Source organism: Erithacus rubecula, assembly GCF_903797595.1.
Source record: "Erithacus rubecula genome assembly, chromosome: 1".
NCBI classification, from domain to species: domain Eukaryota; kingdom Metazoa; phylum Chordata; class Aves; order Passeriformes; family Muscicapidae; genus Erithacus; species Erithacus rubecula.
Window position 1 is genome coordinate 5258932 of NC_136658.1, and position 1153433 is coordinate 6412364.

General features: G+C 37.2%; 2 protein-coding genes and 2 long non-coding RNA genes across 11 annotated transcripts; 1 reads left to right on the forward strand and 3 right to left on the reverse strand.

Annotated features, from left to right (window-relative positions):
- The first annotated feature begins 1023 nt into the window (after nucleotides 1–1023).
- Nucleotides 1024–24416, forward strand: VGLL3 (vestigial like family member 3). Of its 4 annotated transcripts, none has more exons than XM_079302986.1 (4): nucleotides 1024–1326; nucleotides 10273–10528; nucleotides 16338–16799; nucleotides 24197–24416. In XM_079302986.1, exons 1-4 carry the CDS (start codon nucleotides 1246–1248, stop codon nucleotides 24238–24240), a joined length of 843 nt encoding a protein of 280 aa, XP_079159112.1. In that variant the 5' UTR covers nucleotides 1024–1245; the 3' UTR covers nucleotides 24241–24416. The 4 variants fall into 4 exon arrangements, with proteins under 4 accessions (XP_079159112.1, XP_079159115.1, XP_079159113.1 ...); XM_079302989.1 differs by having other exon boundaries at nucleotides 16338–16579; XM_079302987.1 differs by having other exon boundaries at nucleotides 10276–10528.
- Nucleotides 24417–148860: 124444 nt separating this feature from the next.
- LOC306806703 lies at nucleotides 148861–151507 on the reverse strand. Its single transcript, XR_013775533.1, has 3 exons — nucleotides 151407–151507; nucleotides 149603–149689; nucleotides 148861–148969 (listed from the first exon to the last, which is right to left on the reverse strand). It is a non-coding gene; the product is annotated as an uncharacterized lncRNA (long non-coding RNA).
- Nucleotides 151508–322622: 171115 nt separating this feature from the next.
- On the reverse strand, nucleotides 322623–872077 carry CADM2 (cell adhesion molecule 2). 5 transcript variants are annotated; one of them, XM_079299719.1, is made up of 11 exons: nucleotides 871497–872038; nucleotides 520680–520706; nucleotides 486243–486392; nucleotides 435882–436034; nucleotides 433294–433431; nucleotides 427933–428103; nucleotides 409000–409090; nucleotides 387753–387931; nucleotides 370752–370871; nucleotides 331922–332047; nucleotides 322623–330347 (listed from the first exon to the last, which is right to left on the reverse strand). In XM_079299719.1, exons 1-11 carry the CDS (start codon nucleotides 871555–871557, stop codon nucleotides 330229–330231), a joined length of 1335 nt encoding a protein of 444 aa, XP_079155845.1. In that variant the 5' UTR covers nucleotides 871558–872038; the 3' UTR covers nucleotides 322623–330228. The 5 variants fall into 5 exon arrangements, with proteins under 5 accessions (XP_079155845.1, XP_079155846.1, XP_079155847.1 ...); XM_079299720.1 differs by lacking the exon at nucleotides 520680–520706 and having other exon boundaries at nucleotides 871497–872077; XM_079299721.1 differs by lacking the exon at nucleotides 370752–370871 and having other exon boundaries at nucleotides 871497–872046.
- On the reverse strand, nucleotides 770141–774704 carry LOC306799333. The gene is made up of 3 exons (XR_013773580.1): nucleotides 774630–774704; nucleotides 772393–772660; nucleotides 770141–770233 (listed from the first exon to the last, which is right to left on the reverse strand). It is a non-coding gene; the product is annotated as an uncharacterized lncRNA (long non-coding RNA).
- Nucleotides 872078–1153433: the final 281356 nt, after the last annotated feature.

Here is a 1153433-nt window from a genome sequence, read left to right on the forward strand (position 1 = left end):
TACCTTAAAATGCAACAAGCTATCAGAGTATTACTTAAAGAGATATAGTTACCTTAAAATCTTAAAATGCAACAAGCTATCAGAGTGCTACTTAAAAAGCATATAGCTACCTTAAAATCTGTATGCACCAAACTGGGGAAAAAAAAAAAAAAAAAAAGAAGCTAAACATGTCCGCAGGAAATTGGATCTTTGTTCAAAGTATTGCAGTTTGAATGTTTTGGAGATGTGCTTTCTACAAACAGGGAATCCTCCTAGGGTCAGGCAGAGCTATTTTAACATCGTGTGTTCATCTAACTGTTCTGGCCAAGGGGATGTGTCTGTATTTGTGTGTGTGTGTATATATATATACAAAGAGAGGGAGAGAGCATAAATTCAGAGTTTTTGGTTAAAAGCTTCAATTTCTGGCTGCTGTTAAATACAGGTGTGCTTCCAAACAAATTTTGTGGAAAAGAAACGTCAAATAATTCACTTTAGACCTGATGAGAAGAACACAAGAGCAAACAAGTGTAAATCCCTCCCAGGCTCATAAGCTGGGATAATGCTAACAAGGCATAGCCTTTTCCATGTGAGGAATGGCATCAAAAGCCTCCAAGGGCAGCACTGCAGCAGGGCAGAAATGTGCACACAGAGGTAGGCCAGGAAAATATTTGAACACAACTTAAGTCGCTACAACCAGATTCCTGAGTTTTCCATATATTTTTCAAGCTGAGAAATACACTTAATTTAAAAAGAAAAAAAAGTGAGGAGGGAAGAGAGACTCTGGGCTAGCTCAGCCTGCATCCAACATGCAGCATCCAGCAACATGGAACACCCTGCATCCAACATCCGTCCTCCGATGGAGCACGTCGGTTCCTCCATCCTCCCAGATGAATGTCCAGGGCGAGTCCCTGGGGAGCCGGAGCCGCTCCAGGTGCCAGCCCCGGGCCCCGCGGTGCCGTGGCGGGGCTCTGGGCGGGGCTGGCAGGTGCTGCGCGCCCGCGGGCGGAGCGCGGAGCCGTCCCCGCCCCGCGGCAATGCCGCCGCCGCCGCCGCGGCCGCCGGGGCGCCCCGCGCAGCCCCGCCGCGCTATAAGTGCGGGCGCGGGGCGCGGCAGCCGCCCAAGATGCGCTGGCAGCCGGGGCTGCGCGGCGCTTGGCCGCGGCCGCCCCGCTCCGGGGAGCCGGAGCAGCAGCAAGAGAAGAAGAAGAAGAAGGAGGAGGAAGAAGAGGAACGGGGAGACGGCGGTGGCGCGGGGCGGCCGCGGCCATGAGCTGCTCGGACGTGGCCATGCAGCAGCCCGCCCCGGCGGCGTGCGGAGCGCCCCGCTACCTGGCCGCGCCCGCGCAGGTGAGCGGCGGGGAGGGCAGCGCCAGGGGCCGCGGTGCGGGACTTTTTGGGGAGGTGCGGGGTTTTTTAGGGAGGCCCCCTCGCCCGCCGGCTGCCCTGGGCGGAGACCTCCGTCCCGGCCAGCCAGCGATGCGCTCCGCAGCCCCCGGCCTGATTTGGAGATGCGGGGAGCTGCTGAGAGTGCCCCGGAACAACGGAGCTGGGTAAGACCTTTCCTAGCACGAAAAGAAAGAATTTCCCCCCAAATTCTTGCATCTGGCTAGCTCAGCTGGCGTGGGGCAGGAGGAAAAAGTTATTTCCTTGCTCCTCTCGCCCTTGTGTCCGCCGTCGTGCCTCGCTCGATGGCTCTCCCCGCTCGCCCCGCTTGCGGAGCGGGCGCGCACACGGGCGGAACCTCCGCCCGCCGCGGGAGGGGACCCGCGCTGCTCCCCGCACCCGGCACTCCTGCAAGACCGTCTGCGACGGGTTTCCAGCTGAATTTGGTGATCAGATGTATTTTTATTTTTATTTTTTTTAAGTGAATCAGGAAATTCTTATCAGGCTGACAGCATTTTTAGAACTATGCAGTGCGTGGGTGAAGTGGGACTAATATTGACTTGGCCCTAATGTAGTCATCTGAGAATACATTTTTTGGTTGTTGCTGCATTCCATAAGGTTTTATCATTATTATCCATGAAGATTGTTTTCTCCGTACATGGGAAGTGACCCCTAGTATCAACTTGCCTGGGAGACACGAGTATAGGCTAAAACATTAAAATTCCTATCGTATGTTGCTGGTTTTTTTTTCTTTATTGTTGGGAGACAGATCCCGTTTGCAGAAATACCCCAGTCAACTTGTCCAGGTTGTTCATGCTGTTCACCCTAAATGTGAGCTCTGGAAAACTTGCAAGTTCTTGCAGAGTGCCTTTGCTATTATTTCTTCTCTAATCTTCATCAGAGCTTGCAGAAGCTTCCATCTGTGCAGTAACTTTACTTATGAATTTTGTATTTGGATATCTGGAGGTCCAGCTCATGACCTGTGTAATTTGGAGGGAAAATGAATAAATTATCACTAATAGCCTGATTCTCTGACTGAGAGACTAGAAGCAGAAAACTGCAATTGAAACTCTGCTGAGTTTTCTGACATTTAACTCTAGAAGTGGTTATCTGTATTTCTCTTCCAGATCTGTAGAACACATAGTAGGGGAAAATCTATTAAATGATCATGTCGCGTTCAAATGTAAGCGCTTTTTATTTTTAAGCATAAGTATGAAATTTATTCCTCCAAAAGCAGGGCTGTGTATAAAATGCTCTAGGATCATCCTAATGAACATTGAAGTTTCTGATAATTTTATTTTAAACCGAGTTCCTGTGGGTTATGCTGTTTAACAAGTAGAGGTAGATATAAGCAAGGCAAGAAATGTAGATAGTTCTGCTGAGCCAATGCAGCTCTTGAGTCTTAGCTGGCACCAAATATCACATTTTCACCTAAAAGCTTCCTAAAGAAGCTTCCTAAAAGCTATCCTACATGTTATTGACAGTTTAATTTAATTAATCCTCATTGCACTGGTTTTTCTGACACACTTGGACCTGAAGGATCTTCACAAGCTGCTTGGATGTCAGATTGAAAAGCTGAGCTGTTGTCGCTCGAGAAAGCGTTGCACTTCTAACAGCTGCTAACTTTAGAGTGGTTTATATATTTTCTCTGAATCCAATATTTTCTAAATTTAAAAAAAAAAAAAAAAAGGGTAAACATAGAAGGAACTCCTCATGCATCAAGACTTATTGTTTGGGTAGTGAATGACATTTTGCAAGTCTCTGTTCCTTCAGACTTGTCCTGTCAGAGATGCTTATTCAACTAGAGAAGGTAAAAAAAAAAAAAAAAAAGATGAAGGATCTGTTGCCAGGTTTTTGGTTTTTACACATGTGTTCAACATGTAAAGTGCTCTTGCACTCTTTGTGAGGATGATGGCCATTTTAAAGAATGTTCCTCTTTGCTGGAATTAAAGCTGTGGTTTAAAAATAGCTGTGAGGGCAGATGAATTAGTGGGATATCTTCAAAATAAGTCTCTGCATTGGAGGTGATAAAATGGAGCTCACCTTTAATATATCTGAGGACTCCACCAAGGCATTTTTCAGTGGCATTGTACCACGCTGGTGTCTCTCACCAGTTTGTTTTCTGAGACAGAAAGCTCTTCCATGCTGTGCTGCTTGCTGTTGACTTTCCTTTTTTTCTCAGGGCAAGGAGATGTAGGTGTGTTACTCCAACTAAAGCCTTGTGCACCTCCACAGCTATTTGTAGTAAAGCCATCTCAGATGTGTAATTGGCTGTGCCAGCTTTGGACATCAGTTCTCTGTGCTTTAAAGGGCCAAATAGATCTTTAGCTGTGGAACTGCCACTGCAGGCTCAAGTTCTGGGTCCCGGGGTCCCTCTGGAGAGCCAAAAATGTCATGTTTCTATGGGTCAGGGGCAGTTCAAATGGTTGTCTCCTTTTTATTTTTTTGGGTTTTTTTTTGTTTTTTTTTAATGGGAAGTCTCAGACTGCTTTTAAATGATGTACTAGTGTGCATCTGAGTTGTGCAGAAGTGTTGTAGCTTTAGGGGGTGGCCCATCGTGCCTTTTTAAAGTTTCCCCACGCGTTTCTGTGTCTGTATTTTTTCCTCCCTTAAAATCAGCACAGAATTGATTTTTGCCTTGCACAGAAAGGCAGAATTTCTGGAAATGTAGCTTTCACCGGTCCTTAGCCAGGAACGGATTTGCTGGCAAATTAATTCAGATGTGACTTTTTTTTTAAAGCTCTTAATGGACTGAAGCCTGAATTCCTCCTGAATGTTAATGGGAGTGGAGGCTTAGCACCTTAGATCTTTGAGATTGCTCAAGTCCAGGGTGCTTGCTGGAGGGAAGTAAGCAGAACATAGATATATACATGCTCATATGGTGCCAGAATGAACTGAGAAAAATGGGGTGTGGCCCTGATTTTACAGATAAATCGGGATTTCCGCACTCCTTTGGCAGAGGATGGAGGGAATGTGTGCCGGTGTCAGGACACAAACGTGTTTCTGTGCCTGGTGGGGAGCTGTGCAGGGGTGAGGGTGAAACCCTGCATGCTGGCAAAATGGAAATTCTCCTCTGCTGTCAGCCTTGCTGAGGGGCTGTGCAGCTGTGACAGCGAGCTGTGGCTTTGCTGTGGGTGAGGAATGGGTGTAACAGGATTCGGAGAGGCTTTGGGAACACGTCAGTGGAGCAGAATCCCGTTGTATTCCCAGCACACGGCGTGTCACGTCAGGCTGAGCACAGCAAGCTGCGGGGCTGAGCCTCAGGTAGGACTCACCCTGGCTCACTAACACACCAGCTAAAGACCTCTGGAATGGGAAGTTTCAGTAAATGGCAGGTTTGGAATTTCTCCATGGTATGTAGAGGCAAGTCAACATCTAAGCCAACACCGTCCTTGCTAGATCAAGTCTTGCATAAGGAGGTTGTGATGTGCTCAAGTCAGACTCTCTGCTGGCAGTGCTGTAGACAGACTTGTTCCAGATAAGGCCTTGTCTTCATTAGCAATTTAGGTCACTAACTCTGCTCTTCCTTCCAAACTGACAGAGCTGCAGATAAGGACAGGTCACATTTGATGCTGGGTCAGCTGGCTGTGGCTGAACCCCGAATTTGCATACTGTAACTTGTTTTTTCAGTGAAATTCTTTGCATCATGTGCCCCCAGATTTTGAGGATGGGCTTGTTATGCTGCTTATGCTGTGTGGCAGTCCACTGTGGCTAATGGCAGGTAACAGCAGAGCATGGCTCCACATTCAATTTTTGCAGTTCAGGTTCTTTCTCAAGGCTATTCCTTTGCTGTTTGCTCTACTTACTTCTATGGAAGTTATATCACCTATATAACTCATCTATTCTCAGATTTGCAGGATGTAAAACCTGAGTTAGGTCTTGCCCAATGTGCAATGTTTTGTTTGGGTCAATCCCACGAGACATCACTGATTAAAAAAGTTTGGCTCACTTTACTCTGTCATTCTGACTGGGACCAAATTCTATTTGATCTTCCTCTAGCTACATAAAATTAAACTTTTAAACTTTAAGGGTACATCTCTGTTTACATGAACAGCAAAAGATGTGTAAAATTATTTTTTTTCCCCCACCTTCTTCATCAGCAGAGCATAGGAACACCTCCAGGCTCTATCTCTACAAATCCAGTGCCTCAGCCGAAAACAAGTTCTCACCTTGCTCATTTGTGTGGATAGAACTAATTGTTTCATGTTTTTAGGGCAGTGCCATAAATGCATCTTTCAGGCCCAGCATTCAGTGCCCTGACTGCTCAGAATTGTCTTCTTCCTTGAATACTTTCTGTGTTATCAGCAGGAGCCTGCTTGGCAGACAGCTCCACAAATGGAGAACTGAGGCTTTGCCTCGAGTTTGTTGCTGGAATTCCTTCTCAGAAGCTTATGTCAAATGACAGCCTTTTTCTCAGGATAGGGTCATATAGTGTTTCCTCAGCGTAGTTATTCTTTATTTTTGGTTCCTGTTCTTTTTCTCATAATGGAAAATCTGTAACAGGTGGCCACAGGCACACCAGACTTTCATGCTTGGGAGCATAAAGGACCATATGCTGTGTGGTGGCATGTATGGAGATAAAAAATTGTAGGAAAAGGCAACCAGTTTACAGAAAAGTAGAGCTGGCCTGAATTTTTGATTCAAACTTGGCTAAAGTAAAACCTTCTCTGTTCTCAAAGTATGGTGTATTTTTTTGTTTTATTTTTGTTTTTTTTTTTGGGGGGGGGGGGTTGGGTTTTGTTTTGTTTTGTTTGTTTGTTTTGTTGTTGTTTTGCTGGCTACTAGGAAAGCTGGTTTCTGCTAGAAGTGAATTTTTAAAATTTGCAAAGAAGAATGTTCTGACACTTTTACCAGACACTCTGGGTGAGACTCAGGACCCTTGAAGTCAGTTGGATTTTTGCCACAGGCTTTAATGTGGCCAACATTTCACTGCATGGGAACTGCTCTGCTTCTTTCTGGGTAGGGTATGGCAGAAAATACCAGGAACCTTCAAAGCGAGGATTTTGTATGAGATTTTGGACCAACAGTTTTCTTGGTCTAAAAGTGCTTAGGAAGACAGGATAATGATTGTTTAGAATAAACTTTCTTTTTAATATTCCCATATCAGCAGTGCTATGTTGTTGACTTCCAGTTTCCTTTTGTTGTACTATTTGAAGTGAAGGGTTTAAATTTTCTTTGGAATTGCCTGTGTGGCAACATTTTGTTATAAAATTAATACAATTGGTTGAAGCTAAATTCAGCCTGGGCTGTATAGCTCTATTTATCCAGAGATGATGCCATTTCACCCATGAACTGTTACCTAAGGGATATAGAGACTGAATTTCCCTGGTTTTGTGCTTAAATTCTGTATTCTGAATTAAAATTCTGTATTCTGTGTCTTGGCCAAGAGAAGACTTTTGTTTTGTTTGCTTTGTTTTGTTTTTCAGAGGCTTAATATCAGTCTCTAGTGTAAGTAAGGGAGAGGTGTATTTCATTAATATATTAAAGTACTGAACAGTGACAAGAGATAACACCGTGTTTGGTCAGAAAATACTCTTTGTAAAGATCTTACAGATCTTAAATATATGGTAAAACTGTTAGGATGAAAAAGTACAAGTGAAACTGGACTAGCTGAGGTTAGTTACCATAAACCTACTCTGGTGTTTGTGGTTTTTTTTGTTTTTGTTTCCTCACACCCTGTGATTGTGGGACAAATTCATTTAGCAGCTGATGATTTTGCATAGTTTTCCATTCACAAAACTCCAGTCAAAAATACTGTAAGAAAATTTCTGTTAAGGTCAGAACAAAAATTAGGGAATTTATGTGCGACCAGGGTTTTTTAGATGAATTGAGGGACAGAATCCTCACATTACAAAGGATGTATACAGTGGAAAGGATGTATTATATGTTGTGTACAATGAAAACTTGTTATTTTTCTCACTGTGATGTATTATTTAAAGAGGTTTGCAATTAGAGGCTAATAATTTCTTCCTGAAATGGAAATTAATTAGATCTGTGTCTGATCATGGGCTTGCCTGTTTTGAAAAATCATTGAATTTAGAACTCTCATTCTTTGCAAATATCTCACTGGAAACCACAACCTTGCACTGTAAATAACCTCAATCCACATGAGGCCTTGCTCTTGTCCATCAGTCCTGTTTTTTTTGTTGTTGTTTTTAGATTAAAAAATGGGTCAGATTTGGTGGTTTTGGAAGGAGCAAGTGCTCAGAGCATCTTGTAATGACTGCCCATGGACTGGAGGGGAGGGAAGAGAGTTGAAATGGAAAACGAATTAGATTCTTGAGCTGTGGAAGGGGGAACATTCCTGCACAGAGAAGCGACTCTGGAGATAAGTTTTAATTTCCTGAGCTCCAGTCCCTGTATAGGAACATTGAAAGACTTCCTTCCTGATCAGCAAGTCAAGCCAGGGGCTGTGTTAGTGGTGTGTGTCTGTCTGCATTTGCATAACTGCAGCATCAGTACCTGCAGGGATGGGAGTCCACTTTTAATGTGTGCTGCCTGTATTGAGGGTCTGCCACCTGACAGACCTGCTTAGATTTCACCAAATAGGATTTCTTTCCATTTCTCTAGATAGTGTCTCTTTTATACTTTATCCCTACTTAAAAAACCAAGCCCCAACCAAAACCAAAAACGAGCAAAGCACCCTCCCCAGCCACTTGTCCTGCATTTTTAAGAGGATCAGAGTTGTGGTGCAGCTTCAGGAATGGCCAAGGCACTGAGGTTGATGCACTGCAGATTTCCAGTGTGTGTGTTTCCTGTCTGTGTAGTGTTGCTAGAACAGTTTCTGTCTTACTGAAACCATGGTGGTCTGTGATTGTTCAGGCAAAACCATGAAGCTCATTTTGAATGATATCCTAGTTAGCATTTGAGTAATAAATATTAGGAGATCTTTCCTGAGACGTTGTTTGTTCACAGAAGGCACAAAGCACTTCCAAAAAAGTGTAGGCTACCCCAAATTCTGCATTTGCAAAAATATGTTTACAGCCTCAAATTGTTTCATTTTAGTAATTCTATTAAAACGGCTTTATTTTGCTGTTTCAGAATTTTTGTTAGTTTTATTTATTTTATAAGTGGTTCTCCCATAAGTCTAGGCAATATTGTGCTAAACTGAGCCACAGTATAAATTGCTTTGTGAAGCACAGATTTACTGGAATTCCAGGCCATTGCCTGCATATCTCCAACAGAAATAAAAATTGTGTATGTCCCTCACTGCAGTTTATGCAACAGCATCTAAATTAATGGTGTCACTGAGCTGTTTTACATTTATCAGTTAACCACTGGAATGTCAGATATGTTGCTTAAGTTACTGTGAGCTTTAAGTATAATAGGTTTTAATTCCACTTGTCAATAGCTCTTTCTTACAGTTATTTTTGAAAATAACCATTCATAATTAAGACTTTGCCCCAGAGCATTTATTTTGTACTACAGTGAGAGATTTTTCTATCAGATTACTTGATTTTAGAAAGCACTGAATTTAAATGTATTGATGGTACACAAGGTCAGAAAACAACTTTTGATTATTCTTAAATCATACAAGCATATTTATTGTAAAAATGAAACTTTATAGACTGTGTAGTTGTTTAACTTTTTCTGTAGAACTACTTTGGAAAAAGGGTAAAAAAAGTCATAAACTTAAAGAGATTCTGATGGTGCTAGAGTGTTGCCAAGCAAACCATTAAAGATAAGTCAAACTGTAATTCTATAGGAATGCTATGAAATATTTCTGCATATGGACTGTAGTTCTTTTTGGGTTCCTGAAAGTGCTTGTGTGTAAAGTCAGCTGTGGAAATGGCTGGCTAGCTAAAAACTATGATTCCTGCAGCTTGACTGTTGTGGGGAGAGAGTTTTTTGGTTTTTGTTTTTTTCTGTGAAAACAGTTGTAAAGTGGAACATCTGAAAAATATGTTCCATGCAAAATGGATCTTCACACACATTTATTTTGACATTTAGGTTTGATTTGCGGGAGAGAGAGAGAGAGGATTCTGAAATGGCTATTCACAGATGGCTTGTGAGGGGTTTACTTTTTTATATGCTTCTCTGTGTTTTTTAGTTTGGGCTGGATTTTTCTGCATGTGTTTGTGGACCTGTCAATCCCCCTCTTCCCCCAGATCATGATTAATTTTTTATGGCTTGAATTTTTTTTTTCCTAAAAGATGGTGTTATTTAAAAAAAAAAAAAAAAAAAAAGGAAAAGAAACCCCTCCCACCCTAACCTCAAAACAACAACAAACCACCCCAAACCAACCAAAAAACCAAACTCTCAAACCCCTGACCCCCACACCACCACCCCAAGGTATAACTTCCTGTGATAAAATTCTGTCATCAGTGAGTGAAAATATATGCATTTTGTGGAGTTTAATAATACAGTAGAAAGTTTTTCAGGAATCAGAGAACTGTCCCATCTTTACATCAGTAAGTGAGGAGAATCCAGAGGGCCCTCTGCACTCAGCTGGAGGAGTGTGCCCAGAGAAATGTGGTGCTTGCCCAGCTGGATGTGTGACATGCAGATGCTGTGTGCCTGGCCACCTTTCCACAGGGCTGGGCTTGACCTCTCCAGCCTTTATTGATGGAATATCCTCTCCAGGTGGGAGTCAGGAGAGAATTGTTGGAGCCTGTCTGCTTTCTTTTGAAAGCTTTGAGTGAAAGCTGGTGCTGATAAATTGTGGTTGTGAGCCATGCCTGAGAAACAGATCCACCTGTGTGGGAGGAATAGAGACTTTTAAGTGGGTGCTGGTATTTTCTTCTTTGTGAAATGCCACTGTGAAATATCCTGGTAGTCCAAATTTAATTACAAAATGAATATTCAGTTTTTTGGTGTATTCAGTTATTTTTTGTTAAGGAAACCATAAATTGAGCTTCCACTGAATGCCATCACTGATAGATCTCCTGTTTGTTTTGTTTCTAATCCCAGAAGAAGTTAGCTGTGTACAACAAGATGCAGGAGTCTCTGGAAGTGACCCTTCCCAGCAAGCAAGAGGAGGATGAGAAAGACCAGCCTGCCGAGATGGAGTACCTGAACTCTCGCTGCGTCCTGTTCACTTACTTCCAGGGAGACATTGGTTCTGTGGTGGATGAGCATTTCTCCAGAGCTTTGAGCCAAGCCAGTAGCTTCAGTTCAGAGACTGCCCTTTCCAAGAGCAAGGCAGGGCTCAATCCCCTGTGGAGAGGTAAGAGGGGCAGGAACTCACTCTCCGTGGTGTGGCTTACTCGGGCTGCTCTGCAGTAACACGCTTTGCATTGCCGCTGGAATTCTTTCTCTGTGGAACTGGAAAAATCCCCCTCAAATATCCAAGGACTGAGGGGCTTCTTGGGTTGATCTGAAGTGTTAAAGGGTGAGAAAGCAGCCAAGGGCACAGAAGAAGCAGGCATCTCCTGCTCCTGCCATACCCTGTCTCTGCCAGGGCTGGGTGGGAGGGGGCAGAGCTCATGTGGCTTCACAAACCTCTGCTGCAAGCTTGGAGGCTTTTTTTTTTTTTATTTTTATTTTATTTTTTTTTTTTTAGCTCCAAGTGTGAAACTTGGCCTGTGAGGCCAGAGTAAAGCTGTTTGGGGTGCTGGCCTTGAATGTGAAGGAAACCTATTCAGCCTTCTCGAGTGACTTTGCCAGGTGATGAGGCAAAGTCCAGGATTTGTCCATGGCCACTTTCCAGGCAGGGAGGGGCCAGCAGAGGATGGAATAGGCTGGGGGGCAATCCTTGGCTCCAGTGGCTGCAGCCACGTGGTGTTCTCCATTGCAGCTTATTTGTGGCAGAGGTGCAGATGATGTTATAACTTGCTGGGTGTAAAATGGGCATGACATTACTCTGCATCTGAGCAGGGAGCAGAAATGTGGTGGGTTCTGCGAGGCATTTACTCACTGTCCTAACACTTACCCCTTGTTATATATGCACATAAATGCCTTTATACATTGTATGTATTGGCCTGGCAAAGAGCAGACCTTGCCAGAGACACTAGGTAGCTCTTACAGACAAAACTTCCAAATTGGAAAAGGTGTGCTAGTAAGATGCTGTTTCCATTTTGCTGGATGTGGCAGTCTGGGTATTTTTAAGATTCTCATAGCTGCATTTTTTTCTGATCACATCCTAATGTGGACTGGCAGAGGTGGGCAGTGGCCTTACACTGGGTTGATGAGAGAGGTGCTGGTGGGATCTGAGCAGGAGTGCTCATAATCTGTGATGTGGAGGTGAGGCTGGGTTGATGAAAGCCACAGATACTGAAGAGAAATGGGATATTTGGAAACAACTGTGAAGAGGAAAATAGCACAGGAGGATTTGCTTTCCAGAAGGATGATGACAAATCCAAGGAAGTTTAAGCAAAGGTCAGCACAAGTGGCTGGGGAGCTGGAGGAATTTATGGCTTGAGCTGGGACCATTAACATTAATGGGAAATTTTCCGTTGACTCGACGGAGAGCAGGATTGAACCTATGCTTACTAAAAAGGAGACTGGAGCATTTATAAATGGCCCAGACAGGCTATAAATGTTTTAGCAACAGGATCAAGGCAGTCCCCAGAGACCCCATGCCCACAGCTAGCCCTCTTCAGCCAGCTTGGGGACGTTCCATGGGTAGGGTTGTGCATCTTCCCTTTGGCCTCAGACATGCCCTGTTTTTTGTCCCCACTCTGAGGTTCCACAGCCATCCCTAGAGGGATTTGCAAGGGACATGTGTGGCTTGAGGTGAGGGTTCTCCAGCCATGCTGCCTCCTGACCCTGTGTGCCCTGTGCCCTCAGTGGGGAATGGAGGTTGGAGTGTCCTGAACATCTTCTGGGAATAAAGTAAGGAGATACGCCCTGTGCCATCCCTGCACCTGCTGAAGGGGCAGGAAAATCCCTGGAGAGGCTGCTGGGAGCTCAGAGAGCTGAGGGCATTTGCTGCTCTAGAGAAGAGAAGCTGACAGGAGAAGCTTTATCAGATCCAAATGGATTTTTAAAATATTCCTGATTGAAAACAATGGGGAAGGACAAAATTCACAGTTTGGTCTTCTGGTTTATGCACAGTATCAAAGATGGTCAGTTACAGCACATGAATGTGAGTTTGCATCCCATTACCTAAAGGAGTAATTGGCTTGAGGTCCTTCCATAAATAACCTTCATGAGTAGTCAGATTTGGTGTCAGTTTCTTACTAGGACATTAGAAAGAAAAATGCTTTTGCAACAGCTGTTTTGGGAGGCACGGGCTGCAGTGGAAAGTGTGTGAGCATGAGCTGGCTCCAGGCTCACTGCATTTTCTCTTTTATCTGAAAGGAGGAATTAGCAATGTTTTTGACTTTTAATATTTTTTTGCTTGTACTTTTTTTTAAGGTGTCCTGATTAAAATGCAAACTGATTTTATCATTAAGATGATATTGCAAGGGTTTTGTGGTTTTTGTTTTTTGTTTTGAGGAGGGATTTTGCTTACATATAAAAGTTAGAACCTGTTGTTCTGAAAAGAGCAAGTTTCATAATTAGTGTGTTGGCACTACTGATCAGATTAGGCTAAAATTATTTTGAAAACTGATTTTTTTATAAAATACAATTCCTTTGACAGGCTAATGTGAATATTCAATTTTAGGTGTAGCTGCCTGGAATCTTTTGCAGGTGCTAATGATACCTTGACACTAATGTTACTTTAATGGTATTTTTATCAACATGTTTTTCCTTGCTGAAAATGTTTGGCTGTTTTTCTAGCTTACTTTTCTTTCCTCTTGCCTTAAGTGAGAGCTGATGTTGTACTACAGAAAGCTCCATACATTGTCTCCTTTCCAATGTGTACACTTCTGGCTTGTTTTCAGCGTGTGTTGTGAACACTTGGCTTGGCCACCATGAGCATTTGGGTTGGCCACTGTGAACATTTGCATCAGCCACAGTTTTGTGGTCCTTGGGATGTTGTCTTGTCCCTGCCTCCCTGTACTTAGGGTAGGAAATTGTGGTAACTGCAGTATCTTTCTTGGCAGGCAGTTTTTGTTCAATGCCTCCTGAAAGGCCATGGAAACACAGAGATTTTTTTTTTTTTTTTTTTTTTTCTTTCTTTCTCAAGGGCAGTATGGAAAAGGCTGTTTGCCATGTTCCTTCAAGGCCAGGTATCCCTGAGCACTGGGGGTGTGAAATTTTCCTGCAGGTTTATATAACCTGGATGGAGCCTCACAAGTGGCTTTTCCCAGAGAGGGTGGCCACTCTGTGATGGCACAGGGGGCTGGCCTGTGACAGTGTCAGGCAGCAGTGCTGGATTTGTGAAACCTGCTCAGGTTTGAGAAATGGAGATGGCCAAACATGTTTTCTGTGGCTGAGACCTCCTGCATGGCTGGCAGAGCCAAGCTGTTATGCAATCTGGGATGAATGCATGTTGGCAGATTCAGGGGTTTAAAGTGCTCTCTCCTGTTACTAAAGCTGTCCTACAGATACTTTGTGGTTTTCTGTGCTTTTTTGAAGTGCAGTGCTTTGGATTTAGGGCTTTTCCATGCAGATAACAGCCAGATAGTTTTCAAAAACTCGACTACAGAGGTTAATTTTCCAGAATACTGGCAGAGCATTGTCCAGCTATGCTCCTGTGTTAAGTAGTGTGGAAAACAACAGACTGGACATGAAGTTTGCTCTTTTTTTCATGCCAACCCTGCTGCCAACAGCACAAGCCATACACACTCTCCATCTCAGTGTAATCCCTTTTCACAAGAAATGTTTTACAAAGAAGGAACAATACCAATTTTGGAGGAGTGCTGAGGTTTCTGTAATACGCTTGAAGCTCTCTCTAGTCTCCAAGCATGAAGTGCAATAGAAATACGTGGCTAAAAACAAACTTTTGAAGAAAACCATGTTGGGATGTAGTTTGTCAGATAAGCTTGCAGCCTCTGAATCATTTTGGCACACAGTTTTGGCTCTAGGTTTGTCCATGGTATGTGTGCAAAGTTTGCTTCCAATATCGGAAGTTAATCAGACTCAATAAACTGCCTAAATCGAAGCCAATTGATGTGTGGAAAAATTTCTATGATTTTAATGGATTTTAAAACAGAGACATGAGTGTCCTAGTGCTGCAGTCAGAAAACACTTTCAAGTTTTTTTGCTTCCAAAATATTTTTGTATAAGCCAAGTCCAGAGGTGGGAGTGTTTGAAGAATCTGTTCATTCTCAATGGTGTCTTCACCCAAATCTCATTCCAGCTGCTTATTAAAGCAAAACAAAGGTGATTAAAAAAAAAAAAAAAAAAAGACTTTTGTAAAAGTTATGAGGAACAGAGGATTCCATGCCTCATCAAATATTAAACTTCCCTGGCTTTATTTCTCCATAGGCTATTTTTATGACTGTTCTTTCACCAGAGATGAAGTTCTGTATTTTCATATTTCCATTTTGACCAAAAAAAAAAAAAAAGTCCTGTTGGAGCTGAGACATATTGCATGAAGCAGTACTTTCTAGCATGAGCTGGCAAGAGGATTGTGAGAATGGAGAAGCCAAGACTTTGCTACACATCAAAAACACTAACTGCTCCTTCAAAAGAGGAATTTTTAGAATGTGATTTCATAATGTAGAGGTATTGGAATCCATTTAAATATAAGCTGAGCCCTTGCTGTAAGAAGCAGCAAGTCTTTTAGTTCTGGCAAAAACATCTTTGAGCTACATGGATGGTTCTGCTTGTATGATCCTGTTGAGCAGAGGGCATCAGGATATATTCTATAAAGAACTAGCATAAACTATGTTAGATGTGACCTTTATCCCATCAAAGCATGCAACTAGTTTGAGAAAATCAGATATTCTTTTAGCCAAATGTTTCCTGCTCTGCAATGTGAGCTGGTTCTTTTTCCTCAGGAGCATTTGCAGCCACAACAGCTGCCTTTCTAAATGATGTGCTCTAGTCTGGGCAGGAGTTAGCATCTCCTCACAATTTCTGCACAGAGATCCTGAGAGGGCTCTGACTTTACAGCCTGAAGAAGAAAAATCTTCCTGGGGGAGGGGATCTTATGTATTTAAAAACCTGATGGAAGGAATGAAGATGGGGAAGTCAGGCTCCCTTCAACAATGCTTGCTGACAGAACAGGAGGCAATAGGCAGAGATTAGAAAACAGGAAATTCCATCTGAATACAAGAAAACTTTTTGTTTTGTTGGGTTTTTTAGGTTGGTGGTTGTTTTTGGGGACTTTTTTTGAGAGGCTGTGGAGTCTGAAGCTCACTCAAATCTGACTGGTCATGGTGCTCCACTTGAGCAGGGGAATTGGACTAGACAATCCTTCTACCTCAAATGTCCTGTGATTCTGTATTTACTGAGGAAGCTTGTTGCAAACTTCAGACAGTAGCAAATCATTGTGGGGTTTTTGTCATGAAACATGTTGTGCAGCTTCAGTCTGTTATAGGTAATAAAATGATCAAACTGAATTAAGAATAATCAAAAGAAAAAAATTTTTTGCAACCGAAATATACTCTTAGCCACAATCAAAATAGGGCAGAATTGTGCCTGGGCTTGGGGTGAACACACTGATCTGAACTCTATTGCTCTGGATCCCCTCTGTCCACAAATGTCATTTTGGCAGGGTTGGTTTTATACAGTTTTTTCCCTGTCTGGGGCAGAGGTTTTTCTTTCTTTTCATTGCTTTGCATATTCATGTAGTTTTCTTTCTCTGTGCTGGGCTGGACAAAACCATTTCTGGGAAGTGATGAATGTTGATGAAGGCTGATGTTGGTGGAATCCAGTATTGAGATATGTGTTCCTGACACTCTGGTTATCTTGATTGGTGAGACTTACCAAGTGTTCATAGCTTGGGTGTTCCTGGACTGTCTCAGAAAAAGGGCCCATCTCTGCTGGAGCCACTATTAACTTGATAATTTAGATCTCTATTCTTTGTGACCATTCACAATCCTGTGGAGCAACCCTTTTCCCCAGCTGCTGCGTGTGTTCTAAAGATTTTTATTTTTTCCCATACGAGCATGTTTTATTCCACATAAATTTCTCACAAACGCGAATTATTTTTATAACATATATTACAAGTCATATTTCCTTTCTTTCCTCCCTACCAGAAAGCTCGACAATTTCAAGCCAAAGGAGCAGCTTCCCCACCTCGTTTTGGACCAGCTCTTACCAGCATCCCCCTCCTCCACCCTGCTTAAGTGGCGTGCACCCCGATTTCCCCGTGACTGCACCAGGCACCTTCCCAGCACCAGATCCCAGCAGCTGGCCGGGCCACGGCCTTCACCAGAGCGCCCCTCCCTCTGCCCCCTCCGCCTCCGAGTCCTGGCCTTACCCGCTGGCAGCGTCTCAGGTGAGCCCCCCGTACATGCACGAGGTGTACGTGCACCGCCACGCCGCCGGCGCGCCCCGCGACCCGCGCTACGGCTCGCTGCTGCTGCCGCCAGTCCGCGCCGCCAGGATCCCCCCGTGTGACGGGGCCAAGGCAGAGCCCGTCACCAGCGCTACCTCAGCCTGGGCTGGAGCCTTCCACGGAACCGTGGACATCGTGCCGGGCTTCGGCTTCGACACAGGTAACCCGCTTGCCTTTGGGGTCAGGGTGGTGTTGTTGGTTATCTGTTGTTTGAGCAGAAGTGTGTGTCCTGGTCTGCCAATAAAGGCAGGAGCTTCTCTTTGAAATGGAGGATGTAAACCCCCTCCCTCCAAAATATTATGAATTTGAAATTAAGGGGCTCTCAGGGAAAGATATGGAAATTAGGGTTAACAGTTCTTTACTGGGAAAATTAAAATAGAAATGCAGTATTACAAAAAACCAATGCTAACCCTGACAGAGTCAGAATACAACCTGACACTCCGTCAGTCAGTCACGGTGTTGGTAGCAGTCAGTCCCATTAAATGGTGGTTCCAGTCCTCCTGCAGTGGCAGATGTGGTTCACTTGAAGCAGTGCTCCTGTAGAAGGGTGCAGCCTTCCTCCAAAAGTCCAGAGATGATGTAGAAAGGTCCGGCTTCTCCTCTGGAATCCAGTGGAAAGTAAGTAACTTGCTGTTCAGAATCCCGGTTTTTATTTAGGTAGGAAAGGCTTGGGTCCTCCCCCTGGGTGGAGCATCTCCCGATGGGATGATATAATTTTATCAGTCATGCACTGGGACTCAATGGCCCATCGGCAGATGATATCCTCCTGGAGGGAGGATGGGTTATGGAAAAGATAAAGAAGATTGCCCCATCTTGTCTTAAAGATGGCCCATTAGCAGATGGTATGTGCCACTGAGATAAGAAATCACTGCCCCACCCAGCTTCAACATGGTGATAGAATACACATTTCTGGCCACATCAACCCAACACAGTGTGTTATAAATTACTCACCACAATCGGGTAGGTCAATCAATAAGGCAATTTATCAGTTTGCTAATGAAGAACAGGCAAGCAGCGCTGGCCATGTGGGGAGTCTGTGCTCTGCCAACACGTCCCTCTCTCCTTTGGTCACTGCCCCTTTTATAGGCAGTTTTTGGTGGGCTCTGACATGCCCACTGTGCTGGGGTACAAATCCCAACAAGGCCAAACATGTTGGCTAGCACTCCATCAGCAGTGGCCACAAGCCCCTCAAGGTCTGGACAAAGCTTGAACATGCTCTCAGGTTACACTCTTAGCAGGGAGAAGCTCACATTTTCTTTATACATAAGAGTGGATACAATTCACAATTATAGTAAAAAATAAAAAAAATACATAAAAGCAAAAAAAAAATCAACAATTTGCAGCAAAGTGATTTAAACAAATATAATGAAATTAGATTTTCTTGTGTCTCATGTCTGTGCTTTACTTTGGATTCAGTGTTGTTTATATTGATTATAGTGACGTGAATCACTATGTAACATCTCACAAGGGTAAACTTCCTGCAACTCGAGATAGGGTTGATTCTCAGAGCCATGTCTAAATGTATTTCCAGGTGGGAATCCCTCCTGCAATTGCTGTCAGACCACACTCTCTTGCTGAGAGACCTTTATCTGCCTTGGTTGCATTCAAGTCAAATAGTTGTGACATGATCTGTGGTTTTTGTTTGTTTCTTTTTGTTTAAATATTCCATAAGCATAATTAATTGCTTATTCAGCTATTTCATATGTGCATCCACCAATATACATCTCCAATAAACCAATAACTTGCAGGACATGAGGACTGCACCTTGAGGTGGAACAACTCAGCATCTCCTTCTTGTGTAGTGTGTCACATGGAAAATAGAGGTTCTGATTGAGCTGTGCTTGCCATCAAATAAACATCTTTCTGTAGGGTCTAGGCAGAGGTGTGTGAATTAAATTTTACTGCAGGGTCTGTAGTCTGAACTGCAGACCATGAATTCCATCTGTGTCTGAGAGCTTTCAGTCTCTTGTGTCAGTATCAGAAGCTGTCTGGCAGCCCTCAGGGTTTGAAGTTCCTTGCAGTCAGGTGGCTGACAGTTCCCAGTGCATCCATCCTGCTCATAGATCCCACTGAGGGCTTCTTTTTCAGTTTGATGTTTATCTCACCAGCAGCAATCCTTGCAGATTGGTACTTCTTAAAGACAGTATGTTATCTGATTAAAGAAACACTAGGTTTGTATCTTTGTCCCCTTTCCTTTGAGGATCTATTTGTCTCCCTTTTTGATAGCTGTGTCTGACTGGCTCAATGTGAGAAGCATTTCTTTGCCTTAATTAGTGGGTAGGGGAACAAAGAATGGATGGGGGGAAAAAAGGCTGTTTCTTAAAGATGAAGTACTAAGAACCTAATACAAATCTGTCTCTTCCTTTTAAAGAAACTGGGAACCTTCTTCTAGTAAACTTTAGTAGTATCTTCTTTAAATACTATGCCACTTGATGTCTTGATATCAACTAAACTAAAGGAAAAGCTTATCAGATATTCTTACCTGGACAATTTATATATAAATAACATCTTCAGCTAAAACAGTGACACAAGAATTATTATATTTTATGCTTTTGGGTACAAAAGGATAAACTGAGCAGAATGGGACCTTGATATTTTCCTTTGTGACAAACTCCATAAGGGGAGTGAGCTGCCTTCTTTGAAGCATGAGCAGACTGCCACTGCCACTGGTGTGAGGGACAATCCCTCCTGGAGCCAGCCCCAGCTGTCCACCTGCAGAGCCCTGGTACTGGGCTGAACCTCTTGGGGATGGAACAGAGAGCTGTGTAAGGAATTGTTAGTCAGGAGAAACCACTGCATGGCTTAGGTACAAGTCCAGCCTAAACTGTGAGTTATTTTTCTCTTTAAGAGCAAATACCTCAAAAAGGACTGTGGGTCCTAGAGAGTAAACACAGCTTTGGCTTGGTGCTGCCTGCTCCTAGAGAAAGGGGTACAGCTAATTTCTTCAGGATCCTGATTTGGCAGTGCCTTGCATGTCTTTTGGTTGCTCAGCGTGGGAGGCAGTGGAAAAGATCTGAACAGTAAACTTCTGACCCATGCTTGATTGTGTGGGTTTTAGTGTATGAGTTCCTGTGGGGAACAAGAAAGAGGGGAAATGTGACTGGTTTGAAGAAACAGAGAATCTCAGCAGACCAATGTCTCACTAGTTTGAGACTATTCAAAAGGGTCACACACTGAAACACAGCAGCAAAACCTTGTTAGGCAGCCCCAGTTTTGGAAAAAAGGGTGCAAGCAATGAAGCCCAGCAGGTAGTGGAAACCTGTGGCATTACAATTACTTGCTCTGTTCCCCTGCACACTCATCTCTCCCGTGCTTTCCAAGCACAGGCTTGCTGGGAAGGGCAGGAAGGCTGAGCTCCCTTTTCAGCCTTGCTTTCAGCTTGTGCAGTTGAGACCAATGCTTTGATTTCAGGCACTGGAGGTGTGGAGAGGAGAGGGAGCTCAGTTGTGTCAGGATTTTGTGTTCACATCCAGCAGTGTCATCCCATGGGAGGTGTGGGGGGATGAGGATTCTCCTCAAATGCCACATGGAGTCACATCCAGCACCTGCTTCATGTGCACTTCAGGGAAAGCAGATTACACTGGATAAATCTCCACATCACACAGCATTTCCTTCCATTTAACTCTAATGTCAAACAGCTATCTCAACAGAAAGGCTACAAACTCAAGGGCCTGGAAGAGCTGAACTGGCTTTTAGTGACATAAAGTGCTTTCTCCAGAGCTGGGTAAGGCCAGAGGGGCAAGAATTTGTCAGTTCTGAAAGTGTTTGCTCATATATCCCTGAAGAAAATAACCTGTGGAGCTGTCAATATATCAGATTCCATGAGCTTGAGGTGATTTATGTTTAAGTCCATTTGGTCTATACCTGGACATTGCCTTTTGGGGTCCTTCACTTACAAACTGATTCTCCCTCTTCTTACCATGGGTCACATTCCTTGTGCTGCTGTCCCATGTGATTATAGGAATATTTGCTGAATTATGTGTGATGGTAGTGTTGGGATCAGGGCAGGCTGGCTGTAATCTTACCCTCCTCCAGCTACATCTCTGCTACACCAAGCCAAATAATCAATCTCATGAATGGATGATGCTGAATCCCTTCAGAGGGTAAGAGGAGGTTCCCACCACATCCATGGCATAGTTTGGGAATTCATGTTTCAGAACTCGCTGTGTGGGACAGGAGCACAGCTCCCTTCACAGAGCTGACATACTATTGATCTGGCTGGCACATCTGTTTGAACTTACATGGTCCTGTTTTAGGGGATGAAGGAGGATTTAGATACCTGATTGCCATTAAATGTGGCTTAATCCTCACATTGTAGGCTGCAAATTAACCCTTTTAGAAGCTTCTGTATTGGTATAAGTGGGGTTAAAGAAAATGCTGGTCTGCATTAACAGCTGTTAAAACCTGCTAGGTTTGTGTCTGGTGATGTGTACTGTCTTTCCACAGTGCACAAGCTACAGTGCTCAATATGAAGGTACATTTCATGACAAATATTGATATAAACAGGTTGGAATAAGCACAGATTTTTTGGAGTTTAGGCCTGCTGTGTCAAGCAAAGCAAGGTCTGGCTGTCACCAGCTCTGCCCTGGGGCTCAGGGCTGCAGCCATGATCCAGTGTCACCACAAAATATTCCTGCTTATGCTAAACCACATCCAGCACTGAGGATCAGGGGCTGGCAAGGGGAATTTGTGTCTTGCAGTGCTGCTGGTGATTACAGCCATCAGTGCTGTGGGTGGGAGGGTCCTGCACACCCTTCAGGTGAGCTGTGGGATTTGGCTGTGCTGCTGGCAGCCCAGGAGGAGGAGAGCAGAGCAACTTGCCTTGTAGAGCCTAGGAGGATATCCTGTCCTGCTGTTGGACAGATGTGCTGGGAGAGGCTTCCTGCAGCCCCAGCACACTAAAAGCAAAGCAGGAATTTGGCACGAGTGACAGCTGTAAGTCTATTAATATTGAGGTGAATGTTCTTTATCCTGTAAAGTTACACACATTGAGGTGAATAAATTTAGGTGAACTAATAACCATCTTCTAGCCCTGGTTTACTGTGAATCTCCTTTTGGAAATGCCCATATGTCAGTGTGATACATTGATTTTGGAGTTTGATCCCTTCTGTACATTTGTCTGCTCATGCACATCCTACAAGTTTGTCACAACTCATTAAATTTGCTTAAGTGTTCCCACAGAACCTGCATAATGTTTGTGTGGAAATCAGGTCTAATGTAGGAGTCCCAGGGAAGGGGAATTTTGCTGGAGTGGCAGTGCTGGTCATGCAAGTGAGGATTTCCTTGCTCAAAGGAAAGCACTGCAGCACTTGCACTGCAAATGGAAGCTCTGGGTGAGTGGCAGGCCTTGGAGCCTGTATTAGGACTGCAGATGCTCTTACCTTGAAGGATATAGGAATATAACAAGGAAAAAAGCATGGAAAATGTTCCTCATTCAGTTCTGTAAACAGGACAACTTTGGTTTTTTGAATAATTTTCTCTTGCTGTTTAGAGTCCATAGCTACACCTTAAACCTCCTTTTTGCAGTTGTCTTGCAAAGACATCTGCCTAGGAAGGTTCAGCTCTGTTCAGCTAGTTATTCCCTTTCTGCCTCTTGCTACTGTCAGGTGGAAGACCTCTTAAACATGTATGTGTATGTGTGTGTCATTTTTTTAAGCTGCTGGGAGCCACATAACCTGTTTCTCTCACATGCTTCCATGGCCTCTGGTGTCCTTTAGTGGTCCACCGGTGTACTTAAATAACTTCTTTGTGCTTTGAAAGGTTTCTGCTATCTGACTCTTTTTTTTGTTTAAAAATTGTAAGCAGTAGGGGAAAAATAGAAATAGCCCCAAATTGTCATCACTAACTTTGAGGGAGCTTTGAAGGGAACTAACAGCAGTTCATTATGACTGTCTGTGTATGATGCTGGCAGGAAAACAAGTAGCTCTTGAGCAACAAGGAGACATCTTCCTTGAATGAAGAGCCTCTGAAGATGTTTTTATAGGCATGCTCTAGCTGAGGGATATCCCAGTTTTTCCAATCTGAATGAACAGGTACAGGTGCATGTGAAATGGAGCAGAAAGCACTAAACAAGGTTTGGTTAACCACACCCATGGGCTCTGCTTTTCCTGTTTCTTCACTGCTGGACACACAAGTGTTTTTGTACTTTGGGAATCCTCACATGGATAGAGCAATATGCTCTCATCCTTTATGTGCTCATTGCTTTGCAGCTCAGCTCTGAAATGTTGATCATCATTAAATATTTAACTATTTATGATCTTAAAGCAACAAGGTAGTTGTCAGATCTGAATCCCCCATGCCTACTAGGTTTTTTTGAAAACTTACAGATCTTCTTTCATGTTCACTGTGTGATTGGGTTTGGAAATGAGATCCATGCCTAGCATGTGGATCTGTCACTTTTCACAGGTTAAGCATCAAATGAACATGGAGTCCCAGTGGTTACAACATTACTGAGGTCTGGAGTTGCATCTGTTTACAGTAGTGGTGAAATTAACCCTAAATTCTTAATAAATCAGGTGCCTTGGTACATTGCATAGCAAGAATGATGATTTATAGTGGGAAATTTCATGAAATGTGATTTGCTTGCCTCAAAACAAAGGGCAGGTTTTAATTGAGTGCCTCATTACCTCTGAAAATACATGCCTGCATCTCAGTCCTTTACTTTCCCCATAAAGGAGCAAGAATGTATCTTCTTTGGGAAATTTAATCTGTACCTCCCCTTTTATTGTCTGGATTTGAGGTTTATGTCCTGTTAGGTGTGAATCTAGGGATTGGATCCCTCTGGAGCAGAGAAATCCCAGATGATGATGCAGGTTCCAAGTCTATAATGCTAAAGCCTCAACATAGCACCACATTTATTAGATAGTCATCACTTTTTTTACAAAGGAAAATGTTAGAGGAGCTCATAACAAATGCAAGCTGAAAACCATTAATTTTCCCCATGTGGAAGCACTAGCCATTCTTGGCTGAAGATCTTGCACTCTGTAGGTGAAATTATTTGGGGTTTTTTTGCCTGCTGCAGGAACATTTCCCCTCTCTCCTCTGCGAGGTGAAATGCCACAGAAACTGTGAAATCCTCAAGTGTCCCAGGCATTTTCTAGAGGAGGTGGAGTCTGTGGTGGACCCTGACTGGAAATATTGCTCAGTTTTGTGCTGGATTATTGATGCAGACCTTTACTGGAACATTTTTTACTCCATTCCATGTTCCATAATAGCTCAAACCAAGGAAGCAAACACAAGAATTTTATCACCCTTTCTGAAACACTTGAGCTAGAATCAAATTTCCAATATGGTTTAATTTTACCTCTCATAAACTAAAAACTTTGGAGCAGTAACACTGTTGCTAACAAGTCCTTTAAATTGTTAAATTACTGTTAAATTGTGGTTTTGGCTTTTTTTTTTTTTCCCTCCATTTTTCCTTTATTTATTTATTTTTTAAAATCAAGACTCGTTTATCTTTGCTTCATTTGCTTGGGGAGGGGGAAGAAAAAAAACATAGAATTTAATAGTTAATATTTATTAATATTAATTGTTTTCTTTTTCTCTCCTGAAACGTAGGTCTGCAGCATCAGGACAAGAGCAAGGAAACTGCTTGGTTCTGAAGAGAAATTGAGACCAGCCAGAGCTGGAGTCTGTAGAGCTGGTGATGCAGCAGTGGTTGACTCCTTCTGAGTGGAGCTAAGGACACACATGAAGATGAAGGGCCAACTATTCTGGTTCTGCTATTGAGCCTTTTATTTCTAAGGCCATTTATGGGTCCCACAGTGTTGGAAGAAAACCCCAGAAACCTAACTTTTGTTTCTTTCCTCATCTGAGCCTGCTGCAGCTGGGCAACCTAACTCCTTTCTGCTCCTTTAACAGTGTTTTGTTTTGTTCAGCTTGATATTTTTATGAACAGTCTCAATAGTCAGGAAAAAGACTCTGCCTTGATTACAGTGCGCCTTCTTTCAGGAATACAGTATTTTGTAGCTCTTTGTGCATCTATTTTTGTAGAAATACAGAAAGTTTGGGTAAGGATTGATGGGCTATTTTAGGATGACATATTTTTTTAAAAAAATTGTAAAATTGTTAAGTTCTGTTTAAAGAACTTGCTCTCAGAGAAGCACTGGCAAAAATGTATAAAATGCTATTTTTAGATGTCTGTGATGTGTTTGTGCATTTTGGGTTTTTTTGTTTGTTACCTCAAATGTCTATCTTCTTTCTTTTTAAAGAGCTAAACTGCTTTGTTTCCACTTTACTAGATTCTGATGTTTTTGTCCTTTTGTTCTAGCTTAAGCAAGTATAATTCGCACCTGAAGTTTCAGCCAAATATTTTTTCCTGGTGTTAGATTGTAGTAAAAGTGTTTTTGTTTTTCTTGCTTCTAAAGGTGGCTTTGTGCCGTGCTGATTGTCAGAAGCTTGCAAACACCTTTAGCATGGAGCAAAGCTTGAGGTTACAGCAACTGCATTTCCAACCCATCCATCCTTTCAAAAATGGACCAAATACTCTTAAATCAGACAAATATGGGCCTCATCTGTGATCCACCTCAGATGTTGATCACAGTTCCCTGTGGGTTATGTTGCTGTACAATCTCACGGGCGGGACTTTTAACTAAGCCATTTCAAGGTGGTAACTTCTAACATCAATATTCAGGGAAATGGAAAAAAATATATATTAAAAATGCAGGTTTATAAAAAATGTGTGGCTTGTGGAGACAGAAGGTTTTCAAGTGGCCTGCTCTGTGTGCTGAGCAGCTCCCATCTCCCATTGACTTCAGGATGCGTTTGCGGCGCTCTGAGCCTGCACACAGCAGGGCTTGGCAGCCACCAGGAGCAGAGTCTGGCCTTGGAACAGCAGCATGGCCACAAGGAAGCACAGCCCTCTGCTTGGGAACCCCCCTGGGCTGGGCCTTGGCTCTGGCTTGTGGCTGGAGCCAAGGTGAGTGTGATCAATCCTGGGTAGGGGCTGCGAGGGCGCCGTGAGCTGGAGCTGGGTCAGGCTCCGTGCCCAGCCCTTGGCAACTCCTGTGAGTGTCACCATGTGCTTAGATGGGACTGCAGCCAGGGTCAGGACCTGGCTTGCTGGGTCCTGGCTGTGGCTTGGAGATGTTGAATTTCTGCTGCACCCAGGGTCCCTCTGCAGTGTTTCCTAAGGCTGTTACGAAGCATTATGTTTCTGTCACTCCCTGTTTGAAAGGCACACCGGCCGAGTGGAAAAGCCAAGAGACAAACACATGGCTGAGATAAGGAGGAGTTTAATTTTAAGGCACTGAGGGTTGTAAATGTAGTTTAGTCAGGTGGAGACCACATGGATGTGTGTGAAAGGGGAGGGGGTGCTGGGAAGTGCATGCCACTCTGAGCTTCCCTGCTCTGCTGCTTCCCTCCAGCCTTTTTGAACTTGATCCTCTGAGGTGTTGGGCATTCTTCCTTGTCAAGGCAGAGGGCTTGACATGCTGGCACTGGAGGCATTAGGATTATATCACAATTTGGCAAGACCCTTAAGTCTCTACCTTGCTGATTTGAAGTTTGAGACAGTGTATAAATGCTGAATGGACTATGCTTAAATATTGCTTTAAAGTAATAAGGTTGGGGTCTCTGTGTTGGGATGATGAATTAAATGTGGTGGGGTTTTTTTTCCTCATCTTTGTAGTCCATCAGTATTTCTTTCTCTCAATAAATTTCACTCTCATGACAGTTTCTCTATATTATTGCTGCTCTGGTGGAGCTAGCTCCTCAATTTGTCAATAATTTCATAATGCAGTGGGAAAACTGTATGGGAGGGAATGGAGTATCTGCTGCCACAGTTCACTTTCTTATCAGGACAGTTCAGGAAATATCTCAAGAAAAAGAGTTCTGATTACAAAATGTTCACAGCATTAAAAATACTGGGAGGATTTTTTTTTTTCCCCCCACTGGACTTGGCAAAGGATATTAAAAAGACAGTGTGTCCTCATTGAACTTTAGGGATGGAGAGTTTGGGTGGCAGGGGAAGCAAAAGAAAAGGCAGCATTAATTTTGAGGTGTGTTTGACCTCCTGAAATAGTTTAAAGCCTAACAAGAGCAGTCTGCTCACTGCCTTCCCCTTCAAAAGCTCATACTATGAGGGACCTCCTCTGGTTAATTATAGATGTTAAAGCAAAACAGGACAGGAATGAAACAGGCCCACACTTTGCACTGGAATTTCGGGATTGTATCACTGAGTTGTTGGCTAGTGGGGATGAAGAAGTGGGGAAGCTGTTGCCTCTTCCACCTCCAGGACTACTGTTCTGCACCCAGCTTCTGCTGCTGAACCTGGGACTGAGCTGGCAGAACTGCAAACTCTGGGTGACAAGTGCCAATAAAAACCTGCTGTTGTCTGTAGCCATTCATACACCAGCCTGTCGACTTTGAAAGTGAAATAAATTCTCCTTTTATCCTTCAGCCGCTAATTGTCACTTGTGCTAACAAGAAAGGAAAAACCTAAGTGTGTAGCAGTAGCCCTACTTCTGTGTTCTACAATATGAGGGACAGAAAAATAAAAAACCAAACCTCCCTTCTCTGTGACAAACTTTTAAGTTCAATTCAGCAGATTTCCTTCTCTCCCCCTTTCCCATACACGCACACTTGCACACACGCACAGAAGTGCTTATGAGAAGCAGATGCTGCCATGGTTTTGCTCTTGGAAGAGCAGGGGAGTGTTTGCTGCAGTGCTGGGGAATCCATGGCAGCAAGGAGCAGAAAGGTTCAGACTGCTTATCTTTCTTCAGATAGGAAAAAAAAAAAGGCTCTTGAAATCATGTCACAGACTAGATGTGTGTCTTAATGCATTACTAAAGGAGTTGTTTCATTCTTTTTGTGTGTGGTGTGTTCTGCTGTCCCAAGAAAGTGGATGATTCATTTTGAGAGGGCTTATAAAACATGTTGTACCCTGTCACTGTTTCTGGGAGAACATAGGGAAGTTATTGTTTTATTTCAAGAAACTCAAAGTACTGACCTCCTTAAAGTTGTCCAGGATTTTATTTTATTCCTGTTAATGTTGAGAAATCTGACATCAATTTTTATGTCTTCATTTGAAGACTGGAAGGGTTCAAGTAGTCCACCAGTTTTTTCCAATGGCCCATTTCCATCCCAACCAGGAGATGGAATAATGCAGGTGCTGACTGCCCAAGAGATTGGATCTCTGGAATTTCTGGAGAGCTGTATAAGCTGCACTTGGCAATGGTAGAATGGACTCTGTTCTGATCCCTTCCCTCAGCAGACACACAAGTTCAGGTGGTCCTCAGTGAATGGCAGTTTTGTCTCAATCATCCACACCTGCATCAAAACACTTTGAGAACAGATCTCTCATTCCAGCATTCAGAGAAGGAGGGGAATGTCACAATTCCCCCAACCTGCCCTCAGGATTTCCTTGCCTCACTCAGCCTTTCTGCTTCCAGGCTGTTATGTGTCTTACTGTGCCCCTCCCACAATTCTTTATTTGTATGGATATATTTCTCTACAAATATATTTATACACATTCACATGGAGCTAAACCTGGTTCCCTCTGTTCCACTCTCGTGCCTCAAATGCACGTCCTTTGGAAATGAAGTGAATGATTTCATCAAATCTCATCTGAGATGGAAAATGTAGGCATTTTATTGCATTCTCTGTTAACTCAGGAGTGAATTTTTCCCTACTTGTTAAAAAAACCCAAACACAACAAAAACACATTAAAAAAACCCTTCCAAATCACCTGATTTGTATCTGTAAAGATGATAATGAAATTAGCAGTTATGTAGAGGTGCAATATACTGCCTTTCAGCAGACAAACCTATCTCTGATTATGATTATTTTAATTAATTTCAGGTACAAGCTTTTGCTCCATTTCAATGGACCAGCAACATATATATTTCCTTATAAACAATTTAGAAATATATATATATTTCAGGTGGAATTCTTGGTTTTAGTATGTCAGCTTCTGAGCTTCTAAAGGGTGTTTGGATGATAAATACTGTTTGTGTGTGGGTTTTTAAAAAAAAAGTTGATGCACGTTGTTTGGAACAAAAATCTCATGTAAAGCAGGAAAGTATTTAAAAATAAATACTGCTTTTACATATTAGCCCTATGGGCACAATCTGAGAGTTGTGGTACAGGAAGATGCCCCTTTTTTATAAAGTATGGTTCTCTTGCCTGAGCTAGTTCAAAATCCAGGAGTGGTTTGGAAAGGTTGAGCTGGTGGAGCTGAGAGCAGAGATGTCCCTCTCCAGAGCTGTGTGCACATGGCTGGGCAGTCACTGCTCAATATACTAAATTCAGGCTGTGTTAGCAGGTTGATATCTATGGGGTGAACTGGTTGCCAAGGGGAATGTGGATATCCCTGGAAAACCAAGTTTTAGCTGCCCTTGGTCTGCTCAGTGCCTGTGACCCTCTCCCAGTTCTTGCTCTGCAAACTCCAGTTCACCACGGTGGGACCTCTGAAAGGTGGGCTGGAGTTCCCTGGGAGATGCACCATTTTTATTTTTTCAGCTCCCAATACAGGAATTTTAGGGATGGGGGTCATTAAAACACTCCAGTCATTCCATGCACCTGCTCAAAGGCTCAACCTCGAATATAACTCAGCTGTGCACTGTGGCTGTTTGCTTGCAGGAGCCTGGGGGCTCTTTCCTCCCCTCAATGTCCCGGGAATCCTTCAGAGGCATTGGGATGCTTGGGACCAGCCTTGGATGCCTGAATTGCAGTGCAGTGGTGGCCTGGAAGCTGCTGCCTTGATTCTGGTGAGCTGGGGCTCAGGTATTTGGTACCTTAGACAAGCAGTGTTTATAGGAGTTTGAGGTTTACAGTAACTGACTGAAGAATCTGCAGAACTGTGCTGCACTTTCCCTGCTCCCTCTTTGTAGCTGTTGTTAAAAACCATCAGTCAAATCAGGGTCCCTCTCTTCCCCCCACCTGTTTTCCCACCTTGCTTCCCGCAAAATTCCATTGAAATATTTTCCCCTCTCATCAAAGCTGATGGGGTGGGGTGGGCTGGAGGGGGGGCTTTGTATGAAGAAAAGTGTCACTGTTTATTACTGAATAAATAATTTAATGTGAATTTTATTGTTATATTTTTTATGTAGCATTTTCAGTTTGGCCTGTATTTCTCAACAATTAGCTAATTATTTCTTTTTGTTCTTATGCAACTGAAGAACTCATAAATCTCTGTAAATTTCTGCATCCTGAGTTTCTATTCTTTGCATGAGATTAATTTTTGGAGCCAAGGATTTGTCTTCTGTTGAAAATGTTGTAAAACAAGCATTCTGAGCTGGTTGTGTACTAAAATTAAACAGAGTGAAAGCCTTGCATTGAAGGGATTTCAAGCAGAGATCTCATGAAGGCACAGGCTTGCCTTCTCAGACAAGTGCTTATGCTACAATGTCTTCTTATATTCTTAACATCTTTTTAAAAATTAAATCAACACTATGTTACAGTCAGACCTAGTGGAATCACAACCTGAGACTTCTTAGTGTAAGATCCTTTTTTAATTTTATTGTTTCCTGGCAGCTTTGACAGTCACCAGGCAGAGATTTTTCCATGCAATTTATTTACCTCAAACTGATTTTTTTGGGCAAAGTTCAGTAATTCCCACTAAGGAGGTAACTGCCCTTGCTGAAATAGTTTTACAACTGTTTAATTAAGAAATGTTTGCATGTCTGTGTTCTGGCTCGAGGGCTGAAGGTTTGGTGTTTTGGTCACAGATACATCATTTACTGCTCCAGCAGTGGGGGGAAAAAGCCTCCAAGCTTTGGCCAAGCACTCAGCTTTGAAAAATTGCCACTTGCACGCAATCAGCAGGGAGCTGTTAAGAATTTGGTTGCAAAATCCTCTGAAGATCCTGACCATATGGGATGTTCTCTGTTTTCAGAGCATCAGGAGATGAGCAGGATTTTTCCCATATATCCCACTCCAGGCCCTGCTTCCCGGACCAGAGCAGGGCACTTTGTGCAGAGTCACTGTCTTTTTCTTTCTCAGGCTGGGAAAAAGAGGTGGAGAGAGCTGGCAGCCAAAAACTGCAGAAGAGAGAGGCCAGGAAAGGAGGAGAGAGGGTTCAAAATTCTTTCTATAGGAGAGAATGGGATTGAGAGCTCTTGGGACAGGAGCAGTCTCAATAATGGAGATGAAGGTGGGATGTGGACTGCTGGAAAATAAGGAAATAATGCCTCGTGATAAATGATCTAGAGTGGGATGTGGCAGCTATCAAAAAATACCAGAATAATGAAAGGACTTAGAAATTTGGAAGGAAAACATAAGATAAACATTGCAGAAAATGTCTATATTTGAATAAGGTGTGCACACTGTGGTTTAGTCAGTGAGAAGAGGCATAGAATCACTTTGCTTTAAGCCACCCAGAGGGAAATGTATTTTAGGAAGCAGGAGTGTGTTAAACTGGGGAATGAGATACCTGAAGTGATTTTTCTTCTCCCTGTAACTTCTGCTCTTGCCAGGGCTGGTCTCCAGCTGCATTGTCCCACACCTGGCTTTCCAGGTGCTCACAGGGGTTATTTCTATGCTCTCAGTGCATCCAGAAATGAAAGCAGGGAGAGTGATACATTACTTTGTGACTGATTTTGTCCATGGCAATCCACATCCTCCCTTAATGGGAATCACTGGCACTCTGTTAGTTTTAGTGAATTTAACACCCGTGGAGAATCTTATTGGTTACATCCAGATAAATCTTGTGGTTATTATCAGCTGGAAATTGAGTCTAAGATGAGGGCATGGTCCCTGGTGGCACAGGGGTGTCACCAGCCTGTCCTGGGCACTGCAGGCAGGGTGGCTGGCTGTCCCTGGTGGCACAGGGTGTCACCAGCCTGTCCTGGATAGTCCAGGCACAGTGGCTGGCTGTCCCTGGTGGCACAGGGTGTCACCAGCTTGTGCTGGACACTGCAGGCAGGGTGGCCCTGGTGGCACAGGGATGTCACCAGCCTGTCCTGGACACTGCAGGCAGGGTGTCCCTGGTGGCACAGAGGTGTCACCAGCCTGTCCTGGATAGTCCAGGCACAGAGGCTGGCTGTCCCTGGTGGCACAGGGTGTCACCAGCCTGTGCTGGACACTGCAGGCAGGGTGGCTGGACTGGCTGTCCCTGCAGGACCTCAGGCTCAGAGGGGTTGAGCTGCCTGGTGACGTGGGAGGCCGGGTGGGACCGAGACATCTGGTGAGAATTCCTCACAGCTGAGCTGTGTGTTGGGCTGGGATGCCGAGTAATTTAGCTGATTTCTTTTTTGGGGTTGCTGGGAGGAGAAGGAGGGGGGGTTGGATGCCACAGCCTTCCAGTAACTGTCTCTTCTCCAAAATATCACTTTTGCTTTCTTTGAAGACAAGAAAGAAATTATATTAAAAAAACACAAAAAACAAACCAACAAACCAACACCAGGAACTGCACCAATGTGTTTGCCTTGACAATAACTGTACATCTGCAACAGTTTATCACTATGGGAAAATGAGTGGGTAATAAAGTTTTGATGTTGGCTGTTGCATGTACAGAGGTATCACAGGCTTTGAAAATGATTTGTTATGTGAATGCCCATAGTAGCACCGAAGTTCAAAGGGAGGTGGTTTGTTTTTCGTGCCCATTTAGTTATGAATAACACCAGCTCTAATTTCCTCCTCCCACCAGCAAGCAGAGTCCTGCATTGGAAGCCAAATATAGCAACAAAGATTTCTATCTCTGGCCAAAACCAAAAAATCTGTTCCCTTTTAAGAATAGCACTCTATTCTTTTCTGATGGAGATGGATAAAGAGAAAATTCAACTTTAGGGAAGCCAGTTTCTCAGTGGGAAACTCCCTGGTCTCTCTCAAATGGCCAGTGTAAAAGGTATGCACTTATTTTTTGGCATCTGTGTGGAAGCCAATGAGGAGGCTTGTGTAGAACTCCATCAGTAAAACCCTTTTGGGGTGGCAGCCTGGATAAATCTTCCCACTTGCTGGTGTGTTTTCCCTGCACTGCCCTGTCTGTCTTGTGAGTGCAGAATGGGAATGTCACAAATTGCACAGCTACCCCTGCTCGCTCTGCCCTCTTTTCCCTCTGATTTTGTGTGGAAGTTAATCCCTTGGCTCTGGGGACAGACCCCTGGCCCTCCTGACAAGGCAAGGTGGAGCAGCAGCCAGCCCAAGATCTCTCCTACCCCCATGGTTTTCTAATGGGGGAGGATTTGGGAAGTAATCCCTATGCTCTTCCCAGCTGTGCTGTGCCCTCAGCCCTGCCTGACTGGATGGGCTGGGAGGGAAAGGATGTTGTGCATAGAAAAAGCAGAAATGTTCATGGTACAGCCCTTCCTCAGGTGCTGATCTGGCCTTTTCTGGGTGGGAGTTAGTGCTCCCTGAAGATGAGTGTGCATGTGGGTGTCACTGACTGGTTTTAAGCTAGGATATGCTTTTTGGAGGAGGCACACACCTCCTTTCTGATCTTGAACTTGTTTTTTTTTTTAATTCTCTACACCATTCGAGGAGGGCTATTCACCCTTTCCTTGGAAGGATTTATTCCCATTCCAGCCCACCCCCACCACCCACCCATAAGCAACTGGCATGTGTGACATGAGAGCAGAAAAAGCCTTTTCTCTAATATAGCAGCTGTCCTTGCTTTAGAAGTGTTGCTTCACTCGTTTGCAGACTTTGGCTGAAGGCCTTTGCTGTAAGGTGAATGCTGAAGGATTACAGAGTTAGCTCTTCCTCATTTGGAAAATGTGACTTTTTTTTTTTTTTGAGCCTTGGACCCCTAATGCATTTTAAAAACAATGCAGGCAAGTGTTATCCAGTAAATATATTTGCACTGGATCTGTTTTACCAGACATGTTTCTGATGGAGTTTTAAATAAACACAAGGATGTTTGGAAATATCTTGTGTATGTAAATATGTAAAATATGCATAACAAAGCTGACAGCTGTGGGGTGTACTCACTGCTCACGTGAGGAGGCTTTGTGTCATGTTTTTTTCCATCATCCTGTCTTTTTTTTTAAGCATCTGTGTCTGCTCTGTGATTCCCAGTGGACAGAGAGGGAGGAGGCTGGATGGGCTGGAGTGATTCTGCCTGAAATTCTGTGAAGAACCTCCTGGTGGATGGTGGAACTGCTTCCCACGGAACACCTGAGTGCAGCAGGCAGGATTCCCTTCTCTGGAGGTGGGGCAGTGCTGGGGCTGGTTGAACTTGGCCCTTCAGAGGGGCAGAGCAGAGCTGTCCTTGGGCAGAGCAGCCCAAGCAGCGTGACAGCAGCATTAGTCACCAGAGCACAGAGCTCAGTTTCCTCAGCTGGGTCTGTTGCTTAGGAGAGGATGACAGTTTTGCAACCTCAATTTAGCCTTTATTTAGCCAGGGAGAGTTGAAGCCTGCATCCCCATGTCAGGCTTAGGGAGCACTGCAGTGGGAAGGGAAAAAATAAAATCACCAAAACTCTTAACATTTTTTTTTTTTAATTGAGTGTTATGCTGCATTTAGACACCCTTCCAGAGGGTAACTCGTCCTCTATGTGTAGGAACTGTACCACTTCCAAGTTCTACAGGATATTTGGTGTGACTTAGCCACCTGTTGTTTTTGCTGATTTTTTTCCACCCCTTTCCTTGCTCTTGTTTTCCAGTCCCCCTGCTTTAAGGGCAGTGTTCCAAGCTCCTGGCTGTCTGGCAGGGTCCAGGCCCATGGGGCAGCAGCTCTGTGTCACACTTCTGTGTGCACACTGAATTTCCCCTGTCCATCAGCTGGGACACATGGATGTGCAAATGTCCAAAACTGCAGAGCAAGTGCAAGCTCCTTCTGTTTGCTTGGTGCTTGCATGAACAGCAGGGTGAGGAATAAAGTGGAAGGACAGGAGCCCAGGACACCTTCTGGCTCCCTCAGGAAAAGTCTCATTTACTCTGCCCAGGGAAATAGCTTTGTCTTCTTTGCCTTGCTGCCACTGACATTTCTCTAAGAACATCCTTGAGGAGATCTTCATGAGATCTAGTACTGAACTCATCATCCCCTGAGCTGTCCTGCATTGTCACCTTACCTGTGTCCCCATCACCCTGGGGATGGGCACTGGCAATCTGTAGCAATTTGCAGTTTTTTAATGCTACATTCTCCTAATTTACAGAGTTTACAGGTGAACTCTTGTTTTCTTGTCTGTTAACCCACATAAAATCTTCCAGTGACTGCATATATATAAATTTCCAGTTTCACCTGGAAATTACCAGAAATTGCTGCCAGTGTGGATGAGGCAGTAGAGTCTGAAATCACTGTTAAAGCCCCATGGCTCAAGGAAATATTACTGTTTTGTGGCTCATGTGTGGCCAGGCTCTCAGTTCTCATCTGTGATGGAGAAATAGTTGCTTCCTGCATGAAAGCAGACACCAAAAGACCAGAATACCCTCCCTGCTTGTGCCAGATTTGGATGAGCCAAGCAGAGGGGCAGAAACACTCAAGAATGGGATATTGAACTTCTTTCCTCTTCCATGCAATGCCTGCACATTGTGGTGAGCCCAGCACAAGCCATGGCATTTCATTCTTCACCCCCAGACCCCTGGGAAGGAAGGAATTTCTTTTTTTCTAGTTTTTTCTAGCTGCTTTTAGTGCCTGTGATGCTTTACAGTATGTGCTGGTCCTGTCAAACAGGCACTGGAACCAATTGGACAGTGCCTGACCAGCAAAACCTTGATGCTCTTCATGAACAAACTCATCATTCACAGCAGGAACCTGAAAAACAGTGTTTGTGGTGCAGGGAATTGATAACATGCTGGGAATCATATCAATTTTTTTATTTGGATTTGAAACATGGAGAAACTTAACACTGGAACTGAATGGGTTCCCCAAGCTTCAGATCTGTGCCTTCAGAAATTCCCTTCTAAGATTTTGGGCTGTTTTTCAGTGGCTCTTAACAAAGGTTCTCCCTGGTGAAGGAGAAGATGCAGCTGTCATCCATGATAGACATTGCTGATTATTTTTCATGTTGTTTTTTGCTGGTTTGCAGAGGTCTGAGAGGAAGTATATAGAGCCTAGACCAGCTGATAAAACCTCCAGTTCTCCTGTGCACTGTTTAATTCACCATTACAAAGCCTCTTGTGCAAATCTTAGACCTGAAATTTTGCGTTTTCTTCATATGAAATCAGTAATCATAATTTCATTTCAGCTGGAATATTATTTTTTTTTCCCTCTTTGCTGTTTGATGGGTCAGATTTAAACCATCTGCAGGCAGATGGAAAGGAAAAGTGGAATTATTGTTTTCACCAAAAAAATTTTGCAGCTGTCAGGGTGTGTTTGACACAAGCCTGATGGCTGAAAACAGAGACAGGACACGTTGTCCCGGCTGGATATCAGAGAGCACAAGAACTCTTCATGGCCAACTCCAACTTGGACAACTTGGGGCTACATGAGGTAAACAAGGTCATTATTTAGCCATACTCAAGGGCTTTTCAGAGAGTTATGCACTGAGTTATGCACTGCTTTTGCTGGGTTTTGGCAGGGGGATGGCTCTGCAGCTGACAGTCACAGTGGCAGTGTTGGTGACTGTCCCACCACGTGGCTGCAGCCATCCCTGCCAGAGCCTGCCAGGACACACTGCTGTCTCAGGAGATATTGATTATAACCTGGGTTGATTTATGGCCCCGTCATTAATAACCACAGCCAATGAAAAAGGGGCTGGAAGCTTTTTAGGAGGGACACCAGGAGCTGTGACTCAAACCTTCCCAGCAGGGATGAGACTGCAGCTTCATGTTCCATTCCTTGGGAATACCAACACTGCTACTGCTTTTTGCAGCAGCCCTTCCCTCCAGGATTGAGGCTGTCAGAGCTGGATCCACTGCTGGCAGCTCTGGATCTACCAACTGCATCTTGCTGCTGGTGCTCCTGCTGTTATTCTTTGTTAGAGTGGCTGTTCCTTCTGCTTGCACCAAGCTGGGAATCTTCAGGAACCGTAAATGAGTTTCCAAAGTGGTCTAAAACTCCAATCTTCTCACACACATGAGTATTTTCATGAAGGGTGCAATTCTTTGTTGTCAATGTGAAGTTTATGACTGCTAGGCCTTGCTGATATCTGTATTTTCTTTCCATTTAATGTGAGATTTCTGCTGGGGTGGTATGTTGGTTTGTTGTTTGGGGTCTTTCAATATTAACATCAGCAACATGGGCTAAGACAGTAAACAATAAAGATTTCATCCTTTCCATCATGAGTTTTGAGTGTGCTAATACTATGTAGTTGTTGGGAGTTGTGTATTTTTCTACTCTGAAGTGACAGCCCTGTATCATTTCCATCTCCTGTGCCTAACACTGCTGGTGTTTATCCACATTGTATTTTTCCCTAAAATAATTTGACTGTGTATATCTGTAGACAGAATGTTCTTGAACCAAGCCAAACCTAAGAGAATAAGACATTTGTGAGCTGTGAGCTTTTATCTATCATTAAGTCATCTGAACCCTTGCAGTGCACAAGAATTGAGTTGCACTCTTGTTATCCTGTTATTCTGTGGTTACTGGATGTATTGTACAGCAGCACAAATAGAAAACAATTTTAGAAATGGTTCATCAGACACTTGTCCTCCAAAATAGCTCAGAAAACCCAGCTTTACATCCATCTTTGGATCAAGGTAAAATGGGACTGTGCTGCTCCAGCTGTCATAATTTGGCTACTGTGGGAGAAAGGGGAAGGCCCTGGAGATGTTTCAGTTTTTTGGGCTTTTGTCCACCACCCATTTTGGGGGTCAGGATCCTAATTCCAACAGGAAACCCAGAAACTCAGAGATGTATTGGCAATATTATCACAGGGAGCCTAGAAAGGGCAGAACATAGAGAATAGTTAACAAATCCAACTCTTGTCATTCTTATTAATCTGGGAAGTGCACTCTTGCTGGAAAGAGTAAAAATATTGAGTTTTAAATGCATCAAAACTTGTTCTCACCAAGGGATGCTGCTGCAGGACATCTGCTTTCCACAGTTCTTTCTTTCAAGGTCTGGGAAAAAAAAACCCAAACAAAAAAACAACAAAACAAATATTCACTTTTGTCTTTATTCCTTTGCTGCTATCTTTGAAAACTATAAAAAAAAAAAAAGTTATGAAAAAAAAATTCTCTCAGTGAGGTGAGGCTGGCCTGGTCTCTCAGAGCCATACATTTTCATGTGTTTTTTTCTGCTGTCTGTAGGTTTAAGGGATTAATTCCCATATGGGAAGCTGCCAGTGCCTTACTGTGATCTCTGAGCAGGTGCATCTGTAGAATTCCCTGTGCCTCCCTGAGAGGAGCATCACAGGCTTGAGGAAGGAGAAAACCTGAAATAAATCTCAGGAAAAAAAAAAAAAAAAAAAAAAAGCTTGAAAGAGAGCAATTTACTGAGTTCTGAAATGGTATGTGGGACATTTTTAGGAGAGAAAAATGTGAGACCCTCCAAAAGGAAATGGGAGAGAAAGTGCTGTGGGATCCAAATGCAATTTGTGCCTGCTACAACCAGCTCTCAGCTTTACACAAGCCCTGCAAAGAGCCAAGAGCTGTTCAGGAGTGCTGCTCTGTCAGTGCTGCTCCTCAGCCATTCATGTTTGTCCCCATATTCCTGCCCTAGTCATGGCTCCTAAAAGCTCAAATGGGTACAAGAGAGCATTTTTTCAGATTATGTTTTTATTATGTTTTTTCCCTTCAGCCTATAAAATGACTCACTAAGGGGAAGGTGTCTGTGAAAACTTCCCAGAAGTTCAGCAAAATGATTTCTCCAGTTTGTTCTTACCATCTTATTAGGGAAGTTCTTTAATAATAAATAAAATAAATTAAAAAAAAAAAAAAAAAAAACAAAAAGGCAGAACCAGCCTTGGTTCTGTCTGCTTTGTGCACATCAGAGCCCTGTAACAGGTGTTGCTTTTCTCAGTATACAGCTGAAGATGGGCAGATTCTGATAAGAAGGGTGTGGAGGGAGGAAAACAGTGGTTGGGAAACAAAGAGTGGTGGATGCTGCTCTGGTTTAGTAAGTGCTGGCTCTCTGAATGAGCATTATTCAAGGAGAGTTCAGTTCCAGGATAGAAATGAACATTGTACTTTGTGATCAGTTCATTATAATATAAAAGATTAATTTTTTAAATAAAAGGTCAGGGTAATCACATAGAAATATACAGCTGGGCTGGCTGCTGACCAAGGTGGAGAAAGAGATAAGCAATTTTGTGATATTTCACCTGACTCTTCCTGAAAAAAGATTACAACTCAGGTAAGTTTCCATCTATTTTTCATCAGTAAAATGGCCTTTGTTTTTTGTAGGTTCTAATCAGGAGCACTGAAATCAGCTAAAGCTGATAATGAGGTCTTGTATTCTCTGTGACTCTGTGGCTGAAGTTGGTGATGTTGAACATGCAGTAACTCTCCTGCTCATTTAGTAAAACTTTCAAAAACTGCCTGACATTGTTAAGTAGGAGGGAACTTAGAGGCATAGCACGATGTGTTTCCTGTTTTGTTGTTGTTGTTCTTATGTATTTAATTTCTTTACTGAGGGAATAATGCAGTCTTCTGGATTAGAGGTTCTCCCCACTCTTTTTTTTAAATTTTTTTTTTTTCCCTCTGGGTAATTTTAGAGAAGATTGCATTTGAATCAAACTCTTTAAAGGGTGCAGTCTTCTATTTTGGTGGCTGCACAATAATAGGTGTACTTCTTGGAATGAGTTAGCACAAAATCTCCTGCTGCTAGAGTCCTTGAGTAAAATTAGCTCATCTGTAGGTAAACATCATTTTGGTATCAATTTTGATCTGCTTTCTCAAACTACTCCTGTCTAATTATGAGACATTCTGTCCACCTGTTCAGAAAACACTACAGAAATCTTAAGGCTTTATCTTGTTATGAAGATAAGTAATTTTTTTTTTTTCCTGTGGACAACATGTACCAGTTGCTTGATTATGTATTTAGGCTATTAACAGAGACTGAACAGGCAAAAGGAAGTTTAAATGTGCCAAATGGGCAATATTATTAATGAGTTCTCACAGTTTAGCCCTACATTTAGGGATGAGCAGAGTCTCTCTCTGTGTTAACTGCTGCTGTAAAAGCAGCTGTAAAAGGCTGGAAAAATTGCTGGTGAGTGCAGGGAGGACAGGGAGGTCCCCCTGCTGTCAGCAGGCAGGTGAGCACAGGCAGGGATGCTGTGGTGAAACAGCACATCCCAGTGCCCTGTGCAACTCCTGTTTGGCTGGCAGGCAAGGATGGATCATGTTAATTACCAAGGCAGGAGATGTGAAAAAATAAAAAAAATAATAAATAAAAAAAAGATTGAAATCCTGAGAAGGGATTATTTAGAGTTTACCTCTATCAGTTTTTGTGTGGATGGTTATGATTGTAACCATGAGGCACAGCCTGTGCAACAGCTTGGCTATTACCATTTACAGGTAATTATTAATAAACACTGTTAAATTACAAGCTAATTTCCTCTAAGGCAGCTTATGCTTGAAGCTTCTGTGATTTAAATGTGAAACTACCCCATTATTCCTTTACTTGATTGATGCTACCTAAGAGTAATTAACATACAAAAGTTAAATCCATTTTAATTAGAAAACCCTTGCTGCCACCTCCCTAATTATTATTGAAGGCAATAGCATTTCTGCTGGCACCAAATTTAACATGAAAAGTAGCTGTACAACCACAGTGAAAGGAAATGGCTTTGGACTGGATATACCTATAGAGGTTTTATCTTTATTTTTTTTTATGGTATAGTGATTTAAATGTAAATCTACCCTTAAAAACTATGCACAGGCTCCCATATTTACCAACTACTTGGAGGACACCTGAATATGTATTTAGCTTTAGTGGTGCACTATTTCAGCAGGCTGCTTTTCTGTCCTTAGCTGAGGAATTAAGATTAAACTAATTGTCCTGAGTGACACAAACAAAGTTTCATTCACAGAAGGGTAAATCTCTCCAGCTGTTTATGAACTGGATATGAACAGCTGATCTCATCTAAAGAATTCAAGCTGGGAAATGAGGCAGGGGAAAACTGTTGAGCAGGAGGTGAAATGGATCATGATGTAACTTACTATGGAACTGGTCATTCAGTAAATCTGTGTGCTTTACCTGTATCTGCTTTTACAGCTCTCTTTGGTTTGCTCTCAGATTTTGTCTCTTTAAACTTGATCCTTTTAATGCTGCAGAATAAATCTGTGCTGTTATAACCAACTCATTTTGGTGGCAGAGGTGCACAGTGTGGTTTTAGATGAGGTCTTAAAAATGAAATTTTTTTGCATGGGTCAAAAACTGTGTGTGTGTGTAGAAAGGGGAATCAAGGCCTTTTTAAGACCAAGGTATAGGAAAGGGTTTTACCCTTGTGCCCCACAAATCTTTTTTTGTGAACCACTGTCACAGTGCTGCATGGGAGCAGGAAGGAAGCTGCAGATTGTAGGAGGATGCAATGTTAGTTTTTGAGAGTAATTTCAGTCTGTTCAGTGAAACCATTAATGGAAAACCAACATTAACTAATTAACAGCTTCCACAAGCTGGACTTCCAGAACCTCATAGACTTTGGCCTCACAGCAGAAACTGGAAAGAATGTTACAGGGTAGGAATGCATCCTGATAAGCTTTGAGATAAGGTATACCATGAAAAGAAATGGAGCAGTTGAATATTTTTTCCATCCTAATAACTGATGGGCCAATGAGACAATCTAAGTCATGGAATTTTTATGGCATATTCTATATTGTAGCAGGTATTCAATATGACATTCTCATCTCTTGTATGCATTCTCTTTTAATACAAATATTGAGAGCACTGCAAACAACCCTGTACACCTTCAAGAGGCTATTGTAAAATTTTCTTTAGGAGGCATTAAGAATGTATGGGCTTTATCATATCTAGACAAAAGGGAAAAGGAAATTCAGTGGAAAACGGGAGCCTTAAAGAACTGAAGAATATTTTAGTAGAAAAATCTTATTGAAAGGTCAATTTGATTACTCCCTATGCATTTTTCATACATGTATTTGAGTATAAACTAAGTGTATTTTTCTTCTACAAATTCACAGCTTTTCAGCCCATCATCTAATCTTGGTGCAACTTTACACCTTATATAAGAGATTTGGGCACAAGTCCTTGGCTGAATCAGGATCTTTGCTCTTAAGTAGGATTAAGCCACAGAACAACCAATCAACCCCCCAACCAAAAAAAGAGGAACCTCTTCCATCAAGAGCTGTGTTTGTAAATATTAAATTAAAAAGAGTCTTATGGCAATGAAGCTAAAATTACTTGTATGCCATGTGTGTTTGTAGATAAGTGGTTCTTGCTAGAACCATCTCACTTTGAAATGACAGACAATACCAGCAAAACCCTTCCTGCAGCTGAGGCTCTCATTGTGCAGTGTCATTGAGCAGAGCTCCTGGGTACAAATAACCTCAATGCAGGGATTTAAAAATAAAAAATGCCTGTTCAGTCTTGGCTTTCTTTGAACTTCCTAGGCAAGTCTTGTCTGTGGAAAAACATTCTGTGCAATTTCAAAACAGAAAATTGAATTGCCAAGTATTGTGGAATAGACTCAGACAAGCACCAAAACAGAGATCTGAAAACATCTGAAAAGCTTTATTTACCTTCACTTTAATGAGTTTTGAATTTCCATACTATTATGCTTGTACATTGGAAATGTAATTTTATTTTAAAATGTCAACAACAGAGTGGTGGAAAAGACAAGATATGGAAGCTACAGAGCAATAAAAGAAACACAGTAGAGGCAAAAAGCCTTTTTCATTACAGAGAAAGTAATTTAAGCCAAATCCAACTGCACTGGAGTGAGGAAAAGATATCCATCAATCTCTGTGCAGCTGGATTAAACCTTGCACTGGGATAAGACTTCCTTACTGGACCATATTCTACATCTCATTCTGTGTGTTAAGCTTTTTCATGCTGCCTTAAATTGGCAGTGCTCAGCATTACTGTGTATGTTATATAGTGCATGTATTTGGGATTTTTCCCTTAAGCATGAGACTTGTCACTGAGTCTGAGAGAAAAAAAACCTTCACCAGTAATTGGAGGTTGGATAAGAGCATTGTAAACCTGTTTTCTGGATGCTGTGGGATGTGAATAGTTTTGTTCAACTTTACACAGAATCACTGACTAAAGCCCTTCAGACTGATCATGACCTTCTGGAAATCAGAATATTCTTCATTCACCACCAGGAACTCACCTTCAGGCTTTGCATGTTTATAAAAAACAGAGGATATAATTGAAAAAGCAGAAGAGAAGCGTTGACTGACAAAAAGATCTTTAATTTTGTGTATATATCCTGAACATGACCTAAATAAAGTTGCTGTACTAAAGGAGTCTAGATTTATTGTAGAGGAAAAAAGTACTCTTATAACAAAAATAGGCCTATATCCCATTGTTGAGCAGTCATTAGTTTTTATAAGTTCCTTTCTTTTTCCAGGTTCTAATTGATGGCCTGTTGGGAGCCCTGAGTGCAGAGCTGTCAAAGCAACCCCCTTTTTTACTTTTTTTTTGTCACATTCCACTATAATTAGAGAGATGATTATAGTAACAAACACAGTACCAGCTGTTTGAAGCTTAATACTTTTTTAAGTATTACCATGCCTTTATTTTAAAGGTACCAAAACATATGGAAATCATAAAGCATTTCTCTCTCTTTTCTCTGTTAAAGTTTTGTATTCAGATGCTAAGCCTGTGTTTGAAGAAAGGAGGGGGAAGAGAGAATATTTCTGAAATACCCTGTAATAATTCCAACTCATCTCTACAATTCATGCAAGTCCAATTCCCTTTTCTACTCCATCTCTGTCCTGACATTTTTTCTCTGGACACAGAAGGGTGACAATAATAGAAAATGAAGTTGGTGCAGCTCTGACAGCTTCATAATGAATTAATGACAATAAAAATAGCAATAAAACTAATAAAACTATTTTGAATGCTCCTTTCCTTGAAAAACTCCTTGAGGCAGCAGATGGGGCTTTCTAGATGGGGCTGCTTGGGCAGCTACTGGAACTAATTTCTCTCCCAGGATTCAAATTTTCTATAGTACAAGTTGTTTTCTGACAGATACTTATTTTTTTCTCACTTCTCCTGTATGTTTTAGAGGAAAGCTCATATAAAGAAAAGAAAGGGCTCTACACCAGTAAGTAATTTAAAGATATATTAAAGAGAAAAAAAAAAAAAAAGCACAGCCAAACTTGCCCTGTGCAATATTACTCAGAAATCTGCAGAGCTATTCCAGGGATTAAAGTAACCACAGAGCTTGCATTCTTAGTTACACAGAGCTAGCTTTCTGCCAAAGTGCTTTAAGACTTTGGCATCTTTTGCTTTCATGTAAGGGGGTATTGGGTCCTACAGCTTTATCCCCTCCACTCTGAGCTCTGCTCACAGAATCCCTGGGCTTTGCTCTCCGTGTTTGGGATGGGAGGGAGGAATGTGAGCTGGGAGGCTCAAGGGATGAGCAGATCCAGGGGGAGAGCTGGAGTGGTCCTGCAGGGTGGAATCAGAGTCTGTCCCTGGGGCACTGCGGAACAGAGGGATGCACTCAGGATTGAGTCCCATTATTCTCATCTCCCACAACAATTCATTTTCTGCTGTCTACAGAGACTGTGGGTGATTTACTCTCCTCTAACACCATTTATGCTCTCAAACATGCATTCCCCAGCCAGGAAAATGTCACTGCACTTGGAACCAAGTGCCTGGGGTTGTCAACAGGGCTTTTGTGGTGCAGGTTTGGCTGGTTCTTTAGGGAAGCTGCTTTTCCCAGGCTGGCAGCCTGTGCTGTCACCCAAGCCTGGGGATGTGCAGCAGCAGCTCCTTGACTCCTGTAGGGTCCCCAAAACAGATTTGGTGCTGCTTGAACTGGAGATTCACATCTCATTGATTGATCTGTTTCTATTTATCTTGAGTATTGGGAAGTTGAGTCTATTTTCCTTTTTAAATATGGACTGAAAATGAATGAAAGATGCTGCTGCTCCAGTCAAACAGAACTTGGTGCCTGCTGCTCCTCAGAGGTACCTGAATTCACATGGTACCATGAGGATTGCTCCTGTAAATTGTAATTAAGCCTGATTCTATCAACAACTGTTTTATAAGCATTAGCTAGGAAAATGAGAGGAAAGAGAAATTCAAGATAGCGGGAAAATATTTTGCTTTATTTTGGAGGAAAAGAAGTTTATCACATGTCGGTGTTTTCAACAGCATTATAAAGGGATGTTGGCTGTGAAAAATGGTTTTTTCTTTCCTTTTTTCTCTCTCCTCACCTTCTTATTACTTTAAGTTTTGAAAATCATTCCTTTCCAGGAAGCTGATGATTTTTTTTTTTAAATGTAGAGTCAGTAGACAACTGAGCTATTTCACACTTGGGGAGCCAAATTTTGTCTCCTATTGCAGATGTTCCAGCAGAAATTTGGGCCTCAGATGTTTCTACAAGAATACTGCAGGCACAGGGTAGAAAATTACACAGGAGCTTGTGTAGGGACTCGACGAAGATAATATTTTTCAGGATGAGAAATAATTTCACCTTCAGAAATTAGTTTTGGAGAAATAAATGTGTTTAAAAACATCCAACAGATTTAGAGAACAGAATATGTGGTTTAATTGCTTAATGGAAGGCTGAGGGGAGCTTTAAAGCCATCCTCTTCAAAGACAAACCAAGCCTCTGGCATAAATCAGAGGAACTTAAAAAGTGCTAGAGTTATTGCTGAGGGTCACCACTGCCCCAGTGACACTCCCTTGTCCCCAGGATGTGTCCTAAGCACCATTTCAGGATGAGAAATCCAACTCTTGCTCCATGGAGACAGAAAGGAAGGGAATTGGAGCTGACTGTGGCCAGAGCTGGGCCAGTACAGCTTCTCCCAACAGAGGAGATTATGAGAGATTGAATGTATTATCTATAAATACACGAATATATTTATTTATATATATATATATTATTGGATTTAACTGTGAGCTAAATGTCTTTCACTTCTGGTTTGGCCCAAAGCAGCCTCTTTCAGACAGACCCATCTGTCTCTTGGTGCTGAGCAGCTGCTCAAAGCACAAAGCAAGCAAAGACTGGAGATGCTGGGAAGGACTCTGAGGTGACCCCTGTCTTCTCTGCATAAACTGACTCCCACAATTCAGCAATAAATAGATGGAGCCCAGTGTAAAACTTTATCTGGATAATGGTGCCTTTGCCAGCTTGGAGTTTTTCTCATTTTTAAATTCATTTTTTGTCTTTTTGTTTCTTCTTTTTTCTCCAAAGCTTTTCTGCTAGGAATAAGATGGTCCCCTACTGGGATGATTAAAACCAGCTGGCTGCCTCTGAAGTGGGCACACCATAAGTGTAGCACTGACATGAGATGCTCTGAGAAAGCTTTTGCTCATCTATCAGCTCTGCTATTGCACCAATTAAAAAGCAAACAAACAAAAAAAATTCCAAAACTGCAGCTCCCCCTCCCCAGCCATGTTTACCTAGAGAAAACCATGCTGAATATTGATATTCTGAATTTTTTAGACATCAGTCTTAAAGCTGTGCTGTGGTCATTTTGGTTTGGTTTCTTTTAATTGTACTAAAAGATTTTTTTTTTTTTTTTTGCCAGTAAGTCCTAAAAATCTAAAGGAAAACTCTCAGCAGAGGATGGATTTTGGTCCAAGTGGACTAGAATGGTGACTGCACCAGAGAAGTATAATATATGATATTTATTTATTTACTTCAGAAAAATTCCTTGTTTTTAGGATATGCAAATGCAGTACTACACAAATCCCTGAAGGTCTGTACTTGGAGTAATATCTACCTATTAAAAATAAGCAGACTGTATGTTCTCTCCTTCTAGAACTGTATTCTGGCACCTTTAATATGAAATGGGGTGAAAATCACAGTCAGCTATTCAACACTAGGAATGCAAGGAGGTGAGGTGCCAAAACAGAAGTTGAGGCCACGTGATTTGTGCAAATACTTTAATTAGCTGGTGAGGAACCTTGCAAAATGTGACCTGCCTGGATGAGGGAGATCAGCCAAATGTGGCAAATCTGACTCTCTGGGGCAACAAATTATTTCCAGTTTGGTGCACAACACAAAAAAATATTGATGTTTGCTTAAGCACCCAGATGCATTTGGTGATGTGGATTGTCTTGTGGAAGATAACCTGGAAACTTAATAGTATTCTGGCCATTTTCATAGCAGAAATTGGTAATACCTGTATGAATTGCTCAGCCTTACTGAAAGACACAGGTTTGCATGTCTGGGTGATGAAGCAGAGAGACCAAGTTTGGATGATAAATATGAGCCTGAAGGATTAAAAAAACCCTCTCTGGGGGCTGATCACAATGTAGTCAGGTCAAAGCACCAGTGAGCTTTGGCCTGCATTGAACTCTGTGCTACTCAAATTCTGCTCCTGAGATAATCTGGTTGTGTTCTGAACCAACACAACCTGCAGCTGCACCTGTTTATTGGTTGGTTTGAGAGTAAAACTTTACCTTTTAATTTTGCTTGGGCTAGACTGGTCAGAATTCAGAGATGTTTTCTCCTCTCTCTGTCCCTGGATGCTGTTAAATGCATAATGTGCATAATATAATGCTATGAGCATGATGGTAAAATGTAGTGTGAGGCATTGTCAGACATCAGAAAAGAGACAGCAGAGCAATTCTCCCATTTCAAAGGTATTTGGAATTTTCTGTGGATTAGCTTTGGTCCCAAAACTCTGTTTAAAAGACCAGTATGGTTTCTTCTCTGTGCTTCATAGCATGACACTGGCTCATAACACAATGTATTTTAACCATGAGGGGAAAGAAAAAAACTGCTTTTGCTAAGCCACAAGCATTTTGTACAGAGATATGTTTTGATTCAGCTTCCTTCATCCACCCCAGACTGTAATTTGCTTTGCTGCAAGCTCTGCAGGGCTATGCACAACATGTGTATATTTTTGGACAGTTATTTCAAAACAATCTTTAAAGCTTATAGGAGGTAACTTTGAATTTTAATGGGGGAGAGAAAAGGAGACAATGATTTGGAAATAATCACAGTACATGCCCAGTTAATGTTTCTGTTCTAAATATTAGAGATGGCTCTAAAGACCCACATGGGTCTGGGCTGAGTCACTTTTTCACAGAATGTTTGATATTTGAAAGGACCCCTGAATGTCACCTTGTTCAACCTTCCTGCTCAAACAGCATCACCTGGCCTTGACTGCTCAGGACTGTGCAGACAAATTTTGAATATCCCCAAGGTGAAAACCTCCACTAACTCTGCATTTCTCAGATCAGAAGGCAACCAGCTAAGGTCTTTTTCCAATGTTTTTGTTTTTTTTTGTTTTTTTTTGGTTTTTTTTTTTTTTTAATTTTAAAATATGTCCTTCTGTTAGGCACTCAAGCACTTCCTTACTTTTAAGAAATGTGTCAGAGATGCTCATTATGAGGCACACAGGTCATATCCAGAAGTGGCATCAGCAGTTCAAGTCCATGTGAAATATTTTGGCTGCTTGCCTTTATTTTTTTTTTTTTAATATTTTTTTAAGTGTCCTTTTTTTTTCCTGGATTAGCAGAGGGACCTTGCAAAGGGAGCTGTAGAGCTCTGTGTGCATGCTCATGGGTGATAGGCACAAATTAGGAGGAGTGTGGGAAAGAAGGGCCCCATGAACAGCTGCTGTGCCATGTGCATGACTGGGCTGGGGAGGGGGAAGGCAGGTGGTTTTCTGATCAATAAATGTTGTTCTGGCCAGAGCCATCTTGTGGATACAGTTATGGATTATGTCCCTTCCACATAATGTGAATTTATGCCTCTATCCCCATGGGAGGCTTGGACTGCAGTGAATTATGCTCACATAGCTACAGTGTGGTTCAAATTATCTGAGCAGACATGACTTATTTCCAGCTTTTAATGAAACAATAGGGACAGATCCAAACCCTGCCAAAATTAACGACAGGAATCCTGTGGGCTCCTTCCCATTTATCCAAGAGCCACCTGAGAGGGCACTTCACCCTCTAGAAAGAATTTTAAATATAATTTTCTGTGACTTGTGGGCTTATTTTCCCTCCCAGCTTGGTTTGTGCTGCAGTTGCCTTGGAAACTCATCTGGGTACCAGGAGTGGATGTTCCTCAACCAGGTTTCACCTAAGCTGCAGAAATGTGATTGGTCAAAGGAACTCCAAGACCTCGACCAATGACATTGCACCCAAATTCTGACCCCCTGTAAGAGGCAACCTCCATACCCCTGTTAATCAGCCAATGCAAGTCTGGATTGCACTAAGGTTTGTAGTGCAGTGTTAGTTATTGTTGTTTACAGGTGCTAAAACCAAAATAATTCATATAATGTCTCTTTGTTTGCCAGTTCTTTGGCAGTTGCTATGAAGTTTTTATGCCAAGGTTGCAAATATGGACTGCAGTTTGTTGGATATGTACTAAAATTCATGGTAGAATGCTTATTAATTTTATTTTTGTGTACTTTGCTAGCATCAAACACACTCAATCAACCTGAAAAATTCAAGGGCATTGCTTATCCTAACACTTTAGGTTCAAAAAAACAAATGTATAAGAACTAATTTAGTAAAAGTGTTTCATTAGCAAACTTCAGACTTTTCTAATGGTCATTTCTGTTTAGAATGTCTATAAAATCAGTTTTATCTAGAACTTGCCCTTATCATATAGCACAATTAGGAGTTACAAAAATTTACCAAGTTTCATTAGAGGGAAATGTCAGAGCAGATGCATGCCACAATAAATAACACATTTCCTACAGCTTTTGGGTGTATCACACCATATTAGCATTCCTAAATTAGCAACAGGACAAGGCATTGTGGAAATAGAACATAACACTTTAAAATGTAAACTTGAAAAACAGAAAAGAGGAATGTGTGGTGAGACACCACAGAGCAGACAAAAAAGCTTCTATACTCTAAATCATATGAGATTATTAGAAAAGTCTCAAAACCCAGTCATTATAAAACATTTTTCATCACTATAATGATTGAAACAACCTCTTTACCTCTCTCATGGAAATCTAGGACTCCTGAAGTGAAAGTTCATATAAGAACTTTGCTTACAAACTGTTCAAATTATTCCTTATTTTTAAAGTTATTATAACTTTTAAACACTGAGCCTGTGATTAATAGTTCTCACCTAACAGACATGAAAGCTGCAGCTCCAGTGAGAAACTTCATCTCAAATTAGACCTGTGCTGTCTCCTGCCACCCTGCTTGCAGATAGGGACAGAGAGCAGATTGCAATTTTAATCAAAAAAGAAAGGCTGGTTGCCTTATTACTTTTAGGAGGTGGTTCAGATGCTGGCATTGGATGTGAATTATTTGAGAATGTCATTAGGAAACACATCAGCTTTTTTTAAATTTTGTTGTAAACATACATCACTGTAATATGACACTGTTGTGAAATACATACCTGATACTCTGGAAATATGGAATGTTCCATTTGTCTTAAGAAGAAAAGGCAGGCAACTTTTCTTCAGGATCCCAAAAATATGCTGAAAGCATTCTTTGCATTAAATTCTAGTCAATGGATGTTGGCCCATGGATGTGTGGCTGAGGGTGTAGCTGCTGGATGTGTTGCCTGTGGAGATGGCAGCAATTCTGGAAGGCTGATTAATGAAGATAGGCACCTTGAGAAGTAAAACCATCCTTTTCCCTCACAGTCTGGTAGATTTTTTAAATACATCTGTACAACTGGCCTGTGAGCAGTGTTTTTTTATCTGTATGAGAAATATCTGTCCTTGTTGTGTCACAGGGAACATGAATATCTGAAAATGTTACTGGTGCATTATTTGCTCTCCATAATCTGGTTTGCTGTTTCAAATCCTTCCAGTGCAAAAGAAATCCCTGTCCAAGTCAGAAATCAGTGGCTTTTTGCATAAAGTCTTAATTATCTTGCTCCCTGAGTCCTTTTGTGAGTTAGAAGTTTAAACTATTATTTACCTGACCCAAGACACAGACTACTTGAATCTGAGTGCTTATGGACGACTTATTTGACCTTGTGTTTCCTCTTTTGCTGTTTTTTACCTTTGATTTTCTGTTTTTTGCTTATGCCTATGCTGGGTACCAATGTAGCAATTATTTTTGGGCAGTGGGTCCCATGAATACAGTTCTGTCTTTTGCCAGCACAGCTGGTGGTGACCCTCTCCTAGAAAATACTCATTTGTCAAAATAAAAGCATTTAGCAGAGATAAATTTCAGACCTTGTTGAGGGTGCATGGGTTATATAGCTTTTTTTAAACTAAAATACTCTATTTGTTTGCCCAAAATACATATCCACAATTTCTTCTTTCCTTCTGCCCATTGTTAACCTGTCTCTAATTGAAAAAGTAGTCACAATTCAGCAAAAATGGGCCTTGTTTGAACCAAACAGATTTAGGGCCAGACTAATTATTTTCAGGATTTCCTTTTTTTTAATGGAAAGATTGGATTTCTTTCAGTCTGAACCCACACTAATGGCCTATGTTAAAATGGTTGAGCTGACATGCATGCCAGCTGCTGGGTGCTTTTCCCTGAAAGCCATTTGTCTGGTGCCATGGTGATTTCTGAGGCAGCAGCCTGGCTGGGATCCTGCAGAACCCAACCTGCACATGCAGCTTCTGCCATGAAAATTGATGGCTCCAAAAGGTTTGGGAAAGAACTCTCAAAAAAGGTGTTCCTGTCCACCCCGGAGCACAGGTGAACTCAGGGATGAGTGTGGACCTGGAAAGGTGTTGGTTCAGGTTGTCCTACAAAACCCCCACAAAACTAGTGCATAGTTTTTTCTTTCTAACTAATTTTGGATATGATTTTCATATTGATTTTGTCAATTGATAGTCAAGGGTCCTTTAAGTGTAGGCTTGGAGCCCTTGCTTCTTGTTTTTATTTTCTTAGCAATTGAATTCATTAAATCAGTCCATTGGGAATGGGATATTCATTTTTCAAAGTTACAAACAAAAACTCTTGGGATCCCAAGGAAGTTCTTTCCTGGATTATGTGGTTAATGTGCATTCTTCCCAAGGCCTGTGCTTTAGTGTGAGAGAAAAACCTATGTTAAGACTACATATTATTTTATTATTTCATGTCATACAGTATATATACATGCACCTTTACTTCATATAGCATGGACAGTTTTGTCAGGCAAATCTGACTTTCTTTAGTGGCTCCTTTGTGCTCTTAAATCTCAGAAAGTGAGTATGCAACAAGTAAAACACTGGAGTCTTAGGTTCCTGCTGCCACCTGCTATGGACTTGAAATTCCTCAGAACAACTAGTTAGTATTTAACAAAAAAATACAATTCAGCCTGACTGCAGCCAAGCACCTGTAGTTAAAAATCCTGTTCTGTGCAGTGTCTTGTCTTTACCATGGAAGCATCTGAGTGCTCTCCCCAGCTAGAAATGAACCAGATGACCTCTGTTATTCAATTTAAAGTCAACACAGTTGATAAAGTCCTGTTACTATCTCTTTCCTTTGGTAAGTTGCTATGGTATTTTCTTACCTGATTATTTTTAACATCTGACTTTGTGTCTGTACGGACCCATCAGAGTGTCAGTGCCTCAGGGTTGTTGTCAGCAGGGATTCAGCTGCCACTGAACTGCATGGAATTTTGTCCTGAACCTGGCAAAGATGAGGGACAGCTATTCAGGTGCTGTCAGTGCCAAATGGAGTTTTGATAGCACATGAGAACATAGTGAAAAGCTTGAGTGCCTTGGTGGACCCAGTCCTAACCCTGAAGGCTGTCACAGAAGGGAATGCTTAAACTTCAGGATTCTTGAGAAGGAGCTGGAGTCAATCTCTGTTTGTTTTGAGGTTACTTAATTCTTGTTCTGTTAAATTCCACATCTGTAATCTTGTATGGAAAGGCAAGAACTGGTGTAATTGGGGTTAGATCATTGCTGGTGAGGAGCTGATGGACTCTCTGACCTGCCATGGTCTTTACAGGCAGTGCTGTCTGTCAGGCAGGAATGCAGGTCCTGAACTTGTGGTCTGTCCTTCAGGACCTCTTGGTGCACACCCTCAACTACAGCACTGCAGAATCTGCTTCCCAGAAAGGACATTTTCTTTCTCTTGAAAACATAACTCTTTCTGCTTGGGTTTGATTCTAGCCAGTTGTTTCTGCTCAGTGGGATGATCTCAACCTGGCACCTGTGGGTAATGGGGATTCAACTCTGAGCCAAGTTACAGCAGAATTCCAGTAACATCCTTGAATCAGTGCTCTTCTCCAAATTCCCTGGAACAGAGCAATAAATTGAGGAAACCCAGAAAGGCTTGAGATTTCATTCCATGACTCTGGTGAACATGAACCAGGCTAAACTGGACTCTCAGGCATCTCCTTCTCCCCCTGGTGAGGGAGCAGCATTGTGCAATGCTCAGCCATCCTCTGTGCTGTGTAGGGACACCAGAGCAGCCCTTAATTACTCTGTTGGCTGCCCAACTTCTGGTATAAATTTGGATTTCAACCCTGCTACTGCAGGGATTAACCCAGCCCTAGGAGCCAGTTTTTGCCACTTTTGCTGGTATTGACTCATATTTTGTGATGTATGGGAACTACTCAGGGTAAGGAAATTCAATAGGAACAGCCTAGCTGTGTATTCACAGTAATTTGTGTAGGAGATTTGGCTTTAGGCATCCCCTGCATCCTGGAAATGTGTAGAAAATACAAATTTTCATTTAAGTGAAAAACATGTTTATCCAAGTGAGTCATTAACTTTCCCTGGGATCACAGAGGACCAGCTGCTTGTTTTAGACTGATTAGATGGGAATTCTGGAACCTCTAGCTGCAGAGCAGGAAGCAAAAGGCAGGAGGTGGTTCTGCCTTTACTAGTTAGCTCCTGGTTGCTGGTTTTATCTTGATATCCTTGAGTAACAATCTTGTTATTCAGGGATGTGTAAAATATTAATAAAATACTGTAAAATATTCTTATTTTAATGATAATCCTTCCCTTGTAACTGTTGAGATTTCTGGGCTGAAGCACCAGGTGTAACTCACAAGACTTTTTTAATAGAGCAACCTTTTTTCTTTTTTTTTTTTCTTTTTTTTTTTCACCAGCAGACAGTCCTTGGTAGGTTTGTCAAATAATTATTTCCCTTTTCTTCTCTGATTCAGTGTCACTACACAGGCAGAAAAATAGTTCAGGAGACTGATAGTGCCATCCTGAACAAATTAGCAATCTTTCCCTAGACTGTAAGTAGAGACCACACTGGTACTGGTGACAAAAAGCTGCTTTATCTAAATCTAAAGTTAGATGCTTTTTGGCAAACCAGACTGAAAGAACTGCAGAATTTTTCTATGTATCAGCTCCACTGCATAAGTGAAAAAGAAGTGAAAAAGACCTTTGCAATGATTTTTTTTGTGTGTGTTTTTTTTTTTTTTGTTTTTTTTTTTTTTTTTTTTTTTTTTTTTTTTTCAATGAGCTGGGATAACTAAGCTAAATACTTTTGAGGCAATATTTATTAATATTGGAAAGAGTGTCTGGAAATCCTCAGGACATAGTAACCACTTGCATTGTGGTAACTGGTTCTTCCTTAGCTGCATTGAAATAGAATTCACCAAAAAGGGTAGTTCTGAATTAGAGGCTAGTAAAGCTCATTACACCAATTCAAGAGAAGAATGGGTTTTTCTGGAAATCATTCATATTATTCCAGGCCACAAATCTAACAAATTAATATAGGATTTACAAGGTCATATGAAATTTACAGTTTTCAGGGAAGAAAGGTTTACTTTATGGCATTGTAAAGAATTTACTGTCACTTTAATATTCTGTAAAAGTAACCTCAAGATTTACAGCAGACTGAAAGCTAAATATTTCCTTTGTTTATAAAATATATATAAAAATATGTATATACAAAGGAAATGGAGAAATTGATGTTTGGAATTTTTTGATCAATGAATGTGTGTTTAAAGATTCGTGTGGGATGGGTGTACATTGTGTGCATGTGTATTTTGATACATATTTTAAAAAGATATTATCCTCAAAAGCTTTTTAAAATCATGTTGATATACTACCAACTGACTTTGTGACTTCAGGATTAGCTTTGATAGCTGAGAGTTATTGAAGCCAGAAATTGTGGGCAGCTAAAAATAATATGAGGAATTCATAGTTGTATAACTACAAATTACAAGTGCAGGAAGCTGAGAGTGAAACCAATAGTGTAATATGTTGTATTATTGTATACAAAGACCTTACAATAATCTGATTTCCCATAATTTGATATATTGTTTCTTGGCAAGTGGGAATCTTGTAGTTTTTATTCACCCAAACTTTGCACACACATTTCTTTGTCTGTCTTTCAACTTTCTGTCTCTACAATATTTTAAGACAAATTTAAACAGTCATATATTTGAGTTGCTCTCAGTTCAGGAGAATTATTGCTATATATTCAGTCAATTTAAGCACTTTAGGAGATTTGGGTTAGGTACCTCACAGGGTTTGAGAATTTTTACTTTTTTTATTCAAGCAGTGGGCCAACATCATGCAGTGATGGTCTTGGATGAGTTTTTCAGTGGACAAAAGGGCTCCTTTAGAGCATCCCTTACCTTCTTGCCAGACCTGGACACCAGCAGTGAAATTCCCCAGCAGTGCAGTGCAGTGAATGGGTTCTGTGAATTTGAATGCCTCTAGGAATAAAGATTATTGATTTGGTTTTGGGCTTGCCCACACAATGGAATACATATTTTGCAGACCCCTCAATTATTCCCTCATCTTTAACCTACAGGGATTTACTCTTCATTTATCCTTTATGCTTATTTCCTCTTCAGTCACCTACTTTAAAAAGTGCTGGAGGTTCAGTGACACATTTTTTGTTAGAAATTATTCAAACCAGAAGACAAATGGGAAAATAAGAATGTGGAGTGGCTTTTTTTGTGCTTATGAGGATTTGGGACTCACATGCATGGATGCTTGACCGACTCAGAATAGGTCATTTCATGTTACCAGATGTGTTAAAATAACAATCTCAAAGATGTTTATTTAACAATCAAAGTTAGCTCATTATTTTGGGTTTACTTTAGTAAGTCTTTAAGTAGTCTTTACTTCTAGTAGGTCTTTAAGCAAGCCAGGCTGCTTATTTTGAGTAGAGTATCCAACTTTCACCTCTCTTGTGAGAGAATGGAGGGTAATCATGCTGCAGCAATGCCAAGCAAGGTCACAATATGCTCTCAGAAGGACTTTGATATTTAGAGTATTTGGGAGTAGGGTCTGAGCCAATGTTTAGTTTTGCTTTTAAAGAGCCTGTCCTCAAACACCAGATACTTATACAAATGATTATAAATACAGGAAAAATATAAATAATGGCAAAGCCTTTCAGATTACACCAGACTCCCACATGTAAGTAACAGGCAAGAAGACAAATATCTTCCAGCAGTTTTGTGATTTACCTTGTTCCCCCACAGCTTTCCTCTTACCAAGAGTTTCAGCAGGTAGAGTTGTTTTGCAGGGTTCCTTGAAGGTTAATGGATTTTGGTGAGGAGCTGAGATGGGATGAGTGACCCTGGATGGAAACATCAACCCTGCCCTTGTCCTCTCTGCAGCAGGAACCCCAATGGAATTGCTAGTCCTGCCTGTTTGGGCTGTAGCAGCAACTCCAAGATAATTTCACAGGCTGCTGATTTTCAGACCACAACAAAACTGTCAAATCACATGTTCAGAGCATGACTTGGTCCCCTAGAATTCCTTCCTGTGTCAGCCTGCCTTCCTGCCTGTTCAGGAGATGAGAGCCCTCCAGATGTGACTTGGAGCATCTGCACTGGGAGGTTTAACCCTTGCTCTTGTCACAGGGAGGAGCCAGTGCTCAGGTAACACAGCCAGAAAATGCAACAGCTCCAGTGTGAGGCAACAACACCAGCATGAGCTGCCTGAGTCAATCCATGGGAAATGTGTCCTTCAGCACTGACTTTTCCTCATCAGATGGATGACCTATCTTATTTTTAACTGCATCCCTTCAGAAGAAGGGGGAGCACGAACAAAAATGCTCAATAACATTGACCAATGTATTCTTTTACTTAATTGAAAAGATATGCCATGTCCTTGAGATAAAGAGATCACACTGATGATAAGTAAATTCTGGCAATGGTTGCTTTCTTAATTCTGAGTATGCAGCAAAGGGATAACTTTTTATGTCTTTTCCTTAATGAAATACAAATTGTGTTTGGCTCCACTGAAATCAATGGCAGTGCCCACAATGGAGTGGACAAACTCCACTGACATCAGAACAGTTGGGTTTTGCCCAAACTGCAACTCAAGGCATTTCTCACAGTGAACCTGAATATGAAAATAAGCATCTCCCTAGTGTGTTTTACACTTCAAGCAAACCTCTTTGAGGTGGACAAGCTGTGATTGGGCTATGCAAACCATCTCAATTTTAGAAGCACTGAAATGAAAATAATATTACGATGATTTCCTCAGCAGTGGACTTGTCATGAATTCGTGCACATGTTGTCACTATTCAGTAGTAAGATATAGCAAAAATACATTTTGATTGTCAGCTAAATGAAGTTTAAAATATTTTCTTTCCGGGTTTCTTGTCCAGTCTGAACCAGGAAAGTCATGAAGGGTTTTTACAATTTTGGACAGCAGTGTGTGCATTGTACAAGTTTTCTCATACAATTACCACTAAGTAAGTGTCTTGCACTCTTAGTATTTTATGTCACTTGTGACAATAAAAATGTGTTTATAAAGGGCAGAGCTTTTAGGATATAGGTCATTGGATTGCTTGTCTGACAAAGTTGAGAAGCTTTGTTAAAATTGGCAGTTTTCTGATGAGTATCCCTGGAATACAAGAGTTGGACATGCAGAATATGGATTGAAATGCTGAATTCAGGTAGAAATCTTATGAAAAATAAATCTTTATATTTCCTTTTTTTTTTTTTTTTTTTTTTAACTGTCTAAAATATTCATGCAATCTTGGGACAAAATGTGCATTTAGTTTTGGCCAACACTTCTCCAAATGACAAACTAAGCATCTTAACTTGTGAAGTCTGCAGGAAGGCCAAGGCTCTGCAACTCTTTAGCATCACCAAAGCATCACCTATAGCAATGTGGCATGTTCATGCCTGCAAATTTTTCAGGGAGGTTGTCTATATTTACAGTTCTGTAATACTGACTTAAAGATAAGAATCTTCACTGATATTTTGGGGTTTGTTTTCTTTTTTTGTAGTTGTTCATTCTGTGCATGAATGTGTGTGACTGTTTCTTGAGTTGGAGTGAGATCAAAATGAGAAAATAAAAGGTGTTTTTAACTGCAGCAGGAAGATTTTTTGGAAGAGGGGGAAAAACTCCTCATTCTCCCAGGACAGGATAGAAAGATTTTCTTTGCCAGTCAGTGAGACTCTTTGTCTGTTGTGACCCAGTTCCTCCTTGGAGTTGTGCACCTTGTTCTGTTTCCATGAGACCCAAGTAAAAAAAGAAAAACTAATTTCACAGTTAAATTTCACTACACCTGACATGCTATTCCTATATCATGTGAAATGAAATTTCTTTGACTGGGACAAGGCATGAATTCAGCATTCAGTAGTAGGTACCTGCCAAATCTGAAGCCTTAGAAAGAGAGAGAAGAGAGAAGGGGAGATGATTTATTCCATCTCAATAAAGAATTTAACCATATGTAACAGCTGGGACTACCTATGATTTTTTACTTGTGGATATCTTCAGACATGGCCAGAAATAATAATGCACTTTGGGCATTCAGTGAGTATGAAAAATTTTTGCCCAAAACAGTAAAGAGGGAGGGGAAACCACAAGTCTTTTGAAGTGAGGTTTTTAATGAAAATACTGTCCCAGATAGTTGCTGCATGGCAGCAGTGATAAACTAATGCTTGGGGACAGGCATGATGAGCATCACAATAACCTTTGACAGGTGCCAAATGAAATCTCTAAATTTGCCTCTGCTTTCAGAGGCTTCATATTCCCAAAAGGAATATTCCCCCTCCTACTCTTATCTCCTGCTCCATCCTCTTCTATCTGCCAACAGCTGTGAAGGTTTGGGAGCTGCCTGGAAGGCTCTTTGCAGTCTAAATTAGAGAGGCATGTCAATTTGGGAAGACTTCTTCAAAACTCTGGGAAGGGCTGGACATTCCATAATTCTGTCTCATTAATGTTCTTCTTGTAAAGAGATCCTCTTTCAAAACTTATATATACTGGGGCACAGCTTATGGACCAATGTTGATATAACTTTTTTTTCCCACCTGTTTCCCAGGCCAATTCCCTTTTTTCTGACCAGATGCTGGCAATCTGGGATTGGGATTTGCACGAATTTATTTTCTTTATTTTTCTGGCACAGGGTTCTATAAAGAGTACTCAAACAAAGTAGGTTTTATAAAGGTGGGGATGACTGTTCCTATTTGGGAGAATATGCCTGGAGCTGGAGAAGATGCAGCTAGGATGGGAATGACAGTCCTTAGAGAGCAAGAAGTCCTCTGGTCACGATTTGACATGGTTCTAACCTGTTGCAGGGAAAGGTAAAATGCCTTCCAGCTGCCTGCAGGATTTGGAAGCAAGAAATTTCAGCAGCCTTCCCCTGTGAGGCCCTGCAGAAACTATGTGCAGTAGCAGAGAGAGCTGTTTGAAAGGAAAAAAAAAAAAAAATATGGAAATGTAAAGAAAAGTTTCAGAAATTAATTACTTTGGGTTCTGAGGTTCAGAAGAAAGCAAGGGATGGAAACTCTTTGGAAAAAAAAAAAAAAAAACCCAAGAAAACGTAAAGGGATCGTGCGAGCCTCAGTTAACTTTCCAAAATTACAGAGCCTGGCAGGGAGGTCTATGCAGGATTGCAGACCCAAGGGAGCAACAAACCCAGTTGGATTAAACTGGCTTTCCTGACAGCTCACTAAGACAAGTGGGAAGCCTGAGGTTTGTAATCTCCTTTTAAGTTTTCTCTGGGCTTAAGTTGCTTGGAGTTTGCTTGCTCCCTTCCCCCCACCTTCCTACCATTTAGCAGGAAAATGAAGGATAGAATGCTGAGCCTCTCCTCTCTTAAATCCAAGCACAGAGCAGAGAGAAATAGCCCCAGTGACCACTGGCCAAACTCACAAGTGGTGTGTGCATGTCTGAAATAGTTTTTGCGCTGGCGTAGGAAATCGCTGGATATTTTACACCTCTTGCAGCGGTTTAGTGACTGGCTGTGGAAGCTCATTCCCCACTTGAGAAAGTCATGAATTATACAGTTTTTACATCTGTTGAGCATGTTGTGCTTCTCAATCATCCAGCTATACTGAGCCCTAAGTTTTCAGCCTTCACAATGAGATCACTGTTTTCAAGCACGTTCTAGTGGCATTTTGTCAAGCCATGTGTGTTTGCAGGATGGGGGCAGGGAGGCAGGAACAAAAGTATGCTGCTGTTTCACAGGATTACAATCTACTCCTCAGCCTACATAAAACTGTGGCTGACCCATCAGCAAGAAATATTCTTTGTTTACTACTTCTTCTTCCCCTTGAAATGGTCTGTTTTTTGTTAGGAAGAGGAGCATGAAAGGGAGGAATCATGTTTTTTGCTTTTGATTTCAATACCTGAATATCTTAAGAAAACCCCTACCAAATAAGCAAATCACCAATCCAAAAAAGCTCAGAAGGCCAAAGCAACAAACACTCAGCCATCCTTAATATTCTTCTTAATGCATTTATTTTCCTCTGTGAAGATTCATTTTTGCTTCAGCTGTGTCTTGTTATGAGTTAAACTCTGTTACTGAACAAGAGCTGGCCATGCTATCACTGAGAATAAGGGAGATATAGCATTTTAATTTTGTTTGGGTATAAGGAAAACACATACAACAATTAGCAGGTGTTAAATCAAACTGCTCCAGGTTCACAATAGCAGGAGGTAGATTCCATACAAATAAGAATAAACAACTTGGGAAAGGCCAAGAAGGGAAGACCTTTGCAGAAATTATCCACAGATAATCTTTCCAGTAGAGGCAAACAGAGAAATTAATACATTTATCTTCAGTCACCCAGGACTCATCGAGATCCCTCCTGAGGCTGAACAATTCATGGGCAGATAAAAATTCCCTGCACTGAACCTGTTTGATCATTACTATATTAAGATTTTTTTTTAAGTTTTTTTTTTTCTTTTTTTCCTGGAGATGGTCACTCCTCACTCAAAAATTGGTCAACCTTGGTAACACTTCTCCTGGCTAAAATTCAGGTGTAAAAAACACAAAACCAGCAGATGTAATGAAGGTTGATTGCTTGGTGCATAGGGATAGTTTAAGATTTATGCATCTTTTGTACCAGCTTTTTGGATTTGGATTAAAATCCACTTGCTTGTATAGTTTTTGCATTGTTTGAAAAAGATGAACAGGCATTCCTATCCAAGTAGATAATAAGCCCTGGTAGAAAGGCACTGAAAATTATAGCTCCATGTAAAATAAGCTGGACTAGCAGTTGGATCAAAAATGTTTTTGCTGAGAAATAACAGGCGGAGAAAACCATTCTGAAGGCAAAACTCCTCTGAAGCACTTAGACCCTCAGTGCTTAATTCAGGTAGTCTAAGTGACTGCAATTCATCTGTTTTCCCAGTCCTGTGAGTGTGCAGGGCCAGCTGGGGCCAGCTGGGCTGTGGGAGCTGAGGAAGGAAAAGCTCTGCTGCTCCCTGCAGAGTCCTGGGACAGATGTCAGACCTGCCTGGGCTGGTGCTTCCCCCACTGCCAGAGGAATGGGCAGGGAAGAAATTGGGCTAAATAGGAGCCAAGGACACTGCTGTGCAACCCCCTTAATCCCAGGACTCACTGCTTCTCCCTGAACATGCCCCTTCCTGAAATGCCCAGATCAGCTGTGTGGCTGTGTTGACATGCCCACACAAAGGTGGATTTATGCATTTGTGGGGCTAATCTTGACAAGGACATCTAGCTTAAGTCTGTCTGATCAGAGTCCACACCCCACAGCTAAACCTGACCCATTCCATCAGTTTTCTCCATTAAGCTCAGAGTAATCCTCACTCTGCATGGACTGGAGAAACTGCACTGGCATCTCTTAGCTCTTATATTGAATACACATATGCTTAATTTTCTCTCGCTTTTCATCTCATTAGTATATTTTTGCTAATGTCAGCAGCATCTCAGTGATATTTTTAGATGTTGTCTGTACTTTGCCCTGGCATATGATTGTGTGACCTTGAGATTGGTTTAGCTGGTTTGATTATGGAGTTAATAACACCAGGACTGGGGGTTCAATCCCTGTATGGGCCATTCACTTATGAGTTGGACTTGATGATCCTTGAGAGTCCCTTCCAACTCTGATACACAGAGAGCCCTGGTAAACCAGGTAATTTTTACTTGGCCACATCTCTGCCTACAAAGAGAGATTCCACACCAGCAATTCCTACAGATGCCTTAAAGGATGGTGACTTGTTATCACCCAATAATGTCACTGTTGAAGAGCCAGGGCAAAGTGTAGGAAAAAAAAAAATCCCTCTTTGGGCACAATATAGTTGTGGTTGATGTTCCTAGAAATGCTTTCCTACCTGCAGCTAAGTGCAATCCTCATCTTTATATTCTAATTAAATAAGCAAATCTCTTTCTATAGAAAAAATAATAAGGCTGAGGTCTGCTACACCTAAGTATCCTCATGTTTGGCTTAGATTTTAGGTACATAAGCTCTCTAAGAGACTCTGATTAAACTTTAGCATCCATGGTGCCTCTGTCCCTTCTGCTTAGATCATAACATTAATTTTTTCCATTATATGTATAGACAATACCCTGACCCTTGTATGATTCCTTTACCCTATTGCAAAACATTCTATGCAGCCAGTTTTGCCATGATGCAGAAATTCTATTAAAAGTAGGGAAAAATAGCCTGTGACTGGAATTCTACTTGGCACATATCTACTGAATGTGAATGGGCGTGTAAAAATCAAAATTGTCAGGCAAAGAAAGAAATCTGAAAGGGGATGAAGCTCACTAAAGAGAATTGATTATTACAAACTACTAAACTATATTTTAATTTTGTGGTGTTTACGCTGAGCTCAGCCATGACAGAAGTTAAGGGGTGAAGACTGGAGGAGGCTGGTGTATGGGTTAATATCAGCTGCACTCTTTGCTCCAGGACCCTGCCACAGAGAGAAGCTGAAGTGTCTCTGGTATCAGCACTTGCATGTTAAATGGGATTCCCTCCTTGAGGATCTTTTTTGCCTTGTCAGAGGAAGGAAGCAGCAGCTGCACAGCCGGGCTCGTCTCACGCCGCCCAGAGCTCGCCCTCCCCCTGGAATCTGTGCCAGATGCTGCAAAGAACCAGCAAGCTTTTCAAAGATGACACTCAGCATATGGCAGGGAATATTTTAGCAGCTAGAAAACCTCGGGTAATTTAACAACTCCTGGTGCTTGAAGAGGTTCTTCAAGACAAAGCAGCCCAGTTCCCTCAATCATGTAAAAGGAAGGGATGAATGTCTTCTCACCATCCATATGGAAACCCAGTTTGAGAGCCGGCTGAAAAAGCCTCTTTTGGTACTCTGAAGCAGAGCTGGTGAGAGCTGGCTCTGGAGGGGCAGCAAGCTAAGGCAAGGAGGGATCTGTGAGAAAGCAAAGAGCTCAGTCCTGCCCCCAAGACAATTTGGAGTTTTTGAGCTGACTGTCTCCAGAAGGTACCTTGATTCTTCAGCCCAAAGGCACAGCTGTTAAAACTGGGATTGATTGGAAAAATAGTAAGAAAATGTGACAGAAAACTTAAGAAATGCTTTATTTGCAAATATCAACAGAGAGGTTCAGCTAGAACAGCTGAGCACAGAGAAGTCCAGCTTTATTTTCCAATTATTTCAAATGTCTGAAAAATCTAGTCTTAGGAAAACAGCTGAAATATTTTGGGCTCCTTTATCTATACACAAAAGAGAAAAACTGAAAAAAAAAAAAAACAACCAACCTGTATCTCCAAAATGATCCATTTCAGGAAAGGCCCTTCCCTACTTTTGCAGAAAAGTGTTTTGATTAAAAATCATTATTGCACTGGGTCTAGAAAGTTAACAAAGGACATCTTGGCTCTGCCATGAGCAGTCTTAGTGAAAGGACTCACTCCATTCCTCCAAACCCACTCAGTGAACACAGCCTTTGGTCCATTTTGCAGCCAGTAATGGATACAAGCTGAAGGAAAAAAAAAAAAATAAGCAGGTATGCAAGGAGGCAAAGAATTAGGGCAGACACTAGGACAAGGTTATAGATCTGCTGAGAGATGGTTCTTCAGCTGGGAAGTAAATTGCAAGATGAAAGGAGAGAGAGGAAACAAGGTCACAAGCTTAGAGGAAAACATATATTTTCTGGTTCCTTCCTGGGTTTCAGTAATAGACTTAGGTTCTCTGGGCCCCCACCACAGCCATCTTTTTAGTGCTCTAATTTCTTGACTCACTAACTGATAAACAATTTTAATGACATAATACTAGAGATGCTTTCTGAAGAGCTTTTCATATCTTCTATCTTCCAGTGTTGTAGCAAATTGCAGTTATTTAGACACAGCTGCTGCCTTCTCCAAGTGTGTTTATAGTGTCAAGGTAGGCTGGATGTTCAAATCTGAAGGCTGGGTCAGAGAACTCCTGCCATCAGTAATACACTTGTTTTTCCCTTGTACAATGCATGCCTTATTCTTCTTCATGAACAATGGGTTGAAGCTATATCCTATTCCAATTTACGTCAGCATTGGATGTAAGTGGAAATATATATTTATATCACTGTGGGTTGAGACATTAATTCTTATATTTGGTTATCTGTCATGGATATATTTCATATCTGAGCTGAACACAATATAGGAAATTATATTAGGAATATCTCTTTTGTTGGGTTTCTCAAGTGGACACCATCAATCTTTTCCTGTAAGCTATACCAAGGGGATCCTGGGCACTCAGAATTGATAGGGTGTGCTGCAGCCCTCTGGTTGCAAAATTGGTCTTTATAGGAAAATTTTCCTTTGCCTTTCATAGTCAACAAGGTAGTGGACTGCTTTTCTGAAAAATGCCCAGGCTAAAATGTGTATTAAAGACTCTTGCCCAAATAGTTCCTAGCAGAGCTCAAACACAGTCCTCAGCAAACACTAACCTCAGTGCTGTGGTCTGCTGGCTGAGAATTGCACTTCCAACCATTTAAACAGAAGCTTAAACTGAGGCATTCCCTCAGTCCAACACAAAGATACCCAATTATTATAATGGCAGAAAATGGTGTGCACTCTGGGGAAAATATCTGTGATCATATGTTTGAACACATTAGTGAGCATTAAACATTTACTGCTCTGCCAGATCCTTTTCTTCTCTTTGTTGCCATGGCCATTTTTAATTTGGGTCATACTTGGTATGAAACTTTTCTGCACCTTCTTGTTGTTCTGTGGGTTTTGTGGATCTTGTGGATCATCATTGATCTTCCTTTGGGAAAGCTGAATTCCATAATTACCATAATTGTGTGAAAAACAATAATACCAGTAACTGATCTGTAAACAGTGTATTTTCAAAAGGCAGAATAAGGGCATCACATGCAGGATTCTGCTTTTAGTTGACCCATAACTTTTATTTAAGTCCTGTTTCTTCCATGCCTTTTGAAAACCCCACTTTTTCGCCACTAGGCTGAATTAAGGGACACAAAGAAACTTTTCTTTTTTTTTTTTTTTTTTCCTTTTTTTTTTTTTTTTTTTAGGAACTTTCAACCTGCAAGATCTAGATTCTGGAAGCAGGCAAAGCTCCCTGTGGAAACAGTACATTAGCATAACAGTGTGTTTTGTCATTTCTAAATATTGTATTTCTCTGAGTCTTGCCTATTTGACTCTCGGATATAGAGGACAAGGTTGTTTAATTTTAAGTGATGTAAGATCTAGAAATAAAGACTGTGTTTGGACCAATAGCATCCAAATATAGAATGATTGTAGTAAAAAAAATAAGAGAAAGATATCCCAGAGAAAGAGCATTTCTCTTTATTTTTAATTCTTTGAGTTTTCTCTTTTTTCCCCTCTTAGTAGCTTTAAGTTCAAAAACTTAATACCTTTTGCAGAAAAAAATTTCCACAATATTACAATAGCAAAAACACCATGTCCTTTATAATGGAACACCTATTCAGGATATCAATAAGTTAGATGAGCTTTTCATAAAAGCATAAAAAAAAAAAATTAAGAGCTGTGCTTATCATCTATAGGAACACCTCCCAGACAAATTACAAATAAGGGCAGCTCTGACACTGCATTCCATTTCACTGGCTTCTACCAAATATTGAAAAGAGTGTTGAGCATGCTCATGGTCTGGATTAAATCAGGAAGGTCATCTAAAGACAGATTTAGATCTAAGGAGAACTAGGATTTAGAAAATTCCCTTTAATCTGGCCTGTGGCACTGTAAAGAAAGTAACCTGAGTGACTTCTGAATGCTGCTGATCAGAAATAAAAGTTCTTTGGGATGTTTTAATTCTGCTAAGAGGAGTGCCCCCTTCTCTTTATTAGATGGTTTGAAAGAAAAATTGTTTTGCAAACCACAGTCTAGGTGATAGAATACTTCCATGAAAGCTATTAATGGAAAAAACTGCATATTCCATATTCTTCCTTCATTCTCTTCTGTCTTTAAGAGAAAAGGAAAAATCTCACTAGCATCTGATTTAAATAATTCTCCTGGGAAAAAAAATATATATTCTGCATGAAATATGTCTTTGCATTACTTTTAATATAAAAATTGCACCAAATTGTGAGAGGGATGGAGTAGAGACAGTGAATTCAGCAGATGTCACATTTTCTTGGACTGAAGTGATATTTGCCATAAAATTAAAGGGCTGGAAGTTCTTGTGTGTGGTACTAGAACCTTGAGGACAATATATTCAAGAAAAAACAAATCAGAACCAAAACCCAGAGTCCAAAAAAAAGCTGGAAGGTTTCTTCCAGTCATCAGCAGGAAGAAAGATCATCATTGTAATCTGGTTTGGGTTTTTACCCAATTGATATGTAATTAATCCTCTCTGCACCTCCATTCAAGTCTCTCTTTTCAGGATACTTGAGGAACATGAGAAATCAGGCCAGGTGGAAAGCAGACCTCTTCTTCACACTCTGCATACAGAGTTACTCCTGTGTGTAACTTTTCTTCAGATGGTGAGCTGAACTCTCTTCATAGCTTTTCATGACACTGGAATGGTCCAGATGGAGTTTTGATACCCCAAGATCTGGGCATCACTTAGTTCCTCTTTACTTCAAAACACTTCTGAGCATTCCCACTTTTTTTTTTTTTTTTTTTTTTTTTTTTTTTTTTTTTTTTTTTTTTTTTTTTTTTTCTGTATTAATGCCCTGGAATTACTTCTGGGTTTTCTTCTTGTGATCTTCTGATAATCTTCTTGTGCTCAGATCTCCTCTGCTCTGGGATCTGCTCTTCAGCTCCTTGGCTTCATTGTGAAATCAGCATAAGCTGAAGAGCTGCAATGAATTCTTTTCCAGAATAGGGGCCTTCCCCTGATATTCCAACAGCCTTTCTAACTGGCCCCTGTGATTATCCTCTGAGCACAAATAGCTTGCCTTATAAAATTGCCAAAATCATGGATAGCATGAGGGGTTTTTTTCTCACATACTGCTAAATCAGTCATGCAAGGAAAAGTGAAGTCCTGCATCCAGATCTGCAGGATGTTCAAAACTCAAATGATGAAACCTACTTGGATTTAGGTTTTCTTTTCTTCCTGTTTTTTTGGACTCACAGGTGCTGTCACATATGCTATGTGAGTTTGGTAAAGCACAGCCAAAACTTTAAGTGGTAGTTAATTTGCCTTTTTTATTCCAAAATTAAAATTGTTTGGCTATACACATGCTTATACAAGATGTTACTGCTTTTAGTTTAGGCTCTCATTGTAGTAATAACTTATCTCTGATAGATAATTAATTTCTGAGGGTACTGAAATCAGGACTTCCACAGAGAAATAGTCTCAGTCAGAGGAAGTTTAAAGGTTGATTTAGGAATTAGGTGGTGCAAACCTGTATCCTCTGTTAGCCTGTGAAGAGTGTGAGATGTTCAGTGCTGTGTTTTCTCATGTAAGCAGCAGTGAATCTATGCAAGCAAACTCATTTCCACCTGCATTTTGTATGTCTCAGTTTTGGTAGTTTTCCCTGCCTAACTAAAAGCTGACTTTCTGCTGTTAGAAATGAAACAACTTTTCAGTCTGCTGGCAAACCCTGCTGCCACATTGTGATTGCACTGAGGAATGCCCTCAGAGAACAAGGGAGCCTCAATCTCTCACAGGGTATTCTCTCACCCTCTCTGTTTAAATTGTAAGTGATAATTACCAGGAGGAGCATCAAGTGCTCCATTAATAACATTGAATCAAAATCTACCTATTTCCCAAAACTCTCTGAGGATACCTGAGGGTTTTCACAAGCTTCACCAGGCTCCAGGTCTTGCCTGAGCAGGTTTTGGTCTCAAAAAAGAGTAATACCAGTCAAAACCACTGCATCACCCAGCTGCCTTCAGGTATCTATCCAGTATTTTTGGCAGGTGAGTGTTGGTGGGCAAGGAGGGGGAGAGAAGAACTGTCTACTTGGGCCAGGTGAAAGCTGTAATTAGATAAATTTCTGAATTATACTGAAAAGGTATGCTTTGTAACACTCCTGGTGATTGCACTGCAATTAGTGTGTTTTAATTAGGCACCAAATAAGTTGTTGTCTTCTATCAGCATATTAATCTCTCAACAATATCTCCCCAGCACCAACTGCATCAAACAAGTTTTATTTTCACAGCAAAGGTGTATTAAAAAGGAGGAAAAAATCCCATCCCAAAGAGAGTACTAACTCTGTTAAGTTGGCCTGGCTGAGGGGTGAAACTTGATGATCAATAAAAACAGAAAACACTGGGTGGGGGAAAAGCATGATGTGTATCCCAAGAGGAATAAGAAAGTATGCCCTGCTTATATGGTTAATCTTCTCTGTAGGCTTGCTCTGCAAATTTAAGGAAGATTAAATTTCAGATATGCTGTTTCTTGTTTTTTCTGGCAACAATAAACTTCAATGGGAGGGAGAGGCTGAGTGGAGAGAAAGAGCCACAGTAAAGTGTCTGCTGTCCATGTAGTTTTGCCAGACTGCTGTCTCAATTGAGAGCTGTGATCGAGATTTATTGGGCTTAAAATATGAAACAGACCTTTCATGTTGGAATTCTAAATATCTTCTTAGGCAGTAGTGAGTACCACCAAATGCTTAAAGGCAACACACTAGAGTTCAAATCCACACAATAATTTCTTCTCTCTTGTGAGCCAGCAGATTGCAGGAATCTTGCTCCATCTTCTTATGTTTGAACTGGGGAAAGAGTATGTTGAATGTTATTGTCTGAAAATCACTTTGTCTTCTTATATTAGATTTTGGCTCAGATGGTTTGAGAGTATTGACCATCTTGTATCTGAACATGTGCATTGAATGGGCAGGTTTATCACTTAAGTTAATAAAGAAGATGCTTGAATGCATGCAAGATGTTTGCATCTTGGTAGCACATTTTATTAAGCTCTTAGTTATGTAGTGGGAGCATGAACAGCTTGGGCTGGTTTTTTCGTGCCACTTTGCCAGCCTCCTGCTCTTCTGTTATGCCAACAGTGATGTTCTATGGGAAAAATAAATCTGCCTGCCAGAGAAATAAATTCAAAGCCAAAGCTTCCTCAAAGCTTAGACAGCAACATGCAAAAAATGCCTTCCCTCACTATCATTATGTTTTATAAGTATATCTTCTCATTTAGTTATTTAGTAGGGGCAGCAGTCAGAGCCTATGAAGATTGTTGGGCTGTACAACATTGTGCTGAGATCTGACTAGGCTGCAGGTCAGGTAGAAGTTGCATTGAACTTTTGGTATCCAATACTTGATTAATTCAGATTTAATGACTAAATGGGGTTCCAATCAGCAATTAAAGCCTGGATAACAGTTTATTAGTAACTTGCAAGAAATGAGTCTTCAGTAGCAGTTCTATCAATGACATACAGACCAAGTGACCTGTTGAGTGTCCACTGCACCAGTGCTCAAGGGCTTTGCTTTCACCATCTGCCCCAGTGGCACAGGGCAAGAGAGAAAAGACAGGAGAACAAGAAATACAAGCCATAGGAAAAAGAAAGAGTAAAAATTTCTGAATTTTTCTTTCTGTCTTGATAAATATCACTCAGAAAGAATTAAAGAGCTAAAAATTAGTAGAAAATTGCCTTTTCCTGCTGACTGGTAGATACACAGCACCTGATCCACAGGGTTCATCACCTGAATTGAGTTTCTCCTTTGAAGATGTTGTATTTCAGCTATGCTCAAAAGACTTCCTTTTCATCACCAGGTACACCCTTTCAGAAATGAGACTGTATCTCATTTGATTAGCCCATGTTAGTCTCCCATAGTACACTAACATCAGTGCAGGAACTCAGAGGCTTTGCTCTGAGCAATTCAGTTGTTAACTCCTGCAATAAACAATATTGGCATGACTCCTTGGGTTGAAAAGGTCACCAGAAAGATCTTGGAGGTGTTATCCAGACCATTTCCAGCTGGAGATTTGATGGTGCCTGTGGTGCAACGACAATTTAGAAGTGCTGTATTCCCTTATGCTTTGGAATTCTGCACCAAGAATGTATCACACAGGTGCTCTGTAGTTCCAGGGGGAAAACTGGAGGGCTGAATCTAGATTTGCTTAAAATAGCTTGAGATATTTTTAGCTGAAGCTACTGAAACCCTGTGACTTCACTCTCTAGTTCACTTGCCACCACTGCTCCAAGCCCAGGTTTGCTAACATCCCAGGCATGCTGCAGAGCTCATAATTTCCACAGCATTTCCACCTGAATGGGTTGAAGAGTATAGAATGGATTCAGTATAACTGTTGTTTATTTTAATCAGTTATCCATCTCTTCTAGTTTGGGTAGCCTTCATTGGGCAGGTCATTTATGGTTTTGTATTGTGAGCTTTGTTTCTTTTCTTTACATGTGTTTGTTGGGCCAGATTTACAGCAAAAACCATTGTGCTCATTAATTGGAGAAAACATCTTTGCAGGATGTACTTCAGTTTTGTCTGTCATTGTCAGTGATATTTCAAGTCATGATAGAATTAGTGGTTTCTCCAAAATGAGTGTATGGTTTTCTTTATAACATACCTAATATGCTGTTTCTGTCAGGATACCAAAAGTACTGCTTAACAGTTAGCAAATTTGATGGGAATATAAAAACCATGGAAATCCAAAGCCCCTATGAATGCTGTAGGAATGGAGAAATATGAGTTGCCATGCACAATAAGAACTATGGATGTGCTGCATTATTCATTCAGCATCACTGGAGGAAGGCTTAATGTTTGCTGCAGAGTAAATAGTTAATAAATTACAAGGAAAAGGAAAAAAAGATAGAGAGAGAACTCCATGTGTGTTGGATTTATTCTCTGATTTGATATACATAGCTGAGTGGCTGGTGGTCCAATTATTGGTCCAAAGTGTTATGTTTGGGATAATGAACATGCTTTGGACTCATATGAAATGACCCTGCTCCACTCTTCATTTCTTGTTTAATGTATGCTGCACTACACTGGCACTATAGCTCCACAGTGGTCTGACATTTGCATTGGCAGCAGTAGGATTCCTGGATATAGGAAGAATGACAATAGCCAGTGTGGGAAGGAATGGGTGACAGGACACCAAACAGATGTAAAATATCTTGTCATTCCTCTTAACAGCTGTCACTCACAGACCCTTCCTAAATCAGACACCCCTGAGGGTGAGAGACACTGTTGTCTTCTTATTTTCACAGAAGCTTCCCAGCAGGAGGCATGGTGGGACAGCTTACCTGGGAAACCCAGGATCCTGCAGCCTGTATCTTTTGAGACAAGTCTAAAAACAAGCAAGCATGGAAAGTGGCAGCTCCTTTCTCTCTGGGAAAGCCTCGTGGCCTCACTGGAGGGCTGGACACAATGGAATTAGCATCCAATTTGTATCAATTCCCATTAGGGTCAGATCAGCCCGTGTTACCCCCTTAGCTTGCAGCAGCTAGGGAAGCACACAGATGGGTCTGTGTTCTGAAGACCAGGACAAAGGCTTGTTATGCTTTTTTTTCCCCCCCTCTTCCCTCCAAGGGTATTACAATGGTCCCTGTTGTCCCCCTTTGTTTCAGCACTCCTTGATTGACAATACCCTGGGAGATGTCACTGTCCTTGCTCCCTGCATTGTGACAGCCTGGAGTGCCAAGGGTGCTTCAGGACCTTGGTCCCCTCCTTTTCTTCAGGTGTTGTTAACATCTGTCACTGCTGCACAATGACAACCTCTTGGTGAGCTTACATGTCTGATGCTCTATCACTCAGCCTGAGGAAGAGGCAAGAGAAAACTTTAGGTAGTGACATGAATAGAGGGCAAAGAAATAGGGCAACTTTATTATGGACTATCATCTCAAAGTAGCATGTGTGGAATGTCAATTTAATAATAGAATTGACAGCTTTTCTCTGTTTTCCCCGATGCCACAAGTGTTTCTTTGACAGTTTAAAAAATAGGCCCTTTGTGGCAGGCAATGAGTGGCACCACATACATTTGTGAATGCCCTGCATAACTGGGATTCCCTCAAATGCCACTGTCCTAAGACCAGCCCCAAGAATCCTCCTGCATTGACTCAGGGAAGCAGTGCATGGAAATCTGTGAACCTAAGCAATGCAAAATACAGTGTACAGTAGCTGGGAGGATTTGGGTCACCTAAAGAGATGCTGAGTTACCATTCTGTCAGGAAGGGGTTTCTAAATCAGAGCATGCACGTGCCATGGCAAAAGCTGCTAAATAGCAATAAATTTTCAGATGACTGGTAACAATTTTTTTTCCCATTTTTTATTCAATGAGCATTCAAAGAAAGCATCCACTTGTTCACCATAGAAAATACTAGTGACAAAACTAGAGGTTCATAGCTTTTTTCTGTTTTTCAGCCAAAAGGGGAAAGAAATAAAAAGGCAGAAATCTACACGATTTCTCTCTCTCTCTCTTTTTTTTTTTTTTTTTTTTTTTTTTTTTTTTTTTTTTAATCTGTGGAAGAAATTCCAACTAGTTCCTCTGGTTTTTTGTTCATGAATACAGCTGTTCTAGAAAGCAAGGTACATAGGCTGGGGAGCAATATTGTTTCTCTACAGGTTGTAAACACAATAATAAATCAGAGATCTCTCTTTTTTAAATATGTTCTTTTCAATGTTAAATCTGGCATAAATTGTTTTAGCAGAGAGCAAAGCACATTTCATAACCTAATGCGATTCTAAACCATGAATTAATTTTTTTTTTAATTTTTTTTTTAATTGCAACTCTAAAATGACAAGCAGACACCACACCTTTTTTTGGTGTCAGCCAAGGAATTTTTTTTCCTCTTTGGAGGAACAGAATCATTCTAGTAAAGAAAAGGTGACTGAGCAGAGTGGAAAATAGAATAAAATTAAAGCAGTAATGTCTGTATTTTGGGAATGACGCCTCATAGCATAATTTACCCCTCTCTGTGGGCTTGAACTTTATAATTAATTTTGTTTTCTAAGTTAGGACAGTTTCTTTCTCCATAAATCTAAGGGGAGAACCATCCAAGTAGCTTTTACTCATTTTCATGTAGCAGTTTTCCAACATGTACTGATATATATATGGGAAACTTATATGTAAAAGAAAACCCCCATTTCTTTACCATTTAGTACTTGCAAAATTGGTTCTCCATCAAAGATGGAATTTACAGTGACTGCTTGAAATTGAAAAGAATTTTCAATTCTTTCAATTTCAAGGGAAACACATCAAAACTGAGAGCCTTTATACCTCCACACAGCAAAGCAAACAATCTCTGTTTATTCCCTGTGATATGTTGGGAAAAAGCAATAATTGTGTTTGAATGGAAATTCATTTGTTCAAATGATCTGCAAAGTAGCCTTAAGTTTTCCTCCTTAAAAGTGGCAGTTTCATGAGGAAATCAATTACTTGTGTCTGTTATGAGACTTGTCCCATTGCTCAAATGCCAAACACACCTACTCTAAGTCAGATTATTTGGTAACTTTTAAAATTTTGAATTGAGTAGCATCTGGACTTAGACAGAAAGATAACCTAAAGATGTGTTCATTCTTCTGGAAGGAAGGGATCTTTTAAATCAAAATTTACTAATAGGTACATTTTCTATTTTTTTTTTTTTATGTGAAGTTTTTATACATTATGAAAGAGAAATCTTCCTTTACCTGGTTCTCAGAGGTTAACATGAATGCATCTTCTCTGATCCTTTCATTTATTATAGATTAGAATTAGATCATTAGTGGAGTTGTAAATACAATTACATTAGTGGAGTTGTAAATACAATTTACATAGTTTGTTTCCCTTTTGAACAGTCAACATCTTTGAAGTGAAAGCTTAAGTCAGACAAGCTTAGCTCAAAAAAAAAAAAAATGCATAACTTTACAGTGCTGTCACTACACTACAAGGAGCTGAACCATGGCCAGTTCAGGCAGGATTGTATCATTGGAATTAAACTGGTTTCCTGTCTTCTTGAGAGAAAGTCTTTAAAAAAGAGAGGGGAGAAGAAAACAATATTCTTCTTGTTTGCCTTTTCAGCTTTATGGCCCTGTGCTGTCCCCTTGTCACTTCCATTATCCAGAGAAGTATGTTTCTTTCTTTGGGCATCCAGGGCCTCTAATTGGATGTTGTCTATGTTGAGATCTTTAGCTGCAGAAGAGATTCTGTCACTGGTGGAACCAAACTCCCTCAGAACAGATTTTTTTTCTATTTTTTTGGTCAAAGGCTGCAGTCAGGTTAGAGGAGCACAGCATTGGACCCTTCAGGGCTATGCCTAAGACACCACCAGGAACAGGGAGGCCTTGACAGATTTGTCCTGGGCCATAAAAGTTGGTACAGAGTGTGCCCTAAGCCCAACTTGCTCATAGTTCAATGTATTCCTGCCAAGGAGTTAAGATCAAAATGCCCTGTACTGTCTGCATGAATACAAAAGTTATCCAAATGCTTTTTTTTTTTTTTTTTTTTTGGGTCTAGAAAGGCAGAGAAGGCATGAATTAACTTTTGGATCTGATCAGGTTTTTGGGGGGCTGACAGGACAAAGAAAACCAGACAGTCTAGCCCTTACTCATTCCTCTCTGATCACAAAAATAATCGCTTCAAGGAACAACTAAGAACACATTTCTGAGAGTTTTAGTCTGCTTCCTGTGTGTAAACAGAAGAAAAAGGAAATGCTGCTCACAAAACATTTTGTCTATATCTAATTTGGAGACAAGGTTCCAGTCAGCTTGACCTCACAGCTGAGTAAGGCTGGTGGTCCCCATCTGACACCTCATTATCATTTCCCCACCTTGCCATTGGAGTGTCTGCAGTTTGGCATGATCTGTGCTTTCTCCTCAGGAGACCCCACGTTGTGCAAGGCTCATTTGGGCTGGGAGAGGCAGCTCAGCTGAGCTCAAAGGGGAGTTCACAGAGACTCCATCCTCACTCAGCCACCACCAGCATCCCATTTTCACCATTACACTGGGAAATAACTAATGAAAGCCTGGAGCTTGCAGCAGTTGTGGAGGCTGAACTCCCAGAAAACTGAGAAATTCCAGGGTACAATTGCTCCCCCACCACCCATTTGCTTTGTCTGGAAGACTCCTCACAATTGTTAATTGGTAATGATAGCACAGCAAGAAGAACAGAGAGGCTGTACATTTGTAAAACTCTCCACAAGTGCCAGTAAAGCCATTCTGGAGTAAAGCTCTTGATATCCCAATTCACAGAATTAATTTTGTATCTGTGGGGAAAAAACAACATTTTTCAGACTAAAAAAAGTGTTCTTGTCCTCATTCTTTAGTTTTTGTGGGATTTTTCCTTTTGATTTTATTTTAACCTCATTGCTTTTGCTTTACCTGAGTAAAATCAGGTTTTAACCTCATTACTTTGCTGTACCTGAGCAAAATTGGAGCTTTGGCGAAAGCATTAAAATTCTTTAAAAATACTTAAAAGTTGCACGTGGGCAAAATGTTAGGACTTGCCACTTCACAACATAAATTTCATATATTGAATGGAAGGAAAAAATCCCTTTCAAATAGAGAAATTTCTGTGATCTACCACTTAGGAGTTGTGTAGTGCATGCTTCAGGCACAGGGTGAGGGGATGATGATTGAAAGTTATTGGAAAATTAGAGAAAAACTCACTGAACTAGCACAATGAAGAAAATAGTCCACCAAAGGAATGCAGTTCTAGTCCCTGACTGGTAGAAAAGGTGCTGCCCCTGATAAATTCAGTCCTTGCTTCCTGACAAGGCCCAGGAGTCACTCCTGTTGGCTGGGCTCAGTGATCACTTTTTCTCAGAGATGATAAAAATTTTAGTGTTTTTTACCCTGAAGAAAACTTTTCCTGTCTTATCCTGCATTCCCTCTGCTATGAGGAAAGCCATGCTCAATTATTGTTTTATCTACTAGACTAGCATGAATTCAGCTTTTTCTAAACTTGCAAAATGCACCCTTTCTGTGCAGATTATGTTATTTTAACCCTTAAAATTCTCCTCCTCTTACAGATGCAGAGGGACAGTCCCTGCCCTGCTCCTGCTGGTCACTCTATCCATGATCCTGGCCAGGATGCCATTGGCCTCCTTGGCCTCCTGGGCACACCTGACTCATGCCCAGGCACATCTGACCAGCACCCTCAGGTCCTTTTATGCCAGGGAAAGACCAGATCTGACAATTTCTGGCTGATGTGACCCAGAGACAGCTGATTAAAGCCCCAACATGCCTACCAGGTCACTAAACCCCCTTGGCCTGGCTGGTCATACAAGGTCAGTGAGCGAGGAACAGGCTGGGGACACACAGCACTGACTCAATTCCTCTGTGTGTTTTGAGTCCCTCAGGTTAGAGACTTTGAACATTTGCAGACACAAGGTCCTGTTGGCAGCTTGTAATCACCATCTGCAGGGTTTCCACTGTCACAAAGTCACTCCTTGACCTGGCACTGGCTCTGGGGCTCACACTGGAGCGTGTTGTGTTATTTCTGTCTGCTTTGCTGTAGTCTTTGCTGAGAGCTCAGCTGTTTTTCCTTTCTGCAACTGATACCCAATGTGCTGGAGCACACTGGGGCACTCCCAGCTGGATTGGAGTGCAGAACATCCCTGGATATGGGGAAGGCCAGGCTCTGGTGGAGTTTCTGCCATGGTGACTCAGTTTGAAAGACAGGTGTTTGCTATGGAAGGCAGAAACCTCCGTTGGACTGGAGAATGTAAACCCCTTCCCTCTGAATTATTGTGATTTTGAAATTAAGGGACTCAGGCAAATATATGAGGATAAGAATAACAATTTTTACTAATATTTACAACAAGGCAAACAAAACAACAAGAATGGAATCAATGACAAACAGAACAGGAACTCAGTTCCTCTCAGCTCTCCTTTCATCTGCTTCTAACCTCCCTGTGTCTCTGTCCCTCTGAGAGAAACTCTCAAAATCAAAGGAGTTCCCCCATCTCATGCACCCAGCCATCAGTGCTTCTTTAGCAAGTCAGTGGGAAAAATTCCACAGGTAACAAGGAAGAGAAAACCCAACCCCCAGCAGGCTGCAGAACCCTGTGCCTCCTCCTTGGGGCCCTCCTGCAGCAGGAGCAGCTGGTGAGCAGACCACAGATGGGAGAACCAGCACAACACGTGAGGTTAGAGAACAAGGGGGTGCCTGCCTTGCTGCAACACAAATGCTAAAAACCAGCATCAGTTTCTCTGGGGGAGGAGGGAATACATACTTTAGGTGGTGCTAGGTGAAGAGGTCTCCAGAGTGACATGTATGATTTGACAGAGACTTTCCTTGTACCAAGTTATTTACCAAGAGGTGCTAATCTCTGAAAATTAAACTGTGAGCAGTGCTACATGTGCCAACCTCTTGCTCCTTATAAATGCAAAATCTTCTGATTTCTTCTGAAGCTTTGTGGAAAAAAGATGTGGAGATAGAGCACCAGCAGTGTCACAATAAACTTGCCATGAAGATGAGTTCAAGACACTCATGTACAAATTCCCCTCTGTAGAACAAGACATAACAGTGCAGCAAACCAATGAAGGGCAAACTATGAAGGGCTCTTGTAGCAAGTGCATTGTAATCCATGGCATGTTTACCCTCAGAACATCCCCACAAAATAATCAATGCTCACAGGGGGTGATATGAAGCTTAGAGAATCAAAATAGGGTTCCAAATTTGGCCACCTGGTAGCTTGCTGCTTTGGGAAAATCATGTCCCCACTTCCCTTGGGCTGGTTCTGGGATTTATCTCACACCTGGGTGAGTTCAGGTGATTCTTCTAAACTGCTAGAAATGTGTTCCTCTCTATTGCTGATTGATTTTTTTGTCAGTGGGGTTCAGAAAATAGCCAGGGTGAGGGCAAGAGAGGTGATGGCAACTCAAAGCAAAAAAAAATATGCAAGAATGGAATCTATTTCTGTTACAAAAAGAGAATCTTCATTTAGCAACAGGTAATGATTTTCTGAAGTGGGGCCTTTCTTAGCAACACTCCCACTTGTTCAAAAGCAAAAAGGAAGAAACCATGTTGCAAAACTTCTCCTGAAGTGCCTTAACTCAGGTTACAGCAGGGCAGTGGCTGAGCAGACTGGGCTTGAGATTGAATTCAAGAATTGCAGGGTGAGGATGACACTGTACTTTTGGGATCATCCTTCCTCCCCCTCCTAAGCTTTTGTTCTGTTTTGTTGTTCTGAATTCCATAAAAGGAGACTACAGGAAGAGAGAATTTTTTTATTATAGTTCCATTAAATACACATGCTCCCAAACATACTCAGTTCCTTCTACAGTAGTGACTCATCAAGCATTACAGTAGAAAATAGTTATGTATTACATAGGGCTGCTGTGGAGAGCAGAAAAGAATGTGATTGTGCAATTAAAGTCTCTGTATTTGAGCACTTGAGATGGAGAGCTAAGCTAAAATTACACATAAAACATTAATTTATCCATTTCCTGACTATAATTCTTTGACAGTCCAAGCAGATGGCTGCATTAACATGGGGTGGGTGGGTTTTTCTCATGTAAAATAGCAAGTTTTAAGTTGTGCCTAATAATTTAATTATTACGGTATCCTTAACCAAAAATAATTTAATTCATTAACTTCAGTCTTGGCTTTCCCTAGGGCATGATTATTATGAAGTAGATCATATTTTAATCTGATCAAATGTTCTGCACATTAAAATAATATGGATATTTGCAAACAACATAAGTTATAGGTTTGAGACAAATACAAATTGACTTATCCAAATTTTCACATTTGGGTGAGATGTCCAAATTTTGGGAAGGAGGGATTCTGATTTGAGAGCAGCTGTTTGGAAATAAACACCCTCAGATATTGTCTTTAGTAACTACTAATCAGATATTTCTGCTCCAAGAGAAACTTCTCTCTTACTAAAAGAAACATGTTGTCTGAAGTGGAATTTTCCCTAACAATATTGCCATTTGTTAAAGAGCAGAACAAAAATATTTAAGTGATTTTAAATGAGTTTCACGTTTACCTAGAGAAAAACTTCAGCCCAGCCATCTGCAGGAAAAAGCCACTATAATTCACATTTCCATAAACATGCTGTGATGACAGGATTTTTAATACTGCACCTGAAGGAAAAAGATAGTGTACAAATGTAGTGCACCTGCTGGCTTGGGTGTTTATATGATCAGCTAAGCAGGAGCTCTTAATACTTCCCAGCAGATCTCTGCCAGTGGCCCTGCTATAAATCCCTCCACAGCCAGACAAGTTGGCCTTTATTTTTTTCATATTGCTCTGGGCATCTCACATGACATTCCCAAATAAGGAATTGTACTACAAGCCTGCTCTGATTGCTAGTAATGACTTAACTGCAGAGGAATTATAACAGTATGAATAACAGTGGTTTGCACTGTGAATGCCTGAGCTACTCCAAAAATGCCAGAGCAACCAATATAATGTGCTTCTCACTCATAACTTTGAAATGGGAGAGAAAGTCAGGGCACTTTACAACTGCTGCTAATCTGTAAACATGGGTTGTTCATTCAACAGCAGGAAGCAAAAACAAATGGAGAGCAAATAAAATTATTAGTTGTTATTGGGTGTTACGGAAGCACAATTATGCAAATTATTATATTAAAAGATATAGGAAGGAAAATAAAAATGCCTCTTGTTTAAAAGGAACAATCTGAATGGACAAAAAGTTTCTCTGGGCATGCTGGTCTTGTTAAACAGCATTAGATTTCTGACTCAAAATAAGCCAACACTGTGTAGGAATTACACTTTCAGGGGGCAGAATCCTCTTAATTGTTTTGCCTTACAGCTTGTTTAAACTGGCCTCTAAGTTTGGGCTGGACTTGTAAACTGTTTATAGGGAAATATCTAAGAAAATATACCAATAAAAAGACTGTAGGTTTGAAATATTTAAAAACATGTTTTAAAATAGGTAACACATAGGCATCTTTTGCAAGGCCAGTGAATTGCTTGTAGAGCAGGGAGGTGCTTACAAATGAGCACTGCCTCTCAGGGCTTGTTCATGGAAAAAGCTGGAAATTGCTGATGAGTGTGGAGGGGACATGAGAGGAGGGGAAAGTCAGACCAAAAAGCAATTTGCAAATTGAGCACTGGGAAGTAAGGAAAGCCTGGGTTTAAGCTCAGCAATTCACAAGCAATTTCAGCCACTCTCCAGGCATGATTTAAGCAAATTCTTTGGAAGGGTTTCACCTGCAATTGCTACTGGGCTGGTAATGAGTAAAGCAGTTTCCCTTGCTGTGGCTGGCAGCACTGAAGGAGTGAGAGCCAGAAAGGGCAGAGGAGAGAGGGGAGATGTTGGAAGGGATTTGTGGGACTCTAAGGTGGTTTACAACTCCTTGTAGCACTTGCTGTGGTGGGAGCTGTGATGGGCTCTTACCCAAAACCAGCCCCCTGAAGGATGGGCTTGGCCTTTCTGGCAGGGGATGCTGTTGGTGCTTCCTGCAGGGATGCATCACCCTGATGTGTGTGCTTGGGTGGGCAGCTCTGGGAGGAACAAATCTGTCCCTGCAGGGCTAACTCATCCCCAGGAAAGCTCCAGGGTTGATGCTGTGACACCCTGGATAGCCCTGCTGGTGCCTGTCCTGCCAGCTCTGAGCACCCTCCAGGGCTCACCCTTGCCACAGGCAGCTCTGCTATTTGCAGCTACAGTGAGAAACCAAAAGAATTCCTCCTTCCATGCAATAAAAACCTGCATTCCTTCCTTTGGGCAAAGCAGGCTGGATTGCTCCTCGTCTGAATTCTCTGACTTAGCTGTGCAATTTGCCAAGAAGTCTGCCTCCCTGGAAAAGAGCAGTTACCACTAATTGTTTTGCCTGAGAATCACTCTTAGGAGTTGTCAGCTAAAGCTGCCTTCTGGCAGCTGCCCAGGTTGCCATAGCTCTAGACAAAATGACAATTTTATTCAGTGAGGCATCTGTATCAAAGTGAGAACTGATGGAAATATCAGTCAGCAAAACTCGTGGTGTTCTGCCTAGGAGTAGCTGTGCCTCAGTCCTTTACACCATTGTGAGAATGAGGATGGAGCTGTGAGGGCTGGCCATGGGTTCATAACTCCATATAAGGAAAAATTCCATTTTTCAGATTTTGTTTTTATCAAGATGAAGCATGTCCTGGGTTAAAATCATTGTTTTTTTCACCTACTTGCCTACCTGAGCAGAAATACAAGGGAAGGAAGATCAGTGTTTCATAACTTGCACATTAGCCTTCAAAAACTTATTTCTTTGGAGATTTTATCAAAGCCCCTAAAGTAAAACCTTTACTGTTATGAGCAAAAATTAGAAAAAAGAAAGCTTGAAAATCTGGGAAGTGTCTTCTTTGGGGTGACAGTTTACTCTGGCACTTTAAAAATTGTCAACTAATTGTTAAGAATTTTTAGAGAGGTTCGCCATGGAATGGTAGGATATTTAGTAATTTGATAATTTTTCCTTTAAGAAGAGAAAATTACTTTAAAAAACACCTGAAATTATAGAAATATTATCAACATTAAAAAGTCATTTTGAAAGGAGAAGACAAAGTTGAACTTAGATTAAAAAAATCTTTTTTTAATCACAGAGGAAGATCAGCTGATACTCTTTCACTGTGGTGATTTTTTTTTCTAATGACTGACATGCAGAACACTTTGCCAAGGAAAAAATCTGGTGATTTAGTGTAGTTTGACTCTTGATACAGCTACACATTATCAGAGGAGAGAAGGATGGGCTGATCAGCTCCTATCCAGGATTCTCCTACAGCATACCCATGGTCACATTTCTGGGTTTTTTGCAAGGACTGAGGGGTTCAATCACCTTTTTAACATCCAGGACTAAGGGATTCTAGCCCCCTGTGACAGAGTCACAAACATGGGTTAATTTGTGGGGATGTTTAGAAAGAACACAAAGACAACTTGAGGTGTGAGGGGATGAGTGTTGTCTGTAGATTTGCTTTAAAAAAAAAAAAAATCAGGTTTGATACATGCTGTCTTTGGTACTTGCTATTCTTTTGATGGTTTCTCAATTTCTACAACTTTGTTATGTTTCCTCCCAGATGTGAAATAATAATCCATCCACCTCGTGCCTCATAAATGTATTTTGCCACAGCTTCAGCCCTGAACTGAACTTTGTGTTCTGCTGCAGGTTATTGTTTAAATAATGTGGTGTACCTCAGAATTTTTGACTGGAGGACAATTTGTACAGTGAATAAGACACTGAGTAATTGGATACTTGCATGAATAGATAAACCTTCTAATAGTTCCTAGGGCCTGTGACAGCCCCACTGTGACTTTGCAGGCTATGAACATAAAGTGATATAAATATTTGTAATCATATAATTTTGTATTTAAATAAAAACAAAATTGAAAAAAGAAAGTGCCTTCCAGTCGGATTCTTTTTGTGTAACACTCTAATCTGATAAGCATTTCTATCTCTCTCTGGAATTTTACTGGCTCTTTTTTTTTTTTTTTTCCACAATAGCAATTGTGTGGAGTGCAGTCACAGATAATTGCAGTTGGATTTTTCAATGTGCATTCTTCAGAGTCCCAGGGCTATACTGGGATGCAAAGTCTTGTTAGACTATTGGCTTTATAATCCAGCTCATGATTCATAGGAAAATGTTGTAATGACCTGTTACACAAGCAACTAATTATTTTAAAAGATGAAAGTTATTTCTTCTTCTGGCACAGGTATCAGAATCTGCCTTCAAAGAATGATATGGCATTAAAAGTACAAGCTGCCCAACACTTCTAAAGGAGTAAAAACAGCAAGAGCAATTTTTTTTCAAGTATATACACAAGCCAGCTGTATTTTTTTTATCCTGTGCTTCAGAGGCAGAACTGTTTCCTCCTGCTACTCAGACACAGCACATGTTAGCAATAAGTGAATCATATTTAAGATGGAGAAGAGAAGAAAAACAACCCTGAACAGAAGATTGACCCAACTCCCAAATCAAAATTAACCTATAAAATTTGGATTCATTCAGAGAAGCTTCCACAAATATGCTGGCTATTCTTAATACAATAGGGCACAGGTTCTTATTCCAGTCTGGTGTGTGCACCCTAAAACAGCACCTAGACAAATAAATCCATTTTTTTTTCTGCCCTAGGCATTCACGTAATTTATCTCTTTTTATGAACCATACTACTGTGATTTCTTGTCCCGAGTGCTTTTGATAAATACCTGCTTCAGAATATCCCTTTTGTTTTGACCTTTTCCAAGTTTGTTGTCATCATTAATTGATGGCCTCCTAAAGTTTATTGGGTGATGCTGTCCCTTAGTTTAAATGAGTTTCCTACTTCCCTGTGGTTCTACTTCATCAGGATAAGCAACAAGATTTCAATCATCACTTAGCAGGCCTTGAATCACTCTGTCCTACAGATTTTCTGATTATAGAACTAGTAGTCCAAGAGGTTTACAGCCATGTTTTCTTTTGGGTTAACTGACTCATGGTTCAGATTTTTTACATCTGTAAGAAAGAGCTGAACGGTGCTTTCTGTTTTCTTATTTCTGTGAGAAATGTAGCCTGATATGTCATATTTGTCCTTTCACAGTGATACATCACTGCTGGATTCATCATTCTCTAGGGCTTCCTCCTTCTTGGTTTATTTTGATTCATGAGTGTGAACTTGTAGGAAATATTCTTATCAAATGCTAAGTGAGTGATTTTTTTTTTAATATTCTGTCTCATTTAACTTACATCATTCATCAAGTGTTCCATTTTCACATATGACAATAAATTTTATACATTTTGTGCATGTTAGATCAGATCCAAAAGGCTGAGCATGTTTTGGCTTAAAACTGCTCCTCTTCTGGTCAAACTGATGTCTTAATAAAATAGAATCTTCTTATCAACAATAACTTTAGTGAACACGTGCTGCATTTTCTCCCTTTTCCCTGTTTATCTCTGTTTCTAATTATCTCCTCCAAGACTTCTTCATAGCTCTGGAATATTACTGTTTCCTCTTTATGGACAGGTATTATTGGCCTTTGTTTTTCTTTAGCTGCCTTAGTCTGACATCATTTAAATCACAAAATCCCACCTCTCAAGCCTTTCCTACAGAATCTGGGATTTCAAACATACAATCTGTCAACATTTGAAGAAGAAGGGACCCAAGTCTTCTGATGGGAATGTGTTGTGTGGCAATCTTTGGCAATGTGCTTCTCTATTTCATGGAATGACTGCTCATCTTGCTTGCTCCTCATTCAGCATTCAAAATTACTTAATTGAAAATGGAGGCAGAATATTGGTCTTGCCTTAGAATATGAGTGGGTTAATTTTTGTCTTGAACTTTCTCCTCTACTACATGATAAAAGAACTTCTTTTTAACACTTTTATCTCACTGTATGGCCAGTGAACCATTTTTTTTTCCTAGTAATTTTCTTACTAAGTTCTGAGTCCACTTCTAGAAATTCTTGTGTTGCTCCTCCACTTAAAGCTCTCCTCAGTGATTAGTTTTTTTGCTGATCTTGGTAGCTGTATCCTCATTTCTGCTATCCTAATCCTTTTTACATTTTGGTGGTAATTATGTTTTTATCCTGTATTGAATTTACATGATTTTGGAGGCAACATCACTGATCCCTTTCCTCAAGTGGTACTTGGTTAAGTTCTCATTTACCTGTCTGAGTTTTCAGTCCAGGTGAATTCCCTCACTTTTTAAATTTGCCTTTTTGAAACCATAACCTTGATTCTATGATCTATTATGTTATAAACTCATGTTGCCCTATTCAGGACCATTTTTATAATCAAGTTTTCTCTGATGTCCATGCTATGCTACCTTTCAAAAATGTTTCTAAACCTGCATTATCTTAACCTAAAACATTGTTTCCTTTCTGAATGCCCAAAGATAACTTTCCCTTATGCTCAAATGCTTTTGAGCATTTTATTACTTACATTTGCTCTCCATTCTGCATAGAGGAAACTAATGCCACTTAATGATAGAATTTTAACTATTGTCTCTGAAGTTATGAGGGAAGTTTGTAACAGACCCTTACCTTTATTGTCTTAGATGTCTATCACATTTCTGATCTAGCATAAGGGATCCACACTTTTCTGGTTCCTTGAATGCCTCAATGTGGCAAAATAACATTGCTAAAACCTCTCTATACCTGAAGACTTTATAAGCTTAATACACTTGTAAGAGAAGTGAGGAAAAGTTTTAATCTTTCTTCATAAATTATTTTTTTCTCTGCCTGTAATAATTGTCAAATCTCTTCTTTAATGTATGTCTGTTATTTTTTAAGCAAGATGTTGAAAGCTACATATTTCAGCACAGGCTTTTTCAATTCAGAATAAAATGGAAGAATTACTGTATGAGACTATTAGACTTTCTGTTTCTATATCTCAGTGTTTGTTCTGTTTGGGGAATTATGTTGTTCTGTTTTATTAGGTAGTCTGCTCTAATCCCAGCTCATCTTCACCAAAGTTGTTTCCTGACCAGTCTCCCATCCTGTTTTGTGCACTTGCTTCTCCTTGCCCAAACACAATGTCCTGTGCTTTTCACTTGGTGGAATTTTGAATTTTTTACTTTGTATTTTGAAGCTTTCCCCCTCTGTCACCCATCTGCTTCTTAGTGCCACCTGTATCTTCTTGCATTTGAAGTCCTTGCTGGGGTGGTCAGGTTCCAAACTAAGGACACTGTCTCACCTTATTCAGGGTTCTGTAGATAACTACAGCCTGCACCCCATCCAAACCAGCTCCCTGCACATTTCCCTTTCCCTTCCATCCAGCAAACAAATCACTGCTAACTCTTTTAAGTTATTTGGTTGGGTTTTTGTTTTTTAAAGACACCATTTTGGACCTGTTCTCCTTCCCAGTAAGAAGGTGACTCAGGACACCACTGTGTCTTCCCAAACCCAGACACAAATTTCCCTTCTCTGAGAGGGCTGATATGGTTTGTTCTGTACCCATCCAAGGAGCAGCTGCAGAAAGGTCTCTCATGGACACAGGAGCTGGGGGAACTTCAGATGTGGCCATCACTCTGCTGAACGCAGATTAATTTATAGCCTCTCTGTTCTGGTGGAGAACTGAAATTGCATGCTTTTACAGTTAATGACAAAGCAAAGCAGTTTACCCTTCAGTGCATTCAGTTGGGATGCAAGTGGAAAAAACACAGCAAAGACAACACATTTATTATGTTTTTGAAAAAAATATTCATGCCCTCCTTACCTTTGGAACTGAAATTTGTGTACCTGTGTCATTAGGATACCAGAGCAGTATTATACTCTTGTCTTCCTAAGGGTCATTAGTAAATTCATGAAAGGGAAAAATCCACGATTTTTAAAATTACAGAAGTGATTGCCTTTGGTTGGGATCAAAGGCCTGCACTGTGAGCATGCAGTAAATGGCAAACACATCTCTGTGCACTGTGGATCTGGCACTTCCAGTGCTTCAGAGCAGCACTCGTCAGACAGAGCAGTGGTAATGAGAGAATTAAATCCATGTGATTAGAAGCAAAGCACCAATGATGTAATAAAGTTCTGGGGAGCATCTGATGATCTGAAGATGGGGCTGGGTTAGGGAAAGAAAGTTACAGCTCCTGCTCTGCATGTCAGGCTTGCTGCCATCTCTGGCTTCCTTATTTCTGCTTTTTCCCCTCTCACAAGTTCTCAGCACTGAGTTTTCTCTCTGTGGGGCATTCCCAGAGCTGAGGGATGGGGAATACACCTGGATGCTCTGCTGTGGTTAAAGTGTGTCTCCCATCCAGTGCTTCTGCCCATAGGATGACCTTGACCCAGCAAAACTCCATTCCTGTGACCCAAGGTGGATTGTTAACACTGAAGGAGATAAAATCTGATTTTGGGGCTGTTGTTCCCACTGCTGCCAGGATGCTTCCAAGCTGCATCTTGCCTGCCAGCTTTCTGCTGTTTTAGGGGGGAAACTGCCCCTGCAGTGACTCACATTGGTGAGGTCTCTAACACTCTGTGCCACCTTCTGTCTGCCCTGTAATGACAGAGGAGACAGCACTCCATTCAGCAGGCTACTGGGGAGCTCAGCAAGGTCAGCCAACTACACTGGAGGGAGAACCCAGAGCAGCCAGAGAAGTCCTGAAAACTTCCCTACAAAAACCTCATGTTTCTGAAAAAAACACCTTTATTTTTTCTTAATTTATTTTCCCCCAACTGAGGGAATGTTTAAGAAAATTCTCCATCATTTCACTTGGGTGAAAGTTTCTAATTTCTAAGACATCACTATCTAACAAGTTTTCTCTTACAGGGCACAGAGGAATCTGTGGTAGAGCTCTGTCACAGGCTTCCTGTGGCATGGCTTGATCTGCTATCACAGGGATTTGATATTTCCTAAGGCTTTTGGCTTCCTAAACTGCTCACTGCTCACTGGGGGCAGCCTTTCTGTGCTGCATACAACAAAAGAGAATTTGTTTGCTTCATGCTTCTTCTGCTGCTGCAACTTGCATACCACAGTAGTTGTGCCTCTAGAAACAAAAAATCATCACTCAAACATCTGAATAAGTAATAATATTAAGCATTCTTATGCCAGGCTGTCCATTTGTGAGGGTTACCAACTAATGAAAGACATTTTTCTGCACATTTTTTTTCTCAAGGCTGGTATTTTACCTAAATTTGAATAGTTTCTCTAAATATACTTTTTGTTCTACTGGAGCAAAACAAGATGAATTCCATTTAAAAATTGCTACAAAGTTAGAAAAATTGATTCATTTTAATTAATGGCTAGTGTCTAACTAATACAGAATTCCCAAGAGGCTGATCCTTTTTCCTGTGCACAGTGGTTGTGAAAGAAAAGGAAAATGTACTGAGTGACAAATAGAGTTTGAAATAATTAAAAGAGCATGAACAAAGCACAGATTCTAGGAAGCATGGTTAGAGGCTGATTTTTGCATTACTCATTCTTTTTATTTTTAACTCAAATTAGGGGATGACTTTTTCTGTACCAAATCTAGTGTTGTGGCCTGGGCTCCCTTGTTGCTGCAATATGGCTAAATATAAAAGTACTAATGAGGTTTCTCAATAAAAATACTTGGTATTCCAGTGTTCCAGCTACAAAGTGTGAACATCAGTGATGGATGGTTTTCAGTTGGGTCACTGATTTTTCTTTTCTTTTCTTTTCTTTTCTTTTCTTTTCTTTTCTTTTCTTTTCTTTTCTTTTCTTTTCTTTTCTTTTCTTTTCTTTTCTTTTCTTTTCTTTTCTTTTCTTTTTCTTTTCTTTTCTTTTCTTTTCTTTTCTTTTCTTTTCTTTTCTTTTTCTCTTCTCTTCTCTTCTCTTCTCTTCTCTTCTCTTCTCTTCTCTTCTCTTCTCTTCTCTTCTCTTCTCTTCTCTTCTCTTCTCTTCTCTTCTCTTCTCTTCTCTTCTCTTCTCTTCTCTTCTCTTCTCTTCTCTTCTCTTCTCTTCTCTTCTCTCCTTTTCCTTTTCCTTTTCCTTTTGCCACAGGATTCCTTTAAATTGTTGATTTTTTTGGTTAATGGAGTATTGCAAAAGTTCTTTCTCTAGAATGGAGCAGAAATGAAATTGGAATCAAAATGAAATTGTACTCTAGGTATTAATTACAGTGCCGGAATGCTGCTGCAAATTGGATTTCCTTTAAAATGTAGTGTGTTTATAACTGGACAAATTACACAGGCATAGATATCAGATTCAAGGAAGGAATATTTAGTGAGAGGCTTTTCTGTTTTTCAAGTTTTTTAACCAGACTTTATCACATCTCCTTATGGTAACTCTTCACTAATAATGTTTCTGTGAATTAGAGCTGGGCAGGAAGGGAACATTGAAACTTTGGTTAACTTCTCCTGCCACCTCCTGGACAAGGCTCTAAACAGCTTTTCCCACAGCTATAAACCTGAGGCAGCACAGTCATTGACTTGTGAAATTATCTTAGCCTCCCTGCTAGCACCTTTCCAGCATAAAGTAATAAGAAGCATGTCCTAAATTACATTTCTTCCCCAGGTAACTTCTCTCAGCCCCCTGAGCTGAATATCAAAAAGTTAAACAAAGTGTTTTAATTCCTGAGAGAACAAAATCCCTCAGCACAAAGCTTTCAAGTCCCAGCTAGCAAATTTTCTAGTTGAGATTGTGCTGCCTTTCACTGATACCAGGGTAAGAGGAGAGTCACATAGGCCATGAATACCCTTTGCAATAAATATTTTAAGAGTGGGGATGTTCAGAGTTTGAAACACATCACCATCCTGAGTGGCTGCAAATCCTTCTGCTGGTGTTACTTGCAACTGGCACCATCAGAAATGCTCTGTATTCTGAAGTCACAGCAGTAAATAAACAACCACTGTGCCCTCTGCCTTCTGTGTTTTCTTCTGAATACACTGATCTTGTTGGTTTGAATCTACTTTACTGAATTTATCTACCTGAATTATTATTCCCATTTCCTTTTAAAATTTGAAATTCCTTAGCATGATGATTTACTTTGTTTAGACTCCTTGATGTGTGTCTCCAATGCTGTTATATTCCAGAAAAACAATTTGTTGGTTTCCCTATTTATCAACAGGTTGCTATGTCATCTAAATTTAAAGATTGTACTTTCTAATGATTAACTTCCACTAACTAGTGAAATATAAACAGTGGCTTCCTTATCTTCTAGATTATTCCCCTGGTTTGGATATTCTTAATTTGAATGGATAGGATGTTGCCTTTTGTGATGGGCTTGGTTGACAGAAGCTTTGGGAGTGAAACCTCAAATGATCCAATATAATTGTATTTTATCTCCTGTCTAACTCAGACCATGACACCTTGTAATTCCTTCATCAAACTTGTAATCTATATTTGAACTGTACTCTATCTCAGAGAAAAATAGCCAGACATGAATGTGCAGCTTTCCTTTGTCCTGTGTCCCAGTGATTGATGAGCTTTGCTTCAGGATTACTGATAGAGAAGTTAATTCACTTTTAGGCCAATGTATCTACTGCTGATGTGGAAATGGAATGGTGGAAACTGAATTACACAGAAATGGTGGATTTACCTCTTAAAATTGCTGTTCTCAGAGCAACTAAGTACTATGTCAACTCAGATTAAACTTGGTAAATAGTTCAATGGCAAAGAAAAGTTAGAAGTTATCTTTATGTGAGATTGCCAAAGTGAAAAGTTACAATTTTCTCTCTAAAAGTTTTTTAAAGAGCTGGAACAAAACTCTATCTGATTTTTAACTAATCTAAAATTTTAGTTTCTCTTTCAGTAAGCAGAGGAGGGAAGTAACTTGTTTCCTCTCCATTCCTCTTTAGGGGTGTGACTTCACATTTTTTCCTGTTTCTGTAGCATGTAACAGTTTTACAAGTGGAACAACAGTCAATTGTATAATCAATAAACTGCGAGGTATTTTGCAGCTTCATAAATACTAATTTAGGTAGCATTCCACTTCTTATTCCTCAGTGGGTCAGTTAACAAGTTTTGGTGTCAAGGAGTCTCTTTTAAGGGTTTGATCCATGTGGTTTCTGTGGGTGGCTGTAACAGGACTGGGAAAGCTGGGGAACCTGTGGCATAAATATGGAGAGATGGGAATGATGGAGTTGCTGAAAAACAAAGAACTTTTAATGTATAAAATAACAAATGTAGAAAAAACACATGGTACAAGAGCAACCTCCAAAATCCTCAAAACTCAGAAAGCACAGAGGTAATAGATGGGGTGGAGGGTGCAAGATCCAATTGATAATGAGGATAAGGAACAAAACCATAAATGTAGCTGGCAGCCTACCATGTATTGAAATCAAGAAAACACCTTATTTGTAACAAGCTTGTTAAAACATTAGTTTCCATGAGACAACTCTTCTTTTTATTCTCTCACCATGATGTAAAGATTTCCTTTCTCCTAGCTGGGTGTCTCCCAGGGTTTGAACCTGAAGCTTTCTGCATCTGCAGGTGAAGCCAGCTCCCTGTGCACCCCAATTTCTACAGGCCCATAATTTAATAGCTCACATCATGAGAATACACTTGGTGAAAACATGTGAGGAGATGTGCTGAGTAGAAACTCCCTCTTTATAAAGCTCCAGGAATGGCTTTGTCACAACCTAGGAGTGTAAGACAAGGCTCTATTTTTTATCTCATCAATTCTGTCCAGCAATTCCAAAATAGTGGCCCTATATACACACACACACACACACACACATATATATACATATATATATATATATATATATATATATATATATATATATATATATCCCCCTTATATATACACACACACACCTATGTAGGGTACATATAAACTAAGAAAGTCTGGGGCTTAATTTGCCATGGGTGACGGAACAGCAAACTCCATTTTTGTTTATTCTTTACAATTTTACTAAAATATCTCTTTTTCCTAATCTACTAGCTGCAAATTTGAAGTGCAATATACCTCCAGCTTCCCTTTCCCCTCCTCTTTTCATTAAGAGCAAGAGTAGTTTCTCTTATTGTTCCTAACAATAGGATCTATGATAGAAATTTTCAGGTTGTTGCTCTGATGGCCTCCAGCTTCTTTTACTCTTTCATCCCCACCTGAGCCTGGCATTACAAATATCCTGCCTTTTCAGTGCAGCTGAATGAAAAATAATCTCAGTGTATTATGAGTAGAGCAAAGAAATAATACTTGAAGGAGCAAGAGAGGGAGGGAAGGATAGATAAATGCAGAGAAGCAGGAAAAGGGAAGAACAGACAGACAACAAGAGCCACCTACATCCAGCTCCTGTATTTCTTCCTGATAACCAGCTAAAGCAGAGCAGAACTGGGGGAGCAGCAGCTCTGTGCCCCCTCAGCAGCTGCAGCTGAAATAGCCAAGTGTTTTTGCCCACATCCTGTGCTTCATTTTTTGGCTGTGCTGCTCCAGCTGCTGCTCTCTCTTCCATCACTGACTCCAGCTCAGGTTGTGGTGGCAGAGAAGCTTCCCCCTCTCTGTATGTTTTTAAATGATGGCTCTGCCACTTTTTTTTGAGTTTTCACCTCCACTGCAGTTATTATCCTTGCACTCTTTGGCAGCAGATGGACCTCATGCCTACACATCTGGAGTGTCCTTAAAGCACACACCTCTCCTCCTGGGATGTTGCTGGTATAGTGACCAGTAGAAGGGGAGAACAGACTGCATTTTATTATGATTGTCTGATAATTTTAAGATTGTCCTTTTTATTATGAACCTGGGTTTTAGTGGGTTTTTAGCACAGAAACTTTGGTTGCCCAACCAAAAGGGTCTTGGAAGTGCCCCTCCTGCTCAGTCAGTACATGCAGAATGCAGCTACTCTTTATTCATGTTTATGCCTCATGGAATCAAAGAGGGAGAGACAGATTTTCTATTCAAAAAGAGACTGTGCAATTATATGTTGCCAGAATGTTACATAAATGTGTTCTGGATGCAGTTTGTCCCTTATATCAGCAGAATTTGATGAATCCCAGTTTTCATTAGCTATTTGATTGAGGGTGGATTATTGCACATTTCCTGTAAGCAGCTTAATTTTTATTGTTAAACAACATTCCTTGCTTAGCATAAGAAATTAAAAACAGAATGGTATTAAAAAAAGCTGAGGGCTCTCATCTGTAGCTGTGGGGGAGTATTTTCAATCCTAACATGACAAAGATGCCGTATGTATGAAATCATGTGTAAATTTCTGGAATTTTTTTCCAGTAAACCAACTTTCTTCCAACCAACATCTTTAAGAGCCACTATACTTCATTAAGAGAGAAATAACCTAAATACACAGTGCTTGGAGAGACAGAAAATATGTGACTTCTTTATTAATATAATGAGTTATTTATAAAAAGCAAAGCATCAACAGCTTGCTGTTCTGCAGCAAAAGGATGCATAACACAGCTTTTATGGTACTGGTTTGCTGTTCTGGATTAACCTAGAAGGGAAAATAATTCCTGTTACAGTGCTATAAGAAATTGCCCTTGCCCTCTGAAGTTGGTCTAATATTACAGATGTCCCAGAAGTTTTCTAACTTGACCATGAAAGAAATAATTTACTTTCTGTCAAGTGTAATTACTAGCTAAGAAAAAAATCTGTAAATAATCTCATCTGCTAAAATAGTTTTAGATGTGACCAAATAAATCAGGGTGAGGAGTTTGGCTATTCTTTTTCTGATTCTGGCATGCAAATAGCCAGGTCACAACTTAATTTAATCTTGTTAGCAGCAACTGATGGAGATTGTAAATGAATTTAATTGCTCTGTTGTCTAAAGACAATGAAGGGGAAGTGTCACTCTGTGCATTATCTGTAGATATCCCCTGCTTGCTGCTGTCAGAAACTGCAGGCTGAGCAGATGGGTCTTTGATCTGGCCTGGTATAATTGTTCTTTTACTCTTTCATGGCTGTGAACACAGTGTATTTTACAGATCTTAGATAAATGTGCCAGCACTTCTGATTGAAATACTCATGCATAAGATTTTCCTGTTTTTTCTGCAGGATGTCTGCTGCAAGAGACACAAAAAGTTGAATTTTGTGAATTTTAGTGATAAAATTAAATAAACTCTTGCTTTAATTTTCTTTTCCTCAGTAAGAAAGAGAGAGGGAGAATTACAATTCAAGGAAACTTAAATTGTGGGATACCTTTTCCCTTTCTATTTCTGAGCATTCTGGCCAAAAGACACCAACCCAAACCTGTTTGGATGGATGTGACAGTTTAAGCTTGTCTCAGAATTATAATCCTCATGCCAAGTGACCCGGATCCATGGATTTTCCCACTCAAAGAAATTTCATTTTCAGATGAGATAAATTTTCTCACTCTTCTTTGCAGGGAGTGTCTGTGAAACTATTAAATAAGGTGTCCAATAGCAACTTGTCACCAGGGAGAAAAGATGAATAAGAAATATGTTTGTCTTTAAAATATTTCATTTCTTAGAAGAGCAGAACATAGAGATTCTACCTTTTAATGAGCAATCCCTTATACCCATGTTGATTTTACTGGTGTTAGTAAAGCTCTGTTTGGCATAAAAAAAAAAAAAATCTATTTGCACATATCTCTTTCCAAGGAGTCTGTTTTAGAACTGATTATTTCATTAGAAAAGGGAGAGGGAAGGAAAAAGAGTTATTGGTGGCTTATGGACCAGACCTGCTGTTGAGATAGAATCAAATGCACAAAATCTAATTTGAACAGATGTTGTCTGGCTAGGGGTGTGAAGAAATGCTGTCAATTACTCCTTTTTCCATGATGCTTTCAGTCCCATTACTGGGGCATGTGGACTAAGTCACTCTGTTGTCTATAACCTTACTGATTAAATATCTAGATATTTTAAAAATACCTTTTCTTTCTGGTTCTTTTGTGCAAATGGAATGAAGGCAGTGTGTTTCTACTGCACTTGCCCTGGCCTGTGACTTGTGTATATGAGAATATAATTTAGGCATTTGCTTTTCATACTTTGACTGAGTTCAATCCTAGTTTTGGTTCTGTCTCTGGAGCTGTGATGTTGGCCCAGATCCACCAGTGGGTTTGACAATAGTTCTGCTGAGCATTGCTGCAATTAAATTTTAGGGAGCTAAAATTCCAGGAGTGGAATTTGGAACTTTATGTTCAAAATTGATAAAATAGTGCAGCACTCCACAGAGCAAGAAGGTGCTCGTGGTATTCTACTCCTTGAGCATTGAAACTGCACCTCTGGATTTCACACTGGAATTGCCTGGCAGAAATGACATATTCAGTGCTTCTCTGGGTTGTAGTCCTCACTTTAATCAGGCTTTGGTTCACTTGTCTGTGAAGTGTACATACAGTGCTATTCTCTTGTTCTTGTCTCCAGGATCCCAGGGACAACCCAGGAAGGATATTGAGATTATACAGAAAAACAATGGTTTTTTGCATCCTCCCACTTAGAAAAATAACCAGGGTTAGAATTGTTACTTTTCTTAATTTTCAGTACAGGAGATGAGCCTCCTTCCAGCAAGAAAATATGAACTGCTGGTGTAACCAAGCAGTTTTCAACTGTGCAGTTTCTGCTGTGGCAGATTGCCAGTAAGTGATGACATGGGGTTGGCATGGTACTCCTGACTCTGGCCTTTTCCCAGACCTGAATGACTAAAGACTCCAGCATTGTGCTGATTACTATTGCTTCCTACCCCTCTGAAATCATGTATGCACCAGTCTGTCCATCACACATTAAAAAATCCCTAGATAGGGTAGAGCTGTAGGGCACTTCTAAAGCAGTGAATGCAAATAAATATAAATGATAAAAAATAATGAAATAATTTAATATTTTTTTCAAATTTTGTGTTATCATTTGCTTAATGTAGATCCTTTCTTAGTTTACAATTTGAGAAATTGCCCCTTTTAAGTGTATTAATTTGGCCTTCTTTAATTTCCCCTCAGCTGCCCTAAGTCAGAATCCAAGAGGTAATTGCATCACTCATATGAGAAAGTTGTTATTGCAGATTCTTTACCCCATGGACACACATGCTTGTCCTCCCCTTGTGTCCATTTTGTCTCTAATTGTAAAAAATACCTGTCACAAGGACTGTGTGTTTTAATGGGGTGGATTCTCAGAAGCTGGTATGTGAACTATTCTGTGGATTATTGATCATGAGCTTCTGCTAAACTCAGCTGGTCTGCACTCTGAGCAAATAAATCCTTTTGTTTGGCAGACTTTAGAAAACAGAGAAAGGAAGAGAGGGAAATAGAGGCCATCAGATTGTTCTGGAACAGAAACATCCAGAATGGTAACAAAAAATGTTGCTGCTGTGTTGCACAATTATTAGAATTGCTCCCCATCAAAGGTTAAAAGCATTAACCACGTTGGCAACATTTATAAATAGACCCTTTATGGAGTTTTACCTAAAGTGAGATGGATAAACACTTTGGCTCAGGAAGACCAATTAGAACTAGTAGGATCTTTTAATTTAATAGCTGCATTAGGCAAGATTGAGTGAATGTTGGTACAGACACAGAACACTAGACAATTTCACTACTTATGGAGTCTGAAATAAAATGCAATTTCAGCTCGATCAGAGGCCACAGAACGGGCAATTCTGGTGTGGCCCTGGAGGAGAAGGAAAGCAGAGAAAGCTTTTCCAGCCCCACCAGGGCCCTGTGACAGGCAGAACTCTTGCCAGCAAGGTCTGGAGGGATGATCTCTGTGTGATCATTGGGATAAAGTGACCCAAAAAGTAACTGGAAGCTTAGACCTGCTGAACAAATGGTAACCAGTGGGGTCCAGACTGCATTCTCCCAGGAATTTAGGATGCAGGCATTTCTAGCACACTATTAGCAGTGTTTACCATTGCATTCTGTGTCCTAGGTTACAATGTAAAGATGTGCCCAAAAGTATGTACTCTATCACCATCTGCTGAAACCAGGTGGGGCAGTGATCCTCATCTCTGTGGGAGATATCCCCTGCTAATGGGCCAGCTGTTAAAAACCAGGTGAGGCAGTGTTCTTCATCTTTCCCATGACCCATCCTTCCTCCAGGGGATAGCTCCTGTTAATGGGCCATTGAGTCCCACTGAATGATGATAAAATTCCATCATCCCATTGCAAGACACTTCACCCAGGGGGTGGAGCCAAACATTTCCTACCTAAATAAAAACTGAGATTTGGAACACCAAGGCAGCCCTTTCCCACTGGTTTCCAGAGGACAAGAGCTACCAGATCTTTCTACAGGATCGCTACTTCAACAAGACACTTCATCTGGACTGCTACCACTACCCCAGCAGGATGTCAGGCTGTATTCTGACTGTCAGTGGTTTTCTTTCGTACTATTGCATGTCTTTTATTTTTCTCTTTTTTTTTTTTTTTTTCCTATTAAATTGTATTTCTGACTTCGAATCTCTCAGTGGTTTTGCTTTCAAAACCATTCCATCTGGTTGAAGATGTTCATCAAGTACTCAGAAGCCAGGAAATGTTAAAATTAAGTGTGATTTGGAAATTTTAATTTGTTCCACTTTGTCCTTGCCTAGAACTCATGAATGATAGATGTTTGTTCAATCTAGGTTTGAACTGGCTACTGCCAGTGGGAAAAGGCTAACAGGTAAAAGATGATTACTAGGATTAATTACTTTGGAATCCATTTTGTGCAAGTCTCTTTGACTGTTCAGACTGATTTTTTGCACTGAGAGCAAGGAGTCAGCTCTTTCAGGAAATAGAATCCTGATATCTCCTCATTGAGAGCAGGCAGAAGGGAAGTGGCTCTGTTCTGTGCTAGGAAAAACATTCCTTGTCTTTCTGGGATGTCAGGTGGAAGACAAAAACTAGCTATGTCTCCATAGAAGCATCTTAACTATAGTTTCAGTTTTTTCATTATGGCAAGGAAAAGTAATAGCTTAATGGTTCTTCTCAGTCTTCTCCTTAAGGATTTTTGTGATGAAGATGCACAATCATTCCTAGTTCTGCTTTCTCCCCACTGCAATTGAATGCTAGGTGGTAGGAGGAAGCTACTAAGAGAGTCGTGTTTGGAAGAATTTTAGTCGGTTTTTTAGTGTGAAGAATAAAAATGTGCTCTAAATGCAAAGGTAAATTTGCAAAAATGTGAAAAATTTGAGGTCAATTTCATTTTTCCCTCTTAGTTCTTTTCATTCCTGTAACATGGGTGAGGTCAGTAAGAATGAAAAGAAATTAAGAGATGATTGCTGAATGCAGGCATTAACTTGATGCCAACAGTTGATTTGGCTTCATTTGGTTAACATGTCTCTTGTAGACAAGAAATTGCTTCAAAAGAGGTACAGTCTTCCCTATGCTAAGTGGTCTTTAAAGCTGATGATCAGTTTGTTAAAAAGAAACCTGAAAATTCAAAAGCTACTTTCACTCAGAATAACTTTACTGTATTTTTTCTTTGTATGATATTTGAATTCATCAATCACTTAGATGGGTGGGTTTTGCTATTCAGAGTGTTTTCTTGTTTTTTACTATCCTCCCCTTCTAGGCACTTTTCTCTGCTTTCACTTACTTGCTTTCAATTCCTTCCTAGCCAGAGGGACTAATAATGTTTTTCAGTATGATTAAAGCTACTACAGAATTACGGTGTGTTGCTTTTCTTACATAATATAGAATAATCAGTTCCCTTTCTCTTGCCCTTCCTCTCACCTCTGAAGGTTCCTGATCCACTGAAGTGTTGCCATCCTCTTGCCAAATCATCTTCATTTGTCCATCTGCTTTGATACAATTGCAGAATTAAAAGAGACAGGAAATAACAGATTGTCCCAATTTGTTTTTCAGCCCTGGGTTATAGACAGATTTTAAACATAGATAGCAGAGTACAGCCTAGAGCTAGTGTTTGTGAGACATTTTAAGGATAATCAGTTCTAAGAATTTCACTTTTAATTACTTTTTAGCCTAAGCTTTTGAAACAGCTAATCATTTTTGGCTGCCAGACTTGAGAAAACTGAGAGCACTGTACATTTCTAGAAAATGTGAAGCACCTTTGTGCTGAAAAGGGGGAATTTTTACTTGTTTCTTAGGACAGATGTTTTAGGAATTGAATTGGAATTTGGGTCACCTGTCTATTTTGGAAACACAGGCCCCACCACAGCATCCTGCAGTTGCCTGTGTTCAGATTTTAAAAGTGACTCACAGAGAGTTACTTGGTTACTTACATAGCTGAGACAGGAGACAAAACATTCAGTTCAAATTGATGAGCCCAAATTTGTCTCCTAAACAACTGGGAGAATGAATTAGGGAGTGATATAATCTTCTAAATTGCATCTATTATGATATGATAATGCAACGTGCCAGAAGGAGTATGGAACTCTCATAAAGGCTCTTAATTTAAATTTGCTTTGAGTTGGCAAAACACACACAAATCCAACATACTCGATTTAACTCATTTAAACATTGTCAGCATTTAATTAGACTATGAGGATAAAGTGATGGGATGTTACAGTTCAGATTTCCATGAAATTTTACTAATCTAGGGGGCAACAATTTATAGCACTTGGAACATAAAATAAGGTACTAAATTTAAAATCTAACCCCATGCATATTAGCATAATTAAAATGCCAAACTTTAAAGTGCAATTATCAAGTAATAGGAATGCCATGCATCTGTAATGCTAGAATTTCCTTAAAGCACATTAAGGACATGCAACACTCAGCAGATTCCTAACTACTACTTAATTACCCTTTCCACTTATTACTGCAAAGATGCAGAGTATGGAAAAGATACACATTTACCTAACCAAAAGGAGGATTAAGAGAATTTCTTTTGTAGTTCTAATGCAGATAGATTTTTAATATCTACTGTATACCTTGCTCAGTGAGCAGCTAATGAAATAATCTGTAAATCTAAATTTTAGATCTGTCCTTTGAATACTTTGGCTTACATCAAGCACTCCCTATTTCATGGATCTCTGTTGCCCTTGTAAAAAGCTCAGTGTGAGAGCTTCAGGGTGCTCCTTAAAATCTACTTTGATTTTGTACTCACCAGCCTGTTGCCTTTTAAAAGACAGATTTACCTTTAACAGAGTATTTCTTTTGACAGAAGCCCCTTTATAACCAATTTTGCAGTTCTTAAGAAGAAAATTCAGGTTTGCACATTGTTCTAATCCCTTTTTAATGTAATTTTTGTAGGTTTTGAGTTATTTTAGAGGCTGATGTCCTTCCTTTTAAAGCTTTTAGGAATAGTTATATGTGACCTTGTGATTTATTTTTGTCCTCTCTGACTTCTATAAAAACAATGGGAAATTTGATATTCTGCTATTACAGTATTTAAGATTAGAAATAGCTTCCCAAGATAAACACAGATTAAGAGTTTTCTCTGGTCTGAGATGTTTTCCACTGCCAAATACTTATCTCACACAGTGTGGCTGAGCCACATTACTCCAAAGGAGGTGGGAAAGAAGGATGTCCTGAGAAATTACATCTGCAATTATTTTGTGAAGTGTCTCCCCTCTCTGGTGTAGGACCTGTGAAAAACTTGTCTGTGTGTGCCTGGTGTTACCTGGCCAGGAGAGCTGGGATGTCTGAGTCTCACCCCTTGCATAGGGAACATCCTGCTGGAATTCAGGTCTGAGCTTTCAGGCTCCCCACGTGGTGGTAGCCAAGCCTTGTGGCAGTCACTGAAGAAGTGGTTTCAGATTTTCTGATTCTAGAGTTGAATGTCTTCACATCTGTGCTGATTATAAGATTGTGAAGTCCTTATGCTACAAAGATTAAATAGGAAATAAGGGTGGGGGGGGAAGAAATAAAAAGAAAGAAAACCTTTGTAAGGGAACAACACACCTGATAATACAACAATAGAGGAATTTTGCTGAGAGGGAAATTTTTATTTAAAAAAAAGAAAATGGCATCTGGGAAATGGGGTTTGCCACAAAAACCTCACTCTGTCTCTGTATTTGTTAACTTAATTTAGCTGTGTGTGTCCTCTGTACTGCCTCCACTTGGAATACAGACAGGTGAGAGGCTGAGTTATTTCCTCCAGCCCAGAGACTCTCTGGGTTGTGTTGGCCTCAGCCCCTGAGCACTCTGTTCTCAGGGCAGCTATGAGGCATTAATTTCAGGAGACAGGTGGCTTATGCCTTAGTGCTGGATTGCATTTCTCTTATCACAAATCCTGCAGAGAGGTGGTGAAAAACTTATTCAGGTCAAAAAATTAGTGCCCATATTAAAGACCCTGTTTCAGCTCAGGCACCTGGAACTGGCACAGTGAATGAGAATGGAAGAAAGAAGTTCTTCCATTAGACAGTGGTCAGGAGTTCAGTAAATTTTCATTTACATTCACTGGGCTGATGAATGCAATTAACAGCTGCTTCACTAGAAAGAGTTTTCACTCAGTTATTTCCTTCATCTCAGACTCGGGGTCATTTGAAAATTATTTTTACATGCTGACTTTCACATCATTGACTGGTCCTCCCAACTTTGCAGTGTAGTGACAAAGGAATTATAGCAAAGCCATTGATTTTTACTTTTTCCTTGCTACATACTTACTTTTTTTGTAAGTGCAGTAATTTCCCTGACCATGCTGAGATGTGTTCTACATTCTTCCCAGAACAATAGATGTATCTGGTCAAATCCATCAGCCAGGTAAGGCAGATGAAACATCTACTGCTGTTCAGAAAATAGATTCTGCATTGATTTAACTACCAGAAAAGCAAATCTCCATTATTTCAAAGAGCAGTAAAATTGCCCTCAATGCTCATTTCCTATCAGTGTGGGACAGATAAAGCACTGAAGTGGAAGTCAGAAATCTATCAAATGGCTCATTGAATTGGGCCAGTTTAGAATAGTTTTCCTTGTGCTGTGTGTCTACTTCTGTACTCTAATAACTCTGTGGAGGAGAAACCATTTCTGTACTTGTTTGTGCAAACTCTGTTTTGCTTGGAGTCTCCAGGTAACTTAAAATATGCCTCTTTTAAACAAAGCAATGAAAAATTGCAGCTCCCACCTGTTTCCTTCCAATTCCACAGGAGTAAATAGCTTTGGCTGATAGCAAGTGTAGTTTTGTGGCTTGGATTAAAATGATTTTCAGTCCAAGTTGTTGTATCCTATGGCCTCAGGCTGTACTTCCTCAGGAGTTACTGCTTTAAGTCTTCTAAAACAAAAAATGTTTCATTTCAGCCCATGGGCTCAAAGTGGACAAATGTGAACGTGACTCATTCCAGTCAAAATGAACTGACCAAATGTGTTGATATTAAGGTGGGTGAATAGCAGGTATGTGAATGAAATTAATGGAATAATGTTGGATTGCTGAGAATTCAGTTAAATAATAACCAGGGTGATGAAAGAGATGCTTAATCCATCATTCCATCTTCATATCCAGGGAGCAAGTGCTTCTGGAGAGTGCCAGAGGACAGATCTCACATCAGAAATGCAGCACAGCTGGGGACAACATCCTTCACTTGAACCATGAACTGCTCTGGGGAGCCAAAATGAACCCAAGTGCCACCAACATCTCCACTGGCTTCAGCAAAATTCCAGTCAGTGCCAAACCACAAGACCTGAAGTCCTAATCTTGCTTTCCATCTCCAGCCCCTGTGTTTCCTCCCCCCCCCCCCCCCCCCCGTTTCCCAGTATATTGTGTATTTCTTCCCTTTTCTCCCTCTCCTTTTATTTTTTTCCCCCAAGTGTTGGGCAGCTAAGATTGTTTTGTAGCCTGTCAGAGAGCCTGTGATCACAAAAGCTGCTCCAGCAGAGTTTTAAATAGTCTGATTTGGGGGATTTGTCAGATCTAATTACAAAAGGTAAGACCTGGTGCTGGGAATGTGCCACTCTCTGACAACAAGTGAGAGACAGCCTCAGAAACAGCAGCCACAATTTTAATCTCCATAATTCTTTCTATTTTCTGCCCTTTTTGAGCTTGCTTTGTCTTTGAGGAAAGATGATCAAGCTGCACCAGGAACAGCAGTGGCAAAAATGCATCCAGCTCACTTCAGCATCTGTTTTTCTCTGCCATCAAAAGGCCCATTAGTTATTTTCCTTGTTAGCAACTTCTGATAGATTTGGCAAACAGCATCCTTTGTGTGTTAAAACTCTGGTGACAAAATAGAAGGGGAATAAGAGAGGCTGAAAAAAAAAAAATTCTCCTCCTCCCATGTGTTTTCCTTTCATTACTTTTTGAGTTTAATGTGCTTGTCAGGAGTAATTTGCACAGAACAGTAAATAAATATTTTTAGTTTTTTTTGCTCTGAGTGTTAGGTTTGAATATGGAGCTGAGCAGAATTTGTTTCATGTCTTTGCAGCACATTTGAAAATGTCACTGTTGCTGGTGATTAAGGAAAGAGATGATAAAGTTTTATGGCTTCCTCAGAGAAAGAGGATTCCTTTGAGATTTGGGGGAAGAGGTGAACTGTCAATATATACCTGTCAGAAAAACCCACAAACACCAGAGGTTTATGTCCAAAAAGAAGACAAATGAGTTCTGCAACTTTATTTTAATAAAAGACTCAAATTACCTCAAGTAAGCCCTGGAAAAAAATTAAAAATACTCAAATGAACTCAAGTAACCCCTGGAGAAAACAAAACAAAACAAAAGTCTCAAATGACATTAAGCAAGCCCTGAAAATTAAAAAATAATCAAATGACCTCAAATGACCCCAATGACCTGAAAATTAAAAAATAATCAAATGACCTCAATGACCCCAATGACCCGAAGTAACCCTGATCATGAGCTTGAATTGCCTCAATTCACCTTTGGGCTTTCTGTGTTGACAGGCACTGACCCTCAAGAAAACACAGCTTTTAACCTGAGGCCTTGGAGAAGGCTTCCAAAATTGATGACAAAACTAAAATCACTAGTGTGTAGTTTGAATAAGAGTGTGGAATATCATATAGTAGAAAATTTAGAATTTAAGGTTTTAAAATATAGTAATGTGCATGGAGCAAAATAGAAGTTTTAAGGCAGAGATGTCTTTCTTCACCTTCTTCATGGGTCTAAATGAAATTTTGTTTAATTAAATAGAAAATTCCACATTGCAGGTCACAGGTGTTTGGTTATTGGGTCAAAAGTAAAAACAATTCAAGTAGCTTTTCTTAATTGAACAGTTAAACCTTAAAATACCTTATAAAAAGATAAATACATCATAATTTCATCATTTTTATGTTGTTAGCTAAAGGTGCTGTAGCACTCACTGTAACATAGATAAAAATTAATAAGCATCTGAGTCCAGACACAAAATTCCATCTCTTGACCTTTTAATCCCGACTCTAGCAAAAGAAAAAAAAAAAAGCACAACAACCCAAAAACCCCTCCAAAACCACAAAACCAACAATAAACCTCCCATAATATGCACATCCCACCTTTGGCATAAAATTCAAATCAGACAGAGTTCTGTGTCTACCAGGAAATCCTTCTCAATCCAGTCAGGGCTGCAGTGTGGTGAGGCCCTGGAACAACAGCAGATCCTGACAACCTTAACAATCCATTTCTAATTTTTTTTTTTTTTTTTTTTTTACAAGTGGGACATTGATTCCTTCCCAGTCACTGCTCTGGTGGCCACCTCCTTACCTTTACTCCTGGGACTCCCTGCACTTTTTCCTGTTGGAGGTTGTAAAAACTGTGCCATAATCCCTGCCTGCACCTTCACCTTTTCCTCATCCCTTCTTTCATATATTTTTATATACATGAGATACCTTTTTAACCAGTTCCCTGCTCTCACACCCAACCTCAGCTCTCCTCACTGCACAGAATCCCCCTGATGTCCTGAATAGCAAACAGACAAACCCTTTGTTGCCCACCCTGGTTTTACTCCCCAAAGTTGCACTCACTGGTGAGATTTGCTGAGATCCTTCCTGACTTTTCCCTCTGGGCATCCAGGTCCAGTGGATTCTTCAGGCATCCCCTTGGTCCTGCTCTCATCAGTCTCCAGGAGGCCTGAGGGAGTATGGGAAAAGACAGGGAAATTATTTCAGGGCTAGAGAAGTTTTTTCTGTAGTTTCAGAAGAAAATCCAGCTGCATTTTGATGTGATTACAGTTCTGGAAGAACAGAAGAACAAACACCTGAAATTGGGAGCTAGAGAATGTCCAGGTAGCAACTCACCATTGCAAGCAGAGTAAGTCCATCCATCCTGGCTGTTTTGGGGGTGTGGATACAAAACAACTCCTAAAGGCAAAACCCCCAGAGGACATGAACTTATAAACTAAAAGATATCACTGAAAAAAAAATAAAATCATTAGGTATCATACAGATCAAAATATTGAATAATGTGGTCATGGTCCAGAGGCACAATTATCCACTAACATCAAGTCCATCACCCTCCAAAGTATCTTTTATTTTTTTCCTTTGAAAGAACTATATTAAAGGAATATGTAACTTCCAGGTGGCAACCAGGGCTTCTAATGGAGTCATCTGAAAGTTTTAATTTTTGAAGTGATGATGAAAACCTTTCAGACAACATGCATTAACTTTAAACAGGGACTAAAAATTTTTGAAAGAACATTGTTTTGAGTCTGAAGAAAAAAAGTGTTGCCTTTTTTTTTTTTAATTTTTTGTTTTGGTGTGTACGTGTGTGTTTATGTCAGTGCTGGAAATTATGACTATTGAGTGACATCTAGTGGATGTGAAGAAGCAGAACTCCAGCTTTTCAAAGGTACAAAACCTTTTAAAATACATCAGAGCTGAAGTGCTTGCAAAGGGATTATGTAATTAAAATGCTGTGTGCTATAGTAAGATGTAGGTAACAGCCAGGGAGACAGATTCTAGCCCTTCAAGGAAAAAGAAACTTAACAATCCCAAAAGTGTCAGATTTCCCTTTTTTATACTCCTCCAATTCCAACGTAAAAAAAAAAAATAATAAACCCCCATACTACTGCCTGCTCATTGTCCTGCTTCCAGTTATGTTTTATGTATCTTTATACAGAGACCATTTACCAGCACACTCCCTGAAAACCACAATATGTCACACAATAGCCCTGGTATGGGCCTTCTGATATGTTTTGGATGGATATTTCTCCTTTTTCACTTCCATTTCACAATTTAATATGTACTTATCCTTGAGGCTTACTGGCCACAATAAGTCCAGAGTTTCTTTATAGTGAGTCAATGGCAGAAAAATTGTAGTTTTTCCATGAGGAATTATTGAAGAAGGATACCTGAATTGCTTGTCTGAAGACCACATTTCAGAAACTGAGATACAGAGACCTCAAATTTTGTAGCTGAAGAGAAAACAGAAAGCTTTTATATTCCAAGGGCGTGATTCATCAGGTGTCTTACAGTGCACTTCAATTTATTGATCTTTAAGCATGTAGGTGTGAACTCTGGATTTTTCACCTTGTCCACAGAACCTTCACAGGACTCTGTAGGAGTTATTAAGCTCCCACTTGATAACTTTCTTTCCCGAGTTCATAATTGTAAATTCTTTTATTATTTTTTTTATTTGTGTCAGACACAATTTAAACAAGGACGCAAAAAAAATCCCACTGATACCCTATGGATAAGCTAAATCCAAAAATCTGCCCAAAGCAGAGGCAGAAGGGCTCAGCCTTGCAGCAGGTGGTTTGCAAAGCTGCAGCCACATTTCACAAAGCTGCTCACAAATCCCAGCTCTGAGTGCCAGAGTGCAGCTCTGCTCCATCCAAACGACCTGCTGGGGTGGGAGAATCAATACCACACACCCAGAACAGCTGCAGGAGTGAACTCCAGGCCACAAGGAGGGATTTAGTAGTTCAGATTTTAATTTTCTTCCTCCTGCTCCTCATCTACCCTCTCCCCAGAAGAACAGGAGTGTCAGTTTGTTGTTAAATGGCTTTTATTTGATTTTTTTTTTTATCTTTCCCTATAACCTGCACTATATTTGCATGCAGATATACCTTTTCATAATATTTGCTTGTCTTTCTGTGACATCTTGTACTTTTGTGTAGATCAGGGCTATGCTTTTAATTTAGAAGAAATTACAATTTTTAAGATCCAAAACTGTTTTTTCTTTGATTGCATATTATGTTCATCTCACCAATTAACTAATTCAGGTAATAAAGAATAACTTAAGTTGGAAAAATCCTCTAAGATCTTCAAGTGTGATCTTTGACCAGTTATCAGCTGGACCACAACACTTCCCTCCTTCTGCACTGACCTGGGTTTCTGCAGAGCTGTTCCTGTCTCCTGTTCTCCTCTTGCTATTCTCTGGTCACAATCACATCTGTGCAACAAATTTTTTTCTTCTTAAATCTGTTATCACAGAGGAGTTCCCCCCATTCCTACTGGGCACAGCCTTGGCCAGCACACAGTCTTTGGAACCACCAGGGGTTGGCTCTGCCCACATGGAGGAAGATTTTGGCAGATTCTCACAGAAACCACTCCTGCAGTTCTCCTGCTACCAAAACCTGCCCATGCAAAGTCTTTTTGTTCCTCCTGCTGCTGCAGCTGAAGCTCTTCTGCAGTCATTTAGTGAAATAAACCTGGGAGAGCTAATTTAGCCTTTCAACTCAGCTACACCATGTGTCCCTCTCAGACTACTGAGCTTATTGGTAATTTCATTGTCGCTGTCCTTCCCCCTTTTTTCCATCCCAGACAGATATATGGAGACATTTCTGCACATCTGGAGATGTGCTGAGCCCTTGGGGCAGCTGTGGAGCAGCACTGAGCCTTGCAGAGCTGTGACCCACAGGGCTTTTGGCTCATGGGTTTCAAATCAGTGCTGCTGCTGATTGCAAATCACTGCTTAGCTGCCAGCTGAGTTATTGCACACAAACCCTGCATGAACACTGGGATCCTACTGAGGAATCATAAAAATGCTAATAAAAAATGCTGCTGCCATCAGCCAGGGCATCTAGATGCCAACAGCTCCCCTTGAGCTCTACAGCCTGAGAACATGGGCTTGGTATGAGGCACAAAATGCAGCTGAAAGGTAAAGCCACCACCTGAGGACTAGCACACCTTTGTGGTTTGTGGGCTGGAAATGATTCACAGCTCGAGAACACGGAGTGTGCAGCACTGCTGTCAGTCTGAAAACTTCTCCTTATTGCTCTCATCAAGTGGATGCCACCAAATTAACAGTGCTCAGTTTCCAGGAGCAGTCCTGACAAAGGGTGGATGCTCCAGCCTGAGTGAGATTCGCTGGATTTTCTTGGTTTTTTTTTTTTTTTTTTTTTTTTTTTTTTTTTTTTAGGATTTAGTTTTTGCTATTGTTGCTGTTTTAGTAGCCAGTCTGGACACTGACTGCAGATTTTTTAACATCTTTGTTTCTCAAATTGATCTGACCTGGACTAGAAAGTCCAGGAGCCACTCCTGAGGTTCTGCACTTTTTCTCCAGCCATGCATGCTCTTGTCCTCAGAAAGGAAAAGTGAGACAAATCCTTTTTCATGGCAATTGTATAGAAAGGACTTTTTTTGTTATCAGTTTCCTAAGCATTGTTAACTGTGCAGATAGTTCTGAAGTTTAAAATGGTTAGGCATTTGAATTTATTTATTTATTTTGGGGAATCAATATCTCATCTACTTCAAACACCACTAGACTCATACTTGTCAAAAAAGTTTCCACCCCAAATCTATTTTTTTCTCTGCATGTAAAGAATTTCTACTTTCAGCTATTGATGATTCAAACTGGTTTTTTAAAAATATTTCTACTTAGCCGGAAATACCTGTGGTTTGAAGTGTTGTCTCAAATAGTGTACATGAATCATTATTCCAATTCTCAATATCCCAGTGTAGATTTGTGAGGGGAAAAAGACTCTTAATGTTACAAATTCCAGTTTTTAGAATGGGAAAAATTGTCATCTTTCTTTTCATTAGGCACAGTTTGGGAAACAGAAATAGATGGACTATAAAATAATTTCCCCAATCTAAGTTGGTTTTTTGTTGTTGTCTGTTTGTTTTTTTGGGCTTTTTTGTTCAATTTTATTGTTTGTTTGTTTGTTTTTTGGTGATAAAACTCTGATCTTATAAATGAACTATTGCAGTAGAATTTCCATTGCTGTGCCACATCCTGCTATCATTAAAACCAGACAGTCATCAAGATGTTGGCCACCATTTTCTGATTTTAGCAAACTTACCTTTAGCTGCAAATTCTTTATTAAAAGTTACTTTGCTAAAGCTCAGGAATCCCCTGGCATTTTGTACAGGGTGGAGAGTTCTTGGAGAAGCTTGATACCTAAAGCCAAGCAAAAGCCACACTTAACCAGTATGAAAAAATATTTGAAAAATTATTAATATAATCCTCCCTGTGAAAATCAGAAATATTTTCCTTATTAGTCAGTAAAAGGTATCTTCTAGTGAATATATTTATGTTTTATAGTGCATTTTGTCTTTCAATGGTTACCAGAGTGAAATCTTCTCTGTTTTACAACAATATAGTGACCATTTTTATTTAGCAAAGGTACATGTAAAAGCAAGACAAGTCTATAAGACCTGAAAATGAGATAGCTAGAAGTTAGTAATGCTTATTTTATTTTGTACAAAAACTTTGGAGAATGCTTCATTCTTTCACTTCAATGTACTTCATAAAGTCATCATTCAAATACCCCAAAAAAAGAAAGCTGGATTTTTTATTTTTATTTTTTCACAGTAAAGACCCCTTGCTCTCTTTCAAAATTATACCAGAACTGCAGTTCAGGCAGGCTCAGACCCTCAGCTTTCTCAATTATTAATATAAATAGTTTGAAAATCTTTAAAAATGTGTGCCATGAAGAAAAGGAGAATTAGAAACTTTGGAGCTGAGCTGTTCACAATCACCCTGGTCCCAGGTGGTGCAGTCCTGTGCAGGGGAATTTACTTACATGATTTACTTGTGTGGGCAAATGTGTTCACAAAGAAAGAGCCTTTGCACTTTTGGAGCCAAAGTTCTTCCCTGCAGAGAGAAATAGAAAAAGGTTGGTAACTTTAGCTATGGCTGTACAAAGTGCCAAAAGCAAAAATGTGTTATTTGCACTCTGATCAATGATAATAAATCATAACAAGAAAATCAATTGTTTCTTTGAAGCAGGATTAAGAGTAGCTAGAATTCCTTGCAAAAGTGCCATGAGCAGGCAAGAAATCCTACCAGCATAAGGAGATGAACAAATTAACATCAGCTGCTGTAACATCCTTCCCCTTCTCTGATGGGCAGAAAATAAAAGTGTAGGAACAACACAGCAGCTAGTTTTTCTGTGTCAAGTCTCTCCAATGCTTAAATTAGGTTCATAAATTAAATTAGACATGTTATTCTATACTAGTTGCTGTTAAAATTGAATACTGTTTACTGCTGCTATCAATATATTATCCAATTCCATTTGCAGCTCCACCAGTGGTCATTAGTTTGCCTTTGGCATAGCCTGCAGGGATTTTACACAAAAGCTATTTAAAACATGTACCTTTCCCCATAAAGTCCAGCCATTAAACCAGTGATTTCAAAGCCTAACACGACGGAATTGCTTTTAAGAATAGTGTCCTGAAAATTTACAAGCTGTCAAGGTCAAATTACAAAGTTGCAATAAATGAATATGAGACTTCACTAGAGATTGTTTAGTGGAGGAATTACACTTGAGCATCCAGCTCCCATCGACGTGCAGTGCTCTGGTATCCACTGCAACTTTCTCCAGCTGGTTCCCACTGTGATCTCCAGGAGAATCTGCAGGAATTTATTGTAGCAGTACAAGGTGATCATGTGAAAAAACCCTGGGCAAATGTCTGGCTGCTTTCCCCCTCTTTACTTTGTCAATTTTCAGGATGGTTGAAAAAGTTTAATTATTTTAATCAGGATTAAAAAAAACAAAAAAACAAAAAAACCCGCAGTTTTCTTGCTTGGCTATATTTACTTGTTCTCACTTTCCCTTTTTCTCTTTTCCCTATTTCTCTCCTTTTTTCCTGTATTTTTCTTTTTCATTTACTTTTATCATAGCAAAGGATAAATCAAATTTTTGGGGAGAGGTTGTGGGATCTTTATCTCTTGTAGCAATGATCACCAGGGAGGGAAAGTTTTCTGCAAGGACTCACACTGTAATTGATGGAGCTTGTTGAGCTATTGGCAAAGACAATCTTTATCTTTGGTATTCATTATTCAGTGAAGTTAAACATCTTTTAACAATGTTAAGCAAAAGGTTAGAGATTAGAAAAAGTTTCTGAGGTTAGAAGAAGTGGGCAAGGCACATAAAAAGCAAGACAGTCCATCTAGGTAAACCTACATTTAACCATACACAGTTTCTTTCTCCAGACAAAAAAAAAGAGTATCTAAAGAAGCAGCATTTTATTTCATTTAATATTTTAGTTTAGCTTCCTGCTTTGTTGAGGTTCTTGCAGCAACTTTACCAGCATTGTTTCCAGAGTGCAAGTCACTGCAAATCTATTGGTGTCATTTTTTTTCTCATTATTTCCTCAGAGGAAAAGAACTCCTCAGTATTTATTCAAGAATATATATATATATATATATATATATATATATATATATATAATTGTTTTTAAAAGGCTGGGGTCCATTCTGTGCTGATCTTGAAATTATGTGGTTTTGTGTATTTATGTGGGAGAAGGCAAGGACAAAGGAAACTGTGGGTTGCAGAAGCAGCACTAGATGGTGCTGTGAAGAAAAGGATCCAAGCTGTGTCTCAGCAGCCTAACCAGGCTGCTGAAATTTGGGCAGCCCCCTTTGTTAGCTGTACAAACCAGAGATACATGGCTGGTTAGGACTGCACTCAGTTATTCCCCTTAGGGTTGGAAAGTGGTGGGAGCATCATCTGAGAAGCACATGGAAGAGGTCAGGTCCTCCAGGCAAACACCAGAAAATGGAGATTTCTTGTGTGACCTTTAGCTCAGTCCCAGGTGGATGCTGAGACCTTCTCAGATGAGAACTAAGGGTATGACAGGATTTAAAATCTATGGGGCATCACCCTAGGGAGGGGAGCAAAGCTCCTACAGGTCTGTAGCAGCCCAAAAGATGCAGAGCTAATTAAGGCATCAATGGTTTCCTGGCCTGTTACAGAAGAAAAGAAAGTGGTGCCTACAATTGTTGTCAGCAGAGAGCTTCCCATCAGGAGGGAAAGTACTCCCCTGGCCATGATTTATCCTCCTTCCTGACAGACATGCTCACCTCTAGGACCCAGCCTCAGGACTTTGTGTGCTTTGGAGATTTTCCCTCTGTTCCATCTATGAGCAGAGGGAAATGTCTGAAACTGCAGGGTCTGAAACTCCTGCCTGGCTCTGCAGGTGCTGGGTGCCTGCCTCCCCCACCTCAGCCAAGTGCTGCATCTTGCAGCTTCCAGCCAAAAACCTCAAAAGTGCTGAATGATGAGGTGTCTGTTCTCACCACTCCCAAATCTGCAACTACTTAATTCCTGAATTTACCCAATCAACTCATGTTCCCCCAGGACAGATGGTGCATGAGCTTGTCACCAGAGGGACAAGGCTCAACCCCTCTGTCACTGACATTTCCAGTGTCACTTCTCTCTTCCTTGTCACCATCCCTTCATTCAGAGCAATCCCCTTCCACTTCTTTCCCTAAGTGCCACAGCCTCCATCCATGAAAAATGGATTCATACCATTTTATTTTATGCCAGTGTTATTCCTAAGCTTCAAGAGGCATAATTCATTTTGCCATCTTTATGGTGTTCCCACTTATTCTTAAAACACTTCAAAACACAGAAGGGAACATGAATGTCTGGTGAGTGGGGTTTTTAAGTTAAAATTATAGTATTTTAATACTTCACTTGCAATGATCTCTTTGTAAAGTTTTCATAATGTCAGAGAAGTTCATGGAGTAAATTAGTTTGACTTCACTCAGAGTGCTAACATTTATAAATCTACAGTGCTGCCTTTCTGAATATATTTATTGCTGCAGAGAGGAAGGGGGATCAAAGGGCTCTAACACTTATTTCTGCCATCATTTCTCATCTCTGGCACAGTTTGAATTTTGTATACATAGCAGTTTCTTGCTCCAGAGATGTCAGAAATTACCTGAAGACTGTTTACAGGACATTAGAATGGAATATGGACAAACCTGCAAAAGAGTAGATACTGCATGCATTAAATATTAATAGCCCACATAAGTCAGGAATCCAGATTTGCTTGCAGATTTGTTGTGCTCTGTAATTTGCAATGTGAGCAGAGGAATAAAACTAGAGTCTGTCTTTTCTGAGCACATTTCTCTCCCATATATTGCTTTAGCCTTGACAATAATAAAAGCAGAGAAATAAACAGTGTAATATTAGTAATCAAAAGCATAAAAACAAATAAGAAAATAGTCTAGTTGTAAAAGATCACCAAAAGTAACAACAGTAACTTCTGGTTCTGCAAGGACTGAGGCCTTGAGATGCTAAATTTCCAGAACTTGGGAGGAATGTTGAGTTCTTACCTTATCACAAAGCCACTCAACACTATGCCCTTTTTCCACTCAGCAAGAAGAGAATTAATTTTTAACATTTTCAGCAGCATGGCTCACTCTAGGATAATGCTGTTTGAAAAGCTCCACCAGATTGAATTATACAACCTCAGGAGAACATTGTATTAAAAAAAAAAAGTTGATGTGACCCCCAGGAATTTAACACCCCCATCCCAAGCAAAAAAAAGAAAAAAACAAATTGTCCCATTTGAAGAATCAGATTCCTTACTCCTGGGTGAGAGGGGATGGAGTGAAGATGTGCTACACCCTTGGCCTCTGCTTTTGGGCAATATTAAGTATATCTGTAGTTGGAAAATGAATAAACAACTGCTGTGATATATCCTGTGAATCTGGAATTATTTGGGATCATTGCAGCCATGGGGCTTGACCTTATCTGTAGCACAGACCAAAAATCTCCTCATGAGTCTGCACTGGAGCCCAGAATATGTGAAATATAACAATTATTATAGATATATATATATATATATATAAATTTGCAACAAATTAGCAAATACACTCCTAAAACTGCAACATAATGGGGTCTATTCCTTCCACTTTTTAATTTGCCTTTTTATTAAATAAATATTAACAAGTAATTTATTAAAACATTGTAGTATTTTGCTCATTACTGAATGGTGATACTCTAAACAGTACTATTATTATTATTATTATTACTATTATTTTCCTTCATCTTCATTACCACACAATGCAGTTTCTGGAAAAGAAGTGAGAGCTGGCACTGCACCACAAGCAAAATAAATACGGAGAAATGTGACTAATATTTAAACATATTCACCTATTTTCCATGCAACACTTTAATATAATTTCCTTTACTAATTTATGGGGTAATTTTATTTCCATCCACTGATAATTTAGAATTACTTTCTACTTGAATTTTGAAACACATCCTGAATTATGCAACTTGAGTCTGAGATCACCTATATTCTCACTTCACAGTTTTACTGAGTCTTCTTAAAATATCAATGTATTTCCAAGGAAGGAGTATGAAATATTTACTTGTAACCTGACTTGGCACCCTTTGGAAAGGGAAGAAAGTGGAAAAAAAAGGATAATATAAAAAAATATTGCCGTGGCTAGACAGCCGTACAGAGAACAGACTGAAATCACTAAAATGTGAAATTTAATATCAGAATTGTAATTTAGTTTTGAAAAAGTGTTTTTCGGTCTCCTGGTATCAGGAAATAGTTACCAAGCAACACTGTAGATATTGGTAATGCAGGCAGATCTATTGAAATAAAAATTATTCAAAGCATTGTCATTATCAGCAGAGCTATGTTATTGCTAGATTCATAACCCTTGGTATTTGGACCCTTTCATATTCTATTTCTTGAGCAAAAATCTGCTTTTCCTAAAGCATCTGCTGGAGTTGCACCTGTATTTTGCTGGGCTGAATGTAACAAAAGCTGCCAAGCCCTGAAGGGCAAGGAGATGGTGAGTACATGCACAATGTGTGTGAGAAGCAGCAAAGGAATAAGAACACTCTTCCAGCTTTTGAAATGGGGTTTCTGCAAGAACCTTTGAATTAAAATAGTTCAGTTATTCCTCAGGAAAGCAGCAATAAATGATTTAGATCCAGAATTCACTGTTACCTAGAATCAGCCTACATTTTTTAAGAAGCCCAGCTGCTAAATTGTGTCTTGCAAGGTGGCTGCAAGTTATAGAGCCAGGGATTGCCATTCCCTTGCCATGTGGCTTTGGGGATGTTGCTGTAGATGGGGTTAAAATAGTGAGAAAAATAATTGTCCTTGGCTGCAAGAAGTTCTACAGCACTTTAAAGCAGGCAGCTGAGATAATGGTTATCTCCAAAGCCCAGGAAGAAGCTTCATCCCTGTTCAGTCCAGAGATCTGTGCAGCTGGAGCCCCACTGGCCAGAAGAGTGGACTTGCATTTCAATTCTGTAAAGAGCTGGAAAGCTTAGGTGACACACAGGCAGTCAGTGGTTATTGTACCAGCACTGTCAAAGTGTGTAAAATGAGTCTGCCTCAAGGAAAGGCCCTTCCAGAAAGGAGATTTGAGTGTATGCTTTTCAATTCCCCTAAAATGGTAGAAAAGGACACTTTGCTTTTCTTTGAAAATGTTCACAAATATCTCCAAGTTATCTGATGCCCTCATCAATTCCTTCTCCTGAATGAAACAGACTGTAAGACCCTGAATCTTTTGCTTGACCACTTGGACCAAGCATGGAAAAGGTGCTGAGACCTGTGATAAATGGAAGGAAATTCATCAAGAATTCAGGGGAGAGCTATGAAGAAATGGCAGATGCTTGGAAGGTCTGATTTACAGCAATAATACTCAATCACCTCAACCTGTGCTCCAAAGACACCTGGAGCACTCTCTGCACCTCAAAGGAGGGTCTCCTGTGCTGTGCTTTTTTCTGTATGAAATGGCACAAGGAGAACATTTACTTGTGGAGTTTGGGACATCCCATTTCCAGCTGGCATCTGGCTCTGCAAAACAGGCAATATCTGGCAAGAGTTAGAAAGATTTGAATTTGGGCTGAATCAGCGAGTTGGAACTGTCAGCTTCTGCAAATTGTTTTGGGTCTGACACTCGTGAAAGGCTGGGGGAGACAAAAGGGGTGTTTGCTCTCCTGCTATCAGAATCCTGACCCAACAAACCAGGACTTCTGGGCTTGCCTCAGCAGTGCAAAAAGAAGAAAACAGCAAAAGCCAGCAGGGCAGCAATATCTGCTTTCTAGCTCCTCTCTCTCATGAAGATAAAGAAAGCTGAGGAAGCCAGCAATCTCTTAGTTTCACTTTTAAATTCAGGCTGGGGTAGGTGAATCCTTTTCAGCATGTACATCTTCTCAAATGATGGTGACATCTTTCTATCTTGGTATAATTGCTTGTAAGGCCCACAGTTTAAATCCTCAAGGATTGCCTGCTGTGGGCAATTAAAGGGTTCTGATAAGCATAAAGACAGTCTTTTATCACAGGCATCCCTCTTCATAGACAGTGGTGAGACTATCCCTCTCACAGGATGATAAACATTCTAAGATGATGATTACAATTTTTAAAGGCAAACCTTGTGACAGAAAGCCACAGTGCTGATCTTATCCTGTAAAGATGCTACATGCTGTATGTTTCTGAACTTCTGTCTGTGCCTATCTTCTTATAATGTAGAGAGAAAATTATTTGTTACAGTGTTTGTTCCCAGTTTAATTTGAGAAATCAATGAGTAGGAGGAGAGGGTGGAAGGAGGGGGGCAGGACCTGCTCCATTTACAGCTCTTAAAAATAGCATGTGAAGCCAGAAACACATTTAAAACTGGAGTAGCCATACCCACACACAATGCATTTCCAAACAGAGGATATCTACTGTACTGCCCAATTATGTTCAGTTCACTGCAGCAGGTGACCCCAATTTCTCTGAAAAATCTTTATAACAGTCCTTTTGCAGAAAACCTGCATGGGGTGCTCAGAATAAAAGCCAAGGCCATAAGAGTTTCACCTACTTGGGATTCCTTCAGATTAAAGTGTGTGCATTGCACAACCAGGGAGAAACCTGGAGGGTGAAGATGTTTCTCCTGCTCATGGGCATTTCAAGCCAGCAGCAAGATGAGCTGAAGAATATCAGAATGAAGAGCTGAGCCCATGGAGGACCCGTGCCCTGCCTCTGTTTCCCTCTCTGACTGCTCCCAGGTGCCCTGTGCCTGCTCTGGGCTGGCCCCAGTGCTGGTGATGGAGCCCTGGTTGGATCCCAGATGGATCTGTAATGGCAAGGGGGGATCCTGTAGGGATGTCTGGGATGTCTGTACATGGCTAAGCTCTTTTCCTGTTCAACATCCTTGTCAAAGGAATGGATTCACTTTGGTTTTGTGCCTGTTAACAAAGCAGTGCAATAGACAGCACTGGTCTGGTTTTATTTATTTTAAAAAATATTTATTTTAATATTTATTTCAGGGACATTGGCATGAGAATGACCACAAAGGGCACAAATGAAACTGGCTGATGACACCATGAGGAGGCACCAGTGTAAAGAGAATCAGGCTGTCACAGGAGGGAGAACTGCACAACCTCAGGGGGAAAAGTAATAGAAGTGGAATTAAATTTTATAGTGCAGAGGGTAAATGGGCTTGGGCTTGGGGACTATTATCACTTTTCTGCTCTATAGTGGGAGCTCATTAGCTAGGGATGACTGATGCTGAGAAGGATCTGGGGGTATTGGCCATGGGACAACTGAGAGCCACCAGTGCTATCAAAGGCAATGGCAACCCAAAAATGCCTCTGATAGGTTACTATTAGTAAGGATGAGGGAAATTTCATGCTGTTTTAAAGGGTACTAATTAGACCTCTGTCTCCAGTTTTAATCAGCCATGGCTAGGAAAGATGAATTAAAGTACAAGCACTTTGCAATGAAAGGCCAGGATGTATCAGAAAATGGGAGGAAAAGGTCCTTGGCAATCATTGTGCTCAAGGAAAATGACAATCTATGATGTTGCTTAGTCTGTTACTTCAAGAGGGTGTTGGTTCTTTTTTTTTTTTTTTTAATTTTTTTTAAAATTTTTTTAGCAGTGGACATTTAAACATTAGGTAAGCAAAATGCAATTTGCTTTACAGTGGAGAGTAACTCCTCTATCCTTTTGCAATAACAGAAATGTGTTTCTTTGTGCTAAAATGGCCAATTTAAATTGGATTCCAAAGCTATAGTTTAGCCATCAACTTGCAGTTTGTAGTAACATGGGCCTGAATACCTAAAATAATTTCCAGTGGTACATAAATGGCTTTATGGCATTTGGAAATGTGCACAGGAATGGCTCCCATGCCATCAGAAGTTAATGAAAGTAAAATTAAAAAAAAAAAATATCAAGAGAAGAATTTGTATATTTTCATTGCAGCCTTAATTCATTGTTATACTAAAACATATACCATTCTTATGCAAACATGATTATATTTCATCATCTCTGTTTTGCCACAACACACTTTGTGGCTACTTTTGACTGTTTTCCATGCAGGTTCCAGGAAGCTGGAACAGTGACTTGGCCATAAACTGAAAAAAGCAGGAGCCAGAACACCACAGCTGCCTCCTCTCTCACCCTCTGCCTGGGTCTCTCTGGGGTCTGGGGCCAAGTGCTGGTGTTGGGAGGGGTCTCAGCAGTGCCCAGATCACTCCCAAATCACTCCCCAGCTGTCCTGTGCTTAGAGCAGGACCTGGGCTCTTCATGGCTGTGTCTTTCACCCTCAGCTCCTGCAGAGCCAGTCTGAGTTGTTATCAGTGGGTGATGCTCAGCTTTTTGGCTTGGCTAGATCCAGGGAGCTGGAGGAAGTTGAACTATTCCTGCTGCCTTTTCCTGTTTCCAAGAATTTCCATTGCATTTTCCATAACTGGTTGAGGAGGGGAAGTCTCTAAGGATGCTGTCACTATTTTCCTTTCCATGGGAAGTGTGAATTTTACTTTTGGCACACAGATTCTAATTCTGTAAACTGATGCACTCCCTTACTGTTGGGATTGGGCCATCTGTTTACAATAAGAAAGGTAATGGATGTTAAATCCCCAAATCTGCATCCTCCCTCTCTCCTCACCATCCTTGGAGGTGAGTGATGGTTCCTGTGGGACACATCACAGTTACCTGTTCCTTTCACTTACAGACAAAATACTGTTGTTTAAAGGAATTCCAGGTGATTTTGATGTAAAGCTTAAATAAATGAAAGGAAGGTCTGAAGGTTTTATTAAATAAACAATGCACAAGCAAACTTTTTCTTATGCATCTCAGGGCAGGGAGCAGGTTGCAGCCCATGAACAACCTTGTGTCCAGCTTTCCTCTACCCTTTTCCAAAGGGACATTCACAGCCTCTCCCTTCCCACAACTTGATTAGCACTAAACTAAAATTTGGGTATTCCACCTGTGGTAAGACCATGGTTGTTGCAGTTGGCAAGACAGACACAACTGGCACTATCACCAGTCCTTTATTAAAAGCTTTCCATGCCTTCTCAGGCAGCTCCACACAGCATTTACTCCTTTCCTCTGCAAGTTTCCTTCTGCATGACTGGCTAACCTTTACCCATCCCTCTAACCCTGTTTGTCCCTCACACAGCATCTTCTTACCTTCTCTGTGCCTTGCACAGCCACACATCCCTTCCTCTCACAGCACAGTCAGCAGTCTCCATCCCAAACTAAGCAGACTCTGGGTTTCCAGACAGTTTCAACTCCAAATAATTCTCAACCAGTTTAACCCACTCTTTTATGCCCCCATACTCATTGCATAAGCAAGGCTGTTTTCACTCCTCAGCAATCAGTGCTTCTGTAATTCATTAAGGAAAATTGCCTTCTACACTTTCCTTACAAACCATCCTCCCATACGTGGTTATTTCTAAGAAACATCAAAATGTTTGAAGGAATGTAGCAGAGAGTTCCTTCCCTTTGCCACCACCTGTCCAGATGCCTTGCACAAAATTACTGGGGTACCAGAATACCTGCATTTATAACAGCTAGAAACTGGTGTTCTGTCCTGTAAGAGAGGCTTGGAATGAACAGGCAAATTTTCCATATCATCTCACAAAGTGCAAAATATTGGGCTCCAGTGGCCAAACTTGACAGCACTGCTGTTTGTTTAAGACAGAAAAAGTTTCAAGGCTTTATCTAGGGAATACATGGAAGGAAATATTTGCATTGAGCACCACTGTGCATAGCCTAGAAAGTACCTGCTGCAACATTTTGTAAAATATATTTTGAGACTGAAAGGCCAAATGATATAGAGATGCTAATCAGCTAAACCCATCAATATCTGTTTTCTGAGGATGGACCAGAGAACAGTATCTTGGATACAGCACAAACTGACAGACAATATTATTGTCAAGCAGGGAAACTAGCAGGTCATACTTTAATTCTTCTCAGCTGTCCAGGGAGTTTATTTAATCTCCAGTGCAAAGGGAGGATTCACAGATATATCTATCCAAGGCAGAATAGATGTTGTAAAGGCATATTTAATAGCATGTTGTTAAGATTTTATCATGCCCACATGTGAGCTTGGAAATGTGGAAGGTTCAACCATTCTTTTGCCACAGCAAAGAAGATACCCTTTTAGCATAGATTGTAATCTGCAATACATAATCTTAACTGCAGATAGCAGCCTGAAGATTACTGGTTTTATCTATTTCTTGGTCAGTTTGAACTCTCTTTTTTATAGACTATGAAAATACCTGTGGTACATGTCATGCAAGACTGCTTATAAAGTGAAGGTGCATTTTTTTTTTTTTCTCATTTCTACAGGAATATCAAGGATGTTTCTGTACTACAAGATGAGTTCAAAATGGTTCTATTCTGAAGTATCCCCATATACCCAGACTCAAATAACCTCACAGATGGAGCCCTCAGGAAAACATGAGGATGCCAAAGTTCCCAGAGTGCAGGGAATGCCAGAACCTGGCAGTGGTATTGGAAGCAGGAGAGATGAAAGCTGTGTAAGATGTGACCAGGTGAATGATTTCTCCAGCCTGGTGGCAGAGCTAAGGGATGGGGGAGAAAGGTTAAGCCAAGGAGAGGGACCAGTGGAACTCTCTGACTCCCCCATAGAGGAGCAGAGACCAGGAAGAAGCAGCCCATGAGCTCAAGTTGTTTGAACTCTGCAAATTTAAACTCTCACACAAGAAGGGACAGAAATTTTAAGTGTGGTCTTTTGGATGTTTCTCTGACTTGGGCTTTTCATTCCACCCCCATGCAAACCACATCAGGTTTAGCAAAGCCCACAATTCTAAAGGTGCTGCGTTGAAGTTTTTTATTACAAAATTACAAAGGGCAGACACTGCTGGGTATTTGTTTGCTGAGCTTGTCTAGGTTTGCATGTTTGTTAAACCTTTAATAAAGCATCAAAGGGAGAATAGGCAGGCTGCTGCCACTGCTCCTCAAGTCACATTTCTTGCATCACTTCTTAAATCAGCAGCACAGTTACCACTGTTACTCATACTTACCTTTGGAAGTGACTGTCCAAAATTACAACTCCTAAACCTAGACATATCAAATAAATAAGTTAGCCCATCTCATACTCAGTTGTTTAAATATCACAGGTTCTTCTTGGCTAAAATTAAAGAAAGAAACCCCAACCCCCATTTGCAATAATTTTATTTATGTCAACTCATCATGTTAAGCATAAACTGTTTTACTTGCATCTCTAAAAATGCACAAATTTCAAGAATTGGCTGCTAACCTACAAGCAGCACCTTTGTGGGGAAGTCAAGCCCAACAAAAGCCAAGTGTATTTGAGAACTCCCAGACCATAAGCATGAGCAGCCTTAAAGCTGAGTGACACAGCATTGTCTCTGCTTCTGCATTTTTTTAGATATCTGATGTCCAGAGGAAAAATAAGGCCACAGATGACAGCGCTATTGTGCTGGCTTCTTTCTCAAATCCTTGTGCCTGGGGATGAAGAAAGCACAGAAAACATTATTGACAGTTCCATTGCATAATAGTGAAAATGCTCTTCCTAGCTTTTCTGTAATCATTTTTGCCTTTAAACATGTGATTTAGCTATAAATTATCACCTTGAACACTTCTTCCATAAACTCACTGAAAAGCAAATTAACCTTTTCTCTCTACAATGAACTCTCTTATTAATATGAAAATCAATTCAGTCCTTTTTGCTTTGGTTACCCCAGCCTGTTTGCACTTCCCAAGCTGAATAGTGACTGTCCAGTTAGTCACCTAAGCAGAATTCATTTTAAGAGCCAATTAAAAACCCAACCCAATAATACAGTAACTGATCTTCTGGAAAGCTTTTCATTACTGTGTGGTTTCTAATTGAAAAGCAGAATGTCTAATTATTGCCCTGATTCTTCCATCCTGACCTTGGAGCAGCTCCACAGCTGAACACCAGTGCAGTTTGGCACACCAGCACCATTCAGCAGCAGCCCATGGCACTGTGCTGGTTTGGCACTAAAGACAATTCCCTGGAATGGAATGCAGCCAAGCACCACACCACCATTTCTGGATGGGTCTTGCTAAGATCCCAGCCCAGCCCAGCATGGCCCAGAAGAGATCACATAACCATCTACAGGCCTTGGGCAAGAGGTTAACTCTTTCACTGCTCAGAATGAGACTTGCAGACACTTTGTTCTCTGTCCTGAGTGAATGAAAAGGACTGAGATGGAGACCTGAAAGAAACAGCATGAAAACACTGAGGTTAGACAGAAGAAAGAGTCAGGTCCCAGACAGAAAGGACTGATGGAGATGCCTTACTCTTGGAGTGAAATTTCTCTGGTTTTAAGCTTTGTGGAAGAGACTCTTGCTTCCCTATTACTCCTAGAAATGCACTATGTGATGGATGAATGTTCTAACTGTAGAGATGAGCAGAGGCATCTGTGCTAAAGTGAGCAGATGTTGAAGTGGCTTCTCATGTGATTCCATGAGAAGTTTGAATAGACAGGAGATGAAGATCCCTGCTGCCCCCCAGGGAAGAGAAGACCTCTGTTTTCAAAGATGAAGAACTTTTGTTTGAATTGTTATAATCCTTGAAGTGTGCCCCATAAGTTGATGGTCCTCAGTAATGATTGTGGGAAAACTGTTAGATGAAGGAGTGATTTTTACACAGTGATCAGATTTCCATTGTAACATTAAGATCACAAGAAAACTGTTCTTGTGGAGAAATCTCCATAGACTGAAGAGAAGTCTCCTTTCCCTACATAAATTGGTGAAAGACTATTTTTAGAGATGGTAAACTGATTTATTCCTCTACGTGGTCAGTGTGAAAGGAAAGTTGTGGGGAGAGAAGTGTTCCGAAAGTTTGATTCTTATTATTTTTTCTTATAGTTTCTAGCAATAAAGTTTTTCTTTGTACCCTTTAAAGTTTGAGCCTGTTTTGCCTTCCTCCTAATCCTATCTCACAGTAAATGAGTAAATAATTCTAGTGGGTGCACTAGTGATTTGGCCAACACTAAACCTGCAACATAAATTGCAGTATTGGCCAGTAAAATCTCAAATTGGTGAACCAAAACCATTACAGGCACCCACACATTTTTCAACTGGCTGCAGATCCAACACATTCCTGGGCATATCTCTAAGGTCATTTGTCCATTGTATGACTTAATCACCATCAAACTTTCCTTTTCATGTTGTAAATATTATTTAGCACCTGTTCTGAAGTGGTATGCATAAAATCTCACTCATAGAAACAGGTGGGCTTTTTATTACCCAAGGAAAAAAATCATTCAAAGAACAGAAGTCCACCAAGATCAAAGGAACTAAGTCTGTATGCAGTGAAGAGAGAGCTGCAACAGAATCCAAGTGCTGGATGAGTGTGGACACACAGGGCAATGGGAAAGGATACACAAATTTTCCTTTGTTCTCACTATCCTGCAGTCACAGCAGATGCTAAGGAGAATTTTCTTCTCTGTTTGTCAGGCTATCACCCTTCTCACCAAAACCCAAATGGGGTTAGTAGAAAGATACTCCTGCTTTCTGTGCTGTCTCCCTTTTTCCTAGGCTCAGTGTCACAGTTTTGCTTTTCCTATCCCCACCACCATCAATGTATTCCTGTTTTGCAGTGAAAAATGCAGAGCAAGATGCAGCCATATCCAGTCTCACTAAAGAATGGGCTCTGAAAAGTTAATGCATTCAGACTTCTGATAGCAGCAAAATAATTAAATCTGCAGTAAAACACTGACTCATGTGGTACTTTAGCAAAATGTCAGATTTCATGGTGGCACAGCATCATTTCTGTCCTCAGGCTTTCAGGAGTGTTGTTTTAAACTCTTTGATGACTCAAAGGAGATTAAAAGCATATGTTTTTAGGACACTTCCAGAAACATATAAAAGGCAAAATGAAGAAAAGCTGAGATTCTGTGGCAAAGGCTGAAGGTTCCTGCAGTGAGAAATGCTGACAAGAGCTCTGTCACACAACTCCTGCCTATGTGCAAGCTCAGGGACATGATCCAAACCCACATCCAAACCCCTGGAGCAAACCCACTGATTAGCATCCTAATTCTGGCCCTGCCCAAACACCACTGAGGCTTTCTCATGTCTCTGTAGGTATATAAAGAATGGCTGCATTTCTCAAAGGCTCAAAGCAAGGCTCTGTCAGCTGGGGCATAGAAACAAACCCTCCCTCCAAATGAGGACTGATCCGTGGGTTTTTGGAGGATATGTAGAGGATGTGGAGGCAACAGGTTGCTTTCTTTTAAAAGATGGCCAAAGGAGAAGGTGGGAAACCTTTTCACACAGCAGCCTGGTTGTGTGGGCAGTCACCCAACAGACAAGAGAAGGGGAGCTGCTCCCAGGACTGGAATAGTGTTTTCTATGCTTTGGAATAAACCAACATTAGATAAACATCCTTAGAAATAAGAGCCCTTCTCTTTCTTTTCTGGCTCTCTGCACATTGGGTTAATTCAAGAGAAAGGCAGCACATTTGCTTTCTGTCTGTGACCCAGCAAATATTTAACTATTTCTCACCAAGGGAAACACGAGATCCCTTCCATTTGCCTGGGAATAATTGCCACATTGCAAACCCAGCAAAACCTTGAAGACTGAAAACAAAAAACAACAACAACAACCCCCTCCCCCCCCCAAAAAAAAAAACCCAAAAAAACCCCAAACAAACAACAACAACAACAAAAAAAAAAACAAAAAAAAAAAAAAAACAAAAAAAAACCAAGACAAACAAAAACCAACAAACAAAAACCAAACAAACAAAAAAAAGAAATTATGAGATACCTCCTGGTTCCTGGAGGATAATTGAAGATCCCAGTGCACATGTGGGCTCACACTGGCTGCTGTCACAAATTCTTCCAGCCAAGGACATGAAACACTTGTGAGGAGAGTAAAGCATGCTGCTAGGTCTGGACCAATGCACTTGGTGGTTAGGAAAAGGAGAGGGAATATGGGTACAGAATAGAAAAGTTAAAGAGTCAAAGGAGGGGCAAAGTAAGGATGAATCTTCCTGCCATTGCACATCCACATGCTGCAGAATTTTGGGCACAAATGCTACTAAAAATGTCCTTCTTATTATAGCTGTCTCTTGAAAAAAAATCAGTCCCATCAGAGCACTGCTCTGAAATGAATCTTTACCTTTTTGCCAATGTGCATATTTGTGAAGGGAACACAGAATGCTTTCCAGAAGTATAATGTTAGTGTCTGTATATATATTGCTGACCTCTTTATCTTGTTCTACCACTTGTCATGTGCCCCAGGCCAGTGTTGCTCTAACAGCTGTATTGAGTAGTACAAGCTGAGCTGGAGCTTTGAGGTATTTTTTTGTCTGCTCACTTGTTAAACGTGTGCTCTGCTTTTTCTAATGGTATTAAACCGAAGTCCCTGGATTAAGCAGATAATACAGGTCAAAATTAGTCCTTCAGGGATAGGCCAGGCTTGGCCTGCTACTTCTCTCACCTGCAGAGATAGGCTGTGGTGTTTGTCTCCTCCTTTAATTTTGTGGTGTTGCTGGGTACTTCCCAGTAATTTCAAATATAGTTGGCTTTGCTAAAATCACCTGTTGATAAAGCTCCTTTTTAATAAGCTGCTGCTTAATTTGTAAATTTTTTTTAGCCTGATTCAGATCTACTTTGTTAAGGAATGCCTAAGAATTGCCTTTGCCCTTATAAATAGAAATACCTCCTTTCAAAGTACTTAGCTGCCCTGCACGGTGTGGTGAAGAGGGTGAAATACAATATATCATGAAATGTCATAGCCAATTTAAACCAGATGAGCAATTAGTGAACACATAATAATACTGCAGCATTCTTTCTCCAGAAACCTTTAATTTCTACATCAATAAGCATCATACATATCTCAGTGTGAAATAACAACTTGATAACTTTGGTCGGTCCTGATGGTAGCAGCGCTTAGAAAATAAAATAAAGGTGTCTGTGACACTCTTAATGGAGTGATTAAAGCTGCACATGAAAATGCACAGGAGAAGAAATGTTCTGTTAGCTAATTTGCTTTATAGTTTTATAGTGTCTCCTGTGTGAGAATGGGGCATTCTAGGCTGGGCTGCACAAATACAGAATGACTGCTGGCTGCACTCTGGCTGTGCTGCTCTCCCCAGGCTGCCTCTGCTGCCAGAGAAGGGGCAGAAGCCACTCAGAACTGCCCTGTCTCATTAGGCAGAGTGAATTAACCCTGCTTGTCCCAGAGTAAAGTTATCACAGCTCACCCTCACTCAATTCCTAACAGCTGAAACTGAAATGCCTTGTTTTGCACTAACACCACCTCTTGCCTTGAACTTGCTTGTTTTCTTTTGAAATAAAGAGAAAGGGGACTTGGTTCAAGTTTAAAGGCAGTTTAGCTTTATAGCCCTCAGTACAGGATCCATCATTAAAATTAAGCATGTACTTAATTGGTTTCCTGAATACAGATGGATTTAAGCACATGCTTAAATGCCTTGCTCACTTGAGGCCCTAATGGGCCATGCAAATTTAAAAGTTCACTTCTCATTGAGATAAATGGAGTGGATAATCATAAATTTATCAGAACAGAAGCTGCTGCTCACTGGATGTGTTGGCAGCATCTTGCAGTATTGTCCTCTCCCTCTGTCTGGGATATGTAGAACTTGAAGTAGAAAAGTAGCAGCAGAATAAGAACTGGCTTTCTTCACTCAGTACAGACTACCTATACAGTATTTGATGGCAAGATAGCTGTGCATCTGCCACAGAGAAAATAAATATTTTCCAATATGAAATCTCATAATTAAAAAAAAAAAAATAGTGGGAATTAGGTGGAAGCAAAAACTCCGAGGAAACAGAAGGGATACTTATGACTGAAAATCCACTGGCTCTTTCATGGATTTGCACAGTCTTTCCTATCAGAATTTTTTTTAGCTGATTTTTTTTTTTCAGCTGCATAAGGGTTGTTACAATGGCTATCACTGAATACTCTGCCCAGAAATCCTTTAACTGGCCAACAAGCTGCTCCCAGATAAGCAGCCCAGCAAAGACTAGAGAGATGCAGATTTGGATTTTTCTTGAATTTGATGAGATTCTCTTGTGTTTCATAAGGACTAAACTCATGTTTCTTCAGCAAGAAATCAGTAGTTTCTGAGATGAGTTGCTGTATTTTGAAATAGACAGAGTACAGGGAATAGTCCAAAAACTTTTTGGAAGGAAGAGAAAACAGATCACGACAATGTATATAAACAGATACTGTGATTTCAAATACCATTCTTTAGGAAATAAGAGTATGAATTTTCATTAAATCTCATTGTGGTGGGCATGGGCTGGATATCCAGTGATGGGCTCTGGGCATTTGCTGCTTTTTAAAGTAAATGTACAGAATAGTCTCAGTGGTTGTTGCCTTCACTTATACAAGGCTCAGCCCCTATCAGCTTTTTTTTCATTTCTTTATATATTACAACTTCTAGGCTTGTTCTGTACTGGATAATAGAATTAAAAATGCTGGAAGCTAAAATAGCAAGAAACACTGTCTAGAAAGGTGACATCCTGGAAATTTAGCACCTTGTCCCTTATGATACATTTCACCCAGCTATGCATGTTACATTATATAAGTATTTTGTTATCACTGTCATTTTACTGAAGATCACCAAAGTATTTATAAGATTTGTAGAATTATATGGGGAGTGAAATTCATGTTTTACAATGAAAACATAAAGAAGGTAGATCTGCTTCATATCTCTAAGAAAATGTAAAAGGCATTTTGTAAGAACATGCTGTCATTATATTGATCTGTAATACTATGATTGCTGTGGCCAAAAACTTTACACTGAATTTTGAAAGTGTCAGGACTTGCTCTATCTGAACTTTTCTTGCCCTGCTTGCAGCCTTTTTACAGTTGGTTTGGTTCTGGCAGCAGTTTCTCCAACTCTTTAGGACTTTTTGACTGATTTGCTTTACTTTTGCTCATTTTTCTGTGGTGCCACCACGGTTCCACCAGTACTGGCAAATATGGGACAGGCAGGATAAGAGAGACACAGAGTTCACTGTAGAGGATGGAGGTTTGGGATGATGAAATATGGACTTGACACCAAAGGTCCCACAGCTAAAGAGATGCAGACCTGGAGCTGGACTATTCTCTTTTTAGGATAAGCAAGCAAAGAAAGAAATAGCATCTAGCACATGAAAATCCACCTTTAAAAATGGCTGTAATTCAGAGGTGCAGATCAGTGAAATAAAGCCTGGCTGTAAAAACATGTTAGCAGACAGATAAAAGTGACCCCTAAAGAACCCAAGACAGAGAAAGAGGAAAACTTCAAAGTGAACACTGTATTCCCCCTGGCAAAGGACTTTGGGTGCTGACAACTTGCAGGGAACACAACCACCATGAGAAAGAAACCCCAACCCAAGGGGTAAGAGGAACACCAGAAAAATGAGCAGAACATCATGAAAAGAGGTAGAAACAAAGTGCACGTGTAGAAATTTAACTGTGTTATTATATTTCTGAACACTTTCTGAACAGACTTATTCTCTATCCATAACAATTATATGTGGAATAATAATGATTCTTGGATGAGGCTCTTAGGATTCCAATTGTACTAATGATACATTTTGACTTTATGTATAAGATATGCTTCCTCTTTGCCTGTAAACAAGATTTTAGGAAGGAATTTGGAAATAATACAGCTTTTTTACTCTACCAGGTATGGAGGATCCAGTGGTCAGAACTTCATGTAATGAAATAACAAATTATAATAATGATTTTTTTTTAATCTACTGCCAGCTATAATAAATACATAATAAAACAAAGAGCAAACTGCACAAAACAGGAAAATTGTCTTAACAGGGAACTACTGAAGGAATGTGCTCACTGCAGGAGTTTGTTTTGGCTTTGTCCTTTTGCCGATGGCAAGCTTTAGGCAAGAGGGGAAGAATGTCTTAGTGTAGCTCATGAAAACAGTCTGCCCTCCCTTCTGCAGCTGCTGGGGTGGTGCTGCTCTGTCAGGATCCCTGTCTGTGCTCCCACGAGCTCCTCAGAAGGAGCAGGGCTTGCTCAGGCTCCTGGAGATTTTCCATCAGGAGAGCGGAGCGGGATCTCGGCTCCACGCTTCTCAACACTCAAGCTTACAAAAAAAAATACTCCATGCAGTCCTCACTGAAAGACCTTGGCTTTTCAGGGGCTCAGAAAGATGTACACAGAATGAATTTTTACTGCCAAAATGGATATTATTATTTGGAGTGGTTTAGGCTGCATTTGTAGAGTGCAGCACGTAACTGTTCTTTGGAGAGCTGGGCGAGGTTTTATAAGAACATGGAAAGAAAGCAGAGAGGTCGTGTTAATTTATGCTTTCATGATGTTGGGACTGTAAGGAAATATATTTTAAATAAGAATTGACATAGCAGACCTCCATGATAGCAGCTTATATTGAAGGAAATTATTCTTATACAAAATATTTCTCGAGGCTCATAAAAAATAGCAATAACAAACACCATTATGCAGTGTCTGGGAAATTCTATTTACTTAAACTGCTTTCTGCTTTTATTATTCAGGCTTGTTCCTTCAGTGGAAGTTCTGATTGAAGCTTGAGCAATGTGTATGATCTCATTACAACAGGGCTGCATTAGAAAATCTGATAGTGATAGTTCCAACAATGGCACCCCTCACTTATTATCTGTCACTTGGCTACAACAAGAGCAGTGCAAATTTCCTGCCATCAAATTCTGGCAGGTGGCTGGAAACCAATATAATATTCTGCATGTACCCTGTTGCACTTGGGATGAAAAAAAGGTGTGTTCAATATCCTGAGTGTGGCTGGTCTGGAGGACAGGCAGTGCTGGGTCACAGGCAGGTTTCTGCTCTGCTGGGGAACATACAAAAGGCCACTGTGTAATATGGACACACATCTACAGGAATCTCTTTACTGTACACCTTCAAGTAAGTCACAGACAGCTTTTTGAGCTGTTATTCATTGATTTTTAGCAATGGATTCCTTGTCTCCTCATCATCAGCTTTCTACTGCATGCACATGTCCAAGCTAGATTTTTGTCTTTGAAAGATGTAAGAGGCTAGGCAGTGTCACTTAGCTACACAGCTTCATATAAACACATACCTGCTTGTAGATTTGAGAGAGAGGAAGAGAGGAAGAGTTTCCTCTCCTTGTCCCTGTGCTGCCTTCCTAAAGTAATTCCACATTATTCTTTATCTATCCTCTTGTGGGGTTTGTCATTACTGACAGCTACACTGGTGGTGTACCTGCTCACAAGACCTGAACCAACAAGGGCCTAGAAATAAAAAGCAAACATTTCCCATTAATCTGAATAGTCTTGTAACTGTTGAATTAGGATTAATTAGGGGGAAAAAATTCTGAACACATCACACACAGTAAAGTAAGATAATAGGCTAAGCAGGAAAAATTCAGAGCCTAAAATGTGATCAAAAAAATGTATGAAAAGCTGGAAAACAAATATCCCTCTTGAGAAGATGGGACCTTTTCTCCAGGCTTTCTTTCAAAATTTTTAGCAACGTTCAGTGTTTCTGTGTTTGAGATATAGTGTCCCCTCCCCTGGCTTCTGTTTGGAGTCTCAAGGCCAATTTCTGCCCTTTCTGAGGCTTGCTGTACATTTGCTCTTCTCTGCAGTAGCCTCTTGCTTCCTTCAGGAATTCTCCATACCCAGTCATTCAGACTCTTCCCTGCTTTCCTCTTCTCCCACCACCTGTCCTGGCCTTCCTCCCACAGGAATTGGGAGTCTGGCTTGTTTATATTCTCTACTGGAAGATACAGTTCCCTTTCCTCTCTTATTTCTAGGGTGTTCATCCTCAAACCACAGCACAGGCACCAGCACCAGCCTTTGTCTCTGCTCCCTCTCTTCACAGCAGTCCTGTAATGGAAATAAATTCCATGTTCCATCAGGTAAGTGCCTGCTGAGGAACTAAAGTCACATTAACCAGCCTGGCCCGCTCTAAAATCTGTTTGTGGCAAGGGCAGCACAAACCCCTGGCTGAAATGGGCACATTGTGTTCTCCCCTTCTCCTTTCTTACCTTTTCCTGGTTCCATGATGTGTGGCTTTTCTTACTCATTTCTTGACCAATCTTGGTGCCAGCCTCATGCTGGACATTTTGCAGACATTTTCTGACAATCTGGTAGACAGGCTTGCTGAAACAGAAAATTGAGAATGTTACTTTTTCCTTTTTTTTCCCCTGAAGGACTAGAAGTATCAGAGCAAAGTTACTAAAGAAAAGCTATTGCCTTTCCTTTGTTTATAAGTGCACATCTAGATTAGATTCTGTGACTAGTTAGCTGCCAAAAGCATTTAACATTATGAATTAATACACCCATGAATTTTGTATAAGATGTTTTCTGGACTGCCTTTCTTGCTGCTGATTGCCATCTTTCTTAGCAGAATAAAACCTCTTGCTTGGGGTTGTTGCTGACACCTCAAAGTAGCTCATTTATCCAGGCAGTAAAACAGATTTAATGAACTATGGGAAACACATGATTTTTCAGAAATGACCTTAATGACAATGGTTAGTGGATTTCAGGCATAGGCTATTTACCTGTGCCTGAGTTGCACCAAATTTATTTTCTTCTAACAATTTCCTAACCCTGGGTACAGAAACAATATGATAGAGCTGTAGGTGTGCAAGCAGTTTGTTAATTAAAATTAATGCTGAGTTATTTAGCTGTTGCATTAAGCAGAAAGGTCTTCTGAAGAAAGCATGACCAGCTGACCAAGCAAATCTGTGGGTCTGAGCAGTTTGAGAGATGAAGGATTTCTCTCATAAACTGCCTACAGCCTTCCTGGTGGTTGGGAGCACTTATAATCAGCATATCTTTAGGATTATTGATTCTCCCCCATAAAGTGCAAAGCTTGTTTCTGTTGATGTCCAGGTTATTGGACTGATGTGTTTACCAAAGGAAGTAAGAAACCCCTTTATATTCTTATGTGAGCTAATCAGATTTACATATAATCTGGTGGAGTATGATGGATTAGATGGGTGGGTGATTACTGGAGATGGAATCAACACTTTTATGCATGACAAATGTTTCCTATCCAGAGTTACTGAACTCCAGGAGTGAAGAGAAATTAGGAATTTGGCCTCACCTTTATCAAAATTTGATTTGTCACATTACACAGCAGCAGTTAAGGGGTTAAAATGCACACGTGTAGGGAATATCTATATATAAGTAATCAGGGAAAAACAGTAGGAAACAAAATCAATTCAGCAGAGGCAGTTAGATATCCTGGGCAGGTTTTATGTGAGATTTAGACATTGAATCCAAAACCACAATCCACAAAACCCTTTCTTAACCTCACTGGCATCCAAAAGGATAAAAAACTTGGATGTTCACCAGAAAGTTCCCTGGTGTTCCTGTCTTGCATCTGATCCTGCTCAGAAGTGACAAAAACCAACCTCTCTCCTGATATTCCCTTGCATATTAGGAATCTCCTTGCTTGGAAGATTGCAGTTCCATTTACCAGCCACAAATTCAAGACACAGATCTCACTGGGCTGAAGGACTATGCTCCATTTTATGTCCCTTCTTTTTGTCACCAAAATCAAATTCCTTTGTAATAAAATAAGAATATTTTTTTCCATCTATAGATGGCTGATTTAGGTATCTAAATCTTTGGGACAACTTGTGGGCTAAGATCCTTTGATTATCACAGACCTTGGAGGGCTCCAGTGTCACTGGCTTTCATTGGGCAGGTAGATTTTAACCTTGGGAGTCATTTAAGTGCTTTAATTATTAATTTCTTAGATCTAATTATGGACCTGAGTTTGGTTTTACTTCGTGCAGCATAAACACATGCATAATACAGCTTTCTCAGACAAACTCACATTTCAAAATAAACTCCAGCATCTACATGACAGAAGATGAATTTTAAGCATTTTTAGGAGACAATTTTGGCACTTGTGTAAAGAAAAAGAGAGGCAGGGGAAGGAGTTGCAATGATAATTTTCTAGGATCCCAGTAATCTTGATACTTTTTTCACATGCATCCCACACCTTCAAAAGGATGCATTCTGCCTCTTCTGTGAGCTGAGAGTTTTGAGATGTGCAACATTTCCTGTGTAACAACATATCAGTTTCAGGTTGTGATGAGAAAAAAATTGCTTTCAAATATCACGAGTTCAAAAGTGCAGCTGAAATTTGAAAGTATTAGTTTCACATTCTGCTTAGGAAAAACTGTGAAAAGAGAAGCAGAGAGGAGACTGAGGATAAAATTCCAATAAAAATAAGATATCTATATCTAGCCAGACAGTTGGTATTATATATCTATATAATACTGTGTGCATGACAAATATGGTAGCAGAGCATTAAGGCTGTATGGTTAGGCTGTCAAAAGTTTGGAAACAGCCTAGTTAAGGTTGCTTGCTGTGTTACTCTTCTCCCTCACATTGTGAACACATTATGACTTTTTAAATTTTTTTTTTTCCTTAACTGCAATACTTCTTTGCATAGTCTTTTCCAGATAGAATAAATATTTCTTTCATGTAACCTCGGGAAACTTGAAATGTTGTTTATTCCTCTAAGCATTTGTGGATTTTCATTATCATAGTGGTGCAGAGAGCAACACAGATGCTCAGGCTGTTTTTTAGCCTTTTGTACCATTTTGATGGCACAGAAGGGCCATAAACCAGACACCACCAGCCCACCTCCCCACCCTCCTCCCATATTTCCTTCTGTTGTGTCTGTTAGAGATGCTTTTCTTCTGCCTCCTGCCTTCTGCCACTTTTGCATTAAGTAAAATGAAACACAGCAGTACAGCTTTTAAAAAGAGGGGGAAAAAAGCTGGCAAGGCCCTTCCTCCATCATCAATCCCGTGCATTAAAAAAGGTGCAAGGCAGCATCTCCTGCAAACCTTCTTGTGATCTGTCCTTGTCTGTGTGTCAGGCTGGGTGGAGACCTGGGCTGGGGAAATCCAGGTCTAACTTCTGTTTTATAGCAGCCATGACCATGTTTTAACTCTCCCATCCTCCTCCCACAAACACAGGGTGTTTTCTGTTTGAGAGGACTACAGAGGCTGCAGAGAACAGATTTTTCCCACCTGACTTCTGAGGTGTCCTCAGCTCATTGCTGTCAGTCAACAGAAAATCTCTCCAGATTCTGTGCAGCTTGGAGTCAGCTCACCTACAAATTCTTCTCCCTGACAAACACACAAGCTTCAGCTGCTACCCTCTGGATATTTTTCTTGGCACAGAATAGGATCTCTGAATTTGTTTCCTTTTCATTTTCACACTGGTGGCCTGTATGTTCTCTAACCTCTCAATCTTGAACCAGAGCACAGAATTGCAAATCTTGTACCCACAGAAAAGGGGACGAGCTTATTGCCTCCTAAAGGAACCCCCTGATGTAAATACTCTCATAACTCAGTTGTGCTGATGCAAACCTGAACTATGAACTTTAATGACCTTCTTACTTTGAGGGTCCAAATATTTGCAAGAGAGCTGATGGAGAGAAGAAAATATTTGTATAAATGCAAAATAAATCCAAGGCATTTATGTTCTGTGTATCCCTTCTCTGTCCAGGTAGGAGTGAGCACACACCCAGTGCTGGATGTGGTTAATAACTTTACTACTTCCAGATGGTTTCCAACACCCACCTGGTAGAGATCACACCTGAAACTGAAGAACATGAATGTTATTTCATTCATTTTTGGATAAAATCTGCAAGGTTATTTTGCATCACCCTCATCACCAGTTTTTGCCAAGGTGGAAATATCTGAGAGGAGGAGTAGCCACTTTCTGCCAGGACTTCTCTCCATAGGTAATGGCCAGTGGAAGAGAAGGGAAAAATAGAGAGGGGGCACAGGCTTGCAAAACAAAGGTATTTCTATGCCTTTATCATATCTGTTGAAGGCTTCTTATTCCTGTATTTATTTACTGAGAGCTGAGGCTTCAGCATTACCTTGACTCTTTCATGCTCTCTGTAATGATTGTGCAGGGGATTCAAACCCATTTTCCTGCATGGATGACTAAGAGACTAAAGCAGAAGGGGCAAAATATAAACTGTCAGCACGAGGTGGAAGCAACACATAAAAAAATTTCATACTGTATCTTTTCAGCTTCTATTTCATTTTGGAACATAGCATAAAATTCATACTTGAAGTGATGTTTCTAAATCTGAAGGAACACAATGTGATTCTGTTTTGCCACTTCATGATCTTTTATAAACCTGTGCTTAGCTTAATAGAGTTCTATTCTAAAGTTATGACAGGACAAAAAAAAAAAAAAAAGACCATAATATGTTGAAAACCCAGAGCAAGATCAGCAAGCTGTACAAAAGAAAGAAAAAATGTTGAACTGGGAAAGTCAGCAACTCTTCAGCAATTTTATCATAAATAACTGAATTATATTGTATAATTCCCATGATTGCCAGAGACTTCATTGATTACTCACAATGGTACTGCATTAGGCTGCTGATAATTAGATGTTTAATTTAATAGCTATTTTCTATGTGGATGTACTATTTTGCAGAAGCACTAGGTTAAGGATACTTCAGTTAAGTGACTCCAGAATGAATTTAACATAATAAGGAGGACAGATGGGCTTTCAACTCCACAGCAACAGTAAAGAAAACAAGACATCACTGCAGCACAGATCCTTTCACGCTGTTCTTTTTGCAAATAAAATCTACTGCCTTTCAGCACATTGGCTATTTTTGCTTAGGCTGGTTATATCATATAAAGAATTTAGAATCTTAATTAATAAAGGCTCAACACTTCTGACACTCGTGTTAAGCAGCAGCTTAGCCTCAGAAGAACAATTTTCCATGTTTCTTTGATACATACTGTAATAAATGGAATTGCACTGGGAACAAGGTAATGGGTACCTTCAGCAATGGTTGCAGATCCTGGCCTATAATTAGTGATGAAAATAACGGGGTTTGATTTTTACTACAACTCCTAGGAGAAATTAGATTAATTTTACTTTCTCTTGTTTCTAATCCCCAGTTTGCAGGCAATTCTGGGTTCTCTTGCTGCTTCCCTAACACCTCTTTGGTGAGCACATTTCACTGTGTGAGCTATTGCCCTGTGCAGAGAGCTCTCCTGGGAAGCCAGCAGCAAGTCCATTTCTCTGCTCAGAGTCAATATCACTCTGGCATGGTCCAAAGGCATTCACAATATCTGCAAACAATCTGGGAACAGCTAAAGATGCAGCCTCAGCAACTGGAATTTAAAAATCCATTTCAAACACAGAGGTACTATAGTCTGTACAAAATTATCAGATTTCACACAACTACTGAGCTATTTTGACAATTTAGTCCTCAAAAATCTGTACCAACAACTACATTGCAAAACACAGAGGCATCAGCACAGTGTGATGCAAGTCTCTGGTCTCAAGTTAATCTTCAACAATAAAATTACCTAGAAGGAATTTATTTTATTTCTTATGTGGCTGAGGGGTTTGAGCTGTGCTCTGCAGACAGGAGAGGCCAGGAGAAGATTTCATTTGATACCTCTTTTTGTCATTTCTGTGAAACCTCCACTTACCCTCATTAATCTCACAGCAGACTCTGCCCAGCACCTTCCCGTGTAAGCACGACTTCCCTGTTGGGAAGCCTGAGCAGATGCTTGGGAAAACTTCCAAGCTTTGAGCCAGCACATCATATGTTATGGAAAGAAATGTCTCTGGGCAGGTTTCAGATGTGTAGCTGCAGCCACAGGCTCCCAAAGCCTTTTGGAGAGTGCCCAGTCTCCTGCAATCCCTGCTGGATCTGTGCTGGGGCTTGAGGAAACTCCAGACTTTCCTGCCCAGCACTCCAAGCTCCAGCATCAGAATGATGCTCCATGGAACCTCTTCTTCCTGTTTGGTGCACTGGTGTGTGGCTGTACCCAAAGAGAAGCTCTGAAGAGATTATCCCAAAAGTCTCATCCAATATTAATCGGTCTTATCCATCACAATTCCCTTTTAGGCAATACAACTCCATCCCTACTCTGGATAGATCTGTTTATAATCCAGTAAATAAGCAAAATTAAGCAAATTAATTAAAATATATACAAGGAAAATTTTGGGGAGGGCTGAAGAAAGGCCTTTTGAAGAAGGCTGTGGTTGCATAGAGAAAGGAATTAGAGGAGATGCTGCTTTTTGGAAATTGTTGTGTCTGACAAATAAAACAACTGACACATTTATGCTTCTCCTTTTCATGGAAAAGGGACTGTAAGGATTCTCTCCAGATTGTTATAATCTGTCTTGATTTCACATAAAAAATTTACACCTAACACATAATGGAATTATTTTAGTGGATTGTGGTCAATCTGAACCCACTAATCCATAATGCTTTGCAAATACAATCTGCAGTAGAGGGAAGTGTTATCATATTTTCTCCAAAAAAGATAAAGAAGCATCAAACCAAAATTTATGACAGTTCACCTTCTCCACAAAGACAAAGGAATTAAACTGTGCTAGGACCAATTCAGTTTCATGATATCTGTTTTAATAACCATGATCAAGGCTGCATTTTCAGTCAGTTTTTAACTTTGAATCTTGAACTTTAAGAGGTTTAATGGAGACTCCATTTTAACATGTATTGCAGAATATAAAACACATATATCTATAAATAAAATTCTTAATTTTAATAATTTTAAATAAAACTAATTGTCTGTCTCTAAAATTTCCCCTTCCTTTTGTAATAGATTAATGCATTCACTCTATTTTGCTATATAATTCCTTTTAATCTCATCTGGGTTTTACTTTCTAAGATTAAGAATCTTATGGGGAAACTGGAAATCTCTGTTTTAATCCATACACAGATTTGTCTTTTACCATACTCAAATCTCTCTCTCATTTGCCAGAACACATAGTAGTGACAATTTTCAGGAAGAAGCACTACATGACAAAGAAGGCTGGTTTTCAGTCAAGACATTACTTGCATAATTTATTAAAAAGTATTTTTAAAATAATTGAGACCAAATGCAATTGACAAAAGCAGAAGCATCTGAAGAAAATAAAATTCATCACTATTTTTCTTAATTTCACATTTAATTTGGTGCCTAACCCTTTTATCATATTTCTACACAAATTAAAACTGGTTAGATATCTCTCTCATATTGGCCTTCATTTTTTGCAGCTATGGATTCCTTAGCAGTGAAATGAGGACCACAGCACTTCTCTGCTTCACCAATCAGTCCAATTATTAATTACTAAGGGACAGAAAGACTTTCTAACTTTATGCCCAGTATAATGTGTAAACATTTCTTCACAGATGGTTCCTTGAATTTTTTCATCAACCCTTCTATTCTTTTCTCTTTTTTATGGTCTCCACAGCCAGCACTTTAACAAACACTTAAACACAAGAAATTCATCCTCCATGGCCAGAAATATGTTAAAAAAAAAAAAAAAATAAAAGGTTAATTAAATCTGTACTTGCTTCCCATCCTTCTTTCTGTACACCTCAGCAAGTGTGTGATGTAGATGAGTGTGTGCAAACAAAACTGCAAAAGGAAATGGCTCTTGAAAAGTAGGAGAAGCTGCTTGGTGTTCACAGAGCATCAGAAGGCTAAAAGCAAATTTGCCCTTGAAAAAAAGAATGGATAGGAGAAAGTTATTGGAAGAGATTCAGGCAGCTGAGTTCAAGTTTTCTTTTAAGTTTCAAGTTTGTGTGAAACAGAGTTTGACTCAGTGCTGCTGACACTGCACAAAGCAAACCCACCAGTGAGGTTTAGATGAAACCCGTGTAAACAGCAGCAGATTTCATGCTGTTCTAATACAGACCCCTGTGAAAGCACACAACTGTTCAGAAAAATATGTAATATACTTGGAGTATGTGGACCTACAAACCTCAAGAGGCAGCACTGCAATGGTTCTGGCCGAATGACTTCTAATTTGACACTGAAGAGGCAACCTACCAAGTAATAACTGTGAAAACTGCACAGGGACAATAATTCAGCTGCCATAGCTGTGTTTTTAGCACAAGGAGTTCTTGCTATATATTAGTGCTAACCTCAACACAAAGCTTAGCTTGCCATTAGATTACTCCTCTGTATTTTAATATGTGACTCAAACCAGAAAAACCCAAATCACAGAACTTGCTGCAGAGCACACAGATATGTTTACTTGCCATGTTGCATGTATTGGTAGAAAAAACAGAAATATTTTCAGTGGAAGAAATAACATGAAAATAGAATAATTCTTAATCTGAGACAAATGGAAAACTACCCAGGGTTTCAGTGGACAGGGCTGGTAGTCTCACCTTAGCCAAGAATTGTTACTGAAGTCCTTTTACAAACCTTTCTTCCCATATAGCACTTCTACTCTCAAAGAATTTCCTGGGCAGTCCTTGGTCAGCACAACAGCTCAATGATAACTTGCAAGTATTGTGTCCATTTCCCAGAGGCACAATGGAGTTCAGCAGTACCAATCCAGGCCTGAGCAGGAAATAAAAATCAGGAGTTCTGGCCTGGCAGTAGATGCTTCTAGCCCCCCTGAATCTAAAAGAAAAATGTTAAGGAGGAAAATAGTCATTTATTGATGCTGTTCTGCACGACTGTTCATAAGATGCATGCTTAATTCCCAACCCCGTGCTCTGCAGGGACCATGAGCACTTACAGAAGAATGTCTCATCACTTCAGTAATGACACCTCCAGGGACCCCCAGTGCAGGGCAGATGGGCTAAAAATCTGAGAAAGTGACTGGTGCAAACACTGATTCCCTAAAACAGGAGCACAAGAAGCTGTTGCAACGTGGTGTTGTTAAATCCTGAAATACGGGTTTAGGAAAGAATCTGTGAGTTTCATTAATCACTTAGAGCACTGTAGTTTGGAGAAATCCTTCTTTTTAAAAAACGTGAGACACGGGTGTGAAAAATGAAGATGCAGAAAATGAAATGGAGGGAGGAAGGGAGAAAGAAAGAGAGAGAGAGAAAGAGAGAGGAAGAGAGAAAGGAATGGAGGGAGGAAAGAAGGAAGGAAAAGAGAGAGAGAGAAAGAGAAAGAGAGAGAGAAAGAGAGAGAGAAAGAGAGAGAGAAGGAGAGAAAGAGAGAAAGAGAGAAAGAAAAAGAGAGAGAGAGAAGGAGAGAGAGAAAGAGAGAGCGAGAAAGAGAGCGAGAAAGAGAGAGAGAAAGAGAGAGAAAGAGAGAAAGAGAGAGAGAGAAAGAAAGAAAGAGAGAGAGAAAGAAAGAAAAAGAGAGAGAGAGAAAGAAAGAGAGAGAGAGAGAAAGAAAGAAAGAGAAAGAGAGAAAGAGAGAAAGAGAGAAAGAGAGAAAGAGAGAAAGAGAGAAAGAGAGAAAGAGAGAAAGAGAGAAAGAGAGAAAGAGAGAAAGAGAGAAAGAGAGAAAGAGAGAAGAGAGAAAGAGAGAAAGAGAGAAAGAGAGAAAGAGAGAAAGAGAGAAAGAGAGAAAGAGAGAAGAGAGAAAGAAGAAAGAAAGAAAGAAAGAAAGAAAGAAAGAAAGAAAGAAAGAAAGAAGAAAGAAAGAAAGAAAGAAAGAAAGAAAGAAAAGAAAGAAAGAAAGAAAGAAAGAAAGAAAGAAAGAAAGAAAGAAAGAAAGAAAGAAAGAAAGAAAGAAAGAAAGAAAGAAAACCCCGCAGACGCTTCCCAGGGCAGGCTGCTGTCCCGTTCCTGGCGCTGCCGGCGGCCGCCGCTCCGAGGAGCCACACGGCAGCAAACCCGCTCGGAACGGGGAAATTCAGCACAGCCTCGGCCACCCCGCCTCTAACACAGACTCCGGGAGCGGTAGGAAATTTTTACAAAAGCTTAGCGCCTTTTGGAAGTCAGGCAACAGCGTGTTTGTCTCAGTAGGGAAAAGCCTGAGCTGTCCTGAATGCGAGTAGGGAATCACGCTGAGGGTGTAAAAGCCTGTTTGGAATGTTAGGAAGTGTTTGAGAGCTGCAGGGTGAGCATCCTTCAGCGGCAGGACATCCCTGGTACTGCAGCCCCAGCACCACTGCGGGATGCAGACACCCCTGGAGATGCTCTGTGCTCCTGCCTCCCACAGCTGAGGTGACAAAGGACAGCTGGCCGAGCAAACACTTCAAACAGGATGCAGGGATCAGCTCTGCCAGATCATGCCAGCACGGCTGTCAGGACACCTGATGCTTGAGAACCCTGAATCAGATCAAAAATAAAAAGATATTCCTGTGTATACACCACCTGTGACCCTAGAGCAAGGGTTGGAGGCAACACTGCCGGCCCTCTCCTCAAGGAAAGGATAGGATGGGAGCAATCCCTTCAGTGGCTCTTGTATCCAAACCCATTTGGTGGCTGTGCCTCTCTCAGCCTTCTGTCTGAGGAAGTTTAATGCAGCTTCTGCCAAAGGCTGTGCAGGTTTCCCCAGAAATCTGAGGTTTTTGAGCTGTGTGCAGGCTCTGCCACAGCTCTGGTGCTCTCAGATGTGTCAGGTCCCTGCTCAGGGTTTCTGTGGCTGTGCCAATGTAGCTCTGCCCACCAAAGCTGAGGTGTCAGTTTGCTGGATCTGCTGAGAGTGAGCTCAGTGTGTGATCCATCCCTGAAACTTCATCTTTTCTGTTTGTGCACAGAACAAGGGCTTGGCACACAGCTACATGTTCTGCCTGGGAAATCCCTTGCAGATATAGATGTGTGGAAAACAGAGAGAGCAAGCAGGATAGCAGATGTAGCAGGGAAAACAAAGCTTTGAAGGCAATTTGCCCCAGAAGGATGACTCAAGTGTGATGACTTCCTCATGTTTTCACAAATACTGTGCATAAAGACACAAACTTGGGCATTGGAGTGCAAGCCCCTCTCCCACAGGCACCTGCATGTCTTCAACACCATGTACTTGCTATTATAAGTAACAGCAACACCTTGCTTTTGAGGCAGAATTGCAAGTAAAATTCCTTCTAAAATCAGCCAGCCCTTGCAGACAGCCTCAACCCCCTGCAATCAATAGTTCATGGATAATTTGATGCATGCACTCTGAAGAAAATGAAATTAAATGTACCATGTCAGTTTACATAATCCAAGAGCCAATAGCCTTCATTTTTCTGAGCCACCAAAACAAAGATCTAAAATAAGGAGATTTGGAGATTGGAGTTTAATTGTTGCATGTTTTGCATCCTTTCTTTTCTCCCAAAAATGTCTCAAAACATTTTAAGGGGAGAAGAAAAGTGCCAGAGTGTTCTAGACACAGAAAATTATGTAAGTTGGAAAAAATGCTGCATAAACACCCCTCTTTCTGTGTCATGCTGACTGCCTGACATATTAGATAAGTCAGAGAAAGGCAAAAGCTTTCAGGATCCATCATCTGAATTTGCCTCAGGACTTCAATTTTCAACTTGATTTAGGTTCCTGTAGCATCCAGAAAGAACAGGAGAGGAATTCTCCTGGGATTGTGAACAGCAAGAGCCAAGCCCATGCTGGAAAAGCACAGTCCCACCATATCCTGCTCTCCTTGCCTCTGTGGCAGTGTGGCTACTGCTTGTGCATGTGCAGCTGTAAAATGTTTTGATGAGGAGAGCTCTTCAGGAGCCCTTTGTTTAAACACCATAATTTCCACAAGCAGGTGATGTTTTCCATGAGTCCTGTCAGCTTCAGGCACTCATTACTCATCTGAACCTGCTCACAGGCACCCTTCTGTGTAGGGCTGGATGCACAAAAAAATGATGGCTGGGTTGGAAAATAATATATTAAAGATGGAAATACTTCTTGTTCATGTTTGTCCTCTGCTGTTTGAAATAAGTTTCTCCCAAGAGTCAGTTTCTTCCCATGGAATAATTTCAGACAGTTACTCTGATAATGATTTATCAGATGTATGTATGCAACAGAGATCATTGGCAGCTACATGAAAAATAATATAAAAAAAGGTATTTCCTATCCATTTTAACACATCATGGCAACTGCCATATGAAAAGTTGTTCAAAAAGTATGAGACACAACAATTTCATTATTCTCAAGGAAACAGAAACCACAACAAAACAAACTAGATGAGAACTTTCAGAAAAGAAGAAATATGTTGTATTTTACGTAGACAGTCATTCCTTTGTTGGAATATTTACATATATACACCTTTACATTTGCAGATTTTCACATTTACTTTTTGCATTGCTGCACAGCTCTGCCAATTGCCATGATTTTACAAGACAAAATGAAAATGGTGAAAGATAAGGATAAAGCAAACACTACAAAATCCCTTGGTTTGAACACTGATACAACAGATTATTATTTTAATCTAGTGCTTCTTGGGCAATATTTACTTACTATTTAATATTTTTTATTTAATATTTAATATTTGGTTTCATTTAACCAGGTAAGGTCTCAAGAGAATAGATGCTGACTACTCTCTTTCTAACCTTGGGCATCAACCAGGTTATCCTAAAGCCCCCAGATTTTCTGCAATGTGCTGTTGGAAACCACTCCCTGTTGAGTGCACACTAAAGAGATGGATGTCACTATTTGGGGACCCTGTGGCAAGTGCAGAGGACCTGCCAGGAAAGCAAAGTCAGGGTCTGCATGCAAGGCTCACCTTTCAACTCTGTGTTACCAAGGCCTGAGGAAGAAGGAATTGTTTCAGTGCAAGTGGGAATATCAAAGCTGACAAGGAAAAGTCAAAAAGGAGCTCTCCAAAGCAATCAATGCAGCACCAATTATTCAAGAGCAGAATCTGCTGCTGGGTGCTGCTTAGGGGATAACACATTCACAGCCTTTCCTGTTTTCATCTCCCCTGTCAGCTTGGCCCTCTAAATTATTTCTGTACTACTCTGTCTCGTTACTTCAGTCTTCATTCTTGAATTTTCATCACAGTGTCTCCCTAGAGCCCATTCCTCATCCTGGGCTACTAATCTGAGGGATGATAAACCCAGGAGACAAAGCTTTTTGTGCAGTAAGCTACATTTTGGGGTTTTTTGTTCTTGTTCTGTCTGTTCTGCCATTCTTACTGATCTGCTTTGAAACACATGGGGCAGAGAACAGCAAAGAAGCACAGAGAGAGAGAAGTGTAAGTGAAGTTATTGCCCAATGCAGAAGAAGGCTCAAGTTACAACATCTTCAGATGGAAAAAAATATCAGAAGTGAGGTTTTAGAAGACGAAATTACTTCCCTGCTGACAGCACCGTAAGAATAGCTGCAGGGAAGAATTTTAAAAACAGAAGTTGTCTTGACCTCTCTCCAGCCTTGCATGGTGCTCAGCATGATAGATCAGGGGGAAAAAATATTATAGTGGGTCAGACACAAAGACACATCACATTGCAGCAGAGATGCAACAGCACCCCTGATTTTATCAGGCTCTGGATGACAAGGATGAGGATACTGCATTTAATATGACTACAAGAAAGGTTTGGAAAGAGAGAGTTCAGAAAAGAGCAACAAAATAATTAAGGGACTAGAGGGATTTACCTATGAGGAAGATTAAAAGAACTAAATAAATATGTCTCGTTTGGCTAAGAGATAACTTAGGATGGGCATTCCAACCTTCTACAAATATTTGGCTGACACACACACACTAGAGAAGGAAAGGAATTACTTATCAGGAAACATGCAGGTGTATCAGGGACTAATGGGGTGAAATTAAGAAATAGAGAATTGAGGAATTTAAGGCAAATCCTCCTGACAATGAGTTCTAATAGTCTGCAGAAAACATACCCAGCATATATGCAGTAGGGAACAGTCTTGCATTGATAAGGAGAGGGATTTAAGTGACTTGCTGGGCCTTTCCAATCTCAAATATTTATGATTCCATAATTAAGCATAATTAAATTTAATGACATGTACCATTTTTTTTTCCCAGAAAGTTCTGACTGTTGCCTCAGGTCATAAGTGTGCAATTATTTCCTAACTAAAGGTCTTACATTTTGGTTCATGAATCCTTATGAAATTAACTAGGCTGGTCTCCTTTTTTTTAGTTTAAATTGAATTTTTGTGAATGCATCTTATTTCCAACTAGCAGCTATCTCCCCCCTGCTCACAACTCATCATTCCCTCTTTATGCAAGGCAAGCCTGCACACTTTAAGCCTGAACCTGCTCAGCCTCAGGTTGGAATTCCTGCTGTGTTCAAGGGAGCTGCTGTTCCCAAGCCCAGATGAGCACAAGGGCTCTTCTTCCTCTGAGGATGAACTGTGTGCAACAAAGGGGAAAAAAAAAAAGGTACATGATATTTTCAGCTGAGAGCTGTTTACAGAGCTTTGAAAGCAGATCACAGCCATGTGAAAAGCCTGGTGTCACTGCTCACCCCAGTGTCACAGCACACTCAGCAAATGAAAACAGGTGTTTATGGCATTGTCCAAGCTCCTGGCCAGGATCACAGCTGGTGGGCAGCAAGCTTCCTCTGTTTCTCTTGGCAAAATCCTTGGTTTTGATGCATATGCTTGCTTGTGCCAGCACACACTCCAAAACATGCCCTGAAATGGGTACAGACCCAGGTGTCATGTGAGCAGTCATTTTGGGGATCCAAGGGGTTTGTTCTGCTCTGTCTCAGGCTGTGTGTGCTGCAGCTTTTGCTGATATTTTACCATTAACTGTGTTACATTCACACTCCCTCAAGAGAGTTCATACAGTCTAATTCTTCAAGAATTATTATCTAAATACATCTTTTCTCCAGGTGGGAGTGCTGCTCACCACCCACTGTGAGAGGCAATCTGTGGTGCCTGTTGCTTTTGTGATATTTGGTTTTAGTTTCCCCCTGTAGTGCAGCTGCAGGCTGGACACAGTGCATCATCAATATCTGACACTCACACTCCCTTCATTCCTCTCTCCTTGCTTAAAGCTCCTTTCTCTGATATGTGCTGGACTCCAGCCTCAGTAAATGACAGCAGAATTCCCTCTGGCAGCAGGATGTGGTGACAGCAGTGCCTGCAAACACTCTGGAGCAGCACAGGCAGTGTGGGCTTCCTCCTGAAGAGGAGATGGATCTTCCCCAGCCCCAAAGACAGAGTCCCCTCTTTCCTGGCTGTCACAGGATCCTGAGCTCAGAGCTCCTGTCTGCCAAAATGTGTGAGAGACCTCAGGATGTGAGAACCTGCCTGTTTCACCCCACTGTGAGTAAATCCTCAGTGAAAGATGCTGGGTGCTGGCATCCCAATATTCTGAATGCTAATTACCAGAAATCTACTTCCCAGATCTTTTCACTTTTGAGATAACACTGCAGGAATCAGGCTGAAGTGGGATGATTAAACAAAGTACCCTCTCCTCTCCTTGGATGGTTTATCATTGAGCTGAGTCCAGCCAAAAGTAGGTGAAAAAGATGTAGGCAAAGAAAGGGAAGAAGGAATGAGGATATTTTCCCTTTTTCCTAAAGCAAGAACAAGCAAAATCTCCCTCTCTCTTTGAAACTCACGGATTGTGAATCCAGTTTTGGCAGCTGTGATAAATGTCCTGAAGCATCTAAACACTTGGGGTATAAGAACAGGATTACTGCCTGTCAGAACTTGTCTCTCTTTTAAATATTCTGTCCAAAGCAGCAGAAAATTGAGTAATAACCTGGTACTGACAGCTCTTCATTAAGGTACAGCAACTTCAGTCATTGCCTTAGTCCACAGTCTTCTCTCTGTCTCCACAGCTTACTAAAACAACTTTAAATGTTGAAGTTTTGGTCTTAAACCAAGGAGAAGAATTGTTCTTTCATATCTGACCACCAAGTAAAAGTGTCCTCCAGATTTGGACTTTTCAGGAACATACATTATATACAGCATATATATATATATATATATATATATGTCTATTTATCTTTCCCATTTGGGAAAATCTTTTAGAGTATATGATAGAGTGAATGCCAGTTTAACCCATGTATTGCTAGATAAATGGAAAAAAAAAATCTGTTTTTTCTTCCTTAAGTCAAGGATTGTGGTTTCTGAATAAATGTTCTTTGGGGCTCTTTATGGAATATTAGTTTGTGTGCATTTTTACATTCAGTAGCTAGGTTTTTTGCTTTTTTTTTTTTTTACTTTCCTAACAGTTTTCACTGTTACAAAATGCTTTCCACTAGACACTCTACATTTTCACCCTTATTTTAGGACATTTTTTCTTCTTACACATGTCCAGCCCTTGGGAAAAAAATACTGCCAAGTCACATATTTTTGCATCATTCTACTTATCACTCAAAGAAAATAAAGAGGACAAAAAAACCACTCACCATCTTCCTTGTGTTTTCTTCCAGGTTGTTTGCTAAACATTTTCATCAGTGACTTTTTTCTGAGCTACCCTGTGGTGGCTGTTGTTGCTTGTCTCTTCATTTTGTTGATTATTTCCATACCACTCATGATAGACACTGTTCAGAAAAAAACAAACAAGCAGACAAAACCCAACTCAAACCCCAAATATAAAACAAAGAGCACTTTATCTCAGATTCCTGAACTGTAAGTCAGACACTCTGCATAGTTACTTTACTGAGGTAGAGGTATTTTATATATTTGTTTTCACTCAGAGTCTCTGTTGAGCAGGAAACAACATGCATACTTCTGAGGATGCACAAAAGGAAATAGCAGCTCTACTTATGCATAGGAAATAAATTACCTTTGGCTAGAATAAGAATGTGCCAGTCCAGAATTGAAGTAGTTTTCATGTTTTCTTAAAGAATGATGTGAAATCTTTCCTCACTGCATTTTTTTTAATGAAGGTGAAATATAACTGCACCACTGAGGGACTTGAATTCAGGGCATTTGCAAATCCTGTGACTCCTACCAGACTCCTGGCTCACTTTGCTGAAGGTAATTTCACTGTGACAGCTGTGAGATAGAATCTATAGATTGTTCTGCAAAATGTAACTTTCCATTAGGAGCTGGGGGGACAATTCCCTAGCAGTCAGAACTCTTTGATAAACATTTATTTTTGTCTTTTTCACCTGGACAAGACTCTGCTACAGTTCTTGGAACATCTACCAGAGCAGATCTAGTTGCATTTCTTATAGCTGCTGGAAATCCAAATAGTGGCAGTGGCTAGCAGTGATAACAGTGGCCAAACATCACCATTCCTTAGTGTCCTGTTTCTATATATATTTTGGGGGTCTTGTCTCAGACCTGGCTGGGAAGGGGCTGGCCAAGGACAAGGGGACAACTTTGTTTGGTGTTTTGTGTGACTTTTTTATTTATCTCTAGGTTTATCCTGACAGCAATAATTTTTAATTTTTATGGTTTCAAACTCCATAATTTCTATTCTTCCCCTGCTGTTGCCTTTTTCAGAGCAGCTAATTTTCATTCCAAGGATGGTGTACAGAACAACCCACGAGTTAACACAAGAGGCAGCCATCTGACAAAGGACTGGGAAAGGACTTGGGCTTTCTGTTCTAATAATCACAAGTGCCAGTAACAGAATAGGACGAGAAGCTCAAACAAAAATAAATTAATTAGCAAGGACATTATTTATGCACTGGGAATTCCTAGTGTATGTGGTGTCTGCTCTAATAACCTGTGGACAAATCACCTCCCTCTGCTGTAACACCTCAGGGAGAAGGCCAGCAGAGGAAGACAAATGTAAGTTCCCATCTAAAGGGAAAAGGATAAGAAGCAGCTGGAAAATCTGCAGGGAAATGCCCTGCATATGCATAAAGAGCAGAGAGATCCATATGGGCACCTGCCCCTCACCACAGCTCTTCTTGCTCCTGGCTAGACATGTTCCACAGTGATCTGTATTTAATACCACCAGGATTGTGCCCCATGGGAATCTGAGCATTCCCAGCTTGCTGCTCCCAGTGAGGTGAGCACAGAGCTTTTAGGAGAAAAGGAGAGAAATTAAAAAAACCCCAACTTTTCATAACATTTTTTTTTTTTTTGAAAACAAACAGAACCATATAATTTGTCTTACATTGTAATTACTTCTCTGTTTGAGATGTTCACTATTTTCTGCCATTGTAATTTCACATACTGGATAATTAGTATCCTCTGCACAGGAACAACGGGAATGGCTGGGCAGCAGGAGAACTCTCTCTGGATGCTGCTACAATAAAATATTGTCTCAATTCTTCTCAGCTCATGACTCAAATCCAGGTGTGCAGAGGAGTAAAACTGAAAGGCCCAAATATTAAGTTAAAAACCAAAGAAAGGTAGTTTGTTGAACAGTCCAGCTGAGTAAGAAAAGCCATACTGTATAAAATTGATATCAACGTGAACGTCGGCTCAAGAACTGATATGAACGTGAGCATGAAATTGGTGTTTTGAGACAATCCCCTGCAGATGACCCTTAAAAAACAGCCATTGACTCCATGTGGAGGTAAAAGTCTGCCTCTTTCTGTGGCATCAGACACAGAACTTGAAATAGCAAATCTGTGTATATTCTTGCCTGAAGTATTGATTTTTAAACACTGTCTAATGACTCAGGGAAAGAATTGCTGTATCCAAATTCCATTTCAGTTCTATGGAAACAAAGTGTGGTATTCTAGGAAACAATCAGTTTCCCTTAAAAAAAAAATGGATTGAGAATTATGTCACAGGATTCTGAAATTCTGATGTGAATATGTTGGTATTAAGTTAGTGGTGACTTCTTTAAGGTATTTGTTAAATCATCCTTTGTGCCAGGCTTTAAATGATCTCAGAAAACTCTGGACTTAAGCGTTACATATTCTTGAAATCTTTGTAAGTTTTTGTTTTAGATAGGATAATGAATTTAGATTTACATGGTGTGCTATTGCTTCCTTGTGTTACAGAATTTGTGCAACTGTACTCAGTGTGAACAGGGGAAATATTTCCAGCAGAAGGCAAAAATGCTTCAACAGGACATGAACTTACCATGGATGAGAGAAAAATTGATGCCAAGATATGCTTAGGGGAAAGAAATTTGCATAACTTTTGAGTGATAAAATTTGCATTTACAGATCTGAATGGATGCCTCAATTATCTGACAAAGGTGCCTTTCACTGAGGTTGTTATCATGTCTTTTAAACTGGGACAAACACCTTTCCTCATGGAATATCCTGTGTGCTAAAAAATAGCAAGGAAAAGTGAAAGCAGGCTATTCCAAAACAACATTTTCATTAGGTAAAAAACTAGTTTTTCAGTAGTTTTCCAAAAGTAATATACAACTTCAGGCACAGGGAGGCATCAGCCTAGAACAGTAATTACAGCTGATCTCAGGCAAATTTGAGAAATAGTTTCTTGCACATAGCCAAGAGGAAATAAAAATTCCTCAAATCATACCAGCCAAGAAAGGGTATAATACAGTCTCCTATGTGGTAGAATCCAAATAGTAATATTTAAATGCAATGCTATTATCTATTTCTAGGAATAGAATAATTTCTAGAGTTCATTATAACATTATGAATTTCACTGTATTGAAAATCGTTTTGAATTTAAACTGCAAACTAATTCTCAATGCAAAGATAAAACATAAAGAGGAAAAATAAATCTTGCAGAGTCCTCCTAGAATTAATATTGGATTCTCCAAGTTCATATTGCAATAATACCATCATCAAGAGGGTCCTCAATTAACCTCATCTGACATTCCAAGCAGAATATTTTAAGGGTTGTGAAGCATGCAAATAGAAACTTCAATTAAAGGCTGACTTCATCCATTGGACAGCCTGTGAGAATAATGTGAAAAATTATGTAACCAACCTGGTGCTTCAGTAAACACCCACAGATGATGGAGAGGAGACAGAAAAAACTGAGGATCAGCATCCCAAATCCTTTCTCAGGCAGGGCCTAAAAAGAATAAGAACTTGTTTACACAGGGGAGCAGGGACAACCTTCACAATCTCCCCATTTTGGTTTCTGCACAAAATGCAGAAACCTGACCTGCTTCCACACAGCACAAATCTCAGCATGCATCAGCTGCTGAGAGAAAATATATTCTGTGCCTCTCCTGGAGCTGTGGTAGATTCAGAGTGCATTAAGTGAAATATTCCTTGGATGCAGCTCCTGCCTGTGTCCCCACCAGGAGCTGCTCCCTCTGGAATGCTTGGAAGTGGCCAGGGAGAGCCCTTGGCTGGGGAAACACAACCCAGGTGACCTTGGTGACATTCCCAGAATGTGGCTGAGCTTTGGCACTGCCTGCAGTGGGACAGCCACCCCAGAGGGGAAAAGGTGAAGATTCAGGATGCTGGATGAGGAGATGTGGCTGCCACACTCTCTCTTCAGGTGGCTGATTTGCTGAGGGGTCAATGAGGGGTTTTTCTGCTCTTCTGCACTCAAGTGAGAGCCCAGCATGAATCTTTTTACACCAATGGTATAAAACCTGTCAGCACTTTGCATAGGCAGCTTGTTTATACAGAGAAGCTGATCTGGGCTTGTGGCTATTTTTTTCTTTTACTTTTCTTACTTTCAACTTTGCTTATGCTTCTATTAGATGTAGCAAATATTAAATATTTTGACACACCTCCAGGACCTGTTTTTCCATGTATCTGCTGGAGACTTGTAGCTGTTTGAAGTTTTAACCTTTCCTTAGTGACTGTGGCAGAGAAAACACTACTTAGACTTGCTGCTTGTTGTGTGCATTTTAAATTTCCTGCTCCCACTCTGACTATCAAATAGGTGTTTGCTTGGATTTGCACAAGCCCTATTTGATTCCATGCATGATGATAACCCTTTCCCCTAAATGTTCAAAAGGGTAAATATTTTCCATGCTCAAATCCAGAAATACTGGTTAAAAATGTAGTAGTTCACTGTATCTCAGCTATCCATCCCTCACTGGTCTGTTCCCCTCTTCTGCCATCTGACATATATTTTCTCCTTCCACTCCTTTGGCTTCTCCCAGCAGGAAATCTCTTACCACAGCATTCTTAAAACGTGACTGCTGGCTCCTGTCTTTTCATGCAATTAAAAAAAAAAAAAAGATAAACACTGTCTCCTTACCCCCCAAAATCTATTAACAGAAGTGTACTTACTGTGCACAGCTCAACCTAAGAACAGTGTTAAATACTATATCCTAATTAACAGAGTACAGTAATGCTCTCATTTTAATCAATGGGTTTTGAAGCTCCAGCTTTCATGGAATGCAATGAAGTGCATTTCAGAATGCAGCACCACAGAGCTCTATGGAATATTTCACTGGCATTTCCTCCCCCAATTACAAAGGGCAGAATTGCTGTTGCAGAAACGTATTTTTGAGGCTTTTTCCCAGGATAAAACTTAGTGCAGCTGCAAGTCAGCTCTGCATGAGAATTGCAGAGACTTAGGGAGCAGTGAGGCTCTGGGCATCATTAACCCCTGGTGTTCTGACACTTATTTCAGAGCTGCCTCTGTATCCTCTGTGCCTGTCCTTGAGAGGTGTGGCACGAACTGTCTTGGACTGCAAATCCAAGGTGAGAAGGAGAAGAAGAAGACTGCAGGAGGTGTAAAGGCTGCACCTTTTTTCTCTTTTCTTTCTGCATTGATCACTTTGAAATGTTGTACCATTATGGCCCCCCTGACCCTTTCTTACCTTCAGTGGTTTCCTTTGGAAAGGAGTCTTATACAAGGAAATTTTCTTTTCACCTTCTGGTCTGTCTCTCCTCTTTCCTTTTCCACAATCTTTGAACTGACAGTAGCACTGCAGCCAAATTTGTAGTACACGAGGTTTCAAAATGCAGAAGCTTTTGGAAAATGCAGAGCTGGTGGAAGACTGAAAGCTGCTGAAGGACAGGGTGGCTCAGCCTTTGTGCACAGATCCTTGGGAAACCCCACACCCATTTCTACCCATGGATATGGAACAACACCAATTTTGCACAGTCTCTTGAAGAACTTATATCTTCTAAATAGCTATGTCTTCCTAATTGTGTTTTGCAAAAATACATATTTTGCTTAGTCATCTGAGATATGCTTTTATGAGGCTCATATTACTAGCCACATAGAAGAAAAAGTACATTTCTCATACCTTAGATTTTTTCATGGTCCAACAGGCTAATATTAAAACAAAATGGGATAACAGTGGGAACACAGCCACATCACACACAATGAAAGCAGTATTCCCCCAGTTTAAAATATCTTTTTCCAGTACCCCTGCAACATTCACAAAACAGCCTTTAAACTCCTTAAGAAATAACATACTAAAGTTTGATGAAATGCACAACAAATGTGCACTAAAAAGAAAATTTAAAAAAAGGAGCGGAAATCATATAGCTCTAAATTTTTATCATGCTCCAAATAGACCACAAGAGTTTTCTCTGATTAAATATTCAGCTCTTGCTTGTGATTTTTAGTATTTAGAAAAAAGCAGGAGTGAGTCAGCAGAGTGTCCCAGGATAAAGACTCAGTCTCTATTAATGTGACTGGTGGCAGGGAGCTGCTCCCTGCTTCACTAGAAGAAACAGGTCTGGCTTAGCAAGTGCATCTTGTGCTCCTGCTAATCATCCCACCCTGATTGTGAGGAAGTACAAGGCCAAGACAAAGTACAAGACCAAAGTTCTTACTCAAACTCTGGCTCTGAACTGCAGAAATGGCAAGATGACAAATACAACCTCTCCTCCCTGCCTGACATGCATTGGTAGAGGCCAGCAGTGCAATTCTGGACACTTCTTATTCAAAATAGCTTGCAAAAACACCAAATGGGCAGATCTAGGAATGGATATGTGTGAATTTTGTCCCAGAATTGCAGTTTCAGGGAGGAGGATTCATAGCACACCAAAAGAAGGAAAAAAAAGAAAAATCACAATGCTTATCTCCTACACACAAAAAATAGATCAGAGTGGGTGGGGAGGTGGAAGCAAGTGCACTGAGACAGATATAGTGCAGTGCTGGATATGCAACTGCTAAAGGGGGTCACACTTTTGTGCAAACCAAGCAGGTCCTGTAGGCAGGCCTGAGAGAAGCTATTTCTGCTGAAATTCAAAGCCAACTGTCCCTTTTTGAGCATTATTCTCTTGCTCTTCCTTATACCCATTTGCACAGTGACTCCTCTCCTATAATTTTTATCTGGGGTTGTTTATTGTTTGATATTGTCAGCTACTACTAGAAATAATAAAAATTGAATAGAATTTTTTTTTTAATCCAGACTCTAAAATTTGCCAGTTTAAATTAGGTTAATAAGAAATGTTCAAGATAAGCTAAAAGCAAATTAGATGAAAACCAAGATGAAATCTCTGCCCAAGAGATTGCCTCTACACAGCAGAGAAATGAGAGCCAAATCTCTTCCCCAAATGAGGAATCAGCTCTGATGCAGTGGCCAATATCACAGAATTTTTTCCCCTGTCTGGTTCTTGGGAAGATCCTCATTGCCTCCCACCAGGCACAGATGCAATCAGACAAGTTTTAATCTTTCCTTGTAAGCCAGTCCCCTCAGCAATCACCAGCCTTACGTTTCTTTGATTCCATTTCCAACTGCTCTGCAACATTAAGGTGAGGGTTTGTCTAGCCCCATACTCTGTGTTCAGCTCCCTTCTGCATCAGAGGGACCCAAGGGCATGTAGCAGAAACATTAAACACCTTGCAGAATCAACCAAGATTTTCCACTCCACCATTCTTGAACAGAACAGCATTATTATTTATTCCTCAGTAGGAGTATGATAGTTCTTCATTGGCAGACTGAAAAAAAAACCAACAAAAAACAAACGCAAAAATGGCTGTTTTGCTGTGCTGCTGTATTCCAGATTCACATCTAATTTCTGCCAATATTATTCACTCAGTCTTTTTCAACATTGCTGCTTTCCAAATTTTCCCTCCCACTGAATCTGTACGTTTGATTAATGTTTTCCCAGATGTCTGAACCTGGGGAAAAAGGCACTTTTGGTCTCATTTTGTTAAGTGCTAGGGAAGTCTTTGATGATCCATAACTAATTTTACTGTACTTGTCACAAAGCAGATGTGTGGCAGTAGTCCCCTAAGCAAGCTGCATTCAATCATTACAACTCCAGAGTTCCCCTTTCTATTCCCCCCCTTTTATGTGTTTATTATTTTCATTAATAATTAACCTTCACTGTGCATCATATTCTCTTTCACTAGCTTATTGAATACATTTGACACAGGAGTTACACATTTGATCCAAGCACATTTTATCCTCTTTTTTTAGTTCCATCCCTTTGAATGTCAGATTAGGATGCAGTTTGGGAAACACAATTCTTCACTTTGTCTATTTTGTCTCAAATATTTAGTGCTTTAACTCTCCCTATTTCTAATTCACCTGCAAGATTTTTGCATTAAAGGGATGGAGAGTCTTTAAACATGAAGAAGAAGAACTATTAATATAAAAGTTTGCAAATAATTCCCACTTAAAGAAGGTGTACTCTGCTACCTCTAACTCAGCATCCATAATTTGCAATAGCTTCACAGCTAATCTTTTTTTCAGCCCTCTCTTTTGGAAAGGTAGAAATCACCTGTGAATTGTGCCTCTTATTTCTGATAAGCTTCAGTTATCACAACAACAGAGAGATGACTGATGCTATTGAATCTGGCAATGAGAGGAATTTATGCAACTATCCAAAAGGAAACTATCCCTTTGTGACTGCACAGAAAACACAACTGTTTAGATTCACAGAGTAGCTGAAGCTGGGAGGCATCTCTGGAAAGTGTCAAATCCAACCCTCTACTCATACAGTGTCACCTGCAGGCACCTTGCTCTGGGCTGTGCCCAGTTGAGGTTTGAGCATCTCCAGTGACAGGGACTGACCAGCCTCTCTGGGCAGCCTGTGACAGTGTTCAAGCACTCTCACAGTGGAAAAAAAACAACCCAAAGTGACTTTGTCTTTGTTTAAAAAGAATGTTTTATATTTCAATTTGTGCCCATTTACTACTTTTGAAAGTCACATCTCATTACACTCACAAAACAGATTTCTTGTCAAGGTATATTCTGGAGGAAAAATAAATCAGCTACAAAAAGTGGACCTGTTTTTCTGCAGAAGGTGATGAAGTGTATTTGTAACACCAACCTAGATATTTGTACTACTGGACATACCAAAATACTTATGAAACAAAAATAATGTCTTATTCACTTCAATGCATATGACAAATACACTGACTATACACAGAAATAATGGAATTATTTGACAGTGAAGGTTGGAATACAAGCCACAAAATAATTTATATCATAGTGGATATTACAAAATAAATTATAGCATGGTTCTTATGCCTTCTTCTAAAACTTTAGGAGAATTTACTTGTTTGGTTCCTACTCTTAGATTCCTTTTCAGTGAAAGCTGCAGATGTATGTATGCATAGCTATATGCACATTCCATCTCTGGAGGAAACCTAGCTGAAAATTAGAAGAATTCTGCCTTTGAGTCTCAAAACTGAACATGGGAAAACCCAGGAGGAGACACTGATACAGAATTTGAGCAAGAGCATTGTGTCAACTACCAAGATACTATCACACTCAAATAATTGCAAAACTAATGGTGAACTTCCATATTTTCATACCCACTGCTTCTGGTCCTCTCCTCAGAAAGTCCTTGGGGCTTAGCAGATCATTTACCTGGTATTTGAGGGGTTCTTTAACTTGTATTCAAAGGAGCTCTCCTTCCTTTAATGAAGATGAAATACAAAATACTTACCCCATCTGTCCAATGAGGTGACTTGCACCTGAATTTTTATCAAGGGTCATTCTCTAATTTCAGCAGGTGGATTGCATGAAGCAGATCTTCTGCAATAAAGGCCTAGAAGAAAAAGTTGGTTTTTATGCTCAAGGTGGACATGGGTTAACAACTCACTGGCCTCCCTGGGACTGAATACTGATGATATTGGCTTCCATTGTCCACAATGAGACACTGCAGCCTTTCCTGCCTTTGGGAATGCCTGTTCCCAGCCCCTCATCTGGGTGATTAACAGCCCCATCCTCTACACACAGTGATGCTTTCTAGGAAACGAATCCAGCAGTAGTGGCTGAGTTTCCCACCTGGATGACCAGGCTGGGCTTTGGAACCTGCCAACATGTACACCTTCAGTTCAGCCCAAACACAGCACAGAGCTGGAAATGGGTAATTGGAGTAAAGGGCCATTTAATTTTGGCAACTAAAGTTGGTGCTCTGACAGGGACCAAGATACCACCTTCATTTTGGAGGTTAGTCAGGTGCAGGATGAAATTCCTGCTCCAAAATAACTGGAGAAGATATGTAGAAACAGGAACTCTCAACAGATTTTGCTGGTTTCCTTATATTTTTTTTTTTCCCTGTGGAGTTTGTTTTGTTTTGATTTTTTGGGTGTTTTTTTCGTTTTTTCAGTGGATTTGACAGTGGGTGGAAAAAGGATGACTCATATATTGTCACAATGTTGAAACTCATCTGTCTGGAAGGGTGTGACACCGTGTGCTGTGGGAGAAGGAGATGTCACTGGGGAGGGAAGAGGAGGGAGTGAGGTGCCATTTCTTGGATTAGAGCTTTTATAAGCTTCCAGAAGAGAGGAAATTCAGATGTTTAGCTGGCAGCAGTTGGTGATGAGGGAAGAGCCCTGGCTCAGTTCCTTGTTGGGCTCAAGGAGCAGTTTCCCTCCATCTGTTAGGAGCTGCTGATTAGATGAGGTAGGTTAAATCTCTTTTTCCCTCTGCTCTCTCTTCCCAATGGTTGTGAAATCACTTATTTGTGTTGCTGGGAGTGAAGAGAAGAGAAATGAAACAACAGAGCAAGCACAGGGCCTTTTTAAACTCTCTGGAGGTTGCAGAGGCCAGAGAGAGATGATTGGAGTGATTGAAAATTGATGGAAATTATAAGATTGGTGAAAGGGCACAGAAGGGAGCAAGGAATGACCTGTTTGCTTAATGGGATATCTTAAGTTTCTCTGCCAGGCTGCCTTGTTTAATATTTGCTCTTATCCTCTAAAAATGGTGGCTTATTGTACATTTTCTAAAACTGTTTACAGAAAGGGCAGATTTATATCTCCAAGTGTATGAATTGGCAGAGAAAGAGGAGTTACTACACACATTCCATGGGCCAGTGTGGTTTGTCTCAAGGCCATGCTGAAGTAAAATCAACTGCATCATGTTATAGTGATGTTTTCCACCTACAGGCACTTCTGAGCTGACTGCCATAGTGAATAAAGTGAGATTGTACAGGACTGGAAATAGAGGCCACTACAAGCTCCTTGGGCAGCAATGCTCTGACATCAAGCTCTGGCAGGTTTTAGAGCAATAAAGCAGACACACATTCACAAAAATTAAAAAAAAAAAGACCAACAAAACAAACAAAAAAATACACTGGTAAAATCCCTGAAGATAATCCCAATTATATAGAGGCACACAGACTAAATTGATAAGAAGAAATAAAGGAATAATACTATTTCTGGAGGAAAGGAGGAACTTTTCTTCATTCCTCTTCTAGCCTTTCTCTCTCTTCACCTTTTGTGACTATTCTTGGATTCCTTACCTCTCCTTGCTATTATATTGATCCATCTCCTGTTAGGGCATTAAATTCCATAATACACAATACAACAGGCTGCTTTATTTGTGTGGCATCCCCTTGTCAATTCTCCAACCTGTCTGGCCTGGCACAAAACAGTAAAAGACACCCAGAGCCCAGGGCAGCATCCCTTCACCAGGGGCTGTTTCTCTGCCTCCTCTGCTTTGCCAGACCAGCAGTTTGCATTGCTGGCTCTGCCTGCTGCATCCAGGTGTCATCTCAGGAGCAGAAGTCACAGCAGCCTCTTTTCTATGAGAGGGAAAATGAATTTTGTGATGTGGATTCTACATCACTATACCAGCAGCTTTCCCTTTTTTGGGGGGCTGACCAGAAATTAGGCTGAGATTATTCAAGATCCAGCTCAAGCTGGTTACTTTTTTCAATTCAGATTTGTTGTAAGGTTATTACAGTGGCAAGTTTTCTTAAATGGAAATAAAAATGTGTATTTTTTTCCTGTCTTAATCAGTGGAAAGAAGCAGCTATGAAAAACTAAGCATTTATTTCTATCATAGGATAAAAAAAAAATTTTGGTTTAGAGGGGCCCTTAGAAACCATTCAGTTCTAACCCCCCTGACATGGGCAGGGACAATTTCCACTATCCCAGGTTGCTCAGAGCCCCATCCAAGCTGGCCTTGAACAATTCCAGGGATGGAGCAGCCACAACTTCTTTGGTCAATCTGTTCCAGGGCTTCAACAACCTCATGATGAATTTTTCTTTATGATATATTATCCAAATCTCCCTATTTCAATTTAAACCTGCTATCTCTTTTCCTATCAGAAAAGCAGACTTCCTGATCAAACATCCTTCCCCAGCTTTCCTGTATGCCTCTGTTAAATACTGGAAGGACACCAAAAATCCTCACCAGGTTTTTAAAGTTAAATATTCCTTAACCCACAGGACTGGAAAACCAAGATGGCCAAGAAAGCTCCCATGAAGTATTTTTCTAACATGCTCATTTATAACCCAAACTACCTGATTCACATCTCAATTTACATATATCCCACAGTGCTTCATTCCATTGATTAGGCATCAGTGCATTTACATTTCCATCTCTTCCACAGAACAGCAGTGGTAGGTCACAGTGACCTTACAAATATCTTGTCAAAGCCTTTTGTGTCAAAACAGCACAACCTCAGAAATGCACTATCAAAACATCCCCATCACCCAGTGTCAAAACAGCTTCATCACAGAGCCTAAGCACATTCAAAGCCAACAAATTAACATATTAAGGCTTTATGGCTTTAATATCCAAGTAAAAACAAAAACCTAATGCCTTCCAAAGTTCTTATCTACAGGGGTGTCTCTGGAATGACTATTCTTTCTTTCTTTCTTTCTTTCTTTCTTTCTTTCTTTCTTTCTTTCTTTCTTTCTTTCTTTCTTTCTTTCTTTCTTTCTTTCTTTCTTTCTTTCTTTCTTTCTTTCTTTCTTTCTTTCTTTCTTTCTTTCTTTCTTTCTTTCTTTCTTTCTTTCTTTCTTTCTTTCTTTCTTTCTTTCTTTCTTTCTTTCTTTCTTTCTTTCTTTTTTTTTTCTTTTTCTGTGTGTGTCAGTGTCACTAAAGTGACAAACGTTTTCATTTAGTCAAACTTGCAAAAAATAGCTGGAAGAGGTTTCTGAGAATTTGGCTTCAGTAACTGTCAAGGCAGCAACATTCCTGCCTAGGTACAAGATTATTCAACAAGGTGAACATCACGACAGAGAGAAATTTGCAAACAGAGCCAACACACAGTTCTGGACCATCTCCTGTTGCATTTAAACCATCTCATTGTTCAATTTTCAGGCCAGACCTGGCTTAGTGCTTGGTTTCACTCCAAGTGACTAAATAAATCAGGAAGGGAGAAGCACATGCTACTTTTTATTTTCTTTTCTTTTTTGTAATTTAAAGGAAATAAGATAAACACCAAAAATCTAACTGTTTCAAAATCACAGTCTCAGTGCTTCCCTTGCTCTCCTGCCCATCTGCATATGAGGCAGAAAAAGTATGTATGAACACAATTTCACACCAGTGCAACTGAATCCATGTGAATCCCATAATTTGAATTTTAAAACCTCTCACTCTCTGCTTTGTTTATAAGGGAGGTTTTTAGGAACTCATCCCATCACTGGACAGCATGCTTAAGTGTAAACATAAGTGGCATCCAAATATATGGGCAGTCAGGAAAGCAATGTTTGGTGTGTTCTTGAATTAGGACATGCATAGACAATCCACTGGAAATGCAAAATTGCACTCAGCTAATCTGGTGTGTCAGCACTGCAAATATTCCTGTTTGGGCAGCACTCACAATTTCAGACAGCGACTTTCTTAATAGGTAAAACATTCAAATATGGAATAAATAAATATAAATCAGCTGGTTACATCCTTTCTGTTATTTTTTTCTTCAAGATATTAGCTAACAACCAAAGCAATTAAATTTACAGGCAAGAGGAAGGTCAGAGGCACTCAGCTCTAAACTGACTGACCTTGTAGAGGAGGCAGAGTGTCACAGCCATCAGCACAGTGCCAGGATCTGCTGCATCTCCCTGTTTCCCACGAATCATCTCTGTGGCAGAGACCATGAATTCAGATTGATTATATCAAGGTGGAACAAATCAGAAGCAGCAGTTGCAAATTTGCAGAAACAGATGCAGAAACTGGTGTATTACTGTAATCCCCAAGAAATGCAACTAGGGGCATGACCACATACCTTGATCTTGTATAAAATCCTTTTACTTAATTTTTCAGATTTGGTTAACTCCAAAAGTCATTCTTTTGAAATATGTGATTTATTTTTTTCATTATAGATGTACAGCTCTGTCCTTAAAAATAATGCCCCAGTATATAGGAGATATTCCCTTTATTTTAAATGAGAATACTTCTTCAGAATTCATTGACTTCATGAGTGTGACAGATGTGATGAGATAGGGAAAAAACCTCACTCTGCTATAATTGTGGCCTTTCATTTATACTAAATTATGCTTTGATGGATTGCTGCACTTATTCATACTTTACTTTTATATTCTAAACAGTAAACTAGTGAGTTGCAATCTTAGTCTGAGGACTAATCTCAGGATTTCTATGGCCAGTATCACAGCAGTAAAGTCCCTTAATGTCAACACTTCTTATTTTCATCTGCTTTTCCAAGTTCTTCACTGAAAACAAGATGTGCAAAACCAATTTAAAGTCAAGGGGGGCAGTTCTTCAGATCTCTCTGTCAGATACTTCTGCTGCCTGAGAGATGGGAAGGGAACAGGAGCTGTTTTCATATTGATATGACCTGAAAAAATTAGATGAAGTGACACACACGTGTGTAATAAAATCTGTGTTGAGGAAGAGCAGCACTGTGGGGGACCTACAATTACAGAAGGGGAAAAAAAAAAAAAAAAAAAAAAAAAAAAGAACTTTCAAGATCCAGTTTAGATATGTTGGCTCCTTGATTTGATAATTAAACTGGAAACATAATGAAAAATTTGGTGTCACCTCTCCAATCCTGCCATGAGAGTTATTCCAGTGGAATACAAAGTTGAGCAGAGTTCCAGATGGCTGCCCCTGTGGTAATAAAACACAGTCCTCTTGTTTAAAGGTGTTTTCTCTGGCCACCAGCTGGAAGCAGCAGTGACATGGTGACATTTCCACAGGCAGTCCCCCAGCATGGGGAGCTGTGCTTGTGTGTGCCACTCCTCACAGAGCCAGAATGTCCCAAAATACTGGCATTGGCAGCAGGGACAGAGATAAACTCTGAACTGTGGTAAGAAAATAGGAAAAAACCCACAAAAACTTAAATCCTGACCATGTTTCAATGACATTCTGCCATCGTAGCTGTTGCTGGCAATTTCTCCTCTAGTTTGATATTTTAGCTCAGCCTGCTTAAGTCTTCAGAGGCTGCAATGACAAGCAAAAAGCCTAATTACCATGTTTAGTTTGCTGCTTTTAGCATGCTCTGCAGGCTCTGTCATCATTTCACAGTGACAAGAAGTTGGGTGTTTTTTATCCTTGTGGCAAGTTCCTCAGTATTCTTGTTAAAGAAATCCTGCACCAGAGATTCCTTTGACTGTTTGGTTGTGTTTAACTTCCATTAATGCTGTTCCCCTTTGAAACTTCTTCCTCTGTGTTTACTTTCATACATCTGGTGGTGAAATGCATTTGCTTTTTTTTGTTTGTTTTTTTGAGAAAGATACATAAATCAAATGCTTGGTCCCTTGGGCTTTACTTGTCTCATCTTTATGCTGTATCAAAAGATTCAATAAAAAAAGTTAAGTAATAATCTTATAAAGACATGAAAGTGGAAGGTGGCACAGTGACAAATTGCTGGGAGCCATATATAAAATAGTCTTTTGGAAAAAAAGATGAATTCTCATTTTAGATAATTTCTTCCTTCTTTATTTCTTTTTCCAATTTGAAGTTTAAATAATTTTGATGTACAGAATCATGTATCTTCAAAGCAAAATTTCTTGAATCACAGTAAAGATGGATAAAACTTGTAAGGAATGTAAGAGACCCAGTTGTATCTAACATGTCCTCATTTTGAATCTGATTTCAGTTATTTCTTCTTATTGTTACAAAAGATGTATCTTAACAAACATGGATCCTTGCAGTGGAAGTAGATGAAGACCATCATAAGAAAGATATCTTAGTACCAAAAAAAGGAGTAAAAAGTCCCCTAATTGTGCATTATTGCAGAGCACACATCAGTGAGGCACAGAACTGCAGTATGCAAAATATTGTTAGTGGAGAAAGGTAGAATAAAGAAGGGAAGGAAGCAAAACAATCCTAAACTTGTAAAGATATGAAGTGAACGAGGTGGGAAATGAGAAATACTGAAATAACTGCATTTTCTGCTGTGAAATCAAAAAACCAACAGCCTAATCACATTGTCAGTCAGAAACCACTCTAGTGCAACAGGAGAAAAACAGAGATGAGAGTGAAATTTTAACAATGGCATAAACTCTTATAGTTTTTTTTTTGATCCTTTCAATTCTTACAACTTTCACCTGGCTCTGCTGCTTCTAGTGCCTCTCTCTCTTTTTTTTTTCTCAGAGTTTAAGAATTGATATAAAGACATTAAACTCTTTACTGGATATTATGGGAACAATGGCTTCTTATCACTTCAGCCATGCCTTTCATTAAAACACTCATATTTACCTCATTTTAGAGCTTATTATAAACATTACATCTGTTGCTTTACTGCCAGGCTATACACTTGAAAAAAAAAAATTCAGATAGACAACCAAAACAGGGAAGTTTTGTATGAAAATGTGTTGCACTAAATACAAAAAGAAGCCAAATGCAAGGAGAAGCTTCTAAGGAAAGTCACAGCATGGAGTAATCAGCACCCATGGCCAAAACGTCCTTAGAAAATTTCTCTCAGATACTTGTATTGAGTTTTCACTGCTTTATGTATCCTCATTTTTTTCTTCTCAATTGCAGTAGGGGATATCTTTTTGGGGTTTTGTTTGTTTGTTTTAAACTACTAGAAATGTCTGCAGAGGAGAGAACTCCCAAGTCCTCTCTGCACTTTTGACTCATTTATGGATTTGCTGTTTTGGATGTTTCTGCTTGAAGCACTTGGGTCACCATCCAATTGCCACCAACCACACAGAAGGAATAAAGTGTCAAATTCTCCATCAGACTCATATGTGTGTGTGTATTTTTAAATGTCTGAAATATTTTTAAGCTTTCAACTTCAAAGATCCACTTACCATTCAATGGTTGCATTCACATGAGCAGTTTTAAGCAGAAGAGTTCATTCCTTATTTTGATGTAGGATCAGTCCTGCTGTTTCACCTAAACCTTATCCCCTGTCATGTAGGAGAGTTGACATGATGACAGAAAGAAAGGCTTTAGTACTAACAAACTTTGTTTGTTCTCCCTCTTGACTTCCCAAGTGCCACTGCCATTTATTTAAAGGGAAAAGAAGTCAAGCAGATATATGATTTAAAAATAACAAGCCACGAAGAAAGAGAAAACAGACAAATAAACCAACCAAACAAAACTCCAGCAAAAGTACAATTTACAGCACTGCTAAAGAACAAGGATCCAGTTGGAGGGATCCTGTTTGCAAATGTCTTTACCCCAAGAGCTAAGGAGGCTTGACCTCAAAGGACAGCAAGAAATAATGTGCAGTGATGGTGATGTGTATGGAAAGAGTCAATCCCTATTTCACCTCATCACTGGAGCCTGGGGGTACCTTTGGAAGCATTTGTTTTATTCTTTAGGTTGGTTCAGGCTGTGCAAATGCAGACAGTTTTTACAGAAGGAAAACATAATATAATTTGTAATGTTATGTGCGATCTTAGGCACAACTTCCAAATTGGAAGGTTGATGGCAGGAGCTGATGGATGCAAGAAACTGCCCTAAAAGGGGAATGAAGCAGCTGGCCTTTTGTGTCTGGGTGGTACAGCTACTTCTCAGGTCCCATTTTTCTGTAATTCACAGCATTTGAAAAGAGAATACTCCAAAAGTAATAGAAGTTTTGCTATTGGCTTCAACAGGGCCAAGACTTCATAAACATGTTTGTTTGTTCTGTTGACTAAATAGTAATTATTTCTTTCAACAGGGCACCTTAAGGTTGATGCCTGCACCTCCTAAAATTAAACTGGGCTCTGCACTGTAGAGAATGTAACTTCTCCTTGGTAGCCACTCTGTCATCTCTCTCACATCACTGATCAGAGGAACAAGTCCTGCTGCAGCAAGTTATTTTGTCCAGAGTACCCTTCACTTGGCAGAACCTTATGGGAGAGGGGATGTTTTATTATTGGGGAAGGTGTTGTAGCATAAAAGTGATCAGATTTTGAAGTGCATAAGCTCTCCTGCTCTGATGAGAACAGGCATTTCTCATATCCTTAGACAAAGATCACAGGTATTTACAAAATCACAGCATATAGGCCTACACTCAGGAGGGAGATGGATTAAAACATCCTGTAATCAAATCACTGTAGATCTGTTGGAAGAATCAAGGGGGCAAAGTAGGGTTAAGATTGTGGAAGAGCCTTGTAGTCAGAGAAGTCTTAGACTTGAATCTGTGAGCTGAATTTGGAGATCATCTTAAAGAGAGGCAATAGATAAGGCAGATTAACCCTTAAATTACTGCTTGCTGTGAGGGGCAGTGTGCAGGTCAAAGACTTCAAGTCATTGGAGAAGTTTCTTTTATAAAAAGCCAGAGACTGAGACAGAGGTGAGCTGGTACTGGCCCTGCTTAGCTCATATTCCCCAAGAAAATTGCTCTTTCCTATAGACTGAGAGGTACTTGGCAGCAGCAATCAATATGATGCAGTGGTTCTTTGATTGCCAGACAAAAGTTCAACAACTAAACTTTAATGCAGAACCTCAGAGCAAATGTTTTAGAAATTCCAATTGTCTAGATTAACTAGAAACATTGCCTTAAATTTTAAAAGCATAGGTATATAGTAGTAGGCTGGAATGTATCTAAGTCAATGTTATTAAAGTTGCACTTATAGGCCACTCATTTATTTAAAAATACTTTTTTGGGGGGCAATGACTTAAGACACAGAATTTAATTACTAAGCCACAATAGAAGTGTCCAATTTGCTTTTCTCTCCTATTACTCATATGTATAGAACACAAATTGATTTGGCATTAGTATCAATTCCTGGAAAGGCTCAGATTCCCAGTGCAGTCAGGTTTGTTCAGCAGACAATTTTTTACTTTACATATAGTAAGCATTAATATTATATTTGTACTTCTGTGTCTTCCAAAGGAAGTCCTGCCTTTTGTTCCTTGTACTTACTGGGGTCTCAATTATTTTAATGTACAGTCTTAACTTTTAATAAATCAAAGAGAATTGTCTACAATTACTAAACCCAGAAAAAAAGTGATCAACTTGGCTGTTTCCCCACCCACACTGCACATTTCAACTCCTTTCACTTCACATTTGTTTCCCTAGAACTCTCCCATAAGGACACTGAAAAATTTCAAGGAAATAAAAATATATTAATTTATCAATAACGAAAATTAAAATTTCCATCTGTGGCATTGTGCATATCATGAAGTATTTTAATGCCCAATAGTGTAATCTAATAATCATGTAAAGTAATTGTACTTTAAACTTTTCATCTTTTTTACCATCCTAAATTCTGCAGATACCTATTTTCCTCATAGCATGGAATATATAACAACATGGAATATAGAAATTATGGCAGTTCTAAGTGATAATGATGCCAGCATCAAAATCAACCCTGGCTTCCTGCAAATCCAGGCTGAAATTCAGAGCTGGATCTCACAAAATAGTTGTTCAAGAGCAGATTATAGCCCTGGTATCAGTAGCTGTGCAGTTTTCACTGTCTAGATTCTAATTAAAAGTTCTGCCCTCAGTTTCAGCCAATCCTAAAGCTGCAAATCTCTTCTCATTTTTGGATGTTGTCATCATACTACCACTTAATATGTTTCTCAAGATGTTTGTGTCTCCTTTGGACTAATTTTTGATATGGATTGGCATCTTTGGGATAAGAGAGAAGGGATTTTCAGGCAAATTATTTTTAGCTGTTTAGAGGGGCAGGATAAAGATTCCCCACTTTTGGGTTGAAAAGTTCTAACTTTTATTTGCTCTGCAGAATCTTGGCAAAGTGACAGCATTAGCAGATGGTGCAGAGTGGGACCAGAGCGACAGTCACCTTCATGTAATGGACACTTCACTGTTATTCCATGAAAAGGATTCAGACCCAGGCAAGATTTAACTTCTGAAAAATCTCATTTTCATATGCTAAATGAGCAGTTTTTAAGGGAAGACAAGGAAAAGAAGGCAGTAATAGAGACAGAAAGCACAAAAGACCTTCAGGGGAGACAGCAGTTGTTGGGTAACAGTGGAGACAGAGGTGACAGCAGGATATCAACACAGAAAAGGGCCACACATAAACATCCTGAGGATCATTAATAGTTTCCCTTAAAATCCCCTTCACAGATAATGTGAATGATCAAACCAGGGAGGTGAATCATGAAAGCTTCTGCTGGGTGAGCTGTCTGAGGGAGGAAGGTGTGAATGAGATCAGGTTTTACAGCCACACCTGCTCTACCCATGACTGATAAACTAAATGGTGCAGAAGTTCTCAGCATGAGAAAAAACAACACATTATCAAAACCCAAATTTGTCTGAGTGGAAGGAAGACATCCTTGGAGTGTTTCAGTGCCTGATGCTCTCCTAAGCACATTTGATAAATCCCCATGCCCACTCCTCAAAGCATGGACCCATCTTTACTCCAGACAGAGGGACTGGGAGCTCCTGAAAAGGAGCTGGGGCAGCTCAAATAACTCACGTTTTTGGGCTGTGAACTCCTGTCCAGAGCTTTCATCAGGAGCCAATACATCCTAATATTCAACACTCTCAAGCAAAAGGTCTGACCCCTTAAAAAAACTTTGGAAAATCTCCAGAAAGGTCTTCACAGCTTCTACAAGAAATACAAGCATTTTGCCCTAAGTTAGCAGAAGTGACAATGTAGGGACTTTCTTCCTGTTGTCTCTTTAAATGCAGGTTTTCCATCTCTAATTTTTGCCATTTCTTTTCTCTGCTATTTTAATTTCCCCAAAAGCCAGTTTCTTGCAAGTGTAGTTCTTTGAGGTTATTAAAGAGGGACTCACCCTTTGCAAATATTACAGTTAGAAGCATTACAATAATATTTCCCAATATTATGGCTTTCACACAAACTCAGGTAAACTGAAATGGCTCTAAAATAGTCTAATTTGCTTCCAAAAGAAGCTTAAAGTACGTTTTAAAAGAATTGTCTGTGATTTTGCTTGCAGAATACAGCAATAAAACCATACAACTATGAAAAGAAGACACAATCACAAAGCAGTCTACATTAAACTAAAACAGTTTTTAAGATCAACACACTAAATTTCTTCCTGACTTTGAGTCCCAAGCATGTCTCAGTGCTATAACTTTGATAACTCCTATCCATGCCTTGACTGTCATTCTTTGATAAAATGTTAGTGTTGTGCTGTCATTACACCTCTGTGGCAAGGAATCACACATTGAAAGAGAGAGAAAAATGACATTATCAGCAGCCACTATCTCAGAATCTCTTTCAAACTTGTATACAAAGCCATTATGACACCCTGCTCAGGCTGGTGCAGTAATGTTTTACAGCACAATTCCATCTGCAGATGTTGCCAAAGGACAATATTCAGCTACATTGACTAATGCATTTCCTTGTAAATAACCCTCTGATTTTGTGGGACCTGATGCTGCCTCAGATGCCATTCAGCATGAATAAAGGTGTCAGAATATGGCCTGGAGTTATTATCTGTATAACCTGAACCTTAGTAAAGCAATGAGATACCCAGATTAATGGCTAATGCCTGGAATGATATTCCTATCTTAACCATTGCTGTCTGAGCAAAATGAATAATAACATGATCATGGAATGTCATCAGCCCCTGAAATACAGTTGCAACAATAGGAAATTTCAGAATAAATATCTGCCTTCATTCTTTTTTATTCCCCTTGTGGATTTAAGTCAGTTCCTTAAAATATTGTTTAATATGATTTTAGAGATTTAATAGCATCTATTGACCAGGAGAGGACAAGAGTCAGTTCTCTCCCTAGATTTTTCTCAGTAGGATAAATTTGTTTGAGAGTGCTTTTTCTTTTTAGTCTTATGTTGAAAAAATTCTTCTCAATTATCTTTGAAGCCATGAAACAGCTTTTCCTAGTTAATGAAGGAAGGTCTTTAATGATACCTAACATATTCTATATAATACTTTAGGATAATTTGAATACAAAAAAACATTGCAATAAGCTGGATTCTATTTTTATGCAGTCTTGTACTATTTTACACACCAGCTGGATTACTAATAAGATTAAAGTCTAGCTCACATTTACTCACACCATGAAAAAAACTAATATCTGATAAATATGTTATTGCATCATTTAAAATGGTATGTAGACATAAAGTAAGCCTGTATTTTAATGATTCCATCAATTACTCCAGAATATTTCTGAATATTCTAATAGCAAAGAGAATGAAATCAACTTTCATTCCTTTGGTACTTTGAGGTCTTTCACAATTGTCTCTATGGCTATTTTTTTCATGCTTGTATAATTATTTAATACAAGCACAATCCAGTCTGGCAGAAATGATGGCCATGTCCATAATTCAGCAATCTGGGTTTTCTGGATTTCTGACTGCACTTACAATGAATGTGTGCAAATAAAAGGCCAGAGCAATCTAGTGCCAAATTCCATGTTCATATATTCACCTTAGGGCCAAAATTCTCTCCTAAGTGAACAAAGACAATGAGACTTCCAACTAACAGCAAGATTCACAACACCCCAAACAGCACAAATGTTCCCAAAAGAAATGTGCATTTGAAATGTTGACTCAGGGCTGTAGTCTATGTAATCTATCTAGGAAATGCATTCCTGCACAAGAAAACAAAGTGAATTTTTGAGGAGGATGAACTGAGTTTTAGGACAATAGGATGACAATGCGACTTATTATTGCTACCCTACAATTATAAAGATAAAAGATAAAATTACCTGAGAGTAGAAATAAAAGTCTTCATCTTCCTTGGTCAGAAGTAGATTAAGTTTGTAGCTTTATTTCTGTGTGATGTTCTATGCAGGCAGGTGTTCACTAGTCTGAGGAAAAGAAACTACAAAAATATCCAAGATTCAGAGGGCCAAACAGGCAATAAAAGAGAAATGAAAACAACTGTGATTCTAATTATTAATGAGGATGATTATCTGCAGGAAAGTAATAAAAGGTGATATTTAAGAAAGGGAGTCTTTCATTTCCCACACACGAGATGTGTTTTTAAGTTAAAAAATTAAAGACTGATACATTTTCCTCTGGTTACAGTTTTGAAGAGCCCACCACTGCTGTAATTGAAAAGGCAATACACTGAATTTGCCCAGCAGAACCAACTTCTCAAGGTGTAGAAAATGTTCTTAAGGCATGAAATTGCTGCCATTAGCTCAGGAGTGAAGGCTGTGCTGCTGGGTATGCACAGGACTCAAACAGCTTGGAAGATAAAAATTTGGGTGCCATGGGGGTCTCCAGACTGAAATGGACATTTGGGGATTTAGGGCTCAGGATGTTATTCCCATGCAGGGTGTCCAGCAGGGTACATGACCAAAGCCAAAACTACCTAAAAAAATTTGTGAAGAGCTCAAGAGAGAGAAAAAATAAATTCACCTTTGAAGGAATGCACATGTTGACACCTTTTCTTCTGCCACAAGTTTATCACTTGTGCAGCTCATACAGAAGCACTGGGATTTTTCCTTTACTCTGGCTTGAAACCTGAGAGAGCTACATTCAAGGATTGGGGGTTTCTACTTTAAAAGTGATAAAATATGCTGCAATAGGGTAAGAAAAGTGATATATCTAGCAAAAAGATGTGTTGGAAGTGGAATTGCAAACCTTACAGATAAATAAATGTACTCCATAATTAAAAAACATAAGCAACTCCTCTAAAAAAAAAAAAAGTTTAAAATATGCTGAATGTTTTTGATGCTAGCAACAAACACTTGAAATTGCTCTTCATTTGAACACTACAGTAGAAAAAAATGCTCTTACACTGCAGATTTTAGCTACATCTGATAAAATCTGCAAAGCCTGAGGTGCATTGACAACTCAATACCCTTAATTTGGTGGGAAAGTAACTCAAGGCAGTCTCCATTGACTTTTGCTCTAACACATTAATCACAGAAAGGAAAATTTGGGGCATCTGGAATCAATTTTTATGACTCCTCCAACTAGTTGGGATCACTGATTTGTTAGGGAATATTTCAAGTTTTTGGCTCCTTCTTGTTTTGGATTTTGAGTTGTTTGGTTCTTTGTTTTTTCTTTAATTGACTGTTTGACAAGATAGACTATTTCTTGCAACTGAGATACAGAATGAGCTTTTGACATGCAGAGCATCATCATGAAACTCTGAGGTCTTGTTTTAAAGTAATTATTTAGCTTTCCTTGAAAGAAACTCTGTGAGGGATTATGGAAGAAAATCATTATAAGGTTGCACATCAGTCAGGATACTTTCTGCCCCTTCTCTTTGATTTAGACATACACTGCCAAACAAATCAAAGATTACACTTGGGAGCTGCATGCTGGAGTGATGGATCTCTGGAGAGGAAGAGAGAATAATGAAGTTTAAAAAAAAGGTGAAAGGAAACGTGAGGAATGAAAAAAAAAAATTTCAGCAAGTGTTGGCTCTGCTGTCAGTCAAATGAAAGAAAAGGGACAACTTGATCTATTGCAAGATCATAGCCAAGGATAAAAAAGTAGAAGTTCTCCCTGACAGAAACAAACATACACACACACACTCATTTTGATACACTCAATTTTTTGGGTTTCATTGTTCTTTGATAGACAAGAGCTTTCTCCCTGTCCTGGTGACATGCCAATGCACCAGTATAACCCATTGAAGATATAATGCACTCATTCCATGGCACCAAATTATATCCTGATATTGGTAGAGCTGAGAAATGTAAAGCAAAAAGGATGGCTTTCATTAATTTCAGAGCTATTAAAGAATATAATCTCTTTATGCCTCAAAAGACTTGACTATTGAACTTTAACTATAAGTACCACTAATTAGGGGTCTGCAATGCCTGATATGTCTTCAGAGAAAAAAAAAAAAAAAAAAGAAAATATCCACAAACCAGCTCATTATAACTGTGATGCTGGTTTACTGCAAAAAGCTGCCAGAATGGGTAATTTGGGAGTGCATGTGGAATGAGAGAAGAAAATCTGCTCTAAAGGCAATGAAAAGCAGGGGGTGCTTCAAAGCAAGCACATTGATTTACAAGTATGTGAGTTTGTGAAAATTCCATAACTGGGAATAACTAAAGCAGACAAGACACCTTGTACCAGGAGTCACCTCTGATAATCCCATGACATTTCCCCTTGGGTACAGTTTTCTATAGTGACAGAACAAGCATTACTCCAAATTGTGCTCTCTCAGTTTGAGACTTAATTGCATTAAAACTGTTTATACCTATGAATGTTCACAGCCCACCTTGCTGAAGGAAATATGTGGGACAAATACATGTACAAGTCATTACAGCACAGTGTAGACTGAAATCAATGACACTTTAAGGTATCTAAAGAACCTTTACAAGATCAAAAAGCTGTCATTAAATTGCATTCAAAAACCAATGCAAAAATTAAATGTCCCTAAGAAAAAAAAAATCTCAAAAAGTTTACTGTGCCCCAGTAGAGTTTGATGTTACAGCATGTTCAGATTTATGGTGGAAGCATCTCAATTTAATTTTTAACAGGCTGCCTTATGTAAATCTCTAAGTGAGAGAACTCATTAAAAATTGTAGGAGAGAAAACTGTGGAATTAATCTATGAACTTTTATTCATGACTATCTGGCCCTAGAAAATTATTTGACATTGCATATGGATGTCAAATACTTGCAGACTGAACTCTGCTGACTACAGCTCTTACTCCCAGCTTGCAGCAGTGACAGGCTTGCACTTGAACTTAACTAGTTCATTACATTTGTTCTTACATCTAATACCCCAGGAAAGTGATACATGCTCCAAAATATGCATCTATCATAAAATTTTACCTGCAAATGTTTTCTTTACCTTGGGGATTTCACTCTTTTAGGTGAGACCTGTAGGATCCCTACAAATGGATCTGTATATTTTTCCTTTTAAAATGAAAGTGAAAATTAATTTTAAAAGTTTCCCTGAAAAATATCAACTTGTTACTGTCTCCAATCCCTTCTCTTTTTTTTTTACCTTAAAAAGTGAAGATTTCAAGAAGAATTTATAAACTTAGAAAATTGTAGTCTGAAGAAAAAGTTAATCCTCCTTTTCTTTAGATATAGTCTGCATTCCTTGTCTCCTCAGAAACATTTCATTGCACAGATTGACTTTAATTTGAATTTACTGGGACTTACAAAACTCAAATCAGGCTGCCAGAACCCTTCCAGGAAATTGGTTGGGATTTTAGAAAGAATTTGTGTTATTAAGTTGCTGTTTTTTTTCATTTTTTGAAAGCAGATTGGAAATACAATTTTATTATTTCTCCTGCATTTAAAAACATAAAGTTTTTATATACATGTGGAATTAACATTCTATTTTTTCCAAGGAATGCCAGTAGAATGCAGTCTGAAAAAGTTATTTTACATATTTATATGCATGTAATCCCATCCCTTAAAATAAATGTTACTGTGAATTATGAGTTTTTTGATTTTTAATCTAGTTTGCATGGAATCAAAAAGAACATTAGCTAATGATAAACAGAGCTTCAATCACAAATATTTTCTCTAGAAAAGCAGATAATTGGTAGCATTTTATTTACCCAATAACCCTATATGGCTTCATCCCCAAAAGAAAAAAATTCTAAAGATATCTGCATTGATTTTAATTAGATCAGATCAGCATAAAACAGTTCATTTTCAATAGATACTGACATTCCAATATTCCATATTATATTGATTCAAAATTGTTCTTTGAGAGTTATAAAGAGAAAAGAAAGTGCAACAGAGGTTTGCAATACAGCCTGATCTATGGAACCAGGTACATCACATTTTGCAAAATCATTTTCCCCTCTAATAGAGTCAAAAAATGGTTATTATACTTTAGGGTTGCTGCACTTTAATTTATTCTTCAATTTTCTACTGCCTAAGCAGTTTTTTCAGATGTTGCACAGTCTATCATGTGTTGCACCTATTTTCTGTTTGAGAGAAATTGTCTTGATTTCCATAACAAAATAATAACACTTTGTGCTATTTTGATAACAATACTGCAACAATCTGAGATACCCACTAACATTTCCATCTCTGCCTTGGTGCCCAATAAACTGAGATTTCACCAGCACCATCCTAATCCAGTAAACTTTGGCTGAAGGACTGGTCAAACAGCATTTTACATATTGGCAGGGATATTCATATATATATAGGTAATATAACTTCTGTTAAGAAGGATATCTTTCTGGTTTGCACCAATAATATTTTAGATTAGAAATATGTGAGAACTGATCTTGTAGAATGCAGCTACTGCTCACCAGCCTAGAATAGCCTGAGCAAATTGTTCAGAAAGAACTCCATTTGTTTTTCTCACTGCTGCAAGGACCCTGTACCATTAACTGGCATCAAAGTCTTTTTCTGAGTTTGGTATTGCATCAAATCTTTGAGTTTTATTTGAGAACTGTAATTCCTAAAGTGGCCATCTCTATCTCCCTAGCCAGACCTCTCCTTTGTACTCTGCCAGCCAGACTTTTTGCCTTTTTCACTTCCATTTATTTCTGCTAAAATCTCCAGCCTCCAAAACTCCCAGTACCTTCTTAGGTGCATCAAGTCACTTGGCAGGCTAATTGCTTTTCTGCTCAAAGAAGTTATCAGGTAAGGACACTATTTTCTATAGTAATTACAGAATGACCCTGGGGCAGATGTGTACAACAACAAACCTCAGTAAGAAGGCAGATCTTTGCTATTGTAAGTGGATAAAACTCCTCTAGTGTCAATGGGGTTGTATCTATTTCTGTGGGCAGATAATTTGGCTGGCAATAGTTGGCTGTTGGTAGATACTCCCCTCACCTTTTTAGAAACTATTCCTATATGAACTCCACCTATAATTGCAGGAAACAATTACACCTCTTTTACCTCCAAGGTTATGATGACCAATACTCTCTTAGAACCCAGAGTAGCAAATTTAATTCAAATCATTCTCTCCTTTGCCAACACATGGATCAGGCTGCTCACTTTCAGTTTAGAATATTTCAAAGTGCTGGTCGATAAAATCCCCAGATGGCAGAGCATTTAGCTTTAGTCCCCAGTCAATAACAAATGTATGCTCCTTTCATGCTCTCTATTAAAATGCTCAGGTGCAGCTTCATCACAGAAAATTTGGTTCTCTTTTCCACATGTTCAATTAAAGATGAAACTTCTCTATGTCCATTGCTATAGGACAAGGACTTTAAGGGTAAGGACTACAAGGAATGGATCAGTTCAGACTTGGCTGCTTGTATCAGTGTAAAGCAGTAGTTGTTACTGGTCATGAATACAGAAGGAATAAAAAAAAAAAAAAAAAAATGAAGAGGCTAGGGGGAAATATTTTAAAAAATTAGTAATGATCTCACAGCAGGACATGTATCTGAAGACAAAGCAGAAATGTGTTTTTATCAGACAAGGTCTCAATTGTTTCACAGCTATTACCTGCTAAGTATCATACCTTGTTTAAAGATGCTTGTTTAATCATCTTACCTTCACTTCAGGTTTTTTTACCTGCAGTTATTTTGGTTACAGAAAAAATGCTGATGTGTTTTGTGAAGGCTGCCATTAACTCTGTCAGCCCCGAGAGACAACAGCAACTGCAAACAGTAACTTAAATTCAGAGCTGCCAAGCTGATTATGGCAAGGGGTTTAATTCAAAAATCCCTTCATCATTCATAATTCAGATTCATAATCTTCACAGCAAGGGATGAAGGCCACAGGGATAAAGGAGATTGCTGGTGGTCAGATGCCTAAGTGAGATACCTTGGAATAAACACTGTGGGAAGTCAAGCATGGAGTTAACCCTGGACTGCTTCTATTTTGAAATTCTTAGGAAAAAAGCACCTGGCAAGATAAATGATGGCAGAGTTGGATCTCAAAACCTCAAAGCCATAATAATCAAATTAACCTTGTCATAACAAATAATCAAATTAGCTTATGTATATCTGTCTAATTTAACTCCAGAAAACTAGGGAGTGTTTGAAAATTCCATGAATAAAAACAGAGGAAGATCTACTGTGTGAGCTCCTGGGTCTACAAACAATCAAATCAACTCCCTGAAGAAATAGTAGCCAAGGGAATCTGTGTTGTCTGAGAGATGTTGTGTGGCAATATTATCACATCTTTTTGGCAGACATTTTTACAAAGACATAACACTGCCAATACATGTCCCTGTATTCACCATCAGAACACTGACGCATTCACATTTTAATATTTTTTTTATCCTAAGTAATAAAGGTACAAAATAATTGCAAGGAAGACCCATGACCATATGTGAGGATTAAAGCAAGAAGTAAAAGAATCTTGGCTACTTGTATTAAAATGAGTGATAAAACCACTTGCACTTGTTCAAATCCATGTGCTTCCAAATTCCATAGTATAACTCTCACTGTTAAAATAAAAGTTAAAAATTTCCCATATGTCAAAGAAAAGGAAACATTACACTCCTGGATGCTGGTCATTTTATTTAAATATTGAAAAATGTTGGAATTGTTTCCAATTATTAAGAGTAATGACTCTAACTACTGCTTCTGAATGCATTTGTTGTAGTCATCTGTCCCCATTTCTGATTCTCTAAAAACAGGCCAAAAATAATCCTGTAAGATTCGTTTGTTTATGTTCAAACATGGTTTTTTTTCTGTTCCACAATTTGGGCTTTGTTAGTTTTATTTGCAGCATGTGTGATCCAATACTTCAGGTATACTATGTCTGTTTCTTTCTAGCTTTAAATTGGGATTTTTAAGTGACAATGTATTTTTATGTTGTGCAATTTTTTTTTTTTAGGTTCTCATGTCATTTTACCTGCTCAAAGAAGTCTGGCATTTATTTGGGAAGAACTGAGTCACTGTCAGCTAGCAGGAAGACAAGTACGAATCTGTCTGATCTCTGACCAGACTTATTTATTTGTTTACTTGTTTATGCTTCAAGTTCTGTCAGAATTTCTAGATAAATTTACAGTAGAAACACTGTGGTCACCAGGAGGGACAAGGTTTTAACAAGCATAAGGGAACACCAACAGCAAACCTGAGATTTGGGAAGAACAGGTGAGGAGAGAGACCTGGCAGGTGACTCAGAGAGTCAAATCCATGTAAGGAGGAAAATTCAGACTGGTAGCCTCATTGGCAATGTCTGGTTTCTTCCTTTGGAAAGATAAATACATTTACCTCAACATTCCAGCTGTTAAGTTAAAATTTGGGGAATAATTTGGTTGTCCACATCAAAGTTTACAGCAGAAAATAAAGCCAAAACTTGTGCTTACCAGAAATCCTGATGAGCCATCTTCACACGTGTGTTTCCACCACTTTTACATCTCCTTGGCAATATTTATAACATCTTGAACAAGTCCATCTAGTCAGCATGCACATGCATTCATAGTTCATTATCCTGAGATCACCTCCTAATCACCAGGTCCTTCACAGTCCTGACTATCCTGCAATGATAAAATGTTTTGAAGGAAAGACAGCAGAGTAGTTAACATTTAAATTTTTATTTGCTAGGTGAATTTATTTATGGAAAATAACAATTTTCTTTAATGGTTAGGTTTTATTAGCAAAGTAAAAAAAAATATGTTGAAACAATGAAAGATTTCCATCTTGCCAATCATCTTCCAAGTTTTTAAGCATCCTGTGTAGCAGTATCCTCAGATATTTTACACCACAGAGCATGTGTCTATAAGCAGTACCTGAATTCCTAAGCAAAGTTTTTTCCTTCCCCAGGGTACTGAAGCTTCACTTCAGTATAGCAATAATTCCTTTAATCTTAATAAACAAAATAATAATAAAAAAGAATAGTCTAAATGGTTTCCTGCTATTTACATTAACCTTTGAAAAGGTCTTCTGTGTTCTATATTACCCAATACAATTTTTATCCTTTATCTGAAAAATTCAGATTGATACTAAAAGCTGCATATTTCCAAAGTGGCACCACTCCTCATAAATGATCCTTTTCCAACCACACAGTTGTTTTAAGAGAACAGAAATTGAAGGAACCTTGCCATTTACACAACTCCCCAAAAAACATTAAAAAAATAAATTTGAGACACTGTGGTTGCCAATACCTATATATCATGCTGTTATAAATTACTCTTTGTCTCACCATCTACATTTAGATACAGAAGTTCCTAACAAAAATACACTTGGGCAACAGTTGCTTTTAGACTCCTGGGTTTAAAATGTGCCTGAGAGCAGATATTCCAGGAGATGGATGTAAAATTCAATTCAGTGTAATCTACTATTTTGGAACCTGGGAATAAAATGCTTTAAAAATTTTTATCCATATTTTGTTTCCACACTGGCCCTTATTCTGGGTCCATACTTTTTTGATAGGTCTTTTTTCATACATTTCTTTCTCATCATATACATTCTTCCCTTTTATTATATTCCTCCAGTTTTTGTGGTCAGATTCAGTTTTCAGTAGAGGCTTTAGAAAATGCTCCTTTGAATAACAGAGACAAAAGAATGTGGCCTTAGTCACTCCCTATATTTATATTTATATATATACACACATTTTTCTACATAAGTTTGTAAAAAGATGACCCAGTACAAGCACATGAATCAATTAACATTTTCTCATTATTGACTAGTCTTACTGTTTCTAAGATAGTGGACTCCTGACTTATCAAAACCCTGTTAAGAATTTAATCTGTATTCTAGTGCTTTTCCTACATGTCTAGAAGCAATTTCAACTTTTCCCTCTTATATCAAGAAGGAAACTCAAGCCAGAAAGTGAAGAGTGTTCAGAGTAAAAGGAATTACATTCAACACCACTTTATAAACATTACACATGCAGTGAAAATGAAGCTTGGAGAGAGAATGCATGATTTGAGCAATTATAGGTGAGAGGTTGTTTTTTTTTCAGATTGCACTTTATTTGTGATATCTCATTAAAATGACAATTTCTTAGAGAGGGGAGAGTAATTTGAATTAATATAGTATGCATTACATAGATATTGCCATATGGTTGCTGCAGTTCTTTAATGAAATAGAATTAAAAATGTAAGTTATTTGTAGGCATAGTCAAAAGTGTATTTCCAGGGAGATGAATATGCAGCAAATCCCTGTAGATTAATGGGGCATCAGTGCAGGTCTCTGCAAGAAAGAAAACTCTAGTTTTCTAGTTACTAATTTTACCAGTAATAGGAAACATTTTGGCCCACTAGTAATTAATGAAATATTTTCATAGATTTCCAATGTGAAAGTTTCAGTATCCAAGTGAAATTTCAGTAATTAAGTTGTTTGACTGTTTTAAGAATGAAAGTAGCTTCTGTGGCCAGCACTAAACTGAAGTATTTAGACATATCTTCCAAAATGTGATAACTAAATTAATTCCTTATTGATTTCATTGTCTGAATATACAAACTTAAAAAAAATTTCATACATCATGCTAATGTCTTGTTTATGCACTCATTTAATAATTTTTTAATTCATCATATGCCTTAGCTTCCTGTAATAAACATTTGTGCATGCAATAAATTCCTGAGAATAAAAAAGGAAGGTTCATTATTACTTTAACTACAGTATTACACGATTTTATGGGGAGTCTCTCAGGATTCAAATTACACAGTTTTTAACTAGGAAAAAAACCAGTAGTAGTGTATATTATAGGCTAGAGAAAGGAGAATATTTTAACAGGATGAATTCACTGACTGAATACTAGGATGGAATAAACTTTTTAAACTTATTAATATGTTCTAAAGCAACTTTGACCTTCTGAAATAAAAGTTTAGGGAAACGCCCAGAGGAACACAAAATTATGATGATGCTTCAAAAAAAACCTGTGTTTAATATGTCTTTCCCAAATTTTCAAGGCTTAAGCTGAGATGAATGAACATTTATAAAGAAGACCAGTCATGTTATCCTTTCATCTCTGCACACCCATAACATGGAAATATTTATATTTTCTCCAGAGAAGTGCACTACCATTTCAGGGGGAAAATTAATTGGGTTTTTTTCCTTTATCAAGAATGCTAGTTTTGCCAGTTCTTTTTGCAAGAGAGATTCTTCAGCAGAACATTGTGTGTCATTGCTGACTGAGCCCCTGCATGCCCAGAAACCCTATGGGAGGTTTTGGAAAAGATCTTTCCCTCCTTAAAAAACATTATTTTCCACACCTAACCATGAGCAAACTAAATATTTTCACTGTTTTCACTTTGTCTCCTCTGTTCTTTTCTATTCTCATTTTTCAGTGCTGTGACTCCACTTTCTGTACTTCCCTCTCTACTCACTTTCTTACTCCCTCTTCCCATTTATTCAAAACCAAGGCAGGTGCTATGTAACTCCCCCAGGAGCACATTTCTAATTTTCCCAGATTACTCTAATAGATGTTTCTATAATTCCTGATTTCTGCACCAGATTTTCCCTGTGTCCCACTCAGTTTAGTGCAGCCACACACTCAAGCAAAGTCATTGAGAAAGGTTTTGAAGCATTTGTTGGATGAGAGCAACCAGACAGAAAATTTTGGAGAAAATTCTCAGCATGTGTTCCAATCACTACTCAAATATTCAGAGAGCCCCCCAAAAACAGGGTTTGAAGTGATTCACAGACCTGCCCCAGGCCCTCTCTCCTTACTAAGGAAAATGTCAGGAATTGCTCAGCTCTGAACTGTGCTTGATCACACTGGAGTGAAAGTGATAATGACTCAAATATTCCTGGGAAAATTTTGTGAAGATTAATTCAGGATATCGAACACTCAATTATTGAAATTATATAGCATATAAAAAATTACAGAAGTATCTGGCATTTCTCTTTCTGTGCATTTCTGACACATAGCATTATAGCAGAAAAGTGAAAAAGAAAGGGATATGTTTTGCCCTTGAGAGCAATAATATGATTACAAGAAGACAGTTTCAGATCTATTGAATATTTCAAACCATACATTTTAATGTGTGTTTCATTAACTTCGGGGTGGCAATGAAAAGGAGGCTCCTTCATGGTTTTTTTTTCATACTGTTCCACTTCATTATTAAGCAATGATGCCAAGCTGTTCACTAGGATTGCTGCTAGCAGGCTTGAACAGCTTCTGCCAAGTGTGATTAATGCAGATCAAACAGAGTTTATTCAGTGGAAGAGATTGGCAGATAAAATTTATCATCTCTTAAGAAAGTTGGGATTTCCAGACTTACGTCAGGCTGGTGATAAACTTAGAGGCTGAAGGATGTTTGACCAGCTAGTTTGCATATCCTTTGGAAGAAAGTTGAATTCCACTTTGATTAAATTTGAAACCTGGAGAAAGAGAATCTCATTTACATGCAAAGCCTGCTCCTCTCATTAACTTTGTTGCTAAAAGGACAAGGCATATCAAGACTCTTATCAGTGACTACTTTTTTTCATAAGTATGAAGACTATGTGTCACTCACCAATACAGAGTGGCCAAACCAGCATCCTCAGGCTGCATGCAGGGTGGGAGAATAGCACAGCCTGGATTTAATTCCTGGGTGTGCTTTGTTACCTTGAGCAAGCAGTTCCTTCCATTTCTTTGCTCTTTTTGGCTGCTTAACAGCACAAACTTTTCAGAAGCCCAAGTTCAGAGGAAGTCTGAAATACAAAAAAGCAGCTTGCTGTCTTAGGTGAATATCTTTTTAAATAATGAGGAGATTTTAATGAGAAAACTGAAAGTTATTTAGTCTTTACCTTTCCCAAAAGCCATTATCCTTAGGTTGTTTTCCTGGCTGCTGAGCAGCACAAAAGCAGTGTTGAGAAACTCATCCAGTTTCTAAGATCTATTGCTTGGCCTTGAACCTCTCACACAGACCTCTACAAAAAGATCTTAGAATTACAGTTTTCCACTTCCTCCACCTTCCTCAACCAAACACAGCCCTAATAGCAGTCAGCATAATAAAAAGTCTCCAGCACAAGAAAGCAAGTTCCTAACTCTAGTCAGCTAATCTTTGAGACACCCTGTGTTGTCTCACCTGTTTGGAGGCAGCAGAAAGCTCATTAGCACCAAATGAATCACATCCCCTGGCTCTGCCAGCTCATCAAGGGGAGGTTATTGCCCATATAAAACTGTCTTGGGCACAGAGACCTTTGCTTCCTTCCCATTTTGCCTTGCACTGACATAACCTCTCCTGCCTTAGCAAGAGTTTCTCTGCAATGACAAAAGTTCATTTTTAATATCACTGTGACCTACCTGAAGCCTCTGTTGGTCACTTCCAATTTCCATACACTTCTTTGGAAATTGTTGCAGTTCCCAAGAATCCAAATTAGAAAGTTTACTTGGTTTATCTTTTCATAAATATAAGAATAAACAAGCAGTTTCTTCTCTATACAGGAAAATTAAACAGGGAGACTATTTTAAAAATCTCACTCTATATCTACTTCAACTATTGCAGTTAGCAGTTTTTTGCCTGGCTTCCTCAATGTGGCTGAAGCTATTTGCATTGCTTAACAAAAACCTTTCAAATGTGCCCTTTTATTTATTTGTTACATTTTTAAAGCATTCTGACCACCTTTGTACTTTTTAGAAAAATCTGCTATAGCTAACTCACTTTCATATTGATAACACAAGTTTGAAAATATATTCTCTCAGAGACCAGTGCTAGACATAATTATTTCATCTGGATCCTCACCCTCAACACTGTCTTTGGCAAAGATTCATGGTTTTATATGAGACCAAACAGCAATTTTAAAAGAAAATAGCAACAAAACCCAACAGCCCAACACACATAATCTGAGGCTGCAGCTTATGCCATGGCTCATCTGGCAGATGTTCTGAAGTGAGTGCCTCTTGCTCTCAGAACTCTGTTTTCTGTTCTGCTTGCAAATGATCCTTTCTGCTTTCAGTGGTGGTTCCATGCCAGATCCCTGAGGGCAGTGGCAATATGTTCCACTTAATTTCAGCTTTCACTAGACCAATATATTTTTAAAGTAGTAGCAATTCAGAGTTATGACCAGAGTAATAAGGCTGTGCCCAATCTATCCTTGGGGTTGTTTGCAGATGGCTTGGTCTTGTGCTCACTGCTGGAGAGCATCAGCTCTAAGGCCTCCTTAGCATCTTCCTCCATGCCAAACTGGAGCATTTTCAAGACTTGTCCTTTGCCTGCCCTGCACAGCAGCAGCTTCAGGTTGCTGGCTCAGGCAGCACCAAAGTTACTCAAGTTCTTTGCAAAGTTCATCATTCTGCTTTACATCCTCAGATGTGCTCCAGAGGTGGGAGGTGACACTGGGCTGCCTCAGGAGCTCAGAATACAGCAATGCCAGCCCCCCAGAAAAACATCCACTTCTACCTCTCTTCATAAACTCCTTTCACAGCTTCCAAATTAAATTTGCTTCTCTGCAATGCCACTCTGAGAATAGCTGCATCTCCTCTCTCCTCTGGCAAACACCCAAAGCTGCACAGCCCCCCTGTATCACTGTCAGCTGCAGGAAAGCAGCTCAAGAACCTTCTGTTTACATCTCAAGATACAACTGGAACCAGTTCAAGGCTTTCCAGCACTACAGGCAAAATCAATTCTATCAGGTGAGGAGTGAGCTTGGGCAGGGAGGTGGTGTTTTTTGCCTGTGTTATCTCCAGGGGTTGGGGCATGACTGCATCCCAGTCACTCTCCCCATCCTGCCCATCACACCCCTGCTGGGGCAGCATCCTCCTCAAAGAGGGAGCTGAGACCAAGTACAAGCATTTGCCCCTTCCCTTCTCACCCCCATCCTAAGAACAAGCACCTCAATTCCATCACTGAACCTGCCCTCAGCCAGGAATGGCTGCAGCCCCTCCTAATGATAAACCTGCACTGAAACCCAATTTGAACATTCATAATCTCCTGTATCAGGTTCTCATGCCATTAATGCCACCAGTGCTGTGACCTTTTAGTAAGATATCAGGTACTAGCAGCAGGCTCAGAATTGCAAACTTTAATTAAAAACAGTATTTTAAAATAAAACTCAGTTTAGATGCACTGATAAGTGATTTTCACAATGTGAAATTTCAGTGTGCTTTCCTGAGAAAAAAGATCATTGCAAGCTTCCTATTAATTTTTGGCTAGCTGGGTTTCAAGGACAATTTTATTAAAAATGAGCAGAGCCTTCTGTAATAAAACCTTTGCAGTTGTTATGACCACCTGTGCTACCTCCCACCTCCATCCACCACATGACATAGCACAGTAAATTTTTTCAATTCCTAGCAAGGAAATTGAGCTGTTACCATTTCAGACAATGGGGCTCACATACACTTATTTTAAACTTCATTATTTTTCTGTATGATCCATATGAAGCTGGCAGAGGTTGTTTAAACAGCTTTAAGATCTCTTTCTCTATGCAGCACATTATAAAAGTTCAGATAAAATCATTAGAGTTTCTGAATTGGTGCAAAACAAGAAACAAGAGGAAAGTAAAACTGGGTTCCTCATTGAAGTGCAGAGCACTGACTGTACAGGAAAGGTCTCAAAGGACATTATCTTTATGGATTGCTGTTAATAAATATTACAGTTTATTAAACAGTTTATAAAATAAACAACAGGGTGGCACTCATCTGAACTGAAACAAACAGGGAAATTATGGCTCTTAAGGCTTACTCACCACAGATATATTTCTTCCTGCTCTCTCCTCAGCCCTAGGTCTGAGTTTTATGAAAACACTAATTGTTCCCTACTGCCACTCTTAACCACTGATGACTCAGTGAAAAAGAAAAGCTAAAAAACACACACCAGCCTGATTGGGTTCCCATAGCCCAGCCTTTTTATGGCTGTGCCCATCTCCTTTTAATATCAAGGGGCAAAACCTCCTAATCTGAGCCACAAAGGAAGGGCAGGAGAATTCATTTTGGGGAGAGAGAGAGAGAGCTGGCAAGCTGAAAAATGGAAAGCAGGGGAGCAGATTATAATTAATGCATATGGGTAGTTTACATGCTGTCTCCTCTCCATGGTGAGAATGGAGCAAGCTGTCTAATTGGAGCCTGGTTTTTGGCTCCACTTAAATTCCTCAGAAAACATTGCACTCCACAGGCTGCATAGTTAGATTTTGTAGGTTTTGGCCACAGCAGAAGCCTAATAAAAAATATTGGGATGAAGAGGGCAAGCTATTTCAGGCATAACATTCTGGAGCAATGCAAAGAGGTCACAACTGGTGAGAATCTGCATGAAATTGCATTAGGCACAGATGAAGTGTCCGATCATCTTTCTGCCCAAATTCATAAATATATTAGCACACACGACCATCAGAGTCACATCTTGTTTTTATATCCAGCAACCATCCTCTTCAGTGGGCTCTGACAATTCTGATAAATTGCTACTGCCCTTCACAAGAACTTTTGATTTCCATTGCAAATCCTGCCCTGGGTGTTGCCACTATATATATGTTTAAAACAGTGCAGTGACACTCTGGAAAGAGAGTGGATGAAGATCTCTCTTGCATTTGCTCAAAGCTTTTGTGAGACTTATAGGTGAAAGCTTAACTATCTAAACTATTTCATTTTCAAGCTTTTTTTTTTTTTTTTAAGTCCTTAAAAATTTAATTTGCATTGTACAAAAAATATTTCTAACAGCACCAATGCCTGGTAGTTTAGCCAAATAAATTATGCAGCAAATTGCAAGTTGTGTGTGTCAGATCTTAAAGGTGCAAGTCTGGAAGGCCCAAAAGTTTCATAGCTGACATCCAGGAGAGTGAATTTATCAAGTGAGGACAACACAAACACTTGGAAGAGAAATGGAACCACCATTCTTGAGTGATGCCAGACTCATGACTCAATGCCTAGGTGCTCCTGTAGCCAGTGAATAGGAAGAATTTAGGTAAAATATAGACTAAATGAAAACTTCATATTTTAGTAAAATACAGTTAGATGTATATTTCAACTCCAAAAGGATGCTTTGGCTAAGAGATGTGAGTTACCACTTTTGAGTGAAGTTAGAAAGTGCAATTACTAATGAGGTTTAAGGAAAGACAATTTGAAATAAAATTGTGCACACAGAAGGGCAAAGCTACAGCTTCTAACACTTATCTGAAAGCCTGTATGCTCAGAAACTGTTTACTGAAGCCACCACACTTATTAACTACATCCAATTCCTCTTAAAAGACAAAATTCAACCATAAATTATTTGGAAAGGCCAGACTCCCTACATTAATTTACTGAGGCTTTCATCCCTCTGCACAGTAGTGTATTTTTAATACTGCTCAAAAGATATCAAGCACCTTCTTTCCAACCTATTCACCAGCTCTAAATGGGATTTGACATTACGAGGTCAGCTTTGCTTTGCCTCTTGGATGACTTACAAATTTGCAGAGACATAGGTTCACTGTTCTCACATGGATCAATGTTCAACAGACCACTGGTTTTGATGGCAAGCATTAAACCTTCAGCCATTAAGTAGAAGAGGAAATTCGGGTTGTAACAAATTACCTGGCATCTAAACAATGTTAAAGTTGTCCATTAGGAGTGCCTGTAGACAGTGCAACAGCACATTAGTTTTAAATTGCAAAGTTCAGTCAATGGAGTGATAGAGTTCAGATCTGAAACGTTTTACTGAGGTAGTGAAAGGCCTGAACAGTGAAATGTATTTAAAGTGAACAAGAGTAGAATGGAAATACTTTTCAATGGTCAGAAGAAGATTGCAATCCCCCTTCAAATAAGTAAAAAAGTACTGTAAAACAGAATGGTATTTATGGGTGATTTTTCTATAAAATTGCCATATGGAACTGATTTCATTGTGTTGTAAACTGTGTGGACATCCTGAACAAAATACATTTTTTAGCATCATATTACACTTTGTTTTCCCTACCTGCTACAGCTTTTTTCTCCTATATAGTCATGTCACCTAAATGTCTCTTCACATCAGCTTCCCAGTTAGGAGTGTTTTCCACCTTGAATAGGACTGGAAACCTAAATAAGGCAGAGGAATGAAAAGAAGGAATGTATAAAAAAAGAAAGACACATAGTGGTACTGTTTGGGACAGTGGTGCAGAAAGGAGATATTTTAACCCTTTGTAGTTTAAAAATGCTTCATTGGAAACTATTTTGGGCTGTGTGGCAAGCTCTATTTACCAGTTGCTTTTTACTGCATCATGGATGAGGAAGCACAAAAAGGATATTGCTCATGAGAGGTTGGTGTGAAAAATATTAAAGATGCTGGTGAGAACAAGCTCCCACTCCAGATGGGATGTATGTGTTAGTGAACCATCTGGAAATGCAGCCACAGGCATGATGCAGGAAACTCTCAGACCATTTACAAGCTTTTGGTTGATTCTTGGTGTTTGCCCCCTCAGCCTGACTCCCTACTTTTAATTTCTCTACTCTGTATTTTCTCAACCCTCAATAGAAATCTTGGGTTTATCTCCACTTTTAACCTGAATTGCAGTTCCTTGAGTCACCACATTCTTCTGCTGTACCCTAAAAAGGAAGCACACCTGGGTGAAAAAGAGTCTGAGGGGTTTTAAAAACATAAATGACAATGTGGAAATGGAACTCATATAGCTTGCAGAGAGAGTGATGGTAAATTATGCTCTTCTGTTTCTTGATGTATATGTTGAGAGCATGTGACTTGAAAAAAAATGATGGTTAAAACAAAGGAAGGATGTGTCCTTGGAGGAAACATGAGAGATGTAAAGGAGAAGACAGACTGGTGGAGAAAGCCACAAATAAATGTAAGGAAGAAAGGAATAAAAGAATGAACCACAAGAAACTGGAAGGACAGGAGCAGCAGGAAGGGGAAACAGATTAAAGAATTATTTATTTTATACTGCTTATTTGGTCAGCCCATCTAAGCTCTCTTTAAATTATTTGACTTTGCTCACCAAAATATTAAAATTAAGCACTGTATAGCACCTTTCAAAATGAGTAAAAATAAACCAAAAAATGTCAAAAAAGTGCAGTTATTAGTCACTGTGCTTGCTTGATGCATTATCTTGGATAATGAAACATTTCACAAAGGATGGCCATAAAAATACATAACTACAGGAAGAATTCTGGCTCCTCACTGTTTGTGTGGGAATTATTGTGACAGCCTGCTCTGCTCATTTCTTCTGACCTTCAGTGCTGTTGAATTAGTGATTTTTTATGAAAAAGAAAATATTGTTAAAAGTTTTTTTTAGGACTGTAGGCACAATTTCAAATTTAGTGTCTGTTAGTGCTGACCTCCAACTAACAGAGAAGAAAAGGAAAATATACATCCTGAAATCCCAAAGTTTCATTCCTATACATGAAGTCATTATTATTAGTATTTAATTTTTGACATTAAAAGATGATTAATACATTCTTATTATTCTATGCAATTGAAACAAAACCCATCTAACCTGAATAAGGCATTTCAAAAATTTTAGAATTCTTAGTACAATAATGTCTGGAGTAAAACAGAATCATGTCATGGACCAAATCAGTGACCTGCTTTTGTTTTCTGTATATCAAGCATTTTAAATATAGGCATCCATTTTTTTCCTCTCTTGAAGCATGAAGCCAGAGAGTCTTCATAGGAATTTATTCTACTGTAAGCAGAAAACAACAATATGCCATCTACACTACAGGAGAACTGCCTGTATCTTTTCATACTTGCTTCTACATCAATATCTCTGTTTATTCATCCTGTGACAATGAAAACCAAGGTCAGCCTAGCACTATGAAAAAAAAAACCAAAACAAAAACCAAAAGATATATACATTTTTATTAAATTACATCTTGCAAGTCTACTTTACTCTGTGTGACTTTTGCTTATTCCCCAATGAACTTAGTTTTTTTCTACAGGTGTTTTTAAACAGATGGCATGAGAATACACAGGTATGAGGTGAATAGCCAGCATTCACTAAGAGCATAAAACATTTTTCTTTTTTTTACCACATCTGTTTTTCTTCCCAGACTGCCTAAGATTTCCTATGCTCGAGCTGTACAGATAAACACTGAAGTCTTTTGCTTCAGTGACTGCAGAGGAACAAGAAAAATTAAAATATTCTTGACCATATTAGGATGCTCATCAGAGAACAGATGAACATGGCCAGAGCTGTAGGACAGCTGAGTCACACCTGTCAAGGACAGGTCTTCAGTACCCTAATTTTCAGTTCCTTATTGTTAACAACATTAAGTTACACATCTTCTTTAACATACTACATAATCACATCATTTTCTCAAGAAATACTACAGCAAAGAATAGGGCAGCACCCAGCCTCATCACTTTTAGGATTTTTTCTCCATTTCTCCCTGTTGTTTGAATGGAATTACCATCAGTTCTGTGCAGAAGGTGGGAGCAGTGAAGTTCTGGACTATGTTTTCAGAGGTGATATCAGTGATGAAGGTAAAAGGTGTGTCAGAGTGTTATTTTTTCCACCATACTTCACAAAAATTTCATAAATTAGAGTTGTTTGACAGCGTGTTGTATTGGGGTTGGGTCATTTACAGCCTGGGTACTGGATCAGCTTTCACCTCCAGCTGTAAAATTTTGAGTTCAGTCTACTGCAAAATGTTGCCCTAGAAGCTGAGAAATCACAGTTGAAATAGGATTAAATAAAACCCCAGCAACAACAACAACCCAAACACTTCTAGTATACATTAAAAAATGAGGGGGAAAAAAGGCATCAGTAGTCAAAATCAATCAACAGCCAACAGGTGCATTAAAGAAATAGCAGATTTTTCAATAATACCTCTATTGAAAATCTTTTTTTCTTTTTTGTGAAGACAAGTATGCCTCACCAGGACATCCATCCCACTGCAAAAATGTCACCATCCAGGCTCATAAGAAATAAGTGTTAAACTTTCCTCTAGTGACCTTGTTATTTGCATTTTAAAAGGAAAAGTTGTGTCATGTAAAAAACCCATTTTCTTCCTTCTCTTAAACTTTACTTCCCCAGTGGAAGCATTACATCATAACCCACTTTGACAAAATTTTCCACAGATACTTCAGCAAAATATCAAACACCAGGATATTTTGGTGAAAAGTGGCAAGGCATCAGTTTGCACAAGCCAAGGCACGAGCAACTTACTGAATAACATTAGCGAAACCCAAATCTCTCCATGACCCCAGGAAAAATGCCTGTGCTTGAATTTCTTTGTGAGATTTCTTATTTAAGCCAGTTGTTAATAGATTTCATGTGAGTTGGAGTGAATTCTGTGCAGTGCTAAGTTTTACACATAACATGAGGCCACATGTCAGCTGCTATTGCAGCCCAGTGTGAAACTCAACTTTTAGGAAACCTTCCTATAATACATGCATTTCCCACAGATTTAGAGTCAGCCAACTGAAATAAAGGAATTTAATTTACTGCAGAGGTCTTTAGAGGTCAAAACCAACAACATAATTAATTCCATTGCTAAAGAACCCAAGTGCATAAGTAGCATAAACACCACCAAACCCTCAGAAAAGATGAAGAAGGTGTACAGCCAATATCTATCCATCATGCATCATTTTGAGAGGACAGGTGATGCCTCTAGAAAAGCCTGCCAGAGTGTCACCTGTGTTTAGAACACTCTTGGTTTCCTCTTATGCACTTTAGCATTGTGCATTACAGTTTTGCTGTTCAGCCTTAGAGAAATTCATCCAGCACACAGTGGTGCTGTCTCATCTGAGTTGAAGCCATATGGTGCTTCCTTACAGATAGTATGTGGTACTGTCAGGAAGAAACTGCATGTAGAGTGGAGATGCACATCCATTCTGTAAAGTCTCTTAAAACTTACTTGGATATCAATTTAAACCCACCAGGTTAAAACATCTGTGAGAAATTACAATTGTAATCGATTGTCTTGGCTAACGTGCTGCTGTCACAAAATCCTATTGCTCCTTTCCAGTGGAGTAATGCTTCCCAAAGAGAAGCAGAAGGCTGTAATGAATGATGTGACAAAACTATCAATATTGAAAAACTGAAGCCAGTAAATAATGGTTTTCAGATTCCTCAAGTAGAAAACTCCAGTAAGTTAAAGCTGGGTATTGCCAGTATACTGGGAGAATATGTACAAAAGGAACATTTGACATGGATATCTAATATTTAAACAGCATGCATTTTTGTCCTGCTGAAAAATGTCTGTGTTCAGAGATACAGAATAGTTTTATTTGTACCCAATGTTAATCCAATCAAAAATGTCAGAAAAAAATATAGTTCGCCTCTCATTCTTTAAACCAGAACCTATACGTCAGTGTGAAGTCAGCTGCAGTTTTAAATTCAATTCAGAGAATAATGCATCTCCAAGCATGAAATTTTTTCAGCTTCTGAATAAGTGTTTGAATAAATAACTCCTTAAATTGATTAGGTAGCTTGTCTAAGAAACACAAATGCAGACATTTTTATGTCAACTACCATTCATGTTCATATACTGATATATTTGCTGGCCTTGAGATGCAAGAGTGTAAAAATGATTTCTAAAAAAAAATACGTTTAGATGAAATGTCCTGTTTTGGCCTCTAATAAAATAAATATTTTTCCATAATGTCTCAGACATTTGTGAGAAAACTAGGCTGGGTATTATATCTTTCCTTTTGCCTGAATGAGATGCCTAAAGAATATGAAATGATACCAGAAATTGGTCTCAGTAACCCCTTAGGTTCTCAAACCTTTAGCTGCACAAGAATAACAGCTCTTTATAAAGCACCTTTTTTATCAACACTCCTCCAGCCCAGAGGCTCAGATCACAGACTTTTTAAGGGAAAAGCAATAAAGATTCACAAATGTTGATAAGCTGCATTTTGGTCCAGAAGCAAGTCACAGAACTCATTAGCAAGCAGAATTATAAAGATAATGGATGAGGACGCCTATAGCTTGGTCATATGTAAGCCTGAAGTATTTGAGTTCATTTTGCTTTATTACAGCTTTTACAGTAGTTTGCAGTCATGGTCTGCAGTTTTTTCCTCTCAATGCTGTTTCTCTGCAAAGAAACTAAAGAGAGGCACAAAGTGTCAGAGGATTTATTTCAGTTGTCTAAGTTTAAAGCAGGAGTGACCATCCTGTGCCTCACACACCACAAGGGATGCTGTATGTGCTGAGCTGTGGCAGAGCTCATGCCTCAAAGAGAGAATTATAAACTAGAAAACAAACCTGTAAAGCAATGGAATTCAAGTAGAGAAATGAAACTAGAAATTACCATGTGTTGTGTGATCATCCCTTGTGCCAGAAAGAACAACCACACCATGAAACATTAATTTGAGGTTCATTCATTCTGTATACACAGACACATAGATTCTCTCTCTCTATATAGATCTACATGTATGTACAATGCATGGATTACATACACACAAAGGCATAGTGTATAAGAAAAGAAAATGCAATATATGATGAAGATGACATGAATTATGTACACTGCAGTGACCAAGAAAAAGCAGACAGCAATTGATGGGACTGCACTTTCACATAATATAATGGTGAAAAGGATGTCACAAGGTGCCAAATGACATCAACTCAAATTACTTTTCAAGCAACTGTATATAAATAATTCCCCCTTACAAGTTATGAGATTTATAAATCTATTATTACCATAGAGCTGAGTGGTTTTGCCTGCTGTATGCATGGAAACTTTACTACAACTGAAGAACTGGCTTCACTTGTTTTCTTCTACCAGCACTGCCCAGAGTTTTTTCAAAGAGTTAAAAAACTATCCTGGAAGTCTGAGAGCTATTGGAAATGCTAGGCTTGATTTGGCAGTGTGTGTCCAAATGGGGCACCTACCTTCACTGGTGAGGGGAACTGCCATGCTAGAACATGCAAGGAGGAATATTGGAGTTTTTCAGGTATTATTCACCTAAAAACCCTGAGTCAGGGACTTGACACCATTTGTCCATGATAAAAGTTCAGCTCTTCACTGCTTCAACCAGATTGGTGCTCCTTAAATCACCAAAGCTCTCATAACTGGTTCAATGAAGGAGTATAAGGCAATATTTTATTAAAGTGTTCACTGGCTGCAGCAAAGTAAAGCCTTTCAGAGGTCTGGAATATATCAGTCTCAAGTGTTTGTATGAGATGTGTGAAGACTTGTTCATTAACACTGCAATTAATTCAAAGACAAGGACTGGCTAAGCTTTTCTTACAAACTCATTTCAGCAGACTTACACAGTTATTGCAGCTTGGATGTCATCACAAATAGAAAAATCCTGTACTCTATAGATTTCTCTATACTATAAAATCTTAAGTGAAGAAGCCCTGAATAGTTCTTACTTTCTCTTATATCTAATTTTTCTTCCATAGCATTATCATGTCTTTGGAAGATTCATTGCTTTTCTTTCCTTCACTACACTGGAATTTTGGAGTAAATTATGTTCATACCTTAGTCTTTTTTTTTTTTTTTTTTAACAGAATATAGAAAAGAAAAACTTCAAGTCAGTACATCTTTCCTTCTCTAAAGGGAAACATGGCTGGGCATTGTGAAAAAAGAAAGAGAGAAGATGTGGGAGCATTTTGGAAGGAATTCCAGAATCATGTCATGGGTTACCTCTCATATACAAAAGTTAGGCTGTAGATTCTGACCTGAAACCAGACTGCTGAAAGGTGAAATTTTCCAAACGGGTATCCCAGGCTTGGGGGATTTGTAGTGATTTTCAATGAACTTTACAGAATGTCTCACAATAGCATTTTAGTTCAGGCCAGCAATTAAATTTTGGCAGTTGCTGTTCAGTGTGCCTTGGTCTGCATACCAAAGCAGACTCAGTGTGCACAGACTGGTTCCTTCTGGATCAAACCAAACTGAAGGATTGTGAGCTCTCCTTACATGCTTCAGCCATGGTGTTCATTCCATGGGATCAGTCTGGAGCCTGACCAGAGGCAAGCACAAGAATGCTCAAGGTAGTATCTGCTGGACCTTCAGCTACATCTGCTTTCCACACTGAGCCTCTCCATTGAGTTCCTTATCCTGATAACACACACACAATTTTGGGGAGGACTGCAATTTTCTGCTGTGCCTAAATGTATCTGCAGAGAAATAGGACCAGCTCCCAGCTGCACCTTGAATGCAATCCAGACTATGACTGCAAATCAGTGGGACAGCACTGCCTAGAAGGGTTCAGGTTCATGAAGGAAAAAGATGAAATTATAGACTTGATTCTGAAATATTGTTTGATTCTGAAATAATTGGGACATAATAAGGACATCACAATGAAATAAATGGAGTTAAAGTTGTCTATGCCATCTGTGAAGCTGGCTCACAGACTCGTATTGCTGGATGTTGCAAATAGAATTGCAGTGCACTAATTACCTGCTTCTTAGGATCCCCAGAAATACATGAATTTAGCTACAATATGTTTAAGCACTTAGTCCACAGATAATATCAAGATAAACTATTTTCAGTCAGCTCTGGCCCATTATGGGTGTAAAATAGTTGTTAACCCTGACAACCACACATTTAAAATTTATGCCAAATGCATGTGTTTTAACCATGTAGAAAAATTCTTAATGTAACCTATATAGATTATATGTATTTTCCATAATCTTTCCAGAAGATCTAATAAAATTATTATTTTCATTCAAGTCAGTGGTCCCGATTTTTTTTCCTGTGTACAATTAATTTGAAACTTGGCAATTCTAACATGCGTTTTAATAATCTGAATTATAAAGCATGGCAGATCAGTTTTTGTCAAAAAGTTCCTAGATTGAGAATGGTAGAGTTAAAAATAAATCTCATCACTTATTTTATTGCCAATAAACAGTGACAAAATCATATTATTGCTCCCATTGCAACATTTGCAATGTTTCTAAAAATAATTAGTGTTACTATAGAATTCAAGGAATTCCAGACTGTTGAAGTGATTGTTTGCACTGAAAAATGAAGAGCTTTGTGGCTAACCCTGTACAACAGAAAGATCTCACATTATCTTTTGGATCCAGCCAGCTCTTTCCTCCCTTCCTTATATATTTCAATTCAGAATGCTCACAGCCTTCTTCATATTTGGTCTCCAAACCTTTACAGTGCCTGTGATGTTTCAAATGCATGGTTTCCTTTCCATGGGGCCAAGGTTGCTCTGCCAGACTGAAGGGCCAGGGTAAACACATTTCCAATTTCAAGGCTGTTTGTTTTGGTAACTCGAGCTAGAGAGGTTCTGAAATTGGTATACACTAATTTTTGTGTTTACCAGGAGGCTGTTTCAGATCAGAATTGCTCCCACTGCCCTCAACTTGCCAGAGCCCACATGTGTAGCATCATGTCTAACAAAGAACCAAAATGAGGGACACCAAATATTTACTAAAAGAAATAATAAATAACTGAAAAAAAATAGCGCTGCAAATCCATGGACTTCATCCCACTTAAAAAATAGCTCTTGCTATACAATAATTTAATAGATATGAGGGGTAAAGTGCTGTCTCAAAGGTAATTTCAGCAAGAAAATTGAAAGGAAAAGGAGCTTTTGAGCTGTGTGGAATGGTAATGGCTTTGACTGTCTTTTACATGAGGAGAGCCCTCAAACTGAAGGACATTTGAGAGACATGGAGCTTTCATGTTCTTCTGTTAAAATAAACCACAGTCAATAAGGTACCCCAGGTTAGATATTTTGGTTGCAAATTTGCAGTGCCTTATCCTGAGCTCTCTGAGGTTATTTATTTCATTTTTAACTTATCTGTGTAAGAGTGGTTACTTAAAGACTCTGAGAGATTGAATCTGCTGTAGTCATTTTATGAGTGCTCTTGTGCTGGCTGTCACATAAATACCAATGAAACAGAATGAATGATCAAGAAGGAAGGAAAATGACAAAGAATTGGAGAAGTAGCTGCTGTGAGTCAAAGACCAGATATTTGGGCAGGCTGTGTTCTGCCTCCCCTGCACTGCCAGGACAAATTAATTGCCTATATTCATGGCAAGCAGTGGCAAGCTTTGGGCAACTGGTCAAGGCTTCCATCTCACCAAGTTCTAGGACACCAGCAAGGTCTGCAGCTTGAACTGGGCTCCCATCCAAAAAAACCTTGGATTGGAATATCTTCTAGGTCAACCATCTATTTCTGGGAGAACAGCCAGAATGAATAAACCCAGATCCCTCTCAGCCCAATGAACAACCATTTTTTTTCCCCAATAGATACATAACCCACAGAAATTGTTATCATAGCTCAATAACTTCACCATTATAAAGGAGTGAATTAACTCCCCTTCCAACATTTTTATATTATCATAAGCTCATGCAAGCAGCTGTATTTTAGAGCTAGCAATATGAAATCTTCAGTGGGAACACTTTCTTTACAAAAGTTATATACAATAGAAGGAAGTTTCATTCTCCAGGTAATTCATGTGTGACTTAGTTTTTATCATCTCTTGGTAATTTTTTTTCCCTCATCAGGATAAGTTTCACTGGGTATATCATGTATCATATTTTAAATAACAGATTTTAATGCATGATATCCAATACCATATTTAATATTCTTAGCAAGAGTAGGGAATCTAAAGTGATGCAAAGTCTTATTTACATCTGACTTGAATGCAACCCTTTTCAGATGTGAAAAGCCCCATCTGCTATGTGAGGGCACATATAGGATTACTCATATTTGCATGATGTACACAACTGCATGCAATAATTGTGTAAAAATATTCAGCTTTTCTGAGGGTACCCAGTTCAGCCAATACATACATTTGCCAGCAGCTGTGATCAACACATAATGTAAAATTTAAAGATGCTGCACTCCAGAATCCTAACACACTGTCTGAAATATTTTATCTAGCTTAGATAGCAATCTATGTAGTTTTGTCTGCAATACTTATCTCCGTTACTGGAAATAACTGAGCTCCTCATTGTGTTTTAGTGTGGACATCCATTAAGAAAAGTAATTTCTGCTTGCTGTTCATAGACTGTGAAGCTCAGAGCAGAGCTGCACAAGACATTTTGTGAAGCTGCTCTCAAAGTCCTCTTCCACCAAAAGATGAAAGGTGGAACACTACTTCCAAAAGCATCTGACAGTATCAAAATTCTGTATAAAGGAGGAATAAGTGAGCTCACTTTCTTTTGGATGAAAGGCACGAGATCAACTCAGCCACCTGTAAGACCTTAAATTCCAATATTAGGATGAATTTCCCAAACTTTAGATTTTTGCTGTGTGCTGCAGTCCCTTGCCCAAGATGAGGAGTACATGCAGAACATTGGAAGAAATTGATATATGGTAAATATATGGTTTTCACCAACCTCAGCTTTCTGAAGGAGTCACCTAAGCCTCCCAAAACACACATTTACCCTTTCCAAGACATGAAGGTGCATTACAATGAGCTTAATCCCACTCTGGGATTAAGACTCTGCCTCATTTTGTAATTACAGGTGTCCAGATCTGCTGTTTGTCACAAGGTGGTGGCTGTGGTAATGGTTGCCCTGTATTTAATGACTGCATTTCTCTGCCAAAGCCCACCACATTGGCTGTCAGAGTCTTAGACATATTTAACTCCTTGCATATGCAAAGTGAGGCTTTTGGCATGCCAAGAATAATTTTCCTTTAGAGTCAAACTCGAGGGTTTTTTTCAGAGAAATTATTTTTCCATCCAGCAGAACCTGAGGGTTTTGAACATCTGAGCAATAAGTCTGGATGCCCCAAAGTGCCAGACAAATGCCACTATAGATTCAGGATCAACTTAGAGCAAATGTGCTCTGAGTTCAGCATGCCTTAGACATGCTGGATTCCACACAGATTAAATCTGACACATTCTGGGATTGCTGGGCTCAGCAGATGCACAGCCTGGTGGGTCTGCAGACATTTTCAAGTTTATAAACAGAAACAGGGGGAATGCCATTTAGGATTGGTTGAACCTCTATTCTCTGTCTTCAAGGAAAGTGTTCTAGCAGTGAGTGACAGGTGTTCAGGAGTGACCAGAGGCACTCACTTTCAGTGCTAGAAATAGTTGTTTGTATTGAATAAATAATATAACTGGGTCTGAAAAGGGAGGGAGAGAGGGAGCCTGAGAGGATGTTACTTTTTAGCCTGATAGTAAAGGAAAATTAAAAAGGAATAGTATGTCTGCCATGATCTGCCATCTTTTGTGTAAGAAAGCCTCATACAGATTTACTTTGACACTCAGTGGGTTTGGCCACTAAGGCAGGACAGTGAAGAAATGTTTCTTTGTTGATTGCAGCACAGCTGATCAGAGCCAAATCCTCATCAGGATTAGGTTCTGAGTCACACTCAATAATCCAGACCTTCAGTGAGCTATTCAAGAGCTCTCCAGGCACCTTGCTCTTACAAAAACAAATATAAATACATAGATGCACATATCCTGGTGGCTCTATTCACTCACCTGAAAGAAAAAAAAATTCTACAGCTGGGACAGAGGGCTGAGCTCAAGTGACTTGAATGCCAAAATAGCCATTAAACAAGACAACTAAATCATGGATTATCTCTACATTTGGAGAAATAAACTCCAGAAACAAACAAGAGCAATTCAGATGATACAAAAAATATTTTAAAAAATAACATGATTTACATGAAGTGACAACTTTTTTTAAATGTCCATATTCCAATACTTTGAGCATTTAAAGACCAAAAAAATCAATTGGAATTAGGTGCTTATGATGATCTTGGCCTGTGATACATGAAAGTATTTATTTTATCATAGAATTAAGTATTTGTGTAAATATTGTATTGAATGAAGACATTTTCTTAGGATATTGTTTTCCCAGAAACACTTTGAAGCTGGCCAAAACTTCCAACTCTATTTGGTTGTATACCACTTTTTGATCTTTTAAATGATATTCTATATCAGGGAAAAAAATGCTTTTTAAGAAATATTAAGAGTAGCAAGGTGAAAAAAAGGAAAGTCAAAGAGAATAACCTTAGGCCAGTTATCCTTCCAGTTTTCCACAGTCATGTAATAGCTGGTACTAATGCACCTGCCCACTATACTCTGTATTTTTAGCAAAAGCAGACCCACCCCAAGCCCTAAATCCAAGGGAAGAAATATAACAAGGGTAAAGGGCATTTTTATTACTTTTCCATCTGTCACATTTCTTCTCCAGTGAACTCGTGATAAATTTCTTCCACAATAAAAGAAATTGAGTAGGTTCTATATCATATGTCAATGTGCTGATGAGATATGTCTGCAATTAGAATAGGTGAGTAGATTTTAACAAGGGGATTTAACACATCATGCCTTATTCTTTTGGCTTTGAGCTATTAGCTGAGATCTCTGAGTTTTATTCCATACCCCACTTAAGACATTTCTGTAAAACTTATTTCATGTATGAATATCTATAAGCTGGATTTTGAATCTGATTCTTCCCTCAGCCTCTTTTATAGATGGGAATGCTCAAGGAACCTCAGCTACAAATTCATTTTTGTCCTTGCAGAGATCCTTCAAGCAAATTAAATTCAGCAGGAGAAGAGAGGCCAGATTTGAAGGAGTCACCTGCTGACAGGTGAAGGGCAGTGCCCAGGAAGGGCAGATGGTGCTAGAAAATAATATTTGTGTGGTAACAGGAATGCAATAAAATTTGAGTGGGGCAGAAAGGACTCCAGGTGAGTGAGTGAGTGAGTGAGAGTTGTAGGGTTATGGATAAAGGAGAGGGTGGAAAGGGATAGTTGAGGGTCTGTGTGGAGAGTGAATGGTGTAGGAAAGGGACAGAGGGTTGTCAGTGAAAGAACCAGATAACTGATGGGAGAAGAAAGACCAGATTGGGAATTTCTGCTGTTCTCCCTTCTTTTCTGTTCTTACTCAAAACCCAAATAACCCTCTCACAACCCTTTGCTTTCTTCTCCTGTTGCCTCTGGGTCAGTGAGGAGGTGCAGAGCAGGAGCTTCAGGGTAATAAAGCACGAGCTGCCCTCAAACCTTATGGAAGTTGATGCCTGCAGGAGCACATCCTTCAACACTCAGAACAGCCTTTCCCTGCTCCAGGCTGCCTCCCACACTGGAGCCTGATTCCTGTGCCTTTGCTGCCTCTGCTCCCAGGTGTAAGCTCCAGCATCCACAAATAACCCTCTGCAATCAGTGAGACTACTCATGTGAGTAATGGCTCACAGCTGGATGCAAACAGAGTCATGAGCTCCCTTCATTTTTAGTTTTTGAATGTTAGGATTTTTCTTGTGCTTTTTTTTCAACCCCCTGACAAATTGGATAAGAAAATTGCTTTTCCTGAAATTTTCTACATTTAGGATCACAGTGATCAGCACAGCTAGACAAGTAAAATGGAACCTAAAGTTATTCCAGAGCTCCTGCAACTCATAGCATTTTGTTGTTGCTCTGTAAAACTCTTTTGCTGATATGTTTTTTTTAAAACAGCAACTCTCCTGTGATTTCAAAGCATCCCCAACTGTAATAAATCCAGTTGTGATGTTCAGAGTTTATCAGTTCAGATTATTTTTGTGAGATTACACTGAATTTACATTTTACCTGGTATCCATCCCCTTTCTGATGGTATGTGGTTTTGGGTATATAACAATAATCTCTAACGATAATGTTATCACCTGAAGTCACTGGGCAAAATGGATACTATTTCCTTAAGTTCTTCTATTCTAATAAATCTGAAGAAAAAAAAAAAAAAGAAGAGAGAACAAAAATCTCAGGAGAAAAGGAGATTTTTGGTGAGAAGCTTTTGGTGAGTGTGACTACTGTAGGACACACTTTCAAAACGTTCTCTGTCCAACCATTACCTCTGCAAAAAATGATGCTTGAATTTCAGAGAATTCAAACAGCATGCTACTGTGTTGATACCTTAAAACCTTTCAGATTATCTTGAGACCTTGACTATTAACAAGCAAATTATCTTCTAAAAGTCCTTTCTGGCTGTAGCTACAGCAAGGTCACAGCCCTTTTCCCAAGCTCTCCTCTCACCTCTCCAGTTCATACACCCTGACCTCACATCTCCATAAAGCTCTTCCTCTGTCCAGACTTCACCTCTTCTTTTCTTCCAGTCTCTTACTACACTTGAAGTTCAATGAAGGACAAAAAAAGCCACAAAGGATAAACAGGACAGTCCCACACTGATTTTTCAAGCCTATTTTTGCTGGCATCTTATATTTCAGTGACTCCCTAATTCTGTCCAAAATCTGTTTGTGTAATGAAAATTTTATTAGTAAAAACTTTATCCCGGAAGCCCACATGAACAATTTGATCTGAAATTTGGTTTATGCCAATAAATCTATAAAACCCAAAAAGCAACTCTTGACAGATTTCTGAGCAAATGGACTTTCTGATAAAATATTTATATAATGATGACTTTTAGATGGATAGGGCAGAAAGATGACCATTTGGAAGTCTTTGGTCTGTCTGAAGAGGGAGAGGACGCCCATCCAGCTGGAGGCAGAGGTAGCAGTGTATTATAAATTCACATTTATAGCAGCCTTGCACATAACAAATAGGAAAGGGCAGGCACGTTGGCAGGATAACAGCTGCCTTCTTTCACAATTTGCCTGCACATACCAGGACTGTATTTTCATGAAGTGATAAGGAAGCACAAGCAAAGTTCTGCCCACTGTCTCTGCAGAAATAACTTCATCTACCAATGCTTAAAAAACACCCCAAAATTATTGACACACATGCAAAGATCAGTTGTACTTATAAAGTTAAGTCATTTTCTCTAGATTTTTGGGTTTTTTTCTTCATTTTGTTCAGGCAGAGCAAATAGATGTGTTGTTGTGTCAGCTTTTTGTTGGTTCAGTAACAGAAAAATCTCTCAAATCCGATTATCCCTATTCATATATAGTCTGCAGTTATTTAAAAATAAGTAGTTTGGAGATTTAGTTTTGCTTCAGAAGGTAAAGTAATCTTATTGTTCCCTAATAGGTATGACATGAGTCACTCCATTGCAATAGTCCCTCCACATTCCAGTCTTAATTGTCTCCAAATTAAGGAAACTGTTAGATGCATCTTACTGTGAGGAAATGAATATTTCTGATCCCTGCTGCTAAATAACATGGCAGAAAATTCCTATGAATGTACACCAGACCAGTTTGCTAATATGAAAACTGTCCCTTGAATGCATTATTCAATAATTTTTAATTTCAGCAATTATTTATAATTTGTTAAACCTACAGGCTGATATAATAGACAAAAAAGTGAATGTTACTTCTTTATCAAGAGGGGTCCCACATGAGCTCCCAGCCTTTCTTAGTTCTTGACAGAACCTTGATTGGGATAATGAAGCATTATAGCCACAGCTCTGTTGAAAGCCCTGCTTTTGTTTTTGAAACAAGTTGTGACAATTGCCTCCCATTTGAATCAATTTTACACAATCCTCACACCAATTTTTTTACTCCACCATCATTTATTACCCATTATTACTGAGTGCTCAGTGACTCCCAGAGCTGTGGAGGACTGGCCCTGCTGAGAGCAACAGACTAATTGATGGGCAAACAGCCTCCCCACTCTCAGCTAAGGCTCTGGAATTGTGTGTGCTGGGCAGAAATGTGCTGCAGTCTCCTCCAGAGCAGCCAGGGGACATGAGGGATGGGTGAGGCAATGCAAGGGCTCTGACACTGAGCCAGAGGAGCACAGGGCAAGAAAGGAGCCCATTCACACCCTCCACTAGTAACTGGGGAAGGCTGGCAAGCCTAGCAAGGGTATCACTGCACTGAGAGCAGGGTCTGCACTCCACACCAAAAAAATACACAGACTTTCCCTTTTTTCAATAGTGCAGGAGAGAGACCTAGATCTTGATGCAAATCCTTCCTCTCATTTCAAAGCAGCCTATTTTTGACAGGTTTTAAAAAAGAGATGTTCATTTTACATTAATGCAATTTTCACCTCAGCAAAGCAATGTAATTTAGGAAATATCTTATTAAAAACAGGTGTCTAAATATCTAAGAAATCCTGCCTAACAAAGCTGTGCTGTATGCAGCTTCTTGTTTTCTTAGCTTATTGTGCATTATCTAACCTACCAAGTATTTCAGAAAGATTCTTTTTATGTAAAACCTGCCAACAAAAATCAATGCATAAGTAGTAGAAAAATAATTTTGACTAGTGCCTGCATTACCTCCAACACATGAAATTTAACCAGCAGAGCTTGAATTCAATGAAAAACATACATATTAAAAATTAAAAATAGCAAGTACAGAAAATTGAATTGAATCAGGATTCTCCTATCACTTGGGAAAGCATATGAAAAATGTTTTATTGCACAGGAGAGTCCAGACAATATTGACCAAGCCTCTCTTGACTTTCTCTGAAACATTTTTTGCATTAAAAGCAACCAGTAAGAGCAGTGATTTATTTCTAAATTCCCTGGGTGTGCAGAGAGACACAAAGGTCCTAAAAGTGCTGACTAAGATAAATTGCAAGTTGGAATGTATTTAACAAATGTTAATGCAAAATGCAGAAAAATATACAGAGGAACAGGAGATAGCAGTGGAATGGAGTACATGACCTGCCTAAGAAGTTACTACACACAGCCAAAGAGCAGATTTAAGTGCAGATAAATTCCCCCAGCTATCAATACCTACAGAATTAAACTACTATTAAGAGAACACAATGAATCCTTCATCTGCTTAGCAAAGATGACTGGGAAACTGGCATTACAGTAGGAGAAGCAAACCCTCTTTAAAATTAGGAGAAAAGAATGTGCTGAAATTAAATTATTGAGTTCCTCCAAGAGTAGAAGTAAAAAAAAAATAAACAGGTGAGTATTAATGGCCACAGGTCCTGCCAGCATGGCTCCCTGCTGCTCTGTGCCTTGTTCCACACTTTGGAGCATCTGGCCTTGGCTGGGATTTGGGTTGGACACGGGATGCAATGGGCCAGTGCTCTAATAGGGCAGGGAAATTCCTGCAGTCCTCTTTTGTACACAGGTGCAGCCAGCCCTGGCTTGGCTTGGTTTGTTTGCTTTTTTGAAGCTCTTCTCCCTGTTTCTCTGTGCACATGGTGGCTGAGGGATCTCATCAAGCTGTCCCTGCAAGGCTCTGGCAGGGCAGGTCCTACCCTGGGCCAGGGCTCAGCAGCAACTGCTGGATGTGAGAGCAGCTCATGGAGCAGAGCAGGTGAGAGAAAACAGAATCTGACACCACCCTGCACTCCCCTGCCTTCAGGATTTTCACTTACCCTGCTTCCAGGCACTCAAGACAGGAGTGAGATGAACCAAAAAAATCCTTCTGTCCACTTAAGAAAGTCCAGTCCAATATCAGAAAATTGACATAGGGAATTAAGAGGGGATATTAAAGGGACTAGCCTTTGGTAGATAAGAAATAATTTTTTCTATTATTAAATAAAATGTATTATATTAAATAAATAAAAAACTTCATGCTTATAAATTAATCATCTCCTACTGAGATTCCTTCACAGGCTTAATGTTGTATTGTTTGTATGACACTACCACAGTGTGGTGCACAAGCACTGGAGAAGGAAATAATTCCACAGGGAATTGAAGGAATTGCTCTGGAGTACAGACCTCAATTCACCACAACAGAGTCCATGGTAAAGTAAGGATATGACTCCTTAAAAATAAAAAAAAAGAAGATTAAAAAAGAAACATAAATATATTTCTGGCTTTACCATCTGGGCTGAAAAGAAAGGGAAGACACAACTAACTCCATGATGAGCAGATCTTCCTGGAGACAGGTTTCAATATCCCTCTGCTCCCAGCAAACTCCTAATTCTGCATATGATCTGAACCCCTATGCCCTGTCTCAACATGACCTTCTTATTTTCCTTCTGTGCAAAGTCAGCCCTAGCACTTCTCCTAAGCCCTGGATGTATTTTGAGAAGGGGCCATCAGGACAATCAACTATTGACCCCGTGCTGTGAATTCTCCTCCAGAGAAGCAACGACTCCAGGATTGCTCCTGAATGAGTTTCTACAAAACAGGACTTTCATCTTTGAGATCCTCTAATCCATCTAAGTCTTGGCTGAACTAGGTAATAATTTCAGAAATAAGTGGAAGCAGCACTGAGACAGAACAGGATCATATACTCCTTCTTGCCTGGAAAATCACTACATTATGAGATTCTAAGCAGAAGATACATTCTGAAATGGAACTATTTAGCCAAATATAACTGTATTGATGCCTTCAATAATTTTTCTATTTTTTTCTAACTTTAACAATATATATGAAATCTGTTTTCCCACTCTGGAAAGGTCTGCTTTTTCCAAGAAAATCAGATGAGGAAAGGCTTTCTGATATTTCATCAAGGAAAAAATAACCAAACCAAAACTAATCCTCTATATCTAGCTAGATATTGCCACTGACTCATAGGAAAGTGTTCCATTAATCCTCCTCTTTTCTCTTTTATCAGCTCATATAGCTTTTTATTGTGCTAAAAGAACTAATATTTTTAGGTAATTAAAGTCCCCATTTAGATGTGTCTATCATCAGATGGGAACATTCACTCCCACCTCACAATTTATATTTGCCAGGCTCTTCACCCACCCACCCAGCAGACTGCCACAAATACACAAATCACAATTTCTGACTTGTTCTGCTCTGCAATGACCCACTGCACTCCTGAAATGCAGGAACCACAGAAACTCTGCTGGTACCCATTCCCAAATCAACCCTAATCCCGATAGGTGAGCACAAAGAAATATTAAAGGCCAAGCTTTTCTTTGGTTCTGGAACACAGCTGCATTTAGCAGAGCATTATGTCATTTAAATCATGTTTAACTTTCTGTACTAAATGCCTTGTGGTATAATTTGTGGTATATATACACTTTTCATATTACCCTGCTTAAGCTGGGCTTAACATCAGCAGCTCTGTCTTCATAGCCAGAAGGGCATCCAGTGGTGGCATTAAGCTTTTTATTTTAGGGACAGCACTAAAAAGGATTTCTAAGAATTCTGGGCTGTGCTCAAAGCACAGTGGTGATGCTGTAGCCCACCAGCAGCCTTCAAAAAGTCTCCTCAGAGTGCCTGGAAAATACAGCAGGCACAGGCTGATATCTCATAGGGGAAGAGACAAATTTGCAAGGATGCAATGGGCTTGATTATCTCAAAGTTCTTTTTCAGCTTAATTATGTAATTCTGTCTGCTTTCAGCCCACAGGTTCTTCCAGAGCTGCCACTTGAGTCCTTTTGCAAGGGAGAGGATGAGGTGGGGGTAGTGTGTGAAAATTTTGTATTTCAAGCCACATCTCTGTTTTGGAAGAGGCAGGGACCAGGTCACTTGTTGTTACACAAGATTGCAAGAGCTCTGCATTGTCAGATGTAACACACAGAAAACAGCTGGCCTGCTAAAGGTGGGACACCTGAAAGCAGCAGGATGAAGAAAAACAGCTGCAAAACTCTAGAAAATTCTGAGCTTCAAGAAAAAAAAGGAAAGGTCTGGTGGGATTGCTCCCGATATTTTTGATGTTTTTAATTTGAGTTTTCCATGCTACCTGTTTATAGATGAGTCATTTTTGTGGTGCCACTGCTCTCAGCTCCTGCCTTCCCCATCTGTGGCATTTCTTCCACCCATGTTAATATCTGCTATAAGGTCTGAGCAGCCCCAGCAGCTGATCAAATAACACATTATGAAATGTAATCTATAACCAAAAAAGACACTAAAAATTACCTTGGTTTTACTTTTCCCTCCTCATTTCTTCAAGCCTGTTTAACTAACACATGCACCAAGGCTTCCAGTGCTTTATGTAAAAGACCAGATCCTGGCTGCCTTTGGCAAGATGCTAAAAGAAACACTCATTATTTATTGGCTGTGACATAGCCTTTCCTACATCCCTGACTCGTTCTTTGATCTCTCCTGACAATTTATTTTAAAGAATTTTGCTATCTTAAAGGATTATAACTGGTACATGGCTTCCTTTCCAAAGGATTGTTTTTTTAAAAAAGGAAAAAAAGAAAAGAAAAAAAAGGTCTGAAACATCATTTATGTTTCTTCTACTTTTAAAAAGTTCAACTAAGTTCACATTTACCATTTAAGAACTGTTTTCATTTGTTTCCTCTCCCTTCAGAAGCAAACCACCACTGCCTTATGACACCATTATTGCAGCATTTGTGTGTGAATTGCTCCTTTCACTTCTTTGATCATGAGGCTGCAAAAACCCTCAGTGTGTCACCTTGGTGCCACTGCATGGCCAGTACTTCCATTTTTCTCTACAGTCAGAAGGAAATTCTTCCTGAATTGTAGTGCAGCTGAGATAGGACCCCTATCCTAATGATATTTTCTTTCCCCATGACTACATAAACAGGAGAGCTGTTAATTTGATTTAGTTATGTAAGTACCTGTCTCAAGTTGGAACATTTCACTCAGTTTCTGTGCTGGCTGGTCAAAATTGGTGTACAACACCACCTTTACATCCTTAGAAACAGAAGCCATTTTCAGAAGATGCAAGTGAGGATCTTTTTTTTTTTCCATGCCCACGCTCTCCACAGTTCTGGAATTGCAATAGCAAGGGTAATTTTAATCTTTGCTTCTCTCATTTTTGGGCCCACAAAAGAGATATCTGAGTAGCACCACAAAGATTTAAAGATTTAAGGACATGTACAGATCAAATTTAATCTATTTTTAGCTTTCTGAAAGGATATTTTAATGTATCTTGAGTCAGACTGATATTAGCAGAGTTAATGTTTCTGATTGCTATGTACAATGTAGTGAATCATCTCTGTAAGCTGAGGTTACTATTAGCAGCAGAGGTTAAAACTACATTAAAATTAGAAAATTTGCTCTGTTAATTTTCAACATCCAGATGCAAGGGCATTTATGAAAATTTTTAAGACTCTGCTCAAATCAGAGAGGCCCTACAAGATCTTAACAGTATATCTGGAACTGAATTGCCCATTTTTTAACAGTGTCATGGCTAGAATATTGCCTTTGATTGCCATATAAACAAATTATATTAAGAGTTTGGGGGAGAAGAGTGCTGTTTGAGCACCAACAGTCTGCTAATACATTTCTTAATAAATAAATCTAGGTATTTCATTGAAGGCAAGCCTTAGAGGAGGAAGTGATGCAAGCACTCCACAACAAACAGGAGGAAGAAAAACAATATATTCTGCACTCACTGAGAACAACACAGTGCTTATAGAAAATTATTTGGAGATAGAGGGAATCTCACAGTTTTCCTGATTTTTCACTGCCATCCATTTGAAATAGAGAAGGATGATGGACATGCATGTCTGTCATTGTAGGGGTTGCAAAAAAGTGGTGAGATAATGGCTTTAGCTGATTTTAGCCCACAATAATCTGCAGTGCTATCCAACACTTAAGAATTCAACATTGCTTTTGTCTCTTGCCATTCTTCCCTCTCAGGTCAGCAAAAAAACCCCTTTTTCACAAGCAGCCCATGGGCAGCAGAGGTACTTTGGCTCTTGGTGAACCTGCCAGAAAACAGGGGAGTTTATTCCCCTGCCAGCCCAACCTGCTAGAGAAAACACAATTTTTTAGGTTTCTCTGGAAAGCAAACAAGTCCTGAAGTGTTTCCTGAGAAATTATTTGAAGAGCAAGCATTTCATGGGATGTACCTGAGGAACCTGTCACATCACAGTGCTCCCACAGGAAGGCCAAGAGGAAACAGAAATAGAAAACTTCTCCAAGGGGCTCGGGTTTTCAGCAGGGGACAGAGAGGATGTCACTAAATCACCCCAGATGTGCTGGCTGGGGCTGAATCTTTGCTCTGGGGCTTGAAAAGGGCCTGAGGAAGGCACAAGGGCTCATTTCTACTCAGTTATTTGTGTGAAGGCCCCCAGGAGCTTAGGGATGGATGCGGGAGGAGATCTGATCAGGTTGAAGAAAATAAAATCTTTCTTCCCAGAAACATCAGGAAGGGCTTTTGAGCTGTTCCTGGAAAATGATGGTTTTTAACATGAAGCATAAAAATGACATATCTGGACACAGGAACACAACTACCTCACCAAGAAAGTTGAGTTGTCCTCAGCACATAACATCAGAAAACAAAGCAGAAGGCACATATCAAATACACTGATATTACATCTGCTGCTTTACCCTGTACAGTGCAGGTGGGAGACATTTAAAATTCCTTTTCTACATGGGACTACACCTTTCTGCACTTTTACATTTTCTGTGTTTGACTGCTTTATGAGAATTATTCTTAAATCTGGGGCTTCAGACTGAATCTTCATTGCTGTTTGTCAAACCTGTTTTATTTTAATTACTTAGATCTGTAGATTTGCCTTTGTTGCCATGATCTTCATTTTCTGATGTCGTGGCTTTATGACAGCTGAAATTCTATCACTGATATTAAGATGTGGTGCATAACTAATGGCTCTAATATTCTCTTCCTTTATTGCTAGGTTTTTAAATGAAAAAGTTATTTTCAAAATCTATCCCAATATCTTTGTTCATGTAGTGAATACCATCTTTTGAAAAGTGTTTCCAATCTTTTTTTGCTTGGAAAAATAACCAAATGGCTTATTTCTACCTTATCTTCTTCCTTTATGGGGCTTTTTCTGTCTTCCCTATTTGTAATCCTGCTAAATTTCAGAGCACTGCATGTGCCTAAGAGATCCATTGCATATATCCTTTTTTTCTGGTCTCTGGTGAAGTTGCCTATTTGTGGTACATTGGTGTTTTTATAGCTATAATGTGCTCCTTCTTTTGCTTGTGAAAATAGATGTATATTTATATGTATCTGTATTATATATATACATATAATATATGTATATTTAGAGTTATATGTAAGATATGGAAAACCTTTTCACCTCTTTATTTATAAATATATTGGGTAGGCCTGCCAGAGACCTTTCACTTTAACTTGCTGCTACACTTCATGTCTTTCATGGCCCTTGACTAGTGTCTCTGCAATGCCATTGACCTGAATATTCCTGTTTTCATTTCTGCCTCATGGAAACATCTGCTCAGCCCCTTGAGCCATGCAGGGAGCCTGGTTCCATTCAGGTGACAGAAAGGCAGAAGGATTAAATCTCTTCAATGGGTGCATGCAAGCACTGACAACTTTTAGTGGAATAGAATAGGGAATAGGAATTAGTGCTTGGATCATAATGCTTTCTGTGCAGGCAACCACAGACCTCACTACCAAAAGAAAAGTATTTGATATCAGGCACCAACTGTGCATTCAAAATAGAAAAGGCAGCAGGCCTTCTCTTGATGAGTTTAAGCATTCAGGGACACATTCTGTCTCCTTTTGTGCTGACTCTGATTAGTCTCTCACTCTCTTTGTACTCCTGCTGTAACTGGGAGGGCAGAATGTGAGTTATACAGTAGTGACATGGATGGCAGAATGCAGTCTGCAATAAGGTACAAAAAGTACAATACCCCAAAAGAAAACAAAATTACTAGTATGGCACTGAAGAACATTGACACTGAGTAATTAAATGGCAGGAAATTGGTTAAAAAAAGGGCCAAGATTAGGTTACTATATTTATCCTTTATTTACACTCCATTATTTTGCTGCACCTCCCTGACACATTTTACTCCTTAGGATTTTTGGTTGAAAAAGTGGATAAATAATCTGGATTTTATCACTAGAGACACTATTATCCCAATAATAGACTTGAATACCCTTTTCTTGTCTTCAGCGGGAGGTATAGACTGTTTCCAAAGCTCATCCTTTCCATTGTGTCCAGATCTTTTTCAAAACTACATATTTTGTTTTAAGCACACACAGCTGCATTGCCCAGCTCCTGCACTGTGCAACTTAATGTGGATTAGGTCTTATGAAGAAAGGATTCTCCAGACTTAAGTTTAAAAGGCACTTGCCTGAGTCTTCTCCAAATCTGTTACAACATCATTATATCAAAATGGAATAATGTGACAAGAATGTGAATATTCAGGTCAGGAGGTGAGTTCAAATAATTTTTAAAGCTCACTCCAATTTAAAATTGTGTGAAACTAGGTTACTCTTACAGTGTCTAAAGCTGTGAAATACTGCTGCCTTTTTAAGCATCAGAGAGGATGGAAGCCAGCATGGCATCCCAAGGAATGGTAAATTCTTAATGTGAGGAATTGGATAATGCATCATCTCCAAAGGTTGGGGGAGTGATAAAAAGACTGAAAAGCCTTAAAGGACACAGCTGAAAGCTGCATATCCTTGAGATGTTCATGCAAGGACTCTGTGATGTACAATGTTAAAAAGAAGAGGCAACTGTGGAGACAAGGCACCTCTGTCAGTGCTAATAAGAACTGAGGTTATCTCACCCCTATGTTTGGATCAGAAAAACACTGAAGTTTCTCTGAAGAGACATGGCTAAAGAGATAATGAAAGAGCTGAGGAGCTACCATTTTCCCACAGCCTTTCCTAAGAGCTAGAAGATTAATGATAGACTGGTATCACTCTGGAAGCTATGCTAAGGTACATGGAAAATAAGGAAGAGATTGGTAACTGCCAGCATGGTTTCACTAAGGGCAAATCATACCTGCCAAATTCAGTGGCCTAAAAAAGCACTGAGACAAGAAGAAGAGACAACATTTACCTACATGACACATTTGTTTATAAACAAGGAGATTGGATTTGATGAATGGACCACTCAGTGGAGAAGGAACTGGCTGGATTGTTACACCCAAAGTTGTGGTCAACAGCTCAACATCTCTGGAGGGAAGAACTCAGTGTGGCCTTCCAGTGCCTTAAGGAAGCCTACAAGAGATATGGGGAGGGATTTTTTTCACCAGCATGCAGGTTTAGATTAGCTGTTTGAAATAAATTCTTTATTGTCAGGGGAGTGAAGCACTGCAACAGGTGTCCCCAAAAAAAAGCTGTGGATGCTCTATCCCTGGAACTGTTCATGGGCAGGTTGGGTGGGGCTCTGAGCAACCTGGTCTAGTGGAAGGTATCCCTGCCCATGGCAGGGTTTGGAAGCTGGATGTTATTTATGGTCTCTTCCACTCAAGCCATTCTACAATTTTATAGTTTTGTGGCAAAAGGCATCTTCATCTCAAGAAAGTGACAATTGTTTTTTTCTCCCCCTTTTCCTTTCTCTGTCTTACTTGCTTAGAATAAAGTCATTATTTTAGGAGACTGTAGAGCTTTCTTGATCTCAGCAAGTACATAATCTTTATGGATATGTGAAGTGTCCAAACACATTAAAATATCATTGTTTTTTAAAGTCTAAGTAAAGAAAGAAGAACCCATCAAAAATCTACATGGTTATAAGGCTGAAATAAAATTTATTCAGGAGGATTCTGGTTGGGTCAGATCTGGTCTCCATAAAAAGCACAGGGTGATGGCTCCATGTGTTTTATTTTTATGTTTTTACCCATCCTTGCCTAGCTTGAAAGTGATTTTTTTTTTTCTCTGAGCCATGGAAATAGCAGCATGGAACGCAGAACAGCAGCACACTGCCAAACTGATACTTGGATATCCAATAGCTGAAAATAGTAAAAAAGAATGCCTTCCCCTTACAAAAGAAAGATGGTAATGAAGAAATCTCACAAGAGAAAGAGAAACTAAAAGCTCCTTGCTGCAGCCACAGTCCAAATTCTCCTACCATCCCAGCCAAAGTCTGTGATGGATATAGAAATCTCTTCTCCCAACCTTTATCTTTAACCTCTCTTCCCTCCAGTCAGCCAAAGAATCAAAAATATTTTGTTGCATCAGTCAGACACAGTTTTGCTTTTTGAGATTTTTGGGTTTGCTGATCCCTCGTATTCTTATGTTTTGCTTTCACAGATTAACCAGAGGTTTTGTTTTCACCTCCTGACTTAGGTATTTGCTCTAATAAAAGCCAAGACACAGACCATGGTTTTTAAGTGGGATATAAACTAAAGATGACATTTGCCTGGTCCTCCATTCCTGCCCACCAGGACTGGCCTTCCCCTCTGGGGACATCTCCAAAGCAGAACAAAGGTGCAAGTGTAGAAAATGTCAACATACAAACTGTTCTGCAGTGACTACTTTATTCCATTGGAATAAAAGTTGCCAGAGACTGGTCTAGTCCCTCCTGAGTGTTTTCAAGCTTCCAAAACTTCAAAAGCAGCACATTAACTCCTTGCCTTTTAAAACAGGGAGACATCCTAAGGAAGTCTCTATACAAAACTTTCATGTTTGCAATATAGCAATATTCCTTTCTTAGCTGAGTTTCTTCTTCCTATATAAATAATCTGCTCTTTATTTTTCTAGTTTTCTAGGTTAATTTAACTTAATGGGTTGTTCCTTGTCACATTTTCCTTTCTGTCAAATTCCAATCCACATATATCAGCAGAACTCTATCTGCAACTTTTATACACCTGGAAAAATGGAGATTAACCATCCCACCTTCCTACTTGACTGCCAGTGGCATTCTGCTACCTTTTACCTGATAAGCCAAACGTTTCCTAATCCTCATTTACACAACTAAAATCTCCTGAACACTTCCCCTACTCAGAGTCCTCCTTATATTTCTGCATTTTCCATTAAATTGTGCTTACACTGATATGGCTGTAGCTCACTAGCCCATAAGCAGGAAGAAGAGATCTCTTTTTCCTTCACTCCAGAAATTTTTGCAGTTTCAAAAAATATTATGTGCTCCCTCCATCTTCCTTTTTTTTTTTATTTTGGCTATGCAATTTCAATGTGGTCTCTGATCTCAGACGAGTTTCTAGGAATCTAATAGTTCTTGGAACTTCCTGTTAAAATGTCTCCATCTGATCCAGATCTTTCTTTAAGCAAGTGCCCCAAATTCAGTATAACCCTTTAGCCTTGGGGTCCAGGAATATTTATCAAAGGGAAACAGTCCCTCAAGTGCCCTGCTGCCTCCCAGGATGGTGTTTGGATTCATCACAGCAGTGTGACATTTTTAACTCATGACTCAGATGTATTTGCTGGTGGTTCAGCACAACCCCTGACCCTTTTCTGTATAACAGCTTCCCAGCCAGCTGCTCCTCATACTTTATTTATGCAGTTGACTCAGCTTGCCTACGTGAAGGATCATGCACTTCCCCCTCTTCCATTTCAGCTCATATTCCCCAAGTTGTGGAGATCATTTTGAATTCTGCTCTTGCTGCCCAGATGCAGTTCTCTCCCTCTCAACTTGCCCACACCTTGAGGGTGGGGATCACTAATGAACAGCAGTGGGGCAGCTCCAACACCACTCTTTTGAGAGGAAAGCTGATAATTGCCTTCTGTGTAGGAGTTTTGAACAATTTCACACACACACATGCTGTCACATATCTCTGCAGATTGTGCTTTCTTTGCTTTTGAAGGTATCAGGAGAGACAGGGTCAGAAGACTTCCCAAAGTCAAGATACAAAGGATTTAGTGCTTCTTCCCTTTCAAGCTGTAGAAGTGAAATAGATTGGTTGACACAATTGTTTTCCCCTAAAAAAATCCATTCTTTAAATGCAGCTTTGGTCTGACATATTTCAAAAATAAAACTTTCTTTGGCACCTTCAGTTCTTAAAATAAATAGGGATCTTGGTTATCTTCATGATAACCACCATCTCTGACAACACCACACTGACCTCATTTCCTACAAAAGGATTCAGATAGTGAATACACATAGAGTGTCCAAGAGAGAGAGTATTGGCAATATCACCTCAAATTACTTAGAGGAACAATATAAACATGTCTCCAAAATTACAATTCTGACCTGTCAGTAGTACTAGGAAATAGTGGGGAAAATTTTGCTTCCATATTCCTTGATGATTTATAATATTTTTGAAGAAGAACCCCCTCAATTTCAGCTGTACAAATCCATTTTTCTTAGTTGCCCCCAAATACATTATTATCTTTGTAAAAAATAAGGAGTTTTTTTAGAAAGTCTGATTTTAAGAAAATAAAAGAGAAAAAAAAGAGTAGCCACTTTTACTTTATCCTGCCTTGTCCCAGCACACATGACTTAATTCAGCATGGATCCACGTTTCCAGACCCATCATGACAACTTTGCTCATAATGTGATTTTCAGTGTTTGTGAGAATAGGTTATTGGTTAAACAGATGGGGGAAGAAGGGAGCGAGGAGAGCTTTTGAAGTTATGAGATCATAGAAAATTTATTCTGATGGTCGAATCAAGGGACTTGAAAACTGGTGATAAAAAAAAGGATTTTGCAATTTCTCATGTCTTGTTAAATTTGTATCTACTCAGGGCATTGCCCTTATACTGCAGCTGAAAAACCTGTAAGACATCCAAGGTTATACTGCAGCAGGGCACCTTCCCTGGCTTCTAATAAATTTAAATTAAGAGAGCCCTGAGTTATTTAGACAAAAGCTGAAATATCTCTTCTCTGACAGGATAAGGAGAAGAAAATGATCCCACCTGAAAGGATGTATTTTGCTGAATGGGCACTCTGGAGTCACTCTGCTAAAATACACTTAAAGTGATGTCAAGATAAACATCCTTATTTGTGTTTGCAATTATAATTTATACTCAATATATAGCACCAGATAGAACAGAAGAAAAATGACCTTTAAAACATGAGGTATTCAGAAACAGCAGCACCAGAGGAAAACTAAAAGGTTCTGTCAGTTAACAAACAGCTACAAAGAAAGAAATCTCTTTGATTTTGACTCAGCCAGGTGGCAGTGAGGATTTACTGGGGCCATCACAGGTCCTTGCTGCCAAAACACTTTGCAGGGTCAGCCCCAGCTCAGTGTCCTGGCAAAGGCCAAGTGCTCAGAGCAAGGGACATGGGCATCACCACCTGCCCCCAAGATTGTTCTGTTCCAGCTCTCCCCTGCCTGGCTGCCCACCAAAACCCACAGCTCTCTGACCCTCTAAGAGTCCTTTCTGCCTCAAAAGCTGCAGGGACAGATAAATTGCCTGCTCTCTCATTCCAAGGATTTCTCTTCCTGCCCTGGCACACAGGACATCATTTCTATCATTCTGCATCTGCTGGAATTCTCATCAAAACTTCTGGAGGGCTGTGCTTGTGACTATCCTGTTTTTCTTAAGTTGAGGACACACTTAAGGGAAAACAAAGGGGAAAACAAAGACTTCTCATGACTTTCTCAGAGCAATACAAGACATATGCAAATAAACAGATAAAACTCCCTCAGTTTCTTAGAGAATTTCCACAGACCAAATGGGTATAACTCTGTTTGCTTGCCCCCAACTAAAAGAAAAATTCCCCCCTTTTGTCACAGGTTCAGTGTTCTGTTGTCATGACTGCTACGAGATACTGAAAAACAAGTTGCAGTTTTAAAACTGCTGGCATATGCCAATAAATTTGGGTGTCAAAAGGAACAAGAGAGATCTGCAGAAGTTTGGTATTCAAATACTGTTCTAGACATCTGAATAACTAGAGTTACATTATCTCCCTTTTATCACTTCAACTATCTTGATGTCAACTATTTTGCTGCACTTCAAAACTCAGACTTGGGATTTTATTTGGCCTCAAACCCCCCCCATCCCAATGAACAGCATCATGGACAAGACTTGCAGGTGGGGCAGGTATCCTATCCCAAACCTACCCATAAAACTCCTGTCCAAGGAACTCACACTTCTCTCAATCTACTGGGTTGGAGTTTTTTCAGACAAACAATTCTCTCTTGCAAACACAGCTTTACCAGGCCACACTATCAGTAAAATAATAATAATGATTATAGAATTCAGCAAAGCATAAAAACTTGTAGAACAATAATAGTGGTGCTTCTGCCATTTTTATGGGGCACTAATCTGGTTGCCTCATATGGAAGCAGATTATGGGCTCATAAAAGAGCACAAGGATCTGTGGTGCAAACTTTAGTAGGTACAGCAGCAGCTTTACTACAGCTCCCCTCTTGACAAACTCCATGATGTAGAATGAGAAGTATAAATATAAAATCAATCTAAATTTTATTTGATTGCAATTTCCCACTTATCAGGGCAGGAAGGGATTGCAGGAGAGCACAAAGTAGCAGAGACAAATGCAAAAGCCTGACCTATAATAAAAGAAAAGCTAACACTTTCAGCTGCCTAACTGTAAAAATATTTCAGCAGATGCATGGAACACGGAGAGGATTTACACAATTCATACAAAGTAGCAGCTTTAAAAGCAACTCATCAGCTATGAAATAGGAAAGAGTAAAAACAGGCAGAATTAAGTAAATGGAGGTATCCCTCCAGAAGCTGTCACTTAAATTACATCAACTCATTTCATTTGTATGGAAGAATATCAAAACTACACCTCTGAAATGACAAAATCATGCATTTTATGCCAGCCTAGGAAAAAAAAAAAAAAAAAGATAAAATGGCAATTTGGCTTGATTGAATATTTTTTCTGCTCTGTGTACAAAGGAGTAATTATACTTATTTCATGTTACATATTCATACAAAATGGATCCTAACAGAATAAGACTCAGTACAGTAACTTCAAAGACTGATAAACAGGATAGAGTAGCTGTTTGTATCCAATGTTCAAAAATTCTACTGAACATCTTTTTGCATCAGCTACCAATATAATATCATGGTATCGTCTCTATTTCTTTGTGTCATTTTGAATTTGCAGTTGGGAAAAGGATCTGTTTTTATTATAGTTGTTATTTAGTGTGTAGCAGCAAGAAATCCAGTTCTGCAATTGCAGTACCTTGTTTCTAAACACCACTGCACTTCTAAATAAAACCTGAATCTCTCTGATCATCAGTGATAGGGCTGTGAAAATTGAAGCTACTACCATAATTTAAGAAAAAAAAAAAAAACCCACTTCTTATTAGACTTATAGTTATGTTTCAGAGCAATTTGGAGGGATTGTAAGAGAAAAGTTATTGTGCCATACTTCAATAGCAATGCAGTTTTTGACAGAGCCTTATGATGTACAATCTGGAGGTATTTGAATACAGTTGCAAATTCAGCCCTACCTGGTTCTATTTAAATTCTACTTGAAGTTTTGGACTTTCCTGCTGCTTCCCTCAAGCAAGTCCCACAGTTGTGTGGCAGGCTCTCGTATAAGATGTAATCAAGAAGAGTTCTCCACTCCTCCACACTGCTAAATTACTGCTGGTGCTCCAGAATTAATAAGGAGAAATAGAACAGTACCTGCTCTGAGAAGTCCATAAAAGGAAACCTGAGCTGTCCAAATGTCCAGTGTGTGTCTTGCTCACAAACCTGCTCTCTGAAAATGTCTCTCAAACCTCTGAAAGTGCTGCAAAGTTACTTTCCCACACATTCTCTTCCACCTCATCAGCCCAGCAATTCCATGAGTGAACTCCTACCTTGTCTGCTTTCAAAAATATTTCAAAAATCAAAAATGTTCAGTATTTTCTCCTCATACTGCCTGATTCTCTCTTCAGCCACAGGATTTTTTTTTTGTTTTAATAGCAGCATGAAATTAATCTAATAAATTAATTGAAACAGCAATCCAACAAGTGCTTTAGATTTCAGATGTTTGCAAAACTGTCCTCCAAGACTGTGTCTTCAAAATAGACACAGGAAGGAACATTTCAGACATTTTGAGGGTTTTATACTGAGCAGAGGAATGTCAGAAGCCATGTCTCTGGTGAGAATGGGACAATAAAATACTCCTTGGTTGAAAGAGGGCTTGGTAGCAGCTGCACATGCAGAACACTGGTGGAACACTATAAAATGCACCACAAATGCAAAGGCCAAACATGTGGATGTTAAAATTCCACTAGAATCAGAGATGTAGATAAAGAGATCTCTTATATACAGAAATCCAGTTAAATATATATATATATATATATATAATAAACAAATAAAAGAGTACCTAAAGATCTTTGAGTTTCAGTTGCTGGATCATCTCTGCCCCTCAACATTTCCTTTGTTTCCCTCTCTTTTACACAACCAGAAATAAGGCTGTGGCCTGGGCAGCACAAAGTTATTGGTGTGGTTTGCAACAACCAAGGAGCTGTACAGCAGCAGGATAAACTGCCACAAAAGCAAAGTTATCTTACTTTTATTTAAATTCCATCTTTGACCTGCATGCAGCTGACAGTGCATATTTTATTGTGTTCACTGGGTTTTCATTAGACCCCTTGTCATTTGCTGAGAGGTTTTTTAGCTTCATTTAAATCTCCTTGTGCCTCAGAAATGTCAATAAATGTCATTGTTATCATCAGTTTTGTCCTGGGTTGACTTTTCTGAGTTTTCTGTCTCTGGATTTGATTAAAATTGGGAAATAAATAGCAAATAACATATTGATTGCAGGCTGGGAAAGGTTGCAGATAATTTATTATCTGTGAGCATGATACCAAGGTTTATTCTACCAGAATTTCAGACTAACAAAATTCATTCTGATGGAAAAGTGGGGTTTATAGCTATTCTTTAGTGCAAAGTAGTTTTTCAAGTCTTTGCTTGGTCATCTATAGACCATAAATCAAGCTAAGATCAATGGTAGTTACCTCATACTGTTAGTTTAGCAGACCTTAAAAAGGAAGCTATTAGAAGTTATTAAACCTGAAATCAAAATGCCTTGCTTACAGGGAAAACAAGAAAAAAAAAAAAATAAACAAGGGAAAAAATATAAGAAAAACTCAACACACATTGCTTGTGAACATTAATCTAAACCATAATTCACTGTATTAGCAGTAATTTTATTATATTGCTTTATCCAGACTTACAGAAGAGTAATTATTTGGAGCTATATGTCCTAAACTGACATTTTTACAATCTCCAATACTGCATCACTAGCCAAGAGAATGAAAACTTAACTCACCAGCATATGCCTCTGCACTTTTGATCATACCAATGAACCCTCAAAAATGTTCCTGCTCTCAAATCTTTCCATGATTGGGAAAATCTGAGTGCAACAATGGCAATGATTTAGAGACAGCAAAATGAGACAAAAGCAAATAAGACATCCATCAGTGCTTGCAGTTTACCTCTCAAAGAGTCCCTTATCTAATGCCCATTTTGTCTAGAGGGGCTCATTTACAATTTCAATTGTAATCACAGCCAGAGCCTTTGCCTCTGACTGCTGTCACAAGAGGAGACTGCTGGTATTACAGCAAACTGAATTAATAATCAGAAAACACATTAATGTGGCTGGTGGGTGAAGCATCACCATTACACTTTATTCCCTTGTTTATTAAGGACAGCTCAGGTAAGCAACTGTGCTACCACACACCAAGAAAGAATGCCAGAGCAGCCAGAATTCCAGAAAACCTTTAAGGAGCACTACCAGAGAAGGAGCTGTTGGTGGAAACTGGACCCCAACAACAAACCCTGTCCCCACTTTTGGCCTGCCAGAATCCCAGCCACTGCTGCATGGCTCAAGTGGAATTACAGACTGGATGCCAATAGTGTTAATTCCCAGTAGCACAGAATAAATGTATTACACTTTTCCAGAACCACCTGAGCCATCCCATTTCCATCATCCCTAAATCCCTGACAATCTTTAATCTGCTCATTCTCACTCCACTGAAGGTGAGGATACACGTTGCCTCAGATGGGATCACTTGCTAAGCAGATTAAAACTGGTGGTGTGATTACTGTAGCATCAAATTCAAAAGACCCTGAGTTATTCCAGCAGTTCTCCAGATTGAACAGACCTGGCTCCCTGCAAGGCAAGTGCAGAGTGGCAGGAATACATGAGCAACCAACATGATAAAGGGCACCACGTTGGGCATGTCAGTCCCAAGGTAACAATACAGGAACAGAGACTGGATGCATTAATCATCCAGTTTAACAGATATAAATGAGCAGTGCTCAGCAATACTTATGTGATATCCATGCAAGAACAGCTGATCCACATCCTTTCCCCTAGGTTCAGAGCAGGTTTTCCATGTTCTGTCCACAGTCAGGAAAGCTGCCACTCTAAAGTAGCACTGTCAGTCAAACAATGTATTAACAGATTATTAATATTAATACAACATAAGCCATTCTAGTTGTATTGAAAAGTTAGAATTTAGTACCTCTGGAGCATTTAGGACAAAAACAATGATGTGATACAATATGACCGGATTAAACTTAATGTTATCTTCTGGGCATTTTTAAAGAACAAACTTGTTTTCTACCACAATCCTTGTGAGTAGTTAGAGAACAATTACCATTTATTACAGAAAAGGTCTCTTGTAAAAAGAATGAGCCAGAAGAACTGTCTCAACAATAACAGAGATAGAAATGAACTGTCTAGAGACAAGTTGCCTCGTGCAAGGCATTGAGCTACACAGAGTTTGCTCTGTGTCTTATTAATTTGAACTATCAGGGGTCATGGTGCATTTATTGAGGGCCCAGACAGTTGCATTGCTTGAGCTATTGCTTTTACTAATGTGCAAACAGAAAAATGAAGCATGCAGGGAGAATAGCCCATGTTTGAAGGTGAGCAAAATGGCAGCAGAGCAGAGTCATCCTTGTGCTTCCCCTTCAAGCTGAATCCTGGCTTTAGCCTGTGAACCTTGATTTCCAACCACATCCCCTCTGTATCCAGGACCCCTCTTCCACCAGAGGACTCCTAATGGTCTTGGTGCAACAGAAGAAACAAACTCTTACATCATTTGCAGTCCTATGGGGACAGATACTCAGAAAGTAAATAAAAGATAAACATTACTGAAGTTATTCTGCTTCTTGCCCCAGATTATTCAGACAGTGCCAATGACCCAAGCAACACAAGACTACTCATTGTCAGTTGCAATAAACGTGGAAAGATAGATTCTGCAGAGTTATTTTGCACAGAAACATAACTAATGTTTCATCTTTTGATGTTTTTAGTCAAGCTAGAAACAGGTTTTCAAGAATTTCTAAAAGATTTCAGCAACACAAATTCCACTGAAATGAATGGGACTTTTGCTCCTAGTTGCTTTCCACTCTCCTTATTAAATCTATGATATTATTTTCACAGTTTTTGTACCTAGATTACAAATGTCAGCAGCATTTGCCAATGTACAATTAGGCTTGGTAGCTTCCTACACTGCCCAAATATTTATACAATCCAGAAACTTGGAAAGATTAACTCCAGCTGCAGCAGTTTCATGCCCTGCACACTGAGCTGCCCTCAAGCATTTGTCCATGGGAGAGGAATGTGCCAATACCTGTGAGAATGAAACCTCCCTGCAAGAGGAAATACACCTGGCTCATAAAAATGCAGAGCATGATCGCTGGAACTTCATTTCCATGAAGCTCTCCCACATCTTGAACTACTGAAAATTAGTATAAAACATCTAACTGAAAAGATAAGAAAAGAAAAACTTGGAATGAAGAATTTCTTGCATGAGTATTATTATTATTCTGTTTCTTTCTTCTAACCCAGCTTCTTCTCACTGTTGTGTTTCAGGCAATGACAAACCCTTTCACCTCAAAACCAATCAATGGGATGTTTTAAGTGGTGTGGGAGGCAGAGGGATGTACATATACAATTTATTTCCTGATTTCCCTAGTCCCCCACTTACCAGTGATTCCATGACACCCTGTCTACACACTGGGCAGCTTCTGTGTTTTAAACTGCTACACTGCATCCCTTCCAGGCTGGAATAGGATGCTCCCTCCACTCAGGATTCTGTGCTAATGCCTGCTGCTGCCACTGAGGCAATGCCCAACCAAGTGCCTGAGCAAAGTGCTGGCAGACCCTGGGGATGCTCCTCTGCCCCTGCCGTGATAAGAGGGCAAGAAGAGAAGGAGCAGAGTCCATTAACAACTTGAGGGGGATGTCAAGGGATTAAATATTGTTCTGAGTTTAGTGTGAGATGGGGAATGACTCACAGCTCCTGCTGATCCACTAGGAAGAGAGGAGCAGGCTGCAGAGGTGACCAGAGGATGCTGCAGAGAAAGAGCAGAATTCAGCCCAAACTTTGAGGTTCAACCTCTGCTGAGAAGAACTATATAGCTGTGCTGTCTCACATATACTCTCTCCTGAGACCCTTGGAAGGTGCAATTTGCACTCTTGCAGTTGTCCCTGAGCCCAGCAACAGAGAAGGGATTGATCAGGGGTATCAGTTTCTCTCGGTTTTCCCTTTGTCTGTTGCCAGTGGAAATACCCTGAGAATGGAAGAGCAGCACCTGCAGTGTAAGCAAAAGCAGAATCTCTCTGCACAAAACCATAATTTAGTTTCCTGTGATCAGCTGAAGCTTGATGTTCATCTCAAAATGTGATCTGGAAAACCCCTCACCAGGACATTGTAAAGCCCAGGTGTGACAGTGAGCAGAGCAACTTTCCTTACACATTTTATTACAGTTATCTGGTTCTTAGCCCTTCTCTGCCTCCCAGACCCCTGCATCTTTTCACTCTTCATTTCACTAAAATTTCACCTTTTTTTAGAGAAGTGACAGTTCAGAAAACCCTCATGCAATTCTGAGCATTGTAAAGTTTGCTGAAATGAATCCAGAGCATTACTCAAACAGAGAAAAATGCACCATTCCTGTGCTGCTCTAGTGAATGTCACAGAGAGTGTAACAAAAGAAATGTTTAATTACATGCCACTAAGGCTTACTCAGACCCCCACCATCCTCCTCATCCCAGTACAATAGCAATAATCAAGCTAATCAGGAAGCTGGTGTTTATAAATCAATTAATACATCAATTAATGCACTGTTTAATGTGCTGCCTGGAGCAGCTGTTACTGGCAGTACATGTCAGTTAATTGCTTCCTTCCTACTCCACTGGCTCAGTGGGAATCTGCTGGCAAAAGGCACCTTTTGTACTCATTTTACTGATATTGACAAAGATGTTGGACCCTTGAATTTTTTGTTTGTAATAGTCTGGGTGCCCCTCTGCTCCACTGCCTCAATAAAACCCTCTCTCCCTGCCATCCTACACAAGCAGAGGGTGAAACCCATTGCTGTGCAACCAAAGGTGTGTAATCAAGGACTCTGCACCCCCTTGCATCACATCCAGCCCCTTCTCCCCTTGTCCTGCAGAGGGATGCATAAATCACAGAACCAGCCAAAAAAAACTGATGCTGTGGGATCTATGTGACACATCAGCAGGGACCCCACACCTTCCAAAAACTGTTAAATGAGTATTTTATGGAGTTGCTGTGAATAATTGCAACCTGCTTTGCCTCAACACAGCAGCACATCACTAATCAGAAATTGGCTTCAGAGGTGAAGTCACAAAGAGTTTGATGTGAGGTAAAGGTGCTCATGGACTCCTGTCCTTCAGTCTCCTGCTTTTCCCAAGTTTCACTTCCTTTAAAATTCAGTACATAAAACACAGACTTGCCAATAAAAAACAAGCTTGATTGCTGCTAAAACTCGACAAAATACCTTGGAAAAATCTGATTTAACATGTTGCCTAGCCTTTTTTCCTCTGGTGCAAAGCATAACAATAACCTGTAGTTTTAAGCAAAATAGTGACAGGCTTTGCACAACACATTTTTCACACCACCACACACTTGATTCTTCAGCCTGAGTTAGGAGAACTACCAATATCTATTAAGCACAACCTTGCATTAAAATGGCACCTAAGGTGAGTTATCCATTCAGATTGCAGCTGAGGTTTTTGGATTTGGCTGCATCTTGGGCTTCAACTAGAATATTGGGAAAAAACCACAATTTTTCATTTTTGGATTTTGCTAGGAGGGATTTTTTGGTTTTTTTTTTTTTTTTTTTTTTTTTTTTTTTTTTTGTTTTTTTTGGGTTTTTTTTTGTTTTGGTTTGGGTTTTTTTTTTGTTTTTTTTTGAGCATTTATGATTGGTTTTGGAGGTTGTTTTTGCAGCTTTGTTTGCTTTGGTTTTATCTGTCCATGTAAACAGAGAAAGCAAACACTGGAGAAAAATAGATTTGTTGAGTTCAAATCTCCATTTTCCTTTAATTTTTTTCTCTCTGCCTTCCCTTCCTGATGTGTGAAGAAATCATCTTAACTTCTATTATTGCTTAAAAACTGATAAATAAGAGATTTTTCTGTTATGCGAGGTTATTATAATCTAGCAATCAAATTCTAATTCTACTTAGCTGCATAATTGTTGTAGTTAAATTGTATTACTTTGAGCGTGTGACATATCAATTCATTGGCTTTCTATACAATTAGGCTGCAATAAATCAAAGTAATTTGCTGCCACATTACATGCTGACACATAGGAGATCTGGTTATCCTCAATCTGCCACAAAAGGTTTTGTGTCTTTGTGCATAAAAATAAAAATTATATGGAAATAATTTGTTGAATTTAAAATTCTGAGATGCGCGAGGGTTTTGCACAAACTTTAAAAGAGTTTATGTCTTTAGGGATAGCTGTTCAATAAAACACAGCAAGTCAGAAATAAACATAAAACTGAGTAGCAATGATATATTAATGCTGAATGTTCTCCACAGAAAAACAAAGAAAACACCTCAAAAAACCCACAAAAACATTAAAAAAACCCAAACAAAACTCCCTCTAAACTAGCAAATGCAAAGCAGTCAGTGAAGTAAAACAGACCAGAAACTCCTCAGGTGTGGAGAAACTGACTCCAGTCATCATCAGCTAAGGCACTAACTCTGAACATCTTTATTAAATAAGGCAAAAAAGAAGATACACAGCACAATGTGGAAAAAAAAAAAAAGGGAAAATTTGATATTCTGGAGCTGTGAAATGGGTGGCAAATCTGGAATGGATGATGCTTTCTAAGGCACTCTGTATTGACTGAGCACTGCTTCAAGTGAATGGAAAAGAGGAGGGAGCTGAGCTATTTCAGTGCTCAGTGACTTCTCAAATTTCTGACTTCTCTGAAACATGCAAACCCCAGCAGCTTCCAAACTTTCAACACTCTGACTGCATAAATTCCACCATCCACAGTACTGGGGTTTCAGTACTGGTGCAGTTTGCAGCAGCACTCAGTTTTTGGTGAGATACCTGCCAAGGAATCCTTTTTGTCTCTGGTTAGCCATAAATACAAAACTGAAAGTTAAACAGCTTTTGCAACCTCAGCACTGCAAACAGGGGAAATAGTTCAGAACTGAAAGATCATGCCATTCAAAATGAAGGCACAGAGTCATGGCTTGAGGCTGATGCCTTGAGAGGCTGCCTAGAACAGAGGCCAGACAGAATTAAAGGAATAAAGTAGGAATTTATTTAAAGGTCTTCAAAGGATGCACCTTGGGCAGTACAAGAGCCCAGCCATGGCTACACCCAAGATAGATTCCAAGTCACAAATTTTCATAAGTTTTGATCCATTTACATATTGGGGTTAATTGTCCAATTACAGCTTCAGGTTATGGAGTCCCATCCTCCCAAACTGCTCTCCTCAATTCACTGCTCTTTGTACATTTTGGGGCTGAAGCTGCAGTGGTGTCCTTGGTTCTGGGACTGGAAAAGGATTGTTTTGTCTGACTAAACTGTGAAGAGAACCTGCTACACTTTACATGAAGTTCAGAGTTATATACTAATACAGTACAGAATCTGGACAATAGGAAAGCTGAAACTTAAGGCATGAGAGCTGGCTTCAGGTTGCAATATGAGAAAATAGCTATAAAGCCCCCACATCCACATCCTAATGGGGAGAACCATCTCACCAGGATATTTTTTTTCCCCCAGCTGCAAAACACAAGTTTGTTTTAAATACAAAATATTTTTTTTTTTCACTGGAATGGGCTGTTTTGTGCCATGTAGTTTGCTTTGCAGTTTCCAAGGGATTTAAAAATGGGAAAAAAACCCCAAAAAACCATATTTTGGAAATGCACAAGACACTTAAACCATATAAAAATATCCCTCTGTAGAAAATAAGTCATAGCTGTCCATACATGCACTGCTTTAAAGATGGAGATGTAGTCTCAGGAATTTTACTACCTGCTGTACAGTACTGCTAATTCAGCTGGAAGAAAAAACATTACATAGACACTTGCCTTAAATTTCTTGACCCTCTGACCATGTCTAAAAAATGAGTCCACTGCTCTTTAGTCTGTGATTCAACACAGAAACATGATCTTCTGGAGCACAATAGCATACACAACCAGAAAGCTCCTGCTCTGTGAACTTTTCCTTAATGGACTTCATGGAATAGAATTGCCAGGTCTGGAGATGTCACTGATACTCAAATACACCAAGGATTTATAGGCAGGGATTCTGGCAAGATTCACTGTTTGCCTCTGAACTGAGATATAAAAGGCACATTTCTGGACAGGAATGTGAAATAGTGTTAGCAAGGTAGTGCTGAAGGAGAGAAAATTGAGGAGAAAAGGAATTTCCATATACAATTTTTAGGATGAGAAGCTGGAAAAGGATAGTAAAAAAACAAAGAAACAAACAAAAGACAAAGACAACTATATCCAGCAAATGGGGAAAAAGACAAAAATAATCCAGGTTAATGAAAGAATAAAAAGAAAGAATTACCACACATAGCATAACTGTGGGCACCTCTTAGTACATCTGCCAGGAAGAGGAATGAATGAACAGGAGGTTTCATTTTGCCACTCTGGGGTTTAAATTGACACATAATGCAAACAAGGAATTATTTAAGCAGATTTTGGTCTTAAAAATACCAGTGAATGCTCATAATTTTAAAAATTAACTAAATAGTAAGAAATAGGGTATGCAGAAAAAAGCAGAGTGATTTCCATACTCTGCTGAGAAAACCTCTCAGTGCTGAGGACAAGAGAAGAAATCACAGACTGAAAATGGATATTCCAGTCCCATACAGGAAAGATTTTCAGAGTCATGGGCCATTACAGTGCCTCCTATGAAGAGAAGCTGAGGTTACACTTACTTATCAAGCAGAAGAGCTACTACTCTCCCCACTGAACTAATATATTATTTCTGAACAGCTCCAGATCTTGCTTCAAATCTACCACATCCTTCTCACCAAGCAGCTCCAAATCCATCACAAGTTACCACTGAAGTGTGAAACATTAAAAGAAATTTGTTGGTAGAACCCAGAAGACAGAAAGGAAGAAAAGACTGACAAAATGAACTTGCCATTCACAAGAACCAGTCAACACATTTCTATAAATGACTAATCAGACATGAGTGAAGAAATACTTCTGGTAAAATGAATCAAGATAATCATACAAGGTTACAAGGGGAAAAAACAAACAAGCAAAAGAAAACACAACAACAATAAATGTATTAACAGTATCCAGAAGGCTCATGGGGAGTTAAAACCACTTTCATTAATACAGATTGTTCAGTATTTAGTGATTTAAGCCTGTAAAGTACTTTTATAAAAGGTAAGAATATTTAACTGATTGCTCTCCCTATGTCACTACTCCTTTATCCATCAGTGCATGGCTTTGCCTAAACACTGACTATACAAAATGAGGAGTTTTTTTCTCCCACTCTCTCCTCTTGCACAGGTAATTATATAGACATGGTCTTTCAAAGTAACATCACCATGAAATCACAAAATGTCTATTTAGCATGTTTAAATCACTAAAAAGCTATTACAATTGCCACAAAAAAAAAAATCCCAGTCATGTTTATTACTTTTAATTTTCCAAGTATTTCTTCATATGGATAAAGATAAAAATGGGAACTCTCTCTGTACTTTTCATTATCTGCTGTTGTAACAAGTGCTGTGAGGATGTAAATTGAAGACTTTGCAATGCCTCCTGTCCCTGACCAAGGTCATTAACCCAGCAGAACACACATTATCTTCTGTGTCTCAGAACTCTATTTTGTTAAGTTTAAACTAAAACCCTTAAAAGATCCTAGAACAGGGCTGCCTTTGACATCTTAATGCAATCCCTACTGTTGAGCCTCCTAGCTGATTTCTTATTTAATAGGTGCAAGATTTTTATGCAATTCCAAGCTTGTTTCCTACAATATATAAATGGCAGTATATCTCAAGTGCTATGCCTGCTCTGTGTAAGCCCCAAAGTGTTTTTCAAGTAATCATGGAATGAAAGTGGGTTGCTTACCATGACTTGGTAATGTATTCCAGAGACAGAAGTGCTTTTGTATATATAACATTATTATTTTCCCTTTGATCTCAGCTATCACATTCAGAAGTATCTAATCTTGAAGTTTTATAGCTCCTCTTGAAAGTTTATCAAACAAGGCTTTCATAAAACATACACACATATTCTTGGGTATACCACCTATTCTGTTTTTTCCTTTTGGCAATCATGAGCCTCCTCCTCTCCATGATATTTCTGATCAAAGGTCACATCTCTTAACTATGTTTCAAAAAGCCTATTTTAAAAAATCACTGTGACCTTACACTGTTTTGAATTTTGGGGTTTATTTAAGGTAATTAGACTTAACAGAAAAAAAAAAATCATCTCCAGAAAATTACGCATATTGCAATAAACTATGTGTCTATAGAAAACAAGACATTTGCAACAGTTTCAGAATTAAATGGGCTCCAGCAAAAACAGATTAATTGTTTTTCATGAACAAAGCCAATGTCAAAAACATGGTAAATTCAGAGTGGCAGAATTCACGTTTCTAGCTCTGCTCTCTACTTCTTCTTTTAATGATAATGAGTTGATTGACATCCTCCCCAGAGGGGCAGACTTCTGAGCACTGATAATATCACAAGCAGCTGAGCAGATTCTTTCACTAACTATTTGAAATTGCTGGGTATTGTAAGGTATTCCTCTGCTAGTGCTGACAGTAATGAATACCTAGTTTTGCACAGCTTCAACCACATGGGGGAATCACATTTTACTGCCTTCAATTTTCAGCTGGTAATCTCATACACCAGCATATTTAATACCCTTCTGATTTATAGCAGAACACCCACTAATATCTTCTCAAGCACACATTTTCAAATCCTTGTACTTGAGGACTTCACAGGTGGGGGGTAAATTGCAAGGATTTGCCTTCTAAAGCTTTATCAGAAGTGCTGTTACCCCCTACCTGTGTGTCTCTGTCCCTGCCATATTATAGACCCAGAATTACAGGACCCACCATAAATCTTAATTTTCTGGGCTTCCTCATGGGAACAGATCTTGCATCTGGAATTGAGCACACAGCTCCCTGCAAGAAATGAACATCTTTTCCTTCCCACCACCTCCCTCCGTGTGTGTGTGTGTCCCCAGAGAAATAAAACAATTAAAGCTCACAATATCTAGGTGTTTAACCACTCTGAAGTATTCACTGCTGTTATCAATGAGCTGTCAATCCAGGGCTGGTGACTTTCAGTGACATAAAAATCATTCCATAATGTCTCCAGAACTCAAGGCACTCCTTTGTCACCATGAATTGTAGTGATGGGCTCTAGGATCTAGGTGACACTTTCAGCTCCTGTCAAATCACCTCCAAAGAAGTCACGGGGTTTTATCCATTTCTCCTGATCTGTTTTGACAGCACTAATGGCTGATTGTTGCTCTAACTATCTAGATAACATGTCATAACTTTGTTAGAACATCTGTTATTAATTTACATTGGTAAACAGCCAGCAGGAGCTGCTTTGTTTTTTTTCCAGCAGTTCTTGCTGTGTGCATGCTTTGGATAAATGATGCTAACACTGTTCACCTGGTGCATATTTAGGCCCTTTTCAGTGACTGAGCTGAGAGTATGTAAAGCATCTAATAGGAGAGGACAGCTCTGCCTCTTTAATTGCAGTCAGCACGTGAAGCACACTATCTGTGGAAGCAGATGGGTTCTGACAATACTTTTTCAAATCTTGCTGATATGCCATGCTAGTCAACACCAGTGAGGTTGTGATCATTCAGCTATCAGAACAATCTGACTTGTTCAACTCTCTCTTTTGCAGCACAAAGTTCTGATCTGATGTTAGCTGGGTTTGAAATAATTTTCTATTGTCACTCAAGACACAGCAACCCTAGAAGTTATGAAAGATACATCAGAAGCTTCTGATGTGCTTTTGGCCTTTGATTTCTACCCATAAACTTTTATAAAAACATTTGCAAATGGTTCCTCTTGGGAATGCAACACTCAGACTGAATTTTATATAGAAACATCTAAATGCTTTCTTTTCATAACTGAACAGAGAAGAAAACACAACCAAGGATTTGTTTTTTTTGTGGTCAACTTCACAGTCAGCCCTAAGTTTGGTACCCTGCTTGTCCAAACTGAGCACAAATAAATTCAATTCTTGATTCTGGAAGTCAACCAACCTGTTTCCATCAAAACAAAACTGAAATTTTTTCAAATATTTTACCAGGGACAGTTATCTACATTTCATTGTGGTTAAGACTGTGCTCACTATGTGTAGTCCTCCAATACTGTATCACTGTATCCACTGCATCCTAAAATCTGCCCTTCCTGCTGTGTTCCAAAGCACACAGTGCAGACATTTGGTTCTCATGCTAGGAAAAAAAACAAACAAACTTCATTTATAGTCTTTAACAATATTTCAGACCTTTTGAATCGGGCAAGAAGCCACTCACATACAAATAACCTTGTTTAGGTGCAACTGAGGGACCCAGGGGAGGTCTGGATCAACTTTTTAGCAGTGCTGAGACACTTGCCTTCCAGAGCAATTCCACATTTTTCTCTTCAGAGGCATCATTACTTCACTGCTGGCTTTTGAACTCATGTTGCCATAGCAAACACTGTGCATTGTCTCGTTATTATTTATGCTTTGAAGGCTTCTGTAGGCAATTATTTCAAAACAGAGGTATTTGCATTCATGAGACTGAAATGATGCTGTGGATCCTGGAATTCATAACCCAGTGTGTGTCAGCTAAATCAGAACTTGCATTTGCCCACTGCAGGGTTTTGCAGCTTGCCTGGGATGCTGCTGTTGGCAGGATACTGAGGGTGGTTTCTAGATGAGAGAGATTTTGGGAACTGGGGCCTCACAGGGCACTTTGACAAAGAACATGGCAGGAGCTTTTATCACTTCTGAGTGGCAGCAAGAAACTCTGGGATAAAGAACTTATTTAGCAAAAATAACTAAAACAAAAAACAAAGGTATCCAGTCCAGCATGTGCACAAGTCAACCTTCTTTCACTCAGCAAGAGTCAATGAATTTAACAGGAGTTTAAGTACCTAATCAAGTGCATTATCATCTGCTGAATAACTGTGAACAGAGGAAGGTTTATCTGAAGCTTTTATAGCTGCACATATTTTAAGGGCAGCAAGAAAATAGGGGGAAAAGGGGGCTGTGCTTTAGGCTTCCCTAACTTTCTAATTTGTACTGTCCAGAAAATGACTACATAACCCTGTAGAGAGCCTCAGTATCCCCTAATTCTTTGTAACAAAAGCATGGAAATGTCCAAACATCAAGTATTTTTACTATCAGTGTGTTCCTCTCCCCCAGATAGTTCTAATACTAATAATTTTCCCAGTTACTCAATATGTACTGTATATATCACAGAACAAGTGGTCTCCATATATGAATGGGGGCATAAACCTCACCTGTGTTTTGTTCCTGTAAATTGTGCCAGATTGGGAAGGAAAAAAAAACCTTGGATCATAGCACTTACATGCTTATCTCCAGAGCCAAACAATACCTTAGAGATGAACATAAGATTGAGAAGCCACACTGTTTTCCAAATTCAGTGTTTTTGAATGTGGTGTGACACTGACATAAGATTTAAATACCACCAGTAAATTCTCCAAGAAGTAAAACTGAAATCTTATCAGCCTGAGTTTACACCATGCATCACAGTGAAACCCTTTAGATGCCCTTCATTCTGCTTTGGTTTAGTCCCAAATTTTACTGGGGTGATTTTTCTACATAAATTGAAGCACAAACCCTGTTTTCATGACTGGATGTGGTCTAGGATATATTGTAATGTTAAAGAACATCTTGCATTTTATCTAAAGTTGTTCAGCTGATGATCCTGGCTATTTCTGGAGGGATATTTGTTGTACATCTTTGCAAGTGACCCATAAGCATTTGTGTGTCTATCAGGATGTGACATGGTCAAATAAAATTGCATTGACAGCCACATATTTTTGCCTAAGAATGGATATATAAATTCCTGGGAGAGGTCTTTAGTTTCATATTTATTAAAATAATCTAAATTCTTGAAGAATTCTTGTGGGGGACAACAAAATCTGCCACTTGCAATCCCTTATCAGATTTCTGCACAACTGAGAGTCAGATTTTTTTTTTCTTGTACGTATTTCTTGTTAATATTGTAATTTCAAATAAAGATACTCTTGCAGTAGAAACACAGTTGCTGGGATTTTTCAAGTCCTGGAAAGGCTTTGATGGCACTGTGATTACTTGAGCAGCCACAGAAAAATGGACAAATTGAAGGCTGGTAGGCAACAGGAATAACCAAAGATGAACAGAATAAATAACTCTTTAGCACTGACAGATTATTTGTTGGCAAAAGAGAAAGCAATGATATGGGGGGGGGGGAAACCAATTTTAATATCAGGTTACTTGAGTGCACTGCAGCAAGGAATTGGAGTGCAATGCAAAATTGCATATTGTTTCACTTGGCTTCCACATGCTTTCCTGCCATGCTAATGAGGAAAATGTCTTTAAAAGATCAACAAAGAAATATGAGTTTGTACCAGAGAATTAGATTTGGACGCAAGGTCAGAAAATTTAGGTCACACAGTCCAGTGCACAGAGCTGTGCTGATAAATTCTGACAGAGGTGGCAATCAGGATGAAAGGAAAATAAAGAATTAAGGAAAACAACAGTTTTCACATGGCTGTAGTGCACTAAGCAATTTCTATACTCAGATGCAATACAAATAACTTGGAAGAAAAGGCAGCCTGTGGTGTGATAGCCATTCAGCCAAATGCTCTGAAAGCTGAAGGGCAATGTTCAGATCCTTTCTGTTTTAATAAATAACACTGGTATGAAACCTAGGACAGAGAAGATAACCAGATGAGACCCATATAGCTTAAAACAAAGAGCTCAGATATAAATCAAGCCACCAGTTGCAGACTGCAGAGTTTTCAGAATTTAGAGGATGCTATTTCCCATTATCATGCCAGAGTCAAATTAAGACTGCCAATAACCACAAAATACATCTGAATTAAAATCCTGGGTAGAATCTAATACAACCTATGTCCTTCTAATTTTTTCATTCCTTGTATGAGTATTCCTCTGTTTCCCAGTTTTACAGCCTGGGCCATACAAACTAAAACACAATGTGTAATAGGAATATGATGCAGCATTGGCTAAGGCTGCTGAAATTCTTTGCTGCAAATAAGGATTCTGTGGAAGAGCAGGGCCTCAACCAGAACAAATATTAAAAAAAACACACCATTTTCAGAATGAAATAACTCCATATTCAAGTAATCCTAATATTTTAAGTAATTCATGCTAAAAATCCCTAAGAATAATAGTTTCATGTTAACCAAAAAGGTGTCAGTGTGAAGCTATTTTTTTTTTCTTTTTTAAGTATTATAATGCAAGAAGCTGTTGAGTGTTCACCATTGACCTGTTGGCAGTGCACAGAAGCAGAGAGGCTGTGCTGAAGGCAGAGGAGCTGCATATTTGTTAAATCCTGAAATGATGTGATTAGAAAACTCAGCATTTTGATAGGGCTTAGTAAGACAAACAACAAATGCCCTCAATATGAGACCAGGAGCTTGCTCATTTTAGAACTGGGTAAATGCATTGCCTCAGTTTTCCTCCTTGCCAAAACAAGCTGAATTGGCAGGTTATATTAAATGTCTCTTTGAAATTCCTTTTTCCCTAAAAAGATCAATCAATTTTTATTTAATAGTCTTGGATGGCATCACTTGCTGTTTCCAGGATCTACTTTGTTTATACAAAAATTAGCTTGTTTCAAAGTCAACACCATTTGGTGTCTATCCTTATTTTCACATATCTAAGTCCCCCAAGGGTTGAACAGCTCTTGTAGTCTTTACCAACCCTTCATAATTCTCTGGGAACCCTTTTCAAAAACCTGTTACAAATGCTTCCCTCAAAGGAAAAACTCTGTGTAGCTTGTTTTTGATTTTATTTCTCCATGACCCTTCCAATTTCCATGTGAAGTTGGCACCTTCTCTGAATGGCCAAGAGTCTCTTCCCACATGTGTTCTGCCAGCACCATGAAATCCTCTTCCCCCAGACATCTCCATATTCCAATGACACTTTTTCTCAAAAACTATAGCTTGAACCAGCTTGGCTGGTTCAGTATTTCCAGAATGGAGATGTCTTTTTGTAGCAATAATTTGATGAACATGCCACAGATCAAGCTGCCAAAAAACCCCATAATAACAATAATAATAATAATAATAATAATAATAATAATAATAATAATAATAATAATAATAATAATAAAATTTGCATTACTGTCCCCACGTAAAGACACCCTGAAGTGAGTTAAATATAGGACATTCCCAGAGCCTGGTAACTGGGGAACAGAGGCCAAAAGTTTAAAGGTGTGTTGTGACAGGCAGTCAGCCCTGGCCATAAGCATAGCCAGACTGCTGTCTTATTCTGCTTGCTTCTTGCTCAGGGAGTAATTTCTGACAGAAGCAGTGCTGTGACTCACTGTAGAAGGTGCTATTTATCATAACTATGTGTAGGAGACTGAGGATCCAGTTTGAATAAAAAGTCTGATTTGCATCTTTAATGTATGATAGTTTATATTTTAAGTTATTAATGAGTATGCTGATCTGAAGAAAGAAATCTGCTAAATATTTAATGTTAAACAAGCTTTGGCTAAACAAACTGGAACAGAAGAAATTTCTGAAGTTGCAGTCGCAGCATTTTCAAGCCCTGAGTTTATCAATATTCAAATACTTATAGGAGATGTTTGGGAATCTAAAGCCACATAACAATCTTACATTTTTATAATACCTTAAAATCAAAAGGATGTCAAAGTGTTTAACAAACTGCAGGAAGGATCATTTCACAAACCACAGGCATGGCTGCAATGAGTTTTGGAAGTGGTTTAGCAGCACAGGGGATCACTGCACAAAAACACAGGGGAAGAATAGAGACTGCTGCAACTTCAGAGACTCAGCATCAGTAGGGATTTAATCCTCAAGGTTTATGAATTCATATCAGCATGTCTGCAAAGTTAGGTCCCCATACAACTAAAGAAAATAAAACCCACAATAAATTAAGCAGATTGAAAAAAACCTAATCAAATGCACAGGATATGGGGGCTAGCCTATGAGTATATTTTGAGAAGCAGGATGAGACTGAACCCAGTATTTCTTTGTTGAAACACAGCTTTTTCTCTCAGCTGAGAGACAGCATCTTGGTAACAGACAAGCTCTCTGGTTCTGGTCATTGTAAAGTAAATAATAACCCCCCAAAACAATTATGCTTATCAATCATCAACAGCTGGTCTCTCACCCTTTTTTCCCCACAAAAAAAAAAAAAAAAAAAAAAAAAAAAATGGTTCTTTAGATCTCAAGTCCTGATGGAACAATGTCCCTTGCATAAGTGCATAAATAGAGCATTGCTCAGTGGCCCTCTGGCCCTGAAGTGCTGGAGCAAAGTCCTTACAGTCAGCTAGAAAATCAGGGATAGAAAGGGCAAAGCCAGGATGGATATTCACAAACCATTGCTCAGAACAAATTCCACTGGATTTGGCTCAGTACCTAATTCGGTTTGTCCTTCTGCTGTTTGTGGTATTTTTAATCTTCACTGATTGTCACTTTATCTCTGTCTTTAAGGCTGTGTGGATTCCTGTTTAAAACCACAAAAAACAAACCAGCCACAGTGATGAAGTGAAAGCACCCACTTCTTCAACCCTGGCCTCAAGGAACCCTGACAGGAAATCAAGTAGAAGGCAGTCCATCACAACACACCCCCAGCTCAGTTTTCATTTTGGTCAGCCAATTTCCAACCTCATTTAAAATAGATTTCAGCAGAACTATCCCTTCTTCTCAGCACTGCAATCAGACCAGTTCATACATTTCACTCAGTGATGCTCAACTTGAGGAATTCTGGTTCAGTCCCCTGGGCACTGTGCACATCCTCAAACAGACTTCTGAGAGAGACCAGTCCTCACCAGGTTGTAATGTCAGGTCACTTTTTTCTCAGTATCCTGAATCTTTAACTTTGTGGTACATCATGTGTCACCTGCTGCAGGTGAACAAGTCCATGCTCCTGTCTCAGCCCAGCTACACAAGTACTGCCTTTGTGGCACTCCCAGGAGAGCTAGATTGGGGAAAAATCATTCTCTTCAGGCTGAATTTCCCATATAAGTGCTCTAAATACAACATTCCTGTATAAAAGGCAGCCCCAACAGGAATCTGCCCATCTGCACATAGACACTGCCTGGTTCTCAGCTCCAGCCAGTAAAATGCAGGTAACAAGGATGTTCCACACTAAAGTTTTGTGAAGTTAACTGTGGTAGAGAATAGGAATTGCTCAGACACTGTACCAAAATAAACATGTAGGAGCTGTTCTTCCTGACTGTTCATCTTCCTATTCCAGCTAGTAATTCTCAGAAAGAACAATCCATAAGAAAGGCAGAGAAAGTGGCTACAAAACTGGAAAAAGGCAGATCTCATCCTGGCCTCAAGTTGGTGATTTTATAATGAATTTGCACTCTGGGAAGCCACCTGAAGAACAGATGAGTCAGAGCAGCTCCTTAAACATGACCTTGTAGGAAGGCAGAGTGAAGCATCCTGATGCAGTTTACAATTCAGACAAGTTAGATAAGAGTGAGTCAGCCTCTCACTCTGCCCTGCTGGGAAGGAATAAAACAACAACAACAAAAAAACCCCACCAAAATTCCTTGTTGAAAATGGAAAATTCCTTTCTGAAAATGGAAAATTCCCTTCCAGCTGCACACATAACTTTAGTTTTGGCCTTTACAGAATAAAGAAGGACCATGTTTAAGTGCATATTCCATGTGCTGGTTCCAGGTTGCAAAGGCCAGGTCCTTCCTTGTGTGGAGCTTTCTCAAGAGTGTGTGTGCACAAATGAACATTTCCATTGCTGGAGTGGCATTCATTATTAAAACTCCCAAAGGAGACAAGTAAATTAAAGAGTCCACTTAGCCAGCCACCAGTGGAATTTCACTGGAGGGCTTCTTTTTCATGAAATTAAGGCCTCTGATGGTGATAGATATTGGCTGGGCTGTTTTTAGGATTTTTACAGCTTTTAATTAGCCAGGTTGCTTTATAAGAACTATTTAATATCAGTCATCTTCAATGATTCTGTAGATTGCATATTAAAATTAAAAATTAATAAGTAAAGCAATCAGACCAGAAAGACCAATTGTTATCTCTGTAGATTTCTGGCTGTAGTTTTGAAAATCACTACCCCACCTAACAGAACAGGCTGATCACAAACAGGTCCTCTTCTCCCAGTTGAAAGTATGTGACTTCAAAAAGTACTTACTGATGTTGGAACTTGATCTTGCAGCAACATTTTTTCAGCATGTCAGTGATCTGGTACAATTAGTTCCTCATCACAAAGAAATATGGCAACTCAGATTTCCAATTTTGCTATTTCAAGGGTTTGATTTAACATCCTGAATACCTAAAGACTGCCAGGCAGCTGGGTGGGAATAAAATGCATTGAGATGTATCCTTTTTATTAAAAGCTTATTATGCCTTAAGGGAAGTGTGTTTTTCTATAGGGACTGCTCCACAATTTAATTACAGCAGACTATCCTCTCATTTTATGAGATTCAGGAGCCACACTGTGTTTTGTATCAGCATATCCTGCCCTGTCAGAGTGGAATGGGAAGCTATGCTCTGCTCAGAAAAATTGTATGGTTGGCAAAAATTCTCTGGACAAACTGCAGAAATGACAGCACACTGTTGCCTCCACAAGGGAACATACATCATCCCACTAACAAACTATTGCCCACTAGAAACATCTCAGAAACTTGTGCTGGCTGAGGAAATAAAGCACCTCACTACACCTTTTTTTTTATTTTATTTTTTTCTCCTCTGTGAGTCAGGCAGCACCTCTACATTTCCACAGTGGTGTTTCATTTTTTGGGGGTTTTCTGGGAGGACTATATTTTACAGAAATAGAAATGCTGAAGACACCCTCAGGAGAAAAAAAATGTGCATTTTGTATATTCAATACGTCTCTTATTTTTAATTTTTTTTAAACCCTTTAGTTGCATAACACAATATTCTCATTTTCACAGAGGCATGCACAAAGAGGGTTTAAATGTTGCTGGATAAAGTGACACTTAGGGAATCAAACTACTGCAGTCCACAACTAAGGACAGGAAATAGACATTTTAATCTCAGAAGTACAGCAAAATCTGGATCAAAGTTTGCCTTTGCAGAAAATGTGTTTCTACTCATCATGGCATACCCATCTTATGAAAGGGAACTTACTTATGTAAGTCTCAAGCTCATTAAGTAGAGCAAGGAAAAAGGAAAAAGCTGAGTGGTAAAAAAGATTTTGTTAGTGACATGCTATTTCAAACACTTGCTAACTAAAAAAATGTCATTCTTATTTTATTGCTGGGCAACACTTTTCACTAAGACAGCAAAAGGTTCCAGAAATGTAAACGGAGGGAACTCAGTCAAGACTAACAATCTTGGAAACTTGGTTGCCTCATGGAATCTTGATAGTTCTGTTTCTTTTCCCTAGTTTTGTTTTTATTCCTCCAAGTAGTCCTCAGTGCCAGCATTATCAGGATGTATGTATGATTGTATTATCAGAATCTATTAGTATCTTTTTTCTCTGTAAAACAGATTTCCAGTCTTCACATTTTTGAGAACAAGAATGAAAACATGATTATCTTACAAAAAACAACACAGAAATAAAGAGCAAAAAGAAAAAAAACCAAAAAAAACCAACAAAACCACAAACCTCAAAATATTATTCCTAAGATATCACTCATGCTTTATGATATTCTCCAGATTTGTTAATTCTCAAGGTGTGTAATTGCTCATTTATTATCGGTCTTGTCCTATTGTCAAGCCTACATCTGGTAGTCATGTGCCAAGGAAAAATTCTATGTCCTTGTTCAAGAACACCACAGCTGACAGATGCTGCTGTCTTCCCAGCAATGGTACTCAAGGAAATGCTCTCCCATCCTTGTTCTCCCCAAATCATGCAGCAGGCTTGCAGGAAGGACTATTTCTGCATGTCTCCCTCTCCATACTGAGCACTCAGACAGAGTTTTTAGGTGGAACCAAAAGGAAGAAGGGTGAATGTGAGCTCCTCAGAAGCTGATCTTCTGAAAGAAGAAAGGATGCAGAGGTTCCTCTGTGGGAAATGTTGGAATGGATAGGGAACAAGTGCAGAATATGCACAGTGGGCTGAGGGAAAACTCTGCTTTTCCAGGTCCCTTGGGACTGTGGAGAATCCACGAAGGGCACAAACAATACAAATATCCTTTGGCAATGGGACATGGGGTGGATGGAGGAAGTACCAAGCTCAGATGTCAAGCTCAGAGGTTGTGACTGCCCTGACCTGGACAACATATCAGGTTAACATTACTTTCATTGATGTTTGCTTCCCCCAAAGGATGTAGATAATGCCCAAAGGCAACCTGACAAACTGTTAAAGGGATCCTAAAGAAAGAGAGTAATTCCTGCTGGAAGCTCCCATCATTTCCTTCCATGCAGTAACAAAACCACTTCTCTGCATTTCTCCACAAGGTCCACCTCATCTGGAATCAGGTCTCCAAACAATTAAATTGACAGAGAGCAAAATGATGGGGAAATTACACACACAAAGAAAAGGGAACCTTGCATCTGAGCAGCTGTGTTGGCAGCAGAGGTGTTGAGCCACAGGCTGCTCCCAGTGAGGCCTCTGACATGGGATTTCCCTGCCCAAACACCATGAAATGATTTATAATTTAAACTTGCATTATTAAAAAGTGACTCTGTCTCTTCTGCAAGATAGTTGTGTCTGTCAGTCGTTCTCTTGATTTTACAAGGTACTGGCCTAGTTGGAGGCCAAGTTATTAAAAAATAATCTACTTTGTTGTTGTAGTTATTGAACTGATACTATCAAAAGGACTCTATGATTTATAGCATGTGTCTCCAGGGAGGCTTTAGTCCATTTTTTTTTTCTACCCTTGATCTATGTTTAAATTTGCCACTCAGATTCCATTTCTCTCTTTCCCTGTGTGAGTGCAGATTCGTAGGCTACTCTACCATTCACCCTACTCTCAAGTGAAGATGAATTTAGGTTATGGTGCATCTCTCTTTCCTGTTTGGAATTTTCTAAGATCATTCTCACAATCAACACTTGGACCTGGAAACACTTATATAAAAACTGAATGGCTGGTTACACAACATTCAGTGCTTTCTGAACCTCTGGAAACAATATTTGAACTCCTGAAAGTTATTGTGCCTTGTTCCCCTCTGCCCCTTACTGTGGGAAGGCCACACACAGCTGTACTGGCACTGGTTGCAGGGTCTGCAACTGGAAACAGAATGGAAAATCTGAATGAAACTGGAAAACTTATTAGGCAGAGTGCCTGAATCAGCCTCTTTGGGATCTTAATTAATACCTTTGCACAGTACCAGCCAACATGATGGCTTTTAAATGCTCAGGATGTGCAGTGCAAGGCTTTTGAGATGTTCAAGGAACTCAAACACACACTCTGTAACTCCTCAGCCTAGTCACAGAAGGAACTCAACCTTTTACAACCAAACCTCACTCTGCACTTGACAGCACAGCAGGACTAAGATCAGAACCTAAAACACCTGCAGCTTCAACTCTTGCAGACCTCCACTTTGTTCAACACACACCAGGTAGAGAGGCACTGGATACCTTCTTCAAAAAATAGAAAAAGTAAACAAGAAGTATTAAACTCTTCCAGGAGCACAGCATTTTGGGGAGGAGAGGAAACTCAGAGTTGTTGTCTGGCACAGACATGGGCAGATAAGAGTTAGGGGCCTCCAGAGCTCCTCTGGGCACAGCACAGAGAGCTGGTGATTAACAGCATTTTACTCTGCAAGAGGCAACCCCTCCTGGCTCCTGGTTTCTGATGAGTTCCTGCACCTGGGGAGCTGTTGCTTTCCCTGATAAAAGCTGGCATGTGCTCCTGTGCAAGGCTGAGGTGCTTATTAAACAAGTAATTCTGCCCTCTCCCCTTGTCCCTGACTGCAGGCACAGATATTTGGCAATGGAGCACACCCTGATACAGGTCTGATGCACATGGAATATTCACACTCAGTGTAGAGAAGCATTTACTTCCAGGCAGTGGCTCCTCTGACCCAGTTTCTGTCACTTAGAATGAGTCAAATAACTTCTCGTACTGACATTTCTCTCCCCTGATGATAAGCGGGGTCTAGAAAACCAGCACAGATCTAGATGCTATAGAAATCTGCAATTTGATGAGGTGAAACCCTAATCTCCCCAAGCTTCCTACATAGGCAGTAGAAAAAGTCATGCATCTTAAAAGAGTTTCTAAGTTAGGCTCATATATTGCCAAGCACAACTAAATATTTCTGTGGGAGGAAATAATCCAAGCCAAAGGAAAAAAAAAAAATTAAAATAATCTTTTTGGAAGGAAAACAGAAAAAAGTATTACAGAAGTATTACAAAAAGAAAAAATACTGCAAAACTAACAGAGAACTGTTAGTTCTGAGCCTCAGGAAGTTCCTCAGAAAACATTATTCAAAGAATTCTTATGCCTTTGCCCTAGCCTCATATCTCTTAAAGTGTTACTGACTTAAACACAAGCCCAAGATATCAGCATGAGAGGAAATCTCATCAGCTCTTGACACATCAACAATTAACCCTGTAAACTATTGGGTTCAGAATTTCAAGATTAATTATCTTGACTAGAAATAACTGACTCATTCTGAAGAGTTGTTTTTTCATCTATTTTACAGAACTTGGAAATGCAGTGAAATTATTTGAAGCAGAGATCAAAACTTTTAACTCTTGTCTATCATAGAATGCCTAACAAACAGGTTGTACATGTCATTCTCTTTTTCTCTGTGGTCTGAGAAAGCTTTCTGAAAATTGGAACAGCTTCACCATGAAGAGTATAGTGTAATTTTTTTCTTTCCAGAACAACCTGTAATTGACTCTCCTCAAGAAAATGGGAAATACAGAATTAAATTTGTTCAGGCTGGAACAGAATTGAAATTCTTCTACAGAAAAGCTCAGAAAGAGGTTTCCCAGCTTTCTTTGCTTGTCTATCACTGGCTGCAGCATATTACAGCATCACAGTGTTCATCCCCAGCCCTGTGTAGATGTGCAAAAAGGAAAAGAGGAGACCTTTGTTGCCTTCTTCTCTTTTTGCTACCTGAGTTCTTTACAGTTCCTGTCAGGATATCCCCTCTGACTCCTATTACACCCCAGACTGTGGCCCCAAGCTCACACCACCTCCTGCAGCTCCACCTAATCCATCTCCTGAGAGGGATCCCTGGAGCTGAACTTGAATAATCCCCATGGGTCCCTTCCAGCTCAGGATGTTCCACAATTCTGTGATTGTGAGCCATTGTAGGAGAAGCCACAGAGGGAGGTGATGCTGCATTCCACAGCAGCAGACAACCAGAAAACAATAAAAGTGCCACACAGGTACTGCTGCTCTCAGGGGCAAAAAATGTGTTTCCTCCAAAACACAGAGGGACAGGACAATGTGCCTGTACAGCAGGGATATTTCAGGCACAAGGGAAGTTTCTGCATCCAGGCAGGTGCTTCCACAGTCCCCAGCCCAGCACAGACACAAAGAAGCTTCAAGACAGAAAATATTGCAGTAAAGGTAGGCTGAGGATGAAAACCCTAAAAAAAACAGGTTTTGGCTTCATCAGTGAGAATCAACCCTCTTATGTGCTCAGTTAAATGAGCCCTGAGAGAGTTTCCATCTGTGTGGGTGGGTAAGGACATGGAGAGTGAGGGGCTGGCGAGGGTGGGGAGGTGAATTCTCTGTCCTCCCACTGTGCTTTATTCCAACCATTCAAACTCCAGGGAATGCTTCCATTTCTGTGTGCCCTCTGAAGTTAGTGGAGGAAGAGAGCCAGACTGCTCCTCAGCAGAAACTGCCTTTAACAAAGGGACATCTCCTTACAATGCTTTTGCTCCAGGGTTATTTTAATCTGAAGCTTAACAGAATATAGAAGCTGTTTTGGTTAAAAAGCCTCAGTGGACTAAAAGCCTGACAAAAGCCCTGAGAAAGATTTTTTTTGTCTCTTTGCTTCATCTAAAAACTTTTAAGTCTGCTTTTTTACTTCAACGTATGTTTTAGATACCAATGTCTGTATCTGAGCTATTAATAGTTGATGGGTCTGGGCTGGGTCCAAAACCTATATTCCTTCTCCTTGCCTAAGGTGAGTAAGAATTCCTCTTCATACCAATTTCTCTACAGCAACAACTTCAACAAGCTGAGGTTAAAGCTCTAATCAATTTAAATTATTAAAACACCAATTTAACAAAACCTAACAGAGTCTATAAAATATTCTTAGAAAATTCAATAAGCTGTTCAAAGAGAATGTGGACAAAAAGCTTCTTGGATCATAAAAAATTACTTTTATGCTTAAACATGTTGTTTGTGCTATCTGACGTTGTAGAACTTGCAAAGGAAACCCAAATCTGATCTGAGTTCTTTATGTCAGGGCTTCCCCAGTGACCTCTTTAAAGTGTATGGATATAAATGAGGTAAGCACCATCTCTGCCAAATAAGTTTTACATTTCATTTCTGTCTGAATTACAATATCCGCTCACTACTGTGTAAATCTGTTTCCTCATGTTGACATTCATGACAGCAGGCAGAAATCAGAAAGTCAACACCCACCCCAAACCATTATAACTCATTGTTTACAAGGAACATTCTGGTTTCTCTGCCTTCATCCTCTGTGTGAGCATGGCTGAGTCCCAGCTGAACCACAATGATGCCCAAGACCCACCCAGAGATGTTATATGGGTGAAGCACATCCTGCAGCTGTGATGATATCCAGGAAGAGACTGGATCATGCTGAGAGTCACTTCTGCCACTCAGAAAAATCAGCAGAATAAAATAGTATCTTTTATCCTAAGCTCTGTAAACCCACTGCTTTCACAGAGGTTGGTGGATGGTTCTTTGGTGGTATGTGATGGAGAAGGAACTCAGTCCATTTAAAAGGCCTGTCTGCATCATTTCTGGAAATGTTGTTTGCAGCAAAGCAGCTGTGCATTGTCAGCACAAACCTGAAAAGCTGTTTCCTACAATCACTGTATTTTTTGATGTTTAAAACTTTCTGATTTGACCACTAATACCTCCAGCAATGCACTCGCACTCTGAGCCGGGGTAAGGGCTGCCCCTGTGAACACATCCATTATACCACAGCTAGTAAAGAACAGCAGGGGAGCTCTGAATACAGCACCTACAGCACAAAAAGGGACTGAAATGTTGTTTATCTAAGCACAGGAAAACCTTTCCAGTGGCTACAGGTGGCTGCTGCCACTGGTGAGGCAGCAGGCAAGAAGGAAACTGTGCAGAGCAGCTACAGCATCCTTAATCACAAGACACACCCACTAGCACCCAGGCTGAAGGAAAGACCATAACTGGAAAAGATTTTTACATTATGACATGTAAAAAATGGGACTAAATTCAGAGTTGCATTAATTTGAATGAAATAAGGCAATCTGAACAAAGCTGGGACGTTGTAAGACTTATGCACTAATGAAATGCCTAGTTATGAAAGGCTCAGTCTAATTTAACTGAAACTCTTATTTTGAAACAGGAATGATGCCAAATAAATAATTGAAAACCCAATTACACAAATACTCTTGAAATATATACTCTAGAATATATAACAATTCACCCAGAAAGATTCTCAATATTGGATAAAGTTGCCAAAAAGACCAACAACTCCAAAACAACACATCTCAATCTCTGTTTTCACTCAGATTTGAAGAATGGCATCTTCATCAGTGAACTGGGCTGAGAGGGCATCTCAGTATCCATGTTTTTGTAAAACACAAACATTTGAATTTTTAATAAATAGACATTCTTTTGGGAAAAGAGCTCACTTTGCCTTCACATTGATGTTTTGAAGCTGTTGCACCCAACTTGGAACACTTTGAAAAAATAATGTGGTGTACAGGGATACAGGATTTCTACATTACAATAAGAAATTAAATAGTTACACTTTTAAAATATTACAAACATCCATGCTAATTAGTGGATGAGGGCATAAACCCTAGAATCTGTAGAGCACAGAAGGATTAATGGGTAACAACGAGATGCAGCAGAGTATTAAAGAGTGAAATGTAGCTCTTGGTTAAAAAATAGTCATCCATTAGTGTATATTTAAGTCAGCCAAAAATTCAGAGTAATACCCAGATATGTGTATTGCAGGATGCAGTTTAAACATTTGGGGATCAGAGCCATGAAAATAATGAGTCAGTTGCAGATGAGGTCAGAGATTGCCTGTTCATCAGCAGTGAACACAGTCTCACTGTTAAAAACCCTAATGAAGTCCTTGGAGACAGGAGAAGATGAGTGGACCCAGCATGGATGAGACAGCTGCTGGAATTCATGCACGTAGTCCTAGTGCATACTTCATGGCAGGCACAGGAATGCTAGAGAACTCAAAATAAAGATGTGTGGGTTGTGTGACAATCTTTCAAATTAATTGGCTAATGTATTTAAAAAAGATTAATTCTTGAAATTTCTATGAGAAAGGAATGCAATCCTTCTGATGCTCCTGCTGAAAGGCTGAAGTTCAAGCCACAACAGCTTATAGGAGTTCCTACCTCAGGACCCCCTTATAATACAAATTGTTAAAACACTGAAGTCACAAAGGATATGTGGGTGGTCAGAACAAGTGATAAAAAGGGGTCTTGACTTCTAGTGCAGACCCTGAAGAAGAAAGTTCCAGTGAAGCTGAATAAAACATTTGCTATCAGAATCTCTCCTCTGAGAAATTAATTAACTTTTCTGGAAATTCACAAATTTCTACTCACACCTCAAAGATTGCTAGAGTTCTGACATGACTGATATATCTGAAATGAAAAAGTGTTGGAATTATAGGTTATCTTGAACTTCATTTTAAGATAAAATAAAAGCTTTCCTTATTCTCTGTTCAGCCAGAAAGTACCTGCTGCAGTATTAGTGCTTCTCCACTGCCTTATTTATTTCATCATAAACAAAAGATTGCTGCCCCAATAATAATAACAATAGTAACAGTAGTGATAATATTTATAGTCCATTAACTTTCAGTTCTCAGGATGATAGATACTTTTTAATAATTGCAAAGATAAGATTTTACTCCTTGCTATTATCTACAACAACACAACATGGCTTAAAGCTTTTTCCTTCCCAATCTGACTTCTCATATTGGATGCACACAGTGTTTGTTCATTACAAGAGAGCTGCTCATTAGTGCTGAACTGTTGGCAATGATCACTGGACCATTTGTGTTTTTACCAAAATAAATAATTAGCAACTGTGCGAAAGATATTGGATGTGGAGGAAAATGGAACAAAGAAGGATCAATATGTTAAAATTTTGAGAAGCTCATAGGCTGATGAATGACCTCAGTGGTACAACACCATTAATTGCTTTATAATACAGTTTACACAGACAGGGACTCATTTATTTGTTCATTAAGAGAAGGAGCTTTTTGGGAGGGAGGAGCCCATACAAAGTCATGGACAAGTTCCCTTTAGCATCAGGCATGCCATTAATCAGACAGTGTTTATTTCTGTCATAAATATGTATGTCCTGTTTCAGAGATGACAGCAGTGGTTTGAAATACTGTTTTTAAGATTAGCAAAACAAATCTCTTGGATTCATTTTCCAGCCAAATGTGTGAGATATGAGCTGAAATCAGTGCTGAGCAAAAGCACTGCTATACCCCAATTAATTTTTTTAGATGTATGCTCACAGAATCACAATACAGTTTGGTTGGAAGGGACAACAAAGATCATCCAGTTCCAATCCCTCTGCCATGGGCAGGGACACCTTGCACTAGACAAAGCTGCTCAGGGCCCAATCCAATCTGGCCTTGAATTCTTCCAGGGATGGAGCAGCCACAGCTTCTCTCTGCAGCCTGTGCTGGGGCCTCACCATTCTGAGTCAAGAATTTCTTCCCAACATCTAATCTAAACCTGCCTTCTGTCAGTTTAAAACCATTAAAAGCATTATCTGTCTGTATAAAAGGTGCTTCTCCTTCCATTTTATATGAGCCTCTTGGCTTGAGGATGATTTTCTAGACATGTAGAAATGTGTCTTTTCCTCAGTTCAAGTCTAGACACTCCAATCTCTTATCCTTCTCTTTGTAGCTGATAAGGAACAGGGTGTTCTCTCATCACATTCCAATCTCCACAGTGATTCTCATCCACACCTCACTTAGAGGAAGCTTAGAAGATTATCACTCAATGATTGTGTGTGCAATCTCCACATGAAAAGGAATGGCAATATTTTGGGGCTTATGCAACCATGTCCAATGACCCATTTAGAAGGGAAAAGAGGACAGCAAGTAAAAAATACGATATACAGAGGCAAAGAGGGCAAATTAAAATCCTCTTAAAGTAGCAAAGAAAAACAAAGAAAACTGAAAGGGAAAGTAAAAGACCCTACACAAAGCAGCTTTTAATCCTTTATTCAATGGAAACCTAACATTTGGAAGCAAGTGAATCCCTTGGCTTTTGTTTTCTTAAAATAAGATTCTAGTCTTTTATGAACAGCATTATTCACAGGACCCATTTACCAGGTACACTAATCCTAGTAAGATTTAATGCAGGGAAGTTCAAAAGAGGATGAGCCACTCCCTGGTTTGATCCTGTATGAGAAGGAGCAATATCTAACTCTAACTTGACACTGAAGGTAAAAAAAAAAAAAAAAAAAAAAAAAAAAAAAAAAAAAAAAAAAAAAAAAAAAAATCAGATGGAGAGAGAGAATTTAAGGTGAAATGTAATTACAAAAGGTTTTAATCAAGTCATCCTCCAGAGGAGAACAGTGAGGTTTCTTGGCTATGATTAGTCCATCAGTCTTTCCTTATCAACAGTCTGTGTGAAGGTGACATGAGAACTTTCTGTCTTTTCCTCTACCACGTTTCAAAAATTTAGATTAGTATGAACAAAAAATTTGCTTTTTTTTTTTTTCCCCTGGAGGAGCCAGCAAGCAGCTTCCTCTGAAGTTTATCAAGAGACTGGGCAGGATCCCACTTGTGAGCACTGAGCCAGTGCTGCCAGTGCAGCCTCAGAACCTGAATTTCATTGTTGCAGGTCACCCCAAAAGCATGAGAGCTGGGCCAAGCTGCAGTGCCAAGAGAGCCCTTTGCTGTGGTGTCATCTGCCAATCCTCTGAATTATCCACACACTAAATCCAGTGGGTGCCTAATGCCAGTTTAAACTACAAATCTACACAGCAGCAGTGCAAGTGGGTTAAGTGTGTGCAAACACAGCATTGCAAGCAAAACCTGTTGGGGCTATTGCACTCTCTTTCTTTTGCAGTTACCTCTGTTATCTATAAAGTTGGAAAATTCATAGAAAGCTTCTTTTCCCAGTAGAAAACTGACAGTCTGCCTCCTGCTGCCCCTGCATAAGTTGCACTATTTGTCTTCCAGACAGAAGCACCTCTCCCTGGTATTTTAATTAATCTTATGCTTCATATTCTTCAGGAGCTTTTGGAGTGCTCTGTTAACTTGAATAAATGTGCAATGAACTCATTCTTTAACATAACCTTGCAAGAGGACTTTCCATTGAAATAGGACTTGTTCTTGCTCCTGTGCATAAAGTTCCAAGGCATGTCACTCCCCTGGGTCTCTCTGCAAGCTGAATTTCAGCTCTTATCTCTTGAATAGCAAGGAGTGAGAATTATTCTCTATGAAATATCTATCTTTCTTCTGACTTTAAATTTCATAGATTCTACCATTAATTATATGTCTTAAAAATACATGTCCCCAAGATTAACCTGCAGAAATGTAGTTTACACACAGACACAAGGCTTCCTTTTACCAATAAAATCAAATCAATTAAATGCTGTATTGTGTTCCATGTCAGCAGTTAAGTAATGAGCACTTCACTGGCTGCCTTGAGAAAGAATTCGCTTGTCTCTGCTTGTCTTGCTTCCCTCACTCTATCTCATGGAAATCATAGAATCATTACACTTGTAAAAAACCTTTAAGATCATCAAGTTCCAATTATTCAGCTTGCACTGCCAAGTTGCCACTAAACCATGTCCCCAAGTGCCATGTCCAGTCACTTCTTGAACACTTTCAGATTGGTGACTCAACCACTCCCTTGGGCAGCCTGTTCCAATGCCTGACCACCCTTTCCATGAGGAATTTTTTTTTCCCACTATTCAATATAAACCTTCCCTAGTGCAACTTGAGGCCATTTCCCCTCATCCTTCCTTGCTACCTGGAGAAGAGATCAACCCTTTTCAATAAATGCTTTTTAGGTCTTTTTCCATGCTAATTTCTGTGTTTGATACTAATGCTGTTTAACTTTTCTCCAGAGAGAAGGAAAAAAATGCCCTGACAGGAATTAGTTTTGATGTGGTTAGGACTAATTAAAACTTTTATAGTTCCATTTACAAGACTCATAACACTTATGGTATCAACTACACACAAACAAAATACAAAATCAAACCAGAGACAACAAAGAAGCATCATGGCACTAAAATATTCCTCAGCTGAGAGCAGCATTAATGATCTTTAGCCTTCTCCCACATTGCAGAGGGAACATGACAGCCACTGACAATATCCAACATGGGAATCTAACTTACTGCATGCCAAAAAAATAAGACAATTATGTCTATTTTTAAAGGTGACATTTTGTTTACAGGGCAGACCTGCTCATCCTCATGCCACAGTCAAGATTTTATTTGTACTTGAGTGCTCAATAATCAACACATCAAAAAATGAGTAACTATTGTTCACTCTGTAGAAGTTTAGGCATTCACTTCTCATTGAGTAATGTCCCTGTTCACAGCCTTGTAAAGTATCTTTATTTTTTTTAAGAGAACAAATCAAGTGAATGAGCAAACTAAGCAAATCTCAGGTTGTGGAAGCATTTGTATCTAGATTGCAAAAAACCCTCTGGTTTTCAGATTTATCCATACAGATTAGGCAAGACTCATTAATTTGATTTGAGGGCTAAGAAGTCTGAACAACCAGCTCCTCTTTGAAGTGTTTTTCTGAGAGATGGCTGCAGATGACAAGGGGTGGGTGCTGTTACCACATCCACTCTTATCCCTTTCTTCAGTAGCAGTGCTGCTTTCAGGACTCTTGACCCAGTTCTCTGTCTCTCTTTTCCCAAAAAGAATAGGACAGTCTTCCTTCTAATTTCATTTTTCTCTTAGCCCATCCCCTACACAAGAGCCTTTCCTAAACCTTTGTTCCCATAACCTTGGACTCCAGGTCTGCTTCCCATCCCTCTTCCCCTATTCTCTCTCCTAGAATCAAAACAAAACAAAAAAATCCCCTTTGCATTCCTGAGAAACCATTAATAATTTCTGTAACTGACAACATAATGTGAATTCCAATTGAGAATAGCCTCCCAAAAAAGAGGGAAAGACTGCCTACAGTATGACCTCATTATGCATTACATACCTTAGAAAAAAAGATATTGTGTGGAGCTGCCAATGTGTTCAATAATTTTTCAGTTGTGACAAGATGGGAATTTAACTTTGACAATATTTATCCTCTTTTCATCTTTTTTAAGCTGCAGTGAGATGGATAAACAACAGAAGAAAAAAATAGCATCTTCACTCTACTGAATTCTTACAGAACCTGCACAATATTCAGGTTTCCATACATTATCTCCTGTGGGGGAACCCCATCTGGAATCCCTCATGTTTACAGCAATCATAGAAATCTCTGTGGATCTCCCTCTCTGAATAATTTCCATATCCCTTTTCATTTAAGGCTTGTTTATGTGCTGATTCAAATTAACGAGAAATCATCTGATTAGAATTTTAGATACTTCTCACTAGCTGCACTACAATTGGATTAATTTGAAAAAAAACACATAAACACCACTCACAGGCTGCTCTCTATACCTGATGAAATAATCTGCTTGTGCAGATTTTGTCACAGATTACTCAACAGTCATGGCAACTGCATTTCAAAGAAACTGAACATCACAGAAAATGCATATAGTTTTTTTCTGGAGGACATATAAACCCTCTTTAAAAACACCTCTAAAAGAGCAGGAAGGCAGTAGAATTTGAGATAAGAGTCCCTTTAAATAGGCTGAGCCCTACTAATGAAAACACATATACTCACACAAATCAAACTGACAGATTCAATATAAACATGCAACAAAAACTAATAATAAATCCTTCCTCCAGCAGGGATATGAAATGAGCAAAATGACTGTATGACCAATTAATGATAAGACAACAAAAAAGTACACTCAGTGATGGTGCAGAAAATATAAAACAATAGCAGAGAAGCCAAATTAATTGTTAATGCTCCTGTTAATCTGAAAAACACTCCAGACCCCCATGTTCAAGTCCTTTTGACTGTGAGGCTTGTCAGAGAGTCCATATTAAATAGAAATTATTTCAGAAAAAGTCAAGACACAAATGGACAACATGAACAGTAGGGGCTCACCTGGAGCAGATGGTGTCAACCCAGGAGTTTCAAGAGAACCTGAGGATGAAGCAGACAAACAGTGGGTTATAAATTGTTATAAAACTGTGCTAATATGTGCAGATAAAAATAGGGTGCCATTAGAAAATAAAATAAAATTAAGTCAAGGAAAATATGTCAAAGGAATAAGAGGAAAGCCTGACACCTGCACATGGCCAATTTGTAAAAGCCTTAAGGAAAGACAGGATGAATAGAAACTTGAACAAATGTTATCTACTTGGAAATAGGCAATGTGTCTTTTCAAAGAGGCAGTGCCTTAAAGACTTTTTTGGGTTCTCTTTGTTGGATTTCAGCAGAAATCTAGATAAAGATCATATATAACCTATTTAGCCTTTCAAATTTTTTTTCAACAGTCTTTCAAAAAAAATTTTGGGGACTAGATGGACACATGCGAGGGAAGAATTCCTGGCCTGATAATAGGCCTATCAATGGGATGAAGAAGATGTAATATGACTGGGTCTCAAGCAGTGAAAGAAAAACATCAGTGAAATTTCCCTGGGACCCCTGCTGTTCTATATGGCCATAAATACAGCCTCCCAAAGGGGGCCAGTGCTGAGCTGACACAGTTTGCTGACAATACTGAGTTATTAAAGTGGGAAGGACAAGACTCATGAAAAATTGCAGAAGGATATTATGAGACTGAGCTGAGAAGAACCCGAGCAATAAAATGTCAGATGCTGTTCAATATAGGTAAAAGTACAGTTAGTCAGACAGAAGAAAAATAATCTCAACTCCACATTTAAAGTGATGGCTGCTGAGCTGAGCATTGCAGCTTCAGAGTGTGATCTTTCAATTGTGATAGACAAAACCCTGAAAATGCCTGCTCAGTGCTCAATAGTAGTCAAAAAAAGACAAATCATAGTTAGAAACTATTTCAAAATGGAGAGAGAATGAAATGGAGAACTCCATTATTCTATTGTATAAACCTGTGGTACACCAGTTTCCTGAATGTTGGCTATTCCTTAACCTCAGAACAATTATAGGAATATGAAACATGCACAGGAAAAATAAATCAGTGGAAAAATCAAAGGTGTAGGGCAGCTTTTGTAGAGGGCACAATTAAGCTAAGAATCTCTGCCATGGAAATGAAGTGACTGAGAAAAATTTATAGTATCGTTGCTGGTAGGAGAACAATGGCTAGGAATAAACTGATGAGTTTTGTTGAGTTTTTTCTCAACAGAAAAACTAGGGACATGAAATTGAGGTAGCAGGAGACAGGTTCCTCACAAGTGCTGTGGGATGCAAAATCTGGGTTCAAGAGGACACAGACCCTAGAAAGGAAATCCACTGATAACTACTAATCAGAAGGAAACAGACCTGGCATATCGAGTTTTCTGACTGAAAACAGTTGGAGGCCAGAAGAAATACTGAATGGAAACATCCCCCACCTTTACTCTGCTTTTACTTTTCCCTAAACATTCACTTATAGGCTCCTACAGGGTCAGAATACAGAACTTTTGGTCTGACCCATTGTGACTGTCTTTATGGCTTTAGGCTACAAGACATGGACCCTGAAACATATCAATATTTTCCCCTGTGTATTAAAGATATTATAAGTGCAGAATGAAAAGTTATTTGTACTCCCTACCACCCAGTACTGGGGTCTGTCCCATATCCAGCCAGAAGGAACATTGGGTTATGTAATCTGCTAGATTTCTGTAACCCAGAAATCTTATAACACATCTCTCTACATGTTTCCTAGCAGCAAGAAAAGTATATGCTTAATCTTTTATTTTTGCATCGAGTAGTCAGAATACTTCCCTTTGATTTTTCAGATAGTGTGATGGTTGTCTAGTACACTGCAAGGAAAGAAAATGTTAGAGATTATGGCTGAACTAGTTTTAAAAAAAAACAAAACATTTGGACAAATAAAATATTTATATTGAATAGATTTCACATTGCAGTGCCTGGATTTTGGCAACAAACATTACAAATCATGAGCAATATAGAGAAAACAGAATTTAATTAACAAAGCTAAAGATGGAAAAGAAAGCACTGATATATGTAATGTGGCTCTCAGCTTCAATATTCAGCAATGAAATAACAAGTCAATGCTTCTAAACCAATCTGAAATGAGTTAAAAACAGAAGCAACATAGTTGGAAGGTTATATTTCAAAATGCAATTAGTGTCAGAATATTTCAGAACTACTAAAAGCAAATAAGTCACCAAGTTCAATACAAAGGGAAAGACACATGACAAAGAAGTAATTTAGAGAGGGAAACAACTCATTATTTTTATTATTTAAATCTAATCATCATTAGATTAATTTAGAGGAAATTAAATGAAAGCAAAATACTACATCCTCATATTGCCAAATAATTGGTGTCAAAGAAATTTTAATTTACTGGAAACAATCCTTCTGTGCAATTAGAGGGAAAAAAAAAATCTTATTATGTATGTTAAATAGCAGCTTTCACTGCAAAATATAGTTCTCCAAAGATTAACCATGGTTTAAATGAAGGGTTACAGAACAGGATTTCCTATGTTCTATCCCTGTTACATTAAAAAAGACTGAAAAAAGGCCTACGTGAATGTATTTAATAAGAATGCCAAACTTGATTTATTACTGCATTTTTAGGGATGTTTTGGACAAAACTGGTGCTTTATTGTGCAAAATACTGAGATGCACTTGCAGAAAACACATGTTCCAGCACAACTGCCAGGTGGCTGCTCACTCTAAATCAGAATCCAAAGATTTGCAGGGTGCCCCCAGAAAGCCACAGCCCTGCACTGCCAAAATGTCATTTATTCACACCACTGAGCAAGAGGCTCCACCTCCCCTTGGCAGGGACATGCCAAGTGCCTTGAGCACCCTGAGCATGGTGAGATCCCACATGGAAATTTCAGTGCTCCAGCCCTGAGAAACCTTCTCTACAGAAACTTCACAGACACTTCAAAAGAAAACCTATCAGGGATAGGCACTTTTAACTGCTACAGGTGGAATCCAATAGAAATGGGCAAATATTCACATTTTTGGATGAGTGCTTGTGTTCAGAGAGAAATATCTCTTGTCTAGAAATATGCCTGGTGATGGGGAGACTGTAGTAATTATGTCAAGATGGACATGAGTGGCATCATCACCAGTTCTTTATTAAAAACTTCTCAGGCCTTCTCTCAATGAATTTCTCTCAGGCAATTCCACACAGCACTGACCCCTCTCTTTCTCTCTGAGTTTCCTTCTGCATGACTGGCTAACCCCAACCTGTCCTTTACCCAGCCACCCAACAGACTCCATCCCAAACTCCAGCACATTCTGGGTCTCAAGCTCCAAATCCAACTTACTCTTTACCAGCCACTCCACTCTTTTGTAAAAACTCCCATCCTCATTGGGCAGGCAAGGCTGTCTCCACTTCTCAGCAATCAGTACAGCTTTAATTCATTGAGGAAAATTGCCTTCTGCATTATCCTTATAAACTATTCTCCTACAGGAGACAAAGTGACCTCTTTCTCTCCAGTCAGCCAAGAAATGTGCCAGCCTTCCACTGTCCTTCAGCTGGTTTTACTGTAGCCAAGAACTACAGACAAATGGGAATGTGTGGGAATAAAAATAATAATATGAGCTTTGCATTCCTTTGACCCCTCCAAATCCAGGCTCAGCTGGAGGTCTGTACATAGTCAGACCAGTTGCTGTTCATCCAAACTAGTTCATCCATCCCTAATCAAGATGCTAGCAACCAGCTGTGTTGATCCCCTTGTATTCAGCACACAGCACTCCTGTGCTCTGCAGAAAAAGATCTCACTTTAGACCATGCTCAGCCAAGAATGCTTTTCCACCAGGAATCCACAGGTGTGAGCTCTCTGGCTTTGCATGAGAGCTGATTGTGGATGCCCACTCAGACCCACCTAATTAATCCTCCTGCTTCCTCCTGCAATGACATCTCCCAAAACTCTGCTCCTCCTCGAGGCTCAGCCTGCAGTATTCCTCCCAGGGTGGAATATGGGAAATAGAAAAGGTACAAAACTCTCAGAAACCCCTGTGAAAGCAAATCTCAGAATGGAGAAATACAAGAATAAGAAACAATAGTGCTGTGAACTGTGTAGAGACAGACCTTGGGAAAATATGTTAAGCAAGATAGTAGAAATATGTAAGCTTAATAATGAAGCTTTATCCATTGTTTTAAACTATTACAAGCAAGCACTGTTCAAAGCAAGATGTACATGTAGCTTTATTAATTGGCCTGAACAAATGCTTGTCAGCTTTTAATATTTTGCTATTGGCTAGAAAGTTGTTAAAAGACTTTGTAACAAAGAGATCTTCATCTGCTGTGCTGGCAGCTGAAGCTGTTCCATCTCTTTGCTTGGTTCTGTAAAATGAGGCTGATGATGGAATAAATCTTTGAGAAAGCTGCTCTAGCATTCTAGTTTGTGTACATAGATATATGGAAATACAAAATAAGAGGAAAAACTCATCCCAGGAAAACCCAACTGTGAAGGACATACATTTTCCCACTCCAAAGGAGCCACTACACACTCCTCTCCTCATGACTCTCTCTTCCTGACCTCCCTGGGCATCTTTCCAGGGAAACTGAGTGCCAGTTCCTGTCCCTAAGGTCCAGAGAAGTTAACTGCAGGAAATGTGTGAGAAGCTGAGAAGAAGAGGAGAGTACAGCACCACAGCATGTTCCAGTGTCCTGGGGATGTGCCATGGGTGAGAATCTGCCCAGAGCACAGTGTGCCTGCCATTTGTTCCAGATATTTGCATTTCTCTACTGTCAATCAGTCTGCAGAAGAGCAATGCACACAGAGCCACACCAGGGAGAATGTCCTCAACCTTGATTTAGGCTAAGCTGATAAGTCTGGTTTTAATGAAGTGCCTGGCTACACCTTGCAGTGGAAATCCACCATGGATTCCAGGACCCTTTGGAGAAGGGATCAGGGTTTGCTTTGCTCTTGCATGCATGCAGATCTCTGCAGCAAAGGAAAATAAATAGTCCTGAAACTAGCTCTAAAAAATTCTTCTAGTGTTGGTGTCAGGAAATAGAGCAGAGTAAAAGCTGACTGTGCCCTCATCATCCTTTCAGCTACAAAACCAAAAAAGTTTCATTCAGGCCTTTGCAGGAAACCAAGACACAGAAATGAAGAACTTCTGTTTTGCATATTTACACTGCTACAAAATTTGCTAAAAGATGCAATTTTCTTAGCACCTATTAAGAAAATGTGACTATCAAAAAGGTAACCAACACAAATCAAATGAGGGCAGTGGCCATGAACAGATCAGTGAAGTTCATTTTGTGATGGGCACATATCATACAGGCAGGATTGCCAAATAACAGTGATTTACTTATTTATTTTTAAACATTAAAAACCAGATAAGCTTGTCCAGGAAATTTGCTGATGAGGGAGGTTCCCAGAACTCTCCCTGCATGGTGGGCTCATTATGATAGCTCCAGCTAAAGGATGCATTAATTTAGGGCAGGGGAGGTGAAAGAATGAAAAACCAGGCAACAACAAAGCTACCTTAGCACTACAGGCTCTCTGGAAACAAAACACTGCTGCATTTTCTTTTCTGCTGCAGAGCCCAGGGTGGCCCCCAGTTGTGTTTGATTTACCTGCCTTCATTTAGACATCACAAGCAGGCAGTGCCCTTGAACAGAGGCCATGTGCCACACAGAACTGACAGTTTCCATGGCTGTCTGAAACAGGTCTAGGAGCCCAGCCCCCTCCAGCAATTACACTGAGATAAGAAATCATCTCCTGCAAACTTCAGCCCCAAGTAGCTGCTCACAGTCTGTTTGTGACAGTGTTTGTTTTCCCCGCTGTAATTTTTCAGGCATTGTCATACTCTATTTACTCACATTGCTGTGGCTTTTGAAAGACTTAATTTTAATTGATATTTTACTGTTCTAAGGTAATTCTACACCATTATTCAAACAATATATGTGCACACATTTCTGTTATAAATATATAATCAGATACATGTTTTATAATACTTACTCTTCTCAAATTAAGTTTTAGATATTTCTAATGGCAAGGAAACTACTGATACGTATTTATGGATGGAAAGGTGCAGTGCAAACTCCACCCATCCAAAATAAATTGTTATTTGTTCCTTAAAACCATCATTCTCAAAACCTGCTGTTTAATTAATCACTCAGTGCCCGTGCTCTGGGGATACATATATTTATTTCATTTTATAAGCTGAGACCTCAGTCAGTTTAGCACAATACCAGTAGGTGGAGTAATGGTAAAGCAAATACCTGCTTCAGCTATTTATATTAGTAAACAGCCCTTTTTAATATCTTTTGCTGAGATTTGCATGAACTAGTTGTACATATATATCTGCCAGAAATATCTATACATAGAAAGATATATTACATGCACATATTTGAAAACATATAAATTAAAAGAAAATACTTAAGCAATTAAGCATTTCTTTGCCTTAAATCTAGCATTCCTTGCAGTTTTATTCAGTTTCTCTGTATTGGTATTACTTTTTGTGAGCTGTGCTAGAAGAAACCCTGCATTCCCACCCACTTAAAGAGAGCCAGGGCAGTGCCTGGAGGGAGCAAGTTCTACTCTGGAATTGAGGTCAGCAGAGATGTGAGAGACAGCTCTGGTTAACAGTGTCATGTCCTTGCCACCCTTCAGTACCCTGGCTGGGAGCATCACCAGCAAGACCTTTGTCCCAGGTCAGGGTGGAGGGTGGCGGTCGTGGGTGAATGCCTTTATGTGAAATAAAAGTTTCTATGAACACAGCTGCTCTTTTTCCCTCCTCTCCACTGCATAAAATCCTCCCAGCTATTCACCAGGACACTGGATAAACACTAGCAACTTCCAAGATTTCACGTAGGTAACAGAGCAGAGCCTTAACAAATGTTAAGAGTTTAACAATCGCTGCAGCAGCTTGGTCTCCTAAAGCAGTAATTTTAATCCTCAAAGCTGCTCCCATAGGTGCTATCAAAATAGAGAAACTTCAGAAAATGTGCACTGAAACAGTCTCATTTGGGCTCAACCTGTAGTTTTGCTCAGGCAAAATTTCTACCAGTCAGATGCAGGGTTTTATTTTTTTTTCTTTCTGATAAAACAAGCAGGCACAAGTCCCTCGGTCACTATAAGAGGAAAACTGCTCAGTTATTATTAATGTCTCTTCTGAGTCACCACATCCAGATAAGAAGTGCAGAACACTTCTGTACAGCTATCTCAGAATGATGTCTGAACCATAACGAAGAAAGTACATTCCCCAATATCAGTGTTCATTTTATAAGTAAAATGACTGAAACTGAGCTTTGATTGGATGCAAAAATTAAAAACTTGGTCAGGTTATCTCCATCATTTTTCAGCTAGATTACCAAGAAAAATATATGTGCAGGAGCCTCATTTTGCTCTTAGTGATGGTATTAAATTGCAAATACCAACACAAAAGGAAAAAAAAAAGACAAGATTTCCTCTGTAAAATTAATATAGGTCTAAAGAACTGTAAATATCAGTCTCATTATATGCACTACTGAGTATTGGTAAGGTTATTTCCCCTATCACCACTTGTTCTATGGAGCTATGTGGGGATTATTAATATTAAAGCATCTCATTCTCCCCACCAAATCCAGAAGTTCAAGAAAACATTTTCTCACATTAATTTTAAAGTACTGAATCCATCTGTGCTGCCTTCTCTAGGATTGCTCAATCTCATTTTCATTTTACTCTGATTCTCTTTGTAAATGGCTTATGATTCATTTGGGGCTTTTTTTTTTACCTTTCCTGTGTGCAGTGTTCAATAAACCAAGAGTACCTGTACTCTTGCCCCTGCTAATGCAAGCACTGCAGTGCAATCATCTTCCACCTCCCTATTTTTCTCTGGGAGAAAAGGGGGATGTGCAGAATAACAGATATTTCAAACTAACCACACATTTTCTGTCAGACAAAATATAGTCATACCCTTGAAAACAAACATAACCTCAGCTTATACCAGAGAAAGCAAGTGAGCAAAAGATGAGGGTAAAATACACCACAATCATTCAATAAAAAAGAGCTGGAATATTAAAGGAGTCATGAATTAGCATGTTCTCAAGAGATCACGCTCAAAATATCTGACATGTTTTGACATGTATGGAAAGAGCAAATGAGTTTGAAAGTTAAAGAAGAAAGGGAGGTTCTGCAAAGCTGTTGCCTCATTTATGGTATTTTTTGAGCTGCTCTGCCTCTCTGGCAACTCCTGCAGCCTTGCCAGGGAGAGGAGTCACACCCTGCACAGGAGGAGAGGTTCCAGCACTGGCCCCTTGGGCAGCTACAGAGCAGAAGAAAAGCTCCCCCAAGATCCAAGGCTGAGAGCATGGGTCAGACAGAGGTGGATGTGCTGCACAGAGATGCTGTGGCTTTTTCTCAAAGGATAACCCCAGCTCACCCTCTGCACTGCTCCTTGCTGCTGCTACATCAGCCCTTCATTCATTCTTGCTTTGAAACAGCACAAAGTATGACTGTCTGGGAGAGAAAACCCCACCTTTTTTAGTAGCTGAGTGCATTAAATCCAGTTCACATCTGATCATTTGGAAAAAGAGTGTGTGTGGGGGGGTAGAGCTCATATCACACACTGGCACTCCCATACACCTGGCAGAATAGGACCTAATACCTGAATTTCAGGTTTCCCTTTCTCAAAAGAGACAAAAAGTCTTTTTTACTTCTTCTCCCTGTGTTTCCATCTTAATTGAGACAAAAATTGTTTTCTGCAGAGGCTTTTATTCTCATCTCAGTAGGATTTAGACTGAACAGGAATTCCCCCCAAAATGATCACCTACTGTTACTCCAAGGTTACAAAGTTGAGAGCTCAAAAACCAGAGTTATTTTGAGAAAAATCATTATCTGCACTAATTTTCTAATCAATCCATGTGCTTATCCCCGTTTCATTTTTTAAACCCCCCCTTCTTTTTCAGATAGTGATTTTCTCAGATTGTCTGGGAGAAGGGCATTGACCCTTTTGTAGTCTCCTGTCTTCTCCCAAGGAATCCTGTCCATGGGAAAAAAAAAAAAAATCTGTAGCATTTATGGCCTTTCTCCACTGATGGCAGAAAAGATGAACCAGGTCAGTTTTGTACTCCTTAACCTGACTAGAGAGTTTTCAGATTAGGTTCTACCTTGCCATTCACAGTTATACACAACATAAGGTTGGTGTGAGGGGTTAGGAAATGATTCAGTGTATGTATTTGCCCTTTTGATTTGCTTCTTGATGTTTCCAAGTCTAGAGAGCCCCTTTGCATAAATCTGACCTGGTGCTGTCCAGAAAGGCAAGCTCATAACAGAGCAGTCCCTTCTTGCTGGTGCAATTTCATGAAGCTCCATCCCATTTCTGTGCCTGCAAGGGGCTGGGTCTCTGTGCCATGGTTTGCAGAATTTCATACATTGCTCCCTGGGCTCAGAGCCACGGAGAAAAGAGAGCTGAGAAACCAAAAGGGAAGTGGGGCTTAGTGAGATTTGCTGTGAGGCAGAAATCAAGGGCAAGTCTGGGAGCTCTTGGCAGAAAATGAGACGAGAGGAAATAAAGTGGGGGCAGAAGGGCATGAATAAAAAAAAGACCTCTTCTGAGAACTTGAATGTACTGCAGGTGAAATCCAATATTTAGCAGAAATATTTTTCTTCCCTAAAAGAACTGTGAAAAACTAACAGAGACCTGCATGCAAATCTTAGGCTTATAGATTAATTCAGGTTGGAGTTGACCTTGGGAGGTCATCTGCTCCAACCTCTGGCTCGAAGCACAGTCAGAGCTGAATCCATTCCCACTCTGCATTTGTGAACAGGCATGTAATGAATACCATATCCTCAAGCAACTGTCCTGGTCCAAGAAAAAAAAATAAATAAAAAAATCCCATCCTAAAGTAGCTTGACATCTGGAAGGTAGAGGATGCACCCAGCAGTAACTAACATAGGCATTCATTACACTATCAGTTCAAAGCACAGCTTTCACATGCTAGCAGTAGCCTTCTCACAGCTTTGCCTTATCTGCAGTAGCACAAAATCTCAAGTAACATGCAGAAAAATGAGCTACAGCACTGCTTCAGTGGTAGGGGATCAGAGGAAACCTCGAGAAAGATGTGAGGGAAGTGTCCTTAGAGCCCTCCTAAATTTTCTATATAGAACTGCAAAATATGCTATAGCAAGAAACAAGATTCCCCACAGAGTTCATGTAAATGAGAGCTCTAAAAATGTGTGCTAGATACCAGAGGATTTGTTCATTATTAAACTTATATTGTGTTTACCTGTGTAGTGCAAGATTGAGGAAGACTTAATTGCATGCAATGTCCTTGCCCTCTGACCTTCATGTTAATTACATTTTGCTGTAGTGAGAAATAGATACACCATTTTCTCTTATTTCCCTAGGACTGGGAGAGTTATTAATTCCTAATAAGATAGCTTTTTCCATCTGCAGAAGGCTATATTTTCTTTTCATTGCATGCACAGTACTCCCAGAAGCTTTTAATTTGCATATATTGGAGATCACTTCACCCATTTAACACTTCCAAAGTAAACTTGCTCAGAGCCACTGTGTGGCTGTGCTCTGGGGTTTAATCCCTTCCTGGTCTGTAATCATGACACCCACAGGAATCAGCAAGATGAGGAGGAGTGAGGTGTGTGTATATATTTATATATATATATTTATATATATATATATGTATCCTCACACATATGAGTGTGCATGAGGAGCATGACTGCCTGGTGTCTTCATTGAGGTTCATTTTTTCAAGTGTTAAATGTAAAAACTGATCTTCAACATGTTTCCCAGTCTTCCTGTGGAGCTGTTATTGCTGTGCCCTATGGCTTAGCTTCCAACAAAGATGAGGTTCTTTTCTGCATCAGTAAAGATTTCCTTTTTTTTTTTTAATCTTTAAGAATGTTCTTTTTATTTCAGATGGGATATTAATTGAAATTATATTCTACTCCCATCCTCACCTACTAGCTTAATAGTCATCACATTGCACAAATTATTTTTAATACCTTGAAAAATTCATTAAGTGAACAAAAGATCCTGACATAAGTCATAAGAGGTTTTTTTTCCTCAAATGTGAAGTTAATAAAAAAGGACTCTAGAATATTAAGGTCTACTTCTTAAGCCAACTTTCTTCCCATTTTAAAGAAGGGTCTTTCTGCTTACTTCCAGCAAATTTAGACACTAAGCTCTGACCAAAGATATTATTAAATCAGTATTTTAACATGTGTGGACCTTTCAACAAAAAAGGAGATTTTCAGAATAAGGCTTGTTTTCTTTGTTAAGAGACTGGGCACAGAAGGCAGCAATTAAGCTCCTTCTTGAGATTTCAAGCAGGGGAAAAGCTGCCTTTTATAAGAGGACTTCAGTCCTCAGAAAAGTCTCTGCCACACAGGCAAATGAAATTGGATGGAGAAGGAAAGGGAAAGCATTGCCTGTGGAAGCATCATGCCCTGCTGGAGCCTGCAGAGGTGCTGAAAGGGCAGAAAACCAGGTGTTGTCACCTTTTCTGAGCTGTCAAGCATGAAGAATGTATCCTGGTCTTCCTCTAAGCTCAAGGCAGTTCTCCAGTGCTGGTGTGCTCAGCTGGGGTTATTTCCACATAACCCAATGAACTCTGCACCCCAATGAACCAGAATTATCACCAGCCTTCCCTGTGTTGATGAAGAAAATACCAAAAAAACCTAATAAAATCCCAAACCTAAAAAGTTTTCTGGTTTTTTTTTCCCCCTATTTTTCACACCTTACAACTCCAACAAGATTTGGCATTTGAAGGAATCGATCCAGTGAAAGCCTGCAATAACATGGATTTGGGATGAGAGGCAATTTGTGTTTTGCAATAATCATTGAGAACAAAGCAGCAAGGTAATGGACAGACTCATTTATCCTCTCACAAACCTATTTTCTCTAAGTTTTCCCCAGCCCAGAAGTCCATTTTAACATAATGTCCTGCTCCCTGGTCAGTGGCAATTCAGCTTGCCTTGCCAGGACAGGACTGGTGAGGGAAAGATCTCACCACACCCATGTGCCTGGCATTGAATCCTGCAGGGAATGTGACAATCTCACTGAGTTCAAGGCCATTGTGAAATTACCAACAACAGGAATTTAGTCCATGTTAACACTTTATAGACTTGCCATAGCAAAATAAAAAAAATAAAAAATAATAAAACCCCACAAACCTTTATTCAGGAAAAGTTTTTTTCTTTTACTGCTAAATCTGTTTTTTGCATATAGTGTAAATATCTAAACCTGCATGTGTTTCCTTAAAAAGGTTTGGTTTTTTCCCTACTTATTTGGGGTTTCAAAGATAACTACCACAGATGGGCATGAGTAACTCATTATGTCATATCTTACACTGCTTTTTTTCAAGCTGCTGTACATTCATCCATTCTATTTGACTGGTGTGCAAAATTATCCTTTCCAGGTAATCAGGGGACAGCTCTAACAGAAAGCTGCTCATCCTTAAGTTGAAATCCAGTGGGATTGAGCACAAGTCTAAGTGCTGCTCATGTGAACTGGCACCTTCATGGTTCTCACAGTTTCATGACCATGCATTTGTCTGACTGTGCAGAGCAGAAGTGGGGGGAAGGTTAAATAAACCCAACACACCTGAAATTTCTTTTCCTTTATTGCATTTCACTGCAACCAAAAAAACCACCTCCACTTAGATGCAACCAAGCCTTTAATAAAAAAAAATCCCTGAGTGACTGATTCTGATACAGCTGTGAAAATATTTCTACGGCTCGTTTCAGAAAAGGGGCCTCCACTGCTGAGATATTTATTCCATCTTTGCTAAACATCCCATCTTAACAGCAATTGATTATTCAAAACTGTTTGCAGCCCAGTAACACTCCAGACATGCACTAGAGGGTAACATATAATGTATGGCAAAATAATTCTACCCATCACTTTTACACATATGTCCAGGGCTTTTAAATTCTATTTGACTGCCATATCCATATTTCCTATTGTAGAGGAGCATCTAGCAACCTAAAGTGGTAGGATCATGAAAATTAATTAAATATTTGATTTCTCTACTCTGATTTCCAATTCGTGTCTAGTGTAGTGATCATATTCTCATATATGACAGGGGTAATTACTATTGTTTTCCACTAAAATTTATGCACTGATAATCAAACAAGGTACACTAATAGCAGATTGATTTAGACTGAAGACCATAAGGATCTCTGCAGGGTTAGATCCAAAATTTTCTAACAATCCACTTAATTTCATCAAGCAAAATTAGGCTAAAGCTACCAGTACAAATAGGCAAGAGAAAACCACCAAGTTTCATATTTGATACAGCAGCAGAACAAGTAATGAACATATGACACACTACTACCTATATCATCTAAGATTTCAACCCTTTTTCTTACCTTGGAGTTTTTGGTTTTTTTTTTAATTAATTCTTTCAACTTTACAGTTGCAGGCCTTAACATCAGGTGATACCAAAACTGTTTCTGCTTTTGTCATTTAGCACACATAGTCTTAAACCCAAAGTGTTGTTAAAGATTAACAGAATAAATGGTTTTAAAAAGCCAGATAAGCTAAATTGTTACAGATTATACATGTCTCAGTTCAAAATCGTTAATGGCTCTCAGAGTAAGAGATTAAAAGACAAAAATAGCCTAATTGGAAAAGATTTACAGTGGGGAGTTGAATCATTTGTGCTCAGAGCAAGGCAGGGTTTGATCTGAAGCACAGGACAATGCACTGGCAGTGATGAGGGTGACCAGGAATGTTAACTGGCACAGCTCTCCCTAAAACAATCAAAACTGTGTGAAGAATAGTTGAAAACAATTTGGACATGGGATCTTGTACATAATGCCTGAGAACTTAGCTCAATTTGCCTTGTCTGAACAAAAGGAATGTTTAATTATGAGCTTTCAGGTATTTCTTTCACCATACCTGTAGTATGCAAAGCAGTGAATTTCAACAACAATTTTCAACAAAAGCATATATATTTATAAGCAACCCTTATGCTGTATTTGTGAAGGGAATGCTGAATAAAAGGTAGCTATATGAGTGGGGTTGGATGATTTCTTAGCCATCAGCAGAGAAGCTGCAAAATAATTTTGACTGAACTGAGCACTCAAGGGTAAATTCAGATTTCAGTTACCTATGTGCAATGCCAGTGATTTGCATTCAAGAAGCTGTGGTAGAAAATAGCTTGTGTTAGTGCCATAACCTTTGTTTTACAGGAGTACAACACTTGGCCCAGAGGAAAAATACACCTCTTGTAAACCAGGTAAGCAAATGGGCCCAAACCTGCTCAAGACATCACCAGCATAAATCAGAAAAAAATCTCATTTCCATTTAAAAAGAAACTAAAACTAAAGAGAGGTCTGTGTGGTTATTCTGATTTTGGTGTTAGAGAGGGATTTTGGATTGTACTCTTGGATAGGTGACTAAGGTCTGCCTTTTTCATTCAGATTAACTTGTAATTTACCCATTACTGATGGTTGGAATCTAAAAAAATATTTCTAGATTTCTTTAGCTATTAAATTTTCCTGTAATCAGCTTCATGGCTACAGCAACACTGTTCCATGCTAATATCATCAAGATCTCTGCCTTGGTTAAATATCTCAGAACTTTTTGCCTTCCAACTCTCTTGAAAAAGACCAAGTTGTAACATTATCAAACAAACAGTCAGATAATTATAGCCTTAAGAACAATGCATTAAATTAACAAATGCTTTTAAAATTTTTATTTCAGTGCAAGATTGCTTACATTTCTGGTACTGTTCATGCTCTCACCATTGTCCTGTTCTGCATTTTCATGTGTTCAGTGGGTCACTCTCAGCCCAGGTTTTGTCCACTGAACAGGACTATGTGAGAAAAGCCTGAAGAATTTCAGTGTACTTTTTGCCCCTGCCTGTGATCAACTTGCTGGTCACAGGACATCCAAGCTGCATTAAATCTATTGTCTATTTTTATTGCTGGTTCTGGCCAGGAGGCACTGCACAAAGATGACATCCACTGCCTTGCCTTAGCCAAGCTCCATTAAGAATGAGTAACAAAAATATCCCTGTGGGCACACTTCCCCTTGCTAGCACACTGCCTGAAATTCCAACTCAAAATTTAGCTGGTATCACTGTGTTTGCCACTGTTAACTACAAGAGAAATGCTTTTCTAATTATGCTAGCACTTCCTCATTTCCTGTGGTTAAATCACCTCTAAAAAGAAGTCAAAAAATAATTTGCTTATCCTTCCCTAGATTATTGTTAACACTGCTAATCTGGGCAGGGATATGACTTAACTGCCACAAGGATTTTATGCAGCCCTAAATGCTGCTGTGAATATTTGTCTTGTTTCCCAACTCCTACTTGATTTACAAGTAAGGCTTCAGGTACCAACACAAGGAATAATTTGGTAACCCAGTTTAAACACAAAAAAGATTATTTTTCAAAGAGGTGTTATATTCAGACCAGTATGAAAAGAATGAAAATAAATCTACAAATGCCATAATTATTTTGTTTTGGAAAAATCTTTAGACAGAAAACAAATGGACATTGTATGTTAATAGAAATGAGCAGTTGTAATATAAGGGGAAAAAAAAAACCCACAGGAATTTTTGTTTTATTGGTCTCTCTGCATTAAAAAGAAAAAATAAACCAAGACAAGAATGCAAAGCAAAAACTCAACAATCAAAATATTCCCAGCCAACCAACAAAAAAAAAAAAAAAAAAAATCCATAAAACAACAACCAAAAAAAAAAAAATAAACCTCAAAAACCCCAAGGAAAAAATCCCCTAAACAAAACTTCAATTCTTCTACTACCATGCTAGATAGAAAAACAACAGGATATTTTCAAGTTACATTAAAAAAGACCCCAAACTGTCTCTGTTTCCATAGCTTTAGTACTTGTATCAATATGATCATGAATGACTGAACTTAGGGTAAACAGAAATGAAGTCTGCATCTCAAAATCAAAAGCAAAGCACAAAACAAATTTTGCTTAAAATTTCAGCCTGAGAGGCTAAGTAAATGCATATTCTCCTGCTAAGTTTAGTTCCTGAGCCAAGGACACATCTTGCTTTCAGACTTAAAGTACAAATAAGAAATGTTTTTAATGAATTCAAATCATAACCATCCACAGTCCCTGAGGACTGGGGAGGAATCACTCTCTCTACTTTAGTCTATTATAAAGCCATATTATTCCCATTTGAAGGAGATGCATCATCTGTGATGACTCCATCTAGTTCATCCTTCCAGAACATGAGCATCTTTCCATTTTCACTAAGTTGCACAGTTCCTCAAATATGCCATGTAATACATCTCCATGGGGGGATAAAAAATAAAAATCTACCACCAAGAATCCTGTCCTACTGAGATGGTCATCTGTGCTTCACAAACAAGAGATGTTTGTACTTGCAGACACACATAATTCAGCAGGTTTTCCTTTTGTGTACCTACCCAAATCCCACTTGCTTCTCAAGCAAACAAAGCCTGTGGAAAACACTGTTTCAGCTGACAGGAGGATTCCAGCTTGCCAGGCTGACTGGTCCCAGCAGCACACAGCACTGATCCCTGGATAGCCAAATGCAAGTTTGGCTGAAGGAGTTTCTCTGTGTGGGAGGGAGGAGGCAAAAGCACACACTCCCTTTTTTCAGAGTAACCTAAAGCTGTGCCTTCCAACCCACCCACTGAACTCTGTGGTTTTCAGCATTTTTAGCTGTTCTTTCTCCATCCTGGTCATTGATAGTTAAGTGGTAATTAAGCTTGTGACAAATCACTTCAAGACCAGAAAAGAAAGCTGTATATCACTTTTATCCAATACAATAAATACAATTAAAAGGAACCATTGCTGTCTCTCTTAGTTTTCCTCCATATATATCAGCTGTCATTCCTTGAGCTTTAAAGTGCTTGAATAATAAACCTGCATAGAATTGAATTACTTCAGTAGCAAGTTGATTAGTTCCCACATCCAGCAAAATGCCTGTGCTGCCTCATATATTTGGCATTTAATGTTGTAATTAATAAGTCTTGATCATGTGCCTCTTACAGCCACAGGTCAGTGACAACAGTGACATTCCCTTTCTCAGCAGGAAATTGAGCCTCCAAGACATTTTCCTAAGACACTTTCAATTATGATAAATTGTCAGATTTGCTTCAGTCATTTTGAGAACTACTTGAAGTATATCTTTCCAGGTAAAAGCAGCACAAAGATATAAAGCAGAGTTGGTTGGAGTTTGTGGAAATCACATTTTGGGGAATATTTCAGCTCTTTTAGGATCATTATAGATTCCCAAGTGAAAGGTGTGCTTTTTCAAGTACGTGTCTTTCCAACTTAATCTAGCATTTCCAATAGAGAGCCAGATAGCAAATTGCTTTAAATCTGTGTAGCTCCATTGATTTCAATGGTACATGTTCAATTTATTCCACACAGGGATTTGTCCCTTTAATTTAATATGTTTTAAAGGCAATGTTGCAAAGTCATTTGTACTCCTTTTCTTTTTAATGATGTATGCAGGACATTGCTATTTTTTTAACATTATTTTGTTAAATATCAGGATGCTATTTGCTCAATTTTTTCCAGTTATATTCATGGCATGACCATGAAAACACTAGTGGATGTACAAAGATAGATATTTTTCTGAATTATCATCTTAAACATGTGAAATCTAGTCCAGACAGAGGGTTGGGGGTAAAAAGGAAAACAAAAATCAATGCTATGAAACCAACACTACTACAGCTACTTCTTTGGCACCCACAGTAAAGATACACTGGTTTTTTAACTATTTGCAAGGTTCCCAAAGTCACACATGCAGTTTTAAAATAATGCTTAATATATAGGAAAATTTAAATACTGAAGGCAAACTAAGCCTATTAATTTCTAATTCCTGGTAAGAATGAAAAGCTGCATTAAGAAAAGGAGAGAAAACGTTGCACTTGACCTCAGATACACTATGCCAAGGGATAGAGAGGCAGAGGAGGGGGAAAAAGCATCCTTTATGTTGCTTCCCTTTCCTGGAACTTTGTTCAGTTTTCTGATCAAGAAATGTTTCCTGTGAATTGAAGACAAATTGCTGAGAACTCTCTAATTATCAGCCTGGCTGCACATACTTAACATTTACAGCCCCATCTTGCTGTTCCTGCTTGTAACACTGCCAGACCTGACACACACCCACCACAGCTTAGACTCCCAACATATTACTAATTTCAAGAAGGAACTGAGTTTGGGCCTTCTTCATTTCTGTCCTAGTTTTTTTCTTTTAGTCTTCCAGAAGAGACTTTACCATTGTCTTTCATGAAAATCAGAAGAGCTACAAACTTATTTCAGCTGAATTTTTTCAGCAGTCATGTCTGGGATGTTAAGAGAAAAAGGGATATCAAGTATCATGAGACCTGGTGTTACTGCAATGAACAGTGAGAACTTATAAGACAGTATAATACAACATAAAATAGTCATACTTTCCTCAAAAAGAATGACCCCCCAAACTTCAGGAAGCTTGTTATTAGTCCTCTAAGTTTTGCAGACTTAAAGCATCAGGATAGTGAACTCACTGCTTTGCCAAAAATCATGGAGTGCATTTAAAAAAAATAATAAACAAACCAACCCAAACCCACATGGAATCAAAGACCTTTGGGTTTACCACCTGCTTTGTGGGAGTCAAAATGCTGCACTCTGCTTTAGACCTGCAGCTGATATTCCCTGAGGAAATCCCATGTCTCCTGCTTTAGGAGGCAGCTGTAGGTGCTGGAAATCCCAAAGCACAGAGAAATGGCAAGGGGTGAAATGTGTTCTAGCAGAGACAGAGTTCCTGCCCCTCTGCAGAGCTCTGAAGGACCTGGACACCCTTCAGCTGTGCCCACCCCCAGCAAGGTGTGGAGCCCTGGGGTGTCACCTGCTGGTGGCAGTGACCCCAAGTGGCACCAGCCAGGCTGGACATGCCAGTGGCCACCAGTTATTGCCCCAGGCACAGAGCTGCACACACAGGATTCCTGCACACACAGGAATCCCCCTCCTCTGGAGCTCACTTGTGTCCTCAGAGGGCACTGACATTTAACTCAGCAGCACTGCATCACAACCAGGGCTTGTGCACCATTGAACAGAGAACAAAAACTTATTTTAGGCTGAAGAGTGTCACTGCAATTTCCCCATGTGCTGAGCACATACAAATCATAATTTTTTGCTGCTCTAAAACCCTTCTCTCTATTTAAAACACTACACAGTGAAATTTGTTTTGATGCCACCCTCTAGCAAACAAATTTATTAGTTCTGAGAGTGTTTGAGACGACCTCTTTCCTCCTCCAGATTCCACAATATATTCACCCTTACTTCAGAGAGGTTGTCAAGGCACTTTATAAATGTGAACAGTAATTTATTTTGCAAATTAAAAAAAAAAAAAAAAAAAAGTAAGCAGCCTCATGAAACACTTTAAAAATAATTATGTTTGTATTACAAATTAGTAAGAAAAATCCAGAAAATTTGCAGGAGACTGAAACTAATTATCTCCTTGGAAACAACCAGTAAAGAACACAGACACCAACATTAAACAATTCCAAAGAAATTAAAAACAACAGGAAGAATATTTAGAAGGACAATTGTTCAAATAATTAAAAAGGAAATGAGATAAATATCACAGACTGAATACAGTACAGAAAGTATATAGAGAAAAATTTAAATAAGGGAAAAATAATACAAAACCTATTTACTACAATATCAGAACATGAAGCATCAGTGAAACCCTGATTCACATAGGTAAACAGCCTAACTGATAAGATCCCACTTTTCCTATCTGTAGGAATTGCACCCAAAGGTGCAATCAAAGGATTTCCTAACCTCTGGGTTTTTACTGTGCTGCTTTCTAATTTGTAAGATTTATATTATATTCATATGATAATCTGAGCTTTTAATACTTCCTCTTTGTAGCACACAAAACATAGGAAACAGTTTGTTCATGTAACTAAGAGGGTCTGGATCAACTAACTGTAAATATTCTGGTTATCTTTTGTTTAAAATTCAAAAAATCACCCAGAAATTAAATGATTTCTTGAAAACAAGAAAAGCCATTATCTTAAAATTCACGAGGTTTAAAATAAGGGTGGGAAGGAGCTACTAAAAAATGTGAGCAGTCAAAATCCTCCTTGTATAAAATTCCATTTCTGTGTCTCTTGGACATTTCTTTCAGAAGCTTTGTCTACACAAAGTCATTCCAACACCCATTTCACCCACACCAGATGTACCTTCACCACATCAATCTTACTCACTGCTGTGCCATAAAACCCCTGACTCATCCCTATTCACCTCATTGGTGTGACTCACTGGACTAGCAGGGACTGGGAATTCTACTGTGACAAACCTCTTCAATGGAAATCAAAGTGTCCTGCCTAACTTTTATACAGGAAAATCTTTATTATGTCAATGTTTTATGTTTGCTATTTCAGGATGGAAGAAAGAAAGGAGGACTTTGGAGGCAGTTTGATCTGAAAAAAAACCTTGTGTTTGTAAACCAAACCCTGCACCTTCATTTTGGGCTGGATTCACCAATATCTGTTTTCCCAGAGCTGCCAGGACACCTCAGAGAAATTTGCTCATTCTAGATCTCACCTTTTCCCTATAGACACCTTTATTGAGCTCCAGCTACACTTATACACCACAGCAACCCCTCCAACTAAACTCTTCAACACAGTCTGACTCATAAGACTTCAGTGCCTGAAAGAGGCTGTAGTTTGAACCCAAATCTGAACCAGAGTAGACAAGGAGCTGAGTTTTAGTTTTCATAATGTGCTGGCCCCATTCAGGCAGGCAGAGTTAAACATCCAGCTTAAAAACTTCTGGAAGTTAATTTTTTTGAGTTTTCCACTCCAAGAATAATCTCATTTTCCTCTTAATTCAGGAAAAAACAATGAAATCACAATTTGAAATCATGATTTTCAAGCTCCTTCACATCACTTTGAGTACCATCCAACTTTTATGCCTCTACAGCTGTTCATCATGTCCCTTAACACATCCATCCTTCTCCATGCCTTTCTCCTCTCCAAATTCACCCATTGTCACTTCTCCCACCTGTCATCTCTGCCATCCCAGCAGGAATGCCTGGGGGTCAAAACAGCCACAGGCAGCAACTAAAACTGCACATCAGCCTGAGAGAGGGCTCTAAACCAAAAGCAGAGGTACAAATCTTGGTCCCAGCCCCCTGGGAAAGAAAGGAAAGCTGTTCCCTCCTGCAGATTTGGGAAGATGAGTAGAAAGAAGGAGGCAAGCTCTTGGAGGGACTCGATGGCAGGGAAGCAGATGTGCTGTGGGCTGAACCTGAGCTGGGCGCAGCACGAAGAGAAACCGGCACAAAGGAGAGACAGGAAGGATGAAGTAATTGCTGATCTTTACAAGCCCTATGTAAAATGCCATTCATAATGGTGATGACAGTCACTTTCTGCAGACAGGCACAAAGGGCTTTTTCTTCCATGGCACTCTGACAGTTTAGGCAGGAAGAGAGAGGTGGCTACTGGAAGCAAATTGTCAGTGTTCTGTCACCAAAGAGCAGATTGCTTCTCCCCTCCTGAATTTTCCCTCCCGAGTTAAGATTAGTCTCTATTGAGCCCAGGGTTCTGTTCACTGGCCAGCACCCACAGAGATGAAATTTCTTTATCAGATCTCCCTAAATAACTAGTTGAAGCTCAAATCACTGACTTTAGGAAGAGGAGGAGCGGTCGTTGCCAAATTCCAAAGAACAAAGCAGGCTGTAAAATAAAGCTCCATAACAAAAAATCATTAAAGCTATTTTTCTGCATACAGGCTGCTGTAGCACAAATTCAACCCAATGCTATCACAAGGGAATTAAAGCAAATAAAATTATTGTAAATAAATTACTACTCTTAAAACTACTTCGATTATTCTATATTTAGCCACATGTACAACAACAGAAATTAATCTGAGAAGAAAAGATTCAGTTATACATGAAATGCTGCTGCAGAATACCCAGAGTTTCTGAAAGCATGGGAAAGTCTCCTTTGTTTTATTTGACTTTGTTTTGACAATCACTTTGCTGTTTACCCAGGTATAATGTCATCTTCTTTGCAGAATACTAAGATCCATGTGGAAAACAGAAATGTCTCCTAATTATTTCCTTCTAAAAGCAAACAAGAGAATGAAATATCTTGTGTAATTGAATTTGAAAAATGCCAAGAAAGTTTGTTCTCTTTATAGCCAAAGTTAAAGCAAATTACTTTGGTGAGGACTGAAATAGGGGGTGGGAGGAATGCAAGTTTCCATTTAATTTCCAGGTGCACACACACTTTGTCTTTAGTTGTTTAAAGGCAGCCTTTCCATGAGAGGCTACAACAAACAGATGAAATAAAAGCAAAGCCTCTGTCACAGGGGCTCTGCCTTTGTTCTGTATTTGTGCAATGCTCAGAACACTGAAGCTCTGGCCTCTAAGCCAGATATAAATAATCATGGAAGGAAATGAAAGAACAACACAAAAGAAATCAAATACATGGGTAACTTGAAAGAAGGGATAAAAGTATTTATGCTGTTTAACCCTTACTTATCTAGCTTGCAATGCTGCCTTAGGGAAAGAAGTTATTTCATTACAAGTCAGCAATATTTGCAATAGTCAAAGGTAGCACCAATGGAACATTAAGCTCATATATATTTATTTAGCAATCATACTCTGCAGCTAAACAGCTCAATTTCTCCCTGTGGAGCATGGCCCACTTTCACACAGAGGAGCCCATGAGAGCCCTGATCAATATGTGGATCAATATATTGAAACTATCAAAGTCTTGACAAGGAATCACTTGTGCACACCAGGGACCATGGCAGCCTTCGGTATCTATATATAGGATCCAGAAACCCAAAAGGTCTCCTTGATCTCCAGGACAAGGATGAGAGCAAGGTGCCAGCCAACCTGCAGGTCAAGTCCCTGTTGGTGGCCTCTCCAGATGTTGTGCCTCAGTGCCAGGACCCTGCAAAGCTGGATCAGAACCTTATAGAACAGCACAACAGGAGACATCTTTCTCCCAAAAGTTACTTTTCTTATCCCTTTCAACAGAAAAATGTCAGCAATTTTCCTTGATAAAACTTCAACAGCAGTAGAAGGGTTCTCTTGGAAGAGATCCACCATCCACAAAAACAAGGCAACATTTAGATGACTTCTGTGCAGAGGTATTTGAGTGGTGCACAACAACATGTGGCAATTAGATACAGTGCTTAATTACAGATCTAACCATGATGTGTGGTGATGAAGAAAGGAAAAAGGAGATCCAAGTAGAGTCACTTCATTTCCATTGCACAGGGAACATCATGAACTGAATGTGTGAGATGGATAAACATGTAGCAGATTTTGTATTTATTAGATTGCCACTTTTCAATTGAAAATAGCAGAAATAGCCAGAGTATTCTGCATATTTTGGATCACAATATCTCAAGCAGCACTTCCTTGCTGCGCTTTTTTGGCTTTGCAGGAAAAATAACAAGAAAAGGTAGACAAGAGAATAAAAGCTGGCTGCCTTCAGAGGGGTGTGTAGACATTTTCTTGAAAGTATGGCAGGAAAGCTTTGCCAGGAAACTGTACCAATATTGCTAACAACAGAGCTACAAAGTAAAAATATATTGGTACTGTGATTTTACAATGTCATGTTCCCTGACTGAGAAATGCATTCATGACAACATGCAGAAGAGGTAGAAAGAGACACAGAATAACATCTCTCATTTCACCAGATGACTGGAAACCTACAGAAAGCAAAGGTTAAAATGTCACAGTGACTTTTTTTTTTTACTTTTTTTCCCTGCAGAGGAACCTGGCAGAGGCACTTTTGCTGTTGGTACAACTGCTGATCTACAACTGACGTGAGGTTCCAGTGGAGTTATTCCCAAATCATCCATGTGCAAAGAAAGCATCTGTGTTCTGTTTTCACCAGACCACAGAGCCAGCAAGCGAGACGCCAGAGAAAGGAAATGCTGTGGCATCATCGCTTCGCATTGAAGACAACAAGGCTATTTCAGAAGGCAGCAAGCCTGATATTAGCTCATATTATAATCAAAACAAATCAAGCATGGACAATTTGGATCACTTCACCAGGCTTTAGACACGCAGGAGGAAAATTTGGTGGTGGCCAGTGGTAATATGATTGTGATGTGCTGTGCTGAACTGCTACATTTCTCATTTAGCATTCAGAGTTCCCAAACTCAAATCCTGCCACGTCCTCTGATTGCTGATTGTTTCTGGAGAAGTAGTCAACAACTTAGCTAAATAAGTGATAATACAGTGACTGTTCAATCTACAGTTTGTATTGGATTTCAAGCATTTGAGATAGAAATATCAACCTTTGTGTTGCAGCTGCTGCACTTGTTGAACAGCAGAGATCAACAAAGAATCAACACTGGCACTTGTAACCACACAGTAAAAACATAAAAGTGAGGACTTACATCCAAGTGCTACATTAAATAAAAATCCTTCAGAAATAAAACTTAAAAAAAAGCTTAAAATCCTGAATCACAAACAGTGCAACATGAATGACTACATCAACACAGCCACAAAATCTGTTATATAGGTGAAGAAAACCCAAGCATAAAAGGTGTGTGTCTGCATTGATCTCAGATAAAAACAGAATTAAATCATTATTTTTGACCTATGGCTAAAGCACAAGAGCATAACTAATCACAAAATAATTTATGCAAGAAAAAGAAATACTACCAAGGAGAGAAATGAAGACAAGCACATAACTGATGAGAGAAGAGGGTGATAAATGAAAGAAAGTATAAATCAAAAACCGTCACAAAGATCTGTTGGCTCAGAAACTTTAATGAACATCTTGGAGTCTAAATTTACCAAAGAAGCACTGCTGAACATCTGAGTTGAAGAAACTTCAAAGATGAGCGTAAGAAATATCTCACAGACCTAAATAGTGTGAAGGAAATGGTAGAGGAAACCAACAAAAATGCAACAAAATGCAAAGTGAGTCTTGTAAGGAGCTGCTAGTTTGAGATGGCTGCAGCAGAAAGGCCCTGATCCATATTTGCTGATGCAAGTCTTGAGCTCTGAGTGGTGGAGCATCAGAGCATTTGTCTGGCTCCTTTAAAATACTCACTGCCAGTCTGAGGGGTCTCTGAGCAGGCAGGGAATGGCATTTTCCTCACTGGATCACTAAGCCAAAGACCCATCATCATGTCAGGGGCTGGGAGGGGCTGCTGCTGATGGAAGATGTGTGTTTGGATTAGGAAACCAAACAATTTCACCTCAAAACAGATACATTGGCCCAAATGCTCTGGGCTAAGTGTGAGCTCCACTGTGGTTTTCTACTTTCCCTGTGGTTTTAATTGAAAGCTGTATTGCTTACTGTCCATCCTAAAGTATTGACTGATTCTGCTGTGCCTTGCTGGACAGCTGCTGTGTTATGGCCCAGAGGTAATTGATGGAGAGATCCCCCCTCTTCCCCACGCTGGCTGCTCCACTGGGGAACAGAATGTCTTGCTTAATGCCTGCACAGCACTCAGAGATCCTTAAATGAAAGGCATAAGAGCACAAAATGCCATCATCATTAGTTATAAGGTCCACTGCAGAGCAATGGAAAAATATTCCCTTTCCCTGCCCATCTGGGGTTTTGCACACTGCCTAAGCTCAGAGAGCAAGAGATCAGATCTGTGCCTCTGGCATAATAGTGCAGAGTGCTAATTACAGAACTACCATAAAGCATCTGCTGCAATGCATAACTATAATTCCTTGGCATGAACAAATACAGAAGAGAACAGTGCTGGAAGCAAATCCTGGAGCCCAGAGGGTGAGTGGCCCTCGAGGGAGAGTCCTGGGGCTCAGGTGAAGGGAGGCAGAGGAGCAGGGACAGGCACCAGCCCCTGCTGCATCCCTTTCATGCAAGAGTCACAGCTGAAGGCTCTGCACTCACAGAAATGCAGCAAAGCCCTTGAAGCTGCCACCTCTCCTTTCCCACAGCAAGGTCAGCTGCCCAGAAGGGAAGTAGGGCTCTGCTGAGGAATGTACAGAAAGAAATCTTCCTTTCACAGCCCAGGGTCACCCAGAATTAATTGTTTGTAGGGCACTGTGGAGCCTCACCCTGCCAGGGGATGTCTCAGAGAGGTTTGGTAGGAATGAATCTTCCCCAAGGCACAACCTCTCCAAGAGTTCCTTTGGCCAGGAACTCTTGTTGCCACTGCACAGATGTGGATAAATAGGATGCCTTAGCACCAAAAGTAATACTGGCAATTAAAATAAATCTTCCATTCATATTTGTTTGGAAAGGGATAACCCTCATTCATGCAGTCAGCAGTTCCTGACTGCAGGGACCAAGAGCACTCATACACCAAACATGATATTTTCTTGGTTTTAGGATTGGAGGGATGTAGATCCCATCCTTCCAATATAGATCTCTGTTTTGAAGGACTTAGAAGACCTGTCTAAAAACTCATCCTACATATCAGGCTTATCAACTGGAAGATGAACTCCATTAGGATGGAGTCTCCAGCAAAGTCATCAAATGCTTCCTTTTTCCCAGCTGATGTACATGGATTTGAAAAAGTGACATAGAATGTGCCTGCTCTCTGCACCAGGGTCACAGGCAGAAATTATCTGCTGGAAACCTTTTGTTAGCATTGAAGCTTCCCTACTCTGAAGCCCTGATGTGTCAGAAAATGTGTGCTTCAGTGCCTGCAGGAAATACATGGCCTAGCCTATTACACTTCTCATCAAAGAAACACTTAGAGCAATCATTGCTATTATTTTAAAATAGTATCACATTTTAAGCATCAACACTAAATAGGAACCAAACCTGGATTCTGCTTTGCAAGAATATAAGGGACAAATGAAGCCATTCATTCCACAACACCAATTTATGTGCTGGCATGACTAATCCTGAAGACAATAAGGCCATCATCAACAACAACAAAGTAGCACCCTGTGAACAAATTCTGTGAAAAATGCAAAAGTGCACCAAGCTGTCCTGCTAATGTCTTTACAGGCCTAGAAATTAGGCACTTATCCATGCACAATGGCACAAGAGGAAATGTATATGAAAGACTCTTCAGCCTGAAATGGATAAATGGAGATGAAACACTGCTTTTGATGCAAGGCAAACAGAGAAACTGGAGGCTTTTGTGTGCTGAGTTTCTTGGATTTGTTTTGCCTGCATAGAAGCACCTTTAGTAATTCAATGTTGAAATGAGAATCTTTCTCAGTGCCAAAATTGAGTATCAAATAAGACTGGCACACAGGGTGGCTGGGCAGTGAACAGGCTCCCCAGGCAGTGGTGACAGCACCAAGACTCAGAGTTCAGGAAGTGTTTGACAATGATCTCAGGCACATGGTGAAAATTCGGGGTGTCCTGTGCAGGGCCAGGAGTTGGATTTGATGATCCTGATGGGTCCCATCCAACTCAGAAATTCCTATGATTCTATGATCTAATATCTCTGCAATAACAGATTAACAACAAAAATTCTGCCTACAAAATGTGAGTAGCTCAGCAGACCCTTATAATTGCATTACACAATCAGTGCACTTAGAAGGAAGGCATTGTGGAGAATTTTCATTAATAGGTTGAAACTGTGAGCAAAGTAAAAATTAGCTTTCACTAGTTGCTGCAGAATTGTTTATTTTCATTCTTGTCTCAAATTTGTTTTCACTTGAGAGAAAGTTAGGTTCTCTTTTTCTTTATGCAAAGCAAAAAACCAAAAATTTTTTTAATAGAAGATCTTTATCATTATAGAAATGTGACTACTAAACATTTTTATCATTCAAATCAAAAGTGTCTAGAATAGACACCATCTCCATTAGGAAAAAAAAGCTGTAGTATTAATTAATCAGTATCAGTAAGAAGCACTGGTGGAAAATAGTAAAATATAAATACAGTTTTTTGCTTTTCTCAAAAGGGATTACTGGTGTTTCCTGAACATTCCTCAGTTTATTCTGCTGACACAAAGGTCCTTCCCTTCCACCTTTTAACATTAGATTTTGGGAGATTCATTTGGGCACAGTGCTCCATTGCCTACATCAGTCAGCAATATGGCATAAAAGTAGTAGAGAGAAAAAAAAAAAAATTAAAAGGTGTTGCTTCCACAAAATCCAGAGACAAAGAACTGTATTAGTTCTGTCGTCATCACTGGCCCAATTCTACTGAAGACTGCTTATGATGGCACATGTGAGAAAGTCAAGAAAGTTAAAAGATTTTGTCTTAGACAGATGTGGGAAATGCATCTGGAAATTGTGCACAGGTTTAGAGATGTTCCTGTGTTACTGACTCTTTTTTTAAACTAATCAGTGATGTGAAGTTTTCCCAAGCAGGCTGGGGGGAGGATGGATTGGAGCAGCCCTGGCTGGGGTGTTGGTGATGAGGACCTGCCCATGAGCTGGCAGTGTGTGCTCATCCCAAAATCCAAACCTGGGCTGCACCCAAAGAGAGTGGCCAGCAGGTGAGGAGGGATCCTGCCCCTCTGCCCTGAGTCCCCCTGCAGTGCTGCACCCAGCTCTGGGATCCTGCCACAGAAAAGATGCAGAGCTGGGTGGTGGACACAAAGGGATCTGAGGATTCCTGCTGTGAAAAGCAGCTGAGAGAGCTGGGGCTGCTCAGCCTGGAGAAATCTTCATGGAGACCTCACTGCAGCCTGCCAGTGCCTAAAGAGGATTCACAACAAAGCTGGAGAGGAACTCCTCCCAAGGGCAGGTAGGGACTGGACAAGGTAGGGATGGCATTAAGCTAAAAGATTTAGATTACATAGCAGGAAGAAATTCTTTCCCATGAGGGTGGTGAGGCACTGGCACAGATTGTCCATAGAAACTGTGGATACCCCATCCTGGAAATGTTCCCAGGCCAGGCTGGATGGAGATTTGAAAACACTGCTCTAGTGGGAATTGTCTCTGCCCACTGCAGAGGGCTGGAAGTAAATAACCCTTAGAGTCCCTTTAAACCCAAATCATTTTGGGATTCCACTATATGAAAAAAATACACAGAGGATAAATAAGAACAGCATATTAGATGGTTGTGCCAGAACAGATTAAAAAAAGGAAAAAAGAGATATAATTGTTAAAAGTATCTTGTAGGATCTCTGCTTGGCAACATGTCAAACCCTTAAGGCCACAGACCATATTTTTGCTTCAGGTCTTTGGTATTCTTCCTGACACAAGGAGTTTATCAAAGCCTGCAGAAACTGTATAAGCAGCTTGACACTGAATCCTGTGAGCTGCTGAGTATTAAGGGAGATCAGTACATTCCTTAAAGTTGCTTTTGAAAATTCTTGATTTTCTTTACAGTACATAGAGAAAAGTTGAGTGATTTAAATACCAATCTATCCAGCAAGGAAAAAAAAAAAAAAAAGCACAGATAAATACAGAGTAATTTGGGACTGAAAATTGAAAAATTAACTGCTCTTAGAAACATAAATTTTGAGAAGAACAAAAAAAAATAGCATAGTAAATTTGATACAAACAGGTAAAATACTCAGGACTGGTAAATGATACACTGACAGGGATGAGATAAGCCTCAAGAAATTCTGGAGAGCTAACAATGCCTTAAAGAAGTTATAACAAAAGCACAGAACTAAACTAACCCAATATAAAGGAGGGGTGGAAAATTTAATTAGACCCTTGTTGTGTAAATCAAAAGTTTTTCACTGACTTCATTTTAAAGGAAGCTACACAAGATTACTAAGGATGGTAAAAAAAGAAGAGCTTTAATACATCAGGGGAATGTGAAGCACAGCTTACTAACAAAAAATGTAAAAGGTAACAAGAAATCATCCTAGAATACACTAATGTGAGGTTGAAAAACAATAAAAATATTGCCCTTTTCAGAGTGAGAGGATGCTCACAGAGCTGAAGTACTCCATGCCCTCTTGGCTGTCAGTCTTCACTAGAAAATGATGTGTAATTGAAGTTGGCAGCAAAAAGCTAGAAAAGGGAATAAACAGCTCAGAAAGACTTATGATTTGTTTTCACATTTCATAAGCCTGATAAACTTCATTTTGGGGAATTTAAAACATCTCAAAGTTGGAAGAACTTTCCCATTCATGGCTGTTCTTTCAGGATCTCTGGGAAATAGCACAACTAAAGAAAACTAGAAGAGAGCAAATATAAAATATATTTCTGAGATGGAAAAGAAAAATGGTAGAAATTATACATCAGTCACTTTAACCTACTATCCCAAAACCAATCAGTACAACCAAAAAACTCTTAAGACCTAGCAAGGAAACAAGGACAAGAGAAATTGGGAAGAACAATTCTTATCAAATCTATCCAGTATCTTTATCTGGTGATATAACAAGTCCTCTGACCTTAACTTTTCTGTGACAGGGAGACTTGTAAATCATGCACTGACACTGTTCTGCTTATGGGAAGTCACAGGAAACACCAATAAATAATTTTGTGCATATATATATATATGTGAGGGCCTTTTTTTTGTCCCCCTTGAGTATGGCTTTCTACACAGACAGTAAGAGTTAAAAAAATTAAAATAAAAAATATTGCACAAGCTCAATCTGGAGAGCAACCTGCTAAAAGCCAGACAAATACATGGAATTACAGTGGATCACAGAAGGAACATGAATCAACAACATCTTCCTCTAGCAAAGAAAGGTGGACATAGAAGCAGGATTAGAGACAGCAGCACAAACTGCTCTGCTTTTCTCTTCCCCAGATTTCAGCAGTTCTGCTGGAGCAATGGGTTCAGTTTTTGGCCCAATAAAAAAAAGTGTGGGTTGATTGGAGAGATTCCTGAGAATCAGAGGTCTAAGATTCATAACCTACAAGGAAAGGCTGAACAAATTGGAGTTATTACCTGAAAAATTCCTTAAGTAAACTACAGGCTTTTGCAGAGAGAAAGAATAATTTATCCTTCATGTCCACACAGCAAAATAAAAACAAGAAACAACAGGATGAGACTGTTGTCAGGGAAATTTACTTTCCATCACCAGAATTTTTTAAGAACAGGCAAGAGAAGAATTTTTCAGGAAATGCAAACAAACTTGGTCTTGTTTTTTTGCATTGTTCTCCCTCAAGGCATTCTGATATTCCTTTAAAACCTCTAATCTATGATTTGAAGTAATTTCCCTGACCATTCAATGAATTTACTAAGTCACAGTATTTCCTTTTGCTACCCTGAAAAACTGTGAAGGAAATACTTTTCAAAAGGCTATAATTTTTTTTTTTTTTTTGTAACTGCTCCAATTAGTATGATTGTCAGGTATGAGTAAGACAGAATTTGCTGGACTGATTTGGGTCATGGTCTGTTTATGATGAGGTTTTCCACTTCTACAGTGAAATTTACTAGGTGAGAAAAAGAATTTCATAAAAATAACGCTAATGAAAAAGAAGCAAAAAAAGGTAGCATTTTTCAAACATTGATCATGTTTGACTCAGAATTATTTTTGTTTCTTACAAAGGCCAAAGGTAAAGTTAACTGTTGTAGAAGATAGCTTATAATCAATTAAATTTCTAATTTTTATTGTTTAATTGATTAAAATCTCCTGTATTCCACCTTGTGGTAATCACCACACGGTCACAAAGATATTACCTAAATGGGAGTATGTTTTCTCTTTCCTGTCAGTTAGGTGAGAGCAATACCAAAGGGTTTGGTTTTGATTTTGTTTGGTTGATTTTTAATAGCTATTCATATGCAGAACCTTAAGACAGGGACACTCAGAGCATACCACCACTAGCTATTGAGAGATCTGGCAAACAAAACTAAATCAGATTTACAAAAATTGGGAAAAAAGAACAAACACCATGCCAAACAGGCTACTAAAGCACTCACCACGTTTCCTTGTTTGAAATGTTGCTTTCAGTTTCTAAATATTCTAAATTTCCTCCACTCTACCCTGGAGATTGTCTTAATACACTCTTGGTAAGCATCTCAAAAGCATCTATCCAAAATAAGTTTTACCTGAAAGAAAAAATATGGAAGAGTTGGCTGTCTACACAAGAAGGAGTAACTTTCATACAAGAGCAGATATTGTGCTCATGTTTTTAAAGTATTCCTGAATTCAAAGGTTTGGGACAAATTTCTTGCATGCAATGTTCTCTTAAAAGGTGGAGAGAATACACAATCAGTAACATTAGCATGAAACTCCTTTCAAGTACCTCCTTCCCTAAATATTATAGAAAGATGACCCTTTCAGTTTACCTACAAATATACAACATTCTTAAAAATATATTGTACTAAACTATGCACAAAATTTACTTGAAACAGTATCATTCTAAAAACCTTCAGAAATACTTGAACAAAACAAAACAAAAATCCCATTTAACTGTAACAAAATATTTTGTTCAGTGGAAATTAAATGTATTCTGATGACACTGTTAGCTATAAAATATGATTGTATGATGATGCTAATTACTAAAAAATTTCTTACCCTCCCACTAGTGAAATACAGGTTTTTGGGGAAGGGAGCCTGAAAATGGTGCACTTCTAAGAAACTCCACTCCTTGTAACTAACTTTTTAGCTGGTCATTCCTACCAGAGCAAAAGGACCCTCAGAATTCAGGGACTGTGCCCCCTTCCCACCAACTCCCACAGCAATACTGCACTGGGGATGTCTCTATCAGAAAAAAAACCCACAAAAAAAAAAAAAAAAAAACCCAAAAAACCAAAACAAAACAACAACTCCATTCTTCTGCTATTTCTTCTCCTCATTGTGTCTTATGGCACAGAGCATTTGCTGGAATGCAAAGACATGAAAGATCAGCAAGACTGTAAAGGTGCTGACAGCTGGACTGGGATGAGATAATGTGAAAATTTGTGAAACCACTGAGTGAGACATGGTGGAAAAAAAATTGGAAAATTCTGACAGAAGAATATATTATCTGAAAGTGTGTGCTTGTTGGAACAGTGAGTGACAGGATTGCAAAGGAGAATTAGATGGCTGGGTCACTGATCAAACCAAGGGAAAGTTTCATGGTGATCAGATTACACATGACTAATGCAGGGATGGGAATGGAATTTGCTCAAGAGGAACAGTGTAAAACTAGCAGGAAATTATGGTAGACGTCAATGGCACACACCTGTTCAAGTTTTAGGCTCAGAAAAACACCAACCAACAATGGATTGCTTGTTTATTTAGAAGATGAAGCCAAATACTAACCCAGAGACACTTGGAATAAAATCAATTTGCAATGTGTGATTAGTCTCAAGAAACTGTAGAGGACAAAGAGATGAAGATTAATCTGACTGCTTCAAGAATGTAAGAGTATTAAACAGAGAAGGGAGATCAAGAAATATCAGACTGAAATAGCCTACATCCATCTTTAGTACAAACTACCAGTTTGTGCCAGGGCCAGAACATTTACTGGCTGTGGGGCTCCACTGACTCCTATAACAATTCCATCACTGAGAATCTCCTGTTGGAAGCTTGATGTGAGAAGGAAGCAGAAGTCCTGATTTAGCTGGAAAAATTAGGCATATGAGAAATAGCAAGTTCACAAAGAACTTATGGTTGTTTTGGGCCAGAGGCAATGAGAAAAGCTCTGAGCTGGGGACTGTGATGGTGATAAAGGTGGTTTGCTTTATTAGCCACTCTATGGTGAAATGGTGGATGATAGCACAAAGAATAAAAGTTGAAACAGCTCAAGAAAAGATGACAAGAAATCAGAACTAAGATGAAATGTGATGGGGGAGATAGAGAAAGAAAAAAGAGGTGAGGAGAAGATGCAAATAGGAACTGACAGCAAAGAGCTGTTTGGGATTGTAAATGAGCTTCCTGGAAAGCAGTGTGGCACTCACTGGGTTGGAGCCACTGAATTACAAGATTATACCCCAGAACTCAGCGCCACAGGATCCTCTCCAGCTACCCAAGCAGCTCTAGATTTATTACCCTTTACAGATTCCTGCCTTTCTCAGATTGTCCTTGTGAAAGCATGGAAGTCAGTGCTGAATGGAAAATTAACCCAGCTCTCCCTCTTCTTGTCTTTTCATTTCTCATTAAATTAGAGAGAAAATGTAAATGTTATTTTCTCTCTCACTTCACCAGTTGTTGACAGGTCAGGAGCTAACACTGAGAAGACTTCATTCAGAGCTTTGGGCTCTTGCTTCTGAAGACAGCAGCCTCCACAATTCAAATTCAAATTGCAGGTCCTTTATCATTTAACAGTGCTATAACCCAGGTCCAAGAAACCCCAAAAAACTGAAAATGAGAGGGCTGACAGCATTTCTTTCCAGAGTTTAGGAGTGTTCTGTGCTAAACTGATACAGGGGCAAACATCTCTTAGGAGAGTTTTGAGAACTCAAACATGGAAACTCTGCAAACAAATAGAAAAATCACAAGGTTGCACATGAAGTTAGCTCCTCAGACTTCAACAGAAACCTTGGTGAATGTTTGTTTCTCAAGGTGGTAAGAACAGGGTTTGGCTTACTCAGCCTTCAGTAGTTTTCTTTTTATCTCACATTTTTGTTACTGAGTGTGACTAAAAACACTAAAACTGCTCAAATACAGAAGGCAGATGGTTCTAGCTCCAGTTATTGACCAGAAGAGGCACAAGAGAGATGCAATTTGTAAAACACAAAGATCATGCTCATCTTTGCTTCATCTTATTTCTTTCTGCATTTCATCAGGTCTTTTGTTACAGAAATAAAAGAAATGGACATAATTTGTGTGGTTCTTCTACTTCAGATTATTCTTGAAGCAGGAGAAATGGTACAAGACAGGACATTTCATTCAGCAGCTATTTCCATTTTCACAGAGGTGGGATCATACATTTAGGCATGTAATTTCAGACCAAGCATTCTCATATCCATTTATCATTTTAAGGAGTCTAGGATTTATTCAATGTCATTACTCTCAGCTTCAGGATGAGGTTTGTATGATGCCCTTACCTTCCCTCCTCCTTCCTTCAAAGGATCACACATTACAGAACATTGTAAAGGAGGTAAAAGTCTCATCCTTCCCAAAGAAAAATTCAACTCTTAAAAAAAAAAAAAGTGCCAGATTTGATTTATTGGAGTGCAGTCTGAGTCAACCACAGGGCACAGATTTCTGCAGCAGGCTGTGTTTTAGCAGAGATGGTTCTTGGCTCTGCTGTTGTCTCTTTTCTGCTGTGCAGTGCTTGAAGACACGCATACAGCTACAGCAAATAATACTTTTTCTTTCATGGGTTTGCAGTTTAAAACAATCCCACTCAGAATTCAGCAGGAACAGTGAGATCCATCACCTCTTTGTCTCACACCAAGGATCTTGGTCCCTCACCACCACGACTCAGCTCATCACTGTTTCTGCAGAACACCACCCTTGACAAAACACTCCCAAGTAAACTTGTACTTGATTAGAACTCTGAGCCTGCCTTGCCCAGCATAGGGAGGATACTCTTACATCATGAGGATGCTGAAAAAATGTCACCTGGAAGGGACTAAATCCTCCTGATCCTATTGCCCAGCAGGGAACTTCCCAAGGTGATGGAGCTGGGAATATCTGGGTGCCACTCTCTGCTAGGCAAACTCCCTAAGAACTGTTTCTGGCCTTGACTAGAAACTATGTGGTTTTTTTCTCTCTTCCATAAAATCTCTCTTCCCCCTGTTTCTCTCCAGAGCTCTGGAAGGGCTGCTCCTGTGATCAAACACATGGAGTGACATTCTGCTACTATGAAATTCAACAGCAAAACTCTCAGTGGTTAATTGGAATTGGCATTGAGTTTTACTTTATTTTTTAGTAGAAAGTAACACTCTAGTTCTCCAGGGATAGGGAGAGCAGGGAACTCACAACTCCATGTTACAGATACTTACACTATATACATACTGCACAGTTTGGCAACAAGCAAAACTTAACTCCTATTTTCCTTCATTTCACATTCTGTCATTTCCTTCTAATGCATTTAATCTTTTGCTGCTTTGGGGGCTGGGTTTGCTTTTTGTTGCCATTTTTTCAGAAGGCCAAGCTACTCTTGTTAAACAATCATAAAGGCTCTTGAAGAGTGAAGCCCATTATCTTTGAGCAGAATTAATGCAGCACAGGTTCCTTTCCTGTGCAGCTGGAGGCACCCACTTATATGTGAAAGAGTGGCTCGTTCTCCTCAGCCAGCCAGTTCTCAGCCAAGAATCTAACAAAGGGAAATCATTTTTGTGTTTGTCTGAAGTGTTATTCCCAATGTTGCATGGTATATACAGTAATGTGAATAAGACCAATAGATGACAAACCCCATCCCAGGGAAGTAAAAAATAATGTTTTCACAGTTCTTCTCCCTCACCCCAGGAATTGCACACTGATTATTACTAAAAAATATATTAAGAGCCTAAATATTACAGCAGGGAATCAAGATGAGGAAAAAAAATATTTCCTCTGCCCACACACCCTTTTCTGCTTCAGGGGGATGAAAGCCTACACCTGCTGGCTGGGAAAAAGGGTATGGGAAGGAAGTAAAAGCTGTAGGATGAACCAAGCAACTCTTTATTCACACTCAAAGCCCTGCAAGTCCTTGGTCCCCCTTTCCATTCACCTCTGAGCCCTCACACAACTTGCAGGGCTGGTGCCCACAGATCCACACCCCAGGTCATCACCCAGGTGGGAATGGGGAGCAAATCTGCCATGAGCAAGAGGAAAAGCCCAAGGGAAAGAAAAGGTGAAAAAGATCGATGAAAAGGGAAGGACAGCGAGTGGAAAGAGCACCATGACAAAGAGCAAAGGATAAACTGAGAATAAGGGGAAAACGTGGGTGGGAATAAGGCTTTTGAAGGAAAAAAGGTGAGACTTGGAAGAAGAAAATTAAGAATGTTAAGAGATCATGAAAATGTTTCTAACTGTCAAAGACTGCTCCTTATTCCACTCCATTTTTACTGGTTTTCACAAAATTATTACTGGAAGAAAAAGAAAACAGTTGGGAGATGGAATGGGAACAAAATAAATACCACAATGTTAAAAAAAAAGTAGGAAAAAATACACCTTTTTTAAAAGCAGTTAAACTAGTGGGGTGTACATTTTTGCCTTCCTTTTTACTAAATGTAAGTATTTAGTGTAAAATGACTCCACTAATATAAAGTGGTTTGTGTGACAGGTGTTATCTGCATACTAAGGTCCAAGAACACAAACATCTCCCCAGCTGCAGTCATGCAATGGATATGAATTTACATGGCTGAAGCAGTGACTTGAAAATGTTTAAAATATTATGATGGATATCTTTATATTCCACTTCCTAGAGGCTAAGCAGCAATGTATAAATGCAGAAGGGAATTGTCTCTGAGTAAAAAAACAGCCCAGAACCCAAGTAACAAAACCAGTAGGAAAAAGATAATCCACTGTGCATTTTCAGCTTTGCTTGTTTTTGGAAAAAGCAGAGTAAATAATTTCTGTTCTTGAGAAGAGCTTTAGTCAGACTCAGTTGTCTCAGGCTGCACAGTCACACAAGGGAAATTAACCTCAAGCTACCTGGCTTATCAGCATACTTTAGAAAAGAAGAGTCCTTGCTGACTGTCCCCTTTGCATCCCTCCTCCAGGTCACTGATGAGAGCAGCTGAACAAACCAGAGTTGGAAAAAAAAGTTTGCAATTTACTTCACTAGGGTAAGAGTAAATTCTTGTCCCCTCCAAACAAGCAGGATGAGCAATGATTGAGAGAATTATCTAGATCACAGTGACTTCTGGACCTTCTTAGTCCTACAGTTATACATGTCAGGCTATTCCTAAAATGCTGCTGTTTTTTGCTCAACATCAACTCCATCACTCAAGCAGAGATGAATAGATGGGTTCTTTCTTTTCTTGACTCAGGCTATTATTTAGTTTAAGGAAACACTCTATCCCTCAACAAGCTGTGAACCTGAGGCCATTAGTGAGATGCCAAAAGGAGTTTAAGAGATTATTGAACATGTACTTTTGCCTTAGTTTGAAAACATTAAATCATTTGCTTATGCTTATTGCACAGTAAGGAGAAACATGTCAAATGTAGTAGCAAGCTTTCTCTCTGACAAAAGCTACCACACTTTTTTCCTAATTTGTCCAATCTGTGATTAATATTAGTCTCAAATTCATGTCATTTTGTCTTGAAGTTTTTAATCTGTATTATATTTTCTGTACATTTACATTTTATCTTGACATTTATCTGTATTACATAACATACTATCACTGCTGCAGGTGGCTGTAACAGGACTGGAGCAGCCAAGGAATCCATGGTGTAAATATAGAGAGATGGGAATGATGGAGTGGCCTTGAAACAAAGGCTTTTAATGTAACAAAAAATAACAATCAAAAAACCTGCGTGACTTGAAGGCACACATCCAAACACCTTGAAACCCAGAAAAAAAATCACCTTATTTGTAACAAGCTGGTTATTATATTAGTTCCCATGAGATAACTCTCATTTCTCTTCTCTCACCATGATGTAAAGATTTTCTTTCTCACAGCTGGGTGTCTCCCAGGGTTTGAAGCTCAAGCTCTCTGCATCTGCAGGTGAAGCCAGCTCCCTGTCCACCCCAATTCCCACAACATGCACTTATATGTTACCTGTACAAGTAGATGTCGCTTAAAACAACAAGAGAAATCAATAATCAACTACAATTAAAAATATTAAACTAAAGCCATGAGTCTTCACAGCCAGTTAATGCATGCCCTGATGACTTTTTGACAGTATTTTAGAATGCAGTAAAATAGTTGGCTAATGCTGAGTGATATTTTTAAATATGAAAATGTATATTGAGATGACAGATAAGAGTGTTATCATGATATTTGTCCTTGGATTAAAGGCTCCCTATTTCTTTGCAGTGACAAGAGAAATGATAAGGGCTTCAGACAAACTGATATTGTTTGTCATGTCACAGGTCCTTTGAGATCTTCCTCTTTTCTGTTACTTTTAATACAAAGGGAGGTCTAAAATTGTGTTAAGTCAAATCTTGGAGGCTTAGCTTAACATCCAAATAGTTGACATAATTTTTGATCAATCTTTAGATGTGGGCAGAGTGATTCATAATAAGCAACAGGTCTGGAGCTTGGATTTGCCTCATAAATGACTTCAAGGTACAGTCTCATATAGAGCACATTAATATTTAATCTTCAGGTAAAAAAAAAAAGGCATGAAGTCTTATTACACAAAATCATCTCCAACAGCAAACATGGCAGTTGTCATCTCACCAAGCAAAAAGAGAAAAATTCGTTCAGCACACAGAATCTCCCATTCCTAATCAGTGGAAATATATGCTTAAATTTCCATTCACCTTTCCATTCTAAGAAAGGATGCTCCAGTTGCATTAATTCTGGCAGAAAAGCCTGGCAGTGTCTCAGCTGAAAGACCTACAAAATATTAGTTAGGCATTTTCTTTTGTGGAGGAATAAGACCACTTTTCCATTTCCATTCAGCCCTCAGAAGAAGCAGCCAAACCCAACCATGCAACCAGGCTGATGATGGCAAGGATGTGTTCCTCAACCTCTAGAAACAGAGGTTAGGGTAGAAGCATAAAAACATTCTTGCTTTTTGCACAGCCATGGCATAATCTTTAAAAACAATCAATAAGTCACAGTTGGAGTCAATGTGAGGCCTCCATTGTTGGCACTTTGCTTGGAGGTCCCTTCCAACCCAAGCCCTTCTACAACTCCATAAAGTCAGAGACAAAAAAGATGTGCTGGAAAACCAACCACATTTCTAACAATTTATAAAGAAATAAAAACTGATTCCAAAGAGCCAAGAAATTTTTTAACCAGACATCAAAATTAAATTCTCTTTTAGCAGTATAAGCACAGAACTTCACAAGCAAAATTCCCCCTGCTCTGACCATACTGGAGATAGAACTAGGTTAAATGTGAGCATGCACGTACTGCTCTAAAAAATCTCTGCACAATTTTAAAAAACTGTAGAATAAAAGCCAATCTGGCAATGAATTATAGTTAAAGCAATGTATGCTGCAGGGAAAAAGAAGAGTATTGCACCTGGTATTAATTGCAACTGGAGGAAAAGTCTAGAAACAGGAGTTCCTTAACCCACAATACCACAAAAAAATAAACCTGTCAAAATATATTTTTCCATACTATATATATATTATGTAACATACTCTTGAAAAATACCCAAGTTCAACTCCAAACAAAGAGTTGGGAAAAATCTAACCTGCAGTTTGAAACTTCTTCATTACACAGGTATTCTGGAGGTTCACTACACTTGTAATAACAATTCAGGTTAGTAACATCAGTTTGTGGAAAAGAATCTGCAATTAAGTGTATTGTTATGATTCCAAAAGTTCCATTTTGATGTTTAAAAGACATGAAATTAAGTCCTATGACCTAGAGGGGAAAAAGTTCAATAAAAAGAAAAAATCCAGCAAAAAATTTAAAATAAGAGAATCCTCAGAAAAAAATGACCCAAACTTACACTTGTTATTGCCTATGTTGAATATTAATTACATCACAGTTACATTCCTTTTATGATTTAAGATATCTTTTCAAAACAGAATGAACTAAAGGGGGGGAACACAGAGCGATGAGTTCCCCTTCATCAGCCTAACCTGAGATATTACTTTCATCTGCTCTCCCTTCCTTGTTGAGAGTTGCTGGGAACAGCCCTGGTTTGTGCCCAAAATGTCAGAGACCCCTAACAGAGCCTTTGGTAACTGAGAACAGCAAGAACACATTGAAAGAGGAACCCAGTCACCTTCCCTGCTGGGATGCAGGTGAAGGCAGATATAAAACTACTTTGGTCCAAATTCACCTGAGCAGCACACAATTCTCCATGCCTTAATTTTAAACAAAAAGTAAAATAACAAAGAAGAGAAGGAGGAAAGATACAGAAGGAATAGTGGGGAGGAAAATTAAAGAATTATTTATTCAGATCCATACAGTTCAGGAAGGGACTTGAGGAGAAAAAGTTGTTGAAATTGGGGTTTGATTGGTTTGGGAGTTTAAGTTGAATGTGCTTCATATGAGACACAAGAAGTTTCCCTGCCTAAGCAGCAAAATAGACTCAAGTAATGGGACAGTTTCTTTCCTCACTTAATACTGGATTGAGCAGTGTTTTTTTCCCAGAAATTTTCCTCTCAGGCTTGCTTTCAGAGCCAACTTGCAAGGACCCTTCTGCTGTCCTTTGATTTTTGCTGACTTCTGAGGTGACAGTGTCAAATATTCTCCCCCATGAGCTGGATAACAGGGGGACTGGCTAGCATGAAAACTCAGGAAGTTTAAGAAGGACATAAGGGAACTTCTGCACCTGGAAGAAAATAACTCCAGTCAGCAGCAAAGCCTGGGGAGTGACAAGCTGGAAAGTGGCTGAGCAGTAGAGGCAGCTTGCATTATTTACATCATAGCAAGTGCCTCTTTCACCTACTATCAGTGAAAAAGCAGGGCTACTTCACACAGTGGCCTCAACTTTTCATCCAATTTCCCAGGCTAAAAATAAGTTGCAGTAATTTCATAAGGTGTCAGACAGAAAATGAATATCAGAAAGAAACTCTGTCACAATACAGAATAGAAGTGACTAGAGCAATGCATTTCCTTGATTTTCTTCCTCTCTTGAATTTCAAGGCTGGTCATCTGAGCTAGTCAGAAAGGGGGACAAAAAGCAACAATCCAAGAAAAAACAACAAAAAAAAATCTAGTGATTCATGATGACCAGAGAGATGGTGAACAAGATGGGAATGAAACATTCATCTGATGCCAAGCTGCAGACATGCCACAGACTTATTTCAAAACAGGACCTTATCCCAATTTTTTCTGTGGAGTCATCACTTTAATAACTTATTATTTCTATTAGACATCCCTCTATACCTGGCTTTTACTTTTTCAGCTCAATGTTTAATCACTGATATTTGGAGAAAGCCAGGCTGATCAGTTTGCAGTTCATAAGTTCTGCTAGGTTTCAGCAGAAACATTATACAAATTTATACACATGTCCCACTGAATTTTGCATGCTAGACAGATTGGGCTCATGTTCTGCAAGTTTTCCAAAAAGCAGAACTAACATCAAAGTAGAAAGTGCCCAGTTTCCTGTTCACTTTGTAGTAGGTTTGCATTTTCAAGCACAGTGCATAATCATAAGTGAAAAAGGATGGAGTCAGCCAGAATTACTTTTGTAAAACAGCAATTTATACACAGAATTTCCACTATAAGGAGAAAGTGGAACAAATAGAAAGAAGGGATGGGGGGAGAAGGACAGGGTCTCCTTATTTTTGAAGGATAAAATATAAAGGAAAAAGTACAGCATATGACTTCTTAGAATTCATCTCTAAGAGATTTTAGGGCAACTATGCTTGTCTTTATGAAAAGCATCCTATAAAAAGAACACAGATTTGGACAAGCTAGGAAGCCACAGACAAAACAAATGGCTAAAATGCAGAGCATAGGTTCAAGTCCTTGCAATTAAAACTGATTTTAACTGCTCCCCACTCTAAGTACCTGTGCTTTCCAATTGTTTACAAGCCTAGTAATTTGAAGCTTGGACACTGAATGAGCTCATCTGCCAGGATGAACCAGCACAACTCCAATAAAGTACTAGAGCCAAATGAGTTTGGAACCACTGGGGACTTCACCTCATGCTGTGGCAATCAGGAAAAGATGAGTTTTTTCCCCAATTACTTTTAGAGACCTGACCATGCCCCCCCTTATGAATACTTTTCCAGAATTGGTTGATGTTTTTTGTTCGGGTAGAGGCTGCAGCAGGGCTTGGCAAAAACCAGAGAGGCTGTGGCCAGTGGGGAAATTGGGATGACAGGATGGCAGAGGCAGCTCTCCCACCTTCCCTGGCAGCAGCCAGCAGGGCAGGGAGCTGAGTTTGCCCACAGGCTTTGCAGGTGCCAGTGGAGGAGAGCAGAGAGGTATTTCATGACCCACCTGCAGCTCCAGGAAGCAGAGGCAGGAAAAAAGGGAAAGAACAAGTTGATTTTGTGTAGCACAGTCACTCTAATGAGCCAAGCCTGAAGGATGAGAACCTGGCATTGCCATTTCCAGTTCCCTTCCCATGCAGTTAACTGGGAGCAATCAGCCCCCAATACAACCTGCTGCAGACTCAGCTCCCAGGGCTCAAGAGGCAGACATCTGACCAAGCTCATCTTGTCTGGAGCATCAGCCACAGAATTCAGAAATTTCGTGAGTCAACCCAGCAGGTTTACTCCTTTTATCATAGGGCTTTGCAGCTTCTCAGTCATGCTCTGATCTTTAACTTAGGTACAGAAAGACATGGTTTTCCTTTTTTAGCAAAATATAGACCATCTGAAACTTTTAAATGCAGTCATGCACATTAATCATGCTAAAGGAGATACAGTCTTAGAAACCTTTCGTGTGATTCCTAAGAACAGGACTTAAATGCAGGTGAGGACAGTCTTTCCTAGCACTTTCCATCCAGTTGATGGGCTCTCTTCAGAAGTCCCATCCCTTTCAGTTTACTTATATTTTATTTCATATGTATTGGCCCAAGTCACATTATTTTTAGCTTCAATCACCCATGCCAATTTTTATTCACACAGTTGAGCAGTCCTTTCAACAGAATAAAGACTTGCAGGCTGAGACACAGGCTGAATGTTTAAGAACCAGAACCAAGGTGGGAAAACCCCTAAAAGCAGCTGAGGAAGCACAGCAATCCCTTCCCTGCGTGCTCAGAACAGAAGTTAATAGAAAAGCAGCCAGAAGTGCTCCCCAAGCACCAAGGCTATGAGAGAGTGCTTAAGACAGCGGAAAACTGATGCCACTGGGCAGGTGGTGCTGCACAAACTGCACCTGTGCAGCCCTGCTGGACTCACTGGGGGTCAAGTTTCACCAGGCAAACACTTCCTTGCTCTGTGTCCCTCCCAGTCCTCAGAGACCCTGCTTCCAGGGCCCAAGTCATGTTTACTGTATGGCACTTTGGCTGCTCTCGCCTCAGGCCTGTTTATCTCTGCTCCCTTTCCCAACTAGGCATTCAGACCAACTCCTTTCTCAGTAATGGGACTTCTGAGAGCTTGCTTTCAAGCAACTAACAGCATTCAAAACAAGGCTTCCTGATTTGGTTCTTTGGTACAGTATTCCCTGTTCAGCTCCCGCCAACACTCCCCTCCCAAGGCAGGCAAAAGTTTCCTCCAAACCATCTTCCCCCCATATTTTAATTAAGCATTACTCCCAGGTCTTGCAGCAGGCTTGCTTTGCTCTGACCACGAGGTAATTGTAGACATTTTCAGCCAAGCCTCATTGCTGGCTTAGTTTTCTTTTTCCTCCAATTAGGGAGTTCAAATTGAGAGGTTGTGCTGTGCCTACTATATCATAATACATGCAGTACACCAAAAATATTCTGCTAAAACTTCAGCAACATTAACAAACATAATCAGGAAACCCTCCTATTACCATGTTGTAGAATCAGCAAACAACATGTAATCCAAGGATTTTGGGTTTTGTCTGGTCCTTTTTGCCCTCTAGGTGTTGCAATTAATTATACCAGTGCTTTGTTGTGCATCCATTATGTGTTATTTCAGGAAGAAGAATAAAGGAAATAAATGGCCAAATGCCAGGAGCTGCCTAGAATGAGACTGACTTGCTGAAGATTCCTGTGATGGGACTTGGATTATAGGCTTCTCCTAATGCAGCTTTCCCTACGTGCTTCTGCAGAGACATGGATGGGAGAATAATAATGCAGGAGTGACCCCAATCCAGTGCATGCAGCTTCTTCTAGAGGATATTTAAATTCTCCTCGCAGGAGAGCAAAGAAAAAGCAACTTTTTTGCCTTCAGGTTTAAAGGCAAAAAATCAACACTGGAAATTGAATTATGCATAAGAACCCTGCACAGAAATACTCTCTTCAGTGTCTATGAAAGAGAAACAAGGAGTGAAACAGATGCTTTTAGGAAAAGATGATGCTCCTGGGGACTGCTGGGGGGGGGGGGGGGGGGGGAGGCACAGGATTTTGCAGGATGGGAGGCTGCCTGCTGCTTTTCTTCTTGCAAGAAGTCACCCTAGTGTACATTCCCAGGCTTGTGACTCAGGGCTGTTGTGCTGCAGCTGAAAAGTGGAAGGACAGAAGAGACTGGAAGTACAGTCCAGAATGTGCTAGGAGAAATATGCTTGAATGTGGCTCTTGCACATTCTGGGAGCCTCCAAGGCTTGAGCTGCTCTAAACAAACCAGGGCAGTGCAGTGACACCAGGCCACCCTCCCCTCCCAGTGAAGGACATGATCTCATTTTTTAGCAAGACTGAAAAAAAACCCACATAACTTAAGCCACTGTTCATTTAAGAGCAGCTGAGTCTCAGCCTGAAAAAAAAGAGCTGTGATCTACTTGTTTTAGTTATGCAATCCATATTTTATGACCAAATTGTGATCAAACACTGTTCTATCGCTCTTGCAGATTTTACATCTGAATAATAGACACTGCTGTATCATCAAGCAGCTGAGCCACAACACAAGGCAGATCCCTTTCCTGGCTGCACAGCATGAGTGGCTACCTGAAACAAGGAGGATACAAGCCTTGGATCAAAGATAATAGTGGAGACACCTTATTCTGGAATATTATCATCCTGAGTTAAAAAGCCAAGAATGGGGACCAAGAGAAAATTCACTTTTGCTTTAGAAAAAAAAAAATTATGGCATTTCCCACTTTTCATTTTCACACCTAAAGTCTTATGCATGTCTTGAATAATTTGGAAGTGACCTGGAAAATGTAGCTGAACTATGGAGGGCTCCAAGTGTTCTCTATTTGCTTCAACTCAAACAAAAATTAATATAGTATCATAAATGTGTCAAGAGAAATTAATAAAAAAAATTGACTTTTCTCAGCCTGAAAGAGCTTAAACACTGCAGTGCTGCTATCCTCAGTTAGTGTTGAGGTATGAAAGCTTCTCCTTAACAGCAAGTGCTAGCAATGTTTTATCAGAGCAAGCACTACCTCTAACAGCTCAGATCTGCCAGTGAGGGACTGGTGAGCAAAAAAAAAAAAAAAAAAAAAAATTCCTTTTTGACTTCTCCTGCACTCTACATCCTCTTGGACTAGACTACTGGCAGAACTATTTCTGCTTCTAACTAATATCCTTTATTCTGCTTTCTTCCTCTAGCCAGCTGTGGCTCTGCCTCTCCCCATGGTCCATATCTGCTGCTCACTGTAGTGAAACCAGCCTCCCTCCAAAATCCACACTGGTGACAACAGCCCCTTCTCAGAATACAAAATAAAGAATGAGCAAAGGAAAAACAATATCCTCCCTCATAGTCCCAAATAAGTCCAAAAAATAAAAGACTTCTAGCAGAAACCCCAGAGTAAAGAAGTAAATGCTACCCAGAAAGAGATAAGCCTGAACTCTTAAATCACTTAAAGCCTTCCCTGAAGTCACAGATCTACTGTGGACCAGAGAAGTTAAATCTAGTCTGCTCCAAGGGATGAAGGGGCACTACAGGCAGGACTCAACTTCCTATCCTGCCCTTTCATCTTCAGCAATCCTTGTTTCTCATCTGACATATCTGTGCTATAGACTGCAGTGACTTTAATACCAGAGATTAATGGAGGATTTTTCATTGTCAACCCCACAGCAATGAACCATTCTAACCATTTCTGGAAAATCTTAGTCCATCCCTCCCCCCATGCCCATCAAATCTTAGCAGAATTGGTTCAACAAAGCTGCACAAACCCAGTATAAATCAGCTGGTTTGCTCTAATTAAGGCTTGTAACTCTTCAACATTATTGTTAAACTCTCTAACATTTTTACATACTGCTCTAACTCAGCCAAGCAGCAAGTACTATCTGTTAGCAAAAAGTCATTATTTGTGAGGTGCTTCTGCAACATCTCTGCAAACCAAGAGCAAAAACAGTTGCATCCCTTCTTTAGGCAAAAAAAAAAAAAAAAAAAAAAAAAACCACCAAAAACAACCAGGCAAGATCCTTAGCCTAACCAGGGAATGTATACTAACACCACATGCTCAAGAACATTCATATTCATGCAAATATCTTTGACCCATTGACTGAGTCTCTGCAAGTGAACAATTAGTTTCTCCTCTATAAATTTTAATAAGCATAGGGCAAACCATCTATGCTGTAGTTGTTAGCTTTCTCCTCATCTCATAACAGAGGAATCCATTTGCCATTTGTCAGCTTTCTCTATGTCTTCAGAAGAGAATTGTTCTTGGTATTCAGCAGCTTCCTTTTATAATACATTGTCACGAACAAAAGCATTCATTCATTGCTTCTCACATTTCTCCACAGGACTTGAGAAGAGAAAGTTTTGTTTGTCAGTTGTCATACTTCAGGATATTTTTCATAAGCAAATCACTCACCATTCATCAGCTTTATGTGGTTCTACTAAGAAAAGGAAGTGCTTGCTCCACTTTTCAACACGCAGATGCAACCTCATCCAAGGATGAGCAACTCTAGATGTGTAAATTCATAACCAATTAGTATTATGGGGAGATCTTCTGTACTTTGAAACAATTTTGTGCAAGTAGCTAGGGAAAACTTCCCTGTGATTATTAATAAGAGTGGATAATTAAGACTAATAATCTTACTTTTTCCCCTTCTAATTCACAGCAATTTACTTAGGAATAAATACCTCTGATCTTTTGGACAATTCTTCCAGCCTTGAACAAGTTAACACTTTTCAGAAAGACAGTGAAGTGTGAAAAGTTCATTCTCTAGTCACTACAAACCACAAGTAGCAGAGGGGAGCAAAGTCTAATTTGAGAATCTGCATCAAAGACAGCTGAACTAATTTATACTGCACCTGCCCCAGGTCAGCAGAACCTCCTCACTGCCCCCACATGCACACTTCTCTGAACCCAGGCTAGACAAAAATGACATAACAGGGTAAAAAGAGGAATTCCTTAACTTTGTAGGTGTAGGGTGTTATCTGACACACAAGCACCCTATACTGTCCTTGAGGTCTGAAACAGCTGCACAGGCACGGGGCTCCTGGTGTTGTGACAGTGACTGCCAAGAGCCCTGCTGCCAGTTTTCCAAGAGGTTTGCCACTGGCTTGGCTCATGTATCTAAAGGAACATTGCAACAGCCAAAGGCAAAACTCCTTTTGCCATCTTCATTCAGCAAAGGATCTGGTTTGTGATGCTTGTTTTCCCATAAAATCCTTGCTCTTCTGTAATGCTAAGCAGCTTTCAGAAGCACACAAAGCTCTGTCTGTCACTGCTAGGTGTTTCCTTCCTACACCTTCCCAAGAGAGCCCTGAATGGGGTTTAATTAGCTGGCTCCATGTGCATTAGGCCAGGTGTTGGAGAGTGCATGACAGCAGACTAAGTGTTTTATTCAATAATGTAGAGAAACAAGTAAATTCCTACAATAAATCAGATTTCTGAATAGAAAGGTATTGCTGATATACATACAGCAGGGGTGTGGCACACAGACACACAACTGTGACTCATTTTCTAAAAAGGACCAGGAAAAAAGTTTAGGCACAGAACCCTGATCATCCAGACTGGCTCTTGCCTGGTCTGGTTTGGGTATTTCAACTACACACATCCACCACACTACCCAAACACATCCAGGGATAAAGACCTGATAAATATGGCATTCCACAGGACTTGGATTCTTTTCTTTACACAGTTACTTATTAATGAGAAAGTTTATGAAAAAGAAAACCAATTTTCCAAACTGCTACAATTGGATGTGATAGATGTTTCACACTGAGAAAGTCACACAAACTATTTCATAGCAAAGCAGTCCTGAGGACCCAGAGGAATCCCAGCTCCAAGGACCACCTAAATACAGATTTGGCCAATCTATAGGATTCCACAGAGCCCTTGGGTGAGGGACCAGTCCCTCTTGGAGCTGTAGAATCAGTGTGCACACTCATGCACCACCAGGGTGGGTGGTAGTTGCTCACTGTAGATGTGCTGGGTGCTTTACAGATACCATTTCTAAAGCTTTACACTCTGAAAAGCATTTGGAGTTTTGAAACACATTCCAAACACACCCAAGGCAGTCTAATTTTCCTTTGAAGGAGTTGTGAATTTATACTTGGGCTCCTTCTTAACAGACCATTTTTGACCCAATGGCCCATGATGGCTCCTTCAAATTGAGCTACAGTCAATCAGTCAACTCCTGTTTAGTTCACAGATCATCAGTGCAATGGAATTTAACAGCTGCTCAGGAGCTATTAGAGTCTTTCATACCAACCTGATTGTCAGGGTGTAAAACAAATGTCAAAAATCTTCAAGAATAATTTTAATTGATATTTACTGACCATACACAAGTCATAAGCCTTTCTGCCCTAACTTTTTCTCCAAAGGGTAAAGCCAAAATACCTTATGACCAGGGAATTAGAGCTGGCAGAACAAATTGGTCAACACAGTAAACATCAGAATTATTCTTAAGCTGTAGAAGCTTAACAGCACATTTACTCAATAAATCCCTGTTCTTCTTCCTATTCCTATAAAATAAAACTAGCTAAACTTCAAAAAAAGTTTAAAAGGGAATTTTTTTATTAAGACTTTGCATCTGGCTTACTGTGGGGTTTTTGAGCACTTAAAATGCAATACTCAAAACATCATGAATATATCAAGCCTGAAAAATTAAAGAAAAAAAATGTTACACAGAGGAAAAATCATTATAAGGCAGAAAAAAAGCAGTTTTAGGCCAGATATCTCTCAAAGCATGAAATATAAACACATACATAAACTAATTACCAGGAAAGAGAAAGCCCTGATCAGCCAATTGGACATAAAAAAACCTCAAATGGTAGGCATGAAGCTCAGCCTTGAAAAATCATCTAAAGCATTAGTCTCCATTTTCTTTACTAAAAAAGGAGGTCAGGCAAGAGAGAGGGAGAGAGGCATTAGACCAGTCACTAAAACATTTAAAGGGTTCCACACCTCTTAAAAAAATCCAAAAAAACAACCAAACCCAAAACTTGGAGTCAAGGGGAAGAAATGAAAAATAACTAGTCTTCTGCAAGTTCAGGGATGAACTTGCTTGTGAGCAAAGGGAAGACCATCTGTGCTCCTTAGCAGAGGGAGAGAAGGATGATGAATAATTTGTATTTCAACAATTTCTCAGAAGAGTTCTATACCTCAAAGAGCAAACAGCTGCTGACCACAAGCCTCAGTTCTTCCACTTCCAGGAAACACTTTCACACAGTGACAAGGTTTTTATTTTTTTTTTTCCTTTTGTCCCAAAGGATTTTGGAGGTGTGTGAAAACTAATAAGAAAAAGAGAGCAGTTACTAAAGCAGCATTCAGGTGAAAGGCAAGCACCCATTTTCATTCCCTCAGGCAGAGGATGATAGTAAATTCTAAATTACTAAATAATAGGAAGTGATACCCTCCACACCTTTTCCAGTTAAAGAGAAGCCTAAGTCCAGAGCCATGAAATAAAGGTTCTAGGAAATGGTGGTTGGTATTCAAACCATCACTTTTGCTCCATGTGTCATGGGTGGGCTGATCACATCCTCTGAGATTTCCATGTGCTAATAAAAGGCAGCTGGATGTCCAGCATGACAACTTTGTGGCAATAAAATTTACAGCTCACTCTGTGCTATTTGAAAGGAGGCAACCCTGTCTGTGCACCCACCATAAAATTCTAGATTATAAACTCAGAGTCAAGGAGAAAGTATGCTTAATTCTCAGGTATGTCAGTTATTTGTTTGGTTTAGCCTTCATTTTCTTTGTGAGCAAAAAAGGAATATTAAAACTTAGAGTAATTAATGGGACACAGCATCCCTTGCAGAGAAAGGGAAGACTACTTAGTAGCAAGGCAAGTTTATTAGGAGGGAAATGCAAACTCAGTCAGAATTCTCCAAAAGGAGAACTTAGCCTCAGAAGATTAAAATTAATTTGAATCAAAAGAAGAGAAAAGGGAAAATTTACAGATTAGAAAGGTAACATACAGGAAGGCATTATATGCCTATTTATACAAATATAATCAATACATTGAAATAAATTCTTAAAGCCAATGCTTTTTCTGGTTTCAAGGTCAGAATAGATTTTTCCCTCATATTCAGAGGCAAAACTAGGATGACACATTTAAAGCCATTTAGGACCAGGAAAGAACATCAACCCACTTAAAATCACATCACCAAAAGGCAACCAAATATTAACCATTGAAAAGTTTGAAAACTTTTTATATAAATACACAAAGTGTTTGTTCAAGTAGTTCAACTGCCATGCATACATGCCACAAAATTTTGAACTAGATGAATTGTCCTGCTCCCTTTTAAAATGTCAGAAAAAGGGGGAAGTTCTACACAAACTTTTTCCTCTGCTGTGTTGTTACATTCAATTTAGAAGGAAAGAGAACCCTGATTAAAACCTTTTACTCCTGCATGAAACTTCACCCATATCTAAAATAACTCTGCTCTGAAATAGAGAGCTCCTGAAATGCAGAAATGAATGAAGCAGATTGATCTTTCCAGTGTCACATCACAGGGAGAAATAAATAAGAAATAAATAACAGCTGAAGAATGAGTAAGAACTCAGCATTTGCACACCTGTGCACAGGTGGATTGAAGCACTGAGCACCAGGCTGCAATTAAATCAGAGTAATAAGTGAGAGACACTTGCAGAAATCACTGTAACAAAGCTGCAATGTGGTTTTTTTTTTTTTTGCTTTCAACACTGAAATGTGGGTCTTCAAAACTAACTGAGCTCTTTTTGGGTTGATAGTATTTTGAGAGAGGACTTTTTGTATCCTTACAGAATTAACAGGATCCTCTCATTGTGCCATGTTTACATCCTATTTCCCCCTCAAGGAGCAACTGCCTGGGCAGGATTGAGGGGTTTTGTGCCAGCTATTTGTTCCACACAGGCCACTACACTTGTCAGGCAGGAAGCAGCCTTGATTAAGTTATTTGTATTCCTAAGAGGTTTCCCACTGCCTGGGCTCACTCTGCAGTCCTCTAACCCTGATCAAGAGCAGCTGAACCAGTGACAATAGTTGTGACTGTTTTATGCTATTAAGACATAATGCCTGTCCCATGAGCACAGAGCACCAGCACACATTTCACTGGGGAAGCCAAAGCTCTGCTGCTCTTTTCATTACACCACCGCACCAGAAAGAGCCAAGCAGGTTCACAGGGACAGCTCTGCTGCACAGACAGAAATTCTCAACATGGTTTTGAATCCTAAAATCTCACATGGGTCTGCTGGTCCCTCTTAAACCACTCTTGGCTTTCTGAGGTGCCTCCCTGCAGTAATTATGTTGAGATGGACATGACGGGCACCATCACCAGTTCTTTATTAAAAACTTTTCAAGCCTTCTGAGAGAAGGCAACTCTCACTCCTTTACTCACAGGCAGCTCCACACAACACTGACCCCTTCCCCTTTCTCTCTGCAAGTTTCTTTATTCCTTCTGCATGACTGGCTAACCCCAACCTGTCCCTTACTCAGCCACCCAACCCTGTCTGTCCCTCACACATCTCCTTACCTTGTCTGTGTCTTGCACAGCCACACGTCCCTTCCTCCTCACAGCACAGTCAGCAGACTCCATCCCAAACCACAGAAAACTCCGGGTCTCAAGCTCCAACTAACTCTCAGCCAGCTGACCCACTCTTTTATAACCCCCATCTCCATTGGGCAGGCAAGGCTATTGTCACTCCTCTCTAATCAGTACAGCTGTAATTTATTGAGGAAAATTCTCTTCTGCACCATCCTTACCAACTATCTTCCACACCTCCCAGCTAAAAGCATTTCATTGTTTTGCAGCATGAATCCATATGCAAATGCATAACACTAGTGCTGGAGGAGACAAAGCATCAGAAAAAACAAGTTTCTCTCTGAACAAGTGGAAAGAGGGCCAGACATCATGTACTAGAAAGGTACAACAAGGACAAAGTGTCTGCACAGCTGCCTAGGAGTGACTGTGGTTTCTAAGGCTGACTCTCCAGAATCCCACCTTTCTCCAACTCTTCAGGGCTCCCTGTCCAGCTTAAACAAGCTAAAAATACTTCTGGCTCACTCTGTTTCTGTTTTCTGCATGATTGTGGGTAACAAGTGCAGCTGAGGTAGGGTCTTTTTAAGTAAAGAAGCAAGCAAAGAACTGCTCAATGTTCTGATACAAAAATATAATACAAATGTTGTTTTCTCTCTCATTAATCAGTTCAGGAGTCCACTCTGAATTTAAATTTAATCAGAAAAACAGGCAAATACAGTTATTTAATGAAGTAGATGAGTAAGCACATAACACTTCTATGCAGTCCTGTGCTTATGTACTTTGAAAATACAAATCCAAAATAACTTCCAAAATTATTAAGAATGGCTAGAATGACTAAGGAATTGCTTTTGCCTTAGTCATTCCCTTGTTGAACAGGGAAAATAATGAACAAATATTATTTAAACTCCAAATACACTCAGGGCAATAGATTCTGTAACCCATTAAATGAAACTCTGAGGCAAAGAGCAGGATTTAGCAACTGCTAATGATTAAAACCAATTTTAAGTTTCCCTGCAATACTTTTCAAAAGAATTTTCAAATATGCCATTAAGCTCATTATTTCTTAAACATTACAGATATTAGCATCATCATAATACCACCATTCATACATCCTCTTTTTTCCTGTCTATTCCTCTTCTAAACTTGCTGTCCTCTTCAAAGCAAAGTTCTTTTACTTAAAAAACCACCCTTCTCCCCTGCCAGCAAAGCACTCTCATTTTCTTCCTTCAAATCCCTCCATATAACCTACATTTCACTGAGATTGACAGCAGTGCTCTAAATGCTGTCAGTATCACACCCTATCTTACAATTTTACTCTTATCCTGTGTATCATATTCTTCTAAAATCAGATTCTAAATTGCTCAGGGCTTAAAGTCGCCTTTCTACTTTTCTTTATCCTACATCATTCCAAAGGGCCAAGCTCTTCCCACCCTGACTGGTTCATTTGCAGGAGCTTTGTGGCAGCAGAAGTGAAGCCAACACTACTCTACCCATGAGCTAGGAGCCAGCTGAGCACATATTATTGCAGTTCTCCACATCAATGGACTGTATCCCTGAAATAAAGAGGCTGCCTGGCATTTGGAATGTACACCAAGGTCAGCTGGTGCTGCTCATTTTCAGGAATGTCTTGACAGAGCTATGAATCTAATTCATTAGAATTTTCATAAGCTAGCATTTTTAAAAAATAAAAATCAGGTAACTTAATTATGATTTTTCATGTTATTATGTACTTAAAATTGTACGATGAGCTGAAAAGTAGAAATGATAATCATGAAATCCCACCAGCAAAACATCTAAGTGAGGCAAGTGAACTGAGATTGCAGAAAACAAGATGCTCTCTGATAAATTGAGGGTGCACAATAATATTGCAGCAGAGTATAGCAGGGATTACACATTCAATTGTCTAAATATAATATGAGTGTAATCAGAAAAAAAATCGACCTTCATGTTAAATGTGATAAAATGTTAAACATTTAAATAAAGGAGAAAAATGTTTTTTCATTATAATTGTATGGATTTAGTGGAAAATCTCCCTGCCAAAATATCAAACTCCACTCACTCCAGGAGTCTCAACCATCTAAAACATACATCTTTCTCTACTCCTCAAGTAGCAGCATATACCTGTGAGCTTTTTAATTGACTTTTTAAAAAATACATAAAGCCTTCATAAACATAAAATGAGACAATTTAAAACATTGATGGTCTTTGTACTGAAGTGCTGATGAGATAAAAAGCACATCTGAATTACAAAAAGCACCAGCTTTTAGAAAAGGTACCTCTAAGAAATGATTAAAATAATTTTTGCTTAGTGATTTTCTAAGCCAAGGAGAGAAAAGCCATTTTACACAGGCTCATTTTCTCCATCAGCCAAGGTATCACAAGGGCCTTGATCTGCTTTAGAGCCCTGCAATGTTATCATTACAGCATGAGACACTCGGGCTCATTGCAGGTGGCAAAATATCCTGCTGGGGGAATGGCAGAGGCTTTGGTGCATGGGTGGAGCTCCTTTCCTTGGTCTGTTTTTAACCCAGTGCCTCTCATAGGAAAGGGAGGCCAAAACCTTCTCAGTGCTGCTGGGGTTGGTGTCTAACCCTGGGAGGATCCCAGGCCAGAGAGGTGAGGGTTGACACTGAGGAGACAGGTCAAATGGGAATCCAAATCTTAAATTGGAACTTAGAGGAAATAATCCTTTGTTCAGCATCAAAGGGAAGACACACATCTAAGTATAAAATAAAAAATGCAGGCCATCATTTCTTTCAGTGAAAGACACAACAGAGGTGATAAAAAATATAGAAATATAATGGGGGTTGCTGTTTGAGAGAGAGTAGCTGGAATGCTGTGCACAGCAGGGATGCCTCAAAGCAACTGGGCATACAGTGTCCCATTGCCAGACAAGCTGGGCATGCACAGCCCACTTTCTGCTCTGTGCTCAGCTCAGACTCAAATTTACAGCCCTGACCCTCAGGAACCTCCAGCTCTGAATCCCAAATTAATCCACAGCCATGTTCCAACACAGATTATCAGCCCTGCTGTGGCTGAGTGTGCGCTGGAAAGGGAGATCTTGGAAACTGGTCCAAAAGTACAAAATTGTTTCCCTCTTCCTACAGAATCCAACAGATGTAAAGAATGAAGCGTCCAAAGCCTGGATCAATGTCTGAAGCTCGATATGGCCTTGTGATTATCTTGTTGTCCTGTACTCATTTACTCTTTTTAAATCACATACTCCAAGCAAAGCTTCACTCCTACTGCATGGAGGCTTCAGCTCCTTGCTGTATTGGGGAGTTATGAAGCTGCTAAGATATTTCAATAGAAATACTGTAGCACAGCAGCAAGGAAAAAAGGTAATCAAGAAACTTTTTATCTGAGATAAAAAGTTACTCAGCCCAGAAGAGAAAGTAAGTCAAGAAAGTTACTCTTAAATATTCTCTTTGATCTGTATATGAATTCTTCATTTAATTTGCTTAAGATTGAAAAAGGTGGACAAGGAAGAGAAGGAGTTTTTATGAGAAAAATGGTTTCACAGCAAACCAACTTCATTTGGAACTTCTGAAAAGGCATTAGCTCATATATTATAAATCAATATTCTAGACCCACAGTTCAGCACAAAGTGAGGTAAAAAAATATTAAACTTAAATCATCACATTGTACAGATCTCACTAGAAACAAAAACCTTTTGAATAAGATAATGAATTAAGGCCTTATTAGACCTCAACATTTGCTATGTACTTACTGCTTTTGAGACAAACAGGTAATGGATGTGAGATATAGAACAATAACAATGTGGACTCCTTGAGAGATACTGAAAAATGCTGTATAAAAAGCTGAATAGTGCATAATGCTGTCCACAGGATTTGCAATGCCACATTGAGACAGCAGCTCCACAAACAGCCTGCAGGTCAGAGGATTTGGATATCTGCTTAGGAAGGCACTGGGGTGACCCCATTTTATTGCCTGCACCCAAGCCTGTGCCACACAGCTTTGGGATTGATAAAGGGATTTAAAATAAAGTCTCTCCAGCTTCCCCAATATCTCACACACTCTGGCAACACCACATTTCTCACCGTGTCACCTGTGGCCCTGGGCACAGGTCTGTAGTAATTATGTTGAGATGGACGTGACTGACACCATCACCAACCCTTTATTAAAAACTTTTCATGCCTTCTCTCAGGCAACTCTGACTCCTTTCCCCATAGACAGCTCCACACAGCACTGACTCCTTCTCTCTTCCTCTCTGCAAGTTTCCTTCTTCCTTCTGCATGACTGGCTAACCCCAACCCATCCCTTATCCATCCCCCTAACTCTGTCTGTCCCTCACACATCTCCTTACCTTGTCTGTGCCTTGCACAGCCACATGTCCCTTACTCCTCACAGCACAGTCAGCAGACTCCATCCTAAACTCCAGTAGACTCTGGACCTGAGGCTACAACTTAAACTGGCTCTTGACCAGCTAGCCCACTCTTTTATAACCCCCCTCCTCGTTGCACAAGCAAGGTGGTCTCCACCTCTCAGCAATCAGTACAGCTGTAATTCATTGAGGAAAATTGCCTTCTGCACTATCCTTACAAACTATCTTCCCAGACAGGTCAGCATCACAAGGGAGGTTGGCGTTCTGCCCTCGAGACTCAGAAGTCACCACAGAGTGTTTCTGCTTTCTCCTGGCCACTGTCCTTCAACTTGGCTGAATCCTCAGGTGGCAGAAATGAAGTGCGGTGAGGAATGGGCCACCCACAGTGTGGCAGGCCACTGACACTGTCCCAAAATCTCCCACCAGCTACCCCAGTGCATTGCAGAAGCATTAACTGACAGCACCTGAGGTGCTCAGCTCTCCTTTACTGCACATCTTTACAGAGCAAATGGCCAATCAACCTGATCCTGTCAACTGTTTCACCAAATATCCCTTCCATGGCCTAATGCCAGCACAAATGCTGCTGTGAACATTAGAGAGGTATAATTTGATCCTCAAAGCCCCTTGATCCCTTTCCCTCCTTCAGCCTGGCAGATAAAGTCTGCATCATGAGGTGCATTGTATGCAGAGGAGGCAGTAAAAGCTGGTCCCATGGTCACATTAAATGTCCCTGGGTACCTCTTGTTAGAAGAGAATTACTTTTTTTGTGCTTTTTTCAGCCAGCTCTCCTCCCAGGGTGATGTACTAAGTACCTGCCAGCTGTTTTACATTTGGCAGAGAGAGCTGAATGCCTTTTTTTTTTTTTTCTTTCCAATGAACACCACTACATACATGTAAGCTATTAATTCAAAGACAAATAGGCACTTTTTGATGGAGAGATGTGAATCTGTGGGGCAGAGATGGGTTAATAAATGCAGAAATGAATCTTCTAAGGATAATGTGCCACTGTCAAATAGCAAAACAGTTGAAGCACTGTTCTGACATCTCCTCAGGACACATGATATTCTCATAAAACGTGGGCAGGGGAGAGACTTTTGATGTCTAGCCCTACCATTTATATTTAGAAGGCTACACAAAAATACTCAGACACCCTGAGGTATCTAATGGTTCAACAGTCCTGTACAGTAGGTTCTGCCTCCTTTCTAAGGCACACAAATCCATGAACCTTCACTGACCTGTTGTGTCAGAATGTTCCTGCCTGCAGCCCTTTTTTTTCTGCTGTGTTAGAAAGCCTGACGAGACTGCTTATTGAATTTCTTCCTTTACACATCAAAGATCCCAGCCATGCTGTAGTGGTTTTGATTCACCAATTTGAGATTTCCCAGCCAAGGTACCAATTTATGTGGTGACTCTAGCATTGGCTAAACTGCCAGTGCATCCACTAGAATTATTTATTCATTTCCTGCTGTGAGATAGGATCAGAAGGAAGGCAAAACAGGCTCAGACTTTGAAGGGTATAAATAAAAACTTTATTACCAGAAACTACAAGAAAAAATATTAAGAATCAGAATAAAACTTTCAGAACACATCTGCTCTCCCCACAACTTCTTTCCTTTCACATACAGAAACAAATCAGTCAGTTTACCATCTCCAAAAATAGTCTTTCACCAATTTACTTGGGAGAGGAGACTTCTCTTCAGTCTATGGAGGTTTCTCCACAATAAACAGTTTTCTCATGTCACAGTGAATCAGCTGCCTGGGAGAATGGAAATCTGATCACTGTAAAAATCCTTTGCTGGACTAACAAGTCTTCCCACAATTGTTATTGAGGACCATGTCAAGTTATGGGGCACACTTTAAGGATTATAACAGTTCAAACAGAAGCTCACCTCATCTTTGAAAACAAAAGTCTTTATTCTCTTCCCTGGGGGGCAGCAGGGATCTTGTTCTCTCCTCTCTATTCAAACTTCTCATGGGATCACAGCCACTTCAACATCTGCTCACTTTAGCACAGATGCCTCTGCTCATCTCTACAGTTAGAACATTCATCCATCCCATAGCGCATTTCTATGAGTTATAGTGAAACAAGAGTGTCTTCTACAAAGCTTAAAAAAGAGAAATTTCAGTCCAAGAGTGAGGCATTTCCATCAGTCCCTTCCGTCTGGGACCTGACTCTTCCCTCTTTCTGACCTGCTGTTTCTGTGCCTATCCCATCTCAGTCCTTTTCTTCCACTCAGGACTGAGAAAAAAGTGTCTGCAAATCTCATTTTGGGCAGTGAAAGAGTTAATACCTTGCCCAAGGCCTGCAGATGGTTATGTGATCTCTTCCAGGCACCAGTTACCAAAACTGCTGAAAATCTGAAACCAAAAAGAACAGTTCCTGGGGTTTTTCATCTTCACGTGTGTCTTTCACAAAGGTCCATAAACTTTCTCACTGGTGTAACACTGTGTCAATATTAAAAATGAGACACTGATTGGTCTCTGTCAGGTCCAAATGAGGCTGCCCAGGTCCTGATAGGGAACTATTTAAGGGAATTTATACAAACCACAACAAATGCTCTCCAGTTATTCAATAGATTCTGCTACAGTGGAGATCTCTGATTCATTTTCACCAGAGATACTCAGTCATTGTAAAGAGCAATTATATATAATAACACCCTGGCTGTTCTCAAACATTCTTTTATCAAACACATAGTCCTGTGATTACCAAGATGGGCAATGATATGATATTGATAACAAAATTTAATGTCTTTGGTGTTAATTTTACCAAACTATCAATGCTTTTGCTCTGCAGGCTCCAGCACTCAAAATGCAGCAGCAGTGTTTGGACTGCCTTTTGCTTTAACTGTTAAATATTTATTTTCTGGTCATGCTCTTTAAGCCTCACAGAAAGGTGCCTCTGATTCAGCTTTTTGCTGCTTGGCAGTGCTGTCTGGGGGAATGACACAGGGAGACAGGAGATGCTGACTTCTAAAGCCAGTTCTGTTGCTGGGCAGCCTGGAGCAAGATGCTTTGTCTCAGCCTCCCCATCTGTAAAATATTCTTACTTAACTGTGCACAGGGCCTCAAGATCAATTTGTTAATGGCTGTGCATTAGCACTGTGCACAGCTCTTTGAACATATAATATGTCCTATATATTATAATATGAACATATAATATGCCCTTATTCGCAGATGACTTTCCAGACCAACAGATTAAAGTATTCCTTTTCTAAAACTTTCCCTGACATAAAAACCTTGGTGGTAGCTACTTACTGAGCCTCATCTCTTGGTGGCTCTGAGATGGCAAGTCCTCAACTTGAAGTAAAAACTTTTTCTAACCCTTCCTTTTACAATTGTGATAAAACCAGAAGCAAAATTACAGCAGTGAGGTTCACAGTGCTCAGTTGACCTTGAAGCACAAATTGTGAAGAGCAAAATGAGAGCATCCACCTTCTCCAGATTCATCCTGAACCCAACCAGCTGACAAAGGCTGTAATGGTGAAGATAACCACTGTCTTGAGCAGATGCTATAACCCCATTGATGGATGGCAGAGGCATGTGTAAAATTCCCTGTTCTACAAAGCTGTTATGTCCCACAGGCAGTTCCCAAAAAATCCTTATTTTAGCTAGACAACATGACCCTCTGTCTTTCATATCTTGCACTTTCTCACTTGTAGGGCTACATTAGAAACACATTTCCCTTGGCATGTTCTCTTTTTCTGCCTCACAAATCATCTTCAGGCCTGGGGGGTCATTTGCCTGTTAGGCAGGGCAGGAGCCCTGCTCCTGCTGGAATGGGGATTGCAGCAGCCACAGAGCCATCCATAGCATAAGGACCACATGCTCATGAATGAAATAAATTTACCTAAATTTACTTGCATGCCAAGTTATCCTCTGGCTTTAGGCTGAAGCAGGTCCAATATGTCGGGAAGCCACAGCATGGGGGAGTTCATCCTATTCTGCCTCAAAAATCACCAAGAATTTGGGGAGGGGTTTTCAAAAACACTGTGGCTGTGCAATGTTGTTTACAGAATTGAATCCCACAGGTCAAGGAGACTATAGGTGTGAGCAGCAGGCACCAATGCCTATGTGGGGACTCTTTGTGGGGTCAGGGACTCTGCAGTGTCCAGGAGAAGCACTTCTCAGCCCCATCTCCCCAAGTTTCAGCAAAGTAACTGGCCTAGTTTGCTCTTGCTATCAGCTGCTCCAGCTCTGGCTTATAATTGGAATTCATACCCTGCAAAAGCTAGAGCCTGCAGCTAACAGATACAGCAAATTATTCAGCATTAACCAGTATAATCTGCCCTGGTTTTCATGTTGCCTGTTTCCCACTCCTCCCCAGTCACTTACAAGTGCTCTGTGGGCACAGAGCAGCACATGTGGAGCAGCCATAACAGTGGTCAAGGAATTTTTCTTGTCCACATGTCCTCTCTACTTCTTATTCCAGTGCCACATCCATTCTTTTTCCACAGCAGGCAGCTGTGAGACTTTGTTAATGTACCACCTGAAATCTATTTTCATCTAGCATTCAAAACATGACTGTAAATGGTTTATTATTGTCATACTTTTAGATTACTTTAACTTTAGGAGCAGTGCATCTTAGCTCTTCATTTTTCCTGGCAATGCACACTGCTTCTCTTCCCTGTAAGGTGAAAGATCTATAGACTGCTAGTTGTCAGTGCTTGCAAGTAGCCATTTAAAAGCAGATATTTTTTGTCAGCATTTTTATTTGTGAAGCTTCTATGACAGATTTGGAAATTGAAGCCCTTGATTTATCTCCAGGCTGAAAACTAGACAGAGGCAAGGACACCATGAGCCTTAGGAATGAAATTACAAACATGTCATTACCTCCTTTAATCTGCTCTTGTTTCTGTGAAATTGCTCCAGACATCCCAAAAAATCCATGTGCTTTTACAATAAAAAAAATCCTAATTTCAGGCTATTTTCCACCCATATTATTTCAGGCCTCTCACTGTTAACTTGTGTAAAAACAAGGGGCAGCAAATATACTAATTTTTAACTTGCATTGGAGCTAAACCAATAGACACAACCAACATGCATGTCATAGCGACTAATCATCCCCCTCCCTTTTTTTTATTTTCTTTGGTTTTTTGGGGGGGAGTTTGGTTTTGGTTGGGGTTTTTTTGTTTGTTTGTTTTGTTTTTTGTTTTTGTTTTTTGTTTTTTTTTTTTTTGGAGTTGTTTTTCTTTTTTTTTTTAGATATTTATTAAATCTTGTTTGTCTCACAGGAGAAAATGGTTTGATAGTGAGTCACATTCCACACTTGGAATGATATAACATCACATCTGGCACCCTGAAACCATGGCTGACAGACTCTGATCAAGAAACACATGATGGGAGTAGCAGGGGTTATTGCAAAGCAGGAGTGAGAGGCGTGGGAGGAACTAGAGTGAGAAAGTGGCAAAAAGCCCAACTCCCATTTGTCTGCTCAAGCATTTCTATTAGCTCTTGTTTTCCCACTGTACTGCAGGCCTATACAGAAATTAAAAGAATTAGTTTGAGCTGTTACCCGTGTGACAGCATCCATGGGTGACTGAAAAGCCTCTGCTGTGATGAGGGTGGGGGTGAAAATGGATGTGCAAAGTAGAGCCCCTTTCCTGACCAGCCCCCAAGCTGATGCTGGCACCAGTGGCAACTCCCAAGTGAGCAGTGCCAAGGGGGAAATTGCAGCTTGCCTCAGCTGGGTGTACAAAACTCCCTCCTGGGCTGGCTGGTGTGTTTCCCATGTGTCTTGGTTTGGACTGCTAGGGAAGGCAAGAGCCTCCCTTGGATTAGAGAATGGAACCCCCCTCCCCCTGGAGAAGAGCTCCTGAAATTAAGGAGCTCTCAGGAAAAGATATGGGGATAAGAATAACAGTTCTTTACTAGTATATGCAACAAGTCAAACAAAACAACTATGGAATTAATAGCAAACACAATAGAAGCCCAGTTCCAGTCCTCTCAGCTGGAATTATCCTACCTGGGGTCATTCCAGCCTGCATCTTCAAGCTCCTGCACCACTACCACATGGCTGAAACAAAGCTGTGCTGGAGAGGAGCAGGAGAAATGTGCTCTTCCCCTTCTTTCTTTGCAAAAGAACGGCTTAGGTCCCTAGTTGTTAACCTTAAGAATTATTCTCATCATCATTGACCCAGTAAAGTTGGGATCTTATTCTTCTGAGAGCTAGCAGTGGTGACAAACAAGCCCTGAAGCAAACCTGCAGCCACATCCCTTTACAGAAGAGCCAGAGCTGAAAACACTGACACCAGGGACCACACAACCCCATTACCCTTCCTGGTAAATCTGCTGATTGGCCTGGTTTCTGGAAAAAGTTCAGGTAACAGGTTCCAGTACTGAGCCCAAAAGAATATCTGATTTATGATATGCTCAGCTAACTTGGCAATGCTTCAGAAAAAGGTGAAAGTTCAGAAATACTCCTTTTGTGAGTATCTCAGGCCATCCAACTCTCCACAACTATGTTAAATGTATCCCTTTTCAGTGGAGCTACATCCAGAGCCATGCCCTAGGCATGCACACAAATTTAAAACAGAGCTCTGGACTCTGCTGTAGCAGAGAGGCACTAAAGGTTAGGTATCAAAACACACAATTTCCATCCTTAAAGCCCCTTTACCAATCCACCTCTTTGTTGTCAGATTCCTCTCTGTCACATGAAATCACTGCCCACACTTTATCACAGGCATCTTTGGAGAATAAAAGCAGCAATTCTCTAGAAAAATTGGATGCTGTACTGAATTAAGGTTATTGGTATTCACTGCCACGCTGCTGTTGTCACCCTTCAGCTGGAATCTGTGGGGAACAGCATTTGAGCAAGAGTGGGCTCTGGACAGAGGTAAGAAATGGGCAATCTGAATTCCTCTCTCCTCCCACACCCACTAAAGAGTCAGTGAAAGGGCCACAAGTGAGGCCAGTGATAGCCAGGTGCCAGGGTAAAACCAAAGCTGTGTGTCCTGAGCAGAGAAGAAAATCAGCCCTGCCAGAGAGTGATGAGTAAAACCTGTGAGGAAGAGAAAAAAGAGAAGAGAAGAAGAGAAGAGAAGAGAAGAGAAGAGAAGAGAAGAGAAGAGAAGAGAAGAGAAGAGAAGAGAAGAGAAGAGAAGAGAAGAGAAGAGAAGAGAAGAGAAGAGAAGAGAAGAGAAGAGAAGAGAAGAGAAGAGAAGAGAAGAGAAGAGAAGAGAAGAGAAGAGAAGAGAAGAGAAGAGAAGAGAAGAGAAGAGAAGAGAAGAGAAGAGAAAGAAGAGAAGAGAAGAGAAGAGGAGAAATTATGTTCCCCTTTTTAAGAAATAACGTTGTCATTAGATCAGTCTTCATTTGAGAATTCAAATCAGTGATGGAATCTGTATTTGATCATCAAGGATTAACAAAAGCCATGTTATCATTAGCCACAAGCCACCTTAATGATGATTCCTATTGTTAGGTACTCAGGATGCAAATTGGCTTCCCACATAACTTCTGTCATTGTAATATCTTTGTGATGAATGTAAAAATTTGCTTCATTACTTGACCATAATAAAGCTTAATTTTAGCTTTAAATTACAGTTTACCTCTTTAATTTATGGCATAAATACTTTTTATTGCACCATATGAATAGTTTTCCATATTAATTATGCAATGGCATTTTCCTGTGGGCACATATGTGGCATTCACATTTTTTGGGGACAGGTAAATTTAAAACACTTTGTTGCATAATCTCCATTTTGGAGGAGATCTTTTGAGATAAACACATCAGACATCAGTGCTTGGTGCTAAAATTAAATCTTCATCTGCTTAAATGTGTGGGTTATGAGTGCAGCAGAACCATTTACATGTCAGTGAGATGAGAATCAATTCCACAAAATGGAAAGCTTACTTAATCTGAGATATATTTTCTTGTTTTAGAACTTGTGATTGACAGACTACCTTATTATTCTCCCTTTTTTTTTTTCTTAACTTTAAGAATATCTAATGAAATTAATCACAGCCTGGAGGAGACATTTTGAAACCTGCTAAGAATTATACATGTCAGAGCAAGCTTTACAACTCACTTGGACTAATTTGCTGCTGGCAGATATATCATTGTCACACACTTCTGTAAACTTTGCATTTGTAATCTTTTGAACTAACCACACAGGATGAAGCACTACTTTTCGAGTTTTAAGAGTGTGATAGAAATGTTGATACAGGGTTTCTAACTTGGCAATAGCTCAAATAAGGATGTATTGTTATATGCTTTCTAATAAATTGTTTAGTCCATATTAGAGCACAGACAGTAGAAAGCAATAATTTTGCTATTTGAAAATAAAACACAGAATAGGGCTGTAGTGCTAAAGTAAAAAAACCAGAAAAATTTGTCTGTATAGGAAGTTGTACTTTATGCAACAGGTTGTACCTTAGTATAAATAATAACTTTAAATAATTAATATTATTATTAATAATATATATAATATATATTATATATAATATTATATATTATATATGATATTATATATTATCATATTATTATATTAATTAAGTCACACAATAGCTTATCTTTCTTGAATGGACAAAGAGGATTGCATTGTGCTATGCATTTTGTAGCAATGTATATGCTATAGCATAATGTTTATGCTATAAACATATAGAAATCAAACATTTTATAGAAACAGCACAAGTCAGAGGGAAGTCTCCAGCAGGTTTTGTCTCTTCAATTCCTGTCACTACCATCAGCTCCCTGCAAGTTACTGATTTCTGTTTGTAACAAACACCAGGAAAAAAAAAAATTTCTGCTATTAAAACTCCTGCACTAAAGCAAACCCCTAATTAGAACCTGCTATTCTCTGGAGTGGAGTGACTGCCACATCTGCCTGTCACAAGCCCATCTGCTGGCAGAGCTGTTTTGCTCTGCAGTGCTGAGGATGCTGCAGCAGGAGCTGAGCTGTCCTGCAGTGAACACACTTCTCCAGTGGCAGCACTCAGAGATTCCTGCTCATTTCCAGACTAGCTGCTGCCATTCCAGCTCTGACAGCCTCCTGAGTTGGGTTTATTAGCAAATTCAGTAGGTGCTGCTCAACCCAGTTTCTTTCTACATCAGTGGCTGTCACTGACATTTGCTCCCCAGAGACTGCATAAGTGCAAGTCTAATGGGATTTCTAATACATGTTAAACTAACATATTAGTGAGAGGCAAAGGCTAATTTTTAACATGACAATCCTTGAAGGGTTTTTAAAATGTGCCTTAAATATAATTTCATTTCATACATGGAAAGCATGGAATGGAGGCAGTAAAACCTAGGTAACCTGATACTGATTTTGCTCCAATCAGCTAAAGGGACTTGGGGAAGAGAACACCCTTAAAGTTACTCTTCCTGACCCAAACATGTTGAAAACATGATAATTTGTACTGGCACAGACAGAATCAGAGACAGAAGCTGCCTTGTGATTTGAATAAATATATTTAGAGATATCAGTATATATATATCTCAAATATATTTGGACATCAGGTCAGATGTAGAACTGTATTCTTTATCCATGTTGTTATGGACTTTAGCTTAACAAGAGGCACATTGTAAGAGAGGCAATCCTCACTCATCACAGATCAAGTACCATCTGAAATGCTGGTTTGCAAGATGTTTCAACTTTCTAATTCATTACAGTAGGAGGCAGTAAGAAACCCAGGTACTTCCAGACTGTGTTTAAAAAACAAACAAATGAAGCAAAACTTTGAAAACTGCTTAAATCTTTTTTTCCTACCCTTTTTTTTTTCTCATACAAATAAATTTAGGAAAGCATAGGCAATTTCAAGAAACTAAGGGATCACCTCAATAATGCTTTAAAAATTTTTATTAGCTTTTTTTTATTTTATTTTATTTTTTTTTTTTAATTCATGGGAAAAGGCAAGTCTTCTGGTGACAAATGATTTGCAAAGGGACTTTTCACACAGCAATCTAACAGAAACACTTCTGCTTTTGGTTCAAAGCCCAGCTCTCCACTGAGGAGATGCTGCTGTAATCCTGTACCAGCCAGATGAAACTGCTGGATCACACAACAAGCTTTAGCTGGTTTCTGGTGCCAGCTCTGTGGCAGCAAAGGGGTTGGTTTTTCACAGCAAGCTGAGCACTGGAGTGAGTGTTTGGCCAGAAGGAGCAAGGGGATGTGGGTTAGTCACACTCTGCTGGGGGGGCTCTGATTCTTTAGAAATCAGTCATTTGCATTTCTTGCAGCTGTGCCCAGTGAATTTCATGAGGACATTCAATTCCCAGGCCTTTCCCTGCAGGCCCACATTTCACTCACATAACTACTTCTTAGGCATATCTGCTCATGGTTTTCCCTTGTCATATTTGACAAATCCTCCCGTAGCCTTTCACAAAAAAAAAACCACTCTGGTTTCCCATGACTTCTAGTAAATATATGGGCCTTCAGAGAAAACAAGCAAGAAGTAAATACCAAGTCCCTCCATTATTTTAATATTTTTCTGTCCAGCTGTAATTGCACATTTTCTAAGTTGATACATGGGCAATTCATTACCAGTACATGGCTGTGCCAGACACTGATCCTTCCCAATATCCTCCCACTCCAATTTCTATGCATTAGCTCAGAAACAAGCTGAAGAGCTGTCCCTGCTTCTTGGGAGAGGTCAGTGCACTAACATGCTACTGATTTTTACATAGGCTAGACAAGGTTTGAGTCAGTACTATAACACTTCATGCAGCTTTTTTGGGCATCTCTGATGCTGCCTAATGAGAACTTTGGCATAAGAGGTCATTCAAAGGGGAAAAAAAGAAAAAAAAGCAATGAGGAAAGAAGAAAAAGGCTGAAACAAACCTTTCTTCATTCCTTGCCCCAGCATGACACTGTACTCAACACTTTTCAAAAAACAATAATTGGGTTCTATGCTTAAGTACATCCAAATGAATCAGGAGTAATTTCACAGAGGTCTGGAGGAGTTAGGCTGATTTAAAACTGAACTAGCTTTGGTATAACTCAGCCTTATTTCTATGATTCTCAGTTTCACCTTGTTTCATACATAGGTGATGTCTGCCAAATCACTGTTGGTCATTAGAAAACCTAAACCCATAAATTAGCTGGCTCGTTAGGGATATAGGGCAGCAAGGGCTTTCCTTTATCTTCTTATATAATGATCCCTGTTTCTACAGAGTACTTCATTTCCATTTGCAAGAGAATTTCATGGCTTGTACAATGAACTCTGCAGCTTATGAGACTCTGACAATGGTCTTCATTCCTTTCTTTTGGTTAATTGTAACAAATTTCATTGGTTGGTTATAAAAGAGATTATTTCTGGGAAGGAAATTCCTGGCTGAGGTATATAAGGAGTGGAGAAATTTCCAAGTTTTGTCTCTTGAGCTTATTAATAGTGCACCAAGGTTCAGCCTCTTTCAGTATGAATTTAGCAGAGGGGTTTTAGAGCTCCTTTTAGCTGTGAAGAATGCCACTGCCATTGTCAGAGAGTAACTGTCTGTCATTCTTTTTTGCAAGCACCCGAGTACGTGGGTGGCAGCTGGTGACAAGGGCTATGACTGCACTTGCCACTTTCTTGTGATAGCTGGAGCAGAGCTTTGGCCTGAAGCAGTGCTGACTTCCTTTATGTTTCCAGTAAAGCTTTGAGAGAGCAGCTATGCAGATGTAAATATTCATATCAAATATTCCCGTACCAGTTAAAGCTGCTGCTATACTTTTACTCCAAAAGAGTAGGGAATGCTTTAGACCACATCATCATTTCCCATTAGTTATGGGGAGAGGGCTTCTGGTGGCTTCAGGAACCTCAAGATCTTCTCCTACAGATTTAATGCTCAAGGTGTTGCCTGCAGGCAGTCTGCTCTCTCTTGGGCTCCTCAGTCCAGTGTGGGTTTTTGGCTGTACCTTTGATCAGCTCCAAGGCTGCCTGTGAGTGACAGTGGAAGTCCTTTCAGTTGGTGATGCCTCCTCAGTTCCCTCTTTGGGGACTTCAGGGCACCTCAGCAGTGTCTAAGTGACAATTTCTCAGTCTGCCATTGCTTTCTTCCTCTTCCTTCTTCTCTCTCAGGATTTGCTTTGATATTTCTTCCATCCCCCCCCAAGCCCTTAACAGTTTTTGCAGTTGTATCTGAATCTTTAGCTATGCCCCCCTCCTCTAATTGTGAAACTCACATTCATAATAACTGTGAGACTTTCAGTGCTGGGAGAGGTATTGCAACATTTCCTTGTGCCAACACATTTCTTTTTCTCACTTTTGTTCTACTTCTTCTCCATCCCACACAGCCTATATAATTCTCTTCCCCCTATTCCTAGTTCCTTACAAGTTCTGAATTTGTTAGCTTTGAGCATTAAAGGGAAATACCATTTTGTCTGGTTTTGCCCTACAAAAGGGCACGATGATCATGATTCATTTCCTGAATGAAACAGCAGATTCAATGCCACAGGGACATTGAAAAAAAGCATTGCTATTTCCCTCCCACTTTGAAGGAAATAAAGAGTGGTGTTGTCAGAGAAAAATGTGGGATTTGGTGGTCATATAATGCCCTGTTCTGGTGCTTCTGCTGAGACACACACACACTCTGCCAAACTGCAGCACAGCCAAAAGCAGCCACACACCATCTTCCTTCCCATCCTTGGTTCCTGCACCTGCAGGAAGTGATGCTGAATCTCCCTCCCACTTCAGTGTACTGGCTGTACTGAGTACAGGGAGAAAATCCATAATATTTTACATCAGCTTTTCAGAATTAATTCCAAGGTTCTGGACTTTACTTTAAAGACTGGATTTGAATATAGTTAAAAGTCTTGCTAGAGATCATAAATGTAGATTTTTCATCATCAATAAATTATTTCTCTACCCTTCTGAAGGCTTTACAGGGGGAATTTGCTAAAACTGGAGCATTGAATCTCACAGGAAGAAGGAACGATTACAAACTGCATTGGTTTCCTCTTCAAGTACAAAGTTCTTTTAAAAATATAAAGTTCTTACATAAACATTGGGGAAATATGAAAATAGATAAATAAAAAACTAAACCACAAAGCTGCATTGCACACACATTCCTTTGCAGGGTGCGAATGAGAAAATAGATATGGCAGCTCTTAGTGATGCTTACTGCTGTTCTGGAGGGTAATCTCATCCCATGTGAGTGACTGTAATGTAATGATGTACTTTAACTGGATCATAGTATATGTGCTTTTGTCTCTGAGGTTACCATTAGATGCTCCAGAAAAAAAGAAAATGCATGGGAAAAAGTACAGAATTATATAAAATATTTTGTTTCTCCTGAGACAGGGTTGGCTAATGCCATGGCACAGGACTAAAAGCCCTTGCAAATGATATTATTTTATTTTCTGTTGCTTGAACTTTCTGTCCAACCTTGTCTGTCAAGGTTCAAATTCTGATTTTCTTCTCCCTTTTTCTTTTCTTTGTCTTTTATAAATCCCCACCTCTCTCGAAGTTCAATCAAACTCAAAATCCTTGAAGTGGGAAGCGCTGCTTGCTTGCCAGGGGATGGCATCACCATTTGAGATGTTTATTGCTGTTCAGTGGCTCTGCAAACCTGGTTGGATCAGATTCTTTTTGCACCTCCAGCCATGAATACAGGCTGAAAAGAAAAACCACCCCCTCTGGTCCTACAGCTAGAGAGGGACAAACCTGTCCCCTGTGCTCCTGGCATGTGCAGCTCTCCTCCTCTCTCTGCTCCCTCCTTCCTCCACCCAGCTGGCAGGGCCCAGAGGATGTCCTCCCCCTCAATACTCCAAGCAGGAATGGTTGCTATCCTCACCAGCTGACAGCAGTGCTAATTTCCTGTTAAGTTGCCACAGAATAAAGGAGAGGCCTCTTTCTAAAAAATCTTTCCGGCTTGCTTCAAAACACTCTCTTGTCTTCTTTTCTTCCTGTGTGCAGCTTGCAGAATCAATAAGGCCCCAGCCCCCTGAGCAGCAGAGAAGCTATTGCTGCAAACTCAGCAGGAGGAAGAGCTAGGGCAAGCAAGGAGCCCAGAGATAATCAAAAGTGCCCTCCCATGGCTCAGGATATTGCCAAGTGCTTGGAGCAGGACCAGAAGGCAACACACTATGACTCTTTGTCAAGCAAGGAACCATCTTCATTATCCCCACTTAATTATCTCTGAATTTCACTAATTGCACTTACCTTTACCTTACACTTACCAAAGGGGCTGGGCCAAGTGTTCCTCTATGACATTTCCTTTGAAAAACTCTGTGTATCTTCATGCAGGTGCCCGATCACTGTTAAAAGGGGCAAGGAGCCCCTCTTACACGTCAGTGTTTAATGTGTATAATGCCATGGCAGGCTGGTACAGACACTCTGTATCCAATGAAATTATTCTCAGTGTTCAGTGCAATTTCAGGCAGTCTTTATAGTTTAAAAGAAAGCCTGTTTGTTTCCCCGTTTGAAAACAGACAAAGCTCTAAACTAAAATCCAACCAAACCAAACCCAAACCAAAAACCCATAGAAAAAGGGGCTATCATTGTTTTTTACCACAGAAAGTGGGAAAGAGGGCTGGGATTTTGTTGGTTGTTGATGAAAAAAAAAAATCCTGTTAGCAGCATTTACAGATGCAGGACTTTTGTTAAGGGAACCATCTGAGGGATGTACCAGGTTGATAACTATAAGAAACTTCTCTCAACCAGGGAAAGGCACAGAGTAAAGTGCAGTTACCTCTGGGTACATTTTTGGCTGGTGACAGAAACCAGGATGGTACTAAAATTACAGATTGAATGCAGAAAATTACAAATCCAGGGGTGGATCACATCACTTGCTGGACTGTGACATTTTCTGGATTGTGTCATTTTGCTTGGGAACACTGTAGACTTCCAGCATGCTTTGCCCTAAAAATCACAGGCATGTGACTGAGTGAAAATGTGACATGTGACATGTCACATGGCATGTGACAAATGTGAAAATCTGTGTTGCTGGTGTATTTAAAAAGCTTCTTATTACACTTCAAAAATCAGTGAGGAGGACATATTTTGGTTTAGTGAAAAGAAGCTATAAATATAAGAATTTATCCAATGAATCCAACAAGACTCTACATTTGTCAAATGTGTGCTTAGTTCAGGTCACAGGAAAACTGAGATGGGCAAGAGCACTGTAAATCCTCTGCACAGGGGGCCAATCTGGGACTGGTTTCTTTTTCATAAACACAGACACACTCAGAATTTCCTCTTTCCTCTGACATTTGTCCCTCTCCCTTTGAGACTGGTGGCCTTCTTGCCCTTTACAACATCAACTCAAACACGGTAAGTGGTGCAGAAAACCTTGCATGAATTCCCTAGCTCCTTCAAGAGGGCTAATCCACCATTTAAGTCCCACAGGTTTAAATGCTTTTCATCACTTGACCTCTTCAAAAGGATGAATTTCCCCTACAGTGAGGATGGCATCTGACAATTGTTACTTTGTCAGTCAGAAGAAACTATAAAGCAATACACAATAAATAGTATATAAACATCAAATCAAAGAATAGAATTTGAAATTCTGTCTCACAGATAATTTCTATGGATTATTGTTAAAAATCTCAGAATTAATACTTCAAAGAGAGTATGATTGCAACAATTCTACTGGAAACAGCAAAATCTGCTCAGTGAACAGTCTGTGTGTACAGCCACTGGTCTAAATCAACTCCACTGCCAAACTGGCAAGCACCAGGTAATATATAAAATGAATAGACAATTCAGAAATGTCCAACAGATAACTAAAATTGAAATTTTATTTTTTTTCTCAATAATATTCATCAGACAATTTTCTGACAAGACTTTTCTGAAAGATGAAGTGCAAATGGGAACCCTGTAAGAATGTTTAGAAGAATTGTACATGACATTTTTAAGCGCCACCAAGTACACATTGAATACTTTGTAAGTATATAGGCATAGCAACATGCAAGTGTCATGTACCCAACATTACAATATGCATTTTGTCTGCTTAAAGTTATTAATGAGGAAATATAATGAAATTGATGTGTCTTATCATCAGTGCAATATGTTTAATTCCCATGGATTTTTTTTTTTTTTTTTACAGGTTAGTGGTTGTATTTCTGAACCATTCAAATATATCTTTCTCAGGGCCATAAATTGCCAGTGTAAGAGTAAAATACACCAGGGCTCCTAAGAGAATACACTTACACTGACCATGAATAGATGAAGTTGTTATAGTCCTTTCACAAATTATGCCTTATTATTTATTCTAGGAAACTTCCTGCTGAACTGAAGGGGTTTTGTAGTTATAAAATATCTGGGCTAAAAGTAAAGGATACACAAGGATTGCTTTATAATTCTTTTGAAAAAGAGCTAAATAGCAACTCAAACATGTGCATTAAGGATTTGAGCCTTGTTCTTTTGAAATCAATAGGCGTACTGTACTCAATTGTGATGGAAGCAGGACATATATGAATCCAGTAATCCATGAGTTCACTCTCTTGGCTCACTGTTTTGGCAGAAGCAGATGACTGTAGGTTATATTTGCATATTTCTATGAAAGCTATATAGGGGTATAAGCAAATCTGTGTTCACTGAAAAAGGACAACATGTGCAACTGCATATTTACTAACATTAATCAATATGCATAGAAAGGAGAGAAAGAGGAAATTATAACGAAATCAGCCCAGCAATTAAAGACTATCCTCTTTATAATCAACATAAAAGAGTTGATGATCATCCTTACAATCTTCTTTACAAGCTATTACTTTAAACTCTCTCCCTTTACACCTATTATAAAAACACTTCAATATTTCATTTGAGAACAAGACTGAGAAAATTATCATGTTTAGAAGAAAATAGCATTGGTGATTTTCAGCACTATGCATAAGGGCAGGCTAAGGCTGTCTGTAGTTTGTGCTGAAACATGAGATCAGAGCTCACGCATGAAACACTGCTGGCTTGACCCTGAACACAGGGAAAGTGCTTAAAGTGCTGACCCCAACAGGCTTGGCTTTGCACCTGAAATCTTAAAAAAGGGAACAAACAACAACCCTTGAACTTTTCTTTAATAGTAGCACACACTCCTCCTTTTACAGGAGATACTTTTCCTTCCTCCTTTCCAATTAGACCACTGCTTTTAGCCCAGCAGAGAATAAATGAATTAAGACACACAATGTGGAGGGCAGACCTACAGTAAACACAGAAGCCATGAAGAATTTTTTTTTTTTTTTTAATTTTTTTTTTCCCCATCTACTTCAAGGCTCTGAAAGCCCCTAGAACTACAGACTCATTAAAATTGGCTTCACACCCTCTCTCTGGTTGTGAGTACATTAAACATTGCTGAGGAAAATGAACACAGCTTGGCAACAGGATGATTCCTAGATGCTGGAAGAATTCCCTTAAGGGCTGCTGGAAGCGCACGAGGCTTGGAGCATCCTGAGGATGTGGAGTGATACAGAAGTGTGCTGTTCAACCATGTTTGTACCCTTATTTTCTCCTGAGTTAAAAGAAGTGCAGAGTGCTGGGTAAGATTCCTCAATAGCAAGAAGGAACTGTGCTAGCTTCTCTTAATGCTGAGTAAACAACTTCCATGTGTTTTAGAAGCCTTAGGTCCACCCTGAAAAACCCTGTAGGAAAACCTGCTCTGAAAAGAGCTTCTACTCAGTTCTGTTGACATCAAAGACTTCTCTATTAATTTAATTTTCTCCTGCTGTTTGCAATAGTCCTTCTCTGCTCCCCATGCATTAAGTGTTTTTAATGTAAACATGCCCTGGCAATATTATGTTTAAATAAGTAAGAGACAAGTCAGGATATCTCAACAGTGTTGATATTGCATATTTAATTCAAAAGCTTGCATGTGCTTTTTAAGGTTTCTCTTCATACGTGCATGCCTTACTAGGAAGAATTGTGTTGCAGTTTGATTGCAAATCATTATCTAGAGCTGACTAAATATTGATGTGTTATAGAAGTTTATTTTTAAGCTGTTTGGGATGAATCCCCAGCCAGCGTAAATTGGCCCACATTTAAGGCAACAGAGTGAAGCTGATTTATACCAGCTGAGGCTGTGTCCTTATGCCCTGTTAAAAAGCTAAAACTATACCAAAATTAATAAGAACAGGGCAAGAATTATGAACCCAGGCAATATTTTTACCTATTTTTAACAGAAAAAAAATCATACAGTGATTTAATTTCAAGACTAAAGCAAAGATTCAATAGTATTTAAAATGCATACAAATATCTCATAGCTATTATTTAGACTAAGAGGTAGATGTCATATTCTAGGAATAGTATAGTGTGGAATGATGCTAATGGCAGTTGCTAAATACATTTATTTGCCTGTTACACAGGACACAAAGGAGGGTCATAACAATGGCAATCACAAGAAGGCTTACCAAAAAAATTCTTGTCTTTTGCTATTCTATGTTACCTGTCTTTCGGTGCATTTCTCCTGGAAGGGCATGAAGGAAAAGTGTCAAGAAGTAAAAAGATCTACAATACAAAACTTCATGTTTACAAAAACATTAGTTTTTTCATTAAAGGCATCCTCTGTACTGTAATGGAAGCATTCTGTACTTGCAATTCAAGATTGCCTGGCGTTACTGAGCAAGTAGTGGAAATTCCAGGTGAGGAGATTCAGCAAAACAGGGGTCAGAAGAATGCAGCTCTCTCTCTCTTTCTCTGTTCATGCTAAAAATACCAGGGCATATGGCAGCATATTTCAGCATCTTAACATACTAGGCTCCCTTGAGGACAGAAAAAAAGATGAAACTTGTGCAGTTGAGCCAGAAATAAGATTACAGAACAGTGTTGCCAGACATTCAGAGTGCTGGTAGCAAAGCCAATAGAGGAGTCAGTGTCTTACTTTGCCTAAAGGTGTTTCAGTGGTATTTAATGGTGCTCCAAGAAATGGAAAGCAAAGCTGGTGAGAATGAGGAGCAGTCTAAACATTTTTTTTTTTTTTATAAATTAATTGTCATTGCAAGTAGAGGAATTACACATATTGCATTAGGATATCCACTGCTTGTAGATGTACCTTCCACTTTTCCCTTGTGACTGTTAGGGGTCACCCCCTGCTTGAAATAACCAAAATGCATATTATAATTACATGGTTTTCCAATATCCATACACAGCAAGTACAAGATACTTACATGTAAGTACACTGTATTTACCTATATTTTTGCATAGTTTTTAGTGTGTACTTTGTGCCACTTAATAAAAAGCATTACTCATCATTTTTGTTGTTGCTGTTTTTCTTTATTAGACAGCTTGTTCAATTGAAGTTGGAGTAGCTGGGATTTTTGGTATGTTCATCAAAGATTACCATTTCCTAGGAGTGTAGATTAGACATTTGGAGGAGTCTGGGTAGGTGGTGGGGGAAGCTGCAGTGTGAACATGAAAGTTTTAAAGCACCTCCTTAATTAAGAAACGCAAGATCAGATTTAATGATGTTAATTGAATAAACTTACCTTTAATTCGAACAGAATTCTAAAGGTAAGAAGTCCGTTTTCCTTTTGGTAACACTTTACAATAAGTGGCACTAAATTACACCAGAACTGCTATGTTACAGGGAATTACATGTAACTACACTGTAACTGTTGAAAGAGCTACTGTACATGTGCGTACATGGTAACTTCAGTGCTGTTACAATCATGAATTACATAATTACAGATGACTCTGTCCTTCCTTTTCATTGAAATAGCTGTATATATATATATTTATATTTATATATATATATTATACTGCAATGAAAACACACAAGATGTTAACTTTCATGTCTCAGAAAAGTTGGTTTTCTTCGTGTGTTCCTTTAAGAGAGGGAGTCTCAGTGCAAGATGAACCATCCTTAGTGATGTGGAAACTTATTGAGATGTTCTAGCTTAAACTCTAAGCCTCAAGTTAAACATCAGGTTCCTTAAACTGTCTCTTGGTTTGTCAGATGACACTAAAAGAGTGGGGTGATGCACCCCTTGTCTTCTGATGCACCACTTTCTTGTTCAGATCATGAGAATGTTCTTGAAGCATTAAAAAAACCAAAAACAAACACAAACAAAAAAGTCTACATCAAAAAATTTAAAAATAATCAGCAATTGACACTGTAAACAGTACACTGGCAGAAACTAGCTACCTGGTCTGGAGAAAACTACTCTGCAAGGGAGTGAGGGATAGGATGTCACACACATTTTAGTGAAGGTAGTTCCCATTCAGAGCCTCCAATTTATACACTCGCTGGGTGCCTCACACCATCATAAAAACTTTTTTTTTTATTTTTTATTTTTTCCTCAGAATGGGAACTTGGGCAAAAGGAATGGAAAACTGGCTTTTAGCCTACTTAATGTCATTAAAGCTGAGCCATGACTCTGCTTACAGAAAAGAGGGATGCTCTTTACACCCCATGTAGGAATTTGAACCCGTGAAGACCAGATCTGCTAAGTGCCACCCAAGTAGAATGCTCTGTGTGGGGCTTTCCACACCTGCTGAGCACAGCTGCAAGGGACATCACAGGTGCAAGACAATGGAAGATCACATGGGTTAAAAATGAGCACATGTGAAGAGTTTTAATTGGAAGCCAATGGAAAACAAAATGAAATAAAACAAAACAGTTTTAACAATACAATTTACATCTGGGTTGTTTTGTTTTGTTTTGTTTTTTTTTTTCCAAGTTGAAATGCTGTCTCTATGCCACTGGAGAATATGGTTTGAAATGGTTACCACAAGACCAATCCTGCTTTTGAAGGTCCTACCTGACCTTGGCTGGGTAATGGTTCAAGTAACAACCCTACGATTCAAGCGAGCTGGAATTAGGAAGGATGAAGGAAGGCGTGAACACCACGCTGGTGGGGAATTCCACTTGAGCAAATAAGGCCCTCATCCAGGGAAGCACTTCATTTTTAAGCATGTGAACAGTGCCTTATACTCCAAGGGAACCTCTCTGATGCCTGAAGCTCACTATGTGCTTAAAAGCTTAGTTGAACTGGGCCCCAGGTCCTGAAATAAAACTTTGATACTGTACTATAGCTAATGTCATTACTGCTGTGACATGAACCCATATTTTTGGTATTAAACTGAATGACTTCCTTTGCCAGCCTTTTACATGTTTATGTTTTGAAAGACATGAATATCTTGTAAACCTATACTAGTTTTCAATGTGTCTAGTAGCACCTACCTGGTTCTCTCAAACTACCATATTATATTAACATATTATTGCATTTTTCCACAGATGGGTATGGAGTGAACTGTAAAAACAAGCATGCAATCACATCAATGCAGACTTATTTCTTTAAAATGTCATACTGTATATGATTTATTATGTTAACACTCAACCACATCATATTATTTATGTCTGTATATTTTGAAAAAAAGTGCTGCTTTGATTGACGTCACCCTTTTTTCTTAGAAATTAACAAGATAAATGCTTCAACAAAAACAATTAAAATACTCTAATATTGTCCTTAAAAGGTTTATATTCTTCTGATAAATAATCTGTCACAGCACCTTTATCTTCCATTTTACCATACCACATGATGTCGTATTCCAAATTCTCCCTTCCCCACACAAAAATAAAATCCCAGGAGAAAGTCCTTTACAGCAGACCATCATGCTTTTATGCTTCACAAATACATCAACCAGAGAGAAATACTTCTTTTGTCAAAGGTGCAAAACACAGGAGCAAAGTGAGCTCCAACTAGACTAACTTGCATTCTCCAGTGTAGAATCATTTCCAAGACCTCTTATGGCAACCTTTTCTTTTCATTGGAAGAGGAAATAAGCCAATGGGCTTACAGTGTTTTGTTGTCATATTTAAGAGCATGTGATTTTTCAGCTGTCAATTACACAAAAAAATTTCAGAAATAATCCAAACAGAGACCTTCACTGTGGAGCTAAAAGCATGGCAGGAATTCTCTATCATTCACGGTGACATAAGTTTGTACCTCACAAAATGCATAGACAGGAATTTAATATAAAGAATTAGTCCATTTACTGTATACACAAAACATATATCTTTTGTTTTAACACTTCTATTTTTTCTTTTTCTTTTTTTTTTTTTTTTTTTTTTTTTTTTTTTTTAATTTTTTTTCTTTTTTTGGCAAACCAACATAGAGAAGCAGCTCTGGAACTGCCAAATTAAAAATTGAGAATTTTAGCAACTCAATAGTACTTTTTAAGGATAATAATCAAATGTGGTTGTAATTTAAAACCTGAGGCTGTGCACTGGTTGTTAGCTTAAAACTACCTTTCCATATAACATTGTGCTTCCATTGTATAACAAAGAAAAAATTAACAAGAACTAGAAAAGTTTGCTGCTGAACAGTGCTAGGACATACAGACAAAAAAAATACTAACACATGTTATCTACTCAGAATATTCATTTTGAGTCATATCTAAAGGGATATAATGGACATTAGAAAATGCTTACTTGTGACTGACTTAGCTACTGCCAAAAAAGTTGAATATGTATCAAGTAATGTTTAATTGAATTTATTATATGCACTATATACAGACACTAAAATGCCTTGCAATTGTGCCCCATGAACACATCAAATTTGAGTAGGCAGGTGAATTCACATTTAGCAAATAAATTATAAAAACATAAATTACTCAGAAAGTTCTCTAATCTTTGTGATCCCAAAAGCCAGTAAAAGGGCAGGAAAACTGTTTCAAAAGAAGCTCTATTACCTAAATTTGAAGAATCTGTATAGCTATTCAGCATGTTTTCACCACTGAAACATGGCACTGCTGTCAAGGTACCATTTAAATCATAACAAAACAAAGGAAAACAAAACAAGAAATTCACTGGACTGGTCTTTTTTTCCCACCAAATCCAAAATATACAGGAAACTATACTAAACAAATTTCAATATGTGTTTCCAAGGGCATATGTTTCAAAAACAATTTGCTTTTTGAATTATAGATAGACAGATATAAAATATTCTTTGTAAACTTCTAATCTTAGACTTAACATTTGCTGTAAGTAAATTAGGACTTTACCTAATAGTACTTGTTATGAATTTTGTTCTATGACATACTAGTAGGGACATGATAAAAGAAAACTGGAAAAGAAAGCTGCATAACACTTAAATATGTAGAAAACTTGGATTAAGATGATGATTAACATTGTTAAGGCTGTATATTCAAGCACTGTATGTTAAGAGAGCAGTGGATATGATTTTTAGGCAATAAGAAATGTCCTGTTTTATGCATGATACTGTAATTACAGAATGATGATGTCAACAGCTGGTTGTTGGTGTAAACTGGCTACCTATAGCAGGAATGTGAGTTAATAAAGATAGCAGAAGATGGCAGAAATGAATTCTGAGAAATGATAGCCAGTTTTCTCCAGCAGTCAGCCTGATAAGAAAAAACTCCAAGATTCTAGCTCTGCATCTAAATGAAATACTCTTTTTTCTCCTCTGCATTGACTTGGCTGCCTTCTGCATTGATAATGGCTGTGTCAGCATCAGGTGCATCTTCAGCTCCTTTTGCTTCATTTGTTAAATATGTTCCTGTAGGAATCAGTACAAGAGAAAAGAAAAAAAAAAAAAAGGAGAAAGATTAGGGTTTTTTTACACTGCATTATAAGAAATATATGTCAAACAATGTACTCCAATTTTTTAATGAATGAAAGATATTCTTACAGTTTTTAGTATACATCATAAATGTGTGCTCAACTTTGCAGTTTGCTTAAGAAATATTTACACTGATACTTATACTGGCAAAGGCACATATACAGACTCTAGTATATCCACAACAAATCGAGGAAATATTTTAGTAAAACCCTATCTAACTGAAGTAGTATGCAATATATTTTTCAATTACAGAATAACTGATAAAATCTTGGTTACTTCATGAAATAGCTATCCATCAAAAACAAAGCAATTTTGAGGACTTAGATATTCATAAACATGCTTGCTTTTTAAAAAAGGTTATTTTTAATGGCCTGGCCACTGATCATTTGTATTTCTGTTTTTTCTTGATCATATCTAGCCTTTCATTTTACAGAATTATATCATAGTAGGTTCCAAGAATTACAAAACTGAGGCAGTTTTATTAACTGAACCAACTCATATTATATATCACAGCTATTCTTATTCTCTGGATATCAGTGAAAACAAAAGGTATAGAATAGTTGAATTTCCCTTTCAGGAAAGCATTATTTATGTTGGCATAAGATGCACAACAGTTCATTTCAGGAAAGTAAAACAAAAGAGACACACTTTCACTGGCTCATTACAAAAAATTCTGATTTCCTCCTATGTAGTCCAATCAAATTGAAATTATATTTTTTATCAATTTATGTTTGCTAGGTGTATGATTATCCTATCTAAAATGAGAGTTACTGAATTAATGCCAACACTCATCCTCTTTTTTTAATTTCTTTTTGAGGGGTGTGGAAAAGGATTCAACCAAGTTTTAGCAATAGGCCTCCGAGCTGTACAGAGGTTAAATCTCAAAGCATAATTTTAGAACTAACTAGGTCAAAATCAAATCATAGAGAAGTCAGAATTCAGTGTCACTCCATTCCTGTTATCTTTAGTGGCAGAGGGGACTGAAAATGAAGGGACCAGAATTATAAAGGTAAAACCACAGGACAAAGTAAAGCTAGCCCCAGGAATGAACCACTTATTCCAGCAGGATTACTGATAAACTGATTTGAAAATTCACCACTGGATTCAAATATTATCTTTTAAACATATATTTAAAATATGAGCATAATCCATTAAAATGAACGATCTTATTCACTCAATTAATATATATCCTGCTGAATTGATAGACTAGTTAAAACTATGAGAACATGATGAGAACATGTAATCAAGTATCAGGGTTAAGATCCAGAGCCAAGGGGCAATCTTACCCCTTACACTGATTTATAAGATGACCTTGAGCATGCTCTAACCTCATGTCCTTTGCCTTAGCCAGCCCACTGGAAAACTGGTCAAAATTCCCTTGCAACTGGACTGAGAACTACTTTTTGTTCAAACCATTTAGCAGAGGGGGGAAGGTGGAAGGGAATGGCACTTCCAGGTGAAATCATGCCTTGCTTCCAAGAGTGACTGAACTGCCACTGTATGTGTCCTACCTTTATGTCTTGCCAGGTATCGACCAAGGAGAATTATAGAACATAATGTTACAAAGACAACTACAGCCACTATTCCTCCTATAAGAGCGTGGTCAGGTCCAGTCTGTCCAGCCAAAGCGTTTGGATCTAGAGGGAGAGACAAAAAAGCAAAAATGGTCCCACACAGAGAAAAAAAAAATTACAGGAAAATTCATAATACCAAGTTTTATACTGATCATCCTGAAAATAGGGCATTTCCCTCTTTAATATTCAGCATGGTTATTCCCACTTTTACTCCCAGTATCTTATCAACAACACAGTGCTGCTTGTATTCCCAGATTGTTAAAACCCCGAGGACATCACAGCTATGAAAAAATTACCTTATTCTTCATTGGCAGAGGTTATTAAATGGAAAAGGTTTCTAGCTTTGTCCTCGTCATTTTACAACTGAAAACCTGGCCATAGCTATTTATAGAAGGAAAAACAAGGAAGTGAGAATTGAGGATCAGATAGCATCAGCAGAATAGTGTCTGCATAATACATAATTTATAGAATTGATTCTCAGTGGGGAACCCTTATATGTTCTCTTCCTCTCATTCCTGCCCTCTTGCACCAGAAGTAACAAGGCAGATAAAGTGCAGCCCTGCCAAGCTCCTCTGCACATGGCTGAGCCTGCATGGATTTGGTCAGATAAAGGTACCAGGCAACCTGAAACTCATCATTCAGACTCAAGCATCAGTTTGTGAGTTTACTACAGATGCCCAATTAGCACCCAGTGCGAGCAAGCTGTAACAGATATCACAGAATCACAGTCAGCTGGGATGGAAAAGACCTTTGAGATCATCAAGCCCAACCCAAGAAGTAACACCAGGTTGTCAACCAGTCCATGGCACATCCAGTCTCTTAAACCCCTCCAAGGACGGTGACTCCACTCCCTCTCTGCCAGCCCATCCCAATGCCCAATCATTCCTTCTGTGACAAACTCTTCCCAAAGCTCAGCTTAAACCTCCTCTGTCACAGCTTGCACTTTGGTGCTGTTAAATCTCACACTGTTCTATCCAGCCCATTGATCCAGGTCCCTCTGCAGAACCCTCCTACCCTCCAACAAATCAACACTCCCCCACATTCATGGTGTCATCCACACATTTTCTAATGGCAGAGTGAATCAGCAGGTTCCTTTTTCCAGCTCTGTGCAGAGCACTGGGAACTCTGTCAGATTCAAGTGTCTGTGCTGGTTATTTGCCTGTTCTGTTGCTCAATGCCTCACAGAAGCTGCAAAGAGACAACCATGGGAAATGGCACTACTTTGGGGTGAGTAATTCCTCAGAGCTTTTAACAGTGAACCAGTAACCTGTGACTGTTGACTCAACAGATTAATGCAGAAGAAAGTAAAATTTTAATCTGAGGATCATGACATGGTTCCTATTATAATGAAAACGCCTCTGCTATCAAGTAATAGTAATTCTCTGAAGATGTTATTAGCATGTACTATATGCTGCAATCATTCCACTCTCACTGCTTCAAGGGCATTTCCCTTGTAGGAGCTGTTTATATTCTTCAAATAGTTTGCAAACAACTTCTTTGCTTTGTAAAAGGGAAAGGCAGGAAAAATATTTACACACAAGAGAGGGCAAGTCTGTAAAGATGATAGAAAGGCCTCTGATAATGCTGAGGAGGTGTGATTCCATCATGCCATAATTACATTCTGCTGACCAGGATTGCTATATGGCAGGAAGATGTATAGATAGATCTGGTATGGGAGTCCAGAGCAGTGTGGCTGAGAAGGACTTGGGGGTGCTGCTGGGTGGACAGGAGCTGGCCTTGTGCTCTTGCAGCCCAGAAAGCCAAATGTGTCCTGGGCTGCATCCACAGCACCAGGGGCAGCAGTCCAGGGAGGGGATTCTATCCCACTGAGCCATTCTTCTGAGATCCTATCTGGGGAACTGCATCCAGTCCTGAGGTTTCCAGCACAGGAAGCACAGGAACCTGCTGGAGTGAAACCAGAGGAGGCCACCAAGTTGATGTGAGGGATGGGGAACCTCACCTATGAGGAAAGATTGAAAGAATTGGAATTTTTCAGCCTGGAGGAGACATGGGATTTTGGGTGACCTAATTGTGGCCTTCCAGTACCTGAAGGGAGCCTGCAAGAAAGATGGAGAGGCACTGTTTACAAGGGTATGTAATGACAGGACAATGGGAAATAACTTCAAACTAAGAGCAGGTTCAGACTAGACTTTAGGAAGAAATCTTTCACTGCTGGGGCAGTGAGGTGTTGGCACAGAGAAGGTATGGCTCTCCCATCCCTGGAACTGTTCAAGACCAGGATGGATGGAGCTCTGAGCACCCTGGTCTAGTTGGAAGGTGTCCCTGCCCATGGAACTAGATGATCTTTAAGGTCCCTTTCAACTCATGATATTCTGTGACTCCAAGATCTACAAATGCACGTGTATATAAATATAATGTTCCATGGATGAAAGAAAAGAATCATGTTTTCCCCTCCTGCAGCTACATTTTCAGGCTTGCTGGAGCACAGAGTGGTGTGGCCACTGATACAGGTTCAGTTCTGCTCTTAACAATCACTGGACTCATCAGGCAGGAGGACTTTGTCACTTATTGCTGGCTTTCTGAGCTCCCTTTCACTTCTGGCTGCCACAAGGACTTTGGGGAAGCTGGTCATAGCACTTCTGTGGACATGATGGCAAATAATAGGTATTTGGCCTCAAAAAAACTACAAACACCTTGTAACTCAGCTCCCCTGCATCCTCTTCCACCTCCACATCCTCCTGGCATGGTGCTGGTGCTGGCACCACACTGAGAACAAATCACCAGTCCAGAGGGACATAGGCTCCATTTTGGCCATTAAATCTGACCCCAAGTCCTGTGCACCAGGAGACTCACAGGGGAAAGCAAGAGTGCTGAAGCATTGCCTTCCCAAAGCAAGAGCTTGGAGCATTCAGCCACTCTCTCCCTTGCCTGGCAGGGATTTTGTTTTCCAAGCAGAGCAAGGAGGAGGTGGCTGCTCCCTTGAGGAGATGGAAGGTGGCAGCTTGCTGCAGGAATGTCAGCCTGCTTGAGCCATCTAGAGAGTTCCTCCTTCTTTGGCAATGAATAAAAATCCTCCCTGCAGCTAAAGGGAGGATCCATTTGGACTCGTTTTCCAGCCCTGTGTGTGACCTGCAGGAGATGCTCTTAGGCAGCTCTGGGACAGGAGCAGCATGAACATGTTTTCCCACTAAAAACTGGCTCCTGCTGCTAACACAAAAATAAAAAGAGATCTTTTAAGGGATAATACACTTTCTGATGCAGAGCATAATCCAGAGAAGGGTTAGCACAGAACTGTATCTACAGGCATTTGTGCAAAGCTGATTGAAGTGCACAGCCTTAGCTCAATACCCAGATATACAACACATGTCCTCTGTGAGCTTTAATAAACATTACAGATAAAAATCCCCACAATACACTGAGATAAATACATCTCTGTGTTTTGATCCTCAGGTGATTTCTGACATAGAGTGACTCACTCCTCCTCTGACATACCTGATGTGACTACACAAAGTGACCCAAAGCCAGCCTAAATACAAGGGCTCCATCTATCAGTGTGGATTAATGAGATTCTGATACTGCTATAGCCTGAATTCTTTCAACATTAAATGAAGGTAGGTATTCATTGGACCACAAAAGTAATATAATATTTTTTGCTCTAATTCCAACCTTGCTATCAAAGCCAGATTACAGTACTTGGTATTGCTAGAGAAGTTTGTCCAGAAAAAAACCCAAAAACTTACACATAACCTATTACTATTTTATTACCAGTGAATAATTCCTTTGTTAAAAAGGAAAAAGGAAAGGAAGTAGAGAAAGGAAAAGGTGGAAGCAAAGGAAATAAAGGAAGATTCTTAAAAGTGGCCAACATTTTCATGGGAAACAAGCCTTTTTTCTATCTCAAAATGACAATCTGTAGAACATAAACAACATTCTGAACAGGAAGCATATCTCATGAATAGTCTCCTCATAGAAAAATAATGCTAGCATTAAATATAAATATTCTCTACATTATGCATAGAGAGCAATGCACTATACTTTTGCCTTTCATGAAATGACCTAAGCCTCACGAGTGAATTATAGATCTGGGGCTTTCTATCAGGGTATAAATAATTACTGTTTCAAAATGTGCCCAAGCAGTATCTCAAAGACAGAAATACAGGGATTTGGAAACTACCTTTTTTTTTTTGTATTTTAAGTATTTATGCAGTCAACATGCATAATCATTCAGGTGTTCTGGACACAAGTGTTAGCAACTGCCATTAAAGTTCCTGAAACCACAGTTTGCTTTCCAGAAAGCAGAATACTATTCATATTATTTTTAGATTTGTGTTTTAAGTTTCATGGACTTTACCAAGTAAATCCTACCCTGCCATGCACACAACTCCAGCAAATGAAATCTTAGGTATGCAACTGTGAGATAAATACTTAAATTCAGTTGTTTCCATTTAAAAAAAAAAAAAAAAAAAAAAAAGGTAAAAAAATTAGATTACACTGTTACTGTTTTAATAAATACTGTTTTTTCTTCATGAGCACAGGCAGCTCTTCATGGCCTGAAACAGTGGAATTACAATTTTGCAATCAGACTAGATCTTCAGAGATCAGTTCTTTTTTCTCCTTATTTCATCCTTTGATGAAACTAAGAAAATCTTATAAAAACATAATGACACAAAACCTCATAATTCTCCTTTATTTGCTCTTTTTTCCCCCTAAATTTAGAAAGCTTCTTCAAAATACTAATTGCCAATGTACCCATTTTCAGCTTCTGGGATTTCTCTGTAACTGTTTCACAAACTGTGAATAGATTGAAATGAAATAACACACACTTGTATTAAATAACACTCTTTAAATGACTAATGGGGGAAAAAGGCCTAATTTGTTAAGAGATTAAACACATCAGATAAACCTTAGATCTAATAAATAACTAGATATGCTCTTTTTATGACCTGCTGATAAAATTTCAGTGAAGAATATTTTAATATGAATTCACACTTTAGATAAGCAGAGAAATTTTTGAATAGTTTTTCATGCTTTTGCATAAAGTTTATATTAATTATTCACCTAATTTCAGTTTCTTCATGCATAAGTTTCCTTTTTATTTATGCAGAGTAGACTTGACTGAGCAGGCTGCAGCAAAGGGTCAGATAACCCTTTCCTGAGCAAAGGCAAAACAAGCACATTTGTGAATGCTGAAATGGCATATTTTGGGGAATATGTGCTCAAGTAGCCCTCTCTTTTTGCAGAATTTTATCAATATGTATTTTTGGCTCATATGCTGAAGTTAAAAAAATCACTCTGAGCATGAGATGACCTAGGTTTGAGGCATCCAAAATAATAACTTGTTTTGACCATTTCCACTATACAAAAAAATTGGAAATATCCTAATTTGCCGTGGAGCTTAAATAGCTTTCATAAAATGAAGATATTAAGTAAATGTATTATTCATAAATTACTGTTCCTTAAGGCTGGGTAAAGAAAGGGCTGTCCCATTTCTCACAGAAGTACTGAACCCACCAGCCTACAGTCACTTTTATTGATTGGGTAAATAATCAAATGCTGTGGCAAAGCAGATTTGCTCCAATAAGGTATCCTGGGCCATGGCTCTGTGTTACAATTTATATGGCAGAAAAATCTCTTCAAATGACTCCTGATTCTTTCTCCATATTCATGGACTTTTTGTAACCCCCAGTGCAACCCACCAGTATTTCATACTTTTGCAAAATCCATTGTTTTAAGTGCTTTGCTCAAATCAGATCAGTAAAGCAATATGCTTTATAGGGTGGGAAAACTCAAAAAGGAAAACATTAAATAAATAGCTCCTATTTGAAAGGCTATCAAAATGGTCCAGGTGAATGTGAAAATGAGTGGTGGGAGACTGTGAAGATTTCTGGAGAAAATCCAGCAAATAATGAGATATCTAAACCTGCACTGCTTTGAAGTGTCCTAAGCAGCAGAGAACAAACTTCAACAACTTGAAGAGACAATAAGGAGAGAATAGTTTGAGGATTTCTGAAGTCCATCAGTGAATGTAAATTACATTAGAAATATTCCCCAGTGATTTTTTTCTTCATATCAGCTTAATTTCCCAAGGAGATGAGAGCTTGTGTGATTATTCTCTTTCACTCTGTTCAAGTTACTTATGAACTGTGGCTCCATTACAACAAGTTTGAAGAGACAGTAAAGAACTTCAGAGTCTTGTTTTCTCATAACTAACCTGAGAGGACAGGTTGCAGCAGGGGCTCAGAGCTTATTAAATACCAGGGAATGTGTAGGAAGAGTGTCTTTATAAAAGCCCTAATAGAGACAAAAGCTTCTGTCAAAATCTCTGCCCAAAAATCAATTTTTCATTAGAGGTGTTTCTCCATTGCAAATACTTTGGTGTCCAGTGGCACAGATCCTGTTTGAAGCTTTTCACATGGGTAGGTGGAATTTATAACCTCTGAACCCTTGCCTCCTCACCTTTTTCTCCTTTCCCCAAAGCCCACCCTTCATGCTTCTCCTCCTTATCTCAGCTCACAAGGCAGTATTTCCATAATTTAATTAAAAAACCATGAGGCACAATCTCATGGAAACCAGAGATTTATTTCTGCAGTTTATGGCACAAACGTGGGTTTTGAAATGTATTCAGATTAATGTCATTGCCAAGATTTAGCCATAGGGTTCATAAAATATTTAATTGTCCTACCAATGCAAGTTTGGGGGGAAAAAGGTAAAACTTAAAAAAAAATCAAAACAAACCAAAAACCTCAAAATCAAAACCTCAAAACAGAACCTCAAAGATCTGGTTTTACATCAGTAGAAAAAAGGCTGAAGTGGAATTTTCCCACAATATGGATAGCAGGTTAGACTGAAGTGATGGCTGACAAGGTATTTGCCTTAGGAAAAGTGGCACTAGTGCTGTCTGTGATAAATGCTGGTAGGTAGAATTTACCCTTTTTAGCATCTTAATTTGGGCACCCCAGAGTTCAATTTCTCTTGCATGGCCTGGAAGGCTGAAACAGGTGTTTTTAATCTCTTTTTGTAATATACTACTAACCATTGAAATACACGTACTCCAAACTTGTGAAACTATTGTTAAGAGGGAAAAGAAACTTTCTGCACCTTCATTTAAATTGCAAAGAGCAGCTGCCCAAAGGGGCTGGTTGTGAAATTCATTGAAAATGTGTTTTGTTATTAACCAATTCTGAACTTAAAATATGTGACAAGCTTCTTTATCCTTCAGTGCCTGAAGCAAAGAAGAACAAAACAGTGTACTAATATACAGCACATATAAACTGCTATTTTAATAGTAGAACATCATCAACCATAACAAAGACAGGCAGAAAAAATACTTCTAAACCTTCAAAAGAATTGATAGCCTTTTTTTCCCATGCTACTGCAGTAGCACATTTGGCCCATTTTGCCTCTAAGTGTTTTGGTTTTTTTCACAGTACTGAATTTTATATACATTATTATTAAGAAGAGCCTACATCCCAGAAAGATAAAAGTCCCACACTAATGTTTCAGCACCTGAAACTATGGTTCCCTTTGAAGAGGATGTGTTGTTCTCATGAAGCCAAGACTTCTTTCAGAGGAGAGAAAAATGCAAATATCTCCTGAAATGTATTTGTGAGTAGGTAGACCTTGTCAAATCAAAGTGAATAAAAGCATTACCCATACCTATTTATTTTGTAAATGCATATATATATATATATTTTTAATGCTTAGAAGAGACCTGTATACCTACAACATTAAGATGAAAAGTTTAACAATATTTTTCAGGGCCCTTAGAGCCTTGTTCCATATTTTGTGCCGGTGTCATTGACACATTTTTTTTCTAAGATTTTTTTTCCCTTTCTCTTCTTTTTTTCCTTAAAGCTGCTTTAAAAGCTCTAGTTTCCTGAAGGGAACAGTTCCTCTAATTAGAGCACATAAAAGACTTTTCTTATTGACAACATTATATTTTTGGCTGTCAATAAACTCATTAATTGCTTCAGACTTTGTCTTGTGAAAAAAGAACTGAAATCTGCAACGTTTTGCCTTCATCTTATTTTCTGTAGAGGATAATTAAGTCAATTCTGGGTGTGAAGAAATACATGCCCATCCAGCTATAACTTCTGTCTGCTGAAATAGGAGGCTGTAGGGAAGGAGACAACTGGCACAGATGACATGAAAATTTCCCTGTTAAGTTGAATGAGTCAACTGTTCCAGCATTTACATTTTCATTTTCTAGTGAAGATCCAGAATGCTTAATGCCTTCACTGCAGCATAAAAAGGATTGAATTTTGGAAACATCCACCTATTAGATACTAAAAAAAAACCAAATCCTATCTCTACCTAGAAAAATGAGATTCGTGACTCCCTACTTTGGGAGGAAAAAAAACCATTTCAGAAGTGCCATCTTTCTTTTGATGACTTTCCATCAATTAATATAGAAAGATCCCTGCTCTTGGCTGTCTCTGTCAAAAAAGGCCAGAGACCAGATGGAGTGAGTGTGTGCACAGCTCCTTCTCCTCTCACCAGAAGTTAATTATCTATATAAATTTTAAACCATTCTCTCATTAATACAGAAACTGGAGATGCCAGTTCCTTCTCCCTTTCTTAGAGTACCTTTAATCTGTGGCTTTTGGTTGCTTCTCACAGACTTTGATTTGCTGGAGAAAACATGACCAGGACAGTGTGGGAAGGGAGTGTGGCACCTGTGCTGCATGGAGTGGGCTGAGAATGAGCATCTGCTGCTGGCTGCCACCACAGGGGCTGGGGCCACTCTCAGGTGGTCTTTGGCAGTCTTAGCACTCACATTTCAGGAGAAAGAAACTCATTATCACCATGAAACACATTAGGAATTATGGGGAGATTGCTGAGAGAGTGATCACTCAAGGGATCACTCAAAGCTTCCTCCACCAAAAAAAAGGAAGCCCCAAGAGATTAACCCCACTGGAAAGTGGCATAAATATTTCCACTTTTTTTTGCCACCTTGTTTTCCATGCTGTTGCATGAACTCCCTCAGTGATTGCTTCTCAGAGCTAACCAGCATCACTGCAGAGCTCAAATTATAAATAACACCACAAGTAAGCAGTGGCAGAAAGACACTTTCAAGAAACAGCAGGAAGCCAATGGATGTGGAGGATCTGTAGAGACACAAAGATGTTCTGATGGCAGAAGCTGGGGAGGAGAAGGTTTTTTTCACCAGTAAGGCAGAGCCACACATATTAAATTAGTTGAGGACAGGTAAGGATGGGTAAAGATCAGAGGCAGCAACAGATTCACAGTTGTACAAGGTACATTGGACTTAATATGTTCATGAGAGTTTTAAAACCAAGAAGGGCAGATTTAATTTAATTGAAGAACAGCTCTAATTAAAACTTAGTTCTGTGGTGGAAGAAAACCTATTGTTCAAATGAATTCTTTATGCTTGTCATAATAATTTTTTCTTACCAAATCAGATTAGAGTAATTATAAGCCTATAATGACATCAAAATACCCCAGTAAACCAGCCACTTACAGCCAGAATCTGACACCTTATTCAGGCTGAACAGCAATTTAATCTGTCATGGGAATACTCAGTATGAGTAAATGTTATAGAAGAGCCTCTTTGGCAGTTAATAGTATATTTTATCTGTCAGTGTATCTCCAGATTAGCCAGGGCATCCTTGTGGTTGAGGTAGTAACTGATCCAAAAGTGAATGTTGATTGATCCAGCTCATCTCAGAAAGAGAGATGTGAGAGACATTAACCTGCTGTAATGCACAGAGTAACAGGAATGAGTGGAACATTATTGATAAGGTCAGCACCACCATTAATATGTGAGGAACCTTCTATAGCTGCTATAATTAGGGCACAAAGTCTTATTAAATTCTTTGTGACAATGGCAATATCCATTTGTGAAGTTCCTGCCCAAGAGATAAATCTACCTTTAATTTGTTTGAATTTTTTCCTGTGGTTTAATTGAATGCTATTCATTCCTTATACCAACCCTGTACTAATGGAAACAACAATATTTTCCCCCTTTAATAATGACATGCTTGATGGAATTCAATATCTTAACCAAATTCTCCTCTGGGAACTTTAAGCCTGTTGTTTTCAGATGCCTTTAAGTTAAATACCATCCAGCTATTAGTAAGAGATTGTTTGCTCTTAAAGCCATCGATTGGTAATGGGTTTGCTAAGAATAACATTGGGCTTTGCTTCCCCAAAGGCTTTCTGTATTCATTAAAAAATACAGTTACACAGTCTTTGGTTTATGGCCTTTTTTTTAAAATATTTTTTTTAAACTTGGCAACATGCATTAATTCCCAGCAGCATGATCTCCACTGTCAGCACCACGAGCTGTAACACACCCAGATTCTAGCAAGGGGGTCACATCCCCACCAGTTTGCAACTGACAGATTCATTTCCTACCTTCTCCTGAGACAGCAATGAAGACTGAGAAACCAGAGGTCCACTGTAATTACTATGTATATCTCAGATTAAATAAATGTGATAAAAGCCTCCATCTGGCTGTTGATCAAATGTGCAGAGGCAAGCTGATTTTCAGTGACATATTACAATATGTCTCGTGTAACAGTCCCTAATGCCAGCCTGTAAATTACTTACATTTGGGATTACTTGACTATGGCAGAGAGAAATATTACTCACTGTAAAGTGTTGCCTATTGGGAGCATGGGAGACGTGGTCTAATCTTAAAGTTGTTAAGCAAGGCATTAAGAAATAATGAGGCCATGTTTATTTTACTGTATGCTGATTGTGCTCACACTGTTTGAAGATGGCAGACCCAATTTAATAGCAGCCTGAGCTTGTTCCATTTGCTGGAAAACTGTAGAAAGTCTAAAACTGGGGAAATAAGTATCTAATTCTAGAGGGGAACTTGAAAAAATCAGAAAAATCCTACAAAGTATGCCAATAATTTCAAATTATACATTATCTGCAGGAAAATAAAATAAAAAATCAGTAGTTCAGGGCCTTCCATTTAAGAAAAATCCCAACCAGGAACTTCAAAAATAAAATAAGACAAATTTCAAGGAAAAAAATAGACAATGATGCTGCCATTTCACTATTTACTTTACAGCTCTCCTTGCAGTGGTGGCTGCAACATGTGGACAGTCAAAATTTAGTACATTACTGAAGGTCTTTTAAAAACTTATGGTAAGAAAGAAAGGTTGGGGAAAAATATCTGAAGGATATTCACAGAGCAACTAATTTTGGTTTGAAGGGCTTTTCTTGTGATTTACAGTTTCTTGAGCTTTATAGCTCACAGATCATCAACAAAATTAATTCAAAATTGAGAATACAAGGCTTATTAATAAAAAAAAAAAAAAAAGGCAACTATCATCTCCTAGTCAAAGGATGGATATTCCTGGTTTACTCTATTACATTGTAATGGTTCTTATTGCACATTAATTCTGCCCAGAAAGTGTACCAGGACACTTTGTGTAAATCAAGGAGAGTTTTGGTCTTGTAAATTCTTGCTCTAAAACTTAGGAAAACACCCTTTCTGTTCTATGGCTCTTAAATGAGAGCATCTTTGTAGTGCAGGGGGTAAAATTTGTTTCCACCCAGATTTGTGTCTGGAAAAAAAGTTATTGGAATCATTATAAGCCTAAGAAAAATCTAGAAATATTCTTCATATCTCCTATGTGATCACTCCAACAACTTTTCCTTTTTTTCCTTACTCAGTTTCTATTCTGTTTTAATTGCATGAGATTTGCCATATAAACCCTTCACCTTAAATTGTCTGATTAGCCTGCATCACTTAGCATCCACTCTTACATAACTGAAGTGGTTCATTAAATGACATTTCATCTTAAAAGACCTCTGAAAACTTAGTCCTCCCTTTAGGAAGTCAAGAAGATAAATGGTGAAAGTAGAAAACAATGTCCTGAACAAATCTGGAATTAACATAATTTTTATAAATGCCACAGCTGAGCAACTTTTCTTTACTTCCTTCCTAATGTCTGTTGTCTCTACTTTATAGCTATGTAAGGGACATGATATTTCTCTCTGAAGTATTCTGAATGCTGAAACTGATTAAAAATAAAGATTTCAAAGGCGTGATGACACCCTCTTTGGTGCAGAAGCTTTTGCTAGTCAGCAAAATTTTGGATATGACTACCTAACCAACATCTCTAGCAATACCATTCCTGACATGCAGGTAGTAGACACTGTATTCATCTAAAAAACAGAGATTCCTCTGAAAGCTTTGAAGCCAAGTGTGGATATTTCAAGGGTGTTATAGCCCTTAATTCAGTAAAACATGTAAATATGCCACAAATGAGACTTGAGACAGGATTTAGTGCTTTTGTTGATTTGGAACTGGCTGTTAGACCCCAGCTCCAGTTTACAAGACACAGGCAAGTTAAAGAAGCAGCTAGGAATCCTTGAGCTGTAAGAGGCAGTGTTTTTAGCCTTCCTTGCCTTCTGGAAACCTTTAGCATGCTGCTCCTCCTCCTGTGGAGGTGAGATTCATGGATGGAGAGCCCACTGTGCCAGCTCCTGTCTGACACCAGCGTGTCGGGTCCGGCGCCAGCAGCGAGCTCACGGTGCTGGGCAGAGAATAATCACAGAGAATAATCACAGAGAATAACCACAGAGAGAGTCCCCCTGCCTGGGAGCAGACTCTCATCAAAGCCTTCTCCTGTCACCAACATGGGGACTGCTCCTTCCATATCCATTTTGATGGAAAAGGGTTTTTCAGAACCTCACGGCCGAGCAAAATCACAGAACTTTGCACTCGCTGTGCTTTTCTTGTATAAAAGGAAATTGAGTATCTATTATTATGAATTTGCATAATGAAGAAATTAAAAGGTAAATCTTTTATCCCAGAGAGGTGAGACTGAACAAGACAGCCTTATGCAGTTATGCCACTGGAAGTAATTCACACCAGGGAATTGATCAAGATAAAAATAAACAGAAATATGGGAATGAGCCAGAAATAGGATGGCTCTACTCCAGATTATGGAAACAAACAGAGAAGTATTAGGGATTCCATTAACATTGTTAAACAGGTCAACATGAACCCTTGGGTTCATATACAACCTTGAATTTAATAGGAAAGGATGTTTCCATTTTAATAATAGAATCATTGAAGACGTATGTCAGCTGATACAAGAAGGTACCATAGAATTAATGTTTAAAAAATGAACAGCTATACTCTCCTGCCTTCAGCTTTCTTTTTCATCCCAGTAATGTCTACTTTCCCACAAGTGCTAATAATTTATGCATTACAATTAAACTTAGAAAATAATGATTAAAACATCTTTATATTTAGTTCCACAAAGTTACCAAAAATCTCAGGGGCACAATTAAATATTAAATGCTTTATTTGTATGCTAATGAAATGCAACAACACAGGCTGTAACTTTAAATTTACATGAAGCAACCAAATCTGCATCTAGTGGTCAAGATTTCAGAGAACACTAAGGTAATCTTACCATTTTTGTCACCACTGAGCAGCAAAAGCGAGCACAGCAATCTCAAAAAAAGAGCCATTAAATGTTAATGCTTTAGAATAATGTGTGTACACATAGACTGACTTCTCTTAATAAATGACTGTTCTGACATAAACAAGTAAGGTATTTATAGGGACCACTGTGCCTTTCATTGCTGCCACATGGTTAAATCTTCATGGATAATCTTCATAAATCTCTATTTATTTATGCTGGGAGAGGAGAGAGAGGAAGGAGGAAACATGCTTGCTGTCTTCTACTACAGGGGAAGGAGAAGAGATGATGGAACCAGACTTTTGTTAGAGGTGTGCAAAGAAGAGGGGCAATGGACACAAGCTGGGAGTGTTCAAACTACCTATCAAGAAATTCTTATTCACTTCAAGGATGGCCGAACACTGGAACAAGTTACCCATAAATGCTGTGGGTTTTCCATGCATGAACATCTGAAAAAATTCACCTGAATGAGGCCCTGAGCAATCTGATGAATCATGGACCTGCTCTAAGCTGAGCTTTGACCAGCTGATCTCCACAGGTGTGTTAAAGCTTTTATCATTCTACAGGTCTAGGAAATGGGCCACAAGCCACCAAAATGAAGAATACATGAGGAAAAAAAAAAAAAAAAAAACCAAAAAAAGAAGCTTTGCAGTTTACTGCATCCTAAAATGAACAGTTAATAAACCAGCATGCAGGAGGATGCCAAGATCCTGCCACTGCTTTAAGTCATGCTGTCCTTACTGTGCTGTCATACATTGCTGCCATCACTGTCATATCCATACTGCAAAAATTCAAAAGGCTCCATAATTACCTTTCTCCTACCTTCTAGTGATATGAATCAGGGAGCAGGAGTTCCCATAAAACCTTAGAAATTATATCACAGAAAGCAGGTGTATGTTAGTATAGGAAAACTCTATGTGATATAAAGGGCTTTGTCTTCCTGTCACAAGTATTTTTCCTCAAAATAATCTGGTTTTAATCTCAGAAACAGAATTCTAGAGAAACACGAAACAAAACTGCAAATTCTACACTAGATTACTTCAGAGAATGTTTTACAAAGCATTATACCTAATGAGAATGTCAAAGATCAGCAAATTGTTCCAATGGACTTTCCATCAAATTATGTTTACAATTACTGAGAGGTTAGATTTGCAAAGAAATGAGCTGACATTTCAGCATTCTGTGGCAATTGCAATATTTTCAGTGAGGATTTCAGTTTTATGACCAGCTTGACAAAACTAGTGTAATTCTGTTTTCTTCAAGTATAGCTAGGTTTATTTATAGCAAGGTCAACTCATTTCAAATATCTTCTATCTCTTTACTCAGTAGAGAAATTGTCATGCAAGTAAAACTCAGGGTGGTGGTGTTTCTCTGTAATAGTAAGGAGTAAGAACCAGCAACCACAGAAATTGCTTCTCTGCCTGTCAGAGTTGATATTCAATGCACAAAACATTTTGTAGATAAAAATATACAGAATCTTATCTCCACGTAATAACAGTGAGCACACATTTTTCAAAGTGCACTGCAGACCCCAAACACAGTGGGGGCTCTGATGGAACTACCACATGGAAACCCTCATCTAACAATCTGACACATAAATACATGGTCCAAATCTTCTCCCCAAACCTGAGGAGATTAAAACCCTGCTGCAAAAAATTCTGGCCTGAAATTTCTCCCTGGCCCTGAGTTTCCCATGGGAAAACATTCTGGAGAGCATCAGCAATCTCTCTTTTCCTTCCACTTTCCCAAATTCCTTCCTTTCTGGTGACATAACTTGAATTCAGGAAGAGGAAATTTCTCAGAATATCTGTAAATGGTATTATTTCCCAGCTCTGTCTAGGAGTGGTCTTACACCCAGTTTTCTGTGTCTCCTGCTTTCCTTTTCCACTAAAGATGCTCATACAGCTTCAGCAAAGCTGCCATTTAAAATTACTTCACCAATGTCACAAGCATCTCCACAAATCTTGTTGTTGCCTTTTTGTTTCTGTAAATTTCTGCTATTACTTTGGAAATCAAGAACTTTTCCTCATCCCACAAAAGTAGGCTCCATGAGACCTCTGGACATTTTTTGTTCTCTTCAATGTGGATGTGTACTCAAGATGAGAACCAAACGAACATTTAAGTATCTTTAGTACAACTTAAGACAAATTTGCACAGCAAAGTTATGAATAGTGTTCACAGAAGAGTGGCTTAAGCCAATTAAGGGACAGCAAGACAAATGCATCCCTTAAAATACATCCTTGGATAACTGAGATGCTGTACTGCACATGCCTGGAGGCAGCATGCCTTTTTTTTTACATCTGTGAACCTGCCTGCCCCAAAAAGTTGTTTTAAATTCACAAAGTAGGTGTCTCTAGCTCTATGTTGCCTGAGGCCACAAGAAATTTGTTTTACCCCAAGAGTGTTAAATATACACTTGAAAACACTGAATTCAACCCAAAATGTCCTAACCACAGTTACTTTATTCAAGATGCAACACGAAAGGGAACAGAAACTTTATATTTCACTAGGGATAAAAAAGTTGACAAAGAATATTAAAATAAATGCAATTCCTCCCTGAAATAGTCAGGGAACCACCACAATAAAATTACATGTCAAGGCCATGACTTTGCACTAAGAGACAGAAATTAAGTCCCCAGAAGTGTACAGTGATGTTTTGGGAGAAGTAGGGCTTTGTGATTTTAATTCAAAAAAAACACCTCTTTTGAGTGGAATTGTCTTGGAGCATTGGATAAACACAGGAGTTACTATACCCAAAGACCACTTTGAAATATTCAGCACTGACCTCCCTTTCTCTAGCTGCCCAGCATCAGGCACTGACTATCAGACTCCTGGACTTTGTCTCTTTTGACTGGTTGCACATAGAGAGACAAACTCCTCCTGGGAAAATGACTCAGAAGATGGATGCAGTGACACATCTCCTATCTCATCTCCCTTCTGTGCATGAGCAAGTGCACACTGACCAGCAGTGACATGATTTAGTCCTGCCCATGATCAGAATGTTGCAGAACTCTTAACAAGATGTCAACTACAGCCAGCAGAGTGGTTCCTTAACAAAAGTTCATATGTGAATGAAGTGGAACATGGAACATTATTTGAATATATCAATAATGGCATCATTAATATGTTCCTCTCCTTTCTGTAATGATTAGCTTGATGCCTCACTGTACATTTAGGAGAACACACTCAGTTAAAAGCCTCCCTCTCTCTCCATCCTACATCTCTTAAGGGGTGTGCATTTCTGTCCCAGCTGTTGATTTAAAACATGATGTTTTAAGCACATGTACATTTAGTTGAAGGGTATATCACTCATTTGCATTCACCACTATTTAATTTAAACAGTTCCCTTTTTAGCATTTCATGACAGGAATTTATGGTTAATTGACTAATTTTCTATGCTATAAACATCTTAATGTTTTTATGAGAGCACAGAAGAAAGCAGTGTATATGAAACATTGGAAAGTTTTCTTCTAAACACTGCTTTTTCACAGAATTTATTTTCCAGTTATTAACAGGAAATCTGCAGAAGCCAAGGTGCACAATGCAAGTCACATTCTCTAGTGTTGCTTAAATTTGTTCTTTGAAACATCTGCTTTTCAAGCTGTATTTACCTGTCTGCTGAGAGCCAGACAAATTACAGCAATATTTTTTTGCCTGAAGAGATGTCTGTCATTTCACAGAACAGATGCAACGAAAAGAAGTTGACTTCCCTTTTTCTGAAATATGCTGGAGAAAAAAAAAAATCCCAAAAAGCCTTGTCCAAACAAAGCAAATAGTTTAGATTTCCTTCACATCCAAAAGGAACTACACCAGCCAACCCTTTAAACAAATACTATCATGACTGAGTCCCTCATCAGAACAATTTAACATTGTGTATGCTTCATGCTTGCTTTAATTCCACTATCTAAGGATGCAGTCTTGTCCCATATGACTCAATATAGATTTCAAGCTTTTAAATATTTAAAAAACTTAAAACTACCAGTAAGAACTGTTGGCTGACAGAGTTTTCATCCAATCCAAACTGGGACCTTCTTAGTGTGAAGTGCTCAGAGATGTTTCTTTGCATGGGGAATACAAACCCCATTCTGCAAAGCACTGAAGAGGTGTTTTTCTCATGCACATATTTATTTGGTGGTCTGGCATGTGTATAAACACTGAGAAAGCTTCTTGAACCAGATTTGTGATCTTTAATGGAAGCCTGCCTTGTCAGAACAGAAAACAAACTCCTGAATTGTCTCCAGCCTGGTGGGAAAGAACCACCTTGTGCTGGTAAACCCCCAAATCTGAGCAGCAGAACTTCAGGAAAGATTATATTGATCATTTCAAATCACATATTTTGGCATAACAAAGAAAATTTAAAAGAAATAATAAGTTTTTAGTCCATGGGCTCACACAGAGAAACAAATACTGAGGGAAGCAACAGATAAAATCTCTCCTCTTAATTATCAGTTCTCAGAATGTGACTTTAAATTACTCCATCTCTTCATGTGCCCAGAGGATGGGTAGGGTTACTGGAGGACTGAAAGAACTCCAGAATATTACCCTTTAAAGGAGCAACAGTGTGTAGGGGATCCATGACACTACAAAAGTACACGTTCAGTGGGTTGCTTAAAGAGAAAAAATTGTTGTGAAGCACTCCAATACAACACGTTGAAATGTCTCATATGTGCCTTCTGAGGAAACATAAAAAATAGTGCCTGTGATTGCTTTTTGTAGCTGACAGCAGCATTTGATATCAGATCTGGCTTTTTGAGGCAGGACCTGTGTGAAACCAGCAGCTGTGAATCAAAACCAAAGTATTCTTCCAAGGAGCCACAAGAAAGGCCCAAGACATAAAAGGACTGATAATTATAACAGCACAAACATAATGAGCTCTGAGTGTAATTGATGGGGAGTTGAACTGTTCTTTCAAATAAAAAAAAAAATATCAGACTACTTTCAACATGTTTAGGGAGAGTTATTCTACTGCTAACATTTTAATAGTGTTTTTACACCTACATTGTACAGGAATCTTTTATTCCAAGAACAACCTGAAAACTGGATGACTCATTTCAATACGTTACACCTTGTGAAACATTTTAAACAAACTTGAAAATCAATTATAACAAAAGAAATGTTACACTAGTTGGGGAAAATTTGGAAAAAGCAAAGCAATGTTTTCTTCCCAGTATTTTGGGCTTATTACCATTTTTGCTACAAGAACATTAACAAAATATTTTAATAGATTTTAAAGAAATAGAAGGGGCTGGAATGACTATGAAACAGGGGAAAAGAATCTGTCCTAAGAATGAAAACCCTTCTGTCCATTTTTCTTCACTTTAGTTCATAAATATTGTTGAATCACAGTGATGTCACCTTTGTGGATGAAACCAGCCAGGACTAAGAAAAAGTACTGGGTACATTTGTTCTCTCTATTTGGCAGAGGTAGGGAAAGGAAATACAGATTTAGAGGTTCCTGAGATTAATGAATTAAAATCAGCAGGCTCTTATTTTATTTATTGCTGTTATTATTAGTAGCAGGAGTAGGAGTACCAGTTTTATTTAACATATACAGCTCTCTTTGCCATTTGGGAAAATTAGAATTAGTGTTATAACTGGCCTTGTGTTTGCTTCCTCTAAATGCTGTCCCTCTGCCTATTTAAAATAAACTATGAGGAGTCCTTTAAATAGTGATAGGAAATAAAATCTATAACCTTCTCTGAATTTCACTATTTCCACTTTCTATCCTTAATGCACTTAAAGTCAGAAAATACCAACAAAGAAAGAAAATACAAAGAAGAAGAGAGGCTCTGCTTTGGATTTGCTGTGTGTGCCCAAGTATTCAGTATTATCAACAAGGGGATGCTGAAATGTGGAATGAAATCCTCTCTAAGAAGAGTGAGGATAGGAACCTTTCCAGTGGTCAAACTCATCCCCTATTAGGTCAGCAAGAAACTTCAACCAGCAAAACCAGATTTCAAGGCAGAATACCAGTCTAGTCACACTGTTTCAGTATTAGCAGAAACCAGGAGGGCAAACAATACATATTTTAGGATGCTTTTCCTTTTTTCCTTCTCTCTTTTCCCCAATTAGTTGGTTGCTTTGCTGTTGCTAAATTCCTCTTGTTTTCAAGGAATTTCATTTTCTGTCCACTGAAGCAAAACTGAAGAAAAGAAGTGAAAAAATGATGGGGTGACTAGGCAGGTAAAATCCTTGTAAATCCTACACCAAACTGCTTAATATTCTGAATCCCTACTTCAGGGAGATAAAAAACTCTGTTGGCATAGTCTGAGCTGGACTGATCTCTGAGTAGGAAGAGTTTACTGTAGATTTGGAAGCTTTTCTTCTAAAAAAAAAAAAAAGGAAAGAAAAAGCAAGAAATTAAGATTCTTCTGTTATGCTGGGGTTTCCTACAACACGAGCCTCAGAGATAAACAGAAATATAAACAAACAGAAATTAGAAGCATTAGAAGTGGTCACAAGCTGCTGAAGGTCTCCATTTAATTAGCATTCAAACTGATAGCAAGCCATCTAGCTCATTTTGATTCATTATGAAACACTACTGCAGAAACAGAAAAATAACATAATTCCTAATGATTAAGACTGCCATTATGTATATTTGTATAGGCATCAGGCTCTTTTCAAGTTGCTGGGACCAAGCCAGGATTCCAATTTTTGCCTGAAGCAGGCAAGAGACTCTGCTGAAATGAAACTTTAACATCCCTATTGCAAACAGGAGTGTGCCTTTGAGAATGTGTGCTCAGCTCAATTGAACACACACACAGGGGCAGAGCCTTCTCTGCACCACCCAGTGCAGAAGTGCTGATAAATGTTGGCTATGTATCCTTTAACAGACATTAAGCTTACCATGCATTAAGCTATCACTTTTGGTTTTTTCTTTAGCACCAGGAGGTGCAACTGGGACACATTTAATGGATGGGCCCAGAATTAACTCAATACCTTCTTCAACCACTCACCCCAACTCCCCCAAACTATCCAAACCTGAATATTCCCTACATATATTCAGTGTAACATGGAATATTTTATACATGGAATTACCAGGTTAGACTCACAGGGCCTGAGCAGCCTCCACTGACAGAAGTTCAGAGTATGTAAAACTAAACAATTTGGATTAAAATGTCTCTACAGATCATGAACTTCTACCCATTGACACCTCTGCAGTTGTTTCCTGTCACTATTCTCTCACTCCTAAATGGGTGATTTTACAAGAGTAAAATCACACACTTCTAGATTTTCAGGGCTAAAAATAATTGTTTCTGATTCATGACTGGCCATGCTTTCTCCTGCTTGGGTTCCAGAGGGAGAGGTGTCACTGAGGATGTGAATCCTCCTGGCAGCTGGAGTTCCACTCCAGGCATTCCAGGAAATGCAGGATCAGAAATTATATTCTACCAAGAGGAGAGAAGCACAACAGCATAGCTCTCCTTTCTCTGACCAAAGAACAAGAGCACAGCTTCATATGTGCTCCATGACCTTCCTGAACACAAAAAGCAGCTTGAATTTTATGTGCATCACCAGAGGGGAAAACATCAATAAAAAGTCTCTAATGACACAGCATGTTTTCCCAAAGAAAAACCAAAACCAAAATCAAAACCCAATGAAAACTTGTAGTATTAATTGCTTCCTTTAACCCACTATATAAAATTCTTATTTTTATGACTCCATTCATGGATTTTGTAACTTCTCAATGTTGAAAAATGTGGGGGTTTTTGGCAGGAAAACAATGCATATATATAAATTATTCACTATGTACTTCAGCATCATATAAATCTTCCTTCATTGGTACTAGACTTAAATTTAGATTTGTCTAATATTCACCAACTTAATTTGATTGTATAAAAACTATACCCAAAGTTCTACCTGTGTTTGCAGTGGCAAATGGACTGTGGGTTGCACAGCAGCATTTTTACATGGTTTATACATCAGGAAGATTTTAGCAGTAAATGATACTGCCATAAGATGTAGGTTAACTGTGCTGGATTAAGGTGGAAAGTTGTAACAGCTGTGATTTAATCATCTCACAGTTTCCTGTATTTTTATCTGTGGTTATAAAATCTGAATTTGTATTACCCCTCTCTCTGCTTTATGTTCCTTACTCCTACCATTATTGTAACAGATGCTCTTTGGGTTTCCCCTATCACTTCTGTTAATTGTGGAGCCGTTACTGCTATTACAACCTGGAGCCACCCAGACAGTATTTCTTTGCACACACCACCAGTGCAATTGCCAAATAGTTTGATAATCATTTTATCACTGAAATCACACAGTAGCTGGCCATAGAGGGAAATTATTTTTTCCTTTATAGCAATAAGACTCACATTTGATAAGCATTTTCATCAGATGATATCTTTTTTTCCCTGATAAAATGAATTATATTGTAGGATGAGCAAATGTCTTTTTCATCTTCAATTTTTATTTGCATTATTTTGAAGAAGAGAAGTCCATAACTTGGTTTTATGATTTTATAATGTCTTTGAAACCGAGTGACTTGGCAATAAAGAATCCAAATTAGTAATCAATTTTGTTAAAATGTGTTACATCACTATTATTTATGGCAATAATGGGGGGATTAAGCTGCACTCTCAAGCATCTCTATCTCCTTCACAACCATTAAACTTTCATTTAGTTTACAAATGCAATCTTAAATTTAGGGGAAAAAGTTGCAAATTCTGTAACAGCAAAAGAAAACATACTTTATTCAAAAAATATCCTTTAGGAAAGCACAAAAGACTTTTATGACTACATGCATAATCAGTTGCCTGTGTACTTTTATGTTTTCAGGGTTGAAACCTAATTAAAATACTCCACGGCACCTTTGAGAAATTATTCTCTGTGACAAAAAATTCCAGCATTTGCTATTTTTCAATCCTAGCCATGTCCTAGCCTTTAAATTTTACCCAAGCAAATAAATATAACTTTGTAAAAATAATCTTTCAAAATATTATAGACTACTTAAAGGACCTAGCTCTACTGGTTTATAACAAGGCAGTCTCCAACTGAGACTGCAAAACACTTTTTTTTTTTTTTTTCACCAGACAATTTAGGAGAGAAATGTTTTTAGTTTAGAGTTGCAAACAATGTACTGAGACCATTTTTCCCAGGTAGTGCCAGAGACAGAGTGGGCAGGATGACAAAAATGTTCTCATGTTGCATGAAGATGTTTCTCTAGCATCTCTCTCAATTTCTTTGTCTCTCCCTGCTAAACTTCACTTTGCCAAAAAATCCTGGAAGTCTTTTGCAAAAATATCCTAAGCCAACAGAAATTTCTAAAGGGCAGGTTCATGAGAAAAAGGAGGACACAGTGGTGTTTAAAAATGCTGATGATTTGTTTTATAATCACTAACTCAGCCTGATTTTTCTAAGACCTGTATCAAATGTGTTTTACCTCTGTTTGCTGTGGTATTTGAACTCTGCTATGGATAGCAATATATACACATTGTCTGTACACCAAAGATGCTTTAATAACAAATTATATTATATTAATTATATAGGTAAAAGATTAGTTAATTATACTGTTAAAAAATTTAAGTACACTGGGTGAATATAGAGGTACATTAAAGCTGTGATTTAGAATTGTTGCATTTTTTAGTATTTTTATCTGTGGTTATTAAATTAATATAGTAAAACTTATTTTTCAAAACATTGCAACAAAAATAGCTTTATAGTCTAGTTATTTTAGTCAACTTTTGGAAAGGCACATTTTGCTATAAGTTTGACTCAGGTTGTTATGTTTTTCTTCCTTTAAATGATGACTAACAGGATATTTTTTATTTTTTTCTGTGCAGACAAATCTGAGAAAATAGGAATGTCTGTACTAGATGGGAAAACACCACCAACTAGTCCAATCTCATTAACAACTAGATGAAAAATGGAATACATAAATTTTCCCTTGCTCATCCATTTTTTAACTCAAGAGTCTAGAAACTTTCTGCATTGGTGACTGTATTCACATCACTCACTTTTTTTCATGTCATTTCTAATTTAATTTAACTGCTGCCACTTTCTCTCCAGCTCTTTTCCAAGGTGAAGAGCTCTAGTGTGTTTAATCTCTCTTAGGACAGACACTATTTGCAAAGATCAGCCATCCTTCTCACTCTTTTTCCCCTTCCTCTCATTTCCATATTTTCTTTTTGTGTTTGTGGTTTGTTGGGGTTTTTTTTGTTTGGTTGGTTTTTGTTTTGTTTTTTTGTTTGTTTGGTTTTTTTTGGTTTTTTTTTTTTTTTTTTTTTTTGTGCTGGTTGATTGGGTTTCTGCCCCTCTTCTTGCTTGAAAACCATTCTTTCTCTCCAGCAAAAGACAAGAGGGGCCAGGTAACAGTGGCAGTGACACCACAGGGCTCTATCACTTGTTTCCTGGCAGTGAAACATAATTAATACCACTTCAGGTAACAAAAGAAAGATCTTTGTGCCCTTCACAGTCCTGAAATTATTTCACAATCATTTATTGAGTTATTTTACAAGTGGATTATGAAAATAGATCTACAGGGAGGAGGGATAAGGGTGTGAAGGAAAATTATGCAGAATCTCTGGTAGACTTCTATAAATACTTTGTCTCAATACTGAAAATTATGAACCTTTCCTAATTTAATCATAACAGTGATTTCAAATGTTACATGAACTGCAAGGTGACCATGTCTTTCTGCTAAATACTCTCACTACATTAAAAAAAAAAAAAAAAAAAAGTGGAATAGCAAAGGGGAATGTTCAGCATATGAGTAAATAGTTTTAATTTGTTATAAATTTCTGTCTTAAAAAAATTGTTCTATAACTGCTCTCTAGCAGCAGTAATATTTAGCATTATCTACTATGGCACTGCAGATGCTCAGATATATATTTGAAAAATGAGTAAAAATTGGAAGTCTGATTACTTTTTCTTTGAAGCAGGTTCTGTGGGTACTTCAGACAGAAATTGGGTCTTATCTTAATATTCACACCTTATCAAAGTTGTGAAGTGCTACAAAAAATGAGCAAATAGAGTAAATGCTTGATAAGTGCATAACAATATAAATGCTTTAAGCTTATCATGAAAATTATTTGTCTATAATAACACAGACTGGGTGCCAAGAAAAAAGAACAAACCAAACCCCTCATTTTTGTTCTGCTAGTCTCAGTATGCAGTAAGTTAAAAAAAAAAATAAAATTAATGGATTATTTGGGCTTGATTATCCACGGTGCCCTCTATACAACCTTCCAAACAAATCTTCAGTAAAGTTCAAAGAATGGGGTTTATCCCTAATGTCAATCAGGGTCCTAATGTCAATTAAAAACCAGATGCAGCTTCCCTGCTTTGCATGGGATTTCTGGCACAGCACAAAGTGGGTGGGTTTGCAGGGTCAGGGCAGAATCTGCAGCCTGACTACTGTTCCTTGTCCAGAACACAAGAAATCAGGTCATGGGAAGGCACCTGTAAAAGTGTTAATGTTAAGAATATTTTGCATTTTTATGTGGTCACAAACTAATTCAATTAACATTTAATCCAAACACATGTTGAATGTCATGCAAAGCTGACAAAACGTTCTTAAATTTTAGCACAGGCCTGACAAAACTGAGCCACCTGTGAAGTTCTGGCTGGATTGCAGGTCCTTCCCTTGCTGTGCTCTTGCCCTGCTATGTATGTAAGGGGTGCTGCCAATGTAGCACAGCTCTGCTGCTGAAACATCATTTTCCTTTTGATTGCTGAGAGAAAAGCAGTGCAATGCAGGCAGGATTAGTTCACATTCCTACAGCACTGAGTGGGCACCACGTGGTTTGTGGGACTCACTGCCTTACAGTCCTAAAAACCCCCTTTTTTCAGTCCTACATACTTTCATTTCCTAGGTTTTGATCAGTTTTTTCTTTCACTACAATACAAGCATGCAAAAACAGTGATTAATGCTAATGAATTATCAGCAGACAAAACTGACATCTTAAGATATAACATGCTGATAGAAAAAAAAAATTATTGACATAGGTAAATTCATTAAAAATTAAATGAAGAACTAGTGCTTTTTGGCAGAAGAAGGGTTCATTCCATTTAGAAAATTCCATTTACTACATTTGCTAATAAATAACTCATCCACAGTATTTTTTGACCTAGATCTGATGTCTGAAGTTAAGTTTTAGTTGATATTCAGGACTAATGAAGCTGATTCTTGGAACTCTCAACTGACCAAGACTCTGAGATTATTTAAATGCCATTTTCCTTTTTCCCTTTTCCAGAAACCATCCTTTCAAGATACTTTTAATATGGCTAAAATAACTGCCTTTTCCAACACTGGTCTTTTGAACACAGTACAAAAGACCCTCTTCTAACCCTTACAAAAAGAATTAAAATAGCTTTTTCAAGCATTAAAAAGCCATTTATTGAAGGGATCCAGCAACAGATGGGGAAACGTATGACTGTAACTCTTCTGAACCTTTGTGTGCCTTTTAAAAAATTACATTATTCCATAACTTGAATCCTTTGATTATAATTTATTTGGAAGGGAAGGTGACCTAAATTTTCACGTGTGATATTAAGTGCAAAGCTTAGATCTTTGCAGGAACCTCTCTCAACTGGAGGCTTGTGAGTTCCAGTGCAACATTGGGCATCTGCTGTGGCTGCCATGATATAAATGCCAGGGATGAATAGAACACAATGGAGCAGAATAGAACAGAGCAGGAAAGCCACAGTGAAAGGGATCCACAGGGATCATCCAGCTCCACTGCCTGACTGCTTCAGCCCTGGCACTCAAAGATCTCCATTGATGGCATTGTCCAAAGCCTCCTGAACTCTGACAGGGATGGGGATTTACCACCTCTCTCTCCAGGAAGGCTGTTTCAGTGCCTGACCACTCTCTTGGTAAAGAAATGTTTCCTGATGTCCAGTCTGAATCTCTCCTGGTGCAGCTCTGAACCATTCCATCACTATGTGCCAAGGAAGAGATCAGCACCTCCCTCCTCAGGATCACCCTCTTCTTCTCCAGACTAGATAAACCCAGAGTTCAATTCAATGGATTAATGCCAATTCTGACTCTGAAGGAAGAAGGCAATTTAAATATGCCATATCCACAATATTACCCCTAGTACATTCCTTTTTAAAATTAGTTAATAAGTAAAAGTGAGATAAATAAAAAGTGAATGATAATAAGAAAAAGCATGATAGAGAAATATGAGGTTGAAATGGGCAACAACAGTGAAATTCAAGAGGCTACAATGCACAGAAGATGCCACTAATTTTCCTTTATCAAGCTTTGTTTTTCCTATTGCCTTCCTTAACCATCTGTTTGGCCAATGACAGACCCATGGAATTTTAGACACTTGTGACTTTAAATACTCATTAAGAGTTTACTCTGGGTTCTTCACTAAAGTTTGTGAAAGAATGAAGAATTAGCAGCATCATTTTGTAACCAGCAAAAGACAGAGAAGGGTTTAAGACATGTCCAATTCTACAAAACCTAAATCAGATGACTGCAAAAGGAATGAAGACAGTTTTATATGATCTATGTTTAAATGCTAGTGGTTGAACATGTTTAATTTCATTTCCATTGAGACAAAAGTGTAATACAGGATTGTGTTTAAATTCTGAACTAAACTCAAATGCTGCCATATATCAACCAACCATACATTAAGAGAATTCTTCACAAAATGGTTTAGTATGGTAGATTTTGAAAGTTGCTTTGTCTAGAAACCAAGACAGTTACTAATAGGTTTAGAAGCCTATAAAAATAGACAGCACATTGTCAACAGTAAAAAACAATAAAAAAAAAACAAACCCTCAGAATGTATTTGAGCAGCATTAACTTCCCTGCTCCTTATGCTCTCTCTTCAGAATGCAGCTTAACAGTTCATCACTTTTTTAATAAAACAAACACATTTGAAAATGTGCTTTAGACTGACCCATGTATTGTTCATATTATGAACATTATTTTTTCTATTATTATATACAAGTGCATGCAGGCCAGAAGAAAAAGTTTCCTGCCCTTTAACTTTCCTGATGTTCTTAATTTCTATATAACACTACAAATATAACAGGAACAAGATGCTTCAGACTGCTTGCCATCTATTTTATTACAGGGTTGAAGGCAAGCCCACACTACTGTGAATTTCTGTTGTGTATGAATTATTCCCCTGAATGTTTATTTGTATGAGTAGAATTATGCAGAAACCCTACAGTCCACTCATATTTGTTAATAAATTTAAAGAAGCACATTCTGCATGGGAAAACAAGACTGAAATCTCTGACTGTCATAGTAGTAATTTGAAGTAAATTTTGCCACAGAAATGATTTGGTACTCAAAAGCACCAGGAAGTAAAAAAGTGAAGATTTACATCAGACAAAAACAATTAACTTGCTTCTCCACAGTCATGCTACAATACAGGGACCTACAATAAAAACAACAACAAAAAAATCCCATAAGGACTGGGAATCTATAAAACCACTCACCAATTACTTGGCACAAGGTCTGGTGGAGGAGAGCCAACCTGAATGCAATAAAATACTAATTTCTTCTTGGTGCTACTAACTCCAAAATATCTGATATAGACACTTTTGAGATGAACTGCAGGTAGAGGGCTCTGATATCAGGTAACCCTTAAAAACTTAAATAACCCAGGGCTGCTATTGTTTTCAAAGCCACAGAGTTTACCCCAAACCCCCACAACAACAGTCTGACATTTGGATGTCCACACACAAGAGCAACCCAGAATTCACACTAAAAAAACTGCATTGTAGGTGATAAATGAGTTCAGGATTGATGGCAGAAATTGTAGGAATCTCAAAGTGTGCCCAATATTTGCAATGCAGTCCAGCAACAGAGTGGATTCCTGGACTGGATACAGTAATTGAGTGAAACCCAAATCTAAACATCAGAAATGTTCCTCTGGACAAAAAACTGCTTACAAAAAAAAGCAAAAAAAAAAAAAAAAAAAAAAGCAAAAAAAAAAAAAAAGCTTTACATATTCATTTTGTGTGATATTCCCATTCTCTAACAAATTATTTAGTTTTAAAAGCCAGGGTCTTTCAGGTAAGTCCAGATGTTCAGGGACCTGGTCCAAAGTCAATGCTAAAGTCCATTATGGCACTTTGAATTCATTAAAATGAAACTTTTGTCTTCTCTGTTGAGTGCTGAATGCACTTCATGACCTGATGTGTTTACAGTAGAGACTTGTTAGCCACAAGAAAAGAAGTGTACAAAAGAAATAAAATGTCTTCCTCAAATTGTCAGTCTGGGGGATTTATTTTCTTTTCTTTTTCTCTTTTTTTTTGTGATACATTCCTATAAATATTTATATTCTGGCCTTTGTGTCTGGGATCCTTGTCTCTTACCCTTTATGCTAGAAAAGGAAATTGTACATTAAGGTAAATTGCTACTCCTGATATTTCTTTCCCCTGACTGATGGTTTTCTATTACAGGCTTGCAAGAATTCAAACTGGAAAGAAACCCAAGCACCTTGATTGAAAAGATTTGATACATTCTTTTCAAATTCATGCTATCTAAATCACAGCAGGATGACTTGTAATCAAAGTTTTCCAAAAAGAACATAAATTTGGGGAAAAGGCCATTCAGCCCATTGCAAGTCATCCTGGTTAACACAGTTCTTACAGAACAGTATCTCCCTTCTTCTCTAATGACCCCAGTGCCTCCAATTCCAAAGTTGGCTCAGTTGGCTATTGAAAAATTGTATTTCTTTTTGAGTGAAAAGTACTTCCTTGTGTTGGTTCTGAATTTCATTTTTTCAGTCAGTTCCAGTTCTGCTTCCCTGTTTGCTCTTTTATAGTCAGCCAAACAGTGAGTCAAGTGTCATTGAAAAAGCTTTTCCACCCTGTATTTCTCAGAGTAGATGAGTTTGTAATTCTCTCCTTTTTCTCAATTTTGCAGCGACCAAAAAATGAACTCAGCTGTGATTACAAGACCGTGGACTTCAAACTAGACTTCTCTTCCACTTCTTTCCTTTAAAGGTGTGTTTGAAGCTAAATCTTTTAAAACACTGGTATTAGATTTTTGTTCACCTGTTTCCTTTGTTGGCTGCTGCCACTCACACGTGCCAGCCCCTCCAAGCACTGTGGCACCCCCTTTTCTGCACAGTGCACTCACTGAACCTGCCACAGAAAAGACATCCCAAATGCCTAACACAGAAAAAAAACCCCAGGGATGTGTTTCAGCAATTTATTTCAATGCCCTAAAAATGCTAAAAAAATATAATACCTTAAGAATACCCTTTTTTGTATTCACAGTCTGAGTGGCTTCACATGCACAAATTAATAGGTCGGGTTAAATAATCTCCAAAGTCACTCTCTGTCGATTTTGCTTTTATTTTCTTTTTTTTTTGTTCTGGGGAATGCTATAGCTTCAAGTTTCACCAAGGTCATCTTTCATCCAAAAAACTTAATATAATTAGTATCAATTCTGCATTTTGTGAGGCTCACACTGGAAGTTATTAACTGTGTTTCAAGTGGAATGTCAGAGAAACGAAGGGCAGAGAGAGTAATCTTTTCAGCTTCAAAGGCACAGTTGATGACTTTTGTTCACTGGTTAGTGAGAAAGACGTGCATTTTTTATTAAAGGTGTTAGCAATACACTTGAAACTATAAGCATTTTTCTTTCTTTTTTCTTCCCTTTCCTCATTTTTAGAACTTGGCACCACTTCAGTCTTTTTTTAACATCCCACATGGCACTGGAACAGTTGCTTTAGATGTCCTTGTTGTTAGCTATAACAATATTTAGTTGCAAACTTTTGCTTGCAACAGTGAAGCACTTCATCAATACTCTGACAGCACAGAACTTGCCAAAAATCTGCCTTACCCAGGAATAAGTATAAAAAAAAAGATATTAGTTTTTGCAGTAGTGCCTTTAAAACATCATAAACACCTCTCTAAATAAAGTAAAACTAAGCTTTGTGACCCCATACAAACACAGCAACAGGGAAGGACATTCAAGAGCAGCCATTTGCTTAATCTTTCTCCCTGCTGTATGAAATCCAATATATTGTCCTTAAAACAAACCATTAAAGATGTGCTTGACAACACCTTTAAAACAAACCAAATCAAAGTCTTAATAAGATCCTAAAGATCATAGATTCAATTCTCTCAGATGAAATTCAAGAATCAATTTTGGAGCATATTTACAGTCTTTTTTACAATAAGCATTCACTTTTGAGTAGAAAATGCATCTGGAATGTGAAGCCTTCAAGAATCAATCTGTGGTTGTTAACCTCAAAGTCATTGAAGTGAGAAGCAAGGCTCAAGTTTGCAACAGTGAGGATAACTAAGTAAAAGAAGCACCAAGGGGAATTATGTATTCTCTGTTTCCTTAGGTCTTAAATTAAGTCTACATATGTTCTGGTGGATGGTCTTTAATAAAATAAAGGTTTCTGTGTCTCATTATAAATCTGTGAGACTGGAAATTGTACAAGAATTTAGGCTAACTCACCCAGCAGGTCCCTCCAGATTGAGCATATCACAGATTTTATCTGGGAATAGCACAAACTACACACAGCCCCACTAAAAATTAATGAGCTAATCTATATGAGCTAATCTATATGTAAGGTTTTACTTGGGAGAAAGGAAAGACTGTACAGCCTGTTTTTTGTAGAGGAAATCCTTTGGATATCTGCAGGCCATTGTGAAGATTTTGGGGCAGCACTGACAGTACACCAAAAACAGCCAGTCTCTCTTTGGACTGGAAAATCCAGATGAATCCACTTCAGAACCACCTGTGAGTGAGATGGGATAAATTCATTTAACCAAACTGCTTGTAGAGATGAAATACTATGTCACCAAAATCTCTTGAAATCAGTAGAATTCTGACTTTTTAAGCAGGAGGTAGAAAAATTGACTTTTAAAAAAGTTACTATTTTGAAAATCACATTTTAAGCCTGAACAGATCAGGAAGTTAGTATGAATAACATTCATATCTTGTTTACAGCTGAATGTTGAAAACCACTAACTTGAGGTCAGCACACAGCTAGAGGTCAGATGCAAATGGTCAGTGTGACAGCAGTACACACTGACCCTGGTGCAGCACTTCACATAGAGGTGGTGACACTGATTATTTCAGTCCTTATTCCCAGGGAGTTTTTTGGAAATTCCTTGCTAGCTGCACGTGGAGGCTGAGCAGAAGGAGAGCTGTGGCACCTGAGGGGAGGTTTGAGGCTGAACTCAGAGCAAAGGATGCTCTTGGCAGGCAGTAAAAAATCTTCCAGCAGAAAAGACTCTTCATTTGGAAAACCTCTTGCACTGCCAGTTTACAAGAGAGACTGTCAGACTTCATAATTCATATTCAGTAGGGTGAGGGAAAAAAAAAAATAGCCAAAAAACCCCCAGTGTGATCAGAGCTTAGGGCTGGGAATGTTTGAATTCCTGACACATTGCTGGAGCCTCTCTGGAGCTCAGCCATATAATGGAATCTTTATCAGACCATCAACCAATTGTGATACTTATCTGCACAGCGTTGCATTTTGGGTTAAGTGATAATCCATCAAGGCTGGAAATCATTGTGTACTTTTTAGGTTGCCTACTTCATTACTGCAAGCTGACAGCTGGATGGATTTGTTAGCACTAGAAATATTTGTCCCAGACACAAAGAGCAGGTTCCTAATATATGATATTATGATATTTTCTTTCATGTATTCAGCATGCCTGTAGTTTAATCTATGTCTCATTTATGATATTCATTTACTTGGCAAACTATTCAGATCATGAAATCTATCTTTATTTGTTCCAGAATGCAACAGCCTCATTTAATGAACAATATGACCACATAATGTGCAATAATGAGGACAGTCTACATCTTACATCATAATGGCTGCTAAGCAGAGAAAATTGCCAGTTTATAAATGGCACAGGTTTCTGCTTTAGTTTGTAAAGGTAAAAATTGCAAAGCACAAGTACTTTCCATGGCAATGGAGGTAACTAGCCTCACGTGGGTCACGTTGCCAGAATTTTTTTTTGGTGGTTAGACTGCATAAGTGATGTGCATGCTGCCTTGAGGATTAGTCTTGGATTGATATTACTAATATAAAACATCTTTTAAAAGTATCTGAGAAGTGGAAATTCCACACAGAAGCATTTGGTTTTGATTTTGGTCTGCTCACAACTGAAATAATTTCCATTTCCATTTTTTTAGCATGTAGTGATAATGCAGTTTTATATTTAGTTTCACACTGCATAAAAAATTTTTCTCCTTCCATAACCTCATTCTGCTGCTACTTATGGCCCTGTTGCCACTGAGACACAGCAAGATGTCTTGTGTGGATGCACCAACACCCAAAATTCCTAGCTTTAAATTAATTACGAAACAAAACAAAAAAAAGTTATTTTCATACTATGTACAACCTCTTGCTTGGAGCTGGTGTGGTTTTGGTCTGTGATCACTATGCATGTGAGCACGTCCTGTTTGCCATTATTCTAATTCTATGGGGACATAAAATTCTGCAGGAATCCAGCCAAAAAATATGCAACTGTTTGAGATTGCTCTTTTTTTTTTTTTTTTTTTTTTTTAATCTTGTTGTTTGTTTTGTGTTGTTTTTTTCAGGGAAGGGTGTTAAAGGGAGGGGTTTAATTTTTCTTTCTTTTTTTTTTTTTTTTTTTCAGATTATGTTAAAAGAAGGTTTTCCTGGCTCTGTATCTATCAGACCTGAAAACCAAAGAGCTCTTTGAGTTAGAACAGATGCTACAATCTCCTCTGTTGATCTTAAATCTGTGAGCTTTGAGAATTCACAGCACTAATTACACCACCAAGCCTGACTAGTGGAATGAAACCCTAATTAAATGGTGTTTCAGCAAAGAATAAATACTGTGTAACCCCAAAAATGGGCACTGTGGATGACTAAGTCATGAAAATGTTGTAGAGTTTAAGAAACTCCAAGTACTGTTAGCAAGAGGTATATATTGTTATATATATATTAAAAAAAAAAAAAAAAATCCAACAGTTTGGTCTACCAGCTCATTGGAGATGCCAGGGAAGGTTTTCCAGCTATGACTCAGCTGATGTTTCACCTGGGTAATGGCTCTGACCAAGACAATCCTGTTTAGAGATTTTGGAAAAGAGGCATGGAAAATAAGTTTGGGATCTCATCATGGTCTAACGTGGGTTTATCACGATTTTTGAACACACCATCTATACAGCTGAGAAAAAAGCAGATTTTAAAAATAATGGTAATGAAAGAAATCAGTATAAAATCAAGAGGTGGCAGTTCTTGAAAGATGGATGATGAAGACGTAAATGTCTGATGGGGAAAAAAAAAATCTAAGGCACTGTTTGAATATCAAATTATTCAGCCTTCTGACAAACCTAGACCTTGGGTAAGCCAGCACTAGTGCAAAAGTAGGGAGAAAGAAGAAACAAAACCTAGAAAGTTCTAATTTTCCTACACACTTTGAATAAACCTAGCCACAAATTAGATTTTATGTTACAGCTACAGCTATAAAGTAGTATATAAATGAACTGGCTTTTAGCTGGCTGTCATAGGAAACTCCTTTTAACACTAGACAACCATCATTTTTATTATGAGCTGAATGCAAGTACAGACAACTATATTTAAACTGTTAGTCTACCCTTACCTCCTTTGCCCCTCACATATCCTATAGCTTTTCCTTGTTTTGTTGTTTCTTTCTTTGCCAATATCTCAACCTGCCAAGTTATATTAATCAGTTTATGGGAAAGCAAAGTAAAATCACAAGGAAAGAACAGGCAATGCTTAGCATTTTTTGACAGTAAAAAGTAAGAGGACTACAAGTACTGCACAAGTAGTTCCTACACTTTAGCTGCCTATAATGATACAGTTATTGTAATAGGGTTGGTTGGGGTTTTTTTTTTTGTTTTTTCTTTTTAGTTTTCAAAATTATTACACCCTCAAATGCCTCCTTATGCTACTGTAAACTTCCAAGTTTAGCTCCAGAGATTTCCCTTAAGACACCTTTATTTTATACCAGAGTCAAATCTTATAAAAGCAAAGCAGATTTTAACAAGGCAGGGATTTCTGATATATAAATGTGTGCATTTTTTAGCATTGTGGTCACCCTGACAAACTCTTGATCTCCCCAGTGCAGCTGCCTGGGAGCAGCATCATGTCTGTGCTGCACACAACAACTTCTGGACATGTTTTTAGGCATTGCTATATAAAGCTTTGAACATTCTGGTGCAGTCATCACCCAAGTGAGTCAGCTGAGCTGAATCACTCTGATGTGTGTGATCAAACTGAATGGATCTGTCTGTTGAGATTGGGATGCTCTGGCATTGTTACACTTCCACCTTGGGTGGTGGAGGTGAGATTCAGTCTTCAGTAATAAACTCAAAATAAACAAGTTTTATAACCTCTTTGACTTTTTTATGTTCCTTGGTAGAAATAGGATTTAAACAAAACAAAACAAAAGAGATGTTCTGTTTGTGTGTGTGTGACTAACAAAATGACAGCCCAAGGCAAGGTTTTGTCTACATTTGTGTGCACAACCTTTTTCCTACTGAATCCAGAAACACAGAGCTGCTCTTACTTGAGGTGGCTTTTCCTAGACTGTTAATCACACTCCCTCTCCACCTACAGGACTTGGAAAGATTGGCACAGCACCACACAAATTAACTTTACACTAACAAAGAATTTCTCCAATGGAAGCATCCTTTGTTTCACTGTTGGGACAAATCAACAACCCTCTTGTGCCTCTTCCCAATCATAAAAGGGAAAAATTGCATGGATCCATGCACAGCTTTCACAAATATCATTACATAAATCTGATAGAAGGACATCTACTCATACAGTGCATAATTATTCTTTCAGTAGTCCTCCAGATTTGTTTCTTCTCATACATTTTATTCTCATTTTGTCATACATTCCTCATCACGGTTATTAGGCTTGAAGATACCCTTGACAAATATATAAAGGGCAATATTCCTCACTTGCATCAAATTATGTTTAGGGTTTTTTGAGTTAGTAGGTAATGTACCAGCAAAAGAATAATTAATTCCTGAAGGACTGAGCACAAAAACAAGCATATATTTGTCTGAAAAAGTGAAAAGTTTGACTAAACAGAAAGTTTATGAATTATCATGCTGCCATCCAACTGGATCAGTAGCCTTTGTCATGTTGTTTACTAAATGCCAGGCAAATTAGGACAGCAATGAATCACATGGTTCCAGAATTCACTGATGAATTTTGGAGATTTTTTTTTCCCATAAATTAAGGTTTTTGGCAATAAGAAGATGCAATAAGAAGATACAATAATCAGAATGCAAAGTGCCTTGGATTCACAGATTCCATTGCTTTTTATATCCTGTATCTTATGCCTGAAGAGACATTTCCTGTGACTGGATGGGAAGCAATACATACTCAAAATGGACTATCTCAAAGTCATGCAGAACAGAGGAATGTCTTGCAAAACTCACCCAAGGAGATTCTTAATATTATGCACTAATTTTAGAACAAAATCTAAATCTGAAATCTATCTAGAAAGTTTATTATGACAGCTATGAGGAACCCAGTTAAAAGATATTAAATAGCAATCACTACCCTACAATCTGGGGGAAAAGTGTTTCTTTAAGGCACAATCCATCAAAGCAAGACAAAGAAACAAACAAACAAACAAAGATATTTGAAAATATATGGATAGTTTCTCAACTTAATGTCCTTATAAATTCTTTCATGTCAAAAATCTTACTGTCATATGAAGTAGAGTTGTCAAAGGAAAATATGTTTATGTGGTACTTTTTTGCTCAGCTAGCAACAGGCAGTGCTGAAAAACATGACCTCCTCTGAAATGGCTCTTATGCCATTCCCTGGGTGCTCTGACATTGGAGATGAGGCTCAGGAGGGCACAACTCCACAGCAGGCACTGAAAGTCTGTGAACATTATTTGTTTATGGGTCCAAGAAAGAGAAGGCATGAGGAGACCCAAGGAAGTGCATCTTGTCCAATTCCCTCTGCCATGGGAATCAAGCACTTTAAAAGAAAATGATGAAGGAAGTCATAGAACTTAAATAGCTGAATATCTGAGGTTACTGTCTCCCATGCATTTACAAATTGCCTCCACTAAATGTCTTTGCCACTAATTCAGGGAATAATTTTCTCCATTGAACTTGGTAATTAACTCTTCATCAGAGTCATATTGGCTTCTGTTTAGAAAGCAAAACCAAATAAGCTGGTGCCTTTAGCTTCTCTGCAGAGCATATCTATAAGTTTTCTGTCCCTGTTCTTTGATCTGTCTCCATTTGTGGTCAATTTTCACTGTGACACCTCCCTCTACTCCCCATCAGATGCAGCACTCCAGTTGTCTTCCACTTTTGGCTGAAATACCAATTACTTCCACCTTATCCTCAGTATTCACAATTGATTTCTTTATTTTTGTTTTTCATCTAGTGTATTTCTAAGCACTTTTGTTTTGTTAAATTTCTCACAACTTGCTAGTTTCATTTTGCACTCAGTTTCATGCCCGTTTTCCTGTTTCTTCCACATTGATATCTTCAATAATTTATGTCTATAGTAACCTCTTGTTTTTGTGTTTTAGTGAAGTTTTGATATCTTAGTTGTTAAAAAAACAACTTCATTAATTTATTACATACGTCCTATATTTTCTCTGCATTGGGATAAACTATCATTTTCCTTTCAATACAAGATTTTGAGGAAATGTACTTCCCACACTCATTTGTCCCTTCAATTATCTCCCCAACAAACTCTACCTACCACTTCCTTGAGGTTGAAGTGGTCTCATCTTTTCAGCCATTTTGCTGCATTCACTTCTTTCTTTCTGGGAAAAGTGAGTGCTCATGTTTCAGCAATTGATCACCCAATTTTCCTTCCTTTACTTTCCATTAAAGCAGCATCTCTGTAAATGTAGCATCAAATTGCATGCATTCCCCCTTGTATTAGAGCAGAAATTCAGAAGAGAGTTCTCCTGTTTCAGACCTTTCTATTGATGCTGGACACATAAATAGTGAAAATGAACACTCCATAGGAAAGCAAATGAGGCCCTAAACCACACTTAGGAGGTGAGACAATGCACAAAAAACATCAGTACAATCATAACAATGACATAGTTATGACCACATAACAAACAAAATCAAACAATTCATGAAGGGCAGAAAACTTCAGCACAGCACACCAAGAGCATTGTCCTTCCAGGATGTGAGCCCTCAGAAAGTTGGAAGCTTCTGTGCTTTACACAAATCTCCCTTTTATAAAGATATGACCATTCCTGTCATTCTGTTTCTTTTCAGGAAATGTTCTTGCAACCCCTCAGACCCATGAACACTGAGCTGTTTTCCATGATCTACTTTCTCTTTCTGAAAAAAAAAAGGACTACAACAACACTGCCTCTCTTCAATAAAATAATAGCAATTTCACATTAAAAGTAATATTAAAGATTAAAAAAAAAGTAATTTTAGGTTTGATGTCAGTTTATCATGTGAAGGGCACATTATTAAAATATCTGTGCCATGTGGGGGAAGAATTTAGGTGATCTGATACCATCACTACCTTTATTCTTGCAAGTTAGGCAGGTCACTACAGCTGACTAATAGCAACACTTCCAGGAAGAAAAGATTTCATAACTGTCTTAACTTTCCTGGCCTAAGTACACCTCATCATGTCAGCACTGGCAGTGTGGTAAAAGAATATAATTTCCTCTGTTCTTGTGCAGTGAAAGCTTTCAAGAGACCACAGAGGAACCTTCTGCCATTTAATTTACCACAAGAGATTTGTAGCTACCCAGAAGATGATAATCTGCAAAACCTTCTGCAGACATCTTCCCTATTTAACAGTTATCTGATCAGCCACTGAATAAAAAAGTAAAATAACCTTTATATTTTGCTCATAAAGAAATGAAGCATTACTTGAAACATTTGAAAAGCTATAACAGAAAAAAACCCCAACAGATGGGGGTCAGGGAGGGGAGAGAGAACTCTTAGCTCATTTACTCCAGCTCTGGTGAGATAACAACACCCCTAAATTAGGAATGCCTTACACTGTAAAAGGCTAACAAGGGTGATGCAATGCAATGTCTCTTTGTTATCAAGCAAGATTTCATCAACAGAAATTCCAGTGCTGAGACACCTAGCTCATTTCAAATGGTAGCACCCAAAATAACCAGTCTTAAAAGGTCATGTTTATTTAAAAATAGCTTGCTTGCATTTTACATCAGAGCTAATTTACTAACCTTAAAAAATTAAATGCAAATGTATACAAATAATTTAAGCATCCTGTCAAAGTTCACATGCAAACTGCTAGAGCAATGACAACATTCAAGGTCATATGATATCTTTCTTAACCCACCTATCATCACCCTGTGGATAATTCTGTTAAATATATAGTGAAATGAAATGCTTGCACCCTCTCTTTAGCAATTTCCATCCTTGTTAAAAATAAATAAATAAATAAATAAAATTAAAGCTTGAATTTCCTATTTATAATGTGCTTCCCAGGCCATAACAAAGAAGGGTACTGTACCTCTGATGCTGGTGGCTGCTGCAGATGTGGTTGTGCTGGCTTTTAAGGCTACATTGGTTGTGACTGTTGCAGTGGTAAGGGAGGGGATGACAGTAGTGGGAAGCAAAGTGTTGAAAACATCTGGTGAGTGGAAACAAAAAAAATAAAAAAATAAAATCATATCATGCAAACAAAGGAGAACAATAATAGTGGTTTAATTTGTAAATACAAGCATGTTGAAAATGACTAAATTAAAACATGATTAACATAAATTATTACAGGTACGGCAGAGTACCTTTAAATTCTTGACATTTATCACTCTCAATTTTTATAGCCAATCTTTGAGTACACGAAATTTAAAACTCTGTTAAAATGACCACATTTCCACAGAAAGTGAGAGTGACAATTTAAGTGACAAGAATCCATTTCTTCGCTGAGCCATTTTAAATGTCTCACGTAGTACTAACCATACACAGATGAAACATGCTGTGTCAGAGTGGGAGATGGAAAAAAAAACAACACCACCATGCTAAAATAAACACACACATGTTAACGAGAAATGGCTGTATGTTAAAACACCCACTTTCAGACAGACTCAATGAAGGGAAAAAGGGGAGAAAATGCTACTAACTATAAGAGCTGCTTTTTCCGGATTGCTTTTCTTCTTCCCACACATTTGCTTAAGACACAGTTGTCTGCTAAGATCCAGAGCAGAGTATATTTCAAAATCTTTACCCTAATTTGCAGGCACAGTCATCTTTCAGTCATCCTTAATGCTCAAAATTTATTGTTAGTATACATCAGTACTTTTCTAAAACACCTTCAAACCAAAAATCAGAAATGATAATAGTATTATTGATAAAAAAGCATGCAAATCAGAAAAAAATTCCATACATAAAATGATGACAGCATCCTATAAAACCCTTCAGGTTTTGCTCAAGCAAGTTCAGGTATTCCAGGATTGGGAGCACGACTGCTTCTCTGCAGAGGAACCAACAATTCCTGATGCAGAAGGCTCCAGTACAGGGCAGAACATAACCAGATGTACACAGAGAAAATACTGTGATTACACTGCCAAAAGCAATAAAGACCAATAGGACTTTGCTTATAAGGTGATTGCAGATTTTAAAGAACAAACAAACAAGAGCTCTGAAGAGAACTAGAGAAAAGCACTTCTGAGAAGACACAAAAGGCATCTGGCATTTTTCACATTATTTATATTGCAGGTTTGAAAGGGAAGGACTCATTTCTCAGCAGCTGATGGTGAGTAACCCATTCCATACTGATTTCACTGAAAATATTTCTGAAGGGCGCTATTTAGTGCAATAAAAGAGCAAAAATCTGACCCACAATCTGTCTTCCCTTACTGTGGAGAGAAATGCAATTGGTCCCTGAGTACCATCAATTCTGACTGAAATCAATGGAAGCTGAAGTAGCTCAGAGCTTTTCAGTATTGGGCCCTACAGAACACACTTCAGACACAGGATCCTTGAGCTCAACATTGCATAATTACCCTCTTAAGGCTTCAAAGGAGCACACTTACCTCATTTCCATGCTGGATGACAGATTATTTTCCAAGTTTGAAAGTCTCCTTGTTAGTTAATATCTATGTCACCTACTATTTCTCTATTCATCTAGTTTTGATAAAAAGCATCACCATGCTGTCTGGAATCTACACTTGTGTGATGTTTTATTTCTGAAGCCACCAGAAAACAGTGTCAGATCCATCTTTCATCTGTACACTGATTTTTAATCTAATGTACACTGATATTTAATCAAATTCCCAGTATAAAATATTCTCAAGACAGAAAAATTAGAACAGGCTTTAAAAAACCCTCCCAGTTTTAGCCATATTAATCACCAGGAATAATGATAATATTACCTGGAAAATGAGTTCCACAATAATGAAATAGAACTGAGTATAACAAGCATTAGAAATAAATTAACATGTTAAAAAGATAATGTCACATATACTGATCTATGCAATTTCTTCTCATAAAAGGAAACTCCTTCCCTGATAAATGTCTGTTAAAAATTAAATCAAAGAGAAAAAAAAAAACTCCACCTACTTCATAAGGAGAGCAAAACCTTGTTTATTAGAAAAGCTTTATACATCATTCTTGTACGTAAAACTAATTAATGTGACTCATGGTCACATTCATTATCTTTCTTAAACACCAGTTACTTAAGACTGCAATGACAAGTCATGGTTTTATGACAGTGTCATCCAATTTGCAATCACAATGTTTACCTGTTTTACCAAATAATAACTTACATGAGTCACTGGTGAACTTAGAACTTTCTGGTTTCTCTTCTAATTGAAGCATTTCAAACAAGATTTCTTATTTAAAATGAAATGCTATCTAGGAAGCATTCTAGCTAACATGAACTAGAATATGTCAGTGTTTTAATACAGATGTGATCTCATCAAATTAAGAGTAATGAAAACTTGTGCAGGATATAGTTTCCTGATGAAAGTCATAAACTGATGACAAACATAGAAATGGAAGCCTGGCAGAAACCTCAAAGAAAATATCTCTTCTCAAAAGGGATGCAAAAACAAGGAATAGCATTTGGTTTCTGTCTTTCCAGAGTGAGGTGAAATTCATCATGCAAATTATTGCATCTGATTGTTTTGTCCACAGCAACACCAGGACCTGTTCCTAAAGACCACAGCACAAGAGAAAGCAGGAATCAGCAGCCTGAGGAGCATTGCATTGCCCAGGCAATGAAATCTGAGTCTGTTGTGGACTCTGGAAAGGTTTGGTTGGTACCAGCTGAGGTTCGAGGCTCTGCCCAGTGGAATTACCTTATTAACAACATGAGAGTCTGCGACAGGAATGTGCAAAGTAACCAAATAGCCCACAGCACTCCAGACAACACTTTTTGGAATGCCTGGACCATATCTCATCCTTAAATCCTTCTCTGGACAGCCCAGATCCAAGCACAGCATTCTGAAATGATCCCCATGTTGAGAAGATTTGTGTGCATGGTGCTGCTGACTCTGATGGAAAGGCTCCTACCAGCTCTTCCAAGATTTATGGATTCTTGTGAAAACTTCATCTTTGCCTTGAAAAGGCTTTTGCATAAGAGAATACAGACTATGCAGTTCAAGAAATAATCTAGAAGTAGTGTCCAGTGCTCCTCAGTCTATCATGCATTGCAGGTGTAGGAGGGAAATGAATTTGGAAGCTCCCAAAAGCACACAGAGTATGGATTAAAAAAAAAAGATACTTAACAGCACAGGCTTCTGCTTAAGCCATATGGATCACTGTGCTCCACAGAGGGTGTGCTGCTCCATTTCTTGCCAGAAAAGGGAATTACAATTTGACCTGTTTCTAGTCCTGCAGGACTCTTGGTCTTTTTTTGCAAATCTCTCTTATTTCACTAGCAAGGCACACGTTGTCATCCAGAGCTCCCTGCTGGCAGCTGCTCACAACATCCTACCAAAGGGACAATGTAGATCTGTCCTCTTGAGCTTTTCTGTCAGGGTGGATCTTAAAAGAATGGATTTGCAGATTTCTGCCCAAGAAATCTGTGCTGGAGTGAAACTAAATTCCGCTTCCTTGTTTGCAATTTCTGAATCTAGTTGTACACAACGTTCAGCTGTAAATGAATCTTTGTTCATGATTCTTGTGCCACTAAGTGCCAAGGACCATTATGACCAAGAGACCTTGCAGAGTGCAGCTTTTTAATTCAAGTAGCCATACTCAAGTCACTGCACCATATTACTATTTCAATAATACTAAGGTATTAATCCTTAGCCTCCTGTGAAGCAGAAAATAGCTATATTTTGCAGATGGGGAACCAAAGAGGATAAAAAAGCCATGCTCAGGAGATCTAGAAGTCAAGCAATAATTGCCTCCATTAATTTTGAAACCTCACTTCTAAACTGGATGTTTGTTGACAGACAGATAGTCAAAAATCCAATAATGTAATTAAGTTGGTATTAGCTTCATCATCTTGCTAGCTTTGAAATACAAACAGCTCATGGAGAACTAATTGTTTCCATAAAAGCTGTTGGAAATAGAAAAGGAGTTGACCTTCATACCAAGGGACTCCTATGGATACTTTGACACTTCTGTTCCAGAGGTTATCCAGGTGAGGCTTGAACTGCAATTTGGTGAGAGATGGGCTCTGACCTCTCTCCAGTGGCACAGGAAGGTTTGAGTTGAGCTGCAAACCCTCAGCCCAGACCCCTCAATTCAGTGAGGACCTGACACAACAGAGCTTGGTGCTGCAGGGAGGAGACTGAGGAAGGATCTGAAAAGGAGTTGCTTGTGCCACAAGCCAGGGCAGAGCAGCCAGCAGGGAACCTGAAGGCTGATTCCCAGTGGATGGTGGAAAAAGGAGCAGCAGGCAAACTGGGCTTGGTATGGAAGCTGCTCTTCAGCAGAGCACAGATGCAAAGTGCTTGGGAGTGGCAGAGCAGTGCTGCACAGATCAGCTCAAAGCAGCTCGAGCCATGCCTGCTCAAAATTTCCTGCTTGCTTCTCCTTCCTCCCTGAATTGATGCTGTGCTCCCCTTGCTAAGGCAGAAGACATCCATCCATTTAAGTGCAGGGAGCCTGGATAATTTACTCTTCCTGCCAATTTGGCCCTGAGCATTTTTACTCTCCATTTCCAAAGAAATGAGAAATGGTTCTGTTTGGTTTAGTGGGCTTATGTGAAAGATAGATTTGACCTATTGAAAATATTTGACTTTTTTGGTAAAAACACAACCGATATTTTGACATGACTGAGCACAAATCAGACAACAATAGCTGCAGTTGATAAAAATGTAAAGGCTTTTGTTTCAAGCCTGACAAAGGCTGACAGAAAAATTAAAGGACAGAGTGATAATGATGGATGGTCCTTGCTGTATTTTGACTGAGAATGAAAGAAATTTTAAGTGGTAAACTGAACTGAGTGATGACCTACCTGGGAAACAATCTCACTACTCTGTGAAAAATTTAATCAGTCTGTGGTATGTAGCACTAAATAATTTAGCAAGGTTTTAAACTCAAAGGGAGCTGCACTTACCTTGCTCCAAGAAAATGAGATTGAACAAAAGGATCACTCAGCTTGAACATCATGTGCCAATAGCTCCTTAGCACTTAGACTGAATGATCATGAACGCTCATGGACACAAGGTCAAGGGGTTCTTTTTACTAATTGATTCAGATTTATGAAACTCTGAAATGGCAATTATGTGCTTGACATTTGGGCTAGCAAATCAGATGTCATTAAAAATATCCAAACCCTTTTAACAAAAGCTCCATGTAGATCTATATCTTTAGTTATACCAATAAAGTCTTCTAGTGGATGAATTGTAAGATATACAGTTGGACTGAAATGACTAGAAATTAGGAACAGGAAAGAACAAATCAAGAACTGGAAAAAACAATAGTTTTCTTTTCTTCTAGAAAGCTTTATAGCTTGCTGGTTCATTTGTGGTTTGTTTTCTTTCATTTTATTCCCCTATTTCAAAAGCAATAGGTTTCAGTAGCAAATGAAGGAGGATAAAGTTTTAAAAGTTACAGTAAAAAAAGCCTGCTTCCTTCTGTTTTCAGAGCCAAGCAAAAAACTTGGAATCTCCACATCCCTGGCCCAAATTCTGTCCTTAGGAAGTTAAGAATATAACTCAAAAGAACAAAGCCCATTTCAATATTAGTGTTTAGTACTTGCAGTGTGCTGTCATCCCAAATCACTTAAAATGAGGGCCTGATATCACACTGTGGCACATTTTGCAACACGCACTCTGACCAGAATTGCCTATGACAAAACAAAAAATGTGATGAATATGAAAAAACAAGGTGTAGTAGCAAGTTATTTCTGATTATGCCATCTCATTTGACACTGAAATATGAAGAAGTTCACTTCCCTGAATTGTCTAGAAAGAACTCCTGTAGTGAGTATCTCATTTATTTTGTGCACCAGAGCAACAGCAGGACTCACAAAGACCACAGGTGTGTGAAAGGCTGATTTTCCACAAGCAAAGCCAGGTCAGACTCAGGACAGATGTGAGAGCTGCCAGAAAACAAGCAGCTGTGGTTGCCAGGAAGGTGAGAAGGAAGAAGCAGTGGGATGGAAGTACCTGAGTGTGGTAGGAAAACATGGCAAGGGAGGAGAAGTTGGCAGGGCTGAGAGCAGTGACTGGCTTGGACTTCTCCCTCAAAGTGCATCTGCCCAGATCCTCAGCAGACTCGAAGGTAGGAGAGGTATTTAAGGTATTAAGGGTATTTAGGTAAAAACCATTTCTTCTGTGAGCACCCTAACAAGTGGAATATGAGTAGAGGCAGCACCCACTCTTTGCTTGCACAGATCAGAATCTAGCATGCAGTAGGCACTGGGACTATGTGCTTTTTAATGTGCACTTGCTAAAAATTCTAAGAGTAACTATAAAGGTATTTTTTTTTTTTAAAGGATATTAAGCCATGACCTTTCTGTACAGCACCAGAGGTTGCCACAAATTTGGCTTTGTCACCTGGAGACTGGAGCAGTCTGCTGCACTCTCAGTGGGTGGAGCTGCACTGAGGGACCCCAGGAATCCTGAATCAAGCATTTCACAGGAAAGTATCTGACATGAACATCTGAGTTCTGCCCTGGTGGCTCACAGCTCTCAAAATGTCAGGTTTGGCCTTTGAAGCCCTCAGTGCTTACTTCAGGGATGGTTTTGCTCCCCACAGCACTGCACTGAATTTGCTATCAGCAAAAGCATTCTGGCTGCAGCTGCCTTGAAGCAGAGGGAGAAGTTTGCAGTGCAGGGCTGGGGATGCTGGAGCACGTTCCCATTTATCTGCCCATCACTCTCACTGCTGGCCACCAGCCCAGCCACTTACAGAGCTCCCTGCCCTGCTCCCAGCCAAGCAGAAGAATAAAAGGTGACATAATGTAAAGTCTCACAATGTATTTACCTGTTGCTGCTCAGTTCTGGGGGGGGGGGAGGGAAGATTGTGTTATCTGCAGCATTTGGACTGTAGGAAGATAATAGGGTGCAATGCCTTATTGCTCAATTTCTATTTGTGCTAAAGCCAAGTGACACACGCAGACCTCTTAAAAAGGATAACTTTAACTAAATGATCACTTAATCACGTAATTAAATATTGAAAATTATTTTAGTGCAAGAAAAATTAAAGTTCTCAAGTAGGACAATTATTTAATACTGATGATTCTGTTTTCAAGCCTTCTACATTTTACTTTATTAATGGTTATTAGTGCAAGATTCACCTATAAGGACAAATCAAGCCAAGCATTAAACAGAAAGATTAAGCTGCAATATTCTGGAGTTTTATAATACATATTTCAATTTATTCCAGAAGTACTGTAAGACCTAATTTTTTCCCCAAACTTAGCACAAGTTTTGCCAGCAGTTACAAAATGCCCTTTCCGACTCAATAGTAGCATTAATAACAAAGCCTATTGTTTTAAAGGAGTTCATCTGTGTTTTATAAAAACTCACTTTATTAAATTAGCTGAAAATTCTGCACTGAAGCTTATGCAACTTGCATGAAAGAAACTAAGTGAAATTTGCAGGGCATGCAACAGGCTAAGAAAACTAATTTGGTAATTCAACATTTTAAATAAACAAAAAGTGTTGGAGCACTGTTTGTGACCACAGCCACAAATGAAGGCACCTTACTTATAAAAAGGCATATATATAATATATATAGGGACTTACTTTTGTTCACAGCTCTACATTAACAAATATAGACACAATAAAAAATGGATGTCTGCCTTGAAGATGTGTAAGATCATTTTTTGGGAGTACTGACCAAACTTTAGGGAAAAAAGAGACAGTATTATTCCCATTTCACAGGTGGGGAAATGAACACAGAAGAATTCAATGGATTGTTTTATATTTTACAGACTTCTGAGCCTGACAGGGGAGTTCAGAACAGATCTCCTGAAGCTCATTTTAATACTCTGCTAAAAAAAACCAACAAACTAAACCAAAAATCAAAATCCCTCAAAATTGCACTTAAAAAAACAGTTGTCCTTATACCTGCAGTGCCAATTTCACTGCATTCAGGACAAAATGTTACCACAAAAGCCACCAAACATCTTGTATGAATAAAGCCAGCACAATTTTCCCCAGAAGCACACCATTCTATCAATATTAATATGGCGTTCTAGGACCATTGCCACTGCTTAAAAATCACATTAAGGCTCTGATGTTCATTTTTATTCTTTTTAAGTAAGCAGACAGCCATATTTCCTTGTTTTTCCAAGCCATAAAATAGGAGTATTCAAAATTAAATGAAATAAAGTACCAGCAGCTGGCCCTTGAAAACCTATAAGGAAAAGCTAATGCACAATACAAATTCAGACACCAGCAGCCTTGAACAAAGATGACAAAATGACACTTGACTCTTTCTGTACACACAAAAAAAAAAAAAAAAAAAAGCAAACAAAAAACAACCAACCAAAAAAAAAAAAATCAAAAAGCTCAGCCCAAATTGTACTGAGAAAAAGAAGGCAAAGAGAATTTTCCAAAATCTCCTTATTTAAGCAATAGTTCTAAGGTTAGTAAAGAGAGATAACAGGGACTGTTATTTATTTTAAATGAGTTTATTTCAAAATAAAATCAAAGGGTTCCAGCACTAACCTGAAACACTTTATCACAGTGGGATTGCTGTATCTTATTGCAAATCACCTTGGGGAAGTGACAGGCACTGTTCAACCTAAAACATAGATTTTTGTACTTCATTGCACCATCTCTGACTAATACACTTAATTCTCACATTCCTATCACCAAAGTACCCTATCTGAGAAAATTAGGCCCTATCTTTCCAGCTATCAATCTTTTATGCTCTGGTTTTTTGGGGGGTTTGGGTTTTTTTTTGTCCTCAAATAGTTCTATACATGCAGTTGAATTCCTTCCATGATTCTTTGGCTTTGTATAATGCATAACTATGAATGGTGGGATCCATGCAATATTGCCAAGACTGAATTTTGCTACCATTTCCCAGCTTCCCTTCAGGCTGGCAGATATTTAGTACTTTAACTATTATGCTATCAAGCAGGATAGTTCACCAGTGGAAATCACAGGGATTTTTAATAAATACTGCTTGATCATATCTGCTAATTTATTTTAAATGAAGTGATGAACAAAGCAGTGCAAAGAGATTTCAGCTCCTGCTCCAAAATGATGAAAACCACCCAAAGCTCTCCTCCATCAACATGCCAGGATCCCTCTATCCTCCCTGCTTCCCACCAATCAAGCGATGGGAAACCTGCAAAAAATATAAACTGCAAAACCACTGGGGCAAAAAGAAACCCACTGGTGCAATGACTCACAGCAATATCTGAAGAATCAACACTTTGCCCACTCCTTGAGTTTTTCCCTGCCAAACTTTCTTCTGTCCTTCCTCTGCCTTTGATTTTTTTTTTTTTTTTTTTTGTTTCTGCACTTGCCATGAGGATTAATAAGGGCAGTTCAGCTGGAAGATAAATAGTTTGTGATTGCAGCATAGAGGATTCCATTTTGGAGGAAGGACTAAAGACAAGTTAGGCCCCACCACATATTTATATTGAACCTATGCTGTGAAGAGTGATGTTAGGAAGATTTTTAAGTTTTGTTTAGGAATATTTCACATTATTGTCAGTTTGAATACTGAAAGAATTAAATGCTGAAAACAAGTGGAGAAATATCTTATTTGCTCTAGGAAAAATGCCAATTAATCTAAGAAACATTTTATTGAATATTTCTCCTCTATATAACAGAGAAATGTAGGCTAAGATAAACTCCAGAAAAATTCACCAAGTAATTCTTAATTAATTATTAAATAGAAAATAGAATAATAATTACTAATAGATATTAATATAAAGTCATGGATGTTAGAAATATAAATGGTTTGAGAAATGCTAGTTTTTTACTTCTCTCTGATCCTCCATGCTCATCCTCATACGAGATCAGAGGTCTCAGATACAAAAGTTTTCAAAGCTCTCAGAGATATTCATAATCTTTGCAGAAGTTTTCTCTACCCCTCTCAGCCTCCAAGGCATTCCCATCTATCTCCAAGAGGATTCACCACCTCAGCTGGAGCAAAGCACAGTTCTGATGCATCACCTGGTACAACCAGTGATCATATGAGAAGGACAGAGACAGGACACCTTTATCTACATTCCAACAACTCATGGTGCAAGAAAGGCTTCAATTTAAAAAAATCACTAAGTCACTTTAATATTGTCTTTATGGTCTGGGTTTCCTGAATAATAAATTATCTAGCTGGAAACAAAAGATCATTAACAACTGTTAGACTATAACTTCATCATTTGTCTCAAGTGAAATTACTGAGTTAATATTTTCTTCATGAAGATTACGTTGATGTTCATAGACATGGCGATTTTACAAGCTGGCATCTCAAAAAAAAAAAGAAAAAAAGGATAAATTGAAGTCAAGTTCAGGAAAACTGGGGGTATAATCAATAGCAAAAGGGAAAAAATTAGAAAGCAATCTTTGCTACTACAAATCAGTGATAATAAACTCAACAATGGTGAAGGTCAGTTAAAACAGTCAAAAAAACCCAAGAGCAACACATTTGGTATATTCACACATCTTTTCCTTTTCAGAAATCATATTAGAACTATCATATCAACTAATAATATGTGCACAAAGAAAAACAAATATTTTCAAGAGTTGTGCATTATTAAAGACATTATCCAAAGCCACAGGTGTTATATAACACAATCACTTCATTTTAGAAGTTTTCCCGAGAGAGAAACAGTATTTTAATGTAAAAATGTAGAAGTGCCAAACATATTCCCCAGAAGCGTTAGTGTGGTTTGGAATGTTATTTTCTTGACCTTTCCAAAATACTTTTAAGCTTATCTGGAAAAAAAATTTGTATCTTATTTTTCTAAAGTCACCATAAATGAAGAAAGATCAGTTCATACAGCTCAACTATACAGCCCACTATTCAAGCATTTATCAACAAAAAGCAATTTCAAAGTAGCTGCCTTGAGAGTGTTCAGGGATAATAGCTGGACAATTCATCCATAAAATTAAGCCAACAACTCCACCACAAGTTTCTAGACAGACTTCTCATACCTGAAAATATCAACTGAACACTATTCTTTTTCAGCCCAGAAACAAAAGGTCTGTTGCACAATTTCTTAATTCATCTGACTGCAGGAAATTCATCTGCATTGTGCTTTAAAGTCTGGACCACCTCTTCCAGCCCAACCAAAAGTCTTCTGGAGGAGTCAGCTTTAATGTTGTGGTAATGAATTAATACCTTAATGTCATTTTACAACACTGGTGTAAAATTAGAGTATTTCAACACAATTTGAAGGACTGTGCTTTGAAGAAGATTGCTTGGGGGAAAGAAGGCTTTTGAGACTGAGCAGTACCCATGAGCATGCTCTTATTTATTTATTTTCCAGCTGAAAGCCCAGGCTCCTTTTTTTCTGCAAGTTATCTTCTGTGCTTTTTAATTTATCTTTACTTCATATAAAATGGTAATAGGAAAATTTTTCACCTTTGTTTTAAGGACTCAATACTGAAACTTATTTTTTTTTGTTTTTTTTAAATTCAAACAAAGATACAAAAAAGAAAAATCTCAAAACTAAAAGGCACATGTAGTCATATCCAGTGAATTTCTAATTAAGTCCTAAGAAGTCTTTTGAGTCTCATTCTTGATATGCCTTCATTGCTGAAAGGGAAATGTTGGGGTTATTTACCAAATGCTGCCATTATTTCAGCAATAAATGTTATTATTGTTACATCACACCAATGCTCTGCTCAATTCTCTTTTTGCAAAGCTCAAGCTTTGTTCACATAAAGCAAGATGTTCCCATAGGCAAAGAAAGTCTTTACTCTGAGGTGTGTGTGTGCAAATGAGACACTTCAACTCAGAAAACTTTGAAGAAGGAAACTTTTCTAAAAGTCCAGTCACCTCAACTTGTAGGATCTCAACACCAAAACACAGAGCAGCCAAGATTACTGATGACTGTGCTGCTCCCCAAGGATGCTGCTTCCTTTCTTTCCCCAAATTTTTATGAGGCTTTGGTTATATGTTTATAAAGATAAGTTGTCCAAAATCACTGCACAATTTAATGACGATCTGTAGTAAAAATATTTTCAAACTGAAAGATCTATTGTTATTCATCAAGCTTAATTTTGAATGAAAGATGAATGTATCCTCACATCCTCAGGTCTTTTTCAATTTTCTGCTCTATTCAGTTTCTACCTTTATAGAAAGAGATGTACAAGTGAGTTAGGGAAATAAAGGAAAGAGAAGGACCCCTATGAAGACATCAAAATAGAAATGAAGTATAATAAAAAAAAAATTGATTGCAGGCAAATGAACTGACAAAGACAAAATAATCTATAACAGATAGAGGTAGAAGAATTTGTTCAATTCCATATGTTATGGATTCCACAGTTTATACCAATTTAAAAAAAAAACAACTTTTTTGCAGAGGTACAAATGCATGGTGATGGAATTATTGTTGGGCACAGAAGGTGAATCTCTATAAATATATTTAGCAGTAGGATTTAATAACTAAGGTGTCTGGTACGGATTTGGCATAGTGCTGTTCCTGATATGGAGAGCAGTCAGTCACAGAGATTTAAAACTAGACCAGAAAATGATGAAAAATGGGGGGTAGGGATGGGGGGGAAGACCATGAAAGAAGAAGAATGGATACATGGGAAAGAATTCCAGAAAATGCAGAATTTAAGATCACAATCAATGAGAAGTAGAGACAAATGGGAAACACTTGAGAATCTATTGAAGGAAAGCAGCAAATATAATTTTAAATACAAACTTCCAGAAACAGCAGAAGAGGCCAAATAGCTTGTAAGGTTGGAAAGCGAAGCGATCAGGCACCAGGCTTGAACAAACAAAAGAGAATACTTCTCCCTCAAAGCACATAACTAAATTCAGAATCTTGTTGCCACAGGTTACTGTGGAAGCTAAGATGACAAATGTTTTGAAATGGGACTGGACAAGCAGGTGGAATATAAATAATGCCATAGTTAGGAAAGGTGCAGTGGGATTTCTGGACTTGCACATTGTAGGAGATCTGTTCAAAAGCACATTTCAAAACACTAATGAGGTTGTAACTAGGTCTTTCAGTTGCTTGCCCAAGGAAAAAAAAAAGAGAGGCTGAAGACAAAGGAATATGTCAGGCCACTTTTTATCCTCCAGAGATCCTAAGTAACTGGCTCAAATGCTTTCCTAATTAAAATTTGGGCAATAAGAACTGCCTTGCCCAGCCACAGCTGCTGATCCACGTTCATTTCCATACTGCTCTTCCAGATAATTGCTGCACAACACATTATACATTGCTCTCAATATTTAAATTAATGTAATGTCTGGCTGTAGATTGGCATATCAGGATATCTCACCAAGGTAGTCTGTTTCAAATACTCTGGAAATTATGAACTGCTGCTGCTTCCATTAATGATGTCAATGATGTGATTTCTGTCACTCACTCCAAGGCAGTGACACCCAGAGGTTGGGAACCACTCCTCCAAACACAGCAGCTGTGTCTTCAGGTTGATTATGATGGAACAGCTCCTCCCTCAACCCCAGCTAAATCACTGCAGTGATTGCCAGAGCTCTGCAAGCAGAGTCTCTGTTTTGTTGGGTTGAGCAACACGAGTTTGACAGTTTGCTCTGTTTGCTGGTGATTAATGACTAGTATTTGGACAAAGGTAAACAAAAACTCTTAATAAATTGGAAGAGAGTGAAAATTGCCTGGGGCCCATTACCAAAGAAAGGGTGTAATATATCTAGCCAGAATGTGCACTTCTAAAGCACTAAGCTTGCCAATTAGAATATAGAAATGACAACAGCTACAGGCATTAAAGCCTGTGCCTTTGTTACTGTATGAAACAAATGTTTGAGCAAACTACATGTCTTGCCTTTGTGCTTCTTCCTATAAACTCTGACTTTGTATCCACCTTCCTGCTTCCCAGAGTACTTTTTGACATTTATTATTAACAATAAATGTTAAGAAAAATGAAATTAGCAGTCACATTGATTCAGCAAAGCAGCATGAGCATATTTAATAGCCTGAGCCTTTAACCTTATTCAAATAGATTCAATTTCTCTGAAGTCAGGTTTCTTTAATTATACAAAACAAGAAAAATCTAAAAATAATGTTTATGTTGACATATACTAATTGTATTGGACAGATTTCCATTCATCTGCTTACAGCAATATTTATTTTCTCTGCCATCACTTAACATCAAAACAGTATTACCTCATCATCACCACTCACAGTAGAAAAAAAACACTACTCTTCTATATAATTTTGTGTTTAGGTTGGTCCAGTTAACGGCATGAGACACTCTTTGCTTAGTTTGTATCATTAATATGCATAAATGCTTTGCTTACACCTAATCTCTAATTATGATAAGATATATTTTCCATTTTTATCCAATCTTCTCTGTACACTAAAGCTACTTAAATCTTCTCTGTGTTAGGAAGATAACTTAAAAATTGGAAGAATTAGTAGATTCAGTATCACTGAGAGTGGAAATTCTTAGGAGGGGATAAAAAAAAGGAGAGAAGCATAAAAAACTCTTACACTATTAACACAGAAAGAGATAAAAATCTGTTGAAGTAAAAAAAGAAAGGAATAAAATGTATGGAAATTACAGTGCATATTAGAAAAGGAAAGCTGTGAATCATATTGCCCTTCCCTGCCTTGCAGAGGATGCCTTCCACTGATGTTCTCTGCTTCCTCACACAAGCTCATGTGGGAAATCTGGCATGTACCTTGTCTTAGAAACCTGATATTCAAGGTAAGAAGTCATATGATTAATGAGCTATAACAAAGGAGTAGGGAAAAAAATTACATCAACACTTTAAACACAGGGGAAGGGGTGAGAGATCAAAGGATGCTTCCAGATATATTTAAAAACACCTCTATTAAATAGAAGCATGCATCTCAGAAAATGATAAAAAGTAGGTTTTCTAGCCCCCAGAGAGAGAGAGAAAAAAATACTGTATAATTTTAGGAGGATTATGGTTCACTAGAGACATTCATGAACGTAATGAGCTAAAAAAGGGGCAAGACTGCTTAAATTTATCTATACAACTGAATGTGCTACACTAGGTAAAATAATTGTGTCAGTCTCCTTTGTACTTAAATAAACCTTACAACTCTGAACCCCAGTAAGTTGTCAAGTACTAAACATCATCTCATGCTCTGTCACATAACTCTGTTTGTTTCAGAAACCTGGGAAGCACCTGACATTTACCTTCTCTAGTTCCAGGGCTGGAATTGCAGAAATGCAATTAGGAAAACTCAGGTACTCATAACAGGAAAGGTCAGCCATGAGCCAGCTAAAGCTGATAACATGCCTAATGTGCTGCCAAACATAACAGAATGCCTCCCTGATAATGAGTGATTTTACAGACTGCCAGGAAGCTGATGTAAGATAATCAGACCAGCACGGGACACACCACTGTGCAAGAGTGGCAATGGTGAAATATTCTTTGATAGAGCTCTATTGCAAAGTCACTGCTGATGGAAAAAAGATCCCCCATGATAAAAGGCCATATTTTCAGAAGTAATCACACAAATAAATTGGGCAGAAAACACAAATGACAGAAGTTTCAGCATATGGTAAGTGCAGAAGTCGTTACCTCATCAAAGGCAGAGCACTTTGTGCCTGCAGCCAACAACCACCACACCACCACCCCTGGGATGCAAAAGACATTTTTTATTTTCCTCTTCTTGCAGCAGCCAGTGTAAATGGAGGTTAGAGGGTTTAGTTTTTCTGTTTGCCTTTAACACAGAAATACTCACGCTGCAGTACAGGCTCTGTGCTCCTCACGCAAAGATCTCCTCCTTTTTTGTGCCACTAATCCTACATAAACTAATGGTGAACTTGAAGAAAAATGAAAAGTAACCTAAGTGTTTCTTCTGATAAATGACATTTCATCAACAGTGCCAATAAATATCTCATTACTGAAAGCAGCACTTATTAGAAGTTTTATGCCAAACACCTAGAGGCAAGTAAACTTATAGTGAAAACAGTTTCTGATACCTTACAACCACTCAGGAAATGTAAACTTGTTGTAACCGAGTTCATCATGAGCAAATAAAATCTACATAATTCTCTTGTCTATTTAAAGACCAAAATTTGCATTAGATTTTTTTTTCATTTTATTTTTTTCATAGTTATAAGAAATTGCCTTTAAAAAAATAGAGGGGAAAAAAGTACCATCATGAATTAAAGTGGAGGTTCTGCCTCTGTATTCTCTTATATTAAAATTAAAACTATGGAAATCATAACCTTCCAGGAATTACTGTGATAGCATCACAGGTACATCATGTTTTGTTACTCCTAGATCCAAATTGCCAGGCTTATTAAAGGAAAATGCTAATTTTATATTATAGTTTCCCCTACAACTTAATTATATCAATCTATTTCATGATCAATGTAGGAGGCAGTGGGTTTTTTCACATGAAACATATTGTTGCCTAATTTATTATTGAAAAACCCCCAACAACTCCAATTTAATGTGAGGCTTCCTATTTTGCTATTTTATTGGAAGTAGTACAATGCATTCAGGATATGACACCCTTCTGAGGTCTGACTGTAATGATGATCCAGGTGATATCAGCTAACTTATATGAGCTAAATTTTCTCAGTATCAGGCTGTAACTTGTGTCCAATGTCCTGTCTTTGGTGGTCTATAAAAAGCTAAGCAGAAAACCCCAAGTACACATCTGCCTGGTATTTCTCTTCATATATCCTTTTGTAACCAGCTTTTTCTGAATAGCTGGGCCTGAGGCAAGTATTTATGAAACCCACTCACTGCAAAACATTTTTACAGGTGCTTACTTAGCAAAAAGTTCACAGTATAAGTGAATATATTTTGTTTAAAGTGCAAGAAGAGAGGCATGCCAATAAAAGAAAGGCAACACACTCCCCACAGCTAGACAACAGCATCAACAAAAGTGCAACTACACTTCCAAATTTCTTGCTGTTCTTTCCATAATCATCACAAGCACCTGATTGCATCAACCAGAAAAGTCAAATATGAATAAAAGCAGTAAGGAGAGCAGACTCACCATGTACTATCAGGACATATTCTGTGCTGTTTCTGCCAATGGGATTTTTTGCTTCACACCGGTACGTGCCATTGTCTGTTTTGTTTAGGAAGCTGATGCTTAGAACCCTGCCATTGACAACCATTCTCTCTGGATCTGGTAGCTCTCCACCATCCTTTGTCCACAGTACTGGTTCTGGCCTGTTGGGTCAAAGCAAGGCATTTATTTAGACAGGTGAAACACTTACATGCAACATGCACATCAGAAATAGCAGCATCAGCAACTTATGAATAGTCACCTACCACCCCAGGAATATTTGAATTATTGGATCTGTCACTGTTACCACCTTCCCATCCTGGATGTAAAGAAAGTAAAATAACAAGTAGAGAAATAAGAAATTATATAAATAACAAAGGAAGCAAAATGGTACTGCAATAGGCTAAGATCTTTCTTAAATTTAAAAAAAAAAAAAATACTTCTCATGAGGTTTCAGGGCCCACAGATGCTTGGCAAGCTAAGTGCAAATAGGATGGTGTGGGTATAAGTGGTTTGTAAGTGGATTCTTAAAACACTTAGGCCATTCATATTCTCGAGTGAGCTTGAATGTACTGAGTATTTTTCCTGAGCCAGGTCTATCAGCCCCAAAGTAGCAAGTGTTACACACAACCTAAACTTGTTTCTCTTGCTGCATTGTGTCACAGCCCATCCCCTTTTCCACCTTTTTTCATCCTTCCCTTGAATAATTCTTTGTTTCACATGTTACCTCAAGCAATGTAAGATTTAACTTGAAATCCTGAATTTCCTGCTCTTTGTGAAACCTCTCCTCTTTTGCCTGATGCACTCACATCAAAGAGGCCAAAGGCAATGCCCTGGCAGTGATAACCCCTAGGCAAGGTAAGGGCTGCACAGAGAAGGGAATTGGCAGTCCTGGAGGTTCACACATCTCCCCACTGGCAAGGCACACCCAAATCCTTCCTAGAGACTCAAGATCTCCACAGCCCAGGAGATCTGCCTGACAGACAGCAGGATGCATTTATTACTGCCATGCAGCCCTTACTTGCATGTTACTAGATACACTTTCAAATTTACATGAAGGAAATCACCAAAGAGACAGGCTTGTAAATGGGAATGAAAGATTTTACTGAATCTTGTCTATATAATGAGCAGACAGAGCATCTCAGGCTCTTTCACACCAGGATATTCACAGCCTGGGGGTTCAGTGCTACTTTGCCTGTAGCTTTGTAAAGTGTAAACCACATACCAATCTCTATCCAAACATGCCAGTTGTACAACTCAGTAATGAACCAAAATATAATATACACTGTTATAAAATTAGCAGTTGCCAGGTTAGTCACTAGTTGTACTCAAGAAACACTTAATTTCACTAATTTGAAGCAGGTGTTTAAAGCCTATTAGATATAATAAGTGTTAAGAAAAAGAATTAAACCTAAATACTTAAGGAAAAGCATTTAGCCAAATGTGGCCTCATAAACAGAAAAATAGCTGTAATAGCTGTAATGATATGATTTTCTTTTGAGTTAGGCAACACATGTAAGCAGAGGGAATTTTTCTGAAATGCCTATCTATAAAATTCAAATTAGTCTTTAAAGAAAAATATTTATTCTGAAATATAATAGATTTAGACACATTTTAGTAATATTTTGGATGACACCCTGCTAAAATGTTGTCAGACTTAGTACTTAGACTGGCTATTTTCTGAAGTTTTGATTTTTTCCAGAAGATCATATGCTCAGAGAATAAATGCAAGAAGTGATGGTGTGATGGGCCTTATTTATGCCTTGCCAGAAATACATCTAATGCTCTTCCTAAGTTCATTTTCATGGCCTGGTATCCACTCACACATGATACACAATGCACACACTTTCTGTTTAATGCAAGAAGGGAATCCAGATGTGCATGCTGCTGTAGAAACATTGCCCTACAGAGCTCCCAGCATTAAGGTGTGATTTGCCTGATATGTTAAGGTGGATTTGTTCAATTTTCTGGCCAACTCTGCATTGTTTCCCATTTCCCAGTTTACTGTGGATCTGTAATCCCAGGAGTGGGGGCTCTGAAACACTTCTGCTACATTGTGCAGCATTACCTGCATAAACGGCGTGTTAAAGCAACTTCTGTGCAGTGGTAATTGATGGAACTTAGGTTTTAAATTGAAACTAGATGGCATATCCTAGGGGAAAACCTATAGGATAACAAATAAGTATGAAATGGAGCCGTAGATATAAATTATTCAGGGAGCTCTGTCACATTGTAATGCACCAAACTGTGGACTTCCACAGAGCATTTAGCTGTGGCTGCAAAATGATGTGTGGCAGAAAAGCCTGGGCTTAGAGAGGGGCAGAGCTGCATTCTCTGGGAGTGGGGAAGCTGCTAGTCAAGATGGGATATTCAGCCACCCTGTGCTGTGTTTTGGCAGCAGGGACATTGCCAGCACATCCTGGATGCCAGGCCCAGCTCTCCCTCCACCTTTAGGCACGGTGGTGCCTAAAGCAGCAATTCTGTCACAGCCACAGGGTTAAATCCTGCCTGCACTGCCTGGAAGCTTTCAGACACCAGGTCAAAACAATTCACTGCTTAGGCAGAAGTGAGCTAAGAGCAGGTGTGGTCAGCAACAGGGGGTGGCTGGTTTAGAAAAATATTCCATTTTCTGCATCCATTCCTCCTGCACTCTGCCAGCAGCCACAATCATCCTGTCAGGGGTGCTGCAGGCCACATCTTTTCTTCTCTTTTCTATCCACTTGTTAGACCTGTGCCAATGAATTTCTCTAACATCTTCTGGAATCTGCTTATGATGCTCATCAACTCAACTTCCTGTAGCAACTAATTCTGGAAGTTCCCTTCCACATGTTGGAATTTTGAAGTTTAGGAATTTTGAATCTTTTGTGCTTTTTTTTTTAATATCAACTTTTAAAAGAGTATTGGTTTTGATTTGAGGTTCTGGAGAAGCTTTTTGAATTTGAGTTAGAATTATCGGTGTGTAGTTTGATTAGAAGTGTGTAATTTTATGGTAAAGTTTGGAATTTAGGGGTATAGAATATAGCAATAAGTATGGGATAAAATGGAGGTTTTTTGGTGTTGTTTATTTTTATCATTATTATTTATTTTATTTTATTTTTTGCATTTACTTTTAGCTGTCTTTTTTTAACCTCCTAAAAGTGGCAAGCAATATTGCAGGACATGGTAACTCACACTCCTTCTTATTATGACCTTGTTCTAAATTATGACAGCCTAGTACTTAGCAGGCCTGTTTCTCCCCCTTTTTCTCTGTTTGCTAGAATTTGATACTTTCTGACATTATCAGCAGGGAAAAAAATACACAAAACAAAACAAAAAAAAAAAAAAAAAAAAAAAAAGGGGGGGCAAAGGAACCTTAACTTCAGAGCACATTGGGTATTCTTTCATAATTGCCTTAGTACCTCCATTGTCCAAAGCTGAAACACTGGAGCAGCTTTCCTTCTCTGTCTCAAGGCACAGACAAATGTGAATTCCCCACACTGAAACCTGCCCACAAGTGCAGGCAGAGGCTCTTATCCAGTATTTTGAAAGGGATACTTAGGTGGGACATGCTGAAACACCTGACAACTATGTACATTCCTAATATTGCACATTTTTCTCTATTGCATACATCTCTAACATTGCAAAATTTAAGTTTTTTTTTTTAATACTAATGAGTTGCCATAATGCTGTCAATTCCTATGTGAACCAGAACAAACAGGGATGTTTGTACAAACAGCACCTTCCATTTCAGCATTTAGTGAAAGCCTTAAAAAAATAACTGGTTTTCAGTATAAAAATCTGAATTTGTTAACTGTCTTCATGTTAGCCTCAAAACCTGACATAAAAACAACAAAATCTGGTATTCTTTTCCAGTCAGAATGAAACAGGATTGAAATTAAGGTATAAAACACTGGTGTGAAGTTCCACAATAATTCATGGTTTATATTGTGGTACTTTTCTTACAAGTAAATGAACAAAGAAATGGTAAATACAGCAAAACTATTTTCTGGTCTTGAGAGTAGAAAATCTTTTATTTCAAAGCAAATCAGAGAGATAAAAAGATAAAACCAAACTGAAATATGTTGAGAAAAAATAAAATAAAGACCATATGCTTGATTAGAAAAGAACACCTAGGCACTGCCTTACAATTCCAACAGGTGTTTGCATAACATGAAAATCAACAATTATATTTGTCTACATTATTTTTTTCCAGCTGAGGCCTTTGAAATTACATAGGAGTATTTTATTTTAAGACTGGCAATTTTCTGTCCCTTTCTCCACCCTTAACCCATTGACAGTGCTGTTTCAGTGCCTTCTTAAAATCCACCTCTCTAGTGATATCTTTATATTTAAACATAATAGTTAACTTACTTTTCATTTAAAAATTATACATATATCTATTGCATTATGTTTCCTTTATGAACAAAGTGAATTTAGGCAATGCAATCCATTTTCACTTGAAACTTCTAGGCTCTATGCATTTTCATTGCCCTTTTCTAATTTTTGTGTACAAAAATGTAATTTACAAAGTGTTCTTCACTGAATTCTTAGTAAACAACACTTGGAAAACTTATTGACCCATTATAATATCACAGAATCATTTTTTCATTTCCATAAGATCACATTCAAAAAACCCCCTGACTAAGGAAAAACAGGAACCAAAAAACCCCAATACCACCTTTTCACATGTCCAGTCTCCCTGGGAATTGTCATCCAACTGGATATCTAAGCATCCTTTCAAAATTTTGTAGCCAATGTGGGCAAAAATAAAGATGGAAGAAGAATAAGAATTTGAGGAACACTAATAAGATAGAAGTAAATTCATTATTTTGATTAGAGTCCTCTCCAATAACACCTTTTACTTCTCCAAACAGGGGCACACTGGTATTCCCTGAAGTCCATAAAACGCATCACCTAGTGGATATGCCCAAATGAGTAATGGAAAAGGCATCACAAGATTTATCAGAGTGTTTCTTGTTGAAAACCTGGTGCAATGTTAAAAGTCATCTAAGGGAATGATTGCTTCATTAATTTGAAACTTATAGTTCCTCTGTATCAAGAAACTGGATTTTTAGCTTTATCAGTTAATCATCCACTTGAAAGTCTAAACCCTGGGGGAACCTCTTGTTTATATAAAGTCTCAGTCTGAGGAGTCATATTGGGATGAGCTGGTTTGGGAGCATTTCATCTATCAAAAAACATCAATATCCACAGTCTCTAGCCTCTCATAAAAAGTTTGGATAGATGGATTTTATTTTATGAGATAAGAACTCTCTCTGATTTTCTAGTTCTGCTAAACCTGAGTAACCTTCACAGTCTTTTTCTCCCCAGAAGAATTAGTAAAGAATATCCAAAGTAGCTTTCACAAAGTTATTTTGTTTTTTTAAGAAAGAAACTTTAAACATCTGAGTTGACTATTATTATATTTGCTTCTACTTTTCTCTTTTAAGCATCTCAGCAGACATAATGCAGCCTAAAAATATTTCTAATGTTCTATACTAATGCTTTTTAAATGATCAAGAATTGAATTACCAAAGTATGTTAAAAAATGAGGCGTCTACTAAACCTAGATTTCAACATTTTATACCATAAAGATTTCACTAGAATTTACAGCTATAAAAAAATACCCAGGAACAACAAAAAAGAGTTGAAGAGAGCTGCAGTGTATTATGTCTTTGAAAAAGGTGCACAAATAATAAACAAAGAGGTAAAAAAACCCAACTCAAATGATGCTAATGTTCATCGTTTGCAGGAAAAAAAGAGAACACTAAAAAATAAATGAAAAAATAAAAAAAAATTTAAAAAAATGAAAAAAGCAGAAAAGGAAAGCAAGCAAGCAAAGAAACCAAACCAGCTACTAAAAAGCAAACACCCTTCATTCATTACCTTTTGTCCTAGACATTTAAAGCTTCTGCTTTGCCCATCACAACCACACTTAGGTGACAGACCTCCCTGCCTCTATCTTTCTTTGGATAAATCTGGGAGTCCTCTCATCCAGGCTGCATTACAGGTCCTAAACATGCTGATATGAGACTGTGACAGCAACTGATTCAAGTGAATAAAAAGTCTTTCCAAAGCAAAAATATTTATTCTTCTACCCAAAGATACAAAATACATCTTGTTAGAGGGTATAAGAGTAATTTTTCATATTCATATTTCCTCATATCTACACTCTAATATTTCCTTGCAACTGGTATTAAGGTTTCTTTCAGGTCTAAAACCTTTGCCTGTGGGAACTTGACTGCTCTGTTTCTGCATTTATTTTTTTTTTTAATTATTTCCTCTCATCAGGCTGATAATCCATTTCCTTTTATATTTTAGTACCCTTAAAGTCTAAAAGACCCTTTCACCCAAAACTTTAACACAACTGTGCAATGCTGTTGCTCTCTGTCTGGAGAGGTTTTCCCAATTGATCATTGAGCCATTATAAATGTAACTTCTTTGAAACCACTTACCTCTAGTTTTCCCCTTTGTGCATATCATGTACCCCCTTCCCCTCAAAAAAACCCCACCAAAACCCCATTTCCTTCTTAGTCATTTTCAAGAAGACAAGGCAATATCAGACTAATATTCTGAAAAGTGCCTAATCTACATATATATGTGTCTATATATGTATATATATATATGTGAAGCTTCTTACCTAATTCCAATATTATTCACAAACTTCTCAAAGAAGTATAAAAGCCCTGCTGTGAATAATGTTTTGGGGAATGGTTTTCTCATAGTCACAAGACAGTTCAACAAGAGAATTTATGTGAAATCAGAAGACAACTTATCAGTGAATTGCATCAGAAATATCCCTTGTATTCTACTATTGTAAGCAGCAGGGAGGCTAGAAATGGACAAAAGGATTGTCTAAAAAGGAAAAAAAAGAAAAGATCCAACAAAGTTTGTGAGGGAGATGCCATAGAGAGGAGTTGCCATTCTATAACCTGTCCTGATATCCCATTTCACACAATTTTCATACACTTTTTTCCCACATTTGTCATACACTGCATCTGCTTTCCAACTTCTGGTGTCTCATTTCTTCCCCCTTCCATTTTTTTGCCTTCTCTGACCAACTTTCCAGACAACAGACTGAGCATTTCTATTCCTTTATTAATTTCTCCAGACATTTCTGCACCAACTGCTTAGTTGTATCCATGAAAGGGAAAATTTGCTGAACTAATTCATTTATGCCTCCCATCACTTATGAATTTAGAAGCAAAAAAAATAGGGGAGGAAGAGGTTGCCATATTTCCAAATTTTCAAGGCCAGGCCACCACTTAGGAGCAAATAGAACTGAAGAATACTGCTAAATTTATGTATACCATAAAGAAGACAGGTAAACCTCCTTTAAATACACGTTCAGGTCAGGGAATAGCCACTGACTCAATTTTTTTTTCAATAAATCTGGAAAAAACCTGGACATTTTAATGCATTTTTAGCAGTTCAAATAAAAATGCCAAGTATTTTGGAACACTTTTAGTAGCCAGCTAATAACCACACTTTTTCATATGTATTTTAAAGTCTGAGGCTCAAAACATCTTAAGTTCAGAGGAAACACTATAACCTCTGCAGTTTACCAACAGATGTCTGATTTAAAACCTTGTCTTTAAAAAACAATGACATGTATGGCTATACTGTTCATTTCATGTCACCAGTTTATAAATAATTTATATTCCTTTTAAATTTTAACCAGGAAAACGAAAAGTCCTCCACAGAAGTATAACATGCCTTTCAAAAGGATTCCTGAGGCTAAAAAAGGCAGGAGGAGAGGTGCAAGCCTATACAGCAGCAGGAAAGAGGAAAAAAAAAATACAAAAACAAAAAAAAAGCAAACAAAAAACTCAAACTACATTAAACTATCTTATGTCATAAATCCTGCCTCACTTGCTGAGGAACAGAGACCTCACAAGAGTGAAAGCCACTGTGAGCTAATTGGCAATAGCTCAAGGACAAAGCAGTAGGCAACACTTCACAGGAAACATCTGCAGGTTGGCCACAGATGAGATAAGGTGTTTTCCAATTCCTGTAAAGTAGCAAGGACTCTGGCTTTGTATCAATTCTGGTACTGAAGGTGTGATATGGGCAGATTGCACAGAGGTGCAGCTGCTCAGGGGGATGCACAATGCATCATCTGCCCTGCAGCAGCCTTCACAGGCTATGGGCAAGACACACCTGAAAACATCTCAGTGACCAGAGAAAAGCACCAGGCTTTATTTTAGGAGGCTGTGCAAGAAAACAAAGGGATAAAGACCTCTAGAAGGTGAGTGTCCCTTGCTGCTGAGAAGGGGAAGGCAGCAGCAGAGCTGTGATTCTGCCCCCTCCTCCAGGAATGGGAACCCAGCAGAGCCAAGTACCAAAGTGATGGTCACCCACAGGGACAGAAGTGAGGTCCACTGGCAGAAAAAACAATGATGCCCTCAAAACTTCCTTGAAATTCTGGAGCTGAAAGTACTTTGGATGTGGAGCAGGTTGATAATACATGCCCTTCCCCTGTTCTGCTTGGGATGGATGCCATATATTGATGTGCAAATTCCACAGATAAATCCCTTTCCTTTCAGTCTCATAAACTACGTCCTACATTCTCAGGTAAGGGCAGGGACAAGAAGAGAGGAGAAACTATACAGATAAGTGAATATTAAAGAAAAATTGTCACACCTTCCTTAAATATTTTACTGCTGCTCCTAAAGGCTTTTTCTTCCCTGTCAAAGTACAGCTGAAATGATAAATGGCATGTAACAATTTCATTCACATGAAAAATTGTTGATTAAATATTGAAATCTTAATGGCCTAGATTCACTATAATTCTAGCTCCATATGTTTCTAATTATGTAGTCAGTATTCAAACAACTAAATCTTTGGGCTTCCTATGCTGTTGTTTACACCTTGTTGCTTCCTTCTTAACCTTCAAGAAATATTGAGAAATTAGTATATTATTCCTTTTCATCCATTGTAAGTAAAGCATGACTATAAGAACAAAGGATGATGGAAACTGCCATGGAGTAAATGGACAATATATGTAAAAAATGTATTTCAAAGACATGAAAATGCCAGCAGTATTTAGATAATATGGTGCTCAAGTGGTTGAATCAGAATGGCTGCTGAAAATTACTGGGATTAACCAGGAACTATGTTCTTAATGCTAATGAAATACTGCTGGGGATAAGAAAGCTGCATTAAAGCATAATGATAGGATGTGCACACCTTAGTTACTATGCATGTCATTGCACAGAGGAAAATAACATCTCATCTGGCACATCTTCAAACCTGTTTCTTCACACCAGTTTACAAGCATGCTGCATCCTCAGCCAGGGGAGCAAGCACTGAGGAAAATACTGATTTAACAGAAATAAGAGAGAAAAAAATAGCAGAAAGAGCTTCAGCACCACTGGTTTTAAATGCTTCACATTTTCATGTTACAGGATTAGGAAAAGTGCATTTTCTTAGGATAGACATAGGAGATACAGAAGTGCCACACAGAGATAATGGCTGGGACTGCAAGAAACAAGAAGCAGGCAGCAACTGCTGTCAAACCACATTTTCAATTCCTTTTCCATTATGTCTGTTGGTCATATCCTCAATTCCAGTTGAGGTCTGAAGGGTATATCATGGAATTAATGAGCAAATACTCTTATGAGGGTTTTTTTCCCCCTTTGATAAATCCTGATTTTCAACTGCTTAGATATTTGAGGCTGCTACACTGATGGATGTTCACATGCCTAATTTGCAATGTTTTGAACTTGCCTACACTGTGTACCAACATCTACAAGAAATTTTGTCTCTGTTATTACAATAAGCTGAGAAATCCCATCTAAGAAACACCAGCTGCGTTTTCTGAGTTAAGGTCAAATGCTTGCTGGCATGAAAATCAAAGAGGAAAATGAAGAGTGTCTGATTCATTTCCACTTTTTCCATTAAGTAAACAGTTGAAAATTTCATTCACAGTTTATTTGTTTGTCCAAATACCACTTGTTTGAAATAATTTGCTGTTGATGTAAGACAGTCAAGGAGAAGCCTCATTAAACTAAAATTCCTTCCTGCACTTGAGGTGCAGTGACAACACCCAGAGAGCTGATGAAAGCACCAGTGCTGCATCTCAGATGACAAGCAAGGATCTCAGTACCAGCCCTCATTAACCAAGGTATGCACTTCTTGACTTTCAATGCATGTAAGAACATCCTGAAGTTTGGGAGATGAAGCAAAGTCTCCTCTTTTCACCAGATAAGAAACCATTAATAACTGATATTTCTAAGATCTTCTGTTGAATTGTGTCTTCTTAACAAGTAAATATATGTTGCTATATGCAACAGTTAATAGAAGCACCTAGGGAATGAAAATACACCATAAAATTTTTGTACCTCAGTTATTTTTTCATCAGTGTCAAAAAAAGCTGATTGCTTTTTTTGAGCAAGTTGAAGCACACTGTATTGAAACATAATGAATAATAATTTTTTTTATGCTTTCAACATAATATATCAATAATACACAGTGAACTTATAGGTGTTTTTATTTCAGAGCTAAGTTCTATACCATGGATTGTGTCAATTTCTTTTGCATCTAAAAATAACTTCTGAAATGGTAATACAATAAAGGGAAAAAGAGACAAAATGTTATTTACTTAGAGAAGTTTGTTTTCTTTTCCCAAATGTGTTATTATCTCCAGACAGGGGAGTGCTTTAGTTCCCACAAACTTCTCACACAGAAAATTATTCATTAGTACCTTCATGGTAATAATTTTAGCACTGTAAAGGAGATATCCTCAAGCTCTCCATGGGATCCAGCTCCATTAGCATCTAGTCCCAGCAAGCCCCAGCAGCCTCTGCTCAATGCTCAGCAGCAAAGGAACAGCTGTACTGAGTCAGACAAAAAGTTCAGCTAGCCCAGTCCCTTATCTCCAGCACCAGGGACAAGCAGATGTCTAGGGAGCACAGATCTCAGGCATTTCTGATACCAAGCACAGTTTAAAAATACTCTGTAAACCTTAAGGACTTGCCTTTTCATGAACCTAGGCAGTTTTCCCTTGAATTACTGTGAATTTTCACCATCTGTCATATCCATTGACAACAAATTCCCAAAGTTTACCAGTCATTTTATGAAAAATTATGTCCTTGCTTGGCAACAAAGCTGGTACTTATTACTTTAACTTTCAAACATTTCTATTTTTAGAGAGAATGAACTAGCAATCCTTAACAACTACCTCTGTACCATTTACAATTTTGGAAACAGCTCAAATGTTTCCCTTCTCTGCCAAATAGGCCACCACAAAGTGTATTTTCTGTGTCCTTCCAGGATTGTGAATAAAATGTTTATAAAATAGGCTTTTCCCCCTACAAAAGGAATTCCAGCCCCATGAAGCTTTGCCTTTATTCAGATGTCTGCTAATTCTAGTCCTTTTTTTAAATTTTAGTATTTGAGATGTCAGTTGTACAGATTCTGGGATCTCTCCTGAAGCTCTGTTGTCCTGACCCAGCCAGGTGGTGTTAAGCATTTCCTGTCACAGTTTATAATTCATTGATCTATCGTTGAATTCCCTTTGAATTCTGGAGTAAAACCTTCTGGTCCTGCTGACTCCCTGCTGCTCATTTTGCCTGTCTGTTCCACAACCATCTCCACAATCCATTTAAATCTTGCTGGTGAGCACCTGAGAAAAGAGGGAATCAGTCTGGAATGTGCCCAGTTTCCTCAGCCACAGAAAACATGGATGTAGCAAATTCATCTGGCTTCCTTCAAACCTTGATTCTCAGTTGATCTTAAAAAAATTTCCATTATTTAATTTAAAAACTCTTCTATTTTCAAGTTTCTTTTCTAGCTATTCCTTAAATACTTTTTCTTTTTCCCTCTTGCTTTTCTTGCTGGTTTGGCTTACTGAATTTTTATATTTAATCTGCCAAGATCTTCTCTTTACTTTGGAAAACAACTCCAGCTTTTCAAATTATACCTTTACCCTTTTTATTACTTTGATTTTTTTTCTTCTGTTTAGCCTCACCAACTCCTTCTCAAGAGATTGTGCAAGGTGATATGTATTGACCCTGTGGTTCTCTTTTTTTATTTTTCTAACAAAATCCTCAGGCTGCATGGAAAGATTTAATTCTCTTAGTTTCCCCTTTTAACTCCTTTTTAAACAAGATTCTTTATTTTTATGTAGTTTCCCTTTTTGATGTTGATTACCACATAATTGCCCAGACTTGATTTTTTTGCCTCAAAGTGCAAACAGCAAATAAATACTTTTGAAAGAATGAGCTGAATAAAGATGATGCTGAGAGCTCCCACAGTCTGATTCTAGGAAGATTCTAGAAATTGTGTGTACAAGGTAGAAAGGTAGGTTAGGGATATTTGAGAGCAATAGAAAATAAAAACAAAACACCTCTCCCCCCCAAAAAAAAACCCCCAAAAAATCCAAAAAAATCCAACAAAATTCCTAATCAAAAAGCAATATCAAGTAGAAATACTGATGTGTCTCCCACTTACCTCCCTTCCACCATCCCCCAGAGACACCAACACTTCTTAACCCGTGGTAAATCTTTACAATTCCATCTAAAAAGTGGCCAATCCAATATTTCTAAGCAGGAATAATCAAAACAATGGGAAGAGGTGATCCAGGTGCAGGAGCAGGGGTTGTCCTGCAGCCCCTGGAGGAAAATGCTCTGGAGCAGCATTGTCCTGTACAAGACTGCAAATCTCAGACTCAGTCTGTCCTCAGCTCTTAAATAATATAAATTTTGGAAATGGTTTACCATGGTGCTTAGAATAGTATGGGTATGGAAACTTCATTTTTAACCAGCCACAATCAGATCTGAGAAATCTCCAAGATTTTCCTTGCAATGCCAAGTCACAGACTACCTCAGTCAAACAAGGAATAATTTGTCATACTAATAATAAATTAATATAATCTGTTACTTCTCTTACCTGTTTACTGTAATGCCTGCCGGAACCACAGCCCCATTTATCTTGTCATCTCCATTTTTTTCTGAGGTTATGCTCACCCACAGAGCAGTGTAAAGCTCCTTTAGAAGGAAGTGTTTTACCCTGCTAGCTTACACCACATACATATTCTGCTGGTGTAAATGTGTGGTAAAAATGCAAATATTTAATGGGCTGGTGCTCCCTGTGACACTGGGTGTTCCACATAACATATTACTGAACTGTAAAACATAATCAGTATGATTTACACTGATGTGTAAATCTCATTTATACTAACGTGCCTTTTTGTGTTCTACTACTAGCAGTTGATTCAAAAGCTCTGTAATTTTATGTGTAACTGTAGCCAAACACTTGTCTACAGAAACTGAAGTCTTTAAAAGGACAAACATCACATCTTCTTCCAAAACTTTTCTCAGTTGTAACTTGCTATCTAGAATTACCTGCTCTGTATTTCAATTTTATCTATTATGCTATTCCACAGGCCTTTTTTATTTTAGCATGTGTTTCCACCTGAGAGCAAGGAAAAGAATTATTTCAAAAGCCATACACATGTAAAATGGATTTAATGAGCACTAAAAGTGCTGTGTGCAGTTGTTTTTCATACTGTACTTTCTGCACTTTTATGGGTAAACACTGCAAAAAAGGGATGCTTAAAAAAGAGGAAAAGCAATTATTGAATTGAGCCTATTAGGCAATGTGATCATTTTACAGAACACTAAAGGGGAAGTTCTTAAGCACTGCAGGAGGCTTTATTGTAAAGTGTAATTTTCAGACAGCCACTAATGTTCCCACCTGCTTCTTTCTGTGTCACACTTTTTTTATAACACCAATTTCCCTTCTTTCTGCAAAATATTTGGGAAAAGAAAAATTACAAAAAAGGGTAGAATATCCCAGCTGTGAAGATACAAGCTTACAGAAGGACAGGATGTTTAATACAAACTGAAATTTAATCTATTCAATATACATACTGTATCTCAGCAAAAAAATTTTACCTGCTTCATAATATGCTACCTACTACATCATGGCATAATTCTGCAGTGGAGGTGTAATGTCAATGAAATACTGGTGTAGAAAGTCTCAAGCTGAATATTTACATAATCTTTTAAAACAATTGGCATTTACCTCCAAAGACAAAATACCTATCTGGAATGTTTCACCAGGTGAATCTTATTCTACAATTCATATTATGTTCTTCATAAGATTTTAGAACATTTTACTGAAAAAGAGCACTCATTAAATATGATAGATGCACACTAAATCAAGGCAGGAAATAACATTAGCAAAATTTAAATAATTTAAAAATTGGTCAAAATTTCTCTGTGGTGGACAATAACCACAAGAAACAAAGTTATTAACATCATCTGACATGGGATAAATCATATCAGGTCAAATTAACAGGGGATGGGTTTGAGCTAACAATCACCTGCTCAAGCAGGGTAAATTCCTTTTGGAGAAATAGAAGCTCACACTTCTCCAAACAGAAAAAAACATACAAACAGCCTAAATGGGATAAAGATACAGAGATGAAAAAGCAGTGTTTAAAAAAAAGAAAGAAAAGACAGAGTAAGAACATTTGAAGAAACTATAACAAGGGCAAAGAGACAGGCAGGACAGAGATACCAGTGGTATTTGCAGAAGACAGACTCTATCTAACTGCTGAACAAGCCAAATTCAAAGAAAGACAACTTTGAATGGACAGAGAGCAAGACAAAAGACAGGATTAGGAGAGCCTGAGCTGTCCTGAGAGATGTTCCCAGTGACAAGGAACACGGGCTGGGAACTGTGGGGAGGTTTCTTACCTTTCTCCAAGTCTATATCCACAGATACAATACCCTGTCCTATACATGTAAGCATTTATTCAAGCATTTATTTACAGAACCTTGCCCAAAGCTGTGTGTGACATGTGTCCCTGGAAACCTCACTGTAAACTCAGAGCATTCAGAGGCATAAATCAGATAAAGATATTTCACCTAACACTAGTTCTGGGACCAAGGCAAAGAGCACCAGGGAGGCTCCTGGTTAGTTACATGCACAGCAGTTTTGCTCAAAACCATCCACCCTTCTGCTAGGACTAAGATCTAAACATAAAGCACTGAAACTCCAGTACCTAGTACCTAAATTTCCCCCTCTTTTTTTTTTTTTTTTTTTTTCCCACTTACTTGATTTCACCTCTAGATGGTCCTATCCAGAGAAATCAGAGACTCCTACAATTCAGGATTTTTATGTACAGATATATATGCAGCTTAAGGAAGAAATACTTTGACACCACATTAATGTTTTGCAAGAGTAATATTTAATCATGGATATGGACAAATCAATCAAATTTTCCAAATAATTAATATTTATTGATACTCCCTGAGCTTTCAGTTTGAGCTGTGGGTTCATTCTGCATGGCAATTTATAAACACAGAAACATGGGTGCATTTCCAGATTCTTTATGATAATTCCTATAGGCAGAATTGATACCAGCATTTCTTTCTGGGCTGCTAGGTACTCATGACACAAACCCAGATAGCAGTGAATAAAATCTATGTAGAAAAGAAATAATTTCATACAGAACCTCCATCTCACCTGCCAGAGAAGCCAGAAGTGCATCATAACAAAGCAGGACAGAAAAAATTGCCCATGGACAAAAGGCTGGCCATTAGACTAATGACTCAGAGGCTAAACCTGCCCTTAGGATGCAGTTTGAATTCAATATTGGCAAACTGCTTACACCAAAATATTAATGGCTGAATGTCAAGTGGGTTTCCACAATTTTCTGCCTTAGATTCTGATTTTACTCCTGAGCACAGGTTTGTGGGCATGCTAAGAACTCACTGTTACATCTCAAACCAAGGGTGAGCTATCTCCTGGGTAGGATGCTGTGTCACTCCACTCTTGGGAAAATAGGGACAGTGATCAATGTTAGACATAAAATATACACCACATTTGTCAATTCTAAACTTAAGACTTTTTGCTGCTTCAGTTCCCAACTGTAAATTTGAGGCAATAATCTAATCATACAAAGATGTGGAAAAAATAAACATTTAAATATTTTCTAAGTACTCAGATACTATGGGAAATTAAAAATAAAGCCTATATGAAGAGTATGAGTATGAAGAAACACCAATTCTCTCTTTTGAAGGTATGCATCAAGTAAGGAATGCAGATCATTCATAGATACTGTTCATAATTACTGTTCCACTGAAGAAGTCAAGAATCTTCTTCAAAGATTATAACCTGCTACAGTTTTCAGGAAGAAAATCACTATCATATTTCTCATTTAAAAAAACAAAAAACAAAAAACAAAAAAAACACAAACAAAAAATCGGGAAATTCAAATGTGTCCCACCTAGTATTTCTCAAAATACCTTCCTTAGGCTCAGATGTCTTTCCACTTTGAATTAATTTAAACTAAGGTAAATATTCAGAAAAAGGAAGAGATTTTCTGCTCTTTTCTTTACAATAACTTTCATCCTTAAGCCTGTGACAAAATGACTCATGAGATAAATGTTTCTATAATTTTTTCAACTACCAAACATGTGAAAACTCTGCAGAGGTGGCAGGAGCTGTAGGTGAAGTAATCCTTTGCAAAATGTCTCACTCAAGGCAGTTTTCTTTAAATAGATGCTAGAGAGTACAGGGTGCCCCACACATAATTTACAGTGACTTTATAGCCTAAGCCTGGCTCTTGGGTGTGCACTCATTATTAAAAGTTAACACCTTTCCTTACATTAAAATGTTCATTTGTCCATAATTGATACTACTCTGTACATATTAGTGTTTGTTTTTGGTTGTGGTTTTCTCTATAACTTTCACGACATCACTGATAATATTATTCTAATGGAGGATATTTAGGTGAGTTTTCTGAAATAAAAATCTTCCCTATTTATCTCAAAGAAGGCCAAATACTCACTTTTTATTAGTCAACCAACTCTACTATAATTCCCCTGAGCTGCATGGAATGGAAAGACATTTCTCTAAAGCACACAGGAGACAGCTAACTCTCTCTTTGTTTCCTGTGCCCTAATTATTCCATTATATTTTGATGTCTTTTCTCCTGAAATGACACTGACTTAGAAAACTCACATATTTCATGCATGCTTTGATGAGAGTACTGACTTAGAATATTAAATATTGAACCTTGCTTTCATTATGGGTCAGTTTTTGAATTTACTTTTGGGGCAGTTTTGAGTCACTAAATTATATTATTAAGACACAGCAGTGTGTAGAAGTTACAGCTGGCAATAAGAAAACATTGGCTTTTAAAAAAATTTGTAAGCATGGATGACTGCAAATGATCATTTTGTTCTTTACTTTTTATATCTTTTATAACTACCTCATGTTTATTTTAAAATACTCAAAATACTGTCAGGCAATATGATTTCAGAAAAGTCTAGACATTACATAAAAAGGATGTCTATGATTTCTGAAGTTTAATTACATTTCCTTCTATGGAAAATAAACAAAGTCTTGGTAAAAATATATTATTCTAAAAGAATAAATAAATTAAGAAAATTCAACAATACTTTACAGATATATTAGGCAAGCCCATTGATTAAAATGTTACAGACTGACAACTCTCCAGGGATCCAGCCAAAAACATTGGAAAATAAAACAATGCTAAGAATTGGAAAGAGAGGAGATTCAATTTGGTTTGAAACTACACAACTGTACCTCCAAAAAAGGAATGCTGTTGGATAATGATAGCAAGTACAGAGCATTCTGACTTCAGTTATGCAGAGAATTGGCTAAATACATTTTCACCAGCAATTAGGAGGGTAAAAAACCCCCAAAACACAAGAATCCTGGATGTCAATATTATCAAAATTGTCAAGAGGGTGAAGAAACCAGCGACTGAGTCTTGCAAAAGGAATCGCCACTCTAACACAAATACACCTATCCAAAGTTTTCCAAAAGAAAACTCTTAAATTTGTTCTACCAATTGGGCATTTATAAATTGGACAAAATCCTCATAAATGGTATAACTCAAGTTCCCTTAAAATATTACACATAATAGGGTATATTCCTGGAGTGAGTTATGTTTATCTATGGTGAACTGATGAATATATTTCCTTTTTTCTTTTTCATCAACAGACAATTTTAATTGAAAATGTCATAGATTTATTCATACAGTATTCCAAACACCAGCCTTCTTCTGCTGTTTCTTAGAGCTGGTGCCTGAAGTGCTGCACAGTTGGGTGAGAACATCATCAAATCCACGTGGCTTGCCTCAGCAAACCATCACAGAACAGGCAGAAACCCTGGCCTGCTCTTTTTATTGGTATTGCCCCACTTCCACTGCAGTAACACAGTGGTTACCCAAAAGAGGCTCATTTCCAGCTCCTGCCTCAAAGAAACAGAACCTAGTGCAGGGTCTGCTGGACCAGAGTCATCCTCATCCTCCCAGTGATGAGCAGAGAAGTGAAGCAGCACAGTTACAGAATTAGTGCAGTCTGTTTTACACTCCCTTTTGCTGCCTCACTGAATCACATCTTCCTCTCCCATGTCCCTAAATTCTCCCCCTTAGCCCTGTTCCAACACTGGGATCTCTGTACCAAGACCACAAATGTGACATGAACCCATCCACAGCACCTGGAAACCTGGATAATCCCAGCCCAAATCACAGGCTGGGACAGCTGATGCTGCTCACATCCAGTGAGAACATTTTTCCTTCTGTCTAAAGTCATGGCTAATGACAGGTCTAGAGAAATCTTATACCCTAAATTGTGAAACCTCAGCAGGGCCCTAGATTTAACCTCTGTACAGTTCTTTGTAGTTATTCTTTGTCCCTCTGCTGTATCTCTGGAGGATGCTCTTTTCAGCAGGAGATGCAGAGTGCAGCTGAATTCCCAGAGGTGCTGGTTTCAGCAAGTCTTCCCTCCCTTTTCCTGCTACAGGACTGTAAGTTAGGAAAGGCTTTTCCTCAGGACTGAGTTGTAGATTGGAAACATACAGGGTAAGGAAAAATCAGGGTAAAATCAAGGTAATGATGATGCACATGGTTTGAGAGACAGAATCCCTTCCAGGAAGGGCTTGGTGATGAGCTGCAAGATGGTGTAAGTGCATTCTGGCTTTAGCCTCATCCTGCTTTTCCCTGTTGAGAAAGAAATACTCAGCAGCAGCTATCAGTATTATCAATGCCACCACCTGGCTTCACCCTTTCCCAGTTTTCACCTCAAATGTCATTTTAAAGCTTGTGAAAATTACTCAGAGATGCACGAAAAATTCACCTGTAAGTTCTACAGGATCCAGGAGAGGCTGGATCATGTGTGACACAAAACACACAGAAATTAACCCATAGTGTGCTGTGAAGGACCATGGCTGGCCCTGAGCTCTCCATGGAGGCAACAGTTCATCACTTACCTCATGCCACTGACACATCTGGGCTCTGTGAACTCTCCAATTCCTCTCTCTCTCCCAGCCAGTGTCAGTGCTTGGGAGCATGAAATTCCTGTTTCTCATGCTAAGCCACTGCAGACTGCTCCCAGGAGGATGCCAGTTTATTACTGGCCCTGTGCCCTGAAAAACTGACCTAATGAAGCAATAGAGAGCAGCTGATGTTGGCAGTGCCTGTGGCCTGGACAATTAGAGAAGCATTTATTGGCAAAATATTTGTGCCCCAAAGGCTACCACATACAGATCTCCTGTCTTGATAATTCTGTAGTGTGAGGATTTTTTCCCCTTTCAAAACCATATATAAGTTTTGAATTTGAATCCTTTAAGGACAGAACACAGCTTTACTTAAAATAAATAAGTAAACACCTTATAAAGTATGTCCAGAATAATATGTGCACCAAATAGAAAATACTGTGTAGGTCAAGATATCTCACTTTTACTCCTCTGATTCTTTCCCTGATCCTGCTGGTGAGGGAGGAGCTGAGTGGGACTAGAATGCCTCAAGTCTATTAGAGAGCACCCCACATTTAGCTGTCTCCTGTCAAGTCATGAGAATAACACTGAAATAAGGAGAATGCTAAATATCACCCACCCAATAGTGCACTCAGAGCAATCAGTGCTGACCTCTTTCCTAAAATTAAGCACTTGCACATCTTCAGCAGATTTTGAAAATAAGGGGGAAACAGACTCTACCTGTTCATGCTCAGGGGAATGCTCAAGGGATATGAGATAAAAGGATAATTCCTTCTCCTTCAGGTACATTATAAAAGCAAGAGATGGTTCACAATGGATTTTTGTGCTACCTACAGAAGTATTTTTCTCAGAAGGACACACACATCAGAAGCACACAGGTCAGACTAGATGGACTTCCAGGGCTTTTGTCTCAAGCAGAGATGAAGCATTATCTAGGTGCTCACCCAGTCAAGATCTGGATGGAGGAGTTGCTTTAAAATTATGCAGGCACATAACATAAAAGAAAAAAAAAAAGTACCAATGGAGTTTAAATTATGCCAGGCATAACTCAGAAGATCTTTTCAAAACAGAAATTTTGGACTTAAATGCCTTACTTGACCTAATTCTGACTTCAGGCCTCTACATAAAGAAATTCCATGAAGTCACTAAAGTTACACCAGGGAGAAATTCAGCCACAAATGACATGATATTTGTCATGCAATTTGCACTTTTTCTAGATACAAAATATTATTCCATTACTATTTTAAAGGCTATTCTAAATCTGTGTATCATCACTATACTATATATTGACCTTTTGAGCAGAAGGCCAATATTTAAGAAACTTGATTCATAAAAACTTAATATTAAGCAATTGGATTATTTATATATATATTTGTGAGTAAATATATAACAGCTCCTCTGAGCAGTTACTGTTTTCAATAGTCAAGTCTATTTAAGTAGTAGATTCTGTCCAAGGGTTAACCTCTGCAGATTTGTCTTTAAAGACATTTATAGCAAAGATGCTAACACTCAAGGAAAACAATTTATATTCTTAAAGTAGGCTACACCTTTTCAAATCCTGGTAGAAACAGGCAGCCAACTTGTACATATAATTAAACTTCAAATTCCCCTCTAAATGGCAGCCAGAGTTCAATATATTTTTGCTGAGGCTGGTTGGTGTAGGAAGATTTTCATGAGATGTTTTCTCCTCTATCATCAATTCAATGATGTAAACAAAGATAGATTAAACCTGCACACCTTTCAGGTTGATATGTCTGACTGGAAAAAAAATCTCACAGCTGGAATTCTTCCTGAAAACTAAAATAGATGACAAAGTAAAAGGCTAGTCTTCTACAGACACTTAATGAAGACAGGCTTCAAGGGGTTTTCTATACCAGAGAGTACTTTACACCCCAGGAGGAGACAAAGCCAGTAGATTCCTGCAGCTGAGGATTGCAGTCACAGCAGAATAAGTAAAATAACAAAAAAACGTATTACTTGTTAAATCACTTACACTGGTTTTCCTTTGGATTCACAAGTCAAAATTATAGATTGTCCTTCTTCAGGCCATGAATTGGAAGAAATGATTTTAACTAAAGGTGTATCTAGGAAGAAAAAAATAGACAACTTGTTGATATACACAAAAAATATTTATTATCTAAGAGTACATTCTTCTCTATTTACAACAGATTAAACCACAGATTTAATTTACACTTGGAGACAGTTTCATATGGAGCCTTGTGCAACTTCCATTGTCTTCAGGAAGGCAATAAAAATGACCAATGTAACTAAACCAGTAACTCTTTATATCCCTAGGAGACATAGACAGAAAGCATGTGTATACTAAGAGAAAACAATTCTTTTTTTCTGTATTTGATGCAAATACTCCATGAATCTATCCAAAAGTCTGATATCTAGCAACAAAATAATAAAAAAAAACCCCAAAATATAGAGGATGAATAACAAGTACTCCATGCAATTGTTTGCCTATTTTTAGGCTGATATGATGGAATGCTGCTATTAGAGGAATGAATGCAATAGTGTACACTTGAATAAGAACCCTTTTGTTGCTGCAGAAGCTTGAAACTCATAATAAGAAAGCTACAATAGGCTTTCAGATAAAATACCTTGTTACAGACATTTTACAGGATATTATTTCTGAAATGCAATAAAGCTGCCCCTAAACCATAACAATCTTAAGCAGAATTTGCAAAGAGAATGTTTCAAGTATCTGCAAAAAGCACTACAGAAGATTCTGCAATCTGTCCAATGTGATTGGATTAGTTTTATAGTTTTAATTGCAAAAAGATACTCAATACAACTACTGTGAATTCATGCTGAATAGGGCATTTGAAGTAGATCTTCAACTTTTAAAAAATTTTACCACCTGGCTTGCAAGAATATATTTTCATTGTCAACAAATGACTTAGAGGGGTGCCTTTATAAGGAACAAAAAAAGATGGTAAAGAAAGATATGTAGCACATTTTTCCCTTAGGAAGAAGAAAAACAAAGTTCATTGTTACAGTGAAAGAAGAAAAAAATCAGATAGAGTAGAAAAAATTCTATTTTTCCTCAGTTTCTTTCTCTGTATCTTCCTGATACAAACCACTTTATCCTACAAATCTAGGGTACCTAAGTTTTGTCTCATTCAATTTGCATTTGCTGTTTACCTCAGCAGTGACACCACAGATGTCCTGTTATCAAGCAAATGTGAAAGAGAATGACAATATGACCCCACAAAATTGAGCAAACAAAAAAATGCTGTAACAATATAGCTGCTAATTGAGATGCCAATAGTCCTGTTGAACCCTAAATGGCATCTGAACAATTAAAATTATGGAAAAATTTTTCTAACTTTTGATTTTTTAAATTTTTTTACACATCACAGAGTGAGAGCATGGAACAAGACAAAAAGAGGGAAAGGCTCAGTGCAGACTCTGTAATTCCACAGAAAGTTTTTTCAGCATCAATCAGCTTTCCAGAACAGCTTCACTAACCTTACACCAGCAGCAAATCTGTTCCACAAGTTCATATTTTTAAGGACCCTGCCAACCATTATGCAGGTGACTAATCCTTTGGAGGCCAGGGTGGCATTTGATTCATTTTTAGCACATGCTTAAGGCACTGACCTCGAGTGCCTTAATAAATCAGGGCATCAAGTACTTCTGTGATTTCAGTGGTGCTGTTGAAGATGAATAAATTACTCTCTTGACTATACATTGAACCAGAGGAGCAAATTAGTATCAGATAGGAATACATGAAGAATTTAACTGAGGGAGGGAGACAACTAATGCAATGAGATCAAGAGGTTTCCAGAGAAATATGAAAAGGAGCAAAACTTTGATGGAAGTAATCCTGACTGCCACAGGTGAAGGAAGAAATTAAAGGTTCATCTAGCTATTATTAGTGGCTTAAATACTTTAAGAAATTATCAGCATTTTATGCAATATTGTAAATGACCCAAGTAAAACTGGAGAGGGTTCCAGACAAACTTTCCTTTGCATGGATCAATGCAGTGCTGTTTCCCCCAACTTGAAGTTTCCATTCCCAGTTTAATACACCAGGCAGCTCTCTGTTCTCCACTTCTAAACAGAGCTTACTCACACAGAAAAAGAAAGGTCTTATATTTATGTTTTACTCTCTAAAGGATGACAAAGTGGTGTAGGAAATACATTCCCTAGTGGTTTTCCCTGCTAATTGACTTAAACAGTAGCTACTTGTTTCTCTAAAGCAGGAAACACAGGTTTTAATTAAAATATATAATTTTAGGGAGACTAACAATGGAACATTTTTGCATTTTATTAATGATTCTTTTTCAAAAACCAGATATTCTATTTTGAGTGCTTTATTCACAGTATTACTGTTTCCATTTTTTTTCTTTTTAGGCCATGCTTCATTTCTCTCTAGAATTAAGGTGTGCACTTAAAAAGGGAAAACTTTGAAGATAAACCTGCCCTCTATTTTCACATTCACAGCAATAATTTTAATGAGAAGAAATCCTCGGAATAATTGAAATGAATCCAAACTAACATAAATATCTTATTTTAACAAAGATGATAGAACCCTGCAGACTGGTACTTTTCCAGAACATAAAATGCTCTTACAAAATACTACTTCCCACTGTGACTGCTCATTTTAAAAGAATTTGAAAAGTACAAATTTACTCCATCAATACTTTGAGTTTTGACCTGTCACACTTAAAATAATTAATTGCAACAACTGGAACATCACATGATCTCCAGCAAACACCAACATTATGGAACAGCCTAAAGAAAGAAAATCAAGAGCTGCAATACAGTAAGAGGTTTATTTCTTTTCAGATATGTTTATCAGCTTGCTATAAGTAATGTAAATATTTAAAAAAAAAAAAATCTCATTCTATTACCAAAACAAACAAAAGGAATAGAGTCAATGGTTTTAATGTTGGTCAGATATTTTCCTCCTCCATCCAAAGTCAGTAGAAATTACCAATCTGTACCAGTTGAACTTACCAGAACTTTAATAATTTATATGTTTTTTTAGTATTTAGCCCAGAAATCTCATGACAATAAAATATCATGGATCAGTATTCAAAGCAGAATTCTTCTGAAGAAGGGAGTGGTGACTATAGTTTCTTTACAATATCTACAAATATGTCCTAATCCTGAGTTCTAAAAACATTACGAAGGAGATAAAAAGAATTCCAAGAATTCCAAAAAGAATAGGCTTTGGGAAAGTCCAATTCTATAAAAAAACAGTGGTTTGTGTGGGTGTAAGCACCACAGCAGTTTTCTCAGTAAAACAACAGTGACTTTTTTAGTTACATCCACCTGCAGCAGCAAGAGCTTCTCTGGCCCTCCAGTCTTCAGTTTGAGTAAAGGGGAATTTATGAGCTGTATTTGATTGCTACCACCAATCTGAATTGAGGTTCAAACATGCCTTTACATTTCTTTTACCCTCTCTGAGCACAGAATCTGCTTGTTTGTTTCTGGACACATGAGCTACAGGTAAGAATTATGACATGGGGCTTTTTTTTTTTTAATATAACCTTTTGTGATTCAGCAGACCAAAGACAAAAGTTCCACTGAGTGATTCTGCTTCATCAATCTTTCTAGGATTTGGGTTCATCTAATCTCACAAGCCTGGGAAACCCATTCCAAAGCTTTGGGAAGATTTATCTATTCTTGATCAGGCTATGTCATCTTCAGCAACACTCAAAATCAGTAAACACATGTGGAAAATTGATACCAGCATAAGCTGGTAAAAAATCTGATCTGATGCATGAAGAAATTAAACACTTCAGCACTTGACTTTTGTTGTACTTTCAGCAGCAGCTGATGGCAACATTCATACCTTGTGGAACTGCATTACTGATTGATTTAATCTCTTTGAAGCTATTTTCAGAATAAAGGTGGTTCTTATCAGTCACTAGACCTTTGCTCTTAATCAGATCTTCTATGCTTAAAGGTGTATTTGCTTTCAGAATTTACTTGTTGTTTATACATTGCTTGAAGTAAAATAGGCTTCAGTATATATTTATATTATTTTATCATCAAGCCTTTATAAGGTTACATGCAGGATTAAATTCCTTCTCATAAATTTACTCACATAAGGTAATCATATGAAAGCTGCTGGAAAAATCCTGCATGACAAGTTATGTTATACTTAATGTGCAAGCTCCTGACAAACACAGTGCAAAAATGAAAAACTGAATTCATAAAAACAAACAAATTTGCTATGATCATGAAACAGGCCAACAACAGAACCAGACAATCAATCTCTACTAGTTTCTTCTTAGTGCCAAGATAGTAAAAATGTAATTTGGCCTATTTTTTACATGTATCTTCAGAAGTCCTTGGTCCCACCAGTTTTAAGCAATATTTTCATGGAACTCACAGCTCTGGCTGAGACACTAAATCAAATATAACCCTTTTCATCCTGGGGCATTAATCAGCAACAGGTGTGTAGGAATAAGCACATGAAAAATCATTTTGATTTGAGATAAAGGGGTAGAATTATTGTGAGGTTATTATAGGAACACACTATTTTATCAAATAATTCTTCCCTAATGTAATCATCTTCGGTCAATGTAATTACAGTCCCAGAAACATAAAATAAGATCACCTTTCTTCTTGGGCAGATGTTAGGGTGGGTGGAGCACATGCATTTCATTGACACTTTTAAAAAACAAAGTTTGGAAGCAGGAGACTATTCAGGAGTAGGTGTATTCATGATCTTGTAGTCATTAGAATTCCAGGAGTGCTCAAAATGTGCCTATGCAAAGAACCCCGCAGCAGTCTTTCCTCCAGGCAATTTTATGTATTACTTTAGCTGTAATATAAACTTCTTGCCACTAGATTTCTCTAAATATTTTGTTAAAAGATAAATCTCAGCCTTCCTTGGCAGTCCAGTGAAAGGAGGATTAACAGAGAAAAATCTTAGTGGTTCTCCTTTGCAGAATTTTACATAGGAATATTGTATCAGATGTACAGATCCAAGTCCGGGCTCCTGATTTGCAAATTTTTCTGCTGAATTATAGACTAAAAAAAAAAAAAAAAACCCACAAAAAACAATAACTTGCTATAGATAGGAGAGAATTACTAATCCCAAGGGTCCTATACTTCAGCAGTCTACATTTTAGAGGCTGCTCTACCTCCATGCCTCAGGAAGCCACTTCCACACTCCCTCACTTAGACATAATTTGAATTTTGTGAGAAGTGGTAATCAATCCATCAAGATCAGTTATTAGACCCCATGCAGTAATTTATGAGAAAAAGAGGTTACTTACTCCATTGAGTACTGAAGTGTTCACATTATGTTGATCAGATCCAGCAAAATACTTATTTGGCAATAATATAGAGATTAGAACATTCAGCCTCTGGAGTTCATGGATTAAGGGCTTGGTCTGGTTCAAGGACCTCCCATGCAATAGCAGAGGAATGCAAAGATCTCTCTTCCAGCCAGATATTGAACTAAGATTCCACTTTGAATCTGAAAAGGCTTTTTTTTTTTTTTTTTTTTTTTTTCCAGTTTGGATATTCTGACACACTAAAAAAACCCCAGGTATTAGAAAATTCTTAGCCCAATTCACATCATGAGTTAGAATTCCTCAAGCAATTCATAACTGTGCAAATTGTCTCTATTTACATTCAGTGTCAACATAACAAGGAATATACTCTTCATTTTACATTTAGGGAAGTTTTCTAGAGCCAGAGGAAGATATTCACAGAAAGAAAAACTAATAACACTTGAAAAATCCCCACCTATTTCCTAGGAATGTGTCAATCCTTAGCATCAAGTGGGCTTCACATGCAAAGAATTGACTTAATTTTTTTTTAAGTACTTTATGAGCTGGCCTCAGAGTAGCCTTCTTACACATCAAAGATGGCAATATTTTTATTGCTAAAATAATTATTAAAAAAATAAAAAACAATAAACTCAATGCAGCAAGTAGATCTTAGATATTTTACTAACACCGACACAAACTTTAGAAAAACTTGTCCAAACTGGTGAACAAATATATACTCAGTTAGGAAAATTATTTCATATAAAGTGCAATGTCCCTTCAAGTCTTTGGCTTTTTAAACTCATTCATTGCACCAGGTCTGTGATTCTTATCTGCCAAAGTAAAATGGCATTACAGAAGATGTGGGCTCTACCACATTTCAATTAAAATCTCCTGTGGTATTATCCATTTAAGGTTTCAAATGCTATACAATAATTTTGCCAAATGTTTGGATCTTCTTTTTGTACATGTTTAGCATGATTTTCTCATGATCAAACCAATCCAATAATTAATATTTTAAAACAAATAGGTTATTTACTGTTTAAGTCATAATCAATGAATAAAGTAGTATTGGTCTCAACTTTTACTTTTGGGTCAGTTGGTTCACATAATTTTAAGGAAATGGGTGATAGTGCCAAACAGAAATCACATTTCTCCTGACTTCATCTGTTTTTCCTTCACCAAAGAAAACTTTTTTTTTCTGGTTTGTAGAATACGAAGAGACCTGGCACAGAAAAAATGTCCCATTTGGTGACAGTAACATACAATGTTCAATATATACAAGGTGCAGAGAGAAAGATAAATCTTTCAAATTATTTTTGTTTATGAGTCTTTGGGGTTCAAAAGGAGAAATCCATTGGTCAGGTTCTTTCCTGTATGCATGACACACACTAGTGTGATGTATATTGAATAAATCTCTTAAAACACGAGGGATTCTGCACTTACTTTCTTTCCTGCTTTGTTTTTTTGTTGGTTTTTTTTTTTTTTTCCACAATGCCCTACTTAGTCTTGAAAGTTCAAACCAGTAAAAAGAGCTAAACCTTGTGAAAATGGTAGAGAAAAAAGGAGGCACAGCTGGTCAAACATGTGCATGTGATGAACAAAAACTTACAGCTCTACACAATATATCACTAAAACAAATATATTAAATCTCCTAACCATGCAGCCAAATTGTCAGGTGCCCATCTCAAAATCAGGGCAGAAACAATCCTGTCCCTAATTGTGTCATAAATAATTGAAAGCAGCTGATTAAAATCATTTGACCCTAGAATTCTGCTGGAATACTTTGGTTCTGATGCATCTTTCCTTTGAAGGAGATTCTCTCTCTGTAGTTTGTATTACAAACATCTCTCCAGCTGCAGCAAGAAGCTGAGTTTGTTGTGATGAAAGCTGTGATCCTTGCTGGACTTGCTGTTTGAGTGCAAATTGTGTTAACAGTAAAAAGAAAGATGTAGGGAGGGGCAAACACTTCCCTGGTTCTGTTTGTCAGGAGAAGCAAGAGCTCACAATACATCAGGATGTGCTACAAATGTTACTTAAATCACTCCTGCTAAAAGCACTGACACTACCTCCTTATTCAATCCTTTAGGATGATGAGTAGAGGGTTTTAAGTACCTTTTTTTCCACTAGAAATTTTCACCTATACTCAATGATTTAAAAAGTACTGCTAGTAAGAAAAGGCTTTATTTAGCAGCATTGGATCCAACAGTATGGGATATGATAAAGGATCTGTTCAGGAAGAGGGCTGGGTTTGTCTGACAGAGCAGTTCTTCCCCACTGTGATCAGTGAGCATCCCATGGATGCAGGTTTTACCTTCCTGGACCCTGAACAACACAGGGAACATGTTTTATTAATCACTTGCCAGTTTGGAAAGCACTCAGTTGAGCTCCAGGCAGCCCAGATAAAACACACAGACCTTTTCTATGGTGTAACATCCTTGTCAAGGCTGCCAGATCATCTGGCAAGGAAAAGGATCACCCCACCTTCCTGCCATTACCCACTGACTGTTTCCAGACTACCCCAAATTCTGAATTAATCACTTAATCTTGTGCAGCAGCACCTCCTGCCTGGATCTATAATACTCAGATTTAATAATCTGCCATTCTTAATAAATATATTTACCTGGCTTTTTTTTTTTTTTTTCTTTGAACATAAACCACCATTTCCTTTTTGTACCAGAGTGCAAATTGCTATAACTGGTTCATTAAAACACATTTTTCTTCTTACAGGTTTAGCTAAATTATGAGCTACCAACAGCATGTCTTCACTTCATGGTTTTATTTTATGACCACAAACCTTATGAATGCTGAAAAGCTTTCATAAATTTCTCAGATATTTTAGTGTGGCAGTGAACAAAAACAGTTCTGGTGCTATCATTTTAAAAAATGTTATAAAAATCTAACAGTCTGATAATAAAAGATTATTGCTACCTGGTAATAAATGGCTACCAGATGATAAGATTTTAAAAGTTTTTCCTGAGAGACTAATTCATTTATTTTCTACCCATTTTTGTCTGCTTTTTCAAAATGCATGTTTGTGAAATCTATTTATGTCACAGCCTTCTACATTTTTCATTGCACTTTTTCTCTCTCTTATTTCCTTGGAAGCTTTCCATCATTTCCAGATGCAAAGATAAAATAAGCAGATACCTCTGAAAATGATGATGTATCTACTTTCTAAATTAATTAGCACTGGAGTAAGCACAGGACAGTTTCAGGAACTTTTTTTTTTTCTTCAGAAACCATGAGATTTTAATTTTCATATATGGATAGCAATTACAAAGCTCACTGAAAATTCTGTAGTCCTACATAATTTTATCCATATTTCTGAAAAATGTAAGAAAATAAGTTTAGCAAAGAAGAGACTTTAAAAGAAAATTCCAAGGACAAACTACTCTAATATGCACAAAAATAAACATCAGATTGGATATCCCAAATGAGACAAGAAAGAGGAGAGAGGAGCACTTTAATCAGCTCTGTGCAAGTGCTCACCATTTTTAATAGCTTTTACACTTACCAGCTGTGCATCCTACAGCTGTGAATCAGCATTCCCCCAAATTTGGCTTATTTTGTAAATGGCAAGCAGCATGGCTTCTGTCTGTGCACTGCTGCCTTGATTAAGCACTTAGGTGCAAGCCTTGGTAACTTCACCAAAGGAACCTGGCAGATACAGTAAATTTGATGCTCTGCTTTAGAAAAGAATGAAGAACTCATTGCTTAAATGGATGAGAGAAAAACAAAATCAATATTATATATCTGAAAAATTATTTAATTAGTAATATTTGTGGGTGAGTCAATCTAGTTCAAGTGATTGTGCAACGACAATTGTGCTTCATTTCAATAAAAGTATTCAACAACATTCTGACATTCAGCTTTATGATAGTACTTAAATACTTAGGTTTGATATAAGTTAATACTTGCTACCATATCCACCTGGATATTTCAATGTCTTCTTTTTATACTCTCTTAAAACTGCTTTGCAGCTGAGCAGGACCAGAAACAGCATATGGTCCCTTTGTTACCTGAGATTCTTTGATGGCTATTGTGCCATCCTTAATCTCATCTGCTTTATTTTAAAAGAGGAAATAGTATTAACACTTTTAACAGAAGAGTGTAAAAACACTCTCCTGGATGCAAAGAAAAAAGAAAGTGAATGTCAGTGTGGGGAAAAGAAAGATTGATCAGTCAAATATTCCCTCCTGACACTCATATTACATGAGTGCCTGAATTTGAGCACCAACCTGGCAGGAAACCATTCAGGAAACCATTCAGGTTACTAATTGTGTGGGCATTGATTATGTGGTACTTTGTTAAAGATATCCATTGGACTTGTTTCAGCACCTCACCTGCTGGTCATGCCAGGCTCTTTCACCACAATTACTGAAACAAATAAAGGAAGTAAAGTGTGCTAGTACACAACATGTGGCTTGGGGTTTTGGGAGGGTAAAAAAGAAGCTGGAAGCACAACACCAAAGCTCCACAGTTCCCCCTGCTCTATTCCAAATGTTTACAACCTTCCCCTGCCTTTGTCACCTAATGTTGATCATCCTTACCTGCTTTGTGCTTGGCCTTAAAACAGGCAGAGATAAATGTGAGCACATCAGCAGCCCCAGCTGAATTAAGTGGAGGACAGAGTGGCACTGTCACCCCAATTCTGAGTGTGTGCCACTGGTGGAGACAGCACCAGGTCACAGTCACTCCCTTCACATGGCCTTGCAGAATGGGTCACTGGTTTCTGAGTTATGCACCAAGTCCCATACACACATGAATGATATGGTAGAAACAATATTTTCTTTGCAAAGCAGTTCTGTTTTTGCCAGTGATTGCAAGTGATGAAGCTTAGTTTTACAACTTTCATCTTGCTTAATTATTTTTGTCATGCCACTTCTTCAGAGTAAACAATCTGTTCCATTTAGCATCTCCACTGCCTTACACTGTATTCTCTCCAACTTACTTATGTTTTATCTCACTTTTGCTGTTAAGAGATGGAAAAAAAAGACAAAGAAAAGTGTTCTGCCTAAACCATATTATAAAGAAATGCTGAACTTTGAGAAAGCACATGACCTTTCAATATAACTTTATCTTCTGCTTTCTCAGATTTTGTTTAAAGCCTTCATTGTTCTGTTGTGTCTGACTTAAATTATCTTGAATATGGCTTAAGAAATGCAGTACATCCATAACTGTTAGAGAAGTTAAATGAGAGCTCTGGAAGCTCAACAGTCCCAAATATCTCTTCAATCCTTCCTCTGACATTTGTATCAGATATTGGACACTATAAAAGTTTAGTCTATATAAAAATAACTAAGCAGTAGCATCAGGAATTTAAAATTTGACTTGCTTCTTGAAAATAGACACCCCATCCTCATGAATGGTAAACTTTTCTTCCTTGGGAGGTTCTGGTAATGATCTCTGCATATGCTTTTTTATCTTTTCCTCCAGACTACCTCACTGCTTGCTAGTCTTTGCTGCTTTTAATATTTTTGAACTCTCCCTCCCAAACTTCCTTTGAAACCTTCTGGAGGCATCACTTAGTCACACAACAAGCACATGGAATATCCTGCCTACACCAGATTTCAAAGTTTATATGCAGAGTAGACAAGCCACCCTGTGGATTTTCTACATAAGATTTTACAGAGAAATAAATTAGGTTATATTTCACTTGTAAACCATATTTGAACATAAGCCTCCAGTTGGTAAAGGTCAGGATTATACATTAACCCTTTGAACTGGATATCCCCTTTGAAAGATGAAAGTTTGGCACTAAATGGGCTTACAAGTTTATGAATTATTTTGCATTTAAATAATGGATTTCTTATTTTCATCCATCATTAACCTAATTGATCTCATTTAAACATGCAAATTGTAGCAGTGAACTTTCCTGTTCACAGATATCATCCTTTACTGTTTGCAGCAACTCTCCTTTAAGTTCCATTTGTTTCAATCATTCACCAATATGAAAAGCTTAAAAAATATAAGTGCACTAATTAACACAGTGCTTACATAATTATTGACCTATATAATTAACTTCTTTCTTAATTTTCATTCAATATGAAGAGATGTAGAGTGCTGAAACTGTAGCTTTTAAACTGCACTGCTATCATTACTCTTTTTATCTGCATCTTACACTGGTAAGTACAGAAACATCCCTCATTTAAGGGAGACAGAATGGAAAGCTGGTCCTCAAAGTATTGTATTGAGATATATTTATTTTCTATATTAATATTCACAGGGTGAATTCAGGAAGAAAAAACAAAACCCAAACCTGTTTGGGCTGGCTGAGTGTCACAGCATGGGTGAGTCTTACATGGGAACCTGAATATGTAAAAAAGGATGAACTTAGATAAGAGAGAGTCAGCTGGAAGACGCTGGAATTGTCTCCTTCCCAAGGTCTCAGCAATCCACAGATTTCAATGAAAGAGAAAACAGGAGCAGTGCTCAGGGAGCTGATCTCTACAGGATGGGAGCATCAGTTTTCCTCCCTTTCAGAGCAGGGAGTCATTTATGGGAACATCCAGCTTTTCCTCACAAGCCTCTACAGCACCTGAGCAGCTCACAGCTTTTCACTGAGCTGAAGGACATCCCTGCTTGATTGGGCTACAGAGGCACAGGCTTTGTGAGAGACCAGGGTCCTGTCTGCACATCAGACAGAAAATCCAGCCCCCTCTTGCTTCTTAAGCTGCAACAAAAGGTGGCTTTAATCAATAAGACCAAGCTGCAAATGTTGGCATGCTTCCACAAATTCCAAAAGTCTCTGAGGTATCACAGTTCCAAAACACTCAAATTATACCATGATAAAATGGTTATAGGAGGAGAGCAAATCATGCTAGTTTGGAATAGAGAGCTACAAAGCCCTGGATGTGCAAATCTCAGGTGAGTTCTTTTTTTCGTGGCTCTAGGGAAAATCCCTGGAAAATCCAGGTCTTTTCACAGTATCAGGAGTTACAGGAGAATTGTGTGGTTAAACTCATTGATTGAAGTTATCATTGCACAGACATTTTCTCTCTTGGCAACATCAAAACAAGTTTCAATTCTCACAAGAATTGCAACTATTTTTACTCCTGACTCAACACACAGGCTATTTGTTTGAATTCACCTAGTATTTTGGGCCCTGCTAAAAAAAAAAAAAAAATAAATAAAAAAATTGGAAGGCTGTGCTATGACACCTATCCCAGTTTACAAAGCATTTTCTGACTCTGGGGATGTATACCTCTTGCTAGATTGTCCATACAAAGATTGTGGCAGTGTGTAATCACACCAAATGTTACCAGATTTTACTTCTAAGCCAGTGTGTCTGTCAGGGTATCACACAGTGTAATGAAAAGAGGGTCACAAGCAAACAACTGGTCACAAATTCAACAACTCTTTTGACTGATCTGAAACCAAAGAGATCAGCATCAGAGAAGGAAGTTTCTTTTAACTCTCATATTTTCTTCCCTTCAGAAAAGCGTATTCTCTGCCTAGAAAGTAAAAGCTACTTCCAAAAAAGGGAGACGTGCCCTTGTTCCTAAAGCATAGGTGCCACTTAACTAAATAATTTCAAAGCAAATGAGAGAGGGAGATTGCCAAAGTGAAAAAGCAAAGATCTTTTTTAAGCACAAAACTGGGGGAAACAACTAAAGTAAGTAAAAAGAAAGGAACACATGAAGAGAAAATTAGAATCAGCTTCAAAAAGACAAATGGTCACACAGCTTAAAGAAAATGAATGTGTGACACATATTTTACTCATTTACAGTACAGAAGGACCATATGTAGGCAGAGAAATTTTTTCCTCTCCTAATTTATCATAGCTAAGAAGTGTCCCATTTTGTGTGCTTTTGCATGGGCACACATCTACCCTTTCTGAGCTACAAAAAATCAACAAGTCTGGGTAGAGACAGACACCTTGAAGAGCCACTAACATATTTAGCACGTGACAAATTCATCAGAATTGAATATTAAGGGTTAAGAAAGACAGGGTTTATGTCTCTATATACTGTTCTGATGGGCAGCTCTGAGTTTTTTAGACATTCATCACAGAGAGAGTCTAGTACCCAATGCACGACCCTTTTCTTGCCTTTTGTTTTTTAGAATACCTTATTTTATGAAGTCCTATATGAAAGTGTAGTACATTATATATTATATTTAATATATTTTTATATGTTCACACACATTTTTTTGCTAGTCTCTGTTCAGAACATGTGTGTTAGAAACTCTGTTCCAACAAAAACTTGAAAGCAGCCAATCAGAAAATATGAGCTAAACCCTCCTAGCGAGCATCAGGGAATGTAGGTCTTTGATGAAATTACTCTGCTTACACCAGCAGAAATTCTGGACCCATCTGTTCACCAGGGAAGCCTCCATTTGCTGTACATGAGGAGTGAGAGGGGCACAGTGTTGTCAGACACACGTGCACACCCTGTGTCCTACACGGCGTGGCTGCCCTGACCTGCAGCCTGCTGCACTCGCAGGGCTTTGTTTGCTTAATGCAAAATCAATACCTTTATTTCCAGGACAGTGATTCCAACATTCTGATGGAATAGCTGCCTAATTCTAAAGTCAAGTCCAGATGTTCACTGCAAAAGAATCTAATAACATGCCCACAAAAGAAGGGTGCCTATCACACAAACATGTTGGAATAGCCCGTGGAAGCAAGTTAGCTGACAGCTATAGATTTGTCAGGCTGACAATTCACTGCACATCTGTGTCTGCCAATATAGGATTTACTCAAAACTGCCTCTCTAGACACTTCTTTACATAACACATATTTAGCTTATTAGTGCTGTCATTTGGGAGTGTGGTCAGCTTTTGAGCAAAATCTCACTGAGTCCATTAGCACGGGTCCCAGTTGCAGCTGCCATTTTAGTTTGAATGATTAGGTTTGAAGTTCAAATGATTTGATTTCACTTTAAGGCTTCAAAAGCAGCCTCTGGGGTAGATTTACACAATTAATTTTTACTGAGGTCTGCTGAGTAATTTGCTGTAGTCAGAGAATCTTCACTAAGGTAAGGTAATTGCCACTGGGTAATTTTATGGCACTCTGTTCAGTGTGGAGCATGTTGGCTGGTTTCTGCTCAGATAAGAGCTGGAAGAAGGAGGAGATTCTGCTTTTGGGAATTACAACATGTCTGTAACACTGAGGAGAAATGAGAAAAATTCACTGACTTTCCAGATGTGGACCAGAAGTTGTACCTGCCCTCAAAATGTCTTTTCAGGAGCACAGATAAAGACTTAGACAATCTCTTGAACATTGTACTGAAAAGCTTTCAAAATTGAAGCACTGTACCCATGATTCCTTAATACAGGAACAAAGAATGCATTCTTTGTTTAGTCTGAACACAGAAGTAAACAATGAAATTAAATATCCCTTTGAGATTTGTATTTATCACTTGCAAGAAGCACTTCCTAATAACCAGTGGCAGCTAGGCTGACAAGCAAACTTCAGAGCAAAGCCAGAGGGGATACAAGTCTATTTTAGGTTTGCTATTGACAGTAGGGGTCAGAGGAAAATAAACTCAGCAAGCAGTGTCATGCTACCACAAACCTCTGCTGGCCAAGCAGAAACTAAATTACAGACAAACCTTTCAGCACAGCAGAAAGACTTGGGCAATTTGGCTGCCCTGCAGAGCACAGAGCACAACATACAGATGAAGGATTAAGCACAAGTGAGACATGACATAAATTACAGACAAATAAATCAAAAGATTGGAGGAGCTAATTATCCCACAGTCTGGAGTGGGGGTATGCTATACTCTCCCCTATTATTTTAATATTTCCAGTTTGCAAAGTTAATCTGTGAAGCCCTTTAAAAAGAAGGATTGAGCACAGTCTCCCTCAAAATAATAATATAAATAAAGTAAGAATTAACTACCTGACTGAACGGGAAGGGAAGGGAAGGGAAGGGAAGGGAAGGGAAGGGAAGGGAAGGGAAGGGAAGGGAAGGGAAGGGAAGGGAAGGGAAGGGAAGGGAAGGGAAGGGAAGGGAAGGGAAGGGAAGGGAAGGGAAGGGAAGGGAAGGGAAGGGAAGGGAAGGGAAGGGAAGGGAAGGGAAGGGAAGGGAAGGGAAGGGAAGGGAAGGGAAGGGAAGGGAAGGGAAGGGAAGGGAAGGGAAGGGAAGGGAAGGGAAGGGAAGGGAAGGGAAGGGAAGGGAAGGGAAGGGAAGGGCAGCAGAAGGACTTAGGCACTATTTCTATTACATCCACATAAATAAAAATAATAGAAAATAAAAATACTTTGAGTGTAAAAGTTTAGTCCGCAGCTTCATGTAATATGCTGTAGCACTACTGGGAAAGCTTATTTGATTTCTCTGTCACAATAATAAAACATAAGTTATGTGTAAGGGGTAGAAGAGGGAATAAACATATTCTATATCTGATGGCTTTTATTTTGTTAAGTTTACTTCCTACTAAAGTTGATGATAAAAGCAGCTGTGTGGACTCATAAGCACTTCTATCTACATGTCTCCATGGACTAATTACAAATATCTCTTTCATACAGCCTCAGCATCTAAGGCAGACTTAATTTTATTCTATCTTTCAGTGGGCATATATTAAAACCTGTCACTTCATTCCACTATTTTGCTTTCCTTTCTCTCTACCTATCCTCCCCCGAATGCCAACACAACCCTGTAGTTCCTACTGTTCTCTTCTACTTTTCTTTGCTTTTTGGTTGGTTTGTTTGTTTGTTTTCATGGAGCCACAATGTTTTGTCCATTGTCAGGGGTCAGTTGCTTGAAACAAAGAAAGCTTTTAAATTTTCAACCATAATTATTCAGGGCAGAAATGCCTAGACAAGTTTTTATTGCCCTTTTCTTCTAGCTGGTGATGATATGCTGATAATTCATGAGGACCATCTATGTACCACAGATAAAACTCTTCAGATTTTAAGAACATGTTTAAAGCTCAAGTGCAGTTCTACTTAGTGATGCCTCATCTCTGTACATTCATTGTCTGCCAAGCTGATGCTCACTCATGCTGTTCTCTTTGACCATTTTAAGAGAATTGCTTATCATTCTCTCACAATTGTCTGGCAATTTTATAGATCTCTGGGACATTAAGAGCATGTAGCAATGCCACACTAATTTGGCTGGAGCCCCCAGGTTGTCAGATTAACAAATTCTCCTGACTTTGAGGTCTCAAAATTCATCAATTTTGCCAGCACTGTTTTTGCCCTGCTGAAAGGTGTCATTGAGGATATATATTGGATCAGCTTCCACAGGGTCTTGTGAGCATGATTCTTGTTAATATAAACAGGATGTCTTTTGTATGTTTGAAATCTTATGGACTGATGGGAAAAAAGCAGTTTCCAGTGACTGCAGTAATATCCACAACAATGGTGAGCAACACAAGGAGAAAATAAAATCAAGCAGCCCAGTTCCAGTGTAATGGATTCCATTTGGACTATTTGAGATTGCTCCAGTGAATCATTTCACTCCTCTTTTTCTTTAAGGCACTGTCATGAACATCATCATTCCTTGAATTTTCTTTTCTTTTTATAAAGTTTCCCTCCAAAATTTGACCAGCATTGAGATTTTGGAGTATGCTGACCATAGAAATGTAGGCAGCAAGAACAAGGACAACAAAAGACTGTTCTTAGTCTTCTCATCACTATAAAATACAATACTTCTTTCTCCATAGCTTTAAATGGTACTTCCATCACTCTCTGCCCTAAACTTCAGCTTCTTTTGGGCACATTTATCACTTCTCTTTCCACATATAACAGCTCTGTACCAGTGCTGGAGAGTATAAAATTGATTGGTGGAAAATTAATGGAGCAAGCAGGAATGATAGAGAACAATTACTTTTGCATTATGGCTTTTGATAAGCTGAGTCTGAGGGGCACTGACATAAAGGAAAGTACCAGTACACCAGCAAAGGAGATGCCCAGTGCAGTCTGACCTTGGTAGAGAACTTCAGGGAGGCTGAGAAGAGGCAGAAGGGTCTTGTTCAAAACTTGGAGAAACAAGCATAGAGGAGGATTCACCTCACTGCTATTCAGCAAGGTAGTGCCAAGGGGGAAAACTGGAAGGAAGCAACAAATATTCAGGAGGTACTATATTCAAAAAGCCACAAAAAGATTTTTCTGCCTTATGATGCTCATGCAAACCAGAGCCCTGCCTTTACTTTCAACCCCATTACATTACATGGCAACCATTTTAAACCTCTTTTTCTGTGACTACCATATCATTCAATTTGGTTCATCTCCTGTAGTGCCAGCATCTTGAGCAAAGCACTGAAGAAAGAGCAAAGGATTTGGGAGTGAAGGCATGGGCGAGTTCAGTGGTTGATGGCTATGCAATTTAGAATTCAAGGAAATAAAGTTGTTAGGGATTCAGCACAGATGCATTTGAATATATTAGGAGAGGTGTTTAATAGCCATTTGGTGAAGAAAGGTCCTGATCTCCCTCAGTAAAATGATGGCTAGAATGTTTCAGAAAACATTTTTAGTACATATGCTAATCCACATTTTCTTCATTTTCAGATATTTTGCAGATGGCATTTTTAGCAAAGTTGTCAGCTTTTGTGCACAGAGTGCTTTTGCCTTTCCTGCATTTTACATGTGCTGCAAGTCTTAGATGCTTATAGAAATATCCCTGTTTAGAAACAAGTTACATATGGCAGCAGTCCTTGACATGGTTCCTCAGGAATTTGTTGCAGCCACTGAATGTTTTCCTGCTTCAGGGACAGCCTTGCCTGGTTTACAACAGGTGATTGCACCTGGTCTGGAAAGAGATTCATGGAAGGTCTTTTCCCTTCCCCAGGTCTGACACTTTGCAGATGCCTGTTGTTGCTAGCTAGGCAATGAGATGCAAAAGTGTTCTCCAGAAAATCAAAGAGCTGGACCCTGGAAATGGTGGATATAACACAAATGAATATGAAGATGTCAGGTGATGGTGAAAAGGTGTTCTCTTGTGTGTCTCACAGTTTCTAAGTGAGAAAAAACCACTGACTCAAAGGACAACCTGACTTCAGAGTAGGGCACTGTGCAAGGGCACACAGATAGGAAACCAGATTCATTCAACTTTGTAACAATGCACCATGAAAAACATCATATCCAGAAAGACTATTTGAAAGAAAAAAAATAACCAATATATAAAGATACAAAAGAATTGAAGTTTGGATTAGCTAGACTAACAACTTGTGTAGGCCAGGCCTAAAAATAAATCCTAAAGAGCTTTTCTTCCTGAGTTGGAGCTATTAACAGCACTACTGAACTTCATTAGCAGGATTCAGCATTATTGAGGCAATCTGCTACAAACTTTGCTTATTTAGACCCTTGTTTCAAGTTTCTAGAAACTTTAAAGGAAAACTGTGAATTATTTCATATTTTGAGAAACTTTCAAGGAAAACTGTGAATTAGGATACTCTTGATGTTTAGTAACACATTTACATTGCTTCAGTGGTAACCAAAAAATACAAATGCATTTCCTCTCCACCACTTCTCAAAGAAAACCAAGAGTTTAGTCTCACAGTGTTCTCAATTGTAAAGCTCCCATTAAACTCTTTTGAGTCACTCCTGTAAAATTAAAATAAAAGCCACACCCAACTAACCAAATACAAACCACAGAAGCTGGCTAAAAGAAAGCTATCTGCACAACACCAGAGAATTTTGCTCCAACAGACACTTTGAAACAAAACAAAACTAAAAATAAATAAAATAAAAAAAAAAAATAAAAGAAGCAAGCATGTATAACGTGTTTTACTTACAGTGTATTTCTAGAACCTGCATTGCTATCTGAGGTGTAGAGTTTAGGGACTCATGATCTACTCTGCAACTTACAACTGCACCATCATCACTGCGATCTGCTAGGAAATCCAGCGTGCTGCTGACTGTGAATGTTTTACGAACTGCATCTTCTTCTTTCAAGTATTTAACATCTGAAAGAAAGAACAAACAGTTAGTTATCTTTCCAAAATTTTGGGGAAAAAAGTGGTCTAGTATTAGGCAGCTAAATTTTCGATCACAGTTTGTTGGGAAAAACACATTGGTGTCTTTAGTATAAAAGTAATTAGACTGCAGTTTTTCATCAGTTTGGTCTCATTGTCAGAATAGGAAATACATATTGAAAGAGAAAAATTTTAAGACTTGTTCCATGATACTGCATTCAAACAAAATTTCCATTCATTATTACCTCTTGAATGTTTAGGTTCCATATTTGATATAATCTTTCTCTGTAGGTCATCAGAAAAAGATTGTGATCTTGTCCTATCCTCATTATCTTCCATATTCACAGTGCCACTAAATATTTAATTTCCCAAGTTCATTCTTACAGCCTCTCACAGTAATGCAATATATGGATATTACTGCAGCCATGTGCACATAGATGAATCCTATGCTTACTTTATTCATTGCTATTCTGTTGTTTGGGTAGAATTATGCTAATTTACTAATAAAACTAATCCCAGGTATAGTCACGAGTGGTAATAAACAACTGTAAATAGAACATGTCATGGTATTTACTATAATATACAGATGAGTTCCAACAAGACCAAAAATAAGATTACTGCAGAGAACTTCCACTCACTGCTTTATATCATTCAAAATTGACCTGATACTTTTGTGCAGATCCAGTTAAAAATCAGAGAGTTTTCAGCACGGATATTGCAGGGGAGGGAGTTTTCAGCTACACTTAGGAAACATCATCTCAGCTTAAGGTAAAGATTCACATTCAGAACATTTTGTTGTAAGAATTCCATGCTAGAAATGAAGATCCAAAAAACTAAGCATTTGTGTTTAAATGCTTGAATGCATTAACTGGAACATGAGTTCTTCTTACACATACTTTAGAATTGTTTTTCTTGGTTTCCAACTACTTGTGATGCTTATTGATTTTAGTTTATTTCAGATACATGGTAAGCTTGTTATATTGATTTATTGCAATGAAAGCTTGAAAAGACATCTATAAATACTTAAACATATATATTAAATTACACTGAGATTTCATATGTCCTCTGTGCCCTAAAAAAGTGAGAGGTTTCAGTTTTACAAATTATACTAAATCCCATTAGAGAACAGAATGACCTAAATAAAATTTCCATGAAATATCAATTTTAGAAAGCAAATCTTCAATGGCTTAAGCTACGTCTTTTTAGATTAAAAATACCTCTGACATCAGAGAGGTGGTCTTTATCATTGTCTCCAGACAGACAAGGACACCATGTAGTTATACAGTTTCCATTTTTCCCATAAAAATAATTATTTCTTGCATATAAATTTTTCTGCCTGTAAAGCTTCTAAGCTTTAAAAGATTTCAATTTCTGCCATGGTCACTATTATTATTTAGGGATTAGTAGGTGAGAGAAATACTGACCAGATCTAAGGCAAAGTTATTATAATCAAATAACAAATGTCTTCACTAATATTTAAAGCAAACACATGTGACTTAGGTTTCCAAATTTAATAATAAGCAACTATATAGGTAACATTCTGCTTATCAGTAATGTGCACATCTCTTTGCTTGCTGACTTCAGATGGGGGACAGAAGACTCCTGAAAAACATCAACAACTTTAATTTTATTGAGAGGTTGTGGATTCTTAATCCTTTAGAAAAACAAAAGCAGTTGATTTCCTAAATTGATATTTAGAAGTTTCTCTCTAGGTATCTGTTGTGTGAAAGAGCTCAACTCTTAAAATTAACTTCCTCTGCAAAAAGAGCAGTGATAAGATTCTACAAACTGTTGGCACCCTCACCAACAGAAATTTTTAGCTTGTCCTCCTTATCAGCTGCATTTTCTTAGATGTTTCTTTATGGCAAAATGAAGGTGTGATTGCAATATGTGCTAATTGAGTGCAGACCCAGCTGGGTCTGAGAATGGTGCTGATCAGGTAATGGGTACCTCCATCACTCAGAAGATTTTACAGAATTTTTAAATAAATCAGTTGTAGCCTTGTGCTCCATTTGTTTTCTTGCTGCTCCCCTCTCTCCTAAATATTCCCTTGAAGAAAAGGTTGAAAAGAAATCCATTACAAAAGCATTAGAGTGGGAAGCAGTGTGATGGAAGAGGCTGGAAGGATACACCTCTACAGAGGAGGACCTGGAATTGTAGGACATGTTGAACATCAATAAACAGGATGCCCTTGCAGGGCTGAGAGCTAAAACCCGCTGCCCTGCATTAGTAAAAGCACAGCCAGAAACTCAAGGGAAGTTATTCTTCTCTCTCTGACATGGGCATGGCTACACTGAGAGTATCAAGCCCAGTTTTGGGCTCTCTGAAGTAAAAATGTAAAATAAACCTGATGAAAAGCATTGTGGTCAGTGGAGCTGTACAAGGACATTTTAAGAAAGTTGGTATTATCTACCCAAAGGAAGACTCAAACCAGATTAAATTGCTGCCTTAAAGTACATAAATTATGGCCATAGAGAAAAAAAGGCAGAATCACCTCAGAGGTGACAGCAAAAGTCGATGGGCAACAAACACAAGTTATACCAAGACAAATTCAGATTATGTATCATGAAATTTCTACAAATAATGAAAACATTCCACAGGAGGGCTTTAGAATGCTGAAGAATCTAGTGCAGACAGAAATGTTTCTATGGAATCTCTGTCCTGGGAGATTTTCAAACCTGAATTGGAGAAGACTTAGCCACTTGATATAATTTTTGTTTACATTTAAACTCAAATTCAGACATGAAATGGCCTTATTAGCTAAAAAAAAATCTTAATATAATTTTATTGAAAGAGCATGTAACAACTTCTGTTGGAAAAAATATGTAATTTCGAAATGAAAAATTTGCATTTAGCTTTTGCAGTACTTTTGTTCTTAATAATCTTCCAGAAATGTCACCAGGGTGCTAAACTGCAGATGCCTTTGTTAAACTGTGCATATATGAGTGACAGAACACTGAAGTAAAAGGTGTGGCACCGGTGCTTCACATTCAGTCTCTCTCATGACTAACACTTACTTTATCAAACACTATTCCTTTACCAGATGATGATTCCTTTTTTTGAGTAATAGCAATAGAGCTACAATTTTAGAGTGGCTTTTTCCCCTTTGGTGCAACTCTGATCTCAGTGCATCATTTATATTCGTTTGCAACATGCATAATACAGTGTAACACAATTGGATTTACTGGTGCTAGACAGACGAACTTGTAACCTTTAATGTCAGCTGCATTAGCATATCATTTCATATCTATTTTCTCAGATTTATCATTTCACCTTTTACACTGCACAAAGCTAATGTAACTTCTGCTGATGCCACTGCAGACTGGTTAGGTTATTTTATTTCTAACCTTTGAGAAATGCCAATGTGCTCTTCAGAGGACCTCGAAAACTAAACTGAAATGAATGTGCTCAGTACTTTCCTCCTATTTTGGGTTGCCAGGTGTTTTTTCCACTTTACTGTTCTTCTTCATACTCCTTTCCTGCTCCTTTGGTTCCTCATCCCAGTTTGATTTTTTTTAAAAATCCCTTTAGAAACTCTTGAGAAGAACAAATTAGTTAAAGAGTCAAGTCACCAAATTGCTTGCTGGCTTCAATTACATGTCAGCTGAGGGAAAGACAAACATATTACACCAGATTTTAAAACATAATTTTTAAAATCAGACCTTTTCAAATATGTTGCCTTGCTGTTAGGCCAACTGCATCACTTTTTCTCTTATAGTATTGACATGGCTTGTAGTTATTTCCAATCTTAGCCTTGAATATGCATATTCATCCTGACATCTTTCCTGGAGGACACAACCTATGCTGTGCCATGTGTGTTGGCTGTGTTTAGTTCTTCTTCTTACTTACATTTGGTTAGATGCTGCATATCTTTCATCAATTTCCTCAGAATTCCCAGTAATGAAAATAATTATTTTGTTTATGCATTTTTTTACACATTACAAATTATTCCAGTCTAAAATGCTTGTTCCTTTCAATACTATTCTCATTTTCATTAGAAATATAAGGGCACCTCTAGAATGGACAGAATTCTTTAGGCAATCATCTGCAATATCCTTTATTTACCAATTTTATACCACAGCTCTGCTTATGCACATTGAGCTGTGGTAGAGAATAGTAAAGGAAGATAAATGGTTCTGTAATTAACTTTGTAACTGTGCTTGAGGCAGTTTATTGAGCTAATGAAATCCAAAATATTAGACAAATCAGATAAATGAAGGGTGTTTGTTTTTGTTTTTTAAAGCAACACAGAAAAGGTGGATTTTGAATAATTTATTCATCTGGTCTTATAGCAGAATGAATAGAGGTGAAATGAATAAATACCAATACCTTATCCTTTTCATCCTTTACTTTATAATGGGCACCTCAGCTGGCTTGGAGCTGTGACAGCTTTCTGCATCAGGAAATTCTCTTCACTCACTCATTCACCAACGAGGATTTAAAACTATTCCAGCATTTTTAAGAATATGGAGTAGAAAACTAAGTTCTGAGCAAAGAACATACCAAGTGAAAGAGAAGATGGGAAGGAAATAAACAGCTTTTTATATGCAGCTCTTTCCTAGCTCACTGCATCCTTGAAGGCAAATCCTTGCTGTCAGCTTTGGTTTCAGTCACTCAATGGCTTTTCAGCTACAGCAGATTTTGTCCAACTCCCCCCAGCCCCTGTGAAGTTTTCCTGATTCTTTGTTTTGACTCTTCTTCACCAGAGCAGGCTCCATGGCTCTCTTAGGGGAGTGCATTCTTTTTTCACCTCTAGTTGGTTCTGCTTTACATGGTCACATTTTTTAGGGGAGTGCAACCTAAAGCTGGGAATTAACTAAATCAGACATACCCCGTTTTGGAATGGCACAAGAGGAATGGAAAAGGAAAATACCAGGGATGAGTGCTCTGTGATAATAATCCAGAACACATTTCTCTATGAAACCTCACAGATGAGTTTATTATGCTGCACAGACTTCTGAGCAATCCAAACCGTCAGTTTTTACCATTTGAAGAAACAATAAAGAGATGGTTATATGACCACTACAGTAAATTACAATCAATTCTTCATCTGTGTACAATCCTCAACTCTTTTCATGACCCAATAGGAGCAATTTTACAAACTCATGTTAAAAAACATAATTCTACAAAGTGTATAGTTTTGACAATTGGACAAAATGACACCAAAATCTTTTTAAATACCTTTAACTTCTTTGTCATTCTTGAACCATCTGATATCAGCTGCTGGCTTGCTACCAGATGTCTTGCAAGTGAGCTGCATCCTCTCTCCCTCCATAACTGGTGAGGTAAATCCAGTAATTTGTGGCTTCTCAGGAACACCTAACAAGCAAACAAGCAAAATGTCTCTGATAGTGTCAGCTGCTGCCACAAATGCACGACCAACTTAAAGATCACTTCTTCATATGCTCTGAATTCTGGAAACAGGATAATTAATTCCTTGTGCCTTGTCAGTTAAACTTCTTTCTATTGTAAATTAACCATCAATCTGAACTGTAGTTGATTCTAAATAAATAAACCAGGAATTACCTAATTTTCTAAGAGAAAAGGATTGGATTTAAATAAATACCTTATCTCTGTATATTCTGCATGCAGGTCTAGTCTAGCTTGCTATAATATTTCAACTGCACAGCACAGCAAGCAGGATGACAAAGCACATTAGAAACAAAGCTGTGAAAATTAAACATAACTGGCAACAAAAAGCTGAACTGACCTAAGTTCAGAAGATATTTACACCTAAGTAATGAAGACTTTAATATGAAATCCAGGGAAAAGGGAGGGTGAAAATAAATAATGGAGTCACTTTATCTTCAGAGAAAGCAAAAGTAAAACCCTGAGAGGTGAAATCACAGCTCCATTAACTGTGGAGAGTTCTTCAGCTGAATAAAAGTTCTTCAAAGGAGACCATATGATTTAGACATACCATACTCATCATATTCAATTTGGAAACTGTTGTTTTTCAATGCACCATGGAAGATTTAATAAAAAACAAAAACAAAAATATGAAAAAAATTGGAGAAGTTTTGATCGCTGTGTGCATAAATCCATTTAACTTATGAAGACACAGGAGTAACTTATTTTAAAGTAATACTGATGGCAGTAATTTAAAAACCTCAAAAAATGTCAGTTACAACTTGCAGCTACAGTGCTTTGGTGCATTCACATTTGTGGCAAGATAAAGGGCTTGGTCACAGTAATTGATCCTGTGCTCTGTATTTAATAATTCAGTTTTTCTACATATCTTTTCCAAAATGACAGATTATGTACACAGAAAGAAAAGCAGCAACACCTATTGCATAGTACATCTCTTTAATAAATCTAGTTCTCTCTTTCAGGACAGGAAATGGTGTCTACTACAATACCCTGACACTTAAATTTTCTAATCAAAAGCAGAGCAGTCAATAAAGAGATCATTAGTACATACAAGGATAATTTATCTGATTAAAAGATGTAATATATTTCAGTTGCAAAGATCTCATTCTCCAGTAGAAAATGTTTTAAGAGTTTGAAATAGGAAATTACAAAATGAAAAAAGGGAGGAATAGTAAACTGCAGCTTTCTTGGAAAGTAAGTAAATGATGTTGGGAAAACTTCATGAAACCCTCCCCCAAAATAAAGGTAAGGCTTAAAGGATTGTTAAAGATCAAGTTACTTCTGTTAATAAATATTGGCTTGATATTTTGGGGGTTTTCTTGTCTTTGTAACATCTTTCTATGTCTTTCTGCCATTTGAAAGGTCAAACTGGCACACTCCTCAATTGTTTAGATCAAAAAGTCCTCTCCACAGAAAGAAGATAAAGCACAGGCAGTTGGTATTCCAGAATATTCTGCTTTGAGTGCTTTTTGTCATTAATGGCAAACTTGTGAAGATTTTTGTAAAATAGTCTCATAGGGACTGAAAGGGAGATGTATTTCATATCCTAAGCACAAAACCAATTCCCTGTCTGGATTAATGTTAATATTACTGCCACAGAGAATACCCTACATTAGTCCTATTAAATTCAACTGTCTGCCCATCCACATATAAAAATAAAACAAAAAGAAAGAAAGGGTCATGTTCAGGGCCAGAAGAAAGGGGAAAAGAATAAAAAATCAATCTCTAAAATCATATAACCTCTTAGGTTCGCAGGTGTGTTTCAATGAACTGTAGCAATTTTGGCTGATTGGGCTACTGACATTCACAGAGTCATATAAAGCTTCGAGCAGAAACTTTATTTCCTGGGCATCTCCTGAAATCTATTGTGTTTCTGTGTGTATCTATAACCTCTGGGGAAAACAGCAGAGCACTTAGAGGATAAAGCATAAAAGAAGTGGCAAACCCAGTGAAAATTTGCACTTTATAGACCAAAAAAAAAAAAAGCAGAATGAGCCAAAAAAAAATGCACAGCTCAAGAAAAAGCTCTAAAGCCTGTTTTGATTTCATGCTTTCTGATTTTCTCCCCTTTGCCCTATCCAATAGATTGTCAGGAGATGAACACATGCACCTCCTTTGCCCTCGTGGTGCTGGGCACTCAGAGGTTATGTCCATTTTATGGAGGGCTCGTTCTGTGGTGTCTGTGTGCTCCCCAACTCATTATCCTGCTACGGTGCAAGCACTGAGAGTCACGTTATCCTTCAGCACAGCAATATGAAACAATAAACATCAGGGGAAACCGGATCAGACGCTTACATTTATCTTCTGCCAAGCCTCAGAAAAGTTCACTCTTATCATAATTTGCCAGGAGCCTGAGGAGTTTAACACTTGCTTCTTTCTGCTCAGCTGTTTGTGCTTACCCAGGACGGTGAGGAAAGCCTTGGAAGTTTTGACAGGCATGGTGAACAGGGAGCAGGTGTACTGCCCCTCGTCCGACAGGGACACGTCGCTGACGCTGATGCTCAGCTCGTGCCACGACGCTCGCACCAGCTCGATTCTGTTGTCCCTCAGGGCTGAAAAACAACAAACAAAATCCAGGTAAAGGTTGGATCCAGCATGTGAACAAAGTGTGGAGTGCTGTACAAGAGGGTCCACAAAGGTTCTTAGAGAAACCAGACCCTACAACACAGAATGGGCAGAGCTCACTGTTGGGTTCGGAAAAGGTGAAAGAATACAGCAACACGATTCCTCTTCCTAACAGCAAGAAGGAACAATTTATTGAAAAACTATGGCATATATACAAGGGAGATCAAAACAAAGTAGAAAAGACTCATTTGTCAAAGAAGGTAACACCTCTATGGAAACATGCTCTCCAAAAAATATCACGAGACACTCATGTGGCTCAGTGGTCAACACCAGGTGTTTTCTGTGGGTTTTTTTCTACCTTTCCTTGTTTTGTCTCTGAGAAAGATTTCCAGCCTGGGAAAGATCCTGGCTGGAGCTAAGAAAAGTCAACAATCTGGGAAAAAACACGATTAGGTTCCCCACAAGCCTTCAGCAGTGTCTACAGCTGACAATGGAGAGATGTGAGAAATGGAAAAGGTACAAGACTCTCAGAAAGGTGCAGGAAAGAAAATCTCAGTGTGCACAACAGATGATGGGCAAAACCATCAAAGATGATTCTTTCATTCAAGAAAGAGATGTAAGAAAAAATATAGAGAATTGTCTGCTAATCACAAGTTACCTTATGACAATGTAAATATTTTAAATATATGTAAATATGTTAAGCAAGATAGAATTATGTAAGCTTAATAATGAAGTTTTATCCATTGTTTGAAACCATTACAAGTAAGCATTGTTAGAAGCTAAAGGTACAGGTAAGTATACTAATTGCAAATTCTTGTAAGTATACTAAAGCAAATTCTCATCAGCTTTTAATATTATCTTACTGGTTAAGAAACTTTTAAAAGACCATGTAACTAAGAACAACTTGTCTGCTGTTGTAAGTGGCTGAAATTGTTTCCATCTCCCTTGCTTGGTTCTGTAAAATGAGGCTGATGGCTGTGATGGAATAAAGGCTTTGAGACAGCTGCTCTGGCAGACCTGTCTCATTGTAAATATATATATATATGTGTAAATATGAGATAAGAGAAAAAAAAAAAACCCAAAACCAACACAGAGCAGTTTGTTTTCTCTGTGGAATAAAGTAGGAGAGTTGAGCAAGTTTTTGAGTGGTGTATTGAGTGATTTGTAACATATATAAACCTAAAAACTACAGGACTTGAGTTAGCACTGGCCTTCCTCTAAAAATACCAACAATGACTTTGATTTCTGCCCTCTCATAGCTTTGTTCAGTGCCTAAAATAAATTCTTCCCAAAACCAGCCTGTTTTTCACCTATTTACACATGTTGAGAATCCTGTATCTAGCCCTCCATAGTTTACCTACACATTTTTCTCATGTCCATTACTTCTGATATTCAACTGGAATATCAGATTTCTCAAATTATGCAAATAATTATTTCTTATTATGAATAGACTGGAAGTTCCACTTATACATGCATATGTAATACATTTAATAATTTGAGGTAATTGAATGTAGTGGCTTTTCTTTTTTGATTATGAATAAAAATACGATCTCTTCTGTTTGCATGAAAGCAATGAGGGAGAAGGAACATGTTGATTCACTTAAATTCAAAATGTCACTTCACTTAATGCTTTAAAATATAAAGTATTTTATAACCTATACTTAGATCAACCCCCAATTTATACTGAAAAACTGACAAAACATTCCTATTTTTCTGCAGTAAAGTTGCTTCAGAAATCTGTTTATAGTATCCAAGCTTTTCCACAGCATAGAAATAAGTGAGCAAACACTGTAATTCTCCAAAGCAAACAATAGAAAAGCCTCTAACTCAGGAAGTTTAGCTGCATACCCCTAGATTGAAATGGCCTGATAATGTGTGAAACTTCAGTGAGTCTATTTTTACAGCAAGCCTCTGAAAGTCAAAAGTAAAATGGGAGCATGATATTTATTAGGACAGTTACACTTGCATTTGTGAGAAGAGCAAAGGTGTTCAAGTCCCTAATGCTCTTCTCTCTCACCTCTTTCTAAAGTCTCCAAAGACTCTTAGATTTGTCTAGTTTATCTCTTCCAATCACTAAAATAAATAAAAAGTTTCACTGTGGTTCTTTTGCTGCTAAACCTAAATGTTTCTGCCCAAGTGCTTCCCAAGTCAATCCAGGTAGATTTACAACAAAATAAGAAGTTACATTGAAGATGCAGCAAAAACAAGAATTTGAATTTGTCTTCTCCTAAGGTTGTCATTTAGATTTGTTCTCACCAGAAAATTTCAGCTGAGTTTGCTGATTATTTTAGGGCAGGACTGCTAAAGCTCAGCTTCTTCTGCAGAGTCTGAGGACTGAAATGTGGCAGCTGAAGCAGCCCAACATTCAGGCATGCCATGAACTTCTTCAGGGCACAAAAAGGGACTGAGGCTGTGTGTCATGGACACATTCCAAGCAGAACTGAGATGTCATCTGGCCAGCCACAACAAGGAAAAATACACAATTACTTAGTTTATAAAATCAAATCCATATAATGATGAAAATAGGAGCAACCTCAAAGTAAATAAGCAAGGGAATCAGAAGCCACAAAATACAAAGCTGATGGAACAGCTGAGAAAATCAAGCTCAGGAAAACACAAAAAGCACATAAACCTAAACAGCAGCAAAGCTGATCACTGTGGCTTTAGCTGCCAAAACTCCTCACAACAGTGAAGCTGTTCCTATCTTTGGGCAAGTAGATAAGGACTAAGAATTCTTTTCTCAGCTTCTCAATTCTAGCCAGATGGAAATGAACAGACATAAGAATGGTAGTTTATTTCATAGTACTGACTTTCCAAAAAAAACCAAAAACCAAAAACAAAAAAAAATTCAAGATCTTCCAAATGGTTTGATCACCACCACACCCATTTATATAATTTGGCAACAACAGAAAGAAAATAGAAAAACAAAATAAACAAGCAAACAAAGCAAAACCAAAAAGCTTCTCAGCACTCTGTAATTTGGAAGTGGTGATTTTTCCCTTCCACTTAATCTGAAATTATTTAAAAAATAATGCACACTGTATCATCTTATATAGTATTTTACTTTGTAATGACTTTCAGTTGTTGCTGCCTTGTCATAAAGATTTATGCATGTTGAAATATTTTCCTACAGATGGCACTAAGTGTAGAATTTCATGTCCTAAGAAGAACAGTAATGAATTCCACTACAGCACAACTGTATTCCACTACAGATGATGCCAACAGCACATAATTTTGATCCTACAATTGAAAAACAAACCTTTTCCATCAGCTACATTCCTACTGCTCCCCTCCCTCACCTCCTCCCCTCCACACCTTTTTTTTTAATATTTTTGAAATATAAAAACTTCAGCCCAGTCAATTCAGTGGATAGCTGGTAAAAACAACCACTGGTCAAGAGATGAGATCAGATGTTCCACGTTTCATTATGGAGTGGATTTTTATTGAAAGAACTGCAAGAAAGTTTTGTAATGGAAATACCAACACAACCTTTGCAATAAATGCTGCAAATAGCACCAACACAATGCTCCTTTGCAGGAAAGCTGTTTGTCAGAAGCATTTTTGTAAGAGTTGGGTCTAAAAACAATTATCTCTTTCTTAATTTTCAAACCTATTATTTGTAAGTTTCCTGTCTACACAGATGACAGGCAAACCAAATTTTGCTGCTATGGCTTAGAAAAAGTGAGTCCTTACACAGAAACTTTTTATAATCTTATTTTCAAATTTTATTCCTGTAACTGTTTTTATATCTTCATCTGTTTAGAAATACTCCAGTTTCTCTTAATGAAATTGATAGTGATGGATGCCAGAACTGATTGGTTTCCATTTTCTGTCTCAGGTGCATTTTGCATAAAAGAGTGATGGAAACAAGAGCAACAGTGGAGAAACCAGAGTAATTCTAGCAACTCATGATATCCAGGCATTGTGAGTGGGTGGAGTAGGGTCTTGCTGATGGCAGAAAACCTTGCCAAGCCTGGCTGATGGAGCAAAGCAGCCCCAGGAGCCTGGACAGGAATCAGCTACTGAAAGGCACCAAGTGGCAAGCAGCTCCACCATAATAGTTCAAATAAAGTTTCCCAAAGTAAAATACAAAATGCTCCATCACATTTAATTAGCACTTGAACACAAAAGAGTAGAACAGTGCCCTTTCAGACCCTGCTTTAGAAACTTTTTGTTTTTAACATTTGACTTTGTTGGAAGCCAAACAGACCCTTCTGGCCTCTTCCTGGGGATTTTATCCTACATTGCTGAATCATTACCTTTTGCATACCTATAGAGATATCAGGAAAAGGGTAAATAAACAGGATATTTCTTTGACTTCTGGGAAATGCACATATGCCAAAGGCAGTAACAGAGAATACCAGCACTGGCGTCAGTTTGTGGATTCTCATGTTGCAAGCCATTTGAAAATTACAAAATGCAACAAGAAATATAATTACATAGTAAATTCCAACATGCCCTAGGTACATTATTTCAGTTTTCTGTAATTCCCAGGCACATATGATGCAGTTAATTTGCAAGGCATGAAATAATTATGCATAAAACACTTGTTCCTAAGCAGACACACTTCATTTATTTTACCTGTCATTCTCTTTTCCTGTGGAAAAGATTTCCTTTCAGAATGTTCTCTGACACAGAAACAAGCAACCCTGATAATTTGTATAGTTGAGGTAATTTCAACTAAGAGATACAGTCATGTATTTCAACTGCATTAATTAGTAATTACTGATATTGATGACCATCACAATAAACTGGCCTCCCTGTTCACAATCTAAAAAAGCTCTACTTTATTTTTTGGAAAAAAAAATATAATGATCATATGTTATCATAGAGAAATCCTGCAACAGGAATTATAATGAAGAGAGAAAAGAACCCTAGAAATTTGCCAAAATGGAAAAAAAAAAAAAATCCACATTTCAGAAAAGGCAGTTGGACCTGTTAGACATAGTAGCCACACAGCAACATCTCTAATATAATTTCATCTAAAATTACCACATCTTTGTAGTATTTTGAGTCATATGTTTGAGGAATGAGGGAATAAACAAACAACAAAATCCCTAAATTCTCTAGAGAAATTTACTGATATTTTGAGAATACTAACTTGACATATGTTGCCATCCTGGGATTCACTCAACAAAATTTTCTTCCTTATGCTGGAGCTCTTTACTCTCTCATGGGAATAACAAAACCATTAGTTGGAACCAGAAGGATTTTCTGATACTCTACAGGTCACGCTAAACTCTCTGAATTCTATTATTTATGAAACTGAAACAATCCCTCTGATTTTCAGATTCCAACTTTCTGAATGCAGCACCATAATCTGAAACAGATTTAAAGGGATTTATGTTGTGGTGTTGGATATACTTGAGAAGCCCCTTTTTCTTTGCTCCTAATGAATTCAACATAGTAAGGTCCCTGTAGGATGATCTACAGAATTTGCTTAAGGTTGTGCATCAACCACCACCACCAGAACAAGAAAAGAGAGAGAACAGGAATAAACAGAACAAACCAAACCAGCATTGTTATTCTCTGTCTTCTAAACATGCATATTTCTTTTCAAAACAGTCACATTTCCTTTAAGAAGAAAACCTGATATACAGTTATTCTATTCATGCCTAACCTATCTACTTGCATGGTATCTGAAATCCCAAGATTTAAAAACTTCTCAGTTGTTTTTCATGTGGAAAGAAAATCCATTTTCTTCCTCTTTCATTTCCAGTCATGCAAGTTGATTAGTTTCATTCAAGTACACAAGAATGGCAGTGTGAATATTCAGTAATCCCATGTTTTCTATTTCTACCTCTGTATGTGCTGAGACTGTTCTTACCTCTCAGTGGAGGCAATTCTTGTCTGCTCACAGCACTGCATTTGTGGAACTATCACTTTTTTTTGTCCTCAAACTGCTTTCACAGGTAATGCTAATGTACAGGGAAAAGAATTAGGAATTTCTATGAAACCTATTCAATTGGATGACATATGTACCATTGGTGTCCTTTAAAGTTATAGGTTATAAAAGTCATTTATAAGTAAAATTAGCAGAAATCACATAAACAATATCACAATGCTATGGAGGGATCTTTGGCTAAAAAACTGTGCAACAGTCTGACCAATTTGCAGATGCATGATTTTCCCCATTAGGAAAGTGATTAGTAACACAGGTGAGTTCAAACAGACATTCCAAACACTGCCTTTCACAGTTTTCAATCATATTTCTTTTTCATCACCTGGATGCTGAGAATACTTCAATATCACTGAATTTTTAAACCCATTCATGTACTCAATAAATTCTGGGCATCACTGAGCTTCATAAAAGTAAGGGTCTAGAAATGGAAGAACTATGTAACAATCCCTGGAGATAGATTTTATTTTCGTTCAGTGCATTTCCAAAGTGTTTGGTGACCAAAAGGAAGAAACAATGGGGTTAATAGAAATATACTTCTCCCACCTCTAATCACCTGGCCTTCTACTTGGTGCTGAGGCATGCAGTCTAACAAGAAAAGACTAGATTGTTTTCAGTGCTGAAAATTTTGATTAGCTTATTTAGAGAACAATGTTCAAAAGCAAGCTGCTTCCTCCTTTTTAAATTTTTCAGACTTTTTGCATGTTGCATAATGCATCTGCCAAAGACATGCAGCAAATTCCCTTCATCAGGAGAGGTGCTGACAGCCTCACTAAGAGAGGCATCTCTTCTGCACCTGCCTTGAAAAGGCCAAAGCACTGGGGACTCAGAATCTGCCTGTACAACCTTATCTATCATTTATCAGGGCGTGCAGCCTTAGATGCTTATGAGGAGAACCCAAACAGAAAGGTAATTTCTGCAGTGAAACAACAACAGTTCTCCATTTCCTGCAATCTGGATAAAATGAAAAGAGTTTAAAGTGATTTACAATGACATGCTGCTGAGTTGAGGTTCCACCAGTTGTTGCCAAGTGACAAATGAAGGCCAGGAAGACTCCATGCCCTTCATGGATGGAATAAAGAAAAATCTCCTGCATGGCTGATTTTCTGCACTGAGCTACCTTTTCTCTCACAATCATGTTCTGTGTTGGCTTCTTTCTTCTTCAGAACACTCAAGAAACTTGGCAATATGCAAAAAGAGAGGAAAAACTTGCCTTCTGGGGTGTTTATAATGCCTGTTTCTTGTATTAAAGAAGAATTGAACTTATTTTCTTCTTGTCTTTTGAGAAGCATAAGGGTGATATTTATTGTCTGACAAGGTCTGTGGCCTGACTCTCTTTCCCATAAGAAATCTAAGTTTCAAACCTTTCCAAAACATACAGGCTTTGAACTATGAAGATGCTTTACTCTTTTACTGTGTTGAAATAATATTTAACAGTACCTCCAAATAATAAAACAAAAATCACCTTAGTCAGGATGAAACATTGTCTTACAAGGTCTGTTCACTTGGTTCCTTGTTCAACAGGGAATTACAAGCCTTCCTGTTATCCTAATGCAACTAGACATGTGCCACACCACAGTTGCCTAGAAAATATTTTAATATCATACTTCTCAAATATACAGCTGCAAAAATTAAAATTGCAAAATGATCTGGCAAGGTTAGAGATGGATATAATTTAAAATAAATGAAATTCAATAGATAAAAGTAATTGGTAGTCTTATGTAGCAAGTTGGAGATGATTGTTTTGAAAACAGTAATGCAGGAAAGGAGCCCTGAGAATTATAGAGGAAATTATTTAACTATATGTTCAAATGCAGCACCACTCTAAAAAGATGAATCCTATTCTGGGGTGTACTGATCCTTGCAATTATGGTTAAAGAAAATGCTACAACATTCCAAAATAGCATACATCACACTGTGCCATATATTGTAAATTACAGACAGAAGCAGTCTCTCAGTTGGGAAGAGAATTTCTGAAGGTCTGCTGATGGATTACTGCTGCAAAAATAATACTAAGAAAATGAAAATAATACAATGGACAGCTATAATAAGTCCACATGCACCTAAGGAAAGACTAACAGAAATTAGAATTTTTTTTCTATAATATTGAGGGTAATACTGAAACGACAAAACACTATGTTTCATGTCAAATGGGACTTCACTGTGAGTGAGAAACGTTAGATAATGACTTTATTGAAGTAGAAGAGAGAAATAAATACTAATCCTCTTGCAAGCAAAACAAAGCCACACAGATTTCCAAGTTTGTTCTTCTGTGCAGATCAGACCAGGTAATTTTTCCTCATGCTGCTGATGTTGATACTAATCACTGTACTAGCAGCACCTAAAGATTCCTGACTAAGGCAGAGTAAAGCTTATGTAGGCATTAAAAACTGTCTGGTCAAACAGCACAGAGCTCTACCAAGGCCATCTATGTATTTTAAAGAGCATCAGTTGTATAATACTCTTCTTCCTTGTCAAGAAAGCTCTTTACAATCACTGCTGGTGACCTTCATGCACTGGCTTTAGTCAGCTTTGAATGAAAGGAGTCCTAAAGGACAGGGAGAACAGAATAATTCAGCCAGATTTTGCACTTCTAGCACTGCTGCACAGCCAGGGTCTACTCAGGCCTGCCCAAATGCAATACATTTTGGGTGTGTGTCTGCAGGTGACTGTGCCTCAAGGAAGCTGAAAAGCTGATTTCCCTGGCCTTGCAGATGGTGACATTACAGTTCTGCCCATTTTAATACCCAAGCTTAATGATCCCATGACACTGGGTGTGTTTTTAGTGGCATCAATGAGTGATACTCATGGTGGAGTCATATCTATCCTTGAAAAGTCAAGAGTCTTCTAATTTCTAGAGTGAAATCCTGTTCAAACATATTATTTCAGCAGAATATGGAAAGACTTTCTCATTTTCTGGTGTTCTGAAAGAGATTTTTCTCTACCTGAGAACAGCTATAAGATGTCCCTGTTCTTCCTGCACTTCTTGATCACATAGATAGAGAAATGAACATCATCCTTCCTGCAGCAGATGGCTGCATGGGCTACAGATGCCAAGACAGGAATACTCATTCTTCCTAACTACATTAAGCAGGCAGACTCCCTAAACTCCTGCTGCAGCCAGTGAAGCAAGGTAGCTTCCTCCAGAGGCCAATTAAGAACAGGTCACTGCCTTGAAAATATTACAGAACCTGGACAAAACAGCCAAGAAATCATCAATGACTGATGAATGCATCTGCAGTCAACCCAGCAATTGATCCTGGTACCAATGAAGAGTCAAAACCTAAAGCACAAATCAATAGTGAAGATATTAGTGCTGTTAGGGATGACTCTCCCATCTCACTATGGAGGGCATTGAAATATGGAACAAAGCATCAGGAGAGATCCAAGATGAGTCTAGTGCAATTCCAGGGAGGATTCTCAGAAAAGCTCTTTGATGGCTGCAACATCCTTGATGATAGAGCCCTTAAAGTTTTATGATGTCTCTCATTCAGCCAAGCAGCAGACAATCTGTCTCTCCACCACACATGCTCCCTCTTTTGTGGGATTTCTCTTAGTTTTCCAGATGTAGTTGTGCTGTGAAAGAACCTGTTAATAAGCAATGGTGTCAAAACCAGATAATTAAAGGACTGGAGCCTCTCTCATACAAGTTGAGGCTGAGAGACTTGGGATTGTTTAGAATGAAGATGCAGAAAATCCTGAAGTTAGTCCAAATTTGAAAGGAAAAAAACCAAAAAAACAAAACAGGCATCAGATCTAGAGCTCCAATTATCATAGGAAGCTGCTCTAACATAGAGAACCAAGCTGGAGTAGATGACATCCAGAGGCCCTTTCCAGTGTGAAACATTCTGGGATCTTATAATTCTGCATGTTTTTGGGGTAAAGAACCTGCATATCACAAAATTCAGAAATGTGATCAATCCTGAAATACCTTTGGTAGATATTCACAAAGATTAATCTTCTTTAGCTTTTCCTGGCATGAGCCAGAGTCATGCTGGAGTAGGAACATAAAGGTAAGGGACTGCAACTTCAATCATTTTGGTGGGTTGACCTTAGTGCCAGCTGCCCATCAAACCTGCTCTATCACTCCCCTCCTCAACTGGACAGAGAAAATAAAATAAAATTAAATGCTCATGGGTCAGGATAAGGGTAGGGAGAGATTAGTCAACAGTTAACTGTCATGGGCAAAACTTAACAAAGACTTGGCAAAATTAATTTATTGCCAATCAAATCAGAGTGAGAAATGAAATCATATATTAAAGCACCTATCCTCCAACCTTCCATTCTTTCCCAGCAGTGCAGAGGGACAGAGAATAGGGGCTGTGGTCAGTTTATCACTCAGAGTTTGTGCTGCTGCTTCCTCCTTGGTGTAGAGGGATCCTCACACTCTTCTGCTCCAGCATTGGAGACAGTCCACCACAAATTTACAACTTATTCACAGAAAGAACTATGGTACTGTATTTTACTGCACAAGACCTGAAAAAAGTTGTAAAGTCTCCAGCTTTAGCTACTCAAAATCTGACTGGACATGGTCTGGAGCAACCTGCCCTGGCTGATGCAGCTTGAGCAGGACAGCTAGGCTGCCCTGATGATCTCCAGAGATTCCTTCCAACCTCAGCTATTCAAGGATTCTCTGATTCATAAAACTTTTACCTGTATCACAATACTACATCAAAATAAACAAAAAGTTCTCAGACATTACTCTCCACCTTTTTGGCTTTTAAATGGCTCTTGTATAATTAAAACCTGATACCCTGCAGAGTGCTCTGCTGAACTGTAATAAAGAAAACTGTTTGAAGACTATCCATCCATAGAAATGTCTTACCTGGTAGAGGGAAAATGTTGACAGATTAATTTGATCACCTCTGGAACCGAGTGTTGTTCTGGGTAGGCCCTCCCACAGACATGCCTTCTCCCAGAATAAAAAAGAATTTTTAAAACATTTGATGGAATCAGTGAAAATCTTTTCAGAGAGAACAATAGAAATTGAGAAGGTGAAGAGAAAGGCCCCTGATATTTGTCTGAGTACACACAGGTGAACTCTCACATGCTCCTGGATCCTGTTGTATGGGGCTGTCCTCTGGTCTGAGCTGCTTTTGTCATTTGAAGGAAAGCACAAGCTTGAGCCTCTCAAGAAAACTTCTGTATCAACATTGGATTACAGCATGATGGACAGAAATAAATGCCACTGAGTTTTGGAAGCTCTGTTAATTTAGATCTTCAAATGCTGACTGACTTAATACCTTTTTTAACCCTGTATGTTTGAATAGACAAGAGTCATAATGCATTACTTTTATTTCCAAGAGGTCCATTCTGAGATCAGGAAAAGAAAAATTAAATAATATAGAACTTACTAAACCCTTGCTTATAAAGCTAAATTTTTAAAACAAACAAACAAACAATAACTTTGTAGAAAAATGCTCAGAGCTAATTACTCTAGTGTCTCCTAAATTTTAAACTTCCTTTGCAGAATTAAATTTAATCTAGTTGAATCCTAGAAAGTATTACCAGTGATAGATTAGAATAAAAAAAAATCCACCACCACAGCCATGAAAAATAGAATAACATTTAAAATAATAATAATAATACTACTAATAATAATAATAATAAAAAATACAAATTATCACACTGTTCTTGCACAGAAAACTACAATTCTATAAATTTAGAAATAGCAGCAGTTTACCTTCACAGTCAGGTGAAGGGTAATTGGAGCCATATGGATTAACACTAACTCAAAAATTGTATAGGAGACCATGGGGAGCTTCCTACTGTAGAATCTCGATCATGAGCTTTACACCAATAATTAGAAGAGTCTGCAACCAGGTTCATCTCTAGGGGATGAAGACAAAATTTTGTCCTCATGTGCAAATCTGTCTTCCTAATTCTGCCAGCAGACAGAAAACAATAAGTGGATTAGAGAAAAAAAAAAAGGGGCAAAAAATACCTTTGTCTCCCCCAAGAATACTTTATCCTTGGAGACTGCTTAAATTCAGAGGGAAGGAAAGGGAGGGGAAAAGTCTGTGGGACTACTTGAGGATCTGGCCCAGGTGAGTCTGTCTAGATCCAAGACAGACAGCTCCAAATGAGCCAGGATGAAACATTTCTGACTGCAAGAGACAAAGTAGGATGGGAATGATGATTGCAGAGCTCAGCAATGGGGATTGCAGCAGCCAACTCCTCTGAATGTAGGCACTGATCATCCATTTCCAAATTAAAGATATATTGTTCCCTGTGAAAATGAAATCAAGGAGTCGACTCTGATCTCCCCCATTACAGAACAAATCAGGTAATGTAAATCAAGTATCATCTTTTAAGGTGATCTCCACTGGAATAAATTTGACAGCAGAGACAGGCGTGTCAAAAAGCCACTACAACAATACCTAGCAGGCTCAGTGGCACTCTGAACCCTTATTTGGTCTCTGATATTTCTGGCAATTGATTAAGGAATGGCACCTAGCTCTAGTTGGGGATGAACTTAAGACTCACACAAAAAAACAAACCCTACAGCAAACATCAGAAACATGAATCCTCGTGCCTAAGGAAAACCTTTGGGCACTGCTGAAATTCTTCAATTATGCAATGACAAGTACCTGGCTGAGTTGCTGAGCTCAAGTCTCTCAGAAGGAATAAATGCCTCCAGGCAACTGCCTGAATTCTCCTGGGTCATTTAACTGGATTGGGAGTGCAGGATAGATCCTGTTTCTGCATCAGGGGAACTCCCAAAGAAAGTGTTGCTCCACTGATTTCACCCAGGAGCTCACCCACCACACATCCCCAGAATTAATTGCTGGATCTCCTCTGGCAAGCTGTGATTGTCCCAAGCCTGTGACAGTGACACAGGGACACAAGGGCCTGGTTGGACAGCCCTGCTCAGAAGGGGCAGATTCCAGAATTTCCACCTCACTTGCCCATCTGTTTGCATGTCATCACTGCTGGACTTTGGGACATCTGTCATTTAAAGCCTCTGTTGAAACTGTCCTACTTTACGTGAATGCAGGCATTTCACATATAAACATAAATACATACTAATTGAAGGAAAGATTTAAACATTTTCTTGTGTTTCCTACCTGCTAGCTCATTTTTTTTTTTCTTCTTCCTACTGTGAATATTTGCAATGGTATAGCTTTGGTTTGTCAAGGTGTGACCAAGCTTATTTAAGAAAATACAAGGCCCAGATGGTTACAACATTCTCTGAGCAGATTGGTGGACAAAAGTTCTTATTATTGGCTTGCATTAGGGACTGTGACTAAAAATTTGTCCCTTCTTTCCCGTCCCTTAGCACTGCCTGATGCAGCTCTGTGGTTGCCAGCTAGACTGAGCAGCCTCTTCTCTGTGTCTTTGTTTCAGCAAGATCTGACCTGGCTTAGATGTCACTTTTAGAGAAAAGAGGAGAATCACAAGAAACACTGAATAGAATCCTTTAGGTTGAAGTTGCTAGTCCAGGATTTATTGCCCCTCATTCATAATGCTTAGTTTATATGCCTTCTTCTTCAGCTTGCTGTTTTTAGAGTACTCTGCTCCTAATTTTTCTTGTCCTTTCCAGACATTTTTGAGAGAGAGGGAATGTGCAATCTGAGGCAGATGCTTGCTATGGGCACCTCTGCCTTTTTTGTGGAAGCAGTCCATGGTTTCCCTTGTGATGAAAACCTGTACTTTCCACATGCTGCAAACCATTGACAAAAGCCAAGTGTTGACTCTTCAACCTCCCATCACACTTATTTGCTTTCAAAAGACAAACCTCAGCTAAGATTCTCTTTCATTTCACCCGTAAATGATACAATTAAAGGTAGGTACTGGGCACTAGTTATCAATGTACAGTGCTGAAACCTACAGAGATTCCACAAGTTATTCATAATGAACTTTCCCAAACAAAGCCTTAAGAAATTAAAAATCTAAGAGTCCTTGCTGCTTGTAATATTAATACAAACAATGTTTCACTATGTGAGTTATGAAAAAGTTCTGCACAAACTAGAAGTGACAGAGTGCAGAAGATGCTTTTTTTGCTAATTTATATTTTGGTGTAAAGAAAGAAAAAAACAGGGTGACATTTTTATGGTTGAAGTTAAAAACACTTCTCCTCTGAAAAAATGGATTCTGGTAACATCAAAAATATACAATCTATACAGGGTATGTGTATTAACTGAGGGAAAAAAATGAGGAAAACAATTGCTAAGACAAACAGCAGACTAAAGTAAACCTGACAGGCTTGAGTGATGACATAATAACCTCTTACTGTGTGATGGTGACACAAAAATGCCAAAGGACACAAAGCTGTCAGTCTTGTTGTTTATTGTCTATATAGGACTAATAAAAGGAGGTTGGAGACTGACAGAACAGACACAGGGACAGTCCTAGACATTCAGTTTGCACTCTGAAGAATGTATTGATGGATTTAGGGGTGGCTTACGTGTTATTGCCTTTTTCTGCATTACCTTTGTGAGCTACCACAAACTTTTGATAGAACTTTTTTTTTTTTAAGCTATCATTGCTTTTTAAAATTCATGTTTACTAGTTATATTTGCTGATATTGCAATGGCCTAGTAATTTATTGGTTATCAGCTTATGGATAATTGTCCAACTTAGTTGAAAACAAAATGAAGTCTTGCATAGCCCCTTAGGTAGTATCATGGTGAATAACAGAATATTATCAAACAATTCTATTTTTAGCTGTCTCAGAAAACAAACCCTAAATGCATCTTGCCCCATTAGCTCCTAACTACTAAAAATGGTAAGTGACACAGGTCTCTGTAGAGCACAACACTGAAGCAGCACCATTTAATTTTAGCACATGAATCTGGTAAGGCAGGAAAAACTACAAAGAGTGGAACAAGGAAAAAATCTACACAGTGAAGTGCTGGTGAAAAAAAAAGGTGACTTTTCTGGTTATTGCCCCATTTATTTTGTAAGAAACAACCTGTAGAAAATACTCTGGGATGAACCAAGCATCTTTCAGAGTTCTGCAGAATAACTCAAGAGGGAGTAAGTCTTTCTAATACAGGAGACAGGATTTTCAAAATTTTTCCACACAAGGATGCAATGCCAGTGAAACTCAAATTACTGTTCTTTATTACTCAAGAACATCATGCAGTTGAAGAAGGGAACCTATAAAGCCACAATGTCCTGCAATTCATTCCTTGCACTGAGGGGTTGCACAGACCTATACTAGCAAGGCACACCTTTAAGACATCCAAGAGTTATTTTCTCTTCAAAAAGAAAATACACAGGACCTTTAATTACTGATTTACCCCACCTCTCATTTAGAAAAAAACACTGAGAGGCACAATTCTGAGGAGTGAGCAACCTATTTCCCACTGAGACTGGCATGGTCCTCTCCAAAGCACTGAATGTGCTCCTGAGAAACACAAGATCTGCTTTTACTTTGGCTCCTGGTTTGTGGTTTGACCTTCTCTGGAGTAACTTTTACCTCACTGAGCCCATGATTTCTAACCCCATGCAGCCACAGACTTTTCCTTCCATCTACACATTTGCTCTAAAGTGTTATTAGGGAAAAGGCAAGGTAACCAAAGACAGGTGGAGATTCACCTCTCATTCCAGTGTGGACTGGAAAACATTCCTTTATTGACACACAAACACAGATTGGCTGAGTGTTCTCAGCTCTGTTCACCTTCTAGTTTTTGTCTGGAACAGCTGAACTGAACAGGCATTTGAAAACAATTTTAAAACCCACTGCTTTATGTCCATGTACTTGCTACTGTGGCATTTGAGATGGAATCAATTCAAGTCTCCTCACTGACTACAAAACCCTGCATGCTCCTCTCCCTTAATTCAATGATTTTCACTGATTAACGTTCTTATTTTACAACCTCCAACAAATCATTTTGCTCTAAGCACTACACTTAACACTGGCCAACATAAGCAGAACAAATCATAAAGTGAAGGACAATCAAAAAACCCCCCTCTCTTTCCTGTGCTACACCTGCACCACAATGCAGTGAATATATATTTTAATGAGATGTGTCAGTGTGCACACTGTGCTACAGGCACATTATTGCAGCTGCTGAAGTTATTTCTCTCTGGCATCACGTCACAGCACCTGAAAACCCCCAAAGCTCAGGCATGCACACCCCATCATGTCTTATTACCTCAGTAATGTAGAAAACCTGTCTGGCCACTGAACTTGGCAGCAGGTAACTCCTCCTCCAGCCCTTTTTTTCCTGCATTCCACTCACATGTTTCTGGTGACAACAGATTTTTTTTTACTGTTATTTCAGGGGCAGGAATCTGCCAAAGTTTCAGCTATCTTGTCTTCCTTGGGACAAGGCAAGAGGAAAATATGTGAATAAAATACCTGAGTGCAATAGAGGGGTTTTTAATTTACTGAAGTGTGCATTAGCTGAACTGCTTCTTCCTACTGTAGCATAGTCATTAACCTTCTTAAGAGATGAGCAGCTCTTAGAAGCACATCCCCAGAAATTTAATAGACTTCTGCCTTTTAATATGAAGGTCTGTCCTTATTTTGTCTGCATTTTTTTCCAGAAAATATGTACATCTTGTTATTTTTAATAGCATAAGAAAAAAGCTTCTGATCACACATTTCAGTCTCCTGTATTTAAATCAGTAACATGGTACATTATAATTTAAAAATAAAGCCACAAAACAGTTTATTTCTTTTCTACTTTTCTCTGTTTGCCACACTCCATAGTGAAAGTTAGCAACAATTAAATTTTAATGCATTTAAACAAACCTGTGGTTTCAAGAGTAGCCCAAAAATACTGCAAGATAGACTGAAAGTATGATGTTCTTTACACCCTGTTCTTTACAGCCTCCTGTCAAAGCAGCTTTATTCTAAGAAAGAATGCAATCTTGACCAAAATAACAATGATGGGAATCAGTCAGAACTACTCAGATGTAATTCCTGCTCTAACACATTGCTCATCATAAAGACTCTGACACTGTATCAGTAAAGTTTCTAGCTCAGAATTTTAAGTGCTTTGTAGCTCAAACTTTTAAGTGCTTTTCTAAAGTAATATTAACAATTTTTAATGTATCAAATGGAAATGACACAGCCATGTGCAACATGCAAACAAACACTGGCACTGGGAAGAAAACAGCTCTAAACTGGACTAAAAGGCTTTGAAAATAATGAGACATGAACAAAATGCCCAGGAGGTGTGAACTGCACATTCTTATCTCAGAATTTATACCAGTCTCTTAAGTCTTGACAAACCTGGGTTTTACTTTCTACTCCTATTTCAGACAAGCAGATGATGTTTAGTAGCAGCCCAAGAGATACTGAGTCTATTAATATAAAAAGAACAAAGAGCTTGTGCTGGTTTTGCTAAAGAAAACACGATTTCTTGTTATAATCCAAAATGTAATTGACATTCTATTCCTGGGAAGAGAATATATGACATAAAGTTCATGGGTCAGGATAAGGGCAAGGAGAAATGACTCAGCAATTGCCATCATGGGCAAAATAGGCTTGACCTGGAGAAATTAATTAAATTTATTGCCAATCAAATCATCTGAGAATGTGTTTAAAATCAAGTAAATAAGCAACATAAGATTCAAAGTAGAAAAAAAAATATTCATGGCATCACAAGTATTTCAGAGCTCTACAACTTATTATCTCACAGGGTAAAAACCACAACAATTAAGAAAATCAAACAAACAAAATCTCCTGACAAATAATAATTTTTAAAAACCCTCATAATTTAAGATATTTTAAGGACTGCTAGACCTGTATTTTTTCTAATAAAAATTTGCAGCACTTTCCACAGCCTGGAGCTCTTTGGGGAAATAACTAGACAACTATTTTTCATTTTTCCATGGCCTGTGCCTGAATATAACTATGAACTGCAATTGCCACAGATTTGCTTGGTGTTGTTGAACCAGAACCACTCTCTGGACCAGCCAATTTTGGCTCCTCAGCCACAGATGCAACATCTTGTTGCACAGTCTCATAGAAGAGTTTCCTTCTTTTTTTTTTTTTTGAGCATGCCTGGCACCTGGAATGCCCAATATGAAGAGAGGGAAGCACTTGGGAAGCAGTTTATTACTGTGGGCTGTCTTTGTGACCTGGCTAAGCAGGTGCCACCTCAGAGGATGCACAAGAACAGCACACACTGTAAATGTGGAATATCAGTGGGCACAGCAGAGTGCCACTGTGGGGCTGGACTAAAAGACAAAGCCAGGCTAAGCTGCTTGCAGAAGTGGAGGGGAATCAGGATACAATACACAATAAAAATGTGTTTCTGCATACAAATGTACTTGCTGGTGGTTATGGCTCGAGCTAATGACTTTTGGAACAGTCTCAAATGAAAGATGCCACAAAGAATGCATTGGATATAAGAAGGAACAGCACTACAGTCCCCATCAAAGCTGCTTCTGCAGTGAAATATGCAGTGCCACAAGAGGAATATCAGACCCAGCAAGGCACAGGGATCTGACATCAGTCCAGCTGCACCAGCAGCAATGCAAGCACAGTGATGTGGTTATACCACACCAAGGAGCTGTGCTGGTATTTCTGCACAGTCCTGCCCTTGCCTGCATATCTCAGCTGGTATCTCTGCCTCCTGACTGACATGCAGATATTTTTCAAGGCTCTTTGCAAGGCTGTTGTTTCACTAAGACAGCAATGCTGTAATTCACTGTGGGAAATTTCTAAGTGTTTTTTCTATTTACTGAGTTGAATCTGATTTTACTGGCACATTGATTACTGGAAAAAAAAAAAAAAAACACAAGGCAGAGAACTGTTTTATTCTTGTAACTAATTATGTGTAACCTGCACGTTAAGGAAACCTTTTATTCTTCAGATACTGTACTTTGCCATTACAAAGTGGATCATAATTGTCCAGCAGGACTAGCAAGAGTGCATCAGAATACACAGTAACGATTTACAGGACCATTAATTACCTAAATATTTGATCAGTCTCTATCATTCATCTATTTCAATATTTATTTTAGATTTAAGTAGTTTTCTTATGCTCGTTATCTTAGCAGATCATATTGGGAATAGCTCTTCAAATAAGTTTTTACAGCATAGAATAAAAAGTGACTCTTATGTCTATAACCAGAAAGATAAAGCAGAAATTACTTCCCATTTTTCATTGCAAGGTGATGTTTTTGTTAATCAGACCACCTGAGCCAATGTGCCATAACAGATCGTTTGGCACAGAGAATATACATCACAGATAAGCTTAATTACTTTTCAAAGGGGGAAAAAAAACTGCTCTGTGAAATAGCAGACAGGTCTCATATTGACCTGACACAAGCAGACAGAGCTGATTGCTGCTATTCTGCATCTCAGGCATGGCTGTATTTCACAAAAGTTCTGCCAGGCACAGGCAAGTGCTAGAACCAGTGTTCTTTTCACTTTTTATTCCACAGGTCTGGGCTCTAGGGGGGTTCTATAGGGCTCATGCCAAGCTCTCTTCAACTTCTTCATTAATGTCCTGAATGCAGGAATACCAAGTTTGCCAAGTCTAAATTGGGAAGAGCTGTCACCTCCCTCAACAGGAGAGACCCTGATAAATTAGAGATGGGTGATCACCAGCTGTATGGAGATTTACAATGGCAAGTGCCAGACTGTGCACCTGGGACAGGACAACCCTTGTGTGGAGAGCCTGGGGAAGGAGAGGCTGGAGAGCAGTGCCATGGAAAGGGCCCTGGGGGTCCTGGTGGGTGGTAAATTGGATCTGAGTCAGCAGTGCCCTGGCAGCCAGAAGGACATCCCTGCCCTGGGGGCACCTGCCCAGCACAATCCCCAAGGGAAGGGATTGTCCTGGGGGCAGTTTTGGGTGCCACAACATAAAACAGACATGAAGCCATTGGAGAGTGTCCAAAGGAGGCCATGGGGATGGTGCAGGGATGGAGGGGAAGCCTTCTGACAAATGGCTGAGGCCACTTGGTCTGTTCAGCCTGGAGGAGACTGAGGGGAGAGCTCATGGTGGCCTTCAACACCCTCATGAGGGGAAGCAGAGGGGCAGGCACTGCTCTTCACTTGTGACCAGTGACAGGACCCAAGGGAATGGCATGAAGATGAGTCACAGAGGTTTAGGCTGGATATCAGGAAAAGGTGGTTGAACCAGGGATGTGGTCACAGCATCAGCCTGTCTGACTTCAGGGTGCACTTGGACAATGCTCTCATGGACATGGGTGATTTTTGGGGTGTCCTGTGCAGGGCCAGGAGTTGGACTCAATGACCCTGATGAGTCCCTTCCAACTCAGGATTTCCTATTATCTTATGCCCTGATGGAAGACTAAGATCAGTATGAAAGCCCTCTAAAACTGACACTAGACATTTACAACCAAAAACACTTTCAGTCAAAGGCAATCTGTCACCATTATTCACATCAAGAAGCATCTTAATCAGCAGGAAGCCCTGCTGCAATCAATTACCAGGCAATTCCTGCCTGTGGCAGCCTTTAGTCCAAGCATGTCACAGTTTGACTGGGAGGGACACCTTCAGTCACCTCCTGCTCCCAAAGGGAGAATTTCAGCATAACACATTTCCTCAAGGACTTGCAGCTCAAGCATCACATCCTTGAGCATATTAGCCCCACAGCAGGTAGCTTTTTGCAGGATTTCCCCTTTTGTATCCCAGAGAAGTAGAGAGAGGACATGTTTACTTAGAAATTATATTTATGGGAGCCTACATAGCTCTTCATTTAACTGCCAAGATTGTGTACTCTTTCTTTGAGGCAAATGGAAGGGCTGCAGCATTTTTACTGAGATTAGGATAATGAATTATCATTGGACTCAGTGATGGATCAAGAGAATTTGCAAGATCTGCCTAGTTTTTATCTAAGATGGAGACCAGGCATGATGCAAATGTTCTGGGCTACTGAGGAAGACAGTGCTCAGGAGAAAAAACATCATAAACATGAAATTATCTTTCAAACTCCAAGGCACAGTAGACATGCAATCTCTAAGATGGATAGAAAAATACATAAAAAAGCACCTCAAGTACTTGTAGGTGTGCTCAAAACAACTTTTTTCTCCCCTTGAAGTTAAAATCATGACTTCCCTAGTTCACATTAAGTATTGGTAGCACTGATTTTGCAAGAAATATTCTTCAAAACACATCTCAAGGGTATACTAGACTATATTACTTTCATTGAATAGGAAGTTAGTGACATAAAATCCTTCATCAATAATCTTAGAGTAGTCCTGTTCTATTCCAATGCAATTTATGCTGCTCAAAAGCTTTTGAGGTACTTTCTCCTTGAATAATAATGCCTCTTCTTTTACTTTGCTCTCTGTGGCTGGCACACCATTTTAGATTTGATAAATCAAGCCTTAAAAATTTTATGATTATCCCAGTTGTTTCAAGCCTCCTTTCCACATGCTATTTTCCTGCCTTATGCTTTTCATTCTCTTTTCTTTTCTTATGTCACTGTACTTCATAAATGTGCTTTGTTTAACAGAGTTTTGCTAGCCTGGTTTTTATTCTGCTTCTTTATTATTATCTTCTGCTTCTTTTATTCCTTTTATTTTCTCTTTACCTATTTTAATGTTACTGGGCTTTTTTTTTTTTTTCTTTTTTTTTTTTTTCTTTTTTTTTTTTTTTCTGAAGTAACAAGGTAATTACTAAATTGTGCTTTCAGTTTAAGTACACTATTATTACATTAGCCTTTCCTTTTAACAATCATTGCAAGGTTTGTAAAATGCTGGTGGCCAAGACAACAATGGCCATGGCTTCTATAAAATTTAAACACACTGCAAACTGCTATTTGATCACACTAGAGTGACAAGAACATTAGGAGAGAATATAACAAAAAGGAAAGTAAATAGTAAATAGCTGCATGTTTTCTGGGACAGTTGCATTAAAGACATTTGAAAAGCTCATAACCTGTCATGGCTCAGATTCCCTATCTCCTATTTTTGCATGCTCTTTTTAACTGTATTTCAATAATTATGTTAAAAATACAAATCCATGATCTTTAACAATTAAAACACTCTAAAAACTAACTATCTAGAATTTGAAGTGGAACATTCCAGATGTCAATCAAAATTTCTTGTGGTATGACACAGGAAGGAGATGAAGCAAGGGAAGATGCCCAGTCTCCTCTTCCATATAAAAATGTGTCTGGTGGACCTGTGTTAATGCTGAATTTCCTTTTAAGGCCTTTAGATACCTTAAAAAATTAATTTCCTAAACCTACATCATTTTCAGAATTTGTAAAAGCCAACAATTTCCTAATTGGCAACAAGAACAGGAGCAAATAATTTCATGACAGGTATTTTAATGAATCCTTATTCACTCCTGTTTTTCTCCCATCTGTTTGTTTTTTTCCCCTCCTTACCCCTGAAAACATATTTCTGTTCTAAACTGTCTGTTTTTACACATTAAAATCCTGTGTTCATGAAACTGACCCCATGAGTAGAATACTGAGTGGCAAATAATCCACTTCTGTCTGGCTCTCATTTCATACTTATAAATAAAGTAGCAGGGCTTTGTTCTGATGATTTTTTTTTTTTTAATAACACCATCTCAGAGGTACAATTCTTCAATCCATATTTAATATACCAAAAAGAGAAAATAACTAGTTTACTAATCAGTTTATTGAACCATTTCCTTTTATTTTTGGACTGAAGGTTTTCAACTCTTACCTCCTTTTCTAATGATAATTATTTTGCTAATGCTATGAATCCATAGTTCCATTAGAGTGCAAAATAACTGTGGGAGGCAAAGTCCCAGTTCTCTCTTACACTTAATAATTTTCTTCAATCTTTTCAGTTACTCTCAAAATGTTATGAAAATTGACAAGTTTCCTATTTTTGATGATACTTACACTAGTAATCTAATTACTTCTTCCTGTTCTGTGACTGTTCTGCAATTATATTATGCCATGAAAACAGCATGTTCTGTCAAATTGTTCTCTTTGTTTCTTCATAAAGTTTTGCTATGTTAAAAATAAGAGAAAAAGTATTCTCTGTAACAAAGTTGTATAAAAAGTGCCAGCTTTTTTTTTATGCTTTTTTTTTAATATTTAGAAAACTCTTACTAATTAATGAGACCTCCAATTTACTGGAAGATATTGAGTGCATGAAAATAAAATCTTACATCACAACACACAATCTCAGATATTCCAGGCCAATCATATTGGATTTTTCTGATTGACTCAATCAGGCACAATTTAATCAGAAATAAATTAAATATGCTATATTAGAATAAAAATGAACACTTGATCCTTATCCATTTTCTTATCATGTTTCTAGTATCTGCAACTGTATAAGGATCAAAGGGCTCAGTGATGCATTTTCAGCTGATCCTTTGGTCTGCTCTCCTAAATACCCAACATACAAGACACAATGTCTGATAATGGATTCATTTCTGGCTGATAACACTGGGATTGTATGAAATGACAAGCTGATAACATTTCTTTCACTCTAGCTATAAGTCACTTCCTTGTTTTAGCTAACCATAGCTAAAATGAGGGCCATTTTCCAGGATGAACTACATCTTTAGCCTAAGCAAGAATAGAAGGTTTCCTAAATAAAAGAGTTTGGCAAGAGAATACCCCTGTAGAAAAACACCAGATGATGTTGTGTGAGTAAAATCTAAAATTAAACTGAATAAAACACTAGGAAACTATTTCCAAAGTAAAGAAAAATCTTGAACCAGAAAGGAGGCAGCCCTCAGTGAAGAAACAGATTAATTCTATTTTATGAATACCCAAATGTCATATTTTTGTGGGCAAAGTCTTCAGGCTCACCAAGGCTGAGTCACCACTCCTGGAGGTGTTCAAGGAATGACTGGATAGGGCACTCAGTGTGGTTGATAAGGTGGTGATTGATCACAGTCAGATTTGATGATCCTGGAGGTCTTTTCCAACCTAAATGATTCTATGATTCTCTGTCCAGCCTCAGCTATTCAGCTAAAACCCCATTTGGCTGAGGATTACCAAAAAAAAAAAAAAAAAAAAACCCAAAAAAACCAACTCCATACATGACAGCTTTTCCTTGTTCCTAAGGGTCTTAAAGCAAGACATCACCAAACTAACAGTATAATCCATGGAAATCAGGTGGAGCTGACAATAAGACTGTCTTGCTCTCAGATGAGACATGCAGCTGCCTCAGGTCACACAGGATTTGGTCACAGCAAACTGCATTGGGCTATTACAAGCATCTATCAAAAAAAAGGAACAAAAGCAGCAAAGAGGGGCATCCTCAGATGTGATTAAAGAAAACACTGGAATTGCAGAACACTGGATGAACTGCTGTCCTCTAAAATTGTTTTGTGATGAGCCAGCCTTGATTCATTCCATGTCAGCAAAACCTGTCAGATGAATGACACACTTGGGCATCGAGCATTCATGCTTCACACTGCCAAATAAAAGAAGATGAAAAGGTCCATCTCCATACATCCAGCCCTTTCCCTAATGCTTTACCTAATGACAAGTATTATGCATTAAGCAGATGGGAGAATTGAAACAGAGGTGACATTTGATGCATATGTTAGCATCTTCTCATTCTTTTGTATGAAGTGCTCCAAAAGGCAGGGAGAGAAAGAATTAATTCTTTTCATTTTCCCTAAATTTAATTCCTATGTGGGAAATCTCCTTTCATACAAGTACTCTAAATGAACAGTTGATTTGCTTGGAAATACCATGAGGATTGCAATGCAGAAGCTTTCCTTCAACAAGTTATTTGGATACTTGTTCCTCAACTTAAAACCTTTTCCTAGGTATTGTCCAAGACTCAGGAATTCATAACACTCCACTGATGCAAAAATCTATGGAAGATTTGCTACTGCCCCATAATCTGTATAACAGTACTGATTTACTGCACTGAGAATTGCAAAGTATGGGTTTGTGACTTGTATATATTTATAGCGATCCTGGCCCATATTTTTGAATTAAAAATTGCTACAAGGGGAAAAAATGTGAGTATTTGGACTCACTATTTTCTCCTTAGCCTTTACAAATCTTAAAATAGCTGCTGCAGATTTGCTTCTAAAATAATGAAAGGCATGTGGTCTTTTATGCTGCTTCTTTTCACATAGATGAGGAGAGCTCATCAGCTAAACTGTTTATCAATTTCCATAGCAGTTGAGTATCATTTAAAAGGTTATTTCTCTGAGGCAATAAGAAGGAAATTTTACACAGGTACTTTCTACCTCACATGCAGGGTGTGGCAGTCCTTGCCTGGAGCTGTTCCTGGGTTTTTCAGTCCAGGGCAGCTTCAAACAAGTCCAAGAAAATGGGGGAAAACAAACAAACAAGCAAACACACTCCAGGGAACTTCTCAGCTAGTCAAAAACTAACTAAAAGCCAAGGAGAGCTCTCTCCTGCTGTCCACTGCAGACAGCCCAGCCTGTGTGAAGGATGCAGGGCAGCAAGTGCAGACTCTGATAACAAACTCTGCACCTCTTCTCTCCCCTTCACTCCTGGAACCAGTCTGAAGTTGCAGAATTTAATATCCAGCACAAACAGACCAAACCATTGTGGACACAAGCATCAAAAAGTCACCCTAGGACACAATTTAGATGTATTTCCCTACAAAAGGTGAGTAAACCCTTAATATCTTGCTTGGTTTAACACCTGCTATGAAGAACTTCACCTGTTCTTCCCAAGGGGGAATAAAGGGCATAATCCTGCCTGAAATATTTGGGACATACATTTTATAAGTAGTTTTAAGAGATACCAATACCTTGCTGACATGGAATAAATTACTTTTCACTCTCCTGTTACTCAGTCTCCCTCACTGGAGATGTTCAGGGATTCCTGTGCAATGTGCTCTGGGATGACCCTGCCTGAACAGGGACATTGGACCAGATGAGCCACTGTGGTTCCTTCCAACCTGACCCATTCTCTGATTCTGGGACTTTGAGAAATATATAAAAAGGGTTTAGATATTGACAGATCTATTTCTGAAAAGGAGGGAGGGGAGTTATTTTTGCATTTAAATTAACACTAGGCTGGTTCAGTGGTTACTAAGAAGGTAGATTACTTAGATTCATGTATGATCCAACTGGATTTTTTTTTTTTTCTGTAAAACTGTATGTCTATCCAAGTTTTGAGTGCCCAGATGTTAAAAGCATGCTTAATTTCTGTAAAAATGGATTAATGAGGGCACAGAGTAGTAAAATAATAGAGGGAGCAACATAAAATATTACTATTTTATCTGTATTTAGAAGCAAAAAAATACATTATGACAATGATTGCTATATTTTAAAGTCATAATGAGTCACATAGGTTTTATTAATGCTTAACATAAAATTTTTTAAATTCATCACAAAAATTAAAGTCATCGTTCCTGAGTGCTTCAGGGATCCATATTTTCAACTGAAGTACATCAGGACCATTCAGAGAATAGAAAGAATGAAGCTTTGGAAAAGCCTATGGAAAAATCTTCCCTTTTAATCTCAGCCAGTTGGGAAGCAGATGTTTTAAAAGCTATTTAATGGCAGAGGATAAGGTCCAAGCCAGCTGTGCCAGTTTTTCTAAGCACATCATGCAAACACCTACTCATATGGATGATATCTTATTATCACTGTAAGAACATTAAAATGGGCTCATAAACTTGAAATATTTAAGTTCTAGAAAAAGCCCTACCCCAGGATGATAACTGAGAAACAAAATCCTTCAGAGCCCCACATAAGACTCCAGGCAAATCTTATGTCACTGCCTACTTTTAGTGTGTGTTAATCTTGAGAGTGACAAAAGTAACCACATTTATGAAAAAATAACCTAATGAAGGTGGAACAAGCTGTAAACAACATTCAGTAAGCAAAGCAATATTATGACAACAAATTCAAATTTGAGTTGTACATGTCTCAAATATTCTTTGTGAGTTATATTACTTTCTTTTATCTACCTGAGTAAGTGTCAGTAAAAAATCTTAAGGAAATGCATTTTGCAAGAAAAGAAAATGGCCCATATAATTATGAGGCTTTTATTAAAATGTTATTGAATATAAAAAATATTATCCTGTTTATATGACTTAGTAGAAAAATAGAACAGTGACTCAATCAGTAGACAAGCAAAGCTTTGTCATCTGTGCACTGTTGATATAAAATTTGAATGAGTGTTTTGTAAGGGGAAATTGATAAGAGGATAAGATGAAGTTTCTTTTGGCACTTCTAAATAAAGAAGTTCAGAGACAAAAATTGCATACACTTGACTATATTCTGTCCTTATTTGAGTAGACAATTTAGGGAATTTCAGAATTCAAGAACTGCAATAGAAAATGGGTCAGAATTTTATCAACCAAGATCTCAGTGTTAGGGTATTAATGTGTTGATCTTGATGGACACATCTTTCCTTTGAACTACCTGATGAGCAATCCAAATAATTATTTAATATTAGAATTTAACTACAAAATTTTGAAGTACCTACAGGTTCATTTGGGCCTCCTCACTTTCTAGGGAAAAAACAAAATCAACTCTTGACTTTTGGAAATTGTATTAAAATTTTTGACATAATTTAAAATTTTAACATAATATATTCTGATGAAGAAGGAAATTTGTCAGCATAAGAAGGAAACAGACAAATGTGTTTAAGTTTGTGGAACTGTCATCTCCTATGGATTAACTTCTAAAATGAATGAATGAACAAACACCAGATGTTTGTTTGAACCCTGAGATCCTGGAAGTCACTGAAATTTAATCAGTTCCTGACAACTACTTTATGCCGTATAATATTCAACCTCTATTTTAGCAGATGGATATAAGTTTATCACCAGAGCTCTTTATATATACACATATATAAAATTAACAAAGAGAAACACTTTGGTGGAAATTTCAGAACTACAAACTATCATGGACTGCAACTCTGAAAATGTAAACTTCAGGAACTGGCCTGAGGTTGGCAATTGTTGTTACCACAGTTTGGACTGAATGAGCCATCATTTGACCCTAAAGCACTGTCCAGCCAAAACATATCACAGAATGGATGACAACAGCTATTTCTGCAGTATTTGTAGAGACAGGAACACACCAAGAGTCAATAGTGGACATGATAAAAAAAGGATAAACTTTCCATTACAAATAAAAACCAGGAAAATCAACCTGATACTGTTTGTACAAGAAACTGTATATAATGCCCAAGCTTAGAAGTAGAGGGGGAAAAATAAACTCCACACATTATGACTGGTCAAAGGAAGAAAGGATGCCATGATAAACCCCAGAAGCAGCCTTCAGGAAAATAAGCACATCTTTGTTTGCTAATACTTTTGCCACAGTATTTACAATTTCTTGGAGCATTTCTTATCTCAAGTTATTACCCACCACAAAAGCATGAGAGAAAAAAAAAAAACAAACCTGCCTAGGAAGTCAAATGTGAAAGAGTTCTTCCAAAAGTACATTAGAAATTATTTAATAAGCAATACTCTTCTCCTCCTGCCTTTTATCATTAGTTAATGATGCATTGTTGGAATTGAGTGCTCAGCCCAAATTTCATGTGAAATCTTTTAAACCTGGTGATTGTCAGACAATATCAAACTCTAGATTTTTAATTTTAGAATTAAAAAGTCACAAAGAGTTAGGGTTTTAAGCTATGGTTTGGTATTTTAGGGATGATAATACAGTATTAAGAACTCATGAAGAATGATATTTTGTTTTTCTAAGCACATCATGCAAACATGCAGAACTTGCAAATAAAACAAAAAAACCCAACTCTCTAGACCACTGTTTTTTCCACTTTTTACCGTTTTTGGGTTATTTTTTTGCAAAACACCATAAATAATAATCCCCAAATATAAAAAAATACACCTTCAACATTCAGCTACTGCTTGATTTTTTTCCATCAAACAGCAGTTCAGCCTATGGCCACCTTACTTGCATGTGACCTGAAATTTTTTTTTTACCTTGGGAAAATATTTGCTTATAGCCAGATCTACAGTGCCTTTGGAAAAGGAAACATTGATCCTATATATATATTTATAAAGAAGAAAAATCTTTGCTATGGAAGCAGTTGTGACCTTTGACATCTGCTGCAAAAATCACAGGAAGCATTTCAATTAACCACTTTATCAAACTGCTGCATTAAAATTGCTACAAATTATTTACTCAATTCCATTAACAAAAGAGAATTTCTGTGACACAGCCAAAATGCTTCTGAGGAAAAGACATCATGCTGGGCCTGGTTACACAGCATTGAGCTCATTTAACACAGGAGGGGAAAAGAGTGGAAAGTAAATGAAAAGTACCATGGCTGAGCCTGGAAACCTCACTGACAAGAAGTGATCACATTTCAAAGAGGTTGTGATAGAGAAACCATCATTAAGCAATTCCTCTGTAACATCCAGCCAGAGCCTGGAATTAGAATTCTGAGAAGGAGCTTTAAACACAGAGTACTTTTTTTTTTTTTTTTTTTAATTCTGTTATTTACAGATCTATTGTGAATTTTCTCCTACATCTACAGGTCAGCTGACTCTGGAAGAACCTACACTGCTTTCAGCACTGTGAGGTCAGTCCCACAAATCTGATTATTCCCTGACTTGATTCACAGGAGTGTTGCAAGACACTGCAAGCTCCTGTGAATAACCCATTAATTTCTAACAGAAGCTCTAACAAAATGCTCTTGGGCTCTGGATGCTAGAAACTCCAACTAGATTTTATGATAATATTATGACTTCCAGAATTTCAGTCCTATAATTTAAATACTGGGTACTATTGGCATTGTTATAAATCAGCAATAATTATTTGCAATAATTTTACACGTGACATTGCTAAGGGAAAGATTGAGATGGAAACTCATAAATTCACAAGAAGAAAATCTGACTTGTTAAGCCCCATATGTAAAATAAAATCTATCTTCTCTGGAACCACAGAAACTCTGAAAGAACCTTCACATGGAAGATAACCATATTATCACATTTGCTGTGGGTTATCCAAATATTTATACCCTTTCCACTTGAATAACACAAAGCAATCTCAAAGCCAGCTGCTAGGAAAATAAAAATTACTACTTGCTCTGCTTATTGAACAATACCAAAACCAACATGTTTAATTTAGAGTCACTGTGCACTAACAAAAATAAAGATATCCTACACTCAAAGGTGTAATATATACATGAGGCAAAGAGAGAAAGAAGAGACATTAAATCCTCCAAAGCAGAGGTATCATACAGAAGTTGAAAGAGATTGAGGGCCATATTTGCAAAAGTGCTTATTTGACAAAACAAAACTCTCGCCTGACCATATTCCAGAAAGGCAAGGGCTCCTCACTCTCTGCCAAATCCCCATTAAAAAAACAAAACAAACAAAGAAACAAACAAAAAAACCAAACAAAAAAACCAAACAAATAAACAAAACAACCCCCCCCAAAAAAAAAAAACCAAAACAAACCAAACAACAACAACAACAAAAACCAAAGCAAACAAACAAAAACCTTATAAAAAATCCTGAATTCATTTTCTCTAGACCTCAATTTTATCAGGGACAGATGCAAAGAGCACTTGTTACTGAAAACAGACAATATTTTTGTTAAAGAAATGATCAAAGCTCTCTAAGTCTTTTATCTGATGGTCAAGGATATTTTCTGTGTAATTAGAAATGTAAATTTGGAAACTTTTAGATGGAAGATGGCATTGAATAATAAACAATCAAAGCAGGATTTGTTTTAATGCTTATTCATGTTTGAGCCAGTGAAATGCTGCAGAAATATGGCTAAACATTACTACAGCCTTCATTAAAAAAAGAAAAAAAGGTGAGACATAAATACTTCCATCCATCCTAAGATGGATGATAGTCCATCTCATTTACCAAAGGCTACATAAGAAAACTTTGAAAGAGAATTAAACGCCACATTTCATGACTCCTAGCCCAGTACTTTAGTCATAAAATTAATTTTCCTGTAATTACCAGTTTTCCCTCAGCCAGTTTCTGCCCTCACAGTGTTTTACTGAGAAGTCATTCTGCTACTGATATCTAAAGTATCACAAAGTGATTTGCAATGAGGTTTTTTTCTTTCTGATAGTGGTCTTTTAGATGTTCTTCTGATATCCTTTGAAGCCATCTATGTTCCTTCTTTATTCCCCATTTTTCTTCCCTGATGTGGCTTCTGACTCCCTTTTGTCTCTGAAATCCCCACCTTCTCTTACAGAAAGAAGCAGAGTTCTGAAATCTCACCTCCTGATGCTCTTTGAGGACCATTTGGACACTCACTACTTAAAATCTTGAGCCCTACAAAACTCTTCAGTGAAACTGTGCAAAAATAAAGAAAGCAACAAGGAGTACAGAGACTTCCAGATGATGTGAGACTAAAAAGGCAATCTTTAAATGGGTTACATAGAGCTTGTTGAGAATTAAACTTTATCCAGAAAGTGATGAGTTAGAAACACTAGAGAATGCCAAGAGTTTAGTTCCAAATCTATGCATTAGAACTTAAATTCCTTAGGACTAAGTTAAGGTTGACAGTTCTCATGAAATATCCCATCAGTCCCACCAAACATGCCCTTCCAAAAGCACCAGATCATATTTAAAGGATTTTAGCATGAGCCTATCAAGTTAGTGAAGCAGTTCACTTGCATGTTTCAATTTGATGCTGTTCCTTTCCCTCAGAGTTATTTAGAATAAACAACTTGAAGTTTACAGCATGAATTTATAGAGATCAGGAACCCAAGAATTCTGCCTGCTGATTTGGTGTGAGAATGTCACTGTAAATGGAAGCCACATCCACCAGAACAACCTGGTGAGAGGAGAGTTCTCATCCTTCTGGAGAGAGAGGTTCATGATCAGAGGTTCTAAAATCTCCTTTAATCATCAACATCAGAATCAGTGACTCAGAAGGAGATGCTGTGGGGGAGTTTCTTTAAAAAGAGCAAGCAAAATAGAGTAAGCAAAGCACAAAACTAATTAAACTTGATGCAACACAAAGAGCATTTTTGATGCAATTTATTAAGGAGAAAAAGCTGTGAAATTAACAGCAATCAAAAACTAATTAAAGTTGATGCAATAGGAGCAGCCAAAGAATGCCTGATAACATTTATTGAACTAAAGAAACATGGCTGTCAAGTTAAAAGAAATCAACCAGACTCTGTTTTTGAATAGTTACACAAAGATAATTATTCTCTGGATGACACTTACAGAATAAGATTCAAGTCATTACCTCAAAAGACAAAAGAACTGACATGCTGTGTTAAACTGCCTGTGAAAAAAAGGCCTTAATACAGAAACTTTATAAGTAACTCCTAAGTCTTGCATATGAACAAATATGATTCATCTATCAAAAACAATGAACTACTATTGTTATATCAATTACTTCTGTAAACTAATATTTGACAAATATTTCTGAGAATACCTTGTGTAACAGGGTACTTACGAGGGAGGAACTCCTGGTTTTTTCATCCTGTTTTGAAACTCATTGCCTGGGGCAAGTAATTATCATCTAGGAGTCCATTTGTTTTAGGATTAGAATGCAAAACTCAATTCCTGATGTCAAGAACCATTTGAAGCATGGCTAAGTGCCAGAAATTCTTTTCTTATAGAAGGTCTTGGTGGCCTTCAAGTGAATAGTGAAGTGGGTCTGTCTGCAGTGAGAGACAAGCACCTCAATTTTCCCAATGCAGTTGCACATCTTTTGTATCATGATCTCCAATTTATAAAAAAAAAAGAAATATTCAGACAAAAATAGGTGTTCACAGATTCTAAAGTATATTAAAAGCTTTCTGTTTAACTAAAATTGCACTTTGTAAGTGCTGTAGGAAGGATCATAGTCAGGGTCCCAGCAATGTCAATCACATCCAAAATACTCAATTTCCAGCACCTTTATTCCTGAATAAGCATTTGAAATCCAACTGAGTTTTAAATTGGTGAGCCCTATAGGCTTTCAAAATTTTTCTTAGTAGATCTCCAACATTATCATCATCATAATTCTCCTAAAAACTATCACAAGGCTCCCATTCATGCAATGATCAACTAAAAGTCTGTCTTGTAAAACATATCACAGCCGAGTGTAGCACAGATCCAAAGCAGACTATCAAATTTAGCTTGTTATTTTAATCTCACCAAGATACTATCCTCAGCTGAGAAATTAAGTTTCCCATAATTCATTTGATATTTTTAAGTTCCCACTTCCTATGCTAATTTAAAAAAAAACAAAAATACCCCACCACCACCAACAATAATAACAACAATAAATCTATTTGTCTCTGCTAGGGCATATCAAAAAGCAATGTCTGAAGCCTGGTATTCAATTCCAAAGAGTTGCAATCTGCTATTAGTGACATAGCTAAGGTAGGCTACTATGTTTTTTTAAGCATAAAATAGTGAGTTAGTCAGTTCAATTGTTCTGATTTCCTCTTTTACCCCCAAGGAATTTTTAGCAGTGGGTGAAATCTTCACTACTTACACAATCTTTCAACTACTTCTTTTTTTGTAAGAATGCTCAGCCTTACATTGTCAAAATATCCATTTTACTTTCAAAGACAGTTTATATCATTAACATGGATATTTAATGGATCCTTTTTTCCTAGTGTGTTCTGAAATTGCTTAAAATTTCAGAATGAAAACCAAGATGTTAAACTCTTCTTTATCTTGGAAATAAACACTGTCTTACAGGGAGCACTTGTTTATATTCACTTCAACAGAGGATGAATAAGGTTCCAACAGAGCTCCAGAAAATAAGAACATTTTCAGATTTGTTTATTATAGACTTCAGCAGCCTGGTGCAGAACTTCCTTACACTTAAAATTGCAGCACCATGTTAACTCCTTACATAATCAAGTTAAAGTCACTGCAGAGGACAGAGTTATATCAGCTACTCTGTGTCATCATTTGTGTCATCAAAACAAAACCTGCATACAAGGCAACTGTTGGGAGTGATAAATTATATTTTAATTTCTTGAACACACAAAGCTTTTTAAAAAATAGCTCTTTGTGGGTTTTTTTTAGTTAATTCTTCAGCAAGGAGCATCTGAAACACAAAATCACAAGAAATCACACCTGTTGTGTTTATATTAATCTGCCACTTTTATAAAAATTCTCAGCTTTTTTCTCCATCTTTTCTTATTGGGTAAGAAAGAATTTGGTCTCACCCTCCTGGTCTAGAACTGCCTCATTCTTTTCTCTCAGCTGCCTGGTCAATCTCTGCCTCTTCAAGTGAAGAAGGAAAAAAAAATCTACCTGCTTTTTTTGCAGTGGCAGAACATAGTTAGATCACTTTTTTTCATGTTCAAAGTACCAATGAATTTATAGATATTTGATACTCATGCTACTTTCTTTAAAAGAGATTGGAACTGGACAACATATTAATGAGGGAACATTTGGAAGAAGAAAATGTGGGTTAAATGATGGTGCAATTCATTAGGAACACCAGCTAAAAATCTTTTTTTCTTCCAGCACTTCAGATTAAGCTCACTCTCACAAAATTCCAGAACATTTCCTAGAAAACCACACTTTTCAGTACACCCCTTGCAGAAACATGACTTAACAATACCTGACCATTTCTAGCTACTGAGGAAAGGAAAACCTTTGAAGATTCTCAGATCATATTGTTTTCAGTAGCACATAAATTACATCAATTCAATTTCTATTACCCTCTATTCCAGGCCTATTAAATCTTTACTAATAGGTCTCCTTCATGTCATGCCTGTACAGGGAGATGCAAGGCCCTTTTTATCAAAAGTTAAAATGTGGTAATGGGGAGATGGTTGGGTGACATACTGCTCCCAGACAAGGAGAGTAATTTGCACATTTTAAAATAAGAAATTAATCCTTATCGCCTCTATAACAACTTGAAGGACAACTCTGATCCACTGTGCCTTGATCATTTTGATGTAAAAAAAAAAAATACCCATTTATTGTAGATAAAAGGAGGAAAGGAATTTGCTACAAAATATGACTGCTGGAATATCTTTCTTCAAAGTTGTTACAAAGCACATAAAATGAATAAGGACATTTTCGTATCACTGCCATTTGATCTTTTTCTTTGCTGCTCTCTCCTGTGTTTGAAAACATAAACACAGATTTAGGCTGTTTGACTGTCATAGGAGAAAAAGGGGTGATTCTGTCACAATCTGAAAGAGAAAATCTATATTAATAAGGGTGTGGGGTTTGGATTTTCTTTTCAGCAAAGTGAGTTTATTACTGACCAGGGTGAAAACCATCCTCTCAGGAAGCTGCAGTGCACAGACAGATTGTACACAGGCCCCTTAGCTCACCTCATTACAAATTGACATGATCATTGCCAGCAGATTTTGTTAAACACAGATGAACTTCACCTCTCAAAGCCTTCAGCAGCAAGGCTGACATTTTTTGGACAGTAAATCCTCTCATTTTTGAAAAAGCAATGATATATACTTTAGGACACATCGATCTGGTGGATGACTCCAAGCTCATCCAGGCTGAAAAACCTTGGAAATAGCACAAGCTGACCTGAGTTGCATTAACTTTTCTGAATTCCTCTATGGGCTCTCAAAAGAATTGGTTGAAACATAACATGATAGGACAGAGTTTACAGCTGTCATTGGGAGCCCTGCATTATGTGCTGATGTGGCCCTGCATCATCCTGGGATGATGAGCTCTGGCTCCAGGAGCAAAGACACAACAGAGAGAAATATGCTCAGAATAAACTTTTCTTCCATCACCTTAACTGCAATACAGTCAGGAGAATAATGTGAGTAATAAAGCAAGGATGTAGCTGGCAAGAGTGGGTAAAATACATCTTTCTGCTTAGCACACTTTCATCTATTAATGGGTAAAAGTATGCACGCCCCTGATAACTTCAACACTCAAACCAAGCTGGATTTGAAAAGTCTCACTACAGAAGAGCATCATTTCATACAAAGCCACAACATGTTCCATATCATAGTTTTCATTTCCTTGGGAGTTAGAGTAGAAGAGTTCAGCAAAAGAGCAGGGCATCAAAACAAAGATACATCTTGCTTTTATACCCTGCTATTTTAGAAGACGAGTATGCACAATTTTCAATAAGCAAGGGAAAAAAAAAAATTAAAGGGCTTGTAAACTGTGCAAGCTATACAAACTTTCTTTTGTTCCCATTGAGGCTGCTCACTTCTGAAAACAAGTATAAAAAGGCTCAAGATGCCCCAGAGAGAAAGCAGGAGACATCTTTTCTGCTTCTCGTAGGAACAAATCCCACCAGGAACTGACACAAAAAGAAATCAAAATATGCAGTTAGGCTGCTACTAGAGCTTTCCACAACACAAAGTAAAGCTGTTTAGCAGCACATCACCTTGAAATGCAGCCCCTTCACTTTCTGCAGGCAGGCACTCTCAGGTGCCTCATCCCTGTGGTAGAGCAGGGAATGAGCTCACAGCTCTCAGACCAGGACCCTGACCTCCTCTCCCAGAACAGGGTGTTGCTCCTACAGCAGCTAATATTTCTGGGGAAGAGTCATTCTAAGAAGCAGTTTGTGCTGGTGGTGCTGTGCTCTGTAGTGCCAAGGTTTATCTCTTATTCCTGTTCCCCAAGAGACTGAAATTCAGTTTTAGGTGAACTTCTGCACGTATGAACCTGATTCTTGAAGTGGAGCTTTCCATGGTTCCGATGTACCCCACTTGGTACACATGAGGCAATAAAACCAAACCTCACATTACATTTAGTTTTCAATAAGAGGATCTTGAGCCAATAAAAGGAATGATGCTTTAGCAGTGATCTGTGCAGTGCACATCTGGCTGATGTGTTTTACACAAAACTAGCAAAAATCCCACACTGACAAAAACATCTTATTAACTGAAAAAAAAAAAAATCACTAATTAATTGATGTGCTAATGTCTTGTTTTCTACTTTCTATTTTAAAACTTTCTTTTGAAACTTCTATTTTTTAAAAAATAATTGTGATGCTAGAATGGTATGCTGGTTTTGGTTGGGGAGGAATTAACTTTCTTCATAGTGGCTGGAATAGGGCTGTGGTTTGTTTTTGTGCTGAATACAGGGTTGATAATAGATAATAGATTGAGATTTCCATTTCATAACAAGTTTCCATTCCATACCTATAAAGCTGAACTGAAATAAACATTTAAAATTATTTTTAAAATAATTTTGCAAAATTATATTGAAAGAAATTTGCAAAACAGCATGTCCAGATGTTACTGAAGTTAAGTTCTGAAGGAGAATAGCTTTAAAAGAGACATGAAATTTCTCTTATTGACACTCAGAAGCTTCAGTAAAGAAACTTGTTAAGCATCAATCCACAGCTATGCAGGAAAGACAAACAAAGGTATCTTGATGACTAAGGATGCTTGTAACAGGTAGTGTGGGTACAGTGATCTAATAACTTTCAAATATTTTGTGTCCTTCACCGCCAAAAGCATTGTCTATTCGTAATCTTTTCCAGAAGTCAATTCAGGGTGAAAGATCAGGCAGGTGTTCACATGAAGCCTTGCCACTTTGTTTACAAGAATTTCTTACTGTAAGTGGTGAGCAACCAATTTACCTGGAAAACACACAGGAAAGAACTATCCTTGTCAGACAGCAGGAACTGGCAACCATGAGGTTTCTCAGAGACTTCACCAAGAACCAGTGAGTAGAGGCTGACACAGGTGTTTAACAAGAGCACCTCAGGTGGTGCTCAGCCTCCTGACTGAGAGGAATTACATCTTCCATGATTTCAAGGCTCCTACTTGCCTTAGCTCCAAGGTGACCCTCCCAGCTGAGTGCAAGAACAATTCCAGTAGGAAACTGAACACTGCAACAAACAAAATAAAAAAGGAACAATCCTTTCTGTGCCCCATCACCCAGCCCACCCCGACAGATGCTCCTGCACGGGGAAACAGCCACTTAAAATTCAAAACACTGACCAGGCACTGAGGAACAAAACGATAAGAAAATGTTTCTATGCTAATAAGGGGAAACTGAAGCCTTCAACAGGTCAGAAAAAATACCCATTCACAATCCTGGCTTATCTGCACAGAGAGAAAATTCCGCATGTGTGAGTCAGTAGCTAAGAAAGCTCTGACTAATGCAGATACAAGACTGACTTTTTAAGTTGACATTTCTACTTTTCCAGTGGATCAGAACTGTCAGGAGAGTTCCCCAGGCAGAGCAGAGGATTGCAGAGCAGAGTTATTCTGCAGCAGTCTGAGTTGTGGAGTAAGTGCTTTGATGGAATTAGTAATGGTAGTTTAAGAAACAGCCTTGGATTCTATTCCCAGCACTAGCAATTACCACTCCCATAACAGAATCAGAACAAAGGAACAAAATCAGATAGAAACGAGCTGGCAAAGAGCAAATTCCCTTCTGCTGCTGTGTTCACAATGCCATTAAATAACATCTGGCAGTGGGGCAGGGCAGACAACTGCAGACAGGAGCATTTTAAAGTGCTGCTACTAGACCTGCCAAGAGCTCAGCTGTACAGAGTCCTTCATGTCTCTTCTGCTTTTCTCACAAGATGGGACTGTGATAAATATTTATCCTTCAAAAATTAAAAATTATCAAAAATGCCTTTTATTGGCCACATCAGCAGAACATACTGTGCATCTGTAGATGGAATATATATAATTTTGCTAGGTAGCTGGAGAAAAAAAAAAAAAAGTCTTTAAAGATAGCATTTGGCATGGGTTAATCACCTCTTTCATTAAAGAAAGGAATACATACTGAGAACATCTTTCTGCCATCCGATTAAGCAATGAGCCAATACAATTGTAAATCTTCCAGAAATTCCCCATGGTTCAACTCAACAGAGGCAATTCTTTACTTCTCAGACCATATCTCTCATTTTCAGATAAGCATTGCATTAATTGTGTACAAAAACTTTCTATCATGCTGTTAAAAGAAATGGAATGTGACTGTTCTGATTCTCCTTAGCAACCTTTGACAATTAAGAGATTGAATTATTCATATGTATTTTTAATAATATAATAACATTTTTAAAGCTTGCTCACCACTCAATTGCTCAAACAGCATGCAAACCCAAAGCTGTTTGATTTCAGTACAAACAATGCCACTGCTTCTTTTCTGCTGCTGTAGAGGCTGACACAACTTACTGTCCCTGTAAGACTGAGGTAAAAAGGATTTGCAAGTCATTGGAATTTTTTTCTTCCTTTGAATGAGGCAGATTTTAAGTCTTGTCTACACTTACTTTATTATTTAAAATTAATATAAGTACTAATTCTCTGCACCCATATCAGGTAAGTCTGATCAAGTTTGATGTATTTTCTGAACATGGTTCAATGCAGACAAGCTTTCTCCTCTGTGCTAATAAGCAGCAAAAACATGGTATTAAAACAGAAAGAATAAGACTTGTACTGAGACCAATGATATTTCATTCAGGATGAGGAAGGCACAAATGACACCTGCTTTATTTTTAGGGGAAAAAGAAAAAAAAAAAGACTGAAATAATCGAAATAATGTCAGGAGAGGAAACTAATCCTGTATGATGAAAAATAAATAAGTATACATGTTCTAAGACAGTACATTGTATTATACATTTTATAAACTAAGCTTTTGTTTGCTGACAATTTACATCATGACCAAGTAACTAACCCTTATGGGAAGACCCATCTAGCAAGATGTTTTTGTATTTCTTGCTTCTAAATGTTATTTTATATCATGAAAAATTCCATTTTAGTTACTTTGCTTTCATCTAACATACACTTGAGCTGTCAGTGTAATTGCATGGCATTATTATTCTCTTAGGCTGCTGCTGGACAATAGAGCCACAGATAGAAATAAAATAGTAATAGCTTGTGACAGGTTACACTTAAAATGTTTGATCAGACTGATCAATGGCCCTTTGCTTCTGAAGCTAAGCTGAGGTTCAAGGAAGGAAAAGATAATAGTTCCAGCACTTTGGATGTATCTCAGTGAATTAGCAGACACTTGGGATGCTGCTCCAGACTTAATATAGCTGTCACATACAAGAAATGCTTTTTACCATCTCAGACTCCATGATGGAAATTATCATCTGCATTTTTTCTTTTGAAAAATACTTCTGTTACTGTCTATCCACTTATCTTACATCTTGGTTTTATTTTGGATTTCAGAAGCTCGATTTTTCTACCAAGTTTTGTGATTATTTAATATTATCTAAACAGCATATTGAAAACTTCCTGATATGTGACAATGAATATATAAATATCAATAATTACCTGTTAGCTACTGCAGATTAACTGTTACAGGCATTTTACCTTTTTTTTTTTTTTTACATCTATTAATGAGATTAAACTCTCTGTGCTACTGATTTGTTGGTTTGTTTTTTTCCTCTTCTTTTACACAACTGCCTTTTGTTTTTTGTGTTTCCTCAAGCTCCTTTTACCCAGAGAACATGCCTTTGAAAGTAATCTCATTCAGGTTGATTCAGTTCTCGTTTCAGTTAAATTTAAAGTTATTTTCTTTGGCTCACAGCAGAACATTGCAGAGTCTCTCACTGAGGTATTGAGGATTTTCACCCCATATCAGGAGCTCATCAGCAATTACTTTTCTGCACACAGATCCTAAAGATCCAGGACACGATGATTTGTTACAATTTCTGTGCTGAAACAATCTTGTTCCTTAAATAAGTTTCTACCAGAAAGGGAGAGGAAAGATGAGCACTTCTAATAATGGTAGATCCCATGCTTCCACCTCAGAAACTGAAAACAGTATTATTTTTAGGCACATCCAGGCACTCTGAAAGCATACATTTACTGCCTTTATTTAAATCTTTGGATTAAAATCCTCAGTTTGCCTGACCTTAATACTGCAATCCTCCTATAGGCTACTCATCTGGCTTTTGGACTGACTTCATAACATCTGATGTTAGATTTGGTAAAAATTGCCTTTAATTTATTTCCCACTTCTGATGGAAATTTAAATGTGCTATTCTATTTTTGGTAATAGAGAAGGATTTCTGTTCAAATGATAAGGCATGAATCTGATACACAGGAGGCATTCAGAAATTTCACTAAGATTTAGTACACATCTTCTACAAATTTGTTCTAGTGGATATATTACACATATATTTACCACACCCAGAGAAAAGAGACCCAAGCTGTCTTACCCTTGCTAAATGTGCAGAGACAAGTCTGCTACAGAGATGTTCATCCTCACTGTGTTCCAGCTCTAACTCAGAGAGGATTTACCTCCCTGAGCCAACAGACTCCTGAACCCTGTTAATTCAACATTGTGGGGACACAGCATCTCTGGGACTTCTCTACCCTATTTGCCTGATCAAGATGGAAATGTTTCCACAATCTGGCAAGGCTCCATCTCCTCAGAGAGGCTGCAGTTTCAGAGGTCACAGGGCTGGAGCACACAGGTACAACTCTGTTATCAAACCACTCTTGGGGAGGGTTTGGAATCCATCCAGTTGTCTCAGGCCTAAGGCAGAGTGGGAATTCTGAATCATGCTGATAGAACAGGCTTTTCCTATTCCATTAATATTTTCCTACCTAGCAGTCACTGTCCTTCAGTCATATCCTTTAGAGATCTTTTCCATCCACTTGGGTAATTCTCTAAAAATATGTTGTTGAATGCTTTTCTGAGCTACATTTCTCCTTGACCTGCTGTGTTTTTATTCCTCCAGCATTTACTGACTGATAGTTAATGTCCGTGCTAACCCTTCTAAAAGCAGCTGGAATGGCAGTGACTGTACCACCTGCTGTTAGTGTAGGGCTGCTGAGGTTATATTGCATTTCATTTGAGTCAGCTTTTGACTGACTGCTTCCAGTACCACCACCCAGAGCAGTGCAGAAAGAATCCTAAATTTTAAATGTGTTAAGTTACACCCATGTCTATAACCCATCCTAAAAATGTTCTTTCCAGCTGATCTAATTTGCTTGGAGAAACCCTGTGGAATCTGGACAGACCTGTCTGCAGTATCTTAGCTAGCTCAGATGTCTCTTCATGGCACTGTGCCACACAGACACTGTCATGTTTTCAGGGGTTTCTGCTTTGCCCTTGGAAGAGTTTTGTCCTCCAAGTGCAAAGTCATGACTATGCTTGTGGTGTGGATTTTTTCTTATTTCTATATCCAACATCACACATTTATGTCTGGGGAATATCTGAATGTTCCATGATTGTCTTTCCCTTTTAATCATAAATGCTCTTATGCTTTTATCCTAAAGCTAGTCACTTATACACTGATACACTATTTCTAAACATTTGCACTTCAACATTTTCCAATGCTGTCATTTTCTTCTGAAAAGCATAATTTTCACCAGAGCTGCAAGCATCAGTTATCCCCAGCAAAGTCAGTTCTTTCTGTTCTCCATAGCTAAGTTTTCTTGGATTTAATAATCACTTATATGACAAAACATTCAGGTTCTGGCCTGTCTGGTGACTCTCTTACTCCTGTGACTCCGTTGTACTGAATACACTGTGATATAACAATCAGCCTGTCACCTTGTTTCTCCAAAAAAATAACCTTCACCTTCCCTAAGGAACACTGTTCGCTGTGTTCCTGATTAAAAACAAAATGTCTTTTTTCTGCCTGCCCTCACCTTTCTTATGATGTACAATGCTGAGCTTCTCTGCTCTGGGATCTACTGCTCATCATCATGAGTGTATTGTCCCACTTGCCCTTCTCTGCACTCAAATTGTTCCTCACTGTCATTTGCTCTAAGAGTTGTCTGAAAAAAACCCAGAGGGTTCAGAATTTAATGTAAAAGGCCCATTTTTTTCAGATATCCTAGGAAGTTTGGCTCGTCCACGTAAACAACTAATGCAGAGAGGGCAGATATATGAAATTTCTCTTTGCACCTCTTTTCAACTTTGCCCTCCCGCCTCCCTCCGCCCCCAAAGAAAGGAATTCTCACTTGTAAAAGATTCTTTGCCATTTAAAACAAAAAGAGCCAGCAGCCTGAGCATCATGAAACTTCATTACAGAGTAATCTTAGCAGTGTCATCACAACTACTGCTTCAATTCATCATATTCCAATGTATCAGCTTCATTCTCCATTTAGCTTGAGTGCTGGTAAACTCAATTTCTGCACATACCCACACTTCAGCACAATATAATGCAAACTCCTACACTTTCTAACCATCTCTACAATACAGCCATTTACTCCCCTAATTCTGCTAAGAAATGGAAAAGTAAATGCTGTAAGTGGGAGTAGTTCTACTAATTTATTGCAATGAAATAATATTCTAATGCATTGCAATACATTTTTTAAATGCAATTTTCATACTCACGCAGACAATAACTGTCAAGATATTTTAACAGACTCTTGGTCCCTTTTATCACGTTATCTTTTTTAAGATGCATGAGTACAAGCATTCCAGGTTTCAAAAGTGGCAGCCTGTTTTGAAACCATGAGGTTTGAGTACAAAGTGAGACACTTGATCTCAAAAGCTCTAAGACAGCTTCTTTCCCTCCCTGGAGCACTAAGGAAATTCCATCCAAAATGATTTAATCTTCTTTCCTATCCATGACCCATAGGGAAGCTGCACAGGATTTGGTAGAGAAAGAATTAATTTTTTTCATAGCAGCCCATACTGTGCTGTGTTTTGAGTTCATGACCAAAGTAGTGTGGAAAACAAATCATGCACTAAATATCACTGAGCAGTGTCAAGGCCTTCTCTGTTTCTCACTCTGCACCCACAGAGAGAAGTCTGGGGGCAGCCAATAAGTTGGGAAGGTACACAGCCAGGACTGCTGACCCAATCTGACCATGGAATATTCCATAAAATACAGCAGTAAAAAAAACTTGGGAGCTATTTTCCTTTAGTAGAGATTGCTTGGAGACTGGCTGGTGCAGCACACTGCTGGTAGGATGGAGTGAGTGCCTTTCCATTATTTGGAAATTTTTATTCCTATTTGCTTCCCTTGTTAAATTCTCTTAACCTTGATCTGTAAGTTTTTCTTGGTTTTGCCCTTCTGATTCTCTCCCCTATCCCCTTGCAGGGGAGTGAGAGAAAGAATGCAATAGTAAGAAAAAAAATGTAGCTGAATAACTTAGATTATCTGTCCCTATATCTCATACTATGGGTCTCAAGGAAAGATAAGACCTGGCCAGACAGCATCTGATATTTATCTGGCATGGTTGTAAAATCAACAGATCTGATCAATAAAAAATGAGCTCAACTACATACCTTGGAATGACTACTCTAAAAGGTCTTTATGGAAAGCTTGTTGTGAAAATCATATTTCTACCTCATAAAATTTTTTTAAGTGCTAGAAACTCCATAAATATAAAGCAATACAAATTATTGCTATTCAGGTCAAAAGGAAAAAAACGAGAAGATAAAATAAAATCCTGTCTGTCTGCATAACTTCTCCCAAACTTATCTGGCTGGAAAGCAATCCTTCAGTAATTACCTGTATAGTTTTCTTGCATTTTCCCATTACTTTTCATGCCACTTCATACTTGGACTACAAGGTATTCTCTCCTTTAAAGGGTCTATTAAACTCTAAATAACAGTGAATCCCTAATTTATATGTGTAGCCTAGGAGGGGGTTTACTTGGTCATCATCTGCTGTCTGATACCATCTCCACTCAATTATGTAACAGGAAACAGAGAATTTGAAGGTGGAGACACAATTCCATTCATCATTGCTACTGGATTTCACATTACCTAAATGCTAATGCTCTCCATCCTCCCACCAATACAGCCTGTCTGGCTTGCATAACTAATTTAAACTATGTATGCTCTACTTCCCTTTCTACTGCAAAAAGAAACATTGTTTTCTTCACTTCTCTGAATCATGTTTTGTACGAGCCTATTCCTTTTGTCTTCATGCTCACCTACATCTTAAATTCCACTACTTACTAGAATCATTAAATGTCTACAAGAGGTAAGTTCACCATTTCCCCAGTCAGAAATATCCTCAAATTATTTTTGTAACTCACAAGTACCTCTGCTTGTTTATGCAGATTAGAATCTGAGGCTGAACCACCAGAGAATGGCGTGGATTTGGTTTATGCTTAAATTCAACAGTCAGAGCCTGGTTGCCACAAAACAAGTCAAAGGATAAATAGAGCTAGCTAGGGTGGAGTTCTGTATCTATAACATGAAAAAGACAGGATTTTCATTCCTGAAAGGACCAGCATTTTGGATGGCAAATCAATCACCAATTTAGTATTAGAGTAAAAAAATTCTCAGTACTATTGAATCCTTCTGAACTGGCATACATGACACTGGAATTAAATCTCATGTCTTGCACACAGAAAATTTCCAACTCCCTCTTCCTATTGAAAATAAATAAATAAAAAATCTTTTTACTGAGAAAAAGGTCAGGAGTTGTTTTCATGGAGCTGATAGCACAGCTGGGCATCCCAACAGTCAAGACGGTTTGACAAGAGACTCAGCCTAAACTCTCTAAACTCACAAGCACGATTCACCTCAATATTGCCACCCCTGAGAGGGAGCAAATGCTGAACCTCTTGGGCTGCTGCTGCTCCCAAACATGTTCCCACCAGATCACCTGAGGCACTGTGCCTATCAGGGAAGCTCTGGAGAGCTTTGCAAGAGCAGAGCCCTCTCACAACCCTTTTCTAGTGCATCACTATCTCTGAAAGCTTTTGAGATGACAGGGAGCTACATAAATGCCAAGCACACTTACATGGGAAAAATCAAAGGTCATCTAAAGAAACTTATTCTGCTGCTGAGGGATGAATAATTCTGAGGCTGGAATATCCTTTCTAATTTTTCAGTAAGACATGAAAGTGCTGCTACTTGATGAAAGCACAGGGGACATGTACCCACCTATGATTAGCACCAGGCACATGTCTCATCAAAATCTGTGTGGCCAATGTCAACACACCCTTGTTTTACCATCAACAGGCCTGCAAACTTCCCTGTTAAGGTGGACAGCAGGTATTTTACACTTGCCTGACTGAGCAAAGCTGTTAGGTATGTACACACCAGGCACAGATTCTCTTCCTTTTGATAGTCCAATTAAACATTTTTATATTGAGGAGATTAAACACCTTTGATATCAACAGCCATTGTTCAGTTGTACACTCCTCCTTTATAACTCAATATCCTGCTCCATATTTATCTATATTCCCTGCTGAATGGGAATATGAGAAGGTGGCTGCTATAGTAAGTTGCATAAAGGTTCTTTTCAGTCTTCTCTTTATCAAATATCTCTGTGTTTCCATGCTGAGGCCTTTTTCTTATAGCTCTGCATTCATATTTATGTCTCTTCACTTTTATTGCCCTCTCAAAATCCCTAAGAAGTGACACCAGTGAAGATAAACTAAAATAACCTATATTAATTTAAAATAATATCTGCCAGTTCTACACTGTTGCACATTGTGCTTCTTCCAAAGGCAGCTATGCAATTATAGGTGCTTGGGTGCATAAAGTGATATGGAGGTTTCTATGGCAATTATTCATTTTAATTGAAAATTGTGTAGGGAAAACCCATTTCAAGTACAGCATGCAATTTGCATGTTTCCAGAGAATCTGAACTTCCTTAGGGTGAGTGGTGAATTCCTATTTTTTGGGAAGACATAGTCTTTAAAGTTCTCTTGGGGGAGATGGAGGTGGGAGACCAAGGTAAGGTTGTTAAGTTTATTAACATTTAGGAGCATGTATCCACTTATTCAGTACAGTATTTTTTACTGTCTGGTAAAGGTTTGATGTTTTGAATGAGTGAGAAAGAATTAAAAATATTGTTGATACAAAGTGCCCTTGTATCTCTGAGGTAGAGGAATCAGAAAAAGACAGAAGTACCAAAATTGACTGCAAGGAGACAAGTCATCATTGAGGCCAAGTCTACTCGATCAAACATTTATATCTTCACGCATTTTAGCTACTCTGTGTCAGAATAATAATGAATACAAAATTATATCAGATCGTAAAATATTTTAGAGTGTCAAAGAAATAGTTGGAGGGAAGCTACAGTTTCACCTTGGTTAGATAGTAAAATAAAGCTACAACTTAATTTCCTGTAGAAAAATAGGATTTCTGTCTCCCTATTCCCATCACCACAATGAGTCCAACACATATTAGGCCTAAATTTACAACAGAAACTAAGTAGGTGTACTACAAGTGATGAAAATCTGGAAACAACATCTGAACTGTGATTTCACATTCACAAATATCAGTGTTGCCTTTTCTGAAACAGGGATGTCCTGAATTTGGGTTTATATCATTTTAAGGCTGTATAGGCCAAGTGCCAGAAATGTCCAAAGTTAAAAACAATTCTTGTCTCCTTCATAAATAATAAATAGATATTAAAATGATGTGAAAGCTGGGGATGGAGTCACATAATCCTCTTAAAAGAGAAAAATCTGTCCTTAGAAAGAGGTGGCCAAAGCAGTAAGTGAGGGGAAGCAGAAGAATAATTTTAATAATGTGCTTTTGGTATTAGTGTGTTTGGCTCATTGCACTTCTGTACTTCAGAATATCTAGAACAGAAAAGGAAGAATGACTCCTAACTTCAATGTCAATGATTACACCACAGTTCAGAAAAATGAAAAGTTACATGAATGTGATTTTCATAATATATATGACATCTATTTTTAATAAACTGAAGACTAATAATTAACCCCTTGTGGAAAGGCATAGGAATGTGAAGAGCACATTTCTTCTAAGTACTGACTTTTTTTTTCCTTTTTTATGAGTTTTATTTTGGTCAGAAAACAGCTTTGCAAGACAGGGGAACCAAACCTGCTTGAGAAAGAAGTATGAGCATGGAAGGGATCTTGCCAAGGACAATCCAGCAGGGGAGAGCTTTTCACTTCATGGACAATTTCCTCTGTTTTGGGCACCTTTTCTGCTGTTTGGTGGTGTCCTAAGGTTGATGGCTGGACTTGATGATCTTAAAGGCCTTTTCTAACCTTAATTATTATATATACTGACAGTTCTCACCTCCTTCATATTCTGTTCTTCTAGTCTCAACCCTTTTGACACTTACATGTGTTCCTTCATTTTACTATTTGACTCTCTTATAATTATTAAAATATATAGCTATCAAAAGAAAGGTTCCTTGAATTTGTTTTATGCATCCAGACATGAAAGAAATGCACTCTCACTCCTACGTGTGCCATTCATATAAATAGAAAATAACCTGTTGAGGGGAAGTGAAGTTCAAAGTAAGCAAATTTGATTTATTTCTGAACATGGCAACAGCCAGAGTGACTCAGCTCTGATGGATATAAAGGCTGCTGGTGATGCTGCTTGTCTAAGCTTCTGTTTCCTACACAGAATATAACTCCATAGCTATTCAAGCTTCCATTAATTTTCAGGGTTTGAGAAACACAGCTATTAAAAAGCAATGTTCATGGTGTTGAAAGGATGAGTAAGACCTGGAGGTTGGTTTTGGCTAACAATAAGAGACAGGTTTGAATAGACTCTGGCAGAGGCACTGCTGTCAATAAATCAAATGCAATGACTGGCTCTAGTAGAAAGCTGCTTTTTTATAGCCAAATTGTATGCCTGGCTGGGAGAAGTGGGAAATGAGGAGAGGAAAAAAAAAAAAGGGGGAAGCCTTTACAGCTTCACTTGCCATCATTTCCTGACAAAACCACTAATAAATATCTCTCTCCACTTTGGCTCAATAAAGCAAGCATCAGAAGCATGTGAAGGAAATGTCTTTCTTACTTATAGGAACCCATACATATACAAACAGGAAAAATTGCCAGTGAAAGCTGTAACTTCACTTTCAGAAGTGGCAGAATGTTTTCTATGCAGGAATTGGATGCACTGCTCGCCCCCCCTCAGTCTATTTGAGACTGGAAATATCAGCCAGAGTACAAACTGCTAGTAACATAAGACTTCTTCAACTCTTCATATCTTCAACTCAAGGATCTGAAGTTTTTCTTCACCACATGAAGCCATTTTCATGTGCAGTAGATGCATAGTAATTCTTCCATAAAATTAATCATCAAATATTCCTTCAAGTCTTGGGACAAGCTAAAAGTTCAATAAAGACTGCAGTCCCTTAAATTTAAACACTTGAGCTCTGCACATTTCCTGTGGGGAATATAAATTGCTTCTAGCACTTGCTACTCTACATGCCATTCAAATTCTGTTGGTTCAATTAATTATATTAAAAAGTAATACAAACTTCAATGATTTGTTTTAAAAGTAGAGATTTTGCTAAAGCACACAGAAAATTCAGTTCACACCAAAATGGCTACAGTGCTCAAATTAATATATTTGCAGTTCTCACAAGTCTTTCTCAGCATCCTTTAAAATGTCACTTATTTTAGAAAATATATAGATTTTTTTTGATGTGCCCTATTAGCACACAAGGTTTCTCTGCTTTTAGTTTTGCAGACATTACTTACTCACCCCAAATCACTAATGATTGCAGCTAAAATGAAGGGGTGCATGTGGGCAAAGGTGACAGCACAGGACTTAGAGCTGGAAAGTTTGCACCTTAAAAAACCTCTCATCTTCAATCCTACATTCAAAAGGTACTTATGATTTCAAAGAAATTGCAAATCAAATGATTACACGCTACAGGAAATTAGATAAAAGAGAAAGGAACCACTTCAACACCATCAAGAGATTCTATTCAGCTATTATATTAATAGTAAAAAAACATATTTTGATTGCAGCTTCTGCAGGTATAAAATGACAGGTTTTAGATTCTCTTTTATTGAAGTGCACAGATCCAAAAAGCATTTTCAGTCCTACAAGGTGTTTTAAACTCTTGTAATCATTCAGCACAGCATTTGGACAGCAGTTCTTCAATTTTGAGCAGAGTAATAACTGCACTTGTTAAAAGATGTTCTAAAGGATGTAGCACCTTTCAAAATAAATTCAAGCACCAGAATGAAGTGTAACTGTTGAACTTTAGTATTACTGAAATCAACACCAAAACTTTTACATTTTTTAAAGCCAAGTGATTAATTTACTACTCCTAACTTTAATTTATTAACAAAATCTACTGCAATCTTTCTGTTAACATTCTGTTATACAAAATGCAGTGCTTTTTTCAGTTCAAATCAGTCTACAAATATATACCACTGCAAAAAAATCTCTTTTTCTCCTCTAATTTAACTAAAATATATAAAAAAAACATCTGTGCATGGATACATTGGAAACACCACAACACAAAATCCAAGGATTTGTATTAGCTGTTAAGAACAGCTACCACAGCAACTGTGCATTGCACCAACAACCAGACTGCTGTACACTAGTGGCAAACTGTGGGATTCTATATATAAATTTAAAAAATATATAGAATATATATTTCTGCATACACACTAATAAGAATTAGTCACAGGTTTTATGGGCTACTACTCCTCCTGCCACTCAAATTCTCTTCCAGGATACTTTGCAACAATATTTTCCAAATTATTTTACAATAAGCATTCAAATCCTATTCCTTTTCTTTAATAATTTAAATACAATATAATGTGCAAAAGAGTATATCAGTGAACTCCAGTAAAAAAAAAAAAAAAACTTAAAATAATTATAATGGAAGACACCTATTCCTAGAATATATAGAACATACATTCACATCAGAGTATTAAAGAGAAATAGTTTTAAACATTTCTTTCTTATGAAAAGCAGTGCAGAAGCATGAGTTCAGGAAACAATTTACCTTTCTTGTCATCGAAGTACAGAGTCTGTTGAGCTGGATTTGACCACTGGAGGGAGGTGTTATCATTTTGATCGACCCTGCAGGTCAAATTGGCTGTTCCTCCTTCAACAACTGTGACGTTCTGTGTCAGTGGGAACTGCCCTTGGCTGCCTGAGGAGGGAGGGAAGGGATGCAGAAAGGAAGAGAATAAGAGAGAAAAAAAAAAAAAAAAAAAAAGGAAATATTTAAGTTGCAGGGTTTAATTTATTGCAGCACCTTCCCACAGATGATAGACCCAGAGTATAATGTGATGTAGCCTGACCAAAGAAAGGTAGTACAATGCATTTTTAAAAACTGCATTTACAGAATATTCTCTGTATCTGAGAAACATGATGAATTAAGAAATAAGGGTTCCCCACCCTTTCCCCCCTCTGTAAATCACACTATTTAGTTTCAAAGAAATACTCTGCAGTTTTGTCTCCTCAGACATACCAAAGACAACTCAGTGCAGGCAATGCAGTTAAATCATTGTTGAAAACACCACTGAAAGCATAACATAAAAATCCACAGAGTGTTTAACAGAAAGGGATGGGGCAACCTTGACTCCCTGTTTCTTTTTAATACATTTTAAAGGCCTCTCAGGAGGATGCTTTGTGTGTCAGGTTTGGAAAGCTGCTGGAGAGCAAATGTAGTGTGAATCTAACACTTGATGCATGCTCTGTTGGGGGAATATAACCTGTTCTCATAGGAAAATGGAAGAGATGATGTAGTAGGTCTCTTTCACATCTGTGGTTCTATCCCAGAGCATTATGAATTGCATTAAGTGCTTGCTGAAAAGTCACTGGGAAGATTTCCAAATGTCTCTACACAATGCAGGAGTATTATCAGGCAGGTTCTTGAATCACAAGCATTTCCAATGGCATATTTAGGCTAAAGTGCTGATGCAGTGTGAGGATAGCACACCCCTTGTCAAACAGCACAGCACGTTCTGACTAACAGGACTGCAAGAAGGGAAAAATGAAAAAACATCCAAGTGTGTTTTAACATGGGTGGGGAAAGGAAAAAACCTTCAATAGTAAGCAAGATACCCCATTGAACATACAGTTGTTATCTAGGAGATATGTTATTTATTTAAAGGTACAATCCAAAAGAAAGAAAACCTAATACTCCAAATGAAATACATGCTTCTTTCATCTCCTGCTTTTATACAGGTTCTATTAAAAGAAGCACTGAAGGGTAGGTAGAGATGCTTGCATAAGAAGCACAATGCCAAGATTGACACTCAAGTGGGCTGTGTCAGAAATTAAAAACCTCTCTACAATCCTACAGGAGGGAACAAGCTCATAATTGTGTCACAAGCACATCAAAGAAATCATATATACAATACCCATTAATGATACCACACAGAATCACACACCCAGCAGAAAACCTTCAGAGAAACATCCTATTTTAGTGGCTCTCACCAGACTTGTTCCCAACTAAGTTAAACTGTGACATGTCTTCCATACAAAAGCATGATAATATGAAAATATATTATCTAGGATACAGCTTTGAAGATGACTAGAATAAAGAAGTATTCAATAAAAGGTTAACAACTGAACTTCTATTTGGCCTACTGATATTGCCAAAAACATAATTCTAGCCAGATTTTGATTTCTGTCTGTAAAATAACCCCAATGGTCTTAGACATGGATCAAAATCAGTCACACCAGTGAAATAAATAAAATATTTCCATCAAAATGCAGATCTGAATAACTGCTATAATTTTTGTATAAATATCAACTACAGCTGTCTAAAGATCAAGATTTACTCTAAAAGGGTCTTTACTATCAACAAGATAGCAGATATAGTAAATAAAAAAACAAGGGATACTAAAAATACCATAGCTAATTTAAATGCTACAAATAATAAATGCCAAAATTCTCATGACACCCTCTGCATCTGACACTTCATTAATCAAAGCCTGCTTCTTGAAAACCACACATTGAGAAATATATGAGAAGAGAAAAATCATAAACAAGGATAAAAAAAAAAAAAGAAAACATAAAAGATTTGCAATTTCCTTCCATTTCTCCTCTTTCAAATCCAATGTGTCAAGGAACCTCAAGATGCTGCATAAATTGCCTTACCATTTAAATTAGAATTTTTTTTTAATCCAGAAAAATGCACACAGCCTGTTATTACTTCCACTAAATTACAGGCAAGTTGCTAAAGAAACAACCTTGCAAAGTATGAGCTGTGACTAGGAGGCTATGTGGGCTAAAAACACTTTTTGCCTACAAAAGGCATTAAACAGAACCCAGTGCCAGAGATTAGCACAGTGAAATCTGTCACTTGCATTAAAGAATTGGAATGGGAGGTAGTTTAATAAAGAACCTGCTGCAATGATCCAGGAGTTATTAACACAGCTTAGGAGATCTCCCCATAATTACCCTGTTATTCCCTGTCTGATATTACAGCTCTTATCATGAAGGTGTCAGTGTACATGCACTCTATCATTTTTTAAACACTGCCAAGTTATAGATTCATCTCTGGTCAGGAAGTAAACTATTTTGATCAACCATATAAATGGTAAGAAAAGGTCACAAGAATTTTCTTTTCTCTGGCCACCCTAGTGATTGCTGATGATTTGGAAACAAGAATTACATTGGACTATAAAAATAAGGCAAAAACATTTGTCTCTTGCCAACAGAGAGTCTTTATGGTTCTGGAGAAGATGCACAGAGCTTCATGGGAAGTTTGGACATGAGAAAGAGGTAATGAGAGAAAATTTAATATGGAAAGTAGCCTGAGTAGAAAGAAGGGAGCCTTTTCAGGGCAGAGAAAATTATATAAAAGCAAGTTCAAATGACTGGGTACTGCACACCTCTTAATTAAGACAAAAATTATTAGCATGTGGTGGGAAAACTAAGACAAAAAAAAACCTTATGAGATTTACTTTACTGTTTGCATCTAATTTGGTATACTGAACTAGGGCTGGAAGGACAGGAGAAGGTTGTAAAGCCCTTTATGAAATAGGTGAATGCTAAAGAAAGCACCAGGATCCTGCCCTTTTACTGCAGTAAAAGTGTCAAAGAAGTGGTTTATGCTACTAAAGATGCCTTCTGGTTCTTGAGGATCTGACAATATTTTGTGGGAGAGGCCTTGTTTCTGTTAATGTCCTCTAAAAAAAGCATTCCATCTTGACTTAACAAGTACAGTAATGGAAAATTCAATGCCTCCTTCAGTAACTTATTTTGGAGAGCAACAGTGATTATAGTTCAAACAAAACCACAAAATTTACTCCTGCTCTGCATTTGTCTTGCTGTAGAACCCAGCTTTCACTGGCTCTTGTACCTTTTCCCCTGCTCTGAAGAGCCCTCTCTTATCAAATTCCTCTTGTAGGCACTTAGAGACTGTGATCATATCACCCTTTAACCTTCTTTTTGATAATCTAAATAAATTGAACTCCTAAGACTTTCTGCAGAAATCACATTTTTCTAATCCTTTAATTAGTCTGTGGCTCTTCTCTGTGCCCTCTTCCATGTGTCCTTTCTGAAATGTGCAGCCCAAAACCCACTGCTGCAGTCACAGAAGGCAGAAATGCAAAGGTGATGCCATTTCTCTGCCAGTTTTTGGTATTCTTGTTTGCACACTTAAGGTTTAGCATGGGGCTGGTATTTTTCCTCAGACATTCTTCCAGTTCTCCTCCTGGAGCTCCTGTTTATACATCCCTATGTTTCACTTCACTGAACACAGCTTTTTAGGTAAGTTCAGTACAATTTATCTCCTATTTTACTATTAACTGAGGTGATTGACAGGTATAATTGAGATAATGAATATGACTTGGATGCTGACCATCCTTAAGACAGAGCTACCCATCCAGGCTACTTGCTTTCCTCCCAACAAATGACTGGGAATTAATGGCATTTCTAACCTCCACCAGAAGGTCAAGTCAATCAAACACATAAATATATATATATATATATACACTCACTACAGTATAAAAAAATACATTCTGTTCCAAAATCAAATCTAAAGGAAGGACAACAACCTGACTGCCTGCATGGAATATACTAATAAAGAATAAAAAAAAAAAAAATACTGATGGTCCACATTATTAACTCCCTTGCATCTGAAAAGGAAAACCCTACAAGGGAATACAAAGGTAAATTAAAACAAGCAATGATATTACTGCAGAAATGTATCTGCATCAAGATATTGTTGTCATAATTTTGTACCCCAGCACCTCTACTAATTTTAGCAGCTTTTTTAGCAACACTATTTCAACTTTTTGGACTAGATGGAGCTATGATTAAGTATATTCTACCACAGGTTGTTTCTGCAATGCTTTGTGGAGGACCAATACTCATATCTCATAAGCCAGAAGCTGTTTCCTGTCAAAAAAGGCTTTTTTTTTCTTCTTTTTCTTCACAAAGAAATAATGGCTAAACTGCTATTACATTTAATACAGATTTTTATCTCAATATGTGACAAGTCTATGTAGAATAATTATCATTATTTTTGTCCAGTTTGTAAACATTCATCATCTGAGTTCATTGCATGTTTCTTTGTTTATATTTAGGTTAGGTTTTTTGCTTGCTTTTATGGCTTTGCTTTTGGTAAATAAGTTTGTTTGTTTTTGTTTTGTCCTTTTCTCAGTTTGTTTTTGTTTGGGTTTTTTGTTTGTTTGTTTTGTTTTGATTTGGGGTTTTTTGTGTTTTTCTACTTTCTGCAATTACAATGAAAGCTCTTTAATGAGTTCAACACTTCCACTTGATGCTTAGGTGATACATTTGAATTAATTTACCAGGCTAATTATAAATGTGGCTGTAAGCACTGAGAAAACATAATCCTCTGTATTTTTGTTTCTGCAATGGCTTCTTTATGCAAAGTGAATAGCTCTGTCACAAATTAAGAGCCTTTCACAGAATCAGTGCAGCAAGCTTTGCCTACTAACATCACTGAGCATCAGAAATCCACAAAAAGAAAGTTTTGGGTAGAGAGGATGGCCTGGAAAAGAGGAGAGTGAGGCAGCAGTGAATTATCAATGTTTTGCCACGTTGGCTCTACTTTTGAGAGCCTGGCAGACCAGTGTCCCCATGAGGTAAATTAAATTTATCAGCATGTCAGAGGGGAAAAGTAGAGTCTATAGTTCTACAGCAGAGATTTATCCTTTTCAGTCTTGCATGGAACAACAAAGCCATAGGCTTATTATTTGATACCTCCATTGCATGGTGTCAACCAAAACCAGAGCCCATAAAAATGCAAAGGTTTAGCAGAGGAAATAAAATAAAATAAAATAAAATAAAATAAAATAAAATAAAATAAAATAAAATAAAATAAAATAAAATAAAATAAAATAAAATAAAATAAAATAAAATAAAATAAAATAAAATAAAATAAAATAAAATAAAATAAAATAAAATAAAATAAAATAAAATAAAATAAAATAAAATAAAAAATAAAATAATTAAATAATAAAAAATCTTGAGCAAATTATTTTTCAAAAGAGTCTGATTTTTAATATTGGTTTTAACAGGACCAGAGCTTAAAAAAACCCAATAAATATTTGGGTGAGGGGGCAAGCAGTTTACTACTTCAAATAGAATCTTGCATCTGTAGGGAGACCACATTCATTTTGGCTTCTTTCTTAGTAATGAAACTAAATTATTAGGGGGAAAAAAAGCCATTATGATGAAATATCTAATATACTAGATCACTTTCCTGGCTTTCTCACTTAACTTATATATGAAATAATGCAAGCAACTCTCCAAGGAAACAAAGTGTTATTAGCTTGTCTTTACCTAATTTAAAGAGCAATGATATGGTGAACTGAAGGCATAAACAGAGATCTGCATTACTGTGCTTCTTCTGACTTTGCAATGGGAATGAATCTACTTTATTTGTCAGCATGGATACCAGATTGAAAGTTAGTGTCCTGGAAATTCTGAAGGAAGAAACTATGCAAGTTGTTGCCTCTATTATTTACAAATTTTTTTAGAACAGCCTTAAGAGTGTGGTAGTAATATTGATGAAACAAAAAAAGGCAGTTTAACTCTTGATGCATAAGTGCCTGCTTTGCTTTATTCTAAAAGAAAATACAGTAATATGCCCTCATGTTAAACTGCATGCACACAGCATTTTTGAAGACTAAAAAAAACAATGCCTGAGCATTACTTGATACACTGAGTCATTGACTGGATGGATTCACCTTTCTGTACTTACAGGAGTAATTTAGTCCCATATCTGGATTGAAAATACTTTTTAGAGTTTATGCTGCAAATTGTTTGCTCACTGAAGAAACATAATTTAAAAAAAGAACCAAAAAAAAAAAAAAGTGTCCTCTAATAACTGCTACATACTCCAGGGGAAAAAAAACCAAAAAAAAACCAAACACTTGCAGAGAACACTGGAATTAATGAGAACACTGCAGAAACTTACTACAGAATGACAGGTTTAGGAGAGAGAGGAGAGATAATGCAGAGAATAACTGTTAACCCCAGACTGTGCATTCAAGGTCACTGAGCCTTTTTAAATGTTTCAGCAATGCTAAAATAATGCAAAGGCAAAGGACAAGAGTGCACCAGTACAGCCTCTGATTTCAGACTATGGAATTTATGTCTGACAGCAAAAATGGAAAAGGAAGGAGCTTTGTCCTTCCTTCACTCCATGTGTTCCAGGTGTATGTTTCCAAACCAACAGTTAACTCAAAATATAATTATTTTGGACTATATTATAGTGAAAGAGATTGCAGAAACAAATAGGGGGAAAAAAACCCCACCAAAACAGAACAAACCCATATTGAAGTAAAATTATTCCACAATGATAAACAAGAAAAAGTATGAGACACACAATAGGAGAAAAAAAAGAAAGAAGAAAAAACAAGAGGCACAAACAGTGCTGTTTCCTAGGAACCTTGCACAGGTGACTATTTTTTACTCTTGGCTATCACCATGGTATTTCTTGCGTGTGAATGGAGAAGAGCATCCAGTGATTTTATTCTGTTATTATTTATTGAAAGACATTCTCTTCCACCACTCTGAACTCCTGAGAAAGTTGCAAATCCAAATATAACTGAAGTGAACCTCATCTTCCCACAAAAGTTGTAAAAAAAAATACGAATTTTCTGGTTCTCATAGTAAATAAAAAAATAAACATAAATATGGCTCAGAGCTTTGTGTCACTTGTCACTTTAAAACATTATGCTCAGTTTTTCATACCTTAACAAACTGAAAACTCTTTTTTCTCTAAAAGCAGCATCCAGTCCTAACATGAATAGTAAGGAACTGGACACTTTAATTTCTTTGAGAATCTGGGCCTCATTGCCACCATATTTCTATTCCTAATCAGTAATATACAACAAAGATGTCTTTGCTAATTCCCAGTTATTCAGAAACCCAACCACAGCCTCCTTTCACAATTCTCCTCTATTTTAATCACAGTTTGAAATACTCTGGGTACATGCGAAAGCACTTAACATTAATACTGGGGGAAAATATTTTGAAAAATAATACTTCAATTGAAAATAATGTGTGAAGAAGATGGAAACTACTAGAAATTCCAAATAACTAAGAAACTTTTGGCTAGAAGATGGACTGATAGCATTAAAAATATTAACTTTTCACACAGTATAAAAAAAAAATTTACAGAAAAAATTTAAAATACTTTGATTTTCATTTTTTTCAAATCAAACATTCCACTGAAAGGTAATTACACAAAGAAGAAAAAAAATGTATCAGTAGATTTCAGTCATTTTTTTCCCCTTTCACGACTTCCTTTCTCTCATTTGTGAAAAATTTCCAATCTATTGGTAAAAATGTTCTCTTAGCCTTCCTAGCTGTTGAGTTCTGTTAAAGAAAATATACTTGCATCTCTCCAAGAATACACTTCTCCTCCTTCCTTCCTCTTTAAAAACAAATTATGCCATTTGAAGTCCCCAACACGCAGATAACCCACCTGGCAAGAACTTTCTTATTGTATACTTATTTATCTTTGCTGTTTGACCATTTTTTCTGTCTGAGCAGCACACAACCAATGTTTAAAATCCTTCCACTTTTGTCTCATCAACTTCTGAAATGCCATTCAAAGAGAAGTTAAAAAACAGAGGAGAGGCAGCTAAACTAGTCAGCTCCAAGCAGTGTTGTTTGAATGTTTGTGGTCTCAAAAAGCATCCAGAAATCCCCCAAAATGCCCCATAGCTGCACTGCTCATTGTTAGTTATAAACATGCATGGCAAGAGCTCCCTCACCAAATGGAACCTCCTGTGTTTAAATGGAGCCCTGAACTTTTCACCCTCTTGAACAGCTGAGCAAAAGGGAAAACTAAACTTGGTCTAGGTCTCCTTAGTATTTTCTCAGTAGTTTAAACAGTAGTTTATTCCTGTTAAAAAAATGGAACTAAACATGTCTTGTGCATACTTACACATATGTGCCCACACAGGAGAGGGGAAAGAAGAACAGTAATAAAATTGCTACTAAAGCTCAGCTAGTTTCTGTCCATTTAACTTCTTTTTACTTCAGTATATTTTAATTAGACTAGAACAGCACATTTAAACACTGATCTTACCACCTGTGGTTTGGAAACAAGTCTGAAAAAGAATCACCTGCTATTGTACCAGTACACTAAATAAATCTTTGCTACCTGGACTTCCAACACTTTCACTGCTCAGTTTGCTTCAGGTGACATGCCATCCTCTAAGGTAAATAAGGAAAATAGAAAAGGTAGAAAAAACTGATTTTGATCAGAGACTTATCTGTTCTGATTACCACATCATTGGTGTTTTTCAGTGAAATACTCTGTAGTTGTGAAGAGCACTGATAAAACTATCCTAGAAGTAAATGGGGATCAATACACAGGAGTCAGATCTTTGAATTCTGTCAATTGAACAAAATATGGACAAGCTAAACATACTTTTGAAAAAAAAAATCACTTTCATAAATATAAAAACTATTGTGAAGAGTTGTGTTTTAACACACAAAACAAATGCTGTCTTAGAGGTGAAAATATGGTGTATGCAGGAGGTTTGATCTGAGCAGGCACTTCCCTTAATGACCTTGTGTTGATCAATACCTAAACAGCCTGGCCAGCTGGGAATGTTCCCTGAAGAAAGCAGTTCTGATTCTCACAAAGGAAAAGCCAGAATGATTAATAAAGTGTTTTCCACTTGTGATCATCTGTATATTCACAAAGTTTTTTGCTGCTGATGATTTCACCCACCCTGTCGATATCTACCTGCTTTGATGTTTGACTCCTTTTCTTGTGCAGAGATCACAGCTCTGTTTAAGCTCAGGAAAGTTCAAGTACAAAACAGCATTTTAAAACTGACTTTGTACTTGATGGGTTGCATTCCCTCTTGGTTTACACAATAAAATAAGGCCAGGAATTGGTCTGGAGAATAACTGCTTTATACAATTCTAGCAGCTTTTTTGAGCCTAAGCAGCACCAAACTATAAACAACAAAATTACTTAGGCCAGACTACACTTTGAGGCATCAGAAGCCAGGCTTGACCTACAGAAATGAAAGGCAATTTACACCAAATAAGGATGTGTACTCCACTCTGCCCTCTCCCCTTGTTGCTTTAATGCTTGCTCTTTCCCTTTGCTGTGTGTCCCAACAAAGAATGACCCTTTCCCTTCCAAAAGCACTATTTGTACTTCAGAAAAACAGAGGAGGCTTCTTCCTGTGCAACCTTCTGAGTAAAGAGAATGTTTTCTCAGGTAACTGATTTTTTTGCCAAATTTCATCTGTGAACCAGGTGAATTGTTTCTATCAGATATTAGAAGATTAGGATTGGATCCTGCTATTCTTTCATGTACCTGTTCCCCTAATGAGTCTTGCATGCAGATCAGTTGTAGACGTGGCTCTAATTTTGTGCAATTTAGATATCACACTATGCAAAACTGCATTAGACTTTGGTGCACTTTGAAATAAAATCACTTACTCTCCTGACTTTCTCCTTTCCTCCCTGTGGCCTATGAAATATCCATTGATATGGCAGTGCTGATCTGCAGCAGTTCTCCCTGGTGACTTAGGCCAGCAAGCTGCTCATGAATCTAGCAGATGTTTCAGTTGTCTAGGCCAATGGAAACCTTATGGATCCTTTTTTCTTCATCTCCTCCCAGGAGCAAATGTTAGTACAGCAGATATCTGGATGTTTGCCATGCAGCAGCAGAGACAGGAAAAAGCTGCTGAGCATTGCTGAGCATGGTGCTGTATAACAAATATATTTTTTTTCCAGTCCTATCTAGGAGGATTATTTACAAATGTCATGCTCCTGGGCTCTTTAAAACATCCCCTAAACTTCTCCTGTTGTGCTACTGAACCTCAGGTTAATACACAGATATAAATGAGAAAGACACTTTCTTATGTTGGTCTCCCATTTCCCTGCCAATACAAATCTAGAAAGGCCTAAATGCAAGTTTCATTCAGCATCATGCCCCTAACAGACTGTACAGACTGTGACAATGGAAACTCTAAAGGGAATTTAGGACATGAACAATTTAAATTTTTAAAACTTCAAGTATGGAATGGGTTGCCCTGTGCATGCCCTGTCCCTGGGAGGATTCAGGTCCAGGTTGGGTGGGGCTCTGAGCAACCTGGTCTAGTGAAAAACATCCCTGCCCATGGCAGGGGGTTGGAATTGGATGAACTTTAAGGTGCCTTCAAATCCAAACCATTCTGTTTCTATTATTCTATGGTTCTATGATTCTAATTTAAAGGAAATCATATTCTTGAATTCTCTAGCTGTCCTCAAAAACTGCTTTTTGAAACCTTATTTTTTTCAACACTTGACCCTACTTTAGCAGTGGGTGGTAGGAACAGTCTCTGATTCGAAATCTCTAAGTTCTTATTCTAGAATGTGTTTCTTTTTTTATTGTGACCTTTAGATCCCTTTTATTTGTGAGAATTCAACATGGAGTCTGTAGTTTCCAGTTGTCTATGAATAAAAATCTTCTACACAAATATAATATTTGCCCCACATTCTTGCCCTTACTGCCCTTAAAGGTAATAATTTGGTTTAACAGTAGGGATCCACCAAAAAACATTATCCAAATTTCTGTACTTTATGCATTCATGAAAACATATTTTTAGATAGAGGCATTCATTATTCCTCTCTCATGAGCCAATTAAATTCTGACTCTTTAGAAAGAACAAAAAGAGACAGGACAGGGCCACTTCTGGGAAGCAAGTGGCAGAACTGAGAACTCAGAAGTGACTTCTGAATTTTCACAAGTAGCATTAGCATTAGCTTCAGTGTCATCTGCTCTGAAGTCTTTGTCTTTTTTTAACAAAGAAGCCTAATTTCTGTCCAACAGGCTGACAGAATACCTTTATTCATCAATTACTTTCAATTAGAAAATTGCATCTTTCTTAGGAAATTTTTTTGTCTTCCTTAAAATCATATTTAGTTATGTCCTCTTGCACAAAGAATCCCTTACAGATCTGGAATGAGAATCACAGTTAATTTAACTGTATTCAAAAGGCAAAGAATCAAATTAATCAGCTCCATATAAATACCCTCATAAATTAGCTAAGTTCAACTTAAAAAAAAAATTAAAAAGATTAACCTAAGAGGCTACAATAACTCTATAATTGATTTAATACAGAAAATTTTAGTGAATTTTATAATACGTGATCCACAAGGGCTCTCAGCAATAACAGTTTGGCAAAATGTGTTTTTTTCATCCACTGAAATGTAAGAAATCAGCAAGTAAATTGATATGTGCATTAAAGTAATTTTCTAGGTCAGTGAATCAATGTCAGTAATGGTTGACTAGATTCCTTGCTTGGCTGCAAGAATATTTTAGTTGAAGCCTTTTATTTTATAATTTATGGAATTATGATAAAGATTATTTGGTACCTAACATAACGTTGTCTTCCAGAAAATAGAAAAAAATATCCCTTAACTCTCTTCGTGCTCAAGAAAATGTCTTCTCTGATCAAATTTGCAGGATAGACAAAAATTCTGTTGATATTGATACCAACATTAACTCACCTCCTGCATTTTACATAATAAATTGGTACAAAAATGCTATTTTTCATTATTAAATCCCTTAATTATTTTGTCACAGCCAACAGGCAGGAGTGGTAACTTGCTATTTTTACAGCCCTGCAAGGTGACTCCCAGCTGTGCAGTGATTGAGCAGCAGATAAAAAAAAGGTGCAGTGCAGCTGAGGGCAGGTGACACAGATCTCTGGAGCAAGCCTGAAACTCAGCTGACACATCCACGCAGGGTTATTGCCTGAATCACAGCCACACTCACCTGCCCAGACCAAAATGGAACTCTGAGCTCACTAAAATCTGCTGCAATGGGGTGCAGAAGGGAAAATTATTCAGGCAGAGAGGGTGAGCAGCTCTGAGCAGCGAGGAGCTGGAAGGAACACATGGGGCAGCCACAGCTCTGCCATTTCCTGATCACCCCAAGGGATTAAATATTCCAAAAACTCACAGAAATGCTGCCCTGTGTGTTTGGTTGATGTGGCCAGAAATGTGTATTCTGTCACCATCTATCACCGTGTTGAAGCTGGGTGGGGCAGTGATTCCTTATCTCCATGGCACATACCATCTGCTAATGGGCCATCTTTAAGACAAGATGAAGCAATCATCTTTATCTTTTCCACAACCCATCCTCCCTCCAGGAGATATCATCTGCTGCTGGGCCATTGAGTCCCAGTGCATGACTGATGAAATTATATCATCCCATGGGGAGATGCTCCAGCCAGGGGGAGCAGCCAAGCCTTTCCTACTTAGATAAAACTGAGATTTTGGACAGCAAGATACCATTTTTCCACTGGATTCCAGAGGAAAGACGGACCTTTCTACACTCATCCCTGGACCTTCAAAGAAAAACTGCACTTTCTACAGAAGCACTGCTCCAGCTGAACCACATCTGCCACTGCAGGAGGACTGTAACCACCATTTAATGGGACTGCTGCCAACACCCTGACTGACTGACGGGGTGTCAGGTTGTATTCTGACTCTGTCAGGGTTGGAATTGTTCTTTGTAATACTGTATTTCTATTTTAATCTTCCTAGTACAAAACTGTTATTCTTAATTCCCATATCTTTGCCTGTAAGCCCCTTAATTTCAAAATTATAATAATAATTTGCAAAAAGAATCATTCTCCATTTCAAAAAGAAGCTTCTGCCTTTAATGGCAGACACCTGTTCTTCAAACCAGGACACCCTGCAACTAGGAAATGCAGAGAAAAGAAGGTTCTCTCAATCTAGTCTCTTACTGGACAGTTGTTAGTTTGCAGTTTGTGAGCCCCACAAATGCATGCAATGCTCATGAGCTTCTCCCTGCAGCCTGTTCTAGCCAGTGTTAATTGCATTAGAATTGAGTGGTGATGGGTTTATTCATAAGAAGAAGAATGCAAACAGAGCAAGCACGGATTAAAATGCCTTAAAGTACACTACAAATTCATTTTTAAAATGTAGGGGCTTACAAAACATAAATCTCCCACTCAGTAAAGAATTAATTACATGGCAGAGGAGGAGGTTTGATAAAATTTACAAAACTGATATACTAGCTTCAGTATAGAGATTTCAATTTTTTTAAAACAGTTACAACATCTATCCTAAACAGGAAAATATATTTTCCCATTAGGGAAATATAAATGTCAAAGACCATATTTGCATATCAGGGGAAGGCAGGAGAGGGGAGGAAGAGACACAATGACTAACATCTGTTGAACAGATTGAGATAACAAGAGTGTTTCCAGACAGCAGAGTTCATTTCTCAGGTGAAGAAATGAAAGAGCATTACAGTGAATTAATGTGCTTCAAAGTGGATTATGTAAGTTAAATGGGAGTTTCTGAATTTAGGAATTCTAAGGTAAGTTTTGAAAACATACAACTTTTGAGTTTAGATCTTCAGAATGAGCATGATAATTTTAGTAACTTTCAATCACAGCCCTGTCCTGTACTTGAGTAAAACAAGTTTGGGTTTTTTAGTTGGTTTTTTTTTTTTTGTTTGTTTGTTTTTTGTTTTTTTTTTTTTTTTGGGGGGGGGGGGGGGGTTGGTTTTTTTTTTTTTTTTTTTGGTTTTCTTTTTCCCTAGCTGGTCTTTGTAAGTTTTTAACCCTACAGAGAAGAAATACAGCATGCATATTTCTACATCTTGTTGCCTGCATACATTCAACTAATCCTTTTCCTTTCAGTTTGCACAAAGCATCTCATTCTTGGCATTCTTCCACAGAGCTATCAGGATCCCTGTTTGAAACACCATTTGTGAGAGGAAAGCAAGAGAAGAACTGATCCCATTCACCAAGTGCCTTTGTTTAGAGTATCAAGATTTCTGTGTTCTCAAGACCTTGCACTTGTTTATGAATACTGACAAAGCAAATGGGCAAATGCTCAGAACACAATGTGCTTTATAACACTGTTCCTGCAGATTTTATACCCACACACATCCACGTGTTTGTAGATGCAGACTCCTTTGCAGCCATTGTAGAGCAACTGCTTTTGTCAGGGAGCAGTTAGATAAGATTACAAAGATTTTAAAAATGTCTTGTTTGGAAAGGGGAGCTGCTGGTGCACTTGGGATCTTCTGTGATGAAGCCATACAGCTTAAAAAGAGTGCACAAAGTTCTACATCTCTGAGCACAGAGCACACAAAACAGCAGAAAAGGTGACTTTGTCCATGATTCAAATCTCTTCTCAGTCAATACTAAGGCTTGAGGCATCTGTCACACTTGGACTCTTTTTCTTTTTTCCCTTTTCAGCCCTATCATGCAGTGCTCAGTGCTTTCTCTTCAAAACAGGCAGTGGAAAGTGGCCACAGGACAAGTCCTACAATGGCTCATTTAGACTGTTTCTCTATTTCTAACCTGGAGCAAGCACAGCTATCTCCACACTATACCCAGATTCACAGTGTAACCATCACTTTTACTGACCTTCCTGAGCTTCTTTCACAGAACCACAAGGAAAAAAAAAATATATATCAACTAAATGACTGAGGTAAGTTATAATCTATCACCAGGTCTATCTTCCATATCTCTCCTTTGGGCCAGGCAGATGTGGAATAGAGATCACTGTCCTCTGAAACATCATTATATTGCTTTTTTTAATCTTAATTTCAATAGTTATGTATTCCCACTTTCAGAAGGTACAGAAAATCCATAACAAATTCTTTCCAAACCCTTAGCAAAAACCTAGCTTTCAAGTGCTGTTTTACTCACTTTTAGATGTTGCTCCTTCTGCTCGACTCTGAGAATCAAAGGAACAGAAAGAATGATAGCAGTGAAGACATCTTTTACCATCATGCACTCTATAAAAAGCCTGAACAAGTTCTCCTGAGCACCATGGAATTACAGGCTATTACATGCACTTATAAATCTTTCTTATAGCATTTGCTGGACTTTCCATTCTTCACTTCTCCCAGAATGATGAAAATGGATTTATCAGCACAGTAATGCCAATCTGAGTCAAAAGTTAGAAGTGTAGCTTGTCATAAAATAAACCACTTCTAAAAAATCAAGGACATAAAAGGCAAGTTGATCTTCTCAAATAATTTGATGTGTAATTAAAGCATGTCTGATTTTGAAATCCTCCTGTTTAGGACTTCTACTTTCTGCCATGGAAAGCAATTGCCTTGAAGCTTTTTGTCAAGCATGCTTCTCGTGTATGAGATTTGGATTGATAAATCTACCTTTGTCACTGGCAGCAGAGTCTAGAATATCTCTGCTGCTCTCTTCTAGATGTTTATTTCCCTTGCCAGAACAGCAATTCCTTGCTAGAATATCTTGCTGCTTCCCTCACCCTGTGTGCTCCTGTCCCACTTGAGCTCTCAGGCTCAGACCTTGCGCTGAATCTGTGCAGTGGTTTCAGCTGTCCCAGGCTGAAACAGTGCAAACCCATAAAACTCCTCTGATTCCAGTTTGCAAGAAAGAAAATCATTACTGAACCACATATCTGTCATTTCTTGTGTGCAATAAATACTTGTATGCAAACAGATGCATGGGGCTGGATAAGAGTGCAGTAGGATTACAAAAGATGAGTCAAAACTCGTCCAGAGTTTTCTTAAATATTACACTAAGCTCACCTGCAGAAACTACTTACATTTAATTTACATTTCAACAAGGAAGTTTACATATTTAGAAGGCCAAGAATAATTGGTTGGTTTTTAGTTAAACATAATTTTGGCTCTGTGCTTTCATGGAAAAAAAAACCACAAGGTAACTGTTATGATCTCCAAAAAAGCCAACGCTGAAGTTTCTGTTTGACTGAAAGACTAACATTATTTACACTGCTTCTGGGGAATTATTTCAAAACAATTAATTCACTGTAGCTAGAACATCACATTCCCCATGCATAAAAACTTTATTTTCTTGGAATATATATACAGGTTCTTAGAAGATGCCCTCTGCAGAAATAACTTTTAATGGCTTTGTGTTGAGATAAGAGGAGAATAAAAAACTAGCCCCTCCTTATGCTTTCAGTAAGAATTATTTATATAAAGTTCTTGTAGACCTGCACTTGACCATAAAGAATATTTTTCTTTAGGTAGAACAGCTCCATCCAAATATATTATCAAGGAAAAAAAAATGTTTAGGTAAATGAATTTGCTCCAAGAAAGGATGAAAATAAAATCAAATAACCAACCACTAAAATTATGATTTTTGATTTGAATTAATATTTCCAAATTTTTATGCGAGGCCATTTGGGGAAAAAAAATATAATCCAGTAATTCTGAGACCTGGAGCTTCAAATAAGAAAACAAATGTAACACCAAACAACATGAAACTTGTCACAGAGCAGCAAGAGATAGGAACTTTATTTTTCCGATACAACTGAAAAAGGGGAAAAAACTATTATATATTATAATGCTGCTGCAATCTCATTCTTCTTTTCCAAAAGCCACATCAAACACACTAAGATGCTGGTACAAGGGCAAAGAAAGTCCAAAAGTTCTATCCCAGTCTACATTTGAGAACCAGTACAATGATACAGAAATCTTTGCTTTTGACTGCTCTAACTACTGATGTTACAAATATCCTTGCTTCAGGCTTCATATACAGAAGGCCAGCATCATGGGGAAGAAGGAAAAGAAAAACAAACCAAAAGAATATCAACAAAACCAGCAACCCCTCTGACTCCCCAAAGCAATATCACATTTGTTTGGATATGGGAAGTCCTGCTCCAATAGATTGGAACAAAATGTATGGCAAATCCAGTGCTTGCAGAAAGCCCTCAGAGCCCATGCAGCTCTGCATGAATAAATGCTAACACAGGTTATTGAAAGAGAAAGATTAAATCAAAATTTTTCCTCCAAAATTACAGAAACTGTAGATATTTAATGAGATAGATCACTACATCTTTTCCAATAGTTACACAATGAGAAGCTGACTACTCCCCCTCAGCAATAAAAGAAATATTTGCTAACTCTGCCAGACAAGAAAGTAAATTTCTTATTTGATTTCACTCGTATACCTACAGATGACTTGGCCAAAAGTATTAAAATAGCAAATGGAGGTAAAAAGTAGAAGGCAGCTTTCCTAGTGTGACTGTGCTATTAAAGATGAGGTAGAAAATCTGTGCCCATTCTCCAAGCAAACAAATTCTTTAAAAATCAGAAAAAACCTTGCTGGTGTGTGATCACACACAGATCCACGACTACAGAAGAAAAGTCAAAAGGCTTCATTTAATATAATTAAAAATAGTCAAGAATCTACATTTTGTTAAAAACTACCAGCATTTAAAATACTAAATATTAACAGCAGAAAGGAAGGAGGGACTAAAATGTGTGCCTTGCAGATGGCACTACACAGCTGGAATGTGGCGCAGCAAGGGTAAAAGTATTGGACTAGTGGGGAGAAAAACAGAAAAATCAAATTAAACTGCAGACAGAGAGATTATTTAATTCATTCCTTTGGGCAAACTGCCTGCAAAGGACTGAAACTGGATGGAAAGAACTTATGGCAGGAAGTCTGAACAGTGACAAGCAACTTTTAATCAGTCTTTAACATGACTAACTTGGAATGTGTAAATAGGGACCTAGTTTCCAAGTTTCCAAAAGGCAGGTCTACTATTTGCTGAAAAATAAAAAAACACTTAGCAATTCTGAAATTTTATAGCTGAAATAGCTTGGGTGCCAAAAAGGCTTTTAAAAACAAAGATAATAGGTTGAAGTATAGCAATCGTTGGGAAAAAAAAAACAAACAAGCAACCAAACAAAACAGAGAACAGGGCAGGGAAAATTTCATCAAGCAAAGAAAGATGAAAGAACAAATTCCATCAGAAAATACTTAAATGACAAATTAATGCATGTCACAGAAATGCATCAATTCTAATGATTCTTTGTTTTCAAAAATTCCCAAACTTTACAGTCTTTAAAATGCTGAGAGGAACAATGAGAATTTTCATTTAGAAATGAATAGTTGATTGCTATTTTGTTTTGAAATATTGCTGGAAATGGAAACATTTTAAACCGCCTTTTTATTTTTTTTTCTTAAGTACTTACTGAATTTGAAGAATGGAATCATCTCAAGAGTTCCATCACATTCATTTACAGATTTATGTATAGTCTCCAGCTGTATCACAGCATTAAAAGAGGGATTCAGACAACACAAGGTCTATCTACATATTCCTCCTACAGGTCACAATAAATAACAATAAATTCTTTAAGCAGAAGAACAGAATAGACTATACTAAGATTTTTAAACCAATTTTCATTCTACTTCAAGTTGTATGTGGAGGGAATTGGCTAATAAAAAGTCTTACACACAAAATCCATTACAGGAAGGCTCATTTTCCCAAAAGTGGATCAGAAACAGTTCCAACCTTGTTAACGGGATGGGGAAATGATGATTGTTGAAACAAGCATTGCAAGAAAGAGATTTTAAAATCTTTGTTTTGCACCCAACCCCTAAGTTGAACAAACAAATTTTAAGGGATCAAAGCTAGCCTATTATGAAGCACAAAACTATCTGTGCTGAGAACCATAAATTATGTATGGAGCAGGCATATTTACCAGTGCTGCTAGTAATGCAGAACATCTCTGAATGAGCACTGACTGCTGAATGCCTCATGTTCTTTTATGATGAATTATGCAGGAAGCTCCAACACAACTATGCTAAGGTGCTGGAGTTCATGCACAGGAGGGCTTGAGAGCCATTGAATAAGTGGGAGACAAAAAAAATTACCTTTTTTCCTTTTACTCAGGTCCAACATTTTGTGCAGAGTAACTGCCACTAACACAAAAATGAATATACTGAAAAAGTCAGAAAAAATTATAGTCTTCTCCACCTCCTTTCAATTTTTTTTTCCTTCTCACCTACCTGCCCCCACCACATATCCCTTCCTTAAGTGATGCAGCTACATAAAGCTTTGAAACACTGATTGCAGTGATGCACTAAATTTCATGAACAAAAAAAAAAAAGGCATTTGAGAATTCAAGATCCAGCATGGCATGTCAATTTGAATATTTCCTCCACCATGAACAGTTAATTTTGAAAAAAGAACCTTTTGCTTCTTTTGAAATAAGGATGATTTCAGTAGAGGCTGATTTCTAGTAAAGGCTCCAAAGAATCTGAGATAGAAGTGAAGTCTGGGGAATATCTGTGTGGCCCAAGGAGGCACAATACAACAGTTCTTCCCAGCACTGAGGCCATCTGCTCCACTTCTGTGTCCTAGCTGTACTATTTCTGATTTAACACCTAAGTTAGCATCTCTCTCTGCTTGCCTCACTGAACTCCACAAACTGCAGTGAGAGCAGGGATTTTTAGCAGGCACAGTCAAAACCAAGTGCAGGTTTTCCCATCCAAATTGGAAGCACATAAGGAGACAGCAGTCTGTCATCTGGCTCGTTCCAGGAGCCTGGGAAACCAACCTGAAATCAATCTGAAATCCCCACATGCAGAGTCATTGTGAGCCTGCTCAGTTACCTGACACATGTGTGGATTCGTGGTTGTGAGCACTTTATTATTTCCTAAAACACAGGGATGAAATTCTGCAGGGAAACTATCAAATTCAGCTAAAAATATGGTGAAACATACCTGATACTCAACCTGCCTTAATATGACACATCAGGAAAATATGTGTAATTTTTTTCCCAGAATCAGCTAAAAATATGGTGAAATACACCTGATACTCAACCTGCCTTAATATGACATATCAGGATAATACAATGTGCAATTTTCCCCCAAATACTCCATAGGGGTTCTGATTCCTATTAAAATATAGAATCATACCCCAGAATGTTCTGGGTTGGAAATGACCTAAAGGATCATCTGGTTCCTTCCACCAGACCAGGCTGCTCAAAGCCCCATCCAGCTTGGGCTTGAACACTTCCAGGGACAGAACATCCACAGCTTCTGTCTGACAGTAAAGATTCTCCTCCTAAAATCTAATCTAAAACTACCTTCTTTTAGATTAAAGCCTAATAGGTCTTTCCTTTTTTTTCTAAAAATGAGGGCTATATTTCTTCTTTTTTTTTGCAGCCAGTGGGAACTTCACCACCTTGCCACAACTTCTAAAATAAAATGACTTAGCCACTTCATCTGTCAGTACCCTTAGGACCCATGGATATATGAAAGTATTTTTCAGTCTTTGTGCAATTTGTGTTATCCAAAGCCTTTTCTATTTATTTAGACCTATAGAGAAGTAAAAGTATATAATTTTCACCTTCTTTTCAAGCTGAATACACTGGTTTAACACAGTCTATTTTTTTTCTAACTTCTCATCTAAAGCAGGTGGCTGAATTTTCAAATCTTCAGGGGAAAATATCCATCTTGGGCTGAAACTTTATGTATCTCAATTCAGGAGAGAGGATCTTTTCTTTTCTTTTTTTTTTTTTTTTCCTCTTCAAGAAAGTTATAAACCTCATCTTGAAGTCTTTGAAGATGAAATGTATTTTCCCCATGCTCCTAACTTGAGCAATGGCCAAGAGACTTAACAGGAAAGTAGGTCATTAGAGTCCCAGATACTCTCTTTGACACAGCTAAATGACATTTCTTCGGGAATCCAAATGTCATTTTTGCCCTTTATTCTTAGAAAAATAGATGCCAATCCCCACTAGAAAACACTGTGATCATTACTTTTTGATAGAAAATTTAAATCAATGGAAAATAAAATAAGTTGGAGGTACTGCTTCTCTTCAGCTTCTGTTTTATATCAATTTTCTAAGCTTCCTGGGCTGCCCAAGTATCTCAGCTGCCAGTCTCTTCTGTTCAAGACTCTAAAGGTATCTAAGGCAGCATCTGTGCATTTTGGAGGCTCACAGAGTTCAAGTTATATATAATATATAATCTGCTTAGTTTCACACTGATTTAGAGAAAAAGCAAACCTATTTTAGTGAACTTCTATGCTGCAATCTGACTTCACACTGTAATGGATCCAACAACACAAAACCTAATCACTGCCATGCTTTAGATAAGGGAATGGCTGAAACACAAAGCTCAACAGGTTTTAAGCCTAAATGGCTAATTTCAATCACAAGGCACTAGTTGACAATCTTGTCTGTCCTTCACCTTAAGCATGGCTGAAAAATCTTCCAGACTGGCTGGTGTTTTGTGTTGTTTTTGGGGTTTTTTTTATGCTCCCCAATTTGTGTCTAATAGAAGCTCACTGGCACACTCAAGGAAACAAAGCAGAGACAAACAGGGAAACAACGTGTTTGTAAAATAATTTGCCATGAACAACCCAGCAAGTTCCATTGCAGAAATCTCTTTGGCCACAAGGCCTTAATGCCTGAATGACACAAGTGACAGAGCAATGAAAATGGAAAAAAAGTCCACAAAAAATCCCTGGCATCAGGAGGCCAGGGGGTATCTTACCAGAAAAAATTCTAAAATTCAAATCACTATGGAAGCTGGGCACTAGAAATATGGTTTAACTGATTTGTAAAATTTCTGCTACCATATAATTAAAAATCCTTTTTCACTTAGTGCAGTGCTATCTTCCTCCTTCCAGGAGTCCCTTTCTGCCATCACCCTTTGGCAAGTACATCAAGCTATTGTTTTGCCTTCTTTTCTGTTACAGGCTTTGACCAGAACCAGGGGAAAGGGTTTGGACAACTCTGTCTCATGATAAAAATCAGGAAGATACAGAATCTGTTTTCCTAGGAAGTAACTTGAGATATTAGAAAAGAAACATTCAACTAGTGAAATTCTAAGACTTTAAAGGCCTCTTTTCTGCCCCAAGCATGAGGAAAGCATCTTAAAGCCAGTCTAATCATAAGAAACTCTACGTCAAGATCATTACAGATTCCTTTATTGCCAATGAGGGAGGCAGATAGACTCTGTTACATTTATGCTGTAACTCAAAACTATATTATGCTTTGCACTTTTGCAACTTTGTTCCATAAATTCAAAAATTTATATTTTCAAGTCAAGATATCCTTTCAGCAACAATCTTGCACTCTGACAAGCCAAGCAAATGACCTGACATAAAAAATGTTAATCTCTGCTGGTCACTGGAACAGATGTTGAGCTCCCCATGACACTACACCAAGCTGCTGACAGAGAAACAAGTTGTGCCTCTACAGGGGCAGCAAGTCTGGTACTGAGTGATGCTGCACATATTTAAAGAGGAAAAAAAAAAAAAAAAAAGAAAATCATTCCATGGCTGTTATGGATCACTGCAAAAACAAGGAGAATGCCCAGATACCAAGAATTCCCAAAGGAAATATTTATAATGCAAAATAATGCCATGAATACCTGGGGAAGGGGAAGGAAGAAAAGAAAAAAAAACAACAAAAACCAAACAAACCAAAAGAGAAAAATATGTAATAATTTTAAAGTCCATCAATAAGGTACTGATAAACTAGAGAGTGTGACCAACAAGCAAACAGGAATTATGGAATGGGATTTACAATATCTATAGCAGACTGGAAGGCTCTGGAAGACAGACATGAGACACTCCAGGAATTAAATACAAAATGGTGCAAACACCAGGAAATGTCCAATAAAGTATTTTAAGGATACACAGCTAGGCCAAGTACAATTCTGCTAGTACAGAGCACCGTTATTTTATGTACTTACAGATGAAGTAAAAACATGACTGTAAAATCAATGAAAAAAATAGCCAGCGGAAAATTATGGTAAAAAAAAAGAAAAAAAAACAAACCCAAAAACAAACACCACAGAAAAAAACAAACCCACCTATCAGGAAATTATTATCTATGTAGTATAGGTATAACTTATGTGGGATTAGATGTTTTCTCACTGTTTGCCTTTTTACCATCACTTAGTGGTATTACACTGGGTAAATATCAGTGTCTTGACCAAAATCCCCAGTTAACAAATCCACCATCAAGTCACCTTGTGTAGATTGAGAAGGATAAGTGAGTTTGTTCACTGCAAATGACCAGGAAGAGGTGAAATCTAAAAGTATCATTCATACAGAAGAGGACTGAGGCATCTCACAGAAAGTGCTGCTCAACCTTTAGGACTGCAGTAATAGAAATGAGAAAAAATCCCCATGCACTTGGGGATTAAAAATTGAAACTTCAGCTAGGTCCTAGAATCTCATTAGCTGAGAACAACCCAGCAGGAAGAAGACACATTTTCTAATTTATCACTGGATGAGTATGAATGACCAATATGGAGCAGCTTCAAGGGAAGCTATAAGGGAAGTTATAAGATAGTTGGACTATTTCTGGTAGATGTAGGATAGAAAAGATGGGGTGAATCACTGGTAAAATACTGGAGACTTTTCTACTCACTTCCATCAACAGCAGCCAATTGACACCATAACACACTGGGAAAATATCATCCTGGAAACAGAAGAGACTACCAAAATGATGACTGGGGGAAAAAATGTGTGTATTATGCACAGAGATAAAAAAAATTATGTGGGAGATGATGTTTATAATTAAAAATAATCTTGACAAAAGAAAAACTTATGTGAATATGCTGCTTCTGGAAATAAGAAGAGTACACTTGTCAACTGTAAGGGAAGGGGTCAGAGTTGCCCCAATGAAATAAGCAGCTGAGGATGAAGATAAACCAAAACCAAACCAACCAACGCCAAACAAAAACCAACAAATCCACAAACAAACGTCACAGCTTTTCAGAAGAATGAAATATGTGATGCCTATAGAGATTGGTCTTGATGACCAAGAACACCTCTCTTAGTTCTTCATGTTCAAACTGCATTTTAAAAACAGCCAAAGGGTTTGAATAATGTTCTTCAAGAACTCAACCAAATTCACATCTTTTGGGAAACATGCTATGCTTTTCAGGTAAGACTGACACCTTTATAGCCAAAATCACTGATAATGACATTTTAGAGTAATTATCACAGGAAATAACACTTTGCTCTTCACAGAAGCACTAAAGAAAGTAGAATTTGTTTTTAAAAATGCAAAGTTGTCACTAATCTACACAAATGACTGGATATATTTTGGAAGGTATTTAGGTCAGATCAAGATGCCAGCTGAATAAAGGAAGACTATCTACAAGAACATGTAGAGACAGGACAAGGGAGAAGGGCTTCAGATTGAAAGAGAGTAGCTTTAGACCAAATATCAGGGAGAAATCCTGGACCTTGCCCATTGCAGGTGTCCCAAACTCCAGAAACTTATCTCAACAGAGTTCCAAGGGCCACTTTTCCTCCTGGGATTTTGAAGAGAGGAAAAGCCAAAGTTCAGGGGAATTCTACTGTGTCTGCTCAGGAAAATCATTTTTACACTCTGCCTTCTGGGGAATATTCATTGGAGTGGGATGGATAGTCCATTATGATAATCATTTCAAAAATTAAATTCTGTAAGAGAAGCCCAACCACGGTAGGGAAGCCCATTCATTCTATTCATTTCTGTACATAAAATTATCTGAAAAGAACACTGAACTATTAGCTCATTAGTGTTACACACTTGCAAATTCCTAAAATGCAAATGGACATTAATGCAGGGATTGATATTCTCCCTTTATTTCTGAGCTTCTGTTTGGAAAGCATTAGCTGATACACTTTCCATTTCCAGAAATCAATGATGAATAAACAAAATAAATACTGCTCCCCAAAACAAATGAAAACAGCTACTTCTGAGGGAAATTAAGTAATGGAACAAAGGGATTTCCAATGACAAGCTTTTTGAATGAAAAGGGAACCTACACAAAAAAGCATAAAAATTTTACCTTGGAAAACTTAGTCATGTAGAATTGTTTCTTCACCAACTAAAATAAATCCTTTTTTTCCTGATACACCACACAGCAGATATAATGTAGGCATATAGAATAATAACTATTAGGAAAAAAAAATCAAACTATGGGAGAAATTGCTGCCCAAAAAATGGGAGTCACCCCTCACAAAAGAAAAAGGGCTGCAGTATTGTCAGCACCAGCTAAGAAAAGAAGAGTGAGTCTGTGGAAAGCAGCTGGATGCATTCTGTGTGCACAGGTACTAACATAAATCAGGAGTTTAGAGTCTTATCTTTGCCTGCTGTAAACCAGATTTCAGCAAACTGACAGTGACTTCTGTAAGTCACATTGGGACCTGAAAAACTTAGGAAGAACCTCCAGAGCTGCTGCAAAAGCCAAATGCACTTCTTTCCAGGGCTTCTTCCCAGTGTTTCTCCTTACAGCTGCACTCAATTTTATCTCTAACTCCTTAATTCTCTAGCTCATTTCCCTCAGAATGATTTTTGTCAAGTTACAGCTTTGTCAAGATTTGTATCACATTCTTTAAAGTTAGTTGAATATGTTGGGATCATGACTTTTAGCTAGTAGGTCTCTAGGGAGCCCTTTAACAGAATGCTGAAACAACAAATTAAAAGATTTAATATTTCAAGTGGTTTGGGGGGGGTGGTGTTTGTTTTACCTTTTTTTTTTTTTTTAATTACTATATGTTATTAATTTAATAGTTCATCTATGTAGCTTCCAGATCTAGTTTCACAGAATTATAGAATCATAGAATCAGGATCCTAAAAAGGAAAACCTGAGATTTTTTCTTTCCTGGGATGCTGGTACAGACACACTTTGAGTCGCAGCAATCTGTGAAGAACAGGAAAAGACTCATTCATCTGTTTAGCTTCCTGGGATCCAGAAACAGCTTCCAAAATATAAATGGCAAAGGTTCCTTCTGAAATTTGCCATTATTTATGATTTGCCAAACAGAGGTCTGGTTTTTTACATGAGATGAGAAGCTGCAAAAAGACAATGTGATTTTGCTAGCTAGTTTTGATAAGAGATGAACTTCACTTTATCAGCTTAATAGAGAAGGAGTTGGGTGTTCTGAGCCAGGTGAGCAGTGATTGAGGATGTTAATGCAAAATCAACAATTTAAGGTGCAGATGAAGGAACACTGAGTATTTATCTCTCCTTTATCTCTAATGACCCCTCAGATCTTGTGCTCAACAGATCAACAGAAATCATCCCATGACCATCTCTAATCACAGCAATTTTTTAAAATAGTAGTGTATGAACAGCACAGGAACAAAAGTCCCTCCAAAGTACACTTCTCAAGTGTTTTCCACTACCTTTCCTTTGTATGCAGCCCATAATTAAAATGTGAGGAAGACCTTGAAGTTATTAGCCCTTGAAAGAATCCTAGAGGCAAGCTGAGCATAATGCTTAAAAAGAACTAGAGATCCCTATGAAACTACAATAACACACATGAAAAGATCTCAGCTGATTTAGGCCTTTATGTTTCAACCAAGAAACCAAGTTAGAATTAACATAAAACCACAAATAGTAGCAGTGATGGTGAATCCTCAGCCATTTAAACCCTGTGTGTTTCACTGACCACTAAAGTAAAAGAAATTCTCTGATGATCTGATCTCATACAGAGATTTAAGGAACAAATCTTGAGATTTGACCTAATGTGTAGAATCATTATAAGCCCTCTGGTTTTCAAAAGAGCATTTGAGGAAAAAAAAAAATTCCTTATACTTAAAGCACTTTCCCTTTTGTTGTAAAAGCACACTGGAACAAAACCAAGCCTGGAAGAAAACCCTGTATATTTAAAAGTGTCTATACCTTTAGAAATACAAAAAACAGTGACCAAGGGTTTAACCTGTACACCAACTATTACCTTTTCTCCTGTATTTAAGTATTATTATCAATTCCCTTTTCTCTATGAGAAATTTTGGAGGAAAAAAAAGCAAAAAGCAAACAAAAAGCAAACAAAAAAAAACCCAAAACCAACAAAAAAAAAAACCAACAAAACAAAACCACACAAAACAACAACAACAAAAACCCTAAACTTCCACAGAAGTTGAGAAATTTAGATATTTAGGACAAAGAAGTTGACAACCTGCCTCAGAGCTGCAGCCACATCCAACTGCCAGATATTAGGCACTCATGCCCAGCAGTTCTACAGGACATAGAATATATGATGAACACATCTTGGGAACTCACTGTATCCTTTTGATTGTGCCTAAATCAACAGTCTAGACTCTGAGCAAAGTGTTTTGTTTGACTGGAACCTGACAAATTACTTAACTGAGCCAGCACACAGCAATATGTGTCTGAAATGCAATGCACTGCCTTTGGAAATTCTTTGCAGAGACTCATAAGGGCTCAAGGCTGAAAACCATGACCAGATTTACAGCAATATATCCATCCCAACAGCAAATAAAGCAACCACATTTCCAGCAGAGTTCTATTCAAGTATGGCAAGCTCTCCTAATACACTGCTTTTGACAGTCTCACATGCTTAACACCCAAATGAGCACAGAAAAATTGAAAGAAAGGCAATCAGAATTTATATTCACCATTGTGGAGGGAAAAGTGGCCTCTCTGAAAGTTGGGGAATAAGAACTGACAAAATGTTTTAGTCAGTGATAACCAGATCCACCTGAGAATGGAACACCCTCCCCAGAGTCCCTTTCCCACAGCTGTGTTGCACTTCACAATCCTGAAAACAGACACTGTCCTAACACCATCCCAAATTCTTCTGCACTGGCTAAGAAAAAAATATTTAGTCAATAAATGACTGACAGCTTAGCTCAGTACAGATGCCTCTCAAATAAAAAGGACATGTTGGCAGCAATAGCCTGTCCCTGCAGATCTCATTTCAGGTGGGCTTTGTACCTTCCTTTTCTATTTCTGTGATGTCAGAGCAGCTCTATTCCATAATAACCTGCACCTTCAGTGAGTGTGTTATATCATCACAACTGTTAATACTGTCTTTTGTTGTATCTCCTCTGGAAAACAGAATAAAATGCATTAAAAGCAAACTGCTGCTCACAGCACTGCTTCATCTAAAAAATGAAAAGCTGACTCATGTTTTTTGTTTTTTTTTTTTTGTCTTATTATGTAGCAGGACTTGGGACCCTTAATGGCAGAAGAATTCTGTCAGGAATCACAATGGTGAGTGTTTGGACTGCATGCACATGACATCATGTGGAAATCTCAGCTCTCTCAATATTGGAAAGATCTTACAGATGTTAGGGGCAAGTATTTCCCAAATATAATTACAGAGAATAAAGAGCAGTTAGAAACTTTGTTAAGAACTATTATCATCATTATGATTCCATATTTTCCCTCTGAGGAACACAGCTGGAGTTTATAAGGAAGAAAAAAAGGACAGGAACATATTTTGTGATTTTTCTAAAAAATCCTCTAGAACTCAGGCAACTGCTTTTGTTCCCAAATCTCTTAGTACAAGTGGCATAATTATAACATACTTAAGTATAAGTAAGTATTCATGATTCTTTTAAGACATAATTATAATGTCTTACATTATCTAATGGAAAACTAAACCATGAAATAATCTAGTGTCTTGATCTAATGTGAATTTTGGCATTTAAGAGGTTATTAAAAAAAAATCTACAAGACCCAACACAATTTTAAATTTAAACCTTCACACAGTCCTTCTGCACTCTTAACATGGCCATTTTCAAAACCTTTTCACTTCCAAAATTTTCTGGTTTTTTGTTTCACAGACAAGCATAAAATTTGGTTCTACATCACCACTTTCTTCCTCATCAGAAATGCTGAATATGAGAAAACTCTGACCCTTAACGTCCATGAGAATTCATGGAGGAAAACTGAAATCCATATGATTCAGCCTCACTAGTTTAACCAGTGGAGAGAATTTAATCCTTGGAAGAAAGCACAGGATTGATATACTGGCAGCACTGACTAAACTTCAGGAGAGGAAATACCAAAAAGACAGAGAAGGAATGGTTATTAAGGCTTTGTTACATTGGCTTTGTTATTCTCTCTGAAAGTACAAACACTTATAAATACTAAAGGTGCTTTTAATACCTTAAAGTGACATATGAAAATTATGCCTTTAGAAGCTGAAACTGTATTTTGGATAAAAAAAATCACAAGATTTCACAAAGCAGAGCTCCTCTACTTCAGAGGCACTGAAATATCTGAAAAATTTCAATCAGGCTTCAGATCCCACTATGCTGCTACAACTTGGCAAGCTTTTTGTAATGACCTTGTAGTAAAGGTGGAATATGACAGGTTTTTATTTCTACATGTCTCAGGGGTGAAAGCTTATAACCATAAATAAATGCTCTTCCAAACTACTGATTTATGGAGTTTCCCTGGGCTCTTTATTGGATTCACACTTTCAACATCTATACACTTCCACTTGTTTGCAACTTTTTGCCATAATATGTTGCAGTGTCATTTTTGCAGATGATACCCTGAGCTATCTATACCTCAACAAGAAAAAAAAAAAAAAAAAAAAAAAAAAAAAAAAAAACCAACAGCAAAGCTAATGCCTGACTGATGTCAGTAACTGAATAGATGAGAACTTTGTGAAGATAATGCAAATAAGACAAATAGTAGTGCTTGGGTCTCCTTTGTGCACATTTATTTCATCCTGCTCCTTACAAGGACAGCTGCTGTGTTACTGACTTAATTCTACAATAATTTTCTGAATGAGGAATATGCTTGGCTAATTACATGTACTGAAGAGAGGACTTAACATAGATTTAGACTCTGTAGGTCTTGCAATTGTGTTGACAAGTTCTGGCCAACACAATTTCTCCCTATTTGTATGGTTTTCAGTCAAAATTCTGGTATGAATGAAACCTATTCTTCACCTATATATTTATGTACATATTTATGTAGATTATACACAATACACTTTATTATATGCTGTAAGAAAATCAAAGAGATGGCTGGGTAGAAAATAGCCAATGATAAAGATCTGGTGAAGTCCTGAGGAAAAAAAAAAAAATTCTTAACTAAAAGATAAAGTAATTGCACTACTATATTGCAGTATCCAGGCAATAACAGAGCATGTTGATGCAACACTTCACATGATCCCTCCTGACTCAAGCTTCAAACAGGCTGATACCAATTTCATTGACATAATGAGAACAAACAAAATAAATCAAGTGAATAAAGTCCAGAGTGATCTTTGCCTCCTGGATAAGATGCTTTTAGACAGTGCATCAACTGCTATGATGATTTATATTACAGACTGAGATGTAAGCCTTAAGTAGCACAGTTAAAGCTAAATTTAATCTTATGTTTCTGAAGGAGAAGCAGTCTCCTCTTTTAAAAGTAAGGCAGAAGCAATATACTTCTGCCTTTGTAGAAGAAATGACTGAAAGAAAAAAAAAAGCTTTTTCATGGTTCTCAAAAATAAAGAGGGTTTCTTTGGGATACGATGCAATAGAAGTCAAGGAAAAGACACATTGCAAAAATCCCCTGAATATCCACCAGGACACAAAAAAATAGTTATGTTATATCTAACTTGTGAGTCAAGTGAGAGAGAGTTCAAGGCACTTACAGTACTTAAAACTGTAATACTAAACTAGAAACAAAGTTGGACGGTATCTCCCATTAAAAGGACACCCCCTAGAATCATCAGAAGTACAGCTTCTGTGCCAGTTTTTGAAAGAGAATACAGCATAATGTGGGTACTTTGCTATGAGAAGCAGTGGCACTAGAATTCAAATGGTATTTCCCCTGAGAAAAAAATTAAAAATAGAGCTTCAAACACAGCTAAAATAGGGGAAGAAGGATGACAGAAATAGCTACCAATCCAACAGGTTTTTAGATAGATTGGATAGTATGAATTCTGCAATATTAAAGCAGTCACATCTTCCCCTCTGCAAAAAGTCTCTTCTTGGGGACTTAGGAATCTTCTGGGAAATGTCACCATTTATGATCTGAGGGCTACAGGAGTCTTAAGAACAGGAAGGAATGCTGTACCTCTCAATAAGCAGATGATAAGAGAACTTTTGGAGGGTTTGTGTTCCCCTCCTGCAATAGAAGTTGGGCTTTATATTCTTTTTTTCTTTACAAAATGTTGCCATAGCCATCCTCACTATTCCCAACCAAAAAAAAAAAAAAAAAAAAAAAAAAAAAAAAAAAAAAAAAAAAAAAAAATTACAACAACAAAAAATGCCATCAAAAAACCAAAAAACCCAACAAATCCCACAACCAAAATTATCAGAAGCTCCAATTTATACTTTGAAGGATAAAAAACCAATCACCTAACTACAGGAGATTTGGGACAGCTCTGGCAATAACTTTTTAATAGAAGATGACCCTGAGTGTATCAAAGAAGTGAAAATGAGAAGCACAGAACTCCATTCCTCAACTAATTACATTTGAATGAAGACACTTGGCCCTCTCTTCCACTTGCTGTGTGAAAATTGGCAGATCTGGTAAGACCATTGAGGCTGGAAACCATTGTTAAATGCTGCCAGAAGATATCTAAACAATATTGTTCCAAAATTGTCACAATAGCCCTTTTTAAGAGACCAAGAAGTCTTCAAACAGGTGTTCTGAAAGAGGAAATGTTCATTTATAGAGATCAAGTTAAGCAAATCTCATCTGGTACATTAAGAGATGGTCCTTAAAATATTCATGCCCTGAAAAAATCTCTTGATAGTTTGAGATTTTCAGGTGGCATCTTCAGTTTCTGCTTCATCAAAAAAAATGCCATAAATGATAATTTTCATGTTTAATTCCCTATCCCCCCCAATCCCCTTCAAATCCTTCGGAATCCTTCTTGGAAATGCCCCAAGTATTCTCCCCATAATCATCCTGTGGCAGCTTCTGCCCAGGAGTCCAAAAGATCTGTCCTTGTGTGCAAAATCCAAATATTTACCCTCTCTGGAGACCACAAAAAAAACTTCATGCTGCTTCTTCTAGGTAATCAAAAGTTAAAGAAAGAAACCCACGGTAAAATCAAGCAACCATAGTGCAAATCCATCCTGGAGCTGTGAAATCCTCGGTTCCATTTTCCTGGAAGGCTGTGAGCAAACAGATTTCAGTGGGTTTTACTTACGTGGCAGCTCAGTCCAAATGACCTGCAGACCAGATGACCTTTCAACCTAAATTGAATCTAAGTGCCTCAAAGCAATGCTGAAGTAGACAGTTCAACAGCTGCTTTACAGCACTTAATACAAGCAGTCTTCAACAAAGACTGAGAAAATACTTCAGGAAATAGCACAGAATGCAATGTTTGAGAGCAAAGGCTCTGGTGCTCAGCTTACAGACAATCCCACAAGGAGGGGGAGGAAAGTGGAGACCAGCAGGGATTTTCCCATGCTAACAATGCACAAACAAAAGACAGGTGATCCCACAGAACATCACTTAATAATGTGCTTTGAAACCCTCAGATCTTAGGGCAGGCATGAGGTCGACTGTGCCTGGCTGAAAATGGCAGCACAAATTCCAGCCTTTCAGAAAGGAAAGATGAAGGTCCATACATAAGAGCAAAGACATAAAGGACTACTGGATTTCATATTTTAAGTTCTAAAAGAGAAACTCCTCCAAAAAAGAATCTTCTCAGTTGTGAATTGGTATTTTCAGTGCCATATTAGAGAGCTGCTTGCCAGTTAAGTGTTAGATTTGAAAAGGAGGAACAGACCTTCCTTTACTGCTCACACAAGATAATGAGCAAAGCAGTAAAGCATCACCTACTTCATGTCTTCCACCACAGGAGATGACAAAATAGATCCCATGCCTTTGGTGAAAGACTGAACTATTGCAGGATTGAATTCCTTGTGGATACTGGGTGCTTTCATCACAGGGATGCTCAGACCCAAAGGAAAACTTTAGGACTTCTTGAAGGCACTGTGCAGCTGAGCAAGTGATGTCCAAAGATAACTCAGATCATGGTGTCAAAGCTCAATTCAGCATATAGAGCTTCAGCTGTGCATTCAATATGCATGTGCACTTCTGAAACCAGGGTGTGCTAATGCTCACAGATGAGTAGCACCCATGACTAATTCTGACTCATCCCACAATTCCTGTGCCTCCAGGGCAGTTTCTGTTTGAATGGAAATATATGGGAATATCAACTAATCACTGAAAGCAGATGAGATTGTGTTTATTTGTGCTGAAAAGTCGCTTCTGTGGGTGTTTTGGTTTGGGCTGTTTTCATTAATTATGAAGGTCTCAAAGTCTTGACCACTGTTACACAGCATCACAGCTGAATATATAACAGTACAGAAAGGAGTAAAGCAAATTTCAAAGCATGCATAGGCAAATAGATGAATTTGACTTTGTTCACTCCCCTCATTCATGTCACCCAATGCATGCAAAATTTCTGAGAAAAAGATCTTACAAAAAGCCATGCAAAGATTTTTTTAAAAAAACCTAAAAATGTGGGCTGTATTTTAATTATTGGTTTAATTATTCTACTACATAAACACCTTCAACTGGCTGTGCTTTCTTTGATTAGTGTTATCATTCAACAACCTCAAGCTAAGCAATGTATGGAATTGAACTTTGTAACACTGAAACCTAACTTCCAAAATGCATGTAAATTAGCACAGATTTTTACCTTATCCACCAGAAATAATATATAAAAAGCATAGTAAAACACATATTTTAATGATTTTCTGTGAAAATACATGTTCATACGTATAAATGCGCATGCATCTGTATATATAAACACGTATGCATCAATTTATGTTTATCTGTAAGTCAAAATACACCCCTCAGGTTACATTTGCTACATCACTGCTTCGTTGAAATTCAGGAAATGGTTTACAGCACTGCTGACCTTACATGATTAGTTCTGAAAGGTTTACTTCTTTGTAACACTGATTTGTGGCAATCACCTTGCTGCTCTGAAGCCATAAATCTCTGCAGATATCATAGTGTGCCCTTCTATATATTGGTATGCTATCAGGAACAGTGATGATCATTTATACTAGTGTGAAAAGACAGGGAATGCTTAGGAGACACTTAGGAGTTCATTGTTCTCTGTTCAGATATTTATGACTATGACTAGAGATAAAAAATATAAATTACATTTACATATTTATGAGCATTTTTATGCAATATCTTCATTTCTATTAAAATGCCATCAATATCCCTACATTACTATAATGCAAGTCAGAAATCTAACTATAAAGCACTTAGCTTTATCTTTTTCCTAAAAAGTTCCCAAATTAAAGCAATTAACAAAATACAGCATGAGCAGTGCTGATTGATAAACAATGCACCAAGCTGAAATTGCAAAATTGTAAAGGACTAATCTATTATATCACAGCACCTAAAGATATTTTTCTTTTTTTGGAGAAGCAGAAACAACCTTGGGAGAAAATGCGTGGGCTGCAGAACCATGCAATGCAAATTGAAGGGTGCAGGCACAAACTCACCTCTAGCTTTGTTCTTTGTAGCAGCCACTGGAAGCAAGGAAAAGATTGCACAAGAAGAAGAGAACAAAGATAGATTAGACAGAAGTTAGAGCAAGCAAGAACACAGAGAAACTTCATCACTATCGATTCAAAGCTAACAAACACTGTTTCTAAGATTATTTGACCTATTTATTAGAGACATTGCTGTGAGAGAGTTCAGATCCATGATTCTGTCAGAAATCCTGTGTTGAGAAGTTGGAAAATGCACCAGAATAGACACTCAAAAAAGCACATTGAGAAATGCAGAAAAATCACAAATCATTAGTCACAAGTAGGTGAGAACACATGCACACACATTAGTGAATTCTAAAACTTAAAGCACAATTTGCCTTGCCAAAAGTATGTTCTGAATAGCCTATATCTTATATCATTCCCTTGTTCCTATTTCTTGAAACATCATTCTTCTGTGAAGCTGATGCAAATAAGCATCACTTAATTTGCACATACTCCAATGATTTATAATCACTAGTTTTCTTCATTGCAGCCTACATCTTCAGGTTGTTCTAATGGAATATGAAAACCAAAAAAAAAGGAACAGATGATATTTTAATCAACAGTAACCAAAGTTCAAACTCAGAGAAACAGGGACAGAAACTACAGCCTTCATTGGGCATCATGAATCCATGTAGTTTCATGCTGGTAGTTCTTCATGGACAACAGGGTAACAAAAACAAAGATTGTAGTTTAAAATTTTTCAGTAACAACCACTCTATCACCAAAATAAACAGAACCGTTTTTTTCTGTTCATATGATAATGTTGTTGAACTAAAATACTACTCAGAACCCAAAGTTAGAATGGAATCTCTCTGTTAATGGAATTACTCTGTTAATAGAATTAATTAAAAATATGCTATTCATACCTCTCTAAATTCTGGAGTACACTCTGAGAAGGCATTCACTCAAGAGCATCTCCATGAAAAAAAAACCCAGAATATGAAATTCCTCTTCTGCTGCCCCTTCTTGTAGTCAGAACTACACTAATAATTCAAAGGCAGCCAGGGTAGAGACCAAAAGTTATGAAAGGAAAGGAGAAATATCAAAACCTTTTCTGGTGTCTTTGCTTCTCTTGTTTGTATCTAAAAGGTTTTTATGGTTAGTTTGGTTTTTTTCTTTTTCAGTCTGCTGTCTCACCAGTCAGGCTTTACTAAAACAATCAAGGAGTGCATAGCAGTGAAGTTGCCATATATAAAGAAATGGCTGAAAACCTAAAATCTTAACTTTATGAAAGCATCAAAATATCAGTTTCCTAGCTGTTTTTTTTTTTGTTTCGTTTTTTATTTTATTTCTTCACGAATCCCTCCTTTACTTCCAGGTTCACCATTGTGACTTCTCAACATGCTCCTTGCAGTGAAAACACTATAAAAAATCTGCTTTGGGGAGGTACAAGGAGTGCAGGTGCTTCTTTCCATGGGGCTGTTTAACAAGAGGTGTTCACCTGCAAGCTGCCCGTAAATCTTGCACGCGCTAAAAATTCCTTGTGTAGTAAACAAAATTAATGATGCCATTCTAATTTTATAAGAAGTGAACAGTTTCTCCTTCATGCAAATCTAAGTTGATAATGAATGCACTGAGTTCATCAACCTGTTCTTTTTCTTACAAGCCTCCTTTTTTTTTTTTTTTTTTTTTTTTTTTTTTTTAGCCACAAGAATTACATCTACATGAATATATTATCACTTCTAGCCAGAATAATCATATAAACTTAACAGAGGTCTGGAGAAAACACTATCTCCCTGTCCCCATCAGAAATTTAAAAGCAACAGGAGACTTTGTATTTCATTAAATGGAATAAAAAGATATATGTGTGTGTATAAATACATATATTAAAAAATATATGTACTTGTACTCTTCAGGATTTATATACATACAATTATATGCATATATAAGTGATATAATTTACATGTATGGGCACATATATGAATGTATATTAAAAGAACCTGCACATTCTATGATGAGACAGCTTTATTTTGAAGCATGTACACTAGACAGAGAATTATTACCTCTCAGTAAATAAAGAAAAGATATAAATGAGGTTGTACATTATAATTGGAAGTAGGACAGGTTACTAGGCTTGTTAGGCCAATTATAACTCTCTGCAAATCCACTAATAGAGGACTAGATGACAGTAACCTTCTTAAAAATGTCATGTTCCATACTTGTAAGTTTTCCCATTGACAGCATGGTCCAATTACAAGTCAATTCATAAAGTTCAAACTGCACAACAGCCAAATTAGCTGAAAATGGTATTTCAAAATATAAATCTGCCTACAGAAGGCAGCTAGCTGCAGCTTTTTCCATCTTTCTGATACTTAGCATGAGGGAAAATTCCCTTTCATTGTTATCATTGTGGTAAGTTTTTATTTTTTTTAAAGAATTTTCCTCTCTTCCCTCTTTACTCTCCTTTTTACTCTGTAAAGAGAGGACAATTTTCAACCTGTATCCATTATGTTTGAAAAATTTTACCCACCTGTTATTATTACATGAAAAGCCATAGAAGACAAGCATAGACAAATGTTTTGAATGAACATCATCAAGACTGAAATTTAGCAAAGGGAAGCTGAAGTTCTGGTTGGAGCAACAGATATGAGAAAACTCAGCTTTTTATGCCACTTTTGTCAGTGACAAAAGACCATAGGTTTCAGCAAACATTACAGCCAAAGAACCCATTTTTGCTTTAAATCTTCAGCAAGTCAGTGGATTTATCCACATTTCACATAACACATTCTCTTTTTTCCCACCTAGACTTCCTTTCTTGCTGACAAAAGAAAGAAATTCTCCAAGACAGTGAGTCTACCACCTCAAAGTATTATATGTATATACTGCTATATCAGGACACTGATTTGAAACTTCTGTAATACAAATAAAAGGTTTGGGACTTGTCAGTAATAACTTTTGGGCATAATGTAACCTAAAATCTGGAATTTGCTTTATGAGAGTGGTATGCTTTCTTTGTCTAAATTAAGAAGCCAATCAGTTAATGGATAAAAAGAATTTCCCTGTGTTCAGGGATATCTGTAAAAAAATAACATTTATAAGGGCATTTTTCTTTAGCAATTCTGTCTTGTCTTAGGAAAATTATTCTGGACAGGGAGGCATATTACAGAAAGGTGTGAACAGTAACCTTTTTGGTACTCAAGGAAAAAAATTTAAAGACCAGAGAAGAAAGAACAACAAAGTGGGAAGAAAGGCCATATTTTCAGCAGGCAGGTTGAAAGGCATGACAGAGCTACTCGATTTCTAGGTAAGGCCAAGAAATAAATCTCTTCTATTTTCTCTAGCAAGGTTAAGCAGTATTGTGTTTTCTGAAGGCTCTTGTGGTCACAGCATATGTAAAACAAAAGGGTTGGCCACCAGGGAAAGGTCTGTGAGCAAGGGGATCAAAGAACAGCAAGAACACAAGGTCAGTGATCTCAGGGGAGTCCCACTATGAGAGATCTGAAAATGGGAGGAAAAGTGTGCCAGGTGCAGCTAAATTTCACAGAACTAATGTTTTTAGGGCATTTTTAAATCAGAAAAGTAATCCTGCCAAAGCTCTGCTGCTGAAACAATCTTTTTAAACATCATTGCCTGCATGTAAAAGCCTAGATTCAAATTTCAAAAACCCTAATATACCCTTGCTCTCAAATATCAGTAATATATTGTGCTTTATTTTCTGTGATACATCTTCCTGACTTCTTGCTTTTTGTATGCCAACAATTGTTAAATTACATTCTTTGATAAATGGTGGCTACAAGTTGTTCAATATTTTCTCCACACTCAGTCGTCTCTACACTGTTCAATTTTGTAGACACTTTTAGACAGATTTGATATAGCTTTTATTTTATTTTTCTCTTATATGTGATTTATTATTCGATTTGGAGTTTTGTCTTTTGTCTTTGGAGAAAACCACATCCATACAATTACTTCAATAGCTCAATAAAAAAAAGAAAAAAGGAAAAAGCATTTCCCCCAGATATCCAGCTAACCTAGCCTTTTATTTCAAAAAATAAGGGGAAAGAAAAAAGGAAAATGAAAGGTTTGAGGTCAGTCTTGTTCTCATTTCACCTATTGGATGCTCTAAAATCACAGACAGAGGAACAAACAGCAAAATATTTAACCTTTATAATGGCTAAATATTCAAGAAAAAAACCCCCAAAAAACATGAAAGTCACATTCATAAAGTACATTGCATTGATTTTCTCCCAAATACAGTAGCCTACAGTTCTAGCAATTCTGGAGGTTCTCTAATCTTCAATAAAAAATTAACACATCGCCAGTCATATGGACAAATTTATTCATCTGTGGTTTTCAGTCCAGCCTTAAAATCTTTTAGGATCATAGACTATGAAAAATGATCAGAGAAGCAGCATAAACAAACACCCCTCACCCCAGAAAATAGGAGAAAACAACAACAATCACACAGATCTGCTCTCCAATGCATCCAACATTGAATTCCAGTTAAAAAAAAAAAAAAAAAAAAAAAAAAAAAAAAAAAAATAAAAAATACGTATTTTTACAATGCCTCCATTTAGAATTTTCTTTTAAATTTTATGGTGATGATGATGACATGATGACAACAACTGCATTTTTCCCTTTGGATAAACTGACGGATTATCACTGATCATTTAGGTCACCTAAATGCCAGCTCTGAATCTCTCACTGGAAAAGCTCCTCTATGTGACAGAAGTCCTTAGCAGAAACATTTCCTCCAGAAAATAATGCAAATTATTAGGTTCTCACAGACTAGAGACCCATTCAAACCACACGTGCTGCAATGCAGAATCCTTCCCACCCTCCTTTTCAAAACCAGCATTTTCCAAAATCCCCTGAAGGAGAAACAAACCACCACCATCACCTGAAATTAAGAGAGGGAATTTGAGTCTCTTGAATTCAGGAAGACACTGCTGCTTAGACTTGAAGAACGGCCAACAGATGACACAAAAAAATGGGATCTTGAGAGCTCTTTTAGTGTTGGATGTAGTTTAAAAAAAAACCTAGATACATTGGCATAGACAAATTGGTTTGCTTCTGATTTTCTGATCTTTTCCTTGATTCTCTTTATTGCTATGCCTTTACACTTTATAATGAATATAATTTTTATACATAAGTTCTGCACACTCTTCTGATGGAGATTCCTAAAATATCAGATAGTGACATTTGCAAATATAATCTGAATGCATAAATTCCTAGATAAGCCTTCCTCTCTTTGTGCATATAACCATTAAAAATCTGTGCAGTCACATGTAACTAAAGGGAATTCAAACACATGACCTTCTTCTATTCTATTTATTGTGTGCTCTATCTCTGCATCATTGTACCTTCAACACAAGTTCCTAAAATGACATCAGGTAATTTCCCTCAGAAACATAAAATAATCTTGAAGATATGACTGAAAAAGGGGACAAAAAAATGCAAATTTGAAGGACTATGAGGATGTCAGCCACTGCATCCTGTCAGTTTGAAGAATCATGAGTTATATTTGGACTCCAACTAACAGATAGCCTGATATATTCTTAAAACTTTTGGTGATGGGGACTTCAAAAGCTCTCCTGATAACTTCTTTCAATGCACAGTTGTGTCTCTCAATATTAAATTGTTTTGCTGAAATATAACTTAACCATTATATATAAGAGACTGGTGTAATTCATTCACCCTTCTCACACCTTCCAGGAGTTCAAATTACAGAATGCATATTTCTTTAATGCCACTCTTTGCAAAACTAAAGATTTATTATTCCTCTTGTATGCTTAAAAATAATCTAAACTTTCTCAATGCAAGTTTTCCAACTTGAACTTCATTGCCTTCCTCACTTTTAAAATTGTGACTAGATTATCACATGCAACAACATTTATTATGCAATACTAATCACAAAACATTGAAAAACATGCACATCCATTTTCATTCTGAAAAGTAGGGTATAAATATAGTAATTTTGTTCTCAATACTCATTATGACTAGCATGATGGAGATCAGCAGAAGCATCTTATAATCTAAACATCACCAGAGTTCAGGATTCCAGCTGCAGATGATTCACATTAGCAGCTGGAAACACACAACACAGTATATTACAGCATAGTGAAAATAGAAGATGAATATAATCATGCCCTAAAGGATCTTCTTAAAACCATTGAGACAAGACTATTTGCCCATCCCAAAATGCCAACTTTATGCATGTTTTAATGCAGCTGGAAAGGTAACTGCTACAAGCAATTCAAGTTACTAAGCAATTTTATCATAAGCTGGCTTTCAATAAAACATCACAGAAATTTCACTTGCAAATCAGTAATTTAGTTCATGAAGAAGAGTAAATACAATTTTTATATTTCATTTTAGTAAGGTAACAGAATGTTTTAAAAAGTAGGCATAAAGACAGCTCTGGAGTAGTATTATTAAGCACTGTGATAGGCTGTAAGCAGGGTTGTGTCAGGCAGAGATACAAGTCCTCAGTTCTGCTCTCAGATCTCTTTCACAGTTATTTCAAAACTTAAAACAAATATTTGAAAAGCTTTGATATTCATTCATCCCCTCAAAAAAGCTACCAAAATTGTTAGTCATACAGAATGTGCATACACAAACTTGCCCAGCTTCTGTGTTTTTGTCAGGTCTCCAGAATAAAGAGAGAGGAAAAGATCCCCCTTGGAAACACTTAGCAAAGTACTTAATTGTCTGTCATCAGGTAATTGTGACTGGAAACAAGCAGCTGTAAGCAGTGAGCTTTTGTTTCTTTTCACATCGATACATGCAAAATACCTCAAACAATGCCTTGTCCATTTTTCTCAATCCCAGAGCAACCTGTGACATTCATGTCTCATGTAGGTTTGGTTTTTGATAAAGTATATGCTATCCTACATTATTACAAATATAAATTTCTTGGGTTTACCATGCTCATATACATTCCTTTCTGGTCACAGTCCACAGGTCTGACAACCTACAAAAGTTTAAGGGTTCTTGTATTGAAAATAAGCTCTTATGCAACCTGCATGAAAATAAAACAAACAAACAAACAAATGCACAAAGAACCCAAATAAATAAACAAAAATGAACAAAAACAACAAAACAAATAACAAAAACACACAAAAACCAAACCAAAACAAAAACAACTAACAAACAAATATAACAACATTCTCCCATATCATCCAGAGTAAGGATCAAGGCAGGCAGACAAACAGCTGGCATTCTCCTTATATTACCTCTGCTTACTTATTACCCTCTTATCTCTGAATCATCTACTGGAAGCTCTAAGGAGGTTATCAAAAGGCAGCTAGTGGTTTTTGCATGGTTACTTTCCCTATTTATTTATTTATTTTAAATTATAGCCCTGGTATCTGTGGATAAGAAGTGTTACAACACAACCATACAGATCATCTGTAAGAAATGCTTTCTTAATAAGGTTAATCTATATATTAAGGACCCTGGGACAATGCTTGAAGCATGTGGAAAGAAGCACAGATATTAAAGGGCAGACAATTAAAACCTTAAACAGAAAAATAAAAATTTCTTTTTTAGATACTTAGAAACAAACTTAGGTAACTGACAAGATTGATGAAAAACAATACCATAATAAACTGAGTGCAGGGCTCAAACAATTGGATTTTCTTAGTTGTAAATGGACAACTGTGACATAAATCTAAGTACCTCCACGAAAAATTGAAGGATTCACAATTCCAGACTTAAGATTTCATGCCCACCCCCACACATTTTTATATAAAGAAACACAAGCCAATAATTACAATGAGATGGAGGAATGAATATCAGAATCTACAAGTATAAACTTGCTTATTCAGAATATGAGAGCTTATAAAACAGACATGTTTTTTCAGACAGAAAAAAGGCAACATTAAATTCACAATTTCAAACATTGCTTACAAAGCTTAGAAATTAAACTTTGAAAAAAAAGCTGTGATTGTTCCAAATATTATACTTTTAATATTGACAAGAGCCTCATTTTTATTTGCTCTGAGCATTAAACACATTTCTATTCCTCCTTGAATTATGTTTCCACTGTACTGAAATTGTAGGCAAGAATCATTTAAGAACTGATCTATGTTTACAGCAGATATACACATTGGCCACAACTCAAAACCAGACTAGATCCATTTCATGACCAGCTCAGTTTTGCCAGAGAGTCATCAAAATAAGGATTTATTAGAGAAGATCTTTAGCAGGGTGTGTATCCACAGTGAAAGTGTAGTCAGCACAAGCAGCTGGCAAACAGACACATCAGTAATGGTCCATGGACCACTGTAGATGCAGCACCAAAAAAGAGCTTCTGAGTGACTGCTAGAAATAAATGAAGGGAGAAAAATGACATTCTGCAAGTTCTACTGCTGCTGGTGGAATGAAAACAAAAGATTGAAGGATTTTGGTTTGTATGTAGCACAGGATCTTTAAAAACTGAGTCTAGGACAAGTGGCTAGTTAATATATTAAACTAAGTTGAAAATTATAGATGACCAAAAAAAAAATTTTTTTTCAAAGCCAACAAGCAAAATTAAAAAGCAAAGACGTGAAAAAGAAATGTGTACAGTCAATTAGAAATGAAATATGATAATGTGGAAAGATAAGTTGCAATGCTTTTGAATAAACTCAGAAAAAAATACCATCTTAGGAAATCAAAGACTAAGTATAGTCAGAGTGATTATTTACAGAAAATTATGTGATTCTTTGGGTAATCCTCTTAGTTAAGACTTAGGAACTAAACTATTCTTACTACTCCTACAATGATGAATGTGTTATGGTAAAGAAAGGATTTGTGAACTCTGAACATTTCTGCACTGTACAGCAGCTCCATGTTGAATTTTCACAGTCCTTTGACTCCCAGTGTGAGTTTTATAATGCCCTGGAAGGACATATGCCAGGCAAATCACTACTCAAGGTGTTCCTCAGTAATGCAGACTGAAATCCTACTTAAAAAAAACCTAACAAATGCCAAAACTGAATGTACACACACCCCCTATATCCCTTACTCCCCCAGATGCCAAATTAGTCTGCAAGGCAAATAAACAAGACACTATTGGGTATTTCTAACTCGTTCCTTGACATCTCTGCCACATGCATCTTCTAGACAACATTATTACACAATTATGCTGAGCTAAAGGAGCACACAGACTCCCTGCAGAGCAGAACAGTGTTTATACACAGTGTTTAGCTTCCATCACCACTGGAAAGGCAGATATTTTGGAATGCCACCCGTTTGTAGCACAGACATTGCACAATTAAAAGAAAAAAAACAGGAGGGTGGTGTTGCTATTTTTGCCTGGCTGGCAGGGCACAGCCCAAAGGCATTTGTAGTTCAGTGAATGAGTACAGAGCAAACTCCAGCTGTTAACAAGTGCCCTGCAAGAGTCAACCATGTCCTTACAGCTGAGTGCATAGCTCACCAAATATTCCAGGCATATTCTTGCCTTGCACACCTCTTGGAGCCTACCAAAGCAGACAGGAATGACAGAGCACCCCACTGTTACCCCAGGAAACTAAAGAAGCCTTTCAGGGACATTCCTGATCATTTCAGCCACACAACTCTTTCCCATTCAGCACAATCCTTGCAGTTTAGAAGAAGTTTGCACACCCAGTCAGTCACAGCATAAATGGAAACTGGCAACACAACCATGACTACTCCTCCTTAAAAACCTCATACGCCTTCTCTTCAAAGAGATTTATGAATAATGGGAATTAAATAATTCATGGCACTGCAGATGCCAGTCCAAATAGCCTCTCCCTTTCTAAGGTTTCAGTTTGTAGATGTGTGATCAAAAGCCTTCATCAGTCATGATAGTGGCATTTGTACTCAGTCCAAACAAACCGTATTTGCATCTGAATGTTTTTCATTGAAATGAGAGACGTAATATGCAAGCCAAGTTCCAACTAAAAGGCGTTTTATGCTATTTAAATTCAGTCAAATTAAAGGCTGAATGCAACCTAAAAGGTCTACTCTGAGAACAGTAATTTGACACATCATCAATAAGACACATGCTTTTGTTGAGTGGGCCTCAGCACTTGTCTGGAAATTTTACACAGCATCCAAACTGTGCTGCAGAGAGGAAAATCCTATATAAAAAGGAAGGAAGTAAACAGATAACCCACTGATAATTAGTGCAAAGGTCTGAGTTATTCATATGCAGCTAGGTGAAATCACAGAGCCATTGAGGTTGGAAAAGACCTCTGAGATCATTGAGCCCAACCTTCAAAACCAAGTAGGTAAAAGCAGTTGATCTGAGAAGGCAGCACTAACATGAAAGATCTTGCCATTACTTTTTTAAATCAAATAGGTGCACCCTGGACACCAAATTTTTACCCTGTTTAATTAATCCTATTGATTAGTAAAGTGATGGTCACTTTTTGCCAGGTCCATTGCTCAGGTTTGCTACTGCACTGAAAACTACCACAAGAATTCCTCAGAAGAATTAAAAAAGGAAAAAAAAAAATAATAGTCCACAAAGATCTCAATTAGCAAATGGAGAATTATTTTACGTCAGCAAGGGAAAAAGCTGTAGGATCAGATTAAAATTATTGCTCTTGCCAAGGGGAAATATATACAGTTCTCATAAATTGAGGTCAATACTAATTTTAAAAAGACTATTAAGAGCCCAGAATGTCCTGAAATGAACCTTAGTGGGGATAAACAAGATAAATCTTTTGAACTGTCATGGGGTTTTATTGTAAATGTTTTACATTAACTTTCCCTTTTTTAATATTTTTTGTGAGAGACTTCTCTTATTGTATTTAACATGTCACAGGTCAGTATTTTTATATAAAGTCATCTTGTTTGGAGTTATTTTCTGTTTGGTTAGCTTTACTAATTTTTTTTTTTTTTTTTTTTTTTTTAAGTAAGAGAAATAAATCACTTCTATTTGCAGATATGAGAAGTACATACACCAGTTGTCCAAAATATATTACATTGAGGTCTTTATTTTAAAGTCCTTTAATTAAACTTAGTAATTAGTATATGCATCATACATGAGACACATTAAAATATTTAAATGATGGTCATACTAATTAATACACAATTTATGTAAATACTTAAGTAGTGCATGATTTTAAGGTAACACTAATATTGAAAGGAAGAGTTTATGTGAACAAAAGGTAATAGAAAGAAGAGGAATGTACTCTAGGAATGAGACTATCCCACAGATCCTCTACAGACTTCTCAGGAAAGCATTAGGGACTGGCTTGTGGCAGACTGGCACAACAAGCACCAACTCTGTGAATGTCAATGAGCAAAGCCAAGGAAAAATGCTGGAACATCAGATATTGGAAGATGACACTGATGGGGGCAGATGTAGAAAAATGATTATCAACTTCAGATCCCCTAGAGCAGCATGAATGAAATCACATCCTTGTGTTCTGGGAAATAAAACAGGCAACTTGGACAGAAAAAGACAGCCTTTAGTTATCTAAAAGTAAATTGGGAGCAGCCCATGATAATTCAGAAGTGGCATTATTATTGAACACAAAGCAGAGTTAATTCAGAAATCAGTTTGCTCAAAAGCATCAACAGCTGGGTTTAATAATAGACACAATGAATCTGAAATGAAGAAAAGCCTGAGACAGAAGATTATCGAGCAATTTCAATCATGTTATTAGATTTACAACTACACAGTGGCAAAAAACCTGTAAGTTAGAATTATTCAAAGGAAAACAATACTTTGGATTGATGAGCTCCAAGAGTGCCAAGAAATGAACTTTTACAACATTATTTTGTCCAGTTCTGTTTCAGAGAGGTTTTGTTATGCTTTTACTATGCCAAAAGCTAACTTTCCCATTCCTTCATTACTTTTAAAATAAAACAAGTGCTGTCTTGTCACAAGACTAACATATCATTTGAATGAGAAAAATTCTTTAGAACCAGAAAAGGTGCTACCTTCTGATATTTCTATTAATATCCATTAAGATTACCTTCAGCAAATTTTCTTATTGTTTTTACTATTTTATAATTTAAGAGTATGATTATAATTGGAAAAGCAAGGAAAGAGCACAATTAGGTAATCAAATGATTACATCCAATACCACTGGCAAAGCAAAAATAGTGGCTGACTGCAAGTTTAGTCAAAATGACTGAATAATTAATTAAGTGTTACAAAACTGAACTTTGTGAAAGACATGATGACATTTGACATATAAAACAGGCCAAGCAAACACTGTAGTGCAAAACTTGTTCTGTATACACCAGAAATTAGCAGTTTAAAGGTTTTTTGAACTTGTTTTGCTTGCTTTGTAAAGGAGGAGAATAAGACTGTGGTGTTCAGGCAAACCCCAGCCTTACATCTTTCCAGTTAACCAGGAATCCTTGCAGTTAAAAATATACTTTAGAAATATGATTTTATCCATTCAGTTTAGTTTTTGATGATCACTTTAGTACCACTGGTAAGTGATGTTCTGAAAGCAGGGAAATAATAACAAGGTGAACACCAAACACTGGTGCTCTAAATACGTGCATCAGGTCTACCTAAGAACAGACTGACAAGAACTAAATACCTAAACGAAGTTTGATGATGATCTGAAATCAGGGAATGGATCAAGACAGACACAGCAACTTGACACCCTGCCTGTTAACACATGAAAGATAAATATTTCTAATTTGTTCCCTCATATCACTATAAAGACCATATAAATACTTGGTTAAACTGTCAGGCAGAACATAACAGTAAAGTGCATTGTCATGTATTCTCATGTATTACTGATCCCCAGTAAGGAAAAAAGTAGCTTCAGGATAAAAGAATAATACAGAAAAAGTTCAAAGTACAGTTTCTGAAACCTACATAAACATTACCAGAAAACTGTTTTGTTCCACTTTCCTTCTCTGCTTTAACCCACAGTTGAAGTACACATTCAAAAAAGAGATATTACCATGCTATCTTCTTTACTTAACCATTATTTTGACAAGTTTCAGTTCATAACAATACTTTCAAGAAGAGAAACAAAACAGCTTCTACAGTCAGCACATTGTCTAGCAAGCAACACTGAGAACCAAGTACTCCAAGATGAATATTGTTTAAAAATGCAGTTTCAAATTAGATTCCCTTCAAAGAAACAAAAAGAATGCTGACAAAAAAATGTCACTCAAGGTAAAATACTGGTACCAGTTCTGTGAGAAGCTGTCAATCACAAAGTAACACAAGTGTAAATATTTTGGCTCTAAAACAACACTTATTGCAAACATGCAAGTGCTAAATCCATATCAGGCTCAGTATTTTTTTAATCCACATTTCTAACATTGTGAGTAGGAACAGAAATATTGCCTGCACAGAGACAACACTGCATGACCTTCTATATTTCATCATATGGCAAACAATTTCAGATATATTTTCACTACCAAGTATTCCTCTACGTAATTTGAAGTATGTAACATACGGATACATCTCAATGACAGTTGATCAGAAAACTTGTTGGAAGTCATGAAAAAAAAAATCCCTCTACAATGAATCATATGAATATAGGTATTTGTTTGTTGAAACTAACATTTATTGTTAACCCAGGTTTTCCTTCTATGATTCTAACGTTTTATTTGCTTTATTTTTTCTTCTGAGCAAAAGAAAAAAAAAAACAGTCTTTCAATTTATATAATATGGTTTTCAATCAGAACTGTAATCTGCCATTAAAAGAGAAAGGGTAAAGGGGGGAAAAAATTTGCCTGTGCAACATGAAAGAATGAAAAGGTACTTTAACAAGAAATATGCATGTACAAAACAAATTCAGGCTAAAAAAGTCTAATACCCACTGAATATGACAGGGATATTTCTATTGACTTTAGTAAGCTATGAATCAAGCAATAATTATACAATTAGATTACTGAAAGAAAAATAACAGTGATTTAGGAGAAATAAATGGAAAAAAGGAAATAGCTCTAGAATAACCCTTATAATCTGATATCAACCTTGGCTAGGTGAAATTGCATTTTTCAGCATCCTGTAATGCTGCAATTATCAGCAGTCACATGCACATATTATATACTCAGTGGCCAAGATGGATGATTATTGCACATTATAGACTACTGATAAAATAAATTAACTGAGAAACGTTATCAGAGAGAATATTCATGACAAATAAACCAAATTTCTTCAAAGACTTGCTACCCAGACCAAGTGATGACTCACACAGCAAGATCCAGGAATCAACAGACAAGCAGAAAACAGCCACCTCACCAAGTTGATAGAGGAAAACCAACAAAATCTCTAAGAATCTCTAAGAACCAGAGCAAGCAGCCATGAGATTGTGTGTGTCTTGGCAGATATTGTGGTTGAGCTGTTGCTCACATCAGTTCAGTTAAAGGGAACATCCAGGAAGGTGATCACTGGCTGCCAATGCCATGATTTTACCCCCCAAAGGCCATTTCATACTCTAAAACCCAGGAATGCATTTATTGAGAAGTGGCATGCAGTTTTACCAGGGAATTAAGTTTCTGAAAGCTGTGTAGTTCATTCAAGCATAAAAAACTCTTTGTTATGCTAGATTTTGGGAAGGGTTAAAGCACCTGCTTTAGAGGAACACACAATCTCTTATACATGTTTAATTATGTGTAAGAAAAACAGATGAAGGTCCTCTTCAAGCTTACTGCCACAATGAGAGCACAGTCATCAAAATTGAATGAAAATCTATGTTAACAATAATCCCAGGTAATTTAAAAACATGAAGCTCAAAGCACCAGAGAAGACATTAAAGACATAAAAGTATGATCGTAATAAGGAGCATTAAATACCAGAAGATAATCATCTTGACATCATACTTTTTTTAACATTAAGCCTTTTTACATTGGGACCATTTCAAATTAAGTGTCCATAAATCTGAGTGAATGTTCCTTTCCTCTGTCCAGCCCCCAAGCACTTGGGACTCCCCCTCCCATTTTATGCCAGTATGTTACAAACTATGAGGAGAATTTAATGAAGAAACTAATGCAGCTGAAATCCATTTCTTTGCATTTCTGTTGTGGTTTCAGTTCTCTTTTTGAATTTAATCAGCACATAAATTCCTTCATTGTACTTAACTGTGATGTACTTCACTCTCACAAAAACACATACTAACCTCTCCTTACATCTTTAATCTGAAAATATTTTATAAAATGCATTACAGTTAATATCAGGAACACCGAATAGCTCTCAGATATAATCTACACTTTATTCATAAATAGAAACTGACGCTAATATGATAAAAACAAACAAAAATAGCACACAACTTGAAACTTCCAGCATCCGCAAACAGATGTTTAAGATGATGTTAATTAACTCAGTGAATCTGCTGAATTTGATTGAAGGTTAACTTTCAAGTTCTAACTTTAGAAGAACATACTTTTGACAGATCATAAATATGGTATCAGTAATACAGCAACTTAAGACAGCTCACAAGATTAGTATAATTGATAAACTTTTGGCTTATTTGGACTGAACTGGACTAAAAAGAAGCTGAGGGGTTCAGGGGGAGTTGTAAGAGAGGATGAAGCCCACATAATGCATGTAATTGGTCAATTAATTTATCAACTGTGAAAAAAGTATAATAAAATAATGAAGAGCATACTTAAACTATCCAGTTTCTTTTGAACTTTATTCCCTGAGTGTGAAAAATCTGCTTCTATGAAATTGTGCTAAATTTTCAACAGCAAAAAGGAGCCAATTTCCAAGGCAGTGTTTAATTAATTTATGGAGTTACTGCTGTGAAAGTTCATTGAGACAAATACTAAAGCTGTTTTTTAAAAGGGTTGGATAATTTTCTGATGATAAACAACAGTGGCAGCTTTGTAAGCAAAGACAATGATTGTAAGAGTAATTAAATCTCATGCTTCAGGGCACAAAATAGAATCCTTTTGCCCCAAATCCACCATGAACTATTGCTAATAGCATTTTCTTCAACCCACAAATGTAAACTCTTATATCAGCTGTGTTATTTGGCCACCTTTTAGCCTGTTAGCCACTGTCAACAGAAATCCATGGGTTAACTCAGTATGGAAGTGTTTCCAGTTATAAAAATATACTTGGTCACTGGCAATGTATGCATTATTTCCTGCTGTAGTATTTCTACATATTCCTCTCTGCTAAAACACTTCAATAAATTAAAACTTTAGAAAACGTTAACAAGAGTCATTTATCCAGAAAAAAACAATTAAAAGGAGGAAAAGTAGAAGAAAGGACACACATGTGAAAAGTCAGAAAATTGTACAAAATTTGACTGTCCTTTCATTGTCCACAAATTTAGCAGAAAAATATAATGAGTCATGACAACACATCTCATAATACTACACAGTAAGTCTCTTACAAAGACAATAAAAAGTTATTACCATCTTGCACTTATGAACAACTGGAGAATTCAGGGTGTCAAAAAAAAAAAAAAAGTCAAATCCTGATCACTTTTAGGCACCTATTTTCTCGAATATACACACTAAAATAAAAATAACAAAAGCAGTTTAACAATATTGCTTGAAACCACTAAACACTAGAAGTAAACATTTCCAAAAGTGGCAAGCACGACTCCTAAAGGAAATCATGAGTCAAACAGCACAAAGCAAATAAAGTAGGTAAAGTCAATGCCAAACTTCATGAGAATTTTTCATACTTTGCAATGCAATAATTCCAAGGACAACCTGAAAAAGAACTGCAACCCACTGGCAGCTGACTCACACCTGAAATCCAGGTGGCTGCATTATCGATCCTTCCCTCACCACCACTGGAAAGACATTCATCAATGAGGAGTCAGAGCTGAAAATCCCTGACTCCTGAGATGCCACAGGACTGTCAGTGGGGCTGCTCAGAACAGGCACAGTCCTGTTTCTTCCCAATTAGTGCCCAGAGAAGCCAGCAGAGAGCTGCTCACTCTGAGAGCAAGGCTTCCTCAACCTCTGGCTGCTCTCACAAACAAGTGACAGCAGCTCCACTGACTACAAACAGTTTGCAGAACCCCTACAACAAGGGCCTTAGTCAATGCATTTCAAGTTAGATTCAATATTCTCCCATGCCCCCAAGGCTTTCAGAAGTTGCCATCTGCAGCCACATCAGCACTGAGTTACTGTCTGCAGCTTCTGTACTCTGGAAGTTATAGCTATATTCAGAGTTCATGGAGTAAAAATCCTCCCACCAAACAAAATCAAAATGAAAGCAAAACCATAGGAACTCACACTCTTCCTGAAGAATTTTCAAATCAACTATAGAAACACAATAAAATTAGAAAACTAAACCAAGAGCTTTTCTGAAATAATTCCTTCTATTCTTTTGCTCAAGAATTAAAGCAGTTAAACAATAACAACAAAAAACCTAAAATTCCAGCTCCCTCTTATTATTGAAAACAATTATGATAAGCTTAGTTCTAACAGATTAATAGTTATCATATCTATTTGGGCTTAAGAGTGACCTTCAGAATTATTAGCAGGTCTACATAAAAGACAGTTTTCAGCAGGAACCCAGATTCACAGGTTTGTTCACTCCATTCACTTGACTGAAATTCAAGAGCTGGGCCAAAATATTTTCTGTTATATCAGCTGGTTATTGAATTTTATGCCAGGGATTATAAATTATTTTGATTTCAAATAAATACAGACACTTATTTTTACTGTCTAATTTCATATATCTCTGACAATTGAAAATGTTTTGACCAGGAGTTAGACCAGATGAGTCCCAAGGTCTATCCCAACTTCAACTGCTCTGTGACTCTGATGAAGTTACAATGCAAGAGGAACTTCCTCTAAATTGTAGGTAGAGAAAAAGTACTTTTAAATCAGTTTGTAGTCACAGAAAAAAAGTAACATGAATTCACCATTAATGAAAAAAAAGGACTGGGAAATAAAAGTGGATCCATAAAGTGGGGCTAGTTCAGAGTTTTCAGTCTTCTTGTTTCAAAGAGTGTGAGGACTGTAAAAAAAATAATCAGTGTGCAGTCAGCAGAGTGTGGTAGAATATCCAGGCTGTGCTGTGGCTCATCAGAAAACACTGTCACCCATTAATCTTCTCCTGGGTTTTATAACCTCTTCTAAAACCTAATCATTATTTCTTTCTTACATTAAGTGTTCCAGCTTCAAGCCTGGTACAGTAACACCCAGCACAGGGAAGCTGCTCACTGGCTGAGGACATTGGAACCTGCATTGCTCCCTGCTTTTCTTTAATTAATTTAACATGTGTGCTATCATGGAATCCTTGGGTTGGAGAGGTAATGGGTAGTCCAGGCAATCCTCACCCCAGAAGACATCATTATCATGGACTGTTCTTGCAGCAGATGGAAAAATTTCTTTATGAGGGCAGTTGTAAACATGGACATGGTGTAAGAGGAGCTCAAGAATCTCAATTTTTAGGAGACACTCCATTTTACATGCAATGAACCCATCTTCCACTCTTCACTTCTCAACTTCACCTTGGGCATTTTATATAATAAATTATATATCAAGTACATTGAAACACTAATAGGACCTTTGATCACAGTAGAAAAAACATATTTTCTCTCCCTATACAATGAAAGTTCTAATATTTGCTAATTGTCATGATTTGTGAGCATTTAGAAGAAAAAAAAAATAATGCCATTCCTGAATTATATTAAGATTTAGAGATATTATTCTTGATGGAATTAAGGTTTGAATAGGCACAGAACCTCAGGTGGGTTGCATAAAAAAATGGAGTTTTCCCCCCTTCTGGGGGCAAATTAAGAATTTTTCTAAGAAACAGCCTTTTCTTTTGAATTACAAACAGGTTATTAGACAGATGATACAGTTTCAGTAGATTAGAAAGAGATAAGAACAGTATTTGCTCCATTAAATTGTAACTATGTTCTCCAGGGGTAGAACTTTCAAATCACTTATCCATTTTACACAAAATTGTGAACTAGTTTGTATTAAGGGTGATTTACAGTACTAAGCAAATACTGAAGCATCTCAAACCCATTTGGGGCACTGGTAGTGGAGAATTCTGCCAGAAAGATTGTAAGATTTAGCCAGGAGATCTCTACAGCTACAGAGGCCTGAAATAGTTACATTTCATGGTGTAGTAAATAACAAAAAAACAAACAAAGCAAACTCCAGCAGAGTTTACCTACACCCCCTGCTGTAATGGCAAAAATGCCTTTTATTGGCAATTTTATAAGAGGTTATGCTCATCATGAAATGCTTCCATAGCACACGTGACACAGACAACTCAAGTATTTCTTAATCTTTCTGTCAGTGCTTTTACTAAAATTCATCAACGTACTTAATTTTCATAGCCACTTAACAAGGTCTACGGTATTGAAAATGTCATGAATTCTCTCCCTGTTGCTCCATTCCTCTCTAAAAATACTCCTTCTCTCTCTTTAATAATAACATTCAAGTTTCTGACCTTCAGGGCTGCAAAAAGTGCATAGCATCAAGCCACATGTTAGATTACAGGTAGTAAGACTGTGTTTTTGTTCCTATGTAATTGCAACTGAGGAAAAAACCAAAAACCAACAAAACAACGCAAAAACAAACAAACAAAAAAAAAAACAAAAAACCTTAGTTTTAAAGGAAATTATAAGAGCAAGAACAAGATCAATATTTTACGTTTGAGGTTATTAAATTTCTACTAAAGATCCTATTAATCAAAAAAACATCTACACATGTATTCTTCCAATTTTTAATCCACTAAGACATATATGGCATTATGTGAGTAAGTCAGAAAAGCAAAGAAAAATATCCCTGGAAATGGTTATGGGTGGCAGTTTAACACAGGTATTGACTAAGCACCTGGAATATATTGGAACCTGACAGAAAATTCTTCTGACTGTAGAAATCGATGCAAGATGGATCTGCTCATTTTCTTTGCAGATTGGGGAATTGCAGTGCTGGCTGTAAAGACAGGCTGAGCACACCCTGTGTGTCTTTATGGTTGTGCTTCATCCTTGTCCTGCTTCTGACTCATCCTCATTCAGTGCAACTCTGGCTGCTCTGGAATGGGGACCAGGATTGGAAACTTTTGGGTGAGAAGGATGGAAAGATGTGGAAATGGAACTGTTGTGTATTTATGCCACTCAAACTCAGTCACCTCACTGAGATTTCAAAACAAGCAAACAAACCTTCAAAAAAACAAACAAAAAATGTTCTAATTGGTGGAAAAACACTCTTAGTTTAGGCTTCTTTTTCAGCTTGCCCTTTAGAAGAATCTTTTTCTCAGTCTATAACAGGAGCTCTTAAAACTTGTGCTTGTAGGGAGGTGACATGGATATTTCCTCAAATGTACTTATAGAATTAAATTAAAGTTTTTTTCCTTTGTTTAATTTATTTATTTTTTTTTTAAGACTTGGAGGACTCCACCATTCAATAGCAATTTACAGGAAAGAAGAAAGAACTTGCAAAAATACCTCCACATCAAACTGCAAGCAGTGCATTCACACAGCTGAAGAGCCTATTTGTTAAAATAGGCTGCAACTTAATTGTCTTTAAGACAGCATCAAATGGCTGGACTGTAAACTGGAATTTGGATGCTCACTTCCACATGAAAAAACAGCAGAGGGTAAAGATCTCACTATGGTAACAAATCTTATTACACTGAGCACTATACAAACATCAGGGCATAAAATCCCTGACCATGGAACTGTTAATCCTTGTTAAGAACTGTTAACACTGCACAAGAGAGCCAAGTCATCAGGAAAGTTCTGTAGGCCCTGAGCACGTTTCTTTACAAGAAAGGAGCAGAATATATGACTGGGGCAATGAGAAGGGGGTTTCTGAGAAAAAGGAGCAGTGGAAAACAGCAGAGGATTACTATAGAGCAAAGCAGAGAGCACAAGAGGAGAGAGAGGAAATAAGCAGGATAAATATGACTGAGGATATTCTGGAAAATGGACTAGGGGAAAAAATAATACTCAGTAGCATTCAGATTCAATAGTGACGAAACAAATGAGAGTTAATAAAAACCCTTAATGCAATCCTGCACTCAGATTAGATTGAACAATGGCTGGAAGGTGCCTTCAGGCTCCAGAAACTCACCCCTAACCATGTTTTTGACAAGTCTATACCTCTCTTGGGTCACTTTCAGTGTTTTCTCTTTATTCTTTTTGGGAGGAATAAGGGTGAGCAAGAAAACATAGGTCTGAACAACATGAAATACTTTTCCACGCAATTTTTTACTGAACTCCCTGAAAATATCTTCATCTCTTGTCAGAGGAAGCCAGGGCAGTATCAAAGCATGAAAACTCTGATCATATGTTCAAACATGACCTTTCCTGTGTGTTACTGCACTGATCTGGACACATTGCACAAATTAACTTACTGAAGAGGGGTCATGACATTCTTGAAACTTCTGAGAAAATTGCACCAAAGTAATAAATACAAATGTAAGTGATGGTGATTCCATATTTTCTAAGTCAGTTTTCACCCAACCCATGTGTTAAGTCAGCATGCCTTTGCTTAGTTAGGCTGCTAATACAAAATTATCAAAAGACACAAGTTCATCTTTGTACTCATCTGCCCTTTCTTTATTTCTTTTCTTTTTTTTTTTTTTTTCCTATACCTGGAAAAGGAATGTTGATTAGAAACCAAGAAAAACATGTATATTTTTACCTCTGTAGACGTGCTGTCTCAGATGACAAATTGTTTCCTGTAAGACTGCTTTAACCAGATACTATTTGGAAAAAAATTGTATTAAAGAAATAATATAATAAAATTATGCAATAATCACCACAAGTACAGCACTCTAAGAACAGATTAGTCTCCTGTCAAGTTAGGAAGCAGATAAAACACATTCTTACAAAGATCTACACAGAAGGACTGACCCTTAGACCAGGTAAAGGTCACTAGTCCCAGGATTAACAACAATTCAATATAAGCACATCCCCATTTTGTTGGCCATACTTCTTGTACTGCACAGCAAGCCCAGAGGTTGAAAATATATAAATGCATCAATAAAACTTAGGATTTTTCCAAATAGCATGTAAGACAGAGAAAAGAAAAAAAAAAAGTAGACTTGTTCTAGAAATACCAAACATTTTATATGGATTTTAAATTTAAATATTTGTTCTATCAAAAAAAGAAAATGTAGGCCAACAAAGGCCAGGATTATCAAAGAGCTCACCTTTTATTACAGCTCTTTTTTTAGGGCTTGTCAGTTTTTATTGTACACTCACTCCTCTTTAGACTCCTACTCATATTATTTAATTTTTCTGCTGGCCTGCAGATAACAAATCTGTTGTCAGCCTGTCTGCATACGTCCATCAGACATGCACAGGGAATAAAATGTTTATAACAAAGGCCTATTCCTTTACTCCTGCCTGACAAAAATAAGATTCACTGGAAGCTGAAGCCAGCTATACCACTTACAGTGGGAGCAGGTTGAGGAATGATTTCTATTTACAGAACATTATTTGTAGCATAAAGGAACATGTGTTGTATAATAGATCTCTCTAAAGTGGCTAAAACAATCTGTTGCACTTTGAAAAGCATAATTTGCCAAATCTTATATTTTAACTATCCACAAGAAGGAAAATAAATTTATGTGTAGGAAATTAAAATGGTGCATGAAATTAAAAATGTATTTGACACCACCCTTGAATATTTTGCATTTTTAAAAGTGCCTTCCAATGACTGCTTTGCAAGGCCTACAACATGGAGACATCTGCAAGCTCTGGTTTATAAAGATGAACATACTGAAATTCACAGGACCTCCAGTGACTCAAACACCAATGTATTCATTAGGTATCACTAGAGCTTTGCAGGTGGGAGCTCCTCTCACTTCACCTGCAGCACTTAGTGGGCAACATTCAATCAAAAGCTCTCATAAATATGCTTTCAGTGACATTCAACTTTGAGCTTTCCTATTAGTTCACTTCCCAGCTTAATCAGCATTTGCAATGCATTTCTGCCACTTGCACAAACACAACACTGCAATAACATTGACTGTGATTGATATTTCTTCATATGGACTTGCTATTAGTGCAATTATTTATTTATGATATGCTTTTATGAAAGTCACTATTTCATGTAGGAACATCCCTAAATGGTCCCCATATGCAGCAGTAATTATTCATGATATTTTGAGGAATTATTTAATATTTGCACTCAGCCAACTAATTCTTATGAGACAAAACTCAATGCACGATGCAAAAAAATGGCATCCTGAATTTGTCAACTGCATTTAATTGATTGCAAACTAAAATTACAAAGATATTAGCTAACAAAAACAGAATATTCAAAGCTGTTGAATCTGAGGGAAAAAAAGTGCATATCCATACACACTCTCACTTACAGAAATAAAATTATTAACAGGCACAAGTGGCACAAATTAAGGGCCACTAACAATGACACTGACAGGTTATATACTCAGGAAAAGAAATCTATCATAGAACTATTCATTTTCAGACTCAGAAGTTTTGAAATTTCAAGTTATTCTTACTTTCTTAAGACTATATGATCTAGAATACATTTTTGCCATTCTTAAGGGAGGAAACAAGGATATCTTTCTGTTTCAATAAATAGGTGGAAAATATATTATACTCAGAATAACTACAGTCCCTCTACAGTCAGCAATATTTCTGAAACCATATTCTGGATTGGAGAGCTTTACATGAAAGAAAAAAGCAAAAGAATTAATTTAGTAGCTATGATCACAATAAGCACCCAACTCCATCATTTTGTTAAATATCCCTGTTGAAAGAGCTCCAAGAGTTCCAATTCCATCAGAAAAATGTAGGCAGACATTATAAGGGAGGCACATTATGGAGAAGCAATGAGGAAAGAAATAAAGCAGCAGTTTTTAGTGGTAGGTTCCTGTAGTGTAAGAACCATCAGCCTAAAGCAATAGTGGGATCAAGAGAAAGCACAGAGGAAGGGTTAATCAGTGTTAGAGGTGGAGAACCACAGCTAGGTGGGGGCTGAGGGGCAGCTTCCAGAGATAACAGCATGGAAATGTTCCAGAGGGGTGGGAGTGGCTGTCCCTGCCTTTCTGACAGACAGGGGAGCTCAACCAGCAGAGCTTCAAACAGTGCTGACAGCACCTGGGCAATGCACTGAGCCAGGAGAGAAGAGCAGCAAGAACTGCCATGAAAATCTGACTGGCACCTCTGCAGAGCAGCCACTTGCCTGTGCTGACAAAGGAGGAGTTCAGCACCATGGAGCTCAGCCCAAAGAGGAGAAGCTGCTGAGAGAAGCTCTTGGACTCAGCAGCTGACCCAGGAGGAATGGTCAGCAGCCATTCCCTGAAGCAGGAAAAGCATTTGCTGCTGCCATCTGTAAGTCATGAGACCCAGGTGTCCCACTGTGCTACAAAAGCAAACAAAAGCTCAAAGGACTGGTTAAGAAAAAAGAATCATAGAGAACTTTAGACCACTAAGGATCCACCAAAGTTAAAACAGTTCAGATGTCACCTGAAACTCTCTCTTCATTTATATATTTGGACACTAGAAGTAGGGCATGAGATACAAAGGGCTCAGGGCTCAGTCCTTAGCAGAAGTCCTTGAGAAGAGACAGAAAACATTAAAATCTGATCCTCTGCAGAAAACAACAAATTGATAAAGGAAAATTGATCAAGGAAAATTTTGTTAGCTGAAACTGTCATAACCTATCATGTCATCCAGATGATCTGGAAATAAGAGTTTGCATAAAGAGATGTAAACAGTTTATCCCCTTTGCTAAAAGCATTTCAAAGCCAGGTTTGGAGTTGTTTTATACTCCTCTCTTGCCAGATTATGGTGCTCTTGGTCCTACTGCCATCAAACTCCAGAACTGCCTTTAGGGCAGAAGGGCCAGAGGGATGGAATGAAATGACATATTAGATTTTATGTTTCTGGTCACACATATGCTCTGTGGAGAATAATATCACAGACAGCAAAATAGGACAACATGAACAACTAGATGCCAATTTCACATCAATCACTGCGCCCAAATCTGCAGCCTAGCTCAGGTCTGCTGAAATCTGTGTTCAGATTCCACCTGGAGGTGCTTCCACCTCCAGGGAGTTTGTGGGAATCCCATCATGATTCCACCATTCCATAAGGGGAAAACTTCTGTTGCTCACATTTAACCAGCTGCCTAGATTATTGCACAACCTTTTGGCCTTCTTTAAAAATCTCCTAAGACAGAATAAAATAATTTTTAAAAAGTTTGTTCTCTTCCTTTAGTCCTTTCCCCGAGCTGATTTTCAGTGTGTTAAATATGAAAAATAGTAGCTCTGCATCACTGAAGATAGGACACTGAGATTTTAGCCAGGAAATTTTATGGGTTTTATGAAAGGCAGGACATTATTCAGTATAATGATGACATTTATTCAAACAAATGACCATAATACAAGGCAAATGTATTAGCCACCTTAACGAAGAAGATGAAGGACACCACCAAATAACCAAAGATATGCTTTGTTCTTAAATATTGCAGGATAAACTGTTCTCCAAGGAAAAGACAAATGGATGGATTTTCCAGATTCTGACACCATAATCACTTTTTATACCTGGTGTCTGAAGAATGGTGAGATGGGTTGACCTCAAACAGCACCTAAGCCTCCATCCAGCTCACTCTTCCCCAGCAGGGCAGGGAAGAGAAAAGGATGGAAAAAAAGCAAGAAAAGAAATGTGAGCTGAGATAAAGAGATTTTAGGAAAGAAAAGCAAATGAAAAAAACAAACTCCAAATGAATTGGAGAAAAGTGACAAAACTGCAAACCAGGCACTGCTCAGTAGGAGCCAACAAAGTGTTTCAGTCACAAATCCAAGGCACAGCACCACACAGGCTACTAAGAAGAAAATTAACTCCACACCAGGAAGAGCCAGTGAAAGGTCTATCCACAGCCAAACTGCAAATCTTTTGTCAAGAAAAAAACAATAAATGGAACTAAGAATTGCTAAAGCTGATAAAATATCAGAGCCTTAAAACAGCTGGGCTCTAGTGAAACTTCTTTAATAATACAAGGACAGCAAGCAAATTAATGGCTTGGAAAGAGATTTCATTGGGTAAAATTTACCAAAGGAACAGACTATGGTAGGAGGATTTCTATTTTTGTAGAACAAATAATAAGTAATTTTGCCAAAATTCCACCTCAAAACTTCTGAATGGCGAAGCCACAACATGTATTTTTTGGAATGTTTAGTATGGTAAAATTAAGACAAGACCCAAAAATATTAATTACTAGAAATGAGGCAAAAGACACTGATGCACAAATTGAAGGTAATAAATCAAATTACTTATTGGCTTTGCTCTTACTCATACAATGTAAAGGGGAGGAAGATGAGGATGTAATAGAAATATAAGGTAGCAGTAGTTCACCACCTCAGAAAAGCCATCTGAGCAGTGGAAAGAGATGTGACACCAATCTGCTCCATAAAGACTCTTGGCTCAGAATGCTAATTCTGCTCTTTGCTTTGCCTCACTGACATGAGGAAACCAGAAAGAATGACCTTATTCTAGTGGCAATACCTGCACTCTGCTTGCACCACTTTTTAATACAGAAACTTCCCTCTCCCTTGAGGGCAAAGCCTCCTTCCAGGTGCATGAAATCAATTTAATCATAATATATTCTCAGTTTAATCTCACTGTTAGGCTGCCTGTATCATTATTCAATATGTCACAGAATTATTCTTCTGATTTCAGCTCCTTACTCAACTCTTCCCAGTATCTCTTACCTAAGAGATTCCATTTCTTCAGTGCTATCCATTTGTGCCCATCCCAGTCCTCCTGTCCCTTGGCACCACCTTGTATACAGACCTTTCATAAACCCATTAAACCAAACCTTTATGACACTTAATAATAATGTACATTATATATTTTTCAGCAACCAGTGCGTGGTTACCAAAACTTTTTGTTGCTATTGATTCTTTTTTTTGCAGGTCTGACAACAAAAGAGAGATTTTTCTCGACTTGTACTTCTGAAGCACCACCAGCAACAAGCCAACAGAATTTCACTGAGTATCAAATACATACAAAGCTCAGAGTTAGTCAAAAGGTGAGATTAAATAGATTCTAGCAAGGATTCTTACATAGAGTACAAAATTGAACTTTTTTTTTTTTTTCCTGAAAGACACTTAGATACAAAGCAGATTTTAATAATGCAAAATCTTTGACAACTGTTTACACAGAATAACCACAGGATATAACAAAGATTGCAATATTATGGTATATTGTGAATTATCTGGGTTTTTTTCTCAGTAAATTGACCACTGATATAAGAGCTCCAGACACCTGATAGTTCATTCTTTAAGATAGTCCTGAAAATACTATTACCATCATGACCTAAATCAGTTTGCAAGTAACATGTTTTTTAAAAATATATTTCTGTTAATTGTTAAAAATATATTTGTAAGAAAAGAACAAAACAGAGTTAACCACTGATAGTCTCACAATCTTAGTCAAGGAAATTGAAACTCTACTTTGCATTGGCATTGTAATCTATGGTTGATACCAGGAAATCAAATTACACTTCATGAAATAAAATCCATCTCCACCAAAGACCCAATATGATGGGTTTCTGTTTTCATACTGCATTAGCTCAGGAACTGTGAATCCAAAACTATCAGATGGACTTGTTAAGAGCATCTGCAGATAAGTTTGCTTTTTCCTTCTGACATCAAATTCAACAGGCATCAGATTTTTCTGACTAAGCCTGACATTCCTGCTCAGACATCCAAAGCAAACTTTTCAATAAAAAGATACACTGATTGAGAATACCCTGAGGGAAAAAAAATATTTATGAGTGACAGGAAGCCAACTGCTGAAAATGTATATCTCACTCTCATCTACATGCAAACACTTCAGAAGCTAGAGGGAAGCTATAAAACCTAGTTTGGGTATTAATTTTATGTTTTCTCCTGCAAACTAACTCCTCATAGCAAGCTTAAAATAACAAGTAGGATTTTTTTTTTTTTTTCTGCTTGTTTTATGGCAGCCAGGATATGGAGCCCTGGCCAGGCTTGGGCTGAGGGGTCACACAAGATCCCCATTTGTTGTTTGCCCACCAAGCAAAAGGAGTTTTATATTTTTCAGCAGCCTGGTTCTGAGCTCTAACAAATTCCCTTCAGGAGCACTATGCTTGTAATAAAAGACTTTGAACTTCATACTCAGAACTAAAGAAGGATTTTTCAGAGTAGAAATTTTTATTACCTGAAAGTTTCCAAAGCCAGTATGAACTTTCACTAACTGAAACAGGAATATTTAACCACCACAGTCATATAAAATACATTTTAACGAACCCCTGGAGGAATGAATCACAGCTCTTTGTTTTCCTCATCTAAGTTGGGGAAAATAATTTTCTTGGAGTAGATCCATTTTTCCCACTGACAATGGAAAACATAACAAGGGGCAAAGGAATTGGGCAAACACTCAGCCTCCCTCTACAGGTGCCGTGAGAGAAAATCAAGTCTCCATTCCCCACCAAAGGAGCAGCACTGGCCTGTATGTGAGATATCTCTCCCTGTGTTAAGTGAACAAAATTGAAAAAGGCATTTAAATTAATGCTGTGTCTTAACCACACCAGGATTATTAATAAAAAATAGGGTTTGTGCTGATGGAAGGAAAAACTGATATTTCCATCTTCACTACTAAACAAGTGGACATCATCAGCAAATAATGACTTGCCTCAAGACAGCGTTAGATGATGTGGTAATTTTCATGCCTGCAAATGAAATTTAATTTGCAAACAGAAGAATAAATTGGGGGGAAAAAATTTAAACCAGATATCTTGGTGACCTGATGATATGGTAATGATGACCCTAAACTGCTGAAATAGCTGGAAAGCAAAACACCAGCTTTGAGAAAAGGAGAGGTAGGGGATCGTGCCTTAGACAGACTTTTTGACCACTTTACAGAAATAATGTAAAACTCACAAACATTTACTATTAACATATTAAACCAAATAATGACTTTAAAAACAGCAAATCTGCTTGAGAAAGTCTAATGTAAAATTGCTGTCAAAATCTCAGGTAAACAACCCCAGGTGCAGTTTTGTGAAAATACATTTTCAGTTCTAAGAGCAGGAACCAGAAGAACCAGGCTTATGTAATGCCAGTTGTATTAGGGTGGTGGGAAATATTTATTGTAACCAAATTTGATATAATCATACTTGTTGCCTTGTCTGACATGCATTTTGGACATATTAACACAATTTATTGAATTAAGCACATATTAAAATTTCAATCACTGTCATACTTCAAATTACTTTTTCCTGACAGATGAGAACAACAGACATCTAACATTCATCCACTATTTAATCTTTGTCTTCTGAAATTATCACTTTTTAATATCTCATGTATTCCAGGTGTCAGTGCTGAAACATTCACATTTTGGGAGGAAAGTATTAGATCTTCAGTCTAATTTTCCTTGTCTTTGTCTTTTGAATGTGACAGACTTTTTATACATCCAGAATACTACATATATGCATATATTTATACACAGATATGTATATAAATGTATATACATGTATATATAAATGAGTGTTACTCCAATGTAAAGACTTGCAGCTATGAATTTTTAAGAGCTTTCAGAATAGTGAGCAATGAATTCATAGCTGAACCTTAAGGAATACTTTGTAAAACAAATCCTGGACTTCATTATTATTATTGATGGGTTTTATGAAGCCCATTAAAAAGTGAATAGAAAAAGAAAAGAGAAAATATTTAAAATGTTTGTTTTATATATTATATAACCTATTAGATATGATATGGGCTTATACATAAATTGGCAAAGCTTTGTACACCTGAATTTTAAGAGGTTATTTTAAAGAGTGTTACAGGAAAACAAGCAAATTTTTATTAATCATAGACAAGTTACTTAGAGAAATTCTTTCATTATATAAGCAAGAGATTCTCTACAGCAGTTAGAGATGCTATGTATAAAATAAGATGCTAATAAAAATAATTAAGGAAATTTATTATAGGTAAAAAAATATTAAATTCAGAATAATCCTTTTGCTTCCTAAATCAAGCAAACCCCAAGTACTTATTATTAAAAAAAAAAAAAATGAAATTCACTCCCAATCCAACAGAAAATACTTTCTTGGCAGGGCCTTCATTCCTTACACATTTCTCTTGAATATTTTCTATCTGTGGTCTTCAACAGAAAAAAAATCAAGCAAACAAACAAAAAATAATATTCCAAAATATTCCAAAAAATACTCAGTAAGGTAACTACTCAGTCTCTCTCTCCTCTCAAATTTCCCCTTTGTCCTTTCAAAAATTTTAAAGAAACCTTTGGATTGACTTCACCAACTACTCCTCCTTCTCATTTTGTTTTAATTCCAGCTGCACCACTTTGCTCCAAGATTTAAAGTGTAACTAATCTAAATTTCAGGTTTTGTTTTTGTTTGGCTTGTTTTTTTGTTTTAATACATCTATCAACCCTTGTTTTTTCACTGCTTCATTTCTGTGTTCTATTTTTTTTAAGTGACCTTTATCAAAGCCTCCTCATTTCCCCTTCAGCTCTGTAAGAATCTCCAAGACCAGTGTACTTAACAAATGTCTTCTGAGCATAAATCCCACCCAAACCCTCATATAACATGAGTGAATGTAACAGCTTTAACAACCTGTCTCACCAACCTACCACTTTATTCTTGTTCTGTTCTACCATGTCCAAATTAAAATCTCATTAGCCTCTTCCTCTGGCCTTTTGCTATGGATGTCTAGCATGTATTTCAGATGTTACAGCTCAACCAAAGCTTTTAATTCTGCACTATCCCTTCCTCCTCATTTCCCCCCTTTTAAAATATCTTTCATAAATACTTTCTATAGTAATAACCACTTACATCTCAGCCTTCTAAATATGACTTAAATCACTATACTTATTATACCTTCTGATAAGTCCATCATAACTTTGGTCCACAGATGCTTCTTGCATATATCTCTGAAATACAGCCCTTCTAATCTTTTTAGAGAGAGAAAAAGAAAAGGACAAAATCAAAAAGAAAGAAAAAGAAAGCTTATCCTGTCTTCTGCATGGCTGGATTCCATGTTTTGGTCTAAACAAGTGCAGTTTTGCTTGGTTAAAATCTGTTCCAGATGTGGTTACCACCAGGGAAAAGATTTATCAGTGCAGATAAAGACTGCAGCATCCCATCAGTGGCTGCTCCTGTGTGAATCCTCTGGCTCACCTCAGGTTTCTAAACCCCAGTACAACCATGCAGAGACCCAATAGATCTCACCTGTGCATCAATGCATTTAAAAATACATGTACATAATTTTTTTTATTGTGTAAATCTAAGCTTTCTTCATTTTCTCAGCCTTCTTGTCCTATCCCCTTCTCCACCTCAACATTCACACCAATTTCTAATTCTCAGCCTGTCCTGGGGTTACTTTATGATGCTTGTATTCCCAATGGTCTGTTCTGGATATTAAATTCTGCAACTTCTGACTGGTTCCAGTAGTGAAGGGAGAGAGAAGAGGTGCAGAGTTTGTTATCAGAGTCTGCACTTGCTGCCCTGCATCCTTCACACAGGCTGGGTTGTCTGCAGTGGACAGCAGGAGAGAGCTCTCCTTGGCTTTTAGTTAGTTTTTGACTAGCTGAGAAGTTCCCTGGACTGTTTTGGTTTTTTTTATTTTTTATTTTTTTATTTTTCTTGGAATTGTTTGAACCTGCTCTGGACTGAAAAGACCCAGAAGAGCACCAGGAGCTCACACCTGTGGCACACCAGGCCCGGGCTGGGCTGTGGCATTTCCCAGACTGGAGGGATTGAGAACAGCCTGAGTGAGCTGGGCTGTGACCCATGGAAGGGACCTTCTGAATTTGTCAACTCATCAGAGCAGTGAGAGGTTTTGTTGTTTAGTATTGTTCATTTTTCTGCTGGGGAGTGCTTTGCTTGTTGAATAAGCAGGGTTTTTTTTTTTCTCACTTCTCTCTGAGGAAATCTTTTCTTGAACCATTGGGTGAGGAGCCACTTGAATCTCTTTCCTAGAGAGACCCCATTCAGAGGTTTCCTCCCAAATTTCCCCTAAACCAGGGCAACCAAAGCTGGAATTCTCCAAAGCCTATTTTAACAGAACAGGAAATTCTACAAACCTAAACCTAAAAATCCACCTTCCTCATGCTGCCAGGATCACAACAAAGGCTCTCTCAACACTCAGCCTACAGCCCACTGTGCCAAACAGGACTCTAACACCATCTCACTGAGTCTACTTCCCTCATTTTATTTTTTTTTTCCCTTTAGGGTTGCTTTTCTATTTTTGCAATAAAAATAACAGACCATCTATTACCTTTCTTTGTTTATAGATCAAGTAGTACAGCACAGTCTTGTCACTTACTGAATCAATGGAAAATATTAATGTAAATTAAAAAAAACAACTGTGACAACACCTTTCCTAATCTCAATAGAAATACAGCCAGTCTGAGAAACAGCTAGAGCATGACTCGTATAAAGAAAAGCTATATTAAAATATTAAGCACATCTATATCAGAAAGAGGAAGGGGAGGGCAGGAGTTGGAAAAAGGGAAGAGTTTTATAAAATCAGCATTCTTCTGTAGCAAAATTATTCTTAAATGTTTTCTCTTAAAAATTATGTCTAGCTGACAGTTAGTCAACAGTTAATACTTGTGCTTACACAAGAACTTTCTATCCCAAATAAGAAAAAAAAAAAAAAAATTAAAGTTCTTCAGCATGTATTTTATATTCTGGTCTCTTGCTTATTTAGACATTCAACATCCATAAACAAGCAGTTTATCCATGAGATCAGCTATGTGACACCAAAATTAATGGACCCCTGAGAAATATCCTTCACAGCATTAAAAAAAAAAAAAAAAAAAAAAGTTGATTAGCATGCTTATACATGGCTTAAAGGAAAGCAGGCAAGTTGTGCAAGAACAGAAATGTCTCTTAAGGCCTCAGTTTCTGCAATCATATGGATGAAAGCAACACTGTATTTTTGGTAACTGCTGCTTCACAAAGTGCTGCTCATTAAGATACAAGCCTGTGTCTAATAGCAGTGACAAAGGCATTATTTCAAATGCTGTAACTGAAAAAGAAACAAAATCAACGCAGCAACTTAAACCAGCAAAGGACAAATTGATTCATAAACCAAAATATTCCCTCATAATACATCAAGACACAGCTTCTCACTGGCAGTGCTACCCTTTTTTATGTCTAACTAGACAGAGAGATCTAAAACCATGTCTATCTCCAGCCAAACTCTTTCTCAAGTCATTTAAAGCAGCAAACATGCAAAGACCTTGCAGCAGGCTTACCCTTTCAGCTCGTCCCAACTTTGCAGCCCAGAGCTTTTCATGCCAAATGGGACATGGCTTTGCTTTCAACAGCTACCCTTATGGATTCTTTTCACTTTCCTGCAGATTTGCTGCTAGAATTTATAAGTAGCACTTCAAGCCTTTTCTCCCCCTCGTCCACACTGGTTTAACTTCTTTATGATGGCAGATAATTGTTTTGGCCTTAGGCAAGGAATGTGCTCTCTGCTTAGGAAAATGGTTGCACAGCATCTTTAGAGGAGAGCCAAATGAGGAAAAATGAGCTGGTTGCAGAACATTAAATTTTTTATCTTATCAATTATTGAGGAAATACTCTTCTATTTAGCATGGTAAGAATACTAATAGGAGGTCAAAATATAATATTAGGTTCTTGGTATTGATGAGGATAAGGGGCATGGTGAACAAAAATTAAAAATAAACGTTGTTTAATGAATATAGTAGCAAAACTAGGATTGAACTAATGCTTAAACTAGAGAAAATAAGCACAGCTATTAAAAGAATAAAAGAAAACTGAAATTAATCCAAGTAACTGAAAAACAGAGGGAAGTCCATCTTCTGTGCCATCTATATCTTCTTTCTTATTGAACCATAAGTGTATCCTATTTTTTACTGCAATTAGTATAATCTGAGCTGATAAGACAAGAAATAAGTTTATAATACATATAATGTGCATTTATACTGAAATGGTGTTACTCATTAATGAGGGCAATAATCTAATTGAGTCTCAAATTCTGTATATCTGAAAAGGCAGGCTTAAATATTTTTTATCAAGAGAACATTAAAAACAGATAATTAAAAACTTCTTTCAGAAATGAAATTGAAGGTGGATTTTTGAAAGTTGGGAGGTGGGGCCTCCGTAGGTGACCCAAAAATTGTGTTCTACTTCATTATGCTTCCTCCTCCTCTTTTTAATATGGTATCAATAATTGTCAGATAAGCTGGATTTTCTTTTTTCTTTTTTTTTCTCCTTTGTTGAACCCAGAATGAGGGCAAAAAATCCTGATCACAAAGCTAAGACAGAGAAATAGAAATTCCATAAAGGATTTAAAGTACTAGAAAAGAAGCAAAGGCAAAGATACTCCTCATCACCTTAAGCAATTCTATCACAACAGCTATAATTCTTTTTCCTATTTCCCATATAAGTCTGTACCTCCCAAGGACAGCAAATATCATTACAGGAATACTTGAGGGAAATCTCTCCACTGATACTAATGTTTTCATTCTGTAGTGGAAGCACCAAAAACTTTGCAATGGTACATTAGAACACAGACAGCCTTTAGCTTTCCTCTATTTCCATTATTTTTTTTGTTCTTCATTCACTCATTACTTAGAGCCCCTAAAGTTATTATAGAAAAGAAATATCAGTTTGACTTTACTCCTAAACATGATATTGACAGAGATTTTTCAAATTCATTTCAAGTTTGTTAAAAGTGCTTATGAAGAATGATGATCATGGAAAGGTTAGTTAAAAATTCATAATATTTTACAATAGTGGAGGCTATTCTTAAATCTCTCAAAACATGATTTAAAAACATTTAAAAATTGCTTTTTTGTCATGTTTTTTGTATGTTTTCTCTGTTTTTAATGCAGAAGCTTTCAGATATAAAAGATGGAGGCTTGATTAACACAGGTCATTGTTAACACCCTTTCTGAACCTTCTCCTGTAGAGGGAATCTGGAAAATACCACACTGGCAGCAGCTGAGGAAGCAAACATAAGTGATCCTTTGGAGATTTCTGCTGGCAGCTGACTGCTCCATCTATTTCCCAGCAATGTTAAAAGCACAATATGGCAGCAGCAAAACAAAAAAAATCAATTATGTGGCTTTGCTGATATCTTATACTTTATACTCAATTCACAAATTTGTTTCTTAAATTCAGATTTTGTTGCTGTTTGCTTGATTTTGGGTATTTGGTTTGGTTTTGGGTTTTTTTTCCTTCCCAGAGAAATTTGGTTAACAAGTTTCAGACTGATGTCTAAATAAGTATCTCTGGTTTAGCTCTTGAGAAAGAGACAAAGATACACAGAATTCCTACAGCTCAAACTTCAGACACCTTCTGAGTCACATACATCAAAGCTATGACATACCTGGAGTATTTACAAATGTTTACAGAGTTTTCATTAATTCCTGAATGACTACAGAACAACTCTAGTATTTAATAAAGGCATACAGTGAAGTCCAAGTGTCTGACATATAAACCTCCAGAGGCAGCACTAACCTGAGGCTGGCAGGAATCTTCCCTTCTGCTTTGCCTGGGTGACCTTTTACTTGACCTACAAGCATGAGCATCACTCAGGAATATCAATGAGAAATACAAGAAGCCAACTCTCTCCTACACTGGTTCCCTGGGCAGTGGCTGGTACAGAAGGCAATGTTAAACCCAAAATTTGTGCTTTGTTGTCTGGATATTTGCATTTATCTGCCTAAAAATTGTCAGATTTATCTCCTCCTGCCTTATTTCCCCCTCCCTCCAGGCCTTCTTTTTTTTCAAGTTAGGTTCTTTAAAACTGCTGCACAGAGAAACAAATTATTGACATGGCTGCCTGATTGCCATGGAAGGCATTCTCCTCCATAGAGGAGAACTCAGAATTAACATTCAACATCATTTTAACTTTAATATTTTGTGGTTCAGTCACTAGACCTTGCAGTTTATTGCATCTGTGAACTGCATTTTCTTCTGCCAGAAAATAACCTTCCATTTAAGGCACTTGAGGTTGGGTAAAAAAAAAATATCCTCAAACAGATTTCATTAATTCAGGCAAGAGAAAGTTAATATCCCATGACACAGCTGATTTGTTTGTAGGGGTGTTAAATGCATCATTTCCCTAATAAACTAAACCACCAGAGGAATGTGTTGAAGCTGGTGTTCCTTCCCTCAACCCATAAAAAAGCAGCAGTGTCTGCCAGGTAAACTCTGAGGAAAAGTAGTCAATGGATCACACACTGATGAGCCTTTTTAAGTGAGGTAAATAGATTGATATCTCGATAAGAGGATGAAAATATTCTGTTTGGAATCTTTTGGATGGTCTCTTCAGCAGGACCCAGAAGCACAGTCCATTTATTGTGCCCTCAAAAGAAAGAGCCTGTTCTACCAGTGCATTACCTGCACTTTATTACAGCTTGAGCATTCAGAATCCCTGCATTTCCACTTTTATAGGGATTCCTTGATAAAGAATGGTTTTCATTTTGCTGATCTTTATGGAGTTTCAACATCATCTAATCAATGCTATATTAAAAAAACCCAAAACCAGCCACCAGAACAGCACAGATATATGGCATGACTAATTCAGCTTTAAAAAGAAGCTGGAATAGATACAGCTGATAACATTTGCAGAATAAAACTCACACTGACTTGTGTTATGGGTAGGAGATGTGCCCTCACCTTCACATACCCCAAAACAAAACAGATTAGGTTCTTGCTCCACAAACCATTCAATTTAAGAAGCACATTCCCTCCTGCATGCCATAGATCAACTCACTTCTGAGCTATCATCATTGTCCAAGAGGACAATTCAAAGGTTTCCCAGCTCCTCCTATTTGTACATTTAATTCTCTGAGGACTCCATTAGCTTCTGGCATAGAAAGCCAAACATATTTGTTGGAAACAAAAACCCTACACACCAAAGGCCTTGCAGACTTCCCAATTGTTTTCCAAAACCACTGTCCTTTGTCCTTTCAATTTGATCAGCACATCCTCCTGAGGGCTAGATCACAGTCCTTCAGAAAGCTGCATAAATGTAAGAGGAAAGCTAAATATTTTTGACACTTCCAGACATATTTGAAACATATCATTAGGCAAGACAATTGCCTAATGGATCACCATGAATGTTAACATTGTCACTAAGAAATATCTCTGCATCCATCAGTACAGAAAATATCAAGCATTCTGTTTTCATCCATCTTATCTAGGGAAACAGATATAAAAACCATCAGCCTTCCCATGGTTTTATGCAGTTCCTTGTGCTCTCTACTGAAAAAAAAGAAGCAATCCTGACCCTTAGATTTTTCTGAACAACAGCTGAAATACAAATCTAGCTGCTTAGCCAACTCTCAATTATTTAAAACATGTGTTTGACTGCAAATGCCAATGAAGAGTAAGTTCATCTGCCCTTATGTGTTTTTACATCACCTGGAGTAGAGGATTTGCCTCAAATAAGCAAATAATTTTCTATTAGGTATGATTAGACTCAGAAAGTATTCAGATTCAGACAATGGAATGGGCATATTACTCAAAAATCAAGGCATGGCATATTTATTACTCAATAATCGCCCACAAAACTATTAAATTCCAGATATCCTGACTCCTGGACCAAAGTGCACGATAGTAATCTCTAAGTTTTCAGGGAGATGAACTGGGAGGGTTTACAAATGAAACAACAGAAAGCCAGGTTAATTAAAAAAAAAAAAAAATAGTGATAAACCATGAACATACAGCTGTGCTTTCCATTAGGATCTTAAACACACAATGATATGACAATAATTAATTTGCCCAGTTGCAGTCCAGCCCCTTGAGAGAACTCCAGACTACCAGCAGAGAGCTACCTCCCATCTCATGGGATGACAAGGACACAACCCACAGACTCTTGTGGAATAAAGCTGACAGGACAGGACTGCATTTTGCAGAACCAGCCTCAGAAACAGCCAGGACAGCTGCAGCCCCAGCAGCACTGCTGAGTGACCCTTTGGGATGGAGATGTGCATGTGGAGGTGCAGCTAAGGAAGGGTCAACTCCCCTTCCAGGTGGGGCAAATGAAGGGATGACAGCATGTAGGGAAGCTCAGTCCAGGCTCCTGAGGTGTAAGATACAGAAGGGAAGAGCACAGTGGAAAATATTGCCATATGAGTTGTTGTTTCTGTTCTCAAATTTGCCAAACCACAGATTTTCACTAAAATCACAAATGTCATCATATTCAAGAGAACCAGGAACTTTTACTTTTCTCTCTCTGCAAGGTACTTAACTGAACCAAGGAGTTCTGATATCTCACGATTGCAGGGACTGGACAGATTGTGCACACACATTGAACAAACACTTTGATTTTAAAATGTGTATTTATACATGCCTTATGAGCACTAGCTGTGATCTGCATCTAATCTTGCTTTAGCTGTATTTGTCCTCCTTTCACCTACGTCGATCAAAAGAATAAATTTATCAATGGTGTTGCAAACCACTGTATATTCTGAAAGGAGTGAGTTATTCAGCTGAATCCTAGCATAGATTCCCATGAAGAGTATTTGACAGAACTGTATGATCTGCAGGGCAGCAATCCAGCTTTTAATACTGCTTTGTTACCCAAGCCATAAATATTTTTCTGACACTGTCAGGTTTAACATTCAACACTGTTATTATTTCTAACCTAATCCATGAACAGTTTAAAGGATTTGTAGTCTCTTAATATTTCATCTACTGTAATTATAGTTGTTTTAATGTGCTATATCTGTTTCTGCAATACAGTAGGGTTCTTGTTCTCGGGAAAAAATAAATAAAATAAAATCCCCACAACAACAAAAAACCTAATATACTTCAAAGCACAAATCAAAACTGCTACATAAATGAAGGGAATATTAATTATGAAACTGCTGGCTCAGAGGAGGAGAATCACAACTTGGATAAAATAGTTCAGCTTCATGATTATTTCAATAACCACTGTTTTCCTGACTACTACAACCTGTATACAGTGAAAAAAAATAGCAATTAAACAGGAAGAAATGCATCAGACCAACAAGCTTAATTGAAAGTGAGGAGATGGAAAAATCTAATTAACTTTGCAAACTAGTTTTGCCTTTGTCAATTACCTTAATTGTGCTATTGGAGTACAGGTTATGATCTTCACTAAAATTTGAATCACAAGAACATGTCTGAAATCTCTGAAAGAGAAACAGCCTCTGAATGCTTCTTAATTATGGCAACACACAAGAAGCAGCATCACATCTATTGAGACACAATGTTTGTAAGGCTAAAACCTCTCAGACTTTTATCTACCTACTCAACTACTGCTCATATTGAACATTTGGGAGGCTCTTACAATTAGTCTTTTAATGCAGTGCTTATTAATAGGAGTTTGGCATTTCCCTAACCTTGGATTGTTTACCAGAGTCATGTTATTTCACAGAGAATTCCCACTGAAATCACAGAACAGTCAGGGAAAAGCAGCAGGGAATTGCCAGGGCACTGCTGTAGCAGTGGCTGGCTGTGGGTCAGCAAGAACAGATCAGAGCTTTTCTGCAAGTACAATTTTGCTGGAATAGAATTTCATGGCTGCAGATACAGCTGGTGCTGACTATGGTTGGATTTCCAATGGGGAACTCAAGTTTATACTGTGAAGTAGATATTGAGAGCATATAATAATTAAAAATAAAAAAAAAAAGCTGGAGACTCAGGAAAAGACCTGAAACTTTCCAGGGATTTCCACTTGAGGTCTGTGAGTACATCCTTTAAGCCAGCCAAGGAGGGCAACTTCTTTCACCTCCACCATTTACACAGGATCCTGACCCTGATCCTGACCAGCAGCCAAATCCCCACCCTGCCCCTTTTCACTCCACTCTTTTGTGGGGTAGGGAGGAAACAGAAGGCAAGAGGACTGATGGAATGAGACAATGACAGGTTAATAGGGAAAAGCAAAAGCTGTGTGTGCAAGTACAGCAAAATCCCGTTTCCCATTGGGAGGCAGATGTTCAGCACCTCCCAGGCCAACAGAGACTCAGAGCACATTAATGGCTGCTTAGGAAAACAAACACCTTAACCCTGCATGTCCCTTCTTCCTCCTGCCCTGAGCTTTTATGTCTGAGCACACCATGGGATGGGTATGGGATTGGGATGGGATATCCCTTTGGTGAGCCAGGCCCTGCTGTCCTGTCTCCTCTCCCAACCTCTTGCCCATTCCCAACCTTCCAGTCTCCATGGGGCTGGAGAAAACCAAGATTCTGTACTCTTTAACAACACCAAACATTGCTGTATGACCAACACTGATTTAGCCACAAACACAAAGCACAGCACCATATGGGCTGCTCTCAAGAAAATTGCTTGTCCCAGTACAAATTTAATGACAAACACAGTTATTTCGCTCAAAAAAACCCACCTATATATAAAAAGAATGCAAAAATCAGCCTGAAATTTTGCAACTTTCTGTGATACAAACATCCTGAACCGAGTTACCCATGAGAAAAAAATATTCCTTAGATCTCTTAATGCCTTTTAGACCTCTATCACAGCCTATAAATCTACTGCCTGGAATAAACTTGAGAATAATTCCACAGCTTTTCTGACAATCCTCTTCTTTACAAAAAGTGAAATTAGCTAAACTATTCCTTTAAAAAAAAAAAAAAATTCTATCAGCAAAACAATGAGTGCAAACAATGTAATTCAGAGCAAAAGCTGAAAATGTAAGCAAATAAAAACGCTAAGAGTTTTGAAAATTAGTTTCAGTTACATATTCCTCATTTCCATTGTCATAACAGTATCTTCTATTCTTTGACGAATACATATTTTTATCCAATGTAGCTGTCTCCCATCACACTTCCAAGCAAAAAAAAAAAAAAAAAATGAACTCCACACCCCTTAAAATGAAAACCTAATTTTCTGTGGGGAAAATCAGCCTTGAGAGGAACAGAGTTGCAGCAGACCCGTTGCCTTTACATTAAAAGAATGTGGTTTTTTTTGATTGGTTGTTTTTTTATGCTTATTCCTTTAAGAAAGTAATCTGAAAATTATGAATACAAATTTTCTCCTTCTAAGTGACAAATTCTCTCAGCTTGAAGTTCCAGCTATCAGGCATCTGCATTGAGTATTGGATGGGACATCAGGGAGATCAGCTTAATCCCTTCCCTATCTCAGCACACATCACATAAACCCCATTCACAGAGATATCATCCATCAGCTTTGCTTGTCAAGGATTCCTGCCACTTCTTGAGATCTGCCTCCTCCAACAGCACATTTCAGCTGAAGGTAAAGAAATTGAGCTTCACTGTGGAGGTGACATCCTGTGACACTCCCTGCCAGCTGATGGTGGGGCCACTCTTCAGCCCCATGGGAAAAAGGTTTCCTTATCAGCAGATACAGGAAAAGACAGAATGCACCTAACAGCAGGTTGAGTCTACAGGAAAAGTAAGTGCAGTGCAGTTCCTGAGAGCTCAAGAAAAAGTAAATAAAGCTTTTGGTAAAAAAAACACAACAGTTCATTTAATAGTCTATACAAGATGGAAAGCCCAAGAGTAATGTTTAAAGCTACTGAAGTCCCCTAGAGTAAGGAAAATTTTATGGATTAAATACTTAATCCAAAAGAGAAATAGATCAGCTGCCATGCCACAACCTTGCAGCCTGAGGCAAAAATACTCAATATATTAAATTGCTATATGAACAACCCATGTCTGAAAATAAAGTGCCCTAAAAACTAGAGGGAGAAAAAAATCATTGAAAAGGGCATCCATTTTTTCTTCAACTTTGCTGGAATATAGTCTGAAATGTAGACTATATGAGAAATCCATTTGGCTTTCAGATATACAAACACAACGAAGATTCAATTTGCTTTAATTAGTGTTTCATACCTAGCATTTAAGAGCAGAATTGGGCTCTTTATCAGCAGTTCTGCAATACTCTGTACTGTAATATCACTACCAGGCTTATCTCTCTAGTTTTCTGTTCAATTAAATTGTACTTTTTATTTTTAAGATATTGGCACGGCAGTTCTAGAGGGAAAAAAATATAGCATCTTACACTCTATTCTGAATTTGTTTTAAATCTCTTGCTTTTCAATAAAGCTACCTCAAAAAAGTGCAGATTTCAGGTACTTCAATGGGATTACAGCTTGCCTGCTAATTCTGCCATTAAATTAATTCTGAGAAGCTCTCCACTGCAGTTACTTCAGTAACAAATAAGGCTCAAGTATAAAAGATGCATTAAAACGTGTCTTGGTCCCAATGTAAATGCATAGAGCATTACAGCCATAGAATCTCAAGGAGAAAACAGACAAGGAAGACTCTAATAAACTGCATACTTGAAAAACCAGATACAGTTTTGGTCTCATGAAGATAAAAATATAATATTTTGTATTTGATTTATGTAGCTAGAGGGGTGCCTATTAGTGCATTTTTGATTACATTTCAATTATTTATTTTTCTCTCAGAAACTTAAAGTTCAATATGGTGAAAGAACAAAATGTATGATACCTGCTCCACTGAGAGGAAAAACAGAAATTAAGCAAAGGCAAATGTCCCACAGCCAGTGGGCAACAGAGATGAAAACTGAATTTTCACGCTGTGCAAAGAGTTGTTGTCACTTTCAACCTTGCCTGTACTGCTACAGCACATGCATCAATTAGATAACTTATTGTAGAATCACATGCATAATTTCCACATTTTAATAACTGTGTGGGAACACTGAAGCATTTCATGAAGGAAGAACAGCACTGGCAATGCAAATTCAGGTTATCTGGGTCACCTGTATCCCAAGAAGTTTCAACAGCTGCTCATAACATATTTCACAGGTGGAAAGGGATGAAGTCTTTGCTTTTCCAGCATCATTTGACTCAAGTATTGGTGCTGGGGACTGACAGCTGAGCACCACCAGCAGTGATCCCCCTCTCCTGCTCCCCTAGTACTGAGCAGTGGGATGCATGCAGAGAAGAGGAATTTCCCCTCCCCCATCATTTAAACTGCATAAACTGTAATTTTAGTAAATCAGGCAGAGAGCTAATCAAGTTTTGATTTGCTAATTACTTCTCAATTTGATTAGAGCTGGCAGCTAATCATCTCTGGAAACGTAAAGTCAATCTTTCACTCACAATTGCAAATCGGGACTTTATTGTAAAGAAACTGATATTGTGCATTACATCCTCATAATTTTTTTTTTCATATTTCAGTGCTTTTAACAACAAACCTAATTTTCATTATTGTGGCAGAAGTCTGAATAAAAAATCCCTAGAATTGTATGTGGACTTAGAGGGAGCATTAATAGAAGCTCAAGTATGACAAACATATCAAGGAATATATAATGTTACATTAAACAAATACAAGGCAATTTAAAAGCATAAGTTCTCATAGAAGAAAAAAAAAATGGAAAAGGATGAACAAAGCAACACAGAACTTTAACAACCAGATCTTCAGGGTATGCTTGTAGAAGTAGGATTTCACAATGTTAAAAAAAAAACAAAACAAAACAAAACAAAATTAAAAAATTAAATCCAACATGTAGGGTCAACAAGTTCAAAATAACTACAGCTACCACACCAGCAGTTCCTGACCAAAGTCCAAGCATGCTTTAATAGACAAAACTCAGACTAGGCATATCCCTGCAAGATTCCTTCCCTACAAAAGAATCACAGAAAAGGCTGGAAAAGACCTTTGAGATCATCAAGTCCAGCCTATGACCTAAGACCTCCCCATCAACCAAACCATGGTACTGAGTGCCACATCCAGTCTGTTTTCAAACACATCCAGAGATGGTGCCTCCAGCACCTCCCTGGGCAGGCAATCCCAGTGCCCAACCACTCTTCCAGTGAAGAATTCCTTCCTGATTTCTAACCTAAACTTTCCCTGGTGCAGCTTAAGACCCCAGTGTAGTCCCTGTATCCTTGTTTGTGTTTCCTGACATTCTTCAATCCACCCAATGTCTTCAAGGATCATCACTGCAGATCCCCATCTCCCCCAGCCATGCATTTCATGCAGTTCCTTGTGCAATGCAGACTCCCTTCAATTCCAACACCTGGGGAGAGCATGAGCAGGGAAGCAGCAGAGAGAATAACAGCAGCTCCGAGGACTGGTAAAAACATTTGGGAGGCATTGCAGAGAAGGGAACAGAACGTGCTCAGTGAAATCCTGAAGCACAGCTTGCCTCCTTCCTTTCCAGCTTCACCATTCCAGACCTGCAGCTCTGCACCAAGGCAGAGCAGAACCACAGCAGTGGGGAACTGGGAGAGGATGAAGTGGTACAAGGTGGCATGACTCCCCTTGGACAGGGAAAGGGATACACCAACAGCCATTTACACCTGATCTACTAAAAACACTGTGGTCTAAATACCCTGCTGAAGATACTGGGACAGAATAAAGGAGGCAGAAACAACTGAGGCACAGTCTTAAATAAAGAACCTCTTAAATTAAAAGAATAAATGGGTCGATTTTAGAGAAAACACATTTCAAAGAGAAAAAAAAACAACACACTCAGAGCCTGTAAAAAAAATTTTACTTGGAGCTTTTGTTTTTGTATTATGGACTTTTGAAAGATGGCATTAAGCCCAAAAATTTTACTATGATTCTTTGAAAAGAAATGTTAAATACTTCATTTAAAGACCATTTGATGAAGAAATTCAAATGGTGAGACTTTGCTAAAAACTTAAATTATTTTTTTTGTAGATCCTCCCTGAAATAAATTATCTAGCCAGCTCTAGTTAGCAAACAAAAATAATTGATGTTGGGAGGTAAAAAGTGTCTTTACTGTCTATCTTTGTCTCTATAATAAATTCTTTAAAGTTGATGATTTAATTGAATTGCTATTAAATCTTTGTTTTCCTCCACTCAGCTATCCATTCTGATTTTCAGGTGAATGCTGGAACATTACAAGTGGAAGGGTTTTGACAGAAGAAGGTAAATATTAAAGACACTAACAGTGCCACCAAATATCGGTGTAATGGATTTTCAATTTTGAGTATCACCATTGCTCTACAGTCTCTCATTACAAAAATGAATCATTACTCATAACTATTATTACTGTCAAAAGTTTTACAACTCCAACATTAGTATGATAATTATGAAAAAAAATGTAATTGTAGCTTCAGCAATACAGCATTTGTTATATATTAATAAAAATCAAAATCCAAAAGGTTAGGAATTCTCTATTCTCTTCACCAGATGCCATGAAATCATAGCAAGTACGTTCTGCCTGTCTGTTCTATAATTTTTCCCTGTAAAATAATTAGGCATAAAATGAATTCTTAATTTTCCTGAAATTGAATTTGGGACAAGAAACTAATAATGGCAACTCTGAAACCTTCCAAAATATGAAAATGCAGACTTTGTGACATTTGACATATCCTATATTATACTCTACAACAAAAACACAAGCTATATCCTAGTTTCAAGTGCAAACAAAATGGATTAAACATCTTCCCTCAAAGAATATTACTGGTGTTGTCCATTAGAGAGTATTGAATATGACACTTATTTTTAAACAAGTGTGTGTTTCCTAATGTTTACAACAGAAACACAAGAAGCTTTCTAAAACATCCTTAAAACCACAAGAATAAAATACTTTAGAACCAATACCTAATCTTTAATTTTGCAGTTATCACAGGCACAGTCTAAACTTGACTATTTGTGATTTTGGCAGTTATTTCAAAAGCATAGTCAGAAAATTATTCAGGCATTACAATGGAATCCACATGAGAAAGCACTGGCTTCTTTTTGCCAGCCCTGCTCTGCAAGAAATATTATTCCCATAAAGTCCTGCAGTGATTCTATTGATGAAACATTCTGCCTTCACCTTAACTCTCAAGTCAACACCAACTACTGAAAAAATGTGTTTTTCATATCTAAGTTATACTTACAGTATAAATTAGATATACACTTGAAAGTATAACTTAAAAACTTAGTGCTTACTGAAATAAAACTTGAGGAAGAAAATTTTCCAGAGAGAGAGACAGAGACAGTTTTCAAAGCAATTGAAATATACAGCTGAGATGATATCTATTAAACCAGCTACTTTTCAAAGGTCATGGAAATAAAACTAAAGATTGTATCTGTCTGAAATTAGAACACTGCCACTCTTGTCCATCAAACAGGAAAACAACTCTACAATTCAGTTTGAGTATTAAGTGATCGAGTGCCCAGCACCAGTGGTTTAACTCAATCCATCTATTTGGTCTCTGCAACTTAATTCCTTTTTTACAAAAAAATGAATGTGTTCTGAAAAAACAAGAGCGCACTGTATAAAGAAATTTAAAAAAGACTAAACAAGAAAACCTGGTGTCAAACCAGTAACAGATAGGGTGTATACTTTTTTTCTTATAGAAGCCCAGAATAAAATAAAAAAACACTGGTTGTATTTCTTGGGGAAACAAGTTTTCCCACTCAATTAAATATATTTTTTGAGAAAAACAGTTCTCTCAGTCCTCGTTCTAACCACTGCTCCAATAATTGCCTCTGTCAGTTCATATAACAAATCACTGGAATGATTAATATCTATATTTTAATAAAAAAATCATAAATGAAGTGAGGAATCAGGATGTTGACAAGCTTACTTGTGAAGAACAGAGAAATTATGCTAAGGCAAGATATGAACTTCAGACTTTATCATGAATTATACATCAGATTTCATAGGAAATTTAGAAGTAATGAAGCTTGCTATCATCCCCTTACCTTCAAATGAATACTCTACCTATTAGCAACGAAACTGTAGTGATGAAAAGTTTGCTAAAAATTAAATTTTTATGCATCTGTGGTCATGAAAATAATAATGGAACTGTTTTTTAATGTAACTGCACATTTTTTGATGCATTTGTTGGATGAGTATTTCTGGTGGCTCTGAGAGTTCACCTGCATTTAAAAAAAAAAAAATTCAAATTCTTCTATGCCTCAGGTACTTTTTCACATTGCTCTCCATTAAATACTTGCACATCCTTTGAGGCAAAGTGACTTTTTCAATTTCTCAAATTGAAATCCTTGTTTCCCAATGAATCTTTTGTCAAAATCAAAGTTAGTTATAAACCAATTTCACATCAACAGCCTAAACTAAGCAAATGGAAGCTTGCTAGTTTAAGAGATATCTTGGTAATATACAGCCACAGGTGTACAAGAAATTCATACAAATCCTCTAAACCTGATCTGTAACATTTCACTTCAGGAACTTGGAGGAAAAAACACAGCATGGAGTTGAAAAATATTAGGAAGACACAAAGAAATATTTTGCCCAATAGCAAATAAATTGGTAACAATGAAGTTACAAACAAGATTTGAACAGAGGGAAATTAACAATCTTTATACCTTTTACTGGGTTGTGGGTTTTTGTTCCACATATGGTAATTCTACTCAGAAATCGCAGGTTCAATGTAGCAGGAAATTAGGGAGAATATTCTAAATACTTTTACTTCTAATGAAGCAGTTATTTTCCAATCAGATCTCGTTCTGTTCTTGTTTACCTGTTCCATAGTGTGGCAGAACATGATGCTGTGATATTGAAAGCAAGCTAAGGATCTCCTCCTCCAACAGATCTTCACCTCCTTTCCAAATTAATTTTTAACACACTTGTTAGCACAGTAAGTCACCCAGTTCTCAGCAGCTGTATAAATTGCTTGCTCACATCCATGTTAATCTTTCAAGTATCTAGCAAGATGCCTCATGTCAAAACAATCCAATCGTATAATTAAGTCCTGATCAAAAATATTATTGGAAATCACCACAAATATTTTAAATTCACAAAAATACCACATCTTTGCTCTCCATTTAACAGACACATAAAGGTCTGAGTAATCACACTGCAGTAAAATAATTTTCCTAATTAACATGTGCAAAGATATTCTGAGTTGAAACCTGCTGTAATTATTAGTCTGTATACAAAATATGTGAAAATTTTTTGAGACATAAATCAAGAGAATTGAAAGGCTTCTTCATTCTGCAGTTAGTGGCAGCAAATCAGAAGTTATAAAAATTTCTCCTTCACTGATTTTTATCTGTGAGAATGTAGAAGTTTTAAGTGAAGATCACCCAAGGTAAACATAGTTGAAAATACAGACAGGAGACACTTCAGAGAGAACACAGAATACAAATTACAAATAGGTTATAAATGGATGAAAAGAAAAAAAAAAAAAAAAAACTAACTAGATAAACAAAGATGCAAACTGAAATCTCATTTTAATATTGAACATCAGTAATCTATCCTGGAAATCCCTCAGGAATCTATACTTGCAATTTGAAGATATTAATTGCCTTCATAAAATACAACATGAATATCAACCCAATATTGCCTTCTATCAAAAGCACCCTCATTTTTTCCCTTTACATTTGGGATTAACAACTGAAAAAAACCTTTCAGATTCAATTAATGATTCATGATGTCTGTGTTTTCTTTCTGAATAATAATGCAAATACATAATTTAAAAATCTGACAAACCTGACATAAAAGTTTTCATGCAAATAAAAAAAAAACTTTCAATGCAAATATTGATAAATATATGCTATATTCTATTTCTTTAAAACTGGGGCATTACTATTTCTTTCCAGTTTTGGTGGGGTTTTTTTGTTTGGTTTTTTTTGTTTGTTTGTTTGTTTTTTATTTGTGTGTTTTTTGTTTTTGTTTTGGATGGGTTTGGGACTTCTGGTTTGTTTTACTGATTAAGAAGCAAAGATGTTTTAGAGCATCTATGGAGGGTCAGGGCACTCATCACTCAATGCTAAACTTGTCATTCCAGGAACACATGTGGTGTGAGCTCAGTAAAACTAGTCCTGCTTTTCAGGAATGTTTTGAAAAGAGAAATCCAGTTTCTTAGTTCATCATTCAGTTATTTATATTTTTCACTAATTTGTCTCTCTCTAGCTGGTAGAAATTACACAATGCCAACCTAATCTCGTGTGTAATAGTTTACTAAGAATAAAGAGAGACTATTTTAAATATTTTTTTAATATGAGCTCATTCTCTTTTGCACAGCACTTCAGGTAAAAAGCCCCATCAAGTCAGCTGATAGATCTCCACATCCAAATAAAAGGTTTGCTACTCATGCTATTTCTGCATTGTTCTTGAGTTTGAATAAATTGTTAAAGTCACAAGAAAGGAGGAAGTACCAAAAAAAACTTGAAATATGAGAGTGTAGTTTATTTGTGTTGAAAAGTTGTCTAGAAAGTAAAACAAAAAAGAAAAAATTTATAAATAATACTGGCTGGTCATTTTAAAATTAAAGTAGTTTTAAAAGTTCTACTATCAGTTCTCCTTATTCAAATAAGGAAAACTCCTTATTCATAATTTTAATATGTTTAAAATCACTGTTGTTTATTTTACTGTATATAGAAGTAGCATCTGTTACTTCATAAGTGTATGAAGTAAGAAGAAGAAAGAAACCTAGGATTGAACAATAGCTGAGAAAATGAAAGATTATTACCCTTTATGGGTGACATATTAGATTTATTCCACTGAGATTTATTTCCTTTGATCATAAATTATGCTGTTTAAATCAATATTTGGAGTACTAAGTATAGGAGGGGACACCTGGGAAAACCTACTAAGAGAGTTGGCAAAGAGATACAACTATCAGTGAATGCCATGAATTACTGAATTTATCATTATTTCACTGGGTGAGCTGATTCTTTGATAGGATCTGATCTCTTCTGCTATTTCTGACCTCTTCCCAACAACAGGCATCTAACAGGCATCTCAGAGAATATTTTTGCAGGAATCCCTTTTGGTTGAGTTGTTGAATATTTTTTTTGTCATTATAGAGGTCAATATTATCAAAGCAAATATACGAAAATCCAGTTTTAAAAATACTGTTATCAGATCCTTCCTCTCCATTCAGAGAAACAAAAAGAATTACACTCAGTTTTAAATTTGCCTCTCTCATGCAACAAAACTGTAGCATAAATTACACATGACAGCTGAACATCCAAAAGAATCTCTGTGGGTGCATGACAGTTGAGTTACATATTAGCCAAATATGATAAAATTAATTGTCACTTTATATTACTTTCAATAAAACTGATGAATAGATTAAATTAAACAAAAAATGCAAAATCTCTGTGAAGTTTTCATTCACATTTGTTGTGGCTTTAGCATTGGCTAAATCACCAGTGCACCCACTAGAATTATTTACTCATTTCCTGATGTGAGAGAGGGTTAGGAGGAAGGCAAAACAAGCTCAAATTTTAAAGGGTAGAAAGGAAAAACTTTATTACTATCAACCACAATGTTGATTCTGTATGAACACACACCATGCAGTTTAAAGTGAAAATGTTCTCTCATTACTGTGTCATCCTAACAAAACAGCAAATCCCTACAAGTCCAAGGAAAATACAGCCTGATGATCAACAGGATTCTGAAGCAATCAAAGAACTTCTTGATTACTTCAGGTCCAAGAAAATTTTCAGTGGAGAGGTGGAAGGTTTACCTGAATTTTGTGAAAAGACTATGCTGTAATAGAAGAAAAGCAGGTGCCTGATTTTGGCAATTCATTAGAGAAATGTACATTAAAACCTGTTAGATTTGGAGCTAAAAGTAATAAGACTGATTTAGAACATTTTATAGAAGAAAATATAAGGATATGTTTTGCTAAAATATGAAGCAGCATGCGAAATGTTCTAATTACGCTAACAGTGAAAGGGAAAAGGTGCTATTTGGTTTATTTTGTAAATTCTTTTTGCCACTGTATATTTCTTACCATTGAAATAATGATTGCCACACTGAAAAATTAGAAGAGCTTTTCAGGCCCTCACAAACTATTTGAACTTGCTTTGTAATTTCCATACACCTGCCAAAATGGCTAGACAGGAGCTACTTTTAACTGCTTAGACATACAACAGCTGGATAGGTCACACTACCTCCTAACTAGCAATACATCACTGATTTTGGTGCTGTCTGGATTATACTGAAAGCCTGAGTGATGATTCTGATAACAGAAAGAATTCAAATGAGAAATCTGGCTCAATGGCACAGGAGGTACACATATAAAAAATATATATATAAGAAATTATATTTAAGGAGGCTCCTAGAGCTTACACAGAAGTGGCATCTGTATAAAGAAAAAGAACAACTCTCAGCACTGCCTCCAAAAAAGTTTAATTAAACAAAATGCTTTACAGACAGAAGAAAAACAAAGGAATCACAATAATAGAAATAGGTGAAAAAATAGGCAAAATATTTGTGGATATATATCCATGCTACACACAGAGTGCACTTTTAATCAGGCAGTTAAAGTTTGGAATTGAGCATCCTGAAACAGCAACTAGCATTTCTTCAAGCAAGGAATTCCAAATTCAATAGGCTGGCACTTGCACCAGTCACAACAAAATTACAGAAGGATTCTCAAGGTAGGAGTCAGCCTTGAATATTCTTGATTTGTGGATTGCTGACTGTCCACTACCATGAGCAGCACAACATGTACAAAACCCTTTAATTTTGTCATGTTTTGACCAGCACAGCAGATATTTATTCTATATGGTATTCCTTGGAGAACACAACACTACCTAAACTCAAAGGTAAACCCACATACGAAAAAACTTTAAAATTAGACACGTGTCAAAATGTATGATTTTCAGGAAAAGGTAAAGGGAATCCCTTTTTTAGCATGTGTGTGTCTCAAAATATTTGCTTTTTTGACTCAAATGTTCCTGATACACAAACAGTTATAAGAACAGTTGTTCAATTCTTTGTCCTTTCTTTGTTGGAGGGCATGAAGAGATGGACTTAGTTTGCAATAAAAGATTCCCTTTTGACAGTCTGGAAGACATGAGAAGGAAAATCCATTTATAAAAGAACTAAAGCAATCAAAGAGATGATCTCAACCCACTGCACAATCTCTCTTACTGAACGTTCTTGACAACCAATACAGAGGTTCCATGTTTATGTAGAGGGTTAAGATAAGCAAACACTTAAGCCCCATCCAACCCTTTCTTTTTTGTGATTCAGGAAGAGTATCTATGTTTGGAATAAAGCTCAAATAATAGCAGCAGACTTACACCAAATACCAGGAGCATTTGTTCTTAGAAAGAAGAATTTTAGATTATCTTCTACCTATATATTAAGATTTAAAAAATGTAGTGAACTAACTTTGCCACTACAGTGGCAAACATTCCTTTTGTTTTTACCAACTTATTTTGCACCTATGTTTTTGTTGTTTTTTTTTTTTCCCCCCAGGCTGAGCTATCCACATTGGCTCTGCATTAGAATTCCTTCTGCATTTCAATTGCTCCATAGAGTGCTTATTTCTCACCTTGTTGTTTACAGCACATAAAAAGCTGAGGCAGGTGTTGCACATAAGGCTGACACTCTGTCAGCCATAAGCTGCTCTCTGGTCAGCAGCTGGTTTTATATATGCATGAGGTGAAGTATTACTGTTAGAAGAGCTTTCCAAAGAGATTCAGAAGTAAATTAAAGAAGCTACCCAGCTGGTGATTTTAATGAATAGGTAAAAATAACGAGAAAAGGGGAAAAAAAAGTAAAAAATCATCAGACACAGAACGTGATTTCACTGGAAGTATTTTCTGATTTTCTAAAGCACATAAAGTAAGCATTTTTAAGGTGAAAAAACAAACTAGTGTCCAGCATGAACTTAAAAGTAATTTACTGCTCCTGTGATCTAAAACAGAACACAGTGTAGTGCTCTTACATCCACACTGGGCTTGAAGAATATTAAAAAAGAAAATCTCCCACATGCCTGCAGGTGATCATTCTAGAATACAAACTATGTTCCACCAACAAACTAATAGGATGAAATTTATCAGAAATTTAATTAAAATAAGTCAAATGTGCAAAATTATAAAGAAGAAATGCAAGCTCTCCTTCACCAAATTTAAGAAAAATAGAACCGACTTACATTTTTTATTATTTCCTGTGTTAGAAGAGCATGGACTATTTTTTCATCTACAGAATTTTAAAGGCAGATAAGTGAGCCTACCTCCCTATGCAATGCTACACAAAAATACTCTTTAAGTCTCCCAGGATAAAAAGGTTCTGTCACACTGGAATGATCAAGCTGACCCTGCCTTACCTGACCTAACGAGATGCTGGAGCAGGCACTTGGACTTCATGGACATTGGCAGTCCCAGATTAAATTATGTCTCTATCCTTCCCCTAAAAACCCCATCCAAATACAGTTTTCCAGAGGGTTTCCAATTCACTAAGGATTTTAACAAGTTTACCTTGTAGAGAGAAACTGTATTCCTACAGAACTGTTTTTTCTTACTAAATCTCCCTCCTCTGACAAATTTCTATATCCACAGAACATACACTGGAAGAGGGTTCCAACACATGCCCTGGTTAGCCAGGAGCTGATTTTCTACCTGGGATATTTGTTCTGACCTGTGAGGCAGCTGCTTTCAAACAGAACCCAAACAATGATTCCTTTCTCCCCAGCCAAGTCAGATATTACAATTTTTTTGTGCCTTGGCTGCTTTCATGGCATTCTGGGCACTATTTTGAAGACCTCTCACCTTTTTGTCTGACAATTATAGATCTTCTGGCTCACGCATTCCTAGACTGCTTTAAAAACAAATACTCATTCAAACCACATTACATCACATAACTAACTTAAAGTAAATAACTTTTCCATAAAGGAGGCAGTGTAAATCTCTAGGATTACCATAAGGAGTGAGCAAACAAGAGAATCAGCTTCCTTTAGATCCAAATGGATAGGCATGGGAAAAATTCTGTTCTTCCTCTGGCATATACTATGCTGTTTCCTACATATTTGCATTCTGTATGTGTGTATATATATATATAAAGATTTACTCAAGGTTTACTGAAATAACTCCTATATAGCTATATTTTTCCATCTATATGTGGCACTCTTACATGACAGTCACTGTCTGGACAGCAGATTATTTCTTCAGTATTCTTCCTATTTCTTAGGAACTAATCTCCCTCAGAAAAGAAAGACCCTTTCTGAGAGAAACACAAAATATCCTTTTTGCTTCAAGCATTTGTCTTGCACTTCTATTGCTCCATATACTATTGGCACATTTCTCTGGATTCCCAATTTGAAGAAAATAATTTTCAGGAAAAAACTACGTAAACCCCACCCAAACTTTGCAAGATCCTCACTTATATCTGAGACTGTCATTTCAAGAGTGAGAACTGCTCATTGAACTGGAGATAAAATCTTTTCAGACTTCTCCACCAGTCACAGAACAGCTTTGCTTTGCTTTCCCCAGAAGAGGCAAAGAGAGACAGATAATTCATGTGGCAGCTGGTCTCCCTCTGGGCAGTGTGCTGTACAGACACTTTATTATCAGGCTAAATTAATATATTTAACTTTCACATGATGAAAATTGCCATTTCAGAAATAGCCACTGTCTATTATTATTTTATTTAATAAAACCCTTAAAAGAGAAACAAAATATGGAAAAAAAGGACAAAGTCTGAGCACCATATTAAAAAAAAAAGGATACATTTTTAACAAATCTCCATTGTCCTGATCCAATATTAGAGATATGTGCGATGATTTTAAAATTACCATTTTAGATATATTTGTTCTTGATAATATGTATTTGTTCTGCCCACAAGTCTAGGATGGTTTCCTAGTCCCACTGCCATCCCTAGTACCATTGCCATCCCTCACAATCTGAATAAATGGAAAATTTCAAATAAAGATGAAAGAAACTAGATTAAATGGACTAGAAATCCTTTATCCCCCCCTTCCCCCCTCTCTGTTTCAGTTAAATTTAAAGCTTGAAAAGAAAATGCAGATTTTTAATTTTTTTTCCTATTTGCAAGCTATTCTGCAGAGTAGTCCAGGTTAGTAATTAAAATCTGGTACATTTTTGACATTCTATTAATTTGCCAAAGGTTGTTACTTGCTCAATAACAATTTTCATCTGCAACAGTTTTGTTGGTTTTTAAGCACATTGTGGATCCAAATAATGCAAAAATTCTGAACTCTGTATAAGAGAGCTGGGTTCAGCATAACTGCAGCAAGAAAAAAGACACAAGAGAATTAAATCTAAAACTTCAAAACACTGTTCTGAATTCAAAATGCATTTGATACACATGATGAGATGACTGACACTTGCAATTATATTAATATCTGCTGGCTACTATTATTTTAAGCTTTTTTCAAAAGAAAGAATAATGCATTTTAAAATGCTGTAGAAGTGATGATTAGTGCAAAGCAGGAAACAACAATTACTGGGGATAAAAAGGCTTTGATGTGCCAAAATTAAAAACTTTTAAATTTGCCACATTTTGTTTTGATGTAAGTCAGCATATTAATATTAGTTATTGTACCTGTTTTATACCCATGGCATGTGATATTCTAATAACTTCACACTTAATTTCCTTGATCTTATTGAAAAATATTCTATAATAGATCATTTGCTGAGCAAGCTCAAAATTTGTATACAGGGCTATATTTCTCCTGCCAGATTGCTTTTTAGTACCAAATATACTTTTAATGCTGGTTTTTCAATTTTCTTTAAAGGCTGGAGAACTACCACGATCTTCTAATATGATCCCATTAAAAATTCTTTGAGATACTTTTGTTGTTAAACTATATTCTATCGTTCTTCCACTAATAGAGATCCATCCAGTAAAGAAAAATCTTCATTTTAATTTCAACAATAAAAAATTAGGGTTGTGGCTATTGAAGACCACAGATTGAAGCAAACACTTTGTGTTGATATTTGCTCCTTCTCATTTCACTGCCCTGTCAAAATACTCTGTCAGCAAAATAAAGTTTTGTCAAGCTGCCTGGAGAAGATGATTCCAGAAAGGAGATTCAAAGTGATAATTTCTTTTTGAGTGATGACATCATGCATCACAAATTGCAAATTCACCTCCTGGAACAGCTGTTTAAATTAAGTTTATTTTGCAATTAATGGAAAGGCACAGTTAACAATTCATTATTAAGACTCTCAAATGCAGTGACAACTAAGTTTTCATTTCTATTTCTAACTTCTTGCAATTTTTGTTTTGTCTATTTTTTTTTATTTGAAGGAGAGTTACTGAAATCCTCTCCAAGTTGTTACGTAATCTTTATGTTGTTATTGTCTTTGTATACAGAACTTCATATTATATATACACATAACACACAATATATGGACGTTTTTTAAAGTAGAAAAGATTTTCATTTAGCAAAATCTTTCCTTTCCTGCAACTAGGCAGATGGGGAAAAAAAAAATAAGGCTTTTCCCCTGATCATTATATGGAAGAGGGAGGTGAACAAACAATCACAAACTAGCTAAATTAAACAGCACTTTTAAAAGAATAAGATTATTCCTTTTGAAATACGACTGTAAGATAAATCTAACAGTAAATATCAGGTTACCTGTTCATAGTCATTATACACTTACAAATTTAGAACTTGAATTATCTAAAAGGAATGATCATATTAGCAGTTGCATTAAAAACAGGATCAAGCATGACACTTACACTAAAATGGAAACCATTTTTTACTTTGCAATTCAGCTCATCTTACACAATTTTTTGTGCTATTCTCAAAAGATGCAAATGAGTGTTTTAATACCATGGACTACACAGGGTCTTATTTACTTCTGCTGCATTGCAGGAGGATAACTAAGTTCTGCAGTGATTATCTGCACATAAACTAAGCAAAGTACTATTTTTTTTCCCCCCAGACAAACAAGATAAAAATAAAAAAACCCTCTGGATTTAGACTTTCTGACTTTCAACTGTCAACAAGTTCTTAATATTAAGAGCACACACAGATGTAACATCTTTTTTATCTGGGGAAAAGGAAATGCATTCCTCATTAAAACACCACAAACTCTAATATAACATTATTGAAAGTCATAAATAGTCAGGTTTAAGTCTTAGATAATAAAACTCATCAAATTCACCAGTAAGTTATTGCACTCTCTAAAAATAAAGAATGAGCATGGGGGCAGGGACTCACTCCTCCAAGAAATAATTCCTTTCTATCCCTATGACTGCATTAGTCTCATTCTCTTACACTTCTTTTCAAGTTTCTACAGGCACAGCTTCCTGCCTTTTTATAATTTCCATGCTGAAGCTTAAGGAGCAGAGATAAGAGGTTTGAGGCAGAGATAACATGAAAAAGCAGTTTCAGGGGAGGAGAAGGAGAAAGGAACCCTTTGGGGTTAAGATATATTCTTAGCTGGAGCATTCAGAACAAACCTTTTACTACTGTCCCTTTGGTTAACTACGTATCATTTTCTTGTCTTCTTGCTGTTCTGCTATGAAGATCATCCTTCCACCTCTTGATTTTATGAAAGATTGCAATCCCACATGGATGAACACAATGTCCCACCTCAAACTTGATTCTCAAAGGAGGTCAGAAATAAGTTTACAGACCCCAACAATTTAATAAACTAATATCCATCTCCCAGTAGAGATAATGTTGGGGTTTCTGCATTTTATTGGTAACAGATTTTTTTTCTTTTTTTTTTCATTTAAGCACTAAAATTTGGACTTTCTAAAGCTTGTATGCATACACAATATATACACACAATATTTACATACTAAACATTGCTAAGACTGACAAAGACCAAAGATTGCAAATGAGAAAATGGATGCGACAGCTCTTAAGACCTTCAAAGCAGTGACTTAATAAGAATGCCAAGGACTAATAACTACACTAAATAACTGTATTTTTTTTTCCTTTGTTTAAAGAAAGTTTTCTTTGTTTAAATGCATAAAGTTATTTAAATCCAGAACTTCAAAAATGGCTCTCCCTCTTGGGAATACAATTTCCACCATGCACATTTTCCACATCCTATACAAGCAAGAGTAATAGCCAGAGAGAAATAACCAAGCACTAGGCTACCAACAGGTTGCTGCTCACAAGACTTCCCATGCTTGCAGTTTCTCCATATGTTGCTAAATCTTAATAATGAGGTTATTAATTTTCTGAAATATAAACTGGGTATTAGTCAGAATGGAGGAAAAATACCAAATTTTAAACTTATATTTACAGAGGACTTATAGAGCATGCAAAGTTTAATCTTTTTCCTCCTCCTCTTTTGCAGTTCTCATTTTCTCCCTCAAGAGCTTTCAAATATCTGGCAGCTCATCCCAGTTCTCAGTCCTGCATCTCAGAAAGCTACTCTAGTTAAGGAGTATAAAGAAAAGCCAACACAGTGACTCTGGGAAAGAAAAGTCAGTGGTTGTGTGACAGACACACACAATCATCAGTTTTCTCTATGAATTTTCCCCCCTAACTTCCATCATTCAGATAAAATGTCATCACCAATTTGGTATTCAAGTCTGAGGGAACATGTAGCAGTCAGAGATTTGGTGTGTGACCAGGAAAAGGGTCAGAAAGGGAATCCAGCACTGAAATACCAGCTCATCAAACAGCATGCTGTAGAAGTTGGTTCCCTCTTCCTCCTTTATTTCACAGGAGGCATAAATAAATGACTAAAAAATATTAAAAATAACTTTTTTCCCATTTGAGATCTCATCCAAAATCTCTCTCTCCCCTCTCCAACCTTTTCATACTTTATATGCAGGTTTAATTACAGTGCAACTATTTGCACTTGCTCCACAATCTTAATACAGTTGCAGTGGTATAACAGCCCAAGTGTCAAAGGGCTTGAGGAGTTTTGGGCAGGACCTGCCAAAGAAAATTAGAAGCACTAAATGGAAATTCTGCAAAACCATTTTTCCTATTTGAGATCTTGCCAAGATAGCTTCCAGTATGCTGAGCAACATGGATTAAAAAAAAAAAAAAAAAAAAAAAAAAATCCAGTTAATATTTAAACTATCTGTTCAATAATACAACAGTGACAGGCTCTTGCAAGTCATCTGGTTATATTGATACTGTGGTGGTACTCCTGAGATAGATGATATAAACTTTAAGCATCAGTAAAACAAATTAACCAATCTCTTTCCCATCAACAACTATTATCTCCACCTTTTGCAGCAGGAACACATGCTTATATGAATCAGCATAGAAAACAACCCTCAGTAAGAGACAAGAGTTTCTATACAAACCAAATTCATTTTCCAGAATGCTCAAGTTTCACCCCCTCTAATTACTGAGAGTTCTTTATGCCATTAGAGCTAAAATATCAGCTGAAGACATTCATGTCTTACATGAAAGTGAAAGCTTCAGACTATTAATTACACTGACACCTGAGATGAATGCTGCTTTAACAAGACATCCCTGCACTTATATTTCATCTGTTATCCAAACTTTACTTCATCAGGCAGGAGCTGGAAGCAAGTGTGCTTAGGAGAAGTGAATTTATTTACCACTCAAACTTACTGCAGATATTTTAATCTAAATTTAAACTATCTTCAGTATGGATAAGCAAGACTCATTAGTATTTTTCAGACTTCCTTGTCTAGATTTGTCATAGGAGAGTTCTCAAAACACAGCTGAAACAAACAACAAGAACTTAGAGGAGGCAGGAGCAAACTTTGTTAACATTAAAGGATTCCTGCTGAAGACATTAGTAGCTTCTCTGAATTTACTTTTAAGATTATAAGCACATCCCCACCAAAGTTGATAAAGAACCTCTCCAGCTTCTTGACTCCCTCTTAAAACATTATGAAGACATGGAAATTTTAAATGAATTTGACTGCTGACTTTCACAGTGATAACAGGGAAATTGTAGCAAAAAGTCAGATGAAATACAGCAACTATTGCCCTCTGATGGGTAATGTGAAATATTTGCAGCTATATTATAGAAGTTATTCCTTCTAAAGATGAACAATGAGAGCCAGTAGCCTTCCCCTGGCAGGCTCAGAGACTATCACAATCTTATCTTGAAGGAGATATTTCCTGATGGAGGGAGAGCCAGATCTCTGGCAGCTCCCACAAAGTGCATTATCTGGAATAAAACCCTTCCCCCTGCTAGCAGGCAGTGCTTCCCTTCTTGCAGCTGCCTTATCTGTTCTAGAATATAAGAAACCTTTCATGAGTTAGGCATGGAAGCAATTTGGAAGCTTTCTCAAAAGCTTGAACTTTCAGACCTACTAAATAAGGCTTAATGTTTATAAATGACATGTCAGAGTAACTCAGGAGACTCTGGAAGAAGCTTTCCTTTTTTTTTTTTTTCCTTTTTTTTTTTTTATTAGAGAGACAGTGTCTTTTCAGTGCCTGGACACACACAAAAAAGTGATCAATTGACTTCACAACTTGGAATGGTTACAAAAAGGGGTTGCAGCAAAGGACAAAACCTCAAATACATGTTTTTATTTTAAATACAAACTCCAAATACTTTTTGACACTCTACTTGAGTTGCTACTTAAAAAATGCTCTCCAGAAAGTAAAACACAAGATCTTAAAATTATCACCAAATTCAAATGTGTCCTCTGAGGAGCACAGACCATTAACAACCTACCTTTGGAAACAGTTTTAACTTGGATGGTATTGGCAAAAAAAAACCCAAAAAAACCAAAACAAAACAAAAAAAAAAAAAAAAAACCAACAAAATAAAACAAAGTAGGATCAGGCCAAGCCAAGGTCTAAATTTCTGTGAGCAAATTGTTACAGCTTCCGGCATACTTCCTTGGCTAAAAAGCTAATTTTCCCTTTTCTAAGCTCAAACCAACATTTTAATCTACAAATATTTGGAGCTGGAGACTATTATGAACAAATCAATCTTCATCACGTGCTTGAAGTGTGGCATGAGGTAACTCAAGGTTTCTCTCTTTAGTGTTCAACATCATGTGACTCCAAAGTTTTTTGGACAGAAGATGGATAAATACCAACATCAGCAATGCTCATGATAGACCACATCAAAATAAGGCAATTTACCACACTTGCCAGTACCTAAGGAATTCAGAAAAATTCTGGTCCTCTGATTTAAATTAACAGAGCTAGAGAAAAACAACACTAAAACGGTTCTATTTTGGCTATAGAATACTTTTAGTTACTATTTTATAATACCTGTGGTTAGGAAAAAATGAAATGACAACGGCAAAAAAAAAAAAAAAAAGGAATTAAAACTGTCCCTAGAAAATAAAAATCATTAATATAGTGTAATATATTGTAAAGCCTTAGCTTCCATCAACCAGCATATTTCAGAAAAGAACCAGAAGAAATAGTTCACTCACTTAATTGTTGAATTGTTTCAGTATGGAGAACTATGATTTTCAGGACTCCTGTTCTCCAACCTATGACTATGAAATACTGAGTGTTTCTTACCTGTGCTATTGCTAAAGATATTTCATAGTTTATATCTGTTAGTTCTAGAACTTAATCAACATGCATATTTTGCCTAAATTGCTCTCACTTTAAGTCTGAATCTGCTCTTACAAATCAGCTTCTCTTTATTCACAGTTTTTTGTTATGCACTAAGTACTAAAACATTTTCATAATGGTTTGCCACTGTTTTTCTGATGTTCCACCAGAACCATTGCTAAAGTTGTAACATTCTGTAAAACACAAGTTGTTATATCACATTTTTACTTCTTTACCCTCTCCCTCTGCTTCCATAAGATTTTTGATCTACATTCAGTATTTAGAAGGACATACAATCAATTTTAAGATTAGAAAGCAATTACAAAGTATAAATTCCTGTTTTCTACAAAACAAGGATAATACCCTCAGCAGGATAATATTACACAGTGCCTCAGATTTCCTCTCATGAGGTGACATCAGAGGCAGAAGGTGAAATGAAATGTTGATGGTCTAGATGGCAACACCAGGGCTGCACTTCTAAAATATTTTCAAAATATATACTCACAACAACAAAGGGGTTTCATATTTGTTTGTGGCCAGCATTTACCCATTTTTACTCACAACAAGATACAGCCAAAGGAGGTGGTCACATCCAGCACATCCCAAGAGATTTTCAAAATAAAAGTGCCTAGTTTGTGTTTATGCATACTGGATGTTGGGTTTGAAATGTTTTCAAAAGAGACAGGGAGAAAGGCACATCATGAGCTCATAACAGGCCTTCAGAATTCTATAGCCTACCCAAGGGCATAACCCATTCCTCTCTGTCTCCTCTGGTTATCTTCAATAGCCCAGGTGTCACATCAATTGCTTTAGGCTTTCTCTATCTCCCAGTATTCCTGGTATCATCTTTTGAAAATGAGGTTCAGGTGCACTTCCTCTTCTTTTGGTAACTGTGTTTGTAAAGTAACTGCAGAGCTGCTGGATGAAGAGATTATCAAATAGATAAAAATCTATGCAAGTAAATCTGCTGGTTATTTTACTGAAGAAAAAGATAAAGTTTAAATTTAATTTTAAGAATGGAGAATGATCTCTAGCAGATTTTCTGTACCAACTACCAGAGGCTTTATAAAAAACACTCTAACTCTGCTTGCTTGGTTTGGAACAAGAACTGCAAGGAAAACAGAGGGTTCAGTTCATTAATACAGCCACATTTTTTGCTGCTTTTTCAAATTATTTGGCTTCATTCTTTCCTTTGACTTCTGCTAAATGTGAAGGTTGCAAAAGTTCCTACTGGTTTAGTCTGATTTTTGCACAGAACAGGCAAAATATTGCCCAGAGTAATACGATCTGTTACCCATATAACTATCTTTACATAAAAATCCTAAGGTAATTTCTAGACAGTGCATTCTCCATCCTTGGCCCAGAATGACTCTGTGCTGCAGTGCAACAAGCTGTTCCAGCCTAGATGAAAGAATACCAGAGCAGTGTTCTTTAAGGGGCACAGACTTCAGCCCTGGATGGATTGACCCAGCACTTGCCAGAGGGTCAGCCCAGAGTGAGGGTTTTTCTGATCTATTTAGGTGAATTCTGGCACTCAAACAGCTCAGGCCTATACAGTGACACCTCTCATACATTAAATAGCTTGTGGGCACCTTTTATTTGGTGCCTGTGAACATTCTTGGTCTCAGTTTCCACAAAACTACTTTCCATCATTAGATTATTAATTAACTGTATTTAGATAAATCTCATATCTGAAAAACAATCAAGTTGGTGAACTCCAAAAACCAACCAAAGCACTTCCATGCTTGATACATGTTCCATGGCTTACTTTCCTTAATTTTAAAATAGATTGAGATTGATGTTTTCAGACTAATGCACTCAGTAAGGCTTATTAAATATTTGTATTACCCCACCTGAACACCAAATCTTCTCCTGTTGCATTGTCTTTTTTTGTGCTGAAACTCTCAAAGTGGCTGCAAATTAATTCTGCTTTCATCTGAATACTTACTGGTCATATTTAATAATGATAGCCAGTACCACTATTAAATAAAATCTTTATAGAAATCAGTGTGTTATATTGTAAAAATCAAAGGTTTAACTATCAGCCTCAGGTTCTCTAAATGCACAGTAAAGACAACTGGGAAATGATTGTCAATACTGAGACTATATTAGACAGATAATTAATACAAATAATTCTTATAATATATAATTCTTATATAAAATATAAGAATTCAGATTAATGAATTCTGATGCTTTAGCTTGCTACAGTTTTAGGGTTTTTTATATTAAAGTTTGTTAATGATTTAACAGCTTCTGAAAGGGCTTAAGTAAATAATAGAAAGCCACAGAACAAAAATAAACCAACAGTGCTCCCTCAGACACTGAAACCTGGAGTGGGAATGGATTGTTTTTAAAACAAGAAATTCTTTGGTGCCAGTATGACTCCAAGCTCAGCTTGCTGCAGCATGCTTCACTCACCATACATGCAGAATGCACTTTAATTTCATCCTTGGGTTGTAGACACACATTCCTGGTATTTTTAGAAGCACTTTAAAAGTATAAAATCTATTCCCTATGCCCTCATCAATTTGAAATTACCATTTTAAGGCTGATTAAATAAGGATTAGTGCCAATGTTCTACTTATTAGTCTGTGTCTTCAGCTGGAACTGATGATGTAGTATTTGTCAATAACTAGTTCACAGCCTTAAATTCTGCAAAAAGAAACCTCTGCAAGACAGTCCATCTGTCAGAAGATTTTGCAGCAGGCTCCCATGTAGAAGAAACCCATCTATTATGGGATGATACAAGCTTAAAGTGGCATGTACCACAGCTGTTTGATTACTACTGGGAGGATGACTTGCATCCCCCTTACAGCCCTGCATCAGAATCCAGCAGTGATGGATTGAATTTCCCTGGCTTTAGAGTGATGATGGATTACCTCAGCACTATGTGCAGGGAAGGTAAAGTCTGGCCAAAATTAACATCATGGCTAGAAGATGCTGGTCTAAGTAGTGATTTCCAGCACATCTGAATAGCTGAGAAAACATTTTGAGGACCTTTCAATAGTCTAAAACCACGAGATTTTAATCTGAGAATTTTCCATAGCAAAAGACCCGTATTGCATGAGCCCCTGGAAGACACAAATCAGGCAGCAGGTTAAAAAAATTAATTAATTTCTTCACAAGGTCTGACCCCAGACATGCTCTGCTGCCCAGACACACCCAATCCCAGTCACCTCATACCAACAGCATGTCCTGGCTAACAAAACATCATGCTATGAACTGAGATCTACATTATTCTCTTGGTCCACCTAGTGGAAAAAAAAGCATCAAGTTTTTTTAAATCAGTATTACTACACCCAAAAAGAGAAACAAGAAAATCCCCAATAATATTTCACATGTAAATACCATTACTTACTTCAGTATGTTCCTCAAACACAGTTTTGATTGCAGTCTATTTTTAAGCATTTGTGGTTTTTTCTTTGCATTTTGTGGTTTTTAGTTTGCATTTTGTGGTTCTCAGTGTAATGGATCTATATGTTATTACAATACAGAACTCCATTCACATAGCACTTGCAAATCACTAAACTCAATTACCTAATTCAAAATCTTTAAATGCATTACATTAGATTTTGTATAATAATTTGTCATAATATTTTAAGGCTGTCACCAAGATTTAGAGGTAAAGCTCAAATAACAGTGTGCATCAGAGTTTTTCAAATCTTGCCTTCACCTTTAAAAGAGGTTTTGAAAGTGCAAAAAACAGTATAATTTCCATTCAAATGAATTTTTTCTTACCTCAAATATTTAAATTTCAAGAAAATAGGGAAAAAAAACAACCAAAAAACCCCACACAACTTAAACTTGGCATCTTATTTATGCTTTCCCCACTTCTATTCAACTATTTCACCTTTAGAATCCATCATTGTTGTACACTTCAATAAACTTTCCAGCTTTTTTCATACATTTATTGCTTTATGCGTAAAAATATTTCACTCAAGCTTTTTCTCAACCTTTCCTAATATCTTTCAATTTCCCCCTTTTTCTTTCTGAATGAATAAAGAGTTCATTTAACATTAGCCATCCTGCTCCAATTACATAAATTTCAATAAAATCCACTTAAAATATATTCTTCTTTTTCAGTCAGCCTCTTAATCTTTCTTCATAAATTAAATTTTTGAAACCTGGTATCATTTTTTGTTTCTTCTCTTTGATCAATGAAGAGACATTATCTAAGAAACAGTACTGAAAACTTCAGCCTGGGATTTTGTCTAAACATTGTTTCCAAAAAGCTAAAAATTCCAGCTTTTGAATGTAGATAATGATCAAACATATTTTTCCTCTCTACTTGTAGTAATATGGTTTTCTACCAATCTCATGCTGTACCAAGTGGGCAAAGAGAAAAAACAAACAAACAAAAATCAGAAAACAAAACACTACCATTTTGTTCAAAATCTGCAGCCCATTATCTCCCAGTTAACCATCTTATAGGAAAGAAAGATTTTAAAGCAGAGATTCATTCATCATTGCCCCTGCAAAATATGCAACCCTGACAAAAAAAGTAATTTTCTTCTTATGGGGAACCTTAGTTTTCAACACTCCTTTATTTCATCTTCAGGGAAGTTCATGTATCCTAAGTATCTTCCACAGAGTGTAAATAACGCTCTGTAAAAAGTCATAATGCAGTTTTTTTAAACTTAAAAAACAGCTGTAACATGACATATTTTCCCTGGAGCTTTAACATGATGACACAGAATTAGAAGGTCTTGTTAAGAAACAGTTAACAGCAAAGAAATTGTGTCAATATGCATGTTGGTACAACAAGTCTTTGATTTTGATCAAGCCCATGGGCACCATCATTACATAAATATTAAACTGCCTCCACAAAATCATATAAAGGAATGGTTGCTAAGCAAAATATTCGAAAGGAAGAAATGCCAGACTCAAGGTAGCCTGAAAAATCCAGTTCTTGTATACTATATACCTTCCTAATTGAAGAGTAAAATATTACCTTGCTCTACCAGGACTCCTGTATATTGAAGTGAAGATCACTATAAACTTACTTTCACCCTTAAGTGCACTGTACAGTCCTATGGCTCAAAATACAAACTTGTATCTATTATCTGGTACATAAAAAGAATTATTTTCCTTGTGAACCTTTCTACCATGTTCTGCTGATGTAATTAAGAACTGCAGAAAGCTCAAAAACTGGATTTTGAAAACTCTCTTTATGCAATTAAGCATTATTCTTGCATCTGTGTTACAGCTGTGCTGGCAGTCACATGCAACATCTATAGGGTGACCTGGCTTCATCTGGGATAATTTTCATTGTAGTAGCTTGTACAGTGCTGTATTTTGAATAAGAATAATGTTGATAATATCCTGATATTTTAGTTGTTAGCAAGTAGTGCCTAATCTAAGGACTTTTCAGTTTCCCATGCTCTGCCAGTGAGAAATGGCACAAGGATCTGGAAGGGAGCAGGACCAGGACAGCTCTGCTCTCTGGGAGGGAGGAAATTGGCTGTGATTAAAGCACTACAGAGGGAAATACACCTGAATAAAACATTCTCAATTCTAGACCTATTCAACACTGCAATCCTTCTTTATGAGCCACCCAAAGCAGAAATCCCCCATGTCTGTGCCTATAAGACACCTGCATGATAAACTGTTTATACATTTGATTACCTCATTTTGCCTTTATTGTTTCTCTGTCTTATTATTTAATTGCAATGTCATGGATGATTTCATCTTGTTTTAAATCAAATACCAGAAAACAAAATATTTTCAAAACACAGAACACTGAAAAATAAGTTTTATGGCAGAGCTGCTCTTGAAGGTATACTCTGAATAGTGAAAGAAACCACTGTATCAGTCACAATAAATAACACTTTCTTATGAACTCAAAGGACTCCCTTTCCAAGGGTTTTGAAATATATTTCAAAACTCTTCAACACACAGCTGCAGAGATAGTGTATGACCCTTTGAACCAAAGATAAAAGCAGCATAAACACACACTATCAGTTTCTACACTAGACCATTGTAATTGCTGTTACTTTCACACTTTGCTTCCATCACTTGCATTTGCAATGCAGCTGTTGCTATCCTGACAGAACACCAGGACCAAACAAACAGAACCACTTTCTGCCTGTACTTCAGTTTGACAATTTTTCTACCACTTTTCAACTAATAAATAACTAATAATTTTAAAGGGACTCAACATCTGAAACTGTTTTATTAAAGAGCTTCTATTTTGCTCATATATCAACAAAATAATGGACACTAATGTGCACATTGTGACTAGTTGGAAATCAGTCAACAGTTCTAAACTAAATTACTGCAAATTCCATAAAGAGGATTAAATAACTGAATTCAGGCTATTGAAAGCACTTTAATACCTGCTAGTAGCATCATGCCTTCACAGATATTTAAAACACATGAAAATAAATTAACTGAATAGCATTCCTTTTAAATGCACAATGAACTCACTGAGAGGCATACTCATCTTCCATTAGCTTACCTCTTCCTGATAATGCACTCGGATTTTATACAGATCTGAGTCATTTCACTCATGTGCTTCAAAGTGTTCCTGCTCACAGATACCTTACAAAAAAACCTGGAGCAGCAAGACGGTCAGCTGAAGCAGAAGGGGATGTGGATCTGATCCTCAAAGTGAATCAGCCACCACAGGCCCCTGCAGCAGGAACCCCCAGGAAAGAGGCAGATGCTGCCAGGGCATCTCATCACTGCTAAAGCCAGCACAGTTCCACTTTAGTCATGGTACCCACACCAAAAAAAGACTGTCATGGTACCACAGCACTCAGAGGGTGACAGCAGCCACCACAGATGGAGGGGAAGAGGCTCCTGGGGAGAAAAACTGAGTAGATGCTCTGGAAAGTGTTTGTGGAGGCACACAGAGGGAACAGCTTCAGTTAAACTTGGGGGGTATCTAAGATTTCTGGATATACAGAAAGAACAAAAGGGACTCTGACAGAGAAAGTGAATGGGCATTGGTCCAGAGGACCCTGAAGCCTGAAATTAGGCTGAGCATATTCTGGGTAAAATCCTTATGCTGACACACACAACTTCTCTGCCAACCCACCTTTGCTCCCATAAGACATGGAAATCCTTAAACTTGTAAGTCAGCATATGCAATCAAAGTGTTTGGCACCAGTCACCATTTAGCCTCCACATTACCAACATGTTCTATTCCAACCAGCAGCACACCCCTCAGTATACATGGAAAGCAGGCTTTTAGTTGGTGACTCTGATTCTAGAGGGCATCCATTTCCACTGCCATCCTCCCTACAAAATGAGAAAATGAAGCTTTACCCCACTTGGATTAGCTACTTTTTCTTGAAACACCTGTACCTGCATGGTAAAAGCAGGTTCCATGTACTGCAAAAGCCTTTGCTCTGACACAATAATCATTCTGATGTTTTAGGGGTGTGTGTCAGATGCAAATGTCTGGCAAGTTTCAGTTTTCTCATGACAGACATCCTGCTGGCACTGTCATCCAACTAAAATGGGTTCATTCCCTCTGGATTTCAAGTTGTCTCTGGAGACCAGTGTGCTTGTAGGCTCCACTGTTTAATATCACCACCCAGTGAGACTGACTTTCTGCAGGTACCTACAATTTGTAGAACCAAAATGTGAATATAACTGACAACTGCCTGTGTTCTGTATTCATTCAGAGATACAGATTTTACACTTTCCTCACAGAAATTCTTGTGTTTGAAGATGCAATTGGAAGGAAACCCATTCTTCCAAAATACTTATGGGTAATGCTCTAAAGAAGATTGATTTTAAACTTTCCCAATGTTATCTCCTCTCAAAAAGAAACCTGAGTTAATGATAGAATCACATCACAAATCAGTGACTGAGTCCTATAATCAGAGGAAACAATTCCCATCATACTGAGTGAGGCCCTGACAAATATCCCTTACATTATCTGATCCCTGGGTCAAACATTACTTGGAACAATCCTGCCTGAGCTCAGTTTCTTCCCCTGGGACAGGAAAACTGGGAGCAGATTCTTCTCCATTATCACACATTTGATCCTTCCACAAGCCTTGATGTAACCAAAACTGGATGCAAAATATAGGAAGTGGTAAAGAAGACAAAAACCTCTTCTTCCCTCTAATTATTTATTCCTGCAGTATGTAAACTGATGCAGAGTGCAGGGGTTTGTTTTTATCTAGTTACATTGCCTTTGAGATTTGATACTTATTCTGGGGGTGAAAAAAAAAAGCAAAAAAAAACCCCACCAGAATAAACCATAAAAATCCAAAGAAACAAGTCCAAAACCACAGCATATTCCCCTTAGAAAAAAAAAAAAAAAAAAAAGAATCATTATAATAAACAGAGAGAGAAATGGAGGGGAGAGAAAAAAGAAAGCCAAGACTCAAAATGAAAAATGGTAGAAACAACAGCATGTAAATTCAAATTATTTAAAGTTTAGAGATGCAAGGGGAAGGATAAATCTTAGATTTTAGTAGACAGGAGGAATGGTTCCTTAATTCCATCAGGACTGTGAAAGTAAAGCCTCCAGAACATCTGAAATGGGGCCAGCCAGCCACCAGGACAGTTTCCTGGCAGTTGGAACCACAGCAGATGGGGAAAGGGCAGAACTCATCTCTCAGAACAAGCCTCCCAAGTCAACAGTAGTTCACAGCTGACTGGGGCAAAGTCAGGCTCACATCCTTTGTTCTGAGCTTCCTCTGCTAAGTGCTCACTGAAAGCACTGAAAGGATTAGTACAATTCCTCTAGAAGTGGTCTTTATCTAGATGGGCTGAGAAAATGTTCTGGCTAGCAGCCTGCTTCCTTCAGGCAGAAATCCACACTCAGGTGTTCACCTGCTTGCAATTTGAATACAGAATTGGATTAGAATAAAATTTCCTAGTGCCTGTCTCTGGGTGAGTGCTATGCAACCGTGTTGGTTTATATGAGCAGCACTTTCTCAGGGCAAATCTGATCATTCCCACTTACAGTGCTTTGGTTCACATCTATCAGCAGTCCTGGGAGGCACAAATAGAATGCTTGAAGATGAAACTGAGCTGGATGTACTCCATGAGCACCTGTAGTGCTCTGCAAGCTCTGACAGATGCTCCAGCCCACGAAAAGCTTTCAAAAAGGCACAAAGCAGGTCCTCAGCACCAGCCCTTCCAATCAACCCCTTTCACTAATGCCACTTGATAAGAAAGAGTTAGCCTTTGATTTCACAGCAATAATGTGCACATATTTTTAGTTTGGTCTTTCCTACACGGTGCTAGAGAAAAGCTTTCCAGTTTCCACTTCCTCACTTAAAACACATGTCCTACACATTGGAGTTCCTAAAGTAGATAGGACTGGAGAAATGGAAACCAAGGCTTGGTAATCACCAAAGGAAGAGCCATTTCCCCAAATTAAACTAGGACATTGGCCAAATCAAACTTGTTAATACAACTAAGTCACCTTTTGCTTATATTAAGAGGATTTTTTTTTGAATTTTTGTCCAGGCATTTTTCCCATGATGCATTCAATGCAATTGAATTGCTAAATAGAACACGGGACAAGCTATGAGAAGAAATTCCAACTAAAATGCATCAAAACACATGAATACAAACTAATTATTTAAGTACATTTGGAAGTTTAGGAAACTGTCAAGTATCTTAAATTACCACAGCTCCCTCAACTTCACCTAAATGACTACTTCTAACTATTTACATCTGTTACAACCTAGGAAAATTCTTCCCTTTTCTTCCAGGAGGATCCATTAAAACTGTTGCCCAGAGACAAGCTCCTGAAATGATTCATCTTAAAAAAAAAAACCCACAAAAACAAACAAACCCACAAAAACAAAACAAAACAAAAAAACTCAAGAAAACCCACCCTAAAAAAAAATTAAATAAAAAACACCCCAAAAACCAACCAACCAAAAAAAAACCAAACACTACAAAAACCCAACAATTTTCCTTGTCTGCAGTTCATGACTGATTTTTTGTACTTGAGGTGGCCTTGAATCAAACCATGTCCACCATGACACCAAAATAACCATAGGAAAATTGGTATACTGCTAACAAGCTACTAAGAAGGTCAAGCTACCTGACCTATGTAGTAGTGCAAGTGATCAAAAATTAATTTTTCAAACTCTCTAAGAAAGAGAAAAATCATCAAGGAAAAAAAAAATCTAACTCTGCATTACAAGACTGAATCCATCAGTTATGTTTAGGAGAATAAGAAAGCAAATCTGAATCATTTTCCCACCCCAAATTCTGCTACTGGTACTTGTTACATTCTCATTTGTATTTCCATTAGCAAAGTTAATTGATTTTTCATTTATCATATGGATACTTTCATTAGTATTTTTTCACAATCATCCCATTGACATTCTTTTATAATTTGTTCTGCAAACAAAGATAGAAGAGGAATTAAATAAAATTTAGTAAAAAAAATCCTTAAGGACAGTTTCACCAGAGGGTATTATCTTCTCTCTTTTTTTGCCATGTATAAACCTCAGACCAAAGATGTGTTTTACAACAGTCTAAAGTAAAAAATAAATTGCAGTTAGATGGACAAATACAGAAGAGACATGGCAGAGCTGACAACCATGCCTTCATTAAAAAGAACTTGCATTTTGCTTTTTCATATGATACATAAAGAGATGGTTACTGCCAGCTCATCATTTGAACTTTGTTGTTATTATGTCAAGCATAAGACAGAAGCTTTTCAGCAAGCAAAGAATTATTTAAAATTCCCCAGGTTTTAGGCAATATCTTGACAGAAATTACAGGCACTGCCTTCCAGTGATTGAGCTTATCTGGCCTGTTTGGAAAACATGGCTAAATAAAGAAGAATTTATTATCTGCATTTTCATACTTGCTATGGAAAGAAAGAAAATCTAGAAGCTGGGCAGATTTAAATATTTGTCTCAGAGAGTCAATGAATTTTCCATATTAAAAAAAAAAAAATAATAATAACTTCACTCTGCATTGCTGATTTTTTTTAGATTTGCCTTCCTGACACAAACTTCTGACCCCTCACATCTAGAAACATTATCCATGGACTGCTTCAATTTGCCAAGGGCTTAAATACTACTCTTTCCAAAAGCCTGCAACAACCAGTCAGAAAGATGAATCAAGCAAACAGCCTTATGGTTTGCACATCATTTGGCCACTGCATTTGAGAATAAAAGTAGCAAATAAGTTCACAACTTCACAGGAGATTGTAGCAGGAAGAATATTTCTTCCTGCTGTAAGGTCACATTGGCTGATTCACAACTGTCTAGGGGAAAAAAAAAAAAAAAATAACAGTGTTCCCCCTTCAAATTGCCTGGTAAAGCATGACTGAAAAACAAAAGCAGAAAAAAATATATCCCTGTATAAACTCTCAATTCCAAAGAACCTTTCAAATAATGACAAAACAGACTGATCAAAACGGAAACAACTCCACAAGGTGTCAAAAACTTGTTTATGTACAGTCTGCAGTAAAGACCCTCTTTCTAAGCAATATTTCACTCCACTGTTCTCCCTATTCCCATTAGCCTGTCATCACATTCATCCTGGGAGATGGACGGGCGTGGATATTCAGAGTTGTGTTCTCTCCCTCAGACTCACCCCATCTGCAGGACTTACTCTACATCTTGACCTCCAGCAGAATGCAGGGGTTTCACTGATAACCAGCTGACAGGTGACAAAGATGCCTCCTTCAAGCAGATGTGTTTCAAGGCATTGTATGTGTGTCAAACTAAAGTTTCAGAGACAGCAGAAGGTAGGCATGCAGCTGATAGTTTCTTTCTTACAGCAACTTGTGTCCACACACTCTGGCAGTATTTGAATGCATCTACATTGCAGAAATAAAAAGTTAGGACTTGGTTTTAGCAGAGTATAGCAGTGTTCTTAGTTTTGTTCTTTTGTTTTTCTCTTTTTTTTAAAATTTTTATTTTGAACACCTCTGTGGTTGTTAAAGGTGCATCTTTACTCAACTCCACTGAACACATTTATCATTTCTCACAGGAGGACATTGTAAGAATCACAGGGCTTTAACAAGTCACCCAGAAAGTGCTTCTGTTTCAGGCTCTCAAAGGAAAAAATTCCAAGATACTGAAACACACTGGCACTACACAAACAAGGGAAGACAGAACTCCAAAAACCCCACTTGTTCTGTATATGCAGCATTGTTCTTCATATTTTCAGTCTCTCCCAAACTAGCTATTATGGCCCTAATATTTCAATTTTTGGACTGTAGATAAAGTGTGGCAGATAGAACACCTTCCCTGGAAGTTGTTCTTTTTATTTTATAGTTGTCCTTTGATTTTCAAGGACAGAAATAAACATTTTTGTTTGGCAATAATGAAAACTACATGAAATGTTACAGCTTAAAACACGCCCAGAACACCACAGCATTCTCCAGGTCACCATCACAAAACTCATGCCCAAGATCTTAAAACATCTACATTCACTTGTCTAATTTTATGAAGCCTTGGAAAAACAAAGTTTTTCCTGTGCTGTACCCACATTTTTATATGTGATTCCAAATTGATAAGAACCTCAGTCTCTGTCTTTGTTTACAGAGAGCACTGTAAGCCAACTGAGGATGGAGAAAAGCAGAATATAACAGGAATGATGAAAGAGGATTCAACTTAGAATATCCTATGGACCAATACTGAAGACACACACCTGATGGGTGGCACAGAAAACCTGAAATCTGTTTTTTCCAGAAGTAGATTCTGAATTTGGCATTTTGTTTTGGTAGGAAGTTCAAGAAAACAGAATGAGAAACAGGATTCTGATGGGAGCCCTTGCATTTTGCCAGAGACAAAAAACAATTCTTCAGACCAGTGAATAGGAAGGATCCTACCAGGGAATGGGCACTTGATCTCCTGCACCTGCATTGCATTTTGTCAATTAAAGACAGGAAAAGTGCAGATAAACCACATTTCATCTTTCCCTCCACCCTCCATCCATCCAGGAGTGCTGCTGCTTCCTGTCTTAAGCAAATCACTGCTAATTTGAGTGTAAAATCAAGAAGGGACTTTTTTTGGGATAAATTAATTGTTACTCCAAGGCTGTCAAGAAAGAGAAGCAGCAGCAGGTTCTAATCCCATTTTTTATTAGGGTGTATCAGGTACTGATCCCAGAAAAGCTGTGCAGGAAGAGTGCAGGGAACAGCAATAGAAGAGAGGCACCATTGGCCTTTGCTGCAATGCACAGAAAAATCACTTCTGCTGCCTAAAGTCACAAGTGTCAAAATAATATTTTAGCATCTGTATGTAAAAAAAATAAAATTAAAAAAAAAAATCACCAGCTACAATAACCTAAGCTGAAAACCCAGATATTCTAAAAATACAAATGCCTGCTGTACTGACATGCTCTGCAGCCACTGGATCTGAAACTCCAGCCCCTTTTTGACATGTCTCTCTGTGTGACTTTTTTCTACCAAAACAATGTTTCAATATAATATGCCAAATGCAAAACTGCCCACACATTACACACACAGTACAAACACTAAATGTGTAAAGACCTTTATTGTAAAAGGCTTCCTGGTGCAAATTTTGACTGAGAAGAAAAAAACCTAAGCCATATCCTATAATTTGATAATGCAGTAAAAGAAAAAAATAATAAAAATAACCAAACAAACCCAAAAAACCTCAACAAACATAAATCCAAACCAAACAAGCATTAACAACAAAATAAGTACCCCAACCCTATAATATGATCTCAGTATGTGAAACACAGAACAGTAACAAAGGCAACATCTATGCCAAGGTTGTGGGATAGTTCAGAGCAGCATTTAACAAAGAAAGAAATGAAGACACAAGAGTTTAACTAAAGCTCATCTGAGATCCTCTGTATTTCCTATGGGTATAGGAAGATTATTTTTAGTGCATTAATTCTCTAGAGAAATAAAATTACCAAGCCCATAGTATTCTTCCATTTATCCCAGTTATGAAGGACATTATCCCCAAGAGCTCCCAACCAGTCCACAGATTTTGATGCTAAATTTCCTTTCAATCTGAAGCCCTTTCTGTTTAAAACCTGACAGCAGAATTGTTCCAAAAGAAGAAAAGCTGAATTAGTTTATTAGTGCTGTTTGTCTGGTTGGGCTGGGTGGTTTGTGCCTTTACATCTCAATAACTATATTCCTACAACATACATAAAATCATAGTGGGAGAAATTTGTTCTCCAGAAAAGCAATTTTTCAATAGTTCTGCAGAACCATGGTTATGCACAAACAAGCATTCATGTAGAGTTAGTGGATTTATTATTTCATCTCCTGGCACCATAATTTCTTTCAGCATAAAGAGGCTAATTTTCTTCAAATAGGACTTCATTGTCATTCACATAAAAAGCTAGGTTGATTTAACAAACTCTGTTTAATGAAAAATTAAATTATTCAGAAGGGCAAAAGAACATATAGTGTACAGGGTCTATTCCTACATCAGCAGCAACTGAACCTCCAACAGTGTCAGAGAACACTGTTCCAAAAAACAGAAGCTACATGCTAAACCCTTTTCTAATATTGTACTGATTATTACAGATGTATTCGGTATCAAGAAAACATGTTTGAGAGCAACTTCATTTTCTTCATCAGTGACATTTACAGAAATGGAAACACAGTTCAGTGAATAAAACTGATTTGCTGAGGAGAGTTTATGGCAGAAAAAAAAAAAAAAAAAGCTTATTAAAAACAAAAACAAAACAAAAAAACAAAAAAAAAAAACCCTTCACCACTTATTTGATCCTACTTGACTGCATTGATGGCTTGGAGAATTCCACCCATTCCATTCCTTCTAAATATGGTTCCTGGTCTTTTACTGGGGCAAGCAGGCATGTGAAACATTTGGCAGGTATAAGATTCTTCCCCCAAACCTTATAGGTCTGCTGATCCTTCCTTGACAAACATTTCTCTTGTTTGGCATTTTATCACTGGTTGAAACAAGTTCTCACAGTCCCAGAAGTCTGTGATACTCGTACCCCTTTTGCCATTGTGTCTTTGCACCTTGTGCAGACATGAACTCAAAATACTACAGGTAAGATTTAACCCCTTTTAGAAAGTCACTTCAACTAGCAGCAGACCAGAATACAGATCAAAACTTATTTCTTCTATGGATGAAAGAGCTTTAGCTACTAAAGATTTGTCTATTTAAAAGAGAGGTTACCTGTTTTTCCTGTTGCATCCTAAATCCTCACTTAACTGAAGCTAAATTTACAAACCTTTATCCTGCTATAAACAGTTGAGAGTAACCTGAGGATATTAGAGTCTCAAACCATTCAAATCTATTACCACATCATCACAGGATAATAGAAGGAAAGCAAACCCAACTTTGCCAAGCCACACATGCAAAAAGAGAAAACCCAAAAAACAAACCATGATACAGAAATGAACTGTAAGTAACTCGACCTCACTTTCCCCCAGGCTCATTTTCTGCTGCTGGGAAATAGCTGTCCATCTATTTGGAATCCATGGGAAGATTAGGGCCAAAACACTCCACAGCCAAGGTAGAAATGATAATTTTATCCAACTCATATATCATTGTACAGTTAACAATTGTTTATTTGGCCTTTACAAACAGGCCTGGCTACAAAATGTTAAATAAAAGAAAAAATACTGCATGAAAAATGAATAAAATTAGTTTCTGGCAAACATTTTATACTCAAGAGATCTGGTTTATTTTCATTAAAATTAAATTTTAAAGACCATCTCTTTCCAAAAAATGAATTGGTTTTCATGAAGGCAATGTACCTAGAGGGATATCCTTGAAAGGACAAGGCATTCAGTTAGGGGTAAAGATGCCATCTGTACACTACATGAGCCATTGTAAATATCTTTGAGTTTCATTGGATATTTTACTGCAAATATGAAAAATGAAAGCCTTTTACAGAATACTAAGCCTACTGAAACAGAAGAACAATTCTACTTTATCCAGTTGTATCTTTTACACATTTTGCTTTGCTTCCTCCAGAAAATGGTCATACAACCCATAGTGGTCCCCTAAAAGTTACAAAAATCCAACCCAAACAAACCCCTCCCAAAACCACCCCAAAAGCTATAACTGAGACTCTCTAGCCTTCATTTTTAAATTCCTATATTTAATGCTAGGGCAATGTGTTAGCAATACTCTACTGTGAAGCAAAACCAAACTATGGGACAGATTGCCAACTTCCATTCAATGACTTGCTTGTTGTTATACACTCTTGTTATCTAACAGTCTGGAAAGGTAATATCAATTTATTCAGCAAGTAATCTATATTGCAGAACATGTGTGGAGACAATAAAAAAGTACTTTGAAATAAGTTAAAAAAACAAAACAGAAAACTAAAACCCCAGACTTATTTACTTGCATTTTTTTCTCTTCCTGCCCCTCGAGGTTCACATGATTTGTGCAGTCAGCAGCATATTATAAAATGTGTGGATACACATGAGAATAAGAAAACTGAAATATCAACCAAATAGCCCATATTTCAACCAAATAGGCATATTTCTTGAGCAGTGATGAAGTGCATTCATGAATAAAAACCTTGCTTCATTGGACTAAGTTTGTTCTTAGAAAGTAGGTCAAAATTTATTCACATGAACATAGAGCAGCAATTTTCTAAGGCTGGAAATGTCAATGCCTATCCTGATTTGTAAATCTCCAGGCAAACTTCTGTGCATGAACAGGTATCAAGGCCTCTCTGTGAGCTGCAGAGCTCCCAGGAATTGAGCAGAAGAAGTGATACATTCCAGCAGAAGAATGAAAAAGTTAAAGCAATGCATTTCTGCCATGTGTGTTCCCCATTTTACCTTTTGCATAAGGGACTATATAAGGCATGTATTGTCAACAGAGTATAAAATAATAATAAAAAGTAATGTTTTCATTATGCTTGGACTTCACTTGAGAACATTTATTGTTATCTGTTTATAATTATGAATATGTTTTTAAGCATGAACATAAAAACAGGAAGTTAAAATGGACATTACATCATTGTACTCCTGCTTACAGCCTAATCAGCTTGTCTAATTTCCCACATTATTCCCCACTATTTCTCAATGTCCCCTACCCTGTTTTAAATATTTTTTCCCTGCTGAACCTTTGTTTTTCAACTATCTGACCTTATTGTTCACACAACAGAATATCACAATCCAAGAGCAGTCACTTCATGTTGCATCCTAATTTTGTGCCCTTCCTAACGTCACTGTTTTTTCTATCTAGAAAATATTTCAGGTGGGATGAGCAAAGGATCAGTTTGAACACCTTCCCCAAAAATAGCAGAGAGTAGGTAGGGTTCTCATCTAATTCCTAGCTTCCAATACAAATATGATTGGTACAGAGGGTGACTAATTTCACTTTACTCCCAATTTGCCTGGGAAAAGACATGTGGGTACAGAAAGGAGAAACAACTGCAAAAGATATAAGTAATTTACTGGCTGATATACTTTGATACATACATATCAACTGCATTATTTCAGGAAAAAGTTAGGAAGACTGAGAAGAGTGCAAGTGGGAAAAATTGTCAAAAACTATTACCTCAGGCAATATATAATAATTAAGGACATTTAATCAAGCAAAGGAAGCAATAGCCACAAATTGTGTGGACTTTTATTTTTTTTTTCGTTCTGAAAGAAAATCAACTTTCTTTGCTAGAACTCTTAAATCCAGTTTAGGCTGTTTATGCATTCATAAATTTCATATGAAAGTGAAATCTTAATTGCCTTAGTGTTTCCTGTGTTTAAGTGCCTTCCAGTACATTTAAAGAGCAATTCCATAAAGAATAAATTATATCCATTAAGTGACTTTATTGGACATACTTGAAAGATAATATGATTGCTATAATTGATTTTCTTTTTTTGCACAGTTTTGATGAAAGTCAATTTAGTATTGAATTCTCTCTAGAACAACTTCCTGGTTTTAATAGTGCAGACTTTGATAATTTTAAAAGAAGTGCTCATTAAGTCCATTTGTCTAAGATTTTAATAAAATATGAGGGTATCAGCATGATCTATGTTCATTGCATTAAGTGTCATTTGCATTCTGGACATATCTACAATGCAATATTCATATTTATGTTCAACAGCAAGTATATTCTGTAAAGCTGTGTAGATCTACCCATTCATTACAGATAAAAACTTAGCACAGAACATGTAAGAAAAATAAGATTCTGGTGGTCTGTCTCTGTCCTGACATTCCAAGTGGAAAATGTTACAGCAAATGGAAAATCAAATATATATTAAAAATACAAAAACAAACAAAACCAAAAACACCAGCAAAACACACAAACCTTTTAAGCAGATATGAGACTTTCAAGAATTTCATAGGTCTGCTGCCTTTCCACATAATGATTTTAACTGCTAACTTTACTTGTCAATCTAAGAGGGACTTGTTTTATGTTGTGCTTCTGCTGAATTAGAATTGGAGAAATATATTCCACTCTCATAATACTCAGAGCTGGAAGCAAAGTCAGTTGAAAAAAATCAAAACCAACAGTGACTAACTTCCTGCAGGATTTCATTGTTCAGCAGCTGAATGGCTGAAATGATAGCTGTCAATTAATGTTCCTGTGTTGTCAGAGATAAAACCAGTGTCCTTAAATTGATGGAACTCATTGAAACCAATTTTCAACTCCTATCAGTCAATCTATAGCTGCACTATTCTGATGCTGGGCACCAAAGTATAGCAAATAACTTGAGACAGAGTAAAAAAATATTTGCTGAACTGATAGGAACAATTGGTCATGCCATTAGTAACATCTCAATGAGACTAGGCCTTGGGTTTTTATTAATAAAAAAAAAAAAAAATAGAAAATTGAAAGCGTTTTTTTTGGGGTTTTTTTTTTAAACATTTAACACTACACAGTTCTAGTTGCTGCCTTGTTTTAATATGCCTTAAAATTATTCAACATAAGCAAGTTAAATGTTTGTGGGCTTTTTTTTGCGCTTTTTTTTTTTTTTCCCCGCCATCCACCATGCAATCCAGCTGAGATTGGATTTATTAAAATACTCTTCCATGTACAGTACTATCAAAATCTCAGAGTGCAAGACACATTCAATATCAGCATGGTTTTACCCCTTCCATTTTTCTGTTATGCAGTTAAAGACTTGAAAAGCTGAAAAATACATCAAGGGAAACAAAAATAATTTATTTACTGATTCACTCAATATCTTGGTGAGAAAAATGGCCTAAAAATCCTGCCCACCAGATTACATTCTGCAAGTGCACACAGTTCTGCTCAGGTCCATACCCTGATTGTGCCAGCAGATGTACAAACAGGCTGATCCCTTGAAGGGCCTGGGATGTGTTGCAACAGCAGGAGAAAGCACATGGCCACAAATAAACCCAGGTAACTCAGAACTAAGGGAACAAGCACTGGAAGGACAAGCAGAGACTACATATTTTCACAGATGATGACACAAAAATTAATTTTTCTTATAGTCCACTATGATTAGAAGACAGTGGAAACCGATACACATTAATCATCTTAAGTTCTGTTCACAATTGCTGCAGTCATAAGTGGGCAGGAGAGAGAAAAGGAAGGGATGCACAGAAGTTGAGATGATGTGTTGACATGTGCAGTTATATCAAGATGTGTAAGTTGGAAATCAGGTCAGAAAAACTTGGAGGCAAAGGCTGCAGAAATGAGGCAAAACTGACCCAGCCAGAACTTTAACTGCTCAGCAGAGAAGCAATGAGAGCTCTGGGGAACCAGACACATCCAAATAGAAGCAGTGGCTCGAGCATCAAGCCCAAAATTTCTCTGTTTTGTTAGGTTGGGAAGAAACCCCTATTTCAGCCAAATTTCAGTTGCATTGGTAAACTGTGCTGCTCACCAAGACCTGAACCTTTTTAGGACCTCCATAAAGAGTTCTGGGCATAGCATAAGCCAGCAGGTAGCAGAGAGCTTGATTCCAAATAATGTCTGTGCCCCCCTATAAAGGATATCATGGCCAGTACTCAGAGCAGGCTTTGTCAATAGACATGACTTATTAAAAATAAAATAAAAAAATCATTTAAATCTAAGTGTGAGCGACAAGAAAAATGCATGACAACCTAATATCCCCATCATTAAAGGTTATGCTTAATTATCATAGCCTGCAAAGACATTTAGCACTTCCAGTGACTTTGCCCAGTATATCATGAGGAAATCTTAGAGCTCTATCTTTAAGAAAAGGGAGCCCAAAGTAACAAACAAATAAATAAATTAATGAATAGTGATAACAATAATAATGATAATAGTAATAATAATAATAGTAATAATAGTAAAAGAAAACCATGCAGGTAGTAGAGCCTTTTCTCTCACATTTTCCTCACAGCCTCTGCAAGCAGCCATGCATATCTGTGGATTCTGTGAATGACAGCCAGCAAGGGATGATAAAAAAAGTTTATTGTTTAGAAAATTAGGCCTTTTATTTGATGGATTAGCATTTTCACTTAGAGTCAATCACTGGATAGTCCTTATACATCATCTGTAGAAGTGGGTTAAGCAGACTAGCTTTGTGCCTAAGCTGAACACACAAAATCTCTGCATGTATCTTCAAATACAAACCAATTTATATTTGCAAAAAAATTCCTAACTTGACATTTACTGCTCCTTCTGTCTTGATTTTTGGTATAAGTAATAAGCAAAAGTAATATGCTGTACATGCAATTGACAAGTTAACTCCTGCAGTATACAATATACTCCTCTAATAATTGTCCAAACAATAACTGTCAGCACTCAAATGCACAGTAATGATGCCTTTTTACTTTATCACTATGTTGGAGGTTTTTCTGCTCTCCTGATGTCAGCAAAATCCCAATTCAATACAGTTAAAACGCTGCCTATTAATAAAGGCCAGTTTATGCTTTTAGTTTTCCTTTGTTTAATATAGTAGAGACATCAATACTGTGGCACCTATAACAAACACACAAGTAACTCAATGTACATTAACATGGATGTGGATAATTATTCTTTAACAAGTTCATTGATTGCAGCTTACAGATTGAGCTAATTACCAAAAGAAGGAGACCCATGGCAGAATAAAAAATAAAATGTGTGCCTCAAAATTATTCTGCTTTCAATGCTGTTGCATAAAAGTTTAATAGTATAAATTGCTTCACCCACATGCATTGATGTGCCCCAGCTTACTTCTGAAAAAAAAAAAAAAAAGTTTCTACTCAAACCATACCTTTGGCAGTCATTTCTAAAATGAAATGAAAACCTACTTCATAAATCTTGCAACAGGTGCCAAAGATTGAAAACCTGCTTGCACAGATTTCAGTCCCTGTGAAAATACCCTGGAAGTCTTGATGAAAGACTTCTTGGTTTTGGGGGAAAATGCTGGCCCTACTTCACAAATGTTTTGCAGGGTTTTTTTGTGTTTTTTTTTTTCCTGCTAAAGGAAAAGGTCCCCACAATTTCTTTCAAAGAATCGACAGCTAATTTTCATTACATTATCTGCAATGATATATCTCTCATTTATGGAGTTATTAGGATTTGGACACAATCAGGCAAAAAAGAAGGGCACTCAGAAAGCTGAAATGAGAGACAAGACTATAGGTGAATGTGGAGAGGGACTAGGGGCTAAGGAATAAAGAAAAATTCTTGGAAGAAAATATTAATAAAGTTTAAAAAATAAAGAGTGGGGAATCTCAAGGTCCACTTTTCCCTCTCCTTGCTGGACAGATACCCAGGCCCCTTTCAGAAAAGCTGCTGCATCTCAGATTTTCCCCACATGGACAAGGAGCTGTCAGTCTTTGACCCCCACAAGTAACAGGCAGAGGAGACTGTAAGAATACCACAGCTTCTAGGAGCTTTCACAGTCTGAGTTCTAAAGATTCCCCAGAACAAAGGAGTTTTTTCTGTCAGAAACCCCTAGTAAGCTGTTTGAGTTTCATTTCCATTATCTATCTGGTTTATATTTTTTTTCCAGTGCAGCCAGATTTTGACCACCCACAATACTCTATGCCAACAAGTTTTAACATTTTTACTTTAATCTGACAAAAGTACTCTCTTTTGTTTTTTTCCTAATTTACCTGTTTCCCAAAAAAAACCAATAAATCATTATTCAGCACCTAAAGTAAACCATAAAGTTTATCTCTAACATTACTACTCTTTATTAAGAACTCACCATTTTAATACTGGTCTCTTTTAATAGTCCTCTGTGTTACAGCCCCTCCCTCCCCCTCAGTTATCTTTCATTTCCCACTCTATAGAATAATTACCAAGTATTTTTCCCTTCCTACATCTTCCTCACCCATAAGCACATAATTTACATAAATCTGTAATTTCATTACCAAGTATTAAACCTCCAAAACGAGCAGATTAATTGCTAGGAAGCTCTTAAAATGACAACAGGCTCAGTCCTTGGCCCAACATACACAAAGCAGCTCTGAAAAAGACCTAATAAATCTCTCAGGGGCACACACCTTGTTGTGGGGTCAGTCAAAGCTCTTGGGCACCATCCTCTTGTGTGTTTCCTATTCCCTCCTGATTTGCCAAGATGCTGTAATTCCCCCTGGAATGCTGGACTGGAATCCCTCACACACACGAGGCTGGATTCATCACAGATACTTCCTATTAACTTCAAGAGCCACAGGATTAAACTTGAGATTTTTTGGGTTTTTTTTTTTTTTTTGCCTTTGTCCTCTTATTTCTTCTTCATGTTGAATTGTATTGAACTACATCCTGGGAAACTATGTGATGCAATTTATAATCTGTGCCAGTGAAGGCTGGGGTTAGGATTTTTGTCTGAGTATCTTTTGACAAATATGTTAAGAAAATTTCCACAAGAGGAGTTTTTTGGCCAGTTTGGGAAGAAAGAAGCAGGGCTGTAGCCCAAATGACAGTCAGCTTGAGGCAACTGGAAAAACCTGAGAAGGCAACTTATAATTATGGTTTCTTTGAGGTTCCATGGAGGGGCTACCTTTTCAAGGTATTACTACCTTGATTGAGCTTGTAATATACCAATTTGAAGTAAAACAAAATCAAACAAACCTCAAAAATACTTAAGGCACAGCAAACATATTCCTAGGTTGACCTGTTAGCTAGTGTTTTCAGAACAGGATGGGAACAATCCTGGTATAATCTGAAATTCCAGCTATAGAAGGGTAACATCAAAAATTAGAAAAGGGAAAAGGAAAGAATTTAATTATGCATTTTCATGATGAAATAATGTGAATAGCAGTACTGAAAGGCAACATTGGCTTCAAGTCATGAAGCTGCTGTGCAGCTCTCTAACCCAGTAAAGGCAGCACTGCTGGGTGGATCTGCAAGGACTGAGACAGGGGCATAACTTTTGTCTAACTTATTTTGGGCTCACCTAGAGCATTATTTTGGCATAATAGACAGTGACAGCAACCCTCTAATTATCAGGTAACTCCCATTTGATTTGATTTGGTTTAGCTTTGCACAGTGGTGGGGTGTAAACCCCACTGTTACTGATACCTTGAAATATTTTTAGCAAAAATGCAAAACAGTACCTAGTTGTTAGTCTTCATCTAGCAAGTTATTTATGAATCTAGCATAAAAATGCAGACAGAGGAGCGATGTCATGAAATGAGACAAGAAGCTTTCAAAATACAGACAGAACACCCAGGACTACAGAAAAAAATATTTGGTAATCAATTACTAGTCACTAACAGATGCAACCTTGAGATCTGGATCATAAGGGAAAAAAAAAAAAGAAAAAAGAGCAAAAATATAGTATTTGTAAAACATATCAGCTAGGATGTAATGGGGGACTGTAAAACAGTGGAAGGAGGGATAAGGTGTACTTCATGTTGCTTCAAGAAGCTATATCAGCCTTGAATGAACTGCAGCTAGAGGGGGAAATAAAACATTTATTCACTTGTCCTAGGGAAGGGCACAGAACACTGGTGACTCACTGCAACCCACTCTTGCCTCCATTCCTGCCTGAACCTGTCAGGCCCCAGAGAGAAAGGGGATGGCAAATGTCCCCTGAGAGCACAGCAGGAGGTGTGGGAAGTGTGTGTCACCATTTAGCACATTTGACTACTGAGACTGCAATGCAAAACTCTTAGGACAAATTGCCAGAGTAAATCTTGATTTAGAGACAACTGCTAGACACTGCCTGTGTCTCATATGCTTCCAAGAGCAGGGTAAGTATTTTTCCTCCTTCCTCTCTCTACCTTTTAAACAACTCTAAGCTGTCTTTGGCATGCATTTGCCTGTAAGCTGAGCCATAAAATAAACCATTTTCATTTTAGCTAAACCTCTCAGATTGAACCTAGTGTCTCTAAAGTCAGAACACCCAAAGCTTCAATTCCAAAGCAAAGCAAGGCAATATAAAAATACTTTGTTACACCCAAGGTATACACTCAAGTGTCAGGATGGCTGATGGCACCATGAACCCAGACCAAGACTAAGCCAGGCAATACTCTTATTTTCACAGCACTTTACAGAAGTCATGAGAAACACTGTCTGCATCTTTACAGTCATTTAACAACCCAAAATTAGAAATAATAAGTCTGCAGGGTTGTCCTTTGGTTGTTTTGTTTTGTTTTTTAGCTTTGTTTATTCACTTCTGGTTACTGCTATTCTGAGCCCACTCACATCTTGACTAAGTGCAGTGAAACAGATTTATCAAAACAATGCAAAATATAACTCACTTCTGCTCACAGGGTAGCCACTGCAGGGGTAAACTAAAGCCATCTGTTTGTTGCTATTCCTGCCTCTGTGAGACCACATACACTTCATTGTTTCCCACGTAGAAAACACAGAATTATCAGACATGATGCAGCACCTATTTTCTAATTCTGCAAAAAGAAGAAATCCTCTGTTGGACCAGGGCATGTGTGAGATCAGCACAGGAGCACTGTGAGCATGTTTGTGCAGTCTATGCCCTACCTGGTATGTGCACTGAAAAGGCTCTTCATTTTCCATCAGTGTCTTAATCTGCACAAGCATAATTACAGCCCTTCTCAGTAATAGGTAAATACAAATTATTCTGTTCTGCAAGAAAAAGATAAGCTCATTTTTATGTTTCAACAAAAAAATGAATGTATGATTGGAATAAAAAAGATATTTATCCCAGCTTAAATGTTAGGATTATATAACAACTTTTGAAATGCCTGTACACAAATTGAATGTTTTCCAGTTCAGCATCCTAACAGTCATCTTATGAAGATGACTGACTTATGAAGACAAAAGAAAGGCTTTTCTAATTTGTTACAATACTTTTTAAAGGCTACAAAAAATCAACCATAGGTCATTTATCTTGTTTTATTTCCATTATAGCATATCCTTTGGACAAAAAGTTATTTAAGTGTCTTAAAATTTACCATTACACAGCCAACACCTTGGTAATCATCCAGTTTTGGATGAACTGGGTGGAAATATCAATTTAGTGTAGTGATTTTAGTCCAGCAATTTTAGATTTCCCAACAAACACACCAATTTATGTCATGGGTCTAGGGTTGGCCAAATTACCAGTGCAACCATTAGAATTATTTACTCATTTCCTGCTGTGAGATAGGATTAGAAGGAAGGCAAAACAGGCTAAAACCTTAAAGGGAACAAAGAAAAAAATTTAATTGAAAAGATATAGAAAAAAAAAAACTGTTTGAAGTGCCTGAAATTACCATGTTAGAGATAGAAGGCCTTTAGTATTCAAGACACAGAAACCTGTTGCTTAGTATATTTTTTTTTTTTTGCAAACAGCTTGAATTTACTACTGCTAAACCATCCAGCAAGTAAGAAACTTCTGAATTTGAAATTCTTGAGCGCCATGCCTTCTTCAAGAATTATTAAAATGGAGATTTGCTACAGTTTACAGTTTGCAAACTAAATCCCAAGAAGTCCTACCTAATCCTCTTTTTTTTTTTTTTTTTTTTCTTCTATAGCTAACAAACAAGTTTCAGTCGAGGTAATGTGGTTACAATCTATTTGTATATATTGTTTATCACAACAAATAGCATTTATAACAATGCACAGAGCAAGAAAAATATTTTTTGCACTGGTTTTATATGTTTATTCTTCCTGAGACAGGAAGTAATTTACTCTGACTTGCAGAACATTTAATCCTTTTTACCATTCAGATCCAACATGATTTAAGGACACACAATATCTCATGGGGCAGGACCTGAGAGCATTGAAGACAAACTCCATTTTAACTAGCTTTACAGCCCCAGCAGGGCTCTACTTCTGGGATGATTTTATCTGCTATTTTTAGAACTGATAATTACTCATTCTGACATACAAATTTCTAAAAAAACTGGCAAAGAAAACTGACAAGTCTATGAAGTATTCTATTAAAAAATAGGAGAGGGATATGATTGCTTCCTCTTATTTTCTAGTGTTGTATCAGAGTTGGATTGTGTTCTGCAAGGGACAGTATTTCTTCACCTTTATCAGGTCAAATTGTCAGAACTCTATATCTATCACTTGAGTATAATTATTCCTTCTTCCTTGGCACATTAAGTACCTTGAAAGTCTCCAGAAAAAATAAAGCAAACAAACAAACAAAAAAATCCCACCATCAACCAAAAAAAACCCAAAACACCCATTGCAAAAATTAAAAAAAAATCCCACTCTACCTGTGGGTTGCATTTTATATGAACCACCCACTGTGCACCTCCTGTTTCAAACCTTTGGTGCAGGTGTTGGTTAATTCTCTCTCTTGTGTGCAGTTTTAGACAATATTCTATTTGAATTGGATACATAGTCTGTATTCAGTTTTCTAAACTGTAGCACTCAGTACATTTAATTTATCTTTATTTTAATTTTTCTAAGGAGCAGATGTTTAGTAGGCACAGGCTGCCTCACAAGAAGGGGAAAGGAGGAGAGTCAAAGTCGTTTTAGCTCCCTTGCTGAACAGAAAAAAGAACTGAACTAAAATGTGGAGAAAAATCAAAGTAAAAATCCTGGTGTAACCTCAGAGAATCAGCAGGTGCTTAATTGCTTAAAAAGAATTAGGAGGTGACAGACAACAGGTTTATACTAGACTTTCCCAGCATGGAACTGAATTTTGAAGAACACCTTGATCAAATCTCTTGTGTTGGGAAGGCCAATATTAAAGGGGAGAGTGTTAAAATCTGAGCAGATGCAACAGGAATACACAATCCTTTCTCTGTTAAATGTGCTTTGCTGTAGGAGATGCAGATGGAGCTGCTGCATCCTCCTGCCATCAACATCATCCCATCACTGCCTGACCAGCCTGAGCTCACATATTTGCTGCTGGGGAGTCATTTGTGAGAGGGGAACATGAGGAGGAGGGCAGGAAAAGGGATCTTTCTGCCCACACACAGCAGGTTTGTGCTCCCTGCTTTGTCTTGGAAAACCACACTGTACCTGCACTAATCTGTAAAAGGATGGGGAGTCTGGAAGTGACACATTGCAACTGATTATTGATCAACAGTTCATATGAAAGGGATTCAAAACACTGCTCACATTACACTGTACTCGAATTATTTTGGATTTCAAAGTATAAATAAATCTGCCTCTCTTGACACAAAATCTCTTTGGCTGAGGCTTTTCATTCCCACCTTCATGCTTTGTTTGCTCATCACATTAAAATTCCAATTTTTTTTACATAGAAAGGCAAAAAAACAAAGCATAAAAGATATTTACATAATACTTTACATAACAAGCTCCTTTTGAGAAATGAGAATATTAAAATTTCAAAAGTACAGTCACAGCAAGTGGTAGGCGAGCAACGAAGATAAATCAAATCCTATTTCTTGCCATGCTGTGAAAAGACGGCTGGCTTTTAATCATCATGATGTGCCATATGTAAATTCCATCAAAGAAGAAGTTTGGTAAATGTTATATTTCATAACCACAGGGAAGGAAGCTATTTATAAACACCAATTAAATGATATAATATAGTCCAAAGCCATTAATAATAAAACTATTAATGTAGGTAGACATTACTTTCACATGGAGTAGTTTTTGAAGTAAACTTTTTCAAATGCATATTTAACTAAGAAAATAATTGCATTTTTTCTACTCAAGGTCATTTTAACTTCTTATATTTTCAGTGATATAAGGAAGTTGTTCAAGAAAGAATGCACTGAAAACTAGAATCAATTTCTCAAAAATCTGAGATTGTTTCAGTAAGCAGCTGTGTTTTATATGTGGTAAGAAATCTCTATATGCATGTATGAAGCGTAAATGCAAGTTTATGTTGGGTTTTGCCAGTCTTAGGAAATATTTGGTGATGGAAATGTCTTGAACAGAAGACTGCAGGGAGATTTAGCACCACAAGCATCTATTTGCAAATCCCCAGTGGAATAAAGAGTCCAACAAAAAAAAAAACAAAAAACTATTATCACACTAGAATTGTGCATCACTTGCATTAGAAGAAAGTAAACTAAATTGAAAACATTAGAAGTTATTATGTTTCATAAAATTCCTACAAAGACTGCAATAATTTATGCCATAATAAGTGAAGTTTTGGAATAGAACAGTTAATCAACCCTGTCCCAAACCAGTGTGGTAAACTGATCTAGATGTTAAAGCTCTAAATACTGGACTAACACCTAAAAAATAAGGTTTTCTTACAGAAAAGATGATAAATTTAAGTGCTTTTAAACATAATTCTACAGCAAAGAATGAGGAAGAATTGATGACTGCCGGGCTAAGCCTTTTGCAATAATGGAACTGACAGGTTCCCCACTGGATACCCCAGGACAGACAGAAAGATACAGTATTTAACTAGGTGATAAAGGCATGGAGGAATTTATTTCTTCTTAGTAGACATCAAACTTCAGAAATAAAATTTCTAAAAGTCCTCAGCAAAGAACTTCAAAAACTTACAAAACTCCAAGCCAAACAATCCCCTCCCCATCTTTCCAGATATTCAATAAGTTCATTCATATTTTGCTTTATCAAATCTAGTTCTAAGTCTCACCAGAAAATTTATAGAACCCACTGTTTGCTTTCTACAACAAAGGGAAAAAAAATCAGTTACAGATTTCAAGTTTACTTTCAAATGAGTTTTGTAAAGGGAGCAAAATATCTCCCTACTTTTGGCACACTCAACAATGTCTGTATGCATAAACTGAGACCTGTCATGTCTGTCTTGTGATTAGGAGAAATTTAATGCTTCACCTCTTTGTAATATTTGTTGTTTTGTCATAACTGGCATGTAGATTGAATGGCAGGTGACATTTCCAAAGATTTAAATAAGGTAACAAATTAATCAAATTAATATATTCACTTTCCAAACTATAATGAGCCATTTGCATATAAAATCTAGGAGTCTGTAAATATAAAATGAACTCCAAATAGTTGAAGACATTATTAATTCCATCTCTTATGTTTCTCTGTGGGTATGTATATATACAATACATATCTCATATATATATATATATATATATGCCCCACAGAGAAAGATTTCAAACCCCTGGAATTCTTGATATTTTATGCAGCAGTTTAGATTGAGCAAGAGATAATGGTTCCCCCCTTCATGGATCACAGCACATGAGATCCCAAACTGCAGCATTCCATAGGAGACATAGAGAGCTCCTTTTATTTCAACTGCAAAGGCAGCCTCTGATCTGCCCTTGAGAAGAGGGGAATGCTCTTACAATGCCTGAAGTATTTTCCAAGGGTGAACTCCAAGTCTGATTATGTAAAAGAAGCAAGACATACCCTTATCTTACATGGAATTCCATGGAGATCACTGAAAACCTGGTGGAGAGGACAGGATCTTAAGTAACCTCTGGCCACTTTGCAGAGCTACTGAATTTCTTACTGAAAGGTGAGGCAAACATAGCATGGGATATGGAAAAGAGACAGCAAATTAACAGATTTACCAAGAATAAAGAATGAAAAGCACTATCCAGGCTGTGTTAAAATATACTACAAAAAGTCACATTTACAAGCAGTAGGAATTTCAAGGCTACCAGCTAATTCCAATTTGATGATACTGCCAGTGTGTGAAACAATACAGTGAAGCACAATAAGCTGATTTGGTCAGTCATAATTGAAAATCTATTTGCCTAAAGTTGACTAACAGTGCAGCATTCAGCTACTGAAATTTGTAACTGGTGATCCTGTCTGCAGAAGAAAGGACAGCCTTCAATTTATTAATTGAAGAAAGCTAGGACTAATTAAAGATGCAACATAAAGCTGGGAAAGAAGAACTCTAATATGGAGTATGAATTCACATAAATACAGTCATTTTATCCAGCAGGAGCTGAGCTACAGTGCCAACTGCATGGACTTGGCTTTGCACAGGGGGTTCAAGAGTTACTGATATTTTTGTTCATGTGCACATGGCCATTCACATGATACACACAACTTCTTTACAAGTCAAAATATTATTTTCAGAAAGAAGAAAAAACTAGTAAAGAGGTAGCAAACACTACAGGGAGATAAAAAATCTCAGGTATGGTCTTGAGTGAACATGAACATACCAGGAAATATTAAATTGCAGAATTGTTTTAACCCACTTATAGTAATGGTACAAGTGTTTCTGAGACACTGACAGGCTTCCTTACTAGATTCTTTCTGCTTCTTTCCTATGATTTATATTTATCTGGCAGTATTTTCCTCTATATTTCCACACTGTCTCACCCAAGCCATGCTTTCTGCAGTACCTATCTCTCATTTCAGCTATCTCCTTTACTGCAAAGCTCAATTTAATTTCAGGCTTCTTTTCAATGAGAGGTAACTGACTCTATCTTCAAGGAGGTATGAGGTTTACCTTTGTCTTTACTATTTTCATTCTATTCCTTTTAATATACACAATTTTGCATATTGCTTGTCCTCACAGAGTTGTCCTTGAAGCCTATAAATTTCTCTTTCATTTTTAAGCGTCACTCTTCCACATACTTAATTCTGAAAGCTATTATGATTTTAATTCTTACAACAGAGAGCAACTCAAGTATATCTCTATTAATCTAAGGAAAAAGACATTTTAAAAGAAGGAGTGTAAACAGTGTCTCTGTGAAAAGATGGGGAGAAAAATAGTTACGTGTCAGCACAGTGGGGATAGAAGCAACAACTCAATTAAACTCTTAATAGAAGTATTTAAATTAAAACACCCCTTTGAGTGAAATTCTGCACTAATGTATGTTACCTGAGACCTCCCCTGCCTCCTCTCTCTCATCCCACACTGAACCCTGGGAAACATTTCCACCTCCTGCAGCGCAGTCAGCAATCCACCCGTGACTGATGGACCCACACCAGGATGGAGGCAGACCCTGTGGGTCAAAAAGATGCACCAAAGGGAGTGATGAGGCACTGAATCCGTGCTTGATGGGCAGAGGAGACACAAGATTAGAGAGCAGATAAGGTGGATAATGGTCTTGGCTTCCGACACCTCTTCTTGCAAAGAGTCTCAAACCAAAACATTGTTCAGAGCTCTTTTCCATTAATTAAATAGGAGCTGAGGGGATATATAACCTGTCAAGGTCTGAATAGCTCAACCTCCAACACTTTCTTCCACAGAAAAGTCTGACTGAGGAAATGAAGTAAACATTCCCATTAAGCAGAGCCCTGTTTCCTTCTCCCTCTCCTTCCCCCAGGAGCAGGCATTCACTCACAGAGTGCTCAGCCATCCCAAATACTTCAGCAAACAGCTTAGCCCCACTATGAAAACCAAGGAGCCCCCAAGAGCAAACACCATCCATTGCCATTAGAGGACTTCTCACTGCAGGAGTCACTTTGTTTTACTGAACAGACATGCTAAATCTGCTATTACAAAGTCACATCATTTTTTTCAGAGAACAAAATTGCTGTTTTAGGTATGTGCACCTATGTTCTTTGATTGCTCACCTTCAGTTTGCTTTTATCACTAATGCCAGCCTTAACACAGAAACAAATGACCTAAAGAATGAGAGCTGAATGCTACAAAAATGGAAAATTATTCAGTTGTGATAAAAATGTGCTCTTCAGAGCAGGAGAGAGTATCCAGCTTCTCACATAGTACCACTTTTTCAGGGTTAAAAGGGTCAAAAGAGCTGAGTCTGGCCAATAAAACACAAAACAGGGAATGTGTGTATAATCCTGCATATGCATGTGGGCACTTTATAACCAAACAAAATGGCAGTGGAAGTGGCAAAACATAAAACTCATTTTCTTTATAAGTAACAAAAGCTGGGACTTGCAGTGCATTAGATGCTGTGCATGTGAGGAATTGATTTCTTCAGTATTCCCAGAAATGGAAGGATGTCTCTTAGGTCACACATGGAAAGAAGCATCAGCAAAATCTGGAAACCAGAATGACAAGACAGCTGACCTCTAAAAAGCCAAACAAAGGTATTTACTAAAAAAACCCACCCTTGAAGTCTTCACTAACTTAATAATGAAAAAAATTACTCGAGTGAAACCTCTGATTGAACCTAAGCTTGTTTCTATAAACGTAAGATGTAATTTGCATTCAGGACACATCAATTTTCTCTTGTTTTCAAGAGAAAGAATTCATTATGGAAGTTTAATGAACTCCACTCCATTTTTTTATCAGGCTTTACCTTTAGGGAAGGAGAAAATGCTTCACCACATGCACTTAAGACACGAGATACTCAATGACAAACAGCAGTAAGTAGGATCTCCAAGTTAATTTCTTCAGAATTACATATCTGCAAACAAGAATGACCTAACTCCTTTACAATTTCTTAGAAATTACAGCCTAGTTTTCATGTTAATATATGATTATCTTGTAATTGACAACTATGGTAAAAAAAAAAAAAAAAATCACAAATTAGAGGTAATAATCTCAACTGAGAAACACATTCTAGATACAGATATCCTTCCAGTGAATACTTCAGTTGTATAGACTGTAAGCATTTCTCTTACTGTTTACTGAGAAACAATGAAATAATTAAAAAAAAAAAGAGCATCAAAAGAATTTTTTTGCATGCTTCATTTTGGAGGCAAAAAATTAAGGAGCTTTATTTTTATCTACTTATCATTGTCTGAAGAACATGAAAATGAACCCAACTGCATTTTAAAGTAAAGCTTTAAAACATCAGCAATACTGACTGTTTAGTAAGAAAAGTGATCTCCATTTTTTTGCAGATCATTGGAATACAAATTGGTTTGTTAGAATGGTGCCACTCGTTCTCTAGCTTAACTTAAGCTTTGCCAATCAATAAAAAACGAGATCTTGTCCTTCTGCACTGTTCATGATACATATGTTTGGAAGATGTGACAGCATTTTAAAAATCTAGGGTTTTTTGTGTGGAATTACACAAATGCATAAACTTGAAAAAAAACCAGTGTTTATGATTTTATATTGAATTAAAAGGCCTCACAAAGCTAAGAAAATTATCATTTAATATAGTACTTAAACTATATTTTATCTCAAAAACCTTTTAAATTAAAAATATTGTTAACATTTTAAAGAGCACCTTGAGAACAAAGAGCATTCTGTGAGATTTAAGCTGTATAACAAATATGACAGACTACACACTAATGTGCATGACAAAGCAAGTTATCACATTGACATGTGCATAGAGCTTTTGGAAAATAATATTATTCTTTTGACAGATTTTTATTCTCAGGTTTCCTACTGCTCCCAAAGACCCACACCCTCTTTTAAGACAGTAGCAGATTTGGTAAATCCTCCAGGTTTTGGCAGAGGTTTATCTTATATGCCAAGGAAGCCAAGGAGGTGAAAAACAGAAGGAATGGGAATCTGGGGAAAGGCAGTGAGTTATCCATGCCATGAACACTCTTGGAAAATGTCACAGGCACAGGGGCAGAGCTGCTCTCCCATGGGGACTGTGGAACTGGCACCATCCTCAGTTTCTGATTGGAAATTATGGGATTCTTGAGGGCAGAAGTGCAAGGTCCAGTGTGATACATAACCAGCAGGCTGGGTGGGATATTCCAAATAGATTTACCTGCATCTACATGTACAAACTGACCACTGACTCAAATACAGAGGACAGAAGGCATCACACACTAAGAGCCTTAATTAGTAATGCTAGTGGTTAACAGAATATCCTGGTTTGCATCATTCTGTATTTCCAATAAAATTATACAATAATGAGTGTTCTATTTTTTTTTTAAATTCATCATGCACAAAAAGACAAGCTGGATTTATTTGTCTTCTTTTTGTCTTGGTTAGTTTTCATTACTGATTCTTCCTACAGATAAGCCTGAAAGTCATGGCACTTTGCCAAAGTGCATATTACTTCTGAATCAATTTAGATGCATATTCTATCTAAATAGAGCACCTGAGGTATCTTGCTGTACTTTCTTTACACATATTATTGTTATTTGAATAGTTTATGTGCCTGTGAAAACATGCTGAGAAGAGAATCAAAATAAATGGGTCAAAGCAAAGACTTTACAAATGGGGACAAATGTAGATCTAATACATCACTCGGGAGAAAACAAATCATTTAGTTTCTGGCATAGGCTTTTTAGTCGCCTAAAAAATCAATTTCAAAATAAGTGTTAAAAACAACTAAATATCCAAATAAGGCCAGGTAATGTAAAAGAGAACAAATCTCTGATTACAGGCTTATATAGTATTCTTCTAACTTTTGTCTGAATAGCACAAATTATGCAATTGTGTTTACTGTGACCAGCTTACATCCTCTGATGGTTTGCATTGTTATCAAAAAATTTACTTCCTTTCTACCTGCTATCACTAAATTGAATTACAGCAAAATTAAAATGACAGAAGAAAAGTTTAATGGAGCAATACACAAACATCTGCCAGAATCATAAAAGAACAGTGGAGGCAACAAAAGTAAAAAAAAAAAAGGACAAAATATAATTTTATGAGCTGTCTCTGAACCAGGAAATAGTAATTAAAGCTGTAGAGTTATATGAACAAAGATAAAACATAGATAATATATGTACATATGTATAAACCATATGAGGTTTCACCGTGAAGGAAGAGACAGCAAGGACTCTGAAAACTGTCCCTCATCACCTCTGGGGAAGTCTAATGTAAAAATATGGACTTAAATTAATGGTGGTTGAATTTTAAATGTGCCAGGTCAGTTCCAGACTGCTTCATTGCCCAAGGACTCACCCTCTGTGAGGACAAGGGGACATGAAGATGACACCAGTGAGAAGCAGGGACTTGGACTGACAATCCTTGTGAGTTCTTTTTTGACTTGAGATGTTCTATGATTTTCTAATCCTCTATTGACCCACCAAAGCTCATGAGCTATAAAGCAAAGGTTTTAATTCCATCCTCACTACTACTCTGCACTTTAGGGAAGCTCTTCAACACCCAGCTCCATCCCTGCAGAGGACATGAAAACAGGCTGGTACCTCCTGTCACCTCCAGGAGTAGTTTAATGGGATGAAGTAAATGCCAAAATTAATTGTTGCAACACAGCCTGCATGAGGAAAGCACAATAGGAGAAACCTGGATATTTCTGGAAGAGTTTTCCTGCACAAGCCTGATGTTGCCACTGCAATGGAGTGAAAGGTAATTAGACTGATTAACTGAAAATCATTGAGGAGCTGCCATTCTCTCCTTTGTCAGGGCTGAAGCTGCACAGGGCCAGGATCATTCTGCTCTGCTAATACCAACAAAGAATACCTAATGAAGAAAGGTGAGTGGAGGGTGCAACTATCTGAGGAGTTTTGCATCATAATGTGGAACATTTGCTATTAGTTCCCAATGCATATTTTTAATCTTAAGGAGTAGTAGCCACCTTCCAAGTTTCAATTCCTTGCTATTTCATATTATGCCAGAACTCTTTTTATATTAATTCCTTCCAAAGAGAAATGAAGACAGGAACAGCATTTTGCAGAAGAGTTTTCAACAGAGATCTTTCTGGGATTTTTAGAGCAGAAAATAAGAGAAGAAAAAAAAAAAATAAAGAAAGAAAAATAATCCTTTTTACTTCTTCAAGTGGTAATACTGATTAACTCCTCAGCTTTTCTTCTAAAAATACAGGAATTATTGGTAGGTTTCCCTGGAGCATGATATATTTCTGGTCAATAACTGCAATATTTGGCCAATTTTTCAAGAAAAAATTTGGCCACATATTCTGGAACAAAAGCTCTGGGTTTGTGAATTTAGATACTGAAATAAAACATTAAAAAGTTATAGGCTGGGTCTCTTGGAGCATTTTATTCACTCATTTATTTGCAAGTAATTTTATTATTGAACTCATCCTCCACATGAATAACAATAATTGTACAGGAAAACATCCTTAGAAGAGGATGCTAAAATATCTTCTGTGTTCATTCACAAATAATTTTGTATTGATCTAAACCCAAAAATCCCTACTCACATTACAGGTTTGGCTTGAGCAGTTTTATCAGAGACCTGTGCCTTCAATCCCAGTATCACTTCTGTGGGAACATCCAGCAGGCATGACAAAATTCACCACAGCACTGCTATTTCCTACACTGAATTTCTTCAAACAAGATTTTTAAAAAAGAGGAAAAATTAAAAAAAAAAAAAAAGACCGGGTGAAAGGAACAGAACTTTTGAATAGTCAAATCAAGGGGAACAAAGAGAGCACTGATGAAAAGTTGAATGACTCAGATGAGGAAAAATTAGTTGACTGCATTCCTCTAGAATTTGCTTTTTGGTTTGAAACCCTATGATCTGGAAAGCAACATATTTGCATTTACTTTTTAATGCATTAATAGCAGCTTAATTGTGAAGGTTTCTTCTGAAATAATCTCATTAAAAATTAACTGGGGTTTGATTGATATGAAAACAGTTTTGATTTTGCTTTCTAGCTTTATTTCTACTAAAACTGTACAATTTGAAAAGCAATATATTTTCTTTAATTATTATGGCAACAGTACAGTAATTTTGCCAGCTTTTCTACTGAATAATTTTGATCACTATAGAAATGAGCTTTGCTTCAGCTTGCTTTTAATTTGTGTGTACATGCATTAGGATTTTATGGCCTTTCAGTTAAAGCTAAAATGTGATAGAATGATGTCTCCTGTGTCAAGGACAATGCAATGGGGCATTGCTTTTGGAGGAATTCTGGCCAAGGATTTGGGGTTACTCTGCCAGCAATCTGAGGAGCAGTGAAACCATTCCAGATTATTGCCCATCAGGAGGACAGTGCCAAACTCTTTTTGGTGGTGCCCAGCAACAGGGTGGGAAGAAATGGCCATAAAATAAATCACCAGAAATCTCATTCAACAAGAGGATGAAGTTTTTTACATTGAGGGTGGCAGAGCACTGGAGCAGTTGCCCAGGAAGGGCATGGATTCTCCCTCTCTGGAGACATTAAAATCCCAGCTGGACATGTTCCTGTGTCACCTCATAGATAATATAGAACTTTGTTATTTTCTTTAACTGTTCATCTTCTGTAAAAACACCTTAGAGATTGTTTTAAGAAAAGTGCACAGAAACCATTATTAAAAACGTTAAACTTTGAAAAATCAAGTACAAAAGAAAAGTTTCAAAAAAAAGCCCCACAATTTCCACATAATCTTTCCTGTGATATCATGTGCATATTTAATACATAATTTAATCTTATATTAGTGTTTCTGCACAACTCCCTCTTCATTCATGGCAAAAGGCAGTTTACAGGAAGGGGAAATTCAGTGTGCTTTTAACCTCATAAATCTACTTATAGTCCTAAATTTCATTCAATCCCTGCACTGGCAAGAAATCTTATAGACTGAAGATAATTTATTTTACTTGGTAATTCAAGTCTTACATTTAATGACTTTTTCCTGAACTAGAGATGCAGCTTAAAAGGAGGGATTATCCATTATCCCTATCCATTTTTATCACAAAGGGACCATACCTCAATTCACAATAGGTAGAGAGACAAAAATTCAAGTTGCCCCAATGTAACCTCACCTATAAAAACACTGCTTATAGCACAGTTATATATAAAAATTATATAAATACTCAAGAATCTCTGCAATTCATATAACAATTTACAGCACACACTGTTGTCACAACTTAAAAGTGAGTAAAAATTGCTTTGGAAATTATGGCTAATGTATTATAATATTCCTTGTTGCAAATTATCCTGAGTAGTTTTGGTTAAGCATCATGTAGCTTTATATAACATTATACTGGATTAATATGCTATTTCATCAAATTGCTCAAAAACCTCTATTAATCTTAATAGACTCAAAGAAATAGATCTCCTAAGAACTTTGATAACATCTCTGTTGTACAGGTGTGCTGGTTGTGGCTGGAATAGAGTTTGTTTTCTGAATGAACTGAGGGCTGAGTTTTGGATTTGACCTACACTCAAATTCTAGAATTTTCTGCTTCCCCACAGAACCCTAAAAGAGATCAAAATTTCAAAACAGGTATTGCAAATGTACTGAGCAAAGACTTCAGGGTGGAGAAAGACACAGGAAAAGGAGCTGTCAAATTGCCTTTACAACTTCTTGCATTCTCTTTGGGTAAAACACAATCATGTAGAGTTATTATGGCTAAATCTTTTCAGTCATTAAAAACAATTCAAACAGGAAAGTAACTTCAGGTTGGTCAATGGTGAAATAGCCAGCAACATGCAAAGAAAGATCTACAGCAGTCCAATTTTTATTTTTCTTTGGTCTGTGGTTGTATGAAGAATTTTAACAACATTCAGCAGATGCCATAATTATGTGAGAATCACTTGATTACTGTAACTTTGCAACAGAAAACAGGATTTGCATACAAGTAATAGAAAGCCACTCTTTGGAAAAAGGAAAAAATGGTGCTTCCAAGTGGACTTGTTAACACCAAGAAATACGGGATATGCCTGCTGTGCAAACTTATTTAAGAGCACTGCATTGTAAAATATTCTAGTTGAAGTGTTACTGCTGGAAAGGATTTTTTTTTTTTTTTAACTAAAAACTTTCCTTTTACTTCAGAAATTCCTTGTATCGTCTCCATTTCATCCTAAATAAATGTGCATTATCATTCATTTACATAAAGTAGGAAACACTGATTATCTTAAAAAGATCTTAGTCTAGACCACTTGCCAGCATGCTATACATGCAAAATCAATTAGATTACAGATTTGAGCATTTAACATTTCTGTCATTACAACTCTTCATATGGTGAGAGAGGGAAAAACAGTGAAAAATTTGTGCCTATGCAGATTCATGAATTTATCTGGAACAAAAAAAGGATGGTTACTATGGGCAGAGAGAAATGGAAGGAAAAAAAAAAATAGATGAAAGCACAAATTGCCCTACAGTCACAAGAATCCTGTGTACCAGTTTGAGGAATTAATCAGAAACTGTTCCAGCTGCCATCCTTATCAAGCTTAATGATGCCCTGCACAATTTACAGGTATCAATCTGAGCAGAGATACACAATCCATGGTTTTGAAGCTGCACCTCAGCTTCAGTACCATTCATCTGCTACAGGTAACGTGCTCCAAGATTAAACAAATAGCAGAGTACATTTAAAGCAAGAGCATCTGCTGGAAGTACAGTGCAGAACAACAGATGTTCCTATACCAAATAACTATCAATCTTATGCTGATCCAGAGGCACTGACAAGGCATTCAAAATGCAGCTGGACAACAAAAGACCCTCCTATCCCAAAGTTATTCATGGACCTCTGGGTGATTTAGCAAAATAATCTTGAAACTCCTGGACATCTCAGCAAACGTTACCTTTAAAAAGCCATTTAGATTCATCACACCATTCTGTCTAGCAGTAAAAGGATTTATGTTGTTTACTTGTCTTTGTGTAGCTGCAGGATTTTATGTATCCCAGTATCCAACAGTGCAGATACTGGCAGCAACAAAAAAAAAAATCAGTGCTCAAATGTGAGTGCAACATTATTAAGGATACCCCAGCACTATCATTCCTTCTAAAGCTGCATTTTTAAATGCAGGATGCAATCAAGGAAACAAAGACCTCTAAGAGGTTCCAGTTGTTTTTCAAGGGGCTACACTCTACCCTTGCTGGAAAACAGCCACACTGAGGACCACAAAAACACAGGTTATTGGTGAGGGGAAAAACACAAAAGAATTTTAATTAAATTTTCGAGGAGACTCCTAGAAAGCTGCAGATGACAGACATTCTAGTACTGGATCTTGGCTGAAGCTACTGTAATACACTGTATTTTGTGTCAATAATCACAGGTCAATAAATACATGATGTTCAGTCATCTATTTAAAATACAAGACTCTTACAGAAGAAATATTCATAAATCTTGATTAACAACAAGGATTTAAAAGGAAACCAAGCTTGTTTGGTTTGTTTTTAGAGTTGTCCATATCCATTATTAACTTTTAATCAAATAAAAAATATTTTAGATGCTTGAGCACATCAGTCTATGCAGCACTGCCAAACTGTACCAATCCCACCTCTTTGCAAAATGCCATGCTATAAATAAATACTAACTACAAGGAGAAATGAGTATGAAGGATCCTTATAGCACAGTAGTATTTCAGGATCTTTTGACATTAATTGTGACCTACACGTGCAATTCCATACTTTGCTACTATTTGCATCAAACTCTTTTTTCTTCTTTTTTCCTTTTAATTTTTAAAATCACTTCACAAACTGACAATATTATTGTCTAAGCCTTGCTTTGTAAATATATAGACATACAAAATGCATCAAGTATGATAACATGAATTAAATAGCTTTCACAGAATAAAAGCAGAACAGTAGCTCAGAATTTAACTTTTTTCTATTATATACTTCAAGGTTGTTAAGGATCTGTTAAGGTTGGCTACTTCTCCTTTGGAACTCAAATATTTTACTGATTCTCTTTTCATATGGATGTTCATACACACAATTATAGTCCCATCATAGGCTTCAGATACCTGAAATATGTTACCTTGCTGTAGTCTGATTACAGTGTGAGAAACCTGATATTCTCTTACCTAGAACACAAAAGAGAAATTGTTTTAGGTTAATTCACAGCATTGCTTAAATCATACATTTTGCAAATTAAAGAAGAATGAACTATGTACAACCAACAAGTTCAGTTTAGATAATTTAGTAATAAATGGTCTTTAGTATTAAATCAATCCAAGTGATTTGGTATCATCATTGTCATTTTCTCTCCTTAGATGATTAAAAACTCTTTCTTTTCAATCAAGTAAAGTTAAAAGCCATGTAAAAATCCAAGTTCCATGTTTGCATTTATCTTGGTATGATTCAGGTTCTTAACTTTCAACTTTGTCCTCAAGTGTGTACCACTTGTATAAATGTATATGCATATACTTTTTTTTTTTTTTTAAAGTAGAAATTCAAAGGTTTCTATAAACCTCACTCTACAGTGGATTGGTGGTTTTGCTTTGGTTACGGATTTTTTGTTTGTTTTTGAATAATGATACTATAAAAAATATTTTGGTTTCATTTTGTCTTCTACTTTTTCTTTTCAGCAATGACAAGGATCCCATGAATTTTTGTCAGCAGTATCTTAAAGCTCAAGCAATGTCTGAAGTAGTAGTGGCATCTTCTGTTTGTAAAGTGTTTATAAACTAGTGAATACGCATGTTTTCAAACAATCTAACCTTTAAATCTCTACATTTTTTTAAGCTAAGTGACTTCACCTTAATGATGCCAACAGCAAAGAAATTAAAAGCTTTTTTCAACTGCTTGGACAATGGATTACATGGATTTCTAGGACAACAAAGTTTGTCCTTACAAGCTCTTTATTAGCATTTATGTAGATTATTGGAATCTCAACCAAGATACAGAACAGTTTACTTTTCACCAAATTTTTCCCTATGACAAAAAGGAAACAAAATATCCCTTAGTTTAGAGCTTCAGCCATAAACCATCAGCCATCATATTTAAGATTTTAAATTTTAGTTTTGAAATTTAGTTCAACTTCTTATGAGCAACACAGCAAAAATGAACACAAACCCAGAAAACTCAGTATGTTTCAACACACAAAGGTTTTCAGACAATTTAAAATCCACCAGTACAATATTCTCACTGGTCCTGGCTCAGTGCCACTGACTTATCCAGCAAACACAGGTTGGGTACATTTTTTTACAGCACCAACAACTGTGGATCTGCTTTTTTCTATTACCCCCCAGATGCTGCAGTTTCTTCATGCTCTGTTTCTGCAGCCATGCACTGACCCAAAACTTCTTGGCAAAATTCCCCACTCTAAACTTCAAACCATTTAAACTTGAAAAACAGCTTTATGTTTACTTTTTTGTGTCATTTAGACAGGTTTGGGTTAGTTTCTGGTAATAGCAATACTTGAGATGGTACAACAGAGAGTGTGATAACTCTCAGTGGAGAAAACTTTGCTGGCAGAGGATCCCAACCTTTCCTTTAACCTAATTCTGTTTATCCATCAGGCAATCCAAGTGATTTTCTCAAAAACAGCTATTGGATAGCAAAACTAACTTCTTTTCCTCCCCTGTTATTGAAACCTGTGGAACAGAACTTCCTTTAGAACAAATTATTTTCCTGTTCCCTCTGTTGGGCTCGTTATATTTTTAATAACTAACTTAGCTATTTTTGTAGATTTTCTTTGATAATTGTGACTCAGTTGGGCTGAGTGATTGCCTTGGGGTGGAGAGGAGGGGGGAAAAAGGTAACATTCCCAATGGTAAATGGTTTCTAGTGTCTATTAGATTTTATTCTAGAGAAAAACAGCTTGGCTTCATGCTCACAACTCCCAGTAAAGGTTTTATTACACTTGAAGAATTATAGAATATTCTGGCAAGAATATAAAATCTTAGGTTTTGTTAAAAAACAAAGAATTTAGATCTACATACATTAATGGATTTTATTTAGAGGTTGTGAAACACTTTGAGGAAAAATGCAGAAGTGATGTAATCTGAAAATATCTCAAGAATAAAAAAAATAAAATAAAATATGGGCTTTGTTAAGGAAAGCCAAGCAGGTTCTGAGAAAGACTTTGCCACATCAAGTCCTACTACTGCCAATGTAGTTACAGTTCTAAAAATCCTCCCCATACAGTGGTCATGTCATTTGTCTAAGAAAAAGAAGAGTTCCAGGGCTGGACTTTTTGTGTTGCATCCCTCTACTCAACCCCTTCCACTCTTATCAATTTACAGAATCAAAAATGTGTTTAACTTAGGATTTATGTGCATTATTCTGTTTTACAACTGCAGCCACCAGCACAGTCTCTCTTATGCCTTGAGAGAGAAAAACTTAAAATGGTCTTTGGAAAAGAGAAATACATTCTAAGAGTGTATACAGGGATTTGTGGCTGTCATCTGAAATATCAAAACATCTGCAGGCTTTAGTAGCTGGGACACATGTTAGAGGAGGAAAAAAAAAAAAAAAGGTATAATATTATAAAAGTGTATTTTCAGCTGTGAAAGTGAGCAGCAGATGTTCATGAGCAACAAGTGATTTCAATGCAATAATTAGTAAAGAAGGCTCCTTTAGTGTGGGATGGCAAAAGGCACTGACATGCTCTGGTTTGACACAAAGGGAAGAGAGAAAAGTAGAGCAGGGAAGAATTCTGTGTCATGCACACTGAGGAAACAGGGAATGGCCTAAGGAAAAAGCATCACTGGAGATTTTTATCAAGGGTTAGAGTTCATTTCTATATGATTTGAAGAGATCAGAGCTTTACAGCTGAGGTGTAAATTGCAATTCATTGGTTTTATGATCGATGATCCAGGAACAAGCTGAGTTCTACAAATATCTGACCAGTGAGAAATCAACAGCAATCCTACACCAATAGCAGAGTGTAAGAGAAGGCTTGAATAAACAGATTCATTGTTCTAAAAACCCAGTTGGGAAAAACCACCATAAAGTAATCCACAGTAATGGAAAAAAACTCATGATTTTAAGTTGTGATCATTGCTAATAAGTCAAACTACTAAATTACCTCCCCTTAAAAAAGATGCCATTTGAAAATCTTAAAACTAGAGATTTTATATATTCAATCTTAGCAACCTCCTTAATTTCTTACTATAAACTAATCCTTTGAGCTCAGATGCAGAATATTTTTTTTTTTTACAAAAAAATAAACATTTACATCTGCACCACAGCTATGCAGACTGCAGAGATCCAAGCCTTGCTCACAGCTCTCAGGCTAATCAGGACTGCTTGAATCATATGAATTCTCCTTGAGCTCGACTTTGAGTTGACTTTGAAGTTTATGAGCTGAAAAGCAGCTAAATTAAGCAGAACAAAACAAGCAAATGACAGCTAAAGAAGCATTAGACCCAAGTCTATCCATTCAATTAATTTGCAGTTTTACCCACTCTTCTGTTTAACTGCTTTGTCAAAATTTCAACAAAAATACCATATGACTGAATTTATGCTACAAACATCAGTAAGATAAATATCTGACACACAGGACAAAATAAATAATTCTGCACAAGACCTAGTTAAAAAAAAAAAAAAAAAAAAAAAAAAAAAGAAAACAAAAAAAACCCCACCAAAACAAACCAACTCATTCCATTTTTTTCTGGCAATTCCATTTCCTTTACTGGCAATTTTGCATGTTGTTATTTTTATACATATACTAAAACAAACCTTCCTAAAGGGACAGGAAAATATTCAAGAACTAAAAGAAGGAGCAAATGCATAAACTTTAAAAGTCTTCCTGGGAAAAAGTCATAGGAAACCTTGCAGGAATCTAAAAATTCTTTTTTTTTTAATACACTGATAGAATTCAACCCAAATAACATATGAGCCTAATTAAGATATTAAATAAGTCTTAAATAGGGGGAAAGTGCTGCAGTTTTGTCCTCAGTTACTTCAAGGAACCCCCACCTGTCTTAACCTTTCAACTCAGTTTAACACCTTAAATATTGCTTGAGATACAGATAGATCAAAAAAGAACACCAAAAGTTGTTGCAAAGATTATAAAAAAAAATTAATTTTCAGACAGATTATTTAATTATTAGGGCTATGTGAGTTCTCAGTAGAGATGATAGCTACTGCAGCTGTGCTTTTCTAACCACTTCTCACTCCACAAAGCTACCCAGAGTAAGAGGACAAGAAGTAAGACAAAAGTTTGTTGTTTTTTTTTTTTTTTTTTTTGTCCTCCCCAGAAGGAAAAACCACAATGTGCTTTAATAAACACCTTCTACTTATGTTCCCACAGAACTCATTGTTATGGAGAGATTCTTGCAGTAATCAAGCAAATTTAGCAAAACCTACAGCTTGTCTCTTCTTGAAAAAGGTGGCAGGTGCTTATTTTCTCAGAGGCATCATATCCATACAAAGTCTAGACAGATACTCACGGGGAATAAAAAAATATATATTTTTTGATCCAAATACAGTCCTATTCTTGTCCTCTAAATCACAGAAACACCAGAAAAAGTCAAAGAAAACAATGAGAAAAATGTGTTACATTATCAATGTTGCTCTCAAAGTAGCTGACTACTTCTCCCATTATCTATATTATTTAATGTAATCAGGTACATTAAGGTTTGCTGAGCACTTTATGTATGCAGTATTACAATGCACAGGCAATAGTAAACTCCTATTTTCCACAATTTCCATGTAAGCATTAACATAAGTAATTTTTTAAGTGAAATTATTTCCTGACAAGTTTTGAAATGTATCTGTCTTCTAAAGACAAGATAAACTTTTTTTTTTCCCCTGCATGTGTGGCTCATTTTCAAGTCATGCTTTGCAAGAAACTAATAATTATATGCAACTAGAAACATAGGAAAATGTCCCCAGTTCACACTGCTGTCTAGAAAAGCATTGCCAATGACTAATTCAGAGGACTAGTAAGAATATATTAAGAAAAAAAAAACAAACATCAAAGGTATAAGCATGACAAAAAATGTACCTTCAGTTTTACTTGAGTCTAACTTCTATTCCATAGAGCAATATATCATTAGTGTATTAACCAACTTATTATAGCACAATCTTGTAAGAAGTATTAAGAGATATTCTTTGCTTAAGGACTAATCCAACAATGCATATGTCAAGTTAAAAACAAAACAAAACAAAAAAAAAACCAAAAAAACCCCAATCAACCAGCCAACAAAAAATTACTCAATTCAATACATCTAATTTGTCCAAAAGACTGGGATTTTTCTCCATTTGAACTTCACATTTCTATTACATAGATTCTGTGTCCTGACAGGCAAGATTGTAGCCTTGTTTCTCAAAGCCACATAACTCTCATGTAGGCTCTTAACTGTAATTTGGGGTAAAAACCTGATTTATACCTTTAGAGAAATCAATGATGAAAAGCTTATTTGCAAACTCTAAATTCTGGAGTAGGATCTCCACTACTTTCATGCTTAAATTGTAAGGTAGGCAAATTGTAAAACTACAGGTTAGGATAGCTCTAATACACTGGGCAAATAATCACATATTAGGTTCTATGCCATAAATTTCTTCTGAAATTATGTAGAAATTAAAGCAGTGATAACTATTGTGTCTTTTTTATACTGATTTACAAAACTTAAGTTACTTTAAAAATGGTAGCTACGAAGTCTGAATATGATTCTACATTACACACTATGTCTTATGTTAATGTAGAAATACTTGGAAAATAAGAGGAAATACGTGAGTGGTAGATATAGGCCTGGATTGAGATGCTATATCAAAACACAAAAAACACAGAGAAACTGTAGATTCCCACCCAGCTGATGATGCCCAAAACAGGACAGGGAGAAAAAAGATGGAAATGCTTCTTTTGTTTTTCCCAGGACAACTAGTACCCAAAAGGTTTAAAAAGAGAAGGGAAAGGGACAAGCCAGGGGGCTGTGGTTGGATAATTGACCCCAATATGTGATGAACCAAAACTTATAAAAGTGTGAGAGCTCATTACTGGGATCTATCTTGGATTTGATTTGGGTGTAGCCCTGGCCAAGGTCTTGCACTGCCCAAGGTGAATCCTTTCAATAAATACTATTTTATTCCTTTTACTCTGCCTAGTCTCTGTTCCAGGTCAGCCCAGCAAGGGGCAGCTCTGGCTGCCAGAGCCTGAGCACCTGCACCCCTGCAGACCCCCAAACTGGCTTCATAACCAGGGCTCTCAAGGCTGCAAATTCCCTGGGGAAGCTGGGCAACAGAGTCAGCTGTAATTTTTCATCAGGCAGATGTGCCTCATCTCAGTTTTTCTATCAGTCTCCATTCACAAGGTAGGTACTCAGAGTCAGTGCTGTGGCTGCTCCTGCACCAAGAAAAAGGCTAAATCTTGCTATTTATCCAGCATTTCGCTTTAAGTAGACCTCTGAGTCAATTATATAAGTATGTGTTTGTGAAATTTCTATCAATAACACTAAACAGATGAAGGAAGAAGTAACACTGTGGGGAACATGAAGACTGTTTTGCTATTGACATACACAATAATTGATTAGGTTTCTCAGCTTCTGTGGATAGAAATTCTGACTTATTACACTTAGCATTACTAGCTAGCTTTCATTTCCTTTCAACTTTTGCCTCTGGATAAGCTCAACTATTCCCAAGAAGAAACACTGATCAAGTACATTTGTCATGCGAACAACTGTAATAAGGTAATTCATCATAGTCTGCCAGCCTCTTATTCCAGGAAGACTTCTGCATTTTTATCCTTACTTAAAAATCTGCTGTCACTCCTGCTGGAAATTTTGGTAGACACTTTGGACATGTTTAAAAGCCCTTCCAAACTGATAGTGGCAGATAATTAAGTTATCAGCTATCAAAGTCTTTTTTCACTCTCTGCAATGTTTATGACACCATGAACCTTTCTGTCTGGTTTAATCTGACCTGTTCTGAATGTGTGATCCCTTGTTCCTTCCCTTTTCCTTTCCTAATGGTAGCCAGTGACCAATGTAATTCACTGCAACAAATGAACTGTTCTGGAGGGTCTAATTGAGCAATTTTGTTTTCTTTCCAAGGTCTGAACTCAAACCACATCCCACAACCAATTCTTCAGCTCTGCAGTGGCAAAAGATTTACTTGAAGGCAAAGTGAGCTAAGATTTTAAGTTTCCAAATGGAAGAAGAAGAAACCAATGGTGGCTCATAGTTGTGTGAGAGTAAAAGTGGGAGTTGCTATTGAGGCTGTCAGTAATGCTTACTGTTCTGTATATTCTCCAGTCAAAGCTTTTTTGTTGTTGTTCTGGGGTTTTTTTGTAAGTTTGGTGCTTCACCTCCATGTTGAGTGTAAAACTTCATGTAGTCTTCCTATATTTTCTCTTACATTTCTCTGGTAGTGTTCTGTGAATATAAATATTCTCTTAAAAAAAAAAATAAAATCTGCTTTTTGTTCACAAAAAAATAGGGCATGAAGTTTTAGCACTAGTGAACAATCCCACAAATGGAAATGCACTGAAGAAAAAAATATACTGAGAAAGAATTTGGTTCTATTTTCATCTTCCAGAACAGCATTAACAATAGCAAAGAGAAAATAAACTCAATCTTGCAGATCTATTGCCTCACACACAAACAGAAACAGGGCATAGTTTTAATCCTTGCACCTCGTCCATCAGCCCCTTTTATCTGTGGCTTTTCAATATAGCAACGCACACCTAATGACAAAATCATCTTAAAAGCTGGAATCAATTTCCACTGCAGTCACAACCCTCAGAAAGATAGGGAGAGAAGTTAGACCTGATAAGCAAAATTAAAAGTACCATCAGTTAAAGCCAGAGTTAGATACATGGGGTGGATTGCTGGCAACGCCATGCAATCTGTGTGCACCTGGTTTATTAACAACATTTCATTTATGAAGGATGAAGTGGCATGACACAAGATTTATCCTGAAGCAAGGCTTCATCAAGTGTGAAAGATGGGGATTCAGCATCTCAAGATAAATGAGCACTACTCCTAATACTGGAAAAGAGAAGGAGCTCTGATAGCTCTAGGTGAAGCAAGGACCATTCTTAACGCTCACTTCACTTGTATTAATAAATTTTCAATAAAAATGACATATATTACAAATAAGAACTCTAAGTATGCAAGGAACCAAGTAGCAATATTTCAGTCTTCAAAATACCCCACCTTCCAAGCCTTGTTTGTATTTGTCTCATACGAAAGAGGTGAAATGAATTTTGAAAAGACAGAAATAGACTTATGCAGTCAAAGATTCTCATGCATTTGGAATTAAGAACATTTGAAACCATTTCACTTGGATTTAGAGTTTCTCAACTTTGGTCCCTGAGAAGGGAGATTCAGAAGCTAAAGTAAACATTATTTGCAAAAACCAATATTTAAGTAGTATCATGTTTAATTCTTCCTCCTAGAACTTTTCACATTGGCTAAAAATTTACAAGAAAAAAGATTTCCTATGGAGATCCTGAAACAATTGAAGGATGCAACTCGTATTGCTAATATTAATTCCAAATCAATCTAACTACACTATCCAGCACTTAGAATGTGAGGGACAAAATTACCTCAGAGTATCAGCAGAATTTGGCATTTTTATTCTCCCACCCTTGGTTCTAACACTGGATCACTCCTTGTCCACACTGTGGTTCCAAGCTTGAAGAAAAGAGATGTGCCAGACAAGCAAATGTCCTGAAAACCTTGGCTGCAAATTGCAGCTCTTCCCTATCCCATGACCAAATGAAGTGGCATATGTCCCTCATACGTGAGGAAAAAGTTCAGAGATGCAATGAAAGCAGCCCCTGACCATGTGAATGGTCTTTGCCCAGCATATGCACCCAAAAATGGCAGAGCCTCTCATTTCAATTCATAGGGGTTTTTTGGTTGGTTTTATTCATCTAGTTGCCCTTCCCAATCCCAGAATGAACAGAATCAGCAATTCCAGGGAAAGATTTCAAAAGTCTAAGAGCCAAGTGTATATATTCCACTCGAAGACAATATTTTATATAATTCCATCATATTCTTAATTGAAAATCTAGAGTTAAGATTTTGTATATGTGGGGTGCTATAATGTAAGTATTTAATATTTGAGAAAATCTTACTGCTTATATGGCTGTTATGAAACTCTGCCCACATTCTAATGAAGAAGAAAATTGCTGGAGTACATACAATGAGTCAGAATTGTAAATAATCCCAATTTATATTTTAAAGTAACATTAATTTTTGATATAAAAGCCATTTCAAAGTTACAGCCCAGAGAAGCATAGTTCTTATTGCCAAAGGGACCTGGGGACCATGACAAAAAATTTTAGGACGCTGGATTTTAAACTGGAGGAACTCCTATCACAAAACAATCATTCTATCCAGGGAGTTATAAAAACAGTCTAAACAATGCAAGGCCATAAAGTGTTTGACCTCTTTCCCACAAGCCAATAAATCAGGGTGCCAAAGAAGCACAACTATCAAACTGATGAAACCACGAGGCTGATGAGAAAGCCTCCAAATTCAACTGGGAGGAATTTAATTTCAAATTTCCAGGGGGAATTCTTTATGTCAGATAGACTGAATTCCTACTCAACATTTCTCTGTGACAATCATCAGTTTTAATTATTTCTGACATTTTGTCTATCATACTGGATCCCTGGAGAAAAGCAATGAGCCTCCTTGTGTGAAAGGTGAACAGAACGAAGATCACATTAACATGCTTGAAATAAATTAACCACATAATCTTAAAACTATAAAACCCCAGAAAGGATGCCATCAAGCCACTTGCAACTACCAGTGTGACCACAAAAATCTCGTCATTAGCTATAAAAGCTAACTAGCAACATCTTATTTCTGGCATTTCAGTTTCATTAGTTGATTGTGTGTTCTTGTTCCAGATTTAATGTGTCTGGTAAGAATGATCATGCCAATACCAGCCAACCAACAAGGTACCTGAGAAGCTGAGCACAGACATTGCTCAAGTGTTTCTTTATGACTGCTGGGGAAAGAATTTTGGTAAAGTTATCTTTAACTTTTCCCTGAAGGTCGTTTTTGTACTTCAATAAAACTTACTCAGCTATTTTGCAAAGAATACACCAATCAGCTCAAATCAAAAGCATTGGAAAGTACAAATTACATTTTCTCTCCTCCTGGCTTACTGGGAGAAGCACTGTGTAATAGTCTCAAGGAAAATTAAGCAAAGAAGTCCAACAGTCTGTATTGTCTTATCTTAAAAGACTTTTAGAAAAGCAATGAATGCCTCTGAAATACAACTAAGGAGAAAAGTTAATTGATAGAATATTATAAATTATATTTTCATATTCAACAAAGTAAGTACAAGATAATAAATTATTATATTCAAAACTACAACTCAATGGATAAATGCAGAGGACTGCAAAAAATGATTTAAAACACCTTCCTCTGGGAAATACTGCTTTATGAACTACTAATGTATCAATACATTTTATAAAAAAAAATTGATACTTTAAAATTGTCTATTTTATCCCTATTTCTACACATAATGCATTTACTAAGCAGTGCTGTGGATATATGCAGCCATCTATATAAATATAAAGTAGCATAAAATAACAAATACATACCAAATTTTCTATTTTATGAAGTAAGTTGTCTCCCTTCCCTTGGTAATATTCACACAATACCTGTTTTCTAAGCTGTATAAATACACATCTCAAGGTAAGATTTCAAGCAGTTCTACTGACTGGCAAACCAAGTTCAGCCTTGTCCCAGAAATGTAAAAGATGCTCAAGAAATAAAATGTTATAGTAAATATCATCATATTTCCAACTGACAAAAGCTTCAGAATCCCAAGAGCGCCGAGTTCATTTTCTGTGATCTTTTAGCACCTTTTACCATTCCCAAGTTTCTGTAGTGGAACTCCCACAGATCTTTTTGTCAGAGAAATACATTAAGCAAATTAACTGGTTACATTTCTCCTGGGGCCACGAGCTGCACCATATTTTATAAGTAGGTGATTATGTTGCCACTTTGTCACTGCCGGACTTTTAAGTGTTATTTGACATGTGCTTTCATAAAGTGAATTAAAATAACAGGCAGTTAAATACAGGCAGCAGAATAGTGCTGATTTCATGTGCTAATTGTGACTGTAACTCTCTCATTGCTAGCTAGCACTGCTGTCTGCACAAGTCTGAGATAAGTTTTATTTCTGCTGTCAGATATAAAAGATAACTTGTCAACAAGTTGAGATGAGTAATTAATACCATGCAGACAAACATAAAACAAAATTCCAAGCTATTTTATATCTTCCTTTCTTATTCCCTTATGTTGTCAATGGAGATTTTAACTAAATGTTTAGAAGTAATTATTCAGCCATTACTGGAAGCAGTTTATAGAAATCTATAGAGTCCATACTTACATAAATAAATAAACTTAAAAAAAAAAATCAGATGAGTTATTCTGCAAATTCTCAGGTAGACGGGCAGCAGAGCACTGTATAAATAGTTTTGACCATGAAAAAAACAAACCCATAATTTTGTCAGCCACATTCAGCAGAAGAACCAAACTCAGTAATAAGATTTGGGCACATAAGCACAAAAATCAGATGTTTGTTCTAAAACGTATCTGTTGCATTGCAGCAGTTTTGAATTACAACAGCAACAAAACAAAAACAAAAAATCATAATATATTAAAAAAAAAAAATCTGCAGCCAGGAAGGAAATAAAACATTGTGAATATATTTCAATTTAATATAACATTTAGCAATTGCTGCAGTGCTTATCAGATCAGTTACAGCAGTCAGAACTGGTACAGTCATAAGACATGATTTTGCAAAATTTCCCTTTCATGATCTTCACTGAAATTAAATACAAAATCTTACTGACTTTACAAACATCTTCTGGTTTAGCAAGCACAGTTCTTTGCTGCACTAAGTCAAATTTACATTGTTCTTAAATCTCACCTTGAAGAAAGAAGGAGTAGCTATTTCAAGAATAACAACTACCGTTGTTATTGAATGTGCTGGGATATTTATTACAATGTCTCTCATCACATATAACTATGCAAAGCAGTTATTATTTTTATCATCTGCAGTTACTGAACTTCACATTCACCATCAAAGAAGCTTATGCTTAACTTTAAACCGGGTTTAAATATTTCTTTTTAAAAACAAAGACCTTTACCTAATTTTTCTTTTAAAGATTCACACACTTGGGAACTGCATTTTGCTTAATAAGCTGCCCTTAGTGTGACTTCTAAAACATGCAAACTGCCAAAAAACAAAAAAACAACAAAAAACTAAATAGACATGCTAGGCTTTCATATATCACTATATATGTGTAAAAACATGAAGAGCATTAGGCCTTTTCATCTTTGAGAGTTATCTTAAGAGGGGCACTCTTTAGAAGAAAGCAAGAATAAAGAAAAAGAGCATGTCCTAGTTATCACAAAGTATATCACCTCAAGATGTGGAATAGCACTTAATAAGAAAGAAATAAACCCTGCAACATAGTTTATTTAATAGGAATAAACATCTAAGTGATTTGACTGGAAAAAGGGATCAAGTATCTCCATTCTCTAGACCTTCCACTTATAGAATTGACTTTCAGAAATAGCATTCTTATTGAGCTATATTTCATAATTAGAGGAATCTTTATTTTCTTAATTGCAATTTAAGATAAGGAAAATAGCAGAAATAAGCCATTCATCTGTAAAGATACTCTACACCACATACACCACGAGGTGGTTTACCCAATGGTAAACTGTTATTTTATCCTTTGTGCTCCTAGCCTAGGAAATGGAATAGTCATAAATCATCATGGAATTGACTGGGTTGGAAGAAACATTTAAAATTTGTCAAGTTCCAACCCCCTGCCATGGGCAGGGACATCTCCCACTAGATCAGAGTGCTCAGAGCCCCATCCAGGCTGGCCTTGAGCACTTCCAGGGATGAGACAGCCACAGCTTCTCTGGGAACCCTGTGCCAGAGTCTCACCACCCTCATATTAAAGAATTTATCCCTGATAGCCAGTCTGCCCTCTTTCAGTTTAAATGGAATAGTTTTAGTGGTGGTTCCTGAATATAAAAATTCTTATTAGTTTTTTTCCCCCCACCCGAGAATGGATTAGTGGTCAGTGGGAACAGTGTGGCTTTACTGACTCTTGCTTTGCATCAACTGGCAAGGTGCAACTCTGCCATTCTGTACAAATAACATGCAGCTGGTGCTACAGTGACTAATGGAAAAGGGACTATCTCTGTTCTGATGCTTGATTTATCCTTCTAAATGCACTAGGATCTCACTCTGCTCACTAAACTGAGAACTGCTGTCCTTTCACAGCACAGAAAATAAGACCACCATCTGTTTCTTTGCAAATGCATTATCTAAAGAGATTGTTGTAGAAGTAAATTCTGAGAATAAAATAGGAAAAATGTAATTTGAAGTTGTCACAATACAAATAAATAGGAGGTGAAGGTGGATGATGGTGGGTGGAAACCTGTCTAAAACCATATGGGCTGATCTAAGACCTAAGATATAAATCAAAAGTTGATGGTTTCCTAAAGAGATTTCAGTTACAAAGACCAATGTAAATCATTAAGGCTGCAGAAACAGTCCTATTGTTACCACTGCTTATAGTTCTTTTAGTTATTTACTAGTATGGAAGTTTGTTATTTAAATATTGTGACATTTAGAAATGCATTGTGTGCTACCATAAACTCCAATTTATAGCAAAACAAACTGCTTCAAGCTGTGCTGGATGCAGCAAATGGAAGCTGCAGGTGTCTAAGGAGTAAATGGATTCCAGCTTGTTAGCTGAGGTGAGAGGCTGAGGCAATGAGCACAGTGAACTTGCATAATGTAGAGCAGGTTTCAGGGAAGGATGAAATTCTGCAGGCAGATGAGAAAAAGAAGCAGAAGCAAAGGTAATTTTTGTTTCTTGAGAGTGTCTGGACATATTAAGGTACAGTAGGAGCTTATGGTAAGAAGCTGGATTTCTGGAGGTGCTGGAGGAGGATTCCTAAAACTGTGGTGTAATTAGGCAGAAGCCAAACACCTAAAAATATGTGGAGGTGGTTTGGGCAGCAGGATGTGAGGATTCATGGATAACCACCAGTACCAGATTGCCAGACCACAGAATAAGAACAGTATCAGCAGCTGTTTAAGACAGAAGAAAAGGAAATGCTAACAATAGACTATTTACTCTACCAACAACCCTTGTAGTGTGATGGCTGAAACTGCTCTTTCCCCAATTAACTCCTCAAAAGGAGTTGCTGTTCCTGTTTCTTCTTGCCCCCACACCACTTTATACCAAAATGAGAACTTGTGTGGCTCCAGACTGAATACCAGGGAAGAACCAATTCAGCTGCAAAGCAACCTTGCCTCAGAAAAACTAACTCAAGGCAAGCTGTTGTGCAGGGCTAAAATGCCACTTTCCAAGGGGTGAGAATATAGTGGATAACTGGGTGTGCAATGATTTGAAAAAGAAGCAAAAACTCTGAAGGAGTCAAACCTCCTCTCTATCCAATAAAGCTGGCTGGCATAGACTGTGCCTTCTTCAGGACTGAAGCAGAAGTGACCACAGACATTCAGCAATCACCACTTCTACCAAATATTATTCACAACACAAGCTTGCTGAAAATTGTCTATTAACTAGAAAATTACCATTATGAGATTCAAGGACCTATCCACAATCACCTTTAGAGGAAGCTCTTCAATTTTTTTTTTTTTTTTTGGTCTTAAACTTGTCTGCGTGCAAATCATGGAGCAAAAGTAAATGAGAACTTGCATGCAGCAAGAGGTACTGGGTTTAGTAGGGAAAAAGACATTTCTTCCTCAAAATACTGTCCTTTAAAAAACAATACAATCATAAATCTGAGCTTCAAACTTGTGTGATCTTATGTGTCTGGCAATCTCCACTATAAAAGGTGTGAGGAATTTTCAGATAAAAGAACCTGTTTTACCACCCTACCATTAACATTTTACCATTTACACAGTTCTCTTCACAGGATCTGTGAAGCTGGCATTATGAACAGTAAGAAGAAATAAATGCAAAACAAGCTCTTTCTCTGGCTCTTGCCAGCTAAGTCACAGAAACTCAGAAGCTCACAGTTCAATCTTATCAGATTTTCACCACAGGTGAAATGCTTCACTTTTTAGTTGTGAACTCTATCATATGTGCAGTGCAAAAATGTATAAATAACAGGAGACAAAATGGTCTTGGCACCATCCTTTAGAACTCCACTCTTCCATCCATGTGGTTTCTTTTAAATGAAAGATTTCCTTGGTGGCAAGATATTAAAAGAACCCTAAAGCAATCTGAAGATAAAGGGAGAAAAACTCAATTTGCTTACAAAAGAAATTAGACCTTATTTCAGATACATGTAGTCTCCCTCACCTGAACTAAAAACATATTTAAAGTCTAAGCTGATGATTTCTTTGAGAGAAATTAATGTTATCTCTACCATGTGGTCATAAACCCCTCAGTCAGTGGTGACTGGAACCCTCCTGAACTTCAGCTGTACATAGTGCCAGCTGTAACACAAGTTCATGTAAAGGAAATGCTCTCTTGTTCTACAAGAACAGACAGTCCTCAAAAGTTATATATACACACCAAACACACACATATATATATATATTTACTTAGACACTTCATTGTCCTTGCTACTTGTCACTGAAAAACATCCCTGAATTTGGCATTAACACTCCAGTGAATTATGTCTTGTGTTCTCATTCACAATTGACAATAAAAAGTGACTCAGAGAAATACAAATTACAGCTAAATTCATAGTACCTTATGTTGCCATTTTGTATCAACAGACTGACCACCTGCAGTTCTAATTTGCTGAAATGCAACCTGGCCAGCACCTCACATTCTCCTTCCCAACCTCAACCTGAACAAATCCCAAATCATTGCAAATGATCAGGTTTCTAGTTACAGCAACTAATTCCAGTTACTTAAATGCTGGAGTACTGACTGAAGCACCTTAAACACTATAAGGAGGCAATGTATTTTATGAAATTAGTGCATGACTGACAGAGCCCTTCTTGGAATAAATGATGCAGATGAATTAGACACTATGGAATTAGAGCACAGAAGGAAGATCGAGAGAGAGGTCCCAGAATAGCAAGTCCACACAGCCCTGCTGGAAATGATCTGTCCTGTTCTAGCCACATTAACATGCTGTTCTGCTGTGCCAATAAACCTTCTGAAGTTAGAATGCCCTGAGTGTAACTGGCTAAAACAAGTGACTCAACTCAGGTCACGAATTGACAAGTCTTACATTTTGTGTTTCGGAATGTTCTGTTCCAGAGCTGAAACAAGCAGCTTAATTCCACTTCTGCCTGACTTTAGTTCCAGTAAAAGCTTTCCTGTGACTGAATCTGGCTGTGGTGCTATGCCTATGTCCCAGACAGGATCCAGTTATTGCTAAGCTGGTGTGAAAATAGATCAGGTGCAGTCTCTGACTTAAGGATTTCCAGAAAGGTTTGTAAGAAGAAATTCTCTTGGAAAGAATGCCAGAATGCCACAAAAAACCCACAAAAATAAAAACAAAACAAAACAAAACAAAACAACCCAGCAATACCTTTTCTGAACTTGCAGTATTTACTTACAAACCCTAGCAACCTAAGCACCACAAATCAGAGCTCTGGGTTTGTAGCTAAATTTCTATATTATCTGAGTCTCTACTGAAGCTAAAGAGTAATTTTCAAATTTTCTCATTCCAGTTGTACTTAATGCAGCCCTGCTGCTCAGATGTGGTTAAACCATATCACATCTAACAAGTGCTTCCTTGGTGTCACTCCATACCCTCGACTGCAGTGCAATATGTGGTCAAAATCAGAAAATGTGCTCACTCTCCTCATTTTGGGGCAGATCCTGGCTTCTCTTCTAGGACAGGAGTCTCTCTTAGCACCTCAGCTTGTGTCCAGCATTCTCCCCTCCCCAAACTGTGGGTGTCAAATAACCTGGCAGTCAGTTTTGTTAGAATGCCTCTTGTCAAAACATGCCAGATGAACCCTCAGCTGGTCACTGGCCCACTTGGCAAAGCTGCTGCCTTGCTTGGCCAGTTCCTTCCCTATATCCACTATAGTGCCCAAGTGGACTTATTCAAATGCCAAAGAGCCTTTTTTAACCTCTCCACTGTCCCTAGCCAGGTATTGCCTGTCATAAACAATGTCCATGCAAATAATGAACATCACTGGCAAAGGTTAGAAGCAACACATGTGCACAAAATAAACAGGTAAACCAATTCATGGTGTTCCATAAAACTAATCCAAAAAAATCTCCTTTGCTTTTGAAGCTTTGGTTGTACACAAGGATAAAAAAAAAATGACAAAATTGGATACTGTTATTCTGTTACAGAAAACTCAGGTGGCTTTGTGTGCCCTGGAATAAAGGAAGACATAAAACTTCTACATAAACTCCTGGGATGGTATAAAACAACGAATTTTCAATTTCTGACCCTGAACACTGTCAGTAAGTATGCCTTGCTTGTTCAGCCTATAAATTTTCAAGGTTATTTTGAAAGTGAAGAAAGAAAAAAAAAAAAACAACAAAAAACCCAAAAAACTTTCTTCTCATGAGAAAAAACATCATTCATAGCAACAGATTTTTTTTTTAACTCATCCAGACATTATTACTGATACAACTTTAAAAGTTAAACAGGCTAAGGCACGATACATATTGTATTCTTAAAACATTTAAAATTCAGTTTGATTAAAGTCCAGCAGGCAGCATTTTAGGATATAGCCATAACTTCTGTGGTAGTTTTGAAAGATGTTGCTAGATATGAGCTATGGAACCAATTAGAGCTCCAGCTCAGTCTAAGGAAAAATGAGCCTCCAAAAATAGAACACTTGTATCACATAAAAGAAAAAGCAGATCTTCCCATAAACCCAAACTAGAACACCAACACAAAATGAAACTGGATTTTCAAGGAAATGTGAAAAAGGCAAATGAAATACCTGCAAGTGCATTGTGCAGAGGATTTTACACTGAGCATTTCAATTATCCAACACAGGCATGCCAGACTCCTTTACAGATACAGCTGAACTGCCTGGTACCAGTATAAAGATGAAATTAAATATCTCTCTCAACTCCTTTTCACTCCTTTGGGGACTCAAAACCTTAGAATAATTTACATATACAGGCTCTCTGCTATATGCAGCCCCTTTGAATGAAGAAAGGGCAGCAGAAAAGAGGGCAAAAAGACTGAATCAAAATGTGGCTTTTTGTTGTTTCTGCAAATATAACAATGCTACAGTGAATACAAGAAAAAAAATAAAATGGTGATTTGAATTTCTCTGGATGGAATTATTATTCCCAGTTCAGCTACCTGTTAGATCACTTCCCTCAGAGCTACAATATGTTGTGCTGCATTTTTTATTTTCATCAATTCCAGCACTCCAGCATTCTACAAAGAAAGAAGAATCACTGATGTTCTAATCTCTACTTATTTTTCTTTTAGCATTTTTAATCCTTTTCAGCTTCTTTTGAGCTACAGCTACCTTCCAGCTCACAAAGAGGGCTAATGACATCAATAGACTGCTCATGAGGGCACTTGTAACAAAACCTTTGCAAAAGAATTCCAGTACTTCTGAAATAATTCACTTTTTTTCAGAAGAACATACTGAACTAGCTTCGTTTTTCACCCCTATTCCAATGGAATTAAAAAAAAAATACACACATTTTTGTTGTGGCTTTCTGAAACATTATGAAGAAAAATCTCTTGCTTGTGCTTATGTTGATCAGTGACTTACACCAAGTTGGAAACAAGTCAAAATACCCTTTCTGCCTTGGTAATGAAATCCTTTTTAGGTACAAAAAGCATTTACTCACCACCTTAATAGTCACACTGCAAGTAGATTTTACCTGACTAGAGATTCATTTATTTCGATGAGAAACTAATCTCTTTTGTGGGATTCATGTAAAGGATTTGAATTTAAAAATAAATAAAAGGAATTGTTTACCTGCAGTAGGTAATAATACCTTTGGAAATGCCATCTATGGATATTGACTACTGAATCATGAAGCATTAACCTGACACACTTAAATGAATTCATGCTGTAAAAACATAATGAGTCTATGCTTTAGACCAGCACAGAACAAAATGAAGACCAAGTTAAAATTAGATTCCAACCACACTCAGAAAAATTAAGGGAAAATTGTGAAAAACATTTTTAGAGAACAGGTTTGGAAATGCATGTAAAAAGCTTCTGCTTGAAGCCTTGCAAATTGCATTTGAAGGGAGTGACCTGACATAAGGTTGGCAATGGATACAACTGGAGCTTTAATTGACTAAGCTTGGACATCTGTCTCAGCTGTCAATCCTCCTAACAATAAGATTGATAGATGCAAGCTAATCGCCAATTAGAGGGAGCTCTTTCAGATCTGGGCTGGAGAAGCTGGATGAACTCACACAGAGGTGGATAAAACAAGTGTGAAGGAGAGAAAGAGAGAGAGAGGGAGATATTTCTGTCTGCTTCTTTCCAGAGACCAGATCTTCTTAGGCTGAATCCACAGAGCAAAGCAGCACAGTAATAAAGGAAAGGGAGAAATGCTGGCTCCTTGACTGCATGACCAACCTCCATCTCATCTCAAGGCACTTTGAAGCAATACCCAGTATGATTTTACTTGCACAGTCATTAGCACCCCTTTCCTGCTAGAACACAAACTATTTCAGCATTACGTAATGTGACTGCATTAGCTGTCTGCTCTTCTTCCTCCCCCAAATGCAAATGCATTATCTAGTCCTTGTATCTCTTCCACATCCTTCTTAACAGGTTACTATTTATAATAAAAATCATTAGGATTCCTTTTGCTCCTAATATGTTTCAACTCCTTCTGGACTGTCCTTGCTGGCTGCTGGTTAAAGATGATGTTCTTGTATTCTCTATAAATTTTCTACCATTGCTAGCTTTGGATACATGGCCTTTAAGAAGAAAATCCTTTTTCTTCCTAGTTTAGCAACTGAATTTGTTTATTTTCATGGCCCAGACTTCTAAAAAACATAGAAGCATAGAATACAGTGAGTTTAAAGGGACCCATCAGGACCATGAATTCCAACTCCTGCCCTCATGCAGACACCCCAAGAATCCCACCATGATGATAATGTCTCTTCTCTCCCCTTTCCCTCCTCTAGATTGTGGAATTGTGTCTTTGTGAACACAGATTAGTTTAGAGTTATTGATATTTGGGATTCACAAGTAATGCCACCATGATACACCATGAGAGCACTTTCATGTATTATCATTATATTCAGGACATAAAAATAGTGCAGTAAATTTATTCTTCTTTCTTCTTCTCTCTCCATTGTTAAAAGTTTGTTTTTCTCAAGACACATGCTAGTTTCTTTAAATGCTCCTTTGTAAGTACATCTGCTCAACTACTTTGATTTGGATTTATGTGTTCGTAGAGCAAAATTGTTAAGAAATGTGGTCACTTTTGGGAGCAAATACTTGTTTAAATTGTTATTTATCTCTCTATTCTAGTCTTCATGTACACAGAAAACTACTCATGGATGCAGCAGTTGAGGTTATAACAAGAGTTGCCAGGTTTGAGAAAGAACAACTGGCAGCACAAAACCTCCAGCATGTCATAGACTCATCTATCAACTAATTGTGCAGTGCTTTTTCCCCCAGCAGACCTTAAATGGTCTCTGGGGTGATGGAGTAGACACTAACAGGTACACAAAAAAAAAAAGCTTTCAAAATAATCTACTTCTAGTTTGCCTATGACTTGGATGCACAAATCAACCACACCCAGAATAAAAAGGAAGATTTTAGGGTTCCCCTTGAGATGCTTTGCCATCACCCATTGGAGTTAACCCTTTTCCAGGAGCAAATGCTTATTAGGTATCTCTGTACAGCCAAGGTTCTCTGGTTATTGTTAAAAATGCATAGTATTCAATATCTGAATTCATTCTGCAGTGCTCAATAGGGAACCAGCACCTTTGGGGATGGGTAAGGAGAAGGGAGGAAGTAAAGAACTTAGCTTTGCATTTTTATATCTCAGTGGTCAGAGAAGTCTCCACCTAACTAAAAAGCCCAGGAAGTGACTTCCAGATATTTATGTCTGCACCAATGAATCCTATCTCTGGCAAACAAATATTTTGCAGTGGAAGCTGACTGTGCTGCTTTTGGCTGGTAATGGAAATGCCAGAAATACCTGAAGTCCCAAGGGTTAAATCATTTCTGTAATAATAATGATCAAGCCATTAAATGTACATGAATATTTAATTTCAGCTGCACTTAGTTCCAGTCTTAATTGTCAAAACCACTTTGCTAAAAATATGCAAATAAATTATCTATTCTCCTCATTTATGCAACATCTTCACCTCCAGATTTAGGACAAGGAGTTAAATCCACCAGGAACCATTTTAGTGACTGGTTCTGCCAATTTTGTCCACTATGCACTAGGACTATGAACTAGGACTAAGAATAGCTGGAGCACCATCCATTCCCCTTCACCATCCTTTACTTTTATCCTAATTTTCACATCTTTCTCATGATCTATCGAAAATAATTCATCCACAATGACTTGGCTTTACCATCAATGTTTTGTTTTTTTTTTACTAGAACCAGGAAAAATCACCACTGTCCAGCTTCAGGCTTACATTCAAAGTGTGGGAATAACTCAGGGTTAATATCTGATATGTGGAGCACAATCCACTTTAAACATAAAATTCTTTTAATGGCACTATTGAAAGTGCCCCTAAGCATTCTCCAGAAGCTATTAAGCCATTCAGTGCATCCTGCAGTGCTAGAAACTCCATGTACTCTGGCCCAATGACTACTCCATGTGGATCTTTTATCTAGAAGTGCTATATAGCAATGAGAAACAGCAGTGGCTAGCACATTGCAATAAAAAAAAAATGAAATATGGCTTATTTTTAATTAGTTTTTCTAAGTTTTTTTAAGAAGAATATATATTTATTTTTTTTCTGCTATGTTTACTTTGTCAAGACATGGAGGGATGAAAGACTTATAGTGATATTACTTAAATAACTGGAAGAATGAAACCAGGCAAATAAAGCCGGACAATCAACAACTATTGGGAAAAAAAAAAGTTAAAAAGTAAACTTGAAGTTGTACACTACAGCCATTAGTAATGAAAGGAGCAGAGTGACAGGGCACCTACCCTTAGAGGCAGGCAAAATGCACACCTAAGAGTTGTGCCTTAAGGCAAAAAGTCTTAATTCATTGACTTACAAATCCATTTTCCAGTGTTGCCTGCTAGAGGCCATATAGGCAAAGAACATTTTCACAGTGTTTCTCATAACTCAGCAGAGCAGCTGACTGTGACAATTTAGTACTTTCTGAGTGCAAATGAAGTCATTTTTCTGTCATTGGGAAAATCTGAACTTTGCAAAGCCAAATTAAGACACATTTATTATGACACATTTATTTATTTTGATGCAGCACGTTCAAAAAGACGAGTAAATTTTAAAATGAAATACTGCTGCAGATGAGTGTGACAACATAACTGAATTTTTTACTTGCAAGATCTATTGTACACAATGTGGCTTTATTATATTTGAAGAACTGAATTTCATCAAGCTGAATGAGTAGCAAAACATGTTTTTATTAGGCTTGCTTAGAATTGTGATCAAATTTGGACTAATGTCACCAAGGTCTAGTGTGAGTCCTAAAAGGAAGATGAGAAGATCAGACTCTTTCACTCCACCCCATACATGAACTACTGAAGAAAACAGCAGCTGAGACAAGCTCCAAAAGGATCAATATTGATGGGAAAGGTGGAAAAAAACACAGCCCTAGAACATATTTGTGAATATGTGAGTGTGAATGTTATGTCTAAGAAAATCTATGCATTAATTCAATGACAGACAGTATAGGGAAGGTTTTTTCAGGAATACTGAACTTCTCACAGTTTCCTTTATGTTAATATATATGTCTAACTGTTACAAGGCTACACTACCACTATCATTTTCTTTTCAATCTCAGAGAGAAAGTGAAATTAATTCAACAAAGAAACATGCATTGTTATGAGTTACTCCTTCATTTGTTTTCTAATGTTTCTCTAAAGTAAAGCAGCGACACAAAAAGATACTCTCAGGATATCCAACTAATGCATTATTCCAGAGGAAAAATTTATGAACATTGTCATGAAGTGTATGTAGAATTATTCTGCCCTCTTTGCCTTATACTTCCTGCAGAAAATTCCATACAGGCAATCAAGTTTTAAGGCAGTCTGGCATTTACTTTCTCTTTTCAAAGAGAAACTACCATCCTAAAATGTAAGTGTGCAAAATGAGTTCTTGGCCAAGTCATTGTATCTCCACATCTTATGTTTTCAAGCTGTAAAAAACCAGAACATTATTTACACCACTATGCCCACACTAAGATATCTCAGGTCTTTAACATTCCTGGTTAGGAAGAGGTTAACAAAAACAAAAGGTAGAATTTCCACAAGTTATTGTGTAACTTTAGAGAAAAAGTCAGAGGAGTTCTATGAGGTCCAACCTCAAAAACCAGACCTTTTTCCCCTTTTGTTAATAGTTTTTTAAGTTTTGCAACCCACACTGTGCTAAGTAAATGCAAATAATACTAGAAATCAACATTTTCTGGAGGATGCACTTTGTTATTGTGTAATCACTATTATTCAGAAACCTAAAGTCTTGATTCATAACTCTTGGTATCTATCTTCTTAAGTATTTTACTAGAAGCATTTTGAAAAAAACCAGAAACAACATGTTTTCAGAAAAATTATAGAAACAAGCACTTCCTATGAAATGCAACTTACATACTATAACATGTATATTAATATATATATATGCTATAATATAATTGAGGGAATATATATTACATATTAATATATTATTATGTCAAATTATATATATAATATTATAATATAATATTAAGTTATATGTATTATATATTAATATATAATAGAATATAAAAGCTATAATAATGGAGGGAATAGGAAGAAAGGAAAAGGAAAAAAAGGAAAAGGGGAGGAAGGGAGGGAGGAAAGGAAGTCTTCAAGTTGGCACTAACACCAGGAATGGAGAAAAACATCAGAATCTTCTGAACATTTTTTTCCTATTCCACTCACCTCTTTTCCATATTTTCCTCTTCAACATAGAAATTATTGTTTTTATGCACTGACTCTGAGCTATTCTTTATTGCTCAACATGTTGCTTCCTTGAATTTGACTCTGTATTGTCCAACTTCCTTGTTTATTTTGACAGAATTTAGAATATTGTTATGTGATAAAGTATATATTTAATCCTAGATATGATTAATCCAGAGAATTCCAGAATTCTCTACTGCTGAATATGCCTTTTAGCATTTTATTTTCTGATTTAAGATATACTGGAACAGAAAAGGAGTAAGTGTAAAGACAGACATAAGTTCCTAACCACAGGGAACATATATATACATTAAGAAAGAAAACAAGAACATGAAACAAAGCAAGATGGGAGATGCCTTGTAAAATGGTGGCTTCCTCCTTTTCTCCACATATATTTAAAGTAAGAACATCAATCTATCTCTCAACAGATGACCTCTATCATTTTCTGCCTCCACACAGGTATGTTAGAAAGCCTTTTTTCCCATACATGAGTATGAAGCTCAACAGCAAAAATGTTTTTAATTTTTCTGGGGGTTTTTTGTTGTTTGGGTTTTTTTTGACAGCACTTTCTTTATATCCCACTGCTCTGCTTCTCCATATATGTGTAAATTTTCATATGCAGCAAGTAATGATCTAGGTTGGGGAATTAGAAAGTTAACACAAGCCAATTGCCAGGAGCTGAAGTACGAATGTTTCCAAAAGAAAAAAAATAAATCCAGCCAATAAAAGTGTGTTGCATTACCAAAAGCAGTGCTATGAAGAACAAATCTAGATTTTACTTAAGTGCCAACAGCTGAAGCTCTGAATAAATTTGGATAGAATGCCAGATAATTTCTCTTGAAATCAAAAAATCTTCATCAGCATGAAGCTGTTAAACACATCTTCAATTCCTATATGCAACATCAGTAAAATTTCTAAGATTATTAATTTCTGAGTGAGCAACTGCTAGCTCTTCACATGAAGATAATTTTTGTTAAGCATGATGTCCTTATACTAAAGGCCAACAGTTTTCTGCAGCAACTGAGCAAAGGTTAGTTTTCACACCCTTCTGGATCATACATGCATTTCCTTCCCACAGTAGATGGAGGAATTTCCAAAGCTGAAAGCTATTTTGAGCAGCTTCCAGAGCTTCTCTTTGTAACACCTTCTTAACTGTGATTTCCTAATCACTATGCAGAAGATTTCACTGCCTAATTAAATGACTGGTGCAGTGATGAAGATAAAGAATACAGAGCAGGGCTGCAAGCTAATCTACAAGCAAAACACAGGAGCTACTTGTCAAGAGTAAGGGCACATTTTATCGACAGCTGTGTCCAATAAGGATGAGTTATATAGTGAAGGTTTAATATTAATGCATTTCAGTCTTTCCCATCACTTACTCATTATACGTACCTAGGGCATTTCCAATTCTCTCACTCTCCCTTCTTATTGTAATGCAATTAACATTTTAACCCCCCTGAAAATCCTTGTTTTTACATCATCTCAGACTTTTGCAGACAGTGCTCGACAGAGCTGTAGGTCTCAGCAGTTATGTTTTTGGCCTGTAAAATGCAGGTGGGAGTGTGTAAGTCTTGGTGATGAGTGAATCTTCTATTTGCACCTTTGAAATTTTCTTTTCTTTTATGTGTCTCTGTGTCTCCCTCTCTCTATATGTTGAATTACATAAGTCTCTTTATACAATTGCCCCCCAAAAGGATATCAATAATGAAACAGGAACAGATCCCTGTTATACACAGAAGACATTACCTACTGTTATGTAAAACAACTATTTTTAAACAATATGTGGTTACTGACTTAAACATCAGCATTATGCTCCTTTCTACAGTCAGCTCCCTTGATTGCTAGACTGCCAACTCATCCATTCCCTGCATGGAATTCTTCCCAATTATAGCAGAACTATCACCTAGAAAAGATTGAATCTCTACCATTCACACCACATCCATATGGGAGCTCACAGCTATCCAGAGAGGAGAGAAGCAATAACCATAGAAGAATAATCTTATGGCTAAAAGCAAGAGTCTATTCTATCTCCACACTGTAATCAAAAAATATTAAATCAAAGTACTCCTCATGGCTACTAATTGTCTATTCTGTATTTGGGGGCAATTAATTTAAGACACCTGGGTCATAATCTGCAGACACAAGCACTCACAGCAACAACACAAGCAAGGAGAATGCTACTATCAGCACATAAAACTCTGCACCATACACTGGGAATGTCCAAATGAAGACCCAACTAATGCTTTTAAATTGCTGGACATACATTGTCCATGTGCACATTTGCCTCACACAATTTAAGAATAATATTAATATGGATTCAAATCATGGAGCTATTTTAAAGCTGGATTTGTCATATGGACACGTATTTTACAATAAAATTCTCTTCCAACAGGAAAGCTCAGGTTTGCTTCCCTGCAAGCAATGATGTGCTCGTGATCTGTCCTCTCCTTTCTGATGCTTTGAAGCTTTTCAGGGGGAACAAAGCTGTCAGGACCCCAAGTACATCTCACCTCCTGGGGCTTTGTCTAGCTGGACTCAAAGCCAACACAAAGCACAGCTGGTGACCTTGGAGGCAGCCACTGTGAAGAAAGAGAGAAGAAATCTCAGCTGAGACTGCTTCCCATTCTTTTAGGAGCTGCTTTGATGCTGAGTCTCTCATCCTGGATCCCTGTCTGAGCTGCCACAACCCTGACAGTGCCTGGCCACGACTCCTGTTGAGCTGGACCCTGACCTGACTCAGCCTTGGCCCTCCTGGCTCCTACAGCCATAGCACATGATCAGGACCCTTGGTTGGATATTCTCACCATCCCCACGCCTGCCTGGCTTGCTGGTATCTGCTGTGTGCTGCTGCTGAGAGCACTGTGCTGGCCCCATCCTGGGGCTGTGACACAGGGGTGTCCCTCAACCCCAGAACCATCAGGCTTGACCCCAAGCATCTCCCAGACCCTACTTCCCAGCCCACCTCCAGCTCTGTTGCTGTCCTACCCTATCCCAGGCTGCAAGTGACACCCAGCCCCTTTCAGGTTTTCAGTCTCTGGTGGCACCTGGCAGGAGGTGTAGGCAGAGTTCCCACTCCAACATCATCTGCTTTTACTAACAACATTAGTCCAAAACGTCTGTATTTACAGATAGAAAAGCTCATTCAAAAAGGTGAGAAGTAAACCTTGTTGCCCTGAAGTTCGAGTGTCTAACCAGGAGCCATCATGGAAGGGGTGAGCAAGAAGACAGAGGTTTTAACATTTCCACAGGAAAAGACACAGAATCACCCTCCTTTCCTGCAGAAATGGAATCATAGAACATTAAGGGTGACCTTAAAGATCATCCAGCCCCAACCCTCACTGCCATGGCTGGGGACACCTTTCACCAGACAAATTTGCTCAAGACCTGAAACCATTTGGCCTTGAACACTGCCAAAGCTGAGACATTCACGGCCTCCCTGGGCAATGTGTTACACACATAAAGACTTCAGGCAATCATGCCTGGATGTGCTGTCTCTCAAAGACTCCTGGGTTCAGATCTGACACATATCAACATCCCTTATAGGTACAAACACCAATGGTCCCCCCGTGCAGCACTGGATTGCCTCCCAACCCCTCAGTGGGCACCAGGAGCTAAATCTAAGGATGGCAAAGATGTGTGCTGATGAGCCTGCACCAGTTTAAGGTATTCCTGTCACCTAAAGCAGGCTGAGGACTCCCTGCTCTGTGGAAAAGCCTGTAGCAGCAATACCCTGAGGCGTCCGTGTGCTGGAAAGGGAATTTAAACCGGGTTGTACAAGCTAAGCTGAGAGCCAGACACCTACAAATTAGGCAAAATACCCCTGTCCCTTTGAGGATCTAGTTGAAAGATATAAAAGCTGCAACACTTGGAAAGAAAGCACATGAGGAAATCAATAATTCCATCTGTGTTCAGTGTGAAGACTGGGCCGTGTGCTGTAAATATTACATGCAGGAAGGGAATGGGGAAAGCTGGAAGGAAATTCTGAATAGCAGCTCATGCAGTCCTCAGCAGAAGTTAAATGTTGTGAGGTGACACCAGTCTGTGAGCAGGTAATTAAAGCCTGTATTTGTGTCTTCAGGGGACAAATCAGGGTTGCACAGGCAATCCTCATCAGTGTTTCCTTGGCTGTGAGAGCTTGCCACCTTGAAGTAGCCTTGGCATATGTTAATTTTCATTCCTTTTAATGTCATATTATATAAACAATCCCTGTATGAAGATTGACTTCAGATATTTGTATTAAAAAAGAAAAGGAATTATCCTCTTTGTTTTATTTGAAGGATATATTATAACACCTTCCCTGCTCAAAGGACACACTGTAATTAAAGATTGAATTTTCTCAGGATTTTAACTTAATCTGTCACTTAGTTTATGAATTAAAAATAATTAAACACAGGGTCTCATAAGAATTGTGCTTCTGCGCCTGCTCATTTCTGTCTTATTTCTTTCACTAACAAATTGCTAGTTTTCCAGTACTCTGCATAATTTGAAATAACTAATGCACTTAGGAAAAACACAATTTAAAATATTCATCCCTTAAAGTCAGAATATTCTTGAAATATTAGCTATTCCACTCCTGTCTGTGATCAAGGAAGGCAATAGCTTGTCCACAGGCAATTTTGGCAGGGACTAACTGGTCCCTACCAGATGATGATATCCTTTTTATTTCTCCTAATCCCTCAGAAGACACAGGGAGCCTTTGAGAAAGAGAGCAGCCCTCTCACTGAAGCTTGGCATGGTGTGAATGCTACCTGTGAGCAGCAGTGGCTGATGTTCCCACTTCTGGGAGAAGGGCTGCCCTTTCATTAAGAAGTTTCACTGAAGAACTCAATTATTAGTCATCTTTCATTTCACAAAATAAAAGAAACACAGAATTCCAGAGTTTTACTATGTACAGAAAGCAAGATAAAATAAATCAATGCAATATCTACCCTACATGTTTTTTAGCATGTCTATGAAACTCATTATTTCTGCACTCATTCTACAGATATTTCAGCCTATTTAACCCACATCTACATGCCATCCCAGATAGCTGCTACCAGCAGGATTAGCAAATTACCTTTTACAATCCACATTATAAACCCCAGCTCCTCTTGGCTGCTACTATTTCCCTTTCAAATCTCAAACATTTCAAGCATTTTATGGTTGATTCTTTCATTGACTAATAGCAAAAATGAAACAGTGACGAGAGAAGGAAAAAAAATACATAAATTTTACAGAATCACAGAATTTCTTTGAGCTTTGGAGGTCATCTGGCCAAGCCCCTTCCCTCAAACAGCATCACTTAGGGCTAATTGCTCAGGACCATTTTCAAGCTGACTTTTGACTGTTTCCAAGGTTTGAGACTCCACAAACTCCTAAGGAATTTCAGTTTTGCTTACAATTTGGAAAAAAAAAATTAGAAAGGAAAAAGAAAAAGAAAAAGGAGTATGCTTGCCACACATTAATTATAACACTCTTAACCTGTTATACAAGGTCAATTCTGGTGATTTATCAGTGTATACAAAGCTGAAATTCAGCTGCACATTGCTCTGCAAAAGAAGAAGTGCTAATGCCAGGAATTTATGCAGAAGTACAACCTAAATGCAGGTTTCACTTCTTTCCAGATATTAATCTTGAAATTGCTTATTTATAAAAAGTACTTAAAGATTCATAACCACTTGTGGCTCCTTTTCTCCCCAGCTGACAGCAAAAAATTAAATACAAAACATAATTCTTGCTCAATTTTAAAGATTAATACATATGTCTGCCATCATACAAAGTATGCAATTAGAAAAAATATGGAATTCTGAGTGTTTGAAAAGAGATAAGACTCTTCAAAAGCGGAATTTATTTTTCTGTCAAGTACTGCCTTAGTTTAGAAATGCAGTTCATAAAAAAGTCATCCTCTCTATATCTCAGTTCTTATCTCTCTCATAAGATGAGTTAATGATGTTTTATGGCAGCTGCACTAACTTTTTCCCTTCCCTCTACTAAAATAAGGCAATGCAGTAGAATGAGGGAAAAAGCCCTGATTTCCTGACACTTTATGGCTTTTGTTTGATTTTCATTTTCACTTCATCGTGTAAAGATTTTTCATCAATTTTGCATATGCTTATGCATTTCACTCCTTTTCCCAATATAATTACTTCATATTTCCTTAAAACTGCTCTCCCAAAACAAGAACAAAAGTTCTTGAGGCAAATTTATTATAGTTCAAAGCTCATTCTTTTTTCTGACTGTCTTTATGAAATTGAAATAAACATAATTACCTCGGGGACCTGCAGCCTTCTGTCAAATTTGACTGAAATCAGCCACAAGCTTTGGATATTTTCAGAGAAAGACAGAGCCAGGCAAAATCACAAACAGCGAATTGTACAAGCCTTACTTTAAAATCCAAGGCCCCACTAAAAAAACCTAAAGCAATCAAGGAAAGAAATCCAGTGTTACCTTAACAAACAAAATGGAAACTGCCTTGACTCTGAGCTATGCTTCAGAAGTATGAAATCCAAAAATTCTCCTTACTCCAGGAGATTCATTTAAATTCAGTCAATTTTAATGAGCACAGTGAAAAGTGTATGTAGAAGATTCATTTTCATAAGCCAGTCTGAACTTCCAACTTTTGCTCATGATATTCTATTACTTTTTAATGTTATTTTAATATATTCCTTAAAAAAAAAAAAGAGAAAAGATAAAAAAATGCCACCATTTTGGTGGCTTTTTAAACCAGACTAGAGGTAGTAATTTTTAAAAAACTTTTTTTTTTTTTTTTTGTAAATTCAAAGTTCCTTATTTCAAAGTAAAAATAATTTGGCTGAAACTACTCCTAAGATTGGCTTTTAGCTTTTGCTAGAATCCTAGAGCTCATAAATGACAGAAACATCCCAAAATCCACAAAGATAAATCTCATCTTTTAAATTACTGAAAGCCTTCATTAAGCCTTAATATATGCTGTCAGTTTCAAACTAAATAATAGATGAGATTTTAACATAATCAGAAAAAAACTGCTGGTACCTGCCTCTGTTACTGTCACAGTTAAATTGACATGGTAATTTTCAAAATAATGCCTTCTCTAAATCAGTTAAAGAATGACAAGCACTCACCATTTAGAAAACTTTTCTCCACATAGAAGGAAGTCCCTTACTATGAACTCAGTGGTATGAAAGAGCAAACATCTCTTTTGCTTCTCCACTGTGGGAGAAAAATCAGTGGCTGGGTCAACCAAACAAATCTGAAAAAGTCCTACTAACACTTTTCTCTTGGAGAAAAAAAATGTTGCAATAATGCTTTGCAAGTATTTTATTATTTTTATTTTATGCTGCAAGGTAAAATCTAGAACAATTCTTATTAAATGTGGATTCAGGGGTTAGATTATAGAGTGTGTTAAAAACCTATATTTAGCATTACATGTGCTGTGAGGATAAGGAATTCAGACAACTGAACAGCCAAAACCTTAGGTCCCCCTCCATGTCAGCTGGTATTCAACAGCCCATGTGCCATCAATAAAATTTTGGTTTAGGAAGTATTGCATTTCTCTTCTGGAAGGTCACCCATGATGGTTTCAAAGTCTCTTTTAAGACAGTCATGTTTTGTGCCCATCAGCTGTCACTATTGGAGACATTTCCAATCCTATCCTATTTCACTATTTTAGCTGCAGAAAGGATTAAAATGGGATGCAATCATTTCAAGTACTTCACAAGTAGCTCAGAGTTCTAGTTCCTGGATCACTTGATAAAACCAGAGAAAATATTTGAACACTCAAGGAAGGCAACAGCACTAGGGATAATAAAATGCCATGACTCAGAGCCCTTTTTCAGTGTTGGGATTTATTTTCTGGTTTTCCAAAACAAAACAAGAAATTTACAACTGAAAACACCTGCAAAGATTGCAACCCCTCTGGGCTGAGCCAAGCTCCCCTGGGTTTTGTCTATGGAATCTGACCAGACCTTGACATCTGGAAATTCTTTTAGGTCATACAAATATGCCCAGCATCTAGGTATGAAGCTATATAAAAATAATTTAAATAAAAACAAACCCCACCATCTACCTATGAAATGAAATTTATTACTCCATCCTCTGGAGGATTTATGGGCGATGACAAAACATAGCAGAGGCTCATTCCTCTTTTCAGCTTCCAAGCAAAACAAACAGGACAGACTAAGTGAACAGGAAAAAGAGAGTTGTAATTCAAATACTGGGCTTAAGGTGTGGATGCTTTTTTACATCCAATTGCTCCATGAGTTTAGGAAGCTAAACTCACCATTAATAACCAAGATTGCTCCATGATTAGAGGGCCACATCATCCTCTTTTAGTAAGGGAAAAAAATGATTACTAGACACTGAACTCTTCACTGACTTGACTGACAGAGAAGAGAGAGCCCTGGTGAGCACAGGCACCTCTGTGCACCTGTATTTGTGTGTGCACACACAGGTGTGAGCAGGGAAGCCTTTCACACTATTCCTAACCCATTTTCTTCCTAATAACCTTATGCAGAGGTGAAAGGGAAGCTGTTCTGCTTCTGCTTTGGCCCCCTTCTACTGAAGCCTTGATTATTGTTGCTGCTTCATGTCACATCCATCCATGTGGCACGTACTGCATATATCCAGCATGAATATTTCATGAATATTGGGGAAGCAATTGCAATGTGAGACACAATGCATATTTCAGATGACACATGACTGATGTGTTTAGAGATCTGGGTTTATTATGTACTTGCAACATTCATCTACTACCAGAAAACTGCTCTTTTCTCCTATTGCACTGACTAAAGTCAAAGAAGGAAAACAAATGCACATTTTGAATGTATCAGATCTTTTACTGAAACAATGAATTAAGGTACTGTCATGTTTGTTTTCCTCTTTCTTTCCCCAAAGACAGAGCACAGAGATAAAAACAACATCAAAACTGCTTTGTATTTGCTTCAAAAGTTTTGCTTTAAAGAACTTTTCATGCTCCACACCATTATTAAGTTTGGATAATTACCACATTTTTTAATGGACTTCTACTGTAGAAATGATTATATTGTTTTAATTAATACCTCTGATTTTCTAAAGACTAATCTGTTACTTAGTATCTCTAAATGATTAACAAGTTCAGATTTAAAAGGGGAGACCCACATCTAGTCAGCAAGCAAGCAGTTTTTGAGACAGGAACTTGGGTGAACATTTGTTACCATTTCTGCTATATGAATTAACAGTTCTAGCAGAGGGTTTCCTTCATTTTCTTGCTCCATATCCAAACAAAGAAAAAATAGACACAAAATCCCCACCCATAAACTCTCATACATGATTTTGAAAAGGCTTAATTTGTCCCAGTGAGAGAAAAAAAAAAAAAAAAAAAAAAAAAAAACTCCAATCTTTTGGAAGCTCAATAAGTTTTAGAGTGAGGAGCTTTCCTCCATTTAATTTCACAGCTCCTTGCAGCACCTGAGCCTTAGGAGCTCCAAGGTGCCACTGAGTTCAGCCCAGGCACAGAGCCTGCCCCATCTCACTCAGGAATGCAGAAGATATTGCATGGGAACTTTGAAGTAGCTTTGAGTTAATTCAGGAAGCTGATGGAGAAATATGAGATCAGACTTCCTCTCAGATTAGCTGTTTTCAGGTACCAATTCAAGCAGGTTATGCAGCTGCTGTACAGTACCCCCAAGTTTTCCCTCCACTAAAAGAGAATCTTACCACCTGGAGGGATACTTACTTGCTAGAAAACTCTTTGGATCTTAACAAATCACTAAATGCCAAATGGAAAAACGCCAGCAACAACATAAAACCAAGCAAACATATTGCTAAGTCAATTGGTCTAATTGTGAAACTTCTTCATTACAGTATCTCAAACCCACCTGTTCCCCCTTCAGTGCCAGAATTGCAGACATTTCAGCTACTGTACCTTCATTTTTGGCCCTTATTTAAAAGTTACACATTGCAGGGGATAAAATTCTGCTTTTCTTTTCCCTCCTCTCTTTTGTAGATTTTGCAGGGAGAGGAACAGAAAGCCTATAGCCTGCTTATAGTTCACTGTATGTACTTATTGCATTTTAAATGTGTTAATTCCCTGAAATGAAACAATTCTGTCACAAGTGTTAATGCTTCATGGCCTGAGAAAAGAAAGGATTCAAACATACTAACAACAAAAGTCACGTCTCAATTCACACTATGCACTGAAAAATCAAACCCAAGTTCAACATCAAGAGAAAAATGTACCTAGTAAGTGATTAGCACTCATTGATAAACAAAAGCAAATTTCAGGAAAATTACATTATATGTAAGCAATTGTAGAAAAAAAGAATATTCTTTGGAATTGGGAAGCACTTCCCAACAATGCAGCTAATTGTGATTTCACAGGGGGTGTCAGTCACCTTCCTGTGGGGCACTGCTTGGTCACTGATGCTGGTGGACAGTTCATCCCATCAAGGAGCTCATCACAATTATCCCCTTTGTTGGCAGTTCTGGTGTAAGCCAAGAGCTGCAGGGCCACCCCTGCTCCCCCTGATGTTGATGAGCTCTGCTCCTGATTTCTTTCTTCAGTGCTTCCAGAGCCTGTTTTAATTCCCATGCTCTGCTATCCAGGAACCCCACACTCCCTTGGAAATATATATTCCCATCCAATCTTGTCTGCCCCAATTAATCACCCTTGGCTCTAGGCAGCATCCCAGTCCTTGAAATTGAGAATGGGAGGTCAGCAAATGGCTGGTTTTACCTCAGAAGTCAGAATTTGTTAGGAAAGCAATGTGGGATGGTCAGCGCTGCTAAATAAGAGATGTGAAGATATTCTTCAAGAAAAGGCACCAATGAATCATCTGGGAACAAGTGTCATGACCACACAGACCACATAGGATTTTCCTAAATAAGGATGCTGTACATCAGTGCAAACAACAGTAAGGGCAGGAGGAGAGGAAATTTAAAAAGCTGAAACCTTCCCCTTGTCTTAATTCAGGAATAGAACAGAAGGAATACTGCAGCTCAGCATGGAGACACAAATCTTTATCAAGGCTGACTGATCCCTCTTCTGTACTACTTTTAATGTCACTATAAAAATGACAGTCTTGTTTTTCTAAATGCTGGCACTTAATCCTTTTTTGATGCACACTAATAAAATAATGCACACATTTTATGCACACAAACACACATATATGCTTCAGAGAAGCATTTGAAAAATTGTGTTATTCCATGATCTTGACCAAGAGTTATTAATTTTCTTGCCTTCAGCTGACATTCATTCTTATCTTTTACATCATTCTACTTACACTGCAATCTTCAACAAAAATCTAATTTATGTGAAAATATAAGAATGCTAGGCCACTGTGTTCTGCTTCATATGGGATTCCCAGACATGACTGAAAGCATTTCTGATGTTCCCTCATCAAAACCAATAGACTACAGCCCTTTGAATTAAATAAATTAAATATGAGGAAACAAATTCTGCTGTGGTGTTTCTCCCACTTCTCTTTTAGAATCAAAGAAGAATTATCAGAACACATATTTTAAAAAAATCAAAGAAAAAAACCCAATAAGATTGCTATTAAAAAAAAAAATAGGAAATACACACCTATATATGTGTATTAAAGCCCAGCATTATGGATCTCAACACCTGGTAAAGGCAGCTATAGAGATGTTGATTCCCTCTCAATCTCATGCTACTCAGATAAGGATAAAGCATCTATACACTCAGAAATAAAGTGGTGAAAGCAATTTGGTTATCATATCTGAATGCTTGAAATATATGAAGAGTAATTTAAGTGGTTAGTAGTGCTCTAGTGAGTCTTAATTTTCCATACAGACAGCTTTGGTGTACACTTTCTTGTTAATGCTACATTTTAATTTACTATGGTGCTGTTGGCTGTTGCCTTGTGAGTAATTTTATATTTAAAGACCTCCCATGATAAGAATACTTCAACATCTTTACAATATTATGATTTTCTATATGTTAATTTGGTCAGTCACCACTTCTGGTTATTGATCATCTGAGATGGTCACAATTCTAAGCAAGTGCCCTCAATGAAATTAGATTACAATAAAAAAACACAATGACACAAACTAGGAAAAAAGTGACATTGTTATTGCAGTTTCCTAATCTCAAATGTCCAATCACCACCACCAAGAAAAGTATTTAATATGAAAAAAATAAGCCATGTTCAAATGCAAATAAAGTCAACTTAAAGTACTGCAAAAACAAAGTAGTCATTTAATCACTTAAAGCATTAACAAAATGGAAAATTACTAGAAAGAATAGTTTCTGTACTCATTGTGTGGCATTGCATTTTAGTGGCCATAGTTCTTTGGAAAAAACAAACCTAACAACTTGCAAAGGACAAGGAAGTATTTTGGGGGGGAAATACAAAGATACGAGAGAGTAGGACTCAGATTGGCTCCTTAACTGCAGATTGGCTCCTTTCCCTTCCACTTCTTTTCCCCTCCTCTGTTTTCATCCATTCACCAAGCAACTTCTGTCTCTTTTGGCTATTATCTTAGACTGCTTTTAACAGATTTCTACAGTCACAATCCTGATTTAAAAGTGGATTTCCTTACCTGGTGAAATTTCATTGTACCCTTCCATCCTATGAGTAACTCAGTGAATTTTTGGGATAACTTTTCTGACTGGCTCTACAGCACTACTGTACCCAGAGAGAGAAGAGAGGCTTTGCAGATTTACCCCTTCTACAAGTGGGCAACCCTCCCCACCTATTTATCTCTCTGCTGGAACTGGTCATGAATTTTCCACCAGACAGTTTCCCCACCAGACCCTGCAGGTCTGTCACAACTGAGCCAAGGTACTCAGCTGTCAAAGTGAAATAGTGTTGGCCATTCCTGACAGTAATCCTCCCTGGTCCTGTGACAGTGTGTCTGTCCAGCCCCTGAGGTATTTCAGTTCCCAATCTTCTAAAAATCCCCCAGCTCTGCTGACAGCCAGAGTGGAAGTGGTCAGCTCCCAAGCTCTGAGCTTTACATGGCAGTGCAGAGGTGAAGTCCCCAGGTGTCCCAGGAGCCTTGACAGCAGAGTCAGGAGCAGGAATCACTGCATTCATTCAGAAAGATTTCCTCTTTTACTCAAGTCTAAGAGTTACTGGTTGTTTCTCTCTCTTTTTTTTTTTTTTTTTTTTTAAGATAAAATTTGAGAACAAAACCATGTTGAGTGGCCTGTGGAAACCTGTGGACACTGGGGTGGACAGGGAGCTGGCTTCAGCTGCAGAGGCAGAAAGCTTCAGCTTCAAACCTGGGAGACACCCAACCTCTGGAAGGGAGGTACTCCTAGCCTGGACTTTGGGGAAAGGACCAAAGAGGAGCTGCTTAGAAAGCTGGCTGTCTCCAATCCCAACCCAGAAAACAAAAAGGTTTTGCACTCTTTATTGTCTGAACCAGAAGCTATTTTAACTCGTGATAGACTCACAACCACCTCCTCACTCCAGAGCTCTCAGCAGCTCTTCAAGCAAAGACAATTGTGCAGGGGACTGAGGAAGCTCTGGCTGCCAGGAAAGTTATCCCATCACAGGGGATCATGTTTCAGTCACTGCCCCCCAGGGCAGGTATTGGATATGATAAAAAATGCAGCAAACAGAGATATTTTAAAAAGGACTGCCCTCAGCAAAGAATAAAACCTAAGGACACTTCACTGCAAAAGCTGACTGATCCTACGTTGACAACTGACCAGTGAAACAAAGAATGGCTTAAATAAAGCATCTCAAGCCATCCAAGAACAGCAACCAGTGCATGGCTGTAACAGAACCAGGCCAGCCAGGAAATACATGACATAAATATAGAGAGATGGGAACAACGGAGCTGCCAGGAAACAAAGAACTTTTATCGTAAAAATAACAAATGTAGAAAAGCCACATGATACAAGGGCAACCTCCAAAAACCTCAAAACCCAGAAAGCACAGAGGTAATAGATGGGGTGGAAGGGTGCAGGATCCGAGCGATAATGAGGATAAGAACAAAATCATAAATGTAGCTGGCAGCCAACCAACCATTTATGGGAACTAAGAACAACACCTTATTTGTAACACACTGGTTAACATCTTAGTTGCCATCAGACAACTCTTCTTTCTATTCTCTCACCAAAAAGATATCCTTTCTCCTAGCTGGGTGTCTCCCAGGGTTTGAACCTGAAGCTGTCTGCATCTGCAGGTGAAGCCAGCTCCCTGTGCACCCCAATTTCCATAGAAACCCAACCATGACAGAAAACAGAAGCCCAGATGGAGAAGAGGAAAACTTTCTGCATTGCACAGCTTTGTATGATAGCTGTTTATAGCTAGGAACAAAGTGGTATCTCCTTCACTAATCCTCCCCACACCCCTCCTCATTTCAGTAGCCAAGCCTTAAGTGCATGAAGCTGTTTTATTTCCACACATCTGTTAGCAAATTTGGACTGCTGTCACATAATTACTGGAGGTCAATAGCCGGGCTAGCAATAGCGATAACAAACTAAATCTCGTCTGAGAAATCTCTGTATTCCTTCTGTCATGCAGAATCAACTTTATCAGTCATTAGCTTTGTAACCTAAGCTGCTTACCACACCTGTGGGCTTTCAAATGAAACCAAAGGACTTAGTTCTGACCTTTAAATGACTAGAAAAAGGGTACTTGAGGGACATTTTCTCTGTTGTGTGATTGTAGCACAGAGAAATTTGTGCTAGAGTTCTGTCAATTTAGTGAAGTGGGACCTCCTAGAAGGGCATTCACTGTCAAAGCCCCTTGACTTGGAAATTGAATGTCCCTTTAGCTCCCCAGCCTGGATTTATTGACTCTTCTGCAATGATATTAGGTTGCCTTCTCTACCAGAAAACCGAAGGAAGCTTTTGAATGTTAAAATTTGGGCTGATATTTTGAGCAGCTTAATTAAGACTATTCCTTTGCAAATCTTACAGGGAGTTCAGTCCATTTTAATAAAACTGTGATACCAAAATAAAGCAGAGTAACATTTAATGCTATTCTTTCAGACTCTATAAGCAGAAGATATTCATATGCAATTAGAATAAAATTGTTTAGATTGAAAAAGCATTTATTTGTGAACATTGTATTACAGAGAAGTGCAAAGCTACATGTTTTAAAGGAACTTAAGAAAGTCCTGCTGCAAGTTTGGCTTTTAAGTCTGAGATGTTTCTCATTAGAGAAACAGCAGCAAAAGTTCCTGTTGTTGAGGCAGTCTATCAAGTGGTGTGTGAACTAGCAAACTACCTTCTAGATTCTGTGACATCTATTAGTATCTGTCTCCCAGGTCCCTAAAAAGTAAATGCCATAACAAAATTGCTATAAGAGCCAATTTCGTTTTGCTCATTGCTTGCAAGTAAATTCTGCATCTTTCCAGCAGAATGAGATGCAGGCAGGAGTTTTAGGTGTGAGCAGAAAGTAGTAACTCAAGCCAGATGAACACAAAAGTGTCTGCCCTTCTAGCCAGCTGCTGGGAGCAAAGCTAAATGAGCCCCCCTAAAAATTTAGTGTTAGGCTCTTCCTTCCTGCCTCCCAAAACAAGCAGCCCTTCATCTGTCAACCAACTTCACAATAACTTTCATCTAGGGAGGATAAAGCATTTGATTCCTACAGGTTAGTTTCAAATTAACTATCTGAAAATACAAAATCAAATTTGGGTTACTTTTAGGTCTTATATTCATCACTTTAAACTTTGCTACATCTTTCATGAGGGGTCTGCCTTTATCTCCACACTGATATTTCTCAAGTGATGTTTTTAGAGATGCAGTTGAGCAGCAGACTTGACAGTGTTAGATTTACTCAGACTCAATGATCTTAGAGGTTTTTTTCAACCTAAAAGATCCTGAATCTGGTCTAAGAGATTTTAGGTGTAGGATTCAATTTGACAGTTGAAAAAACTTCTGTTTCTCAGCTTATAATTCCCTCCTTTCTAGAAATCCAAACAATGACACCCTCTTAAAGAACACAAGAATTAGGCAGATTGATTGAACTGCTATTTCATGACAACATTCAAATTAGATTTTGTCACCTTACCAATTATTAAATTGAAAAATAATTAAAATAATAGACAAAGAAAAATTATCAGATTATCCTCTAAAATAATAATAAAATCATTGAAATAATTTACACTCTCCATATATTGGCATCAACTGCCAATACCAGCAACTTCATTCTATTATCTAGCTGCTGTTTTCAAAAATAAACTTAAAAATCTGAGATAAGCCAATGCCTTCAGTTAGTTTTTAAACTATTTTCTTACTCAATTTGATGTAATAAAATGCACAAAGAAATGCCTGTCTCCGAAACTATTAGAGGCATTTCAAAGACTTTTTGACATCTCAATATCCAGTACAAAATTTACTCTCAGAAATGTCTGCTAAGAAATCTATTGAGCCATTACGGATTATTACCTGGAAAAGACCAAAGAACTGGAAAATTATGCTCAATTCCATACAAATGGATAAATAAGGTCCTTTTTTCATTCATAGTGTTTTAATTATGAAAGTAAATATGTAAAAAAGACATTATAGTCTTTATTGCATCACTTTTGCTTCATTCTGATTGGAATGCAGGTAAAGAACAGTTAAAAAAGGCATTGTTTTTTTATCCATGGTCACTAAAATGTCACCTAAAACAAGTCAGTGCTTGGCTGAAATTCAAGTGTTTCCTATTATACATAAATATTACTAGCACAACAACCCCTGTAAAATTTATTTTGTAATTTAAACACAGCTTACTGTACTATTCTACAGTGTTTCCTCAATTACTCCACCTTCAGTTCATAAATAAAACAGATGGGTAAAATTCATAAGGAGCACTTAAATATTGGCCCAAAAGAAACTTGGAAAGCAATTTGAAATTATAGCTGTAAGAAGGTCTCTGTTAAATACAGTTTCATCTGCAACTGAATCAAAAATTTCAATGATAATTTTCGATCAGATCAAACTTAGTTTTAAAAGTTCTAATTTCTTTCTTCTCATTCTAACCTTTCCAAAGTAAAGGCTTATCCTTTCCTAATATGTTCCAGTTGATATGAAATGTGAAAAATGGAAGCAAAGGCAGTGAGGGTCTGGATTAAAAAAAAACTAGAGAAAGATTATTTGAAGTATCTCCAGGGCTGGGAAAATTAAAATCAGACACAGTCCTTGAACTTGGCAGTTAAAATATAATCTGCAAATACCACCTTCTGCAATTTCTTTTCTTCTCACCCCCAATAAGAAATATTACTTTTGCTTACCTTAATATACATTTCATCTCTCTTTCCCTTTCAGAATGAGAAATCTCTGGTTTTCCTGTTTGTTCTGCAGCATATTCCTTATTGCAAAAGTGGAGAATACCTCAGTAAGAATGCTGTGGGGGTCTGTGTATAGAGGTCAAGGTTTGTGAAATAACATGTATATTATGAGACACATGTTTAGTACAAAATCAACTCTAGTTTCTCCTGAAACAAGAAGAAATAAAATACACCCACAAACTGCCAGACTCTCCCTAGACTACACTTGTTTTATCAATAGTTTGCAGCAATCTCTGAGTTCCACCACATTAAAATTATTTGTAGACTTCCCTGAAGGGACATCTGCACTGAACATAAAACATGTCTAGAAGTGACACTGAGCACTGAGTCACCCCTGGTCATTCACAGTGCTTGATTCTCTCATCCCAGACTCTATTCCAGAATGCACAACCCAGCTGTTCACAAAGCAAAACCTCTGCCCATTTTTTCAGACAGTTTACTCCCAGCTCAGCTCTCTGGACACAGCATAGGTGAATCACAAGCAATTGCCTCCCATCACTCAAGAGAATCTCTCAAAACCAACTTGGCACAGTTTGTGTCCTCTGACTCCAGCCACAGCACTGAGCATCACATACTTTGATATTCATAGTACAATATAAAAGTTGGCCAGTGCAAAAGAGCCCTGATATTTATGCAGTGGGACCTTAAGCAGGAAAAATACAGCTCTGTCTACTGATTCAGACACTGGAAATTATGGAGGAAACCCAGAGCAAAGTGACTTGCAGTGTGTACAAGGTCTTTGCTAGTTTTTGATGGTCATCTTGTCTTGCCCTGAAGGGTGATTTTTCTGAAAGTGCTTACTGATATATTTATTTATTCCTCATTTTAAAATTAAATATAATCCTAGTAGAAATCTATAAACTATTGTAAGGATTTTTAGTCAAGTGCAACTTCCCCCCCAATAGCATTATTATAATCACTTTGGAATACAGCTGAAAACATCTTTTATTTAAGGAACTATTCTTTATATCATCTATTGTATGTGAAACCAGATGATTAGCCCTTACACTGGCTAACTAAATTTAATATCAAAAATTCATTGAGATCAAGCACCCTTAAACTCATCAATGATATGTTACCCCAGAATTGTCAATCAGCACATCCATAAGGGAAGGAGAACTTCAGGAGTTTTAATTTCAAAGAGTTCTTGAGATTGCAGTTTAATGACAGATTTTAGAAGAAAAAGGGTGTGTAAAATGAAATAAAGCTGTCCTTAAAGACTGAAAGCTCACAGAATTTTGAAGAAGAGTTCAGCAGTTGTCAATGCCAATAGAATTTAATGGAGTAGATACAAAGCAAAAGACAAAATCAATACCAAGGTGTTTGTGCTTCATTTCTTTGTAGTTGTCAAACCTTTGAAGTTGTTGAATAATGACTTATAGACTAGGAATAGATGTCTACTTTGACATTTCCTTAATGCCATGTCAAGAACCCATCTACTCACACTCAAAAAAAAAAAAAAAAAAAAAAAAGAAAAAAATAAGATTGTATGATACAGGAAAGAAACTCAACCTCAGAACCATGTGATGTGAAATTTATAGCACCTGAGTCTCCCTATTGTCTTTGTACAATACAAATAAAAACTTAAAAATCACCCAAATATTCAGTTAAAAAAATTCTTTCAGACACTCAGCATACATGTACAGAATAAGAAAACCACTTTGCAGGCTTAAGTAACTCTACAAAAATCATTTTTTAAGGATTCTCCATTGAACTGCTTCTCTGAAACAGATCTCACTCAACCCTGGTAGGCAGTCAATAACCTAGTGAGAGCTGAAAATGGCCTGGTCATTGAGGAAATGGCCTCAAGTTGCACTAGGGGATGTTTAGGTTAGGTATTGAGAAAAATGTCTTCACTGGAGGGTGGTCAGGCATTGGAACAGGCTGCTCTGGGAAGTGCTGGAATCACCATCCCTGGAGGCATTTAGCAGATGTGCAGAGGTGGTGCCTGGGGAGTGATTTAGGGGTGAATATGGCAGTGCTGAGTTCTGGATGGACTCGATTTTACAGGTCTTTTTCAATATAAATGGTTGTATGACTGATCTTCCACAGAGCTCAGACAAAATCACAGGAGAAAGCAGAGCATTCAAAACCATGGGATATAGACTGTCCCCACTGTGTGCCTGCTCCTGGCCCACTGCAGCTGGAACAAGCTGCATCCCTCTCTCCTGCAGGACTGGAATCTGCCATGGATGACAGGCTAGCAGGTTTTTCTTCATGAGGGAGCTGCTGCTCCCTGAGCCACCAACTTGGTACTGTGGATTCGGGTCAAGCCCACCCAAGGGTGTCAAACAGGAAGGCTGGGTGAATAAACCAGAATGCAAATGAACCCTATTTCCCTAACTGCTTGGTGAGCAGCTCTGTGGCTCTGGTTCATGACTTGTGCCTGATTGAGTTGCAGCAGCTGAAGAGGTTATTGTCCCATCCCAATCAGGCAGTTAAAATAAATGAGAAGTATGCAGAACTTAATTTCTTGTTGCAGCTAAATCCTGCAGGCACTGTGAACCAGCCCTCTCAGGTGCCATGACTCGTGGTCTCACATAAAAACTGAAATGTCTCTTGGTTTACCTTAACACTACCATGGCACTGGAGCAGAAATGTCACTTCCCTCAAACCCATTCCTGGGAAATAAACTCTCAGCAGTGGGACAGAAGGACAGACACCAGCCAGATCCTCCTCATCTGCTCAGCAGGAATCAACAGAGCTCATGGCTCAAAGCTCCTACTCTGACCCAGAAGCACCTTCTCTAGTTTGGGTTAATCTACCTTGTAAATGCAGCATAGAGGTTGAACTTTAAATTCAACTCCTCACTCATTCTGTATTCATATCATTATGCAGAGATACAGTTAAAGTAGCATTAATCATTTAAAACCTACATCAGAGTAAAAACAATATTTAAATCTTACAAGTACTACTCTTTCTATTAGCCATTAAAAATATATAATTTTTATAAGCATTGTGCAAGACTGTCAAACAAAAGGAATTGAAACATTACTAAGATCCAACTCTGAACAATCCTGCAGAACAGATCAAGGTTAAAACCCCTCACTCCCTCAAAAAGCCAAGGAGGCAGCACAAACAAAGCTGCAAAACCTCCTTCCTGTCTTTCTATGTGCATTTTATACTGTTGTAGAACCGTGTCTCTCTGACAGCCATTTTATTCCTTCACATATTTATGGAATACTGAGGAGAACAGATTAAGCAGATTTATTTCCTTTCAAGGTCGCTTCTTTAGTGATTTGAAGCTAAAGCAAAAGATCAGACTTCTAGAGTGTTTTTATATTCTAATTATTTGGATATTAAATGGATTTTGATTTAGGCAAAAGAGGCAGAAGTTTGGAAGGCAAACATCTAGTTTGGAAATCAATCTCTACTGGAATTGTGTGCATTCTGGAACCATGTGTAACCTGGGTTTGTGATCTCACTATCAATCTCCACACCTGGTAGCCCAGGCCAGACTTTCTTACAGGCACTCTGCAAATGTGACCAGAAATGGTCACAAAAATGTTGGCACAATTATGCCTGTGCTTTCTGCAGCCTGTTTGACTTGGAATTTCCAAAAAACTCTATTACAGGGCTCAGACAGAGGTACTGAAAACAGAATTGGCATAATTGAGATGAAATATGGCGCTGATTTTGCATTTTGGGTGCCTGAATATCATTAGGACTGTTCATTTTTCCATGACAACACTTAATTAAAACAAAAAATCCCAGACATTGCTGCATCAAAGCTGGATTGGTTTTTCTTCTGCAACTGAAGTCTAATTTTCTTTTTAGGAAATTTAGCAGAAATACAAACTGATAGGAAGGAGACTCCAGAGAATATTTTGTCCTCCACTAACATGTAAGGATGAGATGACTTGCTGAGCAATGCCTTGTTAACAGCTCTCAGGTTTTAGGGAAAGTGGAGTGGATTAGTTTGCATGCTGCTTGCTTTAAGAAGGAACTGTATAATCTAAACAAGATCTCCCACAGGAGGGATTCTTTAGCAGCAAAGGAAAGCAGGCAGGCATTACCCCAGACATTTGATATAGAGGTGATGATAAGAGGAAGAACAAAGGGACAATTCAACACCTCTCATTCTTGCTGCAGCTGTAGAAAGAGACTCAGCTGCTGAAGATCTGCTTGAGCAAAGGGACAGAGGCACCTGGCACAGGAGATGACAGTGGCTTGCAAGGCACACATGTTCCAATCCCATCTCACCCACTGGAGGTGAAGTTTGGGAATGTTCCTGTTTCTCAGCTGGTAAGAATAGGTTTTTTATTCTGTCCATGGTAAACAAATCTCATTTCTGCTGCTATGAACTCCTCAAAGTCCTTCTTCAATTTCATCCCTGCAACTTCCAGAAAACACCTCAATACAAATAATAACACAAATGCAATAATCTCCTGTTTCAGGGACAAGAACACACAGTGAAGGGTCATGAACAGATAATTACAATTCCATACTGGTTTATTTCATCCTTTGTGCCTAGAACTTTGTTTGCCAGTGCTGATTTTTGGTGCCAATCAAAAGATGTTACTAAGAGTATGTGATGACACACTTGACCATTTAACTAATCCAGCTCCAATATTTCCCATTAGAATCTTGAGGGGGATTACATATTCAGAGAGTAAAGGAATGTAATTACATCAAAACTGTTACATATCAGACTTTGGAAGTACACAGAAAGCAGGCCCAGAAGAGCTACTATTTTTTTAGAGAAAAGAAGCAACCTTATGAATCTCCTGTTAGGTTGTGAAGCATCAAAAAAGTAAGGAAAATATTTTGAGTCCTTAACTGATGTATAAAATGCTTGTTTACCAAAGTTATTAACTGAAATATAGCAGAATTTTAACATTGTAAGCTACCTGATATCTTGCTTTCATCTCTGGCTAGTAGCCAGTTAATTACAGCAATTTAAAAATGTATTAAATTCTGTTTGCTGAAGCTATCAACAATTTTCACTGATTACAAATATTCCAGTTTTGTAGAAGCTGGAACAGATATGCTTTAACCTTACCTTGTATCATTTGCAAAATGAGGAACAGCTTAATATAGTGTGGCTACAGTGTATGTAAAATAGAACAAAAGAAACTCTGGCATAAAGTCAGTGAAAAACTTTAATCTGTGCCAAAATCACACTTTAACTTGCACAATTATAACCAATACTTTCATAATGCCACAAATAAAAGTATTCCCACAACAATTGTAAGAGAGAGGCATCTATAATGATAGGCAATTTGCTATTGTAGACAAAAATCTGGAGTTGTCCAGGGGCTGAACATTATTTCAGATAACTCTGCCCAGGTGTGACTGAGAACAGTGAAGAGGAAACATTCTCTATAACTGTCCTCTAAAAAGGGTTTTATATATCCCTCAAAGGGCAGAAAATTTACAAATATGAGAGTTACTGAAAAACCCAGAGGACTCTTAAGGACAAAGTAAGTTAGGTTTCATGAGGATTTTTCAAGAGAAGGATGTTATCTACTCTGCTGGCCAGCACAACAGATTTTTTCTATGCACTTTGCTCCTGCTCAAAAACACATGCAAACCAAAACACAATTATATGACATAACTCAGTTCCAGAAACAACAGTAGTTTGATTCTGGAATGTTAATAATTATTTCTTAGTAGAAATATCTAAAGAAATTTCAACATTTGGAAGTTTGGTTTTTTTTTAACTTCTGGGGACAGCAACCAACTTCTCACCCACTCTTTTTTTGCACCACCTCTTGATGGGGTATGAATTTTATCATTGCATTTACACCTTCCTTCTATTAAGCTGCTGAGCAGCCTCTCCACCTCCCCCTGACTGCTCACCAGGCTTTTGGTCCTCTATCCCAGTTCCCTTTTCTCCAGCCACAAACTCCCCTTGGCTGTGAATCTGGCTACTACACCCAGACAAATCACTCTCAGATGCACCTCACCAATTCTACACAGTCTGATATCTCCAGCTGCCAAGCAGAAAATGTGTATTTGATGATGGCTTAAAGTGTACCATTATTCTGTCTCTGAAGTAAAACAAGGGAATGCTAACAGTCTCTCTATTTTATTTTAATGCTGTGTCTGTATATTCAAAAGTCTCATTAAGCAGTGCTGTGCTTTTCCTTCTAGAAGGATGTCTGTGCAATGCATTTTCCTAAGGGTCTAACAAAAATATACATGAACCACTTTTATTTCTGAGATTATCTCCAGGATGTTCTTTGTACACTGTAGGTTTAGAAAATAATTTATATTTCGTTTTAGCAGGTCTGTACTGCACCTGACCAAAAAAAAAAAAAAAAGTAATATAAAAATGACCTGATTGCATTATTTTTGTTGTTTTCTTTTTTGTCTCTTCTTTAAAGCATTACAGAGCTGTGATACATCTGGGACAAAAATTTTGGTGTTGCATAAAGTGAAGATTACTCTAAATGTTAAGAGAGTGCTTGACATGATGCCAAGAGTGAAACAGAATCTCTGGTAAGACAGGGGAAGAGCTGGCACCTCTAAGGAGACAGAGGTAATTTTACTCTATGCAATTTTATAGCCACTGTAGCATCAAAAAAAGTTACTTGGAGGAGTAGCTGGGAAAAAAAAAAGTTTTAGTTTATTCTTCTTATAAACATATTATTAATAGATGGGTGAATCTCATGCTCAGGCAATTTTTAGAAAGTTTAAAGATATATTAATTTATCATCAGAGTTTCACACTAAATGCAATCCACTCCTTTGTCACTTCTGTGTTAACTCAGCTCCTACCCCCCAAGTCAGTTCCAAAAACTCATTTTGTGTTACTGCTAAGTGTTAGTTACCTGTTGAACTCTGTCTTGAGGACCAGCAGCTGATAAAGTGCAATCACATTTGTCCAAAAGTCTTAAATCTCTCCCTTTATTTCTCAGCACACCAGATAAATATGGTTCGAAAATACAGGCATTATAAATCAAACTAAACTCACAAGTATGACAACTTTTGGAAAACAAGAATGCCTGAAGAATAAAATGTTTGTACATACTACATAGAGAAAAAATACTTGATTTTACTAATTTTGTTTACATCTGCACCTCATGAATGAAAACTTGCATCACAGAGTTAGACTGCCAAAGAAAACATGAATTCTCCAGTATCTTCACAGTCTTAGATAAAGTCTGAGAGAAAAAAAAAAAAACAACTCCATAATGGAGAAATGTGCAAATTTTACTGTGGAGGGATTTGTATGTGTTTAATAGACATAATCACCAGAAAAGCACAGCTTGAATATTATAACAGCTATAATTTGAATTGACTTGACATAAAAGGGAGAGGAGAGGGGGAGAGAAGAGGAAGGAGAAGAAGAAAAGAAGGGGAGAAGGGAGGGGGGAAAAAAAGGAAAGGAAGGAGGAAATAGACTCAAAAAGCAAAAGACTACAAAGGGAAGTAAAAAACAATCTCATGACTACATTATAACTAATGAAAGCTTGCCAAGACTGGCACAAATGAGTAATGTCATCCTTCTTCTCAGTAGTGGTAGCCACCACAAGTAAAAGGTGACAAGAACTGGAAGCCTTCCCAGAATTTAATTTTCTCAGGAAAGCACCCAGTAGATAATTCTATTAAATTCTAAAACATTGGATAAGAAAAAAAAAAAAAAACAATCCCAAGTTTAAATGGCATGTCTGTATAGGTTGTGCAAGGTGATTTATTTCTTTAAATAGGGTAAAACAGTGAGAGAAAAATGGCTTAAGTGCCTGAGAACAATCATCAAGGGTCTCAAGAGACAGAGAGGGAAATGGAGCAAATTTGGGTTCAGAATTCTCTTCTGAAACTTGTAGTGCTTTTCCAATTTAGAGGCAGTTTGTTTAAGCACAGTGAGGATAACTTATGGCTAAAGGAAGCAAATTCTTATTAGAAATGTGTCAAATGGCTTATTAATAAATGCAATACAATAAAGTCTTTAATATGTGCTAGTAAAAGAAAATCAATTGCATTTGCAAGTGTTAACAAATCTCAGAGTTTAATTGCAAGATGGAATACTCCAGAAGGACTCCACTGAATTTATTTTACCACTTGTTACTAATTTTGACAGGAAGAAACGATTTCCATGGAATCTAGCATTAACTAATCCCCCTCTCTCTTTATCTTTATCTATCTGTGCCTGTGAGGTGTTCAGGAACCCCTCAGTAAGAATGCTGAATGTGAAAGCAAAGTGGGAACAGCAAAGTGGAACCAGGTTCCACTTCCAGTGGCAGCAATAAGCACTAAAAGAATGCTGGTAAAATCTTATTTTCTAAAGAATGCACCCATGATTTTGTCTTACACAGTCATATGCAGCACAGAGTCTGTAAAAAGTGTTTCTTTGACCAGGTTTTGATAAAATGATTTCTTCAAGTTTCAAGTTCTGGGCAATTATACAGGAAAACTGAGGAGGAAACAGCACATTCAGTAATCTACAGATGTAAATTCTGAAAGTACATACATGTTTTTACAGCAATATGCTTCTATAGAAAGCATCCCTATAGTCTAAAGAAAGTGAACAGGTTATTTTCTTTAAACAAGTATTCATCATTAATTGAAAACTTCTTTTTTTTGTTTTCCTTATCATGGTTTAAAAATTCCTCCCTAAAATCCTGTTAAAAAATTTGCTTTTAGATCTCATAAATGACAATTTTGATTTGCAAAATCACTAGGGAAACAAATGTTTTGAGGACTCTTCAGAACAAAACAATAGCAATATGCTTTCTACTAAAAGAAAAATTGCACATTATTATTTATCTATTCTTTTCTATTTCTTTATTGTGGACACCCCCAAATGCATTAAGGGGAATACTGCACAGTTCTAGTTCCCATGGTTACTGAAAAAGACTCTATTTGATATCACAAATATTCTTTATAATTTTATGCTCTTGAAAGTGTTAAGACTGACAGAATTAATTCTTCCTTCATCGCATGCTTTAATTTTGTAAAATGTGCATTTGGGACATGTATGCTGGTGGTGTGTGCCAAATAATTTTAAAAGGTAGAGAGAGTAGTCAGTTGAAAAAACAAATGGATTGGTTGTTTCAATACTGAATTTTAGAAGAGCTGGTCTGGTGATTACTTGTCTACTTCAACATATATAAAACCTAAATCCTAGTAGAAGGAAAAGGCAAAAAAAAAAAAAAAATACCCTTCCTTCCTCCATGACCCAAAAAAAAGGAAACATTGAAATTAAATGAGAACAGGTAATACCATTAACAGTATTTTCCTAGAAAACAGATAAATCAAAATATTGTAATTTTTAAAGGTGAAATTTGCACCCCAATACAACCTGTCATATAAAGAATTCAAAAGGTTTCATTGCCATTAATTCAATATTTCTTAATAACCTTGCCATTTATTATACAAGAACACAAAAGTTTGGAAAAGCCAATGTAAATCACATGTGCAATTTACACCTTAAAGATAAGAACAAATATACTGAAATATTTACTGAAAAAATAAATTATTAAATTCACTGGAGTTTTTCTCTAATAAGACCATTATTAAAGAGGATCTGGGACAATGGAAAGTTGAAAATGTCAGATATCAAGCACTGTCAGGAAAACAGAAAGCACAAAATTTTGTTCCAGGTTTGGCAAGCCAAGGATAGAAAATAAAGAGCATAGTATTAAAAAAAAAAAAAACCAGTGTTGCTGCTCTTCTGTATTTGCTGCCATATTCAATTCCCAAAATACTCTTCAGAATGCTGAGTTTTTGGATAATATAGAGGTCAGAAAAAATATATTTCCTCATTCCTTGTATATCTAAATCCATTCCTTAAAAATTATAAGGACTAGAGCAAGGCTTATTGCACACATAAAATAAACAATTCAGATAATTCAGAATATGCTTTAAGAAACATTTTCCTACTTGAATAAAAAGCAACAAGTTTGAGGATCAAATTAGATCCTTTGTGCCTGTGGCATCGTGGGGCTGGGGGAGAGGAAGAAGTAATAAATTACTCTTAAGCAAAGTAAGAATTTTCATGCTGACTTTTGCTGGGCAGAGAAAAGTTTTCAATTTAATTCTTTCTAATCACTTGCCTTAGTTAATACTGTTTCCTGACCCTTTACCATCAAAAAATTGGAAAAAACAAGTCCTCTTGCTGCCAGTGAGTAAAAAGCACTGTGCACAGCAGAATACCAATTCAGCCTGCAAAGCTGGTACCATTCCCACTTGTTGTCTCTTTTTCTGGTGAAGTACATCATTAATGAAGACTACAGAAAAGCACAGTAATTTGTTTTTCATGTTAACCTCTTCAGTTCACAGCCATGCACAGCAAGACAGGCTGCAGCACTACTGGAATGCTGGCATCAAAATTACCCCCTTTCCTTCATGTCTGCTCATTTTGACAAAATAATGACCTGCACACAACCAATAAAAGGCGTATTTTTTTCCCAAATAATTGATGATTGAATCTACTCTCGTTACAGTTTACTGGGAGTTCGTATAGGATTACAATTTAAAGAAAATGTGTTCAACAAAAGCTTCCAACAGCTGGACCCTCTGTGTAGCATTGTAACAACCTGAATTCCAGGGTTAGACTACAAAGACTGATTCATTTGCTTTGTTGGAGACTCAGTTTTAAATTCACTGTATTCAATGCTTTAAATTCACTTTTCCATAATGGCTAAAAAGAATGATTATTAATTACCCATGCAAAAGTTATACATATTTCCTCAGTTTTGAAGGAGTTGATAAAGCCTTCCCTGTTTAACACGTTAAACTTTATGTTTACTTTTCAATTTACCTAATAAATCCGTCCTCCAAATTGCAGCATAATTTTGCATTGCCTTTTTGAAGAGGCAGAACCTGAATTAGTGTTTTCATTCCTTTATATTTCTGAAATAATCAAGAGCATTCCAGAGACTGTTCTCAATATTTACCTTTTTTTTTTTTTTTTTTTTTTTCCCCCTTTAGGTTGAAAAGTTGTTCTGGTTGATTTCTTTTTGAGCTGAATTCTTTCAGACTCCTCCATCAAGCTGTGTTGGTGTCTGGAGAACTTTGAAGCCTGAGCTGGGAACTGACCTGCATCAAATCTATCAGCTCCTCCAAGACCTGTCAAATCATCAACAAGCCCTCCCTTGTCACAGCTGACAGAGCTGTGGGACAATATTTCCTTCCTTTCATTTTCATGGCCCTTCTGCAGCCTCAGGAAGGAGGGAGATGGACTTTACTAGCCTTGCAGTATGAGATTCTCTTTTTTTTGGAAATTGAACTTCAGTGACAAGAGGATTTTCTGGTGCCAGCCCTAGGGGGTGTGCACATGTGAGGATAAACTCTGAAAAGGCTGGTGGTATAAGGGGGAGATATTAACTCTAAAAACCACATCATGGAACTGTTATCAGACTAACAGTCACCTTGGTCCACAGGGAAAAAAAACAAAAAAACAATAGAAACTTTATAAGAAACATTTCTTCACCCTTCCTCTGACAGATGGAACCAATAGGAGAGAAGCCCCTCATGCTAAATTATATTTCTTCTTGTGATGATTCCCTCAGTTCTTAACACAACCTTCTTTATAAATAACAATGAACTCAGAAAGACCTCTTTCAAGTATAATTCCCATGAAATCAGGCTATGGGGTGCTCCAAATAACTTCAGAGCACAATTGTGACAACACATTATGGGGACCTGAGGAGCCAAAAGCAGGAGAAAGTCACTCAGTTTGACTACAGATCCTGGTACTAGTGTCTCCAGGCCAAAGTTACAGAGGAATTATTGATAATTACTATTGATAAGAATACATTAGTTTAAAAACTTAATAATCAAGATAAAAGTAACAGTTTATGAAAATAAATTGTAAGGGTAAGAAACGGCTCTGTTTGTTAATCCAAAAGCCAGAAAGATCCAAAGAGAGAAGCAAGGTTGCCATAGATTTGCTTATAATTTTTCCAGAAAGAAGTTACTAAGTTTTGTTAGTGCTACAACATTAAAATGGAAGACATATTAAAAATACATAAAGAACCTTTTTCTCTATTCTGTTAAAGGCATAAACTGTATTATTAAGAAAAAAAAAAAAAAAGGAACAGGCACATTCTGGTAAGGCTTTATGTAGATATACACAGTCATGCATACTCATGTTCATAGGCTATTTGCACTGAATTGACTAAAGATGCCAAGCAGAGAGAGAATATTCATTTCTGAAATATAAATCACCAAGGGATGAGCAGTCTCTGGCACTCCCCTGGGTTTATACTTTTTGCTAGTTGTCTGTCTCAGCAGCTTCCTGAGACTGATGCTCAGACAATCACCTGCTCCCTACATACTCCTCCAGGCTGGCATGTGAACCTCCAGAGTCATATCTGAAGGTGTCAGAAAATCAGTTTATTCTCCTCTTTTTCATTCTGCATGAGGAATCTATTGTGCTGGCTACTCAAATACTTTTCAAAAGCAGAATTGATCATTTGTCAGAAAATCAGGATGAGAGGATGTCATACTCACTGTGGCAGGGTTGGACACAGGGAAGAATTTCTTCACAGCAAAGGATCAGATATTGGAATGGGCTGTCCATTTTTGGAGTCCCAGGGGATGCTTAAGGAAAGACTGGAATTGGAACTCAGTGCCTTGGTTTTGTTGACATGGGGTGTTTAATCATGGGTGGGACTCTATGGTATCAGAGCTTTGTGCCAGCCCAATTGATTCTGTGATATAGTCTGATGTAATCTATAAAATATTCCAGTGTAGGAAATAAAGTAAGAGTAAACCAACCCAAAGTAAAAAAGATGTATTCAAGAGACGCTTGAAAATGAAAGCTCCTGGGCCTGCTTCCTAATAGGAGTGAAGGCTTTTGTATGAAAAACCTTAGAGACAAACATGTTTCTGGCATCTCCCTGCTCAGGCAGGAAAGAGACAGGTGGATAATAACCACTACACATAAGGCAATACAAAATTTTTTTCTGCAGAAACATTACACTTGAATTTAAAACAGAAAACAAAAATATTTAGTAGAGGAATGGTAAACAGTGCAAAGCAGTAATTAAGAATAAAAAAATATACCTATTTCTTTTTTCCTGTTCACTACTATAATGACTCTCTGCAGACAGTTAATTAACTTCCCTTGTTATTTGACTGCACATAATAAATGAAGAATAAAAAAAAAATTAAAAAAAAACCAAAACAGATGATACCAGGATACAGAGTAGGCAAAGCTCCTGTTGCTCATGCACACACATGCTGGCACTCACATTCTCACCTGGACACAAATACATGCATTTCTTCATGACCAAGGAAGCAAAAGTATTACCTGGCTTGTCATAAACCAAATTAGAAGATTTATAATGCATTTACAGAGGACTGTTGCTTTAAACCATATTTAAGTCTTACCTCTTTCTTCTAAAAATAATAAAATATTAAGGGAGGACACAGTAAGTTCTGACAAACATGAAAACTTAAAACTACTGGAAGAAGAAATGTCAGCCTTCCAGTGAATGTTATTTCATCAATATTTCACTATAATATAAAGCAAAAGAATATTTTAATTTTACATGAGAAACAAATGACAGTTATTAGAAGTAGAACAATACTTTCAGAAGAAAATGTTTTGGGGGGAAAAAAGTGCCAGGTTTCATTAGAATTATGCTTTGTGGAACTGAAAAGCATATTTAGAATAGATTACCTACAAAGGGGGGCTAACACATTTCCAAGCTCTGAGAAAGGAACTGCTGGATTGTAGTAAAGCTTCTCTTCCAGGAGAGAGATAACACTCAATACTTAAAATATAACTACTTCCAAAAGGTTGTCCAAACCCAACTACATGTCATCAGGCAGATATAATTCCATGTACCTCCCTGACTTCTATGTGGTGAGAAAATTTTCTGACAGCCAGCTGTTTTTTCATTTTTTTTTTTTTTTTTTTAGCTCCTGCTCCAGAACAGCTAATGCAGATGATGTATCACTTTCCATGTAAATAGACACTTTGCACATGTCTAAACTGCCAAGAAGCTTTATGATGCTTTGAAGGACATCAAAAGTATTAGTGATAGGAAAATATCTCTTATTTGAAAAGTGCAATACCTTGGTTTTCACACTGTCAATTAATAAACAAACAACATTTAGGCAGCATGAAAACTGCCTGCAAAACTCAAAAAATTTAGGTGGACTATGATTTTTAAAAAGTGGCATCTTCACAGAGATATTAAGGAACTTTTGGGTTTTTGGGGTTTTTTTTTGTGTTTTTCTTGTTCTTTTGGTTGTTTTTTTGTTTTGTTTTGTTTTTTTTTTTTGGTTTTTTGCTCGTTCAGGTTTGATACAATGTTTTTTGTGCCTTTCTGTCCTGATAGTATCATTTCCAACTGTGTGTTTTCTTTTATTAAAACAGCTGAATGCATTAAAAACCACACAAATCACTATTGAATATTCTGGAAATTAAAGTGCAGAGATTACACAAAGGGCTACTCCTCATTCAATAATTTATAGCAGTAAAATTTTATGATGATAACTAGTGATAACAACAGGGAGCCAGAATCCAGTTGTTGGGTTATGCTGGGAGTGGTTCTGCTGACCCAACACAAATGTCCTGTGCCATAAAACACACCTGAGGTATCTGGAGACAGTCTCAAGCCTCACAAAGATGTTGTGGCTACCATAAAGCATCTTATGTGGCCTTAGATATCTTATTTTAAGCTAATGAGAAATGTTTAAATGAACGCTGCCAAAAGAAAATCTTGCAATCTTTTTTTTTTTTTTTTTAAGAGAGAATATATAAACATTCACCATATATTCCCCTAAAAAATGCAGATTATTTTGTATTTAAGCATTTTGTATATAATTTCCCCTGTTGAACTGTGAAGGCTAGGTTTGTTTGTTTTGGGTTTGTTTTTTTTTTTCTGATTTTGACTCATCACATAATTTCAATTATGAATATATTTTGTAGTGTCAAAAATCTTAGAGTCTTACAAGTAGCAACAATTCATTGTCAAAGGAGGCTTTCTGCTTGATGTAATTCTTTACACACTATTTTCTCTTTTTTAAATCAAAAGTTAGATAAAAATTTTTCTGTTTTCAAACATTGGCTGAACAACAGAACACAGTGGTAGGAAAATATTAATCTCAGGTTAAATTTAATCTAGTAATAAGTGCACATATTCTTTATAACAAAAAACCCCAAAAACAATAAACAGGAGTAAAGGTGAAATTATGCCTTTTTTTTGCCATACATAAAAGGAGAACCAAAGGACACTACAAATCTAATAAATTCTTCAGAGTGCCAGATCTTATCCAAATCAAGAGAGGAGTAAAAGGGAATTGTTGGCTTCCTCATCAAGGGTTTATTTCTCACTTGCCTTGGTCAAAATACAGACAGGGGAGAGAATAAGATCCTGAACTGATAGACATCCTTAGAGCTCCACTAAAGTCAAAAGAATAAACAGATTTCACAGCACCTGAAGATTAGCCCCCAAGAGATCAAAACTTAACAGGCTTTTTTTTTTTTTTTTTTCCATCCCTGAACAACCCCTCCCCTCAGTACCTTTACAATCTGCTCATAAAGCAGATGGTGTGATGCAGTGTCACATCAAGCACTGGTTCAAAAGAACAAATCCTTCCTTGCAGCAGGGTGATGCCTCTCCCCATTCCTGAAACAGGTGCACTGAGACAAACCAATCATCAGAAAACTTCTTTTGTTTTAGGGGTGATGCCTCTCTCAAAAACACTTGACAGCTTTTTGTGAGACAAAAAAATGAAAATTCTCCAAAAGATTGCATGGTAAACATTTTTTAATCTTTTATGCAGGGCTACACCTACAAAATCACTGAAGAGAGGTTTGCTTGTATTGGGATGGAATAACTTCCACCACAAAAACTAATCCTTCATTCACAGGGAAATTTGCAAGGCTTAACAGATATATCATAAATTCCCACTGAAGAAAGGAGTGTGCAGATAAAGCACATAAACCTATCCTGATTCACCACATCATTTACAATGGGAAAAAAACATGAACCACAAAATTACTCTAATTTTAACATGGCTGCTGCATAAAATTGCCATAGAAAAAATACTGAAAATATGTACAAAATTTTTTGTTGCTACTTGGTTTTGCTGTTTATTTTCTAAATAGAATTACTTTTCTTTATTATTTTCTTTTGTTGTAGATTTCTTTTTGTGCTGTAATTAATAAATTCTCAAGGAAGCACACTTTCATCTGAATGCCCCAAGTTGAGATCAGCCTCACCAATCCAGTAGTGATTGTAGACAGAGGCTGCCCAAGATAAACTAATGAGCTCAGGAAGAGAATGCTCTCCTTAAACACATTTTTCTTCCATTTCCCACATGATCACATGTAGTGTACATTTTTTATTGATTTTTTTTTTTTTTAATTCATTGAAAAATCAAATTTTTATCTTTCTCATTTATGCATTGTTTCCAATAACAAGGACTGAATAGGAACAGAGTTGCCAACTGCTGGTCATACACATGCTAAAATATATTAAAAAAGTAGAATTAATTCCACTAGATAGAATGCATTCAAATGTCTGAAATGAAAAGGTATAAAGAAATAAGATTATACCTCAGATTTTACAGAATTGTCCCCCTTAGCATGTGATTAAAACAAACCAACTGAACAAAAAATTCTTAATGAAAAAAATTGATATCTAGTCCTGTTAAGAGATTATTATAGTTCCTGAACCAGCTCGTTCACACTGATTCAAAACTATTTAAATAGGGGGTGTATTTATATTTTATAATTCCTTGGTCATTAGAAACTAAGATAATTCAAAAAGATATTTTGCCTTTTGGTGTTTACACTGCTTATGGAGAAATAGTAATAACTTAAAAGCTACAAGAAAATTACATTTTTTCCTCAAGTTCTCAAATATCAGGTTGTGGGAGACCAAGATATGATTTCCTTATCATCAGTTTACCTTCTGTCTCTAAAAACCAAACAAAAAAATTCTTAAGGCTGAGGATTTATTTTCAAATGTCAAAAAAACCCTCAAAAAACACCCCACACAAGTTGGTCAAAGGCCAAATTATTTCTTGAATGGAGAAAATACACAAAATGCTGTGCACTTCTCTGCTACTCAAACACAGTGTTCCCATGGCCCCACAAACACTTTACCCCAGCTCATCAAGATAAAGCACCCAAGGCAATGCATTTGAAGAAAAATGTGAAAACATGCCCTGACTAGGATGATGCCTTTCTTGTTGTTGTTTTTTTCAATTACTTTCTTTCATTAAGTAGTTCATGTGAATAATAGAACTTCAGGAAGAACTACTTTGTTATTTGTGGTACCTTTTGTAGATATTTTAGAGTGTGTACATTAAGGAATTCCATAAGCCAAAGTGGATACTCTGCTCTATTTTGTTCAATTGTGGACAGCACAGCCTTGTATCAATCTCAAGGTGATGCTGCTAGATTCAATAATTCACTATAAATGTGCCCAGGACTGACAAAATGACTCCTCTATACAAGCAACTGTGTCATTGTATTCCAGAAAAAAATTCCACTGCAATGCTCCCCTATCCTCTCTGCAGACATGAGGTCAGAGGATGACAAACCTGGGATTGCAGCATCACTCAGAGCTCCTCAGAGTGCCCAGTTATTCACTTTGGGGTAGAAAACTTTCCTGAGTAGACTGAGGTGATTTAACCGTACTCAGAAACAGGGTACAGCAGTTTGTTTAAGCTGCTAATGCAAAATACAGAGGGATTTCCAGCTGGAAATGGGAAAATTATAATCTTCTGCTGGCTGGATAATAGCATCCAAGTAATCAAACCTGTGCTACTTGGATAAAATGTAAATCCCAAATATAATTATCAAAAGAAAAAAGGAAAAAACCAACATGAAACAAACAAAAAAGTACCCTGAAACTTTGATTAGTGCTTGAGGTTTTAAATCAATTCCTACCATGATCCAACAGCATATTTAATAATTCTCATTCACAATTATATAAAAGGAAGTTAAATGTTTGGTAGCAGCTATAAACTGAAAAACTGCATTGACATTCTTTAACACATAGAAGAGAACAAATAAAAATACTTTGCATATAACTTTCTAGATTTATTAGAAAGGAAAATTACTAAAAATATAAAACAATCCCAAGAGTTCTATTTTTCAAAGCTAAGATCAGCAGCAAGATTGTTTTGACAGCTAGAGTGCATTTCTATTTCAGATGATGTTCTTCTTAACTAAGCCTAGATGCTCAAGTGGCATTTGATGACAATTCCTGATTCACATAGATTGTGACAGAACTGATTGGAAATAGGAGTGACATACATTTACTGCTTTATTCTTTAGAGACCTCTTGCACCTTTAAAGAGCTGCTAAAATATAAAGTACACCCTTTTATCAAATTAAGAAGAAAAGTAAGATTTATGATTTATATCAACACCCCTCTAAACTCTTAGTATGTCCATTTTAAATTGAGAGAAATTTTCTGTAAGTTTCTGTTCAAGCAAGATGATTTTCTATCATCCTCTGATCCAGAATCAATGCAAAATGAACACAGTTCACATATTGTCTACATGAAAGTATTTAGGTAACAAAAGAGTTAAAAATGCATGGCTTTGAATTTCTTAAGATTCATAATGAACTGAGAAATACTTGAGTGGAACTGAATTTTTCCAGTGCTGCTTCTTAAAGTCAATCCTATATAAAAGCATCAATACTGAAAACAGCATAAGGATGCAGACTAAAGAGGGAAAGAATAAATGACCAAATCAATATCTGAAGTGCCAAGTAAGTTTAGTAAGAACAAGGATAAGGAACTAAAATATGCAGTGCCACTTATACCAGCCATTACCTTTAAATATATAGCCTATATCTGAAATTATAACAATGCTGAAACTGTGCCTCCTAACACATCTTTCTCTCCTGCAATGCATTTTTCAGCATGGGTATTTTTTGTAGGCAGAATTCTTCTCTTTGCCTTAAAACAACAACCTTTTGAAACCCTTTTACAATTCCCTTTACAGGTGCTGGAACAGTTTCTTCCCAAAGATCACTTCTGAAGGGATTCAGATTGATTGTTTCACCAAATATATAGTGACAAAGGGGTTTTTGATCAGAGCTACTGGTACAGGCAAGGACATCAAGAGATGTTACCTCAAAGCCAATGTGCATTTTGTGGTGAACTGGGCCCTGCAACACCCTCTGGTGAGGAACCAGGCTCAAAGTCACAATTTGTTCTCATTTTGTTTCCCTGCCACAGTCTGGTCCTTCCTTTCATGTATTTAATGAAATTATCAGTTTATGCCAGAGATCAGCATTTCACTGCGAAAAATAATTCTCCCATGATCAAAAATGCATAAAATGTGAGCAGAACCTTGCACAGCACATAAATACAAAATTCAAAGCTATGGGGTTTTACACATTTTCGCCTCCCAAAGATGGGCAAAAATGTAGCAGGGGTGAAATTATTACTTTTTGCATCTGAAAGATGACATGGCCTTTATAAAAAGTTCATTTTATAAGCAAAAATACGTAAAAATTAGTTTGATTCATATGTAATTAACTCAGAATTTTCTAACTTTATTTCTGTGTCAAATCTTTCCTTTCTTTGGGCAGAATTGTCAAAGGAACAGATGCAGGATGCATCTTTTGGGGAGCACAGCTGGAAATCAAGAAAATCAAACTGATCTACACTTTATTTATTTATTGATGTAGAATTAGCTTCCCTTTTTTCTGATCCTCATCCATAATGGCTAAAGAAATAATTCCCTCTTTTCAATCATTCCTCATCAGCGCCAACATTTAATAATTCATTTATACTTCAGGAGACATGTTGAGACTGCTAATTAGTTAAGAGATGGATTTTATGCATAATAATTTGCAGATGTGTTATAAAATTCCCACTCTTAAAACCATCATATGCTCTAGCAGCTTCCATGTAAATAGAATTAAATTCAATACAGACTAAAACAAGGTACTTTAATTTTTGACAAGATTTCAAACCAGTTTAGTTGGAATTGCTTAGAAAGACTTGGTAAGACAAATGGACATATTTAAAAGCACATTTTGACTGTAAAAAGAAAGATTTCTTCAAACATATTAATCATAAATGAAATTTCTAGTTAACATATAGCACTTAAATGAAGTTACTTTAGTTGTATCAAAAAATATTATATTCACTTAAAATATTCTGCTTAAAAAAAAGTGATGATGATGAAACTTTGTTAAGTTCTTTCAAATTATAGATGAGAAGAGGTTACCATTTTTCCTTGGACTGGTGTATTTTCCCTCCTGTAATTATTTTATTTCCAGGTGGGCCTGATCACACTGCACTCAACACTTGAATCACTTTCAGAGTGCACTTTTCAAATGTTCACAGGCTGCCTCTTTCCATAACCAAACTCTTGGGGAATTAAAAGCTGCAAACACATTTTGTTCTCATGCATGCCAGTTTAGAAAGAACCACCTTCCTCTCACTTTTAATTAGTTTTATACTCCCAAAGTCTTGTATTCTGTATTTTAACATTAAGCTTTTTCTCCTGTCAAATATCCACGCACCGTTTCAAAATGCATTTTCATGTATAGCAGCTGTCTCAACAACTGCCAGAAAGATGGATCTGAAGCAGTGCAACTGTCTTGCCTTTTAAAAATATTTGAGCTTTCCTCCAAGTATTTACACCATGATTACAATGCATTATGAATGAAGACACTTTCCAAATATTATTTCCCCTTATCTTTGTTTTCTGCATTGATAGGTATAATCAATAATTCATCAATTTTTGAATTCATAAGTATGCCTCTTTCAATGCGTTCTTTTCAAAGTTGTTGTTTTGGGTTTTTTTCCCCTGAAATAATGAAATTAATTCCTATCACACAAAAGAGTTTATTTGAAAATTCTCCTGCTCTTAGTTTTAAAGCATCATCTGTGTCTCATGGTCTCTTCAAATGAGCTGCAAGGACTAGATTTCCAAGAAGAACCAGAAGAGATTACCACTTATAAACAGAATTTTTAAGCTATTTTCTTAAAACTGGCATGCCAGAAGAAATTTTAGACAGTTAAGTGGAAATTGTGAACAGCAGCATGGGAAATGCTTTGCAGAAATAATCAAATTCCACTGATGAGGCATTACCTTCCTTTGACTTCAGTGGATCCTGGGCTGACATCCCCCCCTCCATTCCTGGTAAGGTTTAAGTGCTGTTGAGACTTTAGACAAACTGTTGGTCAAATGTGGGCTCAGTTTAGCCCAGGTGTCTATTCTGAATTTTGTGATTCAACAGGAGAATTCTCCATATTTCTTTTTAATCCTTACCCTTCTCTACCTTTTCTCTCCCCCTTCAGAGTCCACATTGATTGTTTTGAGCTGATTTTATTTTGTTTGTAGATTGATTGATTTAGGTTTTTTTCGTTTTTGTTTTCCTGCACACAGAGGAGGAAGCTGGTGGTGATGAGTTCCTTGGGATAGGAGAACAGGAAAAGGAGAAATGGAAAAAGGAGTCGTGGTGACAGGGGAGGATTGCTCACTTAGCTGTATAAGAAGGTTAATAATCCTGCCTCACTTTAAAAATTCTCTCTTGTAGTGGAAAAAGGCTTCATCCCCACCAGCTGAGGGGGTCAAATTAAATTGTGACATAAAGCATGCTAATTATCATATCTCTAATATAAAGGAAGACATTATATTTTGTGTTCTGAAGGGGGATATGCTACTGCCTATGGAGCCACAGAGAGAGCAGCAGGACTCCAGATAGGAAGAGCTGCATGCCTCTAAGGAATCTTGTGGGACCTCTTTACACTCAGAGAAACTTTGATTCTAAGCTTCATTTCAACTTCCCCATGTTACAAAATGGCACTGATGGGGATCTAAAGCAGGGAATATTGAAATATTGTAACAAAATGTCTATGATCATCTTAATTGCATGTGGTTAATTCACAGCATTCCTGTCAGTGGAGGACCCTGGGTGTGAACTTAAGCTTTAATGTTATTTTCCTGTTTCTAAATGCTCTCCTATTTAGAAATCCTCTGGGAACAATTTTTGCCTAATTTCTTCCATTCAGCTCAATGGCCCTCTCACTAATGAACCAAGTTCAGCAATTTGGTCTAATGCCTTTGGAAAAAAAAAATAAAGGAATAGAATATGAATGCAGTCAGTACTGCCAACAAAACCTTCTCTCAAAAACACTCCTGAGAGACCAGAGGAGACCCTGCATTCCAGAGGACACAGCTCCAATTCCAGAAGGATGCTGGTAACCCCTGCTCTCAGTCAGCAGTGAAGTGGTGATGTCCCAGTGATGAAGCAGGAGGGAAAGCAACCACAGCCTGATTCAGAACTGCAATTCAATTCTGATGTTCCAAGTTTCAAATAACCTTTGCACTACTGTGGGAAGGTTCTGGGTGAGTGAAAGTGTTCTTTAGTGGTTTTATAAATGTCTGAACTCATAAAACTGCAGGGTCTTTCTGAACATCAATAGTTCACATGAACTAGACGTAAGGAGAAAAAGGAGGATGGATAGTGATGCCAGATTCAATTCATTTTAGATTTGTGCACTGCTTTGCTTTCTGAAGAGGCACAGAAATCAAAAATCATTAAACTTCTTTTCACTGCCTGCTTTTCAGGTCCAACATAGTTGTGATCCACTTCTGGATGCATACCTAGCAATAGCTGCTCTTATTTTTACAGGGCCCAAAACTGTACTCAACAATCTTGCATTACATGATGAGACATGCCTTGAGAAATCATCTTCTGTGCTAAGCAGCTGTCATGAAACAAAGCTTCCCCTTGGTTCTTTAAACATTTGTTTTCACAGCAAATCTTGAAACTCAGAGGTATTTCCTCTGCCCCTGCCCTAGAGCAATGCAATTTGTTCTGTGTGTTGGATCCCTGCTCCTGACTCCTCTAAATTACCCAATCAGGCAGAGGTGACCCCTGTCCTAAAATAATTCCAAATATCATAGCTCAGAATTTGGATTATACCAAAGTCGCTGTACTCTTCACAAGACATAGAATTGCAAAAGCCTTTCTTGCCTTTTTTTTTTCTTTAATCCTAATGGTTGATAGGTTGTAGATTGTTAACATAGAAACCACTGGATAAATACACAGGTAATTAATGTAGAACAGAATTAGTGCATTGTTCTATAAAGAAGAAATGGGATATTTAATATTGATACACACTTTTGAAATTGAACCCATGCATCTACAGGTCATTTACAAGATACTGTGATTGAATAAACATGACAACCTCTTTTTGTTCTGTGAAAATTCACACGACATCTGCTGTGTACATTTGTTACAACTGAGTAACTTGCTGAAATATTCTCTATTTTCCTGCAGTGAATTAGGATGGGAGGGACTGTGTTGTGTTGTAATCATCAACATGAAAAAATAATAAAAATAAATGTTTACAGGTAATGTTCTTGAGATGAATTGCTGACAAACAGCCTGAAGCAGTACTGGAGCTGGAATTCAGCTGCTGGAACTGCAGGAATCAACCACCCTTTGCTGTGCCCACCCCAGCCTGGGATTTGCCCTCTGCTGCTCACAATAAAAGGACTGCAGGAGCTCTCACCCTTCCATAGAAGCAGCTACAGGCCAGGTGATACTGCAATGAAAGCCTTAGTTCAAACCAGAAACATCCCCCTAAGAAATATAACTAAAACCAGATTATAAAAACAAATACAGCTTCATGTTTTCACTGTCTTCCTCTCCAAAATGGCATTTGCAAATGTCTAGAAATTTCCCTCTCATTGAAAAGAAAAATAATCTGTATTCCTTTTAGTTTTGTTGAGCTCCTTTGACTGTCTTGCAGAGTTCCATAAAGATAAATCTCTACATTTTAATTTTACCTTTATACTTTTATCAGAAATATTAAAAGCCTCTCTACTGATATTGAAAACAAGGAGTCTTGTAAACTTGTATTATATAGAAAGATAATGAATATGGAAATTGTAGCAGCATTATGAATACTGAAATATAACAATTTTATGAATGCAGTCTGTGAGATAACTATGTGACTATGATGAGGCACAAACACTTGTGGTTTAAATATGTTATGCTAAAACAGTTAGGATGCTCACCATATGCTTATAACTCTTAAAATGAATGCAATCTGCTTAGGAAGACACTGCCACCTCTTTCCAGAAAACAGCTGACAAGCACAGATTTGAAAGACAACATCATTTTCCTTAGCTATACATTAAACTGATATGTTTTTTGTTAGATTGAAAGCATAAGGACAGAGAAACCTTCAAGTACACAAATCCTTGTGAAGGAAGGAGAGTTCCTGTCAAGGGCATTTTTGTCACTTTTGAGAAAGAGCTGACCTAGGAAATCACTGAAGAAAAACTTGTAAAAAGTTTAGACATGATGAGACCAGAAGTATCTCTTAATTCTACTTATATTACATACCCAGCTACCCCTATAGCCCTGTATTTCAATTTCCCCCATTTCTTTATGCAGAAGAGGTCATTGTTTAGGTGTTGGTGTCTGTACAGACTGATTTCAGTTTCCTTGTTTTTTCCTTGCTTTTACAAGACATGTTTCCTTCAAAATAATTTGGCTTTCTAATACATGGCTTAGTCCTTGAAGGAGTTTTTGAGTTAACAAAATCCTTCAGAAATAAGCAGTCCTGAACCAAAATTAGACTTTCTGAATATGTTTTGCATAGTACATAAGGACTTACAGTCCAGGCACAGCTGGACAGGGAAGGTAGACTGTGATCTTGCTGTGAGAAATGGGAGGTTTATACACATCTGAAATTGGGAGGACTCTAACAAGGACTGCAGCAGTTTAGGGAGGCAAAGGTTATGGATCAAAGGCACACAACTTCCAATTGCTTCAGAAATTGCCACCTGTCACCTGGAACTCTGCAACTGATGGGGTACAGGATCTCATCCTGTTCCAAATGTAAACTCATTTAATTCAACAGTTAGAGCAACAGAAACAAAAGCCCAACCACTACAATGGGCATTTGATACTTTGCAAAACTGTGGAAATTCTCATCTTCTGAGTTTTGCTGAAGCAGCACTTATCCCAGAAACAATGAGAGATGATACCACTCTCAATACAAGTAGATTTTCATACAAATAATGACTGTCAGCTTCAAGTTAATCACACTTTTTGCTGAGATCACCATCGTCTAAAAACAATGCATAATGAGATAAACTAGATAAATTGTTTTTTTCAAAAATAATCAAGCATACTTCCTTTACACTTTGCCTTCATATGATGAAGAACTTTTCACTTCAAAGCCTGGTATACTTAACATAGCTTCTTCTATTTTATTCTTTTAAACATTATTAACACAGAATATGGCAGAGTATATCATCTTTATTACTGAATGAGCACATAAGCAACTCACTATTGCTCACAATGCAAAACTGGAAACCATTATAAGAAATCAACAAGTAATGGAGGGTGGAAGTAAATCCCTTTTCTACACAATGTGTAGCCAAACTCTGCAAGTCATTGTCATTTACACAGCTCTGGATGACAACAACAGGCACAGATGGCAAAATGGAGAGATTTTTATGCCATGAACTTCAATCAGTTCTAAGTCTGTGGTGCAGACAAATGTTCTCCACCTCAGGAAGATCCTGAACTGCAGCATCCCAGGAATTTGAGCCTGTCAACAGATGTGAGTTTGACTGTTTTCCCCAGGTATTTCCTAAGCATTTCTCTACACTTGGGTAGAGATTTTACCATAACAGGTGTATGGAGGTTCCTGCATGTTTGGGAGGTGAGGGAGAACGTTCATTTTTCTGAAGAGAACATTTTGAAATGTGTTCAACATCCATATTCAAATCCAGAAGGACTACTAGTACTTATTTTTCTTGTGGTTTTAATTGTTTTGGTTAGTCTTTAGACATGCATTCCACAAAACAGACAGCAATAGGTACCATAGATCCATAAATATTATTCAAGATCAAATGGTCTGAATCTAATTGAGAAAAAATACACACTGAAATAAAATATGGTATAGACAGCTAATAGATCATCATGAAAAACTAGGACAGTGTTTAGGTTTTAAACGAATGAACTAATGCCAGAGAATTATAGCTGTTAGCTTGGCCCAAGATATATCATGACCCTTTTTATAGGAGAGAAAAAAAAAAATGCAAGTCTGGATTTGTTTCAACCTCCTTACACCCCACACTAAAACCCCAAGTTCTAATTATATAAGAGATGCCTTCTGCTTCAAATATTAAATCATAATCAAAGAAGTGTTCACAAACAATAAAATAGAGGAAAACCAATAAAATTGCCACAAAGAATTAAAGAAAAATACCTCTGTGTCTAATAATATGGTCATGATAAACTCTTCCCACACCATTCACCAAATAAACATCAGTTTCATTCATGAGGTTTTTGACAGCTTAATTTCATTTAATTCTATTTACCATTTATTTCCACTAGGAATCCTAACATGTAGTGAGAGCCCTGAAATGCTTACTGTTTTTAAAATAATCATTTCAGCCATATACACCAAAACTTTCTGACATGGAGGGACTAGCCTATGAAGTCTAATGAACCAGTAAAGCTCTTAGCTCTACCAATTCAAAATAAAATCTATTAAAAGGCATTCCTAAATGGTTTTAGAAGGTGTTTTTTTGGTCATCAAGGAATTTGAGGAAACCGTTCCAAAATATCATTCCATTAAGCAAATGGAAATCCACATCCATACATTTCCTCTCTATACAACCTTGGCAAACATTACAAGAGCATACTACAATACTGCCTTTCCATATAAACATAGAACTAGCAAAAGAAAACAAAAACAAACAATAAACCCCCAAAAATCCAAACAAACTCAAAACATCACACACAGCAAAAAGAACAACCCTAAATCCCACTTATTCTGATTCCTGCATTATTCACTTCTACATTAAAGAGAAACATTTTCAATATGAGATTTTTAAATGATGTCTCAGTTTTGTTTTGTTGGTTTTTTTGGGTTTTTTTCACCTCTACAAGGAACAATTTGATTGAGAAATTCCATCTAGAAGTGAGAAGAAAGAAATCACTTATGAGGACAGTCAGACAGTGAAGCAGGTAACCCAAGGAGCATGCACAACCTTCAGCCTAAAATTTGCAAATCCAGACTGAAGAAACCCCTGAGCCTGGTCTGACCCCAAAACCAACCCTGCTCAGGCATTTAACTGGAAACTTCCTGAGGTCTCCCTCATCCAACTGATATGATTCTATAATCCTGCATTAAAATCATTAGATGGATAAAGCATCAAATTATGTATTGGTATCAGCTTCTGAAGAAGCATATGTTACTAAAAATTGATTTCACTTTTAAAATAAAAACAAGCAAGTCAGCTTTGGTTACATATATATATATAAATTCTAGGCATTCCCAAAATAGTCTCATGCCTAAAAGGAGTTATACTCCATGCAGAGCAGAGGATTATAGTAATTTATAAGTCATCATCTTACACCCAATTCTGCAGTCTCTTTTCCTCAAGTGGTTCAGTTGGCTCTGAAAACTTTTTGCTTCTTAACATGACAAAGTCAAATACATGATGTAACCAAATGAAATATAACTATAATTCAAATTACTTAATTTAATGTGTGCTAATACAAAGCCTCCTCTAAATGGCAACTTTTAGAAAACTAGGTATTTGATTTTGAAGCAGATTTCTCAAAAAATCAGCATCCACAACTGGTTGGAGCTATTCACATCTGCCATTCAAAGAGATGACAGGAATAAAACCCAGAGCTCAGGTTTATTCTTTGATCACAATGTTGCTGACTGGCAGTTTTATACAATCATTTTAAACAAAAGGTATTTACATCAAAAAGCAGCTGTGTTTGGGCAATGACAGGTTCAAAAAGATGCAGAGGGAAAAAGAAAAGATTCCCACTAAAGAACTCTAATTGGCATTCTGCTAATCCTGTGCACAAAGGAAATTGTTTAAAGTACTTAACAGAAAAATAAAGTTCATCATTGTTCCAAGAGTATCCTGAGGAGAATTAGCAGAAAAAATGTAAGGCACTGATTCAATAGAGAAGAAAGCTTCCTCTTAAAGAGAACACATCCTACCATAAACAGCAACGATTTGGGAATTTTGAATGTTCACATATACAACGCATTTTTCTCACTGAGACATCATCTTCCTCTCCCATTTATGTCTAAAAAATTTTTTAAAAAGCCTATTAATATCTGAGTATTCACACTCTTTTCCTCCTTCCTTCCCAATTCCTTAAATAAGTGCTACAGTCAGCTCCCAGGAAAACATGAGTAAAAAAACCAATCCTGACAAAACTGACTAACAAGAAACTACCTTAGACTCCAGCCCACAAATGTTCCTCTATTTACCAGCACCTTTTTTGTATTTTAGTTAGGAAATAATTTCTATCAATAGCAATTTCTTGAGACAGAAGAGCTTTGCCATCTCCCCCATGAGCGCAAGCTCTTCCAGGTTAGATGGGGAAAGCTCCCACAGAGCCCTCCTAAAAACAGCTAATAATCAGCAGGCTGTTATTTATAACATCTCATACAAAGAAGGGACATAGAAAGTACACTAAAAGCACCATATATTTATATTTAAAAAAAAAGGCAGTATGGACTCTAGCATGGATTTGGAACTCGTTGAAAAATGAAAAGTGACAAAGGTGTTCACAAAACAGAGTGAATAAAAAACAGGTGTTCACAAAAAGCAGAGTGAATAAGATGAAATTCATCCTACAATGTACTGCCAAAGTGATTGTCAGATGAAGGAATTAGATAATTCTAACAAAGCAGCAATAGCCACGTCTTGGTTTCTTTGTGGAGAAAGAGTAGGCTAGAACTCTAATAAAAATGTAAGTATCACCTTCAGAGCATTGACTTTTCTCATATGACATGAAAATGTGTCTTTGAACCATTATTTATAATCCTAATTGTGTTAAAAGTAGTTAAATAAATACACACCTGAGAAGCTTAAGCATCAACCCCCTCCCTTCTGCTTGCTGAATTAAAATTTGCTTATATTTGGTTTAGGTTTTAAGATGTTCTCAAGTCATTAAAAAAATACAGCATGCTGAAATATTAATTGATGTTAAATTACTTTAGCACAGACTTCTCTGTTCACTGTTACTTGCACTGAGCATCAACAACAATCAATCTATTACTGGTGGTAACTGACATTAAAATTTCATTTAGCTCAGTGTTTTCCCCTTATGTATCAATTTCAGGCATAACTAATGTAGCATTAGCACTGACCTTAAAGAATTCCATTCCTTTTACCATTATATTTGACATTACCTAGACTAATTGTTATCTACAAATCCCCCACCTACCACATAAAGTCAATTAAATTAGATTAGAGCAGAGGTAATTTATTCAAAAAAGCTTATATAATTAAAGACCTTAAATCCATGTTACAACAATGGAATATAAAATGATTAGAGTTCTACATAAAAACCAAATTACTAACTTTTTCCCATAAACCCTTCAGTCAAGAGTGAGAAAAGTTTAGCAGCCTTTTTCTCTACTCTACTGAGTAACAACTCAGGTGATTTCCTATGTTGGAAAAAAGAGAAAAAGAAAGATTTTTGTGTGTGTGTTGAATAGGGAGGTGAAATAGATTATGGAAATGTTTTATGAAAAAAAAATACCCTTAAAAATCCAGTTATTTGGCAGAGATAGAATCAAATATTTCTATGTTGCAACAGGGAAAAAAAGATTGAGACCAGAGAGTTATGCCCTTTTTCTTTTGCCTCTGCTCTGGATGGTAAAATAACGAAACTTTGGCAGCAAAATATATTGTGGCATATGGGTGCAGAATTTTATCTTCAGCTTAATGAAAAATATTTGTGAGAAAATGTAATAAGACCATGCTATTTTTCCTTCCAGATGGGTGTTTTATATTAGTTATTAGATATATTAGCTATTATTAGTTATATCAGTTATGCAGCAAATTTATTACATTTATTTATCCTCAGTCAACTCAAGCAATTTCTAAACTTGCAAATGCCAATAACTCATTTTCCAGTCAAAGCTCAGCAAATTATCACAATGGTCTTTTAATTCTTAGCCATTAGGATTCCTCAGTCCTCTTTATATAAAAGAAGGAAAAAAACATACTCCATCAATACTGGGCTTTTCACACAAGACAAAGGAAGTGGCTGGGGTGATCTAAGATCTTCTAACACTTGGGAAGAAATTACTTTTGCTGTAGGTCCTGGAGTAATGACAGTACAAGTCCACAAGTGGGGGTACTCAAAAAAAATATATCTGTGACTGAGTTTTCCCCCCACACCTTCTGTCTAGAAGAAAATTCAGTGTGAAAAACAAAACTGCAGAGCAGCATAGAACTTTCTTAACCTTAATATTTCATTCTTGGCTTACTAGACAGCATGAAATAACACTGGGAAGAGATTAAAAGGAATACAGATGATGGCTTGGCAAAAAAAAAAAGAAAAAAAAAAGAAAAAGAACATTGAAAAAAATCTCAGAAATCAAAAGAACCAAAATGAAAATCAAAGTGGAATTCCATATAGGAAAGCTGAATGAGCCAAGGTGCTTTTTGTAAAAAGCTTCTCTTGGTAACACTGGGTTGCTTCATATATAAAATTTAGAATATTTAATATTAGTGACATGATCATTAAAATAGGCTTTCCCTTGACATTCTGCTACTCCTGCATCAAAGATAGATTAGAGCAAAGGTTTCCATCTGCAAAAACTTGAAGAATTTCTTTGTAATTTAATCTATCAGTTCAGGTTGGTGTCATTTCTTCCCTTAACAGAATTGTCATTTGGCAGCAATTCTCCAGGAAATTTCAAAGCTTGGAATCTAAAGTTTTTAATCTTTCTGATTGCCTTTATTCTGATAGATTACTATTACTATAAGAGCACTCTTTGTTTTTCATGTATTTTATCAAACTGTCCACACTTTATCAACAGATTTAAGACAAGTAAGAATCATTCTCTTCTTGACTATGAGTTTTGAATAGAGTGACAGGTTAACTGAGCTCTTTCCCCAAAGAGAAAAAAATACCCAAGACAATATACAGGTGATGGGATAACTCAAATATTTTAAGTAATTCAATGGAGAAGCTTCCACTTCACCACTGACTTCAACAAGAGTGTAGGAAGTGCCATTCTTGGTGGAAATGAGCTGCTGCAAATATACTTTTGCTTCTTGCCTAAGCAACCCTTACAAATCATGCAGAACTTGGAAGAATCCTTAGAATCAAGAATGTTTAACAGCAAAAAGAAGAAAGTAGAAAAATTTCTTTTTCCTCCCACCCACCCCCCAAAAAAAAATTTATTGTCTGTCTAAGCAAAGATCAGATTCTGATTTATGGATGTCAAGCTTACATTGCTTCTGCAGCTGGCATGGGATGTACTAGAAGATCACTCAGCCTAATTTCTGCCTTGTGAAAGCCATCATAGAACAGGCAACTAAAACATTAACTCTTAAAATACTAACACTTTGAATCAAGAACAAATGAAAATAAATACCTGTAATATATATGTGCGTTTCACCCCACACCTCTCTTTTGCAATACTGTTTTGTTATACTTTGCCTAGAGAAACTGAGCTGCTACAAAAAAGATGTAATATTTGGTCCTGAAACTTTGTCCTTCATACAAATTCAAAAATATTACAGTAATGTATACTGGCAAGAAACATTACTATTAATTTTCATTTTTAAGTAGCTGCTGCTTCATACATCACTAAATCCTCCACCCCATGCAGCCTTTTCATTCCTTTTCACCTTGACCATCAAAGCAGCTACAGCTAGCTAGACACAAAAATTTTATAGGCAACTATACATTATTTATGTGGCTAAATAATTAATCTGTAATCTGTTTAAAATAATTAGGAAAAAGAACACAAGACACACTCTGGATTATTAAAATCACCAAACTACTTGTAAATCATCAATGTTTTAAGCAGTTGCATTCAGAAAAAGAAGGATAACTTTCACCAGAAAAAGGTGCCTTGTACAAAAGGGGCTTCATATCCTGGCACTTTATTTTCTGAGCTGATAGGAAAAGCCCATGCCATGCATACAGCTTTTGGTGAGGAGCTCATCTCAGAACATTTCCTATGGATAGTGTCACTTTTTATAACCTATATCTCACCTTTTATCTTTTTACCTTACTATGGAACCAATAAAATCTCCTACTCTCCCCAAAACATAAATAAGGATCACAGCCAAGTTAATAATCTGTACTTTCTTTGGGCAGTAGTCCTGAAAGACTTCCACTTGAATTTTCCTCTCCAAAATAAGCATTTTTGAAGCAGCTAGAGGATTATTTTAAAGTTTGCATTAACATGTATACAAATAATGGAACTATTTTTGTTATCCCAGTTATTTCGTTTGGTTGGTTTTTTTGATTTTGTTTTTTTTATTATTATTACAAGTTTTCCTTTGAAAATTACATCCTACAAAATGTAGACAGCCAACTTACTTTACTTTGAAATGGAAATTCAGGAGCAAAATATAAGGCTTAGAAAATGTCAACTTTTTCTTTAAGTAGAATTGTAGGATGACTTTAGCACAACAGCAGTGTGTATCATCTATTTCCTAGACAGTTAAATATTGGACAACCTGAATGCTGAAACATCCTGTATGGAGCTGGAAAGAGAGGAAATTAAAGGGATCAAACATGTACATCAAAAGGAGCTCTGAATATGAAGACCCATGAGGCACATAATTTTACATAACACTTGGTCTATATTCCAAAATAGAGTCCATTGCAACAAATTGATAAAATTCTTTTATTCTAAATTGTGGTGCAAGATGTAAAGTTCAAGATTCTAAAGTCAAAACCAGTGGAAAAACAGGTATAAAATCCTAGCCTGTGTGGTTTTTGTTGGTTTTTTTTTGCAAATTATGAAAACAATAGCTTGATCTAAAAGAAAAGCAAATGAAGCACTGATTGCTTTTTTTCCCCCCAAGTATATAAATTCTTAGCCTGTCCAATTGTACAGTAACATGGTTTTAATTAATCTCCATCAACAAGATCAGTTTACCTGTGCTTCTGTCTATGTGAAATGAATATAAATATGACAATATCACCTATGCATTTAAATCACAGAGCTCATCAACTTCTGTTGGCAAGGTGAAAGATGAAAGCTACAGAAGGTCCTTCCCAGCCTCTGTCACTAATGATAAACAGCATTAACTGCTTCTGCAGACACTAATGCTGCTATCTTGGGAACACAGGCAGCCACCATGAGAACTTTACAGCTTCACTAATCACACTCTTGTTTGTCACAGAACACCAAATAAAATCTCAATGAGAAAAGGCAATAAATATTAACAGCTATGAACAAAGGAAGGTCACATTAATATGTAGATCTTTAAATACAAGATGCTTTCTTCATTAACTAAATAACTTGTTCATTATTATGGTGTCAAGGGGGCGTAAGGGAGAAAATGCATTAAAAAAATTCCCTGATTGAGAGGTTTAATATATTATGTACTCAACATTTAATATTTACAGAATAGGGATTTTTGTTTGCTCTTTTTTTTTTAGTTCAAGGTTGAAAGATGTTTACATCACCTATTTTAATAACCTACATATGTCGTTCAGCTTTTTGCTTTAATCAGAAATTGGTGGGTAAAATTTGGTTTTGGTCTGCATTTACCTCTATTACTTATCATTTTTCTTTTTTCTCCCCAGTTTATTTTTTTTTCTTTAGATTGAGGGCATATCAGGATGAACTAGATCAAATGATCCCTACCATAAAGTACCAAATATTCTTTAAAAAAAAAAATAAAAAATCAGTATTAGATGGCCTTGACCTGCCACCAGTGTTCCAGTGCCTATGTGGACATGTGCTTAGGTTTTACAATACCAGCAATACTTTTGTTACACAAATGCTTGGCAAAAGACTGGCAAAAACAAAAAAAAAACCAAAAAAAAGTAAATCAAAACTCCACTTTGAATAATGCTATAACTAATTTAAACAGAGTTTTCCACCCAAATCAGCTTCAATTTTACCTTTAGTTGTCTTAAGCCCTTGCCTGTATTTTGACAAGCTGTTCTCACATTCCCTTCACTCAACAACTCTCTGGGCTACAACTCATTCGAGAGAGGAAAAAAATAATGTCAGACTAATGTGAGCAGACACTTCCCCATTATTACTGCAGGAAAAGTGCACAGGCTGACTCTGCAAGAGGCTGGGAGGTTTATTAGAGAGGCCATGTATGGGAAACTTTGGGGAGTGCAGGGAGACACAGCCTGAGTGAAAAAAATCAACTCTGAAAAAGCAATTGAGAGCTTCCCCCCCTCTGCTGGAGCCCAGCCTGGCCCCAAAAACACAACAATCATGGCATCATTCAAGAGAACCACATTTATGTGATCCTTCTTGTACACAAGCACTGAAGATAAAATGAGATTATCAGGAGCCAGTGGCCTGTGAAGGGCACAACAGTCCTGTCACAGCTCAACAGCAGATTTACAACCCCTGACTCGAGTGCAGGTGAGGAACCTGAGCATTACCAGCATTCAAGATGTGTGGTTAAAATGAAAAATTGTATTTCAATAATCACTTTAATATCATATTAGAAAGTCAAAATTAAGATGCAAATACATTTAATACATAAATTGATCTTCAGTTGGATGATTCTTTCATATGTATTAATTCACTCAGAATAAATTAAATTATATCAATTTTTACATACTGTACTGTAAATAATTACAATTTTGAATTATTTGTTGCTGATTTATTATTGGAAAGTAGGGAACACAAGCCAGACTTTATAGTAGCATGAATTGAATTGCAATGATAAAACTTACCATTTAAAATGAAGCATGCCCACTCCCACTACCACTGCAGATTTCTAGAGATACACAGGGATACACACCTGAGAATGAAAATTACTTTTGTTTGAATAAGTATTTACATTTTTAAGCTTTCCCAGGATTTTCAGGTATCCTGCAGAAAGGTGACACTCAAGGATTTGCTGTGCTGGTGTTTGTATCCTTCAATCTAATGGCTCTGAGAGTCTTTTCTCAGTTCTAACTCAATTGCTGCCTTTTTAGCTTCCACAAACTTTTTGACATGTCCAAAATCCTGTGGCAAGGAGTTCCTCACACCAGTGGTGTGCTGGTTTAAAGAGATTTCTGCTGTAGAGTTGCAATTCAGCTTCAATTTACAGCCCATGCTGAGGAGAACTCCCTGGAAAGAGGGGGATCCCTGAAGAAGAGCCCAAGTTAACTAAGTCCATTACCTTATGGACATTTCCCCTTTGATTTTCCTGGTCATATTGCCTATAGGTTCATGCTTTCTGTCATACAGATATATTTTCTAAACATGTGAATCCTAGACTGCATACATACTTCATAAGCATATCACACAGATTTTTTTTTTTTTTACCCCCCTGAAGTGAGGGATTTTAACAGTGAAAGGTTCAGAAAAAGCAAGTAAAAAGTCAGACAGCCATTCCCATAGATATTCAATCCTTTCCTGAGTTCATTTAAAGCCAAATTCAAAGAGAACAGCAGGATCCCAAAATGGTATTTCAGACAAGACACTTTCAAACAAGACTGTTGTTTGACTTTCAAGCAAAAGACTTTTAGAACTCATTCATCAAAAGATAAACAAACATAAGAGACCTTATCACACAGGTGCAGCAGATGTAACAGAAAAAAAGCAGAAAAAAATTACACCTCTGACAAAATGGGAGATAAAAGTAGATAACAAGAAGCAAACAGGGAACCAGATTAAAGTCACTATCTTGAGACCTTGTTACAACTCGGATCCATTCTGCAGAGATCTACTTCACAGCAAAATCTTCTCTGGCTTTCAGGAGAAATCACAAAGAACCTGCCATACCAAAAGAGATGTTCAGGTAATAAGTGAATGCTCCACCCTATTATTCTGTTAGGACAGAAGATTTTCAGCCAAACAACAGCAATGCAATTTATTTCCACTAGTCTGATCATGAATGAAGTAAGGGTAGGTCTCACCCTTGTAGGAAAACACAGAAGAGGAAATGATTGTGAATATTAAAGCTTCCTAAAAATATAAATTTTGCCTGTTCAGAACAAATTCAGATACTTTTGGTCACAAATTATAGGCTTAGATAGCACTTATTTCTTATCAATCTCTTGCATTAGAAGCCAGAGCTGTTAGACAGCAACCTAACCCAAAAATGGATTATTCTAATATAGAGATACATTAGAACAAGTTGTATATGTAGTTAAATGTAATGTAGTCAATGTAGTTAAGCAAGGCCAACTGTTTAACCTACATTGGTTTTTGACCTAAAATTCTGCATTTGGACTTTGCAAGAATTCTCACAGTGCAAACTCTTGCCCATATTGTCATCAAGTACTGGTGATTTCAGGTGAGTTCCAGCAAGAAACTCTGTTAAGTGTCATAAATAATATTATGGCTCCATGCGAAAGACTAGCCTGAAGTTTTGAAGAGTGATGGATTCCACTGCCTGATTAATACAGATCCACTGGGAATTATGATAGATATGGGAACTTATTTCACCACCCTTCCAAGGGACATTTCCTTCCTAGTCAACTCAGGATGCAATAAATCATTTATATCCATTTCAAAGCTCAGTTTGGGATATAGTCTGTGGAAATGACCAGCATGACAAGTAACAAGTAATTCTAACAATTAAAAACATCTTTTTATTGGCCTTGCAAAGAAACATATCAGATTTACCACTGATTGGGAAAACCCTCTCAGGCAAAAACAAAAACAAGAACAAAAGAAAAACCACCAAAAACAAAACAAAAACCAAACAGGAAAATCATCTAACTTGATAATATATTTCAGGGGTAAATTTTGGGTGATTTTTCTTCTTCTGATTCCCTCCCAGGGAGACCATGTGCATTCTTCCTCAAGACATGTTTACCCTATTCTTACTGTGTAAGGATTCCCTACTGAAAATTACTTTAAAAAACATGTAATTGATCACTTATTTGAGAGCAGGAGCTACAAGTACCTCTGAAATTATGTCATACCCCAGTGTTTAGACTGCCAGTGATGTGGCTCAGGGGCTACAATGATGCCAAGAGGCATCAGAGGGATTCAGCAGGAGCATAACACAGCTGGATGATGGAAGAAGCTGTCACAGCAGGAGGAACAACAAACAGAGACATAGTCAGAAGCAATTCTCCTGTGGTCAGCAGTTCCACTAGGACTGTGCCAGAAGCAGTGAAAATTTCCTGCAGGAATGAAACAAGAACCTTAACAGCTGCCTATAATTTTGGAATGTGCAGCAAGCAAAGACTATAGCAAAAGAATGGGGAAAAGTATGCAAGAAATTTCATCTGGCACAGATTTACCTAATCAAGTATAGTTTCAGTGAAGTAAACCTGCTTAATCTTGTGCTTTAAGTTAAACATCTGCATAAACTTGTGCATGGTAAAGACCAGAATCTGAATCTAAATGGTTAGAATCAGCCATAATGCATCTGCATTTACAATTAAATCTGTGCTAAAGGAATCTGTCACCCCTGGATAATTTACCTCTGAGAAAATCCTGTGTAAATCCCAGGATAACTGGAATTCACGAGGCCAGAGGACAAGAACTGTACTTGTACATATGGCAGTGTAATAGAAAACAATCCTGTTCTACTCTAGAACAACACTGTCACTCCCTGTCAAGGCAGTTGAAATGGAGCAATTTATTTTCCAGAAAATCTTCTGAAAATTATTTCAGAAATTTGCTCAGAAAAGTAACATTTGATAAATTAATTCACCTTATAGAGCAGCACAGATACTGAAACTACAAAAAAAAAAAAAAAAAAAAATAGATTGTGTTCATGTAGCTGAGAACCATTCCTCCCTTCAGCTTTTAGTAATGTCATTTCTGTGCTATAAAATCCATGATTCTCATATGCTAAAGCTGCTGATTTTTTAAAAGGATAATAGAATATGGGCCCTTTTTATAAACAAGATGCAACTTCTCTATCTCATCTCAAACAGAACCCATGTGTTAAGTAGATTAACAGGTAACCGTAGTCCCTTTTAATGTTATATATTTGAAATACATGTGTTACATATCTTATAGCTGCACTTCCTTTCTCCTCCTTTCATCTTTAAAACAGCATACAGATACAGGAACATTTCTTCCAAGTGAAACGATCACTTGAAAGTCTCAGATATATTCCCCTTCCAGTGCTATCAGAGGTGATAAATTACAACAAATTGCAAGCCTAACAAAACAACACTTTAAACTGTATTGTCATATTTATTATAAAGTTCCTGGTTCATTGCATTTTGGCATTTTATACAACTGGTTCTGACAGTGATTAACATGGTTTGGGCTTCTGCTGTTTCACCCAAGAGAAATAAAACACCAAAATCTCTGCAGGTGTGTAATGGGCCAGGGATTCACAATCTGTTCTGCAAAGTCAGACTTCAAAGACTTCAAAAACAAAAATACTGAAGTTGGCATTGCCTCCGTAATAATTTATAGCTTTTTTGCATATTTCAAGGAATTTTAATTTCAGTGTTTTAATCAGCACTGTTATTCAACAGATTTCTGCAACAATTTAACCAATTGCACGACAAATTCTCCATTAGCTCTGAGTTTCACACACCAAATAACATACCAAGGAGTAGATCTGAGACTTAATAACAGAGCAACCTAAATTATTAAGTACTTACTTGTACTTGAAAAGGGGCTTTCACTTATTTGAAGTGCACTGTACAATTTATCTGATGCATATGCGTGGTTAGAATTATACAGTAATTACAAAACAGCAATCACACAGTTGCACCTGCAGTACAGGAGCCTCAGGACAACATTCTAATTGTTTCTGTGATTACCTGTCTAAAAGTAGCACAGAACATACTGAAGAAGAGGTAAAGTTCAGGTTACAATTTCTTTACAATTGAAAAAAGAACCAGAGAGAAACTCCCTAATAACATTTACTTCTAAAAATGTTAATAGAAAATCTTACATGTTATAGAAATTTTAAGAACATATTTAATGATTAAATATTGCTATTAAGAAGTGAGGAAGATCATCACTCAATATGTTTCTTTGTGGTTTGTTTTTCCTTGACAGTGTACTCCCTTATATGCAACACACTGTATTTCATGAGCACTTTGAGAATGTTTTGTTCCCTACCCAAGTGGTATTTTTCTTGATCTTTGGCATTTGGTTTGAAATTTCAATTTCAAAAGCATAGCTTCTTAACTATGGCACTAAATGTTTTGATCTTAAAAGAAGACTGAAGTAGTACTGTAAATGTTTCCATTTTCCCATGGTTTTGAAATTATAAACCTAATTTCAACATTCACTTATAAACCTGATATTCAGAGCTTCAAAATACTCATCAGAACAAAATGCATAATTGCAATACCACATACCATTTTGCTGAAGGCTCAGTCAAAACCATTGTTCTAGAGCAAAGATAAAATTCTCCTCCTGATCATGATAAAATAACACCATCACAAAGATAAAAGCATAATCACTAAGATGAGCAAAGGCCTGGGAAGCCTGGCATGAGACAGAGTGAGAGAATGAGTTTGATCAGCCTCTCCTAGAGGAGACTTTGGCACCATGTTCACAGTGGATGAAAAGAAGATGGAAACTCCCTTTTTCCAGAGAGTCCAGTTGGGTACAAGAGGCAAATTATTCAAAAAAATAAGTATCCAATTATCCAATCAGCTACTGCAAAAACCTCCCAAAGGAAATGCTGTATTCCCCAACACCAAAGCCTGAAAATCCAGCTGGGCAAGGGGCTGGGCCAACGTGTCTAGACTGTGCTTTTGCCAAGAAACACTGGAGCAGATGATGCTCCAAGTCCCTCCCAGCTGGTGTTCTGTGATTCTGAGATTATCAGAAGGAACAAACCAAACAAATCAACCATAAGAGGAAGGTTAGAAGGGCTGTACAATCTTTAGCATTGTTTTTTACTAGATGATGATTAGCTAAGCAAAGGGTCTATTAGAAATCTTTTTAATTGCAAAGCTGTTGATGATTTAATAATTGGGTTTGAGTGAGACATGCAGAGGAGCATCACCCTGCGTGCTGTCCTGCCTCCTGACTTGGCTGAGCAATACATTCCTTCCTACTGAATGCCTCTGCCTCTCTTTATTTCTATCAGCTTCAGCACCAGACCTCTGAACAAAAAAGCCACATCTGATTCTTTATTAAGAACTCCATATTTAAATATTTTTTTCATTAAAATTGTAGGACTTTGGTGATCTACATTAATTCTAATATTTTCAGTCTGAGGGAATTTAAGAGCTAGCCAAGTAACTAAAGCTATTCTATTTGCTAGTCTTAGAAACCAATAAACTTCACAAAAAAACTCCTGCAATTACACTTCACACAAGGATTCAATTAATACTAAGGAAATAGTGCAGTTAAAATACAGCACTAAACATGGCTGAAACAGAAGTAATTCATCTATAGAGAGAAACTAAAATTTATTAAAAAAAAGAACAGTAAAAATCACAGCATAACAGGAAAAAAGGTAAAAGTCACACTCTACAGAAGAAATGGCATTTGAAAAAGAAAATCTACCTAATAAGGGTGGATTTCTCAAGTCTTTCACAAAGAAAAAGACTGCACAGATGCCTTGCAATGAGAATTTCTTAGAAACTCAGTACAAAAACTTCAAAGTCTGTTCTTCCAGAGAAACATCACCTGTCCATTGGATAACAGCTGGAAAAGTAATATGCACTTTACTTCTGAAAAGTAGATTTTCACTATATGATCATATACTGACTTTATTCTGACCACAGACACTTCACAACCCTCCTAGGACTGCTCTGGTAACCATTATTTGCCATTATTTTTGGTGCTGACAAAACACAACTTTAATACATGGTCTGAATTCTATTGTGTGGCCTTGGGTGTGGCCATATTATGGAGAGCCCAGAGGCAGAGCAGACAAAATCAGAATGTGAAGAAGTTGCTGTGTGCCATCAAAGGAGAGCAAAATTATGAATTAATATAACAAGACACAGATTAGAAGTCCAGGTGATGCCTACCTGTCCTGCTTCTACATATAGTTTACTTGGAGAAGAAATAATTAAATGGTCAAAGTATTTCAAAAGTGAGTTATTTAAATCTGGACAGCAGAAATTAACAGCCATAGCTCATTATAATACTCAAATGTCACAGATTCAAACGTCAGAGAATGCAAAACAAAACAAAAATGTGCTCATCTAATATGCTCATCATTTTCCAGTGAAAAATAAATATTATTAGCATAATTTTTATCTAAGCATGTGTGGCAAAATATTAACTTTCTTCCCTAAAACCCACAAAATTATGAGATGTAGGATCTCAATAAGGTATAAATACAGCCCATTCATAGCAGCTTTTGGGTTTGGTGTTTGTTTGTTTTTTTTCCTCATTTAATCCTCATGCATCCAACCAAAGAACATAATGTTAGGCTTCCTTTCACTACACATTGCACAATTGCAAAGTGAAAGGCAGCCTTTAAATCTGAGTGTGTTTTCCAGAGTTGCAGTCTCCTGATTCCAGGTCTGTAACACTATCAGCTTCTCTCTAAATTATAATAAACATAGCATACAATAAGAATGTTAATTTTTCACATTAATTTAAATATTTTAATAAAGTATTACCATGTCTTCTTGATATGAATGTTCAGTGATATTATTCCTATGATTATTAATTCCTTTGGCATACACCCAGAACTATTTATACTGTATATAAATTAATAAATTATGCATCCAGTAGTTAGTTGAAGTCGCTCATTCCAATTTCTGTTAATTAATAATGTGGCTGTCATGTTAAATCAGGATTTGTGCCTAAAAAAAAAAAAGTTTAACTATTATCCATCAAACTCTAAGAATGCTAATCAATACTGTTAGCCTGAAGTAACTTTTGGCCTTACCTGGCATCACTTCTCCCAAAAAGTTATTTTGTTTTATCTCAAAGACTTTCCCTACAATGCTTTGTTTTCAGAGAAAATGAGAAGCTGGGGAGAGTAAAGAATTAACATAGAAATCTGATTGTTTGGTATGTTTTAAATAATAGATGCATGATATTGAGCAATGCAGAACTAAGACTGCAGATCTAAATGCCTGCAGACTATCCACAGGCTATTAGGATTCTTGGCTGATAATGACTCATGTCCCTGAAATTCTCATTTTGACAGATAACTATGGAATTTTCCATTGATGCCAGCCTATGGAGAAATAACAAGATCTGAATGTGAAGCTCCTATACATATTTTGATGCTTAACTATTACAAATGCTTTCCATGTTAAATTTCAGAATGAAAAATAAACATAGCTCAGCACTACAATAGATACTGCATTTCATTCTGAGGGTCAAACAGTCAAATTTCTTTTCTGCAAGTAACACAATTATTTCATGGCAAACAGAAATGTTAATCCTCACTACAAATTTCAACCAGACAGATGATTCAATTCTATCAAGACTTGCAGGTGTCCCATATTTTTTACAGTTAAAATTTCCTTCCTATGCAAAACCGATTTAAGACATATTTTATAAGCTTGAAAATCTTTCCCCACAAAAGAGGCAAACATGCCCCTACTCAAAAAAACCCAAAAACCCTAACCAGAAAAACCTCACAGAAAATTATACATTGGAGTATGGGGCACAGGTTGAGTGGGTGTAGTTTGAATCTAGAATGGTTCAAGTGCTGAATTTTATTTTATGAAGACAGCTACTAAAAGGAGACTTTTATCCTTTGATGTAAAAATTCTCTCTGCATACTCTGCTAATTCTACAAAGTGTCGATCCCTGATTTATAAAACTATGCAGTTTCATTTTAGAAATAACCTTTGCATTAAGAAAAAAAAAAAACAAACAAGATTTCTCATGAGTTGTTTTACAGATAACACTACTGGCATAATTAGATATATTATCATATACCCTTCTATTAGAATTATCTCTTACTGCAGTTCATGTAGTGCTGACTTTAGTACCCTACATGAAAATGTTTTCACAAAACCTGGAAACCACACACTACCAGATGATGATGACAATGACAACTGATGGGGCACTCACAGCAGTAACCACACCACCTTCTGGAGTTCTGTCCCTCAAATTTTAAAACAGCTAAACTCCAAGAGAGTATTGAAACCCTGAAGCAGGCACCCAGTTAATTATTCTGATTATGCAACACAGAGAAAGTTGTCAGCTAAAACAAGATAAAGCCGCTCCATCCAGGAGCCAGAGCAAGCAGCTCCTTGCCAAATAAACCCAATGGGCACAGCCTGTGCAGTGCTCTGTCAGTGCACTCCTGAGAGCAGGAGTGGAGCCCAGGGTCAGCCAAATGGTGAATTCCAGACAAAATCCAGCTGTGGTGGCTCTTGCTCACCCACATTTCTGTTCTGCCCACGGCACCGTGTCAGCACCGCGGGTTCCGTGGAGGCAGCGAGCTCAGCAGAACCATCCTGAAAATCTCACCAGGAGGAGCTGGCCTGGGGCTGCTGCAGCCCCACAGAAAACATCTTTAACCTGACTCAACAAGCATTCAGGATTTCCTTCTGATGTTTCCTAGCAGACACTCCAATGCAGAGTGACCTGTGGGGTACGCGGCAGGGAAAGAACAAACACTCACAAGAAAGGAGACAGGAGGCAGAGAAGACAGTGGAACAAAAAACATCCAACAGATTTTACAAGTTCATCATTTAGAATTGCTCTGTGCTCTTTTTTATAAACAAACTTGAGGAACAGGAAGAATGGAGCCTGAACATGCTATTTCTAAACTATCTACAATCAGGACAAAATGCCAAACTGCTTTTTTGTTGAACAAAATCGCTCCAATACTTCAATTTTAGCAAGAGCCACAAATGTTCATGATTCATCTTTAGGAGACTAAAGGCCAGCCACAAAACTAAAACATTATTCTGAAATGCTTCTCAGTACTTCTACCACAGACAGGAAACATTGGGATGAAACCTGACTAGGATTTATATTTCTTCTTCAATTTTAATCTTCCTGGAGCTTAGATAGGCTGTTCTATAACCCTGAAATTCCACATATTTTTCTAACACCTTTCATTTTTGTCTATCTCAGCAATACCCTTTCTATCTCAGCTAAATCTCAAAGAAAAAAATGACCAATACATGCATTGGTCACAGAGAGAATGAGAATTCATACAAAGCAGGGTGCTGTCAAGAAGGAAAAAATTCAGCCTCTGAATGATTCAACACTGTTCTGACTATTCAGGTTCACAGACGTGTTACAGAAACACAGACTTTGTTTACACATACATAAAATGCTAGAGCACATAAAATGTTTATTTATCCTATAGTCTACTTATGCTTTCTCTGGGTGTCAGCTTAAGCCTTATTTTTTTGGGGTTTTTTAGGCAACTTTTACATAGCCTTGTGTTTATAAAACAATATAAAAATAAATAGTAACACCTGAAAAGAAATGACATGCCAGACTTGGGAAGCTGACTGAATAAAATTGAGAATATGGCAAAAATCCTGAGTTTCTCTTAATCTAAGATTCCCCCCCACCCCCCAAACAACTTGCTTTCTAATGTTATTATACTATAATTTTTTTTGTCTGATTCTAATGTTGTATATACAGACTCTAATTTCTTAAGATCACCCAAACTATAAAATTGAAAGTCCAGGAGAGAAGAAACAATTGGATCTTTCTTCCCAGAAAAAGGTCCAATTCTTTGTAAACAAGATCCTTCTCCCCAGAAGTGAAGATTTCCATTTTTGTCAATCTAAAATAATGTCTGGTCTTTTATAATTCCTAACATCAAAAATTTAGTGCATTATATATTTGATAAGAGTTTAAAAAAACACCCACATTGTCCATGTCTGGTATAAAAACTTTATTTCACAGCCCATTCTCATTAAAAAGTAAAAATATTTCTCATCAATTTCTTATGTGCATTTGGGCATGTAAGATGTATTTTTGAAAGCACTGTCTGAAAAAAATAAAAATTTTAAAAATCCAAGTCTTTCAAAATGGCTTGAAATGTAGTGCATCAAACACAACAGCACACAAAAAATTACAAGTCTTAAAAATCTGTGTTTATTTACTTATCCAAAAATTAAATGTTAGGTTTAAATATAGTTGAAATAAATAAATTTAATTATTGTAATGGAAGAGAGAATTTACTGGTTAATCTAATGTCTCTTCACCGTTATAATAAATTTATAATGCTTTCTCTTTTAGATTATACAAGTAAATACCCGAGAGAAATAAAGAATTTTTTGTCTTAATCCCTCAAGTTACAAAATACATTATCCTTAGAAGTGAAAAGCACATGAATATATTGGGATTTTATTCCCAGAGTTTTTTTTAACATAGTATTTCACCAATGTCCCTGAAATCAAAACCACCGGATTTGATAATTGATTTCATTAGTGGTAAAATTACTTGTAATTGCATGTAACACATCTCAGCCTGTCTTTAAACACACTTTCAGGAGAATAACTCTATTGATCCAAGGGTGAGAACACCTCAACCAAGGCTCAGCACCCCAAAACACACAGAGGCATTTCAGCATCTCACCTCAAGTCTCCCACTCAGTGATCAACACTGAGCCAAATAAATTAATGACTCCTCTCCTCCAGAACAGACCCACTTTTATTCATCTAAAGGGTACATTTATAATTTGTACTTTATAACACATATAGTTTTATAATTTGACATTTTATGCATTGTACACAGTGAAAAGAACACTCCATGGCACTTATGAGCCTTTGCCCTTGAAATTATGTGGTTCTGTACCAAGATTTTAGTATCATAAAGTGAATTCTACATTACTATAAATGGCATCTTGATGCTAGGACTATCAAGTCAAACCATATCAGGTATTCATATCATATCAGATATTCTACATCTTGTACTTTATACAGTAAATTAGTTTCCCTCCTATTCATACCCAATCTTAATTCAGATCTAAAAATAAGTCCCACCCTTCTGTAAGACATTAACTCAAAAATATTTCTCAACAGAAAAACCAGTAGGAGACATCTATGTTTTTACAACTGTGATTTCAGAAAAATGACTGAAGACATTCTCAAGCTGCATTTGAGTCCACATTTAAAAGGAAGCTTAATTAGTATTTTATACAATCATAACACCAACTGCTTTGACTTTTCTTTGTTTGGTTCTTTTTGGCTTGGTGCTTGTTTTTTTTTTTTTTAAGTTGAGAAGGAAAATTATTTTCTTAGCTCAGGTTTTGAATAATTCCACACCTGCCAACCTAATTTCAGATGTTCCTCCCAACAACTAAGTGGTTGCAGCACAAAAATGCCCTCCTAGTGTAAGGATATATATATATATATATTTATAAAACTTTTCACTTGAAACTCTGACAATAAACATATCAGCATATTTTTGCTGATCAACCTTTGGTTGATTCTTTTCTTGGATATACTACAGACATCAGTTTTATTGTTCTGTTACCACTGTTCACATCTGTGGAAAATTTAAATAATTAGTTATTCCTATTTTCCATTTTTTTCTGCATTGCAACAGATTTGTGTATGGCATAATCATATATATATATATATCAACATATATATATTAACATATATATATCAACACTCTTCAAGAACTGTACAGACAGGAATTCAGTGATAACTATATTTGCCTCCTGAGACTAAGATAGTTCTGATGAGAATTAAATTATACTTAATGAACAGAAAGTTACTCTTTGCTTTTAACCATTCACATCAACTTTTTAAGCCAGCATAAGAAAAATGACAAATATCTTTTAAAAATAAAATGTATTTGAAATTTAAATTTATATTTTAAAAGATAAGTATACAAAATACAATATTAAAATTTTGATTTAGAATCTAATTCCTTTTCCTTTTCTAGTTGTTTTATTTTATTGTTAAGAAAAACGTGAAGGTTTTGGCTCAGTCAAAACACAAACCTCAGAGTTCTTTCCATTTTTTCCCATTCCTGCTACAAAGTACTATATAGGAAAGACTATTTTAGATCACAATTTCCCAAACACAAACAAACACAACAACCTAAAAAGTCCACTGTAATAATTTTTTTTTTTTCCTTTGGCATTCTATAATAGATTCTGATATGTTGATTTCACTTAAAAGATGCATTTAATGTAGAAATGCTGATCTACTAATTAATAGAAAATAGGTTAAGGTACCATCATCTCATGATTCATGGATTAGGCTTCTGACACCCCATGCACAAATACACAGCCACAGGCATGTTTTAAAGCCAGTTTGCTACAGATGCTGAGTCACCTCAAAGGAATTTATTAAGCACTTCTTAATGAATATAAGATTTTGATACCACCATAAGTAACTCTGTAAAGCAGTGTCTGAGTAATGCTGCTAACAGTTTAATATACTGAAAGATGCAGAAATTATTCAGTCAACCCCCTTCCTTTCCAGCAAAGGCTAAAGGGAATTCTGCCATTAAGACAAAAACCAGGCAATTCATTTTGTAGGTTGCTGACCATAAGTTTAGTTATTTAACAGGTTGGTTGAGAAGGTGGGATACCTTCATATTGTTGGAACAATAGTTCCCCAAAAAAAGTCCTACTCAAAAATGTGCCCTTTAACCAAACAAAAAAATTTTCTAAAATCACAGAAAATGCAGCCAGCTCTATTTTAAAGCAAACAACAACTTTTCACTGGGGAAATCCAGTAGTACTGAATTAAATTCATAAAGATACGAGTTGAGTTTGCATCTAACTTCAAGCATGAAGAAATGTCTGCAGAGAAATGCAGTTAATCCTGCTCATTCAGTTGTGCCTAAGTAGCTTGTTAGAGAAGGACAGTGACCCTGTGGTGTGTGCCTTGGTGCATGCACGTGTGGACTTCCAGGGAAGAGACATTTTGGGCAGATGGCTAAGAATAACCTCATCACTATTTCACAACTCTCCCAATTAGAGATGAACTAATGATGGGAATGGGGGTTGGAGATAAGCTCATAAACCAAAGCTCAAGACCAAAGTCTGGATGTTGCTTCCAAGTACAGTGAAAATAGAGTAATTTTCAGGCCTTGCTAAATAAAAAAAAAGTGTGTTTGGAAATGCCAGCAGTGGAGAATAATGGCATTACTGGTGCCTGTAGACTGCTACTCCTCTGGCTTGAATTTACGTAAAAAACCTTTTCATTTATTTTTATTGTTCAAAACACTGCCTCCTTTTTGGAAAAATCAAACAAAAAATACCAGGGCAAATCTAACTAAATTTTGCTGAATGCTGATTTGGCCATTTTGGGGATAAAGCACATTTTGCAATCTGTTGGTATAGGAGTAGAGTGACAAAGGCAGAAATATATTTAACTAGCACACTCTTAGTTATCATGCTTTATTTCTGATCCACAAGCAAAATGACAGGTGCTCTTTGCTCTGTGCGTGGACTAATTTTCACCACTGTCAAATTTTATGTATTGCAACAGCAAATTTAGTTTTTATTTATGGATTTTTTTTATTTATTTTTTTCTCCCCACAAAAGTTCAAATTACATTGACAAAAAAAAATCTAATTTCTGAGCCTCAAATTCATTTTGGGACAACAAAAAAAGGTTTTTTTAGAACTTTTTCAAAGGAACTTGACATTCATTGTATTAACTAAGATCATCACAGAGGATTTAATGCAAAGTTTTAAAATGTCTTGAACACATATGCAGAAGGGGAAAAGAAGAGGAAGCTGTGAAATTCTAAATGGAAAAAAAAATAGAACTGTCAATGCTATAATTCTTGACCATTCTGAGAGTTTTCAACAGTAGAATATTGAATATATTGGCATATAATCTCTGCATGTACTACCTAAATAACTAAGGAGAAAGCTGCCATGAGTCCAGACAGTCCTTGTACAGAAGATAAAAAGCCATTCTTTCTTTATTTGTACAGTCTGTTTTGGTTTTTTTAAGAGTTTAGATATGGTAGTATAGATTAAGAATATTTTGTTATTATACTCCTGCTTCTTTTTCTCCAAGAGTTGAATCAAACAAACCTCTGAGTTGGAGCAAAAAGTTTCTTACTCCTGTTTTCAGTTGCACTCTGATGGCATTAGTCATTCACTCCATTCCTTTTCTGTGCATTACATCCTCCACCTTCATAAGTTTATGAAAATTCCTAATTTCCTTGATGCCTCATCCATCCAGACCTGGGGAGCAGAGCCTGTGGTAGCTGCTCAGGAGTGCAAATCAAGCATTTCATGCCCAAAGCTATTACACAGAAATAACTGTCTGGGGTTGCATCATCAGCATTACTGCTGTAGCATGAAGGAGAAAAACAAAACAAATATTAATGGGAGAGATGGAAGGACAGCAGTGAACACAAAGACTTGTTAAATCACTGCTGCTGGTTTTCCATGGCCTCCCTGTTTCAGGGAATTATGCAAATCAGCCCAACTATTGACATGCAGGTGTTTGATCTCACATGGACCATCACAGCACCTCAGAGATTTCAGGGGTTTGTCATACACGGCTGAGTCAGGTAATTAAACTATTTGTTGCAATTAAATAGCATGAATATTGCAGAACCTACTCCTTCTCCTAAATTTCCAGCAGAAATTTTCAAGTATTTTTTTAAAAGTAATTCGACCACCTTGCCCAACAGATGGCAAAAAATTTCAGGTTTCCATTTAAAAAGGTCAAGTAGAAGTCTCAACAAGGATACAGCAAAATGTATCTGACATGCATAGCATAAAACCTTCTACTAGTTTTCTGTCAATGATTTCTCAAAAATATATTTAATAGATTTATAACTTGAATACATATCTTAGCCATGGAAGCATCTAATGGCAGTACAGCTTTCCCTTTTTATTGCAATTTGTTTAGTACATATTCCACAAAACCCAGATCTTTTGGAAAAAAGTATAAAAAAAGTGGTTTCAGTGAACATTTATGATTCCTCCCTTTTTTTATTTCATTAAGTTTGACATTTTTGACACTATACTGTATTACAGGCTATTAGCCTAAAGCAACAATTGGGTAGATTAGATTTTTAGTGAAACAGAACAAAAAACGTGAAAAATTGAAATTACAAGCTTTTATTAGCAGGTTCTTTTCACAGGGCAGCTCCATCTTTCTTGTACAATGAAGCAACAATAATTTAGACCCTGCAGCTTACATCAGTATAAACTGAAAGCCATATCCAACATGCCAAGACACTGAAGGCATCCTCCTCTAAGAAACAGCTCTGCTTAGGCAAATATCAACAAAAAAAATATTCCTTTGTTTTTTTTCCTCCACTAATACTGGATATTGCTTCTTACCCACCTTTTTTCCTTCCTATGTCTGCTCCACCAGCAGCCCTGGGCTTCCCAAGTGGAGCTGGAACAGTTTCCCTGCCCATGTGCAACCTTCCCACACCATTCAACCAGAGCCCTTTGATGGCAGAGCAATTGGGCACCTTCCCTTCCCTTTGTGCCCTTGAAAAATCCCCCCTTCAAAATACCAAGGCATTAAAAGTGCCTTGCAGCTCAGAATGGTTTCTCATACAGCTCATTCTCTGCAAAAACTCTGGCAACTAAATATTGCTGTATTTCATGTGAAGAAAATTTCATATGAAGAAAATGTGCTGGAAATTCAAGAATACTATATAATATATACTACAATAAACTAAGGTAACACAAAGCAAACATTTTCTGATTGAAAAACACTCACAGATTTATTTTTTTTTTAATGTATCAGTGTATTTTTTGCATTGTGTGTGATTTTAATAAGGGAAAACAAATCAGTGGCTGATGGATGGACAGCACTCTCAGAAAGTTGATAAGATGGCAATGATGCAGCCACTGAACCATGTCCCTACCATCTCATAACAACTTTCATTATAAAACAGGCTAGCTTTAACTTCATAAGGGACATAATTGTTACTCTCTCTGGCAGAATAAAAAGAAGCCCCAGGATTTTTTTTTTAAGTTCCAAGTTAGAAGCAGCAGACTTTAATTCACTGCATTTACTCTTTTAAATTTTCCACTTGAAGTCAACCTTCTTTCCACTGCAGAACAAAAACATCTATTACTTGCAGAAGGTGGCTACAAAAACTCCATGTTGTCCTTTAATCTGAATTGCAAAGGACAACTGGTCAGCCAAGCAGAGGCAAATCTTCTGGGCAGCAGACTCAGCATGAGGATGCTGCCCTGTTGAATAGGAGACAGCAGATGGAAGCTATGAAATACAAGGCACCACATCTCTCTTCCCAAGCAGGGCAATTCTTAATTAATCTGCAATTTATGAAACTCTCCATGCTCCCAGGAGTCCTCCCAGGGAGTCTTTGCTTGGCTGGTATCTGGGGAAGTGAAAAAATACCTCCCTTGGTGCCCTGTGCCTATGGCATGACACTGAGGACTCCCTACAGCACAGAGGAAAACAGCAATGAGGAAGAAATTATTATCTAAAGCAAAATATCCAAATAGCACCAGGCTAAAAACTAAATAATAAATTCTAAAGGAACTTCAGAATAAGGAGCCTGAACAAACATTGCATGGAAGGGGAGCAGATACATGACACCATAATGAGGCATTTAGCAAGAAAAGCACTCCTCTAAAATCAAAGGCAGCAGCTGTCATTTGCTTTTAACTAAAAAGCCTGCTTTCCTTGACACAATATTTAGTCCTTTGCCTGAGCTAGTTATAAGGTATTTCCTAGAACTGGTGGTGTCACTTTAAACAACATCAAAAAGGAAGGGGAAAGACTTTCAACACAAAATATATTTTTTATATTTCTTTCAATTAATTCTTGAACTGCATGCAGTTAGTCAAATGTAAACATTTTGCTTCACAGAGAGGTTCCCTAGAAGAAAAGTATCCTCTGACACAAGGAAGAATCCCCATTATGCCAGATTAGATCCCTGGTTCACCAAATTACCCATGAGAGTAACTAAAGCCCAACACAGTACCAATTTTTGAGTTTTAATGCATAAAAATGATCTTTCTATCTCTATCATCACCTCAAGAGTGATCTTCACTATAAATTCATCTTCCCTCTTTTCTCCCACTCTGGAATTTCAGTGAGAACTGTCCTGCTGACTCACTCCTCCACTCCCCTACTGTTTGACTGAAATACTATTTTCAGTATCTTTCCCTGGGATCAGATTACAGCACATAGAGAGTGCTGCTGCTCCTTTCCTTGCAACAGCAGATTGAGTCCTGGACTATTCTCACTCAGATTCTCTTCACTGGTCTCATACTTGCTGCTTATTTCTCTTTTCATATATTTCCACCATTGTCAATACACAAATGTGTCCCTCTGGATGAATGCCATCTGGAACAGCCTTTTTGCATTGCTTTGCCTCATCAGCTCCAGCTTCTATTAAAACCTCCTTAAAATTGGAATTTTAAAATATAAATATATTTAATGTGAGCATTACACTGCAATTAAGGCAATAAACTCAATTTGCTTCCCTTCCAAAAGCTATGCACTGTTAACTTCAAAACGATGGTCAACCTCAGAGTGTTTGTATATAACAGTGTAACAATTCTGAGTTAGTAAACCCCACCAACAAGAAAATCTTGATTTGTAAACATTGAGTTTTACCTGGTCTGCACATACACATATGTACTAGTCAAAGAGAAAAGCATCCTCTCAGGAGAAACAGGACCCAACACGCTCCTTTTAAATGTTTCATTTGTCTCAGGCTTGTGAAGAATGCCATGCTAATAAATGCTGATGGTCTGCTTCTGCAGAAGCCATCTCCTGGTTTCAAGTGAGCAGTTGGAACAATGTTTTAGCTCCAAACAGGAGGCAGGAGAAGTCACTTGGACTGCTGAAGTCAGTGTTGATGTTATGAACATCTCCACCAGGATGTACAGAACAGAGTCTGGTCAAAGAAACAGTGAAAAATTTTGAAACAATTCAAGGGGTTTCACAAAAAGGATAGGATATTCTGTATTTTACTTATGGAATGCAGCCTGGAAGAAGCTGGGGTTATCTTTTTATATCTATGTCTCTGAACTGAATTTACACCTCACAGGGTGAACTATGATGGTAACACTGGAATAGAATCATTTTCTTCCTCGACTGCATAGTTCTCCATCAACCTATTTTCCAAACTGCAGTTCAATTTCATCTGTTTTTCCTAAATGCATTCTTATCTAGCCATGTGCAAAGCACTCTGCTCTCATACACATCCAAATAAATGCACTGAAAGCAGTGTACAGATATTTGCCTGCTTTGCTGAAGCAGAAAAAGATGGTGGAGCTTTATCACAAATGTTTGTCATTGTTGTGGCACATCCTCAGTAATTTCTGATAGATAATATACTTTACACAGTGTGCTGCTATTTCATCTGCTGTTGTTTTCCTCAGAGAAAGAGGTTTGAAAAGTAAAGACTATCAGAAAAAAAAATTAATAATTTTAGTTATGCATTAACCAGAATTACATTTTCATACATGTGGTATTTTGTTTATAAATTAATGACATGTAAGATGCCTAATGAGATCTAAATGACTAAGGTTTTAATTAAAAAACTGAGCAACACACTGATGTAGCCATGTTATACCCTAATTCACTTTACAATATAATTTCTGAGGAGGAGGAAGAAAAGTAGACTGATACATAAAAATGCTTTTGAAATGTAAATATTTACAGTAAATGAAGACATCATTTCACACAACTGAGAAAATGTTTTTTGGTTATCTTTAAATGAGGAGGGGAAAGTGCTGGGGTAGGTCACCATCCTGGGACAGTGTCAGAGTGCCTTAAATTTAGTTATAATAAATGAATAACTAACTCCAGCACTAAAATCAGCCCAGGAAAAGCCCTGGAAACACTAATGAAACCTCAACAAATCTCACTCAAAAAGTATGAACAACCTCATTTCTCAGTTATCCAACATGTGACCCTTTTAGTTCTGGGTGTTTCTACAGCTCAACCAAATTGCATCAGTTTGTCTGGACAATAAAATAACAATAATAAAAAAGAAGAAAAAAACCCAAAAAACAAAACAACAACAAAAAAAAATCACAAAACACAAACTGCTTCAGAATGACTTGCTGTTAGACCCAGTGCATTGCATTTATGTAACCCAACTTCCCATAGTAAAAAGAAAAGCTTAGACAGAAAGGATATGTATGTTTATAGATTGGCCTAAACACAAAGTGCAGCTCATCCTCACTAAAAATGAGATATATTGATACTGCACTGCATTATTAGACAAAATATGCCTACACAGATGGATCATTCTGTAAGTTTTCTTTTGAGAAAATCACCCCTTTAAATCAAAGGTGACATGTTGATCCAGCCTACAGGATTTCTGTCTTGTTAAGAAAAATCCTGATGCTTTGTATACCATGCAAATAATCCAGTATTATATGGTCCACAGAGTTTGTTCAGAATAATGTTCCTGAGACAGATTTATGACAAAAGCATCTACTTAATAGAATAGGGGGAATTCTGTATTTGTTTTTATTCATGTGTTCCCAATCAGGCGTGTGCAAAAAAAAATCTGCATCTAACAAGACACCACAGTTTGACCAAATAGAAACCCACAGAGGACTTAGTAACCACTCAAACTTTATTTAATAAATGGCCATTAAAGATTAGCAGCCCCACCAATTTGGGTGAATATCCTCTGAATCAAGCCCATCTTCACTATTCACACCACTCCTGTCAGGGCAAGCAGAGAATGAACCACAGGAAAATTTAAGATCAGCTTCATAGATTTATTAAACAGATTAATTTGTCTCACTAAAGCAAAATCCAAGATATCTATGGAAAATACAGCAGCCCTTGAAGCCAAGAGGTGTGCTGTAAGTCTCTGCTTGTTTCTCTTCTCCATATTGTCCCCAAAGCTCTAAACACTGATTAAAAAAAAAAAAAAATGTAAAGGGTCCAGCTCTAGCTAAAGATTTCTCCTTATCCTGACCATAAAATTATCATTTCCTTTTTCTGTATGTTGTGTTCATACATGTATGAGATGTGTACATGAGGAGTCACATAGAAGAGTGCCTGGTAGTGACTGGGTTTTAATTTGCAACTGCAAACAATCAACAACAAAAAAAAGATTTAACCCATTAGGGCCTAGATGTGTGCATTTATTCTCACTTGATTTTTTTGTCCTCTGCTTCATAAAATTCTAATTTCTAATATTTACTCAGATTATTCCACAACATGAATGCACATAAGTTCATTTTATTTCCATTTATAGCTATAACAATGAACACTAAAGAAATAACATTCGTGCTAAAGTATTTAATGTCATCATATATTTGCTTTTCTATGGGATTGATAGTGTTTGTTGACATTCTTATATCCAAATTCTATATGGCTGGTGATTTTTATCTAAATAGAAAAAATGTATCAGTGCATAGAAAAAATTTATGATTTTGCACTTTCGGTGACTTTGCTCACCAGTGTGTCTTTAATGTTTCTAATATTTCTCTTACTTTAAAACAAAATCAATTTTAATGTATTTGGTTCTGGAAAAAGTATAATTTTTAAACTGATGTGTGGTATGAAAACTTGTAACTTCATAATGCAGATTTGAATTTCTACTTGCACCTTTCCTGTGTGAATAGCAGCAGCTCAGTTCATAATGACTTAAACTAATTTTTTCTTAAAAATTTATTCTGCAAAAGCAAACTAAATTTAAAAAGTGCAAGAGACCTTAGTGGACAAAGGTACAAATGATGCTCAATCTATCAACCTAATCCACATCACCTGAAATCTGATGGATTGTATGTGGTGGCTCAACAGAGAATAGTTATTCACAAACTTCCCACCAGCCAATAACTATTTGTCTTAATTGACAGTGTGTAATCCTCAAACAGCTGAACCTTCCTCTTTTGATGAATGAATTCTGCTGATAAACCCTTTGTTAACATCTTGAGAGTAAATCCAGAAATTACACATTAGTGGCATATGGAGACAAACAGCACCCTACTCCAAATAAAAATTCTAACTGTCCAAAGCACACAAAAGCAAGTTACATGCATTTCTATTCAAAACTTATGGATTTTAATAATAATTACCTCTTTTTCCAAGCTTTAATTTAGGGGCAATTACATTAGATCACTTTCCCTTGGAGTCTTCATGGCAAATATACAGAAATAAGAGCAGATTGTACATGGAGATGATAGAGACAGTGAATACCTGCAATGAGGTCTGTAGCAAAAAGAAACTCACTCAGCCTTCCACCCAAAAATGCAATCAGAAGAAAAAAGCACAATTCACTAGTCTGCTCTGAACAGGGCCAGACTCTGGCCAGGAGAGAACAGGAATTGCCATGAGTCCCACAGATAAAAGTGCCAAGAGAATACAATGATTTTCAAAGGGTCTAATTTAGAAAATACTTCCCACCCCCATGTCTGTAGCACCCCTCTAATCCCATAACCCTTTCAGGAATAAGAGTTTTCAAGCTCTTCTTTCCTTCTCAGGAGACAACTACAGTAACAAACTGCTCAGCTGCCATAAGAAGAGCTATTCAGAAAGATAAATTGAGTTAAACTCTAAGTGCAGATAAAATTTTATTAAATGCTCAGTTATATCCCAGCCTTTACGTCTCCAATATGCATATTTTAAAAACTAACAGAAGTTACCCACAGATTAATGATTGGCAAGATCTTCTATAGTATGAATATGTCACAGAAAAATTATTACTAATACATTAATCATTAATATTTTTTAGAATGTGAACTTTAATTCATGATAGTATAATTAAATTTTATATTGTAGCTATTTTTATTTTAAAAATATATTAAACCAGAACTTTTGGTATATTTTTGGTGGGGATCTTTAAAGTGAAAATAACTAAAATTTTGAGTAGATGTACAAAAAGTCTATGAGAAACATCCCATCTGACCAACACCTTATCAGGAAGGATTTTGTATGTTTATGCTCTCTTATCTGTGAATTGTATTTAAGTTTTAAAATCAGAAAATGGGCCACTCTCTTGACCTTAATTGTTACACATTTTTAGCTATGAAATCTTTCTGATATTTTCATTATCACCTGTCTAATATCTCACCCATCCAGTTTTGCAATGCAGTATTGTCTGTAGCCTCTGTGCCTTGGGGATGGATTTTTCATTTCATATTGTTTGTTCAGTCTTTAATGAGATTCTTAAAAGACAAATCCCTTGGATTGTAATAGAATCCCACCATAGATCAGTGGCAAGTAGGAAGTGTTTTGACATGATTGCTTTTGCAGAAAGGGAAATTTATGTTCACAAAAGTACACTAGACAATGAAAGGTGGAAGGAAGAGAAAAGAGAATGAAGCAGCAACAGGCACTCAAGATGATATTAAGTGTATAACATCAGAATATGTCAAAAAAGGAGAAAAAAGCCCCACAGAAATGTTACTAAAGGTCACATGTTAAAATAAAATTGCTTTTTCCTCCCTCCTTTTTAACGATTAATTTCCAAAATTACTCATAAACATAACTCAAACATACAGGATTCCACAAAACAAAAATGGGCAAATTGGCTTGAAAACCTGTTAATGAGTTATATTGGTGTCTAGGATAATAAAATCTAATTTTAAAAACAAGAGACAATTTTTTACTATCTTTGAAATAGATGATTCCTTCTGTAAGAATCTCATGGCTATGACCAGAAACAGAAAACACTGCATAGAGCAAATCTTCATATCAAAGGAAAACAATGACTTGGCTCCCCTCAATATACTTTTTTGGCATGTCTATTTTTAGACTTGCTTCTAAAAATTTACATACCTTTTGAGGAAATAGAAATAATTAGCAGAATGCTGATAATAATTCACAAAATATATCTAATTACATTATTTTATGCATTCATCAGTAAAAAAATGTTTAGTTTGGAAAAGAAATGAAACCCATCCAAACTTCTAGGCCACCTGTGGATTCAGCAAGACTTGGAAGCACAACAGAAACCACCAATATAAACGTTAAATGCCATGATCAGCCCTGTATTTAATGTCTCATGGTACTCTCAAAAGCACAGAAAAATGAGCAAATCCCTCTTAAAGCTAATGTTCCCTAAAGGCAAGAGGAAAATGGTATCTGGAAGAGAAGCTGGGGAGAGTAAAAATGGTTGTTTATACTTCTTAACTAGTAAATTCCAGCTGATTTTCATAGTGTTTTAAAATAAAACTACTTTTAAAGATAATTGTAGGGGGGTTTTTATGCTTCTCTAGCTTATCTTGGTTTTAATATTTCTTATTAGGTGTCCATAATAATATACAATATTTTATGCCAATAGCACAAAATTTTATTTACATAATTTTCTTTACATAATGTTATGGCAGGAAACTTTTAAATCCTTGAAGGAGTAGAAGACAGTTTCCCCATGTTTTCATTATTGAAGTAATGTAACACTTACTTGCTTTTCTCTCTTAACATTCAAAGTTGAGAGTGACCAGTTTACCAGAGTGTCAAGACACATTACTAATTTAACTGAGATAAGCTTAATTTCTGAATCAAAGATTTAGTGAAGTAATTAAACTACAACAATGTATTAAAAAAAAAAAATATATGTGGATACATTAATTCACACACTGTGTGTGATTTAGCAGATTGCATGTGAAAACACCTTTACTTTATTAATTTTAAAATGGTTTGGAGCAGACAGCTCATGGCAATATCCAGATCAAGCATCAATTTTAGCCTCCAAAATGCCTTAAACATGACTAAGCAACATCAAGTGCTCCCAGCTAGAGACAGGCCTGGAGTAATTATGAACTAGCTGTTAATTAGGAGCTGTCCAGCACCTGCTTGATCCCTGCTCAACCTTCACTGCCCTCCCAGCCAAGCTACAAACTGCAAACAGGGGGAAAGGGGAAGGCAACAAAGAGTCAAGTGGTGTTGTGTAAATGGCTTAATTGCATTACTTAATTAGTGGCTTGTTTTTATTTATTTTTTGTTTGTTTTTACTTAGGATTAAAAACATGAAGGAGATGCATTTCTCATGTTCAGACTTAGTTGTTTATTAAATTTTACCTAAAGAACAGAGTGTTTTGTAACACTTTTAGTTACCAGACAGAAGTAAGCAAAATGGAGGTGAATCTGGTTAGTTACAAGATCTTCTAAAGCTCAACAGTTTAATTATGAAATAACACCTATATTATTTATACTTTTGACTTAATAACTAAACTTTTGTTACTCGCAGTGCAGCATTAATTATTTAGCTAAAAAATGCTACTTGAAGTCATGAAGAAGACAGAAAGAGACAACGCCCAAGAACTTCCATTTTGCCCCATACCTATTACTATATTCTAAAACCCCAAATTCAAAACCCTTTTCCCATGTGAAATCACACACTTCTGGTTTTAAAACCTGTGATTTTAACTCCATCACTCAAATTTGGGAGCCTTCTCCAGGGTCTCAATCAAAAGCAATGCTCTCCTGGGGAACAGTGCCAGAAAAATCCCAGGCATCTGGATTCCAACAGGTTTAGTGGTGGGGTCGGTCTTCAAAAACACCTTCAGCCCAGACATGCCAACAGATTTCAGCTCAGGGCTGGGGATGAAGTGCCCCACAGCTGCTGAGAGAGCAGAGCTGGCAGAGGCAGCCCTGGAGCAGGAGGATGCTCCAGCAGAGCCCCAGGTCAGCAGCACAGCTGCTCGTGGCAAAGCTTCAGCTGACTCCAGGCTCCTATTAGCCTCCACTTAATCCCAGGCAAAACCTGGCCCTGCAAGGCAATGCACCTGAGCTAATAAGCTCCTTCTGGATCCAAAACACTGAGGGAAAGGGGGATGAGGCAGCAGGAGCCAGCCTGGGTCCTGCTGGCATGGAATGGGGCCAGTGCTAATAAGCTGAGCCCATATGACATCCTTCATGCTGGGCTGTGCTGCACATCCCAACAGTGGGGGCATTTTCAAGGTTTTTTCCATTATCCACTGTTTTCTTGCTGGCTGCCTGGCATGCCACCACAGTAGTCTGGCCATAAAACAGCCAACTGTGAGGGGAAAAATATGGAAAGGTCTCCTACACATATAATTTGGCTGCTCCTGGCATTAAGGAAGATTTGGACATAAAATGTTGCTTTATTTTATTTTTTTTTTTTCTGTGATTGCATATTTCAGCATTTTAGAAGTTGTTCCTGCCTGTAGCATGCATTTAATACCATTTTAAAAATAAAATATGTGTAATACTCCAGTGTTTTAAAAATATGAATGGCATTTTTATTTTATGTAGTGCTTAAAGTAATCCCTATGTTAAATTAGTTTACATAATATATGCTCTGGTGAATTAAAAACTTTCCTGTGAGGAAATATAGATTTTGTAGAAAATTTATCACAATCCTCTTATTTCTAAGATTATAAAACTGTTAAAACCTTCCACAACTTCTGTTTTATTTTTACTTTGGGGGAAATATAGTGGGTTTCCTTTACTGGAGTACAAATCTTGAGGTAAGTGCACATATATGCCAACTCATGTTTTAAATCTTATAAGCCTCTATCTGAACTATAAACTTGGTTGTTGTTTTATGGTGAAGTTTATCTAATTAATGCCTAGAAATACAATTATTTTTGCAATAGACTTTAGAGCAGATATATTGCTGTTGTTAGTCATATGCAGCTAAGTTCAAATTTATACTTTTTTTCCCCAATATCAAATTATTGTACTGCATGCTTCACTGCTCAGCATTCTTATTTTCATCATGGGGTGGGGCTTTGGTAACAAAGACTAAATGGTCTCAAGTTCTTCCAGGGAAAACTCAGATCAGGAATTAGGAAAACATTTCTTCACCAGAAAGGTTGTCAAGAATTGGAACAGGCTGCCAAGGGAGGGGGGTGAATCCTGAGGTCTTAAATGCCATTCCTGAAGGCATTTAAAAGATGTATAAATGTGTCACTTATGGATGTGGTTTATGGTGGGCACAGCAATGATGGGTTAATGGTTGGACTGAATAATCTTAAAGGCCTTTGTCACCCCAAATGATTCTATGGCTCTGTGATTCCCTATTTTGAAAGGGGACTAATGCAATCCAAAAACAAGTCCTTATGGAGGAGTATTGCAGAAATGTATAGCATATGCAATATCCATTTTGACTGAAGACTTTTTGAAAGGTCCCCTTTTCAAACTTGAATCTAAAATCTAATAAAACTAAACTCTTAAGGGTTAAAAAAATCATATTTTCCTTGCCTTAAGTGTTGCACTAAAATGAATATTATATTCAAAGCCAGCAAATAAAAAAAGTGATATCGACTTATAAACTGCTGGAAAAAGTATGACCATTAATGTGCAAAAACTGAAATGTTGCTATTAAGGAAAACACCACAGTTCTGCAGAAGACCAGTGAAGCAATGAGGAATGACTGAGCAAACCTTGCAATTTCCAGCCCTCTGTTAGCATGTTTCTTACTCCAAAGTTATTTCATTAATAGATCTATAAGCACTTCCACTCAGCCTTCAACAGGTAATTTCAATACACAAGGAAAAGCCCACCTTAAAAGTCAAGAGATACTCCCAGGTAGTTTTATGCAAACTCTCCTTTCTGCACAAGGTCTTTTTGAGCTAAATAAAATTAAAAATAAAAAAATAAAAAAATCTTACAGCTAGGGGAAACAACTGTTGTCTATGCAAACAGCACCACAGAATACACAGAACAATTGTTATAAAAGGGATGTTATATCCCCTCCCTTGATAAACTGTGAGTGTGGAGTGTTCTTAGACTGCAGTAGAACCAATTCCATTCCTGAAACATTCTGTAACTCTGTTCTGTCTCTTTACAATTTAAGACTTTTAAGAGTTCATACTGAAAAATAGGTATGACAGTGACTGCTTCAGCAGTTACCTGCAAAATCAACATTACATTCTTAATTTTCATCTACCAGCCTTCAGCTTACATGTCTTATAATTAAAGCTGTGTCAGAAGTTCACAGTGGTTTATCCAGCACAACAGTAACAATCTGCCTGACTGGATGGAGCTTGATGGAACTCCAAGGTGCTGAATAATCCAGAAAGAAAGAGGTAATTTTGTTTCCTTTATGGTCACCTATATCCTTTATTGATAAACCAGGAGAAAATCCAAAATCTGGCCTTTCAGTTTCTGCTCAGGTCTTCTGTGTCTTCTCCCAAACCCCTTTCAGATGCTCTTGATGTGGTTCACACTAAAACGGCATCATGTCAACATCACCTCTCCCTAAATTTAAATTTCAAAGCCACATCTGGCATCAATCTTCTGTCCTCAGAGGTGTGTGGATAGATTGCTCCATTAAGACTTGCTTCCTCCTTGTAGGATGAGCAAATTTCACATTATCCTGAGGTTTCAGCAAGAGAAAAACAGTTACAGAAATTACTGATGGCAAACCACAAGGGTCACGTGGCCCATCAGTGACTCAATTTTCAGGTCATTTTATTAAAGTTGCAAGTTTAATTTGAATTGATAGACCAACCAAAGACTTCAGTCTTTGCCATCACCACAAATATGTCAAGGTTTCCAACCTCTACAACAATTTCTTAGAATTGCAGTTCCCATTTTGGTTCACCCAGTTTTCTAGACACCTTTATCATCTGTGAGTATATGTAATTCAGGCTATTTAAGAAGTACAATCATTACATGAGTGACTCTGAAATATCCATTTCTGCCAGAAATAAATGCATGGCAAAAGACCTTGACTCACACTTGACTAAAAATTAGCTGTGTGATAGTCTATTATTTTCAGTCCAGCCAGTTTTGGTTTCAGTGCTATACCCATTTCTGACTAAGCTAGAATGCCACTAGGCTTGGTTAACAACCTCATGGCATGAAACAGTGTTTAAGAAGTAACAAACCACATTGAAAAAAAAAAAAACCCAAAAACAAAACAACAACAACAAGAAATTACCACCACTTTCTGATTTTCTGAAAGTAGCTATACACAAGCCATGAAAACACATGACATGCAAAACAATATTGTATAATTAGAATTAAAAAAACTTGGAAAAAAATTGAATTTCAATTACAGCATATTATATGTGGGAGACCACAAACAATGTAAATTCCTGCTGGGAGGGATTTGTAAAATTCCCATTACAGCCCATGGTGCACTGCTGTTCACACAGAGGGATTTCCTAGAGCTGACATAAAACCACACTTACCTTTGGCTGCCACTGGGGTAAGTGCTAATTCAACATAAGTGAGGGTTTTGTTTGTTTGTTCTGTTTGTCAGAAAGGGACAGGCACACGTGTTACACTGTGAAATAGAGGAATTCTGCTTCACTTTTACACACAACTCAAGGGGACATGAAAGATCATCTAATTCCAGTGGAAGATAAAGACAAAATAACAGTTTTAGTTCTCACTGTGACAAGCTTCAGAACCAGTTCAGATGACAATTAAAACCTAGTCACTGATTTCTGTTCTAAAAGATCTTATTAAAATGGTAATTTGCAATGCACAAAATGATTGATACATCAGACAAGGATGAAATCACAAGTTAAATTTGCTATGACCTGGTCACATATTTCCTGTTTCCATTCGTAGGACATTTGAATTTGACCCAAAACCAAAAAAGTCAAGAAAATATTTTAATATTTTGCATTTGCATTAGTTCAGTGCCCAGAAAACAGGCTGCTCTGGCAATGTGACCAGTGACATCCAGGTGACAGAGGTGAGGGTAATATCAGGATCTCTGCAGACAGTGATGGCAGAGAAAATAGACTGAGAAAAACAGAAAAATTGATCCATCAAGGCAACAGAGCCTCCTCCACAAATCAGCCTGTTAATAAAGCACTTGAGAAAGCTCAGAGTAAGTTTATGCTCTGTGCTGGAAATTAACACACTGACCTTCTAAGCTGGGATTGTCCATGCAAGACTAAAGTGTCACCAAGGTCAACAATTACACACATGCACTGCAGCTGCACTATAATTCTTAGTATTTGTCTCCTGACATAGGAAAAAGTTAAACTATCCTGTAATGTGAGAGCTGCAGAACTGTAGAAAGCAAAATTACAAAAAAAAAAAAAATAAAAAATCAGTTGTTTTCAAAGCCTCAAACAAGTAAACAATTTCATTTTGATTGTACAACAATAAACTGATCTAATTTATTCCATATATATGTTTTAAAAGGGTTTGATATTAAAAAATAATGAATAATTAACATAAATGAAGCAGCAATTACTCTTTTCAGCCTTTCACGTTTACCATAATAATCTATTATGAGAGCAGTCAGTGGAAAGCAATAAATATAATCTCACTTCATTTTACTGATCAGCAGCAATCAGTTAACGGGTTATCATATGAGATACAATCGATTGAACAGGAAATTTAAAGAGATGTTTATTGCTACTGAGTACTTCTATTGATATTTTAAATTTATAATTAGAATAACAACTCATTTGCCTTTCATCATAAAAGCAGAAAGCTTCAGTCCTTGCTTTTAGACTTACAGGTGTAAAAAAAAACAATTTTGTTGTGACAGAACTTGTAGGAAGATTAATTTCCCCACCTACTTAGACACAACGAAATGCTCCAAAATACTACCCTTTAAAAAGTGTTCAAATTAAAAAATAAAGATATTTCAACAGTGTCAAGCAAAGAAATAAAATACCAAGCACTAAATAACAAAAAAATTCTCATATTGTCCACACAATCCTTCCATACAAGCAAGGATTTCAATAGGATTTTTACATTATTCTAAATACTATGGACTTTATCCAGGAAGATATTTATGCATAGTTCTAATCTTATTAAAGGCTTACTCACTGATGAGCTCATTGTATTTCAAGATGTGGGTTTTTTTCTCCTGACATGATTCCTTTAGAGTTGCACTTTGTAGATAAAATATAAAAATTACAGTATAAGTAGCCTAATAGGATGCTCCATCTGTGACATTGACATAATAAGGTGTTTCAGAAGATATAAGAAAGTCTCAAGGGGATATTTCTTCCCAACTCCAGGCACCTAGCAGATGTCATTCTCTCTTCAAAAAAAATTAGTCTCATTTTTGAAATTTAACATGTTCTTGTCTGTTTCATTTTCCCTTCAAAACCATTCTTCTTGAATATTGCCATAAAGCTAAGTTTAAATTCTATTTGTTAGAACTACTACATTTAAAATGTTAAAACAAACAAACAAAACCACAACCCCAAAAACTAATTCAGAAGATCTTGATTTAAGAACAGAAGAAGACTGAAAATAAGACCTAGATATCAAAAGCTAAACCAAAGCTTAAAAATGTACTCTAATTTTTTATTATACTTTTTGGATAACATCTTGAAAACTTCTGTTGTTTACAAAACTGACACCTTCTGCACTCCTTCACTCCATAAGCACAGATGAGTGAAATTCAAACATTTTTGTGCAACTAGACCACCTGCAAACAAAAATGTTTTAAAATCCCTAAATTCTATAGCAACCTCAGTATTATACACTTCAAAATTTACTGTTGAATACCATTCACTGGATGTATCAAGAAGATTTTCCTAAAACTGTCACAAACCATAAAAGTGTATTCTTTGTCTCATCTATGACAACAAATTTAGATATTATTTTCTACCAGCTCTAAATTTGGTTTCCTGTACCAGTTCCAGTCTGGCTCAATTTTTGGAAGGCATTTAGGAATGACCTATAGAATTACCAGTACCACACAAAAATGAAGTGTGAATTAAGGGACCATGAGAGGAATTATCAATCACACAAAAATTAGACAAGCCCTAGGAAGCACATGGTGTAGAGGAGCTGTAGTGAAATGAGCCAGGGCACATAAAACATCTGCCTGTGGAAGCTGCAGCCCCTCCCAAGCCTTGCCTGTGAGCCCACTCAAAGAACTTGAGCAAAGAGGAGCATGAGAAGTTATTCATTCTCATTTGACCTATGTTATCTCCTAATTAGCATTTGGTAATTGGCTGGAAAAAGTCCAATCTCTTGCCCAGTAGATGTTTCTGAAGGTGTGCTCACTGCTTTGGGTTAACATCTGGGAATATGGCAATCTGTACTACGAGATTTAGGAATACAAATATCACTGTAATTAAGTGGAATCCAAGTACCTAACAGGTATTTTTGATCATTACAAATATTACACCACATTGCAAAGGATGACATGAAAAAGCTGTAACTTCAAAAAAAGGATAAGTAAACAAAGGAGAGAGATCTTGCTCTCCCTTTCTGCATTTTAAAAGTAACAAATAATCAAACTGAAAGAGTCAGGAAAAGTTTCATAGAGAGGGGAAAGAAGAGAACATAAGTGCACTTAAAACCAATTATAAACTAAGTACTTTTAACTTCAGGTAAAACAGCAAGAATATTCTGAAGGAAAACCAAAACCAAAGCAAAACCAACAAGGATAATGGAGAGGGAAAAATCTAGACAATATTACAAAACTACTTGACTGGCAACTCCAATGTTCTACTGTGCAAGTCAATCTGAAAGATCATTCCCAGGCTTGCCATCAAATCTGAAAAAGCTCCAGCTGAACAAAAGCTTCATCTGACACTGGAGAATTAGTTCATCTGAGGAAATAACAATACAAAATACAGGCAAATATCTATTCTGACATTTATTTGAAGGTGGGAAATAGTTTTGAATTTGTATTCCCCCCACAAAAGGCATCCCAGTGCTTAGTCATGATGAATATTGTAGAGCACCATAAGAACTTTTATAGCAATTTTTCAGTCTTTACAAGAAACTAGAGACTAAGAGCAGTGTGGATGCTGCATCCATTTAACTGAATTGAGTTAGGCAGCATTAACTGGTAAACAAGTCATTATATTTTCACACTGAGAAGTAAGAAGCTTGAAAAGTCAAATAACAAATGGACTGCAATTTCAGTGGTACCAGTCATGAAGTTTGAATTTCAGTGAAGGTTGATTTGATAATGGAAGGGTAACTGCATCCTTCCAGTTTCATTAAAAAATGTAAAGAAAAGTCTTTCTGGAGATAGAGAAATGTTTTCTACTGAATCTTATCTACTGCAAAGTTCTTATTAAGGATGAGGATTTGAGGTCAATCCTCTAGTTTCAGGAAGTTAATCGAGTGATTAAGCTTTGACTAAAAATTTCAGGGATAAAGTTCTTCCAGCTGAGCTTAACCTCAGCATGTATGATGGAATTAAAACTTACTAAATCCTCACTTTCCAGGAAGACTTGAGTTTGAAACTGATGAGTTGTTGCAGCCATCTCAATCTTGCACTGTACATAATTAACACCATGACAGGTTAATCATATTCAATTGCTTCTCCTGTTCTCAGTGGCTGCTATACAATATTTGAGAAAAATAAAAGCAAATTTGGAACCTGCTCCTAAAAGTACAAATGTAAATAGGTCAGTTCTGTTTTACTCTACAGAGTTTAATACATGTGTATTGACCTACCCACACGCATCCACTTGGAACTAATTAGATAGTAAATGTGCCAGGAAATTTGAGGTTCAGTCATGGGTTGTGACACAAATGTGTGCTGTACTTTAAAACCTTTGCCTGAAAGACACTGAGTGAGCACCAAAACTAATACTGAGTCCCATCTAACAACAGCTAAACAAAATTTCTGAAAAAAGAAGGGGGGGAAAAAAAGAGAAATGTAAAAAAATTTACTAAAGTGTAAAAACAAAAGGTTCCTTAGATATCCTTCAGATATTTTCACATTTTGTTTTCTCAGAAAAATATTCAAGTACATGCCCAACATTACTTATAACTTAGTTATAATCACACTACATGCAATGACAATTATAATTTTAGACTTAACACAGTGATCCATAATAACTGGTGTTACTGTGGTTGAAAGCAGCAAGTGGAGAGGAGTGATTCTGTCCCACAGAGACAGTCACAAGCCAAGATGTTCAAAGGGAGTCACTTCTCACACACAGTTCAAATTTTGACATAGGAGCAGGTTTTAGAATAAACCTTCAGATTATATAGACATTGAAAAATGCTGAGAATATTTCTGCTTTTGAGAAAAAGAAAAAAAACAAAACAAAAGCCAAAAAACCCCCACAGAACAAAAAAAGCTCAAACACCAAAACTGTAAAGACAATTTCCCAGTGTGACTAACCACAAGACTCTCTGACAGCCACACTCCCAAATATCACAGATTCTCAGTGCTGGGACCAAAGCTCCTTCTCTGCAGTGGCCCCAGTGACCTGGTGGGTTCCCACTGGACTCCACTCACACAAGTCAGGCCAGGTTTCCTTACCAGCTCCATCCCAGCTTTCCCAAAACAGAGCCTCAGATGCCTCATACTGCAGCTTTATGGAAAGAAACAGCCCAAGCTGGTTCCTCTGAGGAGAGATCCCAAAGGAACCCCTGGGTTTTTATTCCCTCAAAGTCTAAATGCCAAGGTCTCACTCTTCTTCCCAAGTTCTCCCTCCTGCTCTGTCTCCCAGTGTCCATCCACCTGGCTGCTGACACCCATCTTTGTGCCCTCTGTTATCAAGGCCTTTTGTCTTGGGCTCCCATACCCAGAGCTCAGTCTGCAGGCTAAAAATCAACTTACCCGCACCAAATATATTCCTCAGCAAAAACAAATACCCCAAATATGATTAAAGGGTCCTTGATCACAAATAAAGTTTATGTAGAACTGGTTGAAGGCACAGTTCAACTGCACTGCAATGAGCAGAACCAAACAAGACCTTTGTTTGTTTCCTTTTCTCCTAAAAATTTTTAGCACAAAGAACAGATGGATGAGCTGTCCCTGTGCAATGTCTTATACCCACAGTTGCTGAAGTTTCTGTGGGCTGCAGGAACCGAGTTTGTGCCTTGCTGCCAATTCCAGTCCAACTCCCACTCAGGTTCTGCAGGAATGCTCAGGCCACAGGCACAGTGCCATTCCCCAGTGCTCTGAGGAGCCAGCAAGGATACTTAGTTCAGGTTGTACACCCATAATTTCATCTGAAGATAAAATGTCTGAAGCTAGAATGCCTCCAACTCCAAAGCTGTCTCACAGTGTGCAGGATTACTATATTTAGCTGTCCCCCTGTTCAATCCCTGAGCCTCTTGGCATATTTCCTGGCTGGGACATCTGCCTAGTAATATTCAACAGGAAAGCAGTCCAAAAGTAAAATTGTTTTAGGCCTCCAAGACCAGTGTTGACCTTATTTCTAATACTACACAATAACTTCTCTTTCACATCTACTTTAGATTCAGTGTGAAAGAAAACACAATACCTATAAAACACAGTACAGCTTTACCTAGTAGCATAAAGGAATATATGGACCTAGAAAAAGAACAAAACAAGCACACACAAAATTATCCCCTTGCCACTAAAAAAAAAAAAAGAATAATGATTTTATCATGGTATTTCTTACTGTTCTAGCTGACTTCTCACTGTTCATAGTTTTCCTATAAATCAATGCATCTCAAAGTCATCTCAGAGCTTCAACACTTAGCACAAAGTCTTCTACCCCTGCTTTCCTCTTGTGGACAGTTTCCTGTGACTGTCAGGAGTTTTTGCCATATTCCCATGCTCTCTGTCTTTACACTTTGCTTTTCTGCCATGCTAAACACCACAGAAGATATTTGGAAGACCAGATTAAAGGTGTGGTTCAAGTGCATTACCATTAACAGCAGCATGGTTTGAGCAATATTGGCAAAAATATTTTCAAAGATTTATATTACTTTATGGATGAGTGTCTAACAGTGTCAGATCATTATTGTGGTCAAGTGGATTGTTACTGGTGAACCATCCTGCTATAAAAGCAGGAGATGGGAGAAATCTTTTTGCTTAAATTTTTCAGAAGAAAATAAAGTGTAAACATGGTGATGTATCTGAGAACTGTTTATTGGAAAAAAAGAAAAAAAGGGGTAAGTGTTCCTACTACAAGGGGATAGGAAAAGGAGCATGGTGTTAGAACAAAACATGTACATGTGATTAGTTTGTGACAATGACACCTTATTCAGGCTATCAGAAGATCACATCTTAAAGAAAACAAAGATTTAAGCACAGATTTCCCAAATACCAGATGGCAGCAAGGGCCATGAGAGAGGGAGCACAGGATGATGGCAAAGCTGCCAGGGCTACAAACAAAAATCAGAAATGGTCAATTATAGTCACTAAGGGAGCACAGGTTTGTGAGCTGAAGAACAAATAGAATGGTTTTACAAGTCAATAAAGATCAAGTTAATAAACTGTGTTTGCCAAACAATAAAAATGAACCAAAGCAGCCTCCAGCTGTGGAGGAAAAAACACTTTAAGTCAACATCCCACTCTTCCCAACCAAGAGGAGAAAGGATAATCAATATTAACTTCTGGTGCAGAAGGTGAGGTGGTGACCAATCCCCATAACTCCATACAGCTTTTCTACTGAATTATCACCATCAATATCAGTGCCAAGACTTTTTACAAAAGGTAAGGCTAACACCAGAGAAAGGAGTACATATAGAATGTCTATTTCTATCAGTTCTGATTGTCCCATTATTGGGAATGACTTGTAACAGCTGCATAATTTGGTCTATAGCAATTAACATCATTATACCAAGACAAATACTTCTCTGAGTAGACTTAAGACTTTAAGGAGATTAAGAACAAATGCAGGTTTTGCTTATACAGCGTGTTTCTTTAGGCCACACTAACATAGGATGTTTGACATGTACCCTGCCTTTAAAGATTACAGTTAAGATGCAAAGTTGTGGCTTGACATGAGACAAATTTGTTCAGAAGCCTAATTTGCATCTTTATCCTTTTGACCCTTCAAATTAATGAGTTGGAAGAAAAAGCTAATGGCTGCTCTCCAGAATACCTTTCTTAAGAGACACTTAGTAAAAGCAACCCAGAACTATAACTCTCTTCCCTGATGGAAACACTAACAAAAAACTGAACAATTTCAACCAGATACAATTGGTTTGGACCAGTGTCAACAAGTTCAAAATGTTTCAGACTGGTTTTAAATAGGATTGAAAAAGTTCAGCCCAGAACAAACTGGTTCTGACCAGTTGAAACCAGTTTTAACCAGATCTGACCATTTCTGCTTCAGCATGGTTTCTTCTAGATTCAAAGAAAACACGATGAATGGTTCCCCAACACCCAATGAAGAATAAAAATCATAAAAGTTTCAAAAATATGAAAAAGTATTGCTAAATTTTCCATTTACATTTTGATCATATCTTCAAGACACATCCCTGTTGCAATTTGCTGGAATAGCAAGCCATAGGAAATAAAATTAAAAAATGTAAAAGACAAATAATACAGGATAAAGCATCAACTTTTTTTTTAATGCCTTTAGGCTGCCAAGAAGGAAATACAAGTAGAACTACAAAGCATTATTTTTTTTAATGAGTAAAATAAAAGGATAAAGAATATTGTGATAATTTAAAAATAAAAGGGAGGAAATAAATTTAAAAAAAAAAATCTATATTCTAAGACTGCAGCACTTGTAAATTTCAATCTTGTATTTAAAGCTGTAACTATGCACACATTACATGTATGTAAGACATTTCTTAATTCATTACATAAGGTTTCTTTCAATATATGAAATTATGCCTGTCCTTGGAAGGTTGCAGAGTTTAGCTAGTTTATATTTTATTTAGTACTTATGATCCTAACAGCAGGCTGCCTTAGGCCTCATTTCCACTTAATTCAGAAAAACAACATTCCTTATTCATGTACTGTCTGATCAAAGGCTTACATTTAGCACAACACAAAAAAATAAAAAAAAAGCATATTTGGAGTAGATTTCTTACAGCTAAATAAGAAAGTGAGCCCAGCTCATGAAAAATTTATTTGTTCAGGTCATACTGGTTTTGCAATTTCTGCACTAAGTTATCTTGCCAAATTTAAAGCATTCAAAATCAAAAAGAATGAAGGAATGGTTTGATATAGATACATAACAATATAAACAGTGGCATAACAACAAATGGATAGAATAAAGGGTGAGGTGAGTGGTTCATGTCTGCATTTATTTACATTATTTGCATGCTGAAAAAACCACTCTGGGCAGAAAGGATTCCAGGCATTCACATAATTGTCTTTGTGCTGATGGATCTTTGGGCAGTCACAAGACTGTGCAGACAGAGGGAAATGCCAATTACTCTGCCTTGAGTGTTATGGGCAGATTGCTTGTTCTTAGACAAGCCTGCATGTCCCATCAGTCACCACCTGTCAAGGTACAGAACTAAAGTTCTACTTACACACCAGGTAGAATAAGGTCAAGTCAATCACATTCAATTTCTAGGATGGTTTAAATACCTGGTACACCTCATACAGCCACTGACAAAGCAAATAAATGGTCTGTGCAGTTACAAAAATTATTACCTCTTAAATTCTAATTCCCTTGAATTTGACTTGATGGTCTACCTGACCTCTGATACCCTCTCAGGAGTTTTGCAATCAAGATGCCTCAGCTCCCAGCAGTGCTCATGGTGGAGAAAAGGCAGAATACAGTTCAAGTCTTGCACAGCTAACCACCAAAAACAAATCCTGGCTGAGCTTTTGTTCATTTTGCTGTGCTGAAACTAATAAGCAGATGCAGTTTTATCTAGCCAAAGACACAAGAAAAGAGGTTATTTTAAGGACCTGTTAACAGACAGTGCTTCTGGACTAGAATTAATGTCATGGAGCTGAAGACAAGCACCATCCTGGCTTACAGTGTTCAAGTGCCAGCTTTATTTTACTTGAAATACAAGTTTGTTATGCTTGACAAACTGAATGCAACCAGAAACACTTCATTTGTTTTACTTCAGCTGCTGCTGAGGAGACAGCCACAAAAGTGTTCAATGCTGTATTGAATGAGTTTGGTTTGCTTAATTTCTTGCTTCTGTTAAATATCTACCTGCCTACAATGACAGGAAAATGGCAACATTTGTAAAGTTTCAGGTTCACACATGATAAACAGGGAGGAAAAAAAAAAAAAGAAATTCTTGCAACAATTTACATTTTAGATTTCATTGATGATTAAAGTAGTTATTTTCTCCATTTTAGAATGTTTCTCCATTTATAGAATGTTTCCAACTTTCTACTTATTTAAAAATTACCTCTGCCTGCTGTCTACTTATCAAAAACAAATATTTCCTTATATCTAAGTGTGAAACCTCATTTAAAGCTCTAAATTTTGACCAAAGATTCTTCAATCTGAGAATTTCTCTTCTTTAATCATGGTGAAAGAGATCCCAGCAGAGTTTTAATTAGCCTTTTTTCTCAGAACTTTAAGAGAGAAATCTGATGGAGAAAATTTGGATATAAAATTATCATTTGTTCTTAGAGCTGGCCTTAAAAGCCTTCCAAAATATTTGTCTGCAGGTCCCCAACTACAGGAACTGGAGAAATCTGTCCATTTCTTTAGTCAAAATAATGGATTCCACTATCCAGGTCCATTTAGTCCTTGAAGTACTTTGCACATGCATTGATTCTTTGTCAGATATTCACTGGTTTTGACTGAGATTCCCTTTTCCCCATGTTCAGTGTGTGATACCAATTCTGTTAGTTCAGAAAGTCCATTTTCCTCTCGCTCGTTGTTAACTATCCCTTTCTTTCACTTTGTCCAAGAAACTAAGACAACAAAAATCCTGGGATCAACAAAGCTGTTTTTTCTTCTACGAAAGAGATGAGTCTTTAAAAGCCCCTATAAGGTCTTATTAAGTAGAAAAAGAGGATTTCTGAGCAATAACAATGAAGTTTATACCCGATTTTTGAAATAACATTTATCTGCACCACTTGTCCCCAAATCAGCATTGCTGGCATTTAGTCTGGCAAATTCTTTTTCAGCCTTCAGCTCTTGACTTGTGTTGATGACAACCCTGGACTGTCAAGTGTTGTTTCAGCATCTTTTGGCCACCACACACGTGGCCCAGCAGCCACACATATGGGCTGGGCTGCTGTCACTGCTCCATGTGCTCCACAGGCACCAAGCACCATATCCAAATCCCCACACTTTTTATTTCCCCCCCTTACATGACACTTTTTTTTTTTAATATATATGCTTCTTCCAGCTGTGTGACCCTGAATTTGTGCTCTCTCAGGTATGTTCTCTAGTTTTGAATCAAGATTTTAGATTTGCTTCTCCTTCCGATGTTTTATTATTCTGCTGATTTCACATGCTAACTGAAAACAGAATTAACTTTCTGGTTTGCTTTCTCAGTGAGGCAAATTGAATTTGTTACCTCCACCACAAATTAATACAATACAGCTTGGAAAAAAAATATTTTGTATATACTTGGAAAACTTGTAACACTTCATGTCACTAGCTGGCATATGAATAATTCAGATTCAATTACTCAGTGACAGAGTCACTATACAAACTGCAAAAAAATTAATTGTTTATTTCTTAGTGTGAAGGAAGATACCCTATATTCAGCATCTGAAATAGTGTAGTGAGTAGATATAGGAACAGAAAGTTTTAGTAACAACAGGAGGACAAAAATAACATTGTTTTCTTTCACAGTTCTGGGTTCCTGGCATTACAGCTGTACAAAGTTTAAGCTATAGATAAACTGATGATTTTTTTGAAATTTGATTTGACTTCATCCACAGAAAAGACAGTTCTTAAAAGATGATTATTTTTCTAAAATAATTTTGATAAAGCAAATTAACAATCAATTTCATGAATGAGCTTATCTTTGGCAAGAGGGAGGTCAGCCAACTTTCGGGAAAACCTGGAGACCACAGCAGGGCAGGAGACCTCAAATGGATATTACTTTCATTAAAACTGTTGAACCCCACCCCCCAAAAAATAACAAAACAACAAATAAAACAGTTTGAATGTAAGCATCTACACTTCAGCCTTTGCCAAGGGAAGAAGGAAAGTTTGTTTGCCCTTCAAGGGGGAAAAGAAAGTTGATACAGATATCAATGGAAAATGAGTTGTCACTTGGAAGCAGAGTTGCTAAATCCATTAAGTACTTCAAGAATGGATACAAATCTCATGTTTTCATATTAAATTTGCTTTTTGCTTTCCTAATAAAAACATACAAGCTTAAAACATTAGAACATTAGATATTACCGAGACAAGAAAGGTCAGAGCTTCTTTTAGGTCCAAAAAATAACTTGGGTTATTGTTTAATTTAGTTTTTAAGAGAGACATAAGACATAAGAAGAGGTACAGGAGAAAGATAAGACAGTGACACATTTACATCTGCACAGTGATAAGCCCACCCATGCTATTGAACTGTAGAAATTATCATTATTTGTTACCTCACAATGCTGACTATTTATGCAAACAAAGTCACATTTGCTCACATTTTTCAAGGCAGTAATTTACACATTTGGAAAGGCTCCCATTTCAATTTGGGGGTTTTTATTTCTTTTTCTTTTTTTTTTGACCAAACATATATACAGTCTTTGCTTCATTCCAATATCATTACAATAAAGGTGTGAGGTTACTTTGGTATGGGAAAAGATCATTCTAATGCAACAACAGAAAAATTGTTACTAAGTACTTACTAATGGTTCAGAAAAGTGATGACATGTATGTACATGGGGGTAAAAAAAAAAAAAAAAAAAAAAATATATAGCAGCAAAAAAGCCCTATTTCCCTATTTTTGCCCCTCTCAGCAGAAACACTTCCTGCATGCTTGGACTCAAGTCAGAAGAATCAAGATAAAGTTTGCCAAGCGAAATGCACTGACATCAGCTCTGATGATAAATATCACAGACAACATTAAGATACACATTTGGCTATAAAGTACAGATGATAATTCTGTACATTTTACTTTTCCAGTATTTAGTTCTTCAGTAAAAACTGAACAGTCATGTTTTAAGAAATTGCATTTCACATTTAAATTCAGTTCTTTCAGAACATTACTAACTTTGAGACTGAAGCAAAAGCTTTGAATGAAATGTTCAGTAATAAGATCTGAAAAAGCATTTGTTAAATAGTTAAAATTCAATTAAAATAAAAGGAAAAAATTCACTTTTAGAGAAGAAAAATATCACAGAAGCTATTTAGAATACCCTAAAATATGTATTAAAATAATTTAAATTATAGTGAATTTTTACAGCTAAAAGTATGCTGTCATGGGTGGCATGGAACCTTATGGGGCTTTGCTTTTAACATTCCTTTAGTGAACTGCATCCAAATATCTTAAAAACAACAATTCTATTAAAACAGGGTTTGTGAATCAGTGACTGATTCTATAAGCTACAGAAATCAATTTTAAAAAACTTGATATTTTCTTTTTTTTTTTTTTTAATTGAGAAGTTAGACATGGCAGCAAAACCAAATGCAAATAAAACCATTGCTTGTGCCATTGCCAAGATTAGTCAGACTTTGCCTTCTAAGAGGTGATTTTGGTAGCAATGATAAATTCAGCTAAAATGTGATATATGCAAACGAGAATTAAATGAGCTGGATTACCTGCAAATTGGAATACATCTTATTTGTTATTTCCTCGCATGCAAAAGCAAAGATAACATTTTAAAAGGCATGGACAACATTACAATTTATTACTGCAGCACAGTCAGGACCTGCTGTACAAAGCAATTATGCAGCTGCAGAAAAATCCCTGCTTAATTATCCTTTCTAGTTTAGGTTCCTTCATAACTCCACCGCACGGTTTTAGCAGCACCAATCCCAAATTCTCCAGCCTGTAGGCCAGGAATAGCAGCAATCCCAGGGTTTGGTTTACAATGGTAGCTGCAGACAGGCTGGCACAGCCACTCTGAGGTGTGAACACACCCTGTTTGCAAAGCAGGTGCTAATGAAAATGCAAAATGAAAACGATTTACAAGTCAGCATTAATGGTTCTGCTGCTGAACAGGACAGAAGGAAAAAGTCACTGGTGAATCTGTTGTTAGTGAATGCAGCAGCAAGGAGTGATAGATGGAAAAGGCAACACGATACTCCTACCAAAGGCTGCTGGAGGTGGCAAGGAGCAGTGAATAATTTCCCATCTAGGGTTTAGAGTATTGTTTCTCTTATTCTAAGACAAACATGAGAGGAACAGACAAATTTATGGAGCTGCCTGCTGTGGCATGATAAGACCAATAGAATCAATGAAACAAAGTGTGAAGAAAGAAAAATAAAATATCTCCTCTTCTTATTTACAGTGCACTGCTTATAAAATGATGCTGGTACTGACCACAGGGGCAGAGAGCAGCCATCAGCCAAACAGGACACAAGCCACAGAATCATGGAATGGTTTGGGCTGCAAGGGACCTTAAAGAGCATCGAGTTCCAAACCCCCTGCCATGGGCAGGGACACCTTCCACTAAACCAGGCTGCTCAGAGCCAATCCAACCTGGACTGGGCACCTTCAGGGATGGATCCACAACTCCTCTGGGCAGCCTATTCCAGTGCCTCACCACCCTCACAGTGAAGAATTTAATTTTTAATAACCAATATAAACCCATCCTTTTTAAATTTGAAGATATTACCTTCTGTTTTATAACTACCTACCCTCATAAAAAGAACACATCAGCTCTGTAAAGTGAACAAAGCAAAAATTGCTGTGCTTGCCCAAGTTCTACACCAATATAAATCCTGTTGTATTTCATTATTTCAAACCTAGCAATATTTCAGATTATTTTGTTCTCCTGCTATTTGTTCACTCCTGGGAGAGATGGTGGGACAGGACTGGTGTCCCTTGATTTCCTCCAGCAGCATCCAGGAGGTGGCAAACACAGGTTTGAGACTAAAAAAATACTTCCAGCCCTTCCCACATAAACTATAGCTTCAACTGCCTATGGATAACAGGGCTGACCACAAGTTATCCATGTGGATAACAGATTGCTTTTCAAATATAGCCATAGTTTTTTGACAGTATCTTAACTGTTATTTTCAAATACCATTTGCCCTCTAAGTTCTCAACTACTCTGTAATAAAATTCCCCACGAGGTGTTATCAACATTCAAATATCAAACTCATTTAAATAAGGTGCTGTTATAATACAGTGAGCACAACATCACACAATTTCACAAAAATTGTTGTAGATATTTAAAACTGATTACTTTTTTTGTTTGAGAAAGCAATTTGTGCAAGAGTTTCATCCTATAAGCAATATTCTTGGCTGAGATTGCATAGGCTCTTTCAAACAATGTACGGTAAATTGTTGATTATAGTCAATTAAAGGATATAATATCAAGTGCTTTAATGCTATACAGTTCCTTCAACCGTGGGAAATGACTGGCAAATGCTACCAAACAACAAAACCTATGAAAACTTGTTAAAAGCAATAACACACCTTGCACACAGTGGATGAGTTGTAGAGATTCCCTAAATTCAAAATCATTCTGGCACCTGTGTGCCCACTTTATAAAAGTCTTCACATTACAGAAGTGATCAAAGCAGTGCTCTATTACCAATTTCAGCTAAAGCAATTACCATTTTTAATTTTTTTTCCTCTTCCCTTTTTGAGGCTTGATGCTACCTCATGTTTAAAAAAAAAAAAAAAAAAAAGGGGATAGGAGAAGAAAAGCTTTTCACAGATAGCTAACTGGAAAAATCCAACCCACAACTACAATGTTCCCACCCCTCTGCAGGGAAAAGAAAACAGATGGTGTCTTTTCCAGTGATAAATTAGATAACCTGTACTCCCTTCTAGAGATGCCTGTCTTGGTCTTCCTATGTTTTATTTTATCTGGCACATCAGTTGCAATATCATCCTGTTTTTATCACCAGCTCTCCAGACAACCACCAATGCCTGGCACACTCCTTTGTGAATTAAATGCAAAATCAGATGGTTGAACCTGCTTTGTCCAGCTTTGCACTACAGCACTGCAGAGGGTTTTCTGAAGAGACCTTGCACAGTGCATCTTCTTAGTTTTATTAGCTTTATGTGTTAAAGTGAAAGGTTTAAACAAACTCTGTAAATGGAAACAAAGGAGAACAGGCTAATCAACCACTTTCAGCAAATAACTGATGGAACAACAAAGCAACAATGATAAATCAAACATCTGTGTTAATTGAATCTGCCAAGTGCCTTGTCATTAATAGCAGATCATACTTCTAGAGTATGTCAATAAGTATAAGCAACACAGTCTTCAAGAAAGAGCAATCACTGCTGTTAACAAGCAGAACATTCTAGCAATTGCTTCCTTGCTTAAACATTTGGATAAAAAAGCCCTTCCACTGGAACAGGGATAATGACAGTTCATTTAACTGGCTGTCTCTGATCTGTTCTGGGTAACATTAAGCCAGGATGAGGCCCCAGGAGAGAAAGAGCTTGTGGTGCTCTCTGGAGGATGCTCCACTGTCTTTGTCATCCATGAGAACCTCTGGTTCTCCTCAAAACCAAAGAGGACCTAAAACTCAGAATCAGGGCACAGACTGGAATCCAGAGTCAGGCAATCTCAAAACCATGCCATTCCAAAGTGAGCCTAGACCAACCCTGACTCAGGGCTTAAATCCAGAGTTAGGCAGGTTCCTGGCTTTGGTGCAACCCCACTCTGCCTGGAACTCTGACTGTACTCACTGCTTTCCTCAATGAGCTTTTGAAAGGATTAGATAGCTAATATTTTAAAGCCTTTTAAAGATTAAAAACTTGTAAAAGACTTGCAAAGTGACCTTGCAAGTTTGAGTTGTTTATAAACTTCACTTCATGAACTCAATTTGTTTATGTTTACAAGTGTGACAAAGATATACTTCAGTCTTTGGAAATTAGGATGCATATTATATTTGTCCCTCCAAATATTGTAAATCTATAATACTACTGCGCACATAAAAAATACATAACCAGAACTCCATTTTCTGATCAAAATCTAATTTCATGCCCAGCTTTTTATTTGCTTATACTGGTACTACAGTGGAATAAATATGCCCATAGACCAAGTAGCCTCACAGTTTGAAGTTAAAAAACATAGGGAAAAAAAAAGTATATATGCATATTTCCATCTACTTAATCACAAATAAAACCCACTGCATTTTCTTGCAGTCTGGAACTGTACAACGTTACCTTAATCATCAACAGAAGGCAAAAAATCTATTTCACAAATGTTTCCAAAAAAGCACTCAAAATGTAGATTTCAATGTGCTGACTAAAGCTGGCGCAAACTGCTAAGCAAATAAAACAACCGAACCTTTGTTATTGATAGAGAGCACTCAGACAGCCCCAGGGCTCAGCAGAATACTAAACAGATTACTGGGACCACAACCAGCACCCCTCACGATGGTTCCCACTTCATTCCCATTGTTACAAGGGGGAACATTCTGTTATTTTACAAAGAGCTGATAAATGAGTTAGCACTCATGGGGTTTTTTTTTTTTTTCTAGCATTTTCCTCTCTAGGTTCTGTTGGCTGTTTCACAATAATGCATGTGTAACAGACTCCTTAAAATTACATCCCTGTACCCCAAAATGCCTCAGTGGATGCTACATATATAGATCCCATCAGAGGTGACAGACACTTCCAGCTCCTTCTCAATTAAGCAACACAGCTATGAGACATGATTTCTTTTGAGGCCATATCTCTTGCATAACCATGCTACATGAACTGCTTTAAAATAATAAAAAATTCTTTTACTGTTCAGACAGATCAATTTTCCAATGTACTTCACCATTAGTTCCACTAACAATTAAGGCAGTAAAAGTTTCCCAGACTATCACTGCTTCCTCCTGAATGAACAGCTTCAAAATCAATGCAAATGCTTTTCCAACAATTTTGGCTGTTTGGTGATGGCCAGAACAAGAAGTGTGGCCCAACTGGAAGCAAATATATAAGAAGAAACAGCTTGCAAAGAAGATCTGCTATCTGTGTCTGACACATTTCCACAACAAATCTTGCCTCACCTCAGCTGTTGGAAGCTGGAAAACCACACTGAACACTGCTAGAGAATTATACAAATTCTTGTTACTGCAACTCTACAACTTGTTAGAAAAATTCTTTCAAACAGAAATAAGAACATGAGTACTTTTACAATATTTGTGATAGATTCCTAACATATATGGGTTGATTCTCTGATTTAAAAAACGGTTGAAAACAAGGAGAACTCAGAAGGAACTAACTTTTCTGGAGTTCTCAGAGAGAAAACAACCAGGCTGGAAAACATTCCTAAAACATAACTAAGAAAACAAGCAGAAAGAAGCACCTGCTCCCATCAAGCAAAGCACAATGTCAGTGTGTATGCAAGCCATTCCAGTTGGAAACAAAGAAGAATTTAATTTAAATAAAAATAAAGGTATCAAATGAAGACATTATTACTCAAATTATTTACACAAATATAATAATTTAAATGATATGATTTTGTATGATAGTTAATCCTCCAAAATACTGGGTTATTTTTCCCAATTCTAAATAAAAATTTTAGAATTATGTAGTAAAACAGAACAAAAGCTGCCTCTTCACACTAACACAGTTGAAATTTTGTGGGGGGGGGGGGGGGGGGGTGGGAATATTTTTACAATATAATTTTAAAGACTTGCAAACTCAAACTACAAATGAAGATTACCAAAAGCTGTTCATTAGTTGTTGAGGTGATCTGACTTACTTATTAAGAATGCCAATCTATTTCTTCAAGAGTTTAGTACTAAGTATATCATGTAACCATGACTCAGTCAACATTTATTCTGATACAAGTGTTTATATTTCACTTACAGAAATATCAAATTCTTGAGATCTGAAGATTGTTTAGTTGCTGCTCTCTGTGCACAAAATTGGTTTCACTCCCAGGGGTATTCAATACGATTGTACTTTCCATTATTTATTTGTGATTGGATTTGTTACTTGAAGATTCTGCCAAATACTTACCATTGGTACTTTAGGAGTAATAATTTAGCTCCATCACTATTCAGTATCAGCTCAAATGCTCATATTTAATAGCTGCAATACTTACACACTGTGCCCTTTAAAACTTCATGTCAAATCCAAAGAAATTAGGAAGAAAACACAAACAACTAATTTGTAATTTTATGGCTATTCTCCACTGCAGCATTTACCATTTTCTCCTCTAACAAACTTCAAAATTTCCAAATTAGCTGCTGAAAGCCCAACCCACAGCCCCTGGGCTGCTCCAGCTGCCACCACCCTCCTCTGCCACCCTCTTGCATGGCTTATGCACATTTGGTTTGCTGTTTATTATCATTCTTCCTTTTAGCTTTTTTTTTCACCCCTACCTGTTTCCAACTTTGTTACCCATCTTCCAAATTCTTGTGAGATGTAATTGGGCTCCATTTCCTTGAAGCTCACTGTAGTACTTCTGCAGTGTTTCTAATCTCTCTGTGGACCCTGCATATTTTTCTTTTTTTTTTTCTCTGAACTCCCAAGTGCTTCCATCTCCTCACAGCTTAGCAGTACACGTAATTTTTATTAGTATGGTGTTAAACACACTCTCCCAGATCATTAATAAAGACATTAAAAATGACTGGTTCTAGCAGTGATCCCTGTGGTACCCTCAAGACACTCTTTGTTTGTAGTGTTTCAGCCAGCTTTTAATCCACATGACAGTGCTCTCATCCAAGCCAATTTGAATTAATTTTGCAAGTCAGGCTTAGCAAAGCAACAGCCAACCTTTTGCAAAAATCCAAAATTACTACACTAATTTCTTCTGTATTCCTCTCCCCCAAATTTTGCAAATTTTTTGAACTAAACCAGTAAGCTTCATTTACCAAATTAATTGACAGCTATATGCTATATATTTGTTCTATCATATCTTTTGATATTTGTATAACATTTTTAGTGCTACACCTTTTTTTTTCCTGGTATTTTACATTTCCTTCATAGCTTGTCATATTTTAGAAGTGATAGGCAGTGCTGTAAGTAGACACTGCCTTGCCAAGCACTGATCTGATGACTAAAAAATGGTAAGGAGTATAGCCTCAGGCTCTACAGAGAAAGCAAAGGTAGGTTTATCCAGGAAATTAATTTGTATGACCACTGACAGGATTTCAGAAAAAGATGTAGGACACTGTAGTTCCATAGAAATGGAAATAAGGCCAAACTAATCCATTTACAACATAAACAAGATCCAGTCTTCAACAGAAATTGTAAAGGTAATTATCAAAAGTCCTAATATATGTCAATTGCTGAATAAATAGTAAATTAGGAATATCTGCACAGGAATACCTTCCTGTGTGACTGCACACATAGTTAAAGGCATTTTCAAGTTAATAAATTTCTTGCTTTTAATCTGTTCTTAAGAATTATTTTACAAGATTTCAACTTACTAATTTTCCAATTATAAATTCTTTTTGTCAATTTGCCTTGTCAAAGAGCCCTACTTAAATCTTATTTCAGTATCCCAGACAAGTGATCTCCTATCTTTGGTAACTTGTCTAGGATTTTGTGTGCAGATGCCTTAACCCATAGTTGTAAAATGGATCTCTGAAGATTTTTTGTTGACTTCACCTTATTATCATGTTTATAAAATACTCCATCTTAAAAGCAGTACTAAGTCAAAATTTACCAATTTCTTCAATAATGTAAGTTTTACTATTCTCATATGCCCTAAACTCCTTATTTCTAAAATTCTCCCAAAATAAATTCCTAAACATGGATGTCTTTGTATTTCTACATTATGCAAAATCACCCTGAATTTTGATGGACAGCATTTAGCAGCTCCAAACACATTTCAATTTTATACAGGGTTCTAAGAACCACCAAAAGAATCAGATGTAAAATCCAGTCTCACCATGATGGGCTATATAGTTTTAATAATACTCACTTTAATAAAGCAAAAGTCTGATTATCCTGGTACACATAAGATACTCTCTATAAGAATTAACAAAATAATGGACATGAAATATAACTGGCTTTATTAAAAGCAGCATGTTTTCCTTTTCAAGGAGGAAAGAGCCAGTGGGTTTTTCAGTACTGTGAAAGTTAGAGATGTGTGAGGAGGCATAATACAGAAATGTTTGGTTCTGTGCTATTGGAGTCAACATGCTTCATGAAGAAAAATCAAGTTTTTATTAAGTGCTTCCTTCTCATCAGCAGTGCACTCATTGAGAAGAAATTATATTTAATCTTGAAGACTGAAGATTAAGCTTACTCATTTAATTTTATTAAGTGCCTACAAATATCCCTTTTTTAATGTATACTAAGGTTCCTCTCAATTGCTGCCCAGTTAAGACTCCCATTCTAAGAAGTTTCCTGTTAAAAGAAAGGAAAAAAGTTTCTAACTTCTGCTGGACAGCAAACACCTCACTGTGTGATAGCAAACATCTGATCAGCAGATCACTCCTTATATTTCTGGGTAAAGTGGATGAAGAGAGATCACTTCACTTACTGCAATGAATGCATGGTACAAACACACTGTAAATTGTAATGTTTTGCTCTTGTAATTAGAAATTTCACTTTTTGCTTTTAATTCTGCCACCTACATTCACTGGCATAGCTGAATACATTTTCCATCACTGACCTGTATCCAGAATATTTTGATTTTGGTGCTTTCTGTGGGAATCTGATCCCATCCCTTCCTCCTGTAGTACTTTCTCACATCCTGTTCCAAACCTATGGTGCAGGAGTATGCCAGCTGCTATTCAGTTATAATCTTGCACAAACAATTCATATAAAATCAAGAACAAATCAATTAAATCATGTGCTCTCAAACCAATGGCAACTCCCTGGTCTTGTTTTTCAGAGATCTCCTGGGCCTGATGGCTGTGCTGAACCTGAAAGAAGGAACTTGTGTGGGCTGAGAGGTGAGAAGAACAGGATATTCTAGATCCTGGAGATTCTCCTTCTCCATGACTACAGCCACAGGCATCTTTCCCACTCACTGAAATAGAGGAAGCCAGAAGTTGCCTCTTTTTTGTTCTCCAGAGCTTGATTCTGATGAATCAGAATCTCATATGTAGATCTATCATTCCCTCCAACAAAATTAACTAGTTCAAAGTCCCTGCTGTCAAAAGTTCCTTTTGTTCTCTCTCTCATGTCATTCTGTATCAAAAGGATATCCCTGTGCACACTTAAAAGCAGATAGTGCATGATGGAATGCATTATCCACTGCTCACACTTAATAAGCATTTTTTACATAGGTTTCATGTTCAAATTCCAGGGATTTTTGTCAAGCAATTTACGTAGGTACAAACTCCTTAAAGTGTCCGTTGGGGACATCTGTCTTCCCAATTTCATCATTTCAAGTGAATATAATACCCATGTCCCCAGGTAAAAGTCATGATGCAATCCTATCAGACAGTTGCTGTACTTGGTGCAGTGTGGGTGTGAGAGCTAATTTTGTCCTTAGATTCAGAGGCTTCATTAACAGTCTTAACACATTCACTGCAGCTTTCTAATTCCTTTCAGGCTTTAACACTTAAGCTACTGCCAAAAAAAAAAAAAAAAAAAAAAAAGAAAAAAAATGGAAGTTCATATACAGAAAATGCTATTTCTCTAACCCAAATAGAGCAGATCTTTTAGATGATGCTAAATGCCACTTTATAGCACATCATTCCTCTGAAATGAAATTTATGGGGAATAAATCATAGCTAGTAAAGGCTGTAAATCACTATTTTGGGCAATTTATCTTGATATAAAATATGTGAAACTCTGAATAGAGTTGCATGGAAAATTAGAATGAAAATTATGTGCCTATTGTACACAGGCATATGAACAAACAATGCATATTCTACCACTTTGCTTTAGTCCTTTACAGTCTACAAATTTCATCATGTAACAGCATATTGACTAGAATATTCAGTAATTAAAATACATTAAAAAGCTCCTTTTTTTTTTCTTACCTAAGCAAAGGCATTTTTGCTAGCTTTAGTGTTTCATACATAGAGCAAATTCTAGCCATCTTCCTGGGGAAAAAAAAAAAAAAGAAAAAAAACAAACAAACAAAAAAAACCACACCACACAGTACTGATATGTAGAGAAAAACCAATCCTGGAACTTTCTGCAGTAGTGTTTGGTTTGGGGTTTTTTTCAGTACATGTTACTTACAGGATGAGGGGGAAAAAATAAACTAGTACTTATGGGTCATGCAAAAAAAATATTTTCATCAATTGATACAAGTTGCATAAGGGAACCTGTCTCAATTACATTTTATTCCTTAAAAACTGTCCATGATATCAAATTATGATACAGATAACCAAACTTACATATTGCTGCTTTGGAGCTGGGAGAATTAAAATTCTGCATCTAAATAACAAAGAATCCAGCTATATTTCAAATTTATGTGAGAAGTTACAGCTATATTTACAACTTCAGTAAAAAGGGGAAGCATTACTGTTATCCTGTTATTGCTTGCTGATTCATTTCTGTTCCTTTTCATGCTCACTAATCCTAACCCAAAGGCTGCTTCTTTTTGATTCTGACTTTACAGCTGAAGTAATACAAGAAACTTTAAATTATGGATGAACTTCATTGCAGTTAGCCCTGCTCCACAAAAAAATGATTTCCAACAGCTGCAAAACAACTTTATCAGCACTGAGGGAAGGTTGGTGTAGGAGTCACTTTGGGAATTATGCTTTCCACAAACAGGTATTCATCTGGATGGGTGTCTCCTGCTGTGTTCAGCTGAGACCTTTCATAGAACAAAGGGACCCAAACTGGCTGAAAACCCAAGGTTGTTAACTGGGCTACACAAACATTTTCTAGGTGCTCCCACATTATCCTTGGGAACAGCAGCAACACCCAAAAGCAATTCATGATGAAAGCTAATTTCTGTCAGAATGCAAAGGCCCTTTCTTATAGTGAATCATGTCCTCTCAGAAGTTTAATTTATCAATACACTGAGAATAGAAAAACTTGTCCCTTTGTGCAAACTACAGATATTTTGGGGATGAACAAAATACTAGTGGATCCAAAGCTGAAGCAACAAGAACAAGGCAACTTTAGATTATTTTTGTTAAATAAACAAAACTATGAAGAGAGAAAGGAGACTTGAGAGACATGAATTTTTCAAGACCAAAGGAACAAAACCTGTCTGGTGTGAAACTTGCACAGCAGAAAGAAAAAACGCCTAATTTCCCTCCTAGTCTTAAGAAGTTCTGAATCACCAAGTTTTCATCATCTATTGCCCTCTAAATTAAATTATGATCAATGCTGACTTCTGTCTGGCAAAGCTGGAATAAATACTTTGCCGTACTCTCTGAGACCCAGGTATCTGTTACATGTGATCTGACAGTTTTGGGGATGCACCTATAGCTCATGTGTATGGGTTTTATTTCACTGATGGCAGATTTCAGCTCAGGAAACAGGTTCTCATATTCTCTTGATCAGCTGAAATGGTCTAAATGCTATTTTTACCTGCATCACAGGTTTTCTTCTGTCTCATTTTCTTGTCCCCCTTGCTAGAAAAGTGATAATTTGTTTTAGATGAAAACTATTATATTCATATAACTTGTATTTTATTTAATAAACTAATCTTTGCTTAGAGAGATTACTATTTTAATACACATATTGATTAAAAAAATCCTTGAATGGGTCTTACACATTTTTCCAAATTCCTGAAATTAAGTATATTGCCAAAATAAAAGTAATTTTGATTACTTTCGTAATTTTCATATTTGTTAGGTTTTTCAGTCTCTAATAATACACCATCACTTACTGAGTAAACATTCTATGAAAAAGAACTCTGAGATGAATTACTGCCTTCTAGGAAGGATACACATGAATATGAATGCAACAATACCTTTTGTGACTATTTTCTCACTTATATTAAGGAAAAGGAAGAAGTTGATAGTTCTCACATTAACTAGAGAGAGACCATGAACAACAGATGTACTACCACTTCTGGAAAAGCTGCCTGTACTAAAAGTGACTCTTGGCTTTATATTTTTGAATGACAGTATTTTAAGGTTGTTTTAAAGTTTTGAGAAATGTTTTCAACACTGCTTCTTGTGTCAGTCTACAAACATTTTCAAACCTTTCCCTGTCTCTGCAAAAGGGAAGGATAAGCCTCAATAAAAGCAAACTGACAGTAGTCTATTTCAAAAGTGTTTTTCTTTTGCTTTAAAACACTTTGTGGGCAAAAGGATTAATCTCCAGGCTAGGAGCTACATTGTGTTGAGGTAACTTCTCCTTTTACCACAAGCTTAGTAAAACCTGACAAGTGAAGGGCCAAGTGTCAGGTTTGCAGTGGGAGCTTTTGCTCCTCCACAAGCAGATCATCAGCAGATGTACTCACCTGGTTTCCTCCAGCTTGCAGAGAAAGATGAGGGGAAAAGCAAAGTTACAATACAGGCTTAAGCTTTGTTGAACAATAGAAACAGATTTCAGCTACTGAAAAGGTATTTATTTGTAGTCCCAAAGTGTTTGGAGAAAAAGTGCACTGTTTAAATAAGTGAATTCAGAGGAATTTTTGCCCATAAAGGATAGCTTTAGTGGTAGATGTGGTAGATTTGAGGAACCAGAGCACAGGAAGGCAAAATTCCACCAGAGAAGCTGATATGAAGCTGATTGACCAAGGTCTCAAAGGCTGTTATTCAGAAACCTTGAGTCTGACTCAGCAAAGACTGCTGTCCCTTAAGAACTGCAGAATAAACACAGGATCAATTCCAAAAATCTCACACTGGCTTGGCATTGGTAAAGGTGGATCCATGTGGTCATCTGGATGGCTTGGCACAGACAGTGACCACCTGCTAGCTGGCAGGAGGCTTCCCACTCTTATTGATGTGGATGTCATTTCTAAGGAGCCTCAATCAATCTGGACAACTTTGCACCCTTTCCCTTCCTCTCCTGGCAGAAGATAAAGCACGTTCAGCAGCTCTTCTCACAAGTGTTGACTCTTTGCCAGAGGTTCAGCAATATTGAGGGCAAAAGCAATATTGCTTTCTGTTAGTTGTGAAAAGCCATCTTCACTTGAAAGCTTTTCTAGTGAGAGGGCAATAAGCATGGCTGTATTCCCACTGAACTCTACAGATAAAAGGTGCAAAACACTCTGGCAAGTGCTGTGTAATCACAGAGTATTAGAGGATGAAATTCCACTCCAGTGGATCACTACATATGAAGACATATGTTATATTGGGTCATGTTTTAACAGACAAGATTAGCTCCCTCAGTGTTTGTAGTAACTGGTGTCAAGCACTGTCACAAATAACAATAAAGAAAATAATATATTATCAGTCATCATGTATAGCAACCAAACAGAACAATCTTCAAATATTTACCTTCTAGCAACTTTAGCTCAAAAAAAAAAAAAAAGTAGGAAATACCTTAAAAAGGATTCATATTTGTAATAATCAAATAAGATTAAAGATTCAAGTTAAAACTAACATGAAGATTTAGCTTACACGGTCAAGATGTTTAAAGAAATAAATATATCATCAATGTAAAGAAAAATGACAATAATTCTGAGTAATGCATTCCAAGAGTGAGTAAAGGTTTTGTAGAAAACTGAAAGCAGGAAATAATATGGATATGAGACAGTCTAAAATTTATCTGCAAATCAGGAAGATAACAGCTCAACAATATAGAGCCATAGAATATCCTGAATTAATTGGGACCCACAGGGATCAAAGTCCAGTCCCTGGCCCTGCACAGGACACCCCAACAATCACACCCCACCATTGAGGGCATTGTCCCAAACTGAGCTCAGACAGGCTGATTCTGTGACCACTGGGGAGCCTGTTCCAGAGCCCAGTCACCCTCTGGATAAAGAACTTTGTCCCAACATGCAACCTGGCTCTCTCCTGACCCAGATTCACACTACCCTCATGTGCCCTGTCCCTGGTCACCAGAGCAGAGATGAGTGTCTGTCCCTCCTGCTCCTTTCACAAGAAGCTGTGACTGCACTGAGCTCTCCCCTCAATCTCCTCCAGGCTGAACAGACCAAGTGGCCTCAGGTGCTCATCAAATGGCTTCCCATCTTCATCTCTGTTGCTCTCCTCTGGTCAGCCTCCAATAGATTTATATCCTTACATTGTGGCACCCAAAACTGCCCCCAGGGCTGGGGGTGAGGCTGCCCCAGGACAATCCCCTCCCTTGCCCAGCTGTGCCTGGTGCCCCCAGGACAGGAATGTCCCTCTGGCTGCCAGGGACCTAAAAAAAGATTTCAAGTAGAAATACTTGATTCCAAAACTGCTGAAGCACCTGCTGCACAAAGTATGGAATGAAAGTACCATCTACCAGCATAAGATTCTGGATGCTAATCAGGATCTCACTAGAGATGTTCATTGCCATAGTGGATATTCTTTCCAATCTAAATTAATTTGTGAGTGTAAGTATATGGAATGTAGACAAATGGTCTCTTCAACAGAGAAACAAATGAATTGCAGCACCTGTCCTCTTGTTTCCTGTGACACATGGTTTTCCACACAAAGCTTATCCATGTTATAACATTTTCTTTCAATATCCACATTCTAATGACAACTAAAATCATTGTTCTCTCTTGCCATAGACAGAAAGATGAATCTGCCACAGCTTGAATTACTATTACAATATACTTAGGGTAAATTATCTACTCAAGAATCACAGAAATCCTGCCAATTAAACAAAGTTATTCTGACCTCTTAAGTGTCATCAGACTATTATTAGAATCATCGACACAGTGGATTTAAATATTTGAGATTTAGAATGCTTAAGAATGTGTTCTGCTCCTAGAACACCTTGGTATAAAGTTCAGTTCATAAATCCAAGCTGTTTCAAAAGACAAAGATCATACTGCAAACTGCATGGACTTGCTACAGGATACTTAACTTTTAGTCATTAGCATTTTTATCACCCATAGTGTCCCACTAAACCATTACCACTGTCAGGATGGGTTTTGCTTCTGGCCAGCATTTCTCTCAAAACATTTTTTTCCCCCACATTCTGAACATCCTCTTTGTGCTACTATTAAACCATTTTACAGTACCAATATTTCTGAACAAAGCACTCTTATCATTGGGTAACCCACATTGCTGAGGGTTAGATGACCTTGGTGGTGCTGCAACATTTGTAATTCTCCAGCACAATCAATTATTTCATGATAATGTCTTTTGTCAGAGAATATTGTAAGGCAATGAGGACTGAATTTTTTTTTTTCTTTTTCCTGTGAAAGAAAAAATCTGCTTTGATGGGTATACAGAAATGTTCACACATGGGTCACAGGCTGACAAAGGAATTGTAAATTACTCAGTAATAAAAAATAATAGTAGACAGTTATATAGCATTGTACCTCACACACAATGACCTCCAGGCTCATTATAATAAGCATTATTTGGCAAAAATAAATTGCAGTGACCATCATATCTTCCAACAGTGTTTATTTTAAAATGGGCCATGAAGGAAATCTTAGATTTCCAATATTCTCAATCAGTAAGCCTAGCATATTACAGCAGCTGTACTAACCACTCTGTAAATAAAACACAGATAACAAGCTAAAAAAAACTATAATAGATCATGTCATAAATGAAAATTTAGGGCAGGTAACTTGTGTTTCAAACTTCAAAAATTATTAGCAGGAAGGAAAAAAAATTGCATGCAAAAAGACAGGGATTACTTCACATTTTTAAGCTTTTCCTCAAAGTCCCTTACATAATCACTGCAATTAAATGACAAATAACAAGCAATGAAACAAATCACAATGGAGAAAACAACCCCCCCATAATTTGGGACATCCTGATAAATATACTGAAGAATGAAAAGAAAAAATGGCTTAAGTCATGTGTAAACATTTCCTGCATTAAACAATATTATTCCACAGAATTTGGAAAATATCTCGAAGTGAGAGTCATTAAGTACTGACCTGGACTAGATGAAGCATTCCTGTGCCAGCTTTTGCCCTTACCTTTGCTGATGGGAGTGTCTACAAGCTTAAATTCCCTAAGGATTTTGGCAACTCTCTGACCATGGAGAAGATGCTAGATTAAACTGGAAGGGGCATTCAGGAGTTATCAGGTCCAAAGCCATACCCACAGCAGGGGTGACTGCAGTCATGCCAAGAAGCTCAAGGGCTGTGTCTTGAAATAAACCCACCTGCAATGTCCTTTCCTGCAAACAGCTGTTTCTAGCCCTGATATTCTAGAGTATCAAGCACTCCCATTAAAAATTGAAATTAAAAGAAGAATTATTTCAATAGAAGCTAATATTTTATAGCATCCAATCTAAAAATCTGCAGTGCAATAAAATATATCATCTCACAAGTAGGCATGATACCAATCAACACTAAGACATCCCAGTAAACATGTCACAATAAACTGCAGTGAAAGAAGATGATACATAAAAAAGTGATAGATGACTGTACTGGGGAAGCCACAATTTTTCAAAGCACTGCCATAGTCAAAAGACAGTAACATCTGAGAATAATAATGACTAATTAGCTGTAATACATTTCATGTTTAACTGGCATTGCTTGAGGAGAGTTAATTCCTAAACCTTTAATAGATCTTATATCACTGGGGATGATCAAGGGCCTTACATAAAAAAAATGCTACAGTCAAGAGCATAAAATATATAAAGAATCATCTTAAGATTTTCTGAAGACATGTTTTATTTGATGTTACAAAAATACTTTATCCTGTAGCCTTGCAGCTATTTAGGCAGGAGGTCACAATATGTATATTTATATATATAATTGTATGTGTGTACACTCAGATGCACAAACAGCACAAGGAGCTGTTAAACTTTACTTCAAATACTGCATGAAGAAACCTAATAAACCCCTGTAGCTGAGATTTATTCTCTTGCTGTGAATCGGCTTGAAATATCACCATAATAAAAAAAAAAGAGGAACTGTCATAAGTTTCTCACATGATACTTGATCTAAAGTAAAAAATAAACATATAGGTTTATAAAATTAAAAGGAAGATATTGGACAAAGTCAATGGATTTCAGAAGTCTGGCTTCTTCTCTAAGGATGCTGCTTAACAGAGAAAAGGCAGTATTGACTCTTCTCTCCAGTCTTATACCACTTAGACCCATGTTAGTTTTAGATTCTGCTATTTCCACAATAACAATATTTTTCCATATAAACATCCTCCATAATCAAGTTTTCAACATCATCAGGTCTGTCTCAATAGTGACAAAGTCAGCTTTCCTTCATTATAAAATGAAAACCAAGAAGACTTTCATGTAATGATTGATTTTGTGGTACAGTCAGAGAAGGTAGAATCTACTTCAAGGGAACAAAATTCATACTGATGAAAGACTTCTCAGGTCATCTATAAATATTACAGTAAAAGTAGCATCAGATTCAAACAGAGAGAAACATATAACTGATTCAAGGAATATAACAAGAAACAAAATGTCTTGGCATGCAAGCAGTAAAATGGGCTTCACCCAATAAAATATCTAGAAATACAAGCTATATGTCAAATCAGCTGGTCAGAAATAGAAAATAAATTGGCAAAGAAAAAGTCCTGACACTCAAAAGTGAACTAACACAGAAACAGAAAACTTAAACTTACTTTTACCCCAGGGTCAATCTCAAATACCTTAAAATACATCTCTTACAGGCAGTAACATCAAGATATAAAACTTCTCTATCATGCACCTTTTTTTGTTTTGTTTATAAGCTGTTCATAACAGGATAGAGCAAATTCTTAAAACATCTTGCATAAACACAGTATTAATATACTTCTAAAAGGCATTTATTGGTTCTATGTAAATGCATAGTAATGAAAACAAGATGTTGCTCAGCACTGAAACACAAAGGGAGAGATAATATTCATGTGAATCACTTGAATTAGATGCATCAATTTAATAACATTGCTGCCTATAGCTATTTATACTTCTTCAGTGAATACTTTAATAGTGAGAAGTACCTGGATGCACTGTGCTTTCATCCTAAGTTGTCTAAACTAACAAATAATAAAATTCATGCCAGGTCTGAGAAGTTGAGTGAGCATCCAGACTGTGCAAAAATTGCTTTATTGCTTCAACTGCAATCTAGCACAAATATCTGTTTCTTATGCCATGGGATTAGAAATTAATAAAATCCCTTTTAATGGCACTATTTCATGACAAAAAGCCAGCCAATGTTTCTGTGCTCCAGTTAAAAAGTGCAAAGGGAAAAGGAAGAAGACAAGGACAGAAAAGATCCGAGAGAAGAAAGAAAGAGGAAGAAAGCTGAAGTTACTGCTTCCAAATTAATAAATGGCTATATTAAGATTTATGTAAGACACCTGAAGGACTCAAACACCAAACTCTCTTCAGAGTTAAATGCTGGTTTACAAAAGCTTAACCTTTTTAGCACTAGGTATTGATACATTTATTTATAAATACATAATTATATGCTAAATATTCAAGTTAAATCTTCAACTTATGTGATGAAAAAATGCACCAAATATAACTTATGACAGTAGAAAGATCGATTTTATTCTTAAACAGAGGAAGATAAAAAAAAAAAAAGCCCTGCCAATTTAGCAGTAACCTCTGAGATTCTAAATTGTGGAGGTAAGGTAAAAAAAAAAAGATAATCAATATGACAGATATAACTTGTCTTTCCAATGGTGCTTTTTTTATTCTTTTATGAAAGTACATTTTTTTGTCCAAGAGTTGGCACAAGTTTTGATTTAAAGAGTACTTACAGCTAGCTGATGAAATATTTGTAGTACTCAGCACTAAAAAGAAAAATATAAATGCATAATGAATTAATATATCTGCTTTGCTGATGCTGTTAAAATGTCACATGAATTTTATCAGGTAAAATTCTGGGAGCCAGGAACGTTCCCATATGTGTCTTGCACAAAGGGGAGGGCTGTAACCATTAGAATCAACCCTAATCCAAACTACTGGGAAAGAGAAGGATTTTCTCAGCTGAAAAGATCCCAGGCTTTATCATCTTGCAAGAGGTTGGGTTAGCACATACCACCTACCCTGACATAATCATTCATTCAAACTTTGGTTTATACTGGAGAGGAGAAAATTCCTCACTTCTCTTCAGTGTCTCATTTTGTCTACCAAGAAGAAAAATATTTGAAGGCAGAATGATGCATTAAACACCAGATGAGCTTCCCCCAGCTGTCCTTGCCACAAGTCCAACACAGCTACACTTAAATATGAAAATGACAAACATCTGCTATCACTTCTTGAATTATCACTGAAAAAGACAACAAGGGTGAGGTTAAAAACCACTAAGCTATTCTCTAATCAGAATAAGCAAGAAATAATCTTTCAGAGCTGAAACTAAAAGCAGGGACCCTCCAGCCCAAGAGAAATAAAGAAAACCTCCAAAATCACTTTATACCCACAAAATACACAGGGATCATGGTGGATTTTAGAAATTTTCCTGATAGTTGAATCTTCAGCAAATACAAAAGAAAATTACTGAGCAATTATATAGAGCATAAGGTACAGTTAAGCATTTACTGGAATTTAATTGTTATTAATTGTGCCACTGTCTGTTGTAAATCACCAATTACACACAATATACTGCGCTTCATTGCTGTGCATAAAACCCACATGTTTGCACATATATACATGCATACACACATGTTCACAAAAACAGCTAGTATTTCTCATTATTCTTAATTAAGATGGAAATCAAAACCACTATTAAAAGCTAATTTCCAATTTCATTTAATAAAAAGTGAAAGAAAGTTACAATAGGGTATTGCTAGAAGGGAATTAATGCTTTCATAATGAGATTTTTTTTGCCCTCTTCCCTTCCTCTGTTTATGTTTTTAAAAGGAATGACAGTCCTCCTGAAGACTATGGAATTGACATTGCTGAAAACCAAAACACTCTTGATCCTTAGCTCAGCTAAACCTTGGGAAAAACCACAGAAATCTTCTCAGCCAATAGTTCCAAACTGCCCCAGCAATGTCCTGAGGTGCTGGATTGTCCTTGACCTCTCACAGAGCCTGCTGAAACCAATGCCAATTACTGTCAGTTTTGTTGGTTTATTCTGCAGTGTAGGCACCTGTAGAGTCTGAAATCAAGCACAATTGCAATTGCTTTCACCCAGGTCACCACACAGCCATCAGCTGGTAACAACTGCCACTCATTACACCCACTGCAAATGTCATCAGATTGACAGCACTGATAGGAAAGCCACTGTTTTTTCCTCTTCTCAAACCCAGACTATCAATTTCTCATGTTGAAAGGAGTCAGCCCTTTCCTCAGAAGTTTGTGTTGCTACACAAATCCATTAAAAACTGCTATTAAATAGATGTCTGGACTATATTTAACAAGTAGAAACATAAAGCAATTTGCCTAGAACAAAGAATATTCTCAAGCCACTTGTTCCTCAACAACACATGGAAAGAATATTTACATGTGCTGGGCAGGAGAAAATGGGGAGAAGGGAAAGGAGAGTGTGAACTTTTCATGTTCTGGCAGGTTAATAAATACAGATGTTGGTAGAACAAAGACAGAAAACCTCAAGTCAGATGTCTCTCACAATTGCACACTGCTACCAGCATCTTCCCAGCTATTTTAAGAGGGCTCTCGGTCACCTCTGCCAATACAAAGCCCAAGAAACTGAGAATAGCAACAGCAAATTTTAGAAAACAGTCCAAGTCTTAAAGTATTCTGCTAGCCTAACTTCCAAATAACAATCAGGTGGAATACAGTGACATGTTCCCCCAGAAACAGAAGTTCAACTCACACCAAGATCAATGGCAAGGAACATTTGTGACTTGTACAAGTCACAAGTAGCCCAGGACTTGAGAAGGTGCCCTGCTGAACATCAGAGAGATAACTTATTATTTGTCAGGAAATTACTAAGCTCACATAAACAGCTTTCTTTTGATCTACTGCCCCAGGAGAGCCCAACACATAAGGACAGAGACCTCTCTTCACCCTGCTAAAAGTGTTGTTCCTCATGCCATCTCCCCAGCTTCCTTAGCAAGAGCAAAACATTCAGGCTAAAAATAATATAATCCAATAAAGATCATGACAGGCCAGTAAAAGTCCAATAAAAGAAGATGGGGTAAGTAGAAGATGAGAGTCCAATAAAATGCAACTGGCAATTTTAAGAACCCATCAAAATAAGAAACAATCAAAAAGAATAAGCCAAATGACATCTTAGTGGAGGTCAGCAAATACATTTTTCACCCAATTTCTTAGATAAAGTTCAGAGATCTCAGAACAAAATGATTGTCAGAGTGACCTTCCCTCAAATCAAGGAAAGGGAGATGTTTTAGCTGTGAGAAACGCTATTAGTATTAAGTTTTTCAAACTCTTACAGAATATATTGTTAACAACTCAGTACTCCCCTCCTCTGGGCAAAACTAAATAAAACAGAATTCAGTAAACATGTCTTCCTTTTCCCGTGTTCCAAATTTTTCTATATCTATATAACTTTACTTTTATACCTATACAAAGAATATTTCATTTAGTTTACCAATTCAGATTTAAGACAGTGACAGGTGTAATGGTCATTGCATGGAACAGACACTGTATTCAGACTACCACAACACATAATAAAAGTCATTACATTGATGAAAAAGCTAATATTACTACAAGAACAAAATTCTATTACTTGTGCCCCTCATTTCTCCCTCTATTTTTCTGTTTCTGGCTGGTTTTCTTACTGTTAGCAACTGAATTATTTCTTGAATCGCTATTAAAAATAAGACCCCCAAGTTGCACGCTGAAATTCTTCCCTTCTTACACACTAAAAAATTCCAGGAAGTTGATTCGTTGTATCTCAAGGACATAAAAATTAAGTCAAGTATCTCAAAATATCATTTTCCTATTATACTTTGCTCTTCAATATATATATTAGTCTCCAAAAATTCAAACTGCCATCACTGATGGAAACTTTATGAAATATTCCAAGGAAGTCACTCAATGAAAGCACCCAAAATATGAAGCATTATTCCTTAATACATTTTGATTGTTTTAAAGGGAGATTAATACCTTTTCCATGAATTAGGATTATATAAATGTTAACCTTATGAACCTCCTGCAGAGAAACCTTTAGTATAGAAGGGACAGGCAACTAAAGCAACAGGTAAACAAAAAAAAAACCAAAAAAAAACAGGGTTAAAATGCAAGAAGAAATTTAGAAAAAATAATTTCATAAAGCAAAAATAGTGGATATTCCTAGCTAATATACTGGATCCCATTACTATGTTGCCATTTGTTTAGGATTTGTGTCACATCTTCAACAAATATTTTCTCCCATTGCCATGATTCATAATAATGCTTAAAAGGCTTCTGATTCTCAGTGCTTGTTTTACACTATAAATAATTTCTTTCTCAAGTAGATGTCAGATATGAGAACTAATTAGATTTAGGTTACTAATTTCTTTTATTCCACAAGCATATATACAGAGATAACCTAGCATATGGCAAAATACTAATTAATAGGAATACATAACAAGACAGTGAAAAGCATGCTAGGAAACAGGTTTTTTAACCATAATACAACCAGTTCTGTTAAAATCAGATATTTTAATAGAAAATTCCTTCCTTCTGATATTTGCACTTACAAGCTGTACTGTAAATAGTGCTTATTTGTAGCAGCCTGAATCTTACTCAAAACACTAAATTTTTCAATTAAAATTTAGAGAAGAAACCCTAAAAGCCAAAATGTGAAAGCATGAAAAAAATGCTGCAAAGTTGTAGAGGAAATATTGAAAATAATACAGAAAAAAAATATAGTACACAAGTGAGATGGGCCCAATTCTGACTTGAAGTCAGGAATAAAAATAGCTGGTCCTAAAACGAGAAAAATAGACACTTTAAATTGCAACTTTCAATGGGTGACAATTTGAAGTGTGCTGTGAAAATCAGATTGACTCAAATGATGTGTTTTCTTATTAAATAGCAAGCTAAAGAAGAGAAGATATTAATGGAAATCCTCTGACCATCCACCTCTCTACCAACTTCTTCCAATGTCAGATGGAATTAAACAACAGAAAAAAGATCCATTAGTGAACATACAAACAAACGGAATTATGGATAATTCTGATATCTCCTACATTAAAAAAAAAAAATCATGTTTTAGGAGGAGGACAATGACAGGAAAGAATAAGAAAGATCACAAACAGATGAGCTGTTTCCACTAAAAAACTCAATAGTTCAGAAGAATTATCAAAACTTGAATAACTTATCTTACCCTTAGATTGTCACTACTTGATGAAAACGTCATCTTTTTTCTTATTGTATTTTTTCTTTTATAGTTTACAACCTTCTCTATTTTGAAACAGGTTTTAGTGAAAAACTCTTCCCACAACCTGCAATTTTGTCTTCTAATTTTGCTTCAAGCCCCTATCTTTTAGTGAAAAACAATATTTTTCAAAACATCAAGGTGGTTTTCTGTTCTACTTCCACACCAACTCACACTTTTTTTTTCTGTAGAAGAATGCATCCCAAGCTGATGAATTTCTGCACTGTGTGTCTCACAGAAATTCTAAGTTATTCTCAGCTACACCAATCACCATTTCTGTCATAATGAACATTCCTGACCCCAGGCTAATAAAACCAGTGTCAATTAATCGCAACTTAATATTTTGCAAATAATAGAAGTGTGATGCAGTAACAGCAATTTTTTTGTACATGTTACAGCAGCAGCTGTTCTGATTTGCTCATTTTCCTGTCATTTGCTTTCAGATGTCCTGATTCCAAGCCTTTATGCTATGTTCTTGTACAAAGCCTTGCAAAATCCAGTCATCTGGACAACCCTAAACTACAGATAATGAATACCAAGGCATCATAAAAACTGAACATAAAATGCCCCAGCAGGTAACCATAATGACACTGCTTTAAAATTGTACTATGCTAAAGCTTTAGAAGGTTGCATCATAAAATTGCCAAGTGATTAATTTAATATACCCATGGCTGCCACAGTGATTGCAGAGGAAAGGTACAAACAGGTGTAGAATATCCAAGTGTTTGTCTGACTGGTACAGGCAGGTGTGAAGGAAACTGAAGTGAATCCTGACATAGCCAAATAAAGAACCACTATGAACTGCTACAGCTGAAGTATAGGTTTATTTTGTGGCTTTGTTTCCATGCAATAAGGTCAAACCCAAAATATGGAACCATATATCTTGCACTGGACCATTTATTCCACTACACACTAAATGTTTTGCATTTTATCAGAGCTACTGCCTGCAGCTTATTCCTTTGTATTATCACCACTGTAGTTATCACCTGCATTAAATTTCCATGTAAACATTTTCCTGGTGTCTCTACACCAAAGGATCAGCTTCAGCTAAATACATTTTCCAAACTGGATCTCCTTATTTGTCCAGCTTTCTCTTTATTATGTGCAAGTTCTGATCTAAGCCTAAAGCATGAAGGCAATCAATGCTGAAGAATGACTAGAAATGGTTTCTTTATTCCACTCCTCACTGAATAGAAAGTTTCCATTTTCTCCCTCAACATCTTTACTCTATCAATTTGACAGGGGCACACAGTTCTACACTCCACTGCCCTCAGTCCAGAACTGTACACAGCTTTTCTATCTTTTCCTAATAAAAGCATGATAAATGATATTCTCTAGTGAAAACTACTTGTCTTCCCTCATAAGTGTCATCTTCCTTCTAATTGCTCTATACTTTATCAAAATGCATATTAGAGTAAAAATCCAGTGTCAGTCAAAACTTAGGTGCATGAAATACAAAAGCTTATTTGAACAAGCAGAAAATGGAAATCATTACAGCACAATAAATGCTAAACTAGTTAAGCCAGGATGTAAGACACCTGTGATAAAATTTACACTATGATATCCTAACATTTTTTGACAGATCACTGTACCTGAAAAATATTTGTCTTACAGAGAAGCATTATTTAAGATGCACTGTTCAAAGATAATTGGAACAAAATGGCAAATAGAAAAACACTCACTCAAGTAAAGATTTCATCAAGCCTGGCATGTCAAGACAGCACACTGCTAACTGTGAAAGCAAAGCATAGCAAATGTCCAGGGAAGCCCTTGAAATCCCAACAGTACAAAAACAGGGGTCTCCTGCCTTCATCCCCTGTGGCTCTGGCAGAAGAGATTCAGCTCTGCAGGTGTTTGGTCCTTGCTAAAATGAGCCCTGATTTGCCTAATGGGCTCCTGGTTCTGCAGGGACCCAAGATACCAATGATGGCCTTTTGTACTTTTTCCCCTTGCTGTCCCATCACATTTCTGGTTTTCAGGCTTCAATAAATTTGATTTTAGAGCATTGATGTGCTGTGCTATTGTCTGCTGACTTGTCCCATGAACCCTTTTAAACCTATCACCATTTACTTGTTTACTCATTAGGAGCTCCTTGAGGACTTATGTTTCCCAAATCAAAGTAGGTGAAAACTGAAAAATCATACTTCTTTACATTCTTCAATTTATTGTAGCTCAAATTTGAATAGTATAAGTACACTATTAATAAAAATTCTGAAGAATTTCAGGAGGAGCATGGTATAACTAATTTCATTGGGCAGCATGAAAGGAAAAAAAAAAAAAAACACACAAAGGTGAGGTCTTGACCAAGGCTTTTAGTGAAAAGTAAAACAATGTTTCATGGTGCTAAGCCTCCAGCACCACATTCCCCCTTTGATCACATCCCACTCTTCTCCTTTCTCCCTTTCCCAGTGCCTTCATATATGGACAATAAAACAGGTCACTTTATATTAAGTTGTCCCCTTAAATGTGAACTAAATCTATATCAACTTCTGTTATCTCACCATAAAAGCCAAAAAAACCACCAAAATTAAGCACAAGCCACTTCCTCTATGTTTTATCAAGCCATTTTACAAGTACTTTTTTCAGACAGAAGATAGTTTAGAAACTCAGTTTTTCTGTCATTTTTCAGACATTCTAAAATCCATTTGAAAGCTTGCCTGGTCATGCTACAGAACTCAAAAGCAGTTGTGATACCAAGAGCACAGACTCTGTCTCCTATTGAGCAGAAGATTATTTTGGCATTTTGGTTACATTAATAAAATATTTATCTACTAATAATTTATTCTTCAAATGCTTAATCAGGCAATAGATTCTGCAAAGTAACCACTTTCATAGCTTCAGTTTGCTACTTGATTTACCTTTTAATAAAGTCTCAGATAAGAAGTAAAGGCACTCATTAACTATGTGCCTTGAAAAAACACTATCCTGGCCTTATTTATCTATGCTGCATACTCACTTTATCTGCTTGCCACTACTGCTCAATACTGTGTGTTCAACCCATATGGTTACTTAAAACACTCCCACAATAAATGAACAGAATAACTCAAGAGATGAAAAAAAACCCAGGAAAATAAGACAAAGTCCATGCCTGACTTACAGAATAAGGTATTTCTGATTTTTACCACAAGAAGATCAAGTTCATTTTTGCTATTATAATTTCCAAAGTGTTCAAATGCATCTACATATGTCCTATATTTGCCACAAACAATTTATATGGTAGAACCCCTTCCTCAAAAAATAACAGGATTGCTTTTAATCAAAAATGATAGTAACTGAGCTTGAAAATAGTTTGGATGCAGAAAATAAAAATAACATTATCTACATGATAAAACAGAAAAAAGTTCACCCATTAAAGTCTTTCTCCATGGGAAATTATTTGTTTAACAGAGCTGGTGCTTAATCATTCCATCCTGTTTTCACCCCTGGGCTTTACTTCTGAAGCACCATAATCAAATACAAGGTTACAATGAAAAGCTGCCTCAGTGCCCCAGTGCACAGATCACATTCTCTTATTGAGCTCCCTGCCCTTTCCTACCTGTCCTTCCTCCCTCCCAGCTTCAAACAAGGAGTACAGCTTGATCTTTTCCTTGATCTTTCTGTAAAAACCAATCTATAATATTGACCTCTAAGAAGCTGCTAGCAATTAGATTTCCCAAGGGATTACCAGAGTGATGCCAATGTTGGATGATTCAGGAAGAGCAAGTAATCCAGGGACTTTTCTGAATAAAACTCCTTCCACTGGAATAGCTGCAGACACACCTTGGCTGAGCAAGAGTGAGTGGTCTTTAGCTGCCTCCCTCTGCAACTCCAGTTATTCCTACAACTCCTGTGTTCCCTGTCAATCCACTCTGGAGCAGCCCTCAAATGCCACAGGCAAATATCCCTCAGCCAAATTTTCCACTGCTTGGAAAAGCATTGTAGAAATGCTTCAAGTAGAAAAGCCTCAAGTGCTGACCATGGGCACAGGGTGATTGGAAGTTTTCCTTTGCTTTCCTTCATGGACATGTGGACTGCTAAAAAAAAGACCACTAAAAACACTTAAGTCTCCAAAATGGATAAAAACAGCATATTCTCTGCATACAGAAATAATTTTCACTGCTCAATAAAAACCTTATTATTCTTTAGAAAGAGAGCTCTCAGCCACTTTAGTACTGAAAATTCTTATACTCTTATACTCTCTTCCTTATGAAGAATTATTTATAATACAGCACACCTTAGGAGCTTAAAACTACATTCAGCAGCCATCAGATATAAATATTTCTTGAGAAATTTTGCACTTGAAAATTAATTTCCCCACATACCCAAGCTCTGCTGTTCTTTAATAAGTTATTCCACAAGAACAATATAATTTGGCTTTTTTCCCACCTTGGGAAGACAAGCAAGTCTTAGGGCCAGATCAATTTTCAGATGAATCCTTTCATTGCACCTCAGATATTTTTACAAGGCATTTTTCCAGACAATTTTATCTCCCAAACACTATAACAAAGCTTATTCAGGAGATAGAGTCAGCACACCTCAGGCTGTTCCAACATCCCCTCTATTTTCACAAACTGAGCCATAGGCCACTGAGGAATATTGCCTGTGATACTTAAGCACTCCCCAGGCATTTAGATTTATAAATCACCTGCCTTTGAATTAAGTTCCTTTCATATGATTAGTGAAAAACTGTCCAGTGTGAGGCCATCAACATTCAAGTCCCCCCACAGATACAGCAAATAATGAAACTTTTAGACCGCAACAACACCAACTCATCCAAAACTAAATGTATCCTGAAGTTACTAGGTGGTCTTGGACATATATTTGTGTTTAAAAAAATTGCAGAAGGATGTGTCAAACTGCTTGTTTTCAGGTTTTTTGTTTGTTTGGGATTTTTGGTGCTGGATGTTAAATGAAAACACCTTCAAGGAACGGCAGCACTCACTGTGTGCTGAACAATCTCCCTGGTGTAGTACATGGAGGTGCTTACATGAGGAAGTCACTCAGTAAATGCTTTCTCAGCTTTTTCACAAACTGAGAAATCCATTCATGCACTGGACAGCAATTCTTTCATGCAATGGAGTGGAAATGAAAGTGCGATTTACGCAATGTTTAAGTTACAAAAAATTAAAACTATTTTTTTTAATCTTTTCAACTTAGTATTTGCAAAACCATTCAAAAACAAAACCAAAAAAAAAATCCCCAAACTAAAAACAACAGAAAACCCAAACTGCTGAAAAACCACTTGACATTACCAACTGTATGATCCATTAGAAACTATTTACTGAATATCAAATCCAAAACAGATTATCACAGTATAAAAAAATAACATGGAAAGCATCAGCCTCCTTTGACTATATGGTGAAGTAAATCTTTATTTAGAAGAAAAGGAAGGCAAGAGAAAGATATCATCTTTGGGATGCCATGTGAGGTGAATGCACAGCACAATCCTGTCAAAGCTGATAGAGAAAGTCACTTTACAGATAACTAGAGTGGCTGCTTTTAACCTGTGCTACTCAGTTTTGCATCTTTCAAAATCCTCCATTAGTAGTCAGAATAAAATAATGAGATTGAATTTTTCTATTGGAACCATTGAGTTTGAGTTAGCAGAAATATGGTTGTAACAAAACCAGCATGCTAACAAGAATCCATGATCCAAATGTGCAAAAAATAATTAGTGAATCAAGGGGTGAAAGAGTAGGTTGCATACTGTGAATCTGTCATTTTGTCCTAGATGTAAACAGGAAAAAAAACAACAATTACTCCAGGCTGGCACTGATGAAAACATATGCAAAACGAGGAAGAAAGAGGAGCCTCTTGCCACTCAGTCATCTTTTGGGATTTGAGGAAGAGTTGTTCTGTCTTTGGCTAGTCCAGATCAAACAAACCAGAGAGGGATGCAGAGGTTTTCAAAGTACTTGAAACTCCTATTGATTTCTGCTCCTTTCTGAAACTGATTCAGAGTTTAACACCAGCATTTTTTCTCCCTCTCTCAGATTCCCCTTCATTTATCTCTTCTCTCCCTTTTTTTTTTCTTCATCTTTTCATTCCATGACTACCTTTCTGAAAAGGGTTTTGATTTAGCCAGTCAAGACTTTCTATTGCAACACTGCCATGAGTCAATGAGCAAAAAGCCCAGCAAAATCAATGACTGAAGGCACAGAAAGATGAATTCTGGCCCAGAGAGCTGGGATGATTGAAAACTTACTGCTCCAGATGCTCATTACCAAGTCTGGTCACTTCAGCACTAAGTTATTTGGACTTGCTCTAGGAGCCATACTCTGATTTAAGGAACAAAATTGAGACAACCCATTAATTCAGCTGCTAATCACCAGGAAGGTGGGAGATATTTTAAAAAACTGCATTTAACTTGTAGAGAAATAATCAGTCAGCACCCTAAAATGGATTGAGTTGTGAAACAGTGTACCTTGGCTTCCAGTGAGAAGCAAAAAACATCCCTTAAGCTTTGGCTACCCAAGCAAATCTGCCAATAGGTGACTGCATAAATAAAAATTACATCTTCCTGTTCTGATTTTTACGAATTTTCTTTATTCTACTTTCAAGGAAGCAATCATTGATAAGGAATAATTTTTTAGCTCATTATGACTAACTCTTTCCACCCAGAAGATCTTCAAAACACAAATTTCTTATAGAACAATCAAAACCAGAAAATTATCACCTCTGCCTCAAAAATGTGATGAGAAACATTTCAAGATAGACTTGATTTGCCAACTGTCCCAATATTATTGCTGCTGAAATAATTTAAAAAAGAAAAAAGAGAGGTGTGGTAGCAGCTGACATTGGAGTAAGCAAATTAATATAATTATTTTGAAGTCATCTTCAGTATTACCACACTTAAGATTTTAGCACTACTTCATACATGAAATAAATGTAATATTATACAGCTTTATTCTGTACTGAGTCACTCTTCCCCTCAAAGAATGAGAGAAATGCTTACTGTAGGATCAAAGCCTCAATCACTTTTTCTCACTGTCTGCTGAAATTACAAAGCAGTCTAGAAAAACAAAGCTACCATGTATAGAAGAGAAGGGAAAATGAAAATTTGCAGTGGGAGCAGTGATGAATAAATAGTAGAAGGAGCATTGTTACAGAACATAAAAGGAGGAACTCAAAGCCAGGAAAGTACATGTCAAAATTTGTATAGAGAAAACGGAATATAGACACTGGATTAAGAAGCTACAACATGGCACATGAAAATTGCAATTGTAATATATGAATTTACTTAGAACACTGCATCAAGTGCAGTCATTTCAAAGACATAAATGAAATAGTGAATGTCTAAATGAAGAGTCAGGAAATGTCTAGAATAATTTACCTTACAAGGAGGATTAAAAATTCACTTCCAAAAGAAGCTCTTCCAACCAGTAAGAATTATATGAAGCATAAAAATACAAATTAATTATAAACTGGATCTACATGGAGTCACTTGGGGTTTTTTGCCTATCTATCCCACAAAACTTTGGGAGTTCATTAGGCTGAATCCAATTCAGAAAATGCATCTGAGGCTATGTCAGTGCTTTTATTCAACCAGGTTGATCTCAAGACAACTTTACTGAATATATTCACAATAAGGGGGTGAAATTTTATTAATAAACCATGTATAATATTATTAAAAAGGGCCAAGTTCTCATTGTTTAATGGACTATATTCAATAGATCACAATCATATCTGAAACCTGTTATTATTCCCTAAAATAGGACTAAGTGAAATGATGCCATTTATCCAGGTTATTTAGCAGGGACAAAAAGACTCATTACTACAAAAAAAAAAAAAAAAAAAGGCCAAAACCCACCAACAAACTCAAGCAGACCCATATCAGTGGAAATAAATTGACCTTAAAATGACTGTTGCATAAGTTGCACATAAGTAAAAAGCACAGGTCTCGTTTAAATATTGAATAGCAATTTCATTATTCTCTTTTACTGAAAGTTCTATAAACCCAGAGAGTAACTTACATAACAAATATGTCATTGATTTGCCAATAAATTAAAGCTCATCTCATTGACTATGGTTTTACAGCCATGGTTACTAGATACACTTTTAGTATTTAGAACGAGACAGTATCTAAGTGCCTTTTATAAAAATTATTTGTAAGAAATCAGGGGCTTGGATGGCACAAAATTAAGTTGCATATTTTTCTAAAAGCTTTCTACTTTTAGCTCATGGTTTCAAGCCAGTGAAAAAAAAACCCAATCTCAGCAACTGAAAATAGTATGGAAAAGTCTACAATATTTTAACAGTAAAAAATATTTAAGTGGTCTAATATTAAAAACCCAAGACATATAGAATGCACCACATACTGTATCTATAATGTCTTACTATGACATGAAGATGCAGAATTCCACTGCCATTGTTGGAACATAACAATTGAATCAATCATGAATTTTTCATAACACAGTACAATTTATTAAAGTCTAACAATTTTTACTGCTGCTACTATTTGGAAAAATAACACTTTGATAAATACTTCTCTAATAAAACTAGATTTGGTTAATCTCTGTCCAAAAGCACAGACTAAACTACTTCACACCAGCATTAACAGCACATTGTTAATGATCTTTATATTGCATTTAGAAAAATCATGTTTTGGCTCCTCTTCTGAGGGACCTAGAACAGCAGTAAAATCTCAGGTCTACTCATAAAGCTTGCCTGGAACTGCTGGCTGTTCTCTGAAAAACCTGCTCATTCCTGTTGAAGCACCTGGCACTTCCAAAAAAAAAAAAAAAAAAAAAGTATATCTGTCTCAAAGTTGCCATACAATGGAAATAAGGAAATTACTAAGTTGTTTAGCTGATCCATCTTCACATGTGGCCTCACATATTTTTAACTATACAAAAAGATAAGAGACTGAAATTTCTAGACAGAAATAAACTTTTCCCTTGAAGATTAATTTATGATTCCTTCCTCGAAAAAAAGCCCCCAAAACAAAGCCAACTAAATCATGCATCTAAATTAAGGCATGGGAGGCAGTTGAGAAAGCATAAAATGGGTTTTACTAGATGAAAGGTAAAACAATAGAAAAGGCCTGGAGTGAGGAAAGTGAGCAAACAGCTCACTCACCATCATTGAGCAGACACCTAACTAGCACAGTCCTATCAGACAATTTGGCTTTGTGTCTGCAAAAAGACTGTATGATCACCATGGAAAAGAGCATCCAGGTAGCCAGAGAGACCCTCTGGGAACGTCATTAATCAGTAGTCTTCATTCTATCCTGATAAATAGCACAAACTAGACTAGAGTTACCTGTAAGAACAGCCAGCAACTTCAAGATATTCTGTGGCTGCTTAGTTGCTCTGCTGTCTTTCCCAAGCTAACACAGGGACCAGATGAACATCTGTCTTCTGGAAGAAAGATCCAGTAATCCTAGAAAAATCCTCCAGGATTCTCACTTATTTATTTCTTTAACATCAAACCAAGAGTTCTTCCTTCTCTCATGCCATACTTTCAGCTCCCAATGAATATCAGCTCCCTCTACTCCCTTCCCTGGCTCCTCTATATCATCTTACTCCTGCCCTCCACTGCTTCTTGCAAGCTGAAAGAAGGATAATATATTTTATTTATATTAGAAGTCACATGGGATATTTTCAGCACTGTAAGTAATCAAACAAAAACATAATAAGATGTTCAATTAAGCTGCAGGTCATAGACAAAGTACATCATGCCCTGTAGCAACACCTCCCATTCAGTGCATAGAAAAATGCTGCAGTCATGACAAATCTTGGTGGAGTTTCTTAGTAATTACCCTGCTTAATTCATGCTGTCATTACATGGTACTTTGATATGGAAAAATATTTGATGTCATGTATACCTATGCACAAAGCTGCTAGCAATAAACATGAATCCTCTCAGCAGAACTTTGTTCTATTTTATGTTTCCCTGGCCAGCATGACTGCCCTCAGGTCATTTACATCACACACATGAAACCCCAGACAGAGTCAGCTTGACATGAATAAGGAACACTACACAAACAGCTCATCTCCATGCAGCTTCAACTTGACACTGCTAAAGGATAATTTGTCACCTTCCATCATAAAGCTATAGAGCCACCTGCAAGCTGAGGTGTGTTAGTCCACACAGTGAATTACCAGTGCTACCATACTGTATCTAGTGAATACACCAACTCATCAAGATAAAAAAAAAAATTAAGAAAACCCATGCTAAATGCACAAAGCAGAAATTAATGGGAATAAAATCTAATTTTAAGCACTCTACAAAATCCCTCTTCCATATATGCATGTACTAGCAAAAAAGCATTTAAAGACAACCAGAAAGTAACTTTTATTTAGGGATACCCAAACATAGCTGGTGTCATAATTGTCTCTTACAGAGTGTACAAAACAGAGAAACTTCCAACTGATCTTTGTTTCACAGGACTTAAAGATATTATTGAATGAATAATTTGGTTTGTAATTGCTGAGATCTAAGAAATGCTCCACAAGTAGCTCTTGCGTATATTAAAAAACCCTATCAAGTCTGGAATATTAGACTTTCTATTCTATTATTTTACTTTGAAGTACAATGCAGGCATTCTAAAGGAGTTGCTTGCCCTAGGAAAAGAAAAGGGATGGGGGAAAGTGCTTTAAATGCACAATACACATTTGTTTGGAAGGGTGGGGGCAGCTTGCAAAATACTAACACACATGAAAAAAAACCCAAAACAAACAACAAAAACCTAGCTCCAAATGGAAAAGAACAAGTAACAGGTTATCAAAACATTATTTCTTTAGTCCAAATAAAACAAGGCACAGTCATAGTATTCAAAAGCCTATTGAATTCAAATTTCATCTCAAAATGGGGCAAATAATCAAGTATTAAAGTCACCTGCAGATGAGAAAATGCTTTATCAAGGTATATTTGAAACAAACCTATTTTATTAGGCACTGTCCTGGCTTCTCAGATTGTTGAGGTACTTCAGGAATTGTGCAGTTTGGCTGCACCTTGATTTTGTAGCTTCAGGAAAGTCTGTATGAATGAAAGGCCTCTGGTTTTGATAGGAAGTGCTATGCCTGCTTCTGTGTCAGCTGAATTTTAAATCTGCTCAAAAGATTTAGGAAAATGTTCCTGTTGTCATCAGTGATTGTCATATTCAGGCATTTTATGGTTCAATTCATACCACAAACCAAGCCTAAAGGTCTGGGGGAGAAAAGAAGAGGAACAGTAGAGTGGAAGGATGGATATATTCTGGTTTATAGAGCCAAAGATCTAAGCAGTGTTAACTCCAAGTCAGTGAAGTGTTCACATCAACCTTTATTTAAGCCATAATGAAATAGCAATCTGGCTACAAAAACAGGAGTCAAAACTGCCTTTTTTTCTTTTAAAAACTGTGCAATAAACTGTCTCCAACACTTAAAAAAGCCATTACTGCTGTAAATAGTAACAGAAGTTGACTTATAGAAAAAGACCAATTTTGGTATGTAAGCAAAGCTGATATAATTAATCAACATGTCAGAAGATATTCCTGCAAAAACTTTTAAAGGCAGCTATTATTTAAAAATGCAATTCAGCTTATTTACAAAATACTGTATTTGGATTACACAGTGCATCCAGTCACATTTAGTAGTTGCTTAAAATTAAAATGGCATTGGTATTTTGCAACTGATTTGCTCCTAATACTCTTTATTAACTTATTTATGTTAAAGTTTCACTGTAGTTTGCTTAGATTTCCAACTTCATTAAATGCAATTCACATTATTTCTATACAGCATAGAAGATCAATAGTCTAATCTACATTCAACAGCTGTAAGTCACCAATATTTGGATCTGTTCTTACACTATCAGAGGCTTTCCAATAGCTAATTAATGCTGACAAAAATATTCCAGGTTTTTTTGAAATATTGCTTTTATGTTAGCAATTACTCATAGAATAAGGAAGATTTTGGTTCATTATTAATTTACTTATTCCTGGACTACCATATTCAAAGCTATGCTTCTAAAGAGAATCCAACCTAGAACATAAATCAATGGCCTTAATAATTCTTTTGTGAACTTGCTTTAAGTTTGTTCATAAGATCAATGCAACTGTGACTAGCTCCCAACAACAGAACTGGTAAGACCAGACAAATCACACTTCAGTTACTTCATTTGGTAGATTGAGATACCCAGAGAGATGGAAATTACTCAAAAATCCCTTTAAAACCTATGAACTACTGCCACATTTGAATCAATTTTGGCTCTGTAAATATTCCATACATTGTACCTATTAAGGAATCACTGAATAAAAAAATTGAAAACCACAGAATATTTTCCTATGGGATGAATTACTGACCCTCAAAATCAAGATTTCCATTCAGTTCTGATATATGTTATATATATATGACTAATATAACAAACATTCCCAACAAAAACACCCGTTGCCACTGGAGTTGCTGGTAATGTTGCACAATGCATCCCAACAGGGCTGGGATTACAGGAAAAGTCTTTACTGCCAGTTTTTCCCATCATACACTCAGTGGTTGATAAGTAGTAAATCTGGCATAAGCAAAGAACTTTTTTTTTATGTTCTGGAAGACTTTTAAACAACGTTTCTTTTTTTTTCCAGTTATAAAAGCTATAAATGATGCAAATCCCAACTAAGAATTATATAAGTTGAGTATTAACCTACAAAGACATTTTTTTCCTAACAACTTTTGCAGAGGAAATAAAACTCCAAAGCATAATGCTGAACATTAAGTTCAAAGCACAACAAGTTTATTCATAAGTTTTGCAGCCACAAAAACAGTTCTCAATCTGTGAAATAGTTTTCTGAATTTTAGTCTTTCATGGAACACTTGCTCCTACACAAACCACTTTCACACTTACAATTCTAGAAGTACAAGCCTTCCCTACACACATTTTAAACAACAACAGGACACAACAATCAGACAACTCCATTAAACTGAGTACACAATCCAAGCCAAGCTTCCCCATATAAAATACAGTTTAAAACCTTTTGCTCATTTTTATAGCATGTTAATATAGCAGCCAATTGTGGCACACACCAATGAGAATTAAAACACCATTGTAGGAGTTAGTATAAATTGTTCATTTTTGATTGTGTGCTCATTAAAAAAAAACAAAAGGAGAAAAAACCAACAAAATAATAAGCAGTAGCTTTCTCACTTACCCACCATGTACTATAGAAAAGCAATAAGGATAGTTGGCAAGCAGGAATTCTGTTAACCTTCAGTTACTCACCTAGAAAAAAGAAGAGAAAGGGATAAGAACTCTTGGTGGGAGGAGGAAAAACATGACAGTTAATTTGAAATTAATTAGCTCCCACATTTATGAGATTTTTTAATTGAAATATATCAAATTCAGTTAAAAGGATGGAGATGGAAATGTTTGACAGCAAAGTGGATCACAAAACAACCATTTGATAAAAGTGTCATTTGTGTAAAATCCAAGCAGCTCATTCAGCTGGAGCACTGACACAATTCTGCTCTGCTATGACAAGAGGAGTGCCAAAATCTTTGAAAACAAAAATGGATAAGGATTCTGAGTTCAGCATACACTGCCTAAAGCAACATTTTAACAGAACACAGTTACAAAGGTAATTAACATTTGTGATTACCACAATAATTTTCAAGGTTTTCAGTGAAGCTGCTGGAAGATGTGAAGTTTTGCCTGATAAAATTGGACAACTTTTCTGATCTGGCACATTTATATATTTTATTGTACTCTCTCTTTAATAGAATCATGAACACACTGTGCTTTAGGTAGTGCCCAATCAGTTTTAAGAATTATATGGTCTTCCAGAGATTTAATGAATTCACCATTTATTAATGAGTAGCATGAATGGAAAGCAATTATGAATATCATAATAAGAGTTTTCTTCCATCAGTGTATACACATAAGCTACATGTATCTAAAAACTCTGGGATCTCAAATGTTTACAATAGATAGAAAAAAAACAGTACAACTTTTACCAAGAACACTAATATTTTTGTACAATATATTACTTAAGATTGCATTAGGAAAGGCTGTGCCTTCAAATTTGGGAGATTTGCCAATGAATTAAGCTTCAAAGGATGAAATAAAGTGGAAGTTGCTAGAAACCAAGCATATCTGAAAATCCTAGCTACTCCACATGAGTGGAATGTAACCACAGGCAGTCTGAAATGCAGTTCTTCAGAAGGGTCACTCACAAAGCCCCACAGCATCCCACTCCGGGGACACTAGTGGCACCCCTGCACATTTCAGAGCATGAAGAGCCCCTCACACATCTCACAAATCTCACTTTAGCACCCAGACTGCCCAAGTGACATGAGGTGCAAATCCATCCAGACCAAGTAGGATTATTGGGATTATTCCACAAGAATTTCCAGTGGTGGGGAGGGGATTGTTAAAACTGGCCCTGTTATAACCAAGCCATCCTTAATTGTACAAACAGTCCTCTTGCAGAAATTCTTCAGAAAAAAACTTTTAAATATGATTAATAGAAGGTTAGACTGTCTTACTGTGGATAACCTAAAAATTTTATCATCACAGCAGCTCTTAACATGCTACTGTAGGCTCTTAAACATCCAAAGTTTAGGAAAAGCAAATCACCAGTGATACAAAGATTTTTCCTAAGCAAGCAATTGAAAATCAATGCAAATAGCATTTAAAATACTTACAATGTTACACATTGAATTCCTACTATGAAACAAAACCATTAAGTGTGCTCCACATCCAGTTTCCACAAAGGCAAAGAGAAAACCATTCACCAGCAAAGGCTTTGAGAGGTTCTAACATGTGCTAAACTACTTTTGTTGATGCAATATCATTAAGAGGAGATACTTTTTTATTGTTTTAAATAAAAATCACTCTTTTAAAATCAACTGCTATAGAGAAGTGTAATTTAGAGACAAAACCCCCTAAATACTTGCAAAGTCCTTCAAATTACATCAGTGCAGCAGTGAAAAATCATACAAGCAACTGCATTTTCTAATGTTATGCTTTTGTGATTTCCCAGTGTCAGACTATTAATGTGACAGCAAATTGTAGTCATTAGTCAAAAATAGTGAATATAATGGTTTATATGCTTAAAGTGACCTTGAGGCTGTCTTGTACAATATTGATAGCCAAAACAATTGCTGTTTCATGATTGTTCCTGACTAAATCAAATCATACTACAATTTAAAAATTGAACCACACCTCTATTATTATTTTTTAAATTCTATACTAATTTTTTACTTCCCAATGTATATAGGACTATATGCAAAATCTCAAGTTAAGCCAGATATAATAGTCAGAAAACTTAAAGATCAAGAAAATTTACCATGCTACTAGTATAAAGGCACAACAACTGCATTGTTATAGAATGGGATAATTATACATTAAAATTTTAACTGTTCACACTCTTTAATTGGAATAGTATATAAAAGTCGTGTAATCCCAAAAGCATGTACCAGAAAGGAAAAATTCCAGATAGCTGACTGAACTTCAGTCCTCTTAATAAAAATTTTAATTCATTGTGTGGTTAAGAGTGATGGAGGGGAAAGGGAACAACATGGCACAGGTTCTTTCTTTCTTTGGCAAGTAGGAAAATATATGATGAAAAAAAATCATAATAGAAAACTGTTTTTGCGTTACTTTTCAGAGAAGAGAGATGCAACTCATAACTTCTCTGAAAATTTTTTTTCCCTTTTTGGACTCTGTGCTTCTATGTGTAAGCAAATACTACTTGACTAATTTCACTGAAGGAAAATATATCTACAAGTTAATCTTTTTGCCATCATGATAAATTCCAGTCCCAGAGATCTACAATTAGCTTTCAAATGAAAGAATACTTGCAACAGCTTAAGTCAAATATATCTATTTCCTTAAAAGAAAATGAAAATTTTTTAAAGGTCACTATTAATAATTGAGCATTTAAAACAAACAGCAAAGAAACATTTAATTTAATCTAATGTCCTACAGTTCCTTGAAGTTCTACATGATAATCTTATCCAAAAGTAAATGTATGCAGTGCTAAAGAACAGCATTCCAAATTCTGACCAAAAAAAAAAAAAATGACATTCTTCACACAACTTCCACACACCAATGCTCATCCAAAATGGATATCATCTCTTGGCATATCATCTTGGGTCAAGCACAATTTAACTATTGATTTCACCTGCTTGCAATACTAATTTTTATGGCAACAAGTAGTGAGGATGGGATTTTTTCATCTACTAGCAAGTATTTTCTATCAAACACTAAACAGTGAATTTTGGGTGAACAACAGGTGTTCACCATCACAGATGTAATGATTCTTCTGCTTGGGCAAGAAACCTGTCAGTAAAGATACACAGCAGAATTAGTGTCATGTTTTATGTGATATTCAGAACCCCTGGACTACAGCATCAGCAGGAATGACAGACCCCTGTCCTGAGGCAGGGAACCTCCTCAAGCAGGGCATGACCAGGAGCCAAAAGCCACATCCTGCTGTGGGCAATGAAAAAACAGCTTCATTTTGGTGATCTGCTCATGGCACAAGCAGCTGGTGATTACTATTAATGACAGGATCAAAAAATGCCAATGCATTATTAGCTAACTCATTCTGGGGACATTCAGCTAGTTTTTACAAGGTGGTAGGACAAACCAACATAGATCGAAAATAAAACCCTCTGACTTTATTTGAAACCCATTCCAAGTTCAAAGTTTTATATTTGAGCTGCATTAGCTCTTTCTAAACATTAAAACTCCTTCCAAGAACTGCTTAAAAGCGGTCAGAACTATGAAGAAATACAATTTTATGAATAATTAGCTCCTTATATTTTGCATAATGATCTTCAGACATGCAAGGCTATTTTTGTGCTGTCTTTTCCAAACACAATGTGCTTCTTTCATCTATTACACAATACAGATATGAATATACTAGAAAGCAATTGCAATTATCAAAAGATCAAATATATGATAAAATTAAAGTATTGATCAAAGCTTGCACATTTTTGTCAAATCTATTTGGAAACACTCCACTATATAAAAATATAAAAGAGCTCATGCATATTCAGACACAGCCAGATAAACACACACCCAGTGCTACAGAGACACTGTTTAAAACACACCAGATCTGATACTTGAAAGATTGCTGTATCACTGAATAAAACCTTGAATATAGTGACAACTACAGTGGGATCAGCATCACACCAAAACACACACAGAGATTCAATGAGTTTTGCTCTCTGAAATTTGACAGCATTTAAAGTCAAAGATTAAAAAGAAGCCCAGGTACCCAAGTTGAGTATTTACAATATAACATTTCAAGTCAAGACACAAAAATGAAACACATTAAAGTTTATGGGTGGTGGCTCTTGAAGTATCATCTTCACAGGTTTATTTCTTGACACATCTCTAAGTAAAAACAACAAACCTCTTTAAGTAATCCTCAGCTAACTGGAGGCCTGATATGTATGACAACTAAATAAGCTTATCTGAGCTGAGCTTTGTCTAGTCATGGCAAAAAATTACATCAGATAAATAGCTTGCAAATGGTATATTAGAGCTTTATACTTGCTGCCAATCAAAACTTAAGGCACCATCTTAAGACAAAGAGATGGTGAAACACTGAATCATACCGTGATAACAAGTTCATCTATCATTACCTAAAAAGCTACTTTTTTCAAGTTTGCAAGTATTTAAGTATTTATATTATTTATTTCAATATAGACCTAACAAGCTTCCTATCTTTTCAACTCCAAGGTTTAAAAACAAAACAACAAAAAAAAAACCCTTAAAAATAAACTTGGAAGACAATTCTTACATCACCTTCTGCAACAAGAGGTGGTATGATAATCTTGCAGACAAAATCTTCCTTTTTTGTCAGACTCACTTTGGGTTCAGTGAAGTTGGGCACCCCTTGGATTATGACCACCACCACTGCTCCAACACCTTTGCTGCCTTTTTCTGGCTCCATGGCAGCACAGACATTGGACCTACATAATTGCATCTCCTGTCAGAAGCTTTCTTCTTTCAAACAATGATTAATTTATCCCACTGGTACAGGCCAACAAGGGAATAACAAAGGGGCTTTTACATATTTAGAGTGTTATATACTTAGATTTTTTTTTTTTTTAATGTGTCAACACCAAGTACAGGTTTCTATTTTTGCCTGTTGATTTTCACAGCACTTTAAGCTTCATTGAGATGAGTGAGATTGCTGAGGTAAAACAATGGCAAACAAAGCCACATTTACAAATTTATGTGAGATTCCTGGGCTGCCCAGGGCAGTGGGCACAGCACCAAGCCTGACAGAGTTCCAGAAGCACTTGGACAACACTCTTGGGCACATGATGTGATTCTTGCTGTGCAGGGCCAGGAGCTGGACTCTATTATCCTTGTGGGTTCCTTCCAACTCTGGATATTCTGTGATGCACTGATATTCAAAAGCATTGTTTGCAAGCTAAAAAGGGGTATTTCTTCATTCAGCTCTAGATAGCCACAAAAAAAATTAATATATATATATCCATAGCACATACAAGTTACCCAATTGATTGGTATAATAACTTGAACACGGCAAAATTTTAAAATCTTTGCTGTTGCTTCTGAATCACACAGTTTTCCACAAATTATCTTAAATTACCTGGGGAAAAAAGGGAAAATCTTTGCTTTCCACTACTCTATACAGCATTTCTTTAGTAGAAAGATAGCCACTGATTCCAGGAATGTCACTTTTAAGTAATAAGCTATGTGCTTGGTTTTATAACTTCTGGCACCTGGCAAAATTTGCTGCTGGGAAGGCCTAACAAGTTAAAAATAACTGAATCAAAGGCTTATTTTTAATTTCAAATAAAATAATCACCTGTATTTAGCATTACACATATTTAGACAAGCTGCCTGTCTCAGTTCCCAACCACCTCTGTCATCTCCAACTTGTCATTTTTCAACTCCAAATATGCAGATTTTTTTTTCCCTTGGATGACTTGTCATTGAAACTGTCAAAAACTGTAATTATTTATGTATAACTATTTATTATTAACCTAGCAAAATCTTCAGAGGCATCACACTGCTCCTGTTTGCTCATGTCATTCTGCTGCCAGCCCTGGGAATGACTGCTGTTGGTTTGATGCTTTTTTACAAAAATCAACCCCAATTTCCTTGTTGGCCATTGCCACAGCACAGCAGGCCCAGATATGGTGGCTGCTCTTCTGCTTGTGTTTGGTTCTAATTTTCAAAGTTCACAACTTTTTAAACATTTTCATGCAAGACCACAACAGCTACAACCCCCCCCCACAAATTACATAAAAGTCTAATACAGATAAATAGCTTTGACATATAATATTTTGAATTGTTTTTCCAATAATGGAATAAACTTGAATTTTGAGGTCCTTTCCTTCAAATGAGCATATGAACATTTCAGTTATATAAATTTTTGAAAAGACATAACTAAACAGGTCCAACCTAATTGCAAAACAGGATGAAAAAGGAAGGAAAAAACCCAACCTGCCTTTCCTACTTTGTGTACATTTTGATGAGCCAACTAGTAAAAAAAGGTAGATTTGTCTTTATGCCTGTCACTTAACTTTTTACTTCCTCCTCTTCAACTTAAAGCATTTCTGCACCTTTCTATTGTCCAAATTCTTGACATATCTGCAACAACCCTTCCTCCTCCCTACTCCTCCATCATCCTATTGTTGAAACTGGGTTCCCATCACTGGCCAAGATACTTTAAAGATGTTTTTGAACTGAAGATCTAAATGGGTAAAAGGTAAATATAAATAAAAACAGATACTCAAAACAAACCCCCACAGGTTGTACACGATGATTGGCAATAACTCTTGCATATCTTGTTTTTTCCATATTTCCCAAAATAAATCTGCTGCAATGTATGAATTGCACTAACATAGATTTAAATGGCAAGTTTTTGCTCTTCTTGATATGCTAACAAGTCTTTATGTTCAATTTTAAAGAACAACATTCTACAAGAAGAGCACAGGCTGACTATCTCTATCCAAGAAACCCAAGCAAGAGGATTCCCAGAAAAATAAGCCAAAGCTATTAGAGGAAGAGAATTGCAAAATCTACAAGAAGGAGGTTCTGTGCCCCTCCACTGCTTGTCCCAGCTGAAACTCACCACTTAAAAGCAGCACATGATCCTTGTGTCCTTTGCTTCTCTTTACTTACATGCAAATTTAATAGGAATCTAAAATTTAGTATTTTCTTCTGCAATTTTAATTATTTCAACCTGGTTTGACACGATCATGCTTGCCTGCACTCTCATACAATTACTGTAAAAACTCTTTCCTTCCCCTGCATTTGCAGAGACTCTTTGAACCAAAAGTCTGGTACATCCCTGTCCCACATCTGCCTCTCAAAAAAGCAGCCCAGCTGATTTATTTAATTTCTGCCACAGCAATTGGCCTTCAAAAATGGAACAACTTGCTTTATCTGGATCCATGAAACACAGCATCTCCAGATTTTAATAAGCTCTTAAAAGCCATTATTGTAGGGAAAAAGTAGTTTAATAATAACAGCAAATTTTCAAGAGTCATGTGAGAGACTTAGAAACCTTAGATTAAATGTATGAACCTGCTACACTGCTGCTAGGTTCTCTCATGGTTTGTTTATTCCTGTAGACTTTTCCTTGGGCAGGAGAAACTGTTCTGGGGATGAGGCTGGTAGCTTTTAGGCTAGAGACTTTCAGTTGAATTAATTTCCTTTTTCTCTCTTTTTTTTTTTTTCCCTAGTCGTACACTTACAGGGGAAGAACTCAAAGCTTTTTATCCTCATGACAAGTCCAAACATTGCCCAAAAACTATACTGCATGATGCACAAGTCCAGTTGGAGAGTCTCCTGCACTGAATCTGAACAGAAAACTTCTAAGAGCTTATTTATCACAGATAAAATGCAACTTGACACAACCTTGAAGTTTCTACCATGCCAAAACAAGAAGAAAGGGCTGAAGTCAGTTCTGCAAGCTTCATTTTGGAAAAGAGAAAAAACTCATTGTGAAAGGTATCAAAAAAATAACAAAAGTAAGCACATTTTCTAAGCTTCAGATCCTGGGCATTTTCACATCAAAGTGCTGAAAGGGGTCACTAAAATATCCATGTGGAAAGGCTGCTTGGCAGGAGGGTTGCTTCACTAAATGGCAAAATATAGCCAAAAAAAAAAAAAAAGGATGGATTTCAAACAATTACTCTGGACATATTACTCAGGCTTGAAGTACAATCAGTCACAACTCACAGCAGGCAACCTACACCCCCCTGCACATGTAAGAGCAGCACAGCTGATCTCATATTCTGAAGCTACTGTTGAACATGCAGATGTTTAAATCATATGTCCATTATTCAACACAGAGCCTAGTGAACTACTGCTTCATTAGTGAAGAAAATATTTATTAGCTTATTAACATTAAACAGAAGTAAAAGCTAATGTTACTGAATAAGGTATGATGAGTTGATAAATTGTTTTCAGAATTTCAGGTTTTTTTTTTTTTAATCTCAAGAGTTTTAGGCAGACTTTCAGTGGAAGAGGTTCTAATCCTTCAAAGGCTTTTTTGTATCTATAGTTACTTCTACATATCTGAACTTAGATGCTGTTCTTCATTCTTTACAGGAACTGTAGAAATACCAAGTCGCTAAAAACTTCCCTCTACAGTTCTAAGTTTGAAAGTAATTTTCCTCATCCCAAAAAGGTGAGCTAAGCTTTTACATCATAATATTCCAGATACAGATTTCTAACCATGTCAACAGCTCCACAGATTGATTGCTTTTTTTTCTGTGTTAAAAGACAGTGTACAGCAACTGCAACAGAGCAAAGCAAATGTTGCACACACCTTCTGTGCACCCCTGCCTTTCATATAAAGCCTTAACTCAAGAGTTAAACTCTATGAATATCATTATCACAAAGTCTTTATGACACTTAGCATGCAGGCATTTCATGCATTTCCAGTTTGGTAACTACAAGAGGTGAGAACAAGCTTCAGTAAACATATTTGCCTTCAAATTAGAAATTTAACTGTATTAACAAACTGATATGACAGAGAATTCAAAGGCTCATCATGCCTAAAACTAAATTCACATTCCTTTAGAGTCCTGAGATAACAACAAAAAAAATCAAAAACTGTTCTGTGATGAATTATTCCAACTACTAAGTATTTATGCTTCACACAAGGAGGGAAAAATGAACTACCAAAATGGTAAGTCTTCAATTCCAACAAGGGAGCTGCAAACCTTAAGTACACACCAGTGCTTCCAAGAGCACAGAAGTAAAACTATGTACAATAAGCAATTTTAAAGTGCAAAGTATTATCAGAAAGTTTCTAAAAATCACACAACTTCAAATCATGACATGCTATAAACTGATTTCTTAGGACAGTTAAGGAAAAAAAGCCAAACTTTGTTTTTAAACGCTCTGTTCTTCAGCTAAATTACACAAGTACTGTTATCCTAAAACTAAGATGTTAATAATCCTTTAATTATTCCTAAATAAAAATAAAATATATTATGTCTGGACTACTAATTAATGGCTTCATTTCTATTTGTATCTGGCCTGAAATACTTTTAAATAGTGGGTTATACTTGTATGGGATTTTTTGTTGGTGTTTTGTGGTTTGCTCAGGTTTTTGTTTGATAAGGCCTTTTTTTTTTTTTTTCATTGTTTTTATTGGGTTATAGAATTTCCTAGAAATTTAAAATAATCTCATTTAACTTGCTTGCTCTTCCATATTTGTGTTACTGAAAAAGAATCACACTTTACAAGAAGCTACTGGTTTAGTCCATAGAGCCCATAATATTAGAGAAGCAAAATCCACTAACAGGTTGGGCAGAATAATATTTGGCATTTGGATACTCAAGGTCATCCATAGTTTTACTGTTATAAAATAACATAACACATAAAGGAAAAGTTCATTTCTACCACATGCTAATTTCTTGTGTATATATTTTTATAACAAAATTGATTGTTCATTGCCACCAAAATTGGGCACATTGTGACACTGAATTATTTCTACCAATTAAAACTTTAACAAATAACACATTTTGGTTTTATAGTTCTACTTGATCTACTAAAGAGGTTGCTCACTTGGATGACTCATTTCACCAGGTCATGGACTTAAAGGCAAATTCACCCCTAATTTCTTTTGTCATGGAACACAGTCATCTCTTCTCTACAGAGAATTAGTGACACCTTCTGCTCCTTCAAATCTCCCAAGCATTCTTTTAATTCATTCTTTATTACATGCCTGTGATGTTCTAAAAGATTAGAACACCCAACTCCAAGGAATCAAATGAGAAGTGAGCAGGTCTCTACAGTGGTGCTAACAGTTGAGCAGAACAACTCAGTTTTGGTTTGAAGAGCCAGTTTTCCTTTTAAAAAGTTAAAAGCTAACAATTTTCTGAGATGGGGAAAACCCAGCAGCCTTTAACAAAAAGAATTCTCTAAATTATTTTAATATCAGCTTCATGGTTCCTGCCTGTAATGTTGACATTAGTAATGATGAATGTCACAATTTTCATGGTGTTTACTTTTGAGAAATGTGCTATTTTGTCACCTTCCATGGGAAAAAAAAAATCCAATCTAAATATAGTTTTATATTATGAAAAACGTTTTTCCCCCCATAACTTCTGGAAAAATCTTGACTTGAATTATGGTTTGGCACCTGAAATTGCAGCACAGCAAAGCAATGAATGAAAGTAAAGGAGAATAATTGAAGCCCCTGGCTCCACAAATATTGGAAACATGAAAAAAAGTCAAAACAAAAGCAGCTCCTAGTAGCTCAAAGTTCCCATTACAAAAGAATCTTCCTAATGAAGATGAGCCATGAACAAATGTTTCCAGAATGTTCTGGAGCAATCTATGATGGCAAAGTCTGAGAGGACAGAAAAATACACCACAAAAAACCCAACTCAGCCAAAACAAAAATCAGAACAATTTAATGTAATATGAAAATGAATGTAAAATAAAAGAGTAGTTTTACCAAAGCAGTCTGTTAAAGCCCACTTGATTAACCCTCAAAGAAATACTGAGCATGACAAAATAAGGTATTTTCAGGATGTTGGTTTCTGGTTTTTGAGAGGCTTTGGGTTTTGTCTCTCCCCTTTTTTCAATTTTTTTTTCCCCCCTTGCTTTGTTTGATGGTTTGTTTTATTTGGCACCTCTTTAAGAGGTTGGTTTTATATGGATTGTCTTAATAACCCTTGCCAAACCAGGGGACATGATCTTTAATAATTAGCTTGATTACTGCCAAATTAAATACATTTGGTTCCACTGGCATTTCTATATACCTTTCAATCTTGGGCATAAAAACAAGCTGATATGATTTCAAAAGATAGTGAGTGGAAATTTTATACTAATTGACTATACTGCCCAGCACTTTGCATTCTATTTTCTTGAAAATTACATGTAAGTATCTGTGTATGCATATATAATGAAAACTCATTTTACAGCCTTTATATAAACAAGTGGGAATGTTCATTGGATATAAGACATTTTGGAGCAGTCCTTTTGAACAAACATTTCACAATTTTCTGTGTGACATAGGTATTTATATACAATGTTAGTTTTAATGAGCGATTGTGTCACAGAAAATAAACATGTTTTCATGGTTCAATAAATGAGTCTTGATTAACCAGATCTGACAGATTTTAACCTCTAATGTTTTAATCCTCTGTCACCATCCATGATATAATTTCTGCTAAGCTAAATATTTAAATTTGAAAGAATAATTTTTGGTTGCATCATCTGGAGAAACCTTTACAGATCATCTCTTGCAAATTACAACACATTAAAAATTTATAAAACATTTTGAAAACATATATTGTAACTGCTAGTTTATACAATTCCACTGAATTAATTTTTTCTTTTTTTTTTTACAGGAAGACATTATACATTCCAATTATCATCTACAAAACAACCATGAAACACTATCTTCAGAAATGCAGGAACATTAAAAATACCTACAAAGTCTTATCACTGATAAGTGAGAATTTGTATGCATACCAAAATACAGTCACATAATTCCTTCATTCTGATAAGCCTATTACATTTTCTTCCATTTTGCAGTTTTCAACTTCAGAGACCAAAAGAACAACAAACTTGTCTGTAGTCCAGCATATCACATCTGCTACCAGTAGTAGGTATGCAATCATTGGGATTTTCTTTATATTCAAAACACAAAGTAAACTTTATCAATATAAGTACACGTTTGATTTATTAGAACACAGCCACTATCCTAAGGGCTGAAGATGAAATCTTAAGCCCACTGAAACTGGGAAGATCATTTACCACTTTGAAGACCTTGAAAATCAGTTAAATTTTTAAATCCTTTAATTTATTCCTTCCTCCATTCTAAGAACCTTCTAAAAACTTTATTTTACTCTTGTGAATCCTACTGAGCTGCACAAGTTTCCTTCTACTGCAGGACAATCACATTATAAAGTATTTGCAATGGAAAAAATGTTTTGCTCTTTTCTTTACAAGAAGAGTTTCTCTCAGCTGTAAGAACTCAAAGTTGCTTTTCTATTTCTGTTTTTTTACCATTATCATATATTAACTCAAGCTAGCAAAACAGTTGCTACAACATTTTAAAAAGCACTCCACCTACTAATTCTTAAAGCTTTACTCCTAGCCTTAAAATGTTCATATACTCTATTAGGCTCTTTCTGATCAGTTAATACAGCAAATACTCAGATTTTCACACTCATATTTTAGGTTTTATAGATATCCTCATATCACCAAAATAAACAATAAAAGGAACAAAGTAAATATCATCATCTATATTCAGGAAGAGGCTTCCCAGGATCTCTAGAAGCTATATAACAATACATAAATATTTTAAAAATATATAAAATTTAAAAAAAACCTAGTGATTATAGGCACACATGCTCTGTCAATACTTGAAGTTGCTGGTCCTGTTGGCTGTGTGTTGTATCAGCACACAACAGCAAGGTTGTGTTTACACTGAAGGGCTCTTTGGTTTTTTTCTTATCACTCAAGGAAATGAAGTTGGTGCACAAAAAAAACATGGTGACCTTTCAATTGAGAAAACACTTTGTAGAGATGAATTCATGAAAGGAAAGATACAGAGACAATTACCAAAAGTAAGATTGATAGAGCACTTAATCTTACACAGCTGAAGGTTTATATAATGTAGTGTATCAGTCAACCAAACAAGTAGAGAAACCAACCACACTTTTTTCATATAACAGACAATTTTTTGAGGTAAACATAGTGCAAATGATTCTTTTCTTTGCTTACCAAATTAAATTTTCAATTTTTCTTTTTACTACGGCATGCTTTAGAACTATAAAAACTACTGAAGATTTATCTAGCACAAGAAAAACAACTTCTTTTAAGGCTCATTAAGCAATACTTTGAAGACTGACAGTCCTGCTCACCAGGTTACAACTGAATGATGCTGTTCATATACTATTTTGCCTTGGGAGTTTAATAACTTTTCTTTAGCTTTCTTGGCTTTCCTGCACAGAAATCTCAAGCACCACAGTCCCACAAAAACTGCAAATGTATAATAATGGGTAGATTTTGATTTTGAATAGCTACCAATCTATACTAAGTGGTCAAAGTGGGAATTCAGAACAACTATTATTCTCCTCAAGTAGGATAATTTGCTCTACAAGGAACATACAACTGCGGTAAACCAATCTTCACATCCTCAATCACTCCTTGACAGGTGCCCAAAGAAGAAATAAACCAAAACACAGCATTCTTTTGTGACAGAGGGCTCTGCATTATCCCCACTAACAACAACTTGCAGGTACTTGGAGTTACACATGTAATTGGTATGAATAGTCATTAACTAGACGTGTTAATTTCTGTAATAGCTTTGAGTTTGTGTCTGGGCAACTGCAGCCATGTCAATCTGTGAAATCCACAATAATTGCTTAATTTGTGCATAGGCAATTGTAAATTCAAGCCAGTTGCCCGAGATTTTATTTTTATTATAGATAAGACAATATTTTGTGGATAAAATTTCTTTGTTCCTCTTTTCCATGTACTTCACAGTTGCATGCTACTGCTACACCCTTCTCAGTTGCCTCTCTTCCAGGTCACAGTGCACACCAGTACCTTTAATCTCACCTGAAATGGAAACCTTGCCAAAATTAACATCTTCATTATCCTGATGTGCAACTTTCCTATTTTTAATTTATTACTTTCCAATATAGTGTTGCTCATGAATTGCCAATGACATACAAATGTTTCCTCCCTTGTTCTTGATTCCATTTCCCTTCTGAAACTCAGTAAGGGGAGCTAAACACTATGTTGACATTTTTGGACAACTGTCTATAATGTCTCCATGAAAGTGTTTTTGGTCATATAATAACAATAGCTAATTTAGGGACTGTGATTACTATGGTATTATATTATCAAGCATGCTTCTAATATTTTTTTACCTTTCCTTTCTCAAATATGTTGCTGCCACCCTCTCTGATGGACTCAACCTTGCTCAGCAGTGGGTCCATCTTGGAGCCACCTCTAAAATCAGGCTTGACTTTAAAAAAAAAAAATCCCACTAAGTATTAATTTTTTCTGCATTAGTAATATAATATTTTTTGATTGCCATAGCCTTATGGTTTTGCAGTTTTCCCAGTAGTTTAACTTCATTATTAGATTAAAAATTATTAACTACCAAACAGTATTTTTCATTTAGAGTTCTCAGGGTTATGTCCATTCTTTTCATGATCTAGCCTTAAGGCTTTGCTAAGTACCCAAGGTCTCAATACTAACAGAATTTATCACATAATAAAAGAGTTTTCCCCTTTGCCTTCAGAACTGTGGCATTCAGAGAAAAAAACCTCCAGTTAAAAAGATCAAAGTAGTTCTGTCTAATTGGCCACTCCCTTGAAGTTTACAATTCACACAGTTTCCAAATCTATGCCTCTGGAAGAGACACAGTCCCCTTCCAAGGTTAGGGCCAGAGTCCCATTTTGAGATCACTGAGATTACCTCCCACCCCAACTGCCTAAACTATCCCCTGCTCTTTGACAAAAACACATCACGGTCTTTTCAGTTAAGTATTGGAGAATATTTAACAGAGGAATAGACATAAGCAATCTTCTCTATTTTGCATGAAACAAAGTCTTAAAATCGAGGCTGAAATTAACAGCTTGATGAATTCAAGGAAAGTTAAACAAAACAACATGGAAAGTCCATGTTCACATTAGTGTTGTAGTGGCAGTAGTCTAGAATGATTTAATGCATTAAAAAATCAAAAGCAGCTTGCTTTGGTGACTAAAGTGAGCAAAGTGCTACATTTATGTACACTAGATTTTAATAGTGCCTAACACAGGACATGGAAGAGCTACATTTGACTTAAAATAATATTCCCACATAATACAAGAAAAAGTGAAGACTGAGTAAAGATTATGGCTCCATTTCTGCAGTGACCTCGATACCAGCAGCCATCTGCCACAGTTTTGATGGCAATTCTGCTCCCCTCATGGTTCTAATACAAGGATAGAGGCCATATTTGGCATTATTAACCCCTGTTCCAAAAAGAATCCTTTATCACATACATTATGGCAGTTGGAATATGAAAAGCCATTAAATCAAATGGAGACAACACTAATATATCACACCTACATCCACAATTATAATAACTTGTTCATTTGAGAGTTTTGTTTAAAAAAAGGAACACAAAAAAAAACTACCACGCAGCATGCAATTTCAAATTCTTGAAATTACAAGGGAACCAAGTATTAGACTATAAAAAGAATAGCACAGCAAACTATAAGTTATGAAAACCAAATTACAAGTTATTATTAAAGAGGCTGACTTAAAAAAATTACTGTATACAAGAGTATATTATGTTCCCATTATGTTTGATGTACTGCACACAACAACAAGTATAAGTGCACTCGACTACTGTTCCTGTCTGGTGTGGATATGGCTGTGCTCCTATTGAACACCTGAAAAGGTTTTCAAAAGACACTGAAAGGAAATAAAGTCAAATAGGATGTACTGTTCTACGAACAGAACAGTTATACAGTTTCTCAAACAAAGCCTATTTGAGTCAGGAATCCTTTTATAGTCAAGTAAAATACTGCTAATAAATTCAAACCACATATCTGCAAGTGGTTCAATTTAGTCATTGTCTTGAACACCACACTGGCAGACAATAGAATGGATGCAGTTTAACTTCAATAAGGTACCACATGGAAGCATCAATCAATAAATAGCCTACTGCTAATCCATCCCAGCAAGAACTCTTTCTATCCTTTTCTGCAGCTCCTGGGTTCCACTTTGATGGAGGAACTAACAAGTCTGCTTTAATACATCCAAAACTCATTTGACAGGCAAGGGAACACAAAAAGGGGCTGTTGTCCTCATAATACCCATAAAAAGGTGTGGCTTTGTGTGCTGGTTTCAGCTGGGGTAGAGTAGGATTTCCTCATGGTGGTTGGTATGGGGCTGTATTTTGATTTTGTGCTGAACACAGGGTTGATAACAGACTTTTTTGTTGTTGTTGCTATGCAGAGCTTGCACAGAGCCACAGTCTTTCCTGTTTTTCATATTCCCCAGGGGTGCTTGGGAAGTGACAGATAGGACAGGTGACCCACAGGGATATTCCAGACCCTATGACATCATGTTCAGTATACAAGTTGAGGAAAGAAGGAGAAATTGGGGACATTTGGAATGATGACATTTTTCTGCCCAAGTCACCCTTGTGTGATGGGGCCCTGCTCTCCTGGAGGTGGCTCAACACCTGCCCAACCATGCCAAGTGAGGAATCAACTCTTTGTTTTGTTCTACTGGTGTATGAAGCTGTAGCTCTCCCCATTAAACTCTTTACCTCAACCCATGAATTTTCCAGCTTTTACCCTTCTGATTTTCTCCCTGATCACACTGGTGGCAGAGTGAGCAAGTGGCTGCCTTGGGTGAAACCACAACACCTTTATAGAAACAAACCATCCAAAAGGAGGAAAAGTCATGTATTGTAAGAGGATTGCAGACTGGGGTTATGGGCAGTCTTCCCCCGCTGGTTAGTTTACTGCCCTGGTAAATAGAAGCTCACAGGGTTCCAAGGTTTTTTCAAGATTTTTCACACAAACACAGGAGAAGGAAAGAGGGAGAAGTAATTTCACCTCCAAACACTTGGAACTTCAACAATGCCTACTGTAAAATCCCATATTGGTGACCCCCAATATTACCAAGCAGGATTATTAGGGAAGAGGTTTAGAAAGTCTACTCCATCAACAGCAGGTTTGTTTCAGAGACTTCTGTCCCAATCATTAGCAATTTTCCTTTAAGGCCTGAGATGTCTTAATATTCCAAGTGACAGAACATGCAGCGTCATGCTGAAAAACCTTCTGTATATCATAATAGACAGAAGAATTGGGGGTTATTCTCCACATTTTGCTATTAATCCATCATGACCTATGAAATGCTCTCCTGGATCAGGTCAATAGCTCAGCTAACCCTGTTCTGTCAGCAGAGGGGGGCAGCAGTGAAAGCTCATTTCATCAGATGTCCCTAGTACTGACATTATTTCCCAATCAGTTCTGTATTTGTCTTAGAACATCAGTGATTTTTTTTTTGCAAAAACTTTAGTCCTATGCCTCACTCACTTCAGACTAAAATGTTGAGGCTCCTTTCTTCATTGGCAGCTACTCCACACCCTTGATATTATTAGCTTCTCAGCTTTCTCTAATTTCACCAACTCTCTTGAAATTAAGCAGACAAAACTGCACATTGTGCTCAAGAGCATGTTGCATGATTTTATTAATATTCCTAAAAAGAAAAAAATATGATCTACATTTTCTTTTAAGAAAAAAAAAATTTGAAAAACCAACAAAACCCCCCAACATTTTCCAAAAGCTAATCTAACTTGACTACTGTTGTCATTGATTGTCACTGATAATTGGGACAAAAGAATCAGAACTCATATGAACCATATGAGAGAAGAGAATGTTACTTAGGCTAGACTGTTTTCTTTCTTCCAATTCCTACTAGGCTTTATAGTTTCAGAGAACAGAGAATTCCATTCTTAAAAACAGTAAGATTAAATTTTTCATTGGCAAAATAAAGAAAAATATTTAACATAACTCCTCTAACAGCATGTAAACTCAAGAAAAGCCTAACACTGCCAGTTATTTCAGTTCTACCAAGAAGGCTTAAACCAAGATATTGCATACAAACTACTTTAAAATTTCAGAATATCCTGCACAATAAAATCCTAAAATTTGGTCTTTTTAGAACTTGTCACTTCCTGATACATGATAAAGATGCAGTTTTGTCATCACTTACATCTTCTACTTACTAGGAAATTTTAAACTATAAATCTTGGGTTGTATGCAACAAACACTATTTGAAGAATTATGTACAACTACAAGAAGTGTTACCTTTTAAAGTTCTATAGCAAATGGCTTTGTGGTTTTTATATCCTAAAAAGAAAATAAAGTAGATTGCATGAGAACAGCATTAACATTACTGAGCCAAAACAGTAATAAAGCAAGAAGTCATTACACTGGTTGTCTGCCAATACAATCTCTTTTTATCGGGCAAGCATATACAGTAACATGTCAGTTGTCTTTTTTTTATACTTCTTTGATGAAGGGAAAGGGCTTTCCAATCAAAACTGTGTACACAAAAAATGTTAAGGCCCATAGAACTTCACAGCTCATTGAAGATTACTCAGCAAAGACAATGAAAACAGCAACCAAAAAGTTCTGACCATCCTACAAAGAAAAATAAATTCTAGAACTACTTCATCAAGGCTTTTCTTACCCTGAAAAGCATAGTGAGATGTACTTCGGTTTTTACTGATATGAACAAGCTCACAAAAAGGCAAGATTAAATAACTGCCTTTAGTATTGGTATTTCCTGTAGCTGGACAAAATTTTGTCTACGAAAGTGGTGGAAGATACACACTTTATGCCAAGTGAGTATTGTTATCCACTTAAAAAACTGAAACTACTCACTGCTCTAAATTAATCATATGCTGCAGATATTATAAATCTATTTACTTCTCATTCTTATAACTGCTATAACTAAGTTTCATTTTTATGGTGCTTGAAATCACAAAACACAAGAGTCCATTGAGTACTTTACAGGCACATATTTTAGGACATATTTCAGTTATTACTGTCCTGTGGGTGATGAGGCAGCAATCACCCCTTAACAGATGGGAAACCAAAAAAGATCAAGTGGATTTTGCCCAGTGAGAGAGACCAAATGATCCTCATTTACAATCTATCAAATCAGACTGACCTTACTAGATCAAAGCAAATCACCTTAACATATCTGGGCTAGCTTTTTTTTTTAACCTCTTGCTTTAAATTCACAAAATCAGAACAGAACTGACCATAAAAGAGGTGGAGTAAAAAATATAAACAAACAGCCATTAGAAAAAAAAATTAAAAAGACATAACTTGGTCTCATACTTGGTCTTTTGCTTTGGCCAGTTTGTTAGATTTCTGGGATTTTTTGGGAAAAATGCTAAACCAGTAGTTTATGCCTGCCTAACTTCTGGTACCTTCAAGCACAGAATGTGCACCCACTTAAGTTTGTGGTAATGACACCCATATTTAACAAAAATAAATTGCTGTAATTGTTACAATATTAGAGCAAACCAGACTCATTCAACTGCACAAAAATGCAATTATAATACTTCTCTTTTCAATAGCATGAGTTTACCATGATCTATGAGGTAACTTCAAAGTTTCCAGATCACAGTTGGAAAAAAATCAGGAAGGAAAAAAAGCAGGTCAAACCTAAACACTTGGCCATGAACTTCATCAATGCTTGAGATTTTTTTTTCTCTTCTCAAAAAAAAATCAACAGAAAATAATATTCTACATTATAGCTGACTATGAATACACTTAAGCATATTACTGAGAACATACCCTTGAAAACTGACATGAAGTTCACATTTCTTGAATAAATTAGTGACTCATTTATATGACTATAAACATGATGTAATTAAAGAGCAAATTGAATATACTGCCCTAATTTCTCCATGCTATTGATGCCTATGCTCTGTGCTCTCTCACTGCCACACACTTATAAAAAAATAAGACTTTCTGAAGAGGAGCCAAACCATAAGATGTCCACTGTCACACAGACTTTGTAACTTCTCCAGAGGTACTCAGTTCCACCCAAGTGTAAAGCACAAAACATCAAGCTGAACAAACAAATAATTCAGCCTCCTGGATTTGAACCCTGTACTTCCACTCAAAAAATTTCTATGAACTTTTCCACCTCAACACACCTTCATTCCCACCAGCTTCTGCATCATCCTTGTGTGTTACATCAATCCCTGAACTGCAGCTGCCTGCACAGTTAACTTAAAATTACAGATGTGCTGAATCATCTCAAATCATGGATGCAATTAGCCAGCAGCAAATACAGCCAACTATGATCTGTTAAAATTAAGGGGAGTATTTAATTTCTCTCAAATTTATGCCAGTTTGCAAGGTGACCAAGAAACTCGAGCATGAAAAGGAAAGGACTAAACTGGTTCAATTGCATAAAATTCACTTCCAGAGTCATTAGTAGATGAGACTAAAGAAGGAACAAACCCAAAGAACTACTGAATCTTTTTAGATTTGTTTTACAAGTAATAAAAAATTAATCAGGAAAATTAGTCTCTAACAAATTCACCTTCACAAAGCTTGAACTTTATCAGAACAAGAAACCCCTCCCCAAAACAAAAAATATTTGTATTGTGGATAGTCAAGTATTATTCTTCCATTTAGCATTTCTTTTTGTTTACTGAATGTTTTTATGAGCTGCAACCTGACCACAAGCACTTAAAGAAAACACTCAGAAAACACACACCCACATATATATAAAACCCCAAAAACCTGCATTACATTGTATCCATGCAAGCAAAATCCACACCATCAAAACCAACAAATAAAACCCCAAAAACAGCAACTAAGCACAGTCAGGAAATTCTACCTCCATCTTTTGGCAAAATATAATTTATAATTACTTCTCATTAAGGCAGATGGTTTCAAAAGAAAGACGGGGGAAAGTGCAATTGTATGAAAACTTCCATTTCAGGAAGCTAAGACTCAATTCCCAGCACAAACACATAATTCAACACTAGATCAGCTTCTCAAATGTAGTTTATAGCATTATGACTAAAGGGTAGTTGAATTGATTTTCAATTCAAGTCAGAAATCAAGTTAACCTCAACCTCCCAGCAGACAAGTACATTCTAGTAAAGCAGGAGAAAAATATCTCAAGGTTTCTGTGGTTAACAGGAAGCCCAGTTGCTAATGTAGCAAAAGAAAAAAAACACTGTAAAAGTAATCTTCCTTCCAAAGATCTTGAAAAAAAAAAAAATAAAATAAAAATCACACTCTAGGACCAGTGTCCTTTCCACCATGAAGAGGATCCAGCTATATTTGCCACTTCCAGCCATAATAATGCAGTAATAAAAATAAATTTAATACTGCAATTTAGGTAAAACAAATAATATTTTTACTCCTGTCTTCTCTCAGTCCACCCACCTCCATCCTTGATGGGTTCACCTGAACAGAACCAACACAAGGTGACATCTCAGGGAATGGAGTCTGCTCAGCAGCATCACCAACAAGGCCACAAGTGTGTCACACCCCAGCTAAATTCAATGGCCCTGCTCAATTTTGCACTGGGACTCAGTAAACAAACAATTAAAAGGATGAAAAACAAACCACACAAAATATTAGTGCTTTCTACACATTCAATATGATTGTGGTAATACAGGCGTAGCTGTGGAACAAGAAAAATAAATGAAAGCTACTAAATTAAAAACATTTATTTGCAAAACACACCTAAAACTATCCTTTTGATACAGCCTATCTCAGGGAGATCTAGAACAAACTTTTTTCTCCTCCATCTCTGCATCTCTTAGGAAGAGCAGCATTGGCAGTGAATAGAAACTTTAAGGTCCAATTTACTCAAGAAGTGTGACAATCACACTGAAGAACTGTAGGTATTTCTATGTAAAATTATATACACAGAATTAATATTCTTGAATTTCATAATAGCTAGACAAAGTACAAAAACCATTTGAAGGCCAGGCTATTCAAAATATTAAGGTTCAGAAGAATCCAAAAGTATTAGAGGGCTTTCCAATATATTATTACTATTCCTGTTATTTACCTAAGGGTTTTACTTCTCTTGAGAAAATAAAAGTCAGACTGTGGCTGAATCACTTAACTTCTCCCACATTGGAAGGTTAAACTTCTGCTCAGAATCAAGGTTTTCACAATGAAAAAGGAAAAAAATGTCAGCTAGAAAGAAGACTTGGATTATCAGCAAAATATCTCTACAGAATTAGCTGAATGCTTCAGAAAAACATGCTCTCAAATATTGAATTTCTAAACAAGAAAATAAAACAGTCAAAGAGACTAATACACCTTTTTCTTCAGGGAATCTACAAACACAGATCCTAACTTGAAAATAATTGCTGTCTATTGAAAAGCTTGCTAAATTGCCTGATACAATCTAAGTAAACTCAGGAATAAATATTATCTTTACTTATAAATCATCAACTAATCAAAAATGTTTTTATTATTTATTATTGAATCTTAAGAGATTGTTCATGAATGAACAAGGGCTATATAAATGAACAATAGAGTGAGTGTAAATGTGTTCTGGGAAGGATTTAGGCACATTCTGGTTCAGAATGGGAAAATTGGTCTATTATTGAAAAAAAAGTAAAACACCACTTCTTTTAAATGCATGTATTTTTCCAATGGTGCATTTTCTTCCTGAACTGAAAGACAAATCAAAAATCAAGGAGTTTCTTGAAATAACAGAGCTATTGGAATATTGTCTACCACATAATAAATAAAGATATCTCCCAGTACAAAACAATATTTTTGACCTTTACCTATCTTTTGAGATTGATAAAAACACTACAGATGCTGCATCACTTTGTTCTTGGTAAGGATTTGCAGCTCACCTTCTTTTAGGTGAAAATATTAATTTATTAAAGTTAGGAGAAATTAAAGAAGAATATAAACAAACATCATTCACCACCTTAATATTACTCTCCTCACCCACAGTACAAATTGAAAATCCAATCCCAGAATAAACCAATTTACCACAACACCTCCCCCTCCCCAGATACCAGCACAACAAAAAGCCTGATATGGAATTGAAACACATGAAAGACTGTTAATTTATGGTACATTTCAATGTTTGAAATATATTTCAACTTTTGGGATTTGATTTTTTTTTTTCATAGGGCTTACTGCTTCATAAATGCATGGTAATGACTCAGAACAATTGACATGTGCTCTCAAATTAGAGAAATAAACCTCTACCAGCCTACTTTTCTCTTAAGCAAGACTAAAAGACATAACCAGCACTCATTTACCAACATTATCAGAAGTTGTTTGCTTATACAACATCTACAGCAAAGTTAGAAGAAAGCCAGTAATTGCGGGCACTTTAACTTCTTTGCTTTAATATCTGACTGTTGTTACATAGGCTGAAATCACACATGGATTACATATATATAATAATAGGTAATATATATAATCATATATATGTCTTATCTTCAAATTGCAAGTTATAATGTCAATTACCAAAATTACATCCTAAAATTTACACACAGAAACATGAATGGGTAGATCAACACAGCATTCATAGTGTTTATCTGTTGTTTTATTTCCTATAAATGTATTCTGTTATGGATCTTTGCAGACAATATCAACAGAAACACATACAAAAAACCCCCAAAATATATTCTAAAGCTCTACTCTACAAATTGAAGTTGGAACTACTATGACAAGTTCTAAAGCATTTTTCTCCAATGTTGCCTAAAGATATCTTCTCCTACAAGCAACCTTGTTTTGAAACAGGCAGGAATTCTTGGTCTTGTCTGGATTAGGTTTTTCTTACATCTACAGCAAGTATAAAAATCTTGCCCCTCCTAATTGCACATAAACCTATTTCATTAAGTGTATCACCAGCACTGTACAGATTCTGTACCTTCCTCTGGGATGATACAAATTTGGTTTTGTTGACAGTACAACTCCATGCAAAAGTACCCAAATATAGAACTGTTTGTTTCTTTGCAGATCTCCTTACACTAATCCCTTAAAAGCTGCTTAGGCAAACAAAAAACCACACTCCTTCACCTCGAGTTGTTTTAGACAAATATAAACAAAATCTAACTCTGTGGACTTCTCTACAAGCAGCCTGATTGTCCATCCATTGAATCTCTTGCTGTGGCAAGAAAATTTCAGTTCAACATTGTAAGCCAGGTCCTTTAATGCATGGAGCTGATGTCTATTGTGAGCCGTTCAAGAATTGTTGTACTTTCTAAATGGGTATTCTGATGCTCAGCAGCAACAAGGAAATGTGGCAGAAGCAGGATGCCATCTCAGCCTCCCAGCTTTACAACTCCTTTCTAGCTACAAGTGTCTGATAACAGCTTCAACTACTCCATTTTCATCTGTGTGATACAGCCCACAAGACTTAAAAACAGTAAGAGAAAGTTATGTACTTTTCATCAAGAAAGTATTTTCATAAAAATTGGTTTTGTTCAAGTACAGTTTGAAAACATTTTCTAAGTTTCAAAACACTTGACTAGGATTTTTTTTTCATTTTGCTAAACCTTTATTTTTCTGTTTAAATTCTCATGTACTTCAAACTGTAATAATTTTATTTTTTTCAAAATCAAACAGGAATCATTCAACATCAGGGAAAAAGAAGTGTCAATAAACCCAAAACTAAATTATTGGAGCATTATTTCAGTGGTAAACAAAATTTTTGCCCTGAATTTGAGTGATGATTAAAATGAAGGAATTCCTATAGAACAGATATTTTCACCTCATTTTATCAGAAACAACCAAGGAAAAAAATAGTGGGTTCCTTCTCTGCCCTCTTAAATCTGCTTCCCAGTCATTCCTTCCTATCATCTAAATGCCATTTTTGACTCTGTTCTCTAGATTCTGAGACTGCCAAGAGCACTCACATTTTACAAACTCCCTTTTTTCATCTGTGGCAATGCTCTTCTGAGATCCCTGCAACTCAAGTGCCCCATCACAACCTTTTCTTTCCCATCCTTAGTAAAATACATTAGGCAACAATTTTGTCACCTTATGAAGGTTACATAAAATCATTTTGGCTATAGCTGAAAGGTTTTATGGTAAAGGACTCAAGAGAGTGAAACATCATATGTAACTGACCTAAAAAAAAAATAAAAAGGAACACAACAACAACCAAAAAATAACCCCTGAAAGAAACAACCTAAAAAACCCCAAACAAATAAATAAACAAGGCAAAAAAATTAACAAATGAAACACCACAAGATTAAAGTTACAGTTCAAAGTTGACACTTGCATATGTAAACACATTTGATTTACAGGTCCAATACCAGGCACCAACAAGCACTTCTTTTGCTTAGGACAGGACAAAAAAATGTTGATTTTCATTAAAGGCTGCCAAAACAACATACACACAACAACCCTAAATAATAAGTATTCCAGGACTTCCCTCATTTCTTGAGAGGGACCACGGTTCAGTTGTCACAGCCACATAAAACAGCAGCTCTGCTCAAGGGTGTGGGCTCAAGGAATGAATAAATCCCTTCGCAGGGGAGCAGCACCACCACATCACAGGCAGCACAGCTGAGCCACTATCAGCATGCAGCTTGGCTTGGCTCCTGTCCCAGCCCTACCTGAAATGACCTAGTGCAAGCTGTCAGTCAACCCAGCCCAACCAGACATCCCCAGGCAGGGAAGCCTCAGTGCAGCCAGGATTGCTAGCAGCAGTCCAGGGAAGAGGAGTGGTGAGTGCATCACACATCCTGGAGATTCAATGTTTGCTGGGCTTCCCAGAAGCACACAAGGAAAGGTTGAGTCTCCCCAAACACACATTAACAGCAGAATGCTTTTAGGTCTTTGTGAGCTAAAATTATTTTGAGATGCTATGGTTATTTTGAGAACGCTTGTGTGACCCTTCTGAGTTCAGAACCGTAGTGCATGAAGATAGCAGGGCTAATCCCACAACAAATCTCATTTCAGGAGCTTACTAGCCAAAATATCCACATTTAATACTTATTTTTACCATAATCAGCAGTGCACTCTTCAATCACACTGAGGGCCCTTGATTTGCTTTATGTACGTTTATGTTTGATGCAAAATTTTTTTTAATTAAAAGTCCAGAAAGGACCACCAGACCTGTCCACGCTGAACTCCTGCAGAAAATAGTTTCACAAAGAATGTCAATCCAGGCCAAAATGATGGAAGGAAAAACAACAAAACAAAATGGTACTTGGCCATTATGCCTTTATCACAGCCCAGTCAGTCTCCATCGTGCACCTCTCCCCTGAGAGCCCAGTGATCACATAGCAGCCCATTCATTTTTCTCTTGCTCATTCTGGTCCCTTCCCTTTTCCCATCCTACTTCTGACCTACCTAAAGGTCAAAATTTCTTTCAACTGGCTTTTAGCTTGCTTTTGCTGATGCTACATAACCTGCTACCTGCCACTTCAATTTTCTGCCTGTGCACCAGACAGAAAACCTGGTACTTGACCCTTAACTAGTTAACAGCTAGATCCACCCTGGGGTTCCAGGCAAGAAAGGGCCTTGCCAAGCCTGAGCAGCTCTGAGTGGTGCCACTCAACAGCCCTGGCTCTTACAAGTCACTGTCTTGCAGGTTTGAGCTCTGAAAAGCAAGCCTATCACTCACACTTGAACAGGACAAAAACTTTTACACCTTCTCACCTGTGCTTAAAAACACCATCTGCTGTCTGACTCAGCATGAATTGCCTTTTTTCATCCCTCCATTTAAAGCAGTGACAGCACAGAAATGTACATTTCTTCCATTTTCTATATGAGGGATTTCTTTTCCCAGTATTCTGAGCTCATCTCTAGTAATAAATTGCTATTTTTATGCATTAAATGAAAACAAAGACCATATAGTGTCCAAGAGAGGAGCTTGCTGTCAGCAGAGACTTAGCCTAACACTTGGGCCAAGTCACTTAATCTTTCAAAGTTGGGGAATATTTTGCTCAGTGTTTATAAACTTTAGACTCTCAGCAAGCATAAAAAAAACAAACATGATTTTATTATTGAAAAAAGGGATGCTGATAAATGACCATCATACTCAAAATTAAAACAGATCTGATAATGAAAGCATAGTATTGCTTAACTAATCTCATTTTCTCTGGTCTGAAATAACTACATCAAAAAAGCAATGAGTAAAAAGAAACAGCCTCAACACAACATTCCTTTTACATGTGCCTGTGTTAGTTACTTAATATTGAGTTTATGGGGGGAGCACACTGCCTTCCAGAAAAAATAAAAAGCAATAAAGATGGTGAGAAAGGAAAAGAATTAACCTACCCTCAGTGTTTGCTGCCCCAAATCCAAAACCTACCACTGCAATGCATTAAAGCTGACCTGGGAAAGGTTGGCTCAGGTTATCAGACTGGAGCTCAAGACAAGCTTAGGTCTGATTCTTATGACCTGAACACTTCATGTGGCTCAGTGAAAGGTAGGAAGCCAAATTACATCACCATCTGTACCAACACACACACGCTCATGGATATCCAATGAATTTAAAGGAAAAATGTGCTAAGCCTTAGATGAAGGATGAGGCAACCTGTTTGTCTTATAACTCTACATCATGGAATGGGGGGAAAAAAAATCCCCAAAATTAGGAAGCATGTTCCTTTCCCTCCAGCAGTCTGGAGCTATGAGTTAAAAAACAGTTTCCTCCTATTTTATTATAAACTTATACCCAAGGTTTCTTAATCTGATACCATGAATCTGGAACAAATGTTCTATAAAGTGTGTGCTGAATGAGGAAACTGTGCTGCTTACATTTTACAGCATATCAGAACTAACCTCTTTTTTTAACTTGGAAAAAAAAGGAGTTTTCCCAATCATTAGGTCACTACCAAAATAACGTACAGCATGGAAAATGTGGTCAAACAATAAATGCACAGAACCAGGAGCTGACACCAGGTCTGCCTAACCACTGCTACAGTCTTGGGTTTCCCCCAGCTGTTTTTACTCTAACATCTGATCCTAGAAAAACTAAAGAGCAATTTGTCAAAATAACTGCCTTGCAAATAAATAATCAACGTTGACAAATACTCTCCAATAATATAAAGGAACAGAATTTAGTTAAGCATATATTCTGACTCCCTCATATGTTTATTCACACATTTACTAAAGTGCTTCTGGAGTCTTTTGCAGTTTCTCAAAACTTGAAAACATTTAGTCTTTCAGTATTTAAGTGAAAACTTGTGAGATGGATAATACTTAAAATTTACAAGCATTATATTAGTATTTGTTAGTTTTAATAGTGTAATAGTTCTCAAAAACTACTAATTTCAGTCAGCATCTACAATACTTATGGTAATGAATTTACTTGATTACTTCTTACTTAAAACAAAAAAAAATCTCAATGTACTAAATTTTGAAAGCTGAAAAACTAAAAATAAAAGCTGGGAAGGGACAGGAGCAAGGACAGTTTAACTCTGCTGGGAAATGACTTAAACTGTCAGGTCCACATTTCAGTAGGATAAAGAGATAGGAGAGTGTCTCCATTTCTTTATTGGTTCTTGCTCACTAATATCTAGTTTGACCAGAAGAAAAAAAACTAGGGCTTACAGGCCACATAGAATTGGGAAAATGTCATATAATCCAAATTTGAAAAAAAAAAAAATTAAAAAAATCCCAAACCAACAATCAAAAAAGAAACCAACAAGCAAAAACCTCCAAACCCCTCCCCCAAAGCCAACAGCAAAAAACCCACAACTCACTATAAAAAAAAAAAAACCAAACCAACCCAAACTCAAAATGTTTGAGCTGTTTTGCTACTTATTGAATTAAAGTTTTCCATACAACACATAGGAATCCACTCAATAACTGAAGAGGTGTTTGAGTCCACTGTAGAAAGATAAATTACCTTGCAGATGTTGCTCAAAATAATAAAAAAGTTAAAAAATAAAAAAATTAGTGAAGGAAATACACTAGACTTCTGTCTATTTTTAGGAAGCAGAAAAAAAATTAAACTGTTTTCAGCCTTCTAGTACCCTAATTTATGGAGTAAGGACTTCAAATTGTCTTTAGCACAGAAGATTTTACAGTGTAGTTGACCAATCCAGGATTCATGCTGAGCATTGGATATATCTTAGCAGCCACTATCACACAGTAATAAAAAAAAATTCTTAATCAGTCACCAAAGTGAAGGAGGAATATTCTTATACATATTCACATTTGTGGGCATTTTCCAATACTAAGCAGTCCCTGAATGAAGCAATTTGCATACATTTACTCAGGTGGATATTATGGCCAACCATTACCAACAGAAGCAACTGATGATGTCTTCTTCCAATTAATTTTTATTACAAATTCTCATGGGATTATAAAATCCAATACTCAGAAAAGCTTCTGAACTGCAGACAGAATTTCCATTTACCAACATTAGTTTCTGCTTAGAGCTGGTCTTCACTGCAGTTTTGTACACTTTGTGTGTGCTGGGCACTTGTGCATAGACTGAGATAATGAAAACCCTCCCCATCACTCTGCTACACTTTTTTTCCCCCTCTCCCCTTTTTAAAGATAAAAACCTTTAAGAACACCCTACATCTCACAGCAAACCACACCTAATGCTTCTCAGGTAAATATAAGTATGTTTAAGCAAGGTGTTATAACAAACTTTTAGAATATATTCAACAATTTCTTTTTTTTTTTTTTAATTTAGACTGGCTTTTCCCCTCATCTCTTAAATGCTGGGATGTTACCCTTGCACTAATTTGCTTCTCATGAACTATAACTCATTAGGGAAGCAAGAGCTAAACCTGAAGTGTGCCTTTCAAAAGTGGGGAAAAAAAGAAAAACACTACCATATAAAAACACCTCACACTTAAAAATGCTGGCAAAATGCCACTCCCAAACCAAGACAAAAATCAAAACCCAAAGACCTAACCAAAATCTAAACTAATTTACACAGGGCTTCTTTGTTGTTGTTTTTTTTTTTTTTTTTAGTTTCTGTTGAAGCAAAGCCTTTGTGATAATTCTTACCTTGGATTTCAGTGTAATATGCGGAACATTTTTTGTAGAAGTTTTTTTTAAGCAAACTGGATACATTCCCCACACTGTGACCTCACTGGCAATTCCAGCTCACGCATCATAGACAATGAAAGCTCAACTAAGAATTTAGGAACCTGAAACACTCTGGTAGCACTCATGCCCAGCATATGGGCTAAGCAGAAAAACTGAATTCTATTCAGTTTGGGTGTAGAAATTCCTTAACTATGATGTCCATCTTTGCTGTATATTGACTGCAGACAACTTTCACCGCAGAAAACAGCAGCTGGAAGTTACCAATGACAGAAGCAAAGAAATACAGAAGAATTCAGACTCAGCTGCAACAATCTAAAAAATGGTTTAAAATTGCTCTAGAACAAAAAAAATAATTAAACTCTGTTCACCTGGACATACAAGGTAAAGCAATTTAACAAGATGATTTTTGTCTGTTATATTATAGATTGGTAACATTTGATTTCTTTGAAGCCACAAAATGAAAGCAATGCTTATAAAAACCAGCTTGATAAGATGTTTTTGAAGTACTGTAAATTCTTTGTCTAGTTATATTTATGCAAATTAATAATATCAGCTTGAGGTCTGTACACAGTCAGCTAGAAAACCTTGTTCCTCTAAAGAAGTCACTGTTCTGCCCAAAACAGGGACATTTGTGGGAGGCTGAGAATCAAGGAAGCCACTTGACTCATTTGGAACTTCATCCGAGGCAGGACAGAAAATACATTTTAACAGAGCTTCAGAAAAGCCGATCTTTCCTAGGAAGGAGTAGTGAGGTTCTGAACCAGTTTACTAGGCATTTCTAGCACAGCAGCTTTTAAGATATTTCTCCAAGACAAAAAGCAGATAGGCATTTAATTTTTATGCCTGGCTTGCTCCCAGTGCTCTCAGGCAATCATAACTGCACTAAGCTTAGTGTTTCTTTTTTTTTCCTCTCCAAGCATTTCATTTTAGTTTCATTTTTAAAGGCATTTCTTTCAGAAGAGCTGCCTGCTGAAGCAGAATCTCTTCTGAAGCACAACAGCAGCTGACAGCTCTACCAAAATATGGCTTACATGGTTTGTACTTGCTTTTCCTTTTGTTGCAACAAGCCTCAATTGTTCTTAAAGACAGGTCAATGGCAATATGGACATAAGAAATAGGTCTCTGAATAAGAGCCATGAATGCATGAAAGATAACACACTAAGAGTTGCTTTGGAGCAAAAACCAGTAATTTAAAGGAGGAAAACTATGCAGACTAACACAACCTTCTTTTCAGCATGGCCTCCCTGTAATACTTTAATTCCCATGTAAAACCAACCAGAGACTCAAGACAGAGTACAGAAGTTATAGTAAGAATTTGGATTAAAGGAAACAAGATACTTGAGCTCAAGACCTCCTGTACCAATACACTAGATAAAAATAGATGAGTAGCCCTCACAAAACCACCAAGATATTCAAAGCAGTGTCTGAATCAGTATTTTCTTTCAAATGGGTTTCTTGGCAGGACTCGCTCTGCATCTGGTTATCAAGTCATCACACCAAGTTCACACCAGACAATTCTGACCTGAACATCTCATGACAAATGCAATGCCCCATAATCACCTGCCTCCATGGGGCAGAAAACACAGACCAGTGTTGTGCTGACAGCACTGATGTGATGTGAGCAGCTTCCACACAGCATTTGGCTCCATGGCAATGGTTTGCAGGCTCCAAACAATGATCTAGGTCCATCCAAACTGATCTAAAAGCAAGCCAATACAAAATGCAACTAAACAGCACAAAAAATAAACTTACAAAGCAAGTTTGATAAAGGCAGTGCTACCCAGCAGTTTTGTGTTTTAACCTCCTCTTTTAAGGCATAGTGGAGATACAGGTCAAAGGAAAAAATAAAACAGCTGACTGTGCAGAAGTGTCAGGACTTTGCAGACAAACATGCTTTGTTGGCTAATAATACACACTTCATACTCCAGAGAGAATTGCTACCTATGCAGAATCCTTGAGATTCAAGAACAGCCTAGGAGAAACCCAAACAGTGTCAGCAACAGCACGTGCAGGAATCCTAAAATCACATCTTGCTGCTAATCTGATAAACACATGTGGAAAGGGGATCTGCAAAATCAAACAACATTGAATTTGAGTATGCCAGAGATCTCTCAAAGACCCAAACCAAAGAAAAAAAAAAGTAATGCAATCACAGCATGAGAGTCACCAGCCCAAAAACTCTGAAAAAAAAATTTAAAAACCACCAAAAATTTTAAATTCTCACTAGGCATATTTGCATAGCCATTAAATGCTGTCAAATAGGTAATCAAATATTTTTGCAGTTTGTGCAATGCAAATAAACAGGTATTTATCCAGTTAACCAAATGTTCTCAGGAGAAGGCATCAGCTTTTTCATACAAATATCTTTCAGTAAAACTGTCTGCATGTAACTCTTCCACACCTCTTGTGTACTTTGCCATTAGTCCTTGAATCTTTTACCATTTTCTAGAGAAATAAAAAGATATTTGGGTAGGTGGACTTTCTTTTAAAAAAAACAAACAAAAAATATTTACATAAGAAAATAACCCAAAAAGTGAATACAGTATTTTCCATGTTTTCAGAATGATAACTCAGTTTTTAAAATTAAGCAAGATTATCATACAAAAAAAAAAAAAACAAAGTCAGTCATCATGTCATTTTTTTTGCAGTTTTTTTTAAACTATAGTAAATCAACTTTGAAAAGAAATACAACATTAGTGTTCCTGTTTATTGCAAAACACCATACCTACTGTTCTCAAGGAAAAACATTACCTCCCCTTTCTATATGCACATAATCTCTCCTGGGAGTTTGGCTTTGTTTAAATGTGCATCTTTCTTTCTCTAAAAATATTTTGTGGTTGACTAACAGAAGCTGTTTTTATTGTGGCAATCAGAATACAGTCTTACTACAATGTTATGATCAGCATTTCAGTGTAATCTAGAGCTTAATGACTTGCATAATTGCTTTAAACTCTCACTGAAGCATCCATTTGAGGTGCATCAGTGTTTCTGCTTCATAGCAGATCTGACCAAAGCAAGTCAGAGTTTTAAGCTCTTAACACCATATAATAAACTGAAAAAAACATAAAAAGAGACTTATCCACACAGCAAACTTTACTGGAAATATTTCTCCAGTCAATGGCACACACCTAGAAAGGTAAGAACAATGCCAGGAAATACAGAAATACACAAGTTCTGCCAAAGTTCAGTAAATTACTACAAAATACAAGACTCAACAGAATCACTGCTGAAAAGCTTTTTCTTTTTGCCTTGGACTGCAAAATGCCCCAATTCATTATTGAATCACACAAAGACTAATATTTATTTCAATGTGAGACAAGACATAATTACTGATAGGCTGCATACAGTTTTCAATAATGCAGAAACAAATCTCAAAACCAGCAAGAATATTTAAACCAGACATTATTTGACTAAATAAAACTAATCCATCATCAAAATAATAACTTCAGTATAATATTACCTTACCCCCCCCAAAAAGGAAAATTATCCTTCTGAAAAGGAAGGGTATAAGAAGTCTAAGGAAATTTAATGGGTCCATGATATCAGAAGAGATTTGCTGAAAAACAGCCATGTATGAAAAGTAAAACAGCTTACAGTCAAACAGAAGAAACTAAGAAAAGAAAGAATATTCCACTTTTCGTTTGTACTGAGACTTAGAGATTCTGATTGTATTCACTGATCTTGTGTGGTCAAAGTCCTGCATTCTGCCCTAAAATAAGATGCATATAGAACATGAACAAGTCTGAGATGGCTATTTTAAACTAAAATACAAATTTTACTTTCTGTGCTTTGTCATCTACTCCCAGTGAGAGTCTTCCATTTTCTCTTCCATTTTTAAGTGTGCCTTTTGTTTTGCAGAAAACCTGCTATTAAGGATTTTTAGATTCCAGAAAAAAGACAGAATGAAGAAAGAGCGGTCATAAACTAGATTAAGACACTGCAAGCAGTTCTGATTGAAATAAACAGTTCAATAATGACATTGTTTGTCATTTTAAGTAAAATACAATGCCATTATTACTGATAAATACACTGTGAATAAGGTAAGAATGAAAACTAAGCACATCTGAGGCATGTCAGCATGTTTGTGCATCTCGTTATATTTGTAAGGGTAATTCACAGCTCATAACATTGTTCTCAGCCTACAAATTAGATAATAACAGTGCTGGAATAGAAAAGAGTACATCAGCTGGAAGGGACCTCCTAGTCCAACCACCTCACCACTTTGGGGTGACCAAAAATTAAAACAAATTATTAAGGGCATTTGCCAAATGCCTCAAATGCTGACAGGGATGGCATTGAGCACCAGTACTTGGTTCATGGATTTCAAATTTTGGCAGCCACATTGTTATTTTCACCTTGGAATATTACCTTAGCTTCTTCACCACAGAGAAAAAACTCAACTTAATGGTTATCTAGCTATTTATGTACACAGATAGAAGTAAACAAATATAATCAGAAAAAAATGGGAAAATAATTCCACTATGCAGGATCTCACCTAGTCTCCCCAAAACATGAAATAAAGGATTCTGAACAAATTTATCAAGTAAATCAACTAAAACACAAAAACCTATGTATAATGATACCATGTGGGCATTTATATTCTTATTCTTCTCAAACTTGAAATAATTTCCATTTAAAAAACCCTAAGCCCTTACTAATAAATTTAATTCTTCCTATGCAATTAATTTTTTATATTATTATTTCTTATATTTTCACCTTCTTAATTGCTTTTCAATTATGCAGCATTCTCATCATTAGATAACAAGCTTGCACAATTCTAAAGAGAAAAATCTAAGAATCTGAGTTGGCAAGGGTCCATGCTTTCCTTTAAAGCCTAATTTTCTCTTTACATTTTCTGTCACCTATTTAAGGTATTGATACACTTTCATTAGAGCTTTGGTCCCTACAGAAGCAGAATTCTTGTCATTTTTTCTGATAATCATTTTAAAAACCTGCCTTTAAAAGGAAGGCAGGAGGAATGTATTGTTAAAGAGAAAAAACAGATTTTACTCTCCTACGGCTTACACTGCATTTGAGGACTACATTTTTTGCAGACACTTGAGTAAATGATTCATCAATTTCAAGTGTAATCAGCAAGCCACTGCAAATACCTGATTGTCAGCAAGAAAGAATTTAACCACAGATAAGTTTGGTGGTCCATATTTATTTGTAGATTGAATTTATAAATTTTCAAACTTTGTCCATTTAAGTTTCTCTTTCAAATATAGAACCTCCTCTGAAAGCAGTCTGTAACATGTTTTTTTACTGTGCCTTTATGAAAAATACTTAAATATTAATACCAGCTAAAATCCAATTTCACTGATTCATTTTTTCCCCACAAACATCATTAACAGCTAATGACTAATAAAAACACCATATGATTAGAAAAAAATGCAGACTGATATAAAAAGCTTTACCACAATATGATACTGATACAGGTTACTTTGTCACACAAAACAGAGGAAGGAAAAGATTATTAATCACAAATCAGAGCACATCAAACATATATTCATTTACAGGCATTTTAGTTGTTCAAGTGCCCTAGTATTGAAGAGCAAAATAATAGAAAAAAATGAAAACAACAACAAAATCCCAAAGCAAGATACAGAAAATATAAAAAAATGAGAGGAAGAGAACTTCGAGCAAAACTGAACTGCAAATACACCTGTAAAAGAGAATTACTCCAAGTTAACTGAGGTCAGATGAGGCAATACCAAAGAGAGCCCAGCTGATAAATTCAACTGTTTCACCATGGACCTCTTCACCACAGGCTTTGCATCTCTTGAAATTCACTTTTCCTAAGAGATGTGGTTCTTTCCCTCATCTTGGCAAACTCCAAGTGTCTGAGTTTTTATCAACACAAAATTATTACACTGGAAAAGGCATTGATGATGCAACCCAACCATTAACAACATTCCCAAGGTAGATGTCTCAATATCACAATTAATAATAATCAGGTTTTGCATTTCCTGTGCACCTGCTCTTAGAAGGGAGGTGAGGGTGAGACACCTTAGCTTCAAGTACTGTTTGAATTTTATTCCATAGCCAGTATTTTGGTGCTTCCAAGTATTTTATTTCTTCAAGTAATTTGGAAAAACAAAAGGTATTTTTTATTACTTACATCTTTATGTCTCCCTCTATGCCTTATATAGTTTCCTGTTGTCTTATAAATTGAATTAAAAAAATTATTAGCAACTCCAAATTCTATCATCCTGCCTGAAGTCCCCTTGGATTAAGTTCAGCAGAAGTAACAGCCTTCAGCAACCTATTTCCTAGGCAGTATGAGGCTTAGATTCTCCTGGCATTTACTGATATTAATCATGATGGCTGATCTTTTTGAACCCTTCTGTTAACTATCCTTGACAAAAAAAAGCCTCTTCCAACTCCCTGAGATTTTCTGGATTAGGCTGGTTGATCATATCAATCAATTATCCTATTAAAACATCTCAAAACTGCCTCTAGCTATAGAGAACTGATGTTCTTCTCCTCCTAGGCACACAAACAAAGTTCAAACCTAAATTTAAAATGAGTGAGATATGATGATCAAAGAAGCATCAGGTTTCTCTGCAATGTATCAGAAGGCACCATAGATTTAGAAAGACTTTTGAATTTTAGAGGAAGTAACAGACCAATATGAATCTAGCAAAGTCCATAACCCAAAAAGCAACATGGATAAAAAACATTCAATCTAAATTACTTGTCTTTTAGCTTTTTGTATCGAAACCAATCCAGTGTTGGACAGATTTGCATGTGATTACTACTGCTGCTGTATAAAAAACATGAATCATTCATATCTGATATCAATATATGCATTTTCAAATTCATCCACAAACACAATGACAGTTTCAATTGCCAATTTTTGGGGCAATAACCACCTAATATCTCCATGAGGAGTATTTGCTTGTTTGTTGATAGTTCACCCCACAGATATACCCTGCAATACTGCTAAAAATGCCCTCTCCTTTCTGCTAAGGAAGACAACTTGAAAAGGTGGAAAGAGTCTTTAACACAAATACTATTTTTTTATCAACAGTAAAACTGGATCATATTTTTTTCCACCCTGGGTATTGTTATCCAGGCAGACAGAAGACTATAAAGTGCTAACAAGTGTTCCATTGAAATAAAAATTAACTTGGTCAGTTCTGTTAGTGGTGAAATATTATCCCAATCCAACAGATCTTTGCTAGCACAGTATGAGGTAGAACTACATTATAGCAATATAGCAGGCTATCTTTCAAGTTTTTTTGGTTTAACAACCATTCTTGAGTTAGAAGGAAAAATAGCCAAGTATATATTCATTTTCAATGAAAGCAAACTTATCTGATAATAAATGACCCATTAGTTTGCTCATAATTCTGTCAGAGTTATTACAGTTTTTAGGTTCTGAATGACTGTAATTTACTATAATTGGTTTGCAGGACAAGAGATAAATTTGACTTGCTCAATTGCAGATTCACTAAAATAATTTTGAACACTGAAATTATTTCAGAGCATAACACTCATGACAAAAAAAACTTAACAAAACCAAATAATTTTAATAGAAGAAATGTTACCATTTGATTTTTAAAAACAGACTGATGACTGAAAATTACCAGTCTGCCTCAAAGTTGATTCTTAACATTATATAAATTTGGTTTTGCTCATAAATCTTCCCAGAATCAAATCATTACACTGATATTGAGAAGGAGATGGCTGAGAAGAGATAGAACCTCCTAACTCAACACATGCTACATGGATAGGAGGCTCTGCTGATCAAATATACCTGGACAATAAAAAGTTAATACAATACAGGAGAGCCTGAAACCTGAAGTTGGCATGGAAACTTAAACTCTTGTTTGTCCTGTTAGATTGCAGCATTTATCTGATTTTCTAAAAGCTCAGAGACCTTGCAAATGTTGAAATTTGACATAATTTACTTAATTGTTAGTCCAAACAAAAACAATGAAATGGAAAGCAACATAAGAGTGGTACAGAGATTAAGAATTTCAGAAACCTTTTCTTAAATTTCATCTTACAATTTCAGGGAAAAAAAAAACCAAAACAGTACCAAGTACACTGATATTTTAAGTGCAAATGTGCTAACATCTTTACTGCCTTGACCTCCCTTCTGTTTACTTGCTACTCAAAAAGTAAAAGCAGTAGTGTCTATGTTTACCTTCTTTGCAGAATCACAGTTTCAGTCTCATATTCTATGCTCTAATTTCTCTTAAAACATGACAAATCCAAGTTCTATCATGCATTTAAGTGCAGCAGTATTTTTTTCAGGAAAAATACTGATTGTTATGGACTCCACTGGTTATTAGATGCCCACTCCTATGGAAGGCTCTGAACAACATATTGATCTCAGAAACCTTTAGCCAAGGAAGGCAAATGTAGTGAGTGGCAAATTCAGTCTTCCACAGGTGATAAAGCAAAGTTAAAACAAAGTTCCAGATCAAAAATAATAGTCTTGTTTCCAATCTGTTACTGTGGTCAAGTCAAACTCTAAAGATCCAGCCTTAACACATTAGGATCTGGCTCACAGTGGATAAGGCTTAAATCAGAGCCCACGTTAATATCCTGAATTGAATGTGTGAAAGAAAAAGAAATGGCAAATCTATTTTTATGATGGTTGATTTCAGCTGGAGCTAAAAGACATTGGTAAGCCTTAAATCTCATTTTCCCTGCTCATGGAAAAAACACGAACCAGCCAAAGATGCATCTTAAAGGAGAGTTTTTTCTTCCAGCAGCTGAGCTGGGAACATATTTGACTAACAAGGTACCAAATTATTTCTGTAGAGGAAATAATTATGACTCTTCAACCTGAGACCAAAAATGCCACCACAAAATTCTGAGTTAAAGAGTAAATAATGAACTTGGTTTCTCCCCATGAAGATCTAGGGTTTGGAAAAATCAGCACACCTTCAGATGTGGCATCCTTTGACAGCTACAAAATACAAAGCACTTTTTCTCTGAGAGGGCCTCAAAAAAATTAATACAGAGCCTAATACACATGTGTGACTGAGGACAGTTACACATTCTTTTGGCTATTGTGGCAAGAAATTCCAGTTACTTGGACTGAAATGGACTTATGGTGCTAAAAAAAGCTAAATTACAAGCAATCCTTGAGAATTCTCTTAGATAGACAATTTTCTCAGAACAAAGTTTAAGCACAGTCATTTTTGCCATGCCTACATTTGGCAGGGTGTACAAACATATTCCTGTTTGTGGGAGGAAAACAGGGATATCCTAGTAAAAGTGCAGCTCCTTCCTTAAAATAAGCTCCATTTCACAAAATATCACAGCCCCTTCCTTTACTCTGTTCATTTTCCTCAAGCTTTTAACAAAGAGCAGGTAACTCTGTTAAAACCAGTTTGTCAATACTCAAAGGCATTATCACTTTGAAATAAAACCAATGATTCAGAAGGCAATCTGAGAAAAGCAAAAATCATTAATGAAAAAATAAGCCTAAAAAGAAGGTGAAAGATTAGCTTTGATTTTTTCACACTTTGAAATATCAGGTTGTAAGTCCTCTTCATTTAATTAGAAGAAAACTGCATAGAACTGGTTAACAACTCAACTAAAGGTCATCCTCAAGATTCTAAGCCTCTTAATAATTGAGCAATTGGAATCAGTGTAAATATTTTAAAATTCACATTCTTTTATTCTTCATGTGTCATCGTCTATTTGGTATTAACATCGGACTGATTCTAAAAAAGTTCAAACTTTGTTAAAAATAGTTAAGTATTTTATATGAAGAAAATAATTTAGAAGAAAATTTGCAAGCAAAACTAGCCCAGTTTTTCACCTACAAGGGCAGAATTTATTTACTTCTCTAAGTTAGATTAAAAAGAAAAGTTTACAGTATCATAGAAAATGTAGATTCTGTTAATATTCCTTTTAAAATAACGGCATATATTCAAGCCTAACAATTCACAATCAATTTTACTTTTTAAGCTCAAATTTCGAGAAAAAGCTCTTCAAAAGGCTTATACCTATGTGTTACATATAACACATTAAAAGACTATTAAAAATAGAAGACTATTACATAAGAAAACCTTGAATGTTTAGACCCAAAAGTAAATGAACTATTACTTTAGAATTGTCCTCATCATTAAATGCAGTCCTATAAATAATTTATTGAAAAAATATCGTCTCTCTCTAAATTAAGCACTTGTTTTTATCCACCTTCAATGTAACTTAGCACTCTAGAAACATTTCATTTATTTATTTTTAACAAAAGATCCCCATCAGGTAAAGGTGTACGTTGCTACAGTTTTCTCCAAAGATTGAGAAAAGAAAACACCACAGTCAATATTGGACAAGACACTGATGGCCCATTAAAATTGCTAACCTCACAACAACCAGCCATCCCCCAAATAAAAACATTGCAGAGACCTTATTTTCTCTGTTCATAGCAAACCTCTTCCTGGATTTAACTTCTTTTAGGGTACAAATGGGCTATCATTTCTAACAATATTTGGTGATTAAAAATTTGCCAGAGAAAAGGCTTTCATGAAATTTCAGGGAGATTTAACAACTGCTTGGTTAGTTACAAGGTACTTTTCCACAAACTGTTGAAAAAAAATAATTTACAAAAAGTGAGGAGAGAAAGAAAGAAAAAAAAAATCACTGACTAGTTTAAATACATTTCATAATGTAAAGTTTGCAGTCCACTCTTATTTTATATTCCTTCTCATGCTGGGATATCAGCCATCACAGCTCAATTCAACTCAGCCAATACCAGACATGCATGGCAAGGAAAGGTGTTGCATTTCCATTTAGCATGGCATGACTCCATGCCAGGGTAACAAGTGTCCTGCAGCCAGAATGGATTGGATCCATGCTGAAGAACTTGGGCTCCACCAGTGCTTTGACACTGGGGACAGAACCAACCTTGTGCACTTCTAATATCTTAGCAGAAAAGCACAACTACTACAAAATGCTGAGAGGATATCAAGAAATCTATTTTTAATATATAAATATAACTGTTTTTATCATGCAAATGCAGTTCATACCTAAGTCTGCTGTCACTGACAGGAAGAATCATTCTATCCACCATTTAGTTTTCATATCTCTCTTCCAGACACTTATTTCACAAGGAGTACAAAGGCTCTACTATTGAATAAACTGGGGAGAAAACAAGTGTGTTCTCATCTTCTTCCACTGCATTTATATAAATAAACAGCTCAAAGACAGTGAGACAAACCAGCCTGGAGCAGGATGAGGTACTCTCTCAAGATTTCCTCAAAAGTGACAGCAGGAAAACAAACTGTAGTCATACAATTCGGGTTTAGAAATCTCTTAAACCCTCTTCCCCCTTGAAGTAAGATATGGCTTCATCAGCATCCCATAAGATGAAGACTGTGATCCTTGCCACAACACAGCTCCATCTGTAGCTGTGAGTTCAAAGAATTTTCTTCCTTCAGATCTTCAGTGATATAACTGAAGTTCTTCCTATGCTGCTGGGCCTGGAAAGCCACTGCAAGACACTTTCCATGGAAGTGACAAGATAATAAAGTCATTTTTATGAGCAATGTTTGGAGACATATGAAAAGCTGGTTAAGCTTCAGAATCAGAAGGCACAAGAAAAGTGATCTTCTGGAATGATTTACATTGGAAGACCATTATTTTTGTTCTCCCTAATTCATCTGTTTCATTCACTACATGACTTTCTGCACCAAGCTACAGCAGAAACCCTAGAGACAACAGCTTCATTAACTGTACAGCTCTCATTCTCCAAATGCCACCCATTAATGAAAGGCAGTGTGTGAACATGTAATTAAAGACAATTATAATACATGCTCACAGGGAGAATGGGGAGCAAGTTAAAATTGAAGAAGTCACATGAATGCTCACAGTCCTGACAGAAGATCATAACCTACAGCAGCTGTGTGAACCAGCAAGAGAGAAATGGGGCATGGGTTTGCTGATAGTGGATTTCATGGCTACTTGCCACCACCTGACCAAGTCTGAGACTCAAGAATTCTGGGTTGGCTTCCAGATTCTTCAAGTAGTTCAAGACCTTTTGCGTCTGCCTCTCCTAATGAAGATTACTATTCCCAAATAATCTTATTGGATCAATCCCTAGTGGCTTACTCCCTTCCATATTATGCTCCCTACTTCCCACTTCAGCTGAGCACAACAGACCCATTTCCCTCACCCAAATACAGAGCCCCCATCACCTCATCTGACTTCAAACATCAATGCAGCCTCATTCCAGTCCACTACTTCTCTGTTCAACAGACAGCTCATACACAGCTGAATTTCTTTACAAATGAATGTGGCATCCTTGAGGAATCCTAATAACATTTAAGCATTCAGATCAAGTGAAAAACCAACCCCAAAAAACGGAGTGCAGGTAAATAAAACCCATCTCCTACCATGATTACTGTTAATAATTCACACCACAATCTCTTTGGAAATAAATTAGAGGGAAAATAAAAAGGTAAATATTTAGTTTGGTTTTTTTAACTTAACCTGAAAGCCTAATGAGATAAAAATTAGAAACTCAGTTCCCATAACTACAGTAATGTAGTTATTGATGCACATGACTACAGAAGGAATTCCCCTACATTCAGTGGCAGCTGCTGCTTTCTCTATAACTTCATTTACCTGTGGCAGTAGAGTTCATAAAACACAGACCAGGCTCCTACTATGATGACTACACTTTAACATATCTAAGAAAAAAAACCCAAAAAAAAGAAAAAAAAAAACCCACAGAAAAGAGACTGTGCCTGAGGAGAAAGGAACAGAATATCAGAGAGGTTTCAGTGTCATTTCACAGAAGCTGAATAGAGATGTAATGACTTCAAACAAGTTGAAGACTGTTTTTCCAGGAGTCAGTGGAAAAGGACTGTACTTATCTGCAACTGATAGTGCTGTGAAGCAGCTGGCTTGTTTTGATGGAGAGCTGCTCACACACCTGAAGAACAGTGAGGGAAAAAGTTTATTTCCTGGTGTTTGCACTTCTAGAGCTAGCTTAGTATAAAGGATAAAGAGAAACCTTGATATTGAGCAGGAACAACCAGGAAAAACAACCTCAGGGATTTAACAAACAAAAGGGAATATGTTTTATCTGGCACCATGGGCAGAGACCCATGTTGTAAATAGTCTTGACAGTAAATTTAAATGCTGTAACTTGATGCTGTAAACCACCTTGACAAATCTAATCCCGGTTTTTCAGTTCAACCAAAAGCAAAGTTTATAGATAGCAGTAAACCCAAATTCACATGAATTATCTAGAAAAAAGGGAGAAGCAAATGCTGCAATTACTTTGAATACTAAGTACAATGGGCAAAACAAAGACTTGGCAATTATCTTAATGAGACTTTGACTTCAACAAAACAGCACATGAATTTCAGTACCAATTGTAATACACATGGCAAAAACCCTAAACTTCATGTTTGCACTTTCAGAGGTTAAGCTGAATATTTCCATTCAGGAATGAGGCTCTTGTATAATGCTATAAAAATCAAGCCAATATTTTGTTGTTTTGGGTTTTTTTCCCCCTCTCAAAAAATGAGATGCTAGTGATTACTTATCAGCATCTTGAATACTGTGTGAAGTTCAGATCATGTCATCTACAAGGATAAAGGGGAAAAAAAAATTGGGAAAAACTCCATGAGTAACAGCAATGACAAAATCATGCAGTAGCAGCCAATTCATTTAAAAGCAATGACTACAACTCTCCATAGTCACCCATGTCACAGAGAGCAGGTAGGTATCACTGCAATGTATAACACAGTACTTATAAAAAAAAAGTAATTTAAAACAAAAGGAAACAGTTTGCTTGCAATGGGAGACAAACCCACTGTACTCCTTGCCAAAAGATAAGTAAAAGCTAAATATTACACTAGGGGCTAGGCAAATTCATGGAAAATCAAATGAGGCTAGATAATTATGTACAACCCCACATCTGGCTCTAGAAATTTATGAAATAAAGATAGGGATATTGAGAGAGTTATCAAATATTTGGGCTACTGTACTCACTGCTGGAAACAGGAGAATGAAATCTAGTCCTTAAGCCTGATTCAGTCCAGATATGTTCTTCTCTATCTGGGCTACAAAGCTTTCTGTATTTTGGTAGTTAGGAACTGAAAGGGAGATGAAAAGTTTCAGGTGCAAATCAGGAGCAGTTCCTGCCTCAATTGAAATGCAGGCTGATGTGCCACTTGAACCACAAACTTCCCTACATGAGGTGGAAATCAGAAAAGTAAAGAATTCTCAGCTTCTGTAGTTTGGTGTTTTTTATAAACCACCAATCAAAAGCATCTTTATGCACCAAATGTCTGCTTTTTTTAGTTCTTGTTAGCACACAGAACAATTTGTCCTAATCTAAAAAAATAAAACCAAAACAAAAAAACAAAAACACACATGACTTTCAGAGCAAAGAGCTTTGCTTGATCTAAAATACTCAATAACTCTTTTAAAATCATATGAAAACAGTTTGTCAATTTCCTTGCCTTCTGTTTTAGTGGCTCCTTTTTGAGGTGAGTACAGAATTACTCCAAAACACATTGATGGCTGAAAGGAAAGCCTAGCAATCTCTCTTCTTTCAACATTTAAGTATTGCCTTGAAAACTTATGTCATCCTGGCTACTTCAGACATGTTGTGTAAGTTCTCTGGAAAAAATAATGTGTAAGACTCCTATGACAATATAATATCTCTCTAGGTCAAAACTGTATTTAACAAGACCTACTTTCCCATTTCCCAGGTCATCTGGATCCCTCTTCTCTAGGCAGATGTGGAAGAATTTAGTTATCTTGATAAAGTTTTGGGATGAGCTGATGAAGGAAACTGCAGGTTGAATTGAATCCCTGCATTTCTGCTTACTTTTTCCTGTATTTTTGTGTAACCTGGCAACATAACTGGAACTAAAGACACCCTCTGTTAAAGCTTCCTACTATTAGCTGATTATAATAGAATAAAAAACTTATGGGTGCCCCAAAAAGAGGGAGAAAGGAATAATAGCATGTTTTGACAGCCCTATGACATATTCCTAATTTAGCTGGTGTGGTGGTCACATTAATTCAGGGGGGAAAAAAAAAGGATACCTAAGAACTCCATATTGTTTAAATTCAGAAACTACTTTCAGTACTTAACTCTTCTGTATCCATACATATACTGCTTCTCCTAGTGGATAAGAAAAAGCCAATATTTTTACATCACACCTGAAAAGTTGATAGCAGAAATCGGAAATAGACTGCACTGGTTCATTTCACTCAGCAAACTTTACCACACACTTCTCACATTTTAACCCTGTTATTTGCCTCAATTGCTACCCACTGGGAAGTTCCCTTTGTTTCAGTCAGCTGAGACAGTCTCTCATTAGGCTCATTTCTTTCACAGCATCTGCAATCTTGGCAATTGCTCCAGACTTTTTCTGTAGGTGTAGCACTACAGTAACTTTTTTAGTGAGTGCTCCCTAGTAGTCACTAATTACATCACATGAGCTTTCCTTTCTGAATTTTCTTCATCTAATTCAATATCTAATATGAAGAAACATGGTTAGTTTATGAAGCATCCCCACCCAGTAACTCAGCTGTCATCTTTTTATTATGACCCAATCACACACAAAAAAGAAGAGTGACTTTTTTCACATCTTTTCCAGCTGAGACATAAGTTCCTTACTCAAACTTTGGCTTTAAGCTTTAAGCACACCATCACTTTTGCTGTACAGCAATAATCAGAACATGGTTCATATTTTTTGTTGTATGTAAGGCATCTCAATTTTTTGCCAACTGGATTCAGTCAACATTCATATTTTTAGTCAATAAAACAAATAACCCATCAGGGAAGTATTTGAACCCTTACTCATTGAATTATTCAGACTGAAATTTGCCTTCTCCAATTATGAGTAACAAGTCTGATCAGACAGAACACAGCCAAACTGAGTTTTCTGTTTTCATGTGAGCATCCTCTGCCAACTATGTCTATAACCATTATTTAAATAGTAAATAGTCTAACATCTTCTACATAGGTTTTAAGAAACAAACCTTTGCTGTGAAAGCTAACTATATGCATTTGGACTCAATGTTTTTTACCATTTTTAATTCAGTAAAAGAAGGCTGAACCTGCTATTGTGAAGCTGTTCTCCAGCACGCTGCAGCCCATCAGAGGCTGTTTCACAGAATTACATGCTCAACACTTTCCTTGCTGTGACTCACTCAAATTTCAGATGAAGCAGCAAGTCACCAGCTCTGCCAGTGCTCTGTCCTTGCCTGACAGACTGGTGCCAGCAGCACTGGTCTGGATTCCAGTGCAGCACAGTGGTACAGATTACAGAGGTGTTATCTGATGGGTAAACAGGTTCTCTGCATTTCTCAACTATCCTGAGCACTTCCCCTCACCTTCAGTATGGCTGCAGGTTAACAGCCAACAAAAACTGTGTCCCTGAGCTTACAGAAGTATAGGTAATAATTATATATTAAATATTCTGCCAGCTCTCCTTTACAAATTCAGTACCCACAATTACTGATCCTGTTAAGTTTTAAGGTTCAGAGTGTGGTGTACTGTCTGGGTAGATAGTGGCCATTCTACATTCTTTCACAAGTCTAGATCTCAGCAAATATTTCTTGCTGCTTCATAAAAATAAATTCCAAATCAGGATAATATCACCCTTAATATTTCCCTTACAGGAAAGTTCATACACAAGCCTTATTTTCAGAACTCTATAGCTCAAAAAAATTCCAGCATTGCCTCTGCTGATCCATGTTATTTTGATTTGCATAATTTATCCTTACTTCAGAAATTGAATCTGCAACCTGTGCATCTGAACATTGTTCTTCTGAAACACAATTCAACACGTTTTGACTCTTCATTTTCATACTACTGCTCCAGACATTTGATCCCTCTGTTTCAGACCATTTTATTTCTAGTAACTACAGAAATGAATTTGCATGTTTACTATTTCTTTTTATAACAAACTTTTTTCCAGTGCTAGAATTGATGATTTTTTTAACCATTGACTGAAAACACACATGAGCATTAGTGGTTTTGGGGAATAGTCATACTAAAAAATGCAAATATGGAAAGTCAAAAAAACCACCATAAGAAGAAATCCCAAAAAATCAAAAGAACAAAGGTTCAAACTGAAATTAAATCGATATCCCTCTTACTTCTTTTATATTACTCCAAAACATATTCAAGATCTAGCAAGATCAATTACTTCTCAAAAGTTTCTTTATATCCTGGTGAGCTACAGAGAAATTCAGATCCACCTAGTTCACCACTGATGGGAAACATGAAGCTTTTGAAAGGCTTGCCACAAGTTTAGTAAATCATTCTCCTGAATATGTAGGCACAACAAGATTCCGATCTCACTCTTATATTTATTCTTTCTTGAAAAGTACCTTCCAAAGCTATCAAGGGATTCCTTAGACAAAGTTTGATTAATTTCATATGACTAACAAGCTTAGGGAACAAAACCCCAAATAATTTAAACCTATTGTGTCAAAATTCTTTCAAGGAAGAAATAGAAATACACATTTGCACAGGTTGCAATTATATTTTGGATGGTTTAAAGAAAAAAATAGAAACTCTTTGTCCTTTTTTTTTTATATATATGCCCCTACTGTTGACAGAACAGTATTTCTTCATCACATCAAACCTTGTTAAGTTTAAGAGTTGCATAACAAAAATACAGTTTTTACAAATTTTTACCTAAATCTAAACTGAAACACTACTTTAAACTGACTCAAAAGCATCCAAACAAAATAAACACAAAATAACATCTGCTTAATAAGTCACACACCGAAATTCAGTCAAATTATGTTCTGGGGGTGCAGACTGAATGAGCCTGAGCAGTTACCATATTTGTGTCTGGATGTCTAATTTGCATCATTCTCTCGTCTTCACTCAAATATTGAGGTCTCCTGCACTGAGCTGCAGCTCACAGATTACTGCTGCAGTAGCACAAGCCATCATTTGTTATGTTCATAACTTCCCAATAGAACCCAGAATCACTCAACTCTCTCTGCCTCAGCCCATAAGTGCAGCAAACAAATTGCTAAATAAATCTCATTAGAAGAGCTGCAAGATGAAGACTTATTTACCACACCAACACCAAAATCCACTGCTGATTTTCTGGTACATGTAGGCTACTGGTTGCAAGGATACAGATGAAGACAGCATTTATTTTTGAGATTTTCCTGTATTAATTGGGTAGTTTGGATTGTTAGACTGTTAAATATTACCAGGACTAACAGTAAATTCTTGTCCCTGTATACACATGGTAAATTCCTTGTTGTCCATAATAGGAGACAGCACAACAGAAGTGCAGGAAATAAATCCTTTCCAATCTCAACATGATTTAGCTCCTTTTGAAATTCATCTGGAATTGATATTTCAGGGGAAAACTCTGCAGGTAAACATCAGCCATACCAAGGTGATAGCTAAGGATGTCTGCTGCTCATTGCAAGGCTTGAAACAGGATAAACATGGAAAGGTTTTCACCACAGAGGATTGGAATTAGAAATAGTGTATTTAGGTAGAGCCAGCCTAGAGAGACAGGTGTACCTTCTGCCACAATGCCATCTTCTGACATGAAATTTAGACAAATGTAATATTTTACAAATTTATGAACTACCAGATCACCACTCACTAGTTCTCTAAAACTAGAAAGCTGCAATGATATCATTTCCTTTTTATTTTTCTCCTTGAAGCTTAGATGTATTTTGGGATTTAAAAAACTATTAGGAAAAAATAAACATTTAACTAAATACTATGAAAGCAAAAATCAAATCAGATTATCAGACAGCATTCAGCACGAGTTACACCTGCATTCTAAGAACACAACTAAGTCTCTGAATGAATTCAGAGAATAGTACAAAGGGCAAATTAAAACAAAAAAAAAACACCACTGCAGGTCAATGAAGTAATCTCATCATTAGTGCTGCTGTGTAGTGGTATCTTTTAGACTTCTGCTTAAAAATATCCCAAAATGAAAGGATATTCTCCTTAAAAAGAATGTAGCCACCAAACCAAAAATAGGTGCCTTTTATCACTTGAACTTCAGAAGATATTCTCTGCTAATTTTAATATTCTGCTTCTTCTGAAGCCAAAAGATGATTCAAAACCTGCAAGAAGATAATGGAGACAACCCATGGTAAGCCAAATTTGTTTAACTATCTTTTATACACGAGGTAACACCTTAAAACATATTTGGCAGGAGAAAACTTAATGTTCTTCATCTCAGTGCTTCACTTCCTGATCATTCCAACAAAACCTCAAGAACCTCTTTGATAAGGGAAAAGCCACTTTACAATATGATAAATAGCCTTGTTCACTATAAATAATTTGGGAATGCTGTAAATGCTATGATCAAGAGTGCAGATGAACATCAAACATCTCTTAGCAAAGGGTTACATTTCACAGCTCTAACAAGAATCAAAGTCATCAAGAGGAAAGAAAATTATGTTGCTTAATTCTGCATTAAAATAAAAATCTTTAAGGACCTACCTAGGGACCATTAACAGCATCATGAATTGTGAAAGTCTGTAGCCTGAACACATTCTTACAGCAGAGGATGCTCCACTCTACTCAAAATAAAACCTTAGATATGTTTGGGAGTGCTTCCCAAACACCATAGTTCCTACTCAAACAGCAGCCTACCTGTTCCATGGAATTCAAAATTAACAAAGTTCTCATTAATTCAGAAAGGGCTGAGAAAACCCAGAAGTCTCAGTTCCAAAATCACTTATCAATCTATTTTATCTCAAATTTCAAAAAACTTGGAAAATCCCTACAAGCACATCTCCTCAGCAAAGCAAGATCGTGCAAATACACTTTAGCAGGAAGGTCTGGCAAGATAAATCACTGAGACAGATGCCTCAGTCATTATCACCCAAAATATACAAAATGCCCTGTGTGAGTGGGGTAATAAAACATTACGAACTTCAGTCAGAAAACTACTCTTTCAGGGCAAAAATTAATAAGTCAGAGGAACATTACTAGGATTGCTGTGTAGAAGAGTAGATTGAGTTGTAATGACTACAAGTGCCATATCAGCTTCCTTTCCAAATAAAATATATTAACTTTTTCTTCAGGAAGTAAAAACTACATCTTGCTGTGCTTTTATGCAAAGAATATCCCAAACCCTGAAAATCATCTCAAGTCAGTATTTCTGTCCAAGACAAGGGGTGACAGAGGAGCAAAAAACATTCTTAGCTACAGCTCTTATCCTTGACCAAGAATGAAAAAGAACCCATCAAATCCATTTTAAGCCAATACAATAATATTTTCTTAAAAGTTATTTAATAACTTAAAATGAAAAATCACCTTTGCCTAAAGTCCTCTAAAAGGGACAAAGCTAGTTCTATGTTTACAGAAGTACAAGGCTGGTTCTGTCACCCAGTAAACCTGTTGTTGTCATGAAGGAAACAAGTTTTAACATCAGTCAAACCACTGAACAAAGTAAAAAACATGAAAAAGCCCACCTGCATCTAGTTCAGCTCAAGACTAGAAATGAGGCAAAATACATGGAAACCTTTTACATGTGCTTTAGACCAAGACTAAGTATTTTTGCTTTGCATCAGATTCTTTTTTCCCCACTAGTAGTTTCTAACAAGTTAACCTGTATTTTCTGCATCACCTAGCTAGTCATTTTTAAAGAAGCTGATAATTCTGTAGACACAGCTCACATGGAACTGTAAAATATTAACTTGCATTATTTCTAATTAAGCAGCTTTTAGATTCAGTTGTATTTTTCAACTGCTTATTGTTCCTAGTTCATAATAATTTTATCAGCATACTTTTAAGTCACCAGAAAAAAATAGCAACATATCAAGTATCTTGAAAGATCAGCTATATTATTTCAAATGCTGTAGCAAAATTAAATTTTAAACACCCTGAAAGTTACCAAAAAAGCAAGACATTTAATGAAGAAGCCTTACAAAGTCAGTGTGCATGTCAGCTGTTCATAAAGGAGAGACCTTTCACACCACGGAGCTTGTTCCCAACCCCAGCACTGACAGCCTGCCTGAATCTGAAACAGCAGGACAAATAAGAGCTGAGTATCTTCTTGCATATTAATGGCCAATATTCTATCTGCAAAACCAAAACCCAGCAGCAGATAAAGCTGAGTGTGTTTAAAGGCTGGTGCAGATCAGCACCAACGCTGCAGACAGAGCAGAGCTGCTGAACGCTGCTTCAGAAGCCTCATGAAACATTCCCAGATAATGACACAAATTCTCTCCCTGCAAACTCAAACAGCTGGTTCTCACCAACACACAGCTTTGTCAATGCCAAGTTAAAGAAATCCTGCACATGATCACAGGGAAACTCTGCTTTCACCATTCTAGTCAGGGGAATAAACACAGAAAAGCAAACACACGCACTTGGGTTTACCTGCCACAAATCACAGGATACTCTGAGTTGGAAAAGACCCACGAGGATCATCCAATCCAACTGGTGAGTGAATGGGCCATAGAGGGATCAAACCCACTACCTTGACATTTATCAGCACCACACTCAAACCAAATGAAGCCTCTAAGACTCACCTTTCCTCAGCATTCCACTTGCACATAACACACGAAAATTTCACTAAATCCCTAACAGAGCCTGTAACTTCATCAATAACCACTAAAAAACCACTTGAAAAGCACCTAGACTTGATCTGCAAACAGATCATTAAAACAAAGTGTGTTAATATTAGGTCCAGGCTGTAAACCCAGAGTTTATTTTGTTATGGACTAGGGAAGAAGTGTCCTGTTTGTGGTAATTCCACTGATGCTTCTGGAGTTCAGAGGAGGATGTCTCCCAAACAATGTCCCCCCATGTTAATTCCAGGGTACAACTTGAAGTACATTAACCACTAGGAAAGTATCTACAACATCACTGACCACAAGTATCATGACAGAAGAAAGACAGTGACACCACAGGCTTTCATTCTGTATAAAAATCAACTATTTCCTTTGTTTCTCTTTCATGGTGCTGCAGCTACTAAGTCTATTACTTAAGAACAAATAAAGAGCATTTTCCCACTCCATGATATTGAATATTCAGAATGGTTTCAGAGAAAGCAGTGGATGGATATAACTAACAATTTCAGCAGGGTTTCTTCATAGCTTCAGCAAACTCCTCATTCATTGATTTTGGTGGAGATTTTTTTGACTGAATTATGACCAAAGAAGAAATAGAGAAAAAGGGGTTTCAGACTGCAAAAAAGCTATCACTCTCCATAGGATGCAGTCAGTGTTCTTTCCCACTTGGAGCAATATTAACTTTGAAATAGACATTTCAACTTTTCAGGGGAAAACACTCAATTACTCTGTTTCACCATGTCTTGTCCAGCAAGAATTTTAGTTTTGATGATATAAGCAAGCTCATCCCCAGCTCTCCCCTTATTCTTCATAATGCAGAGTGGGTACTGAATGTCCAGCATTATCTGAAGTGTTATTCAGCACACCAGAAAAGTCTCACTGACCATGGTACAAGTCAAACCCTAAATAAAGACACTGAGGGTGCAGAAAGTCTACTTATTTCAAAATTCCTTCCATCTATGCCTGGCCAAGACATGCATCAACTTACCAAGCCAAAACCAGAATGCTACATGTATTTTGCAGAATAACCTTAATGAGACCAAAAAAGCACAAGTTAGGATCAAACTATAAAAGAATAAATTATTTGGGATTATGTATATTGAGTTAAGTTGTTTTTCACTCATTAATGCAACAGAAGTAAAACAAGTACTCAAATATTTTCAATGAAATAAAAGCCACTTGCTATGATAAAGTAGATTCAGATTAATTTTTCTATCGCCCTATAACTTCTTTCCTTCACTATGTGGTAATCTACTAAGAAGCTGGTCAGTAAAAGAACAGGAAAAACGATGCAGGAGTTGTATGATCCATTGATTCCCTTCACATGGTTATAAGCATGCCAGACAGAATATAGGAATCCTCAGCCTGACCTGTTATGTTTCTATAATCCTCTAAAAGCAGTCAGCATTTCAAGCTTTTCCAAAAGCTGTTTATAATGAAACATGTCAAATATCTTAATAAATTTTCCATCTCTGTGTAAAAATTCTTCTCAAAAGTGCATACAGTAAGCACATCAAACAACAGTTAGGGGTGGAAAGGTTTATTTGTGTCTTTTCTTCTCAAGGCAGTATTTTTTTTCCCCATTTATGAATTTTTCCTGTCTGCAAATTAAGTCTATGATCTAAAAGCTAAAGAATCAAAAGGCTCAGATTTTTATATCAGGCTTTCTTCCAAACATCTGCTTAGGAAAAAGGTTTTATTTGTTTGACATCATTCAAGTGTTCAAAAGAAAAACAGCAACATTTGCTTTGCAAATGAACCAAGTACAGAGTTTGCTAATATCATTTGTAGTTTCAGAGAGCCAGAAAGTTAAGTTGAAAATTAATAAAATTGGCCTTAAAAACCTTTGGAACACAGCATCTGTGTGGAGACAGCACAGGTACTGCAGTGGCATAACTGTGGGATCAGAGTCAGATTAAGACTCTTTGCAGCTGCCAACAAATAAAACATCTCCAACAAAATAAACCAGCACCTCAATGTACTTCCTTAAAAATAGAATATTTTAAATTAATGTGTTCAGTCACATACCTGTGAAAAACAAAGGAAATTTACATTATGGCAAAAATAAATTTGCAAGCCATAAGAGATTTGGCTGTTCTTGAAAAGGTATTTCCTTTTCAAAAGGCAAACTGATTAAAGACCAAAAATTGATATTATTTGTGGTATCTGCATGATGATGAAGGTGATGCTCTTTAGTAACTGGATTTAGACAACTAATTCATTTCATTTAGGCCATTAGACAGATGGTCACAACTTTCAATCACATCCAACCTCATGGCAGTTCAAACTCATGACCAAGAGGTAAAAAGCTTTGTATGCCATTAATAATCTCTATGCCATCTGTTCTCTGTAAATGGAGACACTCTAGGATGATTCTCAACATATTTTTTATTACAATATTTATTTCAAACCTCTCCAGAAGCTTACTATTTACCATATCAAGTTCTCTCTATTTGCCAAATATTAATTTCTCATTGAAATTGGCTATGAAAACACACCAGTTGCTTCTATTGAAGAAAGTTTAACCTCCTAAAGGGTTCCTCCCTCAACTGGCTTGGGAAAAGATTTATTTCTGAAGGAACCCTTAAGGAGGTTTTCTCCCAAATTTGCCCCAAATCAGGACACCTTTTCCATGCTTTACTTGCAGTAGTATGTATCATTCAAGACCTTCTTCAAAATTTTAAGTAAAACATCACTTACATTTTGCTGATCTCACAGATGTGCCACATTTGAACATACAAATTCTGAAAATGCTTTAATAGGAAAGCAATTGAAATTAATCCCTTGTGCTAAATACCCTGGAGTACATATGGATTTTAACTTCCCAATGATGTGACCTTGACCAGCTGCCAGGCACTCACCCAGTTGCTCTCATTCCCCCTTCTCACCAATGGAGAAAATAAGATGGAAAAGCTCATGGGTCAAGATAAAGACAGACATCATTTACAAATTAGTATCACAAAAAAATAGACTGCTCCTGGGGAAAATTAATTTATTACCAAATAAACTAGAGTTTATTATAAACAGTGAGAAACAAAGACTAAAACTGGACAGTTTCCTCCCTCCTTATTTCTGCTCCCTCATTCCTGTCTCCTCCATCTCCACCCTCCTGGAGTAGTTTGGACAGCTCCTCTTTGCTGTTCCTTCTCCTCACATTTTTCCCTTGCTCCAGAATGGGATACTCTTTTGGGATAAAATTATTCCTCTGGGGGCCCTCCATGGATGCAATGAGGGGATTTGTCTGCTATGGTCCTGTGGAATATTTACCCCCACCACACTCTCACTGGGAGCTGCACAACAATTCCTGCAGCTGCATCTCCTGCTCTCCCTGTCCCTCTGGGGCTCTCAGGGCTGTTTCTCACATTTTTCCCTTCACCACCAGGCAGTGCTGCCCTCTCTGAGGAATGACCACTGTGGCTGTGAGCTCACTGTGCCCTTGAGTCTCACACCCTGTGTGCTGTGGCTCAGGCTCCTACATCTGATGTCACCAGCTCAACCTTGACCTCATTTTTTCAGCATTTCTATAAAAATTTAAAACTCATCCCAATAAGAATGAAGTGATACTGAAAGTGCAAGTCAGAGTGCTCATTGTTTCCCTTTCCCTGCTTTTCATTTCTCCCCAGGCTTCCACAGAAGCTCACCACTGGCAGCTTGCTCCATGGGTAGGAGCAAGTTTCCACAATTTGGCAATGCCAGCACTAGGTCTGAAGAAGCCTGAGTGCAAAGTGCTGTGTTATTCCCAGGTGGCAGCCAGGCCAGGCTGTCCCCAGCCCTGTGGAGAGGCAGGGACTAGGCAGTGCCAGCTCCCCAAAACACTCAGTCACAAGCACAAAAAGAGATTCCAGGGCAGCTCTGACATGCACAGGCTCATCTCACCTAAAAACTCCACTAACAGAGGGCTTAACTCCACATAGCCTTTCCCTTCCTGCTGGCAGGGATCTGAAATCCTGATAAAGAAGGCTGACAGATCCAAGAGCCATAAATCCACAGATGCTGGCAGCAGAAGCAGAGGTAGGGCTGTTAGGAAAACACACTTCCAGATCTGGACAAGTGTTATAAGGAGGTAGGACTCTCCTTCCCTAGCTGTTTCTTGCCCTTCCTAACCCCCTTTATTCCTTAAAACGTTATTTCTCAGCAATTTTGGCATGTTGACAAATAAGACACCACTTTAAGAACTGTAAGAAGCAAATTTAAAAAGTAAAAATCAAGCCCCAGATCTGTGCATCCAGTACAAAAGGTTGAATAACTGCTCATGGGAAGTAGCTGGGAAAAGTGACAAAGAGGTTTTCTTGGATTTATATGTCAAAGACAGCAATTTACCTCTAAGACCAAAAGCAACAGTAAAATATCAAACAACTTATGCAAAACATCTCTGGGACTGAAAAATACTTTCCCTCCACATCACCCAACAACACTGAAAGAATCATCCAGATTATCCAGATCATCCTAACTCTACTGAAAAGACAGGAAAAGGGGAAAAAAACCCCAAAAACCAAACAAAAAACGCAAACAAACCCAATAAAACCACTAAACTTCTTGTAAAGAGAACCAGGTCCAAAAAATTCTCATTGAGTTTGAAAATGAAGCATATGAAATATAACCATCTGCTATTTGGCTGCTTGTATTTTAGGTTAGAGTTTTGCTTTTCAGAAGAGGTAATACACAAGATAAATAAATCTCTACAATGTTGTGTGCAATCCAAACAATCATTTGTCATGATTTCTTCTTTTGGAATGGGCAGTAGAGCTTATTTTAAAACAAGCATATTTAAATCACTTTTCATAATATTTTAGAAATAGCAGATTTTCCAAAATGCTAACACACACTGCGGAAGCAGTAAACCCTACCTGTGATCATCCATGGTACAGCTACAAGTATTCCTGCCTGGAGTTCCAACAGAATAACTGTTCTGATAAGCAGTGAACCAGATACTGTCATAGGAGATACAGCTCCTGCCCAAAGGCATGACAGGCTTTCACACAAAACTGGTTTTTGATGGCTCTTGTCTATAAATTGGGGTGCAGGGACCCACCTGCAGCCCAGGGAGGGTCACACCAGAGCATGTAGAGTCCCAAAGCAGGCAGAGTTACCTGGTGGGAACACAAAACAATGGGAATAATCTAGAATAAAGCAGGTCCAAACTGGCTGCAGTGGGAATTTCCCTCCTGATGATGGCAGGCAGGAATGCAGACTGCCCAGAAATCCTGTGTTTTCTCAGTCCTTGGAGCCTTTCAGGCTCCTACTGGATCAAGACCTGAGTAACCAGGTCAGACCTTACAGCTGATCATCTTTGAAAGCAGGAGGGTGGGTTAGAAACATCCAAAGGAACCTTCCAACTGAAAGGATCTTATCCTGTGCTAGCATATTAAAAATTGTATGCATAAAACATTTTTTCTCAATTGAATGTCATTTATCCATTAATTTTCAAATAAGTCTCTTGCAATAGTGAGAAGCAGGACATTTTAAGTATGACTAAAAACAGTAACTTATTTACAAGTATTAAGTAAACTGAAATTGCTGACAAACTGAAGGAAGTGACTTCCTCTCTTGGCTAGTCTCACTAAAGTAGTAGAAATATGAAATTTCTTTATGTTTCCCAAGTTTAGTAGTTTGTTTTGTTTTTTTAAATCAAAGTATTTGCAAATAACTATGACCAGGCCACTGCAAACTTCAGAATTCCCAAACCTAAAAAATCAATTAAACTATTTTTTTTTGTAATTAAACAGATTACAGTAGAAACATCTGCTTCAACTGGATCTTTTCCAGAGTATTTACAATTCAAATGTAGCTGCATTGTTTAAATAAAGAAGTAGAAATAATAAAACTAATAAAAACCAGTCATTAGAGAACATGTCCAAGTCTTTACTTATGCCTAACCAAATGAAAACCTAATTTAACTGCAAGTATTAGGTGTTGAAATACACCTTCAGCCAATGTTTGAAAACTTAGAAAAGCTTCTTTTAAAGCAAAGCTTCCAGCTGCCCTTACCAAAGGAAAAATTAAGTATTTCTTCAAAAATCTTCAAAGGCAGAAAGAAATAAAATTATAAGGTGAAATGTAAGCCACTGTCATATTTCAAAAGTATTGACTTGGCAGGTAATCCCCTTTCAGATGAGCTCCTCTGTCTCCATTACTTTACAACTCCACATCACTGTAAGGAACAGAAGGAAGGAATTCCAGCTCTCCCTGTAATTCCATTTTGCTCATTCCTGCTGCTGTGCCACCTACACTGACTGCTGGCTTCTGGGCTGTGGAAGGCATCCAGACACATAAAATAGCTCAGCAGAATGATTGGCTTTAATCTGCAAATTCTCAGAACCCATGCCATCACAGAAACACTTTTTCTGGCATTACTGTTGGACCACCAACCAAAAATGTTTCTTAAAAAAAGCTCTACTGTAATCAGAAAAAAAATGCTTATGTCTGTGAATATAGTTTAAAAAAAAGCAGCTTTATAGATGACATTTTGCAAGTTTTCATGTTCTGTTTTAACACTGCATTTAGTTGGATGGCATTTGCACTTTTAATTAATGCAAGACAACAAGAAACATTTTTCCACATTTAAAATTTGAAGCAAATATACAAAGCAGTCAACCTTCTCACCCAGAATTTGATCAGAAAAGTGTCATCCTGCTTGTACACACAGATCTAAACCAAGCACCTTTACATCAAAGAGACCACTCAAACAACCGGTAAGGATAGGTTTAAGACCTCCAAATAACTATTCAAGAGAAGGGGAAGAACTCTTCAATTAAAATAAATAATCTTTAATCTTTAAAGACAGTTATTTCATACCACAGCACAGTGACAGCCAATAAACAATGAGTAATAAACATGAAATCACTTTATAATATAATTTGTCTTTGAAGCAAAGGCTGCCAGATTATAAGCTTTTATATTTAAAACCCTGAACCATGCACCAAAACCAAATATGCATCTAAATGAGCCTCCAAGAAATATACATGTCAAAATTACATAGCTACAGGATTAGCACATTTGACAGTCTGAGATAAGAACAATCTTTGGCTCTCACTTCAGAAACAAAGCATGGGCTGCACAAGGTTTTACTGCACACATCCTGAGATGCTCACCCATTAAAGAGAGAAGTTTAATAAACTCAGAAACAACAAAAATGATATTAAATAGTTCATGCACAAAAATAAGGGAAAATACATCATTGAGTACTGACTGAAAATACTTCACTCATTAGCTGAAATAAGGACTAAAACCTAAAGAGTTTGTAGACAGGAAGTCTTTTTGCAATATAATGCAGTATTTTCAAAATCCCTACCTCTAATGAATAAGAAGAGTTTGCTTGAGAAGGGATTTCTCTGCAGCTGTAGGGAGATGGAGAAGAATGTGATAGTAAAGAAGAAGAGAGGGTGACAGTAAAATGGAGATGATGTTAGAATAAATTAAGAGAGTTCTTCACATCTTAGTGCATGAAGTCACTTATGTTTTCTGCTGAAGTTCTCTGAATCTTCCACTGGCCTTTTATCAGAATGTCAAACCTTGGTCTGGTGAACAACTGGGAGCAACATCAGTTTAACTTCAGTTCCTGTTGGCAACTGAACCTTTAATAATTGGCACAGATTAACTCTGAGCAGCAGAGATTGCAGTGCAAAGAGAAGCCCTGACAAGTACATGTGGAAGGAAAACAAATGAAAAGTACCCTGCTATTCTAAGTAATCCATTTTAAGTAATCCCACTTGAAGTTTGACAGAGCTATAGTGAGAAAGCAATGTGAATTGCAAAAGGTGTCTAAGCACTCAGAAGCACAACTGTTCATGTGACATAGTAGCTCTTACAAGTAAAAGCAGACCTCATTTAAAATGGCAGTGTTTTTCATTGTATTTTTAATTAGATATTTGCTTTCATAAATTTATTTTCACTTTATGTTTATACTCATGCTGATTTACTCCTTGATTTCAGACAAACATATGACAATTTTTCAGAGTGAACCTTTCTGCAGTCCATTCTTGTGGCAGTTGTGTGACACTACTACAAGTATTCTCTTTCAAAAAATATCAACAAGCCTAAAACACAAAGCTTACCTCAAAAACAGCACCACTACACGGTTATAGCAACCTGAACTGATTCATTACTTTTGACAAGCACATAAGGAAATTGTTAAGATTACAATAAAAGATTAAGCTATTTTTAGCTTGCAACTGCACCACCTTGAGCCTGGACATTCAGTTAGGACCATTCTGCATTATTGACAGCAAAAAAAACTTCTAAGAGACAAACTTCTTTGTTGCCCTGCTGCAAACACAGTCCAAGAGGCAGCAGCAGTACTGACATTGAGCTGTGAAACTCAGGCAAAACTTTTGCCAAACTAAAAACTAAGAAATAGAGGGGAAAAAGTAAAAAGGAACATTCATTTAATTCTCTTCCACCTCCTTTAATTCTGCATTAATTCAATTACAGATATGTTTATGCATCCAAGCTGCTCCCCTGCATATTTTAAACAGCAGCAATGTGGTTTTTTGCAGCTCCACACTCTTTCCAGCATTTTCTGAGCATGCACCAATCATGACAGAACCCAAGTTTTTTTTTTTAATTACTAGAAAGTCCAGGAAGCTATTCTTGACTTACTATGAATTGTCAACTTTTATAGCACAGTTCAAACAGCACATCTTAGAATAGATTTTGTAGGCAGATATGAGTATTTTCTCTGACAGCATTAGCTCTGCCCACTTGGGCACATGGATAATGTCAGACCAAAAGCAACAATTCATGCTGAAACACAGGATGCACCAGTTCAAACACCCATTGTTTACAGCTGATTTTAAGAGCAGGGAAAGTCTCTCATCTCTGCCCATAATTACACCATGTAATAATTAACTACACAACCCAGTATCATGTACAGAACACAGGAACTCAATTCATGCAGTGTTGCCTAAAAAAATAAAATTATGTTAAGATACACTAATCAAAAATACTAGTGCTAAGCAACTGAAAGGTGTCCTAAGGTGTTTATGAAGAGTAAAATAATCCTTGCACTGCACTACCAGAAGAGGCCTGGAGGTACCATGCAGACTGAATCACCCTGTTCACCTGTTCTCAATAAGAAAACTTTAGCTCTCACTGTTCAGCTAACACAACTCCATGGATTTCACATTTCTGCTTTTCTCATATTAGGTGGGACCCTCAGTGATGCCTATAGCCTGTTGTGCAACCACTAACCCTTCAGAGGTGCAGTGCAAAGATACAACAAATAAAATTAAACCTGTAAAAATCACTTCAAAGTATGCCTAAATTGTACCTTATCAAAAATACTTGTGATTAATAACATGCAAAAGGCAAAAAATGAATGTGAATACCAGCATCATATTGTCACTTATAACAAAACTAAAATTAATAAAATATAAAGATTTAGGTTGAAAATGAGCACCAGGACCAACTAGCTTGACCATTAACCTAACACTGCCAAGTACATCACTGGACCATGTCCCTAATCTTAACATCAGCAATTTTCTGAACATTGCCAGGGACAAGGATCTCCCCACTTCCCTGGGCAGTCTGTTCCCATGTCTGAACAACCTTCCAGTGAAAAGCTTTCCTAATACTCAGTCTAAACCCCCTTAGTGCAACTTCAGGCTCTTTCCTCTTGTCCAATGGCTTGTTACATGAACAAGCTATAATATAATTGTCTGTGTGTTTGAGAGTATCACAAGAGCCTTTTCATTTATCCACAGAAGCTGTAAACTCAGACAACAAAAGGAAGAAAAATGAGAGACCAAAGCTAAAAGCTCTTGATAGAGGTCCTTGAAAATGATACAGTTATGACACACTCAGTTAAATTCCTGAAAAAATAAATTGCAACAATGCTAAGGCAAATCCAGAATAGACATACAAGCCTTCCATAAGGAAAATTAAAAGTATTCCAAGCTTCAGCATCTGCAGCTTGCAGGTGAGAAACTAAGCAAAAGAAACTAATCAAATCACAGGACACAGAATACTCTGCCGCTGCTGCTTTTAGTAAACTTAAAAGCAATGATGTAGTGAAGGTTATCTCCCTTGATAATTATATAAAAAAAACCCACCTTCAATGGTTCAATTACTTTAAGCCTATAAAACTCGAACTCACAACAACAAAAAAAAAGCAGGTGAAAGAAAGCTCAAAAGAGTTCATCTTTGCAGACAGCATAGAGACAAACAAACTCTTATATCTCTGAATTTGATGCAATTTTTGAGTAGATTTATAGAAACTGCTACTAAAAACAGGGTAAAAGGTTTAAAGACTAAGGTTTGACATACCTGACATTTGTTCAAGGGGACTGATACTTCAGAAAGCTATTGGGGTCTTGCCAAGGTCTCAAAGCAGTGAACAGGGGTTTATTTATACATAGGCTTTCAAAAAGGTCCCTTCCTCTGGTTCTTAAGGAACAAAGCTGCCACTAGGTATAAACTGGAGGAGGAAATAGCTGGCTCAGGAGCATGGATACAGTGCACAGCAAGGAGAAGCCACTGGTAGAGCTCTGCATGGATTGATGCTAAAATTGGAGATACCCAGTGAAGTGCCCTAAGGCAGCAGCTGGATGGTCCATTACTAAATTATCTCAAAGAAGAGATGAATAGAAAGTAATCAAGTTTGTTGGTTAAAGTCAGCTATTGAAGGTAAGATGACTAAATATGAACCAAACACCTAATTAAAGAGGAAATATCATCTGTAACACAAACATTATCTTAATCATAATTTATTGGAGATTGGTGAAACTTCTCTGGAATATTATCCTAAATGTTCACCTTGCTTTTATTTTCTTTTGCCACCTTTTTTTTTTTACTACTGTTGTGGGCACAAGCAGTCTTACATTCTATATGGAAAAACCACCTACACATTCTGACTTGGAATTCACAACATAAATTCCCAAGTGACTAATCATTAAACTCAGCTAGAAACAGGCATCCTGTTTTAACAAAAAATTAAATATGGAAAAAAAGTCTTACTTTGGGCAAGGCAGGCACCTAATTGCAGTGAGATTCTGCTTTTGCAACATTTAAGAGAATTTCAAACTGCTTGCATCATTTGTCAGTTCTCTAATTCATTTACACTAAGTTTAAACTGTATATATTAGTAGAGAGATAACATGACAATAACAGAGATGGGTAGTTTACCTCGTATATTTAAAAACTGCTTCTGCTGTATTATTTTGTGACAAGTTTTGCACTGTGAAAATTTCTGCTTCTGTAATGCTTGAGCTGTCTGATATGTGACAGCCTCTCCTGATCTGTGAGAAGTCAGCACATCAAACTTTCCTATCCAAAGCACAGTTTTTGTCCTCCATTGGTCACTAATATTGGATAACTCTATCACATATTTCACCTTACACCTCCTGGAACAGCCTAAAGCTGCTAAATTAGGATGGAAACTACTTTTTAATAATCACATGTAACCAGGATCAAATGAATGTCTTGATCAGCACCAGGAACTAAAAATTTTTAAAACCCAGCAAAGATACTTCCACAAATGCTGAAGTTGGTAGAGAACCACTCATCTAGCACAGTGTATTGCTTGCTGTGCAATACATCAAAACTTGAACAACAAAATCACATTTAAAATTACCTTCCTATCTATAAAGTGGAAATTATCGTTGTTAAAAAGAATAATTATTAAAGTATTTTTTTAATGGTTCCATGGTTTATTAAGGGAACTGTAGGTCCATGCTCCTGACCCTTACATTAGGCAAGGAACACAAAGAAAGAGTTAGCAAAATGTGTGGATAAATGCAAATTATATTGGAAGAGTCAATGTGGGTTTTTTGAAGAAAAGCCTGGAAAGATAATGCAGTTTTGTGAGGAACAACAGCACAAGGTTAATGATGTTCCATCTAAGGAATTTACAAAGATTTTCAAAGGCTTTTAAACAAAGCCAAAATCATTCATTATGGGGTTTGGGTTTGTTGGGCTTTAAAAGGAAATCAGGCAACCACCTGGGATAACAAGAAAGGCATAAGCCACAGATTGTAAATCCTCACAATTCATTTCAAAACATGTTTAAAAAGGTCAATCAGGAGCAGTCAACATGGATTTACAAAAAGCAAATCATGCTCGACCAACCTAATTTCCCCCTGTGACAAAGTGACTGTCTATGCAGATAAGGAAAGCACAGTGAATGCAATGCACATTGACTTTTGGAAAGCTTTTGAACATCTGACACAGCATTCAGATTTAAAAGCCAAGGAAGCCTCCCAGTTGACAAGTAAAAACTCTGAATTAAGTGACTCAAGAGATACATCTGGCATTACAAATAATATACACAGGCATGGAATATTCTCTCCTATTTGAACAACACATTTATTACAGTAGTTATAACAAAAGCATTCTGAACTTTATATATATTGCAAAGAAGCAGGGTGTCTCAATGGCAAAAAGCTCACACGTGGCAGAAAGAAAAGCAAATAACAAGATATTAACCTGAGCATTGGTAGGCAGCACCAGAAGAGCAATCTAATTCAGGAATTAGATTAATAGTCATTATTATCTCCCTCTGCTGTCTAAAATCCTTTTCACTTATTAGTCAGATCTAGTTCAGAAAGCTGCATGAAATGGAGGTGATTCAGTGGACCCAGACTGGTGGGTTTGTTTATTTGACATGTTTCCTAATTCTCTGGAGTTCAACAAGAACATGGTTGGTTGGTTCCATCTGACACTTCACAAAGACAATGGCAAGTGAGCCAACCACATCAAACAGTGGGCAACCCGATTACCAATCTTTAATAAAGGTTAAAAACAACAGAATAGGAGAGCATACTTATCAAAACAAAGTGTTTTGACAGACCCAAAATGCATTTTCTTCTGAGAATTTGTCTCTTGGGTATTTTCCATTTTCATACAGAATGGAAAGAAACAAAAACAACACTTTCCCATAGGAGAAAATAAAATGTAAGCTTGGTTATATCTCTAATCAGATTTTTCAGCAATGAAGAAAAAAAACTCCTGATGTCTTCCATCTCCTACCTCCCCACTATCAAAACAAAGTTAGACAGGGATAAACCCAGAAAAGAAAATATCTGCACCACCTGCCCATCAGTCCTGCTGAAGCTCCACTCCAGGGACTTTGACTGGCTCCAGTTGTCTGCACAAACTGGTGTACTGGTATCTGACAGCCAACCCCCCATGTCATCCTCCTCACAGCAGTTTTGCTTTGCTTTCATGTAAGTTAATTGTTTACACACAATATTGGCCTTTTCTGGTGCTAAGCACAGTTCCTACTTTCATGGCTAAATAGAGTTATTCTAGGCTGTGCCAAGAAGTTACAGCATGCTATTCAGTAAAATTAGAACAAACAAGAAAATTTGTCATCACATAAAATGCAGCACTAATTCATTTTTCATGACTGAAAAAACGTAATTATAGAGCATTTCTAATACAAAAGACTTGGTTGCATAAACTTAACGCACAATTTGCAAGGTCCAACTAATTCAAAAAATACTTAGGAAGTGAATGGTTTTAGAATGTTGTATGAATTAAGGATATGAGAAAAGTAACAGAATATTTATTTTTAATCAGTCAACTGGGATACCAAGTTATTGTTTATGATGGTTATGAAGACATCAAGATCAAATGGAGTTACAAAATAAATATAATTCTGGAGCCACATCAGTAAGTTACTGCAAGTCATGAACATCTAAAAAAGACTCGAGTTAACAGTTAAATTATTTCACTTGAAAAAAGTTCAGTGATAAATACTCATTGCTGAAAACATAAGGAAGAACAATAAAGAAAATATCCTTGAAACAAGCCCTTTGAGTTTAGTTCAGAAGTCCAGTGACTGCTTACTTGGATAGAGAAAGGTTTTTTTTGTAATCAGGAGCCTCATAAGAGCAGAAAAAATAATTCCAGAGGATAGGAATTTCTTCCTCTCAAAGAAAAATCAAATGAGCTGCTTCTTCTCCCTCATTTAAGCAATTTCAGCTCAATGTCCTTCCATTGTGCACAAATCATGGTGGACAGCTAACCTGTTCAGAATGAAGGTATTGAACCATGAAAAATTTCACAGAAATCTCACTTAAAACTGGTTTGTAATTTTTAGGCTGTGAGCAAATTTATATTTCAGTGAGTTAATCATGCTGAAACATAAGCCTGAAACATTCACTTTGGTGGTCAGAAGACCTATACCCTTACAGCAGGCTCTACGGAAAATTAATTTGCTTTTCCCAACACATCACAGCTGTGGACTGATTTTCAAATGCCACTCAGACTTGCCATTATCATAACTCTAATTTTTCTTGTTGCTTCTGTCTTTGTACAAATATTACCAGGGGTTTGAATTGAACTAAGACAATTCCTTTCCCTAGCAGTGGTGAGTAATCACTCCATTCCATTTGGCAGGTATTAGCTTTTTCAGGAAAAAAAATTAAAATAAATTCAAAAAATGTATGATTTTTAGAAGACTATGAAGAACTCCAAGTTCAAAACAAACAAACAAAAAAAAAATTGGTTAAAAATTTATGTCTTGCAAAAGCCTTCTTTAATAGAGTCAGGTAATCATGGTACTTCAGATTAATGTTACTCAGCATTTACACTGCAATTATTTAGTGTCACATCTAAGTTAGCAGGAAGGGTCCAATTTGCACAGAGCATTCAGAGAAAATAGATATATCAGAGTAGAGGATGCAATTTAGAAGAATATACACAAGTTGAATGACAGCAAACACTTCATTTCATTCCATGGGTCCCAGAGGTTTAAGCACCTATCTTGAGAATCCAACATTGTCAAATAAACAGGTCTAAAATTTGCCATCACTAGAAATGGAATTGTAAAATGAGGAACCTTTTTGTATTTCAAATAACCATCAGAGAAAGCCAAAGGGAACAGGGTACTGCTGATCCACTACCATTTAAGTGGGATATATGGAATCCCAAAAGTGCAGTGGTTTAATCAAAAGTACAGAGCCACTACTCAAACAGAAGAGTTTGAATCCATTCTGTCTCACAAAGAGACTATTAGACTTTTTTAGCAGGTGAAGTAAGTTATTTTACTCCCCACTCTTATCAGAATTGTAACATTGAGTAGCTAACACTTTATAACCTGCTGTTCTGGAGAGGGAATTCATGGAGCAGCATTCTCCAAGCCCTCAGGTTAAAGCACTTATCTGAGACAGGTGACACCTGCCAGGAGCCCCTGATGACTGAGGGGAACTCTGTTCTCTGATTTGGCATGAAAGAGATGAGATGTGAAAGTGGTGGCTCTTTTTCTTGTCTAATAGATGATGTCTCAGAAGCTTATTTAGTGCACCCTGATTTTCCTTCATATCTAAACTCCTGGACAAGTAACTACAGATCCTCCCTCAGATATTTCCTTCCTACACCAGTCTGTTCTGCCAATCTGGGCTCAAGTTTCTTGCCTAGAAAGAGATGGCAGCTGACTAAACCTAAAAGTATACTTGAAACTTGCTGATGACTTTCATCTGGCAGGAAGGACACTTGGGGAACCCAGACAACCAAGAATATAATACTATTATAATATTATAACTTAATATTATGTAATGAAACATCAAAAGATGATGTCTGCAATCCTCCTTTACATTAACTTTTTGGAAGAGCAGCAGTAAATAGGGTTTACAATGGTGTCTTAGCACTCAGACACATTACAAACAAGAAAGACTGATTACAGAAACAAACTCTCAGTCTCCAAAGCCAAAACACAAGTGTTAACACAGGAGATATAAAAACAAACAAATAAGAAAATTCCTTGCAGGTTTCCATGTAAATGCTCAGGGTTTTATGACAGAGTTGCCCTCAATCAAACTGTACTCATGGCTCTTTTCTCCCTCATTAAAATGTATTCAGTAACATTGGAGGAGGGAAACAAACAAGCAGATAGTTAAGACCTAGTTTATAATTTACCAAGTCAAACTAAAAGGGAGTTTTCCAGGTGGGATTTCCCCCACACACTTTCTTCCTTGAGGAATACTGCCCTCTACACCATCCCTACAAACCTGCTGTCTTGGGAAGGTTAATTCTTTCAGATTCTAAAATATGGATCATTAGAAAAACTGAATGGCAACTGAAGTTACTAAAAATAAAACTTAACACTCAATGAGGCTGCTGTAGTTGTCAAGACAGACACAACTGGCACCATTAGAAGGCTTTTATTATCTTAAAAACTTCTCATGCCTTCTCTGAGGCAACTTCACACAGCACTGACTCTTTCTCTCTGCAAGTTTCCTTCTTCATAACTGCCTAACCCCAACCCATCCCTCATCCAGCCACCCAACTCTGTCTGTACCTCACACAGCATCTCCTTACCTTGTCTGGGCCTTGAGCAACCCCATGTCCCTTCCTCCTCACAGCACAGCCAGCAGACTCCATCCCAAAATCCAGAAAACCCTGGGTCTCCAATGGATCTTTAACCAGCTAAGCCAACACAGCCACTCTTTTATAACCCCATCCTCATTGGGCAGACACGGCTGTTCCCACTCCTCTAATCAGCACAGCTGCAATTCATGGAGGAAAATTGCCTTCTGCAGCACCCTTGCAAACCATCCTCCCTTATGAAACAAAGCTCTTTTTTGGGAAGGGTAGAGATTAGTAATACACACTGTATGGACAGTAACACACAAAGCTTCAATTTGTACTTCCCTGTGTGAGAAACACAGCCCTCTCCTCTTAAAGACTTTAATAAATGATAATAAGGGATAGATACACATAAAGAAAAAGATACTGTTTATACTGTTGCATTGCATTACTTCCTCAGATGACTTCATAAATTATTTTGAGCTCATTGACCACTATTCTTGCTTCACATCTCAGTTGCCTCAGTAAATATGCAGATGTCAGCAGTCTAGGGTGATCCATGTGAGACTCTGATTCCACTTTAAGCTTGAAACTTCTCCTTCTGATTTTCAGTTTTATGCTTATGCTATTCTAAATATCTTCTTGCCATTACAAACATATTTAAAATATATTTTGCAATAGCCAAGGAATCTTATATTTTCTGCAAGTCATGCTGACATCTTATAAAAAGCTTTACTTCCTCTTCTACATTGCCATCAAGTGATTGCAAATTTTATTATACTTAAGGGTTTAAAACTTTTTAGCAAACAATTATGTAATTTTAAAATGGAAACATATTAATTACAGCAAAAGCTAACTCTTACACAGCTATGTGTAAGAACAGGAATAGTTTTGTGATATAATACATAACATAAGCTTTCTGAAGCTACAACATATATTAGTTTCTTTGAGAAAATAACCTATAAAATGTAATATAAAGTATATTCCACATTGGAGAGACAGGCTAGTACCTCATTTTGCACAGCTGTAATATGCTGCATTTCAATACTGATTCTAAACAGAGCTGTTTATTTTCTAATAGACTTCTGGAAAACACTAAATACTATCAAAATGTCTCAAAGGTGATTAACCTTCTATGAAATCAGAAACTTCAGGGCACACAAGCTGGGGAGGTTGCCTTTCCCTGCTGGCAATTCCTGGACATAGTTATTCAGTTATTCAGCACTTCAGCAATTATTTATCAGCTCGTGTGAACTGGCAGGGAACATCCTCACTGTGCCCAAGTTCCTGTGTCTGTTTTCTCTGGAGCAGGGAGCCTAAATGCACTTTGGAGCACAGAAATCTGAGACTGCCTCTGCTCAAGAGCACATGGAAGCTCAGAGCTGGAGCCTGGGATACGAAGAATTCCAGCTCCTGGCTGAAGAACAGGATTTCTAGTTTGTAAATAAGTCTGAGCAAACTGCCTTAACAAGACTCAGACTATTCAGCACATCACATTCTCCCCATTCACTGCACATTAAAATCTGCTGTTCATTAAAACAGTGACTGCTGTCTCCTCCAGGATTGGGGGTTTGTGTCTTTTTACAGGTATTTCCCTAATAATTTTTTTTTTTCTATTATATTTAGAGATTTTAATCCTAAAAGCAAACCTGGGAAAATATTTCTTCTCAAACAGGAAAACCAAAACTTCAACAAAAGAACCTTTTAAACTAGAATTTTACAAAAATTCCTCATGAAATAGAAATAAAAATGCCTGCAAGTAGCACTGAAGGCCTCTGATAAGACACAGTTATGTGGTTTAATATCAGTAACTCCTTTCATAGAAGGAAAATCCTGAGACCTTGGCCTTTTCTCCCCACCTCCCAAGCTGAAGACAGGAAACTTTGTTCACCCTTCCCTGACTGCAATCTCTGTTCTCTCAGCTTGGCACCTTTTTGGACCAGGACACAGAAGCCTTTCTGGCCTGGGTGGAAACACAGAAAGCATGTTATCCATAAAACCTGTCTGCATCCTAAATTACTCTCCACCCTGCTCTGTCCAAAAGAGATTAATGAGACAGATTTCCCCTCTGTCTGCTGCTCTGCATGTTTGTGTTCCATGCTGAAATCATGAAGAGCTTCAGGGCAGAATTAATAAAAATTGATTAAAACAAACTGGATCTCTATTTTTCTTCATTTTTGCCTGGAAAAATACATTGACACATTACATTAAATTACATTAGTAAAAGCCACAATTTAGGAAGTGTTAAATATCCTTATTACTATTATTTTTTTATTTTAATATTTTATATCCTTAATCTAACATGCAGATCAACTTTTCTTTCTCTTCCTGGGAATTCTATTAATAACTACACATTTTCTTCATACTCTTAGTACTGAAAGCATAAGGAGAAGGGACTAGTGAGGACTCTTCCATTGGGGAGATTAAAAAAAAAATTGTTTTGCTCATTAACTGGCACAAGCATTCAATCCATCAACTGAAAAGATGAATTACAGAATAAATATTGTACACAAAGATAAAAATCCAGAATCTGAGGAAAGGGGGATATAGGGAAGGCAAACTATAGTCATGTCAAAGTCTGCAGAGCACAGAATTACAGAGTTCAAGATGAAGCAGTGGCTTATCCCTTCCACAGCAGATTTGTGAGAGAAGATTTAAATATGCTTTACTGCTTTCCCCAAGGACTCAAAATGCCCAGGAGCAGCCAGAAGATGCAGTTGGGATTCTCTGTACAACTATTTCTGACCACAGGGATTCTCAAAAACTCCAGTCTCCTCAGGTCTCCTGACTTTACAGCTTCTAGGACAAGAATGCTGAGGTAATAGATATTTACAGCCATGGTTTTTTTAGCAAGGCACTCTTTTCCCCAAAGATATTTTGAATTTTATTTATCCAAAATTATCAAGCAACATAGGCATCCCCCCAATTCCCTGAAATAGATTTGTCCCCTTTGTCATTTACAAATTCCTTAGAGCCAAAGAGGGAAATTCAATAAATCAAGCTACAGTTGTGAAGCTGATCCTCATGTTAGTGAGCATTTCAGTAAATAAGTATTCTGCATAGGTCTGACAAAATTTATTTATTTTGGTGTTTTACTTTGTAATGTCAGAAAAGGTTCAAAATTCATCTCAGTATAAAGATACACATATAATGTACATTTTATTTTTATAAACATGTCACCACTACTCTCCTATGTAATATATCCATATTAGTTTACATAGAAGAACATCTGTCCTTTAATTCCTCTGCCCAGTACATTTTCAAATAATTCCAGATGCACAGCACTCCAATCCTATTTTCTCCAAGCTTGATGTTAATCTTACATCCAGGATGATGTTTGCTTTCTATTACAAGACTCCAAAATGTAAACAAATTTCTTCCCAAAATGTACTCTGATAAAGGGACTACCCAGAAGAAAAGTGTTGCTAAGTAAATTATAATATTAATATGACATTAATAATATTAATATGACATTAATAATATTATATGAGATAATATATATGTTACTTTAAAAGTAGATATGTCCAATCACTACAAACATGCAAAATCTAAAAGGGGAAAAAAAAAAAACCAACAAAAAAACCCATCAAAACCAAAATATAGTCCAACAGAAACCTAATTATATACCAAATAAACAAAACCTGTTTGCTACCACATCAAGCATATGCAGAAATAAAAGCTCTTTCCATTTAGTTTTCCAAACTAACAGCCTTGAGATATAAACACACACTTGTCAGGACAACCTCCCCAGTGTGAATGCCAATTCTGCAGAACATAACTCTGTATGCACCAAAGATTAAAAAACAATTTTTCAGGGTCAAGAGAGATTTCAGCATAAAAATCTGCATTTACCTCCTCTGAACAAACAATAAAGAATAGAAATCCATTAACACAGCAAGAAGATCCACATTGCATCAGTTTTCAGTAGACTTGGCTAATCTAGACTCCATCTCTTATAGCTGGACATTCTCCATTTTATTGAAGAAACAAATGTCAGATTAGACAGAACCATATTTAGACATGCATTGCAACAGAATGAAAAGGTTGGTCAAACTGCAGAAATAATAACAAAGTAAGAAAAATTACCATGGAATTAAGTTGCTAGGATACTGCACACTAATGTGAAATCAGATATAACAATTAAAGTAAAGCTATACTTTCTGGATGTAAGAACAAAACCATGTATTAGTCCAAGCCAAATAATTAAATGGAACATTGAAAACAGAAGTAAATTAAAGAAAGCAACTAAAATGCTACATAGTCAATTCTGTATCAAAAGCTGGAAAGGTGAATTGATACAGCATTACAGACACCAATTTGACATTGGCAAGTAAAGATTAGAGACTCCTTCTGCACTTTCACCATCAACAAGATCTTCTGTTTTTGCAAGTTGCAGTTTAAACACTTTCTTAGTGCTGCTGAGAAGTGATAGCACAGAATAGTAAAAACCAAGAGTTTAAACCACAAAAAAACAACAATCCACAAAAACAAACAAAAGCCCAAACAAACAAAACACTAAAAAAAGAGATCTAATTTCTTGGGAAGTGGGTCAAATAAAATGGTTTGCATAGAAGACTCCACAAAGTGTCCCTGTTAGTTTTTATCTGATAAATACTACAGCTGTATGGGAATAAATTCCTCAAAAGCATGAAACTAATTAAGCAATCAAAACAAACAAACAAAAAATCCCCAATGAAAATAAGGGAAGTTCTGAAATTAAGAATTTGCCTCAAACTTGTAGATAAAATGAGAACATCAGCCTAAAACAATGATTTTTTTTCTAGACTGTACTAACATCAGCTTGTCTTTGTATGGATAGGCAAATAGTTCTTGCTCACTTTTCATCAAATCAAGATTTACAAATTAAGTCACAATTATGAGAAATCAGTGCATATTCTAGTATGCAAGAATAAGTCTTTCACACATTTCTTTAGGCACCTGTGAGTTTTCATGTTATATAAATACTGACCTCCCCATCCCAGGCATGCAAGTTCCACATTTGCACTAACCTAAATTTACTTATCTCTATTTTGTATTTTATTTGATGAACTGATAATAGGTGGAAGCACTTTTTAAGGTGACTCAAAAAACCTTGAAAGCTTCTTAAAACCCCAAAACACAAAAGCTTAATGTCAAAAAAAGACCATCTGCAACCACCAACAAAGCTATATGTGTTTATTATCAATATAATGAATACACCTATCCTTACAATTATGGAGTATATTCTTACATAAAACTACTCTGCTGTAGCAGTTTTACTGTGCAAAAACCACTGTTCTTAGAAGAAGACAATTTGAGAGTTTTTGAACCAAGTAAGAACCAATACTAAAATTGGGCTATTTCTGTAATATAAAATATTACAGAATAAAATATAAATATTCTGTAATATAAAATATTTCTGTAAATAAGAGTCTCCAGGCCTTGCACTACATTCCAATAATGTACTGGCACATGGAGTTCACAACTGGTGCAGCAGAAGGAGCATCAGCACTTTCAGCATCAAAACACCTGTGTGCAGGGCCAGCATGGGGAAGGACAGGGCCCTGGAGCTGCAGCTAAATTCCAGATAATCCATAGAATTCCTTACATCAGGGACTGATGGCAAAACCCTTTGATTTTATAAAGCTATGAACCTGCTGAATCCTAATGTCCTGAAACTGAATAAAGTATTTGAATTACTTGTGTGCAGGACCTTCAAGGTAGTAATCAGGAATGCCTGCATATGGCAATATGGATTTAGAGATTTTGACAACTGACCATGGCAAGGAAGAACAAGCTCTCAGCAGAATGCCACTCCTTTTTTCCAGCCATAAGTCACTCAAATTTGCTGCTCCCCAATACCTGTTGTGGTACAAAAGCCTCTGGAATGCTGGACATCTAATCCTTGCACACAACATCCTCCCCATCCAACAGCAGGCTCTGCTTCAAATTGCCACTGAATCAGGCACTTCTTGCAACCCAAGACAACTTGTTGGCTTGTTTATGTCCAACAGATGGGCCATAAACTTGGAGGCAGCTAAAAGAAGAAATAAAACTGGCAAAATAGTTCTCATAAGCCAGGAGGAAGCTGCATTCACAGAAGGACACATTAAGCTCCCCTCTGTCCCTTCCCAAATATCACACTGATAAATGAGGAAAGAATCAGTAATGGGAGTTTGCTTTGTCTTCTACTGTTGTATTTTTCATTTTCATCTAAATTATCTAAGACATGCAAAAAATGAAGGAGAGGGAAGCGTTTGGGCTTTGTATGTTTTGGGGTTTTCTAACTTTTAAAACTGACAATTTCAGACAGGCTCCAAGGATAGATAACTGAAGAGTATTCTTAGCTCATGCAAAAGCCAGACATGAAGATGAGAAAAGAGCTAGACAGAAATTCTTCCTGATTTTTGCAGGATGACTGTGTTTACTGCACAGTTTAGTAAAACATTAAGGTCTCAGAATCTTATGTAAGTACATATTTACACAGTTATTGTAATCTATTAATATGTATATATTAATAAAACAATAATATTGATTTATTTTATATTATATTATTTCAAGTTAATACAATATCCATATTTGAAACAAGTTTGATACTTTTTTTAACTCAATCATATTTGGCACACTTCCAAAGTCTCAATTTAACTATACTTCTCATTTACATTGATTTTTTTGCAGTGTGTGGAACAGTCTAAGGAATATGATTCATAATAAAGAAAAAGAAAGGACATACAGACATATTAACTTTCAGCATTTCTACTTAGGATATACTTTACAAATTAATGTAAATGTGAAACAATTCCTAAGATGCTGTCAAGCTTGCAAATGTTGGCAGCTCTAAAACTGTTCTACCTAAGAAAAGAGACAATTTAAGATGTCCTAAATTTGGAGAAAAACTATTAGTGTCCCAGAACACTCTCCAAGTGCAAAGACACACACACAGCACAATAGCAGGCTGGCTCCAAGCTCAGGGATTAAACTTTCAGCAGTGCTGGGGTTATCTGGTGATATTGCTTCATCATCAGAAGAGACAAGGCAGACATCATCATTTTTGTGTGTGTTCTTGCTTGAATGCCTTTAATGCTGATGACAACAATACACAAATGGAATGGGGTTCTAAGCACAGTTCTAAGCAGTCGGAGTGATTTGTTCTGCCTTTCTCTAGAGGTCCATGGTCATTGCTGCCTCCTCCTCCTTGTATTCCACAGACCCTTGTCTCCTCACCACACCTTGCTCCAACTCCTCATCCCACCCCACTGCCATATCCTCTCCCATTTTCCCCTGCTGCAGGCACCATCAGTTTTCCTCTTCCCTTCACCTCCTCCCCTACCCTTCCCAGCTCCCCAAAAGCATCTGTGCTTCACCTTCCCCCTACCCCAGCTGCACAAGTGGAGGATCCAAGGCACAGAGATGGAATATCCTGCTCCCTGAGGACAGCTCTGTGCTTCCCAGCACTGCCAGGCTCACAGAGGATGCCCCAGGAAACCCTGCCAAGGCACGGGGCCAAACCAAGGGCTGAGCACCCTGAGAAATCCTGGGAGAGGCAGCTGAAGATGCTGACTAACAGTGCCATCCAAGCAGTCTGTCATTTCCAGAGTATTTGGAGCATATCTAACAGCTTTAAGTCGCAGAACAAATGCATCCTGGCAAAGTCAGGAATGATGAAAAATTTGGTCACTCTCCCAGGCAAAAATGTTTAGCAACAATGTAGGAGGATAGCAATTTTTCTGGCAACTGATGCTGTGAAAACAAACAACAAATCAGTCCTTTAATTTGTCATCCCCAGTTCAATAATTTAAATAAGTTAAGTGACTTCTTAAATATGCACCTGGATTTAGTAAGATTTTAGCATGTGCCCTTTGTGGTAAACACAGCAAATAATGACAACTTTGAGCCTTTTTTAGCTATTGCTTTCTCATCTGCTTCAGCAGTAAAGTAAATCTTTGAAAACAGTGTAGTGGAAATACATCAGTTAGCTGATCCTATTGGTTTTTCTTTCTTCAGTAACTATGATGGAAATAAATCTCTAACCATTGTCTTGGTGCTTCCTGCAAGAACTGAATTTTAAATTGACTTGTAAACAAACATGAATCTGTGTGAATACCACATGATGAGTAGATTTCATAAGGCAGCTATTCGAGTGTCTCACTTGTCTTAGGCACCTGCAGCTTCTGATGAAACACTTCAAAAGATTTGCTGTAATGTGCTCTGCAGAGGAAGCACTTTAGGAGCATGACTAAGCAAAGCAGAAACAGAAGATAGCTCCTGAATACCTAATAAATTAAATGGTCAATAACATGCCTGCAAAATATTCTAAGAGTTTACACATGTTTGCACACTTCTACAGTATATCTGTATGCTGCAGAAGATAAATAACTCTGAAGTGCATGTGTAAGTCCACTAGTTGTTTTCTAAAATTTACTCTTAATGAACTGTTGTGAACTTTCAGGGGAAGAAGTGCAAACCAAAAGAACTTCAGTATCAGTCACATTACATGAAACTGCTGTGAGTAAAGAGATGCAAAGATATATTTTCCTTTTTGAGAAGAGTGAAAATGAAAAAAGCATAATTCAATATACCACATGTTCCTAACCTAAAAGTATAATTAAATACAACACGTATTCCACACACATATATGCACCAGAATAATACAATTTCTGTCATAAGAAGCTTTTATAACTTTACAACTCAACTTTTTTTTTTACACAAAACTACTATAGACAGTCAAGAATCCATTTCAAAACTACATGTGCTAAGAATCAATGAAGTCTTGTTATGCCAAAATAATGTTTCAGGTTAAGAACTTTGGTTTAGTAAAAAAGATTAACATTATACTAGCAGTGATATCTTGATTCCACTGTCAAATAACTTATCATGCTATTCCAAAGTCATAATTTTGCAGGTCTGCAAAAGCCATACTTAAAGATGTTATTCAAAGGCAGAAGTACATGCTTATAATTAATTGAAGAGTAAAAATGAAATGCAAGTTTTTTTCTCTTTTATGATTTCAACCCACAGAAGAACTTTGCAAATCCTGAAGGAAAGCTCCCTTTTCAAGTTCAGTCTCTTTTGACTGTTTTGTGTGTTTGGTCTGTCAGCAGATACCACTAGAAATTAATACATTTTCAACTCTCCAAATAAACATTCAAGAAGTATTGAGGTGTATTATTGAGGTAAGATATATACTGAGTACCAGTATTGGGAATATACAAATCTGATTGAGATGTGATTTGTTTATGGGGTTTTTTTCTGCCATAAAACATCAACTAGATTTCATATTATCTCACATATTGCAAGTAGCTAAATCAGAGGCCAAAATATACAACCTTGGACTGCACAACTAGAAAAACTTTTCTGATGAACTAGAAAAAAAAAAAAAAATCAAGCTTTTAATTTCAGAAAGACAAAATGAAGACTTGAAACATCTACAATGAGAGTCAGCACTTTCACAAGTTTGTCTGGAAAGACAATTTGAATCCCTGGGCAGCAACCCAAAAACCTATTGAGAAGCTTCTGACTTTAATGAATAGACAGTTATATCAAGAGACCTCTTTGATCAATTTTCACCTAAACCTGTTGAAAACATTACAAAAAAATGTAATCGTAAAAATTAAACAAGGCAAGAATAAATTGACACTTACAAGGAGGATGAAAAGAATAATTAACAAGTAAAGTCTTGCAATGAATATACAGGGAATATTGAAAGAGGAAAAATATTTTCATCTGTATTATTTTTTAATGCAAAATGAATGGAGCTTGATTAAAAAATAAAGCAAATTTAAAGTTCTGTATCAGAAGACAAATATTTTTATTCTAATAAATATCATATTGGACACATTAAATATATATATATTTTTCTTTTTACACAATAGAAGGTAGAAATTAAATATTCTCAGATCTTCCTAAGACAACAAACACTTTAAATATTAAATAGAAATCAAACTCTACCAGCTTCTGCTTATTTCTGGACAGCCTCAGATTGATCTTTGGACAAAATTCATTTAACATTCCCATAAGCAAAAATTACCACATGAGTAGGACTGTGCTAACTAAAATTACTGATGATAGACTTGGGAAGAACTATAAAAAAATTTGCCTGACTTAAAGTGCTGGACCAATAGCGCAGCCTGAAATGAGAAATGGAAGCTATTCATCCCTTCTGTATGTTATGGAGAGTTCCCTGTTTTAAGTTTCTGTTTTAATTTAAGATGGAAGCAAAAAAAATAAACACAAAAACACACAAAAAATCAAAAATATGAGCTTGAAATATTACAGTTCCTGTAAATGGTAAGCAGAGTAATCCAGTAGTAGTGGACATTAAAATAAGGAAGGATTAGTAACAATGAATTCCTAATCTTATTTATAAATGAATTCTTGGTTCATAAAAGAAACTATATCATGTGGCAGCTTAGAATAGCAGAATAGTGGTGATATATATTCTGAAAACTATTAGGATAGGCCTTGTTCACAGAGAGATATTCAGCCTCTGGATTGAAGCTAGTCAAGCACACAGCTCTTGGATTAGAAGCAAGAGATACTTGTCACTACATAAAAACTGAATTGAAGAAGTCACTCAAGATGTTCTTCTGAAATCAAGCACAGGAACAACCAACCACAGGGAAAAGAATGACATTATTAAGGAGATTCCACAGAGAAAAAAAAAAAGTGGAGAAATGAGATTAAAAATATTGTGCAAATTTATATGAAGAAAAATCAATTTATAACCATACATTGGTATTTAATGTTTCACCCTGAAAAGTATTTTATTATTTTATTACAGAAAGTATATGAAGCTGAAACATGTTCAAGACATGTAATTTCTTAACTCTAATGAACACATTTCAAGTTGCAATTTGATTAGGACTAAACTGTGTAGTGAGGCTGAACCAGCTACATGTGGCAGGGATCTTTGCATACAGCTGAAATTATATTATTTTTCTATACTTTACAGCAGGCAGTCCACCCTTCATGTCTCAAATCACATGTCCTGTTTCTCTCTCTTCTGCCATATTATTGCACATCAGTCCTATTCCTCTCCTTTCCATCCAGCATTCCAGAACTCTGTATTTCCCAATTTCTTTGCTTATTTCCTACACTGCCATATGAATGCAGCTTTGCGCTGCCCAGGAGAGAGAAAACCAATCCAAAGTCTGAATTCCTTCTGAAACCTCTTCCACATAACTACAGCCTTACAAATCCTGCCCAAATGCTTTCCCCATCCAAATGTGCACACTCAGGTGATCAAGATTAGCCCTGAAATTCCAGGATCAGCAAGGTGGTGCCTACAGAAGATCTGGTTTGGCAGCTCCCCTCACTGCATCCTATGGATGCCAACAATAAAAGCAATATATCTGCCACTGAAAATTTAGTGGATGTGCTTCACATGCACAATGAAATTCATGCTATCATGGTTTTTAGATGTACTACCTTTTAGTCTTGCTAGTGAATAGTCTAATATTCTACAGGAGAAAAGAAAGAAAGAGAGAGAGAGAAAGAAAGAAAGAAAGAGAGAGAGAGAAAGAAAGAAAGAAAGAGAGAGAGAGAGAAAGAAAAAGAGAAAGAGAGAAAGAAAGAAAGAAAGAGAGAGAGAGAAAGAAAGAAAGAAAGAGAGAGAGAGAGAGAAAGAAAGAGAGAAAGAAAGAAAGAAAGAAAGAAAGAAAGAAAGAAAGAAAGAAAGAGAGAGAGAGAGAAGAGAAAGAAGAAGAGAGAAAGAAAGAGAGAAAGAAAGAGAGAAAGAAAGAGAGAAAGAAAGAGAGAAAGAAAGAGAGAAAGAAAGAGAGAAGAAGAGAGAAAGAAAGAGAGAAAGAGAGAAAGAGAAAGAAAGAAAGAAAGAAAGAAAGAAAGAAAGAAAGAAAGAAAGAAAGAAAGAAAAAAGAAAAAAAGAAAGAAAGAAAGAAAGAAAGAAAGAGAGAAAGAAAGAAAGAAAAAGAAAGAAAGAAAGAAAGAAAGAAAATATTCATTAAACCACATTCAGTGAGAAACTAGAGGTCTTTTGAGTGACCTGCTGTTGCAAATTTCAGGTTTTCTTTGTGAAAAAAGAGGCTGTATTTACACTTATATTTTTTGCTATTTCAGATTACTTTTTTTAGGGTTAATAAGCTCAAATGCTTGCAAAATAAGCAAAAATCTTAAAAGCACTGTCAGTATTTATATTGGGCATTCTATTTCCATTTGTTCATTTTGTCTTGGAGCCCAAGAAATTCACAACCTCCAAATATAAACTCCTGCAGCTACAAACAGCAAAGAATTTAACCAAAACTAACTGAAATGGCTGCATTCAAGGAATGGCAAGCAGACACCCACCCATCTCATAGAAATTAATTATGTCTCCTCAGTGAAGAGCATCTGTTTCATCAAAGTAGGACAAAGGCTGGAATGTAGCACAGCCTTTCACATCCAGCATTAACCAGATGACCCAGGACGACCTGAACAGCATAATTCTGATTCTGCTGAACCAGCCAGTACCAGGCTCAGCTGCATTGACATCAATACTTAAAAAAAATAATGCACATTTTTGATGTGGCTTCTATTTACAGAGAGCAAAAATGCACATTGTGGGGAGATGTTTTCATATTTCACTTTCAGAATACTTCAGTTATTGCATTTAAGTTGTCTTTAGTTTTGAGGAAGTTTCTCACCAGGAGCCAACTCATGCATGGACATTTAGTTTATTAGCTTTGAATGCAGTGCAAATCAAGTGATCAAATATATATACACACATATACATGTTTATACACAGTTAAACTTAGTCTAAATGCTTATATACAAATATAGTTAAAACTATAGTTTAAATCATATTAAATAAATGCAACCTCTATGCCAAGTATTTTTTCTTAAATAATAGAAAATTCAACCTGACTTTTTCCAAACTTTTGCACATGTATTTCTACTGACCATAGTGGGTGTTGCATTTTTAAGTGGACTACATCTCACTCAAAACTCTAAATCTCAACATGCATTTTTAGCAGTCTATACCAAGACAAATGACTAGATCTGGTTTAGTACAGTGCTAGGATGAGATGATAGTAAAAATTCTCACTGAGAAGAATGGGATATGTATTAACAAAAAGTTAATTGGTTGAGTTTGCAAAGAGAAGAGTAAGGAAGACCAGTGTATTGAGGATGAATTACACAAGGTTAATTATCCCAGCCACAGCCCTATGATGCTTCCAGCTCAAGGACTTTGGTGAACTCCACCTTGAGCCCCTTCACCTTGCTATAAACTGAAGAACTGCAACTGCTCAGAAGATGCACTTCAGATGTTATAACTCAACTCAAAGGGTTAGTGCAGAAAGAAGAGCCCAACTTTATTTGATGCTTTGTCTGTCAGGGCATTTTGTGATAAGAAAGCCCCCAAAATCAAAATCAAAATGTTGAAAGACACAGCAGACCCAGCAACAAGACAAAGATTTCATGAACCAATAGTCAAAAACTTAGCCAACACTTTAGGTGGCTGAAAGCCTTATTATATTATATCACTTTTCTGAACAAGTTTTAGTACTTCCACAATCTCAGAAGACTGTTTGGTGGGGTGGGGGAAGAATTTTTGATTTGCTGATATCATCAGACAACTTAAGAGCACATACAAGTGCAGACTGCAGAACAGTAGTACTTATTTAACAAATCCATTCTGGGATGCAGCTGCTGACAAATAAGCATAGATAAAATGGTCCTGTTATATGCAAGAGGTTTCTACATGGCAATTACTTAAAATTTACAGCTCATGCACTCAGCAAGTTGAGAAAAATGCCAACACTTGTGGGACTGAATGACTTTTCACAAACTGTGACTGCACTTCTGAATTTTCACAAGCAGGTACAGAACAGACACATGGGCATGCCTAGAATTCCAACTGCAAAAATCATAGAAAACACACAAATTACAGTAGGAAAATTACCTTGATATTATCGGACCATTGATATTGATTACTTATGTGAATTCCAAATATAATACAGTGCTGCAAAGATGAAAAAACACAATATTCTTTACTTCAGCTTAAATAACTGGCTTCATGGTAGAAGAGCTGGACTTCAGAATTTTGTTAGTATTTTTAAGTGCTGCCACCAAAGTTCCATGCACACTTCAAATCCCTCAGGGAAGGGAGGAGATAGAAGGGTGGCCAGCCAAAGAAAAAAAAAAAAACAACAAAACAACTTCTTTCCTGGGTATTTGGAATATTTGTATAGAGTCAGCTAACTAACTGAATTAGGTTCATCAGATATCATGCAATTGTTGCCCTATCTTTTTGATAATTTATTTTAAATGTTGATATAAATGGGTATAGGCAAAGAACTGTTTGTGTATCTCATAATTTCCATTTTATTCTGCTATGCTTTCCATGTTATGGACAGATAGAGATTTTCAAGATAATTAATCATGACAAACACTATGAAACAACTCTAAAAAAATTGCATCACTATCATGAGCCTGAGTAGCCTTAGAGCTCAATTTATTTAGTGTTAACTTTTAAAAGTTAAATTCAAAGGTTCTGAGATACCACAATCAAGTAAAAAGAGGAGTAAGCACTATTTACTCTAAATATTATATATTTTCTTTAAGTTCCATATTTGGTAGAAAGACTTGAGGTTAAATTCTCTCTATGTACACATCTGTTTAGTTTCCATCCAAGCTCTGAAGTGTGAGTTGTTTAATGGTGTGCTGAAGAAACAAACCAAAGTCACACCCGACACTGAAGTTATACTAGAGAGTCTTGCTTTGATCATAGTTGAAAATAAACAGTTACTGTAATTGTGGCAACTGAAACATGGTGAAAACCAGAGGGAAATATCAAAAGATATTTTGTAAATATCAAAAGAAAGTATTTGAGAATTTAAAAGTGGTGCAGCAGGAGCAAAAGCTGAGATACTGTGAAAAAAGAGGTAGTTTTCTATTTCTCCCTTCTCACAACCCTTCCAGAGACACCATGGAAGTTAAGTTGGGTGTAGTTGTCTTTTTTACTAAATCAGACATTAATGTTTAGTGTTACCTCATTATCCTTAGTCAAATCCAAACAAAAGGGGAAAAAAAAACCAACCAAAACACTGGTGACAGGTAACAATGGGTTGCTCATGCTTTTGGCCCAAAACAGAAAATTATTTCATATTTATTCAGAATTATTCTTCATCTGATTTAATGAATTTAAAATATCAGGACTTATGGCAACACACTGACATGAGAACAAAACAGAACAAAAATTAAAAGCCCAGACAACAGAGAAAGAATAGATGAAGTTGCAGATTGAAAGAGAATAAAACCTGAAAGGGGAATACAAAGCCTAAGTCAAAGAATGCTGGAAAAAATATATAATTTTCTCACAAATAGAAATGTAAAGTACTTTATGGCTCCTTTACAATGTGGCATTTTCCTGGATTAGAAAAGTAACCTTATATACAGTGTCATCTTGCACTTCATGCATAAATTATTCATTGCAATGTAAGCCAAGGGGAAAAACCTACTGTGCCAATCTAAATGATTTCACACAGAAGTTACCTAAAACTCAGCACATTATTCAGATCTCTCTCCATAGTGGTAATACTCAATAGGGGGGAAAAACAAATAAAGAACTTAGTATTATTTTAATGTACTAAGAAAGCAAATCTGAGCTTTAGTGACCACAGAATAATAGAAACACAGAATGGCCTGGGCTGGAAGGGACTTGAAAGATCATCTATTTCCAACCTCTCTACCAAGGGCAAGGACACCTTTCATGCTTTTGGAACCACTGTGCTTCCCAGAACCCAAGCAGAAAAGAATAAACATCATTTTTATCATATTTCCTCTGTTTTGAAATAATAATAAAGCCCCTCTCTCTTCCTCAGACTAAGGATCAAACAGCATCCATTTCCTAAAAGTTATTTTGGAGTGTTGCAGAATGTTATAGAAATCACAGGACATTTCCATTGTACCAGGCTTAAATTAGATTATTAAATAGCATCTGTAACTTAGAAAAATCAGTAAAACAACAACAGCTCTGGTTCTAACACCTCACTCCTTCACATGCTCATGCTTGGCTGCTTTGAAAGGAGTGGGCTGGAGCAGAAAGATTTATAAGTGGTCCTTCATTTATTTACTGACAGCCCACCTCCCACACAGCACATAAATGATCAATTTCAGTGGTTTTGAATCACAACACATGAAAAGAAGTAACTACTTATAATAAATTCTCTATCTTTCCATTAAATATTTCTTTAGGAGGACACTTGCACATAGAAGGACTTGATTCAGGGGTCTAACACTTCCTGAGGAAAAGAGGAAAATGCTGCAAAATTTAAGCACTTGCAAAAATTGTGAGTATGTGCTAATCCATAGGCCAAACTACAGGCTGTAGGAGAAAGCAGAGACTTCTGAAGGTAGCTGGATTGATAATTTTCAATTTATAATATGCATTCAGAAATCTTCTGCACTCTTGTACCCAATTACAGTTAGTAACATTTAATCTATTAACACACCCTTTTTAAAAGTAAACAGTCTGCTAACCCATGCAAACTGAACCACTACCTCTGAGATGGAATTCTGCAATAAACAAGTGCTAAGCACTGAAGTAACTCTGGCAGTGAGTTTTTAATAGTTTTTAATGGTACAAACCAAAAACACCATGCAAAGTCCATTACCACACAGAGCATAATAAAATCTGACTCCTGCTTCAGAGCTAAGAATATTTGCTTGTCAGGAATGAAAAGAGATTTTTAAAAATTCATTATGAATTGGAGTTGTTTTGGGTTTCTTTCCTGTTTCCAAAAAGAAATTGAAGCATATTTTGTTTTTTTTCATATATTGGAATAGCTACTCCTGTGACACTAACATCTCACAAAAATCAACATAAAATGAATTATTGTTTTTAACATCATTAGGTATGAAATTGTTCTCTGGATATTTGACTAAATCTCTAATTTGTGCCAAGTAAAAGTATTTTTTGATTGTTTTTTATTAAGCATAAAGTACAAAACTAACTCTCTGTTTCAGATTCCACTCTGAATTGCAGCACTTCAGGAGGAACAGGGGAAACAAATTCCATGAAAGTGTTTTCACACTCCTCCATTAACAGCTGCAGCTTATTTTTTAAATAAGTAATTAAATACTTCGAGCAAACACATTTATAACTCTGACCTAGCCAGAGCACATTTTCATTTCTTTTTCAGTGCAGAAGTGCATTTGCCCCTCATTTCTTCATCTTCCATCTGTTCTTTCAACGTTTTAGTTTAAGCAGTGGTCCATGAGAGGCACTCTCTACCAAAGTGCTACATACTGGAGTTGGATGCTAATTAGACATTTATTATTCTGCTGCAACATTGAACACTAATAAAACAAATCTATCTCGATTCTAGGCACTTCATTATAATCTAGCTTCACTATTTCCTATTGCAGCAGTAATGGCATTGAGACAAGAGAGTGATTAAAAATTTATATTTTTTGTAAATGGAATAAAATTTAATAAATTGGTTTTCTTGTTTAATTAATTGTGGTTTATATACTGCTACTACAGAATTACAACAAATTTCTTCCAGCAGTTATTGATGATCTCAATGTGCTCTTAGCAAATTAGTCCCAAAGTGTTTAAGAAGCCAGCAATGGAAAAGGATTAAAAAGGTTCACACATCTAAACAAGCTAAACTGATTAAAACAAATAATCCTAAACAAAACACCAAGTATAGACTTGAAAAGTTATTTGAATTAACTCCAAAGTCATTCAAACTGAAAATAAAAGAAAGTATATCACCATGCTGAATAAAACTACACCATTTATTCACTGCAAAACTTCTTTTCCATAAAGTAGAAAGTGTTGTATTGTGCAATTATTAGCTGTTACAGTAGCACTCTCAATGAGATTTGAAACAATAACTTAATCTAACATTTAAGACAGCTAAATTCATTTCTGGAAAGTAATAGTCTGGTGTTCTCAGTCCATACTTAAGAATTCAGCTAAGCAACAAAGATGAAAGAACAGCACCACCTAGTTCTCTATTTAAAAGTTCTCAAATATCATCATCCATTGATTTATTTTTGCAATCTAAATTCACATATGTGTGTGTATTCTGCAATAAAATCTGTCACACTGCCACAGGAAACAATACTAACAAGTTTGTCAGGAGTTATTAAAGCATCTGATGTAGATGCTTTACAAGGGTATACTGTGGAAAAAAAAAAAACAAAAAAAACCCACAACTTGCACATGAATGGTAAAGACTTGCAATAATACAAATCTTGTTCTGAAGCACCAGAAACACTGGATTGATTGCTCATCTTTTCTTAATTCTACTCTTGGGACTATTTCCCTAATTTAGCCAAAACACTGTATTTGTATTGATTCCCCTGTACAACAGCCTGAAACTCTATAGTGTGTACATTTGTTCCAGATAAAAAAAAATATATTCACAATACAGACATCCCCAGAGTCTCAGTAATGTGTTTAAAAAACTTAGTGCCAGTTGTTTTATGGTTACTTTTCTATTCTGCAAGCAGCAGAAGCCTTTCAGAAATGGGGGAGGTATTTCAGCTGTTAGCTGGACTGAAAGTTTTCATGTGAAGAATTCCCTTTTCAGAGAATGAGTGGTGTGTGCATTGGGACAATACAGAATTTCACCAGGAGACAAGAGCAGCACCTAAGCAGCTGCTTACTCCTATCATGCAAACACCTTACCCAAGTTGTAACAGTGTGGTTGCCAATTTTTAAATTTGATAAGCACATTGCTACACATGCAGAGCAGTTATTCCATTTTCCTAGACATGCTAGATTTCCTAATTTCTCACTCAGATCAAGAGTGGAACTGCATTTCTGAAGACAACTTCTGTTTTGACATTGATATTCATAAGTCATCTCCAATGTCTCTTACTATTATACATTTCACTGGATCTTTTCTGTAAGCCTCCTAATTGAAACAGAGCACAAATGACATTGATACTTTGAGTACTCTGGGTAGTACTGCAGTGAAATGGTTTGTACTGTCATATTATAAAGAAAATGGGAGTTAACTGCACCTAGAAAGTGCTTTAGCTGCATTTGAATGAAATGTTCAAATCAAACAATTGATTTCTCTTAACTCAGAATGAGGAAAATTAAATGGGGCTGCCCTGAAATGCTCTCATGCAGTACATTTGTACCAATCTGCAGAAACTCATCCCAATTCCTGGTTTTCCTGTGGTGACTTTTGAAGTATTTTCAGCTCTCATATTTGCTCTGTCCTGCTTATGCCTGTAGGAAGTATTCCATGCTTTACTGATGGAAAAAAAAAAAAAAAAATCGGGTGAATGGACAAAAGACACTGAAGCTTTATGACTACCCTGTAAAAAGCATTTGAACCAGTGTCCCTGTTGGCTCCAGTGCCAGGGACTGACTCCCACTGGCTCTCCTCCTCACCTCTGTCAGTGCACATTTGAGGAAGGCAGAGTAGTGGGAATTAAACACTAATAATTAAAAATAAAATCAAAACAAAGGAAAAAAGAAAAGGGGAAAAAATGCTAAGCTGTTATCACATCCCTCTCAGGCTTTTTCTCCTCAAAGTAGGAAGAGGGATGTCCTCTCACAGCTTCTACAGAATGCACTTCCCCTAAAATCTTGACTCATTTCATTCCAGTTCCTGTGGAGAAGAAGAGGTGGAAAGTCCTGGCAGGAGACAGGAGAAGTCCCAGTGCATCCTGCAAACCTGCAGAAGTGTGTTCCAGCCTGATCTTGGTCTTCCACAGCAAAGGCTTCTGTGTTAACTCCAGAAAGATGTTTTATTCCTAGAGAAAAGGAGCTGTCCACATGCCCCATCCTTCATCCAGCCACATCCCCACGTGTCACCCATGATGAGCTGTCCTGGCACAGCTCAGTCCTTGCAGAATTGACACATCAATGTAAACAGATTAGACAGGATCCAAATTTGAGGCCTTTATCCTCACAATCTTAAGAAAGCAAATCCCTCATGCATACAGAGCAGGGCTACTGCTGTTTCCCTACCATAAGCCTTGAAGCAGCAAGCAGAAGGGAAAAAATAATAAATAAAAAAAAAAAAGTGGTTTTATTTCTTGGCAGGTATTCTGGGCAGACAAGGCCTAGAGGGAGATTACTCTGAATTCATCTGTGACCAGCCAGTCACATATTTTGAAATTTATTTCTAAAGATATTTACTTCCTAAAAAAGATCACGTCAAGGACCAATTAAAAGATAAAAAAAAAAAAAAGAAGCCTGTGATATTAACTCTAAACAATAACTTTTCATTTGTTTACTTGAAATGATAAAAACTCCTAGATTCTGTTTTCCTTTTGGGATTTATGGTATATTTAATCTTTCAACAGACACAGTCTAATGAACACTAAGGGCATCTGCACTTGCAAATCCTGTGGTACAGATATCTCAGTAAATGAAGACTATACTTTATAGCACATGTTCAAATGCCTTCTTTATCCAGATTTCCTGTTATTCCATTTTGCATCAGATCAGGAAGAAAATGTCCTTTTGTAAAACAGAAGTATCACTTCTTTTTCTAACAGACAAAAGCAGATCTGTACAAAATCTGACAACTCTTTTTCCCAAAATCCAAAGACAGCTTAGGAAATTCTACAACCCCATGGAATTTGTGTTCAAAAATACATCTCCTCTCCTCACCCCCAGATATTGCTTTCACAAAATATACAAAAGCCTAGTCATTAAACCAGTGTTATATTCCAAGCTATTTTGAAATTATATTAATCTAATATGCTAAGAATATGTGAAAGTCCCATAAAGTCCACAAGCCAGTGAGGTTTTTTATCTATCATAAATAAAAACAAATGGCCCATATATTCTATTGATCATATTCTTTTCTAGTGGCTCCCAAATTCACCATTGAGAATACAGCAAAACAGTAACAATTTATAATTTGCAAAAAAAAAAAAAAAAAAAAAAAAGATGGCTTTGGAGTCTGAAAACAATTTTATTCTGGTCCAGTTCTAATACTCAGGCTTTTTTAATGAAATTGTGTGATCTTTAGACCATTTTTTAAAGAGTGAATGATTTTTATTCAGTCTAAGAATGGTATCAATTTTGCATTTTCCACAACAATAAGAAGCATTAACCAGAAGTTTGTAAACCACAAACTTTACATTTACTGAGGAGAGATATGCCACGTACTTGATAAAAAATAATCCATATAATAAGAAGAATGGCAAATAGTTCAGAAGAAGATGAGCAAATAGTCAAGGTTCTAATCCACACTGAATTACTTATCCTCTGCCTTTGCTCAAAACCACACCATCTTGACTGTGTTTATATAAGCAGCAGTCAAGATATGCCCTAAGACTTGTTAGACTGAGGACTCCAGCCTTTACAGAAAAAAAGTGTCTTTAAAGCTAATTCACTGCTAATTTGGTTTTATACCAAAAGATGAGACAGACTTTTTTTAATATACAATGTCCTGTCAAATGTCTGACTTGATATTTAAGTTCTGAAGAGCTCCTCAGTGTTAGGTGCTGTTACTTTTACTACAGTTGATTTTAAGTTAAATTTTAAGGGATCCCCTCTTGACTGTACACATATAATTTGTCATAAACCACAATCACCACTGAACAAGATGGCACTTCTGTTTTACTCCATATCAGTCCAAATATCATTTATTTTTTATAGTGTTACAAGGCTACATGATACAAGCCTGAAGACATCAGTAACATTATTAGAAACTGCAATGGAAAAGTTAAAAAATTGTAAAGTTAAAAGAAAACTCCAATGTCAAGATGTTTCACATGTCATTTAAGAATTGGCATGTTAGTTTAATGTTTCCTCCAAAGACAAGGAGTCCTTTCATTCTTACTATTATTATCGTAGTTGTTAACAAAAGAATTCAAATAGATGGAATGCTTCAGTATATTAGACCATTTGATGACCTGTCACAGATTTGGGATACTTTGTTAATCCCTGATTAGTAATTAGTTTAGTGAGCAATATTTCTAGTAATTGCATTTATTCTCCAATTTGCAAATGGCTGCAGTTTGATGCTTTTTTGTATTTGAAGACATAAAAAAAATCTCATTCAATTGAAAGAAATTCAAGAGTGAAAATAAGTGTTTTCATTTATCAAATGAAGTCTTACTTTCTCTGTATAAACTGTGCAAATCAATGGAGAATTCTTCACTGTTCTCCAGTGTACCATAATAAAGCACCAACTAGCATGCCAAGATTTAAACCTCACATATAAAAACACATTAACACTCAGGGACGAAAAAAAATACTTGAAAAGTGATAAATTCAAAATGAACTTGCTAGAACATACTTTTTACAATCTTTTAATTAAAAATGAATTTGATTGCTTCTGTTTCAACTGGCACAGCTTTCCCCCTGGTTAGGGACTAACCAGAGCAGCCTTCCTGCCTTATAGCATAGCAGGAATAAAAGCAGGTCAAGTTACACTGTTAATCCAGCAGATGTAGGTCAGTTTGGGATAAATATCAGAACAGACAGAAAATACCACAGTGCCTGTGCCTACTACCACTGCTGCTGTGAAGTAATTTAGTTTTACTCTCTTCAGAGCTGTCAGTCAGTGGCAGTTCTTGAATTTCCCATGCTGAACTTTGGAAAAAAACAGTTTTAAGGCTCCAATGGGTCTGTACAGCTGTGCTGCCTATTCAGCTTCTGCCAGAAGATGCAGCAATAATGCAGTGCAGCATATATTGATGATAAAGGTGTAACTGTATCCTCATAAATGGTCACAGATTATTTTTGCATGTAGCAGCAGACTCTGGTTCCTTCACCTCAAGTTTAGTAATTGAATTACCATGATTAGAACCATTGTTCAATTAATACTGTGGCATATAAGAGATTTAAAATATCACCAGGATATTTTTACCTCTGACATAAGAAAGCAGTCTATCCTGGGCTATCCTTCTCACAAAGATGATGATAGAGGGAATATCAAAGCTATTTAAACAACCACCATGCTGGATATGTGATGATACATGCTGTTTTACAAAAAACTAAACCTTGCCAACTCCATTCACAGAACAAAGGAAAAGCTGTGGAGTAGTTCAGGAATGTATCTCCACATGAACAAAACTTATACAGCAAAATTTTCAGCTCTGAAAGAACTTTAGGAGTTTGCATTGAGGAAAACATACACTATAATTATTTTTCTGAAACTGAAGAGCAGCTGCCTATGGACAGTTAATCTTTATCAGTTACTTCAGAAAAAAAGGACAAATCTAAACTGAGTATTACAAAACAGAAAAAAAGAAGATAAATGCATGAATTTATAGTAATGCAAGTCTATATTAAAACTGACTTGTTGCTACTTAAAATGCAATAGTTATAAAAGCACTCACTCTCTCCAAGAGCCATTGGATTAAACTAGAAGGCAGTAATCAAAACTCAACTCACAGTTGGGATGAAATTGTCTTTCCCTCAAAAATCCCAAACTTGTCAAGACAGCAAAACCATTCCTAAATAAGACTTACAAGACTCCCAAGATCTCTATTTTGCAAATAAAAGAATAGCAAAGGATGCAAGTATGATTTTACTTTTCCCATTTACAGATTGAAGGGGAAGGAGATGGGACAATAGGTAGGCCACCTACATTGTTCACTAAACCCTCTGTGCTTGTTCCAAGTTCCACATGCTAAAAAGTCCTACATACCAAACTCCAGCATAAAAGGAGAGCACTGGAAGAACAGCTACACAGCCCCCAGTGTTTTGTCACTGAAATAAATGTTCTCTCCTTCTTTCAACCCCCTTAGGATGCTATTATGATAGTGTTTTATGCATTGATATTTAAAGCACCCATCCTGAGCTTAGTATGTATTACATAAGAGAAACCACAAATATTTGGGCTTTTTCTTTAATTTTCATTTATAAAATGAAGGGAAAATATATTGCAATAGGTTTGGGGGGGGGGGGAGGAGGGGGGGAAGAGAGAAAAAACCCACAATATTAAGAACTCTGGCAAAGATACCCACATTCATTGAAAATACTCAGTTCTTTCCAAAGTGTTTTCATTATGTAGAAGAATAATTGTTCAGAGGGAAAATCCTGAGAGAAATCATGATTTTACAATTTATTCCTTGCCACTGGAACGTGATATTTGCCTTTCCTCCTTTCAAATACACCTAAAAACTCCTTGGGAAGAAGGGATCTGCTCATTAAGATCATGCTTAATATCGATGCAATCCCAGAGGATGCACACACTAAACTGTGTCGAATAGTTTTACCATTCTGCATTTGTTTTAAGAAAGCATCTTTAAAAGCATGTCAGTGGCATTCTTTCTGCAGAACACCCTGCATTGTTTTGAGAGGGCCTAACTTTTGAGAGTTTCTGCCTGCTGTTCAACTCAATTAAAACAGAATTGAAGTAATCCTTCTTTCTCTTGGAGAAGGCATTAAGAGGACAATGACAACATCTCCTGTTTCTACATTTTTAAGTATTAGATGGAGAGGGAGCCACTGTTCTAGTTCAGTCACTCTGGTTGGTTATATTGCTGTTCTTTTGGCCAGCACCTGATGTCCACATTCTTACCATACATAACTGCTGTTACCAGTTACTTAATCAACATTTGTAATGCACAAGAGAGAAAAAGGAAAACAAAGCAGCCCACCTCAAAATCCAAGCTTCAATTTACATAGCAATATTAAAAGAATAACCCCTATTAAGAGAATAATTTATTGGTGGAAAGAGTAAGGGTAATCTCCTTCAACACATTTTGCCAATTGTAGAATCAGGCCAGAGGGATGAGAAAGATAATTATGAGAACTAAGGCTTCTATAATAATAAACTATAACTTAGAGACATTTACAGTACATTATCATGGAATTGCAACTGACAAGTAAATTTAAATGCAGAGGCAGATTGACAGTTCTGCATTTCTGAAATAAAATAAAAAAAAAAAAAAAAAAAAAAAAAAAAAGAACTAAACTAGCAGGAAAGCAGACAAGAAAAATATATTTGCTTCAACAGAATTGCTTCAGTTGATCAGCATTTCCATGGAGTTGCCTCTTTGGTGACAAACTTCAAAACTGTTTACTGTTGATTTGATGGCAGAAACTTGATAAATACTTTGAGTGCAAAAGTGATAAATATTCAAGTGAGTAATCCCTATTAATGTACTCCACAGGGAAGCTCTGGGACACCATCAATGAGAATCTGGATTGTTTAGTTACTTCATGTTCTAAACCTGAAGTGCTATAGGATGACTGTCAATAAAAAAACCATGAAGAAATCAAGCAAAATAATTCATAAAATATGAACTAGCCTGAGAACTAAGCATCTAATAAGCCTACCAAGCCTTGGTTAGATTGATGGAAGTCATATAAAGACAGACATCATCAAGCAGAGTGAAAAATTTTTGTTTCAAGTTGTGACTAAAATATTCCACACAGAGACTGTGCTACCACTACTGCCTTTCATTATGTAATTGTGCATGCCCTCACAGTACCTACAGAATTAAAACTACATGCCCTGGACTCGCTGTACACTGGATTAGCATATGAACGCCTAGCTGTCAAGACAACCCCTGTGCAGGCAGCCTTGGCTTGCCAAGGTTTTCTGCTAACAGAAATCCAAGTGAAAATCCAAAACAAAGTCTAAATACACAAGATATTGAGTAACATGCAACAACTTCATCTTAAATCAGCTTAGACAATCTCATAACCAGTCATATCCATGTTTGACCAGGTTTGTTTGCTTTTTTTTTTTTTTTCATTCTGTTTGTAACAGGTCTGGGCTAATGAAAAGAGTCTCACCCGCAAGCAATTACCTGTCCTGGCTGATTTGTTGCATCAGTGGCCACAGTTTCTGACAAATTTAAAGAGCCTCAACATAATTTTCATTAGAAGACAGGTTGCAGGTATTTGAAGTGTCTGAAGCAACCACACTGAGAAGATTTGCCCAGTGTTGGTAAAATCTTGGGAGTGGATCGTTTGTTCCCACACATGGCACTATCCAGTTCTCGGAGCAGAGAACATTAAGGCATTAGATGCCATTTGCATTATCACACAGCAGGGGGCTACAGCAGCTACAATTCCAGGATAATCCTAACCTGTATCTGTATCCTATGAATCCAGCAGAACTATTTTTATTGTTACAGTTTCACGTGGTGACTCTTGACAGTAACGAGCTTACTCGTCAGGTTGCATAAAAACAGCTCAGATGAAGCACTTGAGTTATTCCAAGCAACATGCCCCCCTACAACTGTTAAATTTTGTCTAAGACTACAGTCATGAAGTGAAAAGACAATTAGAATGAAGAAGAAAAAAAAAAAAAAAAAAAAAAGGAAAAAGAAAAAAAAGTCAGGCTGGCTGTAAACATAAATAACAGGTTAACCCCCTGGGACATCATTTAAGTACTCGAGGCTCATTACAGCACACAAGTTAAGGACAGCAGCAGCCAGAGATCCCACTATTCTCACAGCACACGCTGGAGAGGGCAGAGCACACAAACACAGTCCCCAAACCCAGCTGACAAAGCGCTTCCCAGCTCCACATGCCATTACTCCCTCTCCCACCTCCATCGCTCCCCTTTGACAGCAAGCACTTGACTCTGGGCTCTTTTGCTTCTTGTGTGCCTCCTGCTAGTGCTATTCCATGCACAAGCTAAGAAGCATTACTCTATGTCCTCTTTCCTCAGCTGATGCTTCATCAATACTCAGGACAGATTCCTTCAGCAAGCCTCTCCACAGATCTTGCCAGAAAGGCAAACTTCCATACAGGACACGTCAGCTTGACTCTTTGTCACCTTGTCTTTAATTAGGTTCAGTTTCACCAACAGAAGCCATCAGTAATTACAGTTCAGAAGTGCTTCGGATCCTCAGGACAAAGATGTTATTCCCATCAGAGCTGACAGAAAAACCTGCATGTCCCATGGCCCACAAACAGAAAATTGGAGCAACCTAATAAATCCATTGAGCCACTTCACAATACAGTTTGGGGAAGTAAATCAAGCCAACGGGAAAAACTACTTCTAAATGCAGCTATTAAGCTATCAACAAGAAATGTGTCTAATGGTAACTCTGTCTGCTACTTCTGTCAAAATAAATGCCAGAAACTAACAAAACAACATTTACGAAGTTGCACTTTAAGGTGGACTGAAAGAATTTGATATTATGTTGGATACAGTTGCCACAGAGGATAGCCTTGCTCATTTCCTTCATTCTCCTTTACTTTAGGAAACAAGGGCTGGAGAAATTACTTCCTCTCACTTCTGCCTGAGTGTTACAGGTTCCTTATATCCCCTTGAAAGAACACTCTGCTGAAGTGTGGTACACAAAAAGCCTGAGTATCACTGATTGAAGTTTTAATCAGGAGCTGAAAAAATAATTGTGTGAGAAACTGAAGAGAGGGGAGATGTTTTACACACGCAGAGGGCAAGCTGGGTAATGTGTTAAGAATCACTTTTCCCCATCTGCAAGGACAGGCCCAATCTGGTTATTTTCACACAGTCACAGTCAGGTTTATACTACACCCCGTTTCTTGCAACACGTTTTGTACCTGATGCAGTTCACAGAGTTACATTCTGCCTGGCACGCTCCCTAAACTGCAGTGAAAGACATCACTGTTTTTAATCACTGGTTTACTCTCAAAGCTGCGCCGCGCTGAATGCGGCTGATTGCATCTTAGGAAAGATCAAATCCTCCTCCTCCAAGCAGCAACCCCGATTTTATTGGTGACAGAAAGTCAGTCCAGAGGCTTCCCACCCCCAGCTCCGTTGCAGGGCAATGAATTGACAATTCACAGGGAAATGTAAAAGGCAGAGAGGAGCCAGCCCCCAGGTGCAGCGCGCCGCACATGCCCCCATAAATAACCCTGCAGAGCACCAACACAGCGGCTCCTTGTGCGGTGACGCACCGGGCAGCCCATAAACATCGCGAAAGAGACAAATAATCCGCCCGACGGACCCGTCCTTCGCAGCTGCCCAGCGCACTCCCTTCCCCTGCCATTCCTCCCCGCGTCCTCGGCCGGGAACTTCCCTGCGAGGTGGAGCGGGGGCACTCATGGGGGTCTGGGCCATGGGGGTGGCAGGGGGTGAGGCTCCTGTGTTTTGGGAACCGGGCGGCTGCCTGTGCCCCCGCTCCGGGCTGCCAGCCGCGGCTCCCTCCGGGAGAGATCGCCCGACACATGACGCAGCCATGTGAAACGCGAAATATATTAAACTTGACGTGAAATGGCATGACGGAGGCGAGCGGGGAAAAAAAAAATAAAAGAAAATTTAAAAAAAATTAAAAAAAAAAAAAGGAAAGGAAAAAAAATCTACAGGGCCACTTAGTTTAATCGACTCTTCGCTGCTCATTCCTACACCGAAACACTCCGCACGCCGAGCGAGGGAAGGGCTGGGAGATACCCCACCGGTCCACCGCATCCTCCCAGAGGAGCGGGGACCGGCAGCGACTTCCAGCGGGGTGGCTCCCCAGCCGCGGGGCCACCGCCCGCTCCCCAAATTCCGGCTCCCACCGTGGGGTTCCCCCCGAGCGGGGTGCCCGGGGGGCGAGGGGCCAAACTCCCGGCGGCAGCGCTGCTCAGCGGGCTCGGCTGGCGGCTCGGTTCCCCCTGGAGCGGGAGAGTCTGGGGGAAGCTCGCCCGCAGGCAGCCGCGGCGGGCGGTCACCTCGCGGGAATGCCCTGCCGCTCCATCCCACTCGGCCGGATAACGGGAACGAGGGGGGAGCGGCGGCGGGCAGGAGGGAGAGGGGGGTACATCCAGTCTGGAAACTAGCTGCAGGATGAGCCGCCTGGAGCAGGATGGCGAAGGGATCCGCCGCTGAACCCGCGGCTCATCCGATTACCCTACGTGCACATTCGATGCCTCGCACACAGACACGCGCTGCCGGCGGCGGCGCAGCGAGGCGCGGGCACCCCCCATCCCGCCGGGGGGGCACGGCTGGAGCCCGCACAGGGGATGGAGCCCGCGCAGGGGATGGAGCCCGCGCAGGGGATGGAGCCCGCGCAGGGGATGGAGCCCGCGCAGGGGATGGAGCCCGCACGTTCCCCGGGATGCCGTTGCAGCGCACACGCCGCTGCTGCGGCTGCACTCGCACTTTCGGGGGCACGTCCGCGGCCGGGCGAGTCCGGGGGGCGGCTGCGGGGGCCGACGAGCGGCTGTCGGTGGCGGCGGGGTGCGGGGTAGGTGGAGGAAGAAGCGCGGAGGGCGAAGGAGGGAGGGAAGAGGTTGGCGAGGGAAGAGCAGGAAGGGTTAACAGCCGTGCGGCGCTTCAGCGCTGGATAGCGCTACCCGAGCGGGAGGCTGGGGGCGCACGGCGAGGGGGGGAGCGGGTCAGGAGTGGGGTGGGGGGGAAATCTGGGATGCCCCGGTGCCTCCCCGGCGTCCCTCCCTCCCCGCGCGTGGGGCAGGGGTGGGGAGGAGGCGGTACCTTGTACGAGGATCCCGCAGAGGCTGTAGAAGCGCAGGAGCGCGCCGGGCTTCAGCCGCATCCTGGGGGCTCCCCTCGGGCTGGGTGGGCGCCAGGCACGCAGATCCGCAGCCTCCCGCCGCTCCGCTCTCCGGGCGCTTCCTTCCCCCCGCAGGAGCCGCCGCCGCCGCCGCCTCCGCCGCAGTGTCTCCCTCGCTGTATCCAGTGGGGTGAGGAGGAGGAGGAGGAGGAGGAGGAGGAGGAGGAGGAGGACCAGGGTCGCGGGGGTGGATTGGGGAGGGAGGAGGAGGAGGAGGAGGAAAGAGCGGCTCTCTCCGCTGGCTCCGGCGCTGCTGGGCAGGTTCAGGTTCCCACCGCGGAGCGGTGCCAGGTGCCCCCGCTGGCTCCCCTTGTCCCTGCCGGCGCGACCGTCCGTCCGTCCGTCCGTCCGTGCGCTCGCCTGTGCCGGGCTGTCCCGTGCCGTGCCGCCGCGGGGGCGGAGGCGGGCAGGGAGGGAGGGGGGATGCGCAGGGGCTCCGCTCCCGCTCCGCTCCAGCCGCTTCCCGGCGAGAGACACAAGGGCAACCTCCGCTGGCCCCGCCCCTTTCCGAGCCTGGCCCCGCCTCCGACACCGCCCACCCGCCACACCCCGGCCCTCCCTGCGCCGCGGCCACGCCCTCATCCCGCTTTTGGTCACGCCCCCGAGGCTCAGGCCCCGCCCCTCGCTCCCCGCCCAGCCCTTCAGGCGGGCGCGTGATTGACGCGGGGCGCTGCCCAATAGCCGCTTTTGCGTTACAAAGCAAAGAGGCGTGCCGTGGGCCCAGCCCCGCCTCCCGCATCTCTGAGTGACAGCAGTCTGCGCCAATCGCGAGGAGCAGCGGCCGCGCGGTGGCGCCGCAGCCAATGGGCGGCCAGAGCGGCGGGGGCGGGGCGGGAGCGGGCGCTGTCCAGGGCCGGTGCTGAAGCGGCGGCGCCGCGGGACGCGGGCCGGTCCCGGCTCTGCGAGGGACTCGGCCCCTCCGCCGGCCCTTGCCCCGTCTCCTCCCTCTGCTCTTCCTCCCCGAAAACAGCGGATAAAAGAAGGGCTGGCTGCGTCTCCGTGCTCATGGGAACGAATCCCGTGCAGGTGCCTTCAGCGCGGCAGCGATGAGATCGGCCCCTGAGAAATGGCCATAAAGATCATCCTGGAGTTTTCGCGGTGTTGTCCGGACTCTGTGTGGCGTGGAGAAAGTTTTTTCTTTGGAGGGTTTCTTGGGGGGGGGGGGGGTTGGTATCATTCAGCTCGAGGTCCAGAATTGCTTATGTTCGGAAAGATAAAGCCCTGAACATCATGAGAAATGCAGGAAGGCAGGAGCCACTCCACGTTTTTGTGTCTGGTGTTTAGCACAGTGACCTCAGAATGCCTGGGTTTGAATTGCTGGGTCTCTCTGCAAACACCCTGTGGAGGAATTGTGTTGCCTCATCCCGTAGAGAGCAGGATTCCCTGCACCCAAATGCTGTAATGATCAGCTATTCCTCCCGTTCTGGTTCCATCCTTTTCCTATTGAGGTTTTCTCTGCAACACCATGCAGCATGTTCCCACTGTAACTCTGAATTCCCACCTTGATGTCCCAGCCTTTGACAGCAAAGTGCTTTGCAGAGATTAGTGGTGAAATAGTCTTACCTACAGGAGAGGGAGGCTCTTTAAAAGCTCATTTATTCGAAGGGGGAATGATCTTAGATCGTCAAGGAAGTGCAATCAGTTGTCAACTTCACCTTGAAGAGCTTGCAGAGGAGTGGGATAGAGGAAGTTATACATTCTGTAGTCATATCCTCCACTTTGTTCATTAGCAAGTGATGATTATGCCTGGCAGCAGTTGAGACTGCATTAGGATTTATACTGAGTTCCCCCAATCTCCAAAAGATGTTCACATAAAATACAGAATCAAATTAAAGAATTGCCTTTTAAAGTTCTTGCATTTATATGGTTTGGAAGCAAAGGACCATCACGTCCACCTCCATGCCTTTGAAGGGTTATTTTAACACTACAGAGGATGTTGCACTGGAATGTCCCCTAGGACAGGGAAGCATTTGTAGTCAGTGCCTTACATTAGACTCAAGTCTAATGCTTGAGTAGATATTTGCTTTACTTAGTTTTTTTTTTATTATTCTGAGTGAAAAGAAGCACAGCACGCAAAGGTTTTACAGCTGTTCTCTTAGGGTTCACTGCAGGTGCAGCAGTAATGAATGGGGAAGGATTATCAAAATATTTTAGAAGACTTACAGAAAAGATCAAGTCATCATTTTTAAGGCAGCCCTATAAACATCAACAACTGTTGGTGGGATTTTATTTGGTTGGTGGTGGAGGAAATTAAAAAACAATTCCCACAAATCCTTCACTAAGGCAGGACTGTAATCCATCCTGAAGTGCTTTTGCATTAATTATGGCAGCTGTATGTTGACAAGACATACTTTTGGTTGTAGTCTTGTTCCAGGAAACATTATAGAAAAGATACAAGAGCCTTTCTAGCTTAGTGATTAAAAGCTGTAGAAAGAGGTCCTCTGGCAGGTGTAGGAATGAAATGCCTGCCTGTACATCATGGGTTTTTCAAGTCTGCCATATTACTACACTTGGAAAAACTGATCTGAGTGTTTGGAAACACCAGCTGACCTTTTCTTCCCAGAATTCAGTGACATGAACAGCACATCACACCCCGTGTCAGGAGCATAACCAAAAATTCTGGTTCTTGACATTCTTTTCTGGCTCAGGTAAGTCTGAAATGAGCTAGCAACATGTTGGTAGAGGAAAAAAAATCCCAACAAAAGTCTCTAGGTTTTTTTACTAACTATATATCTGAAAAATGTATAATTAAAATCATTACAACTGCCAGATATGGTGTCTTACTTCTCCTGATTTAATCAGCTGTTTCAATTTGATGGTTTCTGTAGACATAGAAGCACATCTTGTGAAATCCAGGGGCAGCTAATATCTAAACCAAACACAGAACTTTGCAATTGGTCTGTGGAGCTGAAGCTCATGAGCAGCATGACCATTGCTTCCAGACCAAAATGGATTCTTCAGGAAACACACTTCAGAGCAGAGTAAAGAGTAATATCCTAAAATACCAACAAGAGATAACACTGAAAATCAGATGCAGAAGGAAAACATTTTACAAGAACCAGAAAAATGTTCTTCTGCCTTAGGCTGTTATTCACCAAGGTGACATGTACAAATATTCATATGTACATGTACAAATATTCCTAATGCAAAACAAAGCAAAATAATTTAATCCCCAAACATGATTGAGAAAGAGTCCTCAGGTATTTCCTCTCACTGAACTGGTAAATTACAAGTCCCCCACCTTATCATAAAATCACCCCAAGAAAACAGCAAAATTCCACCTCTTCTAAACAGAGCCATCTGTGTTGTGTTGGGTTAGAGAACCTCTTGAGTTTGTCCTGAAAGACAAGCAAAATCTGAAGGGATAATCATGTTGGTTTTTTTTTTTTTTTTTTTACAATACTCCTTGATAGCACCCAGAGTCAGTGATTAGGGACAGAAAACCCAAGAAAAACATATATTTGACAAGATATCATGGTTTTCTTGAATTCATCCAACAGTGGGAGATGTGTAGGTAATTTATGGAGAGGGGAACTTCCCAAGCTAGTAAACATAGCTCTAGAAACAATTGTTCTGTGCTATGTCCTATAATGTATATTTTAGAGTAAATTTTGTAAAATCTAAGTGGTAGTGAAGAAGCAGTTGAATATGATTGCAGAGTACCAAAACCAACTAAAAAAGCCCCACAGGAAATAAGGAGAAAGCAAACTGCTAGTGAGAGAAGATAGAGATGGATTCTATCCTGAGTTACAAACTGCTAATCACTCATGATCACATTTAAAACAGTGGTTTGGAAAATGAAATTTAGCCTTGAAGAAATCTTTGGTTGTACAGCAGCCTCTTGCAGTAGTCCTTATTTAATAATTGCTGGATGCTTCTCTTTGCCCCACCACACCAGAAAGTGGCACCACAGCTTCCCTCCCGTCCCTAGATCCAGGAAAAATCAGAAACTGCATTTGCCAGCCCAGCACATCATTCCTGGCCTATGTGGAAATCAGAGCACCAGAGTTCATCACTGGAGTCTGTGCATTTCCCCTCTGCACTGCCCTTTACCATGTTTCATCAGCTGCAGCAGAAGAGTTGGGGTTTTGTTTGCTTTTGTTGCTCTTTGGGGTGAGAAATTTTGAGTGGTTGAGGTAAGTCACTGCTGTTTTTATGTTTTTAATGGTTTGGGTTTGGTGGAAGCTGATTACTAAAAAAAATCCAAAAACCCAGATAACATTTACTTACCAGATGCCAGCAAAAATGCAATGGTTTGAACAAATACTGTAACTACTAATTTAGTTAAATCTATCCAACTGTGAAAATATATTGGCATGAATAAAAATATATAGACATGAAACGCATTGCACTTTTTTTTGCTTTAAAAAAAAAAAAATTGGCTTCAGTAAAGAGCAATTGAAGTTTGAAAATATGCTCCAGAGAAGAAATGTGTTCATTTCCATAAAACATATTGGTGTGTAAATATACAGAATGTATCAGTTCCAGAGCAATATTATGAATTCAGTGAAATTTTGTTCTGTCTTAGTTAGTAAGATGAAGCAAGTAAAAGGAGTTGCATGCTGGGAATACTACATATAAAATATGTGTGGGATGAAGTCCCATTTATAAAGCAATTATAAATGTGAGATATTTCACAGACTTTTGGGGAAGAAAAAATCCTATAAAACAACCCTGTCAATGCAATGCCAGTGCAAAGTAAACCAAGGTCAAACCTCACTGGTATCATTTTCATTGAAAAATACCTAATCTACATTTTGAGTTGGTGAATATAATTGCAGAAGAGAATTACCAATGATGAGTGGAAGCAGAATTATCTTATTCATTACCTGACCTCTCATCCATATAATTTGTGGAATGAAGACACAGAAAAAATGGTGCTACTAACATGATTCTCCATATATTCTAGTTAGGTCTCCCACTTCCTAGAGTGTTTGATAATTAGCAGAAGTGTGTGATTTCCTACGCCTTCTAACCCTCAGCCAAGAAGCAACTACTTGAAGAAATGTTAGTTCCCTACCCAAAAGGACAAAATTGGAGATTTATACAACTTTACTATCTTCTGTAACATTATTTCCTTATGATTTTTAAAACATTCCAGCAATATTGTGGAATCCAGAGGGTGGTTGGGAACTGGAACCCCAGGGCAGTGGTCACAAACCTGACAGAACTCAAGAAGAATTTGGACAAGTCTCATACTGTGACTCCTGGGGTGTCCTGTGCAGGGTCAGGAGCTGGACTCAGTCACCCTGATGGCACCTTTCCAGCTCAGGATATTCTCTGTTTTTCTGGTTCTGTGATCCTTGTGGGGCCCTTCCAATGCAGGATATCCTATGACTCTATGTAGTGCAAGTTACAGCCGGCCATAAAAACATATTAATATGTGGAATTAAACAGACACTGTGTTTTAGATGTGCCTGAGCAGATTTACATATAATTTAGAATACAGCCCAGCTAACATCTTGGAGATTATCTGATTATCTAATTTTTATAAAAATTTCTAATATTTTGTATTATTTATGCAGAGATTATGTGATGTGTTGCAAAATACCTCTCTTGCAGTCAGCTGAAATGACAAAAAAGTGTTCAAAAATTCACTAAGAAGGGAGTTGTTCCTTCTGTAGAACATTGTGTCATCCATTTTACTTTCTGAAGAACAGCTTTGATTACTGACACCAGCACAATGATTTTCTCACACATTCTGATAATATAAAGGGGGCTCTAGACATTTAGGTCCAACATTTGGGTTTCTTCAGTTTCAGACTTTGACATTAGTGCATCCTGTATTAAAAATGGTTTCAAACACAAGTCAAAGTATTTTAACTGTTCCAGAGTAAGATTCATAGAATTGAATAAATACATCAGACTAAAGACTCATGAAATATTTGTTCAAGCACATCCATGCTTTTTAAAGCAAGGCTCTAAGAATTCAGAGGACCCTTCTAAAAAGAGCATTTTTTTTGCTGTCTCTATGAAAATTGGCCCACAGCATTAGCCTCAGGGAAATAAAAACAAAATGCACACAACTGACTTTAAAGAGTATAACCTTTATTATCTCTATGTTTTCTGTCTCTGCTCAACAGTCTTCTAAGAATTAGATGATCTTCCAGTGAAATACAGCTATACTGGATTACCAGTGCTCTTTCCAGCAATGGGAATGAGATTGTAGTTCTGTCAGATGGGTGGTGTTAGATACCAGAATTAGGAGCAGAAAGAGCAGACTCTGCTTGACCTGTGTCTAACCAGTCCTGATGCCAGAATCATTCTTATTGAAGACCTGCTTTATTGTGTCCTGGCATGCACACCAAAGAAACCAGGGAATATGAGAAACTGTGTGCTCCAGTTCTTGCTCTTCTGTTCAGGATGCTGAGGGCATTAATGACCCCTAATGATCCTGTTCACCTGGGGTCTCCACCCACACCCACAGGCTCAGGAGCTCTGTTTAAGCTGAGCTGTGTTAGGCCACTGCATGTCCCTAGCTTAGTCCTACCCCTATTAGGTTATGGAATACTTTGAACCAGATTTCAATTGACTTGCTTGATGCTGTGACCCCTGATCCTAACCTTGGCCTTGGCAGTGTGATCTCTGACCTGCTCCAGTACTGATGGTGCCTGGATTCAGAGCTGGACTTTGCTATAACCTCTGGCTCTGTCCTTGCTTCAGCACTGTGTTCCTAGCTCACCTTTCCTTAGGAAGCAGCCCTGCTCTTGTTAGTTCCCAGCTGATGTAGTCTGAGACACCACAGTTCCCAAGGAGTTGGAAATAGATCCAGGTCTTTGGTTGCAGAGATTTGTGTCATCTTTTGATCTGCTGACGCTAGGCAGAATCAAAAGGATGTCATGTGGTACCAAAAAACAAAAAAACAAAAAAAAAAACCAAAAATTGAGCAGAGGAAAAATCCACCAGGGAGGAAGATAAAATATATTCAGATAAATTATTTTGGGAGACTAGCTCTAGAAAATGAACAGGTGTGAAGGGGGGTCAGGGTAAAATTAGAACTTTGAATTATGTGTTGAATGGATGAAAAAGGCTGGCATAACACTGAGGTTGAAATCTGAAGGAAGGTAAATTGTTAGCAAGGAAAACCAAAGTGATGAGAACATGTTGAGACGCCAGAATGGAAGGAGTTTGTGGTGATCCAGGAATTTAGGACCAACAGATTATCTGGGTAATAAGGAGGATAAGATAAATCTAAAGACAGAGTAAAGCTTTAAAGAGGAACTTAGAATCTTTGAGTCCAGAAAATGGACTGAGGAGCTACAGGATGGGGAGCATGAGTCCAGACCAGAAAACAGGTAACAAAGGGAAACTGTGTGATAATGAAAAAACAGAAAGTAAACAGTAAAAAAGATGAGAGCAGAAAAAAGAAAATACAAAGCATAGAAAGAAAAAAAATAATCAAGATTTAAGTAGAATAACTTACACAGCATGAGCTGAGAAGCCAGAAGAATGAGAAGGGGAATGATAAAAGTAGCTACTGATAGATGAGACAAACAAGGAGAATAACAAAACTTCAGGCTTTAAACAAAAAGAATAAATGTCAGTACCCAAATTGTTTTGCAGGGCCCAAAACTCATTGTATCTCACTTCCATAATGCATCTGCTTTTAGTAAATATCTGAGATTCATGTTAAAGTATTTATGAAGTTGCTATCTCCTCTAGGAAACAGCAATTTTCTCTACCACTCCCTGACTGATGAGCTCAAATAAAAAGATATCAGGTGGATTCAAAGGCTCCATCCCTTCTAGTGATCTGCAGAGATATCGATGTGTTAACATTTTTACTTCTTCATTCACTTCCATAAATTTTAGGGAAATGCGTACAATTGCTGTCCATAAGAATCTTACAGTTAGGAGATGGTCATAATGAAAGAAATGAACTTGTTAGTTATACAAACTTTATGTTGCTTTTGCATTTTTATGTGATGAACTAAAACTGCTTGGCAGCTCTTTCTTCTTTTCTTCTGTGCCTTTTCCATCTGTTGTCCTGTTCTACCCCTCCTCCACAGAACACAAAGCCTTGGGCTCAGTCAGCCCAGGAAGAGGCTCTGGGGGTGATTCATGAGTTTGGGGAGAAGGAAGACACTGATAGATGGAATCTCTAATTCTGAAGAAAAAAACAGAAAATATGTATTCAATATGGCAGAGGTCTGAAAGAAGAGGAAAAGTCTCTGAGTAACTGAATGAGGCCTTTGAGAATTGGATTATGTTTCACTATGCCTCAGAGCTCCTCTCTGATGTTAGGTAAGTCACTCAGACCAAATGTTTTTACAGTGCTAATAAATTGATATTAATGCTCATTTTCTCAGTTCCCAACTTCACACCAAAGAGTCTTATCTGCAGAAATGTGAAGTACTGCAGACATCCTAAAGCCAGTGTGAACTGGACTAAGAACAGGCAGAGCTGTGTAATGAAAATTGGCCACTTGGAATTAGTGGTTACCTTTGACATTAATCTTAATTAAATACTTCATTATAATGTGTCTGCAGAATGGGGACAAATTAAAGCTGAATAGGCAATTCTGAATCCTGGCATTTCTTAAGTCTTTGATTTCTCAATTTTAGTGACATGGCTTTGAATATCTGTTGGTCATTTATTAGGATCAAGTTATTTACTTTTTTTTTAAATAGCTTACTAGCTTTGATGCAGTTACTCTTCTGAAATATTTGCCTAACACTTTAAATCTTTTATATCACAGAAGCATAATCATCATGAATGGAGTCAATGAAAGTCACAGGATTTTTTTTTACCCTGGAGAGTGTGAATCTCTTGTATTAAGCCAATAAATCACAAATGAACACAGACATTATGACTACTAAGATAAATAATGACTTACATTGCAACTCGTTACTGGCTCAAACTCTGGAACTGACTTAGACCATCTTTGGAAGAAAAATAGTGGAAATCTATTGGAAAAGAAATAAACCAGAAGGAATTATGCAAAATACAACAACTTGTCAGTCTGTTGAACTGTTGTTTCAGAGTAGGTGAGAGGTGTTTGTTACTGTAATTGCTACATTATCTTACATGTAAATAAACCTTCTATTTTTTTTTTTTTAAAGCAGAGCATTTTTATTCATGATCACATTGAAATCCATTTGAATCTCAGAAATCTACATAATGCAAACATTTATAAGTTTTCTAGATTTACTTTTTATGAAGTGTAGTTCTAAGCCTTCTAATATGTTGTTTAATGAACATGGCATATAAAGAAATGAACACAGCATAGTTTTTAATGTTTTTAAAACATAACAATGCAGTAAAGTGTTTTATTATATCACTTGCCACTGTAATACAGGACAAGTGAATCAGGGTTTGCTCCTAGGTGAAAAACAGAATTAAAAATTTTTAAAAAGTGAATGTTGCACTACCTGCCATAAAAAAGCCATGTAATAGAAAGTCATATAGCCATAGAAAGCTATTATACAAAAGATTTAATTGATTAGCATCCAAAATTCAAGTTTCTAAAGCAGTGAGATACAAGAATCATAAAGGTGCATATTTATCACAGAGGAGTAGAAGAAACTATGAAAAGATGATACTAACTTTAAAATAATTACATGTAAAGTAAGACTTTTGATATTTATGGCTCTAAATTATGAATCCTAAGGTTTTTTTTATTAATATCAGGACTGTGTTGTAGCCTATCATCAGCAATTTTTTTAGTGACAAATGCTAAGATTAGAATGAACTGAAAAATTATCCCTTGCTAGAGGCTGTGTATGGAAGTAGTGGTAAGTAGGGACATATACAAAATGCCACTTAAAAATTTTTCTGGATTTTAGTTGTCTAAAACTTTTCACTTACAGCAGAGATTTAACTGTGTCTGAATTAATTGGATTAAGCTATGTCTCATTTTTGGAGATCAGAATGATTTTTATAACACCAAACTACAGAAAATCACCAAACACAGTTATACTGCATGTGTACCCTCAGTTTTTCCTGTGCAAGTATAAAGACTGAAATTAGCAAATGCTATCTGAGCAGCAGGCAATCCACTGGAGGCTGGTTTCTTGCCTACAGCAGAACTCAATTTGATTTGCTCCATATTTATAGCTTTTGCATTTTACAGAGGTCAAAAAAGGTTAATTAAATAATTTCAATATTTCACTTTAACAGTATACAATAACTATTTACTATATAAAAGGTAAGTTGAAAAAGAAAAATAAGAAACTTTATGTTCACTTCTTATGTTCTGTTAGGGCAACTTTATATGTGGAAAATTTATATGGAAAATAGAAGACTGGATACTTTTCCAATATTCATACTCCAGGTATAGCTTGATATATGAAAATGCATCATCACATCTAAACTAATTATCACTATAACATTATGAAACGCACACTTATCTTTTTAAAAACTAATTTTTTTTATTTCAAATATTTAATAAAGATTAAACTGAAGGAGTAGTGATTCTGTTTTTCATAATAGTTTCACGTGCATTTCCCCAAGTGATGATGGATTGTGGCTGGGAATGAAGTTTACTAAATGACTCATCAGAACCTGGGATGATGCAGCACATTCCTTTTGTGACTCCTGTTTGCAAGCATCCTCTGAGGATGGTAACAAAATACAGAACAGACCAAGACCAAAATCTCTGTTGTTTCAAGATGACCCTAAAGCCTGCAGCTGCATTTTCCTATATCTGCTACGTCCAGTTTCCTCTCCAAACTCAAGCATGTTAATGAATTTCCTGCCCTTCCCAACCAAATATTTACAAAAGTGTAACTTTTGCTCTAAGTTTTTGTGTAGATTATCACATCCAGCAGTTTAAAATAGTTTGAGTACATCATTCCCTATCCTTTTACACTGACAACAGTAACAAAATTAGGAAGGCAAAGGAGTTTCCAGAGGTTTGACTCACTAGTATTTTTTTGGCCTGGTTTTCTCCAGGGATTTGAGGGAAATGTTTGCTACGTGAAGTTCTGCAGTTCATACTGTTTAAGGAATCTCTTTAACCTCTCTGGCCTGTGGCTGTTGGACTCCACCATTTCTTTGAGAGGTCAGACAGTCTAATTAAATAGAAATATGTAGGGTCTTCTGACAATCCTTTTGACAGTATTCTGAAAAGAGACCCAGATAAAACTTTGCAAGTTTCAGTGCACATTAGGTCTTTGACTAATGTCATGCAACAATTGATTTGCATTTAGCCAACACATTTATCTGAACTACATAAATTATCATATAAAGTCAGTTTAGTTGAAATTGTGGTGTTAATGTGTTAACATTAGTCACTCACTGTTGGTTACAGTCATGAGTAAGGCTGAAGATTTACAATTTTTATTGTGTTATATCATATACAAATCAAGTGTCTGGCACTTTAAATTGTGCCAATAGAAGTGTTTTGTTTGTCTTCAAAGACCATATTTGCACTTCCAAATGTGACCATGAAATGGGTTTCTCTCAGTCTTTATTTTAATTTTGCAGTGTTTCCATAGTCTCATAGTTGTATAAAGTAACACTTTTTTTTGGTGTAGCAAAGCTGGAGACCTGTATCCTGTGCCTGCAGACATTCACCAGCAGAATATTTCCATTTTGAAACTAATTGTAGAGAATGAATTACCTGACTCTACTCCCTGATGGCTGTGCTAGTCCACATGAGTTTACAGATAATGAAAAAATGAGAAGTCAAAGAAACTTATCTCATTCCCTGAGTGTCTTGAAATTGAAATATTTTGGTGTTTCGTGCCTTTAACAATTTTGAGAGAAGATGAGGAGGATGTTACTTGTTTTTATTGAGATCTGTGTCCTGAAGGTACTTCTGAACTGTAACGGAAACAAATAACTGGGTAAATGAACATTCTACATCAACATTAAGAAAGGGCAGGATGTTTCTGAATTTCAAAAGATATAATTTAAGTTAAAATTCCACATGGGCTTGCCATGTAAAAACTACTTTAACCAGCTGAATCTGTATTTTAACAAAGTGTATAGATATAAACTTAGCCAAGTTCTTCTAAAATCATTGAGACAATTCATCTACTTAAAACTATGCAGATCCTTTCCTAAATCCTGCCTGTCTGGAAACATTAGGGTGTGCTTACCTTTGTTTTATTTTTTATTTCTTTGTTTTATTTTTGATCCTGTGTGAACCTCCAGATCATCCACAGTTACTGTGCTCTGTGCAGTTTCAGAGACTGGTCTTGGAATTACAAAAGCTGGATTTCTTCTTTATGAAACTAAATCACAATGCAAGCTTGAGAATACACACTTCACCACCTCATGGGTTTTTTAATACACAAAACCAGACTACAGTTAGTCTAAGAAACCCCCCTGCACCCATGTGCTTATAACATTTCCAGAATGAATATTTTTGTTCTCCAGAGCCATATTATTGTGTTTTCTTGCTTGGTGGCATAACCCTATCCTTACTTAAAAGGATTTCTTCAAATGAAGTGAATTGTATACATTTCATAATTGAACACATAATGGGGTTTTGGTGCTTTTTAGGAATTCAGGAGGGAACAAATAACATGTCAGATTTGCAAAGATTTTTGTGGGACCTAGTAGGAAATTTTCCTTTTTTCATTGTGAATTGAACTTTTCCTTCAAAAGGTTACTTGTACTAAATAAATTTCTTTTCAAAACATGTTTTTCCTTGGTTTATTATTTTTCACAGACCGTGGGACTTTGTAAATGATTTAAATTTCTTCTTATTTTCAACACAGGAAAATCAAGAACTATCAGATCCTGGATTTTTCCATGTAGCAGCTCAAATTAATTTCAGTCTCAATAGGAAAACAGTTTGCTACTTCACCTAGTGAATTTAGCCTAAGCTTTTCACCTCCTCTCACTGTGCTGCTTGGTTCATCATGAGATGGAAAGTTCCCCTTTTTTTCTCATGACCAAGTTATGATTAAGTTCTGCTTGAGATCCTGTTTGGAGAAAACTCTCACTTGACAGAAGCAAAGCATTTTGGAAAGTTGATTAAAATCCTGCAAACTAGCAAGGGGTATTAAGACTAATATACAGAATTTTAATGAATTTCACTTAGAGCAAACCAATAATAGATGCATGGCCATAATAGCTCAATAGAGAAAGAATTTAAGGCTAAAGTGAAAGTATTGAATATTTATAAGAAAAACACACATTACTTGATGCTGTCTTTCACCTTGGCATCTTCCCCCAGGGAATGGGATGACCCTGGCTGATTGTTGTGGGGTGGAAGTTTTGATATTGTGGCACTGAGCATTTTAAGCAAAACACTTTTTCTTTAGTTTGCTATTGAATGGAGAAAAGCCCCTTTCAGTTACACTGGGAATTTTGTGATCCTCTGGCTTGGAATCTCATTTATTTCCTGAAAACAGTATCCAGTGGGACATGTAGCTCAGGTGGTGATTGTCTCTCCTTCTGTGTCTCTCATCTCTCTTTCTCTCATTGCTGCAGAAAATGTGACAGTCCTCACAGCAGGGTTTGACTGCCACTCCACTGAGGAATTTACAGAATACTCGTTAGGGTATTCTCTCTCTGCTTCTAAATTAATTTTTCTTTCTCAGATATCCAAGATATCACTACACACTCGTGTCCACTTACTGGACCAGATGATGTGCCCATAAGTCTTTTATATGGAATTCAAATAACCTCTTTAAATCAGCAATAGAAAAACATCTCGGATTACAATTTTGAGAATAATTTTGATAAGTCAAGATATGGAATGCTTTTTGTTGTGGGAAATACTGATTTTTCTTGAAGAAAATCTAGCCTTGTAATGCACATATAGCTCTTTTTCTTTCAACTTTTCAGATGTCTGAAAGCATGAATTTTGCCATGAAATTGCTCATGTAGTAGTATGAAGCAAACTCATTGTCTTGAAATATATTGACTTCAGTGTAATACGTGATTTCTACTGAGAAGTTGAGACTGATAAACTTTCCTTGCATTAAAATAATAAAATTTCATTTGAGATGTTTGAATTCAGTAACAAGTAAAAGTGAGATACATTTACTGAATAGGATACAAAAAAATAGTCCACAACTGAGCAATTGAGTTGTTCTGTATTTCCCTGCTGATACTCCTAGGCTATATAAGTTAGTGCTGAGAGGTTTTTTTTTTTTTTTTTTTTTTTTTTTTTTTGGGGTTTTTTTTTTTTTTTTTTTTTTTGTTTTGTTTTGTTTTTTTTTTGTGAAGAAAATAATTGCTGTGGAAATGTACTTCTGGTTTTAAATGTTTAGAATTTGCATTCTTAGGTGCATTAGGCACCAATATTTCACTCTGGACTGTGCAGCTCAATTGTATTGGCAGAGTAGATTTTTCTCTACCATGTTTTAAGAAGAGCCTCCCTTTTGAAGTGATGTCTCTGTGACCTTTTGTTGTGGAAGAGTGTTGTTAAAGCACGTCCTGGATGTGGTTGTTGTATAACACAGATGACATTTTCTATCTGTCCCACTTGAAAAAGGCTTAGAATACACAGTCAGTGATGCACAGGTGCATCATCCACCTTCCACATGATTTCATTGAGGTTCACACTTAAACAATCAGGAATTTTCCTGAAATTGCTAAGCTCTCTCCTTTTGGTATACATTTGTCCATGATCAAGCTGTCATTTCTATTTACTAGCTTCTCTCCCATCTGTTTTTGAGTGTTTAATTATTTTTTTCCTATGAAGTTGCTCTTTTAAGTTTCTTGAGAATTTCCCTGCTCCCCATCCAAGAATTTCAGCATGGGGAAGGAATGTGTTGTGTTGAAATTCTAGCCATACAAATAACAGTATTGTAGTCCAAAAATTCTGTGTCAGGAAACTAACCTTGTTAGTGTTCAGTGATAAAATTCCTGTTGATTTTGGTTCTGATATTACTTTCCAAAGCTAAGAATGATAAACTGGGGCAAATTATGCATTTCTAAAGCAGGTATGCTTAAAACAGTGTTTCTTACTTAGGAACTGTAGAGGTATGAAGGAGTTCCTCATTAATAAGTATTGTCTAGAAATTAGAGCCACTGTCATGCAGTAGTACATGGCAGAAAGGGGATTATTAAAAGAAAATTCATCTGTTTTGCTGCTACAGTAGCTGATACTTTAGTTTATTGGTTTTTAGGTTTTTTCCCTAAGTAAGATGTAAATTTTCTTGCCTAGTTGAATGAAAAGTTCTTTTCATTCCATGCATCCCAGTAATTTCCTTCACAATTTCTTAGTTCTAGTGAAAGGTACAAGGGCTATACAAAATATTCAAGTACAGTTTTGAAATTATGCTATTGCAGTGGAATTCAGTGCATATACATATAGAATAGGGGTTTAACAGCAGTGTGGATGTGGCACTTGGAGACATGGATTAGTGCTGGGACCTGAGAGGTGTCCCTGGGCTCAGGGTGAGGTTGGGGCTGGTGCTGACAACATTTTGCAGAAGAGCAAAACTTCCAGGGCCTTAACTGTCAGGAAAAAGAAAGAATGCTGATTTCTGTAGCTGTGGGTGTCTGGAGTTTTCATCCTTCTCCCACTTAGGTGCAGTTCAAGCCCTTTGTCTCAGTGTCAGGGATGAGCCTGGGGAATCCTTTGGGGTGCAGGTGCCAGGTGATGCATTCCTGAGAAATAACACTAAACTTTCTCCCAAGACACCTGGAGCAGCTTGTGAGAGAAGCAGCCCTGGATAGAAACTGAGCCAGGGACTGGGGGAATGGCACCAAACCAAACCCCCAGGCTGGTACTGGAATTTAGTAGGAGAATGGGAAACCAGAGCCAGGAAAAGTGGGTGCTGCAATTGATGCTACTTTTCCATCTTGCATCTTTGAGGAATGTTTTCCTTTGATCCTATTAAAGATCAAGCAGATCAAGTCAGAACTGGGGTGTGGATTTAAAACTTCTAAGTCCTGATGTTGATGGGGATGTACATGAAGAATTCAACCAGAAAAGGAAAATACAGATGTGGGATGGCTGTTGACTGTTTTAAATATTGATGTGTTAAACTTTTTTACAGCCAGAAATCCAGTATATAGCCTGTGTTAATTTGAATGAAGGCTCTAGATAATCACTGGGGCTGGTTGTGCAGAGAATCTGGCATAAATATTTACAGTGTCTCTCAGTCAACCAAAACTTCTAGTTCTGAAAAATAAATTAGTGTAACAGTGAGACTATACTTTTAACTCCTTCAAACAAGGTGCTGACAAAGGGTAGTAGAGAGAAAAATTAAATAAAATGATAAATTATAAATAAATAATAAAATATTTGGTTTTATTATAAAATTAAATATTTTTTCCCTACTTTCCCAAGTATGGGATACTCATATGGGATACTCAAGAGAAAGAGGGAAAAATGTTTACCCTTTCCTATCAGACTACAAAATTCAGATTACTTCATCATTCAAACCACCTTGCTTACTTTTTGGAAATGGAAAGATCAGATTCTTCAACTTTTTGTAGATTAAATTTTGCATGAGTGTTACAGCTGCTGTTTATTTTCATCCTGCTTAGTAATTTCATAGGAGTTGTCTCAAACAGAATTTTAATTCTTTTAAAAAAGCAAGCAGCTGATGAAAAGTGACTATATGGGTTTAGTCAAAATAAACAATTTGAATTAATTTTGTCTTCCGCAGAAATAAAGATGGTTTGTAATGCTGAGTTCCAAACTAGAAGAATTTATGACCAAACTTTCTCATTTGCATTGCATAACTAGAGGTCACTAAAAAAGGGAAAGCAAATAATTCCAGAGTTTGGATATTCAGAGAGAAAGAAAATAAAGCCAGCCTGGGATTTGTCAAGATTTTTCAAGAATGCATAATTTTTACAACATAGCATAACATCCAGAGGCCATCCAGAAACTTGACTAATTACAAGCCATGGTTACTGATTTTTTTCTGTTTTGGAGCAGATCAATGACTTCTATCCATTTTACTGCTTTCTACTTGTTTCTGTTAGACAAAGCCCTAATGACAGCTCTAAATTATTTTCCTTTTTCCTTTTCCTACCTGATTTTGCTAAAACATCTGGTTTTAGCCTGGTCATATCATTCACAGGAGAGTGTTAAGATGACACTGAGGTTCCTTAACATCTAACAGAGTCACCCTTAGCAGTTTAAGGATCACCCTCTGGCAGTGATGCTGAAATGTCTGGAAGGAGCTTGGGAATCAGGTAGGCAGTAAATTTGGACTAAGTGCTTAGAATCTGTTCCAGCTTTGCCTCTTCTGGCTATTTCCAAACAACAAGGGCTTTGTCACATCATTCCCCCATCCCATCCTCTATAAGCAAACCATAACCAAGATTTGATTCAAATTAGTCCAGGAGTATCCTACTTTCTAAATCTTTCTTCCCACAACAATATTATTTTGGGGGGGATTTTTTTCCTGCCCTCTACTGTTATTTATCTGATTTTTTTATGGTATATTTGTATGTATTTCTTATTGTAAACAATATTTTATTAATTTCCAAAAAACAACTTTTTTCCCAGGCCATATGTTTGATGTTCTGTTTAATACTGTGCTAGATGTTCTGAGGTATTGCAGTTTCTGTCAGTTAAATGACACTCACCTCACATTTATTTTACTACAGGTTCCACAGGGAAGCCATCAGAATACTGAGCTGTCAGAGTTCAAGAACCATCTGGTTGACACTCTTAGTTTATGATTTAGTTTTAGGGGGTCCTGTAAGGAACAGGGAGTTGGACTTCATGATCCTTACAGGTGTCTTACAACTTGAGATATTCTATGATTCTATGGGGTTTTTTGACTGAAGATTCATGTTGAAGGCAATAAGAAGGTTTGGACTTCAGCAATGCTATTGAGAAATTGAACATTTAAATCACTAACCAGTATTTTGAAGTGGAACCTGTCCAATTCAAGAGTCAATATTTTTAAATGGGGCATACTTCACACTGAGACTTAATAAACTACTGTGGTTCTACACTTTTCTTTGTCTGGAAAGGCTCAGTCATGTTTCAGTAACATTTTAAAAATATTGTATTTTTTTCCTTTGCTTCTATAATAGTAATTTTAATTACATAATATGCATTATATAACCTCCTATAATAACTAAGGGAGAAACAAAGAAAATATACTCTGTCTTGTGCAGGTATAAGAAGATGCAACATTAAAGAATGCTTTTATGGACATTAAGATATTGGAAATCACCTCATTGTGTTGAGAATAAATTGTTGCTAGAACCTCTTTCCACTTTTGCTTATTTTTCTCTCCAGCCGTTTTGCATAATTATTAGCTTCTTATCAGAGATACTTTGAATATAATTTTAAAATAGGAAAATAAATATTTTCCTACTTTTTTATCAGGATAGTTGTAAAGAAGTACATTTTCTGCATGGTTTACAGGGAGTTAGGTATGCAATTTCCATTAATAATGAACCATGTAGAAAATTTGCCCTTGAGAGGTACATGTATAGACATCACAAACATTAATCATTAAAGTTGTCCAAGATTCCTGAACTACTTTCTCATCCAAAAATTATAGGATATATAAGAATTTAATTTCATATTGAAACAATTCAAATTCATCTGACTCATCTTGCCTAAAGAAATATAATTGTACAAAGTCAGGAAATCTGTGTCCTCTGCTGTATCTTCCACAGAGTTTAGTGGACAGACAGACCCTTCCAATCCCTCTGCATATGCAATTTGTTCAATTCTAGTGCTTTGCTTTCAAATTCCATGCATATTCTTTTCAGGCAAATATTAAGCCTATTATCTGTGTTGTCAGAAAACAGGTCTGGTGTTTTTTTCAGGCATTCTATAAAACTTGGATGTATCACTTTGGATATAAACTATATTTCTCAAAAGTTTATTAGAATATGTCATCATTTTCTGTGCCTAGAAGTGACTACAAGGCTGCTTGTTTCCTTCTCTCCTTATCTAACACATTGTCCTCTGCAGAGTTAGTCAACAATCCTGTAAATATTTATGCATCTACTTCCCACTTTTAAAAGCATTACTCACTTCAATGAGATGCACAACAGTAAAATTGAGACTATGTGTTAAAATTTGAGAGATTAGGGCCTTGGGTTTGTAGCAACTGGCAAGGTTTGTGAGAAAATCCTGTGACCTTGATGGAAAATGCTCTTTTGTTTTGGTGACTCATATATTTAGGTTTCTCTTTACTACAGGATTCAAATAGAATACAGATATAACCTCCCTTTTTTGGTTTGCTTCTAGTGGAAATGTCTTCAAAGACCTAATTTTAAAAAGTAGTCTGCAGACTACATTTGAAGCAAAGCTGGTGTTTGCAGTGCCTGAAGAGGTAGCTAAAACAATATGAAATTAGCTTTAGGAGCCATGTTTTTATTTCCCATTTTTCTTGTTATCTTTCCATAGTTAAAAAGAAAGATGAATGCAAGAAGCTTTTTTGCTTTTATTTTTTTTTTTTCTCCTTAAATCTGTATTTAAAACTAAGCTTTCAATGTGTTTTGTGCAGACGTGCAATAACCTTCACTTCTGGATGTCATGAATATTAAGATTTTGGGAAAAAAAACCCAAACGTGCTAGTAGTGTTAAAAGTGCTTACTTTAATTATGACACTCAAAATGTGGGGCTTTGTATTTTACAGCCTGTCCTGGTGACCTAACATTTGATATCTTACCTGCAAACTATGGATTCTGTGATAGACCTCATAGTTCAGTTGGCTGATATCTTGAAAAGGAATGAGGTGTCAGTTTCTTAAGAATGTTTCACATAAATTGTAGAGGAATTTAAACAGAAGCATGGGTATTTAAGAGTGATGACTTCTTGTAATTTATTTGGGGGACAAATAAAACCTCCTAAAGTTTCTTAGGTGAGAAAAGTGCAAGAATTTCCATAAGTGCCCTTGGTTTTTAAAGATGCCACTCAGTTTAGTCTTAAAGCTACTTTTAATAACTTTTATTCTTTAGTTTTTAGGGTTTTCCTTTGAGATACAGAGAAGAAAGCTCACAATGTGCTGGTTTCGAATTGCACTCTTTTCCTCTTGAAAATGCTACTTTCTTTCCAACTTGATTTGGTTTTGTTGATCTACCTGGATTACTTAGCAGATGGTCCTCCAGTTCCTTGAAGGAGATGACATCAGTCTTTCCAGAGAACTCCCATATGAATAAAATGTTGATGAGATGAGCAAAATTGGTATCCAGCAGTTCAGATTTCTCTTTCACTAGTCCTTCTTTAATGATTAAACCCTTTCTTCATAACCCAAGAGCAAGCACACATTTGGAATCAGTAATGCCATGTAATTCTCAAGTTCTGAGCTGGCCATTGCTGGAGTGTCAAACAACCTAGCATAATTCTCAATTTTTCTGAGATTCAAGGAAAATTCTTAGAAGAAATGACACAGTGATAGTGTTAGAAGTCTAATCAGATTGCAGTATCTCCTATTTCAGAGTGTTGCAGCACCTGCAATGCTCCAGTGAGTCTCAGTGAACAGAAGGGGACTTAAAAAAGACGGACGAATAACATTTAGCAGTTTAGCTGCCTATAATCTTACCACATTTTTAACAGATGGCTTTCATAGTGATACTGTGCATTGCTAAAAAGCTGGCATATAACCTCAGTTAAATTTCAGGATTGCATTACATTCATGGTGTGCTCATTATGTGGGAGTGTGTATGTAAACACATTACCTGCCTCGAAGATACATCATATAAAAAGTCAAGATTGGCAATTCTTGTGGTAGCATCATCACTCTCCTTAGTATTCAATACTAATGTATCTTGTCAGGATGTTGTAGAAGCCCAGAAGATAAGGGACTTTTGTGTGTGTCTCAAATAGCAATGGCTGCATGGCTGTGAAGCCAAATGAGAATTGTTGGCACCAACAGCCAAGGATTGTTGGCAACTGCACTCTGGGGGAGAAAGAGCAGGATGTGTCTGGAGAAAGGAGCCATGGGGAAGTAGGGCAGGACTTTTCTGGAACAGGAATGAGATCAAGAAGTAGACATGAACTGTAGGGAGGGAACAAGACCACCAAAATTCCCTGAAGGTCTTTCTTTCTTATTTTTTTCTTTTTTACCCTACCCCTTTATTTAAACTCCTTACAGAGCACAACAGGGACTAGCATATGAATTTCCATGCCACGTGTAATCTGCTAACAAACCTTTGTGAGTTATTTGGGACCCTCTGATTTCTGTTTTTCCTTTCAATCCTATGTATAAAACATCTATGAATGTTGAGTGCTCCATTCCCTTTAAGGGTGGGACATCACAGATGCTGACAAGGTGGCTGTCATCCATTTATATGACTGCTTCTGGTTTCTTGACCATGCACCTGGCCCTTACTTCCCAAGACAGACTTCTTTCACTGAAAGGATAGGAAGAAATTTCTTGGGATCCATCTTTCTAGAGTCATAATGCTGTTTGTATTTGTGCCTCCTGCAAGATGTGTAGTTTAACACATAAATGCTTAAATAAGGGCCTCTTGTCAGCAGCATGTGTTTTGGGGTCACCCTCTGGTGGGCAGATGATAGTCCTGGACAACAATTAGGGAATAGCAGGGGCAGTCATACATCTTAATGCAGTCACAGATGTTTCAATCTTCCCAAAAATTCTGTTGTGATTTCAAAAAAAGGAGCTAGAAGCAGTGGGTAAAAGTAGATCCAAAGACAGTAGTCAACTATCTGTGCTACAAACAGAAAGAAGGGTAACTCATGCTGTAATACTGTGCCTAGGACTGAGCAATTGAGACTAAGAAAGATTATGGTGGACATGGGTGACTGGAAAACAGCTGGGAATATGGAGATTAAAAAGACACAATGAATTCTTGCTATATTTTTTTTTTAGTTAGTAATAAATTCATATTTTCTACTTTTGAATTAAATGTATACATTTGAGGCATACAGTATAATTGGCTGCATGAAGTTATCAGTGCATTTGCATATAGGACACCTCAGGAAATGTATAGGGGACTTGCAGCCCTTCTGTGCTGGTTTTAAGGAAGGAGTTCAAAATTTCTAGAACTGTAGAGAAGAATCAAGGAAAAGCCTAAGAAATTGTAGTGGAAATGTCCCCTAAACTTTTGACATCTCCATGATTCTTTCCTCCAGCTTCATTGCAAGCCAGCCCTGGCAACCTCTCCCACAAAGCTGGCAGCCACATCAAGAGATCAGTCACCTCTCCTGTGAGCAGCTTTCAGAACCAAAGCCACCCTGACATTATGCAGACAAATCCCAATTCTGCTTTCTTTTAAAGGGGTAACTGAGGTTGTCTTAGGAAGGCAGGAATTATTTCCCTTGGTTTCCTTTAAAACGGAAGCTACATTTCCAGTATTAAATTCTGTTTCAAAAATTGGAGACTGAACTGATAAAATAAAAGATGTCATGGTCAGGGAGAGCTGGCAGGAAAGTTGAAGTCTAAGAGGGATTATGTGGGAGTTTGGACACGCTGTAGAAACACCAAGAGAAAAACTGAAGGAGAAAATCATGAATACTGCTGCTGCTCACACTGCATTCTAGTCATTTGTTTTCCCTTCTCAAAATTTCTCACTTGGTTTCTGAAGCACAGAAAACCATACCTACTTCCCAAAATGCCATCTTGATTTCAGTCCAGTGAATTTAATTGGAAGTAGTGCACAATGATATGAAGAACAAGTACAACCCCAAAGCCTGTGCTAATACTGCTGGGGCTTGGTATATGCAGAGAATTCATTGCATGAACTCAGCAAAAGATCAAGACTAAAATCATTAGTTAGGCTGACTTGAAGAATTTGGGAACTGATTTTGCACTGTCCTAATTTCCATGAAGCCTGTCCTGTGAAATCATACATAGACAGGAAGTAAAATTATTTGTAAGACTAGACAACTTTTAAATTACTGGGTCGCTTGAAAAAAAATATCATCTTTGTGAGAGAATTTGTAATCTAGTGAAATCTCCAGAAAAGATAGACCAAAAGACGAAACATCACCTTTTTCTTTCATGTTAGAATTTTTAATACATAAACTTTTCAGTAGATGAAACCCTAAATCTAAAACAGCTGTTTTAAGTATTTCTATAAATAGAAATGCCCCTAAATAAAAACAAAAAAAAAAAGACTGTAACTCATTCCAATGTATTTTGCTCATGCAAAGAAGGTGCTGTCATTGTGGGAGAAGGGCTGGCAAGGATTCACAGGAGGAAAGAATGTAGGAATAAAGAAGAATAATACATTCATCTATAGTTAAAAATCATGTTTGATTTTTTTTTTGATAATTCAATCGTGCCAAACATGAATTCTCACCTTTTGTCAAGAGAGAAAATTAGAAGCATAACTTCAAGCAGACAATAATGAAAAGAAAGCATTCATCATTCCACACTGACTAGAAAACATCAGGAATAAATCAGACAAATCAAGCATTGTGGTAACTGTTACACAGTCTTATGCTTCTTCATACCTATTATTAATTGAATGACAATTTCTATTTGTGGTGGGATATCTGGGTCATTTGGCTTCAAAATGAAAGGTGCTTGAGGAAAGGGACTTTGGTGTATTCTGCTGCTTTAAGGAATAACTTACTGCTGGATGCAAAAAGCTCGTTGCTCTTTGTTTCTGCCAGTCTCTCTTTTCTTCCTTCCTTTCTGAGTTATTAAAAACTGGTAAATGCATCTTCACCTCCACCCAGGATTTTAGCTGCAATCCCAAAGCACACTGGCATCCTGATGGCAGCAGAAGTGCCACAACAGGGGTCCTTAGCTCAGAGGTTTGAAATTGCTAACACGCCTTCTGGTGAACAAATATTCCTGTGGTGACATTTATGAGCAGAATCTATTCAACATGAAAAATATCCAACCAAGATAATAGTATGGCTGACTGAATGTGAATAGTGGTTTTAAGCCTATGTATCTTTGATTTCATTAGGCTTAAATCTTGAAGGATTTGCCATTCTGTAACACATTGTTTGAAGTTATTATAATTTTAGGTATTACATGAAATGTTTCTTTTTATGTCCCCCTTCTTCTCCAGGCTAATTGCAATACCATTTGAGAATTTGTAAAATTTGAATATACTTGGGCTGTTGAAACCAGCATGGCCCTATTTCTGGGAACCAGCAGGTTTTTGAATATGATTCAGATATTGTTTAGAATTTGGCAACTATTTGTGGCTACTCCAACCCCTGTGACAAACACAGAACCTGTTCATGCCCCAACACTTGTACTTGCTCTAAGCATACTATATATTCTATTGGTAAGAATCTCATGCATTCACATTCTCATGTATTAAATTTTACTTTCAACATAATATACAGATAAAATAATCCTTTAGTCAATTGCTTGATCATCATATTCAGGAGAATCTTCTATATTGGAAAGAATAAAGCATTAATTATGATTTCTAGTAAACCTACTATTGATCCATTTATTTTCTTCCACAGTCTTGAAAATAGCCTTGGCTCTGCAAACACTTTTGTTTCTTTTAACATTTTGTTTCCTTTGGATTTAGGCTGTGTGTTGACTCTGCTGTTCACTCTGGATAACAGCTGTTCTTGCTGAATTGGTTGTTTTGGTGTCATCCTTCTCTGCACAAGGATGAGTTTGCTCTCTGTTTTCCTCTGGAGGCAAGGTCTTACTTAGACTACTCTAAAAAAGTTTTTATTTTGTGGCTATATCCTCCTATCCAGAATTTTATTGCAAGTGAGATTGCTCTGTCTCTACTAGTTTTACATACAAAAAGGAAATGAAGACAAAATTGCCTTGGAAAGTTTCTGTTCTGTGCCAGGTCTCTGCAAAGTGCTGTGGCGTGTCAACAAAAAAGATCAGCAGCAGCAAGTCTCTATGACAAGATATACAACTGTATCACTAAAACAAATTCATTAGAATAAATTTGCACTCTGAGTGAATGACTGTAATACTGAAATTGAGAAGCACTCAAAGATGAGGAGATATAATCTGTACACAGATTATTACACAGTTTAACAAAGGTGCAGAAGTAGATTATGACTTGACTGACAATTAAATAATTTTTCTCTCTTTCCCAGTAAACAAGTGATAATTTAAACTGTTAAAAATTGAAACCAAAACCTAAGGTGTGTTCTACTGATTTACAGAAAAAGTATTTAGGCAGAAATAAATAATGCCCTTGGAGGTAAAAAGTCATAAGAAGTGGATCAACTTGCAAACTTCACTCAGAAGTATGAAGCCTTTTCAGAAAGGTCACAAACCTAGAAATAGAATTATTTATTAATAATTTGATGGCAAAAAAAAGCATGAAAAGTCACAAAATAAATATGTATTTTTAATGTAATCTTCGTTTCAATATAGAGCTAAATGGGAGGAACGTTAATCAGTAGCAGAGAAAATCCCCAAATTTATAAAAAGAAATGCCTTATTAAAAGATTAATTATTAAATGCAAGGAGATGCAGAAAACCCAGAATTTCATCTGGGAATTACAGTAACATAGGATTCAAAATTACTTCAAGAGATTATCTTAATCTATTCAATAACAAAAAATTATCTAACCTATCTCTGTGGGTTTTTTCCCAAGCCATGGACTTTTGTATTTCAACATTTCTTGTTGAGAAAATATTTCTCCTGATGTCCTACGTATGTCTTTCCTGTAAATGAAGTATTTGTGGTTAACTTCCCCATATTCCCAGAAAATGTTGATTATGAATCCATGCCTTTCCTTTAGTGGTATGCAAATTCTCCTCATTTTTCTTAACTGAAAAGTCAGTATTTATTCAGTTTTTAATCACAATCATATGTTTTTAAGGCTTCCCTCAATGATGGATTTGCTCAGTAGTGAAAGATTATGCTAATCCTTATAGCCTCTGAAATGATTTAAAATCTATTGCATAGCAACTAGTATTTCTTTTTGTAGTTACTAATACTGTGATATACATTGGAAAAGATTGTTTAATTTAATGAGATTTTACAAGCTTGAAAATCTTCTTTAAGGCTGACATATTAATCTATTTTCTTTAATCCAGGAAATGTAGGGGTTAAATTTAAAATACAGTAGAGATGAAGACTCTGAGAAGTAATTATTCAACAGCAGAATCCCAACTTTATAAACTTCCTGACTTTTGAAATGCTTTAAGTTTCTGTGCATTTGGAAAAGAGAGTTTTAATAGACTTTTGTGCAGGAGGAGCCTAACAAAGCTAACTTGTTCTGGGATTTCCTTTTACCCCAAAGCATACCAGCAATTTTGAAGTCACTGTTATAGCAGTGCACAGGTGAAAGTGTTATTTCTGCCCTCAGATCTTGCTTTTTTTGCAGTGTGTAGAATAGCAATAACAAAAAGTAAGGAGCACAAGCCTGGAGAGAGAATGATCTTCATCAGACCACAGGATACACACACTGCTCAAGTTCTGGGCATTTCCATTAATTGAGTATTGATGATGTGGCAAATGTCAAGTTTTAATGACAAATTGATGTCACTGGGTATTTTTACCCTCCCCCAAAATATTTGAAGAATTGTACATGTGTTGGGAAATCTGCTGATTATTTTTCCCTTCATCTTGCTTTGTCTCAGATCTCTCTTTCCTAAAATGTTCATGAAGTGTGTGATTCCCTCTTGCTTTTTAATGGATGCAGATTCAGCTGTATATAGCAAATACAATATTTTTAGGCAGTACTATGAATTTGTTTTGTTTTATTCCTGACTTGGGAATTTATGCTTGGGAATTTTGTCAGTTATGGCTTTCACTCTGTGCACTCCTTTAAGCACCTCATGTTCTTCCTCCTGGAAAAGCAAGAAGGAAATCCCCCTCTTCTGCAGATGAGATGCAAAGGGCATGTAGAAGAATCTGCAGCTGCCCAAGGATGTGTTGCAGGTTAGCAGGCTGCACCTCTAATCCAGCTTCATTTGCCACTGCATCACCTGTTCACCTTTTACACTGAATAGCAGCTTGAACGTCATATCATCCAGCCCTTAGTGGTGGGTGTTGTATTCATACAATAGTTTCTTATTGGCACTTGGATGCATAAAAATTATTTCTTTTCTGTATTTTGTTTGCTATGGCATCACTGAGATGATTGATTTTGACCCACTCAGGTTTCTCCTCCTGATTTTTATTTTGCATAGGAAATATGTTTTCTTTGCTCCTTTTGGTCAGAAGGAGGGGGTGAAGTGTAAGCTGGTTGCTGTTGATTTGGAAATGACTCCTGGAGTCCTCTGTGCCTTCATCACAGCTGGAAATTTCTCTGGTGTAGCCCCCTAAGGACTGTGTGCTTTCCCCCAGAGTTGAATTTTGGTCAGCTGCTGCCCCTTTGCAGCCCTCAGTGCTTTCCCTGCCTGCTGGTGTTTGCATTATGCACATTCCCTGCATCCTGGGGATGCTGTGTGCTCACAGCTGGCCTCCCCTGACCCCTGGATTACCATGCCAGAGCTTCTGCCAAGCACCATCTGCATCACCTCAAAAGAAAGCTCTTGAATTGTGCACCCATTTTGAATATCTGAAGCCATTTTGCTACTTCAGCAGATATTATGGCATAACCTGAATGCTTTTTTTTTTTTTTTAATAGAAATTTGTCTGGAAATTGATCACTTTGTGCTTTTTTTTTTTTTTTGAGAAATGAGTCACAGCCACCACTGTACTGTACCACTGACCACACTTGACATCCATTTGGGTGATATAGTTTGAGTTTCACATTTAACTGCACTGAGCTTTGGTTGGTGTGTCTCCACTGCCCTGCTCCCATCTACCCACTGATATTATTCTGTGCAATCTCAGCCCTGCCTGGTGCTCTGGCAGTGCCTCTGCCAAGCCCTCTCCACTCCACAGGTCCCTGGAAAGATGTCAGTCTCCACCCTTGCCAGTGGGTTGGGGCTGAATTATATTTATTGCCAAACACCATCTCTGTGCATTCAGTTGTTTGTGGGAAGTTTGCTTATCTACAGTCTTGTTTTCAGGTAGGAGCTTGTTTTCTTTCAATTCTATAGAGATCTGTTGATTAATCACTTGTTAATTATCATTGATTAATCTATGATAATTAAGCAGGTAATAGCATGTTTTTAAATAATAATTATTTGCATACATGAATATTTAGTCTATTATTAATATCCAGAGTAAATTAATTATCTGTGGTCTTTCCTGTTAACTCATATAACTTGTACAATGTTTGCTTTTGACACAATACAGTGTTAATATTTAGGCTGCAAACTTTTTTCACAACAAATATATCTTCCTTCTATTTGCTGACTTGCAGAGTACTTTTGCCACAGAGAACTTCTCAAGATAAATTTGCTGTTTATTTGCTGGTATTTTCATACTGAAAATTCATAACAATCAATACAGTGCTGTTCCTCTCTCTGTGCACTCCTTATGTTTCCTTTTCAGGCCTCTTACCTTCAGTAGCATGTGTTCTTTTTTTTTTTTTCTTTTAATCTTTTGACCTTCAGATTATAATATTGGGCTACAGTGATTGAAAATCCCTTCTTATATTTAAAATGATAGACTGTATACTGTCATGCACTTTCTTGGAACTGTTGAAGCTCTTGGCACACAGCTAAGTCTAGTGAGGATACACTGACATTTCTGCTTTAGGGAAAAACATTTATTCTTCCAACACTTTGTTAAACTCTTTAGCTATCATGCTATACATAGAACAGTTTCATTTCTTCTTATAGCTTCTTTTGTTTCTTGCTACTCCTTGAAGCTTGTTCCTCCATTGATGGAACTTCTGCAGCACCTTGTTTCTTGCCTGGTGACTTTTTCTCTTGCCCTTTCCGTTAATATCAGAACCAGTTCCAAGATCCTGGCTTTCATCCTTCCCTTACTGGGAGAAAAGTCAGCACACAGGATTTGCAACAAATCCCTCAATAATTTGTTTTTCTCTGCTAGTCTTGTGTGATTTATGTACAGTGTTGTTCCATTCCTGCTCCTGCTGTCATCATCTGCCTGGGTAGCTTGGTTAGGACAATGGATGTTTTTATTTGTCTCATAGTGCTTGCATAGTATAGAGCATTATCTTCTCCCTGGATGAGAGAGAGATGAATGAATCAAACATTTGGGTTTTGGAGGAAGAGGTCTATGAGTCAAAGTACCTTATTCTTCTGTCTTAACTTCTTAGCCCTTTTCCTCCCCTAGTGTAAACCATCTTACAAAATTTCTGTGCTGCTTTCCCACTTGAGTTCTGTGATAGGGAGTTCTTTTTTAATAGCTCAGATCGTTTCTTCCAAGATTATTTTTGTTAAAAATCAACATCTAAATCTTAATCCACTTAAGTTACTGTTACCTAAAGACAACAGCTCCAAACAGTGTATCAGTTCTGCTGTGGCTGGCTTCTATTGTGGTTTTTGTTTTGATTGATAGATTTATTTGGAGTGAATTTCATCAGATGGAGGACAAGGTTTAATTCTGAAACTATAGAAATATAAAATATATTTAATTTAAACATGTATTACATATAGAATATATGGGGAGAGCAAATGCTCTTGCTGGGACTTAAAAATAAGAATATGTAATTTTATTAATAATACTGTAATTGCCATCATATAAGAAGTTTTTATTTTGTGCCCATTTAAGTCTGCTTTTTTTAAGACAGAGCATAATAATGTAAGTGACAAAAGCCATTAAAGAATATATTATCAGTAGGTCTTTTACAACTCCTGGACTTTCTCAGGTCTAGCGCTAAAAAAAACTGTCTCAGCTAAACTGTCAGTGATAAAGCCAGAAACCTAAAAACCCAAATGGTCCAAACATTTTGGAAGGCATTTGAAAAAAGGCAACATGTAGGATATTGTAGAGAGAATCAGAGATTCACTCTGACCTATTTCATCCTATTTGTGTTGGAAAGGGCACCGAGTCAATAATAGTCAGTTTGAAGGTGCAAATAACTGTTTATTGCAAATTCTTAGGAAGACAGTGGTGACAGTGGTGGATGCAAGAGGGGTTCTGGAATGAGGAGACATTTCCCCTGCAAGCATGTTGTGTAACAGTGTGGAGTGATGGTCAGTGCTCTGGGATGCTGGCCCAGGGCAAACAGCTGGGAGAGTATCCAGACTCCCTGCAACAGTGCAGGAACAGTGCAGGAGCTCAGGTGTGAACATGAGGGTGGAGGAGAACACAGCAGTGAGAGCTAACTTGGTGGGAAAAAGGTGGAAAATTACTGCTGGAATTTTTTATTTCTTTGAGAAATATTCTAGAAAAAAGAACCAGGGTATAACATTATCCAAAGTCCACATTTGTTGCTTTGTACAGATTTGTTCTTTAGATTTAGGGATTTTAATTTTTTCCATATTTCTGTCATTCCCTTTATTAGATAGGTTATTTACATAAATACAAAGGAAATTATGATCCATTCTGTTTGAACTAATTTACAGATTGAAAGACATCTCATATTGCCTACTATTTATATTACTAGTTTGAACCAACTATTCCTGTACTTGAAGGAAGTTGCCTTCAAAGACCTGCCAATTTTTTAGCACCTCTGCCCTTCAGTTTTCTTTCAATGGATTCCACCTCTATTTTTCTGAATAAATTGGTAGCAGCTGCAACTAGCTGCATGACTTCCTTGTTTTGCACTTTTCCTTGTAAATACTTTCTCACCTGTTTGCTATCAATTTTATTGTGTGTCTTTTTTGTTTTCTGAGTGAAAATGCATTACTTTTTTTGCCACAAAATGACAAATGACAGATACCATTAATGAAGTCAAGAACTTTCACAAGCAAGGCACAGCTGTTGAAGGCATCTACATTCTGCCAGCTTACTTTTAAATCTCCTGAATTTGCTATCATGAAGTTCCATGGTGTTATATATTTGCCTAATTTTCCTCTCAACACTTTCATTCTGCAGTGGAAGCAAGACCCCACTTTTCCCAAGGAACAACAAGCACTCCCCCATCCCACTTGTCTATGTGTATTTTCTGACATCAGAAATCTGAGGCTTAGGAACTAATTTTGGTAATAATAAAACACTGTAACAGAGCTAGAGACTAAATGTCTTTTTCTGTCCAACTCCACTGCCTTTCCCTGAAATCATCTTTGCCAATGTAACTAATGACTTGGCAAAATAAGGGAATTCCATGAGCCTGCACTTCATTATTATGTATCAAACAGATGTAAAAAGTTCATGGTGTCTTAGTTCGCTGTGGTTTATTTCTAAGTAGGTAGGGTTTGGTTTGTTTGTTTTTTGTTTTTTTTTTAACAAAAGCCTGTGTAGCTGAACCTGAGAAACAACAGATTGTTCCTGGCCCTGATGAGTACCCACAGGAATGAAGAAGGCAAAAAGGGATCTGTTGCCACCTGTGTGTGTGACACCACTTCAGGCTGTTCTTTGTTCTTGTTTCCCTTTGATGTTATGTTTGGTTTGATATACAGGGAAGAGCAGACTAAAATACCAGGACATGGTGGTATAAGCACACCATCTAAAAAGAACTGGGAACTCCTATGGAAATCAGGCAGACTCAGAGTGTTTTCCCACAAGCAAATACCATTTCATACCCCCTCCAGTGCAGGCCAATGTCACAATCTGCCTTTCTACTCTAATTCTGAAGAAGTTATTTTCTGTCCCTCCTGAGATTGATATGTGCCATGAATATGTGTATTCTGTGCACTGCTGCACTCAGATTTGGGCTCTGTGGGTGATCTTATGCCACCACAGGCCATTGTACATTCTGTAAAACACAATGAAACTGATAAAAGGGAAAAAGGGCATCCAGGTGAATTGCCAGAAGCAGCCCTCAGGTTTCCTGGACCTCCTGAAAATAAGATAGAGGAAAGAACACACTTTCATCCCTCGATGCTAGTGTATCATAATGTTCCCATGCCTGAAACTCCAAAGGTTCCATATTTTCATTATTAGTGCCTTTTGTCTCAAGCTAACTCTTAATTAGGTGAGTGTTGTGGGAATTCTATTAAATAACAAACACCATTCTTGCCAAAATTCACGATTGCATTCCTCTTTACCTCTTTGTTTGAACGCAAATGGTTTTCATGTAGTATTAAAGATTCTTCTGTAGGTGAACATCTCTATGCTTAGATAAACTTGGAAAGGTATATAAGTGTTTATTCCAGCTATGTTCCTAAACAGATTTTCAAGGCAAGAAAACCAGATAGAATCCTCACCTAGACAGAATTCACAACGGAGAAAAGTTTGTTTCAAACTCAGCTCCTTAATTAAATTGTCCAAACAAACAAACTGCAACTACAGTAACTACAGCAGGGAGAAAGTGCTCTGTTGCCTAGAGATTATTTCAAATGTTGATTGCTCAGGAGGATTGCTCTGTGATACATTTAATATACTGTCAAATATAAAATTTGGTTAAAATTTTGCTTATCTCATTGAAAGATTATTCATCTGTTTTCCCTTTGCTCAGAAGTAATACTTTACTGGGATGACTAGGATTCCATTTTTTTGCAAGTTGTTATGTAGGTGGGAAATACTTGCTCAGGTAAGCAATGCTTTTTGATTTAAATGGAAATAGCTTGCTTGGGTAAATGACTGCATGGTTAGACCAATTGTTTCTTCATTTCCTTAGTCTTTTATTCTGTCTGCAAATTGTCAAACATGCATCTGTTCACACTGAGATGATTATAGAAAGAAAAAAAGTTTCATTCTTGAAACTTGCTGACACAGATTTTATCTGATAGGCCATTCTCTGGTTCAGTGGGATTTCCAAAATTATGAAAATTCAGTTTCAAGTACTGAAGCTTGAAGACTTTACTGAAAAGAAAATAAAAACTTGTAACTCTCTAATAACGGCCTAATCAATGTGGGAAGGACTTTCTTTTACTTAAAAGAATGTGGACCTTGAATTTAAAATATTTTCAGTTTTTCCTCTTCTCCTCTTAGTCTTTCTGGATTGTCAGACCTTGCTAGGGCTACATAAGTTGTGCTGACAGCAGGAAATGCTTCAAAGATAACCCTCAAGCCCTCTAGAACATGGTGATGTGAACAGCAATGAGGTGGCCTGGTTGAATAGGTAAAAGTATTGGGGAAAAGATGTCATGAAAAATAGTGCCAGAGGGAGGTCTCTCAGCTTGGAAGCTGGAAATAGCTCTGTGAATCAGAAACTTCCTTGAAAAGTACATCTGGAAACTCTGGGCGAGTGACAACCAGGGGAATCTAGATGCCAGAGGCCCTGAGATAGCACCAAGAGGTGCATAAACAAGGAGCTGCAACAACAATTTGTCATCTGAGCAAGTGGTAAATAGTCTGGAAAAATCTAATTGCTTTGAAATAACAGAAAACATAATAATCTGTTGACTTTTAGAGGTGAAAAATCAAAATCAGAAGCATATATTGACAGCTCAAAGTGGTGTGTCCTACACCCTCTTGTGTAATAAAAAATTAAATTTTATCCCAAATGGAGCCTTTTACTTGGAGTACATCTCATGCTGTACATAACTTTTCCTAAATAGAGTGAATGCTCCTCAGGGCTTTCTCTGAGAGTCTAGACTCTATCCAAGGATGCCTGAGGGACTCCAGGCTTTGTGACATGGATCACCTCAGAAGGGAGGTGGTGATCTCAGTGTACCCCCAGACTGGGCAACATTTTAAGTCCTGAAAGCTGTGTATGATTTCTTGCTTGTCAGATTCAAATTCATGTTTGTTTTATTTTTTTCTTTTAGAAACCAAATATGTTTTAACAAATAAGGTTTGTGTGTGCGTGTGTGAAAAAAATCTTAAAAACATAATGAATTCATTTTCTCCATTAGCAAGATGTTTCCTTCTGTTGCTTCTTAAAGTATACAAAAGAAAGTACAGTGAGTTTATTAATAGCATTATGTGACTTAAACTTATAAAGGACATTTCTAGATACAATTTTGTAGTTCTGGGAATGCAAACTAGTGGTGAAACATTTAAGTAACACCAGAACTTGTGTTCCAAAGTTCTCAGGAGATCCCATTTTCTTTTCTCTTACACTTGAACTCTGTCCTTTCCACCATAATATTTTCACATCTAATGATTCCTTTAACCTATGAGAGGAAACCAGCAGTAACTGTAAACATACTTTTGTGACTATTTTCCCTTCCCTTCATTTGATTTGTTCTAATCTCCATTTTTATGCAAAGCAAAAATGATATTTCCTGTAAGTCTCTACCAGTATCCATGTTAATATTAATAGTTATTTTTCAGTCTAGAACTGAAAGACCCACTGTGGCTGCAACCTGCTTACTCTACTTAATTTTCACTTTATGCTTTTTCAATTTTTTTTCTGGCTTCTTCAGCTACAACCTTTCTGTAATCATTTTCAAATTGTTATTTTAGGCAAATAACTGGGGAACCACAAGTAATGTCAGCTGTGACTCTGACTTGATGAGGAGGGAGTATTTTGCTAGAAACTTATGAACAATGTTTGCAGATATGAATGAAATACAGAACAAAGATGCCTCTTTCCATGTATGTAATGAGGGAAGTGAAAGCCTCCTACAAAGCAGGTTTTCTGGAAAAGTAACGCAAGATTTCTGCAGGGCTGAACAAATTACTCAGTTTTTAGTCCTCAATTCTTTTTTGTGTCCTAGAAAATACTATTTTTGTAAGAGGCTTTGTGAGAAAAACAAAAAGACTAGAAATTAAACCAGAAAAACTCACCATATATGTGTTTTAGAACATAAAAATATTCCTGTTGAGTTGAAGAAAAATAGTTAATCCTCTAAGATCTCCCATCCTGATGTTGTTTAGTGCCTTGAGAGTGTTATTATGCTTCCACATATTCTTTATTTCCATGTATTTGACTTGGTTTTCCAACATTTAAATGGAAAACATTTACAAACATGATCTCATGTCCCTGAAAAGTTTAAAGACATGATGCAGTCATTTCACAATGAAATTTTCTAGCAAATAAGAAGGACAACGATCATAAAAAAAAAAAAAAAAAAAAAAAAAAAAGCATTTTCCTGTGACAATCATTCTTTTATTTTGAAACACTTTAAACCTACTAATATTAGTGAGCTAGGTGAAAGGCAAAATTTTAAATACCACCTCATAGCTAGGAAATCAGATTTCAAATTAAAGGTTGAGAAAATTGGAAATTTTATCTGATTGTTATTTAAAAAAATAATTCAAAGTTAGAGTCAAGCTTCTGCCAATAATCTTGGTTTATTGTCATTGAAAGTCTGTGGTAATAATCATATAATCATATTAATGGACAGGTTTTTTTTCTACATATTTTAATCACTTTTTTTTACTGAAATTAAGCACCATATTTTGTGAAGGTAGCTATTTCTCTTTATAAGATGTGAGCTGAATGTTCTATTGAAAGGCACTGGACTAACAGCTGTGGAAAGTATAATTCACTATTTAATTAGTACACTGAACTCAAGTAGTGACATTTTGGGGTTTTTTTTTGTACACTCTTCTACTGCTGATCTTAAGTCTGCTCTGGAGTAATTACCTATAACTCAAGAATTAAGGGGGGGGGGGTGTTGTATAAGTTTTAATCAACCTGTATTTTGTTTTGGTGGCAAAGTGCTGTGTGAGTAAAGATAAACTACCTGACAGTCTTTGGCTTCATCAATGGAAATGCAAGCTGGTCACAGCTTTTGTCTTTTACATTTATTTACATATATTTTACACATATTTTCAGATATTAACATGGACCACAGAAGAGGCATTAGAGGACTGTCCTGGTTGATGTTGTCGTGGTTTAATTTTGTGTTAGTTTACCTGAAATGCCATTATAATGAGAATCAACAGGATCTGATAATAATGAATATCTTCCACAAAGAAGGATGGGTTTACCAGCAAAAACTGTTCTGTGTGGTTCAGATGTTTTGGGTGCATGTGGTCTTTTGAGTAGTTATCAGTGTACATTTATGTCTTGCATGCATAAGCTTTGATTGTTTTTTTTTAAGTATTTAAATAAACAAATTCTCTCTCAAAATATGCATAGCAATCCTTTCACTTCCATGAATATGGATTCTACCTTTATTTTACAAATAAATCACAACTTTTAAATTAAGAAAGGAGTAGTATAACATTGCTTGCTTATATGCAGGCAGAAATACCTTATCTGTGATTTTTTTTTTCTTTATTGTAATGTTGTTTGCAAAGCCCTGGAGATTCTAAGGCTAATTTCATTGTTGTTAAACTCCTGGATAATATTTTCTGTGACTTTGTGCATTGCTGACATACAAAATTCAGAATATTTTTTCCTTGGTGAAGGCTGTGGTTTAGTCTTGCTTTCACTAAAGCTTGTTATCATTTATCTTGCTCATCCACCTGCAAGGTTTCATCCCTGTCCACTGAATTTTCTTAATGCTCCATGTCTTTGCTAGGCTGAAACTGTTATAATACAACTTTCTATTCTTATTTAGTAGCATCACCTAGAAATGCACCAGTTGATCATGTGAATATGAACATTTGTATCTCCTTTTGTGCTATGGTGTGATGTTAAGGAAACAGAAAAGTAGCAGAAGTGCAAGGATAAAGGAAAATGGGAAAAATGTGGAAAATAATAGGCAAAAGTATGGTATTTCTGGCCAAGGTTTCTAACAAACTTCTATTCTAGATCGTTTTAAAAAAATAGACTTGTCTTGGTCATCTACACAAAGAGATGTAGGAGAATAAGGAACCTCTTTACCTGACTGTGCAGGGACTACCTTATCACAGCCCTGTCATGCAGGTGTAAGTCATGGAATCATTTTTTTTTTCCATGTACAGGGGAAGGGACAAATCAGCTCTCTGTCCATTGAATCACACCAGTCAGAACTGAGCTGACAGGGAAGAATTCAAGCAGCACCAGGACACACAAGGGTGTGAACTGAAAGTGCTTTTTGTGTGCTGGCACAGGACTAGAGCTTGTGGGGTCTTTTCAGAGTCCTTCAATCCCTCTGGGCTCTGACAGCTGTTCCAGAAACAACATTCCATTCCACACTTTCTCAGAACAAGGCCTCAGCTCACAGTACCAGCAATTAAGTGGGCAAACTAGACACTGCACCCATGAAATTATTCCTAAGAAAGAAATGTACCTGAGCAAAGAGACATTTATTTCACCACTACACCTGTTTGGGGAGCAATGGTCTAGAAAAAAACACTTCTGCAATGAAGCCCTGCATGGAAGAAACAGGAGAGGTTCAATCAGGTGCTCAACTTCCAGCCCTGTATTTTTGAAAACTGAAGCCTGGTCTGAGCATGCAGACATGCACACAGCTGCATCTGTGCACACAAATCTGGTATTTATCTAAGACACCATTCCATATGTACATATCTTCTTTAGGAGGCAGAAGTCATTCTCCAAGAATATGTTCCTTAAAACCATTTTGCAATATACAGCTTCTTGGAAAGAATGGTGATTTCTAATATTTTTTCAAGATAAACATTTGCTTGAGGGCCTTTGCTAAAATGGTCTTTAAAATTTTGTGTGATGAGATGGTGACTGTAACTGGATTCTGATTTAACTCCAAAACCAAACTGCAAAGTAGTAGTTTGAGAAGATAAACTTTGTAATCTGACAAGGCAGAAAAGAAAAAAATAATTTATACTGACACTTATAAAATGGAAAATTGTAATTGTTTCACTGTGTTTATCACAAATATATGTTTAATGGCATACTTGGATTTACAACAGTTTTCAGATATCTTTGCTGTCAGGATATTTTGTAATGGTCAGAATATTTCTTGCCATATTTCACCTTTAATTTGAATAGGAATCACTGCTGACTGTGCTTGCTTTTCTTTCCAGCAAATTATGTCTGCAAAGTTCTCAGAGTTTTACCCTTGATTAAAAATGCAGGGGCTCTCTGTACTATCATAGTAATTGTTCCAGATTACCAGAAATGGCTACCAGTAGGGGTAGAAGAGCTCTTCCAGTTCAGTCCTTGGAGCTTTTAGGATGAAGTTACAAAATATTTTTAGGTAGGAACTCTTCCTGATGTATCTTAGCATCTCTTTAAGAGATTAGGCTATTGAGCTTTTGGGCTCACCATTGACTTATGTAAATACTTCTGGCCCCCTTTTGAGTATCAGTCATGCATCCTATCAGGAAAAGCCTGGGCTGGAAACCAGAGGAAGATGATATTTCCATCTGAATCTCTTAACTTAGGATAAAACTTTTCTGCCTGTTATCAGTTCATGCTACTTTATGTAGTACTCTATTTATGAGAAATAGATTATAATATTTTTGAAAAATAGACATAAAAATTACAATTGCTATGCCTTCTACCTATTCAAGTTTCTCTTCCCTTGCATTCAGGCTGATCTAGCTAAATAAAAAATCAGGAAGGTCCTATACTCTGTTGTTGTCCATATATGCTAATACAAAAATGACTTCCTTTTGTGTCATAATGGCTCTTATTGCTCAGTTGGTAAAGAACACGTGTGAGAATGGCCATGTAAATGTGACTTGCTGCTTGACTCTTGAACTAAAATACCATCAACAACTACAGAGGTTGCACCAGGTGGAACAGCAAAGCAGAGCAGCAGGCAGGACCTGATCCATGGGATATCTTACATGACAACAGGGATTCACATCCAGGAGGCTTTTTGAGAAAGCAAATTGCTGGTGGAATGTACTGTCTTGTTCTATTGCCAAACCTCCTCTTTCCTCAACAGTAATGAATGCTTGGGGTTTTTTCAGGCAGTGTAGTGCTGGCTGTGCTCCTGTTAGTGCTGCTTAGGGTGCTGGAGGCCTTTTTGGCTGCCAGGGCATGCTGCTGGCTCATGATGAGCTTGCTGCCTAACAATACCCTAAAGTCCCCTTTTCTATCCTTTTTAGGTGCCATGATTTGGATTAAATTCTGTCCAAAACATTTAAAGGATCATAAGGCTATGCTGTTAAAAGGAATCAGTAAAAAAATTGGAACGTTGAGATCAGGATTCCTGAACATCCCATGAGATTCCTTCCTGACTGATTTTTTAGAGCCATTTTATTATCTGACACAGAAGACAAAAGACAGCTTTTCATTACCCTGGAGAATGATGATTTTCCTACCTGTTGGACCGAGTGAATTATTGGGCCACATTAACATAATTTTTGTGAGTTTTCCATTTATTGGGAAATCCTGTTTGTGCTGTCTCCTGGAGAAAGACAGGCAGAGGTCATTTAAGAGCAAAATGAGCAAAAAGAGAAAGAAGGAGAGTTAAAAGCAAAAGGGAAAGTGTCCACCACCGTTATGCATATGGCTGCTGATAGTTCCAACATTTAAAAAATCTAATAAAAGAAGAGCGTTCTGAGAAAAAATTCTTAAAAAGCTCAACCTAAAGAACCTCCTTCACACAAAAAATAAGCAAAACAGTACTTGCCCCAAATAGCTATTAAATAAAAAAGGTAAGGAATTCATAAAACATCAACTAACTGGGTGGAAACCACAAAATTCTTGTGATGAGTGTGTTGAATTTTCAGCAATTTTGAGGGACAGCAATATCTTATAATTTCCTGGGGTTTTTTCCCCGTTACTTTCATGTTGATAAGTAATAAATGCACAAGTCTGGTTTAGAAATCAGTTGCTTCCTTTCCTCAAATCTCTCAGAAGCATGACAGCACATATCTATTTCACATCACAGTACTGAGAAAAAAATGACACTCAACATCCTTCCCACAAGAGACAAATTGGAAATAGAATTAGAGCTTACTCTGAACTGCTTGGAAGAGCAAAACTGGCTGTGAAGTGAGTATGAATTTGCTCTTCTTTGACCTTGAGGCATCACTCCTGAGAGGCATAAACAGTGAAATGTAGAAAAAAAGTCAGTATAAAATCTGGTGGAGTATTAAAAGAAGTTTATAATATTTTTTATTAGTTGTTTTAAACACTTTCTTTAATAACACATAAACACACTAGAAACAGTGTGAACATTCTAGAACAGTCTAGAAGCATCATCATAGGTTTTCAGTTGAATTGTGCCCACTAAAAATAATTATTTAAATTTAACTTTCTAGTTTATTTTTCTATTTCTATATCATTAGTGTTATGATAGAGATTATATGTTGCCCTCAGTAAGTGTTAATTGGTTGTTATAAAAACACCTTGTGGGTTCCACACAAAGAACCAACATCTGTAATAAGTAGCTTTTCCCCATCCAGACAGGTAATTCAGCATGAAAGAAGCAGGGTTGCATATCCCTTCTTGTGTTTCAGTTTTGGAGCTTGAAGTTGCACAGAGCAACACAGGATCTCTCCCATGCTAAATTCCTTATCCTAAGCTGATCATTATCCTCAGAGAATAAAAATTCCTAATTTTGCTCTGTGTCTGCTCATTTGTTTACTCTCCCTTAAAACAGAAACCAGCAGCTGGTGAACCATGTTCTGGATAGAAAGACTGAGCACTGAAGTCCCATTTGGTCTGGATGTACTTCACATACAAGGATACACATGAAGGACCAAAATAAAGATGTGTATCTGTTCACCCATCCATTGTGGTACTCCCCTTTCTGATCTTTTTTTTTTTTTATATGCTCCAAGAGTTCAGTCTCGGGTTTTAAGTTCAGTACTTCTCTCTGAAGGACATAATGAGATTTCTTTTCAAAACATGCTGCAAATGGGATGGCAGTTTCTCAGTTGTAGCCCATGAAAATTATTATTGCAGATTGATTGCTAACTTTTTCTTAGCAAAGAGTTTTATCTCACAGTGTGATCTTCTTCCCCCTTAAGTTAAAAATAAACTGATGTTTGCACAGTTGTTATTATATTTTCTCTTAACACATGACTGGCATTTGGACAAAATCCACTTTTCACTCTAGCTTTCACTCTTTTCCCAAATTTTTGGTTTTGCCACTGAATGTTTCTGAAGAGTAGACATTGTTTATTTCTTCTTCCTTCTCTTCAATCCTTTTTAATTTGGTCTTTTGAAGATATCAAGAATGCATACCTGCTCACTGATTTTCGTTTTGCTATATTTAATTATTTGAAACTAAAAGTAAGCCTGCTGGTGCTGACAGGTTTTGCTGGTCATTTGTTTAACAGAGCCTTGGGCTATTCAAACATTTACTATTCTAGCTGAAGGCAGCTCAAGGCATTTTCATCTGCCAGGCCATAATCAGTGTTGCCTTATTTTGTGCTCCTTGTTATCCAGGCCAAATGTGTTGAATTTGTTAATATGGAAAACCTCAAATGTTATTTCGCCTTTCAAACCACAAGAAAAGTAAATACAAATAAAGCACTACTCCAACTATCACACTGAATATGTTTTTTAAATTATTTTCAAAGGATTTCACATTTTGGTGAAATAGATATGAATTAGAACAATAAAATCTCTAGACCTATGATGCCTAGAGAGGGTTCTACCAGCTAGAAGCACGAAACATGCAAGGATTAGTCCTCAACCCCAGACCAGTAATGAAGGAAACTGATTTTCAGAACTTGGCAAGAATGCCTTAAATACAGCAAAGACAGAAACACGTATTCAATCTTTGGTGCCTATAAACAAGTTTTTATTCCTTCCTTTATGCTGTATTGATCTTTGTGTGAGGAGACGGTTTGTTTTGAAGCAAATGTCTCCGAGACACTTTGATTTTCTATGAGCTTTCAGAGGAAATGTCTGGAAACAAAAAGGATAACTTGAGTTTCAGTGATCTCCTGAAGGCTGCAGCTGGGCTGCCCATGGATCTGGAGCAGCCCCTTTGTGCCTTTGGCTGCCTTTTCACTCTGCCATAGCCTGTTGTGCAGACAAATGCCATTTTCAGGTGCATGACACCAAATCCTCCTGGTTTTAGGGGGATGTGGGCAGCTGAGTGTGAAGCAGGAGGTTGCAGCACTCCTTGTGCAACCATGGTACATCCAACGTGTGTTGTTATGGTTATTTGCATGCAGCAGCACAGAACATGTCATGGCTTCAGTTGCCCTGGAAGTGCCAGCTCTTGCTTTGGAATAAATCAAAATTGTGGAAATTCCTTTCTAGTTAGTTACTCTTTATGTCATTAATGGGCAAACTGTATTTTATCATTGTTTTCATAGGTCCCCAAATCCAACACCAAGGAGAGATACATTTGATAAAACCTTGATCCAGCAGCCAGACATTTTTAAGAAGCAGTGAATTTGGCTCTGAAACACCCTTCTCTTAATATATTTCTATAATTGTGCCTGCTGCTGCAGACATTTGCTGGTGCTAAGAACAGCATGTTCAAATTGGACTCTTAATACTGAAAATGAAACAAAGAAACTTATCAACAAAACAGGGAAGACCATTTTGTACCCATGTTGGGATCTGATTGGGTATGTAAGATATATTTATGTAACTGAGTAGATAATATTTTCCATCCTGCAGTGAGAGCTTGGAACAAGTGATTTCACTGACCATCCTGCAAGGCTGCATTTGTTTTAAATCCTGTAGATATGTAATATTAGCATAGTAACACACTTTCAAATAGCATAATCCTGAGAAACAAAAGCTATTGTTATATTCTTACTCCATATGATAAGACACAATTAGGAGTTTTTCCACAGCCACTTGTTAATTTCCACATGGACTCTGCTTTCATCCCATATTTAGCACAATTCTGGTCAGTGTGGCACAGAACAGTGAAAGTTGTTCTGGTCAGAGGACTGACATATTGCAGTTGTACAAAAGGGAGTGAACTCTGACAAGAGTCAAGACAGAATAATTCCCATTATCACTGATTTTCCAACAGTGTTTCTGGTGCTATTATGTGCCCAAATTAATCTGTCTGAAAGTAGCTTTCCCTGATAGAGCTCTCTGAAATTAGTTTGAATTATTTGTTCCTGTATTTGTGTTAATGCAGTTTAAGAAAAGAACTTCAGGTTTCTTGAATCCCTTATAGACTCAATGAGGTTGGAAGGTGCCAGACTCAGGGCTTCCAAATCCTAATTTTATTTGGAGCCACTTGCAAACTCCTTCAAGTTTCCCTGGAAATCTTTCTCCAATGAATTTTTTCCATGTAGGTGCCTTTTCAATGTTCTCTTCAGGATGCAAATTTAGAATATCAAAACACGATTTTTTTCCCCCCACAAGAAACAAAATCATACCCTTTAAAATTCAATAACATTTCTTATTTAATTTTGATTATCAAAATAGAAACAATTTTGAACTGACATTTTGGAACACAGGAAAAATAAAAAGTCTAAAGTTGCTTTCTCCCACGGAAAGTTTCAGTTTTGATACAAATAGGTTCTCCTGTGGGAATTTAACTTTGAAAAAATTACAGCAGTTTCCCTAATATCATAAGCTTTGCAATTAATTAACAGAAATTAATAAACTCATCCTTGTCTGGAGTGTCTCTCTTATGAGGAGAGACTGTGGAAGCTGGGCTTGTTTTGTCTGGAGAAGAAAAGCCTGAGAGGGGATCTCATCAATGAACATAAATATCTTCAAGGTGGGTGCCAAGAAATTGGTGCCAGACTCTTTATAGTGATGCTCAGTGACAGAAGGAGCAGCACTGACCATAAAATAAAATACAAGAAGTATCATCTCAGATAGTGAAAGAATTTTCCATGGTGGTGGCAGAGCACTGGAACACCTGCCCAGGGAGTTTCTGGATTCCCCCTCTCTGGAAATATTCCAAACCCATGTGGAGACATTCCTGGGTCACCTGCTTGAGCTGACCCCTCCTTGGAAGGGAGGTTGTTTCCACAGGTTCCTTCCAACCTGAACTATTCTGTGATTGTGTTCTCTTGAAAATTTAATAATTTTTTTTTTTTTCTGTTTTCTAAGCACATACCATAAAGAGAAAAAGTGAAAAAGTAAAACTTCACATCGTGATAATGCTCATGTTTGTGTGGAGGCAAAATAGAAGTCATCAACCAGGGGAAAAAAAAAAAAAAAAGTTACACTTTTCATCCTATGAACAGAAACCATGTTCCATGCTCTTATTTAATGTCTGGAAACCTCAGCAGTGTTCAGGGTTGTTGTGGCCAAACAACCTTTGTATAAGTTAATGCTGCTTGTTCAGGTAGCAAATTGAAATTAAATATGGGAGTAATTTCCTTTGTATGTAACCTGGGCTTTCATTATCATCAGAGTAAACATCCCATTATTGGTAATTTGAAGATCTATCTATCTATCTATCTATCTATCTATCTATCTATCTATCTATCTATCTATCTATCTATCTATCTATCTTTTTTTTTAACCAGGAGTTTGTTTTTTTCAACATGGATCCAGATGGTTTAGATTTTTCCAACTCCATCAGACTTTCAGGATGACCAGAAAGAGTGCATCAAAACATAATATTTGTTTTTCATCTGTAAATATTTGAAAGGCATCCTAGTTCCTTTGTCATGAATGGCTGGAGTAACACCCATAACAAAATATAGTGGCTTGTTTTACCTTCAGGCTCATTTCTAATCGTGTGTTCTGCCTGTAGATTCTTATCTGTGTCCTTAGACTCACTTATGAAGACACAACTTTGATCTTAGATATCCTTTCTCCCAGAAACATCCTCTATGGATCTTTCAAAGTGTGCTTCTTCTTGAAGAACTGTGTTTTGAGATATAATTGAAGATCTGCAGGAATCAGCCTCTTCCTGTTGGGAAGGATGCACAGTGCTCTTTTCATTTTCATTTCCTAGAGCTTTCTTACAATCTCTTAGAGCATCTGCTGTCAGTTTTATTTTAAAGAGGATTTCTCTATGTGATCCTCTGTGACTGGTACATGGGCCATAAAATGTCAGTTTTCTTAATTACTGTGGTCAGTTTACATTACATCACTAAGACTCTGTCTTCACATTTTATTTTCTAATAAAAATTAATATAGAAAATTCAGAACTGCTGTGAGTAAATATTGTGTATTAATTTCACTGGATGAATCAGAGCTGGTGATGGGCCAGAGTTGTTTTGATTTGACAGTATGTTAACACAAAGAAAATTCTGAACTGTTTGTATTGCTGCTGTTGGTAAAACTACTTAGTGCCAATTAAAGAAATGCTCTCATCTATTTTGTTTGAAATTAAGGGTTAAAGAAACATGAAATATTATCTTATGTAGGATTTTTATGACAGAATATATGAACTTTCAGTTTATTATCTGTCTTCTTTATTGGATATTTTTTGTAAAGGCAGATGAAAATAATTCTGAGTATAATAAATCTGTTTCTAAACAGTAAAATTAAGCACTGTATTCTTCTTTTCTAGTGGCCAAAATTCACCCCAAGAAATAATCCTCTCTTTATAAAAGGAGATATCAAATCCTTCCCTACTCTTTTCCATTGAGAAAGAGCTGTGGGCAGCCTCCTGCATCCCATAGATTATACTAGATTTCAAATTCTAACTTCTGAGAGCTTTTGGAGCAAATAATTTATCTGTATTACTCTGTACCTGCTCTGGATTGTTCTCTCCTCTCTCATTCCCTTTCCAGCACAAATTATCTCCCAATGATTTGAGCATTTTTTCTACCATCTAATTAGGAAAATTCCTCATTTTCTCTCTTTCTTCTCGGAAATGTCACTACCACCTCTGGAAAGTGGGTTCTAGATTCTCACATGGCAATATTTCTGCTGCTAAAAGGCTTTCTCACATAGCATGTTCTGGAAATACTTTAGAAGCAATTTGGAACAACAAAGCTTTTTAGGTCCTTCTGATTTCATTAATTTTTAATAAAAGTAGAAGAAAACATAACTGCTGTTTAATGTCAGGCAGGCAAGCAGCCCTGACACTGCAGCCTGGGAAGAATCAACATTGCTTTTCAAAAGACTTGGATTTTCACTAGTCACTCCAGTGCTCAGAAATCAGAGCAGGGATTCTTGGCAAAAATATTTAATAGTAAGGTTAAGTTTATGGTTAGGTCCTTTATTCACCTCTGACAGGGAGGAGAGAGATGACACATCAAAAAGATACATGGATGTGATGCATAAGAAGCAGATGTCAGTGAAACTGTGGAAAAAAACATCTGTGCTTGCTATGAAAATAGAAAATGTAAACAAACTTACCATAATTTCTGAAAAATTAAGGTATAATTATTTCTTGCATGTGTTAAAATACAGCTCTTTTTGAATAACCACATTAGCTCCTGAGATAATATGGAAGTTAAGTTTTTTAGCATCAAAAGAAACTATGTGTGCTTAGATAAAAGTAAAGTCAATAAACCCACAAGTCAGAATAAAGAAAAAGTTTTTATCTGTCTTTCCCCCTGCCTGTTTCTGCTCATATAGAACTTGGAAATTCAATAAGATTTAAAAAAAAAAAATGAAGTAGCATTATTGTTTTCTAAGCAGCTGCCAAACACAAAAATCCCGTCTTTTTTTATCCTAGCTAAGAATTATTACAGCTGCAGCAAATCAAATGTCTCAGGGAATTTAAGATTTTCGTATTTCTGCCATGCATAGAAGAAATTTGATTCTTATGCTGACTTTCTTATAATTATTCTGATAATGTAACAGCTCACTGAGTTGTCTTCATGAATTTCAAGACTCTTCATTTTTCAGAGACAGGTAAAGAAAGCTTGTAGTAGATACCTGCTAGGTGCTGAATGCTTTTTGGAAAATTAGAGAAATGAACAGGGAGATTGCATTAGAACTAGACAAGAACTCTGAGGGTGTCAGTCCTAATTTAGAAAAAAGAAAAAAAAAATATTTTAAATGAGATTAACCATTACTCTAGGGCACTTTCAAAATCAGAATGTTCCTAATAAACTAGTTTTTTCTGGCCATCAGTGATCTCTGGGTAGGGACTTCAATCCTTAGCTCCTTTTCTACTGATGATGGGTAAAGAACACCCTTTTGTAGCTGATTTCATCTGTCAGTTCAATCTTCTTCTCCTCCTTTGAAGTCAGAATTATCTAATTCCTCAGTTAAATCAAATGTCAGTTTCTGTTTTTATATTAGAAGAATTGTATAAGACACACTGAACATTCAGTTCTTCGGTGGAGTGTTTATCTTTTTGTTTCATTGATTTTGTAGACAGTTTTCTCTTCCCTTCAGTGTCCCTTTTCTCTTTGAGATGCCTACTGTGCTGCAGCATTGGGTTTTTTTTTCACAATGCCAAATAGCATCTCAGCAAGCTTTAAGATGTGCACTTTATTATCAGAGGAAAATGTCCCTCTGTCATGTAGGTGATTTTGGATTGTTTTGTTTTCAGAAGGATAATGCTGCTCGGGGAATGGAGGTCGGATCAAACACATCACATCAAAACCTGCAGGTTCCAGAGGCAATGCCTTGGCTTTGTCTGGCTTTCAGGGTAAAACTGCCTGTTCATTGAATGCAAAACTGAAATGCCAAATTAAAAAAAATGCTTCTTCGAGGAGCTATGGATTGTGGAGCTGGATTTCAGCACTGAAGAGGTGATATCAACTGAAATATCACTATACAACCCCCCAAACTGCATTTTACTCTGCCTTTTATTGCACTATGAATACTCTCTCATCCTCTGGAACTGTCATTTCTTAGGTGCTTATCAGCGGTATTCTGTGATTCAGAAATCACTGGATGAATCATTAACTTCACAAAGGCTTTTTCATGTCACCCTAAATACAGGAGCACTTAAACCATAAACAAAGCTATAATCCTTGGCTTCAGTTTCCTGATCTAACAACTGAATCTCCCCCTCTGAGTCAGGGTGCTAATGAGAAAATTGAATTGAAGCTTCAGGGTTGCTGAATCAAGTTGAAAATGTGACTTCAGACACTTAAAGAAAACTGTATTTCTCCGCCCTTTTGGATAAAAAGTGGTGCAGTAATCCAAGAATAGCTTTGCTCAGACTTGTGGCTCACAGTAGGATGGGCTCAGGGGTGTATTTGGGACAGACTGTCCCAAATGGCCTTCCAGTTTTAAAGGAATATGGTGAGTTGACCTTACCTGGACACCAGGTGCCTCCAAAAGAAATTTTGTCACCCTTTTTCATCTGAGAAGAGATACTGGAGTGTTTTAGTTTTTAAATAATAAGAAACAAAACCAGATCACGCACTTGGTATTGGATAAAAAACTTCCTGAGGCTTAAACATCAGAAACTGGGATTATATTTTGGTTAAATCCAACTACAAATGTTGTTACATTAACACCACGAAGGATCTGCCAGTCTCTTGACTCTTACATCTTCATTTTAAGGCAGTGACTTTAGCAAAGCCTTGTATTTAAGTTCACCAAGTTAGTGATAGCAGATATTGGATATTAGCATGGAATAAAGGTAATGGAAGAACTTGATATGCTGAAAGGGTTGGGTTTGCCCAGAGTTGTGGATAACCAGTCTCTGGAAGTTTTGAAACCAGGTTGGAGGAGGCTCTGACAAAACTGGTCTGGAAGGTTTCCCTGCCATGGCAGGAATTTGGAACTGAGTGATTTTTAAGGTCCTTTCCAACTCAAACCATTCCATGACTCTCTGATAAATGTTGCTTTTGAAACCCATGTACTAGACATTATGCTAAGAGATGATTGATACATAGACATAAGTTCCCTTTCTTAAAGTCTAAAAATATTCTTTATGAAAGATGCAATTGATGGAAATGAAGTGATATTTTTTTTAACAGATGTAACAAGCCCCCAATTTATAGCTTCAACTAAGAGTCCTTCAGAGAAGATGTCTTGATCTGAAATAATTTTAAAATTAATAAAGGATCATACTGAAGTGGCTTCTCCACTGAGAAGCAAAATGGTACTTTACCATTAAAATCCTACAAAGTGTTCACTACACTTCTAGGACTTTGACTCCTGCTGTTAAATTTTTTGTACATTTAGGCTAAGGAAATGTTAGAAAATAGCATTGCAAAAAGCAGAGGATTTAACTCAAGAGAATGCAGCTACTTTGGGTGTAAGTCCTTAGAACTGTGACCTGTGGCATAAAAATTGCATTGTTATTTTAATGGATAATTATGTAGATGTCTTTTTATGTGGAAAATGTCTTTGTTTTCAATAGGTTTGTGGAAGGTACTTTTCCAGAAAAGCCTAGCTAACACCTATTGAACTAAGCTGAAAAATTACTATTGATCTGGATGAGAATGAGATCAGCCCCACACTGGGAAAAATGACACACATATATAGAGAATAAGTGTAGGAAAGTAACTACTTCTTATTTTATAATTTGGTATAAATTTAACAATTATTCACTAAAAATTAACAATAATTTCTAGAATTCCACCTTGCATTTTGAAGTGACATCTTAATTTTTCTATATCTATCACACATTATAATTTTTTTAATGAAATTGAGTTATTTTACAAAATTTTATTTCCCCTTTAGGCACTTTAAGGATTTCATGTATAACATTAAGAGTTAAAATCTTTGTAAGCTTAATTTAAAAGAAAGATATTATTCTGTACTTGGAGTAAGAGTATAGTGCACTATGTACATAAAGATGTGGTTTAACTAAATATGTTTCAAAGGTGACCAAAGGAAATAACTGGCTTGACTTAGAATGTCTAAGGAGTGTTAGTTAGTTTAGAGCCACCTGTATTTCTGTATCACTCTGGCAAACAGCAAGCTTCAAGTGCAATAAACATTACTGCACTGATGGAAAGTTAACATGTTGAATAAGCATGCAATTGTTGTGGGGGTAATCACTTCTGAGGAACATAATCTTCCCATGCCTGGCTTTTAAAAATGGAATGAAATTAATTAGTGGAAGCAAAACTTCACCATAAAAAATGTGTTGAGGTATAAATCATCATTAAATGCATATATATATATATATATATATATATATATATATATATATTTTTTTTTTTTTTTTTTTTTTTTTTTTAAGGTACCTCCTAAATTTGCTGCACAGGGCCCTCAGTCTTCCCCAAACCAAACACAGCAGCTGTATAACAGAAAAAACATAAAGCATGTTCAAGGAATTGTGTGCTCAAAACTATTCCAAGTTTTGTCTGAAACTGAAACTCTGCTTTGGAAAATGGCAAGTATTATGTGATTATTTATGCACATTATTGACTTCTATCCAGAACAGAAAAAAACTGATTTGATGTCAATGATGACACACTGAAACTCCAGATGAAAGAGAAGCAGAACATTTTGCAGGAACGAAGTCTTCCTTGGCTGGATTCTATTAGCAGCAAGCTGACTTACAGGAAGCTTTGACACAGAGTCTAATCAGATTAACCCACAGGAAAGATGAGTCCTGAAATGCTAACACTGACAAATTGCAGGCATGTGCTGATGAAAGCCACACACACTTGCAGTTTGCTGATCTTCTTGCTCAATATGGTACATGACAATGAAGATCAAAACCAGAGACAAAAAGAATCACAGATTGTGGAGGTATGAAAAGGTATTGTACCTTTCAGCATCTTCTCTTTGTCAACACATCCATCTCTTGAGGTGTGTGAGATATCTTGAGATACCTATTTTCACCTCAGGTAAGCTGCCAAGTGTATGTGAAATGAACAGTGCAGTCGTGTCCATCTGGATAGCAAGGCACTCAGTTTGGAATGTATTTATTATAAAAATCCCACAAGCAGCAAACTGCAAGAAATCCATGGAATGATTACCTCATGTTTTTGCAGGCTTTCTCCTGACTGTGTGCTAGGATTCAATCTGCCCAAAGGATCAGGTAGGTGCTCTGGATGCTGAAATTTTAGCAAGTAACCTGGGCAGACCTTGTTTAATTGGCAGGCTGTACATTTTGTGATGCAGGCTGAGCTCTGTTATTCAAGTCTTTCAGCAAACAACTACTGGAGGCTCTGTCTGTGCCAGTGAGTAACCAACTGCTGCACCAGAGGGCAAGTGACATGGCACAGCTTTCATGCCCACAGCCTTTTCCCCTCCTAAAATAGGAGGTTTTGTGGTCTCCACTGCCTGTGGAGATCCTGGGCACAGCCCAAGGCTCTGCTGCCTCAGCCAAGGTCACGTCTGCTCCACTGCTGCCTGCTCAAGGCACGTGGCTCCTCAGCCCTGGGTCAAAATTGTGCAAAAGTGATGTGCCCACCCTTCCCTGTGCCCATTTCTGCCTTGCCCTGAGCTCCTCCTCATCTCCATGGGCTTGTCTGACCCACACTGACCCCCTGGCTGGCCCTGGATACTCACACTCCTGTCCCCCTTCCCTATGGAGCACCTGGTGTGGCACCCATGCTGAAATTACAGCCCTTATTTACACCTTCAGAACCTGTGGGTTTTTTTAGTTTTGCTTAGCAATTTGCACAAAAAAATATAAATACCTAACTGGAATTTATTTTCCATAATATCTCATGAAAATAATGCCAGCAGGTAATTTTCTTGGCAACACATTATTAAAATAAATATCAGATTTCAGTATAGATTTTATGTTTTTCCTGTTTGAAAGTAATCTAAAAAATGTCCTCAATTTATTCTGCATATGGAAATTAGGTTGAATACAAGATTGAACTTATTCCTTTACAAACTATGTATAATATTACCCACAATTTTCTTGTGAGCTTTCTAGCTGATTTCAATACTTTTGCTTCAAGATGTAGAAACTAAAGATAGAAAAGCTTTACATAAAGTTTTTATAAGTAAACATTTTTTTACATATATTTTGATATGTATAACTTCTCCATCTTCAACAAATAGTTTCTGTCACAAGGAAATAAACAATTGTATCCAAGGTCATGTTGCATCCAGAAACTTTAACTTATATCCCTGTGTTTTAAATATTTTTTAAGAATTTTCCAAATATACTTCTACTGAAGACCTAAAAGGGTGTGATTGTTTCTTTACACAATTTAAAATTTGAACAACTAATTAAAAGAAAATATCATTCTTGATAACATATCTGGATGGGACAAGGATCAGAGGACTAGCATGTGATAAATATGACAAATGTGCCATTGTTAATAAAATGGCTGCAAATAAACAATAAAATTTTTAGCATGCCAAAGTGTAAAATTGTATCTTTAAGAATAAAAAATGCAACTATATCTGGAGGATGGAAAGTCTGCAAAAAATTTGCATTTTTGATAAATAATGAGTTGAACTCAAGCTCCAAGTGCAATGTCATTATTTAGAAGTCTCAAAAAGATATCAAGTTGTATGAAAGCATCTTGCCTTCCTTTGCTTTTTTCTGCTTGTTTGTTTGGGATTTTTTTCTCTTTGTTTGTCCTCAGCACTGAAGTAATTCTTCAGGAATAATTTTCTATTTCTCATTGATTCCAGTTTAAAAAAAAAAAAAAAAAAAAGGGTCAGTAGCCTGAAGAAATTAAAAAAAAAGCAAAGACAATTATAGAAGTGGAAAATGTATCTTAAAATGAAAGAACCAAGGAATATAATTTACATATTTTATGAAAGAAGTTAAATGGCAATTTTATTAAACAATTGATTCAGACATGTTCATATAAAATGTACCTTCTTTGTTCTCTCTGAGGCTTTACATAAAGCTGTTGGCACAAGTTTACATTATTATGTGAGCAATTTAAAAAAGAAGTCTGGGAACCTTCTTGACCATGGGAATCTCAGCTGCCAATGCTATTTGTAACCTGTCCCTATCAAAGTTTTGGTCCTGTCCATGTAGTATCCTCCTGAGTGGTCACCAGGCATCAGGGGATGTTCTCAAATGACATTTTGCAGGATTCCAGGCTGCTGTGGAGGGTGAGAGTCTTTGAAATGTGCTGCACTGTCTACTCCATTCCAGTTGGCCTTGGTGCCAAAGAGCAGCTCCAAGGATTCATAAATTACTAATGCACAAGTTTGCATTGTCAAGGCCCTACACCTGAAATGTCTCCAGATGAGCTCTCCATGCTCGACACTTTCCTGTTTTTACCATTTCATTATACAGGCTGACATATCTAGAGACCAATTAAAAACTGACTGCAGATAGTAGATTAAGTAACAGGGTAAGTAACCAGAATTAGTCATTTTGCATCCTAAATATTTTACATACTATCTCCAAAACTGAAGGTGAAACATTTCATGTTCAAGGCTTTGTAGACACAGATAATTTAGAATCTCAGAATATGCTTGATTTATATTGGATTTTACTTTTTATTATAAAAATACCTCTTACAGTGGTCCAAAGGATCATCACATTATTCTCTGGATCAGAGTGGAGAGCCAACAGCCACAAAAGAGAAATTTGGCCTTTCTTTCCTGCTCTTTGCAAAGATACAAAAACAAGCATATTTTACAAGTTTTTCAGACACTGAATACAAAAGGGAAAAAAAAGAGACTGACCCAAGTCTGCTCTAATTTTTGACTGAACACAGGAAATACTGCTGCTCCCCTACCAAGAATCTGATAATGTTAGGGTACCACAGTTAATATGAATACATGTATACTAGAATTATACTAGAAATATACTAACTAAATGTATGCTAGAATAACTAAATATTATACTAGAATTTTGCATAAATAGTCAAATAAGATGAACATTGCATTCCTAGCATGGTTAAGAGGCACAGCATTGCAAACTGTAACATTGCAGTTAATGTCTAAATTTAATCACTCACCTGACATGAGGAACTCTGACTCCATTTAACTCCAGTATATTTTGCATCATACAATGACAGAATTGCAACCCCCTGGAAAATGCTTTTTTAAAAAGTTAACTTTCAGTATTTTCCACTAAAAGTATTTTTTTTTTAAATTAAAGATAACTTTTGATTTATGGAAACAATGTTTTAAAATTATTGAACTGAGACCAAGAGTTTTTAGATAGAAGTTCTTTTTTTCCCAAATAATGTTCTGGAATACTTGTTGCTTGTGACTGCTTAAAAGAAGAGTGGTAAGATAACAGTTAATGGTAAGAAACCAAAATTTTCAGCCATAATTCTTAAACAGGCCATGTTTAATTTGCAATATTGCAGTTGTTGTGTAAAAGCTGTGGAACATGGTAAAAGCACAGAAGTTCACTGATTCCTGAGCTGCTCTCTGCATGCCAGGCAGATTGTGCTGATACCATAGGGCATTGCTAGGAAATAAAAAGAGTTTCAAGGAATGACTATGACAGGCAATTTCAGAGGAAAAAACATTTCTCTACCATAAGACTGATGTGATATCATTCTTTATTCTGTTTGAGCAGAAAAAGTGATGGTATCTGATCATTACTTTGCCAGGCTTAATTTATCTGGGCTTTTATCTCTTAAGGGATTATAATGTTGGCTAATACTAATATATAATAAATAATGTGCATTTACACTGCACAAGTGGATTTGATAATCAAAATACTTGTTGACATTTCATCATTTTACAAGTACCACGCTTTTGAAATTTGTGGGATTTGGAAAAAAAAAACAGAAGTTTCACTACTTGTGGAAGTATCAAAATTTGCTGGTTTTCTTTGAGTTTGTGGTTGGCATTTAGTAAACATTTGTATTTGGAACTTGTATTTAATAAACAACTTGTATTTGGAATGGGAAGCTTTACATGAAATAAAATCCTTAATTATTTAGTTAAAATACTTACATTTTTCTATTTACAGCTCGATAGTCACTCAACCATTCTTTGATATTGATGTATTGTACTTTGACCAAAGGTATTGTCTGTCTTTGAAATATTTAAACAAGACGCAAACACAAAGGGTGAATGTTGGCAAAACCAGTATTGTAACACACATATTTGGGTGTTCCCCTCAGTAGTGCAAAGAAATCAATTTCTCTCAATGAAGGCAATAATAGGATAGGTTCTGGAAAAGGTAACAGCAGGGGATAAATCACCATCAGGAGAGCAGAGTTCCTGCTCTCCCATCCTACATCCCTGGGAAGGAAAATTTTCAGGAAATTTTCACTTCTTCATGCCCAGCTTTGCTCTGGGCACCTCTGGAGGAGCTGCCTGGGCTGCAATCACAGCTGTGTTCAAGGGAAGAGCTCTGCCCCAGGCTGCCACACTCCTCATCCTGCATGAGGGCATCTGAGGTGCTGCCCAAGGAGCCAAAGGAAAGTACAAGCACTGCTCATTAAATCAGCCCTGAGCAAAACAGAGATTGAAATGTGCTTGCTTTGTCCCCATCATCCCACCCATCATGTGAGCTGCATCAATTCAGATTCCCAGGCCTCCTTCTCATCTGTGGAAGAGCACTTCACATCACTCTGATAGTGCAAAGAGGCATTAAAAGGGGAGTAATTTATATTAACATTAATTTTATGGCTCTGTTGCTGTTAGGAGTGTGTAAAGTGGCATTAAGAGGAACCACTATCAGGCTGCTTAGGGTCTTTTCTTCCAGGGACTGCAATTCAGAGCCTAAATGACTAAGGGCGTGTAAGTGAGGACATCTAGGAAAGGCATCTGTGTGATAAGGCACATATTGGAAAGGCCAGGAAAAAGTACTAGTTTAAATCTACTAAATTCACTCATAAACCCCTGGGATGCAAGATCTGCTGGAGTAATGCCATTGAGTTATCTGGAAGCTGTTAACCTTTTTCACAAGGCTATATTGAATAAAATGTTGCTATCATCAGAAAGCTGTTTGCCAGTCTCCACGCAGTAAATAAATTTGAGATAAATATATTGCCTACTGGAAGTATATTCATTTTATCACAGCACCACAGAAATCACAGGAAAGTTGTCAAGGATGTATAATAGGCACAAAATTGATGAACTTGGTGGCTGAACACTCTTCCTGCTGACCTGGGATGTGCAGATGGAATAATGTTGGAAATGCCTAACCACCTTTTATGTGTAATTTCTGAATACTTGTACAAATTCAGTATATTTCTGAAAGCTATTTATATCTAAAAAAATAACACATTGATAAAAGTGGCCTAACTGTGGACTTTGGTTTCCTACAAATAATATTGCAGGATTAAGAATGAATTTCTAGATCTCAACCAGTACTGAAATCTGTGAACTCTTCTGTTATTTCTGTATTTTCTTCTCACAGAAAGTAAAGAAAAAAACTTTTAATGAACACCAAATTCTTTTACCCATGATTTGTAATGTTTGGTGACATGAAAAACCATTACTAAAATAGAATTAAACAAAGAAAGTAAACAAAAATCCACTTGCTCTTGCAGCTTTTTCATATCATTCCATTCAGTATCTCTTCTATTTATTTTCTCTCAGTATATTTTGTACTTACTAAAGCCAAATTTTTCCTTGCTTGCAATGGTCTTTCTCAACTCTGTTTTGGTCACTTTGCAATTTATTATGTCTTTATGTTTGTCTTGTGCCCTCCCAGCTTCAAAAACACACATTTAATTGAGAAGGAAAGAAATAGAGAAAAAAATAAGCAAATAAATGGAAAATGGTAAAAGTAGCAAGAGGTACACAAGAGCTCAGTGTTCATAGTTTGGTTGGATAAAAATCTCCAAACCAAAGCACACAAAATTATCTTCTGAAATCCTAAAAATGACTAGACTTTGATATAGCTACATGAGCAGTCATCAAGTACTAATTAATCTCCTCTTTCATTAAAAAGGTGTCATCATTTTTTACTATATTGGTCCATGGCTCATACCTGCAACAATAATTAAACCATGTGAAGAAATAACCCCCACAAATCTGTTCAATAGCTAAAACTTAGCACAGTCCAAGTCTACAGGGGAAAATGGTAAAACCAAATAATTTCTTTATCTGTTGCTCACTCATGTCTGATAGACACCAGCAACACACTCATGCACCTACCAAACAGTGAGTGAGGAAGAACTGATATTTTCAAAAATGTTTTTAATGATGAATGCACAGTTTTCAGTCATATGGAAGTGAATATGTTTCTGCATTCAATTTGCTTTCACAAACCATTCCTACAGCACATGAAGACTGCTGGGAGCCTGTAAAAAGAGTAAGCCAGGCTCTGCTGGTGCTGGAACTGTGAAAACTTGGCTCCCTTCTGGAAGGGACATTCTGAATGGGGTCTGTGCATTTTTCAGGATGGGTTTTGTGCTGCAGCCTGGTCACTGCTGTCTGTGGGACTGTGCTGAGTGACTCACCTGTGGGAGCCTCAGACAGCTATTCTTTCCTGAGAAAAACATAATAATGCTCTGGTCCTAAATTAAATTAGGTTTTGGATTTTCACAGATTCTCTAATGCTGCTGAATGCAGCAAACTCCCTTAAGATTTTGACAGGGGACTAATCCTCCAAACCTTGAACCTCTGGCTCAAGGATTATGAGCCATAAGTAAAGACACAAAGAATGCTGCTGTACTTCAGGTGGGGACAACTTCATGATGAATTCTTTAATTTTAAGCTATTGCAAGAGGTGCTGTTCAGCTCCTCTAAACATCTGTCACTTTTCTATTCATTGGAAACTCTTGATGTAAGAAAACATTTCCAACAAAAACTATCCCAGCTTAGCTGAGCAATTAATAAACTTGCTGTACTTTTTTCACTTTCAGTCATTATCCTCCAGGGGATTCTTAGACTATACCACTATTCTCAGATTAAAAATTTAGGACAATAAAGAACTGCAAGTAAAGTTTATTTGCCTCTTGGGAGCAAGAAGCCAGAGATTGTTGTGTCCATCAACTCTCTGCTCACATCAGTAGAGAGTTGAATGCTCCTAAAGTAGCAGAAATTGCATTAGCTTTGTTCATATCAGTGTTTCTTGCAGCTTCACAGTCCAAGGCCAGCAGCAAGTGCTCACTTGAGCATTCATCATCCCTAGTGGTTCTTACAGTGTAAAATCTCAAATTCAGCACAGAGATCTTTCATTTGAGACTGCAGAAACTGGTAAATTCACAGCACAGGGCCTGCTGCTGTTGGTTCAGGCTGATGAAGGTGTGATTGTTTGCATCCACTGCCTGATGCTCATGGCAAATTCAAATCCTTCAGGTTCATCACTGCAAATAAGGTGTTTGATATTAAGACCTACTGAAGTAAAAAGGCTTTGCATACTTCAGTTTAGGAAAATTTGTAGTGGAAGCTTGAGAAATATAAAAAGTTCATAGGAGCTGTAATTTAGCACAATGTGTAAAATGCAGGTTTTAAGTAGATATGAAAGCATTTTCTGGCAAAGTGTAGAAATAAGTACTTGCTTCATGCTTTTCTGGGAAACAGTTTTTGGAAAACATAACCCTGTTTTTACCAGGAATTTCATATTTGGTTCTATAAATTTACTTATCTACAAGTGAATGCATATAATTTAACTTATAATTTAATTAGTTCAGAAAAAAATATGAAAAAATTAAACTTACATGCTCAGCAGTTGTGATGGTTTATTTTACACACTAAATGAGTAGGAATCCACTTTTTTTCACCACCCCTCCTCACCCCTAAAATGTTTGTAATATGCCATTTTAGTGAAGTGAATGGAGTAGTGCAACAATCTGGCAAAGAGCCAGCATAAGATAAAATATGTGTTTAAGGACAGGGAAAGGATCTCAACTTTTTGGCAGTTTTGAGAGATGTTTTGCAGTGTCTACAGAAATTATGTACCAAGGCAGTAGTGCAGGTGTCAGAAAAGTAGATTGTGAGCTTCCTTGATAACCTGAATAAGGAAAAGGAAACAGTAGAAGGAAAAAAGGAAAAAAAAACAGTAAAAGATGAAGTTTTTTTTTTTTTTTTTTTCTTTTTAGAAATCAAAAATGTGTAGGGTGTTTTTTACTGATTTTTAATACAATTATTTCATTTCATGTTGGTATTATATAAAAGTCTTCAAACTACTGGTCAAGTTTGATGTTAAACATATACCATACTTTAAACATTCCCAAAATGAAAATTAAAAGCCATGAATCAAAAGGAAAAAGAAAATACTAAAACAATTACTGGAGTTTAATTCCCCCCCCCTTTTTTTTTTTTTTTTTTTCTGAGGGGGAAAGTGAACTTAAAATTGCAAATGGTTTTACTCCTTAAAACTTTCCATTTTCAGTGAATCTTTAACTGATGCAAAAATGTGTGCCCACCTTGTGTCATTATAGTTTACAATTGTACTTTACCCAATAGCTTAAGCCATGTAAACCCTTTTGCCAGTATCAGATTTTTTTGAAAGCATTTCTTGAAGTGTGGTTCTTTGGCTTTGCATTAGGTACCCAAATTTGGCAGGAGAACAGTCATTGGGTCAGAGAGACTTTTGCTATCTCTAAGAAAATTCCTTTCAAATTGGCTGGGTTATAAACCTCTGACAATCAGAATTAACATGTGCTCAGTAGAGCATCATCAGGGGCTGGTAAGATCTTTTTGAGCACTGTATCCTCACTAAAGCTGCTCCAGAACCAAAGGCCAGATCCACAGAAAATTCTGCCAAACTCTATTAGGTTTCCTATGCAGCCTGTGCACAACTAAATATTCAGAAAGGGCATTCTGTCCCTCTAGCTGCTGTCCAAACATCCTCTTGGTTAAGAAAACAGCCTTTTGCTAGTCTTATAATTATAGTTAAGGAATTGGGAAGATCCAATAGTGCTGCCCTATTTCACTGATAAAGTGTGGTGAAGTTATCCACGACAAAGGCAAGAAAAGGAACAGGATTCTGATATGTCAGGACTTTTCCAAGCAATTCCACTGCCTTTCTGCATCAAAATTTTGTATCACTGACCTTGCCTGTTGGCTCCAGCTGTGAATGTGACTCACTTCCCAACAACGTCATGGCTTTGCAAAGCTGAAAAATTGAAGGCTGCATCACTACACTTAATTCTGATATTTATTGCATCTTCTATATTAGACTCTTAGGCTTCTTTATTTAAATAATTTGTAAAATAAGATTTCTTTGTCTGCAGTTTCTGTGAAGATGGCAAGGTAACATATATCCCCTTATAACAATAGTGGAAACTGACAGCTGCAATATGTTCAATTCAGTGAGGAATATCAATTTTATATCCTTCTCTGCTAAGAACAATGAAGTTTAGTGACTTAGCATTTTGTTTACTATTCCTTAAAAATGTTTAAAATGACATCTAGTTCTCCAGACACATTTCTCTGGATGCATTTCAGCTGCAGAGCTTCTGAAGAGTTCCTCAGTCACAGACTTTCCAGGTTTATGAACGCTGACATTTAAGACAAGCTCCTTGCTCTGGATAATTAGGCCTCCTTTGCAGGAATTCAAACACCTGGCTCACTTCTCTCTCTGGACCATGATTTGCCCTTCTGTCCTTTGCAAATTTATTCTCCTTGTTGTAACATTTAAAGTACCTTAAATTTGTATTCGTGGGGATGGATCCTTGTGTGGTGAAATGAAGCCTCATTTGATGGATTGCTGGGAGCTACTTCAGCATCCAGCAGAATTAATCTGCTTGAAAATGTTCTTTTTTCCATTCTCTTGCTTAACTCATATTTGCAGAGAAATGCAGAGTGTGTTTCATGTGCTGGCTGCTCATCTGAAGACAAACCCATGTTTTGAAATTTAGACTAATTCAATCACAATGTGTTCCTCTTTTACAGCCTGTTAATGTGTGAGAACATCCATGGGGGATGCAGAGGGATATTGTGGGTCTAGGCAAACTGTCTTGCCACTGTCTGGGACAGTCAAATATCAGTTTGTGGAGAGGAAAAATTCAATCAGAAGGTGAGAAGAGAGGGATGCTTTGGAAGAAATGAGGAGGGTCTGCTGGCAGTGCTGAAGATGGATAGGATAATGTGCTCTAATGGATGTCAAAAAGGAAACTTACATTGGATTCATGTTCAGTTTAAAATTTCCAGTAAAAAAAATTATTTTAACCACAGATGTGCCAAGAACCATATTATTTCTCTGAAAAAGACTGCAAAAAAAATCTCAGGGAAAAAGGCCAGAAATAGGTGAGTACTTGACCTTTGTAGTAGGTTGTTTGACCATTTACTCTGGGGATTTGTGGATTAGGTACTGGATCTGGAATACAGCAATATTTTCTACATTTCCTATTGTAGTAAACTTTGTAGAACAGCATCATTTCCAGGTTGTGCCTTTTCAACACTTACTTGATTATTTTAAGAGTTATTTTGCAAAGAATTTCTACTGAACTGCTTCTGGGATTTCTCCTTTCTAAAACTTTTTCTGAGTTAGAAACTACGTTTAGCTTAGGGCATAACCTTGTTTTTATTTTCTCTATATGACCCTTGTAAACAATACTTAAGTTATCAGTAGATTAATTTTTATTTTTTTCAAATAAATGAGACACAGCTTCTATTTAACTATGAACTAGTTTCAAGTTAGTATGGCAACATGCCCTTCTTAAAAATATTTAACGTTTCTGTCTAAGAAAATACCTTGAAAAATTAAAAAAGTTCCTGCTCTCTGTGCAGGTGTCCTTGTATCTTCTGTAAATATAAAAACCTCTACTAGGTTTACAATGAGCATATAGCAAATATCTAGTTCTTTTTTTTTCCCCTCTTTTCTTTATTTGAAACTGGTGTTTGAATCAAAATCCACTTAAGGCAGCAAATACCATTATCACACTGTGCAACAATACACCTCAGTACTATAATTGAGATTAACTTTCAATCACGACAATTTGTGAATCAGCAATTTGGAGAGGCTTCACTATTTTTTCCATGTGGAAGCAATCTACCCCCTGCTCACAAAATGATGCTTTTCTTTGGGAAAATGGAAGACAGTGGAGTGGTTCTTCACAAAATTGTTGAGACAGACCATATGAAGCCAAATATAAATGAATGAATTTATAGCTGAGATAAATGTGATTCTCACTTTTGAGGCTTCACAACCAATGCCTTTCCTCTGATTTCAGGTTACAAGGCAAAATTTGTATTGCAAGATTAAAAATGGGGAGACAAGATAGACAGATAGATAATCTACTTCTACATAAAATGAGATTTAGGCAGAGTTTAATCTCAGACCTAAAACTGACTTTTTAGTGCTGAGCTAGATTGTAGTTAAATTTGCTTCTGAAAAGAGATGTTTGCACCTCTGAATCCTGCAAGAAGCCTTACCTAGTCAGAATAGACATCAGATGTGATTTCTAGTCTCTAGAAAATGCAGTGTCCAAACTAATTTTTTTTTTCTTTCTAGGCAGTGATCTAGTCACTAGTTTATATTTTGTTTCCTGTCTGCACAGGAGAGAGGAAGAGGACACCTTCCATTGTCACCTGCTAAGTCATTTTGGTTAGCAGAAAAACAGGAAAGATTATTAAACCAAAAGTCATGGAATAAAAAGTTATAAAGCTCTTTTATGGTGGTAAGGGGTGAAGATCTGGACATAAATATATTTTACAGTGTCTTCTATACCTTGAATGTATTCTAAATATTGCCACTACAAAAGGAGCTAATGCTGCCACTTCTCCCATGTAATTCTGGAAAAAGGAGTAAATGCACAGTTTTTATACAAATTTCTTATGAACTTATATTGCAGCAATTGAATTATGGACCTAAATCAGAGACCAGCTTCTCTTTGCAGCTTAAAATAAAATACTTGTAGCTCAGGTGTGGTTGATGAGGAGTAGACATGGTAGCATAAAACTCCATTTTTATTTTCCCTTTTGTTTGTTTCTAGAGTCAATTAAAAAGTTTTCCTAATAACTGTTTAAATTTCAAGACAAAAAATTCCAAACAAATTGTCTTACATTTCACTTAAAGAGTCACCTTTGAAATAATCTGAATCAATAACATCTCAGCTATTTTTTTTAAATTAGAAAATTATTAACTCTTGTAATAGTACTTAAAGAGAATGTAGACAGCCAAGAAAGATTATCCTGACACATAAAACCATGAAAACATATATTTGAGGTCTGTAAACAAAATAAAGAGTGACCAAATTATGATTAATATTAGACAGAATGACTTGAAGTTTTCCACCAAGATGAGGCCTGATTCATAAAAGAAAATGTGTTAATCCAGTGCTTGATTTTTCTGACATTTAACTTAATAGTATGTGACCTGAAAGTTCATAAGTCTGCATATATATACATAGGGAATTGATTAGATGGATTAAATACCTGACAGGTATCATGATGTAGCTGTTGAATCCTATCAAGTAGGGTTCACAGGCATCAGAGCTTGTTTGCTATGTGATTTTTTGTCAGTGATCCAGATGATGCTGTACAATCCTACTGGTGATGGTCAGAGATAATAAAGAACCGTGGGATAAGATTTAGTACAAAGCCAGGGAAATCTGACTCACTTGGATAGAAGACCAAATATAAGGAAACAGCCATAATTTAGCCAAATGCACCTGGCACAGTTAATCTAAGAGGATGGAGAGTCTGTTTTGGGTGCTCCAATAGCTCACTGAAGGATATGTGGATAATCCTGGATAATTGTTCCTGTGAGCTCCCTACAATTCTTAATAGGACACAGCTGACCACATGAAAGGCATTGCTGGGCAAGACAGTGGCTCAGAATTGTTTAATATCTAGAGAGTGAAAACATACATTTTTCTAAGAGCTATTGTCTGACCTTTGAGAATAAACTGTTTTCCATATGTTTGTAGTTGTTGACATACCCATATGTGTGTTCTGAACCCTTCTACCTCTAAGTGGGGAAGTTCTACTATGAGGTTTGACTACAATTAGCTTTTCAGAATGTGTAAATAAAGGACAGTCAGTAAAACTTGGTCTCCTGCAGTTCTCCAAATGGTTACAGTTATAGTGACGTTGTTTGAAATAGACAATCATAATAGACACAGTAAAGGCATGAATCCTACAGTATTTTACCAAGGACTTTATGGAAGAAAGAAATCTGTATTTTCAAGTTCCTGGTTTAATATAGGCAGCCATGATATGCAAATTATTCTCACTTCTTACTTAAAAAAACACTATGAAATTCCTGTATGCACAAGAAAGAGCAAACATCACAAATTAAAAAATTCTTCCTCATTGTAAGATTTTTTGTGATCCAGGTTTTATCTGCATGACTACAAAATTTTACACTGGCCTATCTTCATAAATCCTTGGTTTATGCAAGCTTAATGACATTCAGTCTTGCCAAAACTTGCATTTATTATCTGTTTTGAAAAATTGGTCATGACAAATGCTAGTTTTTCTGAGAAACTGAGTGTCCCTTCCTTCATTGTCTATTCTCCTGATTGCAGGTAGTTTTCAATGTAGAATAAAGCTTTAGTAATTCAATAATGATTAAATAAGGGCTGGTTTTTGACATACTCTTATTGAGAGAGACCTTGTACCAAAGGAACTTATGAATTCAAAGTATTACATCCAGAATATAATGCTAAGATAAAGGGTATCAGACATAAATAATTAACTCTGTTAAATAGGGAAAATTACTGTATGATGTCCTTGGTACTTTTCAGCTTTTAAACAGAACATGCAAGAACACGCAAGGCATTCAAATTTTGAGTAACTTTTTAAAATCCCCCTCTTTAGCTTTTCTGGTCATCATCTACTGAAATTTAGTGTACTTAATGTATTGAAAATTCTGGTTGCTTTTAATTTCTCCTTTTTTTTTTTCTTTTATTTTTTTTTAACTCAGGTTTTCTGCGTAATTTCTTTAATATTATTTCAGAAGCCTTCCTGTGCATGTTGGAGTTGCAGCATCAGGATATTACAGCTCTGTTTGGCCAGGCAAAAGCACCTGTACTTACACAGAGTCAGCTGGTGTCAACAAGCTCCACAGTTAGTTGGAAATTAGGGATTAATTTGACTGGTGTTTAAAAGAGTGTCAGCACATGGAAGTAATTTCTGTATTTGTGATCCTCTAATTTTTGTGCCCATATAATTACATTCTCTGTGTTATCTTGTTAACATCCTTCTTTCCCTGGCTTTACTGTTTGCTCTGAGTGACTTTTTTCATCACGGTGTTCTTTAAACATCCCTCTGTAATGAGTCTGTACATCCAGCTACAATCAATCTTCTGTTAGATATCCACAGACTGAGGAACCTTGATGTTATAGGCTGACAAATAAATCCCCCTTTTCCACTGAATGTAGAAGACTTGAAAGAAAAAAAAAAAACAGTAATGGAACGAGCACTAATTCCTACCGATTTCTAAGATGTCTAATTCCCTTTAATTTGTTTGGCTCAAATGATTACTTCCCCATGTGTCTTAAAAGGACTGTTCTATCAGGTACTATTGACTGGAGTGGTTGTGAGTCTAACTAGGTTATTTACAGAAAGTGCTCTTTAACATGATTATTGTTAAGAGGCAAATTTAGATTAGGATTTGTGTGTGTTGTCAGTATCTTAGGTGTCTGTTTTGGAAACTGAGCATGGTCCATGAGGTTGTGCAGACAGATCAGCTTGCTAAGATATCCCTCTAGACTGGAAGAGATGTCTGCTTATTGCTTTAAGCATTGAGGAGGTTTAGTGTAATCAACACACTTTTAGCAGCAATAAGTTGTAGGTGTTGTAATTTATTCTAGATGTAGAATAATCCTGGTCTATCATACTGTTCATACTTAGGATGAGAAGTGAGGGGCGAACAAACATGACTTTTTTTTTGGATAATAAACAGGATTGGAAAAAGTTCCCATCGAATTAAATCATGAAAGACAAGCAGGTTTCCAACACATGTGAGTGCTTACATTCTGGAAAGAAAAGCCTTGACAGATAGGACAGAGCTAGATTTTGGCTGACCATATTTAAAATGAGTCCTTGATATAGTCCATGAGTTGATCACCTGATTCTATGATTTATGTAAGTACTCTTGAAATGAAGAGAAGCTGGAAAATGTGGAAAGGTGCTAATGTAGGTTACTGCAGGAATTGCTGCATGCTGTCCATCAACTCTCTTTCAATGCACATTGCAGTTGTATTGCATATTTCACCTTTTGATAAGTCTTTTGCTTGTGGGGAAAACATAATTTTATGACTCCAAAGCAGGATCCTCCTTACCCTCTCCCTTGCTGTAATTACATCCCCTTCCTTGCCCTAGGTGGCAGCTTGCTCAGGTGGGAGCCAGCCTGGCACAGGCAGGAGCTTGGATTTTTATGAAAAAAGGGAATAAGAACCATTGATCTCTACCTATCTGATTCAGTAGATGGCTTTTCTTTTTTAAATAAATCTGGTAAATTCATGCCCATTTGTGTGGACCTTTGCCAAGTTGGCAAATTCCCTCTTCTCTGAAAGTGTTTGACATTCTTCAAACTCTCATAACCACTAACTGGTGGTAAGAGAGAATGCAGTTGTGCTGAGATACTAAATATACACATAGAAAACCATTTTCACCAAAAACTTTACCTCATCCTACATTCAGAAGGAATTTCTATTGATAGATGACATATATTCAACATAAAAATTTTCTATGAAAATTTTAAACATGATCTTGGTTTTAAAATATTTTTTTAAAAATTTGTTGATAGAATTTCTTGCATCTCTACGTAGAAATTTTAGTGCAGATTTCCATGGTTGTCAGAAAACTATATTCCAGACCATAAAGCAGACTAAGTTGCCTTCATGCATCCTTAAAAAAAAGATGAGATGAATCTTCACGTGGTCTTCAGGTTCATATTCTACTTTTTATAAAAGCAGAGCTATGTAAGATAAACTACATATTATTGCAGAGGCCTGTCTCATGTTCAGTGTGACAAGCCAGTAGTTGCTTTCTCAAAAATGAAGGTGTTTTGGAACTTTTAATTCCTGAGTAATCAGCAGATTCAAAGAAAGATTGTCTGGAAAAAGAAGCACATTGTTGATAAAGCTGACCAATGGTTTCCTTTTGCAAAAGTCTGCAACAGGATTTTTTTTAGAGGCAACTTAGCAAGGACCCTGGAAAGAAGAAATTGGAAGCACTGAGAAAATTTAAGGGAATAAAAAAGAAGATTGAGGATATGACCATTCGATAAAATAGTATTGGGATCTTTGTGGACATGAATGAATGATATAGAATTATCTGAGAAGACAGGAATATCTTCCACCTATGAACCTTCCCAGAGCTCCAGTCAGAGCTCCACTGCCCTGAGAACACAGCCACAAAACTAAACCATAGCTTAGACACAGTTTAGTATGAAGAAATGCTGAAAAATTCAGAAAAGAGGACCAGACACTGGTTGTCTTGAAGTAAATTATTGCTGTCTAAGAAGGGAGGGTAAACTAACAGTCAAGCTTTTCCTTACACCAAAGTATGAACCTGGAACTCATAAACCCTCAGAAAGGGATAATTTCTTTTCTTGGTTGGTGCAATAATTTAAGCAATAGGAAGAAGGAATTAAAACATATGAGGTACAGACAGTGGAAGGAAAAGCACTGATCAACAAGAAAATAATGTAGCCAATTTGTTTTCTGTTGGATGATTAAAACCCCTCACAGTCTCTTAAAGCAGCTGCTTATGATAATGAAAAGTTATGTTTTTAAAATTATATTGCATCTGCTTTTTATTGAACACACAAGAATAAGTTGGCTTTGAAGCCTTCTCTGAAGGTGAAGGTTTTATTCCTTTTATGTTTCAAAATATGTATTGTTATAGAAACATTACATTAATAATCAAATGAGTGATTTTGCTTCCTCTCCTCCCTTCTGATCAAGGACCCACAAACCCATACCTATGTGAAGCTGCTATAGTTTTTAATATTTATCATATCCTTATTTCACTGACTCAGGCATGTGTGTGTATTTTTCATCTGTCAGTTTGCTACCATAAGTCAGTGCTACAGTGACATCGAGATGTTAAAAAATCATTTGGCTTTCATGTTCTACAATTTAAAGCTGTAGATGAATAGAGTAAATAATATATATCTCCTTTAAAATACTTACAGTAATCTGTTCTTAAAATCTAACCCAAACTCTTATGCTAACAGAGAGGTGCATGAGCACCTAATATTTTGCCTGCATCAGCAAATTTAGACGTGCATTTTGTGCCTTCTATGCTCTAAATGCATATTCTTCTCACTTTGCAATGTGCATTTTTCTCTGCCTAGAATAGGGAAAAAAAGGAGGAAAAAAAAAAAGCTCTCCATAATTAGAGTTCAGTGGTCATCATGCATCCTTAACTTATGTTACTTCACCTTTTTCCTCCTTTTGATAATAGTGCCAAGCCTTTACAAAAAAACCCCTTAGTTTATCATTGCCCACTTTTGCCCAGTTATGGCAGAACGTTCATTTGCTTCACATAAATACTTTATTCATGCCATTTAATTTACAAATAGCCTCTTCTGTTATTTGAGCATACTGCATTTTCCCCCCATTATTTTCAAAAGTCTCTGTGGCCTAAACACTTGGAGGAACCTATTTCATGCTTTGAAAAAATATCTGTTATGTAAAATTTGTTTACTGAAAATGGCAAGTGGGGTAGTTACCAGATTCTAGAAGATAATCCACCTGAGAAACATTTCTGTATTGGGGAATTTTCTGTATTTTGGATTGGAACAACAATCCATTATTGTTGATAATCTTTCCCAGATGTGGTAAAAAATTGTAAAAAACTGAGGAATGTGTGTAGTGTATCAACTGTATAGTAACCATGACAATGAGTTGGTTCACAACAGAAATCACAAATACTGAAATTAGCTAAACAGTTCTTAAATTGCCAATTAGATAACTAATGAGTGAGTGTAAATGAGTCAGGTATTCAGTCTTTGCTCCTGAGCTCTCTTCATCATTTGTGTGATGCATTTGCACACTGGATCAATCTGATGCTTCTGGAAGGGGGAGCAGGATGGCAAAAAGGGAGAAATTAGAAGTGGAGCAAAAGAGGAAAATCTTTGTTTTGTGAGTCATCTTCCCTAACAATGAAAGCATCAGAGTCAGGAATGATACAGTAAAACAACTTGTTGTGCATGAGAAGTCTGTGACAGCTGCTGGACAGGGTATTTTATAACACTGTTCCATGTGAATTCCACATGTTAATAATTTAATAGCAGGATTTTCAGCAAAAAATTTTAATTGCTTAGTCCATTCCATCGGGACATCATTAAAATAGGCATTTTTCAGTGCTGAACACTAAAACCAAGTTCTAAAAAGCTCATCCTCTGTCACAGCAGAAATGGACAGTATCTAACCCCTTCAAATCAACAAGGACTGAAAGTCAAGGCTACTTATGATCAGAAGGTGTCAGAACAGCAGATAAAAGTATCTGCTTCCTAAGTGCTACTGAATTTTTTCCATTTGGTGTCAGAAATATACTGGATTTTAGCTTGGATTCCAGAGGATCAAAGACCCTGAGTTCTTTTTGTGTCCTTTAACAGCACATGGTGATGAATCTCACTGTGAAGCAGCATGCAATGCAACTCTCCTGTTCCTCAGGGAGGGTTCTATATTTCTATTTGTTTGGCTTCACTGAAGCCAAAGTTCTCTTTAAAACATGCCATAACTTGGCAGCAATCTACTGAGTTGAAATTCAAAAGGGCCTTTAGTAGCACATGATAAACCAGTGATGAAAGATGGGTTGTTAATCAGAATCATCAGGGCTTATAACATTTTTAGAAGTTTAACTTCCCCTGCATCCCTCCAATTTTAGGAGGTTTTCTTTTAGGCACCTTCAGTTTCTTGGAGATGTTAGAAGTCACTGTAAGGTCATTTTTGAGTGGTTGTATGAAGCTGCTTGTACCAGAGTCCATATTCTGTTCCTTCTCCATGAAGAACATAAACAGCTCCCTCTCTGACAGGCAAGTCAATGCTCTCCATTTCTTGAAGCTGTAGTCTTTCCTTCCTGCCTTCCTTATTTATCCTCACACTCCTTCTGTTCCATGGTGCTTTTTCTGTCTTTCCATGCTTCATCTTTCTTTTTTTATTTTTCTTCCCCTAAATGGCTTGTTATAAAACATATGCAGCCAGTGATTTTTGGTCTAATGTGAGGAAAAATCTTACTGAACCCTCCCACCCTCACCTTCAACTCTGACTTCTTGAAGATGACCTCACCAGGATTCTCTTGCTCTCAAGAAATGACAGTTTTGTTGAGTCTTTGAGAACAAACAAATAGTTCCTCTTCATCTGGCATGCATGTCAATCAGTAAGATTGTTACTCAGTTACTTTAGGTTATGACCACTGAATTGCAAAAAAAAAAAAAAAGTAAACCAAAGAATCAGCATAATATAAAATCAAGGATCAGCCAGATTTTCCAAGTGTGAAAAATGCAATTCCACAAAATGCTGGTGTTGATGAATGTGAAGCTTTGGCAACACAACACCTGTAGACAAACATTATATATTTTAAGCTTATATTAAAAAATGTATTAAGATATTTATGAAGCTTACCACAGCTCCATGTGCAGCAAAATGCACTCTCAAGTAAGGACACTGAGCCTATATTTAATTCCTATTTTTTAAGTGCTCTTCTGGGGTTTTTGATGGGTTTCTTTTTTCATGTGGCTCTTCAAGCTGCTCCTCTGTTACAGCACAAATGTTAATGACACATGGATTTCACTTAAAAGTTTTTCAGGGAAAAATGTGCAAACATTACTGAATATTTTCAGATAGACCACATGGTCTAACCTTTGTATGTCATATGGAAAGGTAGATAAGGTGAAGGGATAAATATTGGTTGTATTATGCTGTCGTAGAAATAAAAAAAAAATAAAAATGAAGAGGTCTTTCTTTCTCTCTTTTTTTTTTTTTCCTTTTTTTTTTTTTTTTTTAAGAGGTTGCCATTGATCTTTAGAAATATGTGGTATTTGAAGATCAAATACCACATCTGCTTTTGGATGCAAGATTACTTGAAAAATCTACAAAGCACATTCTGGTCATCATTACATTTATACTTGACTTTTGCACTGTTAAGACATTAAAAAGAAATTAATTCCTGTACTGCATGCAGTCTTCAAAGATACATATTTTCAATAAATATCAATATAACAATTTGTATGTTGTCTGTTAAGTGGGTTTAGATTAATTCTTTCCTCTCACTGCTTTGTGAAAAGCCTAGTCACTGTGAAAGGAGACATGGAATTTCTGGAAATAAGGAGCAGAATCTGCATCACTCCTTTGCCAGGTGGTAGAGCAGCTTGCTGCAGCAGTTAAAAGTCAGAGCCATATGGCTCTGATCCACTGCAACTGCTACAATGGAATGAAAAGTCTGGAAAACAGAAAAAGATGAATGGAAGAGTAAAGAAGTAGTCAGTTACTTTGACGAATGTGACAAGGGCTGCTCTGAAAAACAAAATACTCTCAATCTGTAGAGTTTGATAAGTATTGACTTTGAAAAAGAATAAACATATAATCTCTTCCAGTTCCAGAGAGGCCATTTGGGCACATGGACCCCTATGCCTGTATAACTCCTCATCAAAATTGATGGATATATAAGCTTAGAAATTTACAGTCATGAAGAATGGGTAATAACCCAGCATGGAGTGCATGGGAGCTGTGTTGGAGTCTGTCCTTGTCCTTGGAAAAGAGAACTAATGAACAAGCTAATCAACTTCTACATGCTGGATGGGTTGGGGGGAAGTCAGAAAATTTATGCTGACCTCACTAAATAAAGGTCTAACCCAAATTCAGCATATCTATTAAAATTTCATAGATGGATATAGCTTAATATAAGTATCTTCCCTCCCACCTCCCCAAAGAATTTACAGTTAATAATTAACATCTTGCACCATTAGAACAGTTTTCTGAAAGTCTTGGCAAATAGCTTAAGAGTATTTTGCTTCCTGGATTTATATTGTGAAGGAGATAGTCTCCTTGACAAAATAGAAAGTAAGGCTAAAATATTATAGAAAGAAAACTCCAAAAATTTCCAAACATGCAGCCTGTTAGATGGGAAGTTTGTCCCTGTTTTGAGATTAACAGAATTAGATGTCCTGGATCCCCAAGGAAGACCAAAGAGCTTTCAAAATCAGGAAGTCAGCTGCTCCTACAAAAATAAGTAAGATTTCAAATTTTAAATTGGCCAGATCAGAATAAAATGGGCTCATACACTCCTGTCCTTCTATCCACTGTGTCTTCTTGTGGGTCCTGGACCTCATTTTGGTCCTTCAGTGTTTCTGTTAAATGCACTATAGCAAACAAACCAGTCTTGAAGTGGGTACCACTGCTGCTCCTGGGCTCCTCACCAGGATTTTATCATCTGCCTTTGCCCTCTGACTTGAGTTCTCCACACCACAACCTCTTCACATCCCCCTAAAATTCCTATAGGTAACTTAGTATGTTTGCTATCATTTTTTTTTTCATTAGAACTCACATACATGGATATAAATTGTGAAGCACTGAGTGTGTAAGGTTTTGGTATTGCAGAGGTATTGAAAGCAAAAGACTCATGGCTATGTTTGAAGAAACTGGTAAATCTTTTAAGTGAAAATATTCAATGCATTGCCTTAAAAATTTACAGGAAGAGGGATTTTTGATCTAAGAGAAATAAATTTTTCCAGAACCTGACTATAACATTCAAAATCCCTAGCTAACAAGAGTACTGGTCTCTATTGCATTTTATCATAGTTCCACAGTTATACCAAATTTGTAATTTCACATCAATGAAGCTCCCCAGCCCCTGAAGAATTCTCACTCTTCACAAGAAAACCAAAACAAAAAAACCCAAAAAACCAAAAAAAACCCCAACAAACAACCCCCTCCCCCCAAAAAAACCAAACCAAACAAAACAAAAAAATAGTATGTCGTAGATTTTAAGTGTTAAACCAGAATTTTAAATAAATATTTTTTTAAAAGTTCAGAATTACACTCGTGATTTTTACAAGGCTGTTGTCTTGTTAGTATTCTCTCATTAATGTATCTCTCATTTCACAATTTTATTACATTTGTGGGTTATATTTTTGTTTAAAGCATATACTGGTTTATGTAGGCTAAGGTTACAGTCATTTTAATTAAAGAAAATTTGAATCAAACTTCTTCTATCCAATTGTAAAAACTCTGATTCAACATGTTCCTCACTTTTGGTTTTCTACTTGCATGATGTGGTTTCAAGAAAAAAGTGGAGTTTTCTGTCACAAAAACATCAGAATCAATTTTTTTAACAATGTATCCTGTAGCTATTGGGCTAATGTGAGAAAATCTGGATTTTTTAGGTGAAAAGATGTTGGAAAGGAAATGTAATAACATGTCAATGGTTTAATCATTATATTTACCCTACTGAAAATCTCAGAGGCAGGAGTAATTTTTGCTCAAATAAGAACTTAATTAAAACTCAAAGGCCAGCATTTTTGAGAAAAAATAGCCCCTAGAAAGTGTTTTGTGAAATAGGCAACTCAAGATCCAAAAGTTGGGGAATATCTAAGCCTCTGACTTTGCTAGCACTTATCTCTAGGGACTGATCACTGATCAAAAAGTTTGCAATACATACTCCAGTTCTATCAAATCAGGTAATGTATTAAAATTATACATGGTGCCCAAATAGATAAAATATTTTTAAATTAATATTTCTTTTTTTTTTTTAATCATTTTTAGGCTGCTGCTTGTCTGGAATTAACATGTAAAAATGCAAATATTACCTTTCTATTTTCTATTAAGTGTACCAAAAACTCTCCCAATTTTGTCTGTGTTTCAAGAGCCAAGCTTCTGAGTCTCTGTACAAAGATTAAATGAGAAAGTGTTCCTTGAAACAGCCCTAATGTGCTTTGCCTTAGCCACATTTATCTTGATATTGTGATTATTATGCAATGCTTAATCCTTTTAGTGCACTGCAACAATTCAGCATCCAAATGAAAGGGAAGAGGGATGTTTCATCCTGTTGCTATTGTTAGAGAAGTAACATTCTCTTCAACTGTTACACAGATTATTATTGTTGAAATAAATGACCTGTGCCTAATGTTTTACTATTCAACATAGCATAAACTGATGGAATGTGAAGGGCACCACAATGACATTAGTGTGTTATCCAAAATATAATTTGAGAGTAAGTTCATCCACTTAATATTTCATTGAAAACGTTTTATGGAATACAAGAGAAGGAATATTTCTCTCACACTTGGATTTATACAAGTCTTTTCTCTTTCTCCTGAGGTCAGCTGCCTGACTAAATAAATGTACTTTTATAAAGCAAGGTGGCAGCAAGAAACTTCTGACAGAAAAAAATGGTCTAGCATGCTCATTTTTCATGAGAGCAGCAAAAAGATGAGATGCAAACTGTGACCACACTCTGTCTTGGTTCCTTCTTTCTGCACATTGTTTGTACCCATCCTTAACCACAGCATTTGTTAATCTCAGTATTAACATTTCCAGATTGTCTGAAACTCATCAGTGCTTTGTACTGAAGCATTTTAGCCCAGGTGTTGAAGAAAACCTCATGATTATAATAACTTTCAATAACTCTTTCCCCCTCTGCAAGATTTAAATCAAATGTGTCTGGGGATGCATTTGTAGAGGGGAGATTGAATCATCTTCTATGTCCATCTAATGTGAGCAGTCTCTTTTTAAATAAAGTAATTTTTATCTCTGCTGGTCTTGCCAGAAACAGAAGTCTCTGATGGTGTCATTTACTTTAGCAAGAATGTAGAGTTTCTTTTAAGTGTGGACATCAGCCTATAGGAATTGCTTTCCTTGATATATTTCCCTTTTTAAAAAGTACTGTAGAAGTAAAAATCATCCAGGAAACATCCTGAGAATAAGATCTCTCTACCTGTGACTGCTAGAGGGGAACTAGGCAGTTTCTAGAATAAAAATCAATAGGAAAGCTGTCAGGCACTGACAACTTATTTACAGGGAAAAAAATTGTCTCATAATTTCTTTAGTCTTGATTTATACAGGTGGATTTTGACTTTAATTTATTTTAGGAAAATAAATCTCCTATAAGAATTCTGTGGGGTTTTGTTTTCAAATGTCTTCAATACAGATGCAAGTTTTTACACGTCAAAGATTTTCTAAAAAATCAAAATTTTTAATGTTATTTAAATATTTCAAGTTTCAGCTTGGGTTTGGGGTTTTGCTTTTTTTTGTGTGTGTGTGTGTTTTTGAGTTTGGCACATAAAGCTAAAAGTATCCTATCCACTTTTTCTGTATTGTAACTGATCTCCTTAAATTGTTTTGTCATATTTTGCTCTTACCTGAAACTGATGCATCTAGGACCCCATCTTGAGACTTAGAGGACTAATAGCTCTTAGATGATTCTGAAAATCTTCTTTTAAACTATAAGACCTTGTCTAGACTAGGATTACTGTTATAAATGTGTTTGTTGGCTAATTCTGATGAGTTTTTTTCATATCAATCTAGATCAGATGGCTGTGTCCTTGATAATATTTCTCTGCAATTTTTCTAAATGTTGTGGGTTTGATCCTCCTTTTTTGTTTATGTGTGTATATGCATCTATTTGTATGAAAATCAGTATATGCCAATTTTATCATTCATATGTATCACTTATTTTGCACAAATATGTAAAGTAGGTGCAAGAGAATGAGTAATTAAATCCCTTATGTGTGTGTATGTGTAGGACATAACTATTTGACCTCTGTATAAAAGGACAATAGAATAAGCATGTTGAGGGAAATTTGGCACTTCAATCCCATTTTAATAGATAAGAAATCATGATTAGAAGTAGGAAAATATTTCAGAATGTTTGGAAATTGTATACAAGTAGAAATAGCGACATTGCATACATTTTAAATTAAAATATTACATAGGTAGAAATTTTAATATTACCAGAATAATTTTGATGAAGAACAATATGGAATTAACTAGAAGTCCTATTATTAGTAATAGTATAGTAATTACTGCTAATAATAAAAAGTGTATTTAGAGGACACAAAAATAATAATTCTGGTGTTATGATAGGAATAAGCCACATTTTCAAAATCCTGATCAGGGACTTGGATTGCTAAAGAATTATCAAATCCCAGTTCAACTTGACAAAGAAAGAAAGGAAGTCAGGAAGAAGAGAGAAATGGTGAATGGGAAGAAGTCATTGCACCTTAACACACACACAAGATTAGACAGTGCTGCAAGAGCATTTCATGCTACACTTTTACAAATAAGCATAAAAATGTTTGAGCACTGTGAACTGTGCCATGAGATAATTCCTAGTCTGGGAAGAGACAGTGGGTGTGGCTGTCACACCTTCATTTCCACTGCATTTTCAGATAGAATATAGCTGTTATTACTATTATTATTATTAATTATTATTATTATTGACACTCCCAGGCCACTGAGACCCTCAGTGGATGTGTTTCACACCCCACCAAGGCTGCCTTGGCAGAGCAGAGTTTGTGCTGTCCTGGTTACTGTGCCCCAAAATGCACAGCCCAGGGCAGGGAGCCATCCAGCCCTGCCAGCTTTGTGCCCCTGGAGGAAATATCAAACTGCTACAACAAAAGGTCTGGCACAAGGCAAGGAATTTGTCTCTAGGGGGACGTCACGGTCTGTTCACTATTACCTGTAGTTTTAACAAAAAAAGTTTTCTACAGATCTTCTAAAATGATGGAATACACTATTTTGACTAAGCAGACTAATACAACAAAAGAAATTTACTTAAAAACTGATTTGAAATTTAAAAGTATAAAGGCTTTCACTGCACTTTCTTTTCTTTATTTATCTTGCAGTCAAATAGAAGTTGCCAGGGAACAAACTCTGCCAGGACCCTACATGAATCCACTCTGACTTGTTTTCAGAGCAAACACAAAACCTTCTATAAGGCCCTGCTACTGCAAGCACTGTCACTCACTTCAGCATGCAAATTTCAAGGAATTTTTCCCCTCTTTCTTCACCAAATAAATTAACTAAATAAAAAAAAAAATGTCTTTAATAAAAGCTTACTTGAAGTAAAGCTCTCATATTTAAATTGTGAAAAGCCAGACTGAAAGCCAGCATGTGTTTCATCTGTTCCTGTATATTGAATCTGTCTGGCTACTGCTGGGATAGTTACACTAGGATTTTTTTTTAATGTTTGTGCTCTTTTTGAGCCATTCTTTTCTACTGAATAATTTTTTTTCATGCAGAAATTCTTAGACTGTGAGTTCTGAAATTGTCCAGTACAGCTATATGCAAACCTCAAATGTTCCAAAGTCTGATATAGGACTTGGATATCTAATTTTTTGGGGTTTTTTTTTTCTGATAAACAAAATTAATTTATGTTAGTGCTGGATGATAGCATAATGAGGATAATGTTATTTGGTATAATACTCCAGTGACCAAATTAGCTTCAAAATTTTGTCTTGTATAAACACCTTGAATTCCAGTCCTCAGAGTTAGAATGTACTTACAAAAAGAATTACATGTTTTTGCACTTGTCTAACAATACTAACTCTACTCCACAGTATCAGAACAGCTTTTCAGTGCTCTAAAAATTGGCAGAGTTGATTAAAAAAAAAAAAAAAAAAAAGTCAGGTTATCAAGGAAATGGACTAATTCAGTATTGCTTTTATCTGTTTATTTTTGACAGAGATTCTTTAAAAAGTACTTAAATTTCTCTCAGTTGGATATCTGTCAGAAAAGAAAGGAAGTTATTATAAAACAAGTTCCTCAAGCTGAGATGAATTTTGCCTGCTTTTTGAATCAGCTGTAATCCTATAATTCTGCCCAAACTGGCATTATGGTTGTAAAAATGAAAAATACGACATATCACAGTTGATTTTTTGGAATTTAATAAAGAATGATGACTTCAGATGAATGATTCTATCCCAAGGAACATCTCAGCCTGTTGCAAGATTAATCCAGGAAACAGTGTCAAGTCTTACCCAGCTGGCATTGGCTCCCCCTGTCCCAGAACGTGCTCATCTCTCCTTGCATGAAACCCAAGGCAACAAGCAGAGCCCCTTGCAGAGGCCATTGGTGGTCTTCAGAGGGTATTAGCCAAACAAGATCAGTGAGTTTAGGGTCATTCCTCACCCTTTTGTGCCTCAAGATTCAGTTTGACCACTGCTACACTGGGATTTATTTAATAATAATATTATCTTTGAGTGGCTGTAGAGTCTCCTCCAGAAAATCTTGGAGCTGCAAACTAACCCAAATTATTTTAATAAAGGAATCTCCCTACCCTGCCTATGGCTGAACTCTTAATAAGGAAGAGAAAGCTGAGAACTTGGAGAGAAGGCTGCTGGATGGGATGATCTGATGGGATCCAGAAGGATTTCATAACCAAACCCTTGAGTCTTTGTTGCAGGGGTAGCTGATTATAGAGCAAAGATCAATGAAGTTTTGAGCATTGCCCAAGAGGAAAGTCATGCCATCCCAGCTAATTGAGTACCCAGGGTTATCTGAGAGGTTTTGAGAGCAGACTGGGAGCAGCTATTGCTCTGCAGATGCAACATGGACGCATTTGGAAATTGTGTGACAAGAGATGGGTGCACACCATTTCCTCCATTTCCCCACTCTGCTCCTATCCTCTCCAGACAGGTATCAACTGCAAAGAAACCCTGGGGGCAAGAAGAGTTCATCCAGATCTAGATGGGAACCCTCAGCCCACCCCTCACCAAATCTGTGGTTTAGGATGAACTTTGTGAAGGTACCATGACTAATCAAGCCTGGGTCCTGACGGAGCATTAAAAAATGTATATTGTATTTGAATGCTGCATGTACCTAAAAAAGGTACAAACAAGGAAACATCTTGACCAAAAAAGGCAAGTTCTGTAGGCATTGACCATAAACAGATATTTATTTTGTTTGTTTGTTTGTTTGTTCGTTTAAATGCACTATATCTTCCCACTGCTGTCACAACTAATTTTCATTTATTTCTCTAAATATTCCTCACTTTTTCATATACACTTATTTTTCATTTGATGTTTACACTTTCTCAGTACCTGCATAGTCTGAAATGCCCACCTTTGTGCAAGAATGTAGCTGAAAATTGGAACATTGCTGCATTTTTATATCTAATTGAAAATAAATACATAAAGCTGCCAGTTGTGCTGTGTCTTTTGCCTGATGAAAGGTCATTCTTAATCTTTTTCACACTTAATGGAATGCACTATTGTGATTATACTGGAATCTGAATGCCTTTGCAAAGTTTGAAAACTAAACAGTTTCATGCGAGATAACAGAGAAAAATAATTTCCTTTGAAGAATGACCTTTCAAAAGTGACTAGTCCCTATCTTTTCAGTGATGCCAACATGTCAGCTTCACATTGTGTACAAACCTCCCCGTCTCTGCCACATGCAAATATCCTCACTAAAGCAGTAAAACAATGCTACATACCGTAATATTTATTTTTTCACAAATGTTCATCAGATAATGGCTTTTAAGCATCTTTGAATCCAGAGCACTGCAGGGGCTGTCAGCTTAGCCAGTTGATTTTGTTTACAAAATGTCAGCATTTCCCTTTTGCTGAAAAGGATGGATGATAGTGCTCCTCAAGAAGGGAACCTCAGGCCAGCTCTCAACTTACACCACCAGCAGTGACCTCTATTGTCTTACTCACAGCAACAGCAATAACAAAAGGTAATTGTCACATGCATGGGAACAGAGAAAAGGTACAAGAAGGTCAAGATGAATGAGATAAGATTATACTGCATCCATTATCATTTTCTAATAAAAGATTGTGCTGTATTTGTCCATGCAGTTTCTTCAGAAATCCTTACATTTAATTTTTTAAATTAATAAATTTAATAAATTTTAATACAATTGTAAGTCAAAGTAAAACTGGGGATATGCAACTTTGTTCATACTGCCTTTGTTTAAGATGAATGGTTTATGGCCACTAAAACTTACAGTTAGCAATGAGAAAGAAAAATACTTAAGAAAATATTCATAAATCCTCTTAAGATTAATCAGACTCTTCCTTCACATTTTATAGAGAATTTTTACAAGTTGCTAAATAAATTTAATTCTCAGAAGGCAGCCTGCTTCGCATAGCTATTTAAATAGGAAAAAAAAGTCATAGTTTCCTATTCAGAAGTGCATTTATGTGTCTATTGAGTAAAACAGCTAAAACCAGATGCTGGTACTGGACCACTTATGCCATTGGAAGGTATGTTCAGATTGTTGTCAGGAATAACATAACAAGGCCCAATAAATTTATACCACATTCTGACTATACTTGCACCTTTCTAGCTTTCACTTTCTGTTTTACTCTAGAGATAGTACATTTTTTCTTGTCCACCAGAGAGTTGTGCATAAAAATCTCTGCATTTTGGACTCATGTACCCATGAAGTGTCACCTAAAGAGAAGCAATGCAGCCACAAAGGGAGGAAAATGCATATTGAGCTATTGAAACACAAGCATTGGCAAGGTCTGTGTACTAAAATTATTTCATAAATTGAAAAAATGCATGAATGCACACTCTGCATCAAAATAGCACTGTACTGTGAGTAATGTTTTGGATATTGCTTGACATTAGGTGGTCATGGTGTTGCAGGCTGACACCTTCTGGAACCACACTGATTTGTGTTCCACACACTTCACATTTACATGTAGAGAAGTCAGTTTATATCAGTGATATTTTATCATATTACAAGGTGTCAGGTGAGCTGTGGGATTGGTTTTGACTTTAATTATGACCTGTAATAGCATATAACATTTTTATTTTATACATTATGATAATACAGAACACAGGCTTCTTTCATCTCAGCACACATCTCCAGTATTTGAAATCCCTCCTAGGAATTTGAAGTATAAGCCAAAGAATTCTGTGTTGCACTCCTCATCCCTATTATACTACTTAGTCATAAAGTGATAGAAGAATCCAGCTGCATGCTCTCTTGTTTGAGATTATCTGTTTATTTGGGTTGCTTTTGTATACTGATTCTTTTCATCAAGTGCTCCTTCCAGCAGCAGCAGTTCTTTTCTTTTGTTGGTAACTCAAAAGTATGAGTCATATTTTGGGAACTTCTGCATTATTTTAATACATTTGATTATATTATATGCATGTCTAGCCATTGATATTTTATTTCAATAACTTTCAAGCTCCTATCCAAACCCAAAAGAATAGTTGTCATAATATTTGACTTCCTGTGATTCTAGTCTCAACATCTTCAGGGACAAAGGTTCATCCTAATAATCTATTATAATTGGTCCCTTTGCACAATTAATAAGTCAAGTCTTATCAATCAGTGACTTTCTGTTTGTGTAACAATTGCTGCAGATACTATGCAGAGGAAAACCTTCACTGTCAGAGAAAATTTAAAGCCAAGTGAGATTTTTCCTTGTGACTTTTGAAGTAAGATCCCATTCACAGAGCTGTGTTTGAAAGGGAAATGATTAGGTGAGCCATCAGCTGCTGTACATAAAGAGAACAATTAGAGTCTATGGGAAACCTCTCACTACCACAGATCCAGGATGAATACTTCCAAGGTGAGAGTGCAGCAGTGGCTGCAGCATTTTTGGCTACAATCCATTCTGAGGCAGGCTACAGCAATGGGTGTAACACAATTTACACACAAAGGAAATGATGTTAGATTTGATGTCTAGGCTTAAGTTCAGTATCCAGGATGTGGAGGAGAAGTGGGCAGCATTATTATTCCCCTTGCCATCTGCAATGGAGCATCTGCTCCTCAGCTGGGCAAAGGAACTGGGGCAACCACTGAACCTTGCAGGAGGGACAGATTTCCTCCCTCCTTCTCCCCCACTCAGGATGGATGGGCAGAACTGGTTTATGCACACCAATTACAGTCATTTTTCTTCCAGTTTACTTCCAGGATAACCACCCCAGAGCCAGCTAAGCCTGTCTCATTTGTTCTCTGTTGCTGAACAGCTGGTTGTCAGATGCAGGAACTGACCTTTCTTAGGCAGCCCCTGAGAAAAACCCCACAAAGGTAATAAGTCAAAGGAGGTTTGCAATGACTATAAATTAGGAGAGGAGAATCTTCCACTGTGATTGAAGGAATGGTAGAATTGCAACTCTCCCTTCTGCCCTTGAGGTTTCACCTGAAGATGATGTATTTCTGATGGTTGTCACTGTTCAAGGTTTTCCAGTTCCAAAGAGACTTTTTTATGGCACTGAAAGAAGGGTGACCAGCAGTTCTTTGTCCCTCTGCTCTGAGTAGCCTGGCTGGAATACTGCATGCAGCTCTGAGGTCCTTGCACAGAAGGATGTGGACCTGTTGATCCAGAGGAAGCCACAGAGATGATCAGAGGGCTGGAGGTTCTGTCCTGTGAGGAAAGGCTGAGACACTTGGGGCTGTTCATCCTGGAAAAGGCTCAGAGGAGACCTTATGGCAGCATTCCAGCATCTGAAGTGGGCTTAAAAGGGAGCTGGAGTGGGAATTTTTTTAGGGTCCTGCAGTGGTAGGGAAAGGGGGGAATGGTTTTAAGAGAAAGAGGGTGGGTTTAGATCAGATATCAGGAAAAAGGCATTTACAGTGAGAGCAGTGAAGCACTGGCACACGTTGTCCAGGGATGCTGTGGCTGCTCCATCCCTGGAAGTGTTCAAGACCAGGTTGGATGGGGATCTGAGCAACCTGGTAGAGTGGAAGATGTCCTGGCCCATGGCAGAGGGGTTGGGAGTGGGTGATCTCCAAGGTTCTTTCCAACCCAAACCATTCTATGTTCCTATGACTGTGCAGGCTGTCTGGAACTGGACCCTGATAAATGTTGAGGATAGCTTTAGGAAAGGACATGGAACACAAGTAAAACCAAATGCATTGTGTAAAAACCAACAAATCTCATACCAAAATGTTCTGGTTTGCAATGTTCTCTTTTTATTGCCGAGGACATTAAGCAGGACAGACATATAGGAGTTCTTACCCTGCTGTTTTGTTCTGGAATTCATGCTCCTTCCTTGGAGCATCCTGGCAATTATCACACTATCTATTTGTTCACATGTCAGATTACTAAATGAAAGACAAACCACTTTCAGGAGTCTGAAGTTAGTGAAAGAAAGAAGCAGGTCTTCCAAGTGGTGGTAAATAAAATTAAGGTTAAAAAAAAAATAACGAGTTAATGCTTCACTTACAAGAATATACTGATTTACGCATCTCTTTAATTATTGATTGCTTGATGGGTTACAGAAGAAAGGTAAATATGACAATGTAAAATAAAATGTGATATCTGAAAAAATATCACATTTTGATTTAGATTTGCGAGATTTTTTTTTTTAATGTTTAGGTGTTCAGTTTTGCTTTTTTCTTTTCATATTTGAGATGCTTGTGTAACACCTCAATATGGAGCCCATTTTGGAATAAACAATAATAAATAATATCAGGCTTCCTTCCTGATGAGCTAGGATTATTCTTATAATATATGTTTAGAGAACATGTCAGGCAAGCAAAATAAGTCAGAAAGAAATCTGAATTTCTCAACTCCCAGTCTAGTACGGCAGAAATTTTCCATCTGCATATTTAACACTCCATGCTCTAGATTTAGAGCAACTTTGGGGCTAAGTATCTGGAACAATTTATGTTTCAGATTTAGGTTACTGACATAGCAAAGCAATTGTGTATCAGCAGTGAATTCTCACCTTCTTTTTAAGGGACAAAATAAGGTGATTATAATTCCATAGGATACATATAATAACATAGATACATACATGCATATAATGCCATAACATTCTATGTCATTAAGTAGGACCAATCATTCAATTCAGGAGGACACAGATTTCTCCAGGGCATTAGAATTATTTTGATCACACAAATGCATAAGTTACATATGGGACCTAATAATATGTTTTCTAAAATATTTATGGAGTTAAATTATTCCATGAATTGAACTGTAGTTCACTGAGATTGTTTCATTTTAATATTAATATGGACAAACTATGTCAGAGATGCTAAAAATGTTGAACTTCAAACACATTTCTTGATCATTCTGATTTATATAAGTGCCTTTTGGTTTTAGGGCATGTTCAGTGAAAGATAAAAGGAAAAATTCTTGATATATCTTAAGGTGATAGGTGAACAAAGTGAAGACCTATATAGAAATAGGTCACAAACTATCAGTTGCATATAATAAATATTTAAGTTTAGGTTACCCTAAAATGTTGTTTGCAGTAACTTTGCAGAGAAGTAGTTCAGAGTAAAATAACTTCAGAACATGCAAAGCTAAATGATATTTTCTGTCAAAATTTTCTTTGAAAGAAGTGTTTATCACTTTAAATCAAAATGAATTCATTTCTTTTAAATCACATAGTGGATGTAAAACCATTCCTCTAACATGTGATCAACCCACACATACTTTAGATTGTCATTCTTCTCTTTCATTTTGCAGGTGTTGTTAAAAAAATGCAAAAGCCTCCACTTGCCAGGATGCATGTGTACTTAGCTACTTACTGCTTAAAATGAGAAAAAAAAGCCTTCACAGAATTCTGAAAACATTCAAATTGTTTTGCCCAGCTGGGAAGTGGGGTTTATTTCATTTTTACAAATATGTCTGTGTCAGAATGTTCTGGAATTTTATGCCAGGACTTTGTGCTGCCTGTTCTGGAGTTCCATGGAGGGAAAGAGGACTGGCTCTGCCTTTGGCAACTGCTGCATCCACCTGGTGATTGAAACAGGCATGGTGATTTTCAGACAAGATTGTTCCTGGGAAGCAAAATGGTTGATTAAGCAGTGGATTTTGAGATTTCTTCCTGTCTTTTTTTTTGTGTGTATCTCTAAGGGTCGCATGTGAAAGGTGACCTTGCCTCTGAAATATCTCTGTGATATAATCCATGGGGTGTAAAATGGGAAAAAATTAGATTTATTTTCTAAAAATCAAGTATTTGGACTGTTTTTTGAATTTTTTTTTTTCTTTTTTAGAATGCTGTGTATGTATCCCAATAAAAATGAGATTCAGAAAACAAGGATGTATTAAAGAATCTGACTGTCTTTCAGTGTCTTTTTAATCATTACTTTCTTTTCAGTATGCAAATATCTTAATAAGGAGCCACTGAGAAAGTGATAAAATGCATAGTTACAATTACTTTTTCCATCATCAGTTACTGGCCTTCTTTATCCCACTCTGTGCTCAGACATATTCACATTACTTTATTTTGCATTTTTGAAAAGATCAGTCCTTTGGTCTATGAGAGAGGCTTTGCTCTTGAGATATGCATGATCTGACATAATCTAAAGAGGAATACCCTTAGTTGTGCTGATAAGAGGTAAATAAATTAATGTGGGAACCTGTGATTTAACCTCTTCAGTGAAATCCATTTCAGTATAATCTTCTATCTTTGCTTGTAGCAGCTTTTCTATACTATAAGAACATTTTAAAATTCTGAAGCTAAACTCCTCTGAAATCTGTCATGTATCTTTTAAGAGCTTTTAAATAATGAATATGAATTGAGTTCACCTTCCCTGCACCAATAGAACTTTAATAAAACTGTGATTTCGTTAATCATAAATACAGCATTTACATAACATCTTATAAATTATTTTCATTTTCACTTGCAAAAAAAAATCTAGATAATCCTAAAAAATAGTATTGGAAATCTAGCAATTATATAAATATCAAGAAATAAATATATACACATAGATACTCCTTTCTTCAATATTTTTTTCTTTCTACTAGCACATTTTTTAAATTTAATTCCTCCCATGTTTCCTTCACTGCTGGGTCTCTGTATAGAGCTATAGGAAGATAACAGAGGTTGTACATTGGGGCATTGCAAGAATGCAGTTCAACCTACTTTTGGTGCACCTGAGACACTCTGGTGGTTACAAAACAGAGGAAGCTCTTGCCCTTTGAGAGCTGCAGATGGAGGCAGCACAATTTCTACAATGGTCTCATATCAATTAATATTTTATATTTCTGAGATCAGCAGTGCCATATTACCTCTAGCCAACAGCAGTCTTCAGGAGTTCTTGATATTTTGGCACATCTGATGGTCTCTGTACTCTAGAATCAACCAGGAACATGATAACCCAACATGATTTAGTCACCAGAATGAACACTATATCCATTACATCTATATCACTATTTATATCAGCATCATTATATATATTTAGGTCTCTTCCAAGCCTGTAAATCCAAAGCAGTGAAGTTGCCAAACCCATTGTAAGCTGATTCCTCTCCAGCTGGAATTGGGTGAGACCCCAGTCAGTCCCACAGCAGACCCCTGCCAGAGGGGGAGGATTCCTCCCTGTGCCTGCAGGAGCAGCTCTTCCTCCCTCCTTCACTTGGTGTCATTCTGCTCCTTTTCAGGCTCTGCCCAAGATCATCGCTCAAAAGATGGATTGCACTATCCCAGCAGAAAACCATCTGAAATTGCCTCATGGAGAGGCCTGATATATGTTGCAGCTAAAGCAAGGTAAACAGAGACAGCATGCAGCAGGGAGCAGTGACAAGGTGTTAGATTGGCTCAAGCTGTCTTGTGTAATTTTGTTTTTGAAAGTGAAGTGACACAGCTTTTGTAGCTTGGATATGAAAAGTAGTGTTAGCTCTGTTTGGTCTTTTTTTGTTGTTTGTTTGAGTTTTGGTGGATTTTTATTTTTTTTTTTTACTGCATGTTAGTTCTAGTACTTATCATCTGTGCTGGTTTTGCTGGGATAGAGTTCATTTTCTTCACAGTAGCTAGTGTGGGACTGTGCTTTGGATTGTTAATGGAAACAGCATGGATAATTCAGGGATATTTTTGTTTCTACTGAGGGGCACTTACACAGAGCCAAGGCCTTTTCTGCTTCTCACCCCACCCCAGAAGGAGTGGCTAAAGTGACACAAGGAATTGGGAGGGGACACAGCCAGGACAGGTGACCCAATGACCCAAGGGACATCCCAGATCACCTGGCATTGTGCTCAGGGTATAAATCTGGGGAAACAAGAGGAAAGCAGGGCAGAGACTCAGAGTGATGCATTTGTCTTTCAGGAATGGGGATGAACCCCTGCCTGCCCATGGGAAGTGTTGAATGAATTCCCTGCTTTCCTTTGCTTACATACATGGATTTTGCTCTCCCTTGTCGAGATTTGCTCTCTCTGTCTTTATCTCAAAACACAAGTTTTCTCATTTTAACTCTTCTGATTCTCTCCACATCCCACAAGGGAAGAATGAAGGAGCAGTTAGACCATGATATCATGTACTGAGAATAATGTACTTACTTTTGGTTTGAAACTATCCTGGGGTAGTTGGGCTTTATTTGGAAAGAGCTACTACAATGTTAGTGAGCTTTTTCCAATGTGATTTTGCAACTCCTGTTAATACCTAAGTTGGTCAAAGAAAGATATGCCTAGTTGTGTCTCCAGTCCCTTGGAAAATGAATTACAGGTGATAAAAGGCTTGTTAAGTACTTTAAAATTTTTACTAGAAAATTAGGTTAATTATTTAACCTTTTTGAACAGAGAATATTCGTCTATTAGGGAAGAGACAACTGGAGGAATAATAGATCATGTACAGTTTCCCCCTGCCTAGTGAGCCCTTGCTTTCAGGAAAACAATGATTTTCAAGCTCCAACAAAGAGTTCCCAATTCTCTTTCATTCCTAAGAATCTCTTCATGTCTCATTCAAGGCCCTGTTTGTACAAGAATCTTAATGTGAATCTGCTCAATCATTTGGTCTCTGAAACATTTTCCCCCTGAGCATCTCTGTCCAGGTTGTCTTGGTATTTATTTATAAAAATATATGAATGCAGAAGGAGTAGCCATACCTGTGCACAAAATTAAACTCCCAAATACAGCATCCATCCCATGATCATTAAAATAGTTTCAGCTGTAGACATAATTGCCATTTGTTACTGACAATCACTATGTGCAGTGAAAATTTGTATAATTTCTATGTCTAAAAATGAAATTATATGTCTAATTTTATGTTTCTGTTGAAGCGAAAACATGATGAATTTATTTTGGAGTGAAAGGAAAAAATTCAAATAAAATAAAATCTTCCATAGGTAGAAAGTTACTTCTTTCCTTTTCTTCCTAAATAACTGTATTACATCTTAAATAACTTTGAAACTTACTTTGGAGGACTCTTTATGACATTTTTTTTAGTGAAATCAAGAAAAAATTTTATTGGAGAAATCATGTCGTGCGTTAGTAATGAATATGGCAAACACTTTCATTAAAAGAAACATATAGATTTAGACTTAGACTAAATATTGACCTATTTAGCTTGGAATACCAGCCCATGTACATTCAATAGCAGTTAAGTCCAGATACACACAGGGGTATAACAGCAAGCACTTGCTTACTTCAGAATCAAAAGTTGCTCTGCAACATGTCTAATTAAAAATTATAGCAAAAAAAAAAATTCAAAAAACCCACAGCAAAATAAACTATTAAATATAAAGGAAAAGGTGAGGGCATTTTTTTTTTAATTTGCTAGAGATTATTTTTATTATTTTTTAATTTTTTTTTTTTTTTTTTTGCCACCAGAAAGCAAACAAACAAATGATACCCCCAAACTCACAATAAAACCAACAAAGAGTTTTCCTTCCTTCTTATTTCATCAATGATGATGGATGTTACTTGGTCTTTTAGGAGTGAAGACCTCTTCAAAAATTATTGCTAAGTTAGGGCTTAGATATCCTAAATTATCTGAGATGATTGACTTTAATCAATTTAGTTTCAGGAAAGAGTGCATAATTTCTCTGCTACCTGCTGGTCTGCTGAGCTCTCATAAATTATAATTTTTTTAATGTTAAAAATCAGCTGGAATCCCTTTCTGCAGCCATACTACTTGATGCTAGGAAGGATTTTGAGAAAATAGGACCATGTTATTTACATAGAGCCTTTGAACTATTTTTTTCAGGGAACAGAGTATTGATTGTATCAGCATCTCTCACACTTTGTGCAAAGACTCATTCTACAATGGAACACAGGACATGATTGCCTGGAATTGATTGTATTAGCCCCAAAAGCAATACAATACTTTCCTCAACTGATGTAGGATTCATCCAAACTGATTTCCAAATATATAAATATACATTGCTTCCATTTTATTTCATGATGTTCTAGACACAAAACTCTTCTAACATATTGAGCTTTGCAACCAAATACCTACATAAAAGGTTAACTGGAAGAAAACCAAAATGCCTGTACTGTGTTTCAAAACCCAATTTTACTGAAGCTTAAAGAGCTTCAGTGTTTTAAACGGCACATGAGCACCAAAAGGCTGTGAGTATGGAATTACCTTTAACTAGTCAAATCTTCAAATTTCTTTCTATTAATTAAATTGGAAGTCTATTTAAAAGTATTTAAGCTTTAAAATGTGAGCTTTTGGATAGATTTTTTTATTTGATGTACCATAATCAGTTGTTTCATTGAATTAATGGGAACAAATGCTGCAATATAATATCTACTGGTGATGCTTTCCTTATCATCAGTTGAAGTTACAGATCAAATTCTTCTTTAGATAAATTGTGAGATCAGCATCACACAGTCTCTCAGGAATTACAAGCAATGTCTTTCAGCAATTGCACGTCATCTTTCCTTGAATAATTTTCTAAATCTGACAGATAAATTCAACCTAATGCAAGCTGAATGTCCTCTAGTTTACACCACAATGAAATGAACCATTGCAGACCAGCTTTGAGCACTGTCCTTGGGAGCTCTTTCATAATATACCGGCTACAGTGACTGAGTTTGTTGGCATTTCTAGTCAATCCTATAGCCTAGATATGCCTTACTCCACTGTGATTCTGGAAGAAATCTATTGAAGTCAATGGAGGTTCATGAATTTAAATAGCTGTACAAGGAAAAATGCATCCTGTAAGTTAGAGTAGACAGGGATGAATTCACTTTCCTCATCTAACTTGCAGCTTAAGCTTGTAGCATTCCTTGAAGTTTCTGGAGGTAGGAGAATGGTGCACTAACTCACTATCATCCTGTCAAGTACATCTGTGTGGCTTTTATTAGGTCTGCAATTTTGGTTCAGTATAAAATAAAACAAAAGAAATCCGGGTGTGTCAGTTGTATGACAGCGGCACTCTTTCTGTGCTGAATAAAGTGGGAAAATGGTTTTCTGTCAGTCCAGCTGCTGAATGAGGCAGATCTGTATCCACAGGGATTTAAGGAGGATTACTTTTTGGGAATTAGACCTTTCCTCATTGTAAGTAATAAATCTGAACTCTTTGCAAGGTTCTTATTTTCAGTTTTTATGTTGTCATTTAGGTGCAGTTTCAGACCATGGCAGAAGATGATTTGGGGATGAACAGTGCTCAGAATTTGACCCTTTGTGCCAAGATCCACATCACAGGCTGCTGTGCCAAGCCTGGGGACAGGGAAGTGCCCAGACAGCTCCCAGTGAAGGGAGGGGAGCTGGGCTGGGCTGGGCTGGGCTGGGCTGGGCTGGGCTGGGCTGGGCCAGAGGTGCAGAGCTCAGCCACAAAGCAGCCCCTAGGCTGGGGCAGCATCAGGGGAGGGAATGGTCAGACACATTTCCAGGGTGTGGAGAAAGGTTAGAATGACAAAACAGATCCAGGGAAAAGCCACTCTGTGGGTCAGAGGCAGAGTCATGGATGGATGGATGGATGGATGGATGGATGGATGGATGGATGGATGGATGGATGGATGGATGGATGGATGGATGGATGGATGGAGAAATGCTGAGGTAAGTCTGCAACACAGATACAGCTTATTATCTACAGCTGAGGCCAAACTTGAGAGCCTCAGTTTAAAAGCAGACCCCAGGGAAGGGGTGTGGAGATCCTTAATATTCAGCTGCTTTCTCATGTGCTCTTTCTCAATTAGTCCTGAGCAGCAGCAGCCAAAACCTTTGGGAAGGGGAGGATGCAGTAAGAGCCTTTAGGCTGTGCATTTATGTTGTATCTGTGTACAATGAGATGGAAAAGGTCATGGTTAGAGTGAATTAGCTGCTGTTTTGAGCTACTGTAGCTGGACTTTTTGAGCCCCTTGTGGTTAAATGTTTACAAGGATAACTTGGTCTGCTCCTGGAGGTTCTTTCTGGATGAAAGCTGCTGTTGACTCTTTATTTGGGAGTAAGTCAAATCCTTGAAACCAAAACTAAAAACTCCTATGAAGCATATGCTCCTATACACAGGAAAAAAATTAAATCTGTGTATCTTCTTGTCGTTGCAGTTTGTTTGTTTGGTTTTTTTTTTGTTTGGTTTTTTTTTTTTTTAGTAAATTATTAAAATCTTGGAATTCTGAGGTACATAAGCTCAGGATTATTGTTTTATTATCTGTTCCATTTTAGAAGCAGCACATCTTTTTAGAAGAGGTCAACTTTTGCATCTTACTTGCTATAATTTTCAAGGTGCAATAATCTACTTTTTCTCCACTTTTCCTTCCTACTTACCCATGCACTGCATGACACTTAAAATGAGTTTGGTATTTCTACTGGTGGTTCCTTTAGAATTGACTGTGATTTTTTTATTTTTTTCTGAGGTTTTTAGAATGACCCCAGGAGTTCTAACAGTAGATTACCTCCGTGCAAATAAGACTCATTTCACAGTATTAACCTATGAATATCTCTTTGGGGAGACCTTACTTTCTTTGGTACTAGGTAAGGGGTACAAAAAACTCTTCTCTGCAGCAATTCACAGTTTTTGATGACTTCCAACTGACTCTATTACCTCAAAATTGGAATTTCTTCCAAAGGTGAATTTAACAATAGGTTTTTTAATTTATAGTACTGCTGCCCTGCTTAGTGATGGTGACTTGCCTAAATAAGTCTCCCATAGTAGTTTAATGCTGTTTAGTGGAAACTAGACAGTTTTGTGCTATATTCTTATTACCTTCTTTTCCTGGTAAGGAGTCTTGAAAGTTTACCAAGAGTCTATCCTAAATTTTCCCTCTTAAATCTGATTAAAAATACCCAAAACCAAAACAAGTGCCCTCCAGCTGTTGACTTGACACTGAAGAAATCTTTTGGGACTGGATCATTGTGGAGCCTTCAGGATATGTATTATGAAATCTAACATTGCATTTTACCTCTATTTTTCTGTGTAGGTTCTTTTTTTCCTTTTATCACCCTGCTCAGCCTCCTCTATCCCAATGCACCTGTAATCCTGCATGGAAAAAACCTCAGCTTTTTGGACACCTCCTTTTAAATTCTCAGTATACAGACTTTTTCATAATGTGATAAGCAGCCATTTGCACATGAAAAATTATACCAGTAGAAGAGGAGCTGTGCTGTCCTTTCTGCTTGAGACACCAACAAAGCAGGTTCGGGGAACTCATGCTAAACCTAAATGCTGTAGTTTGTAAAGCACCAGTTTTCAATGTCAGCAACTATTCTTACTTGTAACAGCCTGGGAAAGTGTCTATGGACCCACAGCTCCTCTATTCTTGATCCTATGAAAGAGAATAATAGGTGTGTAAAGTCTCTCTAACCACTTGCACAGGTATTCATAACATAGAACATTCTTATCTGTGAGCACAGCTTGCTTTCACTTTCAAATGAAGACTTCAAACTATTCAGAAAAAAAAAAAAAAAAAGGAGGAGGTAAATATTTAAATCTCTATGACTGTTACTTTTTGACAAATGATACAGCAGCCAGGTAATTTGCTAGGGTTTCTTTATTAGCTGTCCAGTGCTGAAGTCCAGATTTTAATCTGCAGTGAAGTACAAGGATAGGAGGTGTTTGAAGATCCCAACTGTAAATTGAAAGCAAGGTAAAGTAAGAACTGGCAGGTGAAGGAGTCTCTCTGTCCTGCAGAGCAAGAACTCTTCTTTGTCAGATGGGTAAAAAAAAAAATGTAGCAAGGAAAAGAAACCCATAGGTGTAGCCAGGCTGTCTGTGGCATTTCTGGTTTTGTCTGCCTGGATGTCACAGTGTCACAAAGCTGTCACAGTGGAGCAGGTCTGAGTGAGAATGTTCATAGTAAAAGAATGTTTTTGGTTAGTGATGTCTGTGTTCTTTGCACTACTGTTGAAAATTTCTTCTTTAATCCAGTAGAAAAGCTCACAGCCTCTCCTCACAGTTTATTTTCTGCCTGATCCTTTGGTTAAGTTGTAATCCTATGTGTGGCATTGCAGTCATGAAAATTGTCACAAATCCAGCATAATGGTTTTTTTTTCTGTAGGATGAAGCAGTAAAAGGAAAGGAACTGAGAGAGGGCAAAATGTGGTTTATAGAAATCTGTGAGAAATAGAATGGTATTTCTTCCTTTCTTTGAATTTAAGAACTCTTTCAGCATGCATTGTACAGACCCTAAGACTGCTACAGCAAGAGCATTTAGTCTGTTTTCCTCTTCCCTATGTTCTCATATTAATCACATTTCCTTTTGTTTGGGAAGGGGACATAATTGTGACTGGTTTTTTGTGAGTATATTTGCAACAACTTTATAATTAGAACAGCCAGTCTGAGGGGAAAAAAAAGGCAAATATTTTTGCTGGAGGACTGAACTGGGACTTGAGAATCAGTGGATAATGAGTTTTCAAAGTTGGCTTTTAATATATGAGGTTATTTTGGAGTGGGAGCTGTCTTTTTACATGTATTCATAACATATAATGTCATTTGTCAAAAGAAGAAATGCTACTATAACATAATAAAATACCACTGCATAGTATTTATGACACTGCAAATAAGAGGGAGGGCTGAAAAGATGGGTGTATTTCATGAGAATAGTGATACTCGTACATGTTTAAAATGTTCTTTTTATTTACTGCTTTCTTTATAGACACTTCTAAGATGTTTGTCACCAGGTTGTCTTTAATACATTAGTGCTATGCATTTTGATAAATGTCAATACAGCTACAAAGACATATAAAATTCTGCATTTTTTAGCACAAATATTGTATGTGTTTAATTGATTACATGGAAGTACTTTAAAATTGCATTAACTTGAAATCAAAGAAGAGTCTGGCCTACAGATCGTGCACTAGGTAGCCTCTTACAAGAAATTATGTCAGGTGACAGCAGTGGAATGACCACTAGAAAGTTTTGTAGTTTTCCAACTATCAATTAAAAAAAGTGAACCAACTGGAATTATTTAAATTTCCAAGGAATGATTCTTATATGATGTTTAGCTGCAATGTGGAACTGGGAGAATGAAATTTTTCAATAGACAGCGTATTTTTTCCTTTGGCAATTGGGATTATCACTAGCTGGAATAAATGAAGTGATTTCCAAATGGAGTGTGTATATGTACTGTGTTTTGATGTACCATGCACTTTATCTTTTCTGATATTAATTTTTGACTACAACTTCATATTAGCATAATTTGAAATGGGATCTTTTATAAACAAATGAAAATCCAATGGCTCTTATTAAGCAAATTTTGCTTCTAACATTTAAATATTTCTCCTTCAAATTGCTGCCCTCAGACCTTGTACATTTGGGGATGTATTCAGTGGCAGAAGCAATTTATTTTTTATTTTTAATAAATGGCCCTTTAGGCACTTTGGACAGTTATAGCAGAATTAGCAGTTTGGTCACATTTGAAGTGTTCCCTCTGAGCAGCTATAACACAACCTTGTTATTTCATTATGAAATGGGATCTAAGCTTCATGTATGTCCTGTTAGGCTGCAGTTCAAAAAAGATAATAACCTCATGGGGCTGATCTTTGGTAATGTACTGTGACCCCTGCTATTTTCAAATTGGCTCTGAAGTGCTCCCTTACTGCAGCCACAGTAAAATGGTCCAAAGAACTTTTTGTCATGAGAACAAAATTCTGTGGCTCCTGTAGATATCTGTGTGGCAAATCCTGCAGTGTAAATGTGTGAGTATTTGAGTGTGCACTGAGTTGTGTGAGCTCAGACATCCACCAGTGTTTAGTATGTGTGAAACTGCTTATTCTTGTTAAAGTCTGAGTGTAGGATGGCCTACAAGGCCCTTCACATACTAATAACAATTTTACTAACTTAATTGTAAAATTTATAAAAACATCCATTTTTTTGTCTTTTTTCTAGCCTTAATGTGATTGTAAACAAAGAGAGGATTTCATCACTTTGGCCATTGTACTAGCAGTAAAATCAAATTAGATGTTTCACGTTTTGCCTTTTTCACTGCAATCTGAAACCTGTATGACTTAAATCCTTCAGTCTAGAGCACCATATGTAAAATTTTCTAATACTTCCCCCTGTGTACTGCATACTGTGTAGCTTCTAAAGTTTTGAAAACATTCAGAACTCAGAGGATTCTGTCTAACTTAATTTTGTTCAAGAAAATGAAGGTTAATATCAATAGGGAACTTGAAAAATATTTTAAAAATGCTTTAATGTTATTTGATTATCATTCATAGGAAGCTCAGACTAAAATAAAATTGTTTTCTTTTTTTGTTTTCTTTTTCTGAATTTTATAGCATCATAAAGAAATGCTCATGAAAGTTCAAGCAATGCTTGCTTGTAGCAGTAGATATGGCCACAATAAAATTAAATTTATCTTACTGGTAGATAAACGGTGTATGTATAAAACCAACCTAGAAATACAACAGATGATGCTCAAGAAGAAAAAAAAAAGACCAAATAACAGGTTAAGCCTAACCCTTAATAAGTATGATTCAAAGCAAAGTGTAAAACTAGAAATTCTTAGATTTGGGAAGGTTAAGTCTATCATCAGCAAAAGAATACAGAGTTGATTAAAACTTGAGAAAGAATAAATATATAGAGTGGTTAAATGGTAAATTTCAAAAAATAATTTTCTTCAGAAGTATTGTATAAATAATACCTAGCAAAGGGTGGGGCAGGAATTATAGCTCCATTACAGGAAAATATAAGTAGGAACTATTCAGCCTTAACAAAATTTTAGCATGCTATTGTACACTGGATGAAGGGAAAGTTAAGAAAATTAAGACCAAATAGAAAAAAAAAGTCAAAAAACAAAAGAAACACAAAACTAAAAATAAATCAATAATAGTAATTTTAAAAAACCAAAAAAAAACCCCAAAAAACAAAAAAACCAAACAAAAACCCCAAAACTCTGTCTGATGATTGAATGCTTTGGTGGGTGCTCAGCTCTGAGGGTAGTTCTTTAATTATCATCAATACTTAGTGTTTCAGTCTACTATATGGCTATAATAATTAAATCTGCCTTGTTTATTGGTGGGCAGGCATATTTGAGTCCATATCAATATGGATAAGTAAAATATTACATGAAATTGAAGATGGTCAGGGGCTCCCATTGGGTAGTATGATTTTGGTTCATCTTAAAAATTTTGGGAGAGGATGGGACTTGCATGATATATCTCACAAGCACAAAGATACTGTGTGAGCTTGAGGTGAAGTATGTAAAGGTGAATTTTTGTATGTATGTGCATGTGTAAACTTGTAGCTATACATGAAGAGCAAGCAGCTTCCAAGGAAGAAGAGGCAAAGCTATAATTTTTAAAACATAACAAATATGGTTTGTATTTGTGTTTAGATACAGATATACTCTTTGGTACTCTTTGGTTGGTTTGAGAAACAGATGTCTGCTAAGGAAGGCAGGAGCCCCCCTTGAAATGAACAATGCAACTCCCCTCCCTCTAAATTATTATAATTTTGAAATTAAGGGGGTCTCAGGCAAAGATATGGGAATAGGAATAACAGTTCTTTACTTGTATGTGTGAATATAAAAAAAAAAAATCAAACAAACAAACTAACCAAACAAACTACAACTTAATAGGAAAATTAGAATAAAATGCAATAGTAGAAAAACACTGACAGGGTCAGAATACAGTCCTCCTGCAGTGGCAGATGTGGTTCAGCTGGAGCAGTGCTCCTGTAGAAGGTGCAGTTTTCCTCTGAAGATCCAGGGATGATGTAGAAGGGTCTGGTTTTCCTCTGGAATCCAGTGGAAAAAGGCTGCCCTGATGTACCAAATCTGTTTTTATCTAGGTAGGAATTATTTGGCTCCTCCCCCTGGCTGGAGCATCTCCCCATGGGATGATGTAATTTTATCAGTCATTCAGTGGGACTCAGTGGCCCATTAACAGAAGATACCTCCCTGGAGGAAGGATGGGTTGTAGAAAAGATAAGGAGCACTGCCACACCTGGTTTTTAATAGATGGTGATGGAATATATGCTTTTGGTTACATCCTGCTTTGCAAGCCAAGAAAAACTCTTTCAGTATCACCATGTGTTTGTATTAAAAAACTATTTCAGAGCTAATTCTTTCCACAGATTTATTTGGGGAAGACTGTCAAATGTGAGAAGTAAATTAATGGTATTGATTAAAAATGAGAAATGGAAAGTAGACACCAGAAAATGTGAGTGTAAATCACATCTTTAGTTTGTCTAAAGGCTAGCAGTTGTTAGGATATTTCCCATGTCAAATTTTCTCTGCATAATTATATGACTTGCAAACTGAAGAAAGTACTTCAGATAAGAAAAAAATTTAGAGCTGACACTAAATTATTGAGAGTAGTCAAGTATAATGAAGCCTGAAAAATTCTGAAGTAATAACAAGGTTAGATGAATAGGTAGTTGGACAGGTAATGTAATTTATTCCTAGCAGATGTAGAAAATCCTAACTGGAAGGAGTGACTGGACTTTTTGATACCTCTGGCATCAAAAAGTAATTATAACCACTGAGGAAATAAATCCCATTGGCACTGAAGCTCAAATAGCTGAATGAAAACAAAACTGCACAAACAATTTTCTTCTTATCAGGTATCTGGAGCCTGTGCTATCAGCCACAGTCAGAGATAGGGAAGTAACTCCCAATTCTTCAGTCATCTAATTTAAATAAAACTTTTGTTAATGATTTTTATGGCAAAAATTTAATTTTGAACAAGACGTAAAAATTTGGCAGTCTTCACTTTAAAAGAGCAAGATATTTTTCTGCAGCTCAATTGTGTAAATCTCTAACACATGCCTATTGCAATTGCCTCTTCCACTAACTCACAACTACCCTGAATTAACATAGAGGAGATGGAACCTTGCATTGGTGCTGATTTACTGGGAATCTAGGCAAAATCTGGCTCCTCAATTGCTGAGATTGGAACTGGTTTTTAGGCTAAATTAATTTAAATTTTGGGATCAGTTTTAAGAGTTATTGCAATGGATTTACTCTACAGAGCTTTAACAGAAAATGTTCATTCTCACATGTGAACTCTCATTTGCAAATTCAAAACTCCAAACTGAAAAGAAATTCAATAAGAAAATACAACTCAGTGTTTCGCTTCAGGTTGAAATTCCTGGTCCAAAATAGACAAGGTTTATAGAAAATCAGGTAACTAACAGCAGGATGATGATGATATGTGTTTATCTTGGGATAACTCAAATGGTTTTAAATTTCTGGACAGGTAATTCATGGCAGTGACTTGAAACCACGTCCTCCATTCTTCTGGATATATGCAGGCTGCCCTCTTTCTCAGTCCTTGCTGATAATGCAATTTCTCTTTCCTATTAGAACAGTCATATTGATTTGTTCATGGATTAAAATATGCTCTATTTTTACATGGCCAGGCTGAATGTTCAACACTCAACTTGGAAACACAGAAGACTGGAAATCATTTTACATGCTTTAAAGAGGGGAGAAAATTTGAGTATCCCAAGTGGTATTGGTTAATCAGTGTTTATTATCTTGTGGCAAAAGTATTCATATTCAATAGCATTAATATTTATTTATATGAGCCATATATTTCTAATAGTAATAAGATTTGGGCATATTAATTTTTTAGAGGAAAACTGTAGCCCCAAAGATATGTTACATTGAAAATCTGCAGTCTGTTTATAGACCCATTTTTTAGCTCCTCAAGCTCATGCTAGCAAGTAGTTTAAATCAAAACAACTTTATTTCCAAAAACTAACAATCTCCCTCCAAAATATTCAGAATTTATTTCAGGGAAGTAGATGATTTTTTTTTAATTCCTTTTTGTTAGGAGTGTTTTGAGTATAGTTTTTGATAAATTCAAGGTACAAATTGTACAGATAAAACAGTGACCAAGAACTTCAATATATAAAGTTGTGTGGTTTGTTTTTTAATTTCTTGCTCTATTCTACTTCATGTATTTCACAACATGAACAGAAATAGAGCAGAGTTAGAATTTTGCTGAAAGGGATTATTTTCCAGACAGATTTGAATAGCTCATTTTATATATAGTGATAAGTATAAAATAACTGGACCTGCATTGCAGGTTATCCTACCTCTCTAAGTGCTATACAATTTCAGAATATAATTTAAAACTACATAGAATAATTTCATAAAAACACATTTTTCATTGTAAGACTATAAATTTTGGCAGTCTGGAAGTATTTTTTTTAGAATGTGCAACAATTTTTTGTCTTATTTTAAGGAGGTAAGTAGGACACCATGTATTTATATATTGATATACATATAATAGTATTATATAGAAGAATTATAGATATTTTTACTCCTGATATTGCATATGCTACTCTTCACCTGGAAACATGCAGTAGTACTGTATCATTGGGTTTTATTGGCTCAGTTGTATTTCACAGCTTTTTCACTTCAGAGTAGGAAACAGGACTAGAAAATGATTACTTGTCATTGAAAGAGAACATCATCTATTCTAAATCCTAAATGTACAAAGCTGCAACTTGAAATGGCATACATGTTTTTAGTCTGACTTAATAAAACAAAGAATTGTATGTGAACTGGTATTACCATGAGTATGATGCTATTGTGAATCCCGGAGATGAAAATGCCTATGCAGAGACAGATAAATTTAGATGAAACACACACCAAGTTTTATTAATTCTGTTAATAGTGAAATAATTTATTATATTTGAAGCCACTTACTGTGATCAAACTGCAAATCTGATTTATTACACTAAGATTTGAGACATTAGTACTCCTTACATAATTGAGTGAAAAATGTGACAGGAGGGGTAGAAAACTAAATCCAGCTCTTGCAACTCATGTTTGACCAAATCTGCAGATGAATGGATGCAAATTTACATTGTTCCTTTCCTGGTAGTCCACTTCATTGCAGAAACTCTCTGCTTAGCAACAAAGGATTTATTAAAACATTTAAGCTGAAATCTGCTGATATTCATTTGCTTAGATTAGATTAATGGTGTGCTTAAAATTAAGTGCTTGGGTAAGGTGCTGCTGTTGAAGTTGTATCACTCAGCAAAGAGCTAAATAACCATGCTTATCCATGAGGGAAAATGGTAAAGCAGCATAATTTGTGCACCCTGTAAAGAAAATAAAGACTAAAAATATATCTGGTTGTTCTTTGGCTTGAGATCCCAAATTTGGCCTGGTGTTCTACCAAGCTGTGCTGGGTCAAAGTTCACATTCAAGTCTGAAGTGTTGAGCAATATATCTGCCCATGTGAAAACCTCTGCTATCTGTCTCATCTACCATAACTTGGTTTTTTATCTAACTTATCAATTTTTCCTTAATAGGACTTTTTTCCCTTAGTAGTTTCTTCTTTTCTGCAGAAAATATTTAATAGTGAGTGTAAATATGGGTCAAATCTATGTAAGTGCACATAATTTTCTTGTGCTTTATTTTGTATTCAATACAATGGTTTTGTTTTCCTTACCATATTAACAATGTATCATCTGGCTTGAAGATTAATATTAAGCAAAAGATAAAGATTTAAAGTTGTTTTCTTTGTGGTAATTTTTACGTGTTGTATTTCTAACCGAAACCTGAACCCTGATATAGGAGATTAATTCCATCCTAATGACTTTGAGGAATTTTTGATGATTAATTTATTCATTTTTTTGGTCAATGTTTTCCCATCACAAGTGAGGATATATTTTAAGTAGTGTTAAATTGTATTGTTATAGTGGCTGGGGAAAGCAATTTGCAAAGAACAATAAATGCCAACGATAGAAAATAAGTGCTCTGGCTATCAACAAAACAAAACAATAACCTAGCAAACAGTTCATTTAGCACCCTTCCAGATGGCAAGAATCTTCCACAAAAGCACATTGTATGCCATTACTATAACAAACATATGCATTTTTTTCCTCTAGTAAATGTATGTATCAAATTATTCTTATACCAATATACACATCTAAACCTTGATCCTACGTATTTCTAGCAAGAATATTTCTCTGTGCATGTAGGTAGATTGAAATCAAAATGATATAGAAAGAATTGCATATCATGATTTGTCACCAAATTGAAAATGAACTGTTGAATGGAACTTGATCCTCTAGTGGTTTGTGCAATCACTCTGCAAAGTAGCTAATTTGTTAATATGCTAATTTTCTAATTTTCTATCTTTGTATTGGATACTCTGCATGACAGTGAAACCCAAATTTTTGTACAATAGGGATTCTGTTTCAATGAAGAAGTTATTGAAGTGATCACAACATTGCATGAAGCATGATGTAACTCAATTATAGTAGCAAGTGAATATGAACTTTTTTTATGTAGAAGAGCACAGGTATACATAAATTTTTAGGTACTGGGTTTCAGAGGTATCTGAGAGGCTTTTAATTTTCATTTCCTATTTTTAAAAAAGATAACAATCTAAAATTTAGAGAAACACTCAAGGAAATTCATTATTCAAAATTCTGTCTTTGTTGCTACTGAATGCTATCCATTTGAAATTTTTTTTAAAGTATCTTTTAAATAACTAAATAAATTGCTGGAAGTTTGAAATTTAGTATGAACTGGACTAAAATTTTCTGTAATTTCTTTGCTTTGGCAGTTTTCCCACACAAGTTGTGATCGTTGTTCATGACACGTGACGCTGTGTTGTGCATTTTATGTTGTCTGTAAATAAAAAATTTGCCTTTTTTTTTTTTTTTTCTTTTTGTCCTCATAATAGTAACCATTTTTGGTATTCAAAAGCACAAATAGACTTTTGGAGCTTTCTGATTCACATGCAAGAGCAAAGTGTCAAGGAAAGCATGTGCTAAGAGTATTGCATTCTGTGATTTTTCTATTTCAAATCTTGCACTGACTTGAACATATCTGTGCATCACATGGGGAGCTGCCATTATCCTAAAGGGAAGAAATGGAAGTTTAATGTCAAGTGAAAAAAGTGTGTTAAAGATTTTAATAGCAAAGTTAAAAACAAAGGTGAAGGAATGAATATGTTCAGAATAAATTAGTTAATTTTTAATAGCACTTTCCTTTATATAAACTGGGATTATAAAGTGGAGTGATGGCAGAAAGGAGTGCCCTGATACCATCCTATGCATGCCTTTAATGCAGAGAATTCTGCTCTTACATCTGTTGCACTTTATTTTGCTCTTTGTGCCAATTTCCTTAATTCTGATCAGCCAAATCAGACATCTGCCCCTCAGCACCTCCAGCCAGGGATTTGATCTGAACTGCACTGAAAAAATTTCTGCTTACATTGAGTTCAGCATGTTTTTATTTTTCTCCTCTGTTTTTTTTCTCCCTGTTTCTTTAAGTTTTGAAAATAAAGCCAGTTTAAGGCAGCCTCTGTCAGCATTATCCAGTTAACCAGATAACCAGGAAAATTCAGTTATTTTCTAGTTTAGGCAATGAAGATGCAGTTCTGCTCCCTGCATCCTTGTTACATTTACCTTTGCCATGAGGATTCCAGCTAACCAATAACAGTGAAGCTATAAGCAGTGCAAAGGAGTCAGAAAAGTATTTTCTGAGTTTTGGTGATAGAAAGGAGTGTAATTTCCATTCCCCTGAAGTAATCTGGCCATTCAAAAAATCACCCAGATTTTAGGAAGAAGAAATTTTCTTATAATGAGAGGACAGACATGGAAAATACTGGCAGAAAAAGCCATGACTATAACGAGAAGCAAAACAGCTGAGAGAATCTAGATCCCCACAAACTATGAACATGTTGCAGTCATTGTGGCAGTGCAGGAGTTTTTAAGAATGAAGAAGTTAGAGCCAGCAGAGCCTGCATCTTCTTAAAGAGACTTCAAAAGTAAACAAGTGCCAGGTATCATTGGCCCATTCTGTCAAATCCATTACAGACTTCAAAATCAAATGATTAGTCACAGTGTGTATTTTCTTTGATCCAGATATTCTCAAAAAATAGGGCAATATAATTTTGTTGCCAATATTTAGTGGTTTTTTAGCACATTTTCTACATAAACGTGCATTTATCACCTGAATGTGGTTTAATACTATGTATTATTTATAAATTAGCTTACACATCATTGGCCTGTAGAAATTGTAGTAGGCCTGTATCAAGATATCAGTAGAGGTGAGTTAGTGGCAAATAGTTCTAGATGACACAACTATATCTTTGAATGGAGGCATTTTATTCCCTCATCCAATATTTTCTGCTTTCTGTCATAACTTGTACAAGAAAAGGTTCTGCAGTCCAGCAGCTGCACTAATCAGATTCACCTGAGGTTAATTAGTGTTCTAGGAACTCTTTATCATAAATTGTGAGCCAGTGGGACAGTGCAGTTCAGTTTTCCAGTCTGTACCAGTCTATTTTATTATAGAAATTGGAAAAGAGTTTGAAGAATGTGTTTCTGGAAATAGCAGGAGAAGTCTGTAGAAATATATATAATCTAGTTTTTGTACTTGCACCTCTGTTTGTTTCTAACAATTAATCAGGACAGACATAATCTGGAACATGAATATTTAATTTGTGTGTGATATTATGTGAAGATGAACATGTACTGAGAGGTCCTGTGTTTTTGGCTGATGATTCTGAGTAAGAAAACAAATGCATCAAGGGAAAGCCTATCATTTGCATATATGTGCATGAAAGTTTGGGATACTTAATTTATTTAATCAAGGATGTAATCTAGTAGTATATTTATTACATCAAGTCTCTGAAGCACGAAATTCCAATAGAATTATGCATATTTTTTTGCAACTTGGTTTTTCCTCTGAATTTTAAGGTTTATTGGTTTCTTCCATTCCTGAATACATTTGGTGAATGTTTGGCAAGAGCCAATTCATTAAACTGAAGTTTATTAGCATCAAAAAGAAGCAGTGTCTCCTCAGACCTATGGGAAAGTGTTGTGTATCTAACACTGCAATTTTGGTCTAAAATTTGGCTCATAAATATGTCTTGAATTTGAAAGAAGCACTTAATAAGAGTGTATAAATAGTAGTTCTGCAAGTAAGGTGTTGCTTTGCAAATAAAAATAATAATATGCTGCTGGTTTGTAAACCATGGACTATGAAGTAGTCTGGTCAATTTTACATGTTATTTTGTTGAAAATATTTTAATATAATCTACATACTAAATTATGTTGTTACTGAATACTTGAGTTTCAAGGGACAATCAAAAGAAACTTTCAGCTGTGCATGTGTTAATGAAAACATGCCTCAGCATGATCAGTTTTTTTAAAGGTGTCCTAGGATCAGATGTATTTCTGTCTGAAGGATGCAGTTTAACATCATTGAGGCATTTCAATTTGCCCCTTTCTTCTCCATCCCCCAAAATAGGAAGATCTCCAGTGCATGTCTCAGCTGGTTAGGTTGACACCAGAAATACTGAGTTTTTTGCATCATGATGCAAATTTATGCTGTTATTGAGCAGAAATATTTCCTTCCTTTTATGACTAATTTTGCTATTCCAAACCAGAATTATCGTGCTTTTAGTGTATGTGCCATAGACTGCTGTTCCAGAGTAAATGAGCATCCCCTCTGATGTCAGCATCCTTACATGAGGTGATTGCTGTAGAAAAAAATATTTTAAGATGAGTACAGTAGGTGTCATATGATGATTGCTGTTTTCCTGGAGCAATTTAGAGTGTTATTTCCTTTTCTTGCTTCGGATCTGCAAGTAAGAAAATAACCAAAATTTTTCGAGATTTAATAAAAAAAAAAAAGAAATCTGTTTTAATGTTCTGTGGACTTACTCGTTGCTGTAAGCTATACGTATTTTTATCACAAAAGAAATAAGGAGAAAATAAAAGTTCTTAAAAACAGTCTTCATACTCTCCATGAAAAAACTTCCAGCAGGGATTGTTGACAAAGTGCTAAGTAACATGAGAAAAGGTAGCTGAATGGAGTGGCATTGTAATTAGCATTTCTTGTCAGAAAGATTAGGAGTGCAGGAAAGATTAGGAGTGTAAATTGTTTGAAATTAGCAGGTTTACCTTTATTTTTGAGACAGCCAAATGGAATTTGTTCCTGAGATGTCACAATGAGAAACCGGGGGAGGCTTTAGGTTTTGTTTTAGTACTTTTCAAGTGATAGAGGTAGAAATCAGAGATCTGAATATGTCCTTCTAGAGCAACTGGCTTAATTAAAAACAAAAAACAAAAACAAAACCAAAACAAAAAAAAAAAAAAAAACCAACAAAACTTCACTGATGTTTTCATTAAGCTTTCTTTCTGAATGTCTCTTTCTAAAATTTTTCGATGTAATCTCTGGACTCTTTTAACTTTTATAATGCTCCTTTACTTCTTTCCTAAGTACCTTTACAATGGGTAACTGCTGATGTGGTGCTGTGTTTCTCTCAATTGAGAGCTTTATTTTCATTTAACACTCCTAGAAAGCAAGCTGACACTCTGTTCACTATCCCATTGCCTATTTACATGCCCAGTCAGGCAAATAATGTATTTATGCCACTTTGCAATGACTTTACCCATCTTTGGATGAGTACCTTCACAGAAATGAAAATACAGCAGCCAAAATTAAAATGTTTTCAGGACCATTACAAAACAGAACAGTCTTTTATATTGTGTAAGATGAAATGTGTATCACATTTTGCAGAAATATAGATTCTGACCCACCTATCTTTGAGTAAACCTCTTGAAACTGTTGGGCTGCTGTGCCAAAAGTAGAAGTGTTGGTGGCAGCTGTTGGATTGAAGGAGTTGGAGTGTCTGTTGGGGAAAGCATGAAACAGCCAGACAAAAATCACAGCAGCTGAGGCAGACAGCTAGAACAGTCTAAGAGACCTGGGGTGTATGAGGAGCCAGAAATGTTGGAGGCATCACAAAGGACAGATTATGAGACATCAGTGAATAGAAATCTATCTTATTAAAATTAGTAGGACCAATTGCAGAGCAAAGTGCTCTTTAACATGCACCAGCTGCTGCTGCTTCTCTTATCACACTGCATGACACATTCTGGGACTGTCACATTCCTCCCAGTCATGTATTCTCCTCAATATCTCCACTCTGCTGGGCTGCTTTGGGATTTATCTTTTCTTTTCATAACCTTTCTGGGACCTCTCTTTTGATTTCTCTGGTTGTCTTTTGCTGTAGCTTCTTCTTTTCTTCCATTCTTTTTAGGAGTCAACTCTACAGTCATTATTCACCTTATCAGCTACCAAGGGTGATTTAGGGTGTGTAACTAATTTTAAGCAGTGAGCTAGCCCGTAGAAGAAGCCTAAACATATTTATTTTGTAATATGTTTTAATCAATCAGCTACAATTTAGTGGCCTTACATGCAGAAAAATTTATGTGGTAGATACAGCATTAGATAACCAGATGGCAAATAAGAAATTGGAAATACAGCAGATGGGCAATGAATGATATGCAAATTAAATAAGGTTTGAAGGATCTTGGGGTCTAACTGTAAATTTAGAAAGGGAAATACCTATTAAGTTAATTGTATCCTTTTAATATAATATTATCTAATTTTATTTATTTTTATTTATTTATTTCAGTTTTGCTTTTTAAAATAATGTTTTCTTAGTTTGTTGTTCGGAATATAATTTTTTTTTTTTACTGAAACAGCATCACAAAATGTACATCTCTTTTATGATGCAATTTCATGAAGGGGAGGCTAGAAGTTCAGAGTCCTCTGCACAAGGACTTAGTAATGTTCTGTTGAAGCACCAATATCAGGTACTATTTCTTTCTGATGTTTATCAATGAACACAAGACAATAGAAAAAGTCCTCTCCTATAAATTTGTTAATTTTAACATCTGTACCTGTAATTTCTCCAGAGCAGAATAGTTACTGCCAACCTTTACCCACACAGCTTACATTTACTGTACATTGACTTGTACAAAGCATTATAGTAGATGATAAATTTGTCATGGAGCTTTGTTTACAGTACATTTGAAGCCATTCAAGTGTAAAATCAGTTTAAGAAAGAGCGAAGTTGATTTTTTTTTTACATGATTTACTTGGCTTTTCCTTTTCTAGCAACAAGGTCCATATTGCAACAAATATATTACCTTCTATTTCTGGAGAGAGAAATTGATTAGCCACCAAATGAAAACAGACAGGTTTGAATTCTTGGAAAAAAACCCAAACCCAGAAAACCCTACACCAAAACCCAAAAAAACTAATAAAAACTCTGTGACTTGAATCAGCAATGCAAGAAATGGAATCCTAGAAAGGGAAATATATTTTGGAATGCATCTAGAGTAAAAAGAATCATAACAGCAATAATAAAACAAACCTATGCCTATGCTCATACTGGTGCTCATTTTGAAACTGTCCAGAAGTTGTGACAAAAAAAGCCTCTTCTATAGATGTCTCTATGGCCTGGGTAGAAGTGATCAAAACTTGATTTTTTGGTTTTTTTTAGAGATTGGTGTACAACAGCACGTGGCAAATATGCATGAAAAGCTGATATAAGGACTAAATTCTTTTTTTTTTTTTTTTTTTCAGGTGGCCTGAATTAACTCACCAAGAGAATCCAAAATCTAGGATGTGAGCTGTTGTTATATCCACATTTTTAGCACCCTTCCAAGGCAGAGAGCTGTATATGGAGATATAACTATAGCTGGGAGATATGGTCCCCTCTAGCAAATAAAATTATGGAAAAAGCCAAGAGCTCCACTGATTCTTACAACAGAGTCTTCTAAATTCTTCATGAGCAGCATGTTTGTAGTCACTTGAGCATAACTAGGTCACATAACCATAAAAGTGGCAAGCTTTGAAAAAATCTGAATTTCTTCAAAGTATGCTGAGATTAAATCCAAAGCCTTGGATCTGAAAGATGTTCATAGACATGACAACATGTCTGTGAACCTTACAAGAGCAGGAACAACTAATACTTCATGAGCATCAGCTCTGATGACTAGTTAGCTTTGATTGGTTTTGATTCTCAGTAATCTATTCAATTCAGTGTTTATAGTGTGGATTGGCTTTATTGCCTTGAAGGGTTACAGACTGCCTTTTCTAGATTAATACAGGCAGCTGGAATAATTACTTTGAAGCACTTGCAGTTTAATTCCAGATAAAAGGTTCCCTTTTCTCTCAGGATTCCATAAGAAAAAATGTATAACATAATTTTTAAGTTTTCTTTTAAAGTTCCATATCCTGAGATCTGTATTAAAAAGGAAAAAAAAAAAATTGCGTAAAGTACAAGTCAGAAATTAGACTACACAGTCATGCAATAGTAAAACTATTATTAGTATTAGCAAACTAAAAAAAGTAGAAAAGTCTTAGTAACATCACGTTTTCCTACCTCTACTTCCAGAATTTATTATAATCAGCCTTTCTTGCATCTGTGAGGGCACATGAAGGCAGGTGGGTAAAAATCAAACTCTAATAAAGTTCTCTAGCATAGACTGAAATTTGCAATAAGGAAAGATATCAATAAATCTCTTAAATATTACATGGGTATTACCAAGCTCTAAGATCCAAAGATTGATATAAATAGCTGAAGTTAAGATGAAAGTGTCTTGCTTCTCCTTATGGCTCTCTCCAGATGTGTGGTGGAGCAGTTCCTCGGAGATGCTGTTTCACTCTTTTCCTTCTGGTGAAAACAGGACTGACAAAGGAGGATCTGCAGCAGCAATAACCAGGGGGTTTTAGTTTTCACAGATTTCCATCCAGGAGGAAAAGCAGAGCTCAGCACGAAAAGACTTTGGGATGAGGGGTGTCACCTGCCCTGGCTGGCAGAGCTCTGAGATGGGACATCGGGGAGGAAGAGTTCAGAGCATCAGGATGCTCACTGACTTTTCCTACCTTCATTCACCAACATCCCATCCCCTTAAAACCTCATTTCATGATCAAACAGCATTGAAGTTTCTTTGCAGAACTGGTCCGGGGGGAATATGAAAAATTGCTACAACCAATTATGGCAGTTAATTTTTTTTTTTTTAATATGGCAAAGTTCTACAGAAATTTCATCTGTACTGGCTTTGTCTTGTCAGAAAGTACTTCAAATAATGAGGACAGTTGCACATATGATGGTTTCGGAAATTTTTTTTCCAAAATATCTTAATTGTCAACCTGATAATGCTGTTTTAATGTATTATCAAAGTTCACTCTGTTTATAATATGCCTTATGATATGACACATCCCACAAATGTTTATATATGTATTTACTACATTAATATGCAGGTATTATAACCTCAGAGTCAAAATAGATGTTTGCAAAATCAGATAGATTGTTTGCATATGTACATTAAAAGGAAAGGCAATCTTAAGTATTCTTTATTTTTTAAGAACAAAACCCCACAGTTGTTTTTTTTTTTTTTCTAAAATGTTTATCACAGTAAAGGATTTATCTAAGTGTAGACTGCTCTATGAGAATCATAACCCAAAGAGACACTAGAAGTTGATTGTTGGCAGGTATTTGTGACTGGAAACTCCTGACAAGTTCTGGTAGTTAATTTTGAACTTTTCCATTACATATTACACTCTCTACTTTGACATTTATACTTGAATCCAAGTCTTGAGAAAAGACAATCCTTTGCAATTTCTATAATTTTATTAAAACAGAATTGAGATTTTTTTTTGTATAATGTAAGAATTAATCCCAGAACATTTACCCCAGAATGTAATATATGTCAAAGTGTGCTTTTACAATGATGAAATTAACAAATGGAATAAAATACTTTTTGAAAATTCAAACACATGGTGAAGATATTCTTCTAGCTCAGAAAAATCCTTCCTTCAGGTTGTTGGAGTGAGAGGCTGCCAATATAGGAAATATCACTCTATCCTGCTTTTATTCTCTATTTAAATCATCATCATTGGTTAAATCATTGTTGTTAGTAATTTCTGAGACTGTATCCTAGACTAAATGGACCTTTAATCTTTAATCAAGTTCAGCCACAGATATCCTTGCTTGGTAACTCTGTCTTGATATAGAATATGGAAAAGATTCACTTATCACCACATAAGGACCAGACAGTTGAGATTCCCTGGCTATTCCATTAAAGAAGGTGTCATTTCCTTATTTTAACTATACAGATGCTAAAGGACATTTTCAATCAGAAAACAGCAGTTAGACTGGCTTGTTCTGCTTTTCATGGCTCAAGTGAATGCTTGTACCTGGAGCCCAGTGTGACCCTGAATGACTTTGCAGGATGATGATGATGATGATGATGATGATGTTCCTGTGTGCTTTCTCAGCTTATTCCAGCAGTGAATATTGAATCTGTGTATTTCTGGCCTAAATATTTTGTCACTGTTTGACTTATAAGTAAATTTTCATAATTCTACCTCAGTCTTTAGACAGGAGCAAAAAATCAAGGCTTTATCAGGCAGGAGGCAGTCCCAGTGTGAGAGCCTGCAGCACTGACATTTGGATGATTATAGTCCCTAAGGGAATGAGATTGTGTGGGAAGTCTGCTAGTAAGGATTAGCCTTAGCTGGCAAGGACTAGCCTACTAGTAAACCTGACATGCTACTTGTTTAGAAGAATAACCTAAAAAAAAAAAATTATGTATTTGATTTACCTTAATTTTAAATAATAGTTAAACTGTAATGCGGCGTACAAGGTGAGATTTGAGAATTTTACATGTAATGAAAGTCAACAGGTACATTTAAAAAGATAATAATTTGGTGGACTTCCTAGATGCATCTGTTCTCATTCAGCTGAGAGACAAAATGACAATTAGGTTTTAACGATCATTTCATTTAGGTACAGTGAGTACTTAATATTTTGATTGATGGATCTATGGTAGATCTTCTCACAATTAATATGTATTGTGCATATTTGTGTTTCTGTTGGTTAATTAGCTCAGTAACAAATACAGACTGCTGCAAAGAGGTTATTTGGGTTCATTTTCAGAAAAAGAATAGAATATTTTTTGTCAAACTCTCTCATTTATGATTGCTAGAAAATTTTATTCATGAGTCATGAAGTTATGATATGCTAGCCAGTTGGAAATGTTTGATTATTTGATAACTTTATTAAATAACATTAAAATCTGAGAGAACAGAGGCATTAGATAAGGAGAAAAACAGTGATATTTAAGGGGATTTAGGCCATAGGGATGGAATTTATACAAGAGAGCTTTCCCTTGCTGTAGTAACAGATATGAAACAGCTTGTGTTCACACTGCTCATGACAAATCCTGACAGGCAGGGCTTGCCTCTCTCCCTAATCCTGACTGGCTCAGCAGCTGCTCCTCAGCCCTTTGCAGCTCACTGGGGGTGCCCTGTGTGGGATAACAGGCACACACTGCTGGACATGCTCCTCTCCTCCCACTCTGCACTTCCAGGATCTAAAAGAGAAATCAGTGTCCTTCCCAAACCTGTTTTATTTAGAGTCCTGTGCTTGCATGTTGCTCTATGCTCCCTCTCCACTGTTTTATTTGTTGTTGTTCAAGTGGTCTGGGCATCATCTTGACCACATCCCTGGCTGTGCTGCTTCCTCCTCTGCTCTGGATGCTCTGGAGACCTTCCAGAATGGGACAAAACCCTAGGGAGAATGAAGTTGTGCATGCATCTTTGATATGCATGGGATCACATTTAAGGCTCTGGGTCAGGATCAGCATCACAATCAAGATGGAGAGCATCCTTCTCTAGGCCATAATGACAGCTGGACAAGGCTCCCTGATGAACCTCTGATGCTTGTCAACCACAGCTTCTACTGGCTACAATGAAATCATTCCTCCACAGGTGAGACCAGAGTAGAGGTCTGGAAAGCTCCACCAGACTGTCTGATCCATGAGTAGAATTCATCAGTGATTTCTCCAGGTGCCTTTCAGGGATCTGGAAAACTCTGGCCATCTATGGGATTTACATTCCCATGTGGCATCCCTGTGAAGAGTTTCAAACACCCTACCCTCCCTTTATAACAAGCAAGAAGTCAGACACTGCCATGGAAAGGTCATGAGTAGAACAACTGGCTGTCCTGGTATTTGATGCTTGGGTCCTCAAACTACCATTTTTACTCAATTTTGGCAATTCAGAAATCCCTCTGTGACTGTGTATCAGCCATTCTGAACTCTGAGAGGAAAAACCCACAGAGTGGGAGAGCCATAGAGGTGGACCTGAACCTCAATGTGTTGTTTATGAGGAGGAGTGACAGAGAAGAGATGTCAGAATATATTTTGGTCAGCCTGTAGTAGAGGATGTGTCCAGGAGAAAATAGGGGGAGCAGATGTTGGAGTTGTGAATGTTTCTCTAACAGGATGGGACTCTGTAAAACCATTGAGCACAGGCATCTTTACTTCAAAATTCAGTGGATGCTGGTTTGTTTTTGGTTTTTTTTTTTTTTTTTTAATCTGAGTAGCTGAGTGCCACTGTGAAAGCTGCACTTGTTCTCTGAGCTATGCAGAAGGGATACCTGACAGGTTTTTGCACTGTGTGTAGATGTCTGTTTGTTCTTGATGTTCATAAACATGTATGGCTGTGATTTATCAGTCTCTGTTCCTGGCCAGAGCTGGGATTCAGCTTTCTGTCATTTCTGTTCTGCAAGCCTGCTGTCTGGAGGCAGAGTCAGGTGAGCTGGGGATGGGAGGCTGCCAGGTACAGAAGCTGCTGTTCCCTTGTGTCACCTATGCCCTGCTTGTTTTACCCTGCTCCCTGTCACACCTTGTCTGCCCCAAACACAATCAGTGCCCCTGCCCCTTCCCTCCTTGCTCTCTGACCTCAGCCAGACTCAAGGAAGGCTGAGCACTTGCCACAAAACCCTTTTTGTGATGGTGCCCAAGGTGGTGTGTGCCAGGCAGCTCCAGACCTCTGGCTGGCAATTGTCATTAATGGTCTCATCTTCAGGGAATTTTGAGTTTATGTGGCTGGCAATGTGTTTTCACAGGATTTGCTTCAAACACCAGCCCAGGAGCAAACTCTCCTCATGCATGAGAGTATCAGAGAAGTGGGACCAAAGACTAAAATGAGACATTAGCCAAATTGACATCGTAGACATGGCTATAATTTAGAGAATTTTGAAACCAATATTTTGTATCTTCTATGAAAAGCACTTGTTGTAATCTTGTGCCTTCTCACACAGTGCATTTTGCATAACAATAATAGAGATAATTATGGTAATTACAATAAAAATTAATAATACTTGCCCTTTTTTCAGTAGATTTTAAAGTGCTTTTCAACACTGACTAATTAAATCTAACAATATCTTGTGAGGTGGGTAGCAGGTGTTTGCTCATCTCTCTGGATCCTGTTACCCACCACAGTAGTACAGCTGCTTCTACTTAAGTCTCATTGACTTCTAAATTATCATCATGGTTTTGAGCAGATAATTTTCCCACATCCTCCCCACAGTGTGTGGAGAAGTGGAAACCCTTTCTTGCATGACTTTGGTTTTGAGAACACTGGAAATAAGCATGGAGAGGACTCATGGCTATATCAAATATAGGAATGGGAGGCTGTGCAGCCAGGTGAAGTCAGGCATGCTTCACCTGTGAAAAGGTAGAGAGCATTTTGGAAGGGAAGTATGAAAATCCTCTAGATCATGCAAGAAAATAACTTCAGATTGCTCATCTAGGTAATGTTTAGTTGTTTGATCAAGCATATCCAGACTTGCCCACCAGGGAGAAAACATTAATCCAGGTTCTGATGATGCTCATTGCATAGACAGGAAAAAAAGCATAAGGAGTTGTAGCAAAAAGGTTTATAAGGGTTTTTAAAAATCTCTTCTCTCCTTTTCACCTATCCTCTTAAACATATGCACACACAGTGCATTTATTGTATTTTCAGATGTTAGTTGAAAGATTATTCATGTTGAGGCAAACTAAACTGAGATGCAACCTGTTCCTCCTAATAATCATGGAAGACTCTGAACTCTTTGCAGCAACATAGAGAGTTTTGAGAAGGATGTGAAATGACAGATGCTTGATTAAATTTTTAAAGGGCAAAGTGGAGGATGTAGAGTAAATTTTCTGAACAGTGTACAGAAGACAACACAAATCCTGTTATTAGTTTACAAGAAATGTGGGTGTTAAGTAATAACAGGATTCCTACACAGACATTTCTAATATAACTGCTGCACAAATTTACACCCATGCATTCAGTGAGTTCAGACATTGAAAACTGGAATGGATCTTTCAGTTCTTATGCATTATCAAAATTATTCTTCTTCATTTTCTCAAGTAGGGTAACAGGATTTTTAAGAATTGCACCACATAAAAAGCCTGTTTCTAACTCTGGCCCTCAGGAAATTAATGATGACAGATAACCCATCATGAACTTTGGATCTGGACATTGTATCAGCCCCTTATTATGCCAGATCAGGCAAATATCTTTGACCATGAGGGCACTGGTGCATCTATCAAGTCAAAAAGCACTGAAATCAGATAGTTTGTAAAAGAACACAACCCTGAACACGGGAATTAGAGCATGCATGTCAAATTTCTTCTGAATTGAGTGTTTAAGCAGTCATACAATTTTTTTTTTTCCCCTCAGTAGAACTGTAAGTTGTAGGAAGAGCAAAGCCCAAATCCTCCCATGAGTCCAATCAAAAGAACAGAGGTGCTACTAAAAACCTGAATAATTTTGGATCACTGCTTCTGGAGATTAGAGAAGACCAGATCTGGCATCTAAAATGGAGAACAAATACTGTATGATGGCTAGGATGAAGATGCAAGGGAATATCAATTAATTAAGAAGAGAAAAACAAGTCTCTCTGGCTAATATTAACAAAATTGTTGGATTAGGGATGAATAAATGCAATGTAGATGAACTCTAGACTTTTATATAACTTTTTAGAAAACCCTTATAGGTTGTCTATCTTTCCCAAAAACTCAGAAAAGGCTCAGAATCCTACTGAATTTAATACTGATAAATATTGAAGAATACAGTTTTCAAGTATCTTTATCGGAATGTAAACACATAATAAATTATTTAACCTACTTAAAAGGAATTATTCAATTGAAAAAACACAAAACGTTAAACTGACATAATTCTAAAATTGTATATCTTCTTGCTCTATCAACTCTACTGTTAAAGTCCAGTGCCTAATAAAATAACACAAAGTAGAAATTCAGACAGTTTTAGTAGTCATTTAATATTTATCAGAAAAAAATAAAAAAGTGACAGGTGTTTATTCTTCTGATTGCAAAATAAAATACTGATTCTACACTTTTAATATTTGTGGCAATATTGTGCATTACTTTGTAAAATTTACCCAGTAAATAAAGTCTGAAAACCAACTCCTTTCCTTCAATGTCATCCTAGTGTAGGGTATCCTAAAAGTCTGCTCCAGGAACTGTGAGCACAGAAAGTAGTACTTTTTATTTAAAAAACAAAATAATAAGCAGGGTTGTAACTTATGCCCCAGGAATCAGGGGAGAGTTTTTGAATTAAGCCTTAATTAACTTTGTTGAAATTCACTTTGACTTTGGGCAGAAGAGCAGCCTAAGAGAGAAGGGCTGTGATAATGTATTTTGCTAGTCCTTTAACTAGAAGGGTTTTTGAGAACTTGAGAATTTGAAATTTAGCTCTCTAATTCAACTAAAAGAGTTCCTACTTGTACATATTCAAATAAAATATTTGGTAGCATAGATCCTTTATTATAGCATCAGTAAAAATGTGTAATTTGATATTCTTGCTTTTTAGGAGTTCTTCACCTTTAAGTTGTTGCTTGCAGAGCACTGGAGGCTTCTTTCCAGAGATACTGTATTTTTGACTTAATATGACATGTCTAAGATTTTTTTCCTTGTAGATAACATCCTTCCCTGTAAAATAAATGGCCTGGGCACTGACACATGAAAACATTCCCAACTGGCACAACTCTTAAAGCATTTGCTTAATGTTCTGCATGAGAGTGGATTCAAGCATGGCCTTACGAGCTTTCAGACTGCAGGCTGGGTACCTGGCCCAGTACTGAGATAATAAAACTTAATGTGTCATTAACCTTCCTATCCTGCTCCCATAAAACCCCCCCCAAAACCTTAACCAACATCATCTAGCTGATCAATGTAAATTCTGGTGACTGGCAGAAGATATAAGATTAGAAATGAAGCCAAAAGCAACTTTAGTGATAGAAACTCCATTTAAATCATGTGGGGTTTTAGCAGAATTATGATACATGTTGTAAGAGGAGATTGTAGCAATCATGCTTTTAATAGAGGACTGAAATATTATTTTTTAAAGTTTTTTGTTTCTTTATTAAAATAAGCAATAATTGCAATCTCTAATGTGTTAAAAAGTGTTAGAATGCAGAATGAGAAATATTGATTTAGAAGGTGGCAATTTCAACAAATCAGTTATTTTGTTCTGTGGGAAGTATATAGTCTACCTGAAACAACTACATAGAGCTGGATTAGATCTGTTTGAGCAAGCTGCTATAAAATATGATTTCAGATATCATACAGAGCTAGGGAGATAGTAGTTCTAGAGCTTTAATATCTTTTACCTGCAATAGTTTTTCCAAATAAAATGAAGCTATATTTAAACTGGAAATATACATACCGCAGTTGTACTTATTGTGTCTTTTTGCATCCTTTATAGGGAAAGCAATTAGCCAAAGAAAGAATTTTAATAATATTAATTAACCAGATATCACTGCTTTCTCAGTGTCAATGAAAATACTCCCTCATACAGCATTCATTGATCATTTTGTTCTTTTTGTTTTGAACTCATAAAAAATGAGGAACATATAGATTTATTGGAGGATTAGTGTGACTGTAGGATAAAGCCATCTGTTTTCATGTAATTAACACAATATTAGGTTCAATAATTTGTACACAGCAAACCCTTTCTAGAAGGACTTCTAAACTTGATTGGAAGTCATCACAACAGGGAAAATCCATAATATTGCAGAGCAGCTTTTTCTGAACTATTTCAACATCAGTTGTATGTGTCTAACCCTAATATCCACAGCTTCTTGGCATGACTCTTGCTGGAGTGAAAAGCTCTTGGTTATGCATCATTTTTCCTCAGTAAATATTTATGACCAGTGCCAAGTCTTTCTAGTATCACTGTTTTATTTCATAAAAAGTATAAAGATTTTGTGGTGTAAGCAGGGCATTTTTTTTTTTACTAGCCATTTGTGTGAGACACACTCCACATTTTAAATGTCAGTTTGAAAATCTAGGCAGCTGCTGCTGAATGTAATCTTCCACTGTCACCTCCACCACCACTATGAATGAAGATAAAATTGCTGGAGTAAATCTACTTGTCATTCAAGTGTTTACCCATTTAGAGTATTAGATTATAATTTTTGCCAAAAAATTTTCATTGCTTGCTTTTTTTAAGTTTTAAAACTGTGTTAAACTGGTTATCCCCTTTAAATTTTTACCCATATTAAAAATGCTTGGTTTGTAGAATATAACTTCCCAAACTGTAAGTAGTCTGCATTTCTTTCATGTATTAAAATTAATACACTTTCTTGACTAGGTTCACCATACAAACTAATTCACAGTCTGTAATAAGTGCTGCTAGGTACAATATATCTGCCATAAAATGTTATAGTCCATGAGACTTTCGAAATGTATAATGTTCTTTCACACATATCTTGTATGGATGTTCTAGAAAATCATTTCTCCTAACAGTTATTATGAAAAGATAACTGAGGATTAGCTCCATCTCTCTTCCTGTTCCTTTTTGGAGTTTAGTTCTGTCTGTCTTTAGACAATGTTACAGAAGTAGAAATGCATTTTACGTTTCAGTGGTTGTACTAAGATTAGGTCTAATTCCTGCTGCTGTTTCCATTTACTGTGTGTAATGAACTTCCATGCAATTGCATGTGGGAAAAGCTATAGCACTGTATCCAAGAAGAATCAGGGCATCTGGTCTGGAATCAGCCACAGATGGGTTTGTATGATCCTTGAGTGTGTTTTGTGCAGTGCTGGAGAAGAAAAGTGTCATATCCAGACTTGTATTTCAGCCTTGTTATGACAGATAACAGCTCCACTACCAGAGAAGTGTCTTTTGAGAAACATCCTTTGTGCTACATGGAACATGAAAATCAACAAACTTCCTATCAGTGTTTGACAATATGCTGAAAATAATGTGTTCCTTGGGGAGTTTCTGGAAACAAGGGCTAAATGTGAATTTGGTGTATGCTACATCTCTGCCTTGTAGATCCAGGTGTCTGCATGGAATTGGTGGTTGTGGCTCTGCACAGGGGAGCATCACAGCAAGAGCAGCTTCTCCTGTGAAGTGACACAGGAGGGTTGTTACAGAACTTGCTAATAATTCTTGTTGGAAGCCTGGAAATTGAGAATTTTAGACTTTGTGTGCTGACAGGCAATGACCCCCAAGAAAACACTGCTTTTGACTTGAGGCCATGGAGAAGACTTCCAAAATTGAATGATAGAACTGGGATCACAGGTGTGTAGGTTGAATAGAAGTGTGTAATATCACATGGTGAAAAACATAGAATTTAAGATTTTAGAATATACTAATAAAGAGAAAGAAAGATGGAGGTTTTAGGGTAGAGATTTTGTCTTTCTTCTTCAACTTCCTCTTCATGGGTCTAGGTGGTACTTCTATAATTGGATAGAAAAATCTGCATTATGGGCCAGAGGTGATTAGTTATTGGGGTAAAAGTAAAATATTTTAGGTGCTTTTCTTAATTGGACAATTTGGCCTTAAAAGGCCTTGTGGAGAGAGAGATACATCTCCATTTTTAGCCTGTTAGCCAGAAGTGCTGTAGAACTCACTGTAATACAGATAGGAATTAATAAATATCTGAGTCTGAACAAGAATCACCAACTCTTAAGCATTTAATCCTGATCCTGGCAAAAACAAGGTAAAATGTGATAGTTCTCATAGAGCAGAATCAAACCCTCTCATAGCTCAAACTTCCTGCTTGTATGAAGATATTTCCTCTCATTCCTTATGTTCAATTTATGTATATAATTCCTGGAATGTCCACACTTTCTGTTTTTAAGTCCTTCATCATTCTATCCATCATCTTTATGATGGTAACTATTGAGAGGTTAAAATTACGAGAGATGGGACAGCTGAGAGACATTTTAAAAGATGGTTTATTGTCTCATGGCATAAGTCTCATAGAAGGGTGAGACATTAAAGATGTTACATCAATGCCATAATATCAGAAGCTGCTTATTTCTCAGTTACAATGCCTTATGTTAGTTTTTTAGCCAATTGCATCCTTCTACAAACCTGTTAGCATCTTTTTACACCAGAAATTAATTGCTTTGCTTCTCATGGCTTTGTTGCAAGGAGTCATTTTTTTAACCAATCATACAACACTTCATTAATACATCTTAAGCTTCTAACTAACTTTATAACAGATTCTCTAGCTAAACTTTAAAATCTTTTACTATCTCACTTAACATATTGCTTTGCTTACATAACACATATCTCTGTTTGCTTGAAACTTATTTCTACTTAAACTACAAACTTATGTTCTTGTTTTATGTCTGTTTCACTTTAACTGTTCTAGTTCTCCAAGCCTTCTCCAAGGTCTTAATTCAAACATTGGATCCATCTCTATCTCTGAGCCCCTGTGCACAAAGCCCTGAGAGTTCCCTGTGCTTGCATTTCCCACAAGTAACTACATCCTCTAGCCCACAATATTTGTATGGGCCTGACAAACAAGATTGACATTGCAGAAAAACAGGCTCTGAAGTGAACACAGTATGGAATTATTACTTTTTAGTACAGACCAATCCAATTTTAATCTATTTTGGATGCCAAATTACAATCAGAACTAACAATGTATAAAAATTTGTAATTCATAACCTCCCCATCGTATTTAATTTTCAAATTACAGATAATCAAGATTGTGTTTTCTTTTTCCAAATATATTTGCTAATCACAATGTTGCACTGAACAATGTCTGTAGGGTCTTGTTTGTTTTGCTGTGGGTAGGTTTTTTGTTTAATTTGTTTGTTTTCATTTAAAATATTATTTTTATTTTAGCAATTTCAGTCAGCCACAGTGGCTGTACAATAATGTTTGGAATGGAAGGTACCATGTAGACATTAAGCTTATGGTATAAATTAGAAAAGAACATTCATTAATATATATTTCACTATTTTCATGTTGTATTGCAGGAGACATTTGTGCTATGAGAGTTTACAAATATAGTAAAACAAGTAAGGAAAATAAAACAAACAGTAACATAGCAAAACATATTTAAAAAAACTTATTTGGAAAAATGTATTAGAGAATCATAGGCTCAACAGTGTGCCCTAACTGAATTCTGGTGTCATCAAAGCAAGAACCTGAAGTTCTTTGGCTATAAATGTAGGACTTGCTCACTTACATAGCTGCAGCAGTCAGCTGTCAGCTCAGTGAATGGAGAAAAATTCAGTTTTAATGGAAAATGACCATTTAATCAGAAAATATCATCAGAAAACATTTTTTTTAAGTCCTAGCTATTTTTAGGACAAACATTGAGATATTCCTTGCTAACATTTAATTCCTCAATTTTTTTTTTTTTTTCACTCATCTTTATTTCATTTCTCTGTTATGAAATATAACTGTTGGAGGAAATATGAGGCAAAACAATTCTGCAGCAAATGAGGTCACAATGCTAATGAAAATTTAGTGCAATATATAGGTTTTAATTTCAGCAAGAAAGCAATATATGTCTCTTTTTCTTCCAAGGCAGCATATCAAAGCAATGGACATGTCCAGAGCAAATGCTTTCAGTCTAAACAATCCTTGCATGGTTGTCATTCACAATAATTGCAGCAAGGCAGCACTGAAGCAATAGTCACTATCAGGAGTCAGATAACAGCAGAAAAACCCTGGGCTCCTAAATATGAGAATATATTGCAGTAAATATTTAAGAACTGCTCACACTTCTATAGGACAGCTTTATTTTAAAAAAGCTTTTAACATGAGTGAAAAAAAAATTAACTTTGGCACACTTGAAAGAGTTTGGCAGTGTTTTGTAAAGATGAGCTGCATACATGAATGCAGGATACATTCTGTTCACATATTTTTAATTTAAATGAATTTAAATCTCCACTTTCACTCTGTATAGGTGCTTATTCCATTTCATAGTGAGTGTAACAGTACAAGTATGATTATATTTGGTAGTGTTTAACACCTGTTTTGCATAAAATGAAAGGTTTTCCAGATGGAAGCAATAGAAAATCAATCTGAAAGGCAAAATGATTCATTATTGGAATTAATTGATGGTGCTGTTGGATTTCACCAGCTGAAATGGTGGCTAGCAGCTGCTGGCAGGAGGGATGCTGCTCCTCACCCCTGGCCTTGCAACTGTGCCCCCTCCAGTGCTGTGAGAACAGGAGGCTTCACAGACAGTAAACCAGGAGAAAATATTTTATATGTTTGATTTTTTTTTTTTTTTCCAAAATATCTTGCTGTGGTGTTTTGGATGACACACATTCTTGCAGTGGCAGCTGTTTGTGAAATTGCCAAGCCAAGTGTCCTTGCCTGGGTCAGGAATTACCTTTCTGTCTGTATCCAATGCACAAAGGTGTTTTTGAATAGTTGGACCAAGCCATAAGAGGAGTCAAAATGTTTGCCTTATGTAAACACAAATGGAGACTGTAAAATTCTTATTCTATACTATTAAAACTCCTGGTTTCCCCCAGGTCTGGGGGAACATGGCACAAACCTCACACAGGTAAGTCTTGGCTAGGCAAGGCATGAGGTTTCAACCAACTTTTTCTTCTCAAAATTTTATATCAGCATAAAAGACTTCCCTGAGATCAAAAGAAGTTTGCTATATAGTCAATATTTCTAATTAATTGCCATGCTTGGTGCTTGGGTAACTTCTGCCTCTTTAGCCCTAATCAAAATATTGAATTACTTACTAGAAAAAGGAAAGTTGGTTTCATTTGATCCAGGGCAATTTTATAGGAATGAATCAGTGTTTCTATCTGAAAGTAAAAAGATACCCTCAATGTACCACAATATTGTGATTTTATCAACAAAAAATGTAAATGGTATATTCAAAGGTATTAATAATAATCCACATGGATGAAAAACTGGCAAAATCCTCCACAAATATCCATCATGGAAACTTAACTTCTTATCCTTCAGAGGCTGTTTTTAATGTTCTGCATTGCAAATATAACTCTGTGGGATTAATAGATGATAAATTATGTAGGTGTGAAATTGGGCCTGTATTTTTAAAATAAGAGTTAACTGATGTTTAAGACTGAAGAAACTAAATATGTAAAGTATTGCAAAAATTGAAATAATAAAAAAGTGGATTTTTTGTGAGGGAGTTTTTTTGTGTGTGTGGATTTGTCTGTTTTAATATAGCACAATAATGGAAAATTCTCCAATATTAAAAATTTGGTGGAATTTAATATATTTTACAAGATCTATAATAGAAGGACTTGAAAATGTGACAAAATTTTAGATAAGTGAAATTAGAAGAAATTTTGTGTACTTTTGGAAGAATCACAAACATAACTGAAATGCTAACTAAAAATAATTGTCAATTGGATTTTGATAAAAAGCATGAAAATACCCAACCACAGGAATAATTCCCTCTATTCAAACAAGTTTTTGTATTAGAAAAATAGCTCAGGGACACTGAGTGGAAAAAACACAAACAGCAAACAGATAAGCAAATGATTCCATTTACTTCAGTAAAAAACCTCTCCTTGGTGTATGGTGATGTTATCACATAAAACAAATATATGAAAACATCAGAATGTTTTAAAAAAATAGCATGGAAAATAAGTGTTATAATTCTATCATGCACTCTTGGTGTGTAGACATGATGTTGTGCAGTTTCCATTTTCTCCACTTCAAAAATAAAGATGGCTTTGGGAGAGATTATTAGAAATCTGGGAACACTTCTTTGCAAGCAGAGGGTGAAGGATTTCTTCCCAGGGATGATTAAGATGAGAACTGGCATAAAAGCATGAATGACTGCAAAAAGATGGTTTTCCTCTAGACTGTGTTATCAACATGTTTTTGTTTAAAAAAAAAAAAAAAAAAGTTCAACATTTGTTGCTTTAAAGGTAATGCTGATTTTTTTCCCTCGTTGTTTGTTATATTTTCTAACAGCTTTTTTTCTCAAAAATGTTTCCTAAAGATGACTTATTTCCCTCTTTACCTTTTTCCAATATAATCTATTTACCATTGGTTTTATTTTTGGATCTATACCACAAAACAAATCAGATTTCATTTATTTACCTTAGATTTTAATTTTTATTTTTTTATTAGCTTATGTGCATTTACTCTTAGCCATTTTTAGTACCAATTTTGTTTGCTTTTGAGCTTTCAAATCTTTAAATAGTGTTTTGTGAAAATATTTTGCCATCTCTTGCTTGCTTGCTTGCAATTTTTACTTGTCTTTTTTAATACTTGTCAGAAATTTAAAATTACATATAATATCTCCTACAATGATAAACTTGATTTTAATATTAAAAGAATGAAATATTGTTTTGAAAGTCTAGTTTTCACACATAGTGAATTTCTCATGTTTGTGCTGAGTTACAATGCAGGAGGATGGAATTTTAAGGTATGATCATCACTACAGGTTATCATAAAATTTTAGCTTGTTTTACAATAGTTAATAAATGTCTGTGATCTCTCTTTTCCTTTTTTCCTAGTTCAGGCTAAAATTTTGGCACATGGCATTTCAAGCATGGGCACAACTTTAAAAATCTGGAAAATGAATTGTTACTTTTTAAGGATTTGCCCACCAACCAGATAAATTAAAGTACTAAGGAAACAACTATGAGGAAAATTCTTGATTTGAAAACCTTTTTTATTTTAATTTAATTTAATTTTTTTTTCTCTTGCATAGGAATGATCCTAGAGAACAGTTATGCACAATTAGGTGTGCTAAACACAAACATCAAGTAATACCAAGAGATTTGGAATTCATTTGTTTTGCTTGGGATATATTGCAAGGAATAAGCACTAAATTTAGTATCTTCAAAAGACAGGAAATTAAACTTATTTTTCAATGTATTTGTAGTCTTGGTATCAGGAATTCCTATAATTTTTATACAGAGTGGCAAACAAACATTAAGAGCTGGGTTGTACATATGTGGGATTTTTTTGTTTGGTTGGTTTTTTGGTTTTTGTTTGTTTGGGGTTTTTTAGGTGTTTCCTCTGTGGGTTTGTTTGGGTTTTTTTTTTTTTTTTTGGTAATATATACACTGCAGTATAATGAGTGCAGTCTGACCTCTGTAGAAATTTAAGATGAAGAAAAGTTGGGTACTGAAACAGGTAGGTGAAATATTTTGGGTAAGAGCCATGGGAATGGGTGCAGACCCAGTGCAAAAGACACTTACCAAGTTAATTTTACCATTTTGGAATCAGCAAAGCTTGCTCTAATGAAGGAGCTGAAGACCTTATTCTTTTCTAAAGACCAAGTCCTTGAGCCTTGTTCAGCATTAACTCTACTGGGACATGATTTGATAAGTAAAAGTCCAACTATGCACTTTAGTGAGGTGTAGAAAGCAATCTGTACTCAGAAATATTAACCCAGCTCACCACCACAACACTAAATTTGTTAAGAACAAGAGATTTTACATATTATCATAAGGAAAAAAAAAAAATTAAAGTTCAGTGAAAAGTTTTACTACCAAAAATTAGTATCCCTGTGAAAATGTGCCTCCTATAGGACCCTCCTGGGTGAACTATGGCACAGAGCACAATATAACCCTGTTTCTAAGGGTGTAGATCTGAGTCTTCTACAATTTAGAAAGAGCTCATTGAACTCTTCCTTGAATGATGTCTAGAGTTCCTCTTTTGCAACTCTTATTCTGCCTCCTGCAAGCAATGTGAAATTCCCTGAACACGAAAGATTCCTCTTTGCAAACTAAACAAAATATTGGTGTTTATGTTCTGTGCTGAAGGAAAAAAAAAAAAAAGAACACAGTAAGTTGCAAAGAGGGTATGGATACATCATCAAATCCACTACAGGCAGGTTTTTTTCCAGAGGATTTGCCCTGGCATTACTAATATGCATGGTCCTAAAAAAATCAGGAAATACACAGGGCAAAGCTCAACAATAGTGTCCTTTAGTCACACAGAAGATGGCTCTCAGTATTTTATTCACATTAGATTAATGTTTGCTGTCTTTGGGAGCAATCTAATTGAAGACAAGCAAAATAGCTGTAATGACTTCCAATAAAAGCAGGAAAAATGAGAGCAACAGGGAACAAGGAATAAATGCTGGTTTCTTCACCTAACTGCATGTTTCTTTATCAACATGGATATATCATTGTTACAGGCAAGAATACATTGAGTCAAGTATCTCCTTTGTAAGTAAATTAAATTTAAAGAAAATTTTTCTCAGAAATCAATGCATCCTGTCTTCTTATGCCTCAGACAGTTTAGTGCTAGTTCTTCACAGGCTAAAGAGCTTTGTTTAATGGTTGGAGAATTCTCTACAATTTATAATGAATAGCCTAGACAATGCATAGGTGGACTAGTGAACCATCTTATCAAGTCCATGTAACCAAATAAAGAATTTGGACCAGTTAATTAAAAGAAGTCATTAAAGGTGCATTCTTGCAACAAACAATTATGGAGTAGAAAATAGCCTTGAAATGTAATTAAGTTCAACTGTTTCTCTCTGTTTACCAAAATTAATTAGTCTGCTTGCCAGCATAACTTAACTTGAAGATTTGTAATTTGACACTGTTATGTAAGACATAATTATTGTCTTAAATTTCTAATCACAATAGAATTTAAATTTTCTATTGAATTCACTATGTTGCAAGAATACAAGACATTCCTTTTCTTCAGCTATGCTTTAGTAATATTTGTTTCACTGATGTGTACTCTAGTCCAGGTGATTTTGCTACTGGTGGGAAGTGAAATCTAAAACTTATTTCTTCAGAGCCAATGCTGAACATTAGAGGCATTTTAATTTTGTGAATATAGGCCTCATGTGATGACTTCTGCAAGTGGTGCTTTTCTGCAGTATTTGTAATTTGCTGTTGTATAACTTTGGTATGATTTTTAATAAAAGTTTGGATCAGACTTGGAGGTTATTGCCATTGAGCCCTTGAGACTTTCACTGTGTACAATGTTAGGGTTATTATGTGGGAAAGATGTTGATTTTTGCATAAAATGGCAATGCTTTAGTCCAGAAAAACCAGTAATGTGTCCCCTCACCAAGTTCAACAAAAATGACCATTAAAAATTAATAAAAATTTAAATTAATAAAACTAGAATAAATTATTTCATGAGTGCTTGCAAACTGATCAAAAAGGGTCACTAAGAAATTGCTTCAGATTAGGTTTGGAAGGAGAAAGCTATTTAAAAAAAGGAAGAGGAAATGGAAAATGCAATAAAATGAGAGTGTGGGGTGTGATGTAAGAAGGATCAACTCATGAACAGGCAAACCATCAATACTTTTTTTCTTTTTGGGGATGGAAGTGCAGGAACATCTCTAATATTTAGTTTGTTTTATAACCTTGGTAGGCACATTTAATGAGGAAACTTTCAGTATCCGTCAGAACCTGAGAAAATTTTATTAATTTGAAAAGTTTACCTGATCTGAAAATAGCCTTTTTGAACTTATAAAACAAGTTATAAAAGGCACAGAGTCATTCAGAAAGCCCTTCTTTTCCTTAATAATTTTTAGATCTTTGTCTTCTGTTCTTTTTGCTTTTGCACTAAGCTACTTACACATTTCTAAATACCTAATTAACTTCATAATTAAGATAAATGCTTTATACTCAAATGGCTTCTTTAAACTCATAACCAGTTGTAATGCAGCCACTGTCCTACATACCAGAATATAAAATATTTATTTTTTGCATTGCACCAATATTAAGATGCTATTACAAGTTATCTGAATTTACATACAAAATGTTTCTAAGTGTACCACTTGAGAGGTTTATGCTTTGAATATTTAAGTATTTGAATTTTTTTCACCATTAAGAAAGAAAATGTGTTAGCAATAGCCTAAATATCTTCCAAAGATAAAATAATCATTTAATGTTAAATAAGTGGAAGCTTTACAATGCCTTTTTATAATACATTTTCTGAAATATAATGATCCACATCATTCTTTTAAAATACTTTTTTAGTTGAAATATTGGGTGAAAATACCCTGCTTTTACAGTAATCTTTATAGCTTTTGTTAGCATATTCCCTGAATTTTATATTTCTCTGAATTATCCATACTACAATCTACTTGAATTTGAACAAATAATTTTACGTGAAATAAAACTACTGAATAAATATAACAAGAAAAAAAGATATTTTTATTAATTAGTTTTCCAGGAGATAATCTAAGTGGTGCATATCTTTCTCTTTTCATAAAAGGCTTTTAAGATTGCATGTTATTATTTATACCATTTACCATTTTCATCTAAAGATTCCATTTAAAATATTCATAAAAATGAATGTGATCTTTACTTTTATGTGCATTTCAAAACACACTGCACAAAATAATTCTATAACCCCATACAGGCTAGAAAATGTCTTTTATTTCTATTATAAACAGATTTAGATCAAAGCAAATACACTTTAATGCCCAAAGGGAGTTTACTTCTCTCTAAAATAAGGAAATCACCCAGGATAAAAGAAACAATGGTCCCAAATTACTGTAATTAGCTCAATGACTTCAGGTAATCAAATAGACCCCTCAAAATATAAGACTATTTTATCCTGAGTTGCCATCTCAGATATAAAATTGACTGCAATCACTTCTTAGCACGTGGCAAAATCACAAAAAAATTTGCAATAGCTTTATGTTAAAACTATATTAGAGTTCTTCATATCAGTTAATAAAGGAATTTCTGGTAATCTTTGGAGAGTACATGTAAGAGAAAATAATATTTAGATAATTTTAATTAATATATTGATAATAAGTCTAAGGATATTAAGATTAAAATTAATTTAAAATGTTTTACCTGCTTGTTCATGTATGTAAGTTTTTTTCCTTATGGATATGGTCTGTTTGTTGAGCATACAGACAAAACTCAGGTCATCAATAGAGTAATTTCTTGAATCTTGAATATATGAAAAATATTTTTGCTATTTTTATATAAATAATAAAGTATATGTCTACTTATATAATTTATAATTCATGTGTAAAATATCACATATCGTATGTAATTAATGTATAATATATGCCTGTAGTTGCTATGTATAATAATAATGCACCTAAATTATGTTTTGGATATTTCAGCAAAATTTCTCAACTAAGGATCTAATCAGTAAATCTACCATAAAAATATTTTGAACACACAGGTGGAGATGCATTATTTCATTGTTGCATTTATTGATTTTATTGTGGCACAGTACAAGTCTACCAGCAATGAAATAGAATATGATGATACCAAAATGTATGGAGAAATATTTCACTGCATGCATAGTGAAAAAAGTTGTTGAACTGGTATCTTAGCAATAGAAGAAAAATACTGAATTGTTATTTCATAGTTTCTTGGCCTGTGTGGCTTCAGCTTAAGAAAAAAACCCAAGTATTTTAGATATCATCATTCAGGCCAGCTTTAGCAGGAAGCATTCCTGCTACAGCAGGCATCCTTGTGTGAAATAATTTTTGTGGTTAGTGCATAGAGATCTTCAGGGTTTTATAACCCAGGCTGTAAATATTCCTACTCAAATGTTAAACCAAAAATCTACACTCACCAAAACACCCCAAACTATGATGACATTGCATGTTTCTAATGCCTCTTCCCCAAAAACTCATCCAGCCAGTACAAAATGTGGGAGAGGTTCCAGGTATGGGAACTCCTAAACCTCCAGCCTGCTTCTCCAGCTGGCCAAGGGAGTTGGAGATGTAATGTGTAGAATAGTTTCTATTTCTCATTTCAAATGAGAGAAACAGTGTGTGGATGTATGGGTGAGACAATGACCAGTGCAGGAGAAATATTGCCCCTAAGAATACTGTGATGAGTTTTCTTAGATGTGCTTTCAAGAGGATAGGTTATTTTTCTTTTTTTTTCTTTTTTTTTTTTTTTTAATTTTAATTTTTATTTTTTATTTTTATTTTTATTTTTTTCTGAAAACAGAATAAGATTTCTAATGTTTCCTAGTATGTCCTAATTATAAATTCAGGATATAGCTACCCCTCAAGACAAAAACACAATTTTGACTATGAAATGTTCTCTCTTCCAGTCACACAGTTTATAGTCTGACAGTCAAATCTCAATTCCTGATTTTTCACATGGATTGTTAAACACAATGGCTGACAAATGACTATCTGATATAAAAGCCGACTTTTGCTGTAAGATTTATATTTAAAAAAATAAGTTTCAAAAGGTAATTTTTTCAGAAGAAGAACTCACCTTTTTTGTTCCAAATTCATGGAATCCACGAGCAGTCTGAGGTTTCTGTTTGCAGAACAGGTATATGTTGGGTGAAAAGACTGAAAATAATTTGCTGTGTATTTTATCATTGAAACACAGACTACTGAAATCCATGGAATTTCAAAAAGGACATTTCTCCATCAGGAAATATTGCATGATGACTGCCACAACACAAAGGTGGCACTGCACAGCTACACTTCCATGAAGCAGGAAGCAAAAGAGAAGAAATGGAAACAAGAAAAATGTTTCTTTTACACATTTCCCCATTCCTCCTCCTTCTCCCAGAGGGTGCAATCCTGGAGACTACAGTCCCCTGGCTTGTGCTATGCTGTCATTTATCCTCTGTGGCATAGATATTGCATTAAATGCATGTTCTTATTGCTGCATTTAACTTATCAAGGTCCCCATTGGGTTTGATGTACTCCAAAGTGGAAGTGAAGTGTTTTGGGCTTTAATCTCCGTGTCAGCACAAGCTCCTGCTCTTTTTCTCTCTGCACAAGATGTAAAGACAGCATCTCAGAAATATCTGAGCCTGGGGAATCAAATGCCCATCTGACAGAGACTGCTGTTCCACACTCAAACATCACGAGACTCGACAATATTGCATTTCTTGCATGAGCTTCCCCTGAGGGATGAAATCCTGGAGGTGCAGCATGTAGAACATACCACAACAAGGGCACAGCTCTCAGAGCAGCATGGCAGCTGTCATGTTTGCTGCAAAACATGGCCAGAATAGTATGTGATACTTGTTTCCAGCCCTTTGCTTCATCCTCAATACCAGTGGGATCTCTGGATGTTTTTCCACTCTTTTCTTAAATGTTTGCTCACTTAAATCTCTCATTGTAGCCTGTGTTAATAGCCAGGTTACGACAAATCTTGCATGTGGGGAAAATGCTTTCAGAGCCTTTCCTTGAAACGCTTTCATTTCCAAAAAATTATTTAAAGGTTCAGAAATGTCAGAGGAGAGGAGAGACAGGGTAAGGAGCACTGGAATAGGGGTGGTGAATCAAGTGTGTTCCTTGGAGCAGGGACTAATTTTTGCAGCAGGCTTTGAGAACAACTGCTGGCTTATCTATTGTGGGTGAGGACAGCAGGAAAGCACATCCTGCTGAAGATCTGCTCTGTACTCCAGAGCACAACAGAGCTAAAAGCACATTTATTTTTAATTTTTTTTAGTGCTTGGGCAAATATAATTAAACACATAAGGATCATTGGACATGATGTCTCTCTGGATACAGGCAGGAGATTGTGATCTTGGTAACAGAGGTAGTAGCTGCAAATTACCTGCTCCTTACAGCTCTAGTGATTCCTCCAGCATATGAAACACATAATTTGGTACTGTGCCTCAAAAGTATTGTGGATTTTATGCAAGGTAAATAGGACAAAAATAACTCTTGTTTCAAAAGTTAGATCTGCCTTACAACCACACTACATATCTCAGCCCTTTTATAAATGTTCTGCATAGAGAACAGATTATTTTTTTTTCACAATGTTTTATTTCTCTTTTTTATGGGAAATGTTAGTTAATGAATGCAAAGCTGGTTTTGTGGAAAATATTGGTACAGATCAAATGGGAGTAGTGGTTGTTTCTAACATTTGAGATGGAATTTCTGCTCATAATGGTAGACAAGCAGAGATAGAGGTATTGCAGAACTAAGCAAGTTTGGGATAATGACAGTCTTTGAAAGTTCAGGTGGACATTACACTGTCCAGGCTAAGAGGTTTCTAGAGCAGAGCCACCTGAATTCTTTTTTGTGGCATGTACAATATAGTAGCTAAATATCATTGATCTGAACTAATTCCAAACATAATTAGCATGCACTGTTAAGAGATTTGGCAAAAAAAAAGAGACAATTTCTTCATTCTAATTCAAAACTGGGACTGAACCTCAACTTCATTAGGTGGTTTTCATAAGTTGTGTAATGTGATTGTGAAAACTTTCCTAATCCACCATTGTGGGTGATCTCACTACCTCTTTAAGGCAATACTTCTTTGGTTGTTTTGTAAATTTAGTGCTAGCATTTTTATGAAAGTTAAGCTTTAATTTTGCTCCCAGTGAGTCAAGAAATGGACTGAAGAAAGATTTTCGATCTGACTAAAAAATATTTTATAGTTCTTGGTTATTGCAGAGTGTGAAATACTCTATCACCTCAAGAATTAAAAAAAAGAGAAGTTTTCAACATTTGTGTCACAAGAAAAAAGAAAAAAAGGAAATTCTGAGTAAGTTAATGGAACAGCAGTGCAATTGCCCTCCTGCATCCATTTATTGTCTTTTTTTATACACTCACATTTATTTCAGATGTATTCTGTTATCTGTTATTCCAATTCTAGCAATACTTGCTGAGCTTCAATTAGGGAGCAACAAGCACCGAGTTAACTTTTTTAGCTCAGCATATGTGGCAGTGTACAAACTCATGCATAAACATAAACCAAACTACCCAGTGAGGGAAAAAAAAAAAAGGCTAAAAAAAAAGCCTTTTTTAGAGCAGAAGTGGAAAATAGCAGCCAATGAAAAGCGTTGACTGCACGATCCCAATTGCCGAGAGAACGACGCGCGTGTCCGCGCCACCAGGAAGGCAGAAGGATGAGCAGTGGGGAGAGAGAGATCTGAGGAACAAAAGAGAACTCTGCAGGGCATCAGCTCTGGGAGCTGGATGTGCTGTATGAAAGCACGAGTGAGTGGAGGCGTGTGCAGGGACAGGCACGAGCTGTGTCTGTTCTCAAACAGGAGCAGAGCCAAGCACAGAAAATCACAATTTTATTTTTTTTTCCCCCTGTCATTGGCTTCAAATCTTCAGTTTACCTGTGCTCACAGAAGTGAATTTTCAATGCACCTAACAACTACTGTTTACACAGTAACAGAAGAATCCACCAAAGCAATGTAAATGACCTCAGTAATTGTATTATTTTTGGACTAGTAAAGGGCAGTTTTGCCTCAGTCTCATTCATCCTGACTTCCACAGCAAGGATCACTTTCCTACTTTGTCATTTTGATTGGATTAGTTGTAAGAACTTTTACATCTCTCCCTTTTTTAACATGTCAGATACTGTGTTTTGATTCTACTTTCAAGACTCCTTTCAAGACTCCTTAAGATTCTTTCTTCTCTTCCTATAAACTTGTTTTCCAGTTGTGAGAAATCACTTTTGGTCCCCAGCTGGTAAGTAATGCTATTTGCCATCACTTCCCTGCTAAGCCTCTGGACAGACACTTTCCTGGCATTTCTCATGTGCTCCACAGCTGTGGCAGACTATCTCATGTACCCCCCAGTAGTCTCCTTTGCCTTGCTGGCTGTGAAAAGCTCTCCCTGTGTTTGCCCACCGTGAGCACAATTTAAATGTGTCCTTCACTCAGCTTCATTTTACTGATAAAAGGGTTTGTTAGAGACCTGTGTAGTGGTTGGATTTGGCTTTAATTAGATGTCACCTACCTTCTCAGCTCTTTTCCACTGTAGCTTTGACACATTGTTGCTTTTTGGCTCTTTAGGCTGAGTGAAAAGACTGTCTTTCCCTTTTTGTTGCTTATTAGGGAAATAGGATCAAATCAAACAACCAAACATCAGTTTGTTATACCCATCTTTGCAACATGCAAAAGTCTGTTTTTGTCAGAAGAGATGAAAAGTATTCACTACTTCAGGGTCAAGTGTAGCAAAAGAAATGTCAAAGTCTTTTGAAAAGGTTTGAAAGAGCTGCAATTCATTAAGTTTCTCAAAGAAAAGATTACAGAGGGGAGAATAAGCCTGCCTGACTACTAAATGTAAATAGAATTAGGCCAACTGGAACTAGGAGCAACAGGAGCGTAGTAAAAATAACAACGTCTGGTATCTTAGACAATACTTTGTTATTAAATAGATCAAAACCCAAAAGCAAAAAAGCTGTTTTGAGAATGATGTTTAGGAATATAAACTGTAAATGAAATGTTAAGTAGCAATTAGTTGTGCTGTATTGCCTACAGGAGCAGCTATTTCTCATTTTCTTTCCTCTGCACCCCAATAGTGGCAGCCACAGGAAAAGCAGCTTCAGAAACTTACCATCTCCCAGTGAAGAAATTATTTATCTTATGCCTCTTGTGTTTGGGATTTAATTGGTATCATTGATCAAACAATGACTAATAATGGTATTTTCTTCAGAGGTGGTTTAAAACTGGTTTTAAACATTTTAGGTTATGGAAATTTTTAATCATAGGACAAGCTGAGGTCACAGCACTAGTTCGACAAGTACAGTATAAGCAACTCAAGAAATCAAAGGTAAAAAGAAGAATCACCATATTTATTAGATACATTCTTAAAAGGGGAAAATAGAGGAAAAAGAAAGAAAGGCATAAGTTTTACATTAACTTTGTGTTCAATTTTCTTGCAGTGTGCATAAATAGAGATCTCCTTCAGCCCTGGAAAGAAAAAAAAAACCAACAAAAAACCCCAAAAACCTCCAAACAGAATAACTAAACCAATGACATATTTTACAGTACCAGCTCTGAATAACTGTTTAGGGATTCTAAGGTTGATAATCTTCTATCTGTTTTTCCCAACATGATAAAAATCATGTTTGAGTAATATAACAAAGGCAAATTTAGAATAACTGCTTGGAAGTTGTTCATATTTTGAAATTTCTACTTTTTATGTTCACCTGGAAAAAGAGTAAAATATTTCAACTATTTGAGGGTTCTTTTTAGTAAACATATTAATTGATCTTTTAAGAAACACTATGTGACCTCATAAACCTTCTCTCATGGGTAATATTAGACCAAAAGAGCTACAAAAACTCTGCTGTGAGAAAACCTCTTGAATGTCTTAAGATGTCAGAAAGGGCTTTGTGTCTTTTTTTTTTTTTTTCACAAACCAACCAGATTATTTTATTATATACTTGATGTATTTATGCATAATATACATATTTTGTATTATATATTAATATATAATGCATATAAGATATGTAAGTGCATATAAATGTGTGTTTTAAATTCAAATTAAAACCTTAAGTCTCAGATCCATCAAGTATTAAAAGAAAAGTCCATGACAGTCTTTCATAAAAGTAACAAGAGGGATAAAAAAAAATGGGATAGGATAGGAAGGAAGCTGGCAAGTAGCATTTTTTACCTCTGGAGTGTGAGGTTCCCTTTGTCCTGACATTAATTTTTCACACCTGTGTGCAGTTGATTCAGCAAATGAAATGCTGCAATTTAGGAAAAGCTCAGAGATGAAAACTTGCAGCTGTTCTTTTGGATAGGCAGGGACACAAAATGCAAAAGCCTTGGAAACATGAAGAACTTGAATGCTTTTTGATTTTAAACTGATTGGTGTTCAGAACTGTTCTAATTAATTTAGGTGATATTGCCTTAGAACATGAAAAAATAGAAGATGATCTTTTCCTTCCAATTGGAGGTAGATCTGTTTTTATCTGTAATACTTCAATAGGTTTGTGTTGATGATTATTTCAGTAATTGTTTGTGGAAATGGTTACAAATTACATTCTGCTTTTCTTTTTAGCTTTTGCTTTCCAGTTAAAGTAATAACTTACTTTTTCACTTCTTTCTAAATTTCACATTTTGTGCAAAGTTTTCTCAAACTCATATGCTTATTTTTGTTGCTAAATACTCTTCTCATTTTCTAAGTTTTTATCTCTTTGTAGTTGTCCAAGCCTGTCAGAAAACAGCCTATATGGGGTCCCCCCCTCCTATTTTCTTATTTTTGAGTGATAAAACTGGTTTTTTCTATTCATAATGAGCAAATGTGTTAAAAGTCCTGTCAACTTTTCTGACAGATGTGAAAATCTGAATGATTTCTGGCATGGATATATTTTACCCTACTGAAAGGTTTTAATTTACTCATTTATTCTCCCTTCCTCAGGGAACAAGATGATATGAGAGACAGGAGGAGTAGCAAACCTACTGCAAATTAAGAAATGTGTAAATATACACTATCCTTCACTCAAGTGTTAAAAAAATGAAGAACAAAACAGACTACTTGCTGACATTTCAAATCTAAGCTGAGCATTTGTAGAAATAATTGATTTTTAGTGTGATGCAAGAGTAAAGACTTTAGTAAAGTTAAGTGAGGGATAACAGGTTCAGCTGGTCTCAATATAGGCACTGTACTAGAAAATGTTGAATATTGTAAAGATCTGTACCACAGCAAGATAAAAAGCATCATTACAAAATATCTGGCTAAAAGAAGGTGTAACAGAGGTGTAACAAAATCTCTACCTGAGAAATTCTTTATCTGTTCATCAAGTAAAGAAAAAACAATCATGCAGTGTGAAGTGATCAAGAGGTTTTCCATGGTCAGGAAAGATCTATCTAAATAAGTGTCTATTTGAAATTCCTATGAAATATGGTAAGCCAAAACTGAGATTGCATACATAATTAAAATTGCTTTTCTGGATCATATGGATTTTGGATTCAATTTTTCAGTGATAATCTTCTTCTTCCAGGATTCCCCTCCCTCTGCAAAATCCTCTGCTCACAGAGCTGGCTGGACAATCTTGGCTAAATTTTATATTTTGTGTTTCCTCTGTTTTAGTCCATGGTGCCTTGGCAGCTTTCATTATGCATATAGGATTTTGGTTAAAACAGTCTGTTCAAATAAAAACAAAGCAAAGCAAACAAAACTTTACTATTTGGGCCATAGTAACTGTTTCCTTGCTGTATAACTGGTTGCATTCTGCCGTTTTCAGAAATGAGTAACTTTTTGGAGAGACAGCAATCTTCCTGCAGGATGCCAAGAATGATTTCTCCTTTTATTTGCTGTGGTGGGCCTGACTTAAGTTAGAATCCTTCTTTCTTACCTTTTGAGCATCATAATGATATTATAGGGAGCAGGGAAAAGGGTACCTCCCTCCTTTCCTTGGGAAGTTGTGTGTTTTAGCTTGCTGGATATCTGTGGAGAACAAGACCCATTGTGATGTTTTTTTTCTTCTCTACAAGTCTGTTACTAGCTCCAGTTACCTTCAGATTGTTCTTAGCCAGCTCATGTTGATAACTTAGAGAAAAACCTGTGAATGCTAAAAGCAAATACTTGATTCTGAGTGGCACAGAGCAGGATGGCAGATTTGCTGGGAGAGCTGCACTCAATTCCATAAACATTTCAGGAGTCTTTTTTCAAACCAGCTATTGTCAGGATTGTAAACCAAGGGACTCTTAGCATTTGAAGCATATCTAATGTATTCCTGGAATATCTTCAAATCCTTCAACATCTTCAATTTATTTTTTTGTCTGAAAGGAATCCAGTTTGTTTACTCCTAGGCCCCTCCACAGAGTGACACGAGGCCACAGTACGTGGGTGATAGTGAGAGATGCTTCAGAAACTCTCTCTTGTTCTAGTAAAATATTTAAGTGGATGGATGAAGTGCAAACCACAGTCTTCCGTTCCAGGGCTTTAAACTGTAGAGTCTGTTTCTCCAGCATGGCAACACTTCCCACTGAATTTATGGGGAAAATGAGCAGACTGTGAATTATTTAACACATGCAGAAGGACTTGGTTCCTTCTTTTAAGGAACTGCCAAACTGGTTTGAATTATGTTTTCTAAAAATCCACAGTCTGAAGCTGCCACTGGTGTAATCAGGTTTAGTCCATAAGGTTGAGTTTGGTAAAACCAATGGCAGATGAACAGGTGAAATACTGGAATGCCAAGTGTCTTACAGACAGTTTTCTGCTTCTCTGCTGGCCAAAATTCCATGGAAAGGTTGTTTTTTGAAGCTGGGTTGTCTTTAACTGGTGAGCATATGTAGAGTCTGTATAAGGTTGTCAGTATTGTGGTTGCTCAGGTATGATTGACCACAAAACAGTAACAACAATTAGAAATAAAAAACTTATTAGAATCACACAATCATTAAAGTTGTAAAAGACCTCTCAGATCTTGAAGTCCAGCCCATGTATCCAAGCCTTTTGAACATTTATTGTTCATACTTGAAAATAAAGTAGGCATAGTTCTAAGCAATGTCAGTGAAGAAATTTTCAATAACATAAGGGACACTGTATAAGACCAGAGATGGCAACATCAGGCAAAACAACTGAACAGATCTTGGAGATAAAGCTGATTTCTCAGGCTACCTGGATTGATGTGTAATAACAGGTTAAGGGAGAGAGTACTGCCACAATTGAAACTTTTTCCATAAATAGAATGGATCTGATCCAGCAGACCAATGCTATTCACAAATACTACATGCATAAAACATATAGGAAAAGAGGTTCTGAAAATGAAAAAATGTAGTGACTCTACAGCAATTTGCCTCCCAGCAGTGTGAATTTCTTTATACTTCAGTACAATAGAAAAGGGACTGGCTGGCTATCAAGCATATGAAGCATTTAGCACTTCCCTGGAATACCCAGGGGTTACATCTGTGTGGGAACAAGAACTCAAAAGTAAAGATATTTGTTAGCTTAGCCTATGCCTATTTTGTAACATTGATTAGTACAATTAATCTATCTTTGTGTTTGGAGGCTATGGGGAATTGTTTCAAAGGCAAAACAACCACAAAAAAGCAACAAAAAACCAAACCACCAAATACCTTGTAGAACACAGATTTGTGGAAAGTGAAAATGTTTTGATTACAGTGAAATGTATTGGCTTTGAAATATATCCATCTATTCATTATATAAATGCAGATATACTTACTCATTTGCATTTTTGGATTATTTTCTGTGTGGGTATTTCAATTTTTCTATAGTTTATACTACACTATAGTTTAAATGTAAATATCACTCACGTGAGTACCAGTATATTTTTAATGTGTTCATTTTACCAATGCCTAGAGATTTCTTGCTATTAATTGAGACACACCTTTGCTCCTTCAAAGGAGGCAAACCAGATCAGCTCTCTGTCACCCATAACCCCATTTAAGTTATGTCAAATGCTGATCAAACTCAGCACCTTTTTAACAGCACTTGAGGTGCTTCACAAAAAATCTGTTGGGGAGAAAGCAAGAGGACTCCTGTGTCTTGTGTCAGAAAAATAATGTTTTATTCGCCTTCCTCTTCTAAAACTCAAATGTTCATAAACTATTTCTTCCAATAAATAAAATGGACCTTGAAGCATGGAAACTGAAACACAAACTGCTCATGTTTACGGTATTTAATATTTTTTCATAGAGTAATTCTTAATCCTCATGGGTATTATGGCATAGTTTTTTCTTCAAGGTAATATTTTCAGGTAACTCTGCCAACAGTGCTCTAGAAAGCCTAAAGTTAGGCCAGTTTAAAAATGCAAAGGCAGAATGCTCCCTAAGCAAAGTATCTAATCTCTTCAGCTTGACTTCTTTCAGCAGTGTTTCCAATGGATTTTTCCTGCACTTAATTTTTGCCTGAGTGTACATTTACTCTTCAGAAGCATGACAAGAAAAAGAAATGCAAATGTGTTATGTTTTTATTTGTAATGTCAGGGAAGGATAACAGACACATGAAGGCCATCTCTGATGCTCACCTTTTGTGTTCAAGGTTATTGTTTCTTTAGTGCAACCCTGAAACTAAACAGGGGAACAGACTGTGCGTTTTGAACAAAATTAATTTACATTTAAATACTCCATTTATCAAAATATTTTTGCTTGTAAAAGTTCATGTTTTGTACCAAGTGTTGTAAATCTAGTTAACTGTGGATCTCAGACAATATATGATTATTTATCATAGAAGATACTTGTCTACAGTTTCAGTTTTGAAAATTTATTGGAATTCCTTTTTGTAAGAAAAAAAATTCTTCTGTGTTAATGTTATTACACATCCTGCATATGTCCACATCATTAACAGAAAAGTGAGGACCTCTGGCTCCAGATAAACAATTTGCAATTTCTCACACTGGTGTTAGTCATATAAAATGTTATCAAATCAATACCACGTAGCTGTAGACCTTTATTGGAAGTCTGACTGTCCTGCTTAATGTATTTCAGCAAAATTTTGATTTCTAATTTTCACTCTTTATTTTTCATTCATAACTCCGTAAAGAACTTGAAGAAATGTCAGTTTTGAAAAAATAGGGCTTGGCACAGACTCCTCATGATTTTTTGTTGACTTTTAATGAAACTCTCTCTGAGGGAGTGAATGTCTTACCTGAGGTGCAGCAGTGTTGGTCTCTGATCACTCACATGTAAATTAGTGCCATGGAAGAGGTGAGACATTTTGAGCATAGTGGTTTCTGGAATTAGATCTTTAAATGATGCTTAAAAAAAAAAAAAAAAAAAAAAAGCCTCTGCATATTGCAAGACTTGCAACTCAACAGACTTTGCTTCTTTGCTTTGGCTTAAGATAAACTGAGGAAGAACCAATGCTTGAAATAGAAGACATGGCCTATGCTCACACAATTTAAGAGTTTTGTTTGATTAGTTATTCTAAGTTTGTTCAACATATTAATACTGTGGACAAACTCAAAGGAATTAGTGACCTAAAGCTCATTTCCCCTACAGCCTGCTCTGTTTTCTGTTGCAATGTTACATGGAAGAACAGTCAATGGCTTTGCAGTAGGGTTTAAACATGAGGAACCTGATGACCTCAAGGAAACTAAGAATTTTTACAGCCTAAGACTCTGCTCTGGTGGGGTGAAACATTGAGCTGTTACCTAACTCTTAAATCAGTCCACTGGATATGGAGAAGCACTTGATGGGCTCTGCACAGAACCAAGGGATCTCTGACTGATTTATGGCTTTTAAACATTAGAACTTCCTTAGAATTTACTCTGCTCCTTTCTTTTCTCTCTTTTCATCTCCCTTTATTTTGTCAACTACATAATGTATTAGTATCATTCATAAATACAGTTATTCATTCATGAAGAATGAATTTCCTCCCCACCTCATTGATTTTTTATTTTTTTTTTTGTGTGTGTGAAAGTTAGGCTTTTAACTTTCTACTTCTTCTCTAAGTTTATATGCTAAAATATTCAGAAATAGGTGATCTTCTGTAAAGATCTGGAGAAATTTCAATTTAAAGTACAACACATTCAGTTAAGAAGAACCTATATTGGCAAAGCTGCCTAGTGCTATTTACCTCTGATATTTAATTTTTAAATACATCTGCAGATTCAGCGTGAAACAAATGGTTTCCAGAGAGAGAAGCAATGTGAAGGCTTAATTTCAAATATTCTTCCTTAAACTACGTCCTACTTGCCCTACCTGTCCAAATTATGCTTTGTTGGCTTACAGGGACAAAAGGCTCAGAAATGTCATTAAAAAAAACCCAACAAAGTAGCAGTTTCAAGACTTATTCTGATGGTAATATCCAATTAATTTATAAACATAGTGATTTCAGTTTCACAGTTGCTGTATTTATTGAAATCCTGGAAAACATATCACAGATATAATTTGTAAGCATTACTTCTTTTCTTCATTGAGGGAAAGTTTTAGAACCCTTTGCCTTAAAAATCTATTTATAGTATTAGAGATTACTTCTCTCTTACCTCTTCAGTAAGGAGAAGAATCTGAAAGTTGAGGCAAGTGAACAAATGCATGCATGATGAACTAAATTATTTTTTATTTAGCACCTCTTCACAGGGATTTAACACACCAAAGTTATGCATTTTGTCTTAGCACATTTGATGGATTTATCCCAACTTTTTTGAATACAAAAAATCTCCTGATTACAAATGTCCCAGAATAACTGATTAATAGTCATTAAAATGTCTTTAATGACAGAGATTTGTTTGAATCAACTCTGGACAAGAAACTCCTAGATGCAAATAGTGTCCCAAAGCAGTAAAGAAAGCTTTATCCAAGTCTGTGCCAAACACACTCAAGGTTGTCTTGGACTGATAACTTGCCAAATAATAATAATTTTGAGTTTATTTCTGAGTTCATGATTTAGTAGAGTGTTTTAGATATGTTTTGTACTATGGATGTCTCCTTAATAATTTTTGTTTCTATTTGTCTGTTTAATACTTACTATTCAGTTTCTTTTGAGACAGAAATATTTACATATTTATAAATGGGAAGGGGGAAAAAAAATAATCATCATTTATGCATGGTACTCATGCCCCCAGTGTCCATGGTAAGAATATGACACGTGTTCTGTACATGAAATTCAATGTTTGCCATGTCCCAACCCTAATTTTCATAAACCTTCATGTGTTACTGAACTCTGCAAGTCGTTTGCTTATTGAAAACCAAGTTAATAGTGAATGCCCTTTCTTTTCCAACTCTTTTACTGGGTCTAATGGCATGTCTAATAAAGACTGCTGAGGGTTGGTGGTTTCCTGACAGAAACTGGTGCTTGTTCTCCTGATTCCTCCTTTTGGAATTTTGGATTTTGGCATTTCAGTGGCCAGCCTCCCTCATAGACAGGCTGCATCAGTTTCTAGGCTCTCCCTGTTCTACCTGGATGTTGAAAAGTCCATTGTCACCAGCTCAGGGAGATGTATATTTTGATCTTGCAGATCAGATTTCCTCAAAATGAAGCAAAATACTAAGAATTAATATTATTAAAAAGTAATCAAGTTGTCATACCCTAGTAGTTATCAGACAGTTTGTGCAAAGCAGCATATCCCATGCATTTTTTAAAATAAGGAGTCTATTGGCAGTTTTGGCATGTCATCAGTCTTCTGTATCATGTTTTATTACATTCTAGGCCTGGCTGCAAATACAGAATTTTGGAATCCAGTGTGTAGGTGTGGATTTTCTCCTAAAGTATAATATTCCAAACACTCAATGAAGCCATTTTTTAAAATTATTTATCTTGCAGTTTCCTTATTGTACATTTCCCCCCCTTTCCCTTACTTTGTGATTCTGCAAATGATTTATTTTTCCCAGCTATCAGATAAAGATCAAATTGTGTAACAACATTGTTCTAGAAGCTGTTGAAGGTACTAAAGGCTCAAATAAAGTTATGGACTGGAGATGATATTATAATATCATTTTTAAAATATTGGTTAGTTATTCATTATGAAAAGAAACAAGATTGGAACCTCTGTCCATGTGGCAAAGGACAAATGTAGCTCCCTTCATTTCCTCATATCTGTGCTTCTAAGTTTTTTTTAATTTCTGGAATATTTAGTGACATCTTTGCAAATTTAGAGGTATCAAACCCATCAGAGGGTTTTTAAATGTCTACATCATTTAAGAATTCAAACTTCATTCTGAACTTCCTGAAGTATGTACAAGCATACAGAAATCACCCAGCAATTATAAACAAATATGGAAGAGTTTTCTTGGATTCTGAAAAAATTTAATAAACATGTGTCTATCAGATTCTCTGAATTAGGGCTATTTGTTCTAAGTTCTTTTTATAATCTCTCAACCAAAATATCACACATGCCTATTGTACTTATCCTCTCTTCACCTTGATTATGAATAATTTAAGTGTTGAAATATCATCCTTCTTTAATTCAGGGCTTTGTATTTGAATGAAAAATACGCAGCAGAATATGTAAACTGATAGCACAAATTATCCTCAAGAAATAAGAGGAGAAAAGACCACACTGTTTCTTTCTTTTCCCAACTTCTTCTTTCTTTCTCAACAAGGACTTACATATCCTTTTATCAGCTCTTCCTGAAGGTTGCTTACTTATTGTGAATAAAATCTCTTCAGCTTGCTTTAAAAAAAAAATAAAAAAATTATATTCTATTCACTTTTGTCTTTTCTGTAACCCAGTTCTGTATTATTTCAGTTTGTCATTGCCTATAAATAAAAAAACTTCCTTTATTTTTTTTCTCCTCTCAGCATCTATTGATATATATATTGATTTGTATTGATAAAATTCAAAGTTCACTGTTTATCTTTCCTGTATTAGCTCAGATTCTGTTCTGTAACCAATTTTTTTTTTTATTTACCAGGGGGATACTGCACATTTTTCCAGTAGGACACAACCACCACAAAATTGCAGTTGCAGTTTTCTGAAAACACTGAAAAAATTATCTAGACAGCTCTAGACACTCCTCTTACTTCATGTGAGGAAGAGATAAATACTTCCCAGCACATTGCACAGCTGATCATTGGATCCTCTTTTTTTGAGAGAGAATTTCTGAATTAATGGCTCCTGCGGTAAAAGTTTTTGCTTCAGTAAATACTGGATGTGTTGCAGGTGGAGAGTCTTGAGGTAACAGTGAAAGTGATCAGTTTATTTTAAATTAGTCATCAGCAAACTTTTGCTTACATGCCTTGGTTCCCCACTTTTTTTCCCTACCCCCACAAAACCTTTTGTCTCTCCTAGCACCAGTCCAGCTGCCAGTTTTTCATTATTACAGAAAGCTTCAGCCCTCACAAGACACTGGTTTTGCTTTATTCTCTGTTCATGTTATGACCTTCTCTAGGATTTTTTCATCTATTTCATGTCCTTCCCACAGATATGGATGAAAATCTAGTCTGTTTCTATTAGCAGGATGAATGGAATTGTTCTTCAGTTGTACCCAAGCACTTCTATATTAGATCAAATTGCTTCATGGTTAGACAGAATGACTTTCAATTTTTTTCCCTCTGTCACCAGGATTGCAGAGAGCTCACATACTGGCAGAAGTTCTGAAGCTCATATTTTTTTTTTTTTTTCTAAATTTATTGCTTGTTGATACTTAAATTAATGTGTAACATGTTAATTTTTTTTAGGTGGTTTCCTGGCATTCAATTTTCAAAATATCAGCATGGATTTAGATGGGAATTTTTTATAGGAACCATCCTTCAGCAGTTTGGTAGTGGATTAACTTAAAAACAAGTCTTCATGTTTTAGGCTTTTTATATTCCAGTTTTTCTAGAAAGGGGTATTTTTTTGAGTGCTTCCTAATGGAACTAAAATGCCAATATAAAATCTACATTAAGTACATTATTTCATTAATATTAAGTTTTATAATTGTTTACAAGAGGTTGAGCATTAACAGGACTGGTAATCTGAAGTCAGGCAACTTTGCCAGCTCTGATATTACAGCAAGATTACAGAAAAATATTAATTACCCATGTAGGAAGCTCATTTTTTAATGAGTAGTTTATTCATTTAATTTCCAAGGTCAGAGTATGGCTGTGATAACAGCTTTTAAGAAAGGAAATTTGCTAATGTGGTGTACATGACAAGAGACAGCAAAGAACTCCAGTACTCCAGCATTTTAAAAGATTTAGTGCACACAGCCCAACAAAAAATAATTTATCACTGCAGTTACTGTCGTTTGCCTTTCCACTCTCTGGAAAGAAGATGGAGAAGAGAGGCATGAAACTGCTTCCAGCTCTGAGGTGTGGAATTAATGGAGAGTTTCTGCCTAGTCTGCTCCTGTGCAGTCAGTTCTTCACAGCTGAAGTGAGTGCACAAGAGCAGGGCAGCAGCTGCTGTGAGTGGATCATGGTCCTTGTTGAGACTGAAAGTTCTTATAAACCTGTTTTCAGAGTAGTGCATCTAAACTTCTGCAATCAAGAATTATGCATTCATATTAACTAAAAAGCCCATACCTGTTATTTATATAAAGTGGGCTTTTTTCACTGTGTGTTAAATTAATTCTGTCTGTGGGTTTTTGGTTTCTTTTTTCCTTTGAGGAGATTCCCCTCAGGTTTCTCTTTGCTAGAACTTGTTATAACATATATTTATCTACATGATTATACAGTTCAGGAGCTCATGTAAATTCCTAAAGGCTTGTTGCTTCTAAAATATGTTCCACTTTCTGTTCCATAGCAAGCATTCAAAAAAAGAAATATTTCAAAATTTTCCAATGTTTAATATTGATAGAAAAATTCAATAATTTTAAATATCAGGAAGTTTCTCTTATTCTGGTGAAATTTTTTTGTGGCAAAAAATTTCAGGAAAAAGACTGAGTCTTTTGAGCCTCACTATTATAATTTTTAGAAATTGTATAAGGAATGTTATACTTTCAGCTATGGAGAATTCTAAATATACAGGGACTTTTACTCATGTTATTTTTATGAGTTGACTGATGGGCACTCCAGCTTTCTGTTTTTTAAATTCTAATAATTGAACACACCTTCTCTAACTTTAATGCAAAGGCAAAAATTAGTCATAGATCATTTGAACCACGATTTATGCCTGGAAAATTCTCATTGCTTTATAGACTTGAAATATCTTGGGTGTTTACTCCCTGCTTTAGCCAGGGAATATCACTCAATGTGCTCCTCCAGAACTTGCAATAAGTGACTTCTTTGCTCATGATGAAACCATAACCATAAAGCCATAATGGGTTGGATAATGAATGGAAAAGTAGCCTTAGCAAGGTGTACATCTCTATATTAAATTTATCTTGGTTGCATAATATGTGATTAGCTATGCTATCAGGCTTTCTTCCCTTTATTTAATGGAATATTAAATTAATAATTATAGTAAATAATAAATTCCTTACTTCCAAGAAGATGAGCATCCTGAATTCCAGGCACAACTTTAAGATCCAGTTCTTTCCTTGAATAGTTCAAGATTATTTAAGTGTGGACGTCACTGAAAACAGTTTCAGTCATAAAAAAAAGATGTGGTCATGCTGTTATAGACTTTTTGGGCTGATGCACAGCAAAATAATATTTCTATATTTAGTGCCCTCCTTTCACATGATACTGAATTCAGAGAATTAAATCCTGTTGTCTACACCAACCTTGCCTTCCTTGAAAATGAGCTAAAATCTTCAAAAGAGAAATTTTTTGCTTAAAATTAAAAACCAAAATCAGCTTGAAATCAGAATGTATTTTGATGATTTTGACAATAAAATATGGACACCCTTTGAGATTTATATAGTTTTTTGACAAATTGGTAATTGTGGAAGATGTTGCTATTGCTCTTTAGTTTTCTCATAACTATTTCCCTCTTTTTATCTCAAAACCTTGGAAAAAAGTTGTAAAATACAGCTTGAGAATTGCAGGAATTATTTCATAAATTACTTATAACACAGACTCAGATTAACATGAATAGCTGTTTGTTGGGTGGTTGATCTTTTTTTAATAGTAACTCAGTAGAGCAATATAAATATAAATTTATTTTTAAGTAAAAAACCCTGACAAGCAATGTTATTTATGGGAAATCACATCTGCCCTAGCATGAGAGAGTAAAATATGTGTCCATTTACATTTTTTATGAAAAAATATGCAGGTTTAACATTAGACAGCTTAATATTTCTGTTGCCCTTTTATTTCTATTACTTATAATTGATTGGGCAATATAAATTATATGCTGAAGAACTACACTGTTGTAGTATAACATTTTTAGTGGATTTTTAAAATCCCTTTTGTGGGGCTTTGAAGAATGGTGTGTGGATACATTACTGGTATTTGGGTAGGAGATTTGTCTTTTAAGATGAAGGAAATTGAATCCTCAAAATTAGCAGCATTTTTGTTACTGTCCTTGTAGGATTTGCCTTTCATGGCATGTGTGAAAACACCCCTCAGGCTAATCACATAGAAGTGCTAAAAAAAAAGAGCACATTTGGAATAAAATTATAGTATCATGATTTCTTTCATATTATCCCTTTTGGGGAAGGACAGAGAGGGGAAGTTAGGGAAATTGGCCCACAGAGGAAAAAAGATCACTGTTATGAAAAAGGCTGACATGTTCCTTGGTTTTGTTTGCCTTTTTTATTTTAATGTACTACAGGCCAGTAATAAGGTTATAGAATATTACCAAGGACACATTATCATCCACCTTCCACTTTGTATTTAACTGAACACATGTTCAAAGGCAAATAACACGTGTTAGCTAAAAGTCTTGTTCACACAAGTGCTATCACTGCACATTTATTCCAGACCAAGTAAATCTGCCCTACAATTTTGTTAATAGCCACCTTTCTAGAAAAAAATAATGACAATGACCCTCACCCAAAAAATTGTCACCATCACTCCCCTCCCTTTCCCAAACCCTACTGATAGTCAATCAACCACACAGATAAAACTTCTAATTTCAGTGTCTCCTGATATGTTCTGTATTAGGTACTGAGCCTCAAAGTTTTTTTTTTAAGGGAGGCTCAAGCTGGGTAAGAGGAAACATTTCTTGAGAGAGAAAATGGTTAAACAGTGAACAGGCTCCCAAGAGAGTCAGAGGTGGCCAATGCCCCAAACCTGTCAGTTTTTGAGGTTATTTTTGCCTCTTATGACAATTACACCAGTGAATCTGCTAAGCTGAAAAGCTAGATATTTTTAAATGAAACCAATTTCTGTCTAAAGTTTCTCCTATTCAGTATTTCTTGTATATGAGTTATTTTCTGGTCATGCTAAAAAGTTCTCTACTGACACAGAGAGGAAGAAATGGTCAACCAAGAACAAATAATAAGCCTTAGTTAAAAGGGTTATAGCTATAATAAAAAACTATAAAAGCTGTGCCAGTTTAGTGCTAATGCTTACTTGGAAGAAAAGTGGTTTATTGATTGAAATTTGTTGTAGGATTATTATTGTAGCTTCACTTTTATTGTTCTCTTGAAACATGACATTGCACACACATGGTCATTTCACCATCAATTAATTCAGGAAAAAGAAAAATGCTTGAAACAATGCTAAAGAAAAGAATTTCTGCAGTGGCTCATGCATCCAGAAAATGTTATAAATGTGAGATAATACCTGGAAACTAAAACTAAACTGGAATGCAGGGATGGTCTCAAGAAATGGGCAGATTTAATTCTCCAAACCTGTATATAATATCAGTCTATGACTGTACTTTCAAAGATTTCAAAGCAATGCATGAAAAGTAACTCCATTTTCTGGCTAATATGACAAGTCACTAATGGAAACGTGGAGAGTGAGAACTGAAGATATGTATAAAAATGAGGATCCAGAAGTACAGTCCATATTTACAGGGAGAATCATTGATTCCTCTGGCTTATCTGAGAGGTTCAGAAACAAGTTTTTCAGAGATATTATTTTTAATGGCATATAAAGCCAGGTTTACAATAATTAAAATTTGAGGGATGTCTCTGAAATTCATGATGAGGAAAACTGTAAAACTTATGTGAGAAGTAAAATAGTTTAATTTGAGTTTCTCTCTTAATCACAGGAGAAAGGTATTTTCTTCAGTTCTGAAGTGTGGGGAGAATTGTGCAAACACAGTCTGCTGGAAACTTGAATTCTGGCCAAGTAACATTTTATACTGATACTGTACATTTTATATTTATCGTAATAATTTGGAAAAATGTACATCACTGTTTCATTACATATGTTTTTGGTGATATGGTAAATTTGAAGTTAATTTAGGATAGGATTCTCTGCGAATTTTCTTTGTGAAAATATCTTGATTTTATCCCAGTATGGAATAAGATTAGTTTTTGAAACTGTGAAAATATATGAAGACGAGGCAAAACATTATTAAAAAAATTAATAGTAAATTTGAACATTATAAATTTACTCACATAATGTGTCTATAGCTAGGTTACATGCCATTTACATGTAAAATTATATATATATGATCAGTCATATCCTTTGTTTTGCAACAGCAGATTACAACTCACATCAATTTTCTGTTTATTCTCTTTATTTAGTGGAATTTCATTGTTTCCCATTTAAAATAGTTCATTAGATGAATTGCTTTTAAGTTGGAAGTCAAATGCACTGTCTCTTTGCTCATGGTAGAGGTTGTCCTTGCTGTAAGTGGCCCTTCTGGAATCCACAGTGCTTGAACAATTGCTGGCAGCACTGCAGAAGCACCTGGGGTGAAACAGAACACGCCGCGCTCGTGTCGATTTTACTGCAGATTCCACTTATCTACACAAGAGCCCAGCTCCACTTTGGTGTGATGATGGTCTGTTCAGAGTAATTCATGCATCACTCCTCCCAAAGTGCAATTGGGATGTAGTGGTACCTGGCAGTTTTTCCAAAATCTGGAGGTGCCTCCCCAGTAGAGCCCATCTTTGTTTCACTTCAGCACTCTGAAGCTGAATCACAGAATAGTTGGGTTTGGAAGGGACCTCTGGAGATCATCCAGTCCAACCTTGCTGCCAAGTCAGGGTTACCTCCAGCAGGTGACACAGAAATGTGTCCAGGTGGGTTTGAATGTCTCCAGAGAGGGAGAATCCATGATTTCCCTGGGCAGCTGCTCCAGAGCTCTGCAACTCTCAGTATAAAGAAGTTCCTCCTCATCGTAAATCATCAAAAATTCTGTTTTATGGCTTCCTTTTCTCTGGGCTCCACTGAGAATTCTGGCACCATCCTCTTGGCCCTGCCTTTGAGATATTTACATGCATTGTTGAGATCTCCTCTCAGGCTTCTCTTCACAGGCCCAGCTCCCACAGTCTCTCCTCATCAGAGAGATGCTCCAGCCCTTTAATCATTTTGTGGCCTTTGCTGCACCCACCCCAGTAGCTCCTTGTCTCTCTTGAACTGTGGAGACCAGAACTGGACACAATATTTGAAGTGTGGCCTCACTAGGGCTGAGTAGAGGGGGAGAATCAGCTCCCTAAATCTCCCTTCAATAAGACCATAAGCATTTCAGTTTGCTTTGTGCATATCATTAAGAGATTTAATTGAAAAAACCTAGCTATGCAGGAGTCTCTAATTACATTATAGTAGGCAGCACATAAACTTGGTATCATAAAATAAATACAATTGTATAGAAGAAGACTGTGTTTGTGCCAATATATATCTCTTATGCATGAAAGTGCAAATGAGTGTGGTATTTTAATCTATTTGCATTTTCTTGTTTGGATTATTGCATATGTATAAATTAATATTGATACATTTTCTTAAAATGTTGTTTTTAATGTTATTTTACAGACTTCAGCATACACCTCAATGGAAGGGAAATAAATGTGACTAAATCTCAGCAGCCATGAAAATCCTAATCATGACTGATAAACTGGGCAATATAAAATTCCTGAATCAGCAAAATATACAATAACCTAAACTGCAGGGTGTCAATATGTTTCAATAGAAGTAAGTACTATTCTGTATTAATCTAATCACCCAACTGAAATTCTTTTGCACTTCTATGAAATTATATTTCTAGTAGGTTTAACTTGCAAGGGTTAAAGAAAAAAACAGTTTGAAAGTGCAATCTGTCATTACAGCATTACTTAGTGTGTCTGACACACTTGAGGGTTTACATTTTCATCCCATGACTCCTTATGAACTTCAGCAAGACAATTTTCAAGTGCAACTCTAAACACAGAAAGAACAGTTTAAGTCTTCAGAGGTGCATCCAAGTTCCCTCTTTGTTAATTTCCTGCTATTGAATGACTGAAACACTTTGCAAATAAATTTAAACTTTGCTTTGAAATAAAATATTCCCATTTGTGGCTACTTTTAACAGACAGTGAATTGTTGCTTAATTAATTTTAATTTTCTTCCTTTCTTTTTACCTTCTCATTGTCTCATTTCATCTGTCTCATGTAGTACACTGAACAAGTGAAAATGTTTCACCAGAAAGGAAAGTAATGGAAGGACTAGCATGTGCACCTAAAATTTAGGTTCCAAGTTTTATATCGACTATTTCTAAAATCATAACCAACAAAAGAAATAAAGTTTATATATGCTTTCAATAAAATGCCTCTACAGCATAGATAAAATACAATGTACTGCTAAAATAGGTTTATATTTTGTACCTCAAGATACAGGGAATAAACATTGCACTAACAAAACAATATAAAACAAGCTATATTTTTGTGTAGTGATACATAGAAATAATAAATAATATTAATATGTTAATAAAGGGCTATAATGGCTGTTTGTTGTGCTTACAGTTATAGGAAAGATAAGTCTAGTTGCTTCAAACTATTCAGTTTCTACTTTTCACCTTCTGCTATAACTTTTCTCATTAAGTTTTACTTATTACTAGCAGGTTTATTAACTGCTAGAGATACCATTCACTAGCAAGAGATTTAAATGTCATTGGTTACAAACTGTCTTGGTTTGAAATTATTCATCATAAATTCTAGTTTGCAAAGCTTTTCCTTTTTTGTTACTGAAGGCAAGAACTATCTTAGTCATTAAAACACATATTCATTTCTAATTAATTTTTACACCTTTAAACACCCAAACAGCAACTGCAAAAAAAAGCCCTTCAAAACCAAAAATTGCATTTTTAGCTCCTTTCAGTACAACATGATCTCTTTTAACTGATATTTAATTTGAACCATAGTCCCAGTTCAGTAAGAAATGATGCAGATCGCATACTACAAATCTTCCATTGAAAAGGAAATAGTATTCCATTGGAAGAGACAATGTGCTCTGAAGTACAAAATTCTGAACTAGTAGTACTCACAATTATATTTGCTTCTTTTTCCTCCCAAGCTATGGGAGATGTTCAGTATATTCTTCCTGTGCCATCCCACACTTTTTTCACTTCTAGAAAGGCAATTATGTTTTCCTCAGTGTTTTGAACTCCATGAATGAAACCCAGGGCATATTAATTAGGTATTTCAGAATAATTTTAAAAACATCCAAATGTTGAGCTGTTTTACAAATTTGAATTCAAGAAATGCAAACATATGTTATTTGATGTTTCCTCAAAATTATTGCATCTGATTTAGAACTTGTATTTGGGTCCTTTGCAAGCAATTATTTCACTGTGATGGTCTTCCAATGGTGTGGAAAAGAAGCAAACCACAATATTATCAACACTTGATACTTTACATATGAATTATAGTTGTTAAATATGATATGTTTGAGCCTTTTAATGAGAATAAGCAATAGTTTAGCAATGATTCAGCAAGGATATTTATCACCAACTTCAGTTACTAAATTATTTGTAATTTCAGAGTAGGCTCTGTAAGGAGGATTTTGTTGCCTTTTGAAATATGATGTGGCTACATATTTTTATTGTGACATAGTGCTTTTAATGGGATTGAATTATTTAATTTTGTATCTATTTCCTCGTGAGAAATTAATCTAAGTTTAATATATAGTGTTTAATATATCTGTCTTACAGAAATGTCTGTCAAGTTGTGATAGACTCCAAGCCAGGTACAAACTATTTGTTCCCTCTGGTACTTTAGTTTTTGCTAGTCAAGGTCTGTTGATATGAAATTTGAGATTTTAAAGCATGATTATATTTTGCAAAACTGTTGCTAAATATAAGCCCGTGTTGATGATTTGGAAGATAATTATGATCAAAGGATTTTTTTATGGGCAGAAAACCTGTAATAAAATTTTTTCTCTGACTTCTTCAGTTTTGAAGCCCTGTAGTAACTTCTGTATTATTTTTAACATTTGTGCTGTTTTTTAAGGGGGTCAGAAATGTTTTCTTTGGATGAAATTCATAAATAACAAATAAATAAACATAAATAACAGGCAGTAGCTGGTCAATGTCCTTGGGATAATCTCACTACAGAAGAGTTGAGTCACCCAGATTTCTTCCTCATCTTTAACTCTTTGACCTGTGGTTCTTCCCCCACATTCCAGTATATTTTTTCCTAGCCAGTCTCTTTTTCTTGGAGATTTGGCACATTGTCCCTAAAGAGCTTTCAGATGTAGAACTATTTGTCCTCAGTGCTGTGGAACAGGCTTTGCTGCAAGCACACTCTGAAATACTATTGTCTGTCTTTTCCCATCTGCTGCTAAAAGCATCATCACTTCCCTTCAGTGAGATTAGAAAGACCTATTTAAAATCTAAAAAGGAACAATGTCCACTGGTGTTCTTATATCTATAACATCTTCATTTTTTGATAGGTTCTTCCATTTGAAGAGTTCTTCCATCTGAAGAGTTAATTCTGCTGTTTTCCTTTATGAGTAATTTTATTTTTTTTACCACAAGTAAGCAGCACAAAGTTCTGGTCCCAAAAACCTAGACAGCTATAAGTGACAAAATGAAGGATTCTTACTCTGAAAATCTTACTATGTTGTGAGCACAAGCACCTTTTATAGCCTAATCAATTACAGGTTACACATGAATTAACTTTTGGACACTCTTAATGAAAGGAGATGTCTATTTCAATAACTGCTTTCCAATCAAACCCAAGCTAATGGAATGAAGTGTCAAAGTTTAACAGATCTTTTTTGCTTTATTAGTTATCTCATTGTTTAAAAAAAACATACCCTTCCAATGCCCAAAACCCAAAAGTTTTACTGTCGTAAGGAAATATAATTTCTTTATTGTATTATGTGTACATAGAATGCTTACATAAGATAATTCATAGTGCAGGTTAAATAAAATAAGAAAATGGATTAATGGTATTGAAAATATCTCACTTTGAGAGTTATAAAATCAAAGAATGTTTCTGAATGCTGTAAATGATTCTGAATTAAATATTAATCATTAAGTCTTTTTACACCAAATGCAGAGTCTTCAAACTTATTCGATTTGGGAGTCAAACCTGAGAGGAAGAGAAAATCTGCAAGGACAACTGTGCTCAAAGAGGTTTAGCATTTAAAGAAAAATATATACAACTCAAGTGGAAGTTCACAGGTATATCTATCTCACTACAGAGTAATGCCAAACTGGAAATCAAGTATCTGGACCACAGCTCTACCAAGAGAAAAATGTATTTTCCATGTGATGCTAAATAGATAATATGAGAATAAAATAAGTAAAAACCCAACACTTAAAAAAAAAAAAAAAAAAAAAAAAAAAGCAAATGCTGTTTTAATTTGAATAACATAACTCTTAGGTCAATGCCAAAATATTTCTCATGCATAGTTATTTTGTGCTTTGCAATTTGCATTTGAAATCATAACACTCTTGGGTGCAGATTTGTATTTTTAAGAAATCCCAAAAAGAAACCCCTACAGTCCAATATTGAGCGTTGGATAGTGGAATATTGGATAATGCTGTGACTGAAGCTATTTATTCCAGAGTTATGTCTGAATAGGTGTGTGTTTTCAGAACATCTTTTGAGAATTATGGAAGATATTCTAGAAGATTTGTGTCTGTATAGTCATCTAAACCAGCCACTGAATACTTCAATGAAAAGTAAGGGAAGCAGAGAACAGCAAAACTGAATGCAGGATCCTAAAACTAAAAGGAATTGTGAGAACAAGTAGGACAAAAAGTGTTTTCAGTTTCCTACACATGTATGAAAAAAGACTTAAGTACAGTGATTACAACACAGAAATATTTTGTTTATTTTCTTCTGACTTGAATAGGAAGGTTGACTTTCTGCAAGAGCCAAAGCTCTAGAAGAAAATCTTAAAAAAGGGAACCTCTTCTGCTTTAGCTTAGTGTCACCCTTCTCTGACTGCAGTTTGTTTGTCACAAGTCACACTCTGGGACAAAACACATCATGGCTGAGCTGCAACCACTCCATCAGTCTTTAATTCCAAACTGTAAAAAATCTTCTGCAAGCCTTAGGCAATTTTTAAGAATTAATCCCTTGTCAGCCTCATGGTTTAACAGCTTGGGTTTTTGTAATGATATTCTCTATCCCCATGATTTGTAGTAGGCAGATTGTTTACTAAACAGATTAAAAACCAAGACAGAGAAAATTGAGCCAAACCTCTAGTCTTTGTGATTAAACATAAATTTCTAAAAAAATAATGCTAAATGTTTTCATGGATTCAAAAGGAACCTGAACAAATCTGGGTGGGAAAAATCAAATGAAGCATGCTAAGAACAAAGGGACCACTTGAGCACTGGGAATCCTTTGTGGTGTAGGAGGTTGTAAGAGTACCCTGGAAAATTGTCACTCTGGTTTTGGCCTTTTGTTCTGGAGCAATACACTGCTGTAGAGAGAAATCTGGGCAGGATGGTCTCTTTTCTTTTAGTCCTATAATTTCTCTTATATATGTTCTCACATCATTCAAAGTAAATTCCACAGCAGCTTCAGGTTAGAAAATTTATGTCAATATGCAGATTTTTAGATTTAGATTTTGTTGCTTTAATGTTGTGAGAATTTTGAACATTCTGACTTCCAGTACTGTTGTTCTTAAAAGAAGATGATATTAATGCTGAATTGAAATATCCTGTTCTTTAAATAATCCAAATGTTTAGACTCATTAGTAGGCTTAGATTTTCTAACAACTTGAACCACAGTTTAAAAAAAAGTGATGCTGTGAACTGGTGTGAAGAGAGGGACATCTTCTGTGTTAATATAGTCAAAAGTGTTTGATTAGTCTATATTGGTGATACCATATAATGCTAATGTGAGAAAAACTGAGAATATACTAACTTCTTAAGATGTTGCTGTTCTTAGAAAGTTTTAGAAAGAAGTTCAGACATAGGGAAAGAGTTATTACCCATCTAAAAATTAATTCAATTTGGTGACTGAAGACAGAAAGGATCATTAAATGCATTCTCAAATATCACTGTGATGAACTTTCCAATACAGCGTTGAGTATTCATATTTTTAAAGATAACTTCACAAAAGGATGTGATACCAGGAATATCTTTGGTAAAGAATAGCTTTGAAATTTAGAAACTCTAAAATCTGTATGAGTAAAAGCCACTTGAACAATCTGGAAAAGTAAACAAAATCTTTAAAAAGACACTTTGCACCCAGTATTGTGCAGGGTGACAATCATATATTGAGTCAAACAAATAATTTTGTAAGTTTTTTTACACAATCTGAAGAGAACACCTGTAAATGACATTATGTCTAGTTCAGGTTTTGACCTTAAATTGAAATTAGGTAGTTTTATGTTGCAAAATGTGTTGTAAAACTGTATCAAAACCAAAAATGTGAACAGGTATATCTGGGCACTTTTCCTTAAATGTCTTTGATCTAGAATTCCCATCTGTACTTCACTGCATCCTATGCTCAGCCATTAGACCACCAAATTGCAGATGAGGAGTGTTGAACATTGATGAAGAGCTGAAAAAAAATTTGGGTCGCTCAGTACAAGGTTGCTCAGCACAGGTGTTTGTGTAATTATGATGTATTAGAAAACCTCTTTGTTCAATAGCCTTCAAGCTGCCTAGAGAGTAAATTCCAGAAGTTTTTTAGCAGAGATGAATATCTCTGAACAAGGGGGAATATGGACATGTTACTTTCACAGGTCAGATTTAAAATGGTGCTTGCATGCCAAGTAATATCAATGGCTTCTCTCTCCACCTCCTTCATTAGCAGGTAAGTTAGAAAAGAACTCAGCAGGAAGATATTTGAGAATTGCTGCAAAAAGAGGCCATGGAAATGCTGCAGTTGCTCCAGCAGCAGTGAGTGTGTCACCAGGATCCATTAACTGTGTGTAAGGACAGGGGAAACAGGAGACTGAAAAACACTTGAGTTAAAGTGTCCTGGGAATAGCAGAATGTTTTCCATTCATTTATACCAAAATGCAGTTTAATTGGGACTTTATAGATCTCTGCATATGCAGGCAGAGGCTGGCCCAAAGAGAACATTAACAGCCCTCACCTCAATAAACACAAATGATGGAGTGCAGAATGAGCATGCCAATACAATTTCTGCTCAAAGTCATTTCTCCTTACAAGTCACTATAACTAGATGAAACTGTCTCCAAGCTATTTAGAAGGTGTTTAAAATAATTTAATCACAAGCAAATGTCAGAGTATTTTTGCAATCAAACAAAACCTGCCACTTCTGCGCCTTACACACCATTAAGGACATCACAGAAAATCTCAAATCTTAACATGCTTCCAAAGTAAGAGTAGTGTATATTTTTAGCCCCATTTCATAGATGAGAAGCAGACATGCTGCAATTAGAAAAAAATCCAGAAGTTAATAAAACCACTTTGATTGAAACTTTCATCTATCCCACCTTTTTGCTTCTGATGGATGAGAAAGGACAGAGTAGGAACTCTCAGTTATTTCTTCTGCCTTTCCTCACCTGGCCTTTGAGCTTGACACTGTAATTTAGCATTTTATGAATAGCCTGTTAAAGCTACTTTTCCATGATGCAAATTTTAAGCCTAATGCAGATCCAAAGCATCTCAACAAATAGCAACAAACTCCATGATTATATGTGAAAAATATGTATTTTGGTATTAATGCTTCATTACTAACTTTAGATTTCTTAATTTTGAAATAAAAAAAATATAAATAATCATATTTTGTTCTCTGTTCAGGATTTTATATATCTAACAGTTCACTTTTCCAAGTCAGTATGTCAGATTTTGTTTAGTACTGACAGCAATCGATACTTTTGGGGTTTTTGTAGCCCTGCCTTTTTGACAGTCCTGGTTTTTATCTGAAGAGACTGAAATGAATCTGCAATTCAGGATATGACTGTGCTGTGACTGTCATGATGGTCTCTTTTACTCTCTGTTCTTGCCTTAGATGTTTTTTTCTTATTCTACTTAGGCTTTGCCTGTCACTGTCAGGCTATTAATGTTTTCCTAAGATTATGGACAATAAAAATTAAATATCTCTTCAGAATAACAGCTTGGTTAATGACCATCACTCTGTATTTATAATAAAGAGATTTCCCCCCTTTCATGTACATTATCTTACTCTTGTCCACAGTGATGTTCATTTGCTCCTTGCCCCATAGCTGACTGATACCTTGAAATCCACTGCAACTCCTGGCAGTCACTTTTCATCACTATTATTTTAAAAAAAATTATATCATCAGAACACTTAGTCATCTCATTATTCCCTTCTTTTCTAGATCATTTATGTTGAGCAGTAGATATCCCAGCAGAGCTCCCTGAGGGACTCTGCTGTTAAACCTCTATTTTGTTGGAGCTGATCACTTAATCCTACTATTTAAGCTATTTATTAATTCATGAGAAGACCTCCCCTCTCGTCCCATGACAGTTGAATTTCCCACGAGCTGAGATATTATGCTAGGCCATGGTGTTTTCAAATTCTTTACAGCAACTCTAACAAAACAATTTTGTACTTAATATCAAAATTTGTGGTCTATATATTACAATATTAATGTAAAAATGAAAGGCAACCCACTCCCTCCCCAAAACTCCAGCTGATAATACAAGAAAAACATTCATAATGTAAACCTTGAATTATTTAGCATTATAAATCATATGGCAAAGGTTCAAAAGGGAATTTAAGTTAGTGACTTATATCATGAAAGGTTTTCTTGGATTATTTTTGGTTCACTAATGGGATATTTTTCTGCAAACTAGAGATGAATTAAAGTAAGACAGAAAGTTACCAGACTGCAATATTAATGGTTGGTTCTGTGGAACTGAGTTCATTTCAGAAAACAAAATTCACAGTTCCTAAAAGCTAGTAATAAGATAATTGATGCAAAGCTGTAATACCATTTGGTCCCACTTGAGAGACAAAACTTAATATTAAAATATTTTTGACTGACAACATTGCCATTTATCTTCCTAGCAGGAGTCAAGTGCAAACAATAAAGTGAGAAAAGCTCTCTGTGCTCCATCCATATCAGCTGCCATCACACTTAAATGATGTGAACAACCCCAAGAAGATTGTGTTTCTCAGATTTTTTGGATTTCAATACCCATAGTAGAACTTCAATACACTGATAGGATTTGAGAAGTTCTCTGGGCATGACACTTTGTGGACTGGAAAGAAAAAAACCAAAAGCTCAGTTATCCCAGGTGTCATCAATTCAATCACCAAAATTAGATGGCTGTTATGTAAATTATGCAAATATGAGACTCAGCCTCTTCTTTCATATATGAGAAATGAAATATTTAATGATGTTGACATTTTTAATTATCATCAGGCCTCTGAGTTAACTCCTAAGTGGGATCAATATTATTACAGGATCTCTGCAGACTCTGGTGGACATTTCTGCATCACATCAGACTTTGTTGAGCATGTATGTGTGAGCTGTGTTTGGAAATCTGCATCAATGGACAATAAAGAAAGAAATTTTCCAAGTCATCAAACAGATAAATTAATAGGGCCCTTTAAAACATTTGTGTTCTTTGACATTGGTCAGAATCTGACCACATTATGATGAATGTTTTTCCTGTATCTTTTCCCACATCCCAACATTACTTTTGATGTAAGTTCCAAAAAAAAAAAAAATCACAAAACTGCACTGTTGGGATGGAAATTTTATGAGAAAAGAAATAACATAACTCAGAACTTTTTAATTTAAATGTATTTATCTGTCTCATATCAGTAAATTATATTGTTCCTTAGATTTGCTTAGCAGGCAGAAAATAAGAGTCCAAAGATAGGCCTTTCCAAAAATTTAATTTCAGCTCTCTCATTGACATGCCTCACAGAAATTTCCTGATAGCTAAACCTCAGCTTTTCCATCAGCAAAAGAGGGATAACAGTGCTTAACTGAATCACAAAGCCAGTGATATTATTGCTGTTGTTTGTCCTATTTTGTAAGTAGATGTAATCATCTGTGTTACACAGAACTTTCTGAGAGGAATCTACCTATCTAAATAGAGATCTTAAAATCCTCAGGATTAATTAATTTATGTTTGCATAGTCCTTTGAAGCTGTGTAACACTATATAAATGTTAAATATTATCTACTCCTAACCATTGACTATGACTTTCTGTAGGTACTGCATATCTCAGTGCACACTATCACTACAGCCCAAGTCCTCTAAAACCCATAAAATTATTAGTTTCCCTGTTAATATTCTTTCTGCCCTCTTCTCTAATCTTCATGCTCTTTGCCTAGCCTGCTAGAAGAAAAACTGCCATGTAACTACTCATAAAACCATTTCAGCCATTTTAGTCTCTTACTTTTATGGCATAGAAACTCTCCATCATACTTGAAAGTTAAAAAAAACAAACCCAAACCAGCACAGAATGATCTGCATGCTGACTGGTGGGGAGGGGACAGCATGTGGCAGTGAGCCTCAGTAGGGAAAAAGTAGTGATTCATATGGGACAATAATGTGAGCTTGCAGAAGGTAATATTGTGATTTTGATATGTATACTCTGTCTAGGTGTCAACTTTTTGTCCTACAATTCCTAATCAACAAAAAGAATTAATAGCTACCTTATATATATATTATATACACAAACAAGTATTCAGTTTATCTTATTCAAACTATGTATTTTTACAGGAAAGTGCATAGCAAAATAAGAAAATTTAAATTTTCAGCTGTTCTTTCATTAGTAGCAGTAATTGATTTCACAAACTCTCCTATAAATTTTAAAAAATTTGCTATTTCTGGTAGTTCTGAGCATGGAGAATTGACAGAAAGGGGATTTATGATCCATTAATACTGTAGTCAATGAAAACATCACATTTTTATCCTAATTTTAAGGATTAATTAATTTGCAATGCTCAGGTCACTATCCTGCTGACTGTGGATATGTCTTCCTCTTCTGGAGGGAATTTTGGGTACAGGTGGAACTTGAGGGCATATTCCCAACAGAGCCAGTCTGGCTGATTAGGAATGAGGAGCTTTCTGTGGCACACACCTATCACTGGTTATGGATTTGTCCTCCTGTGGTGTTACATGCTGGAAAACAAGGAGTAAGAATGATTGTGACAGAAAAAAAAGCCTGTGGCTTCCAAGAAGCCAACTTAGCCTTGGAACAAGGAATATCTAGCAATGATTTTGTCACATGCAGAAAGCTCAGGCTGGGATTGAAAAAATTGATAGCAAGATTGCCAAGAAAAGTGGAATCAAAGAGTCATTTTTATTTCCAGTGGAAAGAGGGTGCACCCAAGAGCAGTTCCCTCTGCTGAAACTTGAGCAGTTCACAGAAACTCTGCTGCTAATTGTGACATGACTTTTTGACTTGGGTTTCTTCACAGGGGTATGAAATTGTCCTCTAGCAATGCTCCTTGTATATAACTAAAAAACTAAGGCAGAGCTCCTTTTTCTACTAATACTTCTCTCCCTTGGGATCACCTTCTGACACATTGCAGAGACAGATTTCTTGGTTCATCATTTCCTTCCTCTGACAGAAAAAATGTCAGTTTAAAGCTTTTCTCTGTGTAAGTCTAAAATACCAGGGCCTTGTACCCTGGCTTTACAGTGCATTTCTATCACATCCTTTCTGAAATATACTGAAGTGTGGTTTAATCTCATGAAAACAGGTAATTTGGCCATGGGTGATACAGTGTGAAAGTTATCCTGAAAATTTTGATTGCTCCCCATTTTATTTATCTTGGTGGGGCAGATTAGAGGTTTCACAGATGGCAATCATTACTCACATTTGCTGTCTAGCAAGGAAGGAATGAAATCTGCTCTATAAACTTGAAGGCCTCCTTATCTGTTGCTGTAACTCAACTTTCTTTTCCCTCTACAAAGTTAAGGGGACCCTAGTGAAACTCCTGAAAGCCAAATAAAAGAGGAAGGACCTTCTTATGTTCTGTAAAAATTCTCAGGGAAGTACTTATCACACGTATTATGCAACTCCACTGATGTTTTCAGCACTAAGGTTTAGTTTAACAACATGAAATTCTTGAATAATGCTGCTTAAGTAAGTACTGATAAACACAGGCTCAGGCTCAAAAAATGTAACCATTTTCTAAAATATTTTGCCCTTATTTAAGAGCGGGATTTTTTTTTTTTTTTTAATCGGGGATTACATTACTTGCTAAATTTAGCAATTTAGCTAATTAATATATAAAGGAATATTGTTTAACAATAAATAGGAAAATATTAATGTCTTCTTCTAGTAAGCTGGAGGGAAAGTGTGACAAATCAGTAAAAGGCAAATAGGTGCCTATTACTTCACTGATATTTGTCTTCATATAGCCCTAACTAGATAAATTATCCATTTATTTATTGAAATTTATGACAGATTTTATACAATTGGGATTTTCATCTTGGTGGTTTGTGGGTTTTTTTCCATTAACATCTCAACCTAATCTACACCCACATTTACCAAATCTGCTTTCACTTTATACAAATCTAGCTAGTAAATCCTAGTAGTAATGTCAATAAACACCACTGTAATAAAAACTGTGGTCCATAGATTTCTTCTCCATTTTAATCCCTTTGACACTTTCCTGGTTATCTCTTTTTGCAAGCACACACCTTATCTACCTTTCTTGTTTTCCTAATATCAGTTGTTGTGAAAGCAAACACTTGCAAATTCCAGTTTTGAACAGCAATTTTAACACAGCTTTTATCTGCCCTGAAATTTTTCCTTTCATTTCTTTTTGAATCTATATTGCACTGTTTAAAAAAAAAATAATATTTTCCAGAAAGAACAGTACTGAGTTGATATATCTACATTCTTATAACATTCATAGCTTATAAAATACTGGCCTTGTGATTACAAACTCCTTGAATAACCACATTCAAGGCATTGGAAAGAAACATGAATCATATATCTGACTACAGCATTTCAGTGAGTCAGTGAAAGGCTGACTGGTTTATGCCCTGAAGCCCATGGATTCAATAGATGTCTTTCATTTAAATGAGTTTTAGGTCAGATCTACTGTGGCTGCACAAACACCGAAAAATCAACAACATTCTTTAACTGGAGTGAGTAGCCTACTTAAGATGATGAGTATCATATATTAGGTAACTAAATCTGTAAGAAATGCCTGAATTCTGTTGCCTGCTTAAAAAAAAATCAAAGGTACCTTGAAAGAACTCAAGTGGACAGAAAGCTGTCTCCAACTGAGGATGTTAACAGGAAAATTGAAAACACTAGTGTCAGTTTTACCACTGAAGCAGAAATTACAGGGTTTAGGAAGAGATTTTGAACACTTTATCTGTGCCTCAAGAACATAAACCTTATTGAAAGACTTTTCTGCTTGGTCACGGATTTTTTTTATGAAAGATTCATGATTATTTTGTTACAAAATTCTATTTTGCAGCATTAAAGAAAAGCATGGGTGGGAGGTGCAGGAATGAAGTATTTCCAAAAATATCTCTTCTTTTACTTCACCCCCTACTTTATCTACAGGCCTTAACTGTTTTGGACATAATTTTTTCCAAGCAATTCCTTTCTCCTTGCTTCTTAGCAATGCCTCTGTCCTTGACTGCATTTCTGTCTTGGGATCTGTACTTTTTTATTTTCTGTGGACTAAATGTCTGCTTTGTTCATATTACTTGCTGAATTTTTCTGGGTCAGCAAACCTAGAAGAAATGATAAAACTTTGTCTTTGGGGAAAGCTCTGACTTCTTAGAGCTGACCTTACAATGAGGACATCAAAGTCACTGACAGACCAAAGGAGTAAAGATAATATTGTGAAATTGACTTGCTTTGATGGTACAATATAAAAAAGAAAATAGACGTTGAACCAAGCACAAAACACTTGCCAAAAACTTAGAAAAAGCCAAAACTCAATTCTCTGGAACATTACTGAACTCTGCTTTCATATTACTTTACAGTTTTGTAAAACTTTCCCATGATTATATTTTTGCTGCTAATTTTTCAAGAATGAGGTGCTCTAGAATATTCTTCTGCGCTACCTAACATTGCCTTATGCATAATCAGTTGAATTTTATGACTGCTGCAGAGTTATTTTACACTTAATTTTTTTAAGTCATTGGACAAAACTCAACATAATCTGGAGATAAAGGATACTCTAAAACCTTTTGAGTGCTCTAGAAAGAAGATGCCAGAGACAGCAGAGTAGCCTGAAGAACCGTGCCTCACGATTCTTTGCAAAAACTCTCATTAACAGCCCATCTTTGCAAGGTGTGAAAGACAGGATAAATGCAATGCATCCATGATGGCATACTGAACTAGAAATTTATCTGCCTGCAAGAAAAACCTGCTTTCTTAATTGTGGAAGCTGGTGGGGTTGCTAAGAAGCACAGCATTCCCATGGAGGAAATGCCTCTAGGCAATGACCTTGTCATGGTGAGAAAAGAAGCCTCTCCCAACATACTTTGCTACTTTATGCAGATTCAGTGTATCCCATTGGTCCTTCCCTTCACCCCACCCCTTTCTATCCCTATATAAACCCTTGCTCCAGCTGACCTCAAAGAGGAGCCTTCACAGCAGAGGTTCAATAAGGGTTCTCTGTGGAGCTCCAAATGAGGACTCCAAATCACAGCAGCGAGAGTGCAGATGTGCCTGGGCCCACAAGGTGTCTTTATCAAGATACTCTGGGAAGGTTGTGGCACTCTGATCACTTAACAGAGTGCCTATCGTTCCTTCAGAAGCAGCAGGGCCCTCTCTCTCCCCAGGCAGCAGCAGCAGTGAGGCTCCAGGTCATCTTGCAGTGGCAGAAATGAAGGTGAACAATGGTCGCATCATTGAAGAAGTGAACTTGGCAGCATGGAATTGAGATGGTGGGGCTGTTTTTTTTTTTTTTCTGCAAGGAGTGGATTCCAGCTCACCAAGGTCTCAGATCCCAGCATGACCCATAGAAACCACAGCTGGGAGGAGCTCGCTGAAAAAGCAAAGCAAAAAGGAAGAATCAAGAGAAAAAATGTTCAGATCAAATGCACACTTTTGCTGGAGCAAAGGCAACCACAGCTGACATGATTTCCTCATCAGTGATGCTTGACTGGCTGGGAAAAGATTACCTCCAAGCCCTGCTGTGAGAGAAAAGGAGCTCCTGAAGTGCTGCAGCCAGAACTGCCAGATCAGGTGTATTGCTATAAATTGTTGAGTTATATTGTTGAGGGAATAACAGATTGAGGAATTGTATAAACATTGTAATTGCTAATGAGAGAACAGTGCAGTTCAGTGTTTCAACTCATGGCATGAGAAGTGGGAAAACTTCTCCAGGCTGACTCTAGTGTCTTCCACTGACTTCTTATATGCCTTAATATAATCCTCCTTTCTATCTAGGCAATGGGGTCAGGTGATAACTTGCCAAGTGAGTAAAAATGTCCTTTAGGTATAATAGAATGTTCCAAAAATAGGACAGAGATAAGTCATGAACTGCATTTCATGAGATTTTTGGTAATATGGGATAAAAAAACATTCATATCCAAATTCTAAAGAGTGAGCATCATGTTTTGGGGTTTTTTTCCTGAAAAATCGGGAGTTTTTCTTTAGCTTGGAATTCAAAATTTTCCTTTGAGTGTATCTGGGATCATGCACAGAAACCTTTAGGGAATGAACATCCAATAATGAGTATTTAAAAAATAACCAAAAATATATTTCTGAGTCATCTGCCTATTTTTTTCCTTCTCTTAAAGCTGTGACAGGGAGATATACTTAGGTCTGTGTGCCTTTTACATTCCATCTATATTTTTTCCAATTAAAGGAAAGCAAATCTGCTTTTAAGCTATCACAGGGAAAATAATTTCCCTCCACAAGATGGCTCCCACAGTGAGAAACTCCAGGCTCTGAAGATTTCATTTTCTAATTCTTCTGAAACTAATCCCAAATCATATGGTTTAATCTGTCTACTTTTAGCTCCTGAGGACTGATATTTATTAAAAAAAAAAGTTTTGTTTTCTTTTATGCTACATTTATTCAGTGGTGCAGGATAGATAACTTTGTTATTGCGATTGCTCACAATATGTGGCAAATTTCTTGATGCCTGTTTTGATTATTTTTTGCCAACTGTGTATTTTTTTTCTAAAGGATCTAATACAAGTGGCCATTTCATGCCAGGGATGCCTAATAAGAACTCCCCACTGAAATCAATGAGGAACTATGACTAAAAATCAATGGTTACATATGATCCACATTGTTTTTATTCTAGAATATTCTATGACAATCATTGGGGATACAATAACAAAAAACAATTCTGAGTACTAGCATCACAGACACACTGTTTTTATGATTTTTCAGTGACAGTGTTTCATGAAGTTTAGCAGATTAAAGGGAAAAGAAAAATCTAAGAAAATATATAAAACCAAATCTATAGAATTAAGGATTTTTATGACTGTAGGAGTGTTTACAAGCACCCTACCTGGAAAGTTACTCTAGCTCCTGATGCTCCAAAGTAGTTACTCACATTAAAACATTACAAGCACTAAACTGTGAGAGAAGATTGAACCACATGGTTTTGCTATTGATAAAGAGCACACACAAAGGAAACAGTAATGTACCTTGATGTAAGTGAGCCCTAACATTGTGGTTTTGAGCCTTGAGCAGCACAGATACAACCAAGTTTTGTGTACTTGTGGCTAATTAGTTTTTTGCATACCAGCAGTACCTGAGGCTTTCCATCACTGATAGATCTGTACACAGAAACTTCACTTGCAATTGTGTCAACATCTGTCTCCAAAGGGGCTGAGGATGAAATCCTTGCTTTGTTTACCTGCATCTCACTTAAGCTAAAAGTATAATGAAGTGCCCAATGCTGGTGCTCTTATTTTGTTTTTAGTCTCAGGAGAATGGTTTTTTCTTCCTTCTCATTCTTCATGAATGGTAACTGGTCAAAATAATTTCCTCCTCTGAGCTTATTGACAATTGCAACACAGGATTTTGGAAGTCTCCCATGTAAAACAAAAATAAAAATACTACTTTTTTTTTTTTCTCTGGTTTTTAAAAGTTGTAGATGCAGGTATTTGTAACTTTCAAGAGACAGATATTGGAAGTGGCTGAAGGGCATTTATAAGTTCAGAAGGATTTATGATAAAATGTGTGCTGATGTTTCCTCTGACTCAAGTTACCTTCTATTTAACTGGCATATAAATGAGTTTTAATTAGCCTGTTTGAAAATGATAGAGAAATAGAGAAAGACCCAATGCCAATTTAATAACTAATGTCCCCATTATGCAAGCCTGCAGGAAAGCCTGTGGGAGAAAGAAAAAATCACTGGGCATTTTGTAATGTTCACCTTGCAAAGCTTTGTTCCCCCAAGCCTTATGTATTCAAAAATCTGTCATGCAAAAATGATGTAAATCTGTAGTTTACATAGGATGTATAACCATGGTGTTTGGTAGAGCTTGGGGAACTTCCAGCAAAACACAATTTAATTGGAAAATGCCATTTCATTGGACCTACAATCTTTTGCTCCAGATTTCTACAGCTGAACAAATATCCAGTGCTCCTAACAATGAGTCTGACAAGGACATCAGTTTTACCAAAAACTGGAAGGCTTGAGAAGTTTGTGAAAAATCAACAACATTTTATGTTGTTTTATTTTGTATTTTTATTTTTCTGGGAGTAGGAAATGTGCATTTTCTCACTCTGGCTATTGGCACCAGGATCATCTATCACCTGCCTTTCCTGGCAAGAATGGACCCACATTTGTAAAGACTGTGTTCCCCACACACTGGGGGAAAGTCACAAAAACCCAAATAACCAGAGTGATATATAATTAATGGAAGCACTGGATGGAGTGGTGGAAAACACATATTCTATTCTTTCATTTTTGTATGTGTCAGAGACATATCAGCTTTTTTAGTTTCCCAAAAGCTCAGGATGTACAGGACAGCAAAGAAATGGCCTCAATGTTTTGAATCAGGCTCTGATTATCAGAAATATTGATTATATGGAGCAAGTAAGGAAACAAAATTTTAGTGAGATTTTGTTCAAGAAGTGCCACTGAAAATATCTTTACATAAAGTTTGTTCTCTAATGTCTAATGATGCTGTCAATAAGAAGCCTTTACAAAGCTTAATCTGAAAAGTGTGCAAATTTGCTTTCTGTTCTGAGAGATCCATTGGATTCAAGTCTAGTGGGAAATTATATGAGGGTTATACTCTGAGTTGAAAGTGCTATGGGGGAATGAGAGGAAAAAGCTAAGGCAAGGAAAAAAAAAAGAAGGGGCAGTTGCAATATACCTATTATATCATAAGGTACTGTCCAATGTTAAGTAGTTTGAGAGAGTGCAAATTTTTTTTCCCCGAATCTGTGATACTACTTCAAAGTATAAAAACACCTCAGAAAATTCATTCCTGTGGGGAAAAAACAAACAAACAATTTTTTAAAGTTAGAAAACGGTTTCATATTTTAAAACAAAAAACAACAAAAAAACCCTAATGAAAATTGTAATTCATTCAGAAAAAAAGAAAACAGAACATGACAGTTGAGAGAGATACACCTGAAAAATTAATTGTAGTTTGTATGTTTTTTACCAACACCTCCTTGGACACCTCAGGCTCATTACACTCAGACTCCAGGGAAAAGAAGTTCCTGGGTATTCTAGAAAGTGCTTAATGAAAAATAGAGGTTTGTTCCAAGTGTAAAGGCAGGACATTTTGTAAAACATCAGTTTCTCAGTGATCTGTATGTTTTGCTAGGGAATATGTATCTGAGGTCTTCCAGCTCCTTTTAAATCACTGTCATCTCAAATGCCTAATCCTCACAAAAAGGAGGGTATGTTGGAAGAGTTTACTGAACTTGTATTTCTAATTAAAACAGTAGATCTCCTTTAGCTATTCAGGCAACTCAATTTTTGTGCTTGTTAATGACAGTTTTGTTCACTCAGTTTGGATTATAGTTCTCCTACAAAGATTTTTAGAGATGGATTAAACACTTACACCAGTAGCTGATAACTGGATGAGTTTTGAGTTTGTGCTGGAAACAATGTTGGTAATGCAGGGATGTTTTCATTACTGCTGAGCAGGAATTGCACATTGCCAAAGCCTTTTCTGCTGCCCACCTCATCAGCAAATGGGCTCGAGGGGCACAAGGAGATGGGAGAGAACACAGCAGGACAGGTGACCTCAGGGATGTCCCAGACCTTGTAGCAAGCAGGGTGACATTCAGAGTGATGTGTGATCCTAAGTCACCACCAGACATGAAATAACCCTGCTCTCCTGGGCATGGCTGAGCACCTGCCTGCCCTTGGGCAGTGGGGAGTGAATTCCTTGCTTTGCTTTGCTTGGGTGCACAGCTTTTTCTTTATATTAAACTGTCTTTATCCCACAAGTTTTCCAGCTCTGCCCTTTCTGATTCTCTGTCCCACCCTGTGTGGGGCAGTGAGTGAGTGGCTGGATGAGGCTGAGCTGCTGACTGGGGTTAAACCTTTTGGGCTCCCAGTGTGGGACAAAGGGCTCAAGGCAATGCCAGATCTGATTGGAATGTTTTCTCTCAATTTATGCTCAATTAGAGTAGCTTGAAATACATGGGAAGTATAAAACAATTTACTCTGCATTCTCCAGAGATCAATTAACTAGAAATCTTGAAAACTTCTATTAAAAAGAAGTATAACAAAGATATCCTCTCATACCACTCTTTCCTTTTCTTGTGCATCTCTGTACCAAAGATTTAACATGTCCATAATTCCTTCATGAATTTAATGATATTTTTCATCATATAGAATGTCACCACATCATACTTTGTTATTGGCCCACTTTGTGCAGCTATATTTATATTGCTATACACATATGTACATGTCTAGTAACATTTATATATTTATACATTTGCACTCACATAACTTTTTCCTCAGAATACCTCCCACAGTGCATTTTATATAGCAGGATTTATGTGGAGGGAAAAAGGAATCACCACTGATTTAAAACACCTTAATTTTGACCTCTAAGTCTCAGCTAGATCTACAGAAAGACTCCTGTTTACCTGAAAATATTCTGCTTACCATGTGTTTAACCTTGTCAATGTTCTTAAGGAATGCATGAAAGGATTTGAGAAATATTAAGGTTACAATTTTACAAAAGTCTTGTTACAGTTGGTTGCTTCCATTTTGAGAATAATTATTTAAAATATATCAAGCTTTGCAGACAAATGATTCAACACCCAAAATTTGAAAATAAGTCTGGAGATTCATCAACAGACCTGTACAAAAATATCAAATTATTTTGCTGTTTGTTGTAAGCTAGCACCTTTTTTATCCAATGCAATAAACATTCATATTTAACAGCTAGGATAATAGTAGCAATGCTGTATCATTTTTTTTTCTATTTATTTATCTTTGATTCCTATTTTTTTTTTTTCAGGAAAGTTTCAAGAATGGAAAACATTTTGAAAATTATTTCAGGAAAAAAAGCATCGATTTCCCCTTAGCCAACTTCTTTATTTCCAATGTTGATGCACAGCAGAGAAGCTAACACAAGACAATTGCTGACAAAACAAGGTCTAGATAAATACAATTCAGAACTCAGAGTAATAATTTGCCAAAGCTACCCCCTTTTGTATTCTCAAAAAAGAAAAAAATACTGTATCTGAAGATAACTGGGAAAAAAATACAAAAAACTTTGGAAATGGCTTTTGCTCCATTAATTAATTTATTTACACATTAATTTACACCAACCTAAGACATACACATACTTTCACAGGATAAAGGGACCTCAGGAAGTCTCTTGTCCAGCCTTATTCTGATGCCCAAGCAGCTCTGTGGTCAGTTTGGGCTGCTCAGGGTTTGATTCAGACAGATTGTGAAAACATCCAGAGAAAGCTGCCTGAGGCATCTCAGGGCAGTTGCTCCAAGGTTTTATTATTATTATTCCTCCAATGACCTTAGAGGGAGGTAGAAAAAATTCTCCTTATATCTGGTTGGATAAAAATCTTTTAAAATTTTAAATACTTTTCCATGTTTCAGAACACATTGCTATTTTTCACTGATTGATCACAAAAGCAATGAACTGAAATGAAAGCAAATGAAAGGCAAGCTGACTCTGTACCACAACACTTCTTTTGCCTAGATAAATTTTTAATTGGTTGTTTGTGATTGTACCTGCATATCCAGAATTCTGTGCTTCGTGTCTTCATTTTTCACATCTAGAAAGGGCCATAAAAATGTGTTTTTGTTACTCCACATCAATCAAAACTGAAGTACAGGAGGAAGTAGATAACTCCTGAAGACAACTTTGCTTGGAGTACAGCATAAAACCATATGTATGATGAGTAAAAATATTTTATTTATTTATTTATCCTGAGAAATTGATTGGAACAATTAAAAGCTCCTCCAGTGTTGGAACTCCTAATTAAAGAGCAATCTGGGCAAGTTCAAGCAGTTTTTCTCTCAAAGAATTTGCTGCTGATAGGAAAGAAAACATTCAGAAGGCTGTTATTTTTTACCTTATCTGTTTCTGAAGAATTTGAATTTTTCATGAATTTGAAGAATTTTTCAGGGAAGCCAGGCAGAGATGATTACTGATGAAATAGCTGCAAAGGAGCACTGGGAATGCTGAGTTGTGCTGGATTCCACATAAGGATGGAACATACCAGAGGTTTGGTATTAATTGCAAATGTTACATGTGGAAACTGAAAAACTTTCAGTCCATCTCAGGAAGCAAAGCCAGGGTTTAACATTTGTTGTGGGGAAGGGAACACTAGTAGCACCTTTCTAGGGTTATTGCAGACAAAGAGTTCATGTGATAGTCCAAGACCACATGCCAAGGGAAGTCTGTAAAAACAAGACACCCCTATAGCATTAAGCCTAAGAAATTTTCTCAGCCTCCAAAATTTTTTGATTATGGCACTTTCTCATCCAGCGTCCTGATTGGATTTTTCTTCTTTTCATTTGTTCTAACACCCTATGTTGGATCCTCAGCATTCAAAACATCAAGGGACATTTCTTCATAAAAAATGTGAAAACCTGACGTCTGGTTTGACTTTTAGTGGTCCATGCGAGGATCAGAGAGTTTTCAGACTGTGGTTTTCCAAAGGCAACCTTTAGAACTGGGCCTTGGGTTTGAGAAAATCTCCTTCCAAAACCAAATGGGATTGCTGTGCTTGAAGCAAACAACACTGCATTTTTTTTGTTACATTTTAATGATGCTTTTTTAGTTTGGTGTGTGGAATGTATATTTATCTTGCTCAAAAGTGGCATGCAAGTGATTACTATGCTGTCATGTTTCTGACTTTAAAGATCAATTTGCTCTACTATCATCTTAGAAATTTGCCAAAAGACTTTCAGTAGGATTTGTATGTGACTTATTTCTATCTGTATCTGATCTTAACAAATTACAAATAAATCCTCTGCTTGGAATATATTGTTGTAAAGAGGAGCTGAGATTACCCTGATGTGTTTTCTGTTCAGAAGTGTAAATCAAATCAGCTACTCAGCACTAGGAATTTCAGAAATTGACACACTGTCATCTCTGGGGAAATATATTTTATGGCTGGTTCTCTGACACATGTAAACATTTTGGCTTAATGCCATTGTCTAAATAAAGGCATCTTCTGCTGTATTAGATCCCCTATGATATCTATGAAATCCACAAGAGGCTGGCAAATATCCACATTGGAACTGTGGAGACCCTTCAGGAGAATAAAATCTTGAGTCCAGACACCAAATTGCAACCCCAAAGATGCTAAGTCCTTATGCTTAGGCAAATGAGGATATTCAGTAGGAGATCACAATAAACCACATTTTTGAGTAGCTGTCCTTTAAGCAATTGGGATTTCCTGTTCTAGGAGGCTGTGGAAGGAGACAGCATAATCAAGTCCAAAAATGAATAGAAATTTAAAGGATTACACTGAACATTACTTTACCTCTAGAAACTTTGATTCACACATTATTTAAGAGCCAGATTTTCCCTTCTTTTTTTGGTTGTTTTTTTTTTTTGGTTTTTTTTTGGTTTTTTTGTTTTTTGTTTTTGTTTTTTTTGTTTTGTTTTTTGGTTTTTTTTTTTTTTTCCCAAGCCACAACATTTTATCTGTGGGCTTTCTGGGCTATTCCATGTAATCCTTCATTTTAAAACACATTACCTGGAGTCTTCCAGCAAAAAATAATTTTCTCTTGTTACTAAAGCTCCTCTGTGTTCAGTTAGCCCACAAAGGATGTGAACAAATTATTGGCATTTAAGTGAAAAATCTGTTTAATAAAAATGTATTCATTCAGTGATGCTCAGTGGCTAAGCTAGCCAAATGAATCCAATTAATTTGCCCCTTAATTTCCAATGAAATTCTATAAATAAAGAGCTATGCACATAGAAGAAATATTTTCCCATCTTCATTCAGTATGAAGAAGACACGTATTAAAAATATATGATCAAATTGATGTTAACTTTAGCATGGTTAAAGACTTTGTGCTGGCCAAACCACAGCTTTAAAAGAAAGGAATTTCTAAGAATCACTAGTCAGTGGCATAATTGACTTTTGGTGGCTTCAAAAGACCGTGAACACCTCTAATAGTTTTTGGCTGCTCCAAAGGCATTAATCATGATCAATGTGCAATATTAAATAAGTCTCCTTCAAAATGAATATAAATTCAAACTGTAATTCCATCTCAGCCTTCTGGTGACATGAGGAAACCACTTGAGTTTCACTCTCATGGTTTATGATGTCCCTGGAAGGCTTTGATGGAATTATAGCCTTATTAAGTACAGTTGGGGTACATTACTCCTTAAATTATTGCAACTACAAGTCATTATTCCCCCTAGAAATTAGAACTTGCTGTACTTTCATCAACCATGTAATCTTGAAGTAAGTTGGGGGGAATTTCAACGTGGGAGGACATCTGCTTTTTAATTTCTGTCACTACTATGCATTCACAGCCTGGAAGAGTTGTTAGCATCTAATATTAACAGCCCTCAAACTTCTTTGTTTTGCTCTAAGGAAAACTATTCACAACAATTTACTTGAGTCATCACTGATGTCTATATAGATTTTATTGGAGATTGCAAATCAATATTTTAACCTTTTTTTAAAAAATTGTATTTTTATCAGTTTCCAAACTAGTGCATGTAGTGCAAGCTGAATATTTCTGTCATGAGCAAGTCTGACTAGGAGGAAGATGAATGCAAGTTTTATACTATTTGCTAGTTAAAAGGAATGGACCCATCTGGAAAAAAAACAAAAAAACCATGGTGTTTATAAAGCATGCTAGTAAGATGGGAATTTTCCCTCTCTATTGATAATTTCAGTCATCACAGCCTTATCAGCTTAGTTAGCTTTGTGTATTTTCTTTCAACACTTTTCACACTGCTTAGGCTTTTAAATAGTGGAAGGTATTATTCAGTGCTGCAAACTGAAAACATGTTAAAGAAAAGTCTTTAGTGTAGCACATATATCATTAAGCCTGAGGGAGTTGAGGGCTTTTATTTTCTGCTTCTCTCTCTTTTTTTTTCCCTTATTTTATATGCAACTTTGAGGACTATATCAAGTAGGAAGATTTCTGCACCCTGTTCTCCCATAACTTTTCATACTGTAAAAAATATCTAGTTATAACAAAGGAAAAAAAAATTGTTACTGCATTCAATAATTAACATAAAATTCTGTGGGATTATGGAAAAAATGGAATATGTCTGAAAAGAGTCTTAGAGAAAGAAGAATCCTTGGTTACTCAGAGAAATAAAAAAACATTCTTCTCCAGTAATGGGTTAGAGGGTGTACTAAGGAAACAATTTGAAGGACACATTAAATTCTAAGATGCTTATAAGTATTTTGGGAGAGGTTATGTTTTTATGAGTATAGCAATCTTGTTACATCCCTGTGAATACTTCTGTCTTAAAAGCATATTTGATATCTTTTATTAATCATTGTTACTATTTCCAGGGACTTTGGTAATATATTTTACATTTAAAATTTTAAGAGATGGGCACAAACCTCTAAAGGATTATATTAAAAATGATAATATTTATCTAAGATGAAATCTGAAAAATTTAGTATATTGGTTTAGCTTTGCTAGATTCAATATTATTTAAAATTCAAGTGTTTACAAATAATTCAAACAGTGTCAGTAGGTGGGGAGGTTGAGTTTGAATTATTCTTTAAGTGAAATTATATTTTAATTCACCCTGAGGGCTTGCTCTTAAATAAATGGTGGCACAAAGTTATGAAGCAATAACACAAATGGGCTGCTGTTTAAAATCCATGAATAGTTTGCAGATGTTTCCATGCTGGAGATGGTTGGCTCCATAGAAATGATGTGTTGTTCCTGATATTAGAATCATAATGAAAGGCAGAAATTAATGCATTGCTATGGTGATGTAAAACTTTGTCTTTTCCCATTAAGGTAAGACAAATATGATGGAAAGAATTCTTCTAATATGTACAACTCAAAAATATTTTACATCAAAAAGTATTGAGGTAATGCCATAACCATAACTAATGTGTAAAATCCTGAGAAAGTAATGATCCATATTAAATTCCATGTGTCAGCTATAAATATCAGCAACAACACAGCAAGTAGATGTGTTTTATCAGTTGCATTCTTTAAATCTAATTATGTATGCACTGCTTAGTATTATGAATGCACATAAATTTTCCTTTCAAGACTCACATGTTTTAGATCTAAAGCCCACCACAAAAGCATGCTGAGAGTCATGGGGAAAGATGAGAGATAACAGGAAGGATTCAAAAGGAACTTTTCGAGTTATGGTAATCTTTTTATTTTTAAATGCAATTAATATGTTAGAAAAATTAGATATATAAATACCACCAGATGCTCATAATGTATCTTCAATAACAACACACAAATGAATTATGTTTGGCCAGGCAGAAAACATCCTGAAGGCAATACTCACAGGACTGTCGTGGTGAGAGCTGTAATGGATAAAATTTTCAGGATAGATTACCATGATTTTTTGTTTTCCACAACTCTACTTGTCAGTTTAAGCTTAATCTCTCTGAAATTCCATTGAACTAACTGATAAGGTTGGGTGACGTGTATTTGTATCTTTAAAAAAACTCCAAAAAACAAAAAACAACTAATTGAGATTTCACTTTTTGAATCTGATTGAGGTAAGTCAGCAAAAGAGGGAGACTAAGGTCACCATGACATGAATATAACCACAGATGTCAAGGACCCAAGTACATGACTTTTTTTTCCATGACTCAACTCAAGAAATAAAATTTGGTGTTCTGGTCTTAAATAGGTGACCAAGCTAAGATATTATTTGCTTTTCAAACTCTTTCTCTTACTCTCCCATGGCACTTTGAGAACATTTAATTAAAGAAATCTTCATTAATAAGTTTTCTGCATATGGCAGACTCTAGACATGGAATTTTTTGTAAGGTACAATCTCAGAGAAGTATTTCTTTTGCTTGTTGGGGAGATTTATTTAAAAAAAAAATACTTTTTCTGTAGTCTGGTAGAATTTATGAGATTATTGCTAAGTAACCTGTTTAGGGAGGGGATTTAGAGGATGGATGGATGGATGGATGGATGGATGGATGGATGGATGGATGGATGGATGGATGGATGGATGGATGGATGGATGGATGGGTTTGAGTAACAGCAATCCCACAGGTCTGCCTTGCCAACTCTCCCCCTTATCTAAATGTTCAGCTTTCACTAAAACCTATCTCACTTTGTGATTCTGAAAGACAGGAAACTTCTATCACTGGCAATCTCCTTCTGCCAGGCACCAGTGTGAAAACTGTTGCAGGCATTTTAGCTCCTGCCTGTGCCCTTGCAGGCTTTTTAGTTCCTTTGTGCCATTAACAATAAACAGATTTGCTGGTTTTTAATTACTGAGAATTGCATATTTTGGCAATGCAGAGGAAGAGGTCCTAAAGGGCTGCAGCTTTCCAGGAGTGCTTATAGTAGGATTCATACATTTACAGGGAGAAATTTTGATTTCCAAGTGTCCCTTTCATCATTAATGTTGCATCACAGACCCATATTCTCCAAATGAACTCATTTTGCAAAGTAAACACAAAGAAAACAACCCACCTTTGATTCCACACTGTGGTTTGCTTGCATATGTGGGCAATGCATTGCAAAATTTCTCCTATTGCTTTTTGCTAAGTTATAAATATGAAAATAATGCATTTAAACATTTCAGTACTGATGTACAGGGTATGGCTTTAACATCCTGCACATTAAAAAAGTGAATTTGAAACATTTGGTGAATCTCAGACACAGTGATGCAATTATAGATTTTATTTCTTTTTTAGTTTAGCATATGGTTCCATTATGAGCACTGTTAGTAGTTTTCAGCTTTCTTCACTAAATTAAAATAAAATAAACCCCCCTAGAAACTGCATACACAGAGTTGAAATTGCCTCTTGATCAAGGAAAAATACTACTTACAATATTTTTTTTTACAATAGTAAGATTTTTAAAGCTTCTCTGGTGGTCTGTTTCTGCTCCTGGTTGTGTGAGGAGTCCCCAGCAGAGAAGCTGAACAGAAACCCAGGAATGTGCTCAGCCAAACATGAGAACTTGATTTCCCTGGAAATTTATTTCAAGTATTTTCGGTCTACGTACATATTGATAGTCTTAAAAATGTAATTGTTAGTTTGGGCTACTATATCATTAATTTATATAGCTTCAGTGGGCCTGCTGTATGATTTCATGTATGTAATACACATATGTGTGGGTAAATACAGAAGTACCACTTCACTATTTAGAATTTAGTATTCAGTTACCATTTTTGAGCCACATCTCTATTCAGCAGGATGTGACAATGCTAAAGAAAACTGTAGACTGGAAATTAAAAATATTTGAAGAAACTTACAATTTTTTAGATTTTAGGAGGCGATGAACTAATGTGAACATTGATATGATGTTAGCATTTTCATTTAATTATTTTGTAACTCAGTTCTGTTTAACATTTTGCTTTATGAGAAACATCATTGAAATAAGGTTCCAAAAATTCCAAATCTCCACATTGGTGCATCACCATTTGCTTTCAGATGCACTTAGGCTATGTGCATTTAGAATCCTCTGGATTTGTGACCCAAAGTGTAATTATGAGTATATAGTGCATACAGGTTCATTTTTTTATGGGCATTTTTGTTCTGTGAATATCTACTTCTCATCAGCTTTACAGAAAATTGAAGGTAAAAATCAGGCACAGAAATATAATGGCTTGAATGTAAGCAAGAAAAATTATTTAAACAGTGGTTACCTACAAAACTCCTGACAGCTTTTAATTTTAATTTACCTGTTTTGTTTGTAAAACCTTGTAATTCTGAAAAGAAAGAACAAAAGTGCTAAATCCAAGTTAGCAGGGAGAATATTAAATATGTTACTGATACCATAGCTAAAAAGGGAATAAAATCTGTGAAAAAATATCAATTTTAATGAATTAATATGAAGGACTAGGACTAGTAGAATAGAAGAAATCTTTATATGGTTATACATCAGAAAAAATGTGATGCCTTCCAAATCTACAGATCTTGGCAAATTTTCATCAAAGTGAAGCTACTGTAAATGGGCTGATCAAATAAAATAAGGTTTGCAGAGAGGGGGGGTTTGCTTGTTAGGGTTGTTTTTGGGTTTTTTGGGGTTTTTTTTGTTTTCTTTTTTTAGATTAAAATAGAAAAAAAAGTGTGAATTTTACTTAATGGGAATGATTAGAATAGTTCCAAAAGAGCATGGCTATTGCCTGATATAACATCATGGTACATATCTCATGTTTTGAACATCTAAAGTTCTATTTTATGGATCCTGTCAGCAGGGAATGTACTGTTGAGCAATATATTTTAATGGACTTACTGTTGTGCTTCTCTAATGGGGAGATTATGAAATTATAATTAGTGTAATCCTGCTTGTTTTACATAAAATTACAAAACTGCCATTTACTTCAGTAGGAACTATATTAATTATGCTGTTATAATTAACCTTCCCCATCCCTCTTTTAAACTTGCTATTTTCACATAACCATGAAACACTTTACAGCTGGCAAGAGATGCTGGGGACAGATTAAATCAAATAAATAAAGCAGACATAGTTGATATCAGTTAAGAGAGCAACTCCAGTAGAGAATCCTTAGAAAGGGAAATTAGAAAATAATCTAAAATGAAGAGAATATGAAGGGGGAGCATCCTGTTTCTCACAGCCCTTGTAACTTCTCTTAGGAATTGTACTGATGAGTTTTGCACAAATGTGTGTCTTGCTAGAGTCAGCAAACATTTTTTGTGAAAAATGTAACAGATGGGGAGTGACACTGCAGAATAATAATGAAAGAAAAGGAATAAAAAGAAGTGAGACAATTATTGATCAATATGGCAGTGTTACTGACTCTGCTGCTAAAGTTAACTTGCTATTCAGAAATCTCTATTCTGAAGAGAGTAAAGGCAAAGATGTAACTTGCTCTCTCAGTATTTGTATAGGGGAAAATGGTTTATAAACCTAACAAAAAGTTAGGAATTTTTGCTTCAGTTTTGCTTCCAGTAAAACCAGATTAATTTTCTTGCAATTTGCAAAATGAACTGTGGAAAATAGATTAAATGCAAGATATACTTGGTGAACTCTGAACACTCTGACTTGGTCTTCATCTCACTCACAGGAATACATTTTCTCTGATGTGCCTTCTTTTTCTTTATTTGGATCTCTCTCAAAATTTGATCCATACCTTTAAATGCCCAAAGTACTGTAGGATCAATAGGGTATTGGAAATACAATATCCTTCTAGGATGGGACAGCTAAAGACATATCAAGAGGGTACATGTAAATCTGTGTGCATTCTCTCCCTTGACAAAGCCCAATTTAAATGAGCAGTGAGCTGAAGAGTGGCCAAAGCAGTGACCTCTCCCACCTCACCACCAGAGAAACCAGGAGGTCAAATCACACACTGACAAGAAAATCAAGCATGGCTTTCACCTGAGCATGAGAGCACTCATCTGCAAGGAGAGAGAGCCTCAGCACCATGAATATTTATACTTTTGGAACAATTTTTGTTGGATATAGAGCACAAACATTCATTAGTGCAGGAACTGAAACCCCACTTTTCCTCATCCTGAGTAACTGCACAAGTCATTAGACTCCAAGGTCACATCCAGGCCTCAGTATAGGCAATGAATATTTCACTATACCATCCAAAATGTAACAACATCTGCAACAGCAAAAAGGAGCCTGTACTACTTTGAATCTAAAATCATTTAAATTCATGTATTTATTGGGTTTTTTCCAGGGTTTTTTAGGTTTTCTTGTTTGTTTTTTTTTTCCCCAGAAACCATATCTATTTTATGCTCCTAAATTGATTATTGAAAAATGTATGTGTTTCAATTACCCATAACTTTTATATTTTCTCTAATTATCAATGTCATTACTTTAATCTGAAAATGTATCTTCCATCTATATCAAATATTTATCTATAAATTTTTATTATGTATATACATATGCACAGCATATAGTCTTGGCAGCATGGCTCCATTGGGACTGTGAATTCATAAAAGAGTAAATTGGTTGTCTCAGAAGCTGCATTCTTTCTGACTAAAGAGTGCAGGGCCAAATATACTTGATTATGGGGCTGTTGTAGTTGCACATTAAATCTTGTCTTTATTCAGAATCTTATTTTCACAAAAATTAGCTGTGACTTCCTGCATATCACCACTACTTTTGCTTAACCTTGGCTTCCTTTGAAATATTTTATTCCTGTATTTCAAGATGTGAAATTCAGGTTCTTTCAAGTATCCTATTCCAGATTTTGGGGGATTTGATTAACACTTCAGCTCTAGTATATTTAAAAGAAGAAATAGTAATTCAATATATTCCTTCTATTTTAGTAACCATGTATTAACCATGGATTAAATATGGAAATATAGACTAAATTTCTCTTTTAGCTTTGTCTCTTCCTTTTACAAACAGTTTAGGAATCCATAGTTGTTATTGCTTCTTTTGAAAATTAATGGTCCACATTACTTTTATCACTTCTAGTGATACTTATGAAAAAGTTACCACCAAAATACATTTAAGAAAATATATACACACGGATCTATTCATGTATGTTTGGATCAATGCTTCTATTTAGAAATTAATTTAAAGCAGAATAAAATTAGCAAATAGATTTCCCATACACTCATAAAACTTCATATTAATACTTCTGAGTCCCAGCTTGATAAAGGTTACATTGGGATGAAACCTTTTTGATACATGAATAATTTGAGAAACTTCTAACCATGGTTCCTTTTCTCATTTGAAAGTAGCTTAGATAATTTAAAAGGCTAAGTGTACATGCACCTTCTCTTTTACTACTATCTGAAATACAGTGAAAAGTTTTTGTTTCATTATTTCTGACCTAGGAGAACTGGAAATTTTTGTCTTTCATTAAATTAATCTCCCTTTTCTATTCAAGCCCAAAGGTTTGCTTTTCAGATCCAGCACCTAATATCATTTATTCCAAAACTGATGAGTGTTGTCCAATTACCTATTCTTCCACTTGAACAGTAATTGAGTTCTGCTTAAGGACTCTTATGCATTGTTTGAATAAGCCTGATGGAGCTCTAAAACATTCCTCAAGGACAGTAATGAGGCACTGTGTTTGTGAGACTGACTCACAGGTAAAAAGAGAATTATGAACTACATTTTATCCAAGTGCTGGGGACAGCTGGAAGGTAAGAATTTAAAATCCTTAAACTTATTTTGCATCATTTTACTTGTCATGTAACTTATATATTCAAAGAGAATCAGGATCTTTGTGTTTGGGAGAGCAAACTCTTCAGAAATTTACAGGTGAAATCAAATTCATCCCAAGCCCATGGAAAGTGAGGACACAACATGGCTCATTATGATACTATGTGTTGCTCACATTTATTCTTTTCCCTTCCAGTTGCCCAATGTAAACTCTGACAGACACAGATTTTCTTTTTGCCTTTCAATAGCTGCACTGAAAGCTGCAGGACTAAACTGTTTGCAGAAAGCAACCCTGTGCATTTTCTCTGAAAAGGGGTTATTGACACAGTTAATTGCAAAGGTTATCAGGAGTTATAAATATGTAATGAAATGTTTCAGGTGCCATTTTTCATGAAAGTCAGGCATGACTTTACTTTGCTCTTGGCTCTAAAATCTAAAAAAAAAACCTACAACTGCTTTATTGTCCACTGGTCTTTTGACACCAGACACAATGTCCAACAGCATCTGTGCTGTCAGTCAGTCTTACACAGAAATTGTCACCTTTTTCCACAGTGTATCACTGACCTTTCACTGCATGAAGGGGACTGACATGACAGCACACCTTCTATAATATCTCACAATATATACTTTTTTGCTGCTACAGACATATTGACCTTCTAAATCACACAGGCTTGAGACTGCTGGCAGTGTAACATGGTCACCACTCTTGTTTCCTATTGCCCTTTTTGAAAACATATTCCTTCCAGGCTCCACATATATATCTTTAATCATCCAATTGCTTGATAGGTGGCTGTACATTTATTTCTTAAAATAACACATATAATCATGTTAACATTAATATTAATAACATTAATATTTATTTATTAATAAATTTGTGATTTTTTTTCCCACCCTCCCCAGACTAGGAGGGATCTCTGCATCTGCTCCCTGCTTGGTGCTAAAAACTGGTGCTGATGTTGATGAGTTTTCAGGAGGTTCTCCAGCCAAGCAAAAGGGCAACCTTAAAGGCAAGGTGCATGGAAGCAAGAGCAGTGCTCTTTGCACAAAGCTCTCTTCTGCAAAGTTTTAATATGTATCCCACAAAATATAACAAAGAAAAATGTGTCTTCTGTAACATAAAAAAGGATGATTAAAAAGCAAAACTTCAAAGAGCTCTATCATTTTGAAATTGTATGGATTTTTAGAGTCCCTATTTTGTTGCTTTTTAAAATCTGCAGACTCTTACCAGAAGTCTTTCTGAGAAAAGGAATGAGAGAATTTGAGCTATTTGGCAAAGACATTTTATTAAATTATTCTGCTCTAGCCATTTGCATTATCTCATCTAATGTTTGTTGATTTCTTTTAACCTCATACTCAAAATTCACCTAAGAATACTCTGCAAAGTATGAACTAGCTTTATTGAAGTGGTGGAAAAACTGACTAGTCATCTAGCTCAGTTATATATTTCTCTATTTTATGCTATATGATTGTTAATCATTATCCATAATGTGGCATTTTGAGTTGACAGGTATTTGCTACTCCTGTTAATAAACTTCCAGATGGTCACTTCTCTACTAGAATTACCAGATGAAGTATTCAGTTATGTGCATGTCTGCTTCTTAGCCATGAGTGTTTTTAAGGAGTGGCCCAAATAACTTATTTTAAACAATAAATTTCTATGATACTGAAAATTCCACTTAGATTCTCCTGAATAAACTGTGTCATCTATACACTGCTGTTTATCAAATGGTTCATTTATTTTTTTTTCAAGATGTCAACAGAGAATCTAAAGAAATTAATTTGAAGCAATACTTCCATTTGCAATGTAGAATTGTACTGGTTTGGGGGTGGGATAGAGTTAAGTTTCTTCCCAACAGCCAGCATGAGGCTGTGATTTGGGATTGTATTGATAATACAGAGATGCTTTCCTCACTGCTGAGGAGACACACACAGAGACAAGCCCTTTCTGCTTCTCACACCACCCCAGCAGTGCAGGCACTGGGGATCCACAAGGAATTGGGAAGGGACCCAGCCAGGACAGCTCACCTGGTCTATACCAAGGGATGTCCCAGACCATATCAGGCTTAGCACATAATGGAGGAGGAAGGGTGGGATGTTTGGAGTGATTTGTTTTCCTAAGTCACTACTATATATCTTGGAGCCCAGCTTTCCTAGGGATGGCTGAACACCTGCCTGCCATGGGAAATGGTGAGTGAATTTCCCTTTTTGCTTTACTTACATGCCTGACCTTTGCTTTGCTACTAAAATCCATCCACAAAGTGGGTTCTCACTTTCCCCCTACTGACTCCTGCATCCCACCAGAGGAGACTGAGAGACTGGGGCTGGGTGGGCTGAGCTGCCACCTGGGCTTGGAAAACCAGAGAGGTGCCCCAAAACTTTATCTGGATGATCCTGGTACCTATTGTTCACTTGCCTAAGGAATTTATTTGCCACGTGAAGCCTTGGCAGCCGTTCATGTTTCTGGAGCCAGCAGAGTTTCCGGGTGTGAGTTTCCCTCCGTGTCTGGAAGATGAGCAGGAAATGCACATATGTGTTCTCAAGGATCTGTCATATCTGAGATATAAGCCATGTGCCCTTTTCTGGCATGTAAACATCCCTTATGATATATACCTTTATCAGGTTTTATTTTGTTTCATTGGGTTTTCAGAGAAGTTGGGGAGGGAAACATCTTCTCTGCATTTTCTCAGTCATCAGCTTTTTCTTAAACAGTTTTATCCTTATTAGAACTAAAGCTTCTTTATTCTTTACAGCTCTACAGAGGTTTCTTAACATAAGAGACAGTCCTATTTTTCAATTTATTATTGTTTCTCTGCTATCTGGGATTGATTTTTCTCTTATTTTAACTTTTTTCTTCCATGCAAAGTAATTTTTCAACATCAGGGGAGCAGTATAACCTAATATTTTGTTGGTGGGTAATTTCAAATAGAGCATAAGGCCTTTTTGCTGAAATTGTACATATCATATTTTTAAAATTCACCTTTATTTCTTTATTTTCTTACTGTGTTGTTTCAGTACACCTTTGCTTCCTTTCAAGAATACTTATTTGGCTAATCATGGTCCTTTCTAGTCTTATTTATTATCCTTAGTGAGACCCTGATTCAGGATTTTTCATAAATGAACTTCAAACATAAAATAAACTATACTGCTAAATCATTTTGACTTCACAAGCTAGATATTTATTAATCAAGTCTGCAGTTTTAAAAAGCTGCCTTTGGTCATTTCATTTTTCACAATCTTCTATCCAGCTGCTAGAGTGGATATCAAATTTTGTTGCCTTTTCTTTCCTCTGTGCTTTTTTCCTCTCTGCTTCTTTCCATTGTGCTTTCTTTTACTCCCTCTTCCAACTTAAAAAAAAAATTAAAATCTTGGATACATTTAAAAATGCTTTGTATTATTTTATTAGCATTGTTCCTAGAATTATGAAGGTTCCAGGGTCCATGATGGAATAATGGTGAATACTTGTCTTTGTTCAATTTCCTTCAGCAGTGAATATTTGCACAATAAGATTATTCTGTATCCAACATACTCTGATCTTACTGTATTCTTTTTTCCCCTCCTTGTTTTAAAAGATGGAGTCTTTGAGGCATATATGATCTATCCACTTCTAGTTGTCTTTAATAGCATAATTATAGACCTATGATTCTTCTAGTTTTGGCACATTAATGAAGTGAACTGCCACATTAAGAAGAGTAGGTATTGTTGGGCTATGTTCATGGGAGGTATCCTCCTATTAGAAATAATCTCTGTGAGTTTTGATTAGTAATTAAAAGATGGTTCAATTCAGAATTGTTAATATTTTTTAACTGTTGAAAAACTGTTGTATTACTTCCAATAAATATATTGAATAGTCATAAATATAGATATTATATCATAAAATCTGTAAAATATATATGCATGTGTATGCATGCAACACTTGAAATAAATAAGCTGAGTTTTGAATAGCTTGGTTGTTTAGTTCCAACATATTTCTTTATAGATGCAATATAAAATTTTCTAAATTTAAAATTACACCTTGAAAATCTCCTCCTTCACATGTAAAATGCTCTGTCATTTGGGGCAAAACCAGTAAAATGCTTTTTGCAGTGCTGGGGTTTCAGCATGACTTTCATTACAGACTTCTGAGAGGCAATCCTACAGAATTGTCTATGAAGAGACTCAGTAGAAGCAATTAATTCACTAATAATGTCAGTAGTCAGGGTCTTTTAAAATAGATCCCAAACCACCAGAGGAGCAAATGCCAATATCTAACACCCCTTCATCCTACACTCATAAACTTTCTGTAACAAAAAGTGGAGGACTATCAAATGACTCTGTGGGTCAAATCCAGACCAGTAAACTAATGCAAAGCTGTCATTAAGCACATGACTAGCAGCTCTCAGGACTGGGACATTCTAATAATTTCATTTGGGGTGGTAGGTTCAAATAACTTTTTTCAGTTACAAGATTTTTGTCCTTCAACTCTGTGAATAATTGACTTTCTCTGTAATAGGGGCTCAGTGATTTTACAACTAAATGGGTGTAAAAACCCCAAAAAGATTCATTTTCTGAATACTTATAAGCTCCACAGTGAAAGTAACACAATTTACAAGTTCAAATTATTACCCAGTGACTAAAAAACAGGGCTTTACTATGACCTATGTATAGCTTGGAAGGTTAAAACCTTTCAGGCAGAGTTGTGCTATAGTGGACAAATCTCTGTTACTAAAAAAAATACACACTGGTTGTACATAAGTTTACAATAGAAGTTAATTTCACAGAACAATTTTATTTTTATAAAAGAGAAATGAGAAAATTTTTTTTTGTAATAGGACTTAAATAAGGAATAAATTATTTTCTTGGTATCTTCAGAATCCTTAGATTGGTTTAAGATCCTGTTAATTTATGGACCAATAACTATTTCTAAATAAAAGGGTTTAATAAAAAATAAAATAATTTTTATAGAAGTCCTGTGGATAAAGAACAAAGACATAAATGACACCATGGAGGTTTAGGGGTGGATATTATTATCTCAAGGAGAAAGGAAGACCTAGTGATTCTGCAGGTAAAGAAGATTTCAAAATGAGCAAAATCCTCTGGATGGGATGATAAGGAACCATATGATGGATTATTTAGTATCTAGGGAGACATTCAACCACTCTCTGCCCTCTAAATGCACATATGAGGGATTGAGGCATAAAGGGTAAAAGGGTCTGTTACCCTTCCTCACACATCAGCTGTCATTATGGGCTGCCATTGCAGCCATTTACCCATATTTCACTTTAATGAGTGCACAAAGATGAGTAACACAAACAACCAAACTGGGGCTACAATGCTCTTGGTAAACAACAAGGGTACTGGAACTGGACAATATTTGTTTCTGTTTCTCAATAAATATACAGTGATGACTTGGAGTTTGTTGCTTTTTATTGGGGTTTTTTGTTTTGTTGTTTTTTTTGGGTTTTTTATTTTAATTTTTCAACTCAATCACAATTTCCTCTGCAAAAAAAAAAAAAAAAAAAAAAAGTGAAGAAACTCTACTTAACAGGTAGAGTTAAGTAGAGGTGGTAAGTTAACAGGTGGGGAAACTGATTGACACTGATTGATTAGTAAGTGGAATATAATGTGAGCCATGCTGTAGCAAGAGAAAACCTCAAATGCAATGCATCAGAATTGCTTTGTTGCATTTAGATGCTAAAAGGAATTTAAAAACTACTAGGAAAAAAGCAGCCAAGGGGTTTCTATGGCTCTTAGTTCTTCTTTTCCTGTTCATGTCTTTGAAGAGAAGCAGACTAGCAAAGTGTGTTCTTTCACCACACACACCTGGAACCATTTTCAGTGTTGCTTCCCTGCTCCCAGAGCTGCCTGTGAAGCAGCTGGGCAGACAGGGAAAGGGAGGAGCACTTCTCCCACCACAAAGTTTGCTTATACAACCTTTTTCTGCATCTCAGGAGCTGGATTATGGAAAGGTAAGAGTGATGAAGACTTGCTTGCTTTTGCAAAATATTGCCCATAAACACTTATAAAGTCTGAGTTTTACATTCTAAGTTATTTCACTTCTGAAAGTGATTGTATTTTTAGTGTGTCCCTCTATTTCTTCAGACCAAGAACAGATTTATTATTTGAGGTTAAAATATCTTAGAAGCAGACAGGATTTGCACTATACCATTGGAACAGATTTTTCTTGGACATTCAGTACTGAGGGGCTGAAGCACTGATGCTCCTACTTGTTTCCTGAGCTATGAACTCTTCTTTCTCTACAATGTCTCTTAGAGCTTTTGTACCACCTCCTGCAATAGCTTCAGCTGAAACAAAATCACTCTGAAAACGAAAAAGGGGTTGAAACTGGAGTTGAAATAAAACAGGACAGAAGATTCTTATTCCACTATAGGTGTTATATATTTAAACTTGTGCAATGTACTCATATTATTTACAAAGATGTATCTTAAAAATACTGAGACACTGAATAAGGAGAACCACCAGCTACCTTGAATGGATTGCAAATACCTGCCTAAATGATTCTTCAAATCCAGCTAATATGAAAATATTACCATTTCTTGGCAGGAGAAAATGGAGAGACCAGCTTATACAACATCTACAAGTGTTCATTTCTAGTTTTTGGTCTCTCTAGCTGCAAGTTAAAAACAGCACAGAAAACAAGGACATGACAAAATGAGAGCATTCAGGCTGTGTGGTGTAGAATAATGAAAGCAATTTAGATACATCTGGGATAATATCACATTAACTGCATTAGTGAAGCATTTTCTCCCATAACATAATCTCTCAATGGTCTTCTGTAACTGACAGAATAAAACTTCTTGTCAATTTTATTTTCGCATATACATATTTTCTCTTAACAATGGCTTTCTTCTTTGTGAGTTTATGTTTTACATCATAATCTGCACTCTTACTGCTCCTTTATGAAAATTCAGACCTTTCACATGCCTTTCATCTTTGCTCTTTCACCGTGCATATTCAGAGAGCTTTTCCATACATACCTCTAAAATCTAATTTGAGACAATCAGTGCTCCTCTGTCAAGAGAAAACCTGAGATTTTCAGTTGTAAATATATGAGGATATCTGACTACTGAAAGGAGATAAAACCATGCCATAGCTTTGCCTGCCTTGTACCCCAGATTGGCTGAACATATATCAAGTGTTAAACCTCTGGCTACACTCTAAAGCAATGGCTAAAGAGAGTTGACATCAATCTGCTTGGAATCAGGCAGTCAAGATCTCCTGACCTGAAGCAAGGAACTGTCTTTGCAATAAAGAGACTGGGAGAAGAATCAATCTGGGAACAGGCTGAGGGGTGATACCCCTTCACAATCACTTGAAGATCTGCCCTCAAGGTCCTCAAATACTATGAATTCTTTGACAGAAATCACTGAAGACCAGCTCCTTACATTCCCCCCTATGCTTCATCTTAGGGTTTTAGAAAAGCCTTGCAGATGACTATATAAATAGCAGGCTGTATAATTCTTAAAGCTCTTCTGCCCCTATCAATGATGCTTCATTGTAAAGGCAGAATTGGCAATTCCAGTTAATCACTTGGACAGGAACTACCTGTAATACCTTTCTCATACCTCTTCTTGACCCTTATGACACATATGCTCATTGTAATGAACAAAAAAGAGTGGTGCAACTGGCAAAGATTTATAGAAATATTAGCCAAAATTGGGATGTTCCAATGAGTTCTTCCAATAACATGTTTGCAACAAAACTGGTGTGAGGCATGCCCTGAAAAAGAGCCTAAGATGCTGTGCATCAAGAAAATACCATTGGGAAAGATCTGCAGCTGTGAGCAGTAATTGGTAAAGTGCTATCATCAAAGCCCACATGGTCACATATGCAGAGGGAGATTCATAGCACATCAAGTGTAAAATGAAAGCTGTGATATAACAAACATGAAGCCAAAGAAATATTGGTCAATATGCTGAAGCAGTCCCCAAACTGTGTGTAACTTTGAAAATAACAGGAGAAAACTGGAAACACAACCCCAAACAGTTGTTCTAGTTAGTGGAAAAGGCTGATGTAGAGAAATACTCCACAGAAATGAGGTGCAGATGCTGGATCATTATCAATGAGTGATATCACAGTGTCAGTGCTCTCACAAGCATGAAAGTGATATACATCATCACTAATCCCTATGGATTTATTATGTCACATGGTCAGTCTACATTCCTCCATCTCCATCAGGCAAAGGCTGTGGACACTAAACAATAAAACTGATGTCCTTCAGTTACAGTGAATGGATGAATGAGGAACACAGATCAGTAGCAACACAGAGTATAATAGTGGATTAGTAGGCTAAGACACATGAAATATGTCCTGGTATAAAATATTAAACTAATTATGAAGAGTGGTTCTGCACAGCCAACACCAGATGCTTTGATTCTGGCTACTAATCTGTTTGAAACACAAGGCTATGTCACATATAAGTGTGGTCCTGCACACTGGCAAGGTGCCCAGAGACTGGGAACCTGTGATAGAATGGTGAGAGTGAGAATTTCTCACTCTTTTTTAATCTTGCTTTAAATAGTAGCCAGACAGTTCCCTCCCTCTTAATTCATTCTGCTACCTGTTAAACAAAATTAAGGGTGTGCCCCTAAAATAAAAGAGTTATTCCGATTTTTGGAAAGAAAGAAAAATATCATCTATAGCAATCTGTCCACTGGCATTTCAAGCATTTTTTTTCTCCATCAGCAGAGAAGGAACTAAGATTTGGAACACGTGTGGAGATCCCTAAGTGGCTACAGGTAGGACCCATTTTTCCTTTGTAGCTCCTTTGATAAATGAAGGAATGAGGAATAACAATGTCTTGAAAAATCTCTGCTTCACTGATACCAAGTGGAGTTTTCCAGACTCATATTCTCTTGGTCAGGAAATGAATACCTGGGAATTTTTTGTATTTAGAAATAAATCAGCATGATGTGACTTTTGGAACCATATTACATTGTACTACACAGAGAGAGCAAAATAAGCCAGCTACTTGAAAGTTCAAAAGCTTTGATTCATAATGGTTACTCCTTGGTGATATATCACACCATCTATATTTGAGGTTGCCAGGTCAAAACCAGTTTGAAATTTGCAGATTTTTAGTCAAAAGCCAGAATATAATTTTTAATATCACCTAAATGATTTTTGATGCTCAGCTCTAGTGATAAGAGGTGAGGACTTCTCAAGCAATTTATTATTTTCACCTCTTGTTCCAAGACTACACTCTGCAGGAAATGATCCACCACTGCCCATAAATAAAGCAATAGTTTTAACTTCATAGACTCAGGTGAGAGCACAGTGAGAGCAATACTGGATCATATTGCACAAAGGCTCATGCTTTGATTAGATCTAGCTTCTAGGATAATTTAAAATATATTGCATTCCTATTTAAATGCTTCATCTTTCTTTCTTCCCTACCCCTTTCCTTTTGGATACTTCTCCAATTTTCATATCTTAGTTTTCTTGCCTCCTGGAGTATATAGAGATAGAACTAAGAAGCCTGAATTTCTGTCTGTGATATTTTATCAGATGAAGTGGTGCATTTTAGTGCATTTAATGTCTTGAAATGCTTGGGGTTCACCCTTATGCAGGTGACAGAAAGGGGATTACACATCATGTTTTGATGATTTACTTTAAAAGCAACTTGACTTTGTATTTGGGTGAATGTCAACCTTTCTATCTCACCTGGATGGTTCTTTACACTTGTGTGGCATGCAACCAAAGGAGCAAAAAATTGGAGAGATTTGACCTATATCTCTGAAAAGTAACTGAACCTTAAAAGAAGAACCTTGTGATTCTGTCTTAGAGGATTTCTTCCACTAGCTCACTTCAATCCAATTAAAAAAAATAAAATTGAGGACTCTACAGTTTGTTTGAATTAAGCCCATCATCTGATTAGAAGCTCTGACTAAGCAGTTGTAGGAATACATTGTGTATTTAAGTGAGAAAGCTGTTTCTCTGGTTGATTAATCAAGGGAAAGTTTCATGGTTCAACTGCTCCACACTGGTTTTGCTGTGATTTGCAAAGAGAGGAGATCACAGAAAGGTTTGGTTTTTTTTTTTCCTTTTTTTTTCTTCTTCTAAAGAACATGCCCACTACATTGTATTGCAATTTTATTTAATTTCTATTTGACCACCATTCATCACCATTTACTCTCAGCTCACACCATGACAAGAGTTTTAATTCAAGCAGCACATTTCCTGTTAAGTTTGCTATGATGCATTGATGAGGTGTATCTTTCTTTTGGAGAAGTGCAAATGTGTGGGATCTTTTCTACATTATTTATCAGCACTTTGGTTTGATTTTAAGGTGTGAGGGGTATTAAAGTTTTCAGATTAAATTTTCTGATATAGGCTGGTAGTCTCCATTTTCTATTCCCTCAATTTAATTTCATTACCCTCTGAATTTTTTCTCCAGAGCTCTTAATATAACTGTGTGGTAGCCTCACCCATTTCTCTTGATATTCCCCAAACTACAAGTGATGCTTCCCTACATTTATTTCTCTTCCACACATTTTATTTTTCTTCTCTTTGAATGCTGCTTCTTATTGCCATCCATAACATATAAAATATGTAATCCCTTTAAAACTACTTTATTTCACACAACCTCTCTGGAGATCTGAGTGTCCTGGTACTTGCCAGGTTTTCAGGTTTTGGTTGCATCTTGCACTGCAGGAGGGGAGGGACTGAAGGGTTTTTTAGAAGAGCAAGAATTCTGTGTGTGTGTGAGGTGGAAAGGGTAAGGCAGCAGGCCAGGTGAAGCATTTTGGAGGAGCAGATACTTGACTTTTTCTTGTGCCTAGGTATGATGACCCTAATAAAAGTCAATAACCACATCCAGCTTTTCTCTCAGGATCCCATCCCAGCCAGTGCTGAGGGCAGAACTGTTCCATGGGTTAATCAGGGTGAAAAGGCATTACAGATCCTGGGACCTGTGTTGAGATGTTACTGGGGAATTTTGAATGAGGCAAAGGATTGCAGTGAAGTGAAGGAAGGTCTGACAATGAAAGCAGCTGGATCTTTTTGAGAAACTGGAGTTTATTCCTATCTATGGCATGGAATGTTACTTTATGCTATCAAATAACTTCAACCTGACTTTTCTCACTTGTAAACAAGATTCTTCATTTCCCTGCTGTCTTATGTGCAAAAGTGTTATCATATTTCAGCAAAGGTATTCTCCAATTAAGTATTCCTACTAAAACCATGAGCCACTCAACCCTCGTGGACTGAGATGGGAACAGTTTGCTGGAAACAGCAGTGACATAAGAAAACAGACATTAGCAGCAAGCCTAGGAACAAAAGTCTACAAAACAATTCACGTGCCAAAATGTTCACCATGGAGCCCTGACTGCAGCCTCTCTGACAGCAAGAGAGACTTTCCTCTGGAAAGATTCCCTTCCCCACACCCCTGGCAATAGTGTCAGGTCATACAGAACAACCTCCAAGTCCTGGCTGTGCTTCCTCACCAGCAAAAATTAACCCTGCCAAGCGTAGGACAAGTGTTCATAAATCAGAATTAAAATTGTAGTCAATAAATCCATAAACATAAAAAGTGCTATCTAACATAAAGAATGCTGAAAAATCAGTTTCTAACCACCTCTCAAACTTCACATGCAAAATCACTTGATGCTTTTGACCTTAATCTCCCTGTGATGCAGAAACCCTCTTTAAAATGTATATAATAATAAATACATCCCCATCATTTTAGAGGGGTGAGAGGTTGGAGAAATAAATTGGTATTTGGGAAGCCATTACATAGTAAAGATGTGTGAATTAAGTTTCTGTTTTTAGAACAGTGTTTTAAGACTGTGCCACAAATAATAGCTACACATTAAAAAAAATGAAGAGGAATAAAAAATGGAGAAACTTTTTATAAATTATTTCCATCCAAGCTGTGCATTGCATGAGGAGTTAGGGGATTCATTAGCTTTTCAAGCTTGTGATCTTATGTCTAAAGAGTCCCATAAGCATGAGGACTAAATTTCAATGGCTCACATGTGGTCTTCCAATAATTTTCGGTGTAAGCTGATAATATTTTTAACATGTTTTATGGGTATGTGCATATGCACTCATGCCTCTGCATGTATGTTGACAGCTGCAGTTACAAATCATACTCACCTATCAATTGACACTTTTTTCAGACTCCAAGACACTGTTACATGTTTCACAGATATCTTGATATTCTCAAACTTTGGCTTTTACTGTATTTGGATCTTCCTTCCTATTAGTTTTTGGTTTTAATCACATAGTTGGCAATAGTGTTTCATCTGTAATGTAATTTACATCAATTGTGCAAAATTGTTGTCAAATGACCTCGCTAATGTGGCAAATCACATATAAGAGAGGGTATTTAAACGAGATCTAAATGTTTAAAGAGCTTAAAATCTTAGGATTAATAACATTCAAAATGTTGACTGTGCTACTTGAGACTTATAACCTTTCTCAAATGGATCCTTAGTTAATTATCTCTAAACCCAGCCTTTTAAAACATTATTCTATGTCTAGAGATTGATATTTAACTTTTCTCTATTAATCATATTTAGTTTTAAGATTTGGAAAGGTAGTCCTCTAAGGTTTAGCTGACATTTAGACAATTATGTTGAGACTTAGCATTGATATATTTTGGTTGCTTAACCCTTCTTGTCAGCAGTTTTGTATTTTATGCAGACCTTGCTCGTGTGACACTGGCATTTATAAAAGAGTGCATTTATTTTAATAAAATAATTTCTGTTCTTGTAGTTACAGAAGTTATGACTATTATCCTAAAACTATGCAGTATGAAGCTGTAATCAATCTATAGGAAACAGCTTCACATGCAGATATGTTCATATCCTTGGTGAAAACTGATGCTGATGTGTATTAACTGTGGGCCTTTTATTACAAAACCATTATATGTGCTTCCCAATTTAAAAATACGGAAAAACTCCAACACCACCAAAAAAACCCAAAAAAACCAAAAGCCAAGCCAAGCCAACCCAACCCCAAAGTCAAAACTTTATTTTTCAGTGGTTAAAACTTGATAGGTTTATGAAAACTGTATATGTTACTCTATGACTCTGTCTGTTGAGGGCTACAGAGAAAAAAAATCTTCATATTATGGCTTAGGATATCTGGGAGTATTTGAGCTATAGCAAGGCTTCTGTCATTCTGTTGCTTATTACTTCTTCCAGAATTGAAGAACTCTTATTCTGGTTTCATCCTAAGTCACTATTTCTTAAAATAATTTTTTTTAGGGTTTAGGGGAGAAAAATGTCAAATGATATGACCAAAAATATGGTAGCTGGATTTTGGTATCTTTAATCAAACTATTATTTGATTGTAAAAGTGGAGTGTTGTGTGACACTGCTATTTAAACAGCAATCCATGTCCCTTCTCTATTTCTAGGCAGTAGAAGAAATATTTCATGGCTGTGTCATGCACTGGAACTAAACTAGCCTAATATAAAGTAGAAATAGTAAAATGTCAATAAATTGGCGACTGCCAGAGGGGGAGTGAATTGTTTGCTTGGTGTAAATGTTGATATCAATTCAACTTTTTTTTTCTTTTTCTAAGAAGTCAGAAATGGACTAAAAATTTCTTGTTTACATTTAAAACTGTCCTAAGATTAATTAGCATTTTAATACCTCTGAAGTTTTGAAAACAAAAATCAGTAGATAACATAGAGAACATGTTAATTATCTTTCTAAGATAATTCACTTTTCACATAGTTCTCTGAAATTTTAATGATGGCATCTGAAGGTCATTCATGAACAATTCATATGACAATTCAGAGCTAATAAACAACCTCGTGTACTGTGAATTACCACCTGCTCCCTTTTTGCAAGAAAACATCTTTCTATATCCATGTCACACTAGTGTTTATCACATTTCAGATTGATGTCTACTTTGTGCAGGAGAACCTTAACAACAAGGTTTGAGAATTAGTATCTAGTTTGTGTTCTGCTCTCAGAAGCTTTTCCCTCAATGCTCCTGATGTCTACTCTGTTTTTTCAAAAGCATTTCTGTAAGAACCATCACTAGGTACTTATCTAGGGAAGAACAGTCTGTTTCAGTGGTAGTATTCTGGTTTTGGTAGGATAGAGTTAATTTTCTCTGGTGTAGCTGATGCAGTGCTGAATTTTGGATTCAGTACAAGAATAATGTTGAAAACACAGTGATGTTTTGGTGTTGAACAGTGTTTGTCCTCAGCCAAGGTCTGTTCAGTGTCTCATGCTCTGCCTTGAGGAGGGGCACGAGAACCTGGGAGGGAACATGGCCAAGACAGCTGACCTGAACTGGCCAAAAGAATATTCCACACCATAAAAGATCATGTCCAGTAGAGAAGCTGGGTGGAGTTTGCTGGAAGGGGTGATTGCTGCCCAGTGATATAACATCAGACAGTGGATGGTGAAGAGGTTGTGTTGAGCATCATTTCTCACTTGAGTGTTATCCCTCATTCCCTTTCATTACTATTATTATTTTTATACTTTATTTCGCTTCAATTTTTAAACAGTTAAACAGTTCTTATCTCAGTGCAAAATATCTGCTTTTTTTCTTTTTCTTTTTTCCTGATGGGGTGATAGGGTTGTTTGACTAAGTGGGGCTTAGCTGATGGCTGGGGTTAAACCATGATGGGTGGGAAGGACCAAATGCAATCCTGTCCTCCTCCTGCAGGACTTGTGTGAGTGCACAGATTGATGTAATGCTCAGAAGGCCCAGAGGGAAAATCTACAATGCATCAGAGTAAAATATGTGTATAAAGAGTGGCTGCTCAGGCACAGGTTGGGGTTGTTTGCTGTCACCACTGCTGGTGGGAAGTCTGAGCTGGGCTCAGCAGCACCTGCTCAGCTCAGTGGCAGCCTTGTCTTCCACTCAGCCCAGCATCTCCCACTCCAGACAGAAGAACATTCTTTATATTGCCATTTTTCCCCTCCCAGTGCCCAGCACAGCAGCTAGACTGAGCTGTGCCTGTCCTCTCCCCCTTCCCTCTTCCCCAGGATGGCAGAGCTCAGGAGGGAGGATGGAGTGGGAGGCTGGGACTGCTGCCCACAGGCACAGCACACACGTGTGTGTGCAGGCTGCAGCCTCCCACAAGGATGGGAGGGAGGATGCTGAAATCTGCACTCAGTTCCTACAGGCACTGCTCCCAGGCTGCCTGTTTTAGGGGAAATATTTAGAATATCTGGTGCTTCTGTGGCTGGAAGTCTGCTGTGAGGTGGGATTCAGAGTTCTGAGAACACACCAGGTTGTGCTCAGAGAAGGACCTGGCCTTTTGTTTATGTTGCTGACACAATTCAGTAGTTGGCATGTACTGTGCTATATATATCGTGTTGATATATACTTTTGAAAATAGTAAATTCCTGAATTTATGCAACAGCTAGGCAAACAATAAAGGATGTAGAGACCTGAAATATAGAATAGGTGCCAGGATTACTCATCCTCCTCCCACTCTCTGTTGGTAATACTTTCCCTTAAAAAGTTGAAGACAGTGGTAAATTTTAATGACTTTTTCCTTCCAAGTTTCTATTTTTAGATTTATAGGTAGAAGAGGCTAGCAAATATTTTTAAGTTTTAGTGCTCACAGAAAGTTCCAAATGAACAGTCCCTGAGAATAAAATCTCTAGCTCTGGCAGGACACAGGAAAGGCAGAATGTGTATAAGCTTCAGGTCTCTGTGATGTGCTTCAGATCTGGAAGTGTTCCCATTGTGTGACCTTTCAGCTGAGACTCCTGGTAAAAGTATCAATTAATGTTAACAGTTTTATGGTGTGGGTTCTTGCACTTTGAGAACTGTGCTAAGACCATTTATTAACCTTATCTGATGTTCAGAATAGCCAAATGAACTGAGTTTTGTTGCTTTTAGTGCTCCTATATCCCCTCAATCACCCAGTCCTTCAGCATCAAAAATGACCTTTTTTCCTACAAGCTGAAAACTAATTCTGGTGGGATATTAATGCATTTTTTGTTCACTATATTAAAATAACAAGTAAAATATTGATAGATGGTCATCTTTATGAGATTCTACATTTCCAAATTTCCAGGGTTTTGTATTCTTGCTTTCTGTAACACTCTGAAGTGCATGAGGCAGGAACTTTGCACATGGTAAAATGCAGAGAACGTTTGTTGCAGCTACTCAAATAATTCCATCTGAGCTTGTTTTAAGTCAGTGATTTCTATTTTAATGGACATTTAGTGAGGAAAAAAATCTTCTGCTTTCACCTGAATTGAGCGAATATTTTGTGAGAAAAAAAGGTTTCTATCAAAATCTGATTTTTTTTTTTTTTTTTTAATTTTGCTTTGAATTCTTTGTCTGAGTTTTCAGATGACCTTTACTGAGGATGGTTGTTGCTTTTATTTTAATTTCCTTCAACCTTTTATGCTGTGTAAACCAAATTTATAGGTAGTGACCCACCTGCCTAGTCAGCATCAGAAATTCCTTGTGGGAGATGCTGTGCAATCATATAGGGAAAACCTATTACTGCCAGCAAGGACTGGTACTCAAAGATAAAAAAGTCTACAAGTGTGCCAAACTATGAGAGGGAAAGCATGGTGAAAACATAGTATTACAAGCTCAGATTAATAGCTTTGAATCATTTAAATGTATAGGTTTGTTCATGTGTCTGACCTTGTTGTGATTAATGCTCAGGTCTAGAACTACAAATAATATTCCCCTCTGCTCCACAGGAGGCTTCTTCAGCTTCACTTTTGGAGGGCATGTGCATAACCACTGCATAATTTCTAAGGGGGTGTTGTTTGATCTAGTGACTTGGTCACACTTGTGGCATTGAGGAAAACGAGGCAGGAATCCAGATGTCATGTGTTAAAGACCTTGTCTCACTGTGGATGGCATCTCTGGAATGCTGTGCTTAGCACACTCCTTGCATCACTAAAAGGGAAGGGGAGAACAGTGTGATCTGTCTGAGCTCATATTGCATCCTGGCTTTTGGGAGGATGCTGAGCAGGTCAAGGTGCTAACACCTTTTCTCTTTTTTTTTTTTTTTTTTTTTTTTTAAATGTCAAGTGATTTATTTCAAACTGATAGGGGAAACAGTGAAAGTTACCAAATATGCTTATGGTTTAATAAGTATCTAAATCAGTTTTTGAGTCCTTGGACATGATGCATATCTTTGTAAGTGCATAATTTGAATACCGGAGAGAATTGCTTCTAGCTTTGCAAAAACAAACCTAATTTGTTTGAACTTATACTTGCTTCTAGAATTCAGGTTCTGGGTGCCGTATAATTTGTAATAATTGACCTTACAACCATACCATTAAGTAAGGGTACATTCATAACTGAGTAACCTTTCCTCACAGTGCCCAAGTTCTTTGCACAATCTAGACTAAGCTTGTGACATGCTCAGATAAATATGTGAAAAAACCCACCACCCCCAAAGAAAAACAATCCTCCCTTATCCTGGATCAACAAGCTGACAAGAACAGATGTCTTTCCAGTTAAATTTTTCTTACTGTTTTGCCATAGCAAAATCAGTGTCTCTGCTGTTTATTTTTGTCCTGAGTCTCAGTTGCTTCATCAGAAAAGTAAATATCCATTTTGTAAATCGTATGAGCTAAAAAACATGTTGTGCACCTTTGTGCTCTATCCTTAAGAATTTCCCAAAGGCAAGTCAAATTGTGGAAAAAATTAGAGAAGGGACAGCAGTTCTCTTACCTAAGTTACAGCCTGCTGTACATTTCACAGCCACAGGCTTGGCACTGCTGTGATATATTGCAAACAGCTGGATTTTAATTTTTTTTTATTTTGGAAAATACCTTCGTAATTATTTTTCCATCCTAAACACATTTTGTTTAATCATTATGGGACAGGTTCATTTTTCATTTATCCAGATTGCTACAGCAAAAAGATGAGGCAAATATCTAAAGCTTTTGGTAGTAATATAGCATTTTTAAATACTGTAAATCAAAGGAAATACTCTCTGATCCTGGTAGACAAAACTATTAAAGTTTTAAAGACAACTCCTCCTATAAATAGTTAAAATTAAATAAAAAAATCTACATCCACAAATCCAGCAGTCATATGTGATTAATTTTTTAGCATTTTTCGAATTAGGTCTCCTAGCTATCCAAGCATTTTAGTGTAAGAGCTGAGACATTAATAAAAGAATATAATTTTTGACTTGCACTTTCCAGTTTTCAAACTAAGACACTCTATGCCAAAGTACAACTAACTGTGCCTGTCCTTTGGTAGCTGCCCATATATTGTTTGTGCTATCACACATATAAAGTTTTTTGAAAAACTGACATCCTGTCTCCATTCTCTGAATATTTTTGGTCAAATAATTATTCTATTTAATTTAGGAATGAGAGAAGGAGTAGGAAAAAGAGGTTCATGGTGCCAAACTTCTAGCTCCTTTTGCTGCCACTCTTACATTTGTTATATATATTTAACATATTTTAATCCTTTTTTTTGTTTTAGTACTGCTGACATTTACTGAGTTTTTTACTGTTTTATTGCAGCATGGTCCTTTTTTAAAATTATAGCAGATTGATAAGAGACTTTGATCATTTTTGCCTATTTATAAATAGCTATTTCCCCTTCTTTTAGAATTGCAAATACTTTGTTTGGATTCCATGCTTTTGAGAAAGTTTCAAATTAGAAATAAATGGCAAAAATGCTCTTGGTATAATTACCCAAACCTTATTATAATTGCAAAACACAAAATAAGTGCAAGTTATTTAAAACTCTTGCTAGTTACAGAATATAAAATGTAAAGTTAGACTGAAATTAAATGGAGAGCTATGTAAGCTCTAGTAAAATGTTGCTCTGTATTTTTTATGTGCTATCCATTTCTATTAGAAAAAACAGACTGCCCTCTTTTTCTCTAGTGCTTGTAGGACACATGATTCCACACTATGGTGGGTTTCTCTCTCCCTCTGCTTTGCCTGTTCTCATAGCAATAATAGCATATAATATTGGCATTAGAATAAAATTCTGTATTAAAAAAAAAAAATACTGAAGTTCTACATGCCTGAACTCTGTTGAAATTGCTGGAAATACCAAGGTATAAATTTAGCTTGGGTAATATGTAGAAGAAACATTAATTATCAGGAAACCAAGAGAAAAATGTCTTTATCACTGTTTTTTTTTTTTTCCCAATGAGTTTTACAAATTAACAAAGAGTGCCTTTTGCAACCATTATTGCAAAATACCAGATTTATGTCTATTATGGATGAGTCAACAATGGAAAAAATAAATTGGTAATGGATTATGCTTCAATTCTGTTTTGTCATAATCTTTTAAACTTACTCAAAAAATACTTGCACTCAGAATGGCTGTTCTTCATTTTAACGTGGTTTAATCAAAAAAGTAAATTGTGGTGAAATGCTGAGAGTGAGATAGTCATATTTGGGTGATCACACATAGCTCATCTGCATTTTGTAGTTATGCTACTCCAGTGCTACTCCTAGAATTTTTTCTGTGTGATTATGGAAATTAAAAAACTGAGTCATTTATTCTTTGAACATTTCCATTGCTATTAACAGTAATTAATCATTTAGTGTCTTTAGATGTCACTAAGCATCTGCATTTGGCAAGTCTTCTGTTTAACTAGAACCATTCTATAAAACATATAATTCATCTACTATTTCAGCTACTGTTGACTTCCTAATTAAACCACTCAAAATAATTATTTTCATTTTTCTCTTCCTCCAAAAAATCTGCTGGTCAACTTCTTGGTCAAAACAAAGGTTTAGCCTTGAAAATAGAAGAGGCTACATTAATTTATATAGTTGTTTTTCTTGAATCCATCCTCTAGGAACATTCACCTTCAGATAAAGGTAGATGCTCATATTTCTTAGTATCACACTAGATGTGTTTCATCCAATTTTGTTCATTAAAATTTTCCCCAAAACAGTCTTTATTGCAAATGATGATTTATTGAAAATAAAAAATTTCTAAGAAATATACACATTTTGGCAGGTATTTTTTAAAAATACTTCTTAACATCCCTAAGGCTAAAACACTCAATTTGAGCTTTTTCAGAATAGAATTCTTTTTCCTTAAAGAACAACTTGTTTGTAATTATTTTCATTCTACAATAGTTTTAAAATGCTCTACTAATATCTGTGAAAAAAAATGCAATTTATGTGTTTTCTGAAATGTATAATATCAGAAGTAAGCGCTGAACCAATTTCATTACTTTTTAATAAGATGGTTTTAGTTTTATTATTCTTCTGAGTGGGTGGTAAACATCCCAAAGTCCAACATTTGTCAAACAGATAATTGGATTTCAACATAGTCTGGCAAAATTTGGTAAGATAGCTGACTTAGAGCAATTCCAAATTGGACCCTGCAAAAATCATTGATGGTATCTGTGAAGGGCAAGATTTTTGCCATTTCTGGAAAGCAGTTGTGCAGGTCACTTCATGGTTCAACAGGGCAAAGCAAAAGTGCAAGCCAGTGGGAGTAAAAGGATATTCAAGATGAAAAAATTCTGTCCCAAGCATATTGAGTAATTTTATATTGAGTAATTTTATTTTGAGTAATTTTCTAACAAGCATCTCCCCACAGGTAAGCATTTCAGTGAGGGACATCACTTGTTTTATGCAGAGCTGAGAACTTGATTGCTAAATGCTGTGGACAAATTAGTAGCATGCTAGAGAGAAGAAAATAATTAGGAGCCCATTGCTGTGTTCAGGGAGGTCTTAAAGTGAAGCATCCAAGTCCCCATAATCACAGCACACTTTTCTGCACTCATTTTCTGCTTTGGCATCTTCTTGTATCCCAGTGTCCTACACAATCATCTACACTTTCAGCTTATTCTTTTGAGGGATGCAGCTTTTCCTTCTACATCTCTAATTTCCATATAAGTTAAGAGAACTTATCTTCTTCAGGATTAAGACATGACAATTTTCCTGGTCTTTATGCAGATGACAAATGCTGATATCCAGTGGGGTAATTCTCTGTGACTCTTTTACTGGATGCTGGGATGGAGCCCTGTGGGATTCCCTTAATTTGGAGGTGAGCTACTGACTAAGAAAGATTACATCTTGTAGAAGATTTTGGTTGCTAAGTTATTTTAAGCATGAAAGTTCCTTCTCCTTTTCCAGTAGGAAAAGTGCATAATGGCTAATTAGGCCCTCAGGGATCAATTTTCAAAACAGTGTGCAGGAAGTGTGAGCACAAATCTTATTTGTTAATGGGCTTTGTGAACATACCTCCTGTGATTTTTCAAAATTTAGAACGTGAAAGCAGCAACCTCATTGGAGAAGCAGTTTTAAATATATGGTGTATGATGTCTTTTTCTTGGGGGCATTAGGCAGATGACATGCATTATAACCACAGAATGTTTTTGTGGTCAATATGCTTTACTTCCTCAAACCTTCAAACAAAACAAAATAATAAAATAAAAATAAAATAATAATAATAATAAAATAAAAAAATAAAATCATCTCTGCAGGCCAGTTGAAGAAATAAATCCCAGAGTTCTTACCTACCTCCTTTTTACTTAAATGAGGAAAAGCAACAAAAGAATAGTCCCTAATTTTGGTGAGGGAAAAAAATATTAACAAATAAATATTATTAAACATTTAATTATAAAGATTATGCAAGAATGAAGTAACACAAGAATATATAGAAAGACTCCATAGTAATATTGCATTTAATTCTCCTTTTCATTGCACAGGAAAATGCAATAGATGCATGTTATTTTTTATATAATGTCGGGCAGAAGGAAAAAATGTGATTCATTAAATATGTGAATATTATAGTATGCTATTGGAATCAGTTATCATTTATAGCAATATTGGAGGTCATGACTACAAGAAAGAATTTAGAGGTAGGTGGATGTGTTTGGAGACAGGGTAAAGTTCATTCAGGGGATATGCAGTTGTGAACAGAACACATTTGTTCAGTTTGGGTAATTTATTTGGGTGTGCTCTGGCAGCTTTCTGCTGTGGCACCTCATTTCTGTCTTGGTCTGTAGGCAGATCCCCTCAGGTTTGTTAGCACCTCCACATTTTTAGTAGGTTTTAAAAGTTAAAATGATGATCTGGATCCATGTGACTGGATACTGATAACACACACCTGCATCAAGGAGCAGACACATCAAAACCCGTGTGTAGAAATTAAATGTTGCAAATCAAGCCTGTATCTTTATTATCTAAACACAATATACATATATCTGTTCTAAAAAGTGTGCAAATCAAGAAGATAAAAAGAATAAAGTAAAAAATTACATGTAAAATACCTGAGATTGCATTGTGTCCAAAAGCAGTCCATGCTCTAAAGTTCTTACAGTTTAAACAGGGAATAGAAAGGGTGTGACATCCTCATTTGATTTTGCTAACAAAGACCAAACATCAAATGTAAATGAAACTTGGACTTCAGTAGGTCAATGAAGGTTTGCCATTGATTTCAATGGAGTCAGGATTCTGCCCCAAATTATTTTTTCATGCATGAAAAAGAAAACTTTAGCAGAAAATCCATGGTAAGTTTGCCAAACACCAAGCTGGTGTCTTTTCAGCATAAGTTCTTCAGTTTTTGCTGATTATAAGACAATCCAAAGAAATCAGCTCCTTCTGTGTTTTTCTAACTCCAAACATATAATTGTGAAATTCATAAATAATGGACAATCACAAAATTCCAACCCACACTTGTTAATAAAAGCTTTTGATTTCAAATACTTGAAGCTCCTCTAAATGACAACAATTTCTGTCCTGAGCAGAAAAGGATTTGTTGTCTTAAATATTTCATTGCTCAAGTGGCATATTAGCTAGAAAACATTAGATTTCCCAGAGAAAACAAAAGATATGTAAAAATATGTCAGCATAGATAATCATTATAAATTGGTGATTTTATTTTTTAATGTTACTGGACAATAGCCTAAAGTGGCAAGTTTTATTACAGTACATATTGTTTTGATGTAAGTGCATTTTTTTCTTTCAGTGCACATTTAATGGAATGGTACAATAGTGTGAGAATGTTTATATTGTGGTACATGATTGAAAAGCTCAGAATGTGTATTTGTTGCAGTTCCATTGCTTTACTACTGAATATCTAAATTCTGCCTTTCAAATTGAAAATGACCAGTCTTTCCATGAAGAAATTTTTTGTAATATTGAATCTGAGCCTTCCCTGGCACTACTTGAGGCCATTTCCTCTCATCCTGTCCCTTGCTACCTGGGAGAAAAGGCTTCTCCAGCTTGTTACAACCTGCTTTCAGGGAGTTCTAGAGAAGGATAAGGTCTCCCCTGAGTCCCATTTTCTCCAAACTCCTGCTCCCTCAGCCATTTGTGCTCCATCTACAAACTGACTGAGGGTGCACTTGCTCCCCTCATTCAGATAAAAGATACTGGCCATGACTGACCCTAAACTAATCCCTGGGAGCATCACTTATGTCCAGCAGCCAGCTGGATGTAACTTCATTTTCCACAACTCTGCCCTGGCCATCCAGACAGTGTTTTAGACAGTGAGCAGTGCAATTATCCAAGTTATGAAAAGCCAATTTCTCCAGAGAATGCTGTGGAAAAATGATGTCAAAGGCTGTACTAAAGTCCAGAGAGACAATATCCACAGCCCTCCTGCCATCCACTAAGTGGGTCACCTTGTTGGTCTTACTCTTCCTGGAAGACATTGTCTGTAATTTTTGGTCTGTGTTTGATCACCCCACACAACATCTTTCCAAGATAATAATTATTTTATTTTCTAACAATTACAAACACAAAAATCTGTGTTCTTCTACCTTGAGTCATTGTTACTTTACCTCTAAACTTCTGAAAGCTGCCAAATCTATTACCTTGCTGAGACCTTCCACCACTGAGAGCTTTTGCCCTCCTGCTGCTTCCTGTGCACATTCTAGTTTTCTAACACTTATCTCTGACAGTTTGTCTGCTTTCTGTCTTGCCTAAGGTGCCCAAATCTCCTCTACTACCTTTCCCACAGTTCTTTGAAGTTTTTTCCTACTTGAACCTGTATGCCAGAAGGGCCCTTCAGCAAAATTCTTTTCACCTTGCCACCTGCCAGAGCTGAGCTGGGTTTTGCACTGTGCTTGTTAAGAGCTAATTGATTAGCATTAATGCAGTATAACCAGGTTTTTAAAGACTTTTGCTAGCCTTGAAGAATTTGTCACATGACCTGTGTATTCTTAAGAGATCATAATTTCCTAAAGTGACAATCGAGCTTCCTGTACCTCTTTGAAGAACCCTTTACAGTGATTCTTCAAGCTCCTACTTTGTCTTACAAACACAAGTGCCTTAGGAAATGCTGATAAGTGCACTCAGGTACTTGCCTAAAGGCACCAATGTGTAAATGCTGTGACCCTGTGTGACAAGAACAGCTGCAGGGAGGGGCTTCCTGAGATGCTGCTATCACTGAAACCTCACTGTTTGTCAAAGGAATAAATATGATTAAATGAGCATTAAGACAGAACAAATGCTGGTTGGAACCATGAATTTTGACAAGATGTACAGCTGAAAGTCAGGCTCGAATTTATTCTCCTAAATAAGGTTTGTTTATTATAGGCACATTGTAAGTTTGGCCTAATGTTTATGTATTGCTGAAGTTTGGGACAAATGGGACCCAGAAGCATTAATTTGCAATGTACTGTAGTGAATGTAGCACCTTGGTGCTGAAGTGTATTGATTATTTTGCCTTTCTGGGAAAACATCTTTGATCAATTAATTACCTTGCTTAGATATTACTCCATAAATTACAATAACAGTTGTATGAAACCTGGTACTTATCATAGATGAAAAGTGATTTTTTTTTTTCTCATGACCTTAGATATCCAATTTCTAAAAACAGTACCAGTGCATTTCTCCCTTTAGAGGATTCTGCAAAACTTAAAACCAACAATAAATTCAAGAAAATATGAATAAAAAGAAGTGAAAATAAAAAAACCCTAAACTTTCCTATGTCAATGCCTCAGGTTTATTGGACAGCTGATTGTGGATCCTGAATCTCAATCTTCATTCTCAGATTATATTTATCAGAAATAAAATTATTACCTAGTTGATAAACAGGAGAGTATATTTGGAAATAAAACTTAAGTTTAATATTTTTGGAAGGAGGGGCAATTTTAGGACTTGAATGCAAAAGTTTCTGGATCCTTCAGAATTTATAAAATTATTCTTATGCAACCAGTAGATTTTTCTCTCAGCATATCTGTTAATAGTTATAATTGACACTGAAATACTGTGTGGTTCTTAAAATATATTTAACTTTTAGAGAACAGTATATATAAAGAAGAGGAAGAGTGGAGTAGAGATTACTATCTGATCTTTCAGGGAAATAAACTTCTAAAAATATCCCCCTCTAATTTTCTTTTAAAGCAGTCTCAAGGAAGAAAATGTACATTGCATTTGTCATATCACAAGATGTCTAAAGGCATAGTTTGCACCCAAGCTGTGCAAAATGTGAGGTGCTTCACCTGACTCACTGCTCTTCTAAAGTTTAAGCTCTGTCTCTTAAGATAACATGAGGATATTTTAAATTATAAAACATAATTAAAGCACAAACTTCGTTAGCATTTCTCTCTGCAAAATCTGTGAATATGTCATTATGTACATGGTGAGATAGCTTTTACTGGCTGTTTTTAATGCAGTGGTTAAAACCTTACCATCCTTTTTTAATAAGTACCAAGTGCAACTAAAATTTGGGCCATTAGGGTTTGTTTTGATATTAATTCCACTCTTTCATATGTCAGCTGCTGTCAGCATATCCCAAGGCATAGAGCTCTGGTATCATGAACATCAGAGGAAAGACCTGAAGAAAGTTGTCTTCACAAAAAGTGCTGTCTCATTCTGCATTTATTTGATTTTAAGCTGGAAATTCTGCTCCTTGGATAATTTGTGCCTCCTAGAGGCTGCCCTGAGGGAAATACAGCTAAAGCACAAAGGGTTTTTTTTAAAGGAAGAGGTCCCATCTCCACTTGTGTAGTCTTTAAGTAAAGGTGAAAGTGATATGGGGCTGTATGACTTGGACCAAATGTGAACAGATTAAAATGTAGGTAATTCTGGCTTATGTTTAAAGCAAGTTATGGTATAAAATGATTAGTCCATTTTCCAAAAGTTCATCTCCAAGAGGGCAAATTTTTCTTAATGCAGTAGAGCAGCTGCCATATTGGTTGCCAGAGGGGTGGGAAGTTTAATAGACATTTAAAATTTCAGATTGCTCTGGCTCCATGTAGAAGTTTGAGCTGTAAAATAGTGAAATGACAAAAATGGCATAAAGTCCTGATGTCTCCACCTGGAAGGATGCAGATAATTGAGTTGGACTGAGTTGCTGGAAGCTTATCATCTCAGTGCACTTTACAGCAAAATTAATATGCAGCCAGAAATCCTTGCATCCTAACAAAACTGTGCACTTTCATAATACAATGAATCTCAGCATTTCCAAGGAAGCTTTCAAGCAGGGTGTAACTTCTATGTAAGAAAGATTTTCTGAGGGCTGGAACATCATAATACAACACGTTCCAGGCATACATACACGTACATATATATAGACATCTGTTCAAAGATTTAAAAAAAAATGTGTAAATTAATATAAATCTTAAGCTGGTGTAAAAGTCTGTGACTGAATGAAAGCTCTTGGTGTAGGGGCAGGAGCATGGAAATTGTGCTAAGGAGTTTCTCACCCCACAGTCAGACCCTCAAACACCATGGCATTACAGGTGCACATGGGGGCTGCACAAAAAGGTTCACAGCTGGCCACTGATCACAAAAGATAAGAGAGGGAGACAACATAAATTTATGGAGTTCTAAACTTGCTTAACCTGATAGGCAAGAATTAATTTATAACATAGCAAAGACAAAGTTATCAGCTGGTCTTGGATTTGGTTTTGGAAAAGTCATTTAAAACAAACATTCTGACTACTTTGGGATAAAATGAGCATGAGACCAGACTCAGATCTTGAAACCAACTGCCTTTTGTAGAAACTACTCCTTGAATTAATATGAATAGCTGATTTTTTTTTCTTTGGGTACATAGTTATGAGAATATTGTAGTTGTTTCTGTACTGGGGTGATTAATCTGTGGCTAAAGAGTTGGAGGAAGCAGTTAGAGAAGTGTCTTTTCTCACATTTGCAGGAGGAAGGCATTGTCAAACGCCTCCAGACTGCGTAGGGGATAAAAGGCACTGATGGTTTGAAGCTGTGTCATGCTCAGTAAACACCCACAGGATGGTATATGCATGAGAGATGTCCCACACAGAGCTCTGGAAATCTTGGGAAGATTTTTAGCAGCTCCTGCAGTATGTGACAAAATCAAAACCTGTCACAAGCTGTACCTACACAGCAGTGCCAGAATACAGTGAGGAGCTACCTGAGCCACCCTTAAACCCTGTTCACCCTTAGGGGAAACAGTTTAGGCAGAGACACATCCTTGTTACTCCATAAAAAACAGCAGTATTTTAAAAAAATCAAATTATGCAATCTAATTCATATGTCTTTCCTTACACCGGGCGTAACCAAGTGATATTCATTTTTTGAGAAAAAAAACCTCACCAGAAAAAGGGACATTCTCATCAGCCCCTAAGGAAGGATTTGAAAGAAGCAGTTTGGCTTCCAGACAAATGATGAAAAATTTCATTGATTTCAGTGGGGTTGCTCTAAAAACTTCTGTCTTCTACCAGGTCAGAATCCAGCCCTTTTTTTCAGATGAACATTCAACAGAAAAATAGAGGCAAAAAATTCACAGCAGTGATTGAAGGTGGAATGTTGGTTACAGAGAAAAAAGCATATCTGGGAAAGCTACAAAAAAGGAAACTGTTTTCATAGTGCCCACATTTGAGAAATCATTCCTAAAAATTTAATATCTCACAGTATTTTTACTAAGGTTTGCCATGTAGGAAAAATCCTCTCCAAGAAATTCCATATGACTTTGCAATCCACATCAGCATATCATTTCCCTTTCAATCTATTTAGTGATGCATTCATCAAAGATTTAGGTGCTGAAATTTTGTGCAGCTCAGAGAACTCTGTGAATAAACTGTTGAGAGATATACACAGCATAATGAATGTGGAGGAAAGGGTATGAGAAAAAAAGCATGAACCCCTCTGTTTCAGCAACAACAAAAGTCCACTTAAGTAAATGGTTTCAAAAAATGTAGTAAAGTAATGGCACATACTGGATGTGCATTTGATATGCAGCTTATAATGCCAGATCATACTCTGGTTTTTCCATAAAAGAAAAATGTAGTCAGAATTAAATATATGCATGGTACCAGCATTAATTTAAGAATAAGTTAAGTGGTTCTGGATCAGGAAATTAGATTATAATGAACTCAATGTGATTTCATTGAGGTAAGAGAAATTTAAACTTGATAACTATTTGAAAGAAGAATAGGTAATATGTTAGCATTCTGTTTCCCTGGAGGTAAAAGAGCCTTGACAGGACTGTTTCTCTCATTAAAAGTTGACATGACTTTGTCCCATACTATTTGCTGGCTTCACTAGAGAATTTGCAGTTATCTGACACACATGTTCTTCATATTCCTAATGGATAAAAAGTCTAATTAAGTATATGCATATACAATTCAATCTCTCCATGGCTTTGTTGGAGTGGGAGTTTACAAAAATGTTTTTAAACCAGATTTCATTCAGAACTCTTTGACATAGAACCTTATAATTCAAGCTACCTATTTGTAAAGGAAAGTGTCAAAACACACCATTAGTTGGGAAAAGGGAGCAGTTGCAGGACAATCACACATATTGGACCAGATCTGAACACATTGTAAACTACCAAGTCACTTTTCCATTGCTTATTTCAGGTTCTAAATTATTTGATGAAGCTGTTGTAAATGGGATGCAAGACTTGACAGTTAAAAGCATTTCTAATTATTTAATTCATTTCTACTTATCTTTTAAATTAAATAAGACCTATATTGACCTAAAAAACTGGGGTAGTAACATATGGAGTGGATTTGCACATAGACTTGTACACAACTATTACTGTACCTACAATTACTTAATTTAAAGTGCTGATCAGTAAGATGCATGTTGGAGTTTAAAATTTGCTATCAGAAGTTGGATTTTAGTTTATCTCTATGCACAAAATTCTTTCAACCTTAAAGTGTATGTTAAAAGTCAATATTAGAGTAAGTCTAAAGTCCATTAATTTTCTTACTAATTTATATTTCAGTACTCCCATAGATGACCTTTCCATGACTCAAAGCAATTTCTTTGGAGGATGTTGCCTGAAATTCACAACATGAAAAATGCTTTCTAGATTATTACCTACCCTAAATGGATGAACAAAAAAAGCAAGCAAATAAAAGTTCCAAGCCTTTTGACAGAAGATTTGAGGAACATTTGGAGACAAGATATAATTAGAAGGGTCTGACCTTCTGCAAATTGTGAACACTTTCCAAGTATATAATTTTTATGAAGCCTTATATCTTCAGATTTATTTAGAATTTCCTCCTATTATTAATCATCTATCAAAGCCCCAAGGGCATGATAGAGGAATCAGTTTAAAATAGGCTTGCAGCCTTTTCCAGGGGCTATTCTTTGCACCCTATTCTCTGTGCCCCACACTCCTTTCCCTTGCTGTCCCTCTGGCATGGGATTCCCAAGGAAATGCACCAAGCTGGCAGCAGGGGAAAGAGACACAGGCATTTGTAAAGCACTGCCAAATCTGACTGGTTCCATGGGCTGTCTTCAGATATAGATACAGCACAGGATGAATTTTGTCTCCAGAGCCTTACACTGAAAGTCTGAACATAGGCTGATAGTTTAATTCCACAAATGCACAGTACAAGGAGGGCTGCATATCTGCAATTTATATAATTATGTAACCAAGTCTCTGACAGAGAGCTAAAATGTTCCCAAACATTAATATTATACAGATCTCCAAGTTACCATAGAATTTGGAAGAGGCAAACAATTCCAGAAGCTGTAGGGAAGAAAAACACCTATTTTGTATATGTTGTTTAAGAATTGAATCTATTTTTGATTTTTCTTCTCCATTTGCCTGCCTCTTCTCTTATGTGTTGATGTTATTTAGCACTTCTGTGCAAAGCTGACTTTGAAGCATAAACTCCTGACCTTCTTGCAGTTTCCTTTTCCTCATCTCTCCTGTTTTCATGGTCCTTCTCAATTCTGCCTTAATTAGAAAGGCATTTTACTATCTGGGTGTACTTTTGTTAGCAGTGCTTATGACAATGTGTTCATTTGAACATTGTTAAGGAATAGCTCAACTGCTTTTCTCTAGAGATGGCTAAAGGTTCAGTCCAGTTCATGGAAGTAATTGTTTCTTTTTCTCATTAGTATCAGTGTTTACAGGGTGAGACTTCAGTCCACTTAAGCCATTTGTCTCCTAGCAGGTGATGCAGAACATCAATTTGGGGAGAAAAGAACACAGGAAGGAAAATTAATTTGCTGTTTGTGATTTTTGAATTTTTTTTAGTGCTTCCCTAAACATGGTAGAAAGCTGAATCAGATCTTGCTTCCTCTGAGGAATTTTGAGGAAACACAAGATTACATTCCATCTTATAATCACCTGTTAGAGGAGATGCACTCCATCCTTTAGGGAAGGCAGAAGACAAATATCTTACCCAAAAATTTACATTTTAAGACATGCTTAGACCTAATCCATAACAGAACTAATAATAGTATATAATTTGCTTAAAATTAATTGATTGTGTGGGTATCATTTGTTGCTTGACTTTTGCTTTAGCTTGTTTGCATTTTTTTTTGTTTTGTTTTGTTTTGTTTTTTAGTCCAAGGGGCTCTGGTACATACATTGTTTTAAAAAAGTCACTCAGAAATTGCTAAGTAATTTATTAATTAACAGGTACTCTATGAATGTTGCTCTAAACTTATATAAGACATAAAACCTATTTTATTGTAGGTTGAAAGAAACCAACTTTTCTGTTTAAGATGAATTTCAGAAATACCATTTTGAATATACTTTCCAAATCGTCGCGACAAGCACACAAAATATTCTAACAAAAGACAAGTAAAGTTTGCAATTAATACTGAATGTAGTATTTGCAAGACCACTGTACTTGGAAAGTTAATTTGTAATCTTTTGACATTGTTGAGTATGTTTCCTTCTAAGGGCAGCAAGAAAAGCCAACAACATTTGACCACATTTATCCAGGCAACTGTTCCCTGTCAAAAGAAACATTAGTCTATATACACTCATGCACTTCAAATTATCATTTAAATATTGTTCATTAATTAATTCACTATTTTCATGGCACCCACTACGTTTATTTTTTTCCTTTATTATCAGAATTTTTAGGCCTTCCATAAGTACTTCAAGATAAGAGGAGATTTTGTGCAGTAGCACATAGGTCAAACTGGTGCTTGATCCATGGCTGTGTTTTCCCTGGGGCTCTGATGTCAAACTTCAAACAAGTCTGAATAAGAGAATCAATTAAAGGAAGGTAGAACACTATAATTTAGGAGCTAATCTCTCATTTTATAATATTTTTTAAAATAAGACTTACCCTTTTGATGTCTTTCAAAACTAGATCTCAGAGGCCTCTAATAGAAGAAGAAACATGTTCTCCTCATTAACATTCATTAAGTATGAGTTATTAAAAAAATAGCAAGCATCAGTTATTAAGAAAAATAAAATGAGCCTGATAATAATACCTGGCAATTGACTGTACTAGTGCAAAATCATTCATTTATGGAATTTCAGCGTAGCAGACTCAGATTCCATGGTCAGTATATTCCCTCAGTATCCTTACAGAGATTTCTAGAGGAATAGCATAAATTATTTCCTTACAGTTATCTTATATCTCATTCTTTTCAGTAAGAAATGACAGAGCTATATCCTGAAGGATTCTTAAACCCCTACTGGTTTATTCAGATACTGAGGGAGCTTGCAAGATTGAATATATGTGTATCCTGTCTTCAAATGATGGGGTTCATACCTTCCAGCATGCTGAATGTAACTCATAAGTAAAAAAAAAAAAAAAAACAAAAAAACCAAAGCAACTGGATCACAAAGTAGAGTTTGCAGGAGATTCCTAGGCAGTGGCATGGAACAAAGTGAATTATCAAGGAGTTTCTACTAAAATGTGATCTTTTGGATAGGTAAGGACAAGGAACACGATGACCTGTAGCATTATCATCTGCCAGCAATTGGTGCTGTTGCAATGTCACTGTACCCTGGCACAGCACAAGGACTAGAGAATTCCTGCCTTCTTTCCTTTTTCTCTTGTGGCATGTCTGACATGGATAGAATGGTCAATCCAGCTTCACACTTGCTGCTGCAAGAGTGTGCCTGCTCTGATCTCCAAGCTTCTGCCTCACAATGTCTCGTGATGGGCCTGAGCCCCTGCATAAGGAAAGGGATTTTCTGAGAGCTGCATTCAAAGCTGCCCCTCCTTATAAAACCCTGCATGTCTTTACAGCCTGAAGGCAACTGCAGACCTGATTCAGCTCTCAAAGCCAGCAAAGTCCTTGTTGTGACTTTAGCAGGGGTTGAGGAAGTATCTACAGATGATGATAAATGTATTGCATAATAAGTGTCAGCTACTCTAATTTGACTTCCTTCATTTACAAACTGGTGGTGCATAGGTTGTGCCCTTCACAGCAGGGAAATGGACAATGGGATGATGCACCCAGGAGCTGGGCTTTGGGAGCACAGCAAGAGAAATATTGGGAACAAGTTGTTAGAGTACTCCACACTAATAGGGTTCTTTGGCTGTGAAGTGGCAATTTCAGTCATGTTGAAATTTGCACATAAATACACTTGTCTGTTAGAGGTAATGTTTGAAATGTAGAAAAGAAATATCATTTCTAAAAATGCAAAATGTAGAGGGAAAAAAAAAAAAAGAAAAAAAAAAGTTCTATATCCAGAAATGTTTTCAGCATAATGGGCTTGTTGGAATCTTTCAACCATAACGTGTTATCCATTTAATAATGGTTATACCAACTTCCTGTATAATAGTGACTATGATTTTCAAACTATTAAAATTATGCATTTTATAGGTTTTTAGCTCACTGATTTTAAATTAAGTATATTCATATTGAAGAGTTTTTGAATATCTGTCACTAAGGAAGTCATCAAAATAGATTGTCAGGTAAATTAAAGCTGCAGTAAAGCATCTCAGCAAGGAGATATTTCTCTTTTATGAGTGGCTGCTTTTGAAGTGTGTTGAGGAGAGGCAAGTTCTGAGAGTATCTTGTCTTATGTGTTCTTTAAATTAGAATATATTTGAAGTCAACTGTCCAAGTGTTCTAAGGCAGAGATGATGGTCATCTACAAAGATTTCTGGGCACTCTGTGGCTGAGAGAGATGAGGAACTTCACCTTGTTCATTTTGTTCAGTGAATAAAAAACACTGCATGTCACATTTTATATGTATTGCTTGCTCTCATACACAAAGAAGGGATGCATACTTGTAAATATATATATATATACACACACATATGTGCATTCATATATAATCAAGGTGTGTGGGTGCCTATAGAAAGGGAGACCCCATGTGTGTACATATGCTTTCTGTACATTTTCAGTACTACTTCTTTAGATTGAAGGTTATGCATGGTTAAACATATGACAAGTCTGAAAATAATAAACTCCCCTCATATATTATTCACAATTTGTGATATGAAAAATACTGTCTTTATATTGCTGAGAGACAAATATATCTGACATGAACAACTGGAAACAGAAATTAAAAAAAAACAAAAAAATCTAAGTTTGGATTCTGCATACCAGCATGATTTTTTTTTTTTTTTTAGGGGATGGGAGAATAGAAGATTTTTATAGAATTTAGTGGTTTTTTCTGAAGACTGGGAATATTTTAAATTAGAACCAGTCCTTCAATAATGATAAGTTGTTTGATTGTTATGCTGTGCTCTTTAACACAGGACTTTTCTGCAGCAAAAGGTTAATTAGTTGGGAAATGAAATACAGAAAATTATCATGACTGAGACAGTATTAAGTCTTCCTTTTTCTGCCTGTCTCCCAGTCTTTCTCTAGAATATGCCCTCAAAGAGAGTAAAGGTGCTTGTGTAATTGGACATTCATTAGTGAACTGCACTGTCTTGATTCATTCATACAGAGGGAAATAAATGAATTTCATTTTCCTACAGAATATTACTGGCTTTGATAGTTTTTAGTTTGGATTCTGTTGTTTTGGTTTGGTTTTTGGTTTACAGGGAGTGTGACTGGGAAGGTACTTCCTCACTGCACAAATCCATCCCAGGAACTGATTAGAGAATCCATGTGTCACTAACCTGGGACACATCTGTGTCAAATGTATTGAAAATTATGAAAATATGAAAATGATGAAAGCATTTAGGGCCTCAAAGTACTTATATAACAGTAAAAAGCTTACAGATTACAGAGCTAATGCCTGACCAAATTTGTGTCTGCAGCTATGTGTTTTATGTAAAGATTTGTAGAATCAGAAATGTATAAACCAGACAAACTTGCAGACACACACCCCTCCACGTATTTCATTTTCAGTCTTAAAATCTCTCACCTTCAGCTGCACTTCTCTTGCATTTCTTTTCAGTTCTTTCCAAATTTCCAAAGCTTTTCCCCTCTGCCAGCAGTATTTCTTATCTGTATGAAGATATTAAACAAGAAGAAACTGAACTTTAGGTAAATATTAGGGAGTTTCATACTTTTTAACTGTTAAATGTGTATTTTTAATATGCTGAAATCATTCACTCTATGAGTTATTTTCATCCAGCAGAGAAGCAGAAATAGGACTACATTTAATCACAATTCAGCTTGAATTTTGAATATTAAATGTTCGCAATTAAAGCTTCTAAACAATTTACAGAGCTAGTAATAATTACAGGAATTAATTTGTAAATTTCTTTAATTAAAAATTATTTTGGCAAATTATAACTTGCTCCTGAGAAGTTTAATAATAGAATTTGAAGCAAGGTTTTGTACAACTTTGTTCAATGCTTCAAACCCTCCAGTTTCTTTGGGGGTATACATGACAGGTAAATTTTAATTGTGATAAGATCATTTTAAGTTCAACACATGTCTATTCTGTACTGTAATATATATATAAATTTAGGGGGAGATGGGCAGGACTACTAAGACAAGTCTTATAATCATCTCTTTGTGATATGTTTGAAGCAAAGCAGTCTAATAGCAGCTTTGGAAAAGGGTTTTTTTATTTTGCATGTTTGCTAGGTGGAAATAAATCCTGAATAACCCATGGTGTTCGTGTGGTACATCCTGGACCAGCCAAGGCACGTGACATTCCTGTTAGGAAGGAAATATAACCCTTAATTTGACATTATTTCCTTCTATTTTGCAAGCAAAGACCTTTAAGTCTGGAACATAATGAACTTGCAAAATTAGCCCAAACTCGTTCAAACTCTCTGCAGTGTAATTCTGATATGTATGCACACAGGAAAGCAGGAAATGTTCTTGAGCTTGTTATCAAGTGAGACAAGGTTAATTAGTGACTAGAATAGCTTTAGCATTTATTTTACTCTGTTCTGTTTTACCACCTGTCCCTTTTACTTCCAATATAAAATTCCCTAGTTTTAATATGAGGAGTGACTGTTGCTTTTCACAAAGCAACACTTTGCTGTCTCTTTGAAGTAACTAATGAATGTATGTTTAATATGCAGGGTGGTTATTCTCCTGTGAGTTTTGGTGTTTGTTTTTGGTTGGTTGTTTTTTGTTAAGGGTATAGATTATTTAGACTTATATTTTTTGAAAGGAGCACTGATTGATTTTTCAAAGGCTCAGTACCTAAAATTACAGCTGAATTTTCAAGGTTTCTGTACCTGTGCTGAGCAGCCTTCACTATAGCAAGGATTTTCAAAGGTCTCAAAATACAATTTGTCAATACTCTGAAAATAAACTTGTTTCTTTGATGAGAAGTACACAGTACTGCTTGAACAAGTACTTGCTGGAAGGTGGACTGTATAGAAACACTGTTGTCCATACAAAGGAAAAAACAGAATTGCTAATTAATATCCAGCTGAAAGTTAAATTTGAACATATTTATAACTCTTCAGGTATACACAAGACTATCTGAGTTTCATGTTCTTCATTATTGCTTTGTAGCTCAGGATTTAATTGAAGAAATAAGACTCTGAATCTCATGTGAGGAATGTGTAGACTAAGTAAAAATAAATGCCAACACCATTCTCTTGAAGGTTTTTTCTTTCTCTCAGTGGTCTGACATGAATATTCAGAGCTTTATTTATTTATTTTACATAGGAAAAGAAAACTTAATCCCTCACATATAATATTTGAGTAAGTCCAGTTTTCTATATGTGCAAACTTGGAGTTCCAAATGCAGAATTTATTTTGGAATAAAAATCACCCTTTGTATTGTAATTTGAATTTTCAATATTTCAAAATGTTAAACAAGTAATTGCATAATATTCAGTGCCTACATCTATGAGGACACTTTGTTAGACTAGCTAGTGTTAAATGTCTTATTTAATGTCTGCAGTATACCTTAAATAATGATAATAAAAATAATAATAATAACAACAACAACTTAGGTTTGAAGAGGTCTCAAGGTCATGTAATTGTCCAACTTCCTGCATTACATGAATTCACATGAATTCAGCTTCTTGTTATGACTCAGAAGAATTCTTAGCAATTGAATAATTGTCTTTTATCCATGCTGGAACAGATTTTTTACCCCAAAAGAAAAAAAAGAAAAAAAAAAAAAGAGTGCTTTTTCTCAATTTGGTACTTGTCCTATTGTACAGTTGGCTAAAAACCAAAATTGAATCTAAACTAAGATGTATTCATAGAAGCCTCATTTGGATATTTTCAAATATAAAGCATTTAGTTGAGACTCCTGAGGTCATTAACTAACTTACATTGGATTTTGCAGCTTTTTCAGCTTTTTCTGTTTCCTCCAGTCTGATTTCCTTCTTCTGGTACACTCTTAATAAATATTACATGTACTATTCAACAATTCAGGTAAGTGACTTTCCTTGTAAAGAAAATAAATAAATAAAAATCAAACTGCAGTATTCTATCTTTCATAGGATGTCCTTTGCAAGCTGAGAACAGCAATGGTTCTGTCCACACTCTCCTCCCAGCCTGATCCACTAAGAAAGAACCTTTAGCACAACAGACCTCAGAATTCATTCCAAAGCAGAAAATTGCGGTCAAACTCCATTATGAAGATTTCCATGGATTAAATTACAAGAGAAAGGTCAGAGCATGCAAGAGTTATGTCACTCATTTCCTGTGTGTTGACAATCATGGAATGTAACCAACACAGAATGCTGAACTCAGCCTGCAGGTCGAGGCAGTAGATACCAAGGTAGTGTTAATGCTTTGTTTATGCCTGACATTTAAGCAGCTCTGTTACTCCTCATCAGTGAAAGGAAAGATCAGCTGCAGCCCTGGCACTGTCAGTTCATCTCACTGCTATAGATGACAACTGCAAATTATCAATACTTTTTTTAAATTTCATCTCCCAGATTTTTTTTTCGTTTCATCCTACACAGTTCTGTCTTCCAACTAGTCTGTTCTTCTTCAGTCAATCAAAAGACAAACCCAAAGATCTTTTTGCAGCTTGGGGTCCCTGTGAGGTCTCATGAGTTCTCACAAGGAAAGAAATCCCTTGAGAGCATTTCCATTCACGTTTGGGATGCTGCAGTGTGTGTAACAGCAACTAGAAGCTCTCTGAAGCAGTTCATGCAGTCAGAGCTTCACATAATATAATAATATAATAATTTAATATAATAATATAATAATATAATAATAAAATATATCAATGATATAATACTAATATAAAATATCATAATAATATAATATATATTATATATTACCTCTTTTTATGGTTGTTTTAACCTGCTCTCCAGACTTCAGTATCTGCTCAGGAATACCTATGGCAGATGATTAATTCATTAAGTTAAAACCACTGCCATTTGTAGGAAAATGCTCAAAAGAACAGTAGGTGAGGTTTGGAATATTCACCTCCTATCAGAAGACGTCAGTAGTTTCTGCTTTGTGCAGAGGAGGTTAAGGGAGGATTTGATCATGGATTGCAGATATCCACCATGGAGTGAGATATTGACCATTGAAGCTGCATAAACTGGCAGAGGAAAAACACACACATAATTTGAAAAACTGAAGTTTGAAAACAGTCAAATTTGGTATAATATTCAGCTGTACAAAATGAGGGTTATATTCCACTGAAGCAATTTACCAAGGGAACAATTAATCTGTTGGCTTAAAATCACATATGCATTGAAAAGACACACTTTAGTTTACCAGCAGGTTACTGAATTTAAATCATTACACAGAGAGGAGAACCATTAATTCTCAGAAAGGATTTTTGATAAAAGCCTGTGGCCTGCTTTATGGTCACTCCTGACTATTAAATCTTTGTGGCACCAAGCAGACAAGAGTAACAGAATATATATTAAAAAAACTCTAGGAAACACATAAGTCACATTCATTTTGCCCAGACAATGCTTTAATTTGTCATAGAATCATGGAAGGGTTTGGGTCAGATGAGTCCAACTCAGAATATTCCATGAATCTGAGTTCTTAAATATCAGATAATTCCAACCTCTCTGCCATGGGCAGAGACACTTTTCCACCTTTCACTAAACCAGGTTGCTCAGAGCCCCATCCAGCTTGACCTTGAACGCCTCCAAATTTCATATGGCACTGTGAAAATAATTTTTGTTCAAAAAAAGGCTTAGAGTGGGAGAACAGATGACCCCTACCATGAGAATAAAATGCATCCACCAGCTCACTGCTTCTTTTTAATTTGGTAATATCTTTATACATGGCATTATTTAATTTGCTTTCCTAAAATATGTAGATTATAATGAAATATTTGAATGCAACCCACAACTTTAAAATGAAGTTCCAGTTCTTACAGCTTGTACTTAATCTGTATTTCACAATTATAGGTACTCATTTCATTGTATTGAATCATCTTGGTGCTATAATGAAAACCATTAATTTTTTAAAATCAGTATGAGTATAAACAAAAAGAAAAGAAAAAACCATGGCATGCCACTCAAATTTGATTGCTTTTTTGATAGACTTACAAAATTAGTGGATGAAGGATATGCAGCAGATATATTTGCATTTTAGTAAAATATGATCATGCCTTTGAAACTATTACAAAAAGAATCCACATTCACTTGAGTATGATTGCTATTACATGGAGGAAAAACTAGATAAAAGACAATGAACAAAGTGAACTTTAATGTGGGGTGAAGTGTAGATGGATACTCCAACTTATATGCATTAGAATTCATTTTATCCAGTGCATTCTGGAAGATGGAGTAAATAGCATTTAAAAATGTTCCAAATCATGTTGTGCTGAGAAACAAATTTAAATGAACATGGGGTGGATCAATAGGGAAGTCTGCCTCTTGCACTTTACTGTGACATCCTAAACAAAATACAGTAAATATATTTTGGTTGAACAAGTATTAGAAAATTTGCTCACTCAATTATTTAAATACCTAAATGATTCCATATTTCCTATATTGAAATTAGTAGGTCTAACATGCATTTTCCTTCCCTTTTTGAAACAGGCAGTATGGACGTGGTATTCCTTCAGTAAAGACCTCTGGATCCTGCTGATAAACTGTTCTATGTCCTTGCCTTTCCCAATGTTGTCAAGCAATACAAAGAAAAACAAATTTAGCACCAAAAAAAGGGTAAATATGAGGAAGTTTTGCATGCCAGTTTTATTACCAAAGAAGGTTTTAAAAAATATTAGTTAATTATTTGGACCGTTAGACTGTTAAAATGTTAATTGGAATGACAGTAAACTGTTATTGTCACATATGTGGTATCTTTTGTCCAAGAAAGATTTTGAGCAGAACCCTTTTTGCAATGTTTGGCAGTTAGGAAAGGAAGTTTATCCATGCATAAAAAAGGAAAAAGTCATGTAATATGCTTTACTTAACATTAGATTTGTATGATGCCATGAAAGAAAGTTTAAAGCATTATATAATTGATTATTAGTTAGGTAGATTTATAAATTTAGAAGCCAAATAACTTAACAGATATAGAACCATTTATTTTATGTCTAAATCCTTTCAGAAAGACTTTTCTTTGTCAGCTTTAGTCTGGGTACTAGTGTGATTTTGAAAGTACTAACTCCATTTCTTAGAAAAGTATTATTAAAAAAGGAAAAAAAATAAAAGCCATTCAAAACCCCCAAAACAAATAAAACAAATAATCTAGCAATAAGAATTTTTTTTTCAATTTATGCTTATAATACTTTAACTGTGAAGCTCTACATGTGACCATCTCTTAAGAAATACAAAATTACTGAAAATAGATAATAGAGATAGAGATGTGCAGCTTGTTAGTGGGATTTTACCCTCTCCCTTCAATATATCAGTGAAAAAATCCAGGTAAACCATATTTTTATTATTATCATGAGTAACTCATTGATGATTATAGAACTTCTCTCAAAATAAGATATTTCTCTGGTTAGAAATGTTTGATAAACATATCTGACATTTTGATTTTCCTTCTGATAGATTTAAGAGATGTGTTCAGTTTCAAGATTGTCTTAAGGTCAGGTTCACTGCTCTGATTCCCACTGAGTGTCTTATTCCCTGAGTTATTCACAGAGAACTGTATTTCTCAGTATGATTACAAGACATAAGATCTACCTTCCTTTATTTTTCTTTATCCAGAAATTCCTGAGGAAAGGCTGTGCTGGTGTTTCCACCAGGCTGAAGCCTGTATAGACATGAATCACTCAGTCTGAATAACTTGGCTTGAAATGCAATCTATTTCCCAAACTCCAGTTTTGCCTCTTGCTTGCTATTGCCTGCACGCTCCAAGTGCTCCAAGGCATTCAGTTTTGTTTGTATGGTGCTTACCAGATGGTTTTCTCCAGCTAAGAATTTTCAGCCCAGTCTCACTAATGGCTGTCAGGCAGCAGGCTCACTCAGCTATCTCAAGTTAAGTGGAACCCATTAATTTTGCCATCTTGCAGTGACTTGCATTTTCCATCTAAAGATAGTTAAAAATTTACTTCCCATCTTTCTTTTTCCTTGCTACCCCCTGATGCGTATTGCTATTTTTATTGCAACATGCAGTTGTTTTAGGAACATGCATTTCCTAAGTGATTTGCATTGTCACAGGAAAAGCCACAAAGTCCTGAATTTTATGGCAAAATAAAAAGGATAACCTACCAATGAGTACTCCTTTAATTTCCACCCTATTTCTAAATTGTAGGGCTAATGGACCAAAACGATTTTTCATGTTTTTTCTACCCACGAGCTCTGTCTGCACAGAAAAAGAGAAATAGATTCAAACTTTGTGTGACCTATAGAATCTTTCTGACTGCACTGACCTGGTGGGGCAGCACATCCTATTACTGTGCTGGATGAGACCCAGCATCCTAAATATCTCAGAATCTCCACAAATAATGCACAGTCTCCACAAATAATGCACAGTGAGTTAAAGTAAATTTCTGTCTGTGAAATACAAAACAGAAGTTCACCAGCCACAGTAGGTGCAACCCTGACAGAGCTTTCACTCAGTTAATGCTGTGGGAGAATTAAAAAGCAGGGAGGGGCGAGGGGGAAGACCTGCCATACAGAGAGAGAAAATAATTGCAGCACTGTTCACTAAGGAATAATAGATCACCTTTTTACACTACTAATTTGCCTTGCTGCCTCTACTAACAGCCTCTGGATCCCACCTAATTGTATCCCTCTGCCAGAGCACATTGTCACGTCTGCTGCTCTGGCTGTCTTTTGCTCTCTTCTCATTGTGTTCACTGACAAATGATGAGACACTGAAGTATGAAGAAATGCAAACTACATTACAGGAGCTCTTCAGATCACTCAAATTAGCCAATTGGAGGTGGAAGCCTTTCCTTCTAAGTGTTGTTCCACTACTGAGATAAAAAAAGGGCTTTTACAGAACAGGTCAAACTTCATATTTATGACTAAGATTTTTTGTTTCCATTAGTTCTTACAAAAGGAAACACTGATTTTTTTTTTTCTCATTCTGTTATTTCAAAACCTCTTTTTCAGGTAAGAAAATGTTAATGATAGCTATGAAATTTTTCGGGTACATAATTTTTGGCACATATTTCTCTTTCCAGATTTTAATTTACCAAGCAGTCAGTACTTTCATTGCTTGAACCCTCAGATATGAACTTTGGGGAGCTACAGTTCTATCTCTAGATAAAGTTCTCAGTTCTCAAGATCCAGCCAATTATGTTATTTTGTAAATTAACTTGTCTTCTGCAGCCTAGATATCTGGGAATGAGCAAAACCTAGAGGTAGCATTTACTCTGATATTTTCAGCAGATCATTAATGGATATTACCCATTGTCCTTCCTACACTATGGAAAAAAAATATTCAGAGAATAGAAAATTTCAATATAGACACAACAGGAGAACTATTTTCCTTCCACCTCTGTGTTTTGGGAACTTTGTGCATATCCTATGTATGATGCTTTTTAGTATTAATAACTGATCTGTTCATCATGCTATCAACATGTTCAACAAACAATTCTTTGTTTGCCTATTTGTCTTCCAAAAAACAATCTGTACTTCAGCATATTAGCAGATCTAAGCCATAAAAGATAAACATTCACACAGGATTTTCTCAGATCCATATTTTGTGCTAACTACTCATCAGGTATATGAATCAAGGTTATGCCACATTATCATACAACTTGATCCACATAGTAGGAATAGAATAAAAATTCTCTGCACAAATTATTCTGTACTCTGAAATAAGAATCTACATAGCATTCAGGAAGCCTAGAATGTAGCTTATTTTCCATTGGTATGTACACAAATATCTATGTTGATTTTCTGTCCAAAAGTTTTCAGTTTGCTTGTTGTGAATTGCGTATCATTTATTTGTCATCAATATAATGTTTTAGGAATTGATTTCCAATTCCTTTGCTGAAGCTGGATGGTAATTTGGAGTTAAAGTGTAGCACAAAGAAAGTACTTTTATGCTGAAATGAGCACGGAAAAAAATATTATAAAAATAGAGTGGCAAAATTATTTTATAATTTTTCATACTACCAGGAAACTGTCTGATTTGATGACATTCAACTATTCTATTAAAAGCCTGAAAGTTAGGGCTCAGAGTGCTGTGTATTCAAGGACTGCAGAGTGAAATGCTTTCTGTGCCCCAGACACACAGGATTCCAGAGCCTCCAGGACACAGCTGAGTCCTGCAGCCACAACTGTGGAGTCTCAGGGAAGGCCCTTGGACAGGGCAAATGTGAGGAAGGACAAAGTGTTGCCCACCAGTGACAACCGAGGGGAAAGTGTGAGAACCTTCTCTCTGAGCTCTGTGGTGAGAGAATGAGCAGGGGCAGGAGGTGCAGCAGATGTCCCTGCAGCCTTTGAGAAGCTCATGGCAGAGCTGTAACCACTGGACAGCAGCTGAGAACCTGCACAGCAGCCCAGGCTGGAGCAAGCTCCTGGCACAAGAGGAACCCACAGAGGAGCTGGTTTTCTGGCAGAAACTGCAGCCCTGCTGAAGGTGTCTGCCTGATGGACTTTACCCCTGAGAGAGGATCTGTGCTGAAGCAGCTCTTGAAGAGCTGCAGCCTGTGGGAAGGACTCACCTTGGAGCAGTTTGTGGAGGTCTGGTTCCAGTGGGAGGGACCCCATGCTGGAGCATGGGAAAAATATGAGGAAAAAGGAGCAGCAGAAGCAAATGGTTATGGGCTAACCACAACTCCCCATGTCCCATCTCCCTGCACCACTCAGGGAGAGGAGGAGGAGACAGAAGATTCCACAAAGGAATGAAACTGAGCCAAGGAGGAAGGAAGGGACAATGGTCAGGTGATGATGGTTTTATTTCTCCTACTCAATTTGTAATTCCTTAAATGATACATTAAATTAATTTCCTCCAAATGAAGTTTGTTTTGCTCATGGTAATGACTGAAAAGCAATCTCCCTGTTTTCATCTTCACCTAGGAGCTTTTCCATAGTTTCTCCTCCTGTGCTGTTGAGGAATGGGAATGATTCACTCAGAATCTGTCCTCTCCTTCTGAGGCCATAAACTCAACATTATTGTCATAAAATAAATGTAAAGTACACTTTCACTTCCCAAAACTGTTGATATTATTGAATATTATTCAATAATATTATTGGAGTTGAGTCGAGTCTTCTCTGTGCACACTCCAGCTAAATGCTTATATGCATAATAACATTGGATTTTGAGGAGTGTTTACAACACTAAGATTTCAGAAAATTTGTTCCTGATTTAGGTAGAAGGTTTTTTTCAAGTGCAAGAATAAGATTATATTTTACCAAACACTTCTGACAGTGCAGCCAGAAGAGTAACTGGAATTAATTTTGTTAAAAGTTGACTCTTAAATTAGTTTCTTCCTTAAGGGAAGCTGTTCATGAACTAGCCTGTTCATTTTAATTCAGTCTTTTAGCATATTTTTTATCGTTAGGAAAAACTACCTAATATACAAGTTCTTAAGTTTTCAGATATATTATTAAGTTGGTGAGGTAGAAATAAGTTTTAAATAAGTTATATTTTTATAAAATATATTAATTTAAACATTTAAAAGCAACTGTAGGTTATGTACAGATTATTAGTGCTATAAACTTCAAGGGTTTTCACATTATTAAAAGAACTGACAGCAATGACTCAGTATTTTTGTATTTCATTTATTACACACCACAACACTTTGTGATTAAAGTTAAAATGAAGAAAATGTTTTTGATTGATTTACAGTAAATTTAATCTTTGATTAACATTTCAGAAAGAGGAAAAATAAATGAACATGCTATAAAACATGCTAATGATGATCATGATAATTGAGAATGTTCTTAGAATAGATAATGTTTTAATGAAGACATCAAGATTTTATGTAGATATTCCCCCCTGCAGGTTTTACAACAGGCAGAAGAATCTTCGAAAGAATCAACAATTTTTGAAAAACTTTATTGGATTTAAACACTTTCTAACATAAAATAAGAAAAAAAGAAAAAAAAATTACATATCCTTGCCATGTTCTAATTGACATTGATTATGATCCTCTCCTCTTTCGATATGTATTTTCCTTTTTCTTGACCAATAGGTTTTGCATTTACTAATATTAAATCTCCCCTGTTGGCTGGAAATGTCACAGACCAAACCACTCTTTTTCATTTCACTTTGGCCTCTGCTATTTTATTTCCTACTGTTTTGTAAGTTGTGGTCAAAGCTGAATAATCACTCCAAAGTTACCAGCATCAGAGGTGGAACACAGGAAAAAAAGAAACTGTGCAGGGATTTCAGATTAATTGGTCATGAAATCATTTAAAAACTTCTAAAAGTCACTATGAAGTATGATTCCTAAAAAGCTCACTATGTACAGAACAATGATTTCCATAAAAAAACAAAGAACTATTCTTTGTGCCTCCAGTGATCTGCAAATGAAAGCTTGAGAACTATATCCTAAATGAAATGGACAGGATGTAGATAAACCTTTCTTTTCTAGATCATTGATAGGAATATGAGAATATAAAATGGTGAATAATGGTTCATTATGAGATGAATATCATACATAATAAAGTAATTTCAATTCATATTGTTCATCTGGGCCCAATCACAATTTGGCCAGAAGATCTGTTCTGAGGTAGGAAAGGGAAAAAAAAGGACATAAGGGAGTTAGGCACTTAACATCAGGATTTTAAAGAGTATTTAGTTTCTGTCTGTCATGATAGTTAGTATGACTGAGCCATCTACAGCCCATGAAAAACCCATCCTCCACTGAATTTCACAGAGCCATCACTCCTTTCTCCAAAAGCTGAAACCTACTCCCATTTTTTCTCTTGGATCACTTCCAGCATACCAAAGTCTCTTAGTTATCAGCTACCCTTTATCAGCACCCACTGCTCCTGCCCCTGAAACTTCAAATGTAACAGACCCCCCACCCCCTGCCAAACTTCATCTTTGGGCACCTGTATTTTGTTAAATGTTCAGGTCTATGTGTCTTAGAGGCCCTACTATGTTTCCACATGCAAAGCCTTTTTTTTTTTTTTTTTTTTTTTAAACTTAGCATGTCCTCTCTTTTCTTAATATCCCTGCATGAGCCTTCCTGCTTGCAGTTTGAGTTTCTGATGTTCAATTAACTTTAACTCATTTAACCTTGAAAGGGCAGCTGCTCCCCACTAGGCCATGTAGTCCTCAGCTTCTGGAAGAGCTGTATTAATCAGAGAGTGTGAATTAAAACTCAGGGGAAGGGTGGAGCACTTTCACAGGCAGCCTTCTCCAGAAAAGTCTCTGACTTCATCTCGCTGGGATTGGTTAATGGGAAAGTGCTATAGAGCAAAGGCTGGAGGTTGAGTTTTTATCTCTCTCTACTTGGTGTTCTTGCTGGGATTAAAGCACATGGAGTTCTGCTACTAGTGGATTGCAGCACTGCTTCACCTTGATGTGTTTATGTCCTTTCTAGCTGCATAGAATCTCTGGATTGCTGGCAGAATAGGATGCTTTTTTTGCTTTCAAAACAGTTTTAAAAGGATTGTTGCTGTGTGTTCTTTTTATCTGCGGGTTTCTTATGTGAAACACTTCATCCAGGAGATGGGATAACTAGCCCAAGGCTTGGAGTGTGAATTTGGGTTTATGGCTCACATTGTGTAGGTGCCTGTATTAAGCATAAAACTGTGTGCTCACTCGAGGGAAAGGTGAACAATTATTCCCTTTAAATGTTTTTTTCTCTTACCCTCTTCCAATATCTTAAGAAGTTCTGTGAGGTTTGGATCTGCAGATTGGTGAGCATGGAATGTATGTCCTTTGAAGAGAGGAAAGTAATGAGTTTTAACCTTTCATTTTGGGAGTATTTGTGCTTCTGACTAGTGACTGAGGACTGGCCTTTAGGGGTGGCTCACAACACTTTTTAAGGTGAGCCAGTGACTTCAGTCCTATTAAGTGTTTAATATTTACCACTTCCCTGCCCTAGCTGAATTGAACTTTCTGTCCTTGCAGTTATTGTCCATCTCTGTGTGCATCTGTACCTTTTATACATGATATAAAGTGACAACAGATACCAAATGATATTGACAGGCCTTTATTGAACTTAATTACTCTTCAGAGACTGGCATGAGTCAATCCTCATAAAATTCATCTGTCACTTTGTGGTGTGCCAGTTTTAACATGGAGGAGATGAAGGGAAAAGTCTCTGAGAAAGGAGTCCATTTTAACAGCAAGTTGTTTCTTCTTAAATTATTGATGGACTCTGTTCAAGTGAAAATTGTCATAAACATTTCTCAGTTAACATAGTGAAAATAAAGATGGGAAAATTCAGCAGAGAAACTCATTTTGGTTGTAATCTGGAGTGTAATAAATGCCAGGAACTTCCATTAAAATTAGTAAATTCCCTGAAAATGCACTCACCACTAGGGCAGATGAAATTTTTTGCCACTATTAAGTTCACCCCTTAGTGATGCATCAAATATCCTATATTATTTTGTGTGGCTTTTCTTGTTGCTTTGTGTGTTTTATTGTAGTTTGGGGCTTTTTTTGGTTTTGTTTTGTTCTTACTTTGTACTTGTTAAAAAAGTATAATTTCACAGCTTTGTGTAATATAAATATCATGGTTGAATCTGAAAATGAGAAATTATGAGCTTCACTAAAAAAGTAGGTTAGCATAGTCTATGCTAATGACAAACTAAGCATTTTTAAGAGGTATCTGGTCTGGAGTTTTTCTTGCAAACTCACCTAGAAATTTTCCAGTAGCTTAGGGACAATAGTACAGATATAAGTTATTGGTAACTTCTGGCCTTTTAGTTAGAATCTACTCACAATTGCTGAGTGTAAACCAGTGTTTCTTAAGCTGAGGATGTTATTTGAAGGCAAATTCTTATTTTTCCTCTTAGTTTAATGTGGTTTTCTCTCCATCTGGAGTTGTGGTTTTTTGTCAGAACTTTCTTTCCTCATCTCTATCACTCCAGCTTCTCTCTGTGGTGGAGTAGTTAAACAACTGGTTCTCAAAGTGAAGGGAGGCAGGAGTAAGACTGGAACTAAAAGTAATTTGCTTAAGCCAATCTGCTTTGTCTTTCTGACACTAAAATAATGGAAGTTTTATACAGGTTGATCAATTTAGGAGTGTGGCCACTCCAATTTCAATTACCCTGCAGAGCTTTCAGGCTATGTTTTTTATGAAGTAGGCTTCTAAGAATTCAAAGAATAGTCAAGAAAAACAACCATAATAATATCATTTGGGGAACCCATCACTGCTTGGCCTATTTAAGTAAAGGTTTGAGCTGGTATGTACTCAGAATTAAAGCTATTCATATGGAGTAGTCCTTTAAAATGACTGACTTTTTTGTCTGCTCCCTTCCATTCTTACTGAAAGGCAGCTCTAATTCTCATTACAGTCTTCTAAACTCAGTTAAACTTGTGACTTTTTCAGAAGCAATATACTCCCAGTTCTTTCTTTTATCTGTCCTCTTCTTTTGTCTCCTGTAGGTTCATGTTGGATTTTTTTGGTTTTGGTTTTCTTTGTAATTAGTCCCCCTACAACTTCCATGCAAGAGAAGTGTCCTCTCTTGTTTCCTGTTGCTAGGCTATATGACTAATGCTCATTTAAGGCACATTTATATGGCATAAAATTGTACCATGTAGAAATGCCCAGGTTTGATTTCTGTGAGGTAGTTTGGGGTATTGGAAGCACAGTCTACCACAGCACTATAGAGTTCTATCCAAGCTGAATTACCCCACAGAGTAATGATTTCTTTTAGCTAGTGTAACTACCTTTCTGAGTCATAGCAGTTCATATTTTAAGATGTCCTTGGTCTGTATCTGTAGATACTCTGCACATCTTTGAGGAGACCTTGTAACTTGTTCTCATTTGATGAATTTTGTCTTAACAACTTTGAATAAACTGGAAGCTGCTTCTAGCCTATTCTCCTACTAGAGATTAAAGCTCCAGATGACCAGAGGTTAGAGCATCAAGCCTTTCATGTGTTTGGCTTCCTTGTGATGAGGTTTCTTTTCAGAGTTAGCCCTTTTTATGAAAATACAATTTTCAATGAAAATACAATGAAAGTAAAATTTCCTCAACTTTTTTTTTTTTTTTTTTTTTTTTTTTTTTCCCCCCCAGGAATTTGGAGTTTATGTGGATGGATTAATCCCTTTTGATACTTTTCAAGAATGTACCCAATAGAATTCAAAATCATGGCCAGGATTTTAAAATATTGTTTACATTCTTCAGCCTGATTAACTGCTATCTATTACTGCTTTTCCAGTAATGCATTCAACAGCATAAGTATTTGGAATTGTGTAATTTGGCCATTCTCTACACAGCTGGAAAACATGAAAAGTGCCTCTTCAGTAATATTTTAGGTTATTACTTTTTTTAATGTATTAATACTGATTTATGTACTTAATTGCCAAGTGAGGAGATGAAGTTTGCACTTGAAGAACAGTGGGATTTGTGATGGTCTGGTTTCTTAAGGAAGGTTTATATTGCTTTTTCATATTTGCTTCTGAGAAAACTGTCTACTAGTTCAGGCAATGAAGGACTATGAAAATAAAAACAGGTTTTGAAATAATTGTAGATTTTCTGTGTAGAATACCTATGAGAAGATAATAAGAGTATAAGGTATGTTATGCAAACCCCAACTGAGTTCTGTTTGGGATCCAGTGTGGCACAATGTTACCTTCATGTGTGAAGAAATTACTTCTATCTATATGATTACAAAAAATTCGATATTAACAAAATCACATCCAGCTGAGCATGGAACACATATTACTAATATAAAGATGATTTGAGTTAAATTGCCTTGCAATCAAGGATTAGTGCCTGAAATGGACCTTATGTGCTTTGACAAAAAACATGTGGCAGTGCTGTAAACACAGCAAGTCCACATCTACAATTGGACAATGCTGTCCATAATTTCAAGCTTTTAAATCTTGTGCTACCACAGAACTCTCCAAGGATTTTTCCACTAATAGTGCTGACTTGCCAGTAAACTTCTGGCATCTCAGCATGGCATGACCTGAGTCAATTGCTAGTTTCTCATCTGGATAACAGTGAAAACCTGTCGTGCATTCAAGCAGGGAGCTTGCTGGGGTCTGAAAAATCCAGATAGCAAAGAATCCTAGGAGAAATCCTGTAAAATAAACTTGGAAGAAATTTTGAAGAGGTCATTTTTCACTTTGAGCCCCAAGGTAGAAATGGGTCTTCCTATGTTATTCCTGATGCATATTTATCTAGTTTGTTCTAAATATAATAATGGAAATGTGTCTGCCTCCCTAGGCACTCTCTTCCAGTACTTAGCCATCTGTAGTGCTATGCACATCACCTGAAAGTCTCTTGCTGCTATTAAACCCACTACTGCTTTCCTTATCTTCATCTGATGTGAAGAGATGTTTAGTCTCTACTAATTAATAATTTATAATGTAAAAGATAAAAAAGTTGTTACACGTATCTTCCTTCAGTCTTTGTTAGACCAACTGATATAATTTCTTTTCAACCTTAATCATGTTTGTTACTCCTCTTAAAATTCTTTCCCCCTTCAATCCCAACTGCTTTATATTTTCCTTAAGTGATGGTGCCAAAAACAGGATGATGATTGCTTTGGAGCTTTGCCAGCAAGGAATACCATTAAAAAAATTCTTCATATATCTTACAGCCTATAACTGTACTTTATATTTTGCAGCATAGGAACTGAAAAGAGGAGAGAGACTAGATTACCTCGGACTAACAAGTAGTAAAGTTTTCTATCTCTTTTCTGGGACACCATTCAGACATTATTAAAGGGAAGATTTTACTTCCAATTAGATTGAGACAATGCTTTCTGAAAAATAGGTTTCTCCAGATTGTTGCTAAATTGGTACATAGACTAAATTTTTTGACAATTGTGATAGACAGAATGCATCTGTTTAATTCATGATGCTGCTGATATACTGCTTGATTCATCTTGAGCAAAAATACCTTAGAAGAGATCCCAGACCACAATCCTAGATATGTGTTTAATTAATGGCTTTTCAGGCTAGTCTAAATTGCCATATCTCATAAAGGTATGGATGATATTTGGAAAGCAGATTCTCCTGTAACTACATAGGTAGCACAGATGCCCTATAAAAATTCCCAAAGCAATGTCATGTTGCATGATTAGCTTCACCACATGATAAATTGTACTGTGCATTATCATCACAAAATAGCAAGAGAATAGCAAGAGCCTGCAGTACTCCAGGTTGAAAAACTGGGGCACTTCACAAATTGACATCTTGACTGTGCCCTTCATGTGCCTTCTTTCTTGTGGCATTGCTCTTTTGTGTTGGTCATTAGTAAGATGTAGGGAGAAAAAAAATGCAATAGGATGGAGGTAGAAAAAACCCCACGGTGATTCAGTTTTACAAGATACAAAATGCTTTGTTCTGGAAACAAATATTCTGCTTTTGTAAACAGTATCTCAAAGTAAAAGCCTTCATTGTGCTCCTCTTCCCTTTAGCTTGCCTAACCCCTTTCTAGTGGAATGACAGAAATAATGACTTGATGTTTGGCTTTGGTGAATCATGGCCTTGGTAGCAAAGTGCTATAATTATCTCATTGCTACTATCACACATTGTAAATATTAAATGCAAAAAACAATGTTTCAATAGCTTTGAGGTTTTGACACTTATTCAGAAAAGCCATGGAGTTCACAGCTAATATTTCCTCTCTTTCAGTTAATCTCCTGAGTATTTTTAGTACAGTCCTGCTTTATAAACCACAGATTGTCATTACTAGTAGAATAAGCTTCTGGAAGTCCATGTCTGTGCTGTTGATTTCATTCTATTGTCAACTATGAGCCAAGATTCACTTAGCAGAAAGGATCCTCTGATTAGCTTTCCCTGCATGCCACCTTTGTAATCAGGCTTCCAAGAACTGGAATAAGCCTCCCCATCTGCTCGGGTAATGAGATAAGGTGCACACATCCCCCAGATTTATCAGCAATGGGAGGAGATGGCATTTTGGTTGAGTCCCTATTGTCTGTTTCTTGGAAAGGTGGATCTCAGTGGCTTTATTAATACAAGGAAATGAGAAAATGAAATTAGAAGTTGAGAAAAGAGGAAATTTTCAGGCTTATCTGAATTTATTCTATCTCTGTTTGGAAAGAAAGGTGATATTCATAATCATCTTAGAAGAGATTTGTGGTGCCACTATTTGGTGCTTGGCTTTTGTTCTGTGCTTACTTAAGGAACCTTGTTTTGGCGTATTCTGAAAAAAAAAAATCCCACCTAATCCTTGCCACTTTAATCACTTTTTTCCTCACAATTTGAAGTAACTTCTGTGTGGTCCTTACTCAGAACTTGTTGCCTCCTAAACTGGATGATTCCCATTCAGAAATATTCATTGTGATGACTAAACTCAGGCATGGAGACATCTGTGGTGGTATATTAGGAACAACTTTTGCCACCTAGGATTTTTAGGGCACACATTTCTGCTGTTTCTTCTGTCTTTTGCTGAAGAATGGGGGCTACTTCCTGGTATGCTGTTATTGAGAAAAGTTTGAAATTGGATGCATCTTTGAGTCTAAACTAAATTAAAAAAAAACCTGCTAACTAATACCCTAAGGCAAGGAAAATGAGCTGAGAAAGAGCTACTCCTTTTTTACTGAGTACTTGTATTTGATCAAAGGTTAATTCGGAAGGATTATGCTGTCTTTGTGTGTTTATTTAGAATAAGATTAGGACAAATGTTTAGTTTATTATTAAAATGTTCTACACAGAATTTTCCAAAGGACACTTCATACTTGACCTACTAAATATTTGTAAACCAAGTGCTGCTTCTGACTGAGGCAAAATTGCTAAAATTAACCACAGCATAAGGTCTTAAATGTGTTTATTGGTCTATCAAAATGTTTTCGTCTGTGGTGTTCTGATATTTGCAGTTAGTCTTAGTCCTAAACTACATTTTCTATTCAAGACTAACCAGATGATTCATATTTTGCAGTTCAACACAGTGGAAGTAAGCTTAGGTTTATATTGTGCATATTTATTTACATTTTGCTATTACTCTGGTCTGTAAAATCCAGCAAGAACATATCCAGACATGCCCTCTTTACAGCAGACAACAGAACAGGAGTTTGATTGAAGAATCTAGCTGACAAAATGACAGTGAAAAACTATCATGTAGCCTACTTAAATTTGCAGAACATCTTTTAAAACATTGGTTTCATTAAAAAGAGGATGTATATTTGTGGGTGCTTTTTACACCTCCACCCAAAAGAAAAAAATAAAAAATTAGTAAATGACTATATAATCCAAAACATTCACAGGTCTCAGAATAAAAACGTTTTAGGGCTTGTTCTGTATTCTGTATGAGAGGGGTTTTTTTCCCCTCCTATATTTTCGTAGTTGCAGCTTAATAGACTTGCTTTCACCCTGTGGCCTAAGAAAAGAACAAATGTCAGTGCATGGGCAGAGTGATTGGAGGGAAACACCAAACCAAACACATCAAACACTTATTTAGCACTTAATGACAGAGCTGTGGTTTTAGAAGGGCTCAGGCTATTAAGCTGAAAAGAAGCAGGCAGGTAAGAACACAAAAGTTCTAACAATATTCCAGATGTATGAAACAGCTGTTTAGAGCTAAATTAAGGATGGTTGTTCATGAAAAAGCTAGGAATAAATCTGTAAAGACTTGTGGAATCATGAGGTAGCATACTTTGAAAATCAATATTCAAAACATACTGATTGATCTCTTAGTTCTTTCACAATAATTCTGCAGAATAACAGATTAATAACATTAAATTTAGTAACATTAAATATAAAGCAGAGGACAAATGTGGAAGCCATTTCAGATTGCTGGGTTTGGCAATGTCTAATTTGAAGTGTGGCTTCCATACATCGTAAAACATAGAGGAGTACCATACTCTTCCTCCTTAATGGGAATTTGTATGGCTGTATTAATTCTTGAAAAATAATTGAATTGATATTAAAAAATACTGCCTAGTATTTATTTAATAGAAAGAAAACCCCTAACCAATCCTGCTAAAGAATATCAAAACTGGCCAGGACACTGGGAGTTTCTGGAATCTGCCTTTAGTGTGGCAGTAGAAGGTAGGGGAGGAAAACTTGTCAGGCCAAGAACTGCATGGATGAGGCTGAAGCCTGGTGCTCTGGCAGCTGCCAGGGCTGGATTTTTTTTGGTAATAGTCACATAAGAACTTCAGAAAAGTGTAAATGTTGTGCTCAGAGACATGGTTTAGTGGTGGGCATGGCAATGTTAGGTTAATGGCTGGTCTTAATGACCTTATAGGTCTTTTCCAACATTAATGATTCTTTGATTCCTCACCTGGATATGTGAAGAGTGGGTGTGTTGCCTTCAATTAATAGATAAAGCAAGTTGGAGCTGGTAATATGATGATGCTTTGGAGATTGGGCCTGAAAGACTCAGTAACATCTCAATAGCCAAAAATGTCCTGCCTAAATTTCTGTGCCCTGCTGCTCCCCTATTCTCCACCAGCTACTTTTTCAAAGTATTTGGCTAGAATTGCTAATGTGGAACCTTCACTTTTTCTTGGATACAACCTTTTTCTTAGCGACTGAGGGCTTGCCCAAAGTTTGTGAGTTATAACATGATGTTTGAAGGGGAAACAACAGAAAAATTATGGGACATACCAGAGAAGGAATGCTTGTTTCTCCTTATTCTCTACAAGTTTAGCATAAGAGAAATCTTCATCTAACCTGCATTTTCAGTTTAGTTACTCTAAAAATGGAATCTTGTTTCATATTTGGCCTGTTTTTCTTTTCTTTGGTAAATCAATATGTTCAAGTCCATTTGTGTTTTCCTCCCACTGACTTCCTTTGCATACACACTACAAAAATAGCGTGTAGATATCATCCTTCTGTTGTTTCACTGTGGTGGTTTGTAGAGATTCCCTGAAATAGTTCCCTGGGCAGCCTCCTTAGGACCTGACAGAGACCAATCACTGATTTTTAGTATTGACACAGTGTTACAACAGTGAGAAAGTTGATGTGCCTTTGTGAAACACACTTGTAAAGATGGAAAAGCCCAGAATGTTTCTTTTGTTTGTGTCTCTCGGAAGGTCACCAGCCCTGGTCTGGCTGGGCCAGGCCCCTGAGGCCTGCTGGACACTGAGTGCAGTTTAAAATCTCCACTCCAGCTGCTGCCCAGGCAAGGTATTAACTCTTTCACTGCTCAAAATGAGACTTGCAGGCACTTTGTTCTCTGTCCTGAGTGAATGAAAAGGACTGAGATGGGATAGGCACAGAACCAGCATGGAAACACCAAGGTCAGACAAAGGGAAGAGTCAGGTCCCAGATGGAAGGGACTGATGGAGATGCCTCACTCTTGGACTGAAATTTCTCTTTTTTAAGCTTTGTAAAAGACACTCTTGTTTCCCTATAACTCATAGAAATGCGCTATGGGATGGATGAATGTTCTAACAGCAGAGATGAGCAGAGGCATCTGTGCTAAAGTGAGCAGATGTTGAAGTGGCTGTGATCCCATGAGAAGTTTGAATAGAGAGAACAAGATCCCTGCTGCCCCCCAGGGAAGAGAAGAAAGAGTTTTGTTTTCAAAGACAAGGTAAGCTTCTGTTTGAACTGTTATAATCCTTAAAGTGTGTCCCATAACTTGACATGGTCCTCAATAACAATTGTGGGAAAACTGTTAGTCCAGGAATGGACTTTTACAGTGACCAGATTTCCATTCTCCCAGGAAGATGATTCACTGTGACATGAGAAAACTGTTTATTGTGGAGAAATCTCCATAGACTGAAGAGAAGTCTCCTCTCCCAAGTAAATTGGTGAAAGACTATTTTTGGAGATGGTAAACTGACTGATTTTTTTCTGTACATTTTCGGTGTGAAAGAAAAGAAGTGTGAGGACAGAAGCATTCTGAAAGTTTTATACATATTCTAATTATTTTTTCTTACAGTTTCTAGAAAGTTTTTCTTCATACCCTTTAAAGTTGTGGCCGGTTTTGCCTTCCTCCTAGTCCTATATCAGAGCAGGAAAATGAGTAAATAATTCTAGTGGGTGCACTGGTGATTTATCCAGAGCTGGAGCCACAACAATAATTGGCGTGTTGGCTGAAAAATTTCAAATTGGCAAACCAAAACAACTACATTCACTAACCCATAAGATTATAATTCTGGTTTAGAAGATGCTCCATGGCCAGAACTGCTACATTGCTGTCTTAAAAAGGCTTGTAAGAGTGTCTCTTGTACATGAAAATTATAAAAATCATGCTGTTTGATATTCACTTTCTACTATGACACTACAAAGGTACATGATAGATTGAATGGGATTTTGCAGGAAAAGTCAGTTGGATAAAGTGCTCCTAGCTCCTCTTAGGCTTACACAGTTGTAATTCCTAGTTACTGCTATTTAAATTTATATAAATTATCCTTTGCTTTGTAGCATAGGATGCTCTAGTCTCAGATTCCTTACAGGAATAAAGGTTTTACCTCTAAAACCTAATCCTCTAGAATTTTATTTGAGTGCCTAGTCACTGAGTCCAAGAAGATCAGAACACATGAACATTTTATTAAGCTAAAGTCCTCTAGAACTGAATGAGAGAATATGTATGTTTTTGCAATATCCTTATAGTTACTTTGTAGAGTTCTTATCTTAATTTTAGTATTCTAAAATAAGTATTAGCAAACCATCTGATTAAAAATAGTTCTTATTTATTCTTTCCTATTTTTATCTGCTCTGATGAATCTCAGTACTTTACCTCATTTCCAAGAGAAAAAATGGATCATTTTAGGGCTAGAATTTTTTTAGCTCTATTGGTATAAAACAGATAATTCTCTACAAGATGACAGCTGTCTGTCCTGCATTCACTTATGTTTCTCTTAGATTTAGTGCAGGTAATAAAGGGGGAAATTTAGGGATATACCAAGAGCCTGGACAGGTGGTGTGGTTTAACCCCAGGCAGCAGCCAGCTCATTCACTTCCACACCAATGGGAACAGGGAAAAAATTGAAAGGCTAAAAGCTGGTGATTTGAGATAGTTTAATAGGGAAAGCAAAAGTCATGCACGCAAGGAAAGCTGGGAATGAATTCTCTGCTTCCCACGGGCATCCCCATCCCCAGGAGAACAGGACCCTATCACGTGTAATGGTTACTTTGGAAGGAAAATGGCATCACTCAAACCTCCCTCATACCCCCCTCTTTAGATAAGGAGCAGGTTGTGACATGGTCTGGGATATCTGTTTGGTCAGTTTGGGACACATCTCCTGGCTGTGTCTCCTCCCAAGCACACCCAGGCCCCTGCCAAGGTGGCAGTGCAAAAAGCAGAAAAGTCTTTGGCTCTGTTCAAGCCTTGATCAGCAATAACAGGAACATCTCAATATTATCAGTCCTGTGTTCAGCACAAATCCAAATCACAGCCCCATGGCAGACACTGTGAGGAAATCTAACTCAGCCTCAGCCCAAACCAGCAAAACAAGTGTCAACTCAATAGCAAAACAAGTCAGATTTTTATTATGTTGGATGCTGAAAGCAGCTTCCAATATCAAGGCAAATATGTGTGACATATCACAGTGCTTTCCTAGTTTTCACATTGATATCCTTGGCCTAATTCTATTAGTAAACATCCTATTTATATGTAGTTTTATTTTTCCATTTGCAAGTTTGACTTTGGCAGCACTGGCATGGTTTGGAGGGTTTTGTTTTCTGTCCCTAAAATGATGGCACCCTTCTGTCATGTGCTGGCAGAGTGCTTGAGGCAGGAGCTCAAGCCCTGATCTTTCAAATTCACTTTCACCCAGTGGAGAGCAGACAGAGTGAGCTAGAAGCTACAATAAGCTACAGGCCCTAAGTGAGGCACTTATCAACTCAGCCAGAGTTAATCAAACCATCATTTTCTGCAGTAAAAGGTCAATTTTAGGTGAATTTGATGCTTCTCTCTGCTTGCAGGAAAAGGTGAGATGACTGCAGTAAATTGAGGCTTGTGGTTAAAATGTGCATAACTTTTGGCTTTGATGCTTCACTCTGCAGCTACTTTTTTGCTGATTTTATTGTTTTGTGGAAACTTGTCCCTGAGTCATGTTTTCTCTATTTCTTAGCATTGGCTTATTTATGTCTCTTATCCTTTCTGCTGCAGAAGATTTCTTGCAAGTTATAAAAAAATGGGGTAGGGAAAAGCCTCTGCAGAAATGTAACATATTGCTTTCCATTCTCTCTCTAGTTTCTTTGCAGTAGTGCACAATAAAACTCATAACTGAAATGTGTTTTTGTAAGCTGAGGGTGATTTAGTCTTCATGTTAAAAAAAAATAAAATCTTAGTAGGAGAGCAAAAAAATGAACAGAGAAGCAAAAATATCAGAACAAAGAACGTGGGACAACTGACACCTTTCAAGCAAAGGCAGATGACAAAGACCTAATAGGAATAAAACAGGGCTCTGATCACTCACCAGTCACCAGATATTAAAATAGCTGTAGGTACTCATCTGAAGAGTTTAGATTGGACATATAACAACACTAAAAATACTCCACTCATTGACTAACAAGCAGAGAGCCTTGACATTTAGATTAATTTGAAAATTGCAGTTCAGGATTTATCTTGTGTATGTTTAAAACATTAGCAAATCAAATTTATCCAGACCTGGTAAAGAAACTGGGAAACTGGGGAAAGGGTTTTCACATTTTATATTTGATTAACTGTGCATCTGACAGTGTAAAGCAAATCCATCTTTAAGAACAAAATTAAATATGTACCAGAAGTCACTTTCTGACAATCAGAAAATCAGATTTTATGTCATCACAGCTAATATTAGCAAAATGTCCTTTAATATGATAGTATCCAGAGAATAACTTTCACCTCTTACATTTCATACAGTCTAAAATCATCCCCTCATCCATTGATCCTTTTAATCTTTTTTTTTCTTTATTTCACCTACAAAAGCATCTTTATTAATAGTGCTATAGAAGTTGAGCCAGCAGGATTTCTCAGATCTTTTAATAACCCTCTGAATTTAAGCTTTCCTTACCTTCCTTTTATGATGTACCAAGTCTAAAAACTTTAAGGTTGGTCTAACTTTACTAAAGGCCTTCATTTTTTACTTTGACCACCATATAGGAATGAATATTTCATAAGGGGAAAAGGAGTTTCTTTCCTACCTGATGAAGCTGTGCTTGAAATCTGTATTTGTCACTAGAAGTAGCCTCCAAATAAGAGAGTGTTGCTGACCAGCAGGCTTGTTCCTCTTTTACTCTCAGAAGTTTGCTGGAAAACAAAATGATGATCCTATTTTGAGCTGATGAATCTAGCAGCTGCTCCAATGTGATATTTCTCTAGAAGTAGACTGAACAGTCAAAGAAAAGTAAAAAACATCAACAAATATTGGAAGGAAGCAAATATATTTTCAAATAAGAAATATGTCTTAATTTCAGAAAGCTCAAAGTAACATTGAATTCAAATATTTTGTACAGCCATATTCAATTTGCTTTAACAATTGAAAACAATTGTACATTTTGGCTATAAGATTCCTTATAAATTACTTGTCTACAAGTAATGAATGCAGTGACAATAATAGCCTTGGAGGAGAAAAATTAATCATTGAAGGGGATTGATTTCATGATGTTTTATGAATAGATAAAAGATATAGGTCTATTCTGCTCTAGGTTACCTGCTTTACTTGCCCCATACAATAACCCCTGCTGCCTTATCCATGGCATCAGTGCCTCTGAGCCATTTTGGGCTGGGATTGCCCTCACTGGTCTCTGTTGTTCACTCAGACTTTTGCATATTGTGAGGGACCAGTGTGAGAAGTGAAGGTTTAAGGTACTGAAAGTAGTATTTATCAAGTTGTTCTCTTGTCTTGAATGAGTCTTGAAGTTTGTAAAGTGGTCATTAAGCATCCATGGCAGAAACAGCAGGATAATAATCCTCCTTACAGATTCCAATTTCACTTAAATCATGGTATGCTAAACAAGAGCAGATCCAAAACATTGTTTTTCAAACGGAGTGTATTACTCTGATTTTTTTTTTTCTTGTCATTGAGAAACAGGATTTGGACTCTTCTTTGAGTGCTTGGAGATATCCAAACAGATGAACTGGTTTCTTGAAATTGATAAATTTAATACCTTAAATTGATAATGTTATCTGTGATAATATTAGCTTATTTCTTATATGTTATTTCTCTTAAGAATGAGTAACATTAATATTTAACTTTTTACTTCTCTCTACCTGCATAGCTAATTTTTCACCAAACTGATATAAATCCATAGGAATATGTACATGGTTTTATATCTCTTATTATCTCACCCAAAATATAACTTTTTCTTTAAATATTGAAATCACTAGAACTGTTTCAACTATGCCAGGAAAAAAGATGATCTACTGGTATGTCTGCAGTGAAATGGCTGCAGATAATGGCTTCTAAAAATGGTGTCAGTTTGTCCAGAGATATTTTGCAGGCTTCCTGGTACAGCAATTTACAAAAAGAAATACTGTCATATACATTGTATTTGCTGGGTATGACATAACAACAATAAGAGAATAAGCAAGGTTTGGATCCAAACTAGCAACACTTGAGATATTTCAACTTTTAGGAGTTATAGGATCAACTAACAAAATAGCAAGCAGGCTTTACCTTTCAGTTATAAAATATTTATACTGTACTGCAGTCAAAAAAGCTGCTGTGCATCCTCTCTCCTAACGCTTTATTCAGCTCATAAAAGTTAAAACTACTTTTCTTTGTTAGATAGTGAAAGATACTTTTTTTTTCCCTCCCTCAGACCAAGGGAAATGACCAAGTTTTGCTTGGGGTGTGCCAAGCATCTTGGGTGGAGAGGCTTCAAGGAGATGAAGTGGGCAAATTAAAACAGTGTAAAAATTCTCAAACTGAGATAATTTTTCCCGCAACAGATGCTAATGGTAAAATATTTTGACTTCTTGGATGTTCTCTTTGATTACTTTATGTGTTCAACAGAATTGGAAACTTGGTCAGTAGGTCAAATATTTTGTCTTTCAGTTTGACTCTTACCTTGGGTCACATAAGAAACAAAAATGCCTTATAATTACAGAAGTATTCAGAAGAGTGGATGTTAAATTGAAGAACTGCAACTAATAGGTTCTTGTTCCATTTTGAAGTATTTAAGACAGGCCTGCTTCTTAACAAATTTTGGTGCAAAATACTTTGTGAAGATCAAAACTAAATTGTCAAAACTTTTAATAATGGAAAAAAAAAAAAAAAGTGAGGGGATTATGCCACTATACATCATGAGCTTAAAAGCAAACTTGTGGTATCTTTAATCTGATGACATGAGCCTGCTGCTCCTCAGTGGACATAAGCAAATTTAGTCTACCACTTCTGCTTTTGTTTCTTGCCTCTCCTTAGGTGCATTCAACACTACAAACACACACACACCCCCCCCTCTAATATCCAGCAGGTCTTTAAAGTTGACAATGAAGGATGAGAAGTGCACTTGGTGGTTGTTGGACAATGCTGAGCTGCTTTCAGCTTAGACAGGTAGCGATGTGAAATCAAACTATCCTGTGACTGACTGGAGAATCCACTTTGAAGTCCTAATACATGGCCTCAAAACTAACTTTAAAAAGTTAATTGTAGGGATGGAAATCCTAAATGTTTGCTGTGTACCAATGCTATGTACCATGAAATGCCATTTTCCCTGAAATATTACCTAGAGATTGTGGTCCAATTTTCAAACGTCCACAACAAAATGCCCCAGAAGAAAACTCTTAACTCTTCTCAAGTTTATCAGTCTTTCCCTGTTTTAATATGACTGTGTTGCTCTCCATGAAATTCTAAATAGTAAAAGACTACAAAAATAACATTTCTTGACTTGCATCATTAAGAAAGAAAAGTAATTAAACAAGACAGTAACTTAGGGCACAATTTTTTAGGCACAATTTCTATACCAGTTTGAGACAGAGACCTTGTTTGCCTGAATATCTGTGATGATTTCAGCTGTGCAAAATGCTCTTACCTAATACTTTATTTCTATTACAGAATGAGTATTTTGGAAAACTTAACCTTGCTCCTCAAGTAAGTTTCAGTTTAATAATGAACCAAACTAAAAAATTACTTTGTGCTTTGTATGCTTCATCTGATTTTGTCTTTTAAAAGACTGGAGGCTATATTAAAATTGGGAAATATTTTTGTGATGTATTTACAGTAAAAGGTAAATAACTTCATATTCTGAAATACTGGAGTCAACTTTTTCATTTCTCATCTCTTTCCTGCCCTTGGATTAGTGCATGTATGTTTTATTTGCATAAATTATGAAAGATTATGACTCTTTTGGGTTGACTTTCTGTATCTTTACTTTCTTTAGGAACTCAGGGAGAATTAAGTTATTCAAGCTATATGCTGTGATAATTGGGTATATCAGAATAGTTTGATATGGCAGCAGTGACTAAGAAGCCTTCATTATTTTGTTTATGTGATAGTTATAGAAATAATTCAAAGGAACAAATAACTAGACCTAAAAAATTGTTATGATTACGTACAAAGCTCTCTACTGAAAATTTTTGACCCAAGAACGACTTTTTGATATGTGTTTCAAAGCACCAAAATCAGTGCAAAGCTCTTGCTGGAAAATTATTATGAGTAAAAAAATAAGTCTTGTTTAAAACAGGCCTTAGAAACTAAGGAATCTGTCTTGAAAAAGTCAAGACAATAATCAAAAATGCTTTGCCTGGTAGTAGAAAGCTCAAAGGCTATCATAACATGAAAACATTAGTGATAACTTCTGAGAAATAATTCTTTAGCATAGTGGGTGATCCTAAAAACTTACATTAAGAAGCAGCAGCAGTGGTTTAGAAAATGCATTATGTGTTTCCAAGTAGAATTCTGAACATTTGAGATTTCTGCAAGGGTGGTGGGTTTTTTTCCCCTTCCTCACCTGACAGTGCCCTTACAATTACCATATTTAAAAGAGGATTGTCAAAATGCCTCTCATCCCATATTCTAATGAAACCTACTTATATGAGCTTAGGTATCAAATCAACCATTAAAGAGAACTTAAACATTCACTTGGGTGAAGAAGAATATAAACCAAACTTTATCATAGCCCAAGTACAACACTAGAAAATAAAAATGCATAATGAGCATCCTTCAAATAGTAACACTAACTATAGAATTAGTAATGGAGTAAGAGCAGAATTTTCTTTTTCTTTTTTTTGGCACTACTTTTTAGGATTTGGGAGAAAATTTTAAGTGGAAGAAATTTTATGTGGTTGTTGGGATATGGTTTTAAGGCCTGTGAGAGTACAGAATATAGTAGGGAAAGGTGAGACACTAGAGCAGATAAATTAAGAGTAGTAGGTAGTAATTTGTATGTTTCCTTGATTTAAGGCCTTACTAAACCTACTCACCTCATTCCAAGCACAATCATCATCCAAACTTTTTTACATTTAAAATAATAAAATAATTATATTTAAATTTTCTTATGATCAGAGAAAACAAGTTTAGTCTGCCTTTTGCTTTTAATGCTTTTATTAATGGCACTGGGGCTGTTGGTAGTACAATTGAGATGGTCTAAAATTCAAAAATGTTTCTTTTCTGAAATTTTGAGGAAGTTGCAGTGCACACATGCTGCTACCCACACACAGACAGAGTGAAAATGCTTTGCCAGTAATCACAGCATATTTTTGAATTTGAGGAGGCACTTGCAATGGTGGGTTTGATCTCTCCTCTTGCCAACCAAACTGCAAGTTCTTTAATACCTCTCTTGAGGGAGATCATATTTTACATTTGAAGTAGCAAATGTATTGTTCTAAAGGCATTATATTAACTATTTTTACACCACCATCCCTCTCCATCCCCATGTACTGAATTGTTCCTTTCTGGTGCTAACAAGCATTCTCCATTGAGCAGAACTCTGCTTCCAAGCCAGCAGGTGGAGGTGAATGTGGTTCTTGGGGCTTTTGTGCTGAATGCTGAAGTAGAGGCAGGGTACTTTGTCATGTATTGATGGGTCTATTAAGCTAAAATCTGCTTCTCACTGTGGGGAATTTTGTGGTTTGAGAAAAGGATCATCTGTTTTAATTATGAATAGTTTTTAATACCATATTTAGGTACACTTCCATAACTTAGTGTTCCCCTTTTGCATTTTTTATAGAAAGATGGAAAGCACTTTGTAGCAGGAATTCCTTGCGGGACATTGTCCAGTGTATTACATAACAATGACCTAGTCCACAGGTAAAGCTTTCAAAGGTTATTGCAGTATAAATAATACTGTGAGGTTGTGGAAAACCCCCATGTATTGGATAAGTCTGGCTTGTCAGATAGGGTGAGTTCTGTATGTAACTTCAAATTTTTCCCCATTTTCCTTGAACTGTTTAAGATACGACTCTTCCCTCATCTACTCTGGTAACTGAGATAATAAAAAACAAGAATGAAGTTCCTCAAAAATTGAAATGTGTTTCAATTAAATCAAATCCCTGTAAAAGGCTGGGGCAGCCTCTATGGCTAAATTATCCTCTATGTGTCAGGCAAGAAGTCTTTAAAATTCTGTGTTTTGGCCTGATTAAATGGACTGGTCTGTGTGCCTCCCATCCCACCCTTTGCTAAAAACAGCATATCTCTGTTGCCTGAAGTACAATTAGATGCTCAAAGGAGCTCTTAATCTACAAAAGAAGGGTTTGTATTTGCCCCTGTATTCTGTTTGTACTTTAGTAATCTGCCATTTAACATATTCAAGCATTTCTGATGCTGGTGGAAATTACTAATTTTCCCACTGGCTAAAAGAATGCACTTCCTTATGCAATGTTCATTTTTGAGTTACAGCATCCTTGTTATCTTGTGACTTGCCCTTCTCCCTCCTTCTTCCCTATTCAGGATAGTAGTTAATGCTCATTAATCAGGAAAAAAAGAGCCCCCATTGTCAGTGCAATGTTCAGTTGTCTGAAGACCAAAGAAGTAAAATAAGCCTCTTTTCAACAGCCACAAATATAATGGGGAGCAGTAAATGAATCCATAGAAAACTTCTCTGCAATGTAGCAACATACCATCTGAATTTAAAAATATTTGAATTTTTCCCAACACACCATAACATAACAAGCCTACCTTATCCTATTACCTAATCAAGTTAATCCATGCTGTCCTGTTGTCACTTACTGTGTGCTCTTGCTGTTTTCCAGTGGTTTTGTTGGCTTTAAACTCAGAAAGCTGCTGGAAAGAGCCAAAAATATATATTGCTTTCTGTACTTGCTTGTATGCACAATCAGTAAGATATCTGGAAAAGATTAGATGTGTTGAAATGAAAATGGCAACCAAAATAATGCCTATAAACCACTAAAACAACTTTGTACTGACCAAGGTCCCAATGTCACAATGATTAAGAGGTATATGAAATTTTTCAGATGTGTGAGGAAGAGGAGGGAGGTTTCCTCATGTCATTATTCATATTGGATGGGTCCATGAAAGCAGCTCAAAGGAGAAAAAGGATGCATTTTGACTATAGTGACTGATAAAGTAGCAAGTGGAGGATAGAGAGGCTACATTTATTTGGTTCTGCAGCTCTTCCCCCCAGAATTGTATTCCAATGTGTATGTTAATTGAATTTTGCATTCCCTTAAGACCCCTATTATCCTATTCAAGTGAAAAATGTTATCAAAATTTCCAGACCTTTATTCTAATATGTAACCTTCAGAAAATTTTATTTTCACTGGTATTGTGGCTCAGCTAAATGAGACAGGATATTCTTATGCAGACCACTGTCTATTTGGTGTGTTACTCTCAGAAAGATGTAGTATGAATGTCAGTACTTTCCTATATTTGCAAGGATGCTTCTCTCTTGAATAACAGCAACCACAAAACCTAATTCTTTTTATGTTGTATGAATTTGCACAGTTTATGAAATGCCCATTTAAAAGGCAAAAAAAAAAAAATCTAGGAGAAAGTTTAACACCAATATATTTAATATAGACAAAAAATATTTTATTGATTTTTTTTTACCTTGACAGTTTAAATGCCACTGTTAGTGTAGCGTAATTTTCATTTTAATCCTCTGAAGTGTTATTTTCTTATCTTACTGTCTGTGAACACCAGAATATTATGAAGGAAAGGTTGTGCACAGTATTGAGGTACATAGTGGAATTCATGTGATGGTTACACTGGGATGCCAATGTGGAGCCTTTTCAGGATTGGAATGTCAGGTTTTCCATTGGCATGCAGTTGGGTTGCTGATCTCTTTCACACAAGTAAACCCAAATGAACTCTTTCATAAAAGTTGACAAAGCCTCTTGCCATAGAAAGGTGACAATGCCTTAAAAAAAAAAAAGAAAAAAAAAAAAAAAAAAGAAAAAGAAGAAGAAGTAACTTCTTCAAGTAGTTGATCCTGTCTTCAGTTTGGGTATAAATATGTAGGAAGCAAATCTATGCATGTAAATCTGATTCTGTATGTAAGAACATAATTGAAGTGTCTTTAAGGGGCATTATTGGAAAATGTGGAAATGTGGAAATTGGAAATGTGCAAAAATTGTCTTCAAAAATAGCCTACTTTGGGGATAAATTTGTGGAATGGTGCAGGAATACTTTGCTGAAATGATTGTTTTAATCCTTTGTGTGTGTGTGTGTGTTTCAGTGCTTCTTGTCTTCAAAATATATGCTTGTAGCCTGATTTATAATCTGAAACAGGAGGTAAAAATAAAAAAGCAGCACAACAGATGGATGGTGAAAGTTGCAAAGGCCTGACTATGACCTTCTTTCCACTTTTCCAACAGAAATTGAAGGGATTGATGTAATGAACTAGTAATTGTTCTATCTGATCTTTCACTGATAGACCTTCAGACTCTTATCTGCTTTGTTCTGAAGAATGGCTCCTCCTCCCTGAACAGTTTTCCTACTGTTCACTCAACAAAAAACTACAAACCAAACCATGTTCAGCTGAGAATATCTAGGTACACCAGGCAAGCATCCTGAAAATACTTCAGAGCTTCTTTTTGGGCCTGCTCTTAGGAATATTCATTAAGTGAAACTCTGGAGCATCTGACAGATGCTACACATTCTCATCACACACACATTCTGTGAAGGTTGCCTACTATCATGGGCACACACGTGGGAGTAGAGATGCAGAGACATATGTATCATATTTAGATTTCTACATGTGCAAATCTAATTATAATCAGAGAGGCACAGCACATTTTAAACTGGGTTTGGGATTTTTTTTTTCCCTTTGCCATTGCATTCCCATAGATACATCTGTTAAAAGGAATTGTCTGTGGGCAGTGACATAACCACAGCACAGACAACAAGAGAATTGGAAGTAAAAATAAGCCAAGCTCTGACTCTGCAGTGTTACAGCAAGTTCCTAAATATTGGTCTACTACATGGTGCCTTAGCAGGCTGTTTCTCAGGAGATAACTAAATAGACCAGATGAGATGGCTAAAGAGGTATTTTGAAGGCCTTTAAAATCTGAGACAAGTGTAAGTGGGGAAAAAATAATTTGTTATCTAAAAAATAAAAATTATAACTTAACACTACACAGTTAGAAAAAAGGAAGAGGAGACAGATTTTAATGTTTATTTAAAAGAATAACAATGATGAGCAAAAGGTGATTATTTAAGAAACACATGCTATCTGATAGATTTTGCTTTAATATTGTGGTACCTTACTGTGCTGCTTTAACTTTTTGCTTGCTCTGTGCAATGTATTTCTATTTTCCTCATACTTCTGTATTACTTTTTACCAAACTTGAAATATTTTTCCTCTTTCTCTTCCTCCTTCCATTAATTTGGTTGAATGATCTCAGTTTCTTGTTTCTACTCTGAATTTTTTCCCTTATTTCTTAAAACAGTGGTTTGCTCTATATATCAGGGGTGCAGTCATGTCTGTGATGAGGTTATAACATGTGACTTAAATATCTTGTCTGCTTTTTCTACTAACTTTGAAACTTCAAATTTGACTCCTTATTCTGTTAATAATGTTAAAAAAACAAAAAACAAAAAACAAAACACCAACAACAAAACAAAACAAAAACCCCAGAAAACAACAATCCAAAGAAACCCCATGACTGGTTAGTTAGCCTCCTACTGGATATTTGGTAAACACATTCAGATTCAAGTTTTGTAGATTTGTATTTTCATTCCTGAAATTCATTTAATTCTCACATTTTATTCCAGTTTCTTAAACGGAGTCTGTTCTGTAAATAGTTACACATTTTCATCAATCTCTCAGAATCTTTTAAAGCTCTTCAGTTTAGAGTTCCATGACTCTATCCCCTGTAGGGCTCACCTCCTCACTTTGAAAAGGCATTTCTGTATTTAAACCGTGACAAATTTGCTATACTTGCATTTCTAGAGCACCTGAAGTCATGAAAATATCTTTCTTAATTATTTTTTTTTCCTTCACCCTATATTTTAAAAGAAAAGGACAGAAGGGGAATGACCTTGCAGTGTGACAAGTGGCTGTCCTGAAGCAGCACTCTGTCCCCAGCCTGGCTTTGCTCTGTGCCTTGCAGTATTTGCTCTGAAGCAAACACTAAATAGTAGCAGCTGCCCTGTGCTGTGCTCCCAGTGAATGGGCTCCCTTGACAGCCTGCAGCACATCACGTGCCCTGGGCTTGTTCAGGCCCCCTGTTCTCCAGGACACTCTGTACAAAATCCATAGTGTCTCTGTGCTGGACATCACAGCATCTGGGTGTGGGAAAATCCCTCAGCAAAGCTGAGTGTGTCCCTGCCCCTGCAGGAAAGTTCTGGAATGATGAAAGCTTAATCAATTCAGTTTTGTATTGCAGAAGAGTGTAAAACAGAATTGGAAATTGATCAGATATATTTTGAGTGTAGTATGATAGTATTTGTCTTGGAACTCATCCATCAAAGCTGTTAATGTAATTAATCAAGTAATTGAACAGTTTAAGATGAAAGAAACAATTTTTTTTTTTTTTTTTTTTTTTTTTTTTTTTTTTTTTTTGCAGCCTGTTATTATCACACTGGAAAAAGTGTTACTCTTTACCTTTCTTAGCAAAAGAATGTTCTGTGATGGGTAGACTGAATTTGTTTTGATGAAGCATGGGACAAAAGGCTGTAAGTCTGGTTAAACAGAGAAAGAAGCCTTCCATCAATATTTATTCCTCTCTGTTTGTTCAGTACTCCTAGTAACACTTTCAGATGTAGTATGAAAGGGAAGTGTGGCATCTCTTATTACCAACTGTTTGCTGAAGAAGACAATATGAGAGGTGGATTTTAAAGAGGATGTTCAGCATACCTAATTTGATAGGAGGAAATGCAGACATAATTGAAAGGTCTATTCAGAAACACACATTGGGCCCTCCCCAGAAGCTAAAATTTGATCTCAGTATCCCAGCTGGAAAAAAATAATAAGTATATTAATTTGTAAAATGACAAAAAAAAAAAAAAAAAAGGAAAAAAACTAACAGAAAAAAAACCTTGCCTGTTGCTTACAAATTTCCTTTTAAATGTTCTCTTTAAACATCTAGTGGCCAACTCTTAGTTAAACTTATTTAAGAATTGAGTTGGCATGCTGAGCTCTATGTGTGTCACTTGCAAATTGCTTAAGCTGTCACCAAGCTAGTTAATAGGTCTGATCCATATCATAGCATGAATGAGAAATGTTTGCCCTGCCTTAGGAAACTGTAGTGTTTCCCAGTAAACCTATTTTAGCTGCTGCCTTTCATTAGATAAATGGAATATTAATTAACATTATGGTAAACCAGCTGGACTTCGAAATTTTTTGTGTGTTGGGGACTGGTTTTCCTTCAGTTTAAGTCTTGAGTCATGCACTGTTGAGCCTTTTAACCTCATTACTCAGATCAGGACAAGATTTTGGCCTGTTTCTCTACCCAAACAGTAAATTTATTTCTGTTACCTTGCTAGCAGGGGCATTCCTGAGGGAACACCTTGTCAGGAGATCGTCAGAGACACAGACACTGCTGCACTCAGTCCATGCTAGAAGGTCACTGTCCTGCTGCTCCCCCAGGTTTGTCCATGGTTATTCCCAGCTGCAAGGTCACTTATGCCATTTACAATCAGCCTGACCAAATTTAATCCTTTCATCCCAACAGTGTCTAATAGCACAGCCAGTGGTGTTGCACAAAGAAAGGATGAAAACAGAATGAGGAGGGAAACTTTTCCCACCACAACTTCAAAGATGACTGCAGAGATGGAGTAGCCTTTAAAAAGTAGCTGCAAACTGCAGAAGCCTGGTACATTTTATCATGAGATAGAATGTCATGTTGATATGTTTGACATGTTTAGAATAATGCAGCAGCACATTTGTGAGGTTCCACTTGCAAGCTTCCATTAATGCTTTAGCATTTTGTCCAGCAGCTGCTTCTAGTTAGGACTTAATGTCTTTTATTATTTGAACAAGATATCTTCCTTGGAGAATGAACAGGCACCCTAGGCTTTCTTTTCACAGCACAGTGCTGGCTTTTGGAAAGGGCAGAACACAGTTTTTCTCTGTTATCCCAAGCAGAGCTGCCTGGTCACAACCTTACACTGCTGTGAAACTTCACCAATTTTTCAATGATAATGTATCTTACAAACTAACATGATTCTTTGTCTGATCTGACTTGGTGATGTTTTCTGTAGTTTTGGATGCATCCACCTGGTTTTTTCTTTCCTTTTTCCTTTGTCAGCCTTTTTTAGACTGAGCTCTTCCCACCCCGTTGTAGCATTCTGAAAAATTTGCTTGCATTAAGTAATTAACAAAGGCAGAATAATGATCAGTCTAGAAAACTTTGTTTTATCCTTCACTGATCTGGATATGATCTGAAGATAGTCTATGATATTGTATGGGAATTTGGGAATTCCCATTCCAGATTTGGGAGTTGGAGTATTAAACACTTTCTTCCCGCTTTTCCATACTTTATTACCTAAGCTGCCAGTAGGGGAGCTCTGCCAATAATATAAGTTAATTTTGGGCTCAAGTTGAAAACATTCCCTGTACTGAGTCAGGGTCTAGATGTGGGTATTTTTAGTAGGTGTTCTATAATTTGCATTTGAATTTTCCATTTATTATTTCATTATTTTGCACTTAAACAGTCATAAGTATAATGTTTGTTCCTCAGAAAACTCCTAAATCATCCTCAGTGTGCTTTAAAATCTTACTCCATTTCAAAGCCCCATTTTTGAAATATTAAACTATTATCTAGGACACAATATAAGTATTCCCTGTATGAGGCTGGTAGTCTTTTGAAAAATAATTGTTCCTCTCTGGGATTGATAGCTATTAATTGTAATGCTAAAGCTTTGAATCTTCAGGCTAACACTGGATTTACTATTAGCTTAAATTTCCAAAGCTCTTGCCTCTATAGATGTGGAGGAGGAAGAGAAGGAAAAGAGGGCAATGTGTAAATATAATCAGGAATTGCAAGTCATTTAAAAATCCTAATCTTGATCTGTTATCTTTGGATTTATTGATGCTTTTGCTTTCTTGCTGAAAGGGACAGCAATGTATTTTCTTTTGCACACCTTCTGCTATATATTATTTTCCTTCTGTGTTATGGTGGAAGTGGCCATAGTCTACATATAACTAATAACTTTCAGGCTGCAAGGTTGCTGTTGCCTGAGAATCTGAAACTGTGCCATTGCCTGACTGGGTGGTAAGTCCCAAGTCACAAAGCACATGTTTATCCCTGCTAGAGGCTGGCAGCACAATTGTCAAAAAGGCAGAATGTTACTAGGAAATTTATTAAACTACATATCTGTGTATTAACACATAGTATGATTTCTTATATTAAATAAAATTGGCTAGGAATGGGGAAAATTATGAACAGCTAAAATGGGTTAATTATATTTCACATTCATTATGTATAAATGAAAAGCCCAGCATTATTCAAAAGCTTCAGTCAATTAAATCTTCATGAACTTAAAATTCTTATTGGTCCCTAATTAAATTAGGGGAATTACTGGCAAACTGAATTGGAGTTGATCTGTATTTAGGGACCTCTTGAACAAGGTCCCTTATCTATATAGTATCTTGCAAATACTGCCTTAAATCTACCCCTGTGATGCTTCCATCTCAGTTGATCTAATTCATGGTTTTAATTTTGTTTCCTTCTCATGAATTCTGTATCTGTGGGTCCCAAAGAAGGAAGGATTGTTAGCTGCTAAAGTAAATCTTTCATTTTTGTGGCACTGTTAGGGTCTTAATGTGGGACTCTCTGGGCTTCTTGGTTGTTGAGTGAAAATGTGGTATTTTCTAAACTAGGCAAACCCCTAGAAGACATAAATAATCAAGCCAGGAGAAAAAGCTCACAATTCAAAGGTGATTAAATAGGAATTCGGCAACTATATCTAACAGTGGAATGCCAGGTTTTTCTAAAGTAATTGTTTCCTAAGTTCTGAATACACATACACTGACAAAGGAATATACTCCCATCAACAAGACATCAACACTTATTGTTGCCTTTAGGCCAATCTGTAGAATAAAAATTTAAGAGTTCTGCTAAACAAGGTAATTCATACTTCTCCCTGGATTTAATAGCAACTCTTGAGTATTTCCTATATGGATTTATTTCTTCTTTCATAAGAAAGATATTAACATGGTGTTTTATTTCAGGATCAGAAAATATATAACTTACTGCTAAATAGTTATAACTTAAAGTGTAAGGGAATTTAGTTTAAATGTTGATGAGATCCCTAAGCAGTCATGATTGTTACCATTGGGTGTCTGTTAGAAAGAGGAGACAAAGACTCCAGAAATATCCCTTCATTCCAACTACCAAGTTGCTCTTTTTATGTACCTGCTGGTATACTATCAGAGGTGCAAGCCTACATTTGAAAAGCTGACACATGGCTCTCTTCCAGCATTTTCTGCCAATATAAATTAATGCTTAGCATAAGACATACTTGGATGGCACAAAAAGATGGTCCTGTGAGAGATGCTTGAGGAACAACTGAGCAGTTCTGCATCTTATACATCGAATCTAAGGGTATATATTAATTAATTACAAAACAATCCATTATTGTTTCTTGCCAGAACTAGTGTTTTGTATGCCCACAGTGATAGCATCATATTTGTTTAGGAGGGAATATCTGTCTCATGGGAACTGGTATCTAGAGGAAGATTAATAACTCTGCTTGTTAATTAAAATAATGACACTTAATGTTGTATAGTTAATTTCTTTTGTAAAGTTAAATGGATATTTTTGCTCCCATTTTATCTGCTACCATTTTCAAACCATGAAAGAGACATAGTACTATTTATTTAGTTATTTAATTTTTCTTTTCTTTGACTATGAAGATATTAGGGTTTACCAAGGTGAAAGTATGGGATTTGCAGAGCTTAACTGAATATTACTCCATCTCTTGAGTGCCTGGATCTTACATGGCAGCTACTTCCTGCCAAACAGAAACCAAGTAAAGAGCTGATGCCAAAACTTATTCTTGACCATGATTTTCTGTAAATCAGATGATTGTGCTAAGCAGAGGACTGTCTGTGAGTAGAAAGTAGGTGGCAGAAGCAGGTACCTAATAAGTACAGCTCTCCTGTTTATAGCTGGCTTGGTGTTGTTAGCTGGGGGAAGTAAAGCATCCTTTCTTAAGAGGAGGTGCAGAAACTGTTGCTGAAACAAACACAGAAGGTTCTGTAGGTTGGTGAGAGGAAAAATGGGGAGTCATACTGCAGTCTGCAGTTGGGTATTCAGCAATAAAAAGCCTCTAGGTTTTAATTTCACTAAGATCAGAAGATCTCTATTATTTCCAGTAGATGTGTCAGATTACATTTGATGCTGGACTTCTTGCGTATGTAAGACTATGCTGTATCCCTACAAACAGTGGTGTAACATTCATGTAAAAGTGATTCCAGAATACTTTTGGACTCTGATCTAGCCTCAAAGAAATTTTTAATGTACATAATATTGACTTAGTTCTTAATAGTGATAAACATTTCTGAAAGGAAAACAGTAGACCTTTGTTTTATTCACCTGTCAGTTTTTTTGTGAAGACCTCAGTCTATGATAGAGATTCCTCTAAAAGAAACAGGAAAAAACTGTGCTGCAGGATATTTTAGGTCCCATGGCTATGAAATTCTGTAGTTTATATTCTAGGATTCTAAGGATTACTATTATTTTGATGGTGAATGTTTCTTCCTCTTTCCTTGAGATATGGTTGTTTCATTTTTTATTTTTTTACATTTGGTAGCACACTACACCTTTCTCACCTATGAAAGATTATATTCACACTGAAAATGCTATCAGTAATTTTCAGGAAGTATGACTGTGTGCTCTTCCTATGGGTCAGAGACATCCAGTTAGAGAACAGAACTGATACTTTAAGGATCAGTTATACGTGTGAATGAAAACACTTGAAATTGTAGTCTTGAAATCTATCCGTGTTCAGAAGGCCAATGTGTAATTTTTCCTCTATTTCAAGTTCAGCCTCTGTCATTTTAAGCATTTTCCATTATATAATGCTTTATTCTCAGAAAAGAAGAGAAGGAATCATGAGATACTTTCACAGTGCTATTTTTTCCATAGCATTCTTCTAGACTTGAATCAGTGTCACAATCTGTCAATAAAAATCCCAACCAAACCCAAAAAAACTATTTATACCTACAGATGAGTGAGAGAGAGTATATTTGGCCAGTGATTTTTCTGAATCAAAAAGAAGTTAAAACCTTTGTCTTTCTCCCCACCTCCACAAAGTCTTTAGGCCCTTGTCAGAAATGTGTGTTGGTACAAAATTTTGAATTTCATATCTGGCTCTCTTAGCATGACTTATTTCTGCTATATGTGTAGCTTGTCTTCTGTATTAGTTCTGAAAATGTCAGGAGCTGGGATATTGAACACAGAATGAACTTGTCCACTTGGAAAATCTTGCTAGTCTTTGTCAGTGCTTCCTGCCAGACCCAATGCTGCAACAGCCTGTGATTTTGGATGCTGAGACTGAGTATTGGAACATAAAACAGGCAAGGATGGATTAAAATCAGAAACATTTGGGCTTTTTGGTTTTAAGCATGCTTTCTAATAAAATATATAAATATAATTATATATATTTATATATATATAAACCATTACAGTGATAGTAAATAATCAGTATGGAAATGGTAGAGGATCAGGACTGAACATGATTCCAAAATGCCAATGCCCAATTATTCAAATGGCTGCTGACAGCCTTGGGACTTACTTGCACTTGTTGAGCAAAGGTGGCACTGGCCCTTCAGATGTCACCACCACATGATCAAAAGATGGAATAAAAGTGATCCCTGGATGCCTTTGTTATCAGCCTTGTCTGACCTTTCTGGGTGACTTGGTCTGACCACTGCATTGGTGAATTGCCAGTCCAAGCAAGGCTCTTCTGCTGGTTATGTGGTAGGAGACCAGCTTAGAAAATTATTCAAATTACTAAATTACATCTGTCTCTTGAGCAATAGGTTGGCAGATACAGACCACCTAATCAGAACTGTGAAAAGCTTTTAAAAATTTTGGAAGTTTTTTAATATGGAAAATGACCCTGGGCATGCTTTGATGTGACCAGAAGACTTATGTTAAGTCAGTGGCCATGCTTTTGCAAGCACATTTTATATGGAAGCATTAATGAGGAGGGGTTATTTTTTGGATGTCAGTGACAAGGCTCTGTGCTGCGTGTTGGCACGTGGTAAATGACAGGTAATGGATGAAAACATTCCCACTATGAAGAACTCCAGAAGGAATTGATTCATATATTAGTACTTGTAGTTGAGGCTTGTTAAAATTGCTGTAGAAAAGACACTGAGTTCTGCAGTATTGTTGCTTGTTGCTGGGATTACTGCCTCAACTGAGCAGGGCCAACACTCTCCTCAGGCTTTCTTTTGTTGGAGTATAGTAACTTTTCTTCCTGCCCCTCTTCCCTTTTGCTGGTTTTGACTCCAGCTATGCATTGCTCATTCTACTCCCACCTATGCAGCCAGTGTCTGTATTTCTCCCAAGCAGCTGTCCCTGCTTTCAGATTCTGTGTCCTTTTGTTTTGTGCCTGAGCTCAGCCAGGAACTCTCCTTTTTATCTGTGCTGGCCTTGCTGGATTTCTGCTAAGTGGGGTGAAATGTTCTTGTGTTCTGATAAGGCTGACCTCGAACCTTAGCCAGCTCTCCTGGGTCCCTTTTCCCTGGCAGGCAGTTTCCCATGGGATCCTTCCAAGCAGGTCCCTGCAGAGGCTGAAATCTTCTCTTTGCATTCCAGGACTGCAATACTGTTGGTTCTATTCACTCCTCTCGGTATTTTGAGCATCTGGATTTCCTCTGACCCACTGTGTTGACCAGCAGAAAACAGAGGCTCATGAGACACAGCTACTGTGGCAATGAGACTTTTCCCAGCTGCCTTAGGAAGGTTTTATCTGCCCCAGTCTGGTGTTTCCTAGAGCACTGAATGACTGCTTTTGCTCAACAACAGGATTGAGAAATGTATGACCTGGGCCCCCATCTTTCACCCTTGCCAACAGGGTGTCCTGCTTTTTAGTACAGTGCACATGAGCCTTGTCTACTTATTTGATTCTGGGTAAGGAATATGGATGGGAGTGAATTTATAATTTTACAGTACATTTCTGTGTGGCAGGCTTGATATTGGTACTTGGACATAGTGGTGTTTTGTTTTTTTTTTCCCTCTGCACTGTATGGCAGGAGTTCGTGTACCTGTATGTCTCAGAATATTCTTAGATAAGTGCTTGGGGGTGAGGGAGAAAAGTAGCAGGTAATCTTGGAGTCTTTCATCACAGAAGCCCTAGAGGATCCTTTTAACATAGAACTACTTGTACTTAACATAAAACATACAGTAAATGAAATGTTCCTTCAGGTAAAAGTGTGACCGTTTGGGAAACTTACCTCATTCTATCACTTAGCAAGTTGCTCTACTGAAGAGGAAGGAATTGAAGGGGGAGTTGGTGTGATTAGCACATTAGCTTGAAATCTTGAACACTAAAATCCTAATTTTCTTGGTCTTGTCTTTTCTTGTCTTACTTGACAAGTCTGTATGAGATTGTCTTTATAACATTTTAAATAGTAGTAATCTTCCTTGGTTCTGAATATTTGCTTCAGCTGCAGAATGTACAAATAAGCTCTGCCTTAATGTGCTTGAATAGACTTTTTTAGCTTAATGTTCCCTTCAGGGATTCAGATTCACAACTTTCAATCTTTTCTTCTTCCTACTTCTGTCTCTGAAAACATCAGCATCTCTTTAAGTATCTCCACTTCCTCCTCAGGCAGTTTGTCATGAGGTATTTCTTTTGGTCTGTGAATTCCCTTCAAGCTGACTCTTTTCTTTCTTTGCCTCTTTTAGTTTTTTTGGGGAGTTGGGCTTTTCTTTCACTTTGTTTTAGTCTCTGTTCCAAGTCAGCTCCCTTCCTACAGCATTGGCACTTTTGTGATTCTACTGGTTGAAAAAACAAAAAAAAAAAAAACAAACGAAATAGCATAATGAACTTTGGAACACATAAGGAACACTGTTCTTAACAATTGTCTCTTCTCTTCTAGCAACTGGGAAATTGAGCCTATATAAAGGAAGAAACCTTTTAGAGGCTGAGGCTCTGATATTGCAGATACCTCCTTCCAGTCTGTAATTTAGAGCATGGTAGTGGTATTGCTGACATGCTGATGTTGGGCATACATACAGTGCTTGCAGGGTCAGAAGCCTTCAAGCTTTTATTGAGAGAACTTGTCAGACCTTTTCCAATTATTCATAATCAGAAAAAAAAAAAAATAGAGAAGAAATTGCATAAATTGAAGGGTTTTCCTAGGAAATTATTAGGTTCAGTCAAGTTGTGCTGGTGTCATTTTAGATGTCCTTCAGGTTTTAGAGACATATTCTTTGGGTCAGGAAAGATACTCTGTCTGTATGTTGGCAACTGCAAATAAAGAGTACCATTCTGGTGCACTATTTTTGCATTCCATGAACATTGGTCTATGTGCTCATTTGTTTCAGTAATAAAAAGTATAAAACTACTTCCTTCATATGACTGATATAAATGACAAAGAAAAAACTGGTAATAAATAGTGTTTTTAGGACACCTGCTTTTTTTATTTTTCCAGATCACCTTTGTCTATAATTCTTTAGAGTCTTTGTTCCACTCCCTCTCTCTTATACCAGCATCAGAAATATTGCCAACAGTTTGGAACTTTTTTCTTTTCTTGTCGTTTGAAGAACATTCCAGTACTGTTCTTTTCCATCACTAAGCATGATAAAATGCTGTAGTAATTACAAAATTATGGGTTTATATTTGCATTGTCTTATTTACACTCATTTGTCATGCATGTTAGGCTCTCTTCCTGGAGATGAAGTCAACAAATGTTGTTATCCAAAACAGTTGGTGAGTAAGTATTTTGGAATGATTTTTTAAGCATCAAATACCAAACTGACATATTTTAGGGAATGTCGAGGAGCAGAAAACTGTTGGTGTTCTTTACTTAAGAGCTGGTTGTTTGCTTTTATTCCAAAACCACCTGCTTGCTGACTTTTTCTGTCTACTGTTAAAAAGTATTGAGTTTATTATGATCAGATCAAAGTGATTTTGACTGTCACAAGTAACATCATAGAAAGAGCTGGGTATCATAATACTGGTTTAATATCATAATAAAATTACTGACGGTTTTTTTTTTCAGTGGTGGTAGTAAGAATCATTTTTCTGATATGACTTGTCAATTTTTCCACTATAAGAAGTGCTGTTTGCCATTTTTTGGTATTCAAGGAAAACTCTGTTTGCTAAGCTCTTCTCTCCATCCTCTTTACCTGAATTAGTGTCTAATTTCTCATAGTTGTGCTTTTGCCTATGCAGAATACTCTCTTTGCAAAACACAAACTAAATCACGGTTCTGAAGTAAACATGAAGCATCTGCAGATTTGCCTCTAACCTAAAGATGTACCCATGGAAATTTAGAAACTTGAGAGGACTGGAGGGAGATTAGAATGTTACATGAAGCAGGTACATGGCATGCTCAGCCAAAGGAGAGGAGGTGGCTCTTCAGGCAAAGGGCTGGTAGCAAGGAGCACAGAGAGTGCTCTGAATGCTCAAGTTAGCAATGAGCCAAGCTGGAGAAAAAGGAAACTTCTGGGATGAGAGAATCCATCAAAGGCCCTGCATACAGAGATGCCACCTTCAGTTGAGGAAGTCTCTCTATTACAAGCTGAGGGAATACTTGAGAGAACCATCTTCTCATAGCTGTTTTTGGTTTGTTTGTTTGTTTGTTTGTTTTTTGGTTTTGTTTGTTTGTTTTTTTTTTGCTTCCCCAGCTAGTCTCTACGGTGTGTCATGGGAGGCAGCATACTGTGCTGGATAGATTTTTGAACTGGCCTTTATGGCTATTCTTGTGTGTATTTATTTTCTTATTTGCATTTTAGTAACCTCATTCTGAGACAATTAGTTTCCACAGGCATCTCCTGTTGCCAGTGAAAGGAGAGGCCACAGCTCAGGTGAAGTTTGGTGTTAGTTCCAGAGTGAGAAGGAAATTGAAACCATTTCTACTGTTTCACTAACAATAAGGGAAACATAAACGGGTTTAGTTTCCTTATGCTAATGCACTCTGTGAATATCCACTGTGGTACTTCCCCAAATTGCTTACAATTTAATTTGAAGCAATGCGTAACAATCGACTGTAACAAACAAATAAGAGGAATGATGAGAAATGCAAGAACAGAGGTGCCTGTAATAAAATCATTACACGGTTCCAAGTGACTTCTGTCATTGGACTTGGGAGCAGAATGAGGCATTAAAAACTAAGCAGTATGAAATGTAACATTCCAGCAAATTTGAAAGCGCTGTGGGAATACTGACTCTTTTATTCAGATGCGGACTTTATGAAGGGTGGTTATTTCTGCACTGAAACTCATAAAGCAAAATGTTTTCAAATATTTGTCTGTTTTAGTCTTTTTATATTGCAAGGTCAATGTGTTGGTCTAAAACATTAACAAAATAGCTATTTGGCTCTGAAAGCTCCTTTTTACTAGAACAATTCGCAACTCTGTTGTGTGGTGCTGCTCTCTGTGCTGCAACCCTCCAAGAACAAAAAAATACCGAGAAAAAAGAGAAACTGCTTGAATAAAGGAGTTCTCTCATGCATTGCCAGACTCAGTCACTCAGAAGATTAAAAAAACAGCTCATTAAATTGATAGAGCAGAGCTGCCATCCTATGTATTTTTTTTTTCTATGTGTGCATATATACATACACAAAGATCCGTCAAATTGTTTGGGCTACTGTTTATAACATGAAAATGAGAATATTCTTTTGTTATAGCCTCAGTGTAAAAGTAATTACTTCTAAATCTTCAAATTACATCTAATTCACCCAAAGGAGCTACACCAAGATGGTCCTTTAGTTTCTTTTTAGGATGTTTGAATGTTATGCAAACTGGGAGTGGTTCCTCACTGTCCATTTGGGTTGAAGGTATTAGAGGAACTTCAGGAAATGAAAGGTTGAAGTGTGTTTTTCTCCCTCTCTTTGGAGAAAAAAAAGCCCAAAATATTTAAATGAAAGCAAGTTCTAATGCTCAATAATAGACAAAATACTGTATATAAAGATCTGTATGTATATAGATGACTGTACAAGAAATCTGGAGTGGATTTCATAGACTTTGGGAACAAGGCAAAACAGCTGAAGCTGTATTGCTGCAGTTCAGCTTTGCTGAGCATTGCAAATATAGAATGTTGAAAGAAAAGCTAATAAGAGGATAGCTGTTGGCAGAAGAGGCTCACATTTATCAGCAGTTTCAATTAGAATTAGGTACTGCACCAACAAAAGTCATAGCAAATGTGAGGATCAAAGAAGTGACTTGATTTGCAATTACCTCTGTGCCACTGATGTGTTTATCAAACAATTCAGATACAGTAATGAGTAAAAATACTAATGTGAAAGGAGAAGCCAGATCAAATTTATCTCCCAAGTGTGGTGTACAAATGTTGAATGAGAGAGGAAAGAAATAAGGGGTAAGAATGGGAAACTTGTGGAAGCCGAAACCAGATGTCATAATTTAACATCAGTGTTAAGATTCACAATGCAGGAGATGATGCAAAGAGTATCATAGTTAAATTACATTAGGTCTTTACTTCTAGAAGTTAATAATAACCAGATCTCTGTTCTTAAACAGTAATCTAAGTAGAGAAGAAATTGCTGGTACCAGTAAGAAATATTGGAACAGTAGGCAGTGTAATTCCAACACCTGATTCTGTGAAGATCAGAGAAAGTTTGACAGGGAATAACTTAGAGCATTTGTGCCCATTTTGTTCAGAACATGAAAGATCACTCATCCATCTCTGTTGAAAATGTCATTAGAGTGTATGGCAGGTGGCAGAGAAATCTGAATGTCAGTGAAATAAAGCAGAAGAGATTTTCCTGGTGAGGCGTGAAGGTTGTCATCTGTAAGTCCTGTTTCTTCGAGCTTCTTCCTTTATCTTTGGAAGAAGGGGGAGGATAAAAAAGAAAATCTAACAGAATGGAAGATACTGGGTTATCTCCAAAGATCTTATGTGACTGTTACACTATTGATACTTGAAAAAATAATTGCTCCTGTGGATCTTTTTGTGCTTTTTGCAAGAGTCAAGGAGGTCTGTCAGGAGAGAATGATCTGCAACTCTGAGGCTTCAGCAGGCTTCCTGGCAACTCCCCTTTGCTACACAATGTGTGTTATTATCTGTTTATTACCTTGTTTGGATGATACTTTCAACTGGCTTCCCCTCAGCATGTCTTTAATGCCAGAACACTTCTGAAAGAGACTTTCAGGCTGTGTCAAGCTTGCCTGGGTTTCTTGGCCATGCCTATGATATGATGGTTTCCAGCACAGCTAAAATTGAATGCAGTAACTACCTGTTGCTTGAGATGTTCACAGCAAGTTGGGCTGGCTGCAGGAGGGGAAATGTGAATTGGAATTGAGGCAGATAAACCTTTAAGGTTGTATAATTCAAAAATGGCACTTTTCTGAAATTGAACAAGCCTTAAGACATGCATTGTGATTTGGGGCAAAAAAAATAACATTAACAAGTTATGTGGGGTAGACATTTTTGTGACTGAAAGCAAATCAAATAGGTCAACTTTGGTATATAGAACCAGTCTGGAAAGTCCAGGAAAACTGGCTTAGTCTGAGTTCCTCGCCTCAAAAGGGAGTGACTGTGCTACAGCTCTTTTGCCACCTCAACTGTCCTGTGAAGCTTGTCCTGAATACAGAGTATACCTAAAATGTCACTATTAGTCCCAGCCAATGACAATGTAAGAGTGAATACAAAACCAGAAATATGAGAGAAATTCATAGAAAGTTATGGGATTTTTTTTTTTTTTTTTTCTAAGTGAAGGATTTTCACAAATCTGTTTTTTAATTTTGACATAAATGCTTGTCTTGGAGGCTGCTTTGTAAGTATTATTTAATGTGAATAAATATTTATTGTTAGCATATAAAAACCTGCTTTTATATATTTTCTGACATTTTGCCTCTGCCTTAAGGAAGTTATTTGTGATTATCCTGCACTCAGGGAAGATTCTGATGAAATTGTTGAATATTGTTTCTGTTGTCTGTAAAAGGAAAGAATAAGTTTGAACAGACTCCAATAGTTCACTGGAGTTCATGTACCTTAGTGGCTTAGGTGCTCTTGTACCTGAAATAGAAAAAATATCAACTGTCAGAAGAAAATTTTAAGGAAAGATAACAAACTTATTTTTGTTTTCATATGAAAATATTTGAAGTTTACTTTAGAAGTGGAAAAAGAAATCTATGTTTTAAAAATTCCTTCCAACTTGATCCCAATTTAAGGCACCTTCAGTATTCTGTGATGCTAAGGGTGGTTTGCTGATTTTGATTCATCAATGCATGAATAAGCTCCTCTTTCTTCTCGCCCTGGATGTATTTTTAGTTTGCTTATTTAAAGCAGACTATTTTATTTATTTGTTTTCAGGGTTCTCAGCAATGAATCATACAAAAAAATTTATTTAATTTCTGCTCATGGCAGGGACATTAGAATTAGATGAGTTTCAATGTCCCTTTGAACAGAAACCAGTCTGGGATTCTATGGTTCATGTCAGCTGAAGTGTTAGATGCCATTGGCTGTTTCCCATCAAAGACTGAGATACTCACTACAAGAATGAAGATTTTTTTTTTCAGGAATATTTGATCTGTGCTCTATAGAAGTGAGTTTTATAGCAATACTTCTCACGAAGATTGCTTACCTCAGTTCCTGAGATGAAAGAAAATTTGGGGAGGTAAATTAAGTAAAATACTTCAGTGAAACACAGTAAATCCACTATTGCTCCCTTTTGTTGGCCTAGAATTTTTTTCTGTTTTGTTCCATTCTCTGAAATACCCTACCATATATCCGTTTTATTTTCCTCTGAAATATTCTTTGCAGAGATGGACTATTAACCTATACTTCCTATTTTTATAGCTCTTTGAATTCTAGAAGTATTCTGTAGTATTTTGATCTTTCAAAATTCTCCATTTAACTGATAGAATCTTTCCCTGATGATTATTAGGAAGTTATTCTAGTTTCTCAATTACAGTTGGTATAGTAATCTTATGACATGGCTAAAAGTTAAAAATATACTGATGTTCGGCTTCAAAATACATACTGGAATTACATCCCAATACCTCATTCTTACAATACAGGTTATAATAGAATTGAAAAATAATGTAATGCTTGGCCTTTTTTTCCCTTTTTTTTTAATTTTTTTTTTTTTTTTTTTAAGTTTGAAGAGCCAGCTGCAAAGAGAAGTGGAAGGAGTACTTTGAAGAATAAGAACAGGATCTCTTATGGCAGCTTTCTTGCACAGTACTATTTGTTGCTGCAGAAATGAGGTAAGAAGACAGCTGTTTATGCAAATAAAATGTCTCACAAATCCACATGAGAAGGTGTGCACACCACTTATAAGACAGAAATGTTTCCTCATGCTCATACGGCGTCTGTTTCCTGAATAAATCCCACACCAGCCTAAATTCCTGTCTGCCAGCTTGTGTTAATGAATATGGAACTTGCTGAAGAGCCAAGGCATAATGAAAAAAAAAGAGCATAAACATTGCTTTTAGTTTGGAATGGATGCATGACTAATCCAAATTAGACATACAGCACTGCCCATTTCAAAGGCCAGGCTCTCTGGCTAGCTTTGCTTGTACACTTGCTTCAAAGAGAAAAACAAAAATACACTGAAATCTTGGTTGAATATAACAGAAAGTGGAAGAGAAAAGGATAGAATTGGATTATCAAAACTGAGGGGAAAAAAAACCTACTACAGAAGTGCTGTTGTATGTATGTTGTTTTGATGTCCGACTGTAATATTAATTTTTTTTAGAAAGCACAGTATTCCTCCTGGCAGAAGCAGTATGGCCTGTGGCATCAAGGATTTGGTGAGGTTTTTTGGTTTTATTTTCCAAGAACTGGTCATTAGCCTAACCATTTCATTTGTGAGGGATACAGCACAGCTATTCCTGTCTACTTAACTTCAAGTACTGTTAAATATAAATAATTAAATATCAAGTTGAATTTCTTCTAACTGGCTTCCATATAAACATTTATGTGAGAAAAGAGCCCAAATGATTGGACAACTTGTGATGGAAAGGATATGGAAATTTGTAAGTCAGTGTTTCTATGGTTGCACTGGTTGTTGTGCCTATGAAGTTCCCTGATTTCTGAAAGTGAGACTAATTTGTTAGACTTGGTCATTTCTTGTGCATCTTTATAATTTTAAGTACAAATTTCACCATGCTGACGTGAAAGAAATAGAAGAGGAGCTGTTGCTCCTCTGCCTTTGATTGAGTGAATCCTAATTTTCCTTTGCATGTGGAAATCACAGGGCTGATTATTAGCTCTTGGTTGCTGAAATCTTTCTTTAGCATGGATGGTTACTTTATGGTGCTTTGGCAATGTTTGTTTTCTTTATTTTAGGGAACAGCTGAAGAATCTTATGATATTTTATCATTTCATATTAACCTGTAGCCAAGGTGAGCTGTACGGCAAATGAGATTGCAATCTAGAAATAAAAAATTATTTCTAAAATTTCATCATAACTTTGTGTTGTACATATGGAGTTGGCCAGTATTAACTCTTGTAGCTGAATTTCCTATAGGTAGGAATATAGAAAAGTATGTAACTAATCTTTCATAGTATTGAAACTTTCTATAAGCTGTCTTTTGTTTTTCTCAGTTTCCTAACAGTGACTAAAAAAAAATAATCTTGACAGACAAGTACACATATAGAGAAAAAATAGCTTTGAGTTCCAAGTGCAAGACTTTCTTTGGACACTCAAATATGTGTTATTTCATTGCTTAGGAAAGCAAACTAATCCCTCCTAGAAATTCTATTATATGGAACCATATTGCTACAGATACAAGTCAACAGCAATTTTGTAGCTGTGGAAACCAATCATATTTATTTCTGTCACCTACAGAATGTTCCAACTGACTGATGATAGTAGTACTCAGTCCTTTGAGAGGACTAGCTGCTATAATAAGGGTGAAAGATAAACCTCTGAAAGCTATTGACAAAATATTTGTAACAAGAAGATGATAAAACTGCAGAATTTGGGTTTCGTTCCAACTTGCTCTGGGAATGTGCTCCTGTGACCTACACTCTACCTCTTCCTACCATAGAGGTGACTGTTTCTAAAAGATGTATTGGTGATTATTCCTTTTGCACTGCAGTGGAATGAGGGAAAAAGCACATGTGAAGAATAACAGAGATGGTTTTCTTGTTAAGTTCCACTGCAGGTGTTACAGAAGTGACAGCATCAGTCTCTTTTAATTTGAGAGGTAGTTTTACTGAGATCCTACAGGTCTGGGATAGAACAGATACAAAATCTGACAGGATTTAAAGTGACTTGGGTTTTCTTTCTGCTAAGCTCAGTAAATGACATCTCCTTAGCATGTGAAAATGGAATTTTTTTCAGTCTTTATTTCATCAACTGGGGTGAGCAAATCTGTGCTGAATTTAGAAAATGATCCAATCTTAATATTAAAGAAAATTATGCTAAGATATCCCCAAGCTTACTACTACTAGAAAATTAATTTTAAAAATCTAGAATTTTAATGTTGTTATGATTTTTGGAAGGCACAATAACTTTAGCCCACAAAGATAAAGGCTAAATAAAAAATTCACAAAATAAGAGGGGCAGAAAAAGCAAATAACACAACAACAACAAAAAACCTTCAACAGAAACAACCCCAATAACCCTGCAGCTTTAATTTCTAATGCTAACTTATTGGTGAAATGAAACACTCATGAGATAAATCAATCCCCTCTGACAGCTGCCAAGCTTCTACCCATGATTTGCTGTTAAAGATACTACTTTGAGGAGACTTTCTGCTCACCTGCTTCTAGAGGGCCTTTTAAATATAGCTTCAGGCAATCTTTCATTGTACAGAATACATAAAAGAGTGACTAAGAAGGATGTATGTGGTAGGACTTGCTACCTGGAGGAGAGGAAGATTTATTAGATTACAGTTACTGCTAATTTCTCCTTCAGAAGCAAGTCTAATTGCAAAAAAAATGAAAAACAAAACACCAAAAAGACCCCCTGCCCCACAGAACAACAACAAAAAAACAAAACCAACCAAAAAATCTGAGTTCCTTTTATGCTGAAACTTGTGAAAAGTCTACACCAGTTATCAGCTAAGGATAATCAAAGATTAGTGTTGCCAGGGGTTTGTATTTCCTCCTTTTCCCCACTTTGAGATAAAAATCTATTATTCCTTTTCTCATTTACTTGGGAAAACTATTATTGGCTACTGCTTCTCTATAAGGAGAACTATGTTTAGCATTATTAGGAAAATCACAAAGAGCTTGTGAACTGGTCAAAAGCCCCCCCCACCTAAGGAGACTCCTTTGACATCCAAGCAAAGTATTCATTGAGAAACTAAATTATTTTGGCAGCAGAGGTTTACCCTGGCATAAGAACCCTGACAAAGAATCCTGAAGAGCTAGAGTTTATTAAATCAGATGGTGACTTGTACAGCTTGAAACAGGGTCTTAGGGAAGGGTCTTTTGTTGGGCTTTCTTCTGTTAGCAGTAACTTTGAGGCAATATTGACCAACAGGCTTTTTTTCCCTTTTTTCTCTAAACCCATCTGGTAGCAGTGCATGCATTTCAGTTCCCTCAGTAACTCTGCTAAGGACTTGTGTACACTGTCCTCTGAATCATGGATTAGTAATGAGATTCAATCAGGTCCTCATATTAATGATTTTCTGCACTAGAACAGCTGCTGCCACCCATGGAAACCCTATGGATTTTTTTTCCCAATTTTTTTGTGTAAAACTTCCTGCTCTCTCTTGGAAAAGAGGAAAAAAAAAAAAAAATATATCACAGATGGCATGGTGACCACTGATATTTTAAAACCTGCTTTGTACTTGTGACTGTCTAAATCCCTAAATGTGGATTGTGACTCACTAAATAAACCCCTACAATGAGAGAAAGCTCAGTGGAGAGGGACAGGGTAATGTGCCCACTAAACTCAGGGAATAAGGTTAAGAAGCTGATTTCCCAACATCAAGGAGACCAGAGGATGGCCTTTGTTCTAGATAAACAGTTCTCAATATCTGAATGGACCATCTAGAGATACAAATATCTCACTAAATCAGCCAGACCACAGAGGGGCTGTAAATTCTTCTTTGTCTAACACAGAGTATGAAAATTGGATAGCTATTAGAGCAGCAGGTTTGAACTCGCTTCACCCACATATTCCTTTCTGGAGACTGAGGATAGTGAAAATTGCACCTTTCACAGAATTTTATGGAATATTTGAAAGAAGGTGATGAGGCCTCATTGGGCTTTTGCAGTAGTAAAGGTGGAAAATTGTTGGAGACCAAGGAGTTTCAGTAGGCCAGATCCTTGAATTAACAGAGGGATTATCAGCTGAGTCCTTCTTATCTTGTTTTGTCAACTAGAATCATAAAGTGCCTCAGCAACTTCTCAGAGTTTTGGAGAGAAGTTTTTGCTGGCTTGGAAGTGACTGCAAACCCCTGGTTTGTCACCTGCTTCTGCACAGTGGCAGTTCTGCAGTGTGCTGTGATGAAGGGCAGCATTCCAGCCACTCAGGGAGACATTCCTTTAACTTAACCATTGAAAACTGCAGTATAGAGGTTATTTCTTTAGATGACACTATGTAAATTTGGTTGGGAGGGCTCAATTTGTGCTGCTACCTGGCAATGTAGCACCCCTCTCTCCTAAGGGTCACCATGAGGTTTCTTGGCCAAGATGCCCTTCTGTGTATAAACATCTCCATGACAACTCTATTGAAAAACAAAATCTTACAAAAAGAACTAAATAAATAGAAGAGACAGGCAACTGCATTTTTTTTTTTCTGAAAGAAGGATTTTCCAAATAAATAGTTCTTTCTAGCTTCAACCTTTCCAATGATTCCATTCAGATAGGGATAACAAAGATGCTGAGCTAAGTATGTTGTTCTTGAAGAGGTGTATAGGAAACAAGGGCAGTAAACTGTGTCTTTTTAATAATAGTATACTTTAAACCATTAAGAAGAAAATTTAGCAGTTAAACACTTGAGTATCAGTTACTAGATATTGCATTTACTTGTGGTTATCCAGATATATTCAATTATGATTCCATCTGCAAAGAAAGATATTTGAACCAGTGTTGGATACTGTGCTCTCAGATGATTTAATTGACAGTTCAGACCTAATTCCTAACACACCAAAGCTGATCTATTGATTTCTATTCCAATATTTATTTTCTTGAATAGCTTGCAGCACTGTCCAGGAGTGGCACATACAAATACATGTACTAATTTAGGCAGTGTATTGCAGCTCTTTGAAGATTTTTGTAAGGACATTCATGTAATAGACTGAACTAGACAGGTGTTGCTTTGACCAATTAGAACCTGTGATTTTCTACAACAGCTGTGGCAGATATTTCATTCACCTCTCTCCACCTTATTATATTTACTTGATAGTTAGGGAAGGATTTGTCCTTGGAATATTGGATAGTGATGCATTTTCATCTCAGAAGAAGTCCTTTAATGAGAATAAGCTTTTAACAGAAAATCATTACTTAAACAATTTTAGAGTCTTGTGCTATCTGTTGGAACTGAAATCGATATGCCAGGACATAGATACTGAAATTAAGTGCAAACTTGATTTGAGTATCATATTAAATGCCAGAGCAACACTTCAGAGCTATATAGCTAACAAACTATTTTTAACTAAATGTTTTTCATTGATATTTTCATAATGTGTTTTCCATAAATTTTCAATACATTTATATATTGCCTTCACTCAGAGAAAATTTGTATTTTGCAAACACATAGCAAGGTTAACCTGATATGCTGCCTAAAGAAAAAAAAAGACCTTAAACAAGGTATTTTTCTTAAATCTCCTATGAGCAATAATTAAATCAGCACAAAATAAGCGCATCATCAGAGCTATACATGTCATATGAGCTACTGTGATGACTCAAAAGTCTAATTTACTTGCATATTCTAAGTGTTAGGCAGATATTTTGCAAATAATTTAGTTCTAAGCTTTGATGTGACATCATAAAGGTGACTTAGTACTCTATTTATCAGATCTTTGCACAATATAGTTGTGAAGGGAAATTTTTCAGTTCTCTCTTAAATGGGTACAGGTTTATTTGTACTGTGTTTTTAGCATGTAGTGCTCTTGCATTATTAAAATTGACATAATTATATTAAGCATGATTACAGACCACAACAAACTAATTCCGAGACTTCCTCCTGCTCAATGAAATCATGTCCTAATTTTTCTTTCTCATCACTTAAGGCAACGTGAAATGGTTCCAATGTGAACGACCTCCAACAAATTTCTAAAGTCAGGAAGGTGAGGTGGAGGCAGACAAAGCTAATGGATGGACATATCCAACAAAATGAGACTCAGGAGGGAAAATAACTCCATGTATGCATGGTTTTGTTTTCTTTTTTCAGAAAAAAGATAAAACAATCTTAGACTTTAGTGTACTGTTGTGCAATATTTCAGAGATACTGCTGCTAGTTATTTTAAGTGTTTATTTTCTTTTTTCCACAAAATATTATTTATGTTAGATCTGTAATTTAAGAAAGTTACAAAAGAGATTACTTGTTTTCCTAGATTGCATTTAACATCAGTTTTGGTAATTTGGTCATAGATTAGGTGAAACTTTATTTTTAGTGCATGATTTTTTAATTTTTTTTATGACTGAAGAAAAAGTAGTTCTGAATTTCCTGAAAGAAATAATGGGAATTTTGACTGATAATATTTGTAATCAATATAAACAGAGACAAAATGAGAATCCTCTTGTTAAATTACTTTTTTGATTATTATTTATAAAATAAATGTCACTTTTAAGGGGAAAACTGTAGATGCAGAAAATTTTATTCAAATTTAATATTTGGAAATTCATAGACCCTATGCTTGTCACAATGCTGTTTTGGGGGGGTTGTTTGTTTTGTGTTTTGTTTTTGTTTTGTATTTTTGTGAGGTGTTCAGAAAAAAATCATGGGAGAAAGAGGTTCTGTACATATAATTACTTTTACTAAGATCCAAAATCTTCAAAATAATGATGAGACATCTTTTATTTTATTTTAGTATAGTTTTCTTGCACCTGTGTTTGTTAATTCTGTGTTTGGGCTTCTTTAGAATTTTATTTAACCTAGCTGATACTTAAATGTTAGCCTATACCTCATATGGCTGGTGTTTGCATTTCATAAATGCTTATTCCAGGACACAGTTAGCTGTTATTTTTGTTGTAAATAACTTTAGTCAATTATCCACAGAATAACTCAAGTTAATGTAGGAACAAGCATTTAAGTTCATGAATAATCTTGTTCTTCAAGTGAGTACATGTTTAATATTTCAGAACACTGTTATAACATTTGTTACAAGCAATTCAAGTCAGGTTATGAAATCAACTCCTGATAAGCAGCTCATGCTGGAGAACTAATTTTAGAGGATGTCCTCTCTTGCAAAACACTCCGTGCATCTTTCCTGGTGTTTCCTTTGCACCCAACTGCCAATGGCAGCATTCCAATGGATGCTTGAGCTGCCCTTTCTCTGCTCCATTGCCACTGTGAATGGACCAGACTGGCTTCTAAATTCTCAGAGTTAATGAGGTTATAATGGCACCACAGTTATGCTCTCAAGGGCGACTCAGACATTCTTGCAGTTGCCATTCTAACCTGCCTGGAGGCTGATAAAAATGTCCCTGGGGCATTGCAGTGTGGTGTGCCTGCCCAAGCCTGCCTGGAAACTCCCCAAAAAGCACGGGCACTAGGCTGACCACAGCTCACTGTTGCTTGGCTTCTCTTGTCTTCCAAATATGTCTCTTCAGATGGAGGAAATGTCTCTTGGTGCTGGCAGAAGCAGGAACTTTCATCTCTAGTGTTTATGTTTTTTTCCATGTGGATTGCACTCCTGTCACTCTTATAAAGTGAAAAAGCTGCCTTTTACTTGTGCTGGCTAGCAAAATATCACATGTGATGCTTCTCAGCATAAGACTGGTGCTGCTGATTTGTTTCTTCAGGGTTTTCTCTGTTAGATTATAGATATGGTCTGGTTAAGCTATGTCATAGCCTACCTCCCTGCCCCAGAGCTCATCTGATCAGCTGTGCATCACAGCTGAAGGTGTTTAAAATGCCCACCTGGAAGCACTTGGAACCCTTATGTGACTGTGATTATGTGCAGGTGTACATGGCTGTCATTTAAACCTCTTGGGCAAACAAAAGGCAGATGGAGAATTCTAAAGTGCAGTTCTGTTTTTAGCTGATAAATTGTATCTTAATTCTAATAGTGTGCACCTTAGGAAAAACATCTAGAATTTAATCTTATATTTTGGAAGCTGATTTTTTTCTTTCCTTGAGTTGAGGATGATCAGGAAACTAAAAAACTTCATGTAGAAATCAGTTAATCACTGTTCACACTGAGCAAAATTTAGCTAGGTATTAGAACTCCAGCTGACTGAATGTGAAAGAGCCTGGGTTTTGTGATAGCACAAAGACAAGCACCAAGCTGATTGGAAAATGATGTTTTCCTTTAAGAAAGGTAAGTCTTGGTGAATTTGTGATGCTAAGTTTCTGGTTTAATGCTCTAAGCTTGCATGGATTTGATGTGCCTTGGGCTCAGGATAGCACATTTTAATTTTGGGTTGTTGAGTCTAAAGATTTCAGCTGATTTAGTGATAAGGATCCTCCAGTTTGTTTTGGCACTGTCACATTACATACAAGCCACCAAAAGAACCCTTTACTTTGTTTAGGTAGAATTATTTTCATTTTCATAAGATATGGTGGTGTAAAAAAATGTGTATTACAAATCTTATTTGCCACAAGCACAGTTTTTTTTTTTTCTGTTTGTGTGTATATATATATATCTCAATTATCCTTCAATAAATAATTAGAATTATAATTTATATTATTATAAAACAAAATAGAGACAAAATTTGCAAAACCATCTGCATTTTCTATTCAAGCCAGTTACCCTTAATTGTGAAAGGCACTAACCTAGATTTAGGTCTACAGTGTACAGATTAAAGCTACCACTGATGTGAATGCCTTTTTGTCTTGATAGCTTGCAGTAAATCTGATAGAGTTACTAACATGTATTTCCCCAGAAGGATACTCAGTGTGAGTAATAATGTCTCATTTTCTCCTGGACATGCTGTATACTTAAATGCATGATTCATAAATAGCCTATAAAATTTGATACATTTATTAATGTCCAAGTAATCATAGAAAGAAATGCTGTATTGCATCAAATTCAAAATATAACATCAATGTTTCTACTGAGTTGGTGATTTTTTTTCTCCTCAGAAAGAACCAATAATTCCTTCAAATGCAACTCTCCTGCCAGTTATTAATGCTAGCAATATCAGCTATTTTTAAAGCTAAAACTGATTTGAGCTTCTTCCAGAGCTCTGTTGCCTTTTCCAAATTTAGTAGAACTTTTTCTCTTTTTTAAAATTGTTTTACCTGTTGTTTTTTTTTTTTTTTATGCAAAACAAAGTTAAGTCCCTTTTCCCACTTTAGTAAGTGTGTTTTCTCTTATCAGAAATAATCTGCACTTTTTCCACTTATAAATCAGAATTTATTATCGCTGTTCCTTTTTTACTTTAGGCAAAACTTAAGGTGTCCAGAATTACCATGCAAGAACAACAGGGTGGTTGAGTATGGGCAGGGAAGTGCACAATTTGCAGACAAACTCCTGAGTTAAATGATTATGGTCATGAAATTGTGAGCAGGAAAGGGGACATCATGCCCTGTCTTTATGCAGATAAATACTTTTATGGATTGCTCTGATGTTGAAATGCATGATCTGGTGATCTGTTTTCTTTTATTGCTGCTGGGCTGGTAGAGTGAGGGATTTGAAGCCTGTGTGATGCTGCCTATCCAGCAGACTCTCTTGTTCATGCAGCCAATTTCTCTGTCAGTTTTGTCTGTCAGGATTTCAGTCCACTGCACTGTAGGTCTCAAGCTGGATGTTGATGGATATTGCTTTCATTGAAATTAAAAGACTAAAGGGAATAAAAAAACCCATTATATTGATTTTTCCTTTTCAAACACTTTTATATTATCAAAGTAACTTTCAGGTTTTAATTTCAAAGGTCTGGTGTATTAAAATAACATAAAAATGTGAATTGAAATAAAATTCAATTTAAGTCAATAACATTTTATTGATCAAAACATATTTTTGTTTCTGAGAATATTAATTTAATATTATGCTGAAATTCAGTGTTTGATAAGGATTGGAAATCTCTCTGTACTCTTGGTAGAATTAGCCATGAAAAAGAGATGACTCATTGACTCTTAAAACCTCCAACCAATCTGAAACAGGCTGACTTAAAAACCTTCCTCTGTTCCATACTTTTACTTTGCTCCAACTTCCATACCTAAAGTATCTTTATTTTGTGTGCACTTGTTCCTTTTCCTAGAAAATTAGGACTGTGTTCACCAAGAAAGGGTGAAGAGTTTGCTCATAAGGGGGAAAGGGTGTTCGTGTATAGTACACGTAAATATATCTGTGAATTTACAGCACACTGCTAATTTTCCATGTGGACACTCTTATTACTTAATATAATTTTGACTGGCCATAGCTTTCTGTTGCCTAGTGCTATGTTGTAAATTCAAACCCTACACTGCCCTTCAATACCTATGGGATCTGACTCAGTGAAGGTACATTATGGACAAAAGCCATATAGATTTGCAGGAAATCACCACTTTAACTATGTTTAGCTCCAGGAATCTTTAGTGAGGTTATTTACTCAGTGGCTAAAAGTGCTTTTCATGTATCTAATCAACGTAATGAGCATTTTGTGATACGCAATTAACTCTGCAGTTGCCCAAACATCTGGGGACAAATCTTTTGACAGATCTGTATGTCTATGTGCATGTTTCTGTGTGTACAAACACTGAAGGATGTTGTGCTTGTTAAATGGTATTTTTAGGTAGTTTCTGTTTGTTGCAGTACTTGTGCTCACCAAAGCTTTGAATGCAGTCAGGAGGTTTGTGTTTTTTAAGGAAAAGTATATGGGCAATTGTCAGTAGAAATGGTCTTTGAGAAAGGCCAGCTAGGCTTATCCCCATTGCCACAACAGATGGGCAGTGTCAATCTTTGGGTTTTTTGCAAAAAGCTCTAATTCTTAAAATGTAACTTTTAATCATCATATGTGGGAGTTGGTTTTGTGCATTAATTTTTGTGTGCATATCATGAAAATAGTCACTTGATGTACAACTATCAGAGAAATTTTGAACTCCAGATGCTTAAGAATGCAAGGTTTTCTCTTATTGTCACACAGTCAAATTATTTGTATATAACATCAGGAATCCTGGGTTAAGCATCATCATTTCACTTTGAGGATGCTTGGGAAGCAGAACCTTTAGTTTTTCTTTCTGGCTTTCTCATCCTAAGGAAATGCAAGGCCCACAGTCATGATAATCATCAGGAGCATTTCTTGGCCTTGCCTACCTTGGATCTCCAACAACCCTAAAGGTGCCTCCTCTGCAAGCCTATGAAGGTGAAATAGAGGAGATGAACGTTTCAAACAAGTAGCTTACCTTTATTTTTGATTCAGCCATCCATTGTGGAGGTGCATTGTGCCGTGGGCAGGGCAAGGCTGACTGCTGTCCTGACTAGATCACCAACAGAGCAGCAGGGATTCCAGCAAAATTGGCTGGGCAATGGCTGCTGAGGAAACAATTTTTTAAAGGCTATAGAAGCTTGGTCAAGTCGTCAGAGTATTACGAGTGTAGGAACCAAATGTTCTGGGTTCTGCTTATAGAGATGTCTAATTTGTCACCTGCATCAACTGAACTTTCATCTTAAAAATGGAGATAAATCACTTATTTCTCACACCCCTAAGGTGTCAAAGTTTTATTTGAAGTATACTTTGGTTAGATTTTGTGTTTACCAAAATGAGTAGTTTCTCTGGCATGTCCTAGATGATTTCAGTTATGTATTGTTCTCTGCTCTTATGTGTTAACTTCAGTTTGAAACCTGCAAGTGGAAAAGTGGAGAAAAGGCCATGGAAATACATGTGCTTACATATTACAAATCATAAGAAAACCTTCTGTTGCTTTCATATGTAAAGATGCACTAGGTAATGGTTAAACTGGACTACTAAACCTGTTGTAACCTATCTGTTTTATCAATTTAATTTCTTGTTCTGGAAATGATTTAACAGTGGAGATTAATCCTATTATCTATGCATCTTTAAGAAAATGACTAATCTTTAACAAGATGGTTACAAAATTATTCGCAATGTGCTTATGATAAACTATTATTTCAAGTTTGGTTTTTTTAATGAGATACCTATGAGAAAACAGTCTTCTCTAACAGCATCCAGGGTCTCATACCAGTCATTTTTCTTAACTTTATATTGTATTAAAATGTATTAAATTTCCTTCTGAAATTTATGACTGTTAATTTACATAAACATACCATATTTTACATTTGAAACTGTGTTAGAAAGCAAGAATAGGATTGATGCTATCTACTTTCTTGAAGTGTAAAATCTATTTTTCTGTGAATGTGGTACAGCCAGAAATACATTTTGGAAAGGTACATTCACTCTCTGCTTTTAAAAATGTAGTATTTGGGCAAGATTTGATTTTAGGGCCCTTTCTCTATGCCATATTTGATCCTCCTGAATTTTTGCTTACAATCTCAGCAAATTCTCTGTTATATTGAGCGAGCTGCATTTAAAAAATAATAAATAAATCCTTAACTTATGCTCTAAGCCTGAAACAATGCATTTCTACCAAAGGCTTTTATCAACTGTTAAATTCCAAGTTGGTTCAGATCACTATTTACACATATGGTAATTTTTATATATATATTGTGACATTCTAGAAATTAATTTTTATTGAACTACTGGGCATTCACTTTTTTTTTTCTTTTTTTTTTTTTTGTTAGGTTGAGGTAATAGAAAATATAACTGAAGTGCAAAATTCTCTTAGCAACTCTGGATGAATATTTTCTTGCCTGAGGGAGCAATGAGTATTTCTGCCTCAAAACTGAAACAGCCCCTTCTTCCAATCGTGAAGCAAAATATCAGGTGCCATCTCCTTTGTTCCTTCTATAAAGTTTTTCTGTACTATTACTGTCAAAGATTGGATGCCTCTGCTTTGCCTTAAGGCTTTGTCATGTATTTAATGAGCCTTAGGCTTCATACTTAACCCTGACATACCTGACCCCTCCATCAGTGTTCTTTCAGCCCAGGAGCTTAAAAATTTGAGGGGGCCCTAAGAGTCATTATAAGAGTCATCCTAACTGAGTAAGACCTTTTACAAATACAAAATAAACCAGCTGCTGACATGAATGAGGACCTCAGGTGCCACACAGCACATGATTTTTGTTGCAAGGCCTAAAATAAACCTGCCAAAAATGGATGGGGTAAAATAAAATTTCTCTTCAGTAGCTGTTGGCTTAAATCTTCTAATCTTGTGTAGTGTGTTGTGCTGTAGCACCTTCCTTGCTTTAATAACTGTCTGTCATGTCTGAAATAGAGGATGTGTTTTGGGGCTGGGATGATGTAAATGTAGGCAGAGTAAGGGAAGGAGATTAGTGAGGTGTCTCTGCAAGCCTGCTAGTACTATAATCCTATGCTGAAGAAAAAAGTAAATAGAGAAAAAAGGATATATTTTCTTACAGTAGGTGCACAAAATAAAGCAGCCAGGAGCAGGAGTAGTTTTTGTCATCATAGTTAATTTTAACCATAGCTTTACCTCTCTAAATCTCTAAGCATAAACCTTTTCAAACAAGCATTTATGTATACAAACACTCACACACACTCTCAAAATAGATAAATTATCTTTACAATTACCAGAAAATTTCATTGTTGGTGTTTCATGATGGTATAACAAGCAGATTTTGAACTCCAACCATCTTGCAAAGCAGAGTATTTCCTTAGAGCTGAACTTTAAAAGTGAAAATAACTTGTGAACAGTCTCAAGGCAGTGTACATGATTTTAATGGATGCATTATTTTAAACATGATCTTCACTGTCTGCTCCACCCTCTGCACAATGAGTAAAGGACATAGTGCATGACTGTATCATGAAATTAAAGATAAAAGTTATAAATGACCCTTATTCAATAAATTTTTAATATCTCATGATTTTTTTTTTCCTTCCAAATTGTGGGAGGACTGGAGGATTGCTGCACCTGGAATGCTTCCTTTTTAGTCTTAAAACAAACTTTAATTGAGTCATATTTGCTGGAAAAATTCAGATCTGTTGGCAAAATAGAGAGGGTTCTGGCTCTGGTACAGAGTATCCATAGGACTTGTTGTGGGGAAGAATAATTAATTACTGATAAATGTCAGCTCAGCCTTGGTCTGGTGGGCTTTTGATTTTTGTGGGGTTTCTTCCCTTCTAGAACCCACATGGAGTCCAGATCAGTTGAATCTGGTCCAGGTCTGTGAGGTCCAGCTCTGTTCCTGTTGAGTCCAGGTCTAAGTCTCTCCCTGTGTCTGGGTCAGGTCAAATGAAGTCAGATCCAGCTCCAGGTTTCCAAGCCATGCTGTCCCTTCCCAGTGCCAGCTGCTCAGGTAGAGTAGATAAACTGGTAAACAACTATAGGCTGAGATAATGCAATTTGCTGAAACAAAATCAAAGTTTACTCACTCACCAGCAAAGAGAAAAGGAAGATTTTATCCTCCACTTCCCATCAGCAAGAAATATGCAGCCACTTCCTGAGAAGGAGAACTGCAGAAGGGAATTATTGTACCTAGGAAATGCCCTCCCTTGTTTTTTCCTTGTTTTTATACCTGAGCTGCTGTCATATGGTATGGAATATTCCTTAGCTTTTCTCTTTGTGGAAATTATCAACATAGTCACTTCAGTCCCCTGGATCAAATGGAGCCTGTCAAAAGTTAAAACTTTAATAATTTCACTGGAGATTATGCTACAAACCCTTAACAGATCCTGAATATAGATGTAAATTAGGCATTCCTCACCCATGGAATACTATAAGGACTGTGTCCAGAGCTACATCATGTTTGGCATTTAAGTTTGAGAGTTTGTGTCTAAGCTTTTGGGGTGAATGTGTGCTGGGTATGTAAATATGAAAAGGTGAAGAAATTCACTTTTGAAAGAAAAAAAAAAAATTGCATTTGTTTGGGAACCTGACTCTTTGTAAACATCCACACAGTCTGTCTGTGTGCACATGGGTTCAGAGAATTACAAATATTTCTCCAACAAGCCAAGTTTCTCACTTGTGAAACCACTGCAGAATTGAGTTGTAGGAAAATACGACCACTGTTTGCACAAAGGTTTAAGAACATAAAGAGATTAGGTTGAAGTCCAGGACAGTGTGATTTTAGTTTGAAAAGAAAAAAGAAGTGTGAAAATAGGAGATGCAACCTGTAAATTTCCAGCAGCTCACCTCTGCTTTGATGTGGAGTTAAGTTTTTGACAGAAGCATGAGTACCAAATACATGCATTTAAATAAAAATGTTCTTCCTTGAAATAAGCTACTAGTGGGTTTGTTGAGGGTTGTTTGTTTGGGTTTTCTTAATTCTCCTTTGCTTGGTTAATGTATTGACATAACTCCTTCTAAATACTAAAAATAAAAAAATAGCATGACCAGAGGAGAGCAAAAGAGCTGGGGTAGGGTCTGGAACACAATTCCAGCAAGGAGCAGCTGGGGGAGCTGGGGGTGTTGAGCCTGGAGAAAAGGAGGTTCAATTGGAATCTTATTGCACTCTACAATAACCTGAAAGGAGGTTGTAGCTGGGTGGGCATCAGCCTCTTCTCCCAGCCCTATCTCCTAGGATGAGAGGAAATGGCCTCTAGTTGTGCTTGTGGAGGGTTAGGTTGGACCTCAGAAGGAACATCTCTGTGAAAGGGCTATTAAATGTTGGAATGGGCAGCCAGTTCCAAAAGGAAAGGAAAAGAGCCTGGAGATGAGTCTGGCAATAGTGTGCTGATTGCCTCTCTATAGAGGACAATATCAAAATTTGTGTCCAACAGACAGAAATTATCATGTTTCTCGTAGTCTGAATTTGGCCCACATGTTGGTTTACATTTGTCCCCCTCTAATTAAGTGGCTTAACAGAGCCACCATGAGCAGACAATTTGCAAAACCGGCCTATGATTCATTCTGATTGAGACTTTTGTGGGGAAGGCAATTAAAAGTGTTGTATAAACCGGGTGTTGTTTTTTAAAGGATCACCTTGAAAAGGAAGGAAGGAATGAAGAAGCCCACTGAAGGGAGGGGGAAGTGATAGATTCATACTGAGAAATTTTTAAGTGTTTCATTGTGCAGGTTTACAGTTTTTATTTATGCATGACTTTTGACTCATTAAATGCATTAATCTAGGTCCTCAAATATGTCTTTAGCCAGTTTTATGGAATACACCCTCAGTAAAATCACAAGACTTTTTCATCTGACTCGATAAGACCATGTATGATTCAAGGATAGTGTATACACTGACTTCATGGAAGTGGTTTATCTCTGTTTGAATTGTTTTAGTTGTCTGTTTAATTATTTTTAGATTTTTTTTAGTTCTGACTAATTTTTCCCTCTATATAAAAATATGCAAATAAGCAGTCAAAAAATGAGTATCAATAGAATCTCCTGTGAACTGCCTGAACAAAAACTTGTCACAAATCTGACTCCAAACTCAAAGGGGTGGAAATAGCACTATGAATGGATTTACAGGATACCAATAAAAGCCTTTTATATAAGAACATCCTCAGAGACAAAGCTTTTATATTCTCTCAGAGGTGCATAAATCATTGACAAATCTGTCTGGCAAGCTTGTTTAGTAATTTCATTTATTAACCAAACCAATTTAACAGTTTATAGACTTATTCATTCAAACTTGTTAGAGGCATTCTCTGTATGTTTAAAACAGCACTAACTCTCTGTGTGTGCCACTAAATTACAACTAAGGATATCATCAGTTTCCACTCCTCCCATTCCTTCCCTCTTTATGTAGTATGCTGAAAATGGTAATTGTGCGCTACAGCATCTTCCCTGAGCATTTTGTTTTGGATATGATTCTTAAAGAACATCTTAGGGATTATCACAGCCTTAGAAACACATCTTTATTTCCAAGCAAGGAGAGCTTATTCTTTAAGGGTTATATCAATGTTGTTCCATTCTTCCTCTGAAATTGCTCTCTATCCTTCTGATATATAGAACAAACAGGTTAGCATTGCAATTGGCAGATGGATACATATGGCTGTCATGTAGCCTTTTCCCATTTCAATAAATCACCCCAATTTAATGAAAAATGCCTCTCTGCACTTAGGCTGCACCCAAAAAAAACCCCTTACAATCCCTCTTCTGCTTTTTTAAATGTGGAATTAGTAGTCTAAACAGAACGTTTCTGACTAAATGAGATTTTATTAGAGGGAGGGTAAAATGCTCTCAGTTATGACAGACTGAGACTCCAACAGTTGGATGTTATTGAAGGGGGAAGGGAAAAGATTAAGAAAACTGAACTCTAGACATAGTCTGGATATTAACAGGCTGTCAGCTGCACTGTTTTTTGGGACAGGTGTCTGTAGATATTGTAACAGAATGCATGCACATTAATGTTCTTATTAGCCATGATAACAATCACCATAATTAGGAAGGCAGGTGGAGAAGGGGGTACATCTCTATCAGCACATACTTAGACTCAAGGCTTGAAGTTTGTGTAAATTAAGCATGAAAATAGGAATTCTTGCTCTCAAATTATCAGTCTCTAAGTGTTCTCTCCTATGGTTGTTGCTCAGAATTCTCTTTCAAAGCATAAGATTATATGCTGGTCTGCTTTCTTATGGAATTAAAATGTATGGATCTTAATTACTGTTTGCCTTTTAAATTATATTCTGTGCTTTACTACTCCAGGTAGAAATGGTTATTAACAAATCTCTTACTGGAGAACTGTTAGCCTGCCAGACTGAGGCCTTCCCTAGACAAAAATATCTTGATGATGAAGAGAATTCAGTAAAATTGATTATAAAGACAAAACTGACACAAGAGCAACAAAAAACTGCTTAGAAATTGATTAGAAATCATAAGAATAAAAAAATTCTGCAGCATGTGTTATAGATTGAGAAAAGAGATTTGCACAACCATTGATATGGTTTGCAGTTCTGGTCTCTTTGTTGTTGTTTTCCTTAGTTTGGTGCAATTTGGTATGTGACCATGAAGGTAAAGTTGATTTAAGTGGATTTTGTTTCATAGTTTGCTATTTGCTCTTAATAAAGGAGTTAGTACAGAACTCGGATAAAATGTATAGTATCTTGTGGCCTCATAAGAACAGAGTGACAAGCTGTAAGAGGGTAAATCAACACCAGATTTACATCTAATAAATCTTCTCCAAATTTATCATAGGCATTAATTTATAGATAGCAAAGGATATATTTTCTCATTAATGAATAAGAAAAATGCCTTATAATATCATGCACTCAGGGTAATAAGGAAGACAGGGATGTTAACAGAAGGCTTTTTCCTCTGCCATGAATTTGGAAAATCCTCTCCCTATTTTGCCACCCACTCTCTAGAAGTGGTGTGACTGTGGCTGGCAGAAGGAAAAGCAAACACTGTTGAGCCAGCTATTCGCAGCTGTATCTGTGTCTCAGCTGTGCCCATCCATCTGCAGTCGTTGCCATCTGCCAATTGCTGTAGTTGGGGAGCATCTGGAAAGTGAACCATTTTAAAGAGAATCTGCTGCACAGCAAAGAAATTATTTCCTCCTTCTTCTTTTTTCATCTGACTTGTTTCCTTTCTCATGACTCGTGTGCGTGGCAGGAGATGTACAGCAGTAATGTACTGAGAAACAGAGTGTTCCCTCCAGTATCCCACAGAAAAAAGAAAATAATCAGAGTATCTGTGATGGGGACAGCACAATGAGATGCTTCTGTCTTCCACATTTTAATCTATGAGTAGATTCTTTGTAGTAATTCTGTGTTATATTAACTTCTACAGAAGAGGATAGGTCTATATGCATGCACTTCATTGTGTTTCTGAAGAATTATTAGGTATTTAATCATCTTTATAGATTTGGCTTCTTGGGCTTTAGTTTTGGGCTTTTAATCTGGGTCTTCTGTTTTATTTTCAATTAAAAAATACAGACAGACAAATGTCTTGTGCTCTGGTCATCTCTTACAGTTGTGCATATGACAATGCAGAAGGACTTACTATAGATAAACAAGAATGCTCATACTTCATAAGTTTGTGTAAAGAACACAAAAGAATAATGCATAAAGGATCAACTGAAGTAGAGCTGGAAGCCTCAGAACTCTTTGCAAAGAATAATAATCTAACTGCCTTTTCTTGCTTATGTTGATAATGTTTGTATCCATGCTGGAATGCTGAAGCTACATTTTTCTAGATATGTTTGATGCTGTTGCTTTGGAGCTTTTAAATTCTTTGATGAATTGAGAAGA

Bases quoted from the DNA above. Each gene is read 5' to 3' on its own strand.
- VGLL3 (XM_079302986.1), top strand. From the start codon at position 1,246: ATGAGCTGCTCGGACGTGGCCATGCAGCAGCCCGCCCCGGCGGCGTGC. The intron at 1,327-10,272 runs GTGAGCGGCGGG...TTCTAATCCCAG, and splicing joins ACCTGGCCGCGCCCGCGCAG to AAGAAGTTAGCTGTGTACAA. The intron at 16,800-24,196 runs GTAACCCGCTTG...CCTGAAACGTAG, and splicing joins GGGCTTCGGCTTCGACACAG to GTCTGCAGCATCAGGACAAG.
- CADM2 (XM_079299719.1), bottom strand. From the start codon at position 871,557: ATGCGGCTGAAGCCCGGCGCGCTCCTGCGCTTCTACAGCCTCTGCGGG. The intron at 428,104-433,293 runs GTATTTAAAAAG...TCTTTCTTTCAG, and splicing joins GAATGACAAAGAAGTTAAAG to ATGTTAAATACTTGAAAGAA. The intron at 332,048-370,751 runs GTACAGTACCCT...CTCTCCCTCTAG, and splicing joins AGCAGCCACCAGCATCAGAG to ATCCAAACGCTTTGGCTGGA.